The sequence below is a fragment of the Fusarium oxysporum genome, chromosome I (genome assembly GCF_013085055.1).
Source record: "Fusarium oxysporum Fo47 chromosome I, complete sequence".
Taxonomy (NCBI): Eukaryota; Fungi; Ascomycota; class Sordariomycetes; order Hypocreales; family Nectriaceae; genus Fusarium; species Fusarium oxysporum.
Window position 1 is genome coordinate 2188696 of NC_072840.1, and position 848553 is coordinate 3037248.

The following is an 848553-nucleotide window of genomic DNA, read 5'->3' on the forward strand; positions in this document are numbered from 1 at the left end:
GCCCCGTCTTCAGCCAAAGGTACCGAGCATAGCGCGGCGGACACGAAATACGCACCCGACATCCCGCACCGCACCACGAATCACCCACCGCCGCCGGCGACATAGTGCAATATCCTATCCATACATATTTCACTTTGGTAGAAAGATATCCATTCACACACATCGCGGCACGGCATGCCAACTTGATATAGATCGCACGCCCATGCAACCTTAATTCCGACAAGACGGCCAAACAAACAACTACTCCCCGCTTGCTCTTGCGATGACTATTTGCTCTCAGAATATAGAAGACAGACGGAACCGTGACAGAGTATGAAGATTATAATCCCCTGGTGTCCTTCCTCTCTTTCCTGGCCATGATCATTCCTACAAATGTTGTCATCCCACGTTTCATACCACATCCTAGTTGCACCATTCCGAATTCAACACTTCAACTCCGAGCTCTGTCTCTGCTTCCTTGTCCACGACATCGTTGTGGCCCGCGTGGCCTGAAGCTCTATCATCACTCTCCAACAAGTCTTCACCGTCTATCCTCTCGACATCCTGAGCTCCTATGGGTCCTGATGGGTTCTGTATACTGTACAGTTCGCATACAATCCCGGCTGCCTATGATCACACTGCCTCAAGCATACAGGCCACTCCAGGTCTAGTCTGAGGTGTACCGAACTCAGCGCCCACCAACACCCCTGTGTTGTTGCTTCAGGAAGCCAGCCCCAAAAGACACCCCCCCATTCACAGGGCCTTACCCACACTGACCACGTCCACCCCGCCTCTCAACAACGTTCCATCCACTACCTACCTAACCTACCTACCTCGTCTCTTTTTGCTCTTTCTCTGCTTCATCCTACACCTTATCGTCTATACAAACGCGGTAACTGATGCTCATCTGTTTCTTTCATGTCTTTAGTATTATAGGCTGAGACCGCTTGCCAATTCGGCGTGTACTATCTTTATCCTGTATCTATTAGTCCATCATGGACGAACTACGCTTTCGCTCCCAGCAGTCCCCGCGGGGCAACGACCAGTCCATGCATTCGTTTGTCTCACCCACTCGAAATGCCTCTAGAATGCCTGCCCCCCAGGTCAACCCTCATGCCGGCGCCCACGACCATCGATCTGGCCTGCCTCGCCGCTTCACCACCGATTCTGGTCGAGTCCCGACACTTTCCTCTCTGGGTGCTCAACGGGTGCCCGAATCCTCCCAGGACTATAATGTGAGTAATCAACATATGACGAATCTGTCGCTTGCTTGGAACCCGACAGGGCTTCGGGTGGCTTGGTTTCCTGATGGATTACGAAAGTTGCCAATCCCTCTAATAACAGCAAGTACTGACATGTGTGATGGTAGGCAATGCACAAGGTGCAATTGGTACGTTCTGATGCTCGTATTTTCCGCTTGGGTTTGCCTTCGAATTTGCCGATTGTTCAAGTCAGACGTGAGCACTCGAATCCGAAACGATGCGACACCAACCAACTCAAGATACGGCCGTTAACTAATGACAGACTCAGATCGAGAAGAAGAAGATGGAGTATGAACGAATCCGGGAGCAAAGGCGGAGGTTTGAGCTCGAGATGCAAAAGTTGGATCAACAACAAAGACGAGAGGCTTTGGAACTTGCTCAGATGGAGGAGGAAGTTGGTAGAATGGGCGGCCACCAGTCCGAGCCCACCACACCCCCCGAATACCGAGACAACTCTGGATTCCCTACGTTTTTATCACGGCCGAGCCGATACTCTATGTCTAGCTTGACCTCCCCCCCAGGTCTATTCAACCGCCCTGTTAGATCCGGCTCGCAACTCGCTTCTCCCCAATCCGGTATCAGACAGGCACGCTTTGGATTTGAGGATACTACGACCCAGATGCCTTCTCGTTCTGTGCCAACTACGCGAAGAAATAGTGATGATGAGAAGGAGGAGGCTGTTCGACAAGATCCCAGCAGTCATCGCTCTGGTAATGCGTAAGTGACAGCTCCTATTGCATGTGCATGTCTTTCTATTCCTGAGCGAGCACCTCTTCAAGTGGGGGTTGCCATTAGAGCTCTTGCAGGTCCAGCTTCGGGCTTTGCTGTAAATTGCCACAGAACCAAGCAGGTTAGGTTTTTTCCTATTTAGGTTTCCTGCGTTGGAAACCTCTCAGCGTGAATAATGCTGCTATTGGTGGGTGAATCTTAACTCTGAGCCAAAATATGAGGGCTCTGATTTATATGAGGACTCTCTAGTGAGAAGGCAAATACCTCGCATAATTCAAACAGTGATTCACTCTCATCAGAAAGCTTCAAGAGGAGTATATAATCCTCTCTTTGAACCTCTGCTTCGGCTCTGATCAACTCAACCCCCTCAAACAACACAACTCCATCTGCGATACAATAATCCTCACCCAACTCAACAAGAGCTAGCACCAAGCGGTCATTTATAAACCATCAAGCAAAGCTAACCATGAACTTCGACGATAGCATCAACCGATACTCGATGCCTGTGACGCGCTCACGTACGGGGATGTATGACGTTGGTCTTGATCAAACAAATACTACTCGTTTTCTCTTTGGCGACGAGGAGACGAATGCTGGAGGCCGTAGTGGTCCTGACGCAAACTTCCCAACTCTTGTTCGTCACGACGATCAGATTGTAAGTATTTTCATATTCTTTCATCTGAGCAACTTTTCGTCTAGCCATTTTGCCCTTTTAAATTGGAACCAACTCCGTGGATGCTTGGTGGTGAGACCATATTCCGGAAGTTATTGCTTTGCTCCAACTTCTCGACTTACAACTAGGCTCCACATTTCTCCATGAGGTGCATATTCACCTCGAGCTCTCCTTGAACCACGCGCCCATTGTCTTTCAGCATTTGCTCTCCTGCATAGAACTCTCCTCCACTTTCCTGCATAAGGCCCATTCGATTCCCTTTCCCTACTGTTTTCCTTTGGCGCAATAAGATCTTGAGCTCTTGACCCTCTATCTATTCGAGCGCCCCACCACAGAACCTATATTGTTGTACTATTGTTGCGTCGAATTCTGACCCACAACTTTACTCTCAGCTCTCAGCGTCCTCGGCCGCCTTAGATCTTGCCCTATCCCCGTCTCCTAATCCCGAGTCGACATCTTCTTCCAGAGGTTGGAGCCGTGTTGTTAACCGTCATCGCCCTCAGCAGAGTCTCTCTTCAATCAACGGAACCTCCAACATCGTAAGCGATCTTGTTGGCCTAGCATCTCGACCTACTTCCCTCCGCCATTCCATCGATCTTAAGTATATCTCAGAAAACGCAGTTGAGACTGGTGCCATCATGTCTCCTAGTGCGACTCCCAACATGGCAACTCCCCCTAAGCTGCAGAGCTCGTTCTCTTCGAGCGATGTTCCCACGGTCAAGAGCCCTGGGACTTCGTCTTCAAAGACAAACAATCATGCACAGCAGCATTTCCACAACCACAATGCTAGCCTAGGCCGCATCCCAGCTGGTGCGGTCCATCGTGGCCACAGTCGGGAGCTCTCTTCAGAAAACCCTGCTGTTAGCCGTGAGCAGCACAACTATCCTTCGATCCAGTCTGCTCTGCAGGCCAGTGCCGCTCCCTTTGGACCCAGTACCACAGCTGCAGTGCCACCTTCCGCTATGGTGAACCCTCCAGCTGGGGCCGCAGCCGCGAACAATAACTACAACAATGTGTTCTATTCCGCCAACGGGTACGGCGCTCCTCAAGGTGTTCCTCAAGGCGGCATTCCCCAGGTGATGTCCCAGGGTGCCCCACATCAGCCAGGAGGATACAATGTCAGTATGCTCGCGAACAGTATGCAGCAGATGAACATTAATGGGGCCAACGGCAGCAACATGTACCAGCCTCAGAACTACAACGGCTACAACGCCGGTCCGTACAATCAGGGTAACCAGCCTCGAGACAGCCAGGCACGCGTCATTCAGCATCGCCGACAGCTTGACAATGAAGGTGAGTTTGACTTCAGAGTAGTTCCCTATCAGCACACACTGACTTGCTTTGCAGCCATGTCTCGCTACCAGAACACGCCCCTCGATTCCTTCGTGGGCAACATCTATGAGCTTTGCAAGGACCAGCATGGCTGCCGTTACCTCCAGAAGAAGCTTGAGGAGCGCAACGCCGATCAGGTTCACATAATTTGGGTCGAAACCAATCAGCACGTCATTGAGCTCATGACGGACCCGTTTGGTAATTATTTGTGCCAAAAGCTCCTTGAGTTCTGCAATGACGATGAGAGGACTGTTTTGATTCAAAATGCTTCCCAGGATATGGTCCGCATTGCACTCAACCAGCATGGCACACGCGCACTCCAGAAGATGATCGAGTATGTGAGCACCCCTCAGCAGGTCCACATCATCATCGAGGCTCTTCGCTACCGGGTTGTGGAGCTTATCCAGGACCTCAACGGCAACCATGTCATTCAGAAGTGTCTCAACAAGCTTACCCCGCCTGATGCGCAGTTCATCTTTGACGCCGTTGGCGGCAGCTGTGTCGAAGTGGGCACTCACCGACACGGCTGCTGTGTTCTTCAGCGCTGCATCGACCATGCCTCTGGCGACCAGAAGCTGTGGCTTATCCAGCGAATCACCGAGCATGCACGAATCCTTGTCCAGGACCCTTTCGGCAACTACGTCGTTCAGTACATTATTGACTTGAACGAACCTCTATTCACCGAGCCTATCGTTCTTACCTTCAAGGATTGTATCACTCAGCTGTCCCGCCATAAGTTCAGCTCCAACGTCATCGAGAAGTGCCTGCGTTGCGCCCAGCCACCTTCCAAGGACCTGATTGTGGAGGAATTACTACGCAACCAGGAGATGGAGCGCCTCCTCCGGGACTCATTCGCCAACTATGTCATTCAGACTGCTCTTGAGTATGCTACTCCTCATCAAAAGCATCGCCTTGTAGAGGCCATCCGCCCAATCCTTCCACAGATTCGAACAACTCCCTACGGCCGTCGTATTCAAGCTAAGATCTCGGCCTTCGACAACCGTGGAAGCGCTGCCTCTAGCGGGCAAGTGACGCCAGCCGACAACACCCAGGGTCAAATTCCTATGCGCGCTACTCACGCTCGAGGTATTCCTGGAAGTGGCCCTATTCTGCAGGGCAATGGTATGCCTCACAGTGGGCCTATGCCACCTATGCGCCAGAACATGCCTGTCTACTCTCCTAACCCCGCCATGAACGGTCAAGTCCCTACTGCTGGTGGACCTGTCCAGCAGCCTCAGTTCGGACAGATGACTCCTGGCAATTTTGCTCCCAATACTGCTGCTAACGGTGCCGCTAATGGCAGCGCCGGTAACAGTAACCTTGCTGGCCAAGTCAGTGGCAACAGCGGCCCTACAAGCCCTACCAATGGCAATGGAAATGTCAGCACGGGTCAGGGCGAACAGCCCCAGTGGGTTTAGACATTTTTATAGACCTGGTTGTAAAATGACGTTCATTATGGCTTTCAGTGGTACCGCAAGGTCGGCACCGCCATGATTCACGATTTTCCTTTGATCTGTTTCACCACGTCTCAGAAGCATAGCCAAAAGGGCGCAGGCCCATCGCGATCGATTGACACGACGGCCTTCAGGGCCTTGTCGTGTGTACATTATCAAAAGGGCGCTACAGGACTACAGCCGCTGATCCTGGGGCCACTGCTTTTCGTGTGCTTTGCTTGGGGAGAATGGCTGCGCACATGAGGGTATGGGTATCATGATTAAGGCGTGTACATGTATTTGGATCGGCGAGATCACAATCATCAGACATCGGCATAGACGACTCGATTCTTTTCGGACCTATTGGTTTTCTTTTCCCGTTTGCTTGCGAATTCGACTCAGGAACGATTCATGTTTGGGTTGTATGACTTTAGGGAAACGATGATTTATTGCTTTCTACTGGGGAATAAGAGGTCCTCGTGGAGGTGCCAGTCTGCTGGCATGGGAGAAGAGGGAACCCCTACCTGTATTTAGACTAGGTCTTTGAATCAGGGTTGCTTTAACTTGAATGGCCTCTAATATGTGAATGTCTTGGCCGTGTCCGTGATTGCCTTTCCAGTAGTGTCAGTCAGGTTTGCAAAGGTGATGCTCTCCTTTTCCATGATATAAAACCAAGTCATGAGATCAGTATAGGATATGACTGGCCTTGCACGGTTCTGTGTAATTTGACGACATTTGGCTGATGCGTGATCTCAGTCAAGTATACCATCGTTTCTTCTATCTGCAATGCTAGGATACGTGCTTAAGAAGCAGGTCAAGCTTTTGGTGCTCAATTTTCCCCGGGGCAGGCGACGCTACGTTATGTGAAGCCGATAACCTAGTACTTGTGGGAATATCTTGTAGCAATTAGACGAGGCGCATGTATATGACTTCGTTACAAATATAAAAAACTGTAAATTCACCACTCTCAATGCTTACACCTAGGTGTCTTGATATAAAACATGAGCCCCCCCTTTAACTCCATGCAAGATCCATGACCACGCTATGCAATGAAATATGTACGATATGATATGATCATTAATAATCACTCAGTCTCAGCTTCTTTCCAATGTCACGGCGGCGAGCCTGAGCAGCTGCAGCCCTGTCTGAAGCGCGCGTATCGGTCGACTCAAACTGTTCGTTGCGAGCCTTGAGAGCTTGCAACAGCATACCAGCGTCGAAGAATCCATCTAGTTATCAAGTTAGTACATTATGTTGAGAGGACTTGAGGGTGAAAGAGGAGAAACTTACACCCGCCCATTTCGTCATCTTCACTAAAGGTGCTACTCTCGTTGGTGGGGGATGTTGTGCCAGTCGCAGATCGCAGGCTCTCAACAGCGGTGATAGGGCGACCTCTAGACTTGATGCGGCTCACGAGCTTGGGTCTCTCGATTTCCACCTCGCGAGCGCGGCTCACTTTTCCAGTTGACATCTTGCGGTTATCGATACGTAGGATGCGACGAACCTCAAGAAGATAGCTCTCGAGGGTGTCAACAAAGCGTTTTGTCTGACGGTGTTTGCTGGCAACACAAATAGCGAGCCCTTCATCCTTGATGATATACCCGATACCAAAACCATCCCCTGATGTGGGACCGAAACCGAACTGGCGAAGACAAGGGTTACCACAGTTGGAAGTCGAAAGGATTGTGTTATTAAGCTTATCCCACCCAGAATCAGCAAACAGAAGGGGAAGGGGGTTCTGGTCGCGCGATCTCGAGTTGACGCTGTAGCCGCGATCTCGTGTAGGCCTCACTTCGACGCCATCAACAGAGGGGAGCGACTCGTTTTCTGGGCTTCCCATGGGCGATCCTGCTTGGTCGGAATATCCATCTCCTGGGCTAGAGTAGCCATTGCTGTTAAAACCACTGTCAAGGTCATCATCCAAGCTCCTCTGCCATACAGAGAACAAAGCGTAGAGATGTCGGTCGCAGCCTTCGGCCTTCAAACACTGTCGGGTATTTGCGGTGTGCTTCTGGCACGCCTTCCTGAGTGCCTCAATCTTGGCGTCGACAGGATTATCAGCCCAGAAGGCTTGGACAAATTCAACAACCTCCGACGATACGGTTCTGATCGCCTCGGTTCGGCCGTGTAGGAACGTCTTGGTCATGGCTGGTTCGTATGTACACTCAACACGACCATAAAGCCCATAGTATGCAGCTTGGAAAGCCATCTGAACGAAGGCATCTGGAGAGAAGCCCATGGAAGTGATGAAGTTCTTTCCATAGTGACCGAAGTCCAAAGTCTGGAACTCGTTTTGCTCAATGAGATCTGCCAATCGAGTCTCTGCAAAGCGAACTGCGACGCTGAGCTCAGGGATCATATCCCACTCCAGCTTTCGAGGAGTGACACTAACATCTCCAAAGCTCTCTGGATCACGCTTGGAGGGATCGGGACTGGAAGATGCCCAGAGCGAAGGAGCCATGCCATTGATTGTGCGGGCGAATCGAAGAATGGTGTCGGTGTAAACATCACTAGCGAATCGCAGAACTGTGTGGCCGTCGACACCGGTATGCTCAAAGTTGATACCAGCACTTCCATTCTTGCAAACAATGATTTGAAGCTTGTCGTACCATCGGTTAGTACATGTGCCGATCTGAACACCTTTCTCGATCTCGCTGGTACCGCAAAGCATGTTCTGGCAAAGGGCTGCAGCGTCTGCGGGCTCTGTGTAGTCGAGACAAAGAACGAAGAGGGCCGTGTCTACAATTCCGAGTGAATCCGCATTATTGGAACCAGGCTCGCTAGTTAGGACATCTCGAAGGCCTGACCATACCTTGCGGTTCTCGGTGCTCAGGACTCCCACAGCGCCTTTGGCAGCGTCTTGGATAGGAACTTGGGTTGCATCATCGACAATGGTCTGCAGGTTGATGGAGATATCCTTCTCGCTCATAATGACATCTGAGTTATCATCCAAGACATCGAACCAGTAGAATTGGCCGTGACACATGACGACGATGTGCTTCGACTCAGGATCTTGCTCGATTTGGCATCCTTCCTCAGTGGGAACTCGCGCAGTGCCAAAGAGTCTCGAGAATTGGTACATGCAAAGTGGAGTTCCCTTGACCTTGTCTGGAGCAAGCTCCTCCTTTCGTACTGCACGAACGAATTCAAGTGATGAGACGACCAAAGAAGCAGCGCGAGTGACTTGATCATTGCGAGCGGGAGTTGGATCATCTTCAAGCAAGAAGAAAGGGTTCAAGTTGAGAACAACAGGGTTATCAAAGTTGAGATAAGAATCATACCCTATGAAAGTTAGTACTTTGCTATAAATCAGACGTATGTTCTGACATACAGAATTGTTCGATGTAACTCGTCTTTCCCTGAGCATATGCCTTCAATTTCTCCTGCAGCTCGGGGCCATCGCTCTTCAGGAATTCGTTTACTGCATGCTGTGTCTCTGCATGTTCCCGGGCTGTCTGGAGTGGCTTGAGAGCTTCAAGATACCGCTTGCAGGTGGCCTCGAGTTCAGGGATGGGAAGCTTGGGTAGTTTGTCCTGCCCAGAGAAAGTGATACCACCATCTTTCCGTGACTCGTTGTAGTTGGCCATTGGAACACGAGTATAGTCGCCGCTAAGTCTGGGGGGGGAATTGCGTCGTGGTTGAGCAAGCTCGGGAATATCGGGAAGAGTTCGAGGAACAGTAGAACCAGCAGGCTTTGGAGCAGAAGTTGGGTCAGAGAGCCTGTCTCCAAGAGGCTGAGGAGGAGTAAAAGTGCGGACTTGAGTCATGGTGTTAGTCGGGAGTGATGGAAACGAAGTTTAGGCGTAGAGAGGTGACACGCTTGTGCTAACGTTGAGTCCGCGGAGAGCGGTTCGGTAGAAGTAATGACAGTCCTCTTGAAGGAAGTAGTTTGGCATTACACGAAGTGCTTTCTTGAATGGGAGGAGATGAGTGATGAGTACAATAGCCAAGACCAGCCAAGTTGAGAGGGCATATGGCTCTGATATAAGCAGAGTACTGTGACCGAGCTGACTTAGACAAGAGTCAAGTGGACCCTATATGCACCCCATGCACACCCTCTGGACTTCACCCTCAGCGTACAGGATACTGGGGTAGCCGAACGTGAGGGAGAGCATCTTGGGGAGTGAAAACAGCCGACGGCTATGATAGGACAAGAAGGCACAGGACGAGATTTGGCAGTAATGAAACGCCTCCGCAAGTCCGATAAGAACAGGTGCTCAGTGCCGAAACGTGGGATCAGGGAACATCGAGGTAAACGGGTCTGGCATAGAACTTACCCAGAACAGGAGAGAATGTTTAGTACAGAAAAGCGAGAAATCCCCGAGAGACGAGAGCCGGTAAAGATGAGATCGGTGCCGGATTTGGAGCCCGTATCGTGATGGTTATAAGGGGAAAAGACCGGGATGAAGACAATGAGGCTACCCAGTAATGAATCTTGTAAGGACAACCGGGTGGCGTGCAGAAGCGAAGGAGGTGCAGTACCTGGCGACGTAGTAGACTAGAGCCTAAGAACGGCTCGCCGCGAGGCGTCGCCGGTTCTGAGTGTGAGTTTACCGTTACGGACGTTTCCCGAACAATAAAGTGATAAGGTTGGTGGTTCGGACGACGGGATGTGCAGAATATGGTTGCCAGACACAACCGTGACGACAAGTAGAGTTGATAGATCGAAGCCTAGACCAGAAAGGATCCACTATCAAAGGTAGTTGGAGGTAAATGGGCTGCTTTTGACTGGCTGAATTATGCTATATCTTCAACGCTTCCACAAACGTCGCAACGGGGAGTGGCCAGCAATCAAAAAGAGGCAAAAAAAAGCCTTGATGATAACCCCAAACCCCAGATTTCAGTAAGCGGGTATGATGAGGGGAAACCGCTCAGTTGGGGCCCTCTCACGTGGCAAAGAGAAAAAAGCAATGGTACTGTGTGATTGCTTGTCTTTCTTTCTGCATGCACGCGGTATTGTGAGGTCTCAAAGGGACAGTCAAGCGCTTGTGTCTAATGGTCTGGTGTCCTTTATCGAATTTGGAGGTACGTGGTGCACCATGGCTAGGTGTCATGGGTGAGCTAAAGTGGACAGCTCGTGAAGAGCAGCAAATCGCAGCATCATGTGCCGCAGTTGTAGTCTGGGCTGACGATGGTTTGGCGAGGCTAATTCTTTCGTCATTTCTTTGCTTCTTAAATAGTTGAGAGGAAGTGTGTTATCTAGGCAAGGAAATTGCTGCGTCTTCTAGAAGTTGGCTGTGATACTTGAACTGTTCCTCTCCAGATTCTTCTGCTTTTTCTCGGGGCCATCCATGGGTAAGACAATTGCCAAAAAGAGCTTGTGATGCTTGTCGGTGTGCGGCAAGAGCAGAGCACATGCCATAGGCAAACGACATACTGGAAACCTACGATTGCCCGTGTAAGCTAAGTTTGTAATTTTCCGGGGTCTCTTGGCATTTCCCGAGGGCCAACGGAGCCCGGCTGTCGATGGTTTTGGCAGTCTGGATCTGTAACGGGTATAACGACGGAGAGATATTGGCACTCGATAGCCAGGGCCTATTTCGGTTCGGTCCAAAGGACAAAGGACAAAGGATGGCAGTGATAGAGCTTATTTCGTCATAGCTATGCTCCGACACCTTGGCTCCCTCGCTCCCGCAGTGGAGAGCAGCACATCAAATGCGGGATCGCCGCAGCCGCAGCCAGACGCCAGACTTTTGAGGTGCCAGTGCGAGTGGGTAATATAAGAACACCCTGGGTTGATTTGAGTGGTGCGTAGGGACGTCCTGTTGTATTGAAAGGGCTTGTAGATGTTGTTAATTGACTGAGGACAGTTTTTGAGGAAGGTAATTGGAAGGGAAAGATGGGGAATCTCGTGGGGTAACCCTGTCTTTGTGTCGCACCTGTGTTGCCGTGAACCGTACTTTCCAGTCAAAAGGTTAGAAGTTTTCTTGCTCCTTACCTAAGGCCTAGTTGATTAATATGCTCAGTCCTTGTCTTTCTGCACTAGCCTTATTGCAGTCTTCTTCTGCGGATGAGTTGACACGTCGATGTGCTACTGTGCTACTGTGCTGTTTGCTCTGAGATTCCAGTACCGACCGACTGCCATATGATATGATGTTATTTGCACTCCGGGCACCCGGCGTCTCGGCTGTCCTCAAACACGGATCCGTCCTCTATCTTCGGCTCCGCTCCGTCCGCTGCCGGCAAAATGCAAAGAGGTATCGGTCCGGCGCCGACAATTTTGTTCAAATGGTTGGCCGTCCGCACATTTCTTTTGAAATGCAATTTGGATGGTTTACTCCATATGAAAGTTTGGAAACCCTACATGGTGATGTTTTGTGATCCCCTGTGTCTTGAAATTGAAATATTGAACACATAACTAACCAGTCATAATGATTGATGGCTCTCTTTTCCGAGTGCGATAACTTATCATATACCGTAGCCCGTACAATTGAGTTATAGTAGCAAAATCCATTATGAAGCTCTCGTATGGAGATGCCCAAGTGAGTCGGCATAACATTGTTGAACAATATATCCCATAAGAGTTAGCCATTCGAGCAACGCACTAAACGTTTCTAGTTAGCCATTCGAGATTACATCCCGGTTCGAACACAGCCCTACGAACCTCATCTCGCATCAACTTACGGACAAATAATCCCACCGCGTTGGAACATTTTGACACTTCTTATTGGTTTTGGTTTCTCGTATTCCTCTTGAATAGGAAACCTCATTCGATTGCTTGTCTTTGCGAGTTGCATGCTTCGCCCTTTGGACCCACGCTCTACGCAAGCTGTAACGTGTGTAGATAGGAGAGAATGCGAACGATTAGCAGTTATGGAGATTCCAATATTGTTCAGGGTGTCTCCAAGATGGATAAATATCAACAGATTTCATGCCTCGATCTCAAGTTGAACATCATAATTTTATCTCCTCAAATACTCATTCTCTTCGACCGTGAACGATACCTCAGCCTTTAACTGGCACGGCCCTCGATCGGCTCCTCTTGCATCTTCTATATCACTATGATCTCGTTGGCTCGAAAGGCCATTAAGGCCAATCAGCAGCGTAAACAGGCGCAAACAAACCAGGCGCCCATGGAATTGCAAGAAACGGGATCTGACGCTACTAAGCAAGCACCTCAACAACCACAATGTCGACATATGGAAGCGTATGAGTCTTCGTCCGGGAAATGTGTTGCATGTACATCAGAAAAGAAGGCTGCAAGGATATATCGATGGAAGATTATCCTCGGCCTAGTGGCACCCTTTGCCCTTCAAGCACTCGACTCGACAATGTATGGAAAGACCCGAAAATTGCAGAATGAAACTGACACTTTGAAACAGCATCGCCAGTGCTCTTCCGTGGATTGCGTCGGACTTCGGGGAGATTTCACAGCTCAACTGGATCGTCTCAGCGTTCAACCTCACATCTGCAGCATTCATCCCTTTCTGGGCTCAAATGGCTGATGTATTTGGCCGCAACGCTTCTATCAATGCTGCCATTATCCTCATGCTCATTGGTAGTGCGCTGTGTACTGGGGCCCCTACAAATGCCTTCCCAGTTCTGCTTCTGGGTCGTGGATTTCAAGGACTTGCTGCGGCTGGCCTCAATGTCGTTGTTCGCACTATTCTTGCCGATAGAGTTTCTTTGCAAGAAAATGCAAAGAATTGGGCTATTTTCTCACTCGTCGGTGGTGTCTCGTATGGACTTGGCCCAGTCATCGGTGGTAAGACCACTTGAAGCCATGTTCACTCTTTGATAACAGCTAACATCAGCTTAGGATACCTCACAAATGCCGACTGGAGATGGTGCTTTGCCATCAACCTCCCTATTGCCGCCGTCGCTCTGATCATAGTCTTCTTTGTCCTACGCAAGGAGCTTCTCGGTCCTCAACCCATCCCTGAGCTCAACGAGACAGCTGAAACTGGCCGACGAACGAAATTCGTTGCCCGACTCAAGACTGTTGATTTTGGTGGCCAGCTTCTTTTCATCCTTGGCTTTGGTCTCGTTATTCTGGCTTTGACTTGGGGTGGCGCGACATATTCTTGGTCATCACCCGCTGTCATTGTTCCTCTGGTGCTTGGTATCATCTTTGCTGGCGTTTTCTGCTACTGGGAGTATCTCCTTTCCCCTGGAAATACCATGGCCGAGAAGCTACCCTGGCAAAGAGCAATGCTCCCTTGGGAACTAATCTCAAATCGTGATATCGGGCTTCTCTTTTATTGCGAGTGTGCCACAGGAATTGGCATGTATGCTGTAAGACTATCGTTTGCCGTTGGTCGTTCCCTTTCTGACTTGTCAAGGTACTCTATTTCTGTAACATCTACTTTATTGCAGTCAGGGTAAGTCTTATTCGAATCAACACACGAACGCCTTGCTAATGGTCTTTAGGGTTACGACTCTGACAAGGCTGGTGTCCAACTTCTCTACTTTGTCCCTGGTCTTGGAGGTTCGTTTCATATGATGTTTGTGACTTGAATTACGTATTAATACCTTCACAGCTGGTGTTTATATCTGCTCCTTCATGTGCAACAAGTGGCCACGCATGACGTTTCCCTGTATCTTTCTGGGAACGCTCACCGAAGCTGTCGGTCTGGGCGTTCTTGCATGGGCTATCTACGCGAACAGACTGAGCGTCATCTATGGAATGATGGCCCTTGTTGGCTGCGGTAGTGGTATGCGTTTCATGGCTTCGCCACTTCATGGTATTGGTCTTTTTCGACACTTGCGCGCCTCCGTCATTGGACTCATGGCAGTTGCCATCCCTTTTGGCGGTACTATCGGTTTGACTATCATGTCTACAGTCTTCAACAACACTTCTGGGTTCGACTTTCATAGCGACTTCAGCAGCGTACATTCTTCGTCTGGTGGTGCAGCAAATGAACAGGCTGTTCATCAAGCCAAGATGGGTGTTGTCTGGGCGTTTGTCGCCATTACTCCTCCCGTCGCACTGGTAAGTTCTGGAATTTTTTCATATTTTGGATAGGAACTGATTCAGTGTCAGGCATTCCCAATTACTTGGTTCATTGGAAACGTCAAGCTCGGACAAGGCCCCCCTGGAGAGGATGGTCCTACGGACATCGTGGTGAAGGGCTCTTATCTGCTCAAGCTGGTACGAGGCCAGGAAAAGTTGAAGATCGAGAAGAATGCATATAGGCTTAACAGCTCACACAGTGGAACATGGTCAGAGGCTGTAGCTTCTGATCAGAGCGTCAACGCCTCGAGACCTTTGCAGGGTTCCCCTCAGGTATAAGCCCCTGGGGGTATGGAGAGATGAAGCTTCAGACGGGTAGAAGATACTACGGTTAGAATATAATTTAGCGTTTAGAATTTCCTATATGAATATAGAACTGGATTAGACTTAATCACCATCGTTCAGGCCCATGCCTCTGAGTGTCTTGAGCCATCACTGTCGTATTTGCATACAATTCCAGAACGTGATTCATGTTATTAAATTATTTCATGCCGCGTATTGCTTTTACATTGTCTATGGATACAAAAATGTATCTCGGGTTTCTCTCAACTATGATTCTTTACCGTAGCCGTTGGTGAAGGGGTAGTGATGTTCACGAGCCGCATCACTCTCGGTCAGGAGGTAATCGAATAAATCTAAATTATATAAGAGGATAAGTTTCGAAGAGCCTTGTGAATGAATGAGTACCAAAATCAAGTTTCTTTGAAATAATCGAGGGACGAAGGTGGTCGTTCATATCCGCGAATCACCAACGGCTTGCGCGTATCTGGATCCAATTTGAAACCAAACAGTGATTCGCTGAGATAGTGGAAGCTCGCGGAGATAAATCGCCTGACCTTGAATCTAGGAATATTGCAGGAAAACACTCTCTTTTCTTCACTTCTCTTCACCCCACTAACCATCACAGATCATTCGCTTTATCATTCTTTTATATCCTCTATAATCAGCTCATATCGTATCGTAAAGTCCACCTCTTTTAACCAATTGACCGACACCCTTGTAACCAATAATAAATATGAGCGATATCGATACCGAGGAAGAGCAAAGCCCAAATCCAACGTTTTGGCTCGAGTTTCGCACTTTTGACGATGGTCTCTCCTCACAAGTCAACTCGTCATCCACTCTCACCGCATTTCCTCAATTCGCACAACTACCGCCTGAGCTGCGTCTACGGATATGGTCATGCCTCGTTCAACCCCGCATTATCGTCGTCTGCTGTCTTCAACGCGATGAGCGGCTTGATCAGAGACTCTATGAGTTGAATCAACGGTCGCATGGAAGATCGGTGCCTGTATTGTTGCACATCAACCGCGAGGCGCGATATCTAGCCTTACAGCATTATGAGCTTGCCTTTGGCTGGCGCATATCCAAGCTCCTTTCAGATACGCCCGTATCTGAACCGCCGCGCGTCTGGTTCAATTTCGCCCTTGACGCTGTATATCTTGCAGGTGAACTAGAGGCATATGATATCTACGGTTTCAACTCGGCAATGGTGTATTTCTTACGACGTGAAGACACCCACAGGGTCAAGCATCTCGCCTGCGTTCTCTCGGAGCTCGGCTACGCGGAGCAGGAAAGTGATCAGGTGTTTGGATGCTTGTGGCACGTTGTCGATGGTTTCCCTGCTGCGAAGAAGGTGCTGCTGGTGGTAGGTGAAAAGGATGAGGAGGCTTTGAAAGGAAGTAAGTTGTTGAGTACAGATAACGTAATGCAGAAGATATGGAATGGTTTCTTGGGTGGATCAGCAACCGAGACAAGTTCAAGGATGGCGGATAAGTCAATACTGATGATCGAAGAACACGATCTGCCGGGGTTCATCGCAAGGCAATAGCCTGGCCTTGAATATAAGCGAAGTGAATAGACGAGAAGAACCACATAGATACCTTAGTCTATAGTCTCACATGAGCTCTACCTCCATTGGGCACTTCTAGCAAATACCGACAGGGGACGGGAAGCCCATGCGTTCAGACGGATCTCGACGTGTGGGGATAGTGTATATTTAGAATAGAGCTTTCGAGACTTATACCAGTTGCATTACATATGTCATAACTGTTCCAATGCGTGGTTGCTTCCGATGCAGCGGATAACGGGCTTGATGGCAGTTTACAATATCAAGTTGACTCTTAGTGAATGCCTTGAGCTTATATCCCTAGATTCGGTTCAGTTTTGCCGTTCCTTGACGCTGAGTAATAGACTGTGAACAAAATCATGTGTCTAAAATTATCACGGCTGAAGCGTCATATCAAATATCCGGCGACAGGTCTCGCCTGAAGCAACATTTGCAAAAAGAGTTGTACCGAATATCACAGCACAAATTCGAAAACCCATTAGTCCAATCTTGATCTATCACAGAAAAATCAGTAGACTTGAGGATATCATTCATCATAATGCTGTCTAAATGTCCCAAAACGGGTGTTGGAAGCTCCAGGGTAAACGCAAGTCAGGAAGCGTGGATCCATGCAACCATGCAACCACAGACAAGCCGGTTTCTAGATGGAGCTAATCACGACATGGAACCCCACATACGATCCAATTGTTCGGGGTCGCCTCCAAGCGAGAACAGAAGCCGAGAGGCAACTGCCCCATAGAGAAGGAAGAAGAATGAGGAAGATATCGAAACGAGGCCAGTGTAAACAACGATTGGCACCACGATTGCCCTGTCAGGATGAGCTGTTGTGCTCTGAGCTACCTGTCTACCAGCTGTACCTAAGCTGTAAGGTACAGTCGGTGCCTTGATGAGGCTGCCGCTGTGAAACCCAAAGCCCAACGACGAGACTGATTACACATGCTAGCTTGAAATGGGCCTCAGGGGTTCTACCAGTTGCCTGACAACCAACATTGCCAGATAAACAGCTAACTGGGCAGAGAGGCCCCTTGAATTCCTACGCCACGCCTCAGCCCTGGGGTCTTGTGAGCCCAAGTGGATGCGCAGAGAGCCGTGGAAGCGCTAGGAAAACAAAGTCAGTTCGTTGAAAAGATGGAGGCAAAGGAAACGAAAGACAACAAAGGAAGAGTTTGGAGATTTGGATCCACCCGGAGAAAAATAATGGGGTCAACTGCGTGAAGGTCATATGCTTTCATCACGGTTATCGACATACGGCGAGCAATTGAGCTTCAACATTGGCTGGTTGGGTACAAGGTCATATCGATTTCGGCCTGATAGACTACGATCGAGATACAGGCAGGGTTGTTGGGGATGATGAATCGCGCAGTAAGCATTTGGTCACTCTACATGCCTGGGAGGCGGATATCTGACTGAGAAACGCCATGCGATTGATGTATTCAATTAATGGCCATGGCATTGTGATAAGATAATGAATGATACTACTGTAGATACGTGGACCACTATTGAAGCATCACCAAGCAGGAAAACAGGCCTGCTGCATCACGAATAACACGCTTCCAATCAGTTGAAGCAACTCAAGTAGCAGTAGCCAACACATGGGCATACGCTGTCTGTTGGATACCATAACCAGGCATCAAAGACCTCTGGCTGGACGACAGGCGCATTCTTGATTCTTTCGGAGCAAATCTCAATAAACCGACTTTGCCAAAGTCTCGATTATCAGAATTTTCCCATTGATTGCCACAAAATTATCCGGATCCCGTTATGACGCTCTATAATGAAGAGGCAACCTAGAGTTTTCGCAGTGCTAAACCCCAGAGAGAGAAGAGCGACAGAAGATGAGGGAGCGCCGTCTGAGGAGGGGCACGAAGAGGGAGCTACCCGTCCAACATGAGGTCGATTGGTGGGGCAAAGTAGTCAGTACGGCTGTCTAGGTGATGCTTGCACTGCAAGGAATGTAGTCAGGACATGAAGCTCTAATCCCTGCCCGGATGCCCCGCGCTGGAAGATTTGGGAAGCAAAAAGTTTATGAGGACATGACATCAGTAAGATGAGAGCACAGGGCATCAGGCACAAGACACTGGGTACCAGGAGAAGCTGTGAGATCTGGAGAGAAGAGACGGAAGCTACGGGAATAAACACGATGAGGTCTTGTGTGTTGATACCTCATCAGGAATCAGCCAGAAGCAATCAAAGATCCATCTCAGGTTGCGCATCGTTTGGGAGACGCAGTTTTTTTAGTGGGGCGAACCCAGATCTGCCTGTCTGCCAGGTGCACGCAGCTGCTAGACGCTTCTTCAGACCCCTCGCCCCCTCCAAAGCACGCCCCCCAGCAACGCCTAGCAGCGCCCAGAAAGTGGTAGACCCCCCTGCAACACCAGAGAAGCTCTCCAAAGTGGGCTCCTTTGGAACAGCGCAGAACCGCATCGAACCTTGGCACCCGCCTTTATTTAGATCCTTTTGCTCAACTCGCTCTGTTCTGTCTTTCTTCTCACAACATCATCACACTCAAATACCCTCTCAAAAGTCTTCAAATAACCGCGATCCTCCATTGAAGCAACTGCGATTTTCTTTTCCTTTTTCTTCCTACTCTACGACATAATCTTTACGCATTCTACACACAACCTCACACACATCACACAAAATGGCTCCCGCCGTCGGTATCGATTTGGGTACCACGTACTCTTGCGTGGGTATCTTCCGTGAGGACCGGTAAGTTTTAGATCAAAAAACCATTATGAGTTGCATTAGGAGTATGACACTAACTCTTTCCCCAGATGTGATATCATCGCCAACGACCAGGGTAACCGAACTACCCCCTCATTCGTCGGTTTCACCGACACCGAGCGTCTGATTGGTGATGCCGCCAAGAACCAAGTCGCCATGAACCCCCAGAACACTGTCTTCGACGCCAAGCGATTGATCGGTCGCAAGTTCGCCGATCCTGAGGTCCAGGCCGACATGAAGCACTTCCCCTTCAAGATCGTCGACAAGGGTGGTAAGCCCAACATCGAGGTTGAGTTCAAGGGCGAGACCAAGACCTTCACCCCCGAGGAGATCTCCGCCATGATCCTCACCAAGATGCGTGAGACCGCCGAGTCTTATCTCGGCGAGACTGTCAACAACGCTGTTGTTACTGTCCCCGCCTACTTCAACGATTCTCAGCGTCAAGCTACCAAGGATGCTGGTCTCATCGCCGGTCTCAACGTTCTCCGAATCATCAACGAGCCTACTGCTGCCGCCATTGCCTACGGTCTTGACAAGAAGGTCGAGGGCGAGCGCAACGTCCTCATCTTCGATCTTGGTGGTGGTACTTTCGATGTTTCTCTCCTTACCATTGAGGAGGGTATCTTCGAGGTCAAGTCTACCGCTGGTGACACTCACTTGGGTGGTGAGGACTTCGACAACCGTCTGGTCAACCACTTCGTAAACGAATTCAAGCGAAAGCACAAGGTACGATAGTCTTCCTCTTCATTGCCATTTCCTTTCCCCTCAAAACATATCATGAGTTTTGGCGATTTTTGATGAGGTTGTCAAAACTCGACCCCTCCATCATAAATTCTCCATAAACTTAGAAGACACTCTCAAATACCCCACATCGCACCCTTGCCGATGACCAAATCTTCAAGAACTTATACTAACTCATTCTACAGAAGGATCTTAGCACCAACGTCCGCGCTCTGCGACGTCTCCGAACTGCTTGCGAGCGTGCCAAGCGAACCCTTTCTTCTTCTGCTCAGACCTCCATCGAGATCGACTCTCTCTTCGAGGGTATCGACTTCTACACCTCCATCACCCGTGCTCGTTTCGAGGAGCTCTGCCAGGATCTCTTCCGATCCACTATCCAGCCCGTCGACCGTGTCCTTACCGACGCTAAGATCGACAAGTCCCTCGTCCACGAGATCGTCCTCGTCGGTGGCTCTACCCGTATCCCCCGTGTCCAGAAGCTCATCACCGACTACTTTAACGGAAAGGAGCCCAACAAGTCCATCAACCCTGATGAGGCTGTTGCCTACGGTGCCGCCGTCCAGGCTGCGATTCTCTCCGGTGACACCTCCAGCAAGGCTACCAACGAGATTCTGCTTCTCGATGTTGCGCCCCTCTCTCTCGGTATCGAGACCGCTGGTGGTATGATGACCAAGCTCATCCCCCGCAACACCACCATCCCCACCAAGAAGTCCGAGGTCTTCTCCACCTTCTCCGACAACCAGCCTGGTGTTCTTATCCAGGTCTACGAGGGTGAGCGTCAACGCACCAAGGACAACAACCTTATGGGCAAGTTCGAGCTCACTGGTATCCCCCCTGCCCCCCGTGGTGTTCCCCAGATTGAGGTCACCTTCGATCTTGATGCCAACGGTATCATGAACGTCTCCGCCGTCGAGAAGGGCACTGGCAAGTCCAACAAGATTGTCATTACCAATGACAAGGGCCGCCTGTCCAAGGAGGAGATCGAGCGCATGCTTAACGACGCTGAGAAGTACAAGGAGGAGGATGAGGCCGAGGGCAAGCGTGTTGCTGCCAAGAACGGTCTTGAGTCTTATGCTTACTCTCTCCGCAACACCCTCTCCGACCCCAAGGTCGAGGAGAAGATCGAGGCCAGTGACAAGGAGACTCTCACTGCCGAGATCGACAAGGTCGTCCAGTGGCTCGACGATAACCAGCAGGCTACTCGTGAGGAGTACGAGGAGCACCAGAAGGAGCTTGAGGGCAAGGCCAACCCCATCATGATGAAGTTCTACGGGGCTGGTGGTGAGGGTGCTCCTGGCGGCATGCCCGGTGGTCCCGGCGGCTTCCCTGGTGCTGGCGGCCCTGGTGGTGCTCCCGGTGCTGGTGGTGACGATGGTCCCACCGTCGAGGAGGTCGACTAAATTCTTTGATACCCCAACAACATCAGTCTCGACTTCTAGAGTTGTCATGTGTCCAATGATACAATGCGGAGGCTAGGGGTCTCATGGGATGATATGATGAGATTAGATTTTCTGTTTTGTTTTTGCGACTTTCACGGTTATGAAAAAGCTCGGTGGTTTTTACCCAATGTATTTTAATGAATCGATGAATCAAGATATTCACAATAACTACTTTGCCTCTTGCCTTTGTGATATGTTTATCATTGCTTGTGATTGATACAGCACTCGCCTATTATACAGTCTTGGTCATCAGAACCTTAGTGTTGCCATTCGATTATTGGTCCTCGTCATGAAGCTGATTAGTTTCATGACTAAGTTGGATATGATGATGTCTGGGCTCACGTGAATACGTCCAAGAAGGATCTGAAGAACGTATTTCGACATAAATACGAAGAGGTATTAACATGTTGCCGGCACCTATCTATCATAAGTATCATTGTTGTGTTGACAACACGCTGTAGCGAAGTCTTTGAATGGTCTGGAAGATTCGAACCACATTCTCAGGAAAAGGTAGCAACCTCTGGCAGCCGCTCGAGGATAATAACAGATCCTGTTTGAGATACTGGGAGCTTTTCTATTAATACAAGAGTAAGTTGATCAATTTCGTGGCTCAACAGGCTCATTAAATACTGTCCCTTCTGGTACCTTGTCCTCTCTACTCTCCCAGACATCTTCACTACTCGGTTTCCCGGGGCCGTACTTTGTGAACTCTTTCGCACGATAATAATCCCTGATAGCCTTCTCCCGCATCTCAGGAGAGTAACTCTTGGTACGCATGCAGAACCAGAAGTCATCCCAATGCTCACTGCATGACCTCATCTCACCGTAGCGATACACGGCATTGAATTGTCCACCCATCGAGTTGCATGCCCATGCTTGGTCGAAGGCCTGACGACAGGACATGTCTGTAGGGAGCAGGGCTTCGGAGAGAGCGTCGCGGGGAGGAATATCGGCGGGCGTAGGGGCGGATGAGCGCGTGGATTTCTTGAGAGAGAGCCATGATGGTATTTTGGAAGATGAGGAGGTTTGTTGTTGTTGGTCTTCTGTTGTGGAGGGTTTGGCGTTCTTCTCAGCTTCAAATAGGTCGATGAACTTTTGGATTTCGGGATCAGTATTTGAGTTGGATGGGGCTGATGTTGAAGGATCTGAAGTTGTGGTTGTGGTTGTTGATGTTACAGGAGGTGTCTCCGTGACTGGCACAGCTGACTTATCCTCGCTGGAAGGTGTTGAAGACCATAACCAACCCATTGCGACGTTTTATAAGTGGTAGATTCAACTGAATATCTCGTTTCAGTCTCTCGTGATGGTTGATGCGAAAAAGCTCGGAATTTGATGGAGATGGAAGGGAAAGTATCGATGTCACAAGGGAATGGCGCGGTTGAAGCCTGAATCTTGATGAATAGAGAATCGACTGTCTAATTGAAGTTGTTGAAGCGATATAATCTGACTTGAGTCTTGGTGGAGCGCACATTGTTCTGGATATTGGAGATTTGGGTGATGAGATGCGCTGGGAGGGATGCCGAGGAAAAATAGATCTGCCGTATTCCCGAGGCGTTCCGCTCAAGAAGGGAGTTCAGAGTTATCATGTCGTAATTCTTCTAGAATAAGAATCAATGTGATATTCTAAGCCGTAGTATACCGTTTTCTGGGCCTAACTATTATGCTGTGATCTAACATATGGACGTGTGAAGGGTTTGATGTCTGTCCTGATAACCGGGTTTCATGTGTTTCTCTACCTAGCTACCGACTGTCTTGTGATGGGGGTTTCACAAAGACTACTACGAACAGGAAGCTCTAAACAGTCACTCTCGTAGTCTTTCTGACATATGCAGAATTAAATAGAGTTCTTCCTTAGCGAGTTTTGTGAGGTAATTGAAGCATCATCGTGATCTCTCTATATCATGGATCGGATCATAAATTGCTTGGTGGGGTTGATCGTCACATGGGTAGGTATTTCAGCTGCTGGGCAGAAAGGAAACAAATACTTCTTTTGAGGTATGTGTATATATTTTCATCACAATAGTATAAGTAAATTTTAGATTAAATGTCAGAGAATAGTGATAATAATTCATTGTTAGACATACATCGTGTTTCATAGTAGCTCTTCATCTCAAGGCAGTCCAGGCCGAGACTCGACTGCCATTCTAAGCTTATGACCTCATTGGAGGAAGCTAGCTGCAATGCGACAGCTCCAAGCTAGCCCTTCCTGCCAACAATTCTCTACCCTAATTAACAAACTTGATCTCTTCACGAACTTGAGAATTCTCCCACTCTCCCAACCGTGACTTGTTGCAGTATGCGCGCTGTTGGGATCGAAGCATCATGATTCCAAGCCGAGGTCTTGCGACGGCGGCACTTTTCGCAGCCCGCCGGCCCCTCATATCATCAAGATCCCTCGGATGTGGCTTCGCAGCAGCTTCTCTTCGACAACGGCTCGGCCAAAATGCGATAAACCGACCCGTTAGCCGTGTGTGGGAGAGCACAGTCGTCAACCCCGAGGATGCGGTTCCCCCAATTGCACCCGAAGAAGGTGCTGACAAGAGTGGTCACATCACTACACAATCCAATGAAGCCATTCTCTTTTTCGATAGTGAGTCTCCTTATAAACGAGCCATCGCCTGCTTGTCAGCTGACATGGAACTCAGATATCTTTCCTCTCAAACTCAGCAGCGTTCTCATGCGTCCTTGGAAGTCGGACAACGACGTATCGGATTTACTCAGGCGATTCGAATCATCCTCTTTAGGCATTCTAGACCCAATTCGCCTTGTGAAGACAGCCATTCCAGAAGACCTACCAATAAAAGTGACTGAAATCTTACCACGGCTCAAGGATGGAGGGGCATATGTCAAATTCATGCATGACTCCAACATAGACCCTGCCGAAATTGAAGGTACATTTTGCCCTACTGGAACTCACCTTACACATTTACTGACTCCGTTCATCTATCAGCTCAATTAGCAAGTCGACTGAAAGAAAAGCCCATAAAACCTTGGTTCTCCATCTTCCGTCCTGTCAACGCCCGTCTCGTACAGGGCACGCCATGGTTAGAAGACCTGTACAGATACCCTACCAGCTTCATCAAAATCGAATTTGTTCCTCCAACTCCCGGTACCACCCCTGAGGAGCTCCCCGAAGAGACGCTGTACTCTCTGTTCCGTAAATATGGAAAAATCGCAGACATTATACCACAGCCAACCGACTCAAAGGTCACGCCACGATATGCCAATGTCATGTTTCCTGTAACAAGAGACGCAATTATGGCTCGCAACTGTATGCATGGGTTTATTGTCAACGAGGTCTTGGGAGGTGGCAAGAATGGAACTAAGCTCCGCCTGTCCTTCGAGAAACGTGTCAAGGCGCATAGTATATGGAATTGGTTGACAAACCATCCACGTATTGTGATACCCGTCTTTGCTGCTCTTGTAGCTGGTCTTTCGGTTCTGATTTTCGACCCTATCCGGGAATTCTTCATCAAGCTTCATATTCAGCATTCTCTAGAGTTCAAGGATTCTCGAATTTACAAATGGTTCAAGAAACAGTCTGGCAACTTTGGCTTATCAACCAAACCCAAAGGAGGAGATGGCCTTGAGGAAGTCTGGAATCACCGACGAGATGCAATTGACAAAGTGCAAGGCTGGCTTGATGAAACATCTGACACATTCATCGTTGTTACTGGACCCAAGGGCTCGGGAAAGGTTGAGATGGTCATGGATCAAGCTTTGGAAGGCCGAAAGAACGTGCTCAAGATCGACTGCAGACGCATTGTCGAGGCTAGGGGCGAGGCGGGCACTATTAAACGTCTTGCTACAGCCGTTGGCTATCGTCCTGTCTTCTCATGGGCCAATAGTATGAGCAGCATGATCGATCTTGCTGTTCAGAGCACTACTGGCGTCAAAGCTGGCTTCTCGGAAACTCTCGAGTCTCAGTTGACCAAGATCATGCAGACTACGACCGGTGCCCTCAAAGACGTTGCCGTTAGCTCGCGTAACAAAAAGGATAGCGACTACAAGCTGTCCGAGGATGCCTGGCTGGAAGCTCATCCTGAGCGTAGACCTGTTGTCGTCATCGATAACTTCCTCCACAAGGGCGAGGAAAACAGCATCATCTACGACAAGATAGCTGAATGGGCAGCGACTATCGTGCAAAACAACGTCGCCCATGTTATTTTCCTCACCACTGACTCGGCCTACTCGAAACCCCTAGATAAAGCACTACCTGACCGACTCTTCCGTACTGTTTCCCTTGGTGATTTAGCGCCCCAGGTAGCAAAGAACTTTGTTCTTAGCCGGCTCAAGGATCAACTCGCCGCTGACGAGAAAGCACGAAAGGAGCAAGGGGATGAAGACACTGAAAAATCACCTATCCCACGCCCAAACATGTTTGAGCTTGACCAGTGTATCGACACTCTTGGTGGCCGTCTCACAGATTTGGAGTTCCTCGCCCGGCGCCTACGAACTGGGCAATCTCCCAAACAAGCTATGGAAGAGATCGTTTCCGAGACAGCTACTGACATTGTTCGTATCTACCTTCTTGGCAAGTCTTCAGAGATTGAGGACAAGAAATTCTCTTCTCAACAGGCTTGGCATCTTATCAAGTCGCTTGCTCAAACCCCCAACCTACGTTATAACGAAGTCACACTCTCGGCGCCATTCTCCTCTGCAGCACCCGCGGCTGCCTCAAATGCCGATGCTGCCATTGATAGCCTTGTCAGCGCCGAGCTCATCGCTGTTAAGACGCACCAGGGCCGACCCATGACAATCACAGCTAGCAAGCCTCTGCACCAAGCTGCCTTTTCGGTCCTTCTACAGGACCGTGTCCTTAGAGCCAAGATGGACTACGATGTTCTCAACGATTCGTCCAAGGCCGAAGCTCGCTCAATCGAGAAGGTTGAAAACGAATTGGCTCTTCTGGGCAGCTTGCCTCGTCAGACAGCAGAGACAGCAGGACGTATTAACTTCTTGCTCCGCAAGTTGGAAGATAGCCAAGCCAAGATCACTAAATGGGATAAGGAAATGACCACTTTGAAGAAGCTTCTTAGCGAGGAGTTTTAATCCTGGGTTGCATATGCTTGGGAAGGATTATCTTGATTAAGGATGACTCCTCTCTAACTATTGTCATACTATATCAGAACAAGAACATCTGAGATCTATTTAAGTCTACTAGAATTTTCTGAGACTCGGAAAGGTGCTTATGAACAATACTTATCATCTCATAATAGGCCAGCAGTGGTATTGCATTTCAGGTATTGTTACAAGAATCTTGCAGTAAAATTGAAATTTCATCTGTCATGAATGGTATACAACTAAACAAGCCCCTAACCGAACATAAATCATGAAGCCGGTCAACGGGCGTCTCCTTCAAGGCAAATCCGACATCATGAACCCCGGTATTCATGCTTTTTCTTCCAAGGATGCTCCCAAGTAAACAGCTGCTTAAAAAAAAAAGTACACTCGTCATCTGTGCCATGACCAAACAAAGTGACACAGTTCACCATTGACATCCCACAGCCTTCACTATATTAATTACTCCTAAGCCATCATGGACATTTGTGATTGATCGGGTTCTGCTGGTTGAGCTGATATTTCACATCCTTGAGTGAAGAATATGCGAGAATCTGTATCGTAGTCGTTGGTTATGCTGTAATAGTTTCCTAATCCACGCAGTTAGTCACTCAGCAGATTCAAAAAGAGGGGGGGAAGTTGACATACCTCTGGGAACAAACCACATGCCTCCAGCGCTGAGTCGAAATGAAGCCTCGTTAACCGTGACAAGGACCTTTCCAGTATGTACAAAGAAGACCATGTGCATCTTTCGCGAGTTCTTTGGCCTCTTCTCAGACCCAGCAGGTAGATCAACAACACCCGCACCCATGAAAGGGGTAGTGAGTGTCTTGGCCATGCGGAAAGACACATTTTGAACAACACGGGTCTGAATAGCTTCACCCGATATAGCGACCCGATCCTCCATAACCTCGACTGGTTCTTCGTCTCCAGGAGGATTCGTCTCGTGCTCAGGCTCCCACAAGATGACCTCAGCGTTGACAACACCAGGATTCAGCTCCCACTCTTCAGGCTCAACCACTTCAACTTCTCGCACAGGTTTGGATTTCGCCCTTCCACGAGCTTTTGTCCTAGGCTTTGCAGGCGGCTCTTCTTGAGGCGCACGGATGATTTCTTTAATAGTTGACAACACAAAGCGATCACGGCCGGATACGTCCTTAAATTCCTCCTCCTCTTGAACCACCTTGTCGCCTGCCCACCAATTCAGTGGTCTGAATGAGTGTCTCCCAGATCTCGTCGTCTTGACTTCATCGGGGTTATGACGAACAGAGACCAGACCGCGCTTCTTGGGCATCGGAGGTCTATGTTGAATCGCTGCAATTGATGTATCTCCAACATCGCCGGCGGTCTGTGCTTTAGGTTTTCGTCCCGGTCTCCCTCTGGGTTTTGACTCGGCTGCTGGCGCTGACTTGGCTGGTTTTGAGGGTTTCGAAGCTTCAGTTCGCGGTCTCTTGGCATGTTTGGGGGATTCTTCAGGTTCAGGTTCGGGATCTGAGGCTTCGTTGTCTGGCTCTTCATGCTCCTCGGCCTCTTCTGGTTCCTCTGGCGCGGGTCGCTTCCGTGATTCGGGAGCAGCTGACTTCTTAGGTTGACCAGCGGTCTTCGGTTTCCGTCCCCTTCGGCCCTTGCCTGGCTCTTGGATCTCTTGAGGCTCTTCTTCAACAGGCTCCTCCTCCACGGGCTCTTCTTCGACTGGTTTGGCCTTCGCTGGTCTTCCTCGTTTCCCTGGCTTTCTGGGTTCTGGTTCTGCTCGTTGTGACTTGTCTTTGGCTGATGCTTTGTTGGTCTTAACAGGCTCCGGCTCAGGCTCTGACTCCTGTTCTGACTCGTGCTCTGAAGAGTGCCTCGTCAGGTCGTCAACCAATTCAAGAGACTTATCGAGAAGGTCCATGTCATCCGCAACGTCGCCCTCTTCACTGGCCTCAGGCGCATCTTCCGTTTCATCGGCGTCCTCCTCGTCGTGAGTGCCGCCATTGACTCCATTCGCCGTAGCTTTCCCGCGCAAAGAGGGTTTTGCTCCAAAATCGATTTTCCGGGTCACAGTAGCGTCGCGATCGTTGGAATAGGGTGCGCGGGTGGGTGAGGAGAGATGTTCGAGGTTCGGATTTCGTCGAGGGGAAGACATTAATGTAGTCTTCACGGGCGATCGACTTCGAGGGATGGGATACTGCATTTTCCCCCTAAGCACAGTCTGAGGTCCCGGCCCAGGAACTGGAATGGTGTCAGTCAATGCATCTTATGGTTGTAGGCCTTTGCGCTCGCACTTGTTTCAATGTCCATATCTTCACTGCCATCTTCGTCCTCATCGTCTCCGCTCTCGTATTGGTCGTTATTTGGCCCCTCATCCTCGTCATCGTATCTTTGATCAGATCCGGTTTCTTTTTCTGGAGAAGAAAGAAGGTCGTCCAAAGGTTGCATGCCATATTCGTCGCGATTACCTGTGTCTATCAACTCGACACCAGTTTTGCTACAGGAGAAATTAGACCCTGCATAAACATAGGTAACGGTATACTTTTGCGCTTCAAACGCGCAACATGAACTTACCGGCCACGCTCGCCGAGCTTGTAAATGGCCTGCGGTTCAGCAACTTCACTGCGCCTTGCGCCTCGAGGTGCCATTTTGTTTGTTTTTCACCTGAACGTATGCTATGTCTCCTTCTTCCGAAAAGGATTCTCTTATCGCGACGTCGAAATGTATGGGTGGGATATAATGAGAATTGGAAACAAAGACGCGCCTGGTGACGCGGTTGTGAATGTTGTTTGGTGGTGACTTTTAAGCGGCGCGCCCAAGTAATTGGAATCGAGTGGTCCCCGCCTGGAGCTGGGGGGGTGTTAGAGGGTCACAGTTGATTTGACCAGTAAATCTTGCATGGGCACAGTGGGCTTAGGTATCCTTCAGCATGGTAGGCTATAATCTGCTCGGTCCTTAATATGCGGAGGTTATATTGAGGGAAGAGCTTTGCCGTAGATAAATTATTCATGTTTTATTGATCCATACTCAGTCAGGAGCTCAATCAATCTGTTATGTCCATCTTTGAGGTGATTGACTTGATACTTTCAGTTTGCCACTGCATGTGGCTTGACTTATCGTGGCGTCGTATAAGTGCGTGCAGTGGCTTGTTTACTTGCCTTCAACGGGCATCAACGCCAATATTAGATGACATGACTCCAAGAAAATCAAATACAATTCTAGGTTACTCGCATAAACTGACATAAATCAGGCCAAGCCAATCGTATATCTCCCATGACTTACACCGTGGAGCTTGCCATACCTTCCTTTAGGTTGGCTGTGATGGTCAAGTGCCTGTAGGTATAGTTCAGTGGCACTATATAAAATATGGGGCTCGGGTGCTTAACGCGTCTAGACGCGTCTCCTGGAACTCTTACCACTAACTTTCTCTTTACTTCAACTTCCATGACAACCAGAGGCATCAAAACGATCAATTGACGAATCTGTTCCCAGAACTCAACTTACAGCATAATAAACTATAACTTTTACCATAAAATATCTCATAATGACGGATTCACCAGCCGAAGATGTCCCCGAGACAGCCACCCGCTCCTCAACAACTTATATCCCACCCTCAGTCCATGGCGAAGCCCTCCTCTCAGGCTCGTCATTCAACCACTTCTCCGCCGTCCCCCCTTCTCTACTCCCCAGCAACCTTTCCGATCCCTCCTCAGCAACTCCATGCTGTCTCGGTGTCGACGAAGCCGGACGTGGTCCTGTTCTCGGCCCCATGGTCTACGGCGTCTTCTTCCTCCCGATAGATCTCTCTGATTCTCTACTTCGCGAGAAGCATCACTTTGACGATTCCAAGGTCCTCACACCTGCTGTTCGCTCAGATCTTATGCGCACACTTTGCACACCTGGCTCGGATCTCCACGACTCTTGTGGCTGGGCAACGGCTTCACTATCGGCTAGAGATATCGGCGCGAACATGTACCGACCTACGAATGCGTACAACCTCAATGCACAGGCTATGGACGCTACAGTCGATCTTATAAAAGCTGTGTATGCGCTTGGCGTAAACATCCAGGAGATTTACGTTGATACAATTGGCCAACCAGCAGCATATCAAGCAAAGCTGCAGCGCGTGTTTCCCACAGCCAAAATCACGGTTGCCAAGAAGGCCGATAGTTTGTACGCCTGCGTCAGTGCTGCATCGGTATGCGCAAAGGTCACTCGTGATGCCGCGCTCGAAGTTCTCTTTGAAGTGAGGGCAGATGAAGACGAGAAGGATGGTGAGGGTATGGCATGGGGCTCAGGATATCCATCTGACGGACGCTGCGTTGGATGGATGAAGGGCAACATGCATCCTGTGTTCGGATGGGGACCGGAGTGTCGGTTCAGCTGGGGGACAGCAAAGGACATGCTTGAGGCCAAGGGAAATGGTGTCAAGGTTGAGTGGCCACTTGAGGATGACGGTGAGACGGGTAGGCTCACTGATTACTTCACCTCGGGGGACAAGGATAAGGAGTCATCGGAGTTGGGCAATTGGTTTGGTACGTCGACTGGCTTGGAAGCATTCTAGATACCCCTATAATCTACTTGGGAACGAATTTATTGAAACAGTCAATTTTGGATATCACTTGGGCGTGAATCGAACAAATTCTCCTTTTATTTTTACAGTAGACATTATATCCTGTTCGCTAATCATACTCGACAAGGCCCGGCGCCACTGCTCAGACTCATACACAACCCCTATACATTAAATGTTGTCAATGTCATCCTTCTCTGTGGAAGTCGTGTTGGCCTTCTTGCCCCGACTATCCAAAGTATCCATGCTAATGTTATCGCTGTCCTCGCGCGCAGGCATGCCAACAGCCTGGCGTGCTGTATCGGAGTTGGCAATAAAGTCGCGGAGCTGCTGCTTCGCAATCTCGACACCCTGGGTCATAGCAGCATTGCCCATTGAGAGCATAGGACCGAGGAGGTTAAGTGTGTATGCAACATATGTACCTCCGGCGATGACCAGGATGAGGAGGCAAAGGAAGGGGTTTCGCAGAACTGAAACGCCGTTTGTTAGTCAAAGCACAAAGGCCAATCATAGCTGGATAAAACTTACCAGTCAATATCTCGTTCCAGCCAAGGGCAAGGAGTAAACCATAAAAGTACCAAGGAACCTGAGCAACCCCACCAATGGCACCTCGCTTAGCTTCGACATAAACTCCATCAGCAGTCTTCTTGAATCGTACAACAAGGTCCTGGCGCTTGCCCTCGCTGAGCACCGTCATCTCCTCCTCGAGGCTCTTGCCATCCTCTTCGTCGATACCTCCAATCGGTGTGAGGTCCTCCTCATCACTAGCCTGGACACCGTTGGGCTGAGGTCCAACGAAGCCTGGCAAGTCAGGAGGGCCATATGTCTCCGACAGTCGGAATCTTGAGAGAAGAGGAACAAGGGTGAGAGTAGACTCTCGCGCCTTGGTGTAAATACCCTCAATATCGTCACTGGGACGCCATATCCTGGGTACACCAGCCTCGTCGTATCGGAACTTATCTTCAAAGTTCTCTCGAAGCTTCAGCAGAATATTGCCCTCCATGACCTCTTCCTCAATCTTTTCTCGAAGGGCATTCCAGCTCTTTCGGCGCAATCGCCATGTGCCGATCTCAACCTCCTCCTGAGTAGCGTCGAAGCTCTTAGCCCGCTCGGCAAATCGAACCTCGGCTTCCTTGACAATGCCCGTGAAGACTTTCCATACTCTGTCCCAGAGATCCTTCTCAGAGTCAGGCTTCTCGCCGGTTTCGGGAGCACCACCGCCGGCTCGGCCGCTGCCCAGCTTGTTGAACTCGAGACCAACGGCATCGCCAAGTCGAGATCTGACCCAGCGCTCGACACGGGTCGCAAGTCGTCGCATTTCTTCTTTTCGTAGTTTAGCGCTCTCTTCGTCAAGCTCCTTCTCAAAGAGCTTGAGCTGCGATTCGAAGTTAGTCCATGAGACACCTTCAATGAGTAAGCTCTGAGCCTCAACACCAAAGATGTCCAGTGTCTTTCGCTTTTCGTTGGCGACAATTTCAGCAAATTCGTAGCTACCACCAGCCTTTTGCCCAGCCTTCACCTTGTTGGCAACAGCCTCGCCAAAAGCAGTCACACCGGCTTTGTGGGCAGCGGCCAATTGACCCTGGTAGAGTGCCTTCAGGCGAGTATCAATCTTGCCCTCGAGCTCGTGTCGCTTGCGGGCGTAGACCCCCTTATGGTATCGGCTTGCCTGCACTTCGAAAGCCTTGATGCACTTCTGGCGAGCATCGTTACCAGCCAGGCCAAGATCGGGCAGAACGGTTGGGACACCGAGCTTGGAAGCTTCGCTCTGTTTCTCCTCAAGGGGCGTGACTACGACGTCAAAGTCAATCAGAACTTCTCGAGAAATCTCGTCGCAACGGAACTGAGCCAGAAGCTCCTGTTGGGTAGGCAAATCCAGGTCCTTGTTGTTCACAATCTGGTCCCAAATGCCCTCAGCATAAACGGAGAAACCATCGGCAGGAATTCGTCGGTGATACTCGGGGAGGAAGAGACCACCCTCGAGCTCTTGGTCACCGTGCAGACCAGGTTTGCCGTGTCGGTGTCCAGCGGTGAACCGCGATCCAAGCTTCTGGACCTCCTCGGTGAACTTATCAGCCTGAAGGATCTTGTGAGGCAGGGCAGCAAAGCCAAAGTCAAAGTAGTCCTCGATGCGCGAACCCTCGAGCCCCTGAGGCTTGGAGATGGACGACCAAATCTTAGTCAGGTCCTGAATCAGGGTGGTTCGGAGGTTGCCCAGGGGTGTAGTGCCAAGATGATCGCGAATGACGAAGAATAGTAGAGATCTAGGGGTTGACCTAGGTAGAGTTAGTAATCGCGCAAGCAATGGGTTACCGTAGAGCTTGGCTTACTGCTTGTCCTTGAGGAACAGCTGCAGGTTGACCTCGAAAACGGTCTTGAGAAGTCCCATGTTCGCACCCTGGTACAAACCAACCTGGTGCTCCCAAATGTTGACGATCAAGACCTCGCTGGTGGCCAGCGCAAACAGGGCACTTTTGCGCTCAAAGTCCTGGTCCTCACCGCGCTCTCGACCATCGGTACCCTCAACATCCATGACAAGGATGTTGTCGGACATCTTTGTGCCTGCGCTCGTCTCGCGCTTGTTCTTAGACATCCAGATACCCTTCGTGGTTTGTCGACGCTCGGTTTCTGACATGACGGAAAAGTCGGTGCCGAAGAGGTTGTTCAGGAGGGTCGACTTTCCGGTCGACTGGGAGCCGAAGACGGAGATAAGATGGTAATTGAAGCCAGAGGCAGCAACATCAGTAACGTTGAGATACTCATTGAGGTGGGTGCTGTAGTGTAGTAGGGTTAGTTAGTACTGTAGACATCATGACGGACAAAGTGGCGGGGGAACAACTCGACAGCTGTACAGTACATACTTGAACTCCTTATCCTCGTCAATAACCTGGACGCCGTGCTCATAGCTTCCAGCCCCCGGCGCCTCGCCGACGGCAGAGAAATGGCCGTTCATGGTATGCGATTGGTATATATCAAGGAGAAATGTAGTAGACGTAAGTAGGTGTAGGTAGAGGTGGTTTATTCGAGAGCTGGGGCGTGCATCCGTGGACAAAAGTACGGGTGGCGACCCTCGATATGATGAGCTTATGTTATCCTGAGAATATATGCTGAAGGAAGTGTCCCTTTCTTAAAATCTGTATAGAGGGAAAAAAGAGTCAGAAACAGGATCGAGAGTTGTTGGGGCAAATAACTAGAGCAGTCGGACGACCAAAAAGTTGTGACCACCTGGACAGAGACAAGGAAGGACAGGATAGATCCTTGTGACGACGAATGATGGGGTTGTGAGGTACGTACTTATTTACTGAACGAACCTCTTCTCCCCTAGGATTCGACGGTCCGAAGGCGGATTAGCAGTTGAGGTCCCACTGAAGCACCTCCCTATCACTCCTTATATGCAGGTGTTCTACGGTAATTAGCTATACCCCTGCCACATGTTTATTTCTGTGATTCGGTGTCAAAAAAGCGGTCACATTGTACTGCAGCAGCTGCCCTAGGACACGCATACAACTTGGGTAGGTGTCCAAGACATGTCATCAGCTGCGCTCTGCTAATAAGAACTTACTACTGCTTACTCATGAGATTGATTCTATAGCGGGTGCTGGCGGGATCGGTCCGGGTGCCACAACGGATCAAGTTTATGAAGCTTGAATGATGTTGCTCTCAACCAATCAGAGGCGTCTCGCTTGAAGGATGTATGCAACACCCCGCCGAGGGGCATCGAGGGGAAGTTGATAATGATATGAGGTTGAATAGATAAAAGCAACTACTCCGTACAATTTATAACTTCCAATCTTGCAACTTTGAACTTTCATAATCTTGGGTCTAAAGGAAGCAAAATGTTGATCAAGGAGTCTCACGTCGATGTTCCGACCTCTGCCAATGGCAAGGAGGGTACTATGCGTATGTCCAGCTCAACTCTCATGCCATGTGATATGAGAAGCTTACACTCTTGAGCAGGCATCTTTGTCTTTCATCCCATTATTCCCGGATATCCTAATGCGTAAGTCTCCTAAATCCTCTTGCTCTGCATCATTCTGACCTTCATTCAGACGCTTCCCTGGTGTGAGTCTTTTCAGTGAGATCTACCAAGGTAAGGCTTCACATTATAATCACATCAATATCACGACAAGCTCATTCTACTTCTCCAGTCACAGGTCCTGTTGCCCGCTTCGCTCGTCAGATCGCTGGTCAAGGCTACATCGTCGCTGCGCCTTCATCTTACCATGACTTCACCGGCCCTGAGCCCCTCAAGTACGACGCCGAGGACACTGATCGTGGCAACAAGTTCAAGATCGAAAAGGTATTCACTCGACAACCAGCACTGTTTACTTGGACTCACTCTAACTAACTGTTTTAGACCCTCGAGTCCTATGATGCCGACTCATATGCCACCGTCGATTACCTCCTCTCACTTCCCACCTGCACAGGCCGTATTGGAGCTACAGGCATGTGTCTAGGTGGCCATCTGGCCGTTCGCGCCGCTGTAAGTCTTTCACCTAATATTTTCACTTCATATCACTCAACAGCTCGACGCAGCTTGACCCTCGCATCTCTGCTTGCGTTGCCTACTTCGCAACCGATATTCACTCCCGCACACTCGGCCCTTATGATGCGCCCAACACTTCATCAACCGCTCCTCCCAACAGCAACCACACCATCGATCTCTTCAACAAGTTCAAGGGAGAGGTTGCCATGATCTTTGGTGTAAAGGACACTCATGTCCCTGATGCTGGTCGCGATCTAATCCGTGTCAAGCTTCGCGAAGCTGGTGTCCCTACTAGCTTCTATGAGTTTGCGTGGGCTCAGCACGCCTTCATCCGTGACGAGCTAAGCAAGGGACGTTATGATCCTGCCATCACCAAGGTCTGCTTCGAGGTTCTGCTAGAACTCTTCGGTCGTGTTCTCAAGACTGAGTTGGGGGCAAAGGACGGCGAGGTCCCACCTCCAGAGCACGTTTGCTAAATTAGTAGCCTTTGCAGATGCGAAGTTCCTTGAAACAACAATTATCCTCAAAATATTTGATTGAAGTGTAATAATAATCTAGATTCTTTACTTCGTGAATATTGAGAGCTGCTGCTCTGCAGTCCCTGGCTGTGTGTCATAAACCGATACATCCGCCCCAGTCTTTTTATACGGATGACCCAATCTGATTTCTAAGAAAGGAGATGACTGTTTTAGTCTCTCGAGTAACCCCAATACCAACATAGAAAAACTCAATTCCGTCCCAAATAACCTCCCCAATATTACTACTATCAATACACACTGGTCAGCCGTTACAGTTCGTCTGTCTCACTTCCAGGTCCACTAGCGCTGGGGAGCGGGTGGTTGTCCTTGAGGAGGTGGCCCCTGAGGCGGTCCCTGACCAGGCCTTTGTAGAGGGTTGGCGACATTATACTGGTTGCTGGAGCCGGCATATGGCTGGTAGCCTTGAGAACCCTGTGATGGGCCGGCAGAGAGATTAGAATGGTAAGGCGTTGGGCCCATGCCAGCCTCGGCCTCTTCATCGAAGGGGCCACGGTGAGGGCTGCGAGGGCTTGCTTGCGTCAACGTGATGCTAGCACGAGGAGCCGTCTCAAGAGAAAGTGAGGGAATAGCCTCACCCGCCTTGCGGCGACCCCGAGTGCTCTCACGCTTGAGATCAGTGCGCAAATGCTCGATATCGCGGTTGCGGTTGACTTCATCATCGTGAGAGCCCAGGGTGTGGTTGTCACTGTTATCCCAGACACCAAGGCCGGCGGCAGGGGGGCGCGAGTTGAAGCCTTCAGCGGCCTGGGCCTGGCTCTCTTCAGTGTTCTCCTGCTTCGAGGTTGGGACCATGCGAGCTTCATCAGTAGCCTTAGCAGCCTCATCACGACTGTTCTTGGCGAACTCATCGGTAACAGTAACAGAGTAAGAGGGGTTTGTAGGTCCACCAAGAGGCTCGCCGCCGCCACCGGGAGCAATAAGAGGCACCTTCTTCAGAGCCAGGGCAAGTGCACACATGAACTTAGAACGGCGGCTGGCGCGGACGGAATCGTTGTGCCAGTTGGACTTGTGAGCGATGGTGACATAGAGCAGAAGCTTGTCGAGGTTACCGACACCGCCAACGCTAATGCTAAGATCAGGCTGGAAGTCACGAGCGTTCTCGGGTTGTCGAACGAACTTCTCCATCTCGAGGCGGAGAAGTTCAATGTCCTCAAATGAGGTATCGAAAGAAACGTTGACTTCGACGGTTTCGTGCATGGCCTTGCTACGGGAGATATTCTCGATCCAGATGTTGTTGAGCTGAATGTTGGGCACTTGAACTGTTTGCATGGTGTCGAGTCGGTGGAAAACAGAGTAGAGGAGGGAGATCTTGTTGACAACCATCCTGGTGCCACTGATGTCGACACGATCACCGACATCGTAGGGGTGCTTGACGAAAAGGAAGATACAAGAACCGAGGAATTCCTGGGCAGTAACTGCGAAGATGAAAGACAGAGAAAGCAGGGTAGTTCCGGCAGTGGTGAGAGTGGTAATGAAGCTACTCTGGAAGAAAGCAACTAAGGGGATTGTTAGTGAAATTCGACACACTTATGAGGTGAGACTTACGGAAAACGAAAATAACGACCAACAGGACGACGACAAGAAGAATCTTATCAAAAGCCTGAAGAGCCTGGCCAATATCCTTCATACCTTCGGCGATTGCCTTTCTCTCGGTGCCAATTTCGACAACCTTTCGGACCATCTCATCGAGACTAATATCACCATTGTCGTCACCGTCGATCATATAGAATGATTCCTCAGCTTCTTCCTTGTAAGCAGGTCCAAGAACCTCCTGGAAGTCATCCAGAACAAGTGAGTTGTGACCCTCGACAACGTAAGACATCCATATACGTCGACCCATTGCCTCAGATGACTTAGTCTTCTCAAGAGCTTCGATGACGATGGAGTGAGCGGAGTTAGGGTTGAAAACCTGTCGGCCAGCGATCTCAGAGGCAAGGTTGCCAAAAACGGAGGTGACCTTGTCTCCGATCTTGCCAACCTCTCCAATGAGCTTCATGGGGGTGGCAGAGCCGTTGCGCTTGTGTCCTTTCTTACCACGGAGCATCACCTCAATGCTATCATTAATGATGGCATCCTCATCAGCGAACTCGTGACAATGGAGAGGGAAGAGGGTTCGGGAGGCATCAAAAAGAAGCCCGAGCAAGTGGACCTCACGCTTGGACTCCCTGATACGGTTCGCAAACGATCGCTGATGGTAGGAGATACCGATCAGCTGGACAATCGCTTTCTCGCCAAGGAAGACAGCTGAAGAAACGAAAAGAGCACCAAGGACACGGCCCATAGTGCGGACCCATGGGACGTAGTTGTTGCCTCTATCTTCCTCCATCCAGAGGTTCTTGAAAGTGACATAAGAAGCCAAGGCCCAGAAGAAGAAGGAGAAGGGCAGGATGAGGTTTCCGAGGACAGTTGCGTACTTGCGAGTACCCTTGCTGACGACGCCAGTAAAGAACATGAAGAGCGAGGGTAAGAACCAAGCAACAACCTTGGCGACCCAGCATGAGAGCCACATGATGAGAACCCAGAGGAAGATTTTGAAGAGAGGAGGGCCATCATCGCCAGCCCTGTTACCATCTCCGTTCCATTTACCGACAGGAATGCCATCCTGCTTGCCAATGGCGGCGAGGACAATCAGAGGAATAGCCAAGAGAAGACCGACAGGGACGACATATACAAGGTATCTGGTGACAACAGAGAAGCCGATGATTTTGTAGTAGAGTCTACCCATTGGGTTCAATGTGGTTTCCTCTCCTCCGGTACCGCTACGAGAGAGGCCATCGCCCATTCTCCTTCGACGGCCGCGGTGACCTTGACCGGTGAGTTTTTCGTCCTCGGTGGGAGAGTTGCTATCCATGGTAGAGGGTTGAGGCATGTCGGCCTTCCTCATACCACTCCGGGCAGAGGCATTGCTCTTGACCGGCGTGAGCTGAATACCGTCGCCCATTTCGTTATTGCTGTTGCTGCCACCAAGGGGAACGAAGCCTGTGTGAGAGTGGCGCGAATTGCGGGGAGATAAAGAAACGTGGCGATTAACCATTCTCGTGTGTAGTTATATATCAAACTCCAACCAGGGAGTCGAAAGTGCGGGAGTATTCGATGTGGTGGCCCGAATACTTCAAGTTAAGAGGTGATCGACCCGTTGGCGTGAGTCGAGGCCGATGATGAAACCGATAGGCGTTTGAAGATTGGAGGTCGGGCAGTGCTAGCAGGATATGAGACGGTGGTAGGATATCAAATCCTTAGCCGCAATTATCTGCTTGCGCTCGTAGGGTGTCAAGGAATCAGGTGGGAATGGGGGTGATTATCTTTCTGCTGAAGACTTGCTCCAAGCTAGATATGCCAATGCTCGGCTCAATGCTGTGTTGTATGCCGATGATGTAGTAGATTCAAGGAAATAAATGCAGACAATACGCTACAACGATCCCATATGATTCTCCTCCTCTTTTTTGCAGGTATAGGAAAAAGAGCGAAGGTGATCTGCCGTCTTCTCCAGCGAAGACGAACAGGAACAAGTTGGTGGTTATTGGTGCTACCTGGGATGAAGTGAGGAAGCGAGAGAGAGAGAGAGAGAGATCAAACCTAGGAGCTAGGAAACAAACAAAAGATGGGAAGCGATCAAAAGAAGGGCAAGCCTAGGCCGGGGGTGGGAGGGCCGTGGTTATAATAGGGACTGGAACGAGTGTCGGTGGAGAAATGATGAAGAGGAAGAAGAGAGAGAAAGGGAACGACTAGAAAGAGAGGTTGAAGTCAATCATTGACGAACGAGGCTTCGGGGATCCTGGATTGGGTGGGTGTTCCTTGTTCCTTCCCTGTCGTACTTGGCTCTTGCTCAAGCTCGTGTGAGTGCGAGATATTTAAAAATTACACTGTGACATCCACTACCATGGTGTGCTTTTCCTTTTTTTTCCTTATGTACTAGGCTAGGCCATGTTGCTATTTGAGGTTTGTCCGCCTTGCCATCCAAGCACAATCCTAGAAATACCAAGCCGGGACTCAGATACCGTCAGCAACAAAAGGGGTTCCCGATCGTTTTTTTTTTCCCACTCACGGGCGGGTCATGGCTCTGGAGAAGGGGCCGTGAATCCACCAGCAGCGCGTCTTCAGTCACGGCGAAAAGCCAACCACCCACTCAAGTTTTTCTCTCTATGGACCAAGTCCAATTGGGTCCTGGTCCTGGGTCCTTAGGGCCCTCAGGGCTCCCCTCTCGCTGGATCATGAGCCCTACCAGCTGAAAAAGGATCCGCGACAGGGTCCCCAGACACTGGGCACCTCTGCAAGTTTTTTCTCTTTCACTTTTTTTCCTTTCATCTGCTGTATGCCGGGCTTCAGGGGCACCCGGCCCCCCCAAATGTCGGCGTTTATCCAGTAATATTTCAGAACGGCAGCGGTTCTCAACGCCGGGCCAGGGGGAGGCGCCGCCCCCCGGCAGCCACAAACAACCATTGACAGGCTGGTCTCAGATACCCCTTTGTTTCACGTCTCCAAATCGGGCTGGGGTGCTACGCGGCCGAAAAGTCAACACATACGCGAAATACTGTACAGTCTAGACAGTGCAGCCTTTTGTTATGACAAGAAATATGTAGGATTCAACCAAGGATAAGACGTGGGCTTATACGAACGTGATTTTGGCAGGCAAATGCATGACATTTCACAGCTTTGACAATCAAAGTCTGTGTATGTCTCGGTTTGCACGTCTAAAACACCCGACCACCAACAGGCCATCCATTTACACCGCAAGAAGAATATCTTTACCATGATCAGAAGACACATACCCAAGCAAGGGAAGAAACATAACAAAAACTGGGGACCAGAGGCGATTCTCGATACGAGAGATCAGTCAATCATCGATGCAAAGCACCAAAAGTTAACATCTAACCGTATCTTCCCCATATTTATTCCACCCAGCACTATCCACCAAGAAAGCTTCAAGCTCTCGAGGCGTCCCTTCGTGGCAAAGATTTACACCAGAGATCTCAAGGGGTCCATATACCGATCCCACATCGGGAGCTGACGTTTTGACGCCAGCAACTGTAACAGTGAAACACGGTACGAGTTCTCCCTGATCAGTGATGGTTCGAATGTTTGTTGAAAGAGTCAGTATGCTGCACATGGCGAGAATCATTACGAAAAGTTCTTATTCGATGTTCGACTTACAAAGGGTCGATGGCGGCTCAACAAGTTGTAGGCTAACGGTTAGCCCCTCGTGCCTTCAACGGCTGAGTTACCTTTTTGTGTTATTGATCCCCGGCTAGCACACCTTTGGATAACTGACGCGCAATTAAGACATTGAAGACAAGACGAAACCAACCGCTTTTCTTTTCGTCATTCCCGGGAATTCTGGCGTCTACGCCACCAGAGAATGAGGGTGTTGTTCAAATTGAAAGCCGCCAACTGCCGCAGCGCTTGGCCGTTGGTATCTTTAGACGAAGATTGTGTAATCTGATCGAACATCCTGACGTTGGTGTTGAAGAGCATGCTGAAGATGCTTTCTATGACGCTGCCTATGGATATCTCATCTTCTACTCCATGATGCATCTTCGGCTCACAGCCACCATACCAAGACTTATTTCCTGCTCCAAAGCCCCTCTCATCTTGCCACTGGTTCAGAAGAACAAAACAAACCATGATATTTACCCCTGCAGACACGAAGTGACCTCAAGTCATGCTATCCCGCATTAGCCTGTGTCAACGTGTCAGAATAAGGGTGACGGCAAGAAAAAAAAACGCTCGCTAGTCCACGCCTTGACCTCCATCCACTGTGATGGAAGCCAAAGTCAAATTTCAAAAAAGAAAGTCGAGACCATGAATTGTTTTTCTTTTTTAGGTTTCATCGTGGATTGAAATGGTAGAGTTTGCGGATATATGAAACGAGTTGAGGAAACGCTGATATTAATTGCGTCCCCTATTTTTTCGCAAGGCGACATTAAATTCGGTTCATCTCCCGGTGCCAAGATTGTTGTCTTTGCTATAAGCTGATGGAGTGTAACCCTACCTACACTGACACTGGGAGCTGGGACGACGTTGAAACTGGAACTTGAGAGGACCGACAGTTTGGGTCATCACTCGGCTTATTCCACCAACCGCATTTCCTTTGTTACTCTTTCAACTTCAACTTGCTACTATAATATTTTGCCATTATCATCTTCAATGATCATTCTCACAGTTGCTAATCCCGCTGAACCCTTCATGTCTCACTCCTCACCCACAGTGCCCATCCACCTTCGACAACGCGATGTCGATCCCATTATTCACGAGGAATCCACGTAGGTCGATCAGCAGTCTCCGCTTCAATCAGCAACAACAAGAAAATGCAACGTGATCTGATCGATCAGCCATCCCCGGAAAAGCTTGACCGTGCTCTTGCTCTACTGTAGAAACGCCCAAAGACTTCTCACTCCCCAGTTCGTATCGTCGGGTATCGTAAACGAGAAGAAGCTACGCTACACAGTATGTGCGTCACCTCACTAAGCGCGCGCAAACATCATGACGTTGAATGAGAACTTGTATGGAGAAACGGTGTGTCTCCTCGATTAGACGCCCATGTCGGCCTCGGCATTATCGTCTCCCTTCCTAATTCAGTTCTGTCACTGAGCATCAACGCCTTTTGGGCATTTATCTCTTTCCAACCCATCCGAATGTTGATCAAGTGGAGATGGTGATCATCTCCCGAGGCCCCGAATGAGAATGACGGAATTCCCACCTTGGGCCAAGACCAGTTCAGTTGAGAAGCCCGCTTCACTTTCCGCTATCACGACGTCACTCACATCGAACTAAGGAGCTCGGCGAATTTCAGCGTCGGGTTTTGATGAATAACGATCAGAGACGGAAATTATACAAACGACGTAGACCATTATCATACAATGACTAGTCTCCTCCTTACGTCACTTGACTAGAAACTAATACACTCATTTCTCCTCTTTCGTGGGGTATTCATCTCCTTTAGTTGAAGGCAAGGCCCAATTCCATTTCGCTTGCTACTTTCTCGTGCAGGGTATCATAAGAGTACAGTACAGACAAAATCTCCAAATCAAGTCTCCCATAAACAAACGCCAAATGTCATGATATCACAATATCCACCATCAACCTCATCGTGTCGTCTGAACACCTGACGTAAGTCCAATTGTATCCTTCAATTCAACTTTTGCCTTGTCGTTTTCATAGCCAAAGTCACTGCTGTGATTATCCTCGGGTTCGCCAACTGTGTCAAACTGATACAGAGGCTCCAGTCTTGCTTCTCGTTGGAACAAGATCCATCGTCTGATCCACCAGGGAAGCACTTTCGTAACTTGATATCTCATAAAGACACGAGTGGGTACTGCAAAGATGTAATCCAGCTCCTCGAGTGTCCGCTGCTTTGTTTCTGGTAGCAGTAAGAAAATCATAACCAACGCAACAATGTTGAAGCCTGCATACATCCCAAAAGCACCAATAGCATGTAGTCTAGCCAACATCAGTGGGAAAGTAATAGACAACACTGCCGCCCAGAAAAGGCACGTTGCCACAGCCCACGACATGCCCACCTCACGATGCGACAGAGGAAACACTTCAGCCGAGTAGGTAAAGGGCACAGGACCCTCGCCAGGTGAGTAAAAGGCCGCGAAAAGATAGACGAAAAACGCAACCAAAGCCATGTGAGCTCCGCCTGTGCCTGGGATCAAAGTACATAGACCTGCTGCAAGTAGTGTCCATGCCATCTGAGGAAAAGTGAAGAGTAGCAGAGATCGTCGACCAAAGGTGTCTATCGTCCATATTGCAGGCCAGGCAAAGACAAAGTTAACCAGTCCAAAACCCATCGATGCCAGCAGAGCTTGGTTATCGTCGGCGCCTGCATCCCGGAACACACTTGTCGAGTAGAATGCGATGATGTTGATCCCACACATCTGCTGGGCAATCATAACGACGAATGAAGCTACAGTAGCACGGCGCACGCGAGGAATGGTGAAAAGTTCGATAAAACGTTTGGCATAGTGTGCCTCGCCAATAAAGTCCAGTTCGACCTCGAGTTGCGCATGGATATAGTATAGATCGCGAGCGGCCTGGATCGGGTGGTTTCGTAGTCGTAACAGGGATTTCATCGCATCTTGGTAACGGTTCTTCTTCATGTACCAACGCGGCGATTCTGGGCAGAAGTAAATCAAGCACATCAAGGGTACAGCTGGGATGAACGCTGATCCTAGTTGGAATCTCCAGGCGTTATGGCCGATTTTCGTAACAGCGACATTCGCACATGTTCCTAGGAAGATACCGAAAGCTGTCCACATCTGCCAACTCATGACAAAGGCTCCTCGAATCGGGGCAGGTGAGTTCTCCGCGGCAAAGATGGGGACTGTATCACATGTCAGCTGCGAGGTCCCAGCGACATGCTTGTGGTTCAGAGACGTAGAGACTCACCTGTTGAAGCCTTGGTGCCCATTCCAATACCAAGTAATACACGACACGCAAAAAGCTGTCTCCAGCTGTTACAGAAAGCACTCCCAATGACAGGCCAGAGACAGAAGTTGGCCGAGAAGAATATCGTGCCGCGACGACCCCAACGGGAATTCAGGGGATCCGAAAGCCAACAGCCAAACAGGGCTGTTCCGATGTAAGGGGCAGAGTTGACGAGACCGACGAGGAGCTTGTCGTGTATACTTTCGCTGCCGATATTGAAAGCATAGGGAAACTCCAAATTCGCTCCATTCGAACCTGTTTGATCCCATCCTTGTACGGCGGCGCCGATGGAACATGTCGCAACGGTCAAGTACAGAACAAAAGGGACTCGCCACTTGTGGAGGATTTCGTCTCTGAGCGCTTGTATCTCTGTGTCGTCAAGCTTTTCGTCTCCATCGATATCCTCATAGCCAGTGGGATCCTGCGCAACTAGAGCGCCCTTGCGAATGAGGGGGCGGTACTGTTCTAGTTCCTTTTTTCGACAAAAGTCATCAACATCAGCTAGAAGTCTTGCTCGTGGAAGACCCCAGAGAGGATTCTTGATTCTTGGGTGATGTTAGTCATGAACGATTGAGCGGGCGTGCCGAGGTTGAGCGAGCGTACTTGGCTTCAATGTTTGCATGAAGGTTGACATAAGCTTCTGAAGGACGCCGTGCATGTTCTATCATGGAACTGGAAGGATATTCATTGGTGGTCCTTGACAGGCTGAGAGTACTGATCAGCATTTGGATCGGCAATGGATTAGCAAGAGTAGAATATACCGTTCTATATCGTCTTCGCCGCGATTCGGCGCCATCTTGTGTTGTAGAAAGCCAGTGACTGGCAAAGTGAGAGTGAGTGACTGAGGGCGGCGGGTTGAGAGTAAGATGAGGTTGGTCGGAGAAACGGGCGATTGCCCGATTGAGAAAAGACAATACCAATGATATTGTTTGTGGTGAGCAATTCTTGAGTGAGTTAGTTAACAATAAGAAGAGGCGTAGTTATCACAGAAACAGTCGAGTAGAGTTGAGCCAAGCTGGTTGATGAGTCCTGTCGAACGTTTCTAGCGGGTGTCGTCGGTCGATCGCTTCAAGATGTGGGGTTGGAAGCTGGGGAGATGAGAAGAATGAGGCACAGTCAGCGCCAAAGCCGAGGAAAAGAGTGTGATCGATGACTGTTTAGTTGTCGCGGTGATTGTGGGAGATTAGACGTGAGATGATTATTAATAATACATATGAATCAATCGAGCAGTCGACTTGGAATGATTTGTCGTGGATTTGGTTAAAGAGTTTGGAGGAGGCAAAGTTGATGAGTTGAGTCGAAGGATCCAGGGCGTTGGTTTGACTAGCCTAGTTGAGTCGAGTCGAGGCGAGTCTGGGGTGAGACAACGAGACTTGGTCCGGGCACTAAAGTTACTGTAGTACTGGACCTAAGACTATAATGGCAGCTTCTTGAATAGTGACGGGGATAATGCACTAAGAGTGGTGGTACTCGTCTGTATTACATCGAATTTCAAGTTCACACAGGAAAAGACAACAGAAATATTTGGTTGAAGGGATTTACGAGAAAGACGCTGCGCTTTATTCGGGCTTTGACCGGTGACCCAAGGACAAGGACAAGGACAAGAACAAGACCAAGATGGGGAAGACAGGGGAAAGGACAGGGTCTGAATGACAAGGGTCTTTACTTCGGTTCGTTATTTGCAGGGATTATCAGCTTCAAGACTTCTCTTTGGGACCAAACAACTTTGGCAATTCTTTATATTGACACTGGCTGGCTTGCCAAGGTACGTGTATGTTCAAGTTAATCTCCTCCTCGTCTCTTCTTCTTGTGGAGAGTCTGATGTCCCATGTTTACCTCATGTCAGATACAGCATTGCATATCCTCGTCTTCATATCTTAAACCAAGGGACATACCGAGCTTAGTTGGTCTGTCTTTGTCTTATTGAGTTTCACTTCCTGTAACCATGTACAACACTGAACTGCCATCCAAGAACATACCTTGAAAGAGCAACTTTAGGCAAGGCCCCCTTGTCTCGGTTCCATCGTCACAGTCCAAACTGTCTGACATCCCTCCATCCTTTCAGCCTCTGTGCCGCCTCTCTGCAACCCTACTTAACATGCCGAACTTTTGTTCCGAGAGACAAGTCAGAGTCAAATAGCATGTTACTGTTGTAACCAACACCTGTAATCATGAGGTACCATGCATGTCTCATGATCAACCCCAAAATGACAACTTAAAAGTTAGGAGTGTTTTTTTCATGATCCAAGACAATGGAAATCAAGGATCTTATGGTTTCCCGGGCGAACTGTCTATAGCAGTCATTGATCTGCGCAATCACACATCTCGAATCCTCCGGATGCAAGAGAGGTAGGGAATATCACTCGGTTCTGTCGTGAAGGATTCCTCGGGTCTTGGGAACAGCATGGATCTACATCGCATTGCTTATTCGGTTAACCGTTTTCGCTTATCCGTTCTTACACTCCGAACCGGCTCCCACTAAAGTGTAACGTTTGAGGGTTACACGTGATGCTACTTGTAATCCAACGGTCCGTTATCATTGTTCATCGTCTACTCCAAAGACTGATTTGAATAATACCATTGAATAAAACGACATTTCATCTCAAGTTATCAGTTACCCCGGAATTTCAAAAATGACCTCATTTGCTACTCTCTTGGGCTGCTTGGCTTCTTCTTCAGCTCAAGGCAGCAGAATTCCCTGCATCGTGAGTGGACGTCCCCAGGGTAGCCTCATCTCCACCAGCACCACAGACTCTTATCTCGATACCCTTTCTCTCTCGCGTTTTCCCCAGAGAATCCCAGCTCATCGGTCCTGACTACGATATCCGATATGCCCTTGTGCGATCCCCAGATTCCCCGTGTTTTCTGAGATCCCTCCGCCCGTAAATCTGTCCAATCGTGATATCGTAACATCAACTATCCACACCCACCAGAAAAGGCTCTTACATGTAGGGAATACCACTATAGTAGTGTAATGCAATAGCTATCGTCTAACATGCCTACACATTCTCGGAGTCGCCGATGGGATTTCCTTGGCTTTATCTCAATCGGGATGTGAGCCTCCGAAAGATCCGAATATTATATACCAAACATGGCTCTCGTAAATGTTCAGTGACACCATCTTACATTATGTGTGCCTAGAATGCACATAGTTATGTGCATTGTATCGAGGTTCACATTCACCGCTATTTGGAACACGATTTTCAAGGTAACCACATGTTATTCTCAGTAAAAAAAGCACCCAAGATAAGCGACCACATACAAATATGCACCAATTCGCGAAGTATCAACCAAAAGAAGCAACGCCATATATGCCCTGAGGAAAGAAACAACCAAATAACTCCGATCAACAATGCACACCATTGCAAACCTCTACAGTATTCCACAGAGCATCATTTCTTAGGTACACCCCTCAGAATATCCGTCACCTTCATCCTCAGATCCATAAACGTCTTATCCTTCTTATCCAACTCTTCAAGCAGCTTCTCATACTTAGCCTGCCACTCATCCGCAGATAACTTGGATGCTGATTCCGCAGACGTAGCTTCGGGACTCGGCTCTTTAGAATCCTCAAGCATCTCCACAGGTACAGCAATTTCCATCTGATATTGACCCCTGAGATGACCTAGACCATATATCCATTCACAAGTATACTTCATCGCACCGTCTTGCACGCCAACGCGTTTGAGTTTCGTCGTCCCGGCTAGGAGGTACCCGCCTCCTGTCATGGCAGCTAGGTTGATCAAAAACATGTCCGGTGATGCTGCCTTTCTGTACAAGTCTTCGAGAACCGAGTTGACGATCGCCATCGCTTCAGTCGTTGAGCATGTATGTGTTGGATTTCCTTCAGCATCGAGCCAATTTGCCCCGAAGAGACTGCGCATCATATAACCGATAACCTCATCCACGTTCGTACGTTCTTCAAGCCTCTCGAAATACAACCTCGGAACATCCTTTTGTTGTGACATTGTATCCTCAGCTTGCTGCTGGCGTGACGTAGTCACTTCGTTCGTAGCTCTTGCAAAGTTCGATGATGTTCCGACGTATGTATGCGGAGGAGGAGCCTGAGTTTCACTGGGGCCGTTGATGACCACGACTGGGGGAGGAGTTGCAAGTCTAACACTGCCTGATGGTCTTTCGGGGACTTGTAAAGATATACTCGGGCGAGAAGGCCTCGGTGGAGCAGGGGTAGGATGCGGCTGTGATGTTATCGAGGGGATCGAGAAACTATTCTCTGACTGTCCACTATCTGCCCCGGGAGCTGAGACTGGCGGAGTACAAATGGGGGCTACGGGTTCCTCAGGGGCCGTTGTGGTGGCCGTGGTAGAAAACGGAGGCAGAGAAGCATCTATAGGAGTTCTATTCATCGGTGGCCGTCCTCGTGGTTTGACACCACCGTTGGGAACTCCGGGTCTCCAGGCAGAAGACACATTCTTGGGCCCTCTGCGCTGCGTCGTAAGTCTCGGCTTCGACGGTGTAACAGCAGACTGTGGCTCAAGAGCATCGTCCCAGAAAGATTTCCTCGAGTTCGGTGTAATAGCAGACTGCGGCCACCGAAATAGAGGCGTCTGCTGAGAAGCATCACTCGGAGTCCACGGTGCAGCGCTTAGCTTCGTGGGATCTGCTGACAATGACATTGACATAGGACCGCTTACGGCCTCAACAGCTGATGACGGTGCAAGGTGAGATCTCTGAGCGGGAGAAGTGGCTGTGTCATCGTCGACGGGACGCTTTCTACCTCTCTTTGGCCGTATGTGTGGGAAAAGAGCCCTCAGAGCCATGTCATCCTCGATAGCCACACCATCGCGGATGGGCTGGCTTGTAGGGTTACTGTCAGTAGGGATCCTTGTCCAGTAATCATTCGGAATGTCCATCAGATACTCGAAAAATGCCTTGACGTGCATGGAATTCATCCACTTCTAGACCAGTCTTTAGTGGGTAAACCTTGAGTTTGGGTGGCTCTACATCACACACCTTTAATCTCACGCCATACTGTGCAACTTTCTGGGCACTCTCCTCCTTGTTTGGGTCTGGGGGCTCAACACCAAGCTTTGTAGTCAATTCTGTCCATGTCCGGATCTCGCTGTTGTAAAACTTGCGGACGAGCTCATAGATGGCGAATGTGCTGAAGGACTTGCCGCCGCTGCGAGGAGGATTACGGAATGCCTCTCTCAGACTTGTCGTGTCTGTAGAGAGCGGCACTGCCGGATTGCAAAAGAGAATAAAGTCAACGTAAGCATCCTCTACCGTGTTCTCGGAAACGCTACGGTCCGGAAGGCCCGGGCGCGTGGTCGGAGGCGCAGCGGATCCGGCCCCCGATGCGCCGGGCTGAGGTGGAGGCTGAGTCTGGGCCGGACTCGGAGCCGGAGGTGACGGAGAGGGCCCGGTTGCGTTGTTGACAGAGGCAGGTGACGGCATTTCGAGTTCATCTCTTCAAGTTTTCTTGGCCGTGAGTTATTTAGCAGGTCTTTCACATAGTCGATTTTGCTGTTTCGTCTCATGTGAGAATCGGGGGTAAACAGAGACAGACAAGAGTGAGCCCGAAGGATGAGATTTGAGACATGAACTGGCTGATCCAACGGGGCAACGGATGAACAAATGAACCAAGGCTGAAGAAATCTCTTGAGAGCAATAGTGTTCCAGTTTAAGACAGTTTAAGAGTGTGATAGCCTTGCAGATACCATTTAGCGAAGAGTATTTCACGCGTTTCAGAAATGAAAGGGGGATTCAAGTTGCAAATTAGGCCACCAAGCGATGGAGCAAAAGGGGCTAAATTTAGCAATTGGCCCAGGATGAGGAGTTTCTGCTTACTGCCACTGTAGATCTATGTCTATATCTATCTATCTCGTATACATTAAGACGGCCGTGCACAATCAAGCGAAATGCTTTTCTTTAACGTTAGCCTATTTCTTGACATAACCAATCTATTCCAACTCTAACAAACCCGTATAATTCCCGACATACTCACTCTATAATTCCCATTGGTTCTCTTAACTAGGTCAATTAACAAACAAGCTGTGTACAGTAATCAAAACCCTTTACTAATCGACCGTACGCCCTTGTGGCCATGTCAATTGACCTCCAGCCAACGGTTGTGCATCTTGGAATTGCGTGCTCAAGCGCATACGGCCTCATGGCCAATTCTGGTATGAGATGGTGAAGTGAACTCGGTTCTGATTTGAAATCCACATATTATGATGGTAACATCTCTGAGTGCAGATGAAAAGTATAAAGAGCTGGACAGGAAGCAACTTATTGCAGAGAGCATCTTTGTTGATTCAATAATCGATTTAAATCATCGCATTTGATGTCTCTGGCATCATCGCTATTGTAAAAACTCACATCAGTTTCTCTGATATCCCTTACACCTCTGTATTCTGGTCCATTTGATACACTTCGACGGTTCTATAAGTCCTATAAGTCTTGACAATGGCCATCTCTTCAACTATTCCCCGTGGCGACGTCACTGCAACCCTGAACTTCTTCAATCCTCCCTCCGACAATTCAACTCCCTATAACCACGTCGATACTCCTCCCAAGGGTCTTCCTCAGCGCAACTTCACAGACAACCCTCAACCAACTGTCATACACGACATCCGTGGTCATGAGTCCAAGTATCATCTAGACCGTGATGCTTTCCAAGTCATCCAAGACGTTCCACCCTCCAGCGAGGTCGACTTCGTCGATGATGATTCTATCAAGGAGAACTACTACCCAGAGCTTGAACAGCTTCTCCTCAACAACGTCCCTGGCTCTAACAGGGTCTTCTTCTTTGATCACACTATTCGTCGTCAAACACCCAATGCTACTCGTGTGCCTGTGACTCGTGTACACATTGATCAAACAGCTGCGGCTGTAGCTCAGCGAGTTCGCAGATACTTCCCAGGTGAGGCAGATGAGCTTCTCAAGCGTCGCTATCGTCTCATCAACGTCTGGCGACCTCTGAACAAGAAGCCCCTCGAGTCTTTTCCTCTGGCTGTTGCATCCTCTGCTTCTGTCGAAGACGACGACGTCATCCCTGTTGAGCACCGATATCCAGATGGGTACCGCGGTTGGACTGCAGCGATTCAGCATGATCCTGAGCAGAAGTGGTACTACCTCAGTGGTATGACGGGCAGCGAGAGGCTGTTGCTGGAGTGCTTCGATAGCGAGTCCCTCAAGCCCGGATCTAATATCAAGGGTCGTGTGCCGCATACTGCTTTTGAAGATCCCAGGACCCGGGCTGAGGCGGAAGGTCGCGAGAGTATCGAGGTGCGCGCATTGGTATTTGGTCCTTGAAGCTGTGTTGCTTGGAAGGGTAAAAGAAAGAGCATGGCACTGGAGTTTATGATATTATGATATGTTGATCCAGTCGCAACCAATTTGATATAACAAGCATGACATTTCTATTTCTATTCATCGAGTCTCAGCCCGATAGGAAAAGCGAAAACATAAAAAACATATCCATTGCTGATGTTTCAGCTCGTTTCTTTATCCACAAGCCTTGAGTAAAACTCATCCCAACTTGATGAGCCCGTTTAACAGACCCCACACCGTCCGCTGATGTAGTCTTTCGGACTTCCATGAAATCAGATGCCGCCGTAAGCCAAATCGATGCTACGCCTTTGCGCCGCGCTTGCAATACTATAAAAGAAGGTCATTTGCGCCGCGAGAATCTCTAGTTCTTACGTCCCTTGCCACGCGTACTGCTGCTACCCTGGCGGCTCATGGCAACTCCGCCGGCACTGCTCTGGCGACTCATAGGCACTGCGGCGCTGGACAGAGCTGCTACTGAAGTAGCTGCACCAGCATGTGCTGGGCTTGGCTGATCTCGAAGGCTGCTGAGAGCTGGTAGACCCAATGAATCGCGAACATATTCCGGGTCTTCTCTAGGGGCGCTAGTAAAAGCGACATATCGTGAATGCTGGTAAGGTATTGATACAGCAGCGAGAACCCGGCGCATTCCAGTTGGGCGATCAAGGTGAGCTCCAGGCTTGTGTGCTGCGTCGTATTGCTTGAAGAAGCCCATGATCGTAAGATCAGAAGTGATATCGTCATTAGACAGAGGTACAGGGAAGTTCTGGTCCGCTGTACGAGGGTAGGGCTTGAGGTATTGCTGGGGAACCGGAGGAGGCATCTTGGGGGGTTCGTGGGCGTGGAGAATATCCAAGTTGTGAACTTCGAAATTGGTGATACCCTCAAGACCTAAAATCTTGTCGTCAAGCAAATTGCCGCCACGAGTGCTACGGGTGGCGTGCGAGACGGAGCGCTCCATAGCTGGGGCAGATGGTTGAGAATCGGCGTCCTGATCGCCATTGGCCTCACCATTGCCGGAATCGCTGTCTTCGGGAGAGCCGCCGCCACTGACACGGTTGCGAAGAATGTACTGGTGCGCAGCAAGGGCAGCAGTGTTATAGTTTAGCGACAGCTCCTTGTCAGTGAAAAGCTTGTCAATGCTGTAGATAGGTCCGTTCTGCTTAGCAGCAGCACGAGCCTTCTCAGACTGCCAGAGTGGTGTTGTATTGTGGTTGTCGAGGGCTCGTCGTGTCGGGGCAGGTGAGCCGTCGTCATCGCCGGCGTTTCGCTTGCGCTTCTTGTTGTCGGAATACATCTGCAGATCGTCGGCGTCCTTGCGCAGACGTGTGGCTCGCTTTCCATGGGGACCACCGGGGCTCGCAGGATTGGTCAAGCTGAACTGATTGGGGTTGAGTAGCAAGGCATTGGAATCATTAATCTCCAAAACCTCTTTCTCGCGGTTCAACCGGTTCTTCTTGTGGGTGAGGGTATTGACCAATCGATCTCGAAGGGTGTTGGTAAGGGCTCGGTGCTCGCGCTTGGCGGTCTCAACCTTGTAGTCGTAAGTGTTTCTATATTCTTCTCGTCGTCGGTCGTATTCATTCTGTTTGGATAAATGGTTAGCAAGACACTTGGTCGTGTGGCGTGGGACGGTTTCTTACTTTTGACTGCGCCAGCTGAAAGTCACGAATTTCTACCAAATCCTCGACTTCGTCAACGAAGTCAGAGAATCGAATGCCAGCCATGTCAAGCAAGCTTCGGGCATCTTCGGCGTTGACCGGAGGACCTCGTGTGTTGGTGTGCTCCTTCTGGAGTTCAGAGATGACCTCAAGGACCTTTGGATCGTAAGGGTCGAAGCGCTGGACGAGATTGATGTCGAACTGGATCTTCTGGAGCTGATCGCGATATGTCATGTCCCTTTCCCGGTGGAACTTATCGGTCATGCTAGAGAGTCTCTCTATAAGAGCTTGTCGCTTGCGATCTCTTTTTGACTGGGAAGCGGGAGCAGGAGAGCGTCGGTCGGATCGGTTGGCCATGTTTGTAAGGGCCGCTGCTTCGTTGGCGGCCATTGCAAATAGTTGTGGTTATGTGTAAGTGGTGTCTGATGTTTGCAAGAATGCTTCTGTAGGCTTCAAGAAATGAATTCAGAAGGTTGAGAGTCGTGCTATCTTCGTGATTGTGGGTTCAAGGTTGAGGTTGAGGTTGTAAGGGTTGGGAGAGTAAAGAGTCCATGCAACTTGGGATAAAAGAGCTGAGTGCAAGTAAAAGAGATGGCCAAGACAAATAGATTCAGAGGGTGTCAACTCCACAACAAGTTGGGTACTTATTGGTTGGTAAAAGTAGAATAGAGCAGGCAAACGAACAATTGCCAGCGTCAGTGCCAGTGCAATGCAATGCAATGATAGAACAATGTGGCAATGGAAGTAAAGCAACCTGGAAGTGTTTCTATTGTCTCGGCTCAAACTGGGAGAGACGCAGGCCCAGAGAGGCATGACCTCGCCGGGGCGCTTACTAGTGACCTCACCGCCTGCTGCAAACGGCAGTATAGGAAAATAGTGCCCCGGGCCGATATTGTCATGCGGTTAGTGGAGTGATTGGCTGTATGGTCACAGTGCGAGATACTGTACCTACACGGTCAGCGATAGAGCTTAACCTTCAACAGGGACAATTAATACGTTCAGTGGAAACAATATATTTTATAGCTTTCAGTTTATGAGTCTCTATCATTGGTTCACAGACCTCCTCGAAGCTTGTGCAACTGGCTAATCAGTCCAAATCCACCCGGTGACTTTGTATCCTCTACCACAGTCGCTGCAGCATCTCTCGTGACACTGCCTTTCCGTGACCGTGATTCCACTTTAGTCTTTTCCTTGGTCTGCTCCATTTCCTTCATTAGATCCCGATGCTTGTCTTCAACCGTCTTGGCAAGACCCTCTATAAACTTATTTCGTCCCTTCTCCTCTGCTGTGTCCTTCCATACACGGTTAAGCTCCTTGAGTTGTTCAATTCTCTGTGCCGCTTTCTCAATGCCTTGAATAGGGTCGTCAGACTTGTTCAATAGATCTGATATCTCGTTTCTGATGTTCTTGAGTACTTCCTTGCCCTTTTCCTCAGAACTTTGCTGTGCTGAACCTGGCTCGGGTGCTGATACTGAGAGGAAACCGGAGCTGACGGAGATCTCTGATGGTGGGAAGACGAATTCCATGGCATCTCCGAATGTCTTAATAACTGAGTCCAGGCGTGCTCGCACAAGAGTTAATGTTTGTAACTGTCTGATGAATTCAGGGTCATCTGGATTGGCTCCATCGTTGGTAACAGCTGCAGCAGTTGTCGACGGTGCCGCACTCCGATCTTCTTTAGCAGCGGCCGCTGCGGCATTCTTTGCCTCAATGGCTTCTTGCAATCCTTCGGGAACAAACATCTTGATGTCGTCATGAAGCGTCTCATTCATAGTCTCCTGGAGACTCAACGTCTCGCCTCGTAGTAGCTCCACCTCATAAGCCAGGCGACTCCCGCTTCTCAAAATGTCATCAGTAAGATGCGTAAGAGTAGTTGACAGCCGTGAAGTCTGGGCGTTAAGTTGTGAAATAAGAGTCTGAGCTTGCGTGGACAGCTCAGCGAGCGGTGCGACATCTCCGGTTCGGCCAGGTATAGAGCGCTGCTGCAGTGGAGGAAGGGTTGAGTTGAGGAAAGTTGCGGGATCAAATGTAGGGTCTAGAAAGTCTTGTAGAAATTCATCTGACGTATGTGTTGACTTTGGCTGGATAACAGCTCTTGACTTTCGTCTCGTGTGTCCTGGTCTTGTAGCCGCGCTGCTGGTAGCCCTTCGGCGGCCAGTTTTCAGATCAGTAGCCATCTCTGATAAGCCTCAAATGTATAGAGCTCTCTCTACTCTCTCGCTTTTGTGAATATTTGTCGTTATAAAATTGGTTTAGAAGTCCCAAGGGGTATGGTTTCTGACTGAGCTATGTTGGCCACTTTGGGTCGTTGGCACTGAATGCATGACCTAACCGATGATAATCCGGTTGCCCAAAATCACTTGCCCACTTACAAACAATCACCACTCTCTTAGCAACAGACTTACAAAACCTCATACATAACATGAGTGATTCTCAAGACGAGATGAGGATTGATCCTTCAAGGGCTCAGGCTCTTGTTTCTCAGCTTAGTTCTGTCAAAGAGCGTATTGCTGCCGTAGCAAACGGTCGAAAAGTATGCATGACACTCACTCTCACTCTCACATTGAAACACCATAAAATATACACTGGCTTACATTCATATCAGGTCCGACTTGTCGCTGTCTCAAAGCTCAAGCCTGTAAATGACATTCTAGCACTTCATCAGGCTCCTACTTCCCATACTCACTTTGGTGAGAACTATTCTCAAGAGTTGACTCAAAAAGCAGCTTTGCTCCCGAAAACTATTCAGTGGCATTTTATCGGTGGCCTCCAGTCTAGTAAGAGACCTGACTCACACGTATGGAACCACGCATACTGATATGATATATTAGGCCATTGCAAGTCCCTGGGAAAGATCCCCAATCTCTTCTGTGTCTCAAGCATAGATACTTCCAAGAAGGCCCAGCTTCTCAACACTGCCCGCACAAATCTTCTTTCTTCACAGCCTGATCTTGACAAGATTGGTGTCCACGTGCAAGTCAACACATCCGGAGAGGAAGCCAAGTCTGGCTGTGCCCCCGGTGAAGAGACCGTTGCTCTATGCCGTGAAGTCATTGAGACATGCCCCAGCCTCCGTTTTCTCGGTCTCATGACCATCGGGGCTATTGCTCGCAGCAAAGCCACTACCGCTGAGACTGAGAATGAGGACTTTGTTACTCTCAAGGAGCAGCTAGATCTTGTGGCTAAGGAGCTGAATTTGGATAAGGATAGCCTGGAGTTGAGCATGGGTATGAGTGAGGATTTTGAAGGTGCAATTCGCCTGGGAAGCAGTGAGGTTCGTGTAGGCAGCACTATTTTCGGGCAGAGGCCAGCTAAGGCAGATGCAAAGATCAAGGAGTAAATAGCGAGTTAACACAAAGTCAGCCCCATTCAAGCCCACCTTCTTCAAGTTGATGGGTTTCTTCAATGACCTAACACCTGCTCCATCGTCTTCACCGCTTGATTACATTTTTCTTTGCATCATGTTCATTCAATTTACAATGAGAGATCGTGGTATGTAACAACTGCATCCTCCTTGATCAGATCACTCCGCACAGCTTCATCGCCTTGTGCGGTAAAGAGGGACTATACAAGGAGGATCGACGCAGGCAACTTTTCAGCCAATAAACGACTGGCTTTAATTGAGCGCTTCCTCCGATTTCATGCTAGTTCCCCAACGCCCATATGCTTCTGTGGTATTATAACAACTCCTGTCCGGCGAATATATAGAAGATAAACATCGTGTTCTCCCATCAAGTCACCATAACATTACGGAAAGAGTCCGAAATCTGCTCCCGTGAAGGTGGCTCGAATCGATCCGGTCCCGTTGAGATTCCTGCAGCAAGCCGTTCTTGCATATACTTCAACAAGACCGCCGGCACGGAATCATCTGTGGCACGGATAGTCAATCGAATCATCTGATGAACAGTTAGAATATGCAACATCTGAAGCGGAATGGTTTCGCCTACCTGTTGTCCATAGTTTGGTTCCAGTCTCATAAGACAACCAAACTTGCCTCCTTGAGATGTGTGCAGCACGCTCGCACCAACAACGTTCTTGGGGTTGGGGTCAACCATGTCCAGCACACGCCATCTGAAACCCTCCACTGTCTTTGTGACGAAGCTCTCTGTGATTTCTCTGTCGCCCTTACCACTGACTCCAAAAATGGCCTGCGCCTCTCGGGGGGCACCACCAATCTGCTTCCATCTCTTGAAAAAGTCCTCAGCAGTCAACTCTGCCGGGTCCATAAATTTGTGTATAGACACGGGAAGCTTCAGAGTAAGTGCCTGTAGTGCACCAGCCAGGTAGCTGATGCGTACAGTCGGACTCTTCTCAAAAATCTTCTTTGCTTCGAACATAACAACTTGCTGGGACTGTCCACCTTGCACAATGGTACTATCAGGGAGGTTTTTGACGTCCCAGGTAAGGTTCTCTTTTTCGTTCTCGTCCAGATCCAATGTCGTTGTGAAGGAACTGATAGTTGCTGGTGTCTTGTTCTTAAAATATGTGATCAAGCAAGCCATCTGGCCACGATATTCTGATCGAACACCGATCTGTAACTGGCCATCTTCGTATAGAACGCCGTCTGATCGAACAAGAAGTTTGTTGAATCCTTGCTCCCATCCGGGTGACAAATGAGCTGCACTGGCCAAGTTAGGGGCCTTGAGCATCTTTGGCTCAGATGGTGTAGGTGCGTTGAGATCGAGCCCAGCCAAATCGGCAACACCATTGCTATGACCGTTTGTGCCAGTTGCAACCTGGCCATTCGGTTTGCCGTTCAGTGGGACATTCGAGCTAAAAGTCCTCTTGAGTGCTCCAGTACCCATGCTAAGTTCCCGAGCGTCCGCATTGGCATCCTTTCCTCCCACCACCCAGGTCCTTCGGTCGCTCGTATTAGCATGTTTCTGGTGTAGTCTGGAGAGAAGTGCAGACTGTCGTTCAGGGAAAGGAGGCATTTCGTCGCAAACTGTTCGAAGGAGGTCATCCGTTGGCATATTCACAAGGGTCAAGTATTCACAAGCTCTCTGTTGAAGCTCGGAGTCCAGGTTGTGGCTGTGAAACTCAAACACATGAACAAGCTGAGGCTTGATTTCCGGGAACAAGTTGACATATTTGACAAAGCATGAGAGAATCATGGCACGAGTACTCGAAGAGCATGCCGTCAGCTTGCCCTGAAGAGCCATAAACTGCTCAATAGGACTGCAACGGGGCTGGTCAGCGACCAAATGACCAAACTCTCCCAATATATAGGCGCCAATCTTGACCAGAGTCTCGTGGCAGTGATCGCCCTTGACATATTGTAACGCATTTTGAGCTGCGTAAACCTGTAGCTCCTCGTTGTTCGTCACAATTTGAATAACTCGCTGCCACACCTCATCGCTGACATGATCTCCAGCCATGGCGATAAGTCTGAGGGAGATATCAACGTACCACTGCACATCAGTGGCGTACTTTTCCGTAAGAATGGCAATCTTAAGGACCATTTCTTCTCGGATAGCGAAGTCGGCATTCTGTAGGTAGTGCAGTAGCTCACCAACGATGACTTGGGCATTTGTGGCGTCACACATGCTGTAGAGTAAGTCCAGACCCTTGCGACGAACACTGATATCTCGATCTTTGAGCGAGCCAAGAATAATTTCCTGGTGTTGCTTGATGGGATCCAGAGTTTCAGCGCGCGCAGCCAGATGTGTCATAGCTTCCAAGCCTAGATATCTGACGTTGGTCTCCCGGCTCTGGATAAATTTGCCCAGTCTCGTTGAAATTTGCTTCATCAGGCCATGTTCAGTGTCTAGGTGGATAATAAGGTTGATGGCTTCAAAGAGCACGGCGTTTTGAGCGTTGTTCTGTTGAACGTTCTTATTGGTCTCCATGGCTAGGTTCAGGATCTTTTGCAAAGACTCGCGAATCATTTCCCGAACATGAGTGTCCTCTGAACATTGTGTCAGTAACTGCTTCCTGTGTAATTGCGCTACCACACTTACCTGCAGGTGGAAAGTATTGCAGAAGTCGAAGTAATTTGATCTGCAGCCAGGGGCAGGGGACTTTGTAGTAAAGGTAATCGGTCGTATACTCGCCGTCGATAAGAATTCGCTTCAGACGAGCTGCTGCTTTGGCATACGCTCCCTTGTATTGCTCTAGATTATCTTGGGCCAGTGTCATGACCAGCGACGTGACGGAAAGTGCAACGCCGAGGTCAGAGTCATCCATAAGGTGGATAATGCGCTCCGCCCATTGCGGCGATACGATATCTGGGTGCTTGCGGTATAATCGGAGGAGCGTCAGAGCGGCCTTCTTCTTGACGAACGATTTTGAAGTACTGCGTAACAGCGGTCAGTGTGGTTCCTTCGCGCTAAAGGGGTATGAGCGCATACGGAGAAATCAGGAGTCTATGAACCTCCCCATTTAGGGCTTCGCCCATCTCTCGACTTCCAACATTGGCAATCGCATGAAGAGCAAGACAATTGAAAAGCTCATTATGGTCGAGTAGGTCCTTTCGGATGCTGTTGACGACAAGGTGCAGAAGCTCGTGCTTCTCGTGGAGAAAGAGTGTCATAGCCAGATAACCTATCTGCTTCTCTGAGTATTTGTTTGCTGAGATCAGATTCACGGCCTCGAGGTGCCCAAAATCGACATTCCAGCCCAGGATGTAAATATATAGCAACTTGCAGACATATTTCTTCTTGTGGTAACCGCTAAGACTGCCGTCCTTGAACTTCTGTCGAATATTGGCCAGCTCCTTATTGATTCGCTTCTCCTCGAGTTCACGCGCTCTCGCATTTCTGAGATCAGCAATGAACTGAACCAATCCACGCATATTGGCATTGCTGCTACTCGAGCGGCCGAGAAAGCCTGTGCCTGAGCTCGACATTTTGGGCGGTGGTATGCAAAGGTATTCGTGCGGTCAAGTCGCTGAAGACCCCTGATTTTTGGAACGAAACGGGGGGGAGTCGGCTTAGATGGATTCGTACGGTGGAAGGTGATGTCAAAATATCTCCGAGACAGAGTATGGTCGCGCCTTATCGCAAGAATCGCATAGTCGACTCGAATTGTCCAGACGGCTCACGCGCCAGACATCGATTGTATGTCGATGTGATGGGAGATTGCTCGCTGGAGGGGCGAGCTAGACTGAAGATGCGGATGGAGATGCGGTGGTGGGCGGTGCTCTGTTGGTGCGGCCTAATGGTTTAGTTAGGAGTTGCGGAAGAGGCCCGTGGGCTAGGGAACGGATGAGTCGGGGAATGACAAGGGCTACGACAGGCGAGAGGGGATTGTATTGTAAGCGTGTCGGTGATGAGAGAGCACTAGAGAGTCCCTACAACGAACGACACAGAAGGCCTCAAGAAGAAAAGGAAGATGTGTTTCTTAACAGCAAAATTGGTGGAAGAGGAGGTGAGAAGCGTGTTCATCTGTCATCCTATACCCAGGCCAGTAACTTCTAGCCTCTGAGAAGCCTCCTGCCTCCTGCCTCCTGCCTCCTACGGGTGCAATAACGGCCAGAAAGGGTTTAACCGCTCATGGTTGCACATGGTCCGTGCTTCGTTCACTTTAACACTGCAGCCAGTAGAGTGCTTCCATAGAGCTATCAAATTCATCATGACTTCAATTGCATCAATACTCGAGGGTTATCGTTATTCTACATAAACAAACTTCACATTCTTTTTCAAGCTCAAAGATAGCTTGATTGAATATAGTTCGCAATGTCATCTTGCACAGTTTCACGATTGGCAATGCGCTGTAGTCTACGGACTCTGTCACAGCCAACCAATCTCTATCACCACATCTCAAATCAACGGTTTTATGCTGTTCAAGCTGCTGGAGCGCCTCGTTTCCAGGTTTTCAATCGCCACACAAAATGGCTACAAAAGGAGCGAGCTGGTGCCAACTCTGAACAAAGTCGGGAAGCTGATTACCTCAAGGATGAGGTTGCAATTCGAGTATCAGAAAGACTTCTAGTAAGTAACCATGTCCTTGAAGCAACACTCGTTTCTCACATACCAATAGGACATCAAACGCAGATTTCCTCGAGTGTTAGATCTCGGCGCAAATTCATGCAATATCGCACGAGCTTTGGTCCAGGAGAATCCTGATCCTGACCCTAACACACCTGAGTCGCCACCACTGGCGACTCGTATTGATGAATTGGTTGCTGCTGATTCATCTCATTCACTGCTTCACCGTGATGCTGATCATGAGTTCAACAATAAGCTTAATATCACGCGGACGGTTGTGGATGACGAAGAAACGATTCCTTTCGAGCCTGCTTCTTTTGACCTGGTGATGAGCTCATTGAGTCTCCATTGGATCAACGATCTACCCGGTATCCTCACTCAGATCAACAACGTCCTCAAACCTGACTCTCCTTTCATCGGCGCTATGCTTGGTGGAGACACACTATTCGAGTTGAGAACGTCACTACAGCTGGCAGAGACAGAAAGACGAGGTGGCATGTCTCCTCGTGTCTCTCCTTTGGCTGATGTCAAGGACATAGGTGGTCTGCTCCAGAAAGCTGGCTTCAAGATGTTGACTGTTGATATCGATGATATCATCGTTGATTACCCTGACACATTTGCTTTGATGCAAGATCTTCAGGCCATGGGCGAGGGTAATGCTGTCCTCGGAAGGGAGATGGGTGCAATTTCCCGCGATGTTCTCCTCGCTGGCGATGCCATCTATAAGGAACTTCACGGTAACCCAGATGGATCTATTCCCGCGACTTTCCGAATCATTTATATGATCGGATGGCGGGAAGGTGAAAACCAGCCACAACCTCTGGCCAGAGGAAGTGGTGACATAAACTTGAAAGATGTCTTGGAGCAAAAGTAGAGGGCAGATGATTTGTATAATGTAAATAATGTAACACCAGAGCTATGTTCCGCGGACGGGGGTTTACTCTGCGGGTTATGAATTGGATTCATGATTCTATGTATTCTTGACCGCTCATCATCGCGAGCACGTATCTGGCCCCTAAACCTTTCGCCAGTCGGTCATTGTTCGGCCGATGCATCCCAGACCAGCGACCTCAACGACCTTCTCGTGCCAACTCAGGAGCACACTCATGGCTGCAGTGGCGGGCTCGTTCGAACCAGGTCGCCCAGCGATCTGGCTGAAACCTCCCGTCGATTGAGGTGTAACCTTGTTTGGTGATCGCGAAGCTGTTCCAGGGTGAACCGTAGCCATTCCCTTGTAGCTATTACATCGTTAGGTTTGCGCACTTATCCACCCGTTCCATCATTAAACGTACATATACTTCATCAGGACATCCAGGCACTCAGGGCCGCCCTCGGATCCATAGATGCTCTTCAGTAAGGGGGACATGTCGCTTGCCTTAATCGACTGGAGGACCTCAATGATAGTGTGCAGATGAGCATCCTAAGTAGACACGTCATGTTAGATTCCACATGTGTAGGGCAAATGTACGCTGCCGCATCTCGACTCTCTGTTGACGTACCTTGGCTGCATCCGTTCCGTTGTATACTGGAGTCTCCAAGCTGCCCCTCAAAGCTCCCTCCGCATCACCGCCTCTCAGAAGCTGCCTGATCTGCCCAGAAAGCTGTCGCACTTCCGCCTCGTCGATCTCGGGCTGTGGGGGGTGCAGAGTCGAGGTGTCGAAGTTGACGCTGGAGTCTTCGTTCAAGGCGTCGATGTTGATAGTGCGCCATGCGTCACCGAGCGTCGCGCTCGTATGCTGCTGGATAATTGACATCTTGGAAATTCGGTATTATCAATTGGTTTCAGGTGATTTTCCGTGCGACTCGAGGTATTGTGAGTATTCCTGTATTAACTGGAAGCTATATCGGTGTCGGCTTGGGTGGACGTTCAAGCTGCGTCAGCGATGGCGGGGTGGAGGTGAGGCTGGAGTTGTGGCTTGTGGGATAGTTACTTGCCTGGTTTGGAGCCCGCGAATGAGTGATAGGAGTGTACCTGAGCTTCAGTGGTGCGGCCCTATTGTAGCAGCCTACATCCTAGGAATATAGTGGGCTTTCGCTGTCTTCCAAACGGCTCAAGGTATTGCACTATCTAGGAAGCTCTCTGTCAACGCTGATGTCTTCACTTTCACACACGTCATACAACACTCTTTGTATCGTCGCTATGTAGTGAGGGATAATCTTGAGAGAATCGCATCCTTGCATAAGGCATACTGAATTGCATATCATGGCTTCCGTAGTTTGAGGTAGACTTGTTACACGCGCAACTGTCTTGGCATGTTCATATAAACGCATCCTTTTGAACCATACAATAGCCCAAAATAAACAGGACGTATACACCGAGAACAAATAGCTGATTTCCATATGGAGGACTTGAAGCTTCAAATCACACAAGTTGATGGCATAGGGAGCAAACGAATATCGAACCTAAGGTAGAGGAAATAGCTGTTAAAAATAATCGTTAAATCCAAGCTACCCTAAACAACGAGTTTTAAACGGCCTATGAGCACCCTCCTTTCTATCACTATGAAAACCCAGTATACCTTCCCACCGCCCTGCAGACAAATTTCAATGTATTATAAACATCAGGCTACCTATTATCCTCTTTCAGATAAAAGAAAAAAGGCTACTATTTGCAATAGTTGGCTCTACGATACCTAAGCTACTGCGGATACTTACCTGGTATACCATCACTTGATCAAGCGGCTGAAATAACCGCCTGACAGTTCTGGAAACGTCGCGCCGCACAACATGCTTCCCCAGACTGAGAAGTCCCCATGATAGAGTGTTAGGGGTCAGTCTGTTCGAGTCAGTTTATTGAGGCTCTGGCTCTTTGCAATCAATGACCAGACTATTACGACTCATGGCTGAAATGAGGCACATGATCAGGGACCTATTCAAACCTGTACCCAAGAGCTGGTGCGGTCGGGCAGGATAGGTACTATCTCGATAATGATCAACATCCGGGAGCGCGGCGGGCGGAAGGCGATGGATCTTTGCATCCATCCCATCAGAAGCTTGACTCGTGGCTTACTTGGTCTATCGCTCGGGGAGCATACCCGGCTCGAACGACACACACACCACAACAAACGCTCCTCGCTGGCTTCATAGATCGGTCTTCCAGAAGCTTGCCTACCTTGTCTAGTCAAGAGAGGCCTCTCATGTCCCCACACAAACAGTACAGGAACCATGAACGTTTGGGACGAAAATTTTGAAATTACCTGGCGGATCCGGCACGGACGCACTACAAGGAAGCGGTTCCCCGGTGACACGAATACTATCATCTCAACGAACACGATTCAATCAAGCAGAGAGGTCTAAACTGACAACAGAGAGGTTGAAAATGGACAGCCACCAAGCCGGGTCACATCGGCAGAGTGTTGGTGCATCTTTGGGTAGCACTACCGATACCCAGCGTTGGTGTGGAAGGGTTGATCAAGGAAGCAAACACCCACAGCTTTACACTGAAAACCTCTGCCAAATATGACGTGTCAGCAAGTTCTATGTACGCAGGCTCTTGTCGGGGTGTCTTCCCAAGCAAGACTCCAATTCTGATCTGCAACACTGTTCATTGAGGCTTCTAGAAGGCAAGAAGCGATCATCCAGTTTAGCGTGGTCTTCAAAGCGAAAATCCTTTGAATCCGATAGGTGGACTTTGATACTGCCCCACAACATATGCCGCCACGAGGGGTCCTAATCTCATCTTCGTCGCCGGCGGGTACGTACTATGTACCAGCAACAGCAACAAGCTGAGATACTGGTGACATTTCCTCCTTGACTAGCTGCAATAGTCTGGAACTAAATGTAACTGGCTTGGACACGGCAGCCCGATCTACAAGCAGCTGCCGTGCTCGACAAGGTCAGTTGCGATAGTGTGATGGGATGAATCGATAGCACCATTCCTTGTGGCATCGAGTTGGTCTGGGCATACGATTACGGCTTCATCGTGAGCCACGATAGTCATGTTCGCACATGTGTGGTGGTCTCCCCTCATCATCATTTGCACAAAGTGGTATGGCAAACAAGCACCTGAGCCAGGGTTGCTTTAACGAATCTGGGGCGGATCAAAAAAAGGACCGGAAACAGGCTCATCTCAAACCAGGCGGGTTGCCTACGTCGCATGATATTTGTTCGCTTCCAAAGATATCTAAGAGGAAGGCACCGAAATGGCCGGAAGCTAAGCTAGCTGCCACATGGTTAGTGGAGGGCTTGCCAGTGTTGGTCAGAATCCTTTCAGCTGACATTTGCAGGCTGGAATTGTCACATGATACACGAGCACCACAATTACATCTGGTATACCATAGTTGGCTTGAGAGTATCTAAACCGATCGACTGGGACAATCTGATATTGGGAAAGGTCATCCATGGTAATGCGCCATAGGGACGCTTTTTAGTGGTTGATGAAGGCTGGAACAAGCAGTAAACGACCCCTGTTTCAAATGCCAATGGCGTTTGGAATTTGGCTAATGCAGGAACACCGAAGTTCTGGGGCTTCTATGCGGCGCTACCGCAATGCGCAAACCGCCACAACGTGTAGCTGGCCACGCTAACTCGGATGTGTGCAGCGATACCCCTGAACTTGCAGCACGGGAGTTGGCAGTTCATCCCAATCCACCATCCTCGCTTACAAAATTGCCCGGTCAGGTGGAGCTAGGTTGAGAAGGAGTCTACTGATGGGAGACATTGCAAGAGATGACACGCCTTAAATCGTCCGCACAGTGTTCTATCACCGTATGTCGCCGCTGACACCGTGGGAAAGTATCTTGCGTAGAGCTTTGTGCTGTGGAGTTCCGTTGGTTGACAGGCTTCTGGAAGCTTTCTACGAAGCCTCATCGGCCCACTTTGACTTCAACAAATCGCCGCAAGAATTACAGGTGTGACATTCCAGAGGTTCGTCGCAGGTGTCTGAAGCAAGTTCCCCGACATTGAGCTGCAACAAAATACACGACACGCTTCGCAATACCCATGATTGCTTACGTACGGCTGTGAAAATTGTAGCCTTCATCGTTGGTTGTTGATAAAGAGTCTGACGATACTTTACACGGCTTCTCGGCGAATTGTGGTGATATGGCATACAACATCGACCTGCCAATCTAAGACACGTTGACCCAGTGTTAGGCGAGCCCGGCAATACTTCCGTTGCATTAAGTACAGTACGCATGGATAGGGCTTCTCGTGACGCATGGGTTTCCTAAGGATTCAAACACTTTACGACGTCTCATTTGGCAACAGCTGAATGTGAAACAGTTTTATTACCTTGGTGCTCAATTTTTTTTCTTGATAATTTCGCAGACGAACACAAGACTGGGATTCTCAGAGGCAAGAGATTCTGTCCTCGTTACTCACCATAGCGTCTCCAGTCCATATGTGTGTACCACCACTGTGCAATGTTCGCTGTTGCCACAGATGGCCCAAGGCTCAACCAAGATACTGTTCAGCCGAGATGCCCCAGCGGTTCCGTGTCCTTGGGATTGGTATTCGATATCATAGCGGGGCGGCATGATTTTGAGCTTGAGAAGCGACAGTATCCTTGGGCTGAGGAACTTCCATCTTACATGACAATAAAACTGTTCTGGTTCAAGGGGGCTACTCCAGCGATATCCGTTCCCGTCCTCGTTTGTTTCTGAACTACTATGCCCTTTCCGCACGTGAGCAAGAAACCTGCGAGAGCTTGGGTACCCAAAACTACCACATACTAAACTAGGAGCATAGCCTTGGTGATGATTTGTCCTCTGGCAACCAAACCCAAGCTCGGCAGCCGTCCAGTATGGAAACCCACCAGCTCGGAACCACATGGCTACGACTGAGCCCATCGATCAATCGTCAGTCGCTAATTTTGGATCGCGCATAGTTCGAGATCAGGTCTCCTTGTCATCTAGGCATGGACCACTTCATTTTGCCAAGTGACAGCTGTCACAAGAATCATTGCCAATACACGGAAACAAACAAGAAGGGCAGGAAGGCTTTAGTGTAGTTTCACATGCAGTGATGGGATTAACTCATAACATGCATGGGCTATTTATAGCTCTGGATTCTAAGTCTTACAACTTCGGATTCTTCGAACAAGCGGGAAGTGATCAAAAAACCAGTTGAGCTGCCCCTAGCACAATCTGACAAGATATTTATCAATAGGTGTCGACGATACTTCATCTCTCGCGAGGAGTTCGCGATACTGGGATGGAGTTATGTACTACTACAATGCATGACTTCTTAGTCGAGAAATTATGCGCTCCTAAAAGATGTCATAGGTGCGACAAACGCTCCCATGTGCCACTTGGTCTTATTGACGCATTGTGCTGTTGCGTTCTGATATTGCCTTGTTATGCCCCAACAAGATGAGACACTGAGCGTGTGAGCTGTGAAGACCTTCTTGTTCTAAGGAGCATCAACTTCTATCGGAGGAGCTTTCTATAAGCATCAGAGGCCCAAAAGATTACAGAGGTCAAGAATTAGGATGTCCGATGCGACTGGTGTCATGCCCACAACAATTTTCCCCATAGCCCCTATGACGCAGAGTCTAACTGTCTCAGAAGCAAAGCAGGGACAAGAAACAAGTCAAACATCAGGTTGCAACGGGAAATCAAACAGGCAGGATGACAATTGCTGGAACAATCAAGCCGGGGGCTGGAGCTACGACGAAAGGGTACTGGGGGAACCGAGAGAATGGAGGACCCTGGCCATGTCATGGAAGAGGAGGCCGATTCGACAACTTCGTTCCTGACTAAAGAGGTACCCCGTGATTTAGCAAGACTGTATTACACAGTGCAGCAACACGGCCCGGAGTACCGATTTGACGCTGAGCTTGACGCCGGTCGCATCTCCTCCCAATTACCACCCTCACAGCCCAGGGTATTGGGGCCAGTTTTGGATCCACTACGGGGCGCCGGGAAACCATCGATTCTTCGAAGGGCTTACCCGTCCATTTCAGCGTGCGCGTGGCTACCTGCCTTGCCTAGCAAAAGACGTTGGATGAAGAAGGTTTACTGGGAGCTTTAAAGCACAAACATGGGTTACACACACCCATTTTGTGTGCCCTCGGTTTGAAGCGGACTCTAACGGGCTGTCAACGTCACGACCAACAAGCTAACGCTCTAACGTGCCCAGTTACAGAAGGAGAGCACTGTTTACTGCAAGATGGATGTGGGCGCCTGCCAAGGGATGGACCAGAGGATCTGGGGGTGTGGTGAGTGCATTGCAGTTGGGGTGTGAGAAAACGGTCTGAGAGGTCGTGGCTAAGTTGCGACGACTTTCCAACCACCCGGAGACATTGCACGCCTTGCAGCAAAAAGCAGATCCCAGCGGCTTCCGACCCCTGCGACCCGGTGGCCTGGGTGTCCCAGAGAGTCAATGTCGCTGTCAAAGTGAATGTACACTGCGAGGTACAGAGGGTACCGTACCTAATATGCATGCCCAATACATGGGTGGGTGCTGTTCGGATCAGCGCTTTTTGGGGAGTCAAGGCCCTGGATGCCGGAAGGACTACTGGTAGAACCCATGCTGATAGCAAGCGAGAGAAGGTTGAGAGAAGCGCGCCCTGAGTTTTGGAAGCCCGAGCTCTCTCTTTGACCCTAATCAGCCACGGACGGATCCCTCGTGGAGACATGCACAGGCCCTGGAAGAAAAGCCATGAAACATGGTCCAGCCAGGTATCGCTCTGTTCTCTCCTTTTTTTGCTTTGGAACGATGGGGACGTGGCTCACAGTTTTTTGTCACCCCCTTCTAGTACGCCCCCCCCTGGCCCCCTGGAGCGTGGGCCACTAGGGAAATTTCACAGCAATTTTGATGAGGTTCATTCTCAGGTAACTAAGGTAATAATGATTGATTGACTGAATGAACGGCACATTGAGGGTACCCCTTGCCTGGTCTGGCTTTACGCTGCAAGCCTCACCTTGTCATGGATGAGTATTGAGATTTTCCCTATTACTTCTTTCTCCGATGGGTGTGCTCTTGTGCTCTTGTACAAAAGCGTCTTGCTTCCCACTTCCTTCCTCCATTCAGAACTTCACTTCACGTCTCCCTTTGGAACAAACTCCCCTTCAAGTCCTCAGCCGCCCACCTCGTCAGCTCAAGACTTGTGCCCTCCTGCTCGATCCTCTTACACATCTCTGAGAGTGAATCACTTACACATACACACACGCTTACTCGCAATTAAGCGAACGATATCGACGACTTTGACTAGTTATAAAACTAGCCTAACTTGACGACTGGACACTCATCAGCAACCTCATCTCGCCTTGCCTCATTCATCAGGTCACATCACCTCTTGGAAGCAAGTCTAAGTCTCGAACTAGCCCAGGCCAGGACCAGCAAAGAAAGGGAAATACACCCCCTCGTAATAATCGGCCCCGTTCGTCTGACCCACACTCATTCGACCATCCGACCGGCGCCACTGCAGCGTGCCTTGTGCCTGAACTCAACTACGAGCTGAGAAAGCTACGCTACGCTACCGTATTACGGCAACGACCCGTCCATCCCCATCCCCATACATCCCATCCCCTTGACGGAAACCAAAGCTCGAGTCACCCCAAATAAAAAAAAAGGTTTCCCCTTATTGGATCTTGTTACTTATTTGGGCTGTTGCGCAAAAAGCATAACTTACTCTCACATCCACCCGTAACGAGCCCCCTTTCTCTCACTCACTCCTCAAGAGACTCACCTGTCCGCCTTTCGTTCATCTGCAATACAATACCAATACGTCTGCGACATCATCTCTCGCTCGTGTTGCCTATTCCAACGTTCCGGTGTCGACGTCTCTCGCCAAACTCAACCACCACTTACCACCACTCCTTTACCTGTCCGAAACACGCTCCAAATATATTGGTGACGCTCGCATCTTGAATACCATTCGGCTTTCTGTTTCTCTACCGCTTCAACCTTTTAGCCAATCCGCGCTCACATTCGCTCAATACCCTTTGTTCACTCTGTCGCACCAAGACGAGTATTCCTTGTAAGTCAAAATCGCTTACCAAAATCACTTCAAGTCCTCGCGCTGGTGCCTGTCTTGGTCTTCCTTTGAGATACCGGTAACAGCCTACCTCCTTCATTCCATTGTCCTATATATATACTTCCGCGATCCTTCCGCCTTTTCATATGCCTTGCACACCTCATTCTCCCCCACAGCATGACTGACCAGCAACACAGCAGCAACCACCACCACAACAACAACTCATTCATTTACACGTTCTCGCAACAACAGACAACATGATTGAAGGATCATCAACACCCTCTAACATGGGCCGAGGAGCCTACGACACAACCGGCTGCCCCAAGCCCCCGCCCCGCCCCAGACCCTCATAAGAGGCTACCTCGCTTGGATTGTTGGATAAACTCTACATGTATCCCAACCTAATGCGACTGACGACCACGCCAAAGCCGGGCCACGCTGGCGGTTAGGCCTGTCCGGCGATGACACGACACTGCGACTGTACTGTTACAGACGCGCACTTCTCACTCTTCCGCCTGTCTTCCCTTCGACTCTAAGCGATTTTTCTAATTACGACACCATTTTAATCACTTTCAGCAGCCAAGGAACCGAATAACTTCCGGCTCTTAATGCGTTCCGAATACACTTTTTAATACACATTCCTGTCGAAAACCATATACACAACGGCTCGGAGCCATCCCTTGCTTCCCAGCAGCAAGCGGAAATTTCAAGGGAAGGACTTTTTTCTTGGGAACGAATGCACTCATTGATTTGAATGAGTGTCGATTTTCTTATTTTTCACTTCCTGATTCGTGGCGACGCGAAGTTTGTTTTTATCATATTGGGCTCAGCAACGCGGCGTTTGAACATAGACGGGAACCAAAAAACGGGATTTGTTTTATTTTCTTGTCTTCGAGTTTCATCTTCACAGCAGCGTCCTTGTCGGCTCCAGGTCTCGAGTCGTCTTTCGGTATCCACAGTCTCTCCCTCGACAACCAATCTGAACCTACAGCACCCACTCACGTCAGGGCGTTCTGAGTCGGAATGCAGATCTGGCTGGGATGGGAATGTCTCAGATCGCCTCCACAGCGCAGCGCAGCACGACAAGGGTTGGCGAGCATACTTGGAGAGAAAGTAGATGACCGAAACCGAGCAGAGACAACAACGACAAGGAAGACCTGACGACGGAGCCAAGAAGATCGAATGCCACGAGGACATATTTTGGAGTTCAATTTCAGCAAGGGTTTCGGATAAGGATCACAAAAACTGGGACCGGATGGGAAAAGATGTTCATTTTGCATATAGACTTGGGGGACTTTGTTTACCTTTTTGCTTTTTTGTTTTCTCCGTTTACTCTCGGTTCCCACCTTGCTTGCACAGTTTTCCATCTGGCCAGCTTCTCTCGTTTCTTTTTTCTACTGTTACTTTTTATTATTCCTGGATTGGACCGCTGTTGTAGTTGGGCTCCCTCGCGGGAGGACCAACAGCAGAGGGATATGTTGCTGTATTCCCGTGTACTATTTCTGTATTGGTGTACAAGACACGGCAAGGCTATTGGAAGAGGATTGAGGAGGGGGAAGAGGAAAGCGATACCGATGCTCTGGCCGTGTTGAGAGAGCACTTGGGCTGGACTCAGGATTGATAGAAGATACCCCCTACTACGCGCTTCCCCCCTCGAAGCCTCTGGACTGTATAGTATTATTTTATAAGACGGAAGACATTTAGCTACACAGCTCACGGAGACTACGAGGAGAGAAATACAAATAATGGAAATATTCAATAACTATCATTGGCCTCGAATGCAGCATGTGACTTGAAGAGGAAGAATGTAATGTTATGGTATGGTATCGCAAGAAATCTATTTTGAGTGTTGGCCAAGATGATCGTTGGTGAGTTATCGTATACTCGCTGTGTTTACCTCGTTTGGGAACGTCGAGGCGAGGAGGAGAAGATGGGAATCACTTGGTCGAGAGATTGTTTGCTATGCTCGAAGCCGTAGTTTGTGTGACGAGCGGGTAGTGGATGACGAACCGGGAGAACTTGGAAGATACCGAGGACTTGGGGAACGTAGGTTTGTTTGTTACCTTAGCAAGGTACGTATGCACATACATAGTGATCAGACAATTACTTTCTTTTAGTATTACCAAAGGGAACAATAATTACGTGCTTATTACAGAAAGAGATTGGTTGGGGTGACGCGCGCGTACAAAGTACCTTTATTTATCCATACCTTAGTGTAAGATACTTTACTTGGATTGGGCTGGAATGTGATGGATGTCTACGTTTTAGAATGGGATAGCACCTTTACTAGGTAAGGTAGGGAATGAATGGCCAATACTCTAGAGTCTAGAGAATGGGTTGAATACGAAGAGACAGCCCAGCCTAGAGTTGTACCAAAGTGGTCTATCGGGAAGGAGAGTAAAATGTGTAATTAACACGTTAATTAAAATGTAATTAATGGATTGGATGTCACTGTAAGTGCTACAAGGTTGAAGCATCGTTGTTGGGTTAATAATACTCTAGTACCCGACCGTAGGCAATTTAGCATAAACGCGCCTCGTGCGAGATTATGACAACAAGGGGCCGGCATTGACATTTACGACAGAGACGAGTCAGTAAAATGTTGCCTAACAGGTCCTGAGAATTCCCACCCAAAAATACATACTTTTTCACAGTCGACACAAGGTCCGACCTTGGTTTTGGCGCTTGGGCAATGAATGGTAGCTCGTTAATTGACTTTCAGGGGGGGCCTTGACACACAATGATTCAGCTATGATGACCATGGGAGGACTACGGATGGCTGATTCCGGCGCTTGGAAAGTCAAAGCAACAGAGTCAAGAATTAGAGGGAGAATAAAGTACTTCGTCATAATCAGAGGGAAAAGAGTTGTTGGATGGCGGGCTAAGTTTTTGGTAATAGAGATCCTTGCCCTGGAGGCGTTTGAATGTCGCCCGCTTCATAACCGTAAGAGTAGAGCAAATGTTTGTGGCCAAGTCTCAGGTGATATTTGTTGGTTGCCCTCAGAAGCGAAAACGAATACAACGACAAGATCTGAAAGGATAAGGTAGAGCAGGCGTCACGCGATGAGAGACAGGTCCAGATTCAAAGATGGGCTAATAGAGACTGATTAACATGCCACTCACTACATTCAGTAAGAATTTCACAGGTTCAACCAAAGACTCGCGCTCGGTGACACAAGCAGAAGCAGAAGATTACCAGCCGAGGCTGATTCGTTCCACGTACAGTATCCGTACCTTACAGTCAAGAACACGTCTCACAACACATGCAGTACTTGTCAAACAATCAATCGATGTCTTGTCTCGGTAACTAATTGGAAAAAAAAGAGACGTCGGTGGCCGGGGTACAGATACGAGTCGCGACGAGACAACAAAAGAAGCAATTCGTGAGATAAGAGTCTCGATTGGTTGGATTGGATCGACAGTTTGTTTGCGAGGTTGGTTGACTACGAGAATAGAAAAGTTTGCGTTTGAATATGAACTGAAACAGAGTAACAGATCAGATCTCAAGAGAGAAAACAATCAGGTATTGTATGTACTGTTTGACTCAGAAGAAGCAATGATGATGAATGAGAGAACAAAGCCAACAGCCATTAATGGATAAACTACTACTCCGTACGTAGTAAACAATTACGAACCAACCCAACCCAACCCAATCCAACCCAACAAGACGAGACGAGACAAAAAGGTTAATTATGATACCTTGCATAAAGTGGGTGCATGAGGCGTCATGATGAGTAAAGAGACAAACGATAAAACAGATTCGCTCAGTAAAAAAAGAAAGAATATTCCAGACCGACACCAGAAGCAAAGACAAGAGAAGACGTTATTTCTTCTTTCTTTCTTTTCTTAGTCTACGCCGTGAATAATGAGTGAGCTACCTAACTCACTGACTAAACAACTCAGCTAGAGATGCTAAAAAAGAATTGAGTCTAAGTCGATTAACCCCTGAAAATGATAAATAGGCTAATGCAAGATGACATTGACAGCTTCCTCCTTTAGGCTGGGGTACAGAACCTTCTCATCCCAAGTCTGCGTCATGTACCGGTACGTACCGATTGTACATGAGCCTTTGCCGTCTTCGTCATGGTGAAACCGGGCTAATGCAGCCTGGCTCCCGGGACCGAAGCGTTGGGAAGGTGAGGTGGAGAATGCGATTTCTTAAGGCAGGTGCAGAAAGAAGAAGCAGAAGCGAAAGGAAGGTACAAGGGAAGGGGGAGGAGGGTGTGAGACGAAGGAAAAATACGAGAAGGGAAAAGGAAGGAAAGAAAAATGGAAGCACCTACTGTGCATATTGATTAATCAAAGAGGCGAGACGGGAATCTTGCATGGACATGGAATAACGACAAGGAAAGAGCAGGAGCAGGGATAGGAGAAGAGACAGGGGGTCAAGGAGGTGTGTCCCTAACACACACAGTATCCATATTCATAGCACCCTGACCTCATGCTCGGTGATGGTGTCAATCAAGTGGATACATCAAAGCGTTTGTCTAGGTTTGTTTCTTCTGCGACTTTGGAAAGGATGAGGCTGTATTATTGAACCCCAAAGGTCAAGGGCGGAAAGAAGAAAATTCAGTAACTAAAAAAAAAAAAAAAAAAAAAAAAAAAGGACTAGGGATACAATACGATAAAAACTAGTCCTAATCAAAGACAAGATTGAGTTAATGATCGTGATGGTCTACCCAAATACTAACACTCGGCATATGCTTCCGTCACAACCGCATCGGATACTAAGACAGCCACTTCAATATCTTAAGTTCAATAGTATTAGCCAGGCAAACATGATGTAAGACACCTACCTATAGTTACAAATAATATAGAACAAATCTGCCTTGCCCTGCTTTCCAGCGTGTATCATCCTCAGCGAATACCGTCCGGATATACCTTCTCCAAACCCAACACGCAGCAAAAACAAAAACAACCGTTTCACAACGAGGCTGAAGACCGAGAAAAAATTTTGCTTTCTCTCTACCGAACCCAGCAACTTGGTAACATCGAAGACCAGGCTGCAACGTCGCAGCACTAAGCGCAAACACCAAAAGCTGAGACCATGATATTCTCCATCCGGGGAGCTGCTGGCAAGTTGCCTAGTACCTACTGTACATGTCAGTAGCGAAAGGGGGCTCGTGCAAGAAGAAGAAAGAGAAAACTTCTTTTCTGCTTCTATGGAGACATGTTGAACCGAGGCCACAGTATCCCCAGAAGTGGACATGGCCAAAGTTGACAGATCGTCATCTCGGCATTGTTTTTGTCTTCTTCTCGCGTTGCTGTTCAAACAAACCCATATCCATGCTATATCCTTACCCATGCTATACAATCCATGTCTGACGAAAGAAGAAAAGTCTAAACAAAATGGTTCCTGCAACTGGGCGTTTATTTCAGCCTGTCTTCTTCTCAACCCTTGTTCTTCTAACCGTTCGCCTAGACAGTTCGTCTCTGCCAGGTCAACAGCACGGATATGGTCATGTGTCTCTCGGAACCAGATACCCTTGCTTGCCGTCCCAGCCACCCGGGACTTATTGATGTACAGTGCAGTACCGATCCATTCTGTCGGTCCTGATTCTGACGGGGCTGAGCTTTGGTTTGGCTTTGGCTTTGGCTTTGGTCATGGCCATGAGCTGGGGATGTGATTCCCCGTGCCTTCGGCGAGTGCCGTACTCTAGAAGGGTCCAAGCCTCAAGCCTCAAGGGATGATAATATCGCTTGAGCCTCAGGTGGCAATGACAGATGCTCCTCGCATGCTAAACCGCAATGGTCGACCGGTTGGAAATCTTAATATACTTGTCTCACTTCAGGCTCTCAGGGTTCAAAACGGTTTGATTAAGGTATTCCAAAGAATCAGATTAGATCTTCGGTTAAGTGTTTCTGCGTATGGCCTGATTCAGTGGGCAAGTTGGAGAGATTGCAATGCTCATGTTGTCAGCATTTAATGTTCATATTATCACAAAACATAATTTGCATTGGCTGTAAAGAACTTATAACATTTGAGAAGCAGTCTCTTGAAAATTTGTGCATATGAAACATCACTTAGCATAATAATGCTTCGTGGGCTAAGTCGTATCTTGATTGCGGCTCTTTAGCATCAGACGATAGTAGTAGGTCTGTATCCATATCATTTTGTAGAGAACACTTTCCAACAGCCCGGCACTTGGGCAAATGACCGCAGAGAGGCTTCGCATTTTCACCTACTATCTGGTTATGGCTCTGTATCGATTACGTTCTCTATGCTGTTATAAATCTAATATAGTCTACCTGTCTTGGTTACAGCTCAGGGTAAACATCACTGCAACTATTAGCATAGGTAGAACCCACAAATGGCGAATCAACTCACATTCGCCTCTGAAGAGGCATCTCCCTCCTAACCTTCTCCAAATGCGCAAGGTCGATATCAACAAACCCAATTCCACCCTCCGCGCCATCCTCAGCAGTCCCCTGAGGCTCTCCCTCTTTCACGCCCTTCAACTTCAGGACTACATTCCCCCATGGATCAGCAACAATACTCTGTCCCCAACTAGCTCGCTTCTCGTTATGTCTTCCAACTTGTGCTGCTGCAATGACATAGCTCTGTGTCTCAATGGCCCTGGCTCGGAGAAGAGTCTCCCAATGTGCTGCACCTGTTCGAAGGGTGAATGCACTTGGGTATGTGATGATCTGCGCTGGCTTGTTCTTCCATGCGCTGTGAGGTCCTGGCTGTGCGAGTGCTAATCCTGCCTCAGGGAATCGCAAGTCAAAGCAGATGAGGCTTCCGATACGGCCTATGGGGGAGTCAAACGGTGCTGTAAGGCTTGTTCCAGGCTGCACTGTTGCACTCTCCTTTAGACCACCATAGTCAAACACATGGAGCTTATCATATGTTGTTGCATCGTTGATGTCTCCGTTGGCAGTGATATACAACGCGCGGTTGAGAATCCTCTTTGATTGGTCTTGTTCCTCGTCACGATGGTGAATACCCACATGGATAGCGACGTTGTGCTCACGAGCTGCCTCCTGGAGACCCTTTACGAAGGGGGACGTCGACTGTGGCTCTGCAAGTTGCAGTGATGTCTGTCCATCTGGGGCGATATAGTCTGAAGCCTCAGGGAGGAAGAGTACCTAGCATCGCTGCATGTAAGTATACCGTGTGCGCAAGATCAAAAGCCACCCGAAGAGAAGTATCGCCGTTTCGGGTATACGATGAGACATATTCCCAACCGACGTAAAGAGGTCTTACAGCTTGGGCCCTTGATCATGTCTCACGGTTCCACGAACCGACTGACCCCCTCGAATCCAGATCATGTGTCTCCTTACGACAACTGACAAGTCGAATCGCTAGTCTCCATCTCGATCGAGGGATGTAGAGATTCCTCGAGGCTAGACACTCGTCCATGCCCAACAAGATCCAACAAGATTCAACTCACTTTTGCTTGACCCCGCGCCGCACTCGCCACCAACTTGGCACACTGTTCCAGATTACCCTTGATCGACGCCGTTGAGCAGATCTGGCCGATTGCCTAGGCCCATACCGTTAGATAATCCATACCGGCTTGAAGCAAGGGATCTCTCAATAGAGCAAGACTAGAGCGAGGAACTCTGGGAACCAACCGCGATTGCCATGATGATCGCCTCCCGTATCGCCAAGAGCACGAATCCTCCCGAACGGGTATGAGATCTAGTTATTGGGTGCTTAATTAGTCTCCCATTCTCCCTTGTGGCTGTGACTGAATGGGGAAGTACTTGGAGCCTTGAGGTGAGGGTGGGTTTGTCTTGAACTCAACAGAATGTGGCGTTGTCTATGTTTCTTTGCGACAGGTCGATCTGGACCCTTTTAAGGAATCAATTAAATTGTAGAGACAAAAAGAATCGACTCTTTTCGATTGTTGATTATGAAGGGAGGGGAAATGGCGATTCCGCAATAGTTGATAGTCCCACTTTTCTAAGCACATCAGACAGACGAAGCATTTGTAATTGACTCTCACTAAGGTACCTTATCTATCGCAAAGGTCAAAGAGCCATTTCTCCCTTGATTCAACATAGGAATGTTTCCGTCACCCAACACCAACAAAATACTCATCACGAGATCAACTTAAAGTTCAAGTTCAGGTTGGGTCAGGCCAAGTTCATAAGGGGTCTATTCTTTCATCTCTCCCTAGAAGACTTTTGTCCCTTCACTTCTCTCCCCAAACTATAGCCCTTTTCGCCGAGCTCCAAGCTTCAGAAAAGTAGGGTGAAAATGGCTGAAAGAAAGGCCTAAGAAATACATGGCGCACCCATGTTCCTATGGTGTACGCCTAAACAGCATTGTCGAATTCCCTCAGTCTCAAAAGAATCCCCATCCTTCATGCCATCAAAGTCTCTCCTCTCCCATTCGATTTCCTGTAGTGCATGCCAAATAAAAAAGGGCTGCCTTTCCCCAAGTCATGCCTTTAGTAAGAAAAAACATAAAACGCCGTGCTAAGTAATATCAAGCCATGCACGCTGCGCAGGGTATCTTCTTCCACTAGCTGATCATCCCTAGCCCTGGCCGTGTGTCACGAAATCTCATCTCACATCTTCCCTATCCCATTACCTCGCCGTATTTTGATAGTTATAGTATGTTGTGATGTGCTGTGCTTATTTGGGATTCGATGCGTCCAGATAAAGGTACGCTTTTTGAAGCGCCTTGCCTTCTCTTCCATCCCTTTCTAATACTGAAACCCAATCGCGAAGCTGGATATTTCGCCCCTTTTCTTTATCCTCTCTCCATGTGCCAAGTCGGTTGCGGCCCTCGGTAGTCATGGCCATGTTTGCAGGTGCCGGCGCCGCTCCTAGCCCTCCGGGCCCTTTTCCGGCACCCGGAGTGTTTCTGGTCGGCGTGCTGGTACCGCTGCCTCGAGTCATCCAGTCGTATGTCTTGCCAGCCTTCTTTTTACCGAACAGTCCACTCTTACCTCCGAAGCCAGCAAAGAGGCTACTCGTGGTGTTTTGGCTCTGATGACTGTCAATCTCAGCAGCCTTCATCTGCTGGTTCTTCTTCATCTCCTTCTTCGTCATTGCTTTTGGAGCTTCTGGCGCTACAGCACCAGGGGTGCCAGGCGCCACGCTACCAGCACGCGATGTCGTGGCTCCCGAGTCTGGTATACCATCCTTGCGTTTTTGACGCTTGCGGAGTCGTGCCTCTTCCCAGTCACGCTCCTGTCTAGCAAGGTCCCGCATCGTCGTTGTCATATACGACGACACTTTAGGCAGCTTGACTGGAGGCGCGCCGTTGGTCAATCCAGCTGCATCGCTGGAGCCTGTAGAGTGTGAGTAAAAACTGAATACGTACCGCCGGTTCAACTTACGCTTCAATGGATTCGTGCTATCCCCGTTCGCACTCTCCACATGGGTCCCATCGACACCGTTGACTGCATCCGCTGGCTTCTCAATGGGCTCCAGAGGCTCAGCATTCATAGGAGCTGCCGCTGGAGTCCATTCCTCAGGTATATCGCCATGAGATGTCTTTTGCCTATTCGTTGCCACTACATGTGCATCTTCCACTAATTCTCGGAGTCGCTGCTTTGTGGCAATAGACATCAATGCCAACTGATCAACTAGAAAAGCATCGTGTGGAATGTATGAGCCGGTTGTATGAACCATGGTCGAGTCTGGGCCTGGAGTCACTTTAACAGTCACCTTTGGCGCAGGAAATTGTTCCGGGAGCCTCATCTTTCCCATGGTTTGACTGTTGTTCTTCAGATCCAAGTTCAGCGCCAGGTGATGTTCTCGTGCGATCTTATCCGCACGTCGATGCAGCAAGGCGACCAGCAAAAAAGGATCACTTATCTCCTGTGTCCGCTGAAGTGCAAGTCGCATCGACGACTCTGACCAAGCCCTCTCTGCTTGCTGTGCAGCAAACTGATCCTGTGGTTGATCCGGAACAGACTGGGCAGGCTGGTTTGCGGGCCCGGCACCGTAGAAGCTCGACTTTGGCCCCGGTGGCTGGTGGGCAAAGCCCGTCCGCGCTTCGTCGAAACCGGTCGCGTAGAGGTCGTTCATATACTGTTCCTCAGCTCGAAGATCGATGCCAGTACCAGCAAGTGAATCTGTCACATCGTATTCGTAATCCTTGGTTGGCCGCTCTGCTGGCCTCTGCGGAGGCCCCATGACTCCGGGGCCAGGAGTTGGGGTCATTAGCTGACCAGGAGTAGGTACAGGAACAGGTGTCATTGTGGCATTAGTATATTGAGGTATAGGCTGCTGTAGCTGCTGGGTCTGCTGAATCGGAGGTGTTGAATTCGGTCGTACGTCAGGGAGATTAAGGCCAGGCGTTGTGTGCCCGTTGGTGTAGGGTGTGGCATACGGTTGCGGCAGAGCAGGGCTTTGCGCAAACGCAGGAGATCCAGCCCCAGCAGGCGGCGTAGCTGTAGCGCCTGGACTCGCGGCGTAAGGGGATGTAGCATATGGCGATTCGGGTTGCGAGGATGGTCCGTCGGTTCGAGCTCGTTTCTGCGGTGGGAGGGCGAAGCTGGACTGCGACGCGGCAGGCGAGGGTGAATGCTGCGGTGGAGAGAATGCGCGAGGCGGCACCTGCACCTGCGTCTGAGGCTGAGGTTGAGCCATGATGAGTTTTCCTGTTCGTGATTGCTTTGTCGGTCGAGAGGCGAGCCCCGGTCGAGGATAAAGAAAGTTGGAAGAAATGCGTGAGTTGAGTGTGTTAGCTCAGCAGGCAGATGAGCCTGTCAAATCAATCGCGACGCCTCCCATCCGACGCGCTTAATCTCGGCGGGGCACTCGGAAAAGCTGTAAAAATGTTCGGCAGGTGAGAGATCCGCTATCAGAAAGCGCTCAAACTTCGTTTCGAGATGGAGGCGCTGGATATCGTCGTTGGGCGAAGGTGTTAGCTCGCTGGGGGTTGGCTATGAAGGAGGCAGCTTCGCCTGTAAAACGGAGGTCGCGTAGTTTTAACGTCACGTGCGCAGAGCCTCCTCCCATAAAATACGTACGTAGCCGTCCTTGAGAAAGCCACCACCTAAAGCAAGCTCCCGTCAACTAAAAGCCGGCTTTTATCCGTTCATTGTTCAAAGAAACGCGTCTGCCTCGTTTTTGCCCGTGCTGCCCGCCTATTTCATTCATTCATCCATTCATTAATTGATATAGTGATCTGATCTCTTTGTTATCCCTGCGGCCAGTTGCTGTCATTAGCTGTGAACAGCAGCCTTCTATCGGAGAGCTTGTGGCCCAAGGCTGCTTCTACTAATAATCTATATAGAACCTCGACGTCGAATGTGAGCTGGACCATAGCTCGGCGGATCTACAACAATGGCATCCAAACGAAAGGCTTCTGCCATGAACGCGGCTGCGGCGGAAGAGCCAGTAGATCCTTCAGATGAACTTATGTTTCTTTGCCTGGGAGGAGGAAACGAAGTGGGAAGGTCATGTCATATTATTCAATACAAGGGAAAGACGGTCATGGTAAGAATAGGTCGATAAGTCTATCCGCATACTTGTCTAATGCCCTTTATCAGCTTGATGCCGGCCAACATCCCGCATACGATGGACTCGCTGCACTGCCCTTCTACGACGATTTCGATCTTAGCACTGTCGACGTGCTTCTCATCAGCCAGTAAGCGACCCCTTCTTTCCACTCCCGCAACGACGTACATAGGCTGGACAGGGCGAGGGACGACTTTGTGTTTTGATATTATGTGATGTGATAGAACGGATGGTACAGAACCGCCTCGTATTGCGTTGCGCTATCGCGGCCTGTATCGTGCTCGCGTAATGACGACATCCACGACTTTGCTTTCTTGTATGCCAGATCAATACAATACAGTTTGCCCGTTTCCCTTACCTTACGCCCTTGCTGTTCGTCCTTGTGATGCCGTCCTGTCCTGAATCGCCAGTCGCCAATATCATCTCTAGATAGCCAGATGCCATCAGAGGATTCCAGCTAATCAGCCATAGTTTTCACATCGACCATGCAGCATCGTTACCATATGTTCTCGCAAAGACGAACTTCAGGGGTCGTGTCTTTATGACCCATCCCACAAAGGCCATCTACAAGTGGCTTATTCAGGACAGTGTTCGAGTGGGCAATACTTCATCCAATCCTACTACACAGCCAGTGTATACTGAGCAAGACCATCTAAACACATTTCCTCAGATCGAGGCCATCGACTACCACACAACTCATACTATCTCCTCCATCAGAATCACCCCTTACCCTGCCGGCCATGTTCTTGGTGCTGCCATGTTCCTTATCGAGATTGCTGGCCTCAACATCTTCTTCACAGGTGACTACTCTCGCGAACAAGATCGACATTTGGTCTCAGCAGAGGTTCCTAAGGGCGTCAAGATTGACGTTCTTATCACCGAATCCACCTACGGCATTGCTTCTCATGTCCCTCGCCTCGAGAGAGAACAGGCCCTTATGAAGTCCATCACAAGTATCCTCAACCGAGGCGGCCGTGTCCTCATGCCAGTCTTTGCCCTCGGACGAGCTCAGGAGCTACTCTTGATTCTCGACGAGTACTGGGGCAAGCATGCTGACTTCCAGAAGTACCCCATCTACTATGCCAGCAACCTTGCCAGGAAGTGTATGCTCATCTACCAGACCTACGTTGGTGCCATGAACGACAATATCAAACGCTTGTTCCGTGAGCGAATGGCCGAGGCAGAGGCGTCTGGCGATGGAGCTGGTAAGGGTGGACCGTGGGACTTTAAGTACATCCGCTCTCTCAAGAACTTGGACAGGTTCGACGATGTTGGCGGTTGTGTTATGCTTGCCAGTCCTGGTATGCTTCAGAATGGTGTCAGTCGTGAGCTACTAGAACGTTGGGCGCCCAGCGAGAAGAATGGTGTGATCATCACGGGTTACAGTGTCGAAGGCACAATGGCTAAGCAGATCATGCAAGAACCTGATCAGATCCAGGCAGTTATGTCTCGTAGTATGGCGGGCGCTCGTCGAATGCCCGGAGGAGATGGCGAGAAAGTCCTCATTCCTCGAAGGTGTAGTGTCCAGGAATACTCTTTCGCGGCTCACGTCGATGGCGTTGAGAACCGTGAATTTATCGAAGAAGTTGCAGCTCCTGTCGTTGTACGTCTACCTCCTTCTCCTTCATCACCAAACAGTATGCTGACGTTTGTGATAGATTCTTGTTCATGGCGAACAGCACAACATGATGCGTCTCAAATCCAAACTCCTCTCCCTCAACGCAAACAAAACTGCAAAGGTCAAAGTCTACTCACCCCGCAACTGTGAAGAGCTTCGTATCCCCTTCAAAGCCGACAAGACTGCCAAGGTTGTTGGAAAACTTGCGTCGATCCAGCCTCCTCAGAGCATTCATCCTGATCAAAGTGCTGCACCTCCTCTCGTTACTGGCGTGCTCGTCCAGAACGACTTCAAGCTTTCTCTCATGGCGCCCGAGGATCTCCGCGAGTACGCAGGCCTAAACACAACCACCATCACCTGCAAGCAGCGTCTGACCCTCAGTGCTGCAGGTGTCGACCTCGTCAAGTGGGCCCTCGAGGGCACGTTTGGCAACATCGAAGAACTCCCCGAGATGCGCCGTGGAAAGAATGGTCAAAGCAATGGACATGGCGATCATATGATCACGGATGGCGAGAAAATGAAGCAGGAGGATGCTGATGAAGAGGTTGCTAGCCTCGTTGCAGCTTACCTCGTCATGGGATGTGTCTCAGTCCGATACCGCACAAACGGTGAGGTTGAGCTTGAGTGGGAGGGCAATATGCTCAACGACGGCATCGCCGACTCCGTCATGGCTGTTCTCTTCTCCGTGGAGAGTTCTCCTGCTGCTGTCAAGCGCTCCTCCGCTAAGCACTCACACTCGCACGAGCTACCCGATGTGAACCCTCACCACTCTGCTTCCCCAGAGGAGCGCCTTGAGCGTCTTCTTTGGTTCCTCGAAGCTCAGTTCGGTCAAGACAATGTTGCCCCAGTCACGATCCCCAAACTACCAGCCGTGGAGGACACCGAAGAGAAGATCAAGAAGGACGAGGCCGATGATGCCATGAAGACAGAGGAGGATGGTGAGGATACACAACTCCAGGAGAGACAACAGAAGGAGATTGACAGGCTGCACAAGATTGGTATTCCTGTGCCAGGAGTGTCAATCAAGGTGGATAGGATGAATGCCACGGTTTGGTTGGAAGACCTCGAGGTTGAGTCTAACAATAAGGTTTTTGCAGATAGGGTGAGGGCAGTGGTGGAGAGAGCTGTCGAGGTGACGGCACCTCTTTGGGGATAACAAGGATTTAGCTCTAGAAACGTTCACGGACATGTACAACAAGGCTTGATTCTATTGTTATAAGGGCTGGGAATTATGTGGGCATTCTGTCTGATTATCAGACAGCTTGACTTCTAAGTCAGAAAACTTGGCAAAAGCCCAGAGTTTCTAATGTTGCACTATGCTACCTATGATACAATAAAAATACCACTGTCTACTGCTATAAAAAAAAAGGCAACCTATACGCGAACCCTTCCAATTAACCCAAGTAATCCTTGAGCTCTTCCGACTCTTCCAGCAGGGTGTTAAACGAGAAAGGCGCAAAAGGCCAACCCGCAAACTCTGCGAACTTGGAGAACGACTCGACCCAAGCGAGACGGAGGGAGTGCAACATGGCACTGGTACCCTCCATACAAACGAGAATAGCAATGGCTGGGATGCGTTAGTGAACAATCAAGATAGAAGGGATTGGCAATGCTTACTCAAGAAGAACCACATAGTAAAACAAACAACAATCATGATGACACCGACAACGCCGCTCATTTTGAGGGCAGGGCCAAGGGTCATAGACCAAAGCACAATACTCAGCTGTTGATGAGCGAGAGACAAAGCCCAAAGTCGGAGGTAGGAGGCAGTGTGAGAGACACAGTTCAGACAGAATTCTAGCCATTTGTTAACAAAGTGCAATGCCATTGTGGATTGAGATAAACTTACCAATTGTGTGAATGACCTGGTGGATCATAACCTCACTAAACTCGAACTCCTCATGCTCCTCACTAATGTTCTGAGAGATCATAGCAACTCCCTCGCCATCTTCGTCGAAGCTGTTGCCGTGGCCATTGGCGTCTTCATCATCGCCGTCCAAAGCACTAACTCGAGAGGTTTCACCTATGCTACGGTAACCCTTGGCGCGAGCACGGCTGTTCTCCCATCGAAGATAGAAAGGCTTGAGGAAGAGGAGGATGGGAACTTGGACGAAAGCCAAGAGCAAGAGAATGACTTGGACAACAGACTGTCCAGCGTAAAGCTCTTCGCCCTCAGGAATAGTTCCAGGCTGGAGGAACATGTAAATAAGCATGTTGAGCAGTCCAGGAGGTTGGCGGCCAGTGCCCAGCCAATCAACAGACCATTTGTAAACAATGCAAATAACAAGGTAGCCAAAGATGGACTGGAAGAAGATCATGCCAGGGATGAAGTTACCCCAGATGTCAATGGGCTTCTTGAAGTGGCGAGCATTGATGTAAGAGAAGCAGAGCGAGTAGGTCATGTGTGCCCAGCCCAGGAGGATACTCATCTTCATCTTCAAACTGTTGCTGAAGAGGAGGTCATTCTCACTTCCGTGCCATGCATAATCCAAACCGAAGGGGTAACGGTGACCATCTTCCCTTAGAGTGGCAACGATGCTTGTAGTGTTGGTATAGTTCTCGGGCTTCTTAAACTCCCAAGCACTCTCAAACAGAGTCATGGACATAGAAAAGACATCATTGTAGATGAGACCGGTAAAAACAGAGAAAACAGCCATAACCAGGGCAATGTATCGGCCGTAGAAGATCATGGCAAACAGTTCGAAGCTGACCTTCTTCAGTGACTTCTCCCAGTAAATCATAGCGAGAGCAGCTGAAAGCATGATGATGGCATGGCCGAAATCACCGAACATGACAGCGAACAGGAAAGGGAAGGTGACAAAAACAGGAATGGCCGGGTTGACCTCCTGGTACGTGGCGGTACCATAAGCATTGACGATGGTCTGGAAACCTTCGGTGATCTTGTTGGTCTTAAGGTAAGTAGGCGGCGTCTTGTTGGTCTGAATCTTATTGATAATAGAAGGGACGGAGAGGCCAGCTCTGTTAGTAACATCCTGAAGGGTCGTCCTGATCAGGGGAAGATCATTGGTAGGTACCCAGGCTTCGGCAATGAGAGTTCGCCGAGCGCTATCATAGGAGAAGTTGTTGAGTGCGTTATACACGGCCTTTTCCTTGGCGACAAGAACCATCCAGGCAGACAGCGACTGAGAGATCTGATTAAGCTCTGCCTGAAGAGTGGCCTGGGTGTTTTGTAGAACGTTCTGGACATCCTCCAGGCGGTTGTTGACCTCGTGGATCTGGTCACGTCGAAGATCACTGTTCTCGTCGACATTGTAAACATCAGCGCCCATGGACTCGGAGATCTTACGGATCTTGTTGAGAATCTCCTTGCCGTGAGCGAAAATAACGAAGACGTTCTTGTTGATGGCCTCGTTGTTGGTAGGATCGATCAAGGGCTCGGGAATCTCAGACTGGTTCATGTAGAGGTTACCGCGCAGTGTTCGCCAGAGGATACGCTCGAAGGAGGCGACTCTGTCTCTAGCAATGACACCAGCGACGAAGCCAATGTTCATGCCGGAGAAAGAACGCTCGGCATCGGGGCCACCCTGGTTTTGCTCAATGTCAGACAGAAGGGGAGCATCGTCGTTATCAGTAGAAGCGCGGATCTCCTCGACATTTCCGTGAGCACGGTCGAAGAAGCTACCGGCCTCACGCAGAACCCATCGCCACTCGGTCAAGTCGCCCTCGCGCTTCTTCAAAGTCTCGTAGCTCTCATTCAGGGCAGAAACTCGCTGTTCCAACTTCTGGCTTCGCTCGGCAAGCTCGTCGATTTCGGAAGTTGAGGGTGACGCAAGTCGCTCGACGTCGAGGTCCAGCTTTCGGAGCGGGATTCCGATCTTATCCATCTGAGCGTAGAAGTATCCTGCAATGTGTTAGATTCGTGTGTTCTGGTGGATCCCTTTGGATGACGTACGCAGCTGTCGCTCAACATTGTCGAGTCGTCGAATCTCCTGAGTAAAAGTGCGTTGGAATGCGCTGACATCCTCGTTGAGCTGCATGATGCATCAGTGGATTAGCCTCAGTTCTTGATGCAAGAATTGATGGATGGTTGCCTACGTCGCGGAATTGGCAGAGACCAAGCTCGCCGAGGGCCGTAACAACTTCGCGACCGATTTCATTGGAGACATAGAGCTGTACCATGCTCATGTCCGCAGAGCGGAACGGGGTATCCGGTTTGGGAGCCATGATGCCGTCGAGCACCAAAGCTGTATATGTCGTTGGAGTTGGAGCTTATTCAAGGAGCAAGGCACGCTTTGGCGCGGTTACGTCGCAGGAGGCTGTTCTTGCCACGGCGCCTGGTTGTTCCGGTTTGGGTGCCACGTGATCTTGTTCCAGCCACCGTCGTCCAGGCGCCACATCAAGCTTTATGCCACACGGGAAAGCTGCGAGATTGATTTGAGGTAAAGAATAGTTTATCGGTATCGATATTATCTCCCCTAAGGTACTTAGACCAAAGATAAGATCGATGGTAGCCTCCGCATATTAAATTGCATAGTCTCGAAATGGTTGAACATGCATAGTCTAAATTCTGATAGGCTGGGGCCTGAGTATAACTTCTTACAAGCAGATACAGCCATCCATCACACTAGAAAGGCAGCAACAGAGATTATTTGTTCAGACAAGTCATATATACACATTCACAGTTATACCAATCAAGATTAATCATTTCATGAAAGTCATTATTGATTATCTACACGTTTTTCCTTCGTCATATCCATGCTTCAGAACGCTTTTTTCCATCAAAATGACTTTGCTTTTATCGCTAAGTTTGACCGCTATGCGCCGGGATATCAAATCAAGATGCAACCCAAATCTACCCATATAAATATCAAACCATAACACCATTAAAAAATGATATGAGAGTAGAGAGATCCGTGCAACTGGTGTCGGAGATTGGCATTTTACAGCCTTCGGCCGAACATGAACGTGCCATACATGCCTCCGACGTCGGCCTCCGCAACCGGGATCTTCCTCATGCCCCAGCTCTCAGCGCCCAGCTTCCACCACCGGCCGCCGCTGTCGAGAGAGGCTCCGTCGGTGTTCAAGCGGACTAGCCAGTAACGGCTGCCAAACTCCTTGGGGGTCCATCCTGCACGTTCAAGGTTCTTCTTAGCCTTGGCCGCTCGCTCGTATGCGCGCTCTTCGAGCTCGATAACCTGCAGCGGGGCGGAGGCGGGGGTAAGAAGTGCGCTAGCACTACCGATGATAGTGTCCAGGTCGGAGATATCGAGGTATCGGAGACTGTGAGGAATCCACTCCTGGGCTTGGTACAGGAGCTGGTGGATGTCACGGAGATCGAGGCCTCGGCCGATGGCAAGCTCCTCCAGATGCTGGACCAGAGGGGTGAGAAGAGGAATCTGGGAAGGATCCATTCTGCTACCCTTGAGACTCAGCGATCGAAGGGTAGGGGGCAGTCGGGGAAGAATAGCATCAACATCCGCCTTGCCCAGCAGGAGGTGGCTGCTGGCATTAGTAGCAAGGCTAAGGACAGTGATGGTCTGGATGATCGCGGGATGAGTTGTGACAAACTTGACAACAACTTCAGAGGTCAACTCTCGGCACTTGGCCAAGTTCAGGTGTGTGAGTCTTGCCGTCTCAGGCAAGCTCTGCAACGCCTTGTCGGTCACTCTGGTTCCAGCGAGATCGAGGTGAGTAGCTCGTTCGAGTCGGGGTAGGATGGCCTCGAAGACGGAGCCTGGCAAGTTCAAGCACTTATGGAACGAAATACGGGTAAGAGTCAAAGAATCGGGCCACTGAGCCTGGAGGAGGCTAGTGAACGAATTCTTGAAAGAAGGAGAGGAGCAGCCGCAAAAGTCGATGGCTTGGAGCCGGGGCATTTCGAAGAAGAGCTTCTTGATAACATCAGGTCCAAGATCCTCATCGATATACTCTTGCGCCAGGAACTCCTGCAGGTATGGGGTTAGCTCGAGACATTTATAGAGTGTCTCGGAAGTCAGGTTTCGAGTCTGGGCTCTCTCGCTTGCAGTAGAGAAGATGGTGGAGGGGTTAAAGTGGCTGAAGTCGAGTCGCCGCACAATAGATGCGAGCGCGGGGTACTCAGTGATGGTTGCGAGGAACTTTCGGAAGATACGAGAGTGAGGAATCGTAATGTGGCGGTAGAGTGTGTTGAGAGTCGCAGCATGAATAGATCGCGAAGTAAGGAGAAGAGCCATAAGGTCGGCATTTCGTGGTGTAAGGCCATTGGGAGGGATCTCGATGACGAGAAGGTCGATAATGGCACCTGTGATCGACAAGTTAGTACAAGGTATGTCATATAATTGGGACCGGGGTTCAGCAGGGTTTATGGCTGATGGCTGAGGAACTCTTTGGCATGCGATGCGCGCACGTTTACGTACCCAAAACTTCGCTGGGGAGTCTCTCGAGAGGGGAGGTTCCGGTCTGGTAGCTGTTGGGTGAAGCCTTCTCAGCGACGGCGGGAGGTGCTGGAGAGCTCCATGTCATGGATAGCTTGTGAAGATCCTCGCAGCTACGGCTGGCGGATTTGCCCTTGATGGGGATCTGCTTCCATCCGCGAAAGTTGTCCGCGGGGAACCAGAAGCCATGAAGCCGACTGTGAGGCTGCGTCAGAGGAGCCTGAAAAGACGGCTGTGCAATCTCAACGGAAGGTGAGGGTGATTCATCGAATACCTCTTCCGGCCCTTGAGTGTAGGAGGAAATCTTCGAGCGGGTGAAAGTCTGGGCTAGGCCATCATCGTTCTCTCGGACAGACGAGAAGGACGATCGAGCAGTCTTGTCGCTGTTGCTGTTGGGAGATTCGGGGCGTGACATTTTGGCCTTGAGCAGAGCAGAAAGGTCAAACTGAGGCACCGCGTGGTGCGTGGGGCTAAGAGGGAGGGCCATTCAATTAAAGATATAAAGATATGCAATGTCCGACCTCAGCGAGAGAGGACGGAAAGGTCAGGTGAGAATAGACTAGGTAGGTAGGCTAGGTAGGAATGAGATCGCCAACCAAACGGTTGGCAAAAATCTCAGGTTTGAATAAAAAGAATATTCACGAAATAGCAGTGGCGTTCTATTAGCCACCGGATCCGGAGTCTTCTTGTTATATGGTGCTGTCTGTATTGTTAAGCTTAGGCCGATAGAGGGCGGCGAGAAGCGATGACGAAATGGTTTGCGATATTCGGAGAGGATATGACCAAGAGATAACATCTAAAGGCCAGAGGATTCTTTCTTATCGTCAAAATGGTCTGGAATCAAAAAGGAAGAAACAGAGCGACTCGCGCATCAGGGCTCGGGGGGGTTTGGGGATAGTTATAAACGAACGAACGACTCCACGAGGCAACTCCATGAAGTTTAGTCTAGTGCAACGACCATTTATTATGACTAGGACTAGGACAAGGAATGGGTAATGGAACTAGGGACGGGACCTCAATGGAGACCTCATGACGGGGACCGGAGGGTCCAAACGCCAGGGAAAGGGATCCAAGACCCAAGACCGAGACGAGACAAGCAGGGCAAGGAAAGGAAAGGCAAGATTCAAGGCGAACCCCGAACGATGAGCAACAGTAAGTAAGAAAAGAAGCTAAGGAGCGGCGCCACTGGGGCCAGTCCAGGGACGTTGGTGTTGGTGTTTGGCACCTCATACTCATGCACGGGGCATTTGTTTAGCTCGGGATCGCACAATATTGGGTAATAGAAATCAAAGACTGGATGGACTTTTCGGGTCTGGAGACGTCAGGTGAGCATTCGACACGACACCATGGCTTGTCTGTCACAGTCATTCATTACCTGGACTGTCACAGTTGATGCCGTGTCCATCCATCATGAAATCTCGGTCAGTCAAGGATGAATGTCGCAGCTCACCAAGTATCCATCCATTCTATCAAGAACCGCCCAATGATGAATTATTAGCGAGTAATGAGATGTCAAAAGCCGTTGCCGCTCAGAAATCCAATGTCCAAACAAAGAAAAGAATTTCGCTGCAACCGCTAACGCCGGATCGGCCTAAAAAAAAGAGGTGTGCCACTCGATTGGATGAAACAAGTCGAGATTTGGTAATGAGAACGACCTCGCTGAGAAGCCAAGACTAACAGAAAAAATCAACTCCCCAACTGCTTTTGCTTGTCCGTCTGCTAATTTTGTCAAATCTCGTCTTGGCAACAACACGTCAAATTGCACATCATCTTGCTGACCATCAGATGTTTCTACAGTACAGTCATGTCCTTACCCCAGAATCTTGCATTGCGTCTTCATGTATTCATTTGACGTATATGCTGTATAGTGCAAGTTCGTATAAGTGACATGGTCTTCCATGTTGCAAGTTGTAAAGTCCGCGGACAAGGCTCTTCCACCTAACCGTACTCCTCCTCTATGCGGGACAACCTTTTTGCTGAGCCAGCCAGTGGATTCTTACAGTTCAACAAGAACCAAACGCAACGTAGCAAAACGTAATATAATGACATCCTTCGTCAACGGATGGACGGCTGCACCTGTAGAGTATGGGTAGAGTAATAGAAACAACACAACCCCGCCTTCGTTTCACAGGAATTGCATCAAAAAGCCCCAGATCTCGAAATTAATAAATCACATATTGACAGATTCGCCGAGATCCTCGTGACCCAAAAGAATGTCGGCCACGTCGGGAGTCCAGCAACGCGATTCGGCAATGGCCTTTTCTAAGCATCCGTTCCTTCTAGACCCCCCAAGCTAGAAGCCCCAAGAACGACACCTACGCGAAGAAGAAAAAAAGACATTACTATAGCGTACAGTGGCCACTCAGGTCACAAGGACAGTCTCAAAACAGCAGAGTTTGAGGCGCTGCATGCTCCTCGGTAGGAAAAAAGTATCTTTGCCTCAAGATACCTTACCCGCTTTGCACCGCCGGCTTATTACCACCCCCAATCGTACAACGCTGCACTCATGCTCTAACTGTCTCGAGAAACAGAGCCCGCCAGAGAAGACAAATTTGAGAGAATTTAAAAATGCTAATGATACGTAAAAGAGAGGCATTTCCTTCGAGAACCGGCAAAGATGCCGGTCCCCAGATTTCAAATCCTCTAGAAGGGTTCTTTTCAAGTAAACATTACCCTCTCCGGTGGGCATCGTCGTTACCGGCACCCCGTTTCCTCCGGCCCTAGTCGACGCCAACTGGAGCTTAAACACGCCAGGCCGAGACCGACCACGGAGACGAACACCGACTCCAGCCGCCGAGGGACCAGGCATGTCAGCCGGGGTCCTATTGTCAGTGGTAACAGAGGCCAATTACGCTAATATCGTAGTATCCTCCCTCCCGAAACCTCATCTCAATGTCAACAGCCTTGAACAACCCCCAAATGCTAAGCACAGACAGCCAAGAAACATACCACGTTCCTGAATCACACTGACCATATGATATGCCATAGTACGACTAGCATCCTGGCAACATGCGATTCAGCTGTTGCACGTGCCTCATAGTGTCTGACCTAGATGAGATTTCTCAGCTCGCCCCCAGAACATCGTGTAATTAAGCTATATCGGCTGTTTCTCCAGATGACATGGGAAAGACACCGCCTCATCAAACATGCACTCCAGACTGAGGCCCCTGAATACCTGTTGAATGCCAACCGAGATCGCGATCATTCAGAAAAGGAGGTTCACAATAGCATTATTGTGCAACATGTTTGTGCATCACCATTGCAGGTCCTCGGAATCATGATCGGATTTCGGTACCATCGTCAAGACTTTCCAGATCTGTGCTTGATTACGAATATATCATCATGACAGTGTAATAACGTGATCTCCTCTCCGCGCCAGTGGACTCGGAGCGCGGCCGGGACACTTACAGCTTATAAGCGCCGTGTACCCGCAGCCGCACCCCCCCGGAGCCTATCACCGAAGGTAAAAGGGAGAAGACGGGAGAAGACAAAAAAAGACACCGGCCATTAAGGGGGACAGATTTACCCCGGATTTTCCTAAACGTCATGGACTAGATCTGCCTGCCTGTCACTTTCACTTTCCATCACTCTTCCAACGCCTCACTTGTCTCTCTAACTAATAACCAACCCCCTTCCAAATTCCGAACCCCCGGAACCTCCATCTCCGTGTGACACTGTTGAGCTCGAAACTTCCTAAACACCTTCTCTTCTCTCTTCTCGTCCCTTCTCTCCCCTTACTTTCCTTACATAGCCTAGTTCCTTGCTCCTCAACAAGTTGCAGATCCTAGCTTCGCTACCGCGGACTAGAAACACTTGCAAGCCTCACAACCACCAGAATAAAAGAAGCTCCCCCTTGTCGCCCTCTGCCGTTGGCCAATGCCTCAAGCTACCCCTTGCACTCTGGCGGCTCAGAATTCAATTACCTAACATTTTGCTCTTAGCGGTCTGCATCGTGAACCTCGTGACCACGGCTAGACCACCCTCGAACCTTGGTGTCAAGCTTGGCTGAGGTGGCTGTAATCTCAGCACTGAGCACAACCTAACCACCATCAGCTCCAGATCAAACATCGTGACTTTTCCCCTCCTCTCTTCGCCTCTCCTCATCCGGTCATCACTAACACATTTCAAGCAAGTGCTTCCATTGGTCAAATCCAACGGTGTATTCATTCCGCCCAGACGGGGGCCAATGTACGTAATGCAATGCAATACACACCCCTCAAACTCCCCCGCATTTTGCCCCTGGCTCTCCATCCATATTCGCATCTTCGCCTGCTACACCATAACGCTTTCTATAGAATTGAGAATAACACCTGGACGAATAGTCCCAGTCCCTATACAGCATCTGCACTTCCAGATGAGAACTTGATAACATAACCCTCGGTTCAACAAAACCTCCCTCAACCATTTGAGAACACCAGAAACAAAGAACGGGTACTGTATGACCGCGTCCACCGCCATCCCAAGAAACAAAGGAAACGCCGTATGTGTCTGTCGTATACATTCGCCCATTCAGTCCATGGGCAGTGCAATTTGTTTTAGAACCAATCGTCGATTTCAAAGTGAGGCCATCGTGACTGGCCCGTGACTCGCGTCATGCAAATGCCGCCTGACCTTTATCGACCATTGGCCTTTTTACCTCCCGCTTTGAGGCGTTCCTTGCAGTCCTCGCAATACCATTTCGCTACACCAAGTTAGCGTTTAGTTCGTCTGATAGTTCAGTCCTCTTTTGCAACAACTTACCTGTTGATGTCGGTGCGACCTTCAGTCCAACGCACTCCAGATGGAACCATTCGCGAGGACACTCAACAGCATCGCAAGCTACCATCTCGCCGTAGGAGACCCCATTACAGTAACAGTATGTTGGCTCATCTGCATCAACATCACCGTCATCTTCGTCGCCTTGCATGCTGCTGTTCGTATCTTCTTCGGCTAGTTGAGCAGCAACAGCTGCATGAATGGTAGGTGCAGCTTTCTTCTGATTTTTCTTTCCAGTACCAGTCCCGTCATTGTTCCTCGATGAGCGTGCTCGGGGCTGCACTGCTTCTTGGAACGTTGCCAATGCTGGCGTTGATGGTTTACTGGCGCGTCCACTCTTTGTTGTAACTGTGGATGTCTGTGGAACTGGTGGCAGCGATTCGCTCTTGCGATCATTCTCCTCCGGCTTTTTGGTATCCTTCTTGCTGCCAGTCGTAACAGCGGTGGTGGTTGCGGCTGTTGTAGTGGTGGAGATGGTGGCAGTGGTGGTAGGAGTAGGGACCGGAGGCGCTGATGCAGTTTCTGTCTTCTCGACTTCTTTCTTAGGATTTTCGGTCTTGATCGGTGCACTCGTCTCCTTTGGAGTCTTGGGTTCAGCACCGTTGCGAAGCGCACTAGCTGCTGGAGCTCCAGCGGCTGGCGTGCTAGCTGCAATACCATTGGGTTTATTAGAAGCCGATGATGTCGGCCTTGCCTTGTTGCTATCCGTATTTACAGTCTGTATTGAGTTCTGTCGCGAACGAGTCCGAGCCGGGTTTGGAGTAGGAACCGGTACTGGTGATGCGCGAACAGGGGGTAGCTTTGGCTCAGGTAGCTCGGTGATGACGGGCGACGAGTTGACCGAATTGGATAAACCAGTTACGCCGTTTCTGCTACAGATCACCATGTTAGAACCTGCCTTGAGAGCATCTCCTACGGATTCTGGGACGTACCTCTTCTTGGACTGGCCGCTTCCTGAAGGGAGAGCTTTTCTCTTCTTAGGTGCCTCGGGTGCGGGAGTTGCTCTAGGACTTGTTGTCTTTGCCTTTGGTGCAGCATTTCCAAAAACCGAGCTCATTGCACGCTCTGTTGTCGCCGCAGCACCATTAGTCGTCTTTTCAACTTTGCGTCGCTTCTGTGGTGGGTTGCCGTTATTAGTCGCAGCCGTAGAAATGCCCAGTCCGACATTAGCTGTTTCCGTTGCTGTCACTGTCTTCCGCGATTTGGCTGTCTTCTTTGGAGCTTCAGGCTTGTGCTTGCCGTCATGGTCGTCTCCCTCCGAATCGTGGTTATGGGCATTAGAGTGGTTATGATTATTGTTGTGATTTCTCGAATTCTTCTTTGCTTGTACAGCTTGCTTGCGAGCATCGCTTCTAGCGGCTGCCTCGTCAGCAAGGGCCTGCGCAGCTGCAGATATGGCTGCGGCACCGTCGCGCCGTGTTCGATCGACATGAGAGGCCTTGGAGAAGCGATTTTCAGGATATGCCCAATGTGTGGTGCTTCCCCATTTAGCCTCGTCACTGAATTCGCCTTCTAGGTGAGGCCAGACATCTTCAATCCGAGTGAGCTGGGCTTGAAGTGCTTCGTTGGCTGTCGAGATAACGTGGTTCTTTTCTTCGAGCGAGACAAGCATTTCTTGGATCTTGAGCGCGGTCTGGCGAAAGAGGTGACGACGAGGAAGATTGGATGGATCGAAAACAGCATCCCTGTTCGATTCATCGACTGAAGGTACGCTCTGGACGCTATTGTTGAATGCAATACCACTTGAGCTATTCTGCGCACTCATAGGCGCCGAACCAGGAGCATTGGCGCTGGATGCCTCGTTGTTCGGACGTGCCTCAGAAACAGGAGCGTTGGTGGCAGCTTCAACAAGTCGGAAGAGCTGATCTTCGGGGGTGAAAAGTTTGGCATCAACCTCCTTGAGGAGTGTAAAATGCCGAACGAGTTCTTTTGGGAGTGCAGTAATGGCATCGGCAAAGTGTGTAATCGCAGGGAAAATGTCGATGGGTTGCTCGGCACCGCCGATTGAGTCTCTGCCAGCACCACCAGAACGACCCAAGTTCGCGATGCTTCGCGGAGGGTTCGTACGAGTCTGACGGACGGGCTGCGACCGGCGGTGCGACGAGTTCTCCGTCGCGGGCGCCTTGGCCGACTTCATGGTGGAAAACGCGAAAGAGTAGAGAGGACTGAGGCGGCTCGGTCGATCAGTTCGAGATTAGACGGCGGGACGAAGCTGGCGGCAGAAGGTTTGAATCAAGAGAGGTATGATGTGGACGGGAGGTAAATAGGCAAGTAACAGTTGGTATCGGCCAGGTAGAAAACAAAAGGCTAGGTCATTTTGCGCTCTGGTGCCATAAGTGGTGAGAAGAATCTGTGTATAATGAGGAGGGGAGAAAAGAGAGCACGCGTAGTAGCAGAAATGAAAGCGGGATGGGATATGGATTGGATGGCTGTCTGTCTTCCACTCCCATTCGATTTTGGAGACTCAGCGCTGCGAATGCCGCGGCGCTCACTGTACACACTGTAACTCTAGGGGGCACAGAGACTCACAGGACCCGACCCGCAGCCCCGGAGAAACCAGCCCCCGATGACGGAGTATCTTTAACGAACAAGGCACATGCGACTGAGATCAATGTTGACTTTTAACCAGATTAGTCTCCGAGTTAGCAATTACGTCAAATTCAAAGAGAATGGCTCTGGCTTCCACAATCTCAATTCCATGTTTGAATATAATGTTCAAGTCTTTAGCGGTTAATCAGATATTGATCACGGAGGAATGTCCTACGCCGCGTGGGGTATCAGTATCGATAGCCATTTCGTCATAACCTCACATCCATTGGTGATGAAAGATCTGTTTACAAAGAACCAGTGATTGAACCAGTATAGAACCAACGCAAACAAGCTTATCTTGTACAAACTAAGAAAATGGTATTGTGAGCGTATTAAAGTCTATCGCTCACTAACCCCAGCAAAACTAACACCAGAATCTTCAAATTCACACGCCTTTCTCAACCATCCCAAGACTGCTTATGATGAAAGCTGTTTGGATTTTCTACTCAACCAGGGTATCACTGCCACCAGAATCAAATCACGCTGTAACAGAAGAAGGCCGAACCACTGCCTCGTCGCGATCCTTCTGCTTCTGCCTCCATTGCCACTCGAGCAAAAGCCAGATGAAGTCCTTGAGGTCGAAGTCAGGCCACAAAGTATCGACGAAGAAGATCTGTGTATCCTGATGGCATTGCCAGAGCATGAAGTCGCTGAGGCGTTCCACTCCGCTGGTTCGTACAAAGATATCTAGAGGCGGGTCGTTTGCAGTGTACATGTGCTTGTCCAAGGTCTCGGCTGTAATTGTTTCGGGGTTTGGTAAGCCCAAAAGGCTGGCAGCGCTGTTTCTTGCGCGCAGCCGAGGAGGAGGGGAGTCGGGTTGCAGTGTAGGCGATGAGGAATCTCCATCGCTGTCCTTCTTGGCATCATCTCCATCTAATGGTTCGACCTCTTCGGGGAGGACATCCGGGATTGTAGGTAGCCCCTCGCGACCGTCCAGCTGGCGCGAAAGGATCTTCTGTCGAATTCGAGATGGGGAGAAGGGTGTGCTTCGAGGAGGTGTGGGAGCGAGAAACTCTTGCACTGTTGATTTCACTGCGGAAGTGATCTCGGCTCGCGAGGTGTATGGGAAGCAAATGTTCAGAACGGCCCTGGATACGCGTTAGCAACTGGTTCGCTCCTTCAGATACAATGGACTGACTTGTTGTTGTGCTTGGTTCTCGCGACAGCCTTGTCGACCACTTCAAGAACGTCGCTTCGGATCATCTCGCGCTGGCCCAAGACGCGCACACGGGCACCGTAACGGTCGAGGATATGGCCATATTTTGTCAGCTGCTCCAGCTTGATCTTGGCCAGCTCCATCAGACCCTCCACTTCATATTTTGGTCGATTGAAGTTCTCAATACTGAAGGCGTATACAGTCACTACCTTAACTCCGGACTTGTAGCAAATTTCCATGATCTAGATGTTGCTCGTTAGCACGTCGCGCAATTGCGGGATCGCGGATAGCATACCCTAGCCAGCGCCTCAAATCCTCGGTGATGACCCTCTACGGTCTCCATTCTGTGGTTTCGAGCATATCGTCGGTTGCCGTCCATCTCAAAAGAAACGTGTTGAGGGATAGGACCTTGCTTAAGGGCGCCAATGAGAAGCTCGCGAAGCTGGCGCACAGCCCATTCTCCAGGAGGAGATTCGACAATTACCCTCCGGAGAAACGATGATATAGCGTCAGACATTGTATTCGTTTTGTGTCCGAGACTTAGTTTTGGAGAACAATCAAGAAAGGAAAAAGTGTCGGGTGGAATAGTGAACGTGTTATCGAGTGTCGCTAGCTTAATTCAGATGGATGTATGTATAACCTAGGCGGTATGAGACGGAATTCGGAATTCGAGCAGAGTTTATGAAAATGGTATAATCGAGAGCCAGCTTTAATAATTGATATGGGAAAACGATCGCCAGATGGCAAATAAACGAAGGTGACGACGAATTGACAAGACAGCCACGAAGCCTATGGTGGCGGAGTAGACATCTGACGATGGGGATGAGGCTTGTTGAGGCGAGGCGTAGGTTGGCTACGTTTGGAACAGGTTGGCACAAGCTTGGCGATTTTTGAAGCAGGGCAGCTTTTCTGTACCTGGACCTGGGATGAGTGAGACTTTAGGTGCCACCAGGGATGGTCCTGGTCCAATGATTTCTCTCTCGACACAGGTGGCTTAACGTCATTTCCAGGAACAGGCGCTGTGTCGTTTATAACGGCACAGCTGAGGCTATTGCAATTAACCGTGGCCTGAGGTTCAACAAGGATCGGAGTTTTCGGGAGAGAAGTCATCATGAGTTGGGTGATTCAGCCCCTAGCAGGGGATCATGGGAGATCGTGTTAGTGGATTGTCTACCCTGGAACCTCAAGATTTTGATGTCGTTCCGAAATTGAGTATTTTTTTCATGTGATTGTAGTTGTCTTCGGGAATATAGATCGATTCGAAAATCTGGTTTGTTCTGTCGTAAATATTGATGAGGCTGGAGCTGTGGCTTCAACGTCTGTATCCTGCAACACAATAGGTTCAGGCACTAGGTGTTTTTGCTACCCTCAATTTCATCCAGTGCTTCTTTCTATACCTTATATAGACGCAGGCACTGAGCATTTGTATGCTCCCTTTCTCACTTAATATAACTCGCAGTGGTTATGCCTCAGCTTCTCGATACAGGGTATTCGGTAACACAAAGCAGCGTAACGAATGAAACACATGGAGATTTACGATTAGACCTAAAGTTGGGTTGCTATGTTTGTTTTGAACCCGTCAGTAAGGCGTTCGCCTGGAATTCATTCAATAGTCGAGGAGGTAACATGATAAGTCCAGCATCTCAAAGAAAGTTTCTCTCCGGAAAGTAACCATCCCATCAGGCTCCAACGCCTCGATAATATCATCGAACCTCTTGATAGTGAGTTAGAATCGTCCGTAGCAAAAAGTTAACTGCCATGACATTGTATCAAAGCTCAATTGGGAACAGCCAGCATATATATTGAGTTTCTATATGCTGTCTCAACGTTGTTTTCGTTGTTATTATGATATGATCCATATCGATGGCAGGGAACGGATCTCCAACATGCTCGCATCTGCAGCTGGGCAACACGTATGTATGGGGCACAAGTTTGGAGAAGACAAGGATGAGACGAGAGAATCCTGACCTTCCCCAGCCAAGATTTCCCCAGCTGGGTAAACCGAAAAAACTCTACCCGCATCCTATTGGTATCTCTTGATTTTGTGGATTTTATCGATTTCCCTTGACTCGAGTCTACCAAAAATAGGACTTGTCATATTCTGTTTTCATGAGAGAACATGGTCCAGAACCTTGATTCTGACAACAGCGCTCAACTTTTCTTTCCTCGCTAGAAATACGTCATTACCGCATTAAAAAAACCTCAGGAAGCTTTTTAGCGTTGCGAATTAGGTACTATGAAACGCCACCATGCATACGCCATGCTTCACCGGTATGTAAAAGCTGTCTCTGCAGTGAACGCTTCATGACTCTCGTATAAGAGAAATTATGTGTAACATGACAATATTGTTTCTCTCTTGTGTATCATGCAGTGTTTCTCTTGTTGACAGAGCATTCTCATACCAGAGAAGACTGTGATGCTCTTATCCAACAGTGAGCCCGCCGAGTGATGGCCGATGATGGTGTTCTTGGTGGAGTTGAAGAGCCAGGTCCATGTCTAACCGCCTGTTGCTAACCGCAGAGTTCAATGTCACTCTACTGCAAGAGCTGGTAGGTCTAGTACCAATTCAGAGACAGATACCCATGTTTGGAGAACGGCGGAGGATATGCAGCGGCCGCTGATACAATCGGTTGGTCATCGATCCTCGTTGAACCATGTGCCATGTGCTAAGGTATCCTTGGGTTATCAGTAAAGCCAGGAACAAAAAAATCAACTTCAACGAGATAGGAGGAAGCCACAACAGACAGCAAAGACAGCAAAGACAGCTAAACTAGTCCAAGCCTCAGGCACAACCGAGACTATCATTCTTGATCCTACCCACCATCGTCGATCCCGTGAGTCTTGTCTGTCTCGCTTTTTTGGTAAGGTGTAGACTAAGGACCAGGACCAGTAGCTAACGTTGAGAGCTGTTTTTCTTACTCGGTCTCTTTTCTTCTAACCTCTCACCTCCTCTTCCTCTTCATCCTCCTCTCTTCATCCTCTCCTCACCAGAGGAGACTTCCCTACACTCTTGAAGCTTCTCGTCACCGTCCTTCATCTTTACTCTGTTATTCTTCCCCTCTCCGCTTCCCCACACGCTCCAATTGACCTCATCATCCCCCACCAAAGTAAACCGTTGCTACCCCTCGTCGATCGTCGCCCGTGCTTCCCGCCCCTCGTTGAGCTCTCGTTGAGCTTCATTCTGAGCCATGGTTGTCCATGACGGTCACGAATACCTCACCGAGGAAGAAAGACGCCTCAAGGAGGATCGCGATCGCACCAAGTACTGGAAGAAATGGGGTCCTTACGTTGCTGAGAGACAATGGGCTACAGGCATGTGATTCTGACAGTGCTCAACCAGGACCAGTCATGATAAGTCAATTGCTAACCAACGCAAAGTCCGAGAGGATTATAGTCACGATGGAGACGCCTGGAGTCGTAAGTAACCATTTTTAATGGCGCATCTCATCAACGGCACTAACAAGTTACGTCAGACTTCCCTCACGACCACGCTCGATCGCGCGCATTCCGTTGGGGTGAAGACGGTATCGCTGGTGTCTGCGATACCCACGGCTACCAAAACATTGGCTTCAGCTTCTGGAACGAGGAAGAGTTAGTTAAATGTCACTGTAGGATAATGAACCACGATTGCTAATGAGTCTACAGTGAATTCCTCAAGGAGCGTCTCTTCGGCCTCTCAAATCCCCAGGGCAACCATGGCGAGAGTGTAAAAGAGGCTCACTTCCATGTCGATAATACTCCTGTCAGTCATGTTCGCATCTTACTTTCACTCAATTGGCCTGCTAACGATTTAATTAGACTGTAATCCGCCCACTTTCCCAAACTCACTCTAAACTGACCAGTCATGATAGCACTCGTACATGAAATTCCTTTACAAATATCCACAGAAAAAGTTCCCCTACAAAGATCTGATCGACGAAAACGCTCGAAGAGGAAAGGAAGATAAAGAATACCAGATCACCGATACCGGCGTCTTTGACGAGGACAGATACTGGGACATCTTCATTGAGACTGCGAAAGAGACCGATGACCCCGATGAGATCCTCTTCCGAGTTACTGCCTGGAACCGAGGCCCGGATCCTGCGCCTCTCCACATCATTCCCCAGGTTTGGTTCCGCAATACTTGGAGCTGGGGTCGAGAGCCAGAGGAGAAGAAGCCTTCAATTAAATACGTCGACGAGAATGTGGCCAAGTCTAACCACTGGAGCTTGGGTGAGCGACACTTCTTGTGCTCCCCTTCACCCGGTGTTGGCTCCAGCGGTGACGATGTGATGCCCCAATTCATGTTCACTGAAAACGATACCAACTTCAAGGCTCTCTATGACCAAAAGAACAAGCAACCCTATGTCAAGGATGCGTTCCACCGATACATTGTCGACGGAGAGAAGGAGGCCGTTAACCCTGCCAAGACTGGCACAAAATGTGCTGCATGGTTCAACTTTAACGAAGACGGCGGTGTTAACCCCGGTGAATGTGCTGGTAAGTATTATTGATTTCAAGCTACAAAATTTGTAACTAACTCTTGATTTAGTCGTTCGATTCCGCTTTACCAGGAGAGATGACAACTACCTCGACGAGGAAGACTTCGATGATGTTATTGAGAGCCGCAAGGAGGAGGCCGATGAGTTCTACTACAGACTCAGTCCTCTTCCCATGGCAGATGATTTGCGCAACATCCAGCGACAAGCTTTCTCCGGCATGATGTGGACTAAGCAACATTATCACTTCATCTGGGACCACTGGGCGAATGGTGATCCTACTATGCCGCCTCCTCCAGCTTCCCGGAAAGATATCAGAAACTCGGCCTGGAAACATATGCACTGCGACGACATTCTATCCATGCCCGATTCATGGGAGTATCCTTTCTTTGCTGCTTGGGATAGTGCCTTTCACTGTATTCCGTTGGCCATGATTGACCCCGACTTTGCCAAGAAGCAGCTTGATTTGTTCACTCGAGAGTGGTACTGTCATCCCAATGGACAGTTGCCGGCGTAAGTGACTTGCTCTGCTTGATCCCTAGAACATCATGTGCTAACATGTCTCCAGATACGAATGGAACTTTGGTGATGTGAATCCCCCAGTTCATGCATGGGCGACTTTCAGAACGTTCAAGATTGAGCGCAAGATGTATGGTCGTCAGGACTTGGACTTCCTAGAGCGCGTATTCCAGAAGCTACTCCTCAATTTCACCTGGTGGGTGAACCGTAAGGATGCCGATGGCAAGAACGTGTTCGAAGGAGGTTTCTTGGGTCTAGACAACATTGGCTTGTTCAACCGTTCAGAGCCTCTGCCCACTGGCGGTGTCCTAGAGCAAGCCGACAGTACTGGATGGATGGCGTTCTACTGTCTTTCTATGCTCAACATTGCTCTTGAGCTGGCCAAGCATCGCCGAATCTACGAGGATATCGCATCCAAGTTCTTCGAGCACTTCATCTTCATTAGTGATGCGATGACCTTCAGAACCGGCCACAAGGACGAAAAGTCCCTATGGAATGAGGAGGATGGCTTCTACTATGATGCTATTTCCTGGGGCGGCCCCTGGATCCAGCAGCTGCCCGTGCGATCGCTTGTGGGCTTGATCCCTCTTTATGCGACCATTACTCTGGAACCAGAGTTGATCAACAGGCTCCCTTCTTTCAAGAAGAGAGTTGACTGGTTCATTGAGAACCGATGCGATCTGGCTGAGAGAAACATGGCCAGCATCCGAAAGCGAGGTAAGGGCAACCGTATTCTGTTGTCCATCGTGAGCAAGGACCGATTGGAGAAGATCCTTAAGCGCATGCTCGACGAGGACGAGTTCTTCAGTGACCACGGTATTCGCTCCCTCTCCAAGTTTCACAAGGAGAACCCATTCTCCATGGACGTAAACGGCCAGAAGTTCTGTGTTGGATACGTGCCAGGTGACTCAGATAGTGGTCTGTTTGGCGGCAACAGTAACTGGAGAGGACCTATTTGGCTCTGTGTAAACTTCCTCCTTGTGGAATCCCTGCAACGGTTCTTCCTCTTCTACGGACCAGACTTCCAGGTGGAGTGCCCGACTGGTAGTGGTGATTACATGCACCTGGGCAAGGTATCTGAAGAGATTCAGCACCGTTTGCAGCACCTCTTCGCCCGTACCGATGACGGAAGACGCAGCATCAACGGCGGTGATGATCGTCTTGACTTTGATGAGCACTGGAAGGATTATCTTTGGTTCCACGAATTCTTTGATGGTGATAACGGCCGTGGTCTGGGAGCTACTCACCAGTGTGGATGGACTGGACTGATTGCTCGCATGATTCATGATACTGGGTATGTTTTGTGTAATCTTCTGGTGATGAACAAGTTTGCTAACATTTATAGCGTCAACTGCCGCCTTCCTCATACTCCTCGCACGCCTTCAATTGCCATGAGCCACTACTTTGACGACATCTTCCATCGAAGCGTCGAGACAGGTGTTCCTCACTCTGGTATGCCTCGCATCAGGCGGTCGTCCACAGCTCGGTCAATCGGTGCCCGCAGTGACTTTGACGATGATACTCGCTCCGTGACCAACTCGATCCATCACGATGATCCAGATCGAGCCAGGGAGCGCACTGAAGCCGATGCTCACATGCATAGCTACGTCTCCGAGCAGCTTGAGAGGTACAAAGATGATAAGAAGGATGGCAACTATGAGCATGATGACGAGTTCGAGACCAAAGCATAGGAGACTTGCACGGTTATTGTGTGAATTGAAAGATTGGTGCTGTCAAGAGGAAGGAATAGGTAATTGGGCGTTCTCAAAAGCAGGCCTGGCCATTTGTGCCGTGTTCTGGAGTAGCAAGGTATCCTGAGTTTATGGGCTTAGACATATCATTCAGCAATCCAAGTAGTCATGATACAGTAGAGTTTTTCTTTCGTATCGTTGTCTGTGATGAATATCCAATGACATCACATTATAGCAATGGATGATAAATATGTTCAAGTCACTGACATCAGCTGTTTGATTGGGGTGAGGATTTCGATTATGTGTGAGCTCGTCTTTCAAGTCAGAGAGATTCATCATTGTTTTTTTTTCTTTTTACAACAGACAGACAAACTGAAAGTCATCACGCCGAACAAAGAGAATTCAATTGGGGAACTGCTTTATTGCATGCCCTGTTCACACCCTCCTACACTATTCTTTCCATCGACGCTCTCCCCATTCTTCTCCTCTAGCCCGGGGATACAACAGCAATTGGGCTTGGAGGACTCGAAAAGAAACAGGCGGAAGAGAAGCCCCCGAAGTCGATGGGCAAGCCGCTTAGAGCTAGTTTTGCGTGGTGACGGATCCCACGAGACGAGGCAAAGGAGACACTAAATAGAGTTTGTATACTATGTTGGTGGTTTTACAGAGAGTCCGTGAGGAGCTTGTTCATCTTGGCGATGCGGGAAGAGACGCTGAGGTCGATAGTTCGGTCACCGATCTCAACGACGAGTCCACCAACAATCTCGGGGTTAACCTGGGGGAGGGGGTTAGAGTTGAGTCGTGGTGATGGTATGGTCTAGACATACCTCGTTGGTGACCTTAAGCTTCTGGCCCTGGCCGACGTAGGCAGACTTGGAGACGGCAGTCTCCAATCGGTTGAGAGTTCGCTTGTCGAGAGCCTAGAGACGACAATGTCAGTCCATTGTCCTTTATGTTCCATGCCATGATATCCATCTGTTCATCCATCCTTGTCGTATCCCCAGTATAGATATGTTGTGACGTAGCTTCCCGCTTCCAATCCATGTCGATTGATATATCCACAAACGTACCTGAGCGCTGGTAACAGTGAGCTCAACCTCACCGCGGGCGGCAGAGATGATGGAAGAGAACTTCTCAACAACACCGGGGATAAGTCCAAGTCGGTTGTTCTCGGCGAGGGTGGCGAGGAAGTTCTTGACGGTCTCGTCCTTGGTGTTGATCTGCTTCTCGAGCTCCTGGACGATGGCCTTCTTGTCGGCCGCGGTGAGGGTAGGGGCGGACAGGACGGCGGCGAGCTTGGGGTCCTTCTCGATGAGAGCACCGAGTCTGTTCAGGGCATCGGCAGCGGCGTCGATGCTCGAGGTCTTGACGGCGGCAGTGTACTAAATTGACGCAAAAGAAAAAATTGCGTGTCAGCGACGACGCGATTCCAATTGAGGTTTCTGTGCCATGACGAGGGGAGTACAATTGGCCTACGAAGCCAATTGACACATGAAAGGTTCGAGGTACGATGCTTTCTTCATTGTAGGCGGTGCATTATTACCAGAGCAGTAGCATATGTGCCATCAACGCCGAAGACGGAAATCGGGGGCTTGACTTCGGTCGAGGCAGCGGCAGCGAAGGATCGGACGGGGGCGGCTCGGAGGGCGAGGGCTCGCTGAGGAGCGGCGACTCGGGCGGCGCGGAGAACCTGTCGCGAGAACATGACGGCGGCTGCTTTGACGAGGACGAGAAGGAGGGAGATGAGAAGAAGGGTGTGATGGTTGATGTTCGGCTTCGATTCACTTGGAGGTTGTTGCTAGCCTGGGGTCTCGGCAATTTTCGGGCGCTTGATGCCTTACGTCCGTTCCAGGCACCCACTTTCTGATTACATAACTCAATATCAAATATCAAATATCAGACATTTGTATCTCTTGGCTCTTGAGTTTCTATCAGAGAAGGTCAATCGGTTCATGGAATACTAAAATAATAGTCTTGTTGATTCCTCAGGACTCATTCTTGTTAATGCACATGCAAGTTACTATAGTGCGGAACCCCAATGGCGCGGAACGACTAACAGCCTGCTCCCTATCAATCATGATCATACAGCCAAACAGCTTCTTACACTCTAGAACATTTCCTCAAACGCCCAAAACTCCCAATTGCTAAGTGTCAGTACCTGTACCAGTTCCTTCACCCTCAAACTTCTCCTAGTCGCTCTTGAGCATGCTGTCCACCAGATCACCAAGAGGACCCCAGTAATCTCGACCACTCGCCAGGCCGTGCTCATCAACAAACAGCACGTACTGCTTGAAGCTCGTGTTGAGGTGCGGCTCGAGACCGAGCTCACGAATCACGGGGTAGTGGTGGCAGTAGATGTGTGCATATACACGGTACATGCGTTTGAAGATCTGGCGAACCAGCGCTGGGAATGATTTGGGGAAGGGTACGCCTGGTGACTATTAGTGTAAGTTCCCGAGACTATGAAACCATCCAATGCCTACCGATCTTGCTGGGCAAGACTTGTTCGTTGTCGATATTCGCCTGCACCCATGACATGAGCTGCTCAATGTATGCTGGCGCAGGCATCTTGGTTGGACGCTTGTAGTTCTCATTGTCTTGCCACAAATACTCGAACCTATTTCTGTCAGTTTCTGAGTTGTCCTTGGCTTAGGGAACCCTACTCATCAGTAGCCTTCATTTCAGGGCATGACTGTGGTGAGCAGAACTCGGTAATGGCACCGTAGAGAAGGTTGATCTGGTTATAGAAGTCCACCACTGGGCCATCAAATTAGCCACGTCTCCTCACAATGCTCAACTTTGGTAAACTTACTGTTGACAGCTAACCATTCGTTCTCGTCCTCGCCTTCTGGAAGCTTGACAACCTTGCGCAAGCTGCCACCGCCGAGCGTCACCTCAGCATATTGTCGCAACTGATAACTGGCCGAACCGCCCTTGCCCACGCGCGGGCGGAACTGGTTTCTCGTCCGCTGGTTACTATTCACCAAAGTTCCCGGGTCAGCAAGTGTCAACTCATCCACAAACATCAGAGGTTCTCCCGATAGCGAGACGGGTATAATGGTCGTTTCCAACTGCAGCATCGTCAAAAGCGACTTCGGGTTCAAGTATCGAAACATGCTGGCGGTGTGCGGCGGCGAACACGGGGACTCCATGGTTACGGCGTTTGGGAATAATGTAGAGAGACTAACACGGTAGTTAAGAAGGCTTGAGCCATTGTGAGCGGCGATTTCGACGAGGTCTCAAAAGGTCGAGTTGCGATGCTATTGCATTCCAGCGGTTAGCGGGGCAATCAATCATGGGTTATAGTGAGGGGAGACAAACATGGCTGGGTAAATGAGACAGATACCTCTAATCTTTCTCGTGAATAATTAGATGCGATATTGCAGAATCGTAAACTGCTAGGATGGTGCTTTGTTTTTTGTTTTGGTAAGGAGTCGCGGCTGAACCTTATTGTTGAGGGTGATAGGGCAAAGGTGCAATAGGTAAGGTTGAGTTGTACGTTATCGATGGCGTAGGACAGTTGCACTGTTTACTCTATTTCCTGATTGGTTTGGTTGCTACGGAGCCTGGTCATCCCAAGAACCCCACCATCCGCCTAAGCTTGATGCCAGCCTAGCCTGTGCATTTCATGATTGAATTTCACAGCTGCTCAAACTTTGATTATTATGACACTACTTATTACGGTTTTTTGGAAGACGGTTTGCAAATATCCGAATTAAAGTTGGATCCTTTAAAATATATGCCGCAGTCATTGGCGGTTCTACTGAGGCAGATGCTTGTAGATGCCCGTACCCTTAGTCGGCTTCTGATGAAAGATTAGGGATGGCTGTGCTCTAATATTTGTGATTGCATACGCCCATTCATCTATATAAACTTCAACTCCATCACCATCTTCCTCCACGGCCTCTCCCTTGCCCCCTTCCTCGTCCTCTACCGCCTCCACGACCTCTGCCACGACCAGAGAATCGTTGATCAGTTTTGGGCGGTCCCTGTGCTTTCCTCTGTCGCCTCTCTGTATCTGTGGCATCCCATATATTTGCAAGTCCCATAAGTTCACAGAAAGCCGCCATCTGAGGGCTGGTGTACTCTTCTGGCTGCTCGTTAACAATCTCGGGAGCACCTGGTACGTGGGGCGGTGCTGTGATCTCAAAGTTGTAAGGAACATCTAGCTTTCCACTCTTGACAACATTTTCCTCGATCCATTCTCTCTCTTTTTCGATGAGGGGCAGATAATGCTCTTCCCCAAGATCAGGAGGCACCTGTACACTTCGGTCACCAACAATTAAGGAGTCATGGAAGACGCGAGTGATTGCGAGCCATTCCGGGTCGTATTGCAACCTCCAGCGAGGTGATTCCTGGGATGGGGGGTACTCAGAACTCGTCTCTGGCTTGAAAGGTTGAATCTCGCACAGTTGTAAATAGTGTCTATGCCCTTCGCACTTGTCTAGAGCAAGAAATCGAACCTCTTTGTTCGTGATCTCAGGAGGTACTGGTTGGCCTGGTGTTTTCTTTGGTTGAGGGCGAGCAAACGATGCTGGAAGCTGCGCCCTTAGCTCATCCGACACTTCATTTGACGCCTCTGGAGCTTCTTTCGTCTCAGACTCGCTCTTCTTGACTTCTGCAACAGGTTCAGCCTTGGAACCCTCGTCGTCATCGTCATCCATATCCAAGTCTATTTCGTCAGGGTTGGCCTCAGTAGCTGGGGCTGGAGCAGGAGCAGGAACGAGAACTTCCTTGCTCTCTTGGGCCACAGGTTCGGCGTCTTTGTATATCTTGACCGCAGCGAACTTGACGTGCATGTGGGCTGAGAACCAGTAAGGAGGTCGCAGGCGGTCCATGACATACTCTGCTGCCACGTTACCAAGGGTACCATCTATGGACTCCTGTTTGAAGAAAGGTTTCTTTTTGAAAAGTTCTGCATGATCCCCATGCCACTCAACTGCACGTGGCCAGTCGTGGCTAAGGCCGACGTCCACCTGAGTCCGTACTTGAAGCATTTTTCGGACGTCGAATTCTCGAATATGGTACCACGACTTAACGTCATCACCGCTGAACGGAAGCCTCTCGTGATGCGGCTTTCGATAGTCAAACCCCTTCCAGATACCAGACAATCCAGCAATGCGTAGTGGGCCGAAGCGCAAGATATTGGCAGCACCCATGTAGTAGATATTGGGTGCTACCCAGCCTCCATAATAAAGCTCCCAGAGATGTGAACTGGCTTCGTGGTTTCCAGCAATGAATATTGTTAGATAGGGTGCTTTTTGTTCACCAGAGTAGTACTTGGGAAAATCTCCTAGGCGTCGGTACTTGACAGGGCAAGACATGATGCTCAAATCTGCAGCATTTCGTACAGACTGTGACGCGGTGTGAGCAAACTAACGGAAAGGACATTGACGCTAAACGTGAACTGAAAATACCTGAAAATCGCCTCCAATGATGAGAATATCGACGCCATCCCACCCACGTTGCTTACAAGACTCTTCCACTGAGGCGTAGATCGCATCTAACGTGCCATGGCCCTTGGGTTGTTAATGCCATCTCGATTTCTCTATTGCTCGAGGAAACTCACACATCCTTCTATTGCAACTCGGACGCCCTGCGTCTCGAATGTGTTTGCAGCCATTTTTCGTGCTGACGTGAAATTATAGTTGTAGATGGAAAGTTGAGGCTGAGTGGGTTCACAAACAGAAGCTGGTTTCCTTTATGGGCAAGCAACTGCTTACAGCGATAGCACCAAGCACTGGACCATTTAGTCCCACGCTTTCCTGCCTAAAACAATGACTCAGATATTGAAATGAGACAAACGTTTATATCACATAAGCTCAAGCCTTCATAGTCATTTTTTTCCTATTCGAGGTATGGCAGCGCTACCAATTGGTCCTGGGTCTCCACCATGCTGAGATGTAGTAGGAGAACCACCAAGCACAAGGATACCCAGTCTCTTGATGTGAGTCCGTGAATTAAGGTCGAGTCTTTGCTTGGGGCAGTGACCATTGAGTGGTAATGCTTGATCATGAGTCAACATATCCTTGTCTTCCATGCCGCATCCATCAGCTTAAGTGAGTCTTATGTACGATGGACTAGCTTCCCTTGCCTTCTTATGGAATTACTCCGAGAGTGCATGAAGTACAGAATATTGATGACATACATTGAAAAGTCTCACTTAAAACAATTTTTCAATCAAGAAATGTTGCCCTTCAGAAAAAGCGAAAGCTCAATGCGTCAACTGAGTAACGCAGAGTGAGAGGGTTACTTTAATCTTCCATCTCTAATAGACGTTCGACCCACGGAGGAGTGAAGAGAAGAACGCATATGCTGAAATGGTGACAAGTCACGGTTGCGCATGTTGGCATCGGAATCAAGAAACTAGATCTGTTCTGGTTCGACGTGTGTCAATCGTCTCTAGTGTAAGTCCATTACCATCATTCGCAAGAACAAAGATAAACTGTAAGGTCTGAAGAGAGCTGCATAAGACCGACTGAACCTTACCATACCAACTCCAAAACGCCGTCATTAAATGCTGAGATTAGGGCATACTCTTCATGCCCATATCTGAGTTAGGATCTCGTAGCTTCTCACTTCATGCCCATATTCGCCCTGGATGAGATTAGTATCGAAGCAATCGGTTGTAGCAATGCATGGCTGGGCTGCATACTGGTCCAGGCCCAGGTAATCTGCCGCGGCCAACAGTTCGAGGCAGAGCTCGACCGGGATCTCCATGTCGGGAACATCCTCGCTGTTACGGTAGCGGTACCAGTAGTGGAAGTATTCGACAACCTTATCAAGGACCATGGCGCTGTTGATAGAATCATCATCAGCGTCTAGCTCTTCCAGGTTTGAAATGGTTCAGCAGAGACAAGGCACGACCAGGCTCGGTGTGCGTGTGGTCAGGTCAAGTGTAGTGAGTAGTCATATAGCCCAACTGAGAGATCTCGGTTGTTCTGTCTGGAAAGCATGATGAAGTGTCATCAATCCACGCAGCAGGCCATCTGGAGAAGATGGCATGTCGATGATATCAACCTACCTCATCTCTTGGAAGACACAACGGGCCTCTTTGGCTTCGGCGAACTGGCTTCTCACGTCGAGCATGCCCTTGATGATTGGACTGACAAGAGCAGCATCGCGTAGAACGACAAACTCGAAGCCATCGCCAGAAACGAGAGTGATGTATTTGCTGGGTGTCTTCCAGTCCATGACTGAATGTTCTTTGCTGCGTTGTTGACGACAAGTTTACAAAAGAAAAGAAAGGAGGAGAGAAGAGAATTTGTTGAGAGGAGAGGAAGAAATAGGCAGAGACTGAATGGATATGGAGCAAACACGCGCTAGTAGCAGGACCTTGCCGTGAACAAAGAAGCGAGAAAGTGGCAGTGAAAGTGAGTGACCTTGGCTTGGAAATTTTCTCGTGAGCAAGCACGTGCACGGACCAATCATCTCCGTCATTTTCAGCTCCGATGCATGAAGTAACCCCCCGGATAAAGATAGCAGTTGCCCCGTCAACATGTTTACTCGGGTAACTTGGTGGTGCAACAAAGCCACACTTGAGACTTGACTCCCCATAGTCCTTCCACTCTTTGGTCTTGAAGCGACTAAGTTTAAACTTGCCGCAAACAAACAACTCAAAACCGAGTCAACACAAGCAAAGGAGCTCTACCAGACAAGAAATCATCTTTCAAAGGATCCTTTTAGCCCCAAACATCTCAACTCAACTCAGTTAGGCCCATAATCGTCTTCCTCTTCGTCCTTATCTCGTCCTCGCCCTCCTTTACATCACTCCTCTCCCCCGTTTGCTCCATCGCATTAAACGCTCGATTGCTTTGTCTCTCTTCCACCCCGCACCATCAGGAGCACTATACAGCCGAACATTCTTCATTCTTCAGAAGCGCATTCTTAAGGCGATCTCTCCCAAAGGCCAAGCAATCCTCAAAAAGACACGCGCTTGAGCCTGCACTCCCGACCCTGCAGCACAGCCTTGCGCCCAAGCATGGCATCATCGCATCAGTATCATACTTCGTACTTTGACACCAACGAGCAGATCCGTCGTCAACAGCGCACGCGCTCCAGTGAGGGTACGGTCAGCACCACTATGAGCTCGTCGACGGGCCGCGAGTCGGCAGCGACTCACGTCACAGAAGCGCCCACCTTTTCCAAGAAGATTGTTGTTGTCGGAGATGGTGGTTGCGGCAAGACCTGCTTGCTCATTAGCTATAGCCAAGGTTACTTCCCAGAGGTAAGCAGCTCTCTCCAGCTACTCTCAGTGTACCGACACTAACAATCACAGAAATATGTGCCTACTGTCTTTGAAAACTACATCACCTATCCTATCCACTCAGCCACTGGTAAGACTGTGGAACTTGCATTGTGGGATACAGCCGGCCAAGAGGAATATGACCGTCTCCGACCGCTTTCATACCCTGAGACCGACTTGATCTTTGTATGCTTTGCTATCGACTGTCCGAACTCGCTAGACAACGTCCTTGATAAGGTATGATCATATCCCTTCTCAGCGCATCTTATACTAATCACCCTTCTATAGTGGTACCCCGAGGTTCTACACTTCTGCCCATACACTCCTCTGGTTCTTGTGGGTCTCAAGTCAGATCTTCGCTACAAGAAGACTTGCATTGATATGCTTAAGACGCAAGGCCTTACTCCAGTCACTACGGAGCAAGGCATGGCCGTTGCTAAGAAGATGAACGCGCAGTACATGGAGTGCAGTAGCAAGGAAATGTCAGGCGTCGACGAGATTTTTGAGCAGGCTATCAACACTGTCGTCGCTAATGACCGGAAAACCATCGAAGCGGCAGCAGCCTCAGGTTCTTCCAAAGAGAGCAAGTCATCAACACCTGGGGTGGGACAGATTAAGAGGAAGAAGAGAAGGTGTCCAATCCTCTAAAGGCGCTCACAGCCAGAGATGGATGAAAGATTGTTTTCTTGAATTGAGGAACTTTTCTACCCATCATTGTCTTGCAAAGCCTCCCTTGTCATCTTCTCCTGGGGAGGGGAGGCCAGGAGGGCCACATAAAGAAAAGGCAGCTCGATGGGCCAGCATTAAAAGAGTTGTAATGACCATCGCATGAACATTGTTTCTTATAACGATTCACATTTACGTTATTTCTTTACCTTCATTGCTGTTTTAACACTGATAAAGGAACTCACTCGTGGTAGGTAAACAGGCCCAGAGAGAGGACATCGCAGGCGTTCACCTACACAAGAGATGTATCTCGGAGGGATAGGGGACATAGTTCGGGATCGAAAGTATGGCATGGCATGGGAGGAAGCGCGCACATTTGTATTTGCTTTTTTTTTTTTTTTTATATCTGAAAGTGACTTATGAGATAGGGGAGCAACTAGAGTTGCAGGCTGTTTTTTATATGTATCCTACCGTTGGCACCAGGCAAGTTGAGGTGCTGGGTGTTTTGATGGCCTTCCTTTTGTTAGTGTTTTGGCGCGCGGTTGTACTGAGTTGATAGGATTGCTGGAATCAAAGTTTACAACTAAATGAGTGTGTTGCCTTGGCTGTGATGTATGTTATTGATGACTCCTGTAGTATATTTGTAAGTTGAGTATCAGCTAAGTGAATAAACACTGAGTTATAGTTTCGAATGCAATCTTCGGCCTGTGAACCCTGATTAATAAATCTTCGCCACAACGGCACCGGTGAGATTGACAGTCAGTTCATAATCTCTTTCTTTCTAGGTTTCTTTCACCATTCTATGGCCACATTGTGACTAACTTTTGCACAGGCCCGCTTCACATGCTTCATCATCGTAGCTGAGTTACCAGCTTAGGTATTCATTTTTACCTCTGGACAACATGGATCATGTCCTGAAAAGACCCTCTTAGGTCGACTATACCGCCCAGTTGCCCCCACTGTTATACAAGTACGTCTTGTTATTTATGTACAAATGTCCCAGCTCTTTTGAAACTTTTCTCCTGTCCAAGCACCTGTAACCATCATACAAGTTGAAAAATGACCATCATGAGGGGAGCATTATACATAGAGCCAACGCCAACCGATATAACCTCGTCTAAAAGTACACGCAAGATGCGATTGAGTGTGGAGATGTCATCAAAACACATATCTCCGTCATTATGGAAGAACGATTTACTTATTTGTTCTTGACAACACCGACCTTGGCGGCGCGCAGCACCCGGCCGTTAAGCTTGAAGCCCTTCTGTTGAACGAAGAAAACAGTGCCGTCTTCCTTATCGGGCTGGGGAGTCATAAAAGTGGCCTCCTGCTCGTTGGGGTTGAACTTCTCGCCCTCGGGATTGAGTCGCTCGAGACCATGCTTCTTGAGGGTGTTCATGAGGATATCTTCGGTCATCTTGAGACCCTCATACAGGTTGGCGAGATCCTCGAGGCCCTCAGGTCGGTCTGGGGCGTTGAGCTTATCCTTGGGAACCATTCCAAGGGCGCGGTCGAGGTTGTCGACGCTGTCGACGAGATCCTTGGCGAATTTTTGGATGGCAAAATCTTTGGCGGCCTTGACCTCACGTGTAGTGCGCTCTTGGAGATTGCGGAAATCGGCGACGGTGCGCATACACTTATCCTACAAGAGAGTCAGTTTTCCCATGTCAAATTTTACATTTAGTATCACAAACCTTCCAGTCCTTAACCTCGTTCTCCTTGGCTGCAAGCTCCTTCTTGAGCTCAGCGAGAGGATCGCTCTCTTTCTCGCCCTCAGCGGGCTTTTCCTCCGTTTTGGCCTCCTCAGCAGGCTTGGCCTCAGTCTCCTTAGCGTCACTGTACCATCTCGACACGGCGGGCTGAACGGATCTAAGAGCAAAGGCGGGCGCAGCCTGGAATTGCGACTGAATGAAAAGTCGGGGGACGGCGACCTTGGGAGCAGCTCGCAGAGCGCGGGATGAGGTAGCAATGGCCTGGCGGAACATTGTGAGGTATATGAGGAATTATATTATAGATTTTGGTAGGAACAAAGTAAATGACGAGGAAGACTCGACGGAGATAGGCTGATGCACTTAAGTAAGTGTGCAGTGGCTGTGGTGGGTAGGTATCAGGAAGTTTGGAAGCTCCGAGTTAGGACTGAAATTTTAGCTGTCGGCATGATTGATTCGCTTCGCATTTAGAAGGGTCGCGCCGGCTTCTCTTCCGGGGACGGGAAGCTTCCATTCGGCGGGCAATAGCAGGGCAAGGGCCACATCTAGGATCAGATACGTACCTACCTGGAAGTATACGCGGATCAACAAAAGCCCGTCACTGCATCATTGATCCAATTGCTGCCCTGGGCTGTTTCCTCCCATGAGGCTGTAGGATCCACTCTTTTACTGGCCTACGTCGTGCTCTGGCAACCTGGAGGCTAAGGTTAGGTAGCTGTTCGCTATGCTATTGCTTCAACATACCTCTAACTAAACAACTTCAGGATAACGACCACTACTCTTCAGCGCCACCAACGTCTCGTCTCCGCCTTAATAGCGCATAACCTATCACCCACGATCATATCCAGCGACACGCGCAAACACATCCTTCACAATGGCGGCGGCCGAATCGGCGAGGGTCCAGGAAGCGCAGAAGCTCGCCAAGTCTGACCCTCGAAAGGCTGAGGCCATCTACAAGGACATCATCTCCAAGGCTCCCAGCACCACATCCGATGCTGCTACTCGCGAGTACGAGACTGCTCTGATCAGCTTAGGAGAGCTGTATCGAGACGAGAAGTGCGCACTCTTCAACACCGCTGTTCCTGTGCCCCGCTAACAAAAACGACAGGAATACCCAAGAGTTGGTGACCCTGGTCAAAGAGAGCAGAACGGTCTTCTCTTCTTTCGCAAAGGCCAAGTCAGCAAAGCTTGGTATGTTCTCAACACCACATGATCCTGCCTCGAAGTGTAACAGCTAGCTAACGCGGTGATGTAGTCCGCCAACTGCTCGACCTCATCAAGGAAATCCCCGATAGCACCGATATCGAAATCTCCGTCACCAAGGACTGTATAGAATGGGCCACCGCCGAGCGCCGCGCGTTTCAGCGACAGGACCTCGAGGTCCGCCTTGTCACTCTCCAGATGGCAAAGCAATCCTACTACGAAGCCCTCGGTCTCATTAACAACCTTCTTCGCGAGCTCAAGCGTCTCGATGACAAGCTCCGACTCGTCGAAGTTCAGCTCCTCGAGTCGAGAGTTTACCACGCCCTTGGCAACATCCCCAAGTCCCGTGCCGCTCTTACCAGTGCACGAACAAGCGCCGCCAGCGTATATACCCCTCCGATGCTACAGGCTAACCTCGACATGCAGAGCGGTATGCTTCATGCTGAGGATAAGGACTTCAACACCGCTTTCTCCTACTTCATTGAGGCTCTCGATGGCTACCACTCTCAAGATGAGAGCACCCGAGCTCAGGCTGCTCTTCAGTACATGCTTCTTTGCAAGATCATGCTAAACCTCGTTGACGATGTCAACAACTTGATGACTTCCAAGCAAGCCCTGAAGTACGCTGGCAAGAACCTAGAGGCCATGAAGGCCATTGCCCGCGCACATTCGAATCGATCATTGGAGGAGTATGAGCGAGCACTTTCTTCTTACCGATATGAGCTCGGTAGCGACGCTTTCATCCGCAACCACCTTCGCCGCCTATATGATGCTATGTTGGAGCAGAACCTCATCAAAGTCATCGAGCCTTTCTCACGCGTCGAAATCGACCACATTGCCAAGATGGTTGGCCTTGACACCCAGCAGGTTGAGCGAAAACTGTCTCAGATGATCTTGGACAAGGTTATTATCGGTGTTTTGGACCAGGGCGCTGGTTGTCTCATCATCTTTGACGAGACGCACCGAGATGAGTCCTATGATGCGGCTCTGGCAACAATCGAGAAACTGAGCAGTGTGGTGGATGTACTTTACACGAACCAAGCTTCCATGCTGGAATAGATTAGCAATGAGAGGCACATTAGTTGTTGTATGTAATATATCACACGCTTTTAGACCAGGCGTTTCAAGAGGGAACAGAATCGTCTATGCTGAGCGGCACATACATGTATTTCATTTGCTTGCACAACCATATCTGAAACGAATAACCAAAACTATATATATGCTGATGCCCCCAACAGACTGCGCTGCAAGACAGGGGTATGTAATCATATGCAAAGAAAGCATAAAGGATACAACAAGCGGTATCTGGTATCTCCAAACAACAATAACAGCCACCTACTTATGAAACAGAACGCCTCATGAAATGCTAACTATGCCATATTCGTGATTCTATACAAAAAGAAAAATACAAAAAAAAACCAAACCTTTTATAAAAACAGGATTCTTTCATGTCGTTTAGTGAAACATAACTCGCGCTGGTTTACCAGCTCCTCGGCTTCTCTTCTCTTCACCCAGAATTAAGGCAAATAATCTTTTGACTAGTGCAGCCTCATCCCAGCCGCCGACTTGTGCTTTGAAAGCGTCGGCGCAGTCCAAGTGCCAACGCTCCAGCGTCATTGACTCGCCTTGGCTTGCGACCGTCTTTCCAAGATATTGGTCTGAATAGCGTTCAAAATGAAGCCTGAAGGGGCCCTGACGTCGCTGTTGAAGAAGATCATCCAAGAGCAGCCAGTGTCTTCGTGTCCAGACCGTTTGGGAGAGTGGTTCAGGGTGGGTTTGTTTTGTTGGGAGTTTCTCGTTATATATAGGAATTTGCGGGATGGTGTTATTCTCCTTGTTAGCAGTTTGATGTGGTAGTGCTCTTGCACGAGGACGCTGGGCACCTGTGCTTGACTGAGATGCTGCTGAGGAGTTGGATAGTCGACGTTGGTGTCGAACCTTGGCTTGCTCGATGGGAGATAGGACGCTGCTGGTAAACTCAACCACACGGCCAGGAGTGTGAGGTTTAAGTGGCGAACGAAGACTTGATTTGATCGGGGAAGCGTTCTTGGGAGGTAATGGACGAAGGAGAGTGCTAGCTGTGGATCGCTCAGGGGAATCTTCACTTGCATTGGATGTTTGCTGCTGCCACTTTTGTATATCGGCGTGAGTGAGCTGCATCCTCGGTGGAGTGGTGGCACTACTACTCAGGATGGGGGCAGGGTCAGGGGCAGCAGCCTGAGTTGAAGCCTTGAAGAAACTCTGACTAGGATTTCTCCGCTGCGGAGTAAAGTTCATCTTCTGAGGCACTGAAGGCAGTGGCTCGGATACTTGATCTTCGCCTTCTTCTTCTTCAAGTACCTCTGTGCCCTCCTCGTCGAGCTCTTCCTGCTGTTCACCGTCATTTTGTTGCTCAGATGTTTCCTGCATAGAAGCGTCGCGCTCGTCTTGTCTTGGGGAAGCCGTTGCCTGTCGACTTGGCGATGACATGTTCGACCGTGAATCTGATCGAGAATATTCATCATTTTCAGGTTCTTCAGACAGGCCTCGCCTCGCCAGGGGCTGGACAGGGCGTATAGGAGAGAAGAAGCCTGCCCTTGGCTGTCCTCGAGGTACAAGCTCCTGTTGTGGCAGCTGTGGGAACATGGAGCTTGTCGGGAGGGTGTGAGCTGTCTCCATCGGCTGAGGCTCGGTCTCAGTGGGTCGCGCTCCAAAGACGGACATCTTCTTAAGAGGAGAGAGCTTGTCAGCCAACATGCCTGGGATCGCGGCCGGTGAAGAGAAGAAAGTCGAGAGGTCGAAACGGTTCGCTTTGGCGGTAGCAGGAGCCTTATCAGATTCTTGAGGAACCTCCCTTTGAGTAACAAGAGAATACTCCTCTGCCTGAGATGGTTCATCCTGCGCAACATCCATGTTATCAGGTTGAGGCGCGGTCTCTTCTTCCAGGTGTTCTTCATTCTCTTCCAGTTCATTCCTTGTCTGATCTGCAGTCGTTGGAGGCCGTTGCGTTCCCTTGTTAGTCTGCCTCCTCCAAGGGCTTGGGAGAGTGCTTCGTCTGGGGATAGGTGACTCGGGTTTCCTCGCTGGTGAAGGCTGACGGGCTGCATGAGGGCTAGACCTTTGGGCCTCAAACTCCCACAGATCCATGTCATCACCGGCATCTTCGGTTTCGTCGTCTGCGTCATCCACCGTTCCGTCCAATTGGCCATGAGATATGGACTGTGGCTCGGGAGGTCTGGCTGTTGATCTTGCAAAAGCCTCAAGGGGTACATCTCCTCTGAGGTTGTCGCTTATAGGACCTTCTCTATCAACCCAACTCATTCCACCCTCACTGGGAGCCTGGAAATGCGTAGAGCTTGCTGCAGATTCCCTGGACATTGTTCGGCGATGGCGTGGTGACGAACCAGCACTTCTCCTCTCAAGAGCTTCCATAAAGCTAGCTTGACCTGTATGTCTGGTGTTTGTTCCAAAGGGGTCGTCATAAACGTCATCGCCTTTGGGGATCTGGGCAGTTTCGGTGAATGGACGGGACTTCCCAGGACTCGCGTTCGTCCGTAGATTTGGCTGAGTTACCCTTGGACCCAACTCTCTAGAAGCAGATCGCCTGAAAGGGCTTCGCAAATGATGGTCGCGGGCCTCCGGTGTTGGAGGATCCGAGGTCACGCTCTGCAAAGCTCTCCCGGCCCTCATAATGGGGGACAATGTAGGACGTCTGACTCTCTCTGGTGGCACATCAGGCAACGATTGAGGTTCCTGGATAGGCGATGTAAGTTGATTTAGTGGCGTGACTTCTGGCTGCTGCATTTCGGCCTCTAAGGACAAACGGGGTTGCTGAGGTACAACGATTTCAGGAATCTCTTGGGCCTCTTCAGGTTCCTCTTCAACCAGGTCTTCCATAATGGTCTCTTCCAAGGGCTGGCCATCTGGAACAGAATGGTCATCAGGTTCAGGCATAATAGTCATATCCATGATAGGTTCATCATCGTTGTCGGCTAGTTCTTCGACTTCGACAATAGCCCCGTTGGTGACTTGCCCGGTAGTTTCAACAGCTTGATCAACAACTTCGTCTTCAATCTCTATAGTTTCAGGTGGTACCTGGGCTTGGGTGGCGGGCGCCGGTGATGAATTCCTCGGCGGTGAATTTCTGGAAGATGCAGACCTAGCTGGACTCTGCGATATGCTTGTTGACTTCGGGGCAGTATTGTTTCCAAAATCGATATTTGGAGGGGTGTCGTCAGGGGTGGGGAGGCGCCCGCCATCCGAACGAGAGATAACGCTTCCAACCGAAGCTGCTGGAGGTTCAGCCTCCTGTTGTTCTTGCGCTTCGACTGACTCTTGATCTTCGACTGCCTCCTGTTCTGCTTCTGCACCTTGTTCTTCAACCACTTGCTCTCGTTGCTGTATCTCTGCTTGCTGGGGCTCATCTTCAAACTGGATAAGGTCCGCATCCCCCATTTCAACATCCTCAGTCTCTGATGGTGCTTTCTTGGCCATGGCTCGAGGGCGGCGGGGAGTGGCTGCCTCAAGTACTGCATCAGGTATCTCTGAGAACGAGTCGTCGTACAAGCTTGAATTATCGATTTCGAGATGTGAGGAGTCTTGTCGTTGTGTTGCCAGAGGAGATCCGCGATATTCAGCATCCGCATTGTCTCGCGCGTTTGACTGCAACACTTGCCGTCGCAATGGAGAAGAGCCCATTCTTCGCGGAGTCTGACGCCATATGGAAGATAAGTTGCGGTTAGGTGAAAAGGTCATGGGTGGACGAATAGTAGATTGTCGGAGTTCATCTCGAGGCTCAGCGGGAGCGGGTGCGGATGGTTGGGGCTCCTTGTCTTGCTCAGCGGTTTCCTTGTTCACGTTAGGTCTGTCGCGATCCTGCAGAGACTGCCGTAGAGACTCCAAAGTGTTGTTAATAATTAGGCTGGTTTCCTCGCCAATGTCGTTTTCGGCGATCTCTCGAACAGAGCTGCGCATACTGGCTTGTAGCGAGGGGAGCGAGTCCATGAATATCATGCTAAAGTCTTCACCCGCTGCGACCGTATCTTCGTTCCCAGGACGGGTGTCGCTTTGAGGTTCGTCTGCAGAAGATACGTCGCTTCCAGCTGGTCCAAAGCCATAATCTCCAAAATCTGAGGAATCATCTGCTCGTCCATGATCTGGACTTGAAGGAGCAGGCGCATTTTGGGTTGCGCGACTCCCCGGCCGCGGCGTTGGTTCATCGTCTAATGTTGCCATCCAAATATCTGAGTCGGGTTCCGATTGCTGAGCAGGCGCGCTAATATTCGCGGTTCGGTTTGCGCGTAATTGATTTGCTTCAGCTTCTGACGGCGTAATGACCAGAGTTACATCGTTGTCGGCTTGTGAGTCGTCGGCGCGGAGAGAGGGCAGGTCGGATGCATCGCCAGCAACCTCAATCTTATCGAGAGCTTGACTTTCTGATCTGTTACTCGTTTCTGAAATCCCCCTCGCGTTTTGTTCGTCTTCTGTGGCATTTGGTGGGTCAACAAGACGGTTCTTTGGTGGTCGACCTCGTCTTTTTGTTCCTGGTGTTGGCTGCGCATTACTGTCTGCCGATTTATTTGGTGCATCTGTATCTGTATCTTTTGTCGTGCGTTGTCTTCTCCGGGGGCTTCCATGCATCGGTGTTATTGACTTTCTCTTGGTGCCTGCACTGGGTAGCGGTGTGCCATTTGTTTTTCTTGGTCGTCCTCGTTTCCTAGGAGTCGCGTTGTTATCGTCCTCGATCGCCCCCTTTAGCGGCACAGTCGTCGTGGTCGTCGCCATTTCTCTGCGTCGCGATATCGGTAGGTAAGGGCTGTCTTGGAATAGTTTTCGTCGCGCGCTGCTGGGGCCTGCAGTCGCGCTTGGTTCCTCTGTCTCGACCGTAACTAGTAATTTCTGGGGCGCTTTATTATCTCCAACCTCGAGTTCGAAAGTCTGTTTCCTAGGAGAGGTTCCTAAGCCCATGGAAGAGAAGCGGCTGGACCGTTGGCTGCTGCGGACGACACGGCGCGTGGATGGAGGGGGCACGACACTCTGTTCAACGGTATCGTTTAGAGGATCGGGTGACGACATAATATCCGCGCTGGGTGTGTTCATATCGGCAAAAGAATGCCAGCGGACGGCAAAAGAGTCGTTGTCAACGCCTAAACTTTTGCGTTTTGGCATTGACGAATGGTGGTTTCGTTAATCATTCATGGAATGCAAAATGCCAAATTCAAAATTGTCATGGTATATGCAAACACTACCGTCCATCCGTTGCAAAGCCAAAACCAACCCGCGGTGTGCTTGTGCTTTGTTGGATTTTGACAGGGATAGACGTGGCGGCATGGGTCCAGTGTTTACTTTGGCCCCAATGAGGCAAGTGGGGACAAAAGCGTGAACTTTGCCCGCATCTTCTGTTTCTCCTTGGCTCCGTGGCTTGAATCTTCGACTGTTGTCTTGTGCCCCAATTGGGACTAGTGTCAAACGGTAAAGATCTCAAGTCACCGGCCCAAGGCATTGTCCCTTTTCCCCACATCACATGCAGGGAAGTGACCTCATTTTCAGATGCGGAACAGAGGCCGACTTTTAGGGAAGTGTTACTCGGTATCAACTCCCGTCCCGACCTCGGTACGGTATATTTAGGGAGAGGGACCTACCTGAGATACCTAGGCCTTACAGTAGACGTCCTCTAGCTCTCGAGTCAAGTCATTGCCGATCCCGAGATACAAGTCTCCCTCCAATACCTTTCCTTACAAGCTTTAAATACTTGTATCTGGGCTCCTCTAATCGAGCACGGCCCCGCGCGACTTGTAAGTTTCCCTTCCCCAGGTTTTTAATTACTGTTCATTCCCCATCAATTCAATTCGATCCATTTCTGTCCTACATAAACATCGCTTACACGCGCCTCGCTTAAGCTTAAACTTGTATACTACATCGACCATTTACAAACGGCATCATGTCAGACAACGCCGAAAAGGAGACCACTCCTCAGATCGATACGCCTGTGACAAAGGTCGAGATTACTCCTAACAAGGTCGAAATCAGCACGGCGCCTGAGACTCAAGCAATCCCTCAGAATGACAATGTCGCTCACGCTCTTGCTGGCGCTGGAGGTGGTCTTCTGTCCATGATCCTGACGTAAGGCTTGCGAATACCCCAATGACGCATTACAGTGCGCTGATGATATCTCAAGCTACCCTCTCATCACCCTCTCAACACGCGCTCAGGTCGAGTCTAAGAAGGCCGAGAGCAAGTTCAGCGAGGCTGTTGGCAACATCATCGCCCGTGAGGGTATCTCTGGTCTCTACTCCGGTATTAACTCGGCCCTCTTCGGCATCAGCGTCACCAACTTTGTCTACTACTACTGGTACGAATGGACTCGCGGTTTCTTCGAGAAGGCTGCTGCTAAGGCTGGTCGCGCTGGCGCCAAGCTCACCACCGTTGAGTCCATGATTGCTGGTGCTATCGCTGGTTCGGCCACCGTCATCATCACCAACCCTATCTGGGTCGTCAACACCCGAGTCACCACTCGCCAGCAGGAGAAGAAGCAGGATGTCGAGGCTGGCGAGTCTAAGCCTGCCAAGGCTCCCAGCACCATCGGCACTCTGTTGCTGCTCCTCAAGAACGAGGGTCCTCAGGCTCTCTTCTCTGGGGTCATCCCAGCTCTTGTCCTCGTTATCAACCCTATTCTTCAGTACACTCTCTTTGAGCAACTCAAGAACACAGTTGAGAAGCGTCGCAAGGTGACTCCTACTATCGCCTTCTTCCTCGGCGCCCTTGGCAAGCTGTTTGCTACTGCCATCACCTACCCTTACATCACCGTCAAGTCTCAGATGCACGTCCAGGGCAGCGGTAAGAAGGAGGGTTCCCTTAGCGCTCTTTCTCGCATCGTCCGTGAGAGCGGTTACTCTGGTCTCTACCGAGGTAAAATATCAAGTCACCATCTGATTTAGCAATTCGCTGACTCTCATTAACAGGTATCGGCCCTAAAGTCACCCAGAGCGTCCTCACTGCTGCGCTCCTCTTTGCCTTCAAGGACGTTCTCTATGAGCAGACCGTTCGTCTCCGAATGGCCCAGGCCGCTCGCCGACGTGTCGCCGCTTAAGCTAGCTTAAGCACTGGTCCCACTAGACCTGTCTTTCTTATCAGAACCAGGATTGAAGATCCCCAATTATTCTCGGTATCTCATTCCGATTACCGAAAAGCATTTGCGGTGAGGATGTGTTCAGTTTGTTATTGAAATTGGCACAATGGAAATGGCGTTGTATCTTATATACCTAGTATTAGTTCATGTTCTGTTTGATGTTTGAAACCAGGGCTGGTAACCAGGAATATTGGAAGAGGGTGTTGCTCTCATCTGGATACCCGAATACTCTAAGGCGGCTTTGATGTAACAATTCAATTTAAGCTCATTTTGTCATTATACATGGATTTCCTTCAATAAGCTTCAGACAGGAACCAGACGAGGTACAATCCACCAGTCATGATAACACTTATCAGGAGTTGGCACCTCAGCTCTGAGCTTCAGATTACTCGCATCTTCCTTTGATGCCTTCAGCACAGCCGTAATCGCGAGCCCTGTTGCAATACATGCTTTGAGCGCGTTCTTCTTTGAAGTCTGCCATTTATCGTGAGAACCAACTGAGAACGAATCTGCCGCAGACAACTTGCTCAGAACCTCAAGCCCTTGCTTTGCACCCTTCAGAGCTCTTTCTGCATATTGAAGAATATCCACCGTCGACGATTCTGGTTGCGTGGTTCCGAGAATAAACTCTGGGAAGCCCGGGCAAGGCGGTAGGCCAATAACGGCGAATGGTCTCATCCGCAGCTCAAAGCGGAGTTCGTCGTTGCTATACGGTCGCGGAGGTACCTTGACCAACTCGAGCCGCATTAGAGCTGTGTAAAGACATGATAGCGCATCTGACAATTCCCATGTGACAGCAGCATCGAGAAGCATAAGCCGAATAAAGGCAAGGGATCGCTCAAGTTGGCGATCAACTGAAGGATTTCGCGGTTGAGAAGGTGCGCGAGATTCCTCGACTCTTCGAACAATGAAGGACTTGAGCCTTTCTGTATGCTGAACTCTCCATTTGGCTAGGTAGTTGAGATACCAATACATACCGGCAAGTTCGTCTGGCTGATAGACTTCCAACTCGAAACCAAGTTGTACAATCCATTCCATCTGGCGAATCTTGTATAAGTACGTCCAGGACGATAGTGGGAGGGAGTAGGTGTCGACTGGTTGAGAATTTGCTCCTGTGAAATGCCTCATTGGCTTCTCGTTTAACTTGACCTGGATAATTTGATCAATCTCTTCAGCATCGAGCTGGACATTATCCCAGTCCCTGATGATATGGCAGAGCGTGCGCCGGACACGACACCTGTTCTGACAAAAGGTCCTGAAGATGTCGAGAAACGATTGAGCCGCTCTTTGTCGAAACAGTTCCATTTGTTGCGCAACAATGAATCGCGGATCTTGGGGGAATTCGATCTCGTCGTTGTTTCGATCAAGTTGGACGCTGGCCGGCATCGACACAATAGAAAAGTCATCATCCATAATCTGCCGAATACTCATTGAGCCTAGAACTTCCATCTCGTTAAAGAGGAAAGTCTGAAGTAGAGTCCGTACGAAAACCAGTGGTTGAGGCTTCTTGGCTTGAAACTGCAAGACGAAGTTCTAAAAATATTTAGTGTTGACATTCTCTGAAGAACAATCCAATGCTTACTTGTAGACATTGGGAGTCGGTATAGTTTAGCACATCAATCAATTCAACACCGTCCGTGAACAGCCTTGAAAGATGACCAAATGCATCCTCGAATTTTAACTGCACAATCGGTCTAGGGGGCATAGTGCTAGCAAGCTTTCGTTGGAGCTTGGCACTGAAGGCCTCGTCGACTGGTTTTCCCAAGGTGTGAGATGACTTGATGGCTGGAAGAACCTTGAGCCCTTCAAGCCATGGCTTTCGCGCAACCTCGGGCTCCTTCACGTGCTTGGGGCATTCTGTTGCTTCCAGAAAGTACAACCTTAGCTGCAGTCGTTGGTCAAGTGCTTCTCGAAGATCATCGCTGACGCCGGTAGATAATGTGATGAGCAGGTCTCTTGCTTCTTGGATAGCCTGCCGGATAGCCTGGGGTTGTATTTCAGCAAGTAAGGTGCGGCTGTATGTGTTTGTCACGAAATCTTCTTCCTTGAAAGTATGCGTCAGCCAAAAATAATCCATTTGCTATGATATCGGTTCACACTTACTTCATAGTAGTGTTCTGATCTAATCCGTTCATTGACATAACCGCAAGCTTTGAGCAAACCAAGACAGTACGCTCTCAATATTTTAAGCATGTCAGATTGTCCAGAAGAACCATATGAGCCGTTTCGAACGAAATGAGCGTCCTCGACAGTTCGTGGGGTGGGTGTCAGGAGCGCCTCAGCGTATACACTAGTGAATAGAGTCTGTGAAAGAGGATATCCCTGATGCCATGCCATCTGAGCAACATTATTAGTTTGTATAGTTGCTTTGCTACTGAAGCACTTACCTCGTGACAGAGAAGCTGGTCTATAATTCCCAGTACCTCTTCTGGGAGCAGTGGCCGCGCAACATCGTAAAGCTCTTCAAGCTCCTCTGCTGATTCAACACAGCCGCTGTCCATTTTAGGATCCATGATCTAAGTGTATCAGTATTTAACCGAGCCAGCCTTCACGATAGACGAACCTCAAGCCCTGAAACGGACTCGAACAGAGTAAATGCCCCATCTTTAACAAGTTCACCGGGTGCAAGAGCTGGTCAGACTTCAGTCAACGGCGGGGTCATGAACGAATAAGTCAGCGACACAGAACTTACTCTTGACGGCTTCTGAGAATTTATCTGTGATGTCCACTGCAACTATTCCCGCAGTCGCAATACCCGGAGGTGGCGGAGGTGGATACTCATATTGGTGATCAAGCGATATTCTCGCGATATCTGTGCTCCCAAAGTCAGATTTTGACGACATTGGCATGCGGGACCTAAGGGTAAGGCAGTATTGGGCACCCACCATCTTGAATTCCGTTGCCAATATCGTCCATATTGACTGAATGAAGCGACAAGTTATCGCATTAAATATTAATATTGCACGTTTGCGTGTTGGTGGTAGTGCGGAAATACAGCATTAGATGGATGTTTGATAGAAGATGATTGTGAGCAGGAAGGGAGATAGGACGGTATATCCAATTATGATGATGGGTCCACTGCTACGTACAATGATTGAATGATGTACTACCAAAATTGGCTATTATGTCAGTAAAATCAATACAAAAACCAAACTACAACAAAGTTTTACATTTGAAAAGAGGCGGAAGTCACGATTTCATAGCAACCTGGTCATGTGTGTTGATGCACATCGTTAGCGGAGCCGTAGCTACTCTTTCGGCTGTAGCCGGGTGTGACAGAAAGTTGAGATGCGGACGTCCCACCGCGAGCATCACAATAGAAATCATTTACATCACAACATTGATTCACCAGCAATTCCATTCTTGCCTCCAATTGCAGTCGTAGTTTTGAATTTGATTGATACATTGCAACAATCGTTATGGTACAGTGGCTCCAGGTGTATGCATCCGGCTGAGGAATAAGTCCATCTCATCTGAACCGAGCAACCCCTTCGAGCGCCACGCTTCTATTATCCCACGCGCAATCATTCCCAAATCGATCTGCTTAAGCAGCGTTCTCAGCGGCAATGGCGGCGTTGGCAGCGGCGAGGTTCTTGGGCTCACCCTGCTTACCGTTCTGTTGAGGTAATTATATGTTAGTCTGCGTCGCTTTTTTCGCTGTCTTTTCGGTTCCCGTATCGCCTTACCTGCCACTTGGAGAATCGCAAATCCATCTCGCCTCGGCGCTCGGCAGCAATTCTCTTGTCCTCCTTCAAGCTTCGGCGGACAACGCGGGCGGCGATGGCCAGGTAGCGGTTGTAGCTATCGAAACGCAATGTTAGCTTCTCGGTGTTTCGGTACGGTCGCTCGGCGGAAGATGTTGTAGTCGGCAGTGTCTGGGGGTTCAATTGACGTACGTAAGACCAGCGGCTCTCCACGCAGCAGTCATTTTGGCGGTGTTGGAGGTTGAATTGGGAGGGATGGGTTTTGGTAGTTGGTGATGGCTACTGAATCTTTGCTCCGAATTACCGGGCAAAGGCAGAGCTAGTATAGCGGCCTTAGGCAGAACCTTGTCATGAGCCGGGAAACAGCCGAAACGAGAAGACAGGTCACGTGATTTGGTCTTTCGCCATCTTAGTATAGCGGGAAGACCCTTGCGTTCCTGGATCTAACTAATTTCCTCCGTAAGGCTAATGGAATCCTTCCAAATTGAGACTCTCGATACTCATTCATAAGGCAACAGGCATTATACCCCAATAGTAAACGCAATTATTTTCAATCACTTAGTCATGATGACCACGCATCCCGTTGAGCTTAAAATGAAACACTTATGCTTATCCCAGTAGTGCCTCTTCGCAATGGATGGCTGTCCAGCTTCACTTGCGGGGATCAATCAAATAAGCTGTGAGACACATCATCAAAAGCCAATGATAGCGGCATCGAATTAGCAGGGGCCTAGGTGTTCAGAGTCGGCCGCCCAATGAACTAAGACCATTGGCTGTGTGCTTATCTCGCAGCTTTTCAGCTCCTTCTCCTCATATAGTGTTGGTCTCTTCACTTTATTGACAATCCAAGCTCAATCAATTGTGCTCAAATGTCATACATTGCCTCTGCTCGACGCCGGCGACCGCAGGAGTTCTTCCTGCCAAATGGCAAGAAGATCATCGCCTCTCTACCCGAAGATCTCGAATCTTTACGTGAAGAACATGGAAAGCGAAATGATGTTCAGGTTGAAGTTGTCATCCACGGATCACCAGAACATTGCGACTATCTAAGAGAGACCCGAGATCACCATGAGAATCGCCGTGCTCACTTTCGACAACGGCATGGCCCTGCCTTTGACGAGTGGGAAGATATGCAGAGTCAACTTGATATCGTCAACGGCCACCTGGAACGACTCTCTACCAACACGTCTGCTCTAAGTGCCAATTTCGACAAGTTTGGTTATGGTGCTGAACTGCGAACTTATGATGATGATGACCCCTCACCAGCTGCCGACCCCTCCAACATGTCAACTTCAGATACACTCTCAGTTGGTTCTGGTGGAGGTCAACCTCGACTAGGAGAAACTATCAAACTCTTTAAGAAACCAGTGGTCAAGCAATGGTTTCACAAGGGATTATTGTGGCGTGCTTCAGAAAACACCGAGATCATGGCCATTGAGCTGTTCTTTGATCTTCTTTATGGTAAGAAACCCAACTCTGTTGCGATAACAAATTCTCACCACTCGAAAAGTCGGTATCATCCATGTCAACGGCGAGCATGTCTGGGCTGAGCCGACCGGCAAAGAGCTGCTTCGCTTCGCAATCACGTTCATCATGTCATGGAAGATTTGGTCCGATATCACTCTGATCTTGAGTTGGTTTGAGACGGACGATGTCTTTACACGGCTTGAGATTCTGTTCGAGATTGCTTGTCTTCTGGGGTACGTCGGCAATAGACAACAGGAATCATCCATCTGACTTCTTAGGTTCTCGACCAACATGACATATGCATTTTATCCTGGCGAGCACAATACCTACACTATGCTGGTATCATTCTATGTCGCTGCCCGTTTCAGAGGTGTCTTCCACTTCTTGTACACTGGGTACCTGCTGCCAATGGTGCGAGGTGTTATGTTCTGTCAAGCTCTCAACATAATTGTGCCTGCAGCCCTATGGATTGCTAGTATTCATGTTGAGATGCCTTCTCGTCTGGGACTCATCTGGGTTGCCATCATCTTGGATATGTGCGGCCAGAGCATCCTCACTGGAATTTACCAATACGGCCGAAAGGCTGCTCATGACAAAAGGATTGTAAAGTATCTCTCGGGGATCTTCGAGTTCTTTCCAGCCGTCAATATTGAGCATCGTGTTGAACGAACCAATGCCTTTGTCTCACTGGTGTTTGGATACTCCGTCATGGGACCAATGTTTCAGAGTCATGGAGGATATACCGTTGATGTATTCTTGGGAAAGGCTGTTCTGGGTCTTTGCCAGGCGTTTGTGTTTAACTGGATCTATTTTGATGTCGATGGCAGCAACATCAACATCCATGCTATTCGACGCTCCGTGATATCCTGTAAGTTATACAGGCTATGGTAATGACCCCTTGCTAACCTACAAAGCGTCCGTATGGCACTACGCTCATCTCCCGTTCATCATGGGCTACATTCTCGCATCTGCCGGACTATCTAAGCTCGTCTGGGTCGCAGATACTCCGGATGCCAACCCTGAGCATCTTACGGAACACTATATCGAGCGTTCGGATCCTGAGATGGCTGACGGTATCCGGTACTTTTACTCCCAAGGCCTTGCTGTAGCCTTGTTCTTTATGGGAGTCATTTCAGTCACTCATGATCATCGCCATCCAGCAACTAGACGCCTGTCCAAGAAGACACGGTTGGCCAATAGACTTCTCGTCTGCCTCATCTTGTTTCTCTTGCCATTGGCTAAGAGCCTAAACTCGCTAAACCTGATATCCATCACTTTGGCTCTCTCTGTGTGGGTGTTGCTGCTGGAGTTGTTTGGCAAATCATGCCGCAACGACCCGTTCATTGGTGAGAAGCAGGGGTGCTCGGTGAGGTACAGGTGTAAGTGCAGTAAGAAGGATCTCGAGAATGCCAACTTGAATGAGAAGGAACAAATTCCATCGACTGAGGTGCTTGAGCTGGGACCCAGAGAGAAAACTGCGGTTCCTGATGTGCAAGAATAAGAACACCAATGGGTTATATGGGATATATTTTGGTGGTTAGCATTTATCCGGCCACAATTAACGAAAGTGTCTCTTGAAAAGCAGAAGGTCGGTTTCTATAACTAACATATACGAACAGTCTATCACTAGTATCAATCTCATCCGAGGACCATATTCGTCCCAACAGTCTAGGATCCACCAGAAGCACCTCCCATGATGGCCATAGTCTGATGCATTCTTCGTCTATCCACTTCTTTCTTCATCATGGACACACAACTCACCACAGCTAGAATTTCCATCTCAATTGCCTCGTTTTTCCGATCCAACCACTCACGCAAATCAAGCATAAGCCGTCCACCATTTCCAGCAGAGCTCCTCCTAGAACCTTGAGTACGGAGTCCATCGCTACGCACGAATTGCCCAACCTTGCGTCTTCTCTCTTCCTGCTTTCCTCCTGCCACGGCCACTTTCATGACTTGGTCTAGAATGAGTAGACAATCGATTTCCTCGCCAACAGAGGCTTTTGCACTTCGACGTTCGGCGCGGGAACTATATCGCCATTCGAAAGTGCCGAGATGAGTGCGCATGATGGTGCTGCGAGTTAGAACACCTTTGCAGCTGATCTCGATCTCCTCTGCCTGGCCGTTCTGCGATCCATCCCCAACAAAACGTATCTTGGGAGGCTTGCCTGGACCAAAGCGGTATGTGGTCGTGCATAGAGCTGCTTGTGTAGGGTCGTTCGCCCTGGCAAGAAAGCAAGAGCCTGAGTTTCTTGTAGGCCGAATCGATACATACTCTGCATCATCGAGTTCTCCCGTTGCTGCGACATTGAAGACATAGATAGGATCTGGCTGAGGCGGTAGAGGAAGCCTAATAAGTGCAAACCCAGGAGCCTGGATCTGCAGTTGTTTTGTAGGATAAAATCCAGATGTTGAAGAGGACGATGCTGAGTCTCCGTTTTCATTGTTGTATAGCGTCGTATATTCTGGAAGGGAGTTTGTAGAAGACGTAGCTGGCGAGAGGCGTGATAGTTCTACAGCTTCAGTAGTCTCGTAGTCAGGAGGTGGAGCTAAGTGTCCAGAGGGGCGATGGCCGAGTTCGAAGGATGAAGTTGTCATTGTCTCAGTTTTTGTAGACATGATTCTATAACAGTGGTCTTGGCAAGAGTATTTTGAATACCTGATTCTTTGAATGTAGCTTGGTGATGCTGATAAGTCGTTGGTGTAAGTCTTACTATGATGCTCGCTTTCAAACTTCTTCCATCTTGAAGGCGGACAGAGGGCCTATATATACCCACGAACTTATATGATCTACCTATTTATCGTGAGACCTTCAATTGGCTATTTGCCAAACCCGAAGAATACGGCACTACTGGTTGCTCAATGACGGGGACAGCCCAAGGCATCCTTCAGCCCTGTGAGGGTTGCCCCAAAACATGATTGGCTTATATGATGATCATCCCCCCACGCCCGACCCAATCGCGTGGAATACGATGAATGCGAGATTCAATAGTGGGGGCTTTGCTGGGGCAGTGCCGAGACTAGCACCGGGAACGACACTTGAGACCTTGAGTCGGTTTGGGGGCTAAAAAACGACATTTCAAGAGCCTCCTAAGCTTGTGATGACTTTACTTAGTATTTGAGTCGTCTAGAATAGAGAGCTTCCTAAATTAATCATGAATTTCCTTATCTGAAGGGAAAGTCCTGACCTGACCGTAAGGAGTTTGGAAGGTGACAATTACATAGAACCAAGGTGAGTTATCGGCTCTTCGTTCCCTTCCTTCACGCTCTCCTCTTCGGTGTCTGTCCCTCTTTGAGTCTTCTGCTCTTGTTCCTTTCGCGGCCATGGTCAAAGACCTTGAAGGGGTCTATCATCCAAGATGATATTCACGTTTTCCTCAGGAGAACGTAACTTGAAACGGTAGGCAACACTCTCGTCGCTTGAGCTGTCAAATCCATGGGCACGATATATTTTCTCTACTGGAAGATTTTCAGTTCGAAATCTTGCAACAACCTGCATGCTGAATGACAAGATCTTCAGCTTCGCCGGGAATTGAGGACCGGTAAGAGTGCAGCTGCACATATAGTACCAGATGCTACCGATCTTGCAATGAAAATGCGAGAGAGTCTTACTGTGTCTGCACACTATCCTGAGACACGTACAGTCCTTCTTGCATCAAGACCACGATATCTTGAGTCAAGGCATCAGGCTGGGCGTACCAATCAACGTTCAAATCAACTGTCCATACATGTGACTATCAGACATAACAACAGCAAAAGTTGAGTCCGTTTACAATATGAGTCATGAAGAGGCCTTGCATGAAGGGCATTGAGATATCCAAACTTCAGTCACCTGTTGATATACCGAATAACTGAGGATAACCCGACAATCAAGCCCTTCCAAAGAAGGTAATATCATGATCCAACTGTTCCTCCACCCACATCGGCCACTGATTATAAATCTGGTGCTCAAGGTCGATATTAGCATTAATATGTTTAAGCCATCGGGCAAAACCAGGATCAAGTTGTGGCTGGCCATCTCTCTGTGGAGGATACTTTTCAGATACGTTTCGTTCTTGCCCACTGATAGGAGACATGATCTCGTTGATGGCGACCCAATGTGAGTGAAGCAGCATCATGACCTGGTTATCGGGATCAATGAGAGCTTGGAAGGTGTCGTGTGGAAGTAACATCCACCAGCCGTATTGTGATGTGTATGCTTTATATGCTAGACCTAGTTAGCTGGGTGCCAGTGTTGTATGATCAGAGACTTACCATCCCACGAGTTGATGTAGAGCTTTTCGACCATTTTGACGAGATGGTGATGATACTCAACCTCGACTGGCTGCGTACACAGTGGCTTGAGATTCGTAAGAGCCTCCATTGCAGAGTCTGTATAGCCCTTTGGAATTAGTGGGAGGCCCTGCATTAGGGGTTCAAGTAAGGCATCCTGATCCGGCTCCATCATATTTTCAAATATCGGTTTTATACCTCGGAACAACATTTGCATTCCCACAATCATGATACCACGGATGAAGGTCAGATACTCCGCCAATCCATCATCCAAGCTCACGGACTGAAATGTAAGAGCGTAACAGGTAGCTACCATAGCGTTCGCTTCCTCATAGTCCATTGAGCTTCTGGCAGTCTCAGCCAGACGCTTCTTGATTGCTCTTATTGCCTTGATACGGTGGTTCATGGCTGACGAAACAATACTGGCGTCATTCCTCATAAGTTCAGATGCCGAGAAACCGAGGATTGCGTGCATAAGGTATTCATGCTAGATCGATCAGTAACTGCCTTGTTTCCTTTACTTGATGGGGATCCATACGTTGTGGGCAATGCATGGGATCTCATGGGTCCAGATATCCTCTTGTTTCAAGGGATGATGAGGGTAGCATTGCGTCAGAAAGTGCTGGAAGAAGCGCATATCCTGGAGACTGAATAGAGGAATCTGGTGATGCGGCTAGATACACGATCGTCAGTTGATACAGTTGTTAAGCCTTGTCTCTTACGCACCTGATGTGTGATCTGAGGCATAGATGGATACTCGCACTTCAGGCCCGTCTTGGTGCAGTGGCCACACGCAGGCCGAGTCTCCTGGCACTTCCTGGTCTTAGCCAGTCCATGGAACTAGATCTTCAGGTCTACATACCTTGATACGCCTTCTCTTGCAGTTGTAACAACCTCTTCGACTCTTGGTATGGCCTCTTCGCTCAAGTCTTTGTTTCTGAGCAGAAGGTTGAGCAACCAGTTCACTACTAGACCCTGATGTTGTGCTTGGTGGGGTAGCTTTGTCTGAGGAATCTGATGGTACTTGCTGTTGGGTCTGGGCACCCTCGCCAAACGTGATATCGTCAGCTTGGAGAAAGGCGGCGTAATCAAACTCGGGCTGATCGGTGAATGACAGCATTCCCGGAGTGAATTGTTGATTTATGTCCATGATGTGATTGCTTTCTAGTGTGGACTGGTTGTAATTCAGCTAGCTCCTTGAAGCTCTGATAGATTGCCCGTGGCAGAAGCGACCAGAGTAGAAGTAATGATACTCGGCGGCAGCTTTTTGTCCTCATGCATCTAAATCGTCGTATAGAATATATGTTTCGTGTTTAAAAGGTTGAAGTTTTATAAGCATGCCAAAGAACTCACGAGGCATCAAGAGCTGGATAGCTTCCTCATCCCAACAGGAGCGAATCAGCGTGTTACAATGTCACGTGTTAAAGCTGGTAGTGGACGATCCTATCAAGTGGCTTGAGCCCTGCCACAACTAGCTGAACATGTTGTTCTATCATTCGTTGTAGTGGCAGTTTATCCCTAACTAACAGGGCGGGATGACGGGTCATCATTCCGCCGCTTCTCGCACTATCATCCCAATTTGGGCTTCGGTGTTGCTAGGCGGTTTTTCAGATTGATAGTTATCAGTTGCGGCTATGTCGTGACTTTATATGGATTTTGGATATTGGCTTCATGGAAGAGGCTGTGTTGACCTCCACTGATTTACTGACCAACAGGGCAATTGTGACTTTCGCCACAGACCCAGCCTTACTCGATAAGCTCTCAACGGGCTGCAGATTCTCCGTTACCTTATAGCGGGGCTCCAGTTTGATGTCCGTTACAATGCCCATTGTTGGCGTTTAACTTTACCCCAGAATCTTAATATGACAACGGACCATGTTTCAACAGCAAGCTCAAGGAATTGTCTGATTGGAGATGGCACTTTTGGTGTCGCACTCAACTCCGTCGTAGTGTAATTACTAGCCAAATCACGGGAATAACAAGCGCGCGCCCGCGATCGTCCTCTAGTCCTTCACCTCATTTCCCATCGTCGGGCGCTTCTGCAAATATCGCGATTCGCAGGTTCCCTAGCGCCGATCATGTTATTAGCTCACCTGAACTCTGGAGCCATGTTACAGTATCTATTTTAAAAACGATGGCTTGTTGCGTTTGTTGCGGTTTCTCTAGTTCACCTGTTTAAGTCTCGGGTTTTGGTTGCTCACAACCTATTACGAGACAGACAGCACAAGCACCTCAAACGACATGCCAACAGGTAGGGTTCTTGCAATATGTTGAAATCTGATGGGAAGGGATACACATAATGCATCTAGCATCGGTAAAGTGTAATAAATCCATCATCAATGGGGCCTACAGTTTGTTGGGGCTTTCATGTGATAATGAAGCAAGGGGTTTATATGTAAACAAAACAATCTTACCCTGTACCACATATAAGATGTGAAATTTATCATCATCTTTTGAATGAACCACTGCCACTACCGCATCCTAGCTATCTCACCTGAAATGTCGTTCACGCTCCTTTTTAGGGAGGCCTCATATCCTGAGAGATCCGCTGTTCTCACCATTGCCATGTTGATTAACGGTACGCCTTGGTCAACAGCATCCACATCCCGCCAAGGTGGGTCATATCCCCAAGCGTTCGTATACCACAACAACATTATATTAACGTCCCGCTCAATGCATCGTACTCTGAAATTGGATACCTTGAACCGCGTTGCGGTATCGAATCATCGACCCAGAGTCAACAGCTCATGGGCAGTGGAGAGCAAGAGCCATGCTCAAGTCCTATTAAAAGCTCAACAGACTCCAGGTACCGCCCCGAAGCGATCTCGTGAGATAAGATGAGCGCCCCATAGGCCCATAAGTTATGGGCTGAAACAGGATTTCCCATACAGGCAGCAGCTCGTCGCTTGAGAGACTGCTTGTTTTGTTTACTCGACACTGTGATATGAGTAAACGACACTGATCAGGGGAGTCCATCAACCAGAGTCCCAAGCACTAGCTAAGGAAAGTTGCACAAAGAAACAGCCTCAAAGGGCATTGAGTGTAACACGTCAGCTTGACCGCCACATGTCAATAGTTTAGGTGCCAAGCCGAGGAAATAGAGTCTGTGATATTTAGCTTGTACAAAGCAAAGAGTGTTGAGTGTGTTTCTTGGTGCTCGGTCATGGCTAGGTGCAGAAAATGCAACCCTCATCATGCAAAGTGATGGCAAAGACTTCCACGAAAACAGAACAGATTGTGAAGATCTGAGTCAGAGCAACAAAATGCGGCATTGAGTTTTTTTTTTCTCTTGTTCCAAGTTGTGAATGTCTCCTGTGGGGATGAGTGACAACCCTGCCATACTATGAGAATCGAGAACCAAGCTTTTTTATGCCAAAAATGGCTCAATAATGTCTCTGCTCCATCCGTTTGCAGCGTCCATCCATCGTGGACTGCGATGAGGATCCGATCCGGAATCCCGGCTAACAGGTTGCTCAGATATTGACAAGGGATATCATGGTTGTACGCGTGGAGCCCCCCTACTGTGGCTGCGGATGTAATTTCGGACGGTGTTTCACACGGCGGATGCTAAGTGAGAATTGGGTTTAGCAGCCGACGTGGCCCTTTAGCAATGGGTTCAGGTTTGTCCCAAGAGGCTGGGATGCACCAAAAAGCCAAGACATTTAGAATTTTCGTCGGTGGCAGCCTTTGTGCGCCTTGTTCTGAGTGCTTTAATTGTGTGTGTGTGTGTGCGTTGTCGTTGCTAGTTGTCGTGATGAGCGTCATATGATGCGTATCATGCGCCTCTGGTGTGAGAGCATTGGAATGACGAGAAGCCAGATGATGACGGTGATGCAGAAGTTGGTGGTTGTTAACCTCTGGCCTTGCATTCATCAAGTTGGCTGGGCTTGGCACCAGGATAAGCATCGCATCAGCTACCTTACCTACAGGCTACAGGGCATCCTGGGTAGGATCAGCTCAACGGAGTTAGGGCCAACGTTTACGACGGCCTTGTCCGATTACGTTAGTAGCTGGGAAGTGGGCGTTGAGGGTTCTCGAAGGCCAAGTGCCGGCAGCAAACTCGGTCGTGTTCTCTGCTGTCTTGGCTTAATCTCTCGGGACCGTTTAGTTTTTTATACCATGGTGGATATCAGAAGCTTGGTTGTGGGATCATCGAGTCAGGAATTGGGGCGAAAGAGTGCTGGCATTGCAGCAAAAGTAACAAAGGCCCCAGTGCGTGAATCATTCCTCTGAGGGCCACTAACACAATTGGGCCGTTTGCGGTCTTTTGTTCTTTTGTTTCCTCTTTTTCTTTTTTTGTGTGTGTGTTCCTGCAGAAAGGACCTGCAGTAGACCAAAGCCGGATGAAATAGCGCATGTATAGTTGTTTCAGTTCAGGCACAGCGTGTGTGTGCCTCTGTGTGAGTGGTCGTGCATCCACTGCCACGTTAACCCATGTTTCCTTTGCCCACTGTCGCTGTCGTTGACCTGTTGTTTAGGTTCTAAGAGGGAGGCCAGCTCGTCCAATCGGAAACTGCTTTGATGCTACCTGAGGCGGCTGCCCCTGACATACTACCCGCTTTTTGCCAGGGATGGCGTACCCGGCCAGAGATCCACTCTAGCACGGCGCCAGGAACCAGAGCGTCGGCCAATGGAATTGCAGAATGCCTCCAAGCATTTCACCTGAGTCCACCGAAAGCGCCCCAAAACGGCCCCTGCAAGTGGAGGCTCTCGATGGCCCAGGCGGGGGTCTTTCTTCCCAGTCTTTCCAGTCTTGGAAACAAAGATACCAGGTGTCAGGTGAAGACACGGGTATCTCCAACAATCGTCAGCAGGTAAAAGATACATTCCAGTCCACCTCACCACTTGTACTGTACTTCTGGATCATGTCCAAACCACACCACTTGCCTGCCTTATTGCGAGGGACCTCCTTGCTCTTAAACCCTCTATATCCCCCCCATGGTTTCGAACTTCCCTTCCCCCTCTCTCCTTCATCTCGTCAATATCAGCCCGTGTTTTCAACCCTCGTCTCGACTAGTCGTCGCCCTTCTTTATCTGCGTCTTTGATAGATCGCATACACACTCCCTACTCGGCCGTGCCGATCACATAACTACAACTATCGTCTCAGCCCCGATCTTTCGTTGTTGCTTTCACCTTGTCATCCCGACTGTGATCAACCCGAATATCAAGTACAACTTCACATTCATTACATAAGTCGACTGCCGTCTCGGGAAACACTAGGTTTCATCGATCTTTACCCAAATCGCCTTGATTAGGAATACCAGTCATCTCAGTCAAGATGATCGCCAACAAGCTCACCATCCTTACCGCTACCGCCGCTCTTCTTGAGCCGGCTCTCGCTCTTGGCCACCGCCACGCTCACCACCAGCACGCCCAGAAGCGTGGTGACTGGGTCGTTGCTACCATTGACGGTCAGGTCGTCTCTTGGGAGAACAACTACTTCGGCCCCGGCGGTGCTGCTCCTGCTGCTACTCAGCCCGCTGCCGCTTCTCAACCCGAGGCACCTTCTGCTCCCGCTCCTGCTGCCGCTCAGCCTACCACCATTATCAAGGTCGCCAAGCCCTCTCAAGCTGCCAAGTCCGCCTATGAGCCTGCTTCCCAGCCCAAAAAGGAGGAGACCGCCGCCAAGGCTTCCCAGAAGGCTGCCATCAAGGAGAAGACTCAGTCCAAGGCCAAGTCTAGCAGCACCCAGTCCAAGTCTAGCGGCTCCACTTCTGGCGGCTCCGCTGGCTTCTCCCACAAGCGCGGTGTCTGCTACAACAACGTTGACCTCGCCAACACTTTCGCCGGCGACTGCAAGAACTGCGGCTGGGGTTACAACTGGGACTCCTCTTCCGGCGGTCTCAAGGGTCTCAACTTCATCCCTACCCTCTGGAACGACCAGCCTCTCCACACCGACCGCTTTGCCGACAACTGTGCCCAGGCTCTGAGTGATGGCGCCAAGGCTATCTTCAGCTTCAACGAGCCTGACAACGCTGGCCAGGCTGACATGACTCCTGCCTACGCTGCCAAGGCCCATGTCAAGTGGCTCAACCCTTATGCTGGAAAGGCCCTCATCGGTGCCCCTTCCATCAGCAACAGTGGTCTTCCCATGGAGGGTGTCGAGTGGCTCAAGAACTGGGTCTCTGAGTGTGAGAAGCTCGGCGAGCAGTGCCACTATGACTTCTGCAACGTCCACTGGTACTCCGAGGTTGAGTACGGTAACACTCTCTTCGACCACCTCAAGGCTTCCCACGAGGCTTGCGGTGGAAAGCCCATCTGGCTCACCGAGTTTGCTCCTACAGGTTCTGATGAGGCCATTGCCGACTGGCTCAAGGATGCCATCCCCAAGCTTGAGGCCCTTTCTTACCTTGATGCTTACTCCTACTTCAAGGTTGAGACTGGCATGCTCATGACCAGCGAGACCGAGCTCAGCTCTTATGGTAGCGTTTACGCCTCCGCTTAAGCTCGCGAAGGCTCATGGCAGATGGCCACTCAGTTCGTTTTATAACTTCTTGTACACTCGCTAGGGAAATACCCAACCATTCAAAATTGGCTTTCGGGAGGGAGGATAAACATTTTCGGTTCAAGGATGGCGCCTGTTGACTTATGTACATATTTTGCATTTAGGTGACCAGGATCTGGCTCACAGTATCCACGTTTATATCGCGGTCAACCTCCTTACCTTTTTCTTATCATCAATTCCGGGATATTACAAAAAGGGAGGACTTGGCAAATAGAACAATTCCTGATCTTAGCAGTTTGATAGACTTCCTTCAGCGTGTAGATGCATCTACGAGCTACGATGACAATGAACAGCGATTTCACTGCTCCAACTACTGTGCCATCCTGTGACAGAATATCTGTACTGCTTGAATGAGTGACGACTTGCACGACTACGTCAAGCTGTCTCATGAGCCTCGACTTGAGACTTTGAACCCTTGCCTTCATCATAGACCGTGGCCACGCCAATGTCTTGATTGAGTTGTGTTGCAGGCTGAGGAATGTTGTGCCATGTGTATGAATGCGGGAGATCAACACCTGACACTATTGTGTCATCCATCCATTCCATTGATGGGTGCGGAACGTCTTTGTCAAGTTCAAGCGTCATATTAACTTATCCCAGAGAATAGATGCTCTTCCCAAATCGTGAGGTAATAAGAATATGATTAGATGCATGGGTTTCTGCAACTCTTGGTGATGATTAAAACTAAATATTGGGTATTTCCGCCCCCATCCATATCACCCCCGATTTTTTCAAATACGCCTAGAACCCTCTTGTCTTTGTCCAAAGAACCTTTAACCCGAAAACGCCGATTTTTTCTGAGCCAATATTCCAAGCAATTGTCTTCTAAAACAGCCTTGTACTGTAAATTTTACTTGTTCAACGGACGTGAGAACGAAGGTGCCTTGGCATGATGATGTGGCCTGGGGCCACCTTGGATTCGTGTTCGCGGTGGCTCTGCGACTTCTGTGTGGTCTGGAGCAAAAGCAACCGACCGCACCGGAAAGTCTCGGTCTGATTCAATCCCGATATCGTCGTCATCATCGCTGCTCTCCTTTCGTTGGGTCGTAGGCCTGCTCTGACGGTGAATTGTCGTCGTAACGATAACACCACTTGTAGCCCCTGAATGAACTTTGGTCATTTCGAAACCAGGGTCATCCGTCAAGGAGGTGACGGTAGCATGCCCAACAAGAGATGTCTCGTCGTCCACGTCGCGAGGAACGTTGGGAACGTTGGAAGCATGCAGAGAGCTTCTTGGATGAGCTGACGAGGCGTGTCTGCCGATGTAGCTGCCATCCGTAACAGCAGCCGAAGCTGGTTGACTGGAAGAACCAGCACTGTCGCGAGAAGTGACCCATTGAACTACAATGGCCGAAAAGAGGACTCCATATGGTCAGTTATATCCCAGACGCCTTGTTTAAGGTACATACCGTCACTGTTGCAACACATTAGACACACCCAACCCGGCTCGCCATTAAGAACCATTAACACAGTCAAGTTTCTAGTTCATGTTAGGGGTATTCCAAACGCTAGACATCAATGGACTTACACTATGCTGCTTGTCAAGGTACAGCAAGCACCGACGAAAGTACGGAAGGCCACACTGCGGAGGCGGGAGTTCGCATGGGTCTTTGGAAGATTCTTGAATGAATAGAGATCTGACAACTCATTAGCATATGCACGTGAGACTACCGAATGTCGACTAACTTTTAAGAGGGATCAGAAAAAGAATGGTCAGGTAGACATTGACGACGGCATCGAAAGCGATAAGAGGAATCATAGAGATGCTCTTCATGCCGATGAAGCACTCTCCGTTTACAATTCTGGCAATGCGACTAATACCGTTAACAAGCCGTTGGAAAACGAAAGTCAATGCTAGAAGGACCTACTAGATAAAGTTGAGAACGACAACTACTCCATAACCACCAAGAAGTGTGATCATGTTGAACAAGTAAAGTTTCGAGTTTCTTCTTCGTGTAGTAGAACTTCGAATAACATGCTATATACTGTTAGACATGTGACTTCAATTCTCAAACAACATATGAAACTTACAGCTTTCTCGACAAGAAAGACGTATATAAGCTATTCTCGCATTAGTCAAAACCTTCCACAGCACAGTCGACAGGAGAGCCCACAATCTTGGTTGTGACATAGCAGATGAGGCAAAGCAAAATGGCGCCATGGCAGATGTTAAAGCTGCTATTGACACCGAAGACCTGTTGGAGGATTGCAGAGGTGAAAACAAAACCATAGGAGTCGACGTAGATGACCAGGACGACTATATCATATGTTTAGCCAACAAATTGAACCATATCCTCGCATCAGCTCAAGAGACTTACGCCAAGCAACAAATGGTAACCTGGACCAGGATCTAACGGCAGTAATTCTCTGGACTATTCCATCGTGCGTGTCAGTTTTTAGTGTTAATATCATGAGGGTTTGCAAAGACTTACAAAGAAAGACAGCTAATATTGAACAAGCAGCGAGGGAGACAATAACCGACATAATATCCCCTCCTATAGGAACAGGTTTCGGTAGATATGCCTCGCGAGGCTCGAGAGAAGGCTTGGGAGCCATATTAGATGGTGTTTGAGGACGCTCGTGTCAAAATGTGATCCGAAAGAACAACCAAGCATGCAGCAGAGTTCTTGTTACTATCCCTAGTGATAATAGGCAGATCTTCGATAGAAAGACGAAAATAATTCCAAGCCTTGATCAGAGGGTTGCGTACGGTGATAGTTAAGGAGGAGGAGGAGGACGGGGAGAAAAGGGCAATTGCCCAGACAGGTATAAAGTCAAAGCATAATTTGTGGCTATAGAGTAGAAAGATCAAGCCAAGACACTTTAATGACTGTGCGGAAGCCTCAGATCTCTAGTTCTTCTGCCGACAACCTATCCAGTAGTCTGGAAACTAGGGGTCTTTAGCTCAACCCAACTAATGTCTTGAAAGCTGCTCATGGGTCCGTAAATGAAATACGCCCCGAGATGAGCCAGAAGCGGAAGAAGTTCAGGCACCATGCAGAAACGCTTTGAGTGGCCGCAGGTACGAATGATACCGGAATACTGAGCGGCATAGCTGTTGAGCCAGGCACAATGATTCGGGGACCAACAAAGAGATCGGTACTTTGTTCACCAAGAAATTCAGTGTGAAGCGACCAACGATTTGAGATGAATATCGAAATAAGGTTAGAGCGGAGTGGTCGTTACTTGATGAGCCACTGACGGTGGTGGACGGGAGTACGATGGGTGATGCTCTTTGTGGGCACTGTAGAATAGTCTGGGATAGCGACGGAGGATCCGAATACCTAGCTGAATCCTTGGCGATGTCCCGGCCTCTGTTTGAGTATTTGATATGGCTCACGAGTGCGGTATGTCACCCATTGTTAGACTTGGTTCCGGATGCAAGTAGGAGAAAATCATTGTATTTGTGATGGTACAATGTTGGTAAAAGCTATTTGATAGAATGTCATTCATTTTGAGTTATAAAAGGTTGACTCGTAAAGCATTTGTTCGATCGATTTTCCAGAAGTCATCCCAATTCTTGATGATTGGTGATTGTATCAAGGCTCAGGAATGTCCAGTCTCGGGGCAAACTGTGTTGGCCGATATTGTTGCTTTCCCATTAAAACAATACCAGGGAGAGCTGCTAATGATTACTCTAACCCCCGTCTCTTGCGGCATGGCGTTCGATCGATACGGCTGTGGCTATGATAAAAAAGAAAAGGGACTTGAGATGAAGCCGACCCATTTCGGTTGGGAGTTCGATAGGAGGCGACAAATGGGAATAAACAGATCGACCACACCCTAACTTCGATCGTTCATCGGGTGGTGTAAGCCATCCTCGACATGGATGTGCTCAAACCCGTGGTATGGCTGGACGTTGTGCACTATCGAGTGCGCACTGACAGTGGCATCAATACCGGAGCAACGGAAGAGTGCCCCGTGCAGTGTTGTCGATAGATCGTGGCTTGTGTTGGCTGTAATGGTGTTTTTTCGAGGCTTGAGGAAATTTGAAGCTGCGAAGTGCTCAGATAATGTCTCTCCCTGAGCAAACTAGACGAAAGGGGAGTTGCTATCCAATCCTTATTAAGTAGGTAGGCAGGTACTAAGGTAAGTTGTCTCCCGTCTCGAATGTGGAGAGTTCTTCTGGATCCTGACACCCTGTTTAATGGGTAGGAGGAAACAACCATGTGATACAGTGTAAACAGGGACCAAATCCAGCAGGCAAGTAGAGACTGGGGAAGGGGAACCTCCCAAACCCGTTCATGGTAAAGCCTTCTCAGCTTGAACAAATCCTTCACCTTCCCGAAACATCATATTCTTCCCCCTATAAAGGAAGAAGGAAAAACCCCCTTCTCCTTATTCAAATCCTCCCGTCTTCTTGCTTGCACTATTGTTAGTACTTAGACCCGGCTAGATCCGATCTATCCACCCCCGGAATCAATCAAGATCCTTCGCGCTAATCCCCCTGACGAGATCCCGTTACGAAACCCTCTAACACAATCCGGACTGTGCCTCGACTCGAGATTGGCCGACGGACAGTAAATCGGCACCGCTAGGGAAACTTCACGCGTATGTGGTTCACCTGACTCGGCAGGAATTGGAGATCCAAAGGCGGCTTTGTGGCGGGTAGGTTCTCCCAAAGTCACGGTTCAGTAGTTGCCATCCCGCTTGGCAAAACAACTTTCCGACATCCTGGTGGCAAATAGCTCCAGATATCTTCCCAGAAAGATCATTTCAGGCTGAGGTTTTGCAGCTTGAGCACAGCTCGCAGAATAGCATCCCCGATCTTGAGCCTCAGATGTTCTTCAGCCCTCATTGATCAGTTAAGGCTGTGTGCAACGAAGGAGACCTGGGCTGAGTAGCATCGTCAGTATTGGTCGATCTCGACACCCCTGCCCTCTAGTGTCGATAGCTCAAAGCTTGTTTATCATAGGCTGCCAGAAATCCAAGACGACGATTTGCGCTGAAGATTGTTCTGTTCATCTGCTGCTGCATTACCGTTGGTCTGGATGTGGCCCGGGATTATATTTAATAAGCTCACATCGTACCAGCATATTCACGGTATCGGTTTTGAGATCACATACGTTGCACAGGCCTGATTCGCCAACCACTACCAACATGCTGGCTGTAAGTTGCCCATGAAACCCAAGAAAGTTTGCATTTATGCAATTCAATGACTCCAGCGTGTTGTTTATGGTGGGAGCAAGTGACCTTTTAAGTTCTATCTGAAACACGGAAATCAAGGATGCTCAACAAACACTTCCCACGTCAGCGTCATTACCTTATTTCCAATTGACACTTACATTATGAGGTTCAGGAAACCAATACATTGCCCGAGATCCATTTTCACTGCGGTGGCGATATTTGAGCAACTAAGTTCTTTGTAATTACCCGGACCTCAAGCTGCGGCGGCAATTGTGCCTCCGAAAAGCCACAGCCTGGTTGCTGAACTTCGCATCTTTGGGTTCCAACAGTCTTTGTTGTCCTTATAAGGATGTCAGGATTTATCACAAAGCCCCGTTGCGATGCGCTGAACTCTAACTAACAAGGCTGGTTCATACAGTCCTGATGATCTACCGAGGTAATAAACCCAAGAGGCTCTCGAGTTACATTCTCCTGCTGACTCTGCGACTTTTACCTTTCACCTGTGGTGCCATGTCACTGGAGCCAAGCTCTGGGTTCGGATTCTCAGCTGACTGAATCAGATGCTGTTATGATGCACGATACCGACACTGGGCGCTTGGTTGCAAATATCTTCAACGAACGGTGTTGCATGTAGGCTTGAGTGAACATTGAGGGTCTGTTTATTCATTGCTGGATTATGGAAGGTTCACTACCATATGCTGACATCCTAATCAAATCTTTTAGAGGACCCCTGCTGTATAAGGTCTCGATTTCGTATAAGCGTGTATAATAATAAATCATCAAAGGTATCATATGTAAGGTAAGAATCTGCACTCTCGGATAAGCCGAAAGTGATCATCAACCACGATCGTCGTGAGCACGCCCTTATGTGCGATCGTCCAAAGAAACGCCTTGCCATGCTTCCCATGTGTGTCCATATTGAAACCCAAGTTATCATTCCTCAGCCTCAACGCCGATCCCGAACATTCTTCTCCTTCAAAACGGTTCACAAATGCATGCAAGGGACCCTTCTGCCCCTGATTAACTCAAAGTGTGAAGCCTTTCGAGCCCCAGTTCTCAGCCCTAAACTCATATCGCCGGTAACATAAATACTCCGGCACCTCCATGCTACTCACTAGCTCCCCCGTTGGCTTTCATGATCTTCGACGGCTTGAGCGCGTGTGCGGATTCTAAATCTATCCCGAAGCCTCGCCGCAAATCGTGCACTTTGGCCCTGCGACTCGCCATCGGCCGCTTCAGTAACTTCTGTTGTCTCTTGATTGTTATTTTCATTAGTTTCCGCCCGCATCTGCCGTAATGCTTCCATTTGTTCTTCCACGGTCCCCTCTCGAAGGCGGTTAATATCAAAAAGTCTCGAGAGTCGGTTACGGTGAGATGACTGAGGCGCGTCGTTCTCAGCACCCTCCATTGCCAAAGGTGGCGGCAGTGTGCTAGAGTCGCCAACATCCGCCTCCGCAGATGCATGACCCTTGCCTGGTCGTAAGTCATAGCGGCTAATAACGTGTCAGTATACATAAGGATCGGATCATTTCACAAGGTAGTAACTCACCACAATGGACACGTGCCAGATACGTTAATCAGCCATGGATCAACACATGCTGGATGGTACTGATGCTTGCAGGGCAACACTCTAACATCTTCACCAACCGTAAAGTCTTCAGTGCAGATAGAGCATCCTAAGTGGTCGCTCGTCTCGTCTTCGGCACTCTCGGGAGAAGACGATGCCCTAGTCGCGGCTGGTACGGCATTGGTCTCCCCACCTGGTGCCGGAGCCCCGTCAGACTGTCTGGCCTCACTGAGGCGTGACGCAGTTCGCTGTGTGGCAGCATCGTTCCCTTCCGTATTTTCCAATTCCAATTCGGGATCTGGCTTTGTAGGCGTCTGGTTTCCAAATTTGACAATTGGGATCGTATCCAATACAGCCCGAGCAAGTCCCTTGGCCCGACTCTGCCGTGGCCGCCCGCCAAGTGCACCTCGTGGCCCGTATCTTTCAGGATATCGGTGGGCTCTCACAGCGCCTGTCGTGATGATGACCAAGAATAGCAGAGTAATCAGGCCAGTGATGGCGTACAAAACACTCATGGCAGCCGTGTTACTACCCCCTTTGCTCTCATCCTTCGGTATCGTATTATCCGTGTTGTTACCGAAGATGCTCGCTTTAACCACTTCACCACGGCTGGTGCCGTTCAAGAGGTTCAGGGCTTGTGTGGCCTCGCCTCCATCGGCCATGGACAAGATACTTGTAAAGGGAAGTTTTTCGACTGGGTCGATGGCACACCATGTGTTGGACGTAGAATACAGGACTATCGCCCTAAGATGAGGATCAAGCTGCATCAATGTGTTGAGCATCTTGTTGGGGCTGAGAAAAGAGTCGCCTTTGGGTTCGTCGCATGACAGATAGGCGATATCGTCTTTATCAGTCACTTTGTTGTAATTTGAAGAGTCCGTCGCAATCATATTACCCGTGATATGAATAATCTTTCGAATCGTTATTAGCATTAACCAGGAAACAGTGCAGAGCCAAGACATACATCTATTACTCGACCGGTGGAATCGTTCAGTCCCAGATTCGACGTAAGAGGGATCACAGCAAACTGCAGCCCAGGGTTCGCTGACAACGAGAGCTGCATGCCGTTGATAGTGGCCCATTCGGGGATTTCGGTTTCGGCCCATGTAGAGACTTCAGTGTCATCGGCAAGGACACCTGTAAGAGTGCAGGCTAGGATGGAGATGAAGAGCGCCATCCTGCCTATGCTAATTATCGTCGAGAATCTCATGATTGTGGTTGTATAGCGGTGGTGTCGAGGGTAGGAGAGGTGTTGAATAACTCCGGTTGTGGGCGACGGCGAGACTATAGACGGGCTTTATGCGTAAAGTATCGTGTGTAGTCGTCGATTTTGTGTACGTAGGGGCAAGGCTGATACGATTGAAGTCATCGCCGGTTGACGTTTAGGTGGAAGCCGACATGTCGGTTCTGAATCGCATGGGCCGGTCGCAATTCTCCTGCACTACACTCGTCTCGTATTTGTATTGCGGTTCGTTTTCGGTCAGGGGTTCCGCGGGCTGAGTTGGAAAGGGTTAAATTCAAGTTCAAGGCAAATTGATGATGGAGGGAGAAACAGGAGCAGTCTTCAAATCCATCACATCCTGGCCATGATGGGCCCCGTCGGGTCCCGTATCGGGGTGGAGCCCACCCGAAAAAAGTTCCCGCGCGCCCGCTGACAAGCGACAACAGAGGGGAACGGCAACTTCCAGCCACTGGAAACACAGCGTTTTGGCTCAACCAAGCCACTAAGAGCTCACTACTGTCACTACAAGCTTGGCAATTATTCAGAGCCAATTCTGCTTGAATCCGGGCCATCAGTGTGGTTTTGTAGATGTTAATGAATGATGATAACTTGCTTGTTTCAGTTGCTGATCGTTTGAGCTATCTATAAGATACATACCTAAACAGACAATCAATTCATTAAATCACTATGATTGCAATAAAGTATATCCATCTCTTCCGAAACTGTGAAAGCGTCTGTGTTGGCCAAGCTCTCGACCAACATGATCGCGTGAGGGGAAGCCGCATGGATGATATATCGGTCTTGTTAGTCATGTTGTATGGTGATACCCTACATATTCTTAATCTATATGTCAGGTAAGGTAGTTAACGCCAATGATATCTAATAAGATAATCTACACATTCTAAATAAAAAACATATCCCAACATCTTTTTATAGTACAATAGGAATCATTGTTGACAATGTAGATATTTCACTGATTAAATAAACTTTATCGTGGTTACTGTTGTGAATTTTAAGATATCAAGAGGAGATTGACGCAAGCCCTTGAATTTTTCTTTTAAATCTTGACCATTATAGACAACTAGGGTCTCGTTCATATACTGAAGGGCTTTTATGAATCATTAGATCATCAGATCGACATATTTGAAGTAATATTATAAGCCAGAAAGTGATCAGAGAAAGATAAACGACATGGCAAATTACTCAACCTCCTGTTATTACACATTGACAGATTGAACAATCGAGAATTTCAAAGTAACATGAAATATAATAATATCATGCGGCAGCTTTAGCCGCCTTATTAGATGTATTTCCCTGGCTATTTCATTGCTCGTCAGTATTCATGGTTGGGCTAATGCTGGGTTATCAGCAAGCATGCTTGAACTAAGTACTTTATCACTTTTCAGTACTTGAATGTAGTCCGAAATAACTGTTCAGAATTTAAAATTAATATAAAACCTTACGAGATAGGCTTTCGATCGCCTCGAGCGTCGTTTTGGCAGCTGAGAGGAAGAGTAATTTGCCACTTATCACTAGGGTTGGAAGTATCGTCGAGCTTCCATTCTGGGGCACTTGAAGATCAATTGAGAGACAAGCAAGGGAACTTTGAAGTCTATGGTATATACGAGTTGAGACAATCAGCAATAGCCCAGGGGATCAGACTCAGTTTCATGAACTTGGTTGTTGTTCGGGGGGCACAATTTGGAATACATATCAAGGGGAAAATATACCACAGAAACATTCTCATAAAACAATAGAGGGTATGGTACACTAGAAAAGATGGCATTTGAATGATAAATAACATTGTGGCTGAACGATGTTATCATATATAAGGTACCTTAGACTGTACCGTTACACTTTCTCGATGTAATATTTACCTATTGTGTTTTCATAGTAACAACCCTCAAGCTCAGAAAGCACAGAGATTGATTGGAAAGATGTATTTGTTCGGATATATTCTGGGTGAATATTCCAGGGAAATGATTAGCCCTGGGTATGCCGTTTACAGATGGTGACATGATCATTCATCAGCATTCAAAACGCCAGTATCTAGTGCCAATCCATTTCTAATAACCCCAGTGCTACATACATCTTAAAGTTAACAATGGCTGGCAGCCCAGAGGTTAGAGATGCTTACGAAGACACAGTGAGTAATCAGATATCCTGTTATAATCATAACATCCATTTCCACCTAAGCTGTAAATGGTATAGAACACCAACTCTTCCCGAGAGACTACGCAGGAGTATATACATGGTACAATTTAGTACTTGTGATGTTCAAATAGATATGACATGACCGGTTGTCGTGATGAATATGGCCCCACGTCACACTCTTCAAAGGCGTCCAATACAGCACAGGGTCTGCAGTACCGTTATGGTCATATACTATTTCCGATCGGTAGTTGGGTCCAATTAGAGATGACCTATGCAGGCGCGATCTTTTGTAATAGAAACATAGTATCGGCGAAAAGATGAAAAGGACGCCCAGCTTTTCCGTGGTGCCATGGTAACCTCCTGAAATAGCAAGGCACAGGAGAGATGCAACTATTACCATTGAAGCTAGCTGTAAGAGTTCAGTATGACACAAGTTAGTTACTCACAAATGTAGTGTATATATGCTACTGAGGAAGTGTATATACCTGTTAGCATTTCATAATCTGATACCCACCCTGCACCATATAACACAATCGTGGTCTTCTAATCCAGCACAACTCAACAACTATATCACCTCAAATAACCGCAACAGTTTCTCGGCCACTCTTAAGCTCACTCTGGATATACAAGAACAGCTATATAATAGCTATTGTTGTTGGAATAAAGTTGCCGAGCCGTTGCTGCAAGATTTCACGGATCGGGAATCGCGTTACTCAAGAGATGCAGGGGAGACCAGATGGCCGCCGCGTACGACGGAGAGATCTTACGCAGGGGCCGGGAATCTATGATAATAGATCTTGGGATGCCAATTCACGTGTTTCACAAAGTGGACGGGAAGATCTGGCTTGTGAGATCTCGGTTTGGTGACTGATTTGTGTATCCGTGTTTTGTAAAGCCGGCAGACCTGATGGCCTTGCACGACCAAGTTGCCAGGCTCCGGCTATGATAAAATTACTCCCGGTTGAAAGTACTTTGGAGGGTAGGCTTCCCACAGAGCCTGGCTCTAATTACAACCACCAGGTACACCGTTCGCTGTAGATATCAATGTTTACTCAACAGAGAACCACCAGCCCTAGACCATCGAGCTGTTCACACTCGAGACGTCTAAATCTCCTCCATATCTTCCAAGTCGTCGAGAGCAGGGAAATCGCCCACCTCAACCCGCTCCGGCCTCACAAAGACACCATGCTTGAGCTCAGAGGGCTCGCCCCAGTATCGAGTACCAGCGATGCTACCGTCATTCTTGCCAACGGGCTCATCGAGCTGGACTCCCACCCATGAACCGAGACCGCCGGGGATCTCCTTGACCTCACCGACGTACTGGATGACACCGCGTCGAGTATCCTCACCGCCAACGCGACACCGTCGGCCGACAGCAATGCCCCGCGTGGCAACCTCGCGGTCAAGAGCCTGCAGCTTGGCCTCTTCGTGGCTGGGAGCATCTGGGTCGAAACGGCCTAACTTCTGAGCCTTCTTCCAGGCTAGGACCGAGTCCGTCTTTTTCTCGTACTCTTCTTCGGGCATGACATATTTGTCGACGCCCGAGGTGTCATTCAAGTTGATCCGAGAGGCCGCAGGTCGTGTGTCAATTACCTACCAGGTTGGATCCCTGTCAGCCTTATCCAAAGTATTGGAGGGTAAAAAAAGTCTATGGTGGCACCACTAAAAGAGTGACGATCCTCTGGTCCCTGAACGCGCGCACATACGCAACAGCTCAACTCCCACCGCCTCTCCCGCTCGGCCCCCCCCTCGCCACACTTCTCAAATGCCAGCTCAGCACCGGTGAATAGCATGGACCTGGGAACCTTGAAAAGTCGTTGACAGCAACACCGCAGACAGAAGAGTGAAGGGCAGCGAGAATATCTCGGCCAAGGCACATGACATGGGAAAGTAGCTAATAAATGAGAGGCCGTGCTATGATGCACTCTGACTTACATGAAGCTCTGCATACGGGGCCAGGGGAAAGTTGGACAAGTGGGTGTCGTCTTCGTTAGGCGCCTCAATAGCGATAGCCTCTGCGCCAGCTGTGGGCTTGAGGGAGAGCCGTTGGCAAGAGGGCGGAACACCAGTGACAGTCTCAAGCTTGCCCTTGAGTTGGGAGATGGACCATGACGGTGTAATGCGACGCTCTGACTGCGCGAATTCTGAGATAACAACGAGCGGAACGTCGGCCATGGCTGACAGAAAGTCTGGATGGATGGATGGATTGACCTAGGCGGGGAATATCTCGGTGTGTGTTTGGCTGAGACGCTTGTCTTTGCTTTGCTTTGGAGGGGCGGTCAAAGAATGAGGTACTTGCGAGACGCCTACGCCGCTCTCAGGATTAGGTAGAGCAAAATGAGAACCGAATTCCACGGGTCAAAGTGGTATTTCCAAGGAAGAAAAGAGCTGAGCTTTGCCTATGTTAGGTGAGAAACGATGACAGTGATCGAACTTGAGTGAGTGTGGTGGGGTTATGATTATGCAGTCCAGGGTTCGAGAAACACCAGCTTATGTGCTAAAGGGTAACTAGCATCAAGGAGGATGCAAAAGCAAGGGCGGAAAAGAATAAAAAAAATAAAAAACATACAAAAAGCAAAACAAAAAAACTAAAAGAAGCACTTCGAACCAGAAGACAGCCTCTGCCGGAACTCAGGGCTTGCGCAATGCAGAATGCAAAAGCACCTAATATCATATATCATTTACATTTCCCGCCTTAGGCCGCTGGCGGGGGGGTTCAACTTTTGAAATAGAGACGGGATTGGTCCGTTTAGATCTGAGGCGGCAACGACGTCAACTTCATCATCAACAGGTCCCAATATTACTGTAATCGTATGTACATACGGTAACTCATTAGTGCGAACATGATTACCTGCATGCATTGTACCTAGTTCCCTACATGCCATATCGTTGGTTAGTCCTTGGCATGCCATGATAGGTCAGGCGTGGTTCTTGAGCTTTCAGCCAAAAGCAACTTGCTTCATCTTGAACAAGCATCCCTACCCAAGATGGAAATTGGAGGGATTCAGCACAGGCATGCATTATCAAATCTGGTGTGTAACTCATCAGCTGCCGTCAACATGAGGGAAAAAAAGCAATTGATGTTCGTCTTGGCTTGAACATCTGCGAAATATCGCAATATGTTCCTAATTTGGAGTGGCCTTCATAATGCCATGTCACGAATACCTCCAGTTTCCTTTTGTCTCTCCACGCATGAAGTCCAAGCGAAACCTGCATGTGCATGTCTGTCTGAAGTCCACTCACAAGAGCACGGCAGCAGATTCTACGTTGCTAGGCTACCTCACGTAGATTGTCGACCGGCTGAATGGCGGGAAGGATCTGAGATGGATATTCGACTAGGCCTCAAGATATGATACCCTGCCATGATCTGATCAACAGAGACCACTAGTAGGGCTCAGCCATATACCACAAGCTGCTCAAACCTCCATGAGCGGCATTAGCTCAGATATGAATAAACGACCGGCATATTCGAAAGTCTCGATATCGTCAAAGCGCTCATCTGCCCGCTTATTACCACTTTGGTTGAAACTTGTAATCGACAACAAGCCACCCAATTCAGGCCGGTTCCTTGCATTCCGCACTAACTCTTTGTGATGAATTCGGTGTTGTTGCCGTCGACCGGACCGGCCACGCTCGTCAGCCATTGACCCGGACGGCGTTTTGTCGGAGCTCCGCGCGGTCCCGTCCGTCTGGCAGCACCCGAACAAAGATTTATGCCGGCTTCTTGCACTGCAGGAGGTGTCGCGAGGAGGCTCCCCCGGACCTGACGTCCAAATCTTCGTGCGATAGTGACATCTATGTTCCATGACCGCACGGTGTTCCGCCGCCGTCATGATGCACTAGCTCTGAGTAGATACTGCTATCCTGCATGCCCTACATTATCCCTCGCGGAATAAATCGCCAACATGGATCATCCCCATATCATTTCTGCAGGCGATGCTACCCGCTGCCACGCCCGATGTACATCAGATACTGGTGTTACATGAGAAAGACCGGTGCGCGGCTCGCAGTCATCGGGAAATCATGGGTTGTCGGCAGTCTCGTTGATCCTGGCAGCCGCAACCCCTGGTATACCCTCCAACCCGTTTGATATAGTTTCCCTGGCACATGATAGTACTCGAAGTCTAGAGACATTGATGATGACGGGAATCGTACTGCCATCGAGTGGTTGGTGATGGGACAACTCAGCACTCGCTGCGCCCCAACAACCCTGGAATAATGCTCGTCCGCTGCAATCGAGGTCCGAGCGCGAAGCTCATGGTCATTGCAGCTTCCTGCAGTTTCCCTTGTTTAAGCATACATCTGTAAGCCAGATAATATATACGCGTCTTCACTTACCAACCATGCCGTCTTGTATATTAGACCTTTCACTTACAAGAACCACAGTATAGGGCTGACAGTGCCTCGCTGGAGCAAATACGGCAACAAGCTTACCTGTACTAGGACGACTTACTCCACGAGATGCGCTAGGATCTGATTTGTGCCAGACTTCGTATGCAAGAAGCCGTGACAAACAGCTGGGAGTTTGACGGGATGAAACGCTTGACCCTGACGTCTATTCCATGCCACTCATGACACGTCACATACCACCCACCAAGGGTTCGCAGCAAAGGCTCTCTGACCTACTGGTTAAATCGGGATTTTTGCTCCTGCAAATATTTTGCAGCACTTCGATTTCGTCACCCAATTGCCAGTTTGCCCTATCCGAACCGGTCCGGACATTGTTACGAGTGACCTCTGTTAGTGTCCCTCCAAGATGGTATGGTAATATGAGTAGATGCAAGCTAGACAAGTAGCTACTCGCACATGAAGGTGTTCATAGGGTAAGCCGATGTGCCCGTGCCCAAGGGCTGGTGAAGTGAGTTTGTCGAGTCCACTCATGCACAATCTGTTCAGGTCTCAGGCTTGGTCTATTCTGAGCCACGCGGCGTTCTGACGTCAAGGGTAGACCTTGCCCAAGGCTCAATCTCGAAAATTTGAGTATATCTATGGTAAGCGATGAGCGACTCACCGCTAAAAAAAAACACAAGAATCATGTTAGTTGTTGGAGTGGGGGTTGATTTAGAAGACATGACTTCTATAGGAACTGTTCACTGTATTTGGCCTGGCGCCTGGCTCTGTTTCCAATTCAAGATATCTCTTGAAACAACCTTGACTTACCTGGTGGTACCTATTATAGTCATCAAACATGGCCAATCCTCTTGTCTGTCCACGAGGAGTGTGCATTTTGTAGCAAATCGGGCCTGTCTATTATGTCCATCACAGCTAGGCCAGGTATCCAATCATTGAATCTCCGCACGCTCGATTCTTGTTAGCCAAGCGAGGCAAATGACGCGCGCAAAGGACGTGGGTATTGTTCAACTTCTCCTCGTCGCATTCTTCCATAATCGTGTGCTCGATATGTCAGGCACAAACAGACAAACCTTGTCTATTCTTTTGCCTTCATAGAAGGGTATTGGGTCTCAGATTTTAGCAATATAGTGGGCAAACTAGACGAATCTAAGATCCAGGATATCCCCGTTCGTGGATCTGTTTACCGACTCCGTGTCCAGTCCCCGCAGGAACACTAGCAGCGTGCTGTGAGGGAGACCCTTTGAGACATCCAGTCATTCCAGCCTTGGCGGTAAGCTAGCCCACCGACAGGCTGGATAATGGCTGAAGGAACGACATACACATGCGCCGCAGCTTACTTGACATAGGACTCGGCCTTGGTTCGTCGTAGGAAGTGGGCTTCAGGGCCTGTTCGAGCGGCACCCGCAATGCCACATCTATCATTCTCCAAATGTGTATGGAAGAAATTGGGGAAACTAGCGCGGCTGGACCTCCACCAAATACCAATGTTTTCCTCTCTCTTTCCAAAGGCTCTTCACTCCGATGGAAAAGCGTGAAACATTGAATGGAGAGGAGGACAATCAAGGTTGATTGGAAAATATTTGCTTTGGTCGCGCATCGACAGTAATGTGAAGTAGATCAGTTGCCCAAGTGTAGCTCTATTACCGACTTTGCCGTGAGGATTTGTCCCAAACAGACAATATCTTGGCTCGGTTGTGTTTCAGACACTGGCACTTCATGCCAGTCATCGTCATATCCAGTCGCTTGAGGGTAGAACACGAACCCAACTGCTTCGTTGTTCCTGATGCTGAGAAATGGCTGGCATCTACATAGCATGCCCTCTCAAGATCCTGGACTGTAGATCTAGTTCTGTCTCCACACCATCCCTGTAGCTTAAGAACATATGTAAAGAGTTGGCAGCGGTGATTTGAGTCTAGAGGAACGACAGTTTAGCCCAATAGAGACAGCATGATATCGTAATCGCCTGCAGATGGAAGTAAGAAAGGGAAAAATTCTTCATCGAGGTGGAGGCCTTGTGGCGGTCACAAGTTCACAACGTCCATCGAGGTGGAAACCAATCCTTGCTAGAAGTTATCTGGCTGCGGGAGGGACACGACGTGGCACTCTCAGAAGGGCTCGAAATCTAAGCCTTACTATAGGACGAGGACCTATGATGACTTGCAAGATCGCAACACTCAGCCCATCGGGCATAGCAGGAATCAATTTTGTTATTGGCGATGATGATGGCCATATTCGACCTGAGTGGCCTGCGGGGCCAGTTCGATACTGTTACATCATGTAGACTCACACTAACAACAACGGTTTTTCGTGTAACGCCATCTCTAACATCGCCCAAGTTCCCCACTTCAGATTGGTGACTCCAAGTAAAAATGCTGGCCAATCTTCAACGGCGCGTTCATATTGATGGAGCTGATATGGGCGCCATTGTGCTCGTGATTGATCAAGTGTCAACCAGCCATTTGAGTGTCCGGGGCTGCGCAACTTCGGAAAAGGATCGAATGCTTCAACAATCTATCTTGCCTGCCATGCAAAGAAAAGTCTTTCGTCCATCGCTTAGGCATTGTTGCTGGCATCCAATGCCCAAGTTGCCTGTTCAGCTTGCGCGCGTGCATGCATCCTCAGACTTCAAGCCATCATCTGGTGCCTGGACACAACAACGTGCATGAAGAACATCAAGCGGTCGCATGATGTGTGCTCAGCGACTCGTAAGTACCAAGGCGTAGCCCTTGAACCCAACGATGAATTGGTTCTTAGCTGCCCAGTATCGATATCAGTGTAAGTTGGCAACATGTATCAACCCCCAACATTAAGCCGGGTAGGTATGTATTTGGCCGTGTCGCACCTCTCTAGACAAGCCTCTTTTCTTGGACCTTCTTTACTGACCGCCAGTTCACCGTCATAATTCATCACTTCCCAGGATATTCCCGGCGGGCATTTGTTAGCGGAAGCTACGTGGAGCAAACGATGACCCGTGAAGAAAGACGGGATGGAGCGTCGTGAAAGAAAAAAAAAAAGGACTGTGGTTGACTCTGAGCAGGAAACTTTGTGGCTGGTAAAGCAAAGATATAGACATCCAACAACCAGCCTCAAGTCTCCAGATGCAACTGCAGAATGGTTGGCCTGTAAATGAAGTACTCCACCAATTGCATTGCCGAATGTTTCGGCTGGCCATATCAATAGCTCGGGCCGGGCCTCGATTTGTATATCGGTCTACTAGCAGCATTTGAACAAACGCCAGTACAACCAGAGGAATCTTGGACGAAGGGGTCAGTCGTGCGAGAGACCAAATGCTCAGGTGGCGTGTGTGTACCAACACTATCCGTGTATGTATTGAAAGCGCTTGTGTCTGGTGCGGGAGCAACGCACAGACAGTCGTTAGGCTCGTGCTCGAAGCTTGAGCTATTATCCAACTGAGGCAAAGCTTGAGTCGGTGGTGAAAGAAGGTGTGGTCGAATTATGCTGGGCTGAGCTGCCAGTCATGACTTGGTGTTAGTTCGACTTGCAAGGGGTTTGGCAGATGTCAACTCACTCTGGAATCTGGGTCTGGTTCTTTTCTAACCGCAATGGTCTTCGCGTCGTCTCTTCGAGAGCAGAAGAGGTTTGTGGATGATGCCCTGAAAGGATCACCGCTGAAACATGCATTGGGCAAGTTTGGCCACTTGTAATATTCAGGCTTTTTTTTAATGAAAGGTATGAAACGAAAGGATGAAGTCCTCTTGTTGGATGGACGACCTCCATGTCGATAAAAAGAGCCGCCGGCTAGTGCCTTCCCGTCCTGTAACAAGGAAGGTACAAATGCGGTCAGAAGAAATGGAAAGGACCAACATCGGAAACCTCTATGGTCAGAGGCCTGCCCGGGAAAGCAGAAAAACTTCTGTTAGGAACGGAACACTGAGGATAGAATCCAGTGCTAACTCAATATGGCAGTTAATATGTGATGTCTGCAATTCGTTGTTCATATTCCAATACATACATATTCCAACAACAGTTGGAATCCATTCGTTATGAAATTAGGTAGTACGGAAGTACAGGGAGCCGAGCGCAGCCGCAAACATGATGAGCTTCCATTGGCACCATCTCCACTACACTTTAATTAGCACAAGCGCAGACCTCTTCTCAAACAGTTCAGACTCGATCCTAGCATTCAGCTCCCCGCGGAGGATCATACCCCATCGACCACTGCGCGCTGACGCTGAAGCTGACGCTGGCTGGTTGGCTGTTAGCGCCTAGGCCTGCCTGGTTGAGCGTGCTGAGCTGGGCAGGCTGTGATACATGGGTGAGGCTGGCATCTTGCGGTAAGTTTCTGGTACCGCAATGTCCAGCGCCCATCGAGGTTCGCCGATTACTTAACGCCTACTTCGTCATCAATCAATATTGTGAATCCATCAACTCTAGGAGGTTTGATAGAGGATATGTTGAAGCGGTCACACTTCAATAAGCAAATCGCCACTTAATTTTGATACCCAACCATAGTTCGCCCGAGAGACACAACCATACAGTCTTCGCAAACAAGCACAGAAAAGCCGAACCTCGTTCTATCCTCGGTGGTGCTTCGAGTATAGTTTGTTCAAATCTGAACACTCACGTTCCAGTCTACCTATCGTAAGCTTCGACTCAAGTATTGCCCAACCTCTACAGCGAACTTGGGCCAAGCCTAATCAAGCCTTACGGGGGCTACCCTGGCATGATGACTGTCACGGAATGCCGCGATGTGATTGACTGAGCTAACTGTCTCGAACTAGGTGGTTCCTGCGAACCCTTGGCTGCCAGTGGACATACCGGTTGAGGCGTCAATTCAATGGTCTCTGTGGTGTCTCGACTCACATGTGTGCATGGGCTACCATATTGAGCTATGTCGCTGCCATCTTGTTTGACTTTCGGGAGCCCGATATGCGAGAGGACGGGGTTTATGCCGCAACTACAGAATTCAAGACATCCATGCCCAAGATTCAAATTCCAAGACTTGGGCCTCCCTTCACATGCGAGCTTACAACATCAGAGACTTGGGCATAAGACGTACCCAAACGGGTGGCTTAAAACACAGAGGGCCTCATGTTCTTTAAGGGAACTAAATTTCTGTAGGAGGGTCAGTCTGGCGTATAGTTTTGAATCACTCTGACCGAGACGATGGATCTCTTGGCATCCGTAGTTCGTACCGATGACATTTTATGCAAAGCTTCGTGGCATTTCTTGACATTGAGTGCTAGACATCTGGTATTGGAAGTGCATGCATCTGGCACACCCTAATTAGAGAATTCTTTTTTTATTTTTATTTTTTTATATATATTTTTTATTAGTTCTGCGGACATGGAAGACAACATTTGTATGAGACGTATACATGATTGTGATGTTGCTGCTGCTCCGATTTTGTTCTTTCCACTGTGGCCACGTGCTATTGTATATCAAGTTGACAGCCACCTTAGAATGAATGAAGGCACTGATACCAATGGTGGACTATGTGCCATTGCTTTCTTTCAATCTATTTTTGCCCCCAAATTTATCAACTGCACCATCTCATGAAAACAATTGAATGAAGGAACTCGATCTTTGTTATTCGAGCCCTTCAGAGTCCAAGTTAAATATTCAATACCCTTGTTAACTCAAAGACGAACAAAGAAAACCGGACCCGGCAACTCCCCCATGCGAAGATCGCAGCAACGTGGACCAGAGGGGAGTCCATGATGAGTTGGTGTAGAGCCAGGGGGGGCGTGCAGCCGACGCATCTAGCCTCAAAGCTGGAGACGAAGATTAGACGCCAACACCCCTCTCAGCCAAGGCAAGGCAAGTCAGTGGTGACAAAACAGGACCAGCCAGACAAGGCCGCGGCTGTGCAAGGCGATGAGAGACAAGAGCATTGCGGTGTGCGCCGTTATACAGCAGTTCATCCGCGCAGCAAAAGATGGTGTTGAGCTATAACCCCGGTCTCAACTATGACAGGTGCCAGATCGGTTTGGTCATTGCGGATGGTTGTCTCGACAGTGATGCTGAGGCCATAGTGGCATGGAATCGCATGGCATGGCAAACCATGTTATGGCTTCTGTAGTAACAGTGGGTTGGTCGGAAGACAACTTGATTAAGACGGAACTCAGGATAACCTCACTTTGCAGGTTCGTATTGGGCCAGCTCATTGAGCATGATGCGCTCTGCATTGTATTGACTCAACCTGTATTTTCTTTTTCTGCTTCATCCTTTCTCAGTGTCATTTTCATGTTCTCACACTAGGCCCTCCTCGCCTGGGTATCTCTAGGAAAAGATGGAGACATTGGAAGCACAGAACCAACACCCAGCGACTAACACCAACCGCATAGCCAGCAATGCGATGCTTCTCCAACGTTTATCCCCGGCCCGTTGATGTCCTCTGCCTTATTACCAAACGCATCGACTCCACTCACCTTACTTCTTCATCTTCGTCGATAGACACGCCTTCAGATACCCCTGTCATCGCGATATTGCTGCCGACACCCCTCCCCATGCTCCTCGATGCCTGCTCCTAGACCATCCTGTTCGTTCAAGCTCGTGCTTCTTGACGGGTTTCTTCGTCACATATGTACATTATAGGTCAGGCTTCCTGTTAAGACACACCATGTTCACCGTTTCGTGGAGATGCAATCAGACCCTGATTTCCTCACTGCATCTTCCTCTCCCCACACCGTTACGTTGTTACTGCGTCGCCTCTTTTCGACCCGACAAGTTCTTTTGGACCTTGAGTCTAATAATATTCTCCGGGCTCAACTTTCTTTTCTTTTTCGATTGTTCCAGAGTCCACTTCTTGGCCTTATTCAGCTTGGGTTCTCATCCACCTCCGGTTCTACTGTCTGGACCTCGGTCAAGACTAACAACAAGAATAGGAAGAGGAAGAAGCAAGGCGGTCCGTAACGTGGGTCCATATCCTGCGCATAAGTAACATCTCCTGGAGGTTATACTAAGTTAGTAGGGGCCCAGCGGAAGATCTGACCGAGTTTTCTCTTACTCAAAGTGAAGGACCCTCGAAGATCTTCTTTTTGCCTCCTACCTATTGCCATCTCATCTATTCTCTACTCTCCCCACGGCTTTCGATAACAGCTTCTGAGATAACAAGCCTTACCTTGGCCTCATTTACCTCGATTGGCGCCCCACGCCTTGCTCTGCCTCACCATATCATCCTATTTGCATCCATTGGCTGAAGAGAACCCTGGACATCACCAATCACATTGCCATCTGCCCATCAACGTCTTGGAGCCACGCTTTATGATCTGAACAGCCATCACTGTTGCCTCCCGAGACAGTTCTTTCTCCTTTTGCATCTTTGTGGCAACCCGGTACCTGACAGAGCCCAACTGTATCGATACCTAACCCAGCTGCCCACCACTACGCATCAGTCAATACGAGAAGGCCTCCATTACTACACTTCAAGACTTATAGACACTAAGGGCGACATCAACACAAGTGACTTCATTCCCGGAGGTTTCAAGGAGCAAACTAATTACCTCACCTCGATCTCACGAACATAGTTCACGCACCTCCAGCCGACTCAACCATCTGTACAGTGGAAAGAAACATAGGGATTTCGTGACACCCGATATACAACGCTTTTAAGCAGCACCAGGCTTCTCGGAGCCGCTGCAACAGACATTTCTTCGCCAACACAACCAGAAAAAGTCGCCGAGCTGGCCCAACTCAAGAGCGAGTCCCCACTCTGCCTCTTGCGGGCAGAGTTACCGCCATCCATCGTGGGTGTAGAAGACCGTCTTGAGCGGGGGCGTACGCCTCGCTCATATGCTAACGGTCCATACGCGGGAAGACTGGATGGTCAGACTGTCGCGTTAGACTTTGCTGCTCTTCTGAAGGCATCTGGATCTCATGAGGCTCCTGTCTCGCCGCTTCACCAGACCCAGCCTGTTCCAGCTCCCACTTATCAGCCATTTCCTCCTAAGGCATCGCCAGCTCCACCACGGCCTGTTGCGCATGTGGCGCCACCACCGCAGGTAGCTTCGACACAGATGTCTGGAAGACGCGGCATGCACCCCCATGCTACAGATCAGCCACCCGTGAAGAAGCAGAGCAAGTGGTCACCGGAGGAAGATACCCTTATCATCGAGCTTCGAGGACGCAATATGAAGTGGGAGGATATCTCAAAGCGTCTGCCTGGCAGGAGTGCCATCAGCTGCCGCCTACACTACCAGAACTACCTCGAAAGACGGAGTGAATGGGACGAAGAGCGCAAGAATAAACTGGCCAGACTTTACGAGAGGTAAGGGGTGGCGTAAGCAATTGGTCTTTTAGGAAACATACTGACAAGACTTCAGGTTCAAACCAGAAATGTGGGCAAAAGTTGCAGAAGAGATGGCAGTGCCCTGGCGAGCAGCAGAGGCCATGCATTGGCAGCTTGGTGAGGCAGATATGGCTAGACGTGCAGGCGTTATCCCTTTCTCTCTAGCTGCAGTCAATGTCGAGGGAAACAACAGTCACAGGAGCTCCCCCTCACGCAGCCACATCCACTCGCAGCCCCAAGTAAGCATGCCTCGCGATCTTGGAGCACCATCGCCTCGAGTTGTGTACAACAGACCTCCACCAATGCCTGCCAGCAGCCGAACTATGGTTCCCCGCCGAGAGTCGATTCCTCCGCCGCCTCCTTTGTCCATGGTTCCAGATCCTGCTGAAGCTCAGTATGTACCAGGGCCAGGTTTGGCCCCGATCCAGAACCAGCCACCACCTCGGACGGCTGGTATGCTTCCTGGGGTTGCTGAACTTACTGGAGGAGTCAGCCCCTATAGTACACCTGCTGCAGTGCCTAACATGGGACCTATAACCGGGGTAGGTCAGGGCCCTCTGTATTCAACACTCGCCGGTTACTCGATGGAATCGGCCGGGTCCAAACGAAGAGCTTCCCCAGATGAATATCCGCACGAGGCGAACCAGCGGCGCCGAATTACATAGCCTGCCATGGTTGAGGCAACTGTACTATATGAGCGCTTGATGAGTGATCCTTGAGTCTTCCAGGACATTTGTCTTGCATCTCGTCTCATAAGGCGACAATTTTTGGGTTATTAAGTGCGGTAAAGAATGTACGACTTATTATGATGGTGTTAAGAACACGGGGTTGCATAACTACACGGACAGGAACAGAACAACATTTTTTAACTTATCGGCAATCTATTGCCTTCGGGTCTGATTGAAGCATACCCAGGAACACAATAGCATATGGGTTTTAACGACGGAACGGAATGGATTGGACAGGATGGAATGTGGACATGACTTAATGTAAAGAAAATCTTGTTGGGGAAACCATTGGTGTGTTTTTTCTTCTCATTTCGGTTCTTTGAATTGTCTTTTTTATTATGTTTATGTTTTTGTATCACAATTTGCATTGACCAGAGGCATCTGCATGGCAATGGATACTGGTTGTTTGAGGACCTAGCAATGGAAGCATCAGAAAGGGTGAGGTCAAGGATGACCTCAGGAAACTGGAGTTGAAAGAGAGACAGTGTTGTTTTGTTGCACAGCGTTTGCATTTTACCTGTTTAGTATCCCTTTTCCCATTGATAGACACATATGGAGATGTGATAGAGAAGATATCGGTGTAGATGGATTGTACAGTTAGCGTTGTTACCTTAGTTGAGCAATATCTTGAATATATTACCAGCCTGAAGACGGCCAAGTACTCTTCCATGGTTGGACAAGAGCGAAACATGTAGCGTAAATATCGGTGAAAGATTCCTGTCAAGGTTGGTAACCATATGCATAAGGTATCCGAAGTTTTTTTTTTTTTTTGTAACGCCCATAAGATCTTGCCTTGCGCCTCAGGTTACCGTTGATGAGGTCTCACGACGGTCGACTACATACCACCCACCAGTTATCCTTCTCGTAGCCGGTCTCTACAACGATGCCCCCAGCCGCCTTGACATCCTCCTCGAGCTCACCCTCCTTGTACAGGTGGTAGTAGCGCTGGAACGTGCCTCCGGGTTCTTGACCCTTTGGCTTCCGCATCACCCATGACACCAGGCGATCCTGGTCACTGCTCGCGTCCCACCCGCGACGGCTTGACGCCTGCTCCAGAGCCCACACGTAGACAAGCACACGGCCGGCTTTGGGAGTTACGAGTGCCAGTAACTCAGCAATGGCGGCTTGTCTTCTCTCGCGTGTCGACATATGGTGCACAACAGCGATGCAGATAACAAAGTCAGCGGCTCCGTTGCGATAAGGAAGCGCGAAGCCATCGGCGACAGCAACATCTACATCAGATACTCTAGGATCATGCTCAACACCGTCTTCCCGCGGCCGTCTCAGCTCAGTCCGGGCGAGCTGGACGAGAGCTGGACTCCGGTCGGAGCCAAGTAGATGTACAGATGGGTTGACACGTAGATACTTGCCGTTGCCGCAGCCCACATCGAGGCCGAGACTACCGGGCGGTTGAGATAGCAAGAAGCTGGCAACCCGAGGCCAGGGCTTATGGCGGGTGGCCGAGAAGTGCGGTGCGATGGCTTCGTAGACTGCGTGAACGTGGGTGGCCTCGTATGTCTCTGGCGCCTCCTCCGCTGCAGATTGTGAGAAGGACTCTGACTCTGTGGGGGCCGATGTCTGGTTGGTTTGTGCCTGAGAGCTGGGTTGCCGGAGTGGCCTGTCATCTTGATCTCCAGCCGGCGTGGCCGATGAAGCACTTGCCATGATGAAGACGATGAAAGGTTCCGTGCAGGTTCTTTACAGGGCGCCTTGTGGAGTATAATCTTCCTTGTCTCTCGGATGTATCTGAGATGACTTAGAGAGGGAGAGAGGGGGTGCGAAGTTGTTGCGTCTGAGCGTTGAGAGATGAGGTTATGATTGAGTTGGTTGGTTGTGTTTCTTGTGATGCTAACTAATTTCTTCAATATTCAAGTAGTGAGTGAATGCCCTGGTCTGGGTTGTGTTGGGCTGGGCTCGACTGGGGTAATTAGATTAGTGGGTGTGGTCTGCGATTATCTACCGTAAGGTACTAGTAGTATTTAGTGGAGTCATGTTTTAGGGCGGCTCCGTCTTCGTCTTGTGGCTTGAAGGAACATGTTCACTCCATTACTACCTTATACAACGGTCGTCAGTCATGAATAATGGCTCATACTAATAAATGTCTCTGATGATTCAAGTAACTTTAGGTACCTGGCTTATTGATTTGCTAGGTTAGTAGTGAGACCAAACCAACCATTGCCCCGTGCGAGTACTGTATATTGGTGGCTGAGTGCCAAGTTGATGATTCTTACACCATAAAATACAATGCAGTCAGTTGGTTCAGTCAAGGATTGAAGTGTTGCGATCAAGATTAAATTACATATGAAAAAAAAAAAAAAAAAAAAAACCCCTCTCTTATATCCCTTGTTAGATTTTGAGGCCCCTTGTCACGAACACCTCGGATCCGCCTCCAGGCCTCATCAGTCAAAGCTTCTTTTCAGGGTAAAGATACCTTGTTCAGACGGTGTCTTTATATCGTGGACCCCACAATCTCATCTCTCTCACATTGCATCCATCACTCGTCTTCACATCTCATCGCCCCATTCACACGACGCGAATCCTCCACCACTCGGTCATTAGGAACCAACAAGTCCTTGCCTTGCTTATGGAACACATTTCGGGCATCTTCTGCACCCCCCTCCCATGTCAAGTTGGGCATACACGGCTGGGATAATCTTCAACGATTGATAATAAGCCGTTCATGCCAGGGGTTGTGAGCTGTGGGCATGGGTGCTCCCGCTCGCTTGAAAAGTACGCTGCACGTCATCATAAGCTGAGACTCGAGTCTCGAACTTGTGCTTCAGCAGAGGAGCGTGTAAATTGGTGTCTTGGCTTGGATGATCATCCTTGGATTTGCACCAGGGGCCAATGCAACATGGAGTGGAATAAATCCGCTAGGCGCCAATTTTCCTCTCTTGCTTTATTCTTTGTCATCCGGTCAAAGCAGAGTCGTCAGGTGTTGGTGATTGCTTTTGAAACCCAAGGGTCTTCCCCTGTCATGTCACTTTCGACACGAACCGTTAATCTCAAGCACCCGCCTATAGCGCCAGGATTGTTGACCTCTGACGATGCATGTAGTACGCATCTTATGCAAGTGGTTAGAGTTCACATGTCACTCGACGCATTGACGCAGGTGCGTGGTACAGCTCAATGCTGTGATTATCCCTGCATATCCTCGAACTTTTATTTCATCATGAATTCTAGGATTATGTCCAGCATTACACGTCATATCTTCATTTTTTGCCAGTATTGAGAGGACTGTTGGGATCGAAGACATCAGTGGTGATGAGATCGGGGTAGGACACACCGCCCTGCTTGAGTGCGCTGTCCATGACCTCCATGATGACTATACTCTCTGACCAAGGCATTGAAGCACTCTCCTTCTTGCCATCTCGTAGGCAACGTGCACACTCATCCGCCTCCCAGAACATACCGTGGCCCCAGTTGTTGCGCTTAGGATCTGTAGGAATTGGGCAGTTCACTACTTCCACCTTGCCATTCGCGTCCGACTTGATCACCTTGTACTCGGTTGGCCGGAACGCAGGACCAGTAACCTGAATTTCCCCCTTAGAGCCCTGGATACGGATCGCGGGGCCACCAGTGTAGAGACCATCGACGTCGGTGGCGATGCGCAATGAGGTAGTCGCAATACCGACAGAGTTGTGCTTAGGGAACTGACAGATGATACTCGTGGACTCGTCGGCACCTGTGCGATACTTGTTGATGGAGGCTACAACCTTTGGAGCCTCCTTTTCGGCCTCGGGCTGAACATGATAGAGAGATTGGAAGACCCAGGTCAAGGAGTAGATGCCGAGGTCGAGCAAAGCACCGCCTGCAAGATCAGGATTGACCATGCGGTTGGAATCAGGAAAGTCAAGATCTTGGCTATCAGTATTCTTGTTGAACGAGAGGTCGGCTATAGGAGGAGTCAGCTTTATCGTATAACTTCGGCAGGCATTCTTCTTACCGAATGTGCGATAAACAGTACCAATGGCACCAGACTGGATCAACTCTCGAATTTTGATACTGAGAGGGAAGTATCGTGTCCAGACAGCCTCCATAAAGAAGAGGTTCTTGGACTTGGCGACCTCATACAGCTTCTTGGTCTGTGCAGCAGTAACAGTGAGTGCCTTTTCACAGAGAACATTCTTGCCAGCCTCGAGGGCTAGCATAGCATTCTGGAAGTGGTGGCTGTGAGGTGTAGCAACATAGATGATGTCAACGTTTGGGTCGGCGACTAGCTCAGCGTAGGAGCCGTAGACAGCAGCGGATGAGGGGCCATCAATCTTCTTGATAAAGTCGCGCGCACGGTCGACGGAGCTGGATGAGGCAACGGCGACAATCTCATGCTGTACATCGTTGACATCGCGAGCGGCAGGATCTGTAAGAATATCCTTAGTGAAGCCTATGATGGGAGTTTAGTGCCTTGTTCACCGTGTTGCAGAGCTGAACTCACACTCAGCGATGCCACCGGTAGCCAAGATGCCCCATTTAGCAGTGTAGGGAGCCATAATTACAATTGATTGGCGATGAAGTTGATATGTCACGCAAAGGACCAAGACGTTGAAAAGAGGAGGTTAATAAGTATCCTCAAAGTCAACAACTCAAGTGACGTTACATATCTTGATGCGCTTCGACCCCTCAGAGCTATGGCGGGGCAATTGCCAGATCCAATCCAATCCAATTATGTCCATGGCGGTTTGTGGAGAGATGCAGAATTGAATTCACTTGGCATATCCGGAAATACGGCCCGTTGTCCTATACTAGACAGCTTTAGGAACAACTCTGAGCAACAGCTATCTTGTAAGATCGCCGATCAATAGAGCACTGTTCATTTCAACGGCGTGACTCATTGATCGTGAATACTTGCACTTGATACTGTCCATTGGTTGTGATTCCTCAACCCCGCGTCGACGTGGGGGTTGAAGACGAGAATATCGACGTTAACTATGAATTGACTTACATGATCTTGTTATGCCCGGCTAATTTCCACATCAACATATTCTCAATGTTCGCCGAACACGAATCTACTGTACACTTTCTCCAACTGTGTTTGAATAGCTCAGCGTTGTCTCACGCTCAGCTTGAAGTTTATTGGTTTATGAAGGCATCGGCTTAGTTAGACGGCCGCATCCATGGATCTCTCAGCCAAATACTGCATGTCTATGCGCGGGGAACCCTCAATGTTTGCAGTCAATGATTGGCTGTCTAGTCATGTGTTGGCCGTTGAAATTGACGCCATGTACAGGTGGTTTGAGGCTCAACATGGCGTAATTGACCAGCATCACCAGCTTAAACTATCTCCAAACTCCACCTCTTCACATTTCAAACACCCCTCTAGCACTGTCTCTCCCAGTTTCTGTGTTCTATCAACACCAACAAACCAATTGAGTACTTATATATAGTCAACTCCATCTTATCCTCACCTTTCAGCGGTACTTTTTAAAAAATGGCAGCCAAACTAGCCAAAGACCTCACCCTCAAGGGCTCATCCACTGCCATGCCAAAGCTGGTCTATGGCACAGCGTGGAAAAAGGACAGATCAGCAGATCTTGTTTATTTCGCTCTCAAGCACGGCTTTCGCGGAGTCGATACAGCAGGACAACCCAAGCATTACAATGAGAAGGGCGTTGGGGAGGGTGTGCAAAGAGCTATCAAGGAGGGCCTCATTAAACGTGAAGGACTCTTTGTAGGTTCCGTCACCATATACATGAACAAACTAGGCACTGACCTGTCCTCAGCTTCAAACAAAGTTCTCACCTCCAGGGAACCAAGATGAAAATGCACCTTATGATTTTAATGCACCGCTTGTGGATAAGATTCACCAATCTATTCAGTCATCATTGACTTACTTCACCGTTGAAGGCGAGGAACCTTACTTTGACAGCGTGCTTTTGCATAGCCCCCTGCGAACTCTCGAGGAAACTATCACTGCGTGGAAGACTCTGGAGACATACGTGCCTCACAAGATCCGCAACCTAGGCATCTCTAACACGACACTTCCGATCCTTAAAGCACTCAACGATGCTGTCACTGTTAAACCAAGTGTTGTCCAGAACCGCTTCTACCCTGATACCAGCTTCGAGGTAGATCTCAGAGCCTACTGTCGAGAGCAAGGAATTGCTTTCCAGTCATTCTGGACTTTCAGCGCCAACCCCAGGCTCGCTGCTACCAAGCCAGTTAAGATGGTCGCAGAGAAGGCTGGAATTTCCGAGGTAGCTGCGTACTATTCTCTGGTCTTGGGGCTCGAAGGCGTAACGGTTCTGGATGGAACAACGACTGAAAATCACATGAAGGATGATCTTGAAGGTATCGAGAAAGTTGCTACTTGGGCGGAGACGGACGGAACAGCTGAATGGAATTCTGCTTTGAAACAGTTTAAGCAGAGTATCGGGGAAGTCTGAGGGTTTCTCTGAATACGTCTGAATCTCCAGTGGTGCTCAGGCGGTTGGTACTGTTGGCGTTAGGGGCGTAGAGGCAGACTCGCAGTTTCTGCCAGTGATAGAAAATGGAAGTCGTCAACTTTACCTTTGGTACCAAACGCGTCCTGATTCATTCACATACATTCTTGACCTTCCCTGTCACATCACTTCTCTTACTATCAATAACATAAACTTTTTTCTTCCTCTCACATTTTCTCAAAATCACGAGAGCATTCGCGTTCATCACAACTCGCCTTTCACCGCCTCTTATGATCCCATCAGCTTTCATCGGTCGCAGTGAATATTTGATCTATCCAGGAAACGTCGTGCCCGTGTTTCCAAACACAGCACTATATCATGAGTATTCGTCGAGACGCCGTCCAACGAGACTTCGGTCTCCGACCTGGTGAGTCTGATGCTTTCTGATGCTGCAACTCGTGATTCCTTCCCTTAACTCTTACTTTTAGGTTCACGGGCTGTGCCTAGACCTCAGTTGTCCATCGAACCCGCAGAAGATGTTGTGACATCGCCCCCCGAGATGAATTCTCCTCCCCACTCGTCTGATGATGCCCGAGAGCCGTATGTGCAAGAAAGTACCCCTCTCACCCCAGTTAAGGACACTTGCGATGACGATCGTTCATCAACTATCTCTCCAACAGTCAATACCAACGGTCTGCTTCCAATCCCGAAAAATCGATCCCCAGAAAGACGTGGCAGCGACGATTCGCAGAGTGGCAAGGAAAGCCCTGGAGGCCCGGAAACTCCTTCCCTCCCCGCCCATTTCCCGCCTTGCCCTAGGGAGCGACCTACACGCCAAGAGATCGCCCTCTGGCATGAAGGATGTATGGCTGTTCAACGCGATGATGGGACCGTTGATGGCTTCGATGTCGTGGACTGGCTGATGACAAGAAAGGGGGGAGTTCTCAACCCTTGGCCTAGGCTAGACGAAGGGCGGATGGTCGTCGAGAGTATGGGGCGGGAGATTATTGACCTCGATGCGATCCACCGCCAACAGGAAGAAGAAGCAGAGGTTGCCAGGCTCAAAGAAGAGCGTCGACAGAGAAACAAACGACGATATCGACCTCGTGGTCAGATCGAGAAAGAAAAGGCCGAACGACGAGCTGCCCAAGAAGCCCAACAGGCCCAAGATTTAGCTAAGAAGACATCCAGTGCCTATGATTCGGAGCAGGGGCAAGATATGGCCGACACCGACGAGCCTCCAGCAAAAAAGGCTAGAGTTGATATTGAATCCTAGAAACGGCCACGAAGAAACGAAGGCAACTACCTAGGCACATGGGCTTGCATTTACACTCACAAAAGGCGATTTCGGCGTTAGGGTCTTTCCACATTAATAGTGACCAGGGGCCTGATTGTATCTAAATCGGTTGCTTTCATGTCTGCTTTGGAGTTCTTTGGAGCAATATCGGTGTTTTGTCAATTATGTCTTTGCGGTGACGGATGATCACATGTTGTCCGCACCTGTAATACACTTTATTTGACATACTTTTGCGTTCTATTCTTTTGTTTTCTATTTGTCAGACTTTCCAATATCCTTTGCAAATGTGTTTGCCACAATAAAGGGGAAACATGCTGTTGCCTCCATGTATACCTTGTGAATGGTCAGTGGCTAGCAGGAGTAGAAGAGACGTGTCGACTTACTTTCACATTATCAGCTCCAATCTTGATTTTGCCCCACGATACAGCCTCATCTGGTCTAGCACCTGCATCACTGCCATCAAATTCTTGTGCTGTGTTGATGTAAACCGCCGACTCGGCGCCATTGCGCATCAAGCATGCATTGGCAATGTGGTGCTTGATGATACCACCACCCAGAATGATCATACCGGCCCGCTTGGCTCGGACAGCAATGGTGTTGATGCGTCGGATATCTTCAACCAGATCGATCTTCAGTTGAAGGGGCGAGGACTTAAAAGTATGGAAATAGAGCATGTCGCCGAGGCTTCCGTCAGTGATGGCAGGGCAGAACACTGGAATATTGTTCTTGTATGCCCAGTAATAGACGGATCGCTCATCATTGATCTCCTTACCTAGACGATGGATCACCTTGGATGGCGTCCAGTTGATCTCTTCCTCAGTGCCTTTACTAGCCTCCTGCTCCTCAAGCATCTTGTCGAGAATGGGGACGACCCAGTCTTCGAAGGCGCAGTAGTTCGCATTAGGAACAACGAGGTTTCCAATGCGGTTGAGACCCTTGCGGCGGAGTTCGGCTCCAGGGGTACTGAAGGAACCAACATATGTGTCACCAAGGCACTTGATGAAATCCTCTTCGATGCCACCAGCCGTGGTGACGATACATGAAACGTGGTTATGCTCGACAAGCCAACGGAGGACACCACGAAGGCCTGATGAGATGAGGTTGGAAGTATATCCCAAGAAAATTGTGGTCTTATCCCCCGTCTCCGGGTCTTTCCATGCACGCTACCAGTTGTTAGCCAAGGTGGTGTGCCTTTCAGAGTTTGAAACTCTAGTATAGAGTTTCTGAATCGAAACGCACCATATCATTGATGATCCTCACGGCCTCACACATAGAAGACGCTTGGAAGCCCATGTGACGCATGCCCTCGAAGAGATTCTCCGCAGTGATGGGGCCTTTGAACTTGTTGAAGTCCAACTCCTCGACCTTCTGAGCATCAGCAGGCATCTCCTCGGACTTGACCAAGACGGCCTCTGTGGCCGCCGAAGGCGGAGCATCGGAGTTGGAAGTCATTGTCGTAAATTTCGCGCCCAAGGTGTTGATGTAAGTAGTGAGCCATATGTTTCGAGTCGTAAGTTTGTAGGTAAAATAGTGGACGGACAACACAGAATTCAATGGCCAATCGAAACCTCAGCAAATGTTGAACACAACGCCAGGATGTATAAAAAAATTTAAGAATGAAAAGAGTTTTCCCAATGGCAATGTATCATCAGATTTGCTTTTCTCATTAAAGATACTTACTTATTCTATGATTCGTTAATAACATTGTGACTCTTATCTTCATGATTTCTTCCATGAGAAAATCACGGCTCCGGGCTCCACATTGAAAAAAACGGCGGGGTCCATCGGGGCTTCAAAAATGGGCGTGCATGTATCCCTCCGACTGGCAGATCTATTTGGGGTCTAGCGTCTCACGGCAATTCTGGGTCAAGGCCCCTGGACATTCGCTGAGGAGCCCTTCCATCCACCACTAAGCGCCACACGACAGTGTGTCCATTCCAATTTGCAGGATGGGGTCGCTTAAGCTTAGGCCCCTAGGATCCAAATGCACGCCTGAGGCTTGACTTCGATCCTCAAACCTTCAACCTACATCCAACCATCCCTCTATCGCAAAAGGTACTGTCGCCTTTGCATATCGACCCTCATTTCATCGCGATTTACTTGTCTCGGACACGGTGCTCGCATATAATAACGCTAATAAGTTCTACGTCTGTTTTGACTTCTTATTTGATACCCCATTCATTCGACGGATTAAGGGTGTTTTTTGGTAACCGAGACGCGACGTCAACGATCTGGGTACGACACGGCGACACAAGACCTGCGAAAGTTTAGTAAATCTCGACGAGTCAATTTCTTCAGTGTTAAACTTACGGATCTTTACGTGGCGCACGATATTCGGTGTCATAATTTTGACTTTTGCATAACTGGGTGCATGGGCTGCCTATAAATAACCACTTCCTTGGGGCTTCCTGCGGCCTTTGAGAAATGTACGAACAATTGCCCCATCCCATAATTTTCAATTCTAGTCATGCGGCGAAGGAGAGATTCTAAATATCACCGCACGAGTCGGTCCCTACGCCGTTCGCCCTCTGCGGGATCGTCTTCATGCTGACTTCATCCATCCAGGGCCTCAAGATACTCACGCTATGAACGGTCCAGATCACCCCGTGACCGCTCGCCTGACCGATTTGACCGAACTCCGCAATACAACGACGGAGACAGACGCCGACCATCTGACGCCCGAGCAGGTAATGGCGGGTTTCAGCCAGGACGTGACTTTGGTGACCCATTGCGACGCGAACCACCTCGCGGACCAAAAGCCTTGATCGATGCGCCTAGTGGCCCTCGAGGCGGAGGATTTGGAGGAGAGTTTCGTGGTGGTCGTGGGCGAGGGCGCGGTCGGGGATGGTCTTCAAGAGACGACAGCCGAGATCGAGGTCGAGATAGAGACATCGATTTCCGTGACCGGTACCATGATGATCGAAGCCGTGAACGCGACCGGGATCGCGAGCGCGATAGAGAGTGGCGTGAGCCAAGAGATTTCAGATCACGACGCTCACCTATTGGCCGTGCAAGGTCACCAACAAGAGATTTCCGAGACCGCGATGGTCCTTTGGGAGTAGATGCAGATAGATCTCGACGCGGTTCAAGAGATGGAGGACCTCCCTCGGCAGGATCATCTTCTTCCGATCCCCAGTTTGGCATGGCACCCTACCCTCGCGGTGGGGGTTTCCACCGAGGACGAGGTCGTGGGAGGGGTGACTGGTCTTCGGAGCGAGGTCGCGGCAGAGGGCCTTATATGGATGATAGAGGTGATCGCTACCCGCGTAGTCGGTCTCAGGAAGGTCGCTGGGGAAGAGACCGTGATGACAGGGACCGGATGGACCGGATGGATCGCTATGCTGACCCAGATACCCGACGAGACATTCGAGACGATCGCGACCCCCGCGACCGTGAACTGTTCCGAAACAAATTAGAGGCTCGTGCCAATGCCGGACACGACTCGGGACTTTCCAGCAAAGAGGTATCACCGCCTCCTGCCGCGCCTTCTGCATCTGCTTTCGGACCCGTTCCTAATCGAGGATTGAGTGTTGGAGAGGGTTATGTTTCAGCCAGCGCTGCAACAAAAATCCCGCCGACAGCCCCCCGCGCTTTCAATGATCGCCCTCCGTCAGCGGGACACGACCCAACAATGCCGTCAGTCGGTCTCGGTAAAGGCATGATGCATGATGGCCCCTCGATTCCAGTTGGTCCCAGAGCCCAGCAGCCGCCGCCACCAAGGCCTTCTAGCAAGCAGTGGATCAATCCCAATCTAAAGAAGGGGCCTGACTCTCCTAAGTTGATGAGGTCACCAAGCTTTGTGCAACAACGACCACCCTTACGCCGCGGTAGTTCCCAGTATGATCATTATCACGATGATGAAAGGCGGCCACGTAGTAGCGATGCGAAGTCGGAACCACATTACGATAATCGTGCGCGAACTAATTATAGCGCGGAACCTGGAGAAATAACTGTCAAGTCCGAACGGGAGTCTCAATCTGCAAGGGCATCGATGGATAGAGATACACGACCTGCTAATGCTTCCAGACGGGATTCTTATCGATCTGGCCCTTCACCTACCATGGAGAACATGCCCAGATTTGGCCAGGAGTCAGAACTACGCGCAAGGGACCCAAGGGAAGCTCCGAAGGAAGCGCCCCGAAGAAAACGCTCGCAACCAATAATCAGAGCGGTCAGGTTCGAAGTTCCCCCGAAACTAGCACCTGTGGAGCAGAACTCCGAATCTGACGACGATGATGATATGGCCGACTATTTCGACATGGAGATTGGGAAGACCGAGGCTGAACTAAGCAAACTGGAGAAGCCGAAGTTACCGACTCAAGTCATGGCCCGGTTTGCAGCTCTGTCTCACGGCTCAATGGTCAAGATAATCGGAGAAGGGGAGGGACTGCTCAAAATGGTGAAAAAACTACCGGAGGCAGTGAATAAGCGCGTCATTGAAAAGATACATGACCCGACACCTATCGAGCAGGCAAAGAAGGAAGATGTGGAAATGGCCGACGCGGTTGGCAGCACGGACAAAGTTGATTCCGAACCACCAAAGGAACTGCATCAGGAGGTACAGGCCGAGCTGGATCCTGGGCCTGAGTATTCTATTCAAGTCAAGGGTTCTGAGGAGCCTGTTGAAGCTGCCCCCACTCCAGAATCCTCGGCACAAGTTGGTCAGGAGACTACCGAAAGACCCGTCGAACATGCTGCGAAGGCAGCTAGCGAGAAGATTGATGACAGTTCCCACGAAGAGGCTGCTCCGAATCTTGACGAGACGCCCGATCAAAGCCATGTCGAGAAGTCTGACGAACAACGTATCGAGAACCCTGTCGAGAAACCCGTCGAAGAGTCTATCGGAAAGCCTGCTGAAGAAACGGAAGAGAATCATGCAGAGAAACCTGTACAAAAGGCTGAGAACGAGGATACCGAGATGTTCGTTGCACCCGAACTTGAACCAAAGTCAGGAGATATGGATATCGACGAGCCTCCTATTGAGGCTGATCGAGTCGCACATGAAAGTCCACCATCTCCTTCCAACAAGAAGGCCATGGATGTGCCTTCCATAGCAAGTGAGACTGCGCCTACAGAGTCATTTGAGCCTCAGAAGACGGAACGAACACCTCTGGGGGCGTGCGAGGATTCTCACAAGGAGAAGTCTGACAAGGACAAGCCAGTTGACATAACTGCAAAGGCGAATGGTGTACAGCCGACACAAACCTTGGTGGAAAAGCCAACCGAAGCCCTCCCTGAGCCTACTCCAGGAAAACCAGATGATGCTGTTTCGGAGAAACCTGCAGAACTTTTTACTGAACCTCGCCCCGAGAATCTAACAGAGAACGCTGAAGCTCTTGGACATAGACAGGTCGCAATTGAAGGTGCTCCTGTTTCTGTGGTGTGCCCGAATGTAGTTTTGCAAACGACGGAAACAGCATCGAAACCGCCTAGTACGCCGTCACAGGTCGACGACGACGAGACTGAATCTGAAGACGATTCTTTTATGAACCTTGATACCGTTCGACAGTATATGACCACGCCTCCAATCGATAGTCTACCTGACTACAGCTGCATGCCTTGGGACAAAGATAGTGCTTTCTTAAAGACCCTCGACTCCAGCATTACATTGGACGACTTTGTGGTCGAACACCTCGACAAGATGCATCTGGAAAAGTCGGCTGAACAGGACCACGACAGGAAGATCTATAAGGACAACTATGAACGGTACCTAGATTTTACAATGTCGAATGATCCAGCGGCTGTCAAAAGTCGTGGAAAGTTTTCAGTGTCGACAGGCATTGAAATTACAGGCACCGTAACGCCTGAGCCAAAACATGAAGGAAGTGGTCGTGGACGTCGTTTCGCAACCGAAAGAGACTTGGAACGAGTTTTGCAAGCATCAATGCGCGAGGACGAGGAGAGGAAAGAGCGCGAACTTAGAATGCAGCAGGAGAAGTATCGCACTGATAAGGAAGCCATCATTCCGAACATGATTTGGAACCAGGAAGAGAAGGATAATACCAAATACCTCGACAAGAGCGGATTCACGCCTGTTGACCGGTTGGTATCAGCATGGCGGGTTTTGCCTCCAGTTAATAACTTCACTGAGGAAGAAGCCGGCTTGTTTGAGAAGAGATACTTGGAAGCACCTAAGCAATGGGGTCGGGTTGCCGAAGCGATTCCGCATCGTGATTTCGGTTCTTGCATTCAGTATTACTACATGAACAAGAAGGACCTTAATCTGAAGGAGAAACTCAAGAAGCAGCCTAAGAGGCGCAGAAAGGGCAAAGCGAAGCAACGATCTAGTGCATTGGTGTCGGAGCTAGGCAACGGAGACGGAGAAACGGAAGAGAACCACGACACGGGAGAAAATGGCGAGAGGCGACGACCACGACGAGCGGCTGCGCCTACATGGGGCTTCGAACAGCCGCCAGTTGACACAGAGAACTCGACACCTAATGCGACACCTGGTAGACGTGGCGGGTCCGCGAAGGTCGACCATCCCGAGAAAGTGGATGGAAGAAAGAGGCGAAGAGGCCCGAAGGAAAAGGAGCCCAAGGCAGCCAAGGCGAACCAGACGTTGGCCGCAGCCCCTGGGCCTGGCAAGGGACGATCGAGGTCAAACTCCAGAGCGCTCAATACCGACGGTCCTTCAACTCCACTTCCAGCCGCCGAGTCCCATCGTCTCCCAGGTCAGTTCGAGCAGCACCCTGCTGGTATGCAGCTCCCCTTCTCCGTACAGCAGCAGCAGCAGCAGCAACCACAACAACAGCCTATCCAAACCCTCGAACGACAGCAGTCAGTTGCTCCATCCTCCATCTCTGAAGTCATGGCAGCGCCTTCACTTCGGCCTGACCCACCGCCTCAGCCTGCAATGGCTACATTCAACCTAGCCCACCCGCCATCAGAGCGCAAAGCGCCTACTCAGGCATCTAGCTACTGGAGCGTGTCTGAATCTAATGACTTCCCGCACCTCCTGCGCTCGTTCGGCTCGGATTGGACAGGGATCGCAGCCCATATGGGCTCCAAAACCGCAGTTATGGTAAGTTCTGACTGTCTCTCGTAGGTACACTACTAATGCGCTCGATAGGTGAAAAATTACTTCGTCCGTCAAAAGGATCAGGGCAAGGCCGAGTGGGAGGTGCTTGTCCAGGATGCTGACAGGAAGAGAGCTATAGGCGACAAGTTGCCCGATCCTCCACAGCCATCAACAGGAGGGCGAGGTAGGAGATATGACAGTTCAGCTGCAGCTTCCCGGCCGTTGGCTGTTGCCCCGGGTATCGATCTGCACGGAGAGACGTCGCAACCCAAGATGGAGCCATCAGTTCAACCCCCTCGTGGTCAACCTTTTGGCATGTATGGTAGCCCCATCGCCCAAGCACCTGTTACGCAGCAACCGCTTGTCCAACCCCAACAGCAACCCATGCCTATTGGACAGCATTCAACAACCCAGCCAGTAACTCAGACTATGTCACCAGGACAAAGGCCTTTAAGAGCACCTGTACGGCAATTCGGATTTCCCGACGGCGAGCGCGAGCGAGAGCGTGGCCGCGAGCAAAGTGTCCGGGTACCTCTTCCACAGAAGGCTTCCTCTAGACCTCCTGGTTCGGAACCACGGGAGCAGCGGCCTCTGGCTGCCGCGCAGCCTCTCCAGCCAGCCCGGAGCGAAGCTATGATTGAGCACAATGCTCAAATGGAACGTCAAAAGATGGACATACAGCGGCTCGAACAGGAGCAGCTCGAACTGGCTCGACAGTCAGAAAGACGGGTCAAGCAGGAGCCTGAAGTGACCCCACAGCCGCATCGCTACGAACCGTTTGGCCATCGTCAACAAGGAAGTCTTGGGGGCCAGCCGCTGGCAAGGCCACCGCAAGAGCCTGGACGCCCTCCATCTTATGCTCCTCCTATGCAGCAACAAGCCCCTGTGCAGCCGGTACGAAACCTGATGGGCGAGCAAACCCCTGTTCGATCACCTCAGATGAACACTCCATCCAGCCGCCCCATGTCTGCTCTCCAGCATAGACCGTCATCTGGTTCGATGCACGAACAATATGGCTCGGCAACACCCCAAGCTGGCACTCCAGTTCAACCACCGGCAGCGGCGCCACGTCCAGCAGAGCCTCGTAAGGGAGGTCTCAACATCATGTCCCTGCTTAATGACGATCCTCCTCCACAACCCAAGCGTGTCAGTGATGTGACTAGCACTCCTACCAGACCATCACCTACTCCTCCGCCCCAGGCCATGGGCCGTACGCTCCCAGGGCCAGCACCGCCTTCTCAGATGCGACGGGGCGAGGCAGAGTCATACTCTCCTTACGGTCGAGGAACCCCAGTAATGCCATCCCTCAAGCCAACATATGCGGATTCCCCTCAGCCTCAGCACATCGGCAGTTCGAGGGCATCCATCGGGGTCTCCCTAGAAGCAGCAGCAGAAAGGGACTACTACAGGCAGAATCCTTACCAACCCAGTAGCCACAGCCGAACGAACTCACCACAAAGTGGCCATCGATATGCTCCTCCTGGACCTCCTGGACCCCCCGGGCCTCCTCAGTACCAGAACCAGGGATATCCGACTTCATATGCTGCAGCAGGTCAACCAGCCCATGCCGGATCGCCAGGAGGGCAATACGCGCTTCATCCATCGGCCTCTCGGGCACGAGAAGTACCCCAGGGTGGCCGCGAGGCTTCATGGCCGCCGCCTCAACAACCTCCTTCCAGCATGCAGCAGCCGCCTGGATGGGCATCTCAACAGCCACCAAATGCTCAACCCCCACCGCAGCAGCAACAGCAACAACCCTGGCCTACGCAACATCCCTCGTCCAAGCCTCAAACCCCAGCGCCATCTTGGGCACCATCACAACCACCTTCACAGCCTCCGCCTCAGCAAGCTCACCATATGTCCATGAGAGACGATGGCCGTAATTCTTACTTTGCCAGTGGACCTGGCATGCCGCCGCAGCAGCATCAGATGCAAGGACGCTACCCACCAACAGTGTCGCGTGGCCCAGAGTCAGTGCCACCTCCGCAACCATACTCACGTTATGCTTCTACTCCTGGCCCTGGCCCGCCTCGAGAGATCCCCGGCCGCAGCTACACGCCCATCAGTAGCTACGACTCACGCGGGCCACCCCAGCCTCCGCCAGGAGCACCTGTTTATCCCGGCCATGATCCGAGAGATCCACGAGGAGATCCTCGAGGTGACCCAAGGGGGGATCCAAGAGACCCAAGGGACATGATGAGGGGAGGACTGAGACCACATGAGTACGAAAGGCATCCAGATCACTATAGGAGGTAGATCGATATGCGGATGACTTATATTCATACATTGGAAGTCAGACAGGCTTCGTATTCTATCTAGGAGTACTATCATGAGTTTGGCGCAACTGAGGCGATAGGCTATGCAGCATGAGCGGTCTGAGTGTTATGTAAATTATATACCTACACTGTACCTGATTTCATTGATTGGACAAGCGAAGTTGACAATGCAAGCAAACCTGGTATCGTCCCTCCTACTGATTCGTCGCTTTGATGTTTTGTTGAAGTGTGTTGTGAGAGGCTCAAGAGCTTCATGAGTCGAGCCCCACCAATTAGAATAAATACCCACTGCAAAGTAAAGTAAACAACCCCGCCAAAACTTCCTCACGCTGGCGCAACGCGTTGAAACCAACGACAGCCTTCCACAGCCTTCAAAGGACACACAGAAATACATTCGTTATGGCCTCCCACTCAAGGTCAGCATCCGCGATGGGCGGTCACGAGAAGACGTACTTCGAGCAGCAGCGTGAGGCTCTGATTGGCGAGATCGCAATGGCACGTTACGTCTCCCGTAGTCAATAGCGTTCATGCTAACATTATACTGTCCAGAGCTTTGAGCACGTCTTGGCCAATATCAACAAGTTGAACCGATCTCTCGAGGCAGTCACTGCTGTATGAACAACAGTCTTTTTCAAGAGGTCCAAGCTAATAGAAATGGATGCACAGGTCGGCAACGAATTCTCCTCGGTCGAGGCACTATGGTCGCAGTTCGAGAACGTCATGGACAAAGATGGCAAGGCTGAAGGCGAGACGGAACAGGCTGATCAGACGGAGCATCATGAAGAAGAAGGCGATACTACAGTGAAGCACGAGGGGGCGTGATGGGAGCTTTGGAACGCTGTTTATGATACCCTGCGGATAACGAATTAATGACCGAGTAATACAAGATCTCAAGGCAAATAATCACAAAGGATCGTTGGTGATGATATAACTAAGCATAGTTATTTCACATCAAGAGACTTTAGCACGCGTCACTTCACCAGGAGCAATATTTACAACGAATCAGTCTTGACTGTCTGATTCTAACCTGTCTGGTTCTGGTATCTACTCTTCACCAAGACATCCTCTCAAATCCAGAGTCTAGCAATCTGTACCAGAGCCGGTTTAACAATCTTGATCTAATTTCTTCAGCTCAGGGCAGCAACCATTGACCAACAGTTAGACACTTCCAAAAAAAAAAAAAAAAAAAAAACACCAACAAATCAAACAAGCAATCCTCATCTTCGTCCTTCCATCGGTGCTCGGTATCCTGTAGGACTCTTCTGGGGTTTTGGGACGCTTAATGCCCTCTCATCTCAACATCGTGGCTGGTAGGAACAAAAGTTCATATGATAGTAATTGGTAGGTGTTGTCTCAACTCTTTGCAAGTGGATGGGGCGTTTGGTCCATATCGTCGTAGGTCAGTCTCGTAGACAAACATCGCAAAGGGAAAAGCAAGTATAAAAGCAAACCAAAGGCAAAGCCAATAGCGCGCGCGCTCATCGCTGCGTCAAGTCGTGTTTGGGCGTATGCCCATCGTGGGTATCATGGTATGTATCATCATAATAGTCTTGCACTTCATGGCAAAAGCAATAGGTAAAAAGGGAGATAGCTAGGTATCTGTGGGCGCTAAATAGCTGCACCAAGTTGTTTATGTAGGGTTGTTAAATCTTGGTTTCCAATGTAGAGCCAGCTGTCGAGATATCGTGTGACTTCTGGAGATGTTGTGGTAAGTAAGCAAGTAGTTTAAAGAGAGCCTCAAATAAACAGGGGATCTTCCTGTCAGATGGGCTCTCTGCAGTAGATGTCTTTCTTTCTTTCTTTCTTTCTTTCTTTCTTTCTTTCTTTCTTTCTTTCTTTCTTTCTTTCTTTCTTTCTTTCTTTTTTTCACCTTTTCTCTGCTTTGTCGTCTCCCATTTCTGTTGGTAGGAGATCAAAAGAACTCGTTGGCTGGATCAACGGTCTTATCGACATGGTTACCAGCGATTTCATGATAATCGCGACCATAGTGAGCAGCCACCACGGATTCGGGGCTCTCAGGATCCGCAGACTCACACCCCTCATACTTGCGGTACGTGATTTCCTCTTCCTGCTGCGTTTTTCGGATGAGATCGACGGCGTGTTGCAGGTTGTCAATGGGCTCATGGCCACAATCTTCGGCATAACGGAGAATTTGCCCCCTCAACCTCTCGTACTCTTCATCCAAGTACTCGCACATTTGAAAGGCGGCGGTCGCCTCGCGATTGATTTTGACCGCAAGGCGCCGGCCCTTGACGATGTGTCTTTCCACAGATCGGTAGATCTTGAGGCGTCGGCGACGAGCTGCCTCCTCGCTCTCTTCCTCTTGTTGCTTCAGCTTCTGCTGCTGGTTGTGCTTGTGTATGCAGGCTACTGCATCTGCTCGATCCCACTCGTCGAGGATGATTTCGTATCGGGACATAGCCGGTTGCATCTGAGAGGTGTATTTGTTCTTTGCCAGGGAATCTATGTGAATACATTCCTGGATACGGTCGCATTCGGTGAGAACCCTTCGTGGCTTACAGCCCTGAATGACGGGCGCTTCTGGGTGCGCGAGGGCGGCTTTGACTTCAGCCTGGAGTTTCATATTAGCATCAAAGACTAAAAGACAGAAAGGGAAATATACTTACACGACTTGGCTTGTAATTCATGGCAGACAATGCTCCATCACTCCCGGCAGTTGAAGGAGCTGGTTGGTACAGCTGTTCTGCTTTGTCGTTACGAATCATCCCGCCGTTCGAGGTCAACTCGGCAACTTCATCTCGCCAAGTGACTACAGCTCTAGGATCGCGAGCAGCTATGCGATTTAGTAAGTCTATGAGAGAGAGCAGCATGTGTCAACTTACCAATCAATTGCTCAAGGCTTTCGTTCCGGACGTTCTGAAGGGTTGTGAAAAATCCGCCAAGCCTCTCTATCTCGAGCTCCTTCATCAAAGCCTCCGTGGCTGGTTGTCCCGGAGTAAAGTCCTCTGGGAGTTCCTCCTCCTCAAATCCCTGTAATTCGGATACCATGTCATCAGTGGCGGCGTAGTACTATTCGCCGTCCACTGATTCTTGGTAATACAATCCCTCAGGGACGAATCTGTCCGAGCTTCTGGCTCTTGTCAGGATCAACTCAGTTTGGTCACTGGCATCGTCAGTCTGCTCAACCTTTGGTTCTGGGGTCTTCTGCCCCTCGCACCTAAGGTTAGTGTTCTGATGCTCGATACTCGGGATAACTTGAGAGTTGTTCGTGGCGGCGACCAAAGATTCATTGAAGGCGACTTTATGGGGCGGGAGCTCAAAGTCCTCCTTCATCTCTCGCAGCAATCGCTGTTCGTCCAACTCTTTCGGTTCGTCTGCGGCGATCGATTTCGTTTCATCGACGTTTGGTCCAAGCAGCCCTACGCTACGAATTCGATCAACAACTGCAAGAGAACTTCGGTGGCGGGCATATGCCTACAGCTGACAGTCAGACGTCTGATCTCGGTGATGTCCTAGCCAATACCACAGCAAACTTACCTCTTCAACAGTCTCGACCTCTGCAGGGTCTCCTCCGTGCTGCCAGGTCCGTGGTGGGTGAACGTCTAGGAGCTGTTAGTTTGTACGAGAAAAAGACTTGTGGAAACTTACCGTTGGTTGTATCACGCTCGACTGGTTCTTTGCCTGATCGGCCAACTTCTTGCGCAACTTGATTCTGGTTGGCGTCACCACGAGTATCTTGGTTCATGGTTCGGTCAGATCGAGTCTTGATTTCAACAAGCTGCGCCTGTTTGTTCTCCATGTGAACTGCCTTAGCAACCAGAGCGTCTTTGCTAGTGGGTTCATTGCGCACTTGTTGGTTGTGGCCTTGGTCGTGAGAATATAAGGCCGGAGCCATTGCAGGCCGAGGGAGGAGATTTTGGTCCATCGAAACATCAAACTTTGACGGATATGACTGGAGGCTTGGAGTCTTTGGGGAAACAGGGGTCTTGTGAACCATTTCCTGCGTGGCAGTGTTGAGGTCGCCAGAGAACTCTCGAATAAGCTGGCCCATTTCGTTTTGCCCAACTGGAAGCTTCCAATCAAGGCCCTTGAATGTTCTATCCTGCCTGTAAAACTGTTGTTAGTGTTCTCGACCGCGCTGAATACATCTGCAAAGAATACTTACTCGACAATTTGATTGGCAAGTTGCGCATCACTCTGGCTGAGATCTTGCGAGGAGGATTGGGAATGGCTCTTGGTAGAAGACTCCGACTTGGTCTTTCCAATCAGCAATGTTCTCAATCGAGGAGATAGTCGGCCCTTGCGTTTCAACTTTCTGGTCCCATCACTCTTGGCTTTTGCTTCTTCATCAGACCCGTCGCTGCCCATGAACATACTCAAGACAGATCTCAATGAAAATTTTGACGACGATTTACTCGTGAGATCTTTGTTGTTTATCTGTTCTTGCCCAGGGTTCTCGTCCTGTAGAACATTCTCCTCCTGTCGAGCAGTCTCCTCCTGTCGAGCATTCTCTTCCGGTCGAGCATTCTCTTCCGGTCGAACATCCTTTTCCTATTTAGTAATGTATGTCCGTAGATCAATGCGCTCTCGCTCAGCCTTCTCTCTCTGTAGAGTAATATCTTTCTGTAGAGTAACAAAGTATTCTCTTTGAGATGTAAGAAGCTCGTAACGTGTCATTGAGGCTACACAGCCATCTGATGTGTTGTCGCTTTCTTCTTGAGAAGGATATTCGTCTTCAGTGTTGTTTGAGTTTCCACTGCTGAGATGCGTTGATGGGTTGGATGTACAGTTTCGCCCGCCGATCGCGGTGCTTTCATCGTTGGTAGCGGCATCGCGGGCGTTTCCTTCAGAGACGCCCTGAAGGTTAGCTTGCTGGATTATAGTTGTGCATGTTGTCAAAACAGACACGTCGTCGCCGTCCGTCTGACGACTAGTAGAGCACTGATGGTTCTCGCCAACAGGCTTTCGTGATGAAGTGTTGGCAGATACGAGGTCGGCTTGTGTCTCCCTACTTTCACCGACTTCGGTGATAGGATCAAGCTGATGTGGGACGTGAATGTCACCCGGAGCGGACTTTGCTCGCTTATGAAGCTTGTTTCCTGACTTTGTATCGAATATTTTTGCCCAGGATAGTTTCTTGTTCTTTCGTTCTGGGCCGGTGTCGTTCGCGTTGCGTCGTTCTAGAAGGGCAAAGGTTAGTTGAGCAAATAGGTAAACAAAGTACTCAGTTCCATACCATCGGCGCCCGCCTCGGACTTTTTCTTTTCATTCGCAGAGAATACATCTTGAAATGCCAGTTAGTACATGATCTAGTATATTCCTGATATGCTTTGACGGGGTGGGTATGAAGCTCACTTTTCAGCTCAGCTTTACTCTTCTTGACAAAGTCACGGAATTTGACTTCTTGCGGCGAAGAAGGTCCTACCATAATATCAGTATGATGCTCTCGACGTGATAGAAGACAACATATTGGTATCGACTTACTGGTAGAAGTACGGGCGTAGATGCCGTCGTCATATCGGTGCCTAGCTAGGAAGCTCGCGATCCATTTGCTGCTCCCAAGAGCAGCAGGGTAGGATGCAGAGCCCTGCATCGTGAAAGATGTTTGGGAGAAATGCAGTGGGTGAAGATGATGACAACAAGGTAGGTTGAAGAGACTTGGTTACTGTAGTGAGATGAAGTGTTGATGTTAGGGTGTTGAGATGATGTTATAGTATTGAGTGAGGGTGAAGAAGTTGAGTGTGATGAAGAGAAGAGAAGAAAACAGACGGAGGGAACAGAAGATATATATGATGGAGCGGGAAGCGCTTGTTTAGAAACAATGAGCATGAATCATTCTAGCTGCTACTGCTGTCCCTGGCAGCTGGCAGCAACTGGCAAGCAAAGTGGGAATAGGGTCATGGGCGGTTCGCACTGGCGGGTGGCAGCTTCAGTGCCACTGCCAGGGGCAACAGGGCCGATCTTCCTACAGAATCTCCTGTATTCACACAGTACATGCAGCTCCATAGTCCTATATGAAAACAATAGATATTATACAAGCACTAGAAATTTTCAGTTGATCATGCGATAATGCCCATCTACAATGAACAGTGTTGCTTGGGACACTGCAGCTGGCAGTAACTTTGTTTGATCAAATTCCTGAGACTTCAGAGTCTATCCAGAGATCAAAGTATGGCTACTCTTTATCAGAGTGTCTAAATCCTATTTCTCAGTTATTACTAGAAATCTATAATACAACGAGGGCTGGCTCGTTACCGTTGACTCCGTTTTCCCGATCTCGCCTCCATACTAAACACCAACTGAGTGTGATATGCCTCTAGCTTACTTACAATGAACCACATCCGAACATTATCTGTTATACTAATGCTACGTAAAAACTCGGCCGTCATTTACTTCTTCCCCTTAGCCTTGGCACTGGTAGCCTTGGCCTTGGGTCGCCCTCGCTTAGGTTTGTCCTCGTCTTCTTCTTCGTCGTCGGCAGCAGCCTTGGTCGCCTTCTTGGTGACCTTCTTGGCTTTCGGTTTTTTGATATACTTGTCCTTCTTAAAATCGATTTCGTCATCTTCTTCGTCGACTTCGGGTGCCTCGACTGCCTCGGCATCATCATCTTCGACAGCTTCCTCAAGATCAGGAACCTCCTTGGGTTGAGCCTTGGGAGCGACGACATTGCTGGCCTTCATGAAGGGAACTGGGTGGCTCATTGCATTGTATCTAGAGAGCTCGTTAGTTGCATGTCGGAGCATGGGTTAATGGTCAACCTACGTTCGGGTGAAAGCAGCTTTGGTCTTGGTCTCAATCTTGACGTGTTCCTCGTCCATCGGTCCGACACCGAGTTCCTGAACAGCATCGAAATCTTCACGAGTCAAGTAGTAACTGTCCATCAGATCAATGACCTCTGGCACTGCCTCGTTGCCCTGCTTTTGTAGACGATCTACAAGCTGCGTCCAAAGGATAGGAAGGTACTGCTGGCGAATCTCGTTATGATCGCCAGAAGATCTGAGGCGCATGTGAGAGTGAACCTCTCGAATCGATCTGCCCAACCTTCCGTACTTGCTATTGTTGCCCAACCACGACGTGAAGTTGGAGCCCATGAGCTGGCCTGCTATAAAGCTGGCGGGGCGGACAGTACTAAACACAGCATGTGTGGGCATCAAGCTCCAATGTTGCTGAGGTCCGTGAATCATGCGATCGACAAGGTCTCCGTCGCTGATGCTCTCTGCTGCATTATCGAACAGTTCGAGAGCTTTGAGCTTGAGCTCGCGTTGGTTATACCCCTTTCCATTCAAGGCCATAGGTTTTGTTCGGAGATAGTTCTCTTGTATCATAAGATAGCTGAACTCGTGGTCGTTGAAATAGAGCTCAATCTTGTCATTGAGTGTTGATTTGCTTGCGGGGGTGAACAATCCACCTGCCAGCATCTTTTGACAGATGTCCCATGGTTTAAGGATGACGTGCTTTTCCCAAGCCTTAGACATGGCCTTGCTCTGGTCGAAGTCCATACTTGTCTGGTCTAGTTTCGCCGTGGAAATCATATTGATGATCTGTCGAATATCTTTGTTGCTTCCCTCGATGAGAGCATCTACCACAGAAGGAGGAAGCTTGAGCCCTTCTCTATGGCAAATAGTCATGACGCGAGATCGAACTTGGTCCACCGTTGGGCGATTGAATCGGATGTCGAAAGCTACATGGTCGAAAGGCTTCATCTTGGGCAGTCTTCGCTCGTTACAGATGAGTATCAGGGGAACCTGTGTCTTTTTGCAGAACTTTGCCAATGCACCAACACCGCCTCGATCGCCCGCAGACATACCGTCAACCTCATCCATGATGAGAACAATCTTCTTCTTGGTTGCATCCACATCTTTGCCATCGCCAGCAAAGTACCCGAGAAGCGACGTATTGTTCATCACATCGCTCACTCCGTTTTCGACGAGCTTCTTGCTTCGAGTATCACTTGCGTTGCTCTCCAAAACGTCATATCCCTCCAGCTTCGCAGCTAGGTGAGCAGCCGTTGTCTTGCCGATTCCAGGGGGTCCAGAGATGATGATGGCGCGCTCGCCACCCATCCCGTCAGCACCTCTTCTTTGAAAGTTGTATTTCTTGTGTTTTGGCCAGTTTCTGAGCCAGTTTTGGATCTTTTCGACTTGGGCCTTATTGCCACAAATATGACCGAGCTGTGTGGGCGCATACTTTGAAGTCAGTAACTGAACGGGGGGTGCCGCAGCAGCCTTCACAGGAGGGCCTCCAGCAGCGGCCGCTTTTTTGGCGGCCTTCGCAGCCTCTGCCTTTCGAGCCTTCTCTTCGGCCTCCATCTCTGCAACTTGTTTCTTGACTTTGTCTTCTTCGGCCTTTTTCTTCTCCTGGGCCTTCTGGGCCCCTTTGCCGCCACCTCCAAATGCAGGAAGTTTGCGGATCAGTTCGAAAAGTCCGTTCTCGTCAATTGTCTTGATTCCGATAGACTTAATCTTTGCCAGCTTACTTGGCCCAGCGTCTTCTCCCAAAACCACAAAGCTTGTCTTGCTGCTTGGCTGACCGACAACTTTACCACCATACCTCTTGACAAGAGCTTGCCCCTCATCACGACTGATGGTCTGCAAAACACCCGTGAAGACAAAACTAAGACCAGTCAAGCATTCATCCGCACCTTCAGGAAGGTCAGCTGCACCTGCAGCTGGCTGAGCAGATGCATTACCGCCTCCGAATGCGTTCTTTCGCCAATCAAACTTGGCATTGGCATCTTTGGGCGGTGGTGTAGGGGCACGAACGGTAGCAACACTGTCGAGAATATCCTTGATCTCATCATCTTCAGGCTCGTCATTCTTCTTTCTTGGAGCCCGAGGTTTGGCTGCAGCTTTAGGTTTGGCTGTAGCCGCTTTCTTGCGTGGAGCCTCTTCTTCAGACTCTTCTGAGTCTTCGGATAAAGATTTTCGCTTTCTGCCTTTTGCTGCAGGCTTGACTTCTTCTTCCTTCTCTTCCTTCTTGACGGCGGATGGGCGGCCTCGGGTCGCTATTCGCTTTGGCTTAGGAAGTTCCTCATCCTCGGATTCGTCCTCCTCGTAGTCGTCATTCTTGCGCTTACTTCCACCCTTGGCATCAGCTGCAAAGATATCTTCGTCGTCTTCGTCTCCGTCATCCATGTAAGCATCAGAATCCTGATCGGCATTGTGGCGTGAGTAAGAGGTTGTTGATTTTCGTGTGGCAGGGGCTTTGCCATTCTTCGCTGGTGCTGCGGGCTTCGAAGCAGTAGGTTTTCCTCGGGGACTTGATCGAACGGGAATATCAGGCTTTGCAGCAGGCTTTTTGGGTGTTGCTGAACTTGTAGGCTTGCTGTTCTTTGCGGAAGCGAAGTAATCATCAGCAGAAATAGCCACGCCCTTAGTTTCCTCCTCCCTGTAAAAAGTCAATCAGAGGGCAATTGACAAGACAGAAGTCAAAGACAAACTTGGATTTTCTCTTTGGTGCGGGTTTAGTGGTAGGCTTTTGCACTCTACTTGGGATCAGCTTGGTTGTAATAACAAGTGGAAGGAAAACAACTTACTCTGGTGCTTCATCTTCGTCATCGTCGCTATCTTCAACGACCTTTCTTCCCTCTGAACTTATATTAGTACCGTTGTAAGTCCAAGAGTAGTATCGTTTGGCTTACTTGTGCGCTTGCTCTTGGCCAGCTCCTCAGCTCTTCTTGGGGCAGGTTTTGGGGCGCCACCACCCTTGGGTCCAAAGAAAGACCGGATATCAGAAGGCATTTTTGGCGATCTCGCTTTTTTCTCTTCTTGTTTTACTTGTGATTGAAGAAGTGCATCGACCGTTTTAATGGCATGCGCCAATGTTGCCTGGGTGAGGATTGGTAACGTGAATCCCAGGCAATCAAGGAGCAGCCTAGAAGTCCGAGTCTAGTGACGTGCACGGTAGCTCCTATCAAACGCGAAGCTGACGCGAGGTCCGTGACTGCGAGCTAAAGTGGTTCCAGGTTGTGAGCCTTGAAATTTAGGCCTCAATATCAGCCCACCTTCGGCATCGGGAAGATTTTCTGGAGCTCCGTTGTTCGAGGCAGCTTCAAGTCAACTCCGGTCGCCGCCATGAAGATCGCTAACACCTCGGCATTGCTCAATGCCTTCCAGGGATTGAGGTTATGTGCCTCTTCGCCTCTGCGACAACTTCACGCCCCTCTTTGGCAATCTTCGAAGACCCTTGATGCGATTCGACGACCTCAAAATGTCCGAGCCTTTTCGACGACCCCCTCAATGTTGGGCAACTGGCTTGAGCCAAACCTGAACCGAAAGAAGAAGATGGCAAAGGGACGACCTCGTGTGGCTACAGGTGGTTCGACCAAGGGTACGACAGTGATTTGGGGCGACTATGGTCTGCGAATGACGGATCACCACCGAAGAATCAGCGCCAAGCAATTGAAGATGGCCGAGGACACCATTAAAGTGCGACTTCGAGGTCAAAAATACCGATTGTATAAGCGAAAGAACTGTAACGTCGGTGTATATGTCAGCGGTAACGATGTAAGGATGGCCCTCCCGGACTTGGGTGGAACATCGGCTTATGGCTTTACAGATGCGTATGGGTAAGGGTAAAGGTTCCTTCGATCACTGGGCAACCCGAATGGCTGTTAGCCAGATACTGTTCGAAATCCGAGGACGACTTCACGAGCAAGTTGTGAGAGATGCTTTCCGTTTGGCTGGTAACAAGCTGCCTGGTGAATATCTTACAACCTTATTTATTGAGCACAACTAATCACAATCTCAGGTCAATGGGAATTCGTTAAGAAGGGAGAGCCTCCCATGGTTGGAATCACCAAGTTGGACGGCGTGACTCTAGAAGAGTTGAAAAGACCTCGACGGCACATTGCTCCCGTTGAACTGCTGGAGGCTTCGTCGCCTACAACTGAGACTCTGGTCGGGAGCACTTCTGAAGCTTCCCGCAACCCCTAGAGATTTAGACTGATGAGACAATGCCATGTACATTATAGAGGTGTAGATCTGTTGTTGTAACTTGTATGAATACCAAATTCTGGATCTACTAATTCTGGAAATAAACAAAATGAGATTTATATTCAATGGTCTTACAACGGCATAGAACCGACGATAAAGTTCATCTTTTCTTGGCGACCATAAATGCTTTTCCTTGTCGAAACAATTTTAATTCGTGCAATACCTATCCTATCGCTCGTTGCCTGCTGAACGGATGTCGGTCACACTTGGATGCTGTGCACGGTCCACTTCATTTTCAAGACATCATCCACTCTGCCACTTTACGCGACAACGCGTCTTCCACCATTTCCCAAAAAGCTGTCTCGACACAATTCTCATCTCCAGACCAAGCAGCTTCCACGATGGCACTTATTGTTGACAAGCACCGACCTCGGTCTCTTGAGACCCTCACATACCATAATGAGTTGTCAGATCGTCTTCGCTCTCTTGTAAGTCAATAAGCCTGGCCTGGATGAGCAGCATTGTTGACTAGTATCACTTTCAGGCCCAGAGCGGTGACTTTCCTCACTTACTTGTGTACGGACCTTCAGGTGCTGGAAAGAAAACCCGAATCGTCGCTACGCTGAAGGAGCTCTATGGACCAGGTGTGGAGAAGATCAAAATCGATGCTCGAGTATTCCAGACGACTAGCAATCGCAAGCTCGAGTTCAACATTGTCGCCTCCGTCTATCACCTCGAAATCACACCATCCGACGTTGGAAACTACGACAGAGTTGTTGTTCAGGACCTTCTTAAAGAGGTTGCGCAAACGCAACAGGTGGATCAATCAGCGAAGCAAAAGTTCAAAGTCGTGGTCATCAACGAAGCGGACCACCTGACGAGAGATGCACAAGCAGCTCTGCGACGAACGATGGAAAAGTACTCGCCCAACCTACGACTAATCCTCTTGGCGAATTCGACTGCCAATATTATTGCTCCGATTCGCTCAAGAACTCTACTGGTCAGAGTAGCGGCCCCAACGCACGAGGAAATATGTGATGTGCTAGCCGTATCGGCGAAGAAAGAGGGCTGGCCCGTTGTGGAGGGTCTTCACAAGCGAATAGCGGAGGAGAGTGGACGAAACCTTCGACGAGCTCTCTTGATGTACGAAGCCGTCCATGCACAAAAGTACGTTTCCCCTAACGAAGTTGATGGCTGTGGCGTGAAGTAAAGACTAACCTAATTGATAGTGAGAAAGTCACTGATAGCACAGTCATCCCACCGGCAGATTGGGAGGCCCTTATCGGCCAGATCGCAAAGGAGATCCTGGAAGAACACTCGCCAGCCAGGATCCTGCAGGTGCGGTCAAAGCTTTACGACCTCTTGACACACTGCATCCCCCCCACTACTATCCTCAAGACCTTGGCGTTCAAGCTGATTGCCCTCATTGACGATGGATTGAAGGGCGAGGTTATTCAGTGGGCGGCTTTCTATGAGCATCGTATCAAGACCGGAACCAAGGTTATATTCCATCTGGAAGCTTTCGTGGCGAAGTTCATGAGAATTGTCGAGATGTATTTGATGAGTATGGATATGTAATTATACTAGAGGATATTCGGCGTTTAGGAAGGTTGATGTAGCAAAATCTACGGAACTCGACGGTACGTGCGTGTCGATGCTTCACTCTATCTCACTACCAGTCATAACTCTTGTAATGTACTGCATGATATAAGCTGGTAAAGGAGAATCATGGTCATATTGTGAAGTGACTGAACAAGAGATATTGGCTCTAAAGAGTACACACGGGTCTCGTTAAACGTCAAACTTGAAACACCTTACTATAGAAACATACCGTGGAGCCCCGGGCCCGATACGGAGGGTCATGATGAAGCGGGGGATGAGGATGGGGAAACGGAACCTTGTTTAGATACCGTGTGCCTGGCTAGAACGCATGGAGAAATGGAAGGAGTATTATTGGCTATATGGTATTTCCTACAAGTTGGAGAGCATCACTGATACTGACAAACTTACCATGCTAAGTCCGTTGTTGGTCTACTATAGAGATGCCTGTTTGGTAAGTTATTATATCTTTTATTTCAGTTTCTTTAGCGGCCAGGATGAGAAGAGATCTGTAAAACTTAAGCCAGCTAGTTTACTACGAATATGGGAGTAATCGATATCCTCTTCAGTAACTTTAGTGAAAAACAAAAGTTTACCGTGTGATGCCGCATTCACCACTGAGAATAACCGCGGGAACTCATGAGGAAGACCGGCTGGATGAGAGGAGGAGCCAGATCTGACCTCCGTAGTGTGTGCGTGAACTGTCTTTCCAACGAGTGCAAGTTCAGGATACTGCATGGGAAAGGAAAGGCGGTCATGGCAAACGGACAAGTTCCATTCGTTGATTGCATCACTTTATGACAATATCTCGGTCGAGTCCCGAAGATACGGCCAGCCGGCAACATTCTAGATCTAAAGCGTGGCTGGAATTACGGGCGAAGCCACAATCTTGGGGGTTCAGTGGCTTCGGCTATGAGATGCACGTCGAACCGACCGTTGGGGCACAGATCAACATGGGGACAGGGATTGACTTGAAAGATTGACACGAGGATACCAATTGGGGACGGTCATCATGATGGGCGATCTTGCGGGAAGCTAGCGGCGACACGGAGAATCGCTTTAGCCTTTATTTTTCGTTACAGAATCTATGAAATTAGTGATCTTTGAGACACATGTTGTACACATGTTGATAAATGCAGTAGCACGTAGAACAATGTCCTCGTCTCCAAATTTGTGTTATATATGTTCGAGTCACTTTGGTACACAATCTTCAATACCGTACCAAAGGTGCTGCATCAGAAATATGTAAAAAACATTCTCCAAAAGAGGGAAGTATAGAGTACATACAATATTCTCTACAAAGACCCGCAGAGGGACAACGGAAATGTCCTAACAAACTCAACTTTGTTGAGGGAACTCACAGGGAATTAGACCCTGAATGTTTAGCCATGAAGGGGCGAAGTCGGAGGCTAAGATAGGCCAATCAAGTTGTACAAATCTTGACCCCGAATGCGGGGGGCGTGTGAGGGGCATCTGCAGCTGCCACGCTGCAACAATGTGGGGTCAAATTGAAGCCCATTAAAACCGATTGCCTCGAAACGGCAATAAGAGCACAACCAGTAGATAAGGAAACACGCCGTATATCCTGTTGCAGACGTTACTGCTGGAAGTGTCGCCAGTTGGGAGCCAGAGCACTGAACCCTCCGAACAGGGTACTCATCGTGGTAGCGATCTCGGCTCGCTGTCGACAGACAGGGTCAGTGTTGTCCTGCATTGGCGAAATGCAACGCCTTAACCGGGTTCCACTATATTGCCGGCCTCCCAAAACTCCACCTCCTTCGTGACTACGATCAATCACATAACACGTTTTGGCTATCGGTACTCTTCTGTGTGCGGCCCCATAGCGGCTCCGTCATTTTGGATCAAGGAGAGGCAAGAAAACTTCAGGAACTCAATCCTAAATGACAAAAAGACTTAGGTAAACTTAGGTGAGGCTTAACTAACCTTTAGACTAATTATTTTTGACACCTAAACTTAGGGTCTGAAGTTTTCTTGCTCCCTGAGGTGGATGCATCTCTTCCCAAGGCTGTTCAATCATACTTCCTGAGTAATGTTCTGTAATATCTCAATCATAGTAGCCGGAATGTTACTCTGGCGGTGATGACACACCTAATTGTGCATGCTTTGGCTCTCTGTCTGCTGGCTGACATCACCGGTTCTGTTTAAGAAATAATCTTCTGTTGACCTTGAAGCATTTGTTTATCCGGCTGCCGCAGATAGTTCGGCAAGCTAGCTAGTACAGGGATTTGATGACGCCAATTCTTGATAGGTGGATATGCCAATGCATCGTCGAGGATATCAAATTCGAAGTCATGTTACTATGCAGCATGAGCCTCCAGTAATGAGAGCTGAGAAGGTATCAATGCTAGTAGAAACTCTAGTATCTCATTACCTATTATCTCAAGTATATTTCTCTTAATTTAATTCATCACCAACAACAGAGTGCGACATGTCAATGATTATGGCTGCCTACCTAGGTAACGTCCAGTGGAAGCCTGAAGAAGATACGGCCATCCTTAATTATCGGGGGCAGTGCTACGTAATTACGGCATGTATCATTCAACCAAGTCGAAGTGAACTTTATCTGCGCTGTGTTTCCAGTAGAGAATGACAAGAAAAACCAGCATAGGCCAGACAGCATGGTAATAAAGTAGATGGTAGCATTCAGGCCATCGTGTTATAAGGAAGACAAAAGCAGAAAAGCTAGTGAAACCAATAATGCATTCTTTCTCGGGCGTAGGGCTTCGGGCTAGAACCGATGCGGTCTGATATGGATGAATGGCCGGGAGGATAATAGGATACATGGCGCGGCAAAAGAGTATCAAATGTAGCGGCCACAGTCCACAAGTTCTTGTATGTATATCACATTGGCATTTTTGTAATGCCGACGTCAAGTCGCATCTTATTTCCAAGGCTCATATTGCTGACGGGCAGATGCCGTGTTTAGGATATTGGCCACTCTGAATGCCGAGAATTCAAGTGTGAATCTTTGGTGACGATCAATAACGACTATCAAACTTTCAGGTTGTATGCACTATTACAGAATTTCCAGCGGATGTGAGTCGCTAACTCGCTACTGGTTATTCGGGACTTGAGGTGGCTCGGGGGAAAGGATCACGGCAAGACCCCCCCGGTTCGCCGGCCGCAGCTCGGGTTTGGTGCCAACACCACTGAGACTGATCCCAGTTGGTGCAGGTACCAGTGACAAGTCACAACAGCCGGCCGGGCCTTCCAATGATGATGGACCCATTTGCCATAAAGAAAGCTCCCCCCCGCAAGCAGGACCTCATCAAACCTTTGGATCCGTCTCAACTATTTCTCCAGCTCCTCCCCCTACTCTAAATCCAACTAAACACTTCCTCTCTACTTTACTCTTCATTGTCTTCTCCAACCTCTCCTCCAATTCAGGTACCTACAACTCAACTGCGCGATCTCTGTATCTCGATAGAACAGCAACACCGAAAGCTGTGAGTCCTGCAAGTACAAGCAGTTCTGACAAGCTACACGGTCACGCTACCCCGCCATCAACGTCGCACCTGCAGGCGCAACGCTCAACGAAGAAAAAAAAAACTATTTTGAAATCAACCCCCAGCGACAGACACAATGGCAACCGCCGTCGAGCAACCCCAAATGCCCCAGGAGCTCAGGACTTCGGCTCCCGAGTCTCTCCCCAAGAGTGCCATCCCAGCCGCCGTCGCTTCTCCTGTTCCCGCTCCTGCAGCCACCGAAACTGTCTCATTGAGAGCTGAGGAGGCTCCCGCTCCCGCTCAAGAGACAAAGGCTCCTGTAGTCGCTGAGGCTCATCTCGTTGATACCTACCGTAAGTTTGCGCAACCAACTTTACCTGTCGTTGGAGCTGCATCGCTAACTTTCAGCTTAGACCCTCCTCAGCGCATGTTTGCTAGTATGTCAATTGCGCCCCTTTGTTTTCTATTGAGGCAAAATTACTCGCCGCAGTGTCTCCCGCTAGACCCTGCTGTGTGGTTCTTTGCTTATTCTTGACTCCATCGTGCTCCGTTTACCTGGCTCATACTAACCTTGCAACCCGGCAGAGCATCCCCACCGGCCCCACCTTGCCAGTAAGTGATCCCGGCTTCCGCACCGGAGCCTCAACATGAGCTGACCCACTCTCATAGACCTCGAAGAATACAAGCGACTTTACAAGGAATCCATCACTCAACCCGAGAAGTTCTGGGCTGAGCGCGCACGCGAGCTCATCTCCTGGGACCGCGACTTCCAGACCACCCGAAGTGGTTCTCTTCTCAATGCTGATGTCTCCTACTTCAACGAGGGCCGCCTGAATGCCTCATACAACTGTGTCGACCGTCATGCTTTTAAGGACCCCGATCGTGTTGCCATCATTTATGAGGCCGACGAGCCCACCGAGGGTCGCAATGTCACCTACGGAGAGCTCCTCCGAGAGGTCTCTCGTACCGCCTGGGTTCTCAAGCAGATGGGTGTCCGCAAGGGCGATACCGTTGCTATCTACCTTCCCATGATTCCCGAGGCCATCATCGCTCTCATGGCCTGTGTCCGTATTGGTGCCGTGCACTCCGTTATCTTTGCTGGTTTCTCTTCCGACTCTCTCCGCGACCGTGTTGTCGACGCCGGCTGCAAGGTTGTCATCACAACTGATGAAGGCAAGCGAGGTGGCAAGTTGATTGGCACGAAGAAGATTGTTGATGACGCTCTCAAGCAGTGCCCTGCTGTTGAGAACGTCCTTGTCTACAAGCGTACTGGCTCAGAAATTCCCTGGACCAGCGGCCGTGACTTCTGGTGGCATGAGGAGGTTGAAAAGTGGCCCAACTACTTCCCTCCCGAGCCTGTCGCTTCCGAGGACCCTCTATTCCTCCTTTATACCTCCGGCTCCACTGGCAAGCCTAAGGGTGTCCTGCATACAACCGCCGGGTACCTCCTCGGCGCTGCTATGACCGGCAAGTATGTCTTTGACATCCACGAGGGCGATAGATACTTCTGTGGTGGTGATGTCGGCTGGATTACCGGTCACACCTATGTCGTTTATGCTCCTCTTATGCTCGGTGTATCCACAGTTGTATTCGAGGGTACACCTGCCTACCCCAACTTTTCGCGATACTGGGACATCATCGAGAGACACAACGTTACTCAGTTCTACGTTGCCCCCACCGCTTTGAGACTGCTGAAGCGTGCCGGTGACGAGCATGTTCGTGGCAAGTTCGCTCACCTTCGCGTACTGGGCTCGGTCGGCGAACCTATCGCCGCCGAGATCTGGAAGTGGTATTTCGAAGTTATTGGAAAGGAGGAGTGCCACATTGTTGATGTAAGTTTTTCATAGGCATCGGTTTGGTGGCCGCCGCTAACATTGATCATAGACTTACTGGCAAACCGAGTCTGGTTCTCATGTTCTCACGCCCTTGGCTGGAATTACACCAACCAAGCCAGGCAGTTGTTCTTTGCCCTTCTTTGGGGTTGAGCCCGCTCTCATCGATCCTGTTTCCGGCGAAGAGATTCACGGAAACGACGTCGAGGGTGTACTGACCTTTAAGCAGTCCTGGCCTAGCATGGCTCGCACCGTCTGGGGAGCCCATAACCGGTACAGAGAGACTTACCTTGATGTCTACAAGGGTTATTACTTCACTGGAGACGGAGCTGCTAGAGATCACGAGGGCTTCTACTGGATTCGGGGTCGCGTTGACGACGTCGTCAATGTCAGCGGCCACCGATTGTCCACTGCTGAGATCGAGGCTGCTCTGTTGGAGCACCACTCTGTTGCTGACGCAGCTGTCGTCGGCATCGCTGATGAGCTTACTGGCCAAGCTGTGAATGCCTTTGTTGATCTCAAAGAGGGCGTTGAATCAAGTGATGCTCTGCGCAAGGAGCTTATTGTCCAAGTGCGCAAGAGCATTGGTCCTTTCGCTGCTCCCAAGGCGGTGTACGTCGTGCCTGACATGCCCAAGACACGAAGTGGCAAGATTATGCGACGAGTATTGAGGAAGATTGTTGCTGGTGAGGAGGACCAGCTCGGAGACATTACTACTGTAAGTCATCTCCTTCAATTACCTCAAGTGGCATTTGTAGCTAACATAACACACAGCTTTCTGATCCTTCTGTTGTTGAGAAGATTATCAAGGCTGTTCACGATGCCAAGCGCAAGTGAGGTCAGTGACAAAAAGGGTTATAAAGACATGATGCATATTATCTAGTGGAGTTATATACCATGGATACAAGGCAAGCGGGAAAGGAATAGTTTGCCGACAACGGAAGCGGCCTGGAATCAGATTCCCGCTCGGTGTTTGGGGTTGATGTTGGATTCAGCCACGACCTGGAAGAGGATCTTGATGGCTTAAGAACCATTTTTATGAGGTTGATTTATGAGCATTGCGGTCTAATTTTTCTCACATGTTTTTTAAGCTAGCAAGGCAAAAAGAAAGTCCAATAATGAAACATTGGTTAAGACATCAATGACGTCCGTGGTGCAGGGTAGTGGTGTCAAAGAACCTAACTGCAACCACAACAAGTGATTGATGTCAAAACAAGGTTCTGCACGAACCTGTCTTCGAATGGCTGGATGTTTCCTTTTGTTAAGTTTGACTTGGAGGAGATTTGGATGAAGAAAAACAGCCTATTACGCCAGCTTCCAAAGGACGCGTGGACACAGATCGCTTTGAAGTGGGATATCAAGTGGGATGAAGCTGAAGAGCAAACGGTCACGATAATTTTTAACGACGTTCCAAGATTTAAGCTTCAGGGGAGGTCTAGAACGAGAAAGGACTTGAACGGTTTTCACAGTTGCAGAGATATCAACCAGCTCCACGAGCCAAAGGCGCCAATAGATGGTCCCACTGGAGTGCCAAGGGTGATGAAGTCGTCATCGTTTTTGAGGGCTGCTGGTGTGTGAGTTGCAAGGGTGGGATAGTTTGAGAGTAGGTAATTTTTATTTCCCGCTGACTGGAGGCTGCGTAAAGTTGAGGGGCCGACTTGATTCTTTGGCTCGTATACCTAAGGTATTTAAAGAGCAATGATGTAAATGAGTTCCCGATGACATCGTGACATCGTTGTAAAACAAGCCTTTTCAGCCACGGCGTTTGATAAGAAATTTTGGGACAGCGCGATAAAGTAGCAACAACGTGGCAGCAGAGTCTATCGTTTATCTGGGTAATAAAGTGTGTCATCAACACCTTTTATGTCCGATAAATATCAAACTCGTCAATGCCAAGAAACTTGAAGATGTAAATGACTAGCAGCGGGGAAGATTAGTCTAGTCTAGGATTGTAAATGGTTGGATGAAAAGATACGAGGGCGGAAACATATTGACCTCGGTCGGATGCACCGGTGAGGCTTTGGGAGGCCGCCTGTAATCAGATGGACTGCACTATTAATCGGAGTTGAGCTGTATGCTGAATACAAGGGTTATCGATTTCTGTTGCCAAGCCTCGAAGATGGATCTGTCAACATCCGTTAACACTGAGTTTCATAACAACTCTGAGATGAGATTCACGGCAAAGTTGACAGTTGCTAGTCTAGTAATGGCTGACAGGCGTGACGCTTGTTGTTAGGGAGGCTATGCAGTGGGAGAACCGCGCGGCCTTTGGCTCGTGATTCGCTGGCCAAGAGACTTGGTTGTCCCTCCAGCATCCACACCCCAGCCCTCGGGAACCTTGGATCCCTTGGCGTAAGAGGTTAAAGCCAACGGCGTTGGAAGGATCTAACCTGACCTAACAGCCAACAGGCTCTAAGCACCCTCCGCCACACTCTGTTTTGCCTTTCCAACTCCCTACAATCGGACTGGAGTGAGCTGAAATATCCATCCCGTACCTTAGTTCCATGTACTGTATTATTCAGATCTCATGCTGATCATGCTACACGATTAACCGTTTCGAAATATTTTCTTCTTCTCCTCCTCCTCCTCCTCCTCCTTGTGTATCTATCCTTCTTGTTCTACCTCGAGATACTTGGACTCTGACTTCTTTCTCCACATTCTCCTTTGACGTTCCTAATAAGTTCCGTCATACTTCCGACTCTATTTTCGGCCGCTCCGTCTGACGATCTTCGTCTCACCTTGATTACTTCTCATCTTACAACATCCGTTCCCCTCAACTCGACTGTTTCTTCTGTGTTACTGTATGGCCTTGCAGTGATATCTCTCTCAATCGGCGCGTCGCCATTTCTCTCCCAGGACCGTTCGAGGTCCGATAAACACCATGGTATCATTGCGGTCGATTGCGACCGCTATTGCGGGTGTGGCTTTGTTCTTTGAAACCTCACTAGGTATGTTCAACACTCGAAATTTGCCTCATAGTCCGGGGCAGTCTTCTAACATCCTCGGAATAGCGAGCTCAGTTAAGCGCAACGCCGTTAACTATATATCTTTCATCGATGAGCCTGTAATCAACACACCATCACACCGTATACGCGCCGACTCGCACTTTGATCTCCTATTCTCACTACACAATGGACAACAAAAGATCCGCCTCAAGCTTGAACCGAACCACGACATTCTGCACGAGAACTTCGCTATTACTCACATTGGCGCCGACGGTGCCGTGCGATCTGTCGAGACAGTAAACCGGGAGGACGAAAAAGTATTCAAGGGACATGTGTTTATTCAGCGAGTCGGACGGGAAGGTTGGACAAATGCTGGCTGGGCAAGGATAACGATGCATCGCGATGGAAAGGAACCTGTTTTTGAGGGCACTCTGCGGATCGACGGCAACCATCACCATATCCATACCGGCACCAACTACCAGCAAGTTCGACATGAAGATGACCCTATTCTGTCAGCATCAGAGGCTCGGGATGATGTTATGGTTGTCTGGCGGGACTCGGATATCATGTCTTTTAATCCTACTGAGCTCAAGAGGCGTGGGGCTTCGGCTGCACTCTGTGACTCTGACACATTGGGTTTCAACAGCAAGTTTCATGAGCTCCAAGACTTTGACACATTTGGCGCGGCAAACACCAAATCCCTTTTCGGTCGCCAATCTATCGACACAGGCACAGGGAACGACGGTTCGAGTGTTGACCTCGAGTCTACAATTGGTTCTGTGAACGGCTGTCCAACTAGCAGAAGGGTTGCCCTTCTAGGAATCGCAACTGACTGTGGATACACTTCCACATTTAACTCTACTGAAGCTTTGAGGAAGAATGTCATAAGGATGGTCAATGATGCCTCCGAAGTTTACGAAAAGAGCTTCAACATTACGCTGGGTATCCAGAACCTCACCATCAGTGACGGATCATGCCCCGGAAGCCCATCGGATACAGCTCCTTGGAACCAGAAGTGTTCCAACAGCGTCGACTTGTCCGATCGCCTTAACTTGTTTTCCGCCTGGCGCGGTCAGAATGAGGACAGCAACGCCTACTGGACTCTTCTGAGCACTTGCAACACCGACTCTGCTGTTGGCCTTGCATGGCTGGGTCAGCTCTGCCGCCCCGGGGCCTCAGCCAACTCCAACACTGGAGGTCGTAACGAGACAGTTGCTGGAGCCAATGTGGTTGTCAAGACTTCGGCAGAATGGCAGGTATTTGCTCACGAGACAGGGCATACTTTCGGTGCCGTCCATGATTGCACTTCTCAGACTTGTCCAGTCTCGTCCGATGCGCAGTCGTGCTGCCCCTTGAGCAAGAGTTCGTGTGATGCTCAGGGTGACTTCATCATGAACCCATCTTCAAGGGAGGGAATCAGTGAATTCTCTCCTTGCACCATTGGAAACATCTGCTCAGGTTTCAGACGTAATGTTAATACGGAATGCCTCACTGATAACAGAAACGTCAAGACCATCTCGGGCCAGCAGTGCGGTAATGGAATCGTCGAAGAAGGCGAAGATTGCGACTGCGGCGGTGAGGCCAGCTGTGGCGATAATCCTTGCTGTGATGCAAAGACTTGCAAATTCAAGGGCCAGGCTGAGTGCGATAACTCGAACGAAGAGTGCTGCACGGATAAATGCAAGTTCGCATCTTCAGGTACTGTTTGTCGATCGAGCACAGGCCCTTGTGATCCCGAGGAGAAGTGCACAGGAAGCAGCGCGACATGCCCCAAGGACAAACACAGCGACGATGGCACAGACTGTGGTGATAGCCTCCAGTGCGCATCTGGTCAGTGTACATCGCGAGATGAGCAGTGCCGAGCAAACTATCAAAATACGACATCCTCCAGTGTGAAGGCTTGTACCAACAGCTGTCTTTTGTCTTGCCAGGCATCAGGCGATGGCTTCTGTACGCAACGAAACCAAAACTTCCTCGATGGTACACCTTGCGGCGGCGGCGGCCGATGTCAGAATGGTAGCTGCGAGGGCGCTTCGACGTGGAAGGAGATTGAGAACTGGTTCAAGAACAACAAGAATATTGCCATCCCCGTGGGTTGCGTTCTTGCTGCACTCCTCCTCTTGTCCATCTCTTGCTGCTGCTTCAGCTGTATTAAGCGACGCATAGCTCGCCGCAGGGCAGCCAAACAACCAGCCATGGGCGCGTGGCCAGGATATCCTCGGGGCCCTGTTCCAAACCAACAAGGCCCCTATATGTACGCCCCAATTGATAACAACAACGGCTGGCAGCAACAGAGGACGCGCAGTATGAGATATGCTTAGACTTTTTTTTTTCTTTCTTCTTTTTGATACAAAGGGGCGGATTTTACATGTCCGATACAGCATTTGCCGGCGTTTTCTTTCTGGGCACATTGGTTTGAACATTGTATCGCTTTCTTGTAGTCTTTTTTGTACGGAATGGATTTGGACTTCCGCACATGCATCTTGACATTGTTTTCAACTTGTTGATAAGCGAATCAGGACATACAAGACGGCGGACTTGGAGAAGTACTTATGGGACAGGTAGTTGGTGGACAAACGCATAAGGAACAGACACATTCACATACACAGCGGTACACGCATACACGTCGATGTTAGATGTTAGCAGCACAAGACTATAACGACAATTAGAAGAGGCAAAATGCCAGTATTTATTTGATTTCATCTACTTGCACCAGAGATTTGAACCAGATGGCGGTTACTAACAGCAAACATTTACTACAGCTGCATGGATAAGCAAATACAGGTTCATTCAATTCTATTACTTGAAAGTCGTGATTCATTATAAAAGGCTTGTGATGGTTTGCTAAAAGATCCCTATCTCACCAAGGGCCGCCTTCTCCCTTCCTATGACGAGAACTCTGTACTATCGAGAGATTTTATCACTAACTCGGCGACTCTGTTTACTCCTCGCCGTGCTGGTGTCGTCGTGCTTATCTTCGAAGCCACATAATTGGCGCATAAATCGAAGGCGTTGCCCAGCGATGCTCTGTACACGATGGTTTAGCACGACTAGTATTTTCAATATTAATATGGTGATGATACATACATCGCCGGTCGCTTGCGCATGTGCCATGAGAGCCGCATGGTTATCCAGAATATACATAGCCTCTCCTCTCCGTTCTCTCTCTACGTGTGTTTCAAAAACGGGACTGTAGGAATCAGCGTCGGCGCTGAAAGATCGTGAAGCCGAAGAACGATACCGCGGTCCAAGACGCCTTGGCTCGCCATCGCTCACGTCGCTTTCTTCGCTGTATGGGTTTTTCCCGCGGGCTTGCCTATCGCGCATTTCTTCCGTCCATCCTGACGAGCGATTTGGTTGATGGTGTTGTGTTGATGTAGACATTGTGTTATGGATGATTTTTGGTGGAGGTTGGTGGTAGTAGGAAGAGAGTTGATCAGAGTTTGTTGGCTTCTTTGAGAATAGTGCTCAAGATGTATGTTTGAGGTTTTTAAGATGAAGGTGGTTCAGAGACGATAAACAGCTTCTCGTTATAAATAATGAGACAAAGGCAGAAACAAAAAGTGATTGATGACTTCCCGAGTCATTCAGATTCATTCACATCCAATACAGCTCAACTAATAAACTCCCAGTGACAACAAGCGAGAGACAGGGCCTGACCTTGAAAAAAGGAACCAACCCCTCCATTGGAAGCGGGGCGCACGTCACTTACATAAACCTCGAAAGTAAAGAGAGAGAGAGAGAGAGAGAGGAGGAAACAAAAGAGAAATGCAAATACAGAGCTAATGCAGGGAACATACAAATGCACATGGCCTCGAAGGGAAATGGAAAATCGGGCGAACGAACCAAACTTTGTGGGGACGGAATATTTTGGGGGGCTAGACCATCCATCGACGATAGAAAGCACCAACTAACTCACAGTGAGTGAGTGACTCGGTGATGCCGTGGTCTAAGATGAGGGAGACGCCATCTCACATGATAGAGAATCATTACGACATGTATACGCCTACTTGTTCTATAACCTTTCCATAACACTTCACAGTCCTGTCAAGATAACGCAACAATTGCCAAATACCAAAGTCAAACGCCTCAAAAAAAAACACACACGCACACACACACACACACACACACACACAATGACCTGTTCTCTCACATCCATGATAATGCATTATATACTTTTCCGATCTGCAGCTGAGGCTGAGACATGCAAGGCAAATAGTGCGTGGTGTCTCAGTCTGCAATGCAACCTCCAATCACGACCTTCTGTCACAAATGACTACGCCAGAAGAGACGGGGAGAGGGGGGCCATGAGATCCTCGGCTACCTGATATAGACGACTACAGGTGAGATTCCCTGTCGTGCTGAGCCTCAACAACTCTACAGCTGAGAATTCTACACTCTTCAGATCCGATTGGCTTTGATCAGGCAAGGTCTAGAAACCTGAATGTGTCCCGACGCTATGGCCCCTCGTATATATACCCTATCACTGTAAAGTCTCGAGTGCACCTCTTCCGTCCGTCTTTACACCATTACTCTTCATCTCGGTATCGAGCCAACAAACTGCAAGTTATGTAGGTCACCTTGTTGACCCAATATGTTACTGCGCCTCTTCCCTCCCATTCGAGCCCCCTTTTCACTCTGTGTAGTTGGCGGCGGTACGTCATAATGTTAGTTATTTTCTTTGAAACTATTGCTTTACTGACATCGTCGGTTTGGCTAGAACCAATCTCAACTCCTTATATGTAAAAGCAAGCCTCTTGTGTTTTTCTGCGCCGTTTCATCACCCCAGATGGTATATAATCGTACAAATAACGCAGAAGCCCCCCCTAAAAACAATAACACCGTGAAGACTGGGTATGAGGCTCCCCAAGAACCCAAATCTCAGATCAGACCGCATCCCCAGTACTTTGCTTGCCCTTCGTATGCCTTCACCTCCCGTGGTAAACCAGCCCGCCCTCAGAACCCCTGGATCCTAAAAAAGACAAAGAAAAGAAAACAAAGGTAATGCGATGAAAGCAATGTCGTTTGTACTCCTATAACCTCTATCCATGTTCCTTCATTCAACAAAGAGTTCGTGCGTAGAGAGGTGCCCAGATAGTGTTGTGTATGTGCCAATCAGAGAGTTCAGTTTTCACCCTCGTGGCCAGCCAGCCGTAGTTCGTCGTCGTGTTATACAAGAGAGCTTTCGCGAGTTCGCAGTTTCGTACAAATGGTTGCTTCAACCATGTCCAAGCGGGAATAGACATTAAGGGCTTCCAACTATACCCATTTCGCATCACAGTCCATTCGACTGTCTTCCTAAGACGTGCCTGAACAAGCCGCCTTTTCTTGTAGCGAATTGGCATGAGGGCTTCCGTACTACCTCCTCGCACATCTAGATCCTATTAATGTTGCAAACGTTATCCTTTTTGGTGTAGTCGTCATCTTCGGAAGTTGATGATGGCAAGCTTTTCAAGTGTTAGCAGAGTGCAACTGAACATATGGTACCATCCCCTGACTCACCCTGCTATTGGAGCCATAGGCCAATTTATGGCCATCAGCATCCCAGCACAAGCAGTGCTCATCTTCTTCGTCCGTCTCGGCACTGGCCTTGGGGCTGAGCCAGCCTGGATGCACCGGTCGACTCCAGCTTGCTCGCGGCACAGCGTAGCTTCCAACTTTCCAAATCAAGATCTGAGTTGATGTCGCGCCCGCGATAAATGCACCGTCTGGCGTGAAAGCGAGCCTCATAATTGGTGAATCCATGGTCAAGAAGCACTTGGGCTTGCTTTCGGGCATTCGAGCATTCCAGATAAGAATTGCACAGTCGTCTCCTCCAGTCGCAATTAAACGCTCGTCGTCAGGTCCAGATTGGTTTTCGGGCAGAGGCTGCCATTGCATCGCAGTAATGGTGCCTTGGTGCGCAGAGATGGACCTTCGCTGACCACTCTCATCCCACAGCTATACCACAGTTAGCATCTCTTTTCAATATGTTACTCTGGAGTAAATTCTTACGTCAAGTGTGCCCTTGTCGCTGGACGTAGCGGCCAGTCGCGAACGTCCGTCGAAAAGGACCTGGGAAAATAGATCGTCGTCCTTGGTCTCAAACTTTCTGGCCTGCACTATCGTTGTTTCTGTGCATTGGAGGCATAGCATTAGGTCGCCACCACATAGCAAGAATTCTGCTTCTCCAGTCCACGCTGCATCGAAAGGTGTAGCATCAATATTGTGGTCCGGGAGGACATATGACAGAGAGTTTCCAGCGGGCGGGTAGTGAACGGTAATAAGAGTACCACCCTTGTCCGGGGAAATGGCTAGTAGAGCTGTGTTGTTAGGGTTCCATAGCATCTTGATGATTGGAGGCTCTGATAATTCCATTGACTGCAAATGTGCGCCTTCAGCGGACCACACATTGATCGAGGCATGGTTCCTCGAGTCTGTGGCTACTGCAATTGCAGCGCCATCGCTGGTCCACGACATGGCCGTCGTTATGGTATCGCGGGGCACATCACGATCGATAAGGGAGTGACCTTGAAGTGACACGTGATCTTGGCCCGGCTCGATGGGGCCCGCGCGAGGGACTGTCCAAACACGGGCTAGCGCATCGGTGCCACCAGCTGCGAGGATGGACGGATCTCTTGGGTTCCACTCGCATCGCAAAAGGATGGGAGCATTGTCTTGCCCAGAGGGCGAGGAAGGTGATGGCGTAGCGCCTCGGTTTCCCTGAATTTGATTCTGGCCGTCATATACCAAACGGATAAAGGTCGTCTCGGGAGCCAGCTCCTCGACCTTGTCTACCTGGGTACCCTGTTCAGGGCCGTCAGTCCGCACCATTGGCTCTGGCGCTTGCTCACCCTCGAGAGGTGAAGGATATGCATGGTTATCAGGCTGGTTGTCAATTTCCATAGGTGTCGTTACTGGTGCCGGTGCTGCTGTGGTGGAATCCGTTCCTGTTCCTGTTGCTGTTGTTGCCGTTGGTGCTGATGCTGGCACCGTTACTGCAGCCGGTGCATCGGCGCCATTCTCCAACCCATTGCTTAACCGTTGTCGTTTTGCTGGCGACACATTCGATAATTGCTGAGGGGCACGTTTCCTCGTAACCTCCTCTTCGATAATTTCCTCTCCTTCCGCATCTTCCTCTTCGTCTGCCTCAATTCTTCCTTGTGGATGCGCGTCCAGAGGTCCAAAAATGCCCATCTGCAGCGAGTCGGCTGCTTCCGCTGCTGCATCCTGAGGCAGCTGCATATGGTGAATTTTGTCAGCCTCTGACCGTTTTGGAAATTGGCCTTGTCATGAATACAGCCCACCTCGCCTTAATGGGTGGGGGAACAGGCGCAGCGCCGAAACTCTCGATAGATTGCAATGATTCCCCAAAAAGATTACTTACCAGTTTCCGTAAATGCTCACGCTCAAGCGCGTGGTAAACAAGGCCACGATTAATCACTGAAACCAATGCATGGCTCTTGACGTGGGGCGCAAAGGCGAATTCCCTGTGAGGTTGCTTGACGTGCCACTCCTTTTGAAATTTGGCAGCAGTCTCTCGATAATCTGTGGGCGAGTGTGGTTAGATTAGCTGTGGCGCCGTGAGCGCGCAGACATAATACATACTGCCTTCAAGAAGAAATCTGTAGGCGCGCAGAAATTCATGGTTAGCAAAAAGGTCCGGCGGTAGGGGAAAAAGGTGATGGCGAGAAGGCGACTAGGCGCGGTGATTGCGAGTCGAGGACGCGAAGTAGTGACGAACCTCCAAACAAGAAAGTTGACTCTATCCGAGTCGAGGAATTCCTTAACGACCATGGTCCCAGAGAGCGCCGCAAAAGGCGCAGAGTCGCTGACGGGTCGCAGTTGACGATGTGAGGCGTAATTCAAGACAGCAGTCAGCAGGGTCCCGGGAAGCCAACCTATTCTCGAAGGAGAGGCTGGATTATTCGATGTTGTTTATGGGGTTTGTCCGAGGAAAGGTAAGTGAAGATGCAAAAGAAAGATGAAATTCAAGGTTCCAGTCGGGGCGGTGATGAGTGGGTACGTACCTCCCTCCTCTACCTCTACCGCCCCTGTACTGTGCTGTACCTTAGGTCACTCCCGTCCCAGCCCAGCCCGAGATTCAATCAATGCTTCTGCTCTTGTGCAAGGTCCCTAACAGGCACAACCAAGCTAGCACAGGATCAGGTCGTTCTGCCTGTGGCTCTCTCCCCGTTTCTGCTAGCTCGAATTAGTTGGGGTGCTGCAAGGATTCATTGATGCATTGGATGGGCTGGAAGGGTACGGATACCTTGTCGAGGTACCCTTAAAACGCCAAGGATAAAGCGACATTGCTCGCGCTGGAGCTACGGGGCCTTTACGGGGAGCTAGGCACGGGGCTGACTGGGGGGGAGTTTGCAGGTACAGAACCATCCAATCCATTCGTTCGATCCACGAATAGCCCCAAAGCTTCCAGTGATGTGATACAGACCAGGGAGGCTGATAAGCTGAGCAACGGTAAACAGCGTGATCGGACAAGACTGCTCGTGGCATCTGCTCTCGTCAAATAGCGGGATGACGACCAAAAAGCACAAAACGTCCAAGTGGTACTCACTGAACTCACGTACTACCAAGATGCTTTTGGGTGCAAGGGAGCTAACCCACTGAACGGCGGGCTTGAAATGGGACAGGCGCTAGCGAACGCCAGGTCGAAGGATGGAAAAACAGACAGAACCGAACTCTCCAACAAGCCTTTCTCTTTTTTAGAGGAGAAAAACAGTGATACCCATGTCTGGTGCGATGCTAAAAGTATCGGTACTTTGAAGATGGTGGAGTGGCAGCCAATCGATTCGCTGAGCAGGGGTCGTGGACCTGCGGATTGTGGACCTTGAATGCTCGGACAAGCAGGGGTTCGCTGTGAGCATTTGAAGGTCCTTGAACCCGTTTGGGCCATGGCGGATATTGATGGTGAAATGTAACCTCCAAGATGATTGATGACTGAAATAACAGCACGCACCCCCTGCCTCTAGCCATGACCGTGCCACATTGAAGACAACGGTAGATATCCCTGGTCTGCCCTGGCTTGGTCTGTTCAGTTGTTGGTCATTCCATCATCGTTAGGTTCGTCTTCAACAGAAGCGTCCGTCCACGAGAATGGCAAGGTTTCGAAGATCATGCCCTTGTTGGATGATGACACTCGAGAGTGACTGAGAACGAGGGGCAACCGACGGGTCATAGCCAGGAAAAGATTGCTTCGTCTCTTCCCCTTCGTTCATTTGCTGCCTGCTCTGCCTCTATCAGCAGAAAACCAGCCAAGCAACTCTGTTATCGCTCGTCATCAATTAGATTACGCCCCTGCCGCCGCGAGTGTGATGGTGTTCCGTCAATGATTCCCCCCCAGTTTGTGCATGAGGCTTCTTGAATCCTTGCCCAATCATATGACGTCGGCTGCCTTAGTCACGGCTAGCCCGCGTTGAATGCCATGCCATGCTTCAGGGCTTGGGCTGATGCATTTCGCCTTTCCTCCCAAAAATCTGAGACGGACGGATGCAGATCGGCCACGACAGGGGTAGGGTCATGGAGGTTCAAGACCCAAGCTTCAAGACTCGACTTGATCAGTGTGTGTACCTCTACTTGAACATGTGTCAGGTTCTGTCCCCCGCCCATCCCTTTCACCCCTGCGGTACTCACTCCAATTCGAGGTCGCAATGTCACAATGGGCTAGAGAATCCGAGTCCAATTTGGCCTCATGGCCTCTGGACTCGCGATGTCACGATTCGGTAGAGGCAGCTCGTTGTTGCTACCCAGTCTTTTACCTGGGAAGAACGACGAAGCAATGGAGCAAAAGCCCCTCAACGATATCCGCCACCACCTCCACCACCTCAACTCAACTCAACTCAACCTTCCGTCGAACCAGTCTGGGGAGGCGAATGGATGGTTCAAGACAAGCTCACAATCAACTGGCCCCACCATAAACACCGGCTTGCCTTGCACGCCGCACGCCTGGCTCCCACAGCTCCGGACGGGCAGATGCCACCACGGACAAGCTGCAAGGATGCCACACCCAATGTCATCTAGTCCATTCTGAGCATCCATCCATCCAACTGTCTCTGCGTGACATGATATGCACAACTCGCTACGCTCACCGATAGCCGCCAGGCAGGCAAGGAGAAAGACAAACGCACTCACTCGCAGACTCACTGATCAACTGTTGCGAGGACAAGCAGGGCTATAGGTTGCAGGGCATGTTCACGACTTGGCTTGGTTCCATTGCTTGCTTACCAGGTTGCCAGCGTCATCTCCAAACTGCAGTTCATAAGCTGTGCAACTGCTCAAAACCCTCGCAACATCTCGTGTAACAGAAACAAAGACTGTTGTCAGCGACTGCGCACAGAGAAACACAGTAACTAGAATGTTTGGCCCGTCCCGTCTATTGAAAAAAAAAAAAAGGTGCTCTCGCTCACTCACAGCCCTGTCTGAACTCTCGTCATTACGTGGCAATACTCTAGCTCGTTCAAAGGGGCCGCCAAGCAGCCAGCCCACCATGCAGCCGGGGCCAGCGGCTGCCCATGCCCAGGTTTTTGAACCACCAGCTTAGCAATCGTTTTTTAAAGGATCATGGTTTCAACTGTTTCGCGAAGGCGACGCGACTCGAACAACCTCATCATCGTCAACCCCAGGACACGGAGCTGTGATCTCTTGGATGTACAGCATAACAGCCCCAACTCGCTGCCTCAAAAGCACCCACGAATGCACGCCTTGCTTCCACCCACACATGCACAGTAGCCCACAACAAACCTCCGAACTTGGCGGGTACCCGCACCTTTTGACTTCGACAGGGTCCCGTGCTTTTCCTTTCTCCCTCTTCTGTTTTTATCATGTCAATGCGCAGACTTGATGATGAGCTCCTCGCTCGTCCAGGACAAGAGCATCACCACCACCTGTATTCATGATGTCCTCCATCCTAGAAGGTCTCATTGAGTGTAAACACGCCATCGTTTCAATGGCTTCTCGTCACGTGACCCATCCTGTTGCAAGCTTCCCGTGACATTCCCGAGGTTCTTGACCTTGTGCATCTCCCGTCGGTACTTGGACCCTCCACCAACGCAACATGGCCTGAGCCGTTGCTATATCACAAATCTCCAGTTTCGTATCGACCACAGAGCTCCCAATTTTGGACGTTGTCATTTTTGTTGGTATGTTGAAAATCGAGAATGACATCCGACTCGAATGCCCTCACCTTGGCAACGAAATAAGACCATGGCAAGATGAAAGATGTGGCTGTCTCTTGCCCTGCACGACATTCCAGTGTCGGGAGGCCCCACCGACTCCATTTGATGGATGTTCGAGAGGCACAGGGGAACAGCATCGACAATCTAAACGTTCTTGACCAATCAGATGTGAGTCAAGAATTAGTCGCGTTGAATGGCACCCGTCATCTTGTTCGTTGCCGAGGCCCCCGAATCTTGACCGAATTTAGTATCTCCATCTCCCGATTCAATACTGATGATACAGGACACGACATCAGTAATATTTGAGTTCGATGGCCATGCATCTAAACATTGGGAGGTATTCCCGGAGGCAAGGGTTATTGAGTTCAGCATGGCCTTGAATATGCAACGCTAACAGGTGAAACAAATGAAGTTTTCAGCAAAATCTCAATCTCAAACTCTAACCGTGGCTTTATCGCTAAAGGTGTGGGCACTAACGGATCAAGGACGTCAATCCTAATGGTCTTCCTTGCTGACAAAAGTCTCAAATCAAAGTCCCTCCGCCAAATGTCTAGATATTTAGCTTGTCCTAACAGAGCGGGTTAATAACTTGCTGTGGAGTATGGAATTCGGTCTAGGGCTTGCATAAACCAGTGAACTTTGAAGTGATAGAACTGTTTCATATACAGTAGATTTGGAGCAGCAATGTCTTGAACGTAGCCGCATCACGAAAGTCTCCACAGTCAGATCTTGAAACCTTGAGGTTCGTGGTGAAGATCCCAAAGCGCGTCGAGTTCTATTGATTGAGTTTCTCTAAGAAAGTCATTATACATAGAGAAATTAATACTTGAACTGTTGGTCCTCAAAATAGTTCAAGTATCGCTTAGAACTCTCGGATCCTACGTAAATGAGGAGAAAGAGGCCTCATCAAAATTGACTGATCAGGCGCTCATATGCAGGGATTCAAATTGCATGGGCGGGATTGCAAGTTGTGGCTGCCTTAGGCCCCTGAATGAGCTGTGCGCCACAAGAGGCTGTGGTCCCCTAAAGTGGTGAGGCTGGCAACGGCAGGGATAAGTTTACAGAGGACAGTTCAATCTCGTGGCATCAAAGGGGAATCAAGAGAATAAAGACCTTGTAAAGGCCAGCGCCGACAACAAAAGTTCCCGATTACGACAATAGCTACAGCGCAAAAAGAATCACTACCAAGTATCGGATTGTTTGACGAATCACGAGTTAATATTGCCGATATATCGCGCCAACGGCCAACATATCCAACCTGTGATAGCCTCAACGAGTTTGGAATAAGAGCCGATCCGAACCTGAAACCTACATAATCAAGTCACGATGCCGCCTCGAATAAATATTCCGCCGGTTACACGTATCCTTCTCATCGCTCTACTAGGCCAGTCCATCCTCAGCGCTGCCATAAGATATCGGCAATGGACTGCCAACGCAAACATCGTCATTCCCTACTTGACTCTGGTGCCGCAGTTGTCTATTATCTATCCCTGGACGTTCATAACATCAACTTTTGTCGAGAGTAATGTGTTTACGCTCGGTATTGCTGCTGTAACGATATACCACGGAGGACGATATCTCGAAAGAGCATGGTCATCGGCTGAGCTGGCCAAGTTTGTCGCTATTGTATCGCTGGTTCCAAACTTCCTGACACTCTGCGTTATGGTGCTTTGCTTTACGCTTACACGTAATGAGAACTGGACGTATGTATTATACTGCGCTCACAATGTTAGATGAAGAGAAACTGACACAGTTGTATAGCCTGACTGTCATTGCTGGAACCATTCCCGTTCAGATTGCTTTCCTCGTCGCTTTCAGCCAACTCGTCCCAGCGCATACTGTAACCCTCTTCCGCGGCGTCATATCTCTCCGAGTTCCTCGATTTCCTCTCATCTACATCGGCGCCGTTTTCCTTCTCTCTCTTACGCCTCTCCTTACCAGAGCTGCTTTGTGGCTTGCCATCTTTGGATTCCTGACCAGCTGGACCTATCTCCGATTCTACAAGACTGTGTTCCCCGACCTCGACTCGGCACAAGACGCCTCCCTCCGCGGTGATGCGAGCGAGACATTTGCGTTTGCCGAGTTCTTCCCTGGCCCGGTGAAGCCATTCGTCGCTGCCATCGCCGATCAGATCTTCCTGGTGATGGTTGCCATGAGATTGTGTACGCCTTTCACACCGGCAGACGCCTCTCGAAACGACAGCCGGATCCAACGGACTGCCCCTGGAGGCGCTCGCGCAGAGGCCGAGAGGAGGAGAGCCATTGCCCTCAGGGCGCTAGATCAGAGACTACATGCCGCTACAAGCAATCAGCCAGCGCAGAAGCCAGCGCAGACAAACCGGCCGACAGGTCCAACAGTGCAAAGCCAGCCTCAGCCGGCTACACAGACTGCCATGACATCGTCACCCGGCCCCATGCTTGGCGAGACCAAGTTCGAGCCTGATCATGACGATGCGAAGAGCTAAATTCTGTCTTATTTTCAAGAGTAACATATAGCCATTGTGATATGGGAGGGTCGTAATGTGCCTTGTACGGTTTAATTCGAGCCCACGTTGTTGGAGACAAAGACTGACCGTAGATGCAGAGTCGCCAGCAACGATTTTGATAGATGAAGAGTTTGACGATTGGCATTGCTAGTGGAGCTCCGGTGTTATGATGGTTTTCTGGGCTTTCCTTTGCAGTCTGGTCTGGTCAAGTCCTGATTAGGATGTGGTGGGATGGACTGGTATGCACGAGGAATGTTTGGTTCAAGCTACTTAGACATGAATATCAAGATAAGAGTATCATGATTGTGGAAATCGAAAACTCAAGTTAAATTCTCGTATTTCGATAATTGTGCTGCAAAAGGATGCACATTTGAATCAACGTAGTTATTTGCTTTCAGAGTACCTCGCCATCATGCAGGGTAGGGTGCAGATCGAGGTGCCCAGGACGTGCTGACCAATGAGGTTGATGCAATTTGCATGCTGTCCTCCTTGGAGACTGATAATCAAGTCAATCATGAATTCACATGTCTTGTCCTCCTGAGCTATATTCACCAATTAGGACCCAATAGATGCATGAATGTAGCCGTATTTCATCCAATTGACTTATATATTCCTGGTTTACCTCATCAACAGCCGCGCGAGCTCTTCCTCCAATTCCGGCCAAAGGCAACTTAACTCATGATGGGCTGGCCATATGAGTTCCTCACTCTAACAGATGAGGAAAAGCATCAACGTCGTCTGAGCCTCGACTACTACGCATATATAGCACACCTCTCTGCTTTGGTACCGGCGCTATTATTTCTCGTCATTCGACTCATCAATCGTGTGCGCAAGGGCCGTAACAGCGGGTATCTTCAAGTTCCAGGCTCACCAGGCGTCAAGGCGAATCGACAGCGATGGATCTCTAGAGTTATGGAGAAAGGACCCATTGTGCAGTGGTGGCTAGGTGAGGACGTCGTATTCATGGGAAGGCATTGGGGACAACGTGATGAATGGGTTTTGGGTACTGCTTGGACAGTTTGGTTGTTAGTTTTGAGCGTTCGTGGCACAGGAAAGGGTATGTTAAGTCCATCTCTGATTCATATGAGCTTGTTGCTGACAATACAGATTATCTTCATCTCACAAAGCGAGTGGGCATCGTTGCAACCTCTCAGATGCCTATTCAGTATCTCCTCGCTCTCAAAGCGCTCAACCCTTACGCATATCTGCTTCACTCATCTCACGAACATCTCAATCGATATCATCGTGTCCTTGGTCGCATTATCTACTCCCTGCTCATACTTCATGCTATCTTATACAACATCTTCTTCATAGAGTCTGGAATATGGTTCAAACGCTTCTTCGCCCCGGTTGTATTTGCAGGCGTTGCTGGTTTTACTGTTCTCCATGTGCTTAACGGTACAGCAATGGCTCGCGTTCGTCAAGCTTCATACCGACTCTTCTTCATCGTTCACCTCTTTGGAGCCTTTGCTATCCCCCCCTTGATCTACTATCATGCACCGTCCTCGCGATTTTATATCGCCGAGGCCGTTGGCGTCTTCGTTCTTGACCTTGCCGCACGAAAGATCACCACCATCACAGCTCCCGCTGTCATCGAAGCTATCCCTGGCACGAGTCTCGTCAAAGTCTCTGCCAAGCTTCCAGCTCCAAAGATTGCCAAGTACACCGCCCGCCCAGGATCTCACATCTATCTCAACGTCCCTGCAGCTTCGCGACCAGGAATTGGGCAATTCTCAGCTCCTTATCTCGTCTTTGAGTTTCTTTATAACCCCTTCACTGTGGCATCTACCAATCAGGAGACGGGTGAGTTGACATTTGTCGCACGCACAAGAAATGGCCCCATGACGAACCGTCTGTACCATCTGTCCTCGACTACCAACGCTGGAGGGTCGACTGAGAAGGTCGAACTTAATATTGAGGGTCCTTATGGTGCCATAGGAAAGACGTTCAACGACCTCATCAATTCAGGTATCAACCGTATACTCATCGTGGCGGGTGGTGTGGGAGCAACCTTTGCTGTACCGCTCTACCACGCTATTCTAGCTGAGAACTCAACCACAAATATCCAGCTCGTTTGGGCCATTCGAAGTGCAGGTGACGCAACCTGGGCCGCCTCAACTCCTACTGGCAAGTCTCTTCTCGACGATGATCAAGTGCAGCTCTTCCTCACGGGAGACATGGGTGTCGCCAATGACAGCGATAACGCAGCTGGCGTTGAAATGAACAATTTATCTCAACAGAGCACTCGTCCGGTCGTTCGAAACAGCAAAAGGCCTGATCTACAAAAGATCGTTGACGATACGTTCCAAAAGGGTCAGCAGGATAGTGTGGCTATTCTGGTCTGCGGTCCTGTTGAGATGAGCCGAGAGCTACGCAAGAGTGTGACACCGTGGGTGATGAAGGGACGCAGAGTCTGGTGGCACAATGAAAGTTTTGGATGGTAGATGGAAAGACAATGTATGACGAGCACCATGGCTGTTCCTTTTCAGCCTGAAGTATGTTGGTTGAGAGTGATTAGTTAGCAAATAGATCACATAAAACAGCAGCGTCTTGGTTGTAAGCCTTGCAAAATTCCACAACTTCCACAACTTCCACAACCTAACTTAGATCGCCATGTCGAGCTAGAGGTAGACGCTCCGCGACCCCTTGGTTGTCTTGACCGTGGTTGGTCTAAAAGCATTGTGGCGTGTAGAAAACTGTAGAGACGGTTATGCCTTACAGAGAAAACCTTCTACCGCTTGGGCCTGGTTCAAGAGGTCAGTCATGCTCCCACAAACCTGGCAACGCAGGGAAACTCGAAAAGAATAGGAAGCTGCTCCAATAGTGAGCGCACTATGAATATCTAAAGACCACGTTGGGTATCTTAGGTTCAAAACACCAGCCATACCTCATCCCAAAGCAATTCGGTATAGAATGCACACCAATACAACACCACCGTCATTATAGGCCATACTATCATATTCTATGCTCGCGCGAGGTGCAGTCTTCTCCTTGCTAAACCATCGTAATAGCCATCAAGAATTTCGTCCATCAACGCCTCACCCATCCTCCGACCCTCACTAATAACGCACCACACTCCGTTATCTAACCCTAAGTAGGGATGCCGTTAAGACGGCATGAAATCTAGAGTATGAATAAACAACAAGAACAAGGCAATATCAGAAATTCCAACGTCTAAAAGAAACCGTAACCTTTGCTGGTATCATAAGAGGGTGTCATCAGCCACACCCAATATCTCATCTTCATCGAGAGCTCACAGATTGTCGTTCAGTCTCATTGCCGGTATCTAGCCAGCTGTGCCATGATATTCTGAACTTGAACCGCTGCATCTCCGTTCGACGGTGGCTGTGGCACATGCCCGTAGGAAGCTCCATATGGGCCTGGAGGGTGCTGCTGTTGTTGATGTTGCTGAGCCGCACCATTCCCACCCAAACTTCCAAGTAGTGCCTGGATGTCAGGTTGAGGTGCTCCAGCGGCAGCTGCGCTTGTGCCACCTTGAGCAGGCGTTGGGTTTTGGACGCCCCCTTGAACTTGTGCAAGCAATTGCTGAAGTGACGCAGGGTCGAGCTGACCCATCATATTCGCAATGTCAGTGACGTTGACTGGAGGAGGCTGCTGTTGGCCGTATTGTGCGGGAGGGGGAGGGCCAGGGTAACTGGCCGCAGGCGCTTGATACGGGGGATGGCCTCCATAAGGAGCACTACCATAGCCATTTCCTCTGTAAGTTTGACCATAGTTAGGAGGGCCTCCTGATGCCTTGGCTTGAAGAATAACCTTGGCTGCAGTAGCGGGGTCCAGGTTTTCGTACTGATCATATCGAACATTGTTGGAGCCAGCGGAGCGATCAAAGGCCTGTACCGGAATCTTGCCCGAGCTTTGCGCTCGAATATCGAGATCAACAACGGCATGAACACCTTCGGCCGCTTGCCGCTGAACTACCATGTCCTTGGGAATCCTAGGATGCAGGAACATAACCTCAGACCTAAGACCTTGGGACTTGAAAGCTTGCTCCACCCAGTTGACGAAGTCGCGATTTACATCTGGCTGAAGGATGACCTGTACGTCAGGGACGTCAGCACCATACCTCCGTGGGAGATCAAGCTCAGCCTCATGTCGAGGTCGCCCATAAGGGCTCGGACTTCTTCGTCGATAATTGTTGTCCTTGCCGTTGCGACCGTATCCCGGGGACCGAGATCGTGCACGCCCCCTGCTGTTGTCATAAAAGCCTCGATCTCGACCATACGACTCATCTCTTCCGTAATCGTTGCGATGAGGAGAATGACCGCGACTAGACCGATAATCATCCCGGGTTTGATGGCCTTGCCGTTCATTTCGGCGACCACTGTCGCGGGTTTTGTTCCTGTCTGGGCTTCGAGTCTTGTCCTTTTTCGATTTGTCCTGAGCACGCGATACTTCTAGATCTTGATGGTGTTAGAAGCACAGTATGGAAAAACCAACAAGCACTACTTACGAATTCTGCGACCCTTGATCTCGATGCCTTGCAGATTATCCATCGCTCTCTGTCCTTCCTCGATAGAATGGTACTGGACGAAGCCGTACGCAGATTTGAGTGAGATTTGAGCAATCCTTCCGAACCGATGAAATAGATCAAAAACATCCTGTTTCGACACCTTGTCGCTCGAGAGATTACCTGTAGCGAATATGTGAGCGCCATTTTTGGACGCGCCGGACGCGGATCGTGTACCAATAAAAATGCGTGAACCCTCTGGGAAACGGTCCCATTTGGCCTCAGCTATATACTGGTTTTCGTCGGCTAAGAATTGATTCCATTGGCGCTCATATTCGGAATCTTGAGCTTGATCAGTATTATAGAGAGCAGGCTTAGGTGGGTACGGAGGGGCGTTCATAGAAGTGATGGCGATAGGCGCCTGGAGACCGGAGCCAAGCGGAACCGGAAATTCACCCAGAGCATCAGGGACTGCAACAGGCGCGCCAGTTGCCACATAAGTGGATGGCTGCCCGGGCGTGGGGGGCGCAGCTAGGTTCGAGGGAATACTGGCATTGATGCTAGGTGGGTGGTGCTGCGAGGCATACGTCTGAGGAACTGCCTGTGATAGCGGAGGCCTCGGTGGAAGAGAAGCTGACGATGAGAAGGCTGAAGACGGAATAGTAGACTCGAGAGAATGTTCACCTAAGACGGACGGAGCATAATGTGTGTTGGGGTTGGAAGGCGCTGTGAGATCAGCAACCAGGCGTTGAATATCAGCTGAAGGACTGGCAGAGCTGGCAGCGTTACTGGCGCCCGGCTTGGCCGTGCTTGGAGACGACGTTTGCTGGTTGGATGGCTGCGACGTGAAGGTATTTGCGACGCCGGCAGCTTGAGCTTCGGAGGAAGCATTGGAAGTAGTTGATGTCGCAGATTGGCCTGGCTGGGCCGACAAAGATGATTCATGAACGACATGGGAGACTTGAGATGTGCGATTTGTCAAATGATCGGATGAAAGAGAAATTTCGTTGGATTCTCGTGGTAGCGATGATACATCTTGTGGTTCGACGACTCCGTCTTCACCCTCCTCCGTCCCAATTGGTGAATCAAAAGTCTTTGCGTAATCGTCATTGCTGTCGGGAAGTTCTTGTTCAACCTGAGGCTGCGGCACTTGCTGGGCGGCCACGTCTGTGTCGTCTTCACCATAAGGGTCGTTGAGGCTGTCGTCATCTACGATATCGTCATCACCACCAGCCCCTGATATGGGCTCAAGATTAGGAGCCTTGTTGATAGAGCCATTGGCATCGGCAGCGGCAGCGGCAGCGGCAGCAACCATGGCGTCGATGGTCTCAACGGTCTCTTGAAGCACAGGGACCGCCAACGAGGCGGCTGAATGAACAGGTGATGGGGAGACCGGGGAGAGGTTGGCAGTCGCCTGAAGCTCTGCCTCGGGTTCTGTCATTTAATTAAGGTTGGGATTGGAGATTGGTGTGCAGTATATTGGACGACCTTCTGAAGCAGCGCTGGTCGTACAAACAATGCGAACCAAGAGATGGTGCAACTGAAGATCAAACAAAAAGCTCGGCTCCTTGGTCAGTGAGAAGTGCCGCCAGGCGATGGCCTGGCGCAAGACGGAAGCTGGAAGCGTGATGGAATAGACGGAGTGGCGGTCAAAGCGCTTCCAGACGAAATACGAAAAGGTTGACCTGTAGACCAAACGGACGCGGGATGAAAAGCCAGAAGAGAATCGGCACTCTCACCAGATGGTCACCAGGAAGACGGACGACTCGACCAGCTTTTTTGACAGGGGAGGCAGTCGGGTAGAGGGTTTTGCGACGTCGGCGCTTGGCTAATCGCGCCAAATGAGTTGAGTTCTCAAGAAGACTGGGGCTCGGACACAGGCACGTGAGAGCAAAGGAAGATGGACTAAAGAGAGGATCTAGGTAGTCGCGACACCAAGAGCATTGAAGATGGCGGTACGAGTTAGGTCGGCGATGTGTCGCAGGTTGAGGGAAATGAGCAGATGAAGGTTGAACAGGCGAGGTAGGTCGATTAGGCTAAGTAAGGTAAGGTAAGGCCTGGTAGGGCAAGTCAGAGAGGTGAAAGGCTGGGTTTCGGGGTCCCAATTGAGGCTGATCGGGCGCAGGCGTGAACCGCAGCTAACGACAAGCTAGTCCAGAATTGGCAAGGCGGTCAACAAATCATTTGTCTTTGGCTCACAACCAAGATCTCAGCCACAGACAAACATCATGCGAAAGCCAAGAGTTTGGGAGACCCCAACTTTCAAGTGTTATATGAGACATTGAACACAGAGGAATTAACAAACTAAAATATCCTTTATTTCGGTCTGTCAGATGTAATATATAGATCGTTCGATTGTTATACTTCACCATGCTTCAGCGACACTTTGTTCTGGCGCCGCGTCTGAGAAATGTTCCAGCATATCTGACAAGTCGTCCATTTGCGCCTCGGTTCAAGAGATACCAGGCTTTCGACACCGGGCTCGACCAAGAGGCTCTTTCTGAAGCTCGCTCGTGGTTTCAATCTTTCAGCCCAGCACAACTACCGAAAGGAAATACTACATACGCCCGCTCGAGTGGACCAGGAGGTCAACACGTCAATAAGTATGCACGTAATTACATTCAAGCAAGTCTTTAGCACTCACAGGTGAAAGGACCGAAACAAAAGCAATCACAGCATATCCATTGGGACAATTGCTGCCAGTACTCCCCAAGTCATTACATCCTGGCATTCGCAAGTCCAGGTACTACACAGCAACCAATGACTCTTTGACGTTCCAAGCGCAAGATTCACGATCACGGGATGCGAATGCGGAAGACAACAGAAGAAAGCTTATTGAGGAGGTAACAAGCATCTACAAAGATGTGATACCTGCTGAAACAAGCGCAGAAAAGAAAAAGAAACATGAGGAGATGTCAGTTGCTTCCTTTGTTGAGAAACAATTGCTAACATCAAATAGTGGCAGAAGATTCCACGAAACAAGGATAAAACACAAGAAGTTTACCAGCGCAAAGAAACAATCACGGAGAGGGCCTTCTGATTGAGCAAACGCTAGTCAAACAAAGCGAGACAAAACCAGCAGTATTAACTTGATGGCGATATAGAGATATCTTTAGCTTGCGAAAAGGTATGTACATTGAATTGAGTACGAACCTCGATATAATTCTGAATACTTATTCAAAAGAAACCTACTGTTCTTTCTCGATGTTACAGAGCAGGACTAAAGTTTAGATGGTGAAAGCCGAAATTGTACGCACAAATTAAAAGAAAGGAAGCTGCCACTATTTGATTTAGTTAGAAAGCAAACATTTGCGGTAGATGGTCCAAGGTCTCGCAGCAGGTGACTACTGTGTCTCGGTATCAGTAGAGTCGCTAAAATGAGACCCGACAAGAACAGAGCATGGGTTACAGCATGATTTCTCTCAGGGAATAGAAACCCCAGTTATGATGCGTTTAAAGGCGAAATATCGTCATTGTCACTCCGCGCCATTGATAGGTAAGGGTCATCATTAACTGCGATACCTCCTCTTATGCATGGTAGGTGAATATAAGGCAGGTCACTACTGAGAAGGGATACGGATAGACATTTGATGGCCTGGCATTCATAATTAGAATCATGGTCGGGCACCAATTCTTCTCGTATCAATAAGGGTCCAGAACTAAAACGCCTTGAGCATTATTGTCTATTGTCATTATCTCACCCATCCATATTTCAGCTAGACTTTGTCTGACACGACCCCGCCCACCTCTTTAGCCCCGACCCTTCTGACCAACCCAACCGAACCCCTTCACTTCAGCCCATCAGCATCGCCATCTCGACCGCTGATATCTACTCTCTTCAGCTGAGTTGTTCTCGATTCCTGTGTTTCTCCCTTCAACAACAGGCACCCGATTCTCCGAACCAGATATTTCTATTATATTTCATACTTCATCGCGACGTCGCGCGACAGTCACCCCCCTCTGTTTCGCATCTGTACGCTCTGCGGGGCATCGCGATCTTCTTATCAACTCTCTGTCTCGACTTCTCCCAACTTCAACGCCATATCCTCACAATGGATTCTGCAGCCCGCCAACAGCCTCAAGTTCAGCCTTGTAGATACAAGGTTGGCAAGACACTGGGAGCTGGCTCATACTCCGTCGTCAAAGAATGTGTCCACATAGACACTGGTCGTTACTATGCTGCCAAGGTCATCAATAAGCGGCTCATGGCTGGTCGCGAACACATGGTGAGAATTGCTTTATTGTCCCCTGAAATTCTAGGTCCATTGTCCTTTTCTAATACGCCATGCGCAACGATAGGTTCGCAACGAAATCGCCGTGCTTAAGAAGGTCTCCATGGGCCACCAAAACATCCTTACTCTTGTCGACTATTTCGAGACCATGAACAATCTCTACCTCGTCACCGATCTTGCACTAGGTGGTGAGCTTTTCGATCGAATTTGCCGAAAGGGCTCCTATTTTGAGTCAGATGCTGCCGATTTGGTTCGCGCCACACTGTCAGCTGTCGCTTACCTCCATGACCATGGTATCGTCCATCGCGACTTGAAGCCTGAAAATCTACTCTTCCGAACCCCCGAGGACAACGCAGACTTGCTTATTGCAGACTTTGGACTCTCGCGAATTATGGATGAGGAACAGTTCCACGTTCTGACTACAACCTGTGGTACTCCTGGATACATGGCTCCCGAAATTTTCAAGAAGACAGGTCATGGCAAGCCTGTAGATCTCTGGGCTCTCGGTGTCATCACCTACTTCTTGCTTTGCGGTTATACTCCTTTCGATCGTGACTCTGACTTCGAAGAGATGCAGGCCATTCTCAATGCAGATTATAGTTTCACACCTATTGAATACTGGCGCGGCGTTTCCAGCCATGCCAAGGACTTTATCCAGCGCTGCCTGACTATCGATTCTACTAAGCGTATCACTGCCCATGAGGCTCTCCAGCATCCATTCGTCGCCGGCTTTATCAATGCCGAGGGCGAGAGCCAGAACCTTCTGCCTAATATCAAGAAGAACTTCAACGCTCGCCGGACTCTACATGCAGCCATTGATACTGTTCGTGCTATCAATAAGCTGCGTGAGGCTCAAAGTGGGATGATGGATGGAGCTCGTTCAAAGGAACCCAGCCGTGGCGCTGCGCGACAGCAGCCGCCTACCAACAAGAAAGGAGATAGTGCCATCTCAATGGGCAGCAACCAACCTAAGGATAGTGGATATGGAACTCAGACAGAGACGGACGTCGTTATGGGCAACACATCAGCATCCAATGTCCCATCTTCATTGCAGCCTGGAAACAACGGAAATAGGGTCATCGAGACATCCAAGGGACTTTGGAGTGCGCCTGCGCCAAAGAGGTAGAGCCAGAATGGCGACGATGTGTCTGAGTTATTCCGAGATCTGCGAAGGGGATATATCAAAGGGAAGCTACCTATGGTGGGACGAAAACATGTTAGAAGAATGATGGTTTAACGTTATGAGGAGGAGATTTTGTAAACCCGCATTTGCGTTATGAAGCGGGCGAAGAACAAGGACATGCGCATGCGCAATGAAGAGGAGAGCGAGGACCAACAGCGATTTGCGTACATGTATTTTCAACAACGGACCGCAGGCACGCCGTTTGCAGCGACTGGAAGGAAGAATCGGTATATCCTATTTTCCATGCATTTCCCTTTGTGTTTCAAGTATGATCTTGGTATTTAGAACTCCCTTTGTGAGGTCTCGTTTTCGAGATGCTTTGTTTTAGAGACCGGTGACTTCGAGGCCCAGGTCAGACATAAAGCACAAGGTTCGCATTGTACAGATCCTCGGTCACTTTGAAGTTTATTGCTTCCTCTGCTCCTTATCACTGCTTGTGTTATTTTCCGGAAGATGGGTTTCTGACAGATGAGTTTACGGCCTGAAATCCCTTTTAATCCGCTCGACATTGAGTATAATATACCTTAAGTGACTCTCGCGTGTTGACAGTAGCAGGTATTAGGCGGAGAAGGATTATTTAATATCTTGTGGCCCTGATATTGTCATATGCCAGAGTGCCTTATTACTGACAAATGTGGAGAGTGTCTTATATCAAATACTGTTTTCAAAGGGCATGAATGGATTAGTTCAAAGTTGAAAACCCTCTTGCTTGGAAGTTGAGCAGAGATCGAGCTTTTCAAATCACATGTTTGTACAACTTAAACTACTGGTATTTGCGTACAACCTAGAATACCGGATCGACATATTGATACTGATACTTCTCAAATCATGACAAAGCGAATTTTAAGACACAGCACTTGTGAATGCCAAGAGGTCAAGAGTGCCGTGCAGACTTGGCGTTTATAATGCCGCTGAACATAACTCGGAGGAATTTCTTGGGCTAGATGAAGATCGACATGTTGAGATTTCGATATCATGAATGGGCCCACCTGATCGCGTGCCAGCTACAACGACTTGTGAACAATAGGTGTCAAGCTGCACATTGGTACTCAGTGAGTATGATGAAGATTTACAAGGACTTTCACTCTGAGAACAGGATGTGACAGAAACAACGTGCTGTCAATTCTTCTAGCTGCTAATATCTAGCGAATGGTATCTTTGGTATTCCTTTTCCTTTTCACCAAAGTCAGCCACCTCCTTGCGCCGCCTGGCTTTTGCTCTCCAGGATCATCCAGGATTCGGCTGTGAGCCAATTGCCCTTCATCTCTCCTCCTCCTCATGAGTAGGGGAGGCTTATCATAAAGCATGTCCCTCTCGAGTCGTCCAGGCTCTCTAGCGAGCGTATCGGTGCATGGCATGGCGTCGTCTCATGTCCATACACGAATTAAACTTCCTCTGGTTGTATACATTACTCTATTCAGTTCCGGTTTTGTCCTTCCGCAGGGTATACATTAGAACGGGACACATCAGCCCCTCGAACCCATTATTACAGTTTGCCGTCTGGCCCTGACGGCCCTGCGTCAGAATCCAGCATCTGCCGTAGTAAAGCACCGTGTTGCGCCATTTCGCTGTGCCGATGAATGCCAAAGATGTTATCAAAAAAAAAAAAAATATAAGGTCGAAGATTAAAAAGGGTTCGGGGCATTAAAATCGTAAAATCCCAACAAGTCGCTTCGTTTCCCCGGTGTGGGATGAGAGTGTCCGGGGGTAGCCGTGCTATTACTCAGTCGTGCCAATTACCGCACCACCACAACTTCACTCAACTCCACATCTCGAGCAGGAGCGTTGCCGTCCCAAAGCTGTCCATTGTTGTCCATATCCATAAGCATTCCGGGAAGGGCTTCTTCGGATAGAGTTGGGCTTAGGGTTCCGCTGCTAGAGCTGCAACTGGAGCTGGCAACAGTCCAGCCATCGCTGGAGTCGGCGCGAGGGCGTCCAAGCAGGCCCATACCGAAGTACTCGCCATACTCCTCGTCAGAAATGGCGTTGCGGTCGCCATACTCCACGTACTCGTATTCCCATCGCGTGATCTTTCCCTCCTGTCGTCGGGGTAACCATCGGGCCTTTGCTGCGTAGAAAAAGCAAGACGCAATCAAGCCACCGACCACCAAATCAATTGCATAATGGTGGCTGAGGTACATAGTGGCCCAGCAGACCCATCCAGCATACATGATGAAGTAAGTTCGGAATTGGGGGAAACAGTGAGACATGAAGAGAGCCTCGAGAACGGCGTTCGCGGCGTGGAGCGAGGGGAAAGCGCCGAAAGGAACAGGTGCAGTGCTGAAATTGGTCGTATAGAGGTCGATACCAAAAATGGCGTCGATACGGGCGAGTCCAGCAGGAGATCCTGGCATGCCGTAGGCAGCAGGTTCAAGACCATGCTCCATCTCGTACCAAGGTGGCGCACAGGGGAAGAGAAGCTGGATGGTGACACCCAGAATACTCATCCAGCCGAAGGTGCGAGCCCAGACAGGGGCGGTACCGGGGGCAGCGAAGACGAACATGAGCAGGGCGCAGACTACAGGAGCGCCAAAATGGCACAGGCCGTAGGGGATCCAGGCAAGAATGTCGAGAACCGAGTGTTGGTGGGCGGAGAGAATGCTCGACAGATTGGCACCGTACAAGACGTTCTCGAGGGCGGGTAGCACGCGGACCCAAATATGAGGTCGGTACTCATTGGGGATAAACCTGACAAGTGTTAGCAGACGACAAATTTGACCTTTGAAATCAACACATACCGACTACAAAAGAAATACAAGAGCCAGGTCCAGATTGTCACTGATGGCAAAAAGAATTGACGGGTGGCAGGCATAAGCAGAACCCATACGCTACCAATGATAGCCAGGAGCTTGACACCAGGAGCCGGGGGAGCAATCCAGAAGGAGAAGAGAATTAGGAGGCCAACGACAGCATATTGGAGATCTGATGTCCTCCAGTGATGCTTCTGAAGATCACGAACACCATCCCAGGCGTTGAAGGAGGTTTTGAGACTGGTGATCTCCTCATTGCCAGGTCTCGATTTTGATTTGGTGCGTCGACGGCCAATTCGATATCTGTGAGGAACAGTGTTGAGGAATGGCAGATTAACGTGCTCGGGCCAGAGTAGCTGGAGCTTAGGCTTCCCTGAAAGGGTGGCGGAGAAGTCGTTCATGGCGAAGGTCGAGAAAGTTGTTTGGATCGACAGAACGGTGGTTCGAAAGGGGGTGTGCTGATTATTTGTAGCGTAGCGCAAGATAATTTCGAAGAAATTCGTAACGCGTAGTCGGTAACCCAATATGAATACCCAAAAGCTACCTCATATCCAAGTTGACCTATTTACTTGACTTGCACGCATACAACGATGGTCGGAATCGTCGGGATGGCCGTCTAGAGCGATGGTTGTCGAGTCGCAGAGAAGGGAGGCAGCACGCGACAAGGACGCCACACAAAGAAGATGTGAGGCTAGGACCTGAAGTCGTGACGGAGGAAGATAGATGCTTTAACAAGGTGCGAATCTAAGACGAAACCAAGCCGAGGATCGAGGAGAGAGAGAAAGGGAGGGAAGAAGAAGATGGAGGTGAGGAAATGGGAGTAGTAATATGAAGAAAGTGGAGGGAGTGGAGGAGAGAGGGATCGAGTATGATGACGAGGTGCAGGAAAGTGATGCACCAGGGGCGTGTACCAGTGCAGCTGGCCACTAGAAGCGCTGAAAAATCAAGGTCTTTACAGCTGATTTTACAACCGTAGTCCGCTAAAGAGCACAAATTCAACAGGGCACGTCGCGCAGGATTCCAGTGGGCGCTAAGCTCCCCATCACACTCCACTGACATTAGCTTCATTCAAGGGGCCCGCACCGCAGGATTTTCCTCGTCCTCATCTCAAATGAGTCCGGATGCTGCGGGAGGAGTCATCGATACAAGGGTTTGGGGTACCGGCCAGTCAACAAGCCTCAGCGGGGCGTTGTGCATGGATGGCACCCAGGGTCGCCTGGAGATTGCACTGGAGCCAGCGCCTAAGCCTAATCAGCTCTTCTCTGACGCTCAGACGGAGCTCTTTTGTCACTGCGAAGCCAATCAATCAAGACGACACAAACAAAGTTGCTGACATAGCACACTGGCCGGACATCGCGGAGCAACGGGGTTTGCGGCAGCCCGAATCAAGGCGTATTACCGTAATTTCCTTCGAAGCCGCTGCCAAGCCTGATAGGCGGGCTGAGTCGCGTGAGAATTCGCCCTGTCAAATAACGCTTACTTCCATGCTTTCCGCGTATTGTACCGCCAAAACTTTACCGACCACGTTTTAAACCGAGGGGGAGATGAGATTACCTATGAGCTACCAGCCCAGACAAGTCTACAAGTCGACGTGGCAATCTGGAATACTGAGCCTCGATCAATAAAGTCAAATGAGCCGCAGAGCGTCTCTTCTCCCCTTGACTTGTCTTAGTCATTTGATATGGCCACTCACAATGTAGGAACCGGAGGCAGCCCATGCCCCGGTGATCCAGAAAGCACTGCACGTAGTACATCATTTCAGCCTTGGCATAGCTGCTGGGCAACGAACGATTGACTGAGAACGTTAACGGCCGGCACCTTGCCAACGCAAGCGAACAAGTCTTCCGGACAAGTCCACATGGTTTAAAGTCCAACAGATTTTCCGATCAGACTGAATGTCACAATCAATTGCTGCAAGCACCCTTTCAGTCGGCGTCGGAGGCTCGCCAAGCTCCATGGACTCCGAGGTTCCGACTTTATCACATCACCATCTGGAACGAATGAGATTGGAAGGGTGATCTGCCGACGCGGATGCACACACACAGCTAGCACGAGGCTTTCCGCTTTCTGACCTCAGCGAGACCCATCATGTGCTAGATTGCACTGCGCTGATGATGACAAGACAAGACGAGACGAGACAAGAACAATCCATGTTCATGACGAGTCTTTGGGTGGCTTGATCAATACAAAGACCCACTCCTTGATTGCATCTTTGTTTTCTGCCATTGATCAGGGTCCGTGGTCAATGATGGTGGCTGATACTTGAAGAAAACGTCACCATCAGAAACGGTTCCCAGACGGTGTCACTTGGCTTCCTCCAGAGCCTGGGCATTCTGACTGAACGGAGAGACTCTTTGTTCTGATGGCAGCGTCATGACTGTGGCACAGTGACATGCGCCTGGAAGACTGCCTAGATTCGATTATGGGGACAGACTAAACCAATCAGACCAGAACGGGAATCTAGGTTGATGAGTCCGCGTGCCCAGCAACCAGCCGCGGTTGTAGGTTGTAAGATACCTATGACTATGACGATCGCTGGCTCAATCCAACGTGGCATTTAACTGTTGATTTGTTAAATTGAACAGCTCATGTCCATGTGTTAACAGTAACATAAGGTACATACAAGGTTGCAATTAGGCGTCGAGAAAGCCTGTCTCCTGCTTGCCGTTGAAACATGGAAGCGACCCGGGGATATCCTCAAGGGGACACTTCCGCTGAGGTCATAGTCAATTTGCGCACGCGAGGAAATTTCCTGAAGCTCATACTTGCCTGTGTCTTGTTGTGAGCTTTGTCATTCATGCACCGGCTGCTCCGCCAAGGGAGCAAGGCTTTGACTGTTTGCAAACCCCTTGATAAACAAAAGCCAGCCCAATACTTCATGTGTCGATAATCAATTAGCGAGTTGAGCAAAAAAATCAGTTATGCTCCTTTCTGAAAAATATGTTGCTCCACTGCAAAGTTTCACAGGCCGCAAACCGAGATGGATGATGAACAACGAACCATTGAGAAGCAATATCCAAGACAAGGATCAGCTCTCTCTTTTGGCGCTAACAAGGGAGCTGGGGCCACTGCATCTTTTTTCGTCGCATTCAAATGTGGAAGCGAAAAAGTGATGTGCGTTCAGCAGGTACTCGCGACCAATGTACCTTCTCCAATTCCGCTGCTTCCTCCATGGAAGATGCTTACCATCCGTGGCTGTCCATGGAGGCTTTCGATGCAGCCAGGAAGGAATAATCCAACACAAGCTTACTCACACCTGTCTATCATTGACAACTTCCATTCGCTGCTGCCTTAAAGCTCCAGAGATCCTCATGTTGTGATACAGGTATCAACTTAACACAGACTACGCTGGAAGACACGGATACTTCTACTGTTTTAGATGATCAAGGTTGCAAGTCTGAATGCTAATAATATTCGAGCTGCGGCAAAAGCGTGCTCTAACTCATATTAGCGTTAAGCCATTGACTATCGCCAACCTCTGGACTGTGAGCACGAGATATGTTGCTGTATAGTTGCCAAAGTCATCTAAGCAGCCAACTGATATTAATTGTCGGTCCAAAAGACCTGAGTTCATTCCGGACTGGAATAGCCGTACTCGTAATTTCGTTGTTCGACAGCTTCCGATTACCAATTTTAGACTCAGCCCTGCTGTTGACGAAACTCTTGATGGCTCTCCGTGTAACGGTTCAAGTGTTCACAGCTTCAAGCGCTTCGAGTCAAGGGTCAGCTTCAGATACCTAGTCCATTTCACAGGCCATAGGCGCGCGCAGCCCATCGCGTCACTCAGGAGACATACACACGACAAGGGTCATAGTAACCCCACGAAACACCTACACTTTTCCCTTGTCATTTTGCTGCATCTCGACGTTCACTCGGATGTAGCGGAAGATAGCTTCTCGTTGAGGGTTTACACCAAGGAAACCGTTTGAGCTTTTCTGGCCATTGAGCGAATCAACAGCCAATTAGACCTATTTAGCGCGGCAAGCCTCATCGTCATGACGGTGACGTCCTGCTAGAGGGGAGAAAGAAAAAGGTTATGAACTAAACTCATCCTCGTTCAAGAGCTATATTCGCTCCGACTCCGACGCGGAGTTTTCGATGTGCTGTGCGACACTAAGAAATAAAATATATATAAAAATTCCAACGGAGACTCTTAACGGTCGTTCGGGTCTTATTTGTCAACGCGTGAGGCGCGCGCCCCGAGGTGAGACGAGGCGCGAGGCATAATCCGAGGAAATTGAACGTGGATATAGCGTGGATCCTCCGCTCGGGACGGAAGAGAATAAGCAGAACGAGCAGTGGAGGCTCAGGGTCTGAGAGAGATTGGGAGGGTCTCAATGAACAGGGATACGAAACCCATCCAGTCCCTTGGATAGAACAGGTTGATTGCTGTCTTGTCGCAGCGCATGATCTTGCTGATAAACAACCTAATCAGTATGTTGCCATTTCCTTGCAATCTCTTTAACACGTTGTCGATTCAGCCGCCCGTGCACGGATTCAACTTGATTGAAACACCCATGCCACAGCTGCAAAAGCCAAGGTCGAATTGAGGCGGACTGGCCCAAGTTCAGGAGATCGCCAAGGGTCCCCTACCTGCGCACGAGACACTGTCACTTGCGATACGCTAGTCAATTGGGAATATGATGGGATGAGTTAGGTAGTTTCAACTTTCAACCCAATCTCAAAGGTAGTTCTAAGTTTCTTGAATATCATGCTTAATGTTGCAAACGATTGTGTTCATCAGAGAAGGCAAAAAACACATCATGTCGGTTGGCCTGATAGCATCGTTTAGGTAGAGTCTTGGCCTCGGCTATTACTCAATATGCTGTTAGTGTCTGACACTTCATGATAAGCACATGCTGAGCTTCAGTTTACAGGCTTGTTCTAAGCTCATCTACTTTGGTCTTCTTGCTGATGCTTGAATGTCTGACCAGAAGCGAGAGGATGTACGGTACGTGTCTGATTGGGAAACGCTGGTCCAGACCGCATTGTCTGAACACAGGTATGATGACTACTGAATACCGTTGCATGCCTCTCACCCTACCTACAGGACATGAAAGACCAACGCGGTATGCAAGCACACGCCAACAGAAACTAATGCCCAATCAGAAATGCATCATGGTTGATTCTTCCTGGACAAACAGTGATGACTGCTACTCTAGCTCCAGATCCATGCCCTCGTGAGCGACAACTCCAAGGTATATATCATGGATCAGGTATCATGATGCCAATAAAAGCCTGGTTTGGAAGCCCAATACAGAGGCGGTCAATGCGACGACATCCGAGCGAGCCGCCATAATAGGTAGCATGGGATCGAGGATACTGTCAACCCAATTGTCACCATCCTTTCTTGCGTACTGTACTTGGGCTGAAGCCTAAGTGAGACAAAGTACAATTAACAACTTACTAAACGAAATTTTCGTTCTTGAGCCCCAAAAATCGATCATGGCGGCCGATTACCTTGGTTCCCACAGCGGGTTCAATCTTTGCGAAGTCCGCCGTGGTCCCACCTAATTCAGGTCCATCGAACTTTGCTTTCCGTGTTTGGTTTATTGACTCGGCCGATTTCTTGAGAATTTTTCTTTTTTTTTTTTAACCACTCACTAATTTGGGGCAATGTCCGTTCAGAAGTCGGGTCTCGGCCCATTGACGGATAAGAAAAAGGAAGGAAATTTTGACAAATTTCTCAGTCACGGACCCGCGGTCGGTAGTTTTCGGCCGGCGTTTGCAGTCGGGGTCCAGGAGAATACCGACCGATATTGGTATGGGACGATTATCGATACAACGAACGAATGCGTATTTGCCGGTCGGTCTCCTGATATGATTGATCACTGCATCAAGATCCCGTTGTCCGAATCTTTCCAAGTGCCCATGTGCGGTTCCTTCAAGCTTTAGCTCGCTTCAACTTTATCAGACCATACTTTTTCTATCGTTGCACTCTGAAGGTCTTGTGCAATGCACGTGGTTAATGGTTATCCCCGGCTTTCTGCTGCGTGACATACACCTTGTCTGTATTTCTGCCATTAAGTGGCAGGTTCAGTAATGCATCATGTCGCCTTCAACGTTTTGTAACACTTTGGTGTTCGAAAGATCCATGTAGCAAATGGTGCGAGGACAGGAAGTGAGACATAACATTCCTCAGTTATCGGTTTGACTCGAGTTTGCCAGATTCGAGCAAAATCCTTGTTGTTACATATACTATTGTTCAAGGACGCTATCCCAGGGTTACTTGAGATGTCTTACACATTAGTAGCCAATTACTTTGATATTCTTTGGCCGAATGACCTCGTTCGTGATCTCTAGCCCCCACATCTGAATGGCAGCCAGAGACCGCAACCAGCGACGATCGGCTCTTAACATCACTACATGGACTGGTCTACGCTGTCAACTCAACCTGGACATCAGCTCAATACCCTGTCTAGCCTATGAGGCTGGCGGTGGGAGACGTATACAGTGTCTACTCTGTACTACTAGGCAGTCTATGCCTTAGATGTTGGCGTAGATCTGGAGCTACAACTTACACGCATGATCCTACAGCTCTCTCAGGCATCAGATCGACTGCCCAATTATGCATCGTGATACCGGAGAATCAGATCTGGCATTGACTTCAGTGACAAGTACGCTCAACTCTCGTATTGTCTATCATTGTATTTGTTGACAGTCCTTCCTTTCATCTCTAAGATGCAATGGCGTCAAAACATGGCCGCATGTGAGGCTCTAATATATAGCGAACGTCATCGTGATATTCCATCCATGGACACCCTAAGAGGCTGGCGAGAGGGGGGTGTCCTTTCGAAAGGCAGACTAGGAAACCTTACATCGTCTCTGACTTGACTCTGCCGCTTGTCATTCGAGACTTTGGGGAATTGACTTTTCTCATGAATTCCATGGCCTGTTGCGGGGATAAGCGTTTTATATTCTAGTTTGACAGCATAGAAGAGTGGCTGGGTGGCTGGGTGGCTGTACTGATGGCTGCTCATGGGATTTATGGCATTCCCATACTGTCAAAATAAGTCTGCTCTAAGCAGTAGCTTTGAGCTGAATAGGAAGAAAGCGAACTCAGCTTCCAATAATACCTTGTGAGTGACATTGTATTGTCTGTGTGGGGTGATAGCTTCATCACTTTTGATAGGTACAGGGTAGGTGTACACTGCAGTACAGAAGACAGCGATTTGCATTGACGAAACACTTGTTATGATTACAAACTTCGCTGTAGTGACTCATCTACTATCGAACACAAGCCAAGGCTTAATGGTGACAACCTCTGCCAGGGCCTGATACAGTTACAAGATGCAGCGCGGAACCAAGGTTTGTTTGTTCTGACATTGACTACACTATCACACAAGCATCCTTCTATCGAAAGATGCTGATGCCCAAAAGCCTAGCTAATAAAGATCCACGTTAATCCTCGCAGAAGGGAGATATTTTTCGAGTCTCTCCCTTCGTCACTCCTCTTACACTATCCTCAGAGACCTCAACCCCTTTTTCTTGTCCGTTTGCGACCAAAATGCACCACCAACGCCATGCCGCTGAAATCCAGAGACAACTGTCTCGCCGCGGGTTCGAAATGCTTGCATGATCAAGCCATGCGAGAAGAAAAAAATTGCAACATCTCCTATGCGCATCCAACACCATATGTCTGCCCACAATAATTGATAATGCCCATAATAGTGTATGTTGTGTCAGATAGACAACGATGCATATCGATAGCCTAGGCACTAAGCTTTCCGAAATACTGTCATATCGAGCTTTTCACTACTTCTTGCGGGCTCTGCCCTTGCCTCTGCCCTTTCGAGGGCTGATCTTCCCAGCAGAACGCTATTCCGAGGAAGATAGAGGCACAGGGGGGACTACAGGGGTCTCCTTCTTGCCCGAGGGAGTCTTCTTGCCATCCTTATCCTTTCGCTTTTTGGCTCGTTTCTCCTTACCCTGGCTAGGTGAGGCAGGAAGCTGTGATGCAGGAGCGCGCGCAGGAGAGGATCTGGGAGGGGAGGAGTGGGGGATAGAGGGTATGGGTACCACGCTCTGTCGGGGAGCGGGCACTGAAGCCTCCTTGTCTTTCTTTTGCTTCTTGCTGCTTGTAACAGGCGTGGAAGCAGACTTGGGAGTAGGGGTTCCTGCTGTAGGGATTGCGGGAGGCAAGACAGGGGTGTACTTCTTTGCGGCTGCAGACGCTGGCTCAGAGCCCAGATCGGGGCTTCCAGCTCGGTTTGTCTTTTGCTTCTTGGACTTGCTTGCTGCAAGCTTAGTCTCCTCTTGAAGTTGCTCGGCTACGGCTACGGCATCATCTTCAGAGGCTGCTAGCTTTCGCTTGTTCTTGCGTGTATCGGGAGTTGGTGCTTCGGTTGTTCGAGAGCTGGGGGGCTCGGGGATGCTCTGTCCCTTCTTCTGCTTCTTTTCAGAAGTCTCCTTTGACTTGCGCTTCTTTTCCTTCTTGGCAGCTTTGGCCGACAGAACGGGAGCATCGCCCATCTCGACGTCCTCATCATCACCGATGCTTCCCATGGGCTCGTTGACTCCGATGGGTTGGTATCGAGCCTTTAGGCCAGTGGGCTGAGCACGAGGGGCTGGCTTGGGAACAGGGGCGACAGAGTTAGTGGAGCCAAGTTGTGTGATCTTCTTGACCTGCATAACTTGGTCGATCTGCTTGGTGGCTGATTTATAAGTTAGTGAAGAATATTAAAAACGTGACGGCTGGGAGCTTACCGGGCTGGTATTGAGGGCGATCAGAGGGAATCATGATTTGAATATTTCCCTTGGGGGCAATACTCTCAAAGGAGACACCATAGTCCTCGCCATTGTGAGAAAACAGCTTATCGGTAGACTGAGACTGGTTCATGGGGATCTCAAGATTCTGAACAACTGAGATGGGCACATTGGAAGGAACTGTGAAGTACCAAAATTGCTTGCCCTCTAGGTTCGCCTTGTTGCAGATCTCAGCAACATCGCGGCCGTTTGTGCCATCATCGCCCTTGCGAAGGACAAAGTCAGGAGCAATGAAGTTGGGGAGGGCGAGCTGTCCTTCGCGATCCTCAATGTGCATGGATTCATCAACCATCTCATCATCAGAATCCTCCTCCTCGCTTGAAGAACTGCCTGGCTCGGGAGCGACAGGCTTAGCGGCAGATTTCGCAGCAGGTTTAGCATCCTGTTCTTCATCCTCACTTTCACTGTCGCTATCCTCGCTTGAGCTGTCTGGTGTAGGAGCAGCTTTGCCATTCAGAGCAGGCTTAGCCTTGGCATCGGCTTCATCCTCGCTTTCGTCCTCACTGGAAGAGTCGCTGATGGAGGCAGAATCGTCTTGCTTTTTGGTGGATGGTTTGGGTGCCTTCTTGTCTTCCTCATCGCTATCACTGTCGCTCCCTGACTCCGAAGAGCTCGAGGTGCTCTCAGACGCCTTTGTAGGACTTGTGCCGTTAGTCTTTGCTCTGGTCTTTTCGTCGCCAGACTCGTCTTCGCTGCTTGAATCGCTAGAAGATTGAGGCTTAGACTTGGCAGGAGCAGTCTTTTTCACAGAAGTGCTCTTTTTGGACGCATTGCGCTCGGCATCGCTATCGGCGATTTCATCATCTTTGCTACGACGGCGTGGAGTGGCAGAAGCAGGTTTGGTGGTACTGGTGAGTTTAGAGATAAAATCGGCCGGGCCATCGCTGCTACTATCGCTGTCGCTTCCGCTTCCTGACTCATCATCGTCATCCCCATCGTTGTTGGCGAAAATATTGTTTGGGTCGCTCGACTCTTTCTTGATAGTTGCAGCACGGTTGCCGGGGCGGCGGTTGAACTGCGCTTCAGCCGATAGGCCCTTCTTTGTGTTCTCTATGTGCTTATTGAGGGAGTGCACTTTGTAGGGTTCCTTAGGCGCCATCTTGGGCGGACTTTTCTATGAATCTTTTCGGTGGTGAGGGTGCAATTGGCGGGACGAGGTTGATCGAGGTGAAGATGAAGTTGCTGGAAAATAAAATTTGGGAGATGCCGCGCTAGTGGGGCAATCCACTAAGTTATCCTGGGTTAACTGTACGGACGCGCCTCTGTCGTGTAGATATCCGGTGATAGGTGACGCGAAATCAATGAGACTGGGCAAAAAAGGCTTAGGTTTTACGCACTTCAAGTGAAATAGCGAGAAAATCCTAGATATCAATAAGCCGTTGGTACTATCCCTTTTCATAGGTACCATTAAAAACCGTCAAGTGAATAGAGACCCAGGTAACGCGAAATGATTTTTTCTTATCGATAAGACGGTACGCATCTTCAAGACGTTTTAGCCTTTGAGCATGGAGCATGCGACGTTTCATCAACTCTATGACAGTTGAATAATGACTCCCCAGAGATTTATTGTTCTTCCTGTTTATCTTGCCTGGACTGATCATATTCAACTGTCACCATTATATATTACCATACCCATTCTCAGCCATGTCCTCTCACAAAAAACGAAGAATTGACGGTGTAGATGCGACAAAGCGTGAGTGTTACACTCTTTGCCCGAGTCTTTCGATCGTGCTGACTCACATAATAAAGCGATGAGTGCTATTGCTGCTCTTGCTGCTCGACGGAGAGAGGCTGCAGCCTCTTCAACGTCCGCGCAACAATCCTCACAATGCGATGAGGAACCACCCACCAGCAACGTCAACTATTTCAGTCCGCTCCAAAAGGGAACTAGTCAAGTTGGAACTCCGTCAACTCCTAAGAAGAGTGCAGTAAAGACTCCTCGGTCACAGCGTGGAACTGAGTCGCCTGCCGCACATCCCAAGAGCCATGAAATGGCAAGGTATATGACCCGGCATCACCAGTTTCGACATCGCTCATCAGCTTCTCAGTCGGCCACCAGGACCTATAACTCCTGAATCCGGAACAGTTCAAAGGGCCATACCGTATTCATCATTTCGATTATCCAATCAAAACTACCGAGTTAAGAAGGGAGGTGTGGTAGAACTACGACTTTCTAGCAAAGAGGTAAACTTCACGCCTCGCTCTTACAAGTCTCTTGACTGACTTAGCAGCGATTTCCAATCATCGGAAGTTTTGGTATTAGAGTGATTCAAGGTGAGGTAGTGTTGGCTGGTGCTACTCTCTATCCTGCTGAAACTATTGAATGGGTTCATGCCCCTCACTGCCATGCAGTCCCCGTGTTACGGACGAAGGAACAGACGAGACTAGAGCTGCATCCGGATAAAAATGCTCAAGGTCTGCGCCAGTTGGGCCGTTTATCACCTCTATTCAGGAAAATGTGGAACGAACCACCTGAGGGAGACTCAACCAAGTCAAATAAAGAAGCAACTTTTCAGATTGTAAGTTTTCTTACCTGCTATGAAAGCGTTTACTAATGCTTTTCCAGATCCAAACGCCGGAAGATGCCCCTAAGAAATGCATCATCCAAGAGCTAGATTCACTAGCTGCGTGGAACAGGAAGCTTTCACCCCTGGTGACGACCAGTCGAGAGAAGCCGTCTCTTTCAACGTTGATATGCGGCCCAAAATCGGCCGGAAAGTCTACTTTTTCGCGGTTGTTTCTGAACCGGCTTTTGACAGATCGATCTCATAGACAAGCCCTGCGAGGTGTTGTGGTCATGGACCTAGATCCAGGCCAACCGGAATATGCGCCAGCGGGGACTTTGTCTCTCGTGTTTGTGACGAAGCCGAATCTAGGGACACCATTCACACACCCGGGCATCAGAGACGCTGCTTCGAACGTCGTTCGTTGCCATTCAATGGCCTCCGTAACTCCAGCATCGGACCCCGATCTCTACCTGGCATGTGCGGTCGATCTATTTGATACGTACAACAAAAGTTTTGCGGGTGTTCCTCTCATCATCAATACACCAGGGTGGATTCTTGGAACTGGGCTCGATCTTCTCTGTGCCCTGGTCAGGAAGATGAAGCCTGAAGAAGTGTTATATATGTCTGAAGATGGCCCCTCTGAGACAGTCGATGCGTTGCGGGCTGCAACAGAAACCACGTTTACAGAATTACCCTCCCAGCAGTCCGAATTTACATCAAGAACCGCTGCTCATCTGAGAGCGATGCAGACCATGTCCTACTTTCACTTACAAGAACTAGCTTTGACGACCACGAAGCAAACTGATATCACCCAAAGGTTGAAGTGGAACCCATCGCCACTTTCTTTCAGATCACCCTTACTTGTACGATATTCCTCCAAGAAGGGGATCCTCGGCTTGGTATCTTACGATTATCAATGTCCTCCGGAGTTGTTGGCCGATACAGTGAACGGACTGGTTCTGGCGGCAGTCGAGATAGAGGATGTGAAAGCATTTTCCGGATTCACCCAAGACCAGGTCTCTGCCGATGCATCATCGAAGCTCACGAAGCTTGACACAGCAAGTAAAGATGAGGCTCTCCAGATAGTATCGACAAGCCCGGAAGGCATTCCTTTCATCCCCAACTATAATGACGCTGCTTTGGACCCCCGGTATTCTCGAACCATTGGGCTGGTTTTCCTGCGAGGTATCGACACGAAATCACACACCCTGCAGCTTACCACACCAATTCCAGCGGAAGAGTTCAAACACATCAAATCCCAAGGCAGAGACATTGTCCTGCTTCACGGCAAGTTTGATACCCCAAGTTGGGCCTATACCGAAGATCTCTATGAAAGAGCTGGGGCTGACGAGGGGAACGACACAATACTTGAAGTTACGGATGAGGATACAGACGATGATAGGTCAGAGGCCGAACCAGAAGACGTTGACAGAGTTAGCGATTTGACAGAAGTTCCCTGGGTGGAGGTGCTGAAAGGGAGCCAGAGGCGGCCAGTTGGCTCAAGAGTTTGGAGGGTCCGTAGGGATCTAGGCCGCAACAATGCTTGAGACTAGTCCACAAGAGTACTGTGAGTCAACAGATCGGCGATGATGGTGGCTGCGGCCATGTGCTACCACTCGCTAGCGACCGTTGACCACCTGAAGGTGGGGTTTCGAACCGGCACTTGAAAGCAATTGCCATGTGGCGAGCTCGGCATTGAAGAAATAATGACGACTTGGCTGAGCTGAGATTTACTGACAAGATTGGTCAGCCTCAACTAGGAATCTAATAGCTCACACAAACGCTTGGACGTTCGTAGGCGGAAAGAAGTGAAGCAGCTCTAAGTCGGTAAGGCATGGATGCCAAAGAAGAACAAGTCGCGATGATAAGTTGGAATTCATTGCAGCCCTTGGACCAGATTAGCCAACTCCTTGACATGTCAGCTCCCGGCCCTAGACATTGGCCTGATGTAACATTGTTCCCACTTTTGGCTTGTTTCGAGAGCATGATACGGAGTAGATGACATGTCATAAACAACCTCGCGGTCAGGTTGACGCCATGCACAATTCGTTACTCTTGGTAAATGGAACAGTACCAATGGTTACACAGGGAATACGGGCACTAGTTGAAGTCAGGCCATTTTTAGCAGATTCTAGACCGAGTTTATCAAGTTCTCCGAAGAACAGAATTGAAGCAAATCCCGGAAGCTGCCAATAATCACCCTGCTCGTGGAAGTCGAGATGAGTGATCTCACATGACATCCTTAGCATCGCCCAGCATCAATTGGTCGTGAACTTGGGCATACAAAAGCTGAAGCCATGATTTCGTTCTACCAACTCGTTGTGCGTTCATATGAGAGCCTAGATATGGGCCAACTTGCATAAGTTTGCTCTTCTGCCCCGCTTGTGACCTGACCCGATAAATCTCGGGAATCGAGGGGTTCTTTCGGGTGCATTGACTGGCATTTCAGGAACTTTTCAAAGGATTGAGGGTTATGATACATGCGAATATGGTGGTGTTTATCATCAGACTGGAAGTTCTTATATTGTAACGAATCCGCTCATTCCCTTTTTACTCTGATCCATAGTTCTTCTCTAAGTTCTTCTACTTTACTAAGGGAGTGGCACCTTCTCTTATCTTGGCCTTACACCTACCTGCCTTGAAGTTTTTAGCTCAACATCAATTCGCGCCTGCCATGGGAAGGTTCAACTTGCATGAGATACCTCAGGTTGTCTCTCAACACCTTATACCCGTGTTTCCTCCGTTTTGGTCCTGTTGGCTTCTCTCTCTTCTTCGCTCAACAAATATACGATAATAGCAGCGCAATCTCCACCAAGAAGTTACTCACACTCCGAGCTATCCACTGCCTTTTCAGAAAGCGGCCATCTGCATACGCGTGAGCTATACCGAGTGTCAAAATGGAACCTCCGCGCGTCCTTACTTTTAACTTTGATGCCCAAACTCCATGCTTGCAACCAGAGACAGAGTCCTCTGTCCTTACTGGACCTCAGATACTACATCTCGAGACAATGGCGCTGACTAGGGATGCAGCAACCCAGTGAGCTGCATCGAGGAAATGAGCCAGCAGATCTGGCCCCTGTTTTGCACAGTAGGGTTTGACCTTGAACGCACAATTCCACGAACTTTCCGGGGGGGGTCGGAACTAGTCTCCGAAGCGATTACATTACAGTAGCTCGCTCACGGATGCGCCATTACACAGAGTCATCGGCAGACGAAGTAAAGAGCCCTTACACACGGCGGATGAGACTTCTTCTTTCGGATGTCGTTCGATTTTGCTCCATGTTATGCGAGTCTGAGGCGCAGGATCTGCCTTTAACGCATGTAAGCGTGCCGGCAAGTTCGGACGAAGCATGAAAAAAGCATGAAAAACTCGTGGTGGAAGCTTGGGGCAATCGTTTGCTCGGGGCCAAAAGCAACCACCGCCATACGTTTACCTCACCGCCTTGCAACTCCTCACGCGCCACATGCGATAGTATGACTTTAGATCAGTTCACTTGTAACGGCGCGCCGTTGTAACTTTAGCTCGAGTTTCGGAGTACCCTTGTTGCATGGAAACTCTCCACCACCATGACGTTCGAGCGTTGGGCTTCAAGGTTGTCAAATTTGACGACATGGACTAATAGTGGAGAACACCGTTGAGCCCATCTCGTGGGATCGGAGGATAGTCAGTGATGTGCATAATGGGTTGGAGGGTCGAAAGAACACTCTGGTTCAAGTAAGTTGGTTATGAAGACGTCAACATAAAAATATGCAACTCATATCTCCAGATACGCCAGTCTGAGCATGTTCGACTCTGCCACTGTTGCTTGTATGGCACATATTTAGGGTTCTCTCAGCCTGAGTTTCACTTTTAATCGGCGACCGGCAAGGTGTTCCTTTCACCACATGGGTGGGTAGCATTCACCGCCCGCTCAAGCTGCACCAGCACCAACGTACATATGGGTGAGCAACAACGACAAAACGAAACAGAATTTCGTGAAGCCCAAGCCTGCCCAAGCAGACAAGGATTGCACACACATACCCTGTCAAGGAATCTCATTTGCCATGATCGGGAGCGGCTCAATAGGAAAATAGGCCTTGTGGTTGGTGACTAGAACGCTCAGACCGGGCGACGCCGGTCTGCGTAGCGGGGACAGCGTCAACGAAACTAGGAGAGACAACAGTGGATTTGTGCAACAAGACCATACACAGAATGGAGCTGAAAACGATGGATGACGCATGAATGGTTGGTGTGGGTGAAGCAAGGGCTCTTGGGGCTTTGCTTTTTGATCCTTGACACAGGACAATCTCCTGATGCCAGTGGAGGACGACACGTCCAGAATTGATGATCTGTCGACAAGACACACAGCAAGTTGAGATTGCCATGTCCAGTGGATGCTCAACAACGCAATATTTGCTTCTTTTAGTCAAGTCAAGAAGTCGGATCGCAACGAAGCAACATTGACCAATGAGAAGAACCAAATGGTTTTACGAACTATGGTTTCATGATGGCGATGGCCATTTGTTATCAGGCGATTGAGCCACAAAGAATCTAGGAGATGCATGTTGGAATGGGGCATCACAATCACTAAGCATATTCCATCTGACAGTCTCACTTGATCGCCTCGCTTATCTCCGCTGGTCCCGTTAGGACCCATCGCTTCGAATAACCGCCGACGACTCGCAAAACCCTCGGCACGAAATTAGCAATGGAACGGACCCCCGAAGTGATGCATCTCTTCTCTTCTCGTGTGCCACCTAGCCACCCACCCATTCATTGATCTGCAGGCGGGCAAATGCATCTTATTAACAACGTTCAAGCAACATTTTCTCCACTCCGAACCCATCAACATGATTATTCGCCTTTTCTATTGCCGGTGTTATGGTCGTTTCTATTCATCTTGTTTTGATGCGTAGCGCTCCTGTCATATTGGTTCTTTTTACAAGGCACTCTGCGTTCATACCCAAAAGTAACAATAACATCACACATATCCCGTACTTCCACGTTTACTCCTAGTCGACAAACTCATATCCATGCGGAACATCGATCCTTAGTTTGGCGGCTCTATAATCCATCGCCATGGGAGAGGGGGCTCAGCGAAGAGAAGTCAGCTATCGATCTGCATGCACAGAATGTGCACGCCGCAAGCAAAGGGTAACAAACCCCAAACTTGGCCATTTCCAGAACGGCCGGCAAGTTGCTATGCATTCATGCTGAAAATGCTAAACATATACCCAGTGCAACCGTGAGTGGCCATGCAGCGGATGTCAGAAACGCAAGGTGGCCGACAAATGTCGTTTCAAGGACACCAACCAGCCAACTGCAGACAGGGTTGCCTTGGATAGGCAGAGAAAGAATCGTACCAACAACAAAACCGGCCCGGACTCAGGAGACGAACTCGACATTGAAGGCACAAGAAGTGATGATATTGACACTTTGGGTTATGCGCCTTCCAATCTTATTTTTGATCTGACGTCGGAACAAGAGGTTCGTAACATTTTCTCAATTGTTTGACTTAATCTTAACATTATACTTGCTTTCAGACCGCCAGGAGTGCATCACAAGAATTCGTGAAGGATTTTAGAAGTTTTCCACAGCTTGAAAGAGCTCTAAGAGTCATTCCCGCCAGGCCTTTTACCGGTATGTACTGTCAGCAAAGCAACTGAGAAACATCTAGCCAACTGCGATATCAGACACACTTGTCCAGAACTTCCTCAGCAATGTCAACTACCACTACTACATCGTCTATCCGCCATCTTTCATAGAGCAATATCAACTGTGGTGGACAGCACGAACCGAGAACCGCCCTCTTAGCGTCCAATGGACTTGCCTTCTCCTAACAATTTGCGCATGTGCCTCGCAGTATACCGATGTCGAATTGCAGCGGAATCTTGAGGTTGGCCTTGGTGATCCGATCCAGCGTATAAGTGAGCGGTTTCATGAAGCTTCTCGAGAGCTGGGAAGCGCTATATCCCTTGGTCATGGCCACATTATCAATGTCCAGCAACTCCTGCATTCTTGTTACTGGTTCAAGGCCGAAGCCCGTTTTGTCGAATGTTGGCATGTTTTGAACGCTGCTATTCGAGAGGCCCAAGAACTATGTATGCTTGTGTATAGTTGGCAACTTGACAAGACAGCTGACTTTATCGCAGCCATCCATCAAGAAGGCAAGGCAGGCCCCATCTCAGAATTTGACTTGGAAGTAAGACGGAGAATCTGGTGCATTCTGGACACTTGGGACTGGTATGTGATCTTCTGCACGGCTCAATGGATTTTGACTTATGTTCCAAAAGGCAAATTTCGACACTGTTGGGTAGGCCTATGATTATCGACCGAGCCGACTGCGATGCCAGTCTTCCAAGTCTCGGCTTGGAAGGATGCCAATACTCGCCTCTATTACACATGAAGATGCAATGCAGCGTAATACGACAACTTTCTAGAAGATTCGGCTCGCCGAAAAACGTTATGACCCATGCAGATGTTCAGGAATACCAGAGCATCATTGAGACATGGATCGCAACCTTTCCACCGCCCTTCAACGTCCAGCATCCGGACAGGTCTTCAGACGCTTCGTGTCCCTGGATGGTCCTTCACAGACATATACTGCATACTGTGGCATTTTCAATGCTTCTACAGCCTATCCGTGGTTTCCTTACAAGACCCTTTGCTATACGATCCTTAGAGGCAGAGCTGCAAATACGCAGCGACGGCATCAACTATTGTCTAGAGCTGATGGCGTCTTTGCGTAGATTTTTCAAATATGTCTACCCCCGAGATGCGAAGTTCCATTTTGTTCTCTTTTGTATTTTCGACATCTCGACAGTCTTATGCTCAGCAGTTCTTCATGATGAGCATCATACACTTCCTCGACGAGACGATGTTTACAAAGCCATCGATGAGGCGCATGCCATGTTGCAGGAGCTTAGGATGGTGACTAAATCAGCCAAGGCATCATACGGGATCCTCACTCGAATCGTTCAGCGTCTCCCACGGCCAACAACAACGCATAACATGGCTAGCAAAAGCCCTGTGCCCTCGAGACCCCAAGCTCCCCCAGAAGCTGCTGCATCGCCACAAACACTATCGCCAGGCAGCGTATCACATTCCCAAAATTCCCCTCCGGCGGCAACTTTTTCACCTTCTCCTGTTATTATCCCTACACCAGGGGCAGTGTCTCCAGTATACACCTTGGGAGGTGTTCCTGTTGTGGGTGGTGACTTTGCGCCTCCCATTGCATACGCTGCTACTGCACCATGTTCTGACTGGCAGCCACAATTGTACATGCAGAACCCAACAGGTTTCGTGCCCACCGACCTGCCCCCTGAGGGCCCTGTGTTCGCGAACATCTCGGACGAAGAGCTGGGAGAATTGGCCAATTTATGGAATTACCAGTCTCTTGACTTCAGTTTCATGAGCACATAGTTATGCGTCTGGTGTGCCTATAGCATGGGTACAAGGCCATATCAGGCTGAAATCTTGACGGACATGGAGTGATAAACCAGGGAACACTGGAGATTGGTCAGTGCAATCCTCAAGATGATAGGACTATGTGGTGTTTATGGTAGCTATGGGATATTCGACGCACCAATGATTTGCTCCTCTTTGGGATCATCAGATTTATTAGCGCCAGGACGCTTTGATATATGACAGCCTGCCAAAGCGTGTCGCTCATGGTATAGCCAATATTCGAAGTGAGCAACACGCTTGGGCTATGATGTGTAGCGTGACGAAATGAGCAGGACTTACGGATTTACGAAATTATGAAAGAAATTCATTGCTATAGACTGGCAAAAACATGTGAAAGTTTACGAGAGGGCTGCTCAAACGAGAACTGGGGTGATTCATATGACAGGTTCGACCTTGCAAGCACAGATTGTAAAGCCACGAAGTGGTTGTCGAGATGTAGCGCTCTAGGTTCGGTTTTGGTCATCTCGCAAGATCAGATCACGCATTTGGGGAAGTTGTGATGAGATGATGACAACATACGCCGTGAACTTATGCTGCTTCAAGAGATGAATAACTGAAGCTTCACAGAACTCTAGAGGATAGGAACACCCATGCCCACCACATTATGTTTTTTATTTATAATCAATGCCTGTCTACCCCTGTGTAATGCAATATACCTTAGTGCTCTGAACGATACCAATCTATAATAGCACAATAAACCCAACATGTCGTAAACTGTACATTTCGATCCAAGAAGGAGATGCTCCAAAGTAACAAATAACCTATGAGTCATGCAGTCCATTCTCCCGTGCTCCCTTGAGACGGTACTTTTGATAAAACACCCAAAATGAGGCCAACTGGTTTGAGTGACCAAAGCCAATGAATGGAGCTTCACAGGGCTACTCCTTGTAATGGAGGAGAGCCTTGATGATCTGCCAGGAGATAATTGGCCACAGAGTATGCCTCAGGAAGCCCGGGGATTATGCTCTCGGTTGATGATGCATTGTTATCCATGGGTTTTGGGGCCTAAGGTCAAGAAAACTCTAGCCTGATTGGTTGTTTGATGACTGAGCCGCCCACAAATAGATAAAGCCCAACCCCCTCTCGGTGCCATGCTTTGTCCCTCATCATTCTCAGTTTTCTCATCTCTTCCACCAGGAAACGTGCATCGTCAATCGTCTTGAGTCTTTCATCGTGAGGCTTGCCCAACCAGGACTTATGATGTCTCGACCTGTGCCGCCCGCGGCATGAGAGCTCTGGGCCTATGCTGACGTATGCTCATGAGATTCATGCCGACTGGAACACAAGGGAACGATAAGCAGTCCCTCGTACCACATATTGCGATCCCAAAATGGTATCAGGTTGCTCGGGGCATGGTTTCCTCCTTCATTCCACGCCCATGCACTCCAATACCGCTGCTTCTTGGAGAAGCGGTCTGCAATGCTCTAAAACGCCAGCAAATAACCGAGAAAACACCAACAGCAATACAGAATTTGAAACACTCCAAACACAATACACACGATAGGAAAAGAAACGGAGAAACCAAACATGTAAGAGCGATGCACGAAAGCTGAAAACAGGGCCTCTTTCCCGTCGCACAGAAGGCAAAATGGGTATAATATTTACAAACAGAAAAATGGTAGGGTATATGCTTCAACCTCCTGGCGGCTTCTGATCAACAGAACCACTTCGACCAACTTGCATACGCAGTGATGCCACCTTGGAGGTTTCTATATCACATCAACATTGCTGGTCCCGTGGGCCCAGCTTCATATGTGTCTCGACAGTAGTCTCCCAGAGTTGGTTCAGGTCAACGACTTGGAGATTGTGGCAACTGCGGACAAGGAGATGCCGTCTATCAGAAAAACGAGAAAGCAAGTTAAGGAAAGAAAAGTCAACGAAACGCACAAACCTACCTTATTGAGTAATGTTGAGGGAAGGTATTGGGACGAACCAACGCGGCTAGTCTGGAGCCCCTACTGTTAGCTTATGACCAAGGTCTAGGGACAGGAACTGGCGACGAACCTTTGAACAATCCCTTGAACTGTGCACCGATACCAGCCAAGTTTGAGTTTGACGGAACGGTAACGACAGAATGCATCGGCTGGTACCTGGCCATGCCGGCTTCCAGGCTCGCAATGCTATGTTCTCGAGGTTGACCGCCAGCAACGTGACCATTGTTGGCACCACGAGACTGGATGCGGGCAAAGACGTTATGGTGAGAGTACGGAGCCACACGGTTCTGCGACAGTTCTGGGGCTTCTTGGCGAGCTTCTACCGCAACGCTACCATCGTCATCTATTAGCTGCATTCTCCATCACCTAATACCGAGAACGTCCAACACGTGCTTCCTCAGCGGGCAACGCAACGCAACGTACCCGACGGCCGAACCCTGATGAGGGGCGACGGAAGACATGACTGTTGAAGGGCGATATTGAACGGGCGTTATAGATCGAAGGTAGGAAGACCGAAATTGCTATGGATGAAGCGATTGCGGCGGCGGCGATGTCGGTGGTGATGATAGTGACGGACGGAAGCGAACGACGACGGCAACGAATACGGCCTTTGCCAACAACCGATGAGAATAATAATATAAGAATGGATACGAAGGAAGGGTCCGAGCAGCATGAGCTAGAAGTGATGCAGTGCAGAAGGCGAGCAGCGGTGTTCAACGCACAGAGGAGAGCGAGGAGGAAGTGGGTGAAAGCTGGAGGAGATAGGTAGAGACGGCGGCGGCGGCGGCGGCGGGTGGGGGAGGGACAGCACCCGCAAGAGCTCGATGGGCAAACAGCTACGGCGTAAGGCAAGGTAGCTAGGGAGAGCAAGAATGTGAGATAAGGTAATGCGTAGAAGGTAAGTGAGTGATGGTGATGAAGTCAAAGTAAAGAGTTGTAAGGGGGTGAACAAGTTTATATCTAAGGTACTCGGTAGAGAGGGATGAAAGGATGGGATGGATGTATCAAGCATGAGCATAGAGAAGAAAAAAATAAGGTACTAGGTAGTATGACGGTGAATCAAGTAACAGTAAAAAAAGTTGCACAACGATCCATCCAGTGTGTGAGCGAGTGGGCAGCGGAGCACGGAGCACGGAGAGGGGACAGGGAGCGGGGAGGAGAACCAGATACGCCCAGGGGGGTGAATCATGATGGCATCCATCCACTGCAAAGCCAACCCAACCCAACTCACCCCAGCACAGCACAGAGCAAAAGAGGAGCAGCAGGCCCAGGAGCATCCATAAAAAAGGAAGATGCAAGTTGACTGACGTGCAAACCGGCGCCTTGACCTTAGCCCAGCCCAGCTCAGCGAGCGCCAGCCTTCCATTTGCACCGCCCGGCTCTCCGACGACTCTGGGCTTCCGCTGTGACTTGGACTCACTTCTCTCCCCTCCCCTCAACGTCCCTGGCTCTAGGTGGCCCAGTCAAGCCCAGCCCAGCACAGCACAAGGGTTTCCTGTTCCTTGAGGCATGTTCGCTTTTGGTCCTGCCACAGGCGATCCAGACCCTTGAAGCCGTGTATCCTGCACAGAAGAAACCCATGGCATTCCACCGATGGATGTCATTGTTGTCGACGAGAGACAGCAGCAGACAAGCGGCAGACACAGAGTTAGCTTGACTACCCCGCAGACTTACCTGCACCCCTCTCTCGCCTCATCCCCTCGAATTCTTCATCCTCATTTTGGTCGAGTCCCCCGAACAAAAGGCAACGAAACCCTGAACCGTGAGAGAGCGAGACAAAAAAAAAAAAAAAAAAAAAGGGTACGGTGATAAGGATAGATGGATCTCTGATGATCTCTCGCTTCCCCACGACGTGGACCTCAAGTCCAAACGTCTCATCTAGCCTTGGTTTAGCACCAAAATTAGTAGTCCCGTCCGAAGCATCAATAGCCAATGGATGCACCAGTGATTGCTATTGGGCTGGGTTTGATCACTTGTCGGACCATCACTGACGTATGACGGTGACGATAGCAGTACTGGGGCTTCTTCAAAGTCTGACGCGCGCGCGCCCCAGATTTTTTCGCATTCATTGAGTCGAATGAGAAGAATAAAGATTACCTGGCTAACTCACAAAGGATTGATTACCGCAACTTGAACAAGGGGCCGGTTCTGTACTCTGGCACTAAAAGGACTGCAAATGGGTCCGCGGAAAGGCAATGATCATCCGCCCGTCGTGATGCAGCATCAATTAAAATATCAGGGTACCCTTAAAAAAAAAAACCCAACGTCTGTCCGTCTACAATTGTTGGTGGACGTGGATGGAGGGCGTTGACAAGACGTGTGGCGTGCCGGACCGCTCGCCAGCACCAGCACCAAGTCCATCTGCAGCAAGCACCCCGAGCTCAATGACAGGATGACCATTCATTGTTTTTCAGGGTTGCCTTTTAGGTTCCGGGTACCCATGCGGACGGTTCGCCCAGATCGACCGGGTGGGCTTGTCTGGAGAAACGGTCCACTAAGCAGCACCAGCACAAGATCTTATTAGCTACACACCCTTGTTAAGGCTGAGCGAGTTTGACTCGAGTGGTTCAGATCCAATTTCAGATGGCAGCTCAGTTGCGGAGAAATACCACCGCGCCGAAAATATGTCCCCGAGATATCACAAAGACACAGCTCTGAGATTCTTGGACAATCAAGTTATGGCCGTCACTCTATGCTTTACGTCAAGCTTTCCCCCCCTAAACAGAGGTTGAAAAAGATCTCAGCGAGATGACGAGGCCCGCTTTCCAAGCTAACTAGGAGATTGGGCCAATGCCAGGAATAGCTACACAGCTTACCCGGCCTTGCCTCAGTCGCGTAAGTTCCAAATCAATCAATGAAACGCGACTGACAGATTAGCCAGCCATTTGATCGTCAATCAGGCTTTGACTTGTTCCGCGGTTCGGTGGCATGTGATGGAGAGAGACAAAAAGCAAGAAGAAGAAAAATAAAAAACACAACGGACCCGGGGTTCTAATTATGGTTTCCGCCTTGGTTGTTCATTCTCGAAACCCGAATTTCAGTTTCGCTTTTTGTTCAATGAATGCCATGGTGTCTCGGCAGGGGAGGGGGTGTGAGCAAGGAAACGAAACAAAGGGATTACGGATGGAAGATGAAATGAATGAAGCACCACAACGAACCTGACTTCACTCGACTCACAATCGGGGGGGGGGGGCTCCCGGCTGTACCATCCATGGTATGTATCCATCACCTAGCACCTCTTATACCCGCGAACGCAGCACCCTAGGCATGGGATTCGGCGCTTGGTGGGTGGACGCACTGCAACTCGTCTGCTCGGCCCAGGATCTTGGGCCAGGGGTTACTACATACTTCCATACGTGCGTGCCGGAAAATACTGGCCAGCGCAACATACCCTCCTCCCTGACACCTCAATATGATTCCCGAGTTCGCGAGAAATTATGCTTGATTGCACTTCCTTCTTTGCTCAACACGAGCAAGAAGCACCCCGAGATTACTGCACCCACCACCCCCCTTTGATCCCATACCCCTTGAACAAGCTGGCGAGCATCGCTGGATGCATGTCAATGGGGGAGCCATCCGTTGTCAATTGCTCTGTGGGGCACCTTGGCGTCGCCCCGTACGGCGTCGGGCAACGCCAAGATTTAAGGAATGCAATGCGACTTTGTCGTCTGTCTTGGAGTGGATTAATGACGCACCGCCTCATAACTGTGGCGCCATAGGACAACCCAGCCACACCACTTCAAGCTTCTTGGAATCACAACTTCTTCTTACGATAAGGCCCCGCCACGGACTTACCGGCCTTGAAATTGAGCTCTTCCGTGCAGTACAGGCTGTCATCGAAGTGAATCTAGTGATGTAAGTGGACGAAGAGCGAGCTCATGCGGACTGAGTGCGGTGTCAGCGAGCACAAAGTTATCAGCATCTGTGTTCAAGCCCCGATGGGATCTTGAGTCTTGAGGTGAGACAGGGATCAAAGAAGGGAATCTCTTGGGCGCGCGGGGAGGACATCCCAGATCCCAGACCCACCAGGGGGGCTTTACAACTGCTGGGCTGACAATGTTCCTCGGATCCAGGCGGCCGTTGTCCTTTTCGTTCCCCTGCTTTTGAGATCTTGCCTGTGTGGGTGTGAATCAAGAGAGTGCAGGGTTTGCAGGAGGCTGTCAAATTAAAATTTGAGAGGTGTGTGGCAGAATATCTGTCTCATCGACTCGATTGCAGCGCAGTCTCGTGCATGGCATGCGCACCATGGACAAGACAAGCTCAAGTCCATACTTCTTTCTAGAAGCAAACCCCAGGTGCTGGCGCCTGTACAAGTCTAGCGCCAGAATGTTGAGAAGATGCTGGGGTGCACCCCATGACACCCCTGCTCAATGACATGGGAGTGAGTATTGGGGTTTGCCGACCGACTGTGATTATGTCGATCCCGTGCTTCTTCCTACAAGTGCCGGCTATGATCATACTCAACAGCCAGGGAGCCCATACAGTATTCTTGAACTAATTTATGGAGTCTTCTGTCGACGTGCGACACACTGGGGGCGCAATGAAGCGTTTTTCTTGCACGTCTTCTTCCTTCCTATCTCGTGTGAGATTTGAGTCGAGCTGTCTTTGCGAGCCTCGTTTTGGAAAACGTCACTTTGCACAAGGCACATTATTACCTTCAGGCCCATCATAAATGGCTCGTAGGTGCCAAATAATGGCTAAATTAAACGGTAAACAAGTGCTTTGGTCGCCTATCTACCGTGATACAAAGACAAGGAAGAGCCTCTTGCTCCCACATTGTCACTCCTGGGATGAAAGTTTGGCGGTGTGCATGCACCCTGGTAATGTTCTGCTTCGTTATGCCGATCCTTTGGCAGGAGACAAAACGCAGGTACTGGCCCTCTAGGGGTGAATCTCGCCTATGCTAGCCATGGTCCATGTGTCCATGTCACAGAACATTCGGAATGATTTGCAGCTACAGAATCAGAGCCAGGAAGGGGGGCCTAAATGCCGGGGGGCTCAAGGCCCTGGTCATTGTTTGCTCTTCTTGACGAAGTGGTGGCTGCCGGGGAAAGGAAAGCAACAGGCCGGGGGTGCAAGTGTGAGCTTCTGAAGATTGAAAGCCGAACTCGATACGGGATACCATTTGAGCCCTCCGAGCAGCCGAGTTAGAGCGTTTCAACACGATGCAAATGAGGTCGGGGTGCAGCTGCATGTCTAACATTCGATTTCGACCATCCTAATAAGGTGGGTGGCCGATTTGAGTAACAGCTAGCTTATATGGCGCTCATGATAGCTACCGCTTCAATGCCAAGGAGATTTTTGTTTATCAACGTCCAGGCTATGGAACTGAGTCCCTCCCTTTCCTAGCTTCTGCCTTCCAGGAGCATGGTCCAGCCGAATTTGGGCGTTGAAGCTTTTGAGGCCCCCCAAGCCATCTTAACCAGGGTTGGCGCTTTGACAATAGTGCCCCCACTATCTGAAGGTAACCAAAGAGTTTCGTTTGGCCCTTCAACTTACACTCAAAACAGCCGATTCGAGGGCATAATGTCCCGGCATGGGGGCATTCTGCCATCGACGACGGTGTAACCCTGCAGACCATGTCGCGGTATACGGCTACCTTGCCCTGAGCTGCAAATGATCCCCGGACATCATCAAGCCTAACAAGCAGCCGGATCGCGGATGGAAAAACGAGCCTTGGCAATACTCACAGATAGCGCCACACCAAGGAAACCCATGGCCAGTCCCAGTCAACATGTTTTGGTTGCCGTATGCCGCACGGGTCAAGCAACATCGCGTCTGACTGTGTCTGCCGTCACGGAAATAGTGTTCCATCTGCCGACAAGATCTTGGATGAATGTAGTTGGCAGCTAGGAATTAGACTCAATGAGAGATTGAAGATCGTTTCATTTAGGTTTCTATGTTTATGATTTGCATATGTGTTTCTAAACTATTAAATCTAAGAAGCAAATACTTTGAAGATAATACGGCCATTCTCATGGTAGTCCATCGCCAGTGATAGTGATGATGATGTGGTTTGTGACAGTAGGGCCACAGCTTGCTAACATCGTGCCAAATACAGGGAGTGCGAACGTGGCAGTTGGGCGTTAGCCTACTCCATAGCAGCCATGTTAGTGAGAAGAGAGAAGAGAGAATAACCATAATGAGAATCACCTCAAGGTGGATATCACATAAACTCGAGTCTTTAGCCGCAACAACTTTCCTAGCGACTCGTACCGAGGCCAGAGTCTAAGGGAATTACTAGTGTTAGTTAGAACCGTCATAGCCAAAACGGGCCCGAGTGCCTACCGATAAACTGGGCCCCGATTCCCTCAAAGCCGGTGGAGGAGTGGGGCCGCGGGCGGTTCATGAAACGGCCCAAACTCGCACTGTCCTGCATGTGGCTTCCGGGCACATACAGTGGGTCCTGAAGACGTGCGGAAACAGGCACGTACAGGTCGCTCACGAATCTCATCATCATGATTGGCTTATCTTCGGCTGTGGCTTGACTGGAAAACAGTCTATGCATTAGATGTCAACCGTATTCGCGTTGAAGGGAAGAGTCATCGTACCCATTGATCTTGTTTGTTCGGTTCTCGGATTGAACAGATCCTTGTGTGGCCTTTGTTGAAAAGTTTGGCATTGTCGCTTGTCAAGTGAGCACAAGCTCAGGTTCGAGTTCAAGTATCTCGTGTGTGCTTGAGAAAATGATGGAAGGCTATGAAATAGTTCATAGAGCCGTGTAAGACAGGTTGATCGAGGATGCGTAGCTCTCTGAGGAACCGGTGTGCGGTCATGAGTTGCTGTTAAAGTGACTATTGACTGGCTACTAAACTCTGAAGTTGAGAAGCGCACATCAGACTTTTATAACGGGAGTGCCCTTGGGCTCATTTTGGAGCCAGGGAGCATCTCACTTGGTTGACTTACACATAGCGACGCGCCAATTCAGGTATGGCTCACGTCATGCAGCCTCAGATACACGGGTGGCTTCTCATCCAGAGTGTGAGGGTGGGTGGTTGAGGCTCCGAGTTTGAGGACCTAGCCAGTAGCTTGTCATCTTTGAGGTAGGCCTGCACGATTATAACTGTATCCGACACTGGGAAATGGAGGCCAGCATTAAATATAGTACAATTTATTAGGGGTTAAATCCGTATGGTTGTTGTTGTTGTTGTTGTTGTGCAGTTCCAAGGCCTGCGTCTGTCCAGTTGCGGAACATTGGCGCAATCATTTGGGCGCAGGGAGATTTTCTCGGAGCAGTTGATCATTTGCTCAGTTTCATCTTGTCTCTGGCTCATAGAGCAGCAGTAGTAGATGACCAAATTTGAGGCCCCCGGTAACGTAACTGGATAAATCGTGGACTGCCTGGACTACTACTCTTTGCAGTGAGCTGCTAAACAGAAAACGACGGTATTTCCTCACCTGCTGTGTGTAGTAAAACAGGCGAGAGCCGAGCTGCTGGATTCAAGATTACGTCGACTGCCCTAACTTTTGAGGTGTGAACCTGGTATGACAACTGTTAGACAGGGGTGGCTGGGCCTGAGACTTGGAGTTTGGAGATAGCGGGGGAGCTGGGGAGTTTGTGTGAGGCACTTCCCAACAGATAGCTCGTGCGACAACGCAAACTTGGAGAAGACACATGCAAGCGCAGTGTGACTGGACATTCTTTTCCGATTGGGTCTTTCGAAAGGGGAATATGTGCGGACGATGGGTGTTTAGGCCAATTGGCCATTCTACTGAAGGTGTGGTGCTGATCAGCAAGGGGGATCAATGGCTTCGAGAAGGTCTTGAACCGGTCAAGCACCACACTCGTGCGTCTGCATTTTCGTACAATTCACTGCTATTACATGGCACCCTCATATTGCAAATGCAAATGCAAATGCAATATCCAAAATGTCGGTGGACTCAGGATATGATCCTAGAGGGCCACTGGAACCAGCCACAGGCACGGTCTGACGCCGAGCGATGCCATAGCCAATCCCAGAGGCACACTGTTGTGATCTTGTGAGAGCGTTGCAGGGATCGTCGCACAGAGAAGGCTTCCAGAAGGCGACACGTAACTTAACAGGAAACCTTCTAGAAGGCCGCGAATAAGGACGATCAGCGCTTGCGAGAGTGATGCTTACATGCGGACAAGGGACCCCTACCGAGCTGAATAGCTACTCACCTTCACCTGACCCTCAAGTTTACCACCTCCAGTTCTGAAGTCCCTATGGAGATAACGCAAGAGACCTGTTTACGGCCGCAGTGAGTGCGCACTGATCAGTTTCGCAGCGTCTATGTTATGCGCATGGACATTTGCCCCTCGATGACTCTACCATCAACATTCGCACTTTGGCAGGGCGATGCTCGGCGCTTATCACATTGCCGACTTGCAGTGATTCCCAGCCTTGGGTACGCGTACAGTGTCTGTTTATCGTTGCACAGGCTGCTTGTCGCATACGTTGGTCGCTGCTTTATGCTATCGGCCAAGACGTGATGTAATTGATGGCGCAGTGAATGAATGTGCGTGCTACATTCTAGAATGTATCAAGGAAGCCTTCCCGCGTGCCACAGCATCCATCCATCCATCCATCCACCACACAGCTTCCTGGCCTCGTTTCTCTGCGAATGTAAGAGCCTCCAATCTGCCTTGTCATACTTCAAAGAGCACAGAAAAAGCCCTATGATCGCCAATCAGGAACCAATAACGGAATTGAGATGTGTCAAGCAAATTATGCGCCTGTGACAATATCTCTCCAAGGTTACAATCTTTGGGGTCGTGTAGGCTGCAGCCCGCAGTTCAAATGCATATAACTACCATCTTTCTTTACGTACTAGCACACCGTGATGGCAACTCTGACCTATTAAGTTCTATGCAGATAAGAACTCAACCCCATGTTTCAGCTCCATATGCGGTAGTAAGCCACTCAACACCTCTACGTGACATCCTTCTTATCTCCAACTCGGACACTTTGTGTCTCAGCCTCCACCAAGTGGCTAACGGCCCCGACGGAGTTGTATGCGAATATTTGGCAGGCCCGGTCTTTGTGTGTGCTACCAGTCAATCTGCACCGCTGAGGCTATCGTGGCTTGGGAGAGGCCGCCCAGGTCGAGTTAATGTAAAGACACGGCTGCGCGTGACCCGCATGCACGACCTCAAGTTGTGATTGCAAACTTTGTAGTGTTTTTGACAGAATTACACGAGGCGTCGTGATTCCACCAACTGCGCGTTGTTTGTGTCGGAACAACTGACCATGCAGTTCTATGAAGCCCAGTGCACATGGTATTCGGGCCACTGATGCGTTTTGCCTCAATCCCACCTCGATATGCATAAGAAATTGAACCACCAGCACTCTGTAATTGGCTCATAGTAGAAGCAATTAATGACTGATTGCCTTAAAGCTGAACCACGACGAGTTCATGCGACAGCCCGATCTTGTCTCGTGCTCTAGACGAGGGGCGTCAATTGCCTAGATGCCGCACCATTGCTCAATCCAACTATTTCCTTATGAACAATATGTTCGCTAGACTCTGTAGCTTGTGTTGAAGTTGGTCAGTCGATAGATCGTCGGAGACGTCGATGGGAAGGCCGATCTGCGACTGGAGAAATGCCACAGACGAAGATATATGGACGGTGAGTTCCAAAATGAAGGAAATTTAGTGAGAATAGTTCACCTACATTTTGGTCACGCACTTAATTGATTGGAGACCAGAACTCGTCGTCAATATGCGTCTCTTGGCTTCTGGGTGAACACTTCCATCCAGCAACAGGGGATGAGCCGATGGGCTCAAGTCAATCAGTCGATCCAATATGTGACAGAGTAATACCAAATTCAGAAGAACCGCATGTGTTGGATTGGACCTTGAGTGAATGAATGGCAAAACACCCAAGATAATTCGTAGTGGTTGTGAAACCTCCCTACCCTGTGTTTGCCCAGCCTCCTTTGAGCAAGGTTGATCAGTCCTTTTTGAAGATTTTTAGAAGCTATCTAAAACCTACATAAAGCATAAATGAAGCCTCCACAATGTGAAGAAAGATAGGGGCACGGTAAATCGTCGTTCTTAGCCCTTTGAGCCCTTTGATGATTGACCTAGACTGAGCTGCAGAACACTACCAGCTGGTACCGCCAACGATAGAGCTACTACTGTCATCTCTTCTTTCTGGAACACGATGTCTCAGGGAGTCAGTGAGCCACGAAACTTGACTGATCTTGGTCTTCAGAGCCAACGTATCAAAGGTATGATACCAGATGACAAAATTGTCATAGTTGTGGCAATGAACGAGTTTCGCATTGCACAATCACGCAGATCTTGGAGTATTATTAGAATAACTGTACTTTATAATTATCGGGATTCATATAAGCTATGTATCAGAAACTCTAAGAGTGTTGGGTAAGATATCTCAAGGGTATAGTTTAATCATGCAAGGCACACAAACTGAGCAACTTCAAAATACACATCAATAGCTATGACTGCAGTATGATAACTGTTCGAATTCATCCTCTTGTAAGCTAAGTCTGCCTATAGAACTGATTGGAAAACTGAAACTAGCTCCTATAAGCACCTTCATGAGAATGACTTCCGTTTTGATTGTTGTTTTTCTGTTTTCTTTGCAAGGGTTGCATTTTATGCTATGCTTTAAGCCACTCGAAATTTGGTATACTTAAATAGCTGATTCGAATAAAACAAAAGAGCTATGACCTTCATCACGTTTCAGCTGGTTGTCATGATGGAGCCTACGACATAGATTTTCATGAGAGCTGACAGCTCCACAGACTTCCTTTGTGGCTGGAATGTGCTTAAGGAGATTATGTTTTAGCTTCCTAGGTCTTTTTTAAGATGATATGAAGTAATTCGAAGTCCAATGGTGCGAAACCAGACTGAACTCTTCAGGGTTTCCTACTGAAAACCAATACATGTGCAGATAAATCAAACAAGAATTTCTTCCATCCTGAGATATAGTTCAAAAGGAGAAACGGGTACCATATCACTTTTTCAATTGCCTGTACTATTCTTGACACTGCCATGGCCAATTGGACTTTTAAGTCCATACGTCAATAGTTCATAGGTCCACTTTAAGGCCTTCTATATCATTGAGCAAATACTCTGTCATGGCTTATAACTCTCAAAAGTTCATTTACACAATACGCAGAAGGGACTGTAATTAAATGAACAGTATTTTAATAAAACACACAGGTTTGATAACCTTTGCCTTGCTCCCCATTCGGAATTTCTCTATATAGGTCCCTTAGTTCATACAATATCGCCCGTTATACTCAAACATATACCCGTGTTCTCAAATAAAATACGCCTATACTGTTTCAAGCTCTTAGATTAGCTTCTATATTGTTTAACACCATCATAGTGCGTCTGTCGGAAAAAAATAGAGAGTCTCTGTATGCCTCTCAGATTTGCGGATGATCTGGATGTGCCGTCCGCATATGTCGATCGAAGTTGTCTTTCCGTGAGTACACATGGCCTGACATGGCCTTGCGGCATCCTTCTACCTTGCATTGGTAGCCTTCGCCTTTGCGATGTGTGCGCGTGTGCCTGATTAGGTCTTTCTGAGTAGCAAAAGATTTGTCACACCCCGAGGCGAGACATGAGAAGTACTTCATGTGGTACTTTTGGTGTTTTCTATGAGTTATTAGTTGTAGGCGTTGAGGTTGGGACTTGGTTAAACTTACGCGAGGTCAGACGGACGTCGGAATGTCTTGCCGCAATGGCAAAGATTTGGTTCACCACTGCCATCGGCCGAGTTCATCCAGCCGTAGGAGTCATCTTGTAAGTTGGGAGGACTTGAAGTGGCCACTGAGGAAGAAGATGGTGGTGCGCCACTGTGTTCTTGAGACTGCCACATGTGTTGATGGTCCTCTGATTGCTGAGACTCATTGTAGTCCCCAGGTCTGTAGGAGTGGTTGCAGTTTGAGGCTGATTTGCTGGCATAGTAGCTACCAAAGGCATGGTAACGGGGATCAGATGTCGTTGGCTCGTTGTAGTAGCTTGAGGAAGACGAGCCAGCCCATCCGTGGTGGTAGCGGGAGTCGGAGTCAGAATCCGAGTGGCGAAGCTGATCCGCAGATAGTTGGCTGTGGTTGCGACTGTAAAATGCCATTTCGGAGAATAAGAATTGCTTGTGGATGGTAGTAGTGCTGTGTCGATCTGTTGCTCGGTATCCATAAGCGGGTAGACAAAGGCAATTAAATTCGCCTTCAATCTGCGTATGATCGGGTAGCCAGGTAGCTATGTAGCCCTGGCTAACATAGATTGGGCACGATTAAACATATCGTTCTACAGTCAATCGTACATCGAGTGTGTAAGCCTTCGCAGGGCTCTGGCTTCTATGGCTGCCAGCATAGGTAATGACCCGGTCTGCAGGGCAGCCGAGTGTAGGTACATACGCAGGGCCAACGCAGAAGTAGCAGCGGCGGCGGCATCGGTAGGAGCATCAGGACCCAGCGGGGCCTATTGGACGGCCCGCTAGCTGATCTGCTTATGATAAACGAGAGATCCTGTAGGGCAAGAGGCCAACATGAGGCTTTTGAGAGGCCCACGTCAGAAGTTGGGAGGGGCGGGCTAAGCTGCAAGTGATGCCCAACACAATACGACACGTCGACCACGAGAGCCAATTGCAGCGAACGCTCCAAACCCAACCGTCACTTGCGGCCAATAATAAAAGGTAAGCCTCGCTTCTTCTGGAACTCGATACGGGAGCCCGCTTGCATCGACACCGAGTTTCAGCTTAGGCAGGATTGGTCTCATGAGCACGATTCACTGGGCATCGACAGTGACAAGTGTGGGTTGGGAGATGCCCTATATGCATCTATCGTAGCCTGGCATCATCATCATAACAGAACAGGTCCACGTAGGCTTGTTTTGTTACTCGGTGACATTGGGTGCCAGTTCCCAATGTACAACGGTCATCGCTACCACGCAGCTCTCCATAGATTCGACATGATGGGACCCTTGATATCAGGCACTGCAAAACCACGAGACAATTACATAGTATGCCCTGACCATGCATTATAGGCTAAAGTGATGTGTTATCTGCCGATCATCTCTGAACGATCCCTAGTGACGTATGTTTCGGCATATGATACTCGGCAATTATGACAACGCTACGTCGATTTGGAGATGAAACCCTTGGAATAACAAGCAGTTGGCAATGGCAGTCTACAGGAATGACACAGCAGTCATCGTCCTGAGACGGGCACTACCAAGCCGGTATCTTCTCTTATACCAATCACAGACTCTAAAAGAACTCGAGATGAACAAATTTCAAACGAAATCCATGCAATATAACTTGTCAAGATGATGAAACAGAGTGCTGATGTCAACAATGCTTTTATTATAGATCTAGTCAATTTTGGATACCGCAGATAGAAAGGGTATGGATTCAAGGTACTTGACCTAAACACTTTCATCGATTATAACTCGACTTAATAATTCACATCCAACCGTAGTCGAGACAGCAGTCTAATCTACCTCTTCACGCTATTCAAATCGACCATCAGTATGGAAGAGTGGAAGCCGTTAGCGTCAAGCTAACGACTTATAGCAGAATATTATCTCGGTTCGGAAGCATGCAAGCAAGGGACGTCCCGATGTCAAACTTGTCCCAGGCCCAGTTTGCTTGTCCATGTCCAGCTAAGGCCCTGGTCTAAGTCTGTTGTCATTATCTCATTCGTAGCTGGAGCTTTAGGGCTATTTACTGTTGATTCCTCCTACGATCCTATATCCGTTTACGCGTCCCCCTTGATGACTTGGAAGTTAATTTACCGCGATCTTGACCACGCGGAAAGGTTCGACTGGCTCTACCGTGATCAGATGCTTTGGGGCAGTGCAGGCTTGGCCGTGGGTCAAGCTAATAGGCCAACGTCGTATGCACGCTGTCTTCCTGGATTGAGAGTGGACTGTTATGAGATAACTTGGGGATCTGAAGAGGAAATATAATGAGTTGCATCACGTAATGGAGGTTCTACAACTCTTTGGAATAGAGATAATAACAATGCCGTACAAAGACCACCTTGGAGTTGAGCCCACAGTATTAAAAACTACGTACATACTCCGCACAGTGACAGTACGGGATGACGTTGCCGTTGCCAAGGGTCTTGGGCGTCTTGGGGTCTTGGATTGTCCCTGGAGAGAGCACTGAGCGCACTACGTAAGGTACCGGCTTTGGCGGCGGGCAGGGCAGTTGTACAAACCCCACTGGAACGTCTATCTCTTCCATCTTCCATCCCTCTCCTCTCACTCTTTTCAAGGCGAGAGCTTTGCAAAGCTCTGGAACATTTCACCACCGGAACACTGAAAATCGCTAGTTATCGCTGTCGTCATAAACTTCGGCGACGCCAACTACAACATGGCGGCTTTCCTGCGCGGCAAGCAGACGGGCATGCAGAATGACCTATCAGCGAGCATCAGACCTGAACTCTTCATGCCCGACGATCAGGCTCGCTATGGCATCAACTCTCAAATTAGGTATCGCTCCGTCTCGCCCAACATGTATCATGTATGCATGCCCCAAAATGATCCAGCTGACCATCCATTCTTTGTCACAGCTGCTACGCTTACGACCCAGTCCAATCCCTCCTAGCTATCGGAACTGGTGAAAGCAAGTTTGGCCCCGGTAAAGTCTACATCTTCGGTCAGCGACGTGTACACAAGATCCTCGAGCCTCCCCGACGCACATCCTTCCAGATCGTACAATTCTCCGCCAACCGCCTTGTTACCGTCGACGCGAAGAACGAGTTGGGAATATGGGACCTCGACACCGGCGAGCGCATCGCCGCTCTGGTCGTCGCTGGCCAGGTCGTTTCTCTGGTGACGGATCCCATGCTTGACTGGGCGTTTATCGGATTGTACAATGGAGACATCATGGCCTTTGATCTGGATAGAGGAAGCCTGGCCCGTTCCTTCAGACTTCCCAACTTCTGGAAAGAGAAGAACCCTGGTGCGACCACTCCGAACCTCATAACCATGTCTCTTCACCCCCGAGATGTAGGTAAGCTCCTCTTGGGATACACCCATGGCGCTGTTGTCTACTCGTTCAAACAAGCCAAACCTGTCAACTACTATGAGTATGTTGTTCCAGCAAGCGCTCCGGGAGGCAACGGTGCAGCTGTTGAGACGGTTCGAAAGCCTCGACTTACACATGCACTCTGGCACCCCTCTGGTACATTCATCCTGACAGCTCATGATGACGGAAGCTTGGTGTTCTGGGATCCAAAAGCCGAGAAGATTGTGATGGCGAGAACCCTGACCGACTTCAACGTCGACCAACCCTCGCCTGAGACTCCTACACCTGCTTTACCTGAGCCCATCACTAAGATCGCTTGGTGTTGCAAAGAGAATTGCGACGATAGTGGCCTTCTGATTGCAGGCGGACAACGCCCTGACGCATCGCCCAAGGGCTTGACATTCATTGACCTGGGCCAGACGCCGGTTTACGCGACCTCGACCTGGCAAATATTGGCTAATTACTGCAGGGGGAAACGCCAGAATGTCCTTCCTCTTCCTTCTGGTGCGCAAGCGATTAACTTCCTCCTCATTCCGCGATTTTCTCCTCACTTTGCTGGCGCTCAAGACCCGATCGCCGTCATGGTTCTCCTCTCGTCTGGTGAACTTATCACGCTGAGTTTCCCCTCTGGCTATCCGATCAGTCCTACCAACCAGCTCCATCCCTCCGTTTCTTTTGTTCATCCATTTGTGACAAAAGTCAATGTGTCACCTCTCGAACGTCCCCGGTGGCTCTCCATGTTTGAGAAGCGCAACCAAGGCGAGCCGCTGCTTAAAGGAGGAGCCGAGGCGTCGCGACCTCGGAAAAGATTTGAAGAGAGAACCATAATCCAAGCCGCTCATGCCGATAGTACAATCAGGATCTGGGACTCGGGCCATGCTGATGAAATTGAAAATGGAACCCAGCTTCAAGTCGATGTTGCTCGAGCACTGGACCGATACGATGATGTAGACATTACCTGTATGAATATGGCGACTAGCACCGGAGAATTTGTGGTAGGAACACGCACGGGAGAGGCCATCATTTATCGATGGGGTCAGAATCGCTTTTTCGGCAAAGATAAAGCTCTCCAGCTTGACCCCAATCCCAAAGGCCTCACGGACATTAGCTCGAGAGCAGAACCGGGTCTGAAAGAGGGTCTGCAGCCTCTCGTTCTCTACGAGATGATGATGGGCCCTATCACAGCTATACAGGTGTCCAATGTTGGATTCGTAGCCGTAGGCTCAGAACTGGGGTTCCTTACACTGATTGATCTTCGCGGACCTACCATCTTCTTCCAGGCACCCATGACGGATTTCGCTAAGCCAGATAAGCGATCTTCATTCCTGAAGAGTCACAGTTCTTCGCCAGGCCCCCAGAAAGAGTGGCCTGTTGTAATTGAGTTTGGTGTCATGACCTTGGACGAGGACAAGTACTCGAGCATTTGCTGTTTTGTGGGAACAAACCTAGGCAAGGTCATCACCTTTAAACTTCTGCCTGGCCAAGACGGCACATACTCTGCGTCGCTCGCAGGCGTTGTATCGTTCGATGGGAAGATCATTTCACTCAACCCTATCGAAGCTGATACGGGTAAGCCTGCCCATGCTACTGGACCGATCGTGGCAGGCCTCAGAGAAGGACGTCAGGTCAATGGCGTACTTGTTGCTGGTAAGTGGCGCATGGCTTTGACTCAAATTGGCCCAACTAACAAGCACGATAGTCACGCAAACAGAAATCCGAATCTTCAAACCGGCCAACTCTAAAGGCGCGTCAAAAGAGTTTGATAGCATCCTCTGTGATTCTGCATGTGTAGCAGAGCTCGAGTTACAGGGATTTGCCGTTGTTGGTGTGTTTGGTGACCGAACTGCTCGTGCATTCTCAATTCCTGGTCTCAGAGACATCGGAAAGGCCGATCTTCCCATGATAGATGTGACGAGGAGTACAAACTCAGTTGTTACTCAGACTGGTGACATCTTTGCTTGGACAGGACCAAGTGAGCTTGCTGTGATCCACGTCTGGGGAACGGGCAAAGGACCTCAACAATCTCCGGACACGCTGATAAACCCTAAGCTTGAGTGCCCACCTCGGCCGACTATTTCAAACATGCAGTGGATCTCGGGCAGCCAATACATCTCTCCTACCGATCTTGATCTGCTGGTTGGAGGCCCAGATAGGCCTCCCAGCAAGCGAATGATGGACGCAGCAGCAGCAGAGCAACGGGCTGCTCGGGCTGGAGAGCCAGCCGCCGCATCGGGATCGGGCAGCCAGGAAGGTTGGGGAGACTACCTTACGAGACAATTGAACGAAAGAACCGAGAAGTTGAACATGATGGGTGACAATATGGAGAACCTGCAGAACAACAGCGCTGGATGGGCAGATGATGTAAACAAGTTCCTCAATAAGCAAAAGAGGAACGTCGTGATGGGTGGCCTTAAGAGCAAGTTCTTTTAATGTGGAATCAAAGATATCCGAGAGTTATGATGGCGGACAGGCAACCAGGTTAGTTACTTTTACAATGAGGTACCAAGGCAGAGTCCTGGTCAATTTACGAGTGCAAATGGGCATTTGCTCCAATATGTCGACGGAGAGTCACGCTTTAAGCCACGAGTTTTAACTAAGGAGTGAAAGGAGTGTAGGGCTTTTTTCTTATTGAGTTACTTACTACTACATAGATCATCTCGCAACTGAAATCCCGGAGTCACTTGAGGGCGCATCCTGAATCGCAGTATCCTTACTGACCACTTCCTTGAAAAGGATAGCGAGGAATCTGGGGTGGCTTGTCGGACACGCGATTAGAGCCATCTTGCTCAGTACGGACTTCCGCCACCATTCTCTCTGTTCGAGCAGTGAAGGACTGGTCATTGGAGCCATAGTAACCATCACTTGGGGGTGCACTCTCGGAGAAGCCTTCGTATTCGCTTGAAGCCGTGGAACTTACCGGCGAGACTGGCTCTACATGTCTGAGCGGTGAGTTGCCAGGCTTCTGCCAATCTGTTGGAGGCACTATCTGAACATGCTTCGTTGACTCCTTAGTTGATGAACTGGAACGAGTAGAGTTATGGTGATTATTGGCGAGTTCGACATAATTCCTTCGCCACTGCTCCACGGTATTAGACAGACGAAGATTCTCTTCTTCATATTTCTCAGCCTTGTGCTGCGATTCAAGTGCTTGGGCCTGCGCAGTCTGAACTATGGCTTGGTATTTCGAAGTCTTGCGTTGGGCAGACTGGAGTTCCTTAAGCTTTCCCTTTTGCTGGCTCGCTACTAAGCACAGCGAAATGGAGATTGCCGTCATCAGAGTCAAAGTAACAGCCAAAATGATGGCGGCTAGATATGAACCTTTCGGATCACCGTAAACAAAGTCGCCTGAGCAAGATTTGAGCTCTTTATGCTCAACGACCTGAATGGGAGCCATCTTCAAGGGCTACCTTGCGAGATGCTACAGGCTGAAAAGTGCCAGTAATCTGATCTGAAGAATTTACTTACCTTGGACACTGAGAGAGCCTGCAAGCAGTGGCGTTTCAATGTTGCTGGAGACAGTATGCTGACTTTTAGAGTTTGTGTTGGTAAGACGGCAAGATATTCGAGGAAGCTACCTCGACTATAATATAGTAGTGGAAAAGGCCATATTCATCTTCAAGACTGAACATTGATATAAATCAGAGGCAAAAGAATGTAAGAACAATTGGCTTGCGAGATCGAACAATAGCTTTGTTTGCCGAGGCAAGGGGAGGCCCAAGGTCTGTGAACATTCCCATATCATGTTCTTCAAATCAATAACGAGCTGCGGAAACCTAGACTACATTCGATCATTGAAAGTTGTGAGTTCATATTGAATATTAAGTATTGTTGACAGGACAACCGGATGCATCAGCATCAAGACCTTGAACTTGTTTGAATTTTGTGAACTTTACATCTGTCAATATTGACAAATGATAGAACAGAGCTAAGTCTTGCCTTCAGAATAACATTTTGAGACAAATCGACTTTGGCTGTATTGGGAGGTAGTTAAGTGTCACCAGGGAGCAGGAAAACTTCTGACATTAAATCAAGGTGCTAAAATTAACTGGTCTAAAGGTCTGCTAAGATATACTAAACTCACCTAAATCTTTCAATTACTTACCATAGACGTCCCAGGTTTCTTCTGCCTCCCCTGAGGCATCTGTCGTAATAACGACATAATTGTGCTCGAGTAAAAGTGCTCCAGGTTGGCACACACAACCTATATAAAGTATAGAGAGAGATAGTAAATCCGACCATGAAGCTACTGCAGGTAAATTGTAGTTATATTCGTTTAAAGATACCCGGTAGCTTGAAATGGCAGCACATTTCCTAGTACACGTATTCAAAGTTCGGGTTTTCCTTGTCCGTCATATCCATGAACGCAGTAGTGTTGGCAGTAAAATCATGACCTGCTGCTCGTAAAGCTTCACGATGCTGCTCTTTCCGTTTGTTCTCCCACTTGAAGGCATATCTAAAGACGAAAAAGAGGGCGAACTCGATGCAGTTGGCGACAAGAAGTGATCCGATACCAAGGTGGTAGGAGGGTGCCTGTTCGGGGCGATAGAAAAAGGGGCTGGCAATGTTGCCAACACAGGCACCAAACCAAATCATACCAGAAACAATCATCTTTTTAGACTGTCCTCCAGTGTTTGAAGTGATGAGAGAAAGACATATGACAAATGATGCCTGATACGAGCCAGTGAGGTAGCTTCACAAAGTTAGAGGACAGCAAGATGAGGAAGATAGAATCCAATACACTTACAAGCAGATCAAACGGCCAACGTAAGCATCTTCTGGCGCCAGAAGAAAGCCGAGCGCTCCGGCTATGGTTGGAATCATGAAAATGGCGCTGACCAGGGTTCGACTATTGGGAGGCATATACTTGTTTGCCAGAGCACCAAGTCCGATCCATATGACCACGAGGGCGCCCTGGGGAATGCCCAGCAGGGCCGTGTGGAGCGTGTCGAACCCAAGTCCCTGGATGACCAGCGTTGAAAAGTTTGAAATTCCGCCGTTGGGGACATTAGAAACGAAGCCAAGCAAGGTGAATAGCCATGTCTTGTAGTCGAGGTAGGCTTCTTTGATTTGACCCCAGTTGATTCTTCGCTGTTCGATGCCAGTTTGGTTGCGTCGCATTCGAGCGATCATGATGAGCTTCTCATCGTGAGAGAAACCTCGAATGGTGCGAGGAGAATTGGGCAGTAGCAGAACGAGGGCGATGGCCCAAGCAGAACAAAAAGCACCGACTACAAGGAACTCATAACGCCACGGCTGAAGCGCCCCTTTGATATTACCAATGGCATAGCCTGTCAAGGAGATGTTAGCTATAACTTGGGAGAAAGTAGGTCGAAGAACTAGCCAATCAAACCTCCGCCAGCAACACCTATACCGTTAAAAGCATACCAAGCTGATATACGACTTGGTTGCTCTTCACGGGTGAAGTACATGGAAGTAACGAGCATGAAAGCCGGGTCTGCGATGGCTTCAAATGCACCGGAAAGGATTCTAAGAGCGAGAAGGCCAGCAAAGTTCTTTGCAGCGGCCTGCGTCATAAGGAGAGCACCCCACATGAAAATGTTGAAGGCCAAGTAGTAACCAGGAGGGCTGCGTTGCATCAGGAGGTTCGAGGGAATAGCCCAGATCAGCCAACCAAAGTAGAAGCTGCTTGAGAGCCAAGAGTACTCGTCACCTCTAAGTTTGAGATCATCCTTGAGACCAAAGATGGCAGCATAGGAACTAGGCATGGTCGGTTAGATATCTTGGTCCTTCGAATGCTGTGTAGGTTAAACGTACAGTGTTGTTTTGTCAACATAGTAGAAAAAGTAGCAAACTCCCAGAACAGGTATTATAAGTCGGTCTAGTTTCCTTCTGACTTTCTTCTCCAGGATTGGGTCGATTGAATCGTCGGTTGGATATTGTGCAAGAGCTTCGGCGTATATTCCGTCTCCTTGTGGTTTGTCGACATTACCAACTTGGACACTGTCAATCCTGCTGATTCTATCGTCTGGCTGTCCCATCTCTTGAGCCTGAGCCTGAGCCTGTTCGAGCTCACTTTTTGTGGCGTCGGCATCGACCATTTTGATCGCGGGAGTGTTTGACTTGCACGAACCGCAGAAGGGAAGGGCGATATCGGCTTTTATAGCCCGAAGCTGTCGGTCGATAAAGATCTGAGCCGTTGCTTTTAAGATGGGGCGCCCTGCAGGAGTAGATCAATGGAGCGAAATACCTTCAATTCACTTGCAAGATCGATTCAAGGAGGGAGAGACTCAACATATGTATGTGTAGTGAGTTTGATAGGGCATTAGGCATTGTAATAGTTGTCGATCTTATTCCAAACCGATATTCCTGCCAGGCAATGTGATCGTGGTGATAATCTTGACCATACCGGCGTGGGAACAAGACCGAACGCGGACCTAAATTCCGATTTTTCGGCACTTAATCAGACTCCCGATGCTTTTAGTTCGGCGAATGGTTCTAACGTTTCCAGTTTTGAGTCAGTTCCTTTCCAATGATAACGGCTTTTCATTGATGGATTAACTAGATCCAAGATCCCTCCAATAAAATACGCCTCTCAGAATAGCATTAAATCCACAATCTGGGGGATTGTCGGTAGATGAGGAGAAACTGTGGAGAAGTTTGGGGTAAGCTCAACACCAGGATGACGAACCATGCAATCCGTGATGTGACTGGAGATAGCATGGGATTGGGGGTTGACCAGGGGTTGGGGGAGGCAGAAAAACTCAGACTAGAGTCCTCAGTGACAAAAAGGCTTAGGGTAGTTGATGATTAACTTGGCTTGCTCTTTGACCAGTCAATTCTCTCACCAGGATCAAAGGTCTTGAATCTTCTGAACCCCCAGAGGGGGGGGGGGGTTCTGTTTTGCCTTTCGTAGCTCTGAGTGAGTTTATCATGCTAAGATTCAAACAGGAGCTTGGTGTTAGATTATAAACATACCATACAATAAATATTCACTGTCGTATATGTGCGAAACCTCAATCTAATTGTAGAATACACAGAGATTGAGTCTTGCTCATTCGTAAACGAATCAGACACTTTTCACCTGAAGAACAGATAATGAGGGGACCAAGGTCGAAACATCTCAATAGAACAGTAACATCTGTGAGATGAGACTATTTTGTCAAATGCAATAAATTATCTAAGGGATTGGTACGACAGTATAGCCGCTGAAAGGCAACTGCAGCACAAAGAGGATTATAGGGGAAGAATAAGAAGAAGTAAAATCAGCAGAGATGGTGAAAGAAAGGGCTCTTGCTGGGTTATTGTAACAGTTTGAGACGAGGGTTTCTGGCATGACGGCAACAAGTCCACTTATAGAAATGATTGACCAATCTTCTGTTGGGGCATCTTTCGTAGATCATTGAAAATACCCAGCTATCATTGAGTCAACGTCCTTCATCATGTCGATGGCATGACAGCTATTGCAGTGACCGTCCATGAATTCAGGGCTCTTCGAACTGCGCTCCTATGCCGTACGTATCAAGCTGAGTGTCCACGGTGTGAGCTTGTGGCGACTGACGTTGATGCGTCTGGGCTGCAGGCTCAACAAGAACGTGTGACTGGAACAACAGGGCGAGGGCTCGGTGACGGATATACGCAACGCATGAAGTGATACGAAGAAGCCACAGTGCTTCGATGTGCCGAAAGGTAAGGCTCGAGGAAGGATCAACGGGCGTGGTCGACCATGCTGAAAAAGGGTCGTCCCTGGATGGTTGTCGGAGATAGGCATGTAACTGGACTGAAGATTGTCTCTCTAGGGACCAGATCAAATCATCCTGCGATCGGATCGAGTAATGTTCTTCGTAGCTACCACATCTGAACAAATTTCTCGTCAGTGGGAGGAACTTAATTCCAACATCATAGCCTGTGGGGGACTAAAAAGTTCACCAACAAAGAGTATTGGAGCAAGAACTTACTCTGATTGTATAGTATCTGCCATTATGAGACGTATTCAGAGCTTCATGCTCCAGTCAAAGAACCGAAGAATGCTGTGTCGCAAAGCTCAGGAAACTGGCGTACTGAAGGCTCGCCCGGGATCGTTGTTGAATCTTGTTTGAGTAAAGACAGCAACAAGATGCAGGGAAAATTCTATCCATTTTATACAACGGTAAAGGGATGACGGAGTTTCCTCTACACCCCGGCATCACAATCTCCATCTAGTTAATAGGGAGCCGCGGGACGGGGCGAGGCGAGTCGGTTGACACTCGCGTGCACGCATCAGTAAGGGGGACAACATGGTGCTGCTGAAGATAGGGTAAACTGGCTGCACTAGTCTAATAGACTAATGTGCACCTAAGCAGACTGAAACATGGTGTTGTCATCTTGGATGATCAAGGGAGATTCGCGTGTCTCGGAAGTAAAAGCTCGCGGGAGATGAAGATGACGAGGGATGGAGTCGACAAAAAATGGGAAGAAGAAAGCAAGTGAGAGAAGAGAGAAGATGGCGGAGGGAACAAACAGATAATGACTGAAATTTGAGTTTTACGGCTGACTTGGGCAAGCAAGGCACCTCAGAAGCAAAGGGGGAAGAGTGCCTTGAGCGAGTGACGCCTTTCTTGGCTGATGGGATCGGCTGGAAGGGGTTCGCCCTCTCAGACTCACCGCTACGGCGAGGCTGCTTCGAGGGAATCTTTCAATAGGAATTCATTGGTGAACAGCCATTATTAAATCCTGCATGGCGACCAAAACTGATAAGAGAGGTAAGGTCAAGGCTTCACACGCAAGATGATGGTGTTGGACCAAGCTCGCGTGCCATGAATCCGCACGCATCTGTAAAAATAGGGGGGTGTTTTAGGCAGAACAGGATCATACACACCCACTGAGAAACAAATTCACAACCAACAGCATACAACTGAATCACCAGCCGACCTCCTGGAGACCTGCAGAAATCTTCAGCGAGCCATCCTAATTAAATTTAGTGTCTCTTGGCCGATAGGTAATGAGTTTGTCTTTCAGAAATTTCAGAATCGATGATCTCATGAGAACTAATCGCTCGAGATCGCAAACCTCAAGTGCACGACATGTGACCTCACAATCATATCATCGACCTTTTATATATTCACATCCCGCACGCGTTCTGATTAACCGGGTCGACGGGAGTTTAAGTTGAGACCAAGTCTCAGCTCACCCCATTACCTCTCCGTTTTCAACTGAAACACTTAAGAGGACATCATTTTGACTTTTAAGCCCCAAAGAAATGTCCATATCCGGCTATGTCGACACAAACTTCCGGGAAACTTGGCATCGGGCCATCGAAGCTCTAATAAGCGATGGATGGTTCAAGTTGTCATCCGGATTCGGGGAGACTAAATGGAAATGCCGGATCCACCAAGTGTTATTAGCGTCGTTCCCTCACCGGTCGATATCATATCTCCATTGACGCCTCGCGGATATTCTGCTACGCAGTAGCGTGTCGGTGAGATGCCGCAATGTGAGGTCGGCGTTTACAGGTGTCAAAGTTGGGTCAAGTTGGGTCAAGTTTGGGTCAAGCAGGTAAAGCCTCACCCATTATGAGACCCATCCCCTCAAATTAGCCAACAGCGAGCATATCCTTGATTTAGATCAATACAATACTCTCAAGGCTGACCGAATGCTGAAACTGCTCTTTTTATAGTTTGTTCTATTCTTAGTGCTATTTTGCCTAAGGCATCGCAGCGATCATTCTCATGACGAGTTTTCTACATGTCTTCGGTTAACCACAATATCCTTTGTTGGTTAGATTGTGTTTCTTGGTGCTGGTATGTGACAAGTGTTTATGTGACATTGTAATTCTCCCTGCCTTTATGGAAATCAAATGGCCTGAGCCTTGCATAACGCCTTGTGTAACCTGAGGTCTGTTCACCAAATTACAACAAGGGAGGCGGTATCACAAAGCAAGGATGACTTCCGTCAACTACCAATAGCAATTAATTTCACCTCAGGGTGTGAGTCTTGACTAATTCATGTTGTTGTTGTTGGTTATCATGTAGCTTAAGAGCCGGACTCCCTAGAGGACTGGAATTATACAACCAGGTGCGACAGACTAGGACCAGGCTGAAGGGGAAAATCGATTCTCTCTGTCATTAGTCCAAGACATGAGCTACACCGATGGTACTGGCTTTTTCAGATGGTGAATGCGTGGGTGGTTTTCTATCTCGGTAACGATTGGGGAACTCGGCTGCAGAACTCTGGCTTTGAATGATCTTGTTATGCCCTCCCTGCCTGTCAAGTCTGTTCACTTTTGGACCGGATTGGGTTTCGATCCAACTCTTGGTTATCTTGACTTTTTAAAAATGCGGTGATGCTAACAACTTATAGTAACCGCTTCTCATATCACCTGAATACTCCCCGGTAGCGAATTAGATCTTCTAACATCTAACGGTCTAAGTTATGGCTGCGTTAAACATCTTATTGACGTTTCTAACTTCCAAGGAGCTCATAAGCACGGTTTTTACATCAACTGCGTGACAGGTTAATTCCAATGAATCAAGTATGGATGTGTACAGGGAGGGTCGCTACATAAGCCCGTGGGCTTACAGAGTGAATTTTCAACCCCCTCATTTCAGAAGTTATCAGCTCACAATGTATCCAATTGAACTCTTTGGTCAGTTTATCATGCCTGCAAGCTGGAAGGCCTTGCTTGAAAAACTACTGCCTACCTTTATAAAGGTTGACAGCCTTGCTTGCGGGTGTTAGAATACTCGGGAAGGCATTGGATCAGGTTGCGAAGATAAACTGCCGAGTCAAGGAGCCAACTAAATCCATCCCAGATTACCCCAAGATGTTCTAAGTCTATCCAAATATTCTTATAAACCAGCACCAAATCTTGAAGTTTCTGCCATCCCCTAGCCTCGTTTTCAACTCCCCGGGCTGTTCGCTAGAGATTGCAGGCCCATGACCGACCAATTGAGCCTTGTGTGATTCGTATTGCAGGGGTTCCGGTCCTGTCTTGTTGTTATCTGCCGCAGACTGACTCGTGTCTTGGAAGTTGATGTGCGTAGCCTGATTCCATTTTACCTTTGATATGGATTGCATGCACGAGTATTCTGTCTTGTATATAAATGCTACCTATGAGTTAAAATTTATTAGTCTCTTTATCTCGGGAACACATTCCATTTTAGACAGCAACAAACACTCGTCTATTTTACATCGTCAAAATGCCCACTTTTACCCGCGATTTCGTCACAAAGCAAAGACATTACAGGCTTGCCCCAGGCTCAAACCCCGTTCTTAGCGCCAGTCCAACGCTTTGCTACGGGTTACCTCTGCATCAATTGCCCCGGTATCGGGTGGAAAAATACCTAACTTTACAGCCCCTCAACCTCCGAAAGCCGGGAGGGGGGGGTGCCCCTCGTTACCTACCAAAATGCGGGGCAGAACATTTACATTTTCGTTGACCTGAGTAAGAGCTCCTGGAAATTCTTTTGCTTCCAACGAGAATCTCTCTATCACAACACCACATATCAATTCATCGTCAACAATGCCTCAATCCGCCCTCCTCCTCGGTTCCGGCTTCGTTGCCACCCCTGCCGTCGAAGTCCTCGCCAAGGCTGGCGTTCACGTTACTGTTGCTTGCCGTACTCTCGCCTCAGCCAAGAACCTCGCTGGAACTTTCGACAACACCAACGCCATCAGCCTCGATGTCAACGATTCCGCTGCTCTCGAGGAGGCTGTCGCTAAGCACGACATCACCATCTCTCTGATTCCCTACACATACCACGTTGCCGTCATCAAGGCCGCTATCAAGGCTAAGAAGAATGTCGTCACTACCTCTTACGTCTCTCCTGCTATGGAGGAGCTCCACGAGGAGGCTAAGGCCGCCGGTATCACAGTCCTGAACGAGATTGGTGTAAGTAATGGCATCCTGTCTTCCAATTCTAGCTTGCTGACTATCTCAGGTTGACCCTGGGTATGCTTCTCGACCATCTACGACTCTAACCGTTCACTAACACATATAAGTGTCGACCACCTTTACGCTGTCGACTTCATCGACCGCATCCAGCAGGAGGGTGGCAAGATCAAGTCCTTCAAGAGCTTCTGCGGTGGTCTCCCCGCCCCTGAGAGTATGTCTCCCAACTCAATGGTCAATGATCACAGCTAACCAACTTGCAGACTCCAACAACCCTCTAGGTACTCCAAATCCCGATCATGACTCACGCCGCCGCCACTAACTACGATTAGGCTACAAGTTCAGCTGGAGCAGCCGAGGTGTTCTTCTGGCCCTCAAGAACAACGCCAAGTACTACGAGGACAACAAGCTGGTTGACATCACTGGTGTCGACCTCATGGGCACTGCAAAGCCTTACCACACCGGCTACTTGGGTTACAACTTTGTTGCCTATGGAAACCGTGACAGCACTGGTTACCGTCAGCGGTAGGTTAGAGAGAACTACTTTGAATGGCAGTGGCTGACCTCCATAGCTACCGTATTCCCGATGCCGAGACCGTCGTCCGAGGAACCATTCGCTACAATGGTTTCCCCCAGTTCGTCAAGGCTCTCGTCGACATTGGCTTCCTCAGCGTTGATGAGCAAGACTTCTTCAAGCAGGCTATTCCTTGGAAGGAGGCCCTCCAGAAGTTCATTGGTGCTAGCTCATCAAGCGAGGAGGATCTGATTAAGACTGTCCTCTCCAAGACCTCTATCAGCGACGAGTCTGTTAAGAGCCAAGTGCTGGCTGGACTCAAGTGGAGTAAGTCTAAAGTGCTGGCGGTCGTTTCTGAGCGCATGCTGATCCACTATTATAGTTGGTGTCTTCTCTGATGCCAAGACCACCCCTCGCGGAACAGCCCTCGACACCCTGTGCGCCACTCTTGAGCAGAAGATGGCTTATGAGGAGGGCGAGCGCGATCTTGTGGTGAGTACCAATAGGGAGCTTGACTTAAACCTGGGGTTCCACTCTGACTTGCATCCAGTTCCTCCAACACACTTTCGAGGTCGTCAACAAGGACGGCAGCCAGAACACCTGGACCTCCACCCTTATCGAGTACGGTGCCCCTGAGGGTTCCGGTGGCTACTCCGCCATGTCCAAGCTTGTCGGTGTTCCTTGTGGTGTTGGTATGTTCCCCCTACGAGATTGAGCGATCGAGTTGATACATACTGACCAATTCTGTAGCTACCAAGATGGTTCTCGACGGTACTATCACAGATAAGGGTGTTGTCGCCCCTGTGTACCCTAGCCTTGCCAGGACATTGATGAAGCAGCTCAAGGCCGACCACGGGTGAGTTATAAGAGTGCATTCATTGAAGTCATTTTACTAACTGAGTGTAGTATCGAGTGCAAGGAGAAGATCATTGCTTAAGTGAACTTTCCGACGTTCGAAGACATGCTCGTCATATGAGAAAATGTACAGTCCTGTGAGTCAGCTACAGAACGCATATTGTACCACGACACGATAATAGAAGTAAAATGAAGAAAGAGATTTTAAATGATCCCCCATTTGAAGTATTGCTCCCGGTGTCTTGCTGATGTGATATTATATTAAGCCAAAGCTGTATCTAACCCCTATTACCCCTTTTCTATGCGAAGTGTATTACAAGAACAGAAAGCCACCTCTAACTCCCCTATAATGATAACATCCTCCATCCCCAAGCCTATAAAAGAGTGAAGGCAAAGGAAATCACAACGAGAGCCAGGATGAAGCTTTCACCGCGAGCCGTGACGGCCGAGTTGACGATGACAGGAGGTTGATCTCCGTGATGCCCGTCGCCGCCACTGGATCCGCTAGATCCACCGGCGTTACCTCCATTACCTCCGTTACCACCGTTTCCGCCACTGCTTCCCGAGCCTCCACTGCCTCCCGAACCTCCAGAGCCCCCGCTGCCGCCATTGCCTCCGTTTCCAGCAGTGCCTCCGGTACCTCCGTTTCCTCCATTACCACCGTTGCCGCCGCTACCTCCACTTCCTCCATTTCCACCGGGGACTGGAACGGGAACAGGCTTGGGACCTTGATTGCAGCCTCCAGGAGGACAAGTCGGAGCAGTCCAGTTACCAGTGCCGTTGTAAGAACATCCACGGCACGGCTGAACGATAGGCTTGAGTTGACATCTGCCATTGGGGCACTTGTTGCGATAAGGGCAGTTGACAACATTGGGTGGGCATTCGTGCCAGACGTCACCTGGCTTGGGGTTTGGGCTGGGGTTGGGAATGGGCATGCCAGTTTGGATGGGCTGAGTAGGTGCGGGAGTGGGAGTAGCACCTGGGAAGGCCTCATATACGATCTGAGCATTGTTTCTCTTGTACAGGTCGTAGATGGGCCATCCCTGAATCGTGGCTCCTCCACAGGTTCCCTTGGATCTGTCGGCCGGGTCACACCATTGATTGCAGAGAGCATTATCAACCTTTGCAACGCGGTAGGCGATGGGCCCTGGTGAGAGGTCAAGACGGTCGCAGACACAGCTGTTTCCACGGAAGCCGATGATATTGCCGTTTGATGAACATGACGAAGTACACCCAGCTTGACCCAGATCGAACTGACGAGGAAAGGTGCCGGGCCTAACAGCAACACATCCAAGATGTTGGAACGCCCCGTCTTTTGTCAGAGCAGGATCAGCGGTTGATTGTGCGAAAACGCCAGCGGCAAAGATGCCAGCAAAGAAGACTGGTCGAACCATGTTGCAACAAAGAAAAATAAAGAATGACTAGGAACACACAAGGAGTAAGTGAGTGACTGGTTGAGTAAGACGGTTCGAAGTCAGAAAGAGATGGAAGAGAGAGTTATTTATCCTTGATCCAGGCCTAGGCCCTTGGTCTTGCTGTGGCCATGATTCTCTTGGCTATTCGTGAACAGAAGATCAGAGATGAATATCTGAGACAAGCCTCCGAAACCATCCATCTCGGGTAATTTTTTGCAGTGTTCAACGCGACGTTTTAGGCTCCCGATGATGTGGTTTGCCGCTTTCAGGCCTGTCTTGGGTTTGAGACATCCAGAAGGAGAGCTTAGCAGAACAGGAAATGTCTTGGCTGATCGGGATGGTCAACCACATCAGGAATGGGTATGTTTCACCTTTAGGAGATCAACATGCCCGTTTTCCATGTCTGAATCAAGCGATGAGTTAGCAGCAACCCTGAGATGGCTCTATCCCTACCAAAGATACCCTATAATGATATGTTGGAAGAACTGGGTTGCTCTTGTTCAATCCGCTGGGACATAACAGTATCCAGTACGAGATCTCGATGGATATTATTATATTCTGAGCTTCAGTATATCAATATCGAGCCTTTGGCTCATTTGAGCATAACTAATGTGCTGTCTCAATGGACTAAATAAATACTATCCATGATACTCAAGCAGATGACATCGCAACTCTGTATCGGATATAGTCGGATTCTCCCCAAGTCAGGCCGCCAAACGCTTTCAGATATTTTCTCATACTTGTCTCACAGTCTCTCTATAGCTAGAAGGCCCAAATCTCTCCACTGCTCGCAAGCACCATGTTCAAGAATTTATGGATTCGCAACTCATCATAGACCTCTATCACACTCCGTGATCCATCCATCATCAACTTCATGACACTGTAGATTAAATAGTCGGCCATGTAGACGTAACTTGTATACTCCTTGAAATGGCAAGCAATTCCTCTTGTTATATCGAAGCCAAGTCAGGGGGAATCAAAATTCGTTCTCAATCTCACATTAGCTGTGCACGAGACTGGCATGATCTTTCCACAACACAAGTCACATTTTCAAACAGCAACAGTGGCAAGATCACTTGAATAGAATTGATCAAGAGCTATTTTAAGAACAGGTAAAATCAACCTCCACCGCCACTTCCCGCCAAACCGGTCGCCCCTTTTAGTTTTGATATGATCCTGTGCTTCCTCAAAGCTGCGTCCGCTAGCTTATACACCAGAAATCAAGATCGCTCGCATTGTCCATGCCCTTCCCACCGCCCTAGCGATCAACTCTCCATTCTCGTCACCCCATCATCTCTGTCATTCCATCACCATCCACGTTCCTATCCATGGTATCGTTCATCACAGATCAGATGTACCACATAGTGCCGCGGAAAAAGTCTCTCTGTCGCTGCTCACCATCCAGAGGCGTCTGGCTAAGTGCACCGCCAAGGCGGATCAACGGAGGTGCTTCAACGGTCCTGTTAGGAAGGCCGGTGGAGGCACCATGCGCCTGCTTCTCCGCAGCGATCTCGTGGCCCTTGGGACCGATTCGGAAACCATCACTAGAGTTGACGTTCTCATGAGCGCGAGCTCGGTTACTAGCGAGATGCGCATAGTAGACCGCCGGGTGAAGTGATACAGGAGTGGTCGAACGTGCGTACGAGTAGCACTGTTGGTAGATCATCTTCTGTAGATCGTTGACCGGCATGTTCATCTCATCCAAGATGACGTGGTAGTGAACCGGTCGAGCGGTTCCTTGGATAGCAACGTGTGAATTGAGGTAAAAGTCAAACATGAAAGGATGCGTGACTTCTCGCTCAACCAAAGTACCAGGCAGAGGATTGCCATTCTTATCTCCTCTCTGAGGGAAGAAACGAATGTGGTGACGCTTGGTGGCCACAATCACAGTGAATTTCGGCATCTGTCCACCAGGGAGAATCGTGGCAAGATATTTCTTGATCTCTTCGACTTCCTGGTCCAACACGTACGCAAATTGTCCCTCTCCTACGCCGTCTCGGAAATAGATCAGGTGTTTAGGAACCAGTCCTTGGTGATTGGCTCTCCAACGAGGTATGAGTTCTCCGAACATGAATCGGATGTTCGAGGGGGTCAGCATCTCGACACGGTATCCATTGGTCTCAGCAACGGCGGCGTAACGAGTGGCATCCTTGTCCACGGACATAGTCATCGAGGCGGTGGATGGGGTTACGCCTCCGGGAGCGGCGTGGGATACATCAACACCTACAATCATGGTAGGGCGGTTGTCGGGGAAGAATGTAGGTGTCTTCCACAGAGGAGGAGTGCAGGAAGTGGCACCACCAAGCTTGGCGTTCACCTTCATGCACACATTTGAATGGTATTGCCCATTGTTCTTTTGCACGTGGTTGCCGAGGACGACCTGGGTAAGAATACCAAATCTGCAATCCGCAGACTTCTTGAGGCGCTCATAAGTTCCACTGTTCTTCTTGGAGACGATAACAAACAAGAGCTGGGTGTAGCCCCGTTGCTTCGTGATCTGCTCATGAGCGTGCGCAATGGCGCCCGCAGCATCAAAGCGGAGAGGGCCAGGTGTAGGCAAAAGGATAGGGTCGGCAGTCACTTTACCTCCATGACCGATGTAGGTGCTCTTGAAGGTATTGGCAAAAGCCTGCATAACGGGTAGCTGCACTTGTTGCTCTAGGGCGATGAAGCCCCAGTTCTGGAGAGGCGCGACATTCTGTTTCCAGAACTTCTTGCCTCGCAAGTCCCAACGACCAGCAAATCTGGGTTCGGCTGTACCTTGTCCAAATCTGACAATGGGGGCAGTCAGAATGCGTGCCTCGGTCTTTGCAAACTGCGGCTCAAAGTTGACGCCATACTCCTTCAGGAACGGATCTTGGCCGATCTGCAGGGCAGCTGCTCCGTTCTGAATGTCCCGTTTGCGAATAGCTGGACGGGTGACAGCAATCTTGATCATGGCGGCTGTCTGTTCGGGGTTAAGCTTGAAGGGATATCGCTGCATATCCTCAACGAAGGCAAGCTCCATAGGAATCATGCCACCTTTTCCAGCATCAATAAGTGGAAGATGAGACAGTCTCAGGGTCACGTTGTACTCCTTTTTGTAGTACTCATACACTGAGATGTCTTTCCCGTCCTTTTCAAAAGTCCAGGTCCTGGCCGATGCGCCAGCTTCGCCGAATTTCTCATTGAAGGCAAAGTCTTGGATGGTGTACAGTTTGTCCTCGTTTTTCCGACCCTTGTGCTTGATCTTGAATTTGAGTCGGCGCATCTTTCGGAGCTGCTTGAAAGCATCCGAAGAGGCCCAGCGTCCAGTTTTGCGGTCCCGGACAGGCTTGAGCAACTCATTGATGGTGGCAGGTGTATGTCCTCCATACTTCCCATCGAGAGTGGCGAGGAAGTTACAAGCCATCTTGTCCATGGGCTGATTTCCGATCCAGAAACAAGTGTTGGCAACATCAATGTTGTAGCCGAGGCCAACACCTCTCTGCTTGATATTGTCACTCATGCGGATGGAAGCATATGTGCCCTTGTGAACCTCAACAATAGCTCCATCCTGAAGAGGAGCTCCAGGCTGACCAGTCTTGTAGAAGTTTCGTTTGATGGCCAGGAGGTTCTTGGAAGGCCACTGTCGCACAAGATGATCCATAAAGTTCAGCGCCTCTTGAACGCTGTTGTTGAAAGATATCTTGTGTTCGAGATAGCCTTGAAGAGCAGAAACTCGAATTTCGGTAGTTTTGCGAATTGTGACAAGAAACTTGCCGCCTTCGCGAGCTCTCCCACCAGCAGGTCGTTTGCCCTCGTCAAGGTCGACAGTGAAACGAGCCTCGCCACGTTCCACAAGAGCAGGACTCCATGCCAGCTTCTTCCCATCGAAGAGCCACATGTCGAACTTGTAGGCTTTCAGGGCATTGCGAGTAGTGGCATGCGCCCAGATCTTCTTCATGACGGGGCCGATCTTGTCCGGGTTGGGAGAGATGAAAACCTGTAGTGAGTGTTAGAATGCATGAAATATGAACTCATATGGAAGCTACTTACGTCGTACTGATAAATCTTTTTGTTGTAGTCAAACCTGGTCATCCTGTACTGGTTGACCTCGATCTGCTCGGGTTTCCCCTCAGTGTTGAAGCGCCCATTTCGCAGCGTGAACAAGTCCTTCTTGGTCTCGGCCACGTAAGCGTCAGGGGGCAATTCCATTCGGGTATTGCCTTGGGTGTCCTGACCCTGGGGCTTGGCTGGATCAAAGCCAAGGGGCTTCTGGTAGCCGACAGCGGCGCCACCAGCAGTACAGCCAGACGCAGAACGTGCGGGAGACTGAGAAGGACGTCGTCCCGAGCCGGAGGGACCTCGAGACCCAGCCGGGGAAGGCGATCGACCTCTGTCAGACATGGTGACTGATGTGTCTGGAAGAGTCAGTGACTGGAATGTAAAAGATGATTGGTGAAGAAAGATTGAACTGAGTGAAGGTAGAATATGCTTGAAGTGTGTTGTAGGTAGGTTGAGGGAAGTGTTGAAGGATAGAAAAGGATTTGAAGAGGAGAAAGAGAGGGTATTTATAGTCCTGAGGGAAGAGGTGCTTGGACTGAGATGACAGAAAGGGAAGAAGGAAGAGACTCACCGGTCACGGAAGCAAACGATTTGCTGTCGCGTTTGTGCAAGCGCACGAGGTTTGGGATCTGATTGATGTGAGAATTTGTTGTGAGGGCAAAGGAGCTTTGTTTAAGCCAAGCAAGAGAAATTTGGTGCTTGCGTAAGGCTTGATAGAAGCTAGAGTTGTTGATGTGCTTGCTCAAGAAGAGGAAGCGCAGGAAGAAGTGGTGGTGATGATGAAGGAAGAAGGAAGGAGAGAGGAAGAGGGAGAGAGGAGGGGATTATATAGCTAAGAGAGAGGGAAGCTGGAGAGGCAGTGACTCACTGTGTGATGTGCCCAAATTGAAGCTTAGGATGAGTTTAGGATGGAGTGTTGGTGCTGAGGTGAGGAAGTGCACGAGGAGAGAAGAAGATGAGTTTAGGATGTGCACGGAGAAAAGATATCAACAAAACGCCCCAAGAATCAGGCAGCGATTACACTGAGGAATTAAGGGCAGCCACTGTAACAACACTGGCAGATTATGGATCCCGTGATGCATTGAGGAATTGAGGAAGCAACGGCGGCACTGGCAATGAAGTGATGGGAATTAGCTACGAGTATCATCACATACAAGGATATTTCAAGAATATATCAATGCCAAATGTTATCTAGCAATACAATTGGCCATTTTTGAACTCATATAAGCTTGCTAAAAGCTTGTAAGAACTTTCGTTTGATAAACAAGGTTGAGTGTCAGTTGAGTGTTTGGATGGTCCAACGACTTGGTCAAAGCCACAACCCAGACTAAACAGTGTGTTTATTGTCAAACAAAATATTGTGGCGGTAGTGTTCATAAACATACGGACCGTGGCAAGCAGAATTAGAGACACTGTATTTGATATATGGGTAAATGCGGCTCGCTACGTAGCAATCCGTTGTGGCATCAATTCTCAGTTTGCAGCCGTCTACGGCTAAAAACTCGACAAACGTTACAATGATCACAAAGCACAAGCACAAAGTATGTACATATTCCAGGACTCGAGTCAATTATAAAAGGTTATTGAAGTTGTTTGATACCAATTGAGTAAGCAGATAATATTGCTGCATCTCATCCTCTCAACAAACGAAATATCAATGTCACCCACCACTTCTGATGTCTCATTCCCCCAAACGCCATACCATGCATAACGCGCGAGGCAAAGACAATCCCAGCACAGCCCTCAACGTCATCCAAAACCCCCTTTTCACCGGTATAATTAGATCATGTTGTCTACAGCCCAAGATCCCTTGTCATCGATCATTGGCATCTTCTCGAGTGGTTTCTTATTGAAATCGATATCCTCCAAACTGCCCTGGTGCCGGTGCGCCGTAGCCACCAGGTACCTGCGGCCACATGGGCAGTTGGCCGTTCGGGTCAGGAGGAGGATAGGGGTTGGCTTGGAAGGTATTTCCACTCTCCGGCCGCAGCGGCGAGTTCCTATACCCGCCGGCTGCAGACGCCACTCTTCCGTATGGGCTCAGCGGCCTGCTGCCGAACTCGCCCGAAGGTTGTCTAGTGTGGGGGGGATTACCAAAGCGTGCCTGGCCACCACCTGTAGCTTTCAATGTGGCGGCATCAGGAAGTTGGACGTCTCGGAGAATGGAGACCATGGCCGTGGGGTTAACGCGCTGTGCGTCAAAGCTCTGAGAAGGGGGAAGGATATTAAGAAGGAAAGTGATATCCCTGTGTAACGCTGATGCTTGGTTCCGGCGCTGCTGGTCAAGGCGGCGGCCCGCTGCACCCTTGAGAGGTGACACTCCTCTAGCGAGTCGTTTTGGGGGGTTAAGCTCATCATCGTCTACGGCAAGAGGCCGTTTTGGAGAAGCAGTTGCCCGAACATACTGAGGACGGGGACTCTGTTCTTGTCGCGCTGGCATGGGGCTGTTTCGCAGCGAGATAGGCTGCTCGACCATAGTGGGCATGACTTGCTTTGGCCTCATTTGCACTGCCTTCGAAATGATAATGGGGGCAGCAATTGGGTCAAACTTGTCGGATGAAAACCTGGCAACAAAAGACTTCAGTTTGGGGTCCTCAGGGAAGAGTTCTGCCATCCGGTCCTCCAGCTTTGAGATTTGCGATAGCTCGCCATACTGCGATTCGTACTTGTGGAAATAAGCGTAAAGCGGCTTTGCCTTTGCTAGAGTCTCTGGTTTGGAAACCAGTCGGGTGACACAAGTCTCGAATACGGCTCGCGCATCTATAATTGATTAGTTTCAAGCGTTGCCTCTTCGGATATTCCAAACCTACTAGTCGTGTCATCCTTGGAATGAAGATACTTCAAGTATTCTATCATGAACATCTCATCGTTGGGGAACAGACGGGCGCCTCTTTCGAAGATCTTGGCGCCTACAGGATCCTTGTAGACAACAGACTCAAGAAGAGCAACGGCTACGTAGACATCGCTTGTGAGTCGTCCCTTCTGGCGTGCATCAGTGAAGACTTTGCGCAAACCACCTTCTGACTGATTGCCTTTGCCTTGAATGCGGCGCATGGCCCTTGCGAGAGCAATCCAGACATAGGAAATCGTACGGGACAGAAGTTGTGTTTCAGCAGCGTATCCTCTCTGGATTGCAAGAATGCGTTCTTCCATGGGCGAACGCTTAGGCTTGCTGTCTTCCTCGTCGTCGTCGTCATCATTGTGTTCGATGGAAGCTTGAACCAGATCTTGTGCGGCGGCCTGTCTCAATGTAGAGACCTCCAACTTCTCCCGCTCTTTGACTTTGTCACCCATTTCGTACAATGTTTCGAGAACATCATCGTATGGCTTTCGGACAGCCTGGGCAAACTCGGCCTTGTCGACCTCTTTGCCAGGATAGTTGACTTCAATGTGGTCTGCGTGTTTCAAGGCGAGCAAAACACTTTCACGGTTTGCTCGAATGCCTTCAAGCAGCAATTCTGTGCCCAATTCTTTGTCGTTTTCCCGGATGTCGTTTTGGAAACACCACTCTGCCGCATCAACCCAGATCTCAGGCCAGAAACGGAGTGCCATCAACGCTTGCTTGTAGACATAGAGTACCCGTTGGTTGTATGTTTTGGGCTCGTCGGTTTTCAAGACAAGGGGATCCTCTTTCTCCCAAGCGATCCACTTCTTCCACAGTTCGACCTGGTCTCTGAATTCCTGGTCCCCATCAAAGCCTGGAGCTGGCGGTAACCTGGGAAGATTAGTGCGTCTGAGGTGCCGGGTGATGTTGTCCAAAGCAATATTGGCACTCTTGGCCGACATATAGCCTGGCGAGCGCTCTTGTATGAATTTGCGTCCCTGTTAATGTTAGCTTTTATGCTATTGTAGGCCAAGGGGAAAAGCATACAGTCATCTTATTCAGTCCCATCTCGAACTGGTCATACTCCTTCCAGAGATTGTTGACGGTCAACATAGGCACGGAAATAGCGCGTTGATATACCTTGCGCAATTGATCCATCTTTTGTTGGTCCTGCCAACCTGTACCGCCGATTTGGCCGGGGCCGTTTTTGACGAACTGGACATAATCTTGCCAGATATTGCCGGAATCTCGGTCCACACCAATGTTGTCGATGACAAACTCATAGGACTGGGTAATAGTTCGGCGAGCTTGACCCGAAGGATCATTGTTGAGATCGTTGCGACGGCGAATATAGTTGAGATAGACTGTCCACAGCTTGACATTGGGTACAGTCATCAGACATCTTCCAAAAAGCTGTTCAGCATCGACAAAGTTGTCGAGACCAAGCTCCATCTCGATCCATTCGACCCAGACGTCAGCCTGGTATATGTTGTCAATACATATCACTGGAAGGAATGAAGTTCACTCACAGCTTGTGGAAATATTTCGAGAAAACGATTATAGGTACTTCGAGCCTGATCAAGTCGGCTTGAGCGTCTATGGTCGGCGATCAAGTTAAGCCAAGCATCCATATCCCCACGAGGGTCCTCTTTAACACGAGCCTCGAGGAGAGCAACAGGATCGAGACCAGCCAAAGCTGGAGTCACATTGGAAGGAACAGCAGGAGGGACAGGTGTATGGGTTGGAGCTGGCTGAGCGGGTTCATCAGATGCAGTGGAACGGCCAGGATGGGGGAGCGAGGGCACTTCTTCCGATTGAGGAGCAGTATTGGAAGGCTGGTCAGCTTCATCTTCACCCTCATCCTCGTCATCGGATGCTTCAACAATAAAGCCCCCTGACATCTTGGGCTTGGACGGTTGACGTTGAGCAGTGGCCGCAGATTGTTCAGCAACCGGCGCAGGTGTACCAATGGTGACTGACTCTGGATCATATTCTCCCCCATCATCTTCTGTACCATTATCTGCTGTATCAGCGTCACCAGAGGCAAGAGAGTCTTGAGCGTAGTTATCAACTTGTTCCTCGCTATGCTGAACTTGAAAACCCGGCGCGCCAGTATCCTCTCCTCCCCATGAAGCACCTTCGGAAGCCATCCTGCGATTTTTAGAAAAAGGTCGTGTTGCCAAGTCTCGATCACGAAGCAAGCGATTTCAGTAGGCGCGTCGGCGAAGGCCAGCGAAACCAGAAGATAATGTCCAAGTCGCGAACGGCAATCGGGAGATCAGAATTGAGAATACGCAAGCGGTCGCTACTCGATAGAGTCACGAGTATCTCGATTGAAGGGGTGCGATGGGCCCGGTCGAAAGTGATTCAATCCTTGATGATACGAGACGAACGGGTAGAATCTGTCGCGAACGAGGCAAGCTCCAGGAGCTGCGCCAGCTGGCTCCGGATGATATATGTCTGAATTCAGCGCCTAAAGAGAAAATCAAAGACAGCGATACAAAGACAGGCGTGCAATCGATCCGGGTCGGGGAAATGGTCGTGCGTCGAGCTGCGCGTGAATGGTTTTGGTCGAGCGCCTCAAAGTCTGATAGCTCCAACAAAGAACAGTAATCTCGAGCAAAGCAGTTGCGGCAGAACCCAGGTTGGGCTTAGAATGTCAAAGGCGGTGGACGAACTTGGTATCCAAGAGCCGCACTTTAGTGGGTCACTAGAAAGATGGATGTGCAGGTAGTTATTTAAAAGAAATGCATGAGATTAATGAGAATGGATGGCACTATGTATGAGTATATTGTCAGAAAAATTGACAAATCGCCTTGTTCATATAAGCTCAGGCTCTCTACAAGATTCGTGAGTAACACTAGGACTACCCAAAAGAAGAGATATTGTTCAATGACAGCCCGTTGGGCTTTGGACAATGCACGTAATCAAACAATAATTGCTAAGGTCACATGACTGAGATGAGTTCCTGGAGATCCATTCAGGGAGGTCGCGTCCCCAACGCAACCTCTCTACGCGGGTGTGACCGCTAACGCGTCCCACTGTCGCTCCTCACATTTTGGACCTGACGCCCAGGGCAAGTCATCTCCCGTCGCAACCAGAAATCGATCCGCTCTTGTTTTCTTTTACCCATGCTTGCATCCTGCTATTAAGACTAGTACGGCGCTTTTCATCAAACAGCTACTACTACCACTACATCCACCCACTTTCTATTCCTCTCTTCTTCTCTCTTCTCTTGCGTCTTGCATCTCACATCGCGCTTCTCCCCACATCAACCTTCACGCATCCTAAAGAACCAGACACTTGTGCTCTCGTTCTTTTTCACCCTTCTCTTTTAAAACCTCAATTTTTGCCACTGCAGTGTGCTCCTGATTACGACCTACCCAGTTCATACACTCCCATCTTCATCAAAATGTCTGTCGTTTCGCTTTTGGGCGTTAATGTCCTGAACAACCCAGCCAAGTTCACCGACAAGTACGAGTTTGAGATTACTTTCGAATGCCTTGAGCCGCTAGAGAAGGGTTCGTGCAACTTTGGTCTCTTGCAGGAAAAAAACCACAGCGCTAACATAGGACAGATCTCGAGTGGAAGCTCACTTACGTTGGATCCGCTACCAGGTATGGGACAGCTTGATTGAGGCCCCTCCTTACACCGCTTCTTCTAACACTTCTCAGTGACCAGTACGACCAAGAACTCGACTCCCTTCTCGTCGGTCCCATCCCCGTTGGCGTCAACAAATTCATTTTCGAGGCCGATGCTCCCAAAACCGCGCGAATTCCCGATGCAGAGATTCTCGGTGTTACCGTCATTCTCCTGACCTGCGCCTACGATGGACGTGAGTTCATTCGCGTGGGTTACTACGTCAACAACGAATATGATTCGGAGGAGCTCAACGCTGAGCCCCCAGCTAAGCCCATTATTGAGCGTGTGAAGCGCAATGTCTTGGCTGAGAAGCCCCGAGTGACTCGATTTGCCATCAAGTGGTAAGTCAAAAAACAGCAAACGATAATGTATCTAAGCTAACACGACTCTAGGGACTCCGAGGCATCTGCTCCCGCTGAGTACCCTCCTGAGCAACCCGAGGCTGATCTTGTAGCCGACGGCGACGAATACGGTGCTGAAGAGGCTGAGGAGGAGGAAGCCGCTGAAGCTGACGAGGCTGAGGCTAGCTCCAAGGCCAAGGCCAGCAACGGAGAGGATTCAGAGATGGCTGGTGTGGAGAACGAAGGAGAGAATGCTCAAGATGAGGAGGAGCTGTCCGATGACGGCAGTGTCGACATCGAGGGCGAGAGTGAGGAGGAGCTTGAGGAGGAGGAGGAAGGAGAGGGCGAGGCTGAGGCCGATGGTGATGCCATGGAGGTCGACAGTGCCGAGAAGCCCGCCACATCAGCTGCCAAGCCCGTGAGTGTCGCTTCCTAAGCACTCCAATTGAGGATATTTGCGTGTGATTTGGCTGCGATGCGAACGAAGCATTGGACAGTGCTACTAAGAGGTTTTAATACGCCAGCTGGGACTTGTTTGTTTTATAGAGTTATGAAGACATGAAAGGGAATGATATCAGGCGGACGGGTTGGGTATAGAGCTAAGGTAGTCGAGAAGACACATTAGGCTATCGCTTGGACATGTAGGAGTATGAACTAAACCCTATTGTTGCAAGACATGCAGCTGTCAGTTGTATCTCAGCCAGTATAGTGAGGCTCAAATAAGCAGTGCAGTAGTAGGAAGCAGTGCATGTCGACTGGTCAAAGGCACATGACAAACGTAATTGCATTTGCTCAACACCATGTTGATCAGCGATAATCTAAGGTTCTGACGATGAATTTCGGCACGTGGATGCTGTGAAACTCTAACCCCCGCGATATAGTACACCCTCTCAGCCATCCGCCTTCAGGGTCGCCCGGTTTGTGAGAGAAGATGGCTGCATGACGTACAATGTTGGAGACAGAGGGTGAACCACAGGTAATTTTGTAGAGTAAGCAGATGCCTTATATCCAATTCCGCAGCGCCGCCATCATGGTGTTCCGTTGACAACCGCTAGAGGCCGCGTTCAAGCGAACATCAAGTCGAGTTGGTGACCGACCAAACGCCTTTTTTTTAGTACAGCCTCGTTATCAGAGTCCTACGGGACTGATTCTCCATTCCCCAGCTGGTCTCTCACTCCATTTCAAATCAAGATTTGGGTTTCAGTAAGGACTTGGGTCAGTGAGGGTTGCCAGCTCTTGACAGTCCTATCATGAAGCAATAGTGTACACATACGCACATTGACGAGATGAGAAGTTGTCCATCGACGTACAATGGTAGGTGCTGCAATGGATGCTCATGAGAATCATAGTATTGAGCTTCAGATCAAAGGCACACTGAGAAGAATATCGCCTATAACCAAGTTGTGTTCTAGCTACTAGGTTACCCTTGAGACAAGGTTGAAAGCTGCACCTTGTCTCAGATGCCAGTGACTTGGAATGCGTGACATGTGGACGAACACCTGTTGGCCCTCGGAGTCATAGTTAGTGCCCGCGTCACTTGGCGCGCTAGGAGCTTGGCGTAGCTTATCTTGCTTCACTCAGGGATCTTCGTTTGCCCTACCTCTTCCTCTCACAACCATCCATCCTTTTGCTTGTTCAACCTTAACCATGGATGTTGACCGAGCAGGACTCAGCCGCAACATTCATCGGGGTCCGCCGATGACTTGAAATCAGGCTCGAGTTTGAAAGAATAGAAATACCCCTCGACCTTCCACCTCCATCTCCTTTCTTGACAGAGACTTTTATAGTATTAGAATACCATGTGAATATTTCCATTGTCAAGCCAAGTGACGTGAAACTCACCAATGACCACAAACACTTCCTCTCAGGCTCTAGATGATCTCGTCAGAGCAACCGACCTCTTTCGCGAACAATATCTACGCGCTTTAACAAACCTTCAAGACGACCTCGTCGCTCGTAGACGAGACACGGCAGAGAGTCATGCTCGTAGCAGCATATCTATGCCTGAGCCCTACGGTGCATTCACGCCACCCTTGAGAGCTTCCACTGGCCCAACATTTGCAACAGAGGGCTCTTTGTCTCCTATCTTCCGGCGAGGGCGGGCCGCAACTCTTGAGAGCACAAGAGAAAGGCCATCTCTGTCTGCTGAGCCTCAACACTTTACGGGTTCACCAAGTGGCAGTCATCGCGTTGTCTTTACGCAGGACGAAGATGTTTCCTTCATTCCTCTCCCTCTCCTGGATAACACTACAGCCACTACCACAACGCGAGAGGTTGAGGACTATCACCATAACATTGTCAGGGATCATCTCGGCCAGGCAGACTGGGTCGATGGTCAACTCCTCCAGCATCTGAAAACCGAAGATTTCACTCCTGAGATGGCATCCCTCCTAGACGATATCATGAAACGACGTTCCGAGATTGATATAGATGTACCCTTTCGTGAATTTGCGGCGTATGAGAGAGAACAGTATAGTCAGTCCACATTTGAAGTGTACGAGGTTGGCCATAGCTGTAAACTCACCAAACTCAGCGCTGACGGAGATGGAGATGGGCAGTCAGATGTCAAGTACACGGGTGAAGGCCCCTACGAGATTCCGGCTGATAATGTCGATGCTCCTACGGTTTGGGAAACAATCAGGGTTGTCAACCAAAGCGGCACGTCTACAGGCCGAATTACGTACGTCTTCCATTATATAACACCTATCGGGCTGGACTAACATTCTGTAGCATCGTTCAAGAGCCTACGCCTCTTATCCTCGCAGCACTTCACTGGACCATGTCTTCACATTTTGATATGAATGAGCTGCTCACTCATCTCCTCTCTGACGAGCCTAACCGTGGCCGTACTCATGCCTTCATGACTAGAGCCTACGAGAGGTCTCCCTCCCAAGCAACTTCTCACTCACCCATCGTTGCCCCATCATCGCCAGTCCCGCTCACAGCCAGACCGTCGCTGTCATCAACCCCTCCTACACCTAACGTTCGTCAGAAGTCTTTCTTCTTTGTATTCAAGTACTACACAGTTGTTAGTCACCCTCTCGAGCCAGCTCCTTGGCAGCGTTTCGATAAAAGACCTTCAGAAAGTCGTCTCGGAGATCATATTGATATCGCTGAGTGCGGCTCTGTATTGGCTCTGTCACTCGGCGGAGACTCCCATAAAGCTCCCCCTATGCGTTCGAGAAGAGAGCGTGCTCGAGAAGGGATTCTATTCAATACATTTGGTCCATGGCAGTTACTTGCTATCCAGAGCTTTCCTGATAATTCTCATACTGTCCGTGGCCCGGAGTTTCAAGAGAAGAAATATGTCAATGGACCATATGCATTTCTGGACCTACTCATCTCCGAGTATCGTGATGCAACAAAGCGAAATCTGATCCTCCATGAGCGAGTTACCAAGCTCATCACTCCCCCGGTACGTTCACTAAACCCCCCATATCTCAACGCCATGCTAATCATGTCCAGACCGAATTCATGTTTGACCCTAAACTCAGAGACAAGCTGTTATTTGAAGATAAGCACTTCACCTACATCCGAAGGTACTTCTGGGCGTACAACACCCTCGCCGTTGTGAACACGGGTATCAAGTCAATGATCGCGGCATATATCGACACATTTACCGACAGCTTCTGGGCCGGCACCCACCCGATTCTATGGCCACATCACGCAGCTGGCTCGCCTGATGGGGTTGCCTATCGTAAGCACATGGCTAAACTGCGCTGTGAGCTTGACAAAGTTGTCCAAGAGCTTACAGAGGTTCTCAAACGCAACGAACGAACCCGTAAGGAGATCGAGAACTTGCGAGATCAGCTCTTCAGTGGAAGCTCCATCAAGGAAAGCCGGAGAGCTATTGAACAGGGCGACAACATCAAAGTCCTCACAATGATCAGCATGATCTTCTTACCACTTACTTTTGTCACGGTACGTTAGCAAAGTTTTCTATTTACAAGTCTTCACTAACAACAACCAGTCTGTCTTCGGTATGACGGTCTTCACAGTCCCGGCAACTGACTGGCGTTTCCCTCTGACGATGATCCTCGTCTGTGTCCCCTTCATGCTTCTCGTGACCTTCCTCCAAACACGCTCGTTTGGTGTCCTGCTGCGCAAACTTGGTGCCATTGGCAGCGCACCTGTTCGTCTCATGGCCCAAGCTCGCAGCCGGCCTCGAGAGATCACAGACGTCCCTGATAATATCTCAATCGCAGCGGCCAGGGTAAGACGAGGTGGTGGTACATTGCTTGGGAGGATAACAGCAAGACTTTGGAGTAAGAGGGCGGCACAGAAGGTCGAGAGTGATGATTTGGGGGGTGTTTAGTTAGTATCATGGTCCTCATTGCGATGTACTCGGTTTCGCGTTTGTATAATGATCACGGCTTCAAGGCGTTCTCGCTTTCTCTCAGGACAACGATGTTCAAGTATCATTGTGCCTTGATACGATTACGATTTATGGTTACGAATTATGAGATACGATGGGCAAGAGATTTGGGCATCTACTATCATGTATCTATACTGAGGGTACCAGATTAACCCCGTTCCATTTTCGATACTGAGTTTCGAGTGTATGCCTCTCTGCTAAACAAGCCCAATTGTTTAAGTCTCATGCTCTGAGAACTGATACGCATTCATGCCAGCTTCTCCAGTGACGTAGACAGCATTGTGAAACTATGAATGATGGTCAAAAATATTGGCAGAGAACATTATCATGACAGCAACTTTGGCATATGAGTCATCAAATTTAAAACAAACATTTACAAGCTTTAATCCTTAAACACAGTTCTCCTATACTTCAGATCCAACGCCGGACCATCATCGATGACTCTAAACCTATACACCCCTTTGAGGACCTCATTCAATGGTGAGGAGTTGACTAAGCCACTTGATAAGTGAGTAAGTAACACAGTATCTTGTCCATCTCAGTTCCCTTTACGTTCTCTTTCTTTTTTCTTTTTCGAATCCGATTTTCCCATTCGTCGTCTATTCTCACTTGCATGAGATGATCAGTTCTGAACCGTGAGCGCAGTGGCAGTATGGCTTATCGTTCGGTAGCCAGACCGACGTATGCCAAGGACCAGTTCAATGTTGGCGTATGCAACAGGACGCTAGGAAGTGAGACAGCAGACGCAGGAGAAAAGTTCGAACAATATAATGAAACGGGGTATCCATCGTAACGAATCGTCCATCCATTCTGTCCATTCGTTATCCCCAAGGTCACACCCGTCCAAAATCGGGATGATGTGCTGTTGCCAGTGAAGTGCTGTATTAAAATGAAACCCGTCAAGAAAAGACGCCGTGCCGGATTGTGATTGAGCGGTATAAGCCGCCGTAACACGTAAACGAAGGTGCCAAGATCATCAACCCGCCAATAACTGTAGACACCTCATCCGATCAAAAAGAAATGCTCGCTCTGTTTAGAGCCATTCAGGCCCTTGCAGGCAGCATGGCGATGAAAAGAAGAAACAATCGTGCTTTCGTGACGTCGTAAACCGCTGGTAGGCTGAAAAAGTAGAAAGAAGGTGATACAGATATTTATTTGCAATATCAACCCTCATCTTCATCTTCATCCCCTGGGCTGGCTGTGTCTGTCTTAGCTTTCTTGTTTGAGGTGGCCGAGCCGGCTTCAGACTTGCGCTTTGTTCCCGTAGTGCCAGAGCTTTCCCCAGCAGAATTATCTTTGCCATCGACACTCTTTTCACCTTCGCGGTCCATTGCTGCCACCTCCTCGGCAGTGAGGAAACGTCCACCAGGACCGCGAGGTCTGCGCATAGCATGATTATGGCGTGACTCGTGAAGATATGGTTTGCGTCCTTTTGACGTCAGTCGAAGCTGTTCCTCAAGTTTCTGTCGAGCAACACGACGCTTGAGTATGCGATGAAATTGCTTAGCGTTCACGTAAAGCGGCGACTCCTCCGCACCACTCGCGGCCGGCATTTCTGGGGATTGCGGGTGTTGCATCTGGGGAGCGGGCATCTGAGATGGGGCAACGCCTGGTCGAGCACCGGCATGGCTCATCATGGGCGCCGTCGGAACGCCGGGGCTCGTAACCTGGCTCATTCGACGGCCGGGCATTTGGGACATGCTGTTCATTCGAGGGGATTGCCGTCCGTCCTTTTTGGCATTGGCACCCATGCGAGGCGAACTTTGCGGAATATTGGGATCTGAAGACATATAACCGTAGTTGGTGCCAGAAGCAGCGGCGGTTGCTGCCATCGCAGCCGCCTGTATACCGGGCATCGCATAGTGCATGCCCTGTTGTGCCACTCCGTATTGTGGTCCGTACATGTTGTGTCCTTGTGGTTGAGTTTGCTGCTGTTGAGAAGCGATGACAGGTGAGGATTGTACCGTGTGCTGGGGAATGGTATTCGTTGGTGAAGCGATGTTGTTAGCAGTAGTAGAGTTCGCGTAACCGGGATGTGTATTTTGGCCTTGTTGGTATTGACTGTAGTCCATTCTCCACTAAGAATCCAGTCTGATCACTAAGTGTCGAGGAAATACGTCCTCGTCGCGTTACTATTCGTTGACCGCGTGTAAGATCAATAAAGAATTGTTCAGTACTTGACGCGTTATCGAGTGGCGTTGCAACAAGAGCTTTGCAAGGGAACAGAGAGCGAATAGACGCGATCGTAAGAACTAATCGTCGACTATACAATGATGGAAACCGATGTTCGTTTGGGAGCAGTCGGGCTCGAGTGCTGGAAACCCTCTCTAATACGAAGAGACTCTGGAATGAGGCGCACTAAGGCAATTGGGTACGCGTGGGTGAGCTGGCAAGCCGAAACGAGCTGGTGATGCTGTGGCTCAATGTTGCCTAGAGTGGCTGATGAAACTATTTACACAGCCACACGAATGAATATCGTCGAATCCAAAAGCGGAAGTAAAGTAATAAACAAGCAGCGGTGGCAGAGACGGTGCTGTCTGGTCAGTTGCTCGTTGTAAGAAATCTGTCCAACCATAGGCGTTAGCTGAGGTGTATATATGCTGAACTAGGATAAAGGAGACGGTAGAAAAACGGGGGCGGGAAGGGTAAAGGGTGCTGATGGGCTTTGTAAAGCCACTCTTGATGCGTTGGCAGCTCAGCGTCTCATGCATGACGGAATATGCAATGGACGGGCCCACATCTCCCAATCGGCCAACCCACTAGCTTTTGGCCCAGAGCAGTAAGTACTGTATGATTGATGCTCGAGGCCTCAAAGCAGGAGACTTCCTTCGTTGGGCAGACTTGAATCCTGGGGGTAGAGTATGCGGCTCTTTGTTCTGGCGTTTTGCGTGGCCACTGATGTCACTGGCAGTCTTGAGGGCAAGATACTTCAACAAGACTGACGCCCGTTCGTCGTGCCGCATGACAACATGAAAAGGACTTCCAGGCTGCCTTGTCAAGAAACGCCATTTGAACTTCCAAAGGCATAGGCTTCAATCTTGTTGGCCATGATCTAGTCACTCCCGAAATTCTGGTAGCTGCGGCCCTGCGCCTCGCAACAGGGTCCTGAAGCGGGGTATTGGCCGGTCATAGGAATGATATACTCGACTGGGTGGGCGTGCATATCAAGGCTTGTGAAGTCAAGGGTATTGATACAGGCAGGGGCATCCATATTTTTCAACTTCATCATTTGTGTGACCAAGTAGACACTGGACTACTTCGATTTATAGATGGGACAGTGATTATGCGGTGGAGTGAATGGGAGAGTTTCGCCAAAGTGGCACATCTCGCTTTGGTATAAGCGAAGCTGGTAGCGCAGCAAAAAAGCCCATCATAATGGTGGGCTGTTGTTGGCACTGGTGAACCAAGCTCCAGAGTGTAACGACAGAAATTGTGATCAGGGCATTATAAAATAGAAGAAACACGTGATACATACGTTAAGGGTTGTCCCGATCAGATAAGGTGCCGGTGCGGTGACAAGCTATTAATGTTGTCAGTCTAAGTTGCGGTGCAAGTTTGCCAACTTCGTCTCTAGCTTTGGTGTTAGTGGTCACCAAAGGATAGAGAAATCCTCGTTGCACCACAAGCCATAGGTGACAGCATGAAATACGTGTTGAAGCCAACACTTGATGGGGGAAGCGCGTTTTGGAAGTGAAATGATGACAACAAGGCCGCGTTGACACGATCTGATGATGACCGTGACACGACGCGCTCACGTTTCTTGATGATGGGGTCAAGCAGAGGACGAATGCATTGATAAAATAAACGAGAACGATGCCCAAGGTTTGGAAAATGTCTGGACAATTGTGATAGAAACTGAGGTTCTACGTACCTTTTGTTATGGATATGATGCACACGCGAGCGTGTGTGCACGGTTTGATGGAATACTGAGCGCGCTCAAGGCTTACTCGTACAACCTCGTTTCCGAAGCCAGATGACAAGAGTCAAATCCGGGGTAAAATCAAGATCCGCAGACAAGAATTGTCAGGTGACAGGTAATGCGACCAATGGAAATGGTCACTATGATGCTGTTGACGATGATAGGCTTCGAAGTCGTGAAGATGAAAAGGCGAAGCGAAGTGCGAAAGGGTGCTGATTTGCTGATGGACCGAGGTGGGTTAAATTGAATTGGAGTGGGTGGGTTGTCTCGGGCGAGTGAAGGCTCGTCTTGTCGCGCGGCAAGTATGGTCTTGCGCTTGGAAGTGAATTGACAGACGAAACAGGGATTAAAGGGGAGACAAGGCAGTGCAAAGACAAGACTATCCGAGTTCGGCAGGAAAATTCTTGTCAGAGGATCAGGGTTGTTGACTGTCTCCGATGCAAGTCGGACGCGTCTTGGACAATAATGCCTGGAGGATTCGTGTGTATGGGGGTCTTCAGGTGAGATCACAGCGCTAGCTTCGTCGAGGATCGCCCAAGGGGAGTGCGTTTCTGAGAACGAGGCTGGGATGAGGAAATCAAAGGGGGCAATGATTTCGGGAGAATCAATGTCTTGATACCTGGATAAAGAGGTAAAAGTTGGTAAAGTCGTAGGTGGTTATCGCACAATGATGAGGCTTTTGAGGAAGAGTATTGAGCCCTGGTCCTGACCTTGGCCCTGAGCTGAAAAACTGCTTGGGGGCTGGAAAGTGACAAGCTGGGCTTTTTTATTGCCGAATGAGCAATAGAATCAGCTGTCCGTAGTGATAACACTGAAGTGCAGTCCTGGATGACAGAACAGTTCAGTTATTAGTCGGTCTTAGCTGATAGGGCTGAAGCCGGTAGCAATAGTCTGCCGTGCTATGTGTTGCCCTTTGGGGTGATATGGCGGGCGCTGAGCGAATAGCAGAACTTGACTGGGCTTGCGAGCACAGAGCGTTTACTGGGCTGTCTGTGGTTCGCGGGCGGGAGCGATTGCTGGTCTTGCGCGCGTGTATGATCCAATCAAGGGAATAAGTGCTTGTGAATTGTGAATGGCCAGAGAATAAAGGTAGCGACACAGGTCAATCAAATCAAATGTTTCGAGAGGCCTTGGACGATTCTGATTGCTCGTTGAGTGGACGAGAACAGGAGGATTGATTGGCCGTGAAGAAGGAGAGGACGAGGGAAAATGCGAAGAGATGATTTGAGGGGCGGGATCCAGTCTGTTTTTACAACTTCCTTTGACTGGATGAATCAGCTCCGAATGTGGGTCTCCAGCCGCGTCAGGTTTTGATTGGGAGAGAGACTGTGACGCAAGGAGCGTGCACCTTCCTCTCTTTTTTAACCCTGGTGAGGTGTCTGTGTTTGTGCGGGGTCCACTTAGGTTGGGGGTGTCCATTGTGGTGGCTGGGTTGTTAGGGTGTGAATCCAAACACAAGCCTTAACTTTCGAGATATTTACGATGTACCTACATTCGTCTCGTCTCGTCTCGTCTCGTTCAGTGCATTAGGAAATATTTACAAATAGGGAAAGTTAAGGAAGAACTAATTTTACTGAAACTTTCATGGGACTCGTCGAAATCAGTCGATATGATGACAGCTGTCATAGCATCACAGTCACGGCCTCTATTAAGCTCTTTGGTCTTCGGCATTGACCACCTCTATTCCGGTGTTCCGAGTTGTCAAACCCCAAAAAATCGAACTTCTTATCTGATGCTTCAATAAACCCCGCTGTGAGGTCGATTAAGCATTGACACAGGTAAACTTGCTTTGTTGGAGGAATGAGGAGATGGTGGGATAGAAGATGATTACAAGTATATTACTGTGCTTCCAGGTGCTGGGCTTCAAGCTTGTCTTGCTTCTTACGTCTGTTTTCCCACTCTAGTACATCATTTCTATCATTCTTTTCTAGACCGCTTCTCTCTAGATCTTGTATCCCAGTACTTGGTTACCTCTTCTCTCTCGCAACTTCGGCCCTCAGGGAGCTAACAAGATGTCGCGAGCTGTCACAGAGTGACGACAGAAATCGCGGTCGAAACACAAACCGTGTTTCTCACCCCTCTCTTTCTTGTCGGCCGATCATTGTCCGGGTTGGATGGTGTGTGGATGAGCTGGCAATCCGGCTTGGACTAAAATTAGCCCCGAGTTATTCACATCCCGACGCCCGGCATAACGGGGCACAAGGCGCTGCTCAAAGCTGCAAACTTCTTGATGAGCTTCTGTCAAATTCACAAAGAGGTAGCCTGCTTTGACTCACGAAGAGCGGTCACCAAGGTAAGGTAAGGCATTTTTCTGGTTAGTCAGTTGGTGCCCAGGCTCGTCTAATCGATACGCTATCGATATACCACCGTAACAAGGCTGTTTATTGATGTCAGTGGGCAGGCCTCAAACATCTCCAGCTTCATCAGGTCTTCGGTACCTGGTTCTGGTTCTGGTTCTTTCCAAAGCTCAGGCATTCAAGCAATAGCATCTCAGCGTCACAGTAGGTATCTGGAACCCAACATATGGACACGTGACGAAATAATTTGCCTCTTCTTGGTCACATGCAATGCAGTGAAACGAAGCTGGCTGAGGGGATCATGGCAACCTTGAATTGATGTCAACGATTGGCAAATGTCGGTGTGATATTATTGGCACTCGCTCACAGCCTGAATTCAGCGATCCGGTCCTCTTCTTCACTGGTCGTGTGGGATTAGAGACATTCCCAGCCTCATTGTAACAGTTATCAACTTGACTTTGTTCTCATCCATCGGTGGTGTTTCTTTGCCTGCTTGTAGTTGTTGGGAGCTCTGGAGTGTAGCTCCACAGGACAAAGATCCACGTGCAGGATCCCTTGGATGTGCTACGGTACCCGTCCGTCTCTTGTACGAGTGCAGACCTGAATCTAAAAGGACGCAATCACAATACGAGGTCCTATTTGTTCAAACCTGAGAACAGAGCGATAATACCTCTGTACATTGATCCTATCTTCCCCCGTCACTGTCGTCGAGCCCTGTAGCTGCTCACCTCATCAAACACAGTCTTGAATGTCTCAAACTGGCTGCAGCAGTTCGTTCGTTCGTACGTAAGAGCTACGGAGTCGGTGAGTGGCCGTGGATCCCCTTGGCTTGTGGATCGCGGTAATGGTAGCACGGTCGTTGCACCTCAATGGGGGGGAATATGCGGGACGTCCTGCCGTAGGCTCCGCATGTGGACGAGGAGAGGAACTCTTTGTGCTCCTGTTGCACGCGGACGCGGCGCGTACCTTCAATTGACATCCACCTTACTCAAGGGCAGGCAAGAAAACTTTGAGACCTCTATCACCAGTAACAAAAAGACTTGGGTAACTTTATTATACACTCAGTAGGCCTTGAGACTAATCATTTTCGGCACCTTGATTTATAGTCAGAGGTATTCTTGCTTCCTGAGGCTGTTGTGTCTCTTTTTGCTTCGATGGCCGATGTAATATCATCGTATCCTGAGACGACGACGCAAAGTTGCAACGGTATTTTGCCGAACAGGAAGTCAAATTTCGTGTCAGAGTCTCAGATATGGGGGCACAGCATTGGTGCGTTGTCGGCTGTGCTTGATCTCACGCACCGCATCGCATCGCATTAATGAAATGCACTCACTCACTACTACAGTGCACTGTCATATTGCTTCCCAGCTATAGCCTATATATCCATACCTACATACACTATGTACTTGTCTCGAGATCGCACGTCGTCTTCTAAAGTGGTGGGGGCGTAACCGCGTGGTGGTGGTGTGTATCCCCCCCATGTCTTGGCCTTTGCTGTTGCGGATGCATGTGCGTGGTTGGCCAGTTGTCACAGCTTGGTCTGCGGCTAGGTACCTTGAGTTGGTGTGGTTGGGTAGAGATCCATCATCTTTTCCCTTCTCTTCTTCGTCTGCAGAGCGATGCAAGGTTACAAAACTGAGGCTTCAGTATCAATTGGTTACCATGGATCGATAATCTTCCGATTGGATTTGACATCAGATTTGGGTTTTCAGATACAAACGATACCTAGCGAGCCATGACGCATGTTGGTCTTCTGCTACATGTGATTTTGGGAGTGATGGAACATCAGCGCCATGGTTTAATACCTCCCAATCATCCCATATCACAACATCAATGCATGTAGCCGCCTCATGATCTCGGACTGCATGCATGTATAACAGCCCAATATCGACAGCCATGTTTTACGCAAATACATACCCATTGAGAAGTGACTGTCTTGGGCAACAGCGCATCTATCTAGTAACAGAGCCTGATGGACTGACTGCATGCTTGGATTCGGTCTGTCCGCCTTGTATCTCGGCGTCAGTGTGGAATAGCTGTGACGGCTTAACGGCTGTGGCTATCAGCCCACTTGCTGCAAGGTCTACCTGATTACACCATCCAGTGAACACCTCGATCGAGTGATGATATCCCGTAGCTCAAAGAGCCCTGTCTTGAATAAAGGGTAAGCTATTTGTTTCCCCACGTCACGGGCGCCGCCCGCCCATGTCACATTTCCAATATCCGATTATCACCTCAGCCGTAATTATCTTGACATGATTCATGCCTCCAGGCTCCAGCGTTATCACTTATGACTGCAACTATTCTAGGTTTATCATCTCGAAACTTGGCCCGGACACACGCGGCCGTCACATATCCGGGCATCTTTGATTCATTGTCGAGTTTTGATTCGTAGTTAATTATTTCTGGCATTTCCTCCAATACCCTTGTTGCGCGCTTAATTCACCACTCAACAAGGCTGCTCACGATATCGCGTTCCAGACGCGTCCCGGGCCCTCCTCGTTAGCCTTTCTTTCGCCCTTGTCTAGTTTCAATTCATTTGGGTGATAAGCCCAAGCCCTTGCGACGGATTCTCATTCGTCGCCGCCGTTACGTTCATCCAAGTCTTCAAAGAGCTCTTCATTCCAAGCTTGGACACGGCGGAACGGCGATCATCATCTCGGTCCACGGCGGTTGAGTCCTTGTCTGGAAGGCATTGCTTTGTCTAAAGGCTACAGTCTGAGGAACGTGCCGCTGTCCTTATCCTCCTTTTGATGGAGCGTTTCGGCTATCGAATTGGCAAGTGTTCCCTGTCCGGTTCGATGATATATGTCTAGTGATAGTGATGTGATGCTGGTCTGTCCACTCCAACGTCGTCTATTGTGATCAAAACTTATATGTCTTTAGAACACTAAAAATTTGCCACCAGATCAATACCGTCGCTAATTCCATAATGCAGGGTATTAGTGAAGTATATGATTCCAACTGTTTTCGATGCAAGGTGGTTTTCCATGTTGGCTTCGGCAGTATTTACAACATGTTGGAGTGTCACCATGGTCTTAAAAACCGTACAAACTTAGCTGAGTTGATATGGTTGATCTATTCTGCTCACGTGAACCACAATCATCATGCATCAGTAATATACAGAAAATAATAATTATTATTGTATGTTTTGTCGACTGATGACTTCGATATAAGGCACTGTCGAGTGCACAGGAGAGCCATGTTTGGTCGTGTAGTAACTATAGGGTAGTACACAACGGAAGACTCTCCTGGCCCCTCCCCGAACCTGATATCAACACGAACTGTAATCAAACAGTTGTCGTTGACTAAGAAATGAGTGATTGCAAATGTCGTTGGAGCAGCCACCTTGGAACTGTATAATGCTGCTGGGTACGTAGAGCTGCATGCGTGATTGTCATTGACAGTACCAAAGGTGATGCGCTGCGAATGGTAAGCCAACTCAATAGACGCGAGAATGAGTTGAATCGTCCACTGCCACCACCGCTAAGAGTTTCCATACTCGCGCCGAGTTATGACCGTCAACCCCCAGGACAGCTATGACCAGCAATGGCATCGACAAAATAGTATTATCTTAGCCAGAAATGTACCATTTGCAACAGAGTCTCGTGTAATGATACGCCCTCTTGAAGTTCGCAGGTGACATCAAAGATCTTCAAAAGCAAATGAGATGTGAGAAAGTTTACATAGCCACGGTCACGGGAGGATCCTTAACCTTTACCCAGCAGCTGAAGCCCGTGATATCCAAGGACTGCGCTTGAAACTTTGCACCTCCTTATGCCGCCACCTTTCCTATCACTGGACAAGTGAAACGACCAGCTCCTCCACCAGGCTTGCGTCGCAATATATCTGAATCAGAGACAGAAGGCTCAGACCAAACGTGTGGATGTGAGCTTTGCGTATTAGCTGAGGTTTGCACAGGTGAGGGGTTAGCGGGGGTAAAATTATGACAATACATCTACTACATGAAATGGAATGGTACTGACACTGAGCAACTTACTCTGCTGGCCAAACGGGAGTTCAAAAAACTGTGGCTGTAAAAGCATTGGGACGCATGATGGTCATGGAAGCGATGGCAATGTTGTCGAAAGAGTCTGAAACCGTGGCTCGTTGACCAGGAAGCCCATCTCACAGGTAAAGTATCGTACCAGAAGCGAAACACTGACAAGAAGGTCTCTTCAAAGGTAGTCTGCGCCCTTTTATTCATGTCAAATCGATATGTGACAAGATCGAGGAAGGACTTTGCTAAGAGGTTGGTATTTGTGCAGATCGAGATGATTAGACGAGCAGGCCATGATGATAATAGGGGAGGTGTCAAAGTCAAAAGAACTTGGGTGATTGAGATATGAATCCCTATGAGTACTATAGTGATATATTTGGATCACGAGATGCTCTCAAGGTGTTTGAGACAACGCCTACAGGACACTGCACCCAGATTTATAGAGATAGGCTAATCTAGTCGAGCACTTGCTCTGCCATGGAGACTAGTAGACTTGATGTTAGCCAATATGACATGATAAATGATCTTAGGATATTACATACCAGCGCTACCAGTATTGTCAGGCTCCACGTACGCCTTGCTGACCTTGCCATCCTCCACCTTGAGGGCATATCGCTTTCCTCGCATACCACCAAAGACCTCGTACGCCTCGAAGCCAAGGTCCAGGGCCTTAGTGAACTCACCAGTAGGGTCACCAAGGAATCGGATCTGAGAGAAGTTAGAGGAATAAACTGGAACCTTGAACCAGGGGAGTTTTGTGTTAAAAATGTTTACTCACACCGGTCTGCTTGGCGGGGTCGAGCTGCTCGCTCCAAGCCTTCATGCTGCAATACAGTCAGAAACATGCCAGATTATTATTATATACGACGATTCATGATTGTTGAACTTACACAAACGGATCATTGACAGATACAACAAAGACCTGGCCAGCCTGCTTGAGCTTGGGGTGGTTGATGTAAGAGGGGATGTGCTTGCTGGAGCACGTTCCGGAGAAGGCAGCAGGAACGCCGACGATGTATCCATTGGCTGACTTGAACTCCTCCGCGAGATTGACTTTGTTACCGGGCGAGTCCTCCAGAAGGACGTCAAGGTTAGGAATCTCTTGGCCCACGCGGACAAAAGCACGAGGGGTTGAGTGGAAGCCCCGCGCAGCCAAAGCAGGCCTGGCGAGGGCAATACGTCGGATAGGAGCTCTGAAGGACATTGCCGAAGGTTGTTAAGATAAATTGTGAAGCGTATATGCTATTTCTAACAGGTACGCGTGGTCAATTGCTTCTTGGGTTGCCAATTGATTCGTGGTGGAGGTTGGAGCTTGGGACAGCTGCGGCACAAATGACATCACGTTGAGCTCCTTAGCGCAGTGGAGCTCGTTTGTTGAAAGCTGATGTACTGGCTTCTTGCGTGTGCTATTTTGCACGGGAAGATCATGATCGTGTTACACTAGCAAAATGGATTAATAATAATAATAATAATAATAATAATAATAATAATAATAATAATAATAATAATAATAATAATAATAATAATAATGCTTGTTGTACCTCTTCACTCTTCGGCAATTGGTTACTACTGTTTGCCTCGGGACTATAAGCTGCGCATATCCGCAGGTGGCCTCGCTGGCGAATGACCTCTATTGACGTGTTAATTCAGGTACCTAAGCTGAAAGGAAGGTATCAAAATCTTCTGCTAGAAAGGATTAGACCGTAGAAAGGGAAGACATGTAGCCGGTAGAACAATACCTATATAGAGTCTTCTTAGTATCATTTAAAATAACTTGTTGGTAAGGAGTGTCTGGTGAATAGTGATGAAGAGATCATCCTATTGGCCATTGCAAGGGTTCCTATTGTTGTTTTCTAGTAAAAATAGATAGGATGATGAAGGAATATGCAGCTGCTCAAACAGCGCTGCTATATACCTGCAGTGCCTTCCGTTATTGAATGCATCAGTTTGCCCACGCCTCCTGCTTGTATTCGCTATTGCTGCCCACGGCGGAGGAGAAAAGCTCACAATTCAAGAGTGAATACGTATATCAACGTGCGAGTATTTCTCGAGCGAGTTTATTTGCGTCTCATCGTCACTTGAAACTACGAACTTTTCTACTACAGGCGGTTGAGCTTCCTCGAACGATTTCTTCGAAAGGCCATACAACGATATCTGATTGAGAAGCGAGAGAAGCCCAGGATAACAGGATGGCTTGATTTTACCGACCATATCAATCATACCTAAGAAAGGCATGTATTCGACATTTGACGAACACGATACTCTGGGGGACCTCCCGCTTCAGCGACCAAATTTTACTCAACAGGCCACAAGTGAAAACCTGCCACACATCATGCTCGAAACTTGGCCTCCACAGACTCCAACTTGGCGCCATCACTGTCATGTGGTTTACATTGTCGACTTCAGGGTTCATTCCCAACGTGGGCGAGGAGACCCCTCCTACACCAGTCGAGCGAACAGAACCCGCGATCACATAGAAAGTGGCTTATTCGTACAGACACACGCGAAAAGGATGTGCGGTCACCTTTACATGCCTCGAAAACACCCGATTCACGAGTATTATGTGCTTCAGAGTCAGAGACTCGACAACATTAGGCAGCACGAGTATTTCGAGTCCGATGCCGCCATCGGGTTCATATTCAAGAAGGATTACCAAAACTCCTTCTACCAGATTCTTTGGGAGATACAGTTACCGGACAAGAGAAACCCTGAGGACTCGGCTCTTTATCGACGCCATGACATCAACGTCCAATCTTCCCCCCCTGAGAACTCGACGGACTAGGTGACGGCTGTGCTTATAGTGATGGGAACAAGGAAGTTGTTGATGGAATATGTGCCAAATGACTGGTACATAGATGACACAGGAGTGTTCCAGGAACATGGTCGACATGAAACTGGTGTTCAAGATACTATTGTTTGCAAGGAGTCAACCTTGGTTGGGATCTTGTCGTGGAGCTGAGATACCAAGAGGCTATATCGCGGAGCGCTTTGCATGATATAACGTCAATGCAGTTATAGAAAAGATGTCATCGGGGGAATCTGAAACAATATTTCCTATGCAATTGAACAGTGTGGTGCATGATATATGTTACATATGAGTATCTAACAATCCGGAAACGCCGTCCGAGTGATGGAGTGTTTGACCAGATCCGCTATTCAGTACCACAACACTACCGCATGAATGTTGAAGTGAACTTGCGTTTTACGCTTGTATGGAGCGTCGGAACTTTCGCTGAAGACTGTTGATAGCTATTGCTTTGCTATCGAACAATATCAACACGTTCAACTGCGTGCGGGATATCAAGGTCTGGAGAACCTGCGGTCGTGGCTACACCGATCATACTACCATCCTGGGAGTAGGGACTCAATAACATAGGACGATAAATATAGTACGTCTTGACTCACAGGCCACAGTTTCAATAATGATTGTTTAAAGACCTGACACCGGAATCAACCGAGCCTGTACATGGGTATTTGCATAAAGGTCACGTACGTTACACTCATGTGTACTTTTTATTCACAATGGAGGCGGCTAGGCTCGTCCCGTTGACAGAAGGGTGTTCGTTTCAGAATTAATCAAGGGTTGACAGGCCCATCCGGAACCCCGGATGGAGAGGCAACACGAAGATGGAGGAAACACATCACCTGTGCGCATTCGATCGTGATGAGATGCTTGCTATGCAAGGGATCTCCTTGCGTCTCGGTGCGCTGGGGGCTACCTAAGTATGTATTGTCTCTGGGTAGAAACAGAAACAACATTTTGTATGTATGCTGGCAGTCTACGCCACATCTCAGACATAAGCGTCTTTAGGGCGAACAGAGAGTCCAGTACTTCGTGTCTGAATTAGCTTCTTGTAACCAGCATGAAAGGTTGGAGAGCACAGGTACATGGTGACAGCACATGGGGGTTAGCCCTCAGATCAAGCCTCAAGGTGTATTGTGGATAGACAACTCCGTATCCTGATCCTGACCTGAGGTAGGTATTGACGTGAGTTGAGCTCAGAATTCTTACGTATCTCAACATGGGACATGGTCGTTGAGAGTGGAGTTATCTCGATGTTAGCTCTACAAGTCTTCAACGCTGTTTCTTGGCCCATGTCTAAGCCGCAACCTCTTGCTTGGCAATGTATCCTCATGTGCAGTTACAAGGCAAGAAGGAATTAGTCGATGCAGTGTACCACCCGCTTTGACGTCCGCTTTCATTTCCTAAAAGTTCTAGGATCACGCAGGCTGAACTATCAGCTGAAGATGCAAGGTTCCAACTACTCCTGCATGTAAGTGCAGAACCGTTCAACGGTTGGGTTTGGCTTTCTGTCTTTCCATTCAATCCCTTGCCTCAAGTGATATGTGAGAAGTGGCTGTCGAGACAGGTGGCTCCTAGCCTTGAACCAGCTGTTGATTGGTGATTGGTAGAAACGATGATTAGCATCCAAGTAGACCAGCCATCAGCATCTATCTACCTTAGAGTGAAGGCTGGTGTTGTCTAGACCTCAAATCAGCTTAGCCATTGGAGAAACCGCCTTGTAACAATGTCATCTACACAATCCTGTATCAATCAAAGCCGTTGTCATTGAATGAAAGGGAAAGGTAATGGCGTGGGAAGACAAGAATGTGGAGCGATAACCTACGCATTTGCGAAAACTACTTGCTGTTGTATTCAGCCATGTCTCGCAGATAGTCAACGTTAGCAATTCCTCGATAGACGAGAACCACAAATGGATATGAGAAGGATGTGATTCTGACGATCGCCGACCAGCTCGGTGCATCAGAAGTCTTCTTTCGGACTGCCAAGCGTCAAGTTTGCGTGACAAGATGCCGTTTTAACTGGGCCTGCTACTGTGATAATACCCAAAGATGGTGATCTTCGAAACTTTGAAGCCGTTTTTTATCGTTGCATTCGCAGGTTACTCTGCCGGCGATCGACAATGCCCCAAACCGCACCGCAGTCGTTGCGCGCACGACAGGACAGGGAGCCAAGAACCAGGTACAGTATAAGGTACTGTTAGACTCGGGATACATTCAGTTACTGACAGGGGGAGCTCGCATGGCAGGCAAGGGGACCTGGAAAGATGAGGCACAGCACGCCAGAGACATGGGTCTGAGTGAAGAGAGACAATGTGATGTGAGACATGCCACGGTTGGAATGTGTGTATAGGCGCTAACACGATGATGATAGTGTATAGACCAGTGAAAATGCAGCTCTGAACCCCTATCGTTGAAGAATAGAAGCCATCATTTGCGAGGAAACCCTTTTTCCTGGATAAAAAACGGGCTGACTAGTACAATGAAGATTGTCAATCAAATGCAGGGCCCTACAGTAGATGGAGTTGCTTTGGTTTTCTTTATTTCTCCACGACCAGTGGATTCACCCGCTCGCTAGAGCGTCATGACCTCACTCAGTCACACGGGCCTGTTTAGTGGTGCATCGTAAAGAGAGAAAATGGCGGGCATGTTTAGCTATTTGAAGCAATCTGCGAATGGCCCAGCGACAAGATTACGACATTACAGCAATGCAAGTGAAGTTCAATCTTCATCACCATCACAATAACATCGATAACCAACACATTGAACCACAACCAATTCTTTCCCCTCCATTATTACCCATTTCACGCACGCGGGCATCCACAGCGAGCCGTCCATGAGTGCCCGCATAAGCAGGTGCAGGCACTTTAGTAGAGCCTTGTGCCCTGTGTCTAGCCCGAAGCGGGTGATGGTCCAATCTACCCCTGACTTGGCATGCAAGGATGGGTCCCTTGTCTCTTGTTGCCCCTCAACAAGCGTTGATTGACAGAAAACTTGTGCAGACCTCGTGATGGAGAGCAGAAAAAGATAAATCCCAAGGGACGAAGGCACCGTATTTCGCAAAGATAAGGGTAGATGAATGTTATTATATCGTACACCAAAGAATACGCCTCTGACTATGACATATCTCCGCCTCCCATGTACCTTGACCAATTCTAGTAGTACAAAGATACATATTGAATACAAAGAAGCTCAAGTTCTTTTCCTGGCATCTTTTTCCTTCCCTTGTCAGGCACGAGGGCTATTTTGGCGCCCCAAGCCCAGACCATCCACCACTGAGCACCTGTGGCAACCCTCCATTGCCCCTGTCTCCTGTCGTGTCGTTTTGGATGTTGGATGTGCTCTATTAACTTCTGTTGCAGGTCGGTATAACCGTTGGTGACTTGGCTTCAGCTTGGGCACCTAACAAGTCACAGCTTCTCGGCTTTTACTCATAGTGCTGTATCATTGAGGACGGATCCTTCAGCTGACCGAGTTCTCAAACAACCGAAGTTTGCTCAGAGTCTTTTTTTTTTTCATTTTTTTTTTTTTACCATACTCATCCTTGTATCTGGTCATATCTATAATCCTTACCAACTATGAACCAGGATCCTCCCACTCACAGCCCAACCATCCAAACTACTTGCTGCATGTGTGTTATCTGCACTCGTTAAAGAGCTCTTGAGATCATCCCCTCTGATCGACCATGAGTCTGGCGGTCTGACGACCGGAGGATGATCAATCGCTTGTCCAAGTAACCAAGCTGTCACCAAGTCTTCTTTTTCTCAGAAGAAACACGAGAGGTTTGCACTACCAAATCAGACTACAAGCCTCTGTCAAAGAAACTCCGCCAACGCCGCAATTGCAACGCCTCCGTTCCACATGATTTCAAGAGGCGACTGGCTGTTCAGATTATTTCTTTATAGAAGCAACAAGCAATTGAATTGAGCCTCGAGTCTTTTGTAGTGAAAGAAGATAAGTACTGTACTCCGTACAGTTGACCTTGATCGGAACCAGTGGGTCATTGCAGAGCCCTTTGTTTCTCGCCCGCAAAATCCCAGGGTCTCATTAATGAATGTTAGGGTTTTTACTATGTAGTTACCCAGGGCCAACAACGTTAGCAGTCCGGGTTGTTGCTGATCGTCATTGCACCTGTGGGTTCCCGTTGCAAGAGCCCACTCTAAAAACGATCATGTTTTTGGGCGGCGTCACTCCACTCTGTCTCCCGTGAGTTTCGCCTCTGCCCCTGATCCCAGCAGGTATGGAACCCTTTCAGGGCTTGGCCTTCTTCTGTTTCTTATCTATCTTACATATTTACGTAGTATGGCGGCCGGTGGTATGCATGGCAAGCGTGTTTTGGTGAAGGGCTACTGCGGGTGATTTTGTTAATAGCTAATGCTTGATGATTGACCGTTGAACTGTGTCCCGTCCGTTGTGTTAAATTTAGGTTTTGATGGAAGGTAAGGTATTTGCAAAATACAGTAAGCCTTCAGGTTGAGCTAGCTTCTAAGCTCTACACCAACTCTGTAAGGTAGGTACCTAATACTCATTCACCAGCCTTGCCAACCTGAAGGTGGTAGGCCGGCCACGTTATTCCATTCCCATCCATACCACCCAGTTCGCCTTGACTGGGCATCATCATCATCACCATCCATCCATCCACTACCGGTATTGGTCTCCCATCTCCGTTCAGGCACCGATCAATAGGTACTGTACTGCACGTAGCTGGCCGGAATCTCTGATTCGCCCTCCCTCCCTCCTCTTTCCCTTGGTCTGCCACCTCAGTCTTGTTTCTTACCTACCTTCCATGACATTAGTTGCCCCTGATTCCTACCTACCTTACCTTAATACTTACCTTTCTTCTCCTTGGCCTCCTTTCGAACCTACAGTAGTAGGCAGGTTCTCTACCTAGAGTCACACAAACTTATCAGGTTCCTGTCACTTTTCTTCTGGATATCTTCTTCCGTTCTTCCACTTCTTCTTCAGCATCGATCATTTCCCTTGTCAAAAACAGTTCATTATCCTTTCATTCATCGTCGCCGCTTGTTTCGCGCTCGCTTTAATTCCTCCTATTCTCCCCACACACACACGAACAAGTGCAAGCCCACAACGCACGCACGACCCTGCAGCGTCGAACGCCAACGATCCACCGACCGTCCCACGCGCCGTCTCTCCCTCCTGAAGTCCGCGTCTCAGCCGTGCATAAATCTGTCCGGAAATTCACCAAGATCCATGTCTGGTACCTTGCAGTCCACTATCTAAACTACTCTGCTCCAAGTACCCTTTTAGCTCAGGTACTTCGCTTTTGGTTGCCTTGCCTGTACAATTCCATCACCCACGGCCCCCCCTTCCCCTTCCTGCCTGTGCCTTGTCCACCACCAACACCACCACCGCTACCTCCACTTTCGCTATCACCATCAACCTGCCGCCGTTTTGTTGTTCGTTTTGCACTTCTTTCTTCCTTGAACGCCTCCTGCGCTCCTCGCGAGATCGAGGATTTTCAGTATTTCGCATCGCGACATACTGTCGCTCCCATTGAGCTACCGTTGCCGCCTCTCCTCTGTCCACCGTCGCTTGTTTCCTGTCCTTTGTTTTGTGAGCGAACGTATTGCCGTTGCGCGCCTCCAACCGCCGTGCTCGTCTCATAACCGTCGTCGATACCTCCGGTGATACAATCTTCGTTATTTTTCGACTACCCGCTTTTGTACCTCGAAACCGTTGAACGCCGTCTACGCTTCACTACTTGTCATTCACCTCGAACTGGTCGTTGCCTTCGCTGCCACACTTGACCTCGACTCATCGTAATTGGGATAACCTGACTCGCTGCCCTTTGGCTGTTCTGGTCATTTGCGGAAGCTTTTGGCTCGGCACCTGCGCAATTGCTGCTTGTTGTCTGGGACTTTAGGCATACAGGCCTGAACCCTCGTTATCTTAAATTGCAGTAAACACACTATGTCCATCATGTTACAAACACCATCTCGAGCTTCTACCGCCTCCTCCTCCTCTTTCCAGCCTATATCACGCCAAAACACCATGTCTTCCTACGACGGCTCGCGCTCTGCGCGCCAGTCGAAGCGCTACTCGATGTCAGCTCTGTACATGTCAATTTCTGCCAATGAGGGAGACCTACAGATTGAAGATGAGCTTGCCAAAGGTAGGCCTACATGCACATTTCAAGAGGATAAGCAACTGACCTCATTCCAGCACAAAAGGCGCTGCGTGATCTCAAGTCTAAGATCTCATCACAGTCAAAGAAGAACTTCGTTTTGGAAAAAGATGTGCGCTATCTAGATTCCCGAATCGCGTTGCTCATCCAAAACCGTATGGCCCTGGAAGAGGTACGTCTCCAACCAACATGGAAGTGAACGAGTTCTGATTAGCATTGCAGCAAAACGAAGTTGCCAGCCATCTCGAAGATGCTCTTGAAATGCAGCAGGGCGTCTTTCCTAACGATGACAAAACTCAGAAATACGGAAACCTTTTGTTTCTACTCCAATCTGAGCCTAGGCACATTGCACATCTCTGCAGGCTGGTCTCGATGTCCGAGATTGATTCGCTCCTTCAGACTGTCATGTTCACTATCTATGGAAACCAATACGAGAGTCGAGAAGAGCATCTCTTGCTCACTATGTTCCAGGTAAGCTTTTCACGCCTTGGAAAGAAATACACGTCTCACATGCTCTAGTCCGTCTTGACATACCAGTTCGACAACACACCAGACTACTCCTCCCTGCTCCGCGCTAATACGCCCGTCTCTCGAATGATGACTACATACACCCGAAGAGGTCCTGGTCAAAGTTTCCTCAAATCCGTGCTTGCTGATAGAATCAACGGCTTAATCGAGCTGAAAGATCTTGACCTGGAAATCAACCCGCTCAAGGTCTACGAGCGAATGATTGAACAGATCGAAGAGGATACTGGCCAACTGCCTCCCCATCTTCCCAAGGGAATCACTGGCGAACAAGCCGCCGAGAACCCTCAGGTTCAGGCCATCATTGAGCCCCGCTTAACCATGTTGACCGAGATTGCTAATGGCTTCTTGACCACCATTATTGAGGGCCTCGAGGAAGCGCCTTATGGTATCCGCTGGATCTGCAAACAAATCAGGAGCTTAACCAAGCGCAAATACCCAGATGCTAATGACCAGGTTATTTGTACCTTGATCGGTGGATTCTTCTTTTTGCGTTTTATTAACCCTGCGATCGTTACCCCGAAATCCTACATGCTTATCGACGGAACCCCGGCCGAACGACCCAGACGAACTCTAACATATATCGCCAAGATGCTTCAGAACCTTGCGAACAAGCCATCCTACGCCAAGGAGCCGTACATGGCTAAGCTTCAACCGTTCATTCATCAGAACAAGGACAGAATCAATAAGTTCATGCTCGATCTCTGCGAGGTCCAGGATTTCTATGAGAGCCTCGAGATGGATAATTATGTTGCCCTATCAAAGAAGGACCTTGAACTTGAGATCACCCTCAATGAAGTCTACGCTATGCACTCGTTGCTTGACAAGCATCATGACGAGCTGTGCAAGGATGACAATTCGCACCTTGCTATCATTATGTCGGAATTGGGATCATCACCCCCTCAGTTGCCGCGAAAAGAGAACAGAGTCATCAACTTGCCTTTATTCAGTAGATGGGAGTCAGCTATCGGCGATCTGACAGCAGCATTGGATATCACGCAGGAGGAAGTTTATTTCATGGAAGCCAAGTCGATTTTCGTACAAGTCATGCGATCGATCCCAGCAACTAGCGGGGTAGCCAGAAGACCACTGCGACTAGAACGCATTGCTGATGCCGCAGCTACAAATCGCAGTGATGCAGTAATGGTTCGCAAAGGTATCCGGGCCATGGAACTGTTATCCCAGCTTCAGGAATTGCGCGTTATCGACAAGGCCGATCAATTCAGCCTACTTCGGGACGAAGTTGAGCAGGAGCTTCAACATCTCGGATCACTCAAAGAGGGTGTTATCACTGAGACCCAGAAGCTGCAAGAGGTTTACAAGACGATCCGTGATCATAATGTTTATCTCAACGGACAACTCGAGACTTACAAAAGCTACCTGCACAACGTTCGATCACAGAGCGAGGGTACTAAGAGAAAGCAGCAGAAGCAGCAAGTCCTTGGTCCGTACAAGTTCACACACCAGCAGCTTGAGAAGGAGGGCGTCATCCAGAAGAGCAATGTTCCCGACAACAGACGGGCTAACATCTACTTCAACTTTACTAGTCCACTACCCGGAACATTCGTCATTTCATTGCACTATAAGGGTAAGCTACTCTCGTTCTCTTGTCACTCTAGCATGCTAACTTGAAGACAGGTCGCAATAGGGGTCTACTTGAATTGGATCTCAAGCTTGATGATCTGCTTGAGATGCAAAAGGACAATCAGGATGACCTTGACCTGGAATATGTCCAGTTCAACGTGCCAAAGGTGCTGGCATTGTTGAACAAGCGCTTCGCGAGGAAGAAGGGCTGGTAAATGATCTATAATGACAATACGGCTCTCAGCCACAAACATCTCGACACATATTGATCCATGTACTACGACCGCATCAGACGGAGGGGCTTGGCGTTATGGATACTGATACCACGGAATATTCTGTTCTCTTCACCTTGGGCCAGGAAGCTACTCGGAGGGCTTGTCACCATGGTTTCTTTTGTTAATTTTCATTTGTCTGTTTCCTTTTGGCATGAGCATTCCTTCATGTCTTGCGTTGTGGTGGTGAGACGGATATGGATGGATGGATGGATGGATGGATGGATGGGTGAGGTGGAAATCAGCGAGCAGGAAGGACTATTCTTTTATATACCGTTTGCTTGTTTCTTGAACGGCGGTATTCTGCTTCGGCTGGTCCGCGGTGGGAGCCTGTTATGCGGAACCTTGATTATATGTGCATGCCAGTAGTCTGTTAATGAGATGGATATTATTCTTCAAGGCATGTAAGAGTGGTGGTAGGATGATCATAGCTAGGTAGGCTTTAGGCCTTGAACAGTGATAATGAACAACGGGATTTGAGTTTTATAATGAAAACTTGAATTATTACATCCATATAGGTGAATTGTTACTTGGCATGCCTTGAAGCACGAAACACTGATTGATTACAAACAAGATTGAGATAGCTGTTGAACATTGACCTAGGTACGTCAGATGAACCGAGGAACCGAACGAACCTAGGGATTGTGGAGAGCTTGGGGAAGAGGGGCCACTAAAGGTCTGTAATCCCCCAGATCTGAACCTCGGCATCTTTAGTGACTAGCAAGGGGCCAAATGCTCAAGGTAAGCTCATCGAGTCAGTTCTCACATCCGGGGTACAATAACTCTTAACATTGCAATCATCATTTAACCGTAGCTCCGCCAAACCATTCTTCAATTTATCTTTTATAACCTCCGACTTCTATCTCGTGACCCTGAACAAGCGAATCGACCGTCGATCATCCTTTCTTATATCTACTCACCTGATAAAACAGCCACATCACTGTCCTAGGGATGGCTGGTAGAATTCGACAGCCCGTCGATGAGGCGGCGCTTGAGAAATACATTTCTGAGCATGTCCCAACCATCAAAACACCGATTGATCTCAAACAGGTGAGCGCTCTGCTCGTGCTCTTCTCAGTGTGATGGCTGCTGATGTCACACAGTTTGGTTTCGGTCAATCCAATCCTACATACCAGATTACTGCTTCAGATGGCCAACGCTTTGTGATGCGCAAGAAGCCACCTGGAAAGCTCCTTTCCAAGACAGCCCACAAAGTTGAGCGCGAATATCGCATCATGCATGCTTTGGAGAACACTGATGTTGCTGTACCCAAAACGTACTGTCTATGCGAAGATGACTCTGTTATTGGCACGCCGTTCTATATCATGGAGTTTCTCGATGGACGTATCTTTGAAGACTTTACCATGCCAGGCGTACAACCCGCCGAACGTGAGGCTATGTGGCGCGATGCCGTGATAACATTGGCACGGTTCCATGCAGTTGACTACAAGAAGGTCGGTCTGGAGAAGTTTGGCAAACCGTCAGGTTTCTATTCGCGACAAATCAACACGTGGGTAACTATCTGTGGTAGCCAGGAGAAGGCCGTCGATATTGAGACTAAGGAGCCTGTTGGGAAGCTCCCCCACTTTGAGGAAACGGTTCGCTTCTTCAAGAACGAGCGTCTGCAACCCAAGGACCGGGCAACACTGGTACATGGAGATTATAAGATTGACAATTTGGTATTTCATAAGACTGAACCAAGGGTCATCGGAATCTTGGAGTATGCTCACCTTTCCGAACTCGAAGTCAGTTACTAAAACATATTCTACAGTTGGGAGATGTCTACTGTTGGCCACCCGCTCTCCGACATTTGCAACTTTCTTATAAACTTCTACTCGGCCAAATCCCCTGGTGCGACTCCTTATGATGCATCCGGATTCCTCCCCGGCAAGACGCCTGGTCTTCCACAACCAGAGAAGATCCTGGAGTGGTACACAGAGGAGAGTGGATACGATCCCCGGCCAGAGGTTCCATGGGGAATGTCGTTCAGCATCTGGAAGCTGGCTGGAGTTTGTCAAGGAATTGCGGCGCGATATGCGCTCAGACAGGCGAGTAGCGAGAAAGCGAAACAGCACGCTGTGACGAGGGGATCTTTGGCAAAGTTCGCTTGGGCATTGGCTAAAGAGGCTGGTGCGGATGAGACTGGGACGAAACTGTAGGATTTGCATTGTTGTAAAGCGCGGAATGTCTGAGATTGGTGTCCCATGTGCAGATCTAGGCTTCACACAGTCTAAGGGCAAGCTCAAGTGGATATAGTATAAGTTTGTTAGATGTCAGATAAAATAAAGAAAGAGACGGATTGCTAAGTCACTACCACTTTATAAAGAACCCCCTTCCATTTGTTTCCGTCAGAGAAATAATCAAGGCATTAACATCTTGGGGTTGGTATGATCCAATCACTGGTGTTTTAGAAGCAGCACCCCCAAGATTCAGATCCGAAACGCTCCAATGGGCCAGGCGTTTAGTCTAATGACGTTGCACTTCTGTAAACAATTCCTCCCTCACAACCTGAAATTGAGGATATGCCTATACTTCAAATGCTGATATCACCCATGGCATTGATCAATTACCTCTGTCCCCTCTTCGCAAACTACCAGGTCCCTGTATCTATCCAATAGCGCCTTTACATGACCTCTGGGGCGTTTCAAATCATCCTATCTTATCGCTCGCTACGCCGAAAAGGGACAAAACTTGATTTAAATCATCACCGACAACGCGATAACTACAGTTCATCCTCTTTGTCCTGACCTTGTCCCTCCCTCAAGTATTACTACTATAGGATTGCTGACTGGCCTTTTCATGGCTGGCAACACCCGCCGGCGCATCACGTTGCCGGATCCTGAAGAACGGCGGCCTTTACTGAGTCGGCTCAGTACAAGCGGCCCAGAGAACCGTGATGCCCTGTATAGTTGCATGACAGACCCTCATAGTCACTTACCTGTGTATACCAACATACACCGTATTCGTCGCGACATCATCAGTGTTGTTGAGGACTATCTGAGCCTCGCCCAGCTGCAGGATCTGAGAATTAATGTTACAGTTGTGCGGCCGTTGGTTGATAAGTTCTATGGCCTCAACGACATTTCCATCAGTAAGAGAAGTGCTGCTCACCCCTTTTGAGGGCCCTTTACTGATATGATCTGATAGTCTACTGTTTGCTGGTGAATCGTGCTCAGTTTCTCGAAGAGCAGTCTCATCTCAATAACCGTCACAATGTCAACTTCACACGTGCTACTCTATGTGAGCTCATAGCTACGCGCATCCTGAGACGCTTTGGTGAAGTGCATGATGATGGCCACGACGGCCTTTTGCTTCTGGCTCATATTCTAGTCGCTGGCTTTGAACCCTTCCAGAATGCCCCAGAAGAGATTCGAGAGGAGGCAGAGCGCACCACCTCCTGGGTTGATTACAAGACGCTGCCAGCTCTTGAGGTGGCCATTGTCACTGAGAGCAAGCATTTCTTGAGTTCAGCAACTTGCCAAAAAGTCGTCAACGCCATCTATGAGGGTCGAATTGTCTATACCCCCTCGACATTTTGGGACATCATCCCTGATCATTACAAGTTAAAGCCCATCTCTATTTATGACCCTCGCGAGTCCCCTCTTCTCAACCAATATCGTCTGATTGTCCCTCGAACCCGAAATGTCCTCGAGTCAATCCAATTCGCTACGCTCCTCACTCTCTACGTTGCGGTTATGGTTCTTAGAAGGAAAACTCGCTATGGACCAACAGAAGCAGCCTTTTCTATCTTTGCTTTTGGATGGGGCTTGGATCAATTTGCTACTATTCTAGCACATGGCTGGTATGCTACAGACTTTCTAGTCGTGTTGTCGCTCAAGTACTAACCTTTTAAAAGGAGCGTCTATACCCAGAACCTGTGGTCATTCCTTGACGTGGCCTTTGTTCTCATCTACTGGGTATATCTTGTATTGCGGTTCTTGGGCTGGAAGCTTGGTGACGCGAACCTTGACGAACAGGCGTTTGATGTGCTTGCACTCGCCGCTCCTGTCTTGGTTCCGCGGCTTGCTTTTAATCTGCTGAGCGACAATCTCGTGTTCTTGTCCCTTAGGTCAATGATGGCGGACTTTTTCTTCCTGACGGCTCTATCTGCTTGGTGTTTCTTGGGGTTCCTGCTGTCACTTCTATGGCTCGGCGAGGGAGCACACCCCATCCTGTAGGTTCCTGCACCCACCTTGGTGAAACGTGGTACTAATATGCATCAGAACAATATCGAAGTGGATGATCTATATCTGGTTTGGATTGGATGGAACAGGTATCCATCGATCGGTCAGTCTTCGTCTCCCCCCGTACGCTTGACAAATTCTGACATCTCTACTAGACCGAGTTTCACTGGCTGCTAGGACCTAGTGTGATGGTAGCCTTCGCTTTCCTCGGGAACACCCTCTTCCTTACCATCCTTGTATCGATGCTTTCCAATACATTCAGCAACATTTCGTCAAACGCCATAGCGGAGATCAGTTTCCGTCGAGCAGTTCTGACACTTGAGGGCGTCAAGGCTGACGCTGTGTTCGCATACCAACCCCCATTCAACATCCTCGCCGTATTCCTATTCATCCCGCTTAAATTCGTTGTGAGTCCGCGCTGGTTCCACAAGATCCACGTCACAGCGGTCAAGATTCTGAATCTCCCTCTCTTGCTCATCATCGCCGTTGCTGAGCGCCGTCTGCTCTGGCCTTCCCGTGAGATCGAAGACCCAACCGAGATCAAAGCTCCGCCCCCGACAAAGAGCCAGTTTTGGAAGAAGTGGCGGCTGACGGTTCACCGAGACCTTCGCGCCGTCTTTCAAGTGCCGCCGCCTGATACTGTCCACGACGACATCGCTGTCGATGATGATCTCACGCATCATCTCATCCGTCGGCAGTTCACACGCAATGCGACAAATGATATAGAGCCCCGCAACCTACATAACACCCCTAGGCCTGATCCTGGAGCTCGACGCCCATCACGACGGGATTCTATGTTTCCCGGGATCCCACCCCAGAAGCTTCGAGGATCCTTCTCCGAGAATGACATGTTTGAGGGAACTACAGATAGGCTGGCCAATATGGAAAAGGCGATACGGCGCATGGAAACGATGCTATCTCGCCTAGTTCCATCTGTCGAAGATGCCATCAGCGATGATGAACTGGAGCAAAGCGGGACACTTAGGGGAGACAATACTGCCGAGTCGTCATTTAGAGGTTTAGCGGATCCTGAGTCATGATCATTGCATGGTGTTTGGGCATGAGTATAAACAGAATTGCACACGCGGAGAGTCAGGGAAGGGCGTTGCGATACAATTTATTGTGGTGGCCTTTTGTTTTAGCACTGATTAACTAGCACTGTTGGAAACATCCTGTCACCACACAGCTAACCAACCTTCCTTTTCTACCTTGCGAATAGAACTTCTTTTTCGTCTTTGTCCCTCAGCAATAATTCCAAGGCATTTTTTTTTCTTGCGACTGATTTCTGAACACCTGAGAATGTGCACTCTCACATATTTCCAGCACAAAGAATGCAAACACACCTGGGTTATCCTCACGGAACCCTGCGAGCCATTCATGGGCCTCAACAATTGCCCGACCTTCTGTGATGGTACAGCTAAGGAACCACCAAAATTCTATAACACAAAGAGCCGACCATGTCCTCGATGCCAGCTGCACGGTGTATACGATCGTAATTTGGTTCGGATGGTGGAAGATATGGGCTGGGGAATCAAATGGGGAGTTGGGCCAGGACAGGATGATTGGGGTTGCGAGGTGAAGTGTGTGATTCTTTGAGGCGATCGTTGCGACGGATTTTAGTACGAGCTTCGAGTTTCTGGTGTTTTTATACCGGTTTGATCAGGGAATACCTCGATCAACAACTGTAGGTTTCTGCTGCCTGGTTCATGCACCCCCAAGATATCCATCCATACTGATGCAAGTGAATCAGATATGTCCTTTCCAGCCCAACAAAAGGCGACCAGTTCGAAGCTGAGCCCGTTACCACTCTGCTATGATCCAGAGATTCGCGGTCCACCAACAGCAGCTTTATATCCGTATTTTGTTCCTATTAACTATTTAGTCTCAATTTCTTGATTCTAAGGACATACATCACGTGCCGCATCCACCCAGTGTCATCACAAGTTTTCTATCTATAATCTAACCATGAAGCCTCACCACAATCACAACGTATTTTCACATCGACAGGCATACATCATGCTACCAACACCAGACACTTCGCACGTCCCATACGAGCGAGTCTACGAACCTGCCGAGGACTCATACCTCCTCTTGGATACGCTCTCATCTGCTGCAGAGACCGAGTATCTCCAAAAGGCTTTTCCCGATATAGCGCCTCTCGTGGTGGAGGTCGGCACAGGCTCAGGCGTCGTCCTCGCTTTTGTCCACGCACATGCGCAAAAGCTTTTTGGCACGCGCGAGGTCCTTACTGCGGGAGTTGACATGAACGCCTTTGCGTGTCGGGCCACAGTCGGGACAGTTGCAAAGGCAGCTTCTGACAACCCCGACTCACATGCATTCTATCTGGGCTCGTGCATGGGAGATCTCACAACCCCATGGCGCGAGGGCACCATTGACGTCCTCATTTTCAACCCGCCATATGTGCCCACGCCTGAGATGCCTGCCAGACCAGATTCGTTTACCGCAGACGACCTCGCAGTCAGCACAAAGCCTTCATTTGACGACGATTCGTATCTGCTGGCCTTATCTTACGCAGGCGGCTTAGATGGTATGGAGACAACAGATAGACTGATCGAGGCACTACCCCAAACCCTGTCCCGACGCGGTTGTGCCTACCTCCTCCTATGCGCTCAAAATAAGCCAGATCAAGTCAAGAGTCGCATCGAGGGGTTTGGGTCTGAATGGCGGGCTCGAACTGTTGGGAACAGCGGCAAACAGGCCGGATGGGAGAAGCTGCAGATCGTACGGATATGGCGAGACTATTCAAAAGCCGTAGAATAAAAAAAGATGTTGCAATGGAATTGGGGCGTGTGAGAGCATATATTCAGATATCTTTCCACAACAAGAAAAGCGATACCCACCCCAAGCGGGTTCATACAGTTTTAATGGCCAAACAACCCGAACGCCAGGTTCCATTTGAATGTGATATCTTCGCGATAACGTGGTCACTCCACATTAACGACGCGCATGTGCGCTTCCATCCTTTCCCTATCTTGTCGTTTCTCCTAAATCTTCCCGTGACCTTCTCGTTTAGGGCCGTCCACTCTAAGGCCGTCCTCCGCGACCGCGGCCTCCACCACGCCCGCGTCCCCTGGGACCGCCTCTGCCTCGTCCTCCCCGTCCGCCCCGCTCGGCCTCCTTTCGTGCCTTGTTCTTGGGCTTAGGTGCGTCGTCGATAAGCAGTGTGTCGAGGGGTAAAGAGTCGGGCAGGATAAAATATCGGATTGTAGAACCTCGAATGTTCATGGTCTCGAGGGAGATGGGCTCCTGCCCCTTGATGGTCATCTTGACGGTGCGGAGGGCGGTGTTCATCTGGGGAGAGACTGAGGAAATAGTGCCATGAACAATGGTTCCTAGACGACAATTAGTACACGGCTGCTCGCTCAGGGGTAAGGAGCAATGTGTTACCATTTTTCAACTCAATTGTCACCGTTTCGTTGGCGCATTTCATAAGAAAACTAGTCGTGCCAAGTCAGTACGGAAGCTCAAACTTGACAAGAAGCTCAGCACAATCCAAGTGTGCGCAAGAGACAGGGCGAGTTCTTACCGAACCAGCTTCATGTTGGCTATTTGAGAGGGTTTAGGCGCTTAAACTGCTGTATAATTGATCGGGGGTGAAGTCGGCGGTTTTTAGGCGCGTCGTCGTGGGATCGATTTGGCGTGAGGCTGAGAGGCTGGCTATCGAGCAAGGCCGCTTGAATTGTCGGTCGGAAAAATCGAGGGTCGGAGCTCCAGGCATTATCCCCACGTGACCTCGTGCTGCGAAGCTCGGTGTTTGGTTAGTTCCCCACACAGGTTGCATCATTGGTGTACATATAGCTTATCGATAACGGAGCCTGGGGTTGAACTACCAAACCATGGATCCAGAAGCCATAAATTGCAGCCTCACCAACTTGAGCTTGCCATCTCTCAAAGCGTGCCTTACCAGTGCCCCGGGGTTTCCCTCTTTTTCTTTACCTTCTTTCTACCTGGTGCCTGGAGGTTTATCGCCTAAACTTTTTCTTTAACTTAGTCTTTGCTTGTTCCTTTGTTCATTCGCCGATTTCGCCATTCACTGCGGCCCCGCCTGAGCCTGCGACTTGCATCCATCATTACCCCACCATATTCAAGGCTCAGGATCAACGCGGAAAACGCATCAGAGCTCCATTCTTCCCTAAGAAACATAAAAACCTACGACATCCCGAAATTCTTTACCTGGGGCGACATCGCCAGACTGTATTACCATAAAGTATGATCTCGGGACGTGGAGGAGCCGGCGCTCGAGGAAGGATTCGTCCTCCTCGTCGCATTGTGCGTGTAAGTTCGATGCACTGAAACGTTAGTATCTAAATCCTGAATTAAGACCTTGCCTTTAGCCAAATGAAGCTGCCGAGGGTTCCGATTTTGAGGCTTGCTGGAAGATGCTAGAGGAAGCCCTGCGCGACATACACATGAAGAACTGCAGCCGACTGTCATTCGAGGAGCTGTACCGAGCCGCGTACAAGATGGTACTTAAGAAGAAAGGCGAATTGCTTTATGATAGGGTCAAAGCTTTCGAGGAACAGTGGTTCGCAGATCATGTCATTCCCAAGATTCGAGAACTGGTCAGCAAGAGCCTGATCAACATTGGCGCCGAACGAACCTCGACGACGTCCGTCAATGAGAGACGGCAGACAGGAGAGAGATTCCTCAAAGGGCTGCGTGATACTTGGGAAGATCATAACATGTCTATGAACATGACCGCCGATATTCTCATGTATCTTGATAGGGGCTACGCGCAGCTCGAAGCCCAACGAACCCCCATTTTCGCCACCACCATCGCGCTTTTCCGTGATCATATTCTACGATCTTCGCTGAACACGAACACAAAGAGCAAGGTGATCGACATCCTGATATCAGTGGTCCTCGACCAGATCGATATGGAGCGCGAAGGAGACATCATCGACAGAAATCTCATTCGGAGCTGCAGTCGAATGCTCAGCAGCCTCTACGAAACCGAAGAAGAGAAGGAAACCGATAAACTGTACATGACAGTATTTGAACCTCGCTTCCTCGAGAACAGCAAGACATACTATGCCACCGAGTGTGAGAAACTACTACGCGAATCGGATGCCGGAGCCTGGTTGCGACACACCCAACTGCGACTGAACGAAGAAATCGATCGATGCGGAACAACAATCGAGTTAGAGACATTACCAAAAGTCACGCAAACTATTGATCAAGAACTCATAGTCAAGCATCTGTCCGAATTTTTGGCTCTTGAAGGGAGTGGCCTGAAATGGATGATTGACAATGACAAGATTGACGACCTCTCGATTCTCTACAAACTCATCTCCAGGGTTGATTCAAAGAAGACTGCTTTACGAGAAATTTTGCAAAGTCGCGTGGTTGAGCTAGGCCTGGAGATTGAGAAGGTACTGAAGAACACTGATTTCTCGTCTGGTCATGGCGAAGGAGACGAGGTCGGTGAAGGAGAAAAGACAAAGACCTTAAACCCCGCGGCGCAGCAGACAGCTGCTGCCATCAAATGGGTAGACGATGTACTCCGTCTGAAGGACAAGTTTGATAACCTCTGGGCTCGTTGCTTTCAAGGAGATCTTATCATTCAAAGCGCATTGACCAAGAGCTTCTCTGACTTTATCAACATGTTCAGCCGCAGCTCTGAGTATGTCTCTTTGTTCATCGACGACAACCTCAAGAGAGGCATCAAAGGCAAGACAGAGGCAGAAGTCGATGTTGTTCTAGAGAAAGCCATCGTCCTGATTCGATACCTCCAGGATAGAGATCTATTCCAGACATACTACCAGAGACATCTGGCAAGACGTCTCCTTCACGGAAAGTCCGAAAGCCATGATGTTGAAAAGCAGATCATTTCCCGAATGAAACAAGAACTGGGCCAACAGTTCACCAGCAAGTTTGAAGGCATGTTCAGAGATCTTGTCACGTCAACAGAACTCACCAGCGGCTATCGTGACCACATTCGTGACCTGGGAGATGGCAGCGGCAAAACCATCGACCTTAACATCAACGTTCTCACTACAAACTACTGGCCACCCGAGGTCATGGGCCGAACTACACAGATTGGTGAAGGATCTCGTGTTACGTGCACGTACCCTCCTGAACTGCGACGATTGCAGGCGAGCTTTGAGCAGTACTATTTAACTAACCGTAATGGACGCAAGCTCACCTGGATTGGTACCACTGGCAGTTCAGATGTCAAATGTACTTTCCCGGCCATCCCTGGAAAGTCTGGCCCGCTCTCTCGGGAGCGAAGATATGAGATCAACGTACCGACCTTTGCGATGGTTGTCTTGCTTCTCTTCAACGATCTTGAGGAGGGCCAGTCATTAACCTTCGAAGAGATCCAAGCTAAGACCAACATCTCAACTCCAGATCTCATGAGGACGCTGACAGCTATTGCTGTGGCACCCAAGTCTCGCGTCTTGATGAAGGACCCTGCCAACAAGTCCGTGAAAGTCGGCGATAAGTTTTCTTTCAATGCATCTTTCCAGAGCAAGACCATACGAATCAAGGCACCCATCATTAACGCGGTGTCCAAGGTCGAAGATAACACGGAACGAAAGAATACCGAGGAGAAGAACAACCAAACCAGAGCTCACATTGTTGATGCGGCAATTGTGCGAATCATGAAGTAAGCCCCAAGTCTAAGTCTTATTGCCAGCTTTAGTTACTAATTCTCGCAGATCTCGAAAGGAGCTTTCTCACTCGCAGCTCACTAGTGAAGTTCTGTCACAACTCTCCGGCCGTTTCCGCCCCGAGGTTGCCCTCATCAAGAAGCGTATCGAGGATCTCATCGCAAGAGAATATCTTGAGCGCCCTGATGAGGATGACGCGCCAACTCTATATCGCTATGTAGCGTAGACTACGAAGCTCAATCTCACGAATCACGAAAGAAAACGAATCGGCATTTTCCAGTCTTGCAAGGCGTTGAAATGATAGGATCCATACACTATTGATATACATAGCGTGGTTGTACATGGAGGCTTTTGCTTATTGAAGGCAAGGAAGGGGAATCGTGTGAGGAGGGTCGGACGTTTGTTGCTAAGAAGAGGACACGAGAACCCGCCAAAGATTAAACCGGGGATTTGAGGTCTATAAAGACGTATGATTATTTACAAGTCTTACCTGCAGCGCGAATGGACTTGGCTTTCAGTCAGTCTTGTGTACGTGGCCAGCTGGTTTTATTTAGAAGACAATAAGAACTACCTGAGCATGATTCTTCATCCAAACAGACGTATGAATGCCAAAGAGATATCCATGTAAACAAGCCACAGATTAAAGAAACCATTGATGAATTACTGTTGATTCGAGATCATTGCGTGAGTTGCTGGTGAATCATGAACAGTCACGTGATCATAGTCAACGATGCCTTGGCTGTAGACGCTATCATGATGGAGATCTTGCACCACCAAACAAACATCTAAGCGCCTTCCTCGATACAGAAACTCGCTCGAGATACAAAACCGATTTCAACTACAAGACGAGCACTCGTAACCCCCCCCAAAAATAATCGATTTATCCAGCTCTCAAGCGCGAAAAAGCCACCGACATCATGCTCTTTTTTAGGTACCATCGAACTATCTTCTGTGTGGTTAACGCCCTTGTTCGCACACTGACACGCTATTCATACAGCTTTTTCAAGACACTCATCGACCATGAGGTCACTGTAGAGCTCAAGAACGACATTCAGCTAAAGGGAATTCTCAAGAGTGTGGACCAGTACCTCAACATCAAGCTCGATGACATTCAGGTTGTTGAGGAGCTCAAGTACCCTCATCTTGTATGTCGAGTATACCCTTATCCTGGGCGTCTTGAAAGAAACCAGATAGCTGACTTAATATTATCGCAGAGCTCTGTCAAGAACGTCTTTATCCGAGGCTCAGTTGTGAGATACGTTCATCTTCCCGGCGCGTCAGTTGACACACAGCTGCTGGAGGATGCTACACGGAGGGGTAAGTTGCGTTTTCAAAGAAAGTCAATACGGTATACTAACACGTGTGTTGCAGAAGCGGCAGCTCAGCAAGCCAAGGCGAAATGAGCGGTTCAAGGCGATGGATGAGAGGCAGGATAAACCATGTCGGAGTTGACTCTTACTAAATGGAGAGAATGATAATTACATCGAAACCGGGATGATCACAAGGGAGAATTCATGAGGCGTTTGCTCCTGATGTGGATAATGAAATACTCTTCTTTTCCCTTTTAAACATCATACAGAACCGAGAGTCATGAAACGATTGACGTTGATGTGTCAACATGGTATCTAAAAATTACAGGTCATCAGATGGAACTCCCGCTCAAGAGAATACTATACAAATCGCTCCACATCATAATTGATCACCAAAAAGCTCCGCCGATTTTACCAGGTTTACCATCCCAGAGTTCCTTCTCCGACACCTTATCATCGTCGTCACCTTCAATGAGTGGCATCACCAATCCAGCCCGCCTTCTTTCCGAAAGCCAGCGATCTATCCAAGCCTTCATGCGCTTTCTTGACTGTTCACTCCCTACATTGACTGTTGGGATGACTTTCTCTATTCTCAGACTCATAACAAACATGGCGAGCTCTCGAAAGCTACTGTGTTCTGAGTAAGGAACCCCAAAGCACATGGCTTCCTTGGTACTGCCTCTCTGCGGAATAAAATCTTTATATCCAAATCGTGTTCGCCAGCCCTTGTCGTGAAGGATCTGCTGAGTATGAATGCTGCCAGGTGGTGTGTTCGCACCGATGGTTTTGCCTGCTGGTCGGAAGTTCCAACCACTTGGCCGAAGTCCTACAATACGACTAAAGTACGGCTTATAGCTATTTAGGTATTCTTGGAGAGTTTCTGCACGGATCTCCATCAACATCTGCATATGCACCTGTGCCTCGAGGGGATCAGATGTAAGGAGCGCCGTGAGCTCTGGGTCGTCCAGCTGCTTGCAGATCTTGATCTTGCCAGGCGATGCAAAGATTTTGGACTTGAGTGCTTTGGCAATGGAGATGCATATGCGTTCTTTTCCAATAGAGTACGTGCCGCAAATTACGAGCAGCCGTTGAGGGTGTTTCTTTTTGGTGTCGACTTTTGCGTTCTCATCCGGTTTTGTGTTTGGGAAGAACTTGCTGACTGCTGGAGTCCCTTGTCCGCTAGCCTGTTCCCAAATATCGTCTTTGCAGTTGGGATCAGGAGACAATGAGCCACAAAGATCGGCGCAGGCCTTGATAACATCGTTCTGGGGTGGAAAGGAATATCGTGGATTGAGATACGTGGTGTCCAAGTAGCAGATATCAATCTTTTGTTGCTTGGCCTTTCCGGAGATCGCATCGATAGTCTCTGGCTTGAGGAGAGGATGCTTGACATGAGCAGGGCAAGCACGGAAGTCTCCACAATGTAATATGCGTTGAACACGGCTGTTGGGGTCTTGCTTCATAGTCTTTTCAAAAAGGAAGAGAGAACTTCCAGGACAATGATTTGCTGGTATCATCGTTACTTTCGCGCCTTCTGTCCCTGGTATGTCATAGGATTTGTCGAATTCAAGCTCCACAACCCATTTTGCCGCTGTACGAAGTTGATTTCTGACAAGACTGCCTGTGACTTTGCTGCAGTATATAGGGCCGTGACACCATCTTGCTGTAAGACCGATATAGTGGTCACTGTGAAAATGACTCAAGAAATATGCTTTGCAACCCTGGACGGCGCCATACCGGAAAGCGTCCACGCAGATGGAAAATCCGGGCATGATCTTGTAGAAAGGGCACGTCCTCTCATATGCTTGCTTTCCTCGAGAAGCGTGCTCAGCAGCAGCAGCCTCTTGCCATGCTGAATCTTCGGCATTATTGGACATGAGTTTCGAGAAAGCAGACTTCGGTGCCGGGCCAGGACTTATAACTTCGAAAGGGTTCGCCTGACCGGGCCTGGGAACAGCAGCCCGTGCAAATCTTTTGCTAACATCGGTCGGTTCGACTTCAGGTGTCGAGACAAGGATTGCTGAAGTTGGTTTCTCCGACTTGATTCGTTCTGGTGTTGTTTGCTCCGGTTTTGGCAACGGGATCGGGTGTCCATCGAGGCAGGAGTTGACATGCCGTGTTGCTACATCGATGGAGATCCCAGCCAGGCTCCCGCTGCATATAGGACAGCACTCTGTCATATGATCATCGTCAAGGGGGTCATCGGCCAGGTCTTCGCTTGAAATCCCAGCTTCCTCCGCTTCTAACCTAGCTTGCTCTCTCATGTAGCGCATTACTCGCATTTCTTCCCCTTCGAGATCGTTCAGATCTGGGAACTCCTCGTCTACTATTTCTCCAAGATCGTCGATTTGTTGGTATGTTGAATCTTCCCGTTTCAAGGCTTGTGTGGTAATATCTGCTTCCTTCTTTTCATCGATTTTAGTAAAACCGTCCGTCTGGACCTCGTTTTGCGGGGAAAGCTCCGTACATTGGCCATTCTTTTCAGGCTTGTTGTTTGTGGCCATGGAATCGTCTTCGGGCTCATCCTCACTGTCCGAGTCCATTACGAATGGAGTCTTGATCTTAGATTTTATTGACTTCCGTGGGGGTTCGCCATCACCCTTGGCGGGTGAGGGTCGGTCTTCAGCCACGGCCACCTGTTCAGCTTTTACTGAGACGTTTATCTTGGGAAATTGCTCGGGTTCTTCGCCCAGTTTCCGCTTTTTGTTGGGCGATTCGGTCTCATTGCATCGGATCGAGTCGTCGGCGTCATCGGCAGTGTAGAGATCTTCGTGCTCAATAGGGTCCGGCGCAGCCCCAAGAAACAGAGAGGCCTCATGTTTTTCGGCCTTTTTAAAAAAGCTAAGGATACTTTGATTGGCCTTGACTGGCTTTTTGGGTAAATGCGAGGTAGTCTTCTTCGGTGTATGAGACTGGCTGGACTTTTTCGGTGCCACCATGGTGATAGCCAGTAAAATAGTGAGTATTGACTTTGTCTTGGGCGGAATGGAGGACTGAAAAAGAGGCCCAGGTCCTTTAGTTGTCGTCAAGACAATGAGAAGAAGGCAAAGAATGCATGCAAGGATGTCCTGGAAAATCAGCAGCCAACCGAAAATGAAGTGGGATGCTTTGAACATCTTAACGCGAAAGCGCGATGGGTGGCAAAGTGGGTGTCGCGCGATCACGTGACGATAGTACATAGCAAACCCATGGCTGCCTCTTCGCAACGCCTCTCTCTAACTTGGTACAATGCTTAAGACAAATCGCGAGACTTTATTTATTTCGACGTGGATCTGAATTTTGGTCTACCATCCAGCAAAGTTCGGTTGTGAGGAATGTGCAACAGCCCTTCACAACTCTCTCTCCATTTAACTTCAGCTGCTCTCAATGTATAGTAATACAATATCTATTTGCAGCGGAAGTGACCTTCTTCGCACCGCTGGATATACCAGCCAAGACGCAATGAAAGCATAATGATGAATGTACTGTGAGACACAAACATGTGCGCATCGCTTGGAGACAGTGTAATACCAAGGACACCCTGGAAACGATTCAACCACGCAAGCGCCGTTGAGCCATCACCAATAATCCAAAAATTAGAGCAGTATCGAGCCAGTATACGACCCGTGTTGAGGGGTTAGCCTCAACAAGAACAGTTACTACACTTTGATCCGAGCCTTACGGCAAAGAAGAAGGTGAAGAAGAAAGGAAAGCAAATAGAAAACTTTGGAGGAGGCGCTCCTTTTATACCCGGCCGGTGTAATCATGATGGCCTTGACATTGAGGTTGAACTTCAAGAGTGACTCACGAGGGTAAAGTTATTTAGGCAGAAGCTTGGCTGCAACCTGTAAATAATGAGCTGGCTTTGCCGCTTTGGCAGGTGGCCAATCTAAGAAAAAGGTATAACTCACTTGGGTTGTTAGGTTCCTGTTGTTGCCTGCTTGGGGCTGAAGTTTATAACTGTTGCCTGGGACGATGCTTATTTGAGGCAAGAACAAGACTGGAGCGCATACTTTCTCATTGGCTTAATACAAGAGTATCTTATGTCAGTACATATGCTGTGATTTCTGTCAGAGTATAGGTACTACATCTATCGTGAACTCCGGTCCTAGAGCTAGTCGAGGTAGCGTGGCAGCATTGTTGGTGAGCATTGGAGACACGATTTTGGCAGGAAACAACTCCCAGTACGACATCGCCACGTACTGCAGGGCCATAACCTGACTTTACCGTCCAATTATTGTTCTTAGGGTATTGTTGAAAGTATTCGCTTATGAAGACTCTTCTATCCTCTCAAGCATCTTTCCGTGGACCCCTTTCCATCCAGCCTCACACGAGCTTTTGATCATACCCATGATCAGCCTAGAGCATGTAATGGAGACCTGCTCCACGATCTCCAGGTTTCCACACTCAGATTCTTTAATCTTCCAAACAGTCTCAAGTACCAGACCCATTGGCCCTCGCGTTCTCACAAACACACCGCTTTCCAGGTCAAAAAACTCATATGAACTAATCACATCGGAATCCCAGAGCCCTGCTGGCAAGGTATGAATTCGGTCTGTGACCGAATAACAGTCTGGTGCTGCGATAGGCTTGACCTCAAGTATGTCAGGAACCGATGGAGTAGGGTCCGGGGTGGGTATGGCTTCGAATTTGGACATATAAGGATTGCACTGTAAGAAGAAAACATGATCGTGGAGCATCTCTATGGCTTTTGGGGCTGCAGTAGTCGAGGAGATAGGCGATGTGTGCTGTATCTGGGCGGTTGTCTGAAACATGGTTGGTGAAGTGAGTCGCCTTGTCCGAATTTCGTGATGGATGTGATCGCAAAGAGATATTGTGTGTTAGGGGGATATAGAAATCTTCAATATGATGATTGTCGTTATGCGAACTGTTCAATTCTGATCAAGGTAAACTTGGTGTTGGGGAATAAAACACCCGACTCAGCAATAACGATAAAAGAAATTAAGATAAGGACAAACGTTAGACACACGGCTGAAGGGTAGATCAAAGGATAATAAATTACCTATGAGAATTGACCTTCTTAATGACAAATTATTGTATCTTGCTCGGAATGTGACAGTTCTAGTTTCATCGTCGTATCATGATTGCAATTGGCCGCCAACGCCAATACAGCGCCCAACTGAAGGGAATTGGGGATGAGGCTGTCTTTTCGCATTAGCCACCCAAGCCTGCCCCGCCACAGCGTTGTTAAGTCCGCTCATTGGCTACCACCGTGACCTGTAACTTAGGGAAAGCGTCAAAGGCCCCTTTCCAAATATGCAACATTGAATGTTACAACAAACCCAATTCATTCAACGCTTTCGACATCGCCAAAAACTCACCTCCACTCATCACTCCTCGCCTTCTTTCTCATAGCTCGCACTCAGTCCAATTTCCATCTCCTCTCACTTGCATCACATGTCCAGGCTATCATGAAGTGAACCAACCAGGCATATCAAGCTCAAGCGATCTTAGCTTAGTTACACATCCCCTGCTAAGCAACCCGAGACAGGCCTCACAACATTCATCATCATGGCGTCGCTTCAAGTCAGAGGACCGGACTTTTCGGTCACAAAGCAGAAAGCGATTGAGGATGCAAATAAAATGCAAAAAGTGGTTGCCGAGCAGTGCTCAAAAGTCGGAAAGGACCCTCCACAGTATCGACTGTCAGAGCTCATTGGCAAAGGCAGTTTTGGTCGGGTCTACAAGGCCACCTCTCTAACAACGAATCAGCTGGTTGCCGTCAAAATCATTGACATTGAAGAGAGTGACACAGTTAACCCCAAGCTCGCCGATACATATAGCGACTTGCTCAAGGAAATTAGTGCCCTGCAACTGCTCAGCAACAGTGGCGCCAAGAACATCAATCATGTTATCGATGCTCTTCCTGTCGGGCAGTCCATGTGGATGATTACAGAATACTGCGCTGGAGGCAGCGTGGCTACCCTTATGAAACCAACCTCACCAGGCGGCCTTCAGGAGAAATGGATTATTCCCATTTTGCGCGAAGTGGCCGAAGCTGTCTACTGGGTTCACGGCCAGGGTATCATCCACAGAGACATCAAGTGTGCCAATATCTTAGTCACGGAGGAGGGCAACGTTCAGCTTTGTGATTTTGGAGTCGCTGGTGTTATCGAAACCAAATTCGACAAGCGCTCAACAGTCATTGGTACACCCCATTGGATGGCCCCAGAACTGTTCGACCCTGCGGCTTCTTATGGTACTGAGGTGGATATATGGGCTTTTGGCGCCATGGTCTATGAAATTGCATCGGGTCTACCACCAAGCGTAGCTGCAGGCATGATGGACTTCAACAGACTAGGCTCATACCTCAAACAACACATCCCTCGACTTGAAGGCGACCGATATTCCCAAGGGTTGAAGGACCTCGTGGCGTATTGCTTGGTTGATGACCCTAAGAAACGCCCACCAATTGAGCAAATTCAGAGACACCGTTACATATTCAACACACAGGATGCTTATCCTGCTTCGAGCTTGGCACACTTGGTTAGAGGCTACAAGTTGTGGGAAGCTCAAGGCGGTGTTCGCAAGTCTCTCTTCTCCGCAGGAGGAGCCCAAGGGCCACCTGACCTCGCTAGCCTGGCCTTGGACAATGATGAGTGGAACTTCAGTACAACCGCTGCGTTCGATCAACAGGTGCTCCAAACTGGCGACGCTCAAGCTGTGTTTGATGTTTATGGCTCCAACGTCGACTTCAAGCAGGATGAATTCGACGATGCTTCCAGAACCCAAAAGCCAAAATCACGTCGACGTCCGCCACCTCACCTTCCTTCCGTCAAGGCACCACTAGAAAAGCTATTTGACCCAAATACGATATCGAACTACGAGGACAACTCACGAGCATATTATGGTCGTCCGTTTCCTCCGCCTACTGCCGATTTCACCCCTCCACCCCCCCCTCCTGCGTCGGATTTACCGCTAAGAGACGACTCATCTCAGTCCCCTGGAGTGAGAGAATCCCTGATTGATCTTGACATGTCCCTAGATGGTAGCAACCTCTCCGAATTTGTTGACCTGAACACAATCAGAGCTGGAGATCCCAGAGCATCGACCGACTATGACTTTGGAGATGTCTCCTATAATAAACCACCACTTAGTGATCCAGCAGATATGATGAACAACAACCGCAGAACACGAGATTGGAAGTTCCCCTCCATGGCCCCTCCCGCCTCAGCAAACCCCGAAATGTTCAGATTTCCGTTCAACGATGACCAAGGGCCAAGTACCAGCCGCCTGATCCACCCTCCGACAGAGCCAATCCAGCCTTCGGCGCAGTTCAATGACCTTGCGGTTCCCTCCCCAGTCAACAACCGAGCGTCGTCAGGCAGTCTCATTGACTTAGACATGGGTCTAGCTGATCCCATTCCTATGAGCGACTATACAAGGCCGTCCACATCCCACTCGGACGTAGGATCATTGGCTGGCTCAGAGTTAGGAGGGGCCGATCCTTTCCAGCTAGAAAAGCACGCCTCTCTTTACCTTATGCCCAACAGTATACGAGAACCATCCATCTATGTATCTGATGATTCTGAGTTTGCAAATGCGGTTGCAGACCTTTCGCTCAATAACACCCAGCGACATGATCCTCAGATGTCCTACCAGCAAACACAGTTACCCCTATATCAACCCCAGGGACAACCCCAATCTTCCCAGACCAACGGGAACGCCCCGAGTGAAAGACCTTACTCCCTTAGCGAGTTCGCCGATACCGATCCTGAATCTTTCACTCCACAAACGCTTGCCGCCCCTGAACTTCAACCTCCTCCACTTCAGCCTCAACTAGATCGGTCACCAGTTCGGGACGATTACCCTCGATCTTATCAACAACAACAGCCATTCCTTCCGCTTGCACCTACTGCACCCTCACCCCAAGTTATGGAAGGCCAGGCCTCATCAGAACATGTCAAGGAGGAGCTTCGGCGCATGGCCATGAGCCTAAGCGATCATCTCAGCCACGCGAATACATACTTGTCGGGTCTTCCACTTCGAAGAGCGAGCACGACAAGGATGGAGTCTATTGAGACCCCTTGAAGACATTCACGAATGTATATGGGAATTAATTATATAACACCGTGTGATCATGAAGTTCGGAAATGGCTTGCCATTACATTGAATACTGGTTAAAAGCTGGATATTGTGCAATGCGATATATGATCATAATAAATCACGAATAGAATATTCAAAAATTCCCCCCCATTCACCAAGCTCCTGCGTTTAGCTTATTGGAATCCGACCAGGTCTCCCATTAGCAAAGCTTGGTACCTTTCGATGGCCTCTCCCAACCTGATCAAAACTCCTGCCGCCAGCATTTTGACCTCGTTCTCCTCCCCACCATCCTCCCCTCTAGTCTTCTCGAACACCATTGCGACCCATTCCCTAGTCTCCATTACCTCTCTGCCTTGGGTTTCACAAAGCCGACGCATGCTGCCGCCATTTACTTCCAGCAGGGACGCCATAGCCACGAGCCACCCTTTCATGGCGCCGAGATCGCCAAAAACATGTACACGAACGCCCAGAAGCAAGTCCCATAGCTCCGCGGTCAACTGTGGCAGCGAAAGTGTGGAGGGCCCAGCGGCGTGAACGACAATACCTAACGTCTGTAGGTAGAGCGCCAGAAGTGCATGGTTGAGTATGATTGGTTTGGCAGAACGAAGCGCGACCTGGAAATGTGCCGTGAGTGGGGAGAAGAAGGATGTCGCAAGCAGAGCGGCAGTCGTATTGGGAATAGCACGCATACGAGGTTTGGAACTAGATTTGGACTTGTAGCGGGCCGTGAAGCTTTGAAGCTTCAAAATATCAGGGCCTGTGTTGGCATCGGCTGCTTCCGCAGCAAGCGGGGCAAGGAATGAAGATGTCAGCGACTGTGAAATATTCTCGAGAGCAGTTGATGGGAGCGCTTTCAGCTGGGACGACGGCAGGGTGCTGCTATCATTTCCCGAGCCAATATAAAGTTGCTCCATCTTTTCAGGTAGCCGCTTTGAGGGAAAGGCAGCAGCCGACTGGTATTGAGATACTTCGAAACCCGCCAGTTCTCGGGCTGACAGGCCCAATGTGACAAGTATTGATGTCCGTTGGTGGAGGGAATAGTCACCCTCGAAGAAAGTTCGAGCAAACCACGGGGCCATAGTCTTGGGTTGAGAGACAACAAGCGCTACCATACCGTGTAACCGTAAATCATCGAAATTTTCGATCTCAAACTTGTCTTGTATGCCCACCAAAAGCCCAGCCAACTCATCAGCGTGGAAACTTACCTCGGTTCCATAATTGGCCTTGCGTCTGATGAGAATTGGAGCTGTCTGTAAAGCAAGCAACTGTTTGTCGTATGATTCAGAGTCTCTGAAATACGAGATGAGATCTCTGATATAAACAGGTGGTTTGGGCTTGTTGCGTTGTACAAGTGTTGCGTCGTCATCCGATTCTTCAGGGTCAGAGTCCTTCGAGTAAGGGGCGAGATCGTCGTCCTCTTCTGAAGAATCAATCTCCTCGATGATAGCTTTTGGCTTGGCTTCAGTAACAACAGGCTTCTTCTTTTGCTTGGCTTTCTTTTGAAGAGCCTCGCTTGGCGTTGAAGGTTTCCGCTTCTGAGGGACAGTCTCAGTTGCGTGGTCGAATAGGATAGGGTCGATAGGGCCAACACGATCAGAAACCTTGGTTAGACTCTTTAATTGCTGCGCTTCCTCTGTTTCTGTCTGCTCCATCTTGAAATCGAGCCTCTGTTTCTTATCATCGATCAGAGCAGACAATGATTCCCCAACTACCAAACCAAGAAACTGAGCTCTGGGCTGTGTGGAACCGATGCGATTGGAGATGGTGTTCATGTAAGTGCCGACTCGCATGAGCAACGTCAATTTCATTGGAGAAACTCTGTGTACGTAGCCAGCGGCAAGGAGCAGGATTTGGGCATGTGCTACAAAATGTCAGCAAGCATGTAGATGAAACACGTCGGGATAGTCGTTACCATCTTGCTGAAGCATTGCTGAATGTCTGATGTACAGCTCATCTCCAAATTGTGCAATGCTTTTCTCCAGTACTGCAGTAATCGCTTCTCGGTCTTGTGCGAGTGCAGCTACGACAGCTCGGCGTATACCTACTCCATCGCCAACACCAGCGCCTGATAAAGATGCACACCAGTTGATAAGAACATCTCTTCTCGTTTCGTCATTCAATGCGACTTCCATGAGAAGCCCAGCAACGGCAGAAACCTTGTCGTCGGGGTGTGTTTCTTCCAGGCTCAGACGATTCAAGTATTTCTGTGAAAGGTGCTGGAGTAAAATATGGAATACCTTCTTAGAAGTTCGATGTTGGCTGAGAGCAAGTTGTATGAAGGTTGAAATTGAGTTTCTTTTGGAAAGAAGAAGTCCGTCGATTGCAATTTTGATAAGAGTTTCTGCGGAATAAGCATCAGCAAGTATCAATAGTTGGAATCCTTATGTGTCTTACCTGAATGGTGCAGCGACAGCGACTTCTGGAACAACTCACAAGCGAAGGTCATGCCATCGGGTTCAGGTGATGAATGAACCCATGACACAATAGCATTTCCTACCCATCTGCTATATCGTAGTCCGTCAGCAATCCAGTGAACCCCATCGTCGACTTGATCGCGTCCCATGACTTCTAAAGCTTCCGCTGCGATTGACACAATCTGACCGTTCGTGAGAATTGATGCAAGTTTCTGACACTGAACTCTTTGCAGAGCGGCATTGGAAATTCCTTTGGTCGATGAGCTCCACATCGTGGGAATTGACCGGGCACTACCAATAATGGAAGATAGAATACTCAACAGAATGCCGGCGTTGATTGATAAGTCTACTCTCTTCTCTTCTTTCCCCCCTAGCCGTGACTCTTGAATGAGAACTCGCAGTTGTGTGATGACAGCGTTAAGACCTGTCAGACTGCGTAGACAGCCAAGAAAAAGATCCGCATCTCGCGGAAGTTCTGTTTTGCCCTTTGCATCATCTTCGATGTTTCCCTCAAGTAAAAGTGTCCAGTAATTTGATGCGATTTCCGAGACCAGCAAATGGATGATAGACGCAGTTTTGGGATTGGGTGTCGAGAATGAGAAGTTACTCGACGCAGATTTTGGGTTATTTAGAAAATTCAGTACCGAAATAAGTGTATCGTAGTCTGGTTGACTTTTTAATGCATCGATAATTTCATCAGCCGTCGACTTGTCACTGATGCTGGCTGGTTTCTTTTGGGTAGAAGCTGGCTTAACCTCTGTGAAAAGTGGCTCAGGCTCATTCCGAGGTTTGAGGTAGGTTGTGCTCACAGGGGTGAGAAGGTCGTCCATTCTAGTCTGTGTAGTTTAATCTGGCGGGTTGTCCACGAAATGTCATGCTGTTTGAACTTTGAAAGCTTGATAGAGGTATACATTATTGCCTGGTGTTTACCTTAGGTTTGGGTGCTCGAAGCATTACTCACCTTGACCCCACCTTCACCGAGCTTCACCGAGCCAGCTCCAGGCAATGACGATCCTCCCCACGCACGGATCCCTTCAGAGCTCCTTACCTTAGTAACCAAGCTACGGACCACTCTCTGATCTTACATATCTCCCTGCGAACCTGCTCATACATTCGCTCGGCTTGTTGCCCCTCTACAAAGTCATTGAAAATCTTCAATATGGCTAGTGTGGCTCAGGAAGCTGCCGGCGGCTACGAAGACGCGCGATGGTAAGACCTTTTAGCTGGGAGCTGTTGAAGCTCTTGAAACCACAAACAACTGACCGCAAGGCAAGGAAATACCTCGACCAAATCCGCCGTAACGCAGGACCATATACCGATCCCGATGCTACTGCGCCGGAGTTTCTGGCGCAGTTTGAAACGTTCAAAGTTCTGTGAGTGTTGATGTACATATGTTACATCCTATGAAAGCCATACTAATTTGTATAGTGTCATGTCAGTCATCTTTCTTGAAAGACTCAATTGTCCAACTCACTAACTGCCATAATACAGCGGCGCAGGAGGCTTAGGATGTGAAATTCTCAAGAATCTTGCCATGTCGAGATTCAGGAACATCCACGTAATAGACATGGGTTTGTGAATCGTCTTTTCTATTAAAGATCGCTGGCTCATCTTGCTCTAGATACCATCGATATTTCCAACCTCAACCGCCAGTTCTTATTCCGAAAAGATGATGTTGGCAAATACAAAGCAGAGGTTGCCGCTAATTTCGTCCAAAAGAGAGTTAAGGGCGTCTCCATCACAGCTCACAACAACCGTATCCAGGACTTCGACGAGGAGTTTTACAAGCAGTTCCAGCTTGTAATTTGCGGGCTAGACAGCATCGAGGCCCGCCGTTGGATCAACGCCATGCTTGTTTCTATTGCCGAAGAAGCTGAAGACCCCGATGCGATAAAGCCCCTCATTGATGGTGGCACTGAAGGTTTCAAGGGACAGGCGAGAGTCATCCTCCCATCTATGACATCCTGCATTGAGTGCCAGCTGGATATGCACGCCCCGCGCGCCGCTGTTCCTCTGTGTACTATCGCCTCAATCCCACGACAACCCGAGCACTGCATCGAATGGGCCCACGTTATTGCTTGGGAGCAAGAAAAGCCATTCCCGAAGCTCGATAAGGATGACCCAGAGCATGTAACCTGGCTATTCCAAAAAGCACTTACTCGTGCGGAAGAGTTTGGCATCCCTGGTGTCACTTATTCGTTAACGCAAGGAACCATCAAGAACATTATTCCGGCGATTGCATCTACCAATGCTATCATCGCCGCTGCATGCTGCAACGAGGCTTTTAAAATCGCGACAACCTCTGCCCCTTGTCTTGGATTCGACACAAACTATATGATGTACTCTGGCAATGATAGCATCTATACATACACCTTCAAGCATGAGAAGAAGGACGACTGCCCTGTCTGTGGACGCCAGGCTCGCCCTCTTGAAGTCAATCCCAGGTCCACTCTGCAGGAGTTAATCGACTCATTCGCGATTCGCCCTGAAGCGCAATTAAAGAAGCCATCGATCCGTGCCGAAGGAAAGACTCTATACATGCAATCTCCTCCAGGCTTGGAGGAGCAGACGCGCCCGAACCTGAGTAAGACCCTCACAGAGCTTGGGCTCGAAGACGGACAACAGGTTGTTGTCACTGATCCTGCGTTCCCCCTTGAATTCAACTTTTACTTCAAGTTTAAGACAAGTTCTTGATTCTCAGTCAAGTGGTCAGTAAAGGGCGTTCGGGCTTTTGGGCATCTTTAGGCGTTGGATTAATAAATGAGAGGTATATGATGACGACTCAAAAATACTAGAAGAGTATCCTTTTTAGAGGGCAGAGAAGAAACGGGTGACGAGTATTATGATGTGGTCATGGTATCATTCCTTTTTATCTAACCGTAGAGACCGCAGAAAACAAATCAACCCAAAAATTATGATACTGCGCCAAACAAGACCCGAAATATCCTTGCGATGTAGTTGGCTACCTCGCCATGTTGATAACTTGCTGCTCAAGCTTCTTGCACTTGAGCTTGAGGTGCTTAACTGACTCGAGGAAAAGCTCATCGCTATCCCACTGCCCTGTGCTCTCGATGGAGAAGATAAAATGATCTCGCCTTCGGCCAAGCTTCACCTTGCCCTCGAACTCCTTGTGTCGTAGAGCCTCTCGGCTGACAGTATCCTTCATTGCATCAACGACCACGGCCTTGGTCTCGCCCTCCTGGCCCTCATAACCGCTACCAGCCTGAGCAGCTTCCTCGGCCGTAACCTTTTCGAGGCCGATGACACCCTTGGGGAAGCACTTGGCAAACTTTTCGGCATCAGCGCCCAAGATAGGCTTGGTAATGGTAATGGTAGGTAGGAGACGGTAGGAGGCTGTCGCGACAGGAGAGAACTTGGCGTGATCGGATCCAATTCCCTTGTGCATATGCATGGCGAGGTTAATGGTCTGTCGGGGTCGCAGCTTGGCGATCAAGATGTCTGGGTTCGTGGGCGCAATGGCGTCCTCGCCGCTGAAGTACTCGACCTGCTTGCCAGTAGGGACGAAGACGATGTCGCGCGCATAAACGTGGGCGTTATGGTAAGCTTTGAGAGGGTCGTTCTCAGCGGGCGAAGCATCCTCATTGACGGTGCATGTCACGTTAAGCTCGAGGCGGACCGTGTTCCAGTCGAAGCAGCCGGCATAAGGGTCCTCGCCAGCCTCTGGCTTCTTGTGCCACTTGAGGAAGTTGTGCAGACCCTCACGGCCACCCTTGAATGGGATGAGTCCAAGACGATGCGCGAGAACCTCGTCTTGAATGACAGAGGTGTTGTTCTCGATATAAACGTTCTCGATAGCGAGGGTGGGAATCTCGGAGAGTAGAATACGTCGAAAAGCGTTTGCGAGCGAAGCGTCGATTCCGACAAGAGAGAAAGAGGCGAGGAACTGATCGTTTTGGTGAAATTTTACGGAAAACGCATCGCGGAAACGATCAAGCGTGAATGCGAGGTCTTCTCCAGGGTGATGGCCTGGGTAATCAGTGGAGGTGATGTTTGTGACGGTTTCCTTGTTGATGCCAACAGTCTGGGCGCAAAAGTTAGGTTATAGTGCATTCAGCATTGCTCAATTGAAGTTTACCTGACGATTGGCAATTTCCTCTGCAGTAGGAGCTTTTCTCCACGCAGCCTGCTGTGTGGGTGCCATTGCGGTGGTGGGTATTATGTATATGCAGACTGGTGAGTAGGCGTGGTGATTGTTTAAACGTGCGATGGTGATGAGCGAAGCAAACAATAATTTTTTGAAGCCCCTCCGAGGTGAAGATTCGGTGAGTGGAAGGTGAAGAAAGTGGATAATCCAAGGTGAAGAATTAGTGGATCCCGGGCTGTCAGTCTTGCCTGCAAAAAGAGACGGCGCAGATTTCCCCACTCGTCTCCGAGACCGCCGACCGTGCCCGACCCATGCTTCGGTGGGTGTCGGCTTCAGACCACGGGCCCCACTCACGATGAACCGGAGTTTGGGCTGCGAAGCTGCAGGTACGTACCTAATATTATGAGAACATGGTCTGATAACAGTGACAATGTCAGTCGAGGTGGCTTTGCACGAGGACAGCCTGCGTTGGATTCTTTCATGAGGGAGGGCATTGCAATTGTTGAGAGCATGTAAATAATTATGAGTCTTATCTTGTAAAACCAGAACCTTGGTCTGATAATGAGCGACTTCGGACCATTTGCGCCGCATCAACCAGACATAGGCCCTTGAGAGCTCGCTTATAAGACGAATCTCTCGACAAGTCCTTTTTTGCCTCTTGTCTAGGATGCCGAGATTGTGCCCCTGCTACTCCGTAGTCGGGAAGTGTTCATAGAACAGACTCATTCACCGGGCCGGCCTCTGGCCATATCAGCGCACCCAATCAGTCGTCGTCCATCGCCAGATTCCCGTCCCCAATCCATCATATATACTAGGATCCCCTAGACCAGTTGCAGCGCACTTCATCCTCCTCGTTCCAGGGGTCACGCGCACGCTCTACCCCCGCTGAGAGATCCCATCACTTCCCTGTCCGGGCAACCCGTACGACGTCAGTATTGCGCCCATGTCCTCCAGTCAAACTCAGAGTCCCTGGCGAACCCCTGCTCTATCCTCAAAGTTGATGCCGGTCACACGTGCAATTCAAAGGTCCTGTCAGTCAGTCACCAGAGCACAACCGGTCCGGCCAAGCAATCGTTTGTAATGCAATGTATGTAAGTTGATTTGACCAGAGAAGAGATCAGCTATATAATACTCGTTAGCTTCCCATCTTTTCTCCAATTCATCATTAGTATCATCATCGTCGTAAAGCAAACAATTGGCTTTTGAGAAATACACTAAAGCACCGTCAACAACATCTGCCACTTATACACGGCAACAGACCAACAACCTTTCAGGATGCTCTCCTTCGTCAAGTATGTCGATCCAATTCTCATTCAAGGCTCCCCTCACCTAACAGTGGCCTCTCAGCTACACTCCTCGACCTCACCCCGAGCACAAGAACAAGGAACATTGCCGGGTTCACTCTAACCCATCAAACATTCCTCGCGATATCTCCAACAATACTCCAGCCACCGACCCCAAGTCTGCCATCCCACGATCTGCCGCTCCTCCTGCTCCAGCAGCCTGAGTGAGTTGACCACAGTTCAATGCTTGCACAACATATGTCTTCATGAAATTCAACGTCTGAGGATACCCGAGGAGTAAAATGGTGTTTGTTTGGTAAACCAATTGGTCGTAATTTGGTGGACAAAATGGGTTAATTGAGTTGGAATTACAATTCTCACAATGCAACTAGCTACAGAGAACTGTCATGAATCAAAAAGGGAAAATGTACTGCAGGGGGGGAAATACATTAGCTATCCGGGTAGCTGGTATGGCCAATTGATACACTATTTAAAATCTAAGATACAGTTGCTTGGTTGCTCCATGCCCTATTCATCACCATGTTCTGTCTTGTTTCGCCGTGATAATGTCCATCCTGTCATTGTCCTTGATTATTCGATATCCTCCATATTCCAAACACTGACACCTCTCTTCTCGACGCTGCTCTTCAGCTTGCCCAATACCGCTTGCCGACGTGTTCTCTTGTCCATTAAATCACCCTTCTCCTCTCGACTGAAGCCACTAAGTTTCTTGCGTGGGGGAGTGGCTCGCACAGATGCACCCAGAGACATGCTGCCCGCAAAGCTATGGCGCAAATTTCTAACGGGGGTTCCTTCAGGGGAGAACATGATGCTCCTCCTTCCCTGTGGTGTCACCATAGGAGACCCCTCCCGGCTTGTAGAGTTGAGATTGACTTTGCGCAGCTGGTTTTCGAGAACGTCGATATCTCCGCTGCGCTTCTCAACCATCGCCGTCATCTTCCCAATAGTACGTATGACCGCCTCAACCGTAGGAACGTTTGCCTTGCCTTTGCCTGAAGCGCCAGAGGCGGACGCAATTCTTGTCTTGAGCAGCGTTAAGGCTTCTTCTGCATCAGCCAAGAGCTTCGAAAACTTGGCGAACTCGCGTCGCAGTTCGTTCTGCTGTGTTGCTTGCTCCGCACTCAGAGGCATAGATCGTGTCACTTCAGCCTGATCAGGGTCGGTTCTGATCATAAGGATTTGTTTCAAGTCCTCCTGCTTAGCTCGAAGGCGATGCATATCTCTGGTAAGTTCGTGACAAGCATCGAGTTTAGCGTCCAAGTCACGAACCCGCCCGTCCTCAAGATCATTGTACAGTTCATTGTCCAAGATGTTCCCCAATTCATCAATCTCGCAAAGAACCCAGTCTTCGGGGTCGTCAAGATCCTCTTTACTGCGTCCACCCTGCTTGCAGTTCTCCGTGTGGCCCTTGATGAATGACTTGACAGTTCGCGCATTGAGACCGAGTGTATCAATCATCGAATTAATATCACGATAGACTGCTTCGACTTGGCTTGGAATGCTTTCCTTAGCAGGCGGAGCGACGTTCGAATGGGCAATGAACTCATCCAGGGTCAAACTTCCTTCCACGTCTGATGCCAGAAGCTTCTGAACCTCATCATCATCCTCGTCAACTAATGGCTGGGTTTCTGCAGCCTCCTGTTTGGCCTTTAATTTACGATGCTGGGCTACAAATGGGTCTTCTGACGAGCCAACGTCTCTGCTGGTTATGGAAGCACCCATTTGAGACTGTCTATGCCCGAGGAGATGCGAGGCAATTCCTGGGGCACTCACAGATCTCATGTTCTCTGACCTGAGGACCCTATTCGGCACTGCCCCCCGAACCGGACTCGGGGAGCGGGGGCTGGTCGCGTTAGGTCGTGGGAACACGGGGGCATTGCGGCTGAGTTCGCCAAACAAAGGCCGTGAGCCTTCTTGATTTGTTCGGGGGCTTCCAAGAGCATGCCCGCCAGGTCCACCAAATGAGCTTTGAGGTGTATATCCGGGAGTGAGGTTGCTGACTGTCGGACTCAGATCCTTGGCAACATCGATACCACTGCCCTCGGACCCGTCATCATCTCCTTCCTCTCCTTCCTCTCCTTCCTCTCCATCGTCTTCCTCTTCGTCGTCGTCTTCGTCATCCAGATCATCACTATCGTCCGAAGGGGGTCCGGCGACAGCGGGGAAAAGGCTCGAGGGTGCCTTTGGAGTACCATCTGGTTTGTCAAAAACGGATCTTGGTTTTGTAGAAATGATTGGTTCAGATGGCAGGGGGGCAGCAGAGGCAGCCGATTCCTTGTCTGTCGGTTTGGATACATTAACAAAGTCTGGCGGCAGTGGGGCATCAGAGGCCTCAGCTGCTTTGGCAGCAGACGAGGAAGACTTAGGTTTGGGTATGAAGTCTGGGGGCAGAGGAGCGGCTTCAGTCTTGGATGCCGCTGATGAGGAAGACGATTCACCAACAGCAAAGCTGGCCTTGCTGGTCGTATCCGGAGGCAGCGGGGCGTCATCTTCTTCTACCTTGATTTTAGGGTTCTCGGCCTCAGGGCTCTTAGCCTTAGACGGCTCCGACTTCTGCCCAAAGATTCCTGTGTAACCGCTTGGCTTCTGTTGTCCTCCGAAAATACTGGCCTTTGGTGTGTTCTGCTGCGATCCGAAGAGGGTTCCACCAGCCTTGGGTGTCGCAGAGGTTGAACTGAACAGCCCTCCGCTTGGCTTAGGGGTACTCGAGGGGGATCCAAAAAGACCGCCACTGGGTTTCGGTGTCTCCGACTTGTTTCCAAAAAGCCCACCACCAATGGAGCCAAACTTCGATGGTTGTCCAAAAGTTGATGTCTGGGGGGCTGGCGATGTTGCAAAACCGAACTTAGATGGCGCAGGTGTTGTAGTTGGCGTTGTGGACTCGGGGCTTTGTTGCGCAGGGAATAATGAGTCCTTGGGTTTTGCTTGGGGGGTCTCCTCCGTTGCTCCCGCAGTGTCCATTTCCTCATCCCTGGGTGTTGGCGTCGTAACTTCAGGTTTGTTAGTCAAATCGGTAAGGGCTGATCCAAAGTTGCTACCAAACAGAGAACCGCCGGGTTTAGCTGCGTCGTCCTTGGCAGATCCATCAGGCTTGAAGGAGCTCTGGAGCTTGAAAGGGGTAGACCCAAAAGGACTGCCAGAAGATTGTTCAGATTTGGCCGGGAAAGCTGTTTCGGTATTTGAGGTGGACCCGAAAGGATTGGCAGCGGATTGACTGCCGCTGCCAAATACGCTACCACTATTATTGTTATTCACAGAAGCAAAACCACTCTTGCCGGTGAAGCCAGCAAAGCCCCCCGATGCAGGAGCACTTGATGGAGAATTGGACGCCGCCTTGCCAAAAGGACTGGTATTGCTGTTGTTTGCGAAGCTCGAAAATCCTGACTGTCCAAAAGCAGGAGTTACAGCTGACGCTCCACCTGATGCTGATGCCCAAGGAGAGCTCTTCGCACCTAGCTGGGACGATTGCCCAAAGCCGATGGAACTAGGCTTGCCGAATGCCGGAGCAGAGGTGGCTGCAGTATTGCTGAAGCCGCTTGAACCAAACACGGCGCCCCCTGTGCTAGGAGCAGCAGAACCGGTGTTAGCACCACCCCATGGAGATGACTTCTGTCCAAGCTGCGAAGCCGAGCCAAACGCGGAAGGGGTAGGATTGGAAAAGGGCGATGCCGAAGCTGCAGGACCGGCTTGGGTTGCTGGAGCTGGTGTCGGCGCTGATGTGCCCTCAACCGCAGCCAAGTGAGGATACGAGGTACCCTGTCTGATAGAGTCGTTATAGACTACCCACCAAGCGCAGAGAACACCCTCATGTGTGAGTACCCAGAACCCAGGCAGTGGACCTGGCGATTCTTCCAGTTCGACGTCCGATGGAATGGGCTTGTAGACCTTGTCCTTGCCGGAAAGATCGAGAGCTACACCAATCGGAGTGGAATCATCCATGGAGTCAGTCATTGGCAATGTTGGTCTCTTGGTATCATCCAAGAACTCTGTCGTCGTGAACACTCCAGTGATAGCATCTGCAGGCTTGTCTGTAGCCAAAGGTGTCTTGGAACGGCTCAAAACGCCCATTTCCGAGGCTGCGGTAGAAGCGACAATGAGCATATCTTGGAGAGCTGGTGGAAAGTCTCGGAGTCGCAGAATCGAGTGATGTGGTGTCTTGTCTGATCCAAACGGCTCGACAGGATCGGTAAGCTTCTGAAAGTTGAAAGATGATGGTGGTTGGCGCGTAATGATATGGTAGATAGAGGTCGGCGGTGATTCGTTATTTGAAGTATGGATGGACAAGAACAGGTGGTTCTCGAGCCAGGTAAGAGATGATACTGAGATGATGTTAGCCAAACTTGACGTTAAACGAAACCTTGCAGTTACGTACCATGAAAGTCACCCACGCTCGGCGGCTTAGGGATCTCTCCTTTCCCTTCTCCTTCTGGAGTCATCTGGAAAATTGTGCCATCACCCAGACCAGCGCATAGTTGCTTGCCTTTGGAGCTCCAGCTAACACAGCTAACTTGGTTTTTAAGAACGCTGCTGATTTGCCGTTCTTTCAGGTTTGCCATGTGCAAGTTACCGTTGTTCGTTACGATAGCGCAAAGCTCCGCCTTCTCAGGGGTAGGGTTCGGGATCATGGCTCTCAGGGTTTCACCGTTCGTTGATAGCTCGAAAGCCGAGTTTGTTGATCCCGATAACAGACTCTGAACCTCATAGACAGCCAAGCCGCCGCCAGATTCGGCGGAAAGGATTAAATAGTTTTCGTCCGCAGTAAATGATAATTGCGAAACTCGCATCGGCATAGGGATCTTGAGCTGAGGCTCGAACTCGCGAATATCTGAGTCGCCATCTTTGGGCTTTTCGAAAGCTTTTCGCACCGATTCGGTTGTGGCGATGACAACTTGGTCGGGTCCAGCAGCAGCGACAAGACCTTTGCGCGAAGCGACGCTGAGAAGCGACGCGGTAGAAGATGGAAGAGATGACCACGTGGATGTAAGGCGAACCTTGGCGTCGCCGGCGATAGAGAGAAAACCGAGGTCCTGAACAGATTGGGAGTGGTTAGCATCACGTCCATGAAGTCAACAAAACAAACAAGACTATGAAATGAAACCATCAAGTTAGAAGAATAGCGCACTCACCTCTGTCTGAATTGTCTCCAGATCAGGGCCTGTAGTCAGTCCTCCTGCTCCTGCCGTACTCCCGAGCATGGCGTTTCCTGAATTGCCAAAGCTGAAAGCCATGACTGTAGCAGAGTAGCCGGCCTTGGAGAGAGGACCTGAAGTTCATAAATTTGCCTTCAGCATAGGAGTGGGCTGGGGCGACCGGGGGGAGCTTTGGCCCAGGCAGTGGTAGGCTGGGGGACGTGCTTTGACAGATAGTGATTGGCCGATTGATGCACCTAGAGGCGCAGAAGACTTAGAAATTCAGTTGCTGATGATTTTAGATGATACCTCTAAGAGTTGGGGATGTTTTGAGTTTAGGTTAGATACGAAGCTTCATATCAAGTCGAAACTGCCCGACTAACTCATTGACTTTGATATTCTCTTGCCAAACTCCTCCTCACGTGTTAAAGTTTGAGCCACTGGTTAGGTACTGCTCCAGCCTGGGCGTGGTCTGCCTATCGTGCCTATTAGGTTCGACCAATCAGAGCGCGCCGCTGTATGCTGCTGTAGGTGCTCAGTGAAGCTCAACTGCTGGAGGCAGCTTTTAGCCTCGTCATCAGCTCTGCCTTGTTAACCTCAACTCGTCTCGCAATTCAACGACCAGCAACATCCCCATCGCAAAAGATACCCCGAGCGATCTTACCATTTCTCACGATACCGCATTATCCTACAGGCACTCGGGCAAATCAACTATCTTGATATTTTCAACCGGGGAATCATAGGTTGTTCAAAATGCCAGGCTTCGACTTCTCAAACTACAACCGCAATGCGGCTCTCCACGCCCGAGGAGTGCCTCTGCCCAAGGCTACCAGCACTGGAACGACTATTGTTGGATGCATATTTGATGGTGGTGTTGTGGTAAGTGATACCTTGCTGTCTCAAGTACCGGTCTTCGGACATTGAATGGAGCTACCGCCATCCCACCAAGAGCTCAGTACTGACACCCTTTCCATTAGATTGCTGCCGATACTCGAGCCACATCCGGTCCCATTGTCGCCGACAAGAACTGCGAGAAGCTTCACTACATCTCTCCTCAGATTTGGTGCGCTGGCGCCGGTACCGCCGCTGACACAGAGTTCACCACCGCCCTCATCTCTTCTCAACTCGAGCTGCACTCCCTATCCACAGGTCGCAAGCCCCGCGTCGTCACTTGCATGACCCTCCTGAAGCAACACCTCTTCCGCTACCAGGGCCACATCGGTGCCTACCTGGTCGTTGCTGGCGTCGACCCTACTGGCACCCACCTCTTCACTGTCCACGCTCACGGCAGCACAGATAAGCTTCCCTATGTTACCATGGGCAGTGGTAGCTTGGCAGCTATGAGTGTCTTTGAGACGCAGTGGAAGCCCGATCTTAACCAGGAGGAAGCCGTGAAGCTGGCGAGCGACGCCATTCTTGCTGGTGTCTGGAACGATCTGGGCTCGGGTTCAAACGTGGACGTGGCTATCATCACCAAGGACAAGACAACACTCAAGAGAAACTACATCAAGCCCAACGAGAAGGAGCCCAAGCTTCAGAGTTACCGTTTCCCCAAGGGCACGACGGCGGTGCTGAACGAAAAGATCATCAAGAGGGACGAGATCAAGCGGTACATTAGCGTGGAAGACGTACCCGTGGAGGAGAAGATGGATGTTGACAGCTAAATAGAGATCCTACCGGAACTTTAGATGAGGTAGACCACGGCATGTAACAACACGCAATCCCAGTACACTACACACTGGGTCACTGAACAGGCCATCATCTGTGGCAGGCAGGGTTGTGACTGATGATGCCAGTACAGCTCAATACAATATTTCGAATGCAATTAATTTTTTAAAAAAAAGAAAAGAAAAGAAAAGAAAAGAAAAGGCAAGATTTTGTCTGACTTGAGTGCCTCTGCTTTTCGCCAGTCCCTGGATATGAGATGCAATGTCCAAGAACGTGTTGAATAGAATAGACAACCATCGTACTACAATTCAAGTAGCGGTGTCTTTGCTGTGCCTGCAGTAGGCATAATAATTCATATCACCCTTTCATCGGGGTATGTTCACTAAAAATCCTCATCTAGAATCTGACGCTGAACACGGAACTGAATCTAGTTCCTTCACCTGGCCCAGGTCCAGCCCTGGGCAGACGTTACAGGGAGCACAAGAATATTCCTCCTAAATCCCATGAAACCCCCAATGCAATGGAAAACCAGTAAAAACTCCGATTAAAATGGGTATGTCGAAGATGTCATCATTATCATAGTAGGCGTGTCACTGGAGCGGCTCGTGAGCTCACTTCAGTCCAAACATGGTTCTGGTTCGAGATTTGCTGCGGGCCTTCTTTTTGTCTTTCTTGGACGCGGTTGACTCGCCGTCGTCATCGTATTTGGCCTTGTGAATCCTGTTGAATGTTAGTGAGCACGAGGGTGGATTGCAGGTTATATGCCCTGGATGTCGAGACTTACCAGCTATTCCCAACCATGCTCATACCCTTGGCTTCAGCCATGCGATAGAATTTGGCGCTCTTCTTCAGATTCTTCTTACATCCAATACCCTGTGCATAGCAGAAGCCAGCTTCAGCCAGCGCATCGACATCGCCCCAGTCTAAGGTCTTGGTTAGCAATTGGCTGTTAATGGTTCATCTGGGAGACCTACTACCAGCGATCTCGAAGCAACGGAGAGCCAGTGACTTGTCCTGCTCAATACCCCAGCCATTCATGTGACTCACTCCCAATTCGTAAATGCTCAGAGCAAATTGGGCTTTTCGAGTTCTTCGTTCCACAACGTCAACATGCTTGCCCTCCTTTACATGACTCTCATCATCCGCGATCTCGACACTAGCGCATTCCGCGGCCTTTCTAAGCCATTCCACGCCCTCTTTCTGATTAGCACGCATACCCCATCCATGACGACAGGCAAGCGCATAGAGAAGCATAGCGGTCGGGTCGCCTAGACGTGCTGCATATCTGAGGTGGTATGTGGATTCTTTCAGATCCCCACTTTCATGACATGCGATACCCTTCGCCAAGTGTTCTTCTGCACTCATTTCCAATGCTGTAGGTGCTGTCGAGCGAGCGGTTGGGGGCGGTTTGATCGTGCTTGCTGTGTCACTGGTGGCTATTGACACAGGCGTTCGACCTCGGCCTCTAGGCGCATCCTCTGATGCACGCGGCTCCTCAACTGATGGTCTGCTTGCAGTTGGAGATAGCTGGGGCATCGGTGGCGGTGTCGTTTCCGATTGAACCTTTCTCAGCTCGATCGATGCCTTCGGCATTGAGCTACCCGACGCCAGGGAATCGTCTGGAACAGTATTGGCGGAGGAGCTTGTAGGTCGAGTGGGAGGTGACGGCGGAGGGGCATTCTCAAATCGGTGGACGTCGCTTGGGGGCACCATGGGTTGTTCCCAATGGAAGGAAGCCTGTGGATTATTTTCATCTGGTTCCGCGCGTTGAATGGCCTTGCCTCTCGGGAGTGAGAATTTGGAATAGATGTAGGACGGTGCACCCTTATCACGGTCTTCGGCCTGTTGCTCAAGGAATGCCTCACTATGCATGCTCACTGGTGTATGAACCGACTCATCAGCCAAAATGAACGAAGGCTGGCTATCAGAGGAAGCTTGTCTCAAGGGTGGCTCCATACCAGGTGTGCCAGACCTGCTCATAGGTCTTGAAAAGTTGAAGGACGGTCGAGGGAGCGCAGAGGATTCGGAGCCAATGGAAGGCGATCGTCGATAAGAGCCCACCGCAGGGGAGGTCATTGCACTTGCAGAAGATAGCTTCCGTGGAGGCAGTGAGTGAAACGAAGCCGCCATGCCACTAGAGCCATCCTCATCGGTAGGCAATGCCGGAGATGAGACATTGCTGGGTGTACGTCGTCTTTGATGAAATGAGGTCAGAGGTGGCGCCAGTCCGAGTTCATCATATGAATGCTTGGGCTTTTCTGGTGAACCGGTGACTGATTCGCTGATCGAGCCGCTTGGTCGTCGGGCAGAAAGTAGCGAGGCAGCATCATCTTTCCGAGACGGAGATGATTCAACTCGCTTGTCAAACTGGGACTGCGTATCACTATGTAACGGCGAGGGCGATCGTTCCCTCCTGGCGCCGAAAAATGAGCCAGTCTCATCAATATGATCCAACACCCGTCCTCTAGACGGAGCTCGTGGAGGCACTGCGGGTACCTCTTCATCGGGAGTAGGCGGTATTCGGCTCATTCGTGGATGCATAGACACAGGGCGCTCGGCGTCATCGCTAAAGGCATCCTCCACCTCTGTCCTTACCGCGAGACCAGAACTAGGGCGCAGAGGAGGGTGATCACCGGCCTCGGAGCCTGAATCTTGTGACAACGAGCGAAAGTACTCAGAGCGGCCCTGAACGATTAATGGGCTCTCAACAGTTAGAGGAGGAAGGCGACTCATTCGGTTGCCCTCTTTGGCGCTTTCTTGCAATTGCCTTGCGAGTAGGCGACTCTGCATGGCGAAAGCGTCCAAGGGGGACAGCTCAGGAGGAACCTCGCCAGCAACATGGAGGCGAGGTGAGCGCAAGGGTTTAGAGACTGTAGAAAGGTTGGAGTTCGAAGAATCCGACCGCAAGTCCAGTAGAGACGGACGTGACGACATGGTGGTCGCTTTAGAATAAAAGTCTAGCTATGGAGGTGTGTTTCCATGCAGACCATGAACTTGGAGGCCAAGATGCACTGCAGATGCGAATACAAGACGACAGTCGTTTCGGTATAGTTCCAGAGCGCTCGAAATCTGCACAGTCGGGGGAGGTCGAAGGATTGCCGCGCTGAGTTTATGTGAAAGTGAACAAGCTGTCGCAAATCCCTATGAATCGAAGAAGCGATTGTCTAAGCCAGTATGTTGCGCGAGAGCATAAAGTACAGTGCAAAACGGAGGCCTGCTATCGGTCTTGGTGGAAGAAAGCAAATAATGTGTGATGTTTAACAGACGTCAAGAATGACGGCGAGTCGAGGGCGAGAGGTAGTAGCCAAGGAGGGATCGGCGTCGGAGAGGGACCTTGCGCGGGCCGCGCTATGCGAATTGTGATACGGAGATGGTCGCTGGAACAAAGTTGAAACAAGCAAAGAGCCAGAAGACCAGATGAAGTCGTCGGTTGGAAAGAGAGGCGCTGTGAGGTCGATGGTAATGCGACGCGGTGCCGTGGCGTGTATTCAGGGTACTGTGCTATTCGGCTTCAATGGGCGTTGTTGGTGATTCTCGTGGGGTGATGGACGACACTGAATGACGTTGATCTATGGAGGCTCGGAAATCGAAAGAGCAAAGCCACAAACAGTCTGAATGAAATCAAAAGAAGAATTGAAAAGAAGAAAGAAAGCAAGAAAGAAAAGAGCGGCGAGTGCGTGTACGTGAATGACAATTCAAACAATACGTATGTATGTAGCAGCGAACAATGGCGGCGTCACAGGGCTAAGTTGTCTTGGACGAGAGGTATGTACAGTACCGGGTGGTGTGTAGAGTTGGATGGGAGGTAGTGGAGGTTTAAGGTGAAGGGGCCTGAGAGCTACTAATCTACCCGACCTAATGTCCTAATTAAAGTACGATGCGGGAAAGACATCCATTAGCTAGGCCCCCATGGATGTAAAGGAACGGTACATGACCACCCATAGCCCGGCCCCCAAGCACCAAGACAAGGCACTAATTTACGTTCCCTGTGCAGCTTTATTAGGTATTGGTTCCAGTGCAAAGACAGTCAGGATTTGATGGAAGAAAGGGTGGAGCGATAGAAGAAGACATGGATGGATCAAGGATGGAACCCGTCTCTTTTCTGATGGATCCATCCATAAGAAGGTGGAGAGAGTCAGAGGTCCAAGGGAAGCAAGAGGCGTTGGGCTGTGCGACACTCCAAAAGACATGATTACAGAATTGGGAACAAAGCACTGCAGGAAGATGTTGGGGCGCTGTGTGACTATGATGTCTGGTTCGTGAAGATATGAGGGCATTGAGTTGCACAATGTGAAGCCTTGTGCAAGGCCCATCCACATGGGTGGATGACCCCTTAAACTACCTACCTGCAGATACCACACCACACCCATGCCTCCTCAACACGATCCAATCTGATCTCACGGGATGAATCTATTGTATATCTCGCTCGTAGAGCCCAGAGCAAAGCCCCTCCCTCTCGCCACTTGATAAGGAAGCCCTAGCCTGTCTAGCCTATGCTCGAGACAGTTGTCTCCTCAGCCGCAACATCGTATCAATTGTCTAGAGCCTCAAATACGAGCAGTCTTGATGGCACCATGACACTGATCTGATATTCTCCCCCGCTTTATTAACGTACACAACTCAATTCCTCCGAAACTAAACTTGTCCAAGACGGGCCACCTCATGACCAAAAGGGGCGTTCACTATTGACTCTGAGTCCACAACTAGTAGGCAAGCCTATCTAGAATTGAGCAATGCTTCATTTTCGTCTTGACGGGAACGAACCCACCCAAGACGGAGACACAACCCTCTTCGAGGTAGGTAAGATACACCAACAAGGGATGGTCCGTGTTTGCGTTGAAGAGTCCGGTAAATTAGACAGATGCTGCCTTACTTTACTCGGAAAGGCAGCTATTAAGTCTCATGCTAAAGTTGCCCACATGCATCTTTAATCTCGCTGCTTTCGAGGAAACGACCAGCAACCGTGGTAACACAGCAGCAATGATGATAAGGGACGTTTATAGTTGCATGAGCAGGGAATCTATAGTAGACACAAGGTACTGCCAGACTGTGTCTTTGATAGAGTATGTATCTGGTAGATAAACTCAATGTCCCTAGCGTCTGACAAAGTCCGTTGTCGAATACCTTAATTATTGCTTTATCTTCACCTCCCAAAGGTTTCAAAACAACAAGACAAAAAGCCATTGCTTCTAGCAATGCAACAATGAGACACCAGCCAGGGGCCGGCTTTCAAGACCCCACCAACTTCAAGCCGCTTCCGGGTTCTGGTGCCAGCCAGGGACCAATTCTGTTGCAGCCACAATGCTAGGTCTGGGGTACTTGCTATACTTGTCCATTTGTGCATGAGGTGTGCTATAGTTGAACGAGATTCATATTTCATCGTAATCTTACGTCTCGTCCATACAGATGTTACGGATTATGATCCCCTCCCTCACCATCAACGAATATAATCACAAGCCAACAACCACATTGACATACATATCAACATATCCTCCAATGCTTAGCGTATCGCCAATGTCATCCCAAGTCATCCTCAGCCTCACAGGCTCCCAGTAGAAACAAATCAAAGACCTTTTAGCGTGGTGTTTACAAGTCGAGCCCGGGCTGGGTCGACCGCGCCTCTTCAGTGCCCCCTTTGCAATTGCGATCCCATTAACTAAATAAACCAGGACTCCTTTACCGAATGCTCTATTTCCTCCCTATGACCCATTTGAAATGGTCTAGACGACGATTGTTGTCCATCCAAAATGGATCCAGATTCAAGAGACGCGAGTCGACGACTCGTTAATAAGCCTCCACCTTTTCGTACCTGGGCACGAGTATTTCTTCGCCACGGGTGTTTTTTTTTAGCAACCCATGTGTCGCGCTAATGAAGCAACTCGGCAAACCAGGACTGGACTGGTACCAAGGCAAATTGCACGCGTGTTCATCTAGTCTATCTCTCATATGAATCAAGCCTCAATCTCAATCAGTAACAGTAGACTAAACATCTGACGCGTATTTAGATGAGGCGTACGCAAATATAAAATAATTTTCACTCCACCCACTGGCTGGATGGAGACGTCACAACTGAGTCATCTGCGTATCACGAACCTTTCTGCAGACAACATCCATGCAAGGGCACTTGCAGTGAGTGACGCAGGAAGCTAACAGTGGAATCGTATCACAACTCGATTCTCATTGCTGCATGTGGCTACCGTTTCACCACTGCCATGACTGCTCATGTCAGTATTTATAGTGGTGTTGGGTTTCATAACTGTACTGACCTCTTTAAGAGGCTCAACTGTAAGACGATATGTCGATATGAACAGGCCAAAGCAATACGAAGTTGACTTGATTTGAGATTGAGTTTTTGAGATGATCACTGTGCTAAACTAGAGAGCCAATCAATGCATTGGTACTCTCTGCAGCCCTTTTGAACTAGTCAAGCTGGCGTTTTGAACGTTATATCATCATACAACGTCCACATGTAAGTGGTTAGAGCAGCCCGTATCTCATTTGTTATAATGTTGCTTCTTTGCATCAAAGACCAACCAGACACCCCCTTCGGGATCAACATTCGCCTTTCTGACTGCCGCTTCTCGCTACGACAACATCATGGATCCCTGGTTGAGTCTTTGCGTCAGATAGAGCAGCAAACCATTAGCGAAAACCATTCGGTTTACATGCTTACGTACAGTCATCTCTATCTCATCACTAATCTCCGTGCTCGTCCTTCTTGTCAGGTACAAAGTCAGCAAAGATCGACTCCATGGGTACGGTTTCCACGGTCCCCTGGCAGTACGGAGTAAATTCAAAAGACAAGCTCAAGAAATTCCCACACTCCCCCACGTCCCATGCTTGTGAGTTTGCAGATCTCAATCAATCCTCCCTCGTAGTGGCCGTTGAAACTAGGGATAGAAGCGAGTTTGGTTTTTAGCCGCCTCATGAGACATCCTTAGGTTCATTCTACGTCAAACCATTCTTCAAATGAACTCGATCAACATTTCGTGCATGAATCTCAAGTATATTCAATTCGCAGTCTCATGTTCTTTACAGCGCTGCTCAAATCCCAACTATTCCAGAACGCCTACCCGCCAACGCATATAGCACTGGACTTTTGCAATATCTACATACAACTGCTCCCACCAATGGACACCTCCGTCAAAGCCCATCCGCCAAACCGAGCTGATCTCGCATTGTAGACATAAACGGGCTAATTTCCCTTTCACTGGTCCTTGGTTCGCATCTTCTTGATACGGGCCGCACCTTCAAACAGTCCTCGATCCACAGCTGCAGCAACAGTCAGGGTTCCACCAACGATAGCGCAAAGTCCGGCCAGGAAACCACTGAAGGTCTTGGCCTTCTCCTCACGGTTAACGACCTTCATGGGCGAGATATCCTAGACAGATGTTAGCTTCAAGAATTGCTTCGTGTCAGGATACATGTACTTACGTAGGAAAAGAATACGCCAGGAATACCACCACTGGTGTGCTGACGCTCTGCGTGGCCCTCAGCGGCATCGTTACCACCCGCCAGACTTCTCTTATGGCTAGTCACAGAGTACTGGTGAGTCTCAACGCTGCCATCTTCAGAGTAACCATAGGCTCCAAGGCCAGCGTTGTCGTCCTGCAAGAGACCAGCAATCTTGATACCCTTGCTATCCCAGCCGAGAGGAAGGTAGGAGGTAGGCACGATCTTGACGAAGTACATAAAGTTGAAGTTGGGGTCGTGGATCTCCTGGCGCGTGTTGTCGAGGGGGTTCTGGTGGTGGTTGGTCCAAAGCGAGCTCTTGGTGCCAACCTTCTTGGCAATGTTGTCGGGCAGTTGAGGTCCGAAGCGGAGAGAGTGGATATAGTGAGTGAAGTCGTGCGACTTGCCCTTAGGGACATCCCAGTAGTTCTTCAAGTCGTGGACGTGCATGTTACCGCTGCTAAAGCTTCGGCCGGGAGCAAAGTGGAAGTTACCAATGACCTTGTTCACACGCAGACCACCCTCGATACGGCATCCCTCCTCGCGCTGGGCATCCAGCTTCTCGCCATAGTGTTCTCTCTCGCACTGCTCAACACCCTCGCCACGGCCAAAGGCCCACGAGGACTGCGCATAGGCTTCACGGACTTCGTCGCAAGTCTGGCAGCACCCAGCCTTTCGAGCATTGGCAGGAGGCTGAGCGCCGTAACAGCCACCACAGTATGAGGGATCGAGATGGTCAGCGGACTCGTCGTGTAGGGCAAGGGACTTAATGTCGATAACGGCACCGCCTTGATTAGCAGGCTGGAGGCGGACCTTGTTCACTCCGTGCATGACTCCGTGTTGCTGTTCGCCAGATACATCCATAACGTCAAGAGTCAAGAGCTCGCAGGGCATCTTGGGGAATGTGATATTTAAGTGAATCTCCATGCGCTCTCCTGTGAGCCACAGTATGTCAGCATTCGAGCGGAAGTTGCGCTTTATTCCTAGGAATAGCAAAGGCTTTCCTACCTCTTCCCTTGTCCACAATGAGCTCCGGGTGTATTTCAATGCGTCGATATTCTGCCCATTCACCCCATGACAGGAACAAGACCACTAGTAGCGACACGATAGTGACGATACCACCACTTGTCGTTCTGATTCTTGCCTCATCGACCGTCTTGGTAAAGGCATCGAGCCTTGTGAATCTCGATTTCGGCGGCATAATGATCTACTTGCGACAAAGAAAGCCAGCGCAGTTGTGGTTGTAAGTCGAGGGTATCCGTAGCTGAGGCGCCAATCAAAAAGGAGAGGGTTGATGGCGAGATAGAGTAACGAGAATGTAACAAAAGAATCAGCTATCAAAAAGGAGAGGCAGCATTGACTGGAGTTTCTCGCTATTGATTGCGGGTCTGCACCTGGCACTCGAGGATCCGGACAATTCAAAGAAAAAGAAACACCAAGCAAATGCGAGAACAGAATTACAGTACAAGTTGTCCAGTTGTTTTCCCCAAATCCAAAAAGGCCACCTTTTTCCTACTGCGGCTGACGTCCTCTTGTAAAACGTAGCTCCGGGGGGGGGCGCTTTGCAGGGTCTAGTATCCTCTATTTGCGCACTAAGCCAGGGCGGGTTTGACTCGGGGCTTCTGGGGCCTGTAAGTTTGGAACAGAGACCCAAATGACTCTGTGTTTTGAATGGTCAACAGATCGTCTCCACCGAAGCTCTAGGTTTGCCCATCAGCCTAACCTTTGTTCATTGGCAAGGCTGAGAAATTCAATAACTTCTCCCAGACTTTGGCATTGCATTACATCTTGGGCCGTCTCTTCTTATCTTCACTTTGTGATACATGAAAATTGACCTTGACCAAAATTGTTTGATTCTTTGACTCTTGTAGTTCTCTTTCTTCTTCCAAATACGCTCGCATCACAGAAACTTCAATATGTCGACAAGACCACCCTCTCGCGTCGTCTTTGTCGGCAATATTCCCTATGGTGAGTTCGACCACATTTGCCATGGTTGGTAGTCGCATCGCATCGCATCTCACACTTATTCCAGGCTTGACCGAAGAGCAAATCACCGACATTTTCAGCAGCGCAGGCAAAGTCGAGCGATTCCGTCTTGTGTATGATCCCGAGACTGGACGACCTAAAGGATTCGGCTTCGCAGACTATCCAGATACCGGTATGGATGATAGTAGCCCTCAAAGACTTAATTTCTCTGACTCAGTCATGCAGATTCCGCCTCGTCCGCTGTGCGCAACCTGAACGATTTCGAGATCATGGGCCGAAAGCTTCGCGTCGATTTTAGTAACGACCAAAAGAGTAGCGATGACGACAAGGACCCAGGCATGTCTAACTACAATCCGCACGTCTCCAATGGCGCAGTTCCCAGCTACAGTGCTCAGCCAAGCACTCTTCCTCCTCTGCCTGCTGGAAAGGAGCTTCCTCACGGTGTCTCTTGCGCTGATGCTATTTCACGAACGCTCGAAACCCTCCCTCCTCCTCAACTCCTCGATATTCTCTCCCAGATGAAGACACTTGCCAGTAGCGAACCGCAGCGCGCCACCGAACTCCTCCAACAAGCGCCTCAGCTGGCCTACGCTGTGTTCCAGGCTCTTCTCCTCATGGGGCTCGTTTCTCCCGAAGCCATCCAGTCTGTCGTTGAGCCTGGAGCTCCCCCCGCCGCGTTCCCTCCTGCGCCCATGCCTAACTACCCTGTTGCGAGTAACACTCCTCCTGTTGCTACCATGCCTTATCAGGCACCACCTCAGCCCTATGCTGCTGCTCCTGTCGCGGCTCCCGCACAAGCTGCGCAGGATCCTGATGCCTTGATGCGCGCAGTTATGGAGCTTCCTCAGTCCCAAATTGACATGCTTCCTGAGGCAGAGAGGCAACAAATTTTGGCTCTCCGTGCTACGTTTGCTGGACAGCGGAGGTAGACACATACTCTCCAGCACGTTTTAGGTGTGCGTCATCGGAAACTTCACAGATCATTACACATTATCAAACATTTCAACGGCGCGTCATATCCTGGCCAAGGTCGGCATTTGGGTGTATAAGGCGTTAGGGTGCAGGCTCAGTTATGAATTTAGTGTTAGGGAGGAAGCCATTTCTGGGCAATAACCGGAAAGCAGGGCAACATCTGCATGTACTATGCATGTAAATCTAGAAGCACGAGAGATCAAATTATAACTCTACGTAATTGGGTTCTGGATGCATCTTTCTTATTTGTAGCTTTTGGTCTTGGTGCGATGAGAACAAATGCTACTCGAGAACGCAGTTCAAGTATAGGGTGGGTTGCTTCAGATGTTGGTATAATACTGATTGAATATGGTTAACATGGCGAGAACTTATGGATGATATTTGGAAATTGAACAGACTATGAGTACTGTACGTATTCAATACAAGTATCTGATCGGTAAGACAGGATAAAGTTTTATGGCTCCTGAAAATGATACAGATTGAATCTGAATTGAGATGATCACCAAGCAAGCACAGACTTGAATATATGTTTGTCATGAAAACGAATGACACTACAAATTGGTTCTGCGCCTCAAAAAAGGCCGAATCTAGTGCCGCAAAAACATTTCTAGGGAAGAAATAAGTATGGTAATAGTGGTTTATGACAATTTTGTGTACGAATCTCTAGCCATAAACAACGCCCGTAGAACAACCTTCCTAGCAGTCCCACCCTTTCTAACAGCCCAGAGGTATACGTGTTCGCAGAAAAGCGAGTCGCAAATAGACATCCATTTTCCAAAACAACTCTCCAAACACCAAGATGACAAAGAGAACGAAGCAGCAGGGTCAAGTTGGCTGTGTGCCTTGCCATGTGCCGCGGATCAGATTGTGCAAAAAAAGGCACTAATGTCTACCCCTTATAAATATTCGTATGCAGTAAGAAGTTTGTGTTGTTTTAAACAATGTTATACACTCTCTTGGCGATCATATAGCATGCCAGGCCAAAGAACAACAGACCAGCGGTAATCCAGAAGAACCACGTAAGGTCTCCTTCGTATTCCTGGCCTGGCACCCATACGTTCATACCCCAAAGACCCGTGATGATGTTCATGGGGAGCACAATCGTACCGAGAACAGTAAGCTTGCCGAGAACATCTGCCGTCTGTTCTTGACGCTCATTCATCCGTATGTTGATCTGTGCGAGGTAGTTACCGTGAGATCGAGCCAGTATCCTGTACATATTAGCAAAATGTAGCTCCAATCGTAGAGAAAAGTCTTACTTTTCATAGTGGCCCAGGTTAGCTGTCATTGTGACGATATGGTCTTGAATGTCACCGAGATACAAGCCAATCTCAGACCGTGGCGCAACTTCCCACCGCTCATTGCAACGCTTAGCAAATCCCTTGATTACATCTGCCTTGTTGCCTAGCAGCCTGTATAGACTCATAACTCGCTTTCTGCAATCTCCCACTCGCCGAAGCATATCTGTGCCTGGATCTGAGTTTGTAAGTGCATCATCATTCTTAGAGGAGGTCTCGTTAAGTCGCTTATCAGCAGACGAATGCAGCTTTAGGATGGCGTCGTCGATCTCGTCAACCTCGTCCTCAATATTCTGTATCAAGGGAGCAAACACATCGGTAATGTCGTCGATAATAGCGTATGAGATCCAATCTGAAGAAAGAATGAGGTAATCTTTCAGTTGCCGGATTCGGCGTCGGACATTGGCGGGATGAGGTGTCTTGGAGAAGTGAAAGCTGAGAACGCCTTCACGAAATACCACGACATACATATCAACTGGCTCGAGAAAGTTATCGCTGTTGTTGTCTTGGTCGAACGACCGATAGTTAACAAAGTAATAATGTCGGAAGAGCTCGACCTTCTCGCGAGCCTCCTGAAGCATAATATCCTCTGCGGTAAGTGGGTGAATGCCAAAAGCTTTAGATATGACCTTCATCTCAGGCTCTGTGGGGCAGAGGACATCAAGCCACCAGACTGGTCTTTCTCCGTACCTGACAGTCCTTTCCTTTGGTTCGCCTGCAGTGTTCTGAGAAACGTGAACACTTTCATCGGCAGACTTCCGTCCAGTAGGTGTAGCACGTCCAGATTCGCTTCTTGAAGCAACATGTGCGAGAGGGTCCTTGAGCGGCGACGTAGTCCCTTCGCGCAAGTCGTGGTGATCATGAACTGTCGATAGTGATGGCTGGCGCGTGTGAACTTTGGAGTTACCCTCTGTAGCGGTGCTGTGATTGCGCAAGCCCGTTGGAAGAGCTGTAGGTTCCATGTCGTCTTCATCTGATTCGTCGTCGGATAGCACCCGAGGATCTGGAACAAAAAGTTCCCGGAAGCCACCACCAGGCTGAACCAGCTCAGAGATAGTCTGACTGTGAATTGTGCTCTGGAACTCCTCGTTGAAATATGTGAAACGATATGGGGACTCCTCGTCCGTCTGGTACCATCCCTTACGCACAGGGCGCAAGCGGCCATTGATGAGCTGCGGTTCTGTGATTCTCTTTACACGGCGCTCCTCCGTTCGGTCCTCCTTTTCCATGTGACTCCACTCCTCCAGTACAGATAAGTCAGGCCATTGACCACGGCGGCGGCGCGTGCGATACTGTCGGTGCTCATGAGCCTGCGATTGTGTATCGTCATCTCCGAGCTCTGACATACCAGGAGCAGGAAAGCAAACGTCCTGCTCAGCTCCGGTTGTCATTCGCCGGCCCATATCAGGGCGATTGTCACCCATGCCCTCCATGTCGGAGAGGATGTCGATGTCACCCATCATGCGATGCGGAGAGTCGTCGCGACTTGCGCCAAGCCCATCCCGAATCATAACATCCCCCAAGCTTAGTTCTATACGGTCCGCGGTACCAAAAGTAGGCGAGCCTGGCATGGATGGAGGGGCGTTGACATCGTAGTTATCTCTTGCGCCAGACGAAGTTCCTAGGCGCGTCGTTGAAGACTTGATAGACGCGCGACGACTTCTCGTCTGGTTTGATCTTGCGTCACTTGCGCCGTAACCGGAAGTCACTGATTCGCCGAGCAATGGTGCGTTTTCGTCCCACGGTGTGTGGTCAGGATGCTCTTCCTCGGCAGAGACAGCTGGTATGGATCGTAGACGGTTGCTGGCTGAACCTGAGTAAGGTGAGACTGGTATGCCGCTGGCAGCTGGCGTCGTTGATGCTCGGCGGGGACGCAATGGTTGATGGTCCCTAGAAGTTTTTGTTAGGAAATTGCCCTCAATATCCATCCGTCCCGGCCAGTCTAGCTTACCGATGATCCAACAATGCTTCACTATCTATACTGGTATTGCTCAAGTTGGCTCTCGGAAGATTGAAGAACCCTTCTCCCGTTGCTTCGCGATCCTCGTCGTGATCATCATCATCCAATGCCGCAAAACTCTTTCTGCGCGTTCGCTTCTTCCTGCCGCCGCGATGGCCCTTCCTCTTCCTAGCCTTGGATGCGTTGGAGTTATTTGACGACTCAGGAGCCTGGAGTTGATTGGAGATCGAAGCAGGAGGAGTCGCTTTGCTAGTGCTTGCCAGGTCGGCAAAACGATTGCTCGACATCGCGAATACCTTCAATGGGCGAACGAGCGTTTTTAAGACGGGTGAGAAGAGAAGAAGGCTGAGGAGGAGAGGAAGACCACCAACGCCAGAGGTGTAGTGTGGGATTTCTCGCTTGGAGCTGCAAATGAAGAGGTAATGATGTCAGCTATCAATGGTTGACAGGGATGTATTTTAGTGTAGTTTCCACTAATAGACAACCTTGAGATAGTGGAGGCCAAGAGCAGGCCAAGAATCACCTTATTTTTTAGAGTTAAGATATGAACGGGTTTTTCTAAATGGACTTCTCATCGCTTACAGTTTGTCCTGTATAATATTGGTCGTGGTAAACGGCCGATGGCCACAATTTCTGCCCACGTGATGTATTCACAGTAAACAGCATGCTAACTTTAGCGGCGATTCAACAGGGCTGCAAACAGACACAGGCTGACCAGTAACCTATGGCGATGCACTTGCTGTAAATAGCAACCGATCCCCACAGTTTGGGGTGACTCGCTTCAGGTTTTCAGTGATAGATATGGAGGTTAGTAGGGTACTGGGTAGGTAAGTAGTCATTGAACCACTTGAAGCGTCGACTTGTTCTGTGGTCAGTATTGGTCTGAACGTACCTATGCAAGTGATGCGACTAAACTACGATATCTTTATTTCCATCTACAGCATCAATGGATGTCCTACATGCCATTTGACTCTGGCCGGCACATCAAATGGATGCGTACCATCAAAATAAGCAGCGCCTTGAGGTTCGCTTCATGTAAGTGAATGTCTACCTACCTGCCTGTAGAGCCACATACATGCACCCAAAGTGATCCCAAAGAGCCAGTCCTCACCAATCCTGAGTTGACATAGGGGCAATTCAACTCAATGTTTATAGAGAAGGGACAAACACTGTGACTACGAAAGGTAAGGCATGCATCTGAGCAGACGTCCTCCTCATGCTGAATAATTTTCACCGGAATCAATCCTCAGCGAAGGCGCGGTGGCAGAGTGGTCTAATGCGATAGACTAGAAATCTATTCTCTTCGGAGGCGTCTGTTCGAATCAGGCCCGCGTCGATAGGACTGATCATGTACAGGATCGGATGTTATCTTTTTGCATATTTCACACTACATGTTAGGAAATTGTCACCTAATCTTCAGCTTGCTTGGCTCCAAGTCTCGGTTGCTTTATGTGTGGCTTCGGCATTACTTCTCTCTTTAAATATTCATAACTTTAGAGGTATGTTATTTCTGATATGTCAGGTCTAAATTTCTATTATTATCAGTATATATTCTGCTGATACATACCAAAGTAGCACTGAGTTACATGTTCTTCTCCTATGGAACCAGTCTCCGCCAGAACAACATGTGCATGGTATCAAAAATAATCCTCAATCAACTTCAGTTGCCAAGTTCCACAATTTAACTAGTAAGCTATCTGGTTCGGCGTCAGCCTCCCCGTCATTTGGTGTGAAGACCTTTTTGGGGATGTGGAACTCAATAACAGGCGCCTTCTTTACATCCTTTGTCATCTCGGCTTCGAGGAGCTATGTGACTGTTAGCAAAGTGCCCTACATATATTGCCGAAGGAATGGGGGCTTACAGTGGCATATGAGTGGTCGAGGAAATCTTCGATGTTGTAAGACTGCTTCGTGAACTGCTCCGAGATGATCTTGGTGATAGTTGCAACATTAGGATGATAATGCGATTGAAGTTGAACAAGCTCCCACAGGCAGCTTTCTATCGCATCTGTTTGCATAGGGTCCGTCTCTTCGGAGAGGAAAGGATCATCGACACCGTGCTCCTCAATTTGCTTCTTCACCTCTGGATCTTGAACCTCTCGATGAATCATAAATGTACATGTTGGGTGACGCTTGAGCAGGTTGTAGATCCAAGGAGTCACGAATACGATAGCTCCAGGGGGTGCGTTGAGCGCAAGACGAGCAAGGCGCTTGATGAAGCTGGCCACCATGGCCGCTGGTAGATGTGTCGAAGCAAGAAATGTGTCTAGAAGACGGAAGAATCGGGATCGATGCTTGGAGTGAAGAATGTCGCGATCGAGGAGAGAGTAGAGCTTGGTATAGAATGAGGGATAGTCAAGGTTGCGTTCCGAAATCAAGTAAAAGACACCGGACAGAGCCAAAAGAGACATTGAACCGCCCGAATCGTAGCAATTTGTCAAAAAGTCCGAAAGTAACTCAGGTTTTGTGAACCAGGGAGCAATCACGGTCGAGATGACGTTGAGAATTTGCTTTCGCTGGTCCTTTTCCTCAACAAGGGTCATGAGAGAGAGCCATGCCTCCTGAGCTTGTTTCTTGTGCTGATTGACGTTGCGTAGATTATGTGTCTTCTTCTTTGGCTTGGGAACGAAGAAATCTTCAAGTTGATCGGCAGATTCAGGGACACCGTCCAAAGCTGACAAGAGCGCAAAGCATCGATCAAAGAGCTCTGGCGAAGCATTGCCTTCTTGTTTCTCCACAATGTGTCTAAGTGATGGTCAGTTGAGAGCCCCCTGAGTTACCGTGGGAAAAGAATCAGAGGCGACTTACTTGACTGCGTTGAAGGTAAAGTAGCGAATATCGTCGTATTGCTCCACATACTCTTCCACATATGCCTTGATCACATCCTCATTTTCGCTCTCGAATAATGAGGAAACAATCTCTCGAAGAAAAGCTCGGGGGAATGTGTACTCGTCCTTGTCATAAAGGAACTCGCCCTCTGCCTTGAGTGTTTTCATGCATAAGGTCAATGCTGGGGTCGCCAACTCTTCATCCTGTAGAATAGTAACCAGAATTTTCTTGAACTCGGCAAATCGCTCCTTCAGCCATCCCACAATAAAAAGGTCTTTCTCAGATAGAGTCTTCTTGGCGATCAAGGAGCCTTGAGTGAGTAATCGGATAAAGATTCGGCACAAGACAACTGTAGAGAGCATGCTCTCCTGGCCCCCATTCTTAAAATCATTTGCAGTACTGAGCAAAATGGTGAGGTCGTTATAGTTCTTCCGTGACTCTAGAATCCCTTCTTCCATTGATAGAATTTTGGCGCTGGCATCTTCAGATTCATTGCTGGATGTTGACGATGCTCTCTTTCGTCGCTCAGTGGTGGACTTCTCATGAGTTGAAGAAGACCTCTTGCGCTTGAGGCGCTCTGCAGAGGCCGCTTTGGGCATCGTGGGTTTGCTAAAGGCGTATGATGATTCGGTTTAACGTAGTTTGCGCAATAAAATGAACTGTCACTTTTTCCTTTTTTAAAAAGTCAAAGTCCCTACTTTGAGAAAAACTTACTTCATTCAAGTTCATGAAAGCAAAATCTCGAAATCTTTCTTTGATCGTTGAAAATTTGACCAATCATATCCACTCATGAGCCAACGGCAAAATGCCGGCTCCAGATCTAAATCTGATGTGTCCAGGTCACGTGCTCTTGATTGTTGCCGAACTAGCGCGATAAAACCTCAACCTCACTTCCAGCTCTCCGATCAACGACAAGCCCCGGATACCCCCATCACGAACCATCTCACAATGGCGTCACGCTTGGCACGAAGCGCCGTCGGTATGTGAAGAAATCTCGAATCCCTCGAACCGAACCCAATTCGAACTCAATTGGCGCGCCGCCGACCCCTGCTGACTCCCTATATGTAGGCGCTCCCCTCCTCCGACCCGTCCTCGCCCGCCGAGCTGCCCCTGCCATCTCTGTTGCCGCCGCGCGATACAACAGCAATGTTCCCGCCGAGGACCCCAAGAAGAAGGCCCAGAGCATCATCGACGCTCTTCCCGGTAACAGCCTGCTCAGCAAGAGCGCTATCCTGAGCTCCGCCGCTGGTCTTTCCATCTACGCCATCTCCAGCGAGTACTACGTCATGAACGAGGAGACCATCATCGCCATCTCCCTTCTCTCCGTCTGGGGTGCCTTGATCAAGTACGGTGGTCCCGCCTACAAGGAGTGGGCTGAGGCGCAGAACAACAAGATCAAGAACATCCTCAACAGCGCCCGTGCCGACCACACCGAGGCCGTCAAGGGCCGCATTGAGGACGTCAAGCAGATGGGCAGCGTTGTTGAGATCACCAAGAACCTTTTCGAGGTTTCAAAGGTAATTCCGAAGTGTCCATTGGATGGTAGCTGGAAATATGGCTGATTATGGTTGTGTTTGTAGGAGACCGCCAAGCTTGAGGCTGAGGCTTTCGAGTTGGAGCAGAAGACTGCTCTTGCTGCTGAGGCTAAGGCCGTCCTTGACTCTTGGGTCCGATACGAAGGCCAGGTCAAGCAGCGACAGCAGAAGGAGCTCGCTCAGTCCGTTATCGCTAAGGTCCAGAAGGAGCTTGAGAACCCCAAGGTCCTTCAGCAGATCCTCCAGCAGAGTGTTGCTGATATTGAGAGTACGTGTAGCCAATTATTGCCAATCAATGGCATTACTAACAATTTCCCCCAGAGATCGTTGCCTCCAAGGCCCAATAGATAATTACACGCCGCCGCTAGAGTCTCGGTCCCTAGATTCCACGGTTTTTCTTTGTACCCCTTCTGTGTCATAACAACACCTGTGCATTAGCCGAATCAATCAAGACCCTAGTTACTTCATTGTCGGAAAGCTGTTACCCGTGAGATCTTGGGAATTTTTGGGTCGATTGTGTTCAATTGGGTTTGTCGGAGCTTGTAAATTGCTCGTCGGAAAAGGTCGGGATCTCCGATATCGCCTATTCTCGGCGTATAGCAAATGTCCAAAACAAAACATTTCAGCACGACGACTTCGTCTTTCCTAGTGAATCATTTCAACAAATGCCCGCCGTACATTTTTGCAGTCTGTCACAAATCGTCTCATTTGGTCATGATGCTTCATCATTACTCGAGGCTCTTTGTTGAATATGGGTTGTTCTGAAACTATCGTGCATCTACACATGATTAATCATACATGGAAAAGACCAGCAACCTCCAACGCCAATTCCAAAGGCATATGCTCTATGCTTCCTAATATCTTTGTCCAAGAAAACCACCCCTTTTCGTCAAACATTTAGGGAATAGTGATTATGAAATGCGTAAAGCAGGAAACTTGACGGGAAATATTGAACATGAATATTAGTAGATCGGTCTCGATTCCTCCCACTTTTTTACTTCAGGGGTTGCCTTTGTTGGCTCTGGCGACTCTAATTGAGAGTCAGGACCGAGTGATACCCGGCCGCTCCGTCGCCTCCTTGCACCGTCACCCGCAACAGGGCCAATCCACTCCCAAGCGCGACCTACCTCGCCGCTTCTTCCTTCGCGCTGACTGGTTCGAACATTGCTGTTTTGTTCTACAACAGCTCGAACCCGCTGCCAGATGCGTTCTCGCTCAGACAATGAGTGAATAGCCCGGAGGACGTCATCTCTCAGGTTCGGTAAAAACAGCCAAGGATCATCGATGCCTTCTTCACCTAGCTCCTTCTGATTGGCAAGTCTACCCAGCACTAGGTCGACGAGAGCAGGAATTTGAGCAGTTGTAGCTACATGCTTCCGATATCGGGCTCGCAAGTAGAAAATAAAGAGAATCAAAACGCTCAAAAGTCCAGCTGGGAATCGATATCTTGCCAGGCCGAGTCGGATTGATCGTTTGATCGTGCAGGTGTACGGAAGGCGAGCGAGAGACGAGGACGATAGCCATCTGTCTGAAAGATCGGAGGAATTGGACGATCTGTAGGGTCAATGGTGGATCTGGTTAGTCAATAGTCAGAAACAGTTGGAGCAATGAAATTGTCGCCAGATCGGTCATGAAAGTCCTGGGTCGTAAAGAGAGAAAGAACTTACGGTGCTGTCTCAAGGATCTCGACCTCATCTCTAGCTGCGACCTCGCCAATGGCAGCAGCCCACAGTTCATCAAACTCCTCCTCATTGAGTCTCTTGGACCTCTTGCGGCTCACGGTCGCCTTAAGCTCGTGTTCAGCCATCGCAGGAGAATCCTCTTTCTTGCCATCCTCACCAACAAGCTCTCCGCACTCATACTGAGCTCGGCGATCTCTGAGTTCTTCAATAGCTCTATCAGCTACAGCTTTAACGCGGCGCGCTTTCTCGCCATCCGGCTCACAAGTAGGTGGAAGTGGCACTAGCCCGCCGAGGGACAATGGGTGCGGCTTGAGAATGAATCCATTCTCGCAACGAACCGAAAAGTCCTGGTAACAGTATGCGTGCGAAGGGCAAGGCTCGCACTGAGGCTCAATGAAAGGAACAAGAGCGTCGGGAACAGGAATGTCTGGTGAAATAAGTGACTTTGCTTGACCACCGACTTCGCAATAGCCGACCGCGATTTTCTCTTGACGATACCACGCAAGATAAGCTCCGAAAAGAGACATCAAGAGGACAAAGAGAGGCGCCTTAAAACCACCTCTTCGAGACACCTGTTGAGAAGGCTTGCGAGGCTCAATCTCCATTTCACCCCGACTTGCAGCTTGCTCCAACTCTAATTGCTCGTTGGGGGTGAACTCCTCGCCAGGTTCCAGTAAATCCGGAGTCGGCTCGCGGTATCTGGGAGTAGGCTGAACATCTTCTTCATAATCGTCATTGTAGCCATCTATCCTGCGCCGGGACGATGACTTTACACTTCTGATAGGGTCGCCGGCAGTTGTACGGCGGCGATTAGTTGGGGTTTTATGTTGAGCAGGCGAACTGCCACTCTGAAAAGGGTTGTCGTGAGTGAACACGCTTTCTTCGTGGTCGGGCAGGATTGTCTCTTCTTCTTGTGGTTCGTCTTTGATCTGTGGCGTGACTGTTCTCCTCGGTTGGCGAATGGAACGAGGGGCATCGTAGTTGTCGTGGTCGTCAGCGTGAGAAAGCGCACGGCTTACTGACCGTGTGCTGCGTTTGGTAGGGCTCCTGGGCGCAGGAGTCGCCAGGACATCATCCTCAGCCTTAACACGTGCCGACGACTTTCGAGGAGACTTCGAACGCCTCTTGGTAGTCGACGGAGGTGGGAGATCGTAGTCGTCCCAGGTACCGTTATCTTCCGGACTGCCGGCATTCACGATTCCCATGCTTGATCTCTTAGCTCGGGCGCGCTGAGCCCGCAGCTTTGGCGCCTGAGCCAGTACATGATCTTCAACCAGCTCGACGAGCTGGGCCTTTTTGGCAGTCGCGGGGTACTCAACATTATGCGTGACGAGAATCGATCGCAGACGCGGGATAGTGACCGAACGTGGGTCAAAACCTTCTTCGAGGTAGTCCTCCATGTCGGCCATGGCGGCAGTCGAGATCAAGGAAGTGCGCGATAAGCGAAAAGAGTTTGGGAGCATAAACGAGGATGACGATGCGGGATGGTGTTCAGGCCGCAGTTATGAGACCGCCTATGCTTTGAGCTAGAGCTTGGTGTAGGTGGGAGGAGAACAACAAAGAAGGGCCACGCAACACTCCTGATCTTCCACGATGGCTTTAGGTGACGATGAAGACAAGAGAAAATTGATCAAGTTTCGCCTTCACAAGAACAAACTGCAAAAAGCAGCAAATTTTAGTTGCAGTGGGGGAATGGATCGTGTGAAAAGGGCTTGTCTCTGGGTTGACAGGCGAATTGTTGATGACGGGCGCGGGTGAGACCCTTGACGCAATGATAAATTGAGTAGCGCGGTTGTCTGTGGCAACTCAAATCAAGCTCGTGGTACAGAGGCACTCCCCTGTCACTTGACCCGCTGGATCTTCCACCCATGTAAGTGCAGCACAGCCACAGGTGCTATCAGCCACACATAGCGCCACTTTTGTCCCGCGAGCTATCGAACGATTGAGGGACGATTTGTCGAAGATTTGGAGCTCCAAGTCATACTTTGACAAAGGGGTTGTGCTTAGCTCTTCGAATCTAGGGGATCAATTGATATCAAATACCAATGCTGGCTCGAAAATCTGTGCTGGGAAAGCCCGGCTTCGTCTGCCGGAGCTGTGTACGACAATATCAGTATCAGCTGCGCCGGGCTTCCACTTCGACACAGGACAATATCTATGATGTTGTATGTGTTGGTGGTGGGCCAGCAGGTCTGAGCTTACTGACAGCTCTTCGTGAGTTTTTCTTGCCCGCTCAGTCGGCAAATAGCTAACAAACAGTAGGGGCTAATCCTCTAACCGCTGGTCTCCGAGTCGCCCTCATCGAAGCCCAGGACCTTTCCAAAACCAAGTCGTTCTCACTCCCCTTGACCCAATTCTCCAACCGATGCAGTTCTCTTACCCCTGCGTCGGCTCAATACCTCGACAAAATCGGCGCATGGCGACATCTACAGCGTGAACGTGTGCAGGACTACCAGGAGATGCAGGTTTGGGATGGAGTGACAGGTGCCCGCATAGAGTTCGACTGGCCACCCAGTACGACTGGAGACAAGACAATTGCCTACATGGCTGAAAATCTGAACTTGACATCCGGCCTGCTCAAGAGACTACAAGAACTCGGCGGAGTGGACGTCTTTGACAATACGAAAGTGGAGAGTATTGACCTGGGCAAGGAGACCGAAGAATTGGATCTGAGCGAATGGCCAGTCGTGCAGCTCTCGAGTGGCCAGTCACTGGCAGCACGACTTCTTGTTGGCGCGGATGGGGCAAACAGTCCAGTACGCACATTCGCCGGTATCAACAGCCGCGGATGGGACTATGGTAGACATGGCGTTGTCGCAACGCTCGAGCTTGAAGGTGAGGGCTGGGGCGGCCAGTTCAACAAGATTGCGTACCAGCGATTCTTGCCTACGGGTCCAGTTGCAATGCTCCCTATGCCTGGCAAATACGCTACGTTGGTCTGGTCTACTACACCTGAGAAGGCCGCCTTACTCAAGAGTCTGAGCCCCAAGGACTTCATCGCTATGGTCAACGCCGCCTTCCGTTTGAGCCCCGTCGACATTGGTTTCATGCACACGCAGGACAATAACCAGGCAGAGGAGCTATCATGGCGCTTACAACACACACATGTTGATGCGGACTCGCTTCCACAGACTGTTGTTGGAGTTCAGGAGGGGAGCATCGCATCTTTCCCTCTGAAGTTGCGCCATGCCGATACATACACTGGCGAACGTGTCGCACTTGTCGGCGATGCGGCGCACACTATTCACCCCTTGGCTGGTCAAGGCTTGAATCAGGGTCAGGGAGATGCCCAGAGCCTAGCCAAAACCATTGAGTATGCTGTCTCTCATGGCCAGGACCTTGGCACTCAGCTGTCTCTCGAGCCTTACAACAGCGAGCGCTATGCCGCCAATCACGTCATTCTTAACGTTTGCGATAAGCTTCATAAACTCTACTCTGTCGAGAGTGGCCCTCTTGTGCCGCTTCGTTCAGTTGGTCTTCGGGCTGTCAATGCTCTCGGCCCCCTGAAGAATTTCTTTATGGAGCAGGCTTCTGGCACTGGTACTAAGCTATTGTAGACTTCTGGCCAGACAAACCCTCAAACTCTCAAAGCATGTACTTTTGTCTGTAACATTAGAACTGTACATAATCACACCCAAGAATAATGGAAATAAGATGATTCATTGCTATTTCAGAACACGCATCACCTCTACATAGCTTCTCGCTCGAGCACACGACGTTTGTGGGAGTATTTACCGTGGTCTCCCTATCAGCTATGATTACAAACAAAAGAAACCCATTCTAACCTTCTTTCTTTTCGAAAATGCTTTACCTATCGACCTCACCTACGATTGTATTAGCATAATTTCTCAGTAAACGAAAGGAAGCAAACTTACCGAACACCAGATCCATAGTACCAATAACCGCTACAGCATCAGCCAGCAAGTGACCCTTGGAGACGTGATCGAAGCCACCCAAGTGGGCAAAACCAGGAGCGCGAATGTGGCATCGGTATGGTCGCTCGCTACCATCAGAAACGACGTACACACCCATCTCACCCTTAGGGGCCTCGATGGCAGAGTAGGTCTCACCAGGAGGAACGGCGTAGCCCTTGGTGTAGAGCAAGAAGTGGTGAATAAGAGCCTCCATGTTCTCCTTCATGGCGGATCGAGGAGGAGGAGAGACCTTGTAGTCCTCAACACGGACGGGACCTGCGGGCATCTTGTTGAGGCACTGGTGGATAATGCGGAGAGACTGTCGAAACTCCTCCATTCGGCAAAGGTATCGGTCGTAGCAGTCACCGTTAGTTCCAACGGGAACGTCGAACTCAACCTGGTCGTAGGCATCATAGGGCTGGTTCTTTCGGACATCGAAAGGAACACCAGAACCTCGAAGCATAACACCAGTGAAGGAAAGGTTCAGGGCCTCAGTGGCGGGAACAACACCAACACCCCTCAATCGCTCAATCCAGATACGGTTATCAGTCAACATCTCCTCGGTCTCGTCGATTCGGTCGCCGAATTGGGTAGCCCACTGGTAAATATCGTCGAGAAGGCCAACGGGGATATCCTGATGAACACCACCGGGTCGAACGTAGGCAGCGTGGAGACGGGCGCCGGAAACACGCTCGTAGAATTCCTGGAACATGTCAATTGCTGATTTTCTTCAACTCCTCATGATCCACCTACCATAAGCTTCTCACGCTCTTCGAAACCCCACAGGAAAGGCGTCAAAGCACCAACATCCATAGCGTGTGAAAGAACAGACATCAGGTGGTTGAGAATACGGGTGATCTCGCCAAACAGAGTTCGGATAAACTTGGCTCGCTCAGGGATTTCGACGTTGAGAAGCTTCTCAACAGCAAGAGAGAAGCATTGCTCGTTGGTCATCATAGAGACGTAATCAAGTCGATCAAAGTAAGGCAGAGCCTGGAGATATGTCTTGTACTCGATCAACTTCTCAGTACCTCGGTGCAGCAGACCGACGTGGGGGTCGGCTCGGACGATCTCTTCACCATTGAGCTCGAGAATCAAACGCAACACGCCGTGGGCAGCGGGATGCTGAGGACCAAAGTTGACGGTATAATGTCGAACCTTTCGGTCCTGGACGGAGTTCTCGCGCGACTTTCGGGTACCGGCTTTTCGGGGCTTGGAGAGGCCGTAGGCATCTTGGGCGGATGAGAAGTCTTCGTCAACGGGGACAAGTCTGGTGCCGACAGGCTCGACAGCGGCGGCGTACTTTCGCAGGCAGGTCGTCGAGAAAGGGCGGGCAGCGAATGTTGCTGGCCGCATGCACAGGCTCTTGGCGCCTCGGCTGGCGAGTCGGAGGGAAGCCATTGTGTGAAGAGCAGAGAGGGAACGGCCGTTAGTAAGACGAGATGTGTAGAGTCTCCCGAGAGGGCCTCTGGCTCGAGGTCAATGGCAGGTTGATGGAGGGGAATTCGCCTTCGTGATAGTGGCCGTCATCTCCCGCGGTCCGGGGATCTGTGTCGAAACCTGGGAGCTTTGCTCTGGGTGGTGGGCCGGACTATTATTCTTGCGGGAAGGCTAGCCAATTAGATATCAACCATTACTCGTTGATTTTTCTACTCCGCGAGCAACATCTGTCGCCAATTGCATCACATCACTCGGCCGAGTTGCTGTAATTGAGAAAAGTCATGCTGCGACCTTTTACTGGGTTCTATCTTGTATGGTTCAAGGCGTTTCGATAATGTGTATTGAGATTTTGTACTCTTCTTATGAAATAAAACTTTCACTTTTTGAATACCCCGAGCTTATCGCTGCAACTTCCCGCTAAGAATCAAAGCCGTCATCTATTCTTTAGGCCCAAGACGAGGAATTCTTGATTTGCCTCAGCTAACAATTTCTGAATAAGTGAGAACAGTAACTAATACAAGGCATTTTCTATGAGTTAATCTCGACTGCGAGGCGAAAACTGAGTAAACTTGGTGGCACATCCAGCAAGACGTGCATAATAGCCATAAGGTGTTCGTTACACAATCTTCGAGCCATAAGTGAAGTTGGTCTTGCTTCTCTGTATATATATTTTTTTTTAAATCTCAGAGATGAAACTTCGCATGCCTAACCCAAGCAACGCCTATATGCTGACCCCATTAAATGCGCCAATATTGTATAACTAATATCAAGTTGAACAAGCGTCCTGATTGATATGATAAACGACTCTGCATTATAAGTATAATGTCTTCAGTGTCAGGTCTGCATCTTCCTTAACTCCTATTCAGCTATAGTTCGCTCCTCAACAGACCGAACAGAACCTCGTCTAGTATTTCCCCATTCTTGCAAACAGCACCTCTCCTAGTGCCTTCTTCAACGAGCCCAGACTTCCTTAGTACATTCTGGCTTGCTTTATTGCCCCCATTTGCACACGCCTCAATCCTGTTTAACTCAGGCCATGTTTCGAAACACCATCGTATGAGCGCCTTGGCAGCTTCAGTTGCATAGCCTTTTCCCCAGGCTGTCTCAGCCAACCAGTAGCCCATCTCCCATGTGCGGAAATAGACGTCGTTCTTGGCCATCATGCCTATAGTGCCTACAAAGACCGGTTCCGACGAAGGGTTCTCTGTGGTGTTGGCCTTGACAAAGATGCCACAGTGTTGCCCAGCACCGTCAAAGTTGTTGGCTACGTTGTTGATAAAAGACTCTGCATGGGCCAGTGTGTAAGGGGATGGGAAACCATCGCGCATGTTTTTGGAGACAGACTTGTTGTCAGCGGCTTGAGACATGACTTCTGCATCGGACGGATAGAATCGACGGAGGATGAGACGTTGCGTTTCGAGTATTTTTGCTCCCGGCTCCTCGCATGTTGATGAAGTTGCTGTTAACTTTCTTGTGCTGGCCATGGTGGGTGCTCTTTGAAGTAGATAGCAAGTTTGTTTGTGATGTTTCAAACAAGAATACCAAGTCAGAAATAGTGTAACATGGGCTTAGTTCATCAGTCCAGAAAGTGAGAAGTTTCCAGCTTGGTTGGTATTTAAATCAAAAATGTACCTGCCGATATGACAACTTCAGTGACTCACGACGGCGATGCCTCAAAAAGGGGGCTATTGTTGCCGTACTCGCCGATTTACAAAGGTCCCTACACGCGGCTAGTGTCTTACAGGCAGTTGCATTAGATGCCGCCAGGAAGTGGAGGTTACGACACGTCCACAAATAGAAGTATAATCGAACGATAAGCAAGACACCTGGGTTACTATACTGGGTGAAAGATACCACAGGTAGACTTTAAGTGTATTAATTAAGTAAATTCTTACACAAATTCGACAAGTTGTTGACCTTTTGTATGTAACGACAAAAGTAAATCGCATCTATAGCTACCGTGCCTTGTTTTATGATGCCGCCCGATGTGCAAAGCAACCCAGTAGAGCGTTACAAATGAATCATGTTGGATGGAAGAGGATCATCTCAAGGCTCTTCCGTATTTTCCAATGACAACTACAGATTAATTAGTGTTTTCAGCACCTGCTGGTTGATATAATAAGTAATATTTAATTATTGTAACCATTATTATATGCTAAGCGCCATGACTTCTTCTAGATGAACAAGACAATGGCCCGTTTTGACGAGATCCCAGTCATACAAAAAAGGGCTCTCGTATGGCCGCCTTTCACCAAGACCAATCAAGCTGAACCTTATGCCCTCGCCGCGCCAAGTTGAATGCCTTGTATCGAATATCAAACCGGGCAAAACAGAGCATGCCGCTATGGAAGACCCATGCTAGCTTATTGGTATCCTTTGTTTCCTATATGATTCACTCCGTGTCAGGTCTCTACCGATCCCTTGATGCCAAAATCTATATCTCTTCTTCTCCCTCACTGCCGAGCCGCAGGAGCATTAAGGTATACATTTAGACCATAGGGGCCATTGTTTTTGCAAACGCCGCGACCAAGATCGAATGATGTAGGCCGTTATGAACAAAGGGGGAATAAAGAAAAAAAAGACAATGCCTCACTGTCCCCTTGGGGAAGAAAACGCCGCAAACAGACCAAAACGAACTATAATAGACTTTTAATAAACCCCTCGCCATGCCCCAGAAGATGCAACGAACGACATCCCGCTTTGTAGTGATGAACAGTGCTTTTGTTAGGAAATGTGAAGAATGACCAAAAGGTCATACTGTGTTACTGACAAAGGAAATTATGGCTATGGCCGAATTGTGAAAGATGGATTTTGGAACCAACCCCGAAAACACCAACAAAATCAGATCAAGGTCTCCGAGCAATATTAACACCTGGATTGACGAAGGCTCTGTATGCAATGTCGCATAGACGTCGCACGACGTTGGTTGTTCCACCTGTGACCTGAGACTCATCGTAAATGAACTTGGATGCAACTGAGAGTCTGTTCTTGGGATCACTCTCGTCGGCATGTTGAGGAGCAGCGTTGCCGTAAGGAGAATCGAAGTGGGGAGCAAGTTCTCGAACAACTGCAATCGAGTAGAGAACATCACGGTTCTCACGACCATCAAGTAGATAGCGCATTCTCGAAAGCATTTCCTCCCTAGACTTGGCGGCAGATGGACCATTGGGATCCTCTCGCGTACGCACGAACTCAGCCAGGCTGTACCAGAAATCAAATTGTCGAGTTCGGTAACTGTCAGGGTCTTGCATTGGTGGGCAGAGTGGGTTGACTGATAGATAGTCTCCACACAAAAGTGCCTCAACAACTCGAACACGGTTTTGGGTCTCTTTCGCATCACCATCGTGCGGCAGTGTTGTGGTACTGATAGCAGAAGCTGCAGTGGGAGGGTCGTATGCTGCTCGCGCAAGCTCCCACACAAGGCGCGTCTCAAGAATACCAGAGTAAGCCATCTGGGTTTGATCGTTGACCTTTACAGCCTCCAAAGCCTTGAGAAAAGATGCCATTAATTCGACGAGACGCTGGCTTCTAGGAAACGAAGGTGATCCATTTTCTGTAAAGTGGTACCACCCGGATTCAAAGAAAGAGGCAAGCCCAGGTGCGTACATTTCATGATACACCTTGGTGATTTCATTGTGAGTCCCCTCAGTGTGGGCAATGTTCTGGGACGTAGGAACTGTGCCCAGGAGATCGATAATTTCATCAATCTTCATTTTGTTGGCTGTCAGAAACGCGCGTAAGCAGATGTTCTCAACAGCAGCGCAGCAAACGACGAACAAGGGTGAAATCAATAGTAGGGGGCGCCACCTCTAAGATGTTGGTTGTTGTCAGCAAGAGGCCTTTGTTCAACCGCTCTAGAGCTTTCTGCGTTTGAGGTTGACGAGAATCCTTGAAGGGCTGGGTCGATTGCGGGCGGATACTCGTATGTCGACTCAGATTTGACAGGAGGAGATGCAACGTTGGAAAAACTCGAGTCGTAGCTAAGCGAGGTAATGGACGGGTTAGGGCTTGCTGTTGTCGCGTGAGCTGTTGCGTACGAGCTTGGGAGCATAGACGGCTGGCTGCCGTATGAGTTCGTAGGTCGAGCGGTAAGGGCAGGGTTGGGCGCTATCGACGAGGGGACAGTTGAAGGCACAGAGCTTGGAACTGTGGGGGGAGTTCTTTGGCTGGGCGCGGGCTGGATATTAGAAGATGATTGTCCACCCGCTTGTTGTCTGAAAATGGGGTCGTAACCGAGACACTCGCGCTTCGACTTTTTACAGTTGTTGCAAGTCGGGTGTGTTTCGTCGCACTGGGAGATGTTAGAGCTGTGTTGGGCGGGGTGCTATCTCCACCAAAAAGTAGAGAGGGGGTTTGTGCAGCTGCCTAGGAGATGCACGGTAGCTGTGACCAATGACAAGCTAAGCAGAGCTCCCAAAACCTCGAGGAACTTGGACTCCAAGGCAGTCCATTTACTGGAGCGCTCTGAGGTTGGAATTGGGCGATCGCGATACAAGCATTACTTGGGAGAATCTGGGGCGATGAGTGCTACGTGAACGTGAGTCTTGCTCGTTTCTGTGGCCTCCTGGCAAACGAGCAAGTGTGCAAGAAGCTGCAAGCTTGATGCAGCACAGGGTTTTGGATAACCTGCTTTAAGCTCACCACCTGCGACACGTATCTGAAGCCCGCCTTCTTCCCAAGTCATCTTCTTGATTCGCCGCGTCCCATCTCGTGTTTCAAGGTCACGAGCTGCACAAGGGGAGATAAGTATGAAATCATAGCTCACCTTGATACGACGTTTTCTGCAAGTCAGACAGCCTGTTTTTGTCCGACGTTTAATCTCCTACGGGTCACAGTCAGCTTCAATCTTGCCAAACCCTTGGCTAGCTATGGCCTGTCGGAACGAGACCCCTAACCAAGCTTCAACACACCTTCTTCGGTCCCCTATGGCCCAGAAGCCGCGGATCGTGAGGAATAGCATAACGAGCCATAGAATCGGGAAGACCGTAGCTTGCCATTGGCATGCCTTGGTGGCTATAGAATGGCACACCGCCTGACGTGGGCGCCATATGCATGTTCATTGGCATGCCCTGCGGATTCGACACCGGAGGCCCATGTGGGTTTTCGATTGTCCTCATGCTAGGCAGCGGCATACTGACAGGCATAGGACTCGGTCTGTATGGCTCCGTTGCTTGACTCGTGACTACAGGATAAGGGGCATATTGGGCGGCTGATGGGCCTGCCGAGGACGCATAAGGCATCGAGGAGCCCGGATAGCTCACATGCTGGCCATGAGGTAGTCCTGGATGCTGGTTGGACATTTCCGAGTTGGACGTGGGTGTCGAAGCAGCCTCGGGGGCCCTGCTGTCGCCGTTCTGCTGAGGAACCGCGGGCGGAGCGGCAGGAGCAGCAGGAGCCGAGGCTGGCGTGAGTGTCGGCACGGAAGAAGAGACGACGAATGGTTCGGATTCGGAGGATGCGGCGGGTGTAGAGGTGGGAACTGGAGCGGTCGTCGAGGCGGTCGGGCGGTCCGCAGCCGTGAACGGCACTGGAGCAAGCTCGGTGATGGGTGGGAGTGTCGTCTCGGCAGCAGCAGTGTTGAGAGGTCCAGCACTCGTGTTGGAAGCTGGAGGAGCGGTGACAGATGTAACTATGGGAGCTAGAGAAGGAGACGTCGATGTCGGAGTAGAAATTGTAGGATTATTGGGAGAGTCACCGTGACTCTGCCCATGGTCTTCTTGAGCCATGTTGTTTTTTAATTAGAAATTTTTATGGAGCCTCAAAGCAAAGTCAGGAAGAAGGACAAGCGACCAGGGGGACGCGACCCTGGGTCACGGAGGAAGTCGAAGTGCTGGCGCTGGGCAAGGAAGATCAAGAGGAGCCAAAGCCAGGGCGTGGCAGGGGGAGCAAAGGCGTGCAAGAGGGGCAGAACCCAGTACCAGGGGTCGCGACACGATGCGACGGCGATGCAACTGCCACTGAGAGCAAAGCAAGAGTCGCGGTGATGGACGGGGCCAAGACCATCAACAGGTGACGCACTGGAGGAGGAGGAGCAGCAGCGACAACAGCACAGCGAAGAGGAAGATCGCAAGACCCAGGGGTCCAAGAGGCGGGATCGGAAGCGAGGCTCAGAGGCTGAGCTCCAAGATCGGGGGCAAACGGGAAATAGAGTTGGCTCGTCCTGTCCCTTCGTCGTCGTCGTCAAGCATCGAAGATACTATACTGTACAGTACAATACTATACAACAGAATAACTGGATCGCCCCCTGCCCGGTTGCCGCGTGGTAGTGGTAGTGGTGGGAGTGGTGACCGTGGTGGTGGTGTTGGTGTTGGCCGCCGGGTCCCAGTAAATTGAAAAGTTCTAGTGGAGACGGGCCGGGCTTTGTAGGCCGATGCCCATACGGGATGATCGATACTCGACAAACAAGCGCCGCGCGAACTTGGTCCAGTGAGCGAGCGACCTGCTTTACTCTACTTGTAGAACTTATGCAACAGACGGACGGGTATGTAAACGAAATGGAGGCGAGGTATTTGCCCAGCAGAGCAGTTGGCAGAGGCAGGTGCAAAGGAGCCTCGCTTATTGAAAAGGCTGTTTGATGAGGCGCTCAAGGTCGGATGCGAACAAACAAACAGTCGGCCTTCTAAGTTTTGAAAATTGGAGTTGATGGTTGTATCATTCCCATTTTGGTTCCTAGCATAACGCATCAATCGAGCAATCAGCTAAACGGAAGAATAGTAGCTCCAGCTAGAGCCTCTTTGGAGCTGGAAGCAGGTGCATTAGCGGCGCATCGCCCGTCGAACGACAGATCTTGGCCAATCTCAAGCTTCAAAGCTTTACCTTGTATAAACTTCACACAGACATGGTTACTCCATACTCTCAATCTCATGGATATAGAAATATCACATACATATGCTCATCATCTCAAGTCGGCTACTACCTACTAACGAGAATTTCTTTTTCGCGTTTCTCCTTTACTCGCTTGACTAGACCCCTAGTATCCAGCAATTCTGGAAGCACTATAGAAGCTGTTACCATGCCCAAGCTCTGTGGAATACCTAACCCTGTTAATGAGGCGCAATACCGGGCAAGGTATCCGTATAGCATGGATGATTAGGTTAGCTTGGCAGAGATTCCGTGAGGATTAGTTGGCTGTGTTTATACCCATATATGTATTGTTATGCAATACACTTCAAAGAGACTGGCCAGCATATAGCTGAGCACCTGAGGAGAGGGATAAGACTTGTCTGTTGCGAGCAGCCATAATCTGTATTCTCTTCGGCCCGCCTTGCATCTTCAATTTAGCAGATGATCAAGTACAATGCAAACACCGATTAGAGTTCAAGGCTTCATCTGCACAGGCGCATGCAAGAGTTATGTCCGTGTACCGTACTCTGCATGTGGTGTGGCCTGGGCAATCCTGGCTTGAGTTCGATACAAGGCGGCAACTGGCTTGATTGTGTGCCACTCATGGCCTATCGGGTGCAAGGTTCTCGTCCCGTCGTAGACTCCAACGCTCAATACACCCCTATTCTTTGTGATGAGCATGAGCTCAAGTTGAAAAGTTCCGACTGAGATTAACGCTTGGGCTAGACCTGGATAGTCAATCTTCAGTGTAGGTCATCTGGGGCCTAGCTGTCGTTATCCATTTGTTGTCTCTTCTCTCCTTGTATAGATAGGCAGCCAACCACTGCACTGATCTGCGTATCCGTATCTCATCCATCCCTCAATCGAATGCTGAGAGCTTCTCCAAAAATGTCAAAGTCAAATCCCCGCAAGCCACTGACCCCACAACACATCCCTAAGAGACTTGACTTTCCTTCCAAGTCATTCTATAGGAGCCACTAATGTCAGGTACCAACCAGACGGTGCTCGCTGGCTCGAACCCAACCAGCAAGTGGAAGGAACCAAAGCTAACTGCCGTCCCTCCCTTACCTCTTCTACCTTTCCCTTCTCTGTTTCCATTCGTTCGTTGTTCTTTGGGCTGAGTCATATGTAGTCCAAAATAAATCTATCCACTCCATGGTTTGAATTTAGATTTGCACTTGAATTCTTATTATATCATACTTCAAACCTAGCTACTCCGACCGACTCCGTACTCTGCAAGATTGCCTTTCGTCACAGTCGTCATTTTTACCTACAAAAAGTATCCTTTATTTCCTTTAGCCGGCCGTTTCTCACAAACAGGTACCCGCCGGGCTAGGCCACGGTGAATTGCAAATCTTGCCGTTGTCCACACTCCCCAATCTTAAGATATCCAATATCATCTTCCCCCCTCTTCCAATTTCAGCAAATCCGAAACCCCTGCCCTCTGTGTCACTTCGCCTTGTTCCATCTCCAGGAGATAGTTACCAAACTGGGAGCCAGAAACCTCAAAACAGGCCCTGGTCATGAATGCACCATAGCACAACAAGACGAGTAAGTGTCTTCAACCGTCAGTTTGTTCGGTCATGTTTTAGCTTTCTGGCCGTACCCGTACACGATATAGGTGCCTACGCCCAACGGCAAGGTCCCGACGTAAGCGAGACGAGCCTCTCCACAGCTTCAAGCCATGGTTCGCTAATGAACCATCCACCCACATGGATCCCACCCAACTGCAGCGGATCCTCCTCAGACCTGGTCTATTCCTGCACTGTGCTATACCTATAGGTACAAATTGGCAACGGCAATGGCAATCACCCACCCACCCTCCTCTCTGTAAAGGCAAACATCCCGGCTGACAGACGGCGACGGGAAGCAAGCGAGCGAAGGCCGTCAAGCAAGGGGGGGTTGAGGGAGGGTGCCTGGCCAACCGGCTTTTCTTTCCTGCGCATCTCACTATCTCGCCTTACTGGTCGCCTGTCTGCTCACTCTCTCGCCTACCATTAGTTCCCGGATTCCTGGAACGCTGACCTTAAACTTGACCACTGCTTGCTGGCTCAGTCCTTAGCCCCTCCCCTCCCTACCCTCCATGTGCAGAGGAGCTGTAGCGGTATCCACGATCCAGTTTTTTCTCTCCACACCGGTTGTCAATACAATAGCGGTCGGCTCTTGGGTCGCTAGTCCTCGGAGGCGTTCCAATGAGGCTTCTCTTGCTTTCTTCCTTACTCCGTTCACTGAGTGGGAACAGATATTTGAGGCTAAAGGGGGCATCCAATGTGCATATGATACATGATATAGTACATGATACATATTTGGCCGGGGAAAAGCCCCGAGCAATAGCATGGTACTGCCAGACAACTCACGCCAATGACGAGTCCTCAGAAGCAGTTCGAATTTGAACAGCAAAGCAGGATCTCAGGCTTAGCCAACACGAGCTCGTTTTCTCTTACTCGCTGGCAGAGGATGATGTCTCCTCATTTATCTGCAGCCTTTGAGCAATGGCTTCACCTCGGGCCAGTTTACGCCCGATGCCTTGCCTGTAGCGCCGTCCGCCCCCAGCAGTAGCCAAGGACTCGTGTGACATCTTTCAATCTCCATCTCATATGTCCATGCCAAGCAGCGTCGTCCGCTCTGTTCACATCGCTTCTGGCAAGCATTGGCACTCCTCACATCGCCCCATGAGCGGGTGTGCTCGTCCGGCTTGCCCACATGATCCGCCGTTAGCTCTGTTGGGCGGCTCTCAAGCGCCGACATAGCTGAGCCTCCAAACAACTGCCAAACGTCGTGCCATAACACTGGCTTGTCTATTTTTGCGAGTGTCTCCCCGACACGGCGCATCTCGCCGGGCTTCCGCAAGCCATGGAATGAAAGTAGGGGCGAGCAGAAACGATCACCCCAGATGCGCGTGATGGAAGGAGGTTCACCATTGAAGTGATGATTATACGACTCTTCGATGTATATGCCTAGCTTCTGGAGCGTCGTCGCCACCAGTCGATCTCCCCACGTCTCGGTCATGGACTCGGCGTATGCTTCTTGTACGATGCCCGGGTGTTCGAACAAACGGCGCATCGCCTCTCCGGATATCAGGATTCCAGATCCTCCGTGCCCAAAACGCGCCTTGTAATCGCCTACTGCGTTACCAACATACTGGGTCTTGCGGTAGTCAACGTGACCCATGAGTAGCTCCAGAGAAGGTCGTATTAAGAAAGTGTCGTCATCTAAGATGATGTACCACTTTTTGCCTGGCAACTGATGATATATCATCTCCATGCCCATGATAAACTGCCTCTGTTAGCGGTGTGGAGAGAAGTTGTTAGAGAGACAAACTTTTAGCGCATCAAGCTCCCAGCCATAACTTTGCCCAATCTTCAGAGCTTCTTCTTCGTCTCCTGCTTGGAGCTTTGCCTGGAGACTTGTGTACTTTACCAGCCTGGGGTAATCATCCACCTTGCCTCTGATCTTGGTCTCCATAACTCTCTTGATAGCATCGTGCACCGTCACGCCTATCAGCTTTGCATCTGTCTGATTCACTGTCGTCCAATCTCCTACAACTAGGAAACTCTCGCCTTCTTTTCCTAAGAAACCCCCTGTTGCCTCAAAGGCAGCGAGCTGCTCAGGCACTCGGTGACGCGTTCCATACCCGGTTTTGATGAGGTAGCCCACTTCGTTCTTGAGATCTACGGCGTACCGTGGCGATTTCCATAACCAAGCGTCTCGGTTTGTTGCTGCGCCACGCAGAAAATTAAAGAAGCGCGAGATGTTGAAGACAAAAGCCAGGCGGATGGCTGAATCGTGAGGAAGGATAGAATAAATGATGAAGGTGGAGATGAGAATAAGAATGAAGATGGACCGTAGGCGACGTCTCGTGCGTCGAGAAATGACCACCATCGCGGCTAAAATGATTGTGTTATATGAGAGGTGGAAAAGGCGTCTGAGTTATGAGATTTGTCTGACGGCGTCTGATCTCAACAGGAACCAATGAAACGATAAACAATTCCTTCTCGGGCTCAACATCCTAATGTGGAAAGAAAGAGAGAGAGAGAGCTCGATTCGGGATATTAGGCTTCTCATATGGGTTGAGGTATTCGCCAGTTGCTTCTTTTGGACCCAAGCGAAGGATTGACGATGCTGCTCCCTTGTCGCGAAGACCCGCAGCCTGGTGGTCAAGCTCAGCCCCAGTGGATAATATACTGAGTCTCTTATTATGTGAAACAGAGACTGCCTTACAAATAAAGATGCTCTCTTGACAAAGAGAAAAATGTATAAAAGGAAGTGTAACAGGGAACGCGATCAACGAGGTTGGTGAAGTCGTCATCCCCAATCTGTTAGCTGTTGCATATTATGCTGACTCATTGATTGTTGAACTGTGATTGGCCACTAGACATTAAAGTAATATCGTTTTGGATACGATTGCAGATGTAATTGGGAGGTTAGAAACTAAGATGTGATAGAAATATTCAAATGATGGCTTCAAATTATACTTGGGCAAGATGTCCAGCACGAGGAACAAGCAATCTCCTACTTAAATACGTTGTTGTCCGTTAATTGTGTATTCACTACTGCCATAGATAAGAATGATAGCCCCTATCTATAAATGACCTTCTTTCCTCATCAACTCCCAGGTATCCAATGCTGGATATTTTTCAAATATTGTTAAAAAGCACCATGGAATCTAACTGTATAGATAATCCCGAAACTGTCTTGCTTGAAACGCCAACCCTATGCAAATAGTTAGGAGAGAAAGAAAAATAGGCCCCCTTCATCAACTCTGTAAAGCGTAACAGAACTGGCACATCAGAGCATCACACACAATCCTTCATCTTCACGTACTGGATAAACCTCATCGGGATCCTAAGCATCCTTATCGAGCTCGTAAAATAGCAGATACACCTCTCTCTGCATGCCCAAGACTTCGCTGGTCTTTGCCTCCTTGACCTTTTCGTCGTTGACGCGCCACCATTTGTCTGTTGCTGACTTTCGTTTCCTTGATCGTTTTGCGACGTTTGATGTCACAGACTTGGGTGGTAACGAACTGCTATTTGTTTGCTTGGGCGATGTAAGCTTGGAGAGAGCTGACTTTGTAGAGGCGGCCACAGAACGAAGACTACTGGTTTCCGGATCCTTCTGTTTACCAATTGCTGGTAAGCTCACCGAGCCTCGTAGGTCTGAAGGGACACTCCTAGGTGGGACCGGCAGAGATTCCAGAGAAGGCGTCGAGTCACCAGACGAGCCTGAGAGGAGGTCAGGCGTAGAGATTGCCGGACTGTGCGTCGGTCTTCCTCCCATGATAGGGGTACCTATGGGTGTCGGCGTCTTGCTAAAAGCTTCCGATGGTTGGAAGGTATTCGGATTTGAGAAGGGTGCGGCAACGTTCTGTCGTCGGAATGCTTCGTAATGACCACTGTTGTGTCCGCCACGGTGAGTAACCAGCCCGAGCAGCTTGTATCTCTTTTGATCCATCAAACCACCAAGAGGCAGCTGTTCGGGAAAGACCACCTTGGCCGAGTTCTTCTGTGTTATTTGGCCCACATCATAGATGGAGCGGGAGAGGTGAATAGCCAATATCTTTGGAAATATGGACATTCGAGTGGTCTTTGCGATCCTCCTCTTGGGCGCAAAGCGAATATCGCCAAGCTCGACATCCTCTGGGGGATTCTCGGGATCTGTGTCAATGGCATGCTGGAGCTTGTCGATGCTTTCCTGGGCTTGCGCCTTGAAACTCTCGGACGTGGACTTGGCCATCTCGACCTCTAAATCTGCCTTTGTCTGCATCAATCGACACATTTCACATTTGAAGTCATCAATGTACTCGGTTTTGAAGATGCCGTCAAAGCATGCATTCAACGTGGTGCCTGAGACCTGAGGCACAGCCAAAGTTATAGTGCAGAAGGTCTCTTCCCTGGGCTTAGTCTTGTAGCGACAGGTCTGACACTCGAGATGCGACTCATACTTTCCTTCCATTGGGAAGCCCTCTTCAATTTCTATCGGCAATTGGCCATTGTCCTGGGGAATCTCGGTTTCCTCGGATGGTTCGATAGCAGAGTCGTTGTCGCCATTGGCAGTGGGCTGCTGCTCTGGTGAGGATTCGTCGCCGTCCTTACCATTGTCTTGACTATCCAGCGTGTTCTCGACACTCGGTGTACTTTGGGTAGGAAACAGACCGCGTCTCCGCATGTGTAGTCTTGCTCGTTGACCGCAGTGATACTCGTCCTTGAGGCGCTCAGCCACGATTTGCAGGAACTCTTGCGCATCTTGTTGTTGGCGGCTGATCCTTTGCTTGAACGCCGCCTCCAAAACCTTGACAAACTGGAACGGCGATATGGACTTCTTGTAAATGGGGCGCTCATTAAGCGCATCCAGCATCTCTTTCAGTCCTTGTGTGACTAGTCCTTCTTGCAGGCCCTGTAGCTTCCATTGGGCAATCTGCTTGCCCTCTGGCTGGACAAGACTAGCATATACTGCCGGGTCTTCGATACGGCGGCGGTGCGTTTCGCGAATCAAATATATGCGCAACTCTCCTAAGCCGGCAAGGGCTTGGAGAACCGAATTGATAAAGCAGTCATTGGCTTGGTTTCTCAAACCGACTATAGACTTTTTCTTGGAGCTCGTGGCGTCGTGATCGATGGAGAAGTTTGGTGCGAAAACATATATGAGCGCTGCTGCAGCAAGAGAGGCACCAGCAGCGTAGGACACTACTGAGGCCGATTTCTCGGGCATTTTCAACAGTGGCCGACAAAGGGTTCGGAAGGGTCGGGATTGAGAATCCGGGGGGAGAGGAACGATGAGGGATACGCTCGTGTCGGACAGATCAAACGGTCAAACGGTCACAACAGGGCGTGGCTTGCGAGCATGTCTTTGTGTGGGCGGCGATTTCGCGACAGAGGCTTTTCTCTTTCTGATCGGGAACTTATTAGCTCTCGGTGGTAGCGTGTAAGTTTTTGCCGCAGGGCGACATGGCAGTGGAGGAACAAAATCTGGAGTTTTTCGGATCGTGAGACTTCGAAAGAGCGCACGGAGAGCGAGTATGTAACAGAAACCGAGATGGTCTGTTCTCTTCAGCGTTAGGAAAGCTTATGGAGAAACAATCCACATCCGCTAACCGCAGACTCAACGGCCGGGGGAAACACGGGGATTTTTGGCGTTGCGATGGCGGGTTTTCTGGAAGAAAGCGAAGCCGGAGCGTGCTCCACCTCGAAAATTTCTACCCCATTCGGGCAGGTGAACAGGGTAGACACCCCACTGAACATGCCCATAACCCCGCCTGGGGAGAGGCTAGACAGGGCATTGGGGACAGCTTTCGGTGGGATTTGGCTCTGAACCCCCAATCTTTTGAGCTGCTGACCACCATTTTTGATACCCTTGAGGCTGTATGAGCTACCCGGGAGCCTCACAATTGATGGATGTTTGAGCTGCGTTTCCGATGCATCCGTAGACGATTGGTTTGGACTTTGCGGGGTTTGTTTTCAGCTGGATAAACTTGACTTGGAGTTCGGATTTAATTATCTACCGAGCTCGAATAGGTATTTTCTGAATGTTCTTCAACTTGTGATGTGTTCATCCGCTCAGGTGGTCCAACTATGACAGTCGAATCACGATGAAGGCTGATTAACATGAGAATGAACGGAAACAAAGACTTACTATATCGTCAATATGATGATGGAAAACCCGGGTATCGAAGAACGAATACATCAAGTAGCATCGGTCGCAGTCTCCTTCACAATTTCACCCTCCCAATCCCATAAACTCCCGTTCAAGGCACCTCGTCTCACCCATGTCGTCACAAGCTCCCTGGGCATCTCATCGCCATAGAACGATGTTGGCACATCATACAGCTCGACTGTCATCCGTTCCTTCGGATCGAATTCCTTCCAACGTGATGTCTTGACGCCCCTCCACACAAAAGCCGCGTCTAGAAGGGTAATTTTGATATCCCGGTCCAACCGCATGTCATCTCGTGGCAATTTGTGAAAATACTCCTCCTTGATGTTGGCTGCCTCGACATTCACTGATCGAGCGAGGATGACATGCTCAAGCTGCTGCTGCGTCGCGATGTACCACCATAGCCAATGATTATCAAGTGGTGCCCCAAATATTGTAAGGCGTTTGAGATCCGGCCATAGACCCCAGACATCAGTAGGAGCATCTTGAAGGCTCAGTGCCGGGTAATCGCCAAGGCAGACAAATTCCTCTAGTTTATCAAGCCGTTCGAACCCCTCGCGAAGAGTCCTCCTGACATTCAAGTGGTCATCCAGTGGATCCAAACTCTGGAATGGCATGTGGACAATCAGCCTTCGCAGTGTACCGCATATTTCGCAGAATAGCTCCCGCACCCAAGCTGCTGTGGGTTGGTCGTCCAACTTGTCTTTAAATGGGGCTAGATAGAGCGATGTGATATTCCGCAGTGGCAATATAGGCGGGAGGCTTGGTACAGAGTGAGGAAGACAGAGCAACAGCTGCGCAAGGCGTCGACTAGTATCAATGTAGAGGCATCGCTCTCGAAGCAGCCGACTAGCTAACTTGTATGTATCGCGCGAAACCAGTGTCAGAGAAAGTAATGTCTTTGTCGAAATATGTGACGCTGGGATTAATGCCAGTGGATTCGAAGGTAAGACAGCCTCTATAATGTGATAGAGTAGTTCGGGAGGTAATGAGCGCTGCAAACCTTGGTGCATCTCTAAAGACATGACTGCCGATTGATGAATGCGGTTAAACTTATATGTTGAATATGGGAAGAAGTTAATTACTGAACAGACTTACAATTCGGAGCTCAACTTAATGGTTTACATGTGCCTTATCTCTCATCATGACCCCAGATAAGCTCGACTTCACGAACGCCAATCAGAAGCCGGCATCTACGACAACCTCACTTACACCGTCAGGTGCTTTGCGCGACAGACTGAATCATGAGGCATTTAGCCTGGACTGAGCAGTTGAACAGTTTCCCTTCTTCGATCACAGTGGTAGCGACATAGTACACGACACTGGCACAACTCCATGAACACGTGAACAATCATGTATCAATCAGATAGTGACCTTGCCGGTTCTTTACCCCAATTTCAAACTCAGACCTTTCTCACCACCATCACCAGTCTCTTCTCCAGACCAAACTGGCACTTATCACACTACTGTATCGACGAGTCATCCTACAAACGCAATTATGAGTGCTCTGACTAACACTCAGGATGCCCCCAGCATACTAAATTTCCCTACACTCCCTAAGGAGACCATTCTGAAAATCCTCACCGAGATCACCCAAAAGAGTAAGAGCTAGATTCACTTACTCACCCATGGTGGATCTGTCTGCGGTGAAGACTTCAGTGACTATTACACCCTCATCTACACTGGAGGTCATACGGATTGTGATGGGGTGTTTGGACAGGGGCAGATCGAAAGTATCACCCTCCAACACAAATGTATCTACAAGGCACCTGTCATCGACGGTGAGATCGACTTTTTGACGCCCGCAAACCTGAGCTGGAAGCTAGCTCTCGAAAAGAATCGAGTGCTTCATCAGCTTCATGTTTATGATAGATATCTCAATCCCGATCTTGTCGAGCCAATGCGAGCCCTCTGGAGTCGACACAACAACCCACATCCGGACCTCGAAGCATTTCGCTGTGACACTGGACATCTTCTTGTTCTCACCGGCGATATCATGGATGATCTTCCCTTCGCCGTTGACGTTTACGGTGGAATTGACAGTCCTAACCGTAATGCCTATGTCAAGAAGCTGCATGTAAACGATAATCGTCTCGAGTGCCAACGACGAGGCCACATCATGGTTTGTTCTTCTCCTTGGATGGTAAAGGACGAACTACCCGATGAAATGGAAGAGCATGAGTACCTCATCTCTCATTTCCCTGATAGACTCGATGCCAATATGCACGTCGCATTCCATCACGCCTTGTTTCACAGACGAGATGCGGATCGTCTGGCTCTTCTTCAGCTGGACTGGTCCCTCATGACTGGCCTCGAGAGCCTTTGCCTTGATCTCTCAGGACCTTGGACCGATGGTCCCAACGCGGAACTCAAGTCCTTCTGTGTTAAGATGGGAAGCCATTTGAAGCTCAAGACACTTGTTGTTCTTGGCCTTCCGGTGAGACAGGATTACTGTAAGTTAGGCAAGGACTTTTGGATTAAAACCCTCGAGAACCAGGAGTATGTCCCAAGCACTGTCGTCAAAAGCCATGTCGAAGACAGCGACGAAAGTGACGAAGGTGATGATGATGATAGTGATGACGAACTAGTTGGATTCCCAACATATATCTATTGGTTGAAGGAGTGTCTTCAGCCCGGCAGCCAGGTCCATGCTGTGATGCAGTATGAATCAGAGACAGAGCTGTAATGGTCCTGAAGATTCCATCTTTTCCATCCAAGACGATGACGCCCCGGCCGAGACCGCCGATGATGATTTCTCGGATACATCTCGTGTCCATTGCCCCAACCTTATTGTCTCCCCTATCAGGCCTTGACGCCTAACCATAGTCCCCAGATGCCCCTGCCAAGAACCCAGAGTTCTTGCGAACACTCCTTTATTTATTTGATTTTGATCTGTTAAACAGACTTTAGTTGGCTAGGTAGTTGCTTTTGTGCAGATAAATTGATAAAGCAAGATATATAGCCTCCTGACTGGAAGAAAACTTCTGACCAGGGATCAAGTGCCGAAAGACTAGTCTAAAGGTCAACTAGTCCATAGTGAATTTGCTAGAGCTTATACAAAATTTACCTATATCTCTTTGCCACTTGGTATAGGAATTAGAAGTTTTCTTGCCTCCCCCAGACACCTTTTGCTAACCCTAAATAAAACGTGAACATTATGTGACAGGCGCGTGAGTCTAATGTAGTAAATTGAAAGATATCACAGAAGGGAATCTTGGCCTTCTCCTTCTCGTCTCACCCTGTAATCCGTAAACAAATCTCCATTTCCCATCCTAGCTATCCATCCGAAAGGCTCCTGAACTCTATTCCCTTTCTTTACACATACTGCTCGTGCGCCAAACAAGTAATAACATCCCATCCTTTCCCAGAGTAAAGACTTCCTAAATGCAAGAAAAGTTGGCCCTGTACGAGCACATACACGAGTAACCGACTTCAACTACTTTCTACCTGCACTCTCATAGTTATAGTCAACACTCCACAGAGAATCCCACACAACCGACTTTTTCGTCGGACTTTCAGCCGAATCCTCCCGTTGCACAGCGTTCCGAGGCTGCTAACTGGCCGTCAGCAACCCATCATTATGGTCCAAGAAGGGTGTCGACGTTTCGTACCTCGTCCGCTTTGGCGCTGCCGCCTTGGTTTGATGACTCGCCCGAAGGAGACTTGCTCGGACTCTCTGTTTGCTCGCTCTTTTGCCCTTCTGCCAGAGCCTTCTGTGCTAGGCTCGCATTGGCTGCCGTGAGAAGTCCCCCGTGCGTAGGGCTTGTGCCGGATGGTGTGTCGGTGGGATGCGCTCGGAGTGAGTTGGTCTCGCTAGCCAAAGCACTATTCTTTAACAAAGCCGTGCCTCCAAGCTGAAACGGCAGGGCTTTCTTGGAGCCGGTACTGCTACGCCTACTCTCAAGACTCTTCGATAAAGTCTTGTTAATACCTTCAATACTAGTGACGCTATCCCGACTCTTACCCTTTCCACCCGTAGCATGAGTGTGAATGTTGGCTGTCGCTTCCACGGTATTAGCCGCAACAGTTGACTTGCCCATTCCAGGCGTCGAGGGGGCGCCAGGTTTGTCTTCGAAAGCATCGATCAGATACCAGCGTAAACCATCCGACAACTGGAAGGGATTATCGTTCTCCTCATCGTTGATCGAATCTGTCTCGCTGCTCGGCTGGAGACTCTTTGAAAGGTCGACGACACGCTCTTGGATCCGTGAGATACGGGCAACAAGCCATTCTCGGTGACGCAAGCGATGGGCATCTTGCTCGCGCAGGAAGTAATGTGGGAAGCCCACATTGAAAGCGGCCCACGCACCGGCTTGCTGATTGCGCGTAGGGAGAAACAAAGCCAGATCGCCCTCCTTAAAGTGCTTGAACGCAATTTTCTCGTGCGAATCCTTTTGCAGAAGGTGTGCCTTCTCCCTGTAGGATCGGGCTTCCCTCTGCCACTTACGAGCCATGTGCTCTACTTCCTTGATCCTGCGATATACAGTCTCGGAGAAAAGCTCCATGTCAAAGTTGCCAATCTTGTTCATGAAAGCTTCGTATTTCTCATTTTCGGCCTGCAAGTCTGAGTTGTTAAGCCAGTATAGGAGTTCGAGATCAGTGCTATCGCCCAAGACACGGCTTAGAGTTCCTGACTTGCGTAGGGACGAACCAGGGTCAGAGGAGTCGTTGGGGTTCTGAGCATTTCTTTCGGATCGTGGAATCTTAGTAACGGTCATATCTCCATCTTTCCTGGTAATGGCAAATCCTACGCGCTCCAACAGCCGGCACATACGATCGTTTTGAGAGTAGAGGCGCTGTGTAAGATCCTTAGTCTTCTCGTCTCGGTGCTCATACTGGCTGTTCAAGTTAGACATCTTGCCCTGGAGGGACTCGGCTTTCTCTTGGAACATGCGAAGCTCTTCCTCCAGACTACCGACGTGGGACTGTTTGGAGGCCACTTCTTCGGTCAAGGCCATGACCTTTTTCTCTTCTTCTTCCAGCCTTGTCTGCAGAGCTTCGGGCCCAGTTTCGCCATCACTGAGCTTGGCACGCAACTCGGTAAGTTGCTCTCTACCATCTGCGAGCTCTTGTTCAAGTGCGATCACCTTTGCTTTCTCCTCAGCCAAGTTCTCACGCAAATGAACCGCTTTCATTTCGCCTTCGGATAGTTTAGTATCCTTCTCAGCAAGCTGTTCCCGGAGTTCCGCAATGGTTGCCGTGAAGTGTTCAGCCTTAGTTTTTAGTAAATCAATGTCTGCCTCCGAGTTTCGGGACTTCTCAACGAGCGTTCCGGCTTGCGTAAGTAGCACATCTGAAAGATCTACAAAGTTGTCTGGGACAGCAGCCTCGGGCAGCAGCTCAGTAAACAGTCTTTTCAGGGCCTGCCAATGATCACCTAGAGCCTCCTCAGCAACACTCAATTTCCTCGAGACGTCCTGGGTTTCCTCTTGTGCAGACTGAACTTGTTGTTCAAGGGCCTCTTGTTGTTCTCTTTGAATTCGGGTTTCCTTGCGAAGGAACTCGACTTGCCCTTGCGCTTTGAGGGCATCATCTTGTCGCTGCTTGTTGATTTGCTCCAACTCGGCCTCTAGCTCCTCCACTCGTACAACATATCCGGCTTTCTCGTGCTGCCTTGATTCGTCGAACTGTTCGATTTCGTCTTCAGTATCCTCCAACCGTGCTCTGAGAGTCTTGATTTCATTCTCTAGGTTCTTGCGCTCTTCGACGAATTCGCGTTCGAGGGCCTCCATATTCTCGAGTAGATCTTGTTTGGTAGTGTTAACTTCCGCAATCTGACCTTTCAAGTCTTCATGCTGGCCCTTCAAGTCTTCGTGCTGACCTTTGATGTTCTCATGATGATCCGATTGCGCTGTGAGTTCTTGCTGGAGTCGACTAGACCGCTGTTTCTCTTCTCGCAGTTCGTTTTCCAGCTGAGTGATACGCCGCATCAATGGGTCGATGCCGTCCGAAGAGCGTCTACGGTCATCAAAGCGGCTCGATCTGATAGATGATCCAGAGTTGCCTCTCTCGCGTTGCTGGGGACCCTGAGGCTGGAAGAGATTTCCAGGGCGGCTGGCTTGGCTCTGTCGATGAAGCAAATCCTCTAGACGGCGGACTCGGCTCTCGGCCGTCTTCAATTTGTTTTCTAATTTACCTTTATCCTCCTGGAGTGACTGTAGTAAATCATCATCGCCTCGAATCATGAGACCACTCCTGCCAAGGGCCACTTCATGAATACTTCCGTTCTTGAACGCCTTAAGTCGTTTGGATTGCTGCTTTGTTGGATTGTCAAGCTCTTGTACAAGCTTCAACACATCATCCAATACACTCTGATCAACAGGTTGCTCTTGCAACAACTGCACGAAATCTGTTAAGTCGTCTTTGGTCAAAGCTGGCCATGGTTTGTCTTCCCCAAGCAAATTGACCTCCAGGCCCATGACATTTGTGTCCAGATCTGGACCATACATGCTGCCAATCATTTTTTGCCACTTCCGCCGTCGCTTGGACTCTTCATCCTGAAACAATGCCATCTCGTTTGCTAGAGTAGACGAGTCCGTCTTGACTTTATCAACCCATTCGCGTCGTCGAACTGCTTCTGAGACGAAAGCTGCGTACATATAAGGCAGCTGGTGTATGAGACGAAGATAATCAAATGTCGTCATGTCATCTACCGACTGATTCAATACGTTGATTTGACTTTTGACGTTGTTATGAAGAGATGTTATTTCCGTAACGTAACGCATGAATTTCGCTGATTCCGAAGCAATAGAATTTCGCGCGTCTGTTGCATAGTGAAGTAGCTCATCCATCTCTTTGACTCGCTTTTTCAGCGTTGGTACCAAGTGTTCGGTGTGCACTGAAGCCGTTTTGGAAGCTTGCGCTACATCTCGTTGCGTATTGCTATATCCAAGTGCTGCCCGGTAGTCGGAGTCCATCTGCTTCACTACTGCCTCGATATCTTCAAGGAGCTGTGCGGAATCTGTGCTGTGGCCAAGAGCAGATCGGCTCATGAGCTTCTCGAAGTCGGCAATCAGCGATTCTAAGCTTCTATACATCTGAGATGCTGTGTTGTTGAGTTGATTGGCCTTGTCGCTGAACCTTCGATGGGCTGTCGGGGCAAGTTTTCCCGCCTTCCTTGCGGTATCGAGTTCGATAAGGTCTTCCAAAGTTGGGTTCGACTTCTTGGTCTCTTGTCGAGTCATAAACTTGACCATCAAAGGCGAGATCGGGGTATTTCTGGCGAGATCGAGATATTGCTCCCAATTTTCAACCAGAGTCCTGTGCTCTTCCAGTGCAGGCGTTACCCATTTCTTCAGGTCGTTGTATTTGGGCTCTATGGTCTTGATGCTGATTTCGAGATTCGCAACAGCCGCATCCAAGCACTTGATGATAACGTCTATCTCGCTGTACAGCGCCAGAGTTGTTGTGTTCATCTGTCCGCAGTCCTCAACCAAATGCATCGCCCAATTTCGACGCTCCTTGTATAGCTCTTGCCATGATGATATTGACTGTACATCATCGATCGTATTCGGCGCATTCGGGATGACGTACCGCTTCGGAGCCGGGACTGGGGTGATGAGGTTCGCATTCCCTGGGGAACTTATTCGGATATCGTATATGAACATCTCTTTCTGGGCTATGGTCAGAAAAGGCATATCTCTTACTGAGTAACCAACCTCTGTATGTAGGCTTGTGAATTTGACGGTACGGCCATGAGGCGTCAAGGCGACAATATGCTGTGGTGGAATCGAGGTTTTCCTGGAGACCCAGGCCTTGAGATCATCGAGGCTACAGCTGAGTTAGTTGCCAACATCTCATTGTCATCTTGACGAGGCTTACATGGAGAACTGTGCGGTATCGACCTCCAGCCGCAGGCCCGTATGGGCTATCAACACCTGGAGAGCCATCCCGAGACATCTCCTATTGGAAAAACTGCCGCAATGCGCGACCGACGGAAAAGAAGGGGGCACTTCAGTAAAGATATGGTTTCTGATCACCAGAGCTATAATGGGCACCTGGTGTTGAATGAGTTATAGTAATATCTTCGCGTGACGAAAGATCCACCGATTATCCATGGGCCATAGGAGCCTGGTCTTAGCGTGACGCCGTGACCGGTGCCTTGTGACAAGCAGCATTTAATTGGCGGGAACGCCACACCTACCAAGCCGCAGTTCCAGCCACAATCAGTAACAAGCTTGTCGTCAAGGTCAACGCGTTTTGCGATACAAGGCATGGCCCAGCAGGAACTCCAGTAGAAAAGCTATATCGAATCTCAGAATCACTATGGCAGACTCAAATGACGTCCCGATGTTGGACGGGCATGAAGAAATGTCCCATCTTCCCATCTCAGAAGATGAAGCCAAGATCCTCGAACTATATGATCGAATACAAGAGCTTCGACTTGAAATCGCTATTATAAACGCGCAGAAGTCACATCAGCCAGGTCTGTTTCTCTCAGAGATAAGCTCGCAGTATATGCTTACAGTTCTTAGAGGAAACCTCGTCCCTTACCGCCGAAGAAACAGAAAAAGCCCAATCAGAACTGATGGAGTCGAGAGCGCAGTATATCCTGAGAAATGAAGTAACAGAGGCTGTTATGACGGCGAACCCAATTCTCAGAGCCGTTCATGGCGGCCCAGAAGCAGCTCTTGTTGAGCGGTCCGTGTATTTGTTCGTACGCGTATGTGCTATCAACTAACATTCACCAGTGAACTCTTGACCTACATTGAGGGTAGAGACGATACCTCCATATCAGTTGCCACACAGGCCGCTGAAACGAACAAGGTGTTAAGCGTGTTGACAAATGTACAAAGTAATACGCTGCGCAAGTCTCGAGAGAACGTCACTTCAGCGGCTGAGATGCTTGAGTTAGCAGAACAAGTCAAGCTGAAGAAGAGAGTGCCTCCGAACTCAAAGATGATGCAAGAGCAGGAGGAACTCGAGGCGGACGTCAAGGCAAGCAAACAGAAATGGAGAGTAATGAAAGGCGTAGCCAGTGGTATAATAGTTGGTAGTGGCATTGATTGGGTGCATGATGATGAACTACAAGATGTTGTACTTGATCCCGAGGAGGAGGAATGATGATTCCACGAGAAAATCAACTCTATTCAGGCTCTAAAAAAGCTCACTGCTTTTTCGAACGCCCTTCACTTCGAGGTGACCAGTTCCTGAAGGTACTCCATGATCTGGCCATGCGTTGAGGAAATCGAGCCTCGTCCCGTCCCGTCGGGAAAGAAAAGATACGTATCCCCGTTGTTGGATCGGGGCTCGTGAGATCCCGTCGTGGAGACGATGCGTAATCTGGTAAAGAAGAGCAGGGAAATTCTAAACGACAGGACAGAGTCATAGTTCGCTACTAGCGATGCGCGATCACGGCTGTCCCTGGAACAACATGCAGGTGCCAGGTTTCAAGCCTCTCATCTCAACCTCATCCTCGTCTCCAACTTCATCAATTCGCCACTCTGTCGGATCGAGTGATTCTCAAGACTCCACCATGAGCTCCCGATAAGGCTTAGCAGATATGGGAGCTATGACCACTGGGCGGTAAATGCACGTGATATGTCTTGGCGATTTCGAGATGGAAAATGGATGGAGGTGAGAAACAAAGGAAACGAAGTGAATGGGGGAGGGCAGCGTATCCCAAAAAAACGTGCCGTCGAAATCACTCTGATGCCCTCCCTGAATTTGCCTTAATTTGGACCAGATCAGCGCGCCGCAAAGGGGCGTATTTAATCACTAGCGTCGTCGCGTGTTGGGCAGCGACCAAGGAGTACTGAATCTAGGATGCTTTCCAGTTTCCAGTTCTGATATAGAGATTGGAGAAAATAGGTACCTTAATACATTAAGAGTACTTGGAAGAAAGGTCTGTAGTTAATTAAAAATGGAGTAATCCTCTTGCTCTTCTTAAGTACCTAGTAATCACTGTATCTTATACCTTTCTTTATTCGTTTATGGAAAGCTTCCTTGGTTTTGATTTTGCTCATCTTGGAGGAGGGCAACTCGAACGCGGGTCCGATTTCACCGATTCAAAGTCAGAGATAGGCTAAGAGCAACAAGTCAGCAGAGCACAGCTTGAAAAGCAGGTGGCAGGAAACTAAAAGGGGCGAGCAGAAAAAAACAGTCAAGAAGAGCGAGTGGAGAGGGACACAAAGAATGAATTTGGGCGGGGGGACGCTCAGCTCCCTGTTCTCAACTTTGGCGTGAGCCCAGAGTTGGCTCGGCGTCTAGGTACAGCACAGTATCAGCTGCCAGGAGGACTACATGACCACCCAAAGACAGGTGTGTCGCGTACCCGCTGTAAGTCTCTACTGGTACCTCTCCCATGAGCCACTTACGGCTTGCCTTTGCACCTTGTTTTGGCCCGGCGCGACCAAACAAGTTCGGCAAAGCCGTCTGCGCCGGGCGCTTTTGCTTGTCTCTCTCTTTCTGCCTGTGTCTGTCTGTTGCTACCCCAATTACACCAAGGCTCCTCGCGCGACTCGTGGTACCCGCCATGCCCGCAGATGAAGTATGCGCCATGAGGTATCCGGCGTCATCTCTATTTCTCGCTTGTCTTGGCCTGTCCTTTTTGCTTGTTGCAATCTGACTGAGCGAAGGGACGGAGTATCAACATCCATTTTTAGCGTGTGGTATTAGCACTGATCACCAATGATGCACATATGATCGTAGTCTCTCTTATCCGTAGATTTGCTTGAGCGAAAATCCCAGGTGATACACTGGCACAGTACTCCGTACCAAACCTTTCTTTGCGGAGCTAGGATCGTATGGTGTCCCTGCACAATCTGTTGAGTAGTATGAACCTCTGCAGCCTCTAACATGGCAACTTATAGCCCAGGCTATGTGACCTGAAGATCAGGGAGCACTAAGTACCTGTGTTGGCAGTCAGCTTCAGCTGTGCTGAGCGTGGTATACTCGCGGAGATTGGGAAGGAGAACAGTTGGAATATTATCTCCTTGCTTTGGAGGGTAACAAGCAGAGGAGCAATGGAAGGGATGGATGGATGTAAGGATGCATAGGTAGGTAGAATCACAGCCCTGACAGGGTACTCATCTACAAGTACCTGTACAAGAAAATTTCGTATGACAATACATGGTCATCATATGGGGCTAAAGTACCGCCCCTGCGGTGGGTTACAAGTTGCTCCAACTTTCAATGGGAGTGGTCTAGAACTGACGAAGGACGTCCCCGCCGTTGATCAAAGAGTTGCCTGGTAACGGACATATGAGAAGTGAATATCGAAGTTGAGGCAGGATCAATGCTATGTGTAAAGAAAGGTAACCATAGGGAACCAAGCCGTTTCGCGTGCTGTATCAACATGGTTTATCCCTTCTGGCTATCAGCAGAGTCGCGCAAGTGATACCATTGTCTCAAGGTAGTGCCAAACCAAGTGCGATGTACACATGGATGATGCATTGTATGGTATGTGTGAGGCAGTAGTCTCGGGACAGGGGTTAAGGACAGTGAAGTCGAAGATAGCCCGAGATTGTCTTTCGGATAGACAATAGCGATCCTCCCAAGGCCGGATGATGCACGACCTGGGAATAATAGAGACAGACCCGGAAACGGGCCATTACAGTCGGTTGGCTGGTCTGGTGCTGTAACAGTGTACTCAGTCAATCCTCATGAGGCGTCAACTGGAACCATTTCCCACTTTGATCTCCAATAGTATGCAATGCCAGAGTGCAACGCCGATATTCCCTTTCTAGACTGATGTGTGAGTTTGGCTCCGCCAGGGCAGCGCCGAACTTTGAGTTAGCAATGCATTTTACAATGTATCAACCAACCTCCCGCCTTCAAATATCGCCCTATTGTACCATGATTGGAGAGCGCCACTTTTATGGCGACAATCAAACAATGACATGCTGTAAGTAGTACGGTTTTGGCTGTAGTCCTGAACAGGTTGAACACTCCCCTCTTAGTCTCCCTCAACTTCTCAAGGAGGCTCAAGCTCAACTAATCTATCAACAGTCAAGCCAACTGATACTCATTCTCTAACACTAGGACGAAAGCAAAAGGGGAGGAAGAACCGTGGCGTATTAGTGAAAAAGTGACAACACGCCATGGCAAGCTGAGCATGTTTGTGGTTTGTGTTTCTCATGCTTGTGCAAAGTGCTTGATATTCACTACGCCGAGCAAAGATATGCTACTAAACGTAATTGCACTTGGCAACAACCACCGAAGAAAAGAAAAAGGTCCCAACAGGAGGAGGGTGCAAGTAGCGTCGTGTCGAGCGAGACTCCAAGTCCGATTGAGTGTGATGAAGCATAGCGGCCTCAAAGAGGTGGAGGTGGACGGCATGGACGGAGACTACTGAGAGAAAGCCGAAAGAAAGAACGACTCGGCGGGGTGGAGGCAGGATCACGACACAGGGGAAGGCACCTAGGCAAAGTTACAGCAGGTATCACCCAGGAGAACGTGAACCCGCTGGATTGAGCCCGTTGACTGGGCAGGCACAGAGCAGAGTCAAAGTGTCCATTGGGTGTGGTTATTTTAGGAGTGATCAGAGTAAGAGGCAAGGTAAGAGGTACCGTAATCAAAGGCAGAGGGGCTTGCGAATGTCTCCTTAAGCAACAAGTATACTGTGCGGATTACTACAATCGTGCTGCGGTACAAGACCTTTGTACTGTACCTCGGCGCGGCGAGCTGCGTATGGCTTGTACCCGTACAGTACCAGACAATGACCGCCTGCTTACACGCTGGTGAGTGGTCAGAGGCAGGTGTTTCTGGGGAGCTTAGATGAGGGGGCGAGGACGGAGTCCTGGTCATTTCACCCCAGTAGCAGGCCCAGAGGCAGAAAATGGCCCAAGGCAGGTGCGGTACAGGTACAGACTACAGTCTGCTGCGACAGTACTAGTGCAGCGCGCGGGCGGGCAAGCTCCCAAGCACCGCAGAGAGCAATGGGCACCGCACCCAATTTTTTTTCCCTTTCTCCCAAGGAAGGGGGGCACCAAGAGCTCACCCAGGCCAGCCCACTGCATAACAGTCCAAGTGTGGTAGCTGGGCAGGTCGCGTTCCCTCCCCACGCACAATCACTCCCCCATAGTAAAAAGGCTGCCTTGGCCCTCCCCATACATTCTCTCTCCCTCTCTTTTCTCCCATACAATTCTCCCACCTAAAATCGCCTCTACACTCAACACGCTTCTGCACGTCTTTGTGGTGAGTATTGTCCTATCCTCTCTATCATGCACCACACCACCACCATAAAATATATTGTTTTTACTTTCTGGTGTTGCGCCTGTCTTGCCGCAAAGTTTTGATTAGACTTCGTTATCGATTCTTCTCGAAACGTTGCTCCAGACTGGGCTGCATCGCGCCTATTCTTGCGCATCATCTTGATCTTGAAACTTTGTCGCGCGACAGCTCTATAAGATAGCTAACGGAAGCGCATCACAGACCACGTCCACACCACAAATTACTTTCCCCCAAGTTCACCTCCCAGGTACGCGCAAACCCCCCAGAAGCCTTTTTCTTCTTGAACGACGCGAATTTTGACGCGTTGGGAGGCGCAATTGCGTTTGCGCCTCGCCACCTTGTCCATCATCTCTCATACCAAGCTCAGCTCCAAGCTTCATGGAGCTACCCCTCATTATCACTGACCTCGTGTTCAACACTGCGAAGTCTCCATCAACTCCTTTTTATTGTTTCTGTCGCACGCATGATCCATAAGGCCACCAACTCACACCCGTTTGCAGAAATCATTCAAAATGCCCAAGGCTGCTGCTGGTAAGCGCGGTAAGGCCGAGAAGACCAAGCGCGGCAAGAAGGGTAAGTCTTCACTCATCCATGGGCTTTTCAATGTCCACATGCTTTGCCATGCACTGCGTGCCCCATCGCGTTCCGCACTGAACACAGCTGACCGACTTAGACCCCAACGCCCCCAAGCGAGGCCTCTCCGCCTACATGTTCTTCGCCAACGAGCAGCGTGAGAACGTCCGTGAGGAGAACCCTGGTATCTCTTTCGGTCAAGTCGGCAAGCTCCTCGGTGAGCGATGGAAGGCTCTTAACGAGAAGCAACGCGCTCCTTATGAGGCCAAGGCTGCCGCTGACAAGAAGCGATACGAGGATGAGAAGCAGGCCTACAACGTGAGTTGATCTAGAACAACACTGTAGCAGCAGCACACTAACGATGTCTGAAGGCCGACCAGGAGGAGGAAGAGTCTTCCTAGAAGGGAGATTATGAAGTCAAACCAAAGCGTCGCTCGGCAAAGAAATCTGAATCGGACTAGTCCCAGCACTTCAGCGCCGCGTTGCAGGTTCTTCTGCTCGAGTGGACCTTCTTCTTTGTATTTCGGTCTCGGCGGTGTTGTATGATGGCACAGGAAGAGTGCCTTGTTTTTTTATTAGGGATTCCAAGGGTTAAGGTCGTTCCACATGTTATTATGATCTAGATTGCGGCCTATCGAGCTGCGAGCTCCCAATGAGAACCTGATCACGAACTCTGGAGGGTCCATGGGATGAGGAAACGAGATGCCTGTACAAGTAAGGGAGCTTCGGCATAAATAATCGAAACTATAAAACATCACAATACCTGCCACAAGCGTGTTCTATGTGCGAAAGATTTGGGGCAAAGCCTATTATATGCCTGAGACGATTGCGGCACTAACGTCTTGAAGGGGTCAAGCTTTGGACGGCGTCAAGAATTGAAGCTATGCGGGGATGTTCGAGATTGAGCTTTGACGTTATGGTTGGTGTTTAACCCAATCCATACTGGTGAAATGTATACATCAGGAGGTATTCAGGTGAAAGTTTGATATAAATTATTACACTTTACAGCCGCAAGACTCTAATGATTGGAGTTTAAGAAAAAGACTATCAAATGTTAATGGCCCAATTATGATCTTAATAGTGTGTTAACAGTCTTATCATGGATTAGTGTCAAAAGTGGCTTGTGTGGCTAGTGAGGCCACATTCAAGAAGCTCACTGGAGGTGACAGGTTGATACCCAACCTGCCATGGAACTCTAGAATTGGACGGAGAGAGGGCTCACCCAACCATCCAGAAAGCCTCACTTTCCACCCACCAACCCTCCTTGTACTCAGCATCATTCATCAGAGGAACCACGTTGTCGTCATTATAGAAAATGACCACTCGCATTGCTCAGCTCAGTCAGGCCATGTAAGTTGCAATGCTTACTCAACTTATCAATCGAGAGGAACGGATGTACCTCATGGGGGCTTTTGTTCATCCACGCACGTATGTACAATGAGTTCGTGAGTCGCAGAATGAAAGCGTGCAACATCGTGCAAACCATCGTGAGAACGTTTTCTTATCCTGAACCCGCCGAGCCTCATCGCCGGGATCCCCCACGGCCGTTGAAGTGGAGTACCTGGCAATGTTGGATGAGCACGAGGTCATGCTAGGCCAGACCAGGTCGAAAAGCGAGCTGTACCCCAGCACAACCATCGTTTCAAGCGCTTCGAAGGCACTTCCTCATTTTCTCTATCCCCAGCATCATCAGATTTCTCCACACAAGAGTCCACATCCCGCGGACGCACGTCAAGAGTCGCCGTCGTAGCAACACGTCGCACCTGGACTGTCAGTGGATAGTTCAGTTCAGTTGACCTCAGTTGCTCTGGCTCTCCTCCTCTAGGAATGGTCATTTTGACTCGGCTGGTCAATGGTGCGAGTGCCCACCCAATCCTAATCTAGCTCAATTGCTGCCCCGAATCTCCTCATGCATTGGCCTGGCGTCATGTTGAAGCACGCTTGCTATCGTGGCAGCGCCTGAGAAGTTGGCTCAGGCCGGAGTGCAAGTGTCGAGTCGCCATACACACACCCAATGCCTCGTTCGTCAACATATTGGTTTCCTCTCGTTGGTGTATCTGCCTCGATGAAACCCAAGTTGATTGATATGCCGCTGCAGAGTTCGGAGAATGCGGGCGGCATCTGACCATCAGGTGGTCCAAGGCCCCGGATGTTGTGGCCTTAGCTGAGTCGAGAGCAGAACGACAACCTCAAGAGCCTCCCCGTCATTACGTGCATCAACCTGATGGGCTCACTCAAGGCTCAGTGTGAGAACCGTGCACCAACCACGTCAGGGAAGGCATTATGTATGGTTAGACTGGTGCGGGTGCACCTCTTCATGGTGTTGAACGAGTTGCGCGGATCGGATCACACGTTATTGACGGCCTGCAGATCGGCCGTCCCCTCCTCTTCTATTATTAACCAGATATCCTCTCTCAATTCTTGAATCTATTCTTGATTTCTCGTCTAATTCACTCTCTCATAATTGATCTCAACGTCGGTTATCTACATCATCTATCTACTTATCAAGCCATTCTGAAGAATCTCGATTGATACCCCGCCACTATTCACCTCCTCCTAGTCTCTCACCGCATGCAGTAGCCTCGATCGTCTAATTCTATCATCACAGCGACTGTCAAGGGTGTCACGCGGATAGAGTCGACTTGGAAAGGACATCAAATCAACAGTGGCCCACCTCGTTATGTGATGAAATAGACATTCTCTTCTGATACGCCTTTTGCCTCTCGTAATGGAGATGGTTCTAGGTGGCCAACTTGAGCTACATCTGCTCCAAGGTTGTTGCTTGGAGGCAGAAAGGGCAGACCGTGTTGCAGTTCAACTCCTGGGCCTTCGCAATGCCTTGGGCGAGGGCACCCATACCCATTTGTTGATGACGATGGAGGAGGTCAGCATCTCAGGCCAACTGCTCCGTGAACTAGCCGAGTACTCCAAAGTCCATTTCTCTCGAGTTCCGGTCGTGCTCGACTATCTCGAAATCCTTCTCCCTTGCCTATCAAGATCCCTACGAGATATCACGACCTATTACGAAGATAGGACTCTCACCAAGGAGAATCGTTGGCGGAAGATGTACCACTCGATGACCCAAGAAGCTGGGGGCCTTTCACTACCCCAGCGCTTTGTTCTTTACAATCGTTTTCTGTACCTGTTACAGGAGTTGCTATTGAGGTTAGTTGCCAATACTCATCGAACACCCGTAAGAGCCCATAACTCACCGTTGCTAAGATCGCCAAATTTTGACTTCAACACTATGGAATGCACTCGATTACAGTTGATGCAGCTCAGGGAAGCCAGAGGCATTCGTAAGTAGGAGGCTGGCGATACTATGCCAATGCTAACATAAAAAGCCCCTCCCCCTATTCGCCTTAATTCAACAATTCGTCCCGATTCTGTGCTAGATGATGATTCGGGCATCGCGACTGTTAGTACATATTGCCAAAAGATAAAATATAATCACTTCTGACTATGGTCATAGAATATTCATTGGGCTGAGAAAATCTTCTCTTTACCCCTTCCCTCCCGGACTCCGCTTAAGCATCAGCAGTCGTAAGTCCAGGATGAAAACGATCAATCAGGTTACTTCCTAACAAGATAATTAGGTCCAAGGCATATGGCCCACACGCCCCCTGGAGTCAAGCTCGCATGCCAAGTGATGCAAGAATTCTTTTTATTCGGTAGTCTCAGGATATCAATGACACACGAGCGTTCTACTAACGATGCTAGTTCTTTCAATGAGCGCCAGATAACCCTGATAGTATATCAGAGTGGTCGAGACAGATGCCCATATTTCCTGTTGCGAACGTTCCACATGGGAACTCCATGGTTTTCGCTTCGTGGTGCACATGAGCTATGTGTCGAACGCAATGGGAGCAGCCTTCAGTTCTGGCGATGGAGTTCCAGTGAACAATGCCCCAAGATATGGGCCAATCTTTGCTTCATGACGTGGGAAGGTAAGTTGCTACTAGCAAATACGAACGGCAAATTTAGTTGCTAACGTTCTAGAATTGGTGCTCGTGTACTGCTGCTTTTTGTCTTTCAAGACGCGCAATAGTCTTACAGTACAGGTTGCAAATGAAGATCTCACTCTTTGGGGTGAACGAAAACTGTTCCAAGCGTAAGCATTGCCCCTGATTATCCTCCACACAGCCATACTCATAGTAACAGTCGAATCGTGGACGACGGTTTCATGCATTCTCTCATTGTATATGAGGACTATATGACAAAGGGTATTCGCCTCCACGCTGCAGTCTGGGACGGTGACCTACGCCAATGTCCTGTCTGGACAGCTTTCAGTAAGCCAGCTTCAAGTCCCGAGTCGTCTCATAGGCAATGGACTAACTATTGTCCTCCAGTCACACATCAGTCAGCCTCCCCTAAATGGATAAAGAGAGTCAGCAAGACCAGAGTCCGACTTGCTGGCATTCAACTCTACGTCTTTTGCCAGGAATACCGGCAGCAGAACCAACGAATCAACCGTGCAGGAGCCTTCGAGATCCGATTCGTGAGTGAAGAGGGTTCGTTGCCCTTCCTCGTAATAACACACCATCTAACAATACATATTCAGCGGCCAAGCGTTTCAAAGAGCTCTTCTCTCCTGCGCTCATCGACGAGAGCACCGCCACAGAGTCGACACAGACTTAAGTCAACAACAGTGTTTCCGCTGTACGACACAAACTCGGCACTTAAAATTTCTCCTGTGAATAGTTGTACTCCCCCCTTGTTCCATTACATGTAGCCTTTCACCTTGATTCATGTTTTTTCTAGCGACGGCGTCCCACGAGAGAAATAACGGTTTGACGATTTACGAATAACGATTTCCCTATTTTTAATAATAAAGTTGAAGTCGAGGGCCACAGATTGCACGATACATCACAGCCATTTGCGAGTTCGCAGGCCCTACTCACGTTTCCATACAACGATATCAAGAATGTTTTCATGTCGTGGCATTAACTCATGCTACTGTGCCCCTATTCCTCAGCACACATCCACAGTTTTCCAATTGTTTAGTCAGTAGTTTCAAGAACGCTCAGTTTGTCAGCATTGTACGCGATAACAATTTCAGAAACTCAAAATTATCTTGTGTTTGCATCCACCTCTTGTGTTCCCCAATTTCAACACCCATCATGACGTATCTCGTTTAGGTCTTGACATCAGGCTCGTCACGGCCGACGTGCTCCTTAAACTTGAGAAGCTCAGTGGCAAACTTGACCTCCTCCTTGAGGAAATCTTGAGCGTCCAGTTCGTACTTGGAGGGATCGTCGGTGTGCTGCTCAATGTACAAGCGAATGGTGGCTCCAGATGAACCAGTGCCGGAGAGTCGAACAACAATTCGGCTACCGGAAGAGAAGCCGGCATATAAGCCCTGCTTGGAAGCGACAGAGCCGTCGAGATCGGTGTAAGAGAAGTTGCCAGCCTTTGTAACCTTGCGACCTGGAATAAGTTAGCAGAGATTGTCAGCCGAGATTGCGAAATCACTCACCCTCAATGGTGCTGCCCACAAAGTTGGAGTCGTTGACAAGCTTCTCTAGCTCACCAACAACCTTGTTGGCGCCCTCTGAATCGACATCCTCGTAGTCGTAGCGGGTGAAGAAAGTACGACCGTACTTGCCCCAGAATTCCTTCTGGATCTCCTTAATTGATGGGGTGACGCTGGGGTTTTGGACACCAACGCCAGCGATGATGTTCAGCCAAGCGATAACAGCCCATAGACCATCCTTCTCACGGATGTGATCACTACCAGTACCGAAACTCTCCTCACCGCAGATGGATAGCTTCTTGGCGTCGAAGAGAGCGCAGAAGAACTTCCAGCCTGTGGGCACCTCGTAGCAGTCGAGACCCTGAGCCTTGGCGACGAGATCAACGGCACCACTGGTGGGCATGGAACGAGCGAGACCATTGACACCGTTCTTCTTGAAGTAGGGAATCAGATTGGCGTGGTGAGCGATGATAGCCAGGGAATCACCAGGAGAAACGAAGGCATTGGCGCCATAGATCATGTTTCGGTCACCATCACCATCGGAAGCGGCACCAAAGGGAATGTTGTTCTTGTCAACAACCTCGACCAGAGAGTGGGCGTATGTGAGGTTAGGATCGGGGTGGCCACCGTTGAAGTCGGGGCTGGGGACACAGTTCTGGATGGCGTTGCTCAAACCAAGCTCCTCTTCGAAGATAGCCTTTCCGTAAGGACCGGTGACACCGTGGAGACCATCAAATAGGACCTTGAAGTCGGGGTGTGTGGAGAAAAACTTCTTAATCAGGTCAAAGTCGAAGATATCCTTGAGCATAGCAACGTAGTCGGTGGTGCTGTCGATAATCTCGACCTCAAGGTCACCATATGTCTGAGTACCAACAGTGGAGATGTCGACATCGGGAATATCGGCAATCTTGTATGAAGTCAAAGTCTTGGAGAACTCGAAAATCTTGTTGGTAACGGATTCGGGGGCGGGGCCACCGTTGGCGAGGTTGTACTTGATACCAAAGTCGTTCTTGGGACCTGTTGGTTGTTAGTTGTTGGTTTGGGGGGGCAGAATGAGCAGTGAACTCACCACCAGGGTTGTGGCTAGCAGTCAGGAGGATACCTCCGGTAGCCTTGCGCAGACGGATGACATGACTGGCAGCAGGGGTGGAAAGAATGCCGTTCTGGCCGATGACGAGCTTCTTGACACCGTAGGCGGCACCAATCTTGGCAATAAGCTGGATAACCTCGGGGTTCCAGTATCGGCCGTCGCCACCGATGACAAGAAAAGAGCCTATCAATTGATCAGATCATGGCTCGTGTTGCAGAGCAATTGGCTTCATACCCTCAACTCCTTCGGGAATAGAAAGCAGAATGCTGGTGATGAAGGCCTCGCTGTAGTGAGGCTGCTGAAAGACGGTGACCTTTTTGCGAAGACCGGAGCTGTCGACATAAGTCAGTTGAGGTTCTATCAACTGATGAAACTGATAAAACTGAAACTTTGAGGTTGAAGCCATAGAGAAATAAGCAATTCCTCTTCGGCAGCTCCCGGGCAGTGGGGGGAACACAACAGGGAGGATCGTCAAGGTCTAGACATACGTTCCGGGCTTCTGGTCCTGGAAGGGCTTAAACTCAACAGTTTGGACGCCCATGATTGCTTGATATCAGTTGTGTATCAATGAACCAAGCTGTAGGGAAGAGAAGATAGATGAGAAGCTATAATTTCGAGGAGAATTGTTGAGGAGGATACGAAGAGGAGAAGGAATCAGAAGATAGCGGTAGGCGACTGAGACAAAAAGAGGGGAGCTTGAGGGAGCTCTGTGGTGGGGTTCGATGAGATGATATCACTCAAGCTAATGGAGGGGTCAACCAATTAGCACTGTACATGTAGGCACAGCTATGTGCAGGAACACAGTCCGTTACAGTGTGCTTTGTTTCGTTGGGAGACTGCATTCTCACGTAAATATGAGATCGGTCCCCATGATGGAAACTCGGAGAACATAATATGGCTATGACTTAACGAGAAGAACCAAGAGTAAAACCCGAAAATAAGTAATTGGTGCCCCATTGGGTACTCAAAATGTTAGACACATTCAAAAAGAGTATTTGATCTGTCAGTTATGAACTCGAGTATTGCTCTGATCATGTCATGGAAGAGTGCATGGCTGAAGAGCTCAATCATGACACCTCGAAAAGTCACATCGACATGAGGAGCATTGGCCAATCTATAACCCACCTTTTCCAATGAAAGGCTATGATTAAGCCATTATTTCCCTTTGTTGGGTTTGTTCTTGGCAGGCACAGCGTCAAACGTCGGCCTGAAGATGACCTCCCTATAGTATCTAGCCTCCTCAATGCTCTCCAGAATGTCATCCCTCGCCTTGTGCAGACCCTTCTTATTGGGAACCTTATTCACAATCCTCTTGGCTGCCCAGCGTCTTGCAGCCTCCTTGATAGAACTCACGTCAAGAATTCTGTGATGCAGATGTCTCATGACCCGCTTGTAGGGTTCACGTCGCAGAAACGCCCTATCGCAATGCACGCTGTTACCCGCAAGAAGACCACGTTTGCGCTCAGGGATGAAGCGTGTTATGTACTCATACAGAGCGTCTGCGGCTTGCTCCGGAGTAGTTGTGGATTCGAGAACAGCAGCGGTGAGGCCAGAGTCTGCGTGTGTCTTTGTGCACCATTCGTCCATCTGGTCAAGACGGGACTGGGGGAAGTGGATGATGGCGTGGAACCCCTCCTCATCAAGAATCTCGAGGTTTCCTGTGGTGATAATACAGTAGATCTCGATGATTTCGTCGTTGTCTTGATCCAGGCCAGTCATCTGTCGATGATGTGAGTTGAAGCCCCTTGTACTATGTAGCAGTACATACCTCGCAGTCAATCCAGACAAGAGGATCATCGCTGGCGCTCTTAGGCTGGTTATCAGCCTGTACTTCTGCTACTGTCGACATTGTTGTGAGTTTTGGGTGGTTGCAATGTAACGTTGATGTTTGAATCTGGCTTTTCTCATGAGAGATCAGTACTCGAGTAGTGGGGTAATGATCCATTCAGAACCCGTTAAACTTCCAGTTAGTGTATACCTACAGTTAATCAATGCGCTGGAACGTTGCGTGTATTAATGAGCTCTACCTCATTGGCCGTCACTGTCAACTTCAACCGCACGATATACGAAAACAATTCCACAAAGAGACAACTTTCAGCCTCAACTGAGAATACGTATTACAGCATCATAGTTCTTTTTGTTTGTGATTATTCAGCGGAGATTCTCCGTACGACAATAGTTCTCTCCAATTGTGCTGCCTGCGAGGCATCTGCGAATTACATCGGATGTCTGGCTTCTTCATTTAATTCCCCTCAAGGCAGATACTTAACTTTGCCAGCCTTGAACACATATAAACAAACATTTTCGTATTTACACACTTTCACCACTTGATTTCAGATTATTCATTGCTTAACATGTCTCAACTGAAGAACCTCTTAACAAAGCTTACCAAAACTCAAGATGGAGATGCCCAACCACAGCCAGAGACTCTTGTCTCCAAACCCCCTCCCAAGCCTGAGATGTCAGTGACACCACCACGCTTCCTCATCATCGGTGCTGGATCACGAGGGCAGAACTACGCCGCTGCAATTGACAGCGTATCCAATGGCGTTGTCGCCGCTGTTGCTGAACCCTTGAAGTTCAAGCGCGAGTCCCTCGGCCGAGCTCACATCTGGGGTGACGGTTCCCCTGGAGAAGGCCAGTCTTTCCATGACTGGCGAGAATTCTTTGCATATGAGCAGGATCGTCGAAGGCGAGCTGCTTCGGGTGAAGAGAATGTACCGGAAGGTGTTGATGGAGTCTTTGTTTGCGTGCTCGACGAGATGCACCGTGAGGTTATCGTCGGTCTTGCACCACTTGGGTTACACATTATGTGTGAAAAGCCTCTTGCATGTTCCCTCCAAGATTGTATCGACATGTACAAGGCCATGCGTCCCTCCCAATCCACCAAGATCTTCTCAATCGGCCATGTGCTGCGATACAGCCCACACAACATCCTGCTCCGCAAGCTTCTCATTGAAGACCGTGTCATCGGCGAAATTTCAAGCGCCGTACACACAGAGCCCGTAGGTCAGTAAAAATGGCACAAAATCAGAGATCCCCTCGAAAATACAAACCGATGCTTGATATGTAACTGACTATAATATGAATAGGTTGGTGGCACTTCACGCACTCATATGTCAGGGGAAACTGGCGCAACGAGAATACCACTGCCCCATCCTTGTTGACTAAGAGCTGCCACGATATCGATCTGTTGCTCTGGCTGCTCTGCTCTCCTGAGAAACCAGGACAGGGAGAGCCACATCTCCCTGAAACGGTCTCATCTGTTGGGAACCTTCATCTCTTCAAGAAAAGTCGTAAGCCCAAGGCTGCAGGATCGGCAACAAACTGCATGAAATGCCCCCTCGGAGACGAAGGGTGCAAATTCTCTGCAAAGAACATTTACCTGGGCCCCAAACTCAAGGGCTTGCAGGCCGGCAACACAAGATGGCCAGTCAGTATCGTCGTCCATGACATTGAAGACTACCCCTCCCACCAGAAGAAGGAAGAGATGTTGATCAAGGCTCTGGAGGAAGACTACAACGACTCTACACCAAAGTCGGAGATCCAAGCCCGTAACTGGTTCGGCCGTTGTGTCTTTGAAGCTGACAACAATGTCTGCGACGACCAGTTCGTCACCATTACCTGGCCTGAGTCCACCAAGCCTTCAAAGACAGCTACTCTGCATATGGTCGCTCAGACAACAAAGATCTGCGAACGTTACTCTAACTTTTACGGCGAACATGGCGAGGTTCACGCCAATTCACGTCGCATCGTTGTTGAGGACTTCAACACAGGCGAGGTGAAGACATATCATCCTCGTGTCGAAGATCTTGGCCATGGTGGCGGAGACTTGGGTCTGACACGCCAGTTTGTCATGGCATGTGATCGTGTCAAGAACCATGACTGGGAGGCTCCTCGGGCTCAAGATGAGTTTATTGGATGCACTCTTGATGAGGTGCTGCGAAGCCATGCTATGGTCTTTGCAGCTGAGGAGGCGAGACTTGGTCGTAAGGTCCTTGACTGGGAAGACTGGTGGAACAAGGCTGTTGGAAAGCAGATGGAAACTAACAGACATGCGTAATATGTCAGCGTAGCAGTGGATTTCTGAAGTAATGGTGACTAACGGTCAGAATGGTTTTATTATTAGCATATTCACTTTATGACTTCACTAATTGAGCAAGTTTGACTTAGGCATTATCATGTTTTTAGATTCGTCAACTAATACACCATTAGGTTCGTTCTGAGAACAGAAATATAGCAACTCATGCAATCAAATATTCATGCAAATCCCGTCAAGTGTGAAATCTCACTTGTCTTTGTAAAAAGAACCTGCTATCTTTATGAATCCTCCGTCGTCCAGAATGAAACTCCCATTACTCCCGTGAAACCATTAACGACACATCTAACTGAGCTCAGCTCGGTTGCCCTCATTTCCCAAAGGTTGAACAGCAGGTAGTTCCTGAACATGCTGTTGAGGGGCGCCCTCGGGGCCGTCCTTGTTGGGACCCGGGCTGGGCGTGAAATGAGGAGGGGGTGATGTGGATGGAGCTCCATAGCCGCCGACGCCATACTGAGAAGGATACTGCGTTTGCTGAGGGTACTGACCCTGGAAATTTTGGGGTTGAGGAGAGTAGCCGCTGTATCCAGGCTGTTGGTATCCTTGGGGTTGACCGTAGGGAGCCGCCAATGAGGGGTCGTATGCCTGCTGATAGCCACCCTGGTAGTTTGAGGGAACTCCTGAGGGGTAGGCGGCGTTGGAAGGCGATGAAGGAACGAAGCTGGGTCCTGGGCTCTGGGGTCCTTGGGCCATGGAAGGTTGGTTTTGTGTACCATCGCCGGGAGTAGTAGCAGCAGCAGGAGTTGTCTTGTTTCGACGGCGGAACAGAAGAAAACCAGCGAGGCCAACGAGAGCGAGAGCAGCGACACCACCGACAACACCACCAGCAATGGCGCCAACGTTGGTACTGCTACCGCCACCACCGTTATCAGCACTCGTGGAGGTTGCCGCAGCACTGGTCGTTGTAGATGATCCGTCGTCGGTGGTCGTAGAGGGGTTATCAGTAGTGGATGAATCGTCGCCTGAGGTCGAAGATAGAGCCAAAGGGTCAGACAAAAGCAGGACAGAAGTGCCGTTGCCGGCAGCGCAGTCGAATAATGTAAACTCGTCGACGCCTGTGGTCGCAACCCACTCAAAGCAATTGGGACGATCACGCTGGCCACTGATATCAAGTTAGTAACAAATCAATCGACCTTGCGTTTCTTGATTAAATAACAGGCACGTACCAGCAGAGAGTATGAAGGTCTGAAAAGGATGTGCATTCGTCACGAGATCGCGAGTAGGGGATGCAAGTTGTCTTGACCGAGTTGCAAGATCTCGCAGTATCACAGCAGCCAACATAACCATCGGACAAGGTGCAAGTGGCGGATAAGGTGTTTGTACACGTAAAGGAGTCTATTGCCGGTAATGTTAGTTTAGAACACTTGGAAATCGAGCCCTTGGTCTTGTCTGTCGAGGGCTATGTCTGCGGCTTCGCGAAGAAGCACGCTCAGGTATCGACTCACTTCCTACTGTATCGTAGCCACAGGTATTGTCTGTCACGGCTCGTTTGCCCAAGGCAAAGCCCATGTCCATGGCACCGGCAAGTTTGGGGGCACCGGTTGGTACTGGTGACCATCCCATGGCAACCTGACCCAGTTCAGCTTCCTCCCCAAATACTCCAGTCTGTCGGGGAGGTTCCCATGATCTCTCTTGGTTCGAATTCAACCAAGCGGCGGTAGCGGTTGAGCTAAGTGCTCCTAGAGCAAGGAGAGTAGCAGAGCGATGCATCGTAGTCTAGTGTTGTTGTACTTCGATTCGATAAGGTAGGAGGTAATCGATCGATCTTCTGATGGCTGAGGAATTCGATTTATCTTTCGAGCTCTTTTATGCGACTGCCTGGTTTCTGCTAGCCAAGGGGCGAGATGAGTTTCGCTTCGTAGCTACGGTATATCTTGCGGTGTAAGTGAGTTCGTGCCCCGCGATACGAAGCAATTCAACCGTGTTGGAGCAGTAACCAACTTCGCAGCACAGCGACGATGTGTATTTGACAAAGAGGAAAATTGCAGTAAGGCAGGGGTCAATGGGGGTTTTGTCTCTCGTCCGCCTGTACTATTTTGGGCCAAAAGGTGCAATTCGGCCCCGACGAAGACTTGCAGGCCATCGACACGCCGTCTGTGAGGTACATTGGGCGCACCGTCCAAGTACATACATGCATGTAGTGTCGGGGTACCTACGACAGGGGTGAGCCTTGATGGGACTAGACGAGATCAATGGCCACAGCCCAGGGACTTTTCTGTCTTCTGAGTGCACCAAAATCACAGCCCCTGCTCACTCTAGTGAGATCCCTGCGCCTAGTGGCGTTGCTGGTAGGTGATCATTGGCGCGAGGGACCTTTAGTGCATCGAGCTGAACTGACCCCTGTCCGAATTGAAAAGCTTGGTGGATGGTAGAATGGGGTTGCAACTTACAAGGGTGTTAGCATCTGTTCAGCCTTTTGAAACTCAGCCCCAGGTAGCTCAAGAAACAACCCAACTTTCAAGAGGAGGCTCAGTCTCTCGACAGATCAGGCTTATGTAACCCCGACGTCGGCCAACAGCGAGCAATTACCTCGATAGTGGTCACTGACACTGACTGTTATTGTGACTATCACGTGGAAATTCAAGTGATGAACGCATAGGTTGTGAGACAACAAGTTCGTTACCTAATCCCGTATTTCTCGTGAGCTCATGAGAGGTTCCATTTCCAACCTCAACAGCTGCATCCACAGCCCTCACAATTGCCCCAAGCACAGTCGGCCTCGCCAGCAAAGGCCTTCTTGCAGTCGCTATCATAGTGACAAGAGACCCAGTTTCCTTCACCCCATCCCCAGTTCCATTTGGCCCAGCACCACGGGCCACCAACGCCTACATTTCCATTTCCGCCGCCGCATCTCTTCCAACACCATCCTTTATCGCAGCCGTAGTCCTTCTTCCCCCTGTAGCATGCTCGCTTCTCAAGTGTGTTTTCGTTACGGTTGATGAGCTCAGATGCTGTCTCTTGGTTGGATGGCATTGCGTGGACGCCAATGGCACAATAAGCAACAAGGCTGGCGAAGGCGGTACTGAATTTCATATTGAACAGACTTGCTTTGGTGTTTGATAGTAACGGGAGATGAGATGAGATGAGATGATTGAGTGAGAATGTGTTGAGGATGATAGAAATCTTTCACCCTAGAATCATGTCTCTTTTATACTTGTTCTTACCTCTTGACTTACACGCAGGCTGGTTCTCGTGCAGGGATAAATACGGTTATTTCTGAACAGTAGTCTCGTGAACGTTGAAGATGGACCAACAGCATGATGCTTCTACGAAAGAGGACAGTTGAAGAGAGAAACACAGACGTTCTACCAGGTTGCTGAAGATACAACCATATCATCATGCGACTGAATACTCGAAGAGGTTAAGTCAGTGAACTTCTGCGCGTTTACGACTCAGACATGAATGTGATAACAGAACCAACAGCATCATACTACTACGAAAAGAGGTGGTTACGGATCGTTCTGCTGGGGTGCTGAAGACAGCGACGACACACGAGCGAATCCTAAGCCTGGATATGGAGTAGGCGTATGGAGTACAGAGGGAATACTCGCCGTACAGCACCTCAATGTTGAAGACAGAACCAACAAAATTACCAGGCTGTTGAAGCCATGACTAGCACATTGGTGGATACTAGCTAGGCAGTTTGTTCGACGCAGAGACGAAAGACTCACCATGTACGATTGAGCGATCAAGTTTGGTGAGAGTTCCGTACATGATATTGTGAGATATTTGGTCCTTCTATTTCTATCAAAAAGCTATGTAAAGACATATACAGGATATGCTTCGAGTCTCTAGTGTCCGGTCACGTCATCAGCTCTGTCAGTCTGGCTCGAAGTCTCTAGCAGCTTGAGTCAAAGTGGTTTGCTGGTCAGCTTGGCGCTAGATCGGTCTCGATTCGCTTCTGTAAGTCACGGTCAGTCACAACTGGACTGTTTCGACCAGGGCTGATGTATGCAGAGCGATCCTGATGAGTTGACCATGCGGAGCAGGTCCAACAGCAATATCTTTCAAGTCGAAGCCGAGTTCCGAAGTTCAGGCCGGAGCTGAATGCATTCAGCAGGGAGCATTCAGTGGATTAATCCTGTAAAGAGGCTAAGTATAGCTGCTGTGAGGATGAGTGCGATTTAGAGTCTACAACAGTTCCTGTATACAATGAAAGTCGTATCATCTTCTCATCGTCACGTCGTCTAAATTTATCTATCCAGTATGCCCTCGCGTTGTGTTGCGTTGTTCAGGTTGGCTTCGCCTCAAGCGTGTGGCCGCTGTGCTCTCGGGCTCGCCTCACAGCTGCATATGGGCTTCTCAACACAGAATAGACAAGACAGGCTATTGTATGCACATGCAGGAGACCGGGCGACTGTGGTCAAGGGTCCGTCCGCTCTGGGCCATGGTTAACCAACGTATATCAATTCAATTGACATCGTTTCCATTCAGATCGCCAGGCCAAGAAGTTTGTGTTTAAGTGTAAGCCACCTCCGCAACCGCAGTCATGAATGATTTCGTGCCGATGATGCGGTTCCCCTGTAATCAAAGATAGAAACAATCAGACCAAAGACTAACATCGACTTTTCCCCATATGAGTGATAGCTGTGGAAAGTACCTGCGTTGTACGACAGAGGTACCTTGAGAACCCAACTAGCAGCAACAGGGCAACACCTTACAGCGCACTAAGTATCGACCGTTCGCCTCTAGCCATTCATTGGCTGGCGGAGTTAGACGTGGTCTCCCGTGATTTCCGTTTATTTGCCTGGCTTTTGACGCAAATTGCCGAACTGGGTATGCGAGTATGCGCGCCTCGCTCGTGAGTGGTCCTCGCACAGGTGGCCCAGAATAGCATGTCGCTCCCCGATACCACAGCACCAAGGGCGTTGAGTTAAGCTTGATAGATGGAGCCAGAGGTTGGCTATGCTGAGCTTAATCACAGCATATGACCTAGGCACTTTACGTACTGTCTTCTCGAGCCTCAGTTCTGGTCATTTGTGCTTCCGACTAAACACAGTGTCCCATCCGATATGTTCCCCGAGGTGGCATTCAATTCACCGCCAAGAGAGTGGTTGAAGCGCCCCGTGCCGAACAGTGTGGGCTTCTGAGACCCTGCTGCATGGGTTGACCATGGATAATCAGCCTCTCGGTGAGTGGCAGATTGCTCAAGTCCCAAAAGCAATGGCCATAAAAGCCCAATTCCGCTTGGTCTCCATAGATGGGCAGTCACTAAAATCTGACGCTGGACGACAGCGTCGGGTCTCATTTCAGCCGATTTATGGCTGCTTGCTCTCCGTCGACTCGTTGTAGGGCGCGGATGCCAGCAGGGGGGGAAATCTTTGGTAGCTCATAGGAACAGGAACTAACCCTCTGAGGGCGTTATCGACTTGACGACTAGCCTTGCACAGCATAGCGTGCAAGGCTTGGGGGAAACGGCGATGCAGCTAGGATTTGCTAATCTTATGAGACGATATTTGAATGAGGGCAAGATTGACGGGGCGGAACCTGTTCCCGTCAAATGATACCTCGCGGAATTAGCCATTCCATTGGGGACGATTAACGTCGCATCGCAAACCACCAAAGAGTGTTTGCTGTGCATCGTGAATTCATCATGGGCTACAAATAGAACATCAATTGATAGCCACGGCCTAGAACACGGTAGTCAGTCTTCGGTATTCATCTCCTCGTTCTCTAGTTGGCCGTTGTATCTCAGCCTTGAATTTCTTGGCTTACCACCAAACATAGCCACGGAAAGATTATACGAAGCTAATTTCCAGGCTAGTGCACAGTTGCACACCTTTAATGTCTTTGGCAGCCAGAGAACGCCCTGCAAATAGTTGTCAACAGCAAAGCTTCAGCTAACTTACACTCAAAAGTCAATGCTGTAACGGCACTATCGAAACTTACTGGCAGAGCGCCGTAAGCTGAGTTGTAAAACATCTTCTTTCACGCCGACAACTCCGTGCTCTGTCATGTAATGTTTCCACGGAGTCTCCGCATGACAAAACGAAAACGCATGGATAGCGGAGTCAAGACGAAGACCCTTATCGACCCAGCTTTGCCTTGTGGAGTGAGGTTGGTTCAATGGAGATGACCCAGAGAATTATAGCCGAAACGGCAAGTAAACGACAACCCCCTGTCGAAGGATCTGGGTGCTTACCAATGTTGTCCCAACACCAGCACTGGAGAGAAACTCCACGGAACAGCGAGATTTCAAAGCTTCAAGATGAGACCGGCCTGCGAAACACTGACCAACACTGACCCGTGCTTTGTAAAAGAAATCTATCGTGAAAGTGACAGAGGTAAAGCCTGATTGGCTAATTATCATGCAGAACCTAACCGTACAGGATCGCATTTCTCAAGGAACATGCCGTCTCATGCCATTTGCTTGGAAGTGCAATATTCGTCATGGAGCCAGATAAGAGTATAAAGGAACAAGTGTTTCTCCTTCTATCAAGATAATCATCACCATCAACCGAGCAAGCAAGCAAGCAAAAGATCAAAGTTCTCAAACACCACAAAACAACCAACATAGTTGCAAATCAACAAAACACTTCTCATCAAGATGTTTTCCGAAGCCAAACCACTCCCTCCCGTCAAGAGATTCATCACCACCCATGACTCCAACGGAAACGCCATCTGGGATGAGACTATCCCCATTCAAGTTGAGGGGAACCGCAGCGGTGGCTTCACGACTCACGTCTCATACGTGAACGAGGATGACACCAACACTCTGACAGGTGACAACGACCTCAAGTCATACAGAGAAAATCCCACCGAGAAGGACATTGCTCCAGCTTCTGGCTCTGCCCTTCGGGTTGTCGACTTCTGGCCTGGCTTCCCCGCTATCATGCATCGGACTGCAAGTGTTGACTATGGCATTATCATTGAAGGCGAGATTGACTGTATCCTCGACAATGGGGCCACAAAGACCTTCCGCAGAGGTGACATTATCATCCAGAGGGGGACTAATCACGCTTGGAAGAACACTGGGACTGAAGTTTGTCGCATCTGCGTCACCCTTTTACCTGCGCCTCCCGTCAAGATCCGAGGCAAAGAGCTCGAGGTACACGGCTTCGCTGATTTTCCACGACTCGCAGAAGAATCGACCGTCTGAGCGGGTAAACATCACAGGATGAGGGAGACAAAGCAAGTGCATTAACAATAGTCGATCATGTCACACTGTTGTACACAAACCATCACCTGCCCATGCAAATACAATTCCACTTTTGTTCTCGGTCACCTATTCCACAATTTGAATACCGTGCCGTCTCCTTCGATTGTGTGACCAAGCTCCTTACCACCCTTTAGTGATTCTGTGTAATTCCGTCAGGAAAGCGAAGCACAGTGGCCGGCGTAGGTCATTCCTGATACGCTCGAATCGGCTCTCATCATGTTTGGTGACGAGCCCATGTCGTAACATAAAGTCCAGCATCACCAGTCCGCAGTTAGGCTTCCATCGATTGCTGCTCAGGCTTTCCGTTACTTGAGATACTCCCATGGGCTCAAATCTCTCGATTGCGCTCTCCATCTTCTTCGGTCGAAAGCTTGGGTTGGTGATCTTGAGATCGTAGACGAATCGCAGGCCGGGTTCGAGGTGATTGTTGTAGAGGTCACCCGCACTCTCGTCTTTGAGGTCGAAAAACGTAATGGACGAAGCCCTCTCTACGGTCCCAACAAGGATACGCCTCTTCTTCTTGTCCCCATCATCACCCCCCATTTCCTCAAAGAATACTTGTCGTGTCAAGTGGTCGATAGTCAACCCAGCCTCCTCTCTTGCCTCACGTGCCAGCGTCTTGCAAGGAGCTAGTTGCCCCTCGATCGTGTCGTTGGTATCCGCGCCTCCAGCTACGATCTGATCTAGCATCCCAGGATAGCTGTAGTTGGGATCTTTGGAACGATGTGAGACCCAAATTTGATCAATGGTTTCCTTGCCATCTTCCTCCTTTACTCTGTAGACATTGAGATGGACGCCCACCGTTAAGACCCCCAGGACTCCTCGTAATGGCAAAGGAATGCGCAAGGGCAAGAGGTTGACTCCTGGGTCAGCTAGGTGTATCGGGCAATACTCTTGATCTGCTTCCTTCGTCATCTTCCACACACCGAAGGCGGGGAACTTGTCTGCGTTGGCGGCTAAGAGCTTTTGAAATGCGATTTTGCAAGCTTCTTCAGGAGAGGGGATGTGGGAAAATCCCTCTGCAGCAAGGTAGTTGTTATTCCTTACGATGGTAATTCTCCGAACTTCGTCGCCTTTCTTATTAACCGTTTCACAATTAAACCATTTAACGTCCCACTGAATCTTCATGCAGTCTTCCTCGCGAACATATCCCACAACTTCGTCGATACCTTCGATAAACAACTTCCACAGACGTGCATACTCATCGAGAAGGCCGGCTTTGTTGGCCCTCTCGATGACTCCGTACAGAGTACTCATGGCAGGTATCGAAGTATGGGTATTGGTATAATGCTGATAAGTGTGTTTGCAACTTAAAGGTGGTGGTTCAAGTCGCGGTGAGGCTGTAACCAGAAATGGTGTTGGATGTGCAAACTTTGTTGAAGCCATGGCGAAGACGTTGAAAAAGAACTTTTAAGGAAAGGTAAGTTTGCAACGTTGGGAAAGAAGGCAGTGAATGCAAACAGCCGTGCCATGAGGTCAGTGAAGGAAGGATCGTTGTTGAAAACCCCCCAAAGCCTTGCAGTGAAAAAGTCCGTTTGCGCTTGCATGGATTTGATGGATGAATATAGGTAGATACCCATGAAATAAGGTAAGGTAAGGTAAGGTAAGGTACTGCCTATCTCCCACCTGCAATTGGATCTCCAGTCTGGTCCGTGAACCGCAGCCTCGGGTGGCCACTGCCTTCTTGCCAACAACTGGATAAACAAATCTTCGCGATGCGGGCAGGATAGGCAGTAGCAGCTACTTGTCTGCGAGGTGTCGACGCGTAATATCCCCTTAATACTTGTGGTTCACAGCTCTGAGAAGGAACTCAGGTAACCGTCCCCTTGCAGCCAGACGAGCTTTCCGAGTCATGAGGACGACTGTGTTTATTCGGTGCAACAGGCGGCTTGTGTTATATGTGAGCGCGTGCGTGAGTAATTGTGATGGTGGTTTGTGACTGTCTGTGATTGAGGGGTTGTTCCCTGCGTTTTTGTTAGCGTATCTCGATGAAAGTGCAGTTGCTGATCGGTTCAGTGTTTCAGGGTACTACCTTAATGTTTAGGACATACATGCGGAGTACACATGCATTTATTCGCACTTCTTACAACCAAGAGAGCTGAGCTTGCGCGAATTAGAAGTCAACAAGCTGACTTTGTACCCGGATAAATTGAGCATGAAGTTGGAACCAACCTATTGAGCGGTCCTGAGAGGTCCATTCAAAAGTCTCACATTTGTTGCCCGTACCTTACCTTATCTCAAACTTGATAGGTGGTCTAGTAGCGGGACGGAACAGGAACCGGACACCCGCCCGCTCGCCCGCAGAACAGGGGCTTGATGGCGCTGAGCCATAGCCGACCAAACTCGAATTTGAGATGAGGGATTCGCCTGGATAATACAATACAATACAATGTTTTCCATCCTGATCAAATTTTTATTGTTCTTTGGCTATTTCATCTTACTCAGCTTATTGCTGTCAGTCAACGATTGTGGTTCTGATTCATCTGTACACCCTTGCCCCAGCTCTTGGTTCGGTACCATTGACCAGTCCTCCGGTTCCATCTCATACCAGTAGAGTGGCCCTCACCGGGGTTTTGTGCCTGTGGCACTACATACGAAATCAAGTGTGTAGAATAAAATAAAATGATGTGATGTGATGTGATGTGAAGCAAGTAGAGCATTGATGAATGCTGTCCGTCCTCATGCGCCTGTGATCCTGTGCCGGTTGCCCGTGTCATACCCATATCCATTCCCAGATGCACTATTTTTGTGGAATTTCGTTTCGTCGTTTCAATTTCCCTCAAGATCTTACATAAATAAACGCCCTAAATGTCGATATCGTAGCAAAAGCCACCGTCGAGGTGGTCCATGGAGAATGTCTTAATGAGCCGCAGTGTGACGGGCTACTCCAGGTCCCGGATATGCTGCTGCCTTTGCGATGGAGTGATCGTAGAGCCTTGCACCAGCTGAAGCCGCTGCCGCTGCAGCAGCAGTGGTAGTATCCTCGAGAGCATGTTGTGCGAGTATCGGTGTAGATAGTGTCGCCGTCGCCGAACATAGGTTACATAGCTCCATCTGAGGCTCAGGGGTAAGGCAGTAGAACGGGCTCGAGCATTTACGAGCGCAGCGGGTGAAGTCGATGACCGTCTCACCAAGGCTATGGCGGCAATCCTTGCATATCCGCTGGGCGATTACGGTATGGCACATGTTGATGAGATGTGGTTTGTACAATGGAAGAATATGTAGGGGGAAGTATGCAGTAGTATGTGGTAAACGTATGTAGGCACGTTGTATTTGTAGTTGCAGTATGTAAGGATGGATGGAAGGGAGGGATGATATGTAAAACGTTGGGATGTGGAGGCAAGGTGCTTCTTAGAAGTAAGGTTGTTGATAGATAGCCGTGAAGCTTAATAAAGAATAATTTTTTGAAACGTTCAAAAGACTGGTTATTTAGCTGTAACACAGATATGGTGAGGCCTCGTTGTGTATCGACAACGTAAGCACGCAGAGGCGCAGCTGCGAATTTTGTTTATATTGTTGAAGGAGGCTTGGACGTATCTCAGGCATAGGTAGAAGGTGTGTCGAAGATTGTTTTTATCCAACCAAACAAACAGAGAAGCAGGGCAGGATTCCAGGGGGCTCCAGGACCCTTTTTAACCTTTCGTAAATCTTCCGTAAGATTCAACTAGAAGTCTCGGGGTGTAAGTACCACGAGTGACAGTTGCATGACGCACGTAGGCAAGGTAGTAGCCGTTGGGACAATAGAGTTAGGCTTTGATCAGAAAAGGGAGAGGGAAACATCCAGACAACCCGATGGCCAAGTATGTGTTGTGTGAATGAATTAGAGAGACAGCAAGGGGAGACAAATTGGAGGGAGTATGTGTGTGACCACAGAACGCCATCATATGACTGTTCATCTCCTTAAAGGGAATACTCGGAACAGAATTGGGGGACGTACAAACCACTTGCTATCGACAGACAAGGAAGGCAGTTGGAGGATGAAAGGGTGTGTGTTGAAGAGCCAGCGCCAGCTCAGCATTAATCGTCTGGCCTCAAGAAATTGTCAGCCCAGAGGTCGTGAATTGGTAGGTTGAAAGGTCTCATTCAGAGCCCAGACTTTTTTGTTTTTCTGAAAGCGTGTGCCGTGTGCCTTCTTCTGCCAATAACCAAGAGGGAACGATGCATCGGTGACCAGCAAAAAGAGCTTTCCCCGCATTGCACCGTCTGCGAACATCCAAAGGCAAATAGAGCCTTGACTAATAAGTTGCAAGGGATGATACGGAGGTTACCTTGGCTCAGAAGCTACTGCAAGGATATGCAATCACAATGAGGCACTTTATTGCAACTATGTCCCCCATCAGCGGGTATTCTCGCCTTTCTGACAAGAAGCAAAAAAGGGCACGGTTTTGTCTGCGGCTTTGGATAGGACGACACGCGTCTCGGCTTGTCTTGTCTTTTCCCCTCTCTTGACTCCATTCCTGGGGGATTTTTTTCGCGGGGAAGGTCTCTGATAGGTATGGCCAAGTATGATCCATTGTAACTAAACTTGGCGCGCACACCAAGCTTAGCATTCTAGATGGGCTTTTGCCTCTTACACGCATAACCAGGGTACCTTTTTTCCTTCTATCACATGGCGTTTCATGATCTCTTATCATGAATGACCTGACTGGGGAGCTTGTACCAGTATTTTCACGTCATGCCTCATCATGGCATCGTGAGTAACATTGTGCATATCGCTTCGTCAAAAACGATACCTGACAAAGGGCGTCCTATGGTTTGCTGCAAGATGTTTGCCCCTTGCTGCCTGTCAAAAACACGGGATGATGTAGAATCTACGTGAGACAGGGGGAAATCGTCCGCCTGCAGGTTTGTACATACGGTACTTCCAAAAGTCAACATCCAACAAACAACCAGCATTCTCCATTGCTTCCATCGATTTCGTTCCAACGTAAATCACCGGCCCAATATCTCCGCCCATCATGCAATAACAATCTCGATCAGGTTTCACAAAGGAACATGGCTCTCAGCTGATACATTTGCCTGATGCCCACTTAATCGAGATCTTGAGTATCAGCCATTATTTGTCTTCAAAGGCTCCATCTTCCGTCATCAGGAAAACCATTTAACTTTGTTAAGTCTTATCATTACGATGGTCACTCAGAACTATGGCGTGGTCCTGCATGAAGCCAAAGCACTGGAGTGTCATCTTGATCGAGGCGCCGCATATGCATTGCACCTCTTCCGTCATATTCTAGACCAGCCATCTTCATTGACTTTTGTCCCAATTGGTCTCCCCGGATACTGCTGAGTGGCCCTCTGAGCTTGCTATGGACGAATTGGATGAGCCAGAATCTCCATCTCAACTGCCAGGATTTGGAAGAACGTTCATGACCGCTTCGCTGGCTCCATTCAATCCATTGACTGACAGCTCAGAGCAACCTCAAATTGATCTGACAGGCTTCATGTTGTCACTGTCTACTATCAGAGAACGCCAGAAGAGGCATGACACACACTTTGGGGCTAGTCACGTCGATCTTGCTAAACCTTGTGGTAGCTTCAGCCACTTCTGATGAACAGGTTTTGGATTTATCCTCCAAAGCTTTTAATCATAGCTGGGTTCATCAATTCTCTTGTGATGATGTTCGTAGTACCGGAGAAAGTAATCCAGGCTACCGTTACTGCGTTCCACTTTGGCAGCCTTGGGAGTTCAGAAGGCTAGATCTTCGCCATTCAACCCCCGAAAGAGCAGGGCTGATCATATGATCTTGCTCAGGTATGGTTCATAGCTAGAAATGTAGAGGAAACGACATCGAGGTCGACAGCTTTAGAATCTGGAGTTATTGATTGATTTCCATTTCGGCTCATTTCGTCCAAACTTGAGATGGAACCAATGCTCAACAACCGGTTATCCGACAATTGTGTGCCAACCGCTTGACTACAAAGTGATACAATAAGTTTCGAGCAAGGCCGATGAGCTGCCAAGGGACGAGAAGAGATGACCAGAATCTTATCACTAATAATGCGCTGATTGACGTATATCGCAAAATGTTGTGCTAAGTTATATGAAACTGATATCGCTCCCGGGTAGGTGATGCTTAAGTAGAGAAATTGCGGCGCAAATCGAGGAACCAGCTCTTGTCGCTTACAACGATGGATGAGGTATAAGCTCTGGATTTATCAGCTATATGTCATTTATTGCTACAGAGGTGTCGGGGGTAGTAAAGCTTTGATATGTTAATATTCTTATGCGCGCTCTCTGGTTCTTCGGCGACTTTGAGAAGGTAGAGAATCCATCATGCTCTTAAATGAGACCCAACCGTCACATACCTGACAGCCCCCAAAGACAGACATTCATGTCACTGCTGGTTAAGTATAAGCCCATGAGAAAACATAAGAAGCCACAGGAGAGCAGCATACCCGCGGAAACATTTACAAAAAGTGTCGACTTCTCTTCTAATAATATATATATGCAAGCCTCGGGGAGCAAGAAAACTTCTGACATTAAATCAAGATGCTGAGATAAACTGACATAAGGGCTTGCTGAGATATGTCAAATTACCTAAGTCTTTTTATCACTTAAAAAAGAGGTCATAAGTTTTCTTGCTCTTTGGCAAGTTCTGTTGATTCTGACCCCATGCCATGCTCGCAATGGAGTAGCCAATGGTAAACATCTATAATCCAATTGGCCAACCACTTCAACTGCCTTACGTAAACACCTGGGACCGGCGACAACCTCACCTGTTGATCTTGGTGCGGCTTCTTCCCACGAGAGCCTCACAATCAATCGCTCAATTGAACGCTGCCCAACCCGCCCAACATGTTCGTCGCACGACAGAGGGTAGCCGGCGCGGCTCGCCAGCTGCAAAGGACGGCGCGAACCTACGCCTCCGACGCCCATGCCCATCACAAGGCCCCAGAAGTCAACGAGTCGTTCAGCGTATGTCAAGTTACACTAGCTTGCACCACGGAGCCCACGCCGACACCAAGGCACTTGGATGGCTTCAATTGAAAATATTATACTGATTATGGTCCCTAGACCGGTTCTCTCCTCGCTGTCGGCGGTTTCTTCGGCTCCGTTCTCGTCTACCAATTCGTTCCTCAGGAGGGCGAGCAGTCCTCAATCCTCAGCCTCATCGACAAGTACACTTCCCGTGGAAAGGACTGGGAGGATATCAATGCGCTTCACACAAAGGCCATGGAGCAGGCTGGTTACGACCGAAACCTTTTTGAAAACGGCGGCAACAAGCACCGGTTTGTTGATGTTGCCTATCCCGAGTTCGTTCACCTGATACCACTGGCCGTTAATTAACGGAGGCTGCCACCTTCTCCCCAGTGACGGAAAGTAACTGCTACAGAGCCATTACTAACCAGAGAAACAGGGCCATGACTTCGTATGCTCCCCGAAACAATGTCGCTGGCCACCTGGCCAACATGGACTACGTTGTTGAGCACTACCGACAAAAGCATATTCAGGAGGAGGAGCGGAAAGCGGCCAAACTGGCACAGAAGGAGGAATAGGGTTGTAAACTAGCCACGAATCGGACATACCTATGAATTCATTTTTCCATTGAGTTATTAAATGCAGTTTCCTCTTGAATTTGGTCCTACCTATGGAAGCGAGTTTCCCTCATGTGCTCTTAATATCCATTGCCAACACCATTCCCTCAAAGCACTTACCCTTCGACGGCGCTTGGACCTTTGCAAATACTCACCTACCTTAGGCTGAGCATTATCCATTCATCTAGCGAAGTCGAGTTACGCTTTGCCATCTCACTTCTTCCAAATACTTTCAACAATAATTCATTAACATCAATCGCCATCATCATCCGTCTTGGATCCAAAAAGCCTTTTTCTAGTTCGAAGTTTATCTCAATAGGAAACTAGCAACATGGCGGCCAACCAGAGCGGCTGGAGTGATGGTGGTAAGAACAAAACAAACAACCTGTGATAAGATGCTCACACCATTGCCAGAACGCATTGTTCAGCAACCACGTGCCGGTGAACAAGCCCTCGAAGACACAGACCCTGCCAACTTAACATGAAACTCACAGGAGGTTCCTGTATCGACTAAAGAGGAGAAGAGCCCGCCGGCAACGAGTTCTCATGATGTGAAGCCTGAAATCGACATCGAAACTCGCCAGACAGGAATCAAACGCAAACCTGGAGTTTTGGCCTTTCGTGACCTTCCTCATGGCCACGAGATCATCCGTGCAGAGCAACCAATATTTGTTGCTCCCTACGACGATCCAATTTCAGTATAGAATCAGAAGGATGTTGATCAACGGAAAGAGCTTACAAAGGCTTTTGCTCCCTTGCGCAAAATGCGGCGTTACAATATGAACGCAACAGAATCTGTATGCCTCTACAAGTTCAAACGAGACTGCGCCTTCCAGGACCCTTCGGGTACCAGGGTTCTTATCTATAGTTTGGTTTCCAACATCAACCATGCTTGCCCAGACTGTGCACAGGCAACATTCCTTGTTGCTGAAGCTTACGACATTACGGTGACGCTTGTCAAGGATGTCAGAGCAAGCGAGTAGATATTCATTGACTTCGGCGAGGCCCGATCACACTTCGACTGTTCACTTTGTAACACCAGGGAACCTATATGGAAGAGGCGGAAACGCAAAAAAGACGGACGAGACACGAAAAGACGAGGGGACACTGACGGAGAGGAACCACAAAATTCGTGAATGGGTACCGGTGCTCAAAGGATTTTTCGCAAATTTTGACCTGCGCAATATGTTCAAGCGCTCCAAACCACGAAGATGATGTCGTGTAGGACTCGAGACCGAGACTTTTCATTTCAGCAAGTTAGCCAGGCCAAGAGGGGAAGGGTATGTGGAACATGAGGTTTCTAAAAGCATTATCACAATTATCAAGTATCAGCGGTAGTCGAGGGTATTCATCAAGCGGACAATGCTCCTTTATTGTACTAATCATGGTACCCATTGTCATCAGTGTTTTTGATAGATGTTTTGCCCATCTACCAGAACCAGTCCTTTTCGCCCAAAATGTCCATGAATGCAGAAACCACCCGAGACCGCAACCTTCTTACTTGAGGGGAATGAATCGAGAAGAGTGCGTGGCACCAATACCGGGCCTACCGTGCTTGACAGGCTTGCTGGAGGGAGGTTAGTCACATTTTCCCTCGTTGGTGGTAGACGGTGGAAACATACTATGAGATAGAGAACTCAGCCAGGTAGTGACCAACCATCTCAGGCTTGATCTCGACCTGGTTGAACTCCTTGCCGGAGTAGATGCCAATGACACTGCCAATCATCTCGGGGACGACAATCATGTCTCGGAGGTGGGTCTTGACGAGGTCGGGCTTCTCGTTGGGCTGAGCCTCCTGCTTAGCCTTTCGGAGCTTCTTGATGAGACCCATGGGGCGGCGCTTCAGGCCACGGTTGATCCTGCGGCGGGCACGAGCGTGGACAACATCGCGAAGCTGGTCAGAGGAGAGGTCGAGGAGCCTGTGGAGGGGAGAAAAATCAAACATCAGCATGGAGTCCGTTCGCTCGGGGGTGCGTCCTCGCAGTTCTTCATCTTCCAGCATCGAGGCGCAGAAATCGTGCAGTGGCAACATACTGATCAAGGTCGATTCCTCGGTAGGAGAACTTTCGGAACGCTCTCTTTCTCTTGAGCTCGGCAGCCTGCTCGGCGTCCTGTCATCCGGAACACAAGTCAGTCAAGCTCTTTTTGTTTTGTATTCTCTCCATGTCTCCAATATCGTCATCATCATCGTGGGTAGCGGGCGGGAGTCGAGGAAGCCACGTCGGCGGCGGGTGTATGTTTTCTATTTCCAGAGGGGAAGGGGTATATCGAGAGCACACGTACGTATTCGTCAGCCATGATCGCGGTGTTGTGTTGTTGAATTCGCTGAGCGGAAAACTGATGGCCTGGCTGGGGTCGATTTGAAGGCGGTTGTTGCAACAATCGCTTAGGCGCACAGGGAAAGAGCGATGTAGGGTTCTTGCCCTTCGCCCCCTCATCACGTGATCCTTTTCAAAACTGTGATTGTGGAAATCTAGGTAGGTACGTACCCTGATCCTGACGACGGAAGAAATCTGCTCCGCGGTTCCGATATTTTATGGGGATGCGAAGCTCTTGCATTGTCTCAGGGTGAATTAGGTAGATACACCATGTCTCAGTCTGTTCACATCGATAGCTTCCAGATTATGTAAATTGAGATGGTAGTGACAATGTTATGTGGCCGATCATTGTGTTTTAGTGAAGACATCCAAGTGGAATGTTCTCGACCTTCATAGCACAGAGGTCCATTGCAACAACAACAGTAGTTATACGACATAGTGTAATGGACATCACATTTAGATTCTGTACAATGCCATGAAAGGATAGCGTAGACTCGACGAGACCGGTAGTTATCTTGAATCTTCAACTCCCGGTGAGCTTGTTGAGCTGGCACTTGATCTTCAATCATCTAGCCGTATAAGTGGTTGCCCTGGCTGCCTGGCATGTGCTGCTGTAACCTTATTGGCAGTTTGCTGTCACCAGCCATGGTCTCTCGGCAGCCAACCGAGCTTCTGAGCAACTCTATTCCCTTTTCCCTCTGCAAATCGTCTGAGAATAGACGCTAATTGGGATAAAGAAGAGAACAAATCCAGCCAAGACTCGCGGCTCGCCTTCTTCAGCGCATCTTATGATTATTGATTCATTGTCATCTCTTTATATGGTTTCGTCCTACATTGGCGGTGCAACGCCAAGAGTATCAAGCTTACTGGGCGTTGTGCTTTGACAGTCAATTGACATTCATTTACTTGAACAAGTCAAGCCAGTTTCTCTTCAGTAATAAAAATGTAAAAGTGAGTTGAGAAAGTAGAACGGTGAATTGATCTCATGACTGATAATTACGGCCAAGACGGAATTTCCTGCCTTTTTATCTAGGGAATGGGATTGGTTACTCTTGGTCGCGGCTTGGTGTGCATGTTCCAAGACTTCCAAGCCGGCGTATTCGGCACAAACCAAGGCGGCCTTCATTTCCCGCGTCAGAGACTCTCAAATGCCCAGAAATTCGATACTCATCAGCCAAGACCGTGGCACTGGGGCCAAAAGGCTCGGCTTAGGCTGGACGAGTCCACTATGATGAGCATTGGCCCTCGTAAGCTACTGGGCATGGTCATGGTCATTGGGCCCCTCCCCAAGAGAATCCATTCGACCACACTTCCGCAGTAACCTATGACGGCTTGCGCGTGTCTTATGATGGAGGCTTGACGATGACATTCAGTATAAACATATACCTTATTTGAACGACTATCCGTGACGACCACGACGGCGACCATGGGCTGTAGCTAGGGAGAAGCTCACCTCACTTGGAGCTAGGTACTACTATGTACTACGACAAGAGGACAAGGCGGCAATGCCCAGAACTCACAGCGGTCAACGTGGACGTGTTTCGGTGCAATCCGGGCCTTGGCGTTTCTCGGCACCCACCCGTGATAAGATTTCGCCAAGCCTTCAAAGGCCTCAGAAGGGGGAACACCAACGCTACTGTACCCGTCTTCTCGCTGCTGCTGCTGCTCGGCAGGCATGCTATGGACTTGTCTGCTGTCTGCTTTGCTTTGCTTGGCTGGTTCTTGTCGTTTCTTGGGTACGAACCTTTCCTTTCCTTTCATTCATTTGTCACCATTTCTTGTCTTTCCCGTCTGTGTTATATATCTATCCCCATCGGTTCGTTCCTCTACAATACCTACGCCTGGATGGCCTTCGACATTGTCAGAGACGCTGTCCTCGATATTCTTCACGCGCGTCTTCTTGTCTGCAGCCGAAATATAGCCAAGTCTGCGCGAAACCCCACACTGCAGATTGTCTGCCCAGCGAATCTTTCACGCGCCCTTTTATCCAACGAGAACGCAAACTACTGGTCGTATTGCCGGATGGACAAGAGTGACGATCGTCATTGATACGCCGAGTTGACGGCAAGCAAAGCACTTGTGGTGCGGCTTGTAGTCGAATCGGCCTGGCATATAAGCTTAAAGTTGTTTGCAATTACTGCAATTCCTTGTAATCACCAAAACCATGTCTTCTTCGGCCGAGGATGATGAGTCCACATCATCTGGGTTATCGTCAATAGCTTCCGCCGCGCCATCATCAACCATCTCCCTATCCGACCCAACGCCTGCTCCGACAACACTTGTGATCGCACCTAAGCCTACCAATGAAGACGACCTCGATGATGACGGGATATTCCCACCGATGACCACACCTTGGACCGGACCCGTTGATTGCACATGGACTTACGATGCAAACAAGGTACCGAACTCAGGTTCTGATGGCCTCGCAGCAATGCTTGACTTGCAGCCAATTGCTGGAGCTAAGTCATTGTCTTGCTATCCTGATGCCATGTTCGATAAAGGCCTTACAGGGGTTTACAGTCCAGGCACATGCCCTCATGGATGGACCACCGTATCACTGCGCGTTGATACTAGTGAGAACCGGGACGACGAGACAACGACAGCTATTTGCTGCTCATCGTAAGTCATGAGGGAAAGTGTTTTCACGTACCATTCTAATTGCAGTAGGGAATACACTCTGGATGGCAATTTGTGTAAACGTTCAGTTTCATCCGTGTTAGCTGTCCCTTACACGTACAACCAGACAGCTCAGACTTATGATGCTGTGTCTGACACACCAACGACTTTATATGGTGCAACAATTGCTGTTTATACCATCAGGGCTCTGTTCAAGGATAGCGACAAAGATGCACTTGGTCTCAAGGATGAGGACGATATCCCAGGTACTGAGCATCATGGCCGATCCTTGTCCCTGGGCGCGCGCATCGGTATTGGTGTTGGTGTCGCGGTTTTTGTACTGCTTGCGCTAGGAGCACTTGCCTTTTGGCTCATTCGAAGAGAACGACAGAAGACGGAAAAGAGACGAGCACACGAGCTCGGCGCGGTGGGAAGCATGCGTCACACCTCACCAGGACCAGGAGATAATTTTTACGCCGCTGCGGACGCCATCCATCGACGTGACAGGAGCCGCCAGACCGCAGAGCCACCACCAGCTTACGAGGCTGCTACGGACTCAAACAGTATGACCGAAAACGATAGTCAGCTAAGCGAGGATACGGCGACACGGGACGAGGAGATCAGGGCGTTGCAAGTCCAGAAAGAGGCGATTCAACGCCGTATAGAAGAGCTGGAGCGTTCTGAGACGCAGTCACAAGAAGATAACCGGCGAGATTAAGACTAGAATCAAGTGCGAATGGTCGAATTCTGGAAGCGAGAAGAGAGCGAGGGATCATGACTTGGACGGGAAACGGCCTACACACCTATGATACCACTTTGCGCGGCCGTAGCATGTTGCTATGGGCTATTTTGCTTTTTTAACTACATACAATCATCTTACAGGAGGAAATATCCGAAAGTCTTTTTTTTGGAGTACGGCGGTTGGGTGGGAAAACATTGTTAAAATCCATACAGTTTAATACCACAGTCTTAAATTCTTGATTTACCAATGCTTATAACAGAAGTTTCCTCCCCCTTTCTTGTAATTTGTAATAGAGTCAGGTGTTGATGCCAAAAACCCTATAACAAGAGTCATTATGTTAGTTTTGACAACAGTGTTTGGCTCAGGGGGCTTGATAGAGTAGGTGAAGCGTAGTATGAGATGGACAAGGCACATCGGCCAGATTCATTTATGACTAATTTCTCAGACCATGCTGGAAACCACCCAAGCAGCGCGCTCACAGACTCCTTCATTAATAGCCAAGAGGAGGCAAGAAAACCTAGAACCTCTATCCTAAGTGAGAAAGAGGCTTGGGTAAAGTTAATGTAATTTAATATAAATTTAGTAGACCTCAGATTAGGTATTTCCAGCACCTTAGTTCAATATCAGATGTTTCTTGCTCCCTGTGGACAGCTTACATTGGCAGTACATTGCCAATATTCACGTGAATAGCCTTGACGTTGTAGTAAGCCTCCAAGCCTGCCTCGCCTAGTTCTCTACCTATGCCACTTTGTTTGACTCCGCCGAAAGGCACTCAGAAGTGTGAGTCATTGCTGCTGTTCACCCATACCATGCCAGCCTCGATCCTACGGGCGACGTTGTGAGCCTTACTAATGTTCTCTGTAAAGAGCGCACTGCCGAGGCCATATATCGAGTCATTACCTGAAGATGGCTAGGTACGTATCTCGAAAAACCCTCCGCCGGTGGTTTTTGTGATTGTGGTGATTTGACCTTTCTTCTGAACTTGATGGCTATGTCTCATTGCCTACATAATAGGATGATCAATCGCATTGCGGTCTATCAACGTCTCGCGTACGGAATATTTGTTAGATGATGGACCAACACGGCTGGTTGCTGGATGGCCAGGCTGGATTACCGATGTGTGAATGTAGGGAGTTGGATAGAAGCAGGCTTGTTTCATACGATTCCCAAGCAATCGCGAACGAGCTGCCCGGTCTCTCTCCTTCACGTACTTGTTAATACAGGATACTGACTCTGTTGAGCCTTTGTTTCTTTCAGTTTTCAATCTAAGTCCCGATCTGCTATTCCTTACATGATATTCAATACGCATATTTACTCACTCCGGCCAGAAACATGACCAAAACCGCCACAGCAAGACACTGTTTGGCTCTTTCAAACCTGGTGAGATGTCAGCAGCTCAACGTCAATCTGAGAAGGAGAGGATCATACAGGAGTGGCCAGAGCGGATACTAGGGACTCCAACCCCTCTCATGCCTCACTTGACAGTCACAAACGTGGTAGAATGGCCTTACAAGAGTGGTCAGCTGAGTGCTCGACAAATCGAAATAACGGATTCTGAACCAAGTCAGCTATTGAAGATGTTGGCCTCTGGGGCTTGGACGGCCCAGGAGGTTCTTCTGGCATTTATCGCCCGGTGTATCATTGCCCATCATCTAACCAATCCACTAACCGGTCCCATGTTTGATCAAGGTTTCCGCCGAGCTGTAGAGCTCGATGATTATCATCGTAGAACAGGCAAGACTGCTGGGCCGTTTCATGGGTTGCCAATTAGTTTGATAGATGTTTTCAATATCCAAGGAATGCCGACGACTCTTGGTTTTGTTGCCCGAGCAAATGCACACCCCGTACACTCTGGCGAGTTGGTCAATCGACTCTCAGCGGCTGGAGCTATATTTTATTACAAGACGAATATTCCCCAGTCTCTTATGTCTGGAGAATGCCATAATTTTCTTTTCGGACGAACAGCGACACCGTATAACACTACCTTGTCCGCAGGAGGGTCAAGCGGAGGTGAAGGCTCACTAATAGCGCTTGGAGGCAGCCCTCTAGGAATTGGAAGTGACATTGCTGGATCGATTCGCACGCCGGCAAACTCCAATGGCGTATACGGCTTATGCCCCACGAATGGTCGATTACCTCTGCATGACGCCGAGCAGTCGAACGCTGGGTATCTTATCAATGGTGTTGCAGGGCCATTGTCAAAAAGCATTGACGGGCTGGAAGTATATGCAAGAACATTACTATCTCTGAAGCCATGGGAGTGGGATTCTGCATGCGAGCGACTCCCGTGGGATGAACAAGTCTATCAAGAAACCCTGCTCATTGGACTGAGCGGGAAACGACAGCTCTGTATTGGCTTCGTTGCAAATGACAGGATAACCACCCCACATCCCCCTATTGAACGAGGAATGAGAGAAACGAGGGCTACTCTGGAAAAGGCTGGAGTTCAAGTAGTGGATGTCCAGCTGTTCGACGGAACGGAAGGCATGTGGGAAATGATCACACGTATTTTCAGTGCAGATGGAGGGAATGCATTCAGAGAAGAGATTGCCAAGTCTGGAGAGCCCATATCCGAGGATATTGAGCTCGCCAACCCACAGGATGCAATGAATGTACGCCAACTTCTTGACCACGGGAAGAAGATCCTGAAAAATTTGGCAACATATACTTAGCAGGTGGCAGAGAACATCATCCTTGACCGCAACAGGGCGACCGGTAGATGTGTTCGTCCTACCTTCAGGGTGCCGCGTTGCCTCTCCACATGGAACCATGAAGTACTGGCTCTATGAATCCATTTCCAATATCCTCGACTGGACATGTGCTACAATTCCTGTTGGACATGTTGACCTTCTCAAGGACCCAAAGCCCAGCAATGGCGGGGACTTTAAGCCTCTGTCGAGTTTAGATCGCGATAATTGGAATCTATGTAAGTGTTCCTTGAGGGACGACCCTTCAGAGACCTCAGAGGCCACCCCTTTCCTTACTCGTGTGCCCCTGTGCTGACCAACGATACAGACTCCCCTGAGCTATATTCAGATGCTCCTATTTGCCTTCAGGTATCAGGGCAGAAATTCACGGAAGAGAAGGTCTTGGCGTGCTTGAGAGTTATTGAAGCATGATTGCTAGCATCTAAGCAGGTGGCACGTAATTAATATGTATAAGGAGAGTAGCCAGTATAGAGTGGCATGATCTTTGCTCTAAGTAGGAGAGTTACTGGGACGGAACGGCCAACGGCTGGACCTGTCACATCTTGCTTTCCAATATAATGGGATTTCCAATATTCGAATAAACATTGGCTCCAGGGAGAATCTCTCTAGAATATAATTTACAAAAGCCCTTTTAAATACACTCTTGTGGCATCTTCAGTGTTCACGATCTCTGATCATAATCATCAAGAGACTTATGTGAATGAAATTGCGACACGTGAGGTGCTTTCGGCGATGACAGGCTCCCAAAGAAGTCCATACAAAGCAAGATCGTAATCTGTCAAAAGGACCAGGATGCGATGGCTTCCAATCCACTGCGGTGCAGCAGTATTATGCCGACGGATGAATTCCTTTGGACTCATGTGACTTGCCGTCTAGAGGCTACCCAGAAAGATGCGGTTTGCCTACCTCCCTCTCAGTACAAGGCAAAGTTTGGTAGGAATGCTTCTCCACAGAATATACTCCTGGTGATTCATAAAGCTGATCACGTAAAGTCTCGGGTTTACTCCTGCATAGGCAAATATATATGGTCAACTGTTAGTCTATCCTCAAGATCATTCAACCTCATATACTCCCGCCAAGTTAATTTGTCCTTAAACGTCTGATGTGGACCAGGATAGTCTTCCAATGACCCTGACTATGGCTACAAATATTGTGGTGATCACGGATGCTGGTACTCTAACCCCAGAGATAAAGGACGAAATCGGAGCATACGGTGATATTTTTGGCTCAAGGTGAGCCAGACTATCTCCATTGCCAAAAGAATCATTTCTCACAATAGTTTATAGATCAGATGTCAACGCACCAATCGTGGCTGGTATCTGGGACCTTTTTAACAGAAAGACACCAACCGAATCATGTACAGAAGAATGGGATGAAATGAAATACGTCGTAAAGGGTAGATTTGTCCTTCTTCAGTTTCTCCTTACTTGCCATGGCCATCGACTGGCAATTTCATTGCTTGATAGGCACTGGCGTAATAACAGATACCGTCACAAACCAATCCTACGAATTGAAACCTGGAAGCCTGCTTTGGGTTCCAAAAGGCTCACGAGCCTTGTTCACAAAGTCGAGAGGCCTTTCAACCATTTATGTTGAACAGAGACACGGCGAAGGGAACTTCAAAACGGGTAGCGAGGCCAAAGCATCGTGCGACTTGCGCAGCAAACTCGCTACATTAATCGACAACTTCGTTGCCGAGAACCCTTAATCTCTAGCCTCCCATAAACGAGCTCAGGGGACTCTAGCTGACGGAAACACGCGCCCAGTTCTTCATGGAGACCCGTTTGTGCTTTACATGGAGGGCGGACAGGGTCCTTATCTATACTCTGTCGACAAGAGAGAGTATCTGGACTTTGTATCAGACTATTCGGCAGCGTTCTACGGACACTCGAACCCCGCTATCACTGAAGCCATCAGCAGTGCCCTGTCTACTGGCTTCAGCCTGGGTAGTGTCACCCGTAAAGAGTGTCATCTTGGCGAGCGCATTAAGAGAAGATTCCCGAGTATGGAGAGAGTTAGGTTCTGTAATTCTGGCAACGAAGCCAACACCTACGCATTAGTTACAGCCACGGAATTCACCGGCAGAACAAAGGTCAGTGCAGAGTCTGCGGAGGGCTATCCCTGGGGCCTTGTGAAACTAATTTATTCTCTTCCTAGATACTGGTGTTTGATAATGGATACCACGGCGATACCCTAAATTTTGGTTCAGGGGACAACAAATTAAACTTACCTCACGACTTCATTTTTGGTACCTACAACAACATAGAGGCCAACCAGAAGCATACATCATCAGATCTAGCAGCTATCATTGTCGAACCGATGCTTTCAGCAGGCGGTCAGATTCCCGTTACTCGGGAGTTCCTCTCCTTTCTGCGCAAAACAGCTGACGTAACTGGTGCAGTTTTGATATTCGATGAGGTTGTGACATCTCGCCTACACATCAATGGACTTCAAGGATTCCACAAGATTATGCCTGATATGACAACTCTTGGAAAATACATTGGAGGGGGCGCTCCGACATCATGGCTCTCTATGAGACGAGAACTCGGAAACTGAGCCACTCTGGAACATTCAATAACAATGTTTTCACTATATCAGCTGCCCTGGCTGCAATTGATCTGGTCTCGGAGGACGAAATTCATCGCGCCAACAAACTGGGGGACACTATTCGAAACAAGATCCCAGAGATCTGTGCAGCGCATCACCTTTCTGATCTTAGAATTACTGGCTTCGGAAGCGCCATAGGACTACAGTTTCTTCGTGTCGATAGGGACCTGCTGAAGGGGCTTTTCTTCTATCACATGTTACAGCATGGGATTTGTATCGGCCGCAGAGGTTTTCTTTTTCTGAATATGTGCCACACGGAGGATCATGTTCAGCGTTTCCTGACGGCGTTTCAGAAGTTTGTAGAGGAGTTCAAATAAAGTAATTTGCCTTCGCAGTATTGCAATGATAGGCAAACTCAAGCATTGCTTCGCAATTGTACATGCATTTTGCTGCTGGGTTCATAAGGTTCTCAAGGAGGCCTGCCCTCATGATTATGGCCTTTGAAATAGAAGTTTAGGCGATATCGGAGGCGAAGGAAGGCATGTTTATTATCGAAAGAGCACCATGTATAGTTATTAATCAGATCTACAATCTCACAAACTCTATTAATATACCTCCAGTTTCTTGAGAGTCTATCTTGAACTTCATGTTAACTATGCTATGTTATCCATGATCTCGAGGTCTATCGGGTCTTTAAGTCGTGAGGTCAAATTGAAATAAGTAGTAGGAACACGGGGATCAGTTGGTTCACCAAGAAACTTCTCACAAAAAGCCTTACAGCTCAGAAAAATGCGCGCCATCCCTAAATTACCTTCATTAGCAAAGAAATCTTTTCAGTTATCTTGCTGGACTGTTAGACCTACCATGTCCGTGATATCCACCAGCCAGATATTGACCAGGCTTGCCTGGAAGTTCTCCCAAAAACGGAAGAAGATCCTTACTCAGGCCCATGATGCCACTCCAGGAGAATGCCACGGCACCTTCAGGGCTAGTTCCAGAAGACTCCCTGGACTCTTCCCAATCTCTGAATATTTCAACTGGTGCATTCAAAATGTAGGACTCGACTTCAGACACGACATGACGGTCATCGCAGTCACCGAAGCCGCCTGAGAGACCTTTGGGATGAGCAACCTCGCCACCGCCCCAGATAAGGTACTTTTCAGGACCTGGTCTTTGGATGAGATAGTCGTAGTTGTCATTGGATATGAAAGCAAAAGATGTCGTGAGAGGCTGGTCCATGTAAGCCGGTGGGGGCGTGATGGCAGAAACATGACCTTTGAGGGGGATAATTCGCCCATCAAGCTCAGGCAGGAGGTACGAAGCATAGCCGTTGGTTGCATGAATAACCTTATTTGCCATCACAACCCCTCGGGGTGTTGAGACCTTCCAAGGTCCTGAAGTGTCGGGAGAGACACTTGTGACAGGGGTATTGGTGTGAAGACTTAGTCCCAAGTCGAGCGCCTTGCGTAAAACGGCGATTGCGAGTTTATGTGGCCACAGACTGGCAGCTGGGAAGGTGATGGCTCCATAGCAGCCCTTGACCCGTAGAGACTCCTCAGCTTCTGCTTTGCTGAGGACGTTGATATCGGAGACATCGCCACCAGATTCTTTGAAGCCATTGTACGATGCCAACCCGGTTTTCCAGGACTCTGGGGTCAGGTAGACGTCGGCTGAGCGATACTGTACCAGATCAACTTCCGCAGCTAGATTATTCTCTTGGATGAATTTTGCGGTTTCTTGATAGTTGACGGCTTCAAATTCGCACTGAGCCTTTGCAACATCAGTACCATGTAAGAGAGAGTACGATGTGAAGCCACGATAGCAATCGGGCTTTATATGGCCGCCTAAACAGAGGAGAGGTAAGTACCATACGGTGATAATTCATTGATCGGTGTGACGTCTGTCGCTCACCATTTCTTCCAGTAGCACCACTCGCTGCGTTGCGGGCCTCCAAGATGACTACAGACTTTGGTCTGTTTGGTGAGCTGGAACTGAGCAACTGGTGGGCGATGAAAGCACCAGACAACCCAGAGCCGATGATAACAACATCAGCAGAGGTGGGGAATTCAGCACTATGGTTATGATTCCAGTCAGTTCGATATTGATCTAAGCATAAATCTTTCGCATCTCCTCACTAGCAAGACTAGATCCAAAGATTGTAAAGCTTGTAAGGGCTATTCATAGGCTACTGCTTACGATTGGTAGTTACTGATCATCGGGTCTGGCTTGCTCTGCCAGAAGGACTTAGTCGGATTATCAACTGGCAGAGACGCCAGATAACCTGTAGGTGACTGCATGAGGTTGGGTTGGTTTGAACTACCTCGGAAGTGACCGGTGAAGTAAGAAGCTGAGATAAATGATATTGAGCCCCTGAGAAAGTGTTCTCGTTGAGCAGTTGCTAATGATACTGTTGTCAATAGATAGTCGTCTTTTATCTGGGTGGCTAACTACAAGGTGTTGATATCGTGCCGTAAACCGATGCCGAGATTATGATGGATACTTCGTACCACGGGAACAGTGCGTAGGCTGCCAAAACCATTCGACGGCCTATTTATGCGTATCTTGTTCTCGACGATCAGGACTAGCGCATATCTCAGTTGAAGCTATCTATCTAGGTATGGATCCAATGAATGATTACCCCGCGGTCAGATACAGCTAAAGCAGGGTTAGGTGATACCTGAAAGATAACTGTATCTGGGGTATGCCTATCTACTGCGATTGGCCAACAATGTTCTTGATCTTGTCGTCTCTAGATGATATATATCTTCAATGGTACTTGGGAGGCTTGTTCTCTGATCAGAGGGATAAATTCATCCCGGGCCTTTCTCTATTCTATCATTTGTCTCTATTGACTTTTCTTCAACTTGAATAAATTCTCAGCACTTTCAGTTTGAATCGAAAGCTGGTAACTCACCATGGCATCTATACTTGATAGAGACCCTGATGCCGACAAGAAGATGGACCCTCGCAACTCCATCGCGTCCGACTTTGCTGAAGATGCTGTTGTTCACGATTTTGGTTACAGCCCCTCATATGCAAGAGTCTTTCGTTCTCTGGGCGCCATGTCACTCATAATGGCTATGGCTCCGTAAGTCACCAAGTTGCCTCTACTCGATACTCGTGATGCTTGCGACAAAGGCCCGATCAAGTATTTACTGAAGACTAACAATAGTCATAGACCCATGTGCGGCATCTTCATAGCTGTCTCTTATCAAATAAACTATGGCGGCTATTGGGGACTGACTTGGTATGAATATCTCTTATGTAAATTGGTCTGTAACTCAAACAATGAGGACTCTGCGCTGACCGTAAATATTCAGGGGCTGGTTTATCCCTTCATTCCTTTTCCTCCCATGGGCTCTCACAACCGCAGAGTTCTGTTGATCGATGCCAGTCAATGGTGCCAACTATTGGTGGACAGCTGCACTCGCACCTCCGTCGATATCCCATCCTCTGTCTTTCATCGCAGGCATGGCCAACATCATGAATGCCCTTACAAGCATTGCCAGTTTTGCTTGGGCATCGTCCAGTTCCATCTGCACCATCATCGGCCTCTTCACCGGCTGGATACCGACCAATCCTATCATCTTTGCGGTCGCCATAGGTACCTGCGCTGCATGGGTTTTCACGACATCTATCAGGATGGATACAGCCAGCCTTGTTTTCATCTCCTCGGGTACGCTTCCAAACCTGCGTCCTTTCATCTCATTCCTTATCATTTTATTGACCCAGAGTAACAGCAACCCTTGTTCTCGTCTCCTCGGCCTGTTTTGTCATCGGACTCCCCGTCGCTCAAAAGACCCAGGGTATTCCTTTTACTTCTGCCGCTACCGTCTTTGGAGACTACACCAACTACAGTGACTGGGGCAGACCTGTTTCTGTTCCGTTCACCTTCTTTTGTGCCGCATGGGTCATTACTGGTTGGAACGCACCATCGGCCGTGGCAGAAGAGACTCATAATGCACGAATAGTTGCACCTCGCTCCATCATCAACACGTATTGTCTACAAGCAGGCAGGGGTATGCTATTCTGTATCTTGTTAGCTTTCTGTATTACCGACATGGAAGAAGCGGCATCTGACCCTGCGTAAGTCTCTCATTTCACTAGTGAACTGGTACCGTGTTCTGCCTGGCAGCACGAGACGTTACCCATATGTGCAAACACTAACCGGCTCCCTTTAGCGGCTACGCTGCCTTTACTCTTCTAATAGATCGCTGGGGTCTCAAGGTCGCGGGAGCTTTCCTGCTTATCATCTTCCTGAACACCTCTATCGGTGGCGCGGCCGTTTTGGTCATGATGTCCTGTCAGACAGCTGCCTTTGCACGGGATGGGGGGATGCTCTTCAACGACAAACCCTCATACATCTCGCCCCGGATCAATATGCCAATTTATACAACGATGTTTCTCACGATTGGCGGCATGCTTATGCTATGTCTGGGATTCTCCCCTATTGCTTCCGAGACCATCTACTCCCTTGGTGTCATTGCGATCATGGTATTGTACGCACTACACATGATATTCAGAGTCTTCGACAATGGACGATGGGTTCCAGGCCCGTGGAATATGGGCAGATTTGGCAAGCCTGTTCATGTCTTGGGTTTCTTGACGGTCGTCTATATAATGATAATGGAATGCGTCCCCCCTCTGGGAAATTGGACTGGAGCGACGCTGAACTATAATTGGGCCGTGTTCTTGGGTGCTGTATTACTCTCTACCCTCCTGTGATTTTTTCATGGCTCCCGTTCTTACAAGGGGGTTAACCAAGAAATGCTGAGGGTTTGGAGAGAGCAAGAGCATGACCGTGGTTTGAACCAGGAAGGTTCTGGCGAATCCCGTAGCGAAACATACATTGAAGGAGTGAAGCCTTAGGCGTTTTCATCGTGAAAGATGAGCATTTCATTTTCTGTCAGTTTACTCTACTGCCTGATCCATTGCTAGCTATCTAGCTTCCAGTTTAAATCAATATTTTTATTTACCTCTTCTCTGGTCATTTCAATCATACACCAGCTCTAGGTTGTCCTTCCCAACAAGCTCGAAACAGCAATATGAGAATGCTGAATTCAAGCAATGGGTCTCCAGTGAGTTCTTCTGCTTAGGTGTGGTTTGTTGAAGCAGATCGGTCGAAGTTACGGCACGGATAATACGAAGATTTGCTTCAAGAGTGTTTTGCAGCCTCTGGGATGTAAATGATCTTGGATACCTTTTAAGGGCAATATGTCTGAGTAGCCAATGCCTTTAGTGTTCGTTACCATGAATTCTTTGGCTTTTTTTGGTGTATCCTACGTCGAGCGAAGTCGCCATCTCCATGAGATACATAGACGTTTCTTATTGGCTTATTTACTGCTTGTATCGCTGTCCATTCCGACTATTGAATATTTTCAGGATAGGGTAGCGCCTACATTAGTACTTAATGGGCTTATATATATGATTAAACGATGGCAGAGCCGTTGCCAAACGATATCGATATTAAAGGTTTGATCGTAACTTTAATCTCCGGAGTGGCAGCGCCATTAAAGAAACAAAACGAGGACCCATTCATATCCGCCGAATATGATTCTAGATGTGTATTAGGGAGGCAAGAAAGCCTAGAGGACCTTTATCTTGAGTGACAAAGATTGCCAATAGAAAGGCCTCTTAAATTTACACTGAATTCACCTACATCTTTTTCTTACTTAGAATACAGGCCCTGGGTTTTTGTTTCTCCCTGAGGGCCGACAATCTAAGGGTAGTTCTATAACTCAACACTCACGAACAGGACTTCCAGTAGTTGTACAGAGTTAAGGGATATTGGCACTTGAAGGGTTTTATAGACTTTTCCCTAAACATGAAAACCAATGCTCTAACGATACGTCCCCTCTATAGTATGGTTTTGTCTGTAGCCAGGGAGTCTCATTGTGTTGGTAATCTTTGTCATCTGTATAATTCTTCGGCATCACTCAAAATTCCGTCCCGAGCGTGATATGCTGGTGCCTTGCTGCATTCCTAGATATCTGGTAGCCTAGAACAATGGTTTCAGGCACCGAAATTAATACACGCCTCAGCTACAAGATATTCAAGTTGGAACCAAATTGGATAAGCCAGGTAACATGAAATGTCCAAGAGCATTGAGTCTAGCTGCTCTAAAGAGACAAGGAAGCATATCGAGATATAGTTACATTGAAATACAGGCACGGACGAACAAGTGTTTTTTTTTTTTTTAGTTCAGCATCTCCCCCACTCTCCAATTAGAATCGACATGTCGCAATTCTGTAGCTCAAAGCTACGAGGTAGTAGTTAGGTAAGTAGGTAAGTTGATAGAGATGCTGTGTATGAAAGCCAATACACTGCAGCTGTTCGATAGGGAGCAACTCTCTATTACTACCTATCGCTGGATCTAGGTAATGCCAACAAACCATTCCCGGGTGAGCAGATCCCACCTGAATGCCCCTTGCAAGCGCAGTTCTCCCACTGTCAAGGGTCCCCAGGCTTCCCTGTCAATTGGCGGTGAGAGGCACCTCGGGTACTCGCTGGCACTGCCAAAATTTGCCTGTTGCACATGTACCGCCTGATAGCTCCGGCGCGCCTAGCATGTTTGTTGACGACCCCGCCACCAATTGGATGTCCCACTGCACCCACAGATTGGAACCTCCAAACACCCACCCCGAAAACCATCACCACCTCAGGCCCCTTCTTTCCCTTCCCCCTTCAAGCGCTGCGCGCGTACAGTATTTCTCTCCCCATCTTTTCCTCCCCCGACTTCAACCTCTCGTCGTAGCTTCTTTAGCTTCATCCAGACAAAATGAAGGGCGAGGTATGTTTACAATTATGCTGCAGCCCGTCTCTCCGCTGCATTGCATTGCTTCGCTCTGCTCGAGATACCATTTGTGTGTTCCACTTGGTGTCTGGAGCTGTGCAGCTGGGGCGCCCCCTTATTATCCGTTGAAGCTGCTATCCGACCTCGCGATGCTGATTCTCTGCTATCCAGATTCTTCACCTCCACCTGGGCCAGGCTGGTACCCAGCTCGGTAACTCTGCTTGGGAGCTGTACGTTGTCTCCCTGAATTGTCAAATAACGCCACCGTCACGAACCTGAAGCTGACTGGCCTCTGAATAGCTACCTTCTCGAGCACGGTCTCGGCCCCGATGGTCGCCCCGACCCCAATGCTCCCGATATTGGTGACCCTGGTTCTTTCGAGACTTTCTTCACTGAGACCAGCAGCGGCAAGCATGTTCCTCGATCTCTCTTCGTCGATCTTGACCCCTCTCCTATTGACGAGATCCGAACTGGCGAATACCGTAATCTTTTCCACCCCGAGTTGTTGATTAGTGGCAAGGAGGATGCCGCCAACAACTATGCTCGTGGTCACTACACCATTGGCAAGGAGATGGTTGACAATGTCATTGACCGCATTCGTCGCGTCGCCGGTGAGCTTTTTCGATTCCCCTGTACTTGCACTCAACGCTAACCGCACAACTCAGACAACTGCCAGTCTCTTCAGGGTTTCCTGATCTTCCACTCCTTCGGCGGTGGTACCGGTTCTGGTTTCGGTGCTCTTCTCCTCGAGCGTCTCTCTACCGAGTACGGCAAGAAGTCCAAGCTCGAGTTCGCCGTCTACCCTGCTCCCCGAACCTCGACTGCCGTCGTTGAGCCTTACAACGCTGTTCTCTCTACTCACAGCACTATTGAGAACTCTGACTGTACTTTCCTCGTCGATAACGAGGCTGTTTACGACATCTGCCGTCGCAACCTCGATATTCCTCGACCCTCGTACGAGCACCTGAACCGCCTCATTGCCCAGGTTGTCAGCTCCATCACCTCCTCTCTCCGATTTGACGGTGCCCTCAACGTCGATCTCAACGAGTTCCAGACCAACTTGGTTCCCTACCCTCGAATTCACTACCCTCTCATCAGCTACGCCCCTGTCATCTCCTCTGCCAAGAGTGAGCACGAGAGCTTCAAGGTCCAGGAGCTTACCTTCCAGTGTAAGTCTTGCTCATGTTATAGGCGCATCCTCGAAGATACTGACTCCCCACAGGCTTCGAGCCCAACAACCAGATGGTTGTCTGCGATCCCCGAAACGGCAAGTACATGGCTGTCGCTCTTCTGTACCGCGGTGATGTCGTTCCCCGCGACTGTAACGCCGCTATCGCTGCCCTCAAGGCCAAGGCCTCATTCAACTTGGTTGAGTGGTGCCCCACTGGTTTCAAGCTCGGCATCAACTACCAGAAGCCCATGGCTGTCCCCGCTGCCCCTGAGGCTGGAGGTCTTGCCCCCGTCAAGCGATCCGTCTCTATGCTTTCCAACACCACCGCCATCGCTGAGGCTTGGTCCCGACTCGACTACAAGTTCGACCTCATGCACAGCAAGCGTGCTTTCGTCCACTGGTACGTTGGTGAGGGTATGGAGGAAGGCGAGTTCACCGAGGCCCGAGAGGATCTCGCTGCTCTGGAGAAGGATTACGAGGAGGTTGCTGCCGACTCCTTCGAGCCTGAGGAGGAGCTCGAGTACTAGACGATCGCACAAGGCGAGTTCATGTAATCTCTTTCGACTTCTTTGACGACATGTTTTAAGCGATGGCTCGGACAGGGCTCATGCCCGCGAAGCAATGTACAGAAAAGAGTTGTGGAGGAAGTTGTTTAAGATTCCCGAGATTTTTGAGGTGGCACACATATGGGGGTAAAGATGTGTTGGTCACCAAGCGCCAGAGTTTGGCTCAGGGTACCCCGTTAGTACATGGTCTTGAAATGTTGGTGCTAGGTCCTTATAGACGAGACTATCCCTCGACGCAAGCTTGGTGCCTTTATTAGCAGGCACGTAAAATTGATGATATATCCATTTTCATTAAAATCGTTTTGCCCACTACCTCGTGTTATGTCGTTGATATGGGAACCACTATCACACCAACGTACTGGGCTAGCTCCAACGAAGTCGTCGTGATGTAATCATGATTTGTAGTAAGATTCCGTCTTAGATTTCTGAATCTTAACACAAAAACCACAAAAGTGCGTAAGCTTTAAATACATAAGACAGAATTAGTGCTTCATATACTGGTGAACTCTGTGCAACTCTATGAACTTTTCACCATCACCCCGATAAGTATACAAGTACCTTCGTCTCTCATCTAAGCGGCCAGAACTTGCCAGGGCAGCCAAGGCCGAAAAATCACTCGCAAACTTTCCGGGGCGTGGGGCCCTCTTTTTTAACAACACCATCCTCGTCCTCATCTCACGTATGAAAAGAGCACACATCCCACATGTCAACCACTAGCGATATGAGTGCTATTCACCATAAAACGCTCAGCTCTTCTTCTTCCACTCGGCAGCTCTCCTTGCGCCCCGGTTTTGGGGCCTGCTGGACCTGCCCTTACCCTTGCCCTTCTTACCAAGTTTGAGATCTTTGGGTGTGCCGTCCTTAGCTGAAGCACGGCGGCCTTCAAAAACGAACTGTTCGGGTCCTTTGATGTTGGACGGAATGTTCTGAGCATCCTCGGAAGCACCCTGTGTTGAGGGGCGCTTCTTGTGGCGTTGCTGCACGGCGGCCGAGCGGCCGAGAAGCTTGCTTGTACGTCCAGCCATGGACTGCTCCTCAGGTGTAGCCTTGTGCTTGTATTTTGTGCTCTTGGCGGCGCCATTAGGAACGACGTTCTTGCCTCTGGCTCGCTCCTGGGCGAGAGCTGTCTTGCGAGGATCCTTGGCTCGAGTGACTCGCAACTTACGCGGTAACATGGGAGGGAATTTCTTGCCATCAAGGAGTAAGGCCGCCTCGACATCGTTGCCATCCTGGAAAATAATGTTAGCAGCTGGTCCGATCGAAGTAAGACAACCATGGACTTACATAAAATTGGACATAGGCGAAACCCTTGCCTACACGAGTCTTGGAATCTCGAACTACTCGGACATTTTCAACCTTGCCCTGAGTGCTGAAAGTTCGCCAAAGACCTTCTTCAACATCGGATGGGGTCTTGTTCTTCTTCTTCTCCGTAGTGTCACCATCCGCGTTGGTGTTCAAGACGGTCTCATCGTCAACAAATCCGAGGTTGCCAACAAACACACATCGGCGGTGATCTGTGGGACTGGGGTGGGCGACGCTGTCGACTCTCAGGTGCCTTTCGAGGACCTGGGTACCATTGAGCTCTGCGGCAGCCTTGCGAGCAGCCGCTGAGGTTGAGTACACGACATATGCATTGGTGGACTTGGTCGTCGCGTCCATCAGGCTCTTAGTAATGTAAGCTGCACGCTTAGGGAGAGAGCCGCCTGCGAAAGCAACGGAACGGAAACGCAGCGACTCGATAGTCTGCGGAGGAGTGGCATCTTTATCCAAAATGGATGACAGATGGGCCATGAGGGTCTTCTTGGCGGCCTTGGAATTGATTGCTTCTGTGGACACGTTGGCGAGGAAGACTGTTCGCGCTGCCTTCTCAAGGTCTGATGATTTGCTGTCCTTGGCGAGGGTCTCATGGACGGGAATATCACTGTCGTTGCCGGCGTCCTCATCCTCCGCGGCAGCCTTTTCGGTCTTATTCAGAGCGTCGTTCTTTTGTCGCTTACCGGCGCGCTCAGCTTCCTCCTCCGCAACAAGTTTGTCCAGATATCTGCCCTCCAGATCGTCGTTTTCGTTTTTTCTCTTTCGTTTTCGATCCTTGTTTGACTTGTCTTCTGTCGCATCAATAATGTCGTCGAGCTCCACTGGCGCATCCTTCATGGGCTCGTCTGAAGATTCTTCCTCTTGCTCTTGCTCTTGCTCGTCTTCGCTCTCCCCCTCTGGCTCCGAAGCGTCGGATCCATCCTCTTCCTCGTCTGAGGGGCCATCTTCTTCGAAGCTCAGCTCTTCGCTAATCTCAGAGAGGACCTCATCGTCGGCGTCTTGTTCTTCGAGCTGCACCCTTGGCTTGGGAGGTTCCCGAACCTTTTGTTCCACCAACGTCGAGTATCTTGACTTAGCGGGAGCCTGGACAGGACCAGCCTGCAAATGATGAGCATGGATCAAGTCAAATGGCTCGATGTCGCAAAACTTACACTGGACGCAAAAAGAGCGTCGAGGGTGGGGTCCACCGCCTTGGAAGAAGCTGTCAGGCCCTTTGAACTGTTTTTTGTTAGGTCTTTATCCGTAAAGGTATCAAGGATTGGCAACTTACCGTTTTGCCATTGTGTCAGATTCAGTACTGTTTGGGCTGAATTGGAAAAGTTGTCGACTCTCGTGCACTCTTTTTGACCTGCGACGGAAAAAGACATGAGCCAGAAAAAAGTCCCAGGTTCAGTCCGGAAGACCCACAATCAGATTGCTCGGGACATCGTCATTGGTTAGATAACCTCAGCCAATGGATAAGCTCTCGTGGCACTGACAGTGAGCATTTCTGCCGTCAGGGACCGCCCTTTTACGGGCCCCGTCATTCTCTCAGCAGGGCCGCTTCGGCGCTCGCCCCAAGCCCAGAGGCGCCCAGGGCAGCCAGCGCAAACCGGGGCCGCACCGCACCCATCCCATTCCTCTCTCTACTCTCTGTTCCCCTCCACCAGCCCAACTTGTCGAATACAAGTTTCCTAGCTCTTCCTTACCTCAAAGTCCTCTTTGGAATCTCTCATGCCGATCAGAGATCGAGCCAATCGGTTGTTTCTTAGCTCACATTCGCCTTTTCACGCTCCCACTCCAAAATCCTGTGTCCTCGATTGTCTAGCGACCATTCCTCGTCACCCGTCACCACGGGCGCGCTCCCACGATCTTGCGATCGACCAAAGCACTCTTTCCCACCCAACGATACGAGCAAACACAATAATTTCAGCGAATCAATATATAGACACGTAATCGCGTTCTTTTGCAGCCATGGCTGCCACCGCTTCCGCACCTCCGCCTCTCTCCTCCCCGGCGCTTGGAGTTGCCGATCATGAGGACAGCAACATCTCCAGCCCCCTCAGTGAGGTTGACACTAAAGACGACAACGACGAAGACATTGAGCATATGAATCTCGATCATGATGACGAAGATAGCGTCAGGCGCAGCCCTCGAAAGAAGCCTCCACCTACCTCCGACTCGGACAGCGTCCTCTCTGACGCCCACTCTGACGTACCCTCGGATGGCAACGTCACAGAAGCTGAAACTGAGCGACTATATGATACGCCAAAACATCAGAGGCAACGAGACGTCGTGGTAGACCAATTTAATGATGGCCAAGTCTACGAACACACTCCCAGCAAGCTACGCAGGACCGCCAACCTACACAACGACGACGAGGACGAATCTGCAATAGACGACGACGATGCTTCTACTGGCTCCCCCACACTTGGTGAAGATTCACCAACAAAACATGCGATCGCACACAACGCAGGAGAGGAAGACGAGCACAAAAATGACGCCCAAGAGCGAAAGCGGAAGCGTTCACCCGCCGCCGATCAATCAGAAACCGAACAGCCGCTTAGAAAACGAGCAAGTTCAGAGCATGCGACTGATGTGAACACCCCCCAGCAGCCTGAAGAGACCATTCTGCAAGAAGACGGGCCCACCCCTGCACATGAAAGCACCGGCACACATACACCTGCTGAAGACACTGATGCTTCTCCCCAAAAGAGATCTACCAACCGAGAGACTGATCTAGCAGAGCGTCTTTCACGTGCCGTAAAAAAGAACACCCGCGGATCCAAACGAAAAGCAGCTGCAGCTGTTGCTGATCTTGATCCCGACACTGACAGCGGAAGTCATGATGGCGCGCGCGACAGCGCCAGAGGAACAGACGTGGATCACCACGACGAAGCTGATGCCGATGCAGACGAAGAAGTTGACTCAGCTACTGCACATGATGAAGAGCGTAAGAACAAATTTACTCATGATCCAGGTCACCATACTTATTTTATCACAGTGGACCGAAAACAAGCCGCTTTCAAGGATTGGACTGTCATCGAGGAAATGTTTGGGGTGTTTCGTGACAGGTACGTTGTATCGTGAAAGCAAGCATATACCCGCTGACGTCTTGTCTAGGCTCTACAAGGACCGACTTGAAAGACTGGAAGAGGAAGAACAGTCACTCCTTGCCAGCGAACCGACACATCCCGAGTACCTAAACATGAAGCAGTGTTTAGATGATCGACTAGAACAAAAATTACGCGAAATAAACAATGAACACGAATATCGCCTCAAGGCTCACGAAAGACGGTCCGTTGCCCAGCGAGCCCAAATATGGGGCCAGTACTACCAAGCGGTTCGTGAGAAGAGAGAAAGGACCCTAGAAGCACTTAACCAAGAGTGGTACGACATCCAAACTGCAAGGCGAAGCGCACACAGCTTGCAGGACTGCGGCTTGCTCTACCCCAAGGATCCCGCACAACGTGTGAGAAATGCGATCGCCTACAACACCGAGGTCTCAGCACTAGCTACGATTGCAAAGTACGAAGGATTCCCCGCAGGCCCCGAGATGACCGGAGCGACACCGTCGGAACTGGAAGATGATATAGCTGCCATTGAGGTACGTTGATAACACAGGTCAGCTCCCAGAGCACTGAGCTGACGATCGTAAGCGAGCCAAGCGATCACGACATAAGCCAGTAAACCAACGACGCGAGGAATACTATGCTCAGCCATTTGATCGCCTCGGACCCGCTGGTGAACAATTCCTTCGAGAGACGCCGTGGGCCAATCCAAATCATTTACTTCACAAGATGCACCCTACAGCTGCTCCAGCGGAGGCACCTGCAGACGATATGACCAGCCGTGGTGCGCACCAAGCTTCTGTGCCTCCCAACGCCCAAATCACGCAGTCTCCTTCACTCTCGGCACGACTATCGGAGTCACCAGAATTGACAAGAACGTTACTTAGCCCAGCTCACCAAGCCAAACGGGTCAGTAACAGTCTGCCCGGCGTGAACCGCGGTACAAAAACAGCAGCTACATAGATGCTGAGCATATAGGATTTGTGGTTGAACATATCCCTCGGATAGGACTGAATTGGTAAAATTATAGGGCATCTTGCTTTTGTACTCGGATTTTGTGATACCCAGGGGAGATGATCGGTCCAGGCCGCGGCGGACCGGGCTGTCTTTTTCTTTTTATTTGAACTTGAGCGACATTAGAATATTGCATTGTCTTCGGCAGATAGTATATATCTGTCTACTGCCATCAGTCGAGGGGAAGGCATCTACTTTGTAGGTAGTGGATAGCCGGTTGCTTGAGAGTCGCTGTACAAAGGTTTTCATATACTTATACACACCCTGCACAGAATAGCTGGCAAACCTGTTATATATGAAAGGATGAGGAGTTTTCTGGGCATTTTGCGTTGTAGGTCTCATGAATAGCAATGCTGCCTTTTGCCCTCTTATTCAACTTGCACCCGTATCGAAATTCCAGCGCTTAATCGTACATGTGGCCGGGCCACTTGTGTGAACTGTCTACTTGGAGGCAGATGGCTTCGCGGGCGCATCTGGGACCTTGACATCTTCGAAATTGTCTTGACCAACGGCGTTAAGCGTATACCAATCTAGGCCACGTTAGCGGAGGATGACAATCACACAAGAGCTCTCTCTCTCTGCATACAGATGCTTCCAACAACAGCCAAGAGACCAAGGCCTGTCACGGCATTCTTGACAAGATAGGGCCGTCGTGCTCGTACAAGCGCAGGGCCCTGGCGCAGGCGGCGATCGTAGTATGTTGAATGCGGGCTGTTTCGGAGTCATGATCAGTCCACTTGAGTGAAGACTGTTATTGAATAAACAAACCTGGTAGGCATTTTGGATTGTCGAGTTGTTAATTATTATGAGAGTTATCCTTAACCAGATCGTGATGCAATTGAGGAGGGCCAATTGCTTAAATGTTGCGAGATATGGTTCTACCTCGAATGCACTCCTAGTGAATGTCGATGCGCCTCTGTACTGAGGTAAGAAGAATATTTGCGGCTAAACATCGGCCGGATGGAGGATGACCGTGACGTCTATTGAACTTTCCTTAGGTAGTTCCAGGTTCTTTGTGGAGCTTAATTGCAAGGGTCTGTTTCCGTTTCCACGTCCCATATTCTTTGCTTTCGCGTCGCCAGTTCAAAGATTCAGGTCTGAGATATACCAACCCTAACAGCGACAACGAACAACGACAACGTGGAACGAATCCCGGACGTGTATTACGACGCCACGGCACGCGCGACTTCCGATCATTTGATGAAGCTGAGCGGTTGATGCAAAGCATGCACAGCTACAAAGCTTAGCCTAGTCGCGCGACCACGGTTCAAGAGCCGCATTGGCATCTTTATCTACGAAAACCACTTCATCGCGCACTCACAGGCAGCTTATAAGTTTATTATCCGCCGACACCTACCGCCGCGACCGAGAATTCGACCAATAAATTATGGCAGCGAATCTTTCAGTGTCGGACCAGATCCGGCAGCTTGATGATGCACGAAAGTTGGTTTTGGGAGATGTCAAATATTATCCCAGTGTTGTCAAGGGAATACTGCCCATCATCGGACCAAGTGCAGCGCTCGAGCTGCGAAGATGGGGCGCCGAGTTTCTGGCTGAAGCTTTTTCGACGCCCGCTCTACCAAATGGAGAAAAGGAGACCATGCAACCTTATGTTTTACCAACATTGGAGTCTATGCTCGAGAATGAGCGTGAAGATCCTCAAGTTCTGCGAAGTGTGATCCAATGCGTTGCCAGTATCTATCCCTTGGCGATGAGATGGATGTATGATGAGACTGCCCTGAGAGATGCAAGATTTAGCTAATGTGACTATGTAGCATCAACAACGGATACGACACAATCACTTGGGAAAGAATGGTAGCTGTGAAACAAAAGGTTCTAAGGATATGGGACAATGCTAGCCCCACCGTGAGAATCTGTTGCATCAAGTTCGCGCAACGTGTAGTTCTGGCACAGACAGCGGCGACGGGTTCTGAGCTACGAGTATGAGTCAGTGATCTAGATAAATGGGGATGTCGCTAACGTATGGAAACAGTATGGTGGTACTCTAGATGTCTCGCTGGATAAAGTCCCCCCAAATCACCAGTCACTTGATCCTCGGAACTTGGAGGCTGAAGCGTCCGGACTCCTGGACCGAATGTTGGCAACTCTGCAGGAGAGCAGGTAAGAGGATCGCTTTTGACTGTAAATGCCCAAGTAACTAACTCTACGCGAAACTGCAGTGATGCTCTGCTCGTAGACGCAACGTTAAACTGCATGTCTATCCTCGTGAGGACACGACCAGGAACCTCGAACCGGGTCATCAATGCTCTTCTCAACTTTAACCCCCTCAAGCTCGCAAACTCTCCTCTAACCCCCAAGACCCGCGTCATGATTAGATCTATGGAGAAAACAACTCGAATGTTGCTCATCCATCTTGTGAAGCGAGATCCCAACAATCCAATGACTCCTAGGATACAGCAGCACGTAGAACGCATGATGCGTACCATGGCAGAATTTTTTGACGATTCTGGACGGAAACGCCCCTTCGAGCCAGCACCACAAGACGCCTACGACGCCAAACGACAGCGATTATCCCCAGCACAAATTCAAATACCACCGCTGGGCCCTGGCCCTCACAGCCTAGCAGATGTTTTCACACTCATCGACAATACTGCTCTCAAAAACTTCGATATCTCGCAAGTTCCCGCTCCTTTAGTCGCCAGGATCGCTGTCACCACACTGTCGAGACTTGACCCCCAAGTATTATCTAAAGCAGTCGATGGTATTCGTGGCCGTCTCGACGCCCTAGCCAATGCTCCGGCTCCTGAGTTAAATCCCAACACCGCCCCGTTGGGTGTAGAGGAAGACGATGATGACTATGAGCCTGATTTCTACCAGGCTGAGGACACAGAACAGATTCTCAACAAGCTAGATAGCTCACCCATGCATGATGCACCAGTATTGGACGATGGCCTTGCACTGAAGTCATTCCATCTTCATCAGCCTAGCGCTCTAACCCCAGAAACGGCATTGACAGCAGGCAACGGAACAGTTACCCGGGTAATTGAGATGATGAAGTCACTAGAAGACCCAGCCAAGAAGAGTAAGGCTGGCTTCAGCAGATTAGCAGCTAGTTCTGGTAATCGGGATTCTTGGATGACAATACTGGCACGACTAGCAACGCGCTCTGTGGCCGGTCTCGAGGAAACCTCTATCAAAGAGGAGGGTAGCTCATCAGCACCCCAGTCTCTCAGCAACAATATTCGCGACGTTTTATATTCCTATGTGATGGAGGACTTCCGAAAGCATATCGATGTGGCGGTCTCATGGCTCTGTGAAGAGTGGTACAACGACAAACTACAACAGAAAAAGGGCGGCGATCGACCCTTGTACTACGAAAAGTGCTGCTTGCGTTTGATTGATGGATTTTTGCCATATCTGCACCCTCAGGACAAAGTGTTGACACGTTTCTTGAGTGAAATACCCGAGCTAAACAAGAACCTCCTGTCGCGCGTGAAGCACATGTGTCGCGACCCCAGCGTTGTTCAGCTAGCTTTGACAAGTCTTCTATACTTGGTCATGATGCGGCCACCTGTCAAAGAGATTGCACTGGACACAGTGCAAGATATCTGGACCGAATGTAAGTCGAATTGGAGCCTCGTCTCATGATAGTTGCTAACACGTCCCTAGTTGAAGAATCAAGACCTATGGCAGGCAAGTATTTGACCAAATATCGGCCAACTTTCATGGAGTCTGCACGAAATGCTGCCAGTGAATCTGGACAGTCTGCATCGCCTGCTATTACCGCTTGAAGCGGGCTGCTAGTTTTAGCACCGAAGTCATAATGGATCGCTTAATGGAAAGTGCAACGATACGCGATTGTCACTTTATCTGGTTGTATCAAAAGATGTAAATCGTTAAGATGATGGGTGGAGTTGCTCTAGCCACAAAATCCGGCTAGCAAAGGAATGGCTTGACGTTGCTTTTCAGGCGCACTAGTTACAGAAACAGAAGGCCTGGAGTAACTGTCTCAGGATGACAGAAAAGCTAAATCACGAAATGAGGCATTCAACGGCGTTAAAGGGTAGATACAGGATTGAAATACCAGTCGATGATGGGGAGGGAACGGCATTGTCTGTTTGAGTTGACCGTTATAAAGCTGTAAAACAATTTATGAGGCGCGCATCTATCGTTACACACAGCCATGCATGGTTTTGGGAAGAAAATACGACGTCTCGATGGCAGACTTGTCTTGATTTGTCTATGGCAAGACATAGTAATATTGTGTCAAGTATCATTTTGAGGATAAAGACCCAGAGCCGCCATTTTAACATAGTGACACGAACTTGGAGATCCCTGCATTTAAAGATGGACCTTTGGCCCTGAGAGAAACGGCCATAGGCGTCATTGCTGAGCTAGGGGAAGAAATGTAAACACTGGATTGCGTGTTTTGTGCTATGATGTTGCTGTGCCATCAGGAGAACATGGTTGTTGGGGTATAGTACGTACTATAATAGTCATGGTCTTTAATTGGAGACCCGTGACGCTGGTATTCTCTCAAATTCTCCTTCAGATGTGCATGGATCGCTTTTTGTTTTGTTTATTACTTCTCTCACGATACTGATCGACACAGAGGCTTCTTTACAATTAGATCGGCGCATGTCAGTATTTACCTTTTCCCTCCCCCCAACCATCTCAACGGTAGGCACCTTACTGTAACGGCACAAACGGGGACCAGACGGGCGCCAGCGGGAGCCAACACTATCACGAGGTACGTACTGCTGAAGATCAGAAAACCCCAGCAAGTTCTTCCCTTGAGAACAAAAACAAAGAAAGGGACCCTTGTCCCCCGTTATTATTAGTGTGGGTTAATTTACGTCTGTGTTTACATTGCGTATCCAGTCATCTGTTCTCAACATGGCAGCAAGCGCTTTGCCTCATTTTCTCCTCTGCTTTCTTTCACACTGCCTTATATTTGTTCTGTAGCCTTGCTGCTGATAAGTTACTCCTTTTTATTTGTAGCATTGACCAACCAACCAATACTTCAACACAAAAGGATCATACTGCTTTAGATACATGAACTAAAGTCAATTCTGTCAGTCGTTGCAATGCGAAATCGTCTTCATAAAAAGGATTTCTCAATTCACAAAGACACAGTCAACGGTATGTTCAGAGTTTGAGCTGAGATTGGTCTGTCCATGCTTTGTTAGATGTCCTTATATTACTTTCGACAACTACCACCCGTCAATGCCTCATTATCCACTTGAAACAGCTCCCCACACCTTCAACTGGGGCGCAACTGTACAATTCTCGTCCCGTCCCATCCTATCTCCTGCTCGTCTCGTCTGGTCTGTCCGTCTGGCTTGATTTGACCTGACGTGACTGGGCTCCTCACGTCAGCCTTGTTCTCTTTTCCACACTAGCGACTTTTCTATTTCGTTTTCTCTCTTCACTGCATTACCACTTCTGTGAAGCAGCTACTCGCTAACGCCAACCTATTCTTATTCAGCCGCCGCCACAGTTGCAAGTAAATCCACCGAACCACATGCTCCTCCTTTGGACGAGGAAAAGACCCTGACTCCCGCCTCTACCGGCGCCATCAACAGCATGAAAGCCCGGAGCCCTACCTCCTATAAACCGGCCGTCGCCAGGTCCAGCACAATTAGAAGCGTTCGGAGCTTTGAGGGCTCCGAGTCTAGCCCCGAAAGCAAATACAGCAATTTCTCCAGTAGTATGAACAGTACCACAAGCGCCCTGTCCAACTCCAACTCCGATTCCAACTTCCACAACCAGACACACCTCAAATCCAAGACCGAACACGACACACATACAGCGACACCGTCGCGCTGGAGCACTGGTGCTGCGCGTGTGGTTGAGCCTACTCCAGATCCAGATAATTCCGCCATGTCAGAAAACGTTGAAGCGCCAGACAGTCAATGGGACTCGACAATAGGCAAAGCCGGTCTGGGAAAGACTGGTCGCGTGATAAACAAGCTTGTCAGCGACAACGAGGCTCTGAAGCGCGACATAAAAATTGAGCGCCTAAAAGCAGACGAGGCCAAGCAAGCGGCCAAGTTGGTTGAGGACAAGCTCGAACGTATGGTCAACGATTATGAGAGCCGACTACTCGAGGCCAATGTTACTAAGACACTGCTGGCTCGAAAAGAACGCCAGGTGGAGACCTTGCAAACAACTGTCGAACTAGAGAAGAAGAAAGCTATAGATGCTCTCCAACGCGAAAAGAGCTGGAGGGAGGAGATGGAGAAGACGAGAAAAGATGCAACGACCCAAGTCGAAGAAGCAACTAGCTATGCGCAGTTGATGGAGGGCCGCTATAATGCCATCTCGTCCCACTGGCAGGACCAAGGAGAAGAAGTCAAACGAGCCGTCTCCAAGATGAAATCCGAGATCGACCAACTCAATGAGGAGCGACGAGCAGACGACGACAAAATCCAAACACTAAGAGATCTGTGCGACCAGCAAGATAGCAACATCAAGCAACTTCGACATGAAAAGGAGGAGATTGCTCGTATGTTTGAGGAATACAAACAGAGCCAAGAACAAGGCCTCAAAGATATCAAGACCAACGCCAGAAAGCGAGAAGATGAGCAAGAAGCTTTGCTAGAAGCTTCTAGGGAAACTCTCAACAAGCTGAGATGGGCGCTGAATGTTAAAGAAAACGTCAAAGGCGCGCAATAAGAATAGCCAATCTTGTTGCGCTACCATCCGTCAAACGAGTTGTGGTGTCCGCAACTCACTTATTTGGCGAGCTACATCTCCCTGCATGTGCGATTTGATCGATTCATTTACCTCTCTTCGACGAGTCGACTCGCTAAGCCCAGTTTCTTTCCCAAAGCTCCAAACAGCTTCTTGACTTTACGTCTACGAATACTTGATGACCATCGCTACCTCGATACCACTCCTTGTATACTCTGCTCTTCTGCTCTTTAGACACATTACATGGCCTGGAAATTTATGCTGGATTTGAATTTGTCTCTGTAACCCGTGTCGGTTACTTACATAACACTAGAAAGGGACGTGCCGAGGTGTTATAGGTGTTTGGGGTTCTTTTTGTGCTGTGCCGAGGCTTGATGCCTCACAATCAAGAAATAGTGATATATTCGGATACAGATATGTCGTCATACCAGGTAAAACAACCTGTGGGCAGGGAGAAGAAAACAAACCGAAATATAATTGGGATCTCTATAGAGTGCCTGGTTAGTTACGAGACAATCACACTTATCTGAATATCTTGTTTACTGAAGTTGGCGGTGCATCAAGCTACGATGTTGCTGGAAGATCTCATACTTCATCCTCCCTTCCTCACTTTTAACAAACGTAAATTACCTTACTTGACAGCCCCCTTTTGAACCATCTCTAAGAAGTCAGAGATGTTAAAGGTGTACATATATATAACCAACTTCCCTATTGTTGCTCATGAATTGCAGGCTTTATTCTTCACACTTGCGGGGCACATTACCTTCATGATGCAGTGCTCGCAGTGTCAGTCATTCATTTTGACTCTTACCACCCGGCAGGGAGGGGCGTATTTCATGGCAGTGAATCACGGAGCGCTTTTCTCCTCGGCGAGGCAAAAGAAAGGCAGTGGCACTGTTGGCACCTGGCTTTGCCAGTGGAAGCTGCCGCTTGCCGCGTAGGTAGTGGGAGACTGCAGCGGTGGCAGTTTCCTCCTTTTACTTCTGTTTGTACCTGCCTATATGAAGCACATCTCCCAATCTCCAAGTTTCTCTCTTCTTCTTCTTCTTCTTCTTCTTCTTCTTCTTCTTCTTCTTCTTCTTCTTCTTCTTCTTCTTCCTCCCTCCACCTCCCTTCCAGTTTTTCACCTTGGCATGGTCTTTCGCATCAACCTTCCTCTTTTTCTCCTTATTTTCTCAAGGCCACAGTCCATGCCAGTGCGTCCTTGAAAACGACGGTTTCCTTCATTTACACATGCTCTATCACTATTCTGTTCGTTATTTGAACCAAAATACCACTCTGTCCTGTATCGTCCGGCTAATGTGTCAGCGTTACCATCTACGCCGAAGTGTTTAGCAATCTTCCTCAATTCCTCAACTACGCCTTGTTACGTGAGTATACATATCAGCACAGATACAAAATCGTTTATTCACTAGTCGTCTCAGCACCTTCGTGTCACAACCATGGATATTGTAGAGTTCTACGTATCTTGTAACCCTCCGTTACTCCCTAAAGGGGTGGCGCTGATATTTGCGAGTGTCGAGGAAAGAAAAGATGACCTTGTAAGTATTGAAAGCCTCTCCGAGAATTCTGCTAACACGTCTTTTTTTTTTTAATTTCCATTTAGGGAATCCTTGAGATCCTCTACGAACCTGAGATCCCTTGGTTCAAGCTCATTGCCCCAAGGGCTTCTCAACGCGAAGTCTCAGATTGGATGCACTCTCAACTAGAGGAGCTAATAGAATCAGAAGCTGACGCTGTTATACGAGACGAAGACGAAGATGACCTCAGCACATCTGCCATCCAACTTGATATTGAAATACTGGTTGAGGAACCACACATTATTGCCTTTCCTTCTCTCCAAACAATCCAGAAAGATATTCTCAATCAATATGACACGTTCCGATATCCCGACACTATCAAGACCTTGTCTTACAAAACAGTCTGGCGAGTTCCAGAATCATCTGGAGTCACTATCATGCAGATTCTCTCGAACTACGAGTCCTTGGGATCTGTTTCGCCTTTGGGCCCAAGCATCGACAGCCTTCAAGCACTTACGAAATGTGTCATTACATATAATTTCCAGGGTTCCTTACTATACATCGGCAGCAGTGAAAGCGAACAAGCACTAAGCGTTGCAAAACGAAAACTCGACACTCTCGCGAACTTTATGGTATTTCCTACGATCAAGTTGTGTCCTTCTTCTAATAAGCTTAGGATTCCCCCTTGCCCCCTACCGCTCATATGGTTCTTACTGAAACTTCGAGCTTGGTTACACTCTGCTACCGATACATGACACATACTGGACTATCCAGATTGACTTATGTTGATTCCGCCGGCACCTATCAGAGCGAGGACCAGGAGTACGCCTCGATCGCCAGTGCAGTATCCTTGAGAATTGAATCTGTTAGTCGGTACCGGCAGCCTGTACCCGATAGCGTCAAATATCCAATTCCAGAGCCCGGCAACTTGGCAACTTGGCAACCAGAGTTCCACCCCTTCTCTGGGTATTCATATGGAAACAAGCGGTCTGGTACCATAGCTGTTAGTGAGAACAAAAGACCCCGACAGAAGGTCCAGCATCAAGAATCGGATAGTATCGACAAGATCACCAGCCCTGAGGGAAACCGCAATCTCAAACATATCAGCACTACAGACTTACCACAAGTTCGAAAGTGCTTAGAAGCTCCCAGGTACCACGCTCGAAATCACAAGAAAATCACTAATTGGCTCTACAGCATCGAGTCCAGCGGAGACGGTGACCATCTGAAGCCACCCTCATTTCTGATAGAGGACAATGGAGAGCAGGGCCAGGGAATATCAACAGAGTCACCATGTGACTCATGCCCCGAGACATCGCGAAGTATTGACGAACCAAGGGAACCTCGGCTTGTCAACACTAAAGACGTCCCTCTTCTGGAGGCCAAGATCAAATCTCAGATGCCAGAATCAGATTACCAGGCTTCTTCAAGCCAGCTTCCATTGGGCTTGGACTTACCAGAAAACAGTCTCAAGCTCCTCAATTTTCCCAATCCTTCCGATCCGCAGTCTAATACTACAAAGGATTTGATGGACATTAAAGATGGCCCCATCACAACTCCTGCGCTTATGGATAGTATCCCTTTGCACGATCGCGGTAACAGACTTCAGACTGCATCAGAGGACCAAGGTGTTCATTCTGAAGTCACATTCGGCAAGAGAAACCATCAGGAGAAAAGACTGTTTGATACCATGAGACAGAAAGCTGCCTCTGGGCTAAGCTGGGCCAACGTAGCCTCAAAGAAGAAAGAAGAGAAGCGAGACGACAAGCCCACCTTCGGGCTGAACGTGCCTGTCACATTTGTCCCTGGCAATCGTTCTGCAACTCCGACTTCAGCAACGCCAACATCCGAGGTTATTGCCAGCTTCAGCCATGTCCCGGCCAAGCAGAAAGAAGAGCACGCCAAGGACAAGTCAAATTCAACTGAGAAACCCAAGCCTGACCCAATCCCACAGACCTTCCAAATTGTTCCAGGAATGGACATGCCATCGACGGACCAGGTGGATTATAGCGAGATTCTGTCACAGGCTGAGAACAAGCTCAGTAAGTTGGTAGAAGTTCTACAAATAGTCCCCGGGAAAGTGAGCATTCAAGCTCAATTTGGGCGGCTGTGCCGCAAAGACACATTTCCTGCTTTAGTCTATGACGGTCAAGCGCCATCATGGGCTGTTAATAAAACCGTTGAGGCTCTAAACACTGAAAATCCGCATATGGGGTTTTATCCCATCCTCACAACAAGCGGGGCAGAAGCAAACACGATCCCTCAAATGTTTGGTGGCAGATCTCCGTGGCTATTGACGGAGAAGCGAGTTTACTACGAATTCCACTGCGTCGCCGAGAAGACGCTTGAGGCTGTCGTGGAAGTTGATGCCGATACATTCCAGCACCAATACTTCCCCCCAGCGACTGAAGTCTCAAAGGCTTTCGTTCATTGCACTCGACGTGCATGGGATGTCAAATTTTCTGTCTCCCGCATGTATATGGAGGGGATGGCCGATGATATGGAAGAGTTTGCTGCATCATTGGTGCGCTCCATGAGTATCGAGTAAGTCACTCAGCCTAATCATTTGGTATGGTGTCAAACTAATTTCTTAGAACGAATGAGATGGGAGAGCTCGTGATCAGTACCGAGACAAAGAGCACCTCGAATTTGGGCGTTGATAAGGTTAGAATATGTCACGAAGCCCGATACCGAAATGGAGGGAAGGGGCCTAGCTGTCTCAAGGTTACTATGATACGGAGGGTTGAGAAACTTCCTGGTATTCCCAAAGGAACTTATCGGGGTCAGTCAGTTCCAGTAACACCCCCTGGAAACGGACGGCCTGGCCAGTGGTTCGAAACAAGCATTTCGTCCACACGAGCAGAAGAGATATTCCAAGAGAACATGGGTCTAGAGTTCGGCGATAAAACACATTGGACGCCTGAAACCCTACAGCACCAGGGCGTTTTCAGAGCCATCGCTGAACCTGCACTACAAATGGTCAGCCAGATGGACCATGTCGGCGATTCGAACTCCAACGGACAAGGCCCTCGCACTGATCGACAATCGTACAGTGCTGCTCAGGATTCAAAGGACCGCCAGAACGGGAAATACTTTTGGTGAAACGCTGCAGGACAATGTTTGATTCAACACGCGAAAATGGAAGACATGGATTGAAGTACGAAGTGTGATGGAGATGAAATGGATAGATATCGGAGTTACTGAACGCCTTTTGTCAAAACTTTGAGCTATTATAAGATCGCGATGGCAATTTACATGATTCTGTGCCTCAATTACGTCACCACTGTATCCCTAACTGAAACAATTTTAGCAAGTTATGCCAGCCTCTAAATTCGTGGCCAGCCAACATGATCACTGAGACGCTTCTATCGTGCGGCTACATACGTGATGGCATTCCGTGTTGTTTCAATTACCAAAGCCTACGGGAGCTTCATAATAAAGGCTTTAACTAACACGACCCTAGAACTTGCGAATTGACGTTCATATAAACTTTCGGTAAGAAATCCTATTGGCGTTGATACCTCGAGCTCCTTTTTTGCACTTTGATCTGCCTCATAGAAACTCGCATTTACAAGTCCTTGTCTAGGAAAAGATATACACTGCCTTGGAGACATACATTTCAACACACTGCCATGTTTTGCTTTTGTATTGGATGACTACCTGCTCTGGAACTTGGAAAGAAAATCTCCATGGGTAAAACCATGTGCGACACCAAAAAAGAAAGATGTGATTTCGGGCCCCCCGCTCGGCTCGGGCCGCGATTCCGATCTACACGAGGGATCTCGTGGTTTTTCAGCTGGAGAACTCTAATGTCGTCGAACTGATAAGTTTCATGTAGATAAAAGCCAAATTACTAAGCTCTTAACTCTTGGGCCTAGGGTAGGTCGGCTCTTTCATTGTGTGTATGGGTACGAATAGTAACGGTGGTATGGACGTAAACTTTTACGCTGCGCGCTTCAATATCTTAATGCTAGCATGGACTTACTCGATGGTGAGCTTGAATCATTGATGTCAGAAATCTTCACCCATTTGGAGATCTTGGCAATTAGGCAATCACGATTGTTGGGGCCGTCATTGACCATGTTTGATCAAGTGCGAACCTCCCAACGACTATGCACCCTCCTCTTCGTAGAGGTCAACAACTCCCCATGACCATATCGTGACTAATGTCTTACGCGATGCAGTCCAGTAGCGGTTCGGATTCGGTTACGGAAACCGAGCTACTATGTAGCAGTGCGAGAGCTAGAATTAGGAAGGAATGAATGACTGGCGACTTACGTCATAATGGTATATGCCCCTGTTGACGCCGTTTGCATCGTTGCAATGGGTTGCTGACGCATGAGCATGGACGTAGGGCACTATCATCTTCCTCATGATCGATGGAATCTATAGCAGAAAGCCTCTCCTTGTAAGGGCCAAGTTTGTAGGGTTGCGGATCTACGCACTAGTGGGCTGCTCGACCATGCAATATATCAGCGTTGAGAGGCTCATTGAATGTCGTGGGCTCTCAAAGCTGATTCAGAACGCCATGAGTATAATCAGGCTGTCTTAGAAAGTCAGCTAGACGGTATGTGCGATATGTGGTGAGGTTGTTAAAATCAAACACAGGACGATGGTGGACGTTCGTTTCGCTTCGATTAAATACTAAATTCCTCCCCAACTCCTCCTTGAATGTGATCAACACAATTCCCTTGAGCTTCTCTATAGTCTTCTAGTATGGGCTTGCATAATCAATTCGTTCGGACCATGGGGAAATTCGCTCAACTCCTGGCGTCAAAGTATTCATGTTATGCTTCGTTTCGCAGCCGTATCGCCAAAGTCTATCCCCCAGCCCCGCTCCCATGGTTGTAGTCATAAGGGGAGGTAAGTCAACATCTTCCCTCGTTTCGTCTAATCGTCCAATTGGTAGACCAAGCGAGCGATATTCCAGCACCAGTTCGCCGTCGAGTCTATCTTTTTCATATCGCGTAGCCAGTCTAAATATACTGTAACAGTTTGGGAGGCTTCCACATCGAAGCGTTGCCCGCAAAGCGACGACCGGATCCGACCCAACATGGGGTGCTGCTGCGATAAATGTAACAGAATTAGAACACCCAGCAGATTCTGTGACCAGAAGAAAGTAATCGGCACAAGTCGTTTGTTGGTACATGGGGGTGATAGGGCAATGGGCCACTTAACCGAGGCTTTGAGACATTCGGCCGCACCTTCAGCATCTTCTCGCGTCATGCTCTCAGGGTGATGAAGAGCCTTGAAAATGCAGGGCCTGTGTATAACGTATTTGTTGTAGCTGTATCGTGTTCGGAGAAGTGCAGTTTGTATGTCGGCCGCGAACGGATACGTGGCTGGTGGAGTATCAAGATCCGGTGTAAACATGTAATTGCTCTGGAGAGATTCTTCCGTATATACGTCACCAAAGGCATTATGTGAAGGATCCGCGAAGGCCACATCCTGGTTATCCTGCCATCTTAGATGGCTGGGTAGCATGCTCCTCCACTGGTCTAGCTGTGCGTCGAGTTGCTTCATAACAGCTGCGGTCCCGGGACTCGAAGAGATGTTGAAGGGAGCGAACCCCGCAACGGGTAGAGAGGCATCTGTGCCAAAGGCTTTAAGGCATTATTAGTGTGCGGTTGCTAAGACTGCCAGTGCATAGTCCTTTTGACGTACTCTTGTTGAGAACAGAATGGAAATTGGCCGAGAGCCTTCGGAGAACGATTTGAGAAGCGAAATGCTCATGAAAGTGTGTTTGTTGATTGACGATATAGTCCTCGTCAGTCATCGGTCCACTAAAGTCAGGGAGACCGATCGTTTCTTCCAGCTTTTCTAACCCAGTCAGGGGTAGTCCAAACTCCATGTGGAAGCACCTGTCCTTGTTGTTAATATGCCTTCTCATGCTGTTATCAATAACCTACGTTTCCATGATTGAACAGTGCCAGAAGACTCGCTTGACCAGATCTGTTCGGGGGCCGTGTAATTCGTCAGGTTTGCTATAAATATAATATTAGAATTAGGCTGCGTTGACTCATAACGACTGGGCCTCCCACCTCGTTATTAGACCCTGGCAGGCCAAGGACGCATACACATTCATCCTCCAACATTCCTGCCAGATCAGTTAGAAAGGGGTATTGGGGGTCTAGGTAGAGGTACCGACTAGAGCTTGTCCGCAGCTTGAGTAGTAGAGCGAAGCAAGTGCCAACATCTGCACATTTTCCAGGCTGACTTCACTCATAGCAAATCCCATCCTTTTCCGTGCCTCATTGAATAAAGCAAGACCAGGTGGCCGATCGATAGTACCTCCCTTGATTCCAGATGGTCGCTGCTTGTAAGCCGAGATTGGCACTTCTGATGTGGTGAGCGCCACCTCTCCAAGGGCAAAGACAAGTAGTACAAGGGATGAAAGTGCTCCTTCTTGGAATCCATTGTTGATGATTGAACTCAGTACGTTCGAGTTGAACCACTGTCTATCCAAGACAGGATGAAGCATGTTAATGACATCGAAATAAGCCTTACTAAGTCTTTGCATGGTCTCCCAGTCCACACTTGGGGGGCTAAGATTGAGAGTCGAGGTAGAGCCTGAGAGGTGCAGGGGTATCTGCAGAGTGCTGTTACTTGGTATTCCTACCGGCTGGAGTCCATCGGATGGCAGAGTAACGTTTGAGGCACGAAGTCCTCTCGGAAGTGCAGGAATCTCACCCAAGGCGGATGGAGCCTTCTGGCCAAGGCTTTCGAACATCTGGCGTACAACGGGCCATTCTGACATCTTGGACACAGACGAGTCATAGCGATAGCCGCCTGTGTCACGGTTGGGCGTTGGACTTGTAGGATGGTTGGGTAAGGATGTGCCTGGAAGAGGATCGTGGGAGTCGGGATCCACCAGTAGCGGCGTGTTGGTGGAATAAACGGCTGGAGGTTGAGGAGTGGTGAAGAGGGGAGGAGTCGTATTTTCCCGTTGACCCAGGTTGTCAATCTTACTTTCGACAGTCTTGAGTCGGTCTAGAATCTCAACCAGAGTTTTATCCTTCCTGTGGGCGGAGTTTAGCAAATTGCAGTTGTGTTAAGAGAGCGGCCCAGGCAACGACGACAGCAACGCCATATTCAGGTCAAGCTCTGCATTCTCGCCGCTTTATCAGGCTCCCGTAGTAACATACTTTGTTGGTTGGGGTTCTCGGTATCGACATTCGAGCTTGAATCTCTGGCATGTACCGCACTTTGGCCTTTGTTCATCACATCTTTGTTTTCGGTTGCGGCACGTCTCACAAGCCTGGGTATTTGTTAGTCACTTGGTTCGACAGTGGAACACTCGAATTGATAGCATGAATTGAGGAGAAAACAGGAAATATATCAATAACACAGATATCCAAAGCAACTGGAAGCTACGAATGGAATCCGAGATTGATACTGACAGAAAACGTCGAAATGAAAGCGAAAGAGGTGAGGGAACGACAGGCTAAGGCATTGGACCCCTGATTCAATGGCACGGTAATCAAGCCCAACATACCTGAGCTGCAATGGCACCGCGCTCTTTTCGATTACTTTGCGGCCCAGGTCCTGGAGAGACGTTGCTGGATGAGGATAGTCCTGGATCCATAACTAGAAGTGGCCGTATACCCCCATGTGACTTTGAGGAAGCAGTGTTTGGGAAACAGCAGCTCTAAAAAGCTGGCTAAAGTAAACTGAGTTCCCAGGTGTAATCGGTAGGCTCCATTGAGTAGAATGCCCCTCGAGATGAAAGTTGGTAGAGCGTTGAGGTATCGGTGGCTGTCTGTAATTGGGAAGCGAACAATGTCGCGACGATTTCGTGAGCTACCTGGCGTGGGTGGGAATAAAATAATGAGGGGCAGGACAATCAGAATGCACACACAAGGGAACTGATGTGGGCGACGGTGAGGGAAGACTGGGGATTAAATTGGGTACGTGATGACGGTTCCTGAGATGCAGTGACGAAGTTCAGATCAAGATGTGTCTCAATCCAATGTGCAGGGGGATATGGACTTTAATAACAACGGGGAAGCTAGAGGAGAGGCCGCCTTGTAGTTGGAATTTGAGAAGACATATCTTTAAGAGAGAGTTTTTGAGAGCGCACGAGAGGAGCAAGGGCGCGGAAAAGATTCTCAAAATGGGACTGGCAGGATGTGAACAGAACTCGACCGGAGCCAAGCCCGGCTCCGACAAGAGACGAGGGGAACAGATACAAGACCTTGACTTGAGTGAAGTCGAAGCTCGTCAGGTTTCGGTGCTAGAAGCAGTTGGAAATCCGTCAGTGCGGCCAAAAAGCGCCCATTTGAACAGCCATTCACCGGGGTGGTACGAGGTAAAAAAAAATGGAGGGCATCAAGATAATCCAACGTCCTGTCCCGTCTCACCATGTTTATGAGGAGCCTAGCACCACGCGGCTGATGCACGGTACCATTCACTCCTCGAGGCCGTACCGAACCGTTAATTGCACCACACCGTCCGAGCTCAGCAGCCCACCATGAATGGATGAATGAAGCTTGAGCCGCCCGATGAGGTTCCCTACTTGACGACCCTGTGTCTGCATCCATGCCGGCGGACGTCATTGCCGGATCTCTTAACGGGCCGGGGGATCGAGCTCCTCTCTCCGGCGTTGGTTCTCTCATGACAGCTTTCCAGATCCAGAGCCCACACACACCCGATCGATGCGTGTGCGCACACACCAGACATCTAAATCGACCAAACCTGCGGCGAACTGCGTTAGAAGCCCTGGTTTTCTAAAGGCACGCTCCCTTTGGTTTGGCGTCACGCCGCCGTCGCCACTGCTGGTGCGGGCAGTTAGAACGTGATCGTCCATAATCTGCACCGACCGTCCGGAGCTGGGAACTAAGCGACCACTCTCCTGGGAGACCTTTTGCGTGGAGTAGTGCTTGGCCGTCGACCTCATCCCTTCAGCAGTTGCGATTACTGCCATGACTGGTTGCGCTGGCTTGTGATCGGCCATCATCTTTCCAGCCCTGTTTAGCGTACCCTATGCGCCAAAAGAAAAGAGGTACATTTCGCAGCAAATGAATATCTTATTCTTCACAGCCATGTGCGTGTCTTGTGCCAGACCTGGCCTGGCTTGGCTATGACGCCTGAATGAAGGGTCCATTGAGGCGCCATTTTGTGTCGCGTTAAGCCGATGAATGCATACCTTAATTGTTCCTACTAGGTACCTTTGAGACAGCAACAACCCTGAGCTGGATCTCAACACCCTCACGATAGGAATGATTCATGTGATGACGCCGCAGCAAAACCTTACCTGCCCTTGGGATATGGCAATGTGCCACAATCCCAGTCATCAGAGCTCATTCGTTGATGGCAATTTGTCAAAGAGCCATTCCGAATTAGCATCTGACATCTATGGGCATTCCCCAAGTCCGATGCTGTGTTGTGGAGAGGCCGTAGGGGTTGTGCTAGGTTGGGAAATAGCCTTTGTGGCTTGCCGTAAATGTGAGCTATCCCAGCTCGTAGTCGAAAACTGACCGCGGCCGTATGCCCAGAATTATCACAGTGAAATTGTTTCATTCATCACGAGTATCAAAGACATTCGGAGCAGGTCCTTCTCTAGGCACTTATGCCGGTACAATAAGGCTGAGCTCCTGCAGTGTCCTGGGTTGGCTATGATCGACAGGCTCTTGCCTGCTGAAATGACAGAAGCAAAGACTCGCAAGATCTGTCTTGTGATTAAACGGGATCAGAGCCGCAATATGCAGGGGATCGGAACCCAAAGCCAACGCTGAACCAACCATGATGTTGTAAAAAGGGCTTAATATCGATTATCGACCTCTCCTCAGCTGAGCAAGGTATTATGAGCAAACAGCTAGTTTTGGCTGGTCATTCATCCAATTCAAGATGGCAGCAAAATGTTGCAACTTGTCTTATCATAGCCCAGCTTCTAGCATGAGCGACCAATAAACTATTGATCATCCAATTGCGCCGGTCGTTGCTGGCTTCCAATACCTAGGTAATCAACTCGACGTCCCTGAGGGCAGAGGTTTGGAGACTGCTGAACCGAAACGAATTATGATGGATTTACCTGCAGGCCCCCTTGCTTGAATATTCGCAAACTGCTAAGAAGTAACTTCCGCCTGGAGGAAGAAAAGACTAATGTGATATTTTTGCTGTGTTGCTTTGATCTATCTCGCCGAGATATTGCTATGGCTTATAAAATGAATGAATGTCAAGAAGTAACCACTCCACAGGATGAAGCAGTCCACAGCCAACCTTGGCAAATTAGTGCTTTGGTGACAACGTTAGGTCATACTGAAAGAGGGTGTGGAGTTAAACAAGCACATCGATCAACTTAGCAGTTCAGTGTTCCTGAAGTCAATCCAGTAAGTTTGCTCCTTATCGAGTAAATTATGATTAATGCAGGTACGGAGACGGCGAGACATTTAGCTACCATGCGTAGCTGCTCTGTTTCGCATCCGAGATTCTGCAGGCGAGTAAAATGCTGTCGAGCTGGATTCCGATCGGAGAGGTCGAGACATGGCTGAAGAAGTCTCCGAATAAACGACGGATCTCAAGATTCAGCAAGGGATGATCCATGGGGCTGTCTGTGGGCTGCCCGAGACAAGGGTGATGCCACCCATGCTATGCATGTCCAGTGATCCCCGCAACGGCGAGCTAGTCTTGAACCTGGCAGACATGGCTGCTGGTGTCTGGCTACTGATTAACAAGAGCGAAAATGATAGGATAGAGAGAGCGATCCGGGTTACCAAGTGTAAGAGATCATCATATTCGTCATTATGTTGAAGCGGGTCCTTGTAAAGTCTTGGCTTAAGTTGATGATCTCTTTGACGCTTGCGGGTTGAAAAGAGAACAAGTCAGAAGTCGTATTCAGGCTGAACTGTGTAAAAGAACCGTGAGGAAACCTACGATCGATCCAATGTCTTGGTCGTACCTGCCAGACCCACAGGAGCATCAAAGGAATTTACAACGGGCAATTAGCATTTGAGTGGCCGTTGAACCTGCCACCTAGGTACTTAAGCAGCTCGGGCGTTGCTCTGAAAGAATCTTTTATGAAATGAACGTAATACGAAGAAGTTACATAGCATGAACCAGCATGTCACTACTTCCCTGTAAGGTGGTAGGTAGTTTGTACTTTGAAATGGTCCCATAGGTTGTGGCAGTAATTTGGAAACTTGGCTTAACCTACGTGGTTTCAAGGGTCCTTTGATTTGAACAGACCAGACTCTTTGACCCATTGCCAGGAGCTCACCTGTTTCATTGGACAAGAGCTGAAGACCTCAAAGTGACACCCACAACACAAGGTTCCAACTGGGGTGATATTGGCGTGCAGCAGCAAGAGATCAGCCTGATCATCGTTCACTATTTCCACAAGCTCACAGTGCTCTAATACTGTGTTTGTGATGACCTTTTGGACGAACACGATTGCCTTGTCTAAATTGCAGGTAGCAAATGAGGAGTCTACAGAAGGTGCAACGTGACCAGAATCTTAGATTCCGCCAAGAAACTGCTTCTGGTCGGCAGTTGAAGCTTCTTTCACTGTCGCGGTGCAGAGCATAGGGTGATGAGCTCCACAAACCAAACCTTGAAGTCACTGTACCCCGGTAATTCAATCACGGCAATTGGAGAAACAAGCGGAACCCTCGGTCCATCTCCACCCCCATATTTACACAAATGCGTCCACTTCTGGTTGCTCGTGCTGATAGTCTGCAAAAATGTCGAGGACTTGACGATACCATTTTGGAAGAAGCCGATCCAGTCAAACCCGTCGATTTGTCCCCGAGGAGAAGAATTTCTCACTGGGCGTTTTTTTCCATACCTCCTCGCCGCCCTTCACGATTGAATCGCGAGTGTTTGTGACCTCCACCAGAACCAGAGGGTGGGTGCTGTCGCCGCTCCACTGTGCTGTCCCTCAGCCAAGCTCACTCCCCTGATCGGTACTCCATCTCTTCAAGATGCCTCTGGGGATCCTCGAAGCAAAGGGGATCGAGCATGTTCCTGGTGCGTACTTAACGTCACCTCCATACCAATATGGAGCACATGGCCTTCCATCGCCGATAGCAGAACACACACTTTTCAGGACATGACGAATTGACAGATCGCCCAATCCCATAGGCACAACGCAGTACTTTGACGATCCGTCTCGGCCCCAGGTAGCTGGCGAGCATCATGGGAACCTCAAGCGCGTACAAGTTGGGACCGAAACCATTATCCTCGTATGTATTGTCTGCCTTGGGGCTTTTTGCGCGTACGCTGACGTTGGCACGAACCTCAGATCCCTCAGCCTTCTGATGACCCAAACGATCCGTTGAACTGGTCACTTTTGCGACGCGACCTGATCACCTTTCTACTCTGCTTCGCGGGTATTCTCGCTACCGCACTCGGCCCTATCCTCGCTGCCAATACGATCACAATATCTCTGCTCTTCTCGAAGGACTTCACAAAGGTTGCCCTGTTGACGGGATATTTCTTACTGGGTTGCGGTGCTGGCGCTATTTTCTTCGTTCCGTCCGGCCGCATCTGGGGAAAGCGACACTTGTTCCTCATAGGTATCCTCATTCTTATCGCTTCCAGCGCGTGGGCCGGGTCTGTAGGAACCAATTATGGAAGTTTCATTGGAGCCAGAATTGTTCAAGGCGTTGGTTGCGCACCCTATGAGAGCTTACTCAATGCAGCTGTGGGTGACCTCTACTTTGTCCACCAGCGAGGAGTGAGAATGGCCTTTACGAACCTGGCGGTCTTCGGCGGTGCCTTCTTCACTCCCATCTTGGTGGGCAAAATCACTGATTCCATGGGATGGAAGTGGACGTTCTACTTCGTTGCCATCTTTCTTGCTGCTACGCTCCCGGCCATTTTCTTCTTCTGCCCCGAGACGGCATATCGACGAGAAGCCAGTCTGAACACTGACACTACCGGTGAGCTAGGGATAGAATTGACTACCAAGGATAAACGTCAAGCGCCGTCACCACAGACAGAGTCCGGATCTTCTCGTTCTCCGGAACCTACCCAGCACTCCACTGGTTTCACCTTCTTGCCTAAGTCCAATGCTCTTCAACCCATCGGCCATTCTAATACACCTAAGAAGACCTTTCTTCAGTCGATTTCTCTGTTTGATGGTCGGAAGACGGATGAGCGATACTGGGTCCTTTTGCTGCGACCGTTTCCCCTCCTCACTCATCCAGCATTTATCTGGGGCTGCCTGATCCAGGGAGCCATGATCGGCTGGACAGTATTTATCGGAGTTATTGTCGCCGCCATTTTCATAGGGTCTCCTTACTACTGGGACGAGGTTGATGCCGGCTACACTTACACGGGCCCATTCATCGGTGCCGTCCTAGGTTTTGTCTTGGCAGGTCTGCTCGCTGACACAAGTGTCAAGTACATGACCAAGCTCAACAAAGGCATATACGAACCAGAGTTTCGCATTCTTCTTGTGATCCCCATGATGATCATTGGAGGAATCGGATTATATGGGTTCGCCTTAACGGCACCTGGTGTGGTAAAAAAGGAATACTCATATGTCGTACCTTTGATATTTTTCGGATTTGAAGTCGCAGGAATGGTCATTGGTGCTGTGGCCAGCTCACTTTACATTGTTGATGCCTATCGTATGTTTCTCTCGTCGTATAAACAGCTGTCACTAACATCATTGCAGGAGATTTGACCATTGAGGGCTTCACCATCATGATCATATTCAAGAACTTTTTCAGTTTCATCTTGACTTTCTTTGCCTACAATTGGATTAATGACGGTGGTATCGAACGAACAATGCTGGCGATCGCCTCGATTCAAGTGGTAGTATGCCTTCTCAGCATCCCTATGTGTAAGTCGGTTTCGATCGCACGTTGGTTCTCATGCTGACTTGCTCTAGACATCTACGGTAAGCGGGTGCGAGCATTCTACTATCGCCATGATTTGCTTGATATGACTGGTCTTCGCTAGCTGTTTAAACAGTTTCGAGGAATTAAGATGCTCGATATATCATGAGTTGGGTAAAAGCAACAGATGCGTTTCTAGAGTACCCAGGGTTGGGTTATTTTTAATGTTTATTTCCTGTTAGACTTCATAAGGGAGCATGACACGATTTTTGGATATCATTGTTAGATCATAGCCATGAGAGTTCGGCGATATTGTCGTTAATACAATATGACACATCAATTCATTGCGTAATGGCTATTCTGGTATCTGAAAGCGAAAATCATAACATCGCATGGGTCATGTATATTCTGGCCAAGAAATATTTACTTTCCCACTACCTATCGTCTCATATTCACGCCTTGACCGCTCCGGCCTGGGACGCGCCAGCAGCTGCAAGCGTCGACTTCTTGACAAGACGCAGGCCGCCAAGCAGAATAAAGGCAGCCTGGACACCCAAAATGACAACGAGAGTAACAAGGGCGCCAATGACGCCAGCAACCGGCTTCGAAACACCGTTGCCAGAGCCACCAGAGCTTGATTGAGACGAAGTAGAGTCATCATCCGAGTTACTAGCACAGTTGCCGTCGTGGTTTCCGCAAAGCTTGCACCAGTGCTTGGTGTCCTCGATGGCGAAATCAGACATGCCAGTCTTGAAGTCCTTCCAGGAGATGGTGGTCTCATCCTTGCCGAAGAGAGGGAACATCTTCGGGGTGTGTTCGGCAGCAGTGCCGTTGGCAAAGTAGAAGCGGACACTGACGTCGTCGGCAGTAGGGTTGGTGGCGTTGGTTACGAGCTCAAAAGCCATAGATGAGGCGTAGTCGACGACTCCCTTGAAGTCAGAGCTAACCTTGTCGAGGCCAGCAAGACCGAAGAAAGACATGAAGGCGGCGTAGGCACCGAACTGAATGTTGACCTTGGGTCCCTTCTTGCCCTCTGCAAGGGGCTCAAGAGCCTCGATGATCTGGCCAGCGAGCACAGAGCCAGCAATGGCACGGACAGGCTCGCTGCTGTTGTAGGCGAGGTTCCACTCATGGATAGAAGCGAGGTTGTAGAGCTTTTCCAGGGTGGAGTCATCGAGCAGATCATCAGAAGAGATGCTAGAATTGTGAATGCGAGCAACATTGATGAGATCAAAGACTATGCGAGTTAGTGGGGGCCTATGTGCTTGAGATTTATCCATGAACTTACTGGTATAGGCATTCTGGAAGTTGGCCTCATCCTTGCCGTAGGTCCCATTGATGACAGGGAGAAGGCCCTGATAAAAGCTTTCAGAGTCCTTGTATACTCCAGCGTACTCGGGGGAGGAGAAGTAATCATTCGAGCTAGCCTCAGCGTTGGTGCAACCACTGTTGCCCTGAAGCCAAGCACTGTTCTCAGAGTTCTTGTCGCTAGCTGCAGTAGAGACTGCAGCAATGGGGATATATTGATATCCGCTGAAGGGAGCCTCGACCTTGGATCCATTGGCAAGAGTCTCAAACTGCTTGGTAGGAGGGTAAAGTCCCTGCAAGAATACAAGAGCAGAGTTCTGGAGCACAGCGTCGGCGGGAGAAGTAACATCTAGCTGAGACAAGACGGCTGACTCGGGGCTGAGGCCGGTGATCTTTCGTGAAGCATCCTTGCTCACATAAGTATCGCGATACCAAGAACCGGAAGAGTGAACCTCGTCGGCTCCGAGAGCTGTGAAGTTTACGGGCTTCCAAGCCTTGGCAGTGCGATCACCGTGACGGTGGAAGACGTAGAGGCCAAGGACATCTTCGGCAGCAGTCAAGGAGGGGAGGGAAGATAGAAAGAGGAGGGAGAGGGGCTTGGCGTGCATTTTGGGTGTGTGGGACGTTGAATGAAGCTATACACACTTACTCGTAGCCACTGTTGACGACAAAGGGGAAAGGAAGAGAAGAGAAACAGTCAAGAGAGAGCGAGGAGTGAATAAAATATATACATTTCTCATCATTACCTATTACAACAAGATAACGTACGTTCTTAGGAGAGTCAAAAGATATGGGATCGTAGGTAATTCCCCCCGCCCTGTTCGGCTCTGAGCGTGCCGTGTAGCTGCAAGGTTCCCACACCATGGATCTCTCCAAGTCAAGGTTGATTCTCTAGTTCAGCTAATTGAATCCTCTGGACCCTCTTTATTTCTGCATAGTCATACCTAGATAGGAAACTCTCTTCACACCATAATCATGATGATTTTGCAGACCTAGCTTATTTCTGGAGCTTGATTCTCGAATGTTTTGTGCTAAGAGTGTCGAGTTCAAAGACAACGCGAGATTTAGATACCTATGTCCGAGAAATTGATGATTGCCGCTGGATACGGATCATATCACTCTGCCTCGCCTGTCAATTGCATGATTAGTTAATATCATTCGTCTACGAAAAGCCCATGGGAGCTCAAAAGTGACCCCTCCTTGACTGGCCTTGCCCTAGCGGGCACTAATGCAAGCCCACACCAACCTATCAACCAGTCTCTGTGATCAGATAAACAGCCACAATTGACTTTTTCATTAAGTTTCCAGGCACTTTTGCCCAAGAGTGGGTGAGAAGGGAAAGACTCACAACGGCCATCGGAGGCAATTTGATTGGATGTCGGCCGGGTCGCGGCTCTAACGGGTCGATTATGCCGTACTATCTCCGGCTCTTCGTTCATGGATCGAATCGTGAAATGGCATGTGGTATTTCGTATGGGTTTCGGGCTCTTTTTCGGAATGGAGAATATGGGGTTCGCGGAGCATTTCCTTGCCAAGTAACGTTGCTGTAAAGAATAAGCATATAATGTCCCATGCAGGGAGATCAAAGGGCGTAAAACCAGCAAGTCTGGTCTTAATCAAGTAATAGGTCTGTTGTATTTGGGGCGCAATTATTCTTGTCAGATATCTAACAAAACATTATCATGGAAGCTAAGATCGACTCCGTCAGACCATCCACTTCCGGAGATGTCAACGCCAAGGCGGATCCCCAATTGGATGTTATCTATCATCCCAGAACAAGTATCTCCGTCACTTCCGATCCTCCGATCCCTGGGGCTCTGGTCCAGCTGATAAGATAACCTGATTCTAGCTAACACTTGATCTGATATTGAAACATTGTGGCTTAGCTTATATAATATCGCCTCATGGTCCTCCATACCTGCCTCGTCAAATGGTAATCTTGGAGCTTGATCTATATCGTACAGCAACCAGTATCCTTACAACTTGGCCTTTCCGTTCTTTCTTGGATCTCGCAGGTTCTTTGAGAACTCTCCGTTGAGAATATAATCCGGATACTCCATGCCAGCCTCAGTTCCCACGCTGATGGCTCCCTGGCGTCTCCATGCAGCGCCATCAACAGCCAGGACTTGTCCACTGACATAGCTTCCGGCTTCGCCGAACAAAAAGACTGTCGCATCTGCGATATCTCGTACAGTTCCAGCGCGGCCCAGCGGGATTCCCTTGGCGTATCTCTTCTTCTCACTTTCTGCATCGCTCCCCAATCTGGCCAGACCCTCAGTGCCATCGATACCTCCTGGGGCAATTACATTGCTTGTCACCCCTCTTGGTCCATACTCCAGGGCAACGGACGCCATGAGTGAGTCGATAGATGCCTTAGCTGCAGAGACGTGTGCCTGGAGAGGCATGCCGGTGTAATGGAAAGTGGCAGAGACGTAGATGATACGAGGGGTTGAGCTCTTCAGGAGATAGGGCATTGTCGCCTTAATTGTGTTGAATGTTCCCAAGACATCGATGTCCATTACTGACTTGAACGCATTGGAGCTGAGGCCTTCAATCGGAGCGACAAAGTTGCCAGCTGCACCAGCGCTATGATATGATATGCATTAGTATGTTATATCCAGGCATGGTCAAATTGAAGCCTTACATGACAAAGTCGATCCCTCCAAGCTCTTTCACGCATCGCTCAGCAGCAGCCTGAAGACTGTCGATCTACGCACAGTCAGTATCATCATGACCGTCGTCAATAGACGACACGCGTCATACCTTTCGAACATCACATCCTCCGATTCCTATCACTTTGGCTCCCTCTCTTACACCCGCGATGTCTTTAGCCGCAAGCTCTGTCTTCTCGACACTTCGGCCAATGATGCATGCATTTGCCCCCAGACGAACTAATGCTCGCGTCTGCATGCTGCAGATGCTTCCTGCACCGCCAGTCACGAAGACAACGCGACCATCTAGATGATTTCACATGTTAGCAAATCTCTACCAAGGATAGATTCGATCGTCTTGAGACTGACTGAAAATCCCATCTCGCCAGACGGGGCTGAGATACTCAGACTCAGGAACGGGCATTGTGATTCGATTGAGGTCGACACGTGGCTCAAGGGTACTTCAGGTGACGCAAATACTAGCCCAATACCAGTTTCCAATAAGGTGATGTCGAAGGGAGTCAATTGTATGATTAATGTAATCTGGAGAAGTGATTAAATGGATGACTGTTCGGCTGAAGCAAATAAGGTTCAGGTGCCGGGCCGTCGTGCCTCGGCTTGGAGTGGGTCACTATCAACAAAACAGCCACATGGAATCTGGGGTTGATCTCCACTAATCCTCCGACCGCTCTCGGCCGAGTTGAGCAATGATCTAAAGGCCCGGGCCGTTTGCCACATGGCATGAGAAATATGGTCATCATCTCAACGGATTCACTATCTCTGCATAAATTAAACAAGTTGCTTGGTGTTATCGTTCATTCAACATATCTATCAAAGGTATGGCAATACCTCGGTTCGGTACTTACGACGATAAAAAGGATGTCATACTAGACAGCATGAAACTCAGCATGTGAAATCGGATGAAGACCTTTTGTTTCAAAGAGAAACAGGCCCAATCCAACATCCCAGTGGTATGATTTTATCAATGCCAGGCAGGATACGCACGTCACTCGCGTTGTCTGCGCAAAGGACATGGGGTTAGGAGCTGTAGAAGAGGTATCATAGACTCTTCTGTGCCACTCTGCACATAAATGACTTGAAACTGGGAAGACAACTTGCACTGCTATGCACTTGGCTCCTCATAATTTAAGCTTCATGCCTAGTTCCCGCGAACTGCATTGCCGCCCACAAAACGAACAGAGCCAGGTTTGTGCATGGCCCCCACATCTATGCTCCCTAATCACCTTTAGTTTTAGGAGAACCTGGAGAATTTATAATGAGATTGTCCTGACCGTGATGAAAGCTCAAAGGCCTCAAGAGCGGAAGCTATTAGTGTGATTTGTGGCTATCCGAAGGACGTCCCAATCCACAGTCGACCCATAACGCCTCGCAAACCAATGTCAAAGTGGAATAGTCAGGGGCCAACTGAAACATCCATTGATAGCGAACCTTTAAGGTATACACGCGTAAGCAGTATTCACCTGGAACTGCGTAAAGCTACCGACTTGTTCTTCTTTAAACACCTGGGTCTTGGCATCAAAATGTCCTAACAGCCATGGTTTCGTCTCAGGTCTAAGCGCGGGGAGTGAGATGGCACTCTTCAACCAACAGGGATGAACGTGGCAGATCTCGCTTATTCTCAGCTGCATCGTACGGGCCCTGTTGTCTCTCTTCTCCTCAATCTTAGGTCATTGGCCATAATATTCCGCCTCACCAGACTGTCAAACGGTTACCGGTACATCCCGCGCGGCATGCGCCTCAAAAGCTCGCACAGGCGCGCTTATTCCCCCTCATTCCCCGCAGCATCAGCTTTATACCCGGCCAAACTCCATATTAACTCTGATCTTTGCCCTTTACTTGCATATTGTCTCTTATCTCAGGCGTAAGTTAACCAAGATCAGTGGGGTTAAGGGACTCGATTGCCGTAAGCGAGCTGTCAGAGCCCAAAGATGGTGGGATGGCAACCTGCGTCTCACTAGCACAGCATAGCGTATTCCGTCAGCCGTCGTGACAGTCCTGATGCCAACGGCAATGTAACCACGCAGTGAAAACACCGACGACATCCCTGCTTGTTTGGCGATAACCGGAGTGCTGCATCTTCCGAGTCTGCGAGGTAAGCCATGCTTGGTTAGGCATATCAGGCATAATATATGCTAACGGCAGCCTACAGAACCAGCTGACAACAGTAGCTCTATAATAGCCATAATAAGAGTCCTTCATCTTTCTAGCGCCAAATATGAACCGATACAAGCCCAAGAGTGGTAAATTATGTAGCGATACACATTTCATGTCAATCATAGTACCGTTCAACGGCGTGGGTTCCGCTCGCTCAACAATCAATAGCTAAGAGGCTGAGGCAGCGTCTACCACACATAGAAATTCGCATTCAGTGACCATAGATTTCTTTTTAATTGTTTCCATAACGCCAAGTTAGTGTATAATTCCCGTGTACTAGTACAGACGAGCCTCTAGGGGTCTAGCTTGAGGTTCAACTTTCAAATCTGTCGCTGGATAATGTTTCTGATTCGCTTGCCTCTGTCGCTTTTCATGAATGCTGCCGATAAAATCGTATGTTACTTCCCTTGCCTCATCGATAGCATACCTGCTACTTATTCTTCTCGTTCAAACCCCTACGGGAGGCCCAAGATCCTGCTCTTGTACTCTCGAATTCGAAGCTCTGCTTCGATTGAATGGAAAGAATCAGCTTGGTGCCTTGGATTCCATACAAGCTTTAAACCAGGCTGTCATTTTTGCAATTTCATATCAATGGAGAATATGAAATCTGTTGGCCATGGTGAGTACGGCCAGGTTGTTTCTGTAGTGCTCTTTCTGATCGTGTCGAGTCTAACATCAGCCGCAGTTTTTGGTTTCACCCACAACACAATGGGCAGCTTTCCGGGAGAACGATATAGCGTTCGTGAGGACCCTTAGGACAGGCATGTTCGCGACTTCCATCTATAGAAGTTTTGCAGAAATGCGTCCCAGGATCTGTGCAAGAAGTGTAGATGTAATAGTTTTTGGTGAAGTCGCACATGTTGGCAAGGCGTCGGAAACAGAATGGTCTGAGAAAAGAGATTAACTCGAATTTTGAGAACATACTTTATGATCGTACTCACTCGATATTCTATTTGGCGAAACAATTGTGAGTTGATCTTGTCTGCCAGGGGACGAACTGTGTCGATTCAGAGAGCTACCTGAAGGGTGCTTGAACGAAGTCCAATGCTACCACCACTAACAGTTATAAAATTCGGCGGCGTGACAATTTACGGCGTTCAATCGGTGGTAACAGATCGGATGCACAGATAAGGTAGGCGAAGTGGCGGCGTCTATAATAGCCCTTGAATTTTGTGCGTGGAGGTGATGGCTGTAGTGGTGGGCTCCTAAGATTTAAACAAGGCGAAACGCCGATCCACTGGATCTAAAAGAATGTTGAGTAGAGGCACGAAGTAGTCCAGAAGAGGATGGTATCTCAAACGTAATATGAGGGCGATCTTATGGTGGTTATAGATGGGACCGGGACAAATATCAAGGATCCCCTGGACACGGCGCCGATGAGGCCATGACCATGGCAATCCCCGTTTCTGTCTCGGAAGCGTTTGCTTCAGCAGGACGAGGATCCGAAAACAAACAAGCTAGAGACATTTTACCTAGCCCAGGGTCTGGTCTGTCGTGTCGAGTTCAAGCCAGGTCCGGGTCTGTGACGGCGAGTGGAGTGGGTTTGTAAGTTAGTTAGCTAGTGGGGTAACTAAGCCCGCGTGTCCAACGGTCCAAAACCTCGAACGACGGGATGCATTAGTGAGCCCTGAGCAGGTAAAGTGGTGCTCACAGACCAGTTTACAATGTAATGTACATAGGCTGGTACGAGGAGCCGACGTGCCCCGATCGGGGAGAAAGCAGTCCAGGGCAGTTCAAGATATCCTTGGTCAAAAAGGTGACCATCCAAGTGAAGCGGCGTGAGTCCTGCTTGAGACAGGCCTTGGGAGGGGGGCAAATTTTCTGAGGATGGTTGCAAGTTTGAAGTTTAGACAGAAGGCGATTCAGCACGCACCCATCACTGGAACCTTGTGTTAATTGGACCCTTGTAAATTGTGACTGCGATTGGGCAATCCGTAAGTACTGCCACTAAACGAGCGTTGTTCTACCTCTTGATTTCGCTACCGATCCTGAAGGGGGGCGGATCTGCTTGGTGCCTGAAGCATTCCACGATTAATATTCAGCCTCACTGCTGCAGGATAAGACATAGCTTAGAGCCTTAGACGATGATCTATGATCGGTCCGCCATAGGTACATTAAATACCCAGGTGGGCCTGGAGTAATTCACGAATGCCTTCCCTCGATGGGTGGCGCCTCATGGGCATCAACAGTGAGCGTTTATCTGGTTAAACTTTGTCAAGTGGATGGGAGAAAATCCCTTCCCGCATCCTGAAGGGTTGCGATGTCACCTTCTCCCTAATTTCCATTCAGCGGCGTCAACGCCACAGAGCAACCCTGATGAGTTGGTTCGGTGCGTTCGTGATGTAGACAGCCATGTGTCAGTGTAAGTCGGATGTCAGTGCAACGTTGAGGTCGCAACGACAACTGACTCGGCTCATATTCATGAATGATACGAAACTTTCGTTCCAAGGTGTAACCGATCGTATCATCCATTGAATCGTGCAGCAGATGGAAGCTCGTCTCTGGGCACTAATACGGTAGCAGGATTTTGTGTATGCTAATGGCAAATTGCAGGGCTTGGATGGTGACAGTCGAGGGATGAGAATGAGTGAGAAAGGTGGAGCAGAGGTGCGTTCCTTCTTCCCGGAGCGTTTCGTTATCAGCACGTTTCAAGTTTTCGTCTCATTGTCTGATCGATTAGAGCGGTAAGTAAGGTATGTACCTACCTGATTCATCCGTACCTAAGGTACCTTCCATAAGGTACCTGTCTTTGAACAAGATCTGTGCACGGTTGACGGTACGCGGGAAGAGCCATAGCCTCCTGGGGCAGGGCTAGTTGCAGTAGCTTACCTACACTTCCTACACTTACTGGGCTTCAACTCAACTACTAACATCTGTATTATTTATGCAACCTTTGAGTATACAAAGGCAGCATGGACCACCCGTGTCTTCTTGCTCTCGGAATCTTCTAAGGAAAGTGATAAGAAGCATGGCCATGATGCAATCAAAGCAAGTTGGCGGCCATTCTTGTCCCCCATCTCCACTGCGCAATTTTTACAGTTACAGTGGAAACAAACTAAACATTCAGCTGTGTTATCCATCCAAAGACTTTTCTTTTTTACTTTTTAGCAGATCTTTGCATTACAATCAGGGCGAGTCTCCTGCAATGCGACATCCATGTCTCGAAGCCCAACTGTCGCCGCCTCGCTCACCCTGTAACCCACAATTTCCCGCCTCGTGCTCATGTTTGACATCGGTTGGCGTTGGTATCAAGTTACGATCCGAGTACGCCGATCAACAATCTGATCATCTCACAGGCCATCAGCGGCCTCTTGGTGAGATATGGCATTACCATTGGCCCTCATGATTCAACGCAGCCGGTGCGAAGCCCAACACAGCATAGCCAGACATCAACAGTATCATGAGGCGAGCCTTTCAAGTCCCAAGTCATCCATCAGCTCGAATCCGGGGTGAGAGGTTTCTCTCCACCAAGCTGTGACAGCTAAACAGGCCAACCGTCGGGTACCTACAGGAGCCCTCTCATTTCGTGCAGCCCTGGTCAGCCCTAGTAGGGATCTTTAGGTTTCCGGACCCCACGCGACGCCAAGGCTCGGCTTCTGAATTGAGTCTTCAACAGAGATGATGGCCAGGAGAATTTCTGTTCCTTGTGGCCGTTGCAACCACCGACCTGACTACGAGACCATGCAGCTTCAGACTTAATTTTCACTGTCAAACATGACATGTCGTCCCGACTTTCAAGAGCCACCAGCAAGGTTACTCGGCCACGATGGGACGAAAAGTTTGTTTGACGATATACCGAGATGTTCCTAATCTGGATACATGCGCAGGAAAGCTTTCACACCCTCAGTGCGACCGCGCGTGGGATGGTTCACACAAGCTTGTATGTAATTCGAATATGTGGATCTAGTTCTTGGACATGTTATCAATTCATCAGGCCATACCACAAGAGGTGGCGAAAGCGACGCTTGACTGTTGAGCAGACTTGGATGGCCTTGACACACGCTATGGCTTCTTCATTCTTCCAAAAGAGAAGACCGAGACCACAAGGACTTTGTAATGACCGACTATTATACCTACCTTGGCCGCAACGGACTCCATGCTTATGCGCTAATGCTGCGCAAATACCCGCGCTGACCTGACCAGGATGTTGGTGTTTGACCCCGGTTGATTTGATGACATCTTGATGTGATTGACAACCACCAAGCGATTTCCAGAGCCAACGCATGGGTTAGCCTTAGGGAAGAATGTCCTTTCATGGAAGTCGATTTGCATAGACAGGGACACGTCGATCCGGGTTCGGGTGGTATCCAGATACTACTATGAACGAAACGTGGTGCCGGCATCCGCAAAAGACTATCTCAGGCCGCTGTACGGATAGAAACCTATGTTACACAACGCGCCTACCACTAGCAGCGGATATGGCAAGTTCCGTTGTGAAGAGTGGGGCTGTATTGAATATAGTATGACCATATGCCTGAGATCGTGATATGGAGTTGTCATGCCAGATGTAAGTTATGACGCTAAGCTTTTGATCTGTCGATTTACCTGAGATTAATGACTCTCAGCAATAGGTCTATCGCCAAGAACTTATCCCCTACCTAGCCACCGATCTAGTGTCATTAGTATCAACGGCGGTGACTCCGTGGAAGCCGGCCTTGTTACCACATGTCAGACCTGGACACAGACCGGCTTTTGCTACCTCGAATTCCTGCTCATTGGCCAATGCACCTCAACCTTCGAGACGGAGCCGCCGTGGTTCAAACCCACACCCATGTGGTTTTTGACGTGGGTTAGAGTTTGTTATTGTCGTCTTACACGGAACCTCCTCCCTCGCAACAGGGATGGAGTGTCCTGTTTGAGGCTATTGAAGATTCTGACCTGATCAAACATTTCGCAACCCTTGCCAATCGAACGAAAATGAGAAGGATTTTTTATGTCGACATACCACAATCAACTTAGCGTACTTCTAGGCTACTGTCTGTTCTCTATCCTTCTTTTCCTTGGCCACATTGGTAAATTATTAGATCAGGACCTTGATGTCAAAGCGTCGTCCCAGAGTTTCACCATTTATTAGTGGTTCCGTCTGCATGCCATTTAAAGGATTGCTAACCTCTTCAGTATGCCTAACCGAGCCGTCAAACCTGGCATCGTCTTGTTCACCAGTTGCTTCGGCCGACTGATATTGAATTCCGGTGTATGTACTCCGTACAGCTCGGCTCGTAACCGACCTGGTGAATCAAGTTGTGCCATGCTGATGTTCGCAACTTTTCTCAAGGAACATATGGAGTAGTTCGTATACGTGTCGGAGATTAAAAGCAGCTTTCCTTTACTTTCTCTTTAATAAAATCAGTAACATTCTATGCATGAATCGTAATCTGTGCAATCATTTCCCACGACTTAGCACTCTCTATGCCATTCCTTGACAGTCAGATCAGCGCACTGTAGCATGACGCTCGGGCTTGTGTGTAGGGTGTATATTGCATCAATTCATTGCAGCAATCGCTATCGTTAAAATGCCATCGTGCTAACCCCTATACGAATATTGTTGCGGATGTAATAAATTGATCCTCGTCCGTTCGCGTTGGCTGGTGCTGGAGCAGGTTTGATCAGGTCTAGGGTAGTAGTCATTTTGTGTTTATTGGTCTCGAGGATCGATAGCAATCATTCTCAGATAATGTCTCAGCATCGGTTTTCATATGTAGATGTGATTTGTGGTATGTTGCAAGAATGAAACTTTCCTGCATTATATGCCATGTCATATCTCACATAGCGCCGTGGTACTGCAAGGCATACCTGACGTCTTAGTCTTCTTTCCCTTGATCAGTCACCATTTTCACATGCCTACATCACTCGGGACGTGTCATCAATCTGAGACCTTTCAGTGAATCAAGTATTGTTGAGTTAATAATATAATGATAGTAGTGGAACATTATAGTAAAATAAAAGAGATCCAACACTATATAATACATTCTCGATAACATCAGCGGTAAGAATATGTATCGTCATGACAGCAACATTCTATAAAGACAAATAAGGCTCTACGAGACTTGACCTAAGCCGGTGTGGTACAAGAAGATTGACAGTGCTGATTTTTTTCCAAGGTTGGCAAATTAGTAGTCATGATTCGCCTTCCCAACGTCTTCATGATAGGCTTGACCCCATCGTTTTGCCACACACGAGCCACAGTTGATGCGCCACTAGAAGCTTGAAGCGCGATGATTGGCCATGAAATTGCACGCGCTTCTTGGTTGCCACTCCTCCATGCGATCCATCTCGATCTGCTTGCATCAAGAGCTCCCCAAGCTCAACCCCCTCTCCATGGCCATCTTCGATCCATCGTAAACTCTTCGACCATAACTCGAGCACCGACAAAAACCCGTTTTAACTGGCTTTTTCCATAATCATAACTATATCTTCGTATTACTCACAACAACTCGACGTGACCCTGAGGGGTGCTCATACTTCCAACTCCACCTGGGTGCCAGCCCAGACACACCCATTAGGATGACCGAGTCATCGCCCCGAGCGGTTCGCTTCTCAGGTACTGAAGAAGATGGCCGCATCGATAAGAACAGGAGTCACCGACACGAAACTCCGATCGAAACCAACGGTGATCCTCATGCGACAGAACGTCAGGACGAGCTGGGTAATCTATCCCGATATGAGACATCGGGCCACACAGGGTCATTGACTTCTCTGCTTCCTGGCACGGTCATCAACGGTGCCCCAAAGTCACAGAGAGTTGCTGCTGGTGACGATGGCGCGGCCTATACACCCAATGGCTCCTGGCCGCAGCGACCATTGGGTCCGGCGCGGACACCTTCGAACACCTACAATCCTGCCACCTCCAGGAAACCAGCTCATCCGCCAGTGACACCATCTTTCACAGAATCAATCCGATCATCGTCTAAGACGCGCCCACGGCAGAGTGAGAGCAGGTTCCGAGCACAGGAGCGAGCATACGTACAGAAACTTCGGCAGGACTATAGTGGAGGGTACTTTTCGTCTTACTCGAGTTTGAATGGAAACGATTCGGACTCAGAAGGCGAAACCCCCTCGTCGGAGGGTCCATATGACGATCGCTTCGACCAGGAGACCATTATGTTTTACGGCAACGACAACCTTCAGCCCACGGACGAGGATTTGAAAGACCCAGAAAACCGCGAAAGGCTTGAGTGGCACGGTATGCTCGAGGCCGTTCTTACCGGAGATGTTGTACGGCAAGAGAAAAAACGACTGATTGGATCGGCGGATCAACAGGCGGGCAAGAGCGCCCACAAGACCGAATTGTGGCTGGGCATCCGATCCAAGGTTTGTGGAAGACATATCCCTGTCCAGAGACGCATGTTGGAGGAATCTCGATCTACTCTTGACCGTACCCTCGACGAGATCATCAACTTCCAAGTGAAGGGTGAGAGCGAAGCAGGAAAACCGCCATACGAACAAGTCAAAGACATGGTGGCCAAGATTGAGATGTGTGAGAACCTATACCCTTCTTGGGCCTCACTCGCAGCAGAACACAAGGCAGCAGACTCTGCCACATTCAAAGAAGCCCATGATGCTATTATATCCTGGTACAACACCAACGAAATGATAAACACGGAACTGAACATCCTGAGGAAATGGGTTGGGAACGATGAGCTCGACTTTACACGGACTAAACAGCGATCGCCAGCTGTAAACGGTATTAGCAGCGATGAAACGTCCTTCCTTGACCGGCTAATGAAAGAAGACGGACTTCAATCCCTTTATAACGACGACAATGGGAACCTAGAAAAGGGAATGCTTGCACCCATATCCACCGTCATTAGCAAGGCGAAGGACACTCTTATTAGGAATTCCGAGCCGTTCCGCAAACGCCACCTACCACCATATCTCGAAGAGCTTCTTACTCTTATCAGCTTCCCTTCGCGTCTCATTGAAGAGATCACCCGCACACGTCTCGCTTATGCTAGGAGAGTTAAGGAATCTGCCCAGCAAAACCCTCTCATGCAGGATCAAATGATCTCCCAATTTCAGCTTCTGCTCAAATTTGCCATTCGAATCAAGATTGAGTGCACATCCATTGCGCACCCGGAACCAGGCTGGGATCTACCACCTTGCATCGATGAATCTTTCGACCAAGTTGTACTGGAAGCGTTGAAGTATTACTTCAAGATGCTAAACTGGAAGCTGAGTGGAAACAAGAATACTTTCAAGGAAGCAGAACTTTTGTTTCAAGAATGGGATTTTGCCAACGAAATCGGTAGCCATCTGCAGCGAGGTCACATTGAAGTTGCGGAGCAGTTTAGCTCACTCACATTCAAGGCTCTCAACAGACTCAGCCAGACTTTCGAAAAGGAGTTGCAAGCAAAGCCCAAGGAAACCGCATCGGAGATGAGTAAGCGTTATAAGGCTTGTCTCGACTCCGTACGAGTCCGCCAGCGGATGCTTCAGCGATTCACTCGAATGCTGAACGACAACTACGAGCATGCATCAGACTACAGCATATCCTTCCCACCAGAGACCATACAAAAGTTCTACGACCAATTGGTGGCTTCAGGTCACTTTCAAGTCGACACTCGTTTGCTTGAGCAAGACAATACATATGTTATCGCATCGCCCGAGTTACGGGAGAGGCTGGAAGATATACCCGTTATGATGGCTATTACTTCTAAGGACCAGTTTCCCGACGAGCTCGGCGAGCAATATGTTCTCATTCTCCGACCAGAGGATCCCATCAATTGGTTTGGCGAAGTAATCGAAGTACCCTTACGCGACCTGAACCTCGACCTAAAGCGAGGACACATACGCCTATGCGCTTCTAGTCCCCAGACCCTACACAACGCGAGGAGGGCGTTCCTTGACGCTGTCGATATGCATGTTGACCTTGTGCAGGAATCGAGGTCCAATATCCACAAAGTCAACTCAAGATTGACAGAAACGAGGCGGGTGGCATATAAGCTTTCCAATACTTTCATGGACAGTGTGGAAATCATCAGGAAACAGGCTCGGGGAAAGGACTGCCAAGAACTTATTCAAACATGCTTCGTTTTCGCCACGGAGTTTGGCCAACGTTCGTTACTCTATATGGATAGCAACAGGCGACAGATGAACAATCTCAAATTGACCAAACTTGCCCTCGATTGGGTAAGCTTCATTTGCGACGACTGCGTTGCATCTGACCGAAAGACCTTTCGATGGGCCGTACTCGCGCTAGAGTTGGCCATGGGCATGACACGAGGCCGTCACATTCTTGCACTAGGCGAGGATGAGTATGCCAAGCTTCGTTCCAAGGTCGCAGGGTGCATGTCTCTTCTCATTTCTCACTTCGATATCATGGGCGCCAGATCGAACCTTGCGGCACAGGCCGAGAAAGAACGAATCGAAGCCTTGGTGGGACAGTTCCGCAGGCTTGACAAGAACCGAATGTTGAACGACGAAGAGGCTTCACGATTCATCACCGAACAGCGCATGGAGGAGCTCGAAAGGGTAGATGAGTATCGACGTGAAAAGGTTGCAGAGAGACAGGGGGTTGGAAGAGTACTAGAAGGTAATAATGAAGTCGACCGATCGTTGGCGTACCTTTCATCATCAGCCACCAATGTTACGATGCGCTGGCAGCAAGGCCAATTCGTGGGAGGCGGCACATTTGGCAACGTCTATGCAGCAATGAACCTTGACACGGGCCATCTGATGGCCGTCAAGGAAATTCGACTGCAGGATCCCAAACTTATCCCACAGATCGCCGAGCAAATTAGAGAGGAGATGGGTGTACTGGAAGTGTTGGATCATCCCAATGTGGTATCATACTATGGCATCGAAGTGCATCGAGACCGAGTGTACATTTTCATGGAGTTTTGTTCGGGAGGATCTTTGGCCAGTCTCTTGGAACATGGTCGAATCGAAGACGAGCAGGTCATCATGGTATATGCGCTTCAACTGCTCGAGGGTCTTGTCTATTTGCATGAGAGCGGCATTGCCCACCGAGACATCAAGCCCGAAAGTAAGTGGTGTATCTTGTACCCCCAGATGTGCTGAAACTAACAACGTTGCAGATATTCTGCTCGACCATAATGGAATCATCAAGTATGTGGACTTTGGCGCCGCCAAGGTAATTGCTCGACAGGGCCGCACACTTGCTGGCGAGAAGCAAGCAACAATGCCAAACCGATCCATGACAGGAACCCCGATGTATATGTCACCTGAGGTGATCAAGGGCGAGAACCCTGGTAAGCCTGGGGCCGTCGACATCTGGTCTCTGGGCTGTGTTATTCTGGAAATGGCTACCGGAAGAAGGCCATGGGCACAGCTCGACAACGAGTGGGCGATCATGTACAACATTGCGCAAGGGAACCCGCCCCAGCTGCCACCTACAGATCAGCTCAGCCCTCAGGGAATCGACTTCCTGAAGAAATGTTTCACAAGAGACCCTCGTAACCGATCGTCAGCAGTTGAGTTATTGCAGCACGAATGGATCACGTCGATCCGAAGTCAGGTCGTGGAACCGGCAACGCCAAGCGACACAAGCTCGGCACAGTCGACGCCAACAGTCAGCTCGACCTCAAGTAGGCTTGGAGGATCTGATGGGTTTTACTAGATGCCGGAATTCAGATGAAATGAAAGAGAAGACCTACAAGAAATGCAAGTTGGGGATAAAGGATACGGAAACGAATTCGTCGGGTTCGTTCGAGCACCAGTCTACAACAGCTCGCCGAGCAGTATGCATGAGCGATGAGTTTGGAGTTTTGTGCTGCTCTGTGTCATATGTACGTATTTGTAATGAGAATGGATGGCAGCAATGTAAGGAAAAGGTGCATGATGGTCATGACAGTAATATTAGACCATGAAGATAAGAAAATGCTGATAGCATCTGATAATACATATTTGGACACAACCTACATAGATAGTCTATATACCTAGTCTATATACCCTTGCACGTTAGAAACGATACCTACCTATTATTGAAGGAAAGAAATGATAAGCAATGTGGGTGGTATCATAGGAACCAGCCGAAGGGTCCGTCATTTCGGCGCTCAGCCCCGCATTACGGAGGCGCCCGATGCGGAGACACCCACGATAAAGGGCCCGCCCGTGTAACGAGTGACGAGTGACACGGAATAGGATATAAACATCAATCACCAATTGCCACAAGCCCTTTCCTCTCTTCTTCTTTCCCTTCCCTTTCCCCCTTTTCTGCCCTTCCCCCCCCCCCCCCCCCCCCCCCCCCCCCTTCAAGTCACATGATGGAGACCCCAGAGACTATCTCAAGAGGCGACACAGCCAAGGCGGCTGAAGTCTGTTCAGCACACGGCATTACGCCGAAAGAGTTCTCAGAGCTCCGTGAGCGTGCAGTTGCAGCCAAGGCCACAGCGTACTGCCCATACAGCCAGTTCCGCGTCGGAGCAACGGTTCTCTCAAGCGAGGGTGAGCTCACGAGCGGCGCAAATGTGGAAAACGCGTCGTATCCTGTGGGAACATGTGCAGAGCGCGTGGCGCTTGGTACAGCTGTGACAAGCGGTCATCGTGGGTTCCGAGCCATCGCTGTCGCAACTGATATTGCGCCACCAGCGAGTCCATGTGGAATGTGTAGACAGTTGTGAGTTGTTACTGGGGATGTCTTTGAGAGAGTAGACGAAGATGATGGATTTGACTAACAGGTGAGTTGTGTGTTCTCGGTGATGTAGTATTCGCGAGTTTTGCACACTGGATACACCCATTATCATGTTCGATAAGAATGAGGATTTTGTGATTGCAAAGCTGCGACAGGTTAGTAGTTGAGCTCTGGTCCCTTTGTTCTTGAGCTGAGGGTTGACGCTATGTAGCTTTTGCCAATGTCTTTTGGACCTGACCAACTTCCACCTCCGGGAGCACCAGGAACAAGATAGGGGAATATTGAGACTTATGAGTGTCTTGCATATTGTTGGATATGAAAGGAATCATGATCCTTGCGAGCGTGCCAGGAACTTAGGATACTACATCTTCTCTTAGCCTGCATCTGTATGTGTATCAATGGTCGATAGACTGGGCTGCATTGACGGGCGTTCCTTGAATCGCATGTATGCGGCTGATATTGGATGATTCATTTCAGGGCCACCTGTGGCTGTTGGTAACGAGACGCGAGATATGAGAGCCCTTACAATACATACATGATGGTGAACCAACAGTGTTGCAAATGAGAACCACGTTGTAGGACATGTCATACTGTGTCTGATCGAGTCGTGAAAGAAATGATGTACATGTGATCGTCCTGACGGATGACCTGTCCCTTGTCACTCACAAGTTGCAACCCTCATACAGAACATCCCGCTTGTAAGCGATTGCGTTATAAACTAAATCCCACGGAAGCCGAGTTTTGCGCGGTATTTCTTTGTAAACCAAGAAAATCAGCATAATGCCGAGTAATGCATAGTTAATTAGTACCTATCTAGTTATGCATACAGACAGAGACCTCCTTTTGCTTCTTTATTTTTATACGATGAGCCACCTTTCAGCTTAATAAAACAACGGCGAATGAAGGTACGAAAATGCTCTACTGCTTCAGGTCAGCGAGCGCTGATACGAGAAAAGCATGGCCAACGGCATCGGAGCATTCTGTTGGCGGGAGCTAAATATGGAACTGTCATGCAGTAGCGCAAGGTCCCTGAGATTAGGACCAAAAGATGAGGAATCTGGGGTCGGGAGCAGTGAGGGTTTGCTGAGGAGTGGTATTTTATCCGAGTCAAGAGAGTCAAAACATATTATGAATTGGGGACTGTCAACTGATGGTTGCTGGTTCAACCTTGAGCGTGAATAGTGCCTCTTTACTGCATTCACAGATCATCACTTCGCATTGGGTAACTCTCTAGACACGACGTCATGGCGACCAGGGCGGACATTCCTCCATAGATAGCGCCCAGGCTATGATATTACACCCAATGAGCTGGGCCCATCCTCGTTATGGCCATCCCTCAGCCCTGAGCCATCACTCACCATCCCTGTGCAAGGGTCTCACCAGGATCAAGGCGTAAGGGCGCGCTCACCAGTCAGAGTTCAGGTTCAGGCGTCAAGCGGTTGATGTGAGTGAGTGCTGGTTGGCTAATGGTCATTGGACTCTTGACTGACTCGGTACCTTTTGAGAACAAATTGAGTGGCTATTGGCTTTCCGATTCAGGACGAACGACCATCAGTAGCGAGTTGAGCAGCGCTAAGCACATGGAGATGCAATGCAATGCTCGTTTGCCACGGTAGCTCAGTGAAAGAATAATGCGTGGACAGGAATGGGATTGGTCAAACTCTACCTATCTAAGCCTCCCAGGTACAGACAGACCGACTTGCAATTGACGGTGCAGCGGGCAGCACGCTATCATGCATGCTCCACGCCATGTTTATGCTTGAGCCATGTTGAGGGAGGAAAGAAAATCTAGGATCTTTATCCCAAGTAACAAAAAGACTTGGGAGGGGGGAAATTATCCTAAACTTAGAGGCCTACTTGATGAGCTTATTTTGGCATCTTCTATTTGGTCTCGAGTTTTCTTGCTCCCTGAGACCATTTGAGGGTTTTTATTATTCCCTCGACTCCCGTAGGTCCCCAGTTGTTTATGTACAAAAGGCCTCCGGCTTCTCACCCGCAGAGCCCAGCATGGGGCCCGGGCCTTCGGTCTCCCCCGTAAAGGCTCCACGAAGTATAAGGGCCCCCGGCTCCTGAAACCCGGGCGTCGAGGCTTCAGTGAATAGTTTCCATGAGAGGCGGCGTCTCTTTTGGAGGCGCGTACCGTGAGTGGCTGACGGTTGAAGATGAGCGGTTTGAACGGTCTACCGGATTAGGGAACCCAGTACTGAAAGTGGCAGAGTGCTCATCTTATTCGAGATCTGGCTGTAATTAATGCTGGTGTCACGTTCTGGAAGGGCGGTGTCAAGCGTTGAGGACCGCTAGTTTGGGCCCATCTATGGATCGTCTCATTGAGATACTCGGCGAGTCGTCGTCTCGTCTCGTCCACTGTACCAGGACAAGCGAGGCAACTCAAGCGACAAGTTCGGATAGGTTCCACGGTTCCGAATGGTTGATGATGCTTATTAAGAAGGATTGGTTGCGTTGCCATCTGCGTGAGCATGCTGTTGATGTGGAAACGGAATGTGATGTGACTCGAAGGGAGCATCCTGAAGGCTGTGATTGTCGTTGAACAATGCGCATACATAACACACCCCGCGCGTCGCACTGCATCGCATGACATTGAATGGTCTCGGGCCATTCCATCTCATTTATTGATATGGCTGTTATTATATCTGTTCTGATTCCTTGGTAGGAAACATGGCAGTGTCAGGTATGTCAATGGGAAGCGGTGGCGTTGGCGGATGTTGTTTTGTTTTAGATTCAAAGAGATCCTTGTATGCAGAGACGACTAGAGATGACTACCGATTTGTTAACGGTGCAGGTATTGCAGTGCCAGTTAATAAGCTTTTTTCTTCTTTTTTTCTAAATCTGCAGCTATACGATAATGCAAAATACAAACATCCTATTGTAAATAAAACTGTTATTACTCTCTTTGTTCATTTTCTCTCATCCAAACTCCAAACTTTCAACAATTCTTGACCGTCACATACCCTGAACTCATCGCCCAGGCCCAAGTCCCCGCTAAGAGCCCCTGGTGGATTCATCGCACGTTCCTCCCCAGGCCTTGGGCCCCAGAAGCCCAGGTAAAACCCCCCCCCCCACTACCTAGCGGAGGTTGCTGGAGCTGGAGCTGGTACTGGTGGATGCCCTGACCGTCGGAACCACGCGCCCAGTGTCACTTCGGTCTCCCTTTACAGCCGCTGGTCTCGCTTCCATCCATCTCTTTACTAAGGTACATGCTCGCTCGACTTGACTCGCCTCTCAAATCACTTTTCATCTTCTCTTTCAAACGCCTCCAACTTTCCTCATCTTTAAGTCCTTTTCCCTCATTCTCCCTCTTCTTTTCCTACGAGGGCTGCCTTTCTCTTCTTTTTCGCGTTGTCACCTCCCTTCCAGCTGAGCTACCGCGACACCGCCTCCGAGAGCTGAGTTCGAGGTATAGGTCCCTCCGCCCTTCTCCTCTCCACCCCAACTCCAAGCTACCTACCTTACCTCACCTACACCACCACACCTCGAGCTACAAAGTATAGCCTCTCCACCTACAACAAAAAGCCGTCCATATCACCTCGGATCTATCTCAAATCTTGATCCACCCCCGCCTTTCTGCCGCGCTGAATTCAGTACCGCACTCTGTCGCCAGCTTGTGATTGCTTCACGCCCTATTGCTGCGCCTCTTGTCAAAAGCAACCCGAACTTGCAGCCGCCGGCAGAGCTTCGTAGGACCGCCGCTGACGATCATTACTACCGGGTCGAATAAATCCCCCAGAAATCCACGCCATTGCTCGTCGGCCAAGACTCGTTCAAGTTTCGGGCACCACATGCCACCGTTTATCTTCTGACGAAACCGGTTGGTCTCAACTTCCATCCGTGCCGTGCCGTACTGTATCACATTGTATCGTATCGTATCCTGCCTCCACCCTCGATTACCAATTTCGAAATGGAGCCAGTTCCCGAGACAGAGCGTATGGAGGAGTTCCGTCCTACTCCTACACCTGCTCCCGCACCCGTATCTACCTCTGCCTCTGCCTCTGCTTCCTCATCTTTGTCTGCGTCACCCTCCCTCTCTCCAGGATATCCATCGCTGCGACTTCAGAACCCCAGCGCCTTTTCCAACCTCAGCATCGAATTGCCTCGAAAGCCGCCAAACCTGAGACGAAGCACCGACCCCAGTCCGACATCGCCAGCTTCACCATCTTGGTCTGCGACACCCTTCATTCCGTATCGACCACGCACCACTTCTCCGCTCTCGGGCGCTCATTCTAGGTCTCGTTCTACAACGAGCCTTGCGCCCCCAATGTCTCGTACTCAATCCATGCCTGGCGTCAATGGATCAGGCCATATTCTTTTTTCGCCTCAGCACCGCCCTGGAAGCCCCTCTGGTTCACCTAGCAGAGTCCGAATTCCACGAAAGCCTGCCGATGAAGCTTTCCCGCCAATCTCTCCAGTTCGAACTTCAGTTCTCGAACCTGAGCAAATGCATGAGCGACGAAGTACCTCTCCCATCATGGGGGTTTCCACAAGCACCCCCGCCCGACTACGACGGCCATCTTCTCCTCTTCGAACATTCACATCTTCGAGCACTGGTTCTCTAGGCACATTTCCATCAACACCATCCTCTTCAATTTCGTCAACATCCTCCTATCGAAGCTACGATGCCCTTTCCGGAAGCTATGGCACAACTTATTCGTCGGTCCCCTCCACGCCAACGTCGACCAGGTCCCGAAGTCCCAGCATCTCCAGCTTGGAAACAATTCCTGACACGCCTGATGCCGAAGAAGCAGCGCTGGAAGCTGAAAGAATTGCCCAGCTCAAGGCCGACGCAGATGCTGCAGAGGGAAATGAATCCTCCGACCTGAAAGGGAAGGATGGGCAGACGCGAGGGCGTACGATGGGTTTCGGCTCTAGAGACAAGCGAAAGCGTTGGAGTGTGTGCGGTGCTGAGCGAAGAGGAGATCTCGATCTTGAGACCATCTGGGAGGACTGATCGGCGCAATGCCGAGGCAGAGCCAGAACCAGAACCAGAACCAGATGAACGATGGAGATGAAATATCTCAACAGGGGCCACGGCGTATGACGGACCTGACTCGAGCTAGCCTGGGACAATGCTCGATTTTACATGATTGCATCGCGGGGCGGCAGGTTATTGATGATTTTTGTGGCATAAGCATATGGTTTTTTATTGTTGGTTTCTTGTTAGCTTTTTACAAAGGGCACGACGGCGATTGCGTGGCCCTCTTGATACCCATTCCTGCACGTATGGACTGTTCGACAGGAAGAACCACGCGGACACACACACACACACACACACACACACACACACACACTCTATGATTGACACACAATGATACTATACCCACAGATCACGCCAGTTGAATTGGCTGTGAAGGGCACACTTGTACTTTACCATGAGGCGAATCGCGTGCACTTTTTGTTATCTTGATTGGACTCACTTGTTGTCTTACGGCTGTTTAACTTATTGATTGGCAATGTGGTTCCGCAACTTGTGAAGAGTCAAATGCGCGCGAGATGAATAAATCGCCCTTTATCGAACCGACGACATATGAACAATGAACTATTACTATTACTATGAATCCCACGTTTGCCTTGAATTTGTCTCATGTCAAGTTGTCGAGCAATAAGGTTGTCGCTGTTGCGCTCTAGGGGCATGATCGGCAATGGAATACTCATAAATGTCTTTGATTCCCTGGCCTTGTCGACAAATTAATTGCTTCTTCCACCCTTTGTCCCTATTGTCCTGTCAAGATCGAGGCTGTTTGGTTGGTGCGAACTCCCTTGAATCGATAAAGTGTCCCCACTTCACCACCAAAAACGCCGCCCTTCTGTATTCAGCAAACATCCCTCTTTCAATATAGCACCCTTTCTGACATCAATTTGTTCAATATTCAACTTCAATATTTCTACCCTTTGACTTATACGCAACTCCTTCAGAAAAGCCCCTGGGAAAATGAAGCCGTACTTAAGGATGATGGGACGCGTCCCAGAAGTGAATATCTCACCACCAGACTCAGCATCGCTTCCACTCTCACAAACAGCCTCACATTCTCTTGGCTGCTCTCATTGTTGTCTTCAATACTCATCGAGTTCAATCTAAAAGATGCGTCTGCCTGCAATTGTTGGTGCCGTTGGCCTTCTGGGCACGGTAGTTGAAGCTGCTCCCCGAGGTTCTTGGTTCAGTTCTGTACGAGCTCCATCACTTACGGTAGTAAACATAAATCTAACCGTTCACAGTTCCAGCAGCGTCGAGTTGCTCGATCTCCCAACGGAAACGCCTACGATCCTCCCAGCTATACACCCGTGAACACATACACTCCTGCCAACACTTACACGGCCACCAAGAACACAACTACACCGACAACTCACTCGACAACTCTTGAGCCAAGCATCCAATGTCCTTCTAACTACGTGTTTGTCTCTACCAAGACTGTCGATGTTACTGTCACCGTCACTGCTTCTTCCAATGGATCTTACTACACCACTGCTGTCTGCCATGACTGCACCAAGACCTTGACTATCAGCAACACCATCTACGTGCCTCCTAGCAAGTATGCTTCTACCATGCCATACGGCGAGCAGAACACTGGATCTCCCTATCCTGCCAACTCAACCTATGCGACGCCTTCTCAGACCAAGAACGACTATCCTTACATGAACTCCACTATTGGATACTCTGCCTCTACGCACACCGGTTACCAAACTCCGGGCCAGAGTGCAGTCTACAGCACTGCCGATGGCTACGTCTCTCCTCCTGTTTACACTAAGCCGGCCTATACCAAGCCTGTGTACTCGGACCCTACTTATGGTAACTCCACTGGCACACAATCAGGCTATGTCCCTCCTGTGTACACCAAGCCTGCCTATTCCTCGGTTGCTTCTGGTAACGGATCAGTCCCTGTGTACACCAAACCTGTGGACACACCGACCTACTCGGCTCCTGTTTACACGAAGCCTGTTCTTCCTGGCAACTCCTCGGTTGTTGACCCTCCTGTGTACACAAAGCCTGTTGAGACTCCCAGCTACTCGGCTCCTGTCTACACCAAGCCCATCCTGCCTGGCAACTCTTCGACTTATGATACTCCCACTTATACCAAGCCCGTCGATAGCCCTGTCTACACGCCTCCGGCCTATACCAAGCCAGCGTACTCTCAGCCTATCATCCCTGGCAATTCATCCACCGTTGATCCTCCTGTCTACACGAAGCCTGCAGAGACTCCTACGTACACGCCTCCTGTTTACACTAAGCCGGTCTACTCTCAGCCCAGCAACTCGTCAACCATTGTGCCACCAGTCATCTCGACAACGAGTGACGAGGCCGTCTATACCCCACCAGTCTACACCAAGCCCGCATACTCGGTCCCTGGAAATTCCTCAACCGTTAACCCTATCATCCCAACTTCCGCCAGCTCTGATGATAGCCCCGTCTACACACCGCCTGTCTATACCGACCCCGCTGTCATCAGCGAGTCTTCTGAGTACTCTACCGTTTCCATCCCAACCAACTCCACAATCCCTCCTGTGATCTCGACAACATATCAGGATACCACCGTTCTTTCCACTGCTGAGAGCACGATCAGCAGCTCAGAGGTCCCCCCTGTGATCCCAACTTACCCAGCATCTGAGGACATTACCAGTACCTTGGATACAACCATCTACGAGACTGAGACCGAGACTCCCACGACGAGTGCTACTGAGACACCCTATCCCACACCAACTGGAGCCGACTACGAGCAACCACGACAAGGCGGGCTAGGTGCGGCTGTCAAGATTGGGCTGGGACTCAGCGCTTGAGTCAGCAACGATAATACTTCGACGACATAGCTCCTTTGTACAGACAGCATTTTTGGATTTGGAGTTGGTGGATTTTATTTAATACCTAATTGGGGTTTCGGAAGAGTGTGACATAGATGCATACATGGAATGGCTAGGATACGGGACAGTGGTCAACACTGTTAATCTAGAGGGAGGGAGTATGATGGATGATACTTATCTTATGTAATTCGCTTCTATTTGTTCGAGTTAAAAGTCTAAGATGTTATGAAAAGATTCGATACTGTTACTCTTCGTCGTGATGCTCTAATATGACTTTACGCTTGCATTTCCCTTCAACTCCTATTCATTCATACGCCAAAATTTGGAAACTCAATATGTATTGTAAAAACGTGCAAGTTGCAATTTCTCAATCTGTTATTTGTACCTGTCTGTGATGATCTGAACGAATTGTTAGAAATGATTAGGGCACGACAAAGCTCTCCGAATCCTGTACCAAAAGGGGTAGACAACATGGAAGGTATAAATATCATCCGCAATGGATTCATTGCTGCTCCCTTTCCTTCCTTACTGTTCTTCTTCTCACTGATTTTCTCCCATAACGCGAGTAGCCATCCGAATATCTTCTCACTTGTTGCGAGTAAGTAACGACGCAAGGTCAGTTGCAGACGACAGAAGCCTTGGCCAACACCATCCGAGAATTGTACCTCTGTCCATCAGCGGTGCCAGCCTTGTAGACAATTGGCGAGATGAAGAATATGACACGACTTTTAGGGGACAATTTCTTTGTAGAGGCTTCTGAATCCATGACATCTTTATTCCACATCTCAGTAGTACTCAGACTCTCGGATTGATCTCGCCAGTGAATTTGAAAAATTGCTTTGGAGCGCATCATCATCTGGTCAAGTTCGGTTGCTGAGTCCAGAATCTCTCTTAGTTGATCAACAACCTTCCTATCACATCTGTCTGCCGTGGACTGGTGGATTGAATGAAATGGCCTTAGACGCTTGGCTTCTGCGACTACGAGACGTCTGATGCCGCGATCATCTCTCTCCCAAAGGTTGCACATCATTACCGAGCCTTGGGCCAACCACCGTGCAGCATGAGCGATGGGGTCATCACAGTTGGGAATGTTAATCCCATCTCCAACACGAGCTTTGCGGGTTAGCGATGCCATAAAGGAAAGTACATGGCATATACTCACAGATAATGCGATCACGAACAGCCTTGAATGACTTCAACTCAGGCCCACCCCAAACGGTCTGTCTGGCGTCGAACACGTCGTCTTGGACAGTGACCCATAGGTAGCTCATAATAATAAGCTCCCGGTAATCTTCATCTTCGAGAAGTGTGTGATAGTCTCCGGCGATAAATCGTAGCCGTTCTTTAGCGATGTCGTCAAGTTGCTGCCGAGGCGGATTGTGGGCCAGGTGGCGAGCCAGACAGCGAATATTGTAAGCGAGTTCCTTCCATTTGCCTCGAATTGAATCATCGGTTGCTTTGTCAGAGTTTGCCAGAGAACCGCCCTCCAGAAGCTGGCGTAGCTGGTCTCTCTCACGAAGGACATCATCAAGTCTGGCGTTTACTTTCTCGAGATCTTGCTTTTGTTTATGGGAGTGCTGAAGTAGGTTATTGTAATCACCAGAGAGCTTCTGTACGTAATTTCTCTCCTTCTTCAGCTGAGCGCGAAGTTCTGTGGTTGTCGAGGTAGTTGAAGCCTGAGCTGGCTGAGGAATGAAGCTCTTGACGTAGTTGAATACCCGATCCATACCGTTCTGTACCTCAGTCTGTATCACCTGAGCTAGGTTTGATCTTTGTTCCGAAGAAACAACACGGTAATTGTCAAGGAACGCAGTATAATTCTCTTGCTGAGCTCCGAACATGTCCCCTTGAGTCCAGTCTTCTGATGTAGTGTTAGACTGCATGGGAACTGGGTGGTTTTGAGGTTTGTCTTGGAATTCAGAGCCAATCGGGAGATCAGGAAAAGCAGGGAACTTCGGGATCCTGCCCAAGAGATCATTATAATCTTCTTCAAGTTTTGTGAGAGGAGTACTCTGGTCCATGATGGTGTTAAGAGGTCCAGACACTTCAGTTTCGAGATTAAGAGGGAACCCTGGCTTTTGGTCCGGGCCCTGAGCCTCCATGATTCGTAGCTAGTGTACAAGTAAGAAGGAGAACCCGTGAGGTACCTTTGCAGTCAATATCTAGAATACCTTAGTAGTAAGTATAGAGCGTGTCTAGGAAAGCGGGAGGATAGGGTATGTCTAGGAAAGCATTGCCCATGGGTCAATAACTAACGAGAGTATCTTGGGAATAATAGGATAGGCGGCGACGAATGATCGAGTTGAGGAATGAAGTTATCTGGGGAGTGAAGGACTTGAGATGATCTGGTTCAAAGATCCCTGATCATGGAAAGTCTGTCAGTGGAAGGAAGACACTCATGCCCCGGATCCAAGAGAGCAGATAATATTCCAGGAGGCGGAGTAAGAGAAAAGAAAAAGAGAAAGAAATATGCGAGCTCACAGGAGGTATTTTTACTACGTTGTCAGAAACCTGTTAGCAAGGACGAGAATCAACAAGTGCGTGCGTGTGATTGGCATTGCAGCCACAGTGAATCACTCTGCCCGAAGCCCTGCTGTTTGACTTTCAGAATTTCGGAGAAGCAATGACTCTATTTATTCCTTGGCTCTCTAATTTTCCTTCTCTACTTCTTCCTCCTCTCTCCTCTAGGTCGAGCAGCTGACGGCCCATCTTTGATAACGTATTCGCTTGACAACTTCTCCTCTCAATATCGGTTCAACAGCACAGGGCTTGAGACACTTCTCTATTACTGAGAATCATCTGAGATGACGGCTAACGAGCCAGTCGATGATTTCATCATCATTGGCCTCGACTTTGGGACAACGTGAGTTCTGCCTGCTCTCCTCTCACAAGTGTCCCTCTGCCACTGATGAGCCGGTTCAAGCAACTGGCATCGCTAACAAGAAAAATCCTCTAGGTACTCGGGAATTGCTTGGGCGTATTCCCGAGAACCGGAAGAGATCGAACTTGTCACAAGCTGGGACTCTGAGTTTAACAACTGTTCCGACGTTGAGAAAGCCCCAACTCAGTTGCTCTACGACGACAAGAAAGGCACATCCTGGGGATACTCTATCCCCGCCAGTAAGGATGCCCTGAAGTGGTTCAAGCTTCTATTGCTTGATAGCGACGATGTTCCCATCATGGTTTCAAAGTCCTCCCAGATGCGTTGTGCCCAGAAACTTCTGGATAAGATGAGGAAGGACCCAGTGGAGGTCATCGCATGCTATTTGCGAAAGATTTGGAATCATGCAATTGACTCTATCCAACGAGCTGTTGGAGCTGAACTGTTGCAAAAGTCACCATTTCATGTTGTGATTACGATGCCTGCAATCTGGCCCCCCTACGCCCAACAGCGCATGAAGCAGGCTGCCAAAACCTCAGGCATTCTTGATGCTCGATCATGTGGCGAGACAAAACTACGTTTCATCTCAGAGCCGGAGGCAGCAGCCCTAGCTACAATCAAGGATCTCTCCAAAAGGTCGACAATAAAGGTAAGCTCGCAAAGAAGAATTAATAAGAGACCGAGCTGACTATAAACAGGTTGGAGATGCTATGGTCATTTGCGATGCTGGAGGTGGAACTGTGGTAAGCTCGAATTGACTTGTCCTACGCTGCCCAAGACCCTAACATACTGCAGGATCTAATCAGCTATCAAATAGAGTCAATCTCCCCATTTGTGGTAAAGGAGTGTGTCAAGGGCGACGGTAAGTTCTCATCAAGGGTAATGAACACAGACACCAACTCACCTCTTAGGGGGACTCTGCGGAGGTGTGTTTCTCGACGAACAGTTTCTGGAACTCATCAAACGAAAGCTCGTACCTGGATCATGGGACAACGTCACCTCTGCCGAGGAGAAGAAGTTCTTGAACGAGTGTTGGGAGCATGGAATTAAGCCTCAATTCTCTAACCAGAACAGGGATTGGCTGGTCGACCTTCCCGATAGTTGCGATGTCGCGAGCTCCGGCAGAAAGCTCAAACGACGAAAGACGCTTGAACTTAGCTCGTAAGTTATATCAGCGCCAAGTGTTTGTTTTGAGTGTTTCCTCATCTCCTTACAGAAGCGACATTCTGTCTGCATACACCCCTATCGTCGACAAGATCGAGGCCCTTTTACGCCGACAAACCCAGGCTGTTAAGTCAAAGCTTGGGAAGTCAGCAAAGGTAACAAAACAAAGATAATTCAGACAGAACTGCAGCAGGCTGACACAAACAGTACATCATTCTTGTCGGTGGCTTCGGTCGTAGCTCCTATCTGTACAGCAAGCTTCAGTCTGCCTTTTTTGAGAGCACAGTTCTACAGTCGCGCGGGAACAAGCCGTAAGAAATTTCAAAAAGTTTGCGGATTTCTTTTTAACCAGTGAGAACAGATGGTCAGCTATCTGCCGCGGTGCTGTAGTTCACGGCATTACAAACCACGGCCTCTCAGCTACTCTAGGTGTGACAGTAGGCGCACGGGTAGCTCGATACAGCTATGGAGTGAGGTTCCATACCGACTTTGATCCGCAGAAGCACCAACTAAGCGACAAATATTGGTCGGAAGAACGTCAGAAATGGCGTGCCCGCAACCAGATGCAATGGTTTCTGCGGGAGGTAAGTAACGTGGTGTCACTTGATAGAATGACATTCTGACTTTAGTGATAGGGCGACAATTTGTTGACTAAGAAGCCAGTCCGACATGACTACGAGCGACTGTACTCTCAACGCATTGGACATGTCTCTGAGACCATCTACATCTGTTCTGAGTTCCCTCCCCCCAAGTCTTCCGGACAGGCCGTGGAGAAACTATGTGAGATCCGCTGGACACGCAACATCAGCCTTGAATCTCTTCCAACATGGACCAACCCTCTGGGAAAGGTCTATCAGAAACTCAGCTATGCAATCGAGATGACCTGCGAGTATGGGATCGTAGACTTTACTGTCTATTACAAGGGCAAACGCGTCGGTGCTCACAACGTCGATGTCCAGTTTCGTTAGGGCGGCTGGGTTCTGAGAATTCTTGATATGGAGATATGAAGGATGGCTGGACATCCAAGAATTGTGAGTGAAAGATTTTAGGCGCTTCGTGCAAGTTAAATCTTGCTTGCTCTGGGGTTTTAGGTGAACTCAGTGTAGAACCAATTCAGAGGAATTGATCTAAAACGTGTCTCAAAATTCTAAATCCTCAGAATAGCTTATACTACTTTCACGGTATATGTAACGACCTGCGCTCACGCTGTTCCATGGTATCATTCATATCCCTTCCATGGCCACGTCTTGTTGCGCCAGTGACCCCTCAGCTTGTGGCTCCTTGCCCACCTTTTCGGTATCACCGTTCACCTTGTTTGCATCTCTGAAATGTCGATATACCTTGACTGTGTTGTCCTGCCCTCCGGTCACCATCGTCTCTCCATGGACATCCACCCAGAAACACACGCCCTTGTGGCCTTCCACTCTTTGCAACACCGTCTTTGATACTACGTCCCACATGACGATGCTGCCATCCTCGCTAGCAGATGCGATGAAAGGAGCGCCGTCCAAAACTCCGAAACAGCCACCCACAGCGAACTTCTCGTTGATGTGGCCTTGATATGTCTTTTTGACGGTACCAGAAACATAATCCCATAGGCGAATGCAGTTGTCTAGGTTGAAAGCCAGGACGAAGCGTCCGTTGGGGGAGAAGCAAACATTGGCGACAGCCGGATTGTCTTCATGAACAAGGGTGCGTAAGCACTGGCCTGTTGATGTATCCCAAATACGACTATATACTTGTTAGCAAAATGAACCAGTTGAAGCTCCAGGAGTCCATACATCAAACCATCTGTCGAGCAACTGACGACCAGCGTGCCATCTCGAGAAAAGTCAATCCCACTGACGGGATCACTATGCGCAGGTAAACTTCGCATCTGCCTGCCCGCTCTTACGTCCCACAGAAACACAGCTTCATCGTATGAACCACTTGCAAGGATGTTGCCCTTTGGCGAGAATGCCAAACAGTGGATGTAGTTATGATGACCCTTCAACGGCCCCATTTCTTGACCGGCTACCGATTTTCGAGTTGTGGTCTTTGGCCGGCCTGTAACGCGATCCCATAAACGAATGGCTTTGTCGTCTGAACCACTTGCGATGGTGTTGCTATCCGGTGTCCAAGCAAGACAGCTTACGCCTGCCATGTGTCCAACGAGCGTATCCATGTGTTCGCCCGTTGTAGCGTCCCATATCTTGATAGTAGCATCTGCCGATGCAGATGCGATGAATTTTCCATTAGGTGATATTCGGACCTGAGAGACAGGCTTGGTGTGACCATGAAGAACAAGGCGGGCACGGTAGTTGGGCTTGAAAGGTTCTGGAGGAGGAGTTGGTTCAGCCCCCCGCGCGGAGAGGGAGTCTGTTCGGGAGCGACGAAAAGAGAGTTGCGATCGTGACCGTGACCGTGAAGAGCGGGGTGATTGTGATCGTGTTGTTAATCGGGATCGCGAGCGCGAGTGTCTACGGGAATCTATACTAGAGAGAGACCGTGACCTCAACCGTGATCTCGATCGTGATGTACGGCGGCTTTCGTAATATTTGTTTCCAGCACCATCTTCACCAGGACTTGGGCTAATAGTCCTGCTATTACGGCGATTGTCTCGTATCGATAGTTGGCGAGACTGTCTAGGCGATCGATCGTTGTCTTCGGCGTCGCGTTGCGGCGCGTAAGGAGGGGAAGAGTCGCCGCTTGTTTTGCGACGCTTATTCCGGGGCGAATCACTGGGGCGATCGTCTTCAGAGGCCATTGCAACGTGAAAATGCGGCTGATTGTTTGATGATGCTAGGTCAAGGGTGGAAGGTAGTCGGGACAAGGCTGACGAGTTTGGCGCTCGAGGGGAGATTGAATGCTTGGAGGTGGGGCACGAGGCTGAAAGACGTCACCCAATGAATGCACAAACAAATGTGACAAAGAACGGAACAAAGAACATAAGATTAATGCAACTAAAAATAGGGACTAATCTTACACGAGTCGGCGCATAAAATGAACACTGATCAAACTTTGAAGGTAGCATTGCATGAAATTGCACTTCCTAAAATTATACCATCAGTGATTCGAGGAGTGCAACTAACTGACACGCTGTTATTGGTCAGCTCAAAAAGCCACTCCTGAAGATCCGGAAACTACCATAGTTTGGGGAAATGGGGGAAGGAAAATCATTTGGTTTGTGGAGTGAAGCAATCAACTTCCAACTTGGGCAATCCTGAGGTTCTCATCTCCGGGGAACCCAATCACAAAGAGGCATGTTCTCGGCAGTTGATGTCATTGAGCAATCGATGGTTCAAGACTCAAGTTTGGGGGTAAAGTTTAGCAGTTGGGGCGCTGACAGTGGATGCTTCAGGATACCCATATCGCCCTAAGCTGTAACAAGCCTCGAGGGAGCAATAAAACTTCAGACTGCAGAGGAGGTTGCCAAAATAAACTCATCAAAGAGAGTCAAGAGACCCCTAAATTTAAGCCAACTTACCTAAATCTTACGAAAATCGTTTTTTTTTATCCAGAACTAAAGTCTGGAGTTTTATTGCCTCCCCTAGCATGTCAGGTAGACCCTGATTGTCTGACAGAACCTTGAGTTTTAACCCTGGCGATATAGTAAGAGAGGATAACCTCGTTGGTACGGTTAGAAAGAAGCTTTCGGTATCGTCGTCTCTGAGACCGGGGCGAGAAGGCGTCCGGTAGTTCAGCCAAGGCGTCCAATCTGCGACATTCCGGTGCATTGTGTATTTTCCATTGTGCCGTGCTGAATCGAGTGCTGAACCCCTTTACCATGGAGCGCAGTGTCTAGACCGGTTCAGCTGCAGCTGCCGGTGACTGTATAGGCAATAAGAGCGCCAGGATCTAACGTTTTACGTGCTATTGGAAGCGGTCAAGAGTCTCGATGTCGAGATGCATTGGTCAGATCTTGGTTTCTGTGAAAGGGGCATATTGAACCTGCAGCCACTACTTTCGGCTCAATTCAGGCTATTGATCGCGTGCCGCGCCGTTTACCATGGAAAAAACAACCCGTGGCGTCTCTGAAGTGTCCCCTTTTGTTTGTTTTGACTCAATCTTGGAAATAGAAGGATCTGGTCTTACAATAGTGGGCTACTCTGTCTGCGGCATGAATTACATTCAAACTGATTCAGTACTAATGTATTGTCGCGGCTGAAACTAGCGATTGGGGACTATCGTAGCTTTTTTGCTTATTCCCAGTGTTGTCTCTGTTGAAGTCATCCCTTGTGTGTCAGTTTCGTAACCTGAGTGCAAATCCATGCCAAGCAGCCAAGTTATCAGACATTCCGCGACCGACATGGCCGTGAGACAGTTACTCATAGACTTGCCAACATTCCGGTGGCATGATACGACCATTCCGTCGATTTCGAGTTTTTCATTCTCACGTGAAGGCCTCTTCAGTATCGAAAACATCGATCTGATCGCACATAGGCGCTCTGGGCATCGCGATCTAAGCAATCTTAGGTCTTGGCCACCAGTCGGAACAATTTCTGGAAACGTGCCAGTAAAGTTACCCAAACTGCTGGTGCAATTTAGTAATAATAGTGCAATGTGGCGTAAGTAACCTCCGTTAGCCAAGATAGGGAGCTGCTATTAAGCGTTAAGCATACCGTCTGTAGTGACATGGAGTGGAGGTGACGCTATGGTTGTCGCCAGCGCTACTGCTCAGCTGTGGCTGTTTGGAGTCAACGCCGTTCTGCCAACCGTTTGACCAAGTGTGGTTCTGGCGTCTGCATTTGATTCGTCGAAAATTGCTTGATTTAATTGCATTTAGTTGACATTGCGTGTTGAGATGTTGATAGGTGATTCAGTGATGTTCTAAAAGATCGGGGTGATATCTTTGGCCCTCCAATTTGTTCTTCAACTGCTGCAACAGACTATTGGAACTTACCTAGACCTGTAGCTTGTAAGGCTTCCATAAGGTGGTCTTCAGCACACACCTCTTACAGCACGTCATTCTCGTGCCTGCTGAATTGGGACTCACCGTCCATTTTCGAGGCAAAGCTTCCAGGAGTATCGCAGATTAGATGCGGCGTAGCTATCGGTTCCATTGGTGGATGGAGTCAGCAGCCAACAGTCAAAAGGTTCTGGCGTCAGCGCATTATCGAAGCGGAGTGGGCGAGGGTCCTTGCACAAGGGGCCAGCAGATGAGTTGACCCATATCCTTCATGGGGCTAGAAACGCATTGGCCATGAGGGGATTATTGAGCTTGAAGCGGCTGGAGTGACTGAAATCACTGGATGAGAGAGTTGCATCGGAGTGTTGTGCTGGGAGTTGTGACTCGGCTATGGAACTCTCACCGAAGCGATCTCGCATAGATGAATTAATCATCCTGTCTTTAGGGCATGTTTGTTTCTCATGCAGAGACCTGTTGGTACTTGGTCGTGTGCTCGAGCCGAGCAGTTAAATTACTCCGTGAACCATCGCCAACAACGATGCCGGCAGATCGGAAATGGTGCCATAATGCCCCGTGATCGTTTCAACGGTTCAATTTCCTTTGACTTCAACGTCACAAACGATCGTCAAGCAGCACATACCACGTAGTATCGTGGGTTTAGGTATACCAGCAGGCTCTTGTTAGTCACTGGAGCCGTTGTGCGCCGAACTCGCCTATTTGATACCTATCAAGAGGTCCATGCCAAGCCAGCACAGGAACAAGCAGCCCTACGAGAACCACAGCGGCTACAAAGGGCCTGTAGACAATTGTTTCTTCAGCGAGCCCAGTTCATTGAAAGAAACGGCATGCAAACTATTTGGTGTGGCAGACTATTCAAATCTTACTGTAAGCCTATGGGAAATTGTTCGCTGATCAACACTTAGCTAGGCAGGCTGCAATGAGATATCAACCAGCATCAAGCTTGATGAATACTAGAGTAGAGTTTCACATAGGAGCTTATACTGAACTCTAACTCATCCGCTGAACCTTTTCGGGGACTCCCCCGTTCGGTAAGTAGTCCAGTATAGCAGGCTGTGGAAACAGAGCCTTGTTTATAGCCAATACAATGCGATTTATGAGGGAGTTGTCAACCCGGCTCAGAGTTTAGCTGGGGCGTTTCATCTGCAACTCTATACCAGGGCCAAGAGATTCCATAGAATTTCTGGCAGCAGTATTATCCGAAGACAGAACGCCTGTTTCGGATAGGATCTTGTCCTTGACCTGTCAGATTCAATTGTTTGCCCTGTTCTGCTTCCGACGTTGCAAGACGGTTTTGACGCTGAGGTAAAATGTCGCACAAGAAAAAGCAGGGGAAAAGCACAGATGCCGTTCCAAACCTGCCAAGAGCTGGAATGCAAGACAACAAGTCAAGAAAGACAGCAAGCGAATGCACTGAAAAGAGTCTCGATTGCCACGCCTGCAAGCGACGATAACTAGAGACAAGAATAGCCATATCATCTCGGGGCACGGCGATCAGGCCCGGAAACCGGCTTAGCACCCCTGAGACCCTGGAGTTGGAAATCCTAGGTAATCTTGTTAGGAAGAGGTCTCGATGAGTATTGAACATGGGTCATGAGTCGGCAAAAAAGATCAGTGAGTGTCCGTCAGCGACAGGAAAGGAGTTGGAAGAGAACCAACAGGCGGCCTAATTCAATGCCAAGCAGGGGTCTCCGAATCGCCGACATGTACGCCCCAGCTTGTAGCCAATCGACAGAACCTCACCCACTCGAGTTTAATTACATCCCATCTTTTCAGACGAATGCTGACAAGGGGATGTTTGCCTACAGGAACAAGTGCGCGGATGTATTTGCTGCAGTACAGCAAATGCAGCAATGCTGATCCCAGGTATTATCTCTACCTCATGGTCCGATCTGTTCAGACAGTCCATAGCAGGGCCCTCTAACGATAGGGTCCGCATACCTATTAGCGATTGAGACGGGAAGACGGAACGGACAAGACATGGCATGGCATGGCCAGAGACATGTTAGCAGAGATTGCTCCAGATCCAGATTCGCAATCGGTCACCAGGGGAAATAAACCACGGACATTCTGATATGGGTGTTCATGGGACAACTCGATGGCGTATCATTGTGGCAATCCATTGGAGGATTCCCCTGACTAATTCTTGTGGTAGATGAACTGCTAACCGTGATCGGTCTGGGCCGGATTGTCCAGAGACCTGTGGGAGAAGGATCCTCAAGATTCGCTTCCAATGGATTTCAGTGCAGCTTCTGTGACTGGTGCGCAGTAGGAAGGGCTGTTCAGGGGTGCATTGACAAACACTGCCAATTAGCGAACCGCATTGTCCGTGAGTCTTAAGATTCAATGCCCTGTCGCGCCGACTTTAGAGCCTGCCCCTGGACTAGTTCTTCTAGCCGTTGAACACGCGCCTTCACCGACCAACAGTGTTTTGTGGGGAGGCCCCCAAATATTGGCTGTGCTTTTGGTTGCCTTCTGTGTGTCCTGAGTTGTCAATGTCGTGCTACGCTACAAGCGCCGACGCAGGAACAGCCAGGTGCAGCTAAGTCCTGTAAGGCACGGGCTGGGCTGGAAGGTGTGGTGGATATCTCAGGCACACAAAGGTCATCCCAGTGGAGGGCCAGCATGGTACCTGCACTAGCGTCCCCCTCGGCGCTCAATGGTCCCGCAGGGGTTGGCCCAACCTGGGAACTCTGGAAGGTGTCTTGGGGGTACGTACCGCGATCCCCACCCCTGTCCTGCTCTGATGGCACACCCAGTCCCCCTCTGGCATTTATCACAAAACCCCAGCTTGATCCTCTGCTTCTTCTCGTTTTTTCTCTCTCTCTTCACCACCACCTTCATACCAGTCACTCTTTTCGGCTTTCAGCCTACCACACTCTTTTTTATACTTAATAATTTTAGGTTGCTTTACAGCTTCTTATCATCCAACCCCGTCCCTCTTTTCCTTCGATACAATTACTATATACCGTAATTCCTAAATCCAGCCTTCAAGATGCAGTTCACCATCTCCGCCGCTGCCCTCATGGCCTTCGCCGCCAAGGCCCTCGCCCAGGTCGCCGACTTCGACCCCGTTCTCACTCCCACCAACTGGGAGGAGGTCTCCGCTGGCAAGACCCTCGAGATCACCTGGCAAGCTAAGCCCAAGTACTCCGGCGAGAAGATCTCCATCTCTCTGATCGGTGGTGCTACCCAGAACACCCAGGTCCCCATCAAGACCATCGCCAGTGAGTAGAGACGAAGACGGCAGGACATTCGATCAGTTTTGCTAACAAACCCCTCAGCTGGCATTGACAACGACGCTGCTTCCTACAGCTGGGCCATTGACTCTACCCTCGGAACCGAGAACGTCTACGGTCTCGTCCTCAAGCTCGAGAGCAACCCCGAGGTTTTCCAGTACTCTTTCCCCTTCAAGATTGAGGGTGCCAAGAAGTCCGAGGACAAGCCCTCTCAGACCAAGAACGACTACGAGGTCCCCTCCTCCGTCGCCCCTAAGCCCACCAAGCCCGCTTACCCCGTCCCTGAGACCACCGTCGTTGCTGTTTCTGAGACCGTCACCGTCCCTTGCAACAACACTGCTGGTTCTCCCACCACCTTCGTCCCCGTTGTCAAGACCCACTACCCTGCTCCTCCTGCTCCCCCTGCCAACAACGGCACTGCTCCCAACCCTCCCGTCTACACCCACCCTGCTCAGCCTCCTGTTGTTCCCACTCAGCCCGCTGGTCAGCCTCCCGTCTACGGCCAGCCCACCCCTACTCCCGTTCCCGTCTCTGGTGCTGCCCGCTTCGGCGCTCCCATTGCCGTTGTTGCTGGTCTCGTCATGGCCGCTTTCGCTCTGTAAGCGAGGCCGCGCACCAATTTAATCTTTGGTTCCTGCGTGGCGTCATGACTTCATGACTGCATTTTAGAGGGTTTCTCGTTTCTTCAGGTATGGAGCAGTCTGGGTATAATCAGGCCTTTGCGCACATACGTTGCTTCTTTTGTTGGTATCTACGAGTTGGAAGGTTTTCTGGATTGTTAATGTATTGAGGAAAAACTATAAAACCCACTTGGGTTATTTGTCTTGATCAAGTTCCCCTGATGTAGCTGCCATGTGTTCCTTCGCCGCTACGTCTAATAGACATATGACCCAGCTTTTGTTTTCCCAAGAGATTCCTGTCAACTAGTGTTATTGCTACAATACCCATTTCTTTTTAACACTGAACTATACTTGTCATTGAACTCTGAGTGATTTTATCGCTAGTTTGTTCGTATTGACATGAAGATTTTCGTAGGATGAAACTACCAGGATGTAACCCTGCTTGCATATGCTTTTAGGGCGGTACTTGGTTAATCTAACCTATATTGCAGATCAGGTTCTTTGTACGTACAGAGGAAACAATTCATCTGTTTATTCTGCTCCGTTTTGGACTTGCTTGTCTACATGTCCTTGTCATGCCAGGTTCCCTTCTCATCTTACAGAAAGTTGAGATGAGTTGACCCATCAGTTCCCTGACGTCGTCTCGTCTCAATCATGTGTTATCTACACACCCATCTATTAATGAGGCCCTACAGCTGACAGGAATGTTTAGACATTGCAAAGCCGTCATTGTCCGTTTCAACCGTTACCGGGAGTGGCGGCCTTGGCATGAGCTTGAAGCCTCATCCCACCGGCCTCGGACTGGAATGCATATGCTGTGAGAGGGTGACTAAAGATAGGTTCATGGTGGTTATTTTGTTGTTAAGCCTCCCTGTTGATCAAATGCTTGGGATGGGACCCTTGCTGCGAATTGGTGCAAGGGCTACGGGTCTGTTGCCATATAACTAAAGCTGTGTCGATATAAAAGGCCATTTAATGGTATTTCCCACTTCCAAGCACGACAAGACATTTCAATCGTATGAGAATCATGTGAATGGAGACCTATTTATAAGAAACACATGCCAAGTCTCGTTGTCAAGTTGATCCAGTAACAGCGACATGAAAAAAAACTTGTCGTGTAGTTGATTGCGTACGCAGGTCTCATATTCGTGTCCCGTCTCACAACTTCTCAATCGAGAGACATAAAAAGCCCGTTTTCCACCCTGTGCAACTGTAGCGCGCCTCTTGTCTTTCTGTCAAACGGGCGCGGCGTTTGTGGCTTCTGATCGACAGGGCCATCAAATGTTTCATTGCGCACGTCATTTGGTCTTGGTTAAAGTGAAGGGCAATTGATCAGCGGCTGTCAAATGTTGGTCGCAGGTGATACAAAGACCATCATACCTAGTAATGATCATGATGAATGTCGCTGTACAACTTGATGAGAATAATGAGAGAGGTTGAGCTCATTATATATGTGCCACTTCGCTCTAAGCACGATAAGAATCACGTCGAAAACACACTGCTTCGAAGACACTTGGTTAATTATGATCCAATAATATTCATGAAATAAATCTCGCATCGAGCCTGATGCGGCGGGATATCCTAGCTACTCCATACCAATTCCTTCTATCCCAACGATGGTTTAACCATTCGCAAATCGTGACCAATTCCAGTGCGCGCCCGCTCGCCGTTTAAACCAGTTAACAAGTTCATAAAACACTCGTCTATCCCATTCGTATTTTTCCCTTTTCCAATACTGCAACTCTGCACTTAGTGGCCACCAATCTGGCCCTTGGGCAGAGGAGGAATCCAGCAAACCGCCAAGTTCAACGCGATGGTAATAATGCCAATGACCCAGAGACCCATGGCGTAGTCGTTACCGCCGTGCATGAAGCGGAAGACAACAGCAAACATGATACCACCAATGTTACCACCACCACCGGTCAGGCCTGAGAGGATACCGTTGGCAGAGGGGTGAACGTGAGGTACAAGAGCAAAGTTGGCACCGTTGCCAGCCTCGATGAAGATGGCCATGACCACGACGAGGCCAACCAAAGTACCAATATCACCGCCATTGGCTTCAGAGGGGTTGACCTTTCCGATGACAATGAGAAGAGCTCCGGTCAGCACACCGCAAGCGACGATCCAGACCTTCTTGAGCCAGAGGTTGCGTCCGCACTTGTTGTAGATGATGTCGGCAATAACTCCACCAAGAGGCCGGTTGAGGAAGTTGAGGAAACCAAAGATAGCGGCGTAGTTGCTGGCCTTGGTCTGATCGAGGTGGGGGAAGTTCTTCTTGAAGTAGGAGCTCAGAATGGCGTTGATAGCAAGCTCGCCACCGAAGGAGCATGCATAGGTCGCCACGTGGAAGATGGTCTGGGGAGAGTAGCAGACATGGAGGGCATCACGAAGAGTTGGCTTGACAATGACCTCACCTCGAGCGAACTCCATGGCCTCGTTGCGTGAGATAGGGTGCTCGTGGTCGCCAACCTTGACATCCCTCTCCTCACCGGGGTTCTTCTCCTCATCTGAACCGCAGCGGTCAGGTGTACCGACGGGGGTAACGTCACCAGAGCTAGACATTCCATGAGCCTCCATGTTCTTTCGGACGAGCATAGCCTGATCCTCCCACGATCCCATGGGGCTGTCAGGACAAAGGAACAACATTCCGAGACCGCAGACGATCAGGCAGACCAAGGGGACAATGAAGGTAACCCTCCACGCCTTGGAAGGGGACATGCCCTGATGAGCGACTAGTGAGTCAAAGACGGCAGGCATGATGAAGTAAGTGCTATTCAGTAAGTTAGACTCTTTCTTTAACAATTCCTATATATCGAAAGGCTTTGAGTGTCATGAGAGGATGTTCACTTACATTCCACCACCTGCATTACCCCAGCCACCGGCAAGGGCATTGGCAGTGCCGACAACATTCTTATCGAAGAAACCAGTGCACCAAACCTGGCAAGGGACAAAAGTTGCACCGAGAATACCAATGAAGAATCGAGAGATATATAGGCCAGTGGCGCTGTTGACAAGTGGTGCGAGGCCAATGGGGAAGCAGCCGAGGAGAATCAAGTAGGCAAATACACGTCGAGGTCCATACAGATCACAAAGAGGGCCGGTCAAGAATCGAAGGAAGAAAGTAGCAGATAGAGAAACGATGTTGGAGTTTGCGATTTGAGCCGGTGTAAGATGAAGATCTTCTTTGATAGTGACCGTCAATAGGGGTGGGAAGGTGTACCTGAAATCTCAGTTAGATTATCACTTCACCAACATTTGGATTTTTGAGACTCACCATGCCCAGAAAGCAAGCATGAAACCGAGCCATGAGAAAGAGAATACTCGACCATAGATGTCGATAGGGTTGAGCATAGGCACACTTCGTGCTTTTCGGCTGATGGGGTTGACCTCAGGGGCCTTCCACAGGTGGGCGATTTGAAAACCCATCTTGAACAAGCTAATCGATGAGATTGGGAAATATCAAGACAACTAATTTGGCTCTCTTGAAAACGGATGAAAGAATTCGTGAGAGCTAAGAGGTTTCCGTTTGTATCTGAGTTGCTTGTCGATGTTGAGCTTGGTGAATATCTTTTTTGGAAATGGACAATGCTTGGAAGATATATAGAATAAGAATATCGTATACTCCACGACCCCAGATTGACAAGAATATCGAAAACTGTATCTCCGGATTTCCTAGATCTTTTTTTGTGGGAATTCGAGTCGATAAGAGGTCTATCTGGCTGTGCTGTCTCAATGAGACTGTGGTGAGTGAACAAGCCAGCAATAGTCCGGAGGCCCGGAGATGCTCAAACCAGATTTCTGCAAACGATTCCTCGTTAATCCGATAAGAACTGGGCTGATGACGGGGGCTAAGAGCGGCCCGTTGAAATGCAGTGCTACAGAGTCTCAGTGGCCGATAAGTTGATAACGTGGTAGCCTCTCAACGGTAACGATCGTTCTTGGCGGAACACTTGCTCTGCAATTATATATTCAGAGGTTTTTTTGTCAAGTATCCAAGAAATATTTTGGTGTTTTATGAAAACATGCCATGAGCCCCTGACAGTTCCTGGATAGATAACCTTAAGTGTCGAGGCGTAATCAGTCAAGCGAGCGAGAAATGGCAGCCAATTTTCGGAACTGAATTAACCGGCAGAGATAACGATTCAGACGAATGGTAGGTATTTGCATGTGCTTTTTGGCTTGGGGTTCCATATCCTGTCTCAAAGAATGCATGTCGGAAGACAAGACGCGTCCTCGCGTGGGCATGGTATGGCATGGCGAGATAAGGCCTGCAGCATCATCATCAGGCTTTCAGACTGGCGGCCATGTACCGAAGCTACTACGACTGTACTAGCCTGGGCAGCTCCTATCTGCAAGCCAAGCTGCTCACCTACGATAAGCTGATCGTCCGTGGTCAAATACCCAACATGCCATTGGTCAGGGGTGCCAGATGTGCCAGGTGTGACGGGCTGCGGCAGGGCGATCAGACAAGAGCCGCGATAAGGGACAAGGCTACTGCGATCCCCGAGCAGCTGTAGGGTGGCTTTTGTCCAGGGGCATTGACTAGTACCCAGTCGGTTGAGAGATAAGGCCGTGGTGGTGTTTGGAGCGTTGAAATGTGAATCTCCGCGGAGCGAAAGGGTGGCGGGGTAGTGCCATATATATAGCATAGATTGGAGTCTTAGCGATAAAGGGAGAACAGGCTTTGGAACCAACGGAGATAAGAAAGTGGTTCGAAGTCGGAAACGACCTGATTCCTGGGCCAAAACTCAAAGGATTGTACCAGATACGGCAAGGCGCTAGGGAATTATCCTATCTTTTCGCGGGCGTTCTGATGCGGTGGTGTCGTGTCAAGATTTGGGGGCTCCGGATCGTCGGTACTGGGCAGTACAACACCAGGGACAGTTCATGAGAAATGACCTTTTGAAGGCTTTTGAATGGCTCAGGAGACTTTTTAATCTCCCCGAATCTTCATAGATAGGCTGTTCCATGGCCCCATCGCTGATAACAGGATATAATAACTGGTGATTAATACCATGCTTCTCAATGATCATAAGAGCCTGCAAAAGGTACATAAGCACTTGCTTCTGCGTCCGTTCATCAGGCTCTCTAAATCTCTGTGGAATGCTCAGCGCAGTACAAAAAGACCTCGAACTTCCCAAATCCTGAGTAACTCAGCGACTATCGAAAGCCATACAGCCACCGGGCGTCTCTGCGCGACCACTAAAAGCGCTGGAAAGCGACATTGGGTTTGGGATCTGAGCCTTGGGACCTTCTGTGCCGTCCGCTTGGACGTACAAAAACCAACACATTTCTTAGCGGGTTTCCGTTGTCGATTCTTGTTCTTCTTTTTTCTGGAAGCAATGGATATTAAGCTGTCAATGTTAGCTCAGCGATAATTGGTTCCCATTGTGAAATGTCGATGTTGTAAGTGGAACTACTTGAGCGTTTAAACAAGCGCCGAAATCGGCGGAGGTAGAAGCTGGAATCTTCAACTCGAATATGAATAATTACTTATTCTCCGCGGCACACTTCCAATAGATTCAATGCAGCACGTTTTACTCTGCCCCTCGACTGAGGTTCAGTAGTCTTTCGATCAGTTTTGATTCTCTGAGTATTAAGATAACCTCGAAAATCTTGAATCTCTAGAGCATTCCTCTGTAATTCTCACTGCTGAAACATTATCCCGCTAAGCCTTATACAGTAAGAGGGGCACTGTAAATGCTCGACTCTGACTGGATGGCAGAAGGGTCTGAATTTTTTTGCGCAAACATTTTTCCTTCAAGATGCCCCTCCATGGTCACTCGGAGTTTTGTTTTCTTTGGTGGGGGGACAATTGCTTGTGATTATTTGTTCTTCTTTCTCCTCAAACTTCCAGCTTCTGGTCAAAGTTGAATCAACCCATTTTCCTTAAGGTATGTGACCTTTCTGGGATGTCTTGGGCACTTCATCACGTGCCAACGGTTCCTGTGACGGCATCATGCTTCTTCCCCCCTCACCCCCAAAAAATGCTGGTAGTACGGCTCAGAGCCAGATTAGTGTGGGGATCTTCTCAGTGTGTTTGTTCACCTGGGATAGACTTCACATGAGAAGAGAACAAAAGAGAAGATACAAGATTGAGAAGCCATACATGTGACTGACTATGAGATCTCAGATAATAACCTGCTTCCGCAGTCTGAGAACCTTTGCAATGGCTACCTCAACTGTCCCCAAGACCTGCAAGGTCATCACTGCTGAGACTATCGCCAAGGGTTACCTTAGTGAGGTCAAGGACACACTGGCCAAGATCCAAGGCGAGAACCCTTGCACTCCCACACTGGCTGCTTTCCTCGCCAACGGTGATCCCGCTGCCGTAAAGTATGCTGAGTGGTCCAAGAAGACTTGTGAAGAGAAGTGAGATATTCCTCTGCGTGGCTTGAATATCGCCCAGTCTATCAGGTGATGCTTGCCCCTCGACCTGGCGCTAATGTAAAACATAGCGGATTCAACTTTGACCTCCGAACTGTGGACAAGGAGCTTCTCGAGGAGGAGATCATGAAGGCCAATGAAGACGACAATGTCGACGGCATGATTGTCTACTACCCTATCTTCCCCAACAACCCTTCTCACGACAAGTACATCCAGGAGTCTGTTGACCTTGGAAAGGACGTTGAGGGTCTTCGACACAAGCACATCCACAACATGTACCACAACATTCGCTTCATTGACCCTCCTGAGAACCGCAAGAAGTCCATCCTTCCATGCACTCCTCTCGCTGTTGTCAAGATCCTTGAGTACTTGCAGATCTACAACCCCATCCTGGCTTCCGGGAACCGACTTTTCGGAAAGACTATCACTGTCATCAACAGATCCGAGGTCAACGGCCGACCTCTTGCTGCCCTCCTCGCCAACGATGGCGCCACCGTTTACTCCGTCGACGTCACTGGTGTCCAGATCTTCACCCGAGGAGAGGGCATCAAGAAGGCCCGCCACCAGGTCGAGGACAAGGAGGGTTGGAAACTCGAGGACTGCCTTCCTCTCAGTGACGTTGTCATTGGAGGAGTTCCCGTCGAGTCTTTCAAGGTACCCACCGAGCTCATCCGCGACGGTGCTGTCTGCATCAACTTCTCCTCGTACAGAAACTTTGATGGTCCCGCCATTAAGGAGAAGGCCTCCATCTACGTGCCATCCGTCGGCAAGGTTACCATTGCTATCCTCTTGAGAAACTTGGTTGTAAGTGCCCTCCACCATATGACAAAGTTTGTGGTACTGACCAGTCAGCGCCTCATTGCCAACCGACCCTCCAAGGATGAGTCGCAGAAGAGCGTCGAAGCCCGAGCTGAGGCTTTCGCTGACGACTAAATGCTTTCAAACGCAAAAGAAAAGACGTTTTAAAAGAAGGTTACGATTGCTTTGAACTAGACTATGGAGAACGAAACACGACGGGGCTGGTCGTCCTGTAACAGGAAATGCATTTTTATAGGAGTTGTCATAGATGGGATATATCAAAAAGCTGGGATGACGGCATGATTGGAAAGACATGTTCAACATAAACCCTTGCGTGAATGTCATGAGCGTGTGTGACGTTGTGTCACGAATGTAAAACATTGAATCATGGACAGCTGGCGGTTTTACAGTTCATCATATGATCTATTTTTGGTATTCCTGTGTTATTATCTGGGCAATGTAAGTGTCGCTCATCTGCATAGGCTTTCTGGCGCGTCGGTTATTGAAGAAGTGCAGTTCTGGGCGGCGCCATGGTCCTTGATGTTGATATCGAGAAATAGTTGGTCCATCTTTTCGTAACGCATGGAGTGTACGACGTTACTGCATCTACACAGATTCCCCCTTGAGATTCCGCTCGGGCGAAAACACCGCTCCAAAACGCTAATTCTTATTGCTTTGTTTACTATTGACTAGAGGACTTGGTGTTTTGTCGGCCTGCTGTCATGAATGAAACAGGTGGCTTTTCATCCTGGGGTAGCAAAGTTTAATTAGGATGTTCGCTACATGTTCTGGAAACTTTCCTAATTAGGCATATCACAGCTGAAGCGGTGGGTTGAGCTGGCGCCCCTATCTTCAATGAGTCCTTGCGTCTTCCAGGTTTCTTGATCCTTAATCCCGGTCTATAACGGGAATGGAAATTACTTGGTGCAACATATTGATCAACTTAGTTTATCCATAGTACCGGAGTATACAACCTAATTGGAGGATAGGCCACATATCGTCATGTACTATTGCAGGTATTCTCGTATCCCTTTCTTTTCAGGAGGACGGCGTGCAGAGGTAGTTGTGTCTTGCGTATGGTACTTAGGCATTCACTGCAGATCTCTGTACTACGCGAAACCTTTGAACCTTTTATTGTTCATTGTTGGTCTTTTCTCTACGCGCGGCGTCACGAACCATTGTTTCGATCTTTGGTTTACTGCATTTTGGCTACCACCAATCAAGGTCTCAGGATGGGACTAGAGCAAAACTAAACGCCTCAAACAAGCAGCAAAACAAGGCGGGTTCCCCCATATTTCCCGTTTTGCTCAACGGCCTAGTGTTCATTTTTTTCGGGTCAGTCCCTTGATTTAGCAGCGGTTCACTGCATCTAAAACTGGGCGCCGACGCCAAAGATTGAAGAATGCATTCCAAGGTTTTGTTCGTCATTGTTGAAATGATAAACTGCGCAATTGGGTTTCTGTTGATCACCTGAAGTCAACAGCCTCTCCATAAAGTCCTCATGAACAAGCATCATAGTGCTTGATCTTTATAATTCCGTTATTGTTCATTGTAAGCACCCATCCATTGTTAAGCTGTGGAGTTCATAGAAGTCTCAAGAGGTCCGGGCATCTGCAGGTTCAATTAAAAGGGTACGTACCTCACTCGATTACGGTTCATTCAATTTATGGACGGAACCCCAACATCCATCACAACCTATCAGTCGCTCTTTCCGTCCATCCATTGCTTTTTTCCACATCCCAACTTTTGGATGCTCTCCTCACTCATTTCTCATGCCTAATTAGGTTTCTGGCTGACTGCGCCCTTTGCGAATAGAACCTTGTTCTTCGCTTTGCTCGGCTCTACCTACCAAATCAACGACACGCTCATTCATTCGCTCCTTACTCGCTCGACTACGTCTTTTCTTTGTCTGATCGGCATCTCTACCTAATTTTTTGCGCCACGCTACTCTTCTTTTCGACTGGCAAACTCTCAACCCTCGAGACATTGTCTCTAATTCTACCGAATCACGGACTGCGCACACTCACATAAACAAGAAACACAACAAAGCCTCCTACAAGCCCACTCGCGTGCGCAACCGAGCTGAGACCGATACGTAAGGGCCTGTCCAAGTACCGTGTCCTAAAAATCAGCCGGTAGCTTCTTAGGCGTGCTGCGAGACGAGACAGAATACTGCCGACTGAACACTCTACATCCCGAGTAACTCGACTGCCTCGCCTCTGGTATCAGCCAACCCCGGTATAGAAATCATGGCAGCGCAGACCTTCCCCAACTACAGTCGCGATGTCCGTCATGGCAAGTCTGGCTCGGGTTCTTCACTGAACTACGGGCCAGTCCCTGGTTCACCGACACTCACGAATCCCGACATGATCTTGCCCGACTACGATTGCGATGTTTCCCTTGATGAGCGTTCACAGTCACCCATAAGGATGTGGAATAATGCTCAGACCAGTGACATGCGCTTCCACCTCCCTTCTTCGCAAAACCAATTTATCGCTGGACCAATTGCCCCCTCAACGCCCATCATATATGGAAATGGAACTATGCTATCAGACATTGGTGAGGTGACAGAAGTTGAAAGCGTGGTAGGAAAAGGAGGACGCCGCGGTTCGGCGCATTTGTCCGTTTACAGCAATGATGATCACGTATTGGGCTCATCCCCAACAACGGGGGTAACCCGCATCAAGTCGCGATCGCAAATTCTGCAGCGGGAGAGGAAATCTTCGATCGACTCCAACAGTACAATTACTTCGCAAGGCCGCGCTGCGCCTTTCGGGGATTTTGACGATTCAGTCAGCGTCGACGACGTCAACTTCCAGGGCGACGATGAGGAGAGCATGGCATCTTCATATGTTGAGGGTACAGCTGTACAAGAACCCAGGGTTCCGCGCATAGCTCGTACTCAGGAAGCCACCGAGCAGCGCTATTCAACCAGTTCTCTTAGTGATAGGGCAGAACAGATTCTGGCAAATGCGAAGCAAAGATTAACGGTGGGCGTCACATTGTCCAGCTAAATAATGAGTGCGCAATGCTAACAAGACTGCAGACGATGGAGGGCAACCTGTCAAGGGCAAGAAGCTCTTTATTTACTCCGATGTCCGATGGGTCAACCCCTTCTCCGCCAATTGTTCGACCTGCAACGTCCTTGAGAGAGTCTACCATCCCTTTGAGCTCGAGTCAAGGGCACTCTAGAAATCTTAGCGAAACTAGTTCACAAAACGGCCTTGCCAGCCCAGGCTTCCCGCAACGCTCTGCTAGCGCCTTGGGTGCTGCTGGGGGTTATCGGCAGCCATTGACTTCATCCAGAAGTGCCGATGCTCTCGGGATTGGATACGGCGCCACCTCTCACAGGAGTCCCACGACTCTTGATCCCATGCTGGAAACTTTGAGTGAAGATGAAGGCGGTGCAAATGGAGACAGCCGACGCAGCTCTCATCTCTATAATCAGTTGAGCCCCACGTTCGGTTCCATGACGGATACAGATATGCCTCGGTCCGCATCTGTAGCTCAGGTTCGTGACTTGAAGCATCAGATGAAGGATCTGAGAGGAAAGATTTCCAGTCTCAAAGAGCAAGCACGGGCTGACAGCTTGAAACGCCGTAGTCTGCAGAGCCTCAGGACACCCAGCCCGTTTACTCACGCGAGATGGGATCAAGGACTTCCAGAGTCTCGAACATCACAAGAGACTACTCCGGAAACTCCCGCCTGGCAAGCGCCCTGGAACCAGGGGTCGCCTAAGGACAATGTAAATGATCAAATGTCGCCTAAGGAGGGCTCGAAGGAACCCTCTGAAGAATCAGCGAAAACGTTAGATGCTGGAGCTGAACATGGCCCTCGCACTTCTGACGCGCCGGGCGTAGTTGTGGCTCAAGAGCAGAGCGGTTCGCCTCAATTTGAAGCGGAACCCGATCTTGGAGATGACATTCAAGTGCAAACGCAAGTGCAAGAAAATGACGACATGAATGATGACGGCGAAACGTGGGAAGGAGATCTGGAACAAGAGGAGGAAGATGTTAAGCAGGAGGGAAATGGTTACGGACTACACAATGGAGAGTACAATGACGATGTCGAGGATGATGACGACGACGAGTTTGTGGATTTCGAGAGCGAGAGTGGCGAGTCATCATACCATGATGCCTTTCAAACCCCCGTGTCTCACGAGGATCGTGAGGATGCCTTCGATTACGAGCACTTTTTTCTTCACTCAGCAATGGGAACAATGAGCCAGCATCGACGAGAGAGCTGGAGCAGTGTGAGCTCTGGTGATTCTGTTGAGACAACTCGCGGCCCTATCGTCGCCCCCGCTTCTGCACCTGATTCTGATTCTGATCACGAAAGGAGACCGAGCGTTGATACTATGTCGTCCTTTAACAGTTTTGCCACAGCCACCGAAGGCCGTATGAGCCGCAACTCGGAATTTGAGGATGCCACAGAGACCATCGTCATCATGCCAGGAGATTCGGACGCGCCCCTGAGCTCGAAACGGGCAACATTTGGTAACTTCAAGTTCCCTCGATCAGGAGCCCCTTCGAGAAACGGCTCTGTCGATTATCACCAAAGCCATCCCCGGCGCAACACCGTGGTTCGTCGACCTAGTAGCAGCGCAGCTACCTACGCACGCCATCGGCCTTCGATGTCATCTTTCGGGTCGACAGGGACAAACCGAAGCTTCCCTCTCGTAGACAAGTCTAAGGGAACCAACGGGATCTTGACACCGACAGGTACCCCCGGGGGATCACCCGACTCGGAGCTCAGGCAGATATCCGAAAGTCTCCTTAATGAAGCAGCCGGGTTGGGCGGTATTGAAGGTGGACAAAAGAACGGCAATACTTCCGCTGTACAAGGGCTTGACAAAGAAAGTCAGATCTTGGTCGAGAGACTTGTGGCCAGTCTTGGGAAGTGTGTCCTAGGATTGACAGAGTCATCGAGAGCTGGTACAGAGGCACGCATGTACCGTAGGAGAATTGATGCTGCGCGACGCATTCTTGAGGGGCTTGAAGAGTGAGTATAGTTGCCCGAATACTTTTACCAGGCCAAGTATTTCGAAGAGGTGGTATTTTTCTTGCATGGCGCTTTACATGGAGGTGGATAGGGATATTATCACATATGATGCTCTGGTTTTGAGCAGACGGAGTTGAAACCTGTCTTGGATGAGACCAGGTTATTTTCGATACCCTTCAAGTCTAGCGATTTGCTTCCTTATTTATTCTTAAAATCATGACCTTTACAGGACTTTTTTATATCTTCAATCACGACATATTTCACTTATCAATTCATGGTACTCAGACCGTCTATGGCATGCTCGCGTGCTGTTTGCGCATGTTGGTCCGTGCTGTGATCTTGACCCTTTTAGACCCTTGGTTAAGATTGCACCATTTTGCATGTGATAGACTCAGATATGTTCAAAAAATGGTAGGTAAGGCAGTGAATGTGATCGAGTACAGACTGTTGATTGTTGTGTTATGGTTAATAGATCTCCATTTCCATTCGCTTAAACTATACTACTATATCATAGTACCCGTCATCGTACCGGTGCCTTACAACCGTCTTTGAACACTCATGCTAATATATTCTCATACCTCCAGAGTATAACTACCCTAGTCCACATAAGATGAAATCGAGTCATCCTGTGAAGAGTAGTCTAATAAATATTCACATTGCAATAATATTTCTATCAGAACTTAAGTAAATCTCAGGCCACTTCATGTATCAAGTCACGTTCCAGTAAACAAAGGGGCAAGTAGTAGTTAATGCTTACCTGAGCTAGGTATCTTAGACCGCAACTTTCCCTTCACAACTACCCTGGACGCTCGCACAGAAAAGCCACGAGACAACATTTCCCCCACCAGCATCAACAAACTCAAACTCAAACCTTACACCGACAGGATTCCCATCACAAATTATCGCCGAAATGCCCTCCGTGGAACCCCCAACGCTGGCAACGCACCTCCTTACAGCGCTGCTCCCCCCAGAGCTCGCCGATTCTATCCAAAAGCACATCCTGCACCCACGCTCGCCCGTCCAAATCATCGCGCGCAACGTCCTCGACCAAGCGCAGAATCTTCTCGACACGGCTGCACCTCTTCTCGAGCCGCTATTTGATCGCGTCATGATCGTACTAGCAGAAAACCAAGGCCTCGTCGGCGTGATTGCATCGCTGGTTGTACTCGCCACTGTTGTAATAATTCTCAATTGGATTCGCCGTCTGCTCATGTGGTGGACGCGCATGGCTATGCGCATCGCGACTTGGGCTTTTCTACTTGCTCTTGCAGCGTGGATCTGGGAGCGTGGTGTCTTTGAGAGTGCAAGGGATATGGCTGTCATGGGCGGCAAGATCGTGGGATACCTGGCCGTTGTCAAGGATGTTTGGCTGCAGGAGTATGATCGCTACGAGGCGCAACAGGGCATGGCCGGAACCAGAGGCACGGCTTCTGGACGACGATCGAGATAAGCGACGTCCATACAGAACGAATCTATGTGGACGGCGAATATACAGCAATGGCTGCTTTGCATACGACCCGACACTTTTGAATACCCCCAGAAGACGGAACATCAAGGAAAGCACCAAAAACAGAGCATGGATATATCATGACCATACAACATAACACACCCATCAGCATCATTCTTACGATTATCACGAAAGAGGTGGAAAGGGGCAGGTTAGGAAAAAGAGCGAGACTGTGACACATCACGTCCAAGCTCAATTCAATCTCAGACCATGAGAAGCAATCAGTAACGCCGGCGCTATGCAATACTACTATCAAGATACCACAGATTTCTCTTTTCTCAGGTTCTCCATTTGCCATTATATCCACACTAGTCGTCATGATCCTCAAATTCCTCATCATGGGGCTCTTTGGGATCCTGAGCTTCGTGGAACTGTATGCAGTCGTCAATGTAGCTCAAAATAGCACCGACGCTGTCCTCGTTGGTCACGTCTAGCCTGAGATAGTTGATCATACTGAAGCTCTCGATCAAGCCAGCCACAGCTCGGTTGAGTCGTCGGAAACTAGCACCCTTCATTACTTGTTCCTTCTCGTCAGGTGCCTTTGACTCGTCATCTTCGGCTTCAGGACCCTCTGTAACACGACGCGCACGCTCGATGGGGTCATCGTCGAGCAGACCCACATCAGGTGTGAGGAAGCGCTTGAGATCCTTCTTCTTCACTTGACCCTTAACGAGATCCATCTTGGACAGGATGTTGATGTGTGGCACCTCGAGCATGAGCATGGCACTCATGGCACTAAGGGTACCAGAGAAAAACTTTGCTCGATCGACAACGAATGTGGCTTCGAGGAGATAGACAGCGGCCATGCGGATGTCAAGAGAGCCCGGCTGGGACAGAAATTTGACCAGAGCCGGTAGAATAGGGACATGTGTGTATAACTCGATCTGACCAGGCATGTCGAAGATAATGAGATATTCCTCGGTCAGACTGTCGAGAGCTTCGGTCAACCAGTCGAGGTTCTCCATGAGGAACTCAAAGCAATAGATCAGGCCACCGTTAGGTCCGAGGCCAACCTCCTCCATAGCATCTTTGAGAGAAATAAGTTCTTTGATGTCAAGATCTGGTTCATGCTCAAATGATTCGGCGGCAGGGTCAAGGTTGATGTAAAAGGCAGAACGGCGATTAAGATTAAGATGAGTGATTAGGGCGGCACAGAAAGTTGACTAGACGCGACAGAATGCAAAGTTAGTTGGGGCGCATTGATGAATGTTGGGAACAAAAAAGACCAGCACGCGATCCAGGACAGCATGATGAGAACGATGATGCAACAAGAGGCGGTATCGCAGAACAGAAGCTAAAGCAAAGGGCAATCCCACGTACCTTGCCCGCGCCCGCAGGGCCCATGATCATGGCACCGAACTTGCTCATGTTGAAGATACTAAGATGTTGTACGTTGTTTGTTTTGGTTGTCAAGAACAAGGGCCAAGATCCGATTTGATAGCTCCAGGGTCGAAGCTACTAGGTAGCTACAGATTCTAAGCAGCCCCGCTTGCTTGAGATAGAGGGGGGCCGATCTAGCAGAAGAGTATGACAGAAAGTGATAGCTCTGCACCGTATAGCCAAGGTTCAACGTCGGTTATATCTCGTTGTTTGGATATCGATGAGGATTGCACTTCTCGATGTGGTGATGGTGACGAGCTTGTACGAGGTAGTGAATTTTTGACATGTTCTGGAAGGGAACCTGAATGGTGGGGTAAAAGTTCGGATTTTTTCACACCTTCTTTTCCTCGCCGTTTTTGCCCCTCCTGCTCCGGCGCCATAAAAAAAAAAGTCGTTTCTCAGCCTCTTTTTCTCTTTTGGCCTCTCGTGTGAAGCTATCTGCCCCGCCATTACTGTACATGTACTAGGTTATCATGCCTAGACTCGGGGCCATCATGATAACTTTTTTACGTTAGTAGAGACACCTTTTCATTGACATCCACTCGACTATCTTCTCCGGATGCTGGTGCACGTGTATGAAAATCAGTCAGGGAATTGGTCAAGGATTATTCTTGGAAGGATTGCGGCTGATAGGTTCGGCAACTCATGGCCCATTGTTCCTACAACCGGATATCCTAACTTAGATGAGGGGATTGACGGGAAGCGGGGAGACGAGTACGAGTGAGGACGGATTGCAACTGCATTGATGAGCTCGGTTTAGCGAGAGGGTGCAAGAAAAGCGAGATTAACATGTAGAGTTAAGACCTCAACAACTCAATATATGAGAACCCATTGCTCAGACTTAGGACTACCTTAGTAATTGAAGCTTAGGAATACATTTCATAAGTTAGGTATTCGTACAAGAAAGAGGATGTTCCACAATGTCAACACTTGAGAAGGACATATGTTTTCCTGTATTCCGAACACTGGCAGGCACTGTCTGCAATTGACGGCAGGTGCGATGGCGCAATACTGCCGCAAATTTCGGCTTCCGAAGAACGTGCCTTTTCTCTCTTTCCAAGTGTCATTTACCCCTCCATCGCCAAGGGTAGCGGCCACCGAAAGCCTACCCATGCGATAAGCAGTGTACCTGTGCTTCACGCTATTTCCCCATTCTAATACAGGTACCCTCTTATGACTTCGGACCCTGTAGATTTGGACAATCGCGACCGAGGGCCGTTCAACAAAAAAAAAAAACGAGCAGGCACTATTTTTTTGTCGATCCCCACCTTTTCATTGAGAAGCCATTGTACTGTAGCATTGGGCAATGTTCGAGGGGTACATTGAGATTGTAGTCATATGGGCGTAAACCGAGTCATTGCACAAGTCGCGAGTAAGCTCATCCTGGCAATTGTCTACAAAATCTGGAAGAAAGGACGAAAGAAAAAACTGCCCGAGCCAAGGTACCTACATAAATCTCTCCGACCTTTTGGTAAGGAAAATTCCCACCCCCCACTTCGCTCATAATAAAGCCTGCAACAACGTATTCGCACATCCCCCTCCTTCCCGCCTTTTTCTTTAAGGTACTACTACCTCCCGCTCCCGCTTCGAATCTTTTTCTGCTTTTCCCTTCTTCATCCTCTTCCTACTTCCTCCCTTCTTCAGCGCCCTATTTCTTTGGTATGTCCTTGTTCCAATTGCTCTCCATTGTCGGTTCATTCTAACACTCAGTCGTTTCAGTGACCTCAACTCCATCGTCACCAAATAAACAGACTTGTCCGGGTCTGCCCAGCTTTAACCGTTACCTCTTTCTCTCACATCCTTCTCCTTCTTCACCTAATCCTCGCAATGTCTGCTACCAACGGCACCAACGGCGTTCACGCCGAGCTCTCCTCATGGAAGCACTACAACGAGGGTTCTTTCCTCTTCACCGTAGGTCCCTCCCGACCCCCCCCATCGCGCAGCTCACATCTGAGCGATCCCTTATCGGATCTATCAATGTGACCTTGTACCGAGGTCTTATTATCCCGCAGTCCAGTCACTGACAACCAACCAGTCCGAGTCCGTCGGTGAGGGCCACCCCGACAAGATCGCTGATCAGGTTTCCGACGCTATCCTCGATGCTTGCCTTAGGGAGGATCCCCTCTCCAAGGTTGCTTGCGAGACTGCCACCAAGACCGGTATGATCATGGTCTTCGGTGAGATCACCACCCAGGCCAAGCTCGACTACCAGAAGGTCGTCCGTGACGCCATCAAGGACATCGGCTATGATGACTCTGCCAAGGGTTTTGACTACAAGACCTGCAACTTGCTCGTCGCCATTGAGCAGCAGTCTCCCGATATTGCTCAGGGTCTTCACTACGAGAAGGCTCTCGAGCAGCTCGGTGCTGGTGACCAGGGTATCATGTTCGGTTATGCCACTGACGAGACACCCGAGCTCTTCCCCCTCACTCTCCTCTTCGCCCACAAGCTGAACGCTGCCATGTCCGCTGCTCGCCGCGACGGTTCTCTGCCCTGGCTCCGACCCGACACCAAGACCCAGGTCACCATTGAGTACAAGCACGACAACGGTGCCGTTGTCCCTCAGCGCGTCCACACCGTTGTTGTCTCTGCTCAGCACTCTCCCGATATCTCCACTGAGGAGCTCCGCAAGGAGATCAAGGAGAAGATCATCAAGAAGGTCATCCCCGCCAAGTACCTCAGCGACGAGACCATCTACCACGTAAGTTTTGTCAAAACACAGCAAGGAGCAAGCGAAAGTGCTAACTCTCCCTTCAGATCCAACCCTCTGGCCTCTTCATCATTGGTGGTCCCCAGGGTGACGCTGGTCTGACCGGCCGAAAGATCATCGTCGACACCTACGGTGGCTGGGGTGCCCACGGTGGTGGTGCTTTCTCCGGTAAGGATTTCTCCAAGGTCGATCGATCTGCTGCCTACGTCGGCCGATGGATTGCCAAGTCCCTCGTCAACGCCAAGCTCTGCCGACGTGCTCTTGTCCAGCTCTCCTACGCCATTGGTGTCGCTGAGCCTCTCTCCATCTACGTCGACTCCTACGGTACCTCTGAGAAGACCTCCGAGGAGCTTGTCCAGATCATCCGAGACAACTTCGACCTTCGACCTGGTGTCATTGTCCGTGAGCTCAACCTGGACCACCCTATCTACCTCCAGACTGCCAAGAACGGCCACTTCGGTACCAACCAATCCTTCAGCTGGGAGCAGCCCAAGGAACTCAAGTTCTAAGTTGACCATTGACATTGTATCAAGTCATCAAAAGAGTATTCAACAGCTCTCTGCATGCATCGTGAAGATGTTTAATCAGTTCATTTGATTTAGCAAATATAGGCGGCGTACGGTTCTCAACGAAACCTGTGTATCTCCCACCGGAAGGGAGGACGGTCGGTTTCCGGCTTTTATTTTGTTTATAATTTCTATCCAAAAAGCCATTTCGGTTATACGGTAGTGGGGATTCTTTTGCGATATATACCAGGCACGGAGTGGGCGTCTTTCAACAAAGACATATTAGGGCAAACCTGCATTTGTGAGGCGAAGCAAAAAAAGTCAAAAGAGACTTGCATTTTAACGATACCACGACAAGGGAATGACAAAAGACGACGCGTTCGTGTGAGAGCGGCGTTTTGACGAGGAAACAAAAGAACTTCAACATCTTTTTCTTTCCTGGATCTCTAGCCGAGCTGATGCAGTAGGCGGGCGAGACCATGACGCGGTGGAAGTTGGATGGATCATTGGCAAGAATGTCAATCTTGGAGAGAAGTATCTGAAGTGAAGGGATAGTGATAGATATGCCCTGTCGCTGCGAACTGAGTCAGCAGCTAGACCAAGAAAGAAATCACATCAAGGGAATACTCGTCCAACATGTGTTTGCTGTGAAGTCTGAAGTCTTCTGCCCAATACACAAATAGGTTGGTTGCGTTGCGTTGTAGTTGAATAGGTGTCATGATGGTCTTGGCCACAAACGGAAACCCGAAACTCTCATACCCATGTGTAGTCCCTCGGTAGGTCATGGTACTGGGGTAACGCCACGATAACCCCCTCATCATGACAACCCATTGAACTATGCATGAGCTGGTACCATATATAACGTCCTAATATCGCTTGGTTTCTTCCAATACTAAATCTCCCGTAATTGAATTGGTGTAACCGCTAGGTTCTGAAAGGTCTTGGCAACAGTTAAGAGATCCCTAGTCACAATAACTTCTTTCTGTTCGATATTGTGGAGTTGCTCAAAGTGATGTCACCCTTCCCTCGAAAAGAATACTACCTTACTACGGACGATCTACAGAGCCTGCGGGCTTTGAAGTCGAGATAACCGTTTGTGGGTAATGTGCGGTGAGGCAACTTATCAGCCCAGCAAGAACAGTGTCTGATGAAAAGCTCACTGCGCCATGCGAGGTCCGAAAGCCCCAGGGGAAAGAGCGCTTGGAATCCGCCATATTACCGACCGTACCTGTGACTTGCTCAGGCACTCGGTTACCGACCTCTCAACAGAAAGGAGTCTTATATAAGATTATGTGCCATCCAATGTGATGAGCCCTCCCAGAACCAACGACGGTCTACAGGTGAAAACCCACCATGGCAACATAGATGCACAAGGCTCCCAGCCTCCACAATCCGGTTGCATCAGAAATCGAACTGGGCGAAGGCTGATGCCCCGTGCCGCAAAAAGTGTTGCCAAGTCTGGACCCCTTAGACTCGTTTGGACAACGTTGAGTGTACTGCTTGAAGCTGCGCTGCGCTCATTCCAACGGCAGCATATCAGTAAGGTTGAAGGATAGATGTCTGGGCTTGAAGTCTGAAGAGTAAAACAGACAACTGGTACCATGAACTTTAGTCCAATGAACATGTAGTGCGTCAGGGGTTACCATCTAAAGGAGTTCACCACAAACGGAAACGAGAAAGACCCAGCTGTCAACGAGAAAAGGCGTGTCCCAGATCCTCGAAATCTGAAAAGCGTCTTCATGCGTCAATCATTGTTTTGAGCCATTCGCGCCTACAGCTGATTCTTTTGCCAAGAATTCTCAAAGTTGAACGGCACCTCTCCAACTCATTGTGTAATCGTGTTTGACATGGGGTGGGAACTGTCAAATCTTCTGACATAGGAGTAAAATATGAAGTAGCCTATTTGCCTTTCAGATATCCCTGCTTTATTAAACCTCATATCATCCTTGGAGCCCCTCAATTTAAGATCCAGCGTTGTGTTGGGACACAAGGGGAGTCTATGCACATGCTGGTCTTGTGATGAAAACATCAGCAGAGTCATTCTTGATTCGACGAGGAAGAGTACGGACAAATGGGTATTGAGAAACGAAGCAAGGTCGAAGATAATTCCCGTAAAAGCATTCTCGACGAGAAACAAGACAGCTCGCCTCCTCAAAGATGGCGCAAGACCGGGACCAGTGTCAGCATGTTGGTGGATGACACTATCTGAAGGTGAGACCAGCCAGTGACATCCTGGTGACTTTTTGGCTGCATTTCTCGCGATATCAAGAACACTTGTTCACGATCTGTGTAATGTTATTTGCAGAATGGCGCAGTGAGCTTGGCACTAGCCAGCTGCTTTGCAGCTTTTGATGACCCAGGCCCCAGTGGCCGCACGATCCCGATATGGATGTGTGTACTTGAAGTGGTGTACAGGACTCATTGGTACCGATTAGACCACAGAGGCTGCAACTAATATCCGTGAAAAAGGGGTATTCAGAGGATCTACGTTCCATGGCCGCTCAACGAGTACCAGCAAGTTTACCTATGCCCATGAAGATATGAAGGGTGCTTCAGAACAGGCAACTGAAAGAACAACCTTGTCCCGTTCATTGAGAAGCCTTACCCTGCATTCAGAAGCCCCCCTTGCTCATGCTCCATCTCATTTATGATCATGGCTTATACCCAGGTCAATGAGGAGGAACACACGGCTTGCCATAAGCTTTCCAACTCGGCCTGAGGTGAGAGGATTGAACCACCTCAAGAGCGAAAAGGAGCATACAGCGAGTTGAAGAACATGACATGACTTTGAGACATATTCAAAAAGCCTCGAGTTGTTTGTTTGGTGGCTTACAGGCCCAGTCCTTCGGCTCGAAAACCCAGATGTGCTGTTGAGCAAGTTTAGGGCATTCCGTTTACTGAGTTGGAAGACTTGCTCAAAGTGCTTCAATTGGAGGGGCGTGTAGTCTTCATCATCCCGTGTGGTATGAATAAACGTGGGAAGGACTACCAACAGACCGTAGGCATTGTTCTTTTGCAAAGGGCGTACTATCAGACGCTGACGGTATGCCACAACTGTGAGTGTAGGAGGAGTAGATTCTCGTCTCATCATCTGCAGATCTTTGTTTCTTTGAGACATCAATTGTGCGAATAAGATTGTACGGTGTAGGCAGTCCGGTCAGCCAACGATGTCGGCACTTCTTGACGAAAGGCTATGCTGAAGCCGACGTCGGACCAGGAGTAACAGGAGTGAGATACCCAGCCAACTGGACTTCTAGGATCAGGAATTTTCGCAGGTAAAACGACCTTTCCTTAGTCCCTTTAGTTGTTTTAGATGTAAACATTGTAGTCCCTGCACCACAGGCTTATACCCACAACATCAATAGCCACCTGTGAATGTCGAGTGAAATGTAATGAAGTCCAGAATCGCTAGTATACTCTGCATTACAGTGTGTCGAGAACCAGAAGGCCGGATGAGAAGAGGATCGTCCCGGGTACGCCATTATAGCGTAGTCACTCTGCTGGTATTCTGGGCTTGGACGCTGAAGGTTAAGGCCGCACAGAAAGTGAAAATTGGGGGCCAGGGGCCCAAGCTTGAATAGACAGCAGAACCGAGGAGATGGTTTGGCAGTCAAAAGGCTGCTTCGCTTAAACTGATTATGGTTCTGCAGGAGGTGCGGACGCAAGATATGACGCCGCGGACCTGGTAGGCGTTGGTGACCAGTGCATGGACCTTTGTTTGTTTGTTGGGGAATTGAACGGGCAAGGTTTCCTTCGGCGAATTATACAGAGTGCGAGTGGACAATATGATATTGTTTGTCGGTAAGGAGGTGGTGTGGTGTGGTTTCGCCCTAGACTGTCTGAACGGTGTAAGTCCCCGAGATGCATCACGGCAGGGATGATGGATGGTTGTGACCGTTTGGAACATGCATTTGTCAGCCCAAGAAAGGAAGCTCGTAAGGAGGACGTATCTATTTTCTATTGTCGACTATCATGGGTACATTTGTGTTGGCTGAGGTGTACAGAACCAAGTGTGAGTGTGCGAAAGTTGGAGGGAGAATGAGACTGTGGAGGTTGCGGAAGGCGGCAGGAGTCCGTAAATGTGGGACTGGGCCACGGGCGCTAAACCCGAAGTGAGCCTCAATAGGAAGCGAATAGGCGGCAGGTGTCGCCCGTGGTCGGTGCCCATTCGGTCGGGACTATGGGCTGACAGGTGGGTTTTACGGGGGGCCATTCGACAACAATACCAAGCGCGTCTGGGGACAATAGGAAGCAACAAGCCGCCAAGCCGCGCCCCGAAAGCCACCTTCACGCCTTCCGCTTTCGCATCGGCCAACCACGTCCTGCTAAAAGGTTCGCTTTTCCACTGTCGGCCGTGACTGACTGATGTTCAATGTTAGAGTCAGCGCCTTACTGCACTGAGGTTGGTAGTGATGACTTTGTCTCTAGAATGTGCTGATCATGAAGAAAAGTGATACAATAAACGATCATCAGTTAATGAGTAAGTAAGTACCTAGGAAGGTTACAACCCTGATGGTTTCCTCATTCAATGCTTCTCTGGTTGGGCTATTCATGCCGTGGCTATTGTTGATCTCCGAAACCTTGCGTTGAAACTTACCAATATCATATATGACAAAGGCTGGATTTTGTCTCAAAAGTTCTCTTGATTTTTGTTAGTCAAATTTTGATACCTGCATATTACCATTTGGACTCATGCAGGTGATAATCCCAGAAGCACCGAGAACGAAATGAATATGTGACCATCCAACTGCTTCAATAGGCAATAAGATCCGCCAGCAAGAACAGGCAAGACATGATAATGCACGCATTGTACCCTGATACAGGCTTTGACGTGACAACTTTGCCCTATCCGGTGCTAGAACCTATCCCATTCCACGGTGATGGTATTTAGTGGTAGGTGGTCATCGCGTTGGTTTCAGCCTTTTTCTGCGGATGTGGAGGGGGCGTAGAGTCTGATGAGAGAGATCAACAATACCCGTTTGAATAAGTCCGAAATCCTTCACAAGAGCATATGCTGTACATAGTACAATGCAGACATTGAACCCAGCCTGACGGATGTTAGTTTCGGCTGAGGCTGCAAAATCCTTTCTCTTAGCTTGGCCACGCCATGGCACACGACATTATGTTAGCCAACCTCTTGTGCTTGTGACATATCGCGTTGTGTTTATGTTGGTGGCTTGTGTTTTGGACTGAATCAGCAAGATGGGAGTTCTACCTGAGCGCTATAGGATCCATTCATCCTCCCGTTCCTAAGTAACTATTATTGTGCCCTATTGTAGTTGCAGATGAAATGATGGCTTACAAAGTCTCGGCCTGAAGTCCATGCACATCATTTCCCCCTACACCCCCTTCTCCCGCGCGGGTAGATGGGATTCTTCTACAAATCTTGTTTGCTGTGAATTTCATGTGCTTCTCCCTCACTGCAGATATCCCAACGTGGCTCCACGTAGACAGTCAATCAGGTGTTGAATAGGTTCTATTCTCTGTGATTAGTGTTGTATTGTCCAGCAGTCCAAGACCACAACAGGAGGAAACTTGCTCATTTCCCCTTTTTCTTGTTCTCTCTTCAGCCCAACTATGTCTGGATACCGTTCCCGCTTCCTTTCCAGAAAACCTTTCTCTGAACCTCTTAACTCTATCCAGAAATCACTTCATCCTCGCGTCACCTCAACCCTAACAAGCCAGAGACAGCACTATCACATGTGGCGCATAGCTCTCGGCCACCACCTCGTCCCCTGGTCTTACCTATTGTGTCGAGGACAAGATCTTGTCTTTCCCGTTATTAACGGCAATTTTATCATCGAGAAAACTTTATATATGACTGACCTGTCGCACTGGACTTCCTCTTCTGCATCAACACAGACATCTTGTCCAGTAACACCACCTGACTCTGCTCTCCTTTTCTTCAGAGAGCATCGATACCAAGCACACAAATACATCTTCCCTTACAAAAAAAACCATGGACGCTCCCAACAACACTTCTCAATCTCAGGACCCCCAAGTCGATGTCCCTAAGGAGAACAGTCCTCCTCCAGCCTACACATCACGAAGAGTTCCTGTCACTGATTTCACTGCCATGATGGCCAGAATCATTCAAGAGAGGCGTGATGCTCTCTCTAACATGGGTGGAAATAACCCACGCCCTCAGCCCCAACAAACCACCTGCACTTCCCTGCTTTCTGATACTGTGGATGATGACCAAGACGAGACATCCGAGGGAAGCTCACCCATCAGCCTCAAAATTGACACATCTGTCAATGTGTCACGAAACAACAACATCGTGTGCCTGACGGTCACTCCTGCGGAACAGGCCAATGCCATCGCCAAAGCCGTCGTGCAAGCTTTACACGAGGGAAGCTCTGGCCGTTGCGGCATTCCGATGATTGACGAGTCCGGCTGCCCTCGACCCTTGAGTATCCAGGTCGATGCGGGCTTGAATGTTGAGGGAACAGGTAATGTCATTGGAAGTCGAGATGTTATTGGAGGTCTCATCCAGAAACGTGCTGGATCTTCACTTCGACTTGACCTGGATGATGAGGAAGACATGGCCCCTACTAAGAGACAGCGAACAAGTCATTGAATGGAGAATACCATGTCACATCTCTGGAAAGGGCTGAATTCGGAGGTTGTTGGGTAATCACGGGAAAATATTTCCAACGAACCTGGTGAAGGTGCATTTAAGTGTTCCTTGAGGTCTGTTTTACTTAGACTTCTCTCGTGGGACGTTGAATTGAGAACAGCAATGCTGAGAAGGAGATTAACGGCTTTTTTATGATTAGAGATGAAAGGCATGGGGCTTAGGAGTTTATTCATTCTTTTCTTTCTTCCTTGGCCAGCCGGAACTTGAAGGTTGGTGATATTCATGTAACACAGCGGAATTAATTGCTGATTTAAGAAGAGAACCATTGCTTTGTCTCAGCCACAGATGAAATGAGAATTAATTAACTGTGTTACCAAAAAAGGTGACTTATTGTTTACGGGATCTTTGGGATCTTTCTGTCAGGCGAATATCTACAGTGCCGCCTGTATGTATGAGAGAGTATTCTTGGGATGCGAATAATCAACAGAAGATACTCCTAACTTGTGATATGAAGTGATATACAAATACAATTGGAGTTTTCTATGGTTTATTATTTCCATCTCTTTCTTACATGCTGTAACATTGGGCCCTCTTTGTTGGAATTCCTTATTGTGTTGTGTTACACGTCACTCACCTGCCACCTTCAACATGACCATGCCATTCTTCACCTTTACCTTCACGCGTCTCTTTTGACCTCGACCAATCTTCAAGCTACTCTCAACAAGGAAATCAATCACTTGGGAATAATCAATAAGAGACTTGCTTCGTTCTTAGCGCTCTCAATTCTCAATAATCGCATCCTTCCAACGCCATTCCCGCTGTGATCGCATTCCCCCAACGCTCAGGCGTCAACGTTTCAATCGTCACGCAGGGAAAACCAGGAAATAAGAGGCAAACCCCCTTTCCGATGGAATGGTACTGTAGCTCGGTCGCTTGAGCAGCTGGTGCACGGTCATCCTGTCCCTCGGTCCCTTTTAGCATACACACTATCCATTGTTTGTCTCGTCCCAGTTCAGAGGATGGGGATCAGCCAAGTCGAGCTGGTGCAATTAGTCTGGCAGCCATGGGAGTAGATTACCTATTGACACCCATCCAACTCAATGTGCAGCTTCAGCCTTACTTTGTGTGTTCTATTGTTGGTTCCCCGACGGAATTGTTCATCGGCCAAGTCGGAACGCCAACACTGAACCGTTTTGCGTTGGGACTTTTACAGTTCTGCCCTTTGCTTGAGAAGGGCTTCGAAGGCTTATATGCCAGCCAGTCTGTTAGCTGTAGTAAGCTCACTTTCAAACCATCCAAGAAGGTGTGTTGGCGCCAGATGAAACACCCAAGATGAAAAGTCTGACTTGGTGCAGGGAGTCTCCCTCACTTGGCACCCTTGGCAATGATGACGACGGACGACGCAAGCCGAGATGACTTCAGCTCCCATGGTACAGTCAGTAGCTTACAACTTATCTACAACAACCATTCTCTCAGCTCCCCTGCTCTCTTAGGCTTTTACCGTCTTTTGGGTGCTTCCATGTCCCCGCTACTTTATTCGAGGGGGTCCAATTGACATGAAAACTGGCCCCGCGCATGCCGAACTAGGCCTGCTTCAATTAGCCCGGATAGCTCCATAAGGTGAGCTTCAGAAGCTCCCAGCTTCCTAACCTCCCCCACCACATTCAGATTCAGATTCAGATTCAGATTCAGATTCAGATCTTGGCTTCGATTCTCTTGGTTTATGTACGCGTAAGGAGCTTCCCTCCGGCCTTTCCTGCTTGGCTTTAAGCTTAGCTGTCTTTTTTATTCCACCTCCAACAAACCTCTTCCTGGATAGCTTCATCCACTTTCCACGAGGTCTTGCAATAAGCGGCGCCATCATTCCATTCAATTAGTGACCACTCTATTTGCGACAACCACAGCCATGGCTCACCTCACCATTCGCAATCTTACTATCAACCCAATCGAGCTCATTGAAATCGAGAGGTTCGAGGGCCAAACTGTGAGAACTGGCAATGTTCTCTCAAATATGACAAGCCATATCAGTGGCTTCATCAAGGCTACTGACTTCAGCTCTCGTCAAACCCAGGCCAAGGGCGATCCCATCCACAAGGAAAAAGCCTCTGTCAAAGTTGAGCCCTTCAAGACCAAGGATTCTGGAATCCGAGCCGCCGACAAGAATAAGGAGGTGGTCCGTCTTACCTTCAAATATGAGGATCACAAGTATCAAGTCGACATCCCCAGCCCCTCCAACAAATCTTCTGTCATGAAGAACCTGGACGGAGGCAAACATGATCTCACTGTCGTTTATACCCCCAACGGTGCCTTCCTTGCCATCTTCTCTTCTGCCCAGCTGCATCGCTGGATGCACGAGCTTCACGACGAATGGCCACTCACCCTGCTTTCGATTCCTGGCACGCACAATTCTCCTACATGCTATACTGCGCTTCCTTCTGTTCGATGTCAAGCAGTTGACGTCATGGAGCAACTCAAAAATGGTGTTCGGTTCCTCGACGTTCGAGTGTCCGTGAGTCCTGACGATGATGAACTTGCTCTTGTCCACAGCGTGTTTCCCATTTCCTTGACTGGCACCAAGTACTTCAAAGACATGCTCGAGGATATTTACAAGTTCCTCGACGAGAACAGCAGTGAGACTGTCATCATGAGTATCAAGCGCGAAGGTACTGGAAAGGGCAACGACGAACAACTCGGAAAATATCTGAAGCACAGCTACGTCGATAAAAGACGAAGTCGATGGTGGACTGAGCCCAAGATTCCAACTCTGGGTGGTGCCCGTGGTCGCATTGTCATCGTCCGCCGCTTCAACTTGGACGGCGAGATGAAGAAGACATGCTGGGATGGTCGAGGTTGGGGTATTGATGCAGGCGCCTGGCCCGATAACTGTGAGGACGGCAAGGTGCCAGGAGGTATCATCCGTGTCCAAGACTTTTACGAAATTACCGAGAGCCAGAACATTGAGAAGAAGATTGAGTACTGCCGTCGGCAACTCGAACGCGCTGCTGAGCAGACCTTTGCTCTCGCCGGGATGGATGGTCATAAGGAGGGTGCTAGTTTACCCCCCTTGTTCGTCAACTTCCTCACAGCAAGCAACTTCTTCAACGCAACCTGCTGGCCAGAGCGTATTGCCGCCAAGGTCAACCCCTCTGTTATCGAGTACCTCTGCATGTGCCACGGCGAGGATGGCAAGGGGCCAAACAAGCTCAAGATCGGTTCTGCAGGTACAGGAGTCGTCGTTACCGACTGGGTAGGCCACAAGGATGATTGGGATTTGATCCGCTGTATTGTTGGAATGAACGCGAGGCTGCAGCTCAAGAAATAAGTTTAGCATATGCCATAGAGTGAACGAGAACACGACGGGCGTAAAAAATAGATATCTATAGCTATCCCATTCCCAGGTAGGAAACCTCTACAAGAATCACACATATTCACAAAATGAAAGGCGTAGCATGGCTTGGTAAATTATATATTTCAAAGTTACTTATTTCTTGAAAGGCCAATAGATTCACGGTCATTAATCGTTAAATCTAATAAAGCTGGTTAGCTATGACATCTTTGCAATGTTGCAAAAAAAAAAAAGCCATGTGGAGGAAACCATATCAGTTCTCCAAGGTGAATAGGTTGTTCGTCACGATGAACTCGGATAGAGCTAATAATAGCAGAGTCATCATATGGCAGGGGTGTGTAGATATGTGCAAAGAAATGTTGTCTTACCACTCATGACACAAGAACGTCTATTGTATACCTACGACGGAGTTAGCGTCCGGCGTCATGGAATTCGGCAACAAAAGCGCAAGATCAAATCTAGATAGGTTAGCCATGGAATCGCGTGTAGTTAGGTCATTGGAAGCATACCAATCAATCAGATGTTGATGTTGTGTTCATATCCCAAGGTCCGAAGACCAAGAGTCAAACAGTGTGAATACTAAAAAAACAACTCATCACGAAATGGATGTATATGCAAGACGAAGAACTCTTTGTTTAGGTACCTAGATCCTCAACAGTCAGCCACCGGTTCCTTAACCAGATATCGACAAGAATCCATTTCCACAGGAGCCACGATCAGGTGACGAAGTATCAACAAGAGGTCCCACTACACACCCACCACAAGGATTTGTACGTCCTTGCTTTTCTAGGGCGGGAGGCAGCAGTACTCATTTATGTCCGCCCGTTCGTTCAAATCTTCATCATAAAGTGGCTGGGAGCGCTTGAGAGAAGAAGAGATTTACCTATTGACAAGCGCGAGTTAGCAATTGCATCAGTAGAGAACGGTGCAAGCAAAGAGGCGTTGTGATCTCCTGTCAGACAAGGCTGAAACTTATAACAACAGTATCCACATAGTATATTAAGAATGAGGAATCCCTAAGGTGTCGTTTTGATCATCACTCGGAGAGGGTTTGAAGAAACAAAGGAAAATATGTACCAACCTTTTCAGTTTATAGCAAGAGATGACGCGCTCAACCGGGAGACGCGTCCATTGTATGGCTAACAGGTAAACAAACAAAACTAGTGACTGGTCAGTATGAGGTTTGCGACAAAAACATCCTGCCGGTTCTGGGGTCCAAAGCTTTCTCAGTGTAATTCTAGAGATTGCTAAATCACCATTGTGCTGGTCTGATTTGGATTGTTCGTGTATGATATTCATCATGTGAAGCAGAAAATAAAGCAGGGAGAGGGAAGAATTCTTACCTAGAAGAAATCCAAGGTCATGGTCGCGCAAAATTGACAACGCCTTTGCATCGTGTGCGCGAGCCAGACTTTGAGGAATGAAGAGGGAGAGGTTTGAGCGAAGGAAAAACGAAGATAAGAAAATTTATTGTTGGTGGAGGTCGCAATTGCTGACTGTACATTCGCACTAACCTTGTTTCGTGCTAGATGAACCCCGCAATCCGCCAACCGGTCCCTTCCGTGTGGCGCATGCTGTGGCGAATTATCACCGCCATAAAGGACCTTCTCATACCGCCCGAGCTCAATGCGTTGTACTTCAGCTTACGCACCTCACTTTCCAACACCGTTGGATTGGAAACGACACAAAACTTCACTATGGCGTCTTTAGAGGCGCTGTTGGGTCCGATGGCCCGGCGGCTTCTCAAAGTCGCTGTGGCCAAAACCACAAATGTGGTTCGGACCAAGCTCGTCTTCATGACGCGGCCCCTACAATCCCAACTTACACTCAGAACCGCCAGAGTTGCTCGTCAACCAATTCACCCCGTTGCTGTGCTTCGACAGCAGAAGCGCCATACTAGATGGTTCTCGAGCTCCGCAGCTCAGAATGTCAACCGAGTCATTAGGAGATTCGTTAGCTCCGAGCCCAAGGCTGCCCGGTTTGATCGATCCAGGATCCCGACTTCGAACACATCTCGACGTGTTGCGCAGCTCTCCGGCCGAGCTCCTTTTGCCAATGCTCTTCGACCGAATCTGACCGGCGGTGCTTTTCCTCGCAGTGCTGGCGGATACAGTCTCGGAGGTAGTGCTCGGTACTTCTCGCATACTCCGGCAGCTCCGGCCCAGGTTGTGCAGAATGTCTCCCAAGCCATGAGAGCGTTCTTCCTCTCTGGCCAAAAGCTCCGTTACGATGGTCTTGGGCCTCGAGGCGAGCGACAGTATCGTGCTGTGTCACCAGTCGAAGACCAGGCGATGCACAAGCTCTCCGCCTTCTCCCACTCCGCTCCCGGCTCTTTCATCGACTTCCAGCTCAGCCCTACCGTCACAGCTCTGAGCCCTCTCGCCGCGGCTATTCCCTTTGCCTCCGAGACCTCTGGTTTCAAGGCTGAGGCCGCTGCTGCTGGTGCTTCCCTCAACACTGAGGGTTTCCTCGATGTTTTGTCCTCTGACTTTGGACGAGCATTGCAAGACCTCACAGCCGTCAATGCCGACCTCCGCAGGCTTGCAGTGTTGGGTGACCTCCCAGTCTTATTAGAGAAGCATAACGTTCTTCGAGTCCGCTTTCCAGGCGTTGACGCTGAGACCATTGAGCGACTTTGCGATGACATTGGTATTCAGCGCGGTGTGGTGGGCCAAGATGCCGACTTTGAAAATACAGTCGGTGTTCCGGTTGCCCTCCGATTCCCATTCGCTCCCGATGGCATGAAGTCCGCCTTTACCCCCAGCGTATCAGTCCGATCCCTCGAGGGATACGAAACTGACGAAATCTCGACTCTGGACGAGGAATACTTTGTTCAGCAGTCATATCTGGACGAAATGATAAATAGTCCGTGGTTGGCTGAGACCGAGGGATACGAGACGATGTCGCCTCCGGACAGCTCTTCAATAGCTGGACCATCGGAAGACTACGAAGGCCTTGAAGGTATCTACCGATTCTTGGAGGAATGTGACCAGGCCAGGGGAAGAATTGGCCGAGCGAATTGATTTTGAGCGAAACGATACCAGAATGCCACATGAAAATGATTGGGCATTGAATTTGATGACCGACACTCTCTACACCTGCATGACCAGCAAAGGCTGGATTTAGTCTGAAACTGTAACTAGCTTGTTACCAATTGATTTCCTTGAGTAAACAGTTAGCCTATGGACTCTATTGAACAAATGCGTGATATTCGTGATAAACAAATTGGCTGGCAATGTTATGTTGCTGAGTTGTAATCTCACCAGTTTTTGTGAAATGCCTATAGACCCCGATTGCATGCGGTTCGTTGGCTCTTCTCAGATGGTTCTGTCTGGTAGCTGGCTCATTTGTTGTATCGATGGATCAGATGGTTGGCTTGGTGTAGAAGGCGAGACTTTCTGAGACGGTTGAGGTTGTTTAGCTGGGCGTTGCGGGTCGAGAAGATTGGTGCGAGTAGATATATCTTGTAGAAACATTGCCATTGAGAACATTTGGGCACAGCGATGCTGGCATTCCATGGAAGAAGACGACATTGTAAAGTATTGGTTCACGATGAGGGTTGGTGCTAGCGGTGAGATGAGGAGACTTTGAAAAGTGGACGCGTAAGGTATTGATGAAGTTACCCTGTGGCGAGATATCCTAAATGTAAAATATCATGAATACTACCACCTACTTACCTAGGTAGCTTGTGACAATCACACGATTAAACAGAATAATTTTATGAGGAGCGATTATTACATACATATCCTCTTAATCATTCGAAACTGTACGGCTAGTGGGTTATAAGTTATAACGAGCATCATGCGCTTGCTTCACTGAGTTATAATTCGAGCTCACGTGGAGGCATAGAATCAACAGCAATGCATCGAATATCTACAATTAATTTAATTTACCCGATAGCATAAAATCCTCTTAGCAACAAGTCTAATGATGTTTTGATCATACTTGAAAATCTTTACTCAATTTTAGTATTTTGGTGCTGTTTGAGGCTACAGCTATTGTATCGCTACCCTCAAAATTCTGCTGCCTTAAGGATCCTCTCATACTTGTAGTTCCCATCTTCAACCTCCTCGATATGAACAACGGAAGCCCATCTTTGTGATATACCGAGAAACCTCCTGAAACGAAAATAATGACAACGACGCACCACGTTGGCCAACGCATCTCATACGATGGCGCTCTCTGCACGGTGAGATTCGTGGGCGAAGTCTCAGGCACAACAGGCACATGGCTCGGCGTAGAATGGGACGACTCAGCCCGTGGTAAACACGACGGATGTCACAAAGGCATTCGTTACTTTACCTGTAAGACCAGACCAGACACATCATCTGCTACATGTGTCTATCTGCCTGTGTGTAATTGATAACTGACTGACTTTCTCAAGGCAAATCTAAATTCCCCACTGCTGCCTCATTTGTGCGCCCTTCACGGCCAGCTGACGCGCCGCGTCACTTTCTAGCAGCCGTCAACCACAAATATGCCTCTGAATACACGCTTCCAGATGGTAGAAGGGCTGCAGAAGAGATTGTGTTTTTCGGGAAGCGTGCTGAGGAGGTGGGGTTTGAGAAGATTCGCCGTAAGCAAGCCAATATCGGTGAGCTCACTGTGGTAATTCTCGAGGATCTCCAGGTTTCCAGTGCGAGAGCAGACGATGAGAGCGAGGGTATCATTGCAAAGACGTGTCCCAAGATTACGCAGTTGGATCTCAGTCGCAATTTGTTTGAGCGGCTTGACCCCGTGTTTGAAATTTGTCGTGAGCTACCAAATCTCCAGCACCTGACCCTCAAGTATGTCCCTCTGGCCATAGGCAAACAAGTCACTGACCTAGTTATAGTGGGAATCGATTTCAAAATGTTTTAGGAGATCAAGCAAACGATGCTGTAAACAACGTCAAAGAGCTGTCGCTCGAGGAAACCTTGCTGAGCTGGGAGGAAGTCTGCCACATTGCAACAAAGTCTCCATCTTTGGCTGCTCTTGATGCTGGATCAAACCAATTTCAGTCTCTCCCTGCATTAGACTATGGCAATCTTTCGTCCACTTTGACATCAATCAACCTCGAAATCAACGAATTCACTACGTTTGTGGACATCAGCACCCTTGCAACACTCAGATCACTGCGCAACATTCACCTCAAGGGGAACAACATTTCGACAATTGCCCCTGAAGGTATAGAAGGGCCGATATTCTCAGATACTGTCCAATACCTCGACGTCTCCTATAACAACATTCAATCCTGGGAGTTTGTGAACCAGCTTCCCAAACATTTTCCTGGCCTAGTTGGTTTACGAATTGGCCACAACCCCTTCTATGATGCTGCAGACGCTGATGCTAAAGCATCCTCTTCGGAGGAGTCGCACATGTTTACCGTCGCCCGTCTTGGCTCACTGAAGTCCCTCAATTTCAGCCAGATCACACCGGCCGATAGAAGTAACGCCGAGATGTTCTATCTTTCGCGGATTGCAAAACAGCTCGCGGCTGCACCAGAGGACGCCGAACAAGAAGTCCTGGCAAACCACCCTCGCTATGCCGACCTTTGCAAAATCTACGGCGAGCCAAATATTGTTCGTAGGTTGGAGGTAAACCCTGCTTTCCTGGAGGCACGTCTAGTTACTGTTGGTTTCCGTCTTCAAGATGGCGAGGAAAAGGTGAAAAAGATCCCCAAATCGTACGATATCTATGCCGTCAAAGGCATTGCTGGAAAACTGTTTGGCTTGTCGCCCCTCAAACTGGGGCTTATCTGGGAAACAGGAGAATGGGATCCTGTAGCTGGCTTTGACGATCAAGAGGGCGATAGCAGCGACGAGGAGGATGCCGAAGAGGAGAGGGAACGCGAAGGCATTGACACACATGCTGCTGAGGAGGATACCGCAGGAAAACCTGGACGATGGGTCAAAAGAGAAGTGGAACTCAAAGATGGACCTAGACAACTGGGTTACTGCGTAGATGGTGTGGATGTCAAGATTCGTGTGGAGGCTCGATAAGTGTGCTTCAAGGGGCAAGAAAACCTCTGATATTAAATCATGGTGTCAAAAATGACTAGTATAAAGGATCACTAAGTTATACTAAACTTATCTAGGTCTTTTTGTCACTTAGGATATAGGTCTAAAGTTTCGTTGCCTCCCCTGGGTGTGACGAAGCCTTCTTGGTTTGCATCTGAGTCTTTGTCCTCACCTGTGTCACAGCAAACGGAGGTCCATGAGACAACAGGCAACTGACAAACTGTACGCGTAAATTACATAAAGAGAGCTCCTCAGTACCTGGTCTTCAAAATCTTGCTTCTCTCACATTTCACATTCACATTCCACAACTTGCTTCTACACTCCCCTCCTGTTCCTTGACATCACAACACTCACCAGCCACCATGGGAATCAAACCTCAGTTCTTTCTGGTCAGACCAGGGGCAGAGCAAATCACACCCAACGGCCAAGTTCTTTCTCAGCCTGCAACTGCTGTCCCTCTTATCCCGGCAGACCTTCTGCCAGAGTGGATCGAAGTCATCGGCGCCCCTCGAAGTTTATCCCCAGATGAGACTAGAGACATGGGGAATTTGGGAGTTATTCATGCTGAGCTGGATACTTACAAGCTTCGATTCGCTCCCATTACTGGGGATGGAGCTTCAACTAGTGATGAATCGGACACTTCAGAGGAGCGGGCCCCTGGATTCCGGCCTGGTCCTTGCGCAGAGGGTGCATCATCATCTCACAACTACTATGAGAAACCGAAGCCAACTACAACTACAACCCAGCTTAATACTCCCAAGTCCAAGCTAAAGCCAGCACAAGGCCTCTCATCTAGCCGCCACAATCCTGCCAACCAACAGCAGCCAGCCCATCTCAGTCCTACTTCCCACAAAGAGACACCACAAATTCCAACCAACACTACGGCACCATCATCTCAATTGCCCTCACTCTGTCGACACTGGTGTCACCACGGCGTCTGCAAATGGGGCCGAGACTGTCACTATGAACATATAATGCCCATCACTGCAGAAGGGCAGGGAGAAGTTGGTCTGACTGGATTCCCTGATTGGTGGCTTCAAGCGCGGGGATTGATGCCTATGTCCCCCCAAGCCCTTCGTGCAGCGGATGCACCGAATGGTCGACGAACTGCGAGGAAGATTGGGAACCTCCTCAGAAGAAAGCAGCGAGCCCGAATTCTTGCTCAGCGTCGAGATGTGCACTTCAGAAACCTTGAAGAGGGATCCGAAGCTGAGGATGAGTATGAAGACGAAGAAGACGTCGAGGAGGAAGTGGTTAAACCTGAGCCGAAGAGAGGAGGAGAAGAGGGAATATTGATTGACCTTGATTAACAGGAATGATGACCACCATATCGATGGCATCAGCACTAGGAGATACCCTGCTGCGCATACTTGGTTCCTACAGATAACTACATACCTGACCTGCTTCGCATCAAATCGGATTGACAGCACTATCCAATATCCTATCTCCATAAGGGTCTACTCGGCGGCACACAATTCCGTAAAGAGCAAGCTCCGATCTGTTGGCTTCGGGCTCTCTCGCGTGGCGTCGCGTTACGGGATACGAGCTGGACTTAAGTTTAGTCAGATCCATTTTCGGATTTATGTAGCATTTTGAAGCAGCAATCCCGATGAACGGGTGTGGCGAACAACACCATTATGGGTCAGATAGAGGGTGGATAACCAACCGAGATAGTTGCATAGAGCTTGAAATTGAATGCAATCATTCAATCCTTCTGATGTATAAGTATCTTCACATCTTTCCTCATTGATTGCTGAGTCTCACAGCCCCTCTCTCAACTCGATATCACCAAGTCCAACCATATAGTTCATAACTTGGATTAAATATTAAAACACATATCCATAAACACCAATATGCCCGAAATTCTGGGAAAGCATGTCAGCGCTCTTGGCTACGGCCTTATGGGTATGTTTAGTCGTTCCACTTAACACAACCAGACTGATAACTTGAAGGCTTCACTTGGCGTCCCAAACCAACTCCTTTAGATCAGGCTCTTGAAGCTATGCACACAGCCTTCGCCAATGGCTGCAATCTCTGGAGCGGCGCTGAGTTCTACGGACCTCCAGAGTATAACAGCATGACTCTCATCAAGGCATACTTCACAAAATTTCCAGAAGATGCTGAAAAGATCACCATCGCCATGAAGGGCACTTACAACCCTGATACGTTTCAACTTGATGGATCTCCCGAGAATGTGCGCAGGTCTATTGACAATGTGCTCAATCAACTGGGCGGTGTCAAGAAGCTTGATATCTTCGCACCCTCAAGACGAGACCACAACGTTCCCTTTGAAGAAACACTCAACGTCATTCAGAAGGAATATGTTGATAGCGGCAAGGTCGGTGGCATTGCCCTGTCAGAATGCAGTGCCGAGACTATCGAAGAAGCCGTGAAGCATGTCAAGGTCGCTCTCGTCGAGGTCGAATGCAGTCTGTTCAGCCCCGACATCCTCAAGAATGGCGTTGCTGCTGCGTGTGCTAAGCACAATATTCCTATCATGGCCTACGCGCCTATTGGACGTGGCGTAAGTTCGCCTATTCAACTCCAAACTACATAGGTCTAACAGTCACTACAGATGTTGACGGGCCGCTTTGCCGACAGCTCTCAATTCCAGGGCCAGGGCATTGCCAGCGGATTCCCGCGTTTCCAGCCAGAATCCTTCCAGCACAACCTCAAGCTCGTTGATCAAGTCAAGGCAGTAGCAGAAAGGAAGGGAATCACACCTGCACAGCTTGCCATCAACTGGGTTAGAGGACTAAACGGCCGCAAGGGAATGCCTACCATCATTCCCACCCCTGGCGCGACCACAACAGCTCGAGTCAAGGAGAATGCCCAGTACTTCCCGCTTTCGGATGAAGAGATGGAGACTCTCGAGGATATAGCCTACGCATTTGAGGTTTCTGGCGGGCGGTACCCTGAAGGCGTGCCAATGGAGGCCTAACTGTGAGACAAAGTCTGTGGTTGAGTTAGAACACGGTTTCAAGATAGAAATGAGAAACAATGAGTAAAAAGGTTGCTGTTCAGCTGTAAAGTGTCCACGTGTTGCCCAAAACCAAAAGGGCATTCGGAATTGCAGAATTCATAAAAATGAATGCCATCATGAAAGATTGAATGGGTGTTTCAAAAGGACTGTGACTTACCATACTGTATCTATCATCTTTCATAGCACCTAGTTGTAGTGATTGGCTACTAGAAGGAAGAGAAAGTCTTCAGAGGACTGCTCATCGTTGCGCAGAGTCTCCACTCGAAAGCTGAGATTGTTGAAAGCTGAGGTTGAGCTTTTGCTCCACGATAAAATGAAGATATTGTTGATGTGGAGACAACACGTGACACTGTATCCTCCCGGGTTCGGTTTCTTAAAGATAACAGCAAGGGCCTGAAACTCAGGAGTGTGATGCGTAGAGATCAATAGATTAAAGTAAGGTATTGGCGAAAAGAAAGACAGAAACCAAAAAAGCCTTGGGTATATCAGTAAATTCATCTCGTAACTACCTTGCAACACAAGAACATACGCCACTATGCTGCCAATACTCCATCCAATGGAGATCACTAAACTACCAATGCACCATTTGAACCAACTGCCTCCAGTCGGTTCACAAGCTTCTTCACATTCGCCCAGTCCTCGTTCTTTGGGCCATCCTTGCCACCAAGACCACTGGCAACCTCGAATACTGTGAGAGAGCCATCGATGCCACCAGTCGCAAGACGCTTTCCATCATTGGGCTCCCATGCAACCTTGTTCAGACTCTTCGAAAGCATAGTTCTGCCATCCTTTCGAGAGCTGGGCGAAATCTTGGACACAGGCTCTTCCGTCTCGACTGCAATGTCCCAAAGCTCCAGCCATCCAGCACCATCGACCAATGCAAAAATGTTGGGTTTAACGGGCGACCACTTAGCGTCGTAGACGACATCCTCACGCACAAAGTCAATTAGGGGCGAGATGGTGCCATCGCCAGAGCCGATTGTAGATGTCGCCGCAGGTGCTCGAACCTTCCAAAGCTTAACACTCCAATCGAGCGACGACGATATGACCAGATCGCCCAAATCCACCGGCCCTCTAGCAGGATGGAAATCCACAGACATGACAGGGGCGGTATGTCCCTTGTAGCTGATCTTCTTATCAACACCAGCCTTGGCACCGGCACGGTCATATCGGTGGCAAGGGAAGATGGTGCCCTCCTCACTGCCAACGAGGAAGAATGTAGGATCTGTAGCTGGGAAAGAAAGGCACGTTGGGCTCACGTCTTCGACAGCCACCTTGGCCTGACTAGGGTTCTTGAGTTCAAGAAGTTCTTGAGGTTGAGCGAAGACGTCCATTGTCCAGCCACAGACCACACCATCAGTGGAGCAAGAAATGATATTGTTGGCGTTCTGGGTACCAACAATATCAACAGAGTAGATAGGGTGGGCATGACCATAGCCCGTAAGGGGGGTCTTTTGAACCGGAGCCGCCTTTGCTCTCGTGTCCCACAGCAACACCTGACCGCTATATGAACCACCGATAATCAAGTTATTGTGGTAAGGAGAAAACTTAGCAGTCAAGACGTCTGACTGCGCGGTGAAAACGTATTCAGGGCGATCTTGCATGTGCATGTTCCAGACCTGAACCAGCCCGTCAGGTTCATGGGGAGCTGTCGGATTTTTGGTGTATGACGCGAGGACAAGCTCGCTGAACTTTGGCGAGAAATCAATCCCGCTGATCATGCGCTTCTTAGACCACCGCTCGTCGAAGAACTGGACAACTTCTTTTATCCTGTGTCGCCCCTTACCACCTGTATTACCACTATCTTCATCTTCATCATCGTTATCCTGGCCTTGTAAAGCGTAGTCTGTGAGAATGTCATATGTCTCTTGGTCGAGAGCTCTCTCGATCACCTTTGTCGACTTATCCAGGAAGTCAACGAATTCATCTGAGTGGGCGACAGCGTCCAGCTCTTCAGCGGTAAGATTCCTGGAAGGATAGTTCAAACCCGAGCCGGAAGGAAGCACACCGTCGCTCAGAAACTCCTTTGTCGCCCTCAATTCTTCCTCCACCTCTTCTCTAATCTTTTGTCGGAGTTCCTCTTCTCGATCTCGCTCTCTCCTGCTCAGCCTCTTGCTGGGCGTTGAAGTTACGGCGGGAACATCTTCGGCTTCAGATATGAGAGACTGAGCCCTGGTTCTGGTAGGTGTTGTCCATTCTTCTGTTGTCTGGACACCTTTGCTGTATGAGAAGACCTCCTTTACCGGAGACGGCGGGCATTCGAAAACGGTCAGGAGGGGAGCAGTACTAAGACTAGGTGGCGGTTGCGCGGGAACTTGAACGTGACTAGTGGTCGTGACTTCGGAGGGTTCGTTGCTGAATTCGCCGGCGCTGAGGACACTGTTTGGACGGCTACCACGAGGAGCGGGAGAGCCAGGTCCTCCCGTGACAGTCGAGCCGGGCCTACTATCACCGACGAGACTGTTTATCAGAGTTTCGATCTCGCGGCGGTTATCTGCTCTTCCAGGAGTTGGCGATATCAACTATGGTTGAGAAATGTTAACGATGGGCTTAAAGGCGGTAGGGTATCAGGGGACCAACGTCGCTAGAGGTTCCTATGTTGGAGCGACTTGCTGTTGCTTGGCTTGCCCGAAGCTCTCTCTGGCGCTTGAGCTCAGCAAGCTTCGCCTTTTTCGCTAGGATTTCATCTCGACGTTGTTGCATTGTGGACGTTCCACAGTCGCATTGCGAGACTGAACAATATGTTGAGAGCTATGATACTGGGTTTGGGAGGGTATGAATCGACAACACGATGAATGATGATAAATCAAGTCTCGCAAAGCAAACCAACAACGAGAAAAACGCAAGAAATGAAAAGTCGTCCTTCGCGACAAAATGTGGTGGCTGTATGTAAGTTCTTCGTTGTTTGTTTGTAGTGATCAAGTTATGAAATGCTGCAAGGTATGAGCTTGTGATGGGGTCCAATTGAATCCATCCATGCGCGAGCGACTCAGGCACTTGCAACCCCCATAAACCCCCTGCACAAGCCTGAAATCTGAAGAATGCTAAGTGGAATTGAAGGCGGTACGTATCGCTGCTCAACTCCACAGTGAATTGATCTGGGAGATGAGGTCGAGCACGTGATCACATTGGCCGGCTCACTGGCTACTGGCTCCAGCTTGTCCGAGCTCCCAGCCGCCAGCGGTTGGCTCTCTTTGGCAGCGAATGGAAAAACTGCGACTTTTCCCGACGACTTTTCAATTCTTCACCTCAAGCCGACGCATCTAATCCCCTCGAGCCACTCCGACTGGGTCCATTGACAAGCCATTGTCGACCGCCGACTATCGTCAATACCGATCCTTTCGCTCTTCGTCCCGTTCGCCCTTTTTTGCGACTCTAATTCCCAATGGCTTCGACCGGAGTGAACGTGCGTGTTATCCTCCCCGATTCGGCCGCTCGACCGTGTCCCAACCCCGAGCACTCGACTACGTCAGGGAATGCGATCATTCGAGCGGCAGAATTGGATAGTTCATGGACCCGAGGACTAATTGAGTCATTTATAGGTTTTGCGGTGGTCCGCCCTTGGCCTGGGTATCTTTTACGGTTTCACCCACCAGCGAGCGATTACTGCCTCGCAAAAGGCCGAGCATGCGCAGCACGAGTACGAGAAGAAGGAGAAACTTATCCAGCAAGCCAAGGCCGAGTTTGCTAAGAAGAACAACCCAACATCTGGCGACTCTGGTACGTCAGACCCAGTTTCGCTCTAAAAGCACTCCTAGCAATTGGCCGCGGCATATTGCACATGCGAGACACACAACCTGTCGAGACCTCAAACTAATCATGCATGCAGTTATCACTGACCCCTCAGACCCCAAGTTTGATCTCGAGAAGCTGCTGTTGAAGGTGCAGAAGGAGAGCCCTTAAATATGTAATACCGGCGCGGGGAAACGCAACGCAAGATATGAGAAGGGAGAGGATGGAAACAATGGGAGGTTTCGGCGAAAAGGTTGACCAACCGTAGGGAAACAGGTCCTGCCGAGGCATAATCCGAGCCTCGAACCAGACTCGGTGTATGATTGAGGATATACATGGCGGCCCTGCATAGATGTTTCCTTAGGTCCCTGTTTAACTCTGTGTACAGGTGTACAATATATCTACTTTAGACGACAAAAAAAAACGTCAATGGTTTTGGCTAGGGCTTGTAACACTTGGGCATGTAATGGGAGACTTTGAGCGGGAAAGCTAGTAAGTTTATCTCTGCGGGCTTATATGATGATGTGTATCAGGTACGGATGGATGTATGTTTAGTTTTACAGCAAAAAGCAAGTTGACGACGATAAGCGATTCTGATCCTTGAGGCAGTTTCTGTGATCAGTGAAATGACATGTAGATGAGATTTGGCAAGCCGTTCACCTATATTGCATGCTATCCTGGTCAATTCATCGAAATTGACGTAGAATGACCTGATCATCATCGTCTTCTTGATACGCCAGAGCATCGCCGGATAAACTGTGGCTCAGCACCTCACGGCCATAACCTGATGAATGAGCTAAGTTTTGAGTGGATGCACGGCCGCGTAAAGGATACGTACCTCGGGGTGGGTCCCACATTTACCTCCTGTAGCTCCCCCGTCTCAGTAGTAAAGCTCCAAGCTGTCCTTCTGGTGGAGTTGAATATCATCTTGGGTTTCGGCTTCTGCAAGTTGCATCAACTCCAGGGTCAAACATCGTCGACAATCGCAACCCATCATGGCGGTAAAGACGGCAAAAACCGAAGACGTCCTCGCCGGAGTGAACGGACAAAACACTAGGACTCTACTAAGAGTCATCATTCTTCTCTTGATCGCTGGCGCAGCTGTGTCCAGTCGCCTTTTTTCTGTGATACGTAAGTGCTTTCTTCCCATGATGGGTGAATGCCCTCAATTCTTGCTCTGGCTTTTCTGTCTGCAGAGTACAGAGGGTCCTCTTCTACTAGGAATGCATCTTTTGCTAACTCGTCCGGCGTAGGCTTCGAAAGTATTATTCACGAATGTCAGTCTTGCTCATACTAACAGATTGCTCCATCATGGCGAGCTAACCTTTAAGACAGTCGATCCGTGGTTCAACTTCCGCGCGACAAAATACCTCGTCGCCAATGGATTTTACAAGTTTTGGGATTGGTTCGATGACAGGACATGGCATCCTCTTGGGCGGGTTACCGGAGGCACCCTCTATCCTGGTCTGATGGTGACAAGCGGCGTCATCTACCACGCTCTCCGCGCCCTTACGGTTCCCGTCGATATTCGAAACATTTGTGTCCTTCTCGCCCCAGCCTTCTCTGGACTGACAGCCTATGCTGCCTACCTACTTACCAATGAGATGACTACATCTTCATCCGCTGGTCTTCTTGCCGCAGTTTTCATGGGCATTGCACCGGGTTACATCTCTCGATCCGTGGCCGGTAGCTACGATAACGAGGCCATCGCCATTTTCCTTCTTGTTCTCACATTCTACCTCTGGGTCAAGGCTTTGAAGCTGGGCTCAATGCTGTGGGGTGCCCTTTGCGCGCTATCGTACGCCTACATGGTTGCGTCGTGGGGTGGATATGCTTTCATTACATGTCTACTGCCCGTCCATGCCTTCGTTCTCATCTGCATGGGTCGATACAGCGATCGCCTCTATGTCAGCTACACGACGTGGTACGCTATTGGTACCATGGCTAGTTTCCAGGTGCCTTTCGTCGGCTTCCTTTGTGTCAAGACCAATGAGCACATGCCCGCGCTTGGTGTGTATACACAAACATTCAATGTGACCCATGATACTAACATTATCGTGTAGGTGTTTTTGGCCTCCTTCAGGTGATTGCATTCATTGTTTACGTCAAGTCTGTTATCCCTGGACGACAAATCACAACCATCGTAGTTGCTGCTGGTGTCGCGACTTTCTTCGTCGGTCTCGCTGGCCTCATTCTTTTGACCTCATTTGGATACATCGCGCCCTGGGGCGGTCGATTCTATTCATTATTCGACACCGGCTATGCCAAGATTCACATTCCCATCATTGCTTCAGTCTCTGAGCATCAGCCTACCGCATGGCCCTCATTTTTCTTTGATCTTAACTTCCTCATCTGGCTCTTCCCTGCCGGTGTTTATATGTGTTTCCAGAACCTCGCGGATGAGCATGTATTCATTGTTGTCTATGCTCTGTTTGCAAGCTACTTTGCTGGTGTTATGGTCCGTCTGATGCTCACACTGACACCTGTTGTGTGTGTTGCCGCTGCCATGGCTGCCTCTCAGCTCCTCGACACCTATCTGCGGGTCAATCAGCCTGAGCCCACCCAGGCTGCACAAGGAGAGGCTGTTGATGGATCCAAAAAGGCCAAGGGTGCCCTCCGAGCGACCGCAAAGCCCGACGTCGGTATTTACACTACCTTGTCCAAGATTACGGTTGTTGCCGGCATGGTCATCTACCTGGTCATGTTTGTTACTCACTGCACATGGGTCACCTCCAACGCCTACTCAGCACCCTCTGTTGTCCTGTCCAGCCGACGCATGGATGGCAGCCCGGTCATCATTGATGACTATCGGGAGGCCTATCAGTGGCTCCGACAGAACACCGGCAAAGACGCCAAGATCATGTCATGGTGGGACTATGGTTATCAGATTGGCGGTATGGCTGACCGACCAACGCTTGTTGACAACAACACCTGGAACAACACTCACATCGCTACTGTTGGCAAGGCCATGAGTTCTCGTGAAGAGGTCAGCTATCCCATCATGCGCCAGCACGAGGTTGACTATGTCCTCGTCGTCTTTGGTGGCGTTCTTGGCTACTCCGGAGATGATATCAACAAGTTCCTCTGGATGGTTCGCATTGCGGAGGGCATCTGGCCCGATGAGGTTAAAGAGCGCAACTTCTTCACTGAACGCGGCGAATACAGAGTTGATGCCGGTGCTACCGAGACCATGAAGAACAGCTTGATGTAAGTAAACTTCTGCACAGCGATTGGTCACCACGCTAACAGGCTGCTTTCAGGTACAAGATGTCTTACCACAACTTCAACAAGACGAACTCCCCTGGAAAGATCGTTGATCGAGTCCGGGGTGTTAAAATGCCCGATACAAGCCCCACACTCGATGTACTGGAGGAAGCCTTCACCAGTGAGAATTGGCTCATCCGTATTTACAAGGTCAAGGATCTTGACAACGTTGGCCGTGATCATTTTGAAGCGGGTGCCTTTAGCCGTGGGCAGAAGAAGAAGAAGGCGGTTCAAAAGCGAGGTGCCCGTGTTCTCCGTGTGGATTAGATGGAGAACGAGCCTTGGGTGCTGGAGCCTAGGAAGAAAGGATAAAGGCTCCCGGTTTAGCTCGCATTTAGACAAAATTGAATTAAATATGTATATCAGTGTAAGATTTGGTTGGAAAAGAGATTTCTCTGTCTCATTTAAGTAGCGTTGAAGCAACTCGTGGATGTCCAGTGTGTTTGCTGCCATATGCCATGTCAATGGTCTATCAGCGGCAACGAAGAGTGGCATGAGAGACTTTGGCATGTTTGCTTGCTAAAGCTAAGGAAAGAGAAGAGGGGAAATAAGGGCACTGTCGTTTGCCAGCTTGAAAACGCCTGAATACAACGACAAGATTGATTGCTAATGTTGGGAACGAAGTTAGTGACTTTATCGGCATGCCCGAACAGAAAGTCGCATACAAGAGAGGGGGATGTCTTCTCCTTCTTCTTATTTTCTCCCTTCTTCATACTCATTGTCATCTTCCTCTTCTCCTTGACAGATATCTGTTATTTCTCTGGTGCTTGCGCTGCTGTCTTCACATTTTAGGAAGTGCCTCGAAGATAACCGTACAGGAGCAACATTCCCTTGTGCCTTGTAGGCCTTGAGCAGAAATAACGAGTGTCAGCATAGTATTCTAGATCAAAATCATCGGAAGAGCCCTTTGTGACGGGAGCCAGTAAGTTCCTTCGTCGGTCAAATATCAGACAGGAGCATCAAGCTGATCTTTTCTTTCACTATCTCCCTTTAGAAATAAGACTTTTGGTTGCTATAAACAAAGACTCAGTCTAGGATCTGCGAGCTATGGGCACTGTCAGTCCTATTTTGATGGTCTCTAACCTACTACTTGTAGAAACAAGTGACAGTTCTTGCCAGCTGCCGACGGCCGTCACAACAACTACCTCCATTCAACGTTTCCAGAGGCGCCCACAATTTCAAAGGATATAGGAAAACTCGAGCAAACGAAGAATTTTCTGTGTTTATTATTCGAGGACCTCAAGGAAACCATTTTCGTCCTCTTCTTCTTACCTCTTTTCCTTCTTCTACCATAACCGTCCACTCTCCTTCCCATCTACCCTCCCACAAACACTCTCTATGCCACCACCGAATCGCCTTCTGCATACGAATATCAAGGACACTGCCTTTCTCTCTCCCAGGAGACTTCTCCTGGTTGCAGCGTAATGGATATCTTTAACAAAGCTATTCGCCGCCGCCGCCATCGGTCTGGCTATGATGTCGACCTATTGAGTGCTGCCTTCGGCCTCCCATTTCTGCATGTTAATGGGCCTGGGAACAACAGCGCTCGCCGTGTAGCACTCGACTACGTATCTGAATCTGAACCTGATTCCGAATGTGGCGATGGCAGTGAAGACGGCTCCGAGGGTGCGTTTTCTTCGTCTTCTGAGGATGATCGAGGGCGTCAACAACGTGGCTATGATACACCCGAAAGAGTCTCTACGTCCCGTCCACTTCCTCATTCGTCTCCTCATCCTTCCAAAAGATCCCCCAAGAGAAAGAAACACCACCGTCGACAGCTCGCCAAGTCATCACCTCGCTCAAGTCCTCGGAAATCGTCTCGTCGACAGGGTTCTCGCTCGAGTTCTCGAAGATCGACCGTCGAGATCATGAATAGTCAGCAACAGCCTGTTTCTCATGTACGGCCTTCTGCGACATTTCCCCCTCAATTTCCTATTCCTTTGTCGAAGCAACATTGTAATATTGTACAATCTTCATCATTTCCTATTCCTTCTTTGAGCCAGCCTCTCAGAGTCCCAGTGTGTCAACCTTTCCCTCAGCAACCAGTGTGCTATCATCACCAGATCAACTACGTTCCGCACCGTACATCTACCTTGATGCAAGCTCATCCAGCTCAGTATATTGCGCCTGTTACCCAACCTGTCGCAGCACGAACTCCTGCATCTGATCAGGCACCAACAGTCTCCATGCCTCCAGCGGCATTCAAAAACACCTTGAATTCAGCAGGGGAAAGGGGTGACCGCCACAAAAAGTCTGGCAATCAGGGAGACGCCAAGCTTTCCGGCCCGTTGACAAACGAAGTGCAACGCCTACAGAAACATATTGAAGCCAAGATGGCTGACTTGGCCGAGGAGCCCAACAGCAGAATCTTGCGTCGCGACCTCCGCCGCCTTCAAGACAGACTTAATTTTGCCCTGAATAAGGCTATCACAGCAAGCAAAAAGCCTCACGCAAGACAAGTATCAAACTCCACTTTCAGCGGCTTCTCTCAACCAGCCCATGATAAAAAGACTGCACAAGAAAAAGACTTTCAGCAGAGCCGGAAGCGAGAGCAATGTGGCCAACGAGATGTGAGTCCTCAGCGCATCGAACGCCATCACATTTGCACAGAGTGTGGAAACATGCGTTCAGCGCTCTACCACAAGAAGTTTCCTGTTGGCCCAGGACCATCCACTAAGATCAATCTCTGCGAGAGCTGCCGAGAGATGGAATACAAACGAGGTGTCGTTCGCCAATACCACTTCTGTTTCAATTGTGGAAGCGCGAGGTCCAAGACATTTCATGCCCAGCACCCAGTCTTTCCAGGAGAGCCAATCTTCACAAACTATTGCGATGCCTGTGTCCTGGAGTTCCACTACAATGGAAGTCTGCCAGAAGACTCTGTGATTGGACTGGTATGTTGACAGAATATCGTGAACATCAGATGGCAGCTAACATGCAGTAACAGGCCCCCAGACTGAAGGACCACATAGCCAGGCGAGCTGCCACTCAAAGGGAAGATGACATGGATTCTCTGACTGTCAATCGCCATCGCAATCGTAATAAAGGAGAACCAAAAGCATCCCTTGACCAGGACGAGGCCATCGAGTACAAGAAACAGGCTCCTACGATTGGGAAGGTCCGCGGAAGGCGTCCTGAACCACGAGAGCCCAGAGACACTGTCGTTTCCCCAGAGACCACCGTCGTTTCACCAGAGTCTTCTTACTGTCCCTCGAGAAATACGGGGTCTTCCAACCGCCGAGCAGAGCGGAAGTCATTGGGAGATACGAACACTGATCCTCCTCCTCCTCCTCCTCCTCCTCCTCCTCCTCCTCCTCCTCCTCCTCATAAGCAGAGCGAAAAGCGTCCTCGGAATTACCAGGCACCATATGTTGAAGACTCGGTTTCGACGGCTCACTCCAAAGGAGACACTCACATTGATAGCCATGAAGGTGAAATGACTGGTCAGAAGTTCGTAAACAAGGTTTACGAGCCATGGAAAACTCTTCCGCGTGACTTTGTTCTCAAGTCCGCAATGGCCAGTGATCGGTCATCTTCGGACGGCTCCGGAAAAGCCCAAGATGCAACAGAAAAGGGACCGCATCGACCGCGCGAGAAGTCTCTTGACTCTGAACGGTCTGACCCAAGCTCCTCCAAGTCTTCCGGTAGTAAGACTGTGAGATTCAAGAAGTCTATTGATGTTCGAACTCCCTTGGCCCACGAGGGCGGTACTGAGTTCTCGGAGCCTGAGTCTCCCATCAGAATGAGGCTCCCAGGATCCCCTCTCATCTCACGCAAGAAGCCATCGTATTACAACAGCTATTCGCCTGAAAGAAAGGCCACAGACAAGAACCTCCATCCTCACTATGGCCAATCTTCAAGGAATAGTTCGGTACCCAACCGCGAGAACTTGCGTACACCAGACGACTTTCGGCCCGGAGCACCTTCGAAGGGCTACTCTCAGGGTGCTTTCAGCAAAGATTTTGATAACGGTGGAGACTGGGATTCCTTCCGAAGTCCTGCGTACTCCTACGTAGAGCAGTATACAGATGACGGCCCCTTGCATGAACGCCATGAGACAGACGACGGATTCCAGGCGCCAATCCCCAAGTTTCATGACTACAGCTACCATGATCAGTATATGGAGTCCACTGCATCTCTCCCATCCCGTATGTCTTCAGGAAGCGTGTTTTCATCCTTCTTCAAGAAGAAGAAGAACAAGTCATCTTCCGTTCCCCCAGGCGATCGAGCAGGCTCATACCCTCCAAGTCACAACTTTAACGAGACTGCCAGAGACAATTAGGAACGATTTGGCCCTCGCAGTTTCACTGACAGCCAGACAACTCCATGTCCCCAGCAATCTAGGTGCTCGTCAAACATTTTTACTACCTCACTCACGGATCATGACTCGTGCAGTTTCATCGACAGGGATTCAACTTTTGACAAGACTGAGGGTCAAGCCAGCGGCAACCCTTATTATACACCTCGCCAGCACAGCTTTCCAGAATTTTCCTACTGCACTTCTTCTGTTAGATCTGATAATTCGCCAAAGAAAGAGCACGCGTGTAAGAAATGCTCACCTGCCCAGTCGGACACGTCTGTCTGGAAGAATGCATTTGATCCTATCCCAACAGTTGAGGAGGCGAGCACTGCTGATGACTCCCATGAGACTACATCTGACCATATTGGTGAGTCTTGACCAAAACCAAAGCTGTCAATCTTATCGACTAACGCTCGAGCCTCACAGAGTATAAACTTATCGTAGAGGCCGCTTCTTCAGTCGGCGAGGAAGATGACGAAGTATCTTCTGGTCAAGATTTCAATGAGTTTGATGAAACTATCCGGAACAATTCTTTTCATGATACACTGCCCATTCAGCCTCTCATAGACGGCATCGCTGTCTAAAACTTGATAATCACCAGCATGCTTACACAAGGCATCACCACACTTTCATTTGAGCCTAGTGATTAAGATCCTGAACGAGAAGATTTGTGGAAATGAACCTTTTGGGAACAAAATGTATGAACGTTGGATGCATGTGCATCGACCCCTGGACGGCTGGGGCCGGGTGATGAAAAGTTGAAATAAGCTCGGTTACGAGAAATGATCATGATTTGTATGAAGGAGGATTATGATTGTATGACAAGCGCTCTTTTGGTAAAACTTGCTATTGTATTATTAGAAATAGAATGACTTAATGCCTGATGTATTATGAACCGACCTCTCCACATGTCTTTAAATGGTGAGATACGGACAAACTTATTCGACGTGTAGAATATCAATCATTTTCCGTCACAGCTAAGGTATATCAGTCGTATGATAGGAGAGATGCGCAAAGTCTTCAATTACAAGATATATCATTTTCTATGTAGTATGTTCTGCATTTTCCCACATATACTCCTCCAAGATGCCATGATAGCAGGATCTATCTCCATCCAGATAAGCCCCTTTCGCCGAGAAGAATCACGAATCTAGCTGTAAGTAGCGTTCGTCATCCTCATAGTTTCCTATAGTACCAGCCAATTCTCGTGCTTAGCCCATATGCCCGCCAGAAATGCCAAGGAAAAAAGAAAAGAAATCACAACTCCGTGTCCGTGGCAACAGTTCAAGGACCGGAGACTTAAGTAAATACACACGCTCCTCTAGCAAATCGTATATATATGTTGCGCTTCGTCACTGGATCGAGAGGTTGTTGTCAGAGCTCATGCGAAACATCAGAGGTTCACGATAGTTACTCGTTCCTGGTGCGCTTGCCGGCGAAGCCATTCGCGACAAAGGGGTTTGTCTAGAGTCAAGATAAGCGATGGCCTCTTTTCGCTTCTTCTCGAAAGCGCGACTTCGTTCTTGTTCTCTTTCAATGTTTTCTGTACGTTCCCGTAGATCAGCGTTGATTGCATCCTTAATCTTCTTCTTCTCGATGACCTCCTTGATCCGCTTCTCCGCCTTCTGACACGCAGCGTCAAGCTTCTGGGAGAGTGATGGAGATGCGAGTTGTAGGCCTTGGTTCTCCTCACGCGCCTGTGACGAGGCACCCCAGAAACACTGAAATACGAGTTTTGTCTGCGTGCTCTTTCTATCGCCCCATATCATCACTGTGTCGCCGTTCCAAATTCGAGCCCAATGGTGTGAGGGGCCGCTGTGGTTTTTGGCATCAGAAGAAGCAAGTTGGTAACCATTGATGCTGATACCAACGGATGCTTTGGTCGAGATGTAAAACCCGTACTCGTTCGGATCTCCGGCATCTCGAAGCCAAGGAGGAGGGACTTTGTCAGGATCCTTTGAAGGGTCAAAGGTGCCATCTTCTTTCCAAAGCAGCAGTTTAAACGCATACTTCGGCACTCGAGATTCTTGTATGTCTCTGAAGACCACAGTATTTGCCGGGCCACGGCCGAATGAGACCAAGGTATCTTTGATGGGAATGCTAATCCCAGGGACACACGAATCATGATGAGACTCAAGCACGCCAATGGCACGTCTATTGGGCTCATCTTCCTGGACAGGGACGATTATCTGCGTGTGCGTAGGCAAAGTGTCGGGAATCGGAGAGTTCTCAAGCGGGGCGGCAGTCGGAGGAAATTCCAGGGGCTCATCAGCCGCTGTGTCCTGAGGTGTCCGTGAGCTTCGTCGAGCTTGGTTGATTTGTGACCCGGCTTTGGAGACGGGAGAGAAATACTTCATCGCAAGATCCCATAACGGCGATTTTCCGGGCTCAAATTTTTCATTCCTTGCTGCCGCACCCCGCTCGAAAGCTTTGTGTTGCAAATGTGTGAGCTCCGGATAGTCGAAGTGCCACGTTGTCTTGTCTTGCTCCCAGAAACACGTCTTGTTGTAAGGCTTGTCGATTTGACGCCCTGAAGCCTGCTTCTCGGCAGATGGTACTTGCACCAGCAGTTTGTACTCCTCAAGTACGTCATTTGCTAGATCTTCAATATTACCTTCCGACTTAAGTCTTTTCATTGTAGGTTTTCCTTGGGGTGTGTTGTCGAACTCATCGCTTGTATCATACGACGGGGGTTTTCGTTTACTAGTATTGAATTCTGCCGATTGCAGAGAATAACGCGATTGTCCAGGGCCTTGCAGGCTTGGCTCATTCCCGCCGAGGCTCTGCGACGCCACGTCCTCAACCAGACTCTGAAGTTGGTCCTCAGACTGATTCTGTGCCATTGAAATGTTATTCTGGCGATATGTTCGACGATTCCTGTTCCTGGGCGTAACCAACTCATCTGATTGATATGCTTCGTCTTCATCCTTGCGGAGGATTTCAGTCTCGTCTGCGCTAGGGTTGCTACTGTTCTCGAGGTTGAGATGATCTTCCGGGATAACTCCTGAGCTACCAATCGCTGAGACACCAACTTCTCCGAATAGTCTGGGCTGGTTCGATTCTAGTGGTACCGTCGGGGTTTCTTTTTCTGACTCTTCGCCCATAGAGTCACTAACCCTATCTTCTTCGTAGTGTCTAGGTTGCAACTGGGAAAAGTTGTCAAACATGTCGTCATCCGAAATCTCGTCAAAGGATTGTGAAGCGTTGATGATAGAGTCTTCGCCGGAAGACCATGGGTGGCTTTCGAGTTCTGCCACGGTTGCTCGGTTTTCTGGCCGGCGCTGGAGCATTCTGCAGAGGAAGTCAATAGCTTGCTCTGACACATCATTCCTCTGCAGTGGTGCGATATTCAGCCGGGTAGTCATAATCTTGTGTAACAGCTCAGAGTAGCTAATGCCACTCTTGACAGGATAAGGAGGTGACGCAGTCAGAGCATAAAACAAGACCCCACCTAGAGACCAGATGTCAACGGCGTGGTTGTATCTCTGGCCCGGTGGACGTCTCATCTTCTTTCCTCGACTACGTACACCGTCGTCATCATACTCGGCATATTCTGTATACACCTCAGGGGCGCAATAAAGCAAGGTGCCACAAAACGTTCGCAGGAAGGTCTGTTCGCTGTCGACCATTTTAGACAAACCAAAGTCGGTGAGCTTGAGATCAATTGGATTGAGTGAGTTTATTAGGATGTTGTCTGGTTTGACGTCGCGATGAGTGATGTTGTTGGCGTGTAGATATCCCAAGGCACCCAAGAGCTGCCCTGACATGGTTCGGACAACATCCTCCCTCAGAGCCTTTTGGTCTGAGATGAGTTTTCCCAAATCACCGCCGGGCACAAATTCCATAATGATGATGAGCAATCGGTCATCCCATTCAAAGTGCTCCATGTAGCGAACAATATGGGGCTGTTAAGTTAAGTTAGCGACGGAAGCGGGTAACAAGGCGCAAGACTCACATGCTTAACTCGCTGCATGATCTTCATCTCATTCTCTACCTTCTGGTCAAGGACACCGTTCTTGATAAAGCGACGCTTTTCGATCTCTTTAGCAGCATATGGTAATCCGTCATACTTTGAGGTGACCCTGTGGACAACTGCGAAGGCACCCTTTCCGATGGAGCCGGTTCTGTTATATTTTCCGGACCCCGTCCATTCCCGTGGCGCGTCTCTTCTTTTAGACAACGTCTGAGGAGTACGCTGCGTTATCTCATTGGTCTCTTCTCTCCTAAGATTTGTCTGGGCAGGTTGCTTGAAGAGATCAACGTGGCCGCCTGGTCCAGGCGTGATGGTCTCATTCTGGCGCGGTAGCCCATGACGTGTGAAGAAATCGTCGACTTTATCGGTATATGCTTGGTCATACTCGTTATCACGCCTTGGTATACGGACTCGGAAAGTCAAGTCCCGGGCCTCCTTATGGAGATAGATCTTGATGATAGAGCCAGAACTCAAAACCCACTTGCTAATGGGAGGGTCACTTCTTCCCTTGGCTTGAGGGTGGGAAGTCAAAAGATGATCATCCACAATGGTACCGTTGGTCGATTGGTCCTCAACCATGACAGTGCCATATTCGTTGACGTAAATCCGGAAATGAATGTTACTGATTCTTTTCAAGGGATCGTTGACAAAAACGACGTCGCATCGCACAGGATTTCGACCAAAGACAAAGCCGGCCTTCGGGTTCTTGAGGTGCGACGACAGACGTAGGATGATGGCATGGGTGCCGGTACCGGTTGGATTGGCGAGAAAACGGGCTGCTTGGTCTTCCAAGGCATAGTCGGGTTCGACGCCATCCGCTTCGTCTTTTCCAATGATGTGTGGGGAGTTTTCGCCGACCAGACGTTCGAGTTCGACACGGGCAGAATCAGAGTGTGGGTAGAGGACGCATATTATGTCGGAGATATCTTCGTCTGAGAAGCCTGAGTTCTGCTTCCCGACACGGCGCGGATCCAGAACATTCTGCGTCGCTTCCAGAGGGAGGTCAGCTCGAAGAAGAGGGAGCATTGGGTAGATGGGCGGGCGTACCTTGCGTGGGCTCGTCGCCGTCCATTGGAGGGACCCGAGCAGCCTACGCTGCGAAGCAATGCAAGACTGTCGTAGAAAATTTCAACGGGGCCAAGTTGAGGCAAATCGTGAGGTTGTGCTAAAAAGTCAAGGCGATCACGGGCGCATCTAGCAAGAGGTTTGGAAGTCCTAGGCGCAGGTATAGTTGGGGTAACAACCAGCCAAAAGTTTGTATGTCTCAGCGCGGTCGAGTCGAGACGGTAGTTGTGCGAGTCTTGTATAAAGAAATTGTGTATGTTGAAAGGTAAGAAAGCAAACAAAAAAGAGGCGAGAGACAGACAAGTGAAGAGTATCAAGAGCCCAAGAGAGGGGGACGGGATGGAAAAAGAAACGACAAGGGACTTTGAGGTTCAAGTATTGGATGGGACGGCAGGGACGTCACGACCGACAGTTTCCTCGAGGGTCAGGTCGCTACTGACGCTGGTTGGCTGATATCAATCGGAATCTGGGTTAACGACGCTGGCTGACCTATCAGATTGGAATCTAACAAGGTATTAGGCACCCTCTAGTGACCGCTTCTAGGCTGATAAATCCCCAAGAGAGCAAAGTTGCAGCGGGGAGAAGCCGTTTGAGTGCCGTTCATGATCACCAACGGGGCGGCGACCCCTTACCTCCACTGACAGAGTGGAAACCATCAGTACTGTACGTCTCGGATGCCTCAGCAACCAGGGAGGGTTAAAAAAAAGTCAAGCTCATCTGATTCAACAAAACAAGGTCACATCACGTTTCTGTTCTTGTAACACGGGCGCGTGAAAATGGTACTCGGGGCGCGTTCAAGTCATGCGCTTTGTCACTTCACTAACAATCACAGCCTACAAGTACAAGAATCTACGTCAGCTCATCAGGCGCCTACCAACAATGCTTTGCCCTCGAGACTCGCCTCCAGAACCGAGCGGGTCGAGCAAAGTCACTGGACAGCAACGCCTGCCAAAGGTCTCAGCTTAGTTCACGCAGCATCATGAACCAATAGATGGCTTTCTTCTCAACTTTTGCTATTTACGTCATGATATTAGACAGAATTACAATTGAGTTTTTTGTTTACCAAGCACGAAAGAATTATATTATCCCCAGCTATTAGTACCTTGTTTTACGTGCCATCCATCATAGAAGCTTATTTGCACCTCATGTACGCGAAATGTCAATTCAAGACACTATAATTCTTAGAGGAGAAAGAAATGTATTTTAGCTAGATTCAAAATGCATCTATAACCAAGTATGCTACCCTTTCCAAAGATAATGTAGTCCTCTCTTTGTATGCCCAAGAGTATAACTATGCAATTGGTTTTCAACCCGCTGCCCCCAAATAAGCATGTCTTGCCATTTCCTGAACGCCATGTGATATATGCAGCCCCTTCATGTTTGCTCCAAATCGCTTCAATCATCCAAATATCCATAATCTCAGTCAAGCAGTGGTATAACTAGACCCTTCCCTCTTCGTTGCTAAAACGCTTGTCCTTGATACTGAGGATGAACGTTTCGAGTGGTCTGCTGAGCTCCAGGCGATGGGCCGTATTGACCCTGAGGTGGTACGAAGCGAGGGTCAACCTGCTGCGCAGCCCGGAGTGGTCGTGAGAAACTGTTCGGCTGTCCATGTCCTCCCATCTGCTGAGGTGCCGGTCCGTACGGCGATCCACCGGGAGTGTACTGACCAGCTGGTTGGCCCATGGGGCTGTATGGGGGAATGTTACCAGCACCCATCATTGGCTGTTGATATCCTTGCTGGTAGTTCTGTTGTTGCTGAGCCTGCTGCTGGTACGCAATCTGTTGCTGTTGGGCCATTTGCTGTTGCATCATTTGCTGCTGAGCCATTTGTTGCTGCGCCATCTGCTGCTGGTACGCCATGGCAGCCTGTTGCTGCTGTCGCTGGCTGATCGCATGCTGGACTGCCTGGCTGTTGACTCCTTGCTTCATCTGTTGCTTTTCTCGTTCCCGGGCCTCGATAGCACCAACTAAACCTGATCCAGAGGAAGCTTGCCTCTGATGGCCAGGCACGAAGCTACCCTGGGAACCCTGTCTCTGGTGTCCTGGCATGCTGATCAATGGTTGGCCTGTGAGGCGGGCAACATGCTCCTGCTCCCGAGCACTGAGGTGGCTAGATGTCTCCCCAGAGCTTGCAAAGTTCAAGGTCGAACTAGCACCCCGCGATCCAGGTCGTGCAAGCAGATCAGCAGAGCTGCTACGAGAGTGGCGACCGTTCTGGATAGCTTGTAGCATGTCAGAGGAACTAGTTCGTTTCATGCCTGGGCTGGGTGAGCCGCCCAAAGTGTTGCTGGATGCACTCCGAGCATGAGCCGCCCTTTGCTGCACAAATTCTTCGGGGCTTAACCCGTGTGCATTGCTCGGAGGAGTTGATGCGCCAGGCTGCCAAGCCATAGTGCGCTTTGGGTCTGGGGATTCCTTACGTCCAAGAGATCCCTGAGAACCCGAAGATTTATGAGGTGGGGGCGTTGGTCCTTGATCCCCGGGTGTATGCGGTCTCTGTGATGAGCCGCCAGGAGTGAGAGCGCCGGGGGCTTTACTGCGGTCCTTGGTGGCTGCGTAATTAATGGTTGGGCCGAAATTGATATCTGGTATATCGAAGCCAGGATCTCGAGGATCAGGCTCCTCAGCGCCACCGACAGTCTTCAGGACACCAGCTCGGGGCTTTGGTTCGCTGTATTGGTATGTGTCTACAAAGTTCTTGAGGCTGCTAGTGGGAGAGTTATCCTCATAATGACTGCTTTGGTTGCTCGTGTGACTTTCTTGCCTGCCTGGGGGTCCTGGTCGCCTCTCTGAGTTCGGAGTGCCTTGCCGAGGTGTCTGGCGGCCTTGGTCGAACGCATAATGGTCAATTATCTCATTCGTGGTGATCCCACTGCTACCCGACATGGTGTTTCCCTTAGAATTTTCAAAAGGGGCAGGTGGGGGAGGTCCGCCTGGCACAGGCTTTCGGTGACCCATTGGTCCCGGCGGTCCATTTGGCGGTCCATGAGGAGGTCCATGAGGAGGTCCGTTAGGGCGATAACCCGGAGGCCCAGGAGGTCCGGGACGCCCCGGACCGGGGCGATAATTACCATGGGGACCGGATGGCGGAGGCATATGGCCAGGAGGAGGACCATTGCCACGACCTCGGGGGTCCGAAGGTCTACGTCCATCAAAGCCAGGACCCCGAGGATCCGATGGTCTGCGTCCATCAGGGCCAGGTCGTCGAGGGTCAGACGGTCGGCGGCCATCAGGACCCACGTCAGGCCGACGGTTGGTATTTTGAGGGTGGGGAGGTCGTTGTTGAGGTGGCATGCCGGGAGGCATCGGAGATCGCCGTCCTTCTGAAGTTCCAGGACGTGAGTTGGGCCCGCGGCCATAAGTATTAGGAGGCCCAAGCGGGGGCTGGGCCAGTGGCGATCGTGATCGTTGTTGGGACAAGTTGGCCGGAGGAGGAAGACTGTTGGAAGAGGGATCCTGATTCAGTGGGCTTAAAGCTTCACGCGAACGGTTGTCGTTAGCAGATATCCCTACGGAGTTGGCGTGTGGTGGCAGTACCGATGGTCCAGATCTTGCAGCGTCCACCTCATCTCCTCGTAGAGAAGGATTCGAATCGTTCGGTTCACCCAATCCTCCAGCTGTGGCAAGCTGGGCCAGAGTTGTGACGGAAAGCCTACTATTAGCCCGTCTAAGCTCAGGGGAATGATAGGCTCTGCTGACGGGGCGAGCCTGGGACCCGTGGCTGAAGGCTGGGGGTCGTGAGACTGGTTCAGGAGTATGCATCTGACGCATTCCATCCAAGTCTTTCAGGGGAGGAGAGCCAGAGGGAGCTCGTTCATTCTGGTAAGCGGGACTCTCATCACGAGAAGCTTGGTTATGGCGGGGAGCGCCAACGGGAGTCTGTCCACGTTGTGGCGAGCCTGAGTAAGGGCTATTACCGTTGGTACCAGGACGGAAAGGAGGGCCTCCCAATTGGTTGGGGTCGGATGAGTTACGACCGTGTCCTCCGAAGGCAACCCTCGCAGGATCTGCGGGAGCTGAGTCTGTTCGAGTGCGCTCAGTAAGAGAGAAGGATCGCGAGGATCTGGTTGGGACTTGTTCATCCGAAAACCCGGCCTTAGGTTTTGGAGGTCCATCACCAAAGCTTAGTCGAACACTCTTTCGACTGTTACTTCGAGAACGTGTCGTGGGTGCATCATCCACAGCATTCATGCGAGTACCGGTGCATTCCTTGAGCTTCTTTCTCCAATCTCTCTCGCCCCATCCAGAGCTACCATCCTCGAGAATCAGGTTGGAAACATCCAAATTCTCAAGATAACCGTAGCGGCGGCTCTTAGGCATAGCAAACATGAGAGATCTGGAGTCAAGTGTGCTGGCAACAAGTCTCCCAGGTCGGCCGTAAAGACCAAAGGTATCCCAGGTAGGAAAGAGGAAACGCAGCAACATCTCGAATCCGCTGACAGCAGGGTGTGTCTCAGGCATGATGAAGACGAAACCTTCAGTAGACGAGGGAGGATCAGTGTGAATAGCAATGTTACCCTCAACCTTGAGTAAGGTCGACGCGTCAATCAATGACTTGGACTGAGGATAGATGGCATAGGCAGAGTAGGCGTCGGTGATGGTAGCAATTGGCTGCATCTTCTTCTGCTTCTTGCCATCCTTTCGCTGGTCGTAGAACTTGATGTCTCCCTTTAGTGTGGGAACAGGCGATCGATCGTAAGGAGATCTCTTCTTGAGCTCCTTCTGGAGCTTTGCATACTGCTTTTCGTCAGGAGGGGTGATAACACACCAGCATCGTCTCCAAGGTACACCAGCGCCGAATCGGACTCTAACCCATTCTTCGGTGGGGAATCGTGCCCTCTCCATGATGACACCAATGTTGTTGAGCGATTTGCCCTTGCCGGCAATTAGAGCGCCAGTATAGGCCTCCTGCAGAGAGGAGTGCTCGAAAATAGCTAGTCGAATGCCGGCAGTCCATTGCAGCAGCGAGTGTCGCGAGTTGAAATGGAGGAGATATCTGTTTCTTCCAGCCGTTGAGATGCTCAGGATGTTCTGTAGCGGTTGCTCGTCTGAAGATCTTGTAGGCAGCGACTCTATCTGTGACGAAATTGTGTTAGTCGAGTGTGAAGACATACTTGGCACGCGAGCGGGTTATTCACCATTTTGATCGAGGCATCTGTCAAGTTGATAAACTTGGGCAAGACTTCACCATCCTCGCCAGCTGCATCTAGTTCCGCGGCATCCCATAGTGACAAGACGGTTCCCACAAGCTGGGCAAAACACTCTGTCCAGGTTCTATCAGGGTTGGGTTTGCCCTCTGTAAACAACTTTGTTAGCTGAACATCCTTGCAGCACATGTGTAAATAGTTGAGTGTGGAGTAAACTTGGCGCCACAGGGGTGCAAGTGTGGAGGGGAACAAGCGGCAATGGAAGCTAGATCGAGCGTACGTGTATTCTGGTCATCGAGTTTGAGAAAATAGCCCTCTTGGTACAGCTTGTTGGAATGGCTGTTGAGGAATGAAAAGATAGGCTGAAGTTCAGGGATTGTATCCTCAGTGATATCCATGATGGGTGGTTGATGAGCCAGGACCATGGACGGGGGTCGTGATGATGCAGCAGATGAACTGCGTCTTCGGCGAGCAGAAGGTTCAATTGGAGAGCCGCCGTTTATGGGAGTGCCATAATCTGGCCGCGAAGGCGGTGTGTTTGGCCGAGAAATGTCGGTACTGACTCGGTGGTCGGGAAAGGGTTCTGTAACAGAGTTCGTCTTGCGATGTCCCGGTCTGTGAGGTGAATTTGACGGAGGAGAAGTTGAGGGCGGCGGTGTCTTTGTGCCCGCAGAGAACTGGGACATAAAAGAGAGGACTAAAGTATTGGCACCAACGAGTTAGTACGAAAAGGACGGGATGAGGTGAGATGTTATGAACAGAATGGCATGCAGCCCCTGGAGGTAGAGAGCCCGTCGCTCAGTCCTTGAACCAAAAGAAACGGACCCCTAGATGAACTAGCCAAGGGCATTTTGGGCCACCACACGTCAACGCATAGTGGATGTCAAAGCCCCCGCCGCCGTTCCGAGAGGTACCCATAAGCAGCCCCCCCTGGCTGTGGTTACAGGCGTAGAGCTGCCACCGTGCAGTGGGCATCCATCATGACATGGGCAAGCCCGCCTAGACTTAGACTGGGCCAACGCCAGGGCAAGGACCAGCGAATCACTAGCGCCGTCTTCTGTCTTGTCGGGTCGTAAAGCGACGCAACGCAACGTACGGGGCGGACGATCAAAGACAAGTCCAGAGCTGGAATGAGAATCACGAATGCACAATATTTGATGGTACGCACCTCGATTTCGACCCATTTTGTCCACAATGCTCGGCCTGCAAATGAGGAAGTTTCTGAGACAAAATATCAAGAAGAAGAAAAATCAGGCCAATTGGTGCCCAGAAACAACAAACAGCAAAAGGGAGAGAGCTGTTAGGTCAGTAGTTGACCAGATCAACTGCGCAAGGGATGTCTCGAGAGGTGTGAGGTGCGTCAGCCACAATACTGACGACAGTCTGGTACCGTAATTTCCAGACAAGCTTGATTATCGCTGGGCATCCAAGATCAGGGCGAATCCAAGGTCCAGGAGTGAGGAGGAAAGAAGAAGAAAACAGGCCCTTGCGTGCGGGACGATTCAGATGTAGGTGAAGTGGGCGCTTCTTGTATGTGCGACTTTATTAGACTCTAGACTCCCTTTAGAACTCGGCGCCGGACTGTATCCATTCAAAGGTGGTGCTGCGGCGGGTGCGAAGGCAGATTGCGGATGCAGATACGGATGCTTCGGGCGACTGACATGTCAGTCAGTACTTATTAACCGGCCAAGGATGACCAGCCCTGGTACAGCTGGTCAAGGTCAAAACTGTGGTGAACTACCATAAAAGGAATTGCAGCAACTGAGCAAGCGACAAGTGAAAGTGACGAGAACCTAGACGATGCAAGTCTTGGCTCTAAATATGGGGGTGGTCGGTAATTTCTTATAAGCCGTGGCCGTGATTTCGTGATTTCGTGATTTCAGTATAGGTACGTTAATACGCGGAAGCCGGCGTCGGCGGTCGGCGGCGATGGCAATTGGATGCCAATGTCAATGTCAACGGCACTTTGTTAGTGGTCGGTGCAGCGCTGTAGCTGCTCGCCCTGTGTTGCGTGCGTTGAGCTTTAAATGGAGATGCGTCCTTCAGAACGTACACATTTTCCAGGGTTTCGACCTGCGGGCTTTCGTTGTTTAATAAATCTGTCAGAGGCTGGTAGGGACCCAGAAATCGCAACGTCAAGAGCAGGTTTTCTTGGAAAAAAGAGGACCTCCAACAAGCTTCAAGCCTGGTCCAATGGTGCGATCTCCAGCCAGCGCGGGGGTCCCTTTACTGATAAGTCCCACGAGTTGAGCAACTTTCAGCTAGAGTTGTCTCCGGAGCTGGTAACAAGAGGGTCCGGGCTTAGGCGGTCCTGTTTACTTGCTTGCCTGCATACGAAAATGTGCTTTGCTCTTCTTTGCTTGCCGCCGCGTACCCCCGTACCCGTACAGTATGGTCGGGGCCTTTGATGAACGATTCGCGATGAACGAATTGAGTGGTGATGGACCTGGTCGATGGCATACGTCACTAGCAGCCAGCGGTGGTCTGGGCGAGAAGTCTAAGACTAGAACCGACACCCTCAATTCACTAAGAGGACCCTCTTAGCACCTCTAATGTACTGCACGCCGAGTAATGAAAGCAAAGTCGGTGAGCCAAGAGAATTAAAACGGAAGTAAAAATATAAAAAGTGAATCAGGGAATCGAACAGAGGTTGGATGCTGTGAGAAGCAAGGAAGAATGCAACATGCATACAATAATGGCAGGGTATCGTATTTCTATATACTTGACAGGAAGCCAAGTTTCAAGTTGGCGACTCAACTTGGAGACCAAAATAGAATTCAAAGAATGACAGAGAATCAATCGGAGCCTTCGCACGGCAGGCCTTTGTTTCGTAACATGCCTTTCACTAACTGGAAAGATGCTGAATAGACAGTTGGACGTCTGGAGAGCCATGTTGGAGAAACATGTCATCCAATCATTCTGACGCCGGATCAGTTGTCTATGACCCAGCCAAGATCCGGAGACATGCGTGGTGCAACGTGAGAAGAGGCCGCGCGCATCTGGGCTTCGGTCGCTTGGCGCCGGCTATCACCAGTATCATACCTTTGTCTGAGACGACTTTGATTTGGTATCTGAGCACGCAACCTGGCATCTGATGCAAATTGCACAAACAGCAAGACTTGGAACTCGCGGCGCAGCAGAGCTCAAGGCAAGATTGCAACAGATCTTGTCCAAACGCTTCACGACTTACAAAAGAGGTAACTTGGGTAGCTTGGCTGCTTGGGTACCTGCAGTATTTACCGCCGATCCACTACCCAAAGCTGCAGGCCAATGTGAGCCTATAAAAGAATATTCGGTAGACAGTGGCTGGGATTCTCCCGCTTCGGAGCCCGTAGAGCGGCGTTAAACCACGGGCGGGATACGGACGGAGTGGATAGAGGCATATCCCGGCAAAACAGATTCGTCACTAACTAACGCCATCTTCCAATTCAAGGCTTCTTGTTGCCGCTGTCTCCATCAATGATTTCTCGTGAGATCCATTGAATGCGTCTCGGCGCCTGAAGCCCTGCAGCCAGCCACTCTGATCGCGATTCTCTTGTTTCGTCATGTTGCGGGTATCGTCCCATCCCGTCAGCTTTCTTCACTGATGGAATACCGTCTCGTACCAGCGAAATTACACCATACCAGCGAGCGAGCTAAGTCAGCAAGCCAGGCCTCGTATTGCTTCAATAGTATTTCGCCAAGCCTCAACATGGTATCTAGACTGTGTTGGTTCGACTCCACCATTCTGCTTCATGGATACGTAAGCGTCCAGCCGCTGGGATTTGAACAGAATCTGTTCGGAGTATGTATAAGCGGGCTTCGCTCAGTAGTTTTGTGGGGTCAGAAAAAGCTTGGCACTTTGAGGCCTCAAATGTTGATACCCATCTCAGATACGGATAGAGTGGGTAGACTATCGGCTTCGGGTTCGTATTATGCAAATTGCTTTACTGTAATTGCCGAATGCACACATACAATATCTGTAGCGAATTCATGCATAATGCCATTATCTTCTACACAGATATCCATTACCTCTGGGCTTTGCACATACTGTAGTAGGTAAGTCTTGAGTGAGGCATCCGAGCCCTAATTCAGCCGGACAAGGATCAGGATGGTTCGGGGTTTTCAAAAACCTGGAGAAGACTACCTGGACTGTCAAACTCCGAATGGAAAAGTACTTTGAACAAGACCTTGCAGCTTGTGCTTGGACTCCAAATCGTGATGGCTATGCAGCCAAGCTCTTGGTGTTTGTGACTATCACCAAGTCCCATTGGTCACAACGTATTATTGTTTGAGAGGATGTAGCTAAATTCAGGGCAAAATCTTATGAAGCTCCTAGCTCAACCGGCTACACCGGCTTCCCCTTGGCCTTGCACTATCCATGCTCACTCAGCCGCCAGAAATACGCTCGAAGGTTACAACCAGAATGGGGTTTGTTATTTTGCAAAGGCGGCTAACTAATGCCTTTGTCTCTGTACGGTCAAGAAGGATTGCGTGTCAAGATGGGGATTGAAGTACTGGCCGTGTCAATCACGATTGTGATTAACATGAGACGTCTCACTTCAAAGTTCCAACTGCACGAGATTGCTGCGATTAGCACAGCCTTTTACATCCGAATACAAGACCCCCCCTACGATCGTCCAGGCCCACCTGTTTGATCGTCAGGCATTTGAAAAGCCGACGACTCATCTAAAGAGCCGCAGATCGTCATGCCAGCTACACGTATGTCGTTAGAATCATGTTCTGGACGCTATTTTCGCAGTCCGCATAATAGCGTCCGCAAGAGGTTCAAGCTGACCCCGAATGGGGAAATGGGCTTTGATTGAGAATCGATTCATCCCCATCCCTTACGTCATGAGTCCAATCTTGCGGTGATAAGTTTGGATCAGATCGTGATGAGGCACTATTTCCTGTCCAGCTGATCTTTGCGTGGAGAAATCAACGCATATCATGAGCAGTGTCTCAATAAAATGCGTCATCCTACAGCCCTCATCTTATCATAAATGCCTTTCCTGAACGAATGTTGACGATATCTCCAGCTAGTGGAGGATCCGGCTCCCTTCTGGCAGCTTGCAGGTTGCCAACCCTTCTTGGCATTCATGATTGGGTTGAATCTCCAGATCGGTTGGAACAAGGTGCAGCAACCATGAGATTGGACACACTTTTATTTTGTCAAGTTAGCTTTGTTTCGTTTCATGACGTCTGAAGATGCCTGTCTCTCCATGGCGCCAACACGTGGGTACCTTAGACAGCTCCAGCGACTACAGCCTCAGTGTTGCAGTGTCATCTGGTCAATCTTGTCTCCAAGAATTTTCTTAAAGTGCTATCAGTTTCCCGTTGGTAACCTGGTAGCCTTACCTAAGATATGTTATGCATTGGTCCCTCATCTTGCCTCATCTTTCTCTCCAAAGTATCCACCATTGCTATTCGTGTCTTTCAGACTAACACAATTCACCAAAATCATAATTGACTGAGGTCCCTTACTGTGGACCCTCTATATGTATATATGCCTTTCAGTTATCAAATTTACTCAGAGTTTCTCTAGATATAACCTATTTACGGATGAGGTATTGGCTGACTTATCAAACGCCATGCATTGCTACAATTGGGCCTCGGCCACTCTCTCACGGAAGATCGCCGAAGCACATCCCTATTTCAAGGCAAGTTTTTACAAAAGAAGCAGGCCAACCGCACAAACTGAATCGTCCTAAGGGGGTGAATAGGGTGATTCTTCTCGTTCTGCCTCCAATGCTAGCTCAGCCTAGTCAGCTCTCCTACCGTTGGGGTCAACAATGAGCTCGGGTTCCTGCGGGAGAAGAATAGTGTTTGTAAATCATTGGTCGCTTTGACACAAAAACTGCCTGTTCTGGATGACGCCCTTTTTTGGCGGTATCGGGCTTATCACGTGTCTGGGCAGCTGTCTGTAATTCCCCAACTGTCCGAGCCTGATTACGGTGCTCTGCTCTCTCCTGGGGATCACATCTCTCTCTCGGAGAGCACATTAGCAATCTAACTACAGGTTGCGGCCAGGCAGGCAACTGAAAAGGGGCAGCTCCAGGCTTGTGCAGCTGGAATGCCCAGTCAACCATCTTCGATTCTGGCGGCCGTCCCGACATCCTTCTTACCATCGCTCCCGGTTCGACGCCTGACATGCACAACATGGCGCCCGTGTCGCAAGAGACGATTCGCTTCGACGACGACTCGCCTTTTACATGATGTTCCTATCTTGCCTTTTCGATTCGAAACAGGCATTGGACTCTTTGCGAAACGACCTCCCCGCCCATTCCCTCCGCCTTTCCTCTCTCCTCCGTCTACATCCTTTACCGATCCTTTAAGTACACATCATCAAAGCCGTGACCGTCGTGCTTTTGTCAACGGACAGCTTATCAGAGGGAAAACAAACGGCGATGATGCTGTCTACGCGAGTGATTATTTCATTTGTGCCAACGACGGCGTGGGAGCGTGGGCCACAAGACCGAGAGGGCATGCCGGGTACGTTGCCGGGCAACTTCCGAATCTCTTTTACCATCGTTACTGACTTTAACTGTAGACTCTGGTCAAGATTGATTGGGCATTTCTGGTCTTCTGCGATCGAGGAAGAGCTTGTTAGATTACCAAAGTCGCAAGAACCGAACCCCATCGCCAGCCTACAAAGTGCATATGAACAGACTCTTGAGGCGACTATGTCGCATGACTGTTTAGGAACAACAACAGCTTGTGGCGCGCAATTACATTACAAGACTTGCACTGAAAATAAAACACAGGCATCGCCTGTCTTGTATGTGACTAATGTGGGCGACTGCCAGGTCATGGTACTCCGACCCAGTACTGAAAAAGTCATTTATAAGACTGTGGAGCAGTGGCACTGGTTTGATTGCCCACGACAGCTTGGGACTAACAGCCCTGACACACCCACTGATAATGCAGTTATGGACAAGGTCGATTTGGAAGTCGGAGATATTGTGCTTGCGATGAGTGACGGAGTTATCGATAATCTTTGGGAGCATGAGATCGTTGCAAGAATACTCAAAAGTATTAAAGAGTGGGAATCTGGGACACATGCAGAAGCTCACAAGGGTGATCGCACAGGTGGCCGCAACGGTGGAATGAGAGTTGCGGCTCAAGATCTGATGGAGGCAGCCCGGGAAATCGCCGTAGATCCTTTCGCTGAGAGTCCATTCATGGAGCATGCGATCGAGGAGGGTTTGGCGAGCGAGGGTGGTAAGCAATAGCGACAGGATTCCAAGAGAGAAAGCAAAGCTAACAGTAGCAGGTAAACTTGACGATATCAGTGTTGTCGCAGCCCTCTGCGTGAAGAATGAGGGATGATAGTAGTCTCTTTGCTGGACAACTGAGACATCTGAACGGCTCACAGTAGACTTGCCGGATCGACCCTTCGAAGCATAAGATACCTAATTACACGATTTAATGGTGGAGAGGGGAACATATGGCTCTCATATAACGGGTCATCATGCATTACATAGAGACAATCTGCCTAGACAAAATTCAGATATGGAACCCCATGATAAAGTAATAGCACTTCACTTGTTTTCAGCCCTGAAGATGGCCATGACAATGGAAGTGAAGGAAGTGGGATGGCGGGGCATTACAGCCATGGCGCATAGCAGCGGGTCGGTTTTAGCTTATCGCACGTGCCGCGATAAGGAAATTTATTTTCTGCCAGCCTTGACTTCGTCGCATACAGTCCTAGCACGTCTAAACAACTAGCTTGGTACATACTTCGACAACAAATTATTCAAAATGAGAGGAAAGCGGTCAAAACAATATCGGAAGCTCATGGAGCAGTTCTCCCAGACTTTCGGCTTTCGTGAGCCCTATCAGGTTCTGGGTAAGTTGTCGCAAACTTGAGCCAGATAGACAAAGCTTACAAGATGCAGTCGATGCCGAAATGGTGAGAGATTCTTCCCGGTTCAAGATGGATCTCGAGCCCGCTCTGTCGAGGACAGTTCATGGCAAGGTCAAGCCCAGTATGTTTTCATGACAAACCTTGTCGTGGTCGATCTTCTAACCGGAATAGTGATTACTCAATGCGAAATTCGCAAACTTTACGCAGCGCGAAACGAGCCAGGTGTACATGAGGCCATTGACCTAGCCAAGACCCTGGAGCGAAGACGATGCGGTCACCATCCCGACGATTATCCCGAGCCATTGAGCACTCAAGAGTGTCTTCGATCAGTTGTCGACCCGAAGGCTACACTTCAGAACAAGCATCGCTACGTTGTGGCCAGCCAAGACCAGGAGGTACGAAGGATGCTGCGAGGCATCAAAGGAGTCCCCCTCATCTATATCAAGAGGAGTGTTATGATTCTCGAGCCAATGGCGGATGAGAGCGTTCAAGTGCGAGCAAAGGAGGAGAGAAGCAAATTTCGAGCAGAGATCAAGAACCAATTGGGCAAGCGAAAGCGAGATGATGCAGACGACGACGAGAAGGCCGACAAGACCGATGGCAACTCTGAAGAACAAAAGAAGAAGAAGAAGAAAGGACACGGACCCAAGGGGCCTAATCCTTTGGCGGTCCAGAAGCCCAAGAAGGCAAAGACAGAAGGACAACAACCACGAAAGCAAGAATCTACTGATGCGAAGGACGCGCCACAAGAAGGTGCCGGCAAGCGAAAGAGACGGAGGAGGAACAAGGCTACTGCAGGCACGGCAGACGACGGCGAAACGGACACTGCAGCCGCGGAAGTGACCATGGCAGAGACATGAGAAAGCTAGCAAGCAAAGCGGGCGGCAGTCTCCAGGGTTGAGACAGGAATGCTAAGATCACCACGTGCTTGATCTGGAATATGCGCCAATGAAGGCAGGGGATATCAAAAGGAGTGTGCGCCGTTAGCGATACCCGAGAAGATAGTATAGATTGAGGGAGTCCAGGGGCGCATGAAAGGAATAGTGTTTGAGCGTCAACAATGTTAACAATTTAATCAGATCATGATTCACTCAGCCGTAACCAACTCTTTATCTTGCAATGACAATAAACTGTATCAATTGCTGAAGCTGATCTCAAATCAAAGAAAGGTATGCCTATGTAGATAAATCAGGGGTCGCGTGAGGTATGAAGGAGAAATTGATTTGAGAACAACCATATATTGAATGACGAGACCCATCCCTGAGTTACAAGGGTGCCCTGCACTATGGGCCCTCAGGCACAATGCCCTTCCACTAAAAGGAACCACTGAGAGTCCCGCCATCCGTTGTCTGCTAGTGGAGGGCCACCAACCGCTTCCGACGGACTCAGCCATCTTTTCAGATGGGATGGGTCGACCCCCACCCAAAGCAATGTCAAGTTGGATTCTATCCATCAATAATTATAGGAGTTTGTTCCGTTTAGTTTGAGAGGGACGAGGGGAACAATAAGCCCGCTCCTTTCACCAACTCACCTCAGCTTCTAGACCATTGATACGGGTGTGACATTTCACGTTGAACAACCACTTACATCATCTCACCATAGAGTTATCCTTTGACGGCCTCAACCTAATCCAGGAGCCAGAAGGATTCGTCCACTCGCAGCACTTCTACTTGGGTCGAATGTCATCTACAGATCTTCGGCCCTTTCGATCCATTCTTTCAAGGCGCATTACGCGACGCCGAACCATCTTTCTCTTTGCTTTCTCTTTTTGTCGCAGAAGCAGTTCTTTCCGTCGAACCCGTTGAACGGGAGACCCAGACAAACCACAATTCGCCATTATTTGACATCATGACTACACCTGCCGAGGTTGACGATTTTGGTCTGCCCATCAGGCGCTTTCCGACTCCGAAGAACGATGAGCCTACCGAGACACCCAAAGATGAGAAGCCTGCTGCAAGTCCAGTAGCAGATGCCTTGAGCGGTGAGCAACCGAGAGCGTCCGAGACGAAGAACGATAAGTCCAGCGATCAGACAACACCCCCCGCCGTCGAACCTGTTAAGGATGACGACAAGAGCGAAACGTTTGAAGATGCTCGATCTGAACAGTCAAATCCCAGCAAAGATGCTTCGAACCCGCCTGTTGTCACGCACGAAACCCCCCCACCAACTTTTATCAAAACTCCAGCAAAGATCGAGCCTGCCGAGCCCGAAAGTAACAACGATCCAGAGCCAAAAGATTCTAGAAAGACACGGTCAGAAACGCCAGAGGCTCCCAAAGAGCCTACAGATGTCGATGTCGCTATCAAGAAGCAAGAGACTCCCAAGCCAGACGATCCGACGAACAAGGGCCCAGTGGAAACACAACCAGAGGCAGCAGATCCTGTCAAAAAGTCTACAGGTGATGAAGTAGCTGTCAGTAAGGAAGAGCCCCCTCAGCCCGACAAAGTCACGCCGACCCCTGTATCGCCTACGCAGGCCAATCGAAAAGATGTTTCTGAGTTTTCCCACCAAAAGATCTCTACCAAGCCAGAAGAACCTCAAAAGGGGGTGGACGATGATGACTGGCAAGAAATGCCTTCCTATGCACGATACGATATGTACAACGACGACGACAAGCTAGTTGCAAGGGAATACGATCCGGAACAGGATGAATCATACGAATATGGAGGACTTGGTGGTGCTGGCAAGGGCTACACTCGGGTAACCTTGGACGATGATGCCGAGTCGGCAACAAGCATGGACGACAATACGAAATATCTCTTCAAGAGTGCAGCCGGAACCAGTATGGTCGACGATGATGAAGGACGAGATGCTATTGGTCAGATGCAGGCTACCAAAGATCTCTTGACCGAAGGCCAAAGAGTTGCATACGTTGGATTGGTCCGTCTCGAAATCGTCAGACTTGTGAAAGAGGCGGAAAAAATGAAATCGTTCAAGAAGACGAAGAAGGAGGTTGGTGTTTCAGTTGAATCCATGCTGATGTGGGGTCAAAAAATGATGCTTCGACTGTACGCTCATATGGAGATCAATGAAGCTGAGCAGATTATGATTGAACAGTTGGCAGAACATGGAGTTATACCGCAGGACTTGGCACCCGCGCTCAATACTAATGCTCGAGTATCAAATCCCATGGCAGATAGCGAGTCATCGATGCCAAGCACCCCATCACTGGACGAGAAGCCTGCAGAGGCACCGCCGCCATATGAGGCGCTTGACGGGGAGGAGCTCTCTGACGTGAAGACACCATCACAGCTCCCCACCACCGCAAAGATCGATATTGATCTTCGGTGGACTGTACTTTGCGACCTCTTCCTCCTCTTGATCGCTGATTCTATTTACGATTCCCGCTCGAGGGTTCTCTTGGAGCGAGTTGGTGAGAGTCTTGATATTACGTGGGTTGATATCTGCCGTTTCGAGAAGAAGGTCACAGAGGCTCTGGAGATGCAGCAAGCTGCCGAGAAAGAGAACTGGAACGAGGAGCAGCACACGGAAACTCGCAGGAAGAACGCATTGACCCGGCGATATGTGATGATGGGATTGGCCACCGTAGGTGGTGGGTTGGTCATTGGTCTTTCGGCAGGTTTGCTTGCTCCTGTCATCGGTGCGGGCCTGGCTACCGGATTAACAGCCATCGGAGTGACTGGCACGGGAAGTTTCCTCGGTGGTGTAGGAGGCGCAGCCATCATCACCTCGGGCGCAGCGGCGTCAGGCAGTATCATCGGAGGTAGGGCTGCAGACCGAAGAACTGGCGCGGTTAGGACGTTCGAATATCGTCCCCTTCACAACAACAAGCGAGTCAACCTCATTGTCACTATCTCGGGGTGGCTGACAGGTAAGGTCGATGACGTACGACTGCCATTCAGTACGGTAGACCCTGTCATGGGTGACCTTTACTCAGTGCTCTTCGAGCCTGAGATGCTTCGGAGTATGGGTGACACCATCAACATTTTGGCTACTGAGGTCAGAAAATTTACACCCTGTTCCAATAGAGATTATCAGACTAACGATCACAAAGGCTCTTACACAAAGTATCCAGCAAATTCTGGGTACAACCATACTAGCTGCTCTCATGTCAGCTCTGCAGCTGCCGATAATTCTTACCAAGCTTGCCTATCTTATTGACAACCCTTGGGCTGTCTCGCTGGACAGAGCCACCTCCGCTGGAAAGATTCTAGCAGATTCCCTGCTAGAACGCAACCTAGGAACACGACCCATTACACTGGTTGGGTTCTCGATCGGAGCACGAGTCGTTTTCTCTTGCCTCCAGGAGCTCAGTAAGAAGGGGGCGGTCGGTATTGTGCAAAATGTCTACATGTTTGGTTCACCTATCGTGGTAAAGAAGGAGGAGTACATCAAGGCTAAGACTGTGGTTTCTGGGCGATTCCTGAATGCGTACAACCGCAACGACTGGATTCTAGGCTACTTGTTCCGACTCACGAGTGGAGGTATCCGCCGGGTAGCAGGTCTAGCCCCGGTGGAGGATTGTCCCTTTGTTGAGAACATGGACGTAACGGATCTCGTGAATGGTCACATGGACTATCGTCAAAAGATGCCGGTATTGTTGATAAGATGTGGATGGTCTGTTGAGAGTGAGGAGTTCGTTGAAATCGAAGATCCAGACCCGGACAACCATAATGAACGCCAGAGAGAGCTGATCAATGAGATCGAAGAGGCACGCAAGAACCTCGAGAAAGAGGGCAAGGCCAAGAAGAGTGGTCGATTCAGCTTCTTCGGTCGTCGAAAGAACGCGGAGAAACAGGACTGGGAAATCTACGAAGACTCAAAGAACAAGGGAGAAGGCAAAGAGAAGGCAAAGGAGGGGGAACAAGCCGACAACAACACTGGTGTCCTTTTCGACATTGATGCAATCCGTGCAGAAATTGCCAAGGATGCCCGAGATCACTACGCCAGTCCGGAGGACCTGCAAGTCAAGGAAATCAAATCGACTCTGCCTCCAATGAAGCTGGATGTGTCCTCGCTTCCTGCTTCTCCTTCGGCGGTGGCCAATGGCTCTAGAGCAGGGTCTCGGACGGATCTGACCGGCGCACGAGACTCGCACGATACTCGTGTGTCCCAAGAGAGGTCTCACAGTTATACACCAAGCTACACCAGACAAGCATCACCACCTGGGTACAGCTCACCGTACGGCGGAGGGTTTGGGTCAGGACATGGTGACGCATACGGCTCGGGCCGACATGACGAGGACGACATTCAGATGACATTCGATACCTCGTTTGACGATCATCCGCGATCAGCAACGGTAGCACCTACTGAGACGGCAGCAACTAGGCCACAGGTGAAGACGGCGCAGACATTGCCGACGATGACATTGCATGAACCGTGGGGGGATTCAGATGATGATGATTTTGGCAAAGAGAAGGAGATTTCAATGACATTCGCTTGATTTGGTAATTTGGGGTTGCCTTTTTGAGTTGCTGGCGTTTCGGATCAGGCGAGCGATTGGAGGGGCTCGGTCTCTTGGTCTGGACTCTGCTCTGACTCTACCGTTGACTTTGAGTTTGACTTTTCCGGCGCAAACAAGGCTTGGTGGTTTTTGGATGTTATTGCATTCATGAAGGAGTAATCAAAATCGGCTGGAGCATCAAATACACATAAGACATAGTAGTTAGTACCCATCTAGAACACTTTGCGAAGTAAGTATGAGCAATGACAAAGACGAGACTCAAAGAGGAGGAGCATTAATTCGAATGTTGGTGCTTTGCATTGTTGCATTATTGGTCCGTGTGCCACCAAAAGAGCGGTTGGCTTTCGATGGTCAGTTCTATAAACAGAACAAGCATGAAAGGGTGGATGTCACTGTTGGGCGATGATTTTTGTGAATGTACTGCCCATTTTAGCCACTATACACAGGTTTGCTACACAACAGGTCACACGATACACGTGTTTTGCAGCCCTGGAATGCCATATTGCACACGCCTCCTGGCGCTGCGGGATGGAAATTGTCAAAGAAACAGGACAGCTTGTCGTCTCCAGGGTAGGATGGGTGGCGGTGTTGGTCGAGGCTTGTGCTAATAAACATTGAGTGGGAGGCATTGCTAGAGAGCGGCTGAAGTGTAGGTATGCTGAATTTCAGTTGGGTAATCTTACAGTGAGACGAAGGTATTTCCCGTGTCGGCCAACAGCGCTCACACTCTCTCAGTCCTTGACCTTGAGAGGGGTGAACGTTGGCCGTTAGTTTGACCCTATGGCCAGGATAAGTACATACATTTATACCTATGTCTCAAAAGTGTGAGGATTGGCGAGATCGTCGTTGGGTTGGTACCAGAATGACAGAAGAGGTCAAGGCAAGGTACTCTCATCCTTTAAATCCTGCGGTGGTACGATATTACGTTTGAGGTTAGTTGGTCGGCGCGTATAAGCGAGTTGCTCTACCACGACAACAAGCAATAGTTGACAGACAAGACAAGTTATAGGCATAACGTCTTTTGGGGATTCTTTCTTGTTCGACAAATCCTCAGAAACAGAGTCTTTCTCTCGTCCGTTATTGTCTGACAGCAGTCCTAAGTCCACCTTAGAAACGATGGATGGAGGTAATCTTGGGGCTGACGGGGCTCAGCACCAATAAGTGTAAGACGATGCGCCGAACCAAACTTCTAGTGGGTTGACAAGTCTACAGTTTGTACCTCGCAGTGTCTGTCTTGAGCAGATCCTGGGCATCCTGTCAGCCGCAGTAGACTTATCCAATTGGAGAAACGTCGTCAAAGAGTGAGTGGGTGCTTTGATGCCAACGTTTTATCTCTTTGACCGGCATAAGCCGTCCACGAGGTCACTTACCCCGCTTTTTTACAGGTACCTGCAGGGTACATGAAGTTCCCATCAGACAGCTTCTTCTTTCAACACCACCAAAATCATCAAAATCCTCATACAAATTGACCCTAACGAGTCTCAATTAGAACGATGAGCTCCCAAGAGATACATATAATAGATGATCATAGCTTTGATAGCCCGCCTTTTACAGCAGCTGCTAATGACCCCACCGGCGCACCTGATATTCCGCCCGAAGAGGGCCGCGGTGATGATTTTCAACCTTTCAACCTAGAATATCGTGATTTTCAGATCAACCCTCTGCCCCAGCAACCACTTGAATTATTCCAGCTTTTTGTGCCTATTTCCCTTGTACAGTCATGGGTTGGATATACCGAGGACTGGGCTTTTTTCTGCGCTGATAATGGTATTAAAGATAGCTGGAATACCCCCCTTTCCGACCACTCGCGCTTACATGCTTGGGAAGGCATCTCCACTGCAACGGCTTATGTATGGCTTGGTATCCTTATTTACCTAGGAATTCATAGGGAAATATCCCTCGAGGACCATTGGAAGGCCCCTAGCCTAGGAGATCAGCGCCCCCTTCATCCATTTACAAAGTTCATGCCGTTACAGAAGTTCGAGCTGATCACACGGTATTTCCGCACCTTTGATCACACCAATCTCGATGTGAGCGATGAGAGGAATCTTCCAAAGACCTTCCAAGCGGCTGAAGAGTGGTCTGAACATATACAAAGGGTGTCTATCAAGCTCTATCTTCCAGGGACTAATCTGACTGTAGATGAGTGTATGGTGCCGTTTACAGGCAGATCAAAAGAGACAACGCTTGTCAAGGGAAAGCCCACGCCGGTAGGCTTTAAAGTATGGGTTATTGCGCAACAGGGCTACTTTCTGCAGTGGCTTTGGCATGTGAAGGCATCGCCAGTTATGCCTGTAACAGTCAAGCTAGAGGTACCGATGCCGTACGGCAAGAAGGGAAAGCTACGGACTGAGATCCCTCTTAGCAATACACAGAGCGTCGTGGTTCACCTATTGCAAAGGCTGTCAACAGCGACATATCACGTCTTTACAGATAACCTCTTCTCATCACCGCAGCTCTTCCGCCTCCTTCGGCAGCTTGGATACGGGGCCACAGGCACAGCACGCCCTAATTGCGGCATCACCACCGTGATGAAGCAGATAAAAGAGACCGGGAAGCTTCCTGACGGCAAGCCTTTGCTATATAACAAGGTGTATTTGATCCCGACGAAGGATAAACAGGTATAGACAACTTTACCTGTATTTTCCTTACTAATTTGTCTCTTTTCCTTCCCTCTAGGTCCTTCAAATCGCTTGGAAGGATAGCTCTGTGGTGCTCTTCCTTTCAACTATGCACAGCGCAGCCCCTCTCAACCGCACACCAAAAGAGAGGAAATTGCCCGCCAAAAGAGGCACGAAGGCAGAGGCACAACGCCTGAAGGAGGTCTTCAACGGAGATCAGGCTAGGATAATCCCTATTCCTTCTGTTGCCGCCCAGTATAACGATGAAATGAATCACGTGGACCGCGGCGATCAGATAAGATCCTATACCTCATATCAGCACCGTTTCCGGCGCGGTCCTTGGCAGGCGTTGCTTTGGTCTTTCCTCCTTGACGTTGCACTTGCGAATAGCTTCATTTTGCAGAAGAAGACCCGGCAGCCTCATTGGAAGCCCTATAGCACGCTTCGAGACTGGAAAGAGGCTGTTTATAACGCCATTTTCAACAAGTACGGCACTGATAGCGGCATAAGGAAGAGATACCGTACAGGGAAGGAGGAAGACACTGACAATACAGAAGTACGGCAAAATCACCTACAAAGAGATATTAATCATGTCTATAGAGGCAGAAATAGCTCTTCTTATTGCCTTGCTTGTAAAGGCTTGCGGCAAGGGCAGCCTCGACCCTCTAAAAGGGCAAAAAAAGGAGGTCATCTCGAGGTTATATCAGGAAATGCGCGAGGTCGGCAGACTAGGTACGGCTGCAAAGTGTGTGATGTAGCGATTTGTAACAATGCTGACTGTTGGTACTTCTATCACACGTTAATTTAGGTGTGTATAGAGGTACCGGTCGTCACGGTCATTTTGATTGGCCCCCCGCCCCTGTCGTGACTTCGTGGACGGCTTATGCCGGTCAAAGAGATAGGGCAGAGTCAACGTTTGGAGTAGCGGCAGGCAGTTAGCGGGCTGCACCGCCTCTCCACTGTTTTACGACAAAATCGATGTACATTGGATGTCTTAAGGGTAGAGCAGAGCGTATCTCTGGAGTTAATGGTAGTCACATATTTCAAGGAACACAAAAAGGAGCAGACATCACTCCGGCACTTGCTCACTGAGAATCTCAACCCTTTTGAACGGTTCGGCCTCTCCAATTCGATACCTTAGTGCTTACAGAAGCACTCCATCAGAGCCTCGGGTCTTTGTGATGGCGGGATCAAGGGTCTCCAGTAGGGACGAGAGGTTTCAGGGGTCTGGGCAATACCCCAGTCCAGCCCAAGCCAGAAGAGGTAAGGACTGGAGCATTCCCTATGTTCTAACAGTTCAGCTGAGAGAGAATCCGTACGTTGGGCTGATGGATGGTCTGTGAACTCTCAGACAGTCCAGTATGCAAAAGGATTGCGATGATGATCAGAATGGATTGTCTGCATTAGAGAACTTGACTGTATCTCTAGACACATCATGTACGGGATGAGCGGTAACTGACATGTGTGCATTTAGCAAACGTTTCAGACTTCATGTCAGCGAATCGAGTCCTACGGTTACCACAAAACAATGGAACACTCAACACAGCTGTTCAGCCCAGTAGAAACAACCTTGTTCCTAGGGAGGGGATGCAGTGGAGCCGTCCATCGTCAAGCTTGCCCCTTCTGGACAAACACTGTGCTGTACCTTCAAAGTACCCTCCCTCTCTATACGAAGTCCTAGCTGGCCAGGCTGAGTACACCCAGGGCTGCATTTGCAACCATCCAGACCAAGTCAAGACAAGCCAGTCAAGCCAGGGCTGAACCACGCTTGGGCTTGCCCGCAGCAATATGACCAGGGAAGAGGAAGGAAAGGCAAGCAGGCCGTTTCTTACTCCCGTTGGACCTGTTTTCTTTGTTCCCTCCGCTTCTGTCACCTTTTCTCCCGTCTTACCATCTAGTAAGATATTGAAATTCACCCTCTAATAAAACCACCTCGCCTTTTGCTTTTTTGCTTTTGTTGCGTTTTACTTCGTTTCTCTGTCCTCAGGGACTTATTGTCCCAAAGATACCATTTGGCGGTTTGGAATATAATCTGACCTGACCTGACCTGACCACACTCGACAAACTAGTATAAACGAAATCGAACGATTCACGACAAAGGACCGGTCTTCAAACTATTTTCGACTCCAACGTGCTGGCCTTCAGAAGCGGACGAGAGGTCTAAGAGAACCTATTTGATTCGGGCATACCGCCAATCGCCAACACATAACTGCTGATTTAGCTAGACAAGACAAGTCAACACCCCAAAATGGAACAAATAGCCAACCAAATTGATCGGGACGATACGGGCGATATTGTGAAGGACATGCAAAATGCACCATCTTCCACCAATATCAATTTTGCCTCGCCTTCCAGTAAAGGCGACTCCGAGGGTGTTGTTGATGGCTCAGGCAACGGCAACACAGGCGTGGGAGGTTCGAGTTCACAGACCAAAGTCATTGTCTTTAATTCCACAAACTTCGCGGACGGTCATGTCTTTCAGCTCAAGGATAGTGACCAGAACAAAAAGATAATCGGCTTTTCCAAGACCGACTCCAAAACCACGCTCGATGTGGTCCAATGGCAGGTTATCAGCGGCGACAACATTGAGCCTCTGGGTGATGCCGAATTCAGCGATGCGAAGCCCGATGAACAACTCATAGATGGTATGCTTTGCTCGGAATGGGAAACGCCCTTGTAATATCTTCAAGTTACTGATACATTATCAAACGCAGTTGACAACAATTCTGTGACGCTCAACTTTGAAGGCAAAACCTCGAAGTATTACGGAAAAGAGATGTATATTCAGATTGACTGGAAGAAGGATGGAGCTTCAGGCTACACCAAAACAGAACTCTTCACTGTCACCAATACCGACAACACCACCGAGATCACTGAACTAAATAACCAACTCAAGAGGGATCAAAGTCAACAGGAGACCTTAGAATCTACCACTTCCTCATCCTCATCAGCAACAGCCACCCTTTCGCCTTCGTCGACTTCAGGGGCTGAAGAGAGTTCCGGTGGTGGCGGCGGCGGCGGCGGGCTCTCAACCGGCGCAACTGCTGGCATTGCCGTTGGTGCCGTTATTGGTGGTCTTCTCCTCATCGGTGCACTGGCATGGTTCTTTCTTCGCAGGCGTCGACGCAGCAAGCAGGCTGGCGATGAGTATGTCACACAGCAAACATACGCAGTGGACAAGGAAACTCATGGCCGTGCTACCGATTCACCCAACTCGCCCTACTCAGATGAAAACCATATGCAACCCGTTGCTCTCGGTAGCCTCGACCGTGATCGTGGTGTCGCTCCAACTCCCCCACCCGGCGGCGTGCCTCGTTCATCCATCGGGTCCCATGATCGTGCAGCACACAGCGGCGCTCAGACACCTCAGGGCATGTCATCCAACGTGGCTCACTTGGTCGAAGATGGTATGACAGTCGATGAGATTCGAAGATTAGAGGAAGAGGAGCGGCAACTGGATGATGAAATTGAGCGTGCCGCGAGACGATAGTGCCGCCTCGCATGGGCAAAAGCCATCTGTAGACCAGAGAAATCCGGGTCCCGCGGGAGGCATTGACTCCGTGCGGGTGTGTTATGGGGTTTGGAGTTTTGGATTATGACATATCTTGTTCTCACGGTCACTTCTTGGGTCGCCTACGTAGCCTGCTTAGTTTTGTTCATCGTAACGGTGCTGTGTATTCTTGGCTTGTCGACGGCATAGCTGGTCCGTTATTGATCAGATGCAGGCCTACCCAGAGAGATGCCACGGATTTCTTTTGCCAGATTGGCAAAGGCCCCAAACTTTTCACGATATCTTGCATGACGTTTGCTTGTTGCAGCGATTATAAAATCATGGAATTTGGTGCTATCATAAACACAATTAGCGGGAAAACGTTGATGGCGTGGCGCAGTCCTCATAGCGAGAGCGTTTTAGTTATATCGTGAATAAGTGACACCAGAGCGGTAACTGATCAAGCTATTATTCATACATTCCCAGCCCACAGGCGCTGTGAAACTGCAAATCTTTATCGCAAACTCGCACCCAGTGATTAAGAAACCCTGTAATTTTACTTTACAACGTCAACGACTCATACCGGCATCAATGCCTTCCTTGCAAAGTCCTAACACAAAACGCAGGCCAAGTTCCCCTTTTTCATCCAGTCAAGTGAAGTGACGGGGTGAAAATTCGCTCGGCTTCATCGATTCGAAGTCCACTCTTTTGTTCTTTTTTTTTTTTAGCTGCGAGAAAACCAGTTGCTGACCATGTTGCTTGCGAGGCTTCCGGCCAGGTTGCCAGTCCCAAAAGCGCTACCAGCGATGCTGGAAGCGTTGCTGAACTTGTCACATCGCGAGAAGGCTAGAGTGTTCATGATGGTGAGGACAAGAGCGATAACTAGTACCAAGTGTTAGTGGCATTGAATCCGGCACATGTACAAAGCGTGCTCTTTGTCTTTGAATCACAGACTCCAGGGGTATTTTATCAAACGTACCGACGAGGGGCAGCCATAAGAACTGCAGTCGCACAAGAGCAAGAATAGCCATGAGAACCCACAACATAGGTTGGATATACAGAGCGAGCCAGAAAAAGCGGCTATCAGTCGGGTTGACAGTCTTGGTACCTGGCTCGCTGCTCTCAAATACCCACTGCGACTCTCCCGTTTGGGGATCGACCTCGTTCCACCAGCGCAGACCTACGAGGCGACGACCGGCAATGTTCTTGATGTAGTAGAAGTCGGCGGCGAGGAGAAGAATCGTAATGATGAAGATCATGATCCTACCAAGAAAATTAGTGCTCTGCGCGGCTGAAGAGGTCCGGGGGAGGATACGCACATGCTTTTTATGATCCACAGACCGAGAAAGTAGATCAGGACACTTGCTGCAGGACATTAGCAATTGCGCTCCAAGAGAATACCGTGAGAGGCGCACATATCCGGAATCCCAGAAACGTGAGCAGCGTAATGGGATGCGCGCTGAGGCGCCAGCTAAGACTGCCCGGCGCGGGCTGTGGTTGCGTGGCATCCATGATGGCCAATAAGTCGACGTATTGGAAAGTAGGTAGGTCGTAGTATTTATACTTTTCGTTCAGTGACTGTCCGTAATCGACTCGTTGAGAAAGAGTGTCGCAGTTGGTGAAAGGGTCGTAGGTGACAAGGTAACAAAACGTTGAGCTTTGAAGCTACCTGTCACTCTCAGAATCACGGTGTAAGCTGGCCTTCTATCAAGCCGCGCAAGGGATGGAGCATGATCCGCGACAGCAAAAACCCCTGTCACCGGTTTAGGCAGGCGGTGGATAATGGCAGATCTTGTTTTATACGGCGGAACGTCATGAGCTTGAGCTGCCGTGGGTGGGTCCCGACTCTGGGCGTATAAGTCGCGATAGCCTAAGGTACCTCGGTCTTTCAGGATATATCATCTACAAGCGCAGCTTATATGCGCAATTCACAAATATCTGTGCTCGTATCTGATAATCAGTAAAATCCCACGAAATGGCTGCCCGGTCTCCATCCATTATCCGCCGCTCTTTGCTCTATGGTAAAGCAGGACTCCTCACTCTTGATCGAATGCCGAGACTGACCCCCCCTCAGTGCCAGGCTCATCGCAAAAGATGCTCACCAAGTCTCTCGGTCTCAAATCAGACAACGTAACTTATGACTTGGAAGACTCCGTTACACCCTCTCTCAAAGATACAGCCCGCAATCAACTGCGTGAGCACATCTCCAACCTCAAAGCTCGGCCTTCTGGCATTTCTGAGCTGGCTGTTCGCATCAACGCTGTTTCTACCCCCTTTTCTCTCTCAGACCTGACCACACTCGCGCCATTGCCTCATGTTGACGCTGTCGTGGTTCCCAAAGTCAATTCTGCGGCTGACCTGACCTTCGTTACTGATGTTCTCCGACATGTCGCTCCAGAACGGCACACAGTTGAGGCAGATAACCCAATAAAGATAATAGCTCTTATCGAGTCAGCTCGTTCCATTATGGACTTGGCTCAGATATCAAGGGCATCTCCCTACCTGAGTGGCTTCATCTTCGCAGCCGAGGATTTCGCCCTTGATCTCTCGCTGACAAGAACCCCGTCTCTGACTGAGTTTCTCTACGCAAGATCTGCTATAGTCACCGCAGCCCGAGCAGCCGGATTGCCAAGTGCAATCGATCTGGTTTGCACCTCTTATAAGGGAGAGCAGGGGCTGAAAACTCTCGAGGAGGAGTGTGCCGGAGGGAAATCCATTGGCTTCAACGGAAAGCAATGCATACATCCAAGCCAGGTCGAAGTCGTCCAGCGTATGTTCGCTCCGGATCAGAACGAAGTTGAATGGGCTATCAGGGTCTCCATCGCTGATGAGAAGGCTTCGGCGTCCGGTCGAGGCGCCTGGACCCTAGATGGTAAAATGATTGATGCTCCCGTTGTTGGCAAAGCTAGTGCTGTCATTGTCAAAGCAGAACAGTGTGGTATTGATGTTCAGTCCTTAAGAAACAAATGGAAGGACCAAGAACCCGAGTAATGAATCCTAACCTAGCTACGTACCGCTATACCAAAGATTAAAGACTGGAGTACATCATCCTAAAAGTGATTAGGCCTCCAGAAACCAACCATTTTCGCATCTGAGACTCCATGCTCATCGTAATATTTTCCTGTCCAGTATCGACTTTGTTCATAACCTGAGTGTTCCCAATCTTCTGCCATAGCTGGGTTCGCCGATACAGACCCTTGATCAGAGCTCGAGAATATGCCGTGTAAGCTCGACTGGATTGCCGCATCATGCTCTATATCGCTGCATTGCGATAAATCCTCGTTGCTGTCCATTTCGAATGACTCGCTTTTGGCACATTCCTCTATATCGTTAATGCAGCCAACACCAACAGACTGCTGCGAGTTGTCCCATTTCATACTTACCTCGCCTTCGATCCGTTTGATGAATTCGTGAATTGTCTCACCGTCTTCGCAGTAGCCTGGCTGTGTAAGTTGCCTGTTATCATGCTGTATCTCTCGGTGGTCCGAGTAGGTCTCTGAGTGCACTGTTGGGAAGACGGCCGAATAGAGTCCTGCACTGCTAATATGCTCATTAAGTGGCCGGCATGCATGTTGAAAGCCTGGAGACCCTGAAATTGGTATCATGTTATCATGGGACTGCAGTCCTCGGCGAACGAACAAACCCTTCGACTGAGATTCGTTGTTTTCTGTGGAGTCTTGGTGGTATAAGTGCTCAACATTGAAATCCTCCGCTATGAGGTTTGGAAACATAAGCCCTGGCCGATCATTTTGCTCGGTATAACGATGGCCTCTTTCTGAGATTCGAGATAGCGGGTGACCCCGACTATTAGTAGTAGAGGTACTCTTCGTACCTTGGGGTTGTTTAACGCATGGTTCCTCAGGAATATTGTGTGTATTATTTTCAATTACCGACGTTGGCAGATTTGGAGGTTGAACTTGTGTAGAGGTGCTGCAGATCGGAACTGGCAATTCCTGTTCATATTGGGAGCGCGATGCTTTAGTTGGCACTGGTGCATCTTTTGCGCCACTATTAAGATCGAATTGTGTATTGTTTGTGACAGCTTGTATGTTTGGTCCGAGAGTTGACTGCCAACTGCGGTCGGCCATTACCCCCTTATCCTGATATGTCGGATTCTTGCTTGATTGTTCTGTACCATTCATGCCGAGGCAATCGTGATATTCAATATTTGGCTCCATAGTCCTATGGGAAGTTGTTTTAAAAATACCTGTGCCATCGAAGATGCCTGTCTCGATAAGTCTCTTCAGCATCGCTTCAGGGGTCTCATAGTCAGATGCTTGAGTGGTTTCTGTCGATGATACAGAGCCACTATGAGCCTCAGGCCCCTCCTTTTGAATATTGTTCTGTTGATTCTCTTGGGAACCATCATCCGCAAGGCTTTGTACTTCTCCCTCTTCATCATTTGTTGTGGTTCTGGGGAGTTCCGTGGCGCTCCGCGAAATATGGCCGCTATTTGAAACATCATCTTGGCCGCTAGAATTCTCACTTGTACTATGTTGAGGAATCTTGTCTGCTTTTCCCTTTTCACCGCATGTTTCAATAAGCGTCATATCGTTGAATGTAATGTCAGCCCCTATGTTATGATGAGAAAAGACTAAATCGAGCCCGAGAAGTAGCATACCCCGTTCGTATGTTGAGGATCGACCGTTCAGGAAGAGTCCAGCAGTAAGATTAGGCCTCATCTGACAAAATACACGAGTATTAGTTTACTGGATAGGGAAGATCCGCTCGATTTTGCTTCATCGCTTACCGTCACTCTGGTGTTTGGGATGGCACCAGATGCAAAATTGTTCATAATATCTCGACTCGCTCTAATCTCTTGCTTTTTTGAGCGTGACTTTTTTCTTGGCCTCTTTTCTTCGCTCTCGGTCGTGGGATCCCTCTTACCCCCCGCGTCTTTGGAAGTATACCGGTCTGGGCGTGTTTTTCTTCTTGGTTGTCTCTCGAACAACCTTTTGTTGGATCTGTCGTTATGAGAATCCTGCGTAAAACGTGAACGAGATCTCTTTCCATTCTCTTTGTTAGACCCTATGTCAAGAGAAGGCTCATGTTGCAATTCTGAGTATGTGTCGTTTTCGAGTAAATCAGATTTTGGGGAAGTGAGTCGTTGATCCAAGGCTCGGTTTCCAGAGTGACGAAACTGGTGATAATGTCGAGATATCGGTACAACAGAGATATTGTGAGGCTTCCAGTTTGGTGTGTAATCGTCGTCCAGGTCTTGCGTGAAATGCGGCTCTGAATCTTTGTGACTTGCATAATCATGAACCTGGCTCAGCCAAGTCTGAACTGTGTCAAGTCTGTTCGATTCGACATCTAGGGAGTAAAATTTTGGAGTTGCCGAGACCCTGTGCCGGATCTCATGTTGGCCATTCGAATGATGGCGATTGCGACGAGGTGTCATCTAGGCCAAGCTTCGGAGAGCACAACCTGCAAGTCTCTTGTGAGTCGCTGAAATGCATTTGCAGATGATCAAGCGTTGAGGGGAGGACATCATTGACATGGTGTTGGTTTGTAGCCCAAAGATAAACATGATACGAGCTCAGCGCCTTCCGCGCAACGAGTCTGGATATTGAAAAAGGTAGGTACCTTATGGTTGGTGCCTGCCCCAAACTTTTAAGTCATAGGTAAAAGAAAGGGCGTTTCATCTCTCGTTCCTCTTCTTTATCTAAGTACTATCCCTAAGTAAGTATCTACATGACTTTTCTTCTTACGTTCTAAGAAAACGTTGATCTACTCTCGTTACTGGTAGTTCTTCGAGTTCGCTGAAGCCAATCTATTCCCTTGGATGCCACCTCTTTGAGCGTCTTTTATAAGCTCTCTTCCACCAATCTCTGCTATAGGAACATCCATCATGCGGCTTCTGATTCCTAATCAAGGGCTATTATGCGAATTACCTGTCAGATCTAAGTGATGGTCCCTGATCTTGTTTACGAAGGGTACTTCTTGGCATTGGTGCCTCAATCGACTAAGCCGCTGCCAAGGTAGCATCGCATTGATGCTTAATCTAGCGTTTCACTACGCTACTGCATATCTGTCAAGGCAGCCGCTGTCATGGCTGGCTTAGCAGAGTTACCTATTTCCCGTATCTCCTTGTTGAAACATTCAAGCGAGTGGTGGTGCGAGCAGGAGAAACTCCGGCATACCTTTACTGGCTTGTTTCATACTCGTCGTTACGAAGACACGGAATCTCGATACGCTGCACGTTTCACGGTCTGGGATTAGTGTCTGTCTTACACAGATTCAAATCCATGCTGCATACGGAGTACTCTTCGGAGGAATTCAAGAACCCGGAACTACATTTTGTGTAAGTCATCAAGCCATAAAGGAGGAAGAAAAAAAGAAGATAAATGATTCAAAAGTTGGCAAGGCCGGCTAATACATACACAGACATCAGATCTTCATTTATTCTATAATCAAACCAGGAAATAAATAAACTGCGCATGAATTCTTCAATGTCACAACGTCTTGCAAGCCTACCATGCTCGCTTGGCCCCTGAATCAACCCTCCACCTCAGTGAGAAAGAGGGGCAGCACGTGTCGGGAACAGGTGTTTGGTGAGGCGGGGCTTGAGTATAACACCCTGAAAGGAGCAGCACCATCGCCAAGAGCATGGAACGCTACCTTAAAAAAGCGTAGGGCCGTGGCGCATGGTCTTGGTATTGTGCATATACTGTCGAAGCGGGAAATGTCCCGTTATAGACCACAACGTTGGATGCCAAATGTTCTGCAACAAGCAGTCTGATATATAAAATAACAGGAACCAACCTAAAGTTAACGGAGGAGGACTAGGATATTGGCTCAAGTGGATTGAAGGGGGCTATGCAAGCGGCGAATTGAAGAGTGACAGTATGATGAGAAGGGGGAAGATCGTCAGACAGTTATGCTTGACCTAGGGGCAGAATGCGGTTTAAGCCTAGGCGCGGTGCTTGGCTTTGATGGCTGTGGGGAGAAGTTTGGACAGGATGTGGAGGACCGTCGTCATCACAGGCCCGCACGAGCTTGAATGAAGCTGATGGATGCCGCCAAAAACCCCCATGGCCACGGTGAGGGTGGTGGGTTAGGTAGTGCACCTTGGGCTCCCCCTGTGTTTGCTTCTGCCGCCCAAAGCTTGTTTGGAGAAAGCTCCCCCTGCCGGACCCGAGTCCGAAACGTACTGACCAGACACCCTGGTTCGTCTGTCGCGGTGACGGTACGGTACGGTGCAGTTCATCAGCACTGCCTCCACGGATGCGCCCACCGGGGACCTGGGATCGACGCGAAGAGGGAGCTTGGCTTTGAATTATGAATGATGGTGGAAATGAAGCAAGCGCCATCAACTCGTGTGATGGCGATAGACTTCTGGCTCATCTTGTCGAAAAGAGAGTCTTGAGTAGCGAAACATGGCATCAACCGATCCAAGGCCCCTCGCCAGACATTGGCCAGACGAGATATTCTAAAACACCCCTGGCAAGCATCGTCATTCAACGCCGCTGCCGATAGACTACAGAAACAACGTGCCTGCCGTTGCCTCCAGCTCACTGCATTGTGCTGCAGCTGCAGGGTGCATACATATAGATACATACATAACATCAACAGTCACGCTCCGCCCGCATTTTATTACATTACATGCTCAGGACCCCTCTCATCCATCCTTGGGCCTTGGACCACGCCGTCTAGTGAATATAAGCTAAGCTAAAGCTACCTTACCTGTTTGTTACCCGGCTTTCTCTGTCTCTGTTTTAACTTCATTACATCCGCAACCTCTTCCCGTTTTGAAGCTCCACCCTCATCTCTCTCCCTGCACCTCAGCTCAACCACTTGTCAACTGGTTGTCTTTGATAATTAGCGCAAGCGCTCAGTTTCTTGAAGAACAAGATCAGGTCTGTAGAAGACGCAGTCACCGATACCGAAGGCATTTGTTGCAATAAAGGTGCGCTCTTTATCTCATGGTGCCCCTCTTGCCCTCCTCACTCTGCATAATCGTTGCCTATAAGCGCGCGCCTTTCTACGCAACGACGCGCGGCATCTTGATCACAGAGACTAGTGACCCTGATGCCGGGGAGGTTATCGAGGACTCTGTTTACTCTCTGTGGATACGATCCTGTGCAAGCCTGTTCCTCTGCGGCGCATCTACAACCATTATGACAATCTTTGTTTTAGTGGTCTATCGTGAACAGAAGCTGACGTCTGAGCTAGAACCCACGATCCAATATGTCTAAGCTTTTCATTGGGTTCGTCTCAAGCCTCTCTTGCGGCTGTCTCATCTGCTAATTCCATTCAAGTGGCCTAGCATGGCACACAGAGGAAGCTACTCTGCGTCAGAAGTTTGAGGAGTTCGGCCCTGTCGAAGAAGCTGTAGGTAACTCTGTTCCTTTCTTTCCTTCAAGCAAAGCGCTCTTAGTTCTGCATATCTGTGGCTCTGATGCGGGTGTTTGTTGGACCATAAGATCACTTCTAACGATGGATATGGAAAGGTGGTGGTTAAGGACCGTGATACCGGCCGCAGCCGTGGCTTTGGATTTGTGCGATACACCCAGGAGGGCGATGCTCAGAAGGCCATCGCAACCATGAACAATGTCGAGTACGAGTCACTTTTGTTCCTTGTTTCATGGCGGATCTGCTATCTCATTCTAATACAGAATCTAATCATATCCAGGTTTGACGGACGAACCATTCGAGTTGACAAGGCATCCGACAATGGCCCCCGAGGCGGCTTCGGCAGAGGAGGTGGGTACGGGCGAGGCTTTGGGGGACCAGCTCCGTACGGAATGGCTCCGCCTGGACACGGCTACCAAGTCCCTGCTCCGAACATGTATGCGCCTATGCCTTATGGCCGGGGATACCCTCATCCCCAGCAAGCCTACGGCGCTCCCCCCCAAGGTACGCTGAGAATGAGGCACGGAGGCAACCCATAACAATGCTAAATTACATATAGGATTCATGCCTCAGCAGCAGTTTGGGTACCCTGATCCTTCTCAAATGCCTCCCCAGCAACAACACCCTCAGGGTGGAAGGGGATATTAGTTGACGTAACTTGAGGCCGGAGTGGAGTGCGTCACATTGCGCTCGAAACGTTATCGATGGGGCCTTGAGGATTGGAATTTCAATGGCGGTTGACTTCGATGACTTCGGGCTCCTGGGCTTGCGGATTCTTTGTACGACTGGATGATAAGGTCAGGCATTGGTGAGCATATTGAAACGCAGAATTATACCCAGGCACTTCGGTTGAGGCGTGGTTTTTAGGGGGCATGGCATGGCATTTGGGCTGGTATGGTTTGCCATCTTGACACGGCCGTTTTACGAATGAACCTTGTGCGAAAAAATGATGAGGGATTGCCTCGATAGGGCAAGAACAAAAATGCGAAATGGCGCTGCATGCGACCTGTTCCTTTTGATTACGTGTGCTTTGATACGTGAATACCGCTGGCTAACCGAGACTGAACTTGGTGAAAGTTGTGGAGCGATGGCACGAAGCATGAGGATTGGCATCTAACTGCTCATTATAAGTATGCTGCTCATCATGAGGATCTATCGTCTATTTATATGCGCTTGCTGAGATGTCTGCGTATTTGATGCATTGTCCGTTTCTTAGTGATGTGGCTCTTCGATCTCCTCGGCTTCTTCAGTACTGTGCTTTTGTTGGTGGACTGAAGTCGTTGGGTTGAGGAGTTTAGTTTCATCCTCACAATTCTTCTCAAGTTCCCTGACACGGCGGGCCAGATCATGGATGTGATGATCGCCACTATCGGGAGCAAGCTCACTGAGGGCGGTATCGAGACTCAACAGGTAGTCTTTGTTCAGGCCACTGGGCCCTTGACTGCGGAAGATGTGCTCGGCGAGCTCCTGGGGCTCCTGGGGGCCGACAAATTGCTCATTATCTGGAGTGCCGATGTAGACCAGAGTGCGAATAGGGGGGGAGCCATCGGCAGGATGGAATGGAGCGTAGTGAATGGTGTAGCCGTTGATCTCGCGAATATCGAGATACTCCTTGACTTCGGCTACTTTCTCAGGAATGATACGGTATGCAACCCCCCAAACTCGCTCTGGAGCAGAGTCGTGACTATCAGTTAGCTGTTCCCAGTAAGATCTCTCGATTAGAGTGACGACACGCCCGGGGGCCTCAGGAGTGCCTCTATGGTCCTCACTGTGATCGATTTTAGTTAGAGTTTCACTTCGGTTGTTTGAAGGCATACCTAGCCTGGAAGGCATGTTAGCGAAGGTATTTACGATATGGGCAAAAAGGTGTTTTACCTGCCAGAAACGACGAACATAGCCATCTACCCATCCAGGAATTCTGCGGTCTAATAAGTAAGATCAAGTGTCAGCGGAAAGGCCGTTGGTCGTGTAAGACGGGCACTGGTGATTTACCGAAGTGTGGCGGAGGCTTCCATATCAAGCTTCTGTAAATGGCATTAATCACGGAATAAGAATCTGCTGTCAGGAAGGTCTCGGCATACCCGTATCCATATAACCAGAATTCGGAGGGTTGTGACGAGTCTTGATCGGGCATTGTGAAAAGGACTATAAGTTGGGAACATTAATAATGCCGTTTTATCTGTGTAGACGCCCACTTACTCGGCAACTGTTTAAATCGGATGGCTGGGCTTGAGAGTATACGAGATGATCCGGCTGCTAATTGATATTGACGAAGTGACTCTCACAAAGGAATGACTCTTGCCGAGTGTCTGGAGGATCTCAAGATCCAACCTCGACCTAGGTATAGAGATTAGATTGAAGACGTACACCTAGTGGAGGTATATCGTGTCTTGTCCCACTGATGAGGTGATGACCACTAAGAATGAGAGGAGGCTTGTAAGCAGGGGTCAGAGAAAACCATAGAACAATAATGGAACAAATTTCTCCTTCTCCTCCCCTCCAAGGCGACACCCATCAACTCCGCGCCTCCACTGAGATGCTCATTTCTAGTGGCTGAGGCTTTTCTCGGGTTCAAAGTGGCTGATTACTCTCTTTTTCGCATCGACGTCATTGGATCTGGTGACCCACATAACGGACGGGACCGCTGTTGCCGTGTCCGAGAACCTTACCCAAGGGTCCTTTCTTCATCTGGACTGTCTATCAGACCCCGAAAATGAAAGTGAGGCCCTATGATCTTCGATGCTGATATCTAATTTTAGCTCTCCAGTGAGCATACCTCCTGTCTCTGTTAAAGCCTCCAGGACTATTTGCGATTCATGTATAGTAGTGAATTGACTATCCGTACGTACCTAGTATACGCGGACTGAAAAATTCCCTAGAAATAAAGGGTCCCGACGCCTTGGCGCGGAAGGACAAGGAGCAAGTCAGGCTTTTTAATCCCAGCGCTAGTCTCATAGCTATCTTCCCTGTCCCATATCAGATAAGGTCACGGCATTTTATACCCGATAACGAGGGATGATATGTATCGAGTGTATACTGAGTCTTTTCATCATTGTCAATGACCTCTTCTTCAGCTAGGCTGAACTCTAAAACCTGTGCTTGCTGTACAAGTGAACAATCATTCCATTGACATATCAGTCAATTGTACTTGATTGAGTCATAAGAAGTGAGGACAAAAACTCCGAATCTTGTCTTACCCAAACATTCCCACTATCAAGACCAACTCAGCCACGCTCTTGTGCTCTGTTCTCACCCTGCGCTCCACCAACCGAACGACACTGCCCCGCGCTGGAGATTCCCCTGGCCTGGGGTCAATCACTGTAGGTAGTGCAGTCACATAAGGTACGTAGGCCAGGTAGGACAACTACTAATTAACTGTGTGGCCTTCCAGTTACTTCTTCAGTCGCGCACCAAACCAACTCAGCCCAACCTTCAAAACCCCCTTCACACGCAACATCTCCTTTCTCTATCCTTACTTCTTTATAAGCCTCCCTTTTCTTCTGAGTTGGAACCGGGAAAAGAATACCCAAATCCCGCATTCATCATGGCCTATAACCGCCCCTACGACGAGGATGCTCTCCCTAGGTATGTCCCATGCTTCAGCCAAACTGCCCCTCGTCTCCCCGCGCATTTGTCCATTGCGGCTCTGCGATTGCGGCTTGAAGCTACGGGTTGACACACGTCACGATGCAACACAAAGCTGACCATGTAACTTACACAGGTTCGCTGAGCCAGAGCCTGTATGTTTGAAATACACGCACCGTTAACGTTATCACAACGTAGAGCAGCTTAAACTGACACTGCGCCTTTCAGAAACCAGGACAGTCTAGGACACCTGCCCCGCAGCAACACCCTCCTCCTCAGCAGCAGCACCAGCAGCAGCAATATGCCCCTCAACAGCAGTATCACCACCAACAGCCTCGATACGACAAGCCTCTACCTACCCAACGAGATGCGCGATCCCATTCCCTAGGTCAAGGTGCTTACGGCCATATGTCGCCGCCTCCAAACCCTGGTGGTGCCAGACCACAGGCTCATAACCGCCCTGCTCCCAACTCACGACCTCCTCCCTCGCCTGGTATCGATGGCAGTGGTTCAGACCCTTCACTTTTGCCCCTTTTCCGCGCTGTAGACAAAGATGGTAGGTTCTTCCGATTCAAGAATACATCATAAACGTGCACGGCACATCGACCACGTTCATAGCAGTTGCTGACTACTCCCCGGTTAGGTACCGGCCACCTTTCCGAGAGGGAACTTTCTGCCGCCCTTGTCAACGGAGACTGGACCGCCTTTGACCCTCATACCGTCCGCATGATGATTCGAATGTTTGACTCCGATCGAAGTGGCACCATTGGTTTCGAGGAGTTTTGCGGGCTGTGGTCCTTCCTGGCTTCATGGAGGACTCTATTCGACCGATTCGACGCCGACCGCAGCGGCAACATCTCTCTATCCGAATTCAACAACGCACTTGTTGCTTTCCGATACCGACTAAGCCCCCAGTTTGTTGAGTTACTCTTCAACACCTACGATAAGAGGAATGAGGGAGTCATGAGTTTCGATCTCTTTGTTCAAAGCTGTATCTCCCTGAAACGCATGACAGACGTGTTCAAGAAGTATGACGACGATCGCGACGGCTACATCACCTTGAGCTTTGAGGATTTCTTAACGGAAATCCTTAAGCAGCTCAAGTAGGCGACATAAAAACGCGAAGGCTGAAAGACTATACGTCGGAAGCCAGCGCCGAAGCTAAACTAAACATTGAGATCTCTAGTTGTCATGTGGATTTGATTTTTGCATCCTAAGGGAAGGGAAAGGCCATGCATATATGTTGGAGTGGAATTTACGACAGATACAGCCCAGACTGGGCGGTTGGGGAGGTGTTAAGATGTGATAGCATGAACCAAAGATACCCTAGGTCGAGTCTCCGGATCCTGGCTTAGAGACCGAAACTTACCTTGACATCAAACTTGAATTATATTGCTTAGCATGTTTCTTTATGACCATTGCGATTTCATTCGACACGATGTCTCAAAGCACAAGGTTGGCGCCGCCTCGGCTTCTCAGTAGCTTAAACCCAGCTCAACCAAGAACAAACCCAAATGCTTCGACTTGGGTATGACGAGCGCTAAGTGACGCTCGTTGACGCTGAAGGCTTGCCCTAGCAAAGAAGTTGTTCTTTTTGTTGCTTAGATATAATTAGCAGAGGTGAATCCACAATAACTTTATGTATGGAGTAGTTCTTCCAAGTATTCCATACGACATTTCAGATGTTTCAACCAGAATGACATAGCAAATGAGCTGGCGAGTCGTCACGAGTCGTCAGAGACAATTGAGCTCTAAATGTCTGCAAATACCAGAGTTCAACTATGAGCACCCACACCTTACTTCCACAATACTGCCCAAGGCATTGATCGTCATCTGGCTTCGCCATCAGGAAGACTGGGAGAATGTTAAAAACTATCACCTTGAGTTCAAGACTGGCTCAGAAACAGCTATGGTTACCGAATTTGCAGATACGTCTTATATTGTCTATTACGTTGTTAGTTTTCCTCACTCAGCTGTCCTTGTTCTCATGCCAGTAGAGTTACATGACATGCGTCATGTCACTAGTACCATCCTATGACAACAAGCGAGTTGTATGGTATGATGAAACCGCTCCTAGCCATTGCAAATGCGACTTGAATATTCTCAGCTATTAAAGTGTGATCGCTCAAGTGGAGTAAAAACCGTGTCCGAGAACGTGTTTCTATTCCAAATCAACTAGATATATCAAGGCGATGCTACTGGCGAAGCCTCGATTATCGGGATAAAGTTAAGCGAACAAGAACGGTAAGCAAGGCGAAGGTGTCCTTTGTTGTTGAGACCAGATGCTGGCAAACTTTGAAGTGTGTAGACCTGAGTGTATTGGATTAGACATACAAAAGGGTCGGTAAACCGTAAACATCAGCCAAACCAGTTCGCATACTGGTAGAGCCAGGAACAGGCTGTGGCTACCGTGGTAATTATATTTGTCCAGTACACCCATCAGGTGAAGTTTTTAGCCGATGACCGTTGACTCTGTTGACATGGATATATATACCTGTTCCAAGGTTGTTGCTCTTTTTGACAGTCATGGGACCAGCCTGACTTGATCCAAGCTTACACTCAAGGGTTGCAACCTAACAAGGAATGCATTGTTTACAGCTCTTGGCCGTCACAGCTCGTGTTTTGGGGCTGACCTGAGTAAAAAGTTAGACCGTGTACTGCAAAGAAGATTCCAGTGCCATGGTCAAAGTACCCGGTGTGCCTTGGATCTTTGTGTTACCACTTATAGCATGCATATAATTGAAAGCTCAATCGCTCTCGCAGGTCGAGCAGCTACCTAAAAGAAGCAGCGATATGATGGTCCGCTTAAGAAAGTCGGCCCCCACATGGATATGCTCACCCCTTGACAGAGCTAGAGCTTCAAACTCTCGACCTGTCCCAAACCCACGGAGCTGTCGACTTGGAAACTGTGGTGTAAGATATCAATTCAATTCCGCCATCCAAGAAACTACTGTTATTATGTTAACCAAAGGCCTGAGCTAGGCCTTTTTCTGTATTCGATCAGTGCAACTGAACATTTGAAGGTTCTGTTAACGATTGCTGCTGGGGTAAAATTCGCAGTGACCCTGTTATGGCGCGGGGTCACCGCCTTCACAGGGTCTGGAAAATAAAACCGGACTTATCGACCTCGGTTCCTGCAACGCTGGTTGGTTGTATGGGCTATCGTATCGAGCCCTCGCGACGCTGTCTTGCTTTGTCTACAGAGTAGGCGTATTTCGAGTCTGTTCATGCACCTTCAGCTGGTCCTGCAGATGAGAGCTACAACCTGCCCCTTCTTCCGTTTTCGCCGCAACGTGACAAAGCTTGGGTGTTTCAGACATCAAAATTCACCGCCTTCCAAGTAGATGTGAATGCCATAGCGTGCGTTACTCTGAGTCGAACAATTCGGTCAAGGTGGAAGACCCTTTAACGGACTGGCTGCGCACGCCCGCCGGTTCCGTGCTGTAGGGCGACAGGCGGTATCCCCTGGCTGGTGATGTCACCGTCTCAAAAGACCCGGGAGTGTGGTGACAGGGCTTGCAGGCGTTTAATTCTCCATCGTCTCTGAAGCTGAGTCAAAGGTCAGCTCTCAATTGTTCGTATATCACTGGGTCCTTTGCAGCCCGCATTCTCTCAACCCCATTTTGTCAGTTACCAACTGTTCTTGAAAAGACAATATGCTCCTTGAGGCGTAGATGGGATACCCCTGAAGCCAAAGCGAGGCTTGAAATTTTGGTTGGCGTCGACGACTCCAATGCTGACTCTGTTGACGTCCACACCTGCGTATCGCCGAATCTCAAACGCCACATCAACATTCGCGGTTCCAGCTCTGGATTAGTAGCCGGCGTAAGTGAAGGCTTGAGCTCCAGCTGGTAGTGACGACCGTTCTGTGTAGTCGAGGTCCCGTGGCCATGGCCGTGGCGAGAGTCATGCAGAGGTACCTATCATGTACATGTGATAACCACGTCCGGAGTTGGCTTAGGAACGGTATCTGTGAGTGGCAGTTGGCCATAGGCTTCGGCCCCGCCGACCCTGGTCATGTTTGACATGGCCAACCCTTCAGACGCCGGCCTTTTTCTTGCGACATTGATTAGGATCTGTCGCAGCTGGATAATTGCTGAAGCTGATAAAAACAAACAGGAGCTCGAGAAAGAGAATATGATTGGTAATGATGAGAAGGACATGTTGCAGAGAAATGAGAACCTCTTTATGTATTCATGCTATAATCTAACAACTTTATCAGCACTACCATATCAGTAAAAAGAAAAGATCTTCAACAAACCTGAGCAAGGGACCAGTTCCACTATTGGAGCTTCCCCTGCACGTTCTAGGGAGCTTCTGCAACTTTTACAGGCGGCATTCTTTGGGTCAAGGACCTGGTTCTTGACCTCCATCCGTCCAGAGAAGAACTCCACGCCGGCCACCCCACTCTTCTACTGCCTTCACCCCTGTAGCCCCTCTCGAGTCATTGCAAAGGTAGCCAGTTGATTTGTTCGCGCAGCGCTTGGGCCATGCTCTGGTTGAGCTGCTGATGCTTCTGTGCTTGGAAGCTGTGCTTCGCTACTGGATGTTGCAGACGCTTGGAGAATCTTTTTTTGGGAATGACTGTGTCGCTACAGAGTTTGAAAGTCTGCAAGATCGAAGCTTCGCCAGCTTGCTCAAGGAGCCACAGGACCTTAACCATATCGTACTGTGGCCATACAGAGCCCATGGAAAGATGGAATGAAAGCTGGAGAAGGTTTTTTGCTGCTTCTCTGATGGGCCTAGAAGACTGTTGGACAGCTTCTTGTAGCCGCACCCCCAAAGCTGTGCGTCAATACTATTGGCCCCGGAGATCAAGTCGTTCGAGGCAGCTGAGATCTCCAACAGTGGAGGCGAAGCGCAAGGCATGGCTTTGCAAGCAATGGCATGGCAGTCGGAGGAGGAGCCCAGAGCTCAGTCTGTGGTCCCTTGTCAAGTGAGCAATGAATGGACATTAAACCAGACAGAGTCTTGTTTGTGCGGAATCTTTCGCTACTGGCCTTGATTCTGTTGCCCACACGCCCTCTCCCGCCAGAGTTTTTTGCCTTTAGGTAGTTATTGGTAATTTTTTCATGCCCTCTGATATTTTCCTTGCGCTTACCTTTTTGTGAGCTTCCTTGTAATATTAGATATTTGTGCAGTTGTCGCAAATATCTGGATGTTGGTGTTGGTGATATGTGAGCAAAGTATATTGAATACCTACCTACATATATCTAGGTCCAAGGTCGGCGAAAGCTCTCATCCAGGTCTTCGAGCTCAGCTTCCCTCGGCAGCACCGCACACCACACACTCAACGACTCACACCCTCCTCTTGCCTCTCTCTGGCCGTTACTTTCTTCGCTATTGCGTTGTTGCTCTTATTACTCACTCACACGCTTTACCCAAAAGGCATCTTTGCCTCCCACCTTCTTCCGTCTCTTCTTTTTTTCGACCTCGCAAGCTCCTGTCATCTTTACTTACCTGCACCTACCTACCTCTACTTTCTTCCTCCCACTCACCCTTCTTCCCTCCATACATCCTTCTTTGCAACCCACCTTTTCTCCAAAGAAGCGACCTTCTGATCGAATATTTCTGTTCGCCTCTCATCCAACTTAGACTCTTCAACATACGGTTATCGATATTCTTAACCAGAGATTGGATTCATCGCTCTCCCAGTAACTACCTCCATCACCACCTCAATCGACGCCCCAATCGTGTACGCAACCACTGTCGCATAATTGGCCCAATTCGAAACGGTTCCTGTAGCAAAGCTTGCCCATGCCCAAAGGCAGCTCATTCCATTGTCCATGAGCTACACTTTGAAATGTTACGGTTTTTGCATAGCTTCATTGTCACCAATTGATCGTCTCGTTGAAAGCTCAGCTTCATCGCTATCATCTCTTATCTCGCTTCTCAGTCTCTTATCGCTATAGTACCCCCCCGCCAGCAAGCCATCACGTATGGTGGGGTCAAGATGCCGCCTCGATCATCTTTGACGTCGTCTTTCTCTATTACAGACTCCAACAATGAGGTAGTCTGCCCTCTTCGCAACCAGGATGGCTCCAGCTGTCGCAAGAGATGCATTGGTGTAAGTCCTTGGGTATTGCCTTTGTTAGCTGTTCTGCCCTGTCTTGCCCTGCAGCTGGTCTTGAATTACCATCGCTGCACCCACCCATCTTACATCGTCATGTCTTACCACTTACCGCACTTGTTCCCCAACTGAGGAAGCACGTTCCTGTAACACCATGCAACGGTACCCATTCGATTCTAAATGTCCAATTGCAGGAAAAAAGATATCGTTCCATGCAGGAGCATATCCGCCGCGCACACCCCGAGCACTACATCTCGAAGCTTCCAGCTACAGAAGAGAGCTTCTTGTTAATGATTAACACTCCACCATCGGAGCGACGCCCTTTAGATCAGACCTCAGCTCCAAATGCTCAGGGTTTGTCCCACTCTCACTCCAGCCTGCCCCCGCCCATTGACCACCTTCAAGGCTTTCACGAGCGACACAACTATCATCGCGACGAACCGAGTAATCCAGGCACTCCGCGCCTTCTAGATGATTTCAGTAATGGCGGGCCGGTTTCTGGCCCAATGCTTGGCACAGCCAGTGCGGCTGCTGCCCTAGCCGAACTTCATGGCGTCAAGAGTGAACGCGACATGGATTTGGACGGTGTGAGTGAAATGCCCTTAAAGAATTCAAATCATCGCCATCCAGGGCTAATGATACGTAGGATTATTACTCAGACATGGATGTTCGACGTAGGCCACGGACATCCATCGAACTGCCGCCTCTCAATCTTTCCAATCATGATATTACTAGCGACCCTTATTCATCTGCCAAATCTAATAGACAGCGCGACTTTCTCCCTTCCATTCTGGCAAACTCACCACCTGGAAGATCCTCAACGCTCCCACCTCTTCAGCGTTCTGTGGGGCCTAATCGGCCTCGCAAGCAGTCTGTTACAAAGCGAGGAAGAGAGCCTCACCACAAAAAGAAGAACTCTAAAGGTTCTGCAACTGACTGGCTACGCCGAATTCAAAATGAAGAACGATATAGACCAGGTAATGATCGGAAGGCTTTGTCAGCAGAACCATCGGCAGACTTCGGGAAGCGGTGGGAAGATCTTATCGATGCAGCTGATCAAGCCGCTTCTGCTGCTGGTGATATTGACGAAGACCGTACTCCTGTATGTGCATCTGTTGATGATATTCACCTTTGCACTGTTGAATTGACTAACAGGCTCTCAGGTCCCTCAGTCTCCTGTTTCAATGCATAGATCATCGTTACCGCCCTTTTCCCACCAGCCTCAATTCCAGCCGGCCAGTTATCAAGCTTCGCCTCTCCAGCAGGCACTCACGCCTCCATCATATGGCCAGGATGCTGTAGAGCCATTTCCATCCGTGGAGAGTGGCGAAAGCGGCGACAACTTTCACATGGGAACCCGGGGGCTTTCTGATTCGTCACCAACATATTCGGCCCAGAATATTCAGATATACTGCGCTGCCTGTCAAGGATTCTCTCTACTCAAGGATTCGTATGCATGTACCGAATGTATCTGTGGCCTGTGCCCAACTTGTGTGGAGGTTCTCATGACAGAGCATGGAGCAAGAAGGAAGTGTCCCCGCTGTGCTACAATTGGCGGGCGGTTCAAGCCTTTCCAGCTCGACATTAGATAAAGGGTTTTCCGGAACTCACATTCCATTACATCGATCAAGATTTAACGCATGGGGTTCTCTGACGGTTAACATTACATTGGGTTTGGCGTTCTGGCATATGACGGAAGTCAAATGATCTTGCACATGAGCAAGACGGAAGGCGAATTACGGCACGGGATCGATATTCATTGTGCCAAGCGACTGAATGTTCATTCATTTCAATGTTGGACCTTGCCCTGCACACTTGGGAAAATTGCTATATATGGGACTTGGGTAAAGGAGTTTTTGCTAAGTGGTTTTTCTTATTTCATTGTTTATCTTCTTGCGACTACACAGAATTGGATGTCGGGAGCTTATCATTGAGGTTTTCTTTTTAGGACTGTTTTCTTCTACATCGTCAAATCACTGGATCAAAATGCCCCCACCACTATCGATCGTTACAGACTAAGTAGTCAATATGAATATGAATGCAAGTGTTCAACGGAATTGTTATGGTTACACTTACAAGATTAAGATGTCGTTTATAATTGATTATCTTTCATCATAAGGTGATGCGATGTGTGCGAATCCTTAACTGGTACAAAGGAGCTGCAAAACCAGAACCATCCAACACCACAGATAAAAAAAAAAGGTCATACATAGTTCAACGGTCCATACTACTTCTTCCCTTCCTTCTCTTTCTTCAATAATAGATCTCTCATCTGAGCTCTAGCGTTACGGCTGCCACCAAGTTTGGGGCCTTTGAGTACTTCCTCGGTACCGGCGCGCGTTGTTTGGTTCGTTGCCTTCTTTTTGCGAAGCTGTCGTTCTGCTACATCCTCAAGGAATTGCTGCCGGAACTCTTCGGCGAGCCGCGCATCAGCGGCGCCATCCTGATCGGCAACTACAGTGCGGCTGTTTTGTTCTGGAGTCGGTTCGTATAAGTCGACTAGGAAATATGATTTAGTAGCTGATTTGAGGAACATGGACATCATGGACATACGTCTTGTTTCATGAAGGATCTCGTCAACGATCTGATCTCGTTTGAGGGCGTCACTATCTCGACGGTTTCGCGGACGCCATGGCTTGCCATCCCTTCTAAGTCTAGGCTTCTTGGCTCTTGGTCCGCCGTCTGTAGCACTATCTGCCTGAACAGCGTTCTCACTTCGAGCAGAGTGGTCATCGAGATTGATCTCCATCAACTGGCCCTGCATTACTGCCCGTCCACTCTCGTGGTTTGTTGTTGTTGCAGAAGGTTGCCGAGCCGGGTCTGATGTAGTCGCTGGTAAAGTGTTCTGTGAGCTATTTCCGCCCGCACGATTATATAGTCGGGATTCTATGTAATCCATCCTTGAATGATTAGTTATTGCATGGTGAGAAAGGAATGACGAAGACGGTGGTCCTCTACGTACATATGCTTTTCATTAAGATCTGTCAGTCTACCCGTCTGGTGAGTAAATCGATCTGCAACTCCTTTCATAATGGGTTCGTTATTCGAAGTATAATCTGCGTCGTGTGGAATAAGAGCACGCTCGTTGTTCATATCATCGTCTGGGCGGTTTGTATTTCGAAATGCGACACCTCCAAGCCGAGCTCTTCGCGCGTTGCGCAACTTGAGCGCAGCAGCAACAGATTCTCCTTCATCTTGGGCGCGATCTGATGAAGCCTTTCGGGCGAACTCATCACTGGGTTCTGATGCAGACGCAGTAGGAGGCGATTGTATTGTTTCTGCGACAGCGGCGTCATCTTCCTGGACGCGTTGGCGATAGGCCTTTCGTTTTTTGCCAGCGCGGAATCGGACCGGCTCTGTAGCCGGCTCCGAGGAGTGGGCTTCCATAAATAATTCGATGAGTTTGCGCGCGGGCTCTGTAACATATGATATCTTCGCGTCGCAAACAAGGGATGAAGGTGTTGATTTAGTCAGTGGAGATACGCACGAAGTTGATAAGTGACATCAGTGGAGGTCCAGAGCTTATCTTATCAACATTAACCTAAACTCAGCGCCCAGGCACCTTCCTTCCACCTTGTAAGCCACCTATAGAAACCAACTTATCCGCTAGATGGCAAGCAGTTGACATAAAGGTTAGATCATATCTCGCAGGCGATGGAAATCATCGTGTTTCCATATTTATCACTGATTGCTAATAAGCCCTAGTTCTTCTCCAACCCTTTCCAAGCTTCAAGCTTAACTTTTATTCTACAATAACCTTGGTATCTATCACCTATTAAACTGTGACTCGCCAATATGTCGAAACGTGTGAGCCATCTTCCACAATGATTATAAAGCCAGATCTAACCTTTTAAAAGGTCTATTTTGCCGTTGAAGGACGTGTCCAAGGTATGTCTATCTCTATCATACTATGTAGTATTCACTCGAACTGACGTCATCCAGGTGTTGGTTTCCGGTATGGTTCTCTAAGATAACAAACCCCGAGGCATCGCATCTAATGCATAGCAGGTATTTTGCTCAGAAGAAGGCCCAAGAGTACGGAGTGACGGGATGGTGCCGAAACACGAAGGATGAAAAGGTGCATATAAGCCCCCAGCAAGATGACATTGGCTAATATAGAGCTTTCATAGGTCGAGGGCGAGGCTCAAGCCAGTGAAGAAATTCTATCCAAATTCTTCAAGGATGTAGACAATGGCCCAAGATCTGCTCGCGTGGTTAGAGTTTCCCAAGAAGACCGGCAAATTATCGAGGACGAGAATGACTTTGTTGTTACTCGTTGAGAATTGGTAGTAACGAGACATGACACAAAACCTATGTAACAAAATCATGATAAACGCCCAATACTTCAATCAGTTTGTTCTTCTATAACCTGTGTTTCCAGATAGGAATGCCGGAATATCATCTACTCGTATATACGATCAGAGCGTGGACAGAAAGGGGTTTCCATCAAGACGAACATCACATGTTACCATGCCTTGATTGTCTAAGTACTGACATTCATAATTGAAACTAAATATCCTATCCTATAATACATTTCAAGTTACGCTAAAAGACTGCTCAGGTAAATATATAATATTTTTGAATTCTTTGTAAGATAACTTCGTGCATTTTAATTACTCCAAGTTATCCTACTTACATCATTCAAATCACAGTATCCACGTGACCATTATCGGATTCCTTATCTGAGCCTAAGTTTCCTGTCGCAATAAAAAGTCCAACCATTGACGGATAACTTACAAGTCAACACAATGGCGGAGGATCGAGAGTACGATGGGTATAACCCAAATCCAAAGAGGAGACGACTTGATACACCTGGACAAAGATTTCAGAATGATTCGCGCGCCTCAACTCCCCACAGGGCACAATCGCGTTATGCTGCCACACCACCCCCCCGAAATATAGGACCGACCGAGGAGGATTCGAAGGCGTTAGACCGAGACTGGTACGGAGGTGATGAATTTGGTGGCCACAGTTTTGGAGATGAAGCCCATAACCCATTCGCCTCCTATGACACCTGGGAAGGACAGCAACAGGAAACCGCCCGACACGAAAAGATGACTAGTCGTTTCGACGCGCGACGAGACCAGAGGAACCGAGAGAATGACGCTTGGGAAACGAACCGAATGCTGCAATCAGGCGTCGCGCAAAGACGGGATATGGCATCCGACTTTGTTGACGATGACGAGTCGACCAGAGTTCATCTTCTGGTACACGATCTACGCCCACCCTTTCTGGACGGACGGACTATTTTCACAAAGCAACTAGAACCAATTCCAGCCGTCAAAGATCCTCAGAGTCATATGGCGGTTTTCAGTCGCAAGGGTAGTAAAGTTGTGAAGGAAGCAAGGCAGCAGAGAGAACGTCAACGGCAGGCCAAGGAAGCCACAAGCATGACCGGAACGACTCTTGGAAATATTATGGGTGCAAAAGAGGAAGACGGCGATTCTGCACTACCAGTGCCTGCTGAGGATAACGCCGAACCGAGTGAGCGCAAGGGTAATAAATTCAGCGCACATATGAAGAAGGCCGATGGCGCGAGTAACTTCAGCCAGAGCAAGACCCTACGGGAGCAACGGGAGTATCTGCCCGCGTTTGCAGTACGTGAAGACCTTCTCAGTGTCATTAGAGAAAACCAAGTTGTCATCTGTGTTGGCGAGACAGGTTCTGGCAAGACGACACAGCTGACACAGTTCCTACAAGAGGATGGATATGGAAAGACCGGCATGATTGGATGTACACAACCGCGACGCGTGGCTGCAATGAGTGTAGCTAAGCGTGTTGCTGAAGAGATGGAGGTTGAGTTAGGAAGCACAGTCGGTTATGCGATTCGCTTTGAAGACTGCACCAGCAAAGAGACAGTCATCAAATACATGACTGATGGTGTTCTCTTGCGAGAATCCCTCAACGAGCCTGATCTGGATCGATATTCATGTGTCATCATGGACGAGGCCCACGAGCGTGCCTTGAACACAGATATTCTGATGGGTTTGTTCAAGAAGATATTACAGAGGCGTCGCGACCTGAAGCTCATCGTCACATCGGCCACCATGAACTCGAAACGCTTCTCAGACTTCTTTGGTGGTGCACCCGAGTTCATCATTCCTGGACGAACTTTCCCAGTTGACGTTATGTTCCATCGGTCTCCCGTCGAGGATTATGTGGACCAGGCAGTGCATCAAGTGTTGTCAATCCATGTTTCAATGGGCCCTGGCGATATTCTGGTGTTCATGACAGGCCAAGAAGACATCGAGATCACTTGCGAGCTTATCCAAAAACGACTTGATGCCCTCAATGACCCCCCAAAGCTGAGTATCTTACCTATATACAGTCAAATGCCCGCAGATCTGCAAGCAAAGATTTTTGACAAGGCTGCCCCTGGTGTACGAAAATGCATTGTTGCCACCAATATTGCCGAAACCAGTCTGACGGTCGATGGTATTAAATATGTCGTGGATGCTGGTTACTCCAAGATGAAGGTCTACAATCCGAAAATCGGCATGGACACGCTTCAGATCACGCCCATCTCGCAGGCCAACGCTTCGCAACGTTCAGGACGAGCCGGTCGAACCGGGCCTGGAAAGGCCTTTCGACTGTACTCAGAAAAAGAGTTTAAGGAAGATCTATACTTGCAGACTATTCCTGAAATCCAGCGCACGAATCTTGCTAACACTGTCCTGATGTTGAAATCTCTCGGCGTCAAGGACCTTTTGGACTTTGACTTTATGGACCCTCCTCCACAAGACACTATTACAACGTCAATGTTTGATTTATGGGCTCTTGGTGCACTTGACAATCTCGGTGAACTTACTGATCTTGGAAGGAAAATGAGTGCTTTCCCCATGGACCCCTCGCTGGCCAAGCTTCTCATTACAGCAGAAGAATACGGCTGCAGTGAAGAGATGATTACCATTGTTTCTATGCTGTCCGTGCCAAACGTTTTTTACCGACCAAAGGAGAGACAAGAAGAAGCCGATGCTGCCCGCGAGAAATTCTGGGTGCATGAGTCAGATCATTTGACATACCTCCAGGTTTACACAAACTGGAAGGCCAACGGTTACTCCGACGGTTGGTGTGTTAAGCACTTTCTACACCCAAAATCTTTGAGGCGAGCCAAAGAAATTCGTGAACAGCTTTTGGATATTGTTCGTATGCAAAAGATGGAATTGACAAGCTGCGGAATGGACTGGGACATTGTCCGCAAGTGCATTTGCTCGGGATACTACCACCAAGCAGCCAAATACAAAGGCTCAGGCGAGTATATCAACCTGCGTACCAACCTTGGTGTACAGCTGCACCCAACAAGCGCATTATATGCAGGGCACCCACCGGATTATATCGTTTACCACGAGTTGATCCTCACCTCGAAGGTCTATGTTTCGACAGTGACAGCCGTGGACCCCCACTGGCTTGCAGATCTCGGTGGTGTCTTCTACTCAGTCAAGGAAAAGGGCTATTCGGTTCGAGATAAACGAATCACTGAAACAGAATTCAACCGAAAGATGGAGATTGAAGCCAAGATGGCTGATGACAAGCGGAAGGACGAAGAAAGGAAACAGATGGAAGAAGAACGGACTCAAAAGAAGAGCAAGAAGATAGGGGCAGACGGTAAGAAGTTTGTAACACAAGGTGCAGTCAAAAAGCCCGTCATAAAGAGACGCGGTAGGGGGTTTTAAGCGGCGCCTTGGATGAGTTTCTAGTATTCTAGCCTAAGCTTGGTTACTTGCAGCTCTATTTAGCAAGCCATTTTAGGCACATGGCCATATCTTACTAAATCATAAAATAGTTCTCACTTGCCTTACTTTTTAATATCATGATATAAAGGTAGTAATCTTGTAATAACATCTTGACAAGCCATTTTGATACTAATAAGTGATAGTTTCTTGCACTCTCAGGACAAGCTCCTGGAGCAAGAAAACTTCAGACCCTAAGACCGGATGCCAGAACAAGCTCATTAAAGAGTCCCTTAAGCTTATGCCAACTAACCTAAATCTTCTTATCGGTATAGGATCGAAGTCCTAAGATTTCTCGCCTCCCCTACCTTAGGCACCTTAGCCAAGGTCCCCTAGTGGGTTGGCCTCTTATCGATAAACCCCACTAGAAATTTTGGGAGAAATTTATCTGGGCGCCCACCTACCGATGCAAGCTGGACTTTCACAACACCATTTTAGGATACCCAGACAATCACCATGTCTTCCATGATTACAGCCGCGCAGTGGGTCCCTAGGGGCTTCGCTGCGCCTTTCCCTCAGAAGTATACCCTGGACGAGGCAGAGTTTGAGCGGATAGCGGAGCTTGCCAAGCTCCAACTGGACGACGCCCAAGAGGATCTTGAGGAAGCTGAAGCTGCGCAGAAGGGCGCAAAGGCTAACGAGACCGAGGACAATGAAGAGGACTCAGAGATGAAGATTGATGAAGACAAGCCAACCGAGAAGACAGAGTACGTAACTAACAAATATCTGAGAAGTGGAGGACAGAGACTGACTGAAGGCCTCAGGATCAACCTTAATGATGATGACCTAAAAGAATATGATTTGGAAAACTACGACAACGACGACGGTGAGGATGAGCCTGGAAACGGCGAGGGCATGGGCATGTTTGGTAACATCAAGTCGCTGGCCTACTACGAGTCGAATAAGGACGACCCCTACATCACAATTGATGCCGACAAGGAACAGGAGGATGAGGACCGGGAAGAGCTCCAGATTCTTGCGACTGACAACCTTATCGTGGCTGCCAAGGTGGAAGACGAGATGGCGCACCTCGAGGTTTTCGTTTACGAGGATGAGGCTGATAACCTTTACGTCCACCACGACATCATGCTCCCGGCCATTCCTCTGTGTGTCGAGTGGATCGACATGCCCGTCAACAAGCCCGGTGCAGAGAAGGACTCGACAGGTAACTTCGTCGCCGTTGGCACAATGGACCCCGATATTGAGGTGTGGGATCTGGACACCATCGACTGCATGTACCCCAATGCGATCCTCGGCCAGGGAGGCAACGAGGAGGAGAAGAAGTCAAAGAAGAAGAAGAAGAAGTCCAAGAAGTCCAACGATGAGTACCACGTTGACGCTGTCCTGTCGTTGGCTGCGAACCGCAAGCATCGCAACCTGATGGCTTCAGCCTCTGCCGACAAGACGGTCAAGCTCTGGGATCTCAACACGGCAAAGTGCGCCAAGTCGTATACTTATCACACCGACAAAGTGTGCTCACTTGCGTGGCACGCGAACGAGCCTACCGTTCTGCTTAGCGGTTCTTACGACCGAACTGTGGTGGCTGCCGATATGCGTGCGCCAGATGCGAAGCCTCCCCGATGGGGCGTCGAGAGCGACGTCGAGAATGTGCGGTGGGATCCTCACGACCCGAACTTCTTCTTCGTGTCGACGGAGAACGGTGTCATCCACTATCACGACGTCCGCAATGCGCCGTCCGACCCTACGGGCACCAAGGCTGTCTGGACGCTCCAGGCTCACGACGAGTCTGTGTCTTCGTTCGACATCAACCCCGTGGTCCCCGGTTACATGGTGACCGGCTCGACCGACAAGACGGTCAAGCTGTGGAACATCCAGCCCACAGGGCCCTCGGTGGTGGTTTCGCGCAACCTCGACGTCGGAAAGGTCTTCTCCACCACGTTCGCGCCCGACCCGGAGGTTGCCTTCCGCCTCGCCGTCGCCGGCAGCAAGGGAACAATGCACGTGTGGGACACCAGCACCAACGCGTCGGTGCGCAAGGCCTTTGCTCAGCGGGTGCCCGAGCAGCGCGGGAAGGGTGAAGATCGCCTCGTGGGCGTTAACAACGATGACAGCTCCGACGATGACGATGAGGAAGATGACAAGCAGGACGATGATGATTCCATGGATGAGGACTAGACGAATCTCTTATTTATTGAAAACGTTTCGAATCAAGATTTTGGACAGATCTACGGCCTAGGTTGAGGCTGGATGAGATCATTGTCTCAGTGGACAATGGCGCGGCGACCCCTAGAGAGCATTGGCAATGGTCGATTGTAGCGAAGATCATGTCTTGCCCGCTCTGGAGGTCGACTCCCGAGAAAAAGAGTACTCTGCATGAATGAAGCACACTGGCGCACAGGAACTGTTTCACAGCGGGATGGATATTGGGGGGTTTACAAATCGACTAGATAGACGAGGTTTCTGAACAGGAATGGAAAAGTTGGATCTGATCTTCAAACAATCTTGGGTTCTTTTTTTAGTGAGCGGCGGAACGAGATGAGCATAGAAACAATATGTGAGCATGACAAGATAGCTGGTGGAAAGGGAAAATCAAGGGTCCTCTTGGATGGTCTGAGATGGCTCACGAACCAAGCCGTCATCTTTAGGTTGTCTGAGAACAGACGTTCACACGTCACAGGCGCCGAAAATAGGGCGGTGGCACTAAGTCGCGCGAATGCATTGTCAAGGACCAATCTCAGACAGTCCAAGACAAGACGAACGTGAGGGTGGACATTGCGAAATGAGACCTCTGTGCGCTGGGCCCATAGCTAGGAGTCGGTTGAAGAGCACATCACGTCACTGCAGAACATCCACGAGAATATACTAGTTAAACGATAGGTATTACACGAAAGAGAGGTTTCTGAGGACAGACATTAAATACTTACTCAACATCATGTATTCACGGGAATTCTCATGATGCAGCAATTTACGTATTCAAGGTACCTTGCAACCGACGGAGTAATCCTCTCACAGTGGAGAAGACAAAAGCTGTGACCATGCCATGTTCAACATTTCGTTTATCGAAAGCGGAGGATCTACCAGCCCCCAAAACACACGGCATTAAGCAGGAACAGGGAGGGCCATGCTGTTTTTTCTGCCTGTCCAGTAAGGCATCTCGTAGTTTCTACGGACTTAGACGCCATCACATCACAGTTCAGGGCTCTAGTTGGATCCGCTTGCGCAGGCACAAGGGCCTGAAACAGGAGAAAACGGTAATGTCGCTGAAGCCGTTGACCCAATCAAGGACTTCTTGAGGCTTAGAGACGAGTTGATTGAGGGAGAATGGTCAACCAGAGTCTGAAGGCTTGTTCCTTGATGTGCCTGAGGAAGCTCCAGTCATTTCCGAAAGGCTATGGCCACGACTCAATTACTGCGTGAAGGTACTTTTTGTCAGGAAATTGAGACGAGACGTGGACGGTGTGGCTTTCGAGTGTTGATGTACAATTCAGCCCATTTAGTCAGTTCCTGGTGATGATCTTCAATTTACCTGTGTATGAGCTGGTCATGCAATAACAACACATCACATACGAACGCATATTCTGCATCCAGCCAGCCAAGCTGTCAAAGAAGAATTGGGCGTCTGCACTGCACTGGAGTTGAGTGCTTGCATCCATCCCCTGGCGATCGGTGTAACCCGATTGATAGAATAGAATTTTTCCATGTCGGCCCCGTTCATCACTCAAATGGGTCCTCCTTGCTCTGCTCTGCTTTGGTTTGCTTTGCTGTAGCGCGCGGGTCACGTCGCCGCCATGAATGGTGGGATATGTTGAGGATGGAGGGTCAAGATTGATGGTGAATGGCCCGAGAGAGAGCTCCATGTTGGTGGGAAGCCAACATAGACGTGCATATGCTAGCTGGGAAACAAAGGCCTCACCATTTGGTAGAAATCAAGGCAGAAGGGGAAAGAAACAAAGCAAAGATGTTTGTTTCTAAGCTGTAACGAATTAAGAGACGAAAAAGAAACAATTAGGGTACTGTAGGTGCGCGTGTATCATCGATCGTGTATCACCATTGGCGCTCTTGGGCTTGATCGTGTACACCAATATTGTTCTATACTCTCTGATAGCGATAGCGAGCTCCAAGACAAGGGAACAACAAACACGCAATTCCGTAGAAGAATCTGCACGACACCTGAGCCACGGATCTTCAGACATCAGCTGGTTCTTTTTTTTTTTTTTTTTTTTTTTTTTTTTTTTTCTTTTCTCGCCCTTCTTGTTGGCGCTGGTCGCGGGTTTTCCCATGCAGACAAGAGAGAAAAAACCAAATCAGTGGACCGATCACTAAAGTGACAAGGGGTAGAGGAAGAGAGAGAATACACGCGATTGGCTGACCCCATTGACGCGAGACCAGGATTCTTTGCTTCAAGTGTTCTTCTAGCCAGGGGAGTCGGCCAACGAGGGCTTAATTGCAGGGACATGGGTCTTTGTCTAGGGATAGCCACAAGGGGGGGGATGGCCGGGCCGTTGCAAAGGCCAAAAGTCAAAGCCTGAAGTGAACCTGAGTTAGCCTGGGTTAGCCTGAGTCTAGCTGCCCTCCAATTCACGGGCTTCGTGGCCAGGTGTGCGCTAAACTTACAGTGAAAGGCCGGTGCCCACCTCCGCTGAGTACTGTTCACTGTCCGAAGGTTCGGCTTCAGCTCTCTAATCAGGCAGTTGTTAGCAGGGCTTGGGTCCCCATATCTTTTGTTTCATCCCCCCGTCCCCACGCCTGCCGTTCAGTTCGATTCTCTCCATCTATTCTCAAGTGCTTGCTCGCTTGACTTTCTCTCCTTTGCCTCTGTCTCTGTCCTTGTCTTTGTCCTTCGACAAACTTGCATTGCATACGTCGGAAAAGGCCTGTATCTTCAATTCTTCTCGAAAATACGAAGTATCACGATCCATCGCTCTCTCGATCGTGTTTGCTTCTCAGTGTGCATTGATTTAACTCTAAATCTCTCTGCCTCTGCCAGAACCTCTTTATCTTCCTTCATTTACACTCTTGCTCTTTTCTTGTATCCCTTCGTCGCAGGATCGATCAAACAACCTCACGGATACCGACCGATACACCTATTTTCGACGTTGAACGTTCCTTTACAACCAGCACATTCTCACGTTGTCACTGCAAAGCTGGTCAACGTAAATCACTGTCTTTCTCGAAGAACCGACACATTCACATCGAATCACGCCAGACGTTGATCTTCCGCTCCAGAAGTCGGATCTCACACGGACACTTTATCCACAAACTCAAAAGGACTGGACTCCTTGTCTCACTACGCATTCAACGTCAACCGAAGTCACCTCACACCAACATTATTTGCTCCTTGTCTGGCAATAGTTCCAAGCAAAACTTGCCTCAAAAAAGTAAATCGGTGTCAAGAGTCAGTGGCACGACCCTTTCGACGATCCCTCTTATCACAAGACGTTGTTGTTCACTAGCAGCAACTCCTCGTCACCCCACAAACTCACTTAGAACCCGGCCAAAAACCAACAAACTTTTCGAGAAAAGACGTAACTCAGAAAATCAAAACCCCCAAATCTTCAACCATGTCGCTCTCACGCGCTTTCACGACTAGAAAGGCCAAAATGACTGGCCAGACCGAGATGGGAGAGCAACAAGTTCAAGTGCCGCACCGTAGTAACTCGGCCCGCGATAGACAGCATCCTATCCTACGACACCAGATTTCTGCTCCACTTCAGCTTGTTCACACAACCAACATGCTCTCCTATAACGCTCCCGATATCCCGCATGCTGCTCTCCGCAGCAAGTCGTCTCTGCGTTCCGTTGGCGAAGAATCCGAGGCTCCTTCAACTACTGAATCAACTCCACCTACGAGCCCGGATGTATCTCCTGTCGACGAGTGTCCAGGTCCTAAGCCGAACCATCTGTCAACCTATTTCAGTGTCTCGGACAAGGCAGCTGTCCTGCCAAAGATCTCCGAGGCTCCTGCGATTCCTAAGCGTTCGCCTTCGCACACTAAGCAGAACTCCTACGAAGCGCTCGCCCGTCAACGATCCACCTCGCAGATGTCCAGGGACTCGGAGCACTCAGTATCAACCAAGGCCAGCTTCACCTTTTCGCGATCATCGTCAACTTCTACTAGGGCGTCATCAGCTTCGTATGTCTCTGCCAGCCAGGCCCAAAAGGCTCCCCCAATGCCTGTTCCAGCAGTCCCCGCAGTCGCTCCAGTTCCCCCGCCATCTTTCCAGCAGCGAGCTCTCAAGGATTCACACCCATTTGGTCACGAGCTTGCACAAGTCACCGAGCTCGCCGAAGAGTACAGCACCAAGCCGACGACCAAGGAGGATGAGGAGGACCACCGATACATGAAGTCTAGAGGTCTGAACAAGTTCTCCCCCGAGGAGTATCTCAGCGACGTTCAGAGCCTCATCCTCAGCTTCTTCCCTGAGGTGTCACACGCCAAGCCTACGACACCACAGTGGATTTGATCCAAAGGCGCACTCTACACCGGCACTCCGGTTTCTTAATTCGGCAGTACATATTTAATAGACATCTTACGACCATGAGAAGGGGGTCCTCGGTTGGACAATGGCAGACATGACTAAAAAGGTACATAGTTACTGGTTGCTCTACGAAGCGGCATCTATTCACTCGTTGAAGATTTTTCTCTTTGATCACGTCTCTTTTCTTTTGGTTTGGTTTGGGTTACTTTGAATGAAAGGGCCGTGTCTGATGCTCACATGCTCAAGAGTGTTTGACCGGACATAGGTTCCAATGGGGCGTTTGATAGGACCAGGGTGGAATAAGGACTGGATGGATGAATGGATGGATGGATGGATACCTTTTTTCTTTTGCTGGATGATTCTGTTTCATGATGTTGTATCTAGATGGATACTTGATCATGCTACCTACCTACACACTCGCCATAAACGGCAATTTTTCCTTTTCATACTCCGATTTCCGTTTCGAGAGCGATGATCTTGGTGCTACTGATTTGAGTTAAGTTGAAACTGCTGATCTTCAACCGTTGCAACAGTCTGAAGGTTAAAATACATGTGCAGCAGAATGAGACATTGTGAAACTTCTCATCAATTAGCAACGAGCATTTTCATGCGGTGCTCGTTGCTTTTTTGACTTTTGCTTGGACTGTCTCCCTTGGACCCCGGCAATTGTACAAGGTACAAGGGCCGCTGCAGGATCGGAAACACGCCTTACTCTAACTCAAACGGCAATTTGGTATTATTAGAGTAGGGGCACAAAAGACTGCGTAAGGATATCCAAGTTTGGGCAGTAATTCGACGTAGCCCCTGGCGTTGACTTTTCTATCTTTTTCTTTCTTCTTTCATGTGTGCCCGTTGAGGTTTTGAGTTTTGGGCAGCTTCTCATGTTGTGGCGTCTGGGTTTTTCTATGTGACGCGTCTGGCTTTTGAACTTTCTTTGTTGAGGGTGTGAGAGATAAACTACCGGATGGCAACTAATCCAATTTATGCTTCCATCTTATTCCCGACTAAGGTGGTGGTGACCTGGGCTGCCATAGTAGGGGCAGAATTGCTGTTTGTTGAGGCTGAACATAATAGTTGAGCTTTGCGTACTAGAAATTATCTAATATCTAACTAAATACCTTAAATATGAACACTCACGAAAAACAGCATCAGCAACTAAATGTCTTACGATGCACTCCTGTTGTATTATTTCAATCACGCAAATGCACACATGTTCTGGAATCTATTTTAGTTTCAGCCATTTAATCGAACCCGGGGATTTGGGTCATCGTTGCGCCGTTTTATGTCAATGGATGGAATAGCTGATGATTTAGGCTTAACCTAGACCACTTCTCTAGCCCGGGGCTTCCAGATCTTCAAGCCCAAAATATTTCGCTGCTGATATTGATCAATGTCTTGCTCATGAAATACTCACATCTGAACCAAGCCGCAATAGTAGATGCCCTTCGCGGCCAAACACTACCAATTCCTAATCTTCATAATTTCTTCCGTGTTTGGCCTAATCCTCAAGGTCAACTCAACCGCCACCATGAGCACGTTACGCCAATCGTCAATCGAGCGGTTGAGCGCATGGCTATGGCATATCCGTTGATCGCCTGTCGAAAAAAGGACAACATTGCTTCTCTGGCTTGTTCACTATATCCCCAAGCTCGTAGGCGGCAGATCGAAGCTTTGACTCTCTATACGACGTGGCTCGTTTGCTGGGATGATGCTGTTGACGCTAACGAGGGCGATCTGGCGGGTGACTTTATGCGCGCAGAGCGTTGGAGGGGGCAGACTATGCGCATGGTGCGTGAGGCATTGGCCGTTGACGAAAGGAATACGAGTGAAGCGGATGACGACCCCATCAATGGCGTGTTTAGAGAGTTCGGTGCGCGATTCTGTCAGACGGCGCCGAGGGATCAACGGCGCCTCTTACACGATGAGATCCAATTCTTCATCAACAGCTGCGCAGCTGAGCAGGAACTCCGTTTGGCCAGTCGGATACCTGATTATGGGCCGTACATGAAGATGAGGATCGGCACTGTCGGTGGGAGAATGCTCTGCAGTCTTGTACCATATGCAACCGACGAGAGGCTTCCAGGAGCGTTATCGTCAGCTCCAGAGATCGTTCATTTATGGACACAAGTGAGCATTCTCCAGAGCTTGATGAATGATATGCTGTCGCTGAAGAAGGAGTTGCGGACTGACTGTGTCATCAATGCCGTTGCAGCCATCATGGAGCCTGGCATGAGCTTGGATGTTGTGGTTGCTAAGCTGGAAGAAAGGATGAAAATGGCAGTCAACAACTTCGATGATGCAGCGAATATGTTGCTTCGGAAGACTGAGTTTCAAGAACAAAAACATGCTATCGTGAAGAGATACGTTGATGGGTGCCGTTCCATCGTCACAGGCACACTTAGATTCACGTATGAATACTTTCTCTCTCCGTCAAGAGCAAAGCTGACTTGTCACAGATTAACATCACCCAGATACAACATACACAAACTCATAGAAGAAGACGGGTCGTTAAAAATTACACTCTAATGTTTCCTGATAGACAAACCAATCTATACCCTAGACCATATCCAAACATTCTAGTAATCCCCGGATCAATGCATGCATAGGTAAAAGGAACGCTCACGAGAGTTCAAAGATGTTGTTGCCGTTGGTTCTGAGACGACACCGCCTTCACAAGGTCTGTGATGGTAACAACCCGATACCCCTGCCGTTTGAGTTCAGGAAGAACAGTGCGCAACATGGGCACAGTCCATGATCTCCTGTCGTGACAGATAATGATAGCTCCCGGGTGAGCCATGCTCAGAATATGCTTCGCGTTGGTATCAGGATATGGTATTTGGGGGTCGTGAGGATACACACTGCCCAGAGTGATGCGAAAACCCTGGTTTCCCAACACATCTCGCATCCGTCTGTTGAATATTCCAGATCCTGGACGGAAGTAATTGTTGGGGAGGATCTGACCGTTGGCGGCGTATGCCTCCGTCAGCATGTCCTTGACGAGGTGGACTTCCTCCAGCAGCTTTTCGTTACTGAGTGACTTGGAGGGCTCATCATGCATGGCATGGTTTCCCAGCTCATGCCCCTTTGCAACCAATTTGACGAGCTTATCCTTGCGACCCTCAACCTGAGATCCTATGACAAAAAAGGTAGCGTGGGCCTCATTCTCCTCCAGGACTTGCATGATATCATCGGTGTGGGCGGACGGCGCATCGTCGATAGATAGGGCGATGATCTTCTGGTCGGTGGGCTCTTCGAACAGGACGTCTGGGTACTTCCTCCGCAGCCAATTGATGAGGTATCTCGGAGGTTTGTAGACGCAATAGGCCGAGTAGAAGGGAAAGATTAGGAGGCCTACGAGGACGACGAGGGCTATAAGGGTAGCCATGCGATTACGCCTGACCCTGCGCCGCAGCTTGGTAGGCAGGCGGAAAAGGGAGAATCGGGCCATTGGAGCATTGGCTAGGTGGTCAACTGCGGCCGCAAGTCCCAGAAACGAGACTCTGTAGCCTGCACATGCTCCCTCTTCTCAAGAGGGAGGGAGGAGGTTGGTGATGGTTGTGTGGTGGTGTTGTAGAGATTGGATACAAAGAGACCAGGAGGCAGCGAAAAGGGGACGAGCATCATGGTCATGGCGCCTCATGCAAGACGGGACCCCTCTACCCTGGACTGCCCTTTGCGCTCCCGCTCGCGCTTCTGCAGCGTCTGTTTCGACCAATGAAAGGCGAGCCTGGTGCCAAACCCCTGCGCTTGACGCGGCACAGAGAAACATCATGAGGGGGACGTGCACAGGGCTGACACCTACACAGCCCAGTGGCACAGCTGATCATTTCTGGAAGCGCAGCAAGCCAAGCACATCAGTTACGCTTCCAGCAACCAGCTCCAAGATTGGCGAAGGTTATCAAGCGCTTAAACCCTGTTTCTGATCCTAATTTGAGCATTCAAGCGCGATTCTGGTTAGTTGCTCAGCCCTATCGCGCTTGAACAGCTCCCAGGGCCTCTAAGCGATTGTTTCGGAGGTTTAATGATGCAGCATGTGGCTGCATTGGTTCACGGGATGGCTGAATTAGTTGGCCAGTTCACCTGGAACCGATCGGGAGGCGCTCTTGCCGAGAGTACTGAGTATTAGTGACTGTGTCAAGTTTTGTTGCTACTGGGTTTTCATGAAGCCTGATTTTGGTGGCCTCCGAGAGTCATGATACGAGCTGTGAGAGACTTGTGATGACTGAAGGTGTGAATAATTCCTGGGCATTTGTATCAGAGACAATTGTGATCCCAAAGTATGCTCTGTGCTGTCAAATGTTGTCTCTGGAATATTTTCATACTCAAAGCTGTTCCATAGCAATCCAGGTACCTCTACGCCAGAGCTATTGGCACAATCTGCCCGACCAAAGCTCCTTGCATTATGAAAAACCTCACGATGCATCGACAGGCTCCCTCAAAAATCTTGACAAGACAACTTTTGATCAAGAATACATCGCGTGACGTTGGTGAGTTCACTTTCCATAGCCAATTCGTCCCCGTCATTGGCTGAGCCTCATAATAACAACCCAGGGCCTGTATCCATCCTAGGAAAGCCATCTAATTTTGATACCGGAACAAGGCTAGCAACTTCGGCGGCCTGCGAAGACTGACGTCTTTGTTTCCAATTCCCTGCATAACGTTCTGACTCTAGCCTGCTTCCAGTAAGCTTGCTGACGGCTCCAGGGGTCCCAGGCCCAAACCCAGGCCCTTGGAGAGAGTTCCCCTGCACGGCCACGATCAACTATCGCTGGGGTTCCGAGGAGCGGGCGTTTCTTATTGGCCGAAAGCTGCGGCCTCCCGGCGTCCCCGCGAATAGGGAAGCTTCAGCCACGACCGCAACTCAGTTGAAGCATGCTTGAGTAGAGGCATCCAAACAATAGGAAGTGACATATGTCAAGGAAAATTCAATACATCATGTTTAAAAAAGATGCATTCAGACTCGAGTTAATCTATTTACTTCATCAAACAATTCAGTCCATAGGTACCCAGTTCTATTTGACCATCGCTACTAACTCTCCACTGCCTTACCTTCAAACAACACCCACTTAACCACTTACACGCAATCAACCAATCATCAACGACCTCACTCTCAAGCAACCATGAGCCGTCGACAAGACCACCACCAGCGCCACTACGGCCAAACCTACAACACAGAGAGCTCTAGGAACTGGAGCGAGGAAGCTGTCAGAGGCAGCTGGGATTCCAACTACCAGAGAACAACATCAGCCAACACATCACCAAGAGACCAGTCCCAGGCCTGGAGGCGACCAAGTCCCCAAGCCTACGACAGACGCCAGACGATGGTTAACCAATGGCTCGGCCAACAGTACAGCCACGATCCCTCGAACGTAATGGATGCCGTTTCTGATCTCACAACTCCCACGACATCTCCCGCCTTCAGCGACTCTCCCACATTTCCCTCTCGAACCCAGGAAGCACCTCCATATCAGACACATACCGTAGCCAATGACTTTCTCGCACCGCCTTTGAGGACTTCTATCCCCCACCGACCGCATGATGGCCACCATCACAATGCTCCCCCAGCTTCCTCTCGAGGCTCTACATCTTACCGCCTTGACAACAGATCCGTGGACTATCGACACATGGAGCCCAGGTCAGCGGAGCAAGATCTTCGAGGAGTTGGCTCATTTGCCGACAATGATCGCTCACGGTACGTCTATATATCACCAATAACAGGGAAAGTCCACTAACATATATCTCCGTAGCCGGGAAGTCAAGTACAAACCACTCAGCAATTGGTTTGGCCTCTGGTTACCCCCTCAAGAATGAGCTTCGCCACATCAACGCCTAAGATTTGACACCACTTCAACTTCAATGCTAAGCAACGATTCCAAGTGCGCAGACACAACTTTTGGAGAAAAGGCATCTAGAGGAGCATAGTACTCTCCATTGCGTCTCGATTTCTTTCATTTTATTTCTTGTTTTCCTCTCTTCTTACCTCCTTTTCTTTCCAGATTTCTCTGTCTCTCCTCTCTCTAACACAGCCTGACTTACATACATGGCTTATGTTGGGTTTACATGTTTCCCCCATTTTGTATGGCATTTCTTCTTAGATCGGACAGTCACATTCCTTTGATTGTGCTAGACCAGTGTTGTGATCTTTTCATACAAATCCTCTCTCTCTCTTTTCATTATGGTCTGTGTATATCTGATATATCACAACATTCTCTGTCTCATGGACGAGCCATTTAACCAATGCAAGCCATTGTAGGGATATTCATTTCCATGATGCATTTTTCATTTTCTCTATAAACAAAACGTTTCTGTTTTTCCTTCCTTCTCTATCAAAAAAATGACTGTCTGTTCTAATTCTTTATCACCTTCATTTACTGCCCCCCTTTTCCTTTTCCTTTCTCAAAGCCTCCAGACCTTGGAGCAAATCGTTCTTGAGATCTTCAAGACCTTCGACACCGATGCTCACTCGTAAAAGTCTCTTATCAATCTTAGGATCAGTCATCGCACGCCACTCAATCAAACTCTCAACACCACCCAAGCTAGTGGCATGGTGGAACAACTCCAACTTGGATGGCAGTCGCTTGGCGACATCTCCATCGCGAAGATACACTGAGAAAACAGGGCCATAGCCATTGGGCATCTGCTTCTGCAACCAGCTACCCTCGACTGATGCTTCGGGCTGGAGACTGGCATGCTGGACACGCTCGACGAGGGCGCCAATCGCAGATGAAGGATCGCGCTGCTGCTCAGCCAACCAGGCAACAAGTGCAGTAGCTGTAGCACTCTGGCGCTGGACGCGGAGCTCGAGAGTTCGCAGGGAGCGGATACCCAGCCACCCCTCCAAGCTACCCATAACAGAACCAAGAAGAAGGCGATCGTTGAGGAGAGCGCTCTCCCAGTCTCTGTGCTTGCGGTTGACAGATAGCGTACCGCAGAGCATATCAGAGTGACCACCAAAGTACTTTGTACCGCTATGCATGACAACATCAACATCATACTTGAAAGGATCCTGCAGCGGAGGTGGTGCAAATGTCGCATCAACAGTCAGGTAAGCACCAGCTTTCTTGGCCTTTTCTGCATATGCTGCAAGATCGCGTGCCTCGCCAGTAGGGTTAAGGGGCGTCTCGACGTGGATGACATCGCCAGGCTCGAGGTCCTCAACAGCACAGTCCAAAGGCAGTTGCTTGAGACCTGTCAGACGAGAGAGAATGCTGATCACCCCGTGGCAGCCGTGGTAGCCATCTCCAATTGCAATACGCTTAGGGTTCAGATGGACCAACATGGCGTGGAAAGCAGACAGACCAGAAGAGTAAGTAATCGTTGGAGCACCAATGACGGATGTGAGAATTGCCTCGAGACGAGTGGTGTTAGGACCAGTTGCTCGAGAGTAGACATGAGAGTCTAGAGGGTTATGGGGCTACACGAGTTAGCAAAAAGTCGTCATGAGAAGTCAGAAAGCTGTCAGAGAGTTTCATGATGGTCTTGGATCGACTCCGGTCATAATATTCCCGGCCATCTAATAGTCTCTTGTGGAGATACCTGCAGCAAATCAAGACGAGGAAAGATGCACACTTACATCAGTATTATCCCAGGCCTTCAGCGCATCAGGGTCATCGCTGTACCTGAAAGTCGTGCTGACATGCATAGCCGGCGCAACGGCTCTGTGTGACTGGATACCCTCATCGGCATGAACAGCGCGGGATGCCAGTGACAGCCCGGCGAGAGAGCTATCAAGTCCGGTCCGGGCCCCGGCTGTACCGTCCGGTGCCGAGGAGACGTCCTTGAGGTTGGTAGGAACTTCGTCAGAGGCCATGATCTCCGTCTTTGTCTTTTCAGTTGTTTTGAGAATTTGATGGAAATTTGTAAAGTTGATATAGTAGTCCAGGTGAGGGGCAATCTTTGATACTAATAAAGACTGGGGAGTTAGCCCAATTGGCACGTCCTCAATGCTGTTGACTCATAGAGAACGGATTGCCAGAAAACCAGAGAGAGACAGAAGTTAAACTCGGCTTCGTCTGATTCTATATCTGTTCATGTCTGGCGCCCTCCGAGGAATAGAGCGGGGCCTCTAGGGAATCTAGCAATGACAAGCACGCAATTACAAGTGGATGCAGCCGCTGGAACAATTCTATGGTTTCTTTTACTGGACTGTCTCCGTCATCGGCTATATTACCACGCCCTATGGCGAGATCCTGTTATGCTGAATATAAGCTGAAACATAATTATCCAATTAATATCGCATCAGCTTCGACAATGTAACGCTGGATCGGTTGCTCGTTAAACTCAAGCATCCACTCAGTTTATACTTCTGTAACCGAGGCCGAGAGTTTATAGCTTATGGTTGTAATGTCCTCACCCTGATGACTAGCGACCACTCGAAGCCATTATACAGGTACACTGGAACATATGTCTCGTCTCATTATCATTATGTAGCTCATATTCGGTCCTCTTCGAGGGACACGGCCCCATAGCACATGTTGCTTGTCCGTCTGGGCATTACAACTCAACGTCCAGTCCACAAGTGCTCTTTGCACAATTCATCCAACCCTTGATTCTCCATCAAGGTATACCCAGGATAGTCTCATAGCGAATGCGATTCTAGCATTATCCCGACCTAGTCAACCGAAAACGCCGAGAATATAAACGAAAACTCCAGGTATCTCTAATACAATGTAGAAGAACAAAACTTTGATCGTGCATATCATTGCATTTCTTGACCATCGGTTGAGACAGTCACCTTGGGCGATGCGTTGTCCATGGGAGTGAGCTCCGAACCTTGGCCGCTCTGGGCTCTTTTGCGACCATGCATGAGGAAACGGGATACAGTAGGATTGCTCGAGCTGTCCTTGTCGGAGAATTTCGAGAAAAAACCCCGCTTCTGAGGCTGTGCCTGGGGAGCCAGCTGCTGTTGTTGCTGCTTATGATCGTCCAGTCCAACGTCTTCAAAACGCTCCTCGGCGGTTGGCGGCTGCTCGAATGATCGCTCGACCGCAGATCTAGGTAGTCGGGGAAGACGTGCCGAGTCAAGGCTCTGGCGCGTTGGGAAATCGCTGTTGGGCATTGGCGATCGTGCAGAAATGTCCTGTTGCTCATGTCAGTCGTGCGCTGAGCAAATGCGAAGCATATCTGATTTGACGGATGGTTGTTTGAAAAAGCAGATGATAGGAAATACATACGAAAGATCGGCGGTAGGAATCAAAGGACTCGCGGGAAATAGAGAAATGTTCAATGTCGCCAGAACTGCTTCGAGTATCTGTCGAGTTGCGGGTCGAGAGGTACTTTCGAGGCCACTGGCCCTTTTCCTCAGTAGGTGATGGCTTTGCGACCGTTAGCTTCAAATCAGACATTATGCACGTTGGGCTAAATCGACTTACAGGAAGATAAACGCCACTGTCGTTGACAACTGTTGCGCAAAGACAAATTAGCCAAGTTCCTCTGGTCTTGTGACAAGATGCCAAATGCGCCTCTTCATGACTTGCCCCCCCACTACGGAGGTTGAGGGGGAGGCCATGAGAGACGGGAAGCGACCAGGGCCGGTTGACATACCGCTCATCTTGTATTCGCCATTGTCGCGACCTTGACTTCGAATGCTTAAAACAGGGGTGGACTTGGAGCCGACAGTGTCGACTTTCTCGAAGCCAGGGGTAGAATCAGGGCGCTGGTTCTCATCTTGAACGATAACACTGCCAGGGCGACGAGCGAAAGGGTTGCGAATAGGCATTGCGAAAGAAAAGCGGTGGACGCTGTTGATGGAATATTTGATTGTTTGGTATATCAGAAGATGGTGTTGTTGAGAGAAGCAGCCGAAGTTCGGAAATGTGAGATATGTACCACGATGTCTTACAGGCACAGAGCAAAAACGAGATGGAAGGAAGGGAAATATGACATCGAAGAAAGGAAGGAAGGCGGAACGGGGGACGGGCTTTGGGGGCAGCCGATGTTTAAGTTAATTGACTTTTAGAGCCGGGGACGACGACGGGGAAGGCGGAACTCCAGGATGGGAATAGATACAAGGTATTGGAAATGGGAAGGGGGAATGAAAATGGGACTCGTGCTTGCCCAGTTAGAGGACGAATAGGAAAAATTGAAACATAGAAACGGCCTGTGGATCGATGCTAAGAACTCTGTAAGTGGGTGAGATGTGTGAGACTTGGCGATTAGTCGAGTGAGAATTGTGGTTGTATGTACGTGTGGATAAACGAATACGTGTGTGCGTGGCACCACCGAGTCGGGTCAAATCCTCGCCTTCGAAGAGGGTGTGAAACATGAGATTAGGGACTGAATTGAGAGTTGAGAATGTACCGATTGAGAGAGTCCACAATCTGTAAGGGCGATGTTGAGTCTGAGGTGGTTGAGGAGGGCCTCAGCATCTAGTTTACAATTTGGTCTGTAATATCATTCAGTGTTTTCGAAACATAATTACCGCCTGGCAAAAACAAGCATCAACTATTTGCACTAAACAGCTAAGCATTGCTTGCCATTTGATTTGGAATACGCACCCGTGTACTGCTTTGCTTGGCTGGGCATTGCTGCGTATCGTATGTACACAGCCATCTCACAAACTGCATGTCAGCCGAGCATCGCCAGCAGATCAGCACAGCACTAGGGTCAGGTCCCAAGTTGGCCCCCCCGGAGTTCAGGGACTTGATTGACACCAACAATTGCCAAGACTGGAAGGGTTAAACGCTTACCGTCATCGGGTCCATCGTCCAACAACGATCCTATTGGCACGGCACAACAACAGCTCACACACCAGGAATCGCAACAAGCAAGATCCGGGCCCCCGATAATCTCTCCAATACGGCACACTGTATTCAGATAGCGATGCTGGCGGCACGATACAGTAAGTAGATCACCTAAATCAAGGCTTACAGCAGACGGACGGCATCCTGATCGACACCTCACCAACCAAGGCAGACTCCCAGAAGAGATGGCAATCATGTCTGCAATTAACCCGGCGCGGCACCTGTCCCGAATTTGGCAACGTTGCGGCACCCTGTTCCGTTTCGGTTCCAAGATAGCGTGCCTGATCCTGTTGGGGATGGTGAAAGTTAGATGTTGGAGGTTTAATGGTCCGGTCCCTATGACGACTTGGTGATGGTTCCCTGATTCAGGACCAATCCCGCCAAGACTCTGTTTCAAGGGCTCATTGATTCCAAGTTGGTGTTCGCTAACGTCAGGTCTTGATGTCAGGACTCATTTTGACCTTCTCTTTAATTGGCCATCTCCCCATACATGCAGACAACAACAGACTTGTGGTGATAATCTCTAGTGGTTCAGAGCCAATGTCCGGGATATCCGAAATGGTGGATCGATCCTCAGAACATGCTTCTCCCTCGAGAGGACCCGAAACGCCGATCCGGCCTTCAATCGGTGTTGCCAGTGACCCACTAACACCCGGCCGATTTCAAGTCCCGGGCTTTGATTGCACCCGACGCCGATGGTAACATGATTCGAGCAATTATAATTGGGCAGACTAACATCTTTAAGCTTTTTCTCAGCTTACTGTTATGGCATTCTTTTCGAAGAGACGGGTTAGATACTAATGTAAAAATTGTTCCCATGACTCAAGCGAGACTACACCATAGCTCATCTCATTGCAGTCAACACCCAGCATGCATACTTACCTTACCTCAGGGAGGCCAGAAAGCTTAGGCGCTTAATCCTAAGCGATAAAAATATTTAGGCAAGTTAGCCTTGACTTGTATGACTCTTTGGTGAGTTTATTTTGGCATCCTCTTCTAAAGTCTCAAACTTTCTTGCTTCCCGGGGCTTACCTAGGTATCTATCACGAAGTGCCTCTTTAAAGAGCATTGACGAAATCATGTATGGGATAATAAGTTTTAGCATCCTATTAGACTAACCTCAAAGTGCCTACATTATGCTGCTTCAGAAGACATATGTCTCTCCCCTCACGTTTTCCCGTGGAATATGGTAACTTATGTCAACTTGGCTGGAGTCTGTAGCTACCCGAAACATGTTTCAATGCTCCAAAGACCAGATCAGACTAGGGTGACGCTTACCAGCATGCCAACGACGGTTGATAGAGTGTTTGGTTTGTCTGTTGCGGTTTTACTTCTGATTGGACACCTGATACTATATCCTTGGCTCATCGTCCTATCGATACCAAACAACTGGACAAACAGCCTTCAGTATCTTGCAATCGGTTACCTTGATTCTCTTCTATCTACTCTGCCCAACTCAGCCTGACCATGTGTATTCGAGAAAAGCTTCGACGCCTCATGCAGGCTCGCGCGCCCATCTGGTATTGATTGGTATCTTCTTTGAGTAGGACATGTTCTCTAACCCTCAGTAAAAGTCTTTTTAACACTCATATTGTGTTCCATTTGGGTTAGATAGTGCCAGTTAAGGTGTTTACCGAATGGCACAGAGCTGCTGGTTCATTCTCCGAGTGACACTGGCCACTGCCTATCCGCACCTGCCTACGGATGTCAGTGAATATTGGTAACTTCCAAACCATTCATCGCACTTGCACTCCCAACAGTCTCGATCAACAATGACACGTGCTAATCCGGCGATGGCACTCACGAGGCTCGTTTAGAGCTTGGCTTTCTTGTTGCTTCCTTGCCCACGCATCACCCGTTCACTCTCATTTTTGGAACCTGGATTGTCATGTTACAATTTTGGAGCCTTTCAAACATCCAAATCGTCCGAATGTTTTTGTAAAGTTGAAGCATATTCTGTACTCTCTTTCCTTGGAGCTCTGTTCGTCTTCATAGTATCAAGTCCCATCATGACTGCCTTCTTTGTTGATTGGGATCTCTGGCAAGAGATGACTTTCGTACGTATATCTATGCATGGATAATTTGACTTCATATTATTCTTCAGGGACACCTGCAGAGTGTCGTTTCAAAGACTAACGGCAAGTCATAGGTCCTTGGGTGCTGCATCGTTCTTGTTTTCGCCATGGGGCTTGTGAAACTATGGTGGTCTAACCGAGCCATACGCCGTCTTGAGATTATCGACGAGGAGAAGCGCGCACGAATATCCCTCATGTCACGCTGCGGCATCGAAAACATGCGAGCTCCCGGGATTCCTTTCGGTGTTCGTGCTATTCTGAGCGGCGTCGAGGTGGAGGGCATCTGGATCTCAAGGCCGAATTCGCCTGGGCCATGCCAACTCACACCAGTAGCAACTCAAGTTGGTCGGCGCATTAGAATATCCAAGGGCAAGGGGAAAATGATAGACATAGGGTCATCAGAATGTCTATCAGACACACTCGACTCCGAAACGACGCCAAGTTACCCACCATCTACAAAGACATCTCAGCAGGATGGCATTATTTCGACAGAGGGCATCCAGAGCCAGCAAGAACATGTCGGTTCAGCTAGTTCATTGACGAAGACCCAAGTTGACTCGAGTATCCGACGGAATTCACAGATAAACTGCAACCACACCGGTTCTAGATCATCCAGCAGTTGCAACGACGACTTCATCACGCCAGAACAAACACCACCGGGATCTACCATAAGCCAGACAGAAGCTTTCGACAAGGGGAAAGGACACTCAGAATCAGACACCATCTTCAGTATAGAGCAGCTGAATGCCTTGCCACGCGTGAGAAAGCCGTCGACGGGAAGCGTGGCAATGCCAAGCGGGCACCCCAGAGTCCTCAGATCAGAGAAAAGGCGATTGATATCGGAATCGTCGAGCAGTTAGCAAATCATCACGAATTCTTGCAAGTACCCAATTGCTTTGATTGCCATTGAAGTGTTATCCAGTTGTTGCTTTAAATCTGTCGGGGCTCCGCCGTAAATCCGTCGGCTCGTTCCCGCGGGATCTGGGGTCTTGGAACGACATCGGTAGCCAGATCTAAGTGCCATCACATCATTGAACTCTGGAGGACCAGTACCCAAGGATCTAGAAACGCGGGGAATATCATTGGGTAATTGTATAAAAGGTTTCCAAGATATCTCCGACACCTATTGATTCCTTTACTCCCTCAAAATTAGCTGCTTGTCTCATTGAAGATACTTGAAGACCAACGACAGATTATCCAGACACCTCGAGCTGTTCAAGAGTGACACAAAATGGCATCTCAGATTATTCATGATATTGCAACGAAAGGCTTTGATGACGCCCTGTCTTATGACGCACACCGGCCCTCCTATCCCCCTGCTGCTGTTGCCAGCCTTCTGGGGCATCTCGGTCTCGAGGGTCAATCTGGCCGCCATATCTTAGACCTGGCAGCTGGTACTGGCAAGTTCACTGAGCTTCTGTCTGCCAGGCCGGAAGGGTACGAAATCATTGCCGTAGAGCCGTTGGACTCGATGAGAAACACTCTTGCTGCCAAGAAACTCTCCAAAGTGGACGTTCGCCCAGGTACGGCAGCTGAAATGAAGGACGTGGGAGATGGATGGGCAGATGGCTGCATTGTGGCTCAGGTAAGCTAGATGCCTTGTCTGGAGAGAGCACTAGTTAGCTAGAAATCAGACTGACATTTAAAGGCATTTCACTGGTAAGTCGCTCCTCAAAGGACTAACAATAAGCCCTAACCAAGTCCAAGGTTTGCCAGAGAGGAGTCCCTCAAGGAGATACATCGGGTGCTCAAACCTGGGGCTAAACTGGGATTGATTTGGAATGCCGAAGAATGTAATTACGTCCCAGTTGCCTTTTGTCGCTTCCAGAGTGACTGACTATAGCCTCAAGATAATCGCCCCGAGAGCTGGCCAGCCTCTACAAAGTGGGAGCAGGAGCTCAGCGAGCTCAACTTCAACGAAAAGGCGGACAATGAGCCTCGTTTCCGACACTTGCTGTGGAAGAAAGTCCTCGAACGTCAAGCCGAGGCTGAGAAGCCATTCTTCTCCACGCCCATCGAGACCGAAAAAATCACATGGTCGATTTGGTTGACCCCTGATGCTTTGTGGGACAGATTCGATACACTTAGCTGGAATAAGCTTCGGCAAGGGGAGGAGCGTCGACTGTTTAGAGAGAAGTTCGACAAGATCATCAAGGAGGGCGATGCCACGTTCAATGAGAACGGTGAGGTTGAGCTTCATGGGTGCACTTTCTTTGTCTGGACGTCACGTTTGGATGGCCCAGAGTGAAGAGGATGTAGAGATTAGTTTCATCATAAATCTACATGTCGAGACCGAGCCGTTTCTCATTGTTCATGAACAATCATGAGTCTGCTGAAATATACATGACTTTCAACTTCGATTAGCAAGATATCTCCCCATAACAAAGCGACACTCACCATTGTTTCCTCTCACAAAGGCGTCACCGTATTCCCTACGCTTCTGGCCATTGACATACTCGGCTGTCTTTTCCAGGGCAATGTTCATGTAGCCATCCACAGATTGAAGTTCGCCTATAAGTATTAGCTCCATCCTATCCGCTGTATCGTCGCATATGAGGCGCTCAGCTGCATCGTCAAATCGATGAGCGAAGAGGTCAAGACTCACCCTTGTAGACAACGCCAGAGTTGAGCTTGACAGTAACAGGGTTGCCGATGATGTCACTGAGGAAGCTTGAAGGGTCTTTTCCCTCACCCTGAGAGATAGCGCCGTTCTCCATCGTGAAGACTGGGGTGGTGTTTGGAGGTTGGCGGTTTGAGAGGTTCAGGGTGTCGTTGGTGGTTTATGATAATGGATCTTGGATAGAGCTTGTGGAGTTGTTTGGGTCTAGCCTGAAAGATTGATGCCTTGCCGTGCTGTTAAGGCTGGAGTCTTTTCGCACTGTGGGGCATCACGCCTGCTGTGAAGTCGCCTAACGTCCCGTTACAGCGGCACGTAGCGGGTGTATTTTTAGCGGGCCAGGTCTCTATTTCCTGCCCAGGCAACCTCCATCCCACCACCTCCAGGCGCGTAAAGTGTAAAGTGCGGTTCGAGCCTTTCAATGAAAGACCTGTCCAACCCCCAGCTTCATTGTTCTTGATTACTTTTAGACCCAACGGATTGTCCTGTATCGCTTTGTGCGCGCCTGTCGCTTTACTACTCTACAAAACTGAGCGAACAACTGACGCTTTGCTATCATCAAAATTTCGTGCAAGCTAATCAGAGGTTCTTCGCCAATATGAAGAAACTCCCCTTTAAACCCACCGCGCTGCGCAAGGCCGCGCCAAAACCAAAACCAACAGAGTCCGAGGATTCCAAGGACAGCGACGACGATGGCCTTTCTCTGTTCCGCCGCTCAAAGGAGATGGCGCCTATCATGGCAGCTGATCAGCAAAGGCGTTGGAGGAGACATAGAGAAGCTGAGCAGGAAGCTGAGCGCAAACGACTTGAGGCCATTGGGGAGAAACGACCGCGAGAAGACTCCCCAGATAGTGATGGGCTCACCAACAAGGACCCTGGCCCCAAGGTCAGCGACGGCCTACCTTCCTTGCCTGGACGGGCAGAGGGGACTCCTGTTACCGATCAGCCACTGACACAAGACGGAGCGGATCGTACTAGGTATGCTTGCTAACCAGATCGCCTAACATCGTGTTCTGATTCCTTTAGTGAACTTGTCACTCCTCCTTCGTCAAAACGGTCAAGGCTTGACTCAAGCTCGGCCCAGAAGCCTACACTTAGTTCGCAACTCGACATAGACGAAGACCCTTTCCCAGATGCATCGCCAACTCGGAGATTGGGGCCGATTCGTAACCCCCCTACTCCAAGTCGAAACCTGAAGACAGAAGGATTCAAACCACAGGCCAAACCAAGTACAGATCCTATAACGATTGACTCGGATTCGGAATCCGACTCAGAACCTCCCAAGCCCAAGACTGACTTGTCATCGAGGCCGAGAAGTAGCAGTATCGAACTTGCGGAGCGGACCTTGAAGCCTTCTAAGGAACCAAGCCCACCACCAGTGGAGGAGGATGAGTTCGCAGAGTACATTCGCAAAGCCGAAGAGAAGCGCGCCCGCCAACAGGCTCTTCAAGCTAACAAGTCTGAGGAGCAGTCCAAGGAGGCCTTTAACATTTTTATCACCAGCACGATTCCTCATACTGTACCCCTGCAAGTGAGGTTTTCATTTAACAAACCCCTTCGCATAGTTCGAGATGCGTGGGTCAAGCACCAAATGAATAAAGGCGTTTCCATACAAGCAGACGATGTGACTCTCACCTGGAACAACAAAAAAGTATACAACACTTCCACCCTAATTGGCCTGGGCATTCGCCCAATCGGCAATGGACGTGCTGTGAGCGACAGCCAAGGTTCCGCAGGCTTCAGAGAGAACATGACTTCGATGAACGTGCAAGCCTGGAATCCAGAACTCTTTCAGAAGATGGAGCAGGAGCAGGAACTCCAGCGGAAGCGCGACGCTGGTGAACTTTCTGACGAGGAAGAGGAGAAGCCGGCCGAGAGAATCAGGTTCGTGATCATGCTCAAAGGACGGGATGTTGAACCGCTGGCTTGCAAGATCCTCCCTGAGACGACTGTGGAAACGCTCATCTCCTACTTCCGTCAACAGCGTAATGTTGGCTCAGACAAGCAGGTATCTCTTTGGTGGGATGGCGAGCGGCTCGAGGAGCACGTGGAGATGAAGGATGCCGAGATCGAGGCTCAAGACACAATCGAAGTGCATATTGATTAAAGCGAGCTCAGTCGTAGCACGATATTTTTTGGCATGATAGGTTGTTGCAGGTGGAGGTGGACGACGGCGCTGAAGGATATGACATGATACCCAGGGAAACCCCTTTTGAGACTTAGCTATGACGATTTCACCACGCAATTGACGTTGCTCTTTCGTTATTCATTTGTTACGCTTCAATAATCAGATTAATATTTGAATCTGGCGCATCTCTTGCCGCCTCTATGTAATTGACCTTGGCTGTCCAGCTGCAAGGCTCTTCCCTATAACGCCTCTATTCAACCAAGCCGAACCGGGCACCCGCTGCCTCGGCGTTAACAAAACCTTGGTCCCAAATAATACAAGTCTGCCCCTGGATAGTAGTATACATCATTCGCTGCCTGTGTTGTCGGTCCCAGAGACCGCAGCTTGATATGTAGTATCTGGTATCAGCCAACCCCATACTCCATGAATGCTAAAGAATACAGATAATAACATGGGCTATCTGTAGGTTTTCTGTTCCCTCTAAATACTATCGTGCTGATTCTGCTCTTAATCGATCAGATGTCGCGTATTGTTAGGGTACGATCGTGGAGAAATGGTACCATTCATTTTTGTGGTTGGAGTTGAAGGATAACCTGTTTCCCGTTGACGGACCTTCTCGTCTAGATCCTTGGTGTTAGTCAACGTCTCTTTATGCGGCGCATTCGTGGGACGTTGAGAGGGCAGAGGATGGCGATTTTTCCCTCTGCCAGTTACGTTCCGCTTCGTCTGAGTAGCTGATGCAGATCCGCCGGCCTTCTCTTGGCCGATAATATTTTTAGTTGCCTTGAAACTTTTAAGTTGCGCCTCCTTATGTCCACCTGGGGCCTTTCTCTTGCGCCCGCTTTGTTTAGAGGACCCGCGTTTGGAGAGTTGTGAAGGCTGGTCTGTCGTAACCTTGCCATCGAAAGATATCGTGGTCTGCATCGTCTTCGCCGGGTTTTTGATCGCTGATATCTTGGGGCTTGCATGAGGTGTTGGTATGCCCTGCACCTGCTTGACCTGCTTCGATTTGGCTGCGCCCTGGCCTTCAGTATGAGAGTGTGTGGAGACAGAATTGACCGGAATTTCAACAAAGAAATTGAAGTGTTTACGATCCTCTTGGCTCTTGGAGAAGTCTTCCTCGGACACCTCATAATCCTGCCCAATGGTGACATTCCAGGGAGGAAGTGCCGCAGATCGAGCCACGTCATCGCACTTTGACCGTACTACAATATCCCAGCAATTTTTCAGATCGACGCCTTTGGGTTCGTCGTCCACGTTGATCCAAATAGCCGTACCATTCTTTCGTCCTCGTGTGACTTGGCACATCTCCCTCACTAGTCTGCGAGTTCCAGGAACCTTGAGTGTCGTTCCCACTACCAATACAGCATCAGGGCGGGCCTTAAGATCAGCGCTTGAAACATTTCCGATGGCGTCCTCGTCTGGGTTGTACTCATTGTAGAGCACAAATCGTGGTCGTAGTCTGCCGATGCCATGGCTTCGCTTCCCAGCATGGGCGGTCCGAACTTCGTCGAGATCTTTACATGTTGGACAAAGTGGGGCCTCTGGGCCGTCAAAAACCTCGCCGTTGAATTCCCGGATATTGTTGCATTTGGTGCAGACCATTTTCTGGAGACCGCCGTGCAGCTGGATTGTAACAGGCCAGGGGCCTTTGGGGTTAAGGGGAACCTCAGTGGCCAGAGGCTTTAGCTGGGTGTCAAGGCAGTCGATATTTTGCGAATAAAGGCGTAATAAGCGGCCTTCTTGAGCCAGGGATGCTAATAGTTCGTGAAATGGTGTAGGTTTAGCAGCTTTCGTCATTGTGGCCATTTCTCTGACCATTGCATGGAAAGATTGAGTTGTGGAATCGTGTTTGTAAACTGAAGCATCAAACAGATGTTTACCAGAGCCCTTGAGGTTATGCTGGGTTTTGACGGTCGCAAATAAGCCAGTGGATGAGCGGAAGTCGGGAATTCCTGCTGAAACCGAAATTCCAGCACCAGCAATGACAACAATCTTCTTTTTCTTGCGCAATGTATCAATGAGCCTTTTCAACTGGCCACGATCTTCTGCAGTGAGTTCATCTTCGGGCTTCATCAGATCTAGGTACTCGGTGGTACGTTCTTTCGGGGGAGATATACGACGCTTTTTGGCTGGCGGGGGACCTGAAGTGGAATCATCGAGTGGTTTGGCGACAATTTCATCTTCGGATGGAAGGTCACACGTCTTATCTGGAGAGTGCGGGCCCGATGCAGTTGTTGATGGAGATGGATAGCGCTTCGTGGGGTCGGGCATGTCAGGTGACGAAGGCAATGATGGTGTTCTGGAGAGATTGGAGAGTGGCGACGAGAGTGTTGAAGTTTCTCCGTCAGGGACGAAAGATAGAGGGCTCGAGGGACTCATTTTGCTCCTCTTGTTGAGTATCTATCGTGCGGTAAGAGTCGAGGAGCACCTCCAGAGGAAGGGTGGAGTTTTCCGGAAGGAAGGGCGGGAAAGGCGTGTGCTTGCTCCAATTCTACCTCATCGCGCAAAGATAGAAAGAGAAGTAGCCGGTTGCTTGTCTTTGTAGTCGAGTCGGGATGAAAGAGCGCAGGGAAGGTGCAGATGTAAGTCCAAGCAGTCGATACTCAGTTTCTGGAAGAAAAGAAACGCAGCTGGTCCAGGTAGCAAAACACAAGCGAACCAGGGAAAGAGCAAAAGCGAGAGAAAATGTTCAATGTTGAGTGTGATTTGAGTACCTAGGTTTGAGTTGAAAGAGGCAAAACAGAACAAGGCAAAGCAAATCAAAGCCTAAACCGGGGGAAATGACGGAAGAGTTGTAGTTGCAGAATGCACCTCAGACCCAGAAAGCGGGTTTCGGGGGGGAAGGGAGTACCGACTTAGCGTGTAGCAGCGTCTGCAATGCCCTTGTCTCTTAGTTTCTGCTACAGATGCAGGAGGAGCAGCACAACACAAAGTACTGCACCTACTCCCGTACTGTTTCTAAGCCAGGGCCCTCGACTAGTGCTTAAGCCACAGCCACCACTAATACTGTACTAATATCAGAAGCATGGGAAAAGTGCGTACCCGCACAGCCAGATTGGATGACAGACGGAGCGTGGCAGGTGATCCCGGTTTTTGATCGATAAATGGAGTCAAGAGAAACTTTGAAGAAGTCGACCTTTATTAACCTCAAGGTGGGCCAAGTATATAAGAACTTGTGGTGTGTTCGGGGTTGGTTTGTTAATGTTGTTTCTTCTACTGAACAGTCAAGAGCAATTATGTTCATGGGTTTGAAGAGCGGTGACATCAGCTCAGGCTGTGATCTTATGCCCTGCCCTGTCTTGTCTGTTGCCATTCAACGCTGACCCTTGAAGGTGCCAGGTGGTGTGTGGGTCGTGATAGGCTGGAGTATTCTGCAGGCACACGCAACCTGCATGAAAGGCAGTGTGTTAGAGCCAATGGATAATTGCCGAGAAACGAATGTTGGTTTATACCTCGAGAGTTCCGGGTTTCTACGGTCAGGAAACATTTTCAAATACTGAGGTATTATCTGTATTTATTGAGTCTGACAGACCGAGTCCACACAACACCCCTATCCTGACATTGCTCTTACCGAGGGGCTGGTATGATGATTCACTTTAGCTTATTTTGGACTGCATGCAATGAGTGTGGGAGCTAAATAATACCCAATGAGCAGCTCCAACTCGCCATTGGGTCACTCAATTTCTCGCTCCAGCTGGCATCCAACACATCATAGCACTGACCATGAATTTGCTGGCACTGCTTCTCTGTACTCCTTATACATATACCTCTTTAACTCCTACGCGAGTTCAATTGTTTCAGTTTTAGAGTGATCTCCGAAATCGGCTAAAGTGTTTCTCTTTATGCATGTAATTTGCGCCACTGCCTGCCACTCATGTCGAAATCGACCGCCATGTGCAAGTCCGACTATTTGTGACGCAAATAGCGACTTTATGACGAAGCTGTTTCGACTGCTGTATTCACTAATGTCTCTGACTGTAAGTGTATGAAGGCAAAATCTATGTGTTTCTCCATCATAATGCCTCAGGTTAGTTCCTGGGGTTTTCGGTCATGGTGTTATGCTATCCAACGAAATATACTGTACACTCTCCGTATAAGCCAGTCATAAACACGTCGGATATCTTGTACCTCGTGGTTCATTTATAAAGGATTAATTCTTCTGTGCCTAAGCTGGGGGGGAGAGTGTGTATAATAAATGGCTTCGTTATGACTGTCATCAGGTAACCCAGTTTGCCTAAATCGTGTGTAGCTGACCAAATGGAGGGCAGCATGCATCCAATACAAGCAGCGAAAGCAAACAGTAAATGTATTTGTTCTAGGGCATTGGTGCTTCCAACGCACTCCAATCAAATCACAACAGAAGATGCCAAAATAAATTGATTAAATAGGCCCCCAAACTTAGGCAACCTTACCTAAATCCTTTTGTCATTTAGGATTGAGGTCCTGAGTTTTATTGCCTCCCCTGGACAATTCAATCCTTCGTCGGTTGCTAGAGAGACAGTCCACTTGGCTTGGGCCCTGAACCTTGAACACCACTAACTTCCACAAGTGGGGATGGCACGTTTCCGTGCAGAATTACCAGGCGCGATAAGCGCCATATCCTTGTTTTAACTTAGCGCGTATAAATCAACGACCTACTATAGTAGGTATCTTAGATCACGAAGTGACACAACAAGGCATTCCACATCAATGCCAAATCTTATAAGCAGAGATTCACTCCAGTGTCAAATAAGCAAAAATAATATAGTATATTAATGTACAATTCATCTCGTCTAGTTAGATCCTTCAACCGACTCATCAGGTCGAGGCAATCGTGCAGCTCGGACGGGAGTACCAGCCACATCGATCGTCTTTTTCTCCCGTTCACTTCTTGTTCGGTTAATCAGCTCCATGCCGAAAATACCGCTCAAAATACCGCACAAGTGCGATGCGATGTCAATCTTCAGCTTGACCGTCTTACCAAAGGCAGCAAGTTGAGGCACGCATATGAGCGCCAGGAAAATGATGCCCGGCACACCGTCCTGAGGTAGCCCAAAGAATCTGTAGCCATCAAGGCGATGCTCCCAGAAGTATGCGGCGCAAACACCCAGCGTTGCTGCTGAGGCGCCCAGAGTGGTAACGCCTAACATACCTCGCATAGCATATGTAGCCACACTGCCCACAAAGCCAACCGCACCGCAGCCCACATAGAGGGTCAGTAAATTGGCTCGGCCAATATCCTCATGTAGTGCGGATCCAACAAGAAAGAGGGGAACCATGTTCATGAGCAAGTGGCTAAAATACTGGTGAGAGAAGGGTGCAGTGAACATGGAAACAGGCTTGACAGCACCGACAGCGATGATCATGTAGCGGTTGAGTAACCTCCACAGAGGAGGGGCCTTCCATGCTGCCCAGACAAGCACATTGACAGCAACAATGGCTCCCAGCGTCGCATGAGCAGTAGAGATATCGGGGAAGACACGGTACCGGGGAGCAGGCTCTTCATAAACAGTGCTTACAGCAGCTAGGAAGCCAATGACGAGAGCGACGAGAGTAGCAGAGGGAAGAACCCGCTCCCAGGTCTTGAGTTCTACAGGAGCTTCCAGATCAGACTGCGCCTTCTTATAGTATTCAGCAATCTTGGGGTTAGCAATCTGTCTCTCCGCCTTGTGGTCGAGATTAGCCAGAGTGCCAGAGTTTACTTCCCCTTTCGCCTCGGCCGCCTTTCGTGCTTCTGCCTCGAGGGCTTCCTTCGCCTTCCGCTTAGCGACATTCTGAGCTCGGAGTTCGTCAAGTTTGCTATGGCCATAGACGGGGTCTGGTTTATAAACTGGAGCGGGTTGTTCTTCGGGTTTGGTTTCGGCCTCGTTCTTGTTCTTCTTGGAAGCTTGCTTCGGCTTCTTTGCTGCTTCCTTCTCCGCTTCAAGTTGCGCAAGCTCATCCTCAGCTCGGAGGCCCGCGTTCAGCACTTCATCAACCTTCACTGACTTTCGTAGGTACTCGAGACCCTTAGCAATCTGACTCTTGGTGTATGAAGATGTATAGACCGCAAAGGCTGGATCGTCGAGAGTGCCAGCAACCCGACGTCCGTGGAGGATCCGCAGCAGTTGATTCGCTCTCTTTGGATTGATGCCCTTTCCGAACGCTTCCACAACCTCTGCATCGGTTAAGTCCTTGCTTCTGAATCGAAGACCGACCTGGTCTCGGTAGTCTCTCGGCAAGTCCTCATAATTTCGGATCGTCTTATCGAAGAATATCGTTCGTCGGGTCTCGTATGAGGAATTGTTGTTCCTAAAAATGGTACTTCGACAATTGGTGGACGACGGTAGAAGGCCGCTTCGATTCCTTGACGCACAGCTTGAAATCCATCGGGTTGGCGCAAACGGCTGGGCCGCAGAGGCTGATGCCTTTGATACTGCTCTTTGAAGAGCAGACCTCAGCAGCACCCTTGAAGAATTGGGGCAGGCGAATAGACTCATTGTGAATGAACGATTGAATGCGCAAGATGCGCCCTAGAGAGCCACCGGCTCGAATAAAACCACAGCAGCCACGGCGAGGGAAACAGTCGATGGTATGGTGGTGCCTCTTAGTGCATGAATTAATCTTCGACGCATGAGGCCGATAATTTTGGACACAGCATGTCAAGGAATGAGGTACGTACCGCCACTACGCAGGACGTCTAGCAGCCTGGACCCCACCATTGCATTCAACTGCCCCGCGGTCTTCTCGAAGCTCCCTATTACATGTCATATCTCCAACTACACCTCTTCACACGGTTCTCGTCATATTTGATCATGCCTTCCACGTCCACGTCCGCCGACACCACACCCATCGCCCCCGCGCGGTTCGCCGCCGCCCTCAAGGACCTCTCGGTGGGCATGTTGCACCTCAAAGTCCTTGAAATCCGCAACTCGATCGCCCATCTACAGTACTCCAACGACCAACTCAAGCCATTTGCAGAGGGTACAGAGACCACACCGTCCGGTGAAGCTTCGGGGCCCGACCAGGACTGCATCGATGCTATTCGCGAGAACGAACAAGTCATTGACCGTATGGCTGAGCGCATAGCTCTGATCCGTGCAGAGGTGGAAGAGCGTGGACTCAGCTGGACGGAATTCCAGAACCGGGATGAGACAACAAGTAAGAACGATGAAGACGCGGCTGCTGTCAATGGAGATACTCAAGCTAGCACCGCGGCATCGGACAACGAGAATCGACACAATGCATGGAACGATGGGACTTTTCAAACGGGGACAATTCGAAACGGCGAGGTACAGGTGGATCGTCAGGCCGGTCGACCAGAAGGTGGAAGTTTGAGCGATGAGCAGCTTCGCAGGGCACTAGAGGAGCGAATGCGAGACCTAGGCACAGACGATGATGAAGGAGGCATGCACCTATGAGATCGGGAGGCGAAAGAAACATGAAAAAAATACAGCATAGCCGGCGTTCGGGAGATGGAAAGAGATGACGGCATGATACCCAATAGTATACCGTTGTGCATAATCGTTCAATCACACGAAATGGTCAAATCGGTTCAGCCTACACTAGGTCACAGTTCACAGACAAGGGAGGAGGTTTTTTTTTTTTTTTTTTTAAACCAATTTTGCTATTTTTCGATCTCAGCTGGTGTCTTGCTGAGGACTTCTGCTTTTAAGGCTGCGTAGTGAAGCCACAGTGTTATTTATACGTCATTCGACAGTTTGAAAGCACGCATCGCCGGCCTTTTGGTGCTTCAAAAACCAAGACAAAGAAAAGATAAATCATGTAACCTGCTCCAACGCCCAAGTGCTATGCCGCCCAATGCTAAACCAAAACCGGTCCCATATAAATGCTTATAAACAAGAGAAACCCAAGCTGAAACAATGTACTAGAGAAGGCGGTGAAGATAACGATGCTAAAAGAGATCAAGACATGTGAAACAGGGAAGAGACAAGACCGCAATGAGTTAGGTGGCAGGGTGAAACGGTCTCGTAGAGGTAATGAGGACGTGGGGGTTGCCGTATCTTATGCGCTGTGGCTTGAGCGTTTGTTACACGCGAATCCGACTCAGTCAGTGTCGTCACCAACAGGGGAGGCAGCACCTGAAAGTCTCTTCGATCGAGTGGACTTTTGTCGCTTGGATCGCTTCGAGGACATTCGGGTGGCAGTGGCCGACCTTGTGCTCATGATGGTCTCAAGCTTTGGTCGTTGCGCGGCATGTCCCGCACTCGAGGGTGTTCGGCGGGTTCCCAGGTTCATGGCACTTTGCGAGAATGGAATGGGCGTGTCAGAATCTGAATCATCAGAAGAATCGTATCCTGGCGGTGCAGCAACCGGTCGCAGGCGTGTCTTTCGCTTGGCGAAGCCACTATCGAGCGAGTCGTCTGATGTATCGAATGAAAGGCTTCGAGTTCGGTGGACAGAGAGAGACTGGCTAGTGCGGTTGAGGAAGAGGGATTCGATGAGTTCGGTTTCGGTAGGATTGCTGTTTTCCTTCTTCAGCTTCTCCATGACAAGCTTCTCGTGAACAAGTCGGCCAAGTTGCATATCGTCTCCAACCAATGTCCTGCCGCTCGATTTGCTCCCTGAGCTTCCAGCCCGGCTAACAGGCACCTTGCCTTCCATGACCTTGGCTGGCGGCGGAGGCTGCAGCATCCATTGGTGGGCGTTTCGCGAAGGAATCTTGCTGCTGACGACAGGAGGGTGGTACTCGTTGATGGGAGGATTCTTCGGAAAGTAAAAGTCGTGCCGTTGCTGTTCTGTCACCTCCTTCTCGAGTCCTAGTGTAGACTCGATTAATCGTCCGGCGGAACCTCGTGCTTTTGATATGGCGTCCTTGAACTTTTGGCCGCCCCATTGACCCCATAGCTCCTCGTCCTCTCGCTGATATCCATGTCGCCGGTTCCAATCGTCGGAGAGATTGTCGTCTTCGGCAATGACGGAATTGCTAGCGCCAAAGTTGATGCGGCTCCCGCCTTGATGTGTCTGCTCAGATACGCTGAATGCACTGCTCTCTCCGCCCTGACTTGTGAGGCCACGCTGACTAGAATTCTTGCTAGCAGACTTCTTTTGTGGTAAAGATGGTCCCATGCTAATCTCCTCTTGCCAATACGGGTTTGTGTTAAACGGTGAGGGATGTTGGTATACATCCGGTTGCTCGCCTACTACCTTGGCCTTCTCCTCGCGCTCCCTCCGAGACTGCTCGCGAACCTTTTGTCGATGTCGAACTTGGGCGCATGGTGTGCAGGCAAGAATATAGAAGACAGCGGATTGAATTGCGACGGGAAGAGACATGTTGGTGGTCGTCGCTTTGTATACAGTGTACCGGGCATAAGAGTCGCTTCGCTTGGCTGGCTTTCAATTGAGATGATGCGTATGAAACGACGAGCACGATTATATGAAGGGAATAATGGACAGAGGAAGACAATTGCTACACCAAAAGACACAGAGACATAAGGCAAGGGAACGCAGAGAAAGGGGTCCAGCCCAAGAATGAGCAGATTGATAGTCGAAGTTGAAGAGGATGCCGATGCCGAAGGGGTGACAGCTGAATTGAGAAGGAAAACGAGCAAGGCCAAACGCAAGAATTGATGAGGGTGAGGACTGCGGTGTAAATGAGATTGGACCTGACGAGATGGTGGTCGTTTCTTTTGGGCAAAAGAGGCGCTGCGCCTGTACTGACTAGGCCAACGCCAGCAGTGGCCAGAACGGTCCGCAAAGGGGAATAGAGCGCAACGTAGCGCAACGCAATGGCCAAATGGTAAAGAATGTAGGTATGTAAAAGTAGAAACGCTTCGTCTTTGCTTGAAGGTGGCCGTAAAGCTGAAACCGAAGGGGCCGGTCGTTGGAGGTTAGGTTCGTAAGAGGCGTTCCTGAGCGACCAGAGACGTTGGCTGTTTGGGGCTTATTGCTCTGGTGCTCTGCCGATCCTAGTGAGTGAGAGACGTAAACTTGGCTAACGAGTCCCCCCTTGGAAAGGACCCCTTTGGTCCTAAAGTTAAAGGACAGGAATGTGAGAGAATGAGAATGCAATTCTGTCAACCAAGACAAGTGACAGCTAGCCCTGGGATTCGATCCCTTTTCCTTTGTCTCTCTGCTCTAGGGGAGTGATCGACCAAACCACCAAGGGTATCGTGGGTGATAAAGGGGGCGCGAGACGACGTTTCACAGAGAGGTGCGGCGGGCACTAGACACTGTAGATAAAACGGGGTGGTCACTGGGTTTTTGTCTAGGGGTTTGCACAGGGCACTCAACGGGCAGGGCAGAGATTATAGTGCGGGTTAGTAGAGAGGCTGAGATGGAAAACGGAATGGGTCGACCGTATAACGAGATAACGAGATATGAACGACCAGAGAGTGAGATACGGTCTGAGGGAGCCAGAGCTAGGAAGGAAGATTCCCAATCTCATATATTTGTGGGTAATGCAGGGTTTATGACGACTGCTGCTGTCGCGGCCCGTCAGGCCAGGTCCGTACGGGATCGGATAATGAGTAGGTTGGTGGGAGGACAGGAGACAAGGGTTCTTTTTGGGTGGCGGCGGTGATGGGCTAAAGAGGTGCTATAGTAACCAAGTCCTAGACCGACTACAAACGAGGTACGATAATACGGACGGATACAGCGTTGACGACAGCTGGAAATGGCGCAGGTTGGTCGTATGCAGATGAATAGATGAGGTAGGTAGGTAGCCTGGATTAGCTGCAGAAGGCCACAGCTGCAGCACGCTACAGTTCTTTGCGGTAAAAGTCAAGGTTTTAGTCGACGATAATGGGGGGCAGGCTGTTAATTAAAGATGCAGGGGAAATGGAGAGCAGTTGTATTGGCAGAGTCAGCCGAGCCAAGACGACGACAACATATGCAACTCAACCAAGATCAGAAGAACAATGCCATGCACAATAAGCTCAATGCATTGATCAAAGTCTTCGCGGTAAACCCATTTACCGTATTGAATTTCCAGTTGTTTCTGTTTCTGCGTCAAAAAAAGAGGCGCACCCATCTCATCAAATACCACATGGATCACCACCGAACGTGCAGGGGCAAAGGCACAAGGGACCTCCAACATGTGCACAAGTCCACCAATGATCCAGGTACCAAGAGTCGAGGTCCTCCACTGTTAATCCCCCGCTTGGTCGGAGCTGGGTGGGGTGCTAATGGCTGAGCATGGATCGAGCGAGCGGGTGCAGCGGCCTGGACCATCTGAGACTTCTTCAGTGCAGGGGGTTGGGCTGTTGAAATGATTGGGGAATTCAGAGAGGAGTTGTTCTCGGCATCAGCATCAATGGCTTGGACGGGGAATGTCTATCAAGTTGAGGGCCGAATCATGACACCAGGTCCAGCAGACTGAGCAGAATTGTTTACCACAAGCCCAATCAATCTCTTGCCGATGCTACCTTTGATGCCGTCATTGTCTATCATAATCAGTCTATAAATGTCCCAATGTAACATCCGGTCTCAGACGGGATCTCCCATTTGTTTGTTTTAGCTGATAACTTGAAGCAATGCACGAAACTCAACCGCCAGCCAAGCCGCCGTTGCACAATAAAAACAAACTACGCCATGCTCTAACTTTTACGCCGAGCAACGTAACATACGTAGTAGGTTCATAGAGCTTAACTAAATTAATTCGTGACGTCTTTAGTTCTTCACCGCGAATTCACATCATTCTCGAGGCCAGTTCTCTGTGACTGGTCCACTCTCAGATAACAACAACTCTCTCACTGGAGACTCGGTTATCCATGTCAATACCTACTGCACTAAACTAACAGCAGAACTATACGACGTCTTTGTTACAGTAACAACTACCTAGTTCGATAATAATTAAACGAAGTGTAATTAACTGCCTTCCTCACATTGCCCGATCCCGCCATGTAAGGAAACGCCTGATATTAAGTAAGGTAAGTGTCTGCCACGTAAATAACTCAAAATGCCCCCAAAGTTGCCGGTTCTTCCAGCGTATTCTCTTGTCTTTCGTCATGGATACCTTACTTCCTCATCCCGCAACTGCACCTCATGCCCCCGCATCCCGCTTCCGTCTTCCGGCTCGGCCCCCTCATTCTCTTCCTCGTTCTTCGGCCCAATTCTTGCGTTTTTCCCTCTCCACCCGGCTTGGCATCTCCGAACACGATCATACCAGACCTATCACGACACGAGTCGATTCACACCTAATTCTCTCACCACACTGAACACCATAACATAAAGAAATATGCTCGCTTACCGATCCTACATAGTACATACTATCTGCTAACATAAGATGCGACGGCCCGGGTCTGGAGTGCCCATTAAGTCGATACCAGTAAACATTAGTCCCTGGTCATTCCAATGCACATCTACGGCTATCCAATCCCGTTCTTGCATCCATGCCCAGAACCATCCGACAGTGCACTATGCAGTCTTCAATCTGCACGCTGCACGCCGCAACATGTGTAATGTATCATGGGCCGCATGAAGCGGTGAACAAAATAATAGCATTCGTGAAATCAGGAAAAAGACATGTTTGCGTTGAAGGGGATGTCATTCTCACTGCCATTGACTAAGCTGGACTTGATACAAGCTATCAAATCTAGACTTGATCCCCTTACCTTGACCTTTTCTTGTTCAAGAAGCGCCTTGCATTCTACATTCCTCTGGCCACGACTACTCTATACTAGACATGTTGTGACACACGTTTCAACACATGTTTTATCTCTCAATCTAATGCTACAGCTCAGTGCATTCCCAAACTTGCTAAACTAATTTCCCTTACCTCAACTTCCAAAAAGGGATACACCAAAGGCTTATCAAGTTCTACCAGAGATCATGAAGAGTTTAAGGGAACACGTGATTTTGACCCAATCTATAGACACCATTTCAAATACTTCAGCCGTGGCTAATTATGCTTCATTTGGCTTCTTATTTGGGCCGACAAACTGTCGCAAACAATCGAATCGACTATCAATACACTTCCCTATTTTCTTCCAAACACTGGCCTTGCATTATTCACCAATGCAGTCATTAACCGCGGACTTTTCTTTCATTCCACGGCCAACATGAACCCTTGCTTTTTGTCCATATATGTGAACTGTGTCCGTCGGCGTTTTCTCTCGATGGCTACCTTTGGAATGGCCAGCCTTGCCTCGTCAAAAATTTGACCATAAACCCTGAACTCCCAACCGCAAACGCTTGTGCTCTCGCACTCCACCAACGTCTTGGCACGTGTTCGGACGGCAGACTGCCTCTTGATCCAAACTGTGGCAGAAATTCGTTGATGGAAAAAGAAATAGTCAAGTTACAGACAGGTGACAAGAAAAGTGTAATGGCATGCCTCAAAAACACGCAATGTATCCATCTGGGACCTGCTCTTCTTAAACATCCCATTCTTCTTCCTCCTCTTCCTCAGCAGCGTCGCCCTTAGTAGTCAATGCCGAGAAAGATCCAAATGACTGAGAAGGCTGAGAAGCCTTGTTAGGCCCGGTAGGTTGCTTGGGCTGGACGGCGGGGCGGGCCGCAGCCTCGTCGCCAGATCCAGCTGAAGTAGCATTCTTAGCACCCTTCTTAGACTTGGTCTTGACAGTGCTCCAGTCATCATCGTTCTGAAGGAGCTGGATCTGCTCCTCTTCAGAAGGTAGAGACTCAATCCACTTGCGGTCGGTGCTCTTGGGGGCATTGACTGCAGAAGCGGGGGCTTCCTCATATGTGTCGAGGGGCTGATGAAAGCCATTCGTCTGGGCAGCTTCGGGGGCCTTGGGAGCTCCCTCCTTCCAAGCAGATGACTTGCTCTGGGCAGCAGTGAACTGGGAGCCGTCCTTAGCAGCACGTCCCTCGGCAATGCGAGCGGCGCGGCGTTGCTTCTCCTCAAGAACCTTTCGCTCCTTCTCAGATTCCTCACGAGCAGCCTTGGCTGCCTCGGCCTTCTTGCGGTTCTGGCGCTGCTTCTTGGTCTCAACAGGAGCCTCAGCCTTGGGAGTCTTCTTATTCTGCTTTTTGGGCTCCGTGTCGGTCAGACGAAGAACTGTTGGGCGAGCGGGAGCGGTTTCGAGCATGTCGGAAACATCGCCTGCGACTGCGACTGCGGGACCGACCTCAGGTGAGGTTACAGGAGACTGGTCATCATCGGCGTCGGCACCAGTGGTAGATGACGGAGCCGACTCCTTCTCCTCGGCGGCACTGGCCACCTTGTTGGCGCGAGATTGCTTGACAGACTTCTCTCGCTGCTTACCAGCATCAGATTTGGCAGCAAACTTGGTGCCTTCCTTGGCCTTTGCCAATTGTCGGGCAAATTCGCGATTGTCGACATTGTCGTCTTTGTCCTTCGCACTACTTGTCCAAGCGCTGGTCTCTGATTCAGCCTTGGGTTTCTTGGAAGCCTCCTGTGCCTCTGATGCGAAGGCCTCCTGGCGCTGCTTCTTCTTGCGGTCCTCCTTACGAGTCTCCGCCTGCGAGCTCTTGGCCGGCTTGATTTGAGCCCGTGGTTGATTTCCAGCTTTCTGGCCTTGAGATAATCGGTAGAGGGCGTAGGCAACGGAAAAGAGCAGGGCGTAGCCTGCAATGGTGTAGAGGTAGCCCATGTTGTCCGCCGTGATATGGTGTATTGTATTGTACTTGTAAGAGGTGCAAAGCTGAGCGAAGTTGCCTCGAGCTTCGTTTCGAGCTTCGAGATGAAGATCGTGGTTCGATCCGAAGTTAAGCGAAACAGGCGTGAACTCGAGCACGTCTATCGGTTAACGACAATTGGCCTCTTGGTCTAACGAACCAAGGTGGGTGGAAGCAACGGCTGTGTACAAAAATAAGTTGTGGACGAAGCGTGACTGTGAGGTCGAGCCAAGTAGGGGCAGCTAAGCTGTCGCAATTATAAGGCCAGATTGTCCTAAGCAATGAGCCAATCGCTGAGCCGTGAGAGCGTCGATAGTCGTGGACGAAGCGTTAGGGGGATAAAAAAAAAAAGGGAAAAGGAAAGGTTGATGATGGAATAGGTGAGGAAAGGGGTGAGAAATGACGGAAGCCGGTTCAGAAGAAGATTGATGAGTCTGGCGCAAATCACACAGAAGGAGAAGACACCAGGTGGCTTGAAGTCAAGTCAACCAGTCGGTTTTGGGCTACCTGAGGCGAGGAAGGGTCGCGGGATTGACTGAATTGGTTCCGACTGCAGGGGAGGTAGAGCAATGTTTGGACAGAAAGCACCCGACGCCAAGGCAGTGGGGAGCTTGGGGTTTCGGAGTGGGGAGAAAAGGTAGCCTGTGGGCGGATTATGGTGAGGAGGTACTTTAGCTGGAGAGATTTGGATCGAAACTGATGCAGCCACTGTACTTTTACGGAGAGGCTTTCGATAGTCAGCAACTGCCCGTGTTATACGAAATAAACGGGAGCTGGTTATATTCTTGGAACGTTTGTGATTATCCGTCGAGGTTTCTTGGGAGGAAGCAGTCGGAGAGGAGACGTCGCCAGGTGTTAAAAAGGAGAATGGGCTGGAAGTCTATACATTGGATCCAGCAGAGCTTGAAATTCGCTCCTTCCAACCAACTTCCTGCTTGGGCTGGATGAGATTGATGAGACGAAGACTATTCATGGATATAACAGCGGGGCCGCCCATTACAACTTAAACCAGGGGTTCCAGTGTCTTCGAGGCATCCAATGGATGTTAGGCCTGGGATTGGCTCATCGCAGCTGTTTGTTCAGGGAGTGGACAGATATCACGAACCTGGAAGCCTTCAAAATTACCACTGAAGGCTTGCATCGATCCTCAATTCCAGTGAGAGGTTTTATCACGAGGCATGAACTTTGCTAAATGATAAACAGGAAATTACAACATGTCCTTTTCCTATTATACTACAATTCAAATACTTGCGAAGGTCCTTGTTGAAGTCGCTGTACCAGCTTCGAATATACATATTGTTGGTCACGTGTGTATCATATGCTCTGGGAGACTGCTCTTCAAAGATCAAGGGAAGCATATGATTAATTAAGCAAAGCAGATCATTTTCATTGGTCTGGCATACGTGGCTGGGAGGACAAGTTAATCGTGAGATGAGTCACTGATAATTGCTTGGAGGGTACATCGAACTTCCTTTGTGTTATCCCTGAAGCCTTGAACTCTTGCGTTGGAGTTATTTGATTGGCTGTCGGAGTGATTTTTGAGGTTGCACATACTTCATGCCATCTGCAACTCAAACTGCACTACCCTGCGTCGGGCTCGGATCTCGCAAGTATTCCAACTCTGACATCCGTGTAAGAACGGCGAGTTCATATATTATCGTACAAATGCGACAGGAGCCCAATAGAAGCAATGCCCATTCATATCTCGCTCAATTGAACAACCAATAGCTCTTGTGAAAAGCTTATCTCAGCAACTAACACCCCACCTGCCCACCTGCCCAAAACCGAAGGAGGGGAAACGCTCATCGGCATAACATGTGTGAACAAGAACTTTGATCCTCCTGTTTTCAACCTGCAACGTTTCAATTTTGAGCTGCAAGTAAAGAATTCGATTCCTGGGCTACGGAATTGTGAGAATAAGTTCAAGGTTGATTAGATTCCTCTGCATTTATACTTTCTTAAACTTGTTGAACAAGCTTGACCTCCTCTTTTTCTGGACATATCCTCCAAATTCGAGAATGGCTCCCAAGCAGAAGATCATTATCGATACCGATCCAGGTAAATGTCATGCGCTTTGAGGCTGGAACACCTGAATTCTAATATTTCAAGGCGTCGATGATATCCTGGCTCTGCTTCTTGCACTCAGTGCCAAACCGGAGGAACTGGAGGTTCTTATGGTGTCCGTCACATACGGCAATGTCCCCCTCCAGAGGTAAATATATATTTGAATTCTATTCACTACCATGAGCCAACACTAAGAACCTTCTCAGCTGTCTCCGAAACGTTGTTTCTCTCTTCCACGTGCTTGGGAAAGAACTTGAGTGGAGGAAGTCCACTGGCAAGCCCGAAGGCTTTGGAGCCATGAAGGCAAACAAGCCTATCGTGGCTGTTGGCCCTGACCATCCCCTTTGCGACGAAGAGCTGATGGCAGATTACTTCCGTAAGTTCAGTAGCTGCTTTGATAATCCGTTCCCTTTACTAATACCTGGATTTCTGTAGACGGCATCGATGGCTTGCATAATGTTCATGAGGCTCATCCTGATTTGTCTCCCGCTGAAACCTGGAAAGGCATCTTCAGTGATGGCGCCAACGAAGCCGGAGACTATTCTCCTTTCTTCACGCCATCCAAGGCGCCTTCTCACCATGAGATTCTCCGGATCCTCAAAGAGAACCCCATGGACACCGTCTCCATCCTTGCAGTTGGTCCTCTTACCAATGTTGCCTTAGCAGCCGCAGAAGATCCCGAGACTTTCCTTCGTGTGAAGGAGCTTGTCGTCATGGGCGGTGCGGTAAATGTTGAGGGAAACTGTACTCCCGTGGCTGAATTCAACTGCTACGCCGATGCTGTCGCTGCTGCTCGGGTTTACGCACTCACCTCCCCCAAGCCGAGCTCCACGATGCCGACTATTCCCCAGGAGCTTTCAACTTTGAAAGCGTACCCAACCAAACTTTCCCGCCAGCTTAAGCTCACACTTTGCCCCCTCGATATTACTACCCCTCACTTGATTGGCAAGAATTACTTCAAGGAGAACATCCAGGCTCACGTCGAAGCTGGCAGCCCACTTGCTCGGTGGGTGTCACACTTTGTCACTAAATCCTTCAGCAAGATCGAGGATATGGAGGGGGATGAAAACGAGCCCGGTCTTTCGTTGCACGACCCTCTGACGGTATGGTATATGCTGACTCGAGATGATCCTAAGTGGAAGACACCCGAGAAACTGGAGGACATCCGTGTAGAGACCAGCGGTCAATGGACACATGGAATGCATGTCGTTGATCGTAGACTCAGAAAGAAGCCTGCCGAAGCCGCAGTCGCCCTCTCAGAAAACCCTAATGAGGATCCCCATATCTTGACTCTCGATGAGGTCCCTGGTGACGACCATGGTTGGCTGAGTGTTATCAAGGGTAACCGTCTCAACCGTGTGATCGACTCTCCCGGACATGACATCTTCAAGGAAGTGCTCATGCAGCGCATCTTTGGATAGAGTCCAGGTTGTCGATCTTGCGTCAGCTTAAATAGTCAAATAAATTATCTCCAATTGTTGAAAGCCTATACCGTGGCGAAGGCCAAGATGAATTGTCTAAACTCCCTGAACTCGAACGCCTTGTGATCCTATCGATGCCGCAGGAAAGAAGATTCCCGAACCTCCAGCCGTGGATGCTGTACCCCAAACAGAATAACACGAGAGAAAATGTCGCAGTATGGACCGCTTTCCGATGTTTCGAGTGTGTAGTCTATACATGTTTTATACCGCCGATTGCTGAACCCTTGACTTCTGTCCAGTTGATGCTGTCGTCGAGCGCCTCATCTACGAGACCAATCGAGCATACGTTGTCGCCACGGACGAGGTATAGACCCAAAGGTACCTGAGCGGAAGGCTCAAGATCGTCGGGCGTTCGGATGATTCGTTCCACGGCGTTGTTCAAGACCTGGGCACATGCCGTGAGCGTTTGTATGGTCAAGATAAGTAGGAGGGTACTCACCAGATTAGTTGTTTGGTCGCATGCTGCCAGAGTTCCGACAAGAATACGCGAATCGGCTGTAACAATCAGGACTTTCTCTGTGGTCTGTATTAGCAAGCTGGTGAGGTAGGTAGTAGAGCTCGGGAGGGGTGTCATACTGTTGAGATATCCACCGAGTGTAGCCATGACGTCTGAATCTCCTCAGCGATATCGTGCTTGGATCCTGAATGTGGTATTAAAGGATATTGGCTAGTTATAGAGGTCGAAGTGCGCTGAAGGGAATTACTGGACTCGTTCAGTGGGTATCAGTTGAAGCTGTTTCGACAGTCAATGTGGGTGTCTGTGGTGGACTTTTTGGGCGAGCTTCCAGAGCATAGGCACTAGACCTAATCGGGACTGCTTCTACGACCAAAGCACACGACAAAGTTGTGATGCTGGACATTGGTGGCGGATATGTGATGTTTGTTATGGTTTTCAATGCTTGATGTTGGGTTTTGCGTCTCTACTACTATCCAATCATTCAAACTTGGTCGATTTAAGCACCACTTTACTTCCGAGGAACAGACACACTTTGGATTTCACAGTGGGAGTACCAACCTCTATCCTAGGTATGTGGGAAGCCATGCAGAAAGCAACGACAAAAGTCGTAGGAAACCGCAGCACAAGCAAGATCACAAGTCAACGACGGGTGTGTTTAGCAGGGGGAAACACACTAAATATTGAACTACCGCCTGTTACATTTGCTCGCATCACGAACGCCACAAACGAGAAAATCTACCCTAAATCAAACCTGCAGATGATGGCCTCCAGCACTTGAGTACTGCTTCCATATAAGCAAGATGGATATTGAGGAGCACGGGAACATCGTTCAGCAGTGGAGGCACTCCTTACGAACATAGCCAGAGATCGTGATTTAACATTATCTCTTCCGACAGCCCTTCACCCCAGTGTGCGCAAGGACCTGAAACACCACGCAGCGATGTCTCATCCATTGCAGCGTCATTCAGAAAAATGTCTTCTTCACTACCCAGGACAAGCCCGAGCAAGCAATGAAAAACCGAGCCCATGTAGTGTTCGCGTCACCTGGAGGCAGTGTAATACCAGGGACACTGTGGGCAGAATCATGTGCAAGCACAGAGGAAACTGCCCGAAAGCCAAAAATAGGAATAATCACGATTGATGTCCTTAGACATCTTTCAGAGATTAAACTGAAAAGAACAGATACTACACTTGATCTAAGCCAAAAGGCAAAGAGAGCTAAGGAGAAAAGGAAAAGGAAAAAGCGAAGCTTGAACGGGACGGGACGAGGTTTTATAGAGGAGCCCAAAGGCGGTGAGTGGAGCTGATTGGCAGAATTTCTGGGGAAGCCTGAGGCTCCGCTGCGTTCAGTTCAGTTCAGTGCAGCGCAGGCAGCAAGCGAGCACTTGGGTCGGGGACGAGGAATGACTGAGGCAGCTACGTGAGCGGGAAGGTTGAGAGAATCTTGAAACAATGGGTTCGAAGGAAGAGAACTGGCAGATATCAGAAGCTCGTCAAGGTCCTACCACTCAAGAGTTCTCGTCGGCATCTCCGAAAGGTGTAGTACAAAATGTCCGAAAGGAGTTTTACTTTATATTTACTTTTATAATAATAATAAAATAGAAGAAGAAATGGACTGGGAATGAACCAGATGATATGTTGGATCTGGAAAATCGACAGATTCCTGATAAGTGGGAAAAAGGAAGTTATGGACCAATTCAATCTACCAACACCACCCGCGACTACTCGAGGTCCTCGATCCCTAGGATACCTACGAGAGCACACATTAAATATACAGGAGATACAAGTGCTGTTCTTAGTCACAAATACGAGGAAATATGCATGGTTTCTTTTCAATTCTGTACTTGAATTGGCGTCGTCTGCCGCTATCTAACAACTTCCTCCGAAATATATCCTCGATCATGAGCTAAAACTAAGTACAGTAGCAGAGCACGTCTACTACCTACATCCAAACGCCGTATCCTGGGAGCATCCTCCCGAACGCTTACCTGCTCGACCAGATCCAGCCTTTGCCATGCGTAAATACCTATCAACCTTCTCACGCGAGCGGGTGTCACTCACGAACTCAAGGAAACCTATAACGCCTCTTTGTCCCGTACTCTACAAATATTGTATTGTTGTGTTGTGTTGTATACGAACCGCAACCTTGGTATCAATCTTCAACTAGTTCTCCCTCTTCATCTTCTGAGAGTTTAGCTCGTTTCTCCGCTCTGTCGCTCTGTTCCTCGCCATCGTCAGGCTCTCTTCGCTTGAGTGGTGACCTGGGGGGTCTTCCGTTCTCGTCATGCCGAGGCTGAGAACCCTCATCTCTCTCTGGGTATGGCCCTTCACCATCCTGAGCAGCGCCGTTGACTCTAGAGCTTACACCAGGGCTGCGACTCGCCCGGTCAACTTCAAAGGGGGTACCGGTCGTTGACGACAATGTGTCTGGTTGGCTCAACAGAGTATCACCACGTTTTCTGGTGTTCTCGAGATGGAATGCTGGTGATGGCAGCGACGGGTTCTGCTTTCTAAGCGGATTCTCCGTGTAAAACTGGCGCATCACCTCGATAGCCTGAGAACAAAGGACCTCGTCACCCTTGAGGAGCTTCCACCAGGGCTCGCCATTGATGTCCTCGATTTGTTGGTTCGCATATATGCTCGCAAAGAAGATGGCGCTGATGGCAACGTCTCGAGGTCCTATCAACAGAGGGATCGACGTGAGGCAAGCATCGTTGCAAAAAGCCCAGGCCGCTTGCCGTAGATTCTTGTTATGAACTATTCCAAGCTGATCGAGTAACTTGAATAAGTGGTGGTAGGGGTTGTCGACCATCAGATCAAATGTGAGTTGTTCTAGCATGACCTCTTCGTATGTGAGAATACTGTCTCGCCATCTCCAGTACTCTTTGCTCTGCTCGTCAATAATGAGCTTCGCGTTCTTTTGTGCAACTTTGGCTACGGCGATAATGATGTCCTTTGTCTTGCGGCAGTTCTCTTCGGTCTTGTTGGCTAGAAAGAGGGCTGTTGCTGCGATGTTCTTGATTGCAGAGGTTAGCATATAGAAAAGAATTGCATGCTGCTTAGTCAAGAGCAGTCTTCCACTGCTCCAGAGAGACGTTGGAATTGTAAGATCAAGTGGGAGAACTCACGTAATGATGAATTCCACCCTTTTCTTGCACCATGTGGCAGCGCATGAAAAAGCGATGGAAGAATACCCCAGCTACCCACAGCGTAATCTGAGGGAGATCCAACATGACGCCCGCCTGGTAGATGAAGTTGACGCCCTTGGCCCTGCGCATCCTCTCTTCCGCCGGCGAAAGACCCTCGACTATGCTAGGGGTGCTTCGCACTTCGTCCGACGTAAAGTTCCATTGGTTGAGACTAGCTACTGGAGTTTGCGCACCAGATCGGGCCGGTGATTCTTGGGGTTGTCGGGCTTGTGGTCGGGGGGGAGATGTTCGTGTTGAGTGCTGCGGAGGAGTTGGAACTGCTGGAGGAACGGCATCGCGACGCCGGGGAGATCGTGATCTCGAATCGCGTTCAGGTCGTGGGTTTGCGGGTAGGGTCGGGGGCTGATACCCTTCCCTGGGAGGCCTGTAGCGATCGATACTCGCCATGGCCGGTGGTCTTAAATCGGTATAACGATACTTGAAGCGCTGATAAGGAAATGGCTCCTAGGAGAGGATTGCGTCGGTCTGAAAGGTGGTGGTGCCAATGATCAACGCACGTAGCTGCGAAGTTGAAAGTGATGCGAAGTCCAAGTTAGCCGGCACTGCAAGGAACCTGATCTAAGGAAGTTGGCGTTTGACAGCAGGGGCAACAAACTAGAACCGAATTTGGGTAGCGTTATCTAATCACAGGAGGGTGGGCACATGATCCTCCAATGGGTGATTGTAACACTCAATTCAACGGATGAAACAATAGGAACCCCCCACTTTGGATGAATAGGAAAAGGCCCGTTTTGGATGATTGTTGACTATTGGCGCTTGCTTGATTGTTCATTCTTCGTTTTTTATTTATTCGGGCTACCTATTATTATGAATTTTTTTGGGGTATCTCATAGTAGCTTTTGTTTGTCTTATTCTACCCAGATCTATTCTTCGTCAGCAATACCCTAACGTTAGACTCCCTCGCCATCATTGCGACCCCATAGTTTGACTGTGCGATCGTGGCCTCCACTGACAACCCACTTGCCGTCCCTGCTATAGTCGACGCTGGCAACTGGGCCTGTATGGCCGCTGAGCGTCTGCACCAGTGTCCAGTCGTCTGCCGAGAAGATCTTGACATTTCTGTCAAAGCCGCTTGATACGAAGAAGGTGCCCGACTTTTTAGGTAGCTGTGCGCCCTTATCGTCAACACCAGGTGGAACACCAGTGAGAGGATCGTCGAGACCTTTGAACCAACGCATATCAGAGACTGCACTGGTGTGCGCACCAATACCGCCTGTCCTTTGCACCTTTCGAACATCCCAACACTTGATCCAACCATCAGCTGAGCCAGATAGTACCCTGTGTCCATCAGAGCTCCAGTCCAGCGCATGGATGGGTTTTATGTGTCCGTCAAGATGCCCATCCAGGATCATGACGGTACGTCCGGAACGCAAGTCCCAGATTCTACCTATGCTGTCCAGACCAGCACTCGCGAGTAAGGATCCGTCAGTGTTAAAACTGACAGCGTAGACACCTCTTGAGTGACCTTCTTGAAGGAGAACCTCTGCAGTTGTGTCAACATCCCAGAGACGCCATGAAGTATCCTCAGAAGCAGAGGCCAGATAACGTCCAGAGGGATGGAACTCGATACGACACACTCGCTGTGAATGTCCTTCGAGTGTGGACAGGGGAGTATCTTGGTTCAGAGACCATAAATGAATCGAGCCCTCGGCACCGCCTGACGCCAGGTTAACGGTGTCAGGTGAAACATTGTGTTCTGGTAGGGTAGATCCAGGAAACCAAGATAAGCCGCTAATCTTGTTGGTGTGACCGCGGAAGGTTGTCTTTTGGTTCAAGCTTGGTATTTCGACCAGCTTGACTTGCCCACCCCAGTTGCCTACAGCGACCAACTCGCCGTTGGGAGATATGCGAGTCATGCTGACATGACGTTCGCCAACCGTCTGACTGCCCTGGAGTTCGAATGCCTGTAATCTCTCCTTTACTTGTTTGCGAAACTTGACTTGGGTGCGTAGAGGGATCGTGGATTCAACTTTTTGAAATTGAACTCTCTTCTTGGCTCGCGGCAGAGAGTATTCAGCAAGCTTTAACCGCGCCTGTAGAAGTTCAGGCCCACCTCTTGAGTAGAACTCCTCCTCCTGCTCCTCCTCTTGATCCTGGTCTCCAGCGTCCTCCATCGTGATATCACCATTTTCCAACCCTGTCATCTCTGCCTGGATGGTAAGAAGTTCCCGTAATCGATCCCGACGATCCACAAGTGCCTCTCCGAATAGAGTGACTGGTTCACCCATATCTCGAAGCTTTGCGCGGACTCGAGTATCATCGGTAGGGACTGCTATCGTTGCTGCTAGGCGTTTGCGATTGAATTGGCTGAGGATGGCGGAAGCTTTTTCAGATGGAACACCTGTTCCGCCCATTGGAATATCGTAGTCATGGTCATCGGGGACATCTTCCAATGCGATTCCTTGAGGCTCGGCGTCCTCGACGTACGCCTGCCGCGATGGGTGCATCATCTTGGCTGGAGATGACCAAACGTGGGTAAATGATAGCTTCGCTTGTGCACAAGCAGTGAAGAGTTTGACAATGGTTGTCGTTGTACAGGGGTCTTTCTTTTCTTTTTCAACAGTTGAAAAGGGAGATATCGGATTTTGTCAGTCGAGGGCTGATGCTATGGTAGTTGCAGCCTTGCCGTTTTGCGCGCGCTCTTGGATTGGTAGACGTGAAATTTCCCAGACGCGACCTTGAAGCTCTCGTATTGTGTCGGCAGTTTATTTCGCCGGTGGCCGACGATGGCCCGGGCCTAAGAGACAAGAGATCAGCCTGGGAGTAATTTGTGTCAAAAATGTATTTTAAAAAATAAAAAAAAATAAAAGAAAAGAAAAAAGAAGAATATCACTATTAAAAGAACCAACGAATGAACGAATAAAAAAGGCCCTAATTATTATAATACATAATTCATTTTTCTTCTATGTTATTCTACTTTTAAAGATAGTTGGGAGGTTAGGTTAAAAACTTACTATATGACCTGAGTCCTATGTATTTCTCACCCTGGTCTTGGCTAGGTGTTAGGATCCAATGTTTAATGGGCCCTCAAGAATCACAAGCTAAAAGTTTAACGAAGACCAACCATTCGCTTTTTGCGGGATCGATCACCGCATGGCCCAGGCCTGTCAGGTTATTGGTGATGTCAGTGTCTCAAGACTCTCGGTCACCTTTCATGCCTTGTGATGCTGACATGAAGAACAGAATCTGGCAGACGAATGAGAAAGGGTCACGTTCGAGGTTTGTTCGCTGCCTCCCGTGGATAGCACAGAACCAGCCAAGGGAGCAACAAGTCTATGCTCTACAGCCACAAATTAAACAAAAAGGGGCAAATATAATTATGGTTAATGCGACAATGTTTGTTACTCTCAAGTCTCACGGTCCATGTCTTAGGCTTCGACTCGAACTAATGAATTCCGGATTCCAGCAGCCAGGTTCGACAGTCTTGATGCAGTGCGTCCCCTGACCTGTCATGAGTTGTGTTAGTCTCAGGGGTTTATCTTATGTATAACACCCAAACTTGAGTGGTGGTTTGCAACACCCGCTGACTAGGGCCCCAGAGCCTTTAATTCCTCCCCGCGTTCCAAGTGGACGCTCGGGCTGTGAAGACAGGGGGTTTCATTGAAGGCGGCGGCCCAGCCGATACCAAGGCGGGCTGAATCATATGCAGCCAATGCAAAACCGCATAAAAAAAGCCTAAAAAATCGCGGAGTTACAGCGCACCTGCTGAAATGGGCGCAGGGCTATGGCCACCAAAAAATCCTTGTTTTATTTTTCTTACTTGATTTAATACTGGAAGGACCCGTTCTTTGTCCTTTCCCTCTCTCTTCTTTCCCTCACACCACACTTGGTGAACACCAGTTCAACATACCCACGACACCTATCCGCTGCCAAATGCATATAGCAAAGCCTGCCGTCTTCCGTACTTCTTTCTTCCGATACCAGATGCGTGTCGCGAACTTCTACGAGATCGAGCGTCACTTCGAATCACAGCCCCGCGCAGATCCGGAGCGCCGACGAGGATTCCCTTGAATAGCACGACTATCTGCACTTGTCCACTGTCTGAGCTGGGCGAGTGCTGCGTGGTGTAGTTATCAGAGCATAACCGTGCCGTTCCTTAACCCCCAAAACTCAGACTACCACTTTAAATACCGCCCACCATGATAAGCCAGGCACCTGCCGCGGTCACTACCGTCCGCGGATTCCAGACTACACCTGCTACTTCGGGCGACGAAGACTCCGACCACGGACACAGCGAGGCCCCTACTCCGCGGCGCAAGACTCCCGGCCGAAACCTCATCATCAACGATGTCGTGAGTGCCAACTGCAGCCCTACCTTCCGCGCCCATCCCTCGCCCGCCATGTCGGGCATCGCCAAACTGCGCATGCAGATGGAGCCTCTGAGCCTCGATGGAGGGTCCCCATGCCACTCCATGAGTCGTGCTGGAAGTCAACAAGGACTGGCGCTTGAGTTTCGAAAGCAAATGATCAGCCGTACGCAGAGTCGAGAGGATGTTCGCAGCGAGGCTGGTAGCGAGATTTCAGACAGCTCTATTAGTTACGAGGTTAACCTCGAGCACGATTTTGCTAGCGAGAGTGTTCGAGAGCGTAGTGGATATCTCGAAACCCTAGAGGGCGGCCTTGCGCCAAACCGTAAGATGACGTCGGAGGACTTTGAACAGCTGCGATGTCTTGGCAAGGGTACCTATGGTACTGTATTACTCGTCAAGCAACGCGCGACTGGAAGACTCTACGCCCAGAAGCAATTCAAGAAGGCCTCGCTTGTCGTCCACAAGAAGCTCGTTGAGCAGACCAAGACTGAGCGACAGATTCTCGAGTCCGTCAACAGACATCCATTTGTTGTCAAGCTGTTCTATGCCTTCCAAGACCAAGAGCAACTATACCTCATTCTTGAATACGGACAGGGCGGTGAGCTCTTCACCCATCTCAACACCGAAAAGATGTTCTCGGAGGATGTGGCCGCATTCTACATGGCGGAGATGCTTCTAGCCATCTCTCACCTTCACAACGATCTCGGCGTGGTCTACCGCGATCTCAAGCCGGAGAACTGCCTTCTAGACGCTGAAGGCCATCTCCTCCTGACTGACTTTGGTCTTTCCAAGGTCTCGGTCGACCAGAATGAGAGCTGCAACTCGATGCTGGGAACTGTCGAGTACATGGCGCCCGAGGTGGTCCTTGGAAAGAAGTATGGAAAGGCGGTCGACTGGTGGTCGTTTGGAGCCCTCGGATACGACCTGATGACTGGAAACCCACCTTTCCGTGGCCAAAACCACGCCAAGATCCAAGACAACATCGTCAAGCAGAAGCTGGTTCTTCCTTACTTCCTGAGCCCTGATGCTAAAGACCTACTCACCCGACTTCTTCGCAAGGACCCCAGCAAGCGTCTCGGTGCCGCGATGCCCAAGGATCTGGCGACGATGAAGAAACACCGGTTCTTCCGCAAGATTGACTGGAAGAAGCTGGCGGAGCGCGAGCTTGAGCCACCGATTCAGCCCATGATCACGGACCCTGAGCTAGCCGAGAACTTCGCCCCAGAGTTTACAGAGCTGTCCATCAGCCCGGTGCTACCAAACAAGGAGGCCTGGCCTCGAAGTCTCCCTAAGGATGAGCTCTTTGGAGGATTTAGTTTTGTTGCATCTTCAAGCCTGTTGAATGAAGATCGATTCGCGGCTTTTGCCCAGTCCTGATCGTTTACTGTCGGGAGGAGAGAAATGGTGACTATAGACTATAAAGACAGGGGAAAGGGAGTTGATTGAGAGGCATTGGTGTTATTCAAGATGCTTGCGTATTGATTGGTGTGGTTTTGCGTTACCTACAGAAAGAGCAGCTACAACAGAGACAGGCCTCAATGGCCGTTGGAAGGTACTGTAGTATCTGTTAAGTCAGTCTGGTAGTACCATTCGAATTGTAGATTTCAATAGAGTTTTCGTTTCTATACTTGATCCTTGCCATCGACTAGGGTGTTAATAACTGCCCGAAACGTGCAAACAGCCGGGGCAAGTGACAAATAACGGATTGGGGCTATGATTAGCCGGGGGCTTAGCCGTCAGGCTGGTGTTTGTTGGGTTGTAAGAGCATGACCGTGACTTCGTATTTGGGCGAGTAATGCAGTTGTGATGATTTGGTTGTCAGTCAAAGACACGGGGAAATTGACGACGGAAGAACATGATCTCACATAATCGGGAATAACATGCAGAAGGGTGAGAATGGGACACTTGAGCAGGTTTGTCTGAGTTGCTATATTGGCGCCTTACGCGTCTTCAACTAGGAATAGTCACCGTGCCGGCTTTGAAGACTGAGCTTATCGCTGGAATAAGGTGCATCGATGGGTGACAACTACAACACCAATATCTACAAGATTAAACGAATGCGTCACAGACTGAAGATCGGCTCGATCATCACATCAGGCCACGATAACAGTGACAGACTGCATGAATAGGCTTTGTAGAGTCGACGAGGGCTTAGTCCTGACTTGGTCTGATCGTCCAGAGTGCAACTGCAACATGAAATGGGGCCGCGCAATCATCATGCACGAGGCGTAGACTATTGCATGCCGTCGACTGAGACGATACTATCAGACTGCATCTGCGTTTCTTGGCATCATCGATGAAGCTGCTTTGTGATGATCGAATAATCAAACCTCCAAGAACCCTAGTACGAAAAGATTAAGGTCCATAGCCTTATTCGGAGAGAATTAGAGTAGAGAATAAGCTTTGGGTTGAAAGAGCTGACGTATTCATGAGGCTAAGAAAGAAGTACTGATCAGACTTGGAGGAGAGTTCCAGACCCTTGTAGCGTCGTGTTGCAAATTGGGATAATGTCATTGGGCTGAAGCTTGGTTATAGTACCCGTTTTTGGGGTAGCCGTGGGCCTGGGGGAATGGGAGAGAAGAGAATTGTTAATGTGACCTCATCAAACAAAATACGATACTGCCAATGGTAGACTCTGACGTGGACCTCTGAGGCTATTCACACATTGAAACCTCGGTACTCCACGTGGGATAACGCTGCTGCCGTGGGATGACTGTCTTTTGTCGGATTGACCAATCTACCCGAGAGAGAAGCATAATCAGATCTTTTGCCTGATTTGGGCGCCTAGTCAAAGAAGAGAGCCTTCCCGACAGCCCAGATCTCACCTGCGGAGATATCCCTGTAGGGGTCGGCCGCCATTTCTTCCAGTCCTTGCAAGCGTGTTATCACAGCCTTTTTCAGTGATTGAGTCCTTGCTGTACATATGCACTGGCAGGCTGGGCATGCATCATATCGAGCAATTGAGCGCGTATTCGAACACCAAGAGGTTTACTGAAACAGAGGAGGCCTCTCCCTCTTGTTTGGATAACGGATAGAAAGGCACAAGAACACACCTTCCCAACGGCGACAGTTTCAACATCATGATGCCTCGACTGAAAGAGATGTGTCGCTAACCAATCGTTCCGGCGTCGTGATTGTGCCCTGAAGCCTCTAAGCGGGCAAACTGCCGCCATCTCGGCACTGAAACCCTCGATGGCTTAAGCCTATTCACTGGCGTGGATAGCATGGATAACTGTCTGGGCTGTGGCAGTGTGAGTGAAACCTTAAGTTAATACCTTCATCTCATGCTTGACAAGGATTAACCAGGGCGGATCCGACAAAAGAGCTGACGACAACATCGATCCCTTCCCTTGGGTCCAAGCCTTGGGCTCAAGGGATCCGTCCCTTTGAGCCAGACTAACTAATGGCGGCACTTGTAATGTCATCTGCCGGGCCTCCTTGGTAGTATTCGACTTTGTAAATCGCCCCGTACCACCGGCACCAGGCTTTGTATCCCACAGCACTGCCGTGGCTTTGCGGCGCGTAGCGTCTGTAGCCCAGTGGACGATCGTCTCAATATAGGAATGCCCCCCTGGTCTATCTCCAGCTGTACTCTGTTTGTGCTTATTATATTTAGTGCTTTCATTGTCCCCCTCATGTAAGATTTCAATCTCCTCACTCGCAGTAAAAAATAATTCCCTTCTCTTCACTTCACCTGTCTCTGTTTCATTCCCAATAATACCATGAAGTCAACTTTCAGCGCATCATTAGCGGTGCTTTGTAAGTCGTCCCCGTCAACTCAACGCATCTCTCCCATCCAACTAACAGTCCTCCTTTAGCTGCTGCCAGCAGTGCACTCGCTGTCACATCCTCTTTCTGCCCGGACAATGGCAACGTCTGTTTCCGTTGGGGTATCCCTGAGGCTTCTGCAAGCGCGGGATCTGGCAGCTTTTACTTCCAGATCAAGGCACCAACATCCGCACAATGGGCAGGACTAGGCACTGGATCCCAAATGGCTGGATCCAACATGTTCATCATTTACCAAGACGGCAACGGCAATGTCACCCTGAGCCCAAGGAGGGGTGTCGGCGAGGTCATGCCCCAGTACACGAAGCGAAGCGGACTCGAGCTCCTCGACGGTTCTGGAATCAAGGACAACCAGATGATCGCCAACATTCGATGCAACAACTGTGTTGACCTTAGTCTCAAGGGCACGAGCTCGTGGATTGCAGCTTGGAAGAATGGAAATTCCCTGGACTCGACAAGCATGGAGGAGCGCATCTCTGAGCACGACACGCATGCCGACTTCAGCGTTGACTTTTCCAAAGCCACGATGAGCTCTGACAGCAACCCATTCACCGGCAGCAATGAAGACACCAACTCAAACTCTGGTTCTAGCTCTGGCGGTGCTGTGACACAGAACGGAAGTGGCAGCCCCAGCAAAACTGTTCTGCGCGCTCACGGTATCATCATGTCGATTGTCTTCATTGCTGGATATCCTCTGGGTGCCATCCTTATGCCCATGCTTGGAAAGTGGCTCATCCACGCGGGCTGGCAAGTTGTCATGCTGCTCCTCATGTGGGCTGGATTCGGCCTTGGATACGTATATGCTCGTGATGGTGGCTACGTAAGTTCTTCCCTGAGATGCGCTCGCATCGGAACCTGTCTATCAGTACTAACATGCGAATCTAGTGGGGAAAACAAGCTCACACAAGAATGGGCACTGCTGTTTGTGCCTTGATGACCCTGCAGCCTGTCCTTGGTTACATGCACCACCGGTACTTTGTGAGCCACCGCAAGCGAGGAGTTGTCAGCCATGTTCACGTCTGGTTCGGCCGAGCTCTCATCATCATCGGTATCGTCAACGGAGGCCTTGGTCTTCAGCTTGCCAACTCATCCACTGCGTACATCATCGCATACTCCGTCATTGCAGGTATCGCTGCCATCCTCTACCTGGCTGCTGCCTTTATTGGTGAGAGGCGAAGGAACGCTTCTCGTGCCAAGCAAATCTCTCCGCAGATGTCTCAGGAGGAGGCACGATAAACTGCCTCGTCAACCTAAAAGAGGAGTAATATGGCGGGGCTGTAATGCTTAGAAGGTGTTTCGGATATCGGGACTCGTGAATTGTGATACCATGGATCTTCAGTCCATCGCGACTGGATCTGATAATCGGCAAGATGTTTTAACTGCGATGTCAATCGTTCTCTTCTTCTTTTTTGTTACCTTGAAACTTTTTGACTTAGCATATACCATACCAATAGACTGGCTGAAATCATTAGATCAAACATTTTTGGTGAGCATTGTGTTGTGCAACCTGGTTAGCATAAGGCTTTGGAAGCTGTTGCTTAGTTGGTATTCGAATATAGCAAATTGCGACAACTGGAAAGAGCTGTCGACAGGAGTGTGGTAATAAGCAAGACTCTACCAGTTTACAGTAGTTGGATATTTTCTTTCGAACAAATTGAGCATTAAAATCCATACTGGCTGATCTCCGTGTAAGTGAATAGACCCGGAGCAGAGAGGGTCCAATGCAAGATATATCAATCCTGGCCAATCACACCTCCCAAAGGTCACGTGCGACAGCTCCGTGATGCTCCGGCAGCCACCCAGTTTCCTACTCAAACCTGAGGCATCAACTCCACGATAGCAAGGCCGAACCGCTCTAACCGGGGGCGAAGACGCATGGTCCAGTGCAACCTCTCACGATTTTTCCCCCAAAACCCTCAATCGTCCTCGCCCTCGATCTCGCTCTCGCCCATCTCCCCCGGAGTTATCCCCTCAATTGAGCCACCACCAGCCATTCAAAATGCTCATTCAACTCTCCAGGGCTTCGGTGAGAACAAAAATCAGGCCTAGACGATAAAAATACTCATGGTTTTATAGCGCGCTCGCTCCGCTGTTGCGGCTGTTTCTCGTGTCGCCAGACCCAATGCCGTTCAGGTGAGGGGCTTCATTGCTCCCACTGTCTCCCGGAAAGGTAAGACTCTGTCTACGCTGCTCCATGCTTCTCGGTCAATCCTTTTGGATGTCGCGAATACATCTCGATTGCCCATTTCTCCCGGTCGGACCTGTCCTTCTATACCCGAATCTGCACTCCACCTAAGCTCCGACGTCGCCAAACAACCAGCATCAAATACGAGATATCAATCAGGGTTCGAATTACTTTTGGCTATATAATCTCGCATCTCTCATAAAAATTGACAAGCCGTTATCCGATCAACCCAAATATGATTTGACCGAATCAACGTTCAATTGCTGACATCATACCTTCGCAGCCGACTTCGTCCAGGAGCTTTATCTGAAGGAGCTCAAGGCCTACAAGATCCCCGCCGTCAAGGAGTCCGATGCTGAGGGCAACGTCCAGACATTCAACGTCCCCAAGACACCTGCCTCCCCCGAGGAGACCGACCTCGCCGGCAACCTGAAGGAGTACGAGAGCATGGCCGTTGAGATTGAGGGCCAGGACAGCTCTGCCCAGTCCGGTACCCCCGAGGTTGCCGACTGGCTTGAGGCTGAGGAGGAGGATGAGGCTCACCACTAAAGCGTTTTTCTTACCTTTGGGAACACATAGACTATCCTGACTGCAGCACATTTTGGGGGTCATTTCTCACCGCCCAGCCGCCGTTTCATGGGAATAGCAAAAAGAGGGAGGCTGACACCAACTCACCCCCGAGAAGAAGAGCCGGAGCGATCAAGGAGAAAGCAGAAGCAGAAGCAAGTGGATTGGGGATAAGAATCCTGTGTACATTTTCCTAAAATTCAGCCTTTTTTTCGGTTGCCCGTAGGAACTAATTGCGAAATGCAAACGTCAAATGAAGCACACGCAACTTGTTATAACGATCATTTCCAAGTGACTATATATATTTCGTTGCATGTAGAACCTCGAAACAATATGTCTATCTCCTGGTGATATCTGACTAACCGTGCGTTTACCTCTCAAGCTGCCGACCTGACGTTGCAGGGCCTCAGGGCCTATGCCGATCAGCCTCGTATGCCCTCTGACATCAATGATGTATCCATATGACTTCAACTTCCCCCGAATACTCTCATATAATCCAATGTCATACATCATTCATCCTCTAAGCTATGCTGCACTAGCTCTTGGTTATCGACGTCAGGTGGCAATCAACGTCATCGACAACCACAAGACGGAGAAGGCAGGTAGGCTGGGCTCGAACTCTTCCACAGGCTACTATATCCAACAAGGACAAGTCTAGAATAAAACGAAAGAGACCGATTTCCCTTCAGGGAGCTTTCAAGAATAGCTGTGGCATTCTCGTTTCATTACTCATATAGCCCTCCTGTTATTGCTGGGAATCAAAATAAGGAAAATGGCCCTCAACGGAGGGATCGACCAAAATAGACTTGATCCTCCTATTTTTTGTTTCTCGTTCTCTCTCTCTCTTCTCATTTTCCACAACCATAAAACGCCATCAGTCCCGTACAGCTCGACGACCAATGCAATGCAATACCAGCCGGCCTCGATGCATATAATTCCACAAATTAGACATCCGTAACCCACATGCAAAACTGGGGAAGAAGAGGTGAGTTTTTTGGTTTTGCGAAATATTACTTTTTGCTTTCTGTATGACACGTAGAGATAGATCAATCTCCAGCATGGTTGAAACGCCGTGGAGCTTGATTTGAATAATACTGTGCAGGAAAAAGGAGTTGCCGCATTATACGTCAAAGTGAGAACCCCCCACCATGTGCTCATCATGTCCAGTCTTCACGATCCCGCTCATCCGGTTTGCCTTCCTGAGGTCAATGTCGTCGAGATTGTCCCAATCGTCGTTATCGCGGTTCCTGTGATTTTGTCCATCATCCATATCTTCATCAACGAGTCCTGCTCGGTCTCGCATATGATCATCTAATGCGCTTTCGTCAACAAACGTGAAGCCTTGGAAGTTGGCCTGAACAGAAGGAGAAAGAGGAGTCGAAGCGGCATAGCCTCGGGCCAACGCAGCAGCACGTTCGTTCAGAGAGCCATTCTGATCCAACGCGGTCGTGAATTCCGGATCGAAGTATGAGACGTCTGTCTCAGACTTCAATTTGGGTTTGAAAGGTGGAGTGATAAGCTTCTTGGAGAGAAGAGTCCAATCCACATCGGCAAAGAAGGGGTGTCTCTTCAGTTCTTCGGCGTCATCAGTCGCACCTAGTCTGTGCTTGGGGTTTCTATTGAGGAGTCCCTTGACGAAATTCCTTCCTTCCTGAGAGAGGGTATCTCGAGGAAACCTCACCTTGCCGAAGGCAATATTCTTATACATTTGCTGCGTATCTTCGGCATAGAATGGGCTCCAGCCGCAGCACATCTCAAAGACCAAAACCCCAAGCGACCAGAAGTCCACCATCTTGGTGTAGCCAGATTCGTCTAGCAAAACCTCAGGCGCAAGGTATTCGGTTGTTCCACAGAAAGTGTTGGTAGTGTCGTTCTTCGTAAGATTGGCCTTGGAAAGACCAAAGTCACAAAGGGCGATATGTCCGTTAGCATCCAAGAGGATATTCTCAGGCTTCAGGTCCCGGTATACAATGTCGTTATTATGAAGGTGCTGAATGGCCAAGATCAGTTCGGCGATGTAGAACTTGGCTCGTTTCTCATCAAACCGACCCTCTTTCTGTAGATGCCAAAATAGCTCACCTCCAGACATATAATCGGTAACGAGATAGAGTTCTGATGGTGTCTGGAAAGAGAACTTGAGACCAACGATGAAAGGTGAGTCGGACATGGCGGTCCGAACCAGAATATTTCGTTCTCCCACGGTATGGGCAACTTCCTTCTTTTGCACAATAACCTTCTTCTGCAGAACCTTCATAGCGTAAATGCGCTGAGTATCCTTTTTTCGCACTTGATACACCTGACCAAAAGTGCCCTTGCCGATGAGTTTAAGAATTTCGAAATCAGTGGGGCCAAATTGCTTCCTCTCTGCTCTGTGGTAGATGGCCTCGAGGAAGATCTCACCAGTTGGCGCATTTTCTGCCATGGTATCAGCATGTCCTTGCAGCTGGAACCAGCCCTGGACGGTGGCACCAGGATCCTTGCTAGCCTGAAAATCAACATGGCCGAGAAATTCATCGCCTGTTGCTCCATGATCATAAACTGAGACATCGACCAGCATATCATAGTCCACAACGTCGCTGCTCAGTGTCAGTAGTGAGTCTCAGACACAACTGTCCACAGAAGGTAACTTACAACTCGGCTTCGGCATCCCATTTTGGGCTGGTGAATGTAAGCTGACCTCCGGATCGGTTACGGAACGAGCCGTAGTCATTAATGCTGGTGTTGCTGCTTTGCCTGCTCCTCATGGGAATAGCCAAGGGACGCCCAGAGTCACTGCCTGATCGCTGGATAGGGATGCCACCAGCTGCCGGAGGTGGCTCGACACTGAGGTTGTCGTCCTCATCGATGTGGTGAGGACCCCCAGAAATGAGCTCACTACGCTGAAAAACCACAACAACATAAGGGTCCCGACTCTTCCTAAGCCCACGAGCCTCATTGATCTTGATTGTTAGCTTTCCCTTGGCGGCAGGCGCCTGGGCACCGGCAGAACTCCTTGGAGTCTGAGTACCGCTGACTTCAGCACCGTCATGACTGGTCCTCCCGGAGGAAGGGGCTCTATCGGAGCCAGATGGTCGAGCAGCCGACATTGCTCGAGTAGGAGTCGAGTTGCCGCTCTTGAACGTCATACGAGTTAGCTCCTTGAGTCCATTAAGAAAATGCCACTTGCCGGGGGCAGCAGCTAAACAGGCGCCTGAACTTGTACTGGGCTCAGGATGCGAAGGAATAATGGAGTCTTTGGTAGGTGCTGCGTTTTTGGAGGAGTCAAGTTCAGGTAGTGATGGGTCATTGGAAGTTTGAAAGTGGGTGGTGGTGAATGGTGAGGCTGTGGGTTTCTTGAATTGTGACTGCTGTGTAAGAGACTTTTGCTCGACCGTAGCCCTGCCATGCGCCCCTGAGTCTGCAGAAATCATGTCCTGGGAGATAGAACCCCCCGAAGACGAGGGCTGAGAAGTGGGTGGGGTTGGGTAGGGGTCCGAAAGGTTATGCTCATCCCGCTCAGTGGTACTTGGCATGGAACCAGGACGCTCATGTTGAAGAAGCGAACGATCCAAAGCCGAGGACTCACAGCCGCGAGGAGAGCCTTCGGTGTGTGCCTGCAACTGCAGGCCGGCTGGTGGAGTGGGCACAACTGAAATTCGGTCTAGAGTGGTATCACTCTGTGACGAATTGGGATCTGACGAAGGCGTAGAAGGGTATTTACGAACCTGGCCGAAGTAGCTCATGATTCCTGGCAAGCGTTTGTCCTGTAGATCGGGTTGAGGTGTAGCTACACCGGATCGAGGAGTTTCGAGACCAATGTGATCGGCGCCATCCTCGTCTGCCGCAGACCTGACGTTTTTGTTAATAACCCCATGCATTTTTGTAAAAGATTTCCAGTGAGTGAATAAATGCTTCTACGCCGAAGCAGCGGCGCGGGGAAAAAAAACAAAGTGGGAACACTAGTTCATGACGGTTGCCAAGCGCGTCAACTAGAGGGCAAACAGGGCAAAGGCCGAGAGGGACCACCAGAGAAGATGGGCAATAACAGAAGAGGTGGACTCTGACGATGCGACTATGACGAGAAAAACACGGAATGGGAAGGCCTTTGGAACTCTTGGTAGCCAGTGGTGTGTTCGCGCCGGTGTGGATGCGGAAGAAGCGCCAGGACCAGCGAGCGAGCAGTAGAGATTAGGATGGGATGCGAGGCCTTGCCGAGAGCGGCCGTGTAAGACGGACTATGTAGGGACCAAGTGGAGGCTCAATACTTGAATGTAATAAAAAGGACGATGACGAGATCAATTCTTTCCCGCGAGTAAAACTTCGCTTTGTGGCCGGGGTCAGGCTTGTCCAAAAAGCTTCCTTTTGCCTGAGGGCTTTTGCCCAAAATTGTTTGGACCAGGAGCAAAACGTGGAAAACTGAAGCTGATAGCGGGGCCGAACGCAGGGACTGACTCCGAGGCTGGGCAGCCTTTGGATTGGGCCCAATCACAGTTGAAGCGAGTCAGACCTGAGCTTGCAAAGTTGCAAGATGGTCCTTGTAATTGAGAGGGGAAAAAAAGAGAAGTAACTAAAAGACGACCTGTCTCTTGCATAGGGGAATGCGAATACCACAGCAGCCATTGATTGCTCATGTGCTTCTTTGTTCGTTTGGAACAGGCTGTATCCAATTTTAAAGGCTGCAAGATGATTTCGAGACGGCGGCGGCGAATGATCGGTTCCACTGCGATGGCGAACTGAAGTCAAATGAACGGCGACGCCTTGATTGGTATTTGCGAGCTTCTGTTATAATGTCGAGTTTTCCATGGTTGCCAGGCTTTGCCAACAATACCAGGGCAAAGGCTCGACCGCTGTTATGGGGAATCCATGCTCTGGCTGCCAACGCAAAGGCGAGACGTCGTCCTGCAGTGCGGTTACAGGGCTGCTGTCCACTAGATAGAGCCCAACAAGGCCCAATAGTGGGATGCAGTCCTGCGTGAACAGCTGTAAGTGCCAGCAGCGGTTCCATTTCCGTGTGAGGTGATGTGGGTTCCCATCGGCGGGCGGTGTCGCAGAACAAGGGATCCAATGGCAGCTCTGGCTGGAACAGGCGTCGCTGAAGCTACTGAGCTCGAGTGCTGCAAGTCCGTCATCGTCGCCACCACCGACTGACTGCGCCTGGTGAGGGGCATGGCAGCACCACATCGCTGGAGGTCAGGATATCCATCTCGAGTCCCCGCCAAAAACAGGATGAAAAGGGCACCAAATGGTAATAGCAATAACATGCAGAAGAGAGTAAAAGCAAGGCAAAACAGTAGCTTCAAAGATGACAGAAGAAGAAACCATTGACGAACCTAGACATCATTGCTTGAGTTGCTCTTCGTAGCAGATCAAAACCTCCTCCCGCATTGGAAGTCTCAGTGCCCGTCATGACTGGCGGCGAGGAGCTTTATTAAAGCTGCCGCGGCTTAAAAACAGGGCCGAATTGTTGCGGCGGAGGAAGAGAGGGGCGAAGCGGGTATATTGCGTGAGATGAATCGTATAACGTTGTCGGATTGGGCGTCGGTGGCCCAAGGATTGTTGCTCGAGTCGATGGTAGGATGAAGTCGCGATAAGAGACGATACTCAAGCGCAGCCGACGGAAAATATGATGGTTATTGTTGAGAAAAGGGAGAGGGGGAAGATTGAGATGGTGCGAGCAAAAGAAGCGATGGAGATGATAATTAGACGTCTTTTTGGGGCAAGGTCAAGGTGAGGTGGGCGTGGGTGACCTGGCGCGGGCTTTGGGGGTGTTGAAGTTAGTACAGTGCGCAAGATGGAGGGGAGATTGGAGTACTTCACAAGCCGCAGCAGCTTGCCTTATGTTTTCTTTTCAACTTGAAATTCAAGTATTGATACCTAAATTCAAACAAGCCAAAAACAGACAATTTAGCCCTTGAGAGGGCTCGGTAGTCGTTAAGAGATGCTGTAGAGCTCTGAAGTACTTGTATGGAGAGAGAGATTGCAAGATTATTCATTATTCAGGTACTTGATTACGGTTCATGTCATCAGAGGCAGCCTCAAGTACCTTAATGCTTACATCACCTACTATCCTGGATTTAAACTCACTGCTCAAATCCGAATAGCAGCAACTTACGTTAGACTTTGTGTTACAGTTGCGACCTCTGCTGTCTTCTCTGCGAGGCTGAATACATTGGTGTTTCGGTATTCGGCTTTACAACCCAAACGTCCACCAGGATGAACTGAGTTGGACACTGACCTGTTGAAGTCGGCTCGGCTCCATCCGCCAAAAGGTTCGGGCTTCTTGGCTCTTAGTTCTTGTAGAGAAAATAACCCCGCCTCTTGATGAACCGATAACGGGTTTGAAGATACGTTTGCAGTCAAGCCTGCATTGGAGATAGGTCTAGGGAGCTGAAGGTGGATGCATTAAGAAATGTCCATGACATCAGCGCTGCTGGAAACGAGCTGATGGGACCATGCCAATATTGTCGACTTGGCTTTGACAACAACTTGAAAAGGCAGCGAATTCAGGCATGATACCGTAAGTTGCCTTCTGGCTGCTGACAAAACAGCGGTGTCTTCTAGAAGATGCAAAACTCCTAGTTGGTTTGGTTAAGGTAGGTTGTTCGGGTTTCAACTGAATCATGATACGCACCCTACCGAGGCGTACCCACAGATTACAATAGACACTCCACAGTGCGAGTGCGTATTTCGAATCGAGCTGCGACTTACACCAGAAGGGCTACCTAACAATAGGCCGGCAAGTGGAGGAGACGATCCCTTTGCAAATCTGCAATCGCAATTCCCGTCTTCTGAGACGACAGGAAACAAACTTCCAACCACTCGCTCACAGACTGGTGGGGCTTTTCACTTCTGGCGGGGGTTCAACAAGATGATTGCATGCTCCTCTTATATTACACATCATCAACATCAGCAACCGGCGGTACCTAAGGCTTGGCGAAACATGCGTGCTGCATTGGCTTGGCTGATAGTCTGATATAATCTCGATTTGTTAACCGTTTTGCCAACCATGAATTGTACGGTGTCTGTTTCAATAGTATGACCAGTCATGAGTCTAGAGTGAGCCACTGAGATCCGTGGAGGTTTCGGGTGAAGCCTTATGATATCTGGTTTGATCATAATAACCCAACAACACGCATTTCGAAGGAACATATCCCGAGTTGACCTTAGCCCCACCACAAGACAACACAAGAAGCCCAGAACTTAACAGGGTCTTATTCAACTCCAGCACTGCTGCAGCTGATCAGTGGAATATGAACATCTCGTGATGGGTCAAGGTATTCCAGTACATCTTCATAGAGCACCAAGAACTGCCTTGCAACCCATAAGCTTATGGTCCCTTTCGGCTCGGGGCGACTTCCTCGTCCCGTGAGGCCTAAGAGGATCCAGCCGTGCCATGGCATGCATGATCTTTTCTGTGATTGCTCAACACTAATCAGGTACTAGTCCAGCTAACCAGAGAACCTGAGAACCCAGGCCTGCCAGGTAACCGACCGATAACACAAGTCATGGACATCGTGTACTCTGGTTCACCCTGCTTTTCAGCCTCGCTGCATCAACATCGGCCTCAGCATCAATCATTGGTCATTAATCTGGTTGCCTACAATGTGTTACACCGGATCTTTGGTGAACCGACAATACGGATACGGAGTCCCAGCATTTGCATGTGGTCAGTAGGTGAGATAGTTATGCCCGGAGCAAAGTAAGCGACTGCAACATGACTTTATTGCCACTATCTTGAACAAGGGTATATTGACTTTTGATCTGCTGCTTGAGTCATCTGAGTGCCTTGACTGAAATTTTGTTTCAGATACAAGACTATATTTGTGCCAATTCCATACAGCACAGTATACTCAGGACAATATGCGCCGTGTTTCACGTCTTTCAACCTAGATTTGATGCGCATACTCATGTACTACAAGAGACCTTATTCTCCTGCCTCGATGACATAAGCTCGCGTCCATTATGATCTATTCTCAATCAATATCAGAATCTGATAGGGCAAAATATGGGTCCTAGTTTATTGTCCATGGCTTCTCTGGATTGTGATGCGTTGCATGCTTCAACTCATCTGCGGTTGGATTGACTTACAACTGAGACTTCACCAGGGTCTGGTGTTCTCGTCTGTATTATTGTATCGACCAACTAAGTCATCACAAGCCTGATCCTAGTATGATGATTGATCGACTTCCAGCTCTTGCTGCAACCTTCCCATGTGGCTGTTGTGTTACAACCCCCTGCCCTATTGGGCAATAACCCGATTGTGACACCTCAAACCAGACACATCGACTTGCTAGTGACAATTTCAGAGAAACATAGTAACATTAGCCTCGAGTGAACTGGTAAAGCATGCCAGGGGTTCACAATGAAGCATGACTAGTTCCGTAAGCTGAAATGCATGGCGCCTCATGCCCGAGACACTGCCATAATATCAGCTTATTATATCCAGGCTGAGCTGATCACATTTACGCGGCATATCACCGACCGTATTTCAGAGTTTTCATAATAGATCCTATTGATTGGTGTATCCCTGACATTTCCGTAGCAGAGAATGATAAATGACGATATTGTGTATTGAATGGCCATGAAGCTCAACCAGTATGTATCACATACACTTTTGGTGACAATGAAAACGGCAAGGCACTTGGAAGATGCCACATCGCCTCAAAGGAGCTCTCTTTACTGCATTGTAAATAAACGGCAACTATGAATATAAATGGTGAAACACTCCTGAGAGACTCTTCACAACCTATTCAGTCGGTCAACTACTAGTAGATATATTTTAGCTCAGGCCTGATATAGGTTTTGTGCCTGACGTAACTGATTATCCTGCCAGGGCATGTCCTATTATGATCAATTACTCAACTTATGATACAAACAAAACCAACAAGACTCGTAAATGCAAATGGCCAAAAGAAATTGGACGGCCCAACATAAAGGGTCTCAAGGGACGGTTGCAGTAATATCAACAAGTCACTCAATACTAAAAGATAATTTACTATCATAAGGAGGAGCAGAACAATATATTGTTACACTAAGCATCAGTGGCTGAAAGAGGGAATTTCTTTCCCAATACGTTCACTCATAGATTGCTCTGAACATACCGCTGTGGGAGACCACCCCCCTCAAGCAGGCATTCAGAAACTCATACACCGTTCTTTTTCAACATCTGAAGCCACCTCGCTTCCATCTCTGGAGTAATGCCTTGGGGGTAAACCTGAAGCGGTGCTCGAGGCTTCAGGGGATCTGGATAGTTTACTAGAGGACTTGTCAATGACTACACCAGAAACGATTCTTGAGCCGAAAAGCTTACGCATGCTGATATGCTGATCAACTAGCTTTGAGCGCAACGTCTCGGTTTCTTCTGCATTTCTCCTCGAGCTTGTGTTGGCGGCTCGGTCGGCCATCTCTTGTTGAGGAATGGGTGATGAACGTAATCCGCCAGCCATTGAAGCGGTCAATAGGGGAGATATCTAATGGATAAGAATGAGTCTTGGTCACAAAATCAAGGCTGATAATGGCCAGTAAAGGGCTAGAAAGGAAGGCCTCTAACAACGGTTCCAAGTAGGAATGTATTTGGGGAAATGATTACAAGACAAGAACTTGGTTTTCCGTGTTACGTATATACCTACAACAGATCAGATGCAACAGCACTTCAAGATCAACAGCCAAAACCAGTCCAGCCCAGCCTATACCTGTTATTACCCCACCAAGATGACAAGCCACCCCACAATCTTCCCATGAAGACCACAAGCTTTAAACAGTTGTGAAGAGAAACGAGGTTTGGCACTTGTATAACAAAATGTACATACATACAATTTTTATTTATTTCTCTGTTCGTCTTAGCATTTCTGCTTCAAGTTCTATTACCTACCTAGATTCAGGGCCTTAAGCAGAAACACCTAAATAAGGAAAGAATGCATGTGCCTGACGTCGTGAATCCATTTCAAGCCAGCTCAGCTCAGCTCAGCTTTTGGGCCTAACTTAACCAAAAACCCACCAGCAATCAGCCTGTCCCATTCTTTCTTTTCCAACCTACCCAACTGAACAAACATCAACTGTTGGCTGAACCTCAACTCCATGCTCAACTTCACGATTTCCAACAACACTGTCAAGCATCTTTTCCCTCGACGAAGACGACGGCGTTGACATATACACAATAAGCAAGATTGGTCCTTGCACAAGAAAAAGCTCTTCATCATGGGCAAGAATACCGCAGTGATCCCTGACGCCTGGGAGGACGATTGGGAGACTCAGGCAGACAAGATGGCCAGTGAACCTGAACAGCCGACACAGCCAGTGCCTTTATCCAAATCGGAGCGCCTGGCGCAGCATGCTGAGCAGAATCGCAAGTTGTGGGAATCTGCGTAAGCCCTCCCACCTCAGCAATATGTCCAGGTGTCACTAACATGAGGGTCGTATACAACAGCGACGCACCACAAACCTTCCACTACGTCGAGGCTGGTTCAAACTCGGGAGTTCCTCTTACAACCCCGTTCAAACCACAAGTCAAAGTGCTCAGCCGAAAACCCATCATCGCTAAGCGCGATGCTACAGCAGGGATGTCTGGCCTCTCATTAGATGACGATAATGAAACAAAGAAGGAGGTGCCGATGAGTCCAGAAGAAGTGCGAGCAAAGCAGAAGCGAGACAGAGAAGAAAAGCAACGTCGATACGAAGAAGCCAGAGCCAAGATCTTCGGAGAATCAAACCCATCTTCAGGAGCCTCATCACCTGGCACAGTTACCCCGCCGAAGGTAGATGGATACGCTGGTCGCGGCCGTGGCCGAGGAAGGGGTGGATACAGGAACAACGACACGCGACAGATCGATAACCGTCAACCTGAAAATCGTGCATTTGATGCCCCACGAAGAATGCAGAACATGTCAGGCTCAGGGCGCGAACTATTCGACCCCAACTTCAGCCCAAAACCTGAACAGCCTCCTCAAAGACGACAGCCAGATTATTCATCCCCTGGTAGGAGCGTAACTCCTCGAGATGAGCAGCAACAGCAATTGCAACCACGGGCACCAATTCGATCACCAAAAGGACCAGACGGAAGTGGCCGGGGAGGTTTCGGCTTTGCTCATCGAGGCAACAGGGGCAGTTGATTATTTCTATCGACATGCTTTGCTTCTACCATCCACCCCCAATCTTTCCGGCCAGCTGCACCACCGTCTCATCTGTCGTTATATCCTTTCCGACATTGCTAATAACCTCACGATACGTCGTAAACGCCAGTCTATCTAAGCTAATACCTGTAACTTCCGCCCAATGCGCCAGGGTATCATTTATATATGAGTGGGAAATGCCACCAATAGTCTCGGCAGTCCCAACAACGGAAACTTCAGTCCCCGCTTCGTCTCCGGAGAAATATGCCTCGTCGACCTCTGACAACCACAGCTTTTGCTCTTGAGGGCCTGGATTTCCGGAGTAATTCTTTCTTTCCATGACAACAGGGTCATCAACTTTTATTTGGCCGCCACCATTTGTACAGCCGCCAGGGCATGCCATGACTTCAACATAACTATACTCGAGAGAGGCTGCCTTGCCTGCAGGCTTTCGAGCACTTCCAAAAGGCTTGCCACCAGGCATTCGAGACGGCCTGGCCGGTTTTAGTCTTCGAACGAGATTTTGAATATTTCTGAAGCCATAATATCGGGCAGCACGGAAGACTGGCTCGCCATTCACCAATATTGAGTACTCAGCAACATCAACGTTGCGGCCACGTGTATGCACAATCTCTGCGCCAGGGGTCTGCGCCGCCCGGCTCTTGAGTATATGATATAGAAGACCCCCTGAAGTGCCGGCTTCGCGAGGTGCATTTCCGGTCCGTATACGAGGGAAAAGAAACTCGTGGAGCTTTGGATCAGGGAATGGGGTTAGACTTTTGCTTTGCAGCGGTGTCTTGGGGATATTGAAGAAGCTGAGACCTCTTGACTCGGCGAGCATGAGAATCTCCTTGCTTGTGATGACACAGTCAACGTCGCGAACTCCTCGTCCCCGGGTCTCCCCTTCAGCCCAAACCTCCTCGGTCAACTCCTCTCTACTTGCCTCCAGTTTCTTGTCAAAGCAAGGCATAACAGCCAGATGCCAGATACGGCCAGGTGCAATACCCAGCGTTCGGCTCAGTGTCGTCTTTAGTAATGTGCCCATTAAGGCCTGTGGCGACTTCACCTTTGAAATATGGGGTAGAACGTGGGGATGTGTCTTTTCCGCATAGCACACCCAACCGGGGCAGGACGAGGCTAATATGGGTTTGGCTGGGGTTGCGGTTTCGGTCTGAGAGGTGCCGAGAACTTCATCTGCTCCAAGAACGAGGGTTGCCTCTCTTGCAGTATTGGTATCAACCACCCATGTGAACTCGTTATGATATTTGCCGCCACTGGCGATTCCCGAGGGACCACGGAAGAGGTTGTCCAGCATGTGCCCTGCATCGCCCTCTGACACGCCTCCGCCACATGCTGCCGCTAAGTTGGCCCTTGTTTGAGGGCTCACGCTGACAACAAAGAGCTTTGCGTTCTCCTCCTCTAGACCTTCCACTCTGAACTTGCCACTATCGTCTGTCACCAACTTCAAGGCTGGGGCCGAATCAAGGGTTGTGAGGACTTCGGCATGACTCTGGAGGCTCACTAAGACAGCCTCGGCAGATGTAACACATCCAGAGCAGGCTAGACAGTCTGTGAGGGAGATCTGAGCGGGCGCATTCGAATTCGTAGCGGGCTGTTGGCCGTCAAGTATAACTTCGGTCTCGAGAGATTGTGGTTGCGGGGGCGGGGCAGCGGGGAGAGTCTCGACGGGTTTGATGCAAGCGACGCCAGGAGAGATGAAGTCGTTGAGGTCGTCGGCAGAGAGAATGGCACTCATAGCGCCGGTTGTTTTGGGGAGATATTGTATGAGGTAGAGGAGGAGGCCCTTGTTGGAAGCGTGAGAGCTTGTCGATGGTAGGATATTCTTGTCGAAGTGGAAGTTGCCTCTCGGGAATTTTTAACTGGAGACTTGGACGTAATTGTGACTGGAGCAAACTAGCTGACAAATAAACCTGCAGTCTTTTCCTGAAGATTTGCAGTAATGGAAGACTAAAGAGAAGAAATACTGATATCAGAACAAAAAGGTCTCAAATTCAACCCAGAGATAAGGTATGAAATGTTTCTGAGAGTCACTTAATCCCAGGTTGGCTTACACATGGGCCTGGTTTTGTATAACTCCTCGGAGGACTGGACACGGCGAAGACGGCGTATCAGGCCGTGCCAAAGTAATAGATAGGCAATAAAAACGTTGTGATTCGCAATGCCTCCACAGTCTGGGCCTCTCCGCGGGAACGGTGGACAAGCGAGATCGGACCAGACAGAAGCGGCTCTATAAATTTTGGTGGCGAACCATTGTACAACTTACAGACTGGTCTAGCCTCTCGGTTCGGGGGTGTGGGGTTCCATGATGGAAGGCCAGCCGGATGCGATGGGGCACATACCTTGTTAATGGTGACGTCGATGCTTGGTCTAAGCCTCTGATCTCTAGACATTGATCAGCTCTAGAGCTTCAGCTTCAACCTGTATCTTCAATTATAGCTTCACCTTGACCAAGTCGTAACTTCGCCTTTCGCTTATCTTCATTCAAACTATACTTATACACACTTCGAACAATGAGCGTATGCGCTTTCACTATCATGCTCTCAATTCACCAACTGACAATTTCCAGGCCATCGCTTCATACACCTATGGTAACTTTCTCTGGTTGAGCACTCAAGCGCTTCCTCTTATTGTCTGGCCCTCCTTTGTCGGGTCTCTTCTTCGGCCTGGCAATGAGACATCTACCAGTTGGGCTCTCCTACAGCTCCTCGCTATCGTATCGGCTAACAACTCTCTAGCTTTGGAAACGTACTTTGGCCGCTCTTTAGGACTCGCTCTTCTTGCGCTCGGCCTTACCGTAGTGGTTCTCTCAGGCGTTCTTCCTCTCGATTCTTCTTCCAAAGGTAGCAAACTCCTCTCTTTTTAGAGTCGCATTGTCTAACCCCCGATAACAGAAGCCCCCGAAGGCGCGCCGTCTCCCTACGCTTCCGCTGCGGTCCTCATATCCACCCTCCACCACGCTTCGACCGCCTTTTACTGCTACGGTCGCTATTCCTGGACTGGAGAAACGGGGTTTCTACTGGGCTGTGTAGGAAGTGCTGTCTTTGCGACCTTTGGATTGTACTGTGTGTTGTTTGCTGGTGATACAGCCATGACGAGCCGGTACCACAAGTTTGACCAGAGCACAAGCGGATTCCCTTTCAAGAACTCTCAATCGTATCGGGCCAAGAAGAAGGCTTTGTAAGAACATGCTACGGGGGCAAGTATGTGTATCGTTTATAATTAAATCATGATTTAGTCAGCTGTATTGGGAATTAGAACCCGTGTATGGTAAGCTCCCAATTTCCTCATAACCCAACTCCCTCAACTCCCTTCCCGTGAAATATTTTATGGTGCAAAGCGTGCAATTATACCTGCCATGGTCAAGGTATCCGACGATTTCTGGGTGGATTTCGCCGAGGTGTCAAGATGTCGGTGCTCCTTGGTGAAAGATCTCCCTACGCAGTGAGCTCTGCCACTTTTGTCCCGTTGGCAACTCCTTCACTTTCAGCGTTCGCACCGTTTGTTCTCTCGCCTTCGACGCTCTCTACAGCACCAGGAACGTGAACATCGACAACCCCTGTAAGGATAGCCTGTCGTCGCTCATGCCAATTAACCTCGCTCTTAATGACCTGCGAAAGCAACACCTCCTTCTCGAGCCACTCCTTGTAGTAGATTTCCTCCCACTCTTTGCACTCTTTCGTAAGAGAATCTCCAATCTCCTCGGCCCACTTACTCTCCCAATGGCACTTTCGGTACAGCTTGTCAACAGGAAGCTCAAGCTCATCAGGGGTGAAGAGATCTGGTGTCAATGGCGTAAAGTACTCGGCGTTGGACTCATCGCCATTGGCAGCATCGTCCATGTCGTCATGGGGGCCTTGCGATTGTTGGTTGGTCTTCATGATGATTTTTATCTTGCCTCCCTTGCCCTGAGGCCCAGCTTGCATCGACTTGGGAACAGGGTCAGATGGACGGAGTGCTTCTGTCTCGTGAACCGTACGCATATGTTTGGCCAGTGCATCGCTTCGCGTAAAAGACCGGTCGCATTCTGCAGCGAGTTAGCATCTTACGCAAAAAGAAAATCCGCAGAGGTGATTATACCAGGTAAATAGCAGTAAAAAGGCTTCTCCCTTGTATGGCTGCGCATGTGTGCCTTGAGAGCATAACCACTAGCATGCGGTAGGCCCTTTCGAGTACAGCTCATCCATTCGCAGGTATACTTCTTCTGTCGGTTCTCAATATGCGAGTTATGGATGTGTTCAACCAGCTTGTCCATGTTGCCCTGGTCGCCCGCTGGACAACCATCCCAGTCGCATTTCGTGACTTGTTCCTGGAAGTCTTCTTCGTCGAGGCGCGCATTGATCGGGGAACTGGGGATATCGCCTGAGGTATCCGATGACACATCGGACATGCCCTCGAGGGGATCGGGTTCAGGCACCGCTTCGGCTTCGACATCAGGAACTACAGCAGAAGATGTAGTTGAACCGGCTTCGAGTCGCTGGCGCTTCGAGGGTCGCAGTGTTGATTCATCGTACTCATGGCCGTCCTCTTCGTATTGGTCTGACTCGTCCACCGATGAGAGCGGTGACTCAGGTGGTGAGTAGTCGCGTACCATTATTCGCGACCTGGACGCTCAGGCGCGTCTCCTTATCGATGAAGCTGAGGGAAATTGCGCGGGGTTAATTGATATTGATGATATTTGAATAGCGGAGAAATCTAACGAGCTGCTGGTTGATGATTGAGATGCGGGAAGGACTGCGAGTATCTTTGGTAAGCGGATTGGTGATTATTTAGGATGTGAGATCCTGGGTTGCTCGTTATTCAAAAAACGCCAGTTGGAAGCTTAGCAGCACAGTGTTAATAAGACGATACCAGGAGCAACAACGCCGCGCCATAATGACTTGACCATCACAGTGTGCGCGTTTGCCAGGGACAGTATGTGATACGCTCCAGTAAGGAAATGTCTGATTTACGCAATGGAACCCAAGCTATTTCATGTTAAAAAATCTCATATCTTCTTATTGTCTGTCGCTTTCCAGATTTCGCCCTTTTGCCTGATGCTTTTTTATCTATCCTTTGAATCAAGAATCCATTAAACTCCAAGCCTTGAATCAAATATGCGAGCTTTTGCAACAATATGCAACCCCAATCCCAAGAAAATTTGTTTTGGATCGAGCGCTAAACGTATTACATGCCCATAATGTGGTAGAAATCAGACTTTAGGCTCCGTTTGAGAGTTCTCGGCGGGCCTTCACGGCCTGCGCAAGAGTGTCGAGTGTCGAGACAGTGTCTTCCCAGCTGATACAAGCATCGGTGATGCTTACACCATACTTGAGTCCCGACTTGCCCTCAGGGGGAACCTTTTGGTTACCTTTGACGAGTTAGCTGATGCTGATTCTGTTGGAAGATGTGGCCCATGACTTACCCTCATTGATGTTACTCTCAATCATGACTCCCATGATACCCTCCTCTCCCTTGGAGATCTGGCCGGCAATATCGGCAGCAACCTTGGGCTGGTTCTTGTGGTCTTTAGAAGAGTTACCGTGACTGCAGTCGACCATAACTCGCTGTCGCACGCCCTTCTTCTTGAGTGCCTCCTTAGCAGCGGCAATGCTCTCAGCATCGAAGTTGGTACCCTTAGAGCCACCGCGAAGGATGACGAAGCAATCATTGTTGCCCTCGGTACCAACAATGGCGACAACGCCAGGCTTGGTAACGGAGAGGAAGTGGTGGGGGTGCTGGGCTGCACCAATGGCATCAATGGCGACGTTCAAAGAACCATCAGTTCCGTTCTTGAAGCCCACAGGGAAACTCAGACCACTGGCAAGCTCACGGTGAAGCTGGCTCTCGGTTGTACGGGCGCCAATGGCACCTACTGAGAGCAGATCGGCGAGGAACTGGGGAGAGATAGTGTCCAGCATTTCACTGGCAATGGGCATACCCTTGGCAGTAAGGTCGACAAAGAGTTGGCGAGAGATTCGCAGACCCTTGTTGATCTGGAAGCTACCATCAATATCAGGGTCGTTGATCAGACCCTTCCAGCCAACAGTTGTGCGGGGTTTCTCTAAGTAAGATCGCATGACGATGAGAAGCTCGTCCTTGTGCTTCTCCTTCTCCTTCAAGAGGAGGTCGCAGTAGGCCAGGGCGGCAGCAGGGTCGTGGATGGAACAAGGACCAATGACGACAAGCAATCGGTTCTTCTCGTCAGTGCCATTAACAATGGCCACAGTCTCATTACGACCTTGTAGAACGGTCTTCTTGGACTCGGGGGATTGGGAGATTTCGTGTTGAAGGAGATCGGGGGGAGTCAGAGGGTTGTAACCGCGAACTAAGAAGAATTAACACATGTGTTGGAGGGACAAATTTTTGTAAGCCAGAGCTTATGGCAGATGCTTGCTTACTTCTCCAATCTTCCGAGTCGGCTTGATTGCCAACATTCTTGTTGGGAATGAAGAACTGACATTATCGTGAGTCACCCCTCACATTAACAGCAGAGAACTCAAAGAGATGGACTTACAGAAGACATGGTGACGGCGATGGTGGGGTTAGAGGGGATACAAGTCAGAGTGGGGTGTAAAGAGAAGAGAGAGATTCAATTGCGCGAATCTGAGAGTACCACAGAAGGAGGAATATGATGATAGGAGTCAAGTGTGAAAAAGGGAAGAATAACATAAAGGAAGTCGTCTCAACAAGGGCCAAATAAATTATAGTTTATGTGTTTTCCAGACCCTGACCTGTCCCTTTCTTCCTGCCCGTTCCCTTTGCGCCGGCCTCGGTGTGTCACACTCAAGAGAGTCACTCCACGGTTTTCAGTTCGATTATCCCGCTACTGATTGGATGAAATGAACTTTGCCCCGCACTCTAGCTGGCCGGTTTAGCAGCGATCACAAGAGATACAGGGCGGAAACGTGCAATCTTGGCGGAGGATCAAAGCACCCATTTCTGCCATTGTCTACTAAGTAAACGGGAAGGATGCTCCAGATTTTTAGCTTGACTCACCTTGAGCGAAGAGATGAAAGTGGCCACTGGTTGCCACTTTGGCTGGTGGGTTTTTGCACTAATTAAAGCCAGCCGTTTTATTAGGGGCAGCTGTTGGGCTGAGACTTTCATGTTGTTGAGGCGAATTATCTCAGAATACCTAGGTATTCATGGTCTGGAGTTGAGCTTTGCAACACCGTACATACCCTGCTTAATATGACTTCTGTGTGCTCCCTCCTACACCACTATCGACAGAGCTTTCGTGCACGCAATTAACCTTTCATTCTCATTGGTTATATGTCATTCGTGGCTGTTAGCTTTTCATTGTTGTTCCCCTAGGGGGCCCATCAAAGCACCACCGTATTTCAGTACCGAAGTCGGCAGGTGTATCTGATCCAGCTCCCTGGGCAGGAGAGAAGTTTTCTGCAGAAGGAGACCTGAGGCTGAGATAACCTGAATAGGCCATAGGAGAACCAATGACCTACCCTAAAGAGTGGCAGCTCCTACGAGGCGAATTTTCTTCTCGTCATACAGCTATTCGCACGACTCAGCAGAACTAGGTGAGCTCTGTTGTAGTTGGCTCACCCTGCCCATCATTCCAGGCGTGTATGACAACGCTCCGGAGCGACTATCACCGTGATAAAAACGAGCTACAGTTAATCGAAAAGTGAAAATCATATCGAATCGAATAACACAATTATTATAGAATACCTGTTTTTTTTTCTTCTCCTTTTTCTTTCTGAATAGATAAAATCATTTATATTTATCAATAGCTATACTCGGTACAGTTTCACCCCACCCTTTCCCATCCTTGACCCCCTAGATATGTATTGTGAATAAATTACACTATGCTTTATGATGTTGCGTTCAAACTCCTTGCTCAGGACTCAGGCTCTTTCTCTTTCTTCTCACCCCCGTCCTCCGTTTTCTTGTCTTCGGACATGCCGCTAGCGAGAAACATAGCCTTACAGTCGGCATTGCTCTTCTTGCTTGGCGCTTCAGAGTCGCCATTTCGCGCCATCCTCAAAAATTGCGACGCTATTTGAATAGTCGGGTTTGCAGCTGGATGAGCTCTTGGAGGATCTGAGACACGTCGTCGTTGATGGGGACCGCACTCTTGAATTTCGGTTGCATCATCTTTTGTATAGACTCTGGTCGGAGTCCTGATTCAGTTCAGTTTGGTAAGCCCTATCGATATCTTGGCGAGATAGATCTAGGCAACACCGCAAAAGTGACACATTGCCTCTAGGTAGAATAGACTCTGTTTTCCTGTAGCCAATATATACTCTCAATAATTACGCCATTAATTGTATGGTTTATCTACAGGGCAACCAACCTTGGGAGGGCTGAGCAGACAAGGAAAACTCAAAGGGGAAATAAAAAAGTACCTGACTCCCTCTCCCCAAAGCTTCACCTCTCAGAAGGATGACTGTCGTCAACATGGCGGTGCACAAAGAGAAGAAAATGTGGATCCGCTCGGTAGATTAATGGTATCTTCAGTGAAGATCTACTCGGTTTACTGAGGAAGTTCTTACCCAAGGCGTCAAGCTCATCAGCGATGAGATACAGCTGTATATGTCGAACCGAGCTGGGGCTTGGCGATGAAGTAACAGCGTATAGTCTTCTGAGATGATGCCGACAAGGTGGGATGGCAGAGCATGGGTAGAACGGCAAGGAAGGGAAGATGATCGATATGGCGGAGCAGGCTTGGAAGATAGAGCTGAAGGATGCTGTGAAGAGGGAAGGGAATAGCAGTAGGGGGAGAGGAAGATGGCTGGTGTCTTGGGGACGGGTCGAGAAGATGAGGAGATGAAGAAGATGAAACCGGAGCTGGAAGGGGATATATTGTCGAGCTCAGTAGGGATTGCACTTTCTGTGTCTTCTCACGATGGAGAGTGGTTCTTGCCCGGAGGATGACTCTGGTTAACGAGATAGGAAGTAGAGCTCTTAGTGGAAAGGGATGAGGTAGGTTGGTGATTTCGTCTTTCCTCCTGCTATCTTGACTTCTGGACTCTCATCCCGTTTGCTGGTTCTCTTAACTACTTGGTAAGAATGGTCTACAACACAGTATCTGGTCCTATCTATTAGGTTATTTAACTCCTGCGGATGGAATCGTCCGACGACAGTTATCCTGGCGTCGTTCATAGATGAGATCCTAGGCCAGTTTTGCAACTACAGAGCATCTCAGAGCCTTGAGCTGCGTTCCGGTCTTCCCACCTTCCTCTAAAGTAACCACAGCTTGCCGACTCCTTCCCCCCTCAAGTCCTTTCACTTTCACTTCACTTTGCAAATCGTGGCAATCGTGACCTCTTCAGCAGAGGGAAAGACAACACTACTCATTACACCATCGCCCGTCGTCATTATCCTAGGTAAGGCAGGCAGCCATAGCATCCTTCGCCACAGCTCTTGCTCGAACGCCAGTTCAAAATCGAGGTGTGTGCTAAGATAATGGCTCTGGCCACGTAATTATTAACCTTGATCGCATATACTTTGCACAAATCAGCTGGGAGGGAAAGATATCGAAAATTAATGAAAAAGAAAAAAGAAGAAGAGAAAAAAACCAACTTTTCTTTATCTACCTAAGGTATCTAATACTTCACATACTTTGGGGAACAAGTCACATTCCGCTTTCTCCTTTTCTTCCTTCCTCCACAGTCAACAGCGCGTTAAAGGAAACTCGGGTGGTGATGGCAACACTGACGATTGGTAAAGCTATGGCAATGAATAGAGCAGAGGGGACATATGCCCTCCTTGGCTCTTTTCTGCTGTCACTCCAACGTTTACTACCTTGCGATTCATGTAAGGCCCAAAGAACGCTTCTGCTCAGATCTGCCTACCCAGGTAGGATTGTATTGGCCTCGGTGCCTACTAACTAAGGTAGGCACTTGCCTTATCCCATTTTGACTCAGCCCAACCTGAGGTTACCAGATATTCGGTGAAGATAGAGATAGGTTTGTAATCTTCGTCTTACTGGCGTCAACCTCCGCCTGGATGAGCTGACCGGGTTGTGAAAGTTCTAATAATATTCCATTCGTCAAAGTCTAGGTGTATCAGGATCGTGCGCAGCGTAACTACCAGCCACAGTCAGCAATGTTAAGATGAAAGTCCAGTATTCTTACTCTGTATAGCCCTTTAAACCTCCAATTTCGGAGACAGAGGTCGAGACAATGGACAGAAGACAGAAACTCTACGGAAGACGACTTTGGCTGTGTTCGGCCAGTGTAGCGGAGTTCGACGTCACGGAGAGAGCTCTTGGTGTCTATATGCCCTCACGGGCTCAGCATGTCAAAAGTGAGCTAGTCATATCAATATGGCGTTGTGGACGGTTCCGACATTGCAGGCTCGTGCCCAGTCAGAAGTATTACTATATGATATCAATGTTGAGCACCTTGATATCCTCCTCAGGCTTCTCCTTGTGCGTCCGCACATTCTCAATTTTGTGGATGATGTCAAATCCCTGGGTAGCACGACCAAAAATGGTGTGCTTTCCGTCTAGCCATGGCTGTTGAACATCAGTACATGCTCATCATGAATAACAGGAAATGAACTCACCGTCTTCTCTGTTGTGATAAAGAACTGACTGGCGTTCGTGTTAGGCCCTGCGTTGGCCATGCTGACCGTATATGGCTTATCGTGCTTGAGACTGCTGAACTCGTCTTCAAACTCACGCCCCCAAATACTCTCACCGCCAGTACCATCGCCGAGAGGGTCTCCGCCCTGGATCATGAACTTGCGGATTACACGGTGGAAGATTGTGTTGTTGTAGTAGCCGTTCTTAGAATGTGTGACAAAGTTCTCAACGGTCTTTGGTGCTGCGTCAGGGAAAAGGCGGATGTGAATGTCTCCATAGGTAGTGTGAATAACGGCTCCGGTACCCGTCTCGGTCTTCTTCGTTTGTGCGTCCTTCTTGTTGCCCAGCATCATCGGTTTCTCGTTCTGTACGTCTCGTGTCGACTTGGAGATGTCTTCCTCGTTTGAAAACATGTAAAACCGCACCTTACCAACACCAGTAGCAACCAGAATCGGATCTCGAGTCTCCGCTTCCTGTAAAAGGGGATTGCTGGAAGCACCCATCTCGACTGTCGTCACTCCCTTCTTCTGGGGCGCTCCTTGGTATATGGCGATATTTACAGCGCGGAAGTTCTCATCCTTGCCATACACCTTGACCACTTGATTGGTATATGTGTTAAGGACCTTGATCCCCAGCATGGAGCCGTAGATAATAAAGTTCCCTGACTCGTCGAAGATAACATTGGACTTGTACTTGAGCGTCTGCGATTCGATGTCTCTCTCGTGAGCTGCCCTACGTCCAAACTCGACATTGTCAAGTTTAGCAGCTCCCGCCCCTGAACGGTGCATCTCTTCAGCAACCTGCAAAGATTCGTCATACTCGCGATGTAATTTGGCTGTTGCAAAGTCAAAGATGCGTATTTTCCTATCCGGTAAAGAAAAGGCTACCAAGCTCTTGCCATTGGGAGAGACAGAAAGACATGACGGCACCGACTTGGCCTTTTTGAAGTCGAAAAGGTTGGTTGAACTCTTGTACTCAAAAACTCCATCTGGCTTTTCGTAGTCGCCGCTCGGTCGCCAATATTCGAGCATACCACCCTCATCAGCGGACACCACACAGTCATATGCCTCGTTGAACGCCATCAGATGCACAGGCTTCCTATGTAAGCCCTTGATAGTGTGGATAGCCTCCTCCTTCTCGCCTCGTCCGTCGTAGATATGAATCAGGGGCTTCGTTTCCTCGGATACAGCCAGGAGCGGCAGCGAGGCGCCCTTGCTATGAACCCAGCATACGCAGTTGGGAGCGTAGTTAAGAGAGATCATGGACAATAGGTCAAATGTGATAACGTCGAATATCTTGACTGTTTCGTCCACACCGGCAGTCGCGAAGCTTCGTCCATCCTTGCTCACGGAAACCGACTTAATCTCGCCATTGTGGGCCTTGAACTCCTTGACAAACTCAATGCCTTGAGCAATCTTCTTCCAGAACTTGACGACACCATCAATCGAGGAGGTGATGAGGAATTCAGTCAGGGGAGTCCACGTCGCAAAGAGGATCTGTTCCTTGTGCATCAGGGACTTTGAGTAACGGGGCGACTTTGGCAAAGCCGCGACGTAAAGCTTTTCGTGGGGCAGGACTCGCCGCTTCTTCTTGGGGGCTTGCGAGGGTAGTTGAGGGCCCATATCATCGTCGGAGGAGCTGTCTAGACGATTTGTTAGCATCATTAACCGTCACACGATAGGAAATGCTGTACCGGACGCATCGTCACGAAACTCTGAATGGTTACGCTTCTGTGAGCGATTGTCATCATCTGAGGCCATCTTGGTTATCGGCCTACTCCAGAAACGTAAATCCGTTGTTTCTATGGTGTTGCGACCAAGATGTAATTTTCGTTGATTTACACTTTGCGACAGGCCCAGATTGTTGTCAAGGCAATTTCAGCCTCATGTGGCACGACCTCGAATTGTGGCTCGACCTCGAATTGTGGCTCGACCTCGAATTGTGGCTTCTCTATGCCCCACTCACTACAATGCCATCAGGTCCACATTGAGGTCATGGCATCTATTGAACGTACCTAAACGGGATCCCATGAGGCCCGAGACCCCGGCTCCGAAGACAGGTCAAATCAAGTTCGTTTCCTTGTTTTATATCATGTGAAATAGTACATTGAATTCAAACATTTCTAACCCTTCTTTTCTATTCTCCGTTCCATATCGTAGAATTCTTCCTCTCGCCTGCGGCTTGTACATCCCACCTGAATAACCTCTCTGAACCACGACCATCATGGCACCTCGTCACCCCCTTCAACGACTTACGTCGCCCTCACGAGATGTTTCGCTATTGCTTCATATCATCGGAATAGCCTCTTTCAGTTACAACTTTCACTTTCTCACAGTCTGGGATACGCCCATAGCCAGGTCTTACGGATGGCATATGCAGTTCCTTACCATTATAGGCCTTTCGGCATCACTCATTGCCTTTGTACTCGGAGCATTGGCTGATATTACCCTGAGCCCAACTCTCTTTCAGGCAAAGAATGCGGTTGCTGTTCTTGCTACGCCCTTGGAAGTTGTCATCTCAATCTTGTATTGGGGTCTAAGGCTCATTGACCCCAAGCTTCTCATGCCTGATGACTTCTATCTGCACATAATCCCTGATATGGGATTTCATCTTGCGCCTGCCGTACTGCTGAGTCTGGATCTCGTTCTTCTTAGCCCTCCTTGGGCCATCCCAGCTTACGGTGTTATGGCAATCAGCACTGTCATTGCCTTTGCCTATTGGTATTGGGTTGAGCTCTGCTTTAGCCACAATGGATGGTATGTTGTTCTTGACTTCTCGGCAAGTCAGCAGAATACTAACTTCTATAGGTACCCATATCCCCTCTTCGAACTTCTTTCCACGACCCAGCGAGTAATGCTGTTCACATTTTCAGCTGGGCTAGTTACAGTCTCTTCCTCGTTCCTCAAGTGGGTGTATGGCCGAGTCAATGGCTACGAAAAAGCAGAAAGGGAGGCACATAAGCCTCTCAAGAAGGTTCAATAATCATCTAAATAAGGATAAGAAAAATACATAGTATACAGATGTGTAGGTATAGGGGCGATGGCTTGAAGAATAGAGGCAATAGGCCTTGTTTGCTGTGGTGTGGTGTCAACCACTGAAACATAGAAGGGCAACAAGCCTTGTACATATGTGGGAAGAATATACACCAGAGAACTCGACATAAGTATCCTTCTTTTCCAGTCAAAATTTATGAATAAATGCTGAAAAGAATGTCAAGTCTTGGGTGTCAAATAGCGAGGTCGCCAGTTAATATTACAGTGTGGCCCCGCTCTCTCAGAAACATCCATTCCCTTCAACCTCACAAACACACCCCACCAAAGTTCCTCAATTTTGACGATCAAACCGTACAGCAGAAGAACATAAGCCAATTGTGCCGCCGAACTTTCTATAATCCCTCTGCCTCATAAATTAAGAACTGTTTGTTCTGCAAAATGGATATCGACGACATTCTTCGCCAAGTTGACCCCACGTCTCACAGAATCCCCAGCGAAACACGCGACCTGCAAGCTTTGACGCGTCTCTGGGTTGCTGAGCGTTCAGCACCTGAGCTTCTTGAGTAAGACTTCACTGCTCTTCTTCCTGTCTTCTAATACTCACAATATCTATATAGATGGCCAACAGATGGCTTGTTCGAGCGCGTCAATGCACGCATCAAATCCCAGATCGAAAAGGTTGAGGATATGACGGGTGATATGGATCCAAAGACAAACTTTGCCCTCATCGTTATTCAGACTGAGCTTGAGAGGTACAAGTTCCTCGTTCGAAGTTTTCTTCGCGCTCGTATGGCAAAGGTAAGTGTCATTAAACTCATTAAACTACAGAAAATTGACTGTCCTTAGATCGATAAACACACCTTACATTACCTCTCAACCCAAGAGCTGAGAGACAGGATGTCTCCAACAGAAGCAGCCTATGCGACAAGGCATCAGGCTCTTCTGCACAATCACTATCTCTCATCCTTCCTGGCATCATTTCCGCAGCAACTGCAGAACCTCAATGACACTGCAGGCAACATCAGCATGATCGATTCGCCGGATCTAGATACGGCTGTCTTTGTCCGCATGCTAAGAGACAAGGACGTTTATGGCAAAGGGACCGACGACGATATCACTCTCCCTGCCAAGAATGGCGATGTGCTCATATTAAGATGGTCAAGTGCGAAGCACATGGTTGATGTTGGTGATGCTGAACTTGTCTGATGTGCTTGCTGAGGCCAAGCTTGAACCAGGCAAGCGACGATATATCATGCGTATTCTGTACATCCAAGACAGTTCAGCTTTGTGTACACTCATAACCTTCCTGGTTTGCAGCGAACAAGCATCGAGTTGTTGGCATTCGCATTCATTTCTTACTCATAAGCACCATACCCCAATGCTATCTGACTGGAGCATTTGTTAAGTGAACCCTAAAATGCTCAGCCTCTGCTTGGCATCCTCAAAACTGGCAAAACTTGTCATCTCACTGACTCAATCTCATTCCCAAAAGGGTAATCAATCTCAGAGTGGCCTCGAGCTCCTAGTCCAATCACGGATTTAGGATTCAACGACAACCCATATCGGAGATAGAGATTAGAGTCACCAACATGACGACAGCTACATGTTTCTCGGTCTCACCAGAATCTATCCTGGATATAAAAGAGCAAGAAGTGCTGCGAAGAAATGTTTTGCTCAGATCACCACCATACTCAACGTGACATGACTATCACCACTCACATAATCGAAAAAGGCACGATCATGTCTCTCCCCACCATCACCCGCAATACTACTATCGCCCTCGTCACTGGTGCCAATCAGGGTATCGGCTTCGAAATCGCTAAGAAGCTTGCCAGCGAAAATAATGACTACCACGTCATTGTCTCTGGCCGCCGTTTACAAGCGGTACAAGAGGCAAACTCCTTGCTTCAAGCTCAGGGGCTCAATGTCTCACCTCTCATATTGGACATCACATCAGATGATAGCATCTCCGCCGCAGTCGAGGCTATCGGGGATAAATTTGGGCGCCTTGACATCCTTGTCAACAACAGCGCTATCTCAGGCTATGGCATGGCCGTGTCTCCACGAGAACTTATGATGGCCGTCTATAACACCAATTGCATCGGTACCGCCCTCGTCACTGACTCTTTTATCCCCCTCCTCGAGCGCTCTACCAAGATCCGCCGCATTGTCTTTGTCTCTACTGCCTTGAGTAGTCTGACACTGAAGGCCGATCCTACGAATCCAATGCATAGCTTTGATTTCGGTGTTTATACGCATAGCAAGTCGGCTCTCAACATGATCGCGCTCCACTACGCCACCAGGTATGAGAATGATTCGCAGTGGAAGATCAATATTGCATGCCCGGGGCACAACTCCCGAACCGCCTTGAATGGATTCGCGGGAACCGAGCCTGTTGATCTGGGTGCGATAAGCTCTGTGAAAGCCGCCACTCTGGGGCCTGATGGGGAGACTGGTACATTCAAGGACGATAAGAGGATTATCCCATGGTGAGAAGGCGAAGCAGCATCTTCAGGTCCCAAGACAAATCGACAATGGCCACAGTAGAAGAAGAAGCAATTCTCTCGGAATACGCAGGTGTTATATAAACTCTCTGAAATGGTATCCTCTGCATTATGTCATGCTCCAAGTCTAAATGCTTTGCATGCAGATGAAAATCAAATTTAACCAACGCCCTTGCCAAGCCATACCATTTATGGACTTATTGGCCAGTTGCCTTCCCTTTTCTTCCCATCCTTCGCGTCTGCCGTCCTAACCTAATAGTATCTTTTTGGTTCTTATTTCTTTTTTAAGTATAAATGAAACTGAAACAATAGACATAGTGCAAGTCATCATCATCATTAAATGGAGCTAGGTGATCTCCAAGTTCAGGCCTCGCTATGAGAAGTGCCTGGGCGGCCTTCCCAGAGCGCCTGCTCACGACGCATCTGCTGCCAACGGTATGGCAACACAGCACTGCGAAGACCAACAGAATGAAGCCGGCGCTGGTCTGGCAAGCCGATGAAACCAGCTGACGGCTGTCGGCGATGGAGGCCGTCTGGCCGCCACGCACCACTAGCGCTCTTGGGAGCATCCTCGATGGGTGAGTGTTCTTGATCAGGGTCGCGGTGGGCATTGATATTGATCTCAAGAGTCAAAGCTGTCGAGTAACGGCGCTCGGGCAGTGTGGCAGTTCGAGGTCGGGTTCGAGGTCGAGCCAGGGCGTCGGCGAAATCCGAGGTATCGAATGGCTTTCGAGGGGAGTCTTTTCCCTTCTCATTCTCTTCTGACGAAGAAGAGAAGAAATTCTCCAGGGTCAGTAGACTCTCCGGAGGGGCAGAGGCAATGGTAGGCATAAGAGGACGTTCCTCGAGAGGTGTGGGCTCCTCTGGCGTCTTGGGTGAGTCGGATGTGACAATCTCGACATCTTCAGCTACGACTTCAGTGGGTTCAAGAAGAGTATCCTCAGGAACAGTCTCAAGAAAATGAGTTACCATCTCAGGGAAATGCTCATCGGTTACATCCGAGTGCGGAGTATGCTGCTCTTCCTTGTCCACGACATCAGCCTTGACGGAAGACTGATCGTCTGTCTTCTTGGAAGGGAGAGATGTGTTCTCAATAAGCTTTGTTACAGCTGACGATTGAGCCTCGCGGTCTTTGGCATCACCCTCCATAGAAATGCCAGAGTCGCTTGAAGTATGTGCTCCCTTAGGCGCCAGAGACGTGCTCACTTCTGGATCCTCCTCCGCTTGCCTCGAGGCAGAAGGCGAGGTCTGAATTGGGATTTCCTGGCCATGCTCTTCCTGCTGATCGTCATGACTAGCCTCGTCAGTGTATGAGTGAATGGAAGGTGGCTTAGGGAATTCTCCAAGTACAGACGCCTCAAGTGTCTTCTGCGCGGCATCAGCGGGTGGAACGTGAAGTTTCTCAGCAACGACAGGCTCAGCCTTAGGCGTTTGCACTTTAGAGTCATTGGACAGTTGAGCCTCTATTTGCTGCTCTTTAAAAGGCTGTTCTTCAGCGGTAGCGGTCACAGCAACATCAGGGATAGAAGTGTCCTTTATCTTGGCATCCCCACGAATGCTGGCTTCAGGTGTAGTTCCAAAGCTCGTCTCGGATTTTGAGTTGACCTCGATTCCTATTGGATTCACGCGAGGTGTGTCTCTGGTCTCAGCCGTCTCCCACTGCTCCTCTTGGGAAGCCCGGTGGGTCTCGCCAGTGCCCATCTCAGCGATGGCTTCAGCCTTTGTCTGTCCAGGTACAGACACCTCTGACCGGGGTGCTTGTTCTGCGACACTCTCAGTTGAGGGCTCTTCAGCCACCTTTGCCTTCTGAAGCTCAGGTGTCGTGGTGGCATGAGGCTGTGACTCTTGTTGAGTTATGGCTAGCTCATGTTTCTTTGCCTCAGAAAGTTGGTCTGTGTTTCCAGAAAGGTCTGGCATACGGGTGTCCAGGGATCGGCGAGCCGCTTTCTTATCGGAATTTTCAGCTGGCTTCTCTTTGGCAAGCTGAATAGGTTCGTCATCGTCGGTGATCGGGCGGTGGAATTGCATCATTCCACTTGCGATGGCATCCATATCAGACTGCTCTTGATAGATGATTCTTCGTCCATCATCTATGATACGAAGTCCCTCGTTGGACTGATCATGGGTCATGGCCCGCGAGGGGGTTGCAACGACACTGTCTCGAGGGCTGAGGCTATCAGTATCCACCAGACTTGGAGTAGACGGGGGTTCGGACTGGTTCTCGTCGTCTGCCATGAAGTCAGACATATATCCATGCTTCTTGGCCATTTCAACGCCCGAAGGTACTCGGCGCAGGTCGGGTGACGGGGTTGCTGGTGTCGAAGGGCATTCAACGGAATCCCTCAGATTTTGCTTCGCAATCTTCTTGGCAAGAGACTTGTCAGAACGAGTGCTGGCCATGGATCCATGGAAGGACGTCTCAGAAGGCTGACGAGGAAGAGGCGAGGCAGCAAGCGAAGGCGTGGTAGGCGCAGCAGATGATGAACCAGCTGTGGACAAAGGAGGCCTCATCAATTGGGTTGCTCCAATGGAAGATGCAGCTGTTCCGCTTGTCTTCAGACGCAAGTTTGGCAGTGTGTCAGGACAGTCGATGGCACATGTGTCTCTGCAGAGCATCGTAATATCTGAACGAATGCGTTCCTTTAAGTGGGCTTCGAGGGCTTTTCGCTCCAGATCAGGTGTCGCAAATTTCTCGTGATGCACACTGTCATCGCCACCAGCACCGTCAAGGAAACCGTCAAAGATGAGGTGCCCGCGCTTGTGAACGGTCATGGTAGCAAGAGCATCCTCATGATGTTCAAGAACATTACTAATGCCAGTCTGGAGACGTTCCATGACGGCTTCCATGGTTTGGCGACAGTATGTAACTGTGGGGTCGAGTCGGACGATGAGAGGCTCATGAACAGACCAGTTCTTGCCGCGGAGCTCTCGGATGGTGAGAGTGAAATCATCCAAGGACCGCACAGATTTGTCTGTCATATCACGAGCTTTCTCTAGCTTCGCTTTGACTTGGTTGGCGAATTCGTCAAAGTCACGACCATCGTGGTCATTGAAAAGAACCTTGCTTGTCTGGATACGATGGGAGAAGTAGGTATAGTCAGGGCCAATGTGGTTACGGACCTTGACCATGATATCAACAGCTCCATCCTCGATATGAGTGCAGCCACCGCTGCCCTCCAGGCCAGCGCAAGACTTGTGACGCTTGTCAAACTTGCGCTTCCAGGCGTCAACTGGATCGATGATTAGATTTGAGACACGAGTAGTCAGTTCTTCACCGAGCAGGAGGGGTAGAGGTGAGGGCTGACGACTGTCAATCTTGATAGAAGCATTCCGGTTCTCTGGATAACGGGTAGCGCAACGGCTGCGCAAGAAAAGCTCAATCGAATACCCAGATACAAACTCGAATTTTTGCGTGTCGCTAACAAAATGAGATCGGGGGATGCATGCCATGGATTGAGGCCGGCCGGTGCACGGCCGGAAGGTCTCGGACTCGGGACTGGTAGCTTCAGACTCAACGGACTCGGACCATTGGAATCCGGGGTCGTGCCGCACTAAAAAGAGACCAATGATCCGGTCGGTAGCGGCGACAACCTCGCGAGCATCGTCATGTGTCAACTCATACTCTTGGAAAGAACGCAATGACTTTTCTACGAGAATAAGGCCATCACGCTCAACACGGTACGTGATACGATAACGCAATGGCTTAACGTCACGATGTGGCTTGCGGAGCGGGTCGAGAGCGTTACTATCGTGGCGTGTGATAAGCTCAGAAGAGCAATGCTGCAGGCGCGAAAGCAAAGCTTGGCAAATGCGATCGGTAGCTTTCAGCTGGGGGGAGGCTTCATAGTCGCGAACATGCTCAGAACCATGAGGAGACTCGAATCTGACCTGGACATGCACCCGAAGCCCAGGTTTAGCAACTTTCTGAGAAGGTGAAGGGGATGCTGGCGGTGATGGTGATGGCAAGGGAGGAATTGAGGACTGCGACACATCTGAGTGTCGGTTCCTTCTCCTGCTTAAGAGGGGGAATCGGCGCTTGGTACTTGAGAGGGAGAAAGAAGGTGAAGATGTGACAGAATGGCCGTCGGCCGAGTTGCTTGACCTTCTGAGAGGCATGTTTGGCCGATGTCGTTGAGAACCGTTTCCCTAAATCTTCGTCTGCGGTTCAAAAGGGCGTATAAGTCGAGATTTTTGGTGCTCAATGGCACAAAGGGTCCATTGGGGACCGCGCTGTTGTATATTGGCGTCTTGAGGCAGTGAGATCGTCCACAAATACTGTCGATTGGCAACAGGAGAAGCAACAGGGAAAGATGTCGAGGAAGGGAAAGATTGAAGCCGTGAGGTCGGGCGCAACGAAAAGCAAAGGCCACGACAAGGAACTCGGCGGCGGGGTCACTGATTGCAACCTGGGAGTGATCGACTAAACCGCAGGCGCAGGCGGAGTCCAAAAGTCTTGGATACTTGTTCGGTAAGTCAGACTCAGACGGCAAGTCAATGGAATGGATCAATGAGCGGCAGGGCGTTTCCAAGGATGTGCGTGCGTTGGCGCAAGTTGAATGGAACATCAACTGTGTCCGTATACGGGCAAAGATCCTATCCTATGGTAGCCGTGTAAGGAAAGAGAAAAGCTGTGGCTGGTCAAGCTAAGTAGTAGAAGCACTAATGCTTGTGAGGATCGCGAATAGCAAAAGATGGGTTTTCACTGGTGACTATAAGGTGGGAGGGGGAACCGCCTGCCACGGCGCATGAAGCACGGCGGGTCTTTTTAAAGCTCTGGCTTGGTGTTGCTCTCCATCCATGTGTGCCTCCGGCTTCCATGGACGATGCTCTTGGAGTTGGCCCATGGATCGATTCTCCCCAGGTCAGAGTGCCCAGCACCCGGCGCATACGGTGGTATCTCTGGCAAAAGTGGACTGTCATCTTGTCATGATCCAACACTTCTGTACCGGGACACGCCGGGCTGGAGGGGTCCCCCGGTGTTGGCTCTTCTTGGACTCCGTATGTTCCTCGTAGGCAAAGGCTGGGATCATGCCACGGCCCTGGGTTTGGGTGTGTCCATGCTTGGCTAGATGCTGGATTCTGCCCGCTGAGATGGAGGGAGAGCAGAGACCCTGCTCCTTGCCGTTTAAAGTAACGGTTTGGTGGGCATGGGCATCTTGATGATAGCGATGGCGTGATGTTTTCGTTTATTTAATTGACGATCAATCAGCTTCTGGAAATTCTTGGTTACGCTGTTAAAATGAAGTTATTAGATTCATTTGGAACTTGTTCATCTACGAATTAGGTATGTACTATTCGGTTTCTTTCCATTTTTCTTTCCAAATTGCTTCCTTCCTCCACCCCCACCAAAATCGACATTTGTAAACGGCTACCAAGATCCGATAACAAGCACCTGCCTCCTGCATTTTCGTGCAAGTCATTATGTACCTCCACCAGGTATGGATCTTAGTGCGGGTTAACGACCTTACATCCCCTGGAAGCTGGAGGCTGGGTCCGAGCTTATGGCGCCTCAGTGGATACCTGCATCAGAAAACCTCCACTGCAAAATCAACCATTTAATCCTGGTTCTCTAATCTTTTTATCATTCGATAAGTGAGGTTTGTGAATGGAAATTTTCCAGGATGTAAACGAAGCCAGGCTCAGATCTGGGCTCGAGCTTGGGTCCTGGCTAGGTACATACATCACCTCAGATCAATTTTATGACCTGCAGTAAGACAGACGTCTCTGCCCCGTCTTTGTGTGTTCAGCTTTCTCGGCTATAGATAAGTTAGGGTACTGTCAAGGATGACGGTGCAAAGTGAGGGCTGTGATGAATATGTGCATATCCAGCCTTGTACAAACAAAGCAAGGAAAGAAGGTTTTGCAGGATCCATACATAAGTTGAATCCTTGCTCTCGGTTACAGGCGCATTCGACATGAACTTGAAAGTCAGCTCTGGACAATCACAGACAGCTGACGTGCTGTACGGGGGAGTTTCCATAATAATTCTTCAAGTACCACAGCTCATGGGATGAGGCCTGAGCATATGACGGGTTGTCAGGCAGTTCCAGGTTCAGCCAGCCAGGTCAACCGTCAGAGTTTCTTGTTCTGATTCCGGCAGAGTGGTTGGCTGTGTATTACATTTAGGTCAACTGATGTCCCCTTAATTTTCCTATTTTTGACATCGCGATCCTCGTTAGGCATCTGTGTCTGTTCTGTTTCGGCCACATCCTGTGGGAGTTGTAGTCTGAGGATGACAAAGAGGAAACTGACCAACCACGGCTCAAGCCTCAACACTCTGGATCCTTACCAGCACACCACATCATTCCTCTTCAGGTCGCCACAATCAATATCAAGCAGCTGAATGAACGCCTTGAAAAGTGTCGATTCCCGGAGCATTCAGCAGCCACTGAAGAGCGTGGCAGGCGTAGACACTAGGCACTTCTATGGATGAATGAATCATCGATCGATACCATGCAGCCCGTGCCGCGTTCCGTTCTGTCTGTCTGTGAATTGATTTGCCAGCTGGACTGAAGCTTGTATCCAACAGTTCGACCTCGCTTTCAAATGCCTATCGCGCGAGCGACTTCTGCCGAAATTCTGCGTCACGATCTGGCCACTCAGGATTCCGTTCACCATTGACCCTGGATCTGCTGCCATCCAACAGGTCAGACCACGCTTGCGCACGCATGCCAGGCTTCCCCGGCAGCATTTATGTACAGTACATACTCTGCATTGCATAGCGCAGTGCGTGCATTGCAGGACTGTAGTATTAACCCCGATTTAGAGTTGCCTCGTTCTCAAATGAGGCCATTCCAAGTTACATTTCAATTTCAGCCAATTAGCAACAAATTAGCCATCTATGTCAATGTGCAGCAATACAGCGCATTGCCAACATCGCCCATCTTCAACCGCAAATATTACAAACGCTCACTTGTTGGAGGGCCTCTGCATTCATCACAAAAAGCAAACTGCATTTAACATCATGACATTATCATTCATCCTTGTCTTTCCTTCACCCGATTTTCTCCGTGATCTCAGATCAGCTTTGGCTGCCATACCCTACAACGATCCGATCACACCTCACATGTATGTATACTAAATAAATCTCATGATATTGGTTGGACATGTATGCCATTTCAATTGCTTGGCTACGAGCTTGAGGGCCTTTCACCACAACGGCCGGCTCCAGCCTTCAGTGTATGTACATACGTATATACACTTGCCCACCTACTTGATGTTCCCATGGATGGATCTGTGAATCGAAACATATGCTCGGTTTTTGACCGGGAAAATGAGTTTCCCACTAATACCTCTACATAACCGCAATAAGGCGTTTGTGCAGTGAGCTTAAGCAGCCACCTACCAACTTGACATTTGCCAACAAAGCATAGTCGGGATGTTTCAAGCAGGTAAACAAGCTCGATGTATCATAGATTACGAATACCAAGCTCATATTTGTATTTATGTATATATATATAAACATCAATAGTAAAGGAAGTTTAGGTAAACCTTAATCCAAAAGGCAAGCACTTACGGCTTCTTTCTTCGTTCCTTGCTCGGGTGCTCCCGTGCGCGAATTACCTATTTAGGCAGTGCAACACCAACACCATTGAAATCTCGAATATAATGCAAAAAAGACTCAAGTCACAGACAGAATCATGAATGACTAAGACTGCAAACGGCCAAAAAATAACAGCTGATAGGCGCTGGAGACTTGCTCCCACCAGGGCTTGAACCTGAGACCTTCGCATTACCGGATACTCGGTTTGAAGTATTAGTACGACGCTCTAACCAACTGAGCTATGGAAGCCGATCAGCTGTTGCTTGTTGTTGAAGATTCGAAGGCATTCGCAATATATCAAAGTATGAAAATGCGTGGCGGCAAAGCTCTCATGAGCATGAAGAATTTCTTGACATACGAATATGTTGTTCATGAAGACAAAGAGCCTGGATCAAAGAGATGCCCAACATCGCAACAAATATGGAGCTTGAAAAGCAACCGAGATCCAGTGTTTGTTGCCTTTGTGCCAATAATAACTGTAATGCTCGCACTGATTCATATCTATATATGTATGTGTATCAGCAGCTGTATGATCTGTTGACTTGATGATAAGGTTATTGTGTTTTTAGGCATAGCGTATGACGCCTTATATTGTGGTTGTGTTTAGAAAACAGCTCGTGTTGCTGTATGTGTGGCTCCGGCATTACTCCTCTCTTGATGTACATGTATATGAATCAGATTAACTCAGAAGCTTGCTAGGAAAGTGAAGGAAAGGAAATATAGTGCAGACCATCCGTAGCGGATAACTGTATCATGGGCGGACGGCAGCCTGCAGTTAACTCTTTCAAGTAACATAAGTGAACGTTGCCAGGCTATTCACATCTTCGTCACTGGACTGGTCACACTGTCACTTCGGCCTGGTAAATATTGCTTTACATGTAATCCCACGAACATAAACCCATCCTTTCCTTCATACTCTTCTGTCGTGAGATCTGACCCAGAAGTCATCAAGAAGTCAGCATAACCACTTTACTCTCAACTTGAACACAATATTCCCATCTCAGTCATGGCTCGACCCCTTGATGAAGATTCAGACAGTGATAGAGTTGACCGCTCCGGTGTCATCGTCCTCGCTCCCTCCAACTCGTCTGAATCTAGTAACAAGCATGTGACCCTCATGGATCAGTGGAACGATTACTTCAAGAAAGGCACCCTACAGGACTTCCAAAGACTTTGTGCCGATCTAGGCCTCCCGAGTGACCTTCCTAGCAAGACTAAATGCCGAGACGTAAGTTTTCAGATACCCATGATAACTGCCAGATGCTGATTTACTACAGGCGCTCAAGAGCATCAACGTCAACATTAAGCAGTTCCTGCAATGTGAGACCAAGCCCGATGACGTCGAGCTCTTCAAGAATAGAAAGGAACTTATTGTTTGGACGCGCAAGAGGAAAGCTTTCTTCCCCCGACGCCAGCTGCCCAAGGGCAGTCCACTTCGGACGCTGTTGAAGCATATGTTCAACTGAACAATGCCTCGGAGAAGGATCAGACACGAGATGCTACATTGGATATTGAGTAGACCACCCATGGGGTGACAGAGGATATTGGTTGTAGATAATCATGCGCCGTTTTGTGTCCATTAAATATCTAACTCCTGATCTCCCAAAGCCTGATCTTCCCTGTGTCATTACCAACCGCCAACAAGTCACTCTGATTCCCAAACGCGACTGCTGTGATTCTTCCAAGAGGTGTCTGTTCCGTAGGCCAGTTACGGTACACTGTGCAAGTAGGTAGATGCACAAGGCGCAAAGCGTCCTTCTTATGTTGGCTTCCGAAAGCCATGAGCTGACCATCTGGTGAGAAAGCAATGTGTGTAATGGGCGTGACAAGCTGCTCGAAGACTCTTGTAGGTGTTGGACGCTCCTTAATAGAGACATCCTCCGACTTGAGTATGACAAGCTCGTTGCGATCGTAGATGTTGGTGATGCCGCTGTTAGAACCTACAGCGACCCATCGATCGTCACCCAGTAAAGTTGGACCCTGATGACCGCCAAGACTGAGAACAATACCACCAACACAACCCTCATCATGCCATATTCCCAAGAATGAGCGGCTCTCCATACTGTACTCGCCAACCTGGCCATCTCGACCAAGGATAGTCATACCGTTTCCAGTGCTCCACCAAGCAAAGTCTGCAATGCCATTCTGACTAGCAAGTCTGGCAGCCGAAATCCACTGCATAGATGTCGTGTTCAGAACGTTAATGATACCGCCTCCCTTTCTGGTAGATGCAACAATAGCCATGTATCGACCGCACGGGCTGAGCTTAAATCGCTCCATAGTCTTGTGCTCGAGCCTGTGGCCGAGGATCTGCGTTGTCTTTTGCACTGTTCCTGATTTGAGATCCCAGTGGTGGAAGTATTTTCGTCGACCAGCGAAGAACACCTTGTCGCCCCGAGGGTATAAGAACTCGGCCTTTCGAACATCGACTTGCTTGACTTGCACTGAAGTCAACTGAGGATTGGGTGTAGGATGAGCGGCGGGAGCGATGTGGTGGAGGTAGAGGACAGAAGCGGTGCTGGAGGAGAGGAGGACCGGGAACTCGGGGTGGAAGGAAAGGTTGGCGACGGGGGCCTTGTGCTTGTCTGGGATCTCTCGTGTGCGTTGGATGTCAATGACTTCGGGTCGTAAGCGCCTCTTCTTGGTTGATCCAGCTCCGGCCAGACTGTTGACGTCGCGAAGGAACTTCTCAAGAGGCTGGGCAGAAATCTCAGAGTCGGAATCGCTGTCTGCTGAAGAGTCAGACGCAGCGGATGATCGCCTTCGCTTGCCAGGTCGCCCATCTGCTTCGCGCGCCCACGATGGGAGGGGATTAAGTCGGAGGTACTGTTGTCGCAACCTTCTGCTGTACTCAGTTCCGCTCACAAGATCCTCGGCTTCCGTCTTTCGCAGCTTTCGTAACCGAGCGGCTCCAGCCAGGGAAATGGCCAGTCTATCGTCGTCGCTATCCTCCCATACAGGAGCGTTTCCATCGGTGGGCTTTGCTGCCTTTGTGACCTCTGCAGCGCCTGGTCCAGTACCGGTGTCGAACATGAACAGGTCCGCATCGTCGATTTCCTCCAGTCCAGGATCTTGCTCGACAAGCTGAAGGTCCCTACCCTCCGCACCCCAGCTGCTATCAAAAATCCCATCGTCTTTGAACAATTGCGCCCGGAAGCCTGCCTTGTTACCTAGAACAAGTCGCTCCAACTCTTCCTCGTCCGAATCTTTATCGTAGAGCGCAATGGTTGGCTTCTTTTGAGGAACCTCATCTTCTGAGTCAAATTGAGACTTGTTCTCCGAGGAGGAGGAAGATGAGGGATCTAACATCTCTTCGTCTTGTGGTGGCGCCATTGTTGTCCTTTGTCTCGCTGGAGTAAGTTTTGCAGTTTCTGGTTGGAAATGTTTATAGCCATGGAATTTTTTTAGAGGGTCCAGGCAGCCTTGCGCACGCGATTCTCTATGATAGGTTCTTTCATTTCAATACTAGTGGGGTTGTGACCAATCACAAGAGAGATTGAACGAGGCTGATATTGCATCCATATAGAGGAAGTAAGACTATTCGTAGAACCAATCAAACCTGGAAATGAAGCATTGTAATTTGCAAGCAGTGTAGAAGTCGAAACTGATAAGATTACTCAAGAATGAGCCTGAGTGAGCTTGGCGAGCCCACAGCGGCCTTCACAGGCTCCCATAACTTCGGATTTGGTGCCTAGCCTAAGTACCTTAGGTAGGATGATGGAAGTATACGCAGATGTGAGAGTTTAGGATGCTAGGAATTACAAGAAAGCCTAAAAGAAAAGAAAGAAAAAACCAATTTCGGGTATTTAAATGTCCTTCTCCCACTATTCTGCTGCTGCCTGTGCCAACACACTTTCGAGTCTGTGTAGATCAGGACTCACTGACTCAGGAGACTTTAGTGTCAAACATGAGCCAGCTTGTGCAACATCAATGAGGTTTTCGACTTTGCCACCCTGGGCCAATCCAGAGATCAAAACACCGAAGAACGTGTCTCCAACCCCATTAACAGATACAATGTTCTGAACCTTTTCAGCTGCAGAGAAGAGTCTCATATAGAGCCCACCAACGCTGGGGTGGTCGCTCATTGAGCGAGCAAGGATGTACTCCTCGGAATCAGGGTCCTTCAGACGGGGATCATCTTTTCCGAGGATGGCGGTCAGGAGAACACCCTGAGGACCAAGTTTCGTCACAATAGTCGGAATATAAGGAAGTAGTTGAACAGACTGAACAGGAACACCAGCGTCAGTCAGCTCGGCTGAAGTCATCTTAACAAACCGATCTCGGGCACCTCGCATGCCAAAGGCGTCGATGATATCGAACCACTCTGGAGCCTCAAAGTATCCGTTATCACGAGCTGCGGAGTACATGGCTGCCAGCTCGTAGCTGTTGGGAGAAGCGATGTCTACTGTGGGCTTGGGGAAGACACGAAGTTTCGGGTGTCCTTTCTGAGGACAGAAAAGGTTCATAGACTTGGCTGTCGATACTGGTTCGAAGGCAATCTTGCAGTCTTGGTCTTGGCCAGCCTTGAGCCATGCTCGAATATCTTTCTCGCTCCAATTACCATCCACTACCAACCACTTGGGCTTGGTTCCCCGGACGGCAGACTTCCAATATTCGGGAAAAGAGTGGTTTGTGAAGATGCCCATATCGGCCATAGCCATGACTAGATTCTTGTTTGCATCATTGACAGCAACGTACTGAGCCGTTCTATTAGAGCCGTGGTATTCATGGCCTAATTGTCGAATGTAGGTAGTGTCAAGGCCGGAGGCTTTGAGTCCATTAAGAATGGTCTTGCCAGCACTACAGCACGTCAGTAAGGGTCAGATCTCAATACGAGAGGACGCTTACACGTCATCACCAACCATGCTACAGAGCCGTACTCGAGCATGTTTGCTTACAGAGTGGGCAGCGAGAGCTACATTATGGCCGACACCTCCAATTGACTGGCTGATACTAGATGGATTCGAGGTGTGGAGGACGGGTGAAGCGTCACCCGACTTTGGGGCATAGTCACAGCTTAGATCAACAGCAACGGAACCAGCGACAAGGATATCGGCCTTACTGTCGGACGTTACTTCTGGCCCCTTGAGCTCAGTGGGAGCAGGAGATGCAGGTGCAGATGCAGATGAAGCGGCAGAATATGAATTGCTATAGCTACGATTAGATTCACGTCCGAGACCATTCATCGCTGCACTTACAAAGTCTTGACTGGCTCAGAACCAGAAGACAACAATTTTGAGAGTTCGACAGCGATGTTGGTGGCCCGGGTGATATTGGACGTTACCAGCGCCTTGTTGGCGATAACGGCCTTCTCTCCTGTGAGCTCCTTGATTCTACCCAGGATATACGGAGTGTTAGCGCTGCCAGTGAAGCCCTTCTCATTGGCTTCCCTGACAGCCTGTTCGATATAAGCCTGCATCTCAGGCGCAGGAATGCCAAATTCCTCCGGGATTGGGTTGGCGAAGAGCAAGCCTGACTCAATACCAAGCTTCTCCTGGGCCAGAATGATAGCAGCAGCCTCCTTCTCGGTATGGACAACAGAAGGACTCTTGATGCCGCTATCACGAGCCCAAAAAGCAGGGAAATCAATCTTTCCAGATCGTCCGTCTGAAAAGGTCGAAACATGGGCACCCTGGGTCTCGAGGAACTCCAGTGTCCTGGGAATATCGAGGAAGCCCTTGCAGCCGGCGCTGATGACAGCGACTCGGGTTCGGCCAAGTTCAGTGAGATCAGCAGAAACATCCATTGAGTCATGACCTCCGCGGTGGACGCCGCCGAGACCACCAGTGCCGAATACTCGAATGCCCGCAAGCCTGGCGAGCAACATAGTTCCTGATATGGTGGTGCCGCCATGAATCTTCTGTCCTGTCAAGCCCTGAAGCAAATCTCAGTCAGCCTTGCAGCCTTTGTATATCAAAGGTGTTGACTGTGAATGCGTTGTTGCACACATGAGAGGCATGACCAACATCAGTACCTAGGTTGACTTACCATTCCCGCGAGGTAGGCAATATCTCTCCTGGACGCCTTGACAGCGTTTCCACTCTCAATCATACGAATGATATCAGATGCTGTTGCTCCAACAGTAGGAACACCATCAACAATGGCGATGATGGCGGGAATACCTCCATTGCTGCGGACAAGATCTGAATGTTGGAGGGCGAGTTCATTGCCCAGGGCTCCGTGAGTGTAGATAGTTGACTCAAGGGCAACGATGGGTTTGTTAGTGGCAACAGCGTCTGTGATTTCGTCCGAGACCTTGAGCAAGTCCTTGACACCAGCCAAGGAGGAGCTCATGAGGCGGCGTTGAGAATGAGAGTAGACCGGCCGAGTTCCGGCTCCGGAACAGCGCCGAAGGACGGAGCCGTGCCGGGCGATGAGACTTGACAGCCGCATGTTGGATTTGCTGTACTGAGTGAAATGCAGCAGTACACGCCAATGAACAAGGCCGGTTGAAGTCCCTGAGTTTCAGATTGAAGAACGACGTGTTTGAATCAAGATTTGATGTTGTTGAAGTCGATTACCGTTACTGAGAGGAGGGGTTGGAGGAACTGACCTGACAACCTGAGTTAGCGCTAGAGCCGGGCAATGAGAAGAGCCTCGGATCACAATTATTAGCGATCACTTTTAGAAGCCAATGATTCCCCTATCGTGAGATATCTTCTGTCACGATAAAAGAAAAGAGCTCCACAGCCGCCAATTTGGTAGAGGATCTTTTGCTCTGAGCAGGCGGTGTTGGTGGTTCTTAGCTCTTGGCTATCGGGGGGCTCCGCCGGTAAATGCCCCTCTGAGGATTCATTGGCTCTCAAGTGGTACTGGGGGAAGTAATTCCGCTACCAGTTGGAGATGGAGAAATTAATGACCTCCATTGAAGAGCCAAAACGTACATTTTGCATTCTTGTTATTTTCAGCTCTAACTCTCTTCTTCAGACGGGGAAGTACTTACGTAGCTAGGTCCCTGCATTTTAGTTCAGATGATGATTGGATCCTTGTCAAGTTGATTCTGAACCATGGTTGATGCTCATAATACGGTGCAACACTATAATATGAGCATGGTTTAACGATTATACTATGTAAGTCTGGTATTCATGAATCAAAGCTATTTATTACCAAGTAAGTCTTAAACCCGAACTTGAAATGCCATCAGTTCAAGATAAAAGGCATAGAAACAATCATTCATCCTCATTATCTATGTTCTTAGCCTTATCCACCGGTAAAATACCCTTGTAATCTCACTTCCATCAAGGACCAAGCCCCCGTTCTCAAACACCTCCCAAGGATTTTGCAGCTGTATTGGATACTCGGCCAAGCCCAATTTCCGGTTTCAAAAAGTAGATGTAGCCATTTTGAATCCTGTGCCGTATTTCCCGCGATGATGAATTTGTTGTTGCGGTACCATTTTCTCACACCTCATTTTTGCCAGGACTTGTATAGCACTTGATACTAGGGCAATGTTATCATCAAAGCAACAACTGACAGCCGTGCTGCTCCTGGCTGGGCGCGCGCTGGGACTGAACTTTACGATTTCTAATGGCCAGATCTTTACACCTGGTTTTGTGGTGCTGGATGCCCCTCAACCGAACACGCCCCTTGGAGGGGGTAAGTTGACATTACGCCGTCGACGATAGCTTCGACAGACTGACATTGTTGATACAAGATACGTTGCACGTCGCTATAGATGTGACCGCCAACGGCAAGCTGCCGTTGCCGCCGCATGACGAAGGTGACGACAACCAGATCTTCAGTATCGAGATGTTCCTCTACAGTTACATGACAGGTCGCAACTTGACCATCTCCAATGGGACGGCGACCGCTAATAACGCAAGTCTTGGGGAGATCATGGCCCAAGAACCAGGCAGTACGGTCAAGCACATTAACTGGGTGTGGCCTGACTGTCTTGTTGGCGATGGAAATCCTGGAGGAGACAGTGATCGCGGTGTTTACAACGTGAGCCATACTTGTGTACCCTTGCTAGAAGATGTTCTGACAATATACACAGATTTCCATCCGACAAAACTTTAGGCTCAACGGTGATGACCACTATACCATCTTCGACGTTCCAATCAACGTCACCAATTCGATTCCTGAGGATGATGATCGGCCGTCTTGCGATGAGCTATCGAATGAGATACTCTCGCCCGAGGAAATTGACGCAGAGGCAGCTAATAAAGTGGGCGTTTTGTTTGCGCCAGGTGACTCGACCGAGCTTGATGCCAGTGGTGAGGATTCGAAGGGATCTGCCCTTGATTCGAAACTAGCGGTATATGCTGGATTGGTGAGCTTGTTCATGGCGATCTAATTGTAAAGATCCTGATTAGCCTCTTAATATTCTGATACCCCCTAACTTAAGAAGCGCAAGCTCTTTTACATAGTATATTGCATTCCAGCAAACTTGTTTCAGGAATCCATTCTTCGTTGAAATGCTCTCGAGCCGTAGTAATTCACAGTCCCAAAGTCTGAGCGTGAAAGTTGAAACAGCTCGTCTGAGATTGCCACACATCTTCAAATTCCACTAACCAATGCAGGTTACCAAATCGCCATGTCAACCATCATCTGCCATGCCAATTAAGGAATCATCCCCGTTCAGTATAGCTGTAAGGCGATCGAATTGCGGGGTCACCATGACGCCGAGGAACAATTCACAACAATCTTTAACTCATGATAGTCCGGCTTGGCGCAAGCAAAGATGTTGTTCGGTAGGAGCTGCTACGAGAACCCCGACGAATAGGTTTTTGACTATTACCCCAGATTTGTCATCCCTGCGAACTACTGCAGTGAGCAGCGAGTTGGTAGCTGTTCGTGGAAAAGGACCTCGGTTTGCATGCTCCATCATGAGAACCATGCATCAAGCCCATTCCCCCTCCATAAGAGATGCCTATGCGCATCCGAGGCGCAAAGTGCGTTGTTCGAGTACTTGAGCTGCTCTCTTGGACCTGTGCACTGCTTGTTTTTCATATGGAAAAGTAATCGTATCTCGGTGTAATCTGACCACAAAATATTGGCTTACACCAGACTCAAACGCCATCATGCCGATGCATCAAGGACTCATCCCACGAGAAGGCTTTTGCGCTGACGTTGTACTACGACTCATTCGTCAGACTGCTCTCAACCCAGCTCTCCTACTTCCACTCGTGCTGTTCGCTCGCCTCACCAAGAAGGGCCAAGACCTATCCATTCTTCATCCTAGCGCCTCCGGTCACCTCAAGACACTATTCTACGTTGCTCTGGCGCGATGGGCCAGCGGATGGTGGTCCGATAAGACCAGAAATAACTGGGTTGACGACAAATATGACTGGAAGCGCGAAGTTGTTCTCGTAACAGGTGGCGCAGGAGGTATTGGAGGGCGAATTGTGAAGCTTTTCGAGGAAATGGGCGTCAAAGTTGTCGTTCTCGATGTTCAGCCCATGTCTTTCGAAGTTTGTATGTTATCTTTTTATATCTGACCCCAGATCAAGCTCAGAATAGCAGGAGGAGGCTGACTTCATATCCAATAGCGGCCAACGTGCACCACTTTCGATGCGACCTACGATCGCCCGAAAACATCGAGGCCGTCGCCGAAAAGATTAGGGCTGAGGTGGGACATCCGACCGTCGTTATCAACGTGGCTGGAGTTGTCAGGGGCAAGACTATCTTGGAATCTCAGCCAAGCGATATCCGCTTCACCTTTGACGTCAATACCTTTGCGCCCTTTTGGATAGCAAAGACATTTGTTCCTGATATGGTCGCTAAAAACCACGGCATGGTTGTAACCCTGACATCTTATGCGAGCTGGTTGACAATTCCTAACCTGGTAGACTATGGTGCTTCAAAAGCAGCTGCTTTAGCTTTCCACGAAGGCTTGACCGCTGAGTTGACTACCAGATATAATGCGCCCAAGGTCAGGACTGTTATCGTCCATCCAGGCCCCACCAACACTGCTCTTTTCAAAGGATACTACCAAAACACTGACTTCTTGATGCCACCACTTGCACCCGAGTCAGTGGCCGATGCGGTGGTTAGGCAGGTTCTCACAGGGCGTAGTGGGCATGTTGTGATTCCTGGCACGGGTACCATTCTGGCTGCTTTACGTATGCAACCTGACTGGTATGCAATTCCCGTGAGAGCCAAGGCAGAGGCATATATGAAGAACTTCAGTGGTCGTCAAGTCATTGAGGATGTGGATACAGCCATTGAGAACGATGGTGAGGAGAAGGAAGCTGACGGGAACGCAACCGCCAGTACGGTTTTGGTGTCCTGATTAAGACTGCCTTGTTACTAGAATGTTGCGGATGAATTGTGGTTGCTATTGCTTCATTTTGCCATATTGTACCGCGTATACATCATCACATTGTATGTGACTAATTGTGGTAAGTCACACAGAACTGGTCGTGATATCATTGATTCTCACTATCAAGGAATGTAATCCCAGCATATGGTGACCGATAAATGGAACACTAGAACATTGAAGACATTGTGAATGATTGTCTTCTGCAATACTATGCAGTTTTCATACGTGTCTACTGAGGTAGGGCCCATGAGTTTCCAACAGAGATACTTGATAAACTCATTCTCGAGCCAATTCAAAGTGTCACTCCTCACTACAAGACCCAAGGTCCGATTGAAAAGGGCGTGCGTGGGAGCTCGGGCTGCCCAGATACCTAAGTCCGAACTAGCCTGTGCGTTATAGGTCATCCATGTAATAGAGTACCATTGTGTTGGTGATGTCCCAGCCCGGATGTTATGTCATGTTGGTGGTGCCAACTGACTGATTTGAGAGCACTCAGACATGCCGCTCTAGTAGGATGCATATAACGCGCGGCATAACTCGAGTGATAGCCAGGCATGAGCCGATATAATGATGCGATAAATGAGTCAACAGATTGGCATCCAGGACTTGGGTTGGCTCCAATGCGGAATACTCCCAATGGGTGAGCTGGCGGCAAGGCACCTACAGACAAGATGAGATGAGAGACGTCGCTTACGCTGCACTGCGCAAAAGGATCAGCTCCGATGTTGATACATATACAATATTTGTGATGAGTTTGACAGCTTGCATATGCAATCGAGGTGAAAAGGGGGACCGTTCTGCCAGATACCTTGCTCAATTGTATATCATGAGATGATCATCGTTCGCTGCATGTCGTGGTGAAGGGCTCCATCGTCAGCTCAACTGCCTGAAATGTGGCAGCGTAACATGTAGGGCATGGGTCTTTGCAGACTGTACCCAGGGTTCATCCTGGACAGGAGATGGCAGACTATGAGAATTTGAGAATTTGAGAAAACTATGTGGCTGTCCGTTTGAGTAACCAAACGGCGTTGAGAAAATTGCAACACTGGCAGGTTGCGTTGAATCTGCATGCTAGTCCCTAATTCAGCATCATGCTTGCGTCTTCTGTTGCACAGGACGATATCAGGTACATAAGCTGAGCACTGAGCTAAGACCTGCATGTATCAGTTTGAATCTGTGTGTTACTGCCAGCAGATCCATCCCATCTGAGTCAATGAAACGGTTCCTATATATAACACAACTCACGGTGTGGCTTTGCTGGATATTGTCAATTCCCCGACTTTAGACAACTTCAGCTGATAACCTACAGGACTTAACCAGATCTATCATTGACTTACAAAACTTCAGACAAAGACCGGGGAAACCGGTGTCAGATGGATGGATCGCATCCGCTCGCGGTGCTTGATAATGACACCGCCCGAGAACGGCCTCATCCTGGTTCAGAGACCCTGAGTTCCTGTCGGCGTATTGGAGAAGAGGCAAAAGGAACTTAATAACATGCGATGTCAGACCCTGATACTCCATCGTTCATGTCCTGACCGCAGCCAAATCACTGGACCAAAGCTGAAAAGGGTATAACAGGTTAGCAGATGCGGATTGAATATTGTACGAGAAGCCCATCTACGTACATAACAAGTGCATGATCCTTGCTGCTGTCAGAGCAGTAAACACACAATCTGGTACCAGACACACCACGTTTTCATCGGAGACTAGAAGCCGCAGAAGTGGATTCTTTGACGAAACAGTGCGAGCGTGTGGCACGGGTTCAACATCTTTTTTGTCTTGGTCCAAAGTGTCATTGTACAGTAAAGGAGGAGAAGGTGGTGGTGTTGAGGATTGGTCTAGGTCTTGGTGCATGACCTGGTCCGTGGTCTAGCCTTCTAGACCTTCTTTCTAGCGGTGTTATTTTCTGCCATTGATTTGTCACTATTTGTTTCAGAGATATCTACACTTTGATATAAATGTTTGTGTTCGGATCTGGTTAAAAGTGATGATGCCAACCGGGCTGTTTCACCTATTTTTTCTTCAAAACTTCCGGTGCTTTGGCTTTGGGGTTGATAAAAGCATTCAATTCATCAATTATCGTCCAATCACATGCTATATCGTCAAGCGGGGACAGGTCCAGAGACAGCATGTGGATCCCTTCAAGTTGCATTCCAACAGGAAGGACCCATTGAAAAAGAGTGAACGAGCTTGGCGGAAGCATTTGAGGAAGGGCCCTGGAAGTTAGACCCAGTTGAACGTGTCAACCGTGTTCTGAGTGGACCGTGTGGCAGCGAACCAGCAAAATCTCCCGCGAAATCAGCCCATTTCTTGTCTCCTCGTCAGGTCTGGCGTCGCCTGCCTCCGCCTGCTGTCGATAATCGTGTCATGCCATTTTTTCTGCTCCAGGCAATTGTGACCCCATCTCACTGGCCCTTGTTGCCCTCGACCCTGCGCCGGTCCTTCCCATCCATTCTCTGTCTCTCTTTTTGATCCATGTAGGTCAGGGCATCGTAGCACCCCCGGTCGTCGCTTGCCATCAACCCCCGAAATCCGGTACCTGCCCGTTCGTGGGTGCTGTATTTCCTATATCTGACCTTGAGGCTCGGAATAGCTTCATACTTAGCCCCTCTCTTATCCTCTCTTCACCTCGGTGTCCCTCTTCGTGCTCCGTCGTCCATCGTCTGTATCTTCGTTTCTGCCATCACTGCGGCCGTCTCGTCCACCTTGTTCGCCATTCTCATCGTAGTCTGCATATCTGCACAAACCCTTGTCGTCTCAGTTGTAGCTTGTCAGTCAGATTCAGCCTGTCCAATAGTTACTCGGCCATTCTGCCCCGCGACCTCGAAAACCCCATACACTTACCGATCGATCTGTTCTATCATACATATCCAATTAATACTACTACGCGACCTACTCGAAATCTCCAAAACATCTTACGACATATCCAATTTTGCGACTTCGATCTTGACGACCTCTTCTCATCCGGCGATATCGGGGAGTTCACATAACACCCCGGGTGTGATACGCACGGCACTCGATAACTGAGTGGACGGACTTCCTCAGAGAATATCACCTACTGAATATCTTTTGCTTCCCACACACCTCGTCGTTTGTCGCCAGCCTGATCGTTTGCGGCATCTTCTACCTTGACTCAGAAGCTTCCGCCGCCTTTACCTCTCGCAACTACTGCCGGACGACACTCTGTCAACAATTTGAACCGACAGAGGTCGTCCATGATCTTGTGATCTCCCAAAGACTTCCACTGTAACATGGTGCCTAGCATTGTCCAATCTGACGACATGGATCAAATGGAAATCCCCTTTCCAGCACATCGTGAGCGCCAGGAAGGCTCTCCTCCTCCCTTTCAAGATCCTCTGGCTCTTCTTCGCAGTCTTCCTGAACCTCCGCTGGAATGTCAAGTATGTGTTGTTGGCGCAGGACCTGCCGGTCTAATGTTGGCCGCAAACCTGACCAGATTTGGCATCAACGTTGAGGTAATCGATGATCGAGCCGATCAGACGCCCGTGGGAAGGTAAGCTTATCACCACGATTCAATTGTACCACTGAAACAACCCAATTGACCTCGAAAATAGAGCCGATGGCCTTCAGCCAAAGACGATCGAAACCTTCCGACAAATGCGACTATCAGATACTTTACTAAAACAAGGTGTTCGTGTCTTCGATATCGCATTCTGGCGTAGCACCGCGGACGAACCTCTTCGTCGACTTGGTCGCGAAGTCCATTATCCCCCTATTATCGATGTTCTCGACCCCTATATTCTTCTAGTCCATCAAGGTATGGTCGAAGGGCTGTTTCTTGAGGATATGAAAAAGCGTGGCAAGGAGGTCCGTCGAAACATGGCTTTTGAGTCGTACAGCGTCCCCGACAACAAGACTGGTCCCCTCCAAGTCAACTGCCGTGCCAATGTCAATCAAGACAAGCGTTCGGTTCTGACTCAATACCTGATTGGATGTGAGTGGTAAACCCTCACACTTATCATACGCTCAGAAACTGACATTACTACTTAGGTGACGGTGCACACTCCAAGGTTCGCAAGAGTATCCCCGATGTCAAGGCTGTCGGCATGTCTCAGGCTGCCATTTGGGGCGTTCTCGATGGCGAACTGATTACCGACTTCCCCGATATTTGGTCAAAGACGCTCGTCTACTCACAAGAGCACGGTTCCATTCTCATCATTCCTCGAGAGAGGAATATGACTCGTTTCTATATTGAGCTGAAGGCTGGTGCCAAATTTGATCGCCGCGATCTGGGTCAGGAGTTCATGATGAAGCGCGCGAAGAAGATCATGGCGCCGTTCCGCTTGGACTGGAAGTACGTTGAGTGGTTCGGCCGGTATCAGGTTGGTCAGAGGGTTGCTAGTCGCTTCACTGATGGCCACCTGAGGGCGTTCCTGGCTGGTGATGCCAGCCACACCCACTCTCCCAAGTCAGCACAGGGTATGAACACCTCAATGCACGACTCGTGGAATTTGTCGTGGAAGTTGAACCTTGCGGTTCGAGGCTTGGCCAAGCCAAATCTTCTCGAGAGTTACGAGGAAGAGCGACGCAAGATTGCCCTGGACTTGGTTAACTTTGACTATGAGCATGCGAACCAAATTGCTGGTGGCGACGCCATTGCACTCGCTGAGAACTTCAGGACCAACGTCCGTTTCATTTCCGGGATTGGTGCTGAATATGGTGAGAATGCCATCAACAGACCAGGAATTGGAAACAACCATTTTGTAATGGGAGACGCCAAGCCAGGTTGCCTTCTGCCTCCCGCCAAGGTGACTCGATATATCGACTCCAACCCTGTGGATATCCAGCTTGACATTCCTATGCTCGGCCAGTTCCGAATCTACCTTCTTATGTGGGATGTTCAACAATCAGCACCGTTTCTGCAGACTTTCTGCCATGCTATTGCAGGTACAGACTCCTTTATTAGCCGTCTATCTGCTGCAGCTAGCGCTTCTTATGCTTCTCAGCCCCGAGCACCAGCTCCTGAGGATGTTTATTCCCGACCTGAGCGATACACCGTTGTCAGCCACCTCTTTACTTTTGGTCTTATCAGTAAGTTCCTTCGCATCTTGTACTTGGAGATCGCTTGCTAACAAGTCAATCAGCCACCATGCCCAAGACGGAAATTGAAATCTCAGATCTCCCACCTCTTCTGCAAGACAGCCGTTGGACCTTCTACCTCGACGACATTCCCGATCAGGACACCCGTGGCTCCCTGTGCACTAACAAATGGCTCGGCAGCCTGGGACCTGGCGAGGTAGCCATCGTCAATGTTCGTCCCGATGGTTATGTCGGCTCGATAGGTCGCTGGGACTCAAGCCTTGATGAGTCTGGTGTTCAGGCAGCTCGATGGCTCGATGAATATTATGACGGATTCATGAAAATTCCAACGCAGTAAGCTCGGAAGGGATCATGAGTTAATATAGAGGACCAGCCAAAGCCCACGCAACCCTTAGACTCGCCCGTACTCTATCTGAAATTCTTCGAGAGCCATCTAAGGGACAAGAGATCCCCATGCACATTGGCATTTTCGAATTCTTATATCCAGGAGTACGGAGTTGTTGACAATATTTTATCATCCTTGATGCAAACTCCTACAGTGCCCAGCTTGGGCCTGCATCATCATTGAAAAGAACTAAGCAGGACGGGCCAATGTGGCCCGATCAACCACCACTCACAGAAGGAGGAGGGACCAGGAAGGCATATTTAGAGACGGACGTTATTATGGGCAATAGAAGAGGGCCACCAACACAGTAAGATCGATCGCCAGATGGGCGTAATCTTGCTCATATCACGACACGCTTGGTAGTTAGTCACTACTCATAGCATGGAATCTATTTTATTTATCAACCTGCATCATTGTTCATTATCATTATTCATTATTATTATGATGTTTTACCGCCATACATACGATCCCACATGTTCTCTTTCTTATCAGCTCTGAATACATGAAGATAATGTAAGCCAGAGTCTGTGCTCAGATGTCTCTATCTAGAGCTGCTTTCTAAAGTCCCTAAATCACACTGGTTCATCTGGGGTCCTCTCTTGCCAGCCGTTTTTCTTCACCACGCATCTCTCTGGTCATCTATTAGTCGTTCTTCCAATCCTGCGCCTCTTCATAGGGGCTGGGTGGGATGACCGTTCTACATCTGGCACTCAAAAATATTTTGAGAGTGCCAAGAACATATATCTCACGTGTGGCATAGTGAAAACGACGAAAAGAGATTGTAAAATGAGTAACACACATATAGCGAAATAGAATGAAGTTTCCGATGTTTTTGAAATTTCATGACACTCGGCTGAGCCCAACAGCCTGACTATTGCCCTTATTATGCTAGCAGATATGCATTCTACATCAATATCCCGTTTTCCATCTCCCGTTTTTGCCTGCTCGCTTTTCCTTTTAAAACAAATCCACCATCTGAGTTGTTGCCTGATTATTGTTGGGTAGGCATGGAAACATCAGCCTTTTTAGCAACGGCATCAGCACTCTGCCATAGAGCTGTGACAGTCTTGAGCTGAGTGTAGAAGTTGATGCCAGGCTTTCCGTAGAATGTGCTGGCACCGCCACCAGCAATAGACTTCTTGTTACCAGTGAAAGAGAACATGGGCAGAGGGACAGGGATAGGGACATTGATGCCCACCTGACCAGCCTCAATGTTCTTGCGGAAGGTTTCGGCAGTAGCACCAGACCTGGTGAAGATAGCAGTACCATTACCATACTCGTTCTTGTTAACAAGGTCGATAGCGTCATCAATGGACTCTGCGTTGAGGCAGACAAGGACCGGGCCGAAGACCTCCTCCTTGTAACAGGTCATGTCAGGTGTGACATTGGTGATGATGGTAGGGCCAACCCAGTTACCGTTAGGGTACTTGCTGGGCTTGTAGCCACGGCCATCGAGAAGAATAGTAGCACCCTCCTTCTCGGCAGACTCAATGAGCTTCTCGATACGCTCCTTGCTCTGCGGGGAGATCACAGGACCGAGATCGGCGCCCTCCTCGAAGCCACCATTGACGTTGAGATGCTTGGCTTGCTCGGCGACCTCGTTGAGCCACTCCTTGGTCTCGCCAACCATAACAAGAGTGCTCAAAGCCATGCAGCGCTGACCGGCAGCACCGAAAGCGGCACCGGTAATGGAGTTGATGAACTGGTTCTTGTTGGCATCAGGAGAGACGACAGCGTGGTTCTTGGCGCCCAGGTTGGCCTGAACACGCTTGCCATTGGCGGAACCACGGCTGAAGATGTACTCGCCGGCCTTGTTACCACCAACGAAGCTGATTGCTTTGATAGCGGGCTCATCGAGGATGAAGTCGACGGTGCGGTGGGCACCGTGAATGATGTTGACAACACCCTCGGGGAAGCCAGCCTTCTGGACAAGCTCGGCAATGATCATGGCAGCACCGGGGTCACGCTCAGAAGGCTTGAGTATGAGGGTGTTTCCAGTGATGGTGGCAATAGGGATGCACCAAAGGGGAATCATGGCAGGGAAGTCTACACATTAATTAGCTAAGGGATGTTGCTAGGGAGTCGCCGATTACTCACTGAAGGGGCAGATAGCAGCGGTGACACCCAGGGGCTCACGGTAGGTTCGGGTCTCCATGTCCTTGGAGACTTCAAGGACCTCACCCTTGAGAAGCTCTGGGGCGGCAATAGCAGCCTCAGCGACCTGAAGACCACGAAGGACATCACCCTTGGCATCAGCAAAGGTCTTGCCTTGCTCGAGAGTAATGCTGGCAGCGAGGCGGTCCCAGTTCTCACGAATAAGCTGGACAAATCGGAACATGATCTGCTGTCGAGAGATGACAGTAGTGTTCTTCCATGACTTGAAGGCCTTCTCGGCGCTTGCAACGGCAGCCTTCATCTCAGCGTCGGTCATCTGAGGGACGCGAGTAACGAGCTCGTTGGTAGCGGGATCGTGCAAGTCGATGTACTTATCGGTCGAAGACGAAACAAACTTGTTGTCAATGAAGTAGGGAGTATCGACCGCCTCGACCTTTGCGTGAGTGGTAGGATAACTGCTGGCGGTTGAGGCCAGGGCAGCCGTCACAGGCTGAAGCTGCTTGCTTGTCGCATGAATGCGCCTGGCAGCGACATGGGACGAGCCGCTTGTGATGTTAGATGAGGCGAGGAGAGAGGATCGAGAAAGGGCGGGAGTAGATCGGCTGGAAGCACCCAGGCCGCGAGAGATTGCGCGACGCATGATGGTGATGATGAAGATGACAGTATATGAGGCTCAAATACGTTGTGTGTAAGTGAGAGGGACAAGAGCTAGGAGAGGGAGAGCAATTGACCTCGATAACTTCCAATGAAGCAACAAACAGGACAGAATTCAGGAGGTCATGGGTCCTCTAGATTTTTATACTGAGAAAGTGTCCCGGCTATGTCAACGGTTGCGGAGGCAATTGGAGGGGCGTTCATCTGAGAAGGTCACCACTTGCAAGCACCAAAGGCGAGTCAGTGCGGGGCGGCAAGAGCAACTCATGATAAGCTAGCAACTTGCCCCAAGAGCTGGGCTGACATTTCTGGAAAGTGTGGGGTAATTGCCGAGTGAGCTCCGGCTTGTCCGCTGGTTACCGTCAATGCCGATGGATACCACGGTCTGAGGTTTGTCTCCCAATTCTAGTCTCCTACTGGTTGAGATTGCCGGCCAGAAACTAGATCTCTCACTGTATTTGTTCGTCTCCTTTCGCCTGCCTAATTGGGAAACATATCTATCTCAAGTCACCTGCCACTTCGATTCCTTTGACCTTTATCTATCGGACGTCGGGGTCACCTTCCATGATTCTCAAACGTAAATGGATGTTTATGGAGGGCGTTCGTCTTCTCAATATCGATCTAGGCTGATACTGGACACCCTTATCTGTAAATGCACGCCGATTTCGGTGAAAGAGAAAAAACCAGATTTAATACTTGTCGAGTTGACCTACTGTAAATACGAAACTACCTTAAACAAACCGAGATAATAATGCCAACGCCTTGCTTCACAGTACCTCTTGAGTGGTCTAGACATATGGAACACCACGACGAGTCATGAACCGATGAAGAGTGAGGTCAGCCTGAAAAGCTATCAATTGTTCGATATCCCTATCGCTGCTCTGATGCGCCAAATCAATCAATCAATCAATCAATCGTGAGAATTGTGTACATTTCCTTCCAAACTTGCTTATCTTCTTACCTCCACAGGTTCTCCGTCCGCTTTTGAATATCACTCCACCCGATACAACTGACCATCTGAGATTATTTTCTCTTTTTCCTTATGACTGGCTGCGGGTAGTGCGCTTGTTAACAGCGCCCTTGACCTGCTCAGCGCCGGTAGCGGTGGCCTCAGCAGCCTTATCCTTGACCTGCTTGGCCTTGTCGGATGCCTTTTCAGCAGTCTGCTGAACAGCGGGTGACTTGCCAAGGTTGAACAGAACAGCGATGAGGCCAGCGGCACCAATGATAATGGCGGCAAAAGCTCCAGCAACCTCGGGGACGAACTTGATGGCCTCGATGGGGTCCTGAGCGGCAATGGCCTTGAAGAGCTCGACCTTCTCGGTGATGTAGTGAACAGGGTCATCGAGGAACTTGAGGTCGCTGGGGGACTTAGGCTTGTCCTCCTGCTTAGGCTTGTCGGCATCGAAGAGGGCCTTCTCGATGGGGTGCTTGACACCAAAGGTCTCCTCAGCGAGCTTGTTGGCGTCCTCAATGGAGTGACCAATGTAGATGTTGTCAAAGAGAATATCATTCTGCATAGTCCAGATCTCGAAACCAATGGCTCCCATGGGCTCGAAGTTGGCAGGGTTCTTGTCCTCAAAGTAGTCGGGGTTCTTGATCTTGCGGGGAGCCCAAGTTCCCTTATATGCAGGGTTCTCGATGTAAGGTGCAGTCCACTTACCCTTGTAGTCGGGGTTGCGCTTCATTGGCTTGGTCCACGGGCCGCAACCAGAGGCGTCGGCACACTTGGGGTTGGGGACGGTAGGGGCGATCCAGTCGCCGTCCTCCTCGTCATCCCAATCATCTGGCTTCTCGGCCTCAGGGTCGGGGATGGTGACGGGCTCGTTCTCGAGCCAGTCCTCAGGTTTCTCAGCTTCCTCGTCGACAATCTCGTAGGGGGCATCCTCGTCCCAATCCTCAGGCTTCTTGGCCTCAGGATCGGGAATGCGTGCTTGGTCAACCCAGTCTTCAGGCTTCTTATCGTTTGCATCATCAATCTCGGCCGGGGGGTTGACAGCGGGGGTGAAATCCTCCAAGAGGCTGCCGGTCTTGACCTCCTCATTATTTTGCTTGATGACGTACGTGTTGTTGGGATGAACGATCAAAGTGTAAAGCTCGGTGGTCTTTGTAATCTTGGCGGTGGGGGGAGAATCGAGATGCTTCTCCTCATACTCGCCAGTCTTAGGGTTCTTGTGGTTGAAAATGAAGTGGACTTTGTTGGTGTGGCCACACTTGTCGGGACCGAACATGATCACGTAGGGGGTTGTGTTTGCGAACTCTTCCTGATGGAGAGCCTTGTTGTCGCGAAGCAGCTTCATGTAAGCACCACCACACTCGAGGCCATCTGGGAGCAAAAATGTCAGCATGCGCGATCACTGAGTGGTATTCCAGAGTCATGCTTACTTTGCAGCTTCACCTCATACTGGACGACGAGGGTGTTGTCCTTGTTGTCAATCTTCTTAGGGAACTTGGCGGAAATAGCATGGTGCGCCGCAGGGTTCTTGACAACAAGACCTTTATCGCCCTCGATGCCCTTGTACTGTACGGGCTCTTCAACGGCCCACTCGCCAACATAAGCCCATTCCTCCTCGGAGCCAGATGTGTCCTTCTTCGCGTGAGAGGGCTTCCATCGCTGGTCCCAGTCGTCGGTGAATTGCTCAAGGAAGTCGGCCTTGACAACGGTCGGCTGTAAGGGTGGGTTAGCTATCAATTGACTGGGACAAGAGCTCATGAGGAGCTACATAGCCCCATACATGAGCTCGATTGCTCATTAAAAAAAAAACTCACGGTGAATGTAGGGAGCTTGTCGGGAACAGAAGGGGAAGCCTCCTTGATGTCCTCGGCGTGGACGTTGCCCGTAAGCATGGCAGCCGACATGGCCGCTGCAACAGCGTTCAGCTTCATGATGAAGGAAGTGACGGAGTAACTTGAGCAGAGAATTAAGGACGTCACCAGAGGCGAGGCTGCGCAAGAGGAGGAGCAGGAACACAATAAAAAAAAAGACGTGTGACTGAGAAAAAGTGTATGCTCGATGAGGGTATTCCCAGCGCTCGAGGAGATAAGAGGTCCAAGAGTGAGGTGGAATGTAGAATGGGGAGTGAAGAAGCGAAAGGTGGCGTCTTAACAATGAGTGGAGAGCTCTGTCTTAGTGTTGAGGACACGTAGAACGAAGAAGCTCAGAGCCGCCTAAATTTCAGGGATCACGAACAGGTGCAGAGCGGGGGTCATGGCCCGGAGCCACTAAGGTTGGAAGAAGGAAGGTGCGGATGCCGACTGTCAGGTACTCCCATCCCATAGAACGGGGGGGGAATCGACGGAAGCCTCACAGCCTCGGCCTTGTAGTTACAGAATAGGTCACGTCCCACAGAAGGCTCGAGAAGAAGACAGCTGTCCATGGAACAATTGGCGGGATGGATGGTTAATTTCACAAGCGTAATAAGCCTTAACTTTAAAAAAAAACAAAATAAAAATCGTCTAAGCAAGTGCAAGAGGCATAACCGTGTTTACAAGAGTGCACAAAGCCTTGGTTGGATCGTTCTTTGGGCTTCAGTGTAAAAGCAACTGCTCGACCAATAGTAAAGTTTGGAATCTTCAGTACCTTATACTTCTGAACGAAACAAGGAGGTGTCTACAGTGGCTTGCTAGTCTTTAGATTGGTCAACGCAAAGGATGTGGACTATGAGCTTTGAATTTATCGATAGAGATTATCCTTCTCCACATTACCTTAATCATAAGTGACATCAGTCAGTGGTAAGAAATCTGTCCACGGGTTGTTTAACAGCTACCCTATGGACTGATGACTGACACGGAACAGAAGCTTGAAAGTGTTCGAGGGCGGCTCCCAGCACCGAACTAGTGTCTCGAAAAGGGCCTGACAAGACAGCAACAAGATCAAGCACAGACATGGAATACTGTGGCGTCAAGGGTATTACTGCAATCAAACTGTATTTGAAGCCGATTCTTCTGTCATGACGCATCTATACAAACATTAGCGACACAGAAAACTGCTCGGTATGCAAACAACACTGGAGGAGGTCCTTTCGAAATACAACTATCTCGGAATTGAAAAAATTATGATAAAACGATTGAATTGGACTCGGGCTTTGACTTCATCGTAAGACAATCATTTCGCTTGTTTCAAGCTAAACCCTCAAGCACCCGATTGGGAAACTGGAACCAATCACAGAACGACACCCCACAACCAATACAACCTCTGTGGTCGCGTTGTGTGTCGTGTTGTGTTTTGTTCTGTTCTGACTTCAGGTTAATTGGAAAATGCACATCAAGATAAGGTTACGCAGGGCGCAAACAAAGAGGTATTGTATTGATGCTCGTGTCGAGCCGTATGTGAACGCGCAAGGTGTCCCAATAATTTGTCCATGAAAAGTCGATCCGGCCCAAAGAGGCCTTCGTCATGATGCCCAACATGTATCACATTTGAAATCAAACTCCAATCATTACCGCTCTAGAGCAAACCCATTAAAATCCTTCCATTCTATCAACCAGATGTCCAAAAGAGGCGATCCAATTTACAGAGCGAAGACAGCGGCGACGAGACCGAGGAGAGAGACACCACCAACGAGGGCGGTAGCAGCATTGCCAGTCTCGGAAGACTGAGCAGCGGAGCCGGAAGCAGTGCCGGAGGCAGATCCAGAGGCGGTCTCAGAGGCGTCGGTAGCGGTGGCATCAGACTCAGAGGCAGAAGCGGTGGCGGTGCTGTCCTCATCGGAGGCAGTCCCGGTGGCCTTGGAAGCAGCAGACTCGGCAGCGGAAGAGGCCTTGTCCTTGGAACCAGCAGCGCCGGTCTCCTGGGGAGTACCGTCGATGGTCTTCCAGTAGTTGTTGGCGATACAGTCCTGGAGACAGACAGAGTACTTCTCAGTATCGGAGGCAGAACCCTTGCCCTTGGGGCAGGCGGCAACACACTCGGTGGTGGCGTTGATGTTCTTCTCATCGGGAGAGGGGACCTGTGGAATCATCGTCAGACCGGTGTTTTTCTGTCCACGAGAAATGGCGTACTTACAGTGATGCAGTAAGACTGGCACTTGACATCACCAGCATCACAGGCGTCAAGGCAGTCAAGCTGAGACTGTTGAGCGGGAGAGACAGAAGCAGTCTTGCTCTGGGCAGCGGCCATGGTGGCGAAAGCGCCGGCAACGAAGATGGAGGTGAAACGCATGTTGATGGATTTCGAGTTTGTTGATATTAGAATTAGTAGTGTAAAGTAATCGAGATAGATCTCAAAGCGAAAGTCTGAAGTAGAATTCTTGTCTTAACGAACGACGGACGGATGACAACGAGGGTGAAGAGGAAGGGAAACAAGAGCACGCGACGGGGTAGCCAGGTCCTTTTATGAGTCGAGTCCTCAACTGGACGTGGACGGTTTGCAAAGGGGCATCCACACCATCAAGCCAATGACCATACCACCACCGCTTAAGCCCAAGCAAGCCTAGACAAGGCAAAGCAAAGTCTCAGACCCCCAAGGCCAGGCTAGGGGAAGCCGTGAAAGTCACAGGCTCACAGGTGCAGGCACAGGCACAAGTCAACAAGACTGACCTGAGGTGCAGGCAAACCGCGCCAAGCTAGCCCCCGGCTCATCGGGAGATAGGGGACCCATCAGGACCTTCACATTTTGCTTGTCAATGGCTCGAGGTGGGACATGGAGGAGCATGGGCGGACATGGACATGGGGTGAGGGAAGAGAGGACCCATCATGGCGCTAGGATTAGGATTGGAGCCATTGAGGATCCATTTTGTCTGATCAGGAAGTGCAAGAGACGGGGAGGAGAGAAACGAAGTATCCATCACCTTCTCGGGGATGCTATTGCTGTCGGCCGTGGACACAGAGTACGCATGATGCACATTCGGGGTTACGTTGGTATCATAATAACACAACAGAAAAAGGGTGAGGGGGATTTTGGGGTATGCCACGCAAACCCCCCTCACACAAGTCCACGTCCACGTTGTGACACAGGCTTGGGCACAGTACATGCAGTTGGACGACAACAAAGAAAGGACAAGCACAAGCACAAGCACAAAATTAGAGTGAGTTGCAGTCGGGTCGGACTGTAGCGAGCGAAGAAGAGGAGCCTGAGGAGGTAGGCATGCGGTACCTGCTCCGTAGACGATTGATGTGATGTGATGTCGATCGATGTTCGTTTACTTTCTGGTCTGGGGAAGCCCGCCGACATCAATTTTAAATTTGCAAGCCATGATCCAAGAGGCTGCCACTAATTTGCCGCCCCTGTCCTGCGTTGACTAGGGGAAGAAACGACCATTTGCCAGTTGAGCTGGGTGATGTTCCTGTAATTCCGGCTCAGCGCAGATCTTGCATCTCTCCCTTCGTTTAACAATTCTTTTTCGGCTCAGATGATTGAGGATGGCCATGTTGTGAGTGGACTCGCCAGCGACCGTAACTAACAAAACTTATGATGGATGGGAAAAGACGTTGGGAGATAAAAACACAAGCGACCCACACATATTGGATGGATGATCCTCCACTTGCTCATCCATCCATCCATCCATCATGGGGGAGCTTCGCCTCCAACAGCTCGTGTTGCCAGGCGACATGACCACCATCTGCCGTCCTTTCTTACATGTGTGGTGTTTTCTGCTTTCCACCACCACTGATGAGCCCTCCTAATTTGCACCTTCAAAGGTGACGGGGACACGGCTGTTCTTCTCAGCGCGCCTAGACTACTGCACTAGCATCGGATCTCTCCAAATCGATTGGATTCGAGGTTGTCTCAGGGGGTGACCCTTGGGGCTAGACAATAATAGACCAGGCCTCCGTTTTGGGACAAGGGGTGGGCGGAAGTGTGTCCGAGACGAGACTTTGTAAACCATCAACCAGACTGAGCCAGTGAGTGAGTGTTATTTGCAAAGTGTTTGCAATCCAGCCAATACAATGTAAACAATAACACACTTGACGATTTGTTTTCTTCTTCACACTATGAGTGAATAAAGAACAGACTGGAAAGCCATGGTCTACTACTGTAAGTTAGCACCATACCGGCCAGCTCAGGGAGTCGAGGCCGCTTTGGAGGGCTTGGCCAGAGTAATTAAAACGGCCTATTTTCATTGGCGTACATGTATACATTTTGTTTGGCTATCACCAGCGTCATCTCAATGCACTGTCACTAGGTTAAAATAGACTACATGCTCAAGAACTCAACAAACTCAAACTCTCCTCTTCCCTCAAAGGGATAGGCAAACGGCGCTTAGGACCTCTAACGGATGCTCTATGCCGCGTTGTCACCTGCAAAAGCCGTCGGCTCAACCTCTTCCATCCTAATCCATGAATACGAGGTATGCCAGAGAAAAAGCCCCGGCGGTGCTCCCCGTTCCCCCCATATGCCACTTTGTTATTAGGGGCATCTGTGCTACTGCTACTGCTACTGCTACAATGCAGCTCTACCAGGACCAGGTTGTTGGCGTCCCGGCCCCGGCGCTGAGAGCTGAAAAAGGTCATTTATTACATATAAGCAGGGACAAGGGTCAACATCAAGACAAGACATGATGCTCAGAGCCTGTTGATGGATTCTCGCACTCATTAAACGAGTATTATTACCCACCTGTGAAGGCTTGTGATTGAGGCGCCATCCTTGAAAATGTTAAAACACAGGCCAGGTCTGTTCCAAGGCATTCGTCTATTCGTCTTCAATTTGGGAAGATTCTCCATCTGATGCTGGTTATTATCACATATTCAAAACTCCGAGTCATTCAGATAACATGAACCCTTGAGTTCATGCAAAGACATGTAGCAGATGGCTATCTGGCCCATTTCAAACTTGCATCGATAAATCTTGACGGAAGAGAAACTCCATCACCAGCTGTACTCCGTAACTTTTGGACCATTCTCGGCTGTTCCGTCTCCGTTCCTATTCATAGCTCACTCGCTTGCCACCATAGACGCAATACAGCCTCAGATCAGACTGAGGCCAATGCCCTTTGAAAACTGAGGTCGCACGCATTGCATAGGATCGGGATACAAGATAGAATATTCCGGACAAAAGAAAATTCCATCACATGGCAAAGATTCTTGAGACAGAGACTTGGCTTGGTGTAGATTTTGGAGAGCCAGTGGACCAGGAGAAATACGGCCTGCCCAGTCAAGACTAGTAACCGCCCAACGTTCCCAAGCCATTGTTTCTGATTGTTTAGGCCATTGCGCTCATCAGTTACGACCTCATTCTCCACAGAAAGGTGTTGGACTTGGAGAATGTCTTCTGGTTGTTAATTGGCTAGCGTACAGTAGGTAGTTCTCCCACCAGTACTCTTGTCATCATGGGATGGATTTTGACAGCACAGAGCACCTAATGCCCGATCTATCTTCCTCAGCCACTCAGAGGCTCTGAAACCACAGCATAGACAGGTGCGGCATTGGCTTAACATTAGACAAGAAACTATCCACCACCAACATCAGCTTCAGCTGCATCACATTGACCGTGCTGCTATCTCATTTCCCAAACCTCGATCCTCCGCTGGATCTCTGTCTTGCCCCAGCTGCTACGATCCGGATCAGAAACCCTCTGCAAAGACACGATTTAAAGCGCTCCGCATCTCTAGATCTTCCTCCAAAGACAAAATGTCAACTGAGCAACGCCCAACTGGCGATGCCCTCATTACTTCCGAGGACCCGAACCACCCTGCTAACCTGATCCCTTCGCTATGCGCAAAGTTCTGGACTCTGGGCTGGGTTACTGGAACAGGAGGCGGTTGCTCTATTCGAGATGAGTATGTTTACCTTGCTCGTGTTTGAAATTTCGTCATTTTTTACCCCGCGACCCCGCCATGATGAGTTGGAGAAGGCAAATTTATTTATTACAAGACTCATGTTACCGGTATATATCCTCCTCAAGTGAATGGGAAATCATTTGAACCTTCTCCTGAGTATTTGCTATCAAAACAGGGAGCAAAAGTTTCTCTAACTTACATCATGATCGCAGTGATCTCGTATACATTGCGCCCTCAGGCGTTCAAAAAGAACTCATGAAGAACACCGATATCTATGTCATGGCTCTTTCTGAGCAAGATCCTAACCACAACAAGCTCAACCAGCGCACTTATCTGCGATCTCCTCCCTGCTACAAGCCTTCTCAGTGCACCCCCTTGTTCCTTGCTGCTTTCACCCGCCGAGGAGCTGGCTGTTGTATACATACTCACTCTCAATGGGCTGTTCTGGTCACCCTCCTGTTAGAATCACAAGGCCCCGGAAAGGACCGAGTTTTCGAGATCAACAACATTGAGCAGATCAAGGGCTTTGGCCGTGGCATGAACAAGACAGGCAACCTGGGTTATCATGACACCCTTCGCATTCCAGTCATTGAGAATACTCCTCATGAGGAGGACTTAACCGAGTATCTTGAAGAAGCGATGGATAAGTATCCCGACACATACGCTGTTCTCGTCCGTCGTCACGGTGTTTACGTCTGGGGTGATAACGTTCATAAGGCCAAGACTCAATGTGAGAGGTAAGGAAGATATCACAAGCTCACTCGTGATCTGCGAATGATTATGCTAATATGATGTAGCCTCGATTATCTGTTCCAGCTTGCCGTTGAGATGAAGAAGCTCGGCCTTCCTTGGATCAGCGAAGTCGAGCAGATTGCTCCCCAGCGAACATAGTCGGAGAAGCAGTAAGAGTGTGACTACAAATCCCGGCACCTTAGTTTGTGCTCTTGGCGAACGGGGTTGCTTACCAGGTAGTTAGTTTGAAAGCCAAAAAGGAGGCAAGGTGTTATGTGAGATGATGGCTGAAAGAAAATTCGAGGGTAGTCGATAGATGAATGTGGTTGATAACATGATAATGACCAAGGTACGAAAAATCTCACCCGGAGAATAGAGCATGCCACCATTACGGATCATTCTCTTGGCGAGTTTTTTGATGGGCATCATATCTTCCAAAATTGGTTTACAGTTCAGCCCGCGAAGCCATGAACTTCGAACAAATTACTGACAAGACTTGCTTCATGATTATGCACATAACGCTCAACATATTCAGGACCTTGTTGCTATAAAATTAATAATTATCCAACTTATAGCTCATCTCTAGGGCGTTGCTGCTCAACAACATCGGGCTCCTCCCACATCCTCTTCTTGGGATTGCCGATATTGTCTTCATCACCCTCTGGGATATTCCCCAGCTCATCTGCCTCTCTCACAACGTTCACAATCTTATCCACCTCCTCCAAAACCTCGGCCTGCTGCTCAGTGCCAACCTTGACGGTAGGCAATTCATCGTCCGGCAAGCCCTCTACCGGAACTCCTTTGCTCGCTTGTCCAGCCTCTTTCACCTGGCCCTGCCCAGAACCCGCTTGCATTACCGCACTGCCTGCCGATGTTCCCAATCCGAACATCAACCTCAGCGGTAGCCAAACAATCCACCACATCGGTCCATACAGCAGTCTTCTGAACAACAGCCAGCCGAGTGTACAAGCTAGCATATAAAACGTTGTCTGAAGGTACCACGTATCGCTTTTCTGCGAGCGCAGCAATGTGCCTAATAAGTCCTTGGAGCTCGCCAGCATTGTGTCCAGAGAACCATACGACTCGTTCAGTTGCTTCAAAGCAGCAGAAGATTCCGTCAGAGTCTCATGTGCAAACTCGCTGCGAGCCAACTCCGCCTGGATCAAATCATGTGTTCGTCGCAGGGCGTTGGTCACATTAGCACTCGCACCAACGTTCTGTTGATCCTCTTCAGTGAGGCTCGATTGCTGCTTCTGAACATGCTGCTGATGGCGTGTAGGACGAGCAGTCTTTTCGTCGTCAGGGTAAAGAGAGTTGGTCTCGGAGGTAGGCTGTGAAAATGATGTAAGGAGGATCTCGCGCTCTCGTCTTTGTGCCTGTGCGAGGCTATGCTTTGCCGACAGTCGTGCTTTTCGAAAAGAGAGACGGCAGCTAGAGTACGTTTAGACATAAATACCATTTTCCTTTCAGTACAAACCATACCTTTCAAGCTCCTTTCCAATCTTTTCGACACTCTCTTTCAATCGGTCTTTGTCATGCTCTGCACCACGCAGAAACTCCACTTCTTCCTGCAGAAGCTCATGCTCCTCTTCTCCGTCCCGTAGAGTACTCGTAATTTCTGCGCTGAGTTCGCCGCTTTCGCTGCTCTCCTCATCGGTGGTCAGGGGCACAGAGCCAGGTTGGAATTTGAGTGTTGCGAGTCGATCGATAAGCTCTTTGAGCTGTGTTGTAGTCTCTTGCAGAGCCGTCAGACGCTCCTGCAGACCCTCGAAGGACATTTTCAGCTTGTTGAGCTTGCGATATTATGCTGGTGAAGAAGAACTGTTAGGTGTATACTGTACAAGTCGATCTCGAAACGTGGTCCGTCATTATCATGACGTTGCAGTTAGCTGGGTGCTGCCCCTTTAGGGCGATATGCATGTACCGAGACGTTATCGAACCTCGAAATTTCAGCATCGCCAAACTACCCGCCTATAGCTCTTGAGTGTGTTAACGACCACGTTCGACTCCCTTGCCAAAGTCAATTTCTCTTCGTATTTCACGAGCTTCGCCTTCTCCTCGCCGTCAAGATGATCACCAAGTTTATGACTGAGGTTTCGGCCAAATTCAACCCGTTCTCTGCCTGCGCAAAGCCAGCTCGTCTGTTTCTCACATTTCTGCCTCCGAATGCCCGAGCGAATGGAACGACAATCACATCAACCATCCTACCCCGAACTTCAAAAGAGCCCAGCTCCCTACGAGTGAAATTTAGTACGTAATACTAGAAGGCTATAGTCTCCATGGGGGTCCAATGGCTAACGAGATGCAGAGGATGGCAAGGAGCTCAACTTCGACTGCCAAAAGATCAACATTAAAGGACTGGTCGAGGAAGTAGACCGACATTCGCGTCAACTGCAGAAGGCAGCCGACTTGACCGATTAAAATATGTGAAAAACACCGCTATACTGTAACACTCTGCACAAACGGCGTTTAGGAAACGACTCATGTACATTTACGAACCCCAACATGGCATAGCAGGGATTGAGGGTCTTGTATAATATTACGACAATTGGCATCATTTTTATATATTGTTCTTGAGTATCTCTGTGCTCAACTTTTGTGAAGACTACATGTCTGCCATACTTCTTCCTTTTATGCAAGATGGTTGTTCTATGAACACTTAAGCAGAGGCACCGCTGATGAAGAACCACTTGTCGATGGAAGCATCGATCTTCTCGGCGGGGACATCCTCGTTGGGAGGCAGAGGGGGGAGCTGGTCAGGGGAGACGCGAGAAGGAGAGTTCTGGACAGTGACGTTGGTGCTATGCAAACATTAATATCAACTGTGTTAGGAAGACAGCTCAGAGACTTACGTGGAGACACCGCCAGCAGGGGTCTTGCCAGTGATGAGACGCTCCCAGGCCTCAGCACACTCGCGGACGACGTCAAGAGCGTAGCTTAAAGTTGTTAGTCTTGGGCTCACTAAGCCGGAGTTTGAGAACTCACCTCTTGTTCTTGCACTCGCCAGTGAAGGCAAACTGGTTCTCGGGCTTGCCATCAGGAATCTTGTAGATACGGAACCACTCGTTGGTGGCACGGAGGAGACCAGGAAGGTGTCGCTCGACATCCTCGACGTCGTTCAGCTTGGAGGCGAGAGGGTCGTTGATATCAATGACAATGACCTTCCAGTCAGTCTCCTCCTCGTCGAGGAGAGCCATGACACCGAGGACCTTGACCTGCTTGACCTGGCCAGTGTAACCAACGAGCTCACCGATCTCGCAAACATCGAGAGGGTCGTTGTCACCCTTAGCCTTGGTCTCAGGGTGAACGGAGTTGGGATCCTCCCAAGTCTGGTGATCGAGTTAGGGATGACCATGTCAGATTGGGATAAATATGAGCATACCTGGGGGAAGGCACCGTAGTTCCAGAGGTAACCCTTGTGGGGGAAGCAGTTTCGGACGTATCGAAGCTTGCCCTTCTTGATATCCTGCTTGATGGGGTTGAGGAGCTCCTCCTTGGAGATCTAGAGTGAGATTTTTGTCAGTATTCATGTTTTGCGTTTTGTCGGTCTGGGCAATGATTGCGCAAGGAGGGGGAGGGGTAATATTGGAGCACACGACAGCTGTAGATAAAGCAAAGCGTGCCGAGCAGGTAACAAGACCGCAATTGATATTGACCAGAACATACCTCGAGCTTGGCATTGGTCCATCGAGGAATCTCGACAACCATGTTCAGGATGGTCTGCTCCTGGTTGGCATAGAGAGGAATATCATGGAAAGGAGAAACGGGCTGGCCATCCTTCTCGATGTAGACTCGGTGCTCGAGGGTGTTGGGAGCCGCAACCTTGCGGACGGTGTAGTTGGAGGCCATGTCGGGCTTCTGCTTTGAAACGGGACCTGTTGGTGAAGATGAGGAGGAAAAGTGTCGAGCAATCTGAGCTGTTCGACGGGAAGAAATTTTGGAGGTTGACGTAGCAGCAGAGTGAGAATAAGAAGAGGATGGAGGGGGCGGGGCACCACTGGTAACGGCACTATTGCTCCCGCCGGGGCCTGCAGCGGCAGGGCTGCGTGCTGCCAGCGATGCCATGTAATTGGCCCGGCCAGGTACTCGGTATGGCGACAGCGACGGCGCTGCGGAGGGACTGTACAGCAGTGTCCCAGTGGCTGTGGTGCCTGTGCCTCTGCTTCTGCCTGTGACTGTAGTGCGTAACGACCTCTGGAGCAGCAGAAGCCGGGAACTTTGCGGCTGTAACATCAATACTAAGCTGGTCTTTAGGGGGCGGCTTGAAGTGGAGCAGCCCCGGGGAGAAGGGTGCAAAAGGGAGAGAGGAAAGAGATTGGGAGATTATATCAAGAGTATACGGTGAGAAGAAACCTTATGCCTAGGCCTTACACCGCGGTCGTCGGCTGTAGCGCAGGGCTTCAAGAGAGACCGAGGTCGTCTTTTTCGCGGGCACGGGAGTTGGTTTTCGGACGGACGATACGGACCAGAAGCTAACTGGATCTGGATATCATGATGGGTCTCGGTTGTGCTAAATCGGACCTCATCTCCCTGCCCTGTCATATCCACACAACGCGGCCGACAGCCCGGAGACAAGTCATGACCCGATGAGCCTATTTATTACACCTGCAGCTAAATGGGTTGAAGCAATGTCTAGGCTCAGGTCCTTCTTCCACTTCCCTCGTGTAGTCAATTCAAGATATTCACTGCGGAGACTATTAAATATTTCCTTCTGCTCTGCACTCAAGCCTGTCATGAAAATTCTCCCATCTCCGTAACCGGAACATAAACCGTCTTGTTATTAGGTGCAACACCAAGATGCAGACCCCATCCATCCACACCGTTTGAAAAGCCAGAGCCCCAAACGATGCACCAGGACCCACGATACTGATCACCTCATATCGATTGGTGCTGAGTGATTCAACAATCAATTGGATATGAGCCTAAGCCCACGGTTTGCGCCACGAGCCGGTTCATCGTCGTTCTTGCACCCAAGGTGCTACATACACTACGAACCTCAAAATGACACTGTTTTAAACTTTTGATAGACACGCCCATTCTGATTCAACTAACGAGACTAACCAAGCAATAATCAAAGGATATAAACAAACAGCACTTCAAGAACCCCTCTCGGTACCCCAGACATATTAAACTTAGGGACTGATCCCTCGATGATACCCAGACAGACTGCGATGACAGCAAGTGAACTTTCTCGCCTGCTCAAGAAAACGAAGCTTATCGAAACAAAAGCCCATAACCAGAATCGGCATCCTTATTCACTATCCTGTAATTGCCCACTTAGCCAGCGACCTCAGCATAGACGGAGGACTTGGTACCCCGTTGCTCCAAAGGAGAAGTCTCGGATTCAACTGTAGCTGCCTCAGACTGGACAGGGGACAAATTGTCTCCCGCAGCCAGAGGCTCCTTTCCCTTTCCCTCAAGGGTTGGCGATCGGCTTTGAACTGGAGTAGAAAAGCCCTCGGCCTCGGGTCGCCAGTCTCGAAGGTCATCTTCAGCATCGTTGAGGATTTGACGTGCCTGGGAGGAGTGTTGATAAGGCACTCGTGTATCACCAGGGACCACAGGCGAATCGTCGAGAAGCTCCAACAGACGGCGGCCATGTTTGGCTAGTATGATCTGCTTTTCGGCACGTTCGATGGTGGCAGCGAACTCGGCAGCATAGGCTTCTTTGAGCTTTTGTCGGGTCTGCATGATCGGTCAGTCTTGCTCAAATGGTTGATGACGCGATGCAAGTCGCAACTCACGATGTTGGTCAATTGAGCCTCCGCCACAAGGTTCTCAGCCTCAGCTCTCACCAATTCCTGCTCGAGGACAGGCAATCTTGTGCTACCAGGCTCCTTCAACTTCAACTTCTGGATCTCGTCGGCAATCTTATCCTTGTTCTCGCGGCTGGGCTGTACGCTCTTCTCGGTGTTTCGAATAGCCTTGAGATAGGCGCGAGAATCGTCAAGAGCATGAGCATATGCGTCCTCCTGCTCGCCCATTTCACTTAGGACAACTCCCACCTTATCCGAGATATCACTAATACTGTCATCTCCGGTGTGCTCACCCCATTCAGATAACTGAGTCGCGATGGAAACCCGCTCACGGCCGGCGGTCTCATGGGCGCCAATGAGGTTATTCTCCGATTTGATGAGGCGGAAGAGCTTACGGGACAGCTCAGGTTGGACCTGGCCGCGGAGTGAGTTGAAGGAGAAACCCCGCTTGGCTCCGGCACCAGCACCAGAGTTGCCCTTGGATTTGTTGGATCGAATGGAGAGTGCGCGATTCCTAGAAAAGGGTTTCACGTCAATCGGGCTTTCCAAGCATAATGGTTCATGGCGTGAAGTAGAGGCATCGAAACTGAAGCGTGACATTGTGTTTTGATATACAGTAAGGTTGGTTAAGGCGCGACAACATATGAAGTTTGACAATTGTTGTAGATACTGACGGGAGCTTACATGTTGAAGGCTTGAGGAAGGATACCTAGAGAGCCAAGGTAGGCAGGTGAATCAGGTATCGCTCAAGACTGACTGCGACTCGTCCAGAATGCACCTTCTTTCATATAGTCAGCTTTCACATCACAGAACACTCTTGCCTTCCCCGCCACCTATGGAACCACAAAGCCCAACGTCTCCTCACACAAACAGGTGACAGCTTACAGTGGAATAAGGCGATTCAAGAATTCAGCTGCAGAGCCGCTTTGGGTGGTAAATCAGTGCAAATCGTCTGGGTCCGGGTCAGGTCTGTTACAAGGGGGATGGATGTAAAAGGTCTCCAGAAGTTAAAGCTACCGATACAAAGGCAGGGGTTGTGCAGGCTTTAAACAAGCAGAAGGGCCTTTTGAACTGACGTTGACGACACTAACACATCTTGATCTGCCCTGCTTTCGGTAGCACAAGTACATGTTTTCAGCTGCACCTACGCTCACATTTGGAGTAACTCCCTGTATCTGTCTTAGAGAGCCTTTGGATGTTCGGTGGCGGAATGCAGTGTGATGTCATGAGCTCTTCTAGTGACGATCCAGCCTTGCGGGACACTCCGCACCCCGCCCAAACGATACGTGAACAGGCTTTCCAAAGGGTCACAGAGTAACAGCTCCAAATGACGAAGATCCGTGGCTCCCGAGAAAGAAAGCACGAGGCTCAGCCTTTCATGTAAGAGACATTGGTCGAATAGCATCTTGAGATTCTTAAGTTGACCTTTTCTACTGTGACAACTTATGATCCACAGCCCATTGAGCCAAAACAAAAAAAAACCTCCATCTTATTTCATTGCGCTATATCGCCTATTCCTGTGCATTATTAACGCCCACCCTGTATCCAATATCTTTAACAAGACAGTTTCCCCCAAGCCTTGCCCAAATAGTCATACGTTTCTTATCAATACATAAAACATATTGCCAATGCCGCTAAACACAGCCCGCCAAGTAGCGCATGCTCTGTACAACGTCATCGTCTCTAATTACACCCACAATTCAGCGTTGGTGCCTTCAGACGATCAATAGCGCTCATAGACAACAGTGCCACTGTTTCGTGGGCTGTGGCTGTAGGACCGTCTAGAGACACTGGTGTAGCTTGCTCGGGGAGAGCGTGAGTGATGGTGGTGATGGTGGTGATGGTGATGATGACCTGTGTATCGTCTAGAAGGCGTAATCTCTTCGTGATAGTAGTACTTGGTCCTGGGCTTGGGTTCACTGCCGAAACACATCCTGGTAGTTCTTTGAGGGTTTGTTCGGCGAGTGTAAGATTGGTCGTAGCTGTGATAGGACGGGATTAGTCGAATGAGATAGTTAAAACGACTGTAAAGTGAGACCCTGATTGATCAGCCTCAACTTGAGATATTGGTTGTTGAATTATAAATGCAAAAGAATGTGTAAGGCTTCGAGGAGGGTTCTCATGTTCAATCTTATACCAGTGCCCTGGTTTCTTTTGCCCGGTTTCTTTTGACTAACCCATGCTGTCAGAACCTGGCGCAGACAAGGAGAGGGTCCTTAACCAGGGTGACCATTCGGAGCCTGTCTCGCCCACCCATCTCAGGCTTAACTGGGAGACACAGTCCCTCCACACAACTTTCGTGTGGTACCAAAGTCCGTGTTGAGAGCCCGGCAAAGTCCAAGATGCTATTAAAAGAGGCTGGGCCTACCTGGCTTACGGAGTTGCCCGCCTCTACGAATAATGGCTTGGACCCTATCCTTAGTGGTGGCTTTGCTGTCTTTGTCAGAACATGACCAAAGCCAAGCGAGTATTTGACTGTCATTTGATGTTTCTTGCGTCTTGTAAACAGGAAACCTGATCCATTTACTAATATGAGATCCCTCTATTTTACACTTTTACATCTTTTCCAGCAGCTGCTTCCAGGCTCCTCATCATGTAAAGGTGAAGACCCCTCTATCAAAAGACACGTTCCGTTCCTATTAAAGCGTCTATTTCTTGGGCTTAAATCCCACCTGCACCTGGCCCAACGCCCAAGTAGTGACAAATACTACCATGGCACTGGCAAAGATGACCAAAGGTTTTCGAAGAGCGCTCGAGAGAGGCGCATCGTAAGAGATGATAAGTTGGCGGTCTCGGAACTCGTCGACCAGGTTTCGCGCCTTGATGCTGACAGCTGTTCTACCGACAGTATCGAGGTAGGTTCTGGTCAGATCAACCGAGGTAGATACGATGGATGATTCGGGAATGTTGGTGTGGAACTTGACGTTCCTGTATCAAAGTTAGCAAAGGCACAGATAGTGCTTGGACTGTTGGCTTACTCAGCGCCCTCTGGAAGGAGAACATTGACATTGATGTGCTCATATTCAACGCCTTCCGGCTGCTTGGGGCCCTCAATGAAAGGAATTCGGAGTACGAAACTACCAGTGGTGGTCTTTCGCAGGAAGTTAGAAGCATCGGAGTTCCATCCAATAGTGAAAGGGTACCTCCATCCACCAAAAAGAGGGTATCGCGGCTTTAGAACAAGAAGAGCGTCTCGGTTGTCGGTTCGCCAAGTAGACGTCGTGACGTTGCCGATCACATCTGTATAGTAGGCGTCCACGCTTCCGCCCGGAAGAGGAATTCGCAGCTGGTCGAGGTAATGCGAAGGACGAACTCCTGCAACCCCATGCTGACGGTACAACGAATGCTGAGAATATTTGATTCGATCGAAGTTGTCAGAAAGGTTGGCACCGCCGTGATACATCTCGTAGTGCTCCTCGAAAGCGATGTTGCCGCCCCAGTGGCTGACTTCAATCAAACGGTCGAGCTCCTTGACATGAATAACCGGTTTGGTAAACTGAAAGCGAACGTTTGCAGGAGAGACAGCACCGGCGGGCTTTTCATCGAAGGGACCATAGATGAGCTTGGTGCCCTGCTTGACGGGAAACTCCTTGACCTCGCCACTGCCTGGAAGCTTTGTATAATCGGGGACATCGGCCGAAGCAGCCTTAAGCTCGGTCTTCTGCTTCTTCGTGATGTAGGCAGATGGTGCATAAACGGAAAAGTTGAAGCTTAGGTATTGGTCATCGTCCTGAGAAACAGCCGCGGGGAGAGGAGTGTAGGCTTTCAGGTAATAATAGGTGATTCCGAGTGTTTGTTGAGCACCAGGCTTGAGCGGCGTGGGCAGTCGGATACGATAGTACTGAATATCACTATATTGCACCCATTAGTATTAAATTGCGACATAGTCAAGCTTGAAGACACATACCTGAGAGAATCGTACTCGACAGTCTCGGCCACGAACGGTCCGGCGTTCGCATCCTTACGATCCTTAACCTCGAAACCTCCTATACGAGGAAGCTGTTCGGCAGTAAATGGCACATAATACTCTGTCTGCGGCTCCTTTGCAACGTTCTCGACGAGGACATTGATCTGTTCCTTTACGTAGGTCTTCTCTAGAGAGATGACGTGCACCAAATTGGCGTTCTTGAAAACCTGTGGAGGTTTAAAATCGACGGGCAGGATGACCTTTGATGTCTTGGAGTCTGTAGTTGCGCCAGCGAGTGCGAAGGAGACGAAGCTAAAGAGCGCCGTGGTGATGGCGAAAGGCTTCATGATGACGGCTTAGATAGGGATGCACTCATTGATTGAGAGATCCGAAGCTATCAAAAATGAAAATTTGTTGTGGCCGTGTACCGCAAGGTAATTGTGGTTAAAGTTTGATTAATGCAAGCTCGCAACTCTCAAGACACCTCAACTTCTAGACCCTCCTGAGACAGCTCCCCAAAAAGCATACGTTGCCCATTTGGCGCGTCAGCGGGAGCTTCAGGGTAGGTTCCATAGCTAGCATGCCTAACCAATGAAAACGTGGCTAGATCTTGCAGCTCGGGAGAATCGTAGCGCCGGACCCGGACCCCCGGTACCTTAACTAAAAGTGCGTTGGCCTGAGCACTGGGAGCCACTGTGAGATACCTGAACGGCAGAAGAACCAAGTACCTTGCCTTGGAGACCCCCCCCCACGAAGGTGGCTTACTGGGACCTGACATCATGTTACCAAGCTGGAGCTTAAACTGCCCAGACTGGACGCGGCCGACCCCCATGTTCCCCAGCTCATGAAGGTTGAGAGCAGTGAAACATGTGCATAGTCGGGGTATCATGACTTTCTTCCTAATTGTGAGTTCGAAGAGACAGCATTAAAAAAGAGAAGCAACTAAAAAAACGCAATTGGAACTCTAATGTGTTGTGCGACTTTCAGTCAAAGTAACCACTAATACCAATGGCCCCCTCCATCAACGGCCCGACAAGATGAGAGCTCAACACCAGGGCTCCAGTTGGAATTGAGGAGAAGAGACAGCTCAACCCACACGCATCTCAGACCACGAATGTCTAAGCGTGAGGCGCCTGAGTTCTTGTTCGGGCTAGTATCATTTTTGAGGAGAGATGTCTCTTGTTTGCTTACTTCCTTTTGCAACGAAGCGGTCAATCAACCAAACTATGAAGGCAGGAAGGGTACAGAGATAGCTCGGGTACCTAGGTAGAAACCAGGTGCAAATCTATGTATTTCGGATACTTACATAGTATGTAGTTGAGGGTCAAGACAGCGGAGACTTGGGACGATCTGGCTGTTGCCAATTGGTCACAAGATAGAAGATAAAGTACATGTCAACCTTTATTTGCAGGTAGATGTACTTTGCTTCTGGCCGATTGATGACATGAGAAGACAACTAATAAGTTAACTCCCTGCAAATCTCCCGCTCAACGGCTTGTCCTGACCTCGACTCACCTCAATTTACTTCAGTCCAGTCCCGTCAGGACCTGCTAGCACCTACCTACCTTACCTACATAAGGTGCTTTCTACTCCACCTCCCTTCCATCCCATCCCATCCATATCTGGGCTGCTTTAAAAACCCTGTATCCCCCTACCTACACCATCCTCCTTATACTCCTCAACCTATTCTAAATTGTGTTTCTTTCCTTTCGTGAATACGTCTTGCTCCCTACAAAAGTTTCCACGGTGACCTACGCGCTACGAAGCTTCAACAAGACACTACCCCGCCAAATCCGAACCCCGCCAAAAGTCAACACTCCCTCATCAAAATGGTCGGTCTCGGTCCTCGACGTCCTCCCTCCCGAAAGGGTACGTATACTCAAATGCTATCACATATCGTGTTATGACGTCCCCGCGACCGAGAAACCCTACATCTCGTTATTTGGGAGCATCAATTGCTGCTGGCCACGAGCTGTTGCTTGTTCACGGAGAGGAAGCTTGCTCGGTGGGGCAGAACCAGCAAAAATGCGCTGCGATGACGATGTTTCTCCATCCTCTCCAACATTCCTGGTGACGAACCTTGGAGACAAGACGAAGTCGTCTTCTAGAGTCACGACAGTGCAAAAAGCCGTCGTGCGAAATCGAGAGCCATCCCAGTTGGCTCTTGGGGCTCGGCCAAGAATCGGCGACAACAATGATAATCGACTGTGCATGCAACTATGACCTCAAGTTTCGGGGAAACAACGAATTTGCAGATAAGGTGTATTACGTGAGCTCGTACTTCGTGGTTACTTAATGCTATTGGGTTTGCCAGCTGGCAATCACTGTCCTACTGTCAAAGTGTAGATGCAGTGCTTGTGCAGTGACCATGCAGCACCGAAGTCAAATGCGCTGCCCTTCTGTTAACCTTTCCCTCCTCAGAGTTTCTTGTCTTTCCAATTACATGCATGCAAAATAATATCAGCCAGCTCAAATATCCGTTGCTAACGATAAATCATGTCAGGATCGATGGCCGATGTCCCTAAGGATCTCGCCGATGAGATTCACAAGCTCGAGAAGCTCTTTACGGTAGAGCCCGCTAAGCTCAAGGAGATCACCGACCACTTTGTCTCCGAATTGGCCAAAGGTGAGCCCTACTGTTCTGTAGACTACAGGGACGACTATCTGACTTTCAATAGGCCTCAGTGTTGAGGGGGGTAGCATCGTGAGTTCGAAACAGACACCTCCAATCCTGCTTCTAACCAAGTCCATAGCCTATGAATCCTACCTGGGTCATGTCATACCCCGATGGCTATGAAACCGGAACTTACCTGGCCCTGGATATGGGCGGAACAAACCTGCGAGTCTGCCAGATCACCCTGACCGAAGAGAAATCCGAGTTCGATATCCTCCAGTCCAAGTACCGCATGCCCGAGGAGCTCAAGTCTGGTACATCTGAAGAGCTTTGGGAATACATTGCCGAGTGTCTTTACCAATTCCTCGAGACTCACCACGGAGACTGCAGCAAGCTGGGGAAAATCCCTCTGGGTTTCACATTTTCATATCCTGCCACCCAGAACTACATCGATGAGGGTATTCTACAGCGATGGACCAAGGGCTTCGACATTGATGGTGTGGAGGGCAAGAACATCGTGCCCATGTTTGAGGAGGCCCTGAAGGCTCGCGTATGCTGAACATCACTCTAAAACCCCAATAATCGCTGCTAATCATGTGAATAGGGCGTCCCCATCAAGCTTGCGGCTATCATTAATGATACTACTGGCACATTGATCGCTTCAGCCTATACTGATACCGCCATGAAGATCGGCTGCATCTTCGGTACGGGATGCAATGCTGCTTACATGGAAGACTGTGGTTCCATTCCCAAGATTGCCGACCTAAATTTGCCCGCCGATCTGCCCATGGCCATCAACTGCGAGTGGGGAGCTTTTGACAACGAGCACAAGGTCCTTCCCCGAACTGCCTACGATGTGACTATCGATAAGGAGTCTCCTCGCCCTGGACAACAGGCCTTCGAAAAGATGATTGCTGGTCTCTACCTCGGCGAGATTTTCCGACTCATCCTCGTCGACCTTCACGATAACAAGGCCATCCATATCTTTGAGAACCAGGACATTGCTCTGCTACGCAAGCCTTACTCCCTCGATGCTTCCTTCCTGTCTGCTATTGAAGAGTACGTTTTTGTTTTGCTGGGGCTACGCACACTGCTAACTGTCTGCTTTAGGGACCCCTGGGAGAACCTGACTGAGACGTATGATCTCTTCGTCAAGAAGCTGAATCTGAAGCCCACACGTCCCGAACTGGAGCTCGTTCGAAGGACCGCCGAGCTCATCGGCACACGTGCTGCTCGCCTTTCGGCTTGTGGTGTCGCTGCTATCTGCAAGAAGAAGGGTTACGAATCTTGCCACGTCGGTGCTGATGGCTCCGTGTTCAACAAGTACCCCTACTTCAAGGAGCGAGGAGCTCAGGCTCTGCGAGAGATTCTCGACTGGCCTGCGAAGACCGACAAGAAGGCTGAGGACCCTATTGAGGTTCTTACTGCCGAGGACGGCAGTGGTGTCGGCGCCGCCCTGATTGCCGCCCTGACCCTTAAGCGAATCAATGAGGGCAACATGGCGGGTATCCTTCATCCCGAGAACTTCAAATAGGCATGAGCGGGGGCCGATTGATGAAAGGCGCGTGATGGGTATCAAAGGTTAATATTAGGGTTGGTCGGAAAACGAAGATAGACGTGGACTTGAATGGAAAGCACGAATAGAGACGAAGGGTTTCTTAAAGACTATCAAGAGCGTGTGCCACTGACAGGCCTGGAATTCTTTGATGGATCCATTCGTCTAGCCCATGAATGTGCAAATAGGCAACCGGTATTCTGCGAAATAAAGTTAGCTTGATAGTGATGTAAAAATATATGGTATATCTTACTGTCTAGGGTCCAGTATCGTCTCCGTACGCCCTCCCACTCTCCCTCGCCAGCCATCTCTAGACCAGACATGTCTACATCACTCTCCTCCCACTCGACATCGAGCCCTGCATCGGCGCACTGCATCTCGACCACCTTGGTGTATACGTCGTAGCAGATTTTTCTGTCAGCTCCAAGGCCATTGAAGAAGCTAAACTTGCCGTCCTGGTCCATAATGCCAATGATGCACTCGGAGAAGAAGTGACGTAGCTGAGAGTAGTCTTCGCCAAAGGTGTCGAAGTAAATGGCATCATAAACCTCACCATCCTCCAGTAGTTTTGGTACAATATCTTGCCACTTGCCCTTGTGCACCTTAAAGGCTCCCTCTTCAGGGCCGCTGTTCTCCCAACTAGGGCCAAATTTGGATTCATCCTTGGAGAGGTGCTCAAGAACGCTTGGGTGTGCCTCGATGATATGATGGCGTGAGGGTTTCAAATCAGCGAACATGCCATCGACGATACCCATGCCGAAACCAATGTTCAGGATACGTTTACCAGGTGCTGAGTCGGGAATCAGAGCGGCAACAGACCGGCGCATGATATCGGTCTCCCAGGCCATCATGACACCGTTGAGGTCAGAGTCGACAAGCTTGGCATCATCATATACAAGTTTCGAATTTAGATATTCCTCGCTTGTGACTTGCTTCTCTTGAGCATCGGGAGGAATGAACTTGGGTTCTTCTGGAGGAGGGGCGGTGTCTTCAGCGGATACCAGTTGAGGAGCCTCTTCGTCATCTTGTTCCGCTTCCATCTCTTCGTCACCATCATCTGAACCAGATGATAGTGCTTCATAATCCCCCATAAGAGCGAACAGGAGTTCAGCTCGCACTCCAGCCTCCACACAAAGGTTGTATAGAGGCTTACGGCCAAGCCTAAGGGCAAGGCACCCTGGTGTCTCATTGTTGCTATCGACATCGTTCCAAATTGCACCTCTCAGGAAGAGATCGTGAACTATCTCTTTGGCCTCCTCAACGGAGCCATCCTCTTCCTGATCGTCATCGTCCCCAGAAGCAGGCCCGCAGGCACGTATAGCTGCATGTAAGGGTGTCTCCCCAGTCTTGGGGTCCTGAGCATTTGCCTTGCCGGTGGTTTTTAGCAGTTTCTGCAGACCACTTCTATCATGGCCCCAGGCATGGTACAAGACTTCTCGAATCTCGTCTGGGCAATCGGAGGAGATGCGCGCCGGCATAGAATCATCGATTTTGGGAGCCATGATGAGGGGCATGAAATAAAAATTGTGTCGCGGGGTCGACTTCGATTTTGAGGGGCACGGAAGTTTGGAGATGGGTGGACAATACACGGGCTACAAAGGTTGAGCAGCGGGCGTGACTGTCTATCTACGCATATGGTAAGGTTGAAGCCGATTTTTCGAGTTGAGACTGTAAAAAAGAATCAAGGCCAAGTTTGTGCTAGGGTTGGATCTACTACGTAGTATACAGGTCTGGAGTTCGATGGTGAAGCATCCTGACCAAAAAGAAAACTGGGCCGTCTGTACGGTACAAAGAAGCCAGAATAAGTCTCGCATTAGTTACAGCAAGGGTCTATCGCTTTCTACGAAGTGTCTCATAGTTCCATACCAGTTATTAAATAATGGTCTCATCAAAGTCATCAATGGACAGAGGTATAAACATTATCTCGCAGTTTGAAAGTATAGGCACCTACCTAGGTATACAAACCCTTCACTTTTTTTATAATTTTTTATATCCTCCAGGGTATCGAATTCGACACCGAGCCTCAACACATTTCCCCACCTTGTGTTAGAGAGTCTCCACGGCTGAATCGATCCACCCTCGCAACTGGGCAGCCGGGGATTGTAGTGCAATGCCGCCAATATGCATTTACACGTGCATGGAAGATGTTTTCTGACAAGCTTGGGTGCTGACGGGCTCAATTGGCGAATAGGACACTTGTTAGGTAGTCCATGCACTTTCAGCTCCAGTTTGTATCCCATGTAAAATGACGCCGGCGCATGCCTGCATTGCACAGCACCTTGGACGAGAAGCCCCAAATAGGTATGGAAGAACGGCCGCTAAGAAATGCAGCGGACCCTCGCTTCTCCAGCACCAGTTTTTCTTCTCAGACTCCCCTGTCCCTCCCTCGGTCTCGTAGCCTCGCTATTAAGTTTCCTTCAGTGACGTGCACGTTCCTGTAGCCACCAACATGATTCGCCAATCGTCTCAGGTTCAGAGCTTGTCTTGAACAGAGCTCTCGACCGTGACAACGCCAACTAAACCAATGTCGGCCTGTTGCTCCACATAACGCCCGACCTAAAGTCGGTTGCTCGACGCCAACGATAACAAGACAGAGCGAAGCGACGAAAGAGTTCAGATCAGGTCAAGGCAAGGAAACCTAGAACTTTTCTCGTACCTGCCGCACTGTAATTGACTTACAGTGCTACGGTTACCTTGCATATTCGTTAAAATAGTCCGTCCGTACCTGCCGACTCGGAAGCCCTGACCTGTTTTGTTACGCCTCGGTCATCTCGTAACTTTCGGCGACACCAAAAACATTGTCTCTCTCGCCCTCCTCTTCTCTTATTATCGTCACCAGGTAAGCCAGCAAAAGAACTGTATCATCAGCATCCGTCGATTGACTTCCTCGGCTGCATTGTGGTCAAGCGTCTCATATTTCTTCATCCATCATCAGCCTTTACTATTCGAGCTCAATTCCTTGGATGTCGTATCCAGCTTCTTCAATGCGCACATGCTGATCGTTCAGGACCTCAAGACACGTTCCAGAACCTGGCTCAGCACCCGCGACGGCAAAAATCTTTCTGTCCGACCCGGCGTCGTCGTCATGAAGTTCGGAGAGCAGTTACGCTCCAGCGTTATTCAGGAGTATCAGTGGTACTATATCGATTACGATGGTTTGAAAAATGAGCTCAAGGGACCTACCGGTCCTTTGAAGGCCGGCAAGGGCCCAGAATGGACTGAGGATGACGAGACGCGCTTCGTCGAAAGGCTCGAGTCAGAGCTCGACAAGGTTCACACAAAGCAGAAGGTCAAGGCTATGGAGATTTCCCGTCGAATTGCTGTGAGCGAACGCGAAGTCAAGGATGTTGTTAACCGCCTGAATGAGCGTGGCCTTGGCGAGAATGGCCCTAGCGAAGAAGAGTTCATGCTTCTCGAAGAGGATCTCAGCGACATTATAGCCGATGTCCATGACCTCGCCAAGTTTGTGCAGCTCAACTATACCGGGTTTTACAAGATCATTAAGAAGCACGATGTAAGACTTAAACCATTGGAAACAACGCAGCGGTTGCCTAACGAAAGTTCCAGAAAACGACCGGATGGCACCTGAAGCCCGTTTTCGATAGCCGGCTCAAAGCCAAGCCCTTTTACAAGGAAAACTACGACGCGGCTGTCATCAAGCTGTCGAAGCTTTACGACCTCGTCCGAACTCGCGGAAATCCCGTCAAGGGCGACAGTGCTGCGGGTGGAGGCCAAGCCAACTTCATCCGACAAACGACTAAATATTGGGTGCACCCCGACAATGTCACGGAACTGAAGCTTATTATCCTGAAGCACTTGCCTGTTCTCGTCTTCAATGCCAACAAGGACTTCGACCCGGAAGATTCAGCCATCACATCGATTTACTACGACAATCCCGACACATGGGACCTGTACGAAGGTCGACTGAAGAAAACTGAAGGTGCCGAGGCGATTCGACTTCGATGGTATGGAGGCATGAAGACAGAGACGATCTTCGTCGAGCGCAAGACTCATCGTGAAGATTGGACGGGTGAGAAGTCCGTCAAGGCTCGATTTGCCATGAAGGAGAAAAACGTCAACGCGTACATGAAGGGAGAACTGCTCCCAGCCGCCATCTTTGAGAAGGCACGCAAAGAGGGCAAGAAGTCTGAGAAGGCCATTGCTGAGGACGAGCGATTGGCCTCTGAGATCCAATATTCGGTTATTAAAAAGGGCTACAAGCCCGTTTGCCGATCTTTCTATAACCGCACTGCGTTCCAGCTGCCCGCCGATGCCCGTGTCCGAATTTCGCTGGATACGGAGCTCACAATGGTACGAGAAGACAATCTTGATGGCCGTGTCCGCTCTGGAGATAACTGGCGCCGTATGGACATCGGTGTTGACTATCCCTTTTCGCAATTGCCTGCCGAAGACATTGAGCGGTTCCCTTATGCCGTTCTGGAGGTCAAGCTCCAGACGCAGTCCGGTCAGAAACCACCTGAGTGGGTTCGCCAGCTCATCTCATCTCACCTGGTGGAGGCTGTGCCCAAATTCTCGAAGTTCATCCACGGTACGGCGACGTTGTTTCCTGATAGAATCAACCTCCTGCCTTTCTGGATGCCTCAGATGGACGTAGACATCCGCAAACCCGTTACTCATGACTTTGGTATTCGACGACCCGGGTTGTCAGGTACTACCAATACATCTGATGATGACGAAGAACTTGACTCGGATGACGAGGAATTACAGGCTTCTGGCCGCAACGGCACTAACGGCGAGTCGAGCGCACAGGGCGCTCGTGGTCTCCGCGAGCTCCCCCCTATTGACATGGAGGGCCAGATGACAGACCTTCCCGCGGCCGATGAAGACTATGCGATATACAACTCCGATGATGAGTATGATGAAAGATACGAGCTGGCGCAAGCCAAGAGAAGCGGAGGATGGCGCTACTACTCGACTTTGCTTTCTGCCAAGACTCGACATCTCAGACAACATTTTGGAAAACACGTGATTTCTGCGCTCAAGCTTGCTATTCCTGCGCCTAGAAGCACGCAGGTTGAACGCAGTGACCGGCTGCAAGCCTTGTTTGGGCACGATCCTATTCAGAATAAGAAGTTTAAGGCGCCCCCTGGCAAGAAGATCTACGTGCCTGTACGCGTGGAACCCAAGGTCTATTTTGCGGCTGAAAGAACATTTTTGGGATGGGTAAGTACTTTGATGTCAAGTACGTGTTCGTTTACTAATACGCTTCGTTTGATAGCTCGAGTTTTCTATCTACATCGGCACAATTGCTGTCACGCTACTCAATTTCGGTAGCCATCCCACACCTACCCACTTCTGGATTTCTGGCCTCTTTACTGCGTTGGCTATTGCAAGCCTCGCCTACTCTGTGTTTACGTATCTCCACCGAAGTAAAGGCATCCGAGAACGTAAGGCTATTGGGTTCTACGACCGTTGGGGTCCAAGTATTCTCTGCATAGCTCTGTTCGTAGGCGTAGCCGCGAACTTTGGGTTTGAGGGTAAGGAGAGAGGCATCTGGTAGGAACAAGGAGTCTTGGTCTTGGTAGGCTTTGTTGCATGCATTTTTGTAGCGGTGTTTGAGATAAAGTCTTGATGAGGGTGTTGTGCTAGGCTTGGATCGGTTCCCTTTTGTGTAATATGAGTTCCTCAGTTGAAGAGGTGGAAGCGATAGGTCGAGTGGCTAGTTTACAAAGTCGAGTAATGCAGTTAGTGAGCTCAGCAAAGTTAAAAAGCATACAGAAGGAGCAGTATTGGTCACTACATTTCCTGACTGACGATTGACTCTATCATCAGTCTTGGTGTTGTCGATTTCTGTCAGATGTTGAGGATGGCCATGATAATCTCAATAGGTCAGCCGCTTTCCCCAATCCTCCTTGCAATCTCTTCGACTTCCATTTCATCGAGAGTATCCTGACCCAATGAATTTGAGTCCATAACCCTCAGCTACCTCCGCGGCAGTACGGAGCTGCGTAACCTTATTCCCACTAGTAACCGCCACTGTAGCCCATAGCTTATAGTCCATCCATCATATGGTGGTATCCATGATTGGCGATACACATAGTATCAGCGCCAAGGCTGTCAACCTCCAGGTTATATCTGATTCTAGGCCACGGTCTCTATGTCGAACCAACACCCTGAGAGGAAAGTGGAACTAGTCCAGCCTGGAGGCTTTACTCTAAAGGTCACTTTTGGTCTAACTAGTGCATGTCTAACAGGTCGAGGCCACTGTACACGGAAGCAACTAAATCCATGAGGATTCGAACGATGGGTGCACTAGTCTGCGATGCAGTAGGTATATAAAGACTTGATGGTGAATTAGGACACGACGGTGTTTCTCGAACCGTATCGCACAACCCTACTCACTGTTCTGGACCTGACTATTTCATTTATATACTTAATCATCATGGTCGTACTAAAGACCCAGTCCGAAGTTGGACACGCTCCTCCTCCTCAAGCTCCCTACAGTGTTATCACTAATCTTCCGGGATGGGATGTGGCGAGGGCCATTCGAGAAGGCGATCCTGCTCCTATGAAGAAGCTGGTTCACATATATCCTCGCTTCATGCCCACGCACTATTCTGCTCAAGTAAGTCCATATATATGTGAGAATAACGTACTGACGACGCTGGCTTTAGCTTGGGCATGAGATTGCAAAACGTCTTGGCCATACCGACAAGGCTGCGTTGGTTTATCTTAACCCTGCGGTATGGCCATATACTCTTCATCATGTCACCCACGAGAACCGTGGAGACAAACGCTTGACAGTCCAGGACGCCACTCTCAAATGCGTCGATATAGCAGGCCATAGAGTATATCTTATCCTTGTTAGTCCAACGGCGATGCCTGCTGTCGTGCTCACTTGGCAGAATCCAGGACTCGGAATCTCTATTCGTGGAGCTGAGGATCTTCTCAAAAGCATAGACACTATCAAGGAAGTTCCCTTTGAAGCCGAAAAAGGCCCTATCCCATCTCCGACTTGGACTCCCGAGAGCGAAGCCCATGGTGATCTCCGGACGAGGATCGTCGAGCTTCTCCATCGTGCACCGGTTGATGCAGACAAGGTGAAGTGTACACCAAGCGATGTGTTTCTATACCCGACGGGCATGGCTGCTATCTTCCACTCCAGCGTTCTGTTGACAAAGCACCGACCTGGCACTATTGTCATCCTGGGTATCATCTTCCACAATACATACCACCATCTTATAGAAGAATGCCCGCAAGGAATGAAACATTTTGGAAAGGTTGATAAAGAAGGTCTTTCGGTCTTTGAGGACTGGCTAAAGCATGAGAAAGAAGAGGGAAGACCTGTCAGCCATGCATTTGTGGAGGTTCCTGGAAACCCAACCTTGGAAACTGTCGATACGAAACGTTTGAAGGAACTAGTAAGCGGATCTTATATTGCCCTGCCCTACTGCGGACTCGCTGACACTCAATAGTCTGAAGAGTATGGATTCTTTCTCATCATCGACGACACAATCAGTGGTTTCGCCAATATAGACGTCCTATCCAACTCGGACGTCCTCCTTTCATCTCTCACCAAGTCCTTCAGTGGCTATGCCAATGTCATGGGCGGTTCCATCGTCCTAAATCCCACTTCTCCCCATTATCATAATCTTCGGTCTCTTTTCAAAGAGTCTCATCATAATGAGCTCTTTGCTTCCGATGCGAAAGTCTTACTCTCCAATTCAAAGGACTTCCTTGAGCGTACCAAGATTCTTAACCGGAACGCTCTCGCCATGGCGAACTTTCTCCACAAAGCCATCTCAATCCCAGACTCTCCTGTGGTCAATGTGCAATATCCCAGTCAACTTGGCAGCAAGTCAAACTACGATGCAATTCTAAGGCGAGCAACACCAGAACTGCCAGAGCCTGGATACGGCTGCCTCCTGACAGTTGAATTCTCAACTGTTGAAGCTGCGATTGCGTTCTACGACAGGGCAGGCTTCTATCCGAGCCCTCACCTTGGCGGACATGTCACAATCATGTTTGCGTACAACATGGTCGTCTTTGGTAAGAAACCCGACGAGAAGGCGTATATGCATGAACTAGGAGCCAGGGAAGCAAGTGTGCGAATCTCGGCTGGTCTAGAAAACGAAGAAGACTTGATCGACACTCTAAGAGATGCTCTGGAAGTTGCTACTAAAGTCAAGAAAGGGCTCGAAGCCGGACAATAGCCCCCCGGTACAGGTTTCAAGGCTGGTAGAATGATCATAGCATTAATCAAATTAAACATGTCCACGTCTATCTATCCCCCACAAATATGCCCAACGCCTGACCCAGCCAGGAGGTTCATCATCGTACAACCTTTGATCTAGTAAACCTCATCAACTCATCTACATGGTATATCATTCAACGTCGAGTGAGCTCCGTACTTATCATTTCTATGCAACAGAGGTCACTCTGCGGATGGTCCTTCTTGCTCCTTCGCCTGTGATCATGATGGCGCTCTCCGCCTCAAGAGCCCTCATCACGTCGTTGAATTCGGACTGTTCGACAGGAATGCTGGCGCCCTCACTCAGTCGGCGAGCAACATCAGTCCAGCGCACGGTGTTGCCACCAGCTGTCATGTCATCCAAGAGGCGTAGGAGAGCGGTACGTAGCTCATCGCGACGCTTGCGATCAGCAGCACTTGTTCCCTCAGTGAGGAGACTCATGTCGATACGTCCCTGAGCATCTGTGGCGGCGGTCTTGAGGGCGCTCTGAATGAGACGATTGGCCTCGCGAACATCGTCACGTGTGACAGTCTCAGAAAGGCGCATCTTGGCGTGAGCTTCGGAGAGACGAATCATACTCTCAAGCTGACGGGTGGTGGCAGTGATACGCTTATCAGCGGCGCGGACATCTTGTCCAAGGGAGCGCATGGCAACATAGCAGTCGACCAGCTCCTGAGCCGCTTCTTGTGAGATAGTAGGTTGAATCTTGGATCTCGCATAGGAAATATAGAGAGTGAGGAACTCGACTGGCAGAATATCATTCTTGTTGGGAGCGGATTGGGGCTTGTCCTCAAGGTAAAGCGATAAAAGATGTTTGGCCAAGCGTCGATCGTTCTTCTCATCGGCATTGTCCAGGATGAGGTACACGAGGTCAAATCGCGAGAGGAGGGTAGGAGGGAGGTCAATATTTTGAGGAACAGGAAGATCGGGGTTGTACCGACTGCCGATAGGGTTTGCGGAGGCGAGGATACTAGTTCGCGCATTGAGAGTGGTGATAATACCGGCTTTGGCGACTGAGACGGTCTGCTGCTCCATCACTTCGTGGAGTACGGAGCGCGTAGCATCAGACATCTTATCAAACTCATCGATACAGCAGACACCGCCGTCTGATAAGACCAGGGCTCCAGATTCGAGGACAAGCTGTCTTGTTTCTGGGTCGCGAGTAACGTACGCAGTTAAACCGACAGCTGAGGATCCCTTGCCACTCGTGTAAACGCCGCGGGGGGCAATCTTGTGAACGTACGAAAGCATCTGCGACTTGGCTGTCGACGGGTCACCACAGAGGAGGACATTAATGTCACCTCGATATTTGGGACTACCACCCTTTTGGAAAGTCTTGTTGGTGCCCCCAAAGAGTTGCAGCAGGATGCCCTTCTTGACGTCGTCCATTTCGTAGATAGAGGGAGCTAGGGAACGAGCAAGAAGCTCGTAGATATCATCACGGGCGGCTGTCTCCCGGATCTTCTCTTCGTCCTCAATCGTGATCTTTCGTGTCTCTTCGATGCCGTTCTCTCCGGCTTCAGCTTCCTCCTCACCAGCGACACCGAGCGTAGAAGGGTCAGCGCCCATGCGCTTCTTATCGACCTTTTGAATGTGAAGAACATCAACATATGTTTTGTGCACGCTCTTGAGGGCACGCTGGCGGGGGTTGACACGAACAGGGCTGACACGGAAGATACCTGTCAACTCAACACGGTCACCAGCCTTGCAAAAGTCGACCAGCTCGTTGTAAACGCAGACCGACACTGAATGAGGCGTCTGACCAGCAGGCACAGCATCGGGTGTCTCCTGAAGCTTAATGACCTGCTTGTCCTCGAAGGAACATCTGTTGTGCACGATCAACATGGAGTTCTTGGACTTGCAAATCTCACGAGGACACTCGGTGGGCTCGCGAATTTTACCACGATCTAAGCCAACATTGACAGAGTGGTTGCAAACATTGCAACGAAAGAAGGCATCTTTCATATCAGGAATAACGGGGGTTGTTCGGATAACGAGACCCTTGATGCTGATCAAGCGGTCCATATCTGGTCTATGTTAGTCGAAGGAAGGGATACTTATAGTAGAGTATAACTTACCAGAAGGATTCAGATCTCTCAGGTTGGTGGTCTTGTCCAGACCAAATGGTCGAACCACATAAATAGATGAAGCTACTTGATCCTCCAGCGAAGCTTGCTGCTGTTGATCTGGTTGTGTCCGGGGTGTGGGCGCCTCTTCGGGTCTATCCGAGCTGGGAAAGACAGGTTCTGAGCTCTGAGTGCTCTGTTGGGAGGCTTGGTGGCCAGCGCTGCTCTGCGACTGACGGTTTCTCAAAGTCTCTGCCCGTGCAATCTCAACCATCATGTCATGAACGGACTGATCCATGACTGGCACGATTTCCTGGGGGTAGGCTTGAATTTGATGCCATAGCTTTCGGGTTGGTGGATATAGGTTCAGGTCAGAGATATCAAGATAAAGTCGTGTTGTTCCCAAGAGCAACATGTTCTCCAGAGCCTCCCAATATGGCTTTGACTCTGCATCAGGAGCGTTCTGAACATCTTCATCTGACGCACCATCGCGGTACATCCGATACTTCTGTGTAAAGTTGCGAAGGAATTCCTTGAACGATGCGAAGGTATCGTCGATAGAGACAGTCGTGCCCCAAATAAGACTTTGTCCTTGTCCACCAAGAACATCAGCCTCTGACGTATTGGGGTCCCTGTTCGCGAAAGAGGCGGCATCGGATCCATCAGCGGGACCCTCACGAACTACACGGCCAGCATCGTCGAGAATCACTCGCCGAGAAGCACGGGGTGTTCGAGTCGCATCGGAGTTGATATCACCTCTGCGGTGAGGTGCCGGCGTGCCGAGTTGAGAACCCAAGAACAAGCCGCTGCTCTCACTTCGAAGCTCAGACTGTTGTCGCAGTGATCTGCCAGGGCTGGAGCTAGGCTCGTAGTGGATAGGTGAAGATCCTATGGTGGTCAGTTAAGTGAAGGTAAGGTTGATTAAGCCAGTTCTCACCTCCATGATAGGCCGGTGTGGTTGGGTTTGCTCGAGGTGTTCTTTCAGGATCCAGGTCGCTTTGAGTATCTGTCATCTGTCGCAGGGGAGGGCTAGGGACATCGCTCTGGCTGTTCGTCATATGCCCAAATGGCGAAGACACATCTCCGGGGAGATTGTTCTGATTGCTTGGTCCTGGTGACGAAGACTGATAGTGGAGGGGACTCGAAGGGGCATCGAGCTGAGAGTTTCCTTGACGGGGCGTCTCTGAATTGCCAGCAGCACGACGAGGGGTCGCTGAGCTGCGTGTCGACCTTTTCGTAGGCGACGACATTTTCGTTTTGGGTTATTTGTATGTTTATGCCAGAGAAGGTAGAAGAAGTGACTTGGCGTGACCCTTGTCTTTTGCTACTGTTGATGTTGGGAAATTGGTGGTGAAGATGAGGGGCCGCGCAGGGATTGGCTGGGTGACGGGTCGCGTCTCCTTTTTCAGACGCGTAAAGTGCTTGACGCGAGGGCGGGGGGCTTGCCAATTAACCCGTCATACAGGGAGCTTTTGATAAGATAAGACGGTTGGCCATACGGAGCGGTCAAACGTTGGTCCCGGGTATCCCTAACAGTGTGGCATTGTTGGCATCTGGAGGAGCCACCATTGAAGTAGAGCACTTACAAGCCAACAAACATTAAAACAGATTGCAATCATGGCCCCTGGGATGTCGCTTTTCTCGGTTCAGGCCATCCTGATCCTCAGCACTGAAGATGGCTCTCGGATATTCGCAAAGTACTTCCAGCCACCTCATTCAGCACCTAATGGTACATTCATCCTCCCCTGAGCTTCCCTCACTATGCTACCAGTGAGCGCAACGACAGCTGACAACTGTTACGAACAGCTCCCACAAGCACGTCAGCCAACCCCTACTCCGATGCGAAATCGCAAAAGGCTTTTGAGAAGGGTCTTATCGACAAGACTGCCAAGCAGAACGGCGATATCATTCTTTACGATAACCGAATTGTGCTGTACAAGATGGAGTCAGATGTCATGATGTATGTTGTTGGCAGTGTCGACGAGAACGAGATTCTGCTCTACAACACCATTCTCGCTCTGCGGGACTCTCTCCACATCCTCTTCAAGTTAGTTTCTTTCTTTTCGAGCCCGCGCAAACCATTGAAGCACCGCTAACACAGTACTATAGGCAATCCGTTGACAAGAGGACAATTGTCGAGAACTACGACCTTGTTTCGCTAGCTATTGATGAGATTGTCGACGATGGCATCATTCTTGAGACTGATCCCACTATCATTACCCAGCGCGTTAGTCGAGCACCCACTCAAGACATGCCCGTTGGCCGCATCGACCTTAGCGAACAGGGTGTCAACAACTTGGCGCAGCTAGGAAAGTCGAAACTGGCGGACTGGCTCCGTCAGGGTCTGTAGAGATGGGAACAGGTTTATGTGTGGAGAGTCGGGAGTTTTGTCGTTATTCAGCGCCGCATGCAAAACCAAAATCAAAAGAGGAAGACGCCGCGCCAGTGGTCTGGTCTGGTCTGGTCTGGCTGACACAGGGTCAAGAAACAGAGTGTTTTTTTATACAGGTGTGCTGGTGTTCTAATTGATATGATCATTCATGCTCTAGTCTCTGAAGCCGCTTTACGGAGCCGGTTCATGACCGCCGCTGCGATATCGCTTCTATCTTCTATACCATCAACAAAAATGGTGTCTGCGCCTCGTCGATCAAACTCCCGGAGCGCTGCAAAAAGACCTCTCGCAATTCCTTCAGTGCCTCTGCCCAGATCGATATCCAAGATCTTTCCTATTGGCTGCTCCTTTTCATCCAACAGATCGCCCTCGTATACTTGGAATGGCGAGTCATCCTCATCGGGTCCTTGTACGTCGGTGAGATGCTGAAAGCTGGCGCATCGCAGACCAGCCCCTGACTTCCATCGCTGGGTGCGAATAACCCCAACAACCCTGCCCTTCCGCTCGCCGTTGCTAGCATGGCCATTGACTGTCCCATTGGCCGCCTTCAAGTCGAGAGAAGCTATTCCATTGCCCCCTTCTCCGAAACTCGACTCATAAAGCACTACTGTAGCTTTTGGACTGTAGTGCTTGTACTTCATCCCTGGAGCCCGAGGTGCAGCTTTTCCCTCTTCGCTCTTGTCTTGATAAGCTATTGATACATTCTCCCAACCGGGGCAGCTTCGTAGCTCATCTATTCCGATACCTCCTGGGCGAAGGACGACGGGGGGGTCACATAGTCCATCCACAACAGTGCTCTCCACACCTACTTGGCAGTGTCCACCGTCCAAAATGAGCTCGATCTTTCCGTTGAGGTCGTCCATCACATGTTGTGCCGCTGTGGGTGAAGGTTTGGTGGAAGCGTTGGCTGATGGTGCTGCCAGGGGTACACCAGCTAGCTTGATAAGAGACAAGGCGAGGGTTGAAGATGGCATTCGCACGCCAAAGGTCTTGAGACCTGCAGTCACCTCAGGCGCTAGTTTCGACGGTACCGGGTTAGGTAGAAGAATAGTCAGAGGTCCAGGCCAGAAACGCTCTATCAAAGCCCTGTATCGTTGGGGTATAGGATCAGTTTCATCAGTGTGGCCGATATACTGTCGCAGCATTTCCAGGTCGCAAACATGTGAAATGAGAGGGTTATCTGAAGGTCGTCCCTTTGCCGAATAGATTCCTTTAACTGAGGGAGTCCGAGTAGCATCTGCACCAAGGCCATATACAGTCTCTGTCGGGAATGCGACAGGCGTGTCCTTGGTCCGTAGCAGGTGAGCAGCATCTTGCAGAGCCTCAAGAGCGAGTTTATTTTCACATTGAACTTCCCAGTGATTCAATTTTGCGAGACCATCGCCAGGTCGAAACTGGCCTAGAGAGCCCTTGCTCGGGACTTTCACTATCCTTGTCTCCATTGCAGGCGCAGCCTGAGAGCCAAATGTTTGTGATGTAAGTGGTGTTCTCAATATCGGAGAGGGGTAGGTGGTTTTTTGTAACTCTCGCTTTGGAAAATAGAAGAGGGTGTTTTCCGAAAGTGTAAGCGTTAGCAAATATCTTCGGAAACTATGATATTGAGGTTTGTGGCTCGGGGTTCGCGATAGTTGGGCGATAGAAAATTTCATCACACTGGGCCTCATGCTCACTCATCATGGCGAGCTAAAATGGAGCCTCTGGCTGGATTTTGATGGTTGAGAGTGACTCAGAGCTGAAGGCAATGCCCAATCGAAAATCGCTGGACTTAGTGTACCAAGTTCGGCTTTGGGAGTGCCTGAGGTCTGGTGCCACTAACGTCTATTCAGTGGCACGTTAAGGCGAAAGGCCACTGAAAGTTCAGACCTAGGTATAGGTAGTCCCAAAACGAACAATATCAGTGGAGACTAGGAAGGCATGTACGAAAAATGATTGTCTAAAGAACGCAGTTTGTTGCAAGTTTTGACACCAATAATCGCATTTTATTTTGTTTGGCTAATCCTGGTGCTCTTGATTGATCTAAGTTAAGGTAGCTTCAATTACAGCCCGTCAGATTCTAGGTGATCAGAGAGAAACTTGCATCAGTAGTGGCTATCAACGTTTTACCAACCGTAAAGTACGAAATACTCGCTTGCATCGACTCTACTCTTACATCTCTTTAGACTCTTTTTTTTTCTTTCTATAATCAACGCCGTCTCTTGATGTCCTTGAATATCTTTAACTGCCAGATCATCCTCTAACCAAACTTCTCGCCCGCCTCCTCTCCTCCTCAGTCAAAACCCATTCGATGGCATCGTCTTCTCCATCTTGGGCCATAACCTCATCCCACTCGTCATCTTCCATGTTGGCGACCATGAGTATTTGCAGGACCTTGGCGAAGACCTCTCTCACGGCGTAGTCCCCACGAGATACGATGTCTACTAACGCGATAAAATCACGCTCCAGTCTGATTGCACCAAGAGCATTTGTGCGGCCCGCATAGCCCATGATCTTCTTCTCCCATATCTTGGAGAGGTAGCGTGCTGTGGTGTCAAGGAGAGTGGTGTATGTCCCTGGTGTCATCAAACGTGCAATTGGCTTCATGAGTTGATCCCAACCATGCTCGAACAGTCGGGGTACTTGTTCCAGGAGTTCATCCTCGTCTTCGTCATTCTGCTGCGCTATATCTGCAATATCGTCCTCCGACAAGGTGTAGTCCGCATCACGGAATGTATCTGTCAGGACCGGCCTTAAACGGAGCTTGACAACCTGGTTGAAGAGTACCTGGATTCCCTCGTTGAGCAGCTCGGTCGTTTTTCCGATGAACGAAGTTTGAAGGGTGTGTAGCGCGTTTGCAACAAAGATAACATCTCGCTCAAATGGGAACGAATCCTTGAGGGGCCCGTTTTGGGCATCACCGTTTGGCAGGTGACTCGATTCCCCTATCCGTCCCGTGATAATTCGAGTCAAATACTCGTTGGCCATGTCCAGACTATTGATAAGAACGATGAACTGGATGATCTTGTCCTCAGGTGGGAAGCCTCCCTGGACGACCGGTCTAGGATACGATTCATCTCTCATCTTGCGCTGGATCATACCAACAAAGTCGGAGCCAAGCACTCGGCCAACTGTCGGGACGACAGAAGCAATGACATCTCTTTGTGATGTTGAAATAGATTTCTGAATGACCGCATTCACAATGTACATGACATCGTCCACCGCTAATATAATGTATGGGGCGTTGCCCTCGATCTGCCTGCTCAAGCTTAATGACAGACCGGTAGGATATTCGTCCAGCTGGAACGCCTTTTCGACAGAACGACGGAAGAAGAAAGTAGTCATGACGTTATAAGGGGATGTGAGCTTGGTAGATACTTTTCGGTACAGATTTGACTTGACAAGTACGTCTGGTATGACAAGAGGCGCTTCATCTGGTGTGTCGGGATTCTGCGACGTATAAGTTTCAGTTTATCTCGAGCTTGAATAGCCAAACATACCTTGCATTTGCCGGCGAGGAATCGAGTGTACAATGACCAGCGTCCAAGCATCACCGCAATCTCGCTCAGGAGGCCGTCAACTTCTCTCATATTGACACCCTCATCCTCACTTTCTCGGGGATTGTTGCCTACCCCTATGGCTGGCGAGTTCACCCTCGGTGTGCCACCACGAGGGGGCTGGGGTAAGAAGCTCTGGACTAAAAACGAGAATGGATAACTCCTGACGTCGGTGAGTTTTCTATCGATTCCTCTTTCGTCGCTCCAGGTGTCGACAATGATACCACCCTGGACATCCGCTTCCATCTGTAAACGTTCAATAACACGAACCATTTTTCCAGAGCCATAATGACGCTCTACAAGTCCGCCGTGGCCTTCGACAATCTGGGCGATGTGCTCAAACAACTTCGTCAAGGCGTTGGCATAAAAGAAACCTTCCCTACGCTGTCCGTTCAGGGCGTCTTTGAGTGTCGCTCGAGCGGTTCCAGCGACTCCCTGGCACACATATCTTCCGTAGACATCTAATCCGACCTCAGCTCTTCCTATCAAGGGGAAGAGCTTGAAAAATCTAGTAACTTTCGTGCCATCACTCTCCTCTGCCGCCTTTTCAAACTCTCTCAAGAAGAGGCCGCATAAACTCTCCTTGGCTTCTTCCAATGTCACCCATGGCGGGTCGGGGACTTCGACGCTGGGTACTATGCCAACAGCGAATGAACCTTTTGTGATCTCTTCTGGTATCTTGCTTGCTCTTGATATGTATCCAGCAGCAGCCTCCCAGTCTTGGGGCGCTCCCATGGAACCCACCACGCCATTGACACAAGCCTTGAGCTCCGCGACCTGTTCCACCACACCCAGCGTTTCTTCGACTCGACTCTTTTCGAGGTCCAGCTCCTTGACCCTGTCACTCAGTCGGCCAGCCGTATCTGCTGCCGTTGCTAGCATGTCATTTCCAATTGAACGTGCGGCGATGACCTGCGCTCCCAGTCCAGCCCGCAGCAGATCCAGCCGCCCAAGGTCGCGGGATAAATCAGCCTGTGAAGCCACGAGAGCATCGAGGCGGGACGTTATAGAAACCTCGTGGGCATGCAGGGAGGCGAGCGCTTCACGAATCTCGGACTCGGTGTTGGCATTGTCAAGGGACGAAGTAGAGACAGCGGCTGGTGTTTCGACGACAGGGTGTTCGCTGTGGGAAATGCCGTTTTGAAGGCTTAACATTGTCATTAAGATGTCCTATTCCGGCGGCGCATTTCTGCCTTCTGCTTCTTTTTCTCTACGTTCAGGGCGAATGAAGAAGAGACGTGGGGCTTACAGCGCAAAGGGGACTTACTTGTCGCAGCTGGAGGCGTTGCCTTGTTGGTGCCACGCAGCCTCTCTCACTGGGAGAGCTCCCCCCCGCAATTTTCGTTATGGAGGCCTACCCTGCACCTCGAGACAGAATGACATGCCCATGGCCAACAATCCCTTGCTGGAAAAAAGACACAGCAAAGAAGTATTAATAAGATAGTTTAATGGAATTTCGGTCGATACAGGTTTGTTTCTGGACCTTTATAATATACAGCTTCGGTGCATTCGCTATGCAATACGTTGTACAAGGTTTATATCTTTATGCTACAATATGTCCCTTTTAAATGAACCCCTAGCCCCTCTCAGTAAGAAATGGTACCTCCTATTACACCGCCTGGCTATAACCGTTTCCAAAACGCCTTTTCTTATACTTGAGATATTTTCGCAGCTCGTCCGCCCAGAATACCGTGCTACACAACAGAACGAGTCGTACGAGGTCAAAAAACCCAAGAGCTTCTGTCTGGAAAGTCTCCTGGAGCCAAGGAAAATAGATGACAAGCAACTGTCCAGCAATGCTGAGAGAGACAGCCCAGTTGAACAAGTTGTTAGAAAAGAGTCCAACTTCGCCCTGAAGCACCGACTTAGACTCTGACCGGCAGCTCAAAGCATTGAACATGTCGAAGAAGACGAAGCAGGTGAATGTCATCGTCGTGTCACGTCGGGTTACTTGTGCATCAGCCATCATCTCACGACGGTAGATGAGCATTGTTCCAATAGTAATAATGGCCGCCGATGTGAGAACGCGTGTAACAAGCGACTTGGTAAGTACTGGATCTCCTCGTCGTCGTGGAGGCTTGGTCATAACATCAGGGTCTACCCTTTCAACACCCAAAGACTGAGCTGGAGGGCCATCCATGATAATGTCTATAGCATGACGGTTAGCTTGGGTGAGGCTGGACATCAGCTGTTGCACTTACTAATCCAAAGAATCTGCATGGCGTTCAAAGGGGATTTGAAGCCAAAGCAGGTGCAAATAAAAACAAGTGCCAAACTGGCAGCACTTGTGCTGAGTTGGAAGGTCAGGAAATTCTGGATGTTGTTGAAGATACCCTTGCCCTCTTCGATGGCTCTGAGAATTGTAGAAAAGTCATCGTCCGTCAAAATCATGTCTGCTGCCTCCTTCGCAACATCAGTTCCATGGCGGCCCATAGAGATACCAATGTCTGCCTTCTTCAAAGCTGGCGCATCATTGACACCATCACCAGTCATTGCGACAATATCGCCTCTTGACTGGAGGGCTCGAATGATCTTAAGCTTGTGGTCTGGATTCGTTCGTGCAAATATGGTTGTGTGTTGCATGGCCTGTGCCAGATCTTCCTCCGACATCCTGTCAACCTCGTCACCACGCAGCACAGGCCTTACGGTGTTCTGGCCGCCTGCATGTCCACTAGGGACTGCAATGTTCATGCCCAGTTGCTTTCCTATCGCAAGCGCTGTCGTCTCTGCATCGCCGGTAATCATGATGACCTTGACCCCACCTCGCATCAAGCGCCTGATTGAACGCCCAACTCCGGGTCGCGGAGGATCACGCATACCAACAAGACCCGCAAAGGTGAGGTTTTTGTAAATGTCTTCTGGGCTGTGAGAAAATGGACTCTCGCTTCGGTCAAAACCAGGGGTGCTGCGCGCGGCGGATTTGCTTCTCAAAGGGCGCGTGACGGAGCCGCTGGCAAATGCCAATACCCGTAGACCTTGGACAGCCATGGCTTCGGCGGCTTGAAGGGCCTCCTGACGACGTGCAGAGTCAAGTACAATTTCCCTTCCATCCTTTTCGAGATAAGTGTCACAGGCTGCCAGAACCTTTTCGATAGAGCCCTTCATGTAAGCGAATTCCTTGTCACCCTTTGTTTCGGATCCAATTGTGACACCCATCCACTTTCGTTCAGAGCTGAAAGGTGTCTCGCTCACTCGAGGGCCGATAGATTCTCTAACATCGTGCTCCTTGAAGCGATCAAGGAGGTCCAGCATGGCAACGTCAGTAGGTTGTCCAACCCAGCGGGTATATGTGGAAACCTGACCACGTCCTAGGGTCGACGAAAGTACAGCTGTTGCGGCTTGGCCATGCTCTGTATACTTTTGGGCAAGTCGTGCATCATTCGCAATGTTGCCTATACGAAGCACTCGAAGGGTGGCCTGGTTAAGGTCTGGATTCGTTTCAGCATCATCGTGATCAGACTCCACCGGGACAGGTTCTTGAGCTCCAAAATACCACATTCGAGTAGTTGTCATGTGGTTCGTAGTAAGGGTACCTTGAACGCTCTTGTTAGCTCATCTCCGCGCGTGACGCCCAGTTTTCATACCTGTTTTATCAGTGCAAACTACATTCACGGAGCCCAGAGTCTCGACCTTGGGCATCCTTCGGACGATCGCATTATGCCTAGCCATGCGATGAACTCCCAGAGCCAATGTGACAGTTACAATAATAGGCAGACCTTCGGGGATGGCGGCAACGGCAAGTGATATCGAAATAGTGAAGATCTCAAGAAGTTTCTTCCCCTGGAGCCAGCCGACAACTGAGATGAGGCCAATTACAACAAATGAAGCTTTACTGAGCTGCGAGCCGAGGTCATCCATGGATAACTGAAGCGGTGATCTCGGACTCTCGGTACCAGAAACGCTGACAGCAATAGTTCCAAAGTGTGTATGGCCTCCAGTCGCAAAGACAATACCCTGACCATGGCCCGACTTCACCAATGTTCCCATATATGCAATATTATGAATACCGTCTCCGTGAGAATCTCCATGCTCAGAGGGGGCAAGAGAGTTGGGTCGAGGCAACTGTGATTTGTCGAGACCATATGAGCCAAATCCACGGCTACGTGCCTCAGCCGTCACTCTGACAGGCTCCGTCTCTCCAGTGAGGTTTGACGCATCAATCGTCAAGTCTGCGGCTTTGGTAACACGGATGTCGGCAGGAATGCGATCACCGGTGGTAAACAGAACGAGATCGCCAGGAACCAGTTGAGAAGCCATGACCTTTGAAGAGGTCGCATCCAGAATATCGCTAACTGGAGTGACAGAGCCGGGGGTCAAGGCTGAATCGGCATCATCTGTGCGCGGTGGCCAGGTAGTAGTCTTCCCCAACGGCGATGTTTTGCTCTGACCACGGACCAGATGGGCATGATTCGGCACAAGGTGGTTAAGAGCCTCGATAGACTTTTCAGAACGATACTCTTGTATGAATCCGACGGACACGACAATTGTCACAGCGACTGTGATACTGATAGCGTCATCCATGTTTCCCAAGAGGAGCGATGTACCGGCCGAAACCAGAAGCAGCAGAATAAGGGGCTCCTGGAATTGCTTAACGAATCGTAGCCATAATGGCTCTGGGGGATCGTGAGGAATTTCATTCGGACCATATTCGCCGAGTCTGGTCAGAGCTTCGGTTGGAGTAAGGCCAAGGGTGAGTGATGTCCGTAAATTCGCTGCGGCTTCGCTCGGGGTCATATAGGAGAAATGATCGGCAACGTTCTGGTGGAGTTGTTAGTTTGGGTCTATGGAAATCGAGTATGCTACAGAGGATGCGCATGTTGAGACTAACCCGTGCATCAGAAGACGTGGTTCGGACGTGGCGACTTGGGCGCTGTGGACGATCGCTATCCTTGGAATCAATGTCATCTGCAGCATGCCCGGCGATGGAAGGGATGTTGGATGTCGGTAGCAAGGTGTCATATCCCGGACCGTCGCGGCCGCCCCATGGCAGTTGCATATCGACAGAAGGACGCGCAAGTGGTTGTATTACAATTGTAGAGCAAAATCCGTCGAATGCATGGGTGTTTGAGTTAGTTCAAGATCAAATGCGCAAAGTCATGAGGAGGAGAAAAAGGCCCGTCGATGTTGGAAAGGGAATGTCAGGACATGGAGCAAAGTTGCCACGAGAAAGTTAGTTATCCCAAAACTGGACAGTTCGAAGTCAACCAAACGAAACGGCTCGCTTCAGCCCCGTTAAAGAAGAGATTCAGTCATGGGTGAACGGAAAAGTGAGAAGGGGAAGAGGCCAGCAAGAACAAAAGTAGACTTGAGGATGTGTTGGGAGACCTAAACGGAACTTAAGGTTGTCCTAAGATGTCCATGTGTCTTGTCCTTCGATGAGCGGGTCGGAGCTAGTACCTTTCAAGGCTCGGCAAGGCTGCCAGGGGCTTGCATATCGACTCTAGAAGCTCATCAGCCAGTAGCATCACCTGAAAGACGAAATCTGGCTTAGGGGACGAGTCAAGATTGGTTCTGTATTTGGGGTAACGTTAAATAATTCCCGCCCAGCTTCGCAATGCCAAGCCAATGATGCTTTTGCTGCAGGTTAAGCCACAATGGCGGACTATTTGGGTTGGGAACATTGATTTAAAGAAACAGTCAAGACCGAAAGTTTGGGGTCACTAGGACTCGCGTTGATAATTAATAATTGATCAAGTATAGAATGTACGGGTACCTACCTACCTATAGGACCTCATGAACCTATGGCATCCATGTAAGTGATCCAATGGATATTGGTAGTGACGATCGCTTTTCATGTTCAACGCTCATGTCTTCGAAAAGGAAGAAGGCCATCACAGACTTACTACAACTATCATCATTCTAAAGGACCCAGGGGGCAGAAGATGTTGCCTCATATGAGGTGATGACCTCAGTTTCAGAAAAGTCGACGGATCCAAGCACTCAATTACACGAGCCATCATCCACAAATTTTGGCAGTGTTGGTTGGGAGACCTTGCTAGCCGATGATCGTAGCTGACCAATAAAAACACATCGCTCTACGGATAAACCTGTCTCCGTACACCGCAATAGGTGCCTGCTCCTGCCACAGGCCTGAGGTGCCCCCAGCCACGCCATTTACCGTTGGACAACGACCAGAGCATCCCCCCTCTTCAAGGTCCAGGTCCCATTTTCCCTTCTGATAAAATACCTTGACTGCCTTACGTCGCGATAATCCCGCCCGCGCACACGCCTTGTCACTTTACTGCACTCCCGACACCGTCGCTATCGCCAGAATTTTGGTCGCTATAACATTCTCATTATTTTCCGCGACCTTTTCGCATTGCCTCGAGTTTTTGGGGTACGCGCGACTTTGCTTTTGCGCGTAGAGCAATCCTTCCACCAAGAGCTTGTTTACCCGACGCGCCCCCAGTCTTGGTGTTCATCAACTTAGCCTCGTTCTCCCACTAACTATCACTACCACCATTACCTGAAAGAACCCCTCAATATTCGAGTCCAACCTTTTGTCGCGTGGGTAATTGCCTCTTCTCACCGTCATACCGCGTAATTACGCGAGTGCATCATGTTCTACTCAGAGACTTTGCTCAACAAGAGCGGGCCGCTCGCCCGCGTCTGGCTTTCTGCCAACCTCGAGCGCAAGCTATCAAAGAATCACATCCTCCAATCCAATGTTACAGACAGTGTGGAAGCCATCATCACGCCTAACCAGGCGCCGATGGCCTTGCGACTAAGCAGTCAGCTGCTTTTGGGTGTGGTTCGAATCTACCAAAGAAAGACGCGTTATCTTTTGGATGATTGCAATGAAGCTATGATGAAGATCAAAATGGTAAGCCCTTCCCATGACGCGCTGCATGACCGAGTACACTAATTCTTTTAGGCATTTCGGTCTTCGGGTAACAACGACATGGCCGTCAACCTACAAATCCCCAACCGGGAAGCCCTGACCCTTCCTGACAGAATCACCCCATACGATAATTTCGAACTACCTCCTCCACCAGACGCGAACTGGCTTTTGTCTCAAGTGGAGGATGTGACTGCTGCTCCAATTGGCCGCAAAGGACGCGCTAGTCAGCGTGACATCAACCTTCAAGAAGATTACGATAACAGCCAGTTTCTCAACGATGGCATGGGAATGGAAGATGACATGATTGCACCGCTGGGGAACATTGATTTGGAATTGGATTTTGGTCTTGATGATCTTGGCCTTGAAGGGACAGGTCTCGAGCCCGAAGGTGGCCGAAGGGAGGATCGCACGACGGCTGGTCCCCAGATTGACGATTCAGAGCTTGATTTTCCCCAAAAGGACGACGATCGAGCGATGACTTTAGATCTGCCCGACGAGCGCGTTCAGATTCATGACGGCGAGGATCCCGACCTGATGGCAATTGACTTCAACCCTGACGATGTCTCCCAAGTACCTGATATCGCAGCTTACCCTCCTCCTCGAATTTCAGAGTCGCCGCTTTCCGACATCGACGAAGACCGGGCTGCACAGCTAGAACAGGATCACTCGAGATACCAGATGGCAGACCTTTATGAACCCGACCACGAGGAAGATCAGATCGTTCGACGACCAGCACAGCGCGCCAAGAAACAGAAGATACTCACACCTGATGAAGAAATCGCTCTCTCAAGTAACCACATCAAGCAACAACAAGCCAACCGTGACAATATCATAAAGGAGGGTGGATTCCTTCCCCGTGACCCCTTTCTCCTGGCTTTAATGGATATGCAAAAGAGTGGAGGGTTCGTGTCATCAATCATGGGGGAAGGCCGAAGCTCAGCTTGGGCTCCAGAACTTCGCAATATGCTCACATTAGACACTGCTCGTGGCATGAACGAGCTCAAGCGCAAGCGTGACAGTGGTATTGCTGACGTCGAAAGTGACCACGGCGCTTCCAAGTCACCACGTATGCTCGATGTCGGTTCAGACACTGGACTTGGTTTCGAGGGCGCTTTCGGCGAAATGAGCATCCCCCCAGAGGAAAGCCGCCATGAAATCCCCGCCGACGATGAGATGGAGGACGAAGAGGCAGGAACCATGATGCCTGGCTTTGAAGATACGACTGTTGCTCTGGTCCATCCCGCTGAGAGCGGTCCTGTTTCTCAAGTCACGAAACACGTAGTGCACCAATTGCGAGAGCGATTTGGTGACGATGCTGCTGACAGCCCCAGCAAGCGAACTCAGAGAGCAGTTCTCCTCCAGAACCTCTGCCCTAGACAACAGACCACCAAGGCCGATGCTACCAAAATGTTCTTTGAGTGTCTGGTTCTCGCGACCAAGGATGCCATCAAAGTCGAGCAGGGTCCTGGTCTAGGAGATGACATCCGGATAAGGGCGAAGCGTGGACTCTGGGGAGCCTGGGCGGAAAGAGAAGCTGGTGGTGAGATGTCTCAAGACAATGACGCCCCGAATGAGCCCGAACGTGCTGCAGTTGCTTCAACCGCAGTTGCTGTTTCAGCATAATCTGACAGGTCAGGTGTTTTTGCTTATTGCATCTTAACGAAAACTTGGATGGGCGGCGTGTCAGGTTATATAAACTATTGAATTCCAGCATTCTAGGGCAGTCACTCAGGGGTCGCCCAGATGGTGTTGTCGGCGTTTCGGGAGATACCACGGCTTGCGGTACTTGGTTGGATTGGTCGTAGCTCTTTGGGAAAACGGCAGAGGTCGACGTGCGGCAGTTTCTTTTATGAACGAGTTCTGTTGGACATTGCATTAGTAGTTGAGTACAGTAGTAAAGAACGGTCACTTGTATCTCGACCTTTTAAAGATCTTCTCAGTACCTCGGTGATGCCATAGTTAAATCCTTTCACAGCTGCATTCAACGCGGTGAAGCGCGTAGAAAGTAGATGCTAAGAGCCCCGCCATTTAAACCCCACGTCCAATATGATCTCATTTGCTTCTCCATTTGTTCTCCAGGCATCAGACACTGAGCAGGTACCCAAATAACAAAAGCTCCTTTTTCATTACCTAGGAACCAGGTTTGTACATAAAAACACCGCAACTCGCCAAACATTTAGTCGATCGTTAAGTGCCCCCGAACCAATCCACCATGCCGCCGCCTTCTCAACTCGCCATCGCTACAGGCTCTGTCAACCGACTCCTCAAAGAGGAGGCTTCATACCACAAAGAGGTTGAGGAGGAGGAAGCCAAGGTCAAAGCTCTGAAGGAGAAGATTGATAGCGGTGCAAACGATGATGAGAATGCTTCGTTCATGCTCAAACAGCAGGTCAGTCCGAAAGCCATCACCTTGGTATTCGGCCAAGAAAGTCGATCTAATACAACTTAGCAAACTGCCCTTGAGCAGACAAAGGCCGTATTCGAACCCCTACGACAAAAGATCGCTGTCGCTGTCGAGAAGCTGGAGGAGCAACTCACTGTGAGCGAAGAGCTGAACGCTCCGGAGGACCAGGTGGTGCAGGCCAAGGAGGCGCTGGTAAAAGCCAAAGCTACCCAGGCCGATGCTTAATCGAATCATAAAACAGGACAAGGGAAGGATACTTTACGATACCACTTAGAAGACACTTGATAAAAAAAAAACGGAAACGCTTCTGGACCTTCATTTATGAGGGTATCTTAAGACATAGTCGATAGTACAAACAGCCAAGTGGGAAGCCCTAATTGTCTACTTCCATCTTATCATTACTTTCAGGTGGCTCAACTGTCACCAGGGGAGTCATTCCTCCGTCATCATGGGCTCGACTGAACTCAGGCTCCTCCATGTCAACATCCTCTCCCGATTCTGCCTTACGCTCGTCGTGTGGCGGCATAGGCGAAACATCCCGACTGGGGGCCTGGCTATCTCCCCGGCTTTGAGACTCAGTATGGCCAGAAGGTGGCTTAAGCGTGTCTGGAGCTGGTGTATCCCTCATTGGTGTTGTTCCTCCATTGAGAGCTTCTGGGTTTGGTGTACCTGCGTCCCCATCTGCCTTCATCTGGCTATCCCCGTCGGGATGAGGTGTCGCGTTACCGCTCGGTTCGTTTCTGGGTGTCTGGCCGACCTTGTCCACTTCGGCATCATCCTCAGCATCCTCATTCATACCCTCTCGACGATCGACCTCCTCCTTTTCATCTCTAATCTGTCGCCGCAAGAGCATCCCTTCTTCCATGATTCTATTGAATTGTTCTCGCCGTTCTCTCCAGGTTTCGCTGTAGGTTTCGCTCTCTCGCTCTAGCTCTCGACACTCTTCCTCGAGTTTAGCGAGGTTGGCAATTTGGTCTTCCCGTGGTCGAAGAAGGCGGTTCGATGTGATTTTTTCCGCTAGCTCATCGAATTGTTTGCGCTGTGCGAGGGTGGCTTGTGCGGCCTCGAGCTGCTCTCGAAGTTGGATATTGTTTTGTCGTACTGATTGGCAATCGGCGAGGATACGATCTTGGTCGACTCTGTAGCGCTCACGTTCTTGGGAATTTGCGTTGTGGAGGAACTGCATGCGCGTGATACTGCTGCCAAAAGCATCGAAGTCAAGGTTCATGTCCTCCTTGAGCTGCTTGAGTTTGGACCTGATATCTTCAGACGTATTGGCTCCATTTATGGCAGGATCGAATGGTAGTAAGAGCTGTGATATGGTATTGATTCGTTTGGTGAGACGCTTGAAAGGCTTCTCCTCCACGTTGAGGAGGCGAGTCTTATGAAGCTCAGCCTCTTCCTCAGGATCCAAGAGATCCCATGTGGATGCCATGGTTTGCGGTCGAGTCGCGATCGGATGAGAATGTTTGTGTAGTTTCTGCGTGGGGATATAGGTCCACAGAAAAGACGAAGAAGATAGTATGTCGGTCGCGACGCGTCCCAATCGTTAAAAAAAATTATTTGATTAAGCCTTGCATAAATAGATTTTGAGGAAGTTGAAAGGTGATTGACAACAAAGCTCAGCCTTGTGATAGCATTGAAGATGCGAAAGCAGCGAACCAATGATGCGTCGTAGTGAGGATGACTAAGATTGCTTCTTTGATGATGCATCCTGCCGCCCTCTCCCACTGCTCAACGCCTTCGCTGGTATTTACAACCTGCAATAATCCATCCCAAACACTCCTAATTTTATCCCTAAAACCACTGCGCCCTTTACAAAGGCACAGTCAATCCCGATCGCATCAAGTCATTAACAACATGTCAGAAGAAGAACGAGAACTTCTGGCTCGTATCAGTCAAGTTGCGGGTTTGTGCCCCTCGCGCATCATGGTAAATTCAATTTGCTGATAAATCCTAGGCCAGATCAACCGACATAAGAACCAGCAAGCGGGCTCTCGGGGATCTCCAAGCCATCATCCTGCTCATCATCGTCGTATGTGGAAACTTGCCTTGAGGGGAGATCACTACTGATATGCTCAGAAAACTCCTATCGACATGCGAGTTCCCCGTACCCAGCTCGCCATAATAGAATTGGCCGCCACCCTACAGCGCACCACCACCGGACCCTTCACTTGAATGGCGACAACTCAACTGCTTCTCGGTCTGCCAGTAGTGGTGCTGAAACACCCCCTGGCTGGGTTTCCAGAACCGATCGCCACCGTCAACTTATCAACGCCAACGTTTACGAAAAAGAAACCCAAAACCGAGCCAAGGCCATCGAACAAACACGCCAGAGAAAGATCAGCGGACGTCGGCAGCGCGAGAAGGCTCAGTTTAACGAGTTCCTGAAGCATCAAGCTACCGCTTCGAGCGCGCAGACTAACCCCGCAGACCGCAACGTGCTCACCATCGAAGGTGCCCAATTCCGCGTTATGGACGGTGGCAAGAAGCTTGTCAAAATTCCTGGTGCGTGCAAACTTCGGTGCGACTCTGACGCTTGTGCCTTACCCGCTGCAGATGCCCTCAACTCCTCCTCACGAACTCCAAAGTTCGCCACTGTTGCTGGGGTCAAGTTTTACCGAACAAAGACAGGAAACCTCGTTGCGAACAGATTCGTTAACGACCAACGGTATGAGGTTCTTTTTAGTGAGACGAAGTTGCTAACAGGGTTAAGGCGAACCGGCGCGGTCAAGAAGATAAATCAACCCTGTAAAATCTTCTCAACGACTGGTAATTTCTCTTCCCCAGGCTGGAGTGCTACACATCTCCTTTACCTAGACCGGCCCAGTGGCCATGGGGCGAAACTGACGAGTACTTTGCACATAGGTTCATGCACCAAAGGCCCTCGGTGCCGCTACATTCACGACCCGAACAAAGTGGCACTCTGTAAAGATATACTGAAAGATGGGCAATGTGTCAACGGCGAGTCTTGTGACCTCTCCCATGACATGACTCCTGAGCGCACTCCCAACTGTTTGCATTATGCCAAAGGCCACTGTGCCAAGGCTGACTGTCCTTATACTCACTCTAAAGCGTCCCCAGCCGCCCCAGTTTGTCGCAATTTTGGTTTCAACGGGTACTGCGAGATGGGAGCAGAGTGTACTGACCGTCACGTTTTTGAGTGCCCTGACTTTAGCAATACCGGCCGCTGTAAGGTCAAGGGATGTAAGCTCCCACACCGTGAGAGGGCAAGCGTCCTTCGAAACAAAACCAATGCCGCCGGCGAGCCTCTTGGAGACATTTCAAGTGATGACGAAGCTGCTGATTCCGACGATGTTGATTCAGATGAAGTTGCCGAGTTCATTGATGCAGACTCGGACCTTTCCGATTTTGAAGAACAGAAGGACTTCCTATCGATCTAGATCAATTCATCATGTCTGTTTCTAGCAAGTAGAAGCAGGCAACCTCGGATTCCAACTTGTTGTTCTTTCCTGGCGTCTGGAGACTGGGACGGGATTCTGGTAAATGATTTCAAGATACCCATGACTTATCGGCGCCTGTAAGGGTTTTGGCTATGAAATGCCACCAGCATATCACGAAACAAAGGAAAAGAAACAAAAGATGAGCAAAAGCACGCGGTTATCAAGATGAACACATCTGTGTTCAAAAGAATACCGAAGATAGTAGATATGTATTGAATGAAAGATTCTGTTACTGTGTACGACCATGAGGCAGTATTGGTGATTGCCTAGATGATTACAACGGGTTGAAGATCCTGGATGCCCTCCTGGCTGTAGCTGTCGGGGACGATTTATGCCATGACTACTAACCTAGTAGGTAGATAGGTACCTTAGACGCGGGCAAGACAAGGTGGCATTGGATGAGGGGCATTGTTAGCTTCAATGAACCTAATATTAGTAACAGGTGCCTTGAACTTTTGACTCTGCTTATTCGACATGGGAGCAAACGGCTTCATACCTCATTGAAAGGAAGCTTAAGAGATTGGCTTACGGTCCCAGTATCAAATGAAAAACCGGAATGCTATGACATCCCCAAGTCGGAAAACATCTTTGTCCTGACGTATGAACACCACACCACAATAGCTCTAGGTACTCTTTGAAACGAACCAGGGGTTGCTGATCTTTGTTGGCGCTTAGACCAGAGATCTGAGAAACACCAGTCACATCGTGTTCAATGACAGTTCTGGTACAAGAAGCTGCAAAGCCTCGACTCAGCCTCAATCCATGCATCTGCCTGTGCCCTTGCCTGTGTCTGTTTGCGGTGTCTTGAAGGAATGAGTAAAGCGCCAGTATCTTGATAAACATGCCATCCTCACTCGACAATATTAACCTGATCTTTAGCTTATTTCGTTGATCCCGTCTCGTTCTCGATTGGGTTGTTTGCTTTCGCGAATCGCTGTGTAGATCCTTGTGAACGGACCCTTCCGCCTCCTGTCATCAATATACTGATTACAACCCTGCAAACCTCTCTTCAGTACAGATTACCATTACAGTTAGCGAAAATGGGCATACGCGATATCCTCAAGAAAAAGGACGACCTCTCGACAGGCCAACCGCCTGAGAAAGGCACCATCGATCATCTGGCAGCCCCCGAATTTACCATCATCCGCTCAGACACCTCAACCCAAGAGCGCATCTACCCGCCGTCCATGAAGTCCGTCGACAATCTACATCTCGCAGTCCAAGAACCCAAAGAAAAAGACAAGCCCCGACGATCCCTCGATGTCTTCCGCTCCGGTCGATCACGCTCTGCCTCAGAGTCGAGCCAGACAAAGAAAGAGAGCGGCGCCCGTCGTCTGTCTCAGCGACTGCACCTGAGCCGGGCACCTCCCTCGTCCGAGAACGTCCCCGAGAACCTGCCCGACATTGTTACATCAGATGAGGCGCAGTGGGAGAAGCGCGCGACTATGCTGGCGGGTCAGAATAACCGCGCCAGGAGCAACAGCAGGCCAGGCACGCCCTCGGACAGCAGTAGAGGCGAAGAGCGTGCGGTTTCGTCGCAGCAGATTGATCAGGATATTCAAGAAGCCATTCGCCTCCACGAAGAAGGGAAACTGGAGTTGTCGACACGCATGTTTGGGCGGCTGGCTGATCCTCAAGGTGCCAACAACCCGCTCAGCCAAGTGTTGTACGGCCTTGCTTTAAGGTGAGAACACTGGATAGGATATCAATGTCTCGGGTAGAGCACTTCAGGTAAAGCCTGATAGAGTTTGAAGCTCTGGAGACGGTTGAGACTTCAAACCTTGATATTTACGTTGAGCGATACCCGAAACCTTGTACCAACCTTGTGATCTATCGAAATGAGTTGGTTTACATGTCTCGAACGCTAACATGACTCGTGTTGTACAGGCACGGATGGGGTTGCGCTCCAGATCCAGAGGGTGCCGTCAAGTATCTTTCAGCTGCAGCATCCAATTCTGCGTCGATTGAGCAGATGGCTCTCCAGGCGGGCATGAAGAAGGGTGGAGCTGCAAAGGGAGAGCTTGTTCTCGCCATTTTCGAGCTGGCGAACTGCTTCAGGCATGGTTGGGGCATCGAAAAGGATGCCTACGCCGCCAAGCAGGTACGTTGACTCTGACTCTCGTGGGAGTGACATCAATTGCTGACCATTGGCTTCAACACAGTATTATGAGACTGCGGCGAATCTAGGAGATACTGGTAAGTCGTACATACACAAGCTGAGAACAAGGTCTGACACTATTTGATAGATGCCATGAACGAGATTGCCTGGTGCTACGTCGAAGGCTTCGGGTGTAAGAAAGACAAGGTATGTTACACCAGAAGCCATCTACTCATGACTGCCTGCCTGGTCGGTTCAAGAGCACTCTGTACCATGAGTTGCATCGAAGCCATGGCTGCAGAGATGTTCTCGGTGAGCCTAGGTCACTTGATTCGTCGAGACACTGGCTCCCAACTCACTGCCCAACTCATTCTGTCAGAATCTTCAATCGACTCTAACCGTTTCTATACGTTTAATGATGCTTGATTCATCGCATGAGGCTGATATCCTGTACAGTTCGCGGCAGCTCGGTATTATCGACTGGCTGAGAAGGCCGGTAATAAGACACTAGGGAACTCTTGGTAAGTCCACAGGGCCAGAACCTCCGTCTGCACATCGTCTTCCAGCGTTATTGTGGCGGTCTGTATTTCGATAGGCTCTCGTCGACTCCGCCTTGCTCGGCAGCCACAGGACCTGGTGCCACGGAGGGCGTTCTATCGATTGGTTTTGGTCCCCCATCATGCATCATACGATTCGACGAACAACCGCTGATTCAAACATCGTGCATTAGGATCTGGAAGGAAAAGTACGACCCTCCGGGCGACGGCAACCGCAAGTAGCGCAACTGTAGCTATGTGCCACTGTGACTGAGAGGTGTATCTCCGCGACATATATGCCGTATAAGTCAATCAAGAGGAGAAGGAGGAGGAGGAGGAGGAGTTGATGGGACAGTCGACCACATAGTTTTGATTCGACCCTTGAGTGACCAGCCAATTTTTATCCCGTATTGATGCAACTGATTTAGGGGTGTCTTGCTCACATCAACATATATGTATACTTGCCAGATGCGGTTGGGTGGATAAGACTGTGGAGGTTTGTGTGTGCTTGTGTCTCGATATCTTACTATTCTTAAGTATATAGATAGAGTACAGGGTGTTTCCACCTTGTGTCTTATTGTACATATCGCAACACATTATCTGAGTGGTTCTCTACATATCATTAGGGTTAAGACCATTGGTGTAGCAGCCGTATATCGTCCCATCGTCACCATCTCGCGATGGATGTTCCCCCTTCTCTCACTTTGGACTTCGCGACAAAACCCTACCAATCCCACAAGGCGTTTATTATTGATGCCCAACGTCGATAGCCTAAAAGACATCATATTATTATTGGACGTCTTAGTCATGCGGCCTGTTAACGCGGCCCGGTCGAGGCCTACATGACGAGGGGTGCACGGAGGTTGTCACGGTTCATCGCTATAGCGGGCCTGTTATATGATCAAAGTGATCTCATCTATCTTCAGGCGGAGATATCATATTGAGAAGGGAGCTTAGCAATAGTGAATGAGTTTGAAAATGCTATATTGCTGCCTGTAATTAGTGGTTGAAATATCAGCGTTTGAACTTGGTTCATTCGTCTCCTCAGACTCTAAGACCATCGCATTTTTATCTCATGCATGGTCAATGATAGGTTTGTGATTCAAGCCCATTTGTTCCTTGCGTCGAGAGACGAAGAAAAGAATCATAAGACCCCCAACTAAAGCTATCCCTTCAGCTCAACGCCCTGCAATGCAATGCCATGCAATGTAGCCACGCCCGGCAACTCCCAGACGAGATGCAACTTCAAGGATTCCCCATATGAAAGAGCAAGCCATAGTGGCGCAAAACCGGTGATTCGATATATATTTGTTTAGACTATCAGCATAAGCATGAGGCCTACCACTTAGCCTCTCGTTAGAAGACCTGATTATTATTTTTACTTGGGCGTCAAATCAAGTCAACTCGTCAGTACTGTACATGCTCGTCTAGCTGATGTGCGCATCGCGTGCCGTCCCAGCGCCACGCATTGGCAAGACATTGTCTCAGACAAACCACCCTCTCGCACTGACACCAACCACTTGCATCTTCTAGCCTATCATCGACCGGTCTAGCATATGTCTCACCTGGTAGGTATCTTTTATCAATTCTTGTTTCAAAACTAACACCCGCTCTCCTTCCTCTTTTGGGACCTGGTCCGTTCCAAGTGTATAAAAGTCTGCCTAAGCAGATATCCGATGATATGACATAACTGTTCACGAGGTAACATCGGCATCATGATCGTCACAAATACTGAACGTAACTATTGGGATGGATATTCTTTGTTTGATGCTCGCTGCGTGAAAACTAATTCCAGATAATTATCCATGCCATAAAATATTGTACAACTGACCGGATCACCTGGAACCGGAGGTTGTTTTAAAGAATCGAACTAATTCCAAACAAACAAGTAAATGGATCATCGACGAGCTCGTATCATCGTCATCATTGACCATTTCAGTCATTGTCGTCTTCAGACATATGTCAATTTCCATCTCCATCCATATCCTTAGCCTCCAAATCCTTTCCATGCACCGCGATAGTATCAAGACTCTTCATGGACTGGGCCCTCATAGAGTCTGCCTGCTCCTTCCTGCTGGCTGCTGTTTCGCCGCTAGTGTCGACACCCAATCTGACTCACATCCGTCCACGTCGACCACATCCCGTTCGCCGTTACCAAAAGAGAGGTATCCAATTTCGAGATAGGAAAACCGATGCCACGCTGGGAAAAATCACTCAAAAAAACAAATCAATGCACGCTCGCTTGCTCGATCCATAGGAAATCAGAAAGACCCCGAAATAGGAAATCCACAAGAAACGACAAAAGGAAGACAAGAAACCATCCATTTGGGTGCGTGAGCAACATGTCTGGAGTGCGCGAGAGCGACATCGAGTATATGGCAGCTCATCCCCCGTAAAGAGGAAGGAAAATAGCCGACTTACAAGGAAAAACAAGTGACAAAAGAGAAAGGAAATAGAGAAAAATGAGAACAAGTGATTCAAAACCGTTCGAGGCTAAGCCGTGAATTCGTCATCGTGACTTTTTTTATATTCTTGATTCGTGTCTTCGTTCATGTCCTTAATTCGTTGCATTGCTGCTCATTTTGTGCGCTGTTGCATTCTGACACCATTTTCGCGAAGTTTCGCACAACATCGTTGGGAATCTGGTCCCACAGAAGGGAGCGCGTGTACACTTCGGCTGCATCGTTTTGTTTGTTTGGAATCCGCATCGTCGCGAGTGCTTCGGCAAGATTTCGGCGACCTTGACTGGGTGATGATCTCTCGGGAGCGTTCTGGAGGAAGTCTTGGGAGTTGACACCATTATACTGAGCAGCCGATAGAGAGAATATTTGCTCATTGGTCTGCTCCTGAGTCGGCTGAGTCAGCTGGTCACCAAGCTCACCGAGCATCGAAGGTGCAACACCATCCATCGCCATGTCGTTCATGGAGATGGTATTACCCCAATTAGCAGCGCCGGATGGTTGGGGGGCAGCTTGCAGGCTGGCCGACTGAGAGTTGACCCCAGCGTCCTTGAGAACGTTGTCGAGAATGGTGGCCGAGGCGGCCCTGACATCCTCAGAAACGCGAGGAATAGCAGGGGTCGAGCGGCTCGAGAGGACGAAGGCACCGACGAGGAAGAGCATGAAGAGGAGGCCACCCTGGGCGGCAGGCTTCTCGCTCTCGGCGAAGGGGTTGTCGTTCTTCTTGGCGGGAACAATAGCCATCTCCTGCTTGACTTCAGGCTCTGGGTAATCGTGAAGGAAGTTCGAAGCATCCCATGCACCAGGCATGCCCAAGCCATCCATAGCGTCCATTGCATCGAAGCCGTTTGAGAAGCCATTGTCTCCGGTGGCGGGAACGGCGCTATCGAGTCGCTGAACATGGTCGGTGAGAACGCTGATCTTCTTCCTCAGTTCACCAGTCTCATTGGTGTGAACACGGATCATCTCCTCTTTGTCCAGCCGCTGGGTCTCGATGAACTTGATGCATTCCTGCTTTTCGAGGGCCAGTTGTTCAACCCTAGCATGAAGCATCTTCAGCTCTTCCTCCATGTCAGTCATGAGAGCGGTATATTGCTTCTTCTCATCCTCTAGACGCTCAGTATGCTGCTTCTTGCGTTGTCTCGAGTCGAGGCTGACGAGAGTTAGTATCAAATCTTGAAAAGTAAATCGCTTATGTTTATTTAGTGGGACGGAACTTACGCTGCTTGTCGGTTACGGAGCAGTCGCTTCTGCTGCTTGAGCTCCTTAATCTCTTGCTCATCAGTGGACTGAGAAATAAGATGGTCGATGTTGCTGAGGTTCCGCTCTGCTGGAATATCAAAGCGAGCATTCTTCTTCCGAATACCGTCGCCACGGCGCATCTCGTTGTGAGAGCGGAGACCGGGGCTGCTAGGGCGCATTTTGTTCTTGTTAATGGGCTGCTGAGGGGTCATCCACTCTTTCTGGGGAGATGTGGGGATAGACTGGGAGCCGACGGGAAGTGACGGGAACATGTTCCCAGGGTTTGTGAAGGGTGTTGGGCCGGCCATGGGTCGGTGGAAGAGAGATGCGTTGGCGTCATATTCAGCAGGAACACCATCGAAGGGGTTCAGAGGAGTGCAAGTGCCGGAGGTGTTTCCGAACCAGTTGGCAGTGGCAGCGAAGCCATTGTTCTGAGTGTGATCAGGGCGCATAAAGGGGTTGTTGCTATGCTGATCAAAGAAAGGGTTGTTGGAGGAAACCGACTGCATTTCGACGGATTGCCAGTCCTCTTGTTTTGGTGAGAAGAGAGGGGGGCCGACAGCAAAGGATTCTCGACGACTGTCAGCCATGGGGGGCGATAGTTCTAAGCCCGAATCGATTGTGTTGTGTTCAAGAATGTTGTCGTCTAATACACTGTTGTCTTCGTCTTCGAAGTACTTCTGTGCGTGTTGTGTATCCACGGTTAGAGAGGCTGGACGATAAAAGGGTTGTTGCATTTGAAATGTTGAAGTCATTGTAGTGTTGTGAGATTGAGTGAGAGAGTGTGTGTTAAGTGAGGTTTTGTGTGAGTATATGTAAGAGAGCAGAGAGTTGGGTGGGGAAGTTTAAAAGAAACAGTGGAAGAAGGAAGCAAGGCTGCAAAGAGAAAGAGGAGCCAAGAAGGGAAGGGTGGAATCTGAAGAAGGAAACCCAGATTCAGAATCAATATCAATATCAAGGTGAAGAGCACAGAGGCACAGAGGGAAGCGAAAAGAGGTTGGGATTTGAGGGAGGGGCGCGAAATAATAAAGTACTGGAGTACCCAAGGTATCATCATTTTTTTTCTTTGCGCGCGGGAGACTCAAACAATGTTTGGTGGGCAAGGCCGAACCGTAGTGCGGGCAGCGGTGAAGGACGAAACGGGTACGGGTGTGTATTTTTGGCAGCCTGCCAAGTTTTCACCCACCCAGCATCCAGCAGCTCACCTCACTTGAAGGGAAGGAAGCAATGGCAGGACAGGGCAGGGGGCGTGTAAAGTGAGGTGCGGTGGGCTTTGAGAACCTGGAAGGAAGCCAGAAAGCCCGACCCTCCGTACTTAGGTGGGGTTAAGTGCCAGGCCAGGCCGATGCGAAAAGGGTACAGAGAGTGTGACTCAGTGCTCGGCGGGAGAATCGGGGGATGGCTCGTACCTCTCGAGTACTTTGGTACTCCAGTTTGTGGCCAAGATAATTGAATGGAACGGGTGATAATGGATGAGATGGTCTTGGAAGCTCTTGTCTTTTCTCTCGCAACGCTGAAGCTCAGGCGCAGCAAAAATTAAAGACGAAGCTTCTCCCGTAGAGTATTGTTTGTGCACAAGTGGCTCGAAATCGGCCTCCAGGGATAAAATGGTAACCTAAATTTGGAATCCTGGTATGTACCAAGATAGGAAAATGGGAAGAATTTCCGAAGAATCTAGGATGTAAGGAAGTGAAAAAGAGGCTGGCGATAGATGGGATAATAGATAGTGGAATGTGCGGGCGGGAAGCCGGCGAGGACGGGAAAGGGCGGGAATGGCAACAAGCGTAATGGCCGATTCACTAGAATATAACCAACAATGACAAGCCGAAGGAAACAGGAAATCAAGGGCGCGACTGGACGCTCTCGGTATCTGCAATGCAGTATAATGCAGTGCAGAAGCCTAGCACGGTGCAATAGACAATGACCAAATAAGGAGCACTTACAACAGCAAGAGACCGGCGCGTCCCCAAGTGCAACAATATGTCCTAAGGCTTTGGGATGGTGTGGGCTAGGCGTTTTGTGGTGCTGATGATGTCCAGGATTGACTTTGATGGTGCCGTTTTTGAGGTAATATGTGTGGAGTGTGCACTATAAAGCTTTGTGTGGTGGATGGTGCAATTGAGACCTTGATATAGTCTGCAATCCTAACAAACAGGATAGGATGATGAACAGAGTTGATGAGTTACTAGGTATGTATGAAGAAAACAGACTTCTACTTTGGGATCAAGGCGAGGACAATCTTCGATTATGTACTTGGACGGGGCAAGTAGCCGGCAATTACTCTTGTGGAGCAGACACTGAAGCATCCATTCGCATCTTGGACCACGCCGGCGATGCCAGACTTGAAGCAACGCGGTCATGGCAGAGCATGGACAGGTCTTGTCGAGTTTGGCAGGGTACCTCTGCGAGACGGAGGATCATGGATGGGCATGACCCACCAGAGACCGGGGCCTTGTATTGGCCCCTCTTCCTCGGCACAGTTGGAGATGTCTAGGTTCAATGATCTGCTCGAATAAGAGCTCCCTTAGCTAACAGATCTCATAAGCGCTTTACTAGGGCATGACCACGGTAATGGAGAATGAGAAATCAGATCAATCAGAGAGAGAAAGTGTATGAATTAATGATTGAATGAGCCAGTGAATGAGCTTCCTGAAGAGCACGCGTCTCGTCGATTTAGCCGTCTAAGCCGTATCCAATATGATATGGGAATAAGAACTCAGCGTAGCAGACGATCTATCTGGGTGTGGAGGCGCAAGTCAGGGTTGGGGGGCCTCAATCGACCAGGCAAACTTGGGGTCCAACCAGGCTGAAGATGCTTTCATCGGCAAGAGCCAGAAGCCCAGATGAGACGGGACCAGGCCGCGATAGACTAGGGTAGGTAGGGAACTGGTGATGCCGATGTTTCTTCCCTCATCGGATCTCTTCCATTGCCAATATCGATATCACCGCCATCGGCTATCAGTCATAGTAGCGGTGATGGGTTTCAATGTGCCCAGCCAAATCTGTAACAACGACTCCATTATCTATTATCGTTGCGGTGGAAACCAACGATACGTAACAGTATGCGAATGGAGGATACAACTCCGCAAAGGAGAGAGATTGTGACAGCTACACCACGATGTCAATCAGATCTCCAGATGTGAACCGACTTCCCGTTTCTCAATACAAAATGAGCTTAGTTTAGCACACCAGGCAGGGGACTTTCCTCATGTGTCATCCAAGCCTGGCCCAAGAGGAAGATTACCATGGATGCTATTCGTTCTTACTTGTCAGCCATGGAGTCCGTGTGAACAATTAGCAGCGGCGTATGTTGCTGTTAGCTTCAGAAATGGGCCGTCGTCACTTGACCGCTGCTCTGTTTTGTAACATACAGTACACAAGCCTTGGCCCTGTTTCCCCTTGGGCCGCTACCAATTCACATCGTGAGCGATTCTCGCGAGTGATGAGGCCATCGTCTCGGACTTTTCTATGCATGCTTTGTGATCTTCTTGTTCTTCAAATGTCTAGACTGGAAACCTTGCCACCATCCCAGCAACCCCACGCTTCTTGAGAGCCAGTAGCTTCACCTGAGTGGTGTCATGGCTGAAGGCTGACTATGATCTTACAAGGATTAACAAACATGGGGGAATATGTTTATGTACTGCCGGGAGCGACAATAAGCAGTAAAGGAACACAGAGAACATGCTTTCGAACCGCTGAAGGAAAAAGCAATAAGGCCATTATGCCAGGGAGTCTGTAAAGCGATCCCAACCCTGTAGACAGGCAGCGGATAGGACTGGGTCTAATGGCGGGAAGCCATGTGCTAAATTTGATACTCCCCAGGCTGATATCGGCACCTCTAACAAGGGAGCATCGTACCGTATTTCAAGACGGTAAGAAACTCTTACTCAGACCTGCGACATCATAGCCTCTCATTAGGAGTGTCGACTTCTAAGCTCGACTCCAAAATATCTCATTGGGTCTAGCTTCGGGCGCTGCTGGGCCGGCCCGGCCACTTAGGTTGTTTACAAAAGCCCAGCAAACCTAACAATGGAAAATTCCAAGACGTTGGGCACCAAAACGGACGCTAGTGCTCAGAGCTTTGGGCTTTATTTCTGCATCAGCCGAGAGCCACTAACACTAATGGCTGCCTTCCTATTGACCAGTCTGCTGGGCCGTGGGGTAAGAGCGTGTCGACGTACCCTCCCAAGTACCGATGGCTGATGGGATTGGAAGGCCATGGACAGCTGCCCATGGCCTGTTCGTCTTCAACGAATAGCTCGCGACGTCTTTATTTCACAAGGCAAGTAGAGGAGACAACACAATATGAAACGCGAGCAGCGCGTCCGACACCGCGTCTTCGGCCCCGTTTTCAGGGACTGCGGATACTCTATCCTTTTTTAGTTCTAGCGAGGAACACTGAGCCGTTCTAAAATTGTGGAAAACTACACGCCATGGCATAATGGAGTCGCCTCACAATGGATATCTCAACTGGCTTCATCCTGGCGCGTGTTTGTCCACTCTGTGAAAATCATCAATTTTCAGGGAAACCATTCTGATTGACCCCTAGTTATTCTCGACAAGCGGAAGCAGCAACACACGGTAATAGAGCAGGTCTCGGCTTAGTTCAGCACAGCGCCTTTCCAATGAAGAAACCGAGCGGAGGATCACGGGACAGCTCTGAATAATAGATGCCCCAGGCAAGAGTTTTCCATCATCCTCCCAAGATAAGGTATTTTTGCCTTTGAGACACCAGTTCTCGGAACTTGAAGTCCCAATGAGTGCCGTTTACAGACCATCCCACACAATCACCACAAATCCCGTTCTTGACTGCAAGAACACCATCGATGTCACGCCTCAAGCCTCTGTTGTCGTCCGATTCACCTGCGGAATCTCCAATAGCTCATCAGCCAAGAGATGCTTCTCTTGATCATGCACTGAGACTTCGATGCTTCCGTCACTGTGGGTGGCTGGGGAAGACGGCTGCGACTCAGCTCCCACACGCTCCTACTGCACGCCCTCTACAACCCTAATTCTAACCACTAGGCTCATACACCTGATACCATGGATCCACTGTGCTTCGCGGTCGCATAATGGGCCGCTCGTGGTGCTTCTCTTTTGAGCACTTTGTTTTGTCGGTGTGTTACGCGTGCGCGTCCTCTCCCTAGCCGACCAGGAAAATGTTAGGCACATTGCTTTCCCATACCCTGCTGACTTGCTCTTTGACAGATACCAGATGGTCTAGCGTCATGGCTTCGACTGATCTTTGGCCCAAACACCTCGTGCTTGGTGTGCACCTGGGTCCATGCTTCAAATCCGAGGACCCTTCTCGCGTAACGGAAAATATCATATCACACACTGGACCCTAAAACGAAAGACCGTCCATCTGGAATGCTTCCCGAATCTCGATGAATGCATTGTGAACACAGGCTTGTGTTTTACGCTGATGAAAAAGGCATGGAAATGTCATTTCAAGTCCCATCTGCTTGTCCAAGCACAATCTTATCGCTTGGTGATCAAGTGTACGAGCATTTTTGCTGCTACGATGGATTTCCGGATCTTGTTCCGGGAGGGTCAAGTTGGGTAAACGGCCAGCGCTATTCAAAACTGCCCAATCTGTCACGACACCCAATCATTTAAATAGGGCGAGCGGTTTTGGTGCTTCATTCGCCCAGAAGGCAGACCTGCTCGGCCTGCTCCATTCCTAAACTGCTTGTCCAGGCAATCAGGCTTCCGCTTCGTGCATGCAGTTTAGCCAGTTCTGGTCATCAATAACCCAAGTGGGCTATGCAGCGTATCCTTGACAATTCAGAACTTTGAACCCCATGCATGGCTACCGAGACGTACGCTTTGGTCATATCGAGAGCCTCATCACCTTTCGAGACAAACGGGTTCAATGAGACAGGGCCTGCTACGACTCTGAATGGCCTCCTCATCGCCGCATCAGCGGCATTACTCACCAATGCCGATGTGAATCCGATATGAAGGCCGCCCAAAGTCGTTGCCCAACTGCCTCAGCATATCCCATTGGTGAGCAAAGGGATACCGCCATTATGACTCGAAGAGAGGCTGCGATTATCGGACACTCACTCTAGCCCCCACGACAACGCAGAACCTCTCTAATTCAATCATTTCGGTTTCAGATGCACATGCTTTTCGGTTCCCCTGATCTAACGCAATATTGATTCCAGTACTGGATCATATTCATTCTATATCCGGCATGAAAGACAACTGGGAGATCTCCTGGGTATTATTCGTGACGCAGCCTTCCATATGACACTCTTCCTAGAACAGGAACAACAACGCAGGTCTTGCTAGTACTAGACTCCAATCTTTGATATCGCGTTGTCCTTTGTGTCTCCCTCCGTTCCACCTTCACATATCATCATCCAGGGCTCATTCTGACCGAGGGTGGCCCGATTGCGCTGATAACTTTACTACGGCCTAGAGTCATTTTGCGCACTCAAAGAATCATATATGGATTGACTACTGGTATTCCACCAGCACGCAGCAGAAGAGCTTGGAACACTAACTGGTTACCTCTCTTTCATTTATCAAGTGGCGTAGGGTATCTCCCGAACATGCGGTCTGGATCCCTGTCCGAGTTTGGGCCCACGTTCATCGTATGCGAAGAGATTTCCAGCATAACGATCCACCGTTCTGGATTTTGCTGTGTCTGAGCAAGGATTTCAGGCTCTTGACAGCATCAGCCTCGACAAGTATCATGTCATATCACGAGGCTGCGGCTGGCAATCCCGGAGACAGAGGTGCCCGGTGCCTATAACCCCCCCGCCTCAGTATTCGATTTCTGAAACACTCACGGACATCAACATGATGAAATTGTCCACGCCACAATCTCACCCAAGGGATTAAAAGTTGGCACATGCGGCATTCCAGGATAAAGATTCGCCGACAATACAACTTGGTAACCCAGAAATGTTAACGTGGGACAGTTATGTCGCAGCCGACAAGCTGCGATGACGCTCACAACATCTTGGAACAAGGAAATCTCACGTTGCCTTCTGGGGGACGAAACAGACCGAATTGTCTTTATATGGACTAGTATTGTTTTGCAAGTGCAATTTGGACCCCAATCAAGTGTATTTTGCGAAGCTGGGGTATCCTTTGCATATCAACATACCGAATACTTTGAAGTGAAGGCATTGATAGCAACTGGTCTCCAAGCTATCTATGGAACCTTACTTCTCAAATACCGCAGTATGCATTAGTCAAGCATGGGAGCCAAGTTCGTAAAACTGCGATCCATGATATCATCCACTTGTTGTTTTAGATAAAGTCACACATCTTGTATAGCGATTGTCGACTACTTTTAACGTCTGACACTGGGGTCGGCCAGTAGATCACCATCGCTATTAGGAGTTATTCAAGTATCTTCAAGAGTACTTGATAGCTGCGCCTTCTGGGTAGCATCATGGTCATCACGTCGGACATTCTGCCTGGTCAACTAACGAAGATGTGATACCTGGAACATCGTCAGGCGCATGAGGACAAAGAAATACCAGGACTTGAGCGTAAGTGTACTTGAACTTGGCTCCAGGTACGACGACGATGATCCGCAATGGGACAATCGTTTCTTCTTCCTATCTAGAGAAGGTCCAACGGTGAATATGGCAGAGAGAAACCTTGTGCCCTTTGCCGCATCTGGGACACGACCCTGACAGCTGAGAAAGGACCTATTAGCCACTTGATCTCACGAGCGGATGTGTTTCTGAAACAAGTGGCTTAGACAAAATGCTGGGCCTACAAGGTTTTGACAGAAGGAAGCGGGGGGTACCCGGGCAGCTGGGCCATGACGGGTTGAAACGGATGACAGTCCCAATATCCAACAGCTCTCTACGACAGTATCTTGCCTAATGACCATGCATGCAGTCTGGAATGCGCGGTTACGGAAATCAATGGACAACACCGGAGTATCCGGGCAAAAGGGACATCGGTTCCAGAATGCATAAACGGACTGCGCCACCAGGACCTCAAATACACTGATAGCCTTCGCAATGCTCCGTGCTTAACATAACTGGCGGGTAATGCACCTCGATCTTCTTTTTCATACGAAGCTGGTGGTACATATGGCTAATAGGAGTTGGCGGAGATGAATTCAGGCCGGCGGTATCGAGAACTTCTGGTGTAGATATCCCATGCACAAACACAGCACCACACCGCCATCATGAACCGGAATTACATCGATAGTTCAGTCCTTAGCTGAATCTGTCTGATGTTAGGTTCTGGCGAGTGCATTGTGAAAGCAGCCTGACCGTACCTAACAGATGGGCTCGCGGTGTCATTGTGTCGTGAACGTCGTTACACTGGTAACTGGTGCCTTGACACACATAACCCTTGTTGGTGGCTTTTCAAATTATCGTCAGCCAAATTATCTGCGGGCGTTCTGCGCCATGTCATCAGTTTTGTTCCCACGAATCACTTTTGATACCACGGGGCCTTGTGCTTCGTCATTGGCGATAGGTCCTGATCTTACACTATTGAGAACGGGTTTATGTATCTCTGCCTGTCAAGAAAATGGCTCCCAGTTCATATATGTACCCCTATCATCAGATCTCTGTGCCTTGGTCCCCCAAGGACCTCCAGAGTCTGGGACGGCCTGCGTCACTCGAAATCGTCGCCCCTTGTGGGCACCCATATCAGCTCTGTCCACCAGTCACACAACAAGAGATCTCGTAATTGATTAGCAAATCCGCTTCGGTAGATGCTCCTATCACAAGGGCAACAATAGCACAATGTGTGTCATGGTTCAGATGCTGATGCTCGCACACACTTCGCCCAGTGTATCGCCGTTGCGTGCAAACTCCTCTGTTGTGGTCTCAGAGAATGCAGATATAATACGAGATGGGGATGCATTTGCTCAACACACTAAGTCGTATGCATTTGCGCCCATTCTTGTTTTCAAGACTGGATCCGAAGCAGTGAGATAGAAAAGCCTATTAGTAGCTGCTTAGCTTTTTTTTTTTTTTTTTTAGAACAAGAATGAGACTCGACATTCAGTCGAACATCTTTCGACATGAAGTTGACGAACTTCCCTACACTCATTCCTGCCTTCACAGCTCAAGTATGTTGGGACTGTAGTTTTCTCCGCCTTTTGTATATATTACTGTGGCTTTGTCTCCAGCCTAAAGCCTGTGCCTTCAAACCCTACAAGCACCGTGTTTCTCTGCCCAGCGATTTGCTCCCATTCAGAATGGATTCACGTATCACTAATTCTTTGGATGACAGATCGCCATAAATGATCCTTTTGTCATCACCTCTAACCTCCTCAACATTCCCTTTCTCCCCAAGGCGGGTACTCTCATCTCTGAGCCGGGATATGAGCTTCCTCTAGAGGCGACGTTCATCCATGGCAGCGACTTCATTCGGCGTGATCCTGATGGTCAATGGGTCAAGCTTGAGGTAACAAGTGTTGCGCGTGATACTTCTGGCTCCCTGTTGCGTTTTAGCTACAATGGTGTCGTCAACATGGCGGGAGATGAGGGGAAAGTGATTCGAGGAGATACGAATGCCACGACGACTGGCTTTGGAAATGCATGTGAGTTACCGCATTCCATGACATGGTAGTCGACCTCACGCTGAGCTGTCATCCTGTCCACATTGTTTTGAGCTGTTGTGAGACAATTCTGGACTTGATACTGACGATGTCAGTTGTGCAGATTAGGTTCGAGACTGACGCTCCTGGGTTGAAACTTCTGCAGGACAAGTTGTATGTTGGCTCGGGCAGATTCGTTATCGAGGAAGATCGACCAGTCATTGTGGAATACAAAATCAGCGAGGTAAGCGCGCAGTGCAACAAGGGATCGAAGAATGACTGAAAGGCATGACGGGACGAGATATCGATTAGCCCGGGTATGGATCGAGTAATCTGAGAGCAGGAATCCATCGTTTGACAAGATGGGTCACGTTCGTGATGTTCTACACTACGTTGCTTCAGTTTTCGAAATCTATTTGTGTTTGGGGACCTAGAAACAAGCCTCACATCGATACGTCAAAGTTTCTAGTTCGTATGTCTACCACCAGTCGTGTGTCCCCTTCATAGTCAAGCCCCCCTCGAAGCACTAAGTCGTGGCCCCCGAACTCCAGTCTGCAGCTCTTTTGCTACTGCAAGAATATGCTTTATCATGCGGTCTCGTTTAACCTGCCTGGTTTATCAACCCTCCGACTCCAGGCTGGATACAGGCCCTCCAGATTGTGTACATGGGAGTCGATCCACAGGATCGATACCCCAACTTCTCCGCCTCTCGTGTTACGCTACACCGGTACTAGTCCATGCTTATTGGGGGACATTGGAAAGCTGCAGAAGACGCTCGCCGGCGCGGATGTTGGCATACTCATATGCCTTGGACTCGGGAGGAAAAGTTCCGTTGGCGGCCCAAAGATCGATCAGAGGCTGCATGGGCTCCAGCTCAGCGGGCTTGAGCATATCCAGAGCCGTAGCCGTCAGGACGAAGTGTGAGAAACAACTGTTGAGCTGCTTCTCCAGGTTGAGATGGTAAAATGGCTCGGTGAAATGAGCCCAGTAGAGATGAGCATAGACTCGGAACATTTGTCGGAAAATCATCTGGCAGATATCGACGAACTTATCAGGGAAGCCTGATCGCTTTCCGATGTACTCGGGCTCGCCAGGGTTCGAGAGTTGGGACAAAGGTGTGGTGGTGATGGAGGGGTTGTGGGCGTACGAGACACCAGAAGGGTCCGTTGGGAAGATGTTGGTGTCGTCGATTTTACCAGAAATCCATCGCTGCATAAGAGTCATGTACTCATAGGCGGGAAGCTCAACAGGCTCCCTGTTACGGTTGAGCCAAGTAAAGGAGTGGTTACTAGCGAGCGTAAGTGAATGTATGGTCCGATAAGAGTGTTGATTACTCACGCTCCAGCAGACATGCGAGGGCAGCTGGTAGAGTTGCAGATGGATGTACCATCATCCTCCTTTTCGTGGAGAACTCTAACAAAATTCCACAGGTTGCGGTAATGCTCAACAACTGAACGGCGTTAGCACCTGTAAGAACTCATTGTGATATCAGAGTTTCATTCTCACCCTGGTGTGCAATCCACTCGCCTTGCTCGACCGTCTTGGGTCGGGCGCTCAGTGTCATGAAATTACCCTTTACTATGTGCTTAGCATATTGGGCATTGAGCCACAGAGGGAGAGGTCGAGGAAGATGATAGGAAGAAATTAGTTCGTCGCCGCTCATGACGCCGCTAGAGTCATCCATGCCAATGGTCTGAGCGAGTGAAGGAGAGTTAGGCAGAGGGGGGACCTTGGGAGCTAAGCTAGCTGAGGAAGATTGGCTCCCTTGAGCAGGCAGCTCTGGCGGTGGAGGCTGACTGGCAGTAGAACCAGTTGGGCTCTTTTGAGGGCCAGAAGAAGGCTTAGCTGAGCCACCTCGGAATCGAGCGTTACTGGTGATGTTATGTTAGCAAGCGTAATGAAATGGATGCTATCGAAATAGGACCAAGGTGAGGAAGGAACAAAAAAGTCACTTCAAGTCAGCACAGGTACAGGTAGGTAGGAGAGCACCTAGCCATAGATGTGACAGCACGCTATGCTTGAAATGGCACAGATGGTTGAAACACTGACAGGTCTGCCCATGGCAGCCGCAGAAAAGCGCCATGCGTGGCGCCCTTGCAAGGGAGAGGAATGATGATGGAAAGGTAAGTAGGTAGGGATGATATATGAGTGAGGAACTATCCATGATGTCCAATAGGCACTACCAGAGAATGCCCATCATGACGAGTGTTTTAAGAGTGATCAGTTTCTCCTAAGGAATCCTAAAGCAACGTCTTCAGAGGCTCGAAAATGAATGTTTCCAGCTCATGAAGCTTTGGGGCATGTCTTGGACGAAGTACTAGTGTACCAGGGGACCACATGGTGAGAGTCTGATTGTGTACAGTTGACCCTCAGTCTCTCGGTAGTTGTCCTGCACTGCGACAAGGAGTGCGCAAGGGTATTGGCTCCAGGTTCGAGTGTATCCGAAATGAAGAATTTGCAATGGTGCACTCGCATAGGAGCAGAGGGTCGTGGCTGGTGGACATAGATATTTTACCTCTACAAGAGGCGGCGGCTCTTCTAGGATTCATGATGGAGACATGACAAGAACAGTGGCAGAACCCGGAGACAAGCCACACAAAGGTGATGCTGACAATGAAGATCCAATGACGAGAAAAGACAAACTGAGATGATACTGAAGAATGAAAATATATACTCACATGCCAGAAAAGAGGTTCGACATGGTTGACAGAAAGGCGGGGTGAAATCGTGAGCAAAGGCGCCTGAGAAGGATTCCACGAGGGCTTCCCAAATAGAGGGAGAACGCGCTCGAGTCGGTATTGGGGTATGTTCGGTGACTTGAGCGGTGGTTGGTATTGTCTTCCGCCTGACTGAGACTGCGTGTTGTTGTCAGGATCAATATCAGATCAAATCCGATATCAGCAGCTGGAGTCGGTTTGAGAAAGGGGGTTTTTGAGGTGTCGGTGTCGGGGCTTGGGCTTCCAGGTTGATGAATAGCGGCTAAGTACCCCGTAACTTTAGCGGATGAGCGCCACAACGGGGCCTCACGCTAGTGCATCGCATCGCCTCCCGTCTCAAGAAGCCTCCCTACTCGTCTCATGCGACTGGCTCTGTTTTGTCACCTGAAGCGCGCCATGCCTGTTTCAGAGCATTCGAAGGGGAGCATCTTGACACTCCTGCCACTTCTCCGCCACTTTTTTCCTCCTCTCAAACCTCCTGACGCTGCAGCACACTTGTTCCTTCGTTCTCGTCTCCACTAACTTGAGGCAGAGGAACTTTAGGTTGCCATCTGTTTATGTGTGGCACAGGTTGTGGCTGTGAATATCGACCAAACGGATATTGCAGTGGCTGGTGCACCTACCTCCCAACCTCAGGCCTAGAGCCACAATCAGCTAAACGGATCCGCGGTCACGGAAAGTAAGGCGCGACTGCAAGCTCACTTTGCGCGCAAACCAACCGCTTCTTTCACTGTTCCCTTCCACTGTTTTAATTCACTCTCCGTCACCACAAAGAACCTACAACATGTCCGACATAGAAGACCCAATTGAATCAGTCGACGAGGGCGGCGACGACCTCTTCGGTGATGATGGCGACGATGATGTCGTACCTACCAAGGAGCCTGTCAATGAGGATGATGAACTTGCTTCAGATCCAGAGGGGGACAGCTACGCGCGGTATCGCAACGATGACGACGACCAGGCTCAAGTCCAGACAAAAGAACGAGCTATCCAAAACGTCGAAACCTATCGACATCGAATTCCGAAGCCTAAAGATGGCGCGGTATGCATTTTTACTTGCTCTGCAGAAGCCTCATGGCGCTGACTTTGACGATATAGCTTCGAATTCTACGGATCCCCAAGTTCATGAAGATAATGCCTGAAGTGTACGATCCCGAGACGTTTGAACCGACAGAATTCGACCTGGCAAATGCTAAAGCTGAACATCCTAAGCATGTCGCTCGAGTACGAAAAGATCACAGCACCGGCGAATTCAAGAGTAACACAAACATCTTTCACTGGAGTGACGGGTCAGTGACCATCTCCGTTGGCGGAGAGCACTATGAGATCCAGAGAAAGGCGCTCGCCCCACCACCAGACAAGCCCTACAACGAGGTTAACGATGGTCACTACTACGCTGCTGCCGCCGAGTTGCACAGCAACATCCTCATGACGGTTGGGCATATCACAGAGCAATACAATGTTCGACCCAACAAAGCTGTTGGAGACGACGCGCTGACTCTCCTAGCTGAGAGGATGGCTGTCGCCAGTAAGCCTGCGAATGCAACTGACATGATCATCCAAACTACTGTCGACCCCGAACTCCAGAAGAAGCAGGCCGAATTGGCTGAGAAGGAAAGAATGAAGGCGCAGAGGCGACGCGAGAATGCTGCTGCCAAGATGGATGGTGGGTATGGCCGATCACGAGGAGGACTGTCTATTGGGGACCTTGAAGGTGGGCGCCGAGGCGCGGGAGGCTCTCGCAAGCGCGGCGCACCTGGTTCGGGCAAGCCCAGAAGGCGAAGAGATGAGGAATCAGACGAGGAGCTTGAGCATGCTGTTGGTCGGCATGAAGGCTACTCCCTCGACGATGGCTTCATCGTCAATAGTGACGACGAAGAAGTGGAAAGCGGAGGCGATGATGATGACGAAGATGATTTTCCCGATGACGACGAAGAGGAGAAGCCTCGCTCCAAACGTCAGAGGACAAGGGATCGCAGTGAGGACGAAGATGATCTCAGCGAAGTCGAACAAGTGGCAGGAAGATCCCGCCGGAGAAATGTCATCGATGATGATGACGATTAAAACGGACATCTTTGGAGTTTCAGAGACAATGGGATGGATATTTGCATGGCGAGCAAAGGAGGTCATTGCTGCATAATATGATTATATCAAACTGTCTCCGAGACAGAGTATCGCAGAAATTGGTGGTTTTTGTATTATATTTTAGACTTTTGAGGGCAATAACAGCAAAGCTACATCTGTACTGAATCCCTTGTGTGAAACCTTCGCCGATACAATAAGCCGCAACATAATAAATAAACCACACTTTATCACAAAAACAATCGTTCACGCGACACTGATGATGAATACTAGCCATATATGTGCATGTGAGTGTGGCTCAATCTCCGAGATTCCATGTCTCAAAAACTGGTGATCTCATTGGCAATCACATGCCGATTTAGCGTCAAGCATTACCTTACCTTGCTCAAGGAGGTACTTTGTTGAACAGCTGCGGGGAGCTCTACGAAACTCAACAACACCAACCTATCTTGCATATCCTATAAAATAATATCTCGATTTTCTGATAGACGAACCTAAACACCCTAAGAAGCCCCCCTCATCGGTTCTGCATGCGGTATCTAGCGTTTATGACATAGTCCCAAGGTACACTGGGTGCGTGTGATCTCGTCGCTAAACGCTCGCAAAACACGACACTTCGCAAATGGTGCTTGTGCTTGTGATCGGCCCTCGGTAACGCGCAATGGGGGTGGTAATCACCGTATGGGGTGTCGTCGTGGATGTGGCCAGCTTCTGGCAGAGGGTAAACTCTCTGTTCCTCCTATCCGTGATACGCGACGTTGTCGTTCCTAACTATGTCGTTGCAGAAGCTGCGGAGTTGGTACGCGCGCAAAAGCCCCGTTGAACTATGGCTGGATCTATTGAGAACCGCCGAGGCCTTTGAGGACTGGGAGGAGGCCGCGCTACATTTGGATAACCTCCTGGGCCTTGATCTATGGCAAGTCTGCTTACAAAATGTCATGTCTACTTAGATGCGTTACGCTAACAACTTCACAGGAGGAACAATCCAGCTTCTAAGTATTACGACTGGAGACTCATTGCAGAACGCCTAGACTCTCTCGCGACCGCGCGGGAAGATGGAAACTTTCAGCAGCTCGTCAACCTGTTAAGATCCGGCCTTGTTCGAAACCTCGGGAACATTACCTCACCCAAACTCTACAATCGATCATTTGCCGGAACCAAGTACCTTATAGAAGAGTACATCACACAGATTGCCGAGGCAGTGGAAGATATTCGCGCCCTGCCTACAACTCCATCGGCTATACATGGCACGGGGCCATCGTTGACGACGCAGATGAAATTGGACTGTATCCATGACACAAGACAGGCTTTTGGGAGGAGTACACTCGTCCTTCAAGGTGGTGCCATATTTGGCATGTGCCATTTGGGCGTTGTGAAGGCTCTCTTTCTGCGTGGTTTACTTCCGCGCATTATTACGGGAACGGCTACAGGCGCCTTGATCGCGGCTCTGGTCGCTATTCATACAGAAGATGAGCTACCGGCTGTTTTGAGTGGCGATGGTATCGATCTCTCGGCATTTGCGTCCAAGAATGGTCATGAGAACGGGGAAACTTCAACGGCTCAGACCTTCAGGTCGCGGTGGGAAACTCTGTTGCGGAGGATTAGACGTTTCTCCAAAGAGGGGTACTTTCTTGACGTGACTGTTTTGGAGGAGTGTGTGAGGGCCAATGTTGGCGATTTGACTTTCGAGGAGGCCTATAACCGGAGCAAGCGGGTGCTGAACATAACTGTTGCGACGGAGGGCCAGGGGGGTGTACCGACGCTCCTCAACTATCTGACTGCGCCTAATGTGGTATGTTCTTGAAACATTGACTATTCACGAAGCCTGCTGACTCGTCTTAGTTGATCTGGACCGCTGCTGTAGCGTCGAATGCCTCATCGCCTTCTCTCTATGGCCACCGCAAGACGACTATGCTCTGCAAGGACGCCCACGGCAGCATTGTACCGTGGGCACCAGCTAACACAATTGACTTTAGACATTGGACTCATACATCCTACTCCGATCGAGACTCACCTTTACGACGCATTGCTGAGTTATTCAACGTCAATCATTTCATTGTCAGCCAAGCTCGACCGTATCTCATTCCCTTTATTCAGTCTGATATGCATGGTCCATCTTTAGTAGAGTCACGGAGCAAGACAACACAGATATCTGCCTTTCTCGTACGCATGGTTGGGTTGGAAATAAGGCACCGCCTCAGTCAGCTGGACACACTAAATCTCCTGCCAACCGGTATCCGTCGCTTCCTGGTTGATGAACAAGTCCCGGCTGCTTCCATGGTTCTCGTGCCCGAAGTGACAGCAGGGGACTTTGTGCGATTACTAGAAACTCCCACACGAGAGACCCTCAACTACTGGGTTCTCAGAGGCGAGAGGAGCGTGTGGCCTGCCGTAGCCGCCCTAAGAATTAGGTGTGCTGTCGAGAATGAGCTCGACAGGTCATATCAGGTGGTCAGGAAGTTTAAAGCCCCCGGCTTACGACGAAAGGGGAGCATGGCCGCTACACTGGAGGCTGAGAGAAGAGAGCGCAATGGTCAGTTTGGCTCAGCCGTTACGGATATTAGCGCGACTTGATTACTTCATCCAAAGTTGTTAGGACATCGGTAGCATGTGTAAATACTAGCCTTTCTTATTGATACCGTTCACAAACAGCAAAGGGGTACTTACCTTAGCACGGAAGCATATGTACCTACTTAGGTATCATTGCCTGCGCTCTTACTCACGGGAGGAGCTTGCTGTGTCTAAGAACTGTCTTGGTTTTACCTATTGTATCAATCTTCATCTTTCTTCCTGTCATATCACGCATTCGCTTTTCCCACATCGATCACCGTTACTCGATATTCGACAGCCTCAAGACAAGCATCAGCAGGAAGCAGTCACAAAAACCGTGCCGCACGATCACTCAAGTCATACAAGTCGGCCTTTAGCCATCACAGCGAATTAATATATCCCATGCAAGAACTCGCAATTGGCAGGATGCAACCCAATTTCGTGGCTGCAAAGCAACTCTCTTAAACACTCATCAGTATGCAGAATTGAGCGCAAGTCTACGTCCAGGCAGTCTCCATTTATAGAACCAACGAGATACAATGAAAAGACGGTTTTCTGAATACGAATATGAACATAAGGGGGGATGGTAACTCAGGTACTAATGCCGCAGAGTTGGCAAGACACTTCAGTCAGTCCAGTGGCTCAGACTCCCAGACTTAAGTCTATTGGGGGTCTATCAATATTTACAATATCCAGACTGTTACGCATGACGGGATACCGAGTTTCAGACTTATGCTATACAGTTCAGAGACACTGGTGCTTTTAAGCTGTAGGCTCGATGCCACCAACGAAGAGCCACCTGCCTCCGGAAACTCGAAACAGGAACAGAGCGAAATCGCAGGAAGTATTATATGTGAGAGAGAGTCAGAGAGTGATTTGTAGTTAGAAATGAGTTTTTAAGAGCCTCCAAGAACATTCTCTTTATCAGCCAATCATCTTATACAGTCATGCCAGGGAGAACAAGAATCACATCCAGACTTTGATGAGACCAATGCACCAGTTACCAGTTAAACGAGAGAGACTTGGAGAACTCAAAAAACAGCTGTCGTTTAATCATTAACATAATCGGAGTAGAACCTGTGCCAATGCCAGCCACACTGGGCTCTAGATATATCTCTGCATGGTCATAGGGTCAGATATAAAGGAGCAAATTCCTCTTTCCCCAAAATAGACCTCCTCTCTAGCAGGGCGTCAAAAGATAATGAGGCGGTTGGCTTTGACAGGTAAGCAGTAGTTCATGTCTAATGCGAAAGGGGTTAGAGGAGGCTCTGCCATGCAGCAATGACACCACTTTCAAGAAATGACGATACCAAAGATACATGGATTTTGGTATATGCCACTATGCGAATAACACTTGTTCCCCGCGTACCGTATTCTTGAGGCTGTCTGATCGAGACCGCGTCAGATGTGCACCAAGCAAGGGGCACTGCCAACGCATCATTCATGGCGTTCGGCACGATTGACGAATGGAAAGGGCTGGATCATAGGCTTATGCAGTTAATGGTTCATGGTGTTGGGCTAAGGGGTTCCTGAGTTCAAAAGCTCTGGCCTCACCCACCTCCTCGGGTCAGTATCTTGTTTCTAGAATATTTCATAGCGAGACAACCAAGTCATCGAAATACAGTCAACGCTCGTACTGCCCGGCACTTCGCCTTGGGCGAATACGCTAACATAGCTAAGCATTACTGAGTATCACGACGTCTGTCTTGTCGCTTGATTTGGAGCAACATTACACCACATTTGACGTATGCCTGAGAGAGGTTCTTACGCATTGTGCATCCCCCAACTAGATTCTTGGGCTCATCAACATGGCCAGCATGACTCTTTCTGATAAGCATGAAAGCAACTCGGATTCTTCCATTTCCCTCTCGTCGTCCATACTTCTTGAAGACCGCAGTTCTTCCATCTTCGACTTTTACGGCCAAGTCATGGACATGGATGATTATCAACACCCTTCTCCTCCCACCATAGATATGTCTACATCCATGGTTCTCGAGCGCACCACGGCAATCAGATCATCCCCTTCTGAAGCCGACGACTTCTCGATGAGTGGCTGGACCATTGTTGGCACATCATCCGCCGCCTCCGAAACCACATGCCACGCTCCGGCGTCCGTGTCCGCCTCCGTCGCCGATCTCACGGCGTCCGAGCTGCTCCGCCTGGAACTCCAGGATACCCGGCCTTCAGGCTCGCTTGCCAGTCCCGGCTCGCACGTGGTGCGCGACCGTGCTTCTGAAATGTCCGTCGGTAGCGATAGCCTATTCAGCTACAGCTACACCTCTGTCCAAGATGATCAAGGACTCTGTGGAATCGGAGCGTGGGCTGATCTTACGACAAGCTCTTTCGTCGCCAAGAAGAGGCGAATCACTCCGCGACGACGATAATTCCAGCAAAAAATATTTTCATTTTTGCGTTTCAAACCAAGGAATGTCTTGGGGCATGGATTCCTTGGTCTGTTTCCGGCCGGCAGTTTGTCTATCATCTTTGGGCTGCCACGCGCCGAACGGTTCCGCGTTTCATATACAGTATCTACAGTATCTTTTGGTTTTGCTTTTCATCTGAACCCATGTACGGTGATGCACTCATTCATTGTCTATGCTCTTACGAAATTCTCCACTCGTGCTTTTGTTGTATCTGTTACTTTGTTCTGCAAAAAACCTCAGCAGTAGCTATGTTTCGAAATGGATTCAATGAAGAAAGACAGGGCCGCCACAGCCACAAACAACAGGAATGCTCATTGACGCAACGGGCATGCAATCAGATCATCTAAGTCAGACTAGATCGGTTACATCGAAAAGAATTCATTACATTTGACTGGAAACCTGGTCATGATCTCCACGGTTAAACTGTGAGATGTAACACAAGCCCTCCACAACTTGCAAGGACACGATCGTCATTGAGCAATTCGAGCCATGTGATGTTTGCTGCATAGAGTACCTATGACACACCGCATGAATGAAGGCTTACAGTACTCCGCACCCCGTCTCGCGCAGCTTCCCAGTTCTTGAAAGACCCTGTACATGTCATTTAATTACCGGTGTGCGACGAATTTTGGGCAAATACTGGGAAGTGTTGTGTACTGTGGATGATGATCCGTTGTGTAATAAGGATGCACATAATACCCACTATGGGGAACCTTCTTGTATCAAGATAACGAAGCATATCTCGGCATCAGACGGACGATCAGATTGGAACCATAAAAGTGCGGCAATTTTTTGATGCTGTCCAGGCTGTCTCATTGAAGACGCATCACAGAGAGGCGCAGATTGTAAAATGTCCACTGATATCATGCGCCGTTATAGCAGGGTGCCCCTGGTAATGTTGCATACCCGTCGGTCCAGGGATCGATTTGGCATTCGTCCCGTTGAATTGTTACTTTGAAACAGCAATTGGGCCGAAGAAAGGGATGGCAGATCAGACCGGGAACCTGCATGTAAGGATGTTGGAGGTGTGGAGAGAGTAACCAACACAAGACGGAAGGGAAATTCGGACGACGGAACTCGGAATCAGAGCGAAGACATACTGCAAACGTTGTTTATTCTCCACACAGGAAGCTTAAACCAGAGAACAGAGGCTTCTTGGATGGTGACAGGCTAGTTGAATACACATCCAATGAAACACTGTTTTTGCTTCTAGTCCGACAACCAATGTCATGAGATGCACCATGGCCTACAAATTTCAAGTATGCGGCATACATCACAAGATCAAACAATTGTTTAAAGACAGACTAGCATTGAGTCTAATTGATTTCTAAATACCAGGCTCTCTTCCTCCCAGACAAGCCAAAGCAGGGTTCATCGGTGGATATAGCCGGCCGCGACGCCTCATGGGGTAACCGGAAAAGAATAAAACAAAGGCCATCATTAAAGTAGAATTATACACCCGAAACTGGAGTCTCATCAAACCGCTCTTTCTTCATACCATGTATGCGCATAAAACATTATGTCCATAACTTAGTTGAGGTAAACCATGGCCATAACAGCACCGGCAATAAGAGCCAGCGAGGATGTCATGCGAGCAGCACCGCTCTCAGGGACACTGGGGACACTGGTCTCGCCGCCGGCACTGCCAGTCTTGGAAGGAGTGGGGTGAGCAGCAGTGGGAGTGGTGGCGTTCTTGGAAGGAGCATGAGTAGGAATGATGGGCTTAGCAACAGTGGTGGTCTCCTCAGCAGACTTGGTGACGCTGGCGAGGGTGGTGGCCTCCTTGGTGGAAACGGCGGCAGTGGTCTCAGCGGTAGCGGTGGCAGACTTGGTGACAGAGGGAGCGGCGTATGATCCCTTGTAGGGGAACTGAGCGCTGTAGTTGATCTCACCAGCCTTGTCGGTGATCTTGAAGTTGTAGGTGTCGGAGGGAAGCTCAGAGGGGGTGAAAGTGAAAGAGTCACCAGTGGCGGAGGCTATCGTGAGTCAGCAAGATATTCAATAGTCCATAATGGTAAGACATACTGGTCAGGGTCTTGTAGTCAGAGAGATCATCGGAGGGGCCGTTCTGGAGGACAATGGTGCAGCCATCGTCACAGCCAGAGTAGCGGATGGTGTAAGGCTTGCCCTCAGTGAGATCAAACTCGGTGTTGAGGAAAGCAGGCTTGGCCAGGGCCACGGAGGCGAGGGCAGCAATGGTAGCGAGAGTGTACTTCATTTTGAAGGTTGGTGAGGTTTGGTTTGTGGTTGAAAGAATGACTGAGTATTACTACCGGCAGGGTTAGTTATTATTCCTGAAATACTGAAACGATAAATCGTAAATGGTAGCGGGACTGAGTAATGGCGTTTGTGATCATGCTCTGGTGTTCGAGTTGGGTGCACGAGGCTTAATGAATAGTCGAGTAAACAAGCCACAGGCAGTGCGTGGGCTGCCATATGAATTCATTGACACCTCTAACTGTCACCAGCATTTGACAGTGGCAGTTGGTGCCAGCGTGATTGACTTCCATCCATTGCTATCGCTGTTGCCCAACCGATCTGCATTGCACTTGAATGCATCCTTCTTCCTAGGTATCCCAGGCACGAAGTTCGATGTGGATGTTGTCCATATAAGGAAAGGCTGAAGAAGGTATGGACTTACATTAGGTAGTGGGAAATAGGCACAACGAAGTAGCGAATTGACTGAGGCGTTGATAGAGAAGAAGGAAGGAGGGAGATTCGAGAGAAGGAGGGAGGCTTATTATAATGAAGGGAACGCAGAGCTAGTGACAATATTGAGAGCAATAAAGGGGATACATTCAGACGCTACCGATGCCAATCCAATCCAACCTAATCCCACGAGACCATGGTACCAACTACTCTATCCCATCCCACCGAACTAAGGGCCGGGGTGTAGGTACAGAACAGAGGGGGTGGAGGGGTGGGCGAGCGGTTGAGTGAGGTGTAGCGCAGGTAGCGGTTGCTGGACATGCCTTCCGCAGGTTCAACTGAATTCAATTGTGAGCTTTGTCCTTTCTTCCTCAAGCTCCTTCCTCCTTTCGCTTTCCATTTCCCTTTCCCCTTCCAGGTTCTTTCCACTTTCACCCAAAGAACCCCGTCCCCCACTTCCCTGTCATTAGCTTGCCTTGGTCTGATAATGCATTTTGCTCTCTCAACCCATGCCATTCTTTCTTGGCCTATCTCGCTACATCATCACATTCCATCCACTGGCAGGCCAGCCACGGCCTTCCAATTCCCGAATCAGAACGGACCCTATCAGATCCCTGCCACGCAAATTAGCCATGTCCTAGCGTCCTCTAAGCATGCCAGCGCTATGCCCTTTGTGGCTTATACTCCAAGCTTTCTGTGGATTCGCCCTTCAGGCTACGGGGATGCGCCAGCTCCACCTGCAAGACCGGCGAACAACCTCTAGGATTGCTGTGCCTGGCAGCCAGAGCGGGCACGCGCCCACCAAGTCCAGCAAGCATCATTAGCGACATGAGACCTCGATCCATCACAATTTGACTTCCAGGCTCTATTTGCACCGAGCCTTGCCCCCTGACGACCTCAATTCACTCATATCGCTGGTCTTTAGCGGTCACCTTGTAATGGAATTAATATTCTAATCCAGTCATGAGTCGAGATTTGATCTATGCAAATCCTTTTCCCTCTGGCCAAGTCCCCAATTCGACTCGTTCTAGGCCTTATCAAAGGTTTCCTGTCAGCCTTGCCTTAGTCTGGCAGTGGTCACGGCAGCACACTTTTTAACCGCGCCTCCCCGGCGTATACCGGAGCTGCTGCACTACAGACCAACTCTCGGAGGGCGAGGCCAGCTACCCTATCCTTTTAGCAGCGATAGCCGCCATGATTTAGGTTACCACTGTCAAACATGCTGTCGTAAGCTCGCCGATGTAATGCAACTCAGCCAAGGCAGCCGTGTCTTTGTTCAGTTATGTATTGGTTTCATGAGATGGGCCGTGTCTGATTGAACATATCAGCAAACAACGACACAGTCTTTTAGCATGACATGATCTCTTTCAGTATCCTCCCATTCATTTCACAGCACATGCAACCAAAATCTCCGAACCCTTATGAATCACAACCGTGGAGCATACAGCAATACCCTTGTCCTTAACGGTTCTGGACAATATCCGGAAAATCTCAGCATGTCGGCTGCTGCAGTTGTTCCTCCTTCATCGGCGGTCTGGATGCTTGCCGCTATTGGAAACTTGGTATCCCTGGCGTGGTCACCTTACCGCATTGGGAAGTACTTTAATGACTTTGCCCCCCCGCTTGTCAATAGTCCCAATGACGAGCTTCAATTGAAAACCTTCCCTGCAAGCACTTGAGAGTTTTGCCATGACTCTTGCAAGTTTCTTGGAAATATTGATCAAGCGGCGTTCTCGGCATTGACCAACCTTCGAATCAAATTCTCTGCGATAGTAGACTACAATTAGAAGTCGCCATCTCAGCGCCTATAGCGTCTCATCAAGTGTTATTACATTCGCTAATGTGTGTGTGTGTGTCTAGGTAGCTGTAAATTAGTGTGAATCATTACCCGTTGATGGCGCCCGCCATGGCTGCGTTGCTACAGCTGAATGTTGGACAACAGAGACAACAAACAGACGCCATCATGCAAATTATTCACTTGCTCAACTACACGTCACTAATGGATCACCAAGCGTTGGCATATTCCTGTAAGGGAATACCAGCGTTGAATGTGATGGCATGACTTACACACAGGAAGGTAAGAGAACGCCATGGGATACATTCCCCAAACCTTGGCGGGCTCCCTAACATTGATGACTACGTAAGTCAACAAAATACGCAATAGCGTACGTACCATGCATTCTTTCCACCAAGCCGATCCAACGCTGTAGGTGCGCTGGGGATAGCGTCTCCCCAGCCTTCTGCAATGGTAATACAAACCGATATGGTTCGTCGATCATGGCAGCGGTTTCTAGGCGGACATGTTTATTGTTGACGTTGCTTTTGTGGCTTGAACTCGATGGACGGTCGCAAAAGCTTCATGCTAAGCTCATCGGGATCGATACAGACACATCCCCTCATCATTGCTCAAGAGAAAGGCTGGTGAGCACAAGAGTGAGCGACAGCATTAATGGTGCATGAATACTGCACTTCAACCAGTCGTAGATGGCCTCCGCCACACCACGGCTCAACAGCTGGCCATCAGCGGCTATTGTTTTGCAACCGTTAGTCTTACCGAGCATCGCCGTAATGTGACCCAGGAGCGTCTCTCCCACGACGATCCAGAGGGTCTGGGCACACACAGCCTTGTAGGCTGAAGCAAGACTTTTCTCTGTTTGTTGTCTCGCCTTCCCCCGTACTATTGACCCTCAGAAACGCCGGCCGAGTTCCCTGCGGTGGAAGTCAAGTCTGTCAAAGACATGAGAACAGTGCATGATAACTCAGAAGTTTTTCCAGGATCAAAGGTACTTCCTGGTCAATGAGCCATGAATTGCAGCTGCAGGCATTATCACAGATGGCCCAGGAGGTAATCAGGCTGGGGTCCCCAACTTTTGGCCTTGCTTAGGCCAGTCCGGACTTCGCATTAACCAACAGCGCGCTCCCCTTCTTCACACAATCTCCCTCAACCCCACAAACAATATGCAAACGTGCATTGCCGCTCGATGGAATGGAACGACGGGGCCACCCTCTCCGAACTAGACCGATTCGAGAAGTCGGAAAGCCACAGGCTCACAGCCTTGGTTGATCGAGGATGCTTGTTCTCGCCAAGCTCTCACGATATTATCATGGGATGTCTTTACCATCCCCTATCTCCTATATCAATCTCACGGACTCCTCTAGGCCCGGATTTTCCGGCTGGGCATTCGGTTGGGAATATCATACCAAACGTGCTAAAAATGTTCTCACCTTGGAGAGTTCCATCGGCTCGGATCATGACTCCTCACTCAGGGTAGGATTCAAACCTTACGGTGTTGGGTAGCTGTTTTTAGTGCGAAGTGCGTTGAAGCTTTCCACGACCCTGGTTCGGTACTCAAGATCGAAGGAAATGCCTCATTGATGTGGAACGTCATGGGTGCCGATCTAAGTCCTTTGATTTCACTTTGCCAGCGTTTGTGATAGGCCATAGGCGTCAAATCGAGGTAGCAAACAGGCAAAAGGTAAACGGTCTTGTGCTATGATCCTCCAGCCTCCTGGGTCGAAACAGACCCTTCGCCCCGCGTCTCACTTTCAAACAAACTGGTGTTTGGACACCATCATCCTGCTCTCAGACCGCATGCAACACGTTCGGCAGTACGGGTGAGCCATCCTGCTACCCGAGAATGGATAGACTTTTCCAATACGACTGTGCCTCACAAAGACTTAGCACAGAAGCAGACAATCCTCAACGTCGTCGTCGTCATGCGTCCGATGAACGACGACGTTGGTCCGCCTGAAGCTTGAACAAGCCAAAGGGGCTGGTAAACCATAATTGCAAACCTACAAGATTAAGGTTAAGATCTGGTCCGAAATGAGGATAGGCCTGCCGGCTACGGGCTTATCGGCTCCATCAGCCCCATTTACAAGGAAACACCGCTAATACAAAGGCTAGTTTTGTCGATGAATTGACAGTGCTAAGAAGTTAGATGATGTGGCGTGTCCCAACATGAGTCGACGACGTTGTCCGGCACATTTCCCTGAGACCCTTCATTTCTCGAGAAATTGTCATTTGCCCTTTTCAATTAAAAATGTGCTGTACCTATACCTATGTATAGGTATCAAGCTAATGCTGTTTTGCCAAGTACGTACATACTCAAAGTGCACCTTATCCTCCCAGCAAGCGTTCAATGTGACGCTTGAATCAGGCTCTCTCATGTCTACCGATTCGGAGACGTTGCTTCTCTTCTTCCATACCATAGGATAAACATTCCAATCCTCAAGCCTCATGACATGTCTGCCCATGCCTTATCCATCTTATGCACCTCGAAAGGCCATGACAAGTTAAAACCCCAAGACAGTCTGCCACAGAACCATACAACATCCAACAAGCTCCCAATTTAATGTTCGAGCAGGCGCAAGCTACCCTGGACAACCACGTTCTCAAGGATCGATCCAGGGGGAATGTCGATGGTGCTGCCCTCTGTCGCGACGATGATAACAGTGCCCTTGAGCGTTACGCCGCGGCCAAGGTTGACGGCACCGGTGATGGTGAGGTGATCCAGCTCCAGCACCTTAGGAATGGAGGGGATTCGCTTCTGGAAGTCTGAGACCTTCTTGAAGTCACCACCAAGCTTGATCAGGGGTGCGTCACCGAAGCGAGCGGCACTCATTTGAAGCTGGCCATGCTTCAATGTGTAGAGATCAGACTTGACGAGCATCAGATCGGAACAGGTCTTGACGGGCAAGAATCGTCGACGGGGAACGTTGACACCGTGAGCGTTGTTGAAATGACGGATAGCAGCACCGACAGCGGTCTCGAGCTGGATGATAGAGATATCGGACTCGCCCTTCTTGTCACCAGGAATGGTTTTGCCGTTGGGGATAATCTCCATCTCGAGTTCGTCGTTCTCTACCACACGCTTGATGGCCTTGAGGTTGAGCCAGATGTTGTTGGTGTTGAAGTACTTGAACTTCTTGATAGACTTGAACTCGTTGACATGCTCCTTGGGTACCTGGGCAATTTCGAGCAGGCGGACTGAGCCCTCATAGTCGATGATTGTACCACCCTTGACGTCGGCCTTGGTCTTGTTGGTCAGCTCCATGATGTACTCAGCGTTTGTCTCCATCATGTGCTGGAGAATGCGAAGGTCGACCACGGCGCCCAGATTGTCGACGTTGGAAAGAAAGATAATCTCGATGCCTCGCTCGAGAAGCTTGTCGAGAATGCCAGAGTTGTAGAGAGACTCGAAAACGTCACCGTGGCCAGGGGGGTACCACTCGTTGATGGGAGAGTCGTTATGCTTGGGGACGGGGAGGAGAGAGTCCTTGTATACTCTGGGGTATCGAGACTGGTTGAAGGTAAGGATATCGACGTTGTGGCCCTCGTACTTCTTGATGATGGCGGCGGTGTCGTCATTTGTGTTGAAGGAGTTCATGAGAATGAAAGGGACATTAACGTCGTAGGTACGGTTCAGGTACTCGATCTGTCGGACGGAAAGATCGAGGAAGGACATGCCGTCACGGACCTCAATAACGGACTTGGGGCCGACACAACCCATGGAGGTTCCCAGACCACCATTGAGCTTGAGAACAGCCAGCTTGTTCAGGAACTGGACAGACTCGGTGTTGGCAAGATCCTCGTAATCGACAACCTGACCCTGAGCGGGAGGAGCAATGCGATCCCAGTCTCTAAAGTATAGTTAGCAACTGTCGTATTATGGCATATATCTGGTCGGAAGGGAGGCATACACGGCGTTGCCCTTGGCCTTGTCGTTGAGGTATCGTCGGAAAAGGGCGAAGAAGTTGTCCATCTCAGTCTCGAACAACTGTCGCCTGGTTAGTCTTGACTGATTCAGGAATCACATGTTTCGGGTTAAAGGACTTGCCTTCTTCTGTTCGGGATCCTTGACGGTCTCGGCGAGGTTGGTCAGAGCATTTCGCATCTGAGCAGCAGCGACGTTGGTGGAGGTGTTCTCGAAAGCCTGGAGCATAACGGGTTAGTATGGTTTATGATGAAAATATGATACAGGATGTTTGTTAAGGTCCGTCGTCCAGTTAGTGGTGGGGAGAGGAAGACGAAGACGAAGCTTCGCACCCTCATCGAGGCACTTTAAAGCCATCAAGCTTCGAGTGAATGCGCGGCCCGTAACCAAGTCCATCTGACAGATGTGAAGAGATGTGGAAACGCGAGCCTGTTTGCAGCCATGTCAAGTGCTTGGACATCCATATGACTGTAACTGAGGGTGCAATGAGCGTCACGATTAAGCTTTTGAGATACAGTGAAGCTTCGCCGTGAGCGACCAAAGGTAGGCAATCGCATCTGTTTTGTATAATGTGGCATGTGACGATGGGGAGGTGAAGCAGTATCTTGATTCACATCAACTCACCATGTGACTGCGCGTCTTGCCATGACGACGCTCATTGCCCTGCTCATCGCCGCTGTTGGGCTTGAGGTGGGTAGGCAGCGCACTCTTGATAGCACTGGCCATTGTGAAGGGAGTCGGTCGAGTCGTGGAGAATATTAATAAGGTGGAATTAGAGTAACACGATGGAAGCCAACGGGAGTAGCAGATAGCCTTTGGGGGGATGAAGAAAGAGGAGAAGGATCAAGAAGTTGTTACCGGAGAGAGAGAGAGAGAGTCAGCGAGAGGAGAGGAATGAATTAAGGTAACCAGGTCAAGCAGGTCAAGCAGCTAATAAACGAACGGGAGCGAGAGGGAAAGGGGAGGCCAGCACCAGCGCCAGAGTTAGATGCGGGGCGGTGATGCCGGGCTTGCAGCTGTTGCTTGTAAACTTGGTGGGGGTGGCGAGGGAGCTTTTTCTTAGGCGGACAAAAGAAGCCGAACAACGACAGTAGTTTAAAACTATTGACACTTTTTCTGCGATCTATTGGGTGACAAGTTGTAACGGTGACGTCGAGTCGATTTTGATGGATTTTTTTTTTTTTTTTTTTTTTTTTTTTTCCTTTTCTGTCTTGCACTCTCAACTGATTCTGCTTCTTGTCCTTTTCCAGCAATTGCCTCTCTTTTTGTTGGTGCAGATTTAGTAAAGGTTGGGTAACATAGGAGGCGAGATTCGTAGACTTGCGGTGACAACCCAGCTCGCAATGGTCGAGCAGACCGTCTACTAACTCGGTGATACTGGAGATACTGCACCTACCTGGTCTAGGTCATCTCAGCTCCCATGTGTTTTGTTTTTTTCCCTGGCCGTTGGGGAATGGAGGCTTGTTCCCATGCTCTGGTACCCGTCCCTGTTCATCCTTACCAACCAGTTATGATGGCTTGCGGGGAGGAGATGAGACGAGGCTCAATAGTGCCTTCGTCTCCCCTATTGTTGTTTATTATCACATCTCGTATCATCGAGTTGTCGTAATTGTTCATTTCTGCTCACCTTCACGATACCCATACCACGGGGATTAAACCCCACCACTTCACCACTTGCACCAGCGATCTCTCACCTTGTAGGCTTGCGGCGGGCCAACCAGCCAGGATCCCCGGTATATTGTTTCCCATTTCTTCTCGAGGTATCCATTTACCGCTGATATTATTAGCACTCGAGGTGGGAAGTTGGTGAGACTGGCTAGGGGAGGCAAGAAAACGTAGGACCTCTATCCTAGATGATAAAGATATTCAGGTAACTCTAGCCTAAACTTAGGGGGCTCTTTACTGAGTTTATTTTAGCATCCTCCTCTTATGTCTCAAGTTTTCTTGCTCCCTGAGGGCTGGATGTTCGAGATCGGTCCTTTGCAGATATAATGTTGCAGTCAGGTTGAGTACGTAGGTATGCACAATGCACAGACGAGACAGAGTAGCCGAGAATAAGAATAAGGGAAGCAGGCAACCTTGATTGAGATTGGGTGGTATCATGGTTGGATTTTCTTGGTGTGCCGCCACCATCATGATATCCCTCATTAATATGCTACTATTTTGCCTCCCGAGTGCAAACAAACCGCTCATTACACCCTACTCTGAGTGAGTTTCTACTTCTTTTGGACCATCCATTTGCCTTGATTCAACAAGGTGATATTGCTTATGCCCCAAAGCTCCTTTTACCGGTGAACCAGAGTTGAAGACGAGGAACGGGCCAAAGCTCCCAAAGCTCACGCCCAGACACAGCAAGTATCTCGGCTCTGTAATTGGCTGTTTTATTGGATCCTCGCAGGCTTGGGCCCAGTCGAAATGAGCAGAAGTGGATGCAACGAGGTTGATCATGGCTAGTCTTGACGCTATCTTTACATCGGTCGATCTCCCTGTAAGATGCATATTCTTGCTTACAAGGTTGAGGAGAGAGTAAGCGTTGTGATTATTATGTATCAGAAGACCGGGAGTAATATCGTAGGCATAGGTAACCATTGACATTTCCAAGAGGGTTTGGAACACTTGGGCCCCAGCTCACATACGCCTCTCCCGTTCCGTTCCGTGGCCAATGGGTGAATGGTGACCAAAAGATAGCTGACTTAGACTCCTGTCAAATGCAAGCTTCGACCTGCCATATTACATCGGGCTTATATCTCTCCACGTGGCCTTGGCATTGGATAAGAGGCTGGGTGAGAACCTACCCAGTTATTTTCATGTTGCTACCCTAGATTCACCACCATTTTTCCTGGCACAGATACATAGGTAGTGAGTACTGTAGGTATCAGTTCAACGTCACTTGTTTCTCTGAGCTTCTTGACAGCTCCTCCACAATCACGGAAGCTAGACGACAATCATATGCATCGCAGTGGCTCACCGGACCTCTAACTCCCCCCTTCAGCTGCCGTTATAGTGGAGATGTCCTGAGAGTGGCCCGTTGGGACACGTCCTCTGAAGTAACAATTGAGAAACTTGGTCTGGATCTACCACAAAAAAAACAACACTTGTTTGTCATAAATAGCCCGATCACGATGCCTGACTCATAGTTTGTATGAATTAAACAATCTAGGTGACCAATAGACTAGACATATTGTAACTGGACATGTTTTGCATACTTCTCTGCATTATTACCCTTCTATCTGTGGCGCGTCCCTCTGTGGAGACGCAGCCATATCAATCCAACCCTCCATGGAACTTCTACCTCACAAGAACGCGTCCCATGACCAGATATTGGGCAAAGAGACAATCAACTTTAAGTAACACTGAAACTGGTTCCTTCACGGGCAACATCCGGTCTAATTGCATATCGATTTCTCCATATAATCACCAATAATACGAAGAGTCCGTCTCACCGTAACTTCATCTCACTCAACATTAGAAACCATGGGGAGCACAGAAACTGTTCCTTTCTGGAACATGAACATTCCCAAGGACCAGAGAACCGAAGAGTGTCCTGACTTTCTCCAAGGCCTCCACAAGAAAGATCAAGGCATTCTGTCCACCCCAGACCAAGAGTACCACATCTTCTCTTGGGCCGAAGTCCGCGACATCATCCAAACAAACCGCTTAGAAAAGTTCAAGCGTGTTCCCTCAGAGCTTAGACGCTACAAAGCCTTTACATTCTATCTGAAACAGAAGTACGGCAGTATCGCCAACTTCATTCATGAACATCGTCTTGGATGGAGTACTCCACTGACGCCGCGCGGAGCACCGTTTGAGTTCGAGGACGATTATAAGATCCTATGGAATGATGCTCCTTACGGAGTAGATCCGAGAATAGCGCACCTTGTCGTGTGGACAAAGTTCGACCTCGTAGAAGATCCCGCCACGGGAGATTTGACAGACAAGGCAAGAAAAGAGATTGATGATTTTGTGACAAAGACCTTTCGAGCGCATATCCCAGAGGAGAATGTGAGTCTTTCCTGTCACTACAGGTGATTCATTTGTGAGGCTCATGTGCATAGGTTCTTTGGTTTAGGAACTGGCATTCTTTGCAATCGGTCAATACCGTGCAGCACTTTCACGTCATGCTCTTCAACCCCGATCCCGACTTTGTACGGAAGGTCACGAAGGGAGACGTTCCACGGGCAGGAATGGAGGTTTACAAGTGAGTGTTGAGAGTTACTAAACAGGTATCACTTACGGCGGTTCGTCTTTGTTGGAGTAAGCTGGATATGCTGAAGCATTGGTGTTGGTAACGCCATATACGTTGATCAATACTACCTACTGCGTCATGTACAGAATATGCAGGCTGTCGAAAGCGAACTTGAGCAGCTGAAAAAGGAATAATACATCCAAGAAGCCATATAGGCACATGCGACCGACTTTTTACTCCCCGTATCACACTTCTACCTAAGCCCAAGTGCACTACGACTTCTTGTCATTCGAGTGCGCAATCTGGTTTCTAGTATCATCAAACCTAACATCTTTCGTCTTAGAGACCTCGATCTTGACATCTTCGGTTCTGACCGTGAGCTCTACACAGGCAGCCTCGGCCAGAGGCACGGCTGTTGGCTTCTCGAGTCCAATGCGAATGATTTGTCCGTAGAAATCGTCACGCTTGGTCCTGAGTTCCCGGGCAATATGGAAAGCCAGGCTTGCTGCCAAAGCCTCCAGAGTTTCAAATGACGATTCTGACATGGCCTTTGTGATGATTAGCATATTTGTCCACTAAGCCTTTCATAATCTACTTACATCAACAATGGTACTCTCAATTACAGCATAGTCATCGTGTGCGGTTTGGTATTCATCGATGCGGATGTTTGTGATGACGACTTGCTTAGCGTTTCGCTCATTGCTGTTGACACCGATGAGTGTTGGCACTCTGATCCCTTCCAGACCCAGCTCCAGACTTCGCGCGGTGATGGCTGAGTCGGCGAAGAGACACGATCCCGAGAGTCGGATTGCACTTCCCATCAACGAGGCCTTGGGCAGAACGAGTGAGACTGAAAGCCTTCGGATAAGGCTCATATCGAGGAAAGCCTTTCTGTTTTGTGCGGAAGGCTCCTTCACGCCAGTGTACTGGAAACCAGTAAGGTCAACCCAGAGCCTGTTGAGCACATCGCTCAACGACAAAGCTGACCTGGGCAACTTCTCCAGTGTGCTGAGGATAGATTTGCTAAGGAGCCCATAGTGAACGGTATCGGAAGCGACCTTGTCGTCTGACGACGATGAGGGGAACGCATGCGTCAGTGACACCTCGGCGGATATCAGAAGAGGCTGCTGCTTAGAACCTCGACCCCAGGCATCTTTGGGTCCTTGGATAGTCGTTTGGAGATTTCGAACGCGGACAACAGCGACAGGATCGCCTTCGGCGTTGGAGAGACGTCGAGATGACACAAGGGGAGTCTCTTTGCCCATCGCTGACGTTGAGTGATATGATTTGCGTGACTCAATCCGGTTGAGGCAATTCGCTAGTTTGAATCCAATACGAGACTATACGATGTATAGTAGCTGTAGCTAGCGTAGTACAACGGCACGATGATTTGACGATGGTTCTAGAGCTTGATTGATGTACACTGTTGTTGGTCACGAGTTATGTCATTTGTGTGACTCTGTGAAACTAGAATGACAAACAACACCGGCGGGGCAGATCAACAGCCAAAAAAAAAAAACAGTGTTCATCCCAGCCCAAGAATTGGCAACACAAGAAGCTGCTCCTATGAGATTTGTTACAAATCTGTTTATACGGCACTTTTGAATTGTTATTTAATACACCCTTCCTACTATCACTATCTGCTGAGTCCATAAACCATTTCCGTGCGTGAGTGACTTCTGATACTGAGTCAGCATCAGATATTTTTCGTATTCTGGTGACACGAGCTATAGATTGAAAGTCACGTATCATTTGAATAACTAAATAATTGCATTTAAATCTCGATATACCTAAACTTCATCAAAGAAGAAGCATAACGGCGAAACTCATAACTTTTCTCTCGACTCTCGTCAAACACCTACAGTCACGTGTTCTTCCATGACTGAGTTTCGAACGAGATATAGATACCCTATTTTCTTCGTCATTTTATGGAAAAGGTATTGCAATATTGTATCAACTTAGGAATAACAAAACATCCGGCTCTATCAGACGCTGACGCGTCTTGTTATATGTTACTCGGCTCTAATCTGATCCGTGTCTGAGCTGTATGTGCTTTTCTTCGAAGTGGTCTCATGAACCACCATGAAGTCTCACTTTCATCCTTAGTCAAGATGATAACGCCGTCTAAGCTCAGAAACCAAAGAGACAACAGCTCAACATAAGCGCGCCGAGACTCAACAGTCCGCAGATATGCAGATACATATATTCGAGATGGAACTTTAACACTATATGTTATATGGCTTTAAGGTTTTGTCGCTGATATATTACCTCCACACCATATCACAATCAGCCGTGATCCTTCCCGTATGGCTGTAACTCAAAGCCATAATCCTGTCACCCATCACAGTGGTTCGAGTGATCGTGTTTCCGCTGCTTGATCCCCGAGCCAGGGACAGGGGTCTCAGACGTCTTCTGCAGTGCTTGGACCTGGCTTGAGCGAGCTTTGTTCCTCTTCTGTCCACAAGGATTCGTCTCACGCTCGGTCCAAGTGGTCGTAAGAGGAAGCTCATGTGGTTTTCCCACTTCCTGCAGGCTCCTTAACGAGTGCTTAAGTTGCATTTCAATGGGGGTTTAAGAATTGTTTGTTCGGTTCCAGAACATCGGGCTCACATCGGGCTCTTGTTTCCTTTTGGCAAGACCTTCCCGTAAAGGCTGACTGAAGGGTTTTGTGACTGATCATCAGGGTCTCTGGTCTTAACCCACGATATTATCGTGTTGAACCCGTGCAATACCCACGTATCTGGATATCGTCCGCTGTGTGCGGATCGTTCTCGGTTACCCAGCCTGGAGTCGCTAACGTAGGCGATTGAAACATAGACGGCCCTATGGCGGAGCAATGAGGTTGCACTAACAACCCTATGGAAAAATCATGAAACGCAACAGTTAGGCGACTGCCATCTCAGCCATGGCCCTTACCGTCTAGACGTGCTGAAGAGAAGGAACATCAATACCCAAAATTAGGTTCACAGCCTGACAGGCATCAGCAATCCGGACCAATGTCGAACGTCTAGAATGCGTGGCTAGAAGGTTGTGACATGATTCTCAAACTTCCGACTGGTATTCTGGCACATGGTCACCCTCCCAGTCTCTGGTTCCTGGGTCACATTCGAGCAAAGCAACCACAACGGATCCATAGTGAAGATCATATTGCTGCGGTTATGTGGCCCGACATCCTAATCCTAGACTGCAAATATTGGCCGAATAGCTTCGGTACAGCCCTTTGTAATGATATCCGAGGATTTCCAGTACTACCCGGGTTCATCGACGAGGGTCAGAGGCATGATGTGATATTCGGTATCGTTGTCCCCAAAACTCATATGCATTGGACTAGTACAAAGTCTGAGCTTGGCTCATTCGATAGTGCAGAATAGCTCTTCGACGACATGATCGGAACATCAGAAATTGAGGAGTTTCTTGTTCGATGTCCGTGCAAGACTAGAAGAAGAATCCTAGACGGTTGATGTTAATGATCCTTCGGAGTTACGGCCAAATGGAGTTAGCCTCCTGCACAGACACAAGGGGCTTCTCATATCCACTGCAACCGGATGCAGGGCTCGGATCATCGACTAACATAGCCAAGAAGGAAAGTCAACTTTGGGGTGGGTTTGACGACCGTGTCATAGGCTTCGTTGTCAGTCTCGGTTTCAACTCTTACCCGTCGTTTCAGCTTTTGATAAAAACCACTAACTGCCCTTTTCTTCTCATGGTCGGAAGCATTAAATGCCGGGTTCCACACAACGTTTTTGACTTTTTCTAGTTGTTCTAACGCTACTAGAACGCGGAGGACTTGATAATAAACACTCTAAAGAGGCCTGTTTCGGAGATTGCATTTCAAGCTGACGGCAGCTCGCAGACATGGACATGCACCGTCTCAAGTCTTGAGCATCCCGATCTATGTTAGCTTGAGTTGCTGCAGATCTGAATGTCTTACCCTCCTTCACGGGGGAAGTTCAGTTGCTGTGCCGCAATTCACAAAAGATGAGTGTGTTACTACATCCGACATTTGGCAACAACTTCAAGCAATATGACGGTTTCAAATCGAAACGGTGTTGCTACAGTGGATGGCGTCGAATGCAGCATAAGCAATATGCTGGTATTAAACCGGAGATAATACACCAACATAGCTGCCAAGAGAGCTTCGTTTGACAGGGAATGCACCTCCGACTGAATGTATGTTACTTATATCTGACCAAGCCTTGAGACCTATACGTATTTTGGTTCGACTATTACGTTTGCCAGTTGCCGAAGTCGGTGTCATGCATATAATTATGTATTGTTAGACCGGGGAAGATTCCCGCGAGCCTCGTAATGGTCAGATCCTTGAATAACATACCGAATTCGACACTGCACCCACAAATTGTACAGACGGGAGGAATACATACAAGGTTCGGGGTGGAAGCATTGCATAGATGCAGGCGTGAGGCACATCAAAGTCGACAAACTCTTCACTAGACAATGAATCAGATCACTGATTGTAATAAGACACTCCCAGTCCATAGCATTACCAAAGAGATATATCCGGAGCGCCACGTCTTTGACAGATGCCAAGGGTAGACTTAGCCTTGTGACGGAGTAGGCAGACGGCTATTTACTTCGACCCTTGCAAGAACTGTCAGATTTTAAATAACTCCGAGCGATTTTATCCTGGAAATTTGACAATTAATGGGAAGTGAGTGAAAATTGCGCCATATATCTGCAATAGGAATCTGAGCCGGGCCCAATTCAAGTCTCGAAGAACCTCCCCCTTTGTCCAGGGATATCTCAATGCAAGCCGTTCCTTTGATAGCTTAGTTAGTGACTATCGTATCCAAAAGAACTTCCCATTCAGATGTGGTCTCGCTGCAGTGCAGATAGTCGGGATCCTTAGGGCTCACATGCTACATAGTTAGGTATCCCTTCTCCATGGACACGAGCTAACGAGGTAAATGGGCAGGAAGGAAGATTGAGTTGTCTGGGGCGGAGATTGCGGGGAAGATAGCCATCGACATGGAAAGCCAGTTCCACATTTGAAAGAACTACAAGTCAATTGCTGACAGTGTGTGTTTTTCTCTTACATGCTGTTGACTTTGCAACAAGTGGAGGCCCATTACGACATGTTCAAGCATGCGATTCTCCTCAACCATTTATGAATCCCTCCGTAATATCTCATCTAGGAGAGCGGGTTGAGGATGCCGTCGGCCTGTTAGGCTCCTAGACCGGTGGCTGCAAGCTTTCACATGGCGTCGTTGTCAACATTGAAGACATCGCACCAACGGACCGAAGAGTGGCTGTAAAAGGAAAGATGCCACACCATCAGCTTTGCAGGTCCTGCAGACTTCAGCGGAAGTGGTTGATATGCCCTGAGCATGGGATACGTCGATAGTTATTATCCGTACCTGCATCCAATGTACCAGCAAGGCACGGCACCACCAGATAGATACAGTCGTTGTGTTGATAAGACAGTGGAACCCTTCTGTCTTTGTCCAGAGAGTGGCATCTTCCACAAATCTCCAACAATGACGCTGACGGTTGTCTATGCGGAGATGCGTTAGATCAACATTTCAGACATTGTTTGTGATGTAGAAAAGCATGGTTCGATGTGATGTGCGTGATAGACGACGTCAGCTCACCACAAGAGGTTGCTTGCATTTAGAGTCGACCAAAGGGAATGGCGCTCGAACGGATATGTCACAAAAAACATCTCCTTGAGATTTCCGGTGAAATATTTTTATCCGAGAGGCGGCAAAACTTCAGGCGGTTGAAGTGAAAGGAGTGTTCTGAGATCTATATTGTTGAGCCCATGCCTATAACAAATAATAGATAAATACGCATATACTAGTTGATTTGCGAAAAATGTCATGCTTCGCCGTAAGGATTAAATACATTATGGCTGAGAACGTCATCTTCCAACAGCGATTGGACCCAGCATATTTGATGATAGTGGGCTCGTTGGTGAGCGAAAAATTCAAGATGCGAATCAGAAGCTGAGTTGCCATGTTGAAAGACAAGACAAAGTGACGAGGTTCCTGAGTGGCAAAGACCGCCAAGCCAACCAGAACCAAAAGCCAGCCAGCAAGAAGAGGATCAATCAGCATGGGTGTTGCATGGCGGGAGTGACAGGGGAGCCGCTCAGCGGAGCGACAGTGACTGACCAGGGGTCGACAAGGGTGTCAGAAGGGCCGAGAAGCCAGTCAAAGTTACGAGACAGATGTTCTCAAGTGCCAAGATGGCGATGCTAGTGATTGAAGCATCCAGAGAGACTTTTAGTGGCTAAGCCTGCCGCGCAGGCTTTTGATCCTCTGCTGGTGGCGCACCATAACATGTCGAATGACGAGCCGTGAAAAGACGTCGATGCGTATTGGAGCATTTACGCGAATGTTAGCTCGTAACCTGCTCAGCCCAGACATGCCCCTCATGATAATATCGATGGACGCAGACTGGACTTTTGATTGTAACGACTGGGATAGACACACCAGCGTCGGGTGAGTGTGTAGAGAACAGCGAACAATTGGTACTAGAAAAGACACTGGATCCCAGACAAGACTCTTAGTATGAAGTTACTAAGATTAAAAACGGTGATAATGACTTTGTAAGTGTTATATTCTGTAGTTAGGGTCGTCTTCAACGGCAGCCCGAGACTCCACTGGGTCTGCCTTGTGGCCCCCGTGGAAGGAAACAATTTGTGGGTGAGCCGTATGTCCGGGGGAAAGAGTAGTCCCACAGATCGATGCCTGTCCGTCAAATCCCAATCCCTGCGTAGCTCCCTTCTTCCATCACTTGGAAAGTCAAATACTCAATTTGATTCATTCAGGACAACATAATGCATCAACAGCCTTTCCTGTCGACCACTATCATTTGTTGGATGACAATGTCACATCCACTCTTTGGACGTACATCAGAGATGTCGGCATTGCACTGATTGGTTACCACGTCTCGTATTCCAAGGACTTGGGGACTGTTGCACTGAGTTCAATTCAGCTCAGATCAGTTCCACTGTCCAGCGGAGCGATTCATCTGTGCATTGGCTAAAGTTTCAAATCAAGCACGGTTGATGAGATGCCCTGAGAATTGTCTCTAGTAAACAACGGTCTGCGGTGGTGAGCTGCTAATAGAGTGGCTATGGGACCTACGTAATTTGGCTCTATCCACGGATCAGTTTGCTGGACTTCGTCCTGCGTATCTCTAAAAACATCGAGGTTAGTATTTGATCACTTGGGCCACGTACTGACTCGAATTCACACAACAAACAAAGATCGCCGGAGCCCCTCGACGTCGACCGGCTGCACCCGTAAGCCTGCAATACAAGTGCCAAACGTTCTCCGCAAGCCGTTATTTTCTTTGCTTCTTGCTATGATGTGCAACGACTCTTGGCAAAGCCTTTCCTTTTTGCATCTTCTTGTCAGCATAATAGGCTGCCAGCGTTTCCGATTACTGTACTTGTCTACACTCTGACGCCGTTCTTGACCAGCCAATCAAGGTTGAGCGTTGGCAGTTGGCCCAACATACCACTTATGAGAGATGGGAGCATAAAACATTGACGGTTGGCCTGCTCGGAAGACTCGTCATTTCGCATGCATACGGCTACTTCGAGTCAAACATGTTGTTTGGTTGAGAAACTACCAATGGCACCCAACAACCCGAGAGATCCTACTGGTAACTGTAGGACCTGGGTCCTGGATACGACTGTTGATAACTGACTGCTGTCGATCTCGGCGAGCTAAGCACACGGACCAGACCTAACAACGGCCAACCTGACACATACGTATGTAGTCAGGTATGTGCACCAGTCTACTGTTAAGATTAAACTGCCACTGCGCCGTTCTCATTTAGTCGGATCACTCATCGCTCAAAACCCATTCTTAGGCAAGATTTCAGACGTCCCTGTCGTCTGTCGGTCTGTCGCGTCAGTCAGATTCAGTCAAACAAGACCGGGGAGTGTCGTGACGGCCAAGACATGCATCGATGACCCCTGAGTCCCCGCCCCTCCACCTCCAGGCCTCCGGGGCCAGGCACCGCAGGGCGTCAGGGTATTGTCCAAGAAGCTGTTGCTCCACTTGGAAACCTCCGGCTCAGTTAAACCTCGCCTCTGCCCCCTGTGGACTTGCAGACTTGGTTCCAAAATATGCCCGTTTTGGTATCTTGGTGAACTTACCCGACTTAGACTCTGCTGCACCACGCCCAAAAGTCCCTAGGTTCAGGAACTTCACCTCTCTGTCTCTTGTGCCTCACGACGGCTGCGATGCACGGGAGTGGGTCATTCCCAAGTTTAGCAACCCCTGTAACCTCACTTGTTCCCTCGTCGCCCGCCTCTGCCAGACCCTTCCCAATGGGTGCCCGCTCGTCATCACAGACCACATCCCCCAATGATACTTCGAATTTTGGTGTTCAGCAGTCTACAGCGCCTGTATATTCAACAGTACAGTTCCCAGGACTTTCTAATTGGCCCCTTTCCACCACCCTGGTCCTGGTCTGCCATGCCATCACTGATCCAGGATGCTCCGAATGGGTGGTAGAGATGCAGATGCACAGAAAGAAAGTCTCCTGCAGCCTTTTCGTTCTCCAGTCTGGCAGGGATGGTGAGAAGCAGCAGACCCTGTTGCCTCCACCCTCGCCTCAAGTCTTGTTCTCGATTCCCCATTGTCAGTGCTTTTGAGGTCGGTAGTGGTTGTGGCCAAATACACTTGCATACAGATCTCCCTCTCCTTCTAACTTATATGACCCGTGTGCCCTCCCTCCTCACGCGAGTGACTCCGTCTTCGCTGGTCGTCTCATGAGTCTATGTGCCAATCGCACCGTTGGTGTTGTTATGCCGGCTGTCTTAACAACTCTTGTGTAATCTTCTCGCCATCCTCTTGTATCATTCCTTTCTGTGCTACCTTTTGTCCCGCACGCGATATCAGTGCATCCCCTCGAGACCATCTCGGTGCTGCCATCCGGCCATACAGCTTCGAACTATTAGCGAAACGTTTGCTATGTTGTAACAACGCTTAATCAATTCGACCTCGACCTCGACCTCGCTCTCCTTGGAACTAAACGGAAAAGAGCGACGTTGGATAGTCTCTAATTCACTGTTCTTGGTCTTGGAGTATCTATTAACGGCATAATACGACCTGTGAAGGACCGGCACCGCATACCCATACACGACATTGTAACGGCTTTTCCTACTCATTTCAACATGGCCAACAACACATCGGGGGTCAACCTTTGCCCTCCGCCGTTTTGGGATGCCGCGTTATTCCCTTCTGAGGGCGGATGTAGGCGAGCTGCGAATTGGAAACCTTGAATGATCCCTCTGACAGACGTCTAGTTATCGATGGGCGCCTCTGCCAAACAGTAGCAACTATCCAGTGTTGTCTGCCTTGTCCAATGACGGATTGGGTCTACCCTGATCGCTTCGACACCTTGACGGCGATTGCGAACTGGGTTTCGCTCTTCAGCCAGATATGTTGTATCTTCCTTCTTTTATCATGGGCATTCTTGCCTGTAGAAAAGACCAACCGCCATTACCTGAGCATCTGTCTTACAGTCGCCATTTTGCTTATGAATGTAGGTGACAGCACAATGACTTCTCATGTCTAGTCTCTTGAAGTCGCTGACATTTTTGGATTGTAGATGGGTTTCGTGATTCCTCTTGCAGCACAACCAGAGCAATGTTACAACACGATCACTCCGCATAGCATGCAGACTAGCAAGGTCTGTGGCGCCTCTGGTACCTTTCTCCTTCTTGGTGGTTGGGCAGGTATCATGTGGGTATTTCTTAGGTCGGTATCGCTTCATCTACAGATATGCTGGCAAGTTCTCGTTGGCAAGAACTTCATGATCTTTGCTCAGGCAGCTGGATGGGGCGTTCCTATCCTGGGTATAATCCTGGCTCTCGTCTTTAGCGGCGTTTCGTTCCGCTTTGGTGCTACATGCCATATCAATCATGAGAACAGTCTGGCCGACTTTTGGATCCCGCTTCTCCTGTTCGCTGGACTGACCGTTATTATTACTTTTGCCACCTTTGGTTACTGTATCAAGGTCTACTTGGCATCATTGTCTGACAACGGCGCATCCTCCGAGGGCTCTAGCTTGCCCACTTATACACAAAGCATCAAGACCATGAACCCAAGGCAGGTCTACCGTCGAGTTCGTCGAGTTATCGCACTCCAATGGCGTGGTATTGCCATAGTGCTTATCATCATTGCTGATGTCATCTTTTTCTCTGTCGTTTTTGTCTTTCAAGACAACGTGGTTCAATCTGTTGCCGACGATCCCACCAAGGCAGGCGCTTTCGTCAAATGTCTCTTCCAAGAAAAGGGCAAAAAGGAACCTTGTCTAGACGAGGCATCCTCGCTGGTCATCAACGAAGCGACTGTCACGGCTGTTCTCCTTCTCTTGGCGGTAAGTGTCCTGTATCAGTATTACGATGTTGAAATGTTTGCTGACAACTATAGCTGAATGGTCTCTGGCTGATCCTCTTCCTCGGAAGATGGTCCATGGTTCAAGGCTGGATTGACTTGATCAAGAAGCCATTTACTCGGAACAAGAAGGAATTTGTGTCGGTCGACGCACGTGTCGACGTAAAGAACCATCCACGTTCGTACGAGATGCTCTCAAGAGATTCGAGCGCGGCAGTAACACCCATTACTCCAGTAAAGTCCTCAGAGAGTGGACGCAGAACTCCTGATTACTTCGGTTCGACTGCACGCTATCATGCGCCAGTGCGTTCGTTTTCGAGCCCCAGGCCTCCGCCTACTGGGCGGGAGACGGGAGATTCATATCCGATGCCGACTTATAGCAAAGAGATGAACCCCCTTGCCATGAACCGAACATGATGAGGGCTGACCGCACATACGAAAGAGTTCAGAGGAGACTACTAATGCATGAATGTACTTACATATAATCTATATATACCCCCGGAAACGGCAAATCGCACGCTGGCTCGGGTGATACCCAAAATGATGATGGCCGCAGAGCGATGAAGACCGTCCGCCGCAATTCCTATCCATATCAGGTTTAGGAGATTGACGCCAACGACTGCATTTACTTTGTTAAGCAATCTTTGAAATGGGAATGTCCATCAATGCGACAGCGAGGTGTTTGCGCTTTTGCAATTCGACACGGGAAAATAAAGGAGGAACAGCAATTGAGGAAATGTCGATGTGACGAATCAGCCGACCAGACTCATGACGCAAAGCAAAGGAAGAAGGGGAAATGTAATGGTGAGTCTGTGACTCCATATATAGAATGGTATTGTCTCAGACATTCGTCCTTCCGCGGGAATATGCACGGACGGGCGGAGATAAGACGACTATGTCGCGTGCCGGCTGGTTCATGATGCCAGTGTTGCAGATCGAGTGCGACCCCGAGTTTCCAACATTGGCTGGGCAAAAGCTGGGAATGGCAAAGACAAAAGCTGATCTGAATCATGGAGGAGCCAAGCAGGGCAAGTACCGGAAGCTGCGGATTCAGGAACACTGCAATGGAGTTATGCGGGCACCGAGAACGAATCATCGTGTTCGAGTTCGGCGATACGGGCTTTTATCGAGATGCCAAGCACCGCCATGCGATCTTCCCTGATCTGGGTTGTTTGACATGCGCCTGATCATGACATTTTCATAGAGGTGATGCGGGATACAAGGTGTCAATTACTTAATAATGTCAAGCTACAAAGATGAGAAAACCCGCTATGTCCGTACGTGAATGAATGATGAAGCGAGCCCGATTAGTCAAATAAGTAAGCTTAAGCTCACCAATGACGAAATTGAGGTCTCTGCCCAATGCCGTGTCGCGTGGTGTCATGGCCACTCTCCATCAACCACGCTCTATTAGTCACAACGCCCTGCATACTCTTCCGGATGAGCCGGAAGAGGAGGGCCTGAGTATAACTTGGCGATCGGACTGGTATGTCAAAGAGCTCCATGGGTACTTGATGGCTCAAGGCATGATAAATAGCTCCGAGACAGCCCTCTCAGTGTGACTTGTTGTCTCTGATTCCGCCTTGTTCCCAAGGTCATACATGATTGACATCCTCTTAAACATTACCATTGAAGTTTTGTTTTAAGCCCATTCATACGCAGATATTACCATCACAGATTATATCAGCCCGTGGAAGGCCCTCAAGACGGCCTACCAACCAGAGATAAAGATTTTTCTGTCTCTATCGAGCTCAACATATCGATACCCTCAGTTGAAGCTCTCAAATACATAACCGAATACGATAAGGCTCAGAAACGTGACTTCAGCCTCAAAGTGGAAGAATGTGGTCAGGTCTTCGCGTGCCGCATTTCCTTGGCGGGACACGGCCCCGCTCTCCGACTCCGACTCCGACGGTGGACGACCCCCAACAACGGAACCACTTACTGGGCGACTGGACGGATATCGAGCAGAATCGTATCATGAAGGAAGGGAATGAGCGTCAAAACGAGGATGAAGAATTGGATCAAGACTTAGGACCGACGAAAAAAACCAGCCGTCGTGTTCGATTCGCTGACTTCGAGAAGCCAACAACTCAAAGGCGATCCTGGATCCGGACACGAACACGGAGATGTAGTTGTCTACGTAGTCCAAGTAGCGCAATTCTCTTCGCTGCTTTATTACTGTGTCTTGGAGTCGGATACGTATATCGCTGGAAGGTCGAGACCGCATTGCATCGGAGCTGGATCCCTGATGCTGCCAGCGAACGATTCAGCCAGAACCCGTTGCCCCCGCCTCCAGAGCATCTTCAAATCACCAACTATACACTCCCTTTACGGACGAGAGGACGAGATATTGTAGATGTCAACGGCCGTCGTTTCAAGTTGGCCTCGGTGAACTGGTATGGTGCCAGTGATGAGTTTTTTGTCGCCGGAGGTTTGGATATCCAACATCGCGATGATATTGCAAAGACTATCAAGAAGCTCGGCTTCAATAGTGTGAGGCTACCTTATGCTGATGAGTTGGTCATCAAGAATCCAGTTGTCGAAGAAAAACACCTTCGCGCAAACCCTGACTTGGTCGGTCTGAGGGCACTGGACATCTTCCATATTATTGTTCAGACGCTGACTAAGTCGGGCATCGCTGTCATTGTGAACAACCACATAACCAGCGCAACCTGGTGTTGCGGTGCTGATCCTTGTGATGCTGGCTGGTCGAATGATCATTTGGGCCCCATCTGTCGCGTGCGGCAGACCGAGGACGAATGGATCCAGCACTGGGAGACTATCATGCTTCCACACATCAACAACCCGCTTGTCATTGGTGTTGATCTCAGGAATGAGATCCGCGGCCTTTGGGGAACCATGCCGTGGTCGAAGTGGGCGCCAGCTGCTGAAAGATGCGGCAACCGACTTCTTCAGATGAATAGGGACTGGCTTGTCATAGTCGAGGGCACCGAGTCTTCCAACGATCTGTCCAAAGTGTGTAAACGTCCTATCCTGTTGGATGTTACCCACCGACTAGTATACTCAGCACACGTGTACGCTTGGTCTGGTTGGGGAAGCTGGGAGGGCCGTTTCCTTCAGCGAGACTACGACTCATTCGCGAAGACGATGCACCATAACTGGGGATACATCGTCGATAAGCAGATTGCTCCTGTGTGGGTTGGCGAGATCGGGGCGCCTGTGCAGCCGTCTGTTGGTGACGCCAATTACTGGCAGCACTTAGTTCGTTTCCTCCAGGAGAAAGATTCTGATTTTGGATACTGGGCGCTGAATGCCCGGAAGCCGAAGGGGAATGCAACGGAGAGATATGGACTACTACAAGATGATTGGAAGACTCCAGTGCTTGATTACCGGATGAAGGATATGCTCGAGCTCATGTCGGCTTGAGCGTGATGATATACCTTACGACTATGAATAAAATGAGAATGTATTACTGGTTTGGATTTAAATGTAGATTTGGAGGATATACCTTTTGTCAGCGAAATGGAATCTTGTTAGGACGTTTGTGTGCGTATCGATGAGTGACAATTGTAACAAGCCAATGTCTTGTTAATAAGTTCTTAACCCTACCGAACTAAGACAACCACAGAATGTATCAGCAGTCAGGTGTTGGAAATTCCCATGAAACAGGTGCATCCCTATTTCAAGTTCTTTGTGTAGATACAAATATTAACCGTATTTGTCAAGGTACCTTAAGGTATAGTCCCTAGTGATTCATTGCTTTGGTACGTCGATTGCTAGACTCAATTATAAAAGGCTGTTCCACTCTGATTTCCAGTTGACATCATCGTCGACAGTTAAAAACCCACTGCTAGCAACACAAGACAACCCACATAGTCAGCTCTGTACCAACGTCACAACAATCCTAGAGCAATCACTCAACCTAATTCTAAAATTGTTAGCTACCTATCTTACAAGGAATATACTTGGAATTATAAGAGCCGGGCTGAGCTACTAGTATTCCGTCTCCTTACTCCATACCAGCATCTCAGCTTACAGTGGAGGTTTCGCCGGCTCCTTATCGATAACAAGGGACTGACGTGCCGCACCCCGCGACTCTCAATTTGGTCACTTGCATCTTCTTCGAGAAGCAAACCGACGACCGAGGTTCGAGCTGGAAGTGCTGTGCTGTGCTGTTTTGTGCATCATCACGCAGCTCACCCCAGTAACAGCACCGGTATTCAGCCTTCTGCATGAGAACGACAACCATATCACATCACATTGCATCCTCGAAAATCAAGCGAATCAGTCGCCGTACGCGCGCAGGGTATTGCCCAATCCCATCCATACATCCGCCACCTGGATGCAATTGCTAAGCTGCAACACCTCGGCAAAGGCCATCTCACCTCCCCGCGCATGAGTTGTGTGAGAGCTGATGGAAAGTCAACAACCTTACAAGCGCAACTTCCAGCCAATATCCGTGGGGAAATGCTATGCGCAAACAGCTACTGACCGGGTGAGTATTGCTCGTGTGCGTAGAATATTCTTTTCGCTGATGCTTTATTCGCGACCATTCAGTTTGGCGATGGCGCCAAAGCCGCAGTCCGTGATCGCGAGCGGGTGACTTTGGGCATGCACCCCCAGAGCGCCGAGCTTCCCTTTACCTGGCCCGGGAACGACTCAGACGACGAGAGAAATGCCGGGCCTTCAATATACCGCTTGATACCATCTATGCAGAAATTTCGGAGCAATCTGACTGCTCTTTCTCAAGTGTACAATGTGCGACCATACCAATTCCCTTTGATAGTCGCAATGCTGACGACACATTCCAGCTCTACTTCTCTGCTTACCAAGGCCGAATATTCGTCTACAGACCCCGTGCCGCCCCGAGCCAGGCACTTCCGAGCCAACCTGATCTACAACTGAAGCCTAAAGCAAGTACTGCCGCCCAGTTAGTCGGGGGACAACTTGACGAGTCTCGGCCACACACAGTCAACCATATGATCACAGGGTTCCTTGGCGACGAAGAGATAGTCCTCGCGTGCTACGACGACGGAGATGTGGTGGCATATTACACCAAGGAAATTGAGAAACAAGCCAAAGAATGCCGTGCCACAAGCGACAGGTCACACAAATCTGTTCCGAAACAATTCTTCCATGAAAATGTTGGAATATCAGCTTGGGGCTTGGCTGTCCATCGAAAGTCTCGCTTGATCGCCGTCAGCTCAAATAGGCATGAGGTTGTCGTCTTTGCTCTGGCTCTAACACAAGACCCCCTGAGTCGCAGGGCAGGCTTGTCCCGCACGACACGCCTAGATATCCCAACACGAACCCGGAATTGGCGGATCGTAATACGGATGGCTCCTAGTGCAGACAATATGCCAAACGTTTGTTTTGTGGACGATTGTCAAGGCCACGCGCAGCGAATTTGCGCAATCGACATCAAGGGAACTGCATGGTTAGCAGATATTTGGCAAGGCAACAGAGGTCTAATAGTCATTCCACCACTATGTTCAAATCTACTGAAAAGTGAGGAGTTCCACCCTGCTCCATCCAGAGGATGGGGAATATTTGCTCTGGATGAGAGGGATTTTCTCAAGGTCAAGACTACTGAGGAGCTGTTTGGCGTGCCCACCAATCGACTAGAAGTTATCCCAGCAGGCAGTGGCTGTCAACAACCATTGGTGAACGTCAGGAACGCTGTGGCTAATATTCCTGATAATCCACACAACATGCTGAGGCCACTAAGCCAGCCTGGCCCGATGATTCCTCTTGCTTGGGAACCTGATATGCCTCAGCTAGGTTTTGTTGTACAGGCTGAAGATCTTTTGGGAAGCGATGTTGGCGAGGAAGAATTCGAGGACACCGAAGATGAGACCGATGAGGAACACGATGAAGGAGGCGACTCGGAAGACGGCTCAGAAGTCGATTCGGAGGAGGATGCTATCGTCGCGGGCACAGATTGGAGCTCCTTTTATTTCCAAGCCCACGAATTGGCGCAAGGTCTGAGCACTTACAAGTCACCTGGCAGTTCTCCTGATAATCTTTATGCTTGGGATGCGACATTCAAGCAGCAGGACTCTGAGGGTCAGGGAGAGAACAAGGAAGACATGGGGCATGTTATGAATGGGAACGCAACGGCTGCCCATAAGCTCGATATGACATATTTTCCTCACAGCAACACGGTCTATCGAACACCCCGAAAAGCAGAAATGATGATGGCTTATTGGAGGAGACCTCCTGAGTACAATCGGCATCCACAGTTGCCAGAGGCGTATCTGGCAGACCTCGGGAAAAGGCTGTTTCTGTTACGGACCTACGAGAAGGATATAGAGTTGCGCTCCTTCTCTCCGATCCCGAACAGGGCCTTGCCGACGGAGTTTGGAGTTATCTGCTCGGACGCGCTCAAATTTGGACGATTTCGCGACCCTGGGTTGAGGCGGCATTTCCATGCAACCAGTAGACTCAACATGATTGCGCTGGCCCCTGAGCTCTCACTTATGGCTATCGGGTCACCAACCGGGCGCGTCGTGCTTTTGACATTGACTCGGAAGGCTGTCCCTGCGGAGCGCGATGATGGAACATGGGAGCACGGATTTCGAGTAGAGTGGGTGCTGCCGACAGGATCCGACGAGACGGAACATCGCAAGACGTTGCGACCTATGCATGGAATGGCCATGGGGCCAGTCCAGGTGGGAGACGAGATCGGAGGTAAGGTCGGAGGTGTAGGGCCAGCGATGCCCCGGCGATATCGGCTGATGCTGCACTATCGAAACCACGACATATTGTCATATGAGCTGACACGAGAGGAACAATCGGGAAAGCTATGTATTTTCTGACCCAGGGGCGTTTCATTTCCATCTCTGAACTATATCCTGCATACTGTTTCTTCGCTGGGAGTCTACTGGCTTATTGATACCCGGTGGACGCTTTCATCATTCACTGCTAGGTTAGGGATAATGGAGTTTTGGACCTTAAAGGCGTAGGTAGTTTACTCTTTGGGGTTTTCTATAAGAATATTTTTGTGCTATCTCTTGGCCATGACCGCTGGTGCCGATCTTGATGGGGGACCATTTGATATCAGGCGCGATTTCGACACAGTCTCGTCAATGCTCGAATGTGCTATGGAATCGGAGGCGTTGCATTCAGCATAATGTATTGTTCCTGAATTTGCTTAGTGTGTAGCAAAATAAACTCAGATGAGGTTCAATGCTCGAATAGGTACTATGTTACAAATCACAGAGAACCGCTACTGAGATCATCGTTTTTTCGGGAGAATCAGGTTCGTAGGTCAAGAGTATAAATCGGAACGGAGGCCGGAGGTGAAATCAGCCTAGCTTACCTCGGGAGTGGTGACAATTATGAATTATTTTAACTATGCCTCCGTATCTCGGGGTTCCGGGTCGGCGGGACGAGACAGCCACCCCGCAAACCGACCCGGGGACAAGGGCAATGCCTTCTAGAATAGAAAGAGGATGGGAGTGAGGATAACAGAGATAGTGGTAGAGGGGTGCACAAACCTTGTTTCTGACGGACATGACCAAGTGTAATTTGTATTGATTTGATGGTCTGGAGAGTCTTGATTGGTGGAGGTGATGCTAGGGAAGATAAGAAAGAGGACATCATTTCTGATCAGCTTGTGATAGAGGGTGTCTGATTGGACGGGCAAAATCTGGGGATGATGTTATATTTTGCCCGGAGTTGGAGTTGGAGTTGGGATTCGTGGCACGTCATTCAAGTATACATATACAGGGAGGGAACTACGGTCAGTCAGTCATCAGGTATCTTGCATACCAAGATGAACGAATGGGTTTCGTATGCTTCAGTGAAAAGTGACTAACTTTCAGCGAGATCCCTGTTTTCCTGTGCGGTCTCACCGAAATGATCAAATGTGTGCTGAGACTTGAGTTGAAGAACTGAAGTGCTGTAGAGTGCCGGCACCAAAACTCGGAGCGGACCCAAAATGCCCCCGAAGCAACGGTACGGAAGTGAGCATCCGGCTGCCGCTCTACCGGGATGCCCCGGAGTACAAGGGCCAAGCCTCTATCCCCGTCAGCTTGAAATGCAGGGCAGCCCGCCAAGGTTTGTCTGTAGCCAAGCGATGGAGTTCCGCCAGATCGGATTTCGATGTCCGGAAAATAAAAGCAAGAAAGCATGGGGAGATTGATAGATTTGCAACCACGAGAGCGTCACTGGATATGAGTGGCATCCCATATAAATAAAAGTAATAAATTGATGAAATACTTTTCTTAGCAAGGGCAAAATTCCAAAAACTCGAATTGGAGAGAATGTCCCCGGGGAATATGGCGTCAGGCTTGCGATTGGTCGACGAGTTACGATGTGTCCATGAATTTAGCAATCTACCCTTGTTCTCATTAAACAACTTTTTTACTCACATGAATTGGCAAAGTACCCAAGTACCGTCCAAGCCTCCCCCCACAAAAAACTAACGACAACAACCTTCTTTACTTGTGCGTCTGATAAGAAAAATAGAGCCATGCACAATTGCTCTTTACACGTGAGGGGCGCCAAATGAGATGGTCGTTTTGGACGGCGTCCGATACTTGGGGACCAATTGCAGGCAAAACATCTCTCTTATCTGAGTGACGCCAACGATTTAGCAACGGGATGGTGCGTACAATATCTTAGTAGCTTGGTTCACGTGTAAGACGCAGGTAAGAGGGGAGCAAAAGAAGGTTATTTTGCTTGAACGAAACCATGCTCAAGTGTGCGGTGACGTTGGAGATGAAGCGAGTTGATAGCCAGTCTCACCATGTATATCTCGCCAAGCCTGTTACAGAAATGCGTTGCAATTCTTTGGCATCAACCAAGATGGCAATCTCACTTATCACACCAGACAAGACTGAGAGATTGCTCTATCGGTCTTCAATACGATTATCGGGCGACTTCCCAAGAGCCAAGAAGTCAGGGACGAAAAGAGCTGTAGCTGTAGCCGGTGCCTCAGCCGTACCTCACGTACCCCAGATATTACCTACGTGATTGACACGAGTTGAGGTTTTGCGGTAGTAATGTAATCAAACGGCTTTACACATCGTTCACCGTAATGGAATAATCCTTTCTGGCCTAGTAAATCGGACCAACCCTCCCTCTTGGTTCCCTCTCCGCATTTACGCACGACGATCAGCGAGCCAAGGAGTTTCTAGTCTCCGATCAAGATGCCCGTTTTTCGCCTCAATCCACAAGTTGCAAGGCCTCAGTCAAGAATTCATCATCACGGAATGGATAAACATATGGGATGGCTACGTAGTTTGAACCGACAACGGCGAGGCCTAACATCGCATCAAGCCTGTATCGACAGTACATACCTACACTTGCCAGCTGAGCATATTAACTTCAGCTTTGCTCAAATTTCGGCTCGATATCTATCTACGGATATCAGCCGAGTCTTCTCATCCATGCCCAGGCAATATTTAAGATTGTTCCTTTCTTTTTGCCAGCTTCCCCCATGATCTTGATTCTCAAACATGGAGCAATCTGTCAACGGAGACCGTCTCTGACACAGAAAACCCCACGCTTCGTTCAGAGATATCACACGTCAACGGCGCCCCCCAAACTCCAGACCCCAGGGGATCCCTTGAGGTTGGAGGATTTTCCCGTCCTTTTTTCTGGCTCTCTCCTCTCCCCAGCTTCGAACGGTCCAATGAGATATGAGATTCCAGGTTTCGTGCATAGATTTTGGACGGCTGATGCCCAAGATGACAGCCCCCATTTGTGACTGGTGGCACAGGGTCTTACACCCAGTTTCTAGGTTACACGAAGCATGATGCTTTTATTTATAAATAAGAAATGACTTGTATGACGCTTTATTTCTAGCCATGCGTGTCGAGCAATGTGAGGACTTCCACGGACGGTAAGCTTCCTTCTTCCTTTTGGGCAGTGCATTGTCAATGCGAAGCCTCTCAGCGCCAAAGCAAGTTCAAGTCAAGATCGGGCGTCTCGGAGGGCGTGTCAAGAAGCGATGCGGACTCTGTCCGGGACGAGACGACAAAGACAGGGGTGTTTCTTCGATCTCGAAAACCCAGGAACCAGCCGAGAACGGCGCAAAGAGGAGTCGACATAGTAGACGCCTTTCCAAAGACGTGTAAGCGCGTTGGCGCTAGGGTCGGTACCTGGACAGAGCATGCAGGCGCCGCTATCTTTATCTCTATCAATTGGGGGGGGGGGGGGGTACGTACCGATAAACATCCATGAGATGGTTTGTGGTTTGTGGTTTTTGTATGTGTCCAACTGGTTACTACGCTGTATCAGATCAATCTATGGGCGGTATCACAGCGACTAACGGGTGCTCGTACAGCCCTGTGAAAGGCTGAGCCATGCTGGTACGTACCCTTAGACTCGCTATCTCTGCCCTGGGCTCTATCTCTGGTGCCCCCAGCTCAGCTCTGCTGCTATCTCTATCTCTTGTCTCTCATTGTGTGTCGCGCCTCTATCTATGCCCGAACCATACCAGGAGATCTGCAACAAATTGTCCCACGCCCAGGACATCCATGGCGTTTTTGGCTCATGGAGACAGACCCGCGGCCGGCATGGGTATGGATATGGATATGGATATGGATTTGGCGTTGGGTTGAGTCTAAGATAGAGCAGTACTGTGCAGTGAGGCATGTAGGCATGTCAAACAATTATATTAAAGTCTTGCCCCATCACCTGCATTTCCTGTTTCTCTTCTCCATATTCCCTTCCGTTTTTATCCCACTAGGTTGTTTCCATAACTTCCTATAACCGGTGGAGCTTTCCTTCCTCTTGCTCTTCCTCTTCAGGACTCACCCGTCAATTACTTCACCTTGCTCGTCATTTAACGTGAGAGGGATCTGCTCAGCTTCATCGAATCTCACCTCTTCCATATTTCGACAACCTAAACCCGACGAACATACGAAACGAGATCCCACGAGACTTTATACACAATAATTCAACATGTCTTATGTTATCCCTGGACCCCCGACTGCCTTCAATGGCACCAACGAAGAGCTTGGTGGTGATTCCAGTATGTTTTTCCGTCGTCGACAACGCGAATACTCATCATCATCACAATCCAATACTAACACGATCCTTCTCCAGCTACCGAGAACCTCAACCAATGGTACCAATCCGGCGACCAGGCCTTCATCATCCTCTCCGCCTGTCTCGTCCTTCTCATGGTCCCTGGCATCGCCTTCCTGTACTCTGGTCTTGCCCGAAGAAAGTCGGCCCTCTCCATGCTCTGGGTTGTTATGATGTCCTTCTCCGTCATTGTCTTCCAGTGGTACTTCTGGGGCTTCTCTCTCGCCTTCTCTACAACTGCCAACAACCCCTTCATCGGTGATCTCAAGCATTTCGGTCTTATGAAGGTCTGGGGTGCTCCCTCAGTCGGATCTCCTCTTGTCCCTGCTCTGCTTTACTCTTTCTATCAGATGATGTTCTGCGCCGTCACTGGCGCTCTTACAGTCGGTGCTGTCGCCGAGCGAGGCCGCGTTGTGCCGAGCATGGTCTTCATCTTCTTCTGGGCTACTCTTGTCTATTGCCCTCTCGCGTACTGGGTCTGGAACCCCAATGGTTGGGGCTTCGTTAACGGCGTTCTCGACTACGCTGGTGGTGTTCCCGTCGAGATCGGCTCTGGCATGTCCGCGTTCGCTTACTCTTGGGTTCTGGGCCGCCGCAATGAGAAGATGATGATGAACTTCCGTCCTCACAACATCTCTCTCATCACTCTCGGTACCATGTTCCTCTGGTTTGGTTGGCTCGGCTTCAATGGTGGCTCTTCTTTCGGTGCTAACCTCCGTGCTGTTATGGCTTGCTGGAACTCCTGCCTCACTGCCATGTTTGCTGCTATGACTTGGTGCATTCTCGATTTCCGCCTGGCTCGCAAGTGGTCCATGGTCGGCTGGTGCTCTGGCACTATCTCTGGTCTTGTTGCTGCTACTCCTGCTTCCGGTTTCCTCGACCCTTGGGCTAGCATCATCCTGGGTGTTGTCGCTGGTGTCGCTTGTAACTTTGCCACCAAGAGTAAGTTGTCTTATCATTTCTTTTTACACACAATCGCTAACCTCACACGCAGTCAAGTTCCTTGTTCGAATTGACGACTCTCTCGATGTCTTTGCCGAGCACGGTGTCGGTGGTATCGTTGGCCTCATCTTCAATGCTTTTTTCGCCCGTGGCTCCATCATTGGCCTCGACGGCGTCAACACCGGTGCTACAGGTGGCTTCATGGATGGAAACTACGTCATTATTGGCTGGCAAATCGCTGCCATTGTCGCTGCCTCCGCTTATGCCTTCGTCATGTCTGCCATCATTGCTAAGATCATCGACTTCATTCCTGGACTGAAGCTCCGTGCCTCTGAAGAGGCTGAGCTCCTTGGTATGGATGACGATCAGCACGGCGAGTTCTCTTACGACTACGTCGAGGTCCGCCGAGACTTCCTTGCTTGGAGCCCTCACCGTGGTGAGCCCGCTGAGGATGGTGATGTACTTGAGCCTACCCATGGCATCCAGGAGCACCAGTCTATGATGAACCCAAGCGAATCCGATGACGTCCGCAAGACTCCTTCTCTTAACACACCCGATGTTGTTGCACCCGACGCGGTGATTACCGAGAAGCATGCTTAAACTTGCTTACGGCAATGTTATCTTTGCGAGTCGTATTAGCCTTGTTTGATATAGAGGGGTTATTTTATTGCCAGAATTTCTTTTTATTAACTTGTGGGATGCTGGGAGTAGCAGGCAAAGGCGTTACGGATTTACCATCTTTTCGACGTATCTGCCTTGGATTGTTTTAATACCCGCTTGGTAGATGTGGATGGCTTTGGAAAAGCGATGCAGGTCATTGGACACGTATATAATTTTGTGCCATGTGGTCTTTAGACAGTTACAAAATCAGATCACTATATATTATATTTATACATGTCTCGATCAAGCACCAGTGAAAGGACTTCAAGCTGCTTTGGTCTTTTCGAATTGGTTGAAACCCCATCCAAATGCCTACTGCAGTCTTGCTTCCATTTATTCAAAGGTACATGCTGCGCCAATTCTAATTGCTAACTATAATTAAGGACTAAACGGTACTTGTCGTTTTGCTAAATCTAGGTGGCATCTCATATATCTTTATATGCAAGGCCACACTTTCTCAAGAAGGCGGCACACCGTCTGTTACCTTACCATATGGTAATGACGAGTAATCTCCGAAGCAAGAGTAGTCGAACTGTGCCTTTTCTGCCATCTTGTCCTGAACCTCGATGAACGTATCCAGGTCACACCAGCCGTCCTTACGGTTGACGTCACATTCCGGAAAACTCCTGCCCAAAGGCACAGTCCGTTGGTTTAGTACGAAGTGAATGTACTTGGTCTCTTTGCCATCAAGGTAGCCGTCTCTCTTTGGTGAGACAGGGCTGGGCGCCTTAATGATTTCGATGTCTAAACGCGCACCGAAAGGAGTCAGTTTAGAAACAACGAACTCATGTTCACCGGGATATTTGTCAGTGGGAAGCTCCTCAGAAAACTGGCGAAGGCCAAAGGCTGTCAGGATAGAGATAATGTTGGTGTCGTGAGAAAAGTCAAAGTAAAGACTTTGGTTCAGAGGAAATGTCTCCTTCATGCTATCCAGTGTCGTGTTAATCTGGGAGCCAGAGTAACCGAGGGTATGATTCTTAAGCCTTGCCATGACCTCTTGCTGGTAGCCAAGGCCAGTAGCTCGCTGCATCTCTCGTTAGCAGGGTTGGGGTTGCCAGAGAAGTCAACTTACGCCTACTGGGCTTTGGAACCCAGCCCCCGAAGAGAATCCAAGGTCGATAGAGTAGCCAAAGTGTTCCCATTCCTCGTATGTAAAGAGATCACAGAATCTACTAAAGCCGTATGCAACAGTTTCATAGGGACACATGTTTTGTGCAGCCCAGACGTCTGCTGGTGTCCACGTGAAACCCTTTGTCACATTATTGAATCGGGCAGTTGCTATGTGACTTTTTAGTTGTTGGTCTGCATATCTGACGGAGGAACATACCGTCTTTGAGGTACTTCTTATACCATGCGGCTACAGGAGTCACATAGTCCGCCTTGTCAGAGTTGGGGCAGTTCAGCCCTCCAGCAAGGGAGTTGTTGAAACCAGGGGCCTCGATGATCACTTCGATAGTGGCATTATTGGTCCTGCTGCTGTCAGACTACTGCAGCAAACACCTTGGACGAATCACGCTTACCACTCGAGGCCAAAAAAGCCAGCCATCCAGTTTTCTGCAGATTTCAGCATGCGATCCTGAGTCTATACACTGTCAGTATCTTGAGCCCTGGGTGGTATATGAACGAAGTTCACATACTGTAGTTCGGACGATGAGTTTGCTTTGAGGGTTGTACAAGCTACCATACATGTAACTATGCAAGACACCTGAACTCGTTGTCAGTTTTAAGTTCATAGTTCTGAACAGATAAACTCTTACCAGACTCGAAGAGCTCCTGTCGACCCCTTGGGACTAGGATAGCCTTTCCGAGTTCGTATTTCCAGTCCATCAAAAACTCAAGGGCGCCACTGGTCTTGAGGCCAGCCGAAGCATTGGCAAGTCGCTCGCCAAGGGTTGCGACGTTCGAACCTGGGGTTGGATATCGAGCACCATGACGAGAAAGCATCTGGACCTGAACGATCTCAGCACCTGGAGGGATTGGATACTCGTCCACGCCGAAGCCTGTAGATGGAGAATAAGGACTCAGGTAACCCATCATCTGGAAGATGCTCCGGTTACCCTCCTTCATGCCTTCGATAGGGATAGATGTCTGCAACGGATCATTGGGGACAAAGGTGGCAGTAGGCTCAAAGACATGGGTTTGTGCCATGAAAGCCGGCTTTCCAGTTTCAGTAACGCCGGGCCATAGTTGCGGCGAGGTCTGAAAATACTGGGGAACCCGGGGTGGGTCACCCGGACATGAGCCGGAGCCGGAGCCGGAGAAGGCAAGTGGAAGACTAAGATAGAGGTTTATGGCCATAAGAATAACGACAAGGCCCGAGAGAAGCATTATGGTGTTCCTGTATGAGCGAATTGGACCACGCGGTATGATTGGTTGAGCGGGAGGCTCCCTAGGGCCATCATCGTGACCATCACCCTCATCTTGATGCACTGGCTGATAGCCCGAAGCACCCGGGGCTGCTTTTGACTTGAGAATTCCTGAAGCTGGAGCCATATTGATACAGGGCTGGTTCGATGGTGATGGGTAGACTGTAGGTTGATGCGCGATAGCTATGCTGTCTCAACAACCACTCTCTATGACCAGCATAAGCGAAGATTGGGCTGTAGGATGTACCCCTTTGGCATGGGGCTGTGCCTCGGAGAAGTGATCTCAATGACAGTGGATAGTCGATGAAACAATCCGGTCAATCTACGCCCTAGAAAACTGGTGGAGGAAAGAGAGGAGAGGAGAGGAGAAACGGACGGGGGTGTCGCTCTGAGGCGACAAGCGCTATAATTCGATGGTGCTGAGTTCGATTTGCTTAATGATGTTGATGATGTTGCTTCTTTGAAGATTGGTTGAGGCGTCGAATTGATTGACCCTGCGCGTTAGGAGTAGCCCGCCTTGTGCAAGGGGAAAGTGGCCAATTGGATAGTCAGCCATGCACTGTGTTGGATCCCCTGCAAGCCCTGTTGGACAGGGGAAGGAATCCGATCTTCGGCTGTCCGTAACACTGAGGGGCATTTTCTAGCGTTCCTACAGGGCGACAACAATTGAATTGATACTGTCATAGGCACTGTACTGATATTGCCGGGTCGCTTAATATCCACAACAGAAACAAGCGCCAGGATCGCCGACCCCGTGACTATGGATCTCATCTCATGGGATCTCACCGTCGTTTCCACCTCAATCATCAGATCTCGAGTCTATTTTGAGAATGTAATGTAAACCTAGTCGTAGTCTTCGTTGCCTCTTCTCTCAACGCCTCATCCATAATCCTGATGCATATGGCTTGTTTTGCATTGGCAACGCGTCATTCTAGTCGCAGATCGAGGCCCGTCCTCTTGCCAATCTCGTCAAGGATTAGCGACATTCGTTGTTGTCTCGAAGACCATCATGATGAGTTGCAACATATCGCTATCTTTGCGATCATGTACAGACCAGTCATCATTGTTTCAAGACACAAAGTGCAAGATAAACCCGGGGTTCCTCCATGGAAGATATTTCGTTGGCTACTCAGGTCTTGAAACAAGCTGCTAGCTACCCTATCATGGTATCAAAACCATCATTCATCAGGAACAGAAGCATATCTGCCTGTGGGTCATCTGAAAGTTATCGTCTTCCTCCCTTCGATCTGCTCTGAAAGTCAACCACTTCGTCATCGATCCTAGCTAGGCATCCTTGACCGCCATTAATCAATCCATGACCAAAGGCCATTTCGAGGAAGGGGAAAAAGCCTCCTCGTGACATAGAATCCAATGCAAGGCGGATCGGTATAGAGACAACGCTGAGATGACGATGGAATACAAAGCAAGTTCCCCGAACCTAACCCTTGGTGGCTTCAGCCCAAGCAAAAAGCAAAAGGCCCATTCAGTTATTTTCGCTCTAACATAAGCAGACCAGACAAAAATCCGAGACCATGAGAGCTACGTTCTCGCCTTTCATCCAATACCAGATTTGTCTCTGCTGTCTCACCATGCCAACGTAACCAATCATCTGAAACTAAGCACATCTTGACCAACTATCGAAAGCAAGTCATTCATGTGTCAGCCATTCCATCCAGATTCTGTGCCAAATCTGATACCACCATCTCATCTTATTTCTTGTCTCAGCACGCAACTCTCGTTAAGAAACAGCCACATTTCTTCCTTGGTATCTTCTCACATTGGACAAGTCCCCCCACTGAGGCGTTCCATCCCTGGTCACCACCAAAGTCACAACCCCCGTGGTCTTAAGTATTATGCCGGCTTTCCGCCAGCCTTCAAGCCTCGTTGTCTCGTCTTACCTGGTCGCAGCTATGGGTATGTGTTCGTTTCGTGTGGCTCTACGGATATATTATGCCAGCATTCTCCAAGCCTGAAGAACTCCAGAACAAGGGACTTGCATGCTTATAGAGCACCCCTGACACTCTCGACTTCTCCCCCTTACTGTTGCCAATGGGAGAGCACACAGCGTTCTGCCGTGAGACGCCCGGCTTATTCCCAACCTAAACGAAACATTTCTTGTAGTTTGGTACACATACGAATTAGACTTGTCACACTATCATATATCACTTTTATAGTCTTCTGTGCCTGAGCATCTCGATCTAAGTTATGCATGCGATTCCTTGTATTCGGCTGTCCCCAGTAGGTGCTAATACTGTATGAGCCTTAAACACACGTATTAATCCTTGATTTCTCTTTTTCAACCAATGCCCATCCTGCCATGCCCATAAAGTCAGATACCACACTGCACCGATAGACAGGTTCGCCTGAGACATGATAAACCATTCTTGTTACTTTTCCGCGACCGTGACACCCCAACAAAAAAAAGAAAGAAAAAAAAGAAAAAAGAAATAAAAGAACCTAAAAAAGCATACTCAAACTCGAGTGCAGGACCTTATTCATAACTTTTAATTTCTCCCCCGTTACCCTCAGATTCCTCATTGCCCTTTTTATGCGCCTCGGTTCCAAAGTTGATAAGCACCCCATTATCTCATCATGTCTCGAGAGCATGCATGAATGCATGCGAGTTCACCCCACAACTGAGGTTGCTCTAAGCGCTAGAAGCACAGTTTTAGTTGGCCTGAGACCTGAGGGGGAAGAAACCGTCTGGCATGGGCTCAATGTGCCAGATCTTGGGTGCTTCCTTGTTGAAAGCAGCGGACCACTCTTGTCTCAGGTCTGCAGGGAGCTTCCATCCCAGCTCGTCATCGCGGAGTCTCATGCGTACCAAGTGTCGACGTTCCCGGGCAGCCTCACCGTTGACGAAGCCTTCTCGGCGATGCAAGATTGTGAGGTTGTTAATGAAATGCATATCACCTGCATGTGTGCTGATCTCCAGCTGAGTTGCCTTGGCAATGTTCTCAATGGAGTCCAATGCCTCCATCTGTCGTGGCGTAACGGCGGGAAGGTTGGTAGGGCGTGGGTGAATTGCATTTCCTGTGAGTGCCACACGCCCAAAGTTGATCAACACTCTCCCCTCATGATGAAAGAGGACTGGTCGGCACTGGAAACGGGGTCTATCACAGTATAGCGCGTCAGTTGATACACTCCTTGCTAATCGCTGTGATGAGAGAAACAAATAAAGAGGATGTAGATAATCAAGTGCCTGAACTTACAGGGCGAATGGCCAGTCAGAGCGAGCAAGAGTGCGGACCATATCTGGACGGCTAGTAGCAAGAACATTGTAGACAGTGTAGGCTGAGGCGATAATGCATTTGCCTCCCGAGATAGCGGTGCTACGTGTGAGCCAGCTGACTATATCACCAGCTTCCTCGTTGTGGAAAGTCTAGAGTAGAAGTTAGCCTGGTTGACTATTCCTTCCAGGAATTATAAAGAAAGATTAGCATACGATGGGGGAGGTGGAGTGTCGATGGTGACCAGCCTTGAGCTTGGATGAGTTGTCGGCGATGATATGGACTACAAATATGTCAATGAGAAAGAAGCAAGGTATTGGGGTCATTCGAGCCAACCTAGCATATTGCCTTTTCGATCTTGACGCCCATGACGATTGGCAATGTAAGACTGAATGCCAAGATACAGCACAGTCAAGTCCTCGACTGAGTACTTTTGAGGATCGAGGCCACGAATGACACCAAAGCCCTTGCCTTGGTGCACGTCTCGGCGGATACGATCCAGTCTTGGTCCCAGAGTGGGAAGAGGGAAGTTGTCTCGGGAGACACAATCCCCGTCAAGTCCCAAGGCTGGCTGGTGTTAGCCACATGATGAACGCCATGGAAGCGTCGCCTCAGGAAAAGAGACGTACCTTTAAAGACCAGCAAAGCATTCTCAGCTTCCTGTAGATCGGATTCGCTCAGAGTGTGAATGTATTCCGATTCATCCGTAAATTGAGGACCAACCCAAGCCATAGGCTCGTCGAGAAACTTGGGCCACCCTTCGGGGACCCCAGCCGGTCCATCTGCCACGCGACTGACACAGCCGGCGGCCGCAGGAGCTAGTTCAACGGCCGGGCTCGGGCCAATGATGGGCCCAGCTAGGGAAGATACCATGGTAATGGTTCCTGAGGGAGAGGTTCCGCTGGTGGCTTGGTGGGGGTGTCTTGATACTGAGGTACTCTGTCAGCCAGCCTCCTACATGAGAAAAGGGATGTGTAAGTTTTGTTAAGAACCTACGTTACAAAACGCAACGGGCCGTTGTCTGATGACTGCTGGTATAAGTCAGGATCTGCGTGGAGACCAAGTGGACCAGGAAGAGATCGAATATGAAAGATGATATGTGAGTTGAAGGTGTGCTGGGGCGTTAAAAAGAGAGATGAACAAGATGGAAGGAAAGGAATGGGACCTCTGGAGGTGCGAGGCGTCTACTTAAATGTGTTTGCTTAATGAAAGGCGGAGATCAAAACAGAAGAGAAAAGGAACGTTTGATACTATCGTGGCAAGTGCCCTTCGGTCAAGGTATAGTGACGTTGGAGGCGCCTCCAATTTCAAAATTCTGTGAAGAGTAACATGAACAGAAGGCGCAACTTACAGTCGAGATCAAGAGTAGCAGCGGCCGAGGAAAGAGGAAAAGACGGAGGTGCAAGGTGTTAAAAAATACGGCAATAACGATGGATGGCATGCAAATTGCAGCACAGACGAACAGTTCTTGACGAGCGAGATTGAGATTGATGAGGAATATCAAAAAGAACGTTCAGACTAAGTAGGAGGCTAGTAAGGTATTATTATAGCTTTTCCAAGATGTTTGGAAATCGGTGGTAGCCCTGTTCAAATTTAGAGATGAAGGTGAAGCTCCTTGGATATGCGGCTCTTGGAAGGATGTTGAAGTTATGTAACGTTCTTCCATGCTTCCTTCGTCCCCGTTTTCTCGGATTCGATGAGAGAGAAGGCAGGTATAATGAAAAATTTCACTAAAGGTAGATCTGCTTTTCGTTCCGTGGCTTCCACATCCATCCAATTTCGAGTACCTCTACCTTAGGACCTGGGTAGCTACCTTACACCACTTACACAAGGATTGTTGAGATAGCATCGGGTTGGCACTTCCAAGTTGGCAGGGTTAGAGACAGGGTATACGTAGATCGGGTACTTGCGTAGCCGTGCTCGTGGCAGGTCGCAGATACGCGGCGGCAGGAAGCTGCAACAGAACCCAGCAACGCGGGTATTCGCTGAACTTCCTGCCATATTCCAGGGCTAACGCCTTGAACAATTAAAGTGCCTGGTCAGGTACCGGTATCTCAGGGCGGGAAACGGAAGGAACAGACGAACTCTGAGGTATCAATTGGAGGTGAGTAAGTGCCTTGCCGTTGATCCTGTACTTCATTCGCGGTTCCTCGCTTCCATGTCACCAGTGGGTTGCTCAAAAGTCCTGGGTAGCAACATAAACTCTGGGTCGCCTCTCATTGCAAGGGAGGAGGAAACGAGACGAGAGAGCACTGTAACATTCCTTGGGGAAACGGTCCGGGCCCTCGACTAGAGTAGGAAGAAAAAGAAAAAAAAAGAAAGGAGAAGGAAAATTGATAGAAGTACCAAGCCTAGCCCAGCAAGGGTTGATTGATGTGTATGGTTCCAAGCTGTAGTTAGTTGAGAAAAGCAAAACACCAAAGGCTAAGAATGAACATGAGCTAAGACTAGGAGAGGCTCAGACTCAAGCTCAGCTGAGAGCCCAATCCTAGTTTAACCGAACTGGAGTAGCATGGTAAGGATGATCCTTCGTGTTGATCCCCCAGTAGCTACCTCGCAGCTTTTCTTTCCTAATTTTAGGTGTGTTTCAA

The 848553-nt window shown here is 49.3% G+C and overlaps 267 protein-coding genes and 2 non-coding genes across 269 annotated transcripts; 135 read left to right on the plus strand and 134 right to left on the minus strand.

The window, feature by feature from the left end:
- Nucleotides 1-974: 974 nt before the first annotated feature.
- Nucleotides 975-5393, plus strand: FOBCDRAFT_124560 (armadillo-type protein; the record flags this gene model as incomplete). Its single annotated transcript, XM_031181385.2, has 6 exons — nt 975-1214; nt 1349-1369; nt 1510-1958; nt 2454-2625; nt 3036-3936; nt 3991-5393. The coding sequence occupies 6 exons, from the start codon at nt 975-977 to the stop codon at nt 5391-5393; spliced, it is 3186 nt and encodes a 1061-aa protein (XP_031042153.2).
- A 954-nt stretch (nt 5394-6347) lies between these two features.
- FOBCDRAFT_2604 (Choline/Carnitine o-acyltransferase-domain-containing protein) lies at nt 6348-9309 on the minus strand. Its single transcript, XM_031181392.3, has 3 exons — nt 8740-9309; nt 6699-8690; nt 6348-6637 (listed from the first exon to the last, which is right to left on the minus strand). The coding sequence occupies exons 1-3, from the start codon at nt 9173-9175 to the stop codon at nt 6486-6488; spliced, it is 2580 nt and encodes an 859-aa protein (XP_031042160.2). The 5' UTR covers nt 9176-9309; the 3' UTR covers nt 6348-6485.
- A 2973-nt stretch (nt 9310-12282) lies between these two features.
- Nucleotides 12283-14742, plus strand: FOBCDRAFT_313803 (major facilitator superfamily domain-containing protein). The gene is made up of 7 exons (XM_031181397.3): nt 12283-12681; nt 12731-13113; nt 13168-13643; nt 13691-13729; nt 13779-13836; nt 13889-14340; nt 14392-14742. The coding sequence occupies exons 1-7, from the start codon at nt 12410-12412 to the stop codon at nt 14638-14640; spliced, it is 1929 nt and encodes a 642-aa protein (XP_031042165.2). The 5' UTR covers nt 12283-12409; the 3' UTR covers nt 14641-14742.
- Nucleotides 14743-14996: 254 nt separating this feature from the next.
- On the plus strand, nt 14997-16554 carry FOBCDRAFT_210949 (uncharacterized protein). The gene has a single exon (XM_031181398.3). The coding sequence runs from the start codon at nt 15377-15379 to the stop codon at nt 16190-16192; it is 816 nt and encodes a 271-aa protein (XP_031042166.1). The 5' UTR covers nt 14997-15376; the 3' UTR covers nt 16193-16554.
- A 2110-nt stretch (nt 16555-18664) lies between these two features.
- FOBCDRAFT_210951 (heat shock protein 70 family) lies at nt 18665-21282 on the plus strand. Its single transcript, XM_054702743.2, has 3 exons — nt 18665-18919; nt 18985-19660; nt 19861-21282. The coding sequence occupies exons 1-3, from the start codon at nt 18852-18854 to the stop codon at nt 21073-21075; spliced, it is 1959 nt and encodes a 652-aa protein (XP_054558718.1). The 5' UTR covers nt 18665-18851; the 3' UTR covers nt 21076-21282.
- A 156-nt stretch (nt 21283-21438) lies between these two features.
- On the minus strand, nt 21439-22638 carry FOBCDRAFT_210952 (uncharacterized protein). Its single transcript, XM_031181400.3, has one exon. The coding sequence runs from the start codon at nt 22360-22362 to the stop codon at nt 21712-21714; it is 651 nt and encodes a 216-aa protein (XP_031042168.2). The 5' UTR covers nt 22363-22638; the 3' UTR covers nt 21439-21711.
- Nucleotides 22639-23436: 798 nt separating this feature from the next.
- Nucleotides 23437-26259, plus strand: FOBCDRAFT_283440 (RNA12 protein-domain-containing protein; the record flags this gene model as incomplete). The annotated part of the gene is made up of 3 exons (XM_031181401.3): nt 23437-23704; nt 23760-24005; nt 24065-26259. The coding sequence occupies 3 exons, from the start codon at nt 23437-23439 to the stop codon at nt 26164-26166; spliced, it is 2616 nt and encodes an 871-aa protein (XP_031042169.2). The 3' UTR covers nt 26167-26259.
- A 384-nt stretch (nt 26260-26643) lies between these two features.
- Nucleotides 26644-28793, minus strand: FOBCDRAFT_283445 (kinetochore CENP-C fungal-like protein; the record flags this gene model as incomplete). Its single annotated transcript, XM_031181402.2, has 4 exons — nt 26644-26765; nt 26824-28386; nt 28440-28642; nt 28720-28793. 4 exons carry the CDS (start codon nt 28791-28793, stop codon nt 26644-26646), a joined length of 1962 nt encoding a protein of 653 aa, XP_031042170.2.
- A 785-nt stretch (nt 28794-29578) lies between these two features.
- FOBCDRAFT_210955 (ribonuclease H-like domain-containing protein) lies at nt 29579-30767 on the plus strand. Its single transcript, XM_031181404.3, has one exon. It carries the CDS (start codon nt 29690-29692, stop codon nt 30707-30709), a length of 1020 nt encoding a protein of 339 aa, XP_031042172.2. The 5' UTR covers nt 29579-29689; the 3' UTR covers nt 30710-30767.
- An 11-nt stretch (nt 30768-30778) lies between these two features.
- FOBCDRAFT_151590 (RHD3/Sey1) lies at nt 30779-34009 on the minus strand. Its single transcript, XM_031181405.3, has 4 exons — nt 33577-34009; nt 33046-33489; nt 31244-32991; nt 30779-31185 (listed from the first exon to the last, which is right to left on the minus strand). The coding sequence occupies exons 1-4, from the start codon at nt 33666-33668 to the stop codon at nt 30887-30889; spliced, it is 2583 nt and encodes an 860-aa protein (XP_031042173.2). The 5' UTR covers nt 33669-34009; the 3' UTR covers nt 30779-30886.
- A 454-nt stretch (nt 34010-34463) lies between these two features.
- FOBCDRAFT_210959 (Alpha/Beta hydrolase protein) lies at nt 34464-35717 on the plus strand. The gene is made up of 6 exons (XM_031181406.3): nt 34464-34615; nt 34673-34715; nt 34765-34805; nt 34864-35015; nt 35073-35198; nt 35252-35717. The coding sequence occupies exons 1-6, from the start codon at nt 34552-34554 to the stop codon at nt 35675-35677; spliced, it is 852 nt and encodes a 283-aa protein (XP_031042174.1). The 5' UTR covers nt 34464-34551; the 3' UTR covers nt 35678-35717.
- Nucleotides 35718-36019: 302 nt separating this feature from the next.
- Nucleotides 36020-38681, minus strand: FOBCDRAFT_194740 (Mechanosensitive ion channel-domain-containing protein; the record flags this gene model as incomplete). The annotated part of the gene is made up of 2 exons (XM_031181407.3): nt 36020-37236; nt 37286-38681. 2 exons carry the CDS (start codon nt 38679-38681, stop codon nt 36020-36022), a joined length of 2613 nt encoding a protein of 870 aa, XP_031042175.3.
- Nucleotides 38682-42674: 3993 nt separating this feature from the next.
- Nucleotides 42675-45456, minus strand: FOBCDRAFT_2655 (and other transporter-domain-containing protein). The gene is made up of 4 exons (XM_031181408.3): nt 44929-45456; nt 44771-44872; nt 44129-44712; nt 42675-44063 (listed from the first exon to the last, which is right to left on the minus strand). The coding sequence occupies exons 1-4, from the start codon at nt 44961-44963 to the stop codon at nt 42823-42825; spliced, it is 1962 nt and encodes a 653-aa protein (XP_031042176.2). The 5' UTR covers nt 44964-45456; the 3' UTR covers nt 42675-42822.
- Nucleotides 45457-47367: 1911 nt separating this feature from the next.
- On the minus strand, nt 47368-49947 carry FOBCDRAFT_210964 (ARS binding protein 2-domain-containing protein). The gene is made up of 2 exons (XM_031181409.3): nt 49142-49947; nt 47368-49086 (listed from the first exon to the last, which is right to left on the minus strand). The coding sequence occupies exons 1-2, from the start codon at nt 49583-49585 to the stop codon at nt 47560-47562; spliced, it is 1971 nt and encodes a 656-aa protein (XP_031042177.2). The 5' UTR covers nt 49586-49947; the 3' UTR covers nt 47368-47559.
- A 507-nt stretch (nt 49948-50454) lies between these two features.
- Nucleotides 50455-51480, plus strand: FOBCDRAFT_210965 (uncharacterized protein). Its single transcript, XM_031181411.3, has one exon. It carries the CDS (start codon nt 50597-50599, stop codon nt 51443-51445), a length of 849 nt encoding a protein of 282 aa, XP_031042179.2. The 5' UTR covers nt 50455-50596; the 3' UTR covers nt 51446-51480.
- Nucleotides 51481-51555: 75 nt separating this feature from the next.
- Nucleotides 51556-53898, minus strand: FOBCDRAFT_2662 (Sds3-like-domain-containing protein). The gene is made up of 2 exons (XM_031181412.3): nt 53104-53898; nt 51556-53045 (listed from the first exon to the last, which is right to left on the minus strand). Exons 1-2 carry the CDS (start codon nt 53509-53511, stop codon nt 51825-51827), a joined length of 1629 nt encoding a protein of 542 aa, XP_031042180.2. The 5' UTR covers nt 53512-53898; the 3' UTR covers nt 51556-51824.
- A 220-nt stretch (nt 53899-54118) lies between these two features.
- FOBCDRAFT_210967 (uncharacterized protein) lies at nt 54119-55401 on the minus strand. The gene has a single exon (XM_031181413.3). The coding sequence runs from the start codon at nt 55296-55298 to the stop codon at nt 54174-54176; it is 1125 nt and encodes a 374-aa protein (XP_031042181.2). The 5' UTR covers nt 55299-55401; the 3' UTR covers nt 54119-54173.
- Nucleotides 55402-55498: 97 nt separating this feature from the next.
- Nucleotides 55499-56549, plus strand: FOBCDRAFT_2666 (uncharacterized protein). The gene is made up of 3 exons (XM_031181414.3): nt 55499-55654; nt 55727-55898; nt 55953-56549. Exons 1-3 carry the CDS (start codon nt 55544-55546, stop codon nt 56459-56461), a joined length of 792 nt encoding a protein of 263 aa, XP_031042182.2. The 5' UTR covers nt 55499-55543; the 3' UTR covers nt 56462-56549.
- Nucleotides 56550-56556: 7 nt separating this feature from the next.
- Nucleotides 56557-60436, minus strand: FOBCDRAFT_2669 (adaptin N terminal region-domain-containing protein). Its single transcript, XM_031181415.3, has 4 exons — nt 59472-60436; nt 59082-59416; nt 57069-59029; nt 56557-57017 (listed from the first exon to the last, which is right to left on the minus strand). Exons 1-4 carry the CDS (start codon nt 59966-59968, stop codon nt 56853-56855), a joined length of 2958 nt encoding a protein of 985 aa, XP_031042183.2. The 5' UTR covers nt 59969-60436; the 3' UTR covers nt 56557-56852.
- Nucleotides 60437-60695: 259 nt separating this feature from the next.
- FOBCDRAFT_313819 (S-adenosyl-L-methionine-dependent methyltransferase) lies at nt 60696-61931 on the plus strand. The gene is made up of 2 exons (XM_031181417.3): nt 60696-61052; nt 61102-61931. Exons 1-2 carry the CDS (start codon nt 60798-60800, stop codon nt 61921-61923), a joined length of 1077 nt encoding a protein of 358 aa, XP_031042185.2. The 5' UTR covers nt 60696-60797; the 3' UTR covers nt 61924-61931.
- Nucleotides 61932-62958, minus strand: FOBCDRAFT_210975 (actin-related protein 2/3 complex subunit 5). The gene is made up of 3 exons (XM_031181416.3): nt 62549-62958; nt 62342-62469; nt 61932-62287 (listed from the first exon to the last, which is right to left on the minus strand). Exons 1-3 carry the CDS (start codon nt 62801-62803, stop codon nt 62065-62067), a joined length of 606 nt encoding a protein of 201 aa, XP_031042184.1. The 5' UTR covers nt 62804-62958; the 3' UTR covers nt 61932-62064.
- A 3284-nt stretch (nt 62959-66242) lies between these two features.
- Nucleotides 66243-67125, minus strand: FOBCDRAFT_210977 (uncharacterized protein). The gene has a single exon (XM_059609318.1). It carries the CDS (start codon nt 66836-66838, stop codon nt 66368-66370), a length of 471 nt encoding a protein of 156 aa, XP_059466569.1. The 5' UTR covers nt 66839-67125; the 3' UTR covers nt 66243-66367.
- An 8047-nt stretch (nt 67126-75172) lies between these two features.
- Nucleotides 75173-75620, plus strand: FOBCDRAFT_210982 (uncharacterized protein). The gene has a single exon (XM_059609319.1). It carries the CDS (start codon nt 75177-75179, stop codon nt 75594-75596), a length of 420 nt encoding a protein of 139 aa, XP_059466570.1. The 5' UTR covers nt 75173-75176; the 3' UTR covers nt 75597-75620.
- A 396-nt stretch (nt 75621-76016) lies between these two features.
- FOBCDRAFT_210985 (carbon-nitrogen hydrolase) lies at nt 76017-77830 on the minus strand. The gene is made up of 4 exons (XM_059609320.1): nt 77680-77830; nt 77548-77614; nt 77364-77456; nt 76017-77058 (listed from the first exon to the last, which is right to left on the minus strand). The coding sequence occupies exons 2-4, from the start codon at nt 77557-77559 to the stop codon at nt 76294-76296; spliced, it is 870 nt and encodes a 289-aa protein (XP_059463807.1). The 5' UTR covers nt 77560-77614; nt 77680-77830; the 3' UTR covers nt 76017-76293.
- Nucleotides 77831-78477: 647 nt separating this feature from the next.
- Nucleotides 78478-80827, minus strand: FOBCDRAFT_2714 (uncharacterized protein). Its single transcript, XM_031181421.3, has 2 exons — nt 79266-80827; nt 78478-79217 (listed from the first exon to the last, which is right to left on the minus strand). The coding sequence occupies exons 1-2, from the start codon at nt 80521-80523 to the stop codon at nt 78556-78558; spliced, it is 1920 nt and encodes a 639-aa protein (XP_031042189.2). The 5' UTR covers nt 80524-80827; the 3' UTR covers nt 78478-78555.
- A 395-nt stretch (nt 80828-81222) lies between these two features.
- On the plus strand, nt 81223-84170 carry FOBCDRAFT_194753 (beta-lactamase-like protein; the record flags this gene model as incomplete). Its single annotated transcript, XM_059608799.1, has 5 exons — nt 81223-81375; nt 81429-81526; nt 81635-81712; nt 81868-82999; nt 83055-84170. The coding sequence occupies 5 exons, from the start codon at nt 81223-81225 to the stop codon at nt 84168-84170; spliced, it is 2577 nt and encodes an 858-aa protein (XP_059463808.1).
- A 119-nt stretch (nt 84171-84289) lies between these two features.
- On the minus strand, nt 84290-87267 carry FOBCDRAFT_2722 (V-type ATPase, V0 complex, 116kDa subunit family). Its single transcript, XM_031181423.3, has 5 exons — nt 87071-87267; nt 86928-87006; nt 84864-86876; nt 84632-84811; nt 84290-84581 (listed from the first exon to the last, which is right to left on the minus strand). The coding sequence occupies exons 1-5, from the start codon at nt 87197-87199 to the stop codon at nt 84409-84411; spliced, it is 2574 nt and encodes an 857-aa protein (XP_031042191.2). The 5' UTR covers nt 87200-87267; the 3' UTR covers nt 84290-84408.
- A 648-nt stretch (nt 87268-87915) lies between these two features.
- On the minus strand, nt 87916-89803 carry FOBCDRAFT_194755 (uncharacterized protein; the record flags this gene model as incomplete). Its single annotated transcript, XM_031181424.3, has 2 exons — nt 87916-89255; nt 89371-89803. 2 exons carry the CDS (start codon nt 89801-89803, stop codon nt 87916-87918), a joined length of 1773 nt encoding a protein of 590 aa, XP_031042192.3.
- Nucleotides 89804-94001: 4198 nt separating this feature from the next.
- FOBCDRAFT_123991 (uncharacterized protein) lies at nt 94002-96280 on the minus strand (the record flags this gene model as incomplete). The annotated part of the gene is made up of 2 exons (XM_031181428.2): nt 94002-94069; nt 94129-96280. The coding sequence occupies 2 exons, from the start codon at nt 96278-96280 to the stop codon at nt 94002-94004; spliced, it is 2220 nt and encodes a 739-aa protein (XP_031042196.2).
- Nucleotides 96281-96962: 682 nt separating this feature from the next.
- On the minus strand, nt 96963-98868 carry FOBCDRAFT_2751 (Decaprenyl diphosphate synthase-like protein). Its single transcript, XM_031181431.3, has 3 exons — nt 98184-98868; nt 97871-98130; nt 96963-97820 (listed from the first exon to the last, which is right to left on the minus strand). The coding sequence occupies exons 1-3, from the start codon at nt 98403-98405 to the stop codon at nt 97211-97213; spliced, it is 1092 nt and encodes a 363-aa protein (XP_031042199.2). The 5' UTR covers nt 98406-98868; the 3' UTR covers nt 96963-97210.
- Nucleotides 98869-101076: 2208 nt separating this feature from the next.
- On the plus strand, nt 101077-104764 carry FOBCDRAFT_283459 (Six-hairpin glycosidase-like protein; the record flags this gene model as incomplete). Its single annotated transcript, XM_059611637.1, has 8 exons — nt 101077-101204; nt 101235-101305; nt 101362-101479; nt 101534-101630; nt 101740-102367; nt 102420-102879; nt 102935-104179; nt 104231-104764. The coding sequence occupies 8 exons, from the start codon at nt 101077-101079 to the stop codon at nt 104574-104576; spliced, it is 3093 nt and encodes a 1030-aa protein (XP_059463809.1). The 3' UTR covers nt 104577-104764.
- Nucleotides 104765-105063: 299 nt separating this feature from the next.
- FOBCDRAFT_246707 (Mob1/phocein) lies at nt 105064-108063 on the minus strand (the record flags this gene model as incomplete). Its single annotated transcript, XM_031181433.3, has 10 exons — nt 107898-108063; nt 107389-107836; nt 107240-107333; nt 107060-107193; nt 106863-107007; nt 106120-106360; nt 105647-105958; nt 105404-105496; nt 105242-105351; nt 105064-105205 (listed from the first exon to the last, which is right to left on the minus strand). The coding sequence occupies exons 2-10, from the start codon at nt 107726-107728 to the stop codon at nt 105064-105066; spliced, it is 1611 nt and encodes a 536-aa protein (XP_031042201.2). The 5' UTR covers nt 107729-107836; nt 107898-108063.
- A 381-nt stretch (nt 108064-108444) lies between these two features.
- Nucleotides 108445-110230, minus strand: FOBCDRAFT_2778 (RNA lariat debranching enzyme). Its single transcript, XM_031181437.3, has 3 exons — nt 110146-110230; nt 109994-110095; nt 108445-109930 (listed from the first exon to the last, which is right to left on the minus strand). The coding sequence occupies exons 1-3, from the start codon at nt 110197-110199 to the stop codon at nt 108461-108463; spliced, it is 1626 nt and encodes a 541-aa protein (XP_031042205.2). The 5' UTR covers nt 110200-110230; the 3' UTR covers nt 108445-108460.
- Nucleotides 110231-111151: 921 nt separating this feature from the next.
- Nucleotides 111152-111770, minus strand: FOBCDRAFT_267055 (BTB/POZ protein; the record flags this gene model as incomplete). Its single annotated transcript, XM_059611400.1, has 3 exons — nt 111152-111173; nt 111232-111372; nt 111601-111770. The coding sequence occupies 3 exons, from the start codon at nt 111768-111770 to the stop codon at nt 111152-111154; spliced, it is 333 nt and encodes a 110-aa protein (XP_059463810.1).
- Nucleotides 111771-112424: 654 nt separating this feature from the next.
- FOBCDRAFT_2787 (P-loop containing nucleoside triphosphate hydrolase protein) lies at nt 112425-113577 on the plus strand. Its single transcript, XM_031181441.3, has 3 exons — nt 112425-112803; nt 112855-113058; nt 113110-113577. Exons 1-3 carry the CDS (start codon nt 112558-112560, stop codon nt 113467-113469), a joined length of 810 nt encoding a protein of 269 aa, XP_031042209.1. The 5' UTR covers nt 112425-112557; the 3' UTR covers nt 113470-113577.
- Nucleotides 113578-114200: 623 nt separating this feature from the next.
- Nucleotides 114201-115745, minus strand: FOBCDRAFT_211024 (GrpE-domain-containing protein). The gene is made up of 2 exons (XM_031181442.3): nt 115182-115745; nt 114201-115129 (listed from the first exon to the last, which is right to left on the minus strand). Exons 1-2 carry the CDS (start codon nt 115470-115472, stop codon nt 114686-114688), a joined length of 735 nt encoding a protein of 244 aa, XP_031042210.2. The 5' UTR covers nt 115473-115745; the 3' UTR covers nt 114201-114685.
- A 160-nt stretch (nt 115746-115905) lies between these two features.
- Nucleotides 115906-117558, plus strand: FOBCDRAFT_2790 (uncharacterized protein). The gene is made up of 3 exons (XM_031181443.3): nt 115906-116252; nt 116305-116387; nt 116452-117558. Exons 1-3 carry the CDS (start codon nt 116071-116073, stop codon nt 117456-117458), a joined length of 1272 nt encoding a protein of 423 aa, XP_031042211.1. The 5' UTR covers nt 115906-116070; the 3' UTR covers nt 117459-117558.
- Nucleotides 117559-117603: 45 nt separating this feature from the next.
- On the minus strand, nt 117604-122614 carry FOBCDRAFT_211027 (uncharacterized protein). Its single transcript, XM_031181444.3, has one exon. It carries the CDS (start codon nt 122544-122546, stop codon nt 117855-117857), a length of 4692 nt encoding a protein of 1563 aa, XP_031042212.3. The 5' UTR covers nt 122547-122614; the 3' UTR covers nt 117604-117854.
- Nucleotides 122615-122873: 259 nt separating this feature from the next.
- On the plus strand, nt 122874-124787 carry FOBCDRAFT_211028 (mitochondrial carrier domain-containing protein). The gene is made up of 4 exons (XM_031181445.3): nt 122874-123172; nt 123278-123500; nt 123556-124286; nt 124340-124787. The coding sequence occupies exons 2-4, from the start codon at nt 123319-123321 to the stop codon at nt 124465-124467; spliced, it is 1041 nt and encodes a 346-aa protein (XP_031042213.1). The 5' UTR covers nt 122874-123172; nt 123278-123318; the 3' UTR covers nt 124468-124787.
- Nucleotides 124788-127688, minus strand: FOBCDRAFT_211030 (Mak10 subunit, NatC N-terminal acetyltransferase-domain-containing protein). The gene is made up of 7 exons (XM_031181447.3): nt 127392-127688; nt 127199-127318; nt 127070-127137; nt 126894-127022; nt 126610-126843; nt 126089-126550; nt 124788-126039 (listed from the first exon to the last, which is right to left on the minus strand). Exons 1-7 carry the CDS (start codon nt 127420-127422, stop codon nt 124810-124812), a joined length of 2274 nt encoding a protein of 757 aa, XP_031042215.2. The 5' UTR covers nt 127423-127688; the 3' UTR covers nt 124788-124809.
- Nucleotides 127689-127827: 139 nt separating this feature from the next.
- Nucleotides 127828-128593, minus strand: FOBCDRAFT_211032 (mitochondrial ATP synthase epsilon chain-domain-containing protein). The gene is made up of 3 exons (XM_031181449.3): nt 128403-128593; nt 128193-128307; nt 127828-128122 (listed from the first exon to the last, which is right to left on the minus strand). The coding sequence occupies exons 1-3, from the start codon at nt 128432-128434 to the stop codon at nt 128051-128053; spliced, it is 219 nt and encodes a 72-aa protein (XP_031042217.2). The 5' UTR covers nt 128435-128593; the 3' UTR covers nt 127828-128050.
- A 486-nt stretch (nt 128594-129079) lies between these two features.
- FOBCDRAFT_267063 (bacterial low temperature requirement A protein-domain-containing protein) lies at nt 129080-131178 on the plus strand (the record flags this gene model as incomplete). Its single annotated transcript, XM_031181451.2, has 4 exons — nt 129080-129671; nt 129721-129910; nt 129956-130545; nt 130592-131178. The coding sequence occupies 4 exons, from the start codon at nt 129080-129082 to the stop codon at nt 131176-131178; spliced, it is 1959 nt and encodes a 652-aa protein (XP_031042219.2).
- A 167-nt stretch (nt 131179-131345) lies between these two features.
- Nucleotides 131346-132296, minus strand: FOBCDRAFT_283475 (uncharacterized protein; the record flags this gene model as incomplete). Its single annotated transcript, XM_031181452.2, has 1 exon — nt 131346-132296. One exon carries the CDS (start codon nt 132294-132296, stop codon nt 131346-131348), a length of 951 nt encoding a protein of 316 aa, XP_031042220.2.
- A 1250-nt stretch (nt 132297-133546) lies between these two features.
- FOBCDRAFT_283476 (uncharacterized protein) lies at nt 133547-135099 on the minus strand (the record flags this gene model as incomplete). Its single annotated transcript, XM_031181453.2, has 5 exons — nt 133547-133884; nt 133932-134436; nt 134488-134622; nt 134676-134762; nt 134812-135099. The coding sequence occupies 5 exons, from the start codon at nt 135097-135099 to the stop codon at nt 133547-133549; spliced, it is 1353 nt and encodes a 450-aa protein (XP_031042221.2).
- Nucleotides 135100-138737: 3638 nt separating this feature from the next.
- FOBCDRAFT_211039 (glycosyl hydrolase catalytic core-domain-containing protein) lies at nt 138738-140765 on the plus strand. Its single transcript, XM_031181454.3, has one exon. The coding sequence runs from the start codon at nt 139229-139231 to the stop codon at nt 140393-140395; it is 1167 nt and encodes a 388-aa protein (XP_031042222.1). The 5' UTR covers nt 138738-139228; the 3' UTR covers nt 140396-140765.
- Nucleotides 140766-141305: 540 nt separating this feature from the next.
- Nucleotides 141306-143011, minus strand: FOBCDRAFT_283478 (uncharacterized protein; the record flags this gene model as incomplete). Its single annotated transcript, XM_031181455.2, has 9 exons — nt 141306-141817; nt 141865-141935; nt 141984-142092; nt 142142-142269; nt 142324-142433; nt 142487-142516; nt 142570-142712; nt 142774-142827; nt 142888-143011. The coding sequence occupies 9 exons, from the start codon at nt 143009-143011 to the stop codon at nt 141306-141308; spliced, it is 1281 nt and encodes a 426-aa protein (XP_031042223.2).
- Nucleotides 143012-146607: 3596 nt separating this feature from the next.
- Nucleotides 146608-148696, minus strand: FOBCDRAFT_2827 (uncharacterized protein). Its single transcript, XM_031181456.3, has 3 exons — nt 148114-148696; nt 147132-148060; nt 146608-147075 (listed from the first exon to the last, which is right to left on the minus strand). Exons 1-3 carry the CDS (start codon nt 148357-148359, stop codon nt 146697-146699), a joined length of 1554 nt encoding a protein of 517 aa, XP_031042224.2. The 5' UTR covers nt 148360-148696; the 3' UTR covers nt 146608-146696.
- Nucleotides 148697-151379: 2683 nt separating this feature from the next.
- FOBCDRAFT_211046 (CAP Gly-rich domain-containing protein) lies at nt 151380-153090 on the minus strand. Its single transcript, XM_031181458.3, has 2 exons — nt 152461-153090; nt 151380-152118 (listed from the first exon to the last, which is right to left on the minus strand). The coding sequence occupies exons 1-2, from the start codon at nt 152698-152700 to the stop codon at nt 151630-151632; spliced, it is 729 nt and encodes a 242-aa protein (XP_031042226.1). The 5' UTR covers nt 152701-153090; the 3' UTR covers nt 151380-151629.
- Nucleotides 153091-159150: 6060 nt separating this feature from the next.
- FOBCDRAFT_255382 (uncharacterized protein) lies at nt 159151-160116 on the plus strand (the record flags this gene model as incomplete). The annotated part of the gene is made up of 3 exons (XM_059611163.1): nt 159151-159173; nt 159352-159480; nt 159621-160116. 3 exons carry the CDS (start codon nt 159151-159153, stop codon nt 159889-159891), a joined length of 423 nt encoding a protein of 140 aa, XP_059466571.1. The 3' UTR covers nt 159892-160116.
- Nucleotides 160117-162722: 2606 nt separating this feature from the next.
- On the plus strand, nt 162723-163894 carry FOBCDRAFT_2842 (uncharacterized protein). Its single transcript, XM_054702747.2, has 2 exons — nt 162723-163108; nt 163164-163894. Exons 1-2 carry the CDS (start codon nt 162858-162860, stop codon nt 163792-163794), a joined length of 882 nt encoding a protein of 293 aa, XP_054558722.2. The 5' UTR covers nt 162723-162857; the 3' UTR covers nt 163795-163894.
- A 785-nt stretch (nt 163895-164679) lies between these two features.
- On the minus strand, nt 164680-166033 carry FOBCDRAFT_235308 (tRNA (carboxymethyluridine(34)-5-O)-methyltransferase; the record flags this gene model as incomplete). Its single annotated transcript, XM_031181464.3, has 2 exons — nt 164680-165384; nt 166022-166033. 2 exons carry the CDS (start codon nt 166031-166033, stop codon nt 164680-164682), a joined length of 717 nt encoding a protein of 238 aa, XP_031042232.2.
- A 948-nt stretch (nt 166034-166981) lies between these two features.
- On the minus strand, nt 166982-168442 carry FOBCDRAFT_211057 (uncharacterized protein). Its single transcript, XM_059609321.1, has 2 exons — nt 168293-168442; nt 166982-168241 (listed from the first exon to the last, which is right to left on the minus strand). The coding sequence occupies exons 1-2, from the start codon at nt 168345-168347 to the stop codon at nt 167070-167072; spliced, it is 1227 nt and encodes a 408-aa protein (XP_059463811.1). The 5' UTR covers nt 168348-168442; the 3' UTR covers nt 166982-167069.
- A 671-nt stretch (nt 168443-169113) lies between these two features.
- On the plus strand, nt 169114-170610 carry FOBCDRAFT_211059 (NADP-dependent oxidoreductase domain-containing protein). Its single transcript, XM_054702748.2, has 2 exons — nt 169114-169525; nt 169578-170610. Exons 1-2 carry the CDS (start codon nt 169286-169288, stop codon nt 170238-170240), a joined length of 903 nt encoding a protein of 300 aa, XP_054558723.2. The 5' UTR covers nt 169114-169285; the 3' UTR covers nt 170241-170610.
- A 5-nt stretch (nt 170611-170615) lies between these two features.
- FOBCDRAFT_255387 (uncharacterized protein) lies at nt 170616-171542 on the plus strand (the record flags this gene model as incomplete). The annotated part of the gene is made up of 2 exons (XM_059611164.1): nt 170616-170664; nt 170726-171542. 2 exons carry the CDS (start codon nt 170616-170618, stop codon nt 171511-171513), a joined length of 837 nt encoding a protein of 278 aa, XP_059466572.1. The 3' UTR covers nt 171514-171542.
- Nucleotides 171543-171583: 41 nt separating this feature from the next.
- On the minus strand, nt 171584-173231 carry FOBCDRAFT_211064 (Deoxyhypusine synthase). Its single transcript, XM_031181468.3, has 3 exons — nt 172774-173231; nt 171918-172697; nt 171584-171867 (listed from the first exon to the last, which is right to left on the minus strand). The coding sequence occupies exons 1-3, from the start codon at nt 172984-172986 to the stop codon at nt 171787-171789; spliced, it is 1074 nt and encodes a 357-aa protein (XP_031042236.2). The 5' UTR covers nt 172987-173231; the 3' UTR covers nt 171584-171786.
- Nucleotides 173232-173558: 327 nt separating this feature from the next.
- On the plus strand, nt 173559-181028 carry FOBCDRAFT_211065 (uncharacterized protein). Its single transcript, XM_059609322.1, has 3 exons — nt 173559-173960; nt 174100-178558; nt 178607-181028. Coding segments are annotated over exons 1-3 (6666 nt in total). The 5' UTR covers nt 173559-173958; the 3' UTR covers nt 180812-181028.
- A 116-nt stretch (nt 181029-181144) lies between these two features.
- On the plus strand, nt 181145-182023 carry FOBCDRAFT_211067 (DASH complex subunit Dad1-domain-containing protein). Its single transcript, XM_059609323.1, has 3 exons — nt 181145-181326; nt 181381-181443; nt 181498-182023. The coding sequence occupies exons 1-3, from the start codon at nt 181231-181233 to the stop codon at nt 181651-181653; spliced, it is 315 nt and encodes a 104-aa protein (XP_059463813.1). The 5' UTR covers nt 181145-181230; the 3' UTR covers nt 181654-182023.
- A 652-nt stretch (nt 182024-182675) lies between these two features.
- Nucleotides 182676-186385, minus strand: FOBCDRAFT_255390 (uncharacterized protein; the record flags this gene model as incomplete). The annotated part of the gene is made up of 11 exons (XM_059611165.1): nt 182676-183403; nt 183459-183643; nt 183675-183822; nt 183877-184266; nt 184330-184394; nt 184441-184898; nt 184958-185343; nt 185479-185972; nt 186029-186076; nt 186148-186213; nt 186277-186385. 11 exons carry the CDS (start codon nt 186383-186385, stop codon nt 182744-182746), a joined length of 3009 nt encoding a protein of 1002 aa, XP_059463814.1. The 3' UTR covers nt 182676-182743.
- Nucleotides 186386-186836: 451 nt separating this feature from the next.
- Nucleotides 186837-190688, minus strand: FOBCDRAFT_211073 (replication factor RFC1 C terminal domain-containing protein). The gene is made up of 5 exons (XM_059609324.1): nt 190433-190688; nt 190328-190379; nt 190232-190276; nt 187555-190179; nt 186837-187503 (listed from the first exon to the last, which is right to left on the minus strand). The coding sequence occupies exons 1-5, from the start codon at nt 190530-190532 to the stop codon at nt 187182-187184; spliced, it is 3144 nt and encodes a 1047-aa protein (XP_059463815.1). The 5' UTR covers nt 190533-190688; the 3' UTR covers nt 186837-187181.
- Nucleotides 190689-190839: 151 nt separating this feature from the next.
- Nucleotides 190840-191914, plus strand: FOBCDRAFT_211075 (mitochondrial 54S ribosomal protein YmL47). Its single transcript, XM_031181478.3, has 3 exons — nt 190840-191297; nt 191350-191491; nt 191542-191914. Exons 1-3 carry the CDS (start codon nt 190866-190868, stop codon nt 191724-191726), a joined length of 759 nt encoding a protein of 252 aa, XP_031042246.2. The 5' UTR covers nt 190840-190865; the 3' UTR covers nt 191727-191914.
- Nucleotides 191915-192063: 149 nt separating this feature from the next.
- FOBCDRAFT_211077 (P-loop containing nucleoside triphosphate hydrolase protein) lies at nt 192064-193562 on the plus strand. Its single transcript, XM_031181479.3, has 3 exons — nt 192064-192214; nt 192271-192893; nt 192956-193562. The coding sequence occupies exons 1-3, from the start codon at nt 192128-192130 to the stop codon at nt 193302-193304; spliced, it is 1059 nt and encodes a 352-aa protein (XP_031042247.2). The 5' UTR covers nt 192064-192127; the 3' UTR covers nt 193305-193562.
- A 3064-nt stretch (nt 193563-196626) lies between these two features.
- FOBCDRAFT_211082 (uncharacterized protein) lies at nt 196627-199803 on the plus strand. Its single transcript, XM_031181480.3, has 6 exons — nt 196627-197145; nt 197206-197229; nt 197378-197404; nt 197462-198624; nt 198677-199342; nt 199399-199803. The coding sequence occupies exons 1-6, from the start codon at nt 196929-196931 to the stop codon at nt 199459-199461; spliced, it is 2160 nt and encodes a 719-aa protein (XP_031042248.2). The 5' UTR covers nt 196627-196928; the 3' UTR covers nt 199462-199803.
- Nucleotides 199804-201505: 1702 nt separating this feature from the next.
- FOBCDRAFT_194789 (Metallo-peptidase family M12-domain-containing protein) lies at nt 201506-203890 on the plus strand (the record flags this gene model as incomplete). The annotated part of the gene is made up of 2 exons (XM_031181482.2): nt 201506-201572; nt 201636-203890. The coding sequence occupies 2 exons, from the start codon at nt 201506-201508 to the stop codon at nt 203888-203890; spliced, it is 2322 nt and encodes a 773-aa protein (XP_031042250.2).
- Nucleotides 203891-204351: 461 nt separating this feature from the next.
- On the minus strand, nt 204352-205342 carry FOBCDRAFT_211086 (uncharacterized protein). The gene is made up of 2 exons (XM_054702754.2): nt 204657-205342; nt 204352-204596 (listed from the first exon to the last, which is right to left on the minus strand). Exons 1-2 carry the CDS (start codon nt 204951-204953, stop codon nt 204474-204476), a joined length of 420 nt encoding a protein of 139 aa, XP_054558729.2. The 5' UTR covers nt 204954-205342; the 3' UTR covers nt 204352-204473.
- Nucleotides 205343-207020: 1678 nt separating this feature from the next.
- On the minus strand, nt 207021-209345 carry FOBCDRAFT_124519 (WD40-repeat-containing domain protein; the record flags this gene model as incomplete). Its single annotated transcript, XM_059607782.1, has 4 exons — nt 207021-207509; nt 207564-208834; nt 208896-209096; nt 209276-209345. 4 exons carry the CDS (start codon nt 209343-209345, stop codon nt 207021-207023), a joined length of 2031 nt encoding a protein of 676 aa, XP_059463816.1.
- A 4461-nt stretch (nt 209346-213806) lies between these two features.
- On the plus strand, nt 213807-215534 carry FOBCDRAFT_2943 (eukaryotic integral membrane protein-domain-containing protein). The gene is made up of 2 exons (XM_031181498.3): nt 213807-214443; nt 214502-215534. The coding sequence occupies exons 1-2, from the start codon at nt 214067-214069 to the stop codon at nt 215202-215204; spliced, it is 1080 nt and encodes a 359-aa protein (XP_031042266.1). The 5' UTR covers nt 213807-214066; the 3' UTR covers nt 215205-215534.
- Nucleotides 215535-215906: 372 nt separating this feature from the next.
- Nucleotides 215907-217682, plus strand: FOBCDRAFT_283510 (uncharacterized protein; the record flags this gene model as incomplete). The annotated part of the gene is made up of 2 exons (XM_031181500.3): nt 215907-216282; nt 216333-217682. 2 exons carry the CDS (start codon nt 215907-215909, stop codon nt 217667-217669), a joined length of 1713 nt encoding a protein of 570 aa, XP_031042268.2. The 3' UTR covers nt 217670-217682.
- An 816-nt stretch (nt 217683-218498) lies between these two features.
- Nucleotides 218499-221008, minus strand: FOBCDRAFT_194794 (uncharacterized protein; the record flags this gene model as incomplete). Its single annotated transcript, XM_031181501.3, has 2 exons — nt 218499-219646; nt 219697-221008. 2 exons carry the CDS (start codon nt 221006-221008, stop codon nt 218499-218501), a joined length of 2460 nt encoding a protein of 819 aa, XP_031042269.3.
- A 908-nt stretch (nt 221009-221916) lies between these two features.
- Nucleotides 221917-223143, plus strand: FOBCDRAFT_313864 (uncharacterized protein). Its single transcript, XM_059611959.1, has 3 exons — nt 221917-222296; nt 222347-222607; nt 222653-223143. The coding sequence occupies exons 1-3, from the start codon at nt 222064-222066 to the stop codon at nt 222735-222737; spliced, it is 579 nt and encodes a 192-aa protein (XP_059466573.1). The 5' UTR covers nt 221917-222063; the 3' UTR covers nt 222738-223143.
- A 336-nt stretch (nt 223144-223479) lies between these two features.
- FOBCDRAFT_2958 (kinase-like domain-containing protein) lies at nt 223480-225145 on the plus strand. The gene is made up of 2 exons (XM_031181507.3): nt 223480-223919; nt 223993-225145. Exons 1-2 carry the CDS (start codon nt 223746-223748, stop codon nt 225049-225051), a joined length of 1233 nt encoding a protein of 410 aa, XP_031042275.1. The 5' UTR covers nt 223480-223745; the 3' UTR covers nt 225052-225145.
- A 1510-nt stretch (nt 225146-226655) lies between these two features.
- On the minus strand, nt 226656-228404 carry FOBCDRAFT_2963 (uncharacterized protein). Its single transcript, XM_031181508.3, has 2 exons — nt 227847-228404; nt 226656-227796 (listed from the first exon to the last, which is right to left on the minus strand). The coding sequence occupies exons 1-2, from the start codon at nt 228257-228259 to the stop codon at nt 226845-226847; spliced, it is 1365 nt and encodes a 454-aa protein (XP_031042276.1). The 5' UTR covers nt 228260-228404; the 3' UTR covers nt 226656-226844.
- Nucleotides 228405-233077: 4673 nt separating this feature from the next.
- Nucleotides 233078-233882, minus strand: FOBCDRAFT_194798 (uncharacterized protein; the record flags this gene model as incomplete). The annotated part of the gene is made up of 4 exons (XM_059608800.1): nt 233078-233233; nt 233319-233426; nt 233463-233757; nt 233863-233882. 4 exons carry the CDS (start codon nt 233880-233882, stop codon nt 233078-233080), a joined length of 579 nt encoding a protein of 192 aa, XP_059466574.1.
- A 1702-nt stretch (nt 233883-235584) lies between these two features.
- FOBCDRAFT_2977 (DNA-directed RNA polymerase I subunit RPA34.5-domain-containing protein) lies at nt 235585-237797 on the minus strand. The gene is made up of 2 exons (XM_031181512.3): nt 236565-237797; nt 235585-236512 (listed from the first exon to the last, which is right to left on the minus strand). The coding sequence occupies exons 1-2, from the start codon at nt 237721-237723 to the stop codon at nt 235677-235679; spliced, it is 1995 nt and encodes a 664-aa protein (XP_031042280.2). The 5' UTR covers nt 237724-237797; the 3' UTR covers nt 235585-235676.
- A 471-nt stretch (nt 237798-238268) lies between these two features.
- On the plus strand, nt 238269-240866 carry FOBCDRAFT_283513 (uncharacterized protein; the record flags this gene model as incomplete). Its single annotated transcript, XM_031181513.3, has 5 exons — nt 238269-238317; nt 238374-238623; nt 238673-238808; nt 238856-239143; nt 239191-240866. The coding sequence occupies 5 exons, from the start codon at nt 238269-238271 to the stop codon at nt 240676-240678; spliced, it is 2211 nt and encodes a 736-aa protein (XP_031042281.2). The 3' UTR covers nt 240679-240866.
- Nucleotides 240867-244190: 3324 nt separating this feature from the next.
- Nucleotides 244191-246867, plus strand: FOBCDRAFT_283526 (fungal-specific transcription factor domain-containing protein; the record flags this gene model as incomplete). Its single annotated transcript, XM_031181516.3, has 6 exons — nt 244191-244265; nt 244350-244598; nt 244655-244751; nt 244805-245212; nt 245264-245354; nt 245405-246867. 6 exons carry the CDS (start codon nt 244191-244193, stop codon nt 246531-246533), a joined length of 2049 nt encoding a protein of 682 aa, XP_031042284.2. The 3' UTR covers nt 246534-246867.
- Nucleotides 246868-248337: 1470 nt separating this feature from the next.
- FOBCDRAFT_3013 (uncharacterized protein) lies at nt 248338-249080 on the minus strand. Its single transcript, XM_059611947.1, has 2 exons — nt 248936-249080; nt 248338-248842 (listed from the first exon to the last, which is right to left on the minus strand). The coding sequence occupies exons 1-2, from the start codon at nt 248971-248973 to the stop codon at nt 248545-248547; spliced, it is 336 nt and encodes a 111-aa protein (XP_059463817.1). The 5' UTR covers nt 248974-249080; the 3' UTR covers nt 248338-248544.
- A 5634-nt stretch (nt 249081-254714) lies between these two features.
- Nucleotides 254715-255134, minus strand: FOBCDRAFT_267095 (uncharacterized protein; the record flags this gene model as incomplete). Its single annotated transcript, XM_054702758.1, has 3 exons — nt 254715-254740; nt 254801-255012; nt 255064-255134. 3 exons carry the CDS (start codon nt 255132-255134, stop codon nt 254715-254717), a joined length of 309 nt encoding a protein of 102 aa, XP_054558733.1.
- A 4527-nt stretch (nt 255135-259661) lies between these two features.
- FOBCDRAFT_255409 (uncharacterized protein) lies at nt 259662-261058 on the minus strand. The gene is made up of 2 exons (XM_031181525.3): nt 260158-261058; nt 259662-260107 (listed from the first exon to the last, which is right to left on the minus strand). Exons 1-2 carry the CDS (start codon nt 260583-260585, stop codon nt 259876-259878), a joined length of 660 nt encoding a protein of 219 aa, XP_031042293.1. The 5' UTR covers nt 260586-261058; the 3' UTR covers nt 259662-259875.
- Nucleotides 261059-262832: 1774 nt separating this feature from the next.
- FOBCDRAFT_267097 (lethal giant larvae like, C-terminal-domain-containing protein) lies at nt 262833-265919 on the plus strand (the record flags this gene model as incomplete). Its single annotated transcript, XM_054702759.1, has 3 exons — nt 262833-262975; nt 263032-265136; nt 265189-265919. The coding sequence occupies 3 exons, from the start codon at nt 262833-262835 to the stop codon at nt 265917-265919; spliced, it is 2979 nt and encodes a 992-aa protein (XP_054558734.1).
- Nucleotides 265920-266199: 280 nt separating this feature from the next.
- FOBCDRAFT_235323 (major facilitator superfamily domain-containing protein) lies at nt 266200-269548 on the minus strand (the record flags this gene model as incomplete). The annotated part of the gene is made up of 8 exons (XM_059610020.1): nt 266200-266509; nt 266696-266892; nt 266955-267069; nt 267592-267690; nt 267808-268179; nt 268234-268795; nt 268840-269207; nt 269265-269548. 8 exons carry the CDS (start codon nt 269546-269548, stop codon nt 266200-266202), a joined length of 2307 nt encoding a protein of 768 aa, XP_059466575.1.
- Nucleotides 269549-270608: 1060 nt separating this feature from the next.
- On the minus strand, nt 270609-271618 carry FOBCDRAFT_3032 (uncharacterized protein). Its single transcript, XM_031181530.3, has 2 exons — nt 271406-271618; nt 270609-271304 (listed from the first exon to the last, which is right to left on the minus strand). The coding sequence occupies exons 1-2, from the start codon at nt 271426-271428 to the stop codon at nt 270932-270934; spliced, it is 396 nt and encodes a 131-aa protein (XP_031042298.2). The 5' UTR covers nt 271429-271618; the 3' UTR covers nt 270609-270931.
- Nucleotides 271619-274785: 3167 nt separating this feature from the next.
- FOBCDRAFT_211154 (Saccharopine dehydrogenase) lies at nt 274786-276910 on the plus strand. The gene is made up of 10 exons (XM_031181531.3): nt 274786-275316; nt 275366-275376; nt 275427-275530; nt 275580-275597; nt 275649-275841; nt 275889-276157; nt 276213-276322; nt 276381-276522; nt 276581-276686; nt 276737-276910. Exons 1-10 carry the CDS (start codon nt 274948-274950, stop codon nt 276765-276767), a joined length of 1353 nt encoding a protein of 450 aa, XP_031042299.1. The 5' UTR covers nt 274786-274947; the 3' UTR covers nt 276768-276910.
- A 15-nt stretch (nt 276911-276925) lies between these two features.
- FOBCDRAFT_211156 (uncharacterized protein) lies at nt 276926-278451 on the minus strand. The gene has a single exon (XM_031181532.3). The coding sequence runs from the start codon at nt 278077-278079 to the stop codon at nt 277060-277062; it is 1020 nt and encodes a 339-aa protein (XP_031042300.2). The 5' UTR covers nt 278080-278451; the 3' UTR covers nt 276926-277059.
- Nucleotides 278452-279192: 741 nt separating this feature from the next.
- FOBCDRAFT_151694 (Piwi domain-containing protein) lies at nt 279193-282541 on the minus strand. The gene is made up of 2 exons (XM_031181534.3): nt 282118-282541; nt 279193-282064 (listed from the first exon to the last, which is right to left on the minus strand). Exons 1-2 carry the CDS (start codon nt 282466-282468, stop codon nt 279449-279451), a joined length of 2967 nt encoding a protein of 988 aa, XP_031042302.2. The 5' UTR covers nt 282469-282541; the 3' UTR covers nt 279193-279448.
- Nucleotides 282542-283670: 1129 nt separating this feature from the next.
- FOBCDRAFT_283541 (uncharacterized protein) lies at nt 283671-287100 on the minus strand (the record flags this gene model as incomplete). The annotated part of the gene is made up of 4 exons (XM_031181535.3): nt 283671-284886; nt 284937-285948; nt 285998-286429; nt 286480-287100. The coding sequence occupies 4 exons, from the start codon at nt 287098-287100 to the stop codon at nt 283973-283975; spliced, it is 2979 nt and encodes a 992-aa protein (XP_031042303.2). The 3' UTR covers nt 283671-283972.
- A 1262-nt stretch (nt 287101-288362) lies between these two features.
- Nucleotides 288363-289369, plus strand: FOBCDRAFT_267105 (histone chaperone ASF1; the record flags this gene model as incomplete). The annotated part of the gene is made up of 4 exons (XM_031181536.2): nt 288363-288471; nt 288528-288567; nt 288625-288933; nt 288985-289369. The coding sequence occupies 4 exons, from the start codon at nt 288363-288365 to the stop codon at nt 289367-289369; spliced, it is 843 nt and encodes a 280-aa protein (XP_031042304.1).
- Nucleotides 289370-290515: 1146 nt separating this feature from the next.
- On the plus strand, nt 290516-293452 carry FOBCDRAFT_255419 (cora-like Mg2+ transporter protein-domain-containing protein). Its single transcript, XM_031181537.3, has 4 exons — nt 290516-291613; nt 291664-292348; nt 292399-292854; nt 292904-293452. The coding sequence occupies exons 1-4, from the start codon at nt 290778-290780 to the stop codon at nt 293246-293248; spliced, it is 2322 nt and encodes a 773-aa protein (XP_031042305.2). The 5' UTR covers nt 290516-290777; the 3' UTR covers nt 293249-293452.
- A 1019-nt stretch (nt 293453-294471) lies between these two features.
- FOBCDRAFT_194814 (CCAAT-binding transcription factor (CBF-B/NF-YA) subunit B-domain-containing protein) lies at nt 294472-295380 on the minus strand (the record flags this gene model as incomplete). Its single annotated transcript, XM_054702762.2, has 1 exon — nt 294472-295380. One exon carries the CDS (start codon nt 295378-295380, stop codon nt 294472-294474), a length of 909 nt encoding a protein of 302 aa, XP_054558737.2.
- An 8457-nt stretch (nt 295381-303837) lies between these two features.
- Nucleotides 303838-304828, minus strand: FOBCDRAFT_3080 (Redoxin). The gene is made up of 4 exons (XM_031181547.3): nt 304415-304828; nt 304303-304348; nt 304067-304232; nt 303838-304008 (listed from the first exon to the last, which is right to left on the minus strand). The coding sequence occupies exons 1-4, from the start codon at nt 304726-304728 to the stop codon at nt 303980-303982; spliced, it is 555 nt and encodes a 184-aa protein (XP_031042315.1). The 5' UTR covers nt 304729-304828; the 3' UTR covers nt 303838-303979.
- Nucleotides 304829-305442: 614 nt separating this feature from the next.
- Nucleotides 305443-306594, plus strand: FOBCDRAFT_211171 (uncharacterized protein). Its single transcript, XM_031181552.3, has one exon. The coding sequence runs from the start codon at nt 305758-305760 to the stop codon at nt 306304-306306; it is 549 nt and encodes a 182-aa protein (XP_031042320.3). The 5' UTR covers nt 305443-305757; the 3' UTR covers nt 306307-306594.
- Nucleotides 306595-312257: 5663 nt separating this feature from the next.
- Nucleotides 312258-317011, plus strand: FOBCDRAFT_124346 (uncharacterized protein; the record flags this gene model as incomplete). The annotated part of the gene is made up of 8 exons (XM_031181553.3): nt 312258-312459; nt 312510-312643; nt 312694-312942; nt 312991-314584; nt 314635-314791; nt 315785-315902; nt 315956-316572; nt 316624-317011. 8 exons carry the CDS (start codon nt 312258-312260, stop codon nt 317009-317011), a joined length of 3459 nt encoding a protein of 1152 aa, XP_031042321.3.
- Nucleotides 317012-317651: 640 nt separating this feature from the next.
- Nucleotides 317652-320197, plus strand: FOBCDRAFT_283552 (uncharacterized protein; the record flags this gene model as incomplete). The annotated part of the gene is made up of 5 exons (XM_031181557.3): nt 317652-317943; nt 318000-318654; nt 318709-319026; nt 319076-319139; nt 319192-320197. The coding sequence occupies 5 exons, from the start codon at nt 317652-317654 to the stop codon at nt 320074-320076; spliced, it is 2214 nt and encodes a 737-aa protein (XP_031042325.1). The 3' UTR covers nt 320077-320197.
- An 855-nt stretch (nt 320198-321052) lies between these two features.
- On the plus strand, nt 321053-321817 carry FOBCDRAFT_267113 (S-adenosylmethionine-dependent methyltransferase; the record flags this gene model as incomplete). Its single annotated transcript, XM_031181560.2, has 1 exon — nt 321053-321817. The coding sequence occupies one exon, from the start codon at nt 321053-321055 to the stop codon at nt 321815-321817; it is 765 nt and encodes a 254-aa protein (XP_031042328.2).
- On the minus strand, nt 321813-322737 carry FOBCDRAFT_211181 (uncharacterized protein). Its single transcript, XM_031181558.3, has 3 exons — nt 322584-322737; nt 322445-322494; nt 321813-322389 (listed from the first exon to the last, which is right to left on the minus strand). Exons 1-3 carry the CDS (start codon nt 322595-322597, stop codon nt 322082-322084), a joined length of 372 nt encoding a protein of 123 aa, XP_031042326.1. The 5' UTR covers nt 322598-322737; the 3' UTR covers nt 321813-322081.
- A 185-nt stretch (nt 322738-322922) lies between these two features.
- On the plus strand, nt 322923-326252 carry FOBCDRAFT_211184 (Cullin). Its single transcript, XM_031181561.3, has 3 exons — nt 322923-323332; nt 323392-325667; nt 325720-326252. Exons 1-3 carry the CDS (start codon nt 323267-323269, stop codon nt 325895-325897), a joined length of 2520 nt encoding a protein of 839 aa, XP_031042329.2. The 5' UTR covers nt 322923-323266; the 3' UTR covers nt 325898-326252.
- Nucleotides 326253-326588: 336 nt separating this feature from the next.
- On the plus strand, nt 326589-327074 carry FOBCDRAFT_194823 (uncharacterized protein; the record flags this gene model as incomplete). Its single annotated transcript, XM_059608801.1, has 3 exons — nt 326589-326816; nt 326886-326988; nt 327043-327074. The coding sequence occupies 3 exons, from the start codon at nt 326589-326591 to the stop codon at nt 327072-327074; spliced, it is 363 nt and encodes a 120-aa protein (XP_059463818.1).
- Nucleotides 327075-327370: 296 nt separating this feature from the next.
- Nucleotides 327371-329920, minus strand: FOBCDRAFT_122837 (DNA repair metallo-beta-lactamase-domain-containing protein; the record flags this gene model as incomplete). The annotated part of the gene is made up of 1 exon (XM_054702764.1): nt 327371-329920. One exon carries the CDS (start codon nt 329918-329920, stop codon nt 327371-327373), a length of 2550 nt encoding a protein of 849 aa, XP_054558739.1.
- A 925-nt stretch (nt 329921-330845) lies between these two features.
- Nucleotides 330846-332093, minus strand: FOBCDRAFT_211191 (uncharacterized protein). Its single transcript, XM_031181564.3, has one exon. It carries the CDS (start codon nt 331733-331735, stop codon nt 331229-331231), a length of 507 nt encoding a protein of 168 aa, XP_031042332.2. The 5' UTR covers nt 331736-332093; the 3' UTR covers nt 330846-331228.
- A 162-nt stretch (nt 332094-332255) lies between these two features.
- On the plus strand, nt 332256-335193 carry FOBCDRAFT_3137 (kinase-like domain-containing protein). The gene has a single exon (XM_031181565.3). The coding sequence runs from the start codon at nt 332493-332495 to the stop codon at nt 335010-335012; it is 2520 nt and encodes an 839-aa protein (XP_031042333.2). The 5' UTR covers nt 332256-332492; the 3' UTR covers nt 335013-335193.
- Nucleotides 335194-335200: 7 nt separating this feature from the next.
- Nucleotides 335201-338347, minus strand: FOBCDRAFT_283569 (telomere length regulation protein-domain-containing protein; the record flags this gene model as incomplete). Its single annotated transcript, XM_031181566.3, has 3 exons — nt 337422-338347; nt 336940-337368; nt 335201-336888 (listed from the first exon to the last, which is right to left on the minus strand). The coding sequence occupies exons 1-3, from the start codon at nt 338269-338271 to the stop codon at nt 335201-335203; spliced, it is 2967 nt and encodes a 988-aa protein (XP_031042334.2). The 5' UTR covers nt 338272-338347.
- A 157-nt stretch (nt 338348-338504) lies between these two features.
- FOBCDRAFT_3147 (uncharacterized protein) lies at nt 338505-340269 on the plus strand. The gene is made up of 5 exons (XM_031181567.3): nt 338505-338650; nt 338716-338814; nt 338870-338875; nt 338933-339012; nt 339063-340269. The coding sequence occupies exons 1-5, from the start codon at nt 338601-338603 to the stop codon at nt 340133-340135; spliced, it is 1308 nt and encodes a 435-aa protein (XP_031042335.2). The 5' UTR covers nt 338505-338600; the 3' UTR covers nt 340136-340269.
- Nucleotides 340270-341769, minus strand: FOBCDRAFT_3151 (DNA-directed RNA polymerase). The gene is made up of 2 exons (XM_031181568.3): nt 341538-341769; nt 340270-341483 (listed from the first exon to the last, which is right to left on the minus strand). Exons 1-2 carry the CDS (start codon nt 341601-341603, stop codon nt 340404-340406), a joined length of 1146 nt encoding a protein of 381 aa, XP_031042336.2. The 5' UTR covers nt 341604-341769; the 3' UTR covers nt 340270-340403.
- Nucleotides 341770-342602: 833 nt separating this feature from the next.
- FOBCDRAFT_3168 (uncharacterized protein) lies at nt 342603-343237 on the plus strand. The gene is made up of 3 exons (XM_054702765.2): nt 342603-342633; nt 342686-342838; nt 342894-343237. Exons 2-3 carry the CDS (start codon nt 342822-342824, stop codon nt 343051-343053), a joined length of 177 nt encoding a protein of 58 aa, XP_054558740.1. The 5' UTR covers nt 342603-342633; nt 342686-342821; the 3' UTR covers nt 343054-343237.
- Nucleotides 343238-343365: 128 nt separating this feature from the next.
- FOBCDRAFT_151727 (uncharacterized protein) lies at nt 343366-348279 on the minus strand. The gene is made up of 3 exons (XM_031181571.3): nt 347977-348279; nt 347223-347877; nt 343366-347169 (listed from the first exon to the last, which is right to left on the minus strand). Exons 1-3 carry the CDS (start codon nt 348076-348078, stop codon nt 343421-343423), a joined length of 4506 nt encoding a protein of 1501 aa, XP_031042339.2. The 5' UTR covers nt 348079-348279; the 3' UTR covers nt 343366-343420.
- Nucleotides 348280-348483: 204 nt separating this feature from the next.
- FOBCDRAFT_211204 (nucleophile aminohydrolase) lies at nt 348484-349836 on the plus strand. The gene is made up of 2 exons (XM_031181572.3): nt 348484-348858; nt 348957-349836. The coding sequence occupies exons 1-2, from the start codon at nt 348733-348735 to the stop codon at nt 349641-349643; spliced, it is 813 nt and encodes a 270-aa protein (XP_031042340.1). The 5' UTR covers nt 348484-348732; the 3' UTR covers nt 349644-349836.
- A 265-nt stretch (nt 349837-350101) lies between these two features.
- On the minus strand, nt 350102-352961 carry FOBCDRAFT_3181 (uncharacterized protein). The gene is made up of 3 exons (XM_031181573.3): nt 350622-352961; nt 350432-350570; nt 350102-350367 (listed from the first exon to the last, which is right to left on the minus strand). Exons 1-3 carry the CDS (start codon nt 352579-352581, stop codon nt 350259-350261), a joined length of 2208 nt encoding a protein of 735 aa, XP_031042341.2. The 5' UTR covers nt 352582-352961; the 3' UTR covers nt 350102-350258.
- Nucleotides 352962-356632: 3671 nt separating this feature from the next.
- Nucleotides 356633-358640, minus strand: FOBCDRAFT_211210 (endoplasmic reticulum vesicle transporter-domain-containing protein). Its single transcript, XM_031181578.3, has 3 exons — nt 358108-358640; nt 357082-358034; nt 356633-357028 (listed from the first exon to the last, which is right to left on the minus strand). The coding sequence occupies exons 1-3, from the start codon at nt 358298-358300 to the stop codon at nt 356855-356857; spliced, it is 1320 nt and encodes a 439-aa protein (XP_031042346.1). The 5' UTR covers nt 358301-358640; the 3' UTR covers nt 356633-356854.
- A 207-nt stretch (nt 358641-358847) lies between these two features.
- On the plus strand, nt 358848-360409 carry FOBCDRAFT_3195 (hinge domain of cleavage stimulation factor subunit 2-domain-containing protein). The gene is made up of 3 exons (XM_031181580.3): nt 358848-359067; nt 359132-359257; nt 359311-360409. Exons 1-3 carry the CDS (start codon nt 359016-359018, stop codon nt 360012-360014), a joined length of 882 nt encoding a protein of 293 aa, XP_031042348.1. The 5' UTR covers nt 358848-359015; the 3' UTR covers nt 360015-360409.
- A 255-nt stretch (nt 360410-360664) lies between these two features.
- Nucleotides 360665-363858, minus strand: FOBCDRAFT_211212 (uncharacterized protein). Its single transcript, XM_031181581.3, has 3 exons — nt 363307-363858; nt 361317-363245; nt 360665-361268 (listed from the first exon to the last, which is right to left on the minus strand). Exons 1-3 carry the CDS (start codon nt 363600-363602, stop codon nt 360992-360994), a joined length of 2502 nt encoding a protein of 833 aa, XP_031042349.2. The 5' UTR covers nt 363603-363858; the 3' UTR covers nt 360665-360991.
- Nucleotides 363859-364569: 711 nt separating this feature from the next.
- On the plus strand, nt 364570-364651 carry FOBCDRAFT_t8. Its single transcript has one exon. It is a non-coding gene; the product is annotated as a tRNA-Ser (tRNA).
- Nucleotides 364652-364773: 122 nt separating this feature from the next.
- On the minus strand, nt 364774-366889 carry FOBCDRAFT_151744 (ribosome biosynthesis protein NOC4). The gene is made up of 3 exons (XM_031181582.3): nt 366124-366889; nt 365178-366060; nt 364774-365121 (listed from the first exon to the last, which is right to left on the minus strand). The coding sequence occupies exons 1-3, from the start codon at nt 366741-366743 to the stop codon at nt 364966-364968; spliced, it is 1659 nt and encodes a 552-aa protein (XP_031042350.2). The 5' UTR covers nt 366744-366889; the 3' UTR covers nt 364774-364965.
- Nucleotides 366890-366985: 96 nt separating this feature from the next.
- FOBCDRAFT_211218 (uncharacterized protein) lies at nt 366986-368310 on the plus strand. The gene is made up of 4 exons (XM_031181583.3): nt 366986-367123; nt 367213-367661; nt 367725-367947; nt 368001-368310. Exons 1-4 carry the CDS (start codon nt 367093-367095, stop codon nt 368024-368026), a joined length of 729 nt encoding a protein of 242 aa, XP_031042351.2. The 5' UTR covers nt 366986-367092; the 3' UTR covers nt 368027-368310.
- A 331-nt stretch (nt 368311-368641) lies between these two features.
- FOBCDRAFT_194837 (Man1-Src1p-C-terminal domain-containing protein) lies at nt 368642-370770 on the minus strand (the record flags this gene model as incomplete). The annotated part of the gene is made up of 2 exons (XM_031181584.2): nt 368642-369233; nt 369347-370770. 2 exons carry the CDS (start codon nt 370768-370770, stop codon nt 368642-368644), a joined length of 2016 nt encoding a protein of 671 aa, XP_031042352.2.
- Nucleotides 370771-371406: 636 nt separating this feature from the next.
- On the plus strand, nt 371407-372918 carry FOBCDRAFT_123909 (uncharacterized protein; the record flags this gene model as incomplete). The annotated part of the gene is made up of 2 exons (XM_031181586.2): nt 371407-371575; nt 371624-372918. 2 exons carry the CDS (start codon nt 371407-371409, stop codon nt 372916-372918), a joined length of 1464 nt encoding a protein of 487 aa, XP_031042354.2.
- Nucleotides 372919-373168: 250 nt separating this feature from the next.
- On the minus strand, nt 373169-374676 carry FOBCDRAFT_194839 (nife hydrogenase-like protein; the record flags this gene model as incomplete). The annotated part of the gene is made up of 3 exons (XM_031181587.2): nt 373169-373185; nt 373237-373978; nt 374029-374676. The coding sequence occupies 3 exons, from the start codon at nt 374674-374676 to the stop codon at nt 373169-373171; spliced, it is 1407 nt and encodes a 468-aa protein (XP_031042355.1).
- A 672-nt stretch (nt 374677-375348) lies between these two features.
- On the minus strand, nt 375349-376410 carry FOBCDRAFT_211220 (acyl-CoA N-acyltransferase). The gene has a single exon (XM_031181588.3). It carries the CDS (start codon nt 376197-376199, stop codon nt 375582-375584), a length of 618 nt encoding a protein of 205 aa, XP_031042356.1. The 5' UTR covers nt 376200-376410; the 3' UTR covers nt 375349-375581.
- A 1062-nt stretch (nt 376411-377472) lies between these two features.
- FOBCDRAFT_3224 (uncharacterized protein) lies at nt 377473-378625 on the minus strand. Its single transcript, XM_031181589.3, has one exon. It carries the CDS (start codon nt 378426-378428, stop codon nt 377562-377564), a length of 867 nt encoding a protein of 288 aa, XP_031042357.2. The 5' UTR covers nt 378429-378625; the 3' UTR covers nt 377473-377561.
- Nucleotides 378503-380441, minus strand: FOBCDRAFT_267136 (uncharacterized protein; the record flags this gene model as incomplete). Its single annotated transcript, XM_059611401.1, has 3 exons — nt 378503-379006; nt 379481-379537; nt 379626-380441. The coding sequence occupies 3 exons, from the start codon at nt 380439-380441 to the stop codon at nt 378503-378505; spliced, it is 1377 nt and encodes a 458-aa protein (XP_059463819.1).
- Nucleotides 380442-383880: 3439 nt separating this feature from the next.
- On the minus strand, nt 383881-385440 carry FOBCDRAFT_283583 (uncharacterized protein; the record flags this gene model as incomplete). Its single annotated transcript, XM_059611638.1, has 2 exons — nt 383881-384840; nt 384880-385440. 2 exons carry the CDS (start codon nt 385438-385440, stop codon nt 384031-384033), a joined length of 1371 nt encoding a protein of 456 aa, XP_059463820.1. The 3' UTR covers nt 383881-384030.
- A 628-nt stretch (nt 385441-386068) lies between these two features.
- Nucleotides 386069-388728, minus strand: FOBCDRAFT_211230 (uncharacterized protein). The gene has a single exon (XM_031181593.3). It carries the CDS (start codon nt 388267-388269, stop codon nt 386404-386406), a length of 1866 nt encoding a protein of 621 aa, XP_031042361.1. The 5' UTR covers nt 388270-388728; the 3' UTR covers nt 386069-386403.
- Nucleotides 388729-388874: 146 nt separating this feature from the next.
- FOBCDRAFT_211231 (uncharacterized protein) lies at nt 388875-390322 on the minus strand. The gene has a single exon (XM_031181594.3). It carries the CDS (start codon nt 390234-390236, stop codon nt 389241-389243), a length of 996 nt encoding a protein of 331 aa, XP_031042362.1. The 5' UTR covers nt 390237-390322; the 3' UTR covers nt 388875-389240.
- Nucleotides 390323-391033: 711 nt separating this feature from the next.
- On the plus strand, nt 391034-392157 carry FOBCDRAFT_211233 (uncharacterized protein). The gene has a single exon (XM_054702767.2). It carries the CDS (start codon nt 391112-391114, stop codon nt 391895-391897), a length of 786 nt encoding a protein of 261 aa, XP_054558742.2. The 5' UTR covers nt 391034-391111; the 3' UTR covers nt 391898-392157.
- Nucleotides 392158-397429: 5272 nt separating this feature from the next.
- FOBCDRAFT_283591 (centromere protein H (CENP-H)-domain-containing protein) lies at nt 397430-398274 on the plus strand (the record flags this gene model as incomplete). The annotated part of the gene is made up of 3 exons (XM_031181608.3): nt 397430-397636; nt 397686-397851; nt 397902-398274. The coding sequence occupies exons 1-3, from the start codon at nt 397477-397479 to the stop codon at nt 398272-398274; spliced, it is 699 nt and encodes a 232-aa protein (XP_031042376.2). The 5' UTR covers nt 397430-397476.
- A 4334-nt stretch (nt 398275-402608) lies between these two features.
- Nucleotides 402609-403714, plus strand: FOBCDRAFT_211246 (high mobility group box domain-containing protein). The gene is made up of 3 exons (XM_031181609.3): nt 402609-402957; nt 403058-403275; nt 403329-403714. The coding sequence occupies exons 1-3, from the start codon at nt 402897-402899 to the stop codon at nt 403356-403358; spliced, it is 309 nt and encodes a 102-aa protein (XP_031042377.1). The 5' UTR covers nt 402609-402896; the 3' UTR covers nt 403359-403714.
- Nucleotides 403715-405385: 1671 nt separating this feature from the next.
- FOBCDRAFT_3295 (uncharacterized protein) lies at nt 405386-407843 on the plus strand. The gene is made up of 10 exons (XM_059612131.1): nt 405386-406122; nt 406180-406256; nt 406302-406375; nt 406430-406500; nt 406554-406628; nt 406678-406904; nt 406957-407068; nt 407119-407246; nt 407307-407468; nt 407519-407843. The coding sequence occupies exons 1-10, from the start codon at nt 405686-405688 to the stop codon at nt 407593-407595; spliced, it is 1440 nt and encodes a 479-aa protein (XP_059463821.1). The 5' UTR covers nt 405386-405685; the 3' UTR covers nt 407596-407843.
- A 148-nt stretch (nt 407844-407991) lies between these two features.
- On the minus strand, nt 407992-410166 carry FOBCDRAFT_3289 (uncharacterized protein). Its single transcript, XM_031181620.3, has 5 exons — nt 410009-410166; nt 409755-409852; nt 409500-409703; nt 408434-409447; nt 407992-408384 (listed from the first exon to the last, which is right to left on the minus strand). The coding sequence occupies exons 1-5, from the start codon at nt 410059-410061 to the stop codon at nt 408092-408094; spliced, it is 1662 nt and encodes a 553-aa protein (XP_031042388.1). The 5' UTR covers nt 410062-410166; the 3' UTR covers nt 407992-408091.
- A 250-nt stretch (nt 410167-410416) lies between these two features.
- Nucleotides 410417-411438, minus strand: FOBCDRAFT_173414 (ribonuclease H-like domain-containing protein). Its single transcript, XM_031181621.3, has 2 exons — nt 411289-411438; nt 410417-411239 (listed from the first exon to the last, which is right to left on the minus strand). Exons 1-2 carry the CDS (start codon nt 411367-411369, stop codon nt 410676-410678), a joined length of 645 nt encoding a protein of 214 aa, XP_031042389.1. The 5' UTR covers nt 411370-411438; the 3' UTR covers nt 410417-410675.
- A 150-nt stretch (nt 411439-411588) lies between these two features.
- On the plus strand, nt 411589-413716 carry FOBCDRAFT_255454 (uncharacterized protein). Its single transcript, XM_031181622.3, has 2 exons — nt 411589-412529; nt 412613-413716. The coding sequence occupies exons 1-2, from the start codon at nt 411875-411877 to the stop codon at nt 413581-413583; spliced, it is 1626 nt and encodes a 541-aa protein (XP_031042390.2). The 5' UTR covers nt 411589-411874; the 3' UTR covers nt 413584-413716.
- FOBCDRAFT_211251 (uncharacterized protein) lies at nt 413689-415697 on the minus strand. The gene is made up of 3 exons (XM_054702769.2): nt 415065-415697; nt 414786-414954; nt 413689-414721 (listed from the first exon to the last, which is right to left on the minus strand). The coding sequence occupies exons 1-3, from the start codon at nt 415327-415329 to the stop codon at nt 413905-413907; spliced, it is 1251 nt and encodes a 416-aa protein (XP_054558744.1). The 5' UTR covers nt 415330-415697; the 3' UTR covers nt 413689-413904.
- A 510-nt stretch (nt 415698-416207) lies between these two features.
- FOBCDRAFT_211253 (uncharacterized protein) lies at nt 416208-416837 on the minus strand. The gene has a single exon (XM_031181624.3). The coding sequence runs from the start codon at nt 416650-416652 to the stop codon at nt 416290-416292; it is 363 nt and encodes a 120-aa protein (XP_031042392.2). The 5' UTR covers nt 416653-416837; the 3' UTR covers nt 416208-416289.
- A 3329-nt stretch (nt 416838-420166) lies between these two features.
- Nucleotides 420167-420718, plus strand: FOBCDRAFT_267150 (uncharacterized protein; the record flags this gene model as incomplete). The annotated part of the gene is made up of 1 exon (XM_054702772.1): nt 420167-420718. One exon carries the CDS (start codon nt 420167-420169, stop codon nt 420716-420718), a length of 552 nt encoding a protein of 183 aa, XP_054558747.1.
- A 180-nt stretch (nt 420719-420898) lies between these two features.
- FOBCDRAFT_267151 (uncharacterized protein) lies at nt 420899-422164 on the minus strand (the record flags this gene model as incomplete). The annotated part of the gene is made up of 1 exon (XM_054702773.1): nt 420899-422164. The coding sequence occupies one exon, from the start codon at nt 422162-422164 to the stop codon at nt 420899-420901; it is 1266 nt and encodes a 421-aa protein (XP_054558748.1).
- A 1354-nt stretch (nt 422165-423518) lies between these two features.
- FOBCDRAFT_3344 (uncharacterized protein) lies at nt 423519-424160 on the minus strand. Its single transcript, XM_054702774.2, has one exon. The coding sequence runs from the start codon at nt 423962-423964 to the stop codon at nt 423638-423640; it is 327 nt and encodes a 108-aa protein (XP_054558749.1). The 5' UTR covers nt 423965-424160; the 3' UTR covers nt 423519-423637.
- A 3326-nt stretch (nt 424161-427486) lies between these two features.
- On the plus strand, nt 427487-428337 carry FOBCDRAFT_211263 (uncharacterized protein). The gene is made up of 3 exons (XM_031181630.3): nt 427487-427694; nt 427794-428032; nt 428137-428337. Exons 1-3 carry the CDS (start codon nt 427575-427577, stop codon nt 428273-428275), a joined length of 498 nt encoding a protein of 165 aa, XP_031042398.1. The 5' UTR covers nt 427487-427574; the 3' UTR covers nt 428276-428337.
- A 1324-nt stretch (nt 428338-429661) lies between these two features.
- Nucleotides 429662-430815, minus strand: FOBCDRAFT_151765 (RS15_PODAN 40S ribosomal protein S15). The gene is made up of 4 exons (XM_059608357.1): nt 430598-430815; nt 430349-430425; nt 429937-430233; nt 429662-429881 (listed from the first exon to the last, which is right to left on the minus strand). The coding sequence occupies exons 1-4, from the start codon at nt 430610-430612 to the stop codon at nt 429812-429814; spliced, it is 459 nt and encodes a 152-aa protein (XP_059463822.1). The 5' UTR covers nt 430613-430815; the 3' UTR covers nt 429662-429811.
- Nucleotides 430816-431802: 987 nt separating this feature from the next.
- FOBCDRAFT_194860 (uncharacterized protein) lies at nt 431803-432309 on the minus strand (the record flags this gene model as incomplete). Its single annotated transcript, XM_059608802.1, has 2 exons — nt 431803-431987; nt 432153-432309. 2 exons carry the CDS (start codon nt 432307-432309, stop codon nt 431803-431805), a joined length of 342 nt encoding a protein of 113 aa, XP_059463823.1.
- A 286-nt stretch (nt 432310-432595) lies between these two features.
- On the plus strand, nt 432596-434208 carry FOBCDRAFT_3358 (uncharacterized protein). Its single transcript, XM_031181636.3, has 2 exons — nt 432596-433251; nt 433300-434208. The coding sequence occupies exons 1-2, from the start codon at nt 432797-432799 to the stop codon at nt 433964-433966; spliced, it is 1122 nt and encodes a 373-aa protein (XP_031042404.2). The 5' UTR covers nt 432596-432796; the 3' UTR covers nt 433967-434208.
- A 1251-nt stretch (nt 434209-435459) lies between these two features.
- Nucleotides 435460-437109, plus strand: FOBCDRAFT_235358 (amidase signature domain-containing protein; the record flags this gene model as incomplete). The annotated part of the gene is made up of 3 exons (XM_031181637.3): nt 435460-436602; nt 436673-436916; nt 437006-437109. The coding sequence occupies 3 exons, from the start codon at nt 435460-435462 to the stop codon at nt 437107-437109; spliced, it is 1491 nt and encodes a 496-aa protein (XP_031042405.3).
- A 633-nt stretch (nt 437110-437742) lies between these two features.
- Nucleotides 437743-439525, plus strand: FOBCDRAFT_255463 (pyridoxal phosphate-dependent transferase). The gene is made up of 4 exons (XM_059611166.1): nt 437743-437930; nt 437985-438094; nt 438414-438790; nt 438856-439525. Exons 1-4 carry the CDS (start codon nt 437824-437826, stop codon nt 439252-439254), a joined length of 993 nt encoding a protein of 330 aa, XP_059463824.1. The 5' UTR covers nt 437743-437823; the 3' UTR covers nt 439255-439525.
- Nucleotides 439526-439831: 306 nt separating this feature from the next.
- FOBCDRAFT_313929 (FAD dependent oxidoreductase) lies at nt 439832-441542 on the minus strand (the record flags this gene model as incomplete). Its single annotated transcript, XM_059611960.1, has 4 exons — nt 439832-440047; nt 440109-441089; nt 441157-441317; nt 441442-441542. 4 exons carry the CDS (start codon nt 441540-441542, stop codon nt 439899-439901), a joined length of 1392 nt encoding a protein of 463 aa, XP_059463825.1. The 3' UTR covers nt 439832-439898.
- Nucleotides 441543-442049: 507 nt separating this feature from the next.
- Nucleotides 442050-443970, plus strand: FOBCDRAFT_255465 (uncharacterized protein; the record flags this gene model as incomplete). The annotated part of the gene is made up of 5 exons (XM_059611167.1): nt 442050-442333; nt 442424-442509; nt 442640-442921; nt 442986-443264; nt 443456-443970. The coding sequence occupies exons 1-5, from the start codon at nt 442161-442163 to the stop codon at nt 443968-443970; spliced, it is 1335 nt and encodes a 444-aa protein (XP_059463826.1). The 5' UTR covers nt 442050-442160.
- A 1916-nt stretch (nt 443971-445886) lies between these two features.
- Nucleotides 445887-448072, plus strand: FOBCDRAFT_211274 (Tubulin/FtsZ, GTPase domain-containing protein). The gene is made up of 5 exons (XM_031181642.3): nt 445887-446035; nt 446210-446268; nt 446339-446649; nt 446704-447207; nt 447261-448072. The coding sequence occupies exons 1-5, from the start codon at nt 446024-446026 to the stop codon at nt 447734-447736; spliced, it is 1362 nt and encodes a 453-aa protein (XP_031042410.1). The 5' UTR covers nt 445887-446023; the 3' UTR covers nt 447737-448072.
- A 175-nt stretch (nt 448073-448247) lies between these two features.
- Nucleotides 448248-450437, minus strand: FOBCDRAFT_3370 (uncharacterized protein). The gene is made up of 4 exons (XM_054702781.2): nt 450360-450437; nt 450241-450307; nt 449060-450187; nt 448248-449004 (listed from the first exon to the last, which is right to left on the minus strand). The coding sequence occupies exons 1-4, from the start codon at nt 450368-450370 to the stop codon at nt 448522-448524; spliced, it is 1689 nt and encodes a 562-aa protein (XP_054558756.1). The 5' UTR covers nt 450371-450437; the 3' UTR covers nt 448248-448521.
- A 207-nt stretch (nt 450438-450644) lies between these two features.
- FOBCDRAFT_3376 (Sds3-like-domain-containing protein) lies at nt 450645-453179 on the plus strand. Its single transcript, XM_031181648.3, has 4 exons — nt 450645-452021; nt 452073-452142; nt 452192-452675; nt 452728-453179. The coding sequence occupies exons 1-4, from the start codon at nt 451043-451045 to the stop codon at nt 453100-453102; spliced, it is 1908 nt and encodes a 635-aa protein (XP_031042416.2). The 5' UTR covers nt 450645-451042; the 3' UTR covers nt 453103-453179.
- A 415-nt stretch (nt 453180-453594) lies between these two features.
- On the minus strand, nt 453595-453932 carry FOBCDRAFT_267165 (uncharacterized protein; the record flags this gene model as incomplete). The annotated part of the gene is made up of 3 exons (XM_031181651.1): nt 453595-453683; nt 453740-453864; nt 453922-453932. 3 exons carry the CDS (start codon nt 453930-453932, stop codon nt 453595-453597), a joined length of 225 nt encoding a protein of 74 aa, XP_031042419.1.
- Nucleotides 453933-454924: 992 nt separating this feature from the next.
- FOBCDRAFT_283613 (uncharacterized protein) lies at nt 454925-457242 on the plus strand. The gene is made up of 4 exons (XM_031181652.3): nt 454925-455094; nt 455147-455274; nt 455334-456733; nt 456784-457242. Exons 1-4 carry the CDS (start codon nt 454966-454968, stop codon nt 456903-456905), a joined length of 1779 nt encoding a protein of 592 aa, XP_031042420.3. The 5' UTR covers nt 454925-454965; the 3' UTR covers nt 456906-457242.
- A 959-nt stretch (nt 457243-458201) lies between these two features.
- Nucleotides 458202-459988, plus strand: FOBCDRAFT_283615 (uncharacterized protein; the record flags this gene model as incomplete). Its single annotated transcript, XM_031181654.3, has 2 exons — nt 458202-458256; nt 458603-459988. 2 exons carry the CDS (start codon nt 458202-458204, stop codon nt 459790-459792), a joined length of 1245 nt encoding a protein of 414 aa, XP_031042422.1. The 3' UTR covers nt 459793-459988.
- Nucleotides 459989-460914: 926 nt separating this feature from the next.
- FOBCDRAFT_151774 (uncharacterized protein) lies at nt 460915-464602 on the plus strand. The gene is made up of 6 exons (XM_031181657.3): nt 460915-461061; nt 461119-461180; nt 461235-461351; nt 461417-461962; nt 462007-463874; nt 463925-464602. The coding sequence occupies exons 3-6, from the start codon at nt 461253-461255 to the stop codon at nt 464430-464432; spliced, it is 3021 nt and encodes a 1006-aa protein (XP_031042425.2). The 5' UTR covers nt 460915-461061; nt 461119-461180; nt 461235-461252; the 3' UTR covers nt 464433-464602.
- A 1338-nt stretch (nt 464603-465940) lies between these two features.
- Nucleotides 465941-468915, minus strand: FOBCDRAFT_283622 (uncharacterized protein; the record flags this gene model as incomplete). The annotated part of the gene is made up of 7 exons (XM_031181658.3): nt 465941-466933; nt 466995-467191; nt 467240-467314; nt 467372-467427; nt 467479-468349; nt 468476-468588; nt 468826-468915. 7 exons carry the CDS (start codon nt 468913-468915, stop codon nt 466221-466223), a joined length of 2115 nt encoding a protein of 704 aa, XP_031042426.2. The 3' UTR covers nt 465941-466220.
- Nucleotides 468916-472942: 4027 nt separating this feature from the next.
- Nucleotides 472943-475444, plus strand: FOBCDRAFT_211298 (major facilitator superfamily domain-containing protein). The gene is made up of 5 exons (XM_031181662.3): nt 472943-473294; nt 473409-473509; nt 473569-474901; nt 474949-475116; nt 475165-475444. The coding sequence occupies exons 1-5, from the start codon at nt 473249-473251 to the stop codon at nt 475233-475235; spliced, it is 1719 nt and encodes a 572-aa protein (XP_031042430.2). The 5' UTR covers nt 472943-473248; the 3' UTR covers nt 475236-475444.
- FOBCDRAFT_246767 (histidine phosphatase superfamily) lies at nt 475445-477232 on the minus strand. Its single transcript, XM_031181664.3, has 2 exons — nt 476400-477232; nt 475445-476348 (listed from the first exon to the last, which is right to left on the minus strand). Exons 1-2 carry the CDS (start codon nt 477025-477027, stop codon nt 475564-475566), a joined length of 1413 nt encoding a protein of 470 aa, XP_031042432.2. The 5' UTR covers nt 477028-477232; the 3' UTR covers nt 475445-475563.
- A 971-nt stretch (nt 477233-478203) lies between these two features.
- FOBCDRAFT_211301 (uncharacterized protein) lies at nt 478204-479631 on the minus strand. Its single transcript, XM_031181665.3, has 4 exons — nt 479440-479631; nt 479183-479376; nt 479064-479128; nt 478204-479005 (listed from the first exon to the last, which is right to left on the minus strand). The coding sequence occupies exons 1-4, from the start codon at nt 479492-479494 to the stop codon at nt 478396-478398; spliced, it is 924 nt and encodes a 307-aa protein (XP_031042433.2). The 5' UTR covers nt 479495-479631; the 3' UTR covers nt 478204-478395.
- Nucleotides 479632-481558: 1927 nt separating this feature from the next.
- Nucleotides 481559-482104, minus strand: FOBCDRAFT_235366 (uncharacterized protein; the record flags this gene model as incomplete). The annotated part of the gene is made up of 2 exons (XM_054702782.2): nt 481559-481562; nt 481944-482104. The coding sequence occupies 2 exons, from the start codon at nt 482102-482104 to the stop codon at nt 481559-481561; spliced, it is 165 nt and encodes a 54-aa protein (XP_054558757.1).
- A 5391-nt stretch (nt 482105-487495) lies between these two features.
- On the plus strand, nt 487496-492140 carry FOBCDRAFT_255478 (uncharacterized protein). Its single transcript, XM_059611168.1, has 2 exons — nt 487496-491230; nt 491283-492140. Exons 1-2 carry the CDS (start codon nt 487750-487752, stop codon nt 491822-491824), a joined length of 4023 nt encoding a protein of 1340 aa, XP_059463827.1. The 5' UTR covers nt 487496-487749; the 3' UTR covers nt 491825-492140.
- Nucleotides 492141-492453: 313 nt separating this feature from the next.
- FOBCDRAFT_211314 (cytidine deaminase-like protein) lies at nt 492454-493583 on the plus strand. Its single transcript, XM_031181668.3, has 4 exons — nt 492454-492823; nt 492912-492993; nt 493050-493319; nt 493372-493583. The coding sequence occupies exons 1-3, from the start codon at nt 492468-492470 to the stop codon at nt 493110-493112; spliced, it is 501 nt and encodes a 166-aa protein (XP_031042436.3). The 5' UTR covers nt 492454-492467; the 3' UTR covers nt 493113-493319; nt 493372-493583.
- Nucleotides 493584-496474: 2891 nt separating this feature from the next.
- On the plus strand, nt 496475-497893 carry FOBCDRAFT_3429 (uncharacterized protein). The gene has a single exon (XM_031181671.3). The coding sequence runs from the start codon at nt 496755-496757 to the stop codon at nt 497799-497801; it is 1047 nt and encodes a 348-aa protein (XP_031042439.1). The 5' UTR covers nt 496475-496754; the 3' UTR covers nt 497802-497893.
- A 3096-nt stretch (nt 497894-500989) lies between these two features.
- Nucleotides 500990-502746, minus strand: FOBCDRAFT_313947 (uncharacterized protein; the record flags this gene model as incomplete). The annotated part of the gene is made up of 2 exons (XM_031181673.3): nt 500990-501757; nt 501807-502746. 2 exons carry the CDS (start codon nt 502744-502746, stop codon nt 501261-501263), a joined length of 1437 nt encoding a protein of 478 aa, XP_031042441.2. The 3' UTR covers nt 500990-501260.
- Nucleotides 502747-503448: 702 nt separating this feature from the next.
- FOBCDRAFT_313948 (uncharacterized protein) lies at nt 503449-505736 on the plus strand (the record flags this gene model as incomplete). The annotated part of the gene is made up of 9 exons (XM_031181674.3): nt 503449-503507; nt 503601-504174; nt 504224-504268; nt 504321-504387; nt 504437-504686; nt 504742-504844; nt 504897-505000; nt 505051-505273; nt 505325-505736. The coding sequence occupies 9 exons, from the start codon at nt 503449-503451 to the stop codon at nt 505655-505657; spliced, it is 1758 nt and encodes a 585-aa protein (XP_031042442.2). The 3' UTR covers nt 505658-505736.
- FOBCDRAFT_211322 (WD40-repeat-containing domain protein) lies at nt 505737-507661 on the minus strand. The gene is made up of 2 exons (XM_031181675.3): nt 506471-507661; nt 505737-506420 (listed from the first exon to the last, which is right to left on the minus strand). The coding sequence occupies exons 1-2, from the start codon at nt 507433-507435 to the stop codon at nt 505913-505915; spliced, it is 1473 nt and encodes a 490-aa protein (XP_031042443.2). The 5' UTR covers nt 507436-507661; the 3' UTR covers nt 505737-505912.
- Nucleotides 507662-512425: 4764 nt separating this feature from the next.
- Nucleotides 512426-513799, plus strand: FOBCDRAFT_211325 (Ser-Thr-rich glycosyl-phosphatidyl-inositol-anchored membrane family-domain-containing protein). The gene is made up of 2 exons (XM_031181677.3): nt 512426-512822; nt 512880-513799. Exons 1-2 carry the CDS (start codon nt 512591-512593, stop codon nt 513434-513436), a joined length of 789 nt encoding a protein of 262 aa, XP_031042445.2. The 5' UTR covers nt 512426-512590; the 3' UTR covers nt 513437-513799.
- Nucleotides 513800-514981: 1182 nt separating this feature from the next.
- FOBCDRAFT_3439 (major facilitator superfamily domain-containing protein) lies at nt 514982-517243 on the minus strand. Its single transcript, XM_031181678.3, has 3 exons — nt 516729-517243; nt 516306-516674; nt 514982-516224 (listed from the first exon to the last, which is right to left on the minus strand). The coding sequence occupies exons 1-3, from the start codon at nt 516878-516880 to the stop codon at nt 515204-515206; spliced, it is 1542 nt and encodes a 513-aa protein (XP_031042446.2). The 5' UTR covers nt 516881-517243; the 3' UTR covers nt 514982-515203.
- A 1984-nt stretch (nt 517244-519227) lies between these two features.
- Nucleotides 519228-521049, plus strand: FOBCDRAFT_211329 (uncharacterized protein). The gene is made up of 3 exons (XM_031181680.3): nt 519228-519826; nt 519913-520645; nt 520694-521049. The coding sequence occupies exons 1-3, from the start codon at nt 519576-519578 to the stop codon at nt 520772-520774; spliced, it is 1065 nt and encodes a 354-aa protein (XP_031042448.3). The 5' UTR covers nt 519228-519575; the 3' UTR covers nt 520775-521049.
- A 1708-nt stretch (nt 521050-522757) lies between these two features.
- FOBCDRAFT_3450 (uncharacterized protein) lies at nt 522758-525893 on the plus strand. The gene is made up of 2 exons (XM_031181684.3): nt 522758-523629; nt 523686-525893. Exons 1-2 carry the CDS (start codon nt 522889-522891, stop codon nt 525642-525644), a joined length of 2700 nt encoding a protein of 899 aa, XP_031042452.2. The 5' UTR covers nt 522758-522888; the 3' UTR covers nt 525645-525893.
- Nucleotides 525894-526504: 611 nt separating this feature from the next.
- Nucleotides 526505-527272, plus strand: FOBCDRAFT_3454 (uncharacterized protein). Its single transcript, XM_054702786.2, has one exon. The coding sequence runs from the start codon at nt 526551-526553 to the stop codon at nt 527088-527090; it is 540 nt and encodes a 179-aa protein (XP_054558761.1). The 5' UTR covers nt 526505-526550; the 3' UTR covers nt 527091-527272.
- FOBCDRAFT_3457 (GPN-loop GTPase) lies at nt 527273-528619 on the minus strand. The gene is made up of 2 exons (XM_031181686.3): nt 528468-528619; nt 527273-528310 (listed from the first exon to the last, which is right to left on the minus strand). Exons 1-2 carry the CDS (start codon nt 528513-528515, stop codon nt 527456-527458), a joined length of 903 nt encoding a protein of 300 aa, XP_031042454.1. The 5' UTR covers nt 528516-528619; the 3' UTR covers nt 527273-527455.
- Nucleotides 528620-530354: 1735 nt separating this feature from the next.
- On the plus strand, nt 530355-531746 carry FOBCDRAFT_194891 (S-adenosylmethionine synthetase; the record flags this gene model as incomplete). Its single annotated transcript, XM_059608803.1, has 3 exons — nt 530355-530438; nt 530563-531228; nt 531285-531746. The coding sequence occupies 3 exons, from the start codon at nt 530355-530357 to the stop codon at nt 531744-531746; spliced, it is 1212 nt and encodes a 403-aa protein (XP_059463828.1).
- A 5762-nt stretch (nt 531747-537508) lies between these two features.
- FOBCDRAFT_211338 (uncharacterized protein) lies at nt 537509-538603 on the plus strand. Its single transcript, XM_031181691.3, has one exon. The coding sequence runs from the start codon at nt 537703-537705 to the stop codon at nt 538321-538323; it is 621 nt and encodes a 206-aa protein (XP_031042459.2). The 5' UTR covers nt 537509-537702; the 3' UTR covers nt 538324-538603.
- A 1382-nt stretch (nt 538604-539985) lies between these two features.
- FOBCDRAFT_211340 (PLC-like phosphodiesterase) lies at nt 539986-541807 on the plus strand. The gene has a single exon (XM_031181692.3). The coding sequence runs from the start codon at nt 540230-540232 to the stop codon at nt 541643-541645; it is 1416 nt and encodes a 471-aa protein (XP_031042460.1). The 5' UTR covers nt 539986-540229; the 3' UTR covers nt 541646-541807.
- A 1559-nt stretch (nt 541808-543366) lies between these two features.
- On the plus strand, nt 543367-544692 carry FOBCDRAFT_235375 (uncharacterized protein; the record flags this gene model as incomplete). Its single annotated transcript, XM_031181693.2, has 1 exon — nt 543367-544692. The coding sequence occupies one exon, from the start codon at nt 543367-543369 to the stop codon at nt 544690-544692; it is 1326 nt and encodes a 441-aa protein (XP_031042461.2).
- Nucleotides 544693-545353: 661 nt separating this feature from the next.
- FOBCDRAFT_211354 (uncharacterized protein) lies at nt 545354-547907 on the plus strand. The gene is made up of 3 exons (XM_031181694.3): nt 545354-545973; nt 546054-546456; nt 546504-547907. Exons 1-3 carry the CDS (start codon nt 545802-545804, stop codon nt 547648-547650), a joined length of 1722 nt encoding a protein of 573 aa, XP_031042462.3. The 5' UTR covers nt 545354-545801; the 3' UTR covers nt 547651-547907.
- Nucleotides 547908-547924: 17 nt separating this feature from the next.
- Nucleotides 547925-549214, plus strand: FOBCDRAFT_313961 (uncharacterized protein). The gene has a single exon (XM_059611961.1). The coding sequence runs from the start codon at nt 548031-548033 to the stop codon at nt 548976-548978; it is 948 nt and encodes a 315-aa protein (XP_059466576.1). The 5' UTR covers nt 547925-548030; the 3' UTR covers nt 548979-549214.
- A 153-nt stretch (nt 549215-549367) lies between these two features.
- On the plus strand, nt 549368-550609 carry FOBCDRAFT_246780 (NADP-dependent oxidoreductase domain-containing protein; the record flags this gene model as incomplete). The annotated part of the gene is made up of 3 exons (XM_059610788.1): nt 549368-549573; nt 549621-550192; nt 550235-550609. The coding sequence occupies exons 1-3, from the start codon at nt 549522-549524 to the stop codon at nt 550607-550609; spliced, it is 999 nt and encodes a 332-aa protein (XP_059463829.1). The 5' UTR covers nt 549368-549521.
- Nucleotides 550610-551126: 517 nt separating this feature from the next.
- On the minus strand, nt 551127-553579 carry FOBCDRAFT_3528 (WD40-repeat-containing domain protein). The gene is made up of 2 exons (XM_031181697.3): nt 553232-553579; nt 551127-553173 (listed from the first exon to the last, which is right to left on the minus strand). Exons 1-2 carry the CDS (start codon nt 553352-553354, stop codon nt 551218-551220), a joined length of 2079 nt encoding a protein of 692 aa, XP_031042465.1. The 5' UTR covers nt 553355-553579; the 3' UTR covers nt 551127-551217.
- A 195-nt stretch (nt 553580-553774) lies between these two features.
- FOBCDRAFT_211362 (F1F0 ATP synthase subunit e) lies at nt 553775-554973 on the plus strand. Its single transcript, XM_031181698.3, has 3 exons — nt 553775-554057; nt 554194-554371; nt 554481-554973. The coding sequence occupies exons 1-3, from the start codon at nt 554037-554039 to the stop codon at nt 554552-554554; spliced, it is 273 nt and encodes a 90-aa protein (XP_031042466.2). The 5' UTR covers nt 553775-554036; the 3' UTR covers nt 554555-554973.
- Nucleotides 554974-555298: 325 nt separating this feature from the next.
- FOBCDRAFT_211365 (Oligosaccharyl transferase STT3 subunit-domain-containing protein) lies at nt 555299-558092 on the plus strand. Its single transcript, XM_031181699.3, has 5 exons — nt 555299-555514; nt 555637-555660; nt 555719-556393; nt 556447-557590; nt 557644-558092. Exons 1-5 carry the CDS (start codon nt 555379-555381, stop codon nt 557912-557914), a joined length of 2250 nt encoding a protein of 749 aa, XP_031042467.1. The 5' UTR covers nt 555299-555378; the 3' UTR covers nt 557915-558092.
- A 979-nt stretch (nt 558093-559071) lies between these two features.
- On the plus strand, nt 559072-561929 carry FOBCDRAFT_283635 (uncharacterized protein; the record flags this gene model as incomplete). Its single annotated transcript, XM_054702788.2, has 2 exons — nt 559072-560541; nt 560595-561929. 2 exons carry the CDS (start codon nt 559072-559074, stop codon nt 561927-561929), a joined length of 2805 nt encoding a protein of 934 aa, XP_054558763.2.
- Nucleotides 561930-562957: 1028 nt separating this feature from the next.
- FOBCDRAFT_3539 (uncharacterized protein) lies at nt 562958-567334 on the minus strand. The gene is made up of 3 exons (XM_031181701.3): nt 566968-567334; nt 565903-566909; nt 562958-565852 (listed from the first exon to the last, which is right to left on the minus strand). Exons 1-3 carry the CDS (start codon nt 566990-566992, stop codon nt 563300-563302), a joined length of 3585 nt encoding a protein of 1194 aa, XP_031042469.3. The 5' UTR covers nt 566993-567334; the 3' UTR covers nt 562958-563299.
- Nucleotides 567335-568446: 1112 nt separating this feature from the next.
- FOBCDRAFT_194902 (uncharacterized protein) lies at nt 568447-572821 on the minus strand (the record flags this gene model as incomplete). The annotated part of the gene is made up of 3 exons (XM_059608804.1): nt 568447-572064; nt 572103-572284; nt 572416-572821. The coding sequence occupies 3 exons, from the start codon at nt 572819-572821 to the stop codon at nt 568447-568449; spliced, it is 4206 nt and encodes a 1401-aa protein (XP_059463830.1).
- A 5250-nt stretch (nt 572822-578071) lies between these two features.
- FOBCDRAFT_3567 (uncharacterized protein) lies at nt 578072-579664 on the plus strand. Its single transcript, XM_059612158.1, has 2 exons — nt 578072-578606; nt 578665-579664. Exons 1-2 carry the CDS (start codon nt 578188-578190, stop codon nt 579344-579346), a joined length of 1101 nt encoding a protein of 366 aa, XP_059463831.1. The 5' UTR covers nt 578072-578187; the 3' UTR covers nt 579347-579664.
- A 168-nt stretch (nt 579665-579832) lies between these two features.
- FOBCDRAFT_3571 (rRNA-binding ribosome biosynthesis protein UTP23) lies at nt 579833-581049 on the plus strand. Its single transcript, XM_031181710.3, has 3 exons — nt 579833-579963; nt 580013-580102; nt 580153-581049. Exons 1-3 carry the CDS (start codon nt 579876-579878, stop codon nt 580839-580841), a joined length of 867 nt encoding a protein of 288 aa, XP_031042478.1. The 5' UTR covers nt 579833-579875; the 3' UTR covers nt 580842-581049.
- A 399-nt stretch (nt 581050-581448) lies between these two features.
- FOBCDRAFT_3576 (uncharacterized protein) lies at nt 581449-585698 on the plus strand. The gene is made up of 2 exons (XM_031181711.3): nt 581449-583941; nt 583997-585698. Exons 1-2 carry the CDS (start codon nt 581830-581832, stop codon nt 585383-585385), a joined length of 3501 nt encoding a protein of 1166 aa, XP_031042479.2. The 5' UTR covers nt 581449-581829; the 3' UTR covers nt 585386-585698.
- Nucleotides 585699-589806: 4108 nt separating this feature from the next.
- Nucleotides 589807-591626, plus strand: FOBCDRAFT_3599 (uncharacterized protein). The gene is made up of 3 exons (XM_031181713.3): nt 589807-589924; nt 590097-590672; nt 590742-591626. The coding sequence occupies exons 2-3, from the start codon at nt 590276-590278 to the stop codon at nt 591515-591517; spliced, it is 1173 nt and encodes a 390-aa protein (XP_031042481.2). The 5' UTR covers nt 589807-589924; nt 590097-590275; the 3' UTR covers nt 591518-591626.
- A 456-nt stretch (nt 591627-592082) lies between these two features.
- On the minus strand, nt 592083-593217 carry FOBCDRAFT_3593 (uncharacterized protein). The gene is made up of 4 exons (XM_031181714.3): nt 592933-593217; nt 592837-592882; nt 592497-592780; nt 592083-592399 (listed from the first exon to the last, which is right to left on the minus strand). The coding sequence occupies exons 1-4, from the start codon at nt 593027-593029 to the stop codon at nt 592242-592244; spliced, it is 585 nt and encodes a 194-aa protein (XP_031042482.1). The 5' UTR covers nt 593030-593217; the 3' UTR covers nt 592083-592241.
- A 110-nt stretch (nt 593218-593327) lies between these two features.
- FOBCDRAFT_211396 (Pyruvate/Phosphoenolpyruvate kinase-like domain-containing protein) lies at nt 593328-594661 on the plus strand. Its single transcript, XM_031181716.3, has 2 exons — nt 593328-593538; nt 593592-594661. The coding sequence occupies exons 1-2, from the start codon at nt 593493-593495 to the stop codon at nt 594506-594508; spliced, it is 963 nt and encodes a 320-aa protein (XP_031042484.2). The 5' UTR covers nt 593328-593492; the 3' UTR covers nt 594509-594661.
- A 109-nt stretch (nt 594662-594770) lies between these two features.
- On the minus strand, nt 594771-596312 carry FOBCDRAFT_122754 (uncharacterized protein; the record flags this gene model as incomplete). The annotated part of the gene is made up of 5 exons (XM_059607760.1): nt 594771-594839; nt 594901-595292; nt 595350-596090; nt 596139-596199; nt 596268-596312. The coding sequence occupies 5 exons, from the start codon at nt 596310-596312 to the stop codon at nt 594771-594773; spliced, it is 1308 nt and encodes a 435-aa protein (XP_059463832.1).
- Nucleotides 596313-599292: 2980 nt separating this feature from the next.
- On the plus strand, nt 599293-600560 carry FOBCDRAFT_3637 (uncharacterized protein). The gene is made up of 6 exons (XM_031181743.3): nt 599293-599376; nt 599693-599727; nt 599779-599851; nt 599971-600077; nt 600153-600376; nt 600432-600560. The coding sequence occupies exons 2-6, from the start codon at nt 599708-599710 to the stop codon at nt 600518-600520; spliced, it is 513 nt and encodes a 170-aa protein (XP_031042493.2). The 5' UTR covers nt 599293-599376; nt 599693-599707; the 3' UTR covers nt 600521-600560.
- Nucleotides 600561-600958: 398 nt separating this feature from the next.
- FOBCDRAFT_3646 (ChaC-like protein-domain-containing protein) lies at nt 600959-602293 on the minus strand. Its single transcript, XM_054702790.2, has 6 exons — nt 602072-602293; nt 601954-602017; nt 601865-601896; nt 601748-601797; nt 601690-601694; nt 600959-601640 (listed from the first exon to the last, which is right to left on the minus strand). Exons 2-6 carry the CDS (start codon nt 602004-602006, stop codon nt 601085-601087), a joined length of 696 nt encoding a protein of 231 aa, XP_054558765.2. The 5' UTR covers nt 602007-602017; nt 602072-602293; the 3' UTR covers nt 600959-601084.
- A 960-nt stretch (nt 602294-603253) lies between these two features.
- FOBCDRAFT_3663 (uncharacterized protein) lies at nt 603254-604716 on the plus strand. The gene is made up of 4 exons (XM_059612165.1): nt 603254-603457; nt 603594-603612; nt 603686-604013; nt 604101-604716. The coding sequence occupies exons 1-4, from the start codon at nt 603417-603419 to the stop codon at nt 604562-604564; spliced, it is 852 nt and encodes a 283-aa protein (XP_059463833.1). The 5' UTR covers nt 603254-603416; the 3' UTR covers nt 604565-604716.
- A 5023-nt stretch (nt 604717-609739) lies between these two features.
- On the plus strand, nt 609740-611119 carry FOBCDRAFT_267212 (uncharacterized protein; the record flags this gene model as incomplete). Its single annotated transcript, XM_031181759.3, has 3 exons — nt 609740-610114; nt 610174-610629; nt 610691-611119. The coding sequence occupies 3 exons, from the start codon at nt 609740-609742 to the stop codon at nt 611117-611119; spliced, it is 1260 nt and encodes a 419-aa protein (XP_031042527.2).
- A 415-nt stretch (nt 611120-611534) lies between these two features.
- FOBCDRAFT_3694 (uncharacterized protein) lies at nt 611535-612988 on the minus strand. Its single transcript, XM_031181761.3, has 3 exons — nt 612490-612988; nt 612081-612427; nt 611535-612026 (listed from the first exon to the last, which is right to left on the minus strand). Exons 1-3 carry the CDS (start codon nt 612912-612914, stop codon nt 611755-611757), a joined length of 1044 nt encoding a protein of 347 aa, XP_031042529.2. The 5' UTR covers nt 612915-612988; the 3' UTR covers nt 611535-611754.
- On the plus strand, nt 612972-613972 carry FOBCDRAFT_211429 (Acylphosphatase-like domain-containing protein). The gene is made up of 6 exons (XM_031181763.3): nt 612972-613159; nt 613233-613334; nt 613385-613415; nt 613470-613482; nt 613536-613605; nt 613658-613972. The coding sequence occupies exons 2-6, from the start codon at nt 613323-613325 to the stop codon at nt 613805-613807; spliced, it is 276 nt and encodes a 91-aa protein (XP_031042531.1). The 5' UTR covers nt 612972-613159; nt 613233-613322; the 3' UTR covers nt 613808-613972.
- A 3709-nt stretch (nt 613973-617681) lies between these two features.
- Nucleotides 617682-619573, plus strand: FOBCDRAFT_3737 (rRNA-processing protein PWP1). The gene is made up of 2 exons (XM_031181766.3): nt 617682-617964; nt 618022-619573. Exons 1-2 carry the CDS (start codon nt 617714-617716, stop codon nt 619391-619393), a joined length of 1623 nt encoding a protein of 540 aa, XP_031042534.2. The 5' UTR covers nt 617682-617713; the 3' UTR covers nt 619394-619573.
- A 3032-nt stretch (nt 619574-622605) lies between these two features.
- FOBCDRAFT_3742 (uncharacterized protein) lies at nt 622606-623825 on the plus strand. The gene has a single exon (XM_054702794.2). The coding sequence runs from the start codon at nt 622780-622782 to the stop codon at nt 623680-623682; it is 903 nt and encodes a 300-aa protein (XP_054558769.1). The 5' UTR covers nt 622606-622779; the 3' UTR covers nt 623683-623825.
- Nucleotides 623826-624856: 1031 nt separating this feature from the next.
- FOBCDRAFT_235389 (isoprenoid synthase domain-containing protein) lies at nt 624857-626223 on the plus strand (the record flags this gene model as incomplete). Its single annotated transcript, XM_059610021.1, has 3 exons — nt 624857-624879; nt 625035-626006; nt 626154-626223. 3 exons carry the CDS (start codon nt 624857-624859, stop codon nt 626221-626223), a joined length of 1065 nt encoding a protein of 354 aa, XP_059463834.1.
- On the minus strand, nt 626181-627418 carry FOBCDRAFT_211435 (uncharacterized protein). Its single transcript, XM_031181769.3, has one exon. The coding sequence runs from the start codon at nt 627143-627145 to the stop codon at nt 626327-626329; it is 819 nt and encodes a 272-aa protein (XP_031042537.1). The 5' UTR covers nt 627146-627418; the 3' UTR covers nt 626181-626326.
- Nucleotides 627419-628660: 1242 nt separating this feature from the next.
- On the plus strand, nt 628661-629876 carry FOBCDRAFT_3748 (uncharacterized protein). Its single transcript, XM_031181770.3, has 2 exons — nt 628661-629389; nt 629445-629876. Exons 1-2 carry the CDS (start codon nt 628818-628820, stop codon nt 629506-629508), a joined length of 636 nt encoding a protein of 211 aa, XP_031042538.2. The 5' UTR covers nt 628661-628817; the 3' UTR covers nt 629509-629876.
- A 68-nt stretch (nt 629877-629944) lies between these two features.
- On the minus strand, nt 629945-631720 carry FOBCDRAFT_3750 (Cys/Met metabolism PLP-dependent enzyme-domain-containing protein). The gene is made up of 2 exons (XM_031181772.3): nt 631271-631720; nt 629945-631111 (listed from the first exon to the last, which is right to left on the minus strand). The coding sequence occupies exons 1-2, from the start codon at nt 631505-631507 to the stop codon at nt 630062-630064; spliced, it is 1287 nt and encodes a 428-aa protein (XP_031042540.2). The 5' UTR covers nt 631508-631720; the 3' UTR covers nt 629945-630061.
- A 288-nt stretch (nt 631721-632008) lies between these two features.
- FOBCDRAFT_3752 (uncharacterized protein) lies at nt 632009-633749 on the minus strand. Its single transcript, XM_054702795.2, has 4 exons — nt 633241-633749; nt 633069-633097; nt 632871-633011; nt 632009-632776 (listed from the first exon to the last, which is right to left on the minus strand). Exons 1-4 carry the CDS (start codon nt 633413-633415, stop codon nt 632396-632398), a joined length of 726 nt encoding a protein of 241 aa, XP_054558770.1. The 5' UTR covers nt 633416-633749; the 3' UTR covers nt 632009-632395.
- Nucleotides 633750-636448: 2699 nt separating this feature from the next.
- On the plus strand, nt 636449-637374 carry FOBCDRAFT_194925 (uncharacterized protein; the record flags this gene model as incomplete). The annotated part of the gene is made up of 2 exons (XM_059608805.1): nt 636449-636496; nt 636589-637374. 2 exons carry the CDS (start codon nt 636449-636451, stop codon nt 637372-637374), a joined length of 834 nt encoding a protein of 277 aa, XP_059466577.1.
- A 371-nt stretch (nt 637375-637745) lies between these two features.
- Nucleotides 637746-638762, plus strand: FOBCDRAFT_267224 (S-adenosyl-L-methionine-dependent methyltransferase; the record flags this gene model as incomplete). The annotated part of the gene is made up of 4 exons (XM_031181782.3): nt 637746-638099; nt 638163-638173; nt 638222-638307; nt 638365-638762. The coding sequence occupies 4 exons, from the start codon at nt 637746-637748 to the stop codon at nt 638760-638762; spliced, it is 849 nt and encodes a 282-aa protein (XP_031042550.3).
- FOBCDRAFT_3782 (U6 snRNA-associated Sm-like protein LSm6) lies at nt 638737-639327 on the minus strand. Its single transcript, XM_031181783.2, has 3 exons — nt 639120-639327; nt 638912-639025; nt 638737-638861 (listed from the first exon to the last, which is right to left on the minus strand). The coding sequence occupies exons 1-3, from the start codon at nt 639229-639231 to the stop codon at nt 638836-638838; spliced, it is 252 nt and encodes an 83-aa protein (XP_031042551.1). The 5' UTR covers nt 639232-639327; the 3' UTR covers nt 638737-638835.
- A 178-nt stretch (nt 639328-639505) lies between these two features.
- FOBCDRAFT_211449 (ubiquitin-2 like Rad60 SUMO-like-domain-containing protein) lies at nt 639506-641409 on the plus strand. Its single transcript, XM_031181784.3, has 2 exons — nt 639506-640109; nt 640158-641409. The coding sequence occupies exons 1-2, from the start codon at nt 639730-639732 to the stop codon at nt 641236-641238; spliced, it is 1461 nt and encodes a 486-aa protein (XP_031042552.2). The 5' UTR covers nt 639506-639729; the 3' UTR covers nt 641239-641409.
- FOBCDRAFT_211450 (DHS-like NAD/FAD-binding domain-containing protein) lies at nt 641410-644048 on the minus strand. Its single transcript, XM_031181785.3, has one exon. The coding sequence runs from the start codon at nt 643639-643641 to the stop codon at nt 641767-641769; it is 1875 nt and encodes a 624-aa protein (XP_031042553.2). The 5' UTR covers nt 643642-644048; the 3' UTR covers nt 641410-641766.
- Nucleotides 644049-645995: 1947 nt separating this feature from the next.
- FOBCDRAFT_255525 (uncharacterized protein) lies at nt 645996-647610 on the minus strand (the record flags this gene model as incomplete). Its single annotated transcript, XM_059611169.1, has 2 exons — nt 645996-647532; nt 647597-647610. 2 exons carry the CDS (start codon nt 647608-647610, stop codon nt 646035-646037), a joined length of 1512 nt encoding a protein of 503 aa, XP_059463835.1. The 3' UTR covers nt 645996-646034.
- Nucleotides 647611-647879: 269 nt separating this feature from the next.
- On the plus strand, nt 647880-648734 carry FOBCDRAFT_283669 (uncharacterized protein; the record flags this gene model as incomplete). Its single annotated transcript, XM_031181787.3, has 2 exons — nt 647880-647894; nt 647925-648734. The coding sequence occupies 2 exons, from the start codon at nt 647880-647882 to the stop codon at nt 648639-648641; spliced, it is 732 nt and encodes a 243-aa protein (XP_031042555.3). The 3' UTR covers nt 648642-648734.
- Nucleotides 648735-649096: 362 nt separating this feature from the next.
- FOBCDRAFT_3798 (uncharacterized protein) lies at nt 649097-650949 on the minus strand. Its single transcript, XM_031181788.3, has one exon. The coding sequence runs from the start codon at nt 650512-650514 to the stop codon at nt 649288-649290; it is 1227 nt and encodes a 408-aa protein (XP_031042556.2). The 5' UTR covers nt 650515-650949; the 3' UTR covers nt 649097-649287.
- Nucleotides 650950-654384: 3435 nt separating this feature from the next.
- Nucleotides 654385-655909, minus strand: FOBCDRAFT_3804 (uncharacterized protein). Its single transcript, XM_031181789.3, has one exon. It carries the CDS (start codon nt 655758-655760, stop codon nt 654558-654560), a length of 1203 nt encoding a protein of 400 aa, XP_031042557.2. The 5' UTR covers nt 655761-655909; the 3' UTR covers nt 654385-654557.
- Nucleotides 655910-657625: 1716 nt separating this feature from the next.
- On the plus strand, nt 657626-659318 carry FOBCDRAFT_3808 (Inosine/uridine-preferring nucleoside hydrolase domain-containing protein). Its single transcript, XM_031181790.3, has 4 exons — nt 657626-657843; nt 657895-657997; nt 658056-658225; nt 658285-659318. The coding sequence occupies exons 1-4, from the start codon at nt 657804-657806 to the stop codon at nt 659268-659270; spliced, it is 1299 nt and encodes a 432-aa protein (XP_031042558.2). The 5' UTR covers nt 657626-657803; the 3' UTR covers nt 659271-659318.
- A 77-nt stretch (nt 659319-659395) lies between these two features.
- Nucleotides 659396-660073, minus strand: FOBCDRAFT_3811 (uncharacterized protein). The gene is made up of 3 exons (XM_031181791.3): nt 659907-660073; nt 659770-659846; nt 659396-659715 (listed from the first exon to the last, which is right to left on the minus strand). The coding sequence occupies exons 1-3, from the start codon at nt 659932-659934 to the stop codon at nt 659521-659523; spliced, it is 300 nt and encodes a 99-aa protein (XP_031042559.1). The 5' UTR covers nt 659935-660073; the 3' UTR covers nt 659396-659520.
- A 1539-nt stretch (nt 660074-661612) lies between these two features.
- FOBCDRAFT_211467 (cyclin-like protein) lies at nt 661613-663559 on the minus strand. Its single transcript, XM_031181792.3, has 2 exons — nt 662916-663559; nt 661613-662803 (listed from the first exon to the last, which is right to left on the minus strand). The coding sequence occupies exons 1-2, from the start codon at nt 663381-663383 to the stop codon at nt 661940-661942; spliced, it is 1332 nt and encodes a 443-aa protein (XP_031042560.1). The 5' UTR covers nt 663384-663559; the 3' UTR covers nt 661613-661939.
- A 201-nt stretch (nt 663560-663760) lies between these two features.
- FOBCDRAFT_211468 (WD40-repeat-containing domain protein) lies at nt 663761-665809 on the minus strand. Its single transcript, XM_031181793.3, has one exon. It carries the CDS (start codon nt 665444-665446, stop codon nt 663887-663889), a length of 1560 nt encoding a protein of 519 aa, XP_031042561.2. The 5' UTR covers nt 665447-665809; the 3' UTR covers nt 663761-663886.
- Nucleotides 665810-666673: 864 nt separating this feature from the next.
- Nucleotides 666674-668933, plus strand: FOBCDRAFT_211470 (kinase-like domain-containing protein). The gene has a single exon (XM_059609325.1). It carries the CDS (start codon nt 667136-667138, stop codon nt 668681-668683), a length of 1548 nt encoding a protein of 515 aa, XP_059463836.1. The 5' UTR covers nt 666674-667135; the 3' UTR covers nt 668684-668933.
- A 2095-nt stretch (nt 668934-671028) lies between these two features.
- On the plus strand, nt 671029-672465 carry FOBCDRAFT_283671 (uncharacterized protein; the record flags this gene model as incomplete). The annotated part of the gene is made up of 3 exons (XM_031181795.3): nt 671029-671065; nt 671125-671912; nt 671978-672465. 3 exons carry the CDS (start codon nt 671029-671031, stop codon nt 672326-672328), a joined length of 1176 nt encoding a protein of 391 aa, XP_031042563.2. The 3' UTR covers nt 672329-672465.
- Nucleotides 672466-672945: 480 nt separating this feature from the next.
- Nucleotides 672946-674122, plus strand: FOBCDRAFT_211480 (ATP synthase complex subunit H-domain-containing protein). The gene is made up of 3 exons (XM_031181798.3): nt 672946-673118; nt 673169-673262; nt 673561-674122. The coding sequence occupies exons 1-3, from the start codon at nt 673092-673094 to the stop codon at nt 673824-673826; spliced, it is 387 nt and encodes a 128-aa protein (XP_031042566.1). The 5' UTR covers nt 672946-673091; the 3' UTR covers nt 673827-674122.
- Nucleotides 674123-674660: 538 nt separating this feature from the next.
- FOBCDRAFT_3854 (kinase-like domain-containing protein) lies at nt 674661-678153 on the minus strand. Its single transcript, XM_059612175.1, has 2 exons — nt 676476-678153; nt 674661-676420 (listed from the first exon to the last, which is right to left on the minus strand). Exons 1-2 carry the CDS (start codon nt 677699-677701, stop codon nt 674965-674967), a joined length of 2682 nt encoding a protein of 893 aa, XP_059463837.1. The 5' UTR covers nt 677702-678153; the 3' UTR covers nt 674661-674964.
- A 4541-nt stretch (nt 678154-682694) lies between these two features.
- Nucleotides 682695-683502, minus strand: FOBCDRAFT_211487 (uncharacterized protein). Its single transcript, XM_054702798.2, has 2 exons — nt 683134-683502; nt 682695-683078 (listed from the first exon to the last, which is right to left on the minus strand). The coding sequence occupies exons 1-2, from the start codon at nt 683267-683269 to the stop codon at nt 682966-682968; spliced, it is 249 nt and encodes an 82-aa protein (XP_054558773.1). The 5' UTR covers nt 683270-683502; the 3' UTR covers nt 682695-682965.
- Nucleotides 683503-683858: 356 nt separating this feature from the next.
- On the plus strand, nt 683859-684943 carry FOBCDRAFT_283675 (uncharacterized protein). Its single transcript, XM_031181805.3, has 2 exons — nt 683859-684187; nt 684250-684943. Exons 1-2 carry the CDS (start codon nt 684021-684023, stop codon nt 684929-684931), a joined length of 849 nt encoding a protein of 282 aa, XP_031042573.2. The 5' UTR covers nt 683859-684020; the 3' UTR covers nt 684932-684943.
- On the minus strand, nt 684944-687000 carry FOBCDRAFT_3903 (iron hydrogenase). The gene has a single exon (XM_031181804.3). The coding sequence runs from the start codon at nt 686685-686687 to the stop codon at nt 684957-684959; it is 1731 nt and encodes a 576-aa protein (XP_031042572.2). The 5' UTR covers nt 686688-687000; the 3' UTR covers nt 684944-684956.
- A 228-nt stretch (nt 687001-687228) lies between these two features.
- Nucleotides 687229-688169, plus strand: FOBCDRAFT_211492 (uncharacterized protein). Its single transcript, XM_031181806.3, has 3 exons — nt 687229-687468; nt 687519-687792; nt 687844-688169. The coding sequence occupies exons 1-3, from the start codon at nt 687463-687465 to the stop codon at nt 688131-688133; spliced, it is 570 nt and encodes a 189-aa protein (XP_031042574.2). The 5' UTR covers nt 687229-687462; the 3' UTR covers nt 688134-688169.
- Nucleotides 688170-689758, minus strand: FOBCDRAFT_314008 (uncharacterized protein). Its single transcript, XM_031181809.3, has 2 exons — nt 689030-689758; nt 688170-688976 (listed from the first exon to the last, which is right to left on the minus strand). Exons 1-2 carry the CDS (start codon nt 689541-689543, stop codon nt 688387-688389), a joined length of 1104 nt encoding a protein of 367 aa, XP_031042577.1. The 5' UTR covers nt 689544-689758; the 3' UTR covers nt 688170-688386.
- A 110-nt stretch (nt 689759-689868) lies between these two features.
- FOBCDRAFT_211495 (uncharacterized protein) lies at nt 689869-691625 on the minus strand. Its single transcript, XM_031181810.3, has 4 exons — nt 691446-691625; nt 691330-691384; nt 690354-691256; nt 689869-690299 (listed from the first exon to the last, which is right to left on the minus strand). Exons 1-4 carry the CDS (start codon nt 691452-691454, stop codon nt 690148-690150), a joined length of 1119 nt encoding a protein of 372 aa, XP_031042578.2. The 5' UTR covers nt 691455-691625; the 3' UTR covers nt 689869-690147.
- A 3645-nt stretch (nt 691626-695270) lies between these two features.
- FOBCDRAFT_283678 (uncharacterized protein) lies at nt 695271-697297 on the minus strand (the record flags this gene model as incomplete). The annotated part of the gene is made up of 3 exons (XM_031181812.3): nt 697171-697297; nt 695459-697119; nt 695271-695408 (listed from the first exon to the last, which is right to left on the minus strand). The coding sequence occupies exons 1-3, from the start codon at nt 697235-697237 to the stop codon at nt 695271-695273; spliced, it is 1866 nt and encodes a 621-aa protein (XP_031042580.2). The 5' UTR covers nt 697238-697297.
- A 258-nt stretch (nt 697298-697555) lies between these two features.
- Nucleotides 697556-698742, plus strand: FOBCDRAFT_173523 (FAR-17a/AIG1-like protein). The gene is made up of 2 exons (XM_031181814.3): nt 697556-698233; nt 698285-698742. The coding sequence occupies exons 1-2, from the start codon at nt 697701-697703 to the stop codon at nt 698457-698459; spliced, it is 708 nt and encodes a 235-aa protein (XP_031042582.1). The 5' UTR covers nt 697556-697700; the 3' UTR covers nt 698460-698742.
- Nucleotides 698743-698908: 166 nt separating this feature from the next.
- On the plus strand, nt 698909-699676 carry FOBCDRAFT_283680 (uncharacterized protein; the record flags this gene model as incomplete). The annotated part of the gene is made up of 3 exons (XM_031181815.2): nt 698909-699033; nt 699088-699268; nt 699317-699676. The coding sequence occupies 3 exons, from the start codon at nt 698909-698911 to the stop codon at nt 699674-699676; spliced, it is 666 nt and encodes a 221-aa protein (XP_031042583.1).
- Nucleotides 699677-700171: 495 nt separating this feature from the next.
- FOBCDRAFT_283681 (uncharacterized protein) lies at nt 700172-700963 on the plus strand (the record flags this gene model as incomplete). The annotated part of the gene is made up of 1 exon (XM_031181818.3): nt 700172-700963. The coding sequence occupies one exon, from the start codon at nt 700172-700174 to the stop codon at nt 700961-700963; it is 792 nt and encodes a 263-aa protein (XP_031042586.3).
- Nucleotides 700964-701337: 374 nt separating this feature from the next.
- On the minus strand, nt 701338-705090 carry FOBCDRAFT_194949 (uncharacterized protein; the record flags this gene model as incomplete). Its single annotated transcript, XM_031181816.2, has 1 exon — nt 701338-705090. One exon carries the CDS (start codon nt 705088-705090, stop codon nt 701338-701340), a length of 3753 nt encoding a protein of 1250 aa, XP_031042584.2.
- Nucleotides 705091-708671: 3581 nt separating this feature from the next.
- On the minus strand, nt 708672-708766 carry FOBCDRAFT_t31. The gene has a single exon. It is a non-coding gene; the product is annotated as a tRNA-Ile (tRNA).
- A 509-nt stretch (nt 708767-709275) lies between these two features.
- On the plus strand, nt 709276-710060 carry FOBCDRAFT_211509 (uncharacterized protein). Its single transcript, XM_031181825.3, has 2 exons — nt 709276-709745; nt 709795-710060. The coding sequence occupies exons 1-2, from the start codon at nt 709524-709526 to the stop codon at nt 709981-709983; spliced, it is 411 nt and encodes a 136-aa protein (XP_031042593.2). The 5' UTR covers nt 709276-709523; the 3' UTR covers nt 709984-710060.
- A 44-nt stretch (nt 710061-710104) lies between these two features.
- FOBCDRAFT_283686 (Indigoidine synthase A like protein-domain-containing protein) lies at nt 710105-714811 on the minus strand (the record flags this gene model as incomplete). The annotated part of the gene is made up of 5 exons (XM_031181827.3): nt 710105-711939; nt 712371-713317; nt 713366-713665; nt 713716-714392; nt 714506-714811. The coding sequence occupies 5 exons, from the start codon at nt 714809-714811 to the stop codon at nt 710105-710107; spliced, it is 4065 nt and encodes a 1354-aa protein (XP_031042595.3).
- Nucleotides 714812-715798: 987 nt separating this feature from the next.
- FOBCDRAFT_246808 (uncharacterized protein) lies at nt 715799-718751 on the plus strand (the record flags this gene model as incomplete). The annotated part of the gene is made up of 6 exons (XM_059610789.1): nt 715799-716113; nt 716193-716461; nt 716514-716789; nt 717243-717411; nt 717527-717934; nt 717964-718751. Exons 1-6 carry the CDS (start codon nt 715966-715968, stop codon nt 718749-718751), a joined length of 2058 nt encoding a protein of 685 aa, XP_059466578.1. The 5' UTR covers nt 715799-715965.
- Nucleotides 718752-721923: 3172 nt separating this feature from the next.
- FOBCDRAFT_3974 (FAD binding domain-containing protein) lies at nt 721924-724656 on the plus strand. Its single transcript, XM_031181833.3, has 4 exons — nt 721924-722298; nt 722360-722739; nt 722796-723836; nt 723890-724656. The coding sequence occupies exons 1-4, from the start codon at nt 722036-722038 to the stop codon at nt 724180-724182; spliced, it is 1977 nt and encodes a 658-aa protein (XP_031042601.3). The 5' UTR covers nt 721924-722035; the 3' UTR covers nt 724183-724656.
- Nucleotides 724657-725028: 372 nt separating this feature from the next.
- On the minus strand, nt 725029-727366 carry FOBCDRAFT_173538 (Aldehyde/histidinol dehydrogenase). The gene is made up of 2 exons (XM_031181838.3): nt 726328-727366; nt 725029-726276 (listed from the first exon to the last, which is right to left on the minus strand). Exons 1-2 carry the CDS (start codon nt 726983-726985, stop codon nt 725222-725224), a joined length of 1713 nt encoding a protein of 570 aa, XP_031042606.1. The 5' UTR covers nt 726986-727366; the 3' UTR covers nt 725029-725221.
- Nucleotides 727367-727682: 316 nt separating this feature from the next.
- On the minus strand, nt 727683-730124 carry FOBCDRAFT_3981 (Calreticulin family-domain-containing protein). The gene is made up of 3 exons (XM_031181839.3): nt 729769-730124; nt 729385-729667; nt 727683-729325 (listed from the first exon to the last, which is right to left on the minus strand). The coding sequence occupies exons 1-3, from the start codon at nt 729883-729885 to the stop codon at nt 728040-728042; spliced, it is 1686 nt and encodes a 561-aa protein (XP_031042607.1). The 5' UTR covers nt 729886-730124; the 3' UTR covers nt 727683-728039.
- A 1160-nt stretch (nt 730125-731284) lies between these two features.
- FOBCDRAFT_211525 (uncharacterized protein) lies at nt 731285-732345 on the minus strand. Its single transcript, XM_059609326.1, has 2 exons — nt 732007-732345; nt 731285-731950 (listed from the first exon to the last, which is right to left on the minus strand). The coding sequence occupies exons 1-2, from the start codon at nt 732158-732160 to the stop codon at nt 731511-731513; spliced, it is 594 nt and encodes a 197-aa protein (XP_059463838.1). The 5' UTR covers nt 732161-732345; the 3' UTR covers nt 731285-731510.
- A 3028-nt stretch (nt 732346-735373) lies between these two features.
- FOBCDRAFT_4002 (class II aldolase/adducin N-terminal) lies at nt 735374-736619 on the plus strand. The gene is made up of 3 exons (XM_031181842.3): nt 735374-735716; nt 735929-736453; nt 736514-736619. Exons 1-3 carry the CDS (start codon nt 735568-735570, stop codon nt 736605-736607), a joined length of 768 nt encoding a protein of 255 aa, XP_031042610.1. The 5' UTR covers nt 735374-735567; the 3' UTR covers nt 736608-736619.
- Nucleotides 736620-736971: 352 nt separating this feature from the next.
- Nucleotides 736972-738292, minus strand: FOBCDRAFT_4004 (uncharacterized protein). Its single transcript, XM_031181847.3, has 2 exons — nt 737931-738292; nt 736972-737879 (listed from the first exon to the last, which is right to left on the minus strand). The coding sequence occupies exons 1-2, from the start codon at nt 738224-738226 to the stop codon at nt 737018-737020; spliced, it is 1158 nt and encodes a 385-aa protein (XP_031042615.2). The 5' UTR covers nt 738227-738292; the 3' UTR covers nt 736972-737017.
- Nucleotides 738293-738406: 114 nt separating this feature from the next.
- FOBCDRAFT_314026 (ribosomal protein L44) lies at nt 738407-738984 on the plus strand. The gene is made up of 2 exons (XM_031181848.3): nt 738407-738698; nt 738757-738984. The coding sequence occupies exons 1-2, from the start codon at nt 738518-738520 to the stop codon at nt 738867-738869; spliced, it is 294 nt and encodes a 97-aa protein (XP_031042616.1). The 5' UTR covers nt 738407-738517; the 3' UTR covers nt 738870-738984.
- A 123-nt stretch (nt 738985-739107) lies between these two features.
- Nucleotides 739108-740297, minus strand: FOBCDRAFT_123074 (inorganic pyrophosphatase; the record flags this gene model as incomplete). The annotated part of the gene is made up of 5 exons (XM_031181849.3): nt 739108-739249; nt 739301-739384; nt 739434-739777; nt 739831-739950; nt 740115-740297. 5 exons carry the CDS (start codon nt 740295-740297, stop codon nt 739108-739110), a joined length of 873 nt encoding a protein of 290 aa, XP_031042617.2.
- Nucleotides 740298-741466: 1169 nt separating this feature from the next.
- Nucleotides 741467-742804, minus strand: FOBCDRAFT_283694 (Eisosome component PIL1-domain-containing protein; the record flags this gene model as incomplete). The annotated part of the gene is made up of 2 exons (XM_059611639.1): nt 741467-742133; nt 742193-742804. 2 exons carry the CDS (start codon nt 742802-742804, stop codon nt 741726-741728), a joined length of 1020 nt encoding a protein of 339 aa, XP_059466579.1. The 3' UTR covers nt 741467-741725.
- A 1879-nt stretch (nt 742805-744683) lies between these two features.
- On the minus strand, nt 744684-746618 carry FOBCDRAFT_211549 (Ribophorin I). The gene is made up of 3 exons (XM_059609327.1): nt 746112-746618; nt 745183-746055; nt 744684-745132 (listed from the first exon to the last, which is right to left on the minus strand). The coding sequence occupies exons 1-3, from the start codon at nt 746456-746458 to the stop codon at nt 744853-744855; spliced, it is 1500 nt and encodes a 499-aa protein (XP_059466580.1). The 5' UTR covers nt 746459-746618; the 3' UTR covers nt 744684-744852.
- Nucleotides 746619-747626: 1008 nt separating this feature from the next.
- FOBCDRAFT_211553 (hexokinase-domain-containing protein) lies at nt 747627-750535 on the plus strand. Its single transcript, XM_031181861.3, has 6 exons — nt 747627-747980; nt 748615-748737; nt 748790-748815; nt 748865-749275; nt 749330-749784; nt 749836-750535. The coding sequence occupies exons 1-6, from the start codon at nt 747941-747943 to the stop codon at nt 750257-750259; spliced, it is 1479 nt and encodes a 492-aa protein (XP_031042629.3). The 5' UTR covers nt 747627-747940; the 3' UTR covers nt 750260-750535.
- On the minus strand, nt 750446-751782 carry FOBCDRAFT_194964 (S-adenosyl-L-methionine-dependent methyltransferase; the record flags this gene model as incomplete). Its single annotated transcript, XM_031181864.2, has 2 exons — nt 750446-750480; nt 750534-751782. 2 exons carry the CDS (start codon nt 751780-751782, stop codon nt 750446-750448), a joined length of 1284 nt encoding a protein of 427 aa, XP_031042632.2.
- Nucleotides 751783-753245: 1463 nt separating this feature from the next.
- FOBCDRAFT_4096 (VTC domain-containing protein) lies at nt 753246-756024 on the plus strand. Its single transcript, XM_031181865.3, has 3 exons — nt 753246-753794; nt 753848-755464; nt 755520-756024. The coding sequence occupies exons 1-3, from the start codon at nt 753273-753275 to the stop codon at nt 755799-755801; spliced, it is 2421 nt and encodes an 806-aa protein (XP_031042633.3). The 5' UTR covers nt 753246-753272; the 3' UTR covers nt 755802-756024.
- Nucleotides 756025-756480: 456 nt separating this feature from the next.
- Nucleotides 756481-758484, plus strand: FOBCDRAFT_314032 (pyridoxal phosphate-dependent transferase). Its single transcript, XM_031181869.3, has 3 exons — nt 756481-756866; nt 756916-757662; nt 757717-758484. Exons 1-3 carry the CDS (start codon nt 756684-756686, stop codon nt 758452-758454), a joined length of 1668 nt encoding a protein of 555 aa, XP_031042637.2. The 5' UTR covers nt 756481-756683; the 3' UTR covers nt 758455-758484.
- Nucleotides 758485-761955, minus strand: FOBCDRAFT_255562 (MCM2/3/5 family-domain-containing protein). Its single transcript, XM_031181871.3, has 3 exons — nt 761497-761955; nt 760572-761447; nt 758485-760520 (listed from the first exon to the last, which is right to left on the minus strand). The coding sequence occupies exons 1-3, from the start codon at nt 761807-761809 to the stop codon at nt 758662-758664; spliced, it is 3048 nt and encodes a 1015-aa protein (XP_031042639.2). The 5' UTR covers nt 761810-761955; the 3' UTR covers nt 758485-758661.
- A 167-nt stretch (nt 761956-762122) lies between these two features.
- Nucleotides 762123-763003, plus strand: FOBCDRAFT_4104 (coatomer subunit zeta). Its single transcript, XM_031181872.3, has 3 exons — nt 762123-762288; nt 762366-762606; nt 762669-763003. The coding sequence occupies exons 1-3, from the start codon at nt 762177-762179 to the stop codon at nt 762907-762909; spliced, it is 594 nt and encodes a 197-aa protein (XP_031042640.1). The 5' UTR covers nt 762123-762176; the 3' UTR covers nt 762910-763003.
- On the minus strand, nt 763004-764578 carry FOBCDRAFT_4105 (DHBP synthase RibB-like alpha/beta domain-containing protein). Its single transcript, XM_031181873.3, has one exon. The coding sequence runs from the start codon at nt 764391-764393 to the stop codon at nt 763098-763100; it is 1296 nt and encodes a 431-aa protein (XP_031042641.2). The 5' UTR covers nt 764394-764578; the 3' UTR covers nt 763004-763097.
- Nucleotides 764579-765177: 599 nt separating this feature from the next.
- FOBCDRAFT_235418 (uncharacterized protein) lies at nt 765178-771477 on the minus strand (the record flags this gene model as incomplete). The annotated part of the gene is made up of 7 exons (XM_059610022.1): nt 765178-766374; nt 766425-767628; nt 767840-767886; nt 768199-768629; nt 768683-770014; nt 770066-771239; nt 771310-771477. The coding sequence occupies 7 exons, from the start codon at nt 771475-771477 to the stop codon at nt 765178-765180; spliced, it is 5553 nt and encodes a 1850-aa protein (XP_059463839.1).
- Nucleotides 771478-772662: 1185 nt separating this feature from the next.
- Nucleotides 772663-775253, plus strand: FOBCDRAFT_4116 (Rec8 like protein-domain-containing protein). Its single transcript, XM_031181878.3, has 2 exons — nt 772663-773304; nt 773356-775253. Exons 1-2 carry the CDS (start codon nt 773041-773043, stop codon nt 774943-774945), a joined length of 1854 nt encoding a protein of 617 aa, XP_031042646.2. The 5' UTR covers nt 772663-773040; the 3' UTR covers nt 774946-775253.
- A 145-nt stretch (nt 775254-775398) lies between these two features.
- On the plus strand, nt 775399-776025 carry FOBCDRAFT_4118 (tubulin binding cofactor A). Its single transcript, XM_031181879.3, has 2 exons — nt 775399-775711; nt 775772-776025. Exons 1-2 carry the CDS (start codon nt 775535-775537, stop codon nt 775949-775951), a joined length of 357 nt encoding a protein of 118 aa, XP_031042647.1. The 5' UTR covers nt 775399-775534; the 3' UTR covers nt 775952-776025.
- Nucleotides 776026-777324, minus strand: FOBCDRAFT_4119 (Tho complex subunit 7-domain-containing protein). The gene has a single exon (XM_031181880.3). The coding sequence runs from the start codon at nt 777159-777161 to the stop codon at nt 776100-776102; it is 1062 nt and encodes a 353-aa protein (XP_031042648.2). The 5' UTR covers nt 777162-777324; the 3' UTR covers nt 776026-776099.
- A 148-nt stretch (nt 777325-777472) lies between these two features.
- FOBCDRAFT_211569 (uncharacterized protein) lies at nt 777473-779458 on the plus strand. The gene is made up of 3 exons (XM_059609328.1): nt 777473-777635; nt 777687-777761; nt 777809-779458. The coding sequence occupies exons 1-3, from the start codon at nt 777587-777589 to the stop codon at nt 779128-779130; spliced, it is 1446 nt and encodes a 481-aa protein (XP_059463840.1). The 5' UTR covers nt 777473-777586; the 3' UTR covers nt 779131-779458.
- Nucleotides 779459-780230: 772 nt separating this feature from the next.
- Nucleotides 780231-782067, plus strand: FOBCDRAFT_194976 (uncharacterized protein; the record flags this gene model as incomplete). Its single annotated transcript, XM_059608807.1, has 6 exons — nt 780231-780874; nt 781078-781291; nt 781353-781386; nt 781437-781495; nt 781745-781809; nt 781884-782067. 6 exons carry the CDS (start codon nt 780231-780233, stop codon nt 782065-782067), a joined length of 1200 nt encoding a protein of 399 aa, XP_059463841.1.
- A 2123-nt stretch (nt 782068-784190) lies between these two features.
- On the minus strand, nt 784191-786535 carry FOBCDRAFT_4138 (uncharacterized protein). Its single transcript, XM_031181894.3, has 2 exons — nt 785505-786535; nt 784191-785436 (listed from the first exon to the last, which is right to left on the minus strand). The coding sequence occupies exons 1-2, from the start codon at nt 786278-786280 to the stop codon at nt 784374-784376; spliced, it is 1839 nt and encodes a 612-aa protein (XP_031042662.1). The 5' UTR covers nt 786281-786535; the 3' UTR covers nt 784191-784373.
- Nucleotides 786536-794538: 8003 nt separating this feature from the next.
- On the plus strand, nt 794539-795371 carry FOBCDRAFT_283701 (uncharacterized protein; the record flags this gene model as incomplete). The annotated part of the gene is made up of 3 exons (XM_031181900.3): nt 794539-794586; nt 794751-795060; nt 795174-795371. 3 exons carry the CDS (start codon nt 794539-794541, stop codon nt 795338-795340), a joined length of 525 nt encoding a protein of 174 aa, XP_031042668.2. The 3' UTR covers nt 795341-795371.
- Nucleotides 795372-795798: 427 nt separating this feature from the next.
- Nucleotides 795799-797758, minus strand: FOBCDRAFT_267281 (Mob1/phocein; the record flags this gene model as incomplete). The annotated part of the gene is made up of 4 exons (XM_031181906.2): nt 795799-796345; nt 796396-796507; nt 796564-796928; nt 797736-797758. 4 exons carry the CDS (start codon nt 797756-797758, stop codon nt 795799-795801), a joined length of 1047 nt encoding a protein of 348 aa, XP_031042674.2.
- An 800-nt stretch (nt 797759-798558) lies between these two features.
- FOBCDRAFT_267282 (Leo1-like protein-domain-containing protein) lies at nt 798559-799838 on the plus strand (the record flags this gene model as incomplete). The annotated part of the gene is made up of 2 exons (XM_031181908.2): nt 798559-798816; nt 798873-799838. The coding sequence occupies 2 exons, from the start codon at nt 798559-798561 to the stop codon at nt 799836-799838; spliced, it is 1224 nt and encodes a 407-aa protein (XP_031042676.2).
- A 429-nt stretch (nt 799839-800267) lies between these two features.
- FOBCDRAFT_211594 (uncharacterized protein) lies at nt 800268-802853 on the plus strand. Its single transcript, XM_059609329.1, has 3 exons — nt 800268-800772; nt 800832-801648; nt 801699-802853. Exons 1-3 carry the CDS (start codon nt 800630-800632, stop codon nt 802428-802430), a joined length of 1692 nt encoding a protein of 563 aa, XP_059463842.1. The 5' UTR covers nt 800268-800629; the 3' UTR covers nt 802431-802853.
- Nucleotides 802854-803881: 1028 nt separating this feature from the next.
- Nucleotides 803882-805220, plus strand: FOBCDRAFT_211597 (uncharacterized protein). Its single transcript, XM_054702803.2, has one exon. The coding sequence runs from the start codon at nt 804215-804217 to the stop codon at nt 804788-804790; it is 576 nt and encodes a 191-aa protein (XP_054558778.1). The 5' UTR covers nt 803882-804214; the 3' UTR covers nt 804791-805220.
- An 882-nt stretch (nt 805221-806102) lies between these two features.
- On the minus strand, nt 806103-807123 carry FOBCDRAFT_4183 (uncharacterized protein). Its single transcript, XM_031181912.3, has 2 exons — nt 806855-807123; nt 806103-806805 (listed from the first exon to the last, which is right to left on the minus strand). The coding sequence occupies exons 1-2, from the start codon at nt 807045-807047 to the stop codon at nt 806360-806362; spliced, it is 639 nt and encodes a 212-aa protein (XP_031042680.2). The 5' UTR covers nt 807048-807123; the 3' UTR covers nt 806103-806359.
- A 4360-nt stretch (nt 807124-811483) lies between these two features.
- On the minus strand, nt 811484-814229 carry FOBCDRAFT_211605 (UTP--glucose-1-phosphate uridylyltransferase-domain-containing protein). The gene is made up of 4 exons (XM_059609330.1): nt 813820-814229; nt 813319-813414; nt 813182-813258; nt 811484-813121 (listed from the first exon to the last, which is right to left on the minus strand). Exons 1-4 carry the CDS (start codon nt 813919-813921, stop codon nt 811831-811833), a joined length of 1566 nt encoding a protein of 521 aa, XP_059463843.1. The 5' UTR covers nt 813922-814229; the 3' UTR covers nt 811484-811830.
- A 2423-nt stretch (nt 814230-816652) lies between these two features.
- FOBCDRAFT_4201 (uncharacterized protein) lies at nt 816653-817525 on the plus strand. The gene is made up of 2 exons (XM_031181923.3): nt 816653-817197; nt 817251-817525. Exons 1-2 carry the CDS (start codon nt 816670-816672, stop codon nt 817395-817397), a joined length of 675 nt encoding a protein of 224 aa, XP_031042691.1. The 5' UTR covers nt 816653-816669; the 3' UTR covers nt 817398-817525.
- A 3-nt stretch (nt 817526-817528) lies between these two features.
- Nucleotides 817529-818834, minus strand: FOBCDRAFT_4197 (uncharacterized protein). The gene is made up of 2 exons (XM_031181924.3): nt 817981-818834; nt 817529-817929 (listed from the first exon to the last, which is right to left on the minus strand). The coding sequence occupies exons 1-2, from the start codon at nt 818644-818646 to the stop codon at nt 817654-817656; spliced, it is 942 nt and encodes a 313-aa protein (XP_031042692.2). The 5' UTR covers nt 818647-818834; the 3' UTR covers nt 817529-817653.
- A 7609-nt stretch (nt 818835-826443) lies between these two features.
- On the plus strand, nt 826444-828383 carry FOBCDRAFT_4216 (uncharacterized protein). The gene is made up of 4 exons (XM_031181934.3): nt 826444-826614; nt 826668-826906; nt 826973-827743; nt 827797-828383. Exons 1-4 carry the CDS (start codon nt 826536-826538, stop codon nt 828175-828177), a joined length of 1470 nt encoding a protein of 489 aa, XP_031042702.2. The 5' UTR covers nt 826444-826535; the 3' UTR covers nt 828178-828383.
- An 848-nt stretch (nt 828384-829231) lies between these two features.
- On the plus strand, nt 829232-831265 carry FOBCDRAFT_211619 (glycoside hydrolase superfamily). Its single transcript, XM_031181938.3, has one exon. It carries the CDS (start codon nt 829603-829605, stop codon nt 831148-831150), a length of 1548 nt encoding a protein of 515 aa, XP_031042706.2. The 5' UTR covers nt 829232-829602; the 3' UTR covers nt 831151-831265.
- An 873-nt stretch (nt 831266-832138) lies between these two features.
- On the plus strand, nt 832139-834570 carry FOBCDRAFT_125021 (uncharacterized protein; the record flags this gene model as incomplete). Its single annotated transcript, XM_031181939.3, has 4 exons — nt 832139-832219; nt 832282-832482; nt 832536-834414; nt 834548-834570. The coding sequence occupies 4 exons, from the start codon at nt 832139-832141 to the stop codon at nt 834568-834570; spliced, it is 2184 nt and encodes a 727-aa protein (XP_031042707.3).
- Nucleotides 834571-838406: 3836 nt separating this feature from the next.
- Nucleotides 838407-840617, plus strand: FOBCDRAFT_173592 (ammonium transporter AmtB-like domain-containing protein). Its single transcript, XM_031181944.3, has 3 exons — nt 838407-838708; nt 838783-839706; nt 839759-840617. Exons 1-3 carry the CDS (start codon nt 838639-838641, stop codon nt 840304-840306), a joined length of 1542 nt encoding a protein of 513 aa, XP_031042712.1. The 5' UTR covers nt 838407-838638; the 3' UTR covers nt 840307-840617.
- Nucleotides 840603-843198, minus strand: FOBCDRAFT_211627 (histidine phosphatase superfamily). The gene is made up of 6 exons (XM_031181942.3): nt 842124-843198; nt 842004-842071; nt 841887-841948; nt 841694-841836; nt 841439-841644; nt 840603-841390 (listed from the first exon to the last, which is right to left on the minus strand). The coding sequence occupies exons 1-6, from the start codon at nt 842857-842859 to the stop codon at nt 840824-840826; spliced, it is 1782 nt and encodes a 593-aa protein (XP_031042710.2). The 5' UTR covers nt 842860-843198; the 3' UTR covers nt 840603-840823.
- Nucleotides 843199-845170: 1972 nt separating this feature from the next.
- On the minus strand, nt 845171-848252 carry FOBCDRAFT_246833 (uncharacterized protein). The gene is made up of 8 exons (XM_054702808.2): nt 847786-848252; nt 847314-847429; nt 846959-847077; nt 846592-846884; nt 846299-846529; nt 846178-846245; nt 845945-846114; nt 845171-845845 (listed from the first exon to the last, which is right to left on the minus strand). Exons 1-8 carry the CDS (start codon nt 847961-847963, stop codon nt 845401-845403), a joined length of 1620 nt encoding a protein of 539 aa, XP_054558783.2. The 5' UTR covers nt 847964-848252; the 3' UTR covers nt 845171-845400.
- Nucleotides 848253-848553: the final 301 nt, after the last annotated feature.

Bases quoted from the DNA above. Each gene is read 5' to 3' on its own strand.
- FOBCDRAFT_2604 (XM_031181392.3), bottom strand. From the start codon at position 9,175: ATGACTCAAGTCCGCACTTTTACTCCTCCTCAGCCTCTTGGAGACAGG. The intron at 8,691-8,739 runs GTATGTCAGAAC...TAACTTTCATAG, and splicing joins GAGTTACATCGAACAATTCT to GGTATGATTCTTATCTCAAC. The intron at 6,638-6,698 runs GTAAGTTTCTCC...CTTGATAACTAG, and splicing joins AGATGACGAAATGGGCGGGT to ATGGATTCTTCGACGCTGGT.
- FOBCDRAFT_313803 (XM_031181397.3), top strand. From the start codon at position 12,410: ATGATCTCGTTGGCTCGAAAGGCCATTAAGGCCAATCAGCAGCGTAAA. The intron at 12,682-12,730 runs GTATGGAAAGAC...ACTTTGAAACAG, and splicing joins CAAGCACTCGACTCGACAAT to CATCGCCAGTGCTCTTCCGT. The intron at 13,837-13,888 runs GTTCGTTTCATA...ATACCTTCACAG, and splicing joins CTTTGTCCCTGGTCTTGGAG to CTGGTGTTTATATCTGCTCC.
- FOBCDRAFT_210949 (XM_031181398.3), top strand. From the start codon at position 15,377: ATGAGCGATATCGATACCGAGGAAGAGCAAAGCCCAAATCCAACGTTT.
- FOBCDRAFT_210951 (XM_054702743.2), top strand. From the start codon at position 18,852: ATGGCTCCCGCCGTCGGTATCGATTTGGGTACCACGTACTCTTGCGTG. The intron at 18,920-18,984 runs GTAAGTTTTAGA...CTCTTTCCCCAG, and splicing joins GGTATCTTCCGTGAGGACCG to ATGTGATATCATCGCCAACG. The intron at 19,661-19,860 runs GTACGATAGTCT...CTCATTCTACAG, and splicing joins AATTCAAGCGAAAGCACAAG to AAGGATCTTAGCACCAACGT.
- FOBCDRAFT_210952 (XM_031181400.3), bottom strand. From the start codon at position 22,362: ATGGGTTGGTTATGGTCTTCAACACCTTCCAGCGAGGATAAGTCAGCT.
- FOBCDRAFT_210955 (XM_031181404.3), top strand. From the start codon at position 29,690: ATGACGGATTCACCAGCCGAAGATGTCCCCGAGACAGCCACCCGCTCC.
- FOBCDRAFT_151590 (XM_031181405.3), bottom strand. From the start codon at position 33,668: ATGAACGGCCATTTCTCTGCCGTCGGCGAGGCGCCGGGGGCTGGAAGC. The intron at 33,490-33,576 runs GTATGTACTGTA...ACTACACTACAG, and splicing joins GACGAGGATAAGGAGTTCAA to CACCCACCTCAATGAGTATC. The intron at 31,186-31,243 runs GTAAGTTTTATC...ACGGCGTTTCAG, and splicing joins CTGGAACGAGATATTGACTG to TTCTGCGAAACCCCTTCCTT.
- FOBCDRAFT_210959 (XM_031181406.3), top strand. From the start codon at position 34,552: ATGTTGATCAAGGAGTCTCACGTCGATGTTCCGACCTCTGCCAATGGC. The intron at 35,016-35,072 runs GTATTCACTCGA...TAACTGTTTTAG, and splicing joins ACAAGTTCAAGATCGAAAAG to ACCCTCGAGTCCTATGATGC. The intron at 35,199-35,251 runs GTAAGTCTTTCA...AGCTCGACGCAG, and splicing joins ATCTGGCCGTTCGCGCCGCT to CTTGACCCTCGCATCTCTGC.
- FOBCDRAFT_2655 (XM_031181408.3), bottom strand. From the start codon at position 44,963: ATGGCGCCGAATCGCGGCGAAGACGATATAGAACG. The intron at 44,713-44,770 runs GTACGCTCGCTC...ACATCACCCAAG, and splicing joins CATGCAAACATTGAAGCCAA to AATCAAGAATCCTCTCTGGG. The intron at 44,064-44,128 runs GTGAGTCTCTAC...CATGTGATACAG, and splicing joins GGGCACCAAGGCTTCAACAG to TCCCCATCTTTGCCGCGGAG.
- FOBCDRAFT_210964 (XM_031181409.3), bottom strand. From the start codon at position 49,585: ATGCCGTCACCTGCCTCTGTCAACAACGCAACCGGGCCCTCTCCGTCA. The intron at 49,087-49,141 runs GTGTGTGATGTA...AGACTGGTCTAG, and splicing joins AGTATGGCGTGAGATTAAAG to AAGTGGATGAATTCCATGCA.
- FOBCDRAFT_210965 (XM_031181411.3), top strand. From the start codon at position 50,597: ATGGCCATCTCTTCAACTATTCCCCGTGGCGACGTCACTGCAACCCTG.
- FOBCDRAFT_2662 (XM_031181412.3), bottom strand. From the start codon at position 53,511: ATGGCCGCCAACGAAGCAGCGGCCCTTACAAACATGGCCAACCGATCC. The intron at 53,046-53,103 runs GTAAGAAACCGT...TTATCCAAACAG, and splicing joins TTCAGCTGGCGCAGTCAAAA to AATGAATACGACCGACGACG.
- FOBCDRAFT_210967 (XM_031181413.3), bottom strand. From the start codon at position 55,298: ATGGCTACTGATCTGAAAACTGGCCGCCGAAGGGCTACCAGCAGCGCG.
- FOBCDRAFT_2666 (XM_031181414.3), top strand. From the start codon at position 55,544: ATGAGTGATTCTCAAGACGAGATGAGGATTGATCCTTCAAGGGCTCAG. The intron at 55,655-55,726 runs GTATGCATGACA...CATTCATATCAG, and splicing joins CCGTAGCAAACGGTCGAAAA to GTCCGACTTGTCGCTGTCTC. The intron at 55,899-55,952 runs GTAAGAGACCTG...ATGATATATTAG, and splicing joins TATCGGTGGCCTCCAGTCTA to GCCATTGCAAGTCCCTGGGA.
- FOBCDRAFT_2669 (XM_031181415.3), bottom strand. From the start codon at position 59,968: ATGTCGAGCTCAGGCACAGGCTTTCTCGGCCGCTCGAGTAGCAGCAAT. The intron at 59,030-59,081 runs GTAAGTGTGGTA...CACAATGTTCAG, and splicing joins GCAATACTTTCCACCTGCAG to AGGACACTCATGTTCGGGAA. The intron at 57,018-57,068 runs GTAGGCGAAACC...ACTGTTCATCAG, and splicing joins AACCAAACTATGGACAACAG to ATGATTCGATTGACTATCCG.
- FOBCDRAFT_313819 (XM_031181417.3), top strand. From the start codon at position 60,798: ATGTCATCTTGCACAGTTTCACGATTGGCAATGCGCTGTAGTCTACGG. The intron at 61,053-61,101 runs GTAAGTAACCAT...ACATACCAATAG, and splicing joins GAGTATCAGAAAGACTTCTA to GACATCAAACGCAGATTTCC.
- FOBCDRAFT_210975 (XM_031181416.3), bottom strand. From the start codon at position 62,803: ATGTCAATTATCCAGCAGCATACGAGCGCGACGCTCGGTGACGCATGG. The intron at 62,470-62,548 runs GTACGTCAACAG...GTGTCTACTTAG, and splicing joins ACGGAACGGATGCAGCCAAG to GATGCTCATCTGCACACTAT. The intron at 62,288-62,341 runs GTACGTTTAATG...ACGATGTAATAG, and splicing joins GATGTCCTGATGAAGTATAT to CTACAAGGGAATGGCTACGG.
- FOBCDRAFT_210977 (XM_059609318.1), bottom strand. From the start codon at position 66,838: ATGGGCTCAGTCGTAGCCATGTGGTTCCGAGCTGGTGGGTTTCCATAC.
- FOBCDRAFT_210982 (XM_059609319.1), top strand. From the start codon at position 75,177: ATGGCCAAAGTTGACAGATCGTCATCTCGGCATTGTTTTTGTCTTCTT.
- FOBCDRAFT_210985 (XM_059609320.1), bottom strand. The intron at 77,059-77,363 runs GTGAGTTGAATC...CAGCGATGCTAG, and splicing joins CGGCGCGGGGTCAAGCAAAA to GTACTCTTCCTCCCTGAGGC.
- FOBCDRAFT_2714 (XM_031181421.3), bottom strand. From the start codon at position 80,523: ATGGCTCAACCTCAGCCTCAGACGCAGGTGCAGGTGCCGCCTCGCGCA. The intron at 79,218-79,265 runs GTAAGTTGAACC...CACACTCTACAG, and splicing joins TAGCACGAATCCATTGAAGC to GCTCCAGCGATGCAGCTGGA.
- FOBCDRAFT_2722 (XM_031181423.3), bottom strand. From the start codon at position 87,199: ATGGCTCCCAAACCGGATACCCCGTTCCGCTCTGCGGACATGAGCATG. The intron at 87,007-87,070 runs GTAGGCAACCAT...TGCATCATGCAG, and splicing joins GTCTCTGCCAATTCCGCGAC to CTCAACGAGGATGTCAGCGC. The intron at 84,812-84,863 runs GTAAGTTTATCT...ACAAATGGCTAG, and splicing joins CCAGGTCATTCACACAATTG to AATTCTGTCTGAACTGTGTC.
- FOBCDRAFT_2751 (XM_031181431.3), bottom strand. From the start codon at position 98,405: ATGTCTGACGCTATATCATCGTTTCTCCGGAGGGTAATTGTCGAATCT. The intron at 98,131-98,183 runs GTATGCTATCCG...AGCAACATCTAG, and splicing joins GATTTGAGGCGCTGGCTAGG to ATCATGGAAATTTGCTACAA. The intron at 97,821-97,870 runs GTCAGTCCATTG...ACGCGTATCCAG, and splicing joins AGAACCAAGCACAACAACAA to GGCCGTTCTGAACATTTGCT.
- FOBCDRAFT_2778 (XM_031181437.3), bottom strand. From the start codon at position 110,199: ATGGCTGCAAACACATTCGAGACGCAGGGCGTCCGAGTTGCAATAGAA. The intron at 110,096-110,145 runs GTGAGTTTCCTC...TAACAACCCAAG, and splicing joins GAGTTGCAATAGAAGGATGT to GGCCATGGCACGTTAGATGC. The intron at 109,931-109,993 runs GTATTTTCAGTT...ACCGCGTCACAG, and splicing joins TCATTGGAGGCGATTTTCAG to TCTGTACGAAATGCTGCAGA.
- FOBCDRAFT_2787 (XM_031181441.3), top strand. From the start codon at position 112,558: ATGGCATCATCGCATCAGTATCATACTTCGTACTTTGACACCAACGAG. The intron at 112,804-112,854 runs GTAAGCAGCTCT...TAACAATCACAG, and splicing joins GCCAAGGTTACTTCCCAGAG to AAATATGTGCCTACTGTCTT. The intron at 113,059-113,109 runs GTATGATCATAT...ACCCTTCTATAG, and splicing joins TAGACAACGTCCTTGATAAG to TGGTACCCCGAGGTTCTACA.
- FOBCDRAFT_211024 (XM_031181442.3), bottom strand. From the start codon at position 115,472: ATGTTCCGCCAGGCCATTGCTACCTCATCCCGCGCTCTGCGAGCTGCT. The intron at 115,130-115,181 runs GTTTGTGATACT...ACTCTCTTGTAG, and splicing joins ACGAGGTTAAGGACTGGAAG to GATAAGTGTATGCGCACCGT.
- FOBCDRAFT_2790 (XM_031181443.3), top strand. From the start codon at position 116,071: ATGGCGGCGGCCGAATCGGCGAGGGTCCAGGAAGCGCAGAAGCTCGCC. The intron at 116,253-116,304 runs GTGCGCACTCTT...CAAAAACGACAG, and splicing joins GAGCTGTATCGAGACGAGAA to GAATACCCAAGAGTTGGTGA. The intron at 116,388-116,451 runs GTATGTTCTCAA...GCGGTGATGTAG, and splicing joins GGCCAAGTCAGCAAAGCTTG to TCCGCCAACTGCTCGACCTC.
- FOBCDRAFT_211027 (XM_031181444.3), bottom strand. From the start codon at position 122,546: ATGCCAAAACGCAAAAGTTTAGGCGTTGACAACGACTCTTTTGCCGTC.
- FOBCDRAFT_211028 (XM_031181445.3), top strand. From the start codon at position 123,319: ATGTCAGACAACGCCGAAAAGGAGACCACTCCTCAGATCGATACGCCT. The intron at 123,501-123,555 runs GTAAGGCTTGCG...TGATATCTCAAG, and splicing joins CTTCTGTCCATGATCCTGAC to CTACCCTCTCATCACCCTCT. The intron at 124,287-124,339 runs GTAAAATATCAA...TCTCATTAACAG, and splicing joins TTACTCTGGTCTCTACCGAG to GTATCGGCCCTAAAGTCACC.
- FOBCDRAFT_211030 (XM_031181447.3), bottom strand. From the start codon at position 127,422: ATGGACGATATTGGCAACGGAATTCAAGATG. The intron at 127,138-127,198 runs GTAAGTTCTGTG...AAGTCTGACCAG, and splicing joins ATTCTCAGAAGCCGTCAAGA to CTCTTGCACCCGGTGAACTT. The intron at 126,551-126,609 runs GTAAGTGTGAAC...CATACTTTCAAG, and splicing joins GATCAGAACACTACTATGAA to GAAGAAGATTTCGTGACAAA.
- FOBCDRAFT_211032 (XM_031181449.3), bottom strand. From the start codon at position 128,434: ATGACTGCTGCGTGGAGAGCCGCTGGTCTTAC. The intron at 128,308-128,402 runs GTACGTCAATTG...GCGTTTCGATAG, and splicing joins TGGAGAGCCGCTGGTCTTAC to CTACAACCGCTACCTGGCCA. The intron at 128,123-128,192 runs GTAAGGCGATAC...TTACCTCAACAG, and splicing joins TGCGATTCTCCAAGTGGCAG to AACGGTAAGCAGGGTGAGCC.
- FOBCDRAFT_211039 (XM_031181454.3), top strand. From the start codon at position 139,229: ATGATCGCCAACAAGCTCACCATCCTTACCGCTACCGCCGCTCTTCTT.
- FOBCDRAFT_2827 (XM_031181456.3), bottom strand. From the start codon at position 148,359: ATGAGATTCTCGACGATAATTAGCATAGGCAGGATGGCGCTCTTCATC. The intron at 148,061-148,113 runs GTATGTCTTGGC...ACGATTCGAAAG, and splicing joins CCACCGGTCGAGTAATAGAT to ATTATTCATATCACGGGTAA. The intron at 147,076-147,131 runs GTGAGTTACTAC...ACACGTTATTAG, and splicing joins TCTGGCACGTGTCCATTGTG to CCGCTATGACTTACGACCAG.
- FOBCDRAFT_211046 (XM_031181458.3), bottom strand. From the start codon at position 152,700: ATGGCCGACGTTCCGCTCGTTGTTATCTCAGAATTCGCGCAGTCAGAG. The intron at 152,119-152,460 runs GTAAGTCAGAGT...CCAACCTGGTAG, and splicing joins CCCCGTATGCAGAGCTTCAT to GTAATTGACACACGACCTGC.
- FOBCDRAFT_2842 (XM_054702747.2), top strand. From the start codon at position 162,858: ATGTCTGGAAGACGCGGCATGCACCCCCATGCTACAGATCAGCCACCC. The intron at 163,109-163,163 runs GTAAGGGGTGGC...ACAAGACTTCAG, and splicing joins CTGGCCAGACTTTACGAGAG to GTTCAAACCAGAAATGTGGG.
- FOBCDRAFT_211057 (XM_059609321.1), bottom strand. From the start codon at position 168,347: ATGGCTCCCTACACTGCTAAATGGGGCATCTTGGCTACCGGTGGCATC. The intron at 168,242-168,292 runs GTGAGTTCAGCT...CTCCCATCATAG, and splicing joins TACCGGTGGCATCGCTGAGT to GCTTCACTAAGGATATTCTT.
- FOBCDRAFT_211059 (XM_054702748.2), top strand. From the start codon at position 169,286: ATGGCAGCCAAACTAGCCAAAGACCTCACCCTCAAGGGCTCATCCACT. The intron at 169,526-169,577 runs GTAGGTTCCGTC...ACCTGTCCTCAG, and splicing joins TTAAACGTGAAGGACTCTTT to CTTCAAACAAAGTTCTCACC.
- FOBCDRAFT_211064 (XM_031181468.3), bottom strand. From the start codon at position 172,986: ATGACTTCCAACTCCGATGCTCCGCCTTCGGCGGCCACAGAGGCCGTC. The intron at 172,698-172,773 runs GTGCGTTTCGAT...AACAACTGGTAG, and splicing joins TGAGGATCATCAATGATATG to CGTGCATGGAAAGACCCGGA. The intron at 171,868-171,917 runs GTAAGTCGACAC...ACCATTCACAAG, and splicing joins TTGGAGCTGATAATGTGAAA to GTATACATGGAGGCAACAGC.
- FOBCDRAFT_211065 (XM_059609322.1), top strand. The intron at 178,559-178,606 runs GTAAGTTCTGAC...TGCGCTCGATAG, and splicing joins GCTCCAAAACCGCAGTTATG to GTGAAAAATTACTTCGTCCG.
- FOBCDRAFT_211067 (XM_059609323.1), top strand. From the start codon at position 181,231: ATGGCCTCCCACTCAAGGTCAGCATCCGCGATGGGCGGTCACGAGAAG. The intron at 181,327-181,380 runs GCACGTTACGTC...TATACTGTCCAG, and splicing joins TGATTGGCGAGATCGCAATG to AGCTTTGAGCACGTCTTGGC. The intron at 181,444-181,497 runs GTATGAACAACA...ATGGATGCACAG, and splicing joins CTCTCGAGGCAGTCACTGCT to GTCGGCAACGAATTCTCCTC.
- FOBCDRAFT_211073 (XM_059609324.1), bottom strand. From the start codon at position 190,532: ATGCCTTCTGATATCCGGTCTTTCTTTGGACCCAAGGGTGGTGGCGCC. The intron at 190,180-190,231 runs GTTTGTCTTTGA...GACTTTTTACAG, and splicing joins GCACCAAAGAGAAAATCCAA to GGAGGAGGAAACTAAGGGCG. The intron at 187,504-187,554 runs GTAGGTTGACCA...CGAGCTCTCTAG, and splicing joins AAAGCTGCTTTCACCCGAAC to ATACAATGCAATGAGCCACC.
- FOBCDRAFT_211075 (XM_031181478.3), top strand. From the start codon at position 190,866: ATGAAGATCGCTAACACCTCGGCATTGCTCAATGCCTTCCAGGGATTG. The intron at 191,298-191,349 runs GTAAGGATGGCC...ATGGCTTTACAG, and splicing joins TATATGTCAGCGGTAACGAT to ATGCGTATGGGTAAGGGTAA. The intron at 191,492-191,541 runs GTGAATATCTTA...TCACAATCTCAG, and splicing joins GGCTGGTAACAAGCTGCCTG to GTCAATGGGAATTCGTTAAG.
- FOBCDRAFT_211077 (XM_031181479.3), top strand. From the start codon at position 192,128: ATGGCACTTATTGTTGACAAGCACCGACCTCGGTCTCTTGAGACCCTC. The intron at 192,215-192,270 runs GTAAGTCAATAA...TATCACTTTCAG, and splicing joins CAGATCGTCTTCGCTCTCTT to GCCCAGAGCGGTGACTTTCC. The intron at 192,894-192,955 runs GTACGTTTCCCC...CCTAATTGATAG, and splicing joins GAAGCCGTCCATGCACAAAA to TGAGAAAGTCACTGATAGCA.
- FOBCDRAFT_211082 (XM_031181480.3), top strand. From the start codon at position 196,929: ATGGCAACCGCCGTCGAGCAACCCCAAATGCCCCAGGAGCTCAGGACT. The intron at 197,146-197,205 runs GTAAGTTTGCGC...CTTTCAGCTTAG, and splicing joins TCATCTCGTTGATACCTACC to ACCCTCCTCAGCGCATGTTT. The intron at 197,230-197,377 runs GTATGTCAATTG...GCAACCCGGCAG, and splicing joins TCCTCAGCGCATGTTTGCTA to AGCATCCCCACCGGCCCCAC.
- FOBCDRAFT_211086 (XM_054702754.2), bottom strand. From the start codon at position 204,953: ATGTCTACATCAACACAACACCATCAACCAAATCGCTCGTCAGGATGG. The intron at 204,597-204,656 runs GTATGTATCATC...CATCGTGTACAG, and splicing joins ATGCGCAAGCGACCGGCGAT to AGCATCGCTGGGCAACGCCT.
- FOBCDRAFT_2943 (XM_031181498.3), top strand. From the start codon at position 214,067: ATGCCGCCTCGAATAAATATTCCGCCGGTTACACGTATCCTTCTCATC. The intron at 214,444-214,501 runs GTATGTATTATA...ACAGTTGTATAG, and splicing joins ACACGTAATGAGAACTGGAC to CCTGACTGTCATTGCTGGAA.
- FOBCDRAFT_313864 (XM_059611959.1), top strand. From the start codon at position 222,064: ATGCTTCAGCGACACTTTGTTCTGGCGCCGCGTCTGAGAAATGTTCCA. The intron at 222,297-222,346 runs GTATGCACGTAA...CACAGGTGAAAG, and splicing joins GGAGGTCAACACGTCAATAA to GACCGAAACAAAAGCAATCA. The intron at 222,608-222,652 runs GTCAGTTGCTTC...AACATCAAATAG, and splicing joins AAAAAGAAACATGAGGAGAT to TGGCAGAAGATTCCACGAAA.
- FOBCDRAFT_2958 (XM_031181507.3), top strand. From the start codon at position 223,746: ATGGATTCTGCAGCCCGCCAACAGCCTCAAGTTCAGCCTTGTAGATAC. The intron at 223,920-223,992 runs GTGAGAATTGCT...GCGCAACGATAG, and splicing joins TGGCTGGTCGCGAACACATG to GTTCGCAACGAAATCGCCGT.
- FOBCDRAFT_2963 (XM_031181508.3), bottom strand. From the start codon at position 228,259: ATGAACGACTTCTCCGCCACCCTTTCAGGGAAGCCTAAGCTCCAGCTA. The intron at 227,797-227,846 runs GTATGTGTTGAT...AACACTTGTCAG, and splicing joins TTGTATTTCTTTTGTAGTCG to GTTTATCCCCAATGAGTACC.
- FOBCDRAFT_2977 (XM_031181512.3), bottom strand. From the start codon at position 237,723: ATGGCGCCTAAGGAACCCTACAAAGTGCACTCCCTCAATAAGCACATA. The intron at 236,513-236,564 runs GTAAGCTCCCAG...CTTATAAATCAG, and splicing joins TCGCCCTCAATACCAGCCCG to CCACCAAGCAGATCGACCAA.
- FOBCDRAFT_3013 (XM_059611947.1), bottom strand. From the start codon at position 248,973: ATGTCTTCCGTCGCCCCTCATCAGGGTTCGGCCGTCGG. The intron at 248,843-248,935 runs GTACGTTGCGTT...TGACGATGGTAG, and splicing joins CATCAGGGTTCGGCCGTCGG to CGTTGCGGTAGAAGCTCGCC.
- FOBCDRAFT_255409 (XM_031181525.3), bottom strand. From the start codon at position 260,585: ATGGCATTTTACAGTCGCAACCACAGCCAACTATCTGCGGATCAGCTT. The intron at 260,108-260,157 runs GTAAGTTTAACC...AATAACTCATAG, and splicing joins CGACGTCCGTCTGACCTCGC to AAAACACCAAAAGTACCACA.
- FOBCDRAFT_3032 (XM_031181530.3), bottom strand. From the start codon at position 271,428: ATGGCAGATACTATACAATCAGA. The intron at 271,305-271,405 runs GTAAGTTCTTGC...AAATTTGTTCAG, and splicing joins GCAGATACTATACAATCAGA to ATGTGGTAGCTACGAAGAAC.
- FOBCDRAFT_211154 (XM_031181531.3), top strand. From the start codon at position 274,948: ATGCCTCAATCCGCCCTCCTCCTCGGTTCCGGCTTCGTTGCCACCCCT. The intron at 275,842-275,888 runs GTAGGTTAGAGA...TGACCTCCATAG, and splicing joins AGCACTGGTTACCGTCAGCG to CTACCGTATTCCCGATGCCG. The intron at 276,523-276,580 runs GTATGTTCCCCC...CCAATTCTGTAG, and splicing joins CGGTGTTCCTTGTGGTGTTG to CTACCAAGATGGTTCTCGAC.
- FOBCDRAFT_211156 (XM_031181532.3), bottom strand. From the start codon at position 278,079: ATGGTTCGACCAGTCTTCTTTGCTGGCATCTTTGCCGCTGGCGTTTTC.
- FOBCDRAFT_151694 (XM_031181534.3), bottom strand. From the start codon at position 282,468: ATGTCTGACAGAGGTCGATCGCCTTCCCCGGCTGGGTCTCGAGGTCCC. The intron at 282,065-282,117 runs GTAAGTAGCTTC...CACTCACTACAG, and splicing joins AAAAGATTTATCAGTACGAC to GTTTTCATCTCTCCCAACCC.
- FOBCDRAFT_255419 (XM_031181537.3), top strand. From the start codon at position 290,778: ATGACCACAAACACTTCCTCTCAGGCTCTAGATGATCTCGTCAGAGCA. The intron at 291,614-291,663 runs GTACGTCTTCCA...AACATTCTGTAG, and splicing joins ACGTCTACAGGCCGAATTAC to CATCGTTCAAGAGCCTACGC. The intron at 292,855-292,903 runs GTACGTTAGCAA...AACAACAACCAG, and splicing joins TACCACTTACTTTTGTCACG to TCTGTCTTCGGTATGACGGT.
- FOBCDRAFT_3080 (XM_031181547.3), bottom strand. From the start codon at position 304,728: ATGTCCTTCAGAGCTCCTATCCGACGTATTGCCCTCGCCAGGCCTGCT. The intron at 304,349-304,414 runs GTAAGTTCAACA...ACTGTATTGCAG, and splicing joins TCTGTCAATGATCCGTTTGT to CATGAAGGCTTGGAGCGAGC. The intron at 304,233-304,302 runs GTGAGTAAACAT...AACTTCTCTCAG, and splicing joins ACCCCGCCAAGCAGACCGGT to ATCCGATTCCTTGGTGACCC.
- FOBCDRAFT_211171 (XM_031181552.3), top strand. From the start codon at position 305,758: ATGTATTCGACATTTGACGAACACGATACTCTGGGGGACCTCCCGCTT.
- FOBCDRAFT_211181 (XM_031181558.3), bottom strand. The intron at 322,390-322,444 runs GTAACACATTGC...ATTGTCGTCTAG, and splicing joins GACAATTGAGTTGAAAAATG to GAACCATTGTTCATGGCACT.
- FOBCDRAFT_211184 (XM_031181561.3), top strand. From the start codon at position 323,267: ATGATCTCGGGACGTGGAGGAGCCGGCGCTCGAGGAAGGATTCGTCCT. The intron at 323,333-323,391 runs GTAAGTTCGATG...CCTTGCCTTTAG, and splicing joins CTCCTCGTCGCATTGTGCGT to CCAAATGAAGCTGCCGAGGG. The intron at 325,668-325,719 runs GTAAGCCCCAAG...TAATTCTCGCAG, and splicing joins GCAATTGTGCGAATCATGAA to ATCTCGAAAGGAGCTTTCTC.
- FOBCDRAFT_211191 (XM_031181564.3), bottom strand. From the start codon at position 331,735: ATGTTTCAGACAACCGCCCAGATACAGCACACATCGCCTATCTCCTCG.
- FOBCDRAFT_3137 (XM_031181565.3), top strand. From the start codon at position 332,493: ATGGCGTCGCTTCAAGTCAGAGGACCGGACTTTTCGGTCACAAAGCAG.
- FOBCDRAFT_3147 (XM_031181567.3), top strand. From the start codon at position 338,601: ATGGCTAGTGTGGCTCAGGAAGCTGCCGGCGGCTACGAAGACGCGCGA. The intron at 338,651-338,715 runs GTAAGACCTTTT...CCGCAAGGCAAG, and splicing joins GGCTACGAAGACGCGCGATG to GAAATACCTCGACCAAATCC. The intron at 339,013-339,062 runs GTTTGTGAATCG...ATCTTGCTCTAG, and splicing joins CATCCACGTAATAGACATGG to ATACCATCGATATTTCCAAC.
- FOBCDRAFT_3151 (XM_031181568.3), bottom strand. From the start codon at position 341,603: ATGGCACCCACACAGCAGGCTGCGTGGAGAAAAGCTCCTACTGCAGAG. The intron at 341,484-341,537 runs GTAAACTTCAAT...TTTTGCGCCCAG, and splicing joins AGGAAATTGCCAATCGTCAG to ACTGTTGGCATCAACAAGGA.
- FOBCDRAFT_151727 (XM_031181571.3), bottom strand. From the start codon at position 348,078: ATGGCTTTCAGCTTTGGCAATTCAGGAAACGCCATGCTCGGGAGTACG. The intron at 347,878-347,976 runs GTGAGTGCGCTA...CAATCTGTTCAG, and splicing joins TGGAGACAATTCAGACAGAG to GACCTCGGTTTTCTCTCTAT. The intron at 347,170-347,222 runs GTACGTAACTGC...ACATCATCTCAG, and splicing joins GAGCGTGGGTGACTTTCATG to TATCATCTCTTACCTGGCTC.
- FOBCDRAFT_211204 (XM_031181572.3), top strand. From the start codon at position 348,733: ATGCCAGGCTTCGACTTCTCAAACTACAACCGCAATGCGGCTCTCCAC. The intron at 348,859-348,956 runs GTAAGTGATACC...CCTTTCCATTAG, and splicing joins TATTTGATGGTGGTGTTGTG to ATTGCTGCCGATACTCGAGC.
- FOBCDRAFT_3181 (XM_031181573.3), bottom strand. From the start codon at position 352,581: ATGTCGTCACGTCCGTCTCTACTGGACTTGCGGTCGGATTCTTCGAAC. The intron at 350,571-350,621 runs GTAGGTCTCCCA...CCAAGACCTTAG, and splicing joins TTGCTTCGAGATCGCTGGTA to ACTGGGGCGATGTCGATGCG. The intron at 350,368-350,431 runs GTAAGTCTCGAC...AACATTCAACAG, and splicing joins AGCATGGTTGGGAATAGCTG to GATTCACAAGGCCAAATACG.
- FOBCDRAFT_211210 (XM_031181578.3), bottom strand. From the start codon at position 358,300: ATGCCGCCGAAATCGAGATTCACAAGGCTCGATGCCTTTACCAAGACG. The intron at 358,035-358,107 runs GTAGGAAAGCCT...TGTGGCTCACAG, and splicing joins CATTGTGGACAAGGGAAGAG to GAGAGCGCATGGAGATTCAC. The intron at 357,029-357,081 runs GTAAGTACATGT...ACATCTGTCTAG, and splicing joins CTGGCGTATTCTTTTCCTAC to GATATCTCGCCCATGAAGGT.
- FOBCDRAFT_3195 (XM_031181580.3), top strand. From the start codon at position 359,016: ATGTCGACAAGACCACCCTCTCGCGTCGTCTTTGTCGGCAATATTCCC. The intron at 359,068-359,131 runs GTGAGTTCGACC...CACTTATTCCAG, and splicing joins TGTCGGCAATATTCCCTATG to GCTTGACCGAAGAGCAAATC. The intron at 359,258-359,310 runs GTATGGATGATA...TCAGTCATGCAG, and splicing joins CGCAGACTATCCAGATACCG to ATTCCGCCTCGTCCGCTGTG.
- FOBCDRAFT_211212 (XM_031181581.3), bottom strand. From the start codon at position 363,602: ATGTCGAGCAATCGTTTTGCCGACCTGGCAAGCACTAGCAAAGCGACT. The intron at 363,246-363,306 runs GTAAGCTAGACT...AAAAACTTCTAG, and splicing joins GAAGCATTGTTGGATCATCG to GGACCATCAACCATTGCGTC. The intron at 361,269-361,316 runs GTAAGACTTTTC...TAATATGTACAG, and splicing joins AACCTGGGCCACTATGAAAA to GATACTGGCTCGATCTCACG.
- FOBCDRAFT_151744 (XM_031181582.3), bottom strand. From the start codon at position 366,743: ATGCCCAAAGCGGCCTCTGCAGAGCGCCTCAAGCGCAAGAGGTCTTCT. The intron at 366,061-366,123 runs GTAAGTCGCCTC...ACCATCACTTAG, and splicing joins TTTACCTTCAACGCAGTCAA to ACACATTGTGGAGAAACAAG. The intron at 365,122-365,177 runs GTAAGCCCCCAT...ACAGTCACATAG, and splicing joins TCGACCACTCATATGCCACT to CTCCTCGAAGCCGAGATGAC.
- FOBCDRAFT_211218 (XM_031181583.3), top strand. From the start codon at position 367,093: ATGGCGTCACGCTTGGCACGAAGCGCCGTCG. The intron at 367,124-367,212 runs GTATGTGAAGAA...CCCTATATGTAG, and splicing joins CTTGGCACGAAGCGCCGTCG to GCGCTCCCCTCCTCCGACCC. The intron at 367,948-368,000 runs GTACGTGTAGCC...AATTTCCCCCAG, and splicing joins GAGTGTTGCTGATATTGAGA to AGATCGTTGCCTCCAAGGCC.
- FOBCDRAFT_211220 (XM_031181588.3), bottom strand. From the start codon at position 376,199: ATGGCCAGCACAAGAAAGTTAACAGCAACTTCATCAACATGCGAGGAG.
- FOBCDRAFT_3224 (XM_031181589.3), bottom strand. From the start codon at position 378,428: ATGAAGATTGATGAAATTATCGATCTCCTGGGCACAGTTCCTACGTCC.
- FOBCDRAFT_211230 (XM_031181593.3), bottom strand. From the start codon at position 388,269: ATGCCCGAGAAATCGGCCTCAGTAGTGTCCTACGCTGCTGGTGCCTCT.
- FOBCDRAFT_211231 (XM_031181594.3), bottom strand. From the start codon at position 390,236: ATGTCTTTAGAGATGCACCAAGGTTTGCAGCGCTCATTACCTCCCGAA.
- FOBCDRAFT_211233 (XM_054702767.2), top strand. From the start codon at position 391,112: ATGCGAGCCCTCTGGAGTCGACACAACAACCCACATCCGGACCTCGAA.
- FOBCDRAFT_211246 (XM_031181609.3), top strand. From the start codon at position 402,897: ATGCCCAAGGCTGCTGCTGGTAAGCGCGGTAAGGCCGAGAAGACCAAG. The intron at 402,958-403,057 runs GTAAGTCTTCAC...TGACCGACTTAG, and splicing joins GACCAAGCGCGGCAAGAAGG to ACCCCAACGCCCCCAAGCGA. The intron at 403,276-403,328 runs GTGAGTTGATCT...CGATGTCTGAAG, and splicing joins ATGAGAAGCAGGCCTACAAC to GCCGACCAGGAGGAGGAAGA.
- FOBCDRAFT_3295 (XM_059612131.1), top strand. From the start codon at position 405,686: ATGGAGATGGTTCTAGGTGGCCAACTTGAGCTACATCTGCTCCAAGGT. The intron at 406,257-406,301 runs GTAAGTAGGAGG...TAACATAAAAAG, and splicing joins CAGGGAAGCCAGAGGCATTC to CCCCTCCCCCTATTCGCCTT. The intron at 407,469-407,518 runs GTTCGTTGCCCT...ATACATATTCAG, and splicing joins CCGATTCGTGAGTGAAGAGG to CGGCCAAGCGTTTCAAAGAG.
- FOBCDRAFT_3289 (XM_031181620.3), bottom strand. From the start codon at position 410,061: ATGGGCGTCCAAACTGTTGAGTTTAAGCCCTTCCAGGACCAGAAGCCC. The intron at 409,704-409,754 runs GTATGAAGCCAA...ATCAATTGATAG, and splicing joins TATTCCCGAAGGAGTTGAGG to GCTCTTTTCTTGTCATCGGT. The intron at 409,448-409,499 runs GTGAGTTCACTG...AACAACCAACAG, and splicing joins TGCTAGCCACAACCCTGGTG to GTCCCAAGAACGACTTTGGT.
- FOBCDRAFT_173414 (XM_031181621.3), bottom strand. From the start codon at position 411,369: ATGTCGACAGTAGCAGAAGTACAGGCTGATAACCAGCCTAAGAGCGCC. The intron at 411,240-411,288 runs GTATGTACTGCT...CATCATCGACAG, and splicing joins TTGTCTGGATTGACTGCGAG to ATGACTGGCCTGGATCAAGA.
- FOBCDRAFT_255454 (XM_031181622.3), top strand. From the start codon at position 411,875: ATGTCTCAACTGAAGAACCTCTTAACAAAGCTTACCAAAACTCAAGAT. The intron at 412,530-412,612 runs GTCAGTAAAAAT...TAATATGAATAG, and splicing joins CGTACACACAGAGCCCGTAG to GTTGGTGGCACTTCACGCAC.
- FOBCDRAFT_211251 (XM_054702769.2), bottom strand. From the start codon at position 415,329: ATGCATCGCTCTGCTACTCTCCTTGCTCTAGGAGCACTTAGCTCAACC. The intron at 414,955-415,064 runs GTGAGTCGATAC...TACCGGCAATAG, and splicing joins TGGCTACGATACAGTAGGAA to ACTCCTTTACGTGTACAAAC. The intron at 414,722-414,785 runs GTACGTGCCTGT...ACTTGATATCAG, and splicing joins GACCTTCATACTCTCTGCTG to TGGCCAGCGTGATCGTCCCA.
- FOBCDRAFT_211253 (XM_031181624.3), bottom strand. From the start codon at position 416,652: ATGAAATTCAGTACCGCCTTCGCCAGCCTTGTTGCTTATTGTGCCATT.
- FOBCDRAFT_3344 (XM_054702774.2), bottom strand. From the start codon at position 423,964: ATGTGCCATACCGTAATCGCCCAGCGGATATGCAAGGATTGCCGCCAT.
- FOBCDRAFT_211263 (XM_031181630.3), top strand. From the start codon at position 427,575: ATGTTCGTCGCACGACAGAGGGTAGCCGGCGCGGCTCGCCAGCTGCAA. The intron at 427,695-427,793 runs GTATGTCAAGTT...TATGGTCCCTAG, and splicing joins AAGTCAACGAGTCGTTCAGC to ACCGGTTCTCTCCTCGCTGT. The intron at 428,033-428,136 runs GTTCGTTCACCT...CCAGAGAAACAG, and splicing joins GTTGATGTTGCCTATCCCGA to GGCCATGACTTCGTATGCTC.
- FOBCDRAFT_151765 (XM_059608357.1), bottom strand. The intron at 430,234-430,348 runs GTATGTTGCCAC...TCCCCTCCACAG, and splicing joins CGAGGAATCGACCTTGATCA to GCTCCTCGACCTCTCCTCTG. The intron at 429,882-429,936 runs GTATGTTTCCAC...ACCTCCCTCCAG, and splicing joins GCTGAGTTCTCTATCTCATA to CAAGCCTGTCAAGCACGGTA.
- FOBCDRAFT_3358 (XM_031181636.3), top strand. From the start codon at position 432,797: ATGTCTTCTTCGGCCGAGGATGATGAGTCCACATCATCTGGGTTATCG. The intron at 433,252-433,299 runs GTAAGTCATGAG...TAATTGCAGTAG, and splicing joins ACAGCTATTTGCTGCTCATC to GGAATACACTCTGGATGGCA.
- FOBCDRAFT_255463 (XM_059611166.1), top strand. From the start codon at position 437,824: ATGACCCTGACTATGGCTACAAATATTGTGGTGATCACGGATGCTGGT. The intron at 437,931-437,984 runs GTGAGCCAGACT...AATAGTTTATAG, and splicing joins GGTGATATTTTTGGCTCAAG to ATCAGATGTCAACGCACCAA. The intron at 438,095-438,413 runs GTAGATTTGTCC...CTTAATCTCTAG, and splicing joins AATGAAATACGTCGTAAAGG to CCTCCCATAAACGAGCTCAG.
- FOBCDRAFT_211274 (XM_031181642.3), top strand. The intron at 446,269-446,338 runs GTACGTTGTCTC...GCCTCTGAATAG, and splicing joins GGTAACTCTGCTTGGGAGCT to CTACCTTCTCGAGCACGGTC. The intron at 447,208-447,260 runs GTAAGTCTTGCT...GACTCCCCACAG, and splicing joins CCAGGAGCTTACCTTCCAGT to GCTTCGAGCCCAACAACCAG.
- FOBCDRAFT_3370 (XM_054702781.2), bottom strand. The intron at 450,188-450,240 runs GTAAGTTTTGCG...CATCATTTGCAG, and splicing joins ACGCTCTTTTTGCGTCCAGT to GCTGGTCCTGTCCAGGCTCC. The intron at 449,005-449,059 runs GTAAGTCCATGG...ATTATTTTCCAG, and splicing joins TCGCCTATGTCCAATTTTAT to GATGGCAACGATGTCGAGGC.
- FOBCDRAFT_3376 (XM_031181648.3), top strand. From the start codon at position 451,043: ATGGCTGCCACCGCTTCCGCACCTCCGCCTCTCTCCTCCCCGGCGCTT. The intron at 452,022-452,072 runs GTAAGAACAAAT...ATTTTATCACAG, and splicing joins TACTGCACATGATGAAGAGC to TGGACCGAAAACAAGCCGCT. The intron at 452,143-452,191 runs GTACGTTGTATC...CGTCTTGTCTAG, and splicing joins TTTGGGGTGTTTCGTGACAG to GCTCTACAAGGACCGACTTG.
- FOBCDRAFT_283613 (XM_031181652.3), top strand. From the start codon at position 454,966: ATGGTAGCTGTGAAACAAAAGGTTCTAAGGATATGGGACAATGCTAGC. The intron at 455,095-455,146 runs GTATGAGTCAGT...GTATGGAAACAG, and splicing joins CGACGGGTTCTGAGCTACGA to TATGGTGGTACTCTAGATGT. The intron at 455,275-455,333 runs GTAAGAGGATCG...GCGAAACTGCAG, and splicing joins GCAACTCTGCAGGAGAGCAG to TGATGCTCTGCTCGTAGACG.
- FOBCDRAFT_151774 (XM_031181657.3), top strand. From the start codon at position 461,253: ATGGATATTGTAGAGTTCTACGTATCTTGTAACCCTCCGTTACTCCCT. The intron at 461,963-462,006 runs GTATTTCCTACG...TAATAAGCTTAG, and splicing joins ACACTCTCGCGAACTTTATG to GATTCCCCCTTGCCCCCTAC. The intron at 463,875-463,924 runs GTAAGTCACTCA...CTAATTTCTTAG, and splicing joins GTGCGCTCCATGAGTATCGA to AACGAATGAGATGGGAGAGC.
- FOBCDRAFT_211298 (XM_031181662.3), top strand. From the start codon at position 473,249: ATGCCTCTGGGGATCCTCGAAGCAAAGGGGATCGAGCATGTTCCTG. The intron at 473,510-473,568 runs GTATGTATTGTC...CACGAACCTCAG, and splicing joins GGACCGAAACCATTATCCTC to ATCCCTCAGCCTTCTGATGA. The intron at 474,902-474,948 runs GTATGTTTCTCT...ACATCATTGCAG, and splicing joins TTACATTGTTGATGCCTATC to GAGATTTGACCATTGAGGGC.
- FOBCDRAFT_246767 (XM_031181664.3), bottom strand. From the start codon at position 477,027: ATGCACGCCAAGCCCCTCTCCCTCCTCTTTCTATCTTCCCTCCCCTCC. The intron at 476,349-476,399 runs GTAAGTTCATGG...TAACTCGCATAG, and splicing joins CTTCCAGAATGCCTATACCA to TCTTTGATCTCATCAATGTT.
- FOBCDRAFT_211301 (XM_031181665.3), bottom strand. From the start codon at position 479,494: ATGCCCGTTCCTGAGTCTGAGTATCTCAGCCCCGTCTGGCGAGATGGG. The intron at 479,377-479,439 runs GTCAGTCTCAAG...GAAATCATCTAG, and splicing joins CTGGCGAGATGGGATTTTCA to ATGGTCGCGTTGTCTTCGTG. The intron at 479,006-479,063 runs GTAAGGCTTCAA...ATCATATCATAG, and splicing joins GGAGGGATCGACTTTGTCAT to CGCTGGTGCAGCTGGCAACT.
- FOBCDRAFT_255478 (XM_059611168.1), top strand. From the start codon at position 487,750: ATGACCGAGTCATCGCCCCGAGCGGTTCGCTTCTCAGGTACTGAAGAA. The intron at 491,231-491,282 runs GTAAGTGGTGTA...ACAACGTTGCAG, and splicing joins CCGAGACATCAAGCCCGAAA to ATATTCTGCTCGACCATAAT.
- FOBCDRAFT_211314 (XM_031181668.3), top strand. From the start codon at position 492,468: ATGATGGAGACCCCAGAGACTATCTCAAGAGGCGACACAGCCAAGGCG. The intron at 492,824-492,911 runs GTGAGTTGTTAC...TCGGTGATGTAG, and splicing joins TGTGGAATGTGTAGACAGTT to TATTCGCGAGTTTTGCACAC. The intron at 492,994-493,049 runs GTTAGTAGTTGA...GACGCTATGTAG, and splicing joins TGATTGCAAAGCTGCGACAG to CTTTTGCCAATGTCTTTTGG.
- FOBCDRAFT_3429 (XM_031181671.3), top strand. From the start codon at position 496,755: ATGGAGCCAGTTCCCGAGACAGAGCGTATGGAGGAGTTCCGTCCTACT.
- FOBCDRAFT_211322 (XM_031181675.3), bottom strand. From the start codon at position 507,435: ATGGCCTCTGAAGACGATCGCCCCAGTGATTCGCCCCGGAATAAGCGT. The intron at 506,421-506,470 runs GTATGGACTCCT...ACAAGTATATAG, and splicing joins TGCTCGACAGATGGTTTGAT to TCGTATTTGGGATACATCAA.
- FOBCDRAFT_211325 (XM_031181677.3), top strand. From the start codon at position 512,591: ATGCAGTTCACCATCTCCGCCGCTGCCCTCATGGCCTTCGCCGCCAAG. The intron at 512,823-512,879 runs GTGAGTAGAGAC...CAAACCCCTCAG, and splicing joins CCCCATCAAGACCATCGCCA to CTGGCATTGACAACGACGCT.
- FOBCDRAFT_3439 (XM_031181678.3), bottom strand. From the start codon at position 516,880: ATGGGTTTTCAAATCGCCCACCTGTGGAAGGCCCCTGAGGTCAACCCC. The intron at 516,675-516,728 runs GTGAGTCTCAAA...CTGAGATTTCAG, and splicing joins ATGCTTGCTTTCTGGGCATG to GTACACCTTCCCACCCCTAT. The intron at 516,225-516,305 runs GTAAGTGAACAT...CTTACTGAATAG, and splicing joins GGTAATGCAGGTGGTGGAAT to CACTTACTTCATCATGCCTG.
- FOBCDRAFT_211329 (XM_031181680.3), top strand. From the start codon at position 519,576: ATGAGATCTCAGATAATAACCTGCTTCCGCAGTCTGAGAACCTTTGCA. The intron at 519,827-519,912 runs GTGAGATATTCC...TGTAAAACATAG, and splicing joins AAGAAGACTTGTGAAGAGAA to CGGATTCAACTTTGACCTCC. The intron at 520,646-520,693 runs GTAAGTGCCCTC...CTGACCAGTCAG, and splicing joins TCCTCTTGAGAAACTTGGTT to CGCCTCATTGCCAACCGACC.
- FOBCDRAFT_3450 (XM_031181684.3), top strand. From the start codon at position 522,889: ATGGCAGCGCAGACCTTCCCCAACTACAGTCGCGATGTCCGTCATGGC. The intron at 523,630-523,685 runs GTGGGCGTCACA...ACAAGACTGCAG, and splicing joins ATGCGAAGCAAAGATTAACG to ACGATGGAGGGCAACCTGTC.
- FOBCDRAFT_3454 (XM_054702786.2), top strand. From the start codon at position 526,551: ATGCCCTCCGTGGAACCCCCAACGCTGGCAACGCACCTCCTTACAGCG.
- FOBCDRAFT_3457 (XM_031181686.3), bottom strand. From the start codon at position 528,515: ATGAGCAAGTTCGGTGCCATGATCATGGGCCCTGCGGGCGCGGGCAAG. The intron at 528,311-528,467 runs GTACGTGGGATT...TGTCGCGTCTAG, and splicing joins GCCCTGCGGGCGCGGGCAAG to TCAACTTTCTGTGCCGCCCT.
- FOBCDRAFT_211338 (XM_031181691.3), top strand. From the start codon at position 537,703: ATGGACGCTCCCAACAACACTTCTCAATCTCAGGACCCCCAAGTCGAT.
- FOBCDRAFT_211340 (XM_031181692.3), top strand. From the start codon at position 540,230: ATGGCTCACCTCACCATTCGCAATCTTACTATCAACCCAATCGAGCTC.
- FOBCDRAFT_211354 (XM_031181694.3), top strand. From the start codon at position 545,802: ATGACAACGACGCACCACGTTGGCCAACGCATCTCATACGATGGCGCT. The intron at 545,974-546,053 runs GTAAGACCAGAC...GACTTTCTCAAG, and splicing joins AGGCATTCGTTACTTTACCT to GCAAATCTAAATTCCCCACT. The intron at 546,457-546,503 runs GTATGTCCCTCT...ACCTAGTTATAG, and splicing joins CTCCAGCACCTGACCCTCAA to TGGGAATCGATTTCAAAATG.
- FOBCDRAFT_313961 (XM_059611961.1), top strand. From the start codon at position 548,031: ATGGGAATCAAACCTCAGTTCTTTCTGGTCAGACCAGGGGCAGAGCAA.
- FOBCDRAFT_3528 (XM_031181697.3), bottom strand. From the start codon at position 553,354: ATGCAACAACGTCGAGATGAAATCCTAGCGAAAAAGGCGAAGCTTGCT. The intron at 553,174-553,231 runs GTTGGTCCCCTG...TCTCAACCATAG, and splicing joins ACATAGGAACCTCTAGCGAC to TTGATATCGCCAACTCCTGG.
- FOBCDRAFT_211362 (XM_031181698.3), top strand. From the start codon at position 554,037: ATGGCTTCGACCGGAGTGAAC. The intron at 554,058-554,193 runs GTGCGTGTTATC...AGTCATTTATAG, and splicing joins TGGCTTCGACCGGAGTGAAC to GTTTTGCGGTGGTCCGCCCT. The intron at 554,372-554,480 runs GTACGTCAGACC...TCATGCATGCAG, and splicing joins CCCAACATCTGGCGACTCTG to TTATCACTGACCCCTCAGAC.
- FOBCDRAFT_211365 (XM_031181699.3), top strand. From the start codon at position 555,379: ATGGCGGTAAAGACGGCAAAAACCGAAGACGTCCTCGCCGGAGTGAAC. The intron at 555,515-555,636 runs GTAAGTGCTTTC...CGTCCGGCGTAG, and splicing joins TCGCCTTTTTTCTGTGATAC to GCTTCGAAAGTATTATTCAC. The intron at 555,661-555,718 runs GTCAGTCTTGCT...CCTTTAAGACAG, and splicing joins CGAAAGTATTATTCACGAAT to TCGATCCGTGGTTCAACTTC.
- FOBCDRAFT_3539 (XM_031181701.3), bottom strand. From the start codon at position 566,992: ATGGACGGCGACGAGCCCACGCAAG. The intron at 566,910-566,967 runs GTACGCCCGCCC...TCCCTCTGGAAG, and splicing joins CGGCGACGAGCCCACGCAAG to CGACGCAGAATGTTCTGGAT. The intron at 565,853-565,902 runs GTGAGTCTTGCG...TTAACTTAACAG, and splicing joins TCATGCAGCGAGTTAAGCAT to CCCCATATTGTTCGCTACAT.
- FOBCDRAFT_3567 (XM_059612158.1), top strand. From the start codon at position 578,188: ATGCCCAGTCAACCATCTTCGATTCTGGCGGCCGTCCCGACATCCTTC. The intron at 578,607-578,664 runs GTACGTTGCCGG...CTTTAACTGTAG, and splicing joins AGACCGAGAGGGCATGCCGG to ACTCTGGTCAAGATTGATTG.
- FOBCDRAFT_3571 (XM_031181710.3), top strand. From the start codon at position 579,876: ATGAGAGGAAAGCGGTCAAAACAATATCGGAAGCTCATGGAGCAGTTC. The intron at 579,964-580,012 runs GTAAGTTGTCGC...TACAAGATGCAG, and splicing joins TGAGCCCTATCAGGTTCTGG to TCGATGCCGAAATGGTGAGA. The intron at 580,103-580,152 runs GTATGTTTTCAT...TAACCGGAATAG, and splicing joins TCATGGCAAGGTCAAGCCCA to TGATTACTCAATGCGAAATT.
- FOBCDRAFT_3576 (XM_031181711.3), top strand. From the start codon at position 581,830: ATGACTACACCTGCCGAGGTTGACGATTTTGGTCTGCCCATCAGGCGC. The intron at 583,942-583,996 runs GTCAGAAAATTT...ACGATCACAAAG, and splicing joins TCAACATTTTGGCTACTGAG to GCTCTTACACAAAGTATCCA.
- FOBCDRAFT_3599 (XM_031181713.3), top strand. From the start codon at position 590,276: ATGGAACAAATAGCCAACCAAATTGATCGGGACGATACGGGCGATATT. The intron at 590,673-590,741 runs GTATGCTTTGCT...TATCAAACGCAG, and splicing joins CGATGAACAACTCATAGATG to TTGACAACAATTCTGTGACG.
- FOBCDRAFT_3593 (XM_031181714.3), bottom strand. From the start codon at position 593,029: ATGGATGCCACGCAACCACAGCCCGCGCCGGGCAGTCTTAGCTGGCGC. The intron at 592,883-592,932 runs GTGCGCCTCTCA...AATGTCCTGCAG, and splicing joins GTTTCTGGGATTCCGGATAT to CAAGTGTCCTGATCTACTTT. The intron at 592,781-592,836 runs GTGCGTATCCTC...TTTTCTTGGTAG, and splicing joins CTGTGGATCATAAAAAGCAT to GATCATGATCTTCATCATTA.
- FOBCDRAFT_211396 (XM_031181716.3), top strand. From the start codon at position 593,493: ATGGCTGCCCGGTCTCCATCCATTATCCGCCGCTCTTTGCTCTATG. The intron at 593,539-593,591 runs GTAAAGCAGGAC...ACCCCCCCTCAG, and splicing joins CCGCCGCTCTTTGCTCTATG to TGCCAGGCTCATCGCAAAAG.
- FOBCDRAFT_3637 (XM_031181743.3), top strand. From the start codon at position 599,708: ATGTCTAAGCTTTTCATTGG. The intron at 599,852-599,970 runs GTAGGTAACTCT...GGATATGGAAAG, and splicing joins TCGGCCCTGTCGAAGAAGCT to GTGGTGGTTAAGGACCGTGA. The intron at 600,078-600,152 runs GTACGAGTCACT...AATCATATCCAG, and splicing joins GCAACCATGAACAATGTCGA to GTTTGACGGACGAACCATTC.
- FOBCDRAFT_3646 (XM_054702790.2), bottom strand. From the start codon at position 602,006: ATGCCCGATCAAGACTCGTCACAACCCTCCGAATTCTGGTTATATGGA. The intron at 601,897-601,953 runs GTATGCCGAGAC...TGCCATTTACAG, and splicing joins TTCTGGTTATATGGATACGG to AAGCTTGATATGGAAGCCTC. The intron at 601,798-601,864 runs GTAAATCACCAG...CTTACTTATTAG, and splicing joins GAAGCCTCCGCCACACTTCG to ACCGCAGAATTCCTGGATGG.
- FOBCDRAFT_3663 (XM_059612165.1), top strand. From the start codon at position 603,417: ATGGCCTATAACCGCCCCTACGACGAGGATGCTCTCCCTAG. The intron at 604,014-604,100 runs GTAGGTTCTTCC...CTCCCCGGTTAG, and splicing joins CCGCGCTGTAGACAAAGATG to GTACCGGCCACCTTTCCGAG.
- FOBCDRAFT_3694 (XM_031181761.3), bottom strand. From the start codon at position 612,914: ATGGAAGCCCACTCCTCGGAGCCGGCTACAGAGCCGGTCCGATTCCGC. The intron at 612,428-612,489 runs GTACGTAGAGGA...TAATCATTCAAG, and splicing joins GATCTTAATGAAAAGCATAT to GATGGATTACATAGAATCCC. The intron at 612,027-612,080 runs GTATGTCCATGA...CATATTTCCTAG, and splicing joins GATCCTTCATGAAACAAGAC to TCGACTTATACGAACCGACT.
- FOBCDRAFT_211429 (XM_031181763.3), top strand. The intron at 613,606-613,657 runs GTGCATATAAGC...GAGCTTTCATAG, and splicing joins GAAACACGAAGGATGAAAAG to GTCGAGGGCGAGGCTCAAGC.
- FOBCDRAFT_3737 (XM_031181766.3), top strand. From the start codon at position 617,714: ATGTCTTCCATGATTACAGCCGCGCAGTGGGTCCCTAGGGGCTTCGCT. The intron at 617,965-618,021 runs GTACGTAACTAA...TGAAGGCCTCAG, and splicing joins AAGCCAACCGAGAAGACAGA to GATCAACCTTAATGATGATG.
- FOBCDRAFT_3742 (XM_054702794.2), top strand. From the start codon at position 622,780: ATGTCGCTCTCACGCGCTTTCACGACTAGAAAGGCCAAAATGACTGGC.
- FOBCDRAFT_211435 (XM_031181769.3), bottom strand. From the start codon at position 627,145: ATGGCCCGATTCTCCCTTTTCCGCCTGCCTACCAAGCTGCGGCGCAGG.
- FOBCDRAFT_3748 (XM_031181770.3), top strand. From the start codon at position 628,818: ATGAGCCGTCGACAAGACCACCACCAGCGCCACTACGGCCAAACCTAC. The intron at 629,390-629,444 runs GTACGTCTATAT...ATATCTCCGTAG, and splicing joins GCCGACAATGATCGCTCACG to CCGGGAAGTCAAGTACAAAC.
- FOBCDRAFT_3750 (XM_031181772.3), bottom strand. From the start codon at position 631,507: ATGGCCTCTGACGAAGTTCCTACCAACCTCAAGGACGTCTCCTCGGCA. The intron at 631,112-631,270 runs GTAAGTGTGCAT...TAACTCGTGTAG, and splicing joins AGGCCTGGGATAATACTGAT to CCCCATAACCCTCTAGACTC.
- FOBCDRAFT_3752 (XM_054702795.2), bottom strand. From the start codon at position 633,415: ATGCCTATTCGCAACCCTTTCGCTCGTCGCCCTGGCAGTGTTATCGTT. The intron at 633,012-633,068 runs GTAAGTCGATTT...ACGGTCGCAAAG, and splicing joins ACAGTGGCGTTTATCTTCCT to CCATCACCTACTGAGGAAAA. The intron at 632,777-632,870 runs GTATGTATTTCC...CATGAGCAACAG, and splicing joins ATTCCTACCGCCGATCTTTC to GACATTTCTGCACGATCGCC.
- FOBCDRAFT_3782 (XM_031181783.2), bottom strand. From the start codon at position 639,231: ATGGAGAACGGCGCTATCTCTCAGGGTGAGGGAAAAGACCCTTCAAGC. The intron at 639,026-639,119 runs GTGAGTCTTGAC...TAATACTTATAG, and splicing joins CTCTGGCGTTGTCTACAAGG to GCGAACTTCAATCTGTGGAT. The intron at 638,862-638,911 runs GTGAGTGTCGCT...CGAAGTTGAAAG, and splicing joins CTTTGTGAGAGGAAACAATG to TCATGTATATTTCAGCAGAC.
- FOBCDRAFT_211449 (XM_031181784.3), top strand. From the start codon at position 639,730: ATGAAGAAACTCCCCTTTAAACCCACCGCGCTGCGCAAGGCCGCGCCA. The intron at 640,110-640,157 runs GTATGCTTGCTA...TGATTCCTTTAG, and splicing joins GACGGAGCGGATCGTACTAG to TGAACTTGTCACTCCTCCTT.
- FOBCDRAFT_211450 (XM_031181785.3), bottom strand. From the start codon at position 643,641: ATGAGTCCCTCGAGCCCTCTATCTTTCGTCCCTGACGGAGAAACTTCA.
- FOBCDRAFT_3798 (XM_031181788.3), bottom strand. From the start codon at position 650,514: ATGTCTCTTCCCGTCGCAATTCAATCCGCTGTCTTCTATATTCTTGCC.
- FOBCDRAFT_3804 (XM_031181789.3), bottom strand. From the start codon at position 655,760: ATGGGCTACCTCTACACCATTGCAGGCTACGCCCTGCTCTTTTCCGTT.
- FOBCDRAFT_3808 (XM_031181790.3), top strand. From the start codon at position 657,804: ATGGCTCCCAAGCAGAAGATCATTATCGATACCGATCCAG. The intron at 657,844-657,894 runs GTAAATGTCATG...TAATATTTCAAG, and splicing joins CATTATCGATACCGATCCAG to GCGTCGATGATATCCTGGCT. The intron at 658,226-658,284 runs GTAAGTTCAGTA...GGATTTCTGTAG, and splicing joins GCTGATGGCAGATTACTTCC to ACGGCATCGATGGCTTGCAT.
- FOBCDRAFT_3811 (XM_031181791.3), bottom strand. From the start codon at position 659,934: ATGGCTACACTCGGTGGATATCTCAACA. The intron at 659,847-659,906 runs GTATGACACCCC...TACAGACCACAG, and splicing joins ACTCGGTGGATATCTCAACA to AGAAAGTCCTGATTGTTACA. The intron at 659,716-659,769 runs GTGAGTACCCTC...GCATGTGCCCAG, and splicing joins GCGACCAAACAACTAATCTG to GTCTTGAACAACGCCGTGGA.
- FOBCDRAFT_211467 (XM_031181792.3), bottom strand. From the start codon at position 663,383: ATGGCGAGTATCGATCGCTACAGGCCTCCCAGGGAAGGGTATCAGCCC. The intron at 662,804-662,915 runs GTGAGTTCTCCC...TCTGCAATCAAG, and splicing joins AGGGTGGAATTCATCATTAC to AACATCGCAGCAACAGCCCT.
- FOBCDRAFT_211468 (XM_031181793.3), bottom strand. From the start codon at position 665,446: ATGATGCACCCATCGCGGCAGGCGTACGTCGAGGACGCCGAGCCTCAA.
- FOBCDRAFT_211470 (XM_059609325.1), top strand. From the start codon at position 667,136: ATGATAAGCCAGGCACCTGCCGCGGTCACTACCGTCCGCGGATTCCAG.
- FOBCDRAFT_211480 (XM_031181798.3), top strand. From the start codon at position 673,092: ATGCTCATTCAACTCTCCAGGGCTTCG. The intron at 673,119-673,168 runs GTGAGAACAAAA...ATGGTTTTATAG, and splicing joins TTCAACTCTCCAGGGCTTCG to CGCGCTCGCTCCGCTGTTGC. The intron at 673,263-673,560 runs GTAAGACTCTGT...ATACCTTCGCAG, and splicing joins TCCCACTGTCTCCCGGAAAG to CCGACTTCGTCCAGGAGCTT.
- FOBCDRAFT_3854 (XM_059612175.1), bottom strand. From the start codon at position 677,701: ATGCATGGGGTTATTAACAAAAACGTCAGGTCTGCGGCAGACGAGGAT. The intron at 676,421-676,475 runs GTAAGTTACCTT...GACACTGAGCAG, and splicing joins TGGGATGCCGAAGCCGAGTT to CGACGTTGTGGACTATGATA.
- FOBCDRAFT_211487 (XM_054702798.2), bottom strand. From the start codon at position 683,269: ATGGCTGGCGGATTACGTTCATCACCCATTCCTCAACAAGAGATGGCC. The intron at 683,079-683,133 runs GTAAGCTTTTCG...CAAGTCCTCTAG, and splicing joins TGATCAGCATATCAGCATGC to TAAACTATCCAGATCCCCTG.
- FOBCDRAFT_283675 (XM_031181805.3), top strand. From the start codon at position 684,021: ATGGGCAAGAATACCGCAGTGATCCCTGACGCCTGGGAGGACGATTGG. The intron at 684,188-684,249 runs GTAAGCCCTCCC...CGTATACAACAG, and splicing joins CGCAAGTTGTGGGAATCTGC to CGACGCACCACAAACCTTCC.
- FOBCDRAFT_3903 (XM_031181804.3), bottom strand. From the start codon at position 686,687: ATGAGTGCCATTCTCTCTGCCGACGACCTCAACGACTTCATCTCTCCT.
- FOBCDRAFT_211492 (XM_031181806.3), top strand. The intron at 687,793-687,843 runs GTAGCAAACTCC...CCCCGATAACAG, and splicing joins TCTCGATTCTTCTTCCAAAG to AAGCCCCCGAAGGCGCGCCG.
- FOBCDRAFT_314008 (XM_031181809.3), bottom strand. From the start codon at position 689,543: ATGGTACGCGACTACTCACCACCTGAGTCACCGCTCTCATCGGTGGAC. The intron at 688,977-689,029 runs GTATAATCACCT...AACTCGCTGCAG, and splicing joins TTTTTACTGCTATTTACCTG to AATGCGACCGGTCTTTTACG.
- FOBCDRAFT_211495 (XM_031181810.3), bottom strand. The intron at 691,257-691,329 runs GTAAGCAAGCAT...AATTCTTCTTAG, and splicing joins CGACTCGGAAGATTGGAGAA to TTCGCGGTTACAACCCTCTG. The intron at 690,300-690,353 runs GTAAGTCATGGG...AACTCGTCAAAG, and splicing joins TGAGAGTAACATCAATGAGG to GTAACCAAAAGGTTCCCCCT.
- FOBCDRAFT_173523 (XM_031181814.3), top strand. From the start codon at position 697,701: ATGGCACCTCGTCACCCCCTTCAACGACTTACGTCGCCCTCACGAGAT. The intron at 698,234-698,284 runs GTATGTTGTTCT...TAACTTCTATAG, and splicing joins TGCTTTAGCCACAATGGATG to GTACCCATATCCCCTCTTCG.
- FOBCDRAFT_211509 (XM_031181825.3), top strand. From the start codon at position 709,524: ATGGCTCGACCCCTTGATGAAGATTCAGACAGTGATAGAGTTGACCGC. The intron at 709,746-709,794 runs GTAAGTTTTCAG...GATTTACTACAG, and splicing joins GCAAGACTAAATGCCGAGAC to GCGCTCAAGAGCATCAACGT.
- FOBCDRAFT_3974 (XM_031181833.3), top strand. From the start codon at position 722,036: ATGGTGCCTAGCATTGTCCAATCTGACGACATGGATCAAATGGAAATC. The intron at 722,299-722,359 runs GTAAGCTTATCA...CCTCGAAAATAG, and splicing joins GATCAGACGCCCGTGGGAAG to AGCCGATGGCCTTCAGCCAA. The intron at 723,837-723,889 runs GTAAGTTCCTTC...CAAGTCAATCAG, and splicing joins CTTTACTTTTGGTCTTATCA to CCACCATGCCCAAGACGGAA.
- FOBCDRAFT_173538 (XM_031181838.3), bottom strand. From the start codon at position 726,985: ATGCGTCGCGCAATCTCTCGCGGCCTGGGTGCTTCCAGCCGATCTACT. The intron at 726,277-726,327 runs GTGAGTAATCGG...ATTAATGTGTAG, and splicing joins CGCTGCTATCTGCCCCTTCA to ACTTCCCTGCCATGATTCCC.
- FOBCDRAFT_3981 (XM_031181839.3), bottom strand. From the start codon at position 729,885: ATGAAGCTGAACGCTGTTGCAGCGGCCATGTCGGCTGCCATGCTTACG. The intron at 729,668-729,768 runs GTGAGTTTTTTT...CCACCCTTACAG, and splicing joins ACAAGCTCCCTACATTCACC to CCGACCGTTGTCAAGGCCGA. The intron at 729,326-729,384 runs GTAAGCATGACT...TTTTGCTCCCAG, and splicing joins GTATGAGGTGAAGCTGCAAA to ATGGCCTCGAGTGTGGTGGT.
- FOBCDRAFT_211525 (XM_059609326.1), bottom strand. From the start codon at position 732,160: ATGCGTTTCACCTCCATCTTCGTTGCCGGCGCTTTCGCCACCATGGCC. The intron at 731,951-732,006 runs CTGTAAGTACGC...CGATGATTCCAC, and splicing joins GTGCCAGTCTTACTGCATCA to AGGTCCCCTCTCCCGATGAG.
- FOBCDRAFT_4002 (XM_031181842.3), top strand. From the start codon at position 735,568: ATGTCAACTGAGCAACGCCCAACTGGCGATGCCCTCATTACTTCCGAG. The intron at 735,717-735,928 runs GTATGTTTACCT...TCATGATCGCAG, and splicing joins GGTTGCTCTATTCGAGATGA to TGATCTCGTATACATTGCGC. The intron at 736,454-736,513 runs GTAAGGAAGATA...AATATGATGTAG, and splicing joins GCCAAGACTCAATGTGAGAG to CCTCGATTATCTGTTCCAGC.
- FOBCDRAFT_4004 (XM_031181847.3), bottom strand. From the start codon at position 738,226: ATGTCCTTCGAGGGTCTGCAGGAGCGTCTGACGGCTCTGCAAGAGACT. The intron at 737,880-737,930 runs GTATGGTTTGTA...AACGTACTCTAG, and splicing joins ATTGGAAAGGAGCTTGAAAG to CTGCCGTCTCTCTTTTCGAA.
- FOBCDRAFT_314026 (XM_031181848.3), top strand. From the start codon at position 738,518: ATGATCACCAAGTTTATGACTGAGGTTTCGGCCAAATTCAACCCGTTC. The intron at 738,699-738,756 runs GTACGTAATACT...AACGAGATGCAG, and splicing joins CTCCCTACGAGTGAAATTTA to AGGATGGCAAGGAGCTCAAC.
- FOBCDRAFT_211549 (XM_059609327.1), bottom strand. From the start codon at position 746,458: ATGAAGCCTTTCGCCATCACCACGGCGCTCTTTAGCTTCGTCTCCTTC. The intron at 746,056-746,111 runs GTATGTGTCTTC...GGTGCAATATAG, and splicing joins GTCGAGTACGATTCTCTCAG to TGATATTCAGTACTATCGTA. The intron at 745,133-745,182 runs GTAAGCCAACAG...ACTTTGATACAG, and splicing joins CTCCTTCCAGAGGGCGCTGA to GAACGTCAAGTTCCACACCA.
- FOBCDRAFT_211553 (XM_031181861.3), top strand. From the start codon at position 747,941: ATGGTCGGTCTCGGTCCTCGACGTCCTCCCTCCCGAAAGG. The intron at 748,738-748,789 runs GTGAGCCCTACT...GACTTTCAATAG, and splicing joins TGTCTCCGAATTGGCCAAAG to GCCTCAGTGTTGAGGGGGGT. The intron at 748,816-748,864 runs GTGAGTTCGAAA...CCAAGTCCATAG, and splicing joins GTGTTGAGGGGGGTAGCATC to CCTATGAATCCTACCTGGGT.
- FOBCDRAFT_4096 (XM_031181865.3), top strand. From the start codon at position 753,273: ATGCTGATCGTTCAGGACCTCAAGACACGTTCCAGAACCTGGCTCAGC. The intron at 753,795-753,847 runs GTAAGACTTAAA...CGAAAGTTCCAG, and splicing joins AGATCATTAAGAAGCACGAT to AAAACGACCGGATGGCACCT. The intron at 755,465-755,519 runs GTAAGTACTTTG...TTCGTTTGATAG, and splicing joins AAAGAACATTTTTGGGATGG to CTCGAGTTTTCTATCTACAT.
- FOBCDRAFT_314032 (XM_031181869.3), top strand. From the start codon at position 756,684: ATGGTCGTACTAAAGACCCAGTCCGAAGTTGGACACGCTCCTCCTCCT. The intron at 756,867-756,915 runs GTAAGTCCATAT...CGCTGGCTTTAG, and splicing joins CCACGCACTATTCTGCTCAA to CTTGGGCATGAGATTGCAAA. The intron at 757,663-757,716 runs GTAAGCGGATCT...GACACTCAATAG, and splicing joins CGAAACGTTTGAAGGAACTA to TCTGAAGAGTATGGATTCTT.
- FOBCDRAFT_255562 (XM_031181871.3), bottom strand. From the start codon at position 761,809: ATGTCGTCGCCTACGAAAAGGTCGACACGCAGCTCAGCGACCCCTCGT. The intron at 761,448-761,496 runs GTGAGAACTGGC...TGACCACCATAG, and splicing joins CACACCGGCCTATCATGGAG to GATCTTCACCTATCCACTAC. The intron at 760,521-760,571 runs GTAAGTTATACT...AACATAGACCAG, and splicing joins GAGAGATCTGAATCCTTCTG to ATATGGACCGCTTGATCAGC.
- FOBCDRAFT_4104 (XM_031181872.3), top strand. From the start codon at position 762,177: ATGGCCCCTGGGATGTCGCTTTTCTCGGTTCAGGCCATCCTGATCCTC. The intron at 762,289-762,365 runs GTACATTCATCC...TGTTACGAACAG, and splicing joins ACCTCATTCAGCACCTAATG to CTCCCACAAGCACGTCAGCC. The intron at 762,607-762,668 runs GTTAGTTTCTTT...ACAGTACTATAG, and splicing joins TCTCTCCACATCCTCTTCAA to GCAATCCGTTGACAAGAGGA.
- FOBCDRAFT_4105 (XM_031181873.3), bottom strand. From the start codon at position 764,393: ATGGAGACAAGGATAGTGAAAGTCCCGAGCAAGGGCTCTCTAGGCCAG.
- FOBCDRAFT_4116 (XM_031181878.3), top strand. From the start codon at position 773,041: ATGTTCTACTCAGAGACTTTGCTCAACAAGAGCGGGCCGCTCGCCCGC. The intron at 773,305-773,355 runs GTAAGCCCTTCC...TAATTCTTTTAG, and splicing joins CTATGATGAAGATCAAAATG to GCATTTCGGTCTTCGGGTAA.
- FOBCDRAFT_4118 (XM_031181879.3), top strand. From the start codon at position 775,535: ATGCCGCCGCCTTCTCAACTCGCCATCGCTACAGGCTCTGTCAACCGA. The intron at 775,712-775,771 runs GTCAGTCCGAAA...AATACAACTTAG, and splicing joins CGTTCATGCTCAAACAGCAG to CAAACTGCCCTTGAGCAGAC.
- FOBCDRAFT_4119 (XM_031181880.3), bottom strand. From the start codon at position 777,161: ATGGCATCCACATGGGATCTCTTGGATCCTGAGGAAGAGGCTGAGCTT.
- FOBCDRAFT_211569 (XM_059609328.1), top strand. From the start codon at position 777,587: ATGTCAGAAGAAGAACGAGAACTTCTGGCTCGTATCAGTCAAGTTGCG. The intron at 777,636-777,686 runs GTTTGTGCCCCT...GATAAATCCTAG, and splicing joins TCGTATCAGTCAAGTTGCGG to GCCAGATCAACCGACATAAG. The intron at 777,762-777,808 runs GTATGTGGAAAC...TGATATGCTCAG, and splicing joins TCATCCTGCTCATCATCGTC to AAAACTCCTATCGACATGCG.
- FOBCDRAFT_4138 (XM_031181894.3), bottom strand. From the start codon at position 786,280: ATGACTTCAACATTTCAAATGCAACAACCCTTTTATCGTCCAGCCTCT. The intron at 785,437-785,504 runs GTAAGTTCCGTC...AACTCTCGTCAG, and splicing joins CTCCGTAACCGACAAGCAGC to CCTCGACTCGAGACAACGCA.
- FOBCDRAFT_211594 (XM_059609329.1), top strand. From the start codon at position 800,630: ATGTCGTTGCAGAAGCTGCGGAGTTGGTACGCGCGCAAAAGCCCCGTT. The intron at 800,773-800,831 runs GCAAGTCTGCTT...ACAACTTCACAG, and splicing joins CTCCTGGGCCTTGATCTATG to GAGGAACAATCCAGCTTCTA. The intron at 801,649-801,698 runs GTATGTTCTTGA...GACTCGTCTTAG, and splicing joins ATCTGACTGCGCCTAATGTG to TTGATCTGGACCGCTGCTGT.
- FOBCDRAFT_211597 (XM_054702803.2), top strand. From the start codon at position 804,215: ATGGCCAGCATGACTCTTTCTGATAAGCATGAAAGCAACTCGGATTCT.
- FOBCDRAFT_4183 (XM_031181912.3), bottom strand. From the start codon at position 807,047: ATGAAGTACACTCTCGCTACCATTGCTGCCCTCGCCTCCGTGGCCCTG. The intron at 806,806-806,854 runs GTATGTCTTACC...GACTCACGATAG, and splicing joins TGACTACAAGACCCTGACCA to CCTCCGCCACTGGTGACTCT.
- FOBCDRAFT_211605 (XM_059609330.1), bottom strand. From the start codon at position 813,921: ATGGCCAGTGCTATCAAGAGTGCGCTGCCTACCCACCTCAAGCCCAAC. The intron at 813,259-813,318 runs GCAAGTCCTTTA...ACCAGGCGACAG, and splicing joins AGGATCCCGAACAGAAGAAG to TTGTTCGAGACTGAGATGGA. The intron at 813,122-813,181 runs GTATGCCTCCCT...ACTATACTTTAG, and splicing joins AAGGCCAAGGGCAACGCCGT to AGACTGGGATCGCATTGCTC.
- FOBCDRAFT_4201 (XM_031181923.3), top strand. From the start codon at position 816,670: ATGGGGAGCACAGAAACTGTTCCTTTCTGGAACATGAACATTCCCAAG. The intron at 817,198-817,250 runs GTGAGTCTTTCC...TCATGTGCATAG, and splicing joins CGCATATCCCAGAGGAGAAT to GTTCTTTGGTTTAGGAACTG.
- FOBCDRAFT_4197 (XM_031181924.3), bottom strand. From the start codon at position 818,646: ATGGGCAAAGAGACTCCCCTTGTGTCATCTCGACGTCTCTCCAACGCC. The intron at 817,930-817,980 runs GTAAGTAGATTA...ATCATCACAAAG, and splicing joins TTGAGAGTACCATTGTTGAT to GCCATGTCAGAATCGTCATT.
- FOBCDRAFT_4216 (XM_031181934.3), top strand. From the start codon at position 826,536: ATGGCCAACAACACATCGGGGGTCAACCTTTGCCCTCCGCCGTTTTGG. The intron at 826,615-826,667 runs GTAGGCGAGCTG...ACAGACGTCTAG, and splicing joins ATTCCCTTCTGAGGGCGGAT to TTATCGATGGGCGCCTCTGC. The intron at 826,907-826,972 runs GTAGGTGACAGC...TTTGGATTGTAG, and splicing joins TCGCCATTTTGCTTATGAAT to ATGGGTTTCGTGATTCCTCT.
- FOBCDRAFT_211619 (XM_031181938.3), top strand. From the start codon at position 829,603: ATGTGGTCAGGTCTTCGCGTGCCGCATTTCCTTGGCGGGACACGGCCC.
- FOBCDRAFT_173592 (XM_031181944.3), top strand. From the start codon at position 838,639: ATGTCTTATGTTATCCCTGGACCCCCGACTGCCTTCAATGGCACCAAC. The intron at 838,709-838,782 runs GTATGTTTTTCC...ATCCTTCTCCAG, and splicing joins AGAGCTTGGTGGTGATTCCA to CTACCGAGAACCTCAACCAA. The intron at 839,707-839,758 runs GTAAGTTGTCTT...CCTCACACGCAG, and splicing joins TTGTAACTTTGCCACCAAGA to TCAAGTTCCTTGTTCGAATT.
- FOBCDRAFT_211627 (XM_031181942.3), bottom strand. From the start codon at position 842,859: ATGGCTCCAGCTTCAGGAATTCTCAAGTCAAAAGCAGCCCCGGGTGCT. The intron at 841,949-842,003 runs GTATGTGAACTT...GACAGTGTATAG, and splicing joins AACTCATCGTCCGAACTACA to ACTCAGGATCGCATGCTGAA. The intron at 841,645-841,693 runs GTATGTTCCTCC...AAAGTCACATAG, and splicing joins TAAGAAGTACCTCAAAGACG to CAACTGCCCGATTCAATAAT.
- FOBCDRAFT_246833 (XM_054702808.2), bottom strand. From the start codon at position 847,963: ATGGCAGGAAGTTCAGCGAATACCCGCGTTGCTGGGTTCTGTTGCAGC. The intron at 847,430-847,785 runs GTGGTGTAAGGT...TCGCTCGTCAAG, and splicing joins TCTCAACAATCCTTGTGTAA to AACTGTTCGTCTGTGCTGCA. The intron at 847,078-847,313 runs GTAAGTTGCGCC...TTAACGCCCCAG, and splicing joins TGCTACTCTTGATCTCGACT to CACACCTTCAACTCACATAT.